At 42.6% G+C, this 1,125,000-nt stretch overlaps 1 protein-coding gene and 3 long non-coding RNA genes across 21 annotated transcripts; 1 reads left to right on the forward strand and 3 right to left on the reverse strand.

Annotated features, from left to right (window-relative positions):
- The first annotated feature begins 135,362 nt into the window (after positions 1-135,362).
- LOC121269513 (neural cell adhesion molecule 1-like) lies at positions 135,363-625,857 on the forward strand. 18 transcript variants are annotated; one of them, XM_041174119.1, is made up of 22 exons: positions 135,363-135,556; positions 399,690-399,764; positions 420,217-420,429; positions 421,153-421,296; positions 435,134-435,271; positions 436,211-436,328; positions 440,255-440,418; positions 443,914-444,056; positions 452,920-452,949; positions 491,335-491,485; positions 500,172-500,356; positions 502,844-502,940; positions 510,530-510,700; positions 514,671-514,805; positions 516,686-516,703; positions 539,111-539,152; positions 546,342-546,344; positions 552,131-552,255; positions 561,704-561,884; positions 614,454-614,664; positions 616,331-616,447; positions 624,538-625,857. In XM_041174119.1, exons 1-22 carry the CDS (start codon positions 135,505-135,507, stop codon positions 624,635-624,637), a joined length of 2,613 nt encoding a protein of 870 aa, XP_041030053.1. In that variant the 5' UTR covers positions 135,363-135,504; the 3' UTR covers positions 624,638-625,857. The 18 variants fall into 18 exon arrangements, with proteins under 18 accessions (XP_041030053.1, XP_041030054.1, XP_041030055.1 ...); XM_041174120.1 differs by having other exon boundaries at positions 614,457-614,664; XM_041174121.1 differs by lacking the exon at positions 546,342-546,344.
- On the reverse strand, positions 211,758-225,182 carry LOC121269514. Its single transcript, XR_005941364.1, has 2 exons — positions 225,052-225,182; positions 211,758-211,890 (listed from the first exon to the last, which is right to left on the reverse strand). It is a non-coding gene; the product is annotated as an uncharacterized LOC121269514 (long non-coding RNA).
- Positions 625,858-668,257: 42,400 nt separating the features above from the next.
- Positions 668,258-669,782, reverse strand: LOC121269685. Its single transcript, XR_005941389.1, has 2 exons — positions 669,614-669,782; positions 668,258-668,911 (listed from the first exon to the last, which is right to left on the reverse strand). It is a non-coding gene; the product is annotated as an uncharacterized LOC121269685 (long non-coding RNA).
- A 128,584-nt stretch (positions 669,783-798,366) lies between these two features.
- Positions 798,367-805,279, reverse strand: LOC121269677. The gene is made up of 2 exons (XR_005941387.1): positions 805,087-805,279; positions 798,367-800,027 (listed from the first exon to the last, which is right to left on the reverse strand). It is a non-coding gene; the product is annotated as an uncharacterized LOC121269677 (long non-coding RNA).
- Positions 805,280-1,125,000: the final 319,721 nt, after the last annotated feature.

A 1,125,000-nucleotide genomic window follows, 5' to 3' on the forward strand; every position in this document is an offset into this window, starting at 1 on the left:
CAGCTGCCTGGGGGCCTCACATTGCTGCAGCCACCGCTCCACCTCCCCACTCCCCACTCCGCCATCTTGACCACCGTCGTCCTTTAGTGGGTTGCATGGGGGCGGGGTGGGGGGTGCGGGGCCAAAGGCAGACTGCATCACCCAGAATGCACCGTGTCAAAAACAAATGGCTGCACTGGCTCGGGCTCTTGCTCCCGGACAGTCAGTGCTCGAGCGCCCACACCGCACACTTGCATGCGGCCACAATGAGATGTGAGGTAGCCGCGGGAGCGAGGGGACGGTGCTGCCAAGCCCAGACCCCCCCTGAAGGCACAGATTCTAGGGATGACCACCATGGACAAACGCTTCTCCTGGGCCCCGATCAATTGCAGCTTGGAAGACCACTACACAACATAAACTGCAATTCCCCCAACCACTCTACTACCTCATCAAAATACTCAATCAGGAGGAAATGTTCCATTCTCCAGCGCTAATGACCTGCATGAAAATTCACAGGAGAAACAGCAAGCAGAATAATATGAATTCTACCTTAATACTGCTGGAAGACAATTGGTGCAATCACCACTTCACTTAGACTGGATAAATGAACCCACAACTTCCAGTGAATATAATTAGAAGCAATTCAATTTTTCCGTGAAACAATTAATTATGTATAGATTGGATAGATCAACAATGTGTTAGTACTTTGCTGCACTGGTGTGAACTAATTTGTACATATTTTCAGAATGATTCCACTGCTGCAAGAGATCAGCATGAAATATCCAACATGATTACAAGTGGTGAAGGGATACCAGGAACTTTGCATTAAAATTCTTACAGGCTGTATCATTTATGCTCAATGAGAAAAGTTGAGGGCTTTTGTTATGGAATATTGTATTTGTATGTGTGCAAGTCTCATCAGTGATTATAATAGGATAATGGGATCAGGATAATGCAGCAGTTAAAAGAAAGTTAAACCAAGAAGGTAAAGGATTCTTGTGACAGCATCAATCAAATCAATTTGTCACACAATCCACATTCACAGACCATTCGTTTTGATTTAGTCTGAACATATTTTTTTCTTAAATGGAAAGGGAGGGTGCCAACTAAATTCTCAGTCAGTAATGAGCACATTTATTGTCACAGGGTTAACGTTTCAAGTCAAATCTGACTCTTCAGAGTACAACAAAGTAGGCAGAATGAGGAGTTCATGATGTCAGTTGGTGTGTAAAGCCGATTTGACTCCAAAGGTGCTATTTTCAATCTGAATGCTTCTGCTAACTTTCCCTTTTAACCTCACACATGCGTTCAGCAGCAGGGATAACTCTCCCACCAATGCTATTTAACAGGGTCAATGACTACATTCATGTTAGTTGTTAATTGATTTCTACTCGCTTGCTGCCTGCATCGAAAGCAACAAGAATGGATTAATCTTGCCTCACTCTTCCCATTACCTGTTTTTGAGTTTTGTCGGATTTTGCAGCCAGAGTGAAAGTGGGCAATGGGGCTCTGAACAACAGGATAGGGATGGTCAGTATTGGGAGTCCTTTCAAGAAGGGAGATTGGAACCTAGCATACATGTTTGGTGGGAGGGAGTAACATATTTTGAATCCCACAAAAACAGGGCACCGAGGACAGAGCTGGGAAGAACTTCAAATTGCAAAGTTCCTTTTTGAAAAACTTACTTCTTGCAGCATCTGCCAAATTTTCTGAAAATAAATACTAAGTTGCTAGTTAAGCTTCTTCTGGGGGTATAATCCAATCCTGATGAAATCCTAATAATTATTGAGCAACATCAAAGGTCATCGGACATTGCCAACTGAGTGGGGGACAGATGACTTTTTAGCACTTTAACCTGTCGGGAAGGGTGCAGATGGGATGTCTGGAAAATTTGGGTTTGCAGCTCAGTTCAGTCTTGAACAAGACACTGAGGCTACATACTAGCAGGTTGTTGTATCAGTAGCAACCCAGCTAAAATAAATGGGTCTATGTCACTGTTAAAGAGAAATGTCACACAAACATGTTAAACAGTCGTCACTACCGCCGCCATTAGCAGTTTCTAACCTAAAAGCGTAAATTTATCTTTTGTTATATGGAGAAGTGAACGAAGCTGATATCATTGAAGAGATGCTGGTTTAGCTATTCTTGCTGTACATTTAGAACTTCTCACAGTCCACTATATCAGCACGGAGTGAAGCGTTCAGCTAACTGACCTAATGAGTGCTTTTCATTCACTTCTGGCAGGCTGGAATTTTTCGCACTGTTTTAACGTCTAAGCAGTGCAGAGTTAACTGTGCGATGTCTTCCTGATCCACGGGTGATTCGATGGCATCCATCAGTTCCACCCGACACACAAAATCCTGGTTCACATTGCACCAGCGAGCCCCAGCAGAGAGTTTGACGTGCGTTTCTTGGCCTTTGTGCTGCTGCCAGGGGAACAGACAGAAACATGGGCCAGAATTCGACGCGGTAGAGTCGGGCGGGCAGCCCACCCGGAAGAATGTCGAGTCGCCGGTGATGATGTCGGGCGCGCATCCCGAAGGTATCACGCGACCTCGCGGTAGGCGGGGAGGTGCGCCGGAGTCAGCGGCGGGGCCCTCCGACAAATAATCAGCCACTTAAGGCAATTAAAAGGGCAACTGACTGGAATCTTACGTCGCCCGTGGATTTTTCGGTCTGTGAACGGGCAACACGGGTGGGCGGCCATCCCACTTTTCCCATCCAAGGAGGGGGGGATAAAAGGGGGCAGGAGCATTGGCTGTTTGAGTTGTTAGGAGTTCAGGTGAGATTTTGCTGCTGCTTTATTGTTGAGATTTCAGACATTTTCCTCCGATTTTTTTTCTGAAGTATTTGTTTGCTGGCCTTGTTCTGAGGACTCTGTGTTTTGTCAACTCTGTTTTGGAGCATTTCTGCCCAGACCAGCCTTCAGTGTACAGGGGCAGTGCCATCTGCTTCTCAGCAGAGCGGTGGGGTGGGGGGGGGGTGGTTGTGTACTCCACTGGGGTCACCTCCTCCCCTGAGGAGGAAGAGAGGGGCAGAGGGGAGAGGAGGTCAGGTGTCCGCAGGCAGCGTTGTAGGGAAAGACCTGTGTGAGGCGCAGGCGCAGAGGGTGCAGGTCCAGCAGGGACAGCAAGGCAGAAGGGACAACAGAGGGCACCACTATCCTGCTGCTAAAATGTACAGCTACCTCAACATGTCTGAGGTCCAGTGCCGCTGGAGACTCCACCTCTCTACGGGCACCGTGACAGCATTATGCTTGATGATTGGGCTGGCGATTGCCTCCAACAGTGTGGGTGGGCACCCAATGCCAGTGGCTCTGAAGGTCACAGTAGCCATCAATTTTTCTGCATCCGGATCTTTCCAGGGGTCAGTGAGGGAATCTGTGTGGAGTGTCCCAATAAGCTGTCCATAGCTGCGTCAAGCCTGTAACTGATGATCTGATAAGTCGGGTCCACACATTCATTACCGGACTGACCAAGTCAGTCAGGCTGATCGAGCCAGAGGGTTTGCAGCAATTGCTGGTTCTCCCGCATCCAGGGTGCCATGGGCTGCATTTATGTGGCCATCAAGGTGCCAGCGGGTCAGCCGGGTGCCTTTGTGAACAGAAAGGGCCCCCACTCCATGAACGTGCAGATAGTTTGCAACCACAAGACCCAGACTCTGCACCCCTGGCAGATCCCATGATGCATACGTCCTGCTACACTCCCAGGTGCCAAGGCTGTTTGTGGCTCCAGCTCAGCTGGATGGTTGGTTGCTGGGTGACAGAGGGTATCCATTGAAAAGGTGGCTCATGGCACCACTCTGACACTCTAGGACAGAGGCAGAAGGGAGGTACAATCGGAGTCATGCCTGCACAAGGGCAGTGGTTGAGAGGACAATGGGGCTACTGAAGATGAGGTTCCACTGCTTGGACTGTTGCGGGGATGCCATTCAGTACCCTCCAGCGCACGTGTCGCTTACCGTCATGTCTGCTGCACTCTGCACAATCTGGCACGGGCAAGGGGGAACCGACTCGAGGGTGAGGATATTGAGGCAGCTTCACACGCCTCAGAGGAAGACTCCACACAAGGATCCTGGGCAGGCACAGGGTGAGGACAAGGAGTCAGACTTAATGAACTTCAGGGAGGCAGGCTCGCTAGGGAGGCTTTGCTTCAACGCTCCTTCAGCTGGGCTGCCAAGGCTTGGCTTCTCTCTCAGTGTAAGGGCACCGCCTTCGTCACTCACATTTCTGAGAAGACAGTGGCACAACCCCAATGTTACCTCACAACCTCTGTAATAAAGTTTGCTGCCTCTGCCATCTGGGGCAAGGTACTAATGAGACCTGCACCCATGGAAAACATGAGGGACACTCGGGGCATTGAAACAAAATTTTGATTTATCTTTTTACAATAATAATTACCATAATATGGTTGCCAAAGCCACACAAAAACAATACGTAGCACTGATGAGATGAACGCATGTCACCCCTGAAAACCCCATTCTGTACTCACAGTGCCTTAAATGTACACTTACGAGTGCTACGACTTGCTGCCCCCCACCCCTTACTAGCAGTGGCATTGGAGGCAGATTGCTGATTTTGCTGTTGTGCCAGCCCTGAAGACCTTGACAGTCGCCCTCTGACTGGCAGGGCCTGAGCAGGACGTACTTGGGAGGGTGCGGCCAGCGACATAGCTGGGCACTTCTCCATCATCTTGGCCTCACAAGATGCCACAGTCACTGGCAGAGGGGCGGAGACTTTATCTGGGGCACCAGGAGATGATCCCACAAAGACGACAGGCAGCTCGTCCGCCAGTGTGAGGTATGTCTGAACCTTCCTGCTGACCATTGATGGACGGGCACCTAGCAGGGAGACCAGGTGCCTCATCCATCTCTCACACTGGCAGTGACCTCCTGAGGTCACAATGGTGGGTGGGCTTGCAGGTCCAAGCACAACCCCAGGAACCCCTCATTCTGTTCCTGGAGCAGCCTCTGCATGAGAGTCAGCACTCTCTCAAAGGAGGACACTGGGCACTCAGTGCTCAGGGTCAACACAGTGCTCCAGTTCCACGTGGACACCTCCATGACAAAGACCAAGGCATGCAGACCCTCATGGACCTCTGCCAGATCTTTCTGCATATCCCACTGGACATCCAGCACCTGCTGCCTGATGGACAACTCCAGAGCTCGTCACCCACCTCGGACTCAGCATGGTACTGGTCTCCATCAGCCTTCTGACTGCTGGAACCCTGGGTACTCTCTGCCCTTGCCAGCTCCTCAAGCGAGTGTGACGTGCCTTCACTACAGTGTATTCCAAACAGAGCCGACACGCTATAACCCACCGACATGCTTGTAACTGCACCTGTGCTTGGTACAGAGAGCAGATGTGATGCGGGTGCATCGCTTGGTGGTTCTTCCTCAGGTGTCTGGGGGGTCCTCAGGATGGCGTTTCTGAGGGAGAAATAGAATATGTCAGTTAAGAACATCATCAATAATTGTCTGTGCGAGCGTGATGGTTGCTTGCCAAAACAGACACGTGCCTCACTGAGGCACTGAGCGACCAAGGGATGGGTACTCTGGATTTGGACTTCTCTTGGAGATGCCATGACCCTACACTTCTTGCACACTCCTCCAGTCTCTCAGCTACCCACTGCACTCTTAGCATCCTCCGAGACCCCTGCCTCTCCAAGACCTGTGGGCCTTGCTCCTCGCTTGAATTCCATGTCCAGAGCATCCACTTTAAATCTGGACAGGATCAGGATGTTGGCCATCACACCACCCGTTCGTGTATACTCCAGCACATTATGGCTTCTCTTCTCCTGAACGTAAGCAAATGTAATTGTTAGTCCATCCTCCGCCTGTAACACCATTCCAGCCTTGTGATCCCCCCCCACCCAACGCCCAACTCACCCAGCCAACTTTGAAGTGCCTGTCAGATTGGCACTCCTCACCCTGCTATACACACAAGGTGAGCAGCAACATCTCACACCCTTGGCAGGCACAGGGACCTGTGCCACTCGGCACTATGCATCTCACACCACTGATCGTCATGACTTATGGCCACCCTCCAAGACATCTATACTCAGTTCCATGCTAAGTTCAGTTCCATGCTTGCAGAACGCAAAGATTATTGAACCAAGTGTGGCACTGGATCCATGTGTGGTACACCACGTCATGCCCACTCACCTGGGCGCCACCTCTGTCCAGGCCTTCTTTGCCTGGTGGGGTGGCCTCCACTTGCCATCCCACAGCATGAGTATTTATTTCACGCTAGGCAGTCACTCTCTCCGCTAGAGCGCGTAGGCAGTTGTCTGAGAATCATGGGGCACAGTGCCTGTTAGCATCGGCACCCCACCTGCTCTGCCCACCAGGTGATGAGGTCATCAGTTATGCCAAATTTTCTCCTTCCTTACAACTGGCGGGGTTTGTTGGGATGGGGACCTGGTAGGTTCTGTGGTGAACAGTGATTACAATCAGACCCATGTTGTGATATAGTCACACTGGCAATGACAATGCTCCAACATCACATCATCGTGGAGAGCCTTATCAATGTGTTAACAGGGGGGTCATCACAACCAAGTTGTATCCTATCTACCTTACTGACACCTGCACTTGCACTTTCGAACAGTAGTCACAGGGCAGTAATCAGGAGTGGAAACCATGCCTGATTCTTTCCACCCCACAGCTAAACTGAGGGTGTTGAGGACGTCTGTAGTACCCGATTGCAGCATCCCCCCAAAATCTAAGATCAGCTAACTCCCTGAAGACTAGAGAGAGAATTTTTGTGGAGGTAGAATCAGGGGCTAGCAGAGCTACCAGCCCACATGAGGCAGGTAGCCGATTAGGCTTTGAAAGAGGCTAATTGAGTCCAATTAAAGTTCCTTGCAGGTGGCAGGGGCCAATTTAAGTGCTAGGAGATAATGTCCTAGCTGCAGGCCAAGTGTGTTGGGGCAACACTCCAGGCAGGATTAGAGGTGCTTCCTCACTGCCTGTGTGCAGAAACTGCCGCAATGGCCTGTTTCTGTATCATATATCCTAGGTAATCCTATATAATCCTATATAAATTGCCGTGGAGAGGGGATTACCCCTTAGCCCCACAGAAGTGGCCTGGAGTGGCAAAAGCCATTTTTAATTAAAGAATCTTGGGGCACCCTCTCTCTTACTTACCCTCTGTTACTGCTTTCAAGCTGGAAGACCTCTGATTAGACCACTGGCTGCCTCTTGTTCTTGATTGGATGGTGAACCTCTCTCCATGACAATTAAGGGGCCTCCCCTGTGAAATATCCTATGATTGGCCGTTTCCACCTTCCACCCGACTCGGGTGGGTTCAGCACCCAGAAACAGCCCCAACCTCTGTTTCCCAACCTGGAGGGAAAACCCAGCCCTGGGTACTGAACCCAGCACCTTTCTCATCTGTAAAGGACACTTTTATGCTAGGCACTGACCGAAAGAGCCAATGGTGCAGCTCTCAGTTATTCTCTTATTCATTGGAAAGGCTGTCATACTACTCTGCAGAGTTTGTGAATGATTCATTTTTCTTTTCTTTTACTGTGGGTAGCGCATCCCCATCAGCCACTTCTGTCGGGATTTTCACTGTGGTATGCAAGCAAAGTGAGCACATAAATCCTGATGAATGGGGATCAGTGGATGATTCAAGTGGTTTCTCTCCCCCACCCTTTCTCCACCCTACAAACATTGAAACATAATTACACCAGTTTAAGCCAAATGTGTGCCAAACATAATATGATGTCTTCATACATAAGGAGTGAATTATGTAATGAACCCATGAGGAGGCAAACAGGTCTAGTGGCATTTACTGGTCAACCCCTCCAACGTAATGAGTAACACATAGGAATGCTCACAGGGAGAAGCAATACTATATCTGACCTGGACAAAGGCATCGTGTTCTATATGATCTGGAGATCTAATAATCTCCAGAGGCTGAGAAAACCTAGAGCTGGCTGAAATATATCGGCCTTCAGTGTCCTGTAAAACTGTCATTATTAAATACTTTCTAAAAGCAATTAAGATTTTTAACATAATAGTTCTGAGACCAGGTCACTTCACTGCAAAAACATGGACATATTTTAAATAGTTTGAGAAAAGTTATGACAAATATTAAACTAATCCTCTCTGTTAATGTGCATAACTTGTAATCAATTGTGAATTTGACATGGCAGGAGTGACATCAGTGTTTAATTGCTTGCGTAAATTTTCCCTTTTCTCCTTTTGTAAAAGGGTTCATCGATCTTACACTGACGTTTACCTTCTTTAACTATTTGCATAATATGCAGACAGAAATTTTATTTCTTGTTAGAGTTTGCCCACAAAGTGTATGTCTTTTCTTAACTGCACAGCCCTGAACTTTCCCACTGGTGTTTGTAGTTCTGCATTATTTGAATTCCCCTTTTCTATTTAAGCATAAGAGATTCTGCTCCCGGTCAAACCTTCCGATGCTGAAGAGTTCAGGATAAGCTGTTCAAAGGAAGCACCTGATATCGCCATTGGGAATGTGTTTATTTTAACACTGCCAGTTGCATTCAGGAATTGTCCTTTCCTTCACATTCAGATGAACTGATAATGAGGCATTTAATGCAATCAGAGCCCATCGAGAACAATAGACTTATTTCAGATGTTATTTAACTTGTCGGAGTGAAAAGTTAAATGAAAGTCAATGACACTAATGAATTGAGAAAAAATAAAATGGGACAGTAGTGTCACAATGAACCCCTTGCTTGATGCTTGAGCATTTTAAATAAAATTATTAAAAATTAAAAATTTCCAATAAAACTTGATTTCAAAGTATAAAAAGATAATAAATGTTTGCACCATTGCTGAGTTTTGAAGTGCTTTAAATTTGATGTTTTATTGTTAAAAACATCTTGGTGCCATCATGTAATTATGATCCCAGCTGATGTTAATACAGGACAAGTCGAATCCCAGAGTGAAACCTGGCTTGGTAAAACCTAACCTTGTTTTTTTAAACTATGGAGGTCAGTTACTGAACACATTCACAAGAGTCTGCCAGTGTACTGTTAACACAAGGGATAAAATGTTTATTAAACAAGAAAAATTGAAGCATATTACACTAGACAAAAATGTTTGAAAAATTTCAGTACAGATACCAGAAAATGATTCAAATTCACACTATTCCTTTTACCCCAGCAACCCTTATAGACACAAAACCCCAGTGTAGATTTACCACTGTCTCAACACCAAAGTTTCTTGCTTGATTTAGTTTCGTTTCAGACAGTCTTCTTCTGGTGCACTTCTGAGCATTCACTAGATGCTTTTCATCAGCTGGTATCTCTCCCTGAGTCACCCAAAACCTGCAATCTAAACTCACTATTACTTCAACTTCAGAGCAAATACATGATTTCCCTAAACTTGGCTCCCCAGCAGGTTTGCAGGATTCCAATTTAGAGATTGGACCTTTTGCCTGCAGTCTCTGGTATATACACACTAATTGACTTCCCTTCTGTATTTCCCTGTCTCTCTGTGTTTCTCTGGACAGCAGTTTTTTCTACTCTATCTTTTTTTAAACTTCACTAAACTACTAACCCCTTGGCAACCTATTTCTTCACTTTGAGTGTTGTAAACTCTCATTAAAAATGCATGTATACAAACAGGGCCCCAGACTTTCTGGCACCCATAGAAACATAGAAACTAGGAGCAGGAGTAGGCCATTCAGCCCTTCGAGCCTGCTCTCCCATTCATAATGATCATGGCTGATCATCCAACTCAATAGCCTGCTCCCATTTTCTCCCCATACCCTTTGATCCCTTTCACCCCAAGAGCTATATCTAACTCTTTCTTGAAAGCATACAATGTTTTGGTCTCAACTACTTTCTGTGGTAATGAATTCCACAGGCTCACCACTCTCTGGGTGAAGAAATTTCTCCTCATCTCAGTCCTAAATGGTCTACCCCGTATCCTCGGACTGTGACCCCTGATGCTGAATTCCCCCACCATTGGGAACACCCTTCCTGCATCTACCCTGTCAAGTCCTGTTAGAATTTTATAGGTTTCTATGAGATCCCCCCTCATTCTTCTGAGCTCCAGCGAATATAATCCTAACCAGCTCAATCTCTCCTCATATGTCAGTCCCGCCATCCCAGGAATCAGTCGGGTAAACCTTCGCTGCACTCCTTCTATAGCAAGTACATCCTTGCTCAGGTAACGAGACCAAAATTGCACACAATATTCCAGGTGTGGTCTCACCAAAGCCCTGTACAATTGCAGCAAGACATCCCTGTTCCTGTACACAAATCCTCTGGCTATGAAGGCCAACATACCATTTGCCTTCTTTACCGCCTGCTGCACCTGCATGCTTATCTTCAGCGACTGGTGTACAAGGACACCCAGGTCTCGTTGCATATTACCGTCTCTCAATTTATGGCCATTCAGATAATAATCTGCCTTCCTGTTTTTGCTACCAAAGTGGATAACCTCACATTTATTCACATTATACTGCATCTGCCATGCATTTGCCCACTCACTCATCTTGTCCAAATCACACTGAAGCATCTCTGCATCCTCCTCACAGCTCACCCTCCCACCCAGCTTTGTGTCATCTGCAAATGTGGAGATATTACATTTAATTCCCTCGTCTAAATCATTAATATATATTGTGAATAACTGGGGTCCCAGCACCAATCCCTGCAGTACCCCACTAGTCACTGCCTGCCATTCGGGAAAAGACCCATTTATTCCTTCTCTTTGTTTCCTGTCTGCCAACCAGTTTTCTATCCATCTCACCCAGTTCACAAAAATCTCTAAATGAAACTAAAACCAAGCTTTGCCTTTCTTAACCCCCAAATATAAAATATAAATTAAACCTGAAGCTATACATTATTCCTAAAACATCCTGCAGGGGAAAAAAAATGAAAAGGCATCTTTCGTGGCATTTTAATTTTCTGTTATAATCTCCCCTTATCATTATCTCTATTTTACTTACACAAATTTTACTCTGCCAGAAACAATGTATTTACATCAAATATAAAGGACTTTTCCAAATACATCATTGTCTACGCTAGTCCATTTTAATCATGGCATTCTGGTTCCTCCATATTTGCCCTTGATAAAGCATCTGCTATGATATTGTCTCTTTCCACTACACGAATGTTTTTCAAATTGTATGAATGTAGCATTAAACTCCAATGAAATGGTCTCAGATTCTTGGTATGAAACTTTGCTAAAAAAGGCTAAAGGATTGTGGTCTGTATAAGTAACAGTCTCTGTGGAGTTGTTGGATATGTAAATTTCAAAATGTTGTAGAGCCAACACCAAACTCAAGTTCTCTTTTGAGTATTGAGTATATTGGGCTCCTCTCCAGTATTGAGTATTCATTTGAGTATTTCTGCTGGTGAGAATTTAACTTTCCAGAAAAGTAACTGATTGGCATTCAATCCTGTAATAAAAATGCATCAACCCCTATATCACAGGCATCAACAGCCAGTTTAAATGGTTTAGCATAATTCAGTGCAGCTAAAACCAATGTGGTAGTCAGTACAGTTTCAAGCTATCAAAGGCACTTTGACACCCCTCGGTCCCTTCAAATTTCTTGCCTTTCTTTAACAAGCTTGTCCGTGGAGTCACTACACAGTGCTGAAATTCAGAACAACCATTCATGCCTATATCTCTCATTTTGTCTTAGGCAGTGGAAAATCCAAGATAGCCCTTATTTTTGCTTCTCTAGGTGCTACTTTGGCCTTGTCCCATTGTGTGACACAAATAAGTGATTTTTGATTTGCTAATTCGCTTTTTACCAAATTTAAGACCAGATTGGCTCTTTGAGCAGAATTTTCCCTTTATGAGGCTAAATGCAGTGGCAGGTGGTTTTAGTAGCACCCACCCCGCTGGCCAGAATGGCAGGAACTCACACCCATTTCCACACTTGGAAGCTCATTAAATATGCACAGGCAAGTTTCAGACTGAATCACCTGGTGGTTCAGGAACTGATCATCAGTCGAAGATCCAGTTTAAACACCAGTTGACACATAATCTCATTGTCTCCAGCCCGTCTCTCTCCAGGAGATCATTACAGATGCCTTCCACACACACAAGAAGAAGGCCGTAAGCGTCAAGAAGAAGGCAGCACTCCACTTCATCCACCAGGCTCTTGAGGCCCTGATCAGAGAAGTGTGGATGCACAGGCATGTCCTGTATCCCAGGAATGGATCCAGGAAGCAGAACAGCCTCACCTCTACAGCCTGGGAGGCCACCACACAGGAGGTCAGCATGGCTGCCAACTGCACCCATAACGTCATCCAGTCAGGAAGAGGATGAATGATCTCATCCGCTATGCCAAGGTAAGTCATCCTTCAACTCCCTCCAATATCAAACTCACATCATGGCATCATGCACTCAAATGGCTACTTTCTTCAGGGATCTCACATAACCATTAGCAGAGAACACATATCACCACTCATTCTCTCAAGGAAGCTTTCAAATCACCACCATCCCGCATATCATGTTGCTCACTCTCCATCCTCTGCTCCTTCTGGGAAGGACTCACCACTCACAGGGGACGTGAATCTCACCCAGCCTCTGCTCCATCCCTTCTCATCACCTGCCTTTCTTTCATCTTCATACAGGACCAGCTGCCACACAACAAAGGGAAAAGGGCACAGATCGGATGAAGAACGGCCAACATCTTTGCCCTCATTGAGTTCGAGGGAGCTGCAGCCGAGTTGGCTGGGGAGGTTATTTTGTCCCACCGATTTAGTACAGATCACAGCTCTATCGCTTCATCACATCCTGACAATCACAGTGAGTCACGTGCAGATTCACATTCTCATGCTCATCAATCGAAACTGTTATCTCCATTTTTTAGGCAGTTGCAGATTGGGGTCACAAAGCAGCCCAGCATGAGTCCAAGCCCCTAAAACCACGTCCGAAGAGGAAACTCTGGAAGAACCATCATCGTGCTCAACCATACCCTCCACCTTCACAGAAACATACACCCTGGTGGGGCACAGCTCCAAATTAGGCAGGGGGTCACTTTCTAGTAGACACCTCACTATCACATCCCCACAGCAGTCAGAGGCAGGGACAGCCCAAGTCTCCAGCACTCGGAGGGCTGCTGGAGACCAGCCACCTACTCAGTCTGAGTCAGAGGATGACCCTCTGGAAGTGGCCACCAACTCAATGCTGGAGATGTGACGACAGGTGGCAAAACATCTGGCAGCGACTCGACAGTCACTCAGCAGACTAGAGTGAATGACGGGGGAGACCCTCCGCGTTCTGCCTGATGTTGTACCCCCAACATGCGAGCGCCTTGAGTCTCCATAGGAAGATTGACGACCACCAGGGAGACCTTGGTCCAGCAGGTCTTCCCTGATTTGCACTTGGCGATGCATTCCATAACCACACACCCTGATGGGCACCATCAAGATGTAGGCGACATGGTGGCAAGGCATCTTGACCCCCTCCAGGTGCACTATATCCTGTAGAAGCCAGGACAGGGCCCTCAGGAACCCACAGGGAGGATGAGCATCAGCCAGACACCCCGGGGCCTCCCCTCAGGATGCTCCAAGGGGATGTCAACATCACGTGAACTAGTCTCCACATCCTTTTATGATGTCAGAGAGACGTGATGTAAGCATTTCTAACCCTTCTTCCTCAAGGAATGCCCCTGAGTGAGAGCAGCTCATCAGCACTGATATTCTAGCGGCATTTGTGTCTCCTCAGTGGTAGTGCAGGAGACAAGACATGCACGGGAGACAGAGATCCATAGACATGTCCACATCTAAAGTCGCAGCAGTGTTTGCATCATTAAATGGTTGAGAAATCTTCAAGTCTTCTCTCGAATTGCTCTTGTTATTCAGTGGACTATCAGTCCCCAGAGTGAGCGCATTCACATGGTACCACGGACCAATGCAGAGATCATGGCCTGGGGATTCATGAGGCCAGAACATGCAAGTGTGAATGCTGGACTCATTCTCGCTGCGAGTGGTTGGTCATCCCCTGAGATGAAAGGGAGTGACATTGAGGGCTAGAAGACATGTGACCATATTCCCTCACTTAACTTTAATCTTCCTGGAACATGTCAGCAAATTAAAGGTCACCAGCATGTCTCCAATGTCTTGCTTCCTCCATGGCGTGATCATGCTCATACTGACCCTCAGCAGCCTCCTGAGGTTCCTGGGCCTCATCCGCCGATGAATTCTCATCCTCCTTCATTTCAGCCTCTGGCAAGGGATCACCTATTTGCATTGCCAGATTTTTGATTGGTACAACACACAGCGATGATGTGTGAAACCCAATCAGAAGGATATTGTAATGAGCCACCTGAGTGGCCCAAGCACATCTTCAGAAGCCCTGTGGTCTGCTCTATAAGGCAGTGTGTGGAGCTGGGAGCAGCATTGTACCTCTCCTCGGAATGAATCTGAGGACAGCGCACCGGTGTCATCAGCCAGTGTTTCAGTGGGTATCCCTTATCCCCAAGCAGCCACCCCTGCAAATATATAGGCCCCTCAAGAACGTCAAGCACTTGGCCATCATTCAGGATGTAGGAGTCGTAGCAACCCCCAGGGTACCACGCACAAATGTGCAGTGCATGCTTCTGGTAATCACACGCCAGTTGCACATTGATGGAATGATAGCCCTTGTGGTTTATAAACATTAGAGGCTACTGCCATCGAGCCTGTAAAGCCACATGGTTGCAGTCTTTTGCACCCTGCAGTCTTGGGAAGACTGAGATGGAGGCAAAGCCGGCGAATCTCGGAGCCTGGCTATCTTCATCCAGAGCAAAACTGACGTAATGATGTGCTTTCCCATAAAACGCACCTGTGACCTCCTTTACGCATCTATGTGTTGCGGACTGAGAGATGTCACACAGGTCCCCTGTTGAGCCCTGGAAAGACCCAGAGGCAAAGAAATTGAGCACTGCAGTCATCTTCAAAGCCACTGGCAGGGGATACCCTCCAACCCCACATGGTGTCAGGTCTTCACAAAGAATGCAACATATTTGATGTACCAGAGCTCAGGACAAGTGCAGATGTCTCAAGGCATTGTCTCTCACTCATTTTTAAATAGGAGACTCTTCTATGGTATACCCTAGGTCTGGCGATTTGCCTTCATTGTCTGGGTCTCTCCTCCTGAACCTCCTGCTCTGGCTCGCCTTGACCATGTCTCTCATGCGGGACCTCCTGCTGGAGCTGTGCTCGGTGTTGCCTCGCCCTCCTTCGCCTCCTTCATTGCATTAGGACCCTGACAAAGAGCCCTGGATCCATTTGTGCTTTTGCCTTCTCTCTGAAATGAAACATTGAAGATATTAATGATTAAAGGGTCAAGAAAGTTAAGGTCAGACATGAAACATATGGCAACTGTAAGGGTCTATAGATTTTCGTGCTCTACTTCCATGGTAGCAGATGCAGCCTTGTCCTTGAGACTCTAGCACACACAACGAGGTGAACAAGATGAAATTCCAGATATGTAACATTTTGAGCCCTGCGTGGGGTGATAAGGTGTAAGAGAGATAAGTGACCCGAGGGGGTAGGCAGAAATGTGGAGTTGAGGCCACAATCAGATCAGCCATGATCTTATTAAATGGCAGAGCAAGCTGAAGGTGCCAAGTGGCCTAATCCTGCTCCTAATTCATGTGTCCATATATAACAGTGAACCCTAAGGGAAAAAAAATCAATTTTTCATGTCATCTGGAGGCTGGGCACATTTCATTTCACTGGACACACTGGCTTTCAATAGTACGCGCCCCCCAATTTTCTGGTCGAGGGAGAACTCCATTAACAGGGCCAGTTTTGTCTGCATGACCATGTTTACCCTTTAAATGACAGGCAAACATGCCTGATGGAATGTAAAGTCCAGGATCAGACACAATTAACTGGCCATTTTGTGGCGATTCCCACCATTTTGGAGTTACAGCAGGTGTCTGATGACACGATTAAGGAATTATGAGTCCCCAATGTACTCCCTTGGTGTCCTATAGCCCCAAAGACAATATTATGAAACCACCATTGACTGCAGTGTAATGCAGCAAAATCAACTTCTCAGTGGTCAGAATTAGATTTTTTTTAGTCAGCAACAGGTCAACAAACACCCATTAGTTAAGCAGCAAGCAACCTCGATGTAATGGATGAGCCCTTAAATAGTACTACTGAAGAGTCCACCCTGCCTGTTAGTATCATGAGTTGCTGGACAAGTTTATCATGCCACAAGTCCAATATCACAAAAAAGTAGGACCCTTATTTGAATGTTTTAATCACCCATTTTAATTCTTCTGGTGTGTGCAGTGGAGAGAGTGACACAATCCAATATGGCAGGTAGCGCACTTCTGGATTGTACACGCCTGACCTGCCGTTTTGGATGTTTGGCATCTGAAAAATAGGCACAGAGCCAACCAGCTTCCAGGTACAAATTTTGGCAAAGGGCAAAAGGGGAAAATTAAGTTGTGAATTGACTGTCACACAAATATATCTTAATGGCTATTTATTGAGCGGCATAGGTCCTCAGGCAACCTTTTTATTTTGAGAATGTTGCCCGGCATAAAAAACAAAGGCAAAGGTGGAGTTAAAGATGAATCATCATCACTGGAAATTGTTTTAAAAGCAGTCAATGTTGAAAGATCCTTTGTATCACTAATAATGTTTATGTCAGTAACGCCTTTAGACTGGTACCCCCTGAAAGTGTCATCAGCACTATCGTTTAAACATAAAAATTCCAAATATTACCATAGCAAAACAGAGGGAAATTACAGTTAATCATAACCCTACCACTGTTTGATTTTAAAAAGTGTTTTCATGTTGAGATTTCTCTTTAGTTTTATTTATTTAAATAACACAATCTCTAAGCTGCTGTTGATAATATAGCAATGATTGGTAATTAGGTTAAACTCAACCAAGATTTCAATCACAAGAACGCCATAATCATTTTTGTATTTCCTTTTATAAGATTAGTCCCGCTTCCTCAGTTTTCACATAATTTCCTTCTCCATCCATCATGCCAAACACAAATCTGCAGCTGTGAATGCAGGTTGGGAATCAGCCTTTCCAAATTGTTATTCTTGCTCTGGCGCTGGGAGATGAGCAAGAGCTGGCCGGATGACTCAGCCTACAATTTTTCTTCCCTTCTAATTTCTTTCACAGTCAGGATCATGGCTATTACTGTGGACCTGCTGGCTCATTCTGCCTCCTTCACAACAACACGCACATACATTACCTCATCTTCGGGCTTTTTTCAGTAAAACAATTTTTGAGTTATATGAAGATTTAATTCTGAAAACTTGTTCATGTCACTATGAGCATACACCACACAACCTTGAAAGCTGGTACTGCATTTGCTCCAACAGAAGGGCGATTATTCGACCATGTGATATAAGATCTCATGAGAAGAGTAACTGCACAGTGATTGGTACATAGAAGCAGCTCCTTCTGCATTTAAACGGATAGCAAACAGAATGCCCTGTTGCACAGAGAAGTGATCAGTCTCCCATTGCCTGTAGATGTCATTGCTGAACTATGAACTTTTGTTGGAGAATGAAAGGAGCTGCTAGTACCAACAGCAGCCTTATTACTGGTGGTGTCTGAGTAAATGATCTGAACCTATTTACTGAGGATTGAATGTACTCCCTTGGATCCCAGAACCACACTGTTGTAGTCGCTACCTGTTAGAAATTTGAAAACAAGGGAACACTGCTGCTGGAAACTGAGTGCACTGGCCAGTTAGGGAGCAGGGCTTTTACTACTACTATTACACTACTTCCAAACTTCCAGGAGTCATAACTGAGGAGAACCCCAAAGATGCATGGTGCAACTGCACACCTCACCCTCCACCCCATAAGTCCCCAGGTAAGAATTGCCTGGCAATTGCCTGGGAAGTTCAAACTTCCCTTAGTCAATGGCCCTGTAATCGGAACCATCCGAAACTGCGATTTAAATCACAAATTTTGAATGGTTCCAACTACGTTAGAAAGGTTAGAAGAATTAAAACCACTTCTAACTCCTGAGTAACTATAGCAATGACCCCCCACCCTGCGCCGCCTCCACGAAACCCCCTGAACACCTGAACACCCCTACTGACCACTCCCCCACTGACCACCCATCTGACCACTCGAGCCCCCCCCAAACACCCAACCCTCCCCACTGATCACCCAGCCCCCGCCACCCACTGACTAGCTGACCTCTCCAAACAACCAGTGGCCCCCACTGACCACCCAACCCCCACCCCCCACTGACTACCTGACCCCGTCAGAGACCACCCGAATCCCGGACACTTGATCCTCCCCTGACCGACCTCACAAAACAATAGATACCCTCCAATTGACCCCACCCCCATTAACTGCCCAATACCCACTCCCCCATTGACCACCCAACTCCCACTAACCCCAAACCCCCTGACCACCCGATCCTGTGGAAGTTCAGGCCCAGTGTGTAATGTATTTCTACAGCAATGTTATCATCTTTTTGATACACTTCCATGTGTCTTTCTTTCTCTTACATTCTCTCTTTCAATCTTAATAAGACCCTAGAATCATCTGTGTGTAATTAAAAGATTTGACCCTGTGATGCACATGGGACCCCAATGCCTTGGGTGTGGACTGTCTGGCATGGGCACTCTACCAAATAAACCCTAGTGGAACAGCGGCAGAGACCCCTTAGGATAAGTACTAAAATTTCCTTTTTGGGAACAAAAATAATAGGGGGTCTCCTCAGGATCCACGAGAAATATGTGGCCAGTGCTGCCCCTCACCACAATCGCAATTCCCTCACTCTTATCATTAGCATTAACCATGATCTCTGGAGGCTAATTGTTTGGAGAGGCTTTAGAAGACACAAGTAGAAATGAAGAGCATAGCTGGGTGAGAAAAAGGTGCATAGTAAACAGAGGTCAACAAATTGTGCACCTTCCCAGCCCATTGTCTTCCCCTGCAGCAAATGTAGCCGAGACTGCTATGTCAGGGTGGGATTCCTGAGACACACCAGGAGATTCTTAACACAGAGTTGGTCACCATGGCGCAAACCATCATCTGAGACGACAGAAGACAGCCAAAAATCATTTTTGCCGGTAAATGGGGAATAACCTACACCAACTGCAAGAACATTGTCCAAGTATACTCCAAGTATGTGTTTAATTCATGATACCTATTTGAGAACTTTCACAGCAAGAGACAGACAAATACAGTTAAGCAGAAAAATTCTGTGTTATCAATGATATCTAGCAATTGATATTATCAGTGAGACAGATGCAGAGTTTGGCTCACCTCACACAGGTTGCTCAGTGAGATACATCACCAGGTATTTCATTTTGTAGAACGAAGGCTAAGACAGCTTTCTTGTTGAAGATATATGGCATCAGCGCTAATGAAAATGTGCAGAACTCTGTGACCTGGCTGGCTGATCTTCTCTGGGCATTTGTATAGGGTTGGACCAGAAAAGAAATAGCAATAAAACAAAAAGTACAGACACTAATGAAATAAAGCACAATGTATTCAATGTACAGTGTAATTACCTAAACTTTTGTGTGAGGAAGATAATACTTGAAAAGGCACTCCATCTGGAGCTTAAGGGTAAGCCAGAAGAAGCTATGGTAAGGAGATATGGTTCTTTGAATTCATCGAGAATGCTGATGTCAAATGTGGAGGGGAAGGAAAAGAGATCAACAAAACTTAGGATGCCAGATTCTTTGCTCCTGGAAAGTTTCCATGGGACCCTACAAAACTATAAATATTTTCAGATCTTATTTTCAGAGGCTGCATTTGAAGTGAAGAAATGAATCACTGGTTATCCTGTAGATGAAGGGCTTATCAAGCTGATATCCAGAAACTTTCCAATCAATCAAGGAAACTGATCTTATATTCAGAGTGATTGCATTAAGGATGTGAAAGATAATAACCTGGATTTTGCTGTCATAACAGCAGTGAGGCTATCAGTGCTCGCCATTATTACAGGATAAATGTGACAGCAACTTCTGGCACCCACACATGTGCAGTTAAACATGCAAATTCAGAAATTGCTGTCAGAGGTACCCAGCTCTTCCACAGGGTTCACTGTTGGGGTCCTCACTGACAGACACAGAATTATAATCACTGAAATGCCATGAATTTGGGATGCTTCCACACTAAAGTTGAATGAAAAGTTAGGGCTCGTGCATTCAGGAATTTTTGATGACATATTTAGTGATAATTACTGCTGAGCAACTCTCTTTGGCCCTGAAAAGTAGTTTTCAAATATGGAGTTTCATTCCCTCAGAAGAAAATTAATGCTGCATTTTTTTTAATGATTAGTTTTTAAGTTTGTCTGTTCCTTTTTATCTCTTTTTCTTAATCCCATATTGATGTCCCATTATTTTGCTTTGCATACAATGATTTAAATGTAATATACAGTTTCTGGGTTTTTTTACTTCCTGTTTGCTGCCTTTGCATCTGAGAGGATCACAGGAGTATAGTGCATTCTGATTGGTTGAAGAGCTTCTCTGTCGCTTGATCTCAAATCCCCTATAGGGGGCAATACATTGAAGCGGACTCCAGATTAGTAGAAGTCTCCACTCTGAAGCCATCAGAAGATTTGGGGACAACCGCAGGTGAGGTGAGTGGCAAAAGCCTTTCCTTCGCCAAGGAGAGCAAAATATGGCCACTGCAAACAATGCAAAAATATCGAGAAATATGTCATAGAGTGACCTATTTCAGACAGAGAGAGACAGTTAGAGAAAATAACTTAGAAGGAAATTCTAAATAACAATTCCAAGAAAAGAAAATCAGTCTGCTGTATTCACTGGGAAGGAACCTCAAGCTATATTTGCAACAGAGAACAGATTACATTTTAAGATAGGGCTTTCATTTGCCTGGGAAAACCTATAATTAAACCATAGTAATTATTTTTGAACCCACGAAGCACAAAGAGGAGAGGTGCAAAAATTTCAGTTTCAAATTTAAAGCTTAATATTAGGAGCTATTTAGTTAACAAAATTCACAGTTAAAAGAAAAAAATATGTAACAAAGTATTACTCTATAAGGTATGCGACCAATAAGACCTTTTGTCTCTAAGACAGCTCGTGGTAATGGTGTGGTTATCACTGGCAAAGTAAGGCATTGCTAAGTCTATTTTCAGAAGGTTTGTAGAGATTAATGTTTATAGCACAAGGGCCACTGGTCTGTAAATTATGCCATTAAACATGTCATTTGCGTGTGAAATTAGTCCAATTACATTTAAATATTTTCTTTAGTAGCAAAGAGCTATTAAACCCACTACTCTCAAACACAATAATTGGGAACACTGATTAGATTCAAGAGGACAAGAGAATGCTGCTAAGAAAATATTATATATATAATATGTATATCAAAATTCCTAATATTGGTAAAAGAAAAATGTGAATCATTTTACCATAACTATCTCAGTTTAAGTGGATTCCCTGCTTATTCCCCCAAGTATTCTCCCTCTTCTCTCTTATGAAGACGTTTATGCAAAATTACAGTTAAAACTTCACTCGTCTGCTCTTGATTTACCATATCTGAATTTGGGAGGCTACCCAACTGTAGAATGCATACAAATTGCATTTGATTCTGCCCTCTGCCAACATTTCTTCACAGGCGCACTCCGACAAGGCTCAGAAAACAGTGTTCAGGGTTACGAACTCTGGTGACTATTTCACCTGTCCTTAATCCAGAGTAAATCCTTAATCCAGAGCAGTGACAAGATCAGATAATTTGCTGCAGAGCAGAGACTACGCATTGTTTTACCCCTCTGACCAGCAGACAGGAAATGTGTGAGTGGTCAGGGCAAGGTATAATGTGTACTGGAATGGTTGGGAATGACATTCCAATTTTAACATCGTTGACTCTAGCAGCAACAGTTTTCAATTCCTTAATATGATTACAACATGTTTTCACTACCCATGAATTTTAGGACTGAATTATGAATGGATTTGTTCTTCTGCTGTGCAATTTGTTTTTTTAGCTACTCCCACATGCTTCTAGACCAATTTCCAATTATTAGTGTAGGTAGGCTTGCCACTCTATCCTCTTATCAGCTTTTTGCCTCCTCATCAGATTTGTTGCTGGACCCTCCCAGCTTGTAATGAAACCTATCTGCCTTGTCGTTGCCAAACCCTCCTTGCAACCGCTTCCATTAACATTAGTGCTTCAACCTGCCAACATTGTTGGCACTTGCACCAGTCTTAATACAGGCACTGTAGACTGTTCCCACCTTTCTTGGCCCTGTTGCTACTCTTGGCAGCTTCGCTCTTGGCCTTGTTGCCATCCATGGTAACTTTACTCCCAGTTTTGCTGCCAAGAGTGTCACTAAGTTATTTTCCCTTCAGAATAAAACCTTACAGGGTTCAATGAGGGTAGGGCTGAAATTTAAGAGTCGACTAAATGGTTATGGTTTGGGATTGGTGTTAGGAATAAGACTGGTTTTAATTTAGGGCTATAGTGAATTTATTTCGGAAAAACCAACTATATTTCATCACCTTGAGGCAAATACTTGTTTTGGTTGAATTTGCTGGAACATATTTCCACTATCCCTTCTAGCATCACTGCTTCCCATTGACCATGCTACTGTTGGGCCTTGGAGTTAAAGAATGTAGCATAAGACTCAAAAAGTGCCAGTATGGACAACTTGCCAGGAGCTGGGACAAAGGTACACAAATGGTACCAGTGGGTGAATAGCTCTTCTTGCCAAATTATGCTTTACTGTCATCAAAATATAATTATTTTTATAAGATTATTGGGATTTCTTGTAAAGTAGGAATAGTGGATTCTGAATAGTGTGGGTGTGTGTGTGTGTGTATGTGACTTAATTGAATTAAAAACAGCTGGTCTAAAGTCTTTGATGTTAGAAGAAAAGCTAGGTTTGAAATGCTAAATAAGTAAACATGGCTGAAGTTTTCGAATTGAGGTATGAAAGGAAAAGTTGCATTTTGAGATAAACCAGAGTAGTCATGAATTTCAAAGAGAGGGTGAAATGTTACACTTAGTCAAAAGAAACCAAACAGTGTGTTTTTTTCCGCAAAGCTTACTGATAAAATTGTTACTATGAAATATTTTTATTATTAGAAAGGTAAATTGACACAATGGTACTTACATTAAAAATGTAGAAACATGTATAAAGGAGATGGGGTTATGTGTAAGGAATGGTGGAATTCTAAGATCTAACGATTGTGAAGAGCCTCCAGCATCTATGTACCAAGCTGCTACCTATAGGAACAAAAGCTAAGATAATTCACTGTGATTATCCCTGTCCAGGGTATTGTGTGCTTTGCATGTGTCTGTCAAAATCTATTTGTTTTTACTGTTGCCTTAACGGAAATGCAACTGAAAGTTAGATTAATTAGGGGAGCTAGAATTTATCATAATAGTAATTTGTAAACCTATGTATGTGCTTAAAATTGTTTCTTTCATTAATAAATGTTTAATTTAGTTTTATAAAAATTGTTAAGTCTCAGTAGACTCATTGCTACTGAATTCAAGGCACGCATCTCAAAATCAAAATACAAATTGCAAAACAGTTGGGGCAGTTGTTTCAAGTTTCCCTCTGGGATTTGAGCAGCTCAGCGTTTACCATCCACTGGGCCAGAACAACTACCAAATGTACTTATGATTATCTCTGCTTCAAATATGCCCTTGGAAGAAATGCTTGAGAAAGATCTTAACTTATCCATGACTTAATATCCATCAAACAGCCTGACAACAATCTGATGGTCAGAAGGAAGTGGTACCCAGACTGAAAAACTAGTAAAAACTGGGAAGTAAGGATACTGGTCTGAACTGGTCTTGTATACCTTAAAATGGAACACCAGTAAAACTGGGAAATAAGAATACTGGTCCAAACTTATTTTTCTTTTTGGGCAGAGAGATAGATCTGGGGTCATTAAAGTGCATATGGAAGCTGACCCCTGTGAATGATATCAGAGAGGAAAATTATGTAGATAAGCCTTTGGGAAGCTCTGAAAATGACTGTAAAGGGGTGGAAAAGAAAGTTAAGCTGGAGATCCAGTGACCCCCCCCACCCCCGCTCCTTGAGAAATCACCAGTAGAAATTCAATCGTAATTACTATTAATTTGCGAAATCCTGCACCTTTGTACCAGTTTATATTGATAAATTGCTTTCTTTGATGCTATGCGTGTCATAGATGCCAGCACAGTGGCTAGCAAAGTACGCATTTTACTCAAACTCCCATAATATACTTGTCGCATAGCTTTAAGGTGTACTATAAAGCTGTCGTTACACAAAAGTGTATTCTTTTTCAGAAATGTCGCTCAATGTTTGACAACAGCAAAGTCATGTGTCGAATTAGCTCAGTGGAAGGATGTCAAATAACAGTAGGCCTCTGCGGTAACTAGTACCAGTAAAAAACGGTCAGCATTTTATAGAAGAGCTAATGACAAAATTGTTGAGCACATTCAGCAAATTGACAGTTTAAATAGCTCACTCAATCACCATGTTGTGCAGCTGGGGTTGCCAGTTGAAACCAAACATGTGGTGCAGTTCCTGATCAAGTATACTATATTTAGCCAACAATGGTTGGAACATGTGATAACATTGCTACTTGGGCTTTCAGATTAGTGGCTTGTGGCCTATCACTAATGTTAGGAATCTCTGGTATTGCTCTTGACAATGCAGTTTCCATTCCAGTCACTGAATATTCTTTTTACAAAGCCATATTCCATTCTCCACATTTCTGAAATGCCAATATCATCTTAAAAACATTGGCAAGATGTGCTGAAATTAAGACAAATTAAGCAAGGTGAACCTAGAAAGGAAATGCAACTTTTTATACAACCTTCATAATCTGCACATTAGCAACAGAGTTGCACAGAGATAAACACCAGCTGATATTTATTCAGCAGCCCTGAGTAAATCTTAGTTTGTGAAGCTGTTCAACAGATGGTGAACTGTGGGCCATTTCAATGTCCGCAGAAAGTACAAATGCCATGGGTATGTGGGATGCACAAATGGTGGAAAAGGATTGTATTAGCAGGAAGCTGAGTCCCTCATCACTGTTGTCTATATGGGAATGTTCTGAGAGACTCCTAATTTCACAGCTGAATGGACAGGTGTCCGACTATAAGTGAATATTTCTGGATCTACCGTACTTGTAGAATTTCATACAGCTTTACAGTAGTGTATTCTTCCTCCTACGTTCAACTTGTTCACAGGCATTGAATAGTAACAAGTGGTCTGATTTATTTTAATTACCTCCTTGTCATATTTTATTATTTTAAGAGTACTTCAGATCTTATTTTCAAGCATCACTTTTCTGCTCCCTGCTGTTTTTGATGCTGACAGACTCATCTTCTATTAAATTCCATGCGGCTAAGAGGAAGTAACTTTACTTTTTGTAATGAGTATTGCTTAATGACAGATTTTTCTTGCCTCAGTTAGAATATGTTTAGCATGCCAGAGAAGCACCAGTAACTTTTTTACTTAGAATACTTTTATTTCCCTCAGGTTTTTCTGTCTTTACATCGTGATGGATGGTATCACACTTGGTAAGTATTTTTAGTAAAAAATAGCCATCTGCATATAATGGCATTTGGCTGATATTGCAGCTGCTGCAGCTTTCAGAATCAGCTTTATACAGAACAAATAGTTAACAAAGAGTAAAACAGAAACTGAAGTATTAAGAGGCTGTAAATTCTGAACAACTATGATGGCATACTCAACTGAATTCATAAGCTCCAGTCTAAACTAATGGAGCAGAGTCCACACACGACAAGGCCCTGATCTTTACAGGGAGGTAGGATGGGAGCTAGGGTATGTGTTTGCAGGGAGCAAACTCAGACATATCAAGAACACAGAGGTCCTGTTGAATATAAAAGTAGGCCCTCATTAGTAGCTCTTAACTCCACTTCCCCCTCACCAGTAGGCCAGGTTGGTAGGTTGGTGGTTGCTATCAGGGCTATTTTGTCTTCAATTTCACTTTAATTGTTTACTTGATGCTTCAGCAATTGAAGCCCAAATCCAGCCTGACTGGTGGGATGAAAATCTTTTCATTATCCTTGCGGAAAAGATCTTATAAGTTTGAGTAATCCGAGTCAAATCTCCTCTTGGCATGAATCAGCAACAACGAACTGGCCATGATCTGGTACAAAACTGGCATTAGACAGATTGACTGCATTGCTCAGAACAGCTTTAAGAATTGTGTATGTAGGTATTACAAAAAAATCATGCGGGTACAGTAGGAACCATTCGACTGATTTTGGAGTTAAGGCACATGGTTGGAGCAGAACAGAGGGAGCTTTACTAATTATACGATGCATAGTGCAACACCAAGTGTGAAAAGTGAGAAAGCATTGCCATTCCATAGCACCTATGTTCCTCATTTTGATTAAAACAGATGTTTATTCAACATGACAAATTATACATATGATGTTCATATAAGAAATATGTTTTAATGGCGTTGGTTACAGAACATGCCTGTTAAGGAAGTCTTCATAGTCTTCTGCATGTTAACAGCAAGTTTTTATTAACTACTTGTAGCTATATACATATATATATAGTAAAGGGTACAGGCAAGGAGCTATCTCCATGTCTAGATCTTTATACATCTCTAGCCAACAGCTCACTGACCCTAGGTCTGGGTCATGTGCCTTCTTATATCACTGTATGGGTGGTACTGTTCTCAGTCCCACATTAACTCTCTATATATCGGACCCTTATACCATAAATACACCTGGCTATGTGTGCTTCAGGCAGGTGTAACACATCTGGATATGGAACTAAATGGAAATTAATATCTCATTTATTAATGGTAAAATCAAACATACAAAAGTATCAAAAAATTAGAAGGCCATTATAATAATATGGAGATCAAAACAACATTAGGATCCCTCACCAATATTAAAGACTAAACCAACATTATCCTGTTTGCTCCCCAGACAGTAGCCATGATCAAGTTATGGAATAGCTGTTGTAACTTCTTTGACAGCTAGGGATTCTTCTGATAGTTGGAGTTCTTTAAACAGCTGTATAGTCTTCTGTCAGTTATTTGTGTTCTACTGAAGCTGTATGGTCTTCACTCATATCTCTGCCCTGAGCTCAAAAGATATTGGGTTTTTAGCACCCTTCCCTCCGCTGGGTAGGAAGTTCACACTGTGTTTGGGGCTGTTATTCATAACCTGTTTTTCAGAGAATTCAAGACGGCCATTTATTTAATATTACTCATGGCTATCCACAAGACTTTGTGCGAGGTAGGTCAAGGTGTGCTCTCCTGGTCCCTCAAGTAAATTTTCTGTCACCATTGGTCGCCAGCCCCTAACCCACAATCCTGAGCTTGTGACCCTTCCGTTCAGGTGGCCGGTCCAAACACCACCACTCTTCCAACCAGCTCTACAATGTTTAAGTCCGTGTCCTCTCACTTTAGATCGCTAGTCTGATGCCACCCACCCACCCCATGCTTTCTTCTGGCAGGGGTCTTCTAGCATTGCTTTTAAGATGTAGCTATGAGGGGTCCCAAGTCCATTTTTGTGATTATAGAAGAGACTTCACTCAAAATGTTCTACTCAACCACATAAACTAGGCATAGAGGGAGTCTCAATTTTGATTCTTACATGTGATGTGGGCATCACTGGCAAGGCCAACATTTGTTGCATCCATTTATAATTGCCCACAAGGTTTACCAGACTCAGGGGGCATTCCAGATGTTATTAATTAGATTTACTCAGCTGGAGTGGTAGAATATGAACCCCTGTCACCAGGAGAATAGACTGGGCCCCTGGTTTAAGTAGGCCAGTGACATAACCACTACACCACTGCCTACCTCTGCTCAATAGAGCTCTTAAAGATAAACTTGAGCTCTGTTGGAATTTAATGTTATCTTGCATTTTGCTCCATGTTTTATTTGATTTTGCTGAATTCTACATTTGTGCACATTTGATTCTTTCCCATCCTTAGCAACATTATTCTTGTTCAGTACTAGATTTGAAATCACTCACAAGGAGTTTCTCTATTGTAACATATGTATTTCTACATATCACACAATACAAAGAGGCGAGGAGGCATTCCTCTGAGAATTGCAAGTACACGGCACAGTTAAGATGAGAAGAAAAGTTTATATGAGGCTCTGTCATGAAGAGATTAATGTCTATAATGTTTATTTTTTTTAAAGTAGAGCTTAGTGGTGGCTGTGTATTAATTGGATTAAAGCCAGCTGAGCTAGAGGCTTTGATGTATTGAAAGAAGTAAGTTTTAAATGGTAATTAGATAGACATGGAGAAATTTAGAAAAGTAGGTGTCAAGGGGGTACAATTGCATTTACTGTGGGTGAAACCTTGTACCTAGCCAGAAGACAACAAGCAATGTGTTCATTTTTTTCAGCTTACCATATAATTGGTGAAATCAAAGGATGTTATTGTTAGAAGAGGTAAAAATAAAAACTTAATAATACAATGGAAAATTTACATCCAAAGAGAAATCAATGTATAAAGGAGAAAAGAGATTGTATGCAAGGAAGAGGCTTTTTAAGATCCATCAAGTGTGAGAAGCCTCCAGCCTGTAAGCCCCAAGTTTATCTACAAAGAACCAGGGCTGAAAGAAACTAATTTTGAATGCAACTACCCAGGGTTTGCTCTGCCAGGCGTCTCTTTAAACCTATGTGTTTTACTGTTGCCTTAATGGGGGTGTAACTGAGAGTCAGATTAATTAGGGGATTTTTGTAATTATTACAGTAGTAATTTTGTAGACATATGTATGTGCTTATAATTTTTCTTGTATTCATAAATGTTTAATTTAGTTTTATAAAAAACCTCTTGAGACTAAGTGGTCTTATTAATATGTAATTCAAAGCCTGCATCTTGAAACATGCAAATTGCAAAAAAATGGGTTATTACAGTTGTTTTAAGTTTCCCTCTGGGATTTGAGCAATTCAGCCCTTGCCATCAATTGTGTCATAATAAGTTCTTACGTACAGGTGTAATTGTTTCTGAGGCACTTTAGTTATATGTGTCACCATCTAGGACTTGTATTAATTGACCTCTCTATGTATTCTTGGGATGGAGAGAAGTTTCCACCTTCCTTGCATCACATAGACATTCATAACAATAATTTGCAATTAAATGACTTATTTAGTACATAAATCATTGTAAGGTCTACCCTCCTTTTTTTTGGCATCAGCTGGACTAGATCATAGCTATCACTGGGTAGCTTAGTTCCCTTCAGTTGAAGGTGCAATGCTTCGTACCCATGTGGCAGCAAGGCTCCTCATGTCAACATCAACCTTCATAAACAGAAAGGATTTGCATTTGATGATTTCCCTGTAGTATCTGACCACAGAAATATGTTCATGAATATCGAGATCATTCTGCAGGAAATAGCAATTATACCTTCATTGTGTCTCATTCACTACAATACATGATTTGAAGATAATGAATTACTAAGGGCATGGCACGTAGGAAAATGAATGATCCTCCATCAATGGCTGCTGAACTCAAACACAAGCATCTAGGGCAGAATTTTGCCCTTGGTGGGCAGGCTCGGTGGGGGCAGGCAAGGGCGGTCAGAAAGCTGACTGCCACCCATGCTCGGAACCAGACCACAATTTCACGTTGGCGGGCCATTTAAGGCCTACCCAGCATGAAACGTGAGTGGCAGCGCTGAGCATTGCCTGTGCGGGGAGGGAGGGGGGTGGTGGGGGAGGAGGGGGAGAGGAGGAGAGCGAGTGAGCTGAGCGCTAACTTCGCACATGCACACGAGAGAGCACTTCATAATCTCCCAGAGGCAGAGAGCTGCCTCAGGGAGATGAAGTGTTGTTAAAAAAAGAAAATAAAGAAAATAGAAATGTAATAAAACATGTCCCCTCATGTGGCTCTGTCACATGAGCAGGGACATATTATTAATTCAAATTTAAAACTTTTATTTTATTTTTATTTGCCTTTGGAAACCTCATCCTGCCCGTGGATGAGGTTTCCAAAAAAATGCAAAGGCCACTTGGCCTTTTCACCGACCTGCTAACCGTTGGGTTGGACAGGCAATTAAAATTTTAAGTTAACTGATTGTTTAATGGCCTTAACAGGTCTTTTAATTGTCGGTGGGCACATACCTGCCGACCGAACTATCGTGCAGCTGCGCACTGATGTCGACACACTTGGCCATCATCAACGCGTGCATTTCACCCTCTAGCAGGGCAGGCACATGCCCGCCCACCAAGCGGAAATTTCTACCCCTAGTCTCGACACTCAGGCATCCAGTTTTTACTTGATTTTTAGAATTAGAACTTTAATTTTGACATTAAGTGCTAAAACTAGCTTCCAAGTCACTATTATATCCAGTCATAGCAAAATGGCCTTGAACTCATTCACTTCCCATCCTCCCCAGTAACATTACTGAGGTCAAAAGCTTGTTGTAACATGCACACGATCACTTTCCATGCTCTGTCACTCTTACACTTTAATTGCACCAAATGATTTTTAAATATCTTGACCAAGCATTTTGCTCAGTCTACCTGCTAAGATTACTCGGTTGATGTAAAAAGTTTGAAAAGCCATAGGCCTAGCTATTTCATTGGTCCAGCATCAGCACAATATTCATATACAGTTGTCAATTCTAAGCTGTATAATTTGAGAGAATGCTGCATTCCTCAGATAATCCCTTTTTCACACTATCACCAAGACAGCTAGTCTAAGATCTAAGGGTATGATACAGTACAGCAGGAACCTGTCTGCCACCCTGAATGCACTTTGAAACTCTTGCCCTTGAAGGGCAGCCTGAGGTGCATGCAAACTTGTTGATGAGCAAAAGATGAAAAGAATGATTATGACCTTAGCCTTTTAACTCTAGATTTTACCAAGCTAACACCAGGCAGACTTGCAATCTGACAACCTGCCAATAAATGTGACAAGGTCTTAAGGATTTTAGATAACCTCAGTCACATTATCGTATTACTCAAGGATGTCATGTTTGTCCTAAAAATAAGGAAAGGCCTCATCTAACATTGAGCAAGAACTAGTTCTAAATACAGTTTGTTGCTACCTAAGTTATTTACCTTATCAAAACTTGTACTGTGAGTTCAATGTGTATCATGTAGATGTACCAAAAACTCTTCAATAATTTAGCATGATACAGTATGCATGTCCTGAAGAAAGTGCAGTTTCAATGAATACTATTAATTTTAAATAAAAACTAACTATAAATGTTTCACATGAATATATCTATATTATGAGAGCCTCTATTTTGTCTTGTTATTTTTTGGTACTCCTAAAAGCAATGACTGTTGAAGTCAGGCAGCAAGTAAGTATGAGGGAGGTATAATGCATGCAATGGCTGTAGAAGTGGGAAGGGAATAATAGCAGAGAAGCTGCAACAAACTCAGCGCCATGTCTCATTTCAATGTGCAGGTTATTCATTTAGAAACATACATTAAATGTAACTATTCAATAATGTTAGCTGCTTAATCATGCCCAGGATGCAAGGAACTGTCACGCTTATTCTATGAACCAGCAAATTAATTAGGCCATATGTTGACTTCCCCCTGGTGTAAATTCCAGATGAATACATAGGGGGTGGAATCATCCCAGAAATCGGAAAAGTGCAATATCGGGTGGGGAAATCGGCGTGTGACCCGCCAACTGCAGTGGCAGCTTTTATCATCGTATCGTGTGCCACTTTTTATAAAAAATTGAGAGGCACGGGTTTTACATTGGATCACTGGTAGGGCAGCCTCTGATTCCCACGCCCCGCCATGAATTCAGGCCCTCAGTAAACCGGGTGGCATATTTAAAGGCCTCCCCTCCATGGAGCTAGCACTCTTCAAAGCATAGGAAGCTGCTGGGAACAGATGGCTGCCAAAGGGAGGAAACACGATGCGCACAAATTTAGCAACGCCTCCCTCAAGTGGCTATGGGACGCAGAGGAGGCCCCATCACAATGTCCTCTACCCCCGCTCTGGGTGAAGAACCTCATCCAAGGTGACAAATCCAGCAAGGGAGGCAGTGGTGGTGCTGGTCAACGCCAACGCCCTGCAAAAAAGGACAGCCACCCGGTGCCAAAAGAAGATGACTGATCTCCTCCATTCCCAAAGAGTAAGTCACTCTTCTCATCACTCTCAACTCACACGCTCATGAACCCATCACACATCCGCAGGGATCTCACTCATTGCCAGCTCAAGGGTCATCACCATTCACTCTCTCACATACACCTTCGCCTGCCCTGCGGACCGTGTCCTCATCCTGTCCACGCCACCATTCAGCACCCACACTTCCTCCTCATCTGGCCTGGCAGGCATCCTGCTGGCACTCTCTCCATCTGTATTCATGCAGGACAAGCTGGCACACAACAAAAGGGAGAGGTCCCAGACTGGCGGAGGAATGCCTGAAATCAAGGTCCTCACAGACTTTGAAAATAGAGCCATCCCTTTGGCCGGCAATAATGTGGGCTGTTGCTGTGCTGACGGTGAGGTTGGCAGCATTCAACCAAGTGACAATCCAGCTGTGCAACTTCCATCAGACAACTATGAGATGAGCTGAGTTCCCCTGTTCCGCAGCCCCCTGCAATGTTCTAATTATCTCTCTTTGCTTTTGTAAGTACATTTCAGAAGCAGCTGAGGAGGTCCATGAGCCAGGTCCTCAACCTCAGTCCCAAGGACACCAGGGAAGAGGAATCCACAGACACCAAAATTGAACCTCCGGCACAGCACTCACCCATTCCCTCCACCAGCGCAGGGGCACACACCTCGGTGGGACCTAGTTCTAGAGTAGCCTCGGGGTCACAATCTGGTGAACACACAGCACTGACTGATCCACAGCAGGTGGAGCCAGAAGCCTGTTGAGTCCAAGTCAGATGTGGACTCCGTCATTCGTCAGTTGCTGCAAAGGCACACTCGGGAACATCAGGAAGGGATGTCCGCTACACTCCTCAGATTGAAAGGCACGATGCAGGAGTCCGTCCGCCTTCAGTCTGAGGTGATAGCGCCGACATGCCAGTGCACTGAGGTCAACACTGGTAGGATGGCAGCCACCATGGAGACCTTGGTCCAAGAAATCAGTCCTGCACTGCTGCAGGAGCTGTACACTGTCGCTGAGGCACTTGCAAGCATCCATGAAAGTCATTGTGAAAGGGGGGTGGGGCATCTTGAGCTCACTCCAGCTGCCCCTTCGACTCAGGGAGTCAGCCAGGGGCCCTCGGGCAATCGTAGGGAAGAGAAGCAGCAGGTGCATAGTCCAGGGCCATCCACCCAGGTGACCACAGAGTGTCCAGCACATCCGAATCCCCTTTTCCTCAAACCCAGAAGCTCCAGCTCTACAGGCCACTGCCACATAACAGAATCCCGAAAGCTGGCCGGGGCCCTCCAGGTCTTGGTCCTCCAGAGGATGCCTGCCAAGTTCATCACAGGCAACAGGGTGTAGCAGTCAGCAGGCTCCCTCCACCTTCACTGTGGATGTCGGGGGAGAACCAAAATGTAGCAGCAGGGTTAGGAAGGTCAAGAAGATGTATTTGCATAACATGGGCATGGGTGTTAATCACTTATACTTAATGTTGACCATTGTAAATACTCTCCCAAGAATGTCTCTTTATCTATGGCTCCTTGTTATGATGAGCAGTATTTGTGTAAATCAGATGTGAAACATTGCTTCCTGCACAAAATGAAGGCTAATGCCACAGTTCAGGGCCTCTCCCTTGTGCAGTGTGTAACCTTTTGAGCACAGTGATTGTTCTGCTTCAAAGTTACTCTCCAGATCAGTGATGCCTGCACCTCCATGTGGCTTTTGTTTGGAGGAAGAATCTTGTACCCAAGCGTCACTGGGTTCCGTGATGTTCTCTGTGTGCTCTCAGCACCTTCCAGGTGGGGCTGCACCCCAACCCACACCCCACCCCACCACCGCACCACCCCCCCCCCACTCCCCCCTTCCCCTCCCCCCCAACAATCTCATCACCATTCCTGAGAGGTGAAGATGTGGTGCTAAAAGGAACAGGTGATGTCAAAGGATCAAGTTGTCTCAAAATCCATGTGCACTCTTTATCTCAGAAGCGTCTTGATGATATGACCCTCTTCACAAAGCATACGTGCACTGCCCCGAGCCAGACAGATGTCAGACGTTTGACAATGCAATGTGAAGATCTCAGGAGTGTCCTCACTGAATGGCTGAATGTCCTTGTCATCACTGGATCATAGAATCACAGTGCAGAGGAGGCCCTTTGGCCCATCGAGTCTGCACCAACACATGAGAAACACCTGACCTACCTACCTAATCCCATTTACCAGCACTTGGCCCATAGCCTTGAATGTTATGATGTGCCAAGTGCTCATCCAGGTACTTTTTAAAGGATGTGAAGAAACCCGCCTCCACCACCCTCCCAGGCAGCGCATTCCAGACCGTCACCACCCTCTGGGTAAAAAAGTTTTTCCTCACATCCCCCTAAACCTCCTGCCCTTCACCTTGAACTTATGTCCCCTTGTGATTGACCCTTCAACTAAGGGGAACAGCTGCTCCCTATCCACCCTGTCCATGCCCCTCATAATCTTCTACACCTCGATCAGGTCGCCCCTCAGCCTTCTCTGCTCCAACGAAAACAACCCAGGTCTATCCAACCTCTCTTCATAACTTAAATATTTCATCCCAGGCAACATCCTGGTGAATCTCCTCTGCACCCCCTCCAGTGCAATCACATCCTCCCTATAATGTGGTGACCAGAACTGCACACAGTACTCCAACTGTGGCCTCACCAATGTTCTATACAACTCCAACATGACCTCCCTGCTTTTGTAATCTATGCCTCGATTGATGAAGGCCAGTGTCCCATCTGCTTTTTTCACCACCCCACTAACATGCCGCTCTGTCTTCAGAGATCTATGGACACACATGCCAAGGTCCCTTTGTTCCTCAGAACTTCCTAGTGTCATGCTGTTCATTGAATACTTCCTTGTCAAATTATTCCTGAAGTATGGTGCAATGAGGGCCTCACAAGTAATCTGCCTCATCTGGCCAGTACAATGGACCTCATTGCCTACGCTCTCATCTTCCAGGACCTCATCACCTATCCCTTTAACTTCCTCTTCATCGGAGGAGACTGCAGCTCTTACATGTCCTCATCATCCAGGTCCTCCCCCCTTTGCATTGCCAGGCTGTATAGCATGCAGCAAACCACTATAATGCACAACATCCTCCAGGGAATGTACTGGAGTGCTCCACCAGAACTGACCAGGCACTGGAACCTCATTTTCAGGACACCCGTGATGTAATCAACTAAACTCTAGGTTGCGGCATGAGGCTCGTTATACCTTCTATCACCAGGATCCTGAGGGTGCCGTACGGGTATCATCAGCCACGTCCTTTGTGGGTAGTCCTTGTTCCTGAGGAGCCGACCCTGCATCCTGTGTGGTCCCTGGAAGATGTCAGGGATCTGAGACCTGCTGAGGATGTACAAGTCACGGACGCTTCCAGGGTATCTTGAACCGTTTCTTATGGTCGCAGACCAACCGGACATTGAGAAATGGAAGCCTTTGCAGGTTACCGGGCTGCTTTTTGCCAGGGAGGTGTAAGAGCCACGTGAGTGCAGTTGATGGCACATGCCCCCTGTGGGAATACAGAAACCTCAGCAAATCCCAGCGTTCTTGCTTTCTGGCTTGCCTGATCTCTGTCGAAGTTGACAAAGTCATGTGCCTTGGCAAAAAGGTATCTGTGACCTCCTGGATACATTTGTGGGCGGAAGTAGCGAGATCTCGCACAGATCCCCATTGGAGCCCTGGAAGGAGCCACTGTCATAGAAATTGAGTGCAGCATTAACTTTAACTGCCACTGGCGGTGGATGCCCTTTGATTTCCTGAGGTGCTAAATCCTGCGGAATGTCAATTGAGCTCAAGCTGCTCGAGTGCTCATCTTTGACATGTTTTGGCACTGCCCAGACATTTTCTCCCCCCAAACCCGGCATGACGTTGTGTTCAAACTCCATCTGTGATACCATGACCCCCACCTTGCACTCTAGTCCTTACTCCAATGTTCCCTTCTTCCCTGCACTGTCACCCCTGCCCGAGGCTACCTTCTCCCAGGCAGTGTCACGCTTACCCAAAGGTTCCCTTCTCCCCGCTACCGTTGCCCTTGCCCCGAGGTTCCCTTACCCCCAGCACTGTCACCCTTGCTCCGGCACCAGAAGTCAGACATGAAGAAGCTGCTGTGGAGACTTGCCTGTGACCCCCGCCCCCTACCCACCCCCCCTTAATCCGTGGAGCCACTTTCTTGCATTGGGATCATGGTGACCACTGCGCAAAGTTATGTGCATTCACCCTCGCACCCCCCCCAAAGTTCCCCTTGAAGTTCAGCTCGCCAGGTTCATGCCTTTTAAAGACAGATGTTAATCATACTGTCGTAAAATCCTGCCAACGTGAGCTTGAAATTTGATGTGGGCTTCATTATGTCATGCGGCCACAATAATGAGATGCAAGTGCATTCAAATTAAATTCCCAATGTTTGAGGATGAGAAACACGGCCTCGCATTGGTGGGAGAGGGTTCAATCGCATCCTGCATTCACGTTGCTGAGAAACGTTCCCAGGGCCATCTCATAAGATTCTCTGATCTCACCAACGAACACTCCCGCGGTATTCAAAACAAAATTAATGAATTAACGGCACAATAGAGGTTAATAGGTATGACCTTATAGCCATTATGGAGACATGGTTACAAGGAGATCAAAGCTGGGAACTAAATATTCAGGGGTATGTGACTTTTTCAAAAGACAGGCAGGAAGGAAAGGGTGGTGGGGTAGCCTTGTTAGTACGAGATGGAATAAATATGATAGCAAGAAATGATCTTGGATCGAAAGATGTAGAATCCATATGGGTGGAGGTAGGAAGTAACAAGGGGAAGAAGACATTGGTGGGAGTAGTCTATAGGCCCCCTAACAGTGGCTATACTGTAGGACAGAGAATAAATCAGGAAATAATGAGGGCATGTAAAAAGGCAGTACATGAATCATGGGTGACTTTAATCTTCATGTAAAGGTAACCAGGAGCAAGAATTCATAGAGTGTATTTGAGACAATTTCCTAGAACAAGATGTTGTGGATCCAACCAGGGATCAGGCTATTTTGGATCTGGTAATGTGTAATGAGGCAGGTTTAATAAATGATCTCAGAGTAAAAGATCCCCTAGGTAACAGTGGACATAACATGGTAGAACTGAGCATTCAGTTTGAGAGTGAGAAACTTGGGTCAGAAACAACTGTGCTAAACTTAAATAAGGGTAATTACACAGGAATGAGGGCAGAGTTGACTGGAGTGGGAAAGGAGTTTAGCAAAAAAGATGGTTGATGAACAGTGGCAGGCATTTAAGAAAATAGTTCATGACTCACAAGATATATCCCAGTGAGGAAGAAGGATTCTAGGAAGGGGATAAGCCAACCATTGTTAACCAAGGAAGTTAAGAATAGTATCAAATTGAAAGAAATAGACACACAATGTGGCAAAGATTAGTGGTCAGCCAGAGGATTGGGAAAGTTTTGAAAACCAACAAAAGATTATCAAAAAAATAATGAGGGAGAAAATAAACTTTAAGGGTAAACCAGAAAGTAATATAAAAATGGGCAATAAGAGCTTCCTTAAATATATACAAATAAAGAGAGAGGCAAAAGTGAACATAGGCCCCTTAGAGAATGAGGCTGGGGAAATAATAATGAGGAACCAGGAAGTGGCAGAGGAGTTGAATAAATTCTTTGTGTCAGTCTTGACGATAGAAGACAATATAGCATTCCAAAAATATTAAATAATCAAGGGGAAAATGTCGGGGAGGAAATAATTACAATAACTATCACTAGAGAAAAAAGTACTAGGGAAACTAATGGGGCTAAAGGCTGATAAGTCCCCTGGACCTGATGGGTTGCATCCTAGAATATTAAAGGAAGTAGCTACAGAGATAGTGGATGCACTGGTGGTAAGAATCCTTAGATTCTGGGAAAGCCCCAGAGGATTGGAAAACTGCCAATATTACTCCCTTATTTAAAAATGGTGGGGGACAACAAAACAGTAACTATAGGCCAGTTAGCTTAACATCTGTCTTTTGGAAAACGTCGGAATCTATTATAAAGGTTGTAATAGCAGAGCATTTAGAAATATAATCAAGCACCATCAGCATGGCTTCATGAAGGGGAAATCATGCCTCACAAATTTATTGGAATTCTTTGAGGAGGTAACAAGCAAATGTAACATTGCAATTCTTAGAACTTGGTTGGTCTGTCCACATTTGAGAATTAGGGATTTCACTGTGTGAATCATTTGTTCAGTTGGACTATTAAACCTAGAAAAATGAGGGCAAGAAGTATGACTGATATTCCACTGCTGACACATATCCTGAAATAGCCTAACAATAAATTGCAGACCATTATCCATAATTATCTCTGTAGGCACACCAAATAAACTGAAAATAGCACTTAGAGTGTGTGCAATATTTGCACTTGACAAATTGTGCAATTGTCAAATAATGGGTACTTGGTAAAGGAGTAAATGACAATGAGTTCAGTGCAATGGGCATTAAAGAGATTGGAAGCGATTTTGGACCAAGGATGGGTAGGAACTTCATGTGGAATCAATGGTGCTTTGTGCAGACTTGGCATATGCTCTCGACATGCCTCATACTTCTTGATGACGACTTCAATGTGACTATTCATATCCATGCATAGACTGTCTCTCTTTCAAGTCTTCTCATCTGATCAATGCCCATGTGTGAGTGATGAAGCTGTTGAAGAATATCAGCTTGCAAAATTTCCGGTATGATGACCTGCCTGCTTTAAAAATGACTCAGTGGGAAATGCCTTGCTCATCCCAATAAGGCCAAAATGGACTCACATGTTCGTGGACATGCTGGATTGAATCAGGCCTTTCTTCAATGATAGTTTTCCACAGTTTATACAGCATAGAATCCTTCACCATTCTTTCTTGTAGCTGCTGTCATTTGCATTGTGTAAGATGTACCAGATCAGTTTGGAGAGCATCTTCAAGTTCAATGTCAATGAAGTTAACTTGTAGATCTAAGGATATATCTTCTGTTTTCTCTGGGTTAGGCAACCTGGTAATTGTATCTAACATCACCATCAAGTTACCTGGCTTATATCTTATCTCACCGTCATAACCTTGAATCTTTATCAAGAGATGTCGCAATCTTGGCAGTGCACTGGTCAATGCTTTTCACCAATCATCTCCAGTGACTTGTGGTCAGTCTCTGCCACAAATATTTTACCAAAGAGATAGGTATGAAAATGTATGATTCCAAACACTAAAGCTAATGTTTCCCGCTCGATGTTGGAGTAGCTGGGATTGCGATAAGGGCAGAGATTTTGAAGCGAATGCAATCAGTTTGCCTTTTTGTGGTATGCATGCTCCCAGACCTTTCTGTAAGGCATCTACCTCCAGGGTAGTTGTTCCCCGTAAGATTGAAATGTCGATGCTTCTGATTACACCTGTTTCAGTGCATCGAAGGTATATTGGTGGCCGTCGTGCCATAGGAAAGGCACACTCTTTCGCAACAACTCCCTTTGCGATGGAAGATTTTTAAAATGAAATTGGGAATGCATGGAGACAAATTACAGAGGCCTAGGCATCTTTGAAGATCGTCCTTATCTTGAAGAGTTGGCATGGCTTTAATATCCCCTATTTTGCTGCTAATCTTGACGTGTTCAGCATGTGTAGACCTTCATTCCCAATTACTAGGTGAATTTTTATGGCTTGTTTGATGGTTCTGAATGAAGAAACCACAGCTCTGTATGTTGTTTAAACATTGTGAATTTGATAGTAAGTCTGCTGCATCTCAATTCAAACTGGGGAATTTTGTGGACTTACTGACAATACCCTCTTCTTCGGTAGTACCTGGGATGAGTGTTCATGTAACCATTTTCACACGCTTTTCTTAAGCTCCACCCATGAAAATCAGTGATGCTGGGAACGCACCACAGAGTAAAGGCGTCTTTGCTTTTTAATCAATTTTTGTTCAGCAGCTCTCAAAGCCGTCCATTATAATCACAACCTTCTCTGGCCTGATTTTTATTTTTTTTTTTGGTTTGACTCTCCCTTGCCCACTTTGGACCCAGCCCACACCCTGGTCACTCTTCTTTCCCAACTGAGCTAACCAAGTGCTGGTTCTCTCGATGTGCTGTCCCATTCATAGAACTAATAGGTTATGTGCTGCAATCTCACAGAAGAGTTCATCTGCTTACCCGCTTCTTATCTGAGTACTAGCTCGGCGCCATGTCTCCAAAGTTTGTCTTCACAGTCAAGATGCTACATTTTCAACAATCTCCAATGCTGCAATTTTGTTGCAGTCTGATCAGAACATCAAGGGTCATCTCATGCATGTAGCATGATATAAGGCTGTTCACCATGTCATACCTGTATGTAATCTTGCTGTCAGTTGTCTTACCACTGCTGATCACCAAATTGTGTTACTATAATGAGATAAGTCCTTGAGATTAATTGCTGTATAAGGCAAAAGGCACCAATCACTCATAAGGGATTTGGTAAACACATTGTGGATTCATTTATAAAGACTAGGCACATGGGAACAGTTATAAATAGATATAAAGCTTGAAGGCATCAGAGCTGTGTGTGTTCGCTCTGCTCAAAGTAAAAGTAAAACTAAGACTTCATCACATGACACATCGCATTACAGCAGGTTCCCTCTTCCCAATGTTGGATCCCTCGATCAGGCACTGAGTGCCTTTCCACAAGGGACCCCCCCCACCACCCCCAGTGACCCCCCTACCCCAACCCCCCCAACCCCCTCACTCCACCCAGGAGCCTGCAAGCAACACCACAGAGGGTTGTGTGTTGTCTGCTCCGCATATCCAGCTCTCCACCTGCCGCTAGGTTAATACCAGCGATGGTATTAAATGGTAATTAAATGAACATTAATTGGCCACTTAAGGGACCTCACTTGGTGATGGGGTGGGGAGGCCGCCCACAAACTTCCCCACCATGGACTTAAGCGGAGTGGAGGCAGGAAGGTGGTGACTTCCCCAACCATCCTACCACCTAGCTAATTGCTTCCCTGCCACCAAACTTGCCGTGGGGGAGGGCACAAGATTCCAGCCTACTGTACATAAGCCAGTTCATGCGTGTGTCATAAATAAAAGCAAAAGAATTCTGGAAACATTCAGTTCTGATGGAAGATCACAGAGCTGAAACGTTAACTCTGTTTCTCTCTCCATAGATGCTGCCAGGCTCACTTGGTATTTTCCAGTATTTTCCAGTTTTGATTTCAGATTTCCAGCACCCATAATATTTTGGGTTTGCCATGTGTGCCATCCTGTTCATCAACCTTAAGCGTCAAAGATTGTTTTAATTTTACTACAGGGATTTTGTTTTCTATCAGCTAATATAGTCTAAAACTGTTTGCTGTAAATTTACGCTCTGGGACATAACAGTGCTGTTTGTAGCTGTCATGCAGGAGATTGGAAGGGAGGGAACGAGTGAGGTTTTTTATTCCCCAAATAGAAGGCAATTCAAACTTCCAAAATAACTTCTTAAAACTTGAAAACCCCTTTTCAGGCCAAGCATTATTGTGTGTAACTGAAACCTGAACCATTTATTGGGAGGATAATCACTGTAAGTTTTGTTTGCTCGCTGCATGGGAGTTGGTGACACTTCACACACTCATCCAGTCTTCATCATAAAATAAACCCGTGCAGACTTCAATTTATTTTGATGTCATAACACTTTTTTGTAGCTTTACTTTGACTTCAGACTATTTTATGGCAAAATATTGTTTCTCCAAATATGAAGCATATTTACATAAACTTATGTAAACAAAGCCCTGCACTAAAGCTGACTGCTTTGTCTCAATCTGACTCCTACAGTTTAGGCAATAAAACATATATATAACTTGGAGTAAATACATTTGTCAGCTAGAAGCTGCCTATTCATTTGAATAATTACTATTTACTAGAAAAGCATGGGATTGCTGTGAAGTTACTCAGTTATTTTACTACCTTGATTTTCTACTTAACGTTTTCTACTGAAAAGTAATGTTATGCTAAGTATGTTTAGAATTAGATTTAGTCTGCATGTGTGGTCTGTACCCCCTAAAGAATAAAAGTTAAACAAAGAAACAAGTACAGGAGATCTTGCTGGCGAAAGAAGACCGGGGTGTTTTGGGAAGGGTGTCAGTTTGCTTAGAGGCCTTGGAGAACATTTCTTAACATTAGCTCCCAAAAAAAAGCTGCTTAAAGGAAAATATACCAGTTAGAAAATGCCTATCTTTCACGGCAGTAAACATGAGTGACAGCATCTAATTTTGTTGAAAACATTTTGGAAGTTTGGAACAATACTCTATTTTATATTTAGATTTTTTTTAAAGTCCTCTCTCTTGTGCCAGCTCACTTATTGTGGCATGTCCATCCTTAGCAATCAACATGAAAAATCTTTGATTTTTATTAACCTTCACTGTTAAAACTTCCAATAAAACCATTCACAAGGGAGAAGTGAATCAAGTTATTAATTTTATTGTGAGATAAATTAAATTTCCTCAGATTTACATACTGGATTCTGTTCAGAGAAACTTTAATGTCGAAACTGATCTGGTCATTGCTCTGTTGTGTAATTCCATATATCAATTATATTGATGTGCCAAATGAGAGCTTCAAGAATGCCTTACAATAATTTCATACACCTCATGAGCTTTTCATCCTGTTTCGGTTTCCGTGGGCAGAATTGTCCCAGGTTTGCATTAAGTGCAGTAGCAGGTGGGGAGGAGAACATTTTACCGGCCTGCAGCAATGGTGGCTTCTCAAGCCATATTTTTCTAAACTCACCGCATTAGTTATGCGTTCCTGGGAAACACGCTGTTTCCATAGCGGGCGGGCTCTGACTCCGCGCCACACCGTCACCTCGCTGCTTCATCACACTGGGCACCACATTTAAATTACAGCCGCACGCACACCTCTCAGTGCTTCCAGCTCAGGATTGCTGCAAATAAGACATCACCCCAAAAGGCAAGAAGACTGCAGCCCCCCCAGGTTTAGTGACGTGTCCCTCGAGTGCCTTTTAGATGCTGCGGAGGCCCACCATGATGTCCTGTACCCCGGCTCTGGCCGCTGGAAGGCAACAACATTACCACTCCGGCTTGGTAGGCGATGGCAGTGGTGATCACTGCCAATGCTGCACAGAAGGGGTTGACCATACAATGCAGATAGAGGATGAATGATCTCATCTGCGTCACCAGGATAAGGTAACCTCACACACTCATGCCCATCATACATTCACTGGCATCTCACTCACTGCCAGCTCAAGGGACATCACCACTCACTCTTTCACACACACACCCTCACATCTCCATCTGACTTCATCTGCCCTGGAGACTGCCTCGTCAGCCTTTGTCATCTTGAGGCCACTTGCACAGATCAACTTGTGCCCCCATACAAATCCCAGGATAGCCCCTTTCCTCAGTGCAACCCTCACCCCTGCAGCCTCTTCCCTTGCCTGAGGCCACTTCTCCCCCTTCCCCAAGCAAGCCCTAGCCCTGCAGCCATACAAAGCCACCCCCACCTTACGGCTGCTCTGGTAGGTAGACACCCGCCCATGAGCCCCCCCACTAAATATGCTGTGGTGCTGACTCCAAAGCCTGACACTGATGACTGTGAGTACTGTGCGAATCAAGGTAGTCAGACAAAACTCAAAGTCCCCAGTGAAGTGTAGCTCACCAGGAGCACGTCACTTCTGTGCAGTTGTGAAACACGTCAGTGTGATTGAGGCAGGTGATCCAGCATTGGGGCGATGAGTCTGGCGGGCTAACCTTGTAATGATACGCTGATATATTACAATGAGGTTCCCGATGTCCGATGGCGAGTGGCACAGCCCGCCATCGATGGGCTGAGTGGACAATCGCAAACCGGTTTCACAACATCGTGAAACCAATTTGTGGCCTTCTCGCCATATTGTCCGCTAATGCCGCCAAACACGCTGCGGTTCATGGATAATTCCACCCCCCCCCCCCACCTTGTCTTAAACCTAGCCACTCACATTTTTGCCAGCATTAGGTAATATTTGAGTAATTTTAGAGGTTACTACCTAGAGAATCTTGCTCATTATAGCTGGCAAGATCTGTTATTCTAATTGATCAAGCAATTAATTGAATGACAGTAATAGATTCTTACTATTTAACACAAGCTTGTGATGTCAGTATGTTAAAGCACATGATCAAACCTACGAGAATCATGCTGAAACAGCTCAGCGACTTCAAGATAACTACCACAGTAGACCCTCCATTTTATATTGACAAACAAATCACAGGTCAAACATTACAGCAATAAAATGTTTACCTATTCAACTTGACCTACCAAATCAGAAGCACATTGTGGCATTTAAAATGATGAAAAAGCAGGTTGAAGTTACTGATAATTTCCAGAATCCAAAGAAGCGAAACATATAGGAAGAAATGAAGTGCTTTGTTTATTGTCAACCTTTACTTTCATTAGGTGTATAGTTAAAAGATTGAAATTCACAAAGAAATGAAAATGTTCTGCAGTTGAATCACTCCACTTTAAGCCAACTTCTGTTTGTTGAAAAGTGAATCATTGTACAAATGAGAACACACCTTTCCTCGGTGTGTTGAAATCCTGACACATTGCACCATTTCCTACTCTTAACTTTCCTGAGACTTCAAAATTGTGAAACTCCTTACCTCTTTCTGTCTTCCCTTCCTGCTATAATTTCATGTAATTAAAATCCAATTTAGCAGCATCTAATCACTATCTGCCCATCTGCTTCAGCTCTTTGGCTACATCCAAGCTTTGAAATATCTTGTATTACGGGCCAACAGCTTTCACATACACTTCACATTCAAAAACAGACTTCAGCAGAAATCTCCAAAGCCAGTGGGTCAGATTTACATTTTTTGTTTAACAAAAAAAACACATTTTAATTTTAACAACCCTCCTAATCAAAAAGATGGTTGCTTGTGTGTGCTGCGGGCAAATTTGCCTATGCCAAGACATTAGGAGGAATAACAGTAAACTGGACCATCACAATCTGTTTTTCATAATAATAATTTAACACTTCTTTCACAGCTGACAGAGTTTTTGAACAGGTTAAGAGATGGATGAATCATTGATCTAGCTGTTGCCTGTGAATATCTGCAGTGAAATGGTAGCGAACAACGTAAGAGTAGTGTCGTTTATTGACCAGACTTTGAGGATGAGACTTTAGAAAGGCATCACCAGCTTCTTGGGCAAGGAGTGGCCCATAAGCTGACAGTACAGTTTTAGAGTACAGCTAAATTTAGACTTGGCTGCTGTGAAGAACTGAAAAGAAGTTAGGTTGGCAGACGTACAGCACAGTTACACCCATGGTTAGACAAGTTAATTTAGAACAAGGGCCACTTACAGAATATTTACAGAGGAGCATATGAATCCCAAGTGGGATTCAAAACAAAAAAATGCAGAGCAAATATAAATTAAATCTATCCTGCGGTTTGCCTGTGAAGCAAAGGAAACATCAGTCCACAAAAACTAAAATAAACTGAGAACATTCATCTCTTTGTAAAAATGAAGTAAATAATATTTCTGTGAATTCTAAGTCTAATCGTTATATAAACATGCTTGGTTCACTTAAGGAAGCATCGCTCACTCTTTCTGATGCCTCTCTTCATGGACTGGCTTTTCATCTCCTCGTGGAGTCAGGAATTAGCTTGCAAAATGCAGGGCCTGATTTTCCTGTGCCATCCCCTTGCCATTTTGCTGCAGCCTTTTCACAGGTTGGGAAGACCTTGGACTCAAAACGCACAGGGACCTCTTTCAAGTTTGGGTTCCCCCATTGTGAAGATCACAGGAAAATTGTATTTCCGCCCCGCACACTATTTTCGTGTGGTGGTGAGGAATTTGGAAGCCCAAAAAGAAAACGCACCTCCTCAGAGAGTTCAAGACCACTGGTGAATGCCCGCTGAGGAGTTGGGAACACTCCAACAGTTCAGTGTAAAATATTTTGACACCTTCATATTAGATGCTGTACTGTAATATAGAATGCATTTTTAATGTGTTGAATCATCATAGGGCTGAGGTTTATAACATTATTCTCATATAATTTGATTTATAAGAGTGTTATATTTTGGGACTGTATCTTTAAATTTAGGGTAAATGAAAGGGGTCATGTGACATGTGCTAGAGTCTGTCTGAGAGTAAGCCTGGATGGTTTAATAGAGATCAGAAGAAGAAAACTCAGATTGTTTTAATGAGATGGAAGTACAAGGCATTAAAATGTAGAAAAATGTATTGGTAATCCCTCCTATTATGTTTAGGATCATGATTTAAACATACAGATGGCTCCAGCTTTGAGGAAAAAAAAACCCTGCTGTTATAAGTTTAAAAGAATACAAGCATTTGCTCTCCTCCATTGACAGATAATCTGCTTTGAAATAGAATTGTAACACCCTTTGTTCTTTCAGTTTCAGGGTCTTATATCTGAAATCTAATTTCTTGGTTGCTGTGGCCATTATGTATGCTTGGCTGAGTTACAAAAGCTGTGAGGGGTTCTTAGCTTGGCAGATGTTCTATTGGCACAGATGCTCAGAAGAATGATTGACATTTTGAAGAGGTTGTAATAACGTAATCTGTCTTTGATGTGGTTTCTCACTACATGGCTGTTTGTTTACACAATGTAATAGCCACCTAAGTTTTTTTTTTGCAGTATCAATGATAGAGGTTTGAAAGAAGTTTTTTTACAGTGTTACAGGTTTACATTTTTTACACCTGCATTTAAAAGAATTTCCATTGCTATTGCATAGCTCCTGAAGCCTGTACATAGTGCATACAGTGTGCGTAGCTATGGACGATACATGGAGGGGACAAGGCAGGTATGAGAGGGCACAGAGCTGACATGGGACTCCTTAGGGGATCTGAGAGGGCATGGAGGATATGACAGGGAATGGAGGGGGCATGGGGATATGAGGGGGAATGGAGGGGGAAGGGGAGTGGGTGGGGGTGAGAGGTGAGGGTTACGGGGCATATAGACAATATTGGGAGCTGTGCTGCAGTTTCTGAGAACCCGCACTCTTCCCATACTCTATCGTGGCTTGAAAATTGCACCGCAAACCTGAACCTTGTATAAGAAAAACCAAAAATCCCCGGTAATGTGAGCCGGCTGGAGGGGCGTGGGCATGGGGTCAGTGAGGGCCCTTGATCTGCACCAACCTGTTCATGATTGAGGGCATGGACATGAGGCAGTAAAGTTACCACTGACAGCCTCCCTCCTGCCCTTGCTGCCAACCCCAATGACCTCCCTCTCCCCACAAGCGCCGCCCCGCAAGACCCACCCCAACAGCACTGACCTTTATCCTGGGTCACTCCGCGATCCTGAGGCTCTGGGCGGGGGGGAATGTTATGGCAGCAGCCACGGCCTCCTCTATGGTGCTGTTGAGCACAAGAGCTGCCAGCCTCTGATTGGCTTGCAGCTCTTGGTGGGCATATGCCATCTTCTGTGGCCCTTAGTCTGGAAGAATGTCTATCCCAGTCCACTTTATTGCCTGATGGGCAGAGGAAATGACAGGCCTTCCTCCTCAGAGTCAGCACGTGTGCCTCGCCCTTTTTTCAGGCAGCACATGAGAAACCCACTGAGAACGGATTGTTTAAGAAACCCAATGTCGCTTCAAATAGGATGCAGTAAGCTTCTTCGTGAACGTTTGACTCCAGTCTGGCTTATGACAGTGCACATACACTCTGTGATAAGGCTCCTGTCATCGAGACCCTATAGTTGCTCAGTTCCAGGAGGATGATGACGACATGCAATGAGGACACTCCATAGATCTTCACATAGCCTCTGAAAATGTCTGACTCCTGTCTGTCCAAGAGCAGCTCACTTGCGCTCTGTGATCAGGGTCACATCATGGAGACACAGCTGTGAAGCTTTAAATGCACCTGACTCTTTGTCAGTCTTCAGCACCTGACCCCTTTAGGAACACAGTGGCGCTGGTCACAGATCCTGATGAGATGTGGGGCCAGCCCCACCTCAAAGGTGCTGAGAGCACACAGCGAGAATGACTGAACTCTGTGATGCCCGCCCATGACATTCTGGCATTAATGACAAACACCATCGAGGTGCAGGCATCACTGATGCCTCTAGTGAGTGTGACCATCACTTTTGTCTGAAGGTTACACACTGCGCAGGGAAGAAGCCCTTGTCTGGGACACCTGCTTTTACCTTGTGCAGGAACCAAGGTTTCACATCTGGGTGACATGAACACTGCTCATCATAACAAGGATCCATAGGCAGGGAGACATTCTTGGGAATTTACTTATAGTACCGAACATTACGTACAGGTGATTAACACCCTTGCCCATGCTTTGCAAATACATCTTCTTAACCTTTCTAACACTGCCGCTCTGTCTTGGTTCTCCACCGACAGCGGAGATGGAGGCAGCCCACTAACTGTTACACTCTGTCTGTTAATACCTTGACGGGCGTCCTCTGGAGCGCCAAGACCTGGAGGTCCCCGGCCTGCATTCAGAGTTATGTTGTGAGGAAGTGACTCTCTCCTCGGCCTGTAGAACTGGAGCTGCTTAGGTCACAGGAAGGGGGGATTTAGATGGGCCAGACACTCCGGGAATCACCTGGATGGATGGCCCCGGGTATGCACCTGCTGGTTCTCCTCCCTATCAATGCCTGAGGGCTCCTGGCTAACTCCTTGAGGAGAAGGGGAAGCTGGAGTGAGATAGAGCTGCCCCTCACCCCTCTCATGTTGACACTGCTGAAGGGCAAATATGTTGTCAGTGATGGAGTTAAGCCCATGCAGTAGTGCAGGAGCGATGTCCAGGACCAAGGACTCCATGGTAGCCACCATCCTACCAGTGTTGGCTTCAGTGCGTTGGCATGCCGGTGCTATCACCTCAACCTGAAGACGGATGGATTCCTCCATCATGCCTTGCAATCTGAAGAGTGCAGCAGACATCCCTTCCTGATGTTCCTGAGCTTGCCTTTGCAGCTCCAGCAACTGAGATCTGACTGAGTCCAGAACCTCGTCATCTGACACGGACTCAGCAGATTTCTGACCTCCAGCAGTCCGTCAAGTGCCGGAAACCTGTGAAGCCCCTGCCACCACCTGTTAAGGATCAGACAGTGCGATGCGCTCGCCAGAATGTGATCCCGAGGCTCCTCTAGAACAAGGCCCCACCGTGTCGTGTGTCTCTGCGCTGGTGGAGGGTGTGGGTGGACATTATAATGAGTCTTTAATGAGGGTGTCTTCTTCTAATGTGTCTTCAGGGCTTGATTGGAAGCCCTGGGTTATGGACTCCCTCACGGGTCGCCGGATCTACCTGAGAAGTTATGGAGAGATAATTATGTCATGTGGCCTGTGAAACAGGAAACATCACTCATAGCATCGTTGTCTGATGGATGTTGCATTGCTGGATCCTAACTTGGCAGAATACCACCATCATCACCGTCGGCACAGGAACAGTCCAGATCTTCGTCGCCCAGCTGTATGACTCATTTTCAAAGTCCCCGAGGACCTTGACTTCAGGCATTCCTCCACCACTCTGCAACCTCTCCCTCTTGTTGTATGCCAGCTTGTCCTGCATGAAAACAGATGGAGAGAGCGTAAGCAGATTGTCTGCCAGGCCAGATGATAAGCATGCCTGGCATGTGTGGGTGGTGAGTGGTGCCATGGATTGGATGGGGACAATGAAGTGTGTTCGAGAGAGTGAATGGTGGCACTGAGTGAGATCCCTGTGGATATATGATGGGTTTGAGAGAGTATGAGTTGAGACTGCTGAGAAGAATGACTTCCCTGACAGAAACGGCAAGATAATTATCGCTTTTCGGCACTGAGTGACTGTCCTCTTTTGCAGGGCATTGGCACCGGCCACTGCTTCCATCACCACCTAAGCCCAAGTGATGTTGCTGACCCTCCTGCAGCCAGAGTGGGGGTAGAGGACATCGCGATGGGCCTCTATGGCACCCAAAAGGCATTCCAGGGACTCGTCACTAAATCAGGGGGCTGCAGTCTTCTTGAATTTCAGGGCCATGTCTTCTGTGCAGCAGACCGGAACTGGAAGCACTGACAGGTATGCCCACAACTACACTTTAAATATGGCACGCGGCATGAGGAAGCGGTCAGCTGATGGCATGGCAGGCCAATCAGTGACTGCTGCCATCAAAACGGCAAATTTCCCAGGAATGCATGATTAATGAGATAAAATACTGCAGATGCTGGAAATCCGAAACAAAAACAGAAAATGCTGGAAAAACTCAGCGGGTCTAACCTGCTGAGTTTTTTCAGCACTTTCTGTTTTTGTTGCATGATTAATGAGGCTGGACTGGGATGACTCAGGGTGAAAAGGAGCCACCGCAGCCGGTGGGTAAAACGTTCTTCTTCCCATCCGCTACCGTGCTTAGTGCAAATCCCTGATGATTCTACCCATTGACACATATGGCAACCATCACACAACACTTCCAGATTGTTCAAATAATATCCCTTCTTCTTTAAGATGCCGAAGGATTGTGGCAGGCACGTTGATAATTTCATGTGTCCAGGCAAAAATGCTCCTTACCTTAGTGAAGTAAATATATTGGTAAAATTATAGCTGTCTCCACATTTTCCTGCTCACTGTATATAAGGTGCATGGCATCAGAGGCATTTGATTACCGCATCAATGCACCAGTGAATGACACAGTGGCTGACTACTGTGATACCCCCTGTGGATATCTGAGAGACATTTATTGAGGGCACTGTTGCCTTTCACTTGTGCTAATAGTGCATTGCAGGTTGTTGAATGTCCCTATGGGTTATGCACCATGTTAACAGGAACCATGTTGAGCCTGAGCAACATTATGTACTGCTCCATTGTGGGGTTGTTGTAGTTACACCTATTTCATTATTCAATCCCTGAGACACTTTGTTCCATGTGCTCCATGCATCCCATTCACTCTGTACTCATCAGCTGCTTCTCCTCCAGTTCAGCAAAAACAAGACTGTTATAATTTTCCATTAGTCCAACTTCTCTTTTCATCACAGTTACGTTCCATTAAAATTATTATTGAGAAGTAAAAATGGCCTGATGAGAATTAAACTGATTGCTTGAGGAATCATGTAAAATTAATTAAAATTGCTCTATGATACTGATTGTAGGGATTGTTGTTATATCAATTTGGATTGTGATCTATAAGCTGGATATAAATCTTTTCTTGTTTCTTGGAACAAAGTGAAAACTATCATGAAGCATTTGCAAACATCTTAAGCCAGAAGTGCCAAGTGAATAATCCATCCTGGTTTCCTCCTGAGGACCCCACCAACACAGACGCCAGCCTTCAGCCAATTCAATTCACAAAGCCTCTGAAGGCACTGGATACAGGAAGGACTATGGGCCCCGACAACATCCCCAACCAGCTGTATCTTTGGACAAGCTGAAACACTGGCATCTACCGTACAAAGTGGAAAATTGCCCTGGTATGCCCTGTCCACAAAAAGCAAGACAAATCTAATCTGGCAAATTAGCGCCCCATCAGCCTACTTACAATCATCTGCAAAGTAACAGAAGGCGTCGTCAACAATGTTATCAAGTGGCATCTACTGACCGATGTTCAGTTTTGCCAGGACCACTCAGCTCCAGATCTCACTACAGTCTTTGTCCAATGATGGACAAAAAAGCTAAATTCCAGATGTGGGCTGAGAATGACCTCATTTGACCGAGTTTAACATCAAGAAATCCTAGTACAATTAAAATTATTGTTAAACACGAGGAAAACACGGCAATAGCTAGAGTCATACCAGCACGAAAATAGATGGTTGTTGTTGTTGAAGGCCGATTATCTCAGCCCCCCCAAACACCACTGCACTCATTCCTCAGGTGGTGTCCTAGGCCCATCTTCAGCTGCTTCATCAGCTACCTTCCCTTCATAAGGTACATTATATGGAGGTTTGCTGATGATTGCAGCTTTCAGTCCCATTCACATCTCCTCAGATAGTGAAGCAGTCATGCTCGAACTGAGCAAAATCTCAACAAATTTGGTAAATAAATTTGCAGCACGTAAATACCAGGCAATGAACATTTACAATAAGAGTATAACTACCTTCCCTTGACATTCAATGGCATTATGATCATTGAATCCTCTCTATCAACATCCGGGTGATGACGATTCACCAGAAACCTAAGTGGACCAGTCACATAAACACTGTGACTACAAAAGCAGATGAGAAGCTGGGTATTCTGCAGCAAGGGATTCACCTCTTGACTCCCCAAGGCCTTTCCATCATCTACTTGGCACAAATCAGATGGGATACTCTTCACCTACCTCAAAGAAAGAAGCTCGAAATACACTCACAAAGCTCAGCACCCTCCAAGATAAAGAAGCCATTTGACTGAGACCCAATCCACCACCTTTAGCACTCACTCCCTCCAACAGAGGCACACCATGGATGCACTTTGTACCATTTACAAGATACTCTCCAGAAACTTGCCAAAGCATATTCAACAACAGTTTCCAAACCTGCTATTGCCTAGAAGGACAAGGATTACAGGTGCATGGGAACACCGCCATTTGCAAGCTCCCATCCAAGTCTCGCACCACCCTGACTTGGAAATATATCGCTGTTCCTTCATTGTTGCTGATCAAAGTCCTAGAAATCTCTATCTGACATCACATGTACTACAATGGTTCAGGAAAGAGGCTTGCCAGCACCTGCTCAAGGGCAGTTAGGGACGGGCAATTAATGTTGACCTTCCCAGTCACATTTACATTCCATGAATGAATTTTGAAAAAAAATCAGGTCATAAGTTCAACAGAAGGCAGTCAGCTCATGGGGCTGCCATCTTACTATAGGGGAGCTGCACAATAATCAGTTGACTCACCTAGAATTGTAAAGAGGTTTTTTTATAAATCACTGAAGTAATTTAAATTACAGATCAGAGGCCATATCTGACAAGGTATTCATGAGATGCTGTCTGAACTGTGAGGGAGCTAAAAAATATATTATTTTTAGCTCAATATTTTATCTGCATAAATATGAGAGATGCTCTCTGATCTCCAATTTCACTGAATGTTCTTAAATTTTACAACTTTGGGACTACAGCTGCCCGCTTAGATTCATTCCCCGATGGTAAGTTGATGGTTCTGAGAGATTTTTTTCACAGGCCATTAATGCATGCATTCAGCTCCTATCTCCCTTCTATAATCTCTGCGGTGTGAATTACCAACACTGAGGAGTTTTACATTCAAACAGGAATTGTGGCAGACTGTGAGAATTCTGAATGACATAACGATTCAACAGTGATTTTGATCCAAAATGATTTTCCCGTGCCAAAATTATACTGTGATAGGCATTTCAGACAAAAACATATTACTGCTCATGCAATGAAAACAAAAGTTACCTCTGTGTTGACTACATCGTTGAGTTTAAGATTCTTAACCTCATACATACAAACTAGGTCATTGGCCCTAACATTCCTTTAGCTGGAGAGGGCATAAATTGCATTCAAGGAATCAGTTGAATCAGGCTTTAAGCTCCAGATGGAAAGTTGTGGGCGGATGTTCCATCTACCTCTACATCAAGGAGTGTGACAGGGCAGCTCCCATGCGTTGCCAGGAAATTCCTTCCATTATGGAGAGACTTGACTGCAACAGTTCTGGTTGAGACCTGGGGCTGCGTTTTGCATGCCCCCACCATATCTTGTAAAAAAAACCTTAGTTGACTCTTTCACAATTTTCTTCATGGTAATATTTCTCAAAGATATTGCTTCAGGAAACCTAGTAGACACATCCATTATTGCCAGTAAGTACTGATTTCCACTTTTGTCTTAGGGAAGGGTCCTATACAAACAATCATGACCCCATTAAAAGGTTCTTCAAATGCTCGAATGGGAATTAAAGGTGCTGGTTTAATCACTGCTTGTGGTTTCCCTATCACCTAACATGTGTGACATGTTTTACAGAATTTGACAACATCCCAATGCAATCCAGACCAATAAAAATGTTCTTGTATTTTCACCTGTGTCTTCCTAAATCCTAAATGTCCCCCACATTGGAATTTTGTGAGCAATCCTCAGAATCTTATTTCTATTTCCAAATGGCATTACAATCTGATGCACCTCCCTCCAGCTTGCATTTGCTGAAGCATGGTAAGGTCTCCATTTTCTCATTAAAATATTACCCTTAAGATAATAACATTCTGGAATACATTTTGCCTCAGTTTCTGAGTAAACTGCCTGAAATAGCTGTTTTATTTGAGAATCCTTTTTCTGTAACTCCACTAACTGTCTTGAGTTGAACACCTCAGCTGCATTGTCTTCCAGTCTTTCTTCCTGAACAACCTTATCAAACACATTGTCAGCTAATTGGAATTCAACACCTTCCTTCTGCCTTTGAGTTTCGTGTTTTTCTTGTTTCAACCTATGAGCCTCTGATCTTGTTATCACACAATCTGGAAACAATCCAGGATGCTCTTTCTGCAACACTTCTGTGGAAAACACTTCTACAGGCAGCTCAGCTACCATAGACATGATCCACATCAGTGATCCAGTTATATCATTGCCCAAAATAAATTGAATCCCTGCAATGGGCATTTTTTTTCACTACTGCAACAATCACCTCACCTGTTTTCCACTTACTCTTTAAATTTACTTTCCACAATGGATTAGGTTTAGCATCTCCATGAACCCCACTTATTATCACCTGCACCTGCAATACTCCTTTCTGATCAATAAATGTCACCATCCCACAATATTAAGGATTGAATAGCCCCTATGTCTCTTAAAATGTTAACATCTTTAACTATTCCATCCTGTACATATGGAAAGACCTTCCCTTTACACAAAATCTTTAAACGTTTCTGTAACCTGCTCCTCAGAATTCTCTTGGGTAAATTGCGAACACATTCCCACTTCTTTATCGATTGCTGATTCTTCCTATTTTACCTGTATACAAACCACTGGTCTTTCCTGTGCCTGAACCTCAGAACCCACGGTACTTTTACTTCCGGAACTTTTCTGCACTCCTTTGATTCCAACAGATTTACCCTGCAATTTCCAACATACTGACTTTGTGTGTCCAACTTTATTACAATGAAAACACCTCAATTTTTGAGTGTCACTTTTACTCTTAGCACCTTCCTTTTTATTTTGACAAAAAGCTTCCTGGGAATTTCCACCTATTCCTTCTCTTCCCTGACTTCCCACCTTCCTTTCACCTTCCCACATTCTATCCTTTTCTATTATAACCTAGGTTCTAACAACAAGGTCCAGTTTTCCTGTGGCCATTTCATTTGTTAAGCGATCTTCTCAAATGAAATAAAGAATGCTTCAACATCTCTTTCCTCAATCTTTGGAATAACTTGTATAAATTTAAACATCTCCCCATGGGTTTCTGATCTGGAAATAAGTGCTTCCTCACCTCCTGCTGTCTCTTTTTTAACTGACAGCATTTGAAGTTGGAATTCTCTCTTTCTCTTTTTCTCTTTTCACCTTTTCTAACCTTGCCATTTCTAATTCCCTTAACTGTTTTCTTTCTCCGTCCTGCCTTTCTGCCTGTTCCTATGAAATACTCTTTTTTTTCTTTTCCTTTTTCTGCTTCCTCTAGCTCAAGTTTTTTTTTTTTCATTTCCTTTGCTTTTTTAAATTCAAGCTTCTTCATTTGTAACTGAAGTCTCACTAGCTCCAGCTGTGACTCACTAGTGTCAGGTATCACATCCAACTTTAAATGCTGTCTATATCTTCAGTTATGTCTGAGTCCTTTGCCTCTGCAGGTAATCCCAATTGTAACTTATCCACCAATTCCATTAACTTAACTTTATTTACCTTTTGTAAACCAGCCATAGTTATAACTTCAACTTCCAGACAGGTCTTAACAACTGCCCAAGCCATATTCAGGTCTCCCCACTTCAAAAAAAATCTCGCACCAACCCCTGAATTCAAAGTGTTTCTCGTACTCATAACCTTAACATTCACCAACTCCAAGCCAATCAAGGAATCTCAAATATATCCTGCAAAGAGCCATCAATTTCTGTTATGGCAGGTGGATGGTAAATGCCAAGCTTCCCAAATCCCAGAGGGAATTATGACGCAGCTGCCACAACTATTTTCAATTTGTACTTATTTCGAGATGCAAGCTTTGCATTCAGTAAAAAAAAGGCCACCAAGCCTCATAGATTTCTTACAAAACCAAATTAAACTTTTATTAATGTAAGAAATTATTTTAAGCACATACATAGATCTACAAATTACTACTATGATAACTTATAATTAATCTAAACCCCAGTTACACGTTCATTAAAGCAACAGTGAAACAAATAGGTTTTTAAAAGACCCAGGCAATGTAGCACACAATACCCTGAACAGTTGAATTCAAAGTGATTTTTTTCTTAGCTTCAGTTCCTTGTAGACAGCAGCTTGAGCTTAGGTGCTGGAGGCCTTTCACACTTGTGTTAGATCTTCCCTTCCACCCAACCTTCTCTCCTTTATACATACGTTCCCCTTTGAATGTAAATTCCCATTGTTTCACAATATATTTGTACTTAACCTCTCTAATAGTAGAAATCCATCAAAGTACCAATTTTACCAGTAATTTTTGGGAAAAATAAACATACTGTTTCTTAACTTCTCCTGGCTAGGTGCAATATTTCACCACTTTCTTTGAATTAAATCTAGTCTGGTTTATTTATAATTGTAAATGTCTTCTTTGCACCTTACATTCTAAAACTTCCCCATGTTTACCTACTTAACATTTCAAAGCTAGCTGATACATCAAAGCCTTCAGACCATTTGCCTTGAATTCAATAAAGTCACACACACACGCATGCACACATGTATGCACACACATCCCCATAGACATAGACCCCACTATTATTCTACTTTACAATAAATTCCAATAACATCATGAAAATGATTATATCTTCGTGGCAGTGGCTGGTTGGGCAGAAGTGAGCAGGCCATTTTTGTAAAAATGTTTTTAAAAGGGGGAGATAGAATGAGGATACTATCATTAGGGGGGGTGCCCCTTGCATATCGAGGGAAGCAGCGCCCCCACTAAGATAGTACCTCCCCTTCTTCTTACCTGTCTGCTCTCTAAAACCCACACCCCCTGCCCCTGCCCCCACCCTAAGCTGGCCAAACACTCCCTGCCCATTACCCTGGACTTAACTCACTCCAGAGTTCATTGGGTTGTCTTGTTGGGGTTAGTTGCAGTTCGGGCAGTGCCCACTAATGAGCTCTTGGCACTGCCGGGACTGTTAGAGGCGCAGGCAAATCATATTGGCCGGCAGTTCTTGAGGGCAGTGAGGAGTGGAAGTCCCACTCTCCACCCACAGCCCATTATGGCTTGCGGTGCAGACTGGCATGGAGCGATTTGACTTCCAGCCAACTTTCCTCCCGGGGGCAAACCTTCTGCTTTCCCATAAGGCAGCCCTTGGTATGAATCCCTCTCAGACATTCTAAATGTTCCAAACCTTCACTAGAGTATAGTAATCAGCTCAGAAAGGATTGATTTCATCTTCTGGTTGGAGTGGCTCCAGTGGAAGGCAAAGAGATTTTTTAAAAACATTCTTCAGTCCTTCAGTGCTATAACCATTCTATGATTCTTTTCCAACAGTATATTAGCTTGGAAGGACCTTAATTACAGAACAGACTTATTGTTTAAACAATCCTAAATTTATATAAGCAAAGTGAGGGCAGAGGCAGATCCTACCAGGCACATGAAACACTACCATTGATACCTAACTTGTGCAATTTTCTTATTGAATCATAGCTTGCATTAGCCACCGTCAAAACCACTGGGCAATATTTAATGAAGACGACAGGGGTCTTGCTCCCATTTGAAGAGCCGTCAAGAGCCCCACTTTTAAGGAAGATCTGCCAAATTAAGTGCCACTCAGACACTTAACTGGACAGTGGCAGGCCTTCTCTGTGATCAAGGACCCCAGGGAGGAGGTTCCACTTGCCAAGAGCTGCCAGCCAATCAGAGGCCGGTACTTCTTTGAACGGCAATGCCACCGGAGAGGCAGTGCCTGCTGTTGGTACACCCAACCCGGGCTTAAAATTGTCACTGGATCCCAGGCCAGAGGTGAGTGATGGCTGGAAGGAGAGGAGAGTGGGGGGAATCACAGGGTGGTAAGGGGAAAGGGGGATTGGCTGCAAGCCTACAGGGGTGGCTGTCAGTGGGCATGAGTACCTTGATCTAAGAAATGAGTGCCTTTGAATGAGGGACCCCACTAATCATACCCCCACCCGCCCACCAGGAGCCTGCAACAACCCTGCACATGTTTGCTATTTATGCTCACCACATGGCAAGTTGCCCATCCTCTGCTGAGTTAATATCAGCAGTGTCGGGATAAGGCCCTTAATTGGGCATTAATTCCTCACTTAAGGGCCTCAATTGGCAATGGAAGGCCACCAAGGAGCCTTCCCAGCAGGATGAATGCAGAAGAGCGCCGGGGCCCCTATCCACCCCCTCCCGCCCAATAAAATGACCCCCACTACGAAACTCCTCATGGGAGTGAGCATTAAATTCCACCCACCATTTTTTTCACTGTATAATGTAGCAGGCTGCATGGTGAATTAGATCCTTTCATCAACAGCACATTGTATTAAGAAAGGAAAACTTACATTCATTTGGCAGTTTATCACATCTCTCATGATCTCCCAAAGCTCTTTGCACACAAATGAGTTGCTTTGAAGTGCAGCCACTGTTGTTATGGGAGCAAATGCAGAAGCTATTTTGCTCACAGCAACACCCCACAAACTGCAGTGAGATAAATAGCCAGTTAATCCAGGCTTTGGCGGTGTTAGTTTTTGGAAAAAATGCTGACCAGGATCCCAGGTAAACAATTCTTTAAGTAATGCTATGGGGTCTTGTGAACCTGCCTCAAACTCGAAATAAACAGACACGGTATTGGTTTAATGAAATCTCATCCAAAAGGCAGCACTTCTGAATATAGATCTCCCTCAATAGCTCACCAAAGTATCAGCACAGATTAATGGGCTTAAGTCCTAGGTGGGATTTGGAGTCATCACCTTCTGACTCTTTCTGAAGTAATTGTGCCAAGCAATTTCGACAGGATTGACTTCCATTTTTGAATCTGTTGCACTTCAGCTCTGAAAATTGTGGAGGAAAACATGACTGCCACCTTCTCAATCCTACTTTCTTATGTTGAGTCCAATTGCTATGTTACCATTTATTTTTTACTGTGGCCCAGTGTGAAGATCAGCCAAAGGCAGCTAACCTCAAAATAAATCGAGAAACATGGACACGTACGAGCTATTTACATGATTATGCTTTAATGAATTCTTTCCTTCATCCTCGTTTGGCAACCACAGGTATGTAAAACCAGTGAAATGAGAATTGCAAGGGTGGGAGGTGTGGGGCATCAGGAGAAAACAGTGTAGTCTTGGTGGAAGGGAAGAGACAGATGCATGATTCACGAGTAATGCTCACACGCTGATTTACTGGCTCTGAACAGGGTGTTTTGGAATTGAGACCAATTATTAAAGTGGATCCTGATGAACAACTTGACCACTGGTTGAATTAGATTCACTTAATATTCTAGAAGGATGTCAAGTCCAGAAAATGTGTATATGAATATGATATCCTTTTGGAATATGGAATAGAGCAAGAGTGTTTATGAAGGTAATATTTTACACTGACTTGTAAAAATGTGAAACTTAATTGCAGTATTTCCTGGAAACCTGGAGCCCAGTGTTTGAACTTAATGAAACTGATTAAGCCAAATTCATATTTATGGAAGACATTCTCAAATTCATTTCAGCATTGCTAATGTTCAAAAGCTGGTCTCCTTTTTACTCTCATAACCAGATGTAGTGAAATCCTACTCTTGAGATTGCATTTCAAAGCAGTTGTTTTCATATAATCAAGACATGAACATGTGCCTTCGCTCTTGCTCTGAATCAGCTCACATTCTACATGAATGTGCTAATGTTCAAACTTACTCAATTCACTTTTTGGCTGCAATTCCAGCCATTGTCTAGATACACTCACAAGATGGAGTAGGTCTGGAAAAGGGAAAGAACATTCCTTGGTTTTCTAAGTGCACAACAAAATTGATTTTCAGCTTAATATCTCAACAAAGTTAGTGAGTGAGCTTTTTTTTCCTGACGTTGATGAGAGACTAATCACTACAATTCATTTCTATCAAGAACAAAAATTGCTTTTATTGAATATTGTTTAGATCTGACTTCCCCAAGTCTTGAATTTCACACATATAAGGTAGAATTTTGCCCTTGGCGGGCGGGCATGGGCAGGCAGAGGCAGTTGGGATGCCAACCACTGCCCATGATCGGGACCAGACCATGATTTCCTGCTGATGGGGCAATTAAGGCCGGCCCAGCGTGAAACTTGAGTGGCAGCGCTAAGGGGGGAGGAGGGTGAGTAGGCCGAGAGCGAACATCGTGCATGCGCACGAGCCAGCACTTCATAATCTCCCTGAGTCATGGAGCTACCTCAGGGAGATGAAGGGATATAAAAAATAATCTTAAAAATAAAAATGTAATAAAACATGTCCCCTCATGTGACTGTCACATAAGCAGGTACATGTTATTAAATCAATTTTAAAACGTTTGTTTTGTCTTTATTTGCGTTTGGAAACTTCATCCCGCCGATGGATGAGGTTTCTAAAAAAAATGCAAAGGCCGCTTAGCCATTTTGCCTGCCCGCCTACTGTTAGGTTGGACGGGCAGCAAAAAATTTGAGTTAATTGATCACGTAATGGCCTTAAAACAGGCCCTTTAACTGTTGGCAGGTGCGCTGCTGGCTCTAGCGTGCACCTGCTGACCGAACTATCACGGCATGCTCGGCCAACATCAACGTGCGTCTTTTAATGCTCGAGCGGGTCAGGCGCGGCCCACCCGCTAAGTGAAAATTTCCGCCCATAATGTTCATATATCAGGAAAACAATTGGACTTCAGGGATGTAAACTACCCTGTTAAATATTCTAAATGCAAAAAATTTCTTTGGTACAGATGTTTGCCTGAACAATGCCTCAAACACAGATTGCAACTCAGGATCGAGCAACTCAGGAGCAATGGAGGTGTATATGGAAACTCTGAGTTTTTCCACACTTACCTATGTAAAATCTGGCCCAATTTTCCATGCACTTCAATATAATGTATCCCATAAATCATAATGTACCTTATTTAGGTTATATTATATGTTCATTTCAAATGTTGGCATGTTCATTCACCAATATAGTTGCTTGGTAGTACAGAACTTGAGCATTGCTGATAAAAGGGACATGATGTCAAAGCTTTTTAACTGCACTCATCAGGACAGATGCAAGAATGCCAAATTTCAATGGGAGCAACAACTGAATGAGAATAAGATGCTGATTAGTTGACAAGCTTAGTCTGATTGGTCAAGGTATTGCTATGGAAAATATGTTACGCTTTTGTTCTAATTCAAAAAAATGTGCAATGTCTGGACATGTTCCCCTTACCTGCAGAGGACAGGGCCCTGCTTATGAATACATGTAACTTCTAGCAAGCGTAAGTGAGCCACATTGCAAGCCCAAATGATAATCTTAAATTGGTTGTGAGTGCAATTCTCAGCACACTCAGGTTTATTCAGCAAGTGCTGTCCAATCAGAATCACATCTAGAATCACATTAGACATCATGCTGTGAGCTTTGCGAGCATGGGCTAGTTGAGTACAATCAATACTCTGCCTATTCCAAACAGCTGAAGAGATGTGCTGTTTGATACAATCAGCCATACAGTACACTGGCATCGCAGTGGCATCGAAATTCATATACCACATTACTCATTTGTGTGGTACGCTGAACATTTTTTTGGCTTGACGGCAGCATCCTGTTAGTGGAAAGTACCATTTGTGCTGCTACTACACAGTAGCAGTGTGAAACACTAGCTGTACCTGTTGCTCAAACTTTTGAAATACGTTACCCTTCCAGGAGAATTTGAAGTAGTCTAGGCATTTTTCAGAATCAACATGGCGGCTTTAGAGCTATTTGTGAGTCTGATCAATATGCCTTGACCAATCAGAGTCAACTTGCCAACCAATCAGCACTTTTTCCTTATGCAGTATAAATGGCCGCTCCCTTTGAAATTTAGCATTCTTGCGTCTGTCCTGATGAGTGCAAGAAGAAAAGCTTCAACAACATGTCTCTTTTTTCAACAGTTCTCACCAATATATTTATCGATTGACTTGGGTTTTTAAAATCCATTTCTTTCCTATATGATGGCACGTTGAAGTAGGATGTTGTCTTTGTCAAAAGTCTGTATGCTTGATATATCCCAAACATATAGGGGAGAATTTTCCCCATATCACTGCTGGCCATTGGGGCCATGCCGCCATTTTAAGAGGGCGGACCAATTAAGGCCTGCCCAGCGTGTTTGGCGACTCCCGGGGCTGGCGGGAGTGGGCAGGCACTGGCGGAACTGTAATCGCCGCCAGGGCCAATGGCGCCCCGGTGGTCTGTTTAAAGGCCAAGCTGCAGCTGCGCCAAGGCTGCTGTCCATGGCCAGAGGTTGGGGGCAAGGCAAATCAGAAAGAGACATGCAGGAGGGTGGGGCAGGGGACCAGTGTGCACCCAGGTCCTCCAATGAGCGCCTTGCTGCCCTCCTCGAGGAGGTGGCAGCACGGCGAGATGTGCTTGTCCGCAATGACAGGAGGAGGAGGCCACCCCACTTGACCAAGCGTGCATGGGAGGAGGCTGCAGAGGTCATGAACTCTCACGACGTGGTGCGGTGCTCAGTGACCCAGTGCTGCAAGCACTTCAACGACCTGCTGGGCGCAGGAAGGGTGAGTAGCACGTTGGCATCATTCACTTCACCCATCACGTAACCTTCTCCCCTGCTGGTGGACGACCCATGTCTGAGCGGCCTGAGTGCAATGAGTAATTGACGGCATGTGTCCTTAGCTGGGCATCCCACCAGAGATTGCCTATGTGTTCATCAGCAAGAGAGGGTTGTGATGAGATGGATTCTGCACCCCCAGCATGTGGTGCAGTGACACCCACATGACTGGTGAGTTCAACCTGGAGGAGCTACACCCAGGCGCAGTGCTCGAGCTCCATGTCATATGGAAGTCAGGGTGATGACATGGTGTGAGGGGATCTTCAATGTCCTGTGGCACATATGGATGTCTGTCCTCAGGCCACCACGTCATTGTGTCTTCTTGCAACGTGGTACAACTGTGTGCTCCCAACTGTGATGAAGGGAGCATTAGGGTGGGGAGTGGGGGTGGGGGGTTGGGGGGGGTGTGCAGGGAAAGGACACACCTGGCATATTGGTGTGAGTACCAGCCACCAGCGGGGGGGAAGGATGCACTGCAGACCTGCAATGACCACCTGGGCTTAGGGTGGGCTGGCCATGAGGAGATTGATGGTACAAGTATCGCTTATCAATGCAATTTTTTCATTTGCAGGAGAAGAATTCTCATAACAACGCCGAGCGGCTGAGGACTGGCTGTGAGCAGCCCAGATATTGATGCTCAGCTGCTTTGCACAGAAGGCACTGGACCTGGAGAGGCGGCACACACCCAGGCCCACTGGAACCAGAGAGAGCCTGGGGTTCCATGGACTGGTATGTATGGCCAGCACTCACATCACCAGTAGTCTCCCAACATCCATGCCCTTGCTGATTGTTGAGTGAGTGACGTTACCAACATGACTTGCCCATTGCGTGTGGAATGATGAGCCCTTGATGAGCCGAGGGACAGGCAAGTACATTGACATTGCCCTCAGGCTAACTGATTGAATGTCTTTACCCTTCCTTTCAGCATCAGCGGCGCACCGCCGGGACCCAGAGCAGCAGGTGCCCCCTCTGATACCTAAGGGGCATGAAGTTACATCATCAGAAGCATCACACCATCTCTGACATGCAGGCACCAGCGTAGATGCTGGCACCTCGGTGGGCATCATATCTTTGGTTAGTGTCCCGGGTCACAGCAGTGAGGGCACTTTACAGTCGCTGGAGCAGCTGGCAGAGGCAGAGAGTGCCCATGGTGCCAGCAGTCGGACAGCTGAAGGGGCCCAGGCACATGCTCAGTCCATGGCAGATGATGAGCCTTTCGAGCCGTGGGTGATGCAGCCAAGTGCTGACATGCAGCCGGGTGTTTGGGAACATCAGTTGGAGATACATGAGGCTCTGCTTGGTTTGGTGTCAGTGGTGGTGGTGTCCACGTGGACTGTAGCCAACGCATTGAGCATCATGGCTGAACGCCAAGCTTCCTCCATCGAGAGAGTGGCGACTCTCGATGAGAGGCAGCTCCAGGGACAGGATCAGGGATTCCTGGGGTTGCGCTCAGACCTGCACAACCTCACAGGGGCATTGACCTCACCTGGTCAGGGCCCATGTGGGCAGTGCTTTGGCCACTAGTTATCCCACCTCAGTGCCCATCCATCTACGGTGAGCAGGGAGGGCCAAATGGACCTCACGCCGGCGGAGCAGCTGCCTATCACCCCTGCTGGCGCCTCTCAGGGCACTGTGGATGGGGGCAGCAGCTCCTCCGGTCCTCTGCCAGTGACCGAGGCACCCAAAGAGGCTGAGATGACAGGTCAGAGGTCGTCCGCCAAGGTCATCGAGGCCAACAGGGCATCAGAGAGAGCAGGCTGTCTCAGATGCCAGTGCCAGCAACAGGGCACCACAAAGATTTAGCACCCGCAAATGAAAGATGAAGGCACCTTAGGTACACCCCGGGTTCATGGCTGGTGGCTTTCTGTTGCCCCACACCACCCCCCCCCCGCAAGAGTTTATTAGAACTTTATGTGAAGTCCAACAGATTTTGATTTCTGTAATTTGACGAGACTTTGGTAACAATATTAAATTAACGTTGACTAAAATGGCTGTGAGTTCCTCTTTATTTGGAATGGTGCATAGATTCCTGAGATTTGATAAGTGATTTGTGTGTCTTTTAGATTTATTGACGGCGCCCATCGCTAATCCTCCTATCCAGATAGATGAGGTCTCCAGGATAGGGGATACAGACCAGTCTTGTGTTGTGCTAGCTAAATGTTTCTTGGATTAGAGCGTCCCAGGTATCCCTGCCTCCCTGGAGTATGCCCGGGTCAGTGTTTGCCCCTTCAGCATTTCCCTGTGTGTGGTCATCCTCGGAGTCACTGCTCGACTCATCGTGCTCAGGCCCAGCCACTCCGTCCACATCTTCTTCGTCTTCAGTATCCCCCCTTTGCAGAGCTAGATTGTGGAGAGCGCAGCACGCAACCATTGTAAGCGACACTCGATCTGGGGGGGTACCGGAGTGCACCCCTGGAACGGTCCAGGCATCTGAAGCGCATTTTGAGAAGACCAGTGTCTCTCTCCACCACAGCCCTTGTGGAGGCATGACTTCTACTGTACCGCTCCACAGCTTCTGTTCCTGGATGACGGAGAGGGGTCATGAGCCACCTTCTGAGGGGCTAGCCCTCGTCTCCCGGCAGCCATCTGTCTAGCCGGGCATTTTGGGAGAGCCTGAGGATGTAAGTGTCATGGGAGCTGCACAGACTTGTGGAATCTGCATCCTGTGATCACACACTATCTGCACGTTCATGGAGTGGAAGCCCTTCCAGTTGGCGAAGGCACCGGGCTCACCTGCTGGCGCCTTGATGGCCACACGTGTACAGTCTATAGCACCCTGGACGCGGGGGAAGCCAGCAATGGCCGCGAAGCCTCTGGTTCGCTCTGTCTGGCTGGCCTCATCCCAGCAGTAGTGGATGAAGGTCAGTGCACGCCTAAACAGAACGTTTGTCACCTGCTTGACACAAGTGTGGACAGCCAATTAGGAGACACCACGGAGATCACCAACCGAGCCCTGGAAAGAGCCGGTGGCATAGAAGTTGAGGATAGTTTTGACCTTTAAAGAGACGGGCATGGGGTGTCCACCCACACAGTTAGCTGATATCTCTGGGCCAATCATCTGACAGATCATGCCGACTGTCTCCCTTAACAGACGGAGCCTCTTTCGGCACTGCACCTCAGGTAGACTGAGTTAGGTAGTTTGCGCTTTGTATACACTGGCAGCAGGGTAATGGCATCTTCTGTGGCCCCCTTTGCACCTTGGACCACCCCTTGGCCCTGCACCTTTTGACCCTGCACCTGTCCTCCCAAAGGTGGCTCCCTGGAGGCTGAATGTGCATTGCAGCCCTCCTCCCCCTTCTAGCCCTCCCTTCCTCCTCAGATGAGGTGCCTCCAGCGGATAGATCACCTCCCATCCCCAGGCTCAGGGAGGCTTGCTGAAACTTACAGGCCCAAAACAAATCCTCACTAAAAAGTGCAGTCAAAGCAGCTGCTAAGCGTTTGAGACTTCTCCACCTCACAAACGCAACTTTCAATAACTTCTGAGCAGTAACTGTTAAGTGCCTGGATTGGCAAAAACAATTATCCCTCTCTCCTGCCTGTGGATGAGCATCATTAACGTTTCAGATAGCCACAAGCCCGTTGCACCCCCGCGATGAGCCGAATATCGCGCGGACGCCTTAAAATCCACGACAATTGGAGCCATGACTGCTTTAACTGGCCCAGTAATGACTGGTGTCCCCGCAACAGACATCGTCACGCACCCGCCCAGCGAAATCTCGCGATGGCGTGCGGTGACATTGGGATGCGATGTCACGGCAGGTCATTTTATGCGTCGGCGTGCAGGTCCCGCCCCCTGCACGCCAATGGAAAAATTCTGCCCATGGTTATGTTTTCAGGAGCACTCTGATAGGCTTTAGGCTAGGGCTGAAGACCCTTTGTGATACTTACTCTTCCTTTCACCAATACTGGCTGATGAATCAACAGTACCCTTCAGGCAGATTAACACTGTTGATGCTAACAACAAAATTGAGACATTCTCTGCTGAGGCGCCCTTCTACAATGGCTGCTTATGACTTCTCTCCATGAGAGAACAGTGATCTACTGGACCCAGGTAACAAAATGTTCTCCCTTCATTGGTAGACCCATAAAGTTAAATGTTTCTCAGAGGCAGCCGATATTCAGATTCATTCATATGTGCTCTGCTCGAAGGCAGGCCCTTGGCTCATTGTCTGCTGATGCTTCATCCTGAGCTGTTTTTTTTTTGTCAATTTTTGTCAGTGGTGGTTGTCGGTCCCAAGTCTACCTTATCCAGAATAGGAATCAAGCCACACTGCTGGACATTATTCTGAAGCACACGCTAGCCATTTGAGCTAATCGCCCCCCCAGCCCCTAATATTTAGATTATCATTGGCCATTGTATTGTCGTCACTGGTTGCTTTTTACTGTTACGGTCAGACCCCAGATGGTTCACCATTCTTAGGGGCTGACAGTAAAGTGGTCACCTTGTCTCAAAATGCCATCTCTTCCTTCCTAATATTTGTTGTTATGAAGGAAGTTGAATCACCAATTCCAAAGATGTAACTATGATCTCTCTCCATTTAGTAGAAAGGGGCTCTCAAAGCGTTTTCCATGGAGATATATTAGCTTGATCATATGTGAACATACAAAATAGGACCAAAAGTAGGCCATTTGGCCCCTCGACCCAGTTCCACCATTCAATAAGGTCACGGTTGATCAGTTTGTGTTTCGAATCCCACATTCCCATCAATTTTTGGTTTCTCAGCCTTTGCTTTTTAGTAGAGTTGACAGAAATGGTTGTGTATAGTTTGCTGTCACTTGTTGACTAAGATCAAAGTTACTGCAATAATTTGCAGTGCTTGAGGAATTTTAAAGCTATTAGCTGTTTCAAAAATGTAAACTAAATTACTGCAGATCTGCCACTTATATAAGAAAACAGGTGTTTTGCAATTTTAATACATAAGCCCGAGAAAGATAATAAATTAACAGCCTGTACTCTGGTGCAGAGTTGACAATAGGAAGGAAACTAAAGACTAATTAGATAAATTCTCTCCAAACAAAGTTTTAATTTACTGAGAAATTCAATTTGAAGGAGGAGCAGCGATGAATTGTCATTAATTCAGACCTCTGCCTTCCATATCCTAGTAGAATACAAATGAAGTCTATTAGTGTTATTCAGACCAATTTACTGCTGCTGTTTGAGCCATTATGTTGTTTTTCCATTTGTTATGATCCCCAAGGGGCAAGCATAAACCAAAATAACCAAATTTACCGAATGACCCCCAAATGAAGAAACTACCAACAAGCTTTCACTTTTTGTAACTTCTACTTTAACACAAATCAGAATCATTATATATTAAACATGAATTAACAGGCAAATGATACTTCAAATAAAAAAGTAAATTTCAATTTAAATAGTTTTCAATAGTTAGTTGAGCAAAGATAAGTCTTACACAATCACAAACACCCGCACCACTCCCCACACACCTGGCACCATCACACAGTCTGCCCAACTCAATTGATTCTGCTTTGAGTTGCATTAACCAGCAGCTGTATTCCATCCAATGTCCCCAGGCACCAACAGGGCAAACATCTATGAACACTCTCTTACTCGGGTCATGTCAATCCCAATGGTGTAACTTTCCAGAGTTCCTTTTCAACTGACCAACCATCAATATCTTGTTCATGATATGGGCCTCTGTTGCACACTTTCATCTCTTTTGCATGCCTGAGCTATTCACAACACTTTTAATATTCAGTCCCTTTTAGCTCGGTCATACATCAACTCCCCAAGAGCTTTTGGAGTTACATTTTTCTCCTTATTACCAAACAGAAAACTGACTTTTTTGTAGAGAGCTTGGCTTGTTCCTAAACACAACAAGAGCTTGCTAACTGTATCCTGCTGCAGCACTTCTTTGTGTCTATACCTGTGCCCTGATCAACTTCTGCCTCCAGCTCTCTTTTATGTCTGCAGCTCTCTTTATGTCTGCCAGCCAAATGGTTTCTGGTCTTAATTTCCTTCCTGTTGGTACTGATTCCAGGTCAAGAGCTGTCAGCTCACATAGGCCAGTATTTCTTATTATCGAAGAAAATTACAATTGATGCCTTTAGAATTGACACATATGTTTAAAAGTTCTTTTCAAACATTCTTAAAAGAAATTAAAGATTCCACTGACATTTTAAAGAAATTACAAATTTGCCATATTGTACTAGGTCAAAAGTCATCACACATTTCAAAAATCATTGCCTAGCTGAAATTGTAGTGGAAACCTATCACCTGTCATTTTTTAAGGCATCTCACGAAAGTATCTTCAGTCAACCCTGACTGTTCTCAATTGAGTTTAAACAAGGAGTGATCAGCCAATCACCACACTGTGCTTTTAGACATTGTAATTGAATCTAGGTAGTTTGGTAGCTTCAGAATCTCATGAAAACAAGTATTTCATTATTTGTTACATGAAGCATTTACAAAAGCAATTGAAAGAAATTGGAATAAAATTCACATTGCCAAGTAATATATCCAGGTTTTCTGACAATACAAAGCTAGGTAGGAAGGTAAACTGTGAGGAAATGCAAAGGTTGCAAAGTTTGTTTGTGTAGTGCCTATATTTTCAATGTTATGACAGCCATTTAAGGCCCAAAATGGCATCTGCACTGCACACACACACTCAGGGATTGGATGCGCAGACACCATTTTGTTAATGGCAGTGTGGATGCAGGGAACATTGCTGGAAGTATGTAGAGTGGACTTATCATAATGTCAGACAGCGTGTAATGCTGATTTGATGCCAGCAGTGTCATTTTCAATATGAAAACTTCAACTTAACACCCACTATCAAATCTCGCACAGCTGAACATGCACTCAACCATAGGAAGGATGCCCCTCAAGCTCCATTTAAAAGGATCAGCAACTACTTAGGCTCTCCGCTTCTTCCTCGAACAGAGGCCCGAACAATCCCCATCCACCACTACTCTCCTCCGTCTGGCTGAACTTGTTCTCTCACTGAGCAATTTCTCCTTCAACTCGTCTCACTTCTTCCAAATAAAAGGTGTGTCTATAGGTACCCGCATGGGCCCCAGTTATGCCTGTCTCTTTATGGGGTACGTGGAACATTCCTTGTTCCTTCCTACTCAGGCCCCCTCCCACAACTCTTTCTCTGCTTTGCAAAGATGACTGCTTTGGTGCCGTTTCATGCTCTTGTCTGAACCTGGAAAAATTTATTAATTTTGCTTCCAATCCCACCCCTCCATCATTTTCACATGGTCCATCTCTGACAGTTCCCTTCCCTTCCTTGACCTCTCTGTCTCAATTTCTGATGATAGACTGTCCACCAATATCCATTACAAGCCTACCGACTCCCACAGCTACCTCAACTACAGCTCCTCACACCCCAATTCCTGTAAGGACTCCATCCCATTCTCTCAGTTCCTTCGCCTCCATCGCATCTGTTCTGATGACGCCACTTTCAAAAACAGTTCCTCTGACAGGTCTTCCTTCTTCCTTAACTGAGGTTTTCCATCCACGGTGGTTGACAGGGCCCTCAATTGTGTCTGGCCCATCTCACACGCATCTGCCCTCACACCTTCCTCTCCCTCCCAGAACCATGATAGGGTCCCCCTTGTCCTCACTTATCACCCTACCAGCCTCCACATTCAAAGGATCATCCTCCGCCATTTCCGCCAACTCCAGCATGATGCCACCACCAAATACATCTTCCCTTCACCACCCCCCAACCCCCAAACCCCCAGCCCGCCAGCAATCCGCAGGGATCGTGGCCTCCGGGACACCCTGGTCCACTCCTCCATCACCCCCTACACCTCAACCCCCTCCCACAGCACCTTGCCATGCAACCGCAGAAGGTGCCCCTTTACTTTCCCCCTCCTCACTGTCCAAGGGCCCAAACACTCCTTTCAAGTGAAGCAGCATTTCACTTGCACTTACCTCAATTTAGTCTACTGCATTTGCTGCTCCCAATGCGGTCTCCTCTCCATTGGAGAGACCAAACGCAGACTGGGTGACCGCTTTGCAGAACATTTTCAGTCTGTCCACAAGCATGACCCAGACCTCCCAGTCGCTTGCCATTTCAACACTCCACCCTGCTCTCATGCCCACATGTCCATCCTTGGCCTGATGCATTGTTCCAGTGAAGCTCAACGCAAACTGGAGGAACAGCATCTCATCTTCTGACTAGGTACTTTACAGCCTTCCGGACTGAATATTGAGTTCAACAACTTCAGATCATGAACTCTCTCCTCCATCCCCACCCCCTTTTCAATAATTTAGAATTTTTTAAATTATATTTTTCTTTTCCCACTATTTCCATTATTTTTAAATGTATTTCCATCCATTGTTTTATCTCTACCTTTTAGCCTATTTCGATCTGTTCCCCCATCCCACCCCCACTAGGACTATCTGTCACTTGCTCGTCCTGCTTTCTACCCTTAATGTCACCATTAGCACATTCCTTAGCTAATATCACCACCATCAACACCTCTTTGTCCTTTTGTCTATGACATATTTGGCAATCTCTTCTTTGCCTCCACCTATCACTGGCCTTCTATCCAGTTCTACCTGTCCTACCCCCCTCAACCAGCTTATATTTCACATCATTTCTATATTTCTTAGTTCTGATGAAGAGTCATCCGGACTCGAAATGTTAACTGTGTCCCTCTCCGCAGATGTTGTCAGACCTGCTGAGTTTTTCCAGCTATTTTTGTTTTTGTTTCAGATTTCCAGCAGCCACAGTATTTAGCTTTTATCTTTTTACTTTCAGATTAGTTGCTGAATGATTTCTACTGGATGCTGCTGAGCTAGTAGAAGTGTTTGGTGATGTGTATTGTTATTTAAAAGTTGCTGAAGTCACACCAGGGAATGTTGTGGCACCTGACAAAGGACTTGGCCCTGATTTCACTAGACTAGTTCAAACCATTTGTTATCAGACAGGGGTGCAGTCTGCAATGGGAGAATGAGCAGAGGCAACACAGAGCACAACAAGCTGTTGAAAGTGAGAGAAGGAGGGGGAGGAGGAGAAGTTCTCTCAGCAGAAGGTCTGATCCATCCGGAGAGCGATTCTCCCATCTCAACCTCGGCATGGAACAGTGTGTTTGATGCCCCCACTTTAAGGAGTTGCTCACTTAAATCTGCTATCTGTTGCAACCTGAACTACAGCCTCAGAGAAGGGTGAGGATTGCACGACCAGTGGCTGTGAAGGTGAGTGTATTCATCAAATTTTAATGCTTTGATCTCCTCCAGGCTAGAGCAGCATTATTTACAACATTTCTTAATTTGCCGTCCACAGTTGCGTAGAGCAGGTCACCAAGTCTCTGCATTCCAAGAGGCTGACCATGGTCCATTCTCTCTTGTCTGGGAGCAGCAGGTGGAATAAACATGTGACTTCATGAGGTTTGCAGTGGATCAGTTTTGAGGTACCATATAACCTAGACCTGCTTCTATTTCATATGTCACTGCCACTCATGCTACAATATAATACAGATCCCTTTTATCATCAAATATGATGAAGCTTTTTCCCAGCTGAAATTTTGCTCCATTTTGGTTAACTTCTGTTTCAGTTAAATTCAATTTTCATATGTCTCCCCACCACGTTTGTTTCCATTTCCTTCTGCATCCATTCCCCACTCATTCTTCCAGCTCAACTTTACCCCACACTACACTCCTCCTACTCTCACTATGCCATTCTCCACACTCTTAATTTCCTCCCCACTCCCAATCTCTTCCCCTCTCTTCCCCCTCCAGCTTTCTTCCCCCAATCTCTTCCCCCTCCCACTTTGTCCCTCCCACTCTGCCCCTCCACACTCTCCCCTCCAACTCTATCCCCCTCCACTCTCTGCCCCCTCATTTTCTGTCCACTCCCACTCTCTGCCCCCTCACTTTCTGTCCCCTTCCACTCTCTGCCCACATCCACTCTCTGGCACTTCAACTCTCTTAGCCATCCCATTCTCTGCCCCATCCCACTCTCTGCACCCTCCCACTCTCTGCCCACCCCCCCATATTCCACCTCCTACTTTCTGCCCCTCTTAATCTCTACCCCCTCCCATTCTCTGCCCCCTCCTATTATCTCCTCACTTAATAGAGGTTTCTGTCCAACTTGCCTTTATCTTCAGAATTACCCGGAAAAACTCAGCAGGTCTGGCAGCATCGGCGGAGAAGAAAAGAGTTGATGTTTCGAGTCCTCATGACCCTTCGACAGAACTTGAGTTCGAGTCCAGGAAAGAGCTGAAATATAAGCTGGTTTAAGGTGTGTGTGTGGGGGGCGGAGAGATAGAGAGACAGAGAGGTGGAGGGGGTTAGTGTGGTTGTAGGGACAAACAAGCAGTGATAGAAGCAGATCATCAAAAGATGTCAACGACAATAGTACAATAGAACACATAGGTGTTAAAGTTAAAGTTGGTGATATTATCTAAACGAATGTGCTAATTAAGAATGGATGGTAGGGCACTCAAGGTATAGCTCTAGTGGGTTTTTTTTATATAATGGAAATAAGTGGGAAAAGGAAAATCTTTATAATTTATTGGAAAAAAAAGAAGGGGGAAACAGAAAGGGGGTGGGGATGGGGGAGGGAACTCACGACCTAAAGTTGTTGAATTCAATATTCAGTCCGGAAGGCTGTAAAGTCCCTAGTCGGAAGATGAGGTGTTGTTCCTCCAGTTTGCGTTGGGCTTCACTGGAACAATGCAGCAAGCCAAGGACAGACATGTGGGCAAGAGAGCAGGGTGGAGTGTTAAAATGGCAAGCGACAGGGAGGTTTGGGTCATTCTTGCGGACAGACCGCAGGTGTTCTGCAAAGCGGTCGCCCAGTTTACGTTTGGTCTCTCCAATGTAGAGGAGACCACATTGGGAGCAACGAATGCAGTAGACTAAGTTGGGGGAAATGCAAGTGAAATGCTGCTTCACTTGAAAGTGCCAAGCATAATCACAAACCAATCCAGGGGAACTCAATGAGATAAAAACAAACAACTGCAGATGCTGGAAATCCAAAACAAAAACAGAATTACCTGGAAAAACTCAGCAGGTCTGGCAGCCATTCCTTAGGGATCGCTCCCTCCGGGACACCCTGGTCCACTCCTCCATCACCCCCTACTCCTCAACCCCCACCTATGGCACCTCCCCATGCCCACGCAAAAGATGCAACACCTGCCCCTTCACTTCCTCTCTCCTCACCGTCCAAGGACCCAAACACTCCTTTCAAGTGAAGCAGCATTTCACTTACATTTCCCCCAACTTAGTCTACTGCATTCGTTGCTCCCAATGTGGTCTCCTCTACATTGGAGAGACCAAACGTAAACTGGGCGACCGCTTTGCAGAACACCTGCGGTCTGTCCGCAAGAATGACCCAAACCTCCCTGTCGCTTGCCATTTTAACACTCCACCCTGCTCTCTTGCCCACATGTCTGTCCTTGACTTGCTGCATTGTTCCAGTGAAGCGCAACGCAAACTGGAGGAACAACACCTCATCTTCCGACTAGGGACTTTACAGCCTTCTGGACTGAATATTGAATTCAACAACTTTAGGTCGTGAGCTCCCTCCCCCATCCCCACCCCCTTTCTGTTTCCCCCTTCTTTTTTTTCCAATAAATTATAAAGATTTTCCTTTTCCCACTTATTTCCATTATATAAAAAAAAACCCACTAGAGCTATACCTTGAGTGCCCTACCATCCATTCTTAATTAGCACATTCGTTTAGATAATATCACCAACTTTAACTTTAACACCTATGTGTTCTATTGTACTATTGTCGTTGACATCTTTTGATGATCTGCTTCTATCACTGCTTGTTTGTCCCTACAACCACACCAACCCCCTCCACCTCTCTGTCTCTCTATCTCTCCGCCCCCCACACACACACCTTAAACCAGCTTATATTTCAGCTCTTTCCTGGACTCGAACTCAAGTTCTGTCGAAGGGTCATGAGGACTCGAAATGTCAACTCTTTTCTTCTCCGCCGATGCTGCCAGACCTGCTGAGTTTTTCCGGGTAATTCTGTTTTTGTTTTGGATTTCCAGCATCCGCAGTTTTTTTGTTTTTATCTCTGTGTTTAATTGACTGCCACTGCTCTTCAAGAAATGCCTACCTCCTTGAAGAAGTTCTGTTCCTCTATGCGACAAGATTTCCGGATCTCTCTGTTGCCTTGTTCACCTTCATTGCTTTCCATTTCTCTCCTAGTGTTTGACAAGGTGTTTACTAAAACCCGCTTTCACAGCCATATCTCCTTTCTCAGTGACTGTCTCCGTCTCCGACTTACCCCACGTGGATTTCAACTGAAATTCCACCCCTCATGTTTCGAACCCACCCAGGATTACAGGTATCTCCGGGACATAAAACGTTTCTCGGACTGCTGTTCCCGTCACATTCTGAAATCCACTCTCAGTGCCATGCGCCGCCATATGAACACACTCGACCTCTCCCTCCAGTAGCACCGCCGTACCCTTTTTCAAAGCTGCGCGTGCCCCCAGTTTCATTTTATCCTTCGGCTCATCCGACGCCTCAACAAGAAACTTTTTCTCTTTCTCTCAAGTGCTAAGGAACGCAAGCTCCAACAACTCATCGACACCAACACCCATCTAGGACCCTCCACCCCTGCCTGTCCCTCCGTCCCCACCCTTTCTTCCAGTCCCAACCCCAGCCGTGTATTCACTATACCCCCTGACCTTCCCCTCTCCGATGCTGAACGTTCAGTGCTTAGCAAAGGACTTAGTTTCATACCCTTACGCCCTCACCTCAATGAATTTCGGGCTCGGCATGATGCTGAACTCTTCTTCCGCCGTCTTCGTCTCCGGGCTCACTTCTTTGGGCAGGAGTCCTCTCCCAGTTCAACGGATCCTTTTACCCATCTCCAATATTCTCCCTCCACCTGGACCCCTCCCCCTGGATTCTTACCTTCTCTCGATCTTTTCATTGAGAACTGTCGGCGCGACATTAGTCGTCTCAATTTCTCTGCTCCTCTCACCCATTCTAACCTGTCTCTCTCTGAACTTACTGCACTCCATTCTCTCAGGTCCAACCCTGACATTGTCATCAAACCCGCTGACAAGGGTGGTGCTGTTGTTGTCTGGCGCACTGACCTCTACCTCGCGGAGGCTGAGCGTCAACTCGCAGACACTTCCTCCTACCTCTCCCTGGACCATGACCCCACCACTGAACATCAAGCCACTGTTTCCAGGACTGTCACTGACCTCATCTCCTCTGGGGATCTCCCTCCCACAGCTTCCAACCTGATAGTCGCCCAACCTCGGACGGCCCGCTTCTATCTCCTACCCAAAATCCACAAACAGAACTGCCCTGGTAGACCGATCGTCTCAGCTTGCTCCTGCCCCACAGAACTCATTGCTCGTTATCTTGACTCCCTTCTCTCTCCCCTTGTCCAGTCCCTTCCCACCTACATCCGTGATTCCTCTGACACCTTACGTCACATCAACAATTTCCAGTTCCCTGGCCCCTATCGCTTCCTCTTCACCATGGACGTCCAATCCCTCTACACCTCCATCCCCCACCAGGATGGTCTGAGGGCCCTCAGCTTCTTCCTCGAACAGAGGCCCGAACAATCCCCATCCACCACTACTCTCCTCTCTCTGGCTGAACTTGTTCTCACGCTGAACAATTTCTCCTTCAACTCCTCTCACTTCCTCCAAATAAAAGGTGTGGCTATGGGTACCCGCATGGGCCCCAGCTATGCCTGTCTCTTTATGGGGTATGTGGAACATTCCTTGTTGCAGTCCTACTCCGGCCCCCTTCCACAACTCTTTCTCCGGTACATCGATAATTATTTCGGTGCCGCTTCATGCTCTCGTCAGGACTTGGAAAAATGTATTAATTTTGCTTCCAATCTCCACCCCTCCATCATTTTCACGTGGTCCATCTCTGACACTTCCCTTCCCTTCCTTGACCTCACTGTCTCAATCTCTGGTGATAGACTGTCCACCAATATCCATTACAAACCCACCGACTCCCACAGCTATCTCGACTACAGCTCCTCACACCCCACTTCCTGTAAGGACTCCATCCCATTCTCTCAGTTCCTTCGCCTCCGTCGCATCTGTTCCGATGATGCCACATTCAAAAACAGTTCCTCTGACATGTCCTCCTTCTTCCTTAACCGAGGTTTTCCACCCACGGTCGTTGACAGGGCCCTCAACCGTGTCCGGCCCATCTCCCGCGCATCCGCCCTCACTCCTTCTCCTCCCTGCCAGAAACATGATAGGGTCCCCCTTGTCCTCACTTATCACCCCACCAGCCTCCACATTCAAAGGATCATCCTCCGCCATTTCCGCCAACTCCAGCATGATGCCACTACCAAACACATCTTCCCTTCACCCCCCTTATCGGCATTCCGTAGGGATCGCTCCCTCCGGGACACCCTGGTCCACTCCTCCATCACCCCCTACTCCTCAACCCCCTCCTATGGCACAACCCCATGCCCACGCAAAAGATGCAACACCTGCCCCTTCACTTCCTCTCTCCTCACCGTCCAAGGACCCAAACACTCCTTTCAAGTGAAGCAGCATTTCACTTGCATTTCCCCCAACTTAGTCTACTGCATTCGTTGCTCCCAATGTGGTCTCCTCTACATTGGAGAGACCAAACGTAAACTGGGCGACCGCTTTGCAGAACACCTGCGGTCTGTCCGCAAGAATGACCCAAACCTCCCTGTCGCTTGCCATTTTAACACTCCACCCTGCTCTCTTGCCCACATGTCTGTCCTTGGCTTGCTGCATTGTTCCAGTGAAGCCCAACGCAAACTGGAGGAACAACACCTCATCTTCCGACTAGGGACTTTACAGCCTTCCGGACTGAATATTGAATTCAACAACTTTAGGTCGTGAGCTCCCTCCCCCATCCCCACCCCCTTTCTGTTTCCCCCTTCTTTTTTTTCCAATAAATTATAAAGATTTTCCTTTTCCCACTTATTTCCATTATATAAAAAAAAACCCACTAGAGCTATACCTTGAGTGCCCTACCATCCATTCTTAATTAGCACATTCGTTTAGATAATATCACCAACTTTAACTTTAACACCTATGTGTTCTATTGTACTATTGTCGTTGACATCTTTTGATGATCTGCTTCTATCACTGCTTGTTTGTCCCTACAACCACACCAACCCCCTCCACCTCTCTGTCTCTCTATCTCTCCGCCCCCCACACACACACCTTAAACCAGCTTATATTTCAGCTCTTTCCTGGACTCGAACTCAAGTTCTGTCGAAGGGTCATGAGGACTCGAAACGTCAACTCTTTTCTTCTCCGCCGATGCTGCCAGACCTGCTGAGTTTTTCCGGGTAATTCTGTTTTTGTTTTGGATTTCCAGCATCCGCAGTTTTTTTGTTTTTATTTTTGCCTTTATCTTCCCCCACCTTGCATTTTACTTCCCATTAATCACCAACTTCACCAAAGTTTTCAGTCTTAAACATTTGATAGCAATAAAATCTTGAGATTAACACTAAATATTTAAAGAGTTCAAGATATACCATACTGTAGGCAAATTCTTCAAGAATTGTTTCCTTAAATGAAAATTGTTTGTTCATCATCCTTTATTATGTTATATTTATAAATTTGCAACCTAACATTATGTCTTCATCATTGAATGCAGATGCACATTTTCCTGTACTTGGATTGTTTCAGAACTATCTAACAATTCTAAGAGTGGGAGTGTTTCCCAGTCAGCTGTACTGTAGAAGGCAACCCCTCCAGTACTTTGCCAAGCATAATCACAAACCAATCCAGGGGAACTCAGTGAGATAAAAACAAAAAACTGCAGATGCTGGAAATCTAAAACAAAAACAGAATTACCTGGAAAATCTCAGCAGGTCTGGCAGCCATTCCGTAGGGATCGTTCCCTCCGGGACACCCTGGTCCACTCCTCCATCACCCCCTACTCCTCAACCCCCACCTATGGCACCTCCCCATGCCCACGCAAAAGATGCAACACCTGCCCCTTCACTTCCTCTCTCCTCACCGTCCAAGGGCCCAAACACTCTTTTCAAGTGAAGCAGCATTTCACTTGCATTTCCCCCAACTTAGTCTATTGCATTCGTTGCTCCCAATGCGGTCTTCTCTACATTGGAGAGACCAAACGTAAACTGGGCGACCATTTTGCAGAATACCTGCGGTCTGTCTGCAGGATTGACCCAAACCTCCCTGTCGCTTGCCATTTTAACACTCCACCCTGCTCTCTTGCCCACATGTCTGTCCTTGGCTTGCTGCATTGTTCCAGTGAAGCCCAACACAAACTGGAGGAATAGCACCTCATCTTCCAACTAGGCACTTTACAGCCTTCCGGATTGAATATTGAGTTCAACAATTTTAGATCTTGAACTCTCTCCTCCATCCCCACCCCCTTTCTGTTTCTTCCTCCTTCCTTTTGTTTTTTTCCAATAATTTATATAGATTTTTCTTTTCCCACCTATTCTCATTATTTTTAAATCTTTTATGCCCTGCTAGCCTTTCCACCCCATCCCCACTAGAGCTGTACCTTGAGTGCCCTGCCATCCATTCTTAATTAGCACATTTGTTTAGATAATATCACCACCTTCAACGCCTCTGTGTTCTTTTGTTCTTTTGTTCTTTTGTCTGTGACATCTTTTAATTATCTGCTCCTATCACTGCTTGTTTGTCCCTACAACCACAAACCCCCCTCCACTTCCCTTCCCCGACCCAACCCCCCCCCCCACCCCACCCCACCTTAAACCAGCTTATATTTCACCCCTCTCCTTAGATTCACTCAGTTCTGTTGAAGGGTCATGAGGACTCGAAACGTCAACTCTTTTCTTCTCCGCCGATGCTGCCAGACCTGCTGAGTTTTTCCAGGTAATTCTGTTTTTGTTCAGGGGAACTCAATGGTCACCAAACCCTCTCAGGGGATGGTACCTGAAGGAGAAGGAATTAACAATGCATTCTTCCAAAAGTGGTAAAAGTGAAAAACAACAAAATTTATGTCATTGATTCCCTGTCATTCTGCAGAATTAAGTATTTTTTTTTCCATTTGACCTGCACTTCTTTAACTTTCACTTTTTCCTGCTCTCTTGCTTTGCTTTAATTCCCCCCTCACTTTTCTCACCCTTTCTGCCAGACTTAGGCACTGAAAGCTTGTATCTTTCAATTATTAATTGCAACCCAGCTACAGTTTCATGCTGCTTTTCACTCTGCTACATCTGATTTAGAGGCTCATGTCTCCTGCTACCTAAGTATTCAGTTGTACAGTTAGATTTAAAAAGTTACAAACCCAGTAGGCTGCCTGTCTTGAACTATGACAACTGATGTAAAGAAAAAGTGGAAACATGTTAGGATTTGTGTGAGCTGGAACAGAGATCACTTTTTAAGTAGTTACCCCTAGACATATTTCCACAGAGTAAAGCAGGTGCTGAAATGTATTATTCATTTATAGAGGCTGGATCAATATTGGCTTTGGAAATATACCTTGTAAGAGCAGCACTGAATGGGTGATCATCACAAAGACTACAGGCATGCTGGGAGGACCTCCTGTTTTGCTAACTGTGTGATTCAATGTGTGCAAAGGGCAGTTTCAGGGAGAATGAGTGATGTAGAGGATCTGTACTTATGTCAGGAAAATATAATATTTTTCATAATGTTATTGGAATTTATTGTAAAGTAGAGTAATAGTGGGGTTTGTGTCTATCTATGTACGTGTGCTGTGGATGTGGGACTTAACTGAATTAAAGACAGCTGGTCTGCAGGTTTTGATGTAGTAGAAGATAAGCTAGGTTTGAAATGTTAACTCAGTAAACATGGGAGAAGTTTGAGAATTTGAGGGGTGAAGGGAACATTTGCATTTTTAAAAATAAACCAGACTAGCTTGAATTCAAAAGAGGGGGTGAAATGTTTCACTCAGCCAGGAGAAGTTAAGAAAGAGTGGACAGCAATTTTCGCTCAGAGGGTGAGCGTGCACCCAACCTGATCGAGCGTTAAATGATGCGCATTGACGTCGGCCGAGTATGCCAATAATTTGGTCGCCGGGGGGTGCCAGAGCCAGTAGCGTGCCCAGCAACAATTAAAAGGCCTGTAAAGGCCATTAAGTAATTAATTAACTTAAGTATTTCACTCCCCCTGCAACGGGCAGGTGAAAAGGCCAAGTTGGCCTTTGCATTTTTCTGGAAACCTCATCCACAGGCGGGATGAGATTTCCAAAAGCAAATAAAAATGAAATAAAAACTTAAATTTTTCATTAATAACATGTCCCTGCTCATGTGACAGATGGAGTCACATGAGTGGACATGTTACATTTCATTTTTTATTTTTTCAGATCTCTTCATCTCCCCGAGGCAGCACTGTCCCTCAGGGAGATTGTGAAGCACTAACTCGGCACAGGCATGAAGTTCACGCTTGGCCCACTCACTCTCCTTCCCCCACCCCACACAGGCAGCACTCAGTGCTGCTGCTCAAGTTTCATACTGGATGGGTCTTGATTGGCCCGCCAGTGTGAAATTTCAGTCTGGTGCCAATCGCAGACAGGGGTCAGCTTCCTGACATCCCCACTTGATCCCACCCGCCCTTGCCAAGCCCCCACCCACCAAGGGCAAAATTCTGTCCAGTGTGTTTTTTTTCCCAAATATTACTGGCAAAATTGGTAGTGCAATAACTTTTTTAATTTGAGGGGTAAAGTCCAAAGCCATCGTGAAACAATGGGAATTTGAATTCAATGGGGAAAATATGTATAAAGGAGAGAAGGCTGTGTGCAACTGAAGGAATTCTAAGATCTAACAAGTGTGAAAAGCCTCCAGCTTCTGTGACCAAAGTGTTGTCTGCAAGAATTGAAGTTAAGAAAACTCACTTTGAATTTGACTGCTCAGGGCTTCGTGTTACTTTACCTTGTTTTTTTTTAAAACCTATGTGTTTTTACTATTGCCTTATGGAAGTGTAACTGGGAGTTAGATTAACTAGCGGAGCTAGGAGTTATCATTGTGGTAATTTGTAAACCCATGTGTGTATGCCTAAAATCATTTTTGTATTAATAAAGGTTTCACTTCATTTTGCAAAAAGCTAATGAGTCTCAGTGGTCGTATTACTATTAAATTCAAAGCCTGCTTCTCAAAATAAATACAAATTGCAAATAGTTGTGGCAGCTGCTTCAAGTTTCCTTCTGGGATTTGAGTAGCTTGGCATTTACCATCCACCTGCCATAACAAAATTCAGGGCTCTTTGCAGGATACATTTGAAATTCCTTGATCGATTCGGAGTTGGTGAATTGTAAGGTTATGAGTGCAAGAAGCTCTTTGAATTCAGGAATTGGTGTGAGGGATTTTTAAACTGGTGAGACTGCAAAACTGGCTTTATCCATGGTTAAAACTTAATTGGAAGTATAAGATGTAACTCTGATTGGGTTACAAAAAATATCTAACAGTAAGTTAACAGAGTTGGCAGATAAATTGCAGCAGAGGTTACCTGTAGGGGCAAAGAAAGCAGGCATAGTTGAAGTGGTAGCACACTTTAAAGTTGGAAGTGATACCTGACACTAGTGAGTCACAGCTGGAGGTAATGAGACTTCAGTTAGAAATGAAGAGTCTTGAATTTGAATAAGCAAAGGAACTGAGAAAATTTGAATTGGAGACAAATGAAAAATTGGAAATGAAAAAACTGAACTAGAGACAGCAGAAAAAGAAAGGGTATTTCAAAGGGAGCAAGCCAAAAGGCAAGAGAAGGAAAGGAAGCTGGAACTGGAAATCCAGGCAAGAAAGAAGGATAAAGAAAGCAAGACAAAAGAAAGAGAGAATGAACGAGAAAGAGAATAACAGCTTAAAAGGCTGCAAGTTAAAAAACAAGATCTTAGATTCTAAGGAAAGTTCTGCTGATGTAAAAACCTTTAACCTAAAGTCCAGTGGGAAGATATTTAAATTTGTACAAGCTCTTCCAAAGTTTGAGGAAAGGGATATTGACACATTCTTTATTTTATTTGAGGAGATAACTAAACAGATGAAATGGCCACAGGAAAACTGTAGATTGTTGTTACAATCCAGGTTGGTGGGTAGAGCACATAAGGTTTATGTTTCACTGTCAGAAGAAATGTCGGTGAACTATGATGTGGTTAAAAAAAAAGGCTATTTAGAGTGCATATGAGTTGATTCCTGAGGCACAATATGAGAAAACAGCCTGGGCAAACGTATATTCAGTTTGAAAGAGCACAACAGAGTAATTTTGATCGGTGGATACGGGCATTAAATGGAGAGACAGCGTATGCAGTTCTTAGAGAGGTAATTCTGTTGGAAGAATTTAAACATTCAATTCCTTTGGTAGTGAGAACTTGTGGAGGAACAGAGGGTTCAAACAGTAAGACAAGCAGCAGAGGAAGCTGGTGATTATGAGTTAGTTCATATAGCTAAACCTTTTTTTTTTGCAGAAATGTTTAAAGATTTTGTGAAGTGAAAGTCTTCTCGTTTGTACAGGGTAAAGTAGATAAAGATTAAAAGTTTAAAAGACACAGGGGCCTGTCAATACTTAATGTTGTGGGGTAGTAATACTTGTTGTTCAGGGGGAGTATTGCAGAAACAGGTGATAATAAGTGGGGTTCAAGGAGATGCTAAACCTATTCTATTGTGGAAAGTAAATTTAAAGAGTAAGTGGAAAATTGGTGAGGTGATTGGTTAAGTAGTGGAAAAGTTGCCCATTGCAGGAGCTCAATTTATTTTGCATAATGATATCACTGAGTCATAGATGTGAGTGATGCCTATGGTAGTTGAGCAGCCTGTAGAGGTGTTTTCAACAGAATTATTGCAGAGAGAGCTTTCTAGATTGTATGATAACAAGATCACATGCTCATGGTTGAAACAAGAAGAACAGGAAGTTCAAAGGCAGAGCGAATGTGTGGAAGTCCAATTATTTGGCACTGTACTAATACCTTTGTTCAGGAGGAAATAATAGAGGGCAATTCAGTTGAAGTGTTTAACTCAAGGCAGTTAGCAGATTTGCAGAGAAAGGATTTGCAAATAACACAGTTAAATCAAACAGTTTACTCAGAAACAGAGGCAAAACATATCTGAGAATGTTATTACCTTAAGCGTAATGTTTTAATGAGAAAATGTTTCAGCAAATAAAAGCTGGAGGGAGGTCCATCAGATTGTAATGCCATTTCAATATAGAAATGAGATTCAAAGAATTGCTCAAGAAGTTCCAATGCAGGGGCAACATTTAGGATTTAGAAAGACACAGGCAAAAATACAAAAACATTTTTATTGGCCTGGATTGCATAGGGGTGTACTCAAATTCTATAGAGCATGTCATACATGTCAGGTGATAGGGAAACCACAATCAGTGATTTAGTTGACCCCTTTAATTCCAATTCCAGCATTTCAAGAACCTTGTACTAGGGTCACAATTGAATGTGTAGGACCCTTTCCCATGACTAAAAGTGAAAATCAGTATTCATTGACAATGATGAATGTATCTACCAGGTTTCCTGAAGTGATAACTTTGAGAAATATTACAACAAAGAAAATTGTGGAAGGGTTAAGTAAATTTTTTTTTACAAAATATGGTTTACATAAAGAAATACAATCAGGGTCCAAATTTCATGTCACAGCTGTTCAAGGAAGTATTGGACAGTTTGGGGATAAAACAATTTAAGTCAACAGCTCACCATCCTGAGTCACAATGGGCTTTAGAAAGATGTCAGGATTATCCACAGGATAGGGATAAGGGAATTCCATTCTTGTTATTTGCTATTAGGGATGCTTCTTTGGAAAGATGTCAGGATCATCCACAGGATTGGGATAGGGGAATTCTATCCTTGTTATTTGCAATTAGGGATACTCCTATTGCATTGATTGGTTTTAGTCCTTTTGAACTTGTTTATGGTCATGACGTAAGAGGCTCATTGAAAATGATTTGTGAGAAATTGATGGATAAAAATTCAGAAACTACTCTTCAGAGAGAGATTGGACAGAGTATGTGAGGTAGCTTGGGAACTTTTAAAGATTTCACAGCAAGTTATGAAAGTGAAGGCAGACTGGAAAGCTACAGCTTGTAGCTGGGGATAAAGTGTTAGCTCTGTAACCAGTACTGGGTGGCTCATTAAAGGAAAGGTTTCATTGGCCTTACCGGATTGAAAAGAAACTAAGTGAAGAAAATGATTTAATAAATACTCCAGATAGAAGAAAGAAGCAGAGGGTGTGTCATGTAAATATGTTTTAAATGTACTTTGACAGGGAAGGAGACAAAAAGGAGGCATTCATAGTGGTAAATGGAGAGAAAGAAGTAGAAATGCAGGATTCTGAAATTGATTTTCCTCTAATCAAATTGGATAGTGAAGGGATACTTGAAAATTTAAATGCAATTTTGAGCTACCTTCTGGACAAGTTTCAAAGTGATTTGGGGAAGCTATTACAGCCACACAAATCTATTTATGGAAATAAGTTGGGAGGACAAATTTAGCTATACATGATGTATGTGTAGAAGTTTCATCTTCAATAAGTCAACATCCTTATAGATTAAATCTGGCAAAGTTATCACAAGTACAGAAAAAAATTGAATTCATACTTCAAAATGATATCATTGAGTCTAGTTGCAGTAACTGGAGTTTGCCTATTGTGCTGGTTCCGAAACCAGTTGGAACACAAAGACTATCTCTGGACCATCAATAGGTGAATGCGGTGACAAAAGCAGGTTCATATCCTATACTATGGGTTGGAAGATTGCATTGAGAAAAATGGAAGAATCAAAATTTATCACAAATGTTGACTTGCTAAGAGGATATTGGCATGAACTATTATCGGAGAAAGCAAAGGAGATATTGGATGCTGTAATGGCAAATGTACTACATCAGGTTAAAGTCATGTCATTTGATATGAAAAATGCACCTGCAACATTTCAAAGGCTCACAAAGTAAAGGCAGGCCTAAGCAATTCTGCAGTTTATATTGATGACTTAATAGTTTTCAGTCGGACATGGGGGGAGCATTTACAGCATCTGGAAGAATTGTTTTTTTTTTAAATTACAGGAAGCTAATTTGGTGATGGACTTGGTTATAAGTGAACTTGCAAAAGCGTATCCAGACCATACCATTGGACATGATAAGGTGGCCCTGAGAGAAGTGAAATTCAAGGCTATCATGGATTTACCCAGGCCTATAACAAAATGAGAAGTTTTGAGGTTTCTGGGCCTGAGTGAGTTTTATCGGAAATTTGTACCAAATTTTAATAAGGTGGTTGCTCCACTGACTGAACTATTAAAAAGGAGCAAGAAGCTTCAATGGACACAATAGTGTCAGAAGTCCTTTGACAATTTGGAAACTGTATTAACTATAACACCAGTTTTGGCAGTACCCAATTGTGCCAAGCAATTTAAGTTGGCCATTGATAAGTGATACAGGTATTGGGGCCTTACTATTACAAGAAGATGAAAATGGAATTGAGAAACCGATAGAGTATTTTTCACTGAAATTGAATCTACAACAGAGAAGACATTCAATGATTGAAAAGGAAACTTTGGGGTTACTGTTAGCAGTACAATGTTTTGACATTTACATTGCAAACAATTCATCAGAAACAATTGTTTATATAGACCACAATCCTTTAAAGTTTCTGGACAATTTTCAAGATAAAAGCGCAAGGCTATTCAAATGGAGTTTATTATTGCAATCATTTAATCTACAAATTACACATGTGGCTGGACAAGAAAATCTGATTGCAGGTGCATTGACAAGAGTTTGAAACTGAAAAAACATAATTGGACATTTAAAATCTGGGCACTGGACTGGATAGATTTCTGTTGATACAAAGGATTTTTATAAATATATATATATATATATAGTTATGTTAATGCATGCATCTGGTAATGTAATACTGTAATAAATAGAGGAGGTAATGTTAGATAGGTTCAGAAAATGAAACTATCTTTTTAAATTATGATGGCTAATTTTTTAATAGGAGAGGGTTGTCAGGAAGATATAGTAATTTTCATAATGTTATTGGAATTTATTGTGGAGTAGAGTAATGTCTATGTCTACGTGTGTGTGTGTGTGTGTGTGTGTGTCTCAAGACAGCTTGGATTAAAGACAGCTGGTCTGAATGCTTTGATGTATCAGAAGATAAGCTAGGTTTGAAATGTTAAATTGGTAAACATGATTGAGGTTTTAGAATGTGAGTTGTAAAGGGAAAATTTGCATTTTTAAATGTATAAGAGTAGCTTGAATTCAAAAGAGGGGTGAAATGTTACACCTAGCCAGAAAAGTTAAGAAACAGTGTGTTTATTTTTCCCAAATATTACTGGAAAATAAGTACCATGATAAAATTTTATGAATAAGTAAAATCTAAAGACATATTGAAACAATGGGAATTGCATTCATAGGGGAAAATATGTATAAATGAGAGAAGGCAATATGTAAAGGCAGGTATTTTAAGATCTAACACATGTGAAAAGCCTCCAGCGTCTAAGCCTCAAGCTGCTGTCTGCAAAATTTGAAGTTAAGAAAACTCACTTTGAATTCAGCTATTCAGGGTATTGTGTTACTTTGCCTGGGTCTTTTAAAATCTTGTGTTTTTACTGTTGCCTTGATGGAGGTGTAACTGGGAGTTAGATCAACTAGGGAAGCTAGGAGTTACCATAGTAGTAATTTGTAGACCCATGCATGTGCTTTAAATCATTTTTTCTATTAATTAATGTTTTGTTTAGTTTTGTAAGAAACCTATAAGACCCAGTGGTCTTATTATTACTGAATTCAAGGCATGGATCTCAAAATATACAAATTGCAAAACAGTTGTGGCAATAGCTTCAAGTTTCCCTTTGGGATTTGAGCAGCTTAGCATTTACCATCTGCTTTGCCAAAACAAGACTGATTGGTTCAAGTTGTCTATTTTGGAGCTGAGTATGGAGATTGTAGAAAGGTATGAATGAGAAAAAGTGATTCAGCCCATCAAACAAATAGCTCTACAGATGATCTACAATTTAGCCTGTGATGGACTCTACTACAATTAGTTAATTTTCAATTTGAAGGTCCAGCATAATTTGCCTCTGACCTACAAAGGTCATCAAATGGAACATTAGAACATCTACCAGTTCGCAGCTATGAAATGCATCTGGATATTCTCAGCTCAGTTCCACGCTGATATGGGCCAGGCCACAACTGTCAATTTCACACGGAAAGGCTGTAAAAGTGACTATTTTGGAAATTTCAGGGGATGGACGGAGTGGTTGGAAAAATCACATTGCTGGTTGTTCTTCTGAGGTTGGGTTTAAGACACATTGGTCTGGATTTTCCAGTCAGCGATGAATGAACAGCTGTCGCCATTCACCTCACTGACAGCTGCCCACAAGGCTTTTGCAGGCTCTGAAGCGGCGACTTGCTTCTATCCAGCATCTGATCCAATCTGATCCACCCCACCCTTACAGGTGACCTGTGACATCTCTGAGAAAGGGAAAAAACAGTGAGGCTGTTCAACCCATTAGATACTGCTCTTGTAGCCACAATATTTATATGGCTAATCCAGTTCAGTTTCTGGGCAATGGTAACTGTCAACATCCTAGAGGGTACCATTGACCAGCAACTGAACTGGACTAGCCATATAAATACTGTGGCTACAAGAGCAGGTTAGAGGCTGGGAATTCTACGACTCTCATCTCCTGACTCTCCAAAGCCTGTCCATCATCTACAAGGCACAAGTCAGGAGTGTGACGGAATCCTCTCCACTTGCTTGGATGAGTGCAGCTCCAACAACACTCAGGAAGCTTGACACCATCCAGGACAAAGCAGCCTACTTGATTGGCACCCCATCCACAAACATTCATACCTCCACTACCGACGAACAGTGGCAGCAGTGTGTGCCATCTACAAGATGCTTTGCAGGAACTCACCAAGACTCTTTAGACAGCGCCTTCCAAACCTATGACCGCTACCATCTAAAAAGACAATGGCAGTAGACACATAGAAACACCACCACCTGGAAGTTCCCCTCCAAGCCACACACCATCCTGACTTGGAAATGTATTCCTTCACTGTTAACAGGTCAAAATCCTGGAACTCCCTCCCCAACAGTACTGTGGATGTACCCACACCACACGGACTGCACCAATTCAAGAAAGTCACCATTACCTTCTCCAGGGCAATTAGGGATGAGCAATAAATGCTGGCCTAGCCAGTGTTGCCCACATCCCATTAATGAATAAAAAAAAGTATTGAAGAATCATTACTGAGACACATGGACTCAAAACCAGGAAGTTATTTTTCCTTTATTCTTTCATGGGATTTGGCATCACTAATATTTGTTGCCCATCCCTAATTGCCTTTGAACTGAATAACTTCACTGTGCCATTTCAGGGGAACGTTAAGAGTCAACCACATTGCTGCAGGTCTGGAGTCACATGTAGGCCAGACCAGGTACGTGTGGCAGATTTCCTTTGCCAAAGGACATTAGTGAACAGAGATGGGTTTTATGACAATTGATAATAGCTTTATAACTAGATTAGCATTTGATTCCAATTTTTTTTAACTGAATTTAAGTCCCACCAGCTGTCATGGTGGGATTTGAACCCACATCTCCAGGACATGCACCTTAGTCTCTGGATTATTAGGCATGTGATGTTACTATTACCTCACCATTTCCCAGAGGAAAGCAGAAATACAAATTAGACTTAGATCATGTACAGAGAGGAAAATAAAAATTGGGAAAGGCAGTTGGGATAAAGAGGGAGAGAACTAACAGAGATAGACATTCAAAGTAACAAGTATTTTTTATTTGATTTGATTTTAAATCTCTAAAGCAAAACTAATTTCTGAGAAAATGAGACTACACAAGTGTAAAATTTAATTTTCAAAGCCAGACAGGTTGCAGGGTAATACTTATCATTCCATTAAATATTCACTCACATCAAGATCACTAGCATTAACATTTTCTGGTGTACTTAATGGGTAACAAGTGGGTCAATATCCAAACCTCACTTCATTGCATAGATTTTAATGTTGAGTCTATCAGTAAGGTGTTGTTTTGGCACACTTGTGGAAGAGCAGGGGAACTCAAACTGTATTAACTATGCATGGGCATACTCCAGCAGTTGCTATCTGATTTAGTCCATGATAACAGCGAGTACTGATGGCCTCACCATGATTATTAATTCAAGTCTGGGCCAGTGCTGAGAGGGAGTAGAATGATGGTGTATGACCATGTTATAGCTAATCTGCGACTGCTTCCTGAACCTTACTATTACATTGTGTGAATATATGTCTCAATTGGATTCTTCTTTCTTCCATTTTAACAAAAGAATTAACTCTGGTATAACCCCATCTTGCCTGGTTATGCCTCTGTCAAAACCAGAATGACGAAATTGCATGTGAACTTTTAAAGTCTTTGGACACTAATATTCATGAACTGTAGTTTCAAGGCTTAAGTGTCCAAAATGCAAAAGTATTTCATTTCCAGGGTTTGTATCCCTAACCATAAAGGTCACTAGCTCCATGGAACAAAGTATTCTTGTTGTAAGGAACAGGTATAGCAGTCAAACGTAATACACTAAACCGCATTACATGTGCTGCTGTGCTACTGCCAAATTGATTTGTTTATAAATATATTGCCTACATAAATTGATTCCAACAGCAGTTTGGGATGTAAGAAATGTTATTTTATTCTATTTGTTACTGAATAGTTTTCTTTCTGCCCCGAGACATTTTTTAACCTTTTACGTTTGATTTTCCTGTGTTGTCTGTTTCTCTCTACCCCACAACTTTCTTTCATTCCCTTTCTCCACTTCTGTCTCAATTGTATTGATTGTTCTTTCTACTAATGTTCCTTATTGGATTGCTATTTTATTTTATTTATATAACCCCTCAACAATGCCAACAACTATAGAAAAATCCAAGTTGTCCCCCCATTCAAGATTGATTATTCCAGAACTGTACATATTTTGCAGTATTACAAAATATGCAATTATCCCAAAAAATGGCTGAATTCAGCCAAGTTTTTTTACTTTCACTTGTTTGCTTGCCTCAGCTTCCACCTCATCCATTTTCATTGATTCCTAGTGGTTTCAAATGTGTCATGAAACAGCATAAAGTGCAAATGCAACCTAACTCTCTTACATATAAAAACTAGTACACATCAAAGAACCCAGACTAGCTGGCTTTAATCCAATTACGACATACTCACAGACTTAACCTCTATTTGAAAAGAAAAATATTTTCCAATGATATTATATACATTAATAGCTTCATGACACCCCATCCCCATCAAAGAATGAACTGTCATAATTCTAAAAGATGTCTTCATTTTAATAGCCCATCTCACACTATCTCCTGCACCATTACATTACCAGATGCATGCATTAACACACCAAGGACTTGGTAACAACAGGAATCACTCTTGTCCAAAGTCTAGAGTTTTAAAAATGTCCAATTGTCCTTTAAGCTTCAAACTCTTGATAACGCATTAGCAAATAGACTTTCTCTTCCAGCAATATGTATAATCCGTAGATTAAACGGTTGTAATAATAGACCCCATCTGAAAAGCCTTGCACTTTTGTCTCGAAATTTGTCCAAGAACTTCAAAGGATTATGGTCTGTATAAACAATTGTTTCTGATTAATTGTTTGCATCATAAATTTCAAAATACTGCAATGCTAACACCAAACTCAAAGTCTCTTTTTCGATCGTTGAATATCTTCTCTGTTGTACATCCAGCTTCCGTGAAAAATACCCGATTGGTTTTTTCAATTCCAGTGTCATCTTCTTGTAACAGTACAGCCCCAGTGCCTATATAGCTTGCGTCAATGGCCAATTTGAATTGCTTGGCATAATTGGTGTACTGCCAAAACTGGTGTCATAGTTAAGATAGTTATCAAATTATTGAATGACTTCATCGTCCATTGAAACTTCTTGATCCTTTTTAATAGTTCAATCAGTGGTGCAACCACTTGGATAAAATTTGATACAAATTTCCAGTAAAACCCTCAATGCCCAGAAATCTCAAAACTGCTTATTTTGCTATAGGCACTGGGAAATTCACGATAGCCTTGACTTTCACATCTCTCAGAACCACTTTACCATGTCCAATGGTTTGGCCTAGATATATAATTTGTGCTTTTGTAACTTCACTTTTAGCCATGTTCATCCCCAAATTAGCTTCTTGTAGTCAAGTAAATAATTCTTCCAGATGCTGTAAATTCTCCTCCCACGCCTGGCTGATAACAATCAGATCATCAATATAAATAGCACAATTGCTTAGACCTGCAATTACTTTGTTTGTCAGTCTTTGAAATGTTGCAGGTGCATTCTTCATATCGAATGGCATGACTTTAAATTGATATAGTCCACTTGGCATTACAAAAGCTGATTTCCCCTTTGCTCTCTCTTACAAAGGTAACTGCCAATATCCTTTTAGCAAGTCAATCTTTGTGACAAATTTCAATTGTTACACTTTCTCAATGCAATCTTCCAACCGTGGTATGGGGTATGAATCCCTTTTTGTCACCGCATTCACCTTTTGCTAGTCTACACACAGTCCTTGTGTTCCATCCGGTTTCAGGTACAATAGGCAAACTCCAGTTACTGCAACTAGATCAATGATATCATTTTGAAGCCTGAAGTCAATTTCTTTTTGTTTGCCAGATTTAATCTATAAGGTTGTTGCCTTATTGAAGATGACATTTCTAAGCATGCATCATGTGAAGCTAAATGCGTCTTTCCCAACTTATTTCAACAAATAGGTTTGTGTGACTGCAATAGGTTTTCCAAATCACTTTGACACTTGCTTGGAAGGTAACTCAATATTCAATTTAAATTTTCAAGCACCCCCTCATTATCCAAATTGATTAAAGGAAAATCAATTGCAGAGTCCCGCACTTGTACCTCTTTCTCATCATCCACTATCATGAATACCTTTTTTTGTTCTTCTTCCCTGTCAAAGTACTTTTAAGCATATTTACATGACACAGTCTCTGCTTCTTGTTTCTACCTGGAGTATTTTTTAAATAATTTACTTCATTCAATTTCTTTTCAATCTTGTAAAGCCCACTAAATCTTGCATTTAATGAATCACCTAGTACTGGTAACAAAACTAATACTTTCTCCCTAGAAACAAAACTGTGAGTTTTAGCATTCTTATCTGCTTTCACTTTCATCACTTGCTGTGGTGTCTTTAAATGTTCCTTCGCCAACTCACTTACTCTCTTCAATCTTTCCCTGAAATTTGATACATAATCCCGGAGAGTAGTTTCTGAATTTTGACCCACCAATTTTTCATGAATCAATCTCAGTGGTCCCCTTACCTCATCACCATAAATTAGTTCAAAAGGGCTACAACTAGTCGATGCATTATGAGCGTCTCTAATAGCAAATGACAAAAATGGATTTCCTGTATCCCAATCCTGTGCATAACCCTGACAGTATGCTGTTATCATAGTTTTTAAAGTTTGATGCCATCTTTCCACGACTCCTTGTGACTCCTGATGATAAACTGCTGATTTAAACTGTTTTATCTCCAAACTGTCCATCAGTTCCTTAAACAGCTTGTGACATGAAATTTGACCCCTGATCTGATTGTATTTCCTTAGCTAAACCATATCTTGTAAAAAAATTAATTAACTGCTCCACAATCTTCTTAGTTGTAATATTTCTTAAAGGTATCATTTCAGGAAACCTGGTAGGCACTACCATTATTGTCAGTAAATACTGATTTTCGCTTTTAATCTTAGGGAGGGGTCCTACATAATCAATCATAACCCTGGTAAAAGGTTCATCAAATGCTGGTTTTAGGATTAAAGACGCCGGCTTAATCACTGATTCTGGTTTTCCTCTTATTTGCCATGTATAACAGGTTCTACAGAATTTGACTACATCTCTATGCAATCCTGGCCAAAAAAAATCTCTGTATCTTTTCTGTGTTTTCCTAATTCCTAAACGTACCCCCTTTGGAATTTCATGAGCAATCCTCAGAAGCTCATTTTTATACCCTAAAGGGATAACAATCTGGTGCACCTCCCTCCAGCTTTCATTTCCTGAGACATGATCCGACTGCCGCGTTCTCATTAAAATACCTTCCCGAAGATAATAACATACTGGAATACATTTTACTTCTATTTCTGAATAAGCTTTATGATATAAATGTTTTAATTGCAAATCATTTTTCTGTAACTCCGCTAACCTCTTTGAGTTAAACATTTCAGCTGAACTGTCGTGTATTTCTTCCTCTTGAAAAATGCTATCAAATACAGTGCCTGCTAATTGGATTTCAACACCTTCTTCTTGCCTTTGAACTGCCTGCTTACCTTGTTTATCTTGTTCTTCCCAATGAGCCTTTGATCTCATTACAACATGATCAGGACAAAATCCAGGATGTTCCTTCTGTAACATCTCTGTTGAAAACACTTCTACAGGCTGCTCAACTACCATAGGTATCACCCACATTTGTGATCCAGCTATATCATTACACAGAATAAACTGAACCCCTGCAATGGGCAATTTTTCCACCATTCCAAATATAAATTCACCAGTCTTCCATTTGCTCTTTAAATTTATCTTGCACAACAAAATTTTGCATCTCCATGAACCCCACCTATAACTACCTGCTCTTTCAATACTCCCTTTGAACAACAAATATCACTATCCCACATTAAGGATTGACTAGCCCCTGTGTCTCTTAAAAATTTAACATCTTTACCTACCTCCACCCTGTACACATGGAAAGACTTTCCCTTCACACACAAAATCCTCAAACATTTCTGCAACCTGCTCCTCAGAATTCTCTTGAGTAAATTGTGAACACATTCTCACTTCTTTATCTTTCACTGATTCTCCCTGTTTCTCCTCTACACAAACTACTGGTTTCTCCTGTGCCTGAACCTCAGAACCTACAGTACTTATACTTCCAGAGCTTTTCTGTACCCCAACAATTCCAACAGATTTTTCATTCACCCTCCAACACACTGAATTTGTGTGTCCCACTTTATTACAATGAGAACACTTCCATTTTCAAATGTCACTTCTACCTTCAGCACCTTCCTTTTTATTCTGAGAAGAGACATCCCGGGACTTCCAGCTACTCCTTCACTTCCCTGAGTACCGACCTTCCTTTCACCTTCCCACTTTTTATCCTTATCCAATTTGAAAGTGTGATGAAACAAAAGGTTTAGCTCTATGAACTAACTCATAATCATCTGCTGCTTGTCTTACAGAATCAACCCTCTGTTCCTCCACATGAGTTCTCACTACTGACGGGATTGGATCTTTAAATTCTTCCAAAATAATTACTTCCCTAAGAGCTGCGTTGGTTGTTTCTATCTTTAACGCCCATATACACCAGTCAAAATTATTTTCTTTTACTCTTTCAAACTCAATATAAGTTTGCCCAGGCTGTTTTCTCATATTCCTAAACTTCTGTCTGTGTGCTTCAGGAACCAACTCATATGCACTCAAAGTAGCTTTTTTCATCACATCATAACTCACCAACATTTCTTCTGATGGCAAAACATATACCTCATGGGCCCTACCTATCAACTTGGACTGTAATAATAAGGTCCAGTTTTTCAGTGGTCAATTCATCTTTTTAGCTAGCTTCTCAAAAGAAATAAAGAATGGTTCAATATCTTTTTCCTCAAACTTTGGCAGAGCTTGTACAAATTTAAACATATCCCCATTGAGTTCTATTCTAGGGATAAATCCTTCCTCACCTACTGGCACCTCTTTTTTAACTGCCAACATTTTCACTTGGAATCCTCTCTCTCTCTGTTTTCTCTTTCCTCCTTCTCTATCTTCACAATTTCTAAACCCCTTTTAAAAGCCATTTCCTTGTCCTTTGCTTCTAATTCAAGTTTTTTTGTTTGCAACTAAAGTCTCACTACCTCCAGCTGTGAGTCATTAGTGTCAGGTTTCACTGCCAACTGTAGATACTGTGCTAATCGTTTAATTATACTTGATTTCCTAGCATTCTCAGGTAACCCCAATTTTAACTTACCTACTGTTAACTTACTTTTGGTTATTTTCCCCAACCCAATCAGAGTTATCCCTGCTACTCCCAGGCAAGTCTTAGCAATTGCCAAAACCACCTTGAGTCAGTCTCACCACTTCTAAAATGCCTTTCCAAATCCTGAATTCAAAGTGCTTTGCGTACTTGTAACCTTAAGATTCACCAATTCCAAACCAACCAAGGAATTATAAATATTATCCCAGCAAGAGGCCCCAGTTGTTATGAGACAGCATCTTGGTAAAGCTGAGTTATTTAAAAATCCCAGAGGGAAACTTTCAACAACTGCCATAACCTATATTTTAAGTGGTATGTTTGAGATACAACTCTAAATTCAAGAATCAGACCATCAGTTCTCAAGAAGTTTTATATTAAACTAAATGAAACATTTTATTAAGTTACAACACATTAAACATACACATATCTACAAATTAATACTATCATAACTTTTAACAAATTCCCAGACTAACCTCCATTAAGGCAACAGCGACCCATAGACTTTTAGCAAACACCAGGCAAAGCATTTTTACCTTGCAAATTCAAAATGAGTTTCCTTTCACTTTGGTTCCTGTGGAGACAGTTGTAAGCTCACAGCTACTTTGATCTTACATTGCCTCTCCTCTGCACACACAAAAACTTCCCTCTGATATACCTGGCATATCTCATTGAATGTAAATTCTCATTGTATCACCAGCCTTTTCTAATAATAAAACCCCTTTCATAGTACCAATTGTATTAGTAATGTAAACGCAGTGCTTGGTCTCTGCTAACTACCTGCAAGATTTCACCCCACTTCTTGAATGCTCTATTCAAAAAATGCAAATACACTCTATCTCTCTTACATCTCAAAACTAGTACACATCAAAGCACCCAGACTAGCTGGCTTTAATCCAGTTAAGAAACACCCACAGGCTAAACCTCTATTTTAAAAGAAAAATATTTTCCAATAATATTATATACATTAATAGCTTCATGACAAAAGCAATATCCTGATATCAGCACAGCAAAACAAAGCATAATTCCTATTGATCTCAGGACAATCTATCGGTTTGCAAATATTTAATAAATTTCAGTAATTAGATATGCCTAAAGTGAAAATCAATATCAAGCTGTATCATTTCTTTGTTCCAGCTAGGCTCAGTGATAGCACAAACATATCTGATGGATTTAAGCCCTCCTCTAAGAGAGTGAATTCAAAGTGAAGAAGGGAGCAGAGCGCCCTGGCCAATTTCCATCTTTTAGCCAACACCAGCAAAGTAAATTAATTTGGCCTGTAGTTTATTGGTACTTTGGAGAATTTGCTGTGTGTAAATTAGCTATTGTGTTTGATTACAAAAACCACACTTCAGGTATAGATGCACTTTGATGTGAGAAGTGTTTTATAAATCCAATTTCCTTCTTTCCTCTAATTTTTTACTTCAAGGGTATAATAAAGATTTTAAGAGTCAGCGGCCAGTTTCTACAAACATGCACTTTTACATCCTTCCTTCTCACCTTCCAAGGCTCCAAACTTTCCTTCCAGGGAAACGACAATTTGCGTGTACTCCTTTCAATTTAGTACACTGTATTCACTGCTCATAAGATTTCCTTTACTTTGGGGAGACAAAACGCTAATTAGGTGACCTTCTGTACAGATGTCACTATACTTGAGTCCACCAAAATTCTATGAAATACCTAAATATGAAGCTCTTTATTTCTTGAACAAGTTAACAACTATGCAACAGTGGGTATAAGTTGAACAAACTTGGATTGTATTCCTTTGTGTTTAGAAAGTTAAGGTGTGTTCTAATCGAGGAGTTTAAAAATTATTAATGGAATATATAAAGGAGTGATATTTCCTGTGTTGTGGAAACCCAGGCCAAGGGGGAACAATTGCTCAGCCTTACAATATTCTTCTTACTGAGTGCATTTGCAGCAGATCTCTCCTGGTCAGGCTTGGCATTGGAGGAGAATCAGCCTTGCCACACTGAACCTGCCAATACGCCAATCTATTTCCCCGGGTTCAGGATCATTAATTATATAGGGAAAGTGGTCCTTGTTATCAGGACCACCTTGGGGAGTCTGCCAAGAAAAATGTAATGGTGCTGAGTTAGCTCATTGAAATTTCCTCCTGCGATTCATTCTCCTTGTGTGTGTTGCAATTTCCATAACTGCCATTTTCTCCTCTAGTACCATACTAGCTACATATTTGTCAATATTTCTGTGTGAATACAGCAATTTCTCTGCACAAGTTTAGAAATTGCAACTTTTCTTCATGCCCACATAAGCTTGGTGCTACTTCTGTGTATTTCCTTTAAGTCATATAACTTTCTCCAAACTTTATTCAAGCTGTGGATGCAGTTCATGTTGTCTATGACATATTGCTATGCTTATTGCCTCCAAATTATAGTGGTGGGGTTGTCCTCATGCCCTAAAACAATCACCACTTTCTTGATTATGCAGTTGACAAGCAAGGGTTCAACATTACTATTGGTTTTGCCTCCGTTCAATGAGCAATTTGTGCATTTCACAGCTGGAAAATAAGTTTTTACGGTGTTGATACTAGTTAATTGGTTTGGAAGTGTTATGGGATAGTTATTACAACTGTGTCATGGCTAGCTGCGATTCTTCACAAATCATAGTTATAATGCCACCATTTTGTGAGCATAGTCAAAGTCAGCTTAAAAGGTCATTTAACCTATTTTTTGGCAAGGAAAAAAAATAAGGCCTATGATGTTCATCTCAGAGAATGTCCAAAACAGATTCGCACAGCTCCTTCCCAAAAAACTCTATATAAATTCTCTGTTGTATACATACTATCTTCACAATGGAAACGAGGAAGTAACAGTGTCAGTTGCCAAAAGCCTTGACGATAAAATTGCTAAGGAAATAACTTTACACAACCCAGGTAGGTTTCATTTTTAAATCTGTTTATAATCTGTTTAGAATTTTGCTACAAGCAGTGAAGAGAAGATTCCCTCTTGCATTTTCCTTTGGAAATCTCCTGGATACAATCCACACCGTTGAAATATTTTCAGTTTATCTGTGAGGTCTTTCTCACCAGCTCACCCCCACAATTTAATTTAAATATTGTGTCCTGCCTGCAGCCTCAGTTTATAATCAGCACCCGAGTCATTTATTGTGTCCTGCATTCCATGGGAATGATTGTTTAATTAGACCTTTTTGGCCATTTCCTTCAAGTTATAGATTTAACCTGTCTGAGAGCTAAACTGACTGTTAAGTACATTGGTACAGATTACAGCCAGATTCTTCATACAAGGAGGTGGAATTTCACCAACAACATAATTTGCTCTTGACCTCAATTGGACTTATCAGGAGTTCACCAGTCTGCTGTTGTCAATTAACCCAATAGTCATGAATTATTTCTAATTTACTTATTGTCCAGCCGTTTTTACATTGATGCTTGTTCAGTTTGGATGCAGGGAGACCTCAGTGCCCAGCATTTGCACAAGTAATTCTGGTTCCTTTATCTGGGGGTCATTGTCTGCTGCCAGGAGCAGAATATTAATAGTCTAAATGCCTGAAGTAGGCTCATAGGCAGCCTGCTGGCAGTATGAAAAGGGATTTTAATAAAGTAAGCGGTAAAAGGAAAAATAGATTTGGATGCCGTATTTCATATTATGCTGTATTAAGTGAAGTGTTATTATTGTACAAGGGGTCATTTTACCTCCTTTTAAAAATTGTATCTCTAGTTTTAAACTAGTGGTGACTCACAACCCTCTATTTTTGGGAAATTGTCAGAGAATGTTAGGTTTAACAGCTGAAGTGTAAAATATTTGTAAATCTTTCTCTAAACAGCCAACCTTATCTCAAAATCAGTAACAATAGTTGCTAAATTTCTAAAATGTCAACTCTTCCTCTGAGTTTCCTTATTTCTCCCCTTCTCTTAATATCCCTCTTTTTTTTAATTAATTCTTTCACAAGATGTGGGCGTCATTGGCTAGACCAGTATTTGTTGCCCATCCCTCGTTGCCCTTGGGAAGGTGGTGGTGATCTACCTTCTTGAACTGTTACAGTCTGTGTGGTGTAGATAACCCACAGTGCTGTTAGGAAGGGAGTTCCGGGATTTTGGCCCAGTGACGATGATATAGTTCCAGGCCAGGAAGGTGTGTGGTTTGGAGGGGAACTTGCAAGTTGCTCCCATGTCTCTGATGCCCATATTCTTCTAGCTGGTAGAGGTTGTGTGTCAAGCAAGGCTTGATTAGTTGCTGCAGTGCATCTTTTATATGGTACACATTGCTGGCCCTGTGCATTGACTGTTTAAGATATTGGATGGGGGTGCCAATCAAACAGGCTGCTATTATGCATTTCCTTGGCTGACAGGCCAACTGGATAAGCTCCCTGGTCACAAATGCTGCTCTACTGTTACCTATTCTACTGTCAAGATGGTTGCCCAGATTGTGCAGCATATGGATAACCCAACCCTTCCTTTGCTCTGCTTCCATGGTGAAGAGGTGCATGGCGTGTGTGGGATACCTTACCACAGCATTAATACAGTTGAGATTAAAAACTCACTTGAATGAGGGATTGAATTTCTATCTTGTTACAATAAGGTGCCACATTCTGGAGCTCCAATGACAGTGTTGCAACACCACACTTGACCTACCATCCTTTTTTTAGAAAACGGTCACAGTTTCGGCTGTGATTTACCCTAAAATATTGTTCATTTTTTTTTCCACTCAAAGCAGAGAATCCTAAGCCACCTGTTAAATGTGTTCTCTGGCTGGATAAGTGGTCTAACCATCAATATCCAGTTTGGTGTTCTTCCTGCTGCTTGCTGAAGTATGATATGCTGATAGTGTATCACTCCCTTTGCATTAATCTGAAGCAAAGACTCACTTTTGATCGTCTTTGCAGAGATTTGAATAAACCACAAATTAGTTCTGTAGGCTCTTTAACTCTGTCTATTCCTGTGACTTTTCTCTCTGACTGGATGGATGATGTTTCAACTAATGAGAAATATTCTGAGAGCATTCCTTTTGAAATGAACATTTTATTCTAGTTTTACTTAAGGAATTTTATTCGAAAGAGAGTTTTCAAAAAGAAAAAAACTTGAAGAACTCTTTCTACATAAATGTTAATTTATTCAAATTTTAAATACCACATCTATTATCCCTAATTGGGTACATCCAGAGAATCCCATTCAATAACTTCTTTATCCCTTGACCATCATGCCCATTTTTGAAAGTATATAAGGACTAATGAAGGCAAAGGGGTACATGGATAAAGCAGATGAAGTACACAGCCTGGTGCATATGACAAATATGTTCGAGAAAAGGCTGGGAAAATTTCTTCCAATCAATCTTTCTACTTTTCAGTTTTATTTTGAATCATAGATGTTCAAAATTCTATTCATTATTTTAGCCTTAAAATGATGCTTTCTCAGGGTAACCTATTGATGTTTACTGAGTTACGAGATGGAAGCAGTCCTGTCACACATCTGCATACCTCATGTAATACTGAAATATTTACCTGACAAACATGATGCAGTTGTAGTGCATGTTGTGCAAATGTTTGTAAATGCAGGTCTGTAGGTGAAATGATACAATCGTGAACTGACACAGACATGTTTGTTTTATCACTCAACCTTTAGCATCTCTGTTAAACTATTTCCATCAGCTTATATTTACCAACATTTACAGCTACCAATAGGCCAGCTAAAACTGTTTCAGCTTTGCATTGACATAAACTCTACAGTATAACTCAAGAGTGAGCATCCAATGGCTTTGAGGTAATGTCACAACACTTGCAAGTAAAGCTTTAAATAGTTCTCAAATTTGCTTTTGCTGCAATTTATTAATGTTGGCAAAGATTCCACTCCCCCATTCAAGCAACATAAAATTTCACTGGCATGTAGATGTCAGTAAGTAGAAGCTTTGTCTAGTTAAACAGCAATGTGGAACTAGCCAAGTACCATAAACCGCGGTGTTCCTAGTGTACAACTAGCTTAGGCAGCCATTTCCACAGCTGGCTGAAGCACATCATACACTATCCAATCACAGACTTTGCCCAACTTTCCCACTATTCTAGGATTCACCATTATCTACTTCAGTGTAAACCATTCTCTTCAGCCTCTCCACCCTTACATCTAACAAAGGATGTGAGCAATTGATCAATTTTTTTTATTACGAAGCTAGAAACCACCAATCAGCTGCCTGTTGCTTCCTTCCTTTCCCTTGTCTATCAGTTTAAGCATTCCCTCAGACCCTTCACTTTCACACATTCTCTAGATTCCCTCATGTCCTCTCCAGTTCACCTCCTCCATGAGATCTACCTCCTGCACTCTTGACCACATTGCCACTAAATGGCACGGTTGGAATTTTACACCCACCCTGGGAGAGGGCTGGGAGGCTGGAAGGCATAACATCTGGTAGCATGGCAAGGCCACTGTACCTGTTGCCTGCCCTCTCTGCTGGGATTTTATCAGTGGCAGGGGAGGTATTGGGCAGCCTGCTCAGCCTTGGCCTGATTGAGGCTCTTAAGTAGACAATTAATTGCCAATTAAGGGGCCCTTCCCACCTCCACTGGTATTTTACCAAAAGTGGGGTTGGAGCTGGGTGTTGCAAAGGCTGCTAGGTGAACGCCTGCCCACCTCACAACCACCCCCTCCCAACTTGTTATCCAGCTCCATTGACAGTGTTATGGATTGACTGCTGTCCCATCAGTGACCACCACTTTTGGTGGCACTGCTGGGACTAGATTGCTGCTGGCCATTTGGAGGCAAGACTTCCTCACAGATGGGGGAAGAAGTCTTGCCCTGAGTCAATTAATGGCCTGATGACCGTAATATCAGCTCACTGAGAACACTGAGGATGATGGTATACTCTTGTCTTACCCACGCCCCACCCCCCTTCTCAAATCCCAGTTCACACTCATCCTGCTATCTGACAAGTTGCTGATGATGTGACCTTGGATCTCTTGCTTCCTACTACACCCAATTTCCCTCACACCAAGAACTACCATCTGCCCAATCACAACAGCTCCAGGAACAGGAGAGAGAGAGAGCAACAGCACAGAACTGACGAAGAGACCTCCTCACTTGATGTGACGCTTGCACTCACTAACTCAACATGTACCTTAGAGGTAATATAGAGCTAGGATTAGAATGTCACTGGGCATGAGTGGGCTGGAGCAAGGCCAGGGATTTGCTGGCTCACCAGAGGAAAAAGTCGCAGACCAATCCTGCTACAAAGCACTCAGATGAGGACTTTGATAGGACCTTGTGATTAAAGCAATGAGCTTGCAATAATAGGATTCAGGGATGGCCTTAAAAGATCAGAGGAGAGGCATACTAGTGAACAACAGCTGAAGCTATGTTATTAAATGGTTGTTACCTACTCGTGTTCTAATTTGGACACTCCCAGCTACAATAAAATAAATAAATTTTCACTGCCTTGGGACATTGACTACAACTTACTGAAGCAAAGGGAAATCAAAGAGAAGTAAATAACTATAAGATTCTAAAACTCTAAAGGGAATGTTTTTTGGTAAAAAATGACTGCTCTTAGTCACACTCTAGCTCAGTAACATTAGTCAATTGACCATAAAGAGTAGAGTTATTTATTTTTGTGCAGCTAACAATATATTGGAAACAGCCTTTAAATTAAATAAAGAGCACTTTATTCCTAGCCCAGCACTTCAATTAAAAGTACATGAACTTATCATCTTTTCATTTTATATTATCCAGTAATTTATAGGCACCGATCCAATGGATACATGACCCATTTTGATGTGCAATAACATTAAAGTCGACATTTTTAACAATTCTTCAGACTTCTCATCAATCCCACTTGAAAATGAAGAAATAGAACATGTGAAAATTGTGGCTGAAAAATACATTGGTGCCACATCTAATTTGCAAGCGATAAACAGACACCTAAGCATCCATAAGGTGAGTGGCGTGCGTTCATCCCAAGGTAAAAGTGTAGCATCTTTTATATTGTATGAGACTTTTCCATAAGTGTCCAAGGCACATGCAGACGTATCCTAGACAATAATTAAGAGATTTAATTAAGAATCCTTCATTTGTCAATGGACCCTTTTTATGAAATTTTGTTGCCCCAACACCTGACATGATAAACTCACTCTGCAACTTGTGGCACTAATAGGCAAGAAACCTTCAACAGCAGCCTTTAAGGAGCTCATTCACGACATACTGATCAGTTGTCAGTTTGTCCTTTTAGGTTTCTGGTTAACTCCTGGGCATTATTTGGCCTATCTTCTCACTCCTCTCTTTTTAGCTGGCTATTGACCTCTGAGAATTTTTTTGGCTGGTGCTGCACTGTTTTAGGTCACATTCCAAATGGTTCCACTGAGTCATGCAGTCTGGTATTGCTGCTTTTGGGGTTGGAGGATGAAGGGAAGCAGTGAAGAAGACAGGAGAGAACAGGAGCAGTAAGGAGAAGCGAGACGGGTGGGGCACAGCTCAGGAGGCCACACCCACATTGGGTATTCAGGGCAAATTCTCTTGCCTCAGAATCATTCAGAAACAATGACAGAGGCACCTCCACAAAGGATCTATCTTCAAGCTAAGCCCTAGTACTATATTGTGGAAGTGCTGTACTGTTGGAGGGGACATTAAACTGAGGGCCTCAGTGAATATGTAAGATCCCATGGCACCATTTCAAAAAGGGGCTTATGGTTTATTCGTGTTCCTATGTCTTATTTACTTCCTTTCTTTCTTATGTTCACAAGGAGAGTCACAGAGCAGATCCTTACAGTGGTACCTGTCGGGCGGGTGGTGTGGGAGCGAGCATGGGCGGGCACAAGCAGGCGCAGACCTGATTTGGTGCCCCCAGTCGGATTCACACTGCCATTTTACGTGGGCGGGCCAATTAAGGCCCGCCTAGCGTGACGCGCGCCCGGAATCGCTGTGTGCTCCCCGTGCAGGTGGGGGGGATTGCCTGAGTCGGGGGTGCACTGTTGCGCGCATGCATCCAAAAGAGCTCAGAGATCTCCCTGAGGCGCAGAGGTGCCTCAGGGAGATAGGTTTTAAGGTTAAACAGCTTAATAAAGTGGTGAAAGTTTTTTTATGACATGTCCTCTCATGTGAAACTGTCACATCAGCTTGGATATGTGCATTAATTTTAATAAAAAATTTTGTGAAAATTTAAAATCATGCATGAAACCTCATCCCACCCGTGGATGAGGTTCCATGAAGAATGTGAAGGCACCAACCTTAAGGTTGGATGGGCAGCTCAGGTAATGGCTTAAGTGGCTTTTTAAATGGCCTTAATAGGCCTTTGACAGTTTGGCGGGCACACAGCCAGAAAGACGCGCAGGATGACATCACGCCCGACGCCACCCCACATCATTTTACGCCTCGGCCAGCGGGCCCCACCCCCACTCGCTGAGCCAAAGATTCTGACGTGGTTTTATCTAATGTGTTGTATACCATTTAGATGAATGTTATACAGGGAGATCACATGATCTTGTGTAACCAATAGTGGAGTAGCGCAGGCTAACTCTGTAGTTAGTTGGAAGTCAGTAGCCCGCAAGTGACCAGCAGAGGTACTTAGATAAGAGTTTGGTGTAGAAGCTGCTGAGTATCATGTAAATAAACAGAATGTGTTCCACCTAAGGAGTGCCTGCAGAACTGCTCTATATAAAGTACCAACTTGGTCACCCTGCAACAAGTGTGCAATTGGGACTCACAGGTCACAACAAACTGGCAACGAGGATAAAACGAAGATAAAGCGGAGACCCAACAAACCTGCGACAAGGATGCAACAAACCGGCAACAAGGATAAAGTAAGGAAAAAGTAAGGAGATAGAAGGAAGATGCAACAAACTAGCATCAAGAGTAAAATCAGGGAGGCACACATAAGGATTGAAATCGGGCTGTACCTCACACAGTCGGCGTAAGTAGAAGTTTCTGTTCAAATTGCCGAAGCAATTCCCTCAAAGTATGCCACAGTTTGGGAGAATTGATCCATTCAACCCAGCCATGGACAACTGGCCTCATTATATTTCCAGGCGAACAACATTACAGGGGAAGAGAAGAGGCGGGCGATCCTCTTATTAACAGGTGAGAATAAAGCCTATGGCTTAATTGGAAGTTTGATGGCACCTAGTGCCCCAGATTCAGAAAATTTTGATGAATTGGGGGACTTCATGAATTGTCACTACCGTCCATATCCTGGGTAATGATGCAACGTTTCAAGTTTAATTCAAGGAATAGAGTTCCCGGGGAGACAGCTGCTTGTTATGTGGCAAGTTTGAAACAATTAAAAGAATATTACAAGTTTGGTACATCTTTAAACGATACGCTCAGAAATCGTTTAGTGTGCTGCAGTGTGTATGAGGACAGGATTCAGAAGAGATTACTGTTAGAAACATATTTGGATTTTAAGAAGGCGCTAGAGACAGCGCGGGCCATGGTAAGCACAGTAAGGGATTTTAAAGCCATACCAGGAGTGCAAAATGGCGCGTCCTCCAAATGGGGAGGGAAGCCCCAGCCAAAATGGGCACAAAAATGCAAGTCTCTGCCGAGCAGCGGGAAACAGTCACCGTTAGCGGGAAAGATAAAAATAATTGACCCAGCATCAAAAATAAGGAATAATGGCAACAGAGGTGGCAATAAGCAGACTAGCAATGATTGGCAGTTTATAAAAATCAAATGCTTTTATTGTCATCGAAATGGGCACATTGGGCAGGGTTTCCCCCCCACCCCCCGTTGGGGGGTGAAGTTGAATTGCAGGCGCGCCCCTGATCGGTGCCCCCACTCGGGGGCTCGGCGCCATTTTACGTGGGCAAGCCAATTAAGGCCAGCCCAGCGTGATGTCTGCACTGAAGCACTATGCGCTCCCTGAGCGCACTCAACTCCCTGAGGCTAAGTGCTGCCTCAGGGAGATCGGCTGTTCTGTCAACAATATTAAAAATAGAAAAAAAATTTCTGACATGTCCCTCATGTGACACTGCCACCTGAGTTGGGTCATGTCCATAATTTTTTTAAATAATTTAATAAAAGCTTTTAAAACCTACAGGAAACTTCATCCCACCCATGGATGAGGTTTCATGCTTTTTCTAATTCCCGCCGGGGCTCCTGGCCTGCCCAATAACCTTAAGGTTGGACGGGCAGGTCCATTAATTAGCTAAATGACTCTCTCAATGGCTTCAATTGGCCATTGACAGGTCGGTGAGCGTACAGTTGATTTTCCTGCGTCTCCGCCTTCCTGAAAATTTAAATGGAGTGCGGTGATGTCGGGAGCTCCATCCAACAGCACCACACCTCATTTTACGTGTCAGCGAGCAGGCCCCACCCCCCGCTTGCCGATGGGAAAATCCTGCCCATAATGAAACAGTGTAAGGAAAGAATCAGGCAGCCTTTCAAACAAAAGGGAAAACCCCATAAGATTTACAGTGTAGAAGAATCTGAAGTAACCAATTCAGATGTTTATTCGTTATTTCATTTGAAGCTTAGGAAATCAGAACCAATTTATCTGATAGTAAAAGCGAATGGGAGACCTATTCGGATGGAAGTGAACACACACCTTTAAATACCTGAATTTGGAAGAAACTGTTGCAAAATTTAAAAAAAACTTACACGGGTGAAGACATCCAAGTCAAAGGCATAAGTGGAGTTACTGTCCATTACGGAAGCCAATCAGCCAAGCTACCCTTGATGGTGGTAGCAGGTGAAGGGTCAAATCGCTTTGGATGAAACTGGCTAAAGGAGGTTAAGTTAGAATGGGCTGAAACGTTCCATCTGAGAGCAAGTGGTTTACCAGAGCTACTACAAAAATACGCCTCAGCCTTCAAGGATGAACTTGGGAAGATCCAGGGGCTGCAAGCAAAATTTCATGTGGATCCACGGGCAACCATACAATTCATGAAGGCAAGACGAGTACCTTATGCACTGTGGGAAAATGTTGACACCAAACTGGACAGATTAGAGAAACTGGGCTTTATACAACCTGTACAGTTCTCAGAGCGGGCAGCACCAATAGTCCCCGTACTCAAACCCAACCAAAGTGTCCGAACTTGTGGAGACTACAATTTGGCAGTTAACAAAGTAGCTAAGTTGGACAGACACCACATACCAAAAATCGAAGACCTGTATGCCAAGCTGACAAGTGGAACCGCCTACACTAAGCTTGATATGAGTCATGCTTGTCAACAATTAGAGTTAGAGAAGGCCTCCCAGGAATTTGTCACAATTAATATCCACAAGAGATTGCACCAATACACTCAATTACCTTTTGGTGTCTCCTCAGTCACACCATCTTCCAGAGAACAATGGAAAGCTTACTGCAGGGACTGCCCCACATTGTAGTTTATTTAGATGGTGTCCTGGTGACAGGATTCACTGAAAAGGAGCATTTGGCGAACTTAGAAGAAGCCTTAAAATGTTTCTTGCAGGCTGGAGTGCGTTTAAAAAAAGAAATGTGCACATTCCAAACAAGACAGGTAATCTAAAAACAAAATACTGCAGATTCTGGAAATCTGAAACAAAAACAGAAAATGCTGGAAAATCTCATCAAGTCTAACAGCATCTGTGGAGATAAAAAACAGAGCTAATGTTTTGAGTCCTTGTGACTTTTCTTCAGAGCTAAAGAGAAGTAAAATGAAAACATCTTACTTCTCTTTAGCTCTGAAGAGGAGTCTTAAGGACTCGAAACGTTAGCTCTTTTTTTTTCTCCGCAGATGCTGTTAGACCTGATGAGATTTTCCAGCATTTTCTGTTTTTGTGTGAGGGAGGTAATTTATCTGGGTCACTGGGTAGATTCACAGGGCCTCCACCCAGCTGAGGAGAAAGTGAGAGCCATAAGAGAGGCACCTGCACCAAAGAACACCTCAGAGCTCAAATCATTCTTGGGAATTATCAATTATTATGGGTGTTTCTTACCCAATTTGTTTACAGAACTGGCACCCCTGCATTCTCTAATCATGAAGAATCAATGCTGGTCTTGGGAGGCACCCCAGAAAGAAGCTTTAAACTAAGGTGAAACAATTGTTGCACTCGTCCAACCTATCAGTACATTTTGACCGGGAGAAAGAATTGGTGTTGAAATATCCCGCATCCCCCTACAGAGTGGGAGTAGTGCTCTCCCATCGGATGGTCGATGGCACGGATCGGCCTATAAGATATGTGTCAAAAACACTCACCACACCAGAAAAGGGATATTCACAGACAGAAAAAGATGGCCTGTCAATCATCTTTGGTGTCAAGAAATTTCACCAGTAAGTACACGAAACGTTACTCATTTTACTATCGTTTCTGATCACAAACCACTGCTAGGATTGGTCAGTGAGAACAAGGCTATACCACCCATAGCCTCAGCAAGAATAAACGTTGGGCCCTGATCCTTGCAGCATATGAGTGTATAGCATATGAGCATAGGCCTGGAAATCAAATTGCAAACGCCAATGCTCTTGGGCCATTTACCTTTACAAGAAAATAATGCAGATGTCACAGATCCACAAGAACTCGGGTTATTGTTAAATTTCTTAGATTCATCACCGGTATGTGCTAGTCAGATCTGAGACTGGACAAGTAGGGACCCAGTCCTATCACAAGTACGAGAACAAGTGCTTCATGGTTGGTCACAAGAACCTGTATCTGATGAAGTGAAACCGTACTTTAACAGAAGACATGAAATAACCAGCCAGGATGGTATCTTATTGTGGGGAGCACGAGTGATTGTTCCTCCAACGGGAAGGGAACCATTGTTAATTGAATTACATAGTGCACATACAGGAATATCCGGAATGAAGACCATAGCATGCAGCTATCTATAGTGGCCTGGAATGGATGGAGAAATAAAGAGCTTAGGGAAGTATCATGTGCAGTATTAGCAATTGCAAAAGCTATCTTCAGCAGCTCTGTTAAACCCTTGAGACTGGCCAAGAAGGCCATGGGTACGATTGCACATTGACTATATGGGGCCTTTCATCGGAACAATGTTTCTGCTCAGTGTTGATGCCCACTCAAAATGGATGAACATTTATGAGGTGAAGTCACTGTCTTCTGCTACAATTGAGAAGCTACGTCAAAGTTTTGCAATTAGTGGACTACCAGAAGTGTATCTGATAACAGTACAGCACTTGCGAGTGCTGAGTTGCAACGATTTACCAGCCTCAACGATATCACTCATGTGAAAACTTTGCCATACCATCCTTCTTCGAACGGACTGGCTGAAAGAGCAGATCAAAAGTTCAAGTCAGGCATGAAAAAGTTAATTGGAGATTCCCTAGCAACCAAGCTAGCACACTTTCTTTTTCATTATAGGACCACCCCTCAGACAACAACAGGCGTCACACCTGCAGAATTATTAAAGAAACACCATCTCAGGACGAAATTGTGCTTAATAATGCCAAACTTAGTGAGGAAGGTGAAAAAGGGTCAGGGAAGTCAAAAAACTGGACACGACTGGTGTATTCGTGAGAGGAAATTTACTGTGGGATAGACAGTATATGTGAAGAACTTTGGAGAAGGACCAAAGTGGTTACCAGGCGAAATAAGTGCAGTGACTGGACCTCTGTCTTACCATGTGAAGGTGGAAGGCCATACGAAAACATATGGATAATTTGATGAAGAGAGAGACAAATCACAAGAAATGATTCTACCAATGTTCACGACCAAGTCAATGTTTCCTATTGAGAGAACTCAACCCAGTACAGATGTGTCAGATGCGTCTGTTGTACCTGCAAGAATCACGGAAACAGATTTGCAGGTACCTGCCGAAGAACCTGATGTTCAGACAACTCCAGAAAATGAGGTTCCTAACAAAGCATCTGAAGTTGTAGAGCTGAGACTTTCTACACGCCAAAGGAAACCCTGAGAAAGACAGAATTTATAAATTACTCATCAGCGTAAATAATTTGCTGTTTTGAAAAGATTGTAATTGTCAATGTAAAAATATGTTTCCGAGTAAAGGGGGAGGGATGTGGTAACTGTGGCTTTACCTAATGTGTAGTATACATTTAAGAAAAATGTTATAAAGGAAGGTCACATGATCTTATGTAACCAATTGTGGAGTGGCGTAAGCTAACTCTGTAGTTAGTTGGAAGTCAGTAGTCTGTGAGTGACCAGCAGTAGTATGTAGATAGAGTTTGGTGTAAAAGCACACATGTGTAACTGCTGAGTACCTTGTAAATAAACAGAATGTGTTCCACCTAAAAAGTGTCTGCAGAACTACTCTATCTAAAGTACCAACTCAGTCACCCCACAACAAGCGTGCAATTGGGACTCACAAGTCACAATACTTACTTAGCTCCAGAGCAGAGTCACAGGGTGGATCTAAACTTACAAAGAGTTCTCACGGGAGTCAAAGAGTGACTCTGTACTTGTAAGCACCACTGGGAGTCATAGAGTGGATTTGCACTTAGAGTGAACCCCACACACCAACCCCCAACTCCAAACGGCCGGAGTGAAGCAGGATGAGAAAGCATTGTGATTTGTGCATATTGCCGTGCAAGGTGTCACAGACAGCACTCACATTGTCTTGGGTGCTGTCCTTTGCCAGTTTGTCATCTGTATTAATCAAAAGAGATTCTCTTCCCTCTGGGTCCAGCTTATTCACAACCTTAGAAAGTGCATCAACTAAGTCTGCCTGGCTTCCTGACAGCAGTCATGATGCATAGGAACACAGGACTTAGGAGCAGGAGGAGGCTATTTGGCCCTTTGAGCCAGCTCCACCGTTCAATAAGATCATGGCTGATCTGGCTGTATCTTCAGCTCCACTTTCCTGTCTGCACCCCATAACCCTTGACTCTCTTGTCTAACAAAAATCTATCTAATTCAGCCTCGAATAAATTTAAAGACCCAACATCAACTATCTTGTGGAGATGAGAATTCCAGACTTTATTGGCCGTCTGAGAGAAAATAAATCTCCTTGTCTCTGTCTTAAAGTGGGAACCTGTCATTATTAAACTATGTCCCCCGAGTTCTAGTTTTGCCCCACAAGAGAAAACGTCCTTCCAATATCCATCTAATCCAGTCCCTTCCAGGTCTTATATGTTTTAATAAGATCACCACTCATTCTTCTAAACTCCAATGGGTATTGGCCTAACACGTTCAACTTTTCTTCATAAGATATGCCCCTCATCCCAGGAATGAATCAAGTGAACCTTCTCTGAAATGCTCCTAAAGCAATTATGTCTTATTTTCTGTACAAGGCACTCCAAATGTGGTCTCACCAGCACCCTGTACAGCTGCAGTAAACCTTCCCTATTCTTATATCCCATTCCTCTTACAATAAATGCTAACATTCCATTTGCTTCCTATTCACTTGTTGTACCTGCTTGCTAACTTTGTATGATTCACGTACCAGAACACTCCGATCCATCTGTACCACCAAGTTCTGCAATTCCCCTGACTCACTCTGTAGAGGACCAACACCAGCTTTAGCTATTCTTTTCCTATTCAAATACTTGTAGAAACTCTCACTGTTCTTATATTACCAGCTAGCTTTCTCTCATACGCTGGTTTCTGCCTCTATTATCCTTTTAGTCAAGCTTTGCTGGTTCTTAAAGCTACATTCATTCCATCCCAGTCCTGTGTCTCCTTGAGTTCAAAAAGGTTGTTAGGTTACAGGTTGACTATGTGGCAATAAGAACTATTCTCTTCAGATTTGGAGGCCTCCCAACTGGAACCTGGATACAGCTGCAGAGGTGGCCTGCAACAAGAGTCTGGATGTCACTAGAGCACCATTGAGTAGACAGTCAGCATGTTTAAGGAATTCTTCCACTACCTGGACCATGTGGTAGAAGCTCTGCAGTACATCACTGAGCAGATGTGTGATAATCTGCTGCATGCTGCAGTTTTTTTATTATTCTTTTATGAGATGTGGGCACTACTGGCAAGGCCAGCATTTGTTGCCCATCCCTAATTGCCCTTGAACTGAGTGGCTTGCTAGACCGTTTCAGAGGGAAGGTAAGAGTCAACCACATTTCTGCGGGTTTGGAGTCACGTGTAGGCCAGATCAGGTCAGGATGGCAGATTTCCTTCCCCTAAAGGAGCCTAAGTCAATCAGATGGGTTTTTACAACAATTGATGATAGTTTCATGGTCACCATTACTAAGACTAACTCTCAATTTCAGACTGAATTCAAATTCTACCAGCAGACAAGGTGGGATTTGAACCCATGACCCAGAGCATTAGCCTGGATCCCTGGATTACTGGTTCAGCAACAGTACCAAATTGCCACCATATGTTTTCCATCAAGAGGGGTGAGCCCCTACATAGGAAACAAGAAGTTCAGCAAGGACAGGAGTAGAAGCAACAGCGCAAAGAGTACAAGTAGTATCAACCACCAACGTCCTAGCTGCTGGAGCTATGAAGGAGGAGTTTCTCCAAGATTGCTCCACATGAGCCATCATAACCATACCCACTACATCAACAGTCCTGAAATCTTTATCAACACTGTCCTTACTGCCATTTATCTTTGTCACTCCAGCCTTAAGTCTTTCCGACACTTCATCACAAGTATAAATACCAATACTAAATCCTGAATAGAAAACAAATTTATTCAACAACTTAATTCCATTTGTACAATATATTTAACAGAAATAACTAAGCATTAACTTTGTGCAAGTATTTAGTACCTGCTTGTTTATCTACCCTAGCACTCCTATGAAGCATTTCCCCAGTGACCACAGCTGGGAAGGTGAAAGGCTGTTGAGCTTCCATTGAGCACACTTCAGATGGTTGCGATGTGAAGGGAGAGCAAAGAAAAAGGGCCTGATGAATGTAGTTTGCTATACAGAATGTGTAGAGTGAGATAGAAGTAAGATGGAACAAAAAGAGGATAAGGGGGTGAAGAAACCTTGTGGGGCATCTCGTCCAGCATTTACCACTGACCATGGCCCTGACTCTCCCCTGCCTATGATGACAACCTGCTGACACAGTTCATGCAAAATCCTCTCCTGCAAGAATGATGAGGATGTGTTAGTAATATTCTTGTGAGATGTTTAGATAGTTTAGCTGTCTTGGTGGAGTAGTTGTTATGCAGTTCATAAGTGTGGGGAAACGAGGTGTCCAGTAATGATGATTGTATGTGTAAAAGGAGAAGAAGATAGATTGAAGTGCGGTGCAGTTATTGTTAGAGTGTGAAGGGAATTGGCACTGAGGAGTATTGTGATTGGCAAAGCAAAAAGTGTGAGTAAAGAGCAAGAGAGCAGTACTCTTACTTTGACAATGCTGCTGAGGTAATTGAACCTCTTTTGGTTGTAGCCATGTCTTGAGATCTATGTACCCAGTATTGACTTTCTCTGGCAGTGGAGGAGTTGCCTAGGTTGTTTTCTTCCCCTAAGGAGAACAACATTTCTGTCCCCCTGTTCATTGCCTGGACCAAGGTCATGTGGCATCAAAGAACTTGGATGCCTCCTCTGAACCTTGTCCAGTCATTTTCTTTAATCCAGCAAGTTTCTCTGTTTTCTGAAGCCAAAGTGCACCTCTCCTTTTTGAGGTGATGGCTGCCTTTAAGTGACATCTGAGACATTTGGGTGCCCCCCCAACACTGCTCACCCTCCCTCCCTCCCCACAAACAACATGCCCACCTCCAAATAGATGTATAGGTAATGAATATCACGACAGCACCAGCAGCGTGCCTGAATCATTTTAATGAGGTCCCATCACCAGTTTAATGTGATCTCTAGAACCATGTGAAGAGGCACTTGCAGCTTGTCCCCTGCCCCCTAAGTGCCTGTGTTCAGGAGCAATTGAATTTCTAGGCCTGTTTGTTTTCCCTATTCTAGAGGACTTGTGCCAATTTGTTAGGGTGGTGTTGGCTCTTATTAATTTGTGCTTCTCCTATGAGTTATAGTCAGTGAGTGGGTGGCTACTGTTTGGATTAAAGTACACAACATGAGGAGTGAGAAGTAATTAGGAAAAAATTTAGAAAATGTTATTGGTCAAATGGAATCCTTGTCAGGTGCCAATTGACTTTAGTCCAATGCAACCCATTAGTAAATTTAGTTTACAGCCAACCAAACATTTAGCATATCGTCAATTACATTTTGACATAATTTGCTTTCAAGGAAGGTGAGCTATCAGGAAAAAGATAAACCAAAACCTAAGTGATGAACATATAAAGGTAAATATTACGTTGATGGAATGTTAGGATCCTGCATTCTTTGATATTTGCATCGCTCTTTAATCACTATTCCATTTGCTGGCCAAAGGAAGAGCAAGCGTCCCATGCTAGGGCATGTAAAAGAGTGACAGGAAATTATTAGCCTCCACTAAGTTCCTCTCCTTGACAACCAAGGTCAGAGACTCCAATGTTGTCTTCCATGTCTACCTGACTATTACCCTTTGTCATCCTTTGCTACTATGGGCCCAGGATGGCATTTCAGGCTTCATTCTCCATCCCATCCTGCTGCTTGATGGAGCTTTCCTTCCATGTGTATAACTGTAATTTTGAATTTAATGAAAGCTATTGGAAGAGGTGGCCATGTTGTTTGATTTGGATCAACCCTTTTTCTTTTCACCAATTTTTAAAAAACGTTAATGGTCCTGAGCTGATGTCTTTGGTATTTTACAGTAAATGTGTGCTAATTTTTGCTAATTGGGTAGCAGTTATGTTGCTTAAGTGTTTAAAATGTTATCTGATGAAAATATTTCATTAATTAGTTTGGTTATTCCGCTCCTATTTTTTACTTCTTTCTCCAATTTATTTCGGGCCTGCCACACCACAAATTATTTTTTAACCTAAAGCACAAGCAGGTGAGCTGCTGCTCACCTCACCCACTGGTTCATTAGGGTCAGTTTATGAGAGCAGTGTGGGACGATTCACCAACCAATTGCCCCTACGAAGAAGGACTTCTAAGATCAGCATCAACTCACAATTACCTGACTAAGATCTAAACATCTTTATGCGGCGTATCATAGCAGAAACACGAGGCTGAATTTTGTGGAGGCCACAGCTGGAGCCAAAAATGGGAGACCACACACAAACTATCATTACATTTCCAAGCCTTTTGGGGATGGCCTGGAAGATGAGTAGGCTGATAAATGTCACAGGAAGACATCGGGGTGTAACCAACACCTTTCTACTGCAATGCCATTGAAGGTTGACAGATTGGCCATCTGCCAGAGGGTCAATTAAGCCACTTAAATGTCCAGTTAAGAACCACTTCCCACCTCAGCAGATCTGGGGCCCCTCCTTTTAGACACTCCATGGCCTATGCAGGAGCTCCCCGGCAGCAAGGCCGCACTAGCAGCAAAGACATGGCAGCGCTAAGCGGCCCCCAACCACCCTCCCCCCCCCCCCCCCACCCCAGCCCCCATCACTGGCAAAATGCACAAATATACCAACACTTGCCAAATATCTCCTTTGGGCCTAACAGCATGACCCCTGCTGTCTCCAGAAAATTCAGCCCACTGGGCAGGATTTTTCAGTCGGCGTGTGGTTGTGGGCCTGACACGCCGATGTGTAAAATGACGTGCGATGACATTAAGGGGTGCATCCCGACGTCATTGCGCTGACTCATTCAGCGGGCGTGCACCGGAGTCGGCTGCACGCCTGCCAGCATGTAAACGGCCTATTGAGGAAGTGATTAAGGTAATTTTTAATGCTGCCCCGTCCATCTTTAAGGTTGGTGGGCAGTTGAAATGGCCAAGCGGCCTTTGCGTTTTTTAGGAAACCTCATCCAGACCGGCATGAAGTTTCCGAAAGCTTTTATTAATTAAATTTTTTTAAATTCCTAAATATAAAACCATGTCCCATCTCAAGTGACACAGTCAAGTGAGGCGACATGTTTAAATAAGTTTTAAATCCATTTATTCATTAATTACAATCCCGACTCTCTACCACCACCCCCTCCCCCCCTCCCCCCCACCTCCCGCACAGGCAGTGCCAAGCACTACAGCTTGCGTCTTAAACTAGGCAGGCCTTAATTGGCCCGCCCACGTCAAATGGTGGCGTGGAGCTGATTGCAGGCAGCGATCGGCTCCCCACCGCTCCTGCCGAGCACCCCCCCCACCGCCTAAAAAATTCAGGCCATGATGTTTCACTCAGGCCAGAGTGAGGGCCCATGTGTTTTCACAAGTCCCTAAGCATATCCAATGAAAGGATGCCTAAGCTCTATGGACCAGGATGGCATGCAACATAATGTCGAGGATAACCAGGAGGATTAATTAATTTTTCCTGTGGCAATACATTTGGGTGTTTGCCTTTATGTTATTAAAAGAACAGTTTTTCCTACCGGAAGGGGAAAGAGAAATTAAAGGAAACTCGGAGCCACTGCCAGGAATTAGCAAACAGGAGCTCTGATCTTCTGGACTGAGGATGGACCTTTGGGCTGCTGATACTGTACTGCCTGTGCACATAGAGCATCTGGTTTTTGGGATACCATGGAATGAATGGGCAAGAAGAGTGTGGAATTAAGTCAGAAAGGGGGATTATGTATCAGCTGTGGTTCAGTTGGTAGCCCTTTCATCTCTGAGTCAGAAGGTTGTGGGTTCAAGTCTCACTCAAGAACTTGAGTGCAAACTCAAGGTCAATACTCCAGTACAGCACCGAGGGGCTGTCTTTTGGATGAAGAGGTCCTACCTGCCCTCTTGTGCAGATTTAAAAGACCCCATGGCACTTTTTTGAAGAAAGGGAGGTGAGTTATCCCTGGTGTTCTGGCTAATATTTATTCCCCAATTGTGTGATTGAGAGAGTGAGAGAGTTAACAAGTGTATTTGAGAACAAAAGGGTGAATATGAGAAAGTAAGTAATGTGGGACTGAATGAAAATGGGAGTGAGTGAACGAGTTTGAGTGAATATAAGAAAGTGTACATCTTGACTGTGAATGGAAGAATGAGCGGAATTCAGTGAATGACTGATACTAAGAATGATAAACCAGGAGATACAACAAGCAGCCTGCAGTGAGCTCTGACATCAGCACTTGCCATCTCAACTACCCTCTTGCAGTCATAATCGAGATGGGCAAAGGAGAGAAATTTAAGTTCTTACACATTGTAATCACGACGCAATTATCCAGATATTATACGAGATTTCATTATAGATAAAGCAAAAATAGATTGATTCTGAGTTGTCATGTAGCTGATTGAATTGAATAACATTGATGTAATCCCTGCTGAAACTCAGGTTCCTGAGTAGTAGGCAACAAGTAACCACTCAAAATTAAAAGGGCACGAAAATTGTCCCAATGGGAGATCAAACCAGTAAAAAAAATCTATATTAAAAAGTACATTTCCTTCTTGATATAATCAAAGAGCATACTGAGGAACTAATGATAAATAAGAACCTTTCATAATGTCTACTTATATGCTTGGTTCTATTGTACAGAGCAGAAAAATGTATGTAGTTTAACTTTGCACCTAACATTGTGTTGAGGCTATTTACATAATTTATACAACTATGAGTACCAGTACCTATGAGTTATGGTCATATTATGTAAAACCATAATTATTTTGCAGCCAAACTACTTTCCTAAATATCCCTAATCCACACAATAAAAATTGTCACCAATAACCACAACTCCAACACCTGCCCCCTCCCGTTGCCCAGTTGTAATAGATGAATATCATTCTGCTTGTCCCTTCAGATTTTCTTGCCTCTTCACCCCAGTGTTCTTTCTCCCCAAGTCTGGCACTTACCTAGATGGCCCACAGATAGTTCGGATGGAATACACCAGGCCTGTACCTGGGTTGAACATTCTTTGGCACAATGCATTTCGCACTTCAATTTGAAATGCTAATGTTCATCTCAGTTTGAGGCTACCTTGACATCACATTCTCACCCATTCATCATTAAGAATAAAATTGAATCCTCAAATGAATTTTCACAACTAATGTTGTAATAATCATCTCGCAGTTTATTTCTTTTTGTCACACCTGCTTTGTACCTACAAGCAAGTCTAACTCCCTGTACCTGAGTCAATCATGAAATGGTGCTAAATATAAAAATCACTTATGCTGCCAAAATGATTTTCATGCTGCCAAAATTATTTCTATGATTAAGTATTATGACATTTCTGAGAAAAGTAGAAAAGTTTGCATGTATCCCAATATCGGGTGAAGCAGTTTCTGGGTATTTAGCATCAAGGAGTGAACATGAAGCCCTAGAAGAGGCCAAGCCATTTCTCATACAAAACGTTCCACAGACAAGCCTTATTCTCGAATGGAAAGGAGGCTGCCTAATTTACTCATTCTAGTTTTGGATGAAGTTTGAGAAAATTAAATGCTGAATGCAAAAATAAGTTGGTGGTATGAGGTTAAATGACATTTCTTCAAGTGCAAAGTTTTGCTATGTCTTAAAACAAAAAAAAGGTGAATTTCCATTTTATTTTCATTGGCAGAAATTTTGGCTTGGCGGGCAGGCATGTGCCCGACCAGCTCGAGTGTGAAATGATGCGCATTGACATCGGCTAAGCTTGCTGACGTCAACACACAGTCATGCGATAGTTTGGTCGGTGGGCGTGTGCTGGAGCCGACAGCGTGCCCGCCGACAATTAAAAGGCCTGGCAAGGCCATTAAGTACATAATTAAATTAAAATTTTAGCTGCCCGTCCAACCTAATGGTTGATGGGTGGGCGAAAAGGCCACCTTTGCGTTATTTTTTTGGAAACCTCATCCACAGGCGGGATGAGGTTTCCAAAGGCAAATAAAAATAAACTAAAAACTTTACTTTTTCATTAATAACATGTCCCTGCTCATGCGACAGAGCCTCAGGGAGATTATGCAGCGCACACTCGCGCGCATGTGCGAAGTTCGCACTCGGCCAACTCATCCTCCTCCCCCCACCAGCACAGGTAGTGCTCAGCGCTGCCGCTCGTGTTTCATACTGGGCGGGCCTTAATTGGCCTGCCAGCATGAAATCGCAGTCCAGTGCCAATCGCGGGTAGCAGTCAGCTTCCCGACCACACCCACCTGCCTCCACCAAGCACCCATGCCAAGGGCAAAATTCTGCCCCATGGGTATAAATACATCTTTAGAAGTGCCCACAGAAAAAATTGTCTTCTCTCAGTTCTATTATATTAGGAACCTTGTCAATACTCTTGGGTAGGTATAGATAACCAGCCCCAAGGCTCAATTCAAATCAAGGCATGAAAGTTGAATTCTTTTAAACATATATCAGGGAACAATTCTGGAGCATCACTGCAATATTTATCCCTTGAAATATACAATTAATGAAATTAGTCATTTGGTGTAGCCTCAGTGATAATTGGCTGTATTGAAGAAAAGCTTATGGGCAGAATTTTTCGCTCGCCCAACACATTCGAGCATAAAACAGCGAGCAATGACATCGCGTAAGCGTCCCGACATCGCTGTGCATATTTCAGTCGGTGGAGGGGTGCAAGAGTGGCAGTGCTCCCACCAACAACTAAGAGGGCTATTAAGCTCTTTAACGGTGCAATTAACTGGGATTTTCCGCTGCCTGACCAACGTTATGGTGGGCGGGCGAGCAAATCGGCCAGGTAGCCTTTCCATTTCTCAGGAAACCTCATCCAAGGGCGGGATGAGATTTCGGGATTAATTTTAAAAAAAAGATAAAAATGGCTGGACAAAAATTTCAGCACCCATATGTTCAGGTGACGCATTCTGATGCATGGGCATTTCCCCGGATTTTAAAACCTGTTCTTAGTGAATTTAAATTCTTCAGCTCCCTGATGCAGCTCTCTGCCTTCAGCGAGCTTTGTGTGAGTGCTCTCCTGCGCCTGCGCTGACTACTGCACTCACCCTCCTCCCACACCCCCACCCCACCCCGGCAGCGCTGAGCCTTTCAGCGCGCCTTTCACTCTGACTGCCCGTTAATTGGCTAGCCGGCGTGAAATAGCAGTCGCGGGCAGTTCGCGGGTGACCGTCTGTTCCCCAGCTGTTCCCAGGCCCACCGATCGCGGCCACCCGACTACCTGAAAATCCTGCCCTATGTCATGATTAGAGTCAAGACATAAGCCAGCTTTTGTAGCTCCAAAGAGATTGCTATCTATCATTCTGCATAGAGTATTCTATTTTTGTATTTTCTTTCCATGGGCATGTAACCTTGGTCTGAAATGCAGTAAAACATATCAAGCACAGATTATTTTTTCTCACAAATCATGAAGTGGTATTTGGGGATAAAAATAGAAAGATCATACATGTATTTATACAATCCTGTGACTTTGGCGTGATCTTATTAGGTTTTCAGGCCTTTAGCATGTTTTGTGTCAGCCATACCTCAGTTGGTAGCACTCTTGACTCTGAGTAATAAGGTTGTGAGTTCAATTCCCATACTAGGGCTTGAGCACAAAAATCAAGGGAGTGCTTCATTGTTGGGAAGTGCCATCTTTCAGATGAGACATTGGCCAGAATCTTCCGTTTGGCATGCGGGGGTGGGCGTGCATCCCAACATCACCGCGCATCAATCTGATCTTCAGTTCAGCGGGCGCACACCGGAGTCGGCTGCACGTCTGCCGAACTGTCAAAGGTCTGTTAAGGCCATTAATTAACTAATTAAACTGATTGTCAGGGCTGCCTGTCCGACCTTAAGGTTGGCGGGCAGGCTCAAGAGCCCAGGCGGCCTTTGCATTTTTCATGAAACGTCATCCACCGGCGGGATGAGATTTCATGAAGTGTTTATTAATGAAATAAAGTGTCTTCTGAAAATTCATAAATATGTCCCAGCTCATGTGATAATGTCACATGAGGGGACATGCCTGAGAAATTTTACTTTTTCTTTTTTGCAATGTTTTGTTATTAAATTAATAATTTAAATGTCCCGTGTCTCAGGGACGTTTCTGTGCTCTTTCGCACAGGCCCCAACGCGCTCTCCTCCCCTCGCCCGCATGGGTAGCGCTGAGCACTTACGGGTGCGCGTCACGCTGGGCGGGCTTTAATAGGTCTGGCCACACAAAATGGTGGCACTCAGCCAATCGCGGGCAGCAATCAGCTCCACGCCCGCTCCTGAACCGCTCGCCCGACGGGGAGAAAATTCTCCCCATCAAATCTAGGCCTGTCTGCTCTCTCAGGTAGATGTAAAAGACCCCAAGGCACAAACTTGGAGAAGGGCAGATGAGTTTCTTCCTGGCCAATATTTATCCCTCGATCAGCATCAGAAAAATAAATCATTTGGTCATTATCATATTGCTGTTTGTGGGAGTTGCTGTGCACCAATGGACTGCCACGTTTCCTGCACTGAAACAGCAAATTCATTTCATTGGCTGTAAACGCTTTGAGACATCTGATGGTCATGAAAGACAGAAAATAAATTCAAGTTTTTTTTAAACCTTCTTATGGTAATTAATTAAAAATGAAGTAACGCAAAATTAGTGCCAATACCATCAAGAATAAGGAGAAGGCTGTACCATTTTGAAAGCTAATCCTTTTAAGAATCAAACCTTTGCAAAGAATTGTGATTGGAATTGACAACTTTGTTTTGTCCCATCCCTTTTTGTCGAATGTCAGGTAGATTTTTGTTAACGGGTAAGTGCTAATGGCATCCATCTGTGCCCCGGCTGGACAAGTAACTGAGACTGATGGTATGGAGCAACTGAATAAACATCAGTGGAAATGTATTTGTTGACCTCAGAATACTTCAGCGTTATTGCATGTTAGCTAAGCTTCCTCATACTGTCATTTTAATACTTTTTCCAAATGCTACCATTAGTATATGCTGATTGCATAAAAATATTTTAAAAGTTGACAAACGTGGATGGAGCAAGACAAAAGGATATCAAAGTTCCGCATTGTTCTTCAAAACCATTTAAGTTTTAGAGAAATCCTGCAAGACTCTTTCTCCAAAGAACATCTTTACTCTAAATATCTTCTCATACTCCTCCAATTTGACACAATAGTGAATTCTCCTCTAGATCAAAGACTTTGATCTTTGCTGCTGTTTTATAATGTATTTCATATTTAGTTACCTCCCACTATTTTTTTCTAGCTATTACAATAAATTCAATAATACAAATTTATAACAGTCCCTTGTCGAAAGAAAAATCAAATGCACATTCTAACTTCATCCACATTAGTGGAAATTATCAAACATGTAGGAAAATGTAATCACGATATTTTTCATTACTTATTGCTCGCTCCCATCTTGCAACTGAGTACTGTGCATGTATTATATGTAATTATTCAAATATTTGCTAGGCGTTACAATTTTTTTAATTTTGGTTTTATTATAAAATAGGAAAGTTGCATAAGAAAAAAAGGAATATTAAGATGCAGTTATCAAATACAGATAATAAGCCTCAAAAGCATAAAACAGTTACAGCATAGAAGGAGGACATACAGCCCATCGTGTTCCTGCTGGCTCTCTGCAAGTGCGCCTCACCTAGTCTCATTCCCCCGCCTTTTCTCCATATCCCTGAAAATTTTCTCTTCAAGTATTTATTCAATTCCCTTTTGAAAACTTTGGCTGAATCTGTGTCAGCCAAACACTCAGGAAGTGCATTCCAGATCCTAACCACTCACTGCATAAAAAAACTATTCCTCATGACACTGTAGGTTCTTTCACCAATCATCTTAAATCAGTGTCCTCTGGTTCTGGACAATACACACAAATGTAAATAAACCTCAATATGTTTGAAAGAAAAGACACCTAAATAACAAATAACAAATATTAGGAGAATGTCAAGGTTGACCAGCATTTATCATTTTTAAAACATTACTTCACATTTTTGACCTAAATGCTATTTTTTGAAAGATGATTTTGATTGCTTCCCTCACTGGTCCAGAATATTATAAAGCTACTCACTGATATTAACTTAGTATCTGAGAGATAATATGGCAACCGATGGAAATTTCTAGGCTTCAGAAGATTCTTTCATTGGTAATAACCCATGTTTTGCTGTACCGTTGTTATAACATTGAGCTATTTGCATGACTGATGAATAATGAGGATTGGAGAAAGTTAGGCCTTTAATCCTTGAAATGAAGCAATGAAGAAAGGATCTCATTGAGGTAAAGAAGAAATAAATGGTAAAGAGAATCTAAATCTGGGAAACTATTTCAAGTTTATTTCTGGTGAGAGGCCAATTGTCAGGAAATCTCGTTTTCTAGAAAAAAGTATCAGCATGTGCGGATAGGGATTGCTCTCGTTGCTATGGATAACAACATTGTAATTATATTTATGCAGATTTTCATTGGTTGCTATTTCTGGAAAAGGTTTTAAATGCTATGGAGTAGAATCCACCAATGATTTTGTTGGAAACACCAGTCAGAGAAAGTCTAGACGAATGCAACTTGTTTAAACAAGGAGGCAGGAATTTAAAAATTTAATCAGGGGTAACTATTATAGTGAGTGAATTAATAGGAGTATTAGCGCTTAGCAAGCCTATAGACATTAATTAAAATTGATAGTTTAAGCAAGGTACTAACTAGATACTAAAAGTGGGAATAGAGTTTTTTTTAGATCATGAATGGGCAATTTGCAATTCCTGTGCCATGTGGGAACTTCAGGACACGTCATGTGTCTTAGAAGACCACGTGTTTAGGAAATGTCTCCAGCGGCTTAAGCTCAAACAGTCACTCAGTCATTGAGGAGCATCAGCACGGATGAGAGTTTCCTTGACTGTACTTTCTGGAAACTGGCCACCCCACATGGGGTGTTCAGGATAGTAGATAGATCGTCGTCTGGAAGAGTAGGGAGAGGCAGGGATTGCAGGAATCTTTGGGGTGTGTGCCACTCTCAGAATGGTGCTTAGCATTGTAGGGATGCTAGGAATTATGATACCCCGAAGGATTGCAATCTAGTCTATATGACACCAATGAGCAAGGGACTGCACAGGAGGGAAGAGCAAAGAGTAGAAGTGCAGCTGTCATAGGAGATTCTGTACAGACCATCATTGTGAGTCCCTGATGCTGTGTTGCCTCCATCCTGGAGAGGGTGCAAAGTATTCTGCAGGGGGAAGGGAATGAGCCAGAAGTTGTGTTACATATAGGTACTAGTGGCACAGCGAGAGCAGGTATTGAGGTCCTACAGTCAGGCTTTCAGAAGCTAGAAAGGAAGTTAAAAGTTAGGCCCTAAAAGGTAGAAATCTTAGGTTTGCTCCCAGTGTCACGTGCTAGTGAGAGTAAAAATAGGAAGATAGGTAAGATCAATGAGGGGCCTGAGGCATGGTGCAGACAGGAAGGCTTCAGATTCTTGGGGCAATGGGACCAGTCCTGGGGCAGGAGGCACCTATTCAAAATGGATGGGGGTTGCACCTCAACAGAAAGGAGACTATTGTCCTCGCGGGGTGGTTCATTTGTTTGGTTGCAGAGGGTTCAACTCAATTGGAAGGGGAATGGGAACAAGCATACAGAAGTAGGAAAGAGGAATAAGGTGCAAAAAGGCTTGAGAATGTTGGAAAGTAGTAGCAAAGGAAATAGTGCCATATTAGGAGCAGACTAAGAAGGACTATGAGGAACACAAATACAGGCTTAAGATGAATATATGCAAGTGCAAAAATTTTGGTGAATAAGTACAAATAGCTGTGTCATGAAACTAACATTTTTTCATTATATTATTGTGGTTTATGGTCAAGTAGATTTACGGGTGTGAGTGTAGATGGCTCTGTATGATTTAATTGAATTAGGGTCAGAAAGAAGCTTGAAAGTATCAAAAGGAGTTAGGGGTAAAAGGCATTTGAAATGCTAATTAGTAAACATGGATGAGGTCGTAGCATGTAGGGTGTGAAGGAAACTTGCAATTTTAGATACGTGAAGGGGTTGTTTAGGTTTCAAAGAGATGATAGGATGTTTATAACTAGCAAGATAAGCAAGGCCAAACAGTGTGTATTTTTTTGTTTTTATCAAACAATGTGTTTATGTTTCCCAAATGTACTGACCATATTGGCAACATAAAACATTTTTATATTATGGGAAAAGTAAATTTCCAGAGGCATGTAGAGCAATGGAATTTACGTATTAAAGAGAGAGAAATATGTATAAAGAGAATGGAAGGCTATGTTGTGGGGCCATGTGAGATCTAAAAGGACTGTGTAAAATAGCCTTGGGGAAGTGTCCAGCCACTTTAGCAGAAGTGTGCTGTGCCCAGTATCCAAAGCTCTTGGAATTCCACTGTTGAGTGAGTGCTGTGGTAAACTTGATGGCTTGCTATTTAAATTTAAAATCTATTTTAGATTGTTGCCTTAAAGGGGGTGTGTAGTTGGGAGTCAGTTTAATTAGGAATTTTGGTATGTGTTGTAGTATTAGGTAACTGTAATCTTATGTATGTGCTTGAAATATTTTCTTTCATTACTAAATGTTTTAATTTATTTTTAAAAATCTCTGAAGTGCTAGTGAAGTCATTACCCCTGAATTCATTGCACAAACCTTCTTGTGATAAATATAAATTGCAAAACTGTTGTGTTGCGTGGCCAAGTTTCCATCATGGATTTGGTCTGCCTGGCACACATCATCTGCCATGTCATAACATCTGTCTGGGAATATGATGCAGTGGCAATAATGGAAACATGGTTTAAAAATGGTGAGGTCTGGGCACTTAATTTTGAAGAATGCAACATCTTCAGAAAAGATAGGGAAAGGAACAAAGGAGGTGGGTGGTAGTACTGACTAGGGAAGACATTATAGTGTTAGAAAGAGATGTCCTTGAGGGGGAAAAAAACAGAATCTATTTGGATATAATGAGAAGGAAAGAAGATAAGATCACATTATTCGGGGTATTCTCTTGGACTCCAATTGTGAAAGAGAGGGAGAGGGGTAGAGGGAAAGGGACAGAGAGAGAGAGAGAGAAGAGCCAATCTGCAGGGAACTCCGATGTGCAAGAGCTATTGAGTGATGATATTAGAAGACTTTATCCCAATTGATACTTGAGTAATTAATGTTACAGTAAACGGTAAAGGGGGGAGGGGAAAAATTTCAAGGCTGGGTTAGATTGATTGAGAAGGGAATCAAAGGGTATAGAGAGTTGGAAGGAAAGTGGGGTTGAGGCAACAATCAGATTAGCCATGATCTTATTGAATGACGGAGCAGGTTTGAGGGGCCAAATGGCCTACTTCTGCTCCTAATTAATATGTTTGTATAGATTAAGCATTTTTTTTAGTGTCCAATAGAAGTTAAAGGTATACGAGCCATGTAGACTGATGACTTAGAGGATTTCAGGCTGAGCTCAATGCTTCCTCTGGATCTGATGTCAAGATGATTTAAATATGTTTACGGAAGGTTTATCTCTGTTCTTATGGAGTTGGCAGCTGCTGGATTGACTTTTAAAATTCTGCCTGTGGCACATGGTTGGTCCCATAGCAGACAGCATCTGAACTTGTAAGTTGGATGGGGAGGGACAGAGAGAGAGGTGGGGGGGGGAGAGTGAGAGGGTGAGATCGAGAGAGGGAGACTGTCCAACTCGAAGTCCTTGTCTCTTGGGCATCTCTTCGACATCTGCTCTGGGTTCTGGAGCCCAAACAGTTTCTTACACCCAAAAGGAAGTTAGCTGGCTTCTCACATGATTCTCTCTCTCCAACTGACCACTTGCCCCAAATATGGTCATGGTTTGCTCCCCATGATTGTCTGTATGCTTTGTGAAAGGGGTAGGAGATGGTCCCAGTCATGCTCCTTCAACGCAATTGTTTCTGATTTAGCTTCCTAGACAGGCTAGTTCTATGAAAATGGTTTTGGAATACATAAGGTAGAGTCATGCAAAAATGTTCAGCCATCTTATAAACTGCAATTTCAAATCACTGGAATGTTGCTTCAGTTTTTCAATTCTTTATCAGTGGTTTTCACATGAAGTCATTTTTGATATAAGGCATGGCTCTATAACATTTATTTGTAAATTTTATAGTTTTTAAAAAGCAGAAACACAATTTTATTGAAAATCTAAGGAGGAATTCATCCACCAGCAAAAATTATCATTTTAAAGATTTTTTATTCAGTTAAGAAGGTGTTTATCGCCAGGTTTATTTTCACTCCTTATGGGAAACCATCATGCCTTTTTAAAATTCCTTTACCAATAGGCCAATGGCAACCCCCATGAAAGCATTCAATATGTAGGGGATTGCACTTCAGTGTACAGAACATCAGTTTACCGCCTGATTGCTGCTTCAATCTGCCTACTGTCTTCCCAGTAATGATAATTAGAGTCACATATAGATGTGCATTCTAAACCAGATAGTGTTGCGGCCCTGCAGCACAATATTGATTATTGAGTTAGCTTTGACCTGGGAAATGGACACATTCTCCTTCAGAGTGCACCTGCAAAATAACTCTTAGAGTCTGATAGCCACAGTCAAAATTCTTGATTGGGCATGATTTATCAGATTATTTAAAGGACTTGCATTGTCTGGTGCATTGGCAAAGCAATTTACCAAGTAAATAAATAGAGCAGAGATCATCGATGCAATTAATAACACAATGTCAGCTTTAGCTGAGCAGAGTACTCATGCCTCAGAATTAGATGATTTTGAGATTAACTCAAATCTCAGTCCAGAAGTTTAAGCACAAAATTTAGGCTGACATTTCAGTTCAGTGCTGAAGAAGTGCTGCACTGTCATAGGTGCTGTCTTTCAGATAATATGAGAAACTGATGTCTCGCTTACCCCCTCAAGTGGATGTAAAAGATCCCATGGCACTATCTGAAGAATAACTTGGAAGTTCTCCTGATGTCTGAGCTAATATTTATTCCTCAACTAACACACAAAAGTGATTATCTGGCCTTTTTAGCAACATTGGTGTGTGCAAATTGGCTGCCACATTGCAATATATCATGACAGTGTCTACATTTCAGAAAATAATTAATTGGCTGCAAGGATGCCATGAAGGGTGCAATAGGTTCTTTCTTTTTATGATGTTACAAATAATATTTAATCCCAAAATATTTAAACTTAAAATTACAATGTAACAAGAGCAATATTATGAAAACTACAATGCAAAATATTGCTTCCCATGTAGCATCTGCTATAAGAAGACTGTTCTCCAAAGGACCATCTTCAGTGACAAGTGGGTGCAACAGGTATAGAGTGATTTGCAGGTATTGATAATATTTTGATTTAGTTAAGGAAGTATCCCTTAGTTTTTGGTGGGACGCAATGCTTATTTTGGCATATTTTGGTTTGATCGTACCGTGCTACATTTGAGGGGATACTTGTGATGATGCATGTTAGGTGACCCAGGAGCACCCCACTGGGTTGCCACATAAGTCTCAATGACCAAGATACCAGGTAGATCAGAGGGATTACAGCAGAGTACACACCCATCTGCCCAAAAAAACCATTAATTCTTTAAATTGGGCAACCATATTTGTCGCTGGGCCGGAAACATTCCATTCCTCATTATGTGTGTCATTTGAGGTTCAGTCTTGCCTCTGAATCAGAAGATCCTGGGTTCAAGACTCACTCCAAAGTTTGAGCACAAAAATCAAAGCTCACGCTCCAGTGCAGTACTGAGGGAATACTGCACTGCCTGACATACTGTCTTTCAGATGAAATGTTAAATCGAGATGTTAAATCTGCCCTCTTGGGTGGATGTGAAAGGTCCCATGGCACTATATTGAAGAAGAGCAGAGAAGTTATCCTTGGCGTCTTGGCCAATATTTATCCTTCAATCAACAAGAGATTATCTGGTCGCTATCACTTTGCTGTCTGTGTGAGCTTGCTGTGTGTAACTTGGCTGCTGCGTTCCCTACTTTACAACAGGGGCTACACTTCAAAAAGAACTTCGTTGGCTGTAAAGCGCTTTGAGACATCTGGTGGTGGTGCAAGATGCTATATAAATTCAAGCTTTTCTCTCTTTTAAACTTTGTGCTTTGAGATGTCTGCCGAAAAGCGCTATATAAATGCAAGTCTTTTTTTTTCTATATATATATATATATAAAAGAAGCAGAACCCCTGGCAGTGCCTTAAATCCCAACTCTTGGAGAAATCTTCTTGCACCTTCTGCAATTGGAAAGAGGGACACACACACACACACACACACACACACACACACACACACACAGAGATGAGGGGGGTGGTGGGGGCAGAAAGTGATGGGGAGGGGGGGGTGGGGGCAGAAAGTGATGGGGGTGGGGGCAGAAAGTGATGGGGAGGGGGGTGGGGGCAGAAAGTGATGGGGTGGGGCAGAAAGTGATGGGGAGGGGGGGTGGGGGCAGAAAGTGATGGGTGGGGGGGGGTGGGGGCAGAAAGTGATGGGGTGGGGGGAGGTGGGGGCAGAAAGTGATGGGGTGGGGGGGGTGGGGGCAGAAAGTGATGGGGTGGGGGGGGGTGGGGGCAGAAAGTGATGGGGAGGGGGGGGGTGGGGGCAGAAAGTGATGGGGTGGGGGGGGTGGGGCAGAAAGTGATGGGGAGGGGGGGGGTGGGGGCAGAAAGTGATGGGGTGGGGGGAGGTGGGGGCAGAAAGTGATGGGGGAGGGGGGGGGGTGGGGGCAGAAAGTGATGGGGGAGGGGGGGGGGTGGGGGCAGAAAGTGATGGGGAGGGGGGGGTGGGGGCAGAAAGTGATGGGGTGGGGGGAGGTGGGGGCAGAAAGTGATGGGGAGGGGGGGGTGGGGGCAGAAAGTGATGGGGAGGGGGGGGTGGGGGCAGAAAGTGATGGGGAGGGGGGTGTGGGGGCAGAAAGTGATGGGGGGGGTGGGGGCAGAAAGTGATGGGGAGGGGGGGTGGGGGCAGAAAGTGATGGGGTGGGGGGGTGGGGGCAGAAAGTGATGGGGTGGGGGGGGTGGGGGCAGAAAGTGATGGGGGTGGGGGGGGGGGTGGGGGCAGAAAGTGATGGGGAGGGGGGTGGGGGCAGAAAGTGATGGGGTGGGGGGGGGTGGGGGCAGAAAGTGATGGGGTGGGGGGGTGGGGGCAGAAAGTGATGGGGTGGGGGGGGGGCAGAAAGTGATGGGGTGGGGGGGTGGGGGCAGAAAGTGATGGGGGGGGTGGGGGCAGAAAGTGATGGGGTGGGGGGGTGGGGGCAGAAAGTGATGGGGGGTGGGGGCAGAAAGTGATGGGGAGGGGGGGTGGGGGCAGAAAGTGATGGGGGGTGGGGGCAGAAAGTGATGGGGGAGGGGGGGTGGGGGCAGAAAGTGATGGGAGGTGGGGGCAGAAAGTGATGGGGAGGGGGGGGGTGGGGGCAGAAAGTGATGGGGGGTGGGGGCAGAAAGTGATGGGGAGGGGGAGGGGGTGGGGGCAGAAGTGATGGGGTGGGGGGGTGGGGGCAGAAAGTGATGGGGAGGGGGGGTGGGGCAGAAAGTGATGGGGTGGGGGGGGTGGGGGCAGAAAGTGATGGGGTGGGGGGGGGTGGGGGCAGAAAGTGATGGAAAGGGGGAGGGGGTGGGGGCAGAAAGTGATGGGGGGGGGGTGGGGGCAGAAAGTGATGGGGAGGGGGGGGTGGGGGCAGAAAGTGATGGGGGGGGTGGGGGCAGAAAGTGATGGGGGAGGGGGGGGGTGGGGGCAGACAGTGATGGGGGGGGGTGGGGGCAGAAAGTGATGGGGAGGGGGGGTGTGGGCAGAAAGTGATGGGGAGGGGGGGGTGGGGGCAGAAAGTGATGGGGTGGGGGGGGTGGGGGCAGAAAGTGATGGGGAGGGGGGGGTGGGGGCAGAAAGTGATGGGGGGTGGGGGCAGAAAGTGATGGGGAGGGGGGGTGGGGGCAGAAGTGATGGGGGGTGGGGGCAGAAGCAGAAGTGATGGGGAGGGGGGGTGGGGGCAGAAAGTGATGGGGGGTGGGGCAGAAAGTGATGGGGAGGGGGGGTGGGGGCAGAAAGTGATGGGGTGGGGGCAGAAAGTGATGGGGAGGGGGAGGGGGTGGGGGCAGAAAGTGATGGGGGGGTGGGGGCAGAAAGTGATGGGGTGGGGGGGTGGGGGCAGAAAGTGATGGGTGGGGGGGGTGGGGCAGAAAGTGATGGGGTGGGGGGGGTGGGGGCAGAAAGTGATGGGGTGGGGGGGTGGGGGCAGAAAGTGATGGGGTGGGGGGGGTGGGGGCAGAAAGTGATGGGGTGGGGGGGGTGGGGGCAGAAAGTGATGGGGAGGGGGAGGGGGTGGGGGCAGAAAGTGATGGGGGGGGTGGGGGCAGAAAGTGATGGGGAGGGGGGGTGGGGGCAGAAAGTGATGGGAGGTGGGGGCAGAAAGTGATGGGGAGGGGGGGTGGGGGCAGAAAGTGATGGGGGGTGGGGGCAGAAAGTGATGGGGAGGGGGAGGGGGTGGGGGCATACAGTGATGGGGGGGGTGGGGGCAGAAAGTGATGGGGAGGGGGGGTGGGGGCAGAAAGTGATGGGGAGGGGAGGTGGGGGCAGAAAGTGATGGGGAGGGGGGGGTGGGGGCAGAAAGTGATGGGGAGGGTGGGGTGAGGGCAGAAAGTGATGGGGAGGGGGAGGGGGTGGGGGCAGAAAGTGATGGGGGGGGTGGGGGCAGAAAGTGATGGGGAGGGGGGGTGGGGGCAGAAAGTGATGGGGGGTGGGGGCAGAAAGTGATGGGGAGGGGGGGGTGGGGGCAGAAAGTGATGGGGGGTGGGGGCAGAAAGTGATGGGGAGGGGGGGTGGGGGCAGAAAGTGATGGGGGGTGGGGGCAGAAAGTGATGGGGAGGGGGGGTGGGGGCAGAAAGTGATGGGGGGTGGGGGCAGAAGAAAGTGATGGGGTGGGGGCAGAAAGTGATGGGGAGGGGGGGTGGGGGCAGAAAGTGATGGGGAGGGGGGGTGGGGGCAGAAGTGATGGGGGGAGGTGGGGGCAGAAGAAGTGATGGGGAGGGGGGGTGGGGGCAGAAAGTGATGGGGAGGGGGGGTGGGGGCAGAAAGTGATGGGGTGGGGGGGGGTGGGGGCAGAAAGTGATGGGGTGGGGGGGTGGGGGCAGAAAGTGATGGGGAGGGGGGGTGGGGGCAGAAAGTGATGGGGAGGGGGGGTGGGGGCAGAAAGTGATGGGGTGGGGGCAGAAAGTGATGGGGAGGGGGGGTGGGGGCAGAAAGTGATGGGGGGGGTGTGGGCAGAAAGTGATGGGGAGGGGGGGTGGGGGCAGAAAGTGATGGGGAGGGGGGGTGGGGGCAGACAGTGATGGGGTGGGGGCAGAAGTGATGGGGGGGGTGGGGTGAGGGCAGAAAGTGATGGGGAGGGGGGGTGGGGGCAGAAAGTGATGGGGAGGGGGGTGGGGGCAGAAAGTGATGGGGAGGGGGGGTGGGGGCAGAAAGTGATGGGGAGGGGGGGTGGGGGCAGAAAGTGATGGGGTGGGGGGGGGTGGGGCAGAAAGTGATGGGGAGGGGGGGGTGGGGGCAGAAAGTGATGGGGAGGGGGGGTGGGGGCAGAAAGTGATGGGGAGGGGGGGTGGGGGCAGAAAGTGATGGGGAGGGGGGGTGGGGGCAGAAAGTGATGGGGTGGGGGCAGAAAGTGATGGGGAGGGGGGGTGGGGGCAGAAAGTGATGGGGAGGGGGCAGAAAGTGATGGGGAGGGGGGGTGGGGGCAGAAAGTGATGGGGAGGGGGGGTGTGGGCAGAAAGTGATGGGGAGGGGGGGTGGGGGCAGAAAGTGATGGGGTGGGGGCAGAAAGTGATGGGGAGGGGGGGTGGGGGCAGAAAGTGATGGGGGGGTGTGGGCAGAAAGTGATGGGGAGGGGGGGTGGGGGCAGAAAGTGATGGGGAGGGGGGGTGGGGGCAGAAGTGATGGGGAGGGGGGCTGGGGGCAGAAAGTGATGGGGAGGGGGGTGGGGGCAGAAAGTGATGGGGAGGGGGGGTGGGGGCAGAAAGTGATGGGGAGGGGGAGGGGGTGGGGGCAGAAAGTGATGGGGAGGGGGAGGGGGTGGGGGCAGAAAGTGATGGGGAGGGGGAGGGGGTGGGGGCAGAAAGTGATGGGGGGGGGTGGGGGCAGAAAGTGATGGGGAGGGGGGGTGGGGGCAGAAAGTGATGGGGGGTGGGGGCAGAAAGTGATGGGGAGGGGGGGGTGGGGGCAGAAAGTGATGGGGGGTGGGGGCAGAAAGTGATGGGGAGGGGGGGTGTGGGCAGAAAGTGATGGGGAGGGGGGGTGGGGGCAGAAAGTGATGGGGTGGGGGCAGAAAGTGATGGGGAGGGGGGGTGGGGGCAGAAAGTGATGGGGGGGGGTGTGGGCAGAAAGTGATGGGGAGGGGGGGTGGGGAGCAGAAAGTGATGGGGAGGGGGGGTGGGGGCAGAAAGTGATGGGGAGGGGGCCTGGGGGCAAGAAAGTGATGGGGAGGGGGGTGGGGGCAGAAAGTGATGGGGAGGGGGGGTGGGGGCAGAAAGTGATGGGGAGGGGGAGGGGGTGGGGGCAGAAAGTGATGGGGAGGGGGAGGGGGTGGGGCAGAAAGTGATGGGGAGGGGGAGGGGGTGGGGGCAGAAAGTGATGGGGGGGGTGGGGCCAGAAAGTGATGGGGAGGGGGGGTGGGGGCAGAAAGTGATGGGGGGTGGGGGGCAGAAAGTGATGGGGAGGGGGGGGAGTGGGGGCAGAAAGTGATGGGGGGTGGGGGCAGAAAGTGATGGGGGAGGGGGGTGGGTGGCAGAAAGTGATGGGGGGTGGGGCAGAAAGTGATGGGGTGGGGGCCAGAAAGTGATGGGAGGGGGGGTGGGGGCAGAAAGTGATGGGGAGGGGGGGGTGGGGGCAGAAAGTGATGGGGAGGGGGGGTGGGGGGCAGAAAGTGATGGGGTGGGGGGGGTGGGGGCAGAAAGTGATGGGGAGGGGGGGGTGGGGGCAGAAAGTGATGGGGAGGGGGGGTGGGGGCAGAAAGTGATGGGGAGGGGGGGTGGGGGCAGAAAGTGATGGGGAGGGGGGGTGGGGGCAGAAAAGTGATGGGGTGGGGGCAGAAAGTGATGGGGAGGGGGGCTGGGGGCAGAAAGTGATGGGAGGGGGCAGAAAGTGATGGGGAGGGGGGGTGTGGGCAGAAAGTGATGGGGAGGGGGGGTGGGGGCAGAAAGTGATGGGGAGGGGGGGTGGGGGCAGAAAGTGATGGGGGGGGTGTGGGCAGAAAGTGATGGGGAGGGGGGGTGGGGGCCAGAAAGTGATGGGGAGGGGGGGTGGGGGCAGAAGTGATGGGGAGGGGGGCTGGGGGCAGAAAGTGATGGGGAGGGGGGTGGGGGCAGAAAGTGATGGGGAGGGGGGGTGGGGGCAGAAAGTGATGGGGAGGGGGAGGGGGTGGGGGCAGAAAGTGATGGGGAGGGGGAGGGGGTGGGGGCAGAAAGTGATGGGGAGGGGGAGGGGGTGGGGGCAGAAAGTGATGGGGGGGGTGGGGGCAGAAAGTGATGGGGAGGGGGGGTGGGGGCAGAAAGTGATGGGGGGTGGGGGCAGAAAGTGATGGGGAGGGGGGGGTGGGGGCAGAAAGTGATGGGGGGTGGGGGCAGAAAGTGATGGGGAGGGGGGGTGGGGGCAGAAAGTGATGGGGGGTGGGGGCAGAAAGTGATGGGGTGGGGGCAGAAAGTGATGGGGAGGGGGGGTGGGGGCAGAAAGTGATGGGGAGGGGGGGTGGGGGCAGAAAGTGATGGGGAGGGGGAGGGGGTGGGGGCAGAAAGTGATGGGGAGGGGGAGGGGGTGGGGGCAGAAAGTGATGGGGAGGGGAGGGGGTGGGGGCAGAAAGTGATGGGGAGGGGGGGGTGGGGGCAGAAAGTGATGGGGGGTGGGGGCAGAAAGTGATGGGGGGTGGGGGCAGAAAGTGATGGGGAGGGGGGGTGGGGGCAGAAAGTGATGGGGGGTGGGGGCAGAAAGTGATGGGGAGGGGGGGGTGGGGGCAGAAAGTGATGGGGAGGGGGGGTGGGGGGCAGAAAGTGATGGGGAGGGGGAGGGGGTGGGGGCAGAAAGTGATGGGGAGGGGGAGGGGGTGGGGGCAGAAAGTGATGGGGAGACCCCCCCCCCTCCCCCCAAACATTAACCTGAATGGATGAGAGGGGGAGAGTGAATCCAGTGCGGGCTTTAAGAATGTCCGGGGGAGTGGAAGGGAGATGGGTGGGTGGGTGGGTGGGTGGGTGGGGGGAGTGGGGTGCGGAGGGAGACAGATAGACAAAGAGGGTAAAAAGGTGGGGGTGGGGGGGGGGGGGGCGGACTACTTGCGGAGTGTGGCAGCTCCAGCGGGCGGATATGGCGTGGATTAAAGGAGGGCGGAGTGATTAGGTGGAGGCAGAAGGCAGAAGCGAGCAGCGAACGCGGGGATTGTCGTCTGGGTCGCAGCGAGAGTGAGCGAGCGGGCAAAGCGGAGCGAAAAATCCACCAGTCATTTACCTCCAAGAGCCAATTCCAAGCACCAACAATGTTACAAACCAGGATTTTCCTAACCGGGCTCCTCTTTATTAGCACCGCAGGTATGATTTAGAATTTTCCCCTCCCCTAGAAAACATTTAAAAAAAAAAAATTGTTGCTTAGACGTACTGATTCCCGGCAAAAGCAACAGTGAGCAGTGTTGCATTTTGATTTTCTGCCATGCAAATCTTTCTTTCTTTCTTTCTTATCCCCCCCCCCCCCAAAAAAAAACCCACACAAAATCCAAATTCTGTGCATCTTATTTTCATGTTGTACGGGCAGCCAGGGCAGTGTTGCTGCTGGTTTAATATAAGGCAGTGATTTCTTTGTCTTCTGGTGGTCTTCAGTAAGGTAAAATATTTGAGTGATGATCTCCTGGTTGGTGTAAAATCTGTCCCCCGTTCTCATGAATAAATGACAGGTTTCTTGAATAGCAGTGGTCTGTTCCTCGCTAAATCTGCGAAATTGTATTACATCCTTTTAGCTTTTTTTTTGGGTTGGGGGGGGGGGCTCTTATTTTTTTTATTATTAATAATTACAGACTTTTTTTGGGGGGAAAAAAAATTAAAAACCAAAATCGAACTAGTGTCTTGAATGAGGGAATAAACAGTGAAATAAGGAGCTGGTCTGAATTTGTTTTCCAGTAGGAGGTGCTAAATGAACTCTTGTTAATTGGAACCTTTTGTATCTTTCATCTGATTGTATCCATTTTTTTGATACCCCCTTAAAATAAAACATGGGTTTAAAGAAATGGATGATTCTTCTCTTCTCCTCCCCCCCCCCCCCCTCCAACCCTCAATTTCTCTGCTGAGGTTCCAATCTTGGCAATAAATGGGACATCCAGTCCTCTTGCTGATGTCAACCACTGTTTATTTGTGGGATCTCTGGGACAATAGGGTCGGTTGCGTTGCTTTCTTCTCAATGTGACATGTTTGGAGAAAATGAAAGCTAAATTTGTGGTGGGGGGGGGGGGGGGGGGGTGGGGTGGTAATAAGCAAGGGGAGAAATTGATGTGAGATTCTCACTCCCTGCACGTCTGACCAAACTGTTCCTATTTCACCCTTGGGCGGGAAACCGTTATCTTTTACTCGCTGCTTCGTAATTTTTTTGTGTGTGTGATCCTTTTTTTTTTAAAAAGCGGGAGAGGATGAATCAAAATCGTGCATTTTTTTTTTAGAGATTGCGGATTGTTTGGTCTTGGCAAGAGAGCGAATTGTCTGTGTCTGTGTGGTGGTGGGTTTTTTTTTGGAAAGGTAACTGAATTTGATCTGGGACACGGTGCAGGTCCCACTAGGTGACGTAAGTGCGAATTAAATAGGGTAAAACAAATAATTTTCTGATCTCGGGGTGGGGGGGGGCGGGATTGGGGGAATCAATACTAGGTGTTGATTGTACATTCATGCTGGGTCTGTGGTCCTTTTTTTCCCCCTCCTCTGCCGACTGTGTGACTGCCTTTATTCAACACTTCGCCGTTTCTTGTGCCTGACACAACGTTACAGAGGATTTAAAGATTAATATAGCGGCGTCTAGTCTCCCGGTGACCGGAGGAGCGCTGCTATCCGCCTCTTTCAGAGAGAGAGAGAGAGAGAGAGACAGCCTCTGAGGTGGATCGAATCTCGGCCAAATCTCTTATTTTCTCTCTCTTCCTCCCCCCCCCCCCCCTCTCAAAGAGGCTTATAAACACCAGAGCCAAACACAATAAATAATTAGATTCGAAGGAAGCTCGTTTCCAAATCTCCCTTTTTGGATTATGTCCAAAAATTTCCCTAAATAGGTGGTGGGGGGGGGGGGGGGGGGAGAGCCGGGCGGCTGTAATCAGCAGTGAAATAGCATCTTTTGTTGAAGGAAAATATTTTTCCATTGACGAGGGGATGCCAATTTATTGCGAGTTCCCCTCTGGGTTGATAATGCAATTACCCAAAATGTTTGAAAAGCGCCAACTAACAGTTTCTGCTTTGCAAGTCGGGGTCCTTTGTTATTTTACAGACTGGGGGGTTCTGTGTTTGTAGACACGAGTCCCAGTAGAGTTTGAAAGGGGCGTTCATAAATATATATATCTACGTGACATCTTTAATCCATTTTAAAAATTAAAAACATTCTTGAAAAATTGGGAAGGGGGAGGCACAGAAATAACAAAACCCAGGCAGAATGCACTTAATGATCCCCTCCCCTAAAAAGTGCTGGGAACATTTCCTTTGATAAATTTATCTCGATTACACAGGGCGAAATCTCGCCATCACCCACCCACCCACCGACTCAACCCAAGACTTGATCTTTCCCTCACCCCGGGCTCGCTTATTCATTCTCTCAGCATCTTTCTGGGTCTAAATATTCGTCGTTCGTGCAAAGGACGGGTCGACGCAACATCGAGGGAATGGAAAAGTTATTTGGCCAACAAGTCAGTGAAGTCTTTTCATTTTGTATTGGGACATCCTTTCAACGATGTGAATTCAGGGCGGAGTTCGGCACCTGCCGTTACCCATCTGAGAGGGAAATGAAAATCTTTATAGGAATAAATTTGGAGGGTGGGTGGGGTGGGTGGGGGAAGAAGCCGGATGATTTCTCTGAGAGTAACGCTGGAGCAACGGGAGCCACTTTTCCGCCTTGTTCCAAGTCGGGAAACCGCCGTGTAGAAAATGGCAATGGGCGTGTTAGCTCACGTGGTTTAAATGGCATTTTGAAGGCACTGTCACTGTGGTCAGGATAGTGTGTTGTCTGTATCAACAATCCGAGAGCAGACTTGCAAACCCATGGACTGTGATTACAGCGCCCGTTGGTCACCGCCCAGAGTACGCAGCCAGGATGAAATTGAAGGGAATTCACGTATCATCACATTCTCTCTCTCTCTCTCTCTCTCTCGCATCAGTTTCTGTATGTGACACTTCGACGGCAAAGAGGGAATGTGAAGGTGTCCAAAGGCGTGAAATGGAAAATTCTGAAGTGGGAATTAGGTGTTTTTTTTTTTCAAACAACGTGTGGTTCATTCGAGGACAAAAATAAACTTTCGCAACCCAAGATGAAATCTGAAATCGGAGTAGCGATTGAAAATTAAACTTTCATGAAGATAAATATAGCAGCAATATTCTAATCCTGAGTGCAGGAATATGATTGAGGTGGAACCTCATCTCGCAGCCCAACAGGGAAGGCGTGGTATTCAGCCTCTGCTGTGTACCCTGAGCCTTTCAAAGTCAGGACAGCTAAGTTCGACTACATCTGCTTGTACCAGTGTTCAGCTTTTTGAAGCCCCCAATGACAGGTCAATGTCGGGTTTCTAAGCATTACTATATGTTATTTATTTGCTGCTCATTTGATGCAGACAGCCATGCAAATACTGTAAGGAAAGTGACTGCTTCCACGAGATTTTTATTTGCTTCTGTTTGATATCACACTGCAGAAAGCAGAGGTTTAACTTTCATACCGGGTATTATCTTCTGGTCCATGTTTTAACTGCAAATTTCCCCTTGCAAATCTGGCTAATAAACATTCTTGTTCATTTTGTATCATATAATTAACGAATAATACTTAAGAACCCAAGAAATAGGAGCAGGGGTAGGCCACGTAGCCCCTCGAGGTTGCTCTGCCATTCAGTAATATCGTGGGACATGACACCAGGTCACTGTTTAAAAATAAGGGGTTGCCCATTTAAAACGAAAAAGATGTGAAATTTTTCCGTTGAGAGGGTCATGAGTCTTTGCAACTCTCTTCCTGAAAAGGTGGTGGAGCAGAGTCTGAATATTTCTAAGGCTGGGGTGGGTAGGTTCTTGGTAAGCAAGGGGGGTGATAGGTTATTGGCAATAGGTGGGATGCAGATTTCGGATTACCATCAGATCAGCCATGATCTTATTAAATGGCGGAGCAGGCTCAAGGGGCTGAATGGCCTCCTCCTGCTCCTTGTCGTACGGCAGATCTGATCTTGGCCTAAACTCCACTTGCCTGCCTGCTGCTAATAACCATTGACTCCCCCATAGTTCAAGAATCTGCCCATTTTAGCCTCGAATATACTTAGTGATCCAGCCTCCAGAGCTCTCTGGGACAGAGAATTCCAAAGATACGTGATGCTCTGACAGAAGAAGTTCTTTATCATCTCTGTCTTAAGAGGGCGAGCCCTTATTCTGAAACTGCTGCTCTCGCTCCAAATTCCCTCATGAAGAGAAACATCCTCTCAGCATTGACCCTGTCAAGCTTCCTCAGGATCTTGTATGCTTTAATAAGATCACCTCTCATTTTTCTAAAGCCCCATGAGTATAGGCCCAACCTGTTCAACCTTTCCTCATGGGGCAAATCCTTCGTCCCAGGAATCAACTTAGTGAACCTTCTCTGAACTGTCCCCAATGCAAGTTTAAAGAAGGAGATTTGCAGCAGCAAAAAAAAAAAAGTTTTTCCATTACCAGTTGATAAATATTGAGTTGAAAAATCTGATAAAACTATTGTGTGTCAAACCCAGTCTTATTTTTTAAAAAAAAAAGTCACAGATGTGTGTATATTCATGATGGATTTAGCATGTTCGTTATCCCTGGCATTGACACAAGAACCCTGGATGGATTTAACTTCAAAGTAGAAATGACAGGCAGCTAAACCCTAATTGATCAGAAATGTATGATAGGTAACCTTTTCAAGGAAGATGTGTGCCGTGTTCATGAAATTAACCAACTCTGTTTGAAAGGGGAGGGTTTAGGCTGGGAACAAACTGATGGGAGGTAAAACCTGAGCCTTGCTATTTTATATTGTTTTACATTCAGTTGCTGTATGTCAGCTATTAGTGTTTTTTTTTTGTGGAAAAAAATCTACCCAATTTATATGGAACGGTGGATATCCAAGAGCAAATAACAGGACTATTACTAAATTGATGGTATCCTGTGTTTACGAGGGTAAATCTGGAACTCCAATTTGGATTATAGCTTTCAACCATATTTTATTGATTTTTCAAGAAAAAGCAAGTACAAAAGTGGGTCATGAAAGTACATTGTAATGTGTTGCATTACATACAACCTTATTTAAAGTTACCACATAGAGGATTATAAATCTGTCACCACATTGAAGTGGGCAATGGAGGACCTAAATTACGGGATAACACCTGTTGGAAAACTGGTCAGGCATACTAATTTTAGTGTCTGATATTACTGCCTAATTTTACACTCTCAAGTCAGCCAAGCTTAATATTGGGTGGGGTGTTTAACTGCTGTTCCCGAACCCATGGGATTTCTTATCTGACGAGTTAAGTATTGTAACTGTCCATTGTAATTGTCTCCCTCAATATTTGAATATTGTTTACACAAGCATGTCATAGCAAGTAATGCCAAGGCTATTTCTGCCTAAGTTTCTAGCAGAATGATGTCCTCTAAGTAAATGCATTACAACAATAGTATACATTACATATGCCAGTTTTGTTGGCTTCCCCATCCTGCCCAAACTAGCCTCTGCTTATTTCTTTTCCTCCTGGACCTGTCTGAAATATGGGAGCTCCCAGTGTATAGAAACGTGGACACACAACTATATCTGACTGACTATTTTACTGGAGTGAGTTAGTACAGATGGTCAATGTTGGGATATAATATATGAGATTGTTTGGAAAAATATTACATCAGAGAGCCCCAACCTCCAAGGTTAACTTGGCAATTCTAGTTTTGATCTGAAATTCTTTCTAGGCTTCTAGCAATGGATTAGAAAATAAAATTATATTTTGCACTTCTTTTACAAAGTATATAATCCCAAGGATGTGAATACTTGCATTGCATTCCTGTCCCAGAGCTAATCCAAATTCTGTGTCAATGACAGAGTTATCTTTTGGGTTCAAATAAGACCGCACGTGCACAAGGTTTCAGGGTTTTATCATAAAAAAAAATCAAAACACTGCAAATGCTGGAAGTCTAGAACAAAAACTGAACATGCTGGAAACACTCAGCAGGTCAGGCAGCATCTGTTGTGAGAACTGAAGAGTTGTTTTGTGCCTTAGCTCTTTATTAAAACTGAATTGCTACGAAGGGTCCACACCAGAATCATCAACTCCTCTCTACAGATTATGCCTGGTTTGCTGAATGCTCCAGTATTTTCAATTATCGTTGCACAGACTTGTCTGTTTAATTACATTGACAGCAATCCGTTACTATTATGGTACCAACTGAAAATTTCTTCCAAGCATTTTCTCAGGGCCTGATGTGCCATTTTCCATTATTTTCAGTACATTGATGGACAGTGGAGTGGGGATGGTTGGAGCAAACACTTTTAATTAAGGAGTTTTCATAAAATGTTAATTGTGTAATTTTGTTTGTTGCTATTTCGGCATGTATTCTAGTGTGTGCTACTATTTCTGTATGAAATAGAAATGGGAAATACTGGAAATAGGTCCATCAGTACAATAAAAGAATTTCCACTTCATTTGTAGATGTATCTTCTCAGCTGGTGAACCTATCTTTCCTCTTTTCAAATTGTGGCAGATTCTTATCCAGTCTTCTTTATTTTTCAACATTTATTTTTCCACATTTTCTGTTTGGTAACATTACCTCAGATTTAAGAAGGAAATAATATGCAATCAAAGCATAGATTTATCCTTTATGAAATTTACATAAGGGTAGAAATTTGTGTGGACAAAGGGCAAAACAAGTTCTATTTCATGCCAATTATACCCCCCCATCCCTCCCTAAGCTTGCATTCAATTCCATTGATGCCAACAGAACTGATTATCAGATGGGACATCTAACGGCTGACCAAAGCATACCTCTAGTTTTAAAATGACCACCCAAGACAAATTTCTACCCCTTGTATTTTCGTCTTTTAACCTATTCTTTGGGCAATTCACGAAAATGTTACTAAGTTACTTAGAAGATGAGTCAGTTAGTTTTAGAAATACCTTGAGGAAATTACTCTCCATAGGACAGCCTATCCTTCTGTGATCTGGACTTTGACTCCGAGTTGGAAATTTCACACGTGCAGCAAAATTCTTTGTGTGAGATGGAGTTCCAGTGTGGATGTCGTTTTTATTGGGCTTTTTGCAGATACAATGTCCAGAGTGTACTGCAACGATCTGTCATCAGTGAGGATGCAAATTTTCAAATGTCAGCTGTGGCACAAGAATAGTAATAAGATAACGAAAGAAAAAAAATCACATTTTAATTTTAAGTCATTCAGTTTTTAAAAAAAAATGATGCTTTGGGCTGGAAGTTTTGAATGGTTATTGAGGGTGGCTGATATTTGTGCCAGCATTGGCAGTACTCTTTTAGACACTTTCATACTGAGTTCAGGTTTTAGAGCCAGAGACTAGTCAGGAATAGTGAATCACCATCCACTCAAGGCTAGTCATTGGAGATTTGACAATTGGAAAACTCTCCTCTCGTTGGGAAAATGTCCCTTATGTAGCACTACTCCACTGATAGCTTCAAAACCACTGCCAGAAGAAAGGAGGAGAAAAGTAGGAAGGGAAATTTTGGGGCAGGCGCTAGTAAGAATAGACAAATAAAGGCTTAAACATAGATGGAAAGCAAAAAAAAATAGAAATAACAATGAGGAGGAAGGAAGAAGCAGGTTACTTGCACCTTATACAAATTTTGTAGAATGATAGGCAAATATTGCAAGCATATTTGAGGCCTTTTTCAATGAGTGTAACGTTTTTACTTTGTCAGCCCAAGTGAGATATCACTCCAGTGGAATTGTATCACAGTTTTTACCACTGCTGTTGTAGTCAGACTGAATGGTACTCTGATAGACATGAAACACCCCTGCTGCAGCTCCCACACTATACTTGAGAGCAATGCCATGGGAAATTTATTAGTACATTGTTAAAACTCTCTTGAATCTTAAATCATGAAGTGTATATTTTAACATTAGATGCTCAGAGCTGTCCTTAATCTGTGCGAATTGGTCATCTTTGTTTCATTTACAAAGAAAAAAAATGAATTAAGTCACCTTGTGAGGATATTAGAAAAATGCCTATTAGCAAAAGTGCCTTATGTTCTAGTAAATATTTTTAATGGAGGTATATCATTGTCTAAATGGACCAGATGACGCTATGACCATTCTATTATATGTTGACCATTACTCAATGTTGTCAATCCTTTAATTAGCACTTGGCTCTTCAGTTTTGTTAGCACTTGATATTTAAGGGTATGAACAATATTAATAGAAATAATAGTTTTCATTTTGCAATGTTCTGTGTATAGAGACTGTTCATGTATAACATTGGTTAATGATGAACGGTCAGCATTGGTAGATATAATTTAAATGGTTTGAGTGAATACCTTCTCTAGGATTTATTGTACAGATAATCATGTTCACCACTTGTCATTTGGCCAGTGTGTGTAAGTAAACCGTGGTTTTATACACAGCATTGTTACAACAAACTTATTTTTTCCTTTGTGTGTCAGCTATTTGTTTCACTGTGTATGCTTAGTCTGCTGTAACTAATAAATGTAAATTGATTGACTATCCACATCAAATGGTAAAGGAGAATAATAGGATTCTTTCATTTTACTCCTGTTGTCTGAAAGGCACCAGTGCATCTTGGGACTCTGTTTTCTTGAACACCATTACTAAAGCATGAATAATATCTATTACACTGAGTATAGTTTGTTTATGAGAAATAGCCCCCCCATCTTTTATCCAGATAGTTTGCACGTACATCTTTGTAGTACAAGAGTTTTCTTCAACACTTTTACCTAAAGAGGTTAAACTTTCTGTTTTCAAGCACCTATCTTTTTCACAGAAACTAATCTTAGAGAGTAGACTGACATTGTCCTCACAAGGTAGTTAGCAGAATGTATAGAGATTTGTAGCTTCAGTGAGCTTATGGATGGTGCAGCACCTGGTATGGTAACTGAAAGTGTTGTCACAGCCATTTTCTAACTGAAAATACAAGACAGCTGCAAAAATTCCTGAAGCTGAAATTTGACTCATATAAGGGTCCCTGAACTAATGAGTGCATGGGGTGTGGGGCGGGGGGTGGGTGGGTGGGTGGGGGGAGGGGGTGGGGGGGTTGCTACCATGCGGGAAACTGAGGATATAAAACAACTGTGTGGAGAAAAAATGTTAGAAAGTAAAATAATCATGTTGTGGATTTTATTGCCTGTCAGACGTGCATGTGGTGAGGTACATTTTTGGAATATCTTATTTTGTGTGGAGATAGGGAGATATTTTGTTACACAGCAAGTCTAAACTAAGTGCAGAGGACAGGCTGTAGTGAAGCTGATTAGACAAACTATATGCAGGCTTCTGTCTAAAGTCACTGTAGGAAATAAAATGGTTTTGATAATCCTTGAGGTGGAAAGTTCATGGCAGAGGGGGATCTATGTCTGCCGTGTACAGCTGAAGTGACAGTAACAAGAGGCGGAGAGGCAACGTGTAGAAAGGAGGTACTGTCGTTCATGGAGGGGGGTTCCATGGGAACATGAGAGCCGTTCGTGTGAAAATAAAACTGGGATGACATTAAATAAACACAGGACGGATGACTGGGTGGTTTGCATTGGAGCAGAAACACAATGTGAATAAAGCACTCAGTAGAGAACACAATGGGAATAGGCTGGACGATGAGGGAAGGTGGTTGATGGGTCAAGTACTGGGATTTGGTGTTTAACAATGAAGCAGGATCAACAGACATGCTTACTGGCTGTCAGCCCTTCACATTTTAACTATACATTTCACCTCAGAATGGACGAAAACCATATTGAGGAAAGTATGAAATAGTAGTCACACTAATAGGAGTTTGAGGTCAGTAGTAATTTAACGTTTAGTTTAATGTTTGTCTTTTAAGACCACGCAATTTTCCTTTTTGATTATGATAGATGAAAGGGAAGAAAAATATAGGTATTTAAGCTGATTTAAGTTCTCACTTGTACATTTTAGTTACAATATTGAATAGAAAGTTACAGATGGCTATGAATGTATTACAAGACTGTAAAATGAGAGGGATTTGGATGACATCCTAAGCTACGAGTCAATCTGAGTACCCTGTGTATTTTGCACTTTGTAATCTTAGTCATCTTTTGCTTATTATGCAATCATTTGATTCCCATATTGAACTTGTGTTTGAATATTAGTGTTACAGTTGCCTATTGCAAATATTAATTTTTTGTTACTGTGGGATTGTTATCTGGAACATACATGTAAACAATCAACATTGTTCAATTTTCCCCTTCTACACCTCCTTCCTGTTGAAAACATCATGACTTGTTTAATATTGGAAATTTGCTCTGAAATTTATTGAACCACTTCATGTTGTAACAACATCAATTCATGACCATGGTTTCAGTAGACAGTTGACAGGAAAAACACTACTTTAACTACTACAGTAATTATTTAAAATGTACAGCAAAGAGGCAATAAAAATTTTGAAAGTATATGCTTTAAAAATGCCAAAATTACGTAACATCAGTTTAATCCGCAAGGAATTTTGGAACTGCAAATGTGTGATGTTAATTGTTCTCTGGTGTAATTAAGACTTCAGTTTGTTAGCTGTTATAAATACCCAAGTGCAAACTGTACACTGACTTAAGTACATTAGGCTTAACTGGAAGTTAGTCAGATTGTCCATTTCATAATATGCATATAGATGAAGTTAACAATACTGCATTCCATATTTTATTGCGCATGACAATTTTAACTTAAAAGGTGGTGCCCTTGTGCATCAGCATTTTATATATTCAGTGGCACAGCAAGAGAAATGCCAGGAAGGGGTGGGTCTAAATAGAAAAAATGTAGATGGAATTCTAGGCAGGGATTGCAGCTATGTATCACTGCTGGTTTATGTGGTATATTATTGAACAATTCTGATCTAGACAAAGTGATTTTGAAGGCAATTTCAAAGAAATGTTCCTCTGGAGATAATGAAACATTGATCTAGATGTGTTTTCATGTTGAGAGTTTGGGTTTGTCATTTATTTTCATACTTCAAATCCCTTGTGGAAGAAGTTGAAACCATGATTGCATTTTAATGAAATTTAATGCTATGAAACAAGTGTGGTAGCAGACATAGTCCGTATATGCCAAAGTGAAAATACATTGTCATCACAGGAGATATAGGAGTGAATGCTACCAGAAAAATATTTGAAGATAATTGTTAAAATTAAATACTAATCTGTAGTGGAATTGTGCTTTCTGGTGGGGAAACCCAACTAACCAGCAACAACACCGCTCCCAGTGGAATGTTTTTGAAGCAGATTAAAGCAAACCAACCATTTTAATCATAGGTGTAGAAAACATTATCATGGGGTTGGGTATTAGGTGTGGGTTGTGTGAAGAGTGTTTGACATTTTTCTTGAAAAGAAGCATAGCTATGAAGTGATTTCACATTTCCATGCATCTTTGAAGATGTGTTAAAATGGCATTTAGTTGTCAAAAAAACTGTGGTTGCAGGTACTCCAGAATTGGCCGATTAACACACTATTTGAAACAGTTGCATATAACAGATTCAGCACTGTACTGTTCTATTCTGATGGCTGCAGTTATTAAAATTGAAGGCAACCTAATGCTATACTTTTTTTTAAAAAAATTGTGGTTTGAATCTCTCTGGTCATAGAATCATAGGATGACAGCACAGAAAGAAGCCACTTGGGCCACCCAGCCTAATTCCAGCATTCATCAAGGAATATGGCATGAGTACGACAACAGATTGCATGTAAATTTTTATACATCTGTTTATAGGACATCTTTTACATTTATTTTGCTTAGAGAAAAAGCACAGTAAATTGTTGATGTCACAGCTGAAAATGTAATGAAGGGGATCCTCAGTAAAACAACCAAGGACAATGTTAGCCAATCCATGGGTGATCTCTTCCCCTTAATGCTGGCAAGCGTCAGCATGCTTGAGGAGGTATATTGGTGGTTGCTTCCTAGTAAACCTGCAGGCTGTCTCTGCATATTAATCACTTAATGAAAGAAAGCTGGCCTTATTTGCATTGTGCAGGCTCTGAGAAGTCTCATGGTGTGCCTGAGAAAAATACAAGTGTGGGGGGGAGTGGGGGAAGGAATTGCGATTGTCATTTTGAAAGGGTTTTCATCCATTCAAGTGGAAGAGCTGAATACGAGGGAATTAGCACACTGTTTTGTGCAAAAGCAATCCTATTCGGCAACCACATTTCACGTTGTTTAGCGTTCCTGTCCCGCAGGGAGTCAGTACATTGTGTTGGGTTTTTAACTGGGAGTGACTCATCTTTCGATGATGTAATCAACAGCTCTGATAAGCTCAAGGTACATGCTGAATAAACTTCTTGTGAAATGGCTATGTCATTTAAGTAGAAGTGCATATGCTACAGTGACCTCTATCCCAGTGAATAATGGAAGGTCTGTTTGTTAGCTCAGTGATTGTTAAATCTCTAGGAGTTAAAACTGCCTTCCTCTCTTGCATTATTCAGGGGGAATGAAATTCTTCTAGTGGATACCTTTAGTGAATAATTGGGACTTTCTACTTTATAAATTAAAATTAAAAGAGGAGCTTTATCCCCATAACGCTTTTAGTTTGGTTTATTGCTGTTAAATGTAGCTAAAACTGCCAGCATTTTGGACACTTCATTTTTTATCTCACAACAGTTTTTAAAGCTTGTTACTTTTTACAGATGTTACTGGTAGAGAGAGATATAGTGATTAGTGTATTGTACATTTCAGTAAGGGGTCATGCTATATATCAAAATGATCTGATGCATTAACACTGGAATTAATACAGGCACAGCCAAAGCAGTCCTTCACTGCTTCTTATACTAGCAAAGAAATTGAAACGGTATGGCATAAACTGTAGCTTTATTTTGAATGAGATTGTAAATGGATGCTTAGAATCAGTCCAGCATCATGGCAACTGTTCACTAATGGATGTTTAATTCTGTTGCAATCCACACGTAATCATTAAAGCTTGACGCTGCTTGATTAAGTTCTCATGCGCAACTCTGCTGCTGGTCCAAACAAATTAGTCATCACAATACATTGCTGGTGAGAAAGTTGTTTAGCATTCATTCTGTTTCATTGTACCAGGGACTTGTATATCCACAACAAGATGAAGCCCCAGCAGATGAACAGATAATTGCTTCATGTAGGTCTTAAAACAGGTCAGAGTCTTTCTGTGACATAGCTGAGATTTTAGATGATTAGTTGTGGTATGCTATCATTCTGTGAAGACTTTGCCACCATTTGTAGATCTTTGTTACATATGAACATACGAATTAGGGGCAGGGGTAGGCCATTTGGTCTTTTGAGCCTGCTGCGCTATTCAATAAGATCATAGCTGCTCTGATTGTGGCCTCAACTCCACGTTCCACCAACCCCCGATAACCTTTGACTCCTTTGTTAGTCAAGAATCTATCTACCTCTGCCTTAAAAATATTAATTGACCCTGCCTCCATCACTCTCTGAGGAAGAAAGTTCTAGAGATTCATGACCTCTGGGTGGAATTTTCTGTGCTCACTGGCGTCGGGTGTCTTGAGTGTACAATATGGCATGAAGGCCAAAAATCGGTTTCATGGTGTTGTGAAACCAGGTTGCCATTGTCCGCTCCACCCGTCAATGGCAGGCCACGTTTCCTGTCATTGGACGCCGGGAACCTCATTGTAATACATCTGCATATCATTATAAGCCAGCTTGCCAGAATCATCCACCCACATCGGTGGGAAAACACGCGCTGCAGAACATGTTTTGACGTGCAGAAGTCGGGACTTACTGCCAAGGTCTTGCTCCGCATCACGGACATCCGAGGAGCGGAAGATGCTGGAACCAACAGCAACGGGGCCCCAAAGACCTCAGTTCTCCAGAAGACCCACACAGAATGCATCAGAGGCAACAGAGCCAACCATTGTACAGGCTGTCTCCACCCCGTCAGAGCAGCAACTAGAAGTCTAAGGCATTCAAAAGTTAAGAAATTCTGATCGCAGTTGGTTGTATGGGTGAACACGTCACTTTACAATCTGGAAGTATATTCACTTTCACTGAATAATGTGTAATGGTGTCTTTCAGCTTCATTGGCAGGCTTTGCGAGTACTTACACTGCACCTCCTCCCCCTTCCCCACCCCACTAGCAATTCAGCTGCACACAGCTAGCCCACTAGTGGCTTCTGGAGGGAGCCTTATGCGAGCACTCTCCCACGCACGTGGATCCTTCCTGTATCACACATCTCAATCTCTTGAGCATTTTCAATGCTGCCCGCAGATTTGCTTTCAGTTGACCATCTGAGCTGACCTGCAGCTCCACCCAACCATAAAATCCCATGCAGCACCTGATCTCAACCACCTCAACTCTCGTTTCACTTTCGATTTAGCCAACGTTATATACCATTTTTCTTTCACCCCCACTTCTTTTTCCCCTCCCACCTTCCTCCTCCTCTCCGTGACCTACTAGCCACAGCCCTTTTCCTTCAGAGATGTCCAGGTGAACATTCACAAAATGTTCCCAGGAATCCCACCCTCGTCTGCATTAACCTTCTGACCTCCACCACCACCCGCACCCCCCGAGTCCAAGTCTGCCTCAGGGTTCTCACCAACAATCTTAGCCATCCCTTCCACCAGTACCATTGAACCCGCACCCTCCCACCTTACCCCCTCACTCTGTCCTCAGTCATTCTCACCATTCCCTTGTACCATTCCCACTCAGTTCGCTCCCCAGGAGACAGTCATGGACTCAGAGCCATCCCTTGTACATTCACCTGGAGACTGCCCCCTCCAAACCCCCAACCCCTAAGTATATCCGACCCTCCTTCCAGCCCCTTGGACTCCCCCATTAGTCCTTCCCCCCTTCCTTCTGATACCCTTACTCCTTCCTGCTCCTTCCCCTACACCTTCCAGGTCTCTTACATCTACCTCCCCAGTTACAGTCTTCACCCCCCGCCCCCCCCCCCGGAGATCTTCGTTCACCCCTTCCCAACACCTTCATTCACCCCCTTCCAATGTCATCCACCCCGACAAACCATCCTTTCCCGGTCGATCCCAGACCTTCCTCTCCCACCCCCAGTATATCTTCCTCTCCCAAACACAACGGAGCCTTCCTCTCCATCCCCTCAGGAATCATCCGTTGTGAGCAGACCCTCAACGGTGACTTTCCACCTTACGCAAGCTGCTTCGCAGTGGATCCATGTCCCTGAGAACCCACCCACCATGCCATGGACGTACCTCCAAAGCCTCGTTGCTGTTGGTTCCAGCATTAGCTAACAGGAAACAGAGTAGACATAAATGGGTCATTTTTGGGTTGACAAGGCGTGACGAGTGGAGTGCCACAGGGATCAGTGCGGGGGCCTTGATTATTTACAATTTATATCCGTGACTTGGATAAAGGGAGCGAATGCATGATTACTAAATACTGCAAAGAGGTAGAAAAGTAAGTAGTGAAGAGGGCATCAGGAGTCTGCAAAGGGGCATAGATAGATTAGATGAGTGGGCAAAAATTTGGCAGATGGGGTACAAAGTGGGAAAATGTGAATGTGTCCACTTTGACAGGAAGAACAGAAAGGCAGCATATTATTTAAATGGAGAGAGATGGCAGAACTCTGAGGTATAGGGGGGCAGTCATTGATCGTTGGGCTAATGCTTGGACTGTTGGATTTTAGGTTGTGCTAGATACCTATTCCCATCACTTTATAACTAATTGTTGACCTAACAGGTGTTTGTCCAAGTTGTTCTGTAACTGATTGCTAGTTTTACAACCCAGCCTGTATGGGAAATCCATTTTTTTTTTCAATTTTATAAACAAATCGTGGAAACTTGGAGTAATAATCATTCTTGTAAATTTCCTGACTTTTGGTTTTTATTGTCTTTATTTTGACTGAAATTTGGAAAGTTCTACAGAAAAGCATCAAAAGATTTTCTTCTCTCCAAAAATGCCTTAAAAGTATCTCTTCAAAATACTCTCCCTGTTTACATATCCATACAATGCAACATGTTTAACGCAACAAGTATCCAAAGACTTAAGTAGAAAGTCCTTAAAGGCCAAACCAAGAATCAGCTCTTCAGTGCACAAATGGGCAGGATTGTCTGTGCTTGCAAAGAACCAGCTTCTATATATCCTATTTCTTGAACTATGTGTGTTACCTATTCAAACAGCCTCCCAAACACACATGAACTGACCCAAACATCTGCCAGAACTTAGCCTCAGGAGAGCACCTCAACTGAACCAATATATTTCCATTTTGCGCATTAGCCAATCTTATGGCCTGCGGGACTACTGGTTGGTGCCAAATGATAAATAGTTTATGCTATGGATTTTGTTTCCCTGAAACTGACTCCAATCAGAATTGCTTTGCTTAAGACCTTTGCAGCTATCCCAAAGACCTGGATAGCAAAGGATACAGGAGATGAGGGGATACTGTTCTAAATTTGTTTTACCAGGCTCCTTCTGGTAAAATGTCCCTATTAATTGCATTTTCTCCATTGTTGCAGAGGAAGAATACTCACTTTCTACTGCTATATGCTTTTTATAAGACAAAAAAAAATGCTTTGGGAAAGAATACAAAAATCACTGCAGTTTAATCACAATGTCAATGCTAAAGCCACAGAAGCTTTGAAGCCTTAAGTTGATTTAAATTGACACCCCAACTATATAAAAGAATTCAAATGCCTTACTGTGATGTACTTTTTTTAACTTTTTCACAGGATGTGGGCGCCTCTGGCTAGACCAGTATTTGTTGCTCATCCCTAATTGCCCTTGAGAAGTTGATGGTGCGCCGCCTTGAACCGCTGCAGTCCATGTAGTGTAGGGAAACACAGTGCTGTTAGGGAAGGAGTTCCAGGATTTTAACCCTGCGACAGTGAAGGAACAGTCATATAGTTCCAACTCAGGATGGTGAGTGGCTTGGATGGGAACTTGCAGGTGGTGGCATTCCAATGCATCTGCTACCCTTGTCCTTCTAGGTAGTAGAGGTCATGAGTTTGGAAGGTGCTGTCAAAGGAGCCTTAGTGAGGTGCTGTAGTGCATCTTTCAAGTGGCTGCCAATGTGTGTTGGTGGTGGAGGCAGCGAATGTTCAAGGTGGTAGATGGGGTGCCAATCAAACAGGCTGCTTTGTCCTGAATAGTGTCAAGCTTCTTGAGCGTTGATGGAGTTGCACTATCCAGGCAAGTGGAGGGTATTCCATCGCACTCCTGACTTGTGCCTTGTAAATGGTGGTGAAGCTTTCAAGAGTCAGGAGGTGAATTCCTTGCTACAGAATTCCCAACCTATGACCTCTTGTAGCCATAGTATTTATATGGCTGGTTCAGTTAAGTTTCTGGTCAGTGGTAACCTCCAGGATGTTGGTAGTGGGGCAATGGTAATGCCATTGAATATCAAGGTGAAATGGTTAGGTTCTCCCTTGTTGTAGATGGTCATTGCCTAGCACTTGTGGTGTGAATGTTTCTTGCCACTTAACAGCCCAAGCCTCATTGTCCAGGTCTTGCTGCATATGGACACGGACGTGCATTAAAATATATAATTTTTAACTTGGTTAGAATATATAAAAAGACCAACCTGGTATAAGCCGATTCATTAATAAAAAATCATCTTTGCTGTTTCCTGAAGTAGTACAATAACCCCTCGAACGCAGAATGCTTGGGACCAAGTCAGGGTTTTGGAATTTTCTGGATTATAGGATGATATTAGTATGTCTTAACCACAAGTTTGTGAATTTGACAACACTTTGGATATAAATATTTACCTGAAGCGTAAAACAGTCATAAAATGTTGCAGAGCAGGAATAAAAATTGTTTTACTTATCAAAATATTGTATCTTTCCATGTTTCAGCTCCCAAAGTACTGTTCTAATTGGAGGCCAAAGACAATTCGGACAACTGTGTAAATGCTTCCCTACCTGCTGTTGTAGGAAACCGAAGTTTCTGTTTACAAACTCAAACAGGAGGTCTTACCAATAAGCCACATGATTGTAGAAAATATACATTTACAACATTGTAACAAACTCCCAATTAGCTTTCTTTCCGTGCATACTAATTGTGCTTTATATTATATGCCTGAATGTTGACGTGTCTGGTGGGTATTCCCCTTGTGGTACGCTAGATGATTAGTGGGAAATGGTGCAAACGTTTGGATCCCCAGAGCTCTCATTACAACATCTATCCTCGTTCTACAACACCTGGGCGGTTTCGCTCAGTTTCCCTGCCACTCGGCATTTTACACGTGGCCTTGAGGCACTCCTTATTTTAAGCAAGACAGCTATATTAACTGTTTAAAATATTAAAAATCAGTTGGAGAACTATTTGTGTAAAATTCCAAGTTGGGGATTTTCTCCATAATTATTAGTGATCGAAATATACAATGGCTGGAATTTCCCAGCACAGTGCAGCAGGTCCCGACATTGCGGATGTGGTGAGCCAACCAAAAGTCCATTGGCTGGACCAGAAGATGCTGCTGGCAGGTGGGGCCAGAAAGCCAGTGTTTATAGCCGGACGTATCAAAAGGACTTTGTATTCTCTCCACTGGAGTTTTTTTTTCCACACAATGCCTTAAAGTGCAACTTTGAAACCAACTCTTGTCTGAAGGATTTCTTTATGGTTGAAAGCACCACACCGTAATGTTTCTAGTCCGGAATGTTTGGGACCCAGTGATATCTGGATTTCAAAATCCCCTGGATTGTAGAATTATGTTAGAATGCCTAACCACAAGTGTGTGTTCTTGGATATAAATATTTAACTGAAGCATAAAATAGTCATAAAACATTGCAAAGCAGCAATAAAAATATTTTACTTTTCAAAACACTATCTTCCATGTCTGAGCTCCCAAAGCACTGCACTAAAATGATGCAAATGATATCCAGTGTCCCCCTTAAAAAAAAACATATTCTGGACAACTGGTGCTTCTGGACTGTAGAGTTTACAGTGTATTAGATCTAGATTTTGTAGGAAGCAGAGTTACCATCTCTATTGTAGACCTGTTGCTAATCCTTTGAGTTAGATTCAAGTCACTCTCATGCAGTTGATTTGCTCAGTTTACCGGATGTCAAAATGTTTTCCATATAGTGAATTACTTTGAAGTTTAATTGTTAATTAGGTGAATGTAGCAGAAATTATGTATTCAAGATCACTCAAATAGCAATTAAGTGAATGGCCAGTTAATTTTCATTTGCTGGACCTTGATTGAGGGTTGAGTATTTGCTAGAGCAGTAGGAGAACATGGGGGTCGTTACTGTCTACCTGAATCATCAGAAACCCATTTAATGCTTCATCTGTAGGGTAGCACTTCTGCTAAGGATGATACCAGAACCAAGAACTGTCAGGAAAGACAGCAGAAGAGAAGGCTTGAGGGCTGACCTAATAGCGGTCTTTCAAATTGTGAAGGGGTTTAAGGTAGATGTAGACAAATGTTTCCACTTTTGGGAGAGTCCAAAACTATATATCATAGTATAAGATGGTCATTGATAAATTCAATATGGTATCCAGGAGAAACTTAATTTCCCAGATACTGGTTGGAAGGTGGAACTTGTTACCACACGGAATAGTTGACATGAATAGCATAGATGCATTTAAGGGGAAGTGTGATAGGTGCATGAAGGAGAAAGTAATAGAGGTGTATGCTGATAGGATTATATGAAGCAATGGTAGTAGGCTCACATGGTGCATAAATACAACCTAGATCAGTTGGGCTGAATAACTTGTTTGTGCCATAATTTCCTACATAATTCTATGTAATGCAATCATCCCTCAATATTGCACTAGCTTGTCAGCCAAGGTGTTATAAATGTAGTGGGGCTTGAGCCAACAGCCTTCTGAAACAGACACAAGTTCTGGTAAAGCATTTGCAAAGTGAAAATTATCCAATATTATTGTAACAATTATTTGATATACATATTTATAAATGATACAGAACCGTCATAGAATGATATTTTTCTTAGGGAGGTTAAAACACTGAAAACAAAGATGAGCATGTTGTCTCTTCCTGTGATGTCACCCAGAGATGTTTTTCTAAACATTACATTTTGTATATCTTGTTTGCCTCATGAAGTCTCTTGAAGCCTTAGAGGTTAGAAATAAAACAATGTTAACATTAGAAAGCTTAAAGCATGTGGCACAATATTGCTTTTTACTGCTTTTCTGGTTTGGCTTTCAGAGACTTGCATTGTATCAAATATGAATGTTAATGACAGTGGTTTGTATTGTATGGCTGGCCAGACAGACTGACCTTTGTTTTCAGCACTCTACTAACAATAATAGTTGTTAATCATTTAAAATGTGAAGCATAATCAGGCAGAAACTGCTTTAAAATTTATATTTATGTTTATAAATTATATAGGTGATATCACCACTTCATTATCAGATAGTGAAGTTATTTTATTTTGTCCATCATTTGAAGTAATTTTTTTGTAATATTTCTTTGTTTAAATAGAATTGCAAATTATTTTCAGAAAAGGTTATTGTGGAGCCTGGTGGTGCAGTGCACATTACAATAACAAACTGGACCAGAAAGGGTAGAACTTGGATTCATATTTGCATTTTCCAACTCTGATTCCTAAATTTATCTGAGCTAGGGAGTGGTGAGTAGACAGTAATAAGAAGGTAAGAAATAAGAGCTTGAGTAGGCCATCTGGCTGCTCAAACCTGACCCACCATTCATTCAGATCATGGCTGATCTTCTACCTGAATTCCACTTTTCTGTAGTATCACTATATCCTTTGATTCCCTTAATGTGCCCCAAAAAATTATTGAAGGAAGTCTTTCCAGCATGGAGAGAAGAGACTGAGGAGTCTGTTGGCGATCTAATAGTGAAAGAGCCTGTTCCACCATTCAGTTAGATGATAGCTCACCTGTATCTCAAATTTATTTACCTACCTGTGTTCCATTTTTCTTCATGGCCCTACCTAACTAAAATCTACTTAACCTCACTGCTGAAAATTTCAATTGACCCAGCAGCCGTAACTTCTTGGGGACCAATGTTTCCTCTACCTTTGTGTTTAAAAAAACTCCCTTATTTCACTCCGAAATGACCTCACTCTAATTTGAAGATTATGACCTCTTGTTCAGGATTCCACCAGAGGAAATAGTTGGTCTGTAGATAACCTATTGAACCTCTTATTCATTTTATACCTTCATTAGAAGGCTGACCTAAACTCAAAAGGATAGAAGCCACATTTCTGCAACCATACCTCATAATTTGGCCCTTTGAACCTTGGCGTCAATCTTTGCTGCACCCCTTTCAAGGCCAGCGTATAGTCTTGAGGATCGATGCCCAAAAGTAAACACAGTACTCCAGATGGGGTCTGACCAAGGCTCTGTATGGCTGAAGCCTCACTTTCCCCACTGTTGAATTCCAGTCCTCTTGAGGTAGGAGTCAAATTTCCATTAGCCTTTTTGATCACTTACTAACTGTGCACTTACTATTAGTGAATCATATACCTGGACACATAAACACCTTTGCCTCTCTACAGCCCCTGATTCCTCACCATAATTTTCCAAATAGCCTTTCTCAGATCCAAAATAGATGGACCTTTAATTTCCCTACATTGAACTCAAACTGCCAGTCACTTTGTATACCTTTATCCCTTTTATAATCTGCTCACCTCATTCACACAGCTTAATATGCCACTTGTGAAGAGAAAATTTGTCAGATGGGAGGAACCTAAAATTGGAGAAAAATACATTATTTTCCTTTTTAAGGATGGAATGTTATAAGTATTGTACTGTTCGAAGGGTTAAGCTGTGACATCACAAGACCACTACATTCTGCAGAAAGCAATGCTCTACGGTTTTTGCCTGATGCTTTTTAGGGATTGGCTTTGTATTCACTGTCAAAGCAATGGACACCATTTAATTAGCCTGTTCTTAGTTTGGACAGAAGGTGTGCAATCTCTAATGCTAATATAGGGATAAGTCAGCCAGATGACATGCAAAGTTGTGTCATATATAACAGTTCAGTTGTGCAGATCTCAGGGGAAAAGTTGGGAACACCAACTGGAGCAGGCAATTCAATGACATTTAGACATTGAAAATTATTCTGATTTATTTTTAGAGCAGTTTGAATGATATGAAAATAAACTCACGACATAAGTTTTGAATTTATAGTTTTTGTTCCACACATGACTAAAATACTAGCAAAATTGCATCTTTCAGCTTGCCTATTAGGAGGGAAACGTTACCTTCTTAACCATGACTTTTGCATAATCTCATTTCACGTCTTACCTTTCGAGAGAATGTTGAAGTTTTTAATTATGGCATTACTTGTAAGTGTAATCAGTAATCTAAATGCTATTTGTTTGCCATGCCATAGCTCAATAAAAGGCCTCTCCTGATCAATACTATTTCATAAAATAATCCAGATGAAAGGGGGACTTTTTATTTGAATACCTGCTACTGGACATTCAACCTTTTGCTGTATTTCCAGACTAACTGCATAGTCACTATGTACTCTTCTCCTTACTACCCGTGCTACCCTAACATACTACACGCAAACAGTGATCTCTGTAGTGAAGTGGATGATAAATTGGAAATGTTTAATAAAAATCTACAAGCCTCTGAAACTTCCAGAGAGTGCGTGCAACAGGAATAAAATGGTTACAGGCAGTGCTCAGAAGGCTATAATCATCTTACTCAGCTGGGCAAGCAAGTGAAAAAAGGTAATTGATCAAAAATAAATGGATGCCATCTCTGGCAATAGGGCAACTATTAATCTTAAACATGGATGTGCTCTCAAGACATTTCATTTCCTTGTATTTTCTGAAAGTGATGTTTCTGTATATTGCGCATTGTTGTCAGAAAATTAGATTATTTTTAATTTCTGTAATTCTGTATCCGCGTTGATTCACGTATTATGCTATTACACTTGTGGTATTAGATACTTATTGCTGCTGCAGTATGTGCATTTCAATTACACTGAAGTGATGTAAGCCTGTTTAGCGTGCAAACAAGGGGGAATAAAAGCCTTGGAAATATAGTGCGAAAAATGATGAATTACTGTTACAGATGTGTATGTGCTGGGTTTTGGCTTCAACATTCAAGCACATACTCACCTATAACTGAATCAAGGATTGGTTTGAGTTGGTCCATGTTGAATGGAATGCCTGAGGTGGCGGTTGCGGCGAAGGGCGTTGCGTCTCTCAAGGCATCAAAACAAAGTCACCAAGTCACCAAGAAGCTGCCTGAGAAGCGGAGAAAACCTCGCAAGCAGAGCTATTCCACTGGTGTACAGGATGCTGACCCAAGTCCACCCTTCCACCAGGATCTTGTCCAAGGCTATGAGTGTTATGAATTCCTTCATTGTCAACATTTTCGAGCGCATCGCCTCCGAGGCTTCGCACCTCCTTCACTACAACAAGTGCCACACCATCTCCGCCAGGGAGATCCAGAGCACCGTCCACCTCATGCTACCAGCGGAACTGGCCAAACATGCTGTTTCCGAAGGTGTCAAAGTGGTCATCAAATACACCAACTCAGTTTAGGCCGATCATTCTAAAGATTATATAACTGACCCGAGGGAAATTTCATATGTGCATACATGACTTTCAATGTGTAAATTGAGTTTTTTTAATATATTTATTAACATTTTCTGTACAATTTTTACACAAGTACTGCAGAATGTGTGCAACATATTAATAGCTCTTTTTCTGTTTGTTGATCAGAATGTGGGATAAATGGAATTAAAATGGTAAGATATATGTGTTGTAATTATTATGGAAACTTCTTGAATATTCAAGACTTTGACTTGTGGCTCATGGACATCTGTAGCTTATACCATGGTTGCAATCCTTCAGTGATTTTGCCAGGGCAAGTGGTCCAAGCTGATCTTGCAGTATTCAGAATATGATTTTAAAGAGAGTGGATGAATTCTGGGCACTGAAATGAAACTCTAGGTTTGTAGCTACAAGATTATATTTATTCAGCTTTTCTTTAAAAGAGTGAGGCTCCTTTTTTACACAACAGTTTCACTCCTTCCTGTTTCTTGGCTTCGCCAATGGCACACAACATTTTGACTGCATTCAGACTTGGGCTGATAAGTGGCAAGTAACATCCATGCCACACAAGTGCCAGGCAATGACTATCTCCAACAAAAGAGAACCCAACCATCTCTCCTTGACATTCAGTGGCATTACCATTGCTGAATACCCTACTATCAACATCCTGGGGGTTAGCATTGACCAGAAACTAAACTGGACCAGCCATATAAATACTGTGGCTCCAAGAGCAGGTCAGAGGCTGGGAATTCTGTGGTGAGTAACTCACTTCTGACTTCTGAAAGCCTGTCTGAAGACAAGTCAGGAGTGTGATGGAATACTCTCCACTTGCCTGGATGAGTGCAGCTCCAACAACACTTGAGAAGCTTGCCAACATCCAGGACAAAGCAGCCTGCTTGATTGGCATCCCATCCACCATCTTCAACATCCACTCCCTCAGTGGCAGCAGTATGAATCATCTCTAAGAGACACTGCAGCAACTCGCCAAAGCTCTTTCAACAGCACCTTCCAAACCTGCAGCCTGTACCACCTAGAAGGACAAGGGCAGGAGATAACATGGGAATATCACCACCTGTAAGTTGCCCTCCATGCTACACACCATCCTGACTTGGAACGATATCGCTGTTCCTTCAATGTTGCTGGGTTAAAATCCTGGAACTCCCTCCCAAACAGCAGTGTTGGTGTACCCATGCCATATGGACTGCAGTAGTTCAAGAAGGCAGCTCACCACCACCTTCTCAAAAGCAATTAGGGATGGGCAATAAATGCTGGCCTAGCCAGTGACACACTCATCCCCATGAAACAAAAAAAAACAGGAGGTGAATTATTCCCAGACACCCAGTAATGCAGTTCTGAAGCTGGCTGGTGGAAGGTCAGTGAGCATGGCCGTGTGAACTTCTGTTCAGATTTTTATTTTCTAAGTTCCCCAGAAAGCACCTAACACACTTAGCTATTCACTGCATTAATACAGCTGAAATTGTAAACTCAGCATGATGAAAGCTGATCTTAATTGCCCTGTGGGACAGTGCCTATGGAGGGGCTCCGACATGCTAAACCATCATGGTATCTCATTGCAGCATTATATAACGCCTAAAAAATTTAGACTGGTTAATAACTAAAAAAAATATATTTACCTGATGCTACATAACATTAGAATGCTGCAGACCATGATGAAAATATACTGTATTTGCATTATTTGGGGTGCTAAGGAACTTGGGTGCTGGGTGAACCACTGTAATAATTGATCACTCCTTTCAAATGGAAGTTCGCTTTCTGTGCAATTCCAACTAGTTGGTCAGTGCAGCTAGTTCTTGAATTGCTCGCACAGATATCTCTGCCAGAGGAAATAAAAACTGATATTGTTTAACCTTTGTAGATACTTTTCATATATATCAAATGGAAAAGACGGGCAAATTAACATGTTTATAAATTTCTGGAAGAAATAGTAGGTTGTGCATTGAAGATTTATTTTAGGAATTGAAATTACCACCACGCTGAGTCATTGTGACATGTAATGAGAGGATGCTAACTGGATTCGTTTTTTGGTGGATGAGAGTCTGTGATGGCTGGTATGCAGTGATTGATGGTGTTAGAACATTCACCTTTAGTAGCCGAGGTGAAGGTAAGCAACTGTTGCTGGAATGGGAATAATTTAAAAAAAAGATAAAATGGGATTTAAAAATTTAGACCTCTATTATTAGGTTTATTTCAGCATGGGTGTATGCCTAATATATATATTATTGATCGTGAAATCTTTTTATTTTGTTTAATTCTGGCACAAATGTGGAATAAGAGGTGCTGGCATGTGGCTATGCACAAGGAGTGGCAAAGCTGCCTAAGCATAAATTAATTTCTATGCTTTGCCACATTTGTGCCTGTTAGTACAGAAAAATTAATGGATGTGTTGTTCTCAAGTTCTGTTAGCTAGGACAGAATCGTCTGGCCCTGTTGGTGGCAGGTGTGAGCAGACAATTTGGCGAGAAGGCCAAAAGTTGGTCTCACGTCATCATGAAACTCAGATTGTCTGCTCCAGCCACGTTTCCCACCACCGCACATTGGGAACCTAATTTCATTACTTAAGCATCTCGTTATAAGCTCCGCTTGCTGGAAACATCCCCCCCCACCCCCCCCACATCATCACATTTACCACCCACATTGGCATGAAAGGAAGTACATGAGCACATGCTGGGTGTGTGAAGGGAGCCGGCGGGGGGAGGGGGATGCGGTTGGTGAGGGAAGCGACCATGCACTTGGGAAAGCTTGTCAAAAGTGAGCATTCTTTTCCGCAGTTGAGAACATTCAGCAGCAGCTACGTTGACATGCTTGGAGTTGGGTCTCTGAAGCTTTACTGTCCGCTTAAGCAATGCAAAAGCATGGAAGTGCCACCAAATGTTCTAGAACTTTCACCCCTTGGGGGCAGGCTGCAAATTAATGTGTGTTTTAGGGGGCAACAGAACAATTGACTGGGCAAGTTGTCCAATCCCCTTGCAAAAGGTCTCCATGGCGCAGTCATTGGTGGAGACACTCGGCCCCTTGCAACAACTTTTTATTAAGATTTGGACCAGTATCCCTCGTGGATCAAGCTAACAGCGAAGCCTTGCAGTGAGGGTTAGGAGAATGCATGCACCTAAGCTGCAGTCCAATGGCCAAAGCTGCTGCCAATCAGACAAGTGGAGTGGGGCGGAAGTGGGTGGAGTTTCGGACACCCATGAAGTGCACTACACATTGGCTATTCAAGTGGTGGCCAGCACTGTCCTGCAATGCTGAGTGGCACCATGGATGGGATGCGGACGCAGTCTCCAGAGGAGATGATGCCAGATGGAGATGAGGGTGTGTGTGAGAGCGTGTGTGGTGATTCCCCTTGAGTGGCAGTGAGTGAGATGCCAGTAAATGTTTGATGGGCTTAGTGGGTGAGTTGAGGTTGATGAGTTGGTGACTTACCTTGGGTGCCGCAGATGAGATCTTTCATCTGTTTTCTGCACTAGATGGCCAACCTCTTGGGTGCAGCGTTGGCACTGACCACCTCTGTCACCACCTCCCAAGCTGGAGTGGCGAGACTGATGGGTCTCCTGTGGCCAGAGCAGGAGTAGAGGATTTTTTGGTGGGCATCCATGACCTTTAGAAGGTGTCCTAAGGAGGCATCACTGAATCAGGAATCTGCAATCTTTCAGGCTTTTGTGGCCATGTTTTTAATGGAGCAGTCCTGGACTGCAAGCTTTGAGAAGTGTGCATGTGGCTGCATTTTAAATATGGTGCCTGGCATGAGGAAGTGGCGAGGTAATGTGTGGTGGGCTATTCGGAGGCCTGCTGCCAGCGATCTGGCATGTTGCCCATGACTGCATAATTTATGAGCCAGGAAGGGTATGATACATTGGAGCTGGCAGGTAAAACCACTTTTTTTCATCCCTGCTATTGCCCTTAGTGCAAATCTGGGATGATTCCGCCCCTATTTTTAAAAAAAATAAACATACTGATCAGATTATGTTGAAAATCAAATCCACTTTTAAAATTCTGAGCATTTTCCATATTTTTTTTAATGGACTATGACCATTCTCTTTTTAATTCAGGCAAATTCATTGGCTTCTTGCTCTTGTGGCAAACAGGTGGCAGCTCTCAGATAACATAGGATGGATAATTAAGGCCACAACACCCCAACCCATGGTACCTTTGACCATTGAAAGTTCTTTCGTTGAAGGTGCACCAGGGAAGTGATGCACAGGAGGCTGGAGTCAGAAGAGTGGAGGGTACTTTCTTGCAAGTAGGGCTGGAGACGTTTTAAGAGATAGGGCAAGGATTTGGAATGCAGCACTTTGTGGGGAATGGATTGGCAATAGATGTTAGTATGGATAGGAGTAATAGTCAAGTGAGGCTAGTGAGGGATAGGATGTGGACAGCAGTTTTGGACGTACTGACGATTTAGTGTGTAATTTGGAAGGCTAGTGAGGAGAATTGGAGAAGTCAAATGTCGCGGGTGGGGCAGGACAATGACAGCAAGGCAGTGTTGCAGAGATGAGGTGAAAATAGATGATTGTGCTGATGATATTGATGGGGTTTGCAGCTTCAGCTTTGTTATAGGATATAGTCAGCATAGTAACATGTTATCCCATTCTAATTTGCCATCATAGTTCAAAGTCACTCAGTTAGTGGGAGGACTGACAATATCTACATTTGGTTGAAAGGGTTATTTTGAAGGTTCCAGTTTTTAGTATTCACACATGTCCTTTTAACTAGTTCCCTTTGTAGTCAGCAGTATTGCAAATCATTAGTTTAGTAGGCAAAAAAATTTGAAAGAGTACTGTCTTATCTTAAAAAAAACTTAATCTAATCCCTTTAGGGACTTGCAGTGCAGTCAGTAGTTTTATAGCACATAGGATACAGGGAAATATAGTACTGAGTGATGTGGGACTGCTGATTCCCTAGGAATCTGTACTTTAAATGGATTACCATAATCATAAAGAACAGATCCCTTTGTTCCACTTGCTTTAAAACTGAAGTGTGATATTTGATAATGCAGCGCTAAACTTTAGTATTTCAAAACCATTGAAGCTTTTGAATACTCAAAAACAAACTTATATTTTAAATACTATCTGCCTCAGTTTCATTGAGGTTAAGAATTAATTGACCATGAAATGTAAGCAGGTTTAGTGTAGATAGGCTGAATGACTTTGAAGCCATAAGGTGTATTTTTGATGGTTTTTACTTCACACAAGTTATGAAGATGCAGCTTTCAATCCTATCAGATCTGGGGGACTTAATCACATGATTTCATAACATGGTATCAAGATTTTTTTTAAATTGGTAAATTGAATTTAAATGATTTGAAACCATATGTAAACAGTATTTAAATGGAAAAACGTGAAAATGGTGTGAGATTTAGAACTAAATCCTTCCCTATGGCAAGTTTTATATTGGAAATTTACAGTCTGAATTCTCAATGGGAAAGGTATACAAGAAAAGTATCTTCCATTAGAACACAGAAAAGGTCAGGGCAAACTTTGAACTGTTAGAACTCAGTCAGCAAGACTATGAAGAACTGGAGCCTAGCCTTAAAACTCTTGTAAGCTTCTACTTACAGAAAAAGATACAGTATTACATGTCATGAAATTCCAATCCAACAGCTTGAACTTGTATATATGAACACAGGTGAGTCCCCAATTAATGTGCACTACTTAAATACAATTAAACACCCATTCTTCTTCTTCTTCTTCAGTTCTGTACCCTCAGAACATCTGTTCTGACCCACAGCGCTATGCCCTTCACCACAAGCAGGTCGAGGAAGCAGGTCCCAAATCCACCCCAGCGAATGCCGTGCTGTTGGCATCCATCTGATCCACACTGGCTGTCCAGCCACCTGAGCCAAAAAACAGGTCAAGGAGGCAGGTCCCAAATCCACCACCCCCTCCCTCCCCTCCCCCAAGGTGTCAGAGTTGCTGTGGCAACATACATTTTACATGCGTGTTGTAGCCTGGAGCTATGGATCGCGATGGAAGAGACTTCAATTTCTTTCCATCGCATGGCTGTCCAGGAATCTGTCCAGTTCTTACTGGCTGTAATTGGCATATGTTGGAAGGATTTACAAGTCGATTCTAGCTTGGTGATGAGGTCCTTGAGTGGGACTTGAACCCAAAACTTCTGGGTCAGAGGAAGGGACACTATCCACTGCACTACCAGACCTCATTATATGTAATTAACAACTGTCTTTTTTAAAATAAATGTTGGATGGAGTGAATATACCATTCAGGCATCTTAATATTGCTTCCTTTGGTGGTTCTTGAGTGGTTCAAACTCTGTTCGATCACTATTTCTCAAATTTGGGCCATGTTAAATTTTGTACTATTTCAAGGCTTTAGAGATTGGACAATAATGTGCATTTTTTTTTTAAATGAATTGTGAAAAATATTGGGCTGCTTACTTTCAGCTGGATTTGGTTCTATTGCTGCCAGATCTGTTCCAACACTCACAAGGTGGCTGTTCTTTGTATGAGACTAGATTCTAAGAGTTGATGGGCTAGGGGCATTACTGTTATCCAGTCTTTACAAATGCACATTTCCAGCAAAAAAGGTAATTCGGCCATATTTTCCGCTCCCTTAACTCAAGAGAACTGGGGCTAATTGAAGTGCCTCAATGTGAGTCCTGGATAAAATCAGCTAACTTCACGGCATGTCTGTAAGACTCAGTCCTTTTCTGATTGAGACAAATCTAATTGAAAAACTGGAACAAATGTTTTTACAATATTTTCATAGTTGTGAAACTGAGCCTCAGAACAAGTTCAGTGGTTTCTGCTATGAAATCTGTTCTAGCAGAGATAATGCTATCGAAGAGTCAAGAATGCTTGCCTTCATTCAATGGAGAATGATTTGAGGTTTGCTTGGGAACTGTTCTTTATTCCTTCTGTTTTAACAGAATTGTCAGGAATGTTGTTTTTCAAGGAGTCTTTGTAACTAAATTTTTAATAATAAATGAACACGTGGAAATTTCATTGTAAAGTTAAATTTTCAGACATGTCTCAATGTATCCAAATTTCAGTTTCGTGTTTCTTCTTTATCCGTAATCCAACCATATTTTTATAAATGCAACACTCTTCGGATTGTAAAAAAATATTTTCTAGGATGCTTTTCTAATATTCTCATTTGCTAACTCAGTGTAACCAATTGTATTGTCATGATGCTTATTAAATCCTATACATGAACTCAATATTTATAGTGCCTAAAACAGTGTTCACTGTGTAAAAAAAAAAAAATGCAGTCTGCCACATTTATAGTTGCTAAACCTTGAGCTCCATGTGGAATGGACAGTATATCATCAATATTTTACTGCCAAGGAAATTAATAACTTAACTACAATAAATTAGTGTGTTGTGTCGAATGCATATGTAAATTACATAATTTGAATATTAGCTTGAATTCATAATCCACTTTCTGTATGAAACATTCTGGTAAAAACATTTGAAAATTATTTATTAATACTCAGATCTATTTTCACAATCTCAGTTACAGTTATTTTATTCAAAGGAACATAAGCACCTGAGAAAATGCTCAAAACTCCCTGTCAATACTAAACCCTCCAAGGCATTTAACTATGATCTTCAAAGCCCCTGCTGGACTAACTCATCCCATGAAGCTGCTGAGTATCCATTGTTCCAAAGGAGAACAAAGGACTTTAGTGTTCAGCGGTTCAATTGTTCTCTTTTTGATTGAGTGTTTACTGTTTATGCTCTGTGTTTGATTTGTTTAGCCTGGGTGTGGACTCAGAGTAAAGTAAACAAAGCTGTAGAAAGAGATGGAAGCCTGAGCTTAAGTATGGGGTAGGCATTTTAAAGTACTGTGAATAAAAGCTATGGTACACATGCAAACTTGTCATATCTGCTGAGATATAAAATATAGTACCAGACTAGATTCTAATGTTTCACTACTCTGTGATCTATCTTGTCTAATGGCACATACAGTGCTTAAAGTTTTATATAATTTAAAATCTCATTCCTCATACACTAACAGTGTATGATGGAATATTGTACCAGGTCATTTTTGTATGTGACAGGTCGATTAGCACGAGTGCTGTTTGCAGCAGGGTAGTTGTGTTTAATTCACAAGTAAGAAAGATCTCTATAATGTCCTGAAACAGCAGCTGCTCCTAAATTCTGGGCCTGCCACTAGGATAAAATGAGTTTGGTAATTCACTGTTACTGGGACACTAGGTTTGTGTTTCTGGAAAAGCTACAAAGCTCCTGTACTTTAGTCTTTTCATGCTAGAATGCCGATTTTTTTTTTTACAATTGATCATATGCCGAAAACCACTGTTAGAATTGAAAACAAAGACATTTTTGTTATAGTGCAAAACAGCTCTTCTAATACAATATCGGTAATGGCAAAAAGACACAAGCAATAAATCATGGCACCTTGCCCCCTGGCGTTTATTTATCTGTGTGCGTCAGTCTTCCCCCTCCCCCAATTCCTACAGGGACTGTTGTATCCATGGAAACCCTTTTGTACCCACCATTGCTTTGATTGTACCATTTGTCTTTGGTAGAATTAGAAGAGGCAAAAGGCACAGTTGACTAGTAACACAAAATATAGAAATCTCCCATTTAGTGGCCTTTCAGTTCTGAATCCAGGACTTATAATAGAATTTTTTTGTCAGCAGCTATACTAGTCAGCAAAATCTGTGCTTTTTCTAATTTGCAAAGTACTAATAAAGAAACAGATCTTTGGTAATAGCAACTCTACTTTCAAACATGCAGACAGCATATCTGAATAAGTTGCTATTGTATGCTTGTGTGAACTGGACCACAGTTTCTAAACCATTCCATAACTTCTTATAAAATGTAACAAATACGTAAGTTCATTTTAAGGAACGTTCAAATAAAATGTGTATTTTTCCCCCGTAATGTTCACCTTGTATAATCCACTGAATTGCAGCTTAAAGAAAGGCTTGAGAAAGAAATATTAAAACTAACAGCTTGTGTGAGAGCCAATTTGGAACATATTCATTGAATCTTGTAGGTTAGAAAGATATATCAGCTTTTTGCTGTCTTGGTGGGTAAAGCAAATTCTTTGTGTTTATGAACTAATGAATTAGGTGCATCTCCAGATGCATAGATAGGGCACTTCATATTGTGAGAGAACTAAGTATGCCACTCTGATATGCGAAACATGATCTTGATTTGTCTGCCTTCTGTTCCTTTTCATTTGAATCAATTTCATACTTTCTAGTATCTTGCTGATTTTCTCAATGAGTAAACACAGACATTTATTAGCTTCATCAGATCATCCAGAATCAACTGATGAGGTACGAACTGCTAAATTAGGATAGAAGTTATTTTCCTTCTGTAATTTCAATCTTTGTACAGCTTGGTTGCTTTATTTAGATGCATCCATTAGCACCTCTAGGCCATCAGCTGGACATTAAGGTCAAATAAACAAGCAGTGAAGTTTATTATAGGGCTTTTTACATATAATGCAATTTAAATTTATTGCCAAATGTATTTCCTAAATTCTAAAAAAAAATGTTTCATGTGCTTTAAAAGCACATTGATGAAGAGATCATATTTGAAAATTAATTGCAGACTGAGTGCTATGTTCTTAAGCAAAGTCAGTGTTCTTTCGCTTGGTGAGGATTTAGTTCTTCATGCTCACTCAGTAATGGGTCTGGATTATTGCACAAATCTGAGAGGAAGCTCACATTAATTCCAATAGATATTTGCTTATTGGGTGGGAAGGGATGATTTAAAAGTTATCCCAAAATATACAATATTGAGAAACCTTTTTTTTTCTCTCATGAAGCTGCAAAATAGCCAAGTTACCAAGTGATTTTATAACCAATGCAATTAAGTTTGAGGTAAAGATAACACTTGACAAATGTTGATTTGATACCGGTATGATTCAATATTTTGTAACTGAAATGAAGCTATAAATGACAAAAGTGCCTATATATCTTTATAACGTTAAATTACAGCAAGTCATAACACTGTGCAGTTTTGTTCATATAAAACCATTTTCTATATCCTGTAATTGAGGCATCACTATTGTGGTGTCTTAAGGCAAGCGCTTTTAAAGGTATTGTTACCAATTAAATCTAATCTGAGGGAGGTGATAAATTACTAATTCTGTATTTAGTGTCCTTATTAATAAAAATTGATACATGACATCATGCTTTAATTACTTTGAGAAAAAGCCACAGGAGACATTAAGAGGCAAGGGCATGTTTGCTGGTAAGAATAATGTTTCAGCCAAACAGATGGTACCAGCTTCATATATTTTCCATCAGCCAAACCCAGGATGTGTAGGAGACAGCAGCTAGAACATCATTCCCCAAGGCCTTCTCCTTCCACATGGCCTCACTAGTGATTTTAGCAGACATGACAGATTTGGGACTGAGGAGGCTGCAGGTATCTTGAAACAGAAAAACACTGCATCATTTCAAGATTTTTTTTTTTTCTGGAGCAAATGCTTACTTTCAGAAACTTCTGACGTTCATCAGCACAGCCTCTGAATGTTACACTACTGCAGCAGAATTTGTCATACAGAAGCAAAGGTCCCTTACTCAGTTAATTTACCCAGACCATGCTAACCATGATTTTTCTCATCTGTAAAGTAATACTATAGCAGAGAATTGTTTGTTGAAAATTAAAGTCCTTGGTGGATTGTGATAAAACTTGCTGCACAGTTACTGCTGACATTCATTTTATTAAGGTTTGATTGTAAGCTAGGAAAATGCCAAGAGAGTGCCTTTTTTCTGATAGTACAACTTCACAGCAACAGAAAATCGAAAATGCATATTTCAGTAACTCGGGCTTTATTCTGTTAACAATAGCATAGCAAATCTCAGTTACCACTTCATTTTTTTGTAAGACAATACTCTCATGTTTCTTTGGACTAATTTTTTTTATTTGATCGCAGTTACCATTAAATTAGGATTGGTGTCAAAATACAACAAGCTTCTAATTATGTTGCACAAATATGCTTTCAGTTAGACAAAGTAATGGCCCATTTTTACTTATTTCGGGTCTGGGTATAGTTTGAATGAAGACATTCAATCCCACGCTTTTGCATCTTAAAATATTTTTATAAGTTCACTGGATGCAAGAATCAGTCTCTGGCTTTGTGTTTTTATTTTAATGTATTGGAATAGTTTTTAATACATATATTTTAATTAAAGTTAGATCTCTGTGATTAGGGTAATTTTCTTTTATTGTTATCAATCATTTATATGCAATGTTTTTAATGAACAAGCAGTGTACCTGCAATGAATTTCCGTATGCACAATAAAGTGAATTGAAATTGAAAAAGGCGTTGTGTAAATTACGACATACTCTTTGATTAGATCCTTTGATGTTAGTAGGAAGTTGATGAGATTTGTATTTGCTGATAAAAAATAATTTTATATGCACTTGTTTAGCATCATACTTTATTTGGCTGAGTCTCATATGTGTTTCAGTTCTTCACCTCTGACGATCTGGGATAAAAACAATCTCCGCTTTATTGATGGTCAGAAGTTGTTTGTCAATAGTAGTGTGGTTTGCAGTGGTACAGTGCACAGATAATTGAAAGCAAACAATTAAAGTGGGTAGTTACAGCAAGGATAGACATGACATTGTCTGAAAGCAGACTTCCTGATATACCAGGTGATGTGTGATGGTAGCCCAGGCATTTGAGTTATACATACTCTTAAATTGGGTGAATTCTACTCCCCAAAATCATTTTTGTGTAAGCAGCAAGCTATCTTTTCAGAATTCTGAGTGACATTGTAAACCTGCAGGATATAAAACTCTATGTAGAAAGAATTGGGCAGCAAATTGTGATAATTTTTGCTTCTCTTAACCATGCGTTAACTACTTCAGATATAGTCTAGACCTTGTTATAGTGACATATGGTGCATTAACACTTAATGGCAAAAACCTTTCAAACTTTGCATCTGCACATGGTATCTGTTTCTACTTTAGATTCAATTCCACAACAGATTGCTCCATCAAGCTGGGTGCTTCCAACACTCCGCCCCCTAAATGCCACATGAACGACAATAAGTGAACTGGATAGTACACCTTATTTATATTCTAGGTTTCATATATTTAGATCATCACAATTACAATAAAGTCAGGCAGCAGACTTTAGGGGTTACATTGCAGGTAAATTCCTAATTCAGGATTTCTCTAATTTTTCAATGATGAAATATTCAGACGAATTGTGCACATAAATTACACGCTTCCATTTGTTGACTGATGAACTCGTCCTGAATCTCCACATGGTTTTAATATTTCACTGTTCCTTTTGGCGTGTGGCTGCTCTTTCAGTTTTAATTGTCTTCAAGGAAATCAGAGGCACTGCCTTGCAGGTCTGCCATCTTAGTGTGCAGTAGGTGCGGGAGAACTTGGCAATGAATTGTTAATCAATTTAAGGAAAGCCAGGCAGAATACTGCTCTAATTCACCTATTTAAAAGAAAAATACAAACATTATTTCTTCTCAGTTGCTAATTTCCATATGATGATACTGTAGCCATCTGGTTAATCTACCAGAAAGTGCATGCAAGTGACATTAGAGAACACATCTTTCCTGACTGCTTTCACTTAATGGGAAACTGAATTGTAACCAGTTGTTGAGAATTGTGACTCAGGCCAGTTAGTAACTGAAGCAGGAACCCAGGCTGCTTTTCCCCTTCTTAAACTAGGGGCATTGAAACAAATTTGATTCACTCCACATGATATCAAGGAATGGCTGAAGGCACTGGATACTGCAAAGGCTGTGAGCCCTGACAATATTCCGGCAAAGGTACTGAGGACTTATGCTCCAGAACTTAATAATAACCTGCTCACTGATGCCCAGTTTGGGTTCTGCCAAGGCCACTCAGCTCCTGGCCTCACTACAACCTTGGTTCAAACATGGGCAAAAGAGCTGAACTCTCAAGGTGAGATGAGAGTGACTGCCCTTGACATCAAGGCAGCATTTGACCAAGTGTGGCATCAAGGAGCCCTAGCAAAACTGGAGTCAATGGGAATTAGGGGGGAAACACTACGCTGATTGGAGTCATACCTAGCACAAAAGAAGATGGTTGTGGTTGTTGGAGGCCAGTAATCTCAGTTCCAGGACATGACTGCAGGAGTTCCTCAGGGTAATGCCTAGGCCCAACCATCTTCAGCTGCTTCATCAATGACCTTTCTTCCATCATAAGGTCAGAAGTGGTGATATTCGCTGATGATTACACAATGCCCAGCACGTTTCGCAAATCCTCATACTGAAGCAGTCCATAGCCAAATGTCGCTAGACCTGGACAAAATCCAGACTTGGGCTGACAAGTGGCAAGTAACACTCATGCCACACAAGTGTGGGGCAATGACCAGCTTCAACATGAGTGTATCCAACCATCGCCCCTTGATTACAATGGCATTACCATTAATGACACCCCCCCCCCCCCCGCAAACTATCAACATTGGCCAGAAACTGAACAGGACTAACCATATAAATACTGTGGCTACAGGAGCAGGTTGGAGGCTAGGAATCGTGCGGCGAGTAACTCCTCTGACTCCTAAAGCTTGCCTACCCTCTACAAGACATAGCCAAGAGTGTGATGGAATACTCTCCACTTGCTTGGATGAGTGCAGCTCCCACAACACTCAGGAAGCTTGACACCATTCAGCAAAAAGCAGCCCACTTGATTGGCACCACATCCACAAGCATTCACTCCCTCCACCGCTGACGCATAGTAGCAACTATCGTCTACAAGATGTACTACAGGAATTGACCAAGGCTCCTTTGCATCTTCCAAACCCACGACCCTCTAGAAGGACAAGGGCAGCAAATAGATGGGAACACCACCACCTGGAGGTTCCCCTCCAAGTAACTCACCATCCTGACTTGGAAATATATCGCCATTCCTTCACTGTTGCTAGGTCAAAATCCTGGAACTCCCTCCCTAACAGCACTGTGGGTGTACCTATACCACATGGACTGCAGTGGCTCAAGAAGGCAACTCACCACCTCTTTCTTGAAGGCAACTAGGGATGGGCAATAAATGTTGGCCCAGCCAGTAAAGCTCACATCATGTGAATGAATTTAAAAAAAAAAATTTTTACCACCATCTCTTTATCACCATCATCATCAATCATCATCAATCATCATCAATCATCATCAATCATCATCAATCATCATCAATCATCATCAATCATCATCAATCATCATCAATCATCATCAATCATCACCATCACCATGTCCTAAGGCGCTTTACCCTTATCCTTACCTTTGCCTATCCGTTGCTCAAGCCCTCATCTATGGCTTTGCCACCTTTATGCCAGGCTATTCCAAAGTTCTCCTGCCTGGCCCCTCATCCTCCATCCTTCCTGAGCATTTAGTCTTCATAGCTCTTGACTATGTACCTTGAGAGGTTGTCTGCGGTCATTGTTGCAGGAGATATCACTTGTAACTTCAGCCAAGGCAGCTTTGGCACAGAGGCTGAAATGTAGCGACTGGAACATGATGGGAGGGGGCTCATTTTCATCTTCAGCGTAAACTTGTAAATAATGTGTAAGGCTTCCCCTCGTTCTGCCCGATGGTGCCAATGGGAGGCTTGATAGCTCTCATAATCTGGCCTTATTAGAATTGCCAGCTGCAGTAATCCCATTATCTATAGGCAAGTAACGATTTTGGAGAGTGGGAAATCTTGTGGGACTGATGCTGATCATGGGCTTGCAGATGAACATTTGGTTTGATGGGGAGGGAGTGTGTGACAGTTAATAGAGCAGTTAATTTTAGCGTGCAAGTTGTTTAAAGAACACACCCTTCTGAGGAAGGAATTGAAGTGAGGGCAGCCTTTAAGTCCAAAAATAATCAAGAAAAACTAAGTGCCAGGACTACTGTAGCTGTCCTTTACTGCAGTGCTAGGAAATGCAGTCTCTGCACTTGTGTTGCTCATAATTTGTGGGCAGGTCAAAGAAAAAATGGAGTCTTAACTGTTATTTAACACTGTTTGCGTATGTTTTTTAATGTTTCACTGATTTTCTAGTGGTAGCATTGGAGACTTAAATTAAGGTTCATTTGAATTAAAATGATTGCACCTCCAGCAGCAAGTTGAAGGGACCTTTTTTGTGCTGTCACCTTGTTGTATATGGTGAGATTAAAATTATGTTTGGAATTTTGCAAAACATCATCTTGGACTGGACAAATGATAATACATTTGAAGACATTAAAGGTAATAGTTGGGGTGGTTGATGATGAGGGCGATTTTGAAAAGCAAACATAGACACCTGAGCAATGGAGGCTATTAATTGGCTTGGCAGCATGAGTGCCAGGAGAGGTAAGTGAGTGATTCGGACTTGAGTGGGGAGGGGTTTTATGGAGGAGGAGGCAAATGTATTGTCAGCAGTGAGAGGGAAAATTCATTTGCAGCTATTTTCACACACTACTTTACCAGGATATTTCACACTAGTTTTCACACAAGTGCAAAATGTTCTTGATGGAGTGAGGTTTACACTTTTCCCCTAAACATTATGACAAACAGAAGGGGTCGTTTTAATAGAGAAGTTTGTTGGGCCCTGCTAATTTCCATGGCTAGATTCCTGATGTGTGCGTTTACACGGAGATGATTCACGCTGGGGATGTGAATTTAATGTGGCCCTGCTGGCCTAGTTTGTGTTGCATTTTGCAGGATGTTTTCAGGAAGGAAGGAGGAGTATTCGGCTGCCTTGAAAGTTATAGTCATGAATTTTCATGAGAGCTTCAGCAGCAACAGAGAGTGTAAGGTGATAACAGGAAGGTTTTATTTTCTGGACATAACTAAATCTGCAAACCGAAATGAAGATAATAGTTATTCTGAAAGCTTATGACCTTCAATCCACTGGTGTTATTTTTCTGTGAACAGTTAACTATGAAGGTACAGCACTGAATATTGGCAAAGACGTTGAGAACACTATGGTTTTTTGGCAATACTTGTGTTGGTGAAAGTTCAGAATTGTTAAATAAAATGGCAGTGCTCTACAGTTACCCTGCAATTATATTTTTCAAAGACGTTTTGGGTGGGAGCCAAAAAAGCTTATTTCTTTCTGAAAAAGATCTTCCTAATTCAATCTATTATGAAGATATTCAAAGTTATACATTGGAGTTCAATTTCTGTCATGAGTGACTTGTATACTTAAGGTACTAGACTCAATTTTTCATCACAAATTTCTATTTCCACGATTAAGTCATCTTGAAGGTTTCTTTGATGAAAACAGCTTCCTTATAGTGTGAAATCCTGTTATTGCCACTTCATGGTAATTGTATCTTTGCTGACTGACGAATTTTAAGTGGTAATAATGTGAATTGACTGCGTAACAAAGTCTTATGTCATATAGGGGTGTTATTATTTGTCCAACATTTATGAAATGTTGAAATGATTATAAACTTAAAGTAAAGCAAAAAAAAAATGCTGAAAACAGGCCTGGCCAGCATCTGTAGAGTGAGAAGCTGAGTTGACATTTCAAGTCGGTGAACTTTCATCGGAGACTTAAAAATTTCGCTTTTACATCTCTCCTATTGCATAATCTTCTCCTTCCTCCCCTGAACAAATTGACTCCTTGCTGGGTATTATTTCATGAACACCAAGGCTGGGATTTTCCAGTCCCGTCAATTGCGGGAACGGAAAATTTGGAGAGCCGGTCAAAAATCCATTTACTTGCGGTGGCGCACAGAAAATCCCAGCTGTGGGTGGGGCCAGAAAATCCCAGTCGAAGTGTTGTCTAGATCTTTGCCTAGGTGATAATTCTTAAGAAGTGAACTAAGGCAGTGAGCATGGGCAGGTTATTTGACTGCAGCTGACTTCACACTGGAACTTGATCTTGTTTGCACTTGACATTGGCACAAGTGGATTTTCAGTAGGCATCACTGGGATAGCAGTACCGGCTAATTGTCTCTTTCCGCCTTTGCCTTGTTCAATGGTGCTGCAACCAATTGTAGTACCTCCTACAGCTTCTTCTGATTCTGAGTTTGGAGTGAACTTCAAACAGTGGCAGGTGTGAATTCCACAAAGGGGTTCTGTCTAGGCAGGTCCATTCAAGGGGAAGAACCCCAGCCAGGATGACTCAATTTGGAACATTCCATAAGCCTGGCATAGTCTGGGCTGAAGTTGTGACATAGCAACCGTATAGGCCATCTTGTGAGTGTCCATTAAAAAAAAAACAACAGTGTTATAGACATTTTAACAGCAGATAATGGTTTATCTTCAAGGGCTAAGAACATTCTGGAAGAATTTGTTCCTTGAAACACACTGTCCCTTAAAGGGTTAATGCAAGGTCTCTGGTTGCTGCTGTTCCTGGAAAAGACAGTATTTTACAAGAAAAGGTAATTGAGCAGTTGTAAAGAAGTTAGAAACCTCTTGACCCCCGATGGGCTGTTTACAAGAGGGGTTACATTGTGGTTTATGGCCTTGAAACAAACAATGCCTTGAAAACTGGGTTAAAAAGCTGGTAGGCTGTTTTGCTTTGGAGGAAAAAAGAAGGATCAACTGCTTGGGTAAAGAAGTTAGCAGCTCCTGAAGCTCCTGACCCAGTCCAAAACAAAAAATGAATGGAAGTTGCTCTGAAGTCACTATGTTCTGAAATCGACTGACTGCAAGTTTTCCTCTAAGCCCACCTGAGAAGTCTTGCAAGAGTCATCGATTGTTTCCCAGACCAGTGCCAAGATACCAACCCTATAACCCAGATGTATGTGTGTATTTAGAGTCATAATTATGCTTTCATATTGTTTGTTAATAAGCTTTGCCTTTCTACTTGATAAGTCTGGTTTCATAATAAATTAATCATTTTGTTGTTAATTGAAGAAATCTGGGCATTGAGTGGTCATCCTGAGATTACCAGGTAAAGCACATAGGTGGCCGTATAGCTAGCTGGAAACATCATTTGAATAGATGTTGTGATCGGTGGAGTAACGGGACTGCAGACAGAGAGTGCACTCCTCCCATTTCGGTCATAGCAATAGACAGCTCCAGAGGTTTCCACATGTTTGAAGTTATGAAAAGGATATGCCTTCACTGGGCATAACACTGAACTGAAGCCAGGACTTGGCTCTGTAAGGATTAACCACACATAATGGTGACCAGCTGCAGCATTGAGAAAGCTCTTCCCCACTTTACTTAAGGAGTCTATAATGTGTCTATTTAATTTTGCCTCAATTCTGACAGGTTTCTGGAACTCTGATCATTCTCTGTAGTGGAATGTAAATTTGAGTAGCCATGTTCCATTGTAAAGAACATATCTTCTATCTTCTGTTGGACTGTGGATTAAAATTACAATGGCTGCAATTGAAAGACATGTCCACTGGAACAGTGTGAGGGATATATACAATATTGTTGTTCTAGAACAGAGTGTACCATGAAAGACTGGATGGTGCTGAGGAGGAGTCTGGCCTGATGCCTGTCAACAATGCTTTAATTGGCTCCTGACCAGGCGACCAGTGTTTGTGTGAGGGCAGTGCAGCAGAATAGCTCCTAACTTGAAAGGAGCAACACCTAAAACCTCCCTCTCCTGTGTGTAAGACTCCAGTAATCCTACAATTTGGAAGACATCGATCAAGATCCGCCCATCAAATCCTGTACTCAAGAATTGGTGCTATTGCTGCTTTATCCCACCCTTAAAATCCATTTTTTTTGTGTATCTTGTACATGTGTGTATAGGGATTTAAAAAGGGGTAGAGTTTAGGTTAGTTAGAAATTAGCAGTTCATATGCTCCTTAGACAGCACCTTCCAAACCCACGACCAATACTACCTAGAAGGACAAGGGCAGCAGATAGATGGGAACACCACCACCTGGAATTTCCCCTCCAAGTCACTCACCATCCTGACTTGGAAATGTATCGCCGTTCCTTCAATGTCACTGGGTCAAAATTCTGGAACTCCCTTCCTAACAGCACTGTGGGTGTACCTACACCACATAGACTGTAGTGGTTCAAGAAGGCAGCTCACCACCACCTTCTCAAGGGCAACTAGGGATGGGCAATAAATGCTGGCCCAGCCAACAAAGCCCACATCCTTTGAATGAATATAAAAAAAATTATTTCTTTTGCCATTGGTTAAAGACAATTTGTTCAATAACAGCTATTTGCTTATTAAGTTTACAAACCTGGTGCTTGTATTTTGTTAACCCAAATTAAACAATTAGGTGGGTTGATCAAACTTTTTTTCACATTTGTAGCAGCTCGGGGAGCAGGGGGGCTTGATATTGCAGTGCACAATTCCCAGTGAGTCGTGACACCATGTATTTAAAGAAAACTATTAAGAGATGTTAACAATTCAATGGAAAAACTGGAGAAAGATAAAATGAATTGCAGTTAGAAAACAATTATCAAACCAAGAATAAAGCATTCATGTTAAGGCTGTCAGTTTAACAATAAAATACTGTCTGATAGAGTAAAAATGGAAGACAATTATTTTTAAAAATCTGAATAAGTTAATCAAATAGAAGGAAATGGAGTTCAGCTTAGAATTTGGGTCTGATACTGTAATTTGGCATTCAGGGACTAAGGAGCACAAATGGCAAATACAAATACCTACGAAGGATTGGTTAGAACTGGCTGATCCAGGGATTAAAATTGTAAAGAACTGAGCTGTCGGTGCCACATGCTGCTACCCCAGTTTGAACATATGCTCGTGAAAATGTACAGTGCACTTTGTCAGGAGAAGACCAAATGCTGGTATTGAAGTGGACAGTAAAGCAATCAGTCTTGAAGCTCCTATAGTTCCAGCCTTATTGACTTTATAAGCTTCAGAGGTAGGGATATGGCTTAAATGATCTTTTCACATTTCTGTTGTATTTTTCTATTTACATGCCCTAAAATAATAATGCAATTCACATAAGCGAGGGACTTGATTGAAAAGAGACTGGGAAGGGTGAAGGAATTTTCAAATCCTGAGATCTCTTGAAAGTGTAACCATGGTGAGCCTTGATGGTGTCATTATGTTTAATTTACTGCAATTCCTAGTGCTGGAATTCAAAATCTATCCATTTATATTTGCCATATTAGTATCTTGAAATCCTACGAATCATACAGATCCATGGCTATTTCACAGTGGCCTGTTAAAAAGGACTGAGTGTCACTGACAAACCCCTGAAACTAGGTTCTTTTTGCATAACTTGAACAAGAGCATTTTCATGTAGTAATCTTTAGTAGAATCCACTGCAATGTCCTATTTGCACAGCACTATGCATGTTTCAATATTATTACATTATATTTTACTCTATTTACAAAAGGATTTGAGGATGGAAATCAACTTGGTCGGTGGTGGGAAACAGGTGGTATTGCATCTGCCAGTTTATACCCTCTTCCCACAAGTCAGTTCCATTGCAGTAAGTGGAGCTGAATAAGGTAATGGGTGTATAAAGGGGTGATACTGACTGTTTTATCTTCCAAGTCGTTAAGCTTTAGCCCTTTTTTTTGTATCTTTGACATTTCCATAAAATACAAATGTATTGTCCTGGTAAACCTTTCAAATGATAGGTATGAATAGGAGGTCAGTAAGAGGTTTCATTTCCAGGAACAATGCCTTTTGTCCAGGCCTGGGATGGTCGACATTGGGCATTATGATTCTAGACATACTGTTTATTGCCATGCATATGCAGATTTCACGTTCATACCATGGGCTGCATGTGAGAAATAAATTTTGTATTTCAGCACATACTACATGTAGGGCCTCACGTGCTAGGATGGATATAAAGAATTTAACCAGCTGAATAAATTTCTGATACATGTCACTGGCACACAAAGCCCTGGGCAAGTTGCACTAAAGGTGAATTCATTCCATGATATTTATGGGATATCTTTTCCCATAACATCTACACTAAGAACATTGTCTTCACTTATACAGTAAAGCAAATTGTATGTTGTCTGATAAATATTCCTTGCAAATAGACTTGCCAGTGAGCAGGACATAATAAGGATATATCTTATACTTCTGCCTGCAGCAGCTCGTATCTGGAAAACTTCTATTCCTAACCTGAGAGTTTCTGTCCGTTAATTGTAATTGACAGAAAAAAATCATGTGCTTTGGCTAAGTAATTTCACAAACCTGCTCATGAACCTTATAGTGCAGGGAAGATGGAATGCTTGAATGTCTACAAACTAAACGTTGCGCTCTCATTTTTTTGTCTACGACTGGTCAGAATCTGTCTACAAAAAGTGATATAAAGCCAATTCCTGCTCCTGCAGCCTACTCTCAATTATCAGCAAAATTACAGAAGATGTCATTAACACTAAGGAGCGCTTAGAATCATAGGTTGGTTACAGCACAGAAAGTGGCCATTCAGCCTGCCTTGTCTCTGCTGGCCCTCCTGATGGAGCTATTCACCTAGTGTCACTCCTTTGTCTTTCCCTGTAGCCCACAAATTCAGGTAATGACCCACTTTCTTTTTGAAAGCCCCAATTGACCCTACCTCCATCACGCTCTCAGGCAGTACATTCCACTCGCTGTACGAAAACCTTTTAACTCATGTTGCCATTGTTTCTTTTCCCAGTTATCTTAAATCTGTTGCCTCTGGTTTTCGACCCTTACTCATCAATAACCTGTTCGCTGATGCCCAGGCCAGGTTCTGCCAGGATGACTTGGCTGCAGACCTCATTGCAGTGTTGATCGAAACATAGACAAAAGAGCTGAATTCCAAAGGTGAGATTGACTTACTGCCCTGGATATCAAGGCAGCAAGAAACCCTAATGACATTGAAGTCAAAAAGATTAGGGGGTAAACGCTCCACTGGCTGGAGTCATACCCAGCCCAGAATAAGATGGTTTTGGATGTTGGAGGCCAATCACCTTAGCTGCAGGACATCACTGCAAGATTTCCTCAGGAAAGTGTCGTAGCCCAACCATCTTCAGCCACTTCATCAATCATCTTGCCTCCATCTAAAGTCAGATGTGGGGACATTTGCTGAAAATTGCCCTGTTCAGTTCTATTCCTACCTCAGGTAATGAAGCAATATGTATCCATGTGCAGCATGACCTGGGCTAATAAGTGGCAAGTAACGTTCACACCACACAAGTGTCGAGGAATGATCTATTCCTATAACAGTGTGTCTAACCACTGCCTCTTGACATTCAATGGCGTTACTACACCATCAACTTCGTGGGGTGGGGCCGGGATGGTGGGGGGTGCGTGGTCATCACTGACCTAGGGAGGCAGTGGCGTCATAGTATTGTCACTGGACTAGTAATCCAGAGACTCAGGGTAATGCTCTGGGGACCCGAATTTAAATCTCACCACGGCAGATGGTGGAATTTGAATTCAGTAAAAATCTGGAATTAAAAATTTTAATGATGACCATGAAACCATTGTCGATTGTTGTAAAAAAAAAAAAACCCATCTGGTTCACTAATGCCCTTTTAGGGAAGGGAATCTGCTGTCCTTACCTGGTCTGGCCCACATGACTCCAGACCCACAGCAATGTGGTTGACTCTTAAATGCTCTCTGAACAGGGGCAATTAGGAATGGGCAATAAATGCGGGCCTGGCCAGTGATGCCCACATCCCATGAATGAATTAAAAAAAAAAAGCTTAACTGGACCAGCCACAAACGCTGTGGCTGCAGGAGCAGGTCAGAGGCAGCTTATTCTGCAGCAAGTGACTTACTTCCTGACTCTGTTTCCTTGTCTTTCCACCATCTACAAGGCATAAGTCAGGATTATAATGGAATACTGTCCAACTTACATGAATGAGTGCCGCATCAACACTCGAGAAGCCCGACACTGTCCAGGGCAAAGCAACTCACTTGATCGGCACAACAGCCACAACCTGAAACTTTTAACCCATCCTACACTGATGCACTGTGGCTGCAGTGTGTCTACAAGATGAACTGTAATAACTCATCACACAGCGCATCAAGGTGCCGTCAGCAGCATCTTCCAAACCTGTGAACTCTGCCATCTAGAAGAACAAGGGTAGCAGGTGGATGAGAACACTACCACCCCCAAGTTGCACACCATTCTGATGTGGAAATAATTCTATGTTCCTTCACTGTCATTGGGTCAATATCCTTGAACTTCCTATCTAATGACACTGTGTGAGTAACTTCACCACATGGAGAGTGCAGCGGTTCAGGAAGTCAGCTCACCACCATCTTGAGGGCAATTACAGATGGGCAGTAAATTCTGGGCAGCAATGCCTGTATCTCATGAATGAATTTAAAAAATGCATGAGTCTGGTCATTTGAGTAAATATCATAAGCTTCAAGCATAGCTTGGGCCTGCCAGGCATTTACTTTGGAGAAAATCTCAGAAGCAGCTCAAATTTAAAGAGTTGCGCCCATAAAGATGGAACTACCTCTAGCCTTTCTCTAGTTTCAAAATGGATTTTAACTATCATTTCCTGTCAAGGATAGGAAGAGTGATGGAGGGAGGGGTAAGAAATGCCAGAAGAAAATGAAGTAATAGAAAATTTGATGTGAAGTCCTGAAATGGATCTGACTTTGACTGGAAAAATGGGCATGTTGCTTCATGAATTGAGTGCAAGAAGTGTAGCTCTCTTGGCAATCTTGGATACTGTTGTCAGAGGACAGTAGTGCCCCTTTCCCTTCGGGTTGGGGGTTGCTGGTAGTGGTAAGTCTTCATTGTTTGCACAGTATGTGGATGCCATTTTGTCATGTTGGAATTCTAACAATGAGTCCAGCACTCTAGAGGCGATGCCTCCCTAAGCAATGGACAAGTCTCCCCTTGTAAACAAGTCTTCTATTTGTGAAGGCCAAGGTGTTGCATAACGTATCTGCAGAAGATTTGGTATATTTCACTGGTGGTCCTTTACACCGCCAAACCCTTCTAAACCTTTTAAGACAGCAGCCTTCTGCTCACAGGAAGAGTCATCCTCCTGGTACATGTTAACATAGCTATGTGGTAGCCTTCTTTATGAAATGGAGGCACCAAAGATAGATTCCCTCGGAATTACCTAAGAGGACCCTGTCTGGGCTGGAAGTTGCAAATCCTATTTCATTGTGACATTACTGCTGAGGTGATATGTTTATGCTGCCTGCAGACCTGAGGGGCAGAATTGAACCTCATGTCAGCATCATTGAACCCATAAATGAGGCCCAGGAACCCATATCAAAATGGAGGAACAGGCAAACCAGAGTAGCATGTGATGCAGCAGCTTGGATGAGTTCCGACTAAATAACTGGTTTGCCAGCATTTGAAAGATCAGACTAATTTTCTGTAAATTATTCAATTAAACGGAAGAGGAAAAATGTGCTGCTTGTATTAAGTGAACTTGTATTATGCATTTTGGCAGCACACAAACCCACAAACTAAACCTGGCCTGTTCCCACAATGTTTGCAGAAATTGTGCTGTTGCATTTTGCATTAGGACCAAGACTGCATAACTGAATCTTGGCACCAGAGCTATGGCTGCCTTCTAATAAAGCTTTGTAGACTTAATCTCTGAGGAACAACTAAACGCTTGGAAAGTTCATCAATTTCCTTTAAGATTTAGAAATTGGCATCAGGTAGTTGTTGCCTTTAAAACCTAATGAAGCTAAGTATTTTTGATGTAAACATTCTGGTGTTAGCCACACAGCTGGGACTCTTTTTTTTTCTACCCAAGGTCAGTCAGAAGGATCTTTTAAAATGAGCTATCTGTGAAATAGTCATTTAATCCAATACTGACCCATAGAAAGTGGAAATGTGTAAATAAGTTCTGTTTATTGCAATGTATTTGAGCAGTACTCCAGGAAAATGCTCTCCTAATTAAGGATGCCTTTTTTTTCATAGAGGAATGTTAAAAATGATGGCGAGCAAGCTGGAGAGTGGGAATTAAAGAAAAAATACTTAGTTGAAGGTCTAGTTTCTGCATTGTAATTTTCTAAGGTCTCAACTGCAGCTTAAAACAGTAATAATTAGACAATTTCAGGGTAGGTGGAGTTCAAGGTCAGCACAACTAAAGGGACACTAATAATTGAGACAACTGGATGTCAAAGATGCTCATTTGTGTTCTCCTCTGTGTGGTGAAGCCCACATTGCAGCAGGTTTGATCCTGACTCATGAGTCTCATAACACTGAGATCCCAGCAAGGTGTGGAGCTGCCGTTCATTCTGTGCCATTTGCCATCGGCTGCAATCAGAGGCATGGAGGGAGATGGAACGCCTCCACGGGGCACGGCTGGTGGAGGGCAGCCAACTCGAGACTCCAAACCTCCATACTCCCAGGTGAATGGTCATGGTGACAATTGATCATGTAGCTATGCTGTTTCTATAGAGTTTTGAGGACAATGGAGCAGAATAATGTCTGAATGAGGCTTCTTGTAAATGTCTTTCATCACCCTGGTCAAAGAGCAATGTCTGCATAGGCATTAATGTATGAGCGAGAGAAAACCCATCTGTGGTCCTACAGGATTCCTTTACCCTGGGCGATACCATGGCTAGATGGAGGCCAGCTAAAGGGCTTAGCACTTGCCCACTGGCTTTGAGTGAAGGGAAACCCTTAAAGGGCATGCTCACTATACCTATCACTTCAATTCATTCACATGCCCGTTGAGGCATTGATGCAGGCAGCCCTGCCTTGGTAATATGTCTCATCCAGATGAGGAGAAGGAGGGCCTGTTGCTGTTTGGCACAGGGCCAGGGGGAGCAAGGGCCTGAGCAACAAGAGGCAGCAGGGCCTCGAGAAGATAGAGGCTGGTGAGCATGGACCACTGAAATGGTAAGCATTGGCCTGACCGTGGGTGTATTGCTGGCGGTGCTCTTATCTATAGATAAGCAAAAGGCAATGTCGGAGGCACCCTTGTATGTCCCAGGATGTGGTTGCTCACATCTGTGAGCTTCTCTAGTATGAGCTGCAGCTGCAAGGACATTTTTCTTACCACAAAGAAGCTCTGTTTTGTTTTAGACACTGTGCAGGCATCTTAAGAATTCAGTGTGGCAGACAATGTAAATTGGGTGCTATGAGTGTGTACCCTATCTGCTATCAGAGGGGGCATGCACTCATGGGATAAAATTATGCCACATTGGTAAAGGCAGAAAAATAGGTATACAGTGCCATTAGGAGTGTCACTAACCAGGCCTTCAGATAAAGTTTGTTTTAGCAGCTGCATTCTTTTCAAAAGCAAAATACTGCAGATGCTGGAAACCTGAAATAAATACAGAAAATGCTGTAAATACTTAACAGGCCAGGTAATATCTGTGGAGAGAGAAGCAAAGTTAATAGGTCCGATTTTTAACATTGTGGCAGTGGGTGGGTTTTGAATGGGTTAAAATTAGCCTTAGTGTTTCAGGTTGGTGATCTTTCATCAGAACTAGAAAATGTTAAAGACATAGCAGGGGTGATGCCATTGCTTTTTGTTGTTCTTCTCCTGGCACCCCACATCCCACCCTTTCTCTTTTTTCTTGGCTTTTACTCTGTTAAACCCCTTTGATCTCTAGTTTTTTTTTCTAGTTCTGATGAAAGATCACCAACCTCAAATGTTAACCTCATTTCTCTCTTCACTGATGCTACCAGATCTGAGTATTTCCAGCATTTTCTGTTTGTAGTCCAACTGCTGAATTATTATTATTTTTGAGAAAGAACCCTGTTGGGTTGGGGGTTTGGTTTGGGAGTGCTTTCCAAAGTTGTATTTTTTTTTTCTAATATAAGCATTGCTGCTGAAATAAATTCAGAATAAATGTTGCCATGTAATGCACACCAAGAGCAGAATCATTTGCACAAAGTATAGTAGCGGGCGGGAGAAAAAAGTCATTTTACCCACCAGAAACGGTGGGTTTTCACGCCATATTGTCCCATTCCCACCTCATTAATTATGTAGCCACATGAAACGCACTGACTTGCTGGTGGACAGCCTCCGAATTGCTGCCATTATCTTTCCACTCCCTCACCAAGGGCACCATATTTAAACTGCAGCCGTGTGCACACCCCTGATGCTTGCAGCCCAGGACTGCTCCGGTAAAGACATGGCCTCAAAAACCAAGAAGAGTGGAGCTGCCCCAATTCAGTAATGCGTTCCTGGGATGCCTTTTGGATGCCGTGGAGCCTCACTGCATTGTTCTCTACTCCTGCTCTGGCTGCAGGAGGCCCACTAGTCTCACCACTCCAGCATGGGAGACAGAGCAGAGAGATGGTCAGTGCCAATTCTGCATACAAAACGTCTGCCATCCAGTGCAGAAAATAGTTGAACGATCTCCTCTCTTCTTCCAGGGTAAGGCAAGCATCTTATCACTCTAAACTCTCTCAAGGCCATCACATTCACTGGCATCTCACTGCCAGCTCAAGAGACATCACCACTCATTCTCTCACACACCTTCACATCTGCATCTGGTCTCATCTCTTCTGGAGACTGCCCCCTCAGGCCTCACTATCTTGAGGCTACTTGCACAGATCAACATGTGCCCCCACACACCATGGATACCCTGCTTCCCCAGTACAGCCCTTGCCTGAGGCCACTTCTCCCCTTTCCCCAAGTGAGCCCTAACCCTGCAGCCGTTGAAAAGCCTTCCCGTCTTATTGCTGGTCTGGTAGGGAGAGACCTGCCTGTGATCCCTCCTAAAAATGATGCAGCGCAGCCTGCGAAGCCTGGGACTAATGACCACGCGTGCTGTCAAAGTGAGGTAGGCAAACAAACCTCAGAGTCCCAAGCGAAGTGCAGCTCACCAGGTGCATGTCACTTTTATGTACAATTGCGAAGCACATCAGCATGCAATCGCGCTGATGTGCCTGGAAGATCCAGCGTGGGGGGGATGATTCAGCGAGCAAGGCTTATAATAAGACGCTAAAGTATTGAAATTAGGTTCCCGATGTGCAGCAGTGGGAAACGCGGCCTGCCTTGATGGGTGGAGCAAATGATTGCAAACTGGCTTCACGATGGCGTGAAACAGATTTTTTGCCTCCTTGCCATTATTTCTCCTCCCCCCCCCCCCCCAAATCTGACACCAACGGGGTTGGAAAATTCGGGCCTGAGTGAGGGACATTTACTTTCTTCAGTTCCAGCGTATAGACTGGAGTATCTCCATCAGATAACAACCAGATTTCATTCTGCGTTTTAGATGGTTACTATGAGTTTTAGTGTTATTTTCTTAAAATCATTTGATTTGGAATTGTGGAAGACCAGTCTGGAGGAAACAAAAACATGGATGATGGTTTTTGAAGCAGGGCTCAGATGGGCCATTAGATGGTCTTTGGAATAGAGATGCTATGGAGTTGGAAACTTGGCTTTGGGGAAAATCAGACAGTGTTGCAAATCATTTGGTTCAGCTTAAGACAGTGAGTAAGGTAATAGTTGTTGGTGTAGAAATGATTACCGTTTTCTGCAAACAATGAATTTGATCCTGCCACAGTTTAATTGGAGGAAACTGCGACTAACCAAGGAAGGACTGGATGTAGGAGATGCACACTACCAACATAGTGAAAATGGTTCGGACTGAGAGTTGGTGGTGGCATAGAGTTGATAGTGTACGCGTGTAATATAACGTGTATTCAGATGATGCCGCCAAGGGCAGAATTTATATGAGGAATAAGAAGTGGCTGAGGATAGATCCTTGGGGACTCCAAAAGTTACAGTGAAGGGTGTATATATAGTAAGAGAAGCCAGATCTCTGGCTGTGATGGAAGAGGTATGTATGAAACCAAGCAAGGGCAGTCCCACTCAGAAGGTGAGGTGTTGGAAGATTTGCAGTCATAATTGTACGAACAGTATGAACCTATTTAATGGTAATTTTGCAGGTGTTAAATCCTGGTAAATGAACGTTTCTTGAAAAGCAGTTAGATTCAAATCATTTTTTTTATAAACAGCAAATTAAAAACAATTTAGTTGTGAATGTTTATTGCACAACCCACATGGTTTTCATTGTGCATGTTGAATCTAAATCAAACAAAAAGTTAAATAAAATGGTTAGATTATTGATGCAGTTGGAAATGGAAATTGGCAATGGATTTATTCTGTTTTCTAAGATTAGCATTTAGGTAACATTTGACACTTGTCCAACTGCAGCTCAATGTAAATGCTGATCCAAGATTTTTTTGTAATGAAAGTGAATGGGATGTGATTTGTTTTTTTTTAAAAATGGAACATTACATTGTGAAAACAGAATAAATCCATAGCCAATTTTCCATTTCCAACTACATTAATAATCTAACCATTTTATTTAACTTCTTTGTTTGATTTAGATTCAACATGCACAATGAAAACCATGTGGGTTGTGCAATAAACATTCACAACTAAATTGTTTTTAATTTGCTGTTTATAAAAAAAATGATTTGAATCTAACTGCTTTTCAAGAAACGTTCATTTACCAGGATTTAACATCTGCAAAATTACCATTAAATAGGTTCATACCGTTCGCACAATTTTTTTATCGGCTATGCGTACCATATTTGACTATAGTTTCCATATTTTTTTTCTGAATAGATAGCATTTTGAAGTAACCTTTATAAACTGAACTGGGAAGTTTCAGTTCTTGTACGCATCAGGTACAAGACAGATAAGTGGCTTTTCTTGTAGCAGCCCAGGCAGATAATTACCTGCCATTGCCTGTATGCTTATCTCTGTTTGTTTAATTAGTGCCCTTCATTGTAGGTATGGAGGAGCCTTTTTCAAAGTGCTCTTAATATTTTTTCTATGGCAGAGCTTGAACTGATTTGATAAACTGTAGGTGGGAGTGTTTAATATTGAGATAGATGAACTTAATTTAGTTGCCAAATCCATTTGATAGCTTCATGTTCTTCGAGGTTTGCTAGCACAGAAGTTTGTGAAAAGGGAATCTCAGCTCTAATCTGCGTCTCTTTTCCATTTATCTTTGCCACTGTAGACTCCACTGATTTGCAACAGCTGAAACAACACTTAACTCTGGGAAGATAAACCAGTCCATATGGTGGGCAGCAGCATGACCAGCATTCTGAGGATCAGGGTAGTAAATATTTAGAATGATGCAGCCTGCACATTTGATAATACATCAGGGTTGATTTTCTGAGGCCACGCTGGTGTTGTAGAGCTTCACCAAGGGTGAGCATGGGCCCTATGTGCAGCATATTGCTTTTCACAGGAAATAACAATGTCAGACAGACAGAGAGAGACTGTGCTGGCAGTTAAAGTATTGGCCTGACCCAAACGTGCTGAAATGTAGTTCTGAAATTAGTGCTGATATTGAAAAGGTGATATTAAAGTTGTGGTGGGGATATTTTTTCAAAGACACAATGTTGAGTGCTTGGGGCAAAAATGCAAATAGTTTCTTGTGTTGTAGAGCACAATGCTTGAATATGTGCGTTGTTTTTTTTTTCTGATAATGGTCTTGCATTATTATTGCTGCTGACATTTAAGTTGCCAGATCAGTGGCATTGTGGCTTTTGAATCCATCCATTTTTCTAGTGCTCTGACCCAAGTGCATACTTGGGGGTCAGGCTCCCGGTACGGTATCTGGTAGCACCTAGTTACCCACTGCTGCCCCGTTTCTCTCTTTCCCCCCCCCCCCCCCCCCCCCCCCGCCTTCAGCTAGCATGGAATTACACTCTAATATGGCAAGGACTCCTTGGGCTGACATAAATTGGTTTTACTCAAAATATTTCAAAAAGCACACTTTACCAAGTGCAATCACTGTCTCTATGATTGATTCCACTAGGCTTGGCAGCCTCTTAAATTTTAAAGGCCCCTTTGCTGACTTTGCAACATTGAACACTTAAAATGTAATATGGCTTTGCTAATTATGGATGGGTATAGTCAATATCTGACATCACTCAAGAATCAGGACTTGATTAAAGCTGAACTGCATTCTCCTAAATTACCTCAAACTCAGTGCTACAAATGGAGATGCATGTTGACTTAAAGGTTACATCAGTGTATTTTATGCCCACATGTTCGTCCTTGGCCTGATGCATTGTTCCAGTGAAGCTCAACGCAAACTGGAGGAACAGCTCCTCATCTTCCGAATAGGCGCCTTCCAGACTGAATACGGAGTTCAACAAATTTTAGCTGTTTCTCGCTCAACACCAACCCTCGCCTCCGCCCCCACCACCCTCCCCCCAGCCGTCCAGCATTTAATTTTCCTGCTAGATTTGTTTGTTATATGCATTTCCTGCCATTTGGCTTTGCTGAATAGGCTCTATTCTTCCATCGAGATCTGGCATTTGAGCTTATGTCACAAGTTAGGAGTGATTAATAAAGAGGATATGCAAAACTACCAAATGACGAGAAGGGACAATGTTACTTCTCACCTGGATTTCCTATCAAATTTAATCCATAAGTTATAATAACTAGAAATGTCCATGAAGTGTGGTTAAATATTACATTTCATGATAGCACATTTACTGTGTTAATGTGTTTGGATCATGTTGCACAGTTGGAAACTTTTTAAATTCTGAATTAATGATATGGGTAGTATTGTGCCTAACATCGAAAGTAAATGCATTAAAATTGAGCAATAGGCATTGCATAAGGATATTATAAAGACAATCATTCATGAAAATAGGCAACCACTGCCAAACAAATTTTTCTTTTAAAACCCCACCAGAACCGGGGGTGTTAAATTCAGATTGAAATGTATTTGTTTTCAACTATTTACTGTTTTGTTTGGACTTTGACCTTAGTTTCATGTGTTTTGATTGTGTTAGTGTTTTTAGGTTCTTTAGATTCATACCAGGGAATTATAATAACATATGTACTAGTTAATCTTATAAATGGCAGTGACTAACAGAATACAGGTTAGAAGTTTAAGTATTAACCTGAAAATGGTAAAGAATATCAGATTTAGTATGTGAATATTATTTCAAAGATATATTGGTTAGTATTTTGGTTGTGCACAACTACCTTAACTGGGGCAGTTTGTTGCTACTTTAAGCTTAAAACATTTCCATTGTGTTGAAAAGCTAGCAACAATCACATGTACCAATGTCTGAAGTCTGAGCCTGAGTTTTGCATTTGGACTGCCTCACTGATCCACTTCAAAATGAATAGTTTTTGAGTGTCAGTTGTCAAGATGGATGATTTTCCTCACGTCACTTTTTAAGCAGCTTTAATTAAATAAAAAGTGATAATATATGGTAATTTCTTATTTGATTAACTTTTGTTAAATATATTAGTGATGCAACAACTATACAAAACATCGTGATTATCACGGCACTTAATAATTGGAAAAAATGATAGCTCAAAAATGAAACAGAACATCCCTCTCCCCCAACTCCAGTATGGATTAGCAAAATACTGAAATGATATGTAGAGATTTCCAGGCAACAATCTCTGCTCTGGTTTCAGTAATGGTTATAAACCACTTGAGCTTCATTCTGAACGACGCATGATGCCATCTGAATCCTTCTGGTACAATTGCATGCTTTTGTAATTACGTGTCTCTACATCTCCTTTTTTGTCAGTTGAACTCCTGTTCATGTGGTACAGCCTCCAGGTAAAGTGGAGCTAGTGGGCAGGGGATGGTTGAGGGAGTGTAAGTATACTCAGTCCATTTTTTAAAAGTCATACATTTTCTCAGTATTTCTATAATGCAATAAATTAATTTATTCATGTTTATAATGGAAACTGACCATATGAATGTATCACATTGCAATTACACTCACCTAACATCGGCATTTTTGCATTAGCAAATAAATGTTTGTTTTTAAGTGGATTTTACAAATGACTGGTAGAAAACTCATGGAGTTGTGGACACCCTGGGGACCTTTTTAAAAATGGCAGGTGGAATCGGGAAGTACTACCCCCATTTCTGAAAAATTCTATTTTGCAGGGGCAGGGTTGGAAGGAGGGGGAGAAACATATGACTCATACAAATGAAACCCAAACCCGGCTGGGCTGTTTGAACTCCTGTGCTGAGTCCAAACAAACAAACCCCTTTTTCACTGCAGTGTAAAGTTCTTATCCCACAGTGTGTGAGTTATGAATGTTTTTGAGGACACAAATGCTTGTGAAGGGTGGATAAGGTCTGTAGAACTGTCAAGCTGTCATCATTTAAATAGCCTGTCATTAAAAATGGGAAGAAAAATCTGTCCTTCCTGTGACTGAGACTTGAAAATATATGTTCTAGCTATTTGACATAACCTGTTCTAGCTATTTGACATAACCTGAAGTGCTATCACTATAGCAATAGCTTGATTGCTTTCCATAACATATCATTTTCACAGTTGGGTCTGTAAGTACACAGTTTGAATGATAGCTCAAAGAGCTTATTAAAGGATTAGCTATCTTTGGTGTAAGGTTATGAATACACATGTTTGTTTTTATAAGGGATTAAGCACTTGAGAGGATTTAAATGATTTGAGTGGGCTTTCAACTGAAATATAAATGTAGTGAGATCTGTAATTTAGAACTTTAGATATTTTAAGCTTTTTCATCTCATCTCAGCATGGGTAAGTTGGCATGGAGGTTGTAAGTGCAAAGGGTGGTGATGTGGGCATGAGTTGGCATTAAATGGCATAGGGACTATAAGGGGCCACTGGGTGGTTGGGGGGCATGGTTTGGCATGTATGGACATGGGAAGTGGGCGGTGGGTTGGAAGGGGTGAGGCCTAGAGAGCCTAAATTTTAAGAAACAACTGGGGTGATGTCCCAGAGAACTGAGGTGGGCCTTTTTACCAGCCTGCTTTGGCATTCTGTAGCCTCTGTGGCTGCTTCCAATCTTTATCTGGGGTTGATGGACTCGACTGCATGTCACACCCCTGCACCCATTTCCGCCCGGAGCGAAGATCTTGCCATTTGGGGCACTTTCTCCCGAGATGGGTGCGGCTGTACACCCGCCTTGGGAGCACAAATTCAGGCCTTTGTCTTTTGTATTGTCTTTGAACAATAGTACATCTTGATTATTTCAGAAAACTACAAACTAGTGTCGAGTAGCATTTTTAATCCTATTCTGGAAGTAAATGTTCCAGTCTGTAGCATTTCAAATAAAAATTGTTCACATTCCTACTTAATATATTGAAAGCCTACAAGGTTTTCGCAAAGGTAAACCCCCAACAGTCTGCCCATCTTTAAATGAACAAAGGAGAGTCTCCTTAAAACTACATCTCTGTTCAAGTCTCCTAGAAAACTTGCCTGCACTGAATCGATGGATTATTAAGCACATTAAATTTTTAAGCGAATACCAATGTGTATTCATGACGGTCATTCACTGTGGACATCTTATCCAAAAATACTAGAATACAGAAGATGATAACTTGGTTATCATTCTACACAAGGGAATTGCTGCTTTTATTAGGAACATGGAGTGGGTCTATTGATGGTTGTGTAAGAAAGCCTGTTAATCCAAAAAAATAACAGTTTGGGATGAATATTTAAGGCAATATGTTGCTAGCAACTTAGATACTGTTATGTATAAATACTTAATGAAGTGGTAGGCAACATGTTCTTGTTCTAGTCTGCTTTTTTGTTAGAATTGTTAATACATTAGGTATTACTAAAAATGAAATATTACTCTTCCATTTTAATAATGTAATACTTGAAACCATGTTTGAAAAAATGGTGAATGTAATGGTTGCTTTCATCCCATGTCCTTGTATGTTCCATTTGGGTTCAGATAAAAGGAAGGACTTGAATTTGTATATTTTTCACAAATACAGGACGTCCCAAGATATCCAATTGGGTTTTTTTTTGGAAAGATAGCCACTATTGTGGTGTACTCAATAAACGTCAATGAGATAAATAAGCAGATCATCTAATTTTAGTAATGTTGCTCGAGCAATGTATGTTGACCAGGAATCTAGGAGAACTAAAAAATAAAAAAAAAACGCCCAAAATACTCAGCAGGGCAGGCAGCACCATGGAGAAGGAAATAGTTAATGCTTCAGGTCAATGACCTTTCATTTGACATATTCCAGCATTTTCTGCTTTTTGTTTTTAGATTTCCAATATCTGCAGTGTTTCGTTTTCTCTAGGAGAACTAATGTTCTCTTAGGGCAATGTCATGGGATCTGAGAGGGCATACAGTGCCTTGGTTTAATGTCTCATCCAAATGACAGTGCCTCTGACAGTATAGGATTCTCTTAGTAACTGTGCTGAAATGTCAACATAGATTTTGTGCTCAAATTTCTGAAGTGTGGCTTGAACACATGACCTTCTGACTAAGACCAGAGTGTCATGGTTGATGCTTTGTAAACATGTAGAAAAGTAAGAGCAGGCAGGGAATATTTACAAACTGTAGTACTTTACTGTGTAACAACATCCAGCTTTATCAGACATTATTACAATATTTACGTATTTCACAAGTGGCTTTTAGCGACGATAAAGGTGTCTCTATTTTCTCTCAAGACCAGAAAATTTTAATAACAGCAAGTTCTGAACAAATATTCCAGAAAAAAAGTGGAAATACTGCTACTAATAGCTAACTAAAAGAATGTGGAAACTGATTTGATCCATAAACTGCAATCTGGTCTGCTTAATCGCTGTAATCTGAAACGTCCAACAAATTGAGCAGGTCACATTGAGAAGCCTGGAGTTCAGATTCCAATCTTAACTGTCATTTGAACTCTCTTCCTCCAGTGTGTCAACTTTTCTCTTATCGGGGGTAGTAAAGGAAGTGGTTCCAATGAAACACTTGTTTTCTCAGCAGGAACAAAAAGCTAACAGGACCAATCCAACCCTAAAAGGTGGCCCTTCCAGTTAACTACTGTGCGAGCAACCCTTGCAGCTAACAGTGAAAGTGTGATGGCAGTAGTATGAGCCTAAAAAAAGAAAGGAGCTTAAAAAAGCGTGTGTATGTATATATAAAAAAATTGAAACACCTAGTTTGAAACTAGGTCAGCGCTGAATCCATTTTGGAGACCTTGTTAATCATGGACATTGCTCATAGTTCTGCAACTTCAGATATTGACAGGTGGAAGTTGCACACTTAATTCAAAGGCAGCATTTCAAGCTTTAGGTAATGGACTTACTTTAGAACATCAGTTAATTTAAAATAAAATGTAACCATTCATGCACAAAATATTGTTGTCCCTCTTCAGGTGAAATGATAAAACTTCCATAAGTTCAAAATAACATGGTCAAGGGCTTTTTTGTGTGTTTTGAAATGTTCTACATATTAATACATAATTCCTTTGATTGTGATGGGAGTGAAGTGAATCAGGAATGTCGATTGGAATGCACATTACCCGCACTGTTTTATTCCCTGGAAATGTCCAATACGTTTTGAAATAATGTTTCATCCTTGTGCTGCCCGTGCTTTCTATTTTGCATCGCATTGTTTGTGAAGTGTGTAATAGTGTGCTGTTCTCCTGACACAGCAAAATTAATGATGCAATCTCAATTCAGTGTTAGTGTGATAAATATATTGAATGGCCTATAAAGCAAGCCACATTTACCAGCACTTTTATATTTGAATATAGTAAGCTGCACGTAAACAGACATTGGCTTGATTTTCCTTGAATATTTCCTAAGGTTTCCCTAGATTTATGAATCAGACAAGCGCTTGCTAACGCATGCAGATTTTGGCGTGGGTATCTGAACACAAAGAGGCAGCTGTTGTGCTTCGTTTTTATCCTTTGTCCTATTTGACTCTGAAGCCCACAGTGACAGTTGGATAGGAGCTGTATATCAGTCTTTTCACAGCAAATAGACAAAAGGAGCAATCCTGTTCGTGAAATTTATTTATTTTTTCACCTTCAAAGAATTTTTGGAAAGGCAAACTTTTTAATATAGCACCATTGCTAGATATGTTGGATAGCTGCAATATAGTATCAGAAAATAACTTTTTAAAAATTCTAAAAAAAAGATTATTACCTATTTACTGTCCAATATGCACATTAGTTACAAATGATAGAACTGCTAGATTAGCTAAATGATGACTGCCATTATGATCTGCTTTAGTAAACTCAAACAAATGGGTTTATTCTTGGATAATTCCAAATTTAACAATTATTTTGGGATAGCGAATTGCTCATTGTAATTAGCATGTTAAGATGGTGATTGTGCAATTAGCTACAGCATGTTGCATGCCATGTGTGTTGGGTAAATATTGATGTAGGTCATATGTATGTTTTAGTAAAATCTCTAATCTACAGATAATTTAGCAGGTTATATGTATGCCTAAATTTTTGTTCTGTATATACAGTATCTTTGTGGATGGCTGACTGTGTCAGGACAATGTAATGTCCATTAAAATGTTTTCCATCTTAGTGGTATATTATCTAATTTGCCAAAGAGATGTCTTTCTCCAGATGCAGTTCATCCCTTGCTGATCTACCTTTTCTTGTTCCTTCTAAATATCTTGGCATGTTATATCCATTCTGGCTGCCCACTGGAATTAAGGGCAAAACCTAGATATGTTAGGTTATGATTTCATATCGATTATTGAGAATGGAACCTCTTCCTACTACCCCAAATAAAGAGTAGAATGGGAAAGCATGGGGAAATGGGTTTTCTTGTATGCAAAACCCCGTGCCCCATGGTCTGCTACTGACACGGTGTATTGTTGGTAGAGCTGTGTGATATCAATTCAGTCATGCTTCCCTGACCACTGTGGGGACCTGGAATTTGGACCAGCAGTGAAGCTGGGACTTGTAAAGAAAAAAATTATTTTTTTTAAACTTAAAAAAAATACATTTACAATCTTCCAAAGTGGACTATTGGTACAGATACATGTTCTTCCCTTACCTGGTTGAGCCACCTCCTGTCTTGCTTCTGTCATAGATGTGGGCGGCCACTGTATGTCTGCAAGTTGCTAGCAGCCAGACTACTGGTACCACCCTAGCTGTTTACACATAGTCACGTCTCATAATTCAGGTGGTTACTAAACCAAATTTAAACTCAAAGAATTTAAAAAGCCATTTAGAATATCAACATATTAAAATCACTGATACTACTATATATTGTGGAAATGATAGAGACACATATTGGTAGTGGCATGTGTCATGGTGGATAACAGTTGCCAGATACTGCATGCATGATGAATGATACTAATACTAATGGTGATGATGTAATTGATACATTTTTATTAATTGATAATAAACAGTCGATTAACACCTAATAACTGTGAATGGTTAAATTGACTATCTCCAGTACTGTTTCTTGTTCTAGTGGTGTCATCTGAGTGTCTGGATTGAATTACAGATGTAATTGATTTTATGGTTAGAGTGGCTGTTCCTGTGGGTTTGGTGTTGGAATACAAAACGAGGCTGTGAATCTCCAACTAAAATCAGCTGGGCGCCCCCAGATTCATTCCAGTAAAATATATTGGAATATAATCCTTAGCAACACAACTCAGTAGTTACAGTTTAAGAACTTATGGCTGAAGCTTTGATTTGCTGCACTCAAAAGTGCAAACAGTTTAAAATTATACCCATTCTCCTGACTAATTGGTTCACTTATTTAGAATAGTCCTTTCACTGATGTATATTTAATTTTGTATGACCACAAAGCGCTGAAAACTAGTGCCTCCATATTTACTACTATGTCCTATTGCAGTAATTATTTGCTAGTTCTACAGTATATCCATGTAAAAGGATATGAGTTGTAAGAATAGTTATAGATGAGCTGAACACAAGACCAACACAAGGTTTATTTGTTTTTATAAATACCTCATGAATTTTAAAAATCAATATCAATAGTCTTATTTATTATTCTCCATTTAATTCATATTTGTAAGCCTCTTTGCTATTATGAATTGCTTATTGAATGGATCCAGTGTCTCTGGTAATGTGAAATTACCCTTTGGATATTATCAAAGTGTCAATTGGAATGTGGCTTACAACAGCTGATACTGTGCAATGTGAGAAATGTTGCTATTATTAAACTGTTGCATTTCGTTGTTGTAATTCATGTTGACATAAGAGAGCACGAAGTATCAGTGCAAACAGAAATCTGTTGTATTCAGCAGCACAGACCAGAAATTCCATTTCCTCCCTGATTGGGCAGGTAGAAGGCCTAGCCTAGCTTGGCACCCCGTCTCTTGGAGATGGCATGAATGTTCTTCCTTTGGCCCTGATATTTTATACACATGAAACAATGGGTTAGGATTAACCTGTGATTCTTGTATTGCATATCCCAGGGCAGGGATCAGTGCTACATCTACTTTCTCAGTTTAGAAATTCGCTGATGATATAAATGTTGGTGTGTGGGCATAGCACCAAGGAGGACTGTTTAAAAACTTCAGATGTAATATAGCTGAGTAGAATAGACCGATAAGTGGTAGAGGCAATTTAATGCGCTGAATTATGATGTAATAGATCTTGGGTAGAAACGCAAGAGTGGACTTGCACACTCAATGGAGAGATGCTGGAGATTGGGGAGGAATGAAAAGATCTAGGAATGCAAAGACATCAACATCAGAAAGTCAGTCTATGGAATAGATTAAATTCTTATGTGCTTGTAGCTAGCAATGTTTCCAGAACTTGAACAATGTCATACTTAGAGTGGACATAAGTGAACTGGTTGCCTCGCCTTCATCTGGGAGAATCTCAATTGGTGGAGGTGTTGGGATAGTCAGCCAAACCCGCTGAAAAGATCCAAGAGCAAGTTATATGCAGCGTAAATTGAGTTACCTTAATCATTTGAGCACTTTTATAAAAACAAAATTGCATTGGAAGCTGGCCCAGCCCTCAAGATTGGCCACTTCCCCCGGATCAGATTAATTACCATGGCAATGTTTTTGTTAATTGCACCTGTTTTTCAGCTTTTAAAATAAGGCCTTTCTAGGTGCAAGGACACTACATTAGGCACCTTAAAAAAAATATTAAAATATTTAATTTTCTAAAAGTGCTTACCAGTAAATGGTTGTTTATAGATTTTTAAAGTTATTTAAAATCGGATTACTCATAGGTAGAGGATTCAACACTGATTTAACAACATTTTTTTTTTGCCCTGAACCTATTTCCTGTTGTCATAAACCTGAACCAGGTTACCACTTCTAAATATATCAAGGATTTCTTATCCAAAAAAGTACGTTACAAAATGCTGCTTGATTGTGCTGGTTCATGCATGGTTTTGTGAGAGAGATTATGCAAATGACCATGAGCAGGAACTTGAATGATCAAGTCAGCTGGGCAGTCTGGGTGCAATTTTGAATGTAATTTGCACCCAGATTGCCAATTGGCATTCAAAGCAGAAACCGTACCTGTTATCTGATACTCTTGGACCAATTCAACTGTAGCTGTATCTGGACTAGCTGGGTTTAAATGTCACCTCTCGATCTCAGGTAAACTTCTGCATGGGAGTTCAATACCTATCTATCTGGTATAGCCATATAATCATTACTGTAACCACTCCCCTCTGAAGATGCATTTTCCAATTTTATTTCTACGCACTAGACAAAGTATGACTGAACGACAAAGTACAACTATATTTAAAGTGATTCTTGTGGCATTTCTCAACACCCTGTTCCCTACTCAGTATAATTTTCTATGGGGTGTTTTAGAAATACCAATTCGATGTATCGTATTACCCATGCTTAAGACTGCTATAATAGAATTAAAATGACAAAAGTGTTTTGAATTCTCTTTACACAACAGGGTAATTTAAACAAGAGGAAAATAGTGCAGATGCTGAAAATCTGAAATAAAAACAGAAACTGGTGGAAACAGTACAATGGGCAGGTTGATAGCCTTTCAAGAGGAAAGAAAATTAAAAAAAAAAAATTATTCAGTCTTAATATAGGTAAATACAATGGCTATATTACAATGCATATTAGAAAATGCATTAAACCATGTGACAACAACATCAATTTTATAGATTTCTTTGAAACATTCTGAAATGTACTCCTATGGTGGCATTAACACAGCAACCAAGCCTCCTCTTGTATTTGGTTCTCCATTTTTGTTGTCGCTTTATGCTTTACTCTCTCTTGTGTATATTTGATTTGTTTCTGTCTGCTATCTCTAATTTGTGACCCTGTTGCAGTTTTGTCTCATTAATTACCAGTTCTCATAGGCATAGTGAACTGTCTGTCTTCAAACCACAAGATTTGCCCATGAAATTCTCCAGTGGCTGAAGGCCAGTAACCAAAGGGCGCAAATTTTAAGTGATGCCAAAAGAGCTTTGAAAGTCTGGATTTTGTTGAGAACATTACCCGTGCTTCCTATTGTCTCAACAAAGCTGTTTGAATTTTGGTTCTGGGCTAAATTTAAATTTTTGCCACTTTGTCGCAGAGTATCTATCTACCGGATAGATTTTTGGCTAAGCCAATCTTACAGGCAGAATTTTACAGCCTGCGGGCAGGCACCTGCCTGACAAAGGGAAAATCCTGCCCTATGTATACTTTTAATGCAAAAATATCTATGACTCAGATTTGTTTCAGAATGATTTTCTGCCTTGTCGGTCATATCAATGTTTTGTGTTGATATTGCTTAACCGTTGCATCTGGTGGCTGCAGCTGGGAGTTATTATTGAGTTGGATTTTTTATTTCCTCCTGTTTTAATGTAATGTCTTTTCATATTTTCGGTAATGCCCTCCCACTCTGGATCCACTCTTGGAGCTCCATTTCCAATATGTAAGGCAACAAATGGATAAATCCAAAATTATATTTTAACTGCGCCAGGAGCATTGGCCCATGGAAGGCTCACCATGAGTCGCATTTTAATTCCGATGTCTTGGAATAATCTGGGACTATTTCCTGGTCAGAATTCTCAGAACTAGCAAAAGTTAAGTCAAGAACCCAAAGGGCATTTGGCTACTGTCATGGTTTGTCTCTAAGGGATGGCCCTCTGTGGGCTTCCAAAATCCAGGGGGAGAATTTTCTCTGTCGGGCGGGCCGGTTGGGAGCAGGCGCAGATCCGAACTCTGCCAGTGATAGGCTGTGCGCCACCATTTTGCATGGGCGGGCCAATTAAGGCCCACCCAGCGTGATGTGCGCCCGGAAGCGCTACCTGTGCAGGTGGGGGAGGAGGGAGAGTCAGGGCCTGTACTACATGGTGCATGTGTGCGAAAGAGCGCAGAAATCTCCCTGAGGCATGGAGTTGCCTCAGGAGATTTAAATTAGTTATAAAGATTGCAAAAAAAAAAATAAAAATTGATGATGTCATCAGGCCATGTAGTAGGCATCCACCTGTTGAGAGTTGAGAATTCTTGATTCCAAATTAACGAATGATGGTGGGGCAAGAACACAACATGATCCACCTCTCTAACTGGAACCCTCCCCCTTCTTTCCCCAACCCAAGTCTGTGCAGTTCCTTTGGCGAGAAGTCTAATCGTTTTGGGGATTGTCTAGCATCATGGGAGCTGTTTTAAAATCCTGTTCCCAATTTTCAGCTCAAGCTAATCAACAAAACTCAAAAGAGGGCAAAAATAATATAGAATAAAAAAAAAAGCAGAATCAATAAAGAACAAAAACAAAAAGAATTGGGAAAGAAAACAAAGAACCAAGTATGTGAAAAGATGAAACTGAAAAAGAGAATGATAGAGGAAAATGAAAACCTGCACAGCACTTATAGCATTGCACAGTATCTGATTAACAAAAACAGTAATGTCTTGTACTTGCCCTCTCACCCCTCACCCACATCAAAATTGGCAGAGGTTAATAATTGCAAATGAAGCTAAACATGAAAGGATCACTTGTGGGCGAGCCAACATTTTACATGATGCAAGCTTTCAGGGCAGCTGTGCTTCATGTTAGAATAGTTCAGTTGGTAAGAGATTTCAGGCTACTGGGTGAATGAATTTGGTGTCTTTTTTTGTCATAGCATCTTTTATCGTTACCTGAAATGGTAATGCATGAACCTGCTCCAAAACCTCTCTGCAAATTGTTTTTATATAGACTTTTATTAAAATTTTGAACAAATTGAGTTGACCCTCACATTAAGGTAGGCATTTGGAAAGTTGCAAGTGAAAACTTGTATACTGCACAGGACTGTTTACTGGAGGACCTAAGATCTTTAGGTAAATTTCCAGACGAACTATTCCCTCAGTGTTGTTTGGGCCTACAGATCAACAATAACAACTTACATTTATGTTGTGTCTTTAATGTAGAAACGTCCCAAGATCACTCAGCCAAACATGAACGCTGGGCTAACAGATCAGGAGTGGCAATGAAAGCTACATTAAAGTGGTGAGCGTTAAGAAGGGATTGTAGAATGAGAGGGACTAAGGGATGTGGAGGGGTTTAGAGATGTGGGGAGTAAATTCCAGAGCATGGGGCTTACTTGGCTGAAATTATTGCTGATGATAATATGGGGAAGGGAGGGAGAAATGTACATAAGGCCATGGTCATAGTAACAGAGTTCTGTAAGGTTGGAGGATGGTAGGGAGGGTCAAATTATGAAGGTATTTAAACATGAGGATGCAGATTTTAAATTTTGACAGATTGGAGAACCAAGAACCAATGTAGGTAAGCAAGAGCATAGGTGAGCAAGACTTTGTGCAGGATAGGAATTGGACATCAAATTTTGGATGAGCTTAAGTTCAAAGATGGTGCAGGAGATGAGTGCTTTGGAATGGTCAAGTCTTGGGGTAATGAAGACATGAAAGAGTTTCAGGGATAGATGGACTGAGACAGGACATAGGCTGGTGATCCTTGTGATGGAGAGAAAATGAGGTCAAGAGTTCACTTTGGCTTGTTTAGGATGCCATGATTATGAGTAGTCTTATTGGGCCTGAGACAATGCCTAAGTGGAAAATGGAATCAAGCCAGGAGTGATGGCTTCAGTCTACCCAGTGTTTAATAGTGGAGAGACAGTGGTGTAGTGGCATTGTCATTAGACTAGTAATCCAGATGCCCAGACTAATGCCCTAGGGCAAGGGTTCAAATCCCACCATGGCAGCTGGTGGAATTTAAATTCAATTAATGCATCTGGAATTGCTAACCATTGGTAATGGCGAGCATGAAACAATTATTGTAAAAATGTAACTGGTTCAGTGGTGCCCTTTAGGAAAGGAAATCTGCTGTCCTTGCCTGGTTTGGCCTATAATGTGACTCCAGATGTACAGCAGTATGTTCGACTCTCTTGCTTGGCCATTTTAGAGGGCAGTTAAGCCATTCAATTCAAGGGCAATTAGGCATGAGCAACAAATGCTGTTATCAGTGACACCCACATCCCATGAAAGGATTAAAAAAAAACTGGAGGAAATTGACTCATTCAAGACTCATCATCTGACAAGGGGGAAGATTGGAGGCAAATTGGGAACAGTGGTCTCTGTTCCATGCTGTTATAAAGCAGACCTTCCCAAAAAAAAACCTAATGATCTCATGTGTGATTTATTTTTAATCTGTTTGATTTTAATGAATATTAGTTAGATTAATTCCCTATAGTTCATGGGGATTTAGTTCCATTCTTATTGGGACTTTGTAAAAAAAAAAAAAGTATTAAAGAAAATTATGGTCTTGTTGAATGTTGCTCATTCTTTTTAGTTTGGAGAGGCACCTCCTGATTACAAAGCTGGTGATGAATGTTGAATGGTGTCACTAGACATGTATATAAAAATGTGATAAGTTGGAGGTCCAGCTGGTCCATTAGATGCTGTAGATGTTATTCTTTCATCAATTGGAACTGGATCTTTTTAAAAAAAAAAGTTCAGATTGTCACGTTTTATATGAAATGAATTTGGGCAATCCAAATGCACCTTTTAGTGAGCATGGGGTGCGGGAGTGGGAGGGAAGACCTTCTTGAATTTAGATTAATAAATTTTCAATCTCACTTGGGCCACACAATAGTTGGTATGGGAAATTGAAGAAAACATTGTAATGGTGTAGAAGCTTTGCTGCTCATAGGCAGTTTGAGATAAACTAAAGGGAGCTTAACTCTGCAACTGGGTACCTGTTTTGCGAATTCTTGGGCAGAATTTTGCCCTTGGTGGGCTGGAGTGATCGGGAAGCTGATCGTCACCCACGATTGGCACCAGCCTGCGATTTCACACTGGGCGGGCCAACTAAGTGGGTGGGGGGAGGAGAGGAGGGTGAGTGCGAGTTTCGCACAATGTGCGCCAGTGACTGCTTCATAATCTGAGGTATGGAGCTGCCTCAGGGAGATGAATTGTTTTTTTAAAAAAAATGAAGATAATAAAAATATAATAAAGCATGTCCCCTCATGTGACTCTGTCACGTTAGCAGGGACATGCTATTGATTTTTTTTGAAAACTTCTATTTTATTATTATTTGCTTTTGGAAACCTCATCCCACCCATGAATGAAGTTTCCAAAAAATTGCAAAAAGACAGCTTGCCCTCTTCGCCTGCCTGCCAACCAGCGAAAATTTTAATTTAATTGATTAGTTAATGGCTTTAACAGGCCTTTTAATTGTCGGCAGGAGCGATGCCGACTCCGGCGCGCATCCACCAACCAAACTATCGCATGACTGCGCGTTGACGTAGGCACCCTCAGCTGACGTCAGTGAGTGTAATTTTATGCTCGAGTGGGTCGGGGGTGCACCCGCCCACTGAGCCAAAATTTCTGCCCCTTGGTGCTAAGTAGCAGACAAAAAAAAGCAGTAAGTAAAACTAAAAGAATAGTAAATTAGGAGTAATATTTTATTGAACCCTTGACAAGAAACCAGTAAAATCGGAGAGGAATCTTTTGTTAGTTGATCGAAACTCTTTTATTGTTACCACTTAGTGATTAATATTTTATGAGCACCACAGTAATGAAATGAAGTATACCATATATTTGTTTGTACAAAGGTTAATGTGAATCCGTTTCCTAATGGATGAGCTTACCGCAGAGTTGAATCTTTTAATTGGAAAGTAATTATAAGTCGCCTTGTTAGATGCAAGGCTTTACTAATTTAAAATAAAGCTATCAGCTACTTGGAATATTGAATGCACTGTCACAGTTACCACAAAATTCCAACACATTGTTGTGCCACCTTTTAAGTGGTAGATCATTCAGGACCTACATTGTTATCTGTTTGAAAAGTTGTGAATATTTGAGTCGCTTGATTATACAACAATGCCTCGGTCAGGTAGAAAAATGCTTCTTATTGTTAGACAAATTGCATTAGAATGCAAAATCCTAAATGAACGTTTCTGCATGAGGGCATTTAATGCATTTAGACTTTCAAGATTACAAGAGCAGCTTATTATTTTGATTTTCTGAAATATCAATAAATTATTAACCTCAGAATTATAATTAATTAGATTAATTCTGAAGTGTTGCATTAACTATTGTAAAATGTAAATGAATAAAATGGTTCAGTTGCTTACATGTTCATCATCTGGGTACACCAAAGTGCTACTTAATCAGTTGTATGCTTGTGCAGAATAAGAAAGTATTTGTCTGATGGGTTTCAGTTTTCAGTTCTGTAAACAACAATGCCGTTTCTCATGGTATATTTGGATTCTGTATTTTCAACAGCAATAAGACTGTTGGAAAGGTAAGCCTGCAGCTTTTTTTTCTCCATTTTTGTAGCATCTTTCCTTTCTTGAGGTTTTCTTGTTCCAAACAATGAACTAATTAGTATTAATTTCCCATGGAGCGGGCAAGAGATCTATTCTGAGGTTTTTGGTTGTAGCAGCATGTTTGGTACATAATTGTGGTGAGAGTTGACTCACCCAGCTTGTGCTGAATGGACCATCTAACAACTTATAAACAACTTTGCCAAGATCAGAGACTCAATTATGGGTAATTGTGGGGCCAACATTTATCCTACAATATCTTAGTGCAGGCACATTCTTGCACACCCAAGTCCACTATTTGATAATTGAGGAACTGATGCCATGTTACCAGTAGTGTTTCTGATAACTGACACATTCAGTAGAAAACGGATGCATTCTTAGTCATAATAAGGTAACAAGATTGTTAGCACCATGCTCAGATGTGTATTGTTTGGCTTTCAGAAATTGTCAGCAGAGATGCTTGGTGCTGCTCAACTGAAAGCATTTCAGTTGTCTTGGGAGTTTGTAAAATTTTAATGGGAGAAATAATTGTTTTCCAGTGGTTGTCCCAGGAGCAGTTACTTTCCAAAATAAGGTGTTCTGGTAATGGAAACTGATTATAGTGACTTAACTTTCATATATAATTGCAGATGAGGTGTAATACTTACAATCCCCATGGAAACACCATGTTGTGAAAATTTTCACCTGCACTTTTTTGCATGTATTAAAACTCTATTGATATGTGAAATGAAGTAAGACAAGTTAGAGTCAAACTATATTTAATGGCTCCCTAAAACTAGAAGACAACTATTAACCACTCAAACCAGTTGATTTTGTTTTCTTTTGGCTTTCTTCCCTGGGATACCTTAGGTAGTCATGACATTTCGCCCCCTCTCCCAAATCTCTCATCAGCTCTGGTGCTGTGCACTGTTGTGTATTGACTCCTTTGTTTTGTTCAGCTACATTTATTCTATCATTTCTGCCTGAAGAAAGTGATTGTTATATAAAAACATCAGTTATTCCTATGAAGTATATGATGCATCCACACAGCATACTGAATCTACATAATTTTTTGTCTTGAACAGTTCAGTTCCCCTTCTAAATGCCCATATAATTTTGCTGTATGTCCACATGCAAGAACTTCAAAAGACACAACAAATCCAACACCTAATTTGGTTGTGGGGTCAAAAAGAGTAAGTTTGTAGTTGGTACCAAGCCAAGAGAATCTCCCAGGTGTCCAACAACAGTGATGTCACCAAACAGGACAAGCATTCAGTTACTTTGAAATATTCTCACAGGCAGCAAACCAGGAGATCAGAACCACTGAATCCCTTCACTTTTAATTTTATTTGTGTACAAAATAGTAGTCATCTTAAAAAAAAAACCTCTACTTTGTACCATCCAACCCATAAAACACCAAAGCGTGACAATGATGCATGTTTTTCCATGAAGCACTCTTTCAAAATGAAGCACTGATGAAATGAGCAACATTAATAATTGATTGTCGGCATACACCGGGGGTAGTGAAAGAAACCACATACTCATTGATCTACTGTGTGGTTGGGTATTCATTACCACAATTATACTCAGTTACTTCACAAAATAGATTTACATTAACTCTCTATGCATTTGTGAATATCAATAGCTGTGGTTAGAACTTTAAAACATAAATGAGACCATTGGACAAAGGTGACCTGATAACTTGTGTTTTTTAAGGTTGGTAACAGGTTAATAAGGCTTTTTCCTATATTTGGACTATAGGAAGGCAGGTTTATGCTCAGTGTGTGATTCAGTGTCGATGGGACTGGATTTTGTGGCAAAGCAAGAGTGATTAACCTTGAGATCTTTCCACTAAGATCTAGCGATCACTGGTGTGGACATCCCCTTTCCAGACATCAGTTTGTTTTTGGTACCACATCTTCAGGTGTCCAACAACAGTGATATCACCAAACTGGACAAGCATTCAGTTACATTGAAGTATTCTCATGGACAGCAAATCGGGAAATTAGAACCAATGAATCCCTTCACTTCTAATTTTAACTTTTTTTAAAATCTCTGATCGTTTCCTTGTATCACTCTCCAGCCACATCCTACTTTCCCTGTCAACCCTACTTCCTTTGGGAGGAAAAATAAAATCTATTCCTCAATTCACTTATGGTGCGCATTCAAAATCAAAACTGTCTAGCCTTGGCCCTCCGTTTCTCATGACACTTGAGCAGCTGCTGATTTTCTCACCTGCATCTTTGATGCCATGGCCCCCTCTAAACTCTTTACTCTCTTGGACCGTGACCATTTGCCTCATCTCTGCACCTTTAAGTCTAAGGGGGACACTTGAGCAGATATGGTAGATAACTGATTTAGCACTCTCTGCTAGAATTGTGCTGGGGCACATAAAGCACTATCATGTACATCTCTCATCCCCCAGAATGGCTCACTATTCCAGGGTCATCTGGAATGCAAAGATAAATCCTGGCTGCCTTCTTTTTATGCCAACCATCTCCTTAAACCCTTCTCCAGGGTCATTTACAACCAGCATGAAGAGCTCATAGACTACTTTTGTGTTTAAGTTTGAGATCTTATGATCAGCTGCTTCTGCCACTTCTTCCCTCCCTGTGCCTGAAGATTCCTCCTGCCCTATACCAGTACACACATCATTCCCTAGTTTCTCTCTTATCTCTCCTTATGCTCTTTCTAAATTCATCTTGTCAATGAGACCAAACTTGTGGTCCTTTGACCCTGCTTCCAATAAACTGCTGACCTCCCAACATGCCCTCCTGGTTCCCATGTTAGCTGAGATTCAGCCTTCCTTTCCCCCTTCAAATCTGCCATAATTAACCTCCTCCTCAAACAAAGCCAGCCCTTGACCCCACCACCCTTGGCAAATTACCATGCCATCTGCAACTTGCCTTTCCTTTCCAAAGTTCTTGACTATTTTGTGGCTACTAAATCAGTGCTCATCTTTCCTGGAACTCCATGCTTGAATCTGTTCAATCAGGTTTATGCCCTGCCACATGACCTGCCTGTAGCCTTCAACAAGGTAGACCATAAAATTTGGTTCCAGTGCCTCTCAACCAACATCTAGCTTTGTGGGACTGCACTCGCCTGGTTCCACTCGTGTATCTGATTAAAGCTAATGATTTCTCTCCCTGTTCCACACCGTTATCTGCCAAGGATCTGTCCTTGGTGGTCCCTATTTCTCACCTATGTGCTGCAATTCAGCAATATCATCCGAAAATGCAGCATCAATCTTCACATTTATGCAGGCAACACCCAGCTCTGCCTTACCACTTGACTCCTCCATCGTCTCTAAAGTAGACTGCCTGTCTGTCTTCCAGTACTGGATGAGAATTTTTTTTTCCCGGTTTAATTATTGGGAAGAACAAATCCCAGAAGGCTAATTCCTTGCTACAAATTCCCTTTCTTAGCCACCAGTACCACTTCCTCTCCCTGCAACTGTCTGAGGCGGGACCAGACTGTTCGCAACCCTATTGTCATATTTGATCCCAGGGTGATCTTCCAACCATGTTCCCACCCCATCACTAAGACTGCCTATCCCCCTCTCCCTAATGTCACTCAACTCTGCCCCTGCCTTAACTCAACTGCTGTTGAAACCCTCATCCATGCCTTTGTTACCTCCCGACTTTGGGCTGATAGGTGGCAAGTAACATTTGCACCACACAAGTGCCAGACAATGACTATCTCCAACACAAGAGAATCCAACCATCTCCCCTTGACATGCAATGGCATTACCATTACTGAATCCCCCACTCTCAACACCTGGGGGCATTGACCAAGAACTGAACTGAACCAGCCATATAAATACTGTGACTACAAAAGCGGGTCAAAAGCTGGGAAATTTGCAGAAAGTAACTCACCTCCTGACTCCTAAATCCTGTCCACCATCTACAAGGTACCAGTCAGGAATGTAATGGAATACCCTCCGCTTGTCTGGATGAATGCAACTTCAACAACACTCAAGGAGCTCAATACCATGCAGGACAAAACAACCCACTTGATTGGCACCCCATCCACCACAATAAACATTCACTCCCTCCACCACTGACGCACTGAGGCAGGATGGTGTGCACTGTATAAGATGCACTGCAGCAACTCATCAAAGCTCCTTTGACAATACTTTCCAAACCTGTGACCTCTACCATCTAGAAGGACAAGGGCAGCAGATGCATGGGAACGTCACCAACTGTAAGTTCTCTCCGAGCCCCACACCATCCTGACTTGAACTATATTGCTGTTCCTTTACTGTCACAGGGTCAAAATCCTGGAACTCCCTTCCTAACAATATGGATGTGCCAACACCCCAACACCATGTGGACTGCAGTGATTCAAGAAGGCAGCTCATCACCACCTTGAGGGCTATTAGGGATCGGCAGTAAATGCTGGTCTAGCCAGTGATCCCCACATCCTATGAAAGAAAAAAAAGACTTGACTATCCCAATGCACTCCTGGCTGGCCTCCCACGTTTTTCCCTCTGTAAACTTGAGGTCACCCAAAACACTGCATGTGTCCTCACATGCACTAAGTCCTTTTCACCTATCACCCATGTGGTTACTGACTTACATTGGCTCTTGGTTAAACAACACCTTAGTTTTTAAAATTTTCAAACTTGTTTTCAAATTCCTCTGTGGTCTTGCTGCACACAATCTCTGTAATATCCTCCAGCCCTCAAACTCTACAAGATATCTGCAATCACCCAGTTCTGGTCTCTTGAGCACCTCTGATTTATTTGTGCCACCATTAGTGGCTATGTATTCAGCTGCTTAGGTCCAAAACTCTGGAATTCCCCTCAAGCATCTCCATCTCTCTATCTCTCTCTTCTCCTTTAAGGTGCTCCTTAAAATCTACCTCTTTGATCAAGCTTTAGACCATCTGTCCTAATATTGCCTCATGTGGCTTGGTGTCAGATTTTGTTTTGTAATGCTCCTGTGAAATGCCATGAGATGTTTTGAGATTGAGGTGGAAGATAAAATATTAAACTTATTAAAAAGTTATTTTAATGATGTGAGGAATTTCTTACGGTAATGCAGAAATTTGATATGCAACAGGCACTATTTCAGGGACACAGAGGGTGTTCAGCAGTAATTAGGGTGTAGAAACCCAGTTACATTTCAATTAACAAGGTGCAACTTTCTCAAGGCTTTATATAGTGAGACTAAGAGCCTAAGAGTGAAAGTTCTTGTCAGTTCATACATTTCCATTGATTACAGTCTGGGAGGAACCTCAACAGTGTACTCTCTAGAGGAATATAAAATCACTACCAGCAGCCTCTGGGTGGTGCATATGCACCTACAGAAATTGCTGTCAGTTTCAGAGGAGTAATGATGTTGAATGCTAATGATTTTGGCACAATTATTAATGCACAATCCAGGCTGATGAATTTTATTCAAGGGAGAGACGAAATGTTCATTATTGTTGCCAAGATCAATGCTATTATAATATTAAGGCAACATATCTCCAAGCTTTGGCAGAGATTATGGAAAACTTTCAAGAAGATTGGTACTAACTACTATGAGCATGAAGTATGGAAATGGAAAGAAACAGTACAGATTTATGCTGATTGTATTCCTTTCAATGATACAGATGGAAATAAATAGGTTGATGCAAATTACAAACAAGATCTACTGTAACATACAAACAACAATGGTTGATCTAACAATGCATTTAATATGCACGTAGCCTCTGGTCAAAATACTTTTATTGCTCTGGGTTTTCTCAATGCAGTAATAAAAACAATAGGTAAATAGGAAGGTAGAATACTCAAATGCCTCCATGTATAAGAACATTAACCAGTGCAGTATTGTATTAACACCTGTATGCATCTCTTTAGTATGCATTGGCATTCGCCAGGGACAGGGAAGATGAAAAAGAGGCTGAGATCCCGCTTGCCAATACCTGTGATTTGCTGGAGCCTTGAATTGTTATGCCACTACGCCTGCACCTGTGCTCCTGTTCCCTGTCTGGTTTTTAAGCATGAAGCCCAGTAATCCTGTGGGTGTGTAGCTGCGCAGCGAATGATTTGGGATGCACGTATGCCCGTTTCCTCCCAGTGAAGTGCAGTGAGTGCCCATGATCTTCAAGTGACAATGTCATGTCAGATAAAGATAATATTTTGGAACTATTTTGTTACTTTTCATTCTTTTGCTATATAATAAGATCAATCAAGCTCATGAGCAAACAAATCTCAAAATATCCTTTTAAGATGTCTTTTTGTTGAGACTTCATTGTCATAGGGCATTGGACGCGATTTTCACCTTCATTTTATACAGCTGTATTTTCCAAATAGTTTAAATGCTATATTTGTTAATAGACAGCTTTTCCACAAATAATTATCAGCTTTGCACGATTTAAAATGTACTGAAATGTCAGTATAAAATAAATTGGCATAAAATATAATGTCACTATTAATAAAAGAAGTCAATGCCGAATTTGGCCTCACTGATATTATGGAGAATTAAAATAAAAATAAAAAGGACAAATTAAATCTAAACTGGTTTATGTTTTATATCCTACAACTCTTTAAATGCCATGTGATGGCATTGCAGTTATTAGCATTTGGTACTGTAGCCAACTCTAATTTGATAATCCATAACAACTTTACAGCCATTTTCTTTTATCAGATTCACAGAAGAGCCAGATAATTGCTTTAGAAGCAGAAAATCTTAGATGGTTCCCAGGTACTGCGTGTTATTTTAATTTATTTAAATATGAAAGAAGGACATAGTTTTCTTGGATTATTATGAAGTGTTACAATGATATTGAAAATAAGGTGAAACAAACTAACAGAAGTGTCAGTTTTCTGTTTTCATAAGCAATTATTTACTCAGTCCATCTCAACTTAAAGGACACAACTCAGTATGATGCCGAAATAGTTGGCATTGTGATGTATAATTGGCGAATGAGCCCTCTGTGCCACTTCGATGCCAACCTATTAACAAAAGAAATTAAGGACATACAGGTTAAATTTGCACTGTGCAATACAAAGTATGTCAATATTGCTTATAAAATTCTTCCATTTGCTATTTTAATGAAGGCATTTACCAATTTAAAAGGTAGCATTTTCTAGAAAATGGCAGACAGGAATATTTTATGAATACAAGAGACATTTGTTGCTGCTGTTCACCCATTTCAGTCTCAAGTGTGTCTGTTTTGAAAATCTGTGCACCTTTTCAAGGACCTCTGGAGGATGGTGTTAGCTATCTCGGAAGAATAGTGAATGTGCTAAACTTGACCATGGCAGCCCATCCCTATGCAATTTGTTATCACCTTGGCTGACTGACTAAGGAGCTCCCAGGGTGTTTGTGATTGATGAGGTGTGTCTATCGTCCTTCAGAATCTCTCTGGCAATCGGCATTGTTTCAGTATTTTTAAAATAAATATTCCAGTTAGCTTGAAACTTCAAATCTTTGCAGTTCTTTTGTAATCTTGTTCGATTTTTTTTTTAATATTCCAATTTCCTCATCACAGATAAAGCCACAAGAGGTATTTAAACTTATATCATAATGAAAGCCTGTTGTGATTCCAAGGGAGCAACAAGCCTTTCATTCAATTTGGAGTAAAATAAACAGTCATTTACTGATACTGGCAACAATGATTTGAATGTTTTCTGTGATCTTGGGGGTATTTGCATTATGATAGGTTAAAACTAATCTTCCACTTCTGTAGAACATTTTAAGTAGGGTCTAGAATTTGTGTTTAAAATAAACACTGAACTAATAGATGCTTTTTGTATTTGACTGAGAAAGCTAATTCTTCCTTCATTGCCGGTAGAGTTTCTTGTCTTTCAGTTAGCTACTGAGACTGAAACTGGGAAGGCAGTAAAGTGGGAAATGAAAGCTGCACCTTACCATTCTCTGAAATATGATCAGGGCTGCTGATTTAGTCAGTTTCCCTTATTTCAAGTATTTAAAATTCCTGCAAGTACCTTATTTGAGCTTCACACCATGAAATGAGATGATCAGTCTACAAAATATTTATTTGGTAGCTTGATCAATTTACATTGTTTTTGAGTTTTCTATAATAGCTTCGACTTTAACTGACCCTCCAGTACTTGCAAGCTTGAACACAACAGGCGACACAAAATTTGTTGTAGCTGAATACTTTGTACTGAACATACAGATGCATGATGTGTCATTTCAATCTGGCTAATGCTTTGCTAATGCAAGACAGCTGCTGCTGCTGAACTTCACTTAGAGCTGCCAGTGATGCAGCTGTCATTGCCACAGCTGTGTGAAATCTGTAATACTAGTGTTTGTAAATGTGGATACCGAGAAGATGGTTTATTTTTACTTACATCTTCAAAAGAATAGTTAGGAACAGTTATCAAGTCGGTCATAATTGGATTTGTATCATACGATGGAAAGCTATGATGTTGAGTGCAAATGATGTGGGATTACCACTGTAGAGCCCACAGCATCTTTTAGAAATAAAATAAATACATGTTTGAGGTGGAGTAGGGAGAGAGCAAGGCATTGGAATTAGTATTGGACTTCTCCAGTAAAGAAGCACCAGAAGAACACTGCCCTGAAGAGCCCACTACCTCAATGTAAGCTTCTCCTTATGGTTCTATGGACCTTTTGTTAACTCCTTGCAATTAGATTTGAGAACAATATTGGCAGATGACTGAGGAATGGTAATGCATGGTAAAATCGGGCAAAGTCAGCATGGTTTCATCAAGGGGAGGTCATGCTTGACAAATCTGTTAGAATTCTTTGAGGAGGTAACGAGTAGGTTAGACAAAGGAGAGCCAATGGATGTTATCTACTTGGACTTCCAGAAGGCCTTTGACAAGGTGCCGCACAGGAGACTGCTCAGTAAGATAAGAGCCCATGGTGTTAGAGGCAAGGTACTAGCATGGATAGAAGATTGGCTGTCTGGCAGGAGGCAGAGAGTGGGGATAAGGGGGTCCTTCTCAGGATGGCGGCCGGTGACTAATGGAGTTCCGCAGGGGTCAGTGTTGAGAGCACAACTTTTCATTTTATACATTAATGATCTCGATGAAGGGACTGAGGGCATCCTGGCTAAGTTTGCAGATGATACAAAGATAGGTGGAGGGACAGGTAGTATTGAGGAGGCAGGGAGGCTGCAGAAGGATTTGGACAGGTTCAGAGAATGGGCAAAGAAGTGGCAGATGGAATACAATGTGGGGAAGTGTGAGGTCATGCACTTTGGTAAGAAGAATAGAGGCATAGACTATTTTCTAAATGGGGAGAGAATTCAGAAATCTGGAGTGCAAAGGGACTTGGGAGTCGTAGTCCAGGATTCTCTTAAGGTTAACTTGCAGGTTGAGTCGGTAGTTAGGAAGACAAATGCACTGTTGGCATTTATTTCAAGAGGACTAGAATATAAAAGCAGGGATGTGCTGCTGAGGCTTTATAAGGCTCTGGTCAGACCACATTTAGAATATTGTGAGCAATTTTGGGCCCCATATCTCAGGAAGGATGTGCTGGCCCTGGAGAAGGTCCAGAGGAGGTTCACGAGAATGATCCCAGGAATGAAAGGCTTAACATATGAGAAACGTTTGAGGACTCTGGGTCTATACTCGATGGAGTTAGAAGGATGAGGGGGGGATCTGATTGAAACTTACAGAATACTGAAAGGCCTGGTTAGAGTGGACGTGGGGAAGATGTTTCAATTAGTAGGAGAGACTAGGACCCGAGGGCACAGCCTCAGAGTAAAGGGAAGACCTTTTAGAACAGAGATGAGGAGAAACTTCTTTAGCCAGAGAGTGGTGAATCTATGGAATTCATTGCCACAGAAGGCCTATGGAGGCCAGGTCATTGAGAGTAATTAAGACCGAGATAGATAGGTTCGTGGTTGGTAAGGGGATCAAAGGTTACGAGGAGAAGACTGGAGAATGGGGTTGAGAAACTTATCAGCCATGATTGAATGGCGGAGCAGACTCGATGGGCCAAATGGCCTAATTTCTGCTCCTATGTCTTATGGTCTTATGGTCTAATGGAGGTGGAATGGTGTGTGGGGTTTAGGGAACCGGTTTTTCCTTATATTGATAAGTGCAACTTAAATAAGGCAGCAGCTTTCTGGATATGGATTTGTTATCACATTATTAACTAAGCAATAAGATTAAAGCAAAATACTGCAGATGCTGGAAATCTGAAATAAAAACAAAATGCTGGAAAAACTCAACGGGTCTGATGTCATCTGTGGTGAGCAAAACAGTTATCGTTTCTAGTCCGTATGACATCTTCAGAACTAAAGAGAAGTAGAAAGTGATGGAATTTATACTGTTTAAAGGGGGGGGGGGGGTGGGGGGGGGGGGGGTGCAGGAGGGTGGGGGTGGTGGTGTGGAGCAGTATAAATTCCATCACTTTCTACTTCTCTTTAGCTCTGAAGAAGAGTCATTTGGACTTGAAATGTTAACTTCTTTCTCTCTCCACAGATACTGTCAGACCTACTGAGTTTATCCAACATTTTCTGTTTTTATTAACTAAATAATGTGGCTTATGTTTGGTCACTACTCTAAAAGCCAATGGTGGTTAAACTAGGATTAAAATTATGTGATTGCAATCCGAAGTAAGCCCATTCCTTTCTCCCTCTCTAACCTTGATGGCCTGAGGCTAAATGCTGCTTTCCATTTGTTGTGATTGGCTTACTTCGCACAAGTTAGGTGTCAATCCTGGGATCTACCTGCTCAGTACAGTTTAGCTGCCCATTGGGTAAACTTGTCCAGTTATTGGGGAAAGCCCTGTAAAGAAAGACATTGAGCCGTATGAATTACTTTTGTAGAAGTGGACTAATAGAGATTATTTTGACTCTTGTCGGTTTAGCATTGTAATTAACAGATAGTATTGAGCGTATGGGCATCTTAAATTGGAGTGCATCATTAAATGAATTTGAAACATGCTACCAGTGACTAACATCTCCCAAAGGACATGGCTACTCCATCCATCTTGGAGGTTTTCTCATAATCCAATTTATTAGAAAGCCTTGAAGAAATTTGATCAAGGGGTAGTCATTGATTTTGAATGCTTTATAGTGACACAGCTATGGGTTTAATATATTTTTCTGCATGAGCTATGTATTTTCCTTATCTTGTTTGGGATACCAAACAACCACTTGTGCCACAGGTGGTGTACCTTCTGTAAAAAGGATGGAGTGATGTATCATCTTATTTTGCTGGCAATGTTACTAGATCAGTGTTGTCCACTACATTAGCCACTGACCTCTAGCGGCTAATTGGGAATCCAGATGTGGGTAATTGTATATTTGAGTAGAACATTTTAAAAAATGAGCAGTTAACATAGGCATGTTAACATAAGATGGGCATATGATCCCAATATTCTTAATACATGGTGTTCGCTTGTGTGCTTAATTCTTTTTGTGCATTTGATGGTAAAATGGTAAAACTCGAGTTGGGGCGTGTGTGTGATTTTTAATCATTGTGTGGTTTATTTCTTTGGTTGCTGATTATTGGTTATCCACTGAAGCGGGGTGTAACATGCATGAAAGTGCTGGCCATCAGCATCCTGAAAACAGTAGCGACATTTTATGGAGGCAGGAGTTTGTCATCAGTTTGGTTAATTGGAGTAAGTTTTTTTTTTTAATTCACTCATGGGATGGGGTGTCACTGGCTAGGCCAGTATTTATTGCCTATCCCTAATTGTCCTTGGCTTGCTATTCCAAGTCAACCACATTGCTGTGTGGTATGGAGGCACAAGTAGGCCAGACCAGGTAAGGCCAGCAGATTTTCCTTCCCTAAAGGGCATTAGTGAACCAAATAGGTTTTTACGACAATCTACATCAGGACTTTTTAATTCCAGATTTTCTGTTGAATTCAGATTTGATCATCTGCCTTGGTGGGATTTGAACCCGGATCCCAAAAGCTGTCTGGATTACTAGTCCAGTGAAAATACCACTACGCTACTGCCTCCAGTAATGCAGGCGGCTCCAATAGGCCATGTCATAATAAAGGACAAGTGGCCCAAATGGCTTCTCGCCTCACTGTGAAAGTCATAATTCTCAGCAATCACTTTGATAAAGCCTGCTTGCAAGAGCTGGATGAAACCTTAGAAGCTGTACTAAGATTTGTTGTTTCTGATGAATTCATGCCAGAATTATACACTTTTGAATGAGAAAAACAAACATTGCAGTCTATACACATAAAGCTGTATAGTGTGTAAGACACCTACTGAAATAAGTAAATATAGATACAATGATGTTGCCGAAGACACGCTTGTTGAGTAGCCAGTGACTTCTGCTGAACAACCATGTACTAAACCTTGTAGTACAAGTGACAGATAACTTGGCTCAGGCTTATTCCTGTATCAAAAACACAGGTCTGAATTTTACCTCGGGCTTCGTGAACCTGGCGTCAGGCTGAAAAATGGGCCCTGACCTCACGCTTGTCAGCAACAGGACAGGTTCTGCAATTTTACTACAGACAACCTCCTGATTGGCTGCCCAGTAGACTCACTGTCCTTGGGTGGGCTCCTGATGATGTCGGGGCCCAATCAGAGGGCAGGCACCTCTGAAGCCTCAGCAATCTCACCAGGAGAGTCGGGCGCTGATGAGGCAGGCAGTAAGCCTCAATATAGAAGCACTCCTGGGCAGGTAATGAAAATTTAGTGGGCCAAGGGCTATAGGCCGCCGCCCCCCCCCCCACGGGATGGAGGGGAGACACCTTTGTGGGGATTGTTGGGGCTGTGGGAGCTGCCTTTCCTGCTCACGGCCAACTCATTGGGCCATGGAGCCCTCGGCGGTTGCCGGAAGGCCACTTCCGAGAAAATTGTGGCCTGCTCAGGTGGCCGAGGGCTGCCCTGTCAATGTCAAAATGCTGGCAGTCTTATAGAATGGCTCCTAATTAAGGCCTTAATTATGTAAATTGGCTCTCTGCCCCTGAAGTGGTGCCACCTCACAGCCTGCTTCCTGCCCACCCATGGGAAACCTCCCCAACTATTATACCAGTCATTCTCCAGCTGGCTGGTAAACTCCGCCCATAGTGCCTGTATGTATGGAGCTATATAAATGATTTTACCCTGCAAGCAATTGTTTTGCACGGAAGCCCAAGATTCTGCACTTGGACATTTACAACACAAATATCATATTGAATATACCAGAATCTGAACTTTAAAGAAATATTCAAGAGATTGAATGTTGTTGTTGTTGGTAGATCCTGATGGAAAATGAGGCTTTGGTTGTTGGCTATATGTTGTGTTTATTACTTCTTACAATTGAAAAGCAGAGGTTTGCTCTTGTCACCAGAGCACCCGCTTGGTCCTGGCAAGAATTTATACCTTATGAGTTTTCTGTGTTTTTGCCACTGTGCTTTATGGTAACATTAGTAGCATGATCTAAACGCCTTTGCTCAGATGAATGGCACTTGCTATCACTGGTAGTCAAATGTGGGCTAGTTCTGTCGATCCAGAATAGAAATTAGCGAAAGTTACCTTAAATCAAAAGAAGGGAGGGGTTGGAGTGAGGGTTGCGTGGGTGGCAATTCTCCTATTTGCATTTGTTTTAACCGTTACTTTCGGCAATGTGTAGTCTAAAGCTTTTGGCATAGATGGGAATTTGTTTTGATCCATGAGCTCAAGTTTATGTCTCCACCTCCTTTAGAGATGTATAGTTTTACTTGGTCCTGGCTTCCCTCAGCTTTTGCTAATGACTTTTCTAAATTCTACAAATTTATCCAGTCTTTGACGTTTATCTTCCACAAATTGATACAGATGATTATATTCTCAAACAACGAGATGATAAAGTCTAACAGTATAATTGAAAATCAATACATTTTTGGACTAACAGGAAAGCAAATGCCTGATCAACATAATTTGGGTGGCATGGGGAGACTGCAGGTAAAATACTATTTAAGATATCATTTGAATGCATAAACAATTTCTTGCAGCTATTTTAAGCTGTACATTCTGTTTCTACTGACTCTGCACCGATTACAATTTATTCTTAGCATCTCTTCCATTCAACTAATGCATTATGCCATTAAAAACAATAATATTCAGAAGCCTGTTACTTGCAAGAACTGTAGTTTGGTTTGTGGATATACAAAAAAAAATCCATCTCTCTATTATCAAATACAAAAGCAACCAATAGCTGTGGAACTCTGGATAACCACATTTTGATATTTTTTGATCGAGTGGCATGATGATCCTGCAATTCTGGTGTCATTCAAGGAAACCAGTTTGGAAACTCAAACTTATTGATAAGAAATTCCACCTTTACAGTTCCCATCCAAACATACTTAACTGTTTGCCTGAAAATGTATTAATATTTGTTACCTGGTGCCTGCTTGTAACACTGACTCGGTTTGGCAGTTAAAGTAACAGCAATGCTACAAATGATGCCCATTTAAAAATATATTTCTTTGTTTAACTCTGGTTAAATACAATATATTCTTGTACTGCAAACATGAAACAAAAGTTGCTTATTACAGATGCTTTTTTGAATCAGTTCAGCCATTGCTTCACTTTGGGTTTGAGAAGATGCCAGATGGCTGCAGCTTGCTGCATGTATTTAGGCTGTGTCAATTGACCTTGCAGTTGCTGTATGTAGTAAATGAGTTGTACATAATGTTCTTTGTTTACAAGTAGATACAATTTTCATATGCTGAGCAGTTTATCGTGTGATAAATATTGCAGTTCTGCTGTATCAAAAATATTGACAAGGTATTTCAGGAGCAACGGAAGTCTGTATGATGTCATTGTGGTAAATCTTGCACTAAAAGCACTGTACTGCACAATAGGCATTAGGTTGTCATGGCAGCAGCTGGCAATTTTGATTAATAGCATGACCTTGAGGTTATCTTTTCTTCCTGGATGGAATGGAGTGAAATGGGCAACGCTGATGTTCAATAGTAACTCTTCATCACCAATGTAATTGAACTCTACATGCACGGTTGTGATGTTCCTTGTGCAAAAAAAGCACTAATTGCATTAGCCAGCCAAGTAATACAAGGTTGTATCATACACAGTGTGCTGGGATTCAAAATAAACACTAGATCTCCTGTAGCATGGGTTATGAGCTGGAGTTTCTGCAGTTGCAAGTGGGTGGTAAGAATGATGCTGAGGGTGAGGATGATTTAGAACAATAGTTATAAGGCAGCTCCCCAGAAATGTTTCTTATAGATTCCTGGAAAATATTGTGTTTTTCTCAGCAGTCGTTTAAATCTCCGCATGTACTATGGTGGAGCAGTTGATTGCTGTTCGTTTATTCAGGGTGTAAAAAAGACCAGGAAATGTATAGACTTTTGAAATCTTTATAGTTTGCATCAAATAATTTTAGAGGTATTTGATATTAAAGCAGCCTTTTGGTCAAGTATTTTAAATCCAGGGTCTTTCTGGGGCCTTCGCAAAGGACTGTGTGAACCTCCTGCCAGTTCAGCTGATGAGAGATTTGTTGAGGTGCTTTAAGGCCACAAAAGGTGGGATTCCACGGATGACCTCAAACATGACAGACTGACATAGTCAGGGTTTACAAAAGATCTACTCACTCAACATCCAGTAGAAAACCGTTGGATTGAAAAGAACAGGGTCAAATCCTTGGAGAATCGGGTTCTATCTCATTTTGTGAGCTCCGTGCTGGAGTTCGGCCAGGTTTTTGCCATGACGTGGATCAAAATTCTTTCTCTTTCTTCACCATACCTAGTAGCACAGAAGATTGCCTATTTCTTCCATTTATTTTTAAGCCCGGCAGATTATGCAATACCTTGTTTTCTTTTTGATCTGGACTGGTCGCAAGCCTGATTGGAGTGAAATGCTAGATGAGCTGGAATGCTATCGCTCCGCTCCCATCAGATATGAATACCCTGCTGACTGTCAGCTCCGCAATCAGGGGCTGGAATGAGCACTGGTCCCTGCTGGGCAGAGCTACAACTTGATTGACACTTGGCTGCTGTCGGGTGCCAGTACTGCATTGGATGTCAACCAGGTATTTAGAGATTGCAAGTCTTGACCAGAGCAGTCTAGACGGGGTGTCAAACTCATAACCTTCTAACTGTGAAGTGGGAATGTTACCACTGAGCTAAGGCTACTCCTAGAGTTTTGGGGCTTGAGATCTTTGCACACTCTGTGAATCTTCACCAGAATCTAAAGGGAAGGATTCACCAAAGGCATTCTGAAGCCAAAGTGACAAGAGGAACAGGCTACTGTGTTTATTTGGACTTTGGCCAATCATGAGCACATTTGGAATAAACATTGCACAAAGTTCAGTGCAGTAATTTAAGTTCCAGCAAAGTAATTTGAATGGGCCCTCAGGCTTCTAACATAGGATTTTCTAGGGATTTACAGCATGATGCAGATAACAGTATGAATAATAAAACATTTATTTTGAATTTTTAAATGAAATTCTTGCCTAATAAGTGTGTAGTTTTCACCAGTGAAAAATTACCAATAAAACTGGCTCTTCTGCTTGGAATTTTATTGCTCTGTTATTATAGCTTTCTTTGGGTGGTTTCAACATCATTGATATGCCAGATATTAATTAATGTCACTCAGGTTTGCAGTGGTCATAAAACATAGAAGGAGCCTCATTGAATAACTACCAGTCACCAATGGTTCAGCATAGCTTGCCTATGGAGACCATTTGAAAGCTGTCTTCAAAGGAAAATTCTAAAGAAACAACTCATAAAAGTATTTGGGAAAGTTTGCCATTCCCTCACCATTATCGTAAGCTTAAAAGTTCACCATTGTTTCAGCTCTTAAAGTTGATGGATTCCTACCCCACCAAGTAATTCCCAGATGTTCTATTCTGTGTATAAATGACTTGGTTATCAAGCATGTTCTGCAAGGATTAGATTTGTTGTCAGCTAATTTACCTCCTTCAGCTTGATTAGCATCTGTGTCTTGGACTCTATGAAGTGAACCTACAACAAAGAATTCACTGGACAGAAATGGGGCTTTTAAAGCTTAACAAAATAGAACACATTGGAGAACAGAGTATTTTATACCAAGTATACTTATCCCTACATTAACAATATAAATTAGCATAATTGTTCATTGTTCTAAATTCATGTGGGATTGCTTATCGTACTAATTTTGTTTGTTCTAAGAATGTGTCACTCTCTTCAGAATCTGGTATCTGATTGTTAAAGTCAGTGCTAGGTTTTTATTGGTTGAGAAATTAGGGAGAACCATGTAACTAGACATTTCCGAACTGAAGTATGTGCTGAAGATGTGCTGGCAATATAGTTGTGTCACACAACTAGGGGGAAAGAAACTGAAATGGTGTCATATTCGTGAAGAAACATCTGTTGAAAATCGTTTATTTAAACAACATTTGAAATTGAGATTACTTTGAGGGAAAATAGATTATGCGGCCTAAAGTACACTTCCAAGCATTACTTCACTTTTAATTTAAGAGACTCCACTATGATTTTATAAAGTAATCCTTATTGAAGTTTTTAAAAATATAACTTTTGCATATATCTTCCTGTCTCCTCATGAGAGGACTTGCCTTGCACAGAAATAAACAAAAATGTTGCAGATCAGGAAAGGTGAAATAATAGCAGAGCTGGGGTTTGAAAACAGGCTTCCTGATTGAGACTGAAACTGTCAATATTGTTGCACAAAGAAATAAAACACTTTTTATTGGTCATGTTTGGGATTCTTGACTTGCTATGTGCAAGGGTAATAAACAAAGAATTGAAAATTCACAGCACGACATAACACATTCAGCTTAATGTTTCTATCACTTTAAGAAATGTACAAATTGCTTGCACAAATGAAAACTTGGCTGCCATGTGTCCTTTAATAATAGCACCAATTTAATATAATTTTGCTTTGCTTCAGGGTTTGCGTTGATTTAGTGATGTGTTTTCATACTTGACATTTAATCCATTGAAAATTCTGTAGGGATTTTGTATCCTTAAGAATCCCAATTTTCAGACTGTCTAATGTTACACCATTTTAATCTTGTTTTCTTATGTGGTCAGGTTACATAGTTAAACCATATAATTTTATTAACTTGGCAAAAATATCTTGCAGTTCTCAAGTTTTGTGTCAGAAATATATTGTGATGAGCTCTTTTACGTAAATATATTTAATTAATTAGACATTTAAAGTTTAGCTTTAGTTTAGGTCAGTCTTATTAGGCCTCCATTTGCTTTGGTGCCAGCAGGCGGCCTCATACCCCAGGAATTATATCTGCCTGAAGACGGCCAGCTGCTGCTTTCTGCCCCAAATTGAGAGCAGACTTAGCCTTTCTGAACGTGTACTCAACCATGGATGTACTTGCCTCAGGTGTTCAACTCTGTTGTGACGTTTTGGCATTTTCTGAGAAATGGAGGAGTGATTTGAATCTTCTCAGTTTTGGCAATGTTACAGAATATTTTCCACACTTACATGTTTTCCTTTACTTGACTAGTTTGTGTTCATAAATGTGAAGCAGACACGATGGATTAAAATAGAGAATTTTCTTTTGTGTTGTGAAGGATATTACTTGCGATAATTTGCTATGTCTTGAATATAAAAGGTAATTTATTACTGAACTGTTTCAAACAAACCCTAATTTTGGGGCTTCCAGAAGGTATGGTAGCAGCTAGTTGGGTGGCTGGATCCATTTTGAAGACTGAACCTCATTAACAGATGACTGAACTCTGCACAGAAAGGAGAGAACTGCGACCCCTGGGGTAGAATTTTATGGCACTGTTTTGGCAGGGACGGGGCTGTAAAATGCGGCGAACCTATTATGAACCCCGTTGACTTCAACGGGATCGTGAAATCCCGCTGCTGTAAAATTCTGCCCCTGGCTTTTAAAGCGGACTAGCCAGTCTCTGGGCCTGGGGGAAAAAATAGGTCGGCTGGAGTGTGTCCATCTTTGGTAAGAGGTGGACCTTGTCAAGCAATGGACCAAATTTGTTTTTTTGGAGATCCAAGAGGCACACCACTTCCCTTCTAGCCCCAGAAAAATAAGAAGTGACCAGCTGGGCTCCTCTTCATCTAAGTCCACCACTGCAATTGTGCGGAGCGTGCAGAGCCTCACACTCTGCTCAGTTGAACCTCCAGTGGTAGATCATTGGGAAAATCACACTGGCCACATCAAGAATTGGGATGTAGTAGAAGGCCTAGAATAATATATTAGCTAAGTGGTTATGAGGATGTGAGGTTGCAGACGGATATAGATAGGTTGAGTGAGTGGGCAAAGATCTGACACATGGAGTTTAATGTGGGGAAAATGTGAAGTTGTTCGCTTTGGCAGGGAGAACAAAAAAGCAGGGTATTACATAAATGGAGAACGGCTGCATAACTCTGAGGTGCAGAGTAATCTAGGTGTTCTGGCACGAGTCACAAAAAGCTAATATGCAGGTACAGCAAGTAAGTAAGAAGGCTAATGGAATGCTATCCTTTATTACGAGAGGGATTGAGCATATAAGTAAGGATGTTATGCTTCAGTTATGCAGGGCATTGGCGAGTTCGAACCTCGAATACTATGTGCAGTTTTGATATCCTTATTTAAGGAAGGATGTAGATACATTGGAGGCAGTTCAAAGCAGGTTTACTAGATTGATACCTGGAATGAGTGGGCTGTTTTATGAGTAAAGGACAGACTGGATTTGTTTGCACTGGAGGTTAGAAGAGTGAGGGGTGATTTGATTGAAGTATACAAATCCTGAATGGCCTTGACAATGGTGGACTGGGAAAGGCTGTTTCCTCTTGTGGGTGAGTCTAGATCTAGGGGGCACTGTTTTAAAATTAGGGGTCACCCTTGTAGGACAGAGATGAGAATTTTTTTGAGGGTTGTGCGACTTTGGAACTCTCTGCCTCAGAAGGTATTGGAGGTGGGGTCATTGAATATTTTTAAGGCAGAGGTAGATCGATTCTTGTTAGGCAAGGGGATCAAAGGTTATCGGGGTTGGATGGGAATGTGGAAATCAAAAGATGATGATCAGCCATGATCTTATTGAATTGCGGAGCAGGCTCGAGGGGCTGAATAGTCTACTCCTATTTCTTATGTTCTTATGTCACTCAACTAGTAATTCAAAGAATGAGCTCCAGTTCCACCATGGCAGGTTGAAAATTTAAATGCAATTTTTAAAAAAAAATCTGGAAATAAAAAAAAAAACTGGCATCAGCTAAACCAACCATAAAGCTGTCGGATTGTCATAAAATCCCAGTTTCCTTACCTGGTCTGTCCTTTATATTGACTCCAGCTCAACACCAACATGGTTGCTCTGTGAAGTGGCTTTGCAAGCAAGGTTGTGTCAATCTACTCCATACAGAAACCCATAAACATGGCCTGCCACCATCTTCTGACAGCAACTAGGAATGGGCAACAAATGCTGGCCTTGCCAGTGCTGATAAACAAACACACACTATTTTCGGGATGCTACTTCCACATATCTCCTGAGCACAGACACTTTGCCTCAGGACTTACTCTTTTTATGGATGAGAGGCTAAACAGGTTACCTAATCTGGAGTCAGCAAGCTTCTCTGGAGTAAGTTTTCTGCTAGTTGCTGGCCTGCTGTTTGTTGATATGAGCTGACCTTCAAAATGAACTTGGCCTCCTTCCAGGACTATCAGATGGTTGTCTGTCTGATTTTGCCAGACATTCGCTCCAGTGTCACTTTGGTGGGGAGGGGGGGTGGGGTTGCGATGGTGCAGGAAGTTTTCTCCCATATCTCGCGTTAACAATACGTGTGTATTTCTGTGGGCTGTCATTGAAATCTAGGAATTTGGCTACCCCTGGCTAACATGTGAGAAGTGAATAGCAAATAATAGAAGAAAGGAGGTTTTGGCTATTATTCCTAGGTGAAAATGTTAACATTTTTTTAATAACAAGCAAACTGGAGGACCTTGACAATGCAATAATTGGCATCCCAGAGCACTACAACCTGTAATAATAGAAAGTGACTTCATGCCTATTATCATCTGAATTTTGAATTTCTAATGCCATTATGGAGGAGTTATAGTGTGGAGAGTGTGCACAGTATTACGGCTAGTAAAGTTCAACCAGCAGATTGGTGCCAGGTGTCACAGCAGTAATTTATGCTGATGAGCAGAATCTGAGGTTTAAGTGGCCTTGTGAAAAAATAGTCCCAAATAAATTAATTTGAATGATTCTAAATTGGTTGAAACATAGTTTTTATCGTTTTCACTTGTGATTAAACTGTACAGTATAAGGTTAAATCTTGAATATTGTAAGTGAAGTATTAATGCTTAAGGCAAGTATCTTTTTTTGTAGGATAGTCCGTTGTGGTTTTAGGAGGGAGGGAGATTAGAGAAGAATAAATTGTTACACAGTTATCTTGCATGAGACCTACCACCAGTAGTGTCTTGTAATTTAAAAAAAAACTATTTTTGGTATCAATATTAGCTGTTAACCAACACAACATTGTGAACTGTGGCTTAACAAGAAGCAGGTAGTTAATATTCATTGTCTCTTTAAATATACCACACGGTTCAATCCAAGTGAATAAAAGCAGGTTAGTATTGCAATTCATTCCCTAGTGAGAAGGGCTGAAACAGTCCCTGTGCACTACAATGTACATTCATATCTATTTTATGTTGTATTGGTCATGCTTAGCGTTGTCCAATACATTACCCACAAGCTATATGTTTCAGGTCAATGACCTGTCTCATGTGACTAGATGGGAATCCTGAAGTGGTTAATTCTTTTCTGATTAGTCAGATGCTGGCATAATTTTAACCTTTTTGAACATTAGTTGCTGAAATATTAAGAGGAAAAACCATGTGTTTTTTAAATCTTGCGTGCTCTACTTTCTTGAAAACTGAACGGTGGTAGATGTTGATAACAAATACTGATGTAAAGTGCAGCTCCCTGTTTGTGTGAATGCATGTAAGGCATTGCATGTGGGCTTTAACAGATGTTGGTGTAACCAGATCTGTGGCTAGTCAGTACTTGCTATTGGACAACACTGGGTTATACGGCATTGCTGAGGACATCATTGTGGTTCAGTATACTAATGGTTGAGATCCTTTCAAAATTGATACAAATCCTTACACTTATAGTATAAGATAACCTCCCATCACAGCAGGAATTGATGACCGAAACAAATGGAATTTATGATAGCGCTTAGAAATTGAGGTAGAATTTTCTGCATATTCTTCAGAAATGTTTTTTTTTAATGTTTTCATTGGAACCTATCAAAAACTGAAAAAAGAAAAGACAAATATAATTTTCCATTTGAATTCTAATGCTGTTCTCAATTGTGCTTTTGGAATAACTGCTGTCACATGATCAATCCCATCTGCACCAGAATAATTAGTTTGATCAGCTTGTTTGAAGAAACAGTATTTTGATTGGTTGAGAGCTGTACATCCAAACTTAGTTGAGGCCAGTGAGGCATAATTGAAAATACATTGACATGTGGCTGCAACATGTGATATATAGCATGATCATTTGGTTCTGCAAGTTGGCATAAATATGCCATGGGAGGTAATTGAAGATAGGCAAACTGATCTGAGGAATGAATAAGTAAGTCCATAAGCAGGTCTGCTGTTAAGATCTGCCTGATACTGTACTGCTTGATCAGTTCTTAACCCATGTTTTAGGTGACCATGTTGAGAATATTCTATTTTTGTTTTGCCTTGGCGCTTTTTAAAAATGACAAGGGATCATAACATTGAAGATGGTCACCTGAAACATGGGGCAAGGACTGATTAAGCAGTACAGTATCAGGCAGATCTTCACAGCAGACCTACTTAACTTAAGGACTGACTTATTCATTCCTCAGATCAGCTTGCCTATCCTCAATTACCTACTGTAGCATATCTGTCAGCATTTGACAATCCAAAATGTGAGTGGATTGGGGGGTGTTAAATCTCGGCAGGATTAAGTCGGCAAGAATATGTTTAGCAACAGCAACTTGCGTTTGTACACAGTGCGTTATTTTGTTTTAAAGATCAGGCTGCTTTACAGATGTTCAATCAAAAATATATGGACACTGTGCTAAAGAACGAATGAGACATTATGACCAAAAGTTTGGTTGGAGAGATGTGGTTTAGAAGGTTTTTAAAGGAGGAAAGCCAAGGGCATTTGGGGCAGGGGGTGGGGGTGGAATTTCAGTGTATGGCCTAAGTGACTGAAGCGTGAGGTTCTACTGAGATTCATTGACTCAGCAATGCAGAACTACAAGATGAAGGTGTTTTATACAGGACAATGAGTCATTCTTTAAAAAAAATTGGGGAAAAATTTGAAAATTGTGGAGTGTAAAATTGGCACTTTGCTCAAAGGCGTGAAACCAATCACTATTTTTCTTTTGAGTCTTGCTGCTGTGGTGTGAGTGACGATTGCAAAGTAAGTGGCACCGTACAGATGATTGTCTTTTTTTAGCCTGAGGCTGTTGCATTACTCAAAATAGCCATATGGTCTGCTTAGACAATCAAAAATGAAAGCATTGGGGCTGATTTTCCTTCCCTCTGCTGGCTGGAAGCAGGAAAGCAATGAGATTGAAATAGCAACACAGCATTTATCACACATCTCCACTGATGTTTGGGTTCCCAACACTTCGGTTTGTCTCAATGGTCTCTTGGAAATAGATGGCTCAATGGTCTCTTGGAAATAGATGGCTCAATGGTCTCCTGGAAATAGATGGGAGTATAAGTTGCCCACGCAGACTGATTAGGACACCTGAAATTTTGAAGTATCAATGGATGGACCGTGCATTTCTCACATTCTACTCATTGGTGTTTGGCATAGAGTGACCTAACCAGCAGTAATTAAAGGGACTGTTACAGGTTGCTCCAAAAAAGGTTAAACAGGTTTTGTAATTGGTATTTGTTAGGTCAGGAATGTTGCTGCTTGTCAATCAATAGTCAACTTCAGCAATGCCTAACCATCCCTGAGTTATCAAATTGAGGAAATGTATCTCCTTGCTCCTGATTTTGATGTATTTTATTTGCAGCTGTCTATGAGGATGCAATAATATTTGTAACTACTACTGAGATGAAAATGAAAAGCCGAGAGGTGGAAAGGTTTTACAAGGGAATTTCAGAATCTAGGGCCTAGGCAGTCGAAGACAAGGCCGCCAGCGTTGAAGCAATTAAAGCAAAGATGTGCAAGAGGCCAGAATTAGAAGAGCACATATCTCAGAGATGTTGTAGAGCAGGAGGAGGACACAAAGATAGGGAAGGGTGAATCTCTGGACTTGAAAACAAGGATGAGAATTTTAAAATCGAGGCATTGCTGGATCAAATGACAAAATTAAGTCTGGGGATAGGACCATAAATGAAAGAAGTATTTTTTGCTAACAGCTCTCATATTAAAATTATTAATTTATTGCATCACCTTGACAAAAGCTATAAACACCATCCTGACTTAGAACTATATTGCCCCTCCTTTACTGTTGCTGAGTCAAACCCTGGAACTCCTTTGCTAACTGCACTGAGAGTGTTTGGACTGCAGCGGTTCAAGAAGGCAGTTCATCACCCTCATAAGGGAAATGTAGGGATGGGCAATAAATGGCAGCAACGCCCACATCCCATGAATGAATATATTTTAAAAAAAAACGTTGCTTTGTACAGACTTGCTGCTTTGTTTCCTTAATGGTGTTGGGACAGTCCTCCATTTTCTCAAATTATGCTGATATTTGTATATTGATCAATTCTAAAGTAGTGTAACTGTGATTCATCGATGCAAAATGCCATCACAGGCATGGCTTCCTCTTACGCTGCATGATCCTATCTTGTTATCTACTCTGCCATTGTGATTCTGGCCATTAAAAGTGATCTTTCAGTCTCTCTACTATGGGCCAATAGGTGGCCTTCTGCTATTGTTAATCTGCACTGTCCTTCCCCAAACACCAGAGAACGTCCTCAACCAGAATCAGGAAGCCACCAACACAACTTTCAACTAGATTTAATAATTGTCAAAAAAAGCCAGGGTGGAAAATGGAGAGAAAGTTAAAGCTTCCAAATGTTCTTTTTTTAATGGTCAATTCACTCCAAATTGCACCAGTTAATGAGAGGATTTTATTCTGTGGAGCAGTAGAATATTAAACTCAGCTTTCGGACTAGCTGAAACAAACCAAAATTGTTCATGTGAAACCATTAAATGTCATTTGTGGAATTTAAAACTTTTTTTGGCCTCAAGTTTTCTTCTCTGCAAAAATCAGTGACTCATGCCAGGCTGGTACCGTGGATATTGATCCAGTACCTGATATTACTAAATAACTTTACAGTGTGTATCAGGAAGTTGTTTGGACATGTGGGCATTATAACTGAATTATTTCTGACCTCCACACTTATGCATGTGCTGGCAGAGACCACAGGACTGTCTTTAGGAGTGAGAATGCTTGTTGATTTGTGTTGAAAACAACTGTAGCAACCCAGTCAAGTCTCCTGCCTGGATCAGCTAGCTAAGCAAAGATCAGAGATCAAGCTTTAGGATGTTAGAGGTTGGCTCTCTCTTGAAATTTAAGATAGGTGTAAACACAAGGCAGGGAACATTTTGCTTCTTAAAGCATCATCCTGTGGAGTGAGTCTGAACATTAAACCTATAATTTAACAGTGAAATGAAGAAAGCTAAAAGAAGCTTTGAGCCCTTGAGCATTTTTCCTGTCTGGTGGTTTGTTTTCCTCCTTTTACTTTTTTTTTAATATTAAAGAGACATCAGTTATGTACGAACCACTAGAAAAAGCCATGTCACGAAAACAACAAAAGGACCATTAAAATAGTCCGCGAGCGTCCAGACATCATTGTGCACTGTCATGGTATTCTGCTCGGCGGGTGTGTGTGACAGGTGTCAGCGCGCCCGTCGACGGTTATGAGGCCTCTTAAGGCCCTTATCCAATTAATTAAACTGGATTTTTCGCTAATCGGTCGGCGGGCAGGCAAAAAGGCCAAGCGGCCTTTGGATTTTTTATGAAACGTCATCCACAGGCAGGATGAGGTTTCCAACAGGAAATAGAAAAAAAAAATGTTTAAATCTCATTTATAACATGTCCCTGCTCATGTGACAGTCACATGAGGGGACACGTTCACCTTTTTTAAAAAATCTTTATTTGTATTGTTCTAAATCTTCTCCAGCTCCCTGAGGCAGCTCTGCGCCTCTAGGGCGCTTTCAGTGCGCGCACCCATGCGCATGCGCAAACCTCAGCGTTCGTCCTCCTCCCACCCCCACCCCGGCAGTGCTCAGCATCACGGCGCATGATTAATTGGCCAGCCAGCATGAAATCACGGTCAGGGCCCGATTGCGGGCGGCGGTCGGTTTCGCTACTGCTCCCGGGTCTGCCCGCCACACTTGCCTGAAGAGGGCAAAATTCAGCCCCATGTAATTCCACAAAGGTTTTCTACCTAAATATTGAGGCCTAGTAGCGTGGCCTGATCCCACACCTTTAATGTCCCTGATGAGAAATAGCCTGGCTGGTAAATGTCAGTTGCACGTGTGTTCCTCGTAGTTTTATAGAGAGTTGACTACAAACTGCGTGTACCATATACAAGCCCTGAATTCAGCATGTTGAGTCTGAATCTTTTGAATCTGAATCTTTTAAGTAATCCAATTAATTAAAAATCTTGAGCTAAACAATACATTTCAAAACAAATTTCTCATCTGAGGTAATACAGTTCCCTTATTGCTTTCTCCCGAACAAAACTGCAGTCAGCTCATTTTGCCTCTAGCATATGTTAGAGGTATAATCAGTTTTGTGCAAAAACATGCTTTTAGACATTTCCTGGTTCTGTTTTGATTGAATTGCTGAATGAATTTATGACTGAGTTCCAAAAAAAAATGCAATTTGTCTTTTTTATGTGGAAATTAAAACACTTTCACTGAAGCAGAACTTTTTAAAATTCATTCATGGGATGTGGGTGTCACTGGCTAGGCCAGCATTTATTGCCCATCCCTAACTGTTCTTGAGAAGGTGGTGGTGAGCTACCTTCTCGAACCGCTGCAGTCCATGTGATGTCGGTACATCCACAGTGCTGTTAGGGGAGGGAGTTCCAGGATTTTAACCCAGCGACAGTGAAGGAAAGGCGATATATTTCCAGGTGAGAATGGTGAGAGACTTGGAGGGGAAATTCCAGGTGGAGGCGTTCCCATGTATCTGCTACCCTTGTCCTTGTAAATGGTACTGGTTGTGGGTTTGGAAGGTACTGTCGAAGGAACCTTAGTGAATTCCTGCAGCCAGTTACCACCCCACCCCTTGTAGATGATGTACACTGCTGCCCTTTTGTGTCAGTGGTGGAGGGTGTGAATGTTTGTGGATGTGGCACCAATCAAGCAGGCTGCTTTGTCTTCTTGAGTGGTGTTGGAGCTGCATGCATCCAGGCAAGTGGAGAGTATTCCATCACACTCCTGATGGTGGACAGGCTTTGGGCAGTCAGGTGGTGAGTTACTCGCTGCAAGATTCCTAGCCTCTGACCTGCTTTTGTAACCACAGTATTTATATGGCTAGTCCAGTTCAGTTCCTGGTCAATGGTAACTCCAAGGATGTTGATAGGAGATTCAGTGATGGTAATGCCATTGAACATCATGGGGCGATGATGAGATTTTCTCTTTTGGAGATGGTCATTGCCTGGCACATGTGTGGCATGAATGTTACTTGCCATTTCTCAGCTCAGCTGGATATTGTCCAGGTCTACTGCATTTGGATGTTGACTGCATCAGTATCGGAGGAGTCGTGAATGGTGCTGAACATTGTGCAATCATCAGTGACCACCCCCACTTCTGACCTTATGATGGAAGGAAGGTCATTGATGAAACAGCTGAAGATGTTTGGGCCGAGGACACTACCCTGAGGAACTCCTGCAGTGATGTCCTGAAACTCAGCTGATTGACCTCCAGCAAGTGCAACCATCTTCCTTTGTGCTAGGTATGACTCCATCCAGCAGAGCTTTCCTCCTGATTCCCATGGACTCCGGTTTTGCTAGGACTCCTTGATGCCACACTCAGTCAAATGCTGCTTTGATGTCAAGGGCTGCCATTCTTGTCTCACCTCTGGAATTCAGCTTTGTTGTCCAAGTTTGAAACAAGGCTGTAATGAGGTCAGGAGCTGAGTGGTCCTGGTAGAATCCAAACTGAGCATCAGTGAGCAGCTTATTGCTGAGCAAATGCTGCTTGATAGCATTGTTGACCACCCCTTCCGTCACTTTAATGATTGAGAGTAGACTGATGGGGTGGTAACTGGTTGGGTTGGATTTGTCCTGCTTTTTGTGTACAGGATATACCTGGGCAATTTTCCACATAGCCGGGTAGATGCCAGCTGTACTGGAACAGCTTGTTCGAGCATGGCAAATTCTGGAGCACAAGCCTTTAGAACTATTGCCAGAATGTTGTCAGGGCCCATAGCCTTTGCTGTATCCAGTTCCTTCAGCTGTTTCTTGATATCACGTGGAGCGAATCAGTTTGGCTGAAGACTGGCACCTGTGATGCTAGGACCTCCGGAGGAGGCTGAGATGGACCATACTCTTGGCACTTCTGGCTGAAGGTTGTTGCAAACTCTTCAGCCTTATCTTTTGCGCTGATGTGCTAGGCTCCTCCATCATTGAGGGTGGGATATTTGTGGAGCCACCTTCTCCAGTCAGTTGTTTAATTTTCCACCACTTACGAATGGATGTGGGGAGCGTGTCCAGGGAAGGATGGGGTGAGGGGAGTGTCCGGAGAATGGGGTGGGGAGTGTCCAAGAGTGCAGGTTAGTGGTGTTGATGGTGGGGTCCTTGGGGGGAGAACTCAGGGTACAGGTACTAAGGGAAGGAAAAGCATGTGGAGGTGAATCGTGATCGGGTCCAGGGTAATGAGGGGAGGTTCAAGGGTGACAGAAGGGAGAGGGCTGGAACTGTGGTGATGGGAGGAAGTTTGCGGATGACAGGAGGAAGGTAGGAGATGATAGAGCAAGTCAGAAAGCTGACATGCACCATTTTTCCAAACTGACTTTGACCACGCAGTTAGTCAGTCAGTAAGATCCCTTGAGGTGGGTAGAGTTCAATGGCAGCACAAGTAGCCGACTCAAGGGACACCCTGCTAATTATGAGGCAACTGGATGTCAGAGGTGCTCACTTGTGTTCTCCTCTCTCTGGTGAAGCCTGCATTGCAGCAGGTTTGTTCCTGACTCATGGGTCTCATAACATGAGATTCCAGCAAGGTGGTGTTGCTGTTCATTCTGTGCCATTTGCCATTGGCTGCAGCCAATGCAGGAAGGGAGGGAGATGGAATGCGTTTAAGGGGCACAGCTGGTGGAGGGCAGCCAACTCATGACTCCAAACTCCCGTACTCCCAGGTAAATGGTCATGGCTGACCAGGGCTTATGTGGTTAGTCTTTCTATGCTACCAAAGCAATGGTCTTTCTATGCAGTCTCCATGGTAGCGGGGACAAGTGGAAAAGTGTCCTTGTGAGGCTTCTTGCACATTGCTCTTTGACCAGGATGATGAGAGCCATGTCCCAATACAAATTCATGTATGAACAGGAGGAATATGATTTCCTTTACCTGGAAGGGTTAAAGTGGGGATGCCATGTCTAGATGGAGGCCAGGTAAAGGGCTTAGCACTTACCTGCTGGCTTTGAGATGGAGGGAAACCTGTTAAAGACATGTTCACTTAATGTATCATTTTAATTAATTCACACATCCACTCATCGATGCAAGCTGCAGGCAACCCTGCCTTGATAATGGCTCCTCATCCAGGTGATGAAAAGGAGATAAAAACAAAAAACTGTGGATGCTGGAAATCCAAAACAAAAACAGAATTAACTGGAAAAACTCAGCAGGTCTGGCAGCATCGGCAGAGAAGAAAAGAGTTGACGTTTCGAGTCCTCATGACCCTTCGACAGAACTAGTTCTGTCCAAGGGTCATGAGGACTCGAAACGTCAACTCTTTTCTTCGCCGATGCTGCCAGACCTGCTGATGAAAAGGAGAGCCCATCTCCTTTTGGCACAGAGCCTTGAGGCAAGAGGCAGCAGGGCCTCTAAGATCAAGAGGCTGGGGAATATGAACCACTAACAGTGAGCATTGGCCTAACCAGGGGTGTATTGCGGGCGGTGTTCTTAGCTTGAGATGAATGAAAGGCAATGCTGGATGCACCTTTTGTGTGTCTCAGGATGTGGTTGCTTAAATCTGTGGGCTTCTCCAGTAGGAGTTGCGGCTGCAGGGGCTCTGGAGGAGTCATCCTGGCCTGGAACGAGTGAATGTGCATCTGGGTGTCCTTTAAAGATGGCCCAGGCCCTTCTTCCCCTTGTGCTAATGTTGGGTGACTTGCTGCCCGCCCCACTACGAGATTCCCCAAGATCCTCACAGATGCATAATTAACGAGCTAAATAGTGGAAGATCGGCGCGTGTTCACCTGCCCTGCTGCCCAGCGGAAGCTATGCCGATTTTCCTGCCTGCCACAGGACTTAGTCTCCAAAATGGAAAATTCCACCCATTGCTTCCTTATTGTAATTCTCAAATTAATGAAGTATAATGGAAATATTAATTTTGCTCGGTGCCTTTTAGAGCCTTGAACTAAACCCTGAAATGTATTTCATTATTTCTTAACTAGGCTGGCTTATTGAACAGCGAACAGAGACCACTGAAGGATAGCATAGGCTGGGGTTAGATGTCACTTGTCCCCTCTAAATTGCAAAATAGGAGAAAGGAAATTAAAAGTTGAGTCACACAAGTAAATGCAGCTATTTTAAAGGCATGAAGCTGATTTCCTGGGTCAAAATCCTGGAACTCCCTACCTCACAGCACTGTAGGTGTACGTCCACCATGTGGACTGCAGCAGTTCAAGAAGGTGGCTCACCACCTTCTCAAGCGAACTTAGGAATGAAGTAAATATTGGCCTTGCATCCCTTGAATAAGTACATAAAAAAAAAAAATGCCCCTAGTCTCCCTTTTGGGCCAAGACACTGAGATGATGAGATTATAAGGTGAATACAAGGCAACTAAACAAAGCTCAAGCCAACATCTGTATGGTTCAATGGATAGATGACTCTGAACAGTTAGCATAAAATTCTTTGTGAAGCACCAATACCAATAATTGAAATACTAGCATATTAAGGATACCTTAACCTAAATTAAGCCTGTCACTTTCCCAGGACAACTGCCTTGACTCCAGCCTGCACCTGACCCCAGCAACTAAGATCCACCTTTGTTGGCACTTTCTCTTGATGTGGGTGGGCTGAGCCAGAAATTTTCCCAACCCCCGCTACCTGCCTCGAGGATGAAAATTCAGGCCGCTGTATTAAAACATCATGCTCTTTTCTCACTGGGACCTAGTAGATGGTAACCAGAAAAACAGTCAAAAGCATAGGTAATGTTAATGGGGTTGAACATGTGGTCCTCAGGCTGGTGTATATCATGCTTTGAATTGGCATCAGCTTCCAATGTTTTTGAGGCACATATACAGGGGATAAATGATTTTGTATTTGCAAAGTATAAACAGAAGATATATATGTAAATGCAAGTATATTAATAAAGCTGATGAGCTGAGGGCACAGATAGACACATGGCAGCGTGATATCATCGCTATAACGGAAACTTGGCTTAAGCAGGGGAAAAATAGCAGCTCAACACCGCTGGATATAGTGTGTTCAGGCAGGATAGGAGAGGGGATAAAAAAAAAAGCTGGAGGTGTAGCATTATTGGTTAAAGAATCAATTACAGCTTATAAGGAGAGATGACATACTAAATGAAGCATCAAATGAGGCCACGTTGGTTGAGCTCAGAAATGAAAAAAAAAAGGGAAGCCACTCTGCCGGGAGTGCATTATGGACCCCTAAATAGTGGCAGGGGGTTAGAAGAGCAAATATTGTAGACAGATTTCTGAGTGCAAAAACAATAGGGCAGTAATTGTTGGGGACTTCAATTATTCTAATATCAATTGGGATACTAACAGTGTGAAGGGCACAGAGGGTGCAAAATTTTTGAATTGCATTCAAGAGAACCTTTTTAGCCAGCACGTAACAAGCCCAATGAGAGGGGGCACAATTCTAGATTTAGTCTTCGGAAATGAAGCTGGGCTAGTGGACGAAGTAACAGTAGGTGACCATAATATAGTTAGATTTAGCATCATTATGGAAAAGAACAAATATAGAACAGGAGTATAAGTTCTAAATTAGGGGGAGACAAATTTTACAAAGCTGAGAGGTGAGCTGGCGAGAGTGGACTGGATACAGCTATTAGAAGGAAAAACTGTTAGATTAGTGGGAGGCATTCAAAGGTGAGATTCTATGGGCACAGTGTAGACAAGGTCCCACAAAGAAAAAAGGTGATACTACCAAATCTAGAGTCCCCTGGTTATCCAGAAGGAAGATAAAGCAGAAAAAGAAAGCTTATGACAGTCAAAAAAGACAATGTAGAAAGCCGAGAGGAATATAGAAAGTATAGGGATGAAGTAAAAATAGAAATTAGGAAAGCAGAGAGAGGATATGAAAAAAAATTGGCAGGTAAAATCACAGGAAATCCTAAGATGTTTTACCAGTCCATTAACAGCAAGAGAATAACTAAAAAAAATGATAGGACCTATCAGAGATATACATGGTAACTTGTGGGTTAATGCAGATGATATGGGCAGGGTTCTCAATGAGTATTTTGCCCCTGTCTTCACTAAGAAGAAGGAAGATGCAGACATCCTAGTTAAAGAGGAGTGTGACATATTAGATACAATAAACATAGTGAGAGGGGAAGCATTGGAGGGACTGGCATCCTTGAAGGTGGATAAATCACCAGGGCTAGATGGATTGTATCCCAGGCTGTTAAAGCAAGTCAGGGAAGCTCTGAGAATCATTTTCCAATCTTCATTGGATACAGGCGAGGTTAGAGGATTGGAGGTCTGCGAACATTGTATGATTTTTAAAAAGGGTGCAAGGGATAGGCCAGAAAATGATAGGCTGGTCAGTCTGACTTTGGTGATGGGCGAAGTATTGGAAACAATTCTGAGACAGGATAAACTGTCACTTAGGCACAGATTGATCAGGGATAGCCAGCATGGTTTTATTAGGAGTAGATCGTGTCTTACTAACTTAATAGAATTTTTGGAGGAAGTAATAAGGAGGATTGATGAGGGTAGTGTAGTGGATGTTGTCTACATGGATCTTAAGGTATTTGACAAGGTCCCATATGGCAGACTGGTCAGGAAATTGAGATCCCATGGGATGTAGGGAAGGTGGCAGGTTGGCTCCAAAGTTGGCTTAGTGACAGGAAACAAAGGGTCATGGGTAATGGATGTTTTTGTGAATTGAAAACGATTTCCAGTGGTGTTCCAGAGGGCTCAGTGTTGGATCCCTTGCTGTTTGTTGTATATATTAATGACTTAGACTTAAATGCGGGAAGCACGATTGGGAAATTTGCCAACGTCACAAAAATTTGCCATGTAGTTGATAGTGAAGAGGATAGCTGTCGACTCCAGAATGATATCAATGGTTTGGTTGAGTGGGCGGAGAAGTTGGCAATTGGATCTGAATCCGGAGAAGTGTGAGATAATGCATTTGGAGAGGGCAAACAAAGCTAGGGAACGCTCAATAAATGAGAAATTGATAAGTATTGAGGAAGTGAAAGACCTTGGAGTGCACGTCCACAGATCCTTGAAGGTGGCAGGATGTTTGGACAAGGTGGCCAAGAAAACATGCGGAATACTTTCCTTTATTGGGTGAGGCATTGAATACAAAAGCAGGGGTGCAATGATGGCACTGTACAAAATGCTGGTTAGGCCACAGCTGGAATTTTGTGTACAGTTCTGGAAGGATATAATTGCTCTGGAGAGACTGTAGAGGAGATTTACAAGAATATTGCCAGTGCTTGAAAATTGCCGCAATTAGGAGAGACTGGATAGGTTGGGGTTGTTTTCCTTAGAACAGAGGAGGCTAAGGGCTAACCTAATTGAGGTGTACAAAATTATGAGGGGACAGGAAAGACTTGTTTCCCCTAGCTGAGGGGTCACTTAACAGGAGGCATAGATGTAAGGTAGAAGGATTAGAGCGGACATGAGGAAAAACATTTTCACCCAGAGGGTTGTGGGTGTCTTGAGTTCACTGCCTAAGTTGGTGATTGAGGCTGAAACGCTCAACTCGTTTAAAAGGTTCCTGGATCTGCACCTGAAGTGCTGTAAACTGCAAAGCTACAGACCAGGTGCTGGGAAGTGGGATTAAGATGAGTGGTTAGTTTATTTTTTTCTCTTTTATGGACAGTGCAGACACGATGGGTTGAATTGCTTCTTTCTGCAACATAACTTTTCTATGGTTCTAAATGTCAGTCATTCTGATATATTTGGCTGAATAAAATGTTGGAAATGTTGCATCATTAATTTTCAGATACGAAATAGCTGTTGAAGATGTAAAAATGTTTGACTTGAGGTTTGTGCAAAGTGAGAACATTTTAGAATGAATATGCTATTGGCTGGATATTTTCAGATGCTACTGTTGATAAGAAACCTGTTTTATGTTCACTCTTTTCATGAGTAATCTTGCCTTTTATATGCCGATGCAATTTGGGTTGATTTTTGGTGCGAGATAAAATTGATTTATTTTGAGCATGTAGTTTCATTGGCAGAGGCAATGCTCAACACTAGCTAATGTTACTGAATATTTTGGATTTTTTGTTCCCACTGGCCGATTTTGTCCTATAATCCTGCAAAATTATCTGGTGTCGTGAAAGAAGTAGAGGTGAGTTGCTAGAAGCATCAATATTTGCTCTCTAGGTTTAATTTTCCTGGTTGTGAGTAAAATTGTTTTTTTCCTTATTTTGGTTGAAACATTGATTTTTCAATGGATTGAGTAGGCTTTAATCTTACCGCAATAGATTCCTTTAATGTTGAGTTACCAGCTTTTTAGATATTGAAGCTTTTAAAAGTAGTGATTAATGGACTTGGTGATGTAAAATGGCAATGGGTTTCATAGAATATAAGGTTTCATACTTAAAATGATGCGGACCTCCCAGAATGTGGGGCAGAATTTTCCATTTGACGTACGGTGGGCAGGTCCCACACGTCCATGCATAAAATGACACGCGGTGACATTGGGCGAATGTCCCGATGTCACTGTGTGCCATCGCGATATTTCACTGGGCAAGCGCACGATGAAGTCTGACACGCGCCCACAATTAACTAACGGGCCACTTAAGGCCCTTCAGTCTTAAATCAATGCCGATATTCGGGTCAGCACATGGGCGCAACAGGCAGGTGGGTAGGAGACATTTGTATTAACCTCATCCACAGGCAGGATAAGAGGGCTCAGAAGGGTTGTGAATCTGCTCTGTGAAGTATTTATTGTTGAAAGTTTTTCAAACTTGCCTGTGTGATCTGCATTACTTCAGAACGCATACCAACTGCTTTTTCTGGACTCTTAACCCTCAGGTCAGCACTGCAGTGAGGAATCTTTTCCGGGCCTGCAAGTTTCAGGAAGCCTTCCCTTAGCCTTGGGAGCTGATCTGTCCACTGGAGGCTGTTCCTCTGAGGAGGAAGGGAGGGCTAGAAGGGGGAGGAGGAGTGCACATTCAGCCTCCAGGGGAGCCACCTTTGGGAATACGGCACAAGGGGTGCAGGCCAAGAGGTGGTCCAAGGCAGAAGGCACCACTATCCTGCCAATTTATACAGGCAGTGAAGCAGTTACCTCAATGTGTCTGAGGTGCAGTGCCGAAGGAGGCTCCGACTCTCAAGGGAGATAGTCAATTACATCTGTCAGATGATTGGGCCTAAGGTCTCCCCTAACTGTGTGGGTGGATACCCCATGCCAGTGGCTCTGAAGGTCAGAGCTGCCCTCAACTTCAATGCCTCTGGCTCCTTCCAGGGGTCAGTGGGTGATCTTTGCAGTGTCTCCCAATGAGCTGTCCTTACTTGTCAAGCAGGCCACAGACGCTCTATTCAGACATTCCATTGGGACCAGGCAAGCCAGACACAGCAAGCCAGAGGCTTCGCGGCGATTGCTGGCTTCCCCCGCATCCAGGGTGCAATAGACTGCACACATGTGGCCAGCAGGTGAGCCTGGTGCCTTCGTCAACAGGAAGGGCTTCCACTCCATGAACGTTCAGATAGTGTGTGATCACAGGATGCTGATTCTACAAGTCTGTGCAAGGCACCCAGGCAGCTCCCATGGTGCCTACATCCTCAGACACTCCTGGGGCTCTTCAGTGCTCCAGCCCGGCTTGATGGATGGCTGCTGGGCAACGAGGGCTATCCCCTCAGAAGGTGGCTCATGACGTCTCTTGTCATCCAAGAACAGAAGCTGAGCAGCGGTACAATAGGAGCCATGCCTCCACTAGGGCTGTGGTGGCGAGAACCATCAGTCTTCTCAAGATGCGCTTCCGATGTCTGGACCGTTCAGGGGATGCACTCCACTACCCTCCAGATCGTGTGTCGGTGATGGTGGTTGCATGCTGCACTCTGCACAATCTTGCGCTGGAAAGAGGGGGACGCAGTGGACAATGATGCACACCATGAGTCCAGCAGTGATTCCAAGAATGAGCTTGCACAGGGAAATGCTGAGGGGGTAGACGCTGACCCGGGACTACTCCGGGGAGGCAGGGACACCCAGGATTTTTTAATCCAACAAAACTTCAGCTAGCACAACACAGATGGATCACCAGGACAAGCCTGGCGTGCTGCCTCGATACTCGACATCTAAGTGCAACATCTGCCAGGTCATCAGCACTAACTAAGGACTTGTACATAAAGCTGAATGTCCAACAAATCACTCATTACTCTTTTCTTAAATAAACACATGCAGAAGAAACGAGGCACCCTCAGCCACGGTCACACATCTGGCATTTAATGTGTGAAGCAGAGGTTATCACAAATGGAAAACAAATAGTGTAAACAATCAAAAGGAAATCATAAGGACCTAATTTTGGGCCAGCAGCAGTGAAAAACCCGGGATGTGCCTAAGGTGCCTTATGCTTTTGTTTACAGGAGCTACGTCTTGGTGCTGCCCCCTCGCTGGGAGGGGTATCTGAGACAGCTGCTGACTCTGCTGTCCTGTTGGCCTCGATGACCTTGGCGGTCGTCCTCTGGCCTGTGGAGCCTGTGCTGGTCTCACCTGGGAGGGAGCTACCAGTTGCACAGCTGGCATCTCCCCAGTCATTGCATCCTCACTGGATGATACGGTCACTGGGAGAAGGACGGAGGAGCTGCCACCCTCATCCTGAGTGCCCTGAGAGGAGCCCTCAGAGACGACAGGCAGCTGCTGCGCTGATGTGAAGTTGCTTTGGACCTCCTTGCTCACCGTGGATGGATGGGCAACAAGCTGGGAAACTTGATGCCCACACCATCTCCCACACTGGCAGTGACCAGCTGAGGTCATTGCTGATGTGAGGGCTTGCTGGTCAGGGTGCATCCCCAGGAAACCCTGGCAGGTCTCCTGGAGTAGGCTCTCCATGAGGCGCTCTCCATGGAGGACGCTTGGCACTCAGACATGTGGCTCATTGCTTCGGCGAGCGTCCCCATGGACAACTTCACCACGGACACCATGCCAAGCATAGCCTCATGTAACTCCCCCAGTTGCTCCTACACACCGGGCTGCATTTCCTGCACCTGCTGCATTGCAGACGACTCCAAAGGCACATCAGGTATCGAATGAGCATGTGCCTAGTCCCCTGCAGTCCTCTGACTGCTGATACCATGGGCACTCTCTGTCTCTGCCAGCTCTTCCAGCAAGTGTGAAGTGCCCTCACCGCTGTGCCCCGGAACATTAGCTGTTGTTCTAATTCCCACCGAGGTGCTTGTACCTGAGCAGGTGCCTACCTTGCAGCAATAGTGTGTCACTGGTGAGACTTCAGGTCCCTCAGGTGTGAGAGGGGGCATCTGCTGTCCCTCCTCCCAGCCGTGCTCTGATGCTGAAAGGAAGAACAAGGACAGTTGATCACTTAGTGTGGAGACAATGACAAAGTTCATCCCTCTCCCCCCGGCTCATTATGCGCTCAACTTTCCATACATATCAATGGCCCAGCAATGTTGCAACAATAACTAATTTAACAATCATCAGTGCTATGGCTGTTGGGAGGACAATGCGGACCTCACTGTTGGGTGTAAACATCTGGCTGTGGCACCCCAGCCTCACTGACACCTGGGTGCATGGCGCCTCTCCAGTTCAAGGGCCTCCTGCTCGAAGCAGCTTAATATGGAGAGCTGTGCCTGGCCACCTCCAGTCCTCGCACGCTTGGTTGCATTATGAGCATTCTTCTCCTGAAAAAGAAAGAAGAGCATTGATTAGGGCAAATTGCACATGGACTCTGTGCGCGCATGGCACACCCCAACCAGAATGGGACATATCAGGCCTCCAGTGCCTCCTCACCCTGCTGCTGCTGATTATTCAGACAAAGATGCTAGGCCTGCCCCAGTGCCCCCTTGGATACATGCTGACTAAATCACATTAGGAACCACATGGTATTTCCTCCCATAGCAAGGAGGTGCAGTGTAGAGGGCAGCAGATGGTTCATTGCCATGCCACCTTGAGGCCCCTCTTCCACCATCTCATCACCCTGTCACTAGGACATGTCCTGGAGTTCTGAGCCTGCGCCTAGGTGCAGCTCCTCCAGGTTGCCCAGACATGTGGGACTCAGATCAACACATGCTGCGGGAGAATACTCATCTCCTCATGACCCACTCAGGCTGACCTCAGCATGGGCACTATCTGGTTGCCCACCCAGCAAAGGAAAAATGCCCTCAATGGTTCAATGCAGTCACGACACTGAGACTTGGGGGTTGGGGGCGCAGAAGGTAAGGCTACCTGCTGGGTTAAATGCCCAATGCCAGTATGGTACTCACCCTGCCAGAGCACAACAAATCGCTGAAGCGCTTGCGACACTGGATCCAGGTGCACCGCATCACGTCACGGGAGCTCACCACCTCCTCCCAGGCACGTTTTGTCATGTTGGTTGGGGTGGGTGGGGTGCTGCCTCCTCCCACCCTGGGGGACCAACACCTCCTGCCGTGCTGCCACCTCCTCGAGGAGGGCAACAAAGCAGTCATCAGAAAAACGAGGGGCGCATTGGCCTACCCTGCAGCCTGGCCTCTTCCACTGGCCTACCCTCCAGGCTGGCCTGCTGACAGGAGCCCCTCTGCTGCTGCCTGGAACTGGCCATTGTGAACAGCCTACAAAAGGCTGCCAGGCCTTCTTTTAAACAGACTGTCAGGTCACCATTGGACCCAGTGGTCTGTGCACGCCCGTCGTCACTCCCGTTATCCTCGGGAGTCGGGGGATAATTGGCCCGCCCAGGCAAAATTGCGGTGCGGAGCTGATTGCTGGAGGTGATCAGGCCCGAGTCTGCTCCTGCTCTCTTACCCCCCCCCCCCCCCGCCCCTCCACCCCAGCCAAATGGAAAATCCTGGCCATAGTGTTTTACCAGCTGATGAATTGCAATGAAATTTACCTTTTCTATGAGATGATAAGGAAAGTTTAAGATGCATGTATGTTTTTAGATAGCAAAATATCTTAATTTAATAATAAAACACAGTCCACAGCCTTTAAAATAGGGCATTGAATTCCTGTGGGTTATTACTTTTGTAGTCATGCATTGCTGAAAATTGAAACCGTTCTAGGATCAGGATTCTGAAAATACAAAACCATTAAGGTGTCAATGTCCAATTTTAAAGAGCCAGAATGGGATTTAAGACCGTTGTTGTTGTTGGCAGTACATGACACTTAATGCATTTGTATGAAATTCCTTTATCCATTTATTTAATAAAGGTATTAGTCAATATAAAATAAATGAGTTACCACCAGTGTTAAATAGTAGACAATAGTAAAGTGGTGTGTTTGGATTTTCCTAATATTATTCGTCAGTTATGGTAAAAGGAGTTGATGTTTACTTCTGGGTGACATGGTGAAGCACTCTGCTCAATAACCTGTACCTGTGGTGCTGAAGCACTGACCTGGCCAGGGCAATCGGATATTGTAATTTAGCTCACTAGATCGAGGCCTTCCAATTGTGGGCCGTGTCAGCCACTCAAGATCAGTTTGGGTTTTGTGGGATGGGGGAGCGATGTCCTGAGGTAGAAGTGGGCCAGAAATATTTTTTTTTTTTTTTGGGGACTGGAGGAGCACTCCTGTTCACCCACCCCCCCCAGAAATAATTCTAAACTTACCCTGAATAGGCATACTTACTCTTTGGCTACATTGACCCTGGAACAGTTCAGAATCTGCACAGTGCACCCTCCAAGTGGCCGTGACCTAAAATGGCAATAGGGACTGTAGGATCTCTTCCAAAATGCTGGCAGCCTCTTCACCAGTGGTCATGGAGCAGTCAGAGCAAAGGCAGTGAAAATGGATCCCCTTTATTCTCAGTGCTAACAAAATTGATGTAATGACTTTGTTCTGTCCCTCAATGTCTTTAGCTTCATAAATCCTGTAGAGCATAGTGGCAATCAGATTTGCTGTTGCCATTCAGTGGCAGAATGTTAGTATTCTATCAACAATAATTTATATGTGTGGATGTCTGTTATTGGGAGCAGTTGAAAGCTGGCATTAAAATGGTTTGAGCTGTTGGTGAATACTATTTACTAAAAGTTACTAAAGTTATATTGTCTATATCAGTATCGTGTTTCTGTATATCATAACAGCTATTCCCAAAATATCTGTGTATTTAGTAATTAAAATGGTGTATATCTGTCCAAAACATGTTGTCAAGGTAGTTATCTTAATTACGGCTGTTGATTCAAACACAATGTTTTGACAGAGTACCAAATGCAGCAATGAACTGCATCTTGTGTTCAGCCAGCTATAAGGATAAAAATAGACAGGCATGTACATATAAATCTCAATAACACCACGGTAAATGAAATGCACAGAATAAAAATGGCATTAAGCTGCATTTCACGCTGAAAAGGGGCTAATGCAGCAGGATTCAGATGAGTTTTGAAAATAAGGACACCATCTCAAATTGGCCTGCAAAGGATAATTAGCACAGCTCCTCCAGTACTGAAAGTAGTGCTACATATTTGAAATAAATTAGTGTATGCTCCAGGCACGTTTTGAAACTGTAATTTGGATAACAATGTGGATTTTTCATATTGAAATTGTAATAGCTATATTAATTTATCATTTTTGCTAAGAGGGAAGCAGTGTTGTCTTGAGTAATTTTTGTTTGTCTATTTTAACTTGAATGTCTGAGTTATAATGACACAATTTCTGATCAGCATTTCTTTCATAGGAAAGGCCTCTGTTTAATTATAAATGATATTTGATGGAGGTAAGATTGGTGGAATATTTGGAAATTGCTTTGGTGTAGGGTTAATTATATGCAGTGAACATAGCACCACATGACGTTAGATAATTGTTTTTCATTCTGAAAATTTTAACTTCCTGATGCAAAGGATGATAAATGGACAAACAATAAACTCATCCAGTTTATTTTCAGTGCTTGTATTAAATTGTATGTATGACCTGCAATATTTAATGTGTTATAGGCAAAAAGCCAACAGGATTAAATAGAATACATTGTACAGCATTTTTATAGCATGGAACTTACATCTTCAGTGGGAAAACAATATGGGCAGCGTTAGACCAGCCACCAATTATACACTCCTCCAAACCCTCCATTGAAGCCCACGGAAAGTCAAATTGGATGGAGTGCTGATCCGCTGACTCAGTTTGCAAAAACAGGTACACAAGTAAACAAGAATTAGAAGCAAGAAGTAGGCCACTTGGCCTCTGAAGCCTACTCTGCCATTTAGTAAAATCACAGCTGATCAGATTATGGCCTCAACTCCACTTTTCTGTCTGTCCCCATGACCCGAGACGCCCTTGAGGATCAAAAATGTATCAAACTTAACCTTGAATATATTCAATGATCCAGCTTCCACTTCTGACTGGGGAAGAAAATTCCATAGATTAATAATACACTGAGAAAAAAAAAATCGTCTTTTTTGGGAGACCCCCTAGGCCTGAATTTTTTCAGGCAGCGGGCAGGCTTGGCAGGAGTGGTCGTGGAGCCGATTGCTGCCATTTTACGCAGGCGTAATACGTGAGCTGTAGTGCTCAGTGCTACCTGTGCGGGCAGGGGGAGGAAGGAGAGTCAGGGCCAGAGTTCTTTCGCGCTTGTGTGTAAAAAAAAAAAAGTGCTTCAATCTCCCTGAGGCATGGAGCTGCCTCGAAGATTAAATCGACATTGAAATAATTAAATAAAAGGATTAAAAATGAATTTAAACATGCCCCCTCATAACCGTCTCACATGAGATGGGACATGTTTTTATATTTTGGAAATTTTTAAAATTTATTTTAATAAAAACTTTAGGAAAACTCATCCCGCCCATGGATGAGGTTTCCTAAAAAACGTGAAGGCCAAACTTAACGTAGGACGGGCAGCATTAACAGTTACAATAATTACTTTGTTAATGGCCTTAATAGGCCATTTAAATTTCGGCGGGTGTCCAGCCGACTCCGGTGTGCGGCTGACGAATTAAATATCGTGGGACTGCGGGATGACTCTGGGATGCGTGCCCGATGTCGCATGCATCATTTTACGCATCGGCATGTCGGGCTCATCCTGTAAGCCGACTGAAAAATCCTGCCCCTGTTCTTTAAACTGTCCCCCCTAATTCCAGACTACCCCACAATGGGAAACACCCTCTCAGCATTCACCTTGCTAAGACCCTTCTAGATCTTGTATGTTTCAATCAGATAACCTCTTATTCTCCTAAACTCTAATGGGTGTAAGTCCAACCTGTTCAACCTTTCCTCATAAGATGACTCCTGCATCCCAGGAATCAGTCAAGTGAATCTTCTCTGAACAGCTAATAAAATTATATCCTTTCTCAAGGAGACTAAAACTGTACCCGCTACCGCAGATATGGTCTCACTAAGCACTCTGGGTGCACCTACACCATATGTCCTGCAATGGTTCAAGAAGGCAGCTCACCATGACCTTTCAAGGACAGTTGGTGATGGGCAATGAATGCTGGTCTAGCCAACGATGCCCACATCCCATGAATGAATTAAAAAAAACTAAGGCCCTGTACAGTTACTGCAATACTTCTCTACTGCACTCGATTTCCCTTGCAATAAATGTCAACATTCTAGATGCTTTCCTAATCACTTGCTGTACATGCATTCTAACCTTCTGTGGTCTCTCTGTGCCATAGAGTTCTGCAGTCTCTCTCTCCCTCTTCAAATAATAGACTGCTTTTACTTCCTGCCAAAGTGTACAAGTTCATTTTATCCCACATTACATTCCATCTTCCAAATTCTTAACTGATCTAAGGCCCTTTGCAGACTCCTTATATACTCTTGATAACTTACTTTCCCACGTCACTTTGTGTCATCAGCAGATTTAGCTACCATACATTTGGTCCCTTCATCCAAGCCATTAATTAGATTATAAGTAGTTGAGGCCCCAGCACTAATCCCTGAGGCACTCCACTAGCTAAAGTTTGCCAACCCAAAATGTCCCATTTATCCTTACTCTCTGCTTGTCAGCCAATCCTCTATTTTAATAGGTTACCACCCCTGCCATGCGGTCTTATTTTGTGAAGTAACCTTTGATGGTGCAGCTTATCGAATGCCTTTTGAAAATCCAAGTACACCACATCTTCAGGTTCCCCTTTATCCACCTTGTTTGTTACTTTCCCAAAGAACTGTAATAGATTTCCCTGTCACAAAACCATGTTAACTCTGCTTGATTATGTTATGATCTAGTATGTTTTCTATGATTAATGTTAGGTTAACTGGCCTATAGTTTCCTGCTTTCTGTCTCCCTCTTTTCTTGGATAGAGGTTTCACATTTGTGAGTTTCCAATTCGCTTGAACCTGTCCAGAATCTAAGGAGTTTTTGGAAGATTACCAGTGTATCTATTATCTCTACAGCCATTTCTTTTAAGACCCTAGGATGCGGGACATCAGGTGCTGGGGACTTGTCATCCTTTAGTTCTAATAGCTTCCCTAGTATCTTTTCCCTAGTTTTTGTTTTAAGTTCCTCCCTCCCTTTTACCTCTTCGTTTTCAAGTATTCTTGGGATGTTTGTGTCCTCTACAGTGAAGGGAAGGATCAGGAGGTGGTTGGAGAATGGGAGGGAGGCAGAGAATGGGGAGTGGGATGACAAGAGGGCTTCAGTGGGAGGGAGGGAAGAGGAGAATTGGGAGGGGGTGGCGGAAGGAACGGAGTGAAGGGGCTGTGAGTGAGAAGGAGGGAGGAAGTGGGGCAGGTGGCAGGAGGGTCGGGGGGGGGTAGTGAGTGAGAGGAGGGAAATGATGAGCTTGAGGTAAGTACTGTAGAAAGAGTCAAGTTGGTAAGAGGAAGTTTAGGCCTGTTAGGTTCAAGACTTAAAAAAGTTACATGTAAGGAATATAACAACATTATTAAGGGTAAATGGGAAAATCATTTTAATTGAGCATGTTTTATAGGATCACATTCGGACTGCTTAATGAGAGAAAGCTTTTTAAGTTCCATTTTTCTAAATGGTAACGGTTATATAAAATGCAGACTTGAAAGTATATGCTTACTCATACAGATGAACTCTAATTCTGGTCCTCAGCAATATTCATATGGCACTTGTAAACGCCAGCATTTCTAATTACATTGCATCATTTTTACAGCCTACAGCACAGTGATTATTCTAATTTCCTAGTGAACAAACATTTCAATGCTTAAGAATTTCTAATGGCAATATGTTCCAAGTGAGGACAATGTTAAAAGAACCTTCATATTGTCAGACCAATCAGAAATCTTTAGCCTGCCATTGCAAACCCAATAAGTGGGATCTTTGTTGTTTACGGACAGTGCTGTGAATTTACATTATTTCAGCTTGCACCCAGTCAGTTGTCAATTTTATCTCGCTGCTAATCGTCATTTTAATTAAACAGCGACATTCTTTCTCCGTACCTGGGATTTGTGCCACAATCCTGTGTTTGGCTCCTTATCTTTGGTACATTCTGTAGCAGGATGGTTCATGCTGCTGTCTTAAGCCAATAAGTCAATATAAAACAAAAACAGAATTACCTGGAAAAACTCAGCAGGTCTGGCAGCATCGGCGGAGAAGAAAAGAGTTGACATTTCGAGTCCTCATGACCCTTCGACAGAACTTGAGTTCGAGTCCAAGAAAGAGTTGAAATATAAGCTGGTTTAAGGTGTGTTGGGGGGGGGGGGGGGGGGTGGGGAGAGAGAGAGAGAGAAGTGGAGGGGGTGTGTGGTTGTAGGGACAAACAAGCAGTGATAGAAGCAGATCATCAAAAGATGTCAACAACAACAGAACAAAAGAACACATAGGTGTTAAAGTTGGTGATATTATCTAAACGAATGTGCTAATTAAGAATGGATGGTAGGGCACTCAAGGTATAGCTCTAGTGGGGGTGGAGGGAGCATAAAAGATTTTAAAATATTTAAAAATAATGGAAATAGGTGGGAAAAGGAAAATCTATATAATTTATTGAGGGAAAAAAAAGGAAGGGGGAAACAGAAAGGCGGTGGGGATGGAGGAGGGAGCTCAAGACCTAAAGTTGTTGAATTCAATATTCAGTCCGGAAGGCTGTAAAGTGCCTAGTCGGAAGATGATATAAGGCTTCACCCTGTATATACATGCAACCTCTTTAGACTGCAATATCCAGTGGAATTCTATCAAATAAATTATTTTTAATAGGTTATCCTGGTGGGAAATGGTGCCTTAACATTTAGAATTTAATGGTCACTGTCTACATTTGGCTGCTTATATTGTGTTTTGATTAAACAGCCATTTAAACCAGTTTCAGAGGAATTTGCAGCATCTAGTTGGAGATCTTCTCAATTTGCTTTGCAGAATTATTTTTTTCCTCAAACTACCTTTCAACAATTTTTGCTAAAAATTCCGTATGAAGTTGTCCAAGATGAAAACATTCTTGTTCCATTAAATTTACTCTTCAGGTATCTTCTATTTGAACGGAATAATTATTGGCTTATAATTATAGCTCATGAAATTGGTAGGAATCCACTTTATTTGAGTGAGAGTAATAGATTATCGGTGGGATGCCTGATGTTTGCTTCCCCATGTGCTTGGTTACACAGGACAGTGTTCCTCTGTTTGGCAGAAATTCTTTATAGAGATTTAATAAGTGTGGGAAGTAAATATTTCAGAGGATTGGAGCTTATGGGCATAATGTGAAAAGGCTCCAATGTCAATTCATTTCTAAAATGGATAAAATGCCAGTTAGGGTTGAGGTGTATCGAGTCAGTGGCCAGTTAGCAGAATGGATTGTAAGATGGCTACCATACAGAAAGCAGAGAATGGGTGATGAGAGAAAATGCTTAGACTGTCAAAAAAAAATGGGGAGATCTTCGGTTGAGGTCACTGTTTATCATACTTTTTTAATCATTCATGAGATGTGGACATTGCTGGCTGGGCCAGCATTTATTACCCATCCCTAATTGCCTTTGAGAACTGAATGGCTCGCTAAGCCATTTCAGAGGGCATTTAAGAGTCAACCAGATTGCAGTGGGTCTGGAGTAAGCCAGGTAAAGATGGCAGATTTCCTTCCCTAAAGGACATTAGTGAACCCGCTGGGGTTTTCATGGTCGTCATTAGACTTCTAATTCCAGATTTTTCATTTAATTCAAATTTCACCTGCTGTGGTGGGATTTGAAATCGAGGTCCCAGAGAATTACCCTGGGTATCTGGAATACTAGTCCAGTGACAATACCACTATGCCACCAACTCCCTTTAAAAAATACATGGTTTGGACTCAAAGATTGGAGCAACGGTGTCAATGTTTTTAGATGATACCAAACTGGGCATATAGTTAATTATGTTAAAATAAAGAAAGACATAATCAGTTTACTGGGTTGGGTGATAAAGGACAAGCAAAATTTAGAAGTGTTGTAATTAATTTTGGTTGGCTGGAGGCTACTTATTTCCCTGGAAGGGACTAATCTAAATGGAATACAGGAGTAGAGATCTGGGAATATGGATACAAGTCACTAAAAAATAGCACTGCAAATTGGTAAGACTAGAGAACTCAAAGTACTGGGCTAATTTCTTGAAGAATAGAATACAAAAATGGGGAGATAATATTAAATTTATATAGAGCTTAGGATAGATCACATTTGGATTATTATTTGTGGTTCTGGGCATCATATCACAAATAGTGTATTGAATTAGTGGAGAAAGAGCAGCGAAGAAGATGTTTCTGGAATTGAGAGGATGCAACAATCAGGAGATGAGCATTGAGGTTGGGGCTTTTTTCTTTAGGAAAGGAGATGACTAAGAGGAGATCTAATAGATGTTCAATCAAGTGGACGTGGAGAAACTGTTTTCTTGTCAGTGTGTCCAGAAATAGAGGACATAAGTATAAGATAGATACCAACTGATCAATAACTTAGGAATTCCATCCATTGTTTTATCTCTACCTTTTAGCCTTTTTTGATTCCTTCACCCCACCCCACTCCCACTAGGGCTATCTGTACCTTGCTTGTTCTGCTTTCTACCCTTAATTAGCACATTCCTTAGATAACATCACCACCTTCAACTCCTCTTTGTCCTTTTGTCTGTGACATCTTTTGGTTATCTCCACCTATCACTGGCCCTCTATCCAGCTCTACTTGTCCCACCCCCACTTAAACCAGCTTATATTTCACCTCCCTTCTATTTTTACTTAGTTCTGTTGAAGGGTCATTCAGACTCGAAACGTTAACTGTGCTCCTATCTGCAGATGTTGCCAGACCTGCTGAGTCTTTCTAGGTATTTTTGTTTTTGTTTAGGAATTTAGTTACTGAGTCTTGAGAATACTTGGAGTGGTTCAAGCAGGTGGTATTGATAAACTTAAAGGATGCTTGATGCATACACAAGGGAGAAAGTAATAGAAGGAAAAGAGAACAGAAGAGGTAATTCAGGAGATGAGGCTCTTGGGGAATATAAGTACTAGCATAGATCAGTTGGGCTGAATAACCTGTGTCTATGCTGTAGGTTGTATGTAATTCTATGTAAGTAGTGAGACTAATCATATGCTAAATTTATGATTTTGTGACTAAATGTGAACTTTTTCAAGCAAAACTGATCAGTTTGAACACACTGATTTTGTTTTTTCCTATTGTTGAAGATTATTAGCTGCTTGTCCATGTTTTAATTAAACATCATGCCTGTTCAACCATTGCTAAAACTGAGCTTAGATATTGTTTTTCTTTTGAAAATATTCAATATCTAAATGAGACAAAACACATTCAATGAACAGTATTTCTGCTTTAATCTTCCAATTAATTTTATGTATGTTTTGTTATCAAGTAAAATTTAGCATCTTTAGAATTGTGAAGCTTTAGTTGATTAATTAACTCGTGTGAAATGAGATAGGTTACATGTCAGACCTTGAAAACATGTTGAGAATATTATAACCAATTTAGCTGGTGAACTTTGTTGAGTAACATTGACTCATGTAAACAAGAAAGATTTGCCAACACTGATTTTTGACCACGAAATAATAAGTAAATTTGACTTCCAAACTATAGAGAAGATATTTCAGGGCTAATGGTACAATAGTTGAACTGTGCATGAGCACAAGGATGATTAATACTCAAAATTACTTTTGTCCATTCCACCAGTTAAAAGTAATCTATAAGTGGAGTTTTTACTATTCTGCAGTGACCAACCTAATGGCAAAGTAATATAGATTGTTAATTAATTGGGATGCTATCAGGACTATATGTTCAATCCTGCATCAGCATCTGCTCTCAAAGCTTTGACAAGGAATGGTGAGCTGGGTGGCATACCATGGGATCTCTACCCCATAAGTCACCAAATTTCTAACATGGTTGACTTTCCTGCTGCAATGGAATAATTCCATAGCAGCAGCACTAAGGAAACCACCTGATTTCTCAACCTTCCTGCTTTTGCACTGCTGGAAAGAGCAAATTAAGCAAGCTCGTGGTACATGTTGAAGCAGCAGCCAATGATTTGTTGAAGAGACAGGATGGGGACCTGTTCCTGGCCACTTTTCTGTCTTCCAGATGCTCCTCAAGTGGGCTCTTCCTGAGTAATCTGAGGCACAGATGTTTGCTTTCTTTATGGGCTTAGCCTTTGGCCTGCAACAAGTGACGTGCTGCAGCAACCTTGTATTCTTCTATGGTAGGATGGACTTATTTTGAATTTTGGAGGTAACACTGGGATCTTGAATGAGTCCCGACCCAAGAAAATGGGTTTGTGATGATGTAAGCTGGGACTGCAGCAGAAGATCCCATCCTGACCCGCCTTCAGTGTTGAAACTGCCTTAGGAGAAATGTCCAGCCCTAATATTCTTTAAGAGCTGCTGTGTTGTCCTTATACATTTATAAAAACTACTAATCCAAACTTTATAACATTCTCTTGTAAGCCATCTTGAGCATTGATCGTTTGATTACCACTGGAAAGATCATTTTCAGTGTGCTTGCTTTACTTTGTCAATTCTTAGTCTAGCTGCTTGGTATTGTTTATCTTGGCCTACTTACAATTTACTTCCATTTGGTTGATCGTGAGTGGCTTTAGTGAGGATGACATAGATGATTTCAAACATAATGAGTGAAAGCCTAGTCACAATCAAAGTTGTATTTTGAGAGATGGAGGCAGCTGTAATCCTGGAGTACATAATCAAGTCTTCTGAAACAGTGGTATGGATTGGAGCACAAACCACTTCATACCTTGCAATCATCAGTGGCATTTATGGTAATTTCTAGGAGACTTGTGCTCTTGTTTTCTTACTTTTTCTGTTAGAAGAGGATGCATGATTGACAGCTTAAGTAAGGGATGAAGATGTTCCCTTAATATGTTGAGAACAATGTTTTCCTAATGTTTCTTGGCTTTAGGCATCATTAAAATTTCAGTATTAAGCTGAGGAATTTGTTTCCATTTTGAACAGCAATTCATGATATGGAGAGATAATTGAATAGATAATGCTGAAGGGTCCAACCAAGGGTCATGCCCCAGCTGCTGCTCATTCTGAAAGATAGGAGGGTCATACCCTGGGGGAAACCAGTAAAGGAAGAAAATTTAAGGATGTCCTCTATTAAATTCCAATGGAGGCTCTCTGGAACCTAATATGGTCCGAAATAAATGATTGAAGAATAAAACTTATTTTGATAGCTAATTGTTCTAAAAAATAAATGTTTGATATTTACTTCAGTTGTAATCATGGATAAGATGGTCAGCAACTTTGAATAATCTATACCATAGAAATTAAGGCCAGAAACTTACCTGTATTGTGCGAGAGCGGACGAGGGTGGGCACAGAGCTGCCTCAGGGAATTTAAGTTGATGTTTAAATAATTTTTCAGATCATTTATTAAAAATTTGTACCATGTCCCCTCACGTGACAGTGCCACATGCGCTGGGACATGTTTGCACCTTGCAAATTTTATTTAATTAAATTCTCAGGAAACCTCGTCCTGCCCATGGATGAGGTTTCCTGAAAAATGCAAAGGCCGCTTGGGCTCTTCGCCTGCCTGCAAACCTTAAGGTTGGATGGGCAGTGCTGTTAATTAGCTTAATTAAGTTTCTTAATGGCCTTAATAGGCTTACGACAGTTCGGGCGCACAGCCGCTTCCAGCACGCGCCCGCCAATCGAAATATCTAAATGACGCGCAATGACGTTGGGATGCATGCCCGACGTCATCACATGTCATTTTGTGGGTCAGCATGTTGGACCCGCTCCCCCACACCACCGGCAATATTCTGGCTTAAGTGTGTAAATGTTTTAGTTCCTATCTGACCTTTAGATTCAGCTTCTGCTGCTGTATTGTGAACTGCAACAACTTACTGGCTGCATTAGAGAACTCTGCTGAGAGTTTAAAATTGTTTGAAAACCTTTCAAAGATTTAAGCAAAATAAATTCTTGATGGAAACAATTATGAAGAGTTACCGTGTTTCATAGAATATTTCTGCACTTTTTGCATAAATATAGAAGTTGCCCATTGACCAGTTGTTTGTTCCTGACCTTTTACTTCAAGACACATACATACTTTCAGAAATTGTTATTGGTTCAATTTCTTTCCTTTGAGGGCAATAGGAAGCCACAATTTCCTGCCGTTACTTTAAAACTAATGTGAACTGTCCATGGTGCTGATGCTAACAAAGTTCTTGATCAGGAGAAAATCAGAGTTCAAAGTTAAATTATGAAACTTGCATTATTGGTTTGGCTTGAATTCATTATAATTTGGTTAGTTTGATTTTAATATAACCAGAATCAATCTGGATTGAGCTACCTTTGCTTTTGCACTACTTAAAAACAACATAAATTTTATAAAATACTGCAAATGCTGGAAATCTGAAAAAAAAAACCCAGAAAATGCCGGAAATACTCAGCAGATCAGGCTGGATCTGTGGAGACAGCAATAGATTAAACATTTCAGGTTGAGGTTCTGAAACATGAACTCTTTCTGTCTCCTCAAATGCTGCCTGATCTGCTGAGCAATGTCCCCTGGAATTTTTGTTGTTGGGTGGGGATGTTCATTTTAACATATATCTTCAATTTTGTTTTGGCTTCTCACATGTGGTATTTTAAATGAAACAGCTTGAGGGGCCTGCACAGTACTTTCTGGCTTGTGTGTTTGTACATGTGTTGCGGAATATTACCACTGAATATCTCTGTTTTCTGCTTTTTTTTTTGCAGTAATAGAGCAGTAGTGTTAATAAAACAAAACAGAAGTTAATATGAAATGCTGGAAACAATGATTTTAGTAGACCCGCTAAAATTTCTCCCCCTTTTCTTCAAGAGAATGATTCACACCACAGTGTGATTCCACAGGAATCAGTAACCCTCCAGTATCTCACTTGTGGCTATTTGTCTTCTATGAGTCAATAAAACTGAGTGTCAGCCGGCTGTTGAATGATGAAATAACGTAACTGTGCTGGAGATATACAAGTACACACGTTAAAACATGGGTTACTGGATAATAATACTGAGGGTGGCAGTAGAAGGGATGGCAGTCCAGGTTGTGACATTTAACATTAAAGCTGCAAGACCACTCATGTAACTTATTTTCCAGTTACTAATTTAAAAAGTTGAGTACTACTGAAAAAAGAAACTTGTTGTCGAAGCTTTTCCTCTTGCACTCATCACGAGACACGCCAAAATGCCAAATTTGAAAGGGAACAATAATTTATGCAGCATGAGAACGAATGCTGATTGGAATGCAAGTCAACTTTGGTCGAGGTGTTACCATGCAGAATTATCGGCTGTCCCTCAATTTGAGGATGACATCTACTCGGTGCGAGCTTCTGCCATGGGTCTTGATGTAAACTGAGCAGGTCAATTCTTGGCCCGAAGGTCTTTGGGGCACATGGTGAAGGACATCCCATGAGGTAGCGGGATCCAGAATGCAGGATTTGCTTCCTTTTCTTTCCTTTTGTGTCACCGCCCAGCCTTGTCATTAAGGTGCTTGGACTCGAAGCGCAAAACAGGTTGATGGACGAGTTGTCGCCATGTTGAATGATCGGTAACAAGCTCCTATCAGTCATTAATATCAATGCTGTTGTGCTTCAAGGAGAACTTCACAGTGACTTTGAAACATCTTTGAATGAATGGAGAATACACCAGGGAAATGTTGTTTTCCCCCATGTGACCAATTGGAGTAAACATGCCAATTATTCAGCACCCTCTTCTCGTGCAGTATAAATAATTGTTCCCTTTGAAATTTTGTATTCTTGCATTTGTCCTGATGAGTGCAAGATGAAAAGTTTCAATAGCGTGTCTCTCTTTTCACAAATTTAAAGACTTATAATTTAGTGGCTCTTTTAGTTAATCCATGTGAAAAGCAATTGTAATGGAATGACTGAAGTTACAGAATTGTAATAGAGCAGGTGGTGCCCATTCGGCCCATTATGTCTGCACCAGCTCTCCAAATGGATAAGTCACTTACTGTCATTCTCCTGTCTTCTCCCCATAACCAGTCACGTTCTGCCTTTTTAGATAACAGTCTAATTATGGGCACAAACACAGTGGAACAGTGGCTTTGCCCTCCTGCACTCCAGTTTTGCTGGCGTGGAGCACTAGCCATTTCAAGGCCTAGGCCATATGAGCATGCTGCTGGTGAGCCACAGAGGTGCCCTGCTGCACCTTGCCGAATCTGGGAGTGTAGGACATAAGCCGGCTCCCATTCTGACCTGATGTACAGATTTGCAGTGTGTGTGGATGCTGTGGAGGTTAGTAGGAGGGGAAGAGACAATCTTGGATAAGGGGGGTGCCCACACTCACTTCTTAAAAAGAATTTTTCCTCACCTGTTTCCCCTGCTTATTTTTTTCTCCTCCATTCTCCATGACTGAAGGTGTTTACTACTCGCCTGGCTTAAGTTTCATGTTTACTGCCTGCCTTCTGGGTAGCCATTATTATTCCTGTGGAAAACTTGGGATATGTATCAATGGGCTGACTAACTTCAGAGGACATCACAGCTGAGACTGAGCCTATGAGTGCCCTCACCCATCCAACATCCACGCATGTTCAATTTCAATAAGGTCTGTTGAAAAATGATCATAAATTTGATCCCTGTTTGATTTCCGCTCGCCTCCCCCCCCTTCTCCCAAAACCAAGCTGGAAATCAAGACCACTGGTAGCTTCACTTAGGCTTCCTTGGTTGAGATCAATAAATCAAAACTAAAATTAATGCTGATTTTTTTTTCTCTCTCTAAAGGGGAATTGTTACTCATTTGGCGTGATAGGACCCAGTACCACATTTATTGTTGGTGTCTTATGTTCCCACATGCGTGCAAGACGTGAGGTTTTTGCAGTGGATTCAGGTTTTCTCTGCAAAATCCAAAAGGTTTTATGTACCCAGAATAAGCCGTCTGAACAATTTAGTGACAATGGTGCCCCATCAAAAAAATAGATTTGTAATTATTTTTGAACTCATAAAGGTGAGGGAAGTCGGTGCTTGGAGTGAAACTGTTAGCCCGTTTCAATGTGTTTATAATCACGGACAGAATTTTGCCCTCGGCGGGCAGGCTCAGCAGGGGCAGGCGGGGTGGTCAGGAAGCTGTGATCGGGAATGGACCAAATTGGCCCATCCAGCGTGAAAATGTAAACGGCAGTGCTGCCTAGGTGAAGTGGGGTTGCGAGCCAGGCAAGTGCGAACTTGGCGCACGCACGCGAGTGAGGACTTCGTGGTCTCTCTGAGGCACGGAGCTGCCTCGGGTAGATGAAGTGCTGATTTTTTTTTAAAAAGCTGTCACGTGAACATTCCTGCTCCATGTCTCTTTGGCATTGAAATTGATCATTCTGAGAACGTGCACATGAAGGTAATTTCTCGGCTGTTTTAATGGAGTTGTTAATCCATTGCAAATAAATGATGGCGTTACATATTAATTCAATTGTAAAATTTTTATTTTATTTTTGTTTGCTTTTGGAAACCTCATCTCGCCCGTGGATGAGATTTCCGCTTGGCCTTTTCGCCTGCCCGCCAAACTTTAGGTGAAAAATTTAGGTTAACTGTTTATTTAATGGCCTTAACCGGCCTTTTAATTGTTGGCCGGGTGCACTGCTGACTCCAGTGCACACCTGACAACTGAACTACTGCATGACTACGTGTTGATGTCGGCTTGCTCAGCCAACGTCAAGCGCATAATTTCATGCTCAAGCAAGTCGAGAGGCGCCCGCCCACCAAGTGAAAGTTCCTGCCCCATGTCTCTTTGGCATTGAAATTGATCATTCTGAGAACGTGCACATGAAGGTAATTTCTCGGCTGTTTTAATGGAGTTGTTAATCCGTTGCAAATAAATGATGGTGTTACATGATATTAAATTGGGTTATGTTTCTCAAAATGGAACATTTCACCTGTACATGTTAATATTTGTATTCTACTGTCTTACCAAATCATTAAGACTTTAAAATGTATGATATTTCTATTTCTCCAGTCCTGCTGTCTCTATGGATATTTGATTGTGAAACTGTGGGGTATATTTTATTTGAGATTCCTCTATTCATCAGGTAATGGATTAAAGCTCTCCACACTCTTAGTACTTAGAATGCCAATGGCCATCATATTGATGAGCCTTTCCTCCCATCGTTTTGGGCTAAATTTAAGCGTCAAAGGGTACTTTTCAAACCTACTCTGCCACCCAGTGTGAAGTGAACTTGTACATCCAGCTATCTAGTAGGCAGTTGACGTTGTGTATCATAGGAAGTAGCAAGCCAATACAAATTAAAACCAAAGACAATAGATGTCACAAATACATTTAGAATTTTTTTTTAGATATCATAAGATGATGTCAATGATATCTAATGGAAGATTGTTACTGCCAGAATTTCTGTGTACAAAGGATTAGTGGACTGGAAACTTCACCCAAAGCTCTTAATATTATAAATGAGCACATGTTACATACAGAAAACATTTTCATGCAAAATTATGCTACATGAATATTTTTTCTCTAGTCTTCTTAAAATCTAATGGTGAATTGAGAATTGAATTTCTGCTCAGAATTCTTAACAGCAAGTCTGTAAAGAATTATTTAATATTACATTAGTAGAGACTTTCATCTAGTTTATTAATTATGTAAGTAACTACAGTATAAGTTCTGAGAATAACTAGAAATTGCATGACTGTTAATTTAACCCCTTGTTTAGATTCCTGAGCATACGTTCAAAAAATAAACAGAATAAATGCTCAGCAAAGGAGATTTTTCCATAGACTATGTTTTCATGAATAGTGGGCTGACATTTCAGGTCTCATTTTCTACAGTTTTCACTGTGACAACCACTAGTGGTTTATTATTAATTAATTACTCATTGCAATGAATTCTGTATCACATGTATTTTTGGATATGAAAATTAAGCATACCTATCCAAAATTACATCCTTGCAACACCCACAAGATCTGGTTATTTGAAGTGATCTTAGATGGCAGATGGTAGACTTCATCTGTAGCATGTGCTGTTTTTAATCAGATTGGATGTGTCAAGAAATGTAGCTTGGTGATGGTGCTTTTATTAAAGCAGACTAAATTGAGTTCTTTTCTTTTTTTTCCCTCTTCCCATTTCCCTACCCACTCAACTATAATCTGACTACATCTGTCGAACAATCTACTGCTAAATGAATTGTGGCATGTTTTCATGTTCTCTATTGATGTTGAAAAGGTAAGTGTAACCTTTTTGGCCAATTTCCCAAGCTAATATGTGCAACTGACACACAGTAGCATTGTGTTTTCTGCACCCTCCGGAGAGGCTTGTGACAGGTTATATCTATTCTGGTGTAATTTAGACACTGCTTAACTTGGCTTTCTTTTCCTGATGCAACTTTTCAAGAATTCAAGAAGTTGATTAACTACTGTACAACCAGTTTTATTTGAGTCTGTTCTTGATAATTGCACAGTTTGGCAATGTTACCAGGAGACGAAGGACATCTATTCAAATGTATGAGATTCCTTTCTCTCCTATTTTAAAAGGATTAACTTGTTTCACTTGAATGGACTAATTACTTCATTGTAATAGCCAATAAGAAGAATTTCACATAAATATGCTCCAAGATTGTTTCCTAATAATGACGTTGCAATTAATGAGCAGAGTGAGTTTAAACTTAGCAACAGTTGTAAAATCAAACAGTTGAATTTGCATGTGAATTCAAATGTGCAGTGTTATTGATGAAAGACAACTTCTATTGCTTATCTGCCATAACTTTGATGGAAAAGCCCGGGAAAATAGTAACATTAATGCTGTTTTCCTGTAACTCTAGTGTCAAAGTTATGGTGGATAATTGGAAGAGCTGTAGTGGAAATTGACCCTGCTGCCCTGCAGTCCATTTCATATAACCTATAAGTCAGTTACCACATGCTGCTAAACTAGAAACAAGATTGTTGAGCCTGATTTTCTAATTACTACCTCCTTTTTAAAAAAAAATAGAAGACTGAATTTAATAATTCCTTGTGACTGATGAACTAATTTGTCAAGTGTGTTCTGAGCACTAGTAAGCCAGAACTGGTCAGTTTGTGTGATATTACTAACTGCCAGGATTAATTACACTGCACATTTTGGAAAATATATTAGCTCAGATTTTGCAGTCAGTGGAGAAGTAGCAGCATTTAACATGGACTGCACAGAGAGAAGCAATCTTGCCTGATTCATTGGGTGGAATTTTATGGCAGCGGAATTTTATGTTGCTGCTGAAGTTAATGATTTCAAATGACTCGCCGCATTTTATGACCCTGTCCCTACCGCGGCAAGACTGTAAGTTTCCTGTCATTGGGTGCAACAAGGGAGAGGTTGAAGAGCAGCTGGGTGGGGTTAAGAACCAAGTGGCGTTGAAATCCAAGGGACAGGTTTCTGGAGGCAGGAGGCTTGGGGCCATGATGGCCTTTATCAAAAGGGGTCAGGTTATTTTATTTTCACTATCTGTAGTTAGTTGGAGTATGCGCAGGTTAGCAGATCTCCAAATAAGAGCTTCAACATTCCTTCCCCACCCCCTCTCCCAATTAAACCACCACTCTGAGGCACTGCTGTGCCTATGATTATCAGCCCAACCTCCTTGCATGTTTTTAAAAAAAATCTCTGCAGGTTTTGGGAAAATAGCCATAATTCTCCCACTTCTGGTCCCTACTGCTTTAAGGATCAGAATGGTGTTTCGTTAGTGCGTCTTCCACCGGAGCCTGTTGAGGTGCACAGCAACTTCCAAGTTTTGGTGGGATTGATATTGCCAGATGACGTGATGCTGTTGCTGCCCCCCCCCCCCCCCCGTGAAATGTTTGCTGCTATTGGGAAAGCAAGATCTAATGTAAAATCTAGTGATTTTTCAAAACATTGCTTTGTGTAAGTCATACGCCTAGAATAATTCATTGACAGTCATCATTTACACATTTAAACTCAACTTGAATGATTGATTTTTTGGTTGCGCAATGTATATGTTTTTCCTAGTAAAGCTAGACTATACTTTAGGGAAATGCTATTTTTTACCTTGTATTAGCATTTTATAATTTGATTTAATAATCTAAACAATGCAACTATACCTAGTGGCAGGTTTATCCTGTGAATTGTTGACACATGTAGATCAGGAATATCCCAGATCTGAACAGTGCTAAGTTAGCTGATCTCAACAGTGGTGATAGACTGCTTCAGTTGGCATTAGCACCCCCAAGGGGTGAGGGAAATCAGCTACATATGTGAACTGAATCAAGTTCAGCCTCCTTGTCACTTATGGTGATTAGTCTGACCATACTCACTTGCCAAGACTGGTTTTAATAGTGATCATTTTGATGCTGAAAGGTGCTTTGGCATCTGTGGACCTAAAACACCAACAAGGAGAAAAAAATCCCCAGGAATCAAGGAGAGGGGGCAAAATTGATGAGCACAGTATTAAAATAGAGTGGGATGCACCGAAGGAGCGGAATTTTGCAGCAGCAGGGTTTAGAATGGCTTGCCACGTTTTACCGCCCAGTCCCCCACCGCGATGGGGCGGTAAAATGCCGGCCAAGGTGTGCAACACAACGTGGCAGCTCGCAACTACCAGAGGACAGGTAAATTAGGAACTTGGTTAAAAAAAAAATTGAATGGGGAAACAAATCTGCAATCCAAATGAACATAAGCTGTCACATTATTTCACTTTCATTTGCATTTACGTCACCTGAAGTTCTTATGTAACCAGTCAGGATGGGATAAATCCCTAATATCTGACACTTGAGTTATGAAGTCAATTTCTAGAACTGATCTTTCAGATAATGTAGGAAAATGGGCAGTTGGTCAAGGCACAAAAAGGACTTAACTGCATCCATTGGGCAGGAGGGGCTCATTTGCATTTACAATTACTACAGCATTCAACAAAAAGTATCTTGTGATGAGAATGCTCAGCACAAACATCTCAGACTCTCATTAAAAAAAAAACTGTGGGCAGAAATTAGCCCTTGGGGTGCGGGCTCGGCCGAATGCTGCCCGCGGTTGACAGCACAGCGTGACATCACGCTGGCGGGCCAGTTAAAGCCCGTCCAGGGTGAGGCGCAAGCGGCAGCTACCTGTATGGGCAGGGGGAGGAGGGCAAGTGGGCCGAGCGCAAACTTCACACGTGCGCGTGAGTGAGCGCTTCATAACCTCCCTGAGACTCTGTCACATGAGCAGGGACATGTTCTTAATTCAAAACTTTATTTGATTTTTATTTGCTTTAGGAAACCTAAATGTGCAATGTTTGTGGTTTCCTAAAAAGGGCAAAGGCTGCTTGGCCTTTTCGCCTGCCCGCCAACCAGTAATTATCCTTTTAGTGGCTTAACGGGCCTTTTAATCGCCAACTCTGGTGCGTGCCCACCAAACGAAATATCACGGTGCACGATGATGTCGGAATGCTTGCCCAAAGTCATCGCACGTCATTTTATGTTCGGCCGGGTCCTGCGTGCGTCCACCCAACGAGCTTAATATTCTGCCCTCTGGTAAGTTTCTCGTTACTCACCATCAGCAGATGCGGCAATTGTTAAATTTACGTATTATTTAAAGCAGACCAGTCAACATCTGTTACAAAAAGATAATACTTCTATCCTAGGTAACATAGAATCCTATTTAAGATTTTCATTTTTACTTTTGTAGAGTATGCTTTTTGTACACCAGGAGGTATTTTATTCCCCTACATACAATGGGCACTTCAAATATTCCAGTGGATGAATCATTAAAGACTCAACATTGAAATTGTGACATACATATTCTCTCACATAAGCACATACAATAATTCCATTGCTTTCATCAGAGCCTGAGTGATTTTAATAATGTAAATTTCTGTAAGTTTCTGGCTTCAAAATCAGTTTAGGTTTTTGGTCTGTTGTTTATCTGCACTGGTTTAGGCATCTCAGTAGTAACTATTTTATCACAGGTTAGAATTCTGCATGTTATGAATGCAGCTCACCTACCAAAATAAGTCTGGAAAGAAGACTTGTGGTTTGGAAAGCTTAACTAGCCCATATGCCCTCTGCTCAAACACTAAAACATGCAGATTTATCCACGGGTCATTCCCCTCTCATGACTGTTTCCACCAAGTTAAGTAATTTTCTAAAAAATTGGGAAAATATTGATTTGGATTTGATGGAGTAGAGTTGCGATTTGGGTGTAATCAAGCGCAAATAGCAGCCATTTTGAAAAGTGTTTCTCCCTCCACCACCACTGCTCCTACCCCGTCCTAACAATCTCCACTCAAACACATTTGCTGAATCGTTGACTTTTTTTTTGATATTACTCGTTCATCCTCGTGGACTTTAAGTTTAGTGGCAGGTGTGGTTTTGCACTCAAAAGGAATTGGTGTAAATTTCCCAACTCCCATTTTTGTTGCTACGCTTGCAGCTGCCAGGAAGAGAAAACATTGATTCCATCAGCCTGAGCTGTTTTCGAATGCAGGGTCAATTAATGAAAAGACAAATTGCTGACACACCCTGTTACCAAGGGCCCGTTGCAGGACATAGTGGTGTAGAATAACAGAAAACTGTTATCTTATCTGAGGGTATTTATAGAATTACACTGTGTACTATATAATATATAACAAAATAATGTCTCTGGTATTTTATTCACTGCTACCTTTAAGTCAGGAGTTTTATGGCACAGCTGGTGCCCCTGTCTCGGAGCCAGAAGCTCTGGGTTCGAGTCCCAATCCAGTACCTAATGGCCAAGAAGGTACATTCATAACGCAGCCAAACAAGTTGAGTATCAACCTGCAGATCCTTCCAACACATGCCAATGGTATGCAGTAAGAGTGGGAGAGATTGCTGGTAAGCCATGTAATGGAAATAAAGTTGGGGCTTCTACCATCACTATTCATAACTCTCAACTGTAGCATGCATGTTAAAAGAGCATGTTGTCACAGCAACATGGACCCCCTGAGTGAACTGTAACACATCACAGCCCCTAAATCAGGATGGATGAATTAGGTGACAGCTGCTATAAAGCCTTGTTCTCTTTAAGGCAGTGGCAATTTGTGTATCATGTGGCGTTTTATAAATATCACAAAATATGGTGGAAAGCTTCAGACTGGCTTGTGAATCTGAATTTAGCCAAATTGGTGTATCTAAATTCTGATGTATTCGCACTGTCTTCACCCAGCTGCAGTCCTCTTAACTGTCCTGGTATTTGGGCGGTGTTCATGGATCTTATTAAAACGTATACAGCCCTGAGGGGACTTAATAGGGAGGATGTTTCCTATTATGAGGGGAAACTAGAACTAGGGGACACAGTGTAAAAATAAGAGGTCTCCCTTTTAAGACAGAGATGAGGAGAATTTTTTTTCCTCTGAGGGTCATTAGTATGCAAAATTCTCTTCAGAAAGCAGTGGAGGCTGGGTCACTGAAAATTTTCACAGCAGAGTTAGATTTTTGATAAATAGTGGAGTGAAGGGTTATTTGGGAGGGGGGGTGGGGGTGGGGGTGGGTGGTGCGTGGGGAGAGAGATGGGAAGGTGGAGTTGAGACCACGACCATATCAGCCCTGATCTTATTGAATGGTGGAGCTGGCTCAAAAGGCCGAATAGTAGCCTACCCCTGCTTCTAAGCCCTATGTTTCTATGTTCTCAGCTGAGATTACTACAGTTTTTGGGCTAGCGAGCATACGATTGGAAACTTCTACAATATAGGAAAGTACTGAAATGATCTGAATCTCTATTTCTTTAGTTAGATTTGAATAGTTTGCTTTTTTCAAAAAAGCAAATTTTTCCAAGATGTCATCTTGATGTAAAGATGAAAAAGAAAGGAAAGGCTGCAATTGTGATTGAATGGTCTTATTAGAGTACAGGGGTAAAATTAGTTGGTAATGAAGTCTAAATTGATGTGAGAGGGTACAAATGAAAAACTATTAATTACTTTTTGTAGCTTGCCATGGTTTATAGTTATAATTCTTCATTAAAATGTGTGCAGTTGGTATCACCTTTGTAACTGTTTTGAAATGTAAATGACTTCACCATCAAGTGCTTGAATTTTATGGGTTGAACGTATGTTAATTTATCTTGTGTTAATGCATTTTCTGAGAGCAAGCATAAGACTGTTGCTGTCGCCTCAGTTATCAGTAGAAAAGGTGTCATTAGTTTAATAGTGGAATTTGATGCCTGGAATTCAACAGAGGGTTAGATTACTATCGCAGTAAAACAGCAGCTTGGCTATTATTCTACCTAGAATATAATTTGAAATTGGGTGAGAAAGGGTCAGTGCTGAAGGACATTCTAAATAGCAGAGATCAGGTGACGAATTGCCTGGTCTTTGAACACTGAATAAGGCAAGTGTTACTGTGCACACATTCTTATGCACAGTTATTATTTGGCAAATGCTGAGTCATTAATAGCTGAACACTTAACCATTGATAATTTTAATCTTTAGTGATTTTTTTCATTTAATCCATACTTGCCTAAAATTAAATCAATCTGCCTTTTATAAATGATCAAACTTAGGGTTGAATTGTAAAGGGAAATTAATTTGAATAAGTGAATAAGTATTTTTATTTGGAGGCTAAGAATTCTAATTGTGAAAGTATTATTTTGACTTTGCAAGGGGTTTAGCAAAAATAAACTAAAATTAAGCTATCCATTTCCAGTTAAAACATTGAGAGCACATTTTTATTGCTACTACTATGAATCTCTCTCTAACTTACTGCATCATTGATCTGTAGCAGTTAAATGGAGGTAATTTATGTAAGCAAATAAAAATTGCTTCAACATTTAAAGATAAACCCTTTTAATTGCATAGTTCCTGTGACTACTTTAAACTTATTGCAGAATAAATATTGAAAGGGACAAATGGTCCAAGTTGGATTGGACTTTAGAAGAATAGATTGAGGTAAAGGACCCTTTGGATTTTTTAGGCCACACATTACTAAGATGATCTCTCCGTTCGACAAACCAGTAATGAAGAAATAGTGGATATGTTAATTAGGACTGACAGCTTGGCTAAAATAAGACGATACTTTATCCAAAGAAAATTGCATCATGGTCATAATATGCAGCTAATATGCAAACTATATTAATTCAGAAATTCAATATAGTAAACATTATGCTGTAGTAATCTCTTATTTCCATTTTATTTCAAATACACCAACTCATAAAGCATTCGTAAATTCATTGCTAAACCTTGAAGCTATTGGTCAATAATTTAGCCATTTCAGCCCTGATTAACAAGAGGAAAGTTTGCCCTACATGATGCATCAAAGTACCATGAATTTGGGCAATCTTAACCCATTTCTTAGTTCAGAGTCCACTACATACACACAAATATATAACCTTTGGAATAATTTGCACAGGAGAACATATAAACATATTGAGAAGTTGTTCTGATCTAGTGAGCCCTCCCCACCCAAACTTACGGCCATGTACATCAATGTTCCACAACCCATCTACTCAGTCGAAGAGTAGAATCCTGAAGCCAAATTAGGAAAAATTCTGGGAATGCCTTTCTGACCCTCTAAAATATCCAAGCATCTTTTAGGAGACCATTGCAAATTGTGTATCCATCTACCTCCAGCAACTTATCCTCGAAACAAGAAATGTCCTTTTGTTTTTAGCTCTTTTAAAGGGATGTGGGGAATGTATTATACACATGAAAATAACGTGAAGGAAATAGAAAATATTGATAGTGGGTAGCTAGCTCAGCTTTTCTGCAATTACTTAAAATATAATTGGGGAGGTTTTATGGATCAATATCTATGGGGGAAAATAGTAATTTTTTTTTTGCTATGCTCATATTTGCAGATCTGGAGTACTCTCATTGTTGAAATAGTGTACAAAAAGCAATGCCCTTTGCTTATGTAACATTATGATTCTGATAGCAAAAATAGGAACATTTTACCTTCCTAACTGCGATATTGACACCTAGCTGGATAGAAAATTCATCACAAATGAAATAAAGAAATAAATGTCTTCAATGTTTTCTAATTTCATGGTTGGGAGATGTAATTATTGGAAAGTATAACCAAACAATATGAAACTTGGTAATTTCCTATAATACTAATGGTGAATATTTGAATCACAGTAGGGAGCAAAAGTGGTGTGTGGTCAGTGATCAACCAATTTCAAACTGGTCTCAATGTTAGCTCTTCACTGAGAGCAATCTCAGCATGTTTTTAATGTGTGCATTTGCTTTTTAGGTATGGCATTAGAACAGTTTTACTCTAATAGTTGAAAGTGGTTATATCTTTTTATAAGTGTGATTATTACATGATTCCAACTGCTGTCAATCTTCAAATATGTGACATCTTTTGATTATCTGCTCCTATCACTGCTTGCTTGTCCCTACAACCACACCGCCCCCCTCCACTTCTCTCACCGCCCCCCCCCCCACCTTAAACCAGCTTATATTTCACCCCTCTCCTTGGATTCACCCAGTTCTGCTGAAGAGTCATGAGGACTCGAAACGTCAACTCTTTTCTTCTCCGCCGATGCTGCCAGACCTGCTGAGTTTTTCCAGGTAATTCTGTTTTTGTTTCAAATATGAGATTGCTGGTAAGAAAATAGTTTAGATGACCTTCAGATTTCAAAATTAGGAATAACTTCAGAATGGATTTGTAGGCACCTTGACCTAATGCTGAGCTCAGAAAGAAGAAATAACTATCGGATTCTGAGTACTTGTTGCAGAGGAATATGGTAGACCAGTCAGCCCCATGACCCTATTGTCGCATTCAAATAGACCGTGGTTGATCAGTACCTTTAGCTTTATCCCTTAAAAGTACTTAAACAGTTTTAGCAAATGCCATTCCAAGCAAAATGCAAAAGTTGAATTAAGCCTATAGAATCCTATTAAGGCCCGGAAAGTTAGTTGTAAAGGCTGAGCGTCGGGCCCATGATTAGTGTTTCTGTATTTTGTGGATTGAATTTTATTTGTAACGTATACTTCTGTCATGAAAGGTGTTTACAGAATCAACGTTTTAGTTATCCCAAATATCGTGCCTCTAAGATTGCATTTACCGGTTTCTCTGTCACAGATTAGTGTTTGTTACTTAAAGTATCCCAGAATCATAGGATTGTTACAGCATAGAAGGAGGCCCTTTCTTTGGCCCATTGTGTCTATACCAGCTCTCCAAATGTGCAACTCACTTATTGCCATTCTCCTGTCTTTTCCCCGTAACCTTGCACATTCTCCCTTTTTCAAGTAATGGCCTAATTCCCTTTTGAGTGCTTCAATTGAACCTGCTTCCATCACCCTCTTGGGTTGTGCGTTTCAGACCCTAACCACTCAGTGGATGAAACATCCTTTCCTTGTATCACTTGTCCTTTTATTAATTACTTTAAATTTGTGCCCCCTCATTCTCAATCCTTTCACGAGTGGGAACAGTTTATCCCCATCTTATCTGTCAAGATCCTTCCTGATTTTGAATACCTTTAATAAATCTCCTCTCTGCTGCCTTTTCTCTAAGGAAAACAGTCCTAACTTCACCTAATCTATCTTCAGAACTGATGTTCCGCATCCCTGGAATCTTTCTCATGAGTCTTTTCTGCACCCTCTCTAATGCCTTTATGTCTTTCCTAAAGTGTGGCGCCCAGAACTGCATGCAGTGCTCGAGCTGAGGCGAACGAGTGACTTATATAAGTTCAATGCAGCCCCCTTGCCCTTGTACTCTATACCCGCTATTTATAAAGTCCGGGGTACTGTATGCTTTATTAACTGCATTCTCGACTTGACCTTTCACCTTCTGTGACTTTTGTACATATGTACCCAGGTACCCTGTTCACCTGCAGCCTCTTTAGAATTGTACATATGTACCCAGGTACCCTGTTCACCTGCAGCCTCTTTAGAATTGTACCCTTTATTTTATCTTGTCTTTTCATGTTCTTTCCACAAAAATGAATCACTTCACATTTCTCTGCATTGAACTTCATCTGCCATCTGTCTGCTCACTCCACCAACTTGTCTATGTCATTTTGAAATTCTACACTATCCTCATAGTTTACAAGGCTTCCAAGTTTTGTGTCATCTGCAAAATTATGCCCTGTACACGTGGATCTAGGTCATTAATATATATCAGGAAAGAGAATCTTTAACAAAGTATAAAAAAGTAAAACTCATTTTTCACTCATTAGTTTCAGATGACCAATTTTAGAAGTAGCTATTAACATGTCAAATGATTTTTTTTTTGAATAAATTGGAGATACGGTACAATTGATACTAATTCTGGAACAAAAAGTTGAATATGAGAGACTGATGCTTCAGGAAGAAATAATTCATGTTTTGAAAGCAACAAGATCTTTTGTCAATACCAAAGCCTGCAATAGCTGCCTTTTATACATGAATAAGCATGTTTACTTTATGGCAAAGTTAGGGATTTGATGTAGCATATGCTTCAATCTCCAAACTGAAGTGACTCAGCATGGCTGATTATGTAACCATTGAAGAACTGGGATAAGGCAGTCTAGCACAGCATAACTAACTTTCAATCATGTCACTGGCTTATTAGATGCTGGAATCCAACAGCAGAAAGTAAGAGCAGTTATGTGTTTCGCTGGTAAGCTCTAATAAATCTGTTGATGAACAAAGACTGCGACTGGTATTCAGCTGGAGATTATTTCAGTTTGGAAGTGAACAATGTTATAGAGGACTAGGTCATTTCACTCCTCAGTGGATAAAGATATAAATCTCAGTGAAAGTTGACACACTAGTCTTCTGCTCAGATAATTGAGATAAGCTTCAGCGTATTTCTGTTGGCTGTGGATTCTGACATCCCACCATGTCTAACACATAGATCAAGATTAGTTAGTGGGGTCTGGATTGTTTGCCTACAGTCTGTTATAGCTGGAATAAGATCAGAAATTTTGAAGGCAAGATTAGGTACTATTGCCAATTAAGGTCATGCATGTTTAAAGGGTTTAAAGAGCTGTTATTTTTGTTGCGTTCATTTTGTCTTTTCTCAATTTAATTATTCTGAAGACATCTCAGCTGTTTGTTACTCCCCTGGGTAGAATATTCTGTTAATTATTTGTTTATGGTGTCTCGGTTGCTATGACATCATACTTTCCAGCTGAGGAAAATGGTTAGATGATGTCACACACACACACACTGGTTAGGTACTACCGAAAGGCATCTGTTGGGAGTTATTCATGGAACAATATTTATGTTTTCCATTGAGGTGCCTTCTCAAGCTTGAAGTAGCAGTAACGCTATCTGTGGAGATATTTATGAGCTAATGTCAAGTTCTCCCAAAAGAAGTGAACTGACTGCATTGGTTGGGTAAGGACAATAGAACAAAAAATAAGTTGTTGGCATTGAGGTTGGGTGGAACAGAATGCTATTTTCAAAAATGACCTTAGAGTGCTTTTTCTTCAGCCACTGACATTTTTATTAGTCCATCCCTTTGCTGAGATTGAATGTCGTGTTTTACTATACTCTTGCGTAAATAAAATAGTCATGGCGAACAATAAGAAATAGACAATTTAAGAAGTACCTTCAAGTTTTTCATGTAAATGTTTTACTTCGTTTCTCTTAAGTGGTCCCTGGTGCCCCTACCACTTACTACAGAAGCATTAAAACAGAAATTAAATGACTCAAATTATTAGAGGTTCCTTTAAGTGGAAAGCAACTTTTGTTTTTACAACCAGATACATTTCCATTTTTTTCATTGCATCCAACTTGAAATTTAAAAACTATCAAGTCACATTGCTACATGGATATTACCATATCCCCCACCCACACTCTGATATCAGCATGACCTAAATATGAGCAGCACAGGTGGACCCAGGAGCTCCTCTGTGACTGACTGGAACTAATCTCTTGTCCCTTGGATTTAAAGTGCATGGAACATAGTCGGCAACATTAATAAACTTAGTGAGCTGTGTTTTTTTTTTTGTTACCTGATGTTGAATCTACTCTGAAGAATATGGATTTCTGTCCTAATAAGAAAGCACAAGAAGTGATGTGAAGTAAAATTGCACTGCAATTAATATTGCCAGGTAGACTTTTTTTTTCTTACAAACTTACCGCCCCCTAATTTTGAATTTATTAAGAAGATAAATCACTGAGCATGAACATGCAGTTTCCTTGCTTTTTGGTTGAAGAGCAGCTGTTTGCTATTGGCAGTGCCACCCAAGCATGGTGGAATGGCTCAAAAGACAAATGGTTGACAAATAGTGTGGATGTGTTAATTTTACTCATTTTTTACCATTTGTTAGTCTTATTATGACTGTCTGGAGACAATGTAAGCAGTGTGTCTGTCTTTTACCATAACTAATTTGGACCTAGGCAATGTTGTAAATATTATGCAACTTTAAAACAGATCTTAACTGGGTGAAGTACTATCCTCCCCATGAGTTATAGTCATTTAACATTACAAAGCATATTTGTCACAAACAGATTTAAAGAGCATTTTTTTTTTTGAACACTGAGCCTTGTCTCGATCCCTCAGGTTTCATGTGTTTCTAACAAGTCACAGATGTAAGAGCTTTAAAGCTCAGTGACTTCATTATTGATGTAGCCTGTGGCTGGTCTTTCCAGAGCCTACAACTGCTAGTTGTAGAATTACCTAGCATTAGCTGTGATTATTTATTACTGGTGGGTAAATTCACCGATGTTCAACTATGTTTTCTTCATTAGTGTCCACAAATTATTTACTGAGTATTGGAAAGAGGGTGGACGGGTGGATGGTTTCCCACAAGGTTATACATTTGGGTCTGCCTGGAATGGTGTCAGTTGCTCCTGTAAGTGGTTTGATTAATGGGAATTGACTCATGCTGCTCTTTGCCAATTTGCATAGTTGCATTAGTTTGGGGGTGTAACGATTCCAGCTATCCAAACAGGCACTCTAACCCATGCTCACTGGTATAATTAGCCCTCTAACTTGGGAGTGTCCAAAGTTTTTTGTCCTGTTCTGATTGAGAATTTATGCACCAGTGGGGAACTGTCCTTTCCAAAGGAAATTAGCAGACCGCTAATTGAGAATTCTGGTTCGCTGATGTCCTTTGTGAAAGGAAATCCACTGTCCTTACCTGGTCTGGCCTACATGTGACACCAGCCCCACAGCAATGTGGTCGACTCATAAATGCCATCTGAAATGGCCTAGCAAGTCACTCAGTTGTATCAAACTGCTACAAAGTCTCAAAAAAGGAATGAAACCAGACGGACCACTCAGCATCGACCTCAGCACTGGAAATGACAACGGCAAACTCAGCCCTGTTGACCCTGCAAAGAACTCCTCACTAATATCTCGGGGCTAGTGCCAAAGTTGAGAGAGCTATCGCACAGATTAGTCAGGCAACAGCCTGACATAATCATCCTCACGGCATCATCTCTGACAGATAATGTCCCAGACACCGCCATCACAACCCCTGGGTATGACCTGTCCCACTGGCAGGACAGACCCAGCAGACGTGGTGACACAGTGGTTTACAGTCGGGAGGGAGTTGCCCTGGGAGTTCTGAACATCACCTTCGGACCCCATGAAGTCTCAAGGCATCAGGTCAAACATGGGCAAGGAAACCTCCTGTTGATTACCACCTTCGCTGAGCTGATGATTCAGTACTCCTCCATGTTGAACACTAATTGGAGGAAGCACTGAGTGGCAAGGGTGCAGAATGTACTCTGGGTGGGGAATCTGCAGTATCCATCACTGAGAGTGGCTTAGTGGCACCACTACTGATCGAGCTGGCCGAATCCTAAAGGACACAGCTGCTAGACTGGGTCTGCGGCAGGTGGTGAGGAAGCCAACAAGAGGGACAAACATACTTGACCTCATCCTCGCCAACCTGCCTGCCGCAGATGCATCCATCTGTGACAATATCGGTAGGAGTGACCACCGCGCAGTTGTTGTGGAGACAAAGTCCCACCTTCACATTGAGGATACCCTCCATCAGGTTGTGTGGCACTATCACAATGCTAAATGAGATAGATTTTGAACAGAACTAGCAACTCAAGACTGGGCATCCATGAGGTGCTGTGGGCCATCAATAGCAGCAGAATTGTACTTGAACACAGTCTGTAACCTCATGGCCTGGCATATCCCCCACTCTACTGTTACCATCACAGATGCCATCCTTAGCTAATTCAATTCACTCCACATGATCTCGAGAAACGGCTGAAGACACTGGATACTGCAAAGGCCACGGGCCCTGACAGTATTCCGGCAATTGTACCGAGGACTTGTGCTCCAGAACTTGCTGCGCTCCTAGCCAAGCTGTTCCAGTACAGCTACAACATTGGCATCTACCCAGCAATGTGGAGAATTGCCCAGTTATGTCCTGTGTACAAAAAGCAAGACAAATCCAACCTGGCCACTTAGCACCCCACTAGTCCACTCTCAATCATCAGTAAAATAATAGAAGGGGTCATCTACAGTACTATCAAGCCACACTTACTTAGCAATAACCTGCTCACTGACGCCCAGTTTGGGTTCCACCAGGGCCACTCGGCTCCTGACCTCATTACAGCCTTCGCTGAAAGATGGACTAAAGAGCTGAATTCCTGAGGTGAGGTGGGAGTGACTGCCCTGGACATCAAGGCCGCATTTGACCGAGTGTGGCATCAAAGAGCCCTTACAAAATCTGAGTCAATGGGAATCGGGGGAAACTCTCCACTGGTTGGAGTCATACCTAGCACAAAGGAAGATGGTTATGGTTGTTGGAGGTCTGTCATCTCAGCTCCAGGACATCACTGCAGGAATTTCTCGGGCTAGTGTCTTCGGTTCAACCAACTTCAGCTGCTTGATCAATGACCTTCCTTCCATCATAAGGTCAGAAGTGGGAATGTTCGCTAATGATTGCATAAAGTTAAGCACCATTCAGGACTCAGATACTGAAGCAGTCCATGTCCAAATGCAGCAAATCCTGGACAGTATCCAGGCTTGGGCTGGCAAGTGACTTTCCTGCCACACAAGTGCCAGGCATTGACCATCTCCAACAGGAGAGAATCTAACCATTGCTCCTTGATGTTCAATGACTTTACCATCAATGAACCCCCCACTCTCAGCACCCTGTGGGTTATCATTGACCAGAAACTGAACTGGACTAGCCATACAAATAATATGGCGACAAGAGCAGGTCAGAGGGTAGGAGTCTTGAAACGAGTAACTCACCACTTGACTCCCCTAAACCTACAAGGCACAAGTCAGGAGTGTGATGGAATACTCCCCACTAGCCTGGATGAGTGCAGCTCCACAACATTCCAAGAAGCTTGACACCTTCCAGGACAAAGCATCCCGGTTGATTGACACCACATCCAGAAACATTCACCCCCTCCACCACTGACGCATAGTTGCAGCAGTGTGTACTATCTATAAGATGCACTGCAGGAATTCACCAAGGCTCCTTCAACAGCACCTTTCAAACCCGCAACCACTTCAGTCTAGATGCACAAGAGGAGCAGATAGACGGGAACTCCACCACCTGCAAGTTTCCCTCCAAGTCAGTCACTATCCTGACTTGGGAATATATCGCTGTTCCTCCACTGTCGCTGGGTCAAAATCCTGAATTCCCTCCCTAACAGCACTGAGTGTACCTACACTACATGGACTGCAAAGGTTCAAGAAGGCAGCTCACTACCAGCTTCTCAAGGGCAACTAGGGATGGGCAATAAATGCTGGCCCAGCCAGCAAAGCCCAAATCCTTTGAATGAATTAAAAAAAAGTATAAACATGAACAGGATTGTGTTGCCAAGGCTGAGACTGGATTTCTTGTTCTCTCTGACTGTTTTACAGTCTTAGAGTGATGGGTTGGAAATCTCTGGGGAAGCCCATGGCTATTGAGCTGGTAATGGTGTTTTGACTGGTCAGTTATACTGGTTATACAAATACATTATTCCACTGGGAGTCATAAGATAATGTGTTTGAACAGGAGCAGGACTGCCTTGGGGCATTCTAGAACTGTTTTGAGTCCATTAAGAAGTGGGTTTGTATTCAGTAGAATGTTCAAAAAGGGAAAGAATTTAAAGAAAGGGATAAATGAACACATTCTCTATTTTTCATAAAATTGTTAATCAGTACAATGTCTCTTCTCTTACTGCCCCCGTAATGTAGACTGCTTGTCTCCCAACTCCCATGAATTGAGTGTAAAAGGAATTACAGATATTGGGAGGATAGATAATGTTTTTTTGTGGACTACTGGCTGAAAACACCATTCAGGTAATGAACTATCCAGTAAGGCTCATGGCTTGTGATGTTGAAACCTTTTCAATTAGATTGCTAACTTCTAATATGTTACTATCCATCCTATGCTCTTTTAAAATAATTAACTGTAAATTGTCCCCTTGGTAAATCTATTACAATGGCACCACCATGAAGTCTCATTACTATTTTCAGTATTGCATTGTCTTGAAATAGATTTTTCAAAAGACATTTGTTGGTCAAGAGTGCAAATTTAATTATCAGAGTGTCTGATTTTAACTGGATAGCAGTGAAAGAATGACAGTTGCACTGTGTATTTGGGTGGGGTGGGGTGGAGGGGAGGGGTGGGAAGGCAATTCCAAATTTGCCAGCTAGTGACCCCTGCTGGAAACTGATTTAAATTGGGCATAAGTGAGGATACGGTGCGTCTCAACTGATGTGCTGACTAACGCTTTAACATTATTTGCGAAACCTCGTGTAAAGAACTGGCACTTTACTGCCGATTTTCAGGTGAGGGTAGAGGTTGCAACTATCTCCCAGGATGATTTACAGGGTGTCGGGAGAAAAATGGAAGAAAGAAACCAAGCATTTTGAGAGCAGCTCAAGCTTGCTTCACTGCCATGATTATGGCAGCTCACATCAGTTGTTGTTAGATTGGGTGCAGTCAGCACCATGACTTTAGTGGGTTTGCCTTTTGCGCTGCAAGGAGACAAAAGTTATTTAAATTATGCTGTGAAGCTTTTTTAATTATAGCAGTGTCTCAATTTGACTTGTAAGGTGTCATCAGTTTCTTATGGTGAAGAGTTATCAGTGTGACTTCCCTTTTGTTTCTTGTGTGCAGCTAAATGGAAAATAGAAATTACTTGCTGTTTCTGGAATCACACTTGAAAGAGATAATGAACTCATTGGAAGCCCTTTTAAATCCATTCTTTGTGAAAATTCAAGATAAAATAATGCTATGACTTGGCAACACTGGTAATTCGCTGGGCAATTATGTTTCGCTGATCAGTTTCTATCATAGGAAAACTTCCTGCCAACCTGTAATTTTCAATTTTAAATTTACATCTTCAAACACCCTTTGGTCATTGAGGAAAACTGAAAAATGCATTTTAAGCTATGTCCTGATTAAGTATTTGCAAGGCTGACTTTGGTACCAAAATGTTTTTAATTAATACTTTAATTGCAGGACATATTGATGCTGTATCTTGAATTTTAAGTTAATCTTTCTGCCATAGGGTTGGGCCCAGCATAAAAAGGATTTGTGTGTTTCAGCTGTGGATGAGTGAAATTTCCCTTAAAGACTATTTCTTTCCTCTCTGGCTAAAAACTGGTTACCTGTTGTTATTTCAACAATAAACTAAGAATTTCAGCAGAGGGGATAATCAGGTAAGGAGGATTGTAGATCCAAAGTAGCAACTTCTCCATTTTTCCTCTATCATGTGCAAGGAGGACAGGGCAGGCTCTGTTATGGACAGTATCGATCCAATATTACCCCCTCTGTGCTCCATTCAGCAGATGCTTTATCTCTATGAAGTAGAAGATAATCTTACTGTAAGTGCTATTCCTCTTTGAGAAGTAAATTAAAAAAAAAATTGTTGTGAAACTTGATTCCTGTTTTGTGGCCAGTAAGCTGGAGGAACCACATTGCAAATGAAAAGTACCAAAGCAAAGCTGAGCAAAAAAAAATGGACTTCAATTGACTGTTCTTCCAGGTTCCAGCCTGGCTTTGAAAGGAATCTATGGATGATTTCCAGAATTTGACTACAAGTAGAAAGATAATAAGTCAATGTTAGAATTACAAATATCGCAATGATAAATGTTGCTAACTGAAATAGGTGTATTATTTATTACATTTGTTTACTGATGAGTCAAAGTGAAACAAAGATATTGATGAACAATCCCAAATGTTGGAATTCTGTGGGAAAACTGGCAACTTGTGTGTCAGAAATAGCATGAAAGGAGATTAGGATTCTTGAGGACAGAATCTTTCGTCCCGTGGGCAGGCATGCACCCAACCTGAACGAGGGTGAAATAGTGCACGATGATGTCAGGCGAGCGTCCCGACATCATCACACACACTCGCGATCTTGCGGTCGGTAGTTGCGCGAGAGGTGGCAGTGCGCCCACCGACAGTTGAGAGGCCCGTTAAGGCCCTTTAAGTAATTAACAAAGTTGGATTTTTCGCTGCCCACTCAACTGTTTGGTTGGCGGGATGAGGTTTCCAATGTTTAACTTTAAAAAGGATGTTAATTTTTTTATGTTCCTCCTCCGTGTGACTGAGTGACATGTGGGGACATGTTTATCTCATATGTAAAATCTTTATTTTTCAGGTTAAAAATCTTCAGCTCCGTGAGGCAGTTCTGTCCCTTCAGGGAGCTTTCACTGAGTGCACCCCCATGCATGCCCACATTTCAGTGCTTGCGCTCCTCCCTCCCCCCCACCCTGGCAGCGCTGAGGCTCTGACTGCACCTTTCACACTAGCTGGCTGTTAATTGCCCAGCCAGCGTGAAATCACAGCCAGCAGACTGTTGCGTGGCCACTCGCGGGCCTGCCCACCACACCCGCCCAACGAGGGGAAAATCCTTCCCTCGGAGCCAAGAAAACATGATTATTAAATCCTAAAATAGGTGAGGTGAGTGTGACTACTCTTGACATCAAGGCAGCATTTGACTTGAGTATGGCATCAAGGAGACAAAATAAAATTAAAGTCACTGGAAATCAGGGCAAAATTTTCCACTGATTGGAGTCAGATCTAGCACAAAGGAAGCTGGTTGTGGTTGTATGAGGCCAAACATCTCAATCCCAGAATATCACTGAAGGAGTTCCTCATGATAGTCTTAAGCCCAACCATCTGCTGCTTCCTTAGTGGCCTTCCCTTTGTCATAAGGTCAAGAGGGGAGATGTTCACTGATTTATGGCACAGTGTTCAGTGTCATTCACAACTCATCAGTTACTGAAGCAGTTCATATCCACGTGCAGCAAGACCTGGACAACATTTAGGCTTGGGCTGGTAAATGATGACTAACATTTGCACCAGTGAAATGATAGGCAAAAACCACGTCCAACAAGAGAGAATCTAACCATCTACCTATGACATTCGATGATGTTACCATCACTGAATCCCCCACTATCAACTTGCTGAACAGAAGCCTAACTGGACAAGCCATATAAATGAGGCTGCAAGGTCAGGTCAGAGGCTGGGAATTCTGCAGCCAGTACCTCATCTCATGACTCTCCAAAACTTGCCCTCCATTTACAAGGCGCAATTCAGGAGTGTGATGGGATACTCTCCACTTGCTTGGATGAGTGCAGCTCCAACAACACGCTAATCTCGACACCATCCAGGACAAAGCATCATGCTTGATCAGCAACCTATCCACCACCTTAAACATTCACTCCCTCCACCACTGATGCACAGTGGTAGCAGTGTGTACTATGTACGAGATGCACTGTAACAACTCCTGAAGCCTCCTTCATCGTCACCTTCCAAACCCAACCTTTACCACCTGGAAGCATGGCAGTAGGCACATGAGAATACCACTATTCGAAAGATCCTCTTCCTCCACCGCACACCCCTCCCGATGTCACGCACCACCCTGACTTGGACATATATCACCATTCCTTCACTTTCACTGGATCAAAATCCAGGGACTCCCTTCCTAATAATGTGGCTGTTCCTATTTCACGTTATCTACAGCAGTTCAAGGAGGCAGCTTACCGCCTCTTCTCAAGGCCAATTCGTGTCCCATGAGCCAGTAAAAACAAGTTACAATAATTTCAGGGAACAATTCGGGCTGTATTTCATTCTCCCAGCATTCCCCCTGCATTGCATTTCATTATACATGATATGTTGACTGTTTCAAAAATATGACTGTAGGGTACTTGGACTTGTTTAGATTTAATCTGCAATTAATTTACTGCAAAGACAAACCAGCTGAAGGATATGTTTATGTGGATTTCTTATAGACAGAACACCTCTCTGTTAAAACTATTGGAAAATTCAAGGATAATTATGTGCTTGAAACTAGTGAACACCATGTCCAGGTACTGTGGCAAATTACGTTTCATTTGAGACCTTTCTGTTCACTGGAAACTGTTGAAAAGCTACAGATTGTCAGAATGGATATTCAGGTTTTAGTCATGAGGACAATTTTGGACCCCTGTGTTCTAAGTCATTTGTAATCTTTGGAGAGTGGATACATGTACATTGGCTTAGATAGTACTTGAGAAGTTGGCCTTAGACATGATAATGTGGATTGAGCTTTTATCAGTACGTTAATCACATGAATCAAGATAAGAGACGCGGTGGGTGATGCTGTAATGATAGAGGAATGTGTTCCAGGGCTCCTGGACTTGACAGCGAATGTTTTATACGTGTAGGTGAAGATGGAGTTGGTTGTGTCTGTAATGGTTTCTATGGTAGAATAGCATGCTGACATTCTGTAATCCGCTTTGCACATAGGGAATAGATGATTTTTTGTTGCACGTTGAGCTGGTGATATGGATCCATTTTGGAGCATGAGTTCCCAGAGAACTGGAGGAGAAGAAAATTGAAACCTGATTTCAAGTTTGAGGAATTGGATATTAAGAGTACTTTGCTGTTTACAAAATGTTTGGATTAGCTTCAAAGATGGAGATTATAGTGTAGTGATTTCACGAATGTTTAAAATAATGCACAAATAAAATCAATTCAAAATAATTGATCATCTGATAGTTACCTTAAATCAGAGTGCAGTCAAGGAATAAATTAAGTTAAAATCATATCAAAAAGCTTAAACTAGCCAGACAGTGGAATGTAAGTATTGTTCATAGTACAAACTAAGAAGCTTAATGAAAAACAAATGACTAATAACTCAAGTCAGACACAGAAGCGTATTGATTAGGTCACAATAACTAAACCTTTTGTCAGATTACTCTTAAATCCTTTCTTAACTTTCTTGTTATCTGTAACTGGGACACAGGATGTTGAATAAGAGGAGCACTTTATTCAAAGCAAAGAACAAACATTTAGGACATTTTGATGAATTATGTTCGCTGTAGAATTACTTGCCACAAACTGAGTCGTAATGAATAAGTGTCACTGTGTGTGCTGTGTCCGGAAGCTATGTTTCTCAAATGAATGGACAGTACCTTCAAAGCTTCAAAGGAATTTGGAGACGAAATGTGAAAGATGTTATGGAAATCAGTGGAGTGTTTGCACTCATAATTAGCAAATCACGAAGTTGTCAAAGGAAGATAATCCAAAGGCTATAAGTGTAAGTAACTCTTGGATCCTGCCTGTGCAAAAAGCAGAGTTTACAAAAAATATATGCACGTCCTGAATTTTTGTTTCAAACATGAACATTTATGAAATGACACTGGAAGATTGGGTGCCTGAAAAACGAACACGTTCATTTTTAGACAACACTCTTTGTCGCAGAATTGACAAACTAGTGAGAAATCTCAAAAACAGCAAAGTTAACAGACTTCTGAACACCTGACTTTTTGATAAAAATTGAGAAGAGCACAGATGCTTCTTGTGCAGCTCAGGTGCCTCTATCTTTGTTGGTATTTGCAATGAACAACAACAGTTTGGATTCATATAGCCTCTTTAGTGTAAGAAAAGATCCAAGGTGCTTTACAAACATAATGACACAAAAATTGACCCTAGGCCAAAGAAGAATATATTAGAAAAGGTGATTAAAAGATTGGTCAAAGGGAAATATTTTCATGGTGGCTCTTAAAGCACAAGAGAGAGTTGGCGTGAATTCCTTGGCTTGGAACCTTGATGGCAAATGGCATGGCTGTGGTGGTGTGAAAGAAGTGGGAAACGCACAAGAGGCTAGAGTGAAGTTGAAGTGTGCAAAGTTTTTGGAGGTAGGTTGGGAGGGAGTTAAGAGATAGGAGTGATACCATGCAGAGATTTGAACATGAGGATGAGAATTTTAAAATTGAAGTGCTTGTGGACTGGGAGATAATTTAAATCAATGGCAATAATGGGAAGCTGGTAGAGGTTAGAATATGGGCATTACAGTTTTGGATGAAGCTGAACTTTTTGGAGGCTTATCAGGAGTGCATTGGCTTTGTTGCATTTGGAGTTAATGAAAGCATATTTGAAGTTTTCAGCAGCAGATGTTGAGGTAGAGGTGGCTGATGGTAGAGGTGGATGTCGACAGTCTTCATGATGGATAGGATGTGAAACTCAGCTCATTGTCTAATTGGATGTTGAAGTTGCAAATCATCCTGTTCAGTGAAACATTGGTAGAGAGGGGGATTGATTCATTGGTGAGGGCCAAAGTCAATAGCATCAATTTTCCTGATGTTTAATTGGAGGAATAACCAATCAAAATCATAAGAATTTGAGGAGCTTTGTGAAGTAATAGCTATTAATTGTCCAACTGTTTAAAATTTCCTCTAAGAACTTAATAAATTAAGTGATGTCTTAATGACTGTAATCTTCACATTGTTAACGACTTGAAATATAATGAACTAACACATACAGCAAGGAATGTTAACATTTGACTTTTAAAATGTGTTCTTAAAATACATATCTCTTTTTTCTGAATGCTTTTAACTTGGTAACTGGCCAACAATATTTGTTTATCTTGTTGATTTGTTAAAGACTGCCAAAGCTGAGTATTAGTGTAAGAGAGAATAGAATCCAATATTTTGTAGTTAATGGACAAAGTTGAAGTCTTTAAGAAAATGCTGTTGAAGTGAAAAGAATGGAGGAGTGGACAATCAATTCGTCCAGCTTTTGCCTGTCAAAACTGTTAAGAGATTGTCAACTTGGTTTTCTTGAGACCCCAGGCAGCCATCTATTCAAAACAAAAATAAAAATACCTGGAAAAACTCAGCAGGTCTGACAGCATCTGCGGACAGGAACACAGTTAACGTTTCGAGTCTGTATGACTCTTCAACAGAACTAAGAAAAAATAGAAAAGAGGTGAAATATAAGCTGGTTTAAAGGAGGGTCGGACAAGTAGAGCTGGGATCTATTCATCTGCACCCCCTTGATCAACAATTAGAAATATGCTTACTTAAATCAAGAGCAACTGAAAAATAAATCAAAATAGATAAGAAATTCTGTTTTGGTTGACAAAATCGATATTTTGATTTCATTACAAGATTGTAGTAATATACTTTTAAGGAATATACAGTCCATAATGCCTTTGATAACTTGCCTTGCTAATGCATTGCAGAAGCATAGTGATAAAAACAACTTGTATACAATGTACAAAACCTCTCTGGGCACTTCATGGCAGTGTAATGAAACAAAATTAGATGCTGAACCGCATAATGTGATATTAAGGCAGATAGCCATAAGCTTGGTCAAAGAGATGGATGGAGTAAATAAAATTAGGGTTGCTCAAGAAGCCAGAATTAGATGAGCACAGATATCTTAGAAGATTGTGGGGCAGGAGGAGATTATGGAGATAGGGAGAAGCAAGGCTGTGGAAATATTTGAAAACGAGGATAATGGTTTTATTGTCAAGACTTTGCTTGACTTGGAACTGATGATAGATGACTGGGACTTGGTCAGTGTAAGGACACGGGCAGCAGAGTTTTGGGTGACCTCAAGTTTACAAAGGATAGAATGTGGGAGGGCAGTCAGAAGTGCATTGGAATAGGCAAGTCTAGAAGTAGAAAGAGCATGAATGAGTGTTTCAGCAGCTGCTGAACTGAGGCAGGGGTGAAGTCAGGCGCTGTTGTGGAGATGGGAATAGGCAGTCCTTGTGATGGCATGGATATTGGTCACAATTAGGTAAGTATTGACTGAGTCAGAAAGGGAGATCCTGAGGCAGTGTACTAAAAAATTTCATTAAAGCTGTGTTTTTTTAAGAAAGCTCTTGAAGGAAGAGAGAGCGATCAAGTGGCAGAGAGTTTTGAGTGGAATTCGAGTCTGGAGCCTAGGCAGCTGGAGGCACAATAGCTAACATTGAAGGGAAGAGAGGGGAGAAGCACAGGAAACAGTAACTGGAGAGTTGTAGAAGATTACAGAGATAGGAAGAGTTAAGGCCATGAAGGGATTTGCACATGAGGATGAGAATTTTAAAATTGACACTTTGGCACTCTGGGATCCAATGTAAGACTGTGGGAATAGGGATGATTGACATGATGCAAGTTAAAATGTGGGAAGCAGAGTTTTGGATGAGTTAAAGTTTGTGGAGGATAACAAGCTGGCCAGGAGAACATAGGAATAGCTGTCTAGAGGTGAAAAATGTACGTAGATGGTTTTGACAGCAGATGGGCTGAGGGTGGAGCTGAGGTGTGTGATTTCGGTGGAAATCAGTGTCCTTTGCCCTATGCCAAGCTTACGACCCAAATACTCCCATTATACATAGGACTCTAAGGTTGTGAATAACATGTTCAACCTTCACTCTGGCTAATGAAGGGAAAGCAATCAGTGGCAAGGGTATGGAATTTGAGCACTGGAGATGTTGACTTTGATCTTTCCAGTGTTTAACAGGGAAGAAATTGTGACACCCAGGAATGGATGCCTGACATGCCAACTGAAGATATAGCACAAGGCAGTAGAGCCATCAAGAGAGGTGGCTGGGTATGTGCTACTGACTTCTTTGTTAGTATACAGTTGGAACTTGACATCATTGAGGGAACCTGATTGAGTGGGATTGGGTGCAGTTGGGATATTCATTGGCCCATGTTGGGAGCTGACTTGAAGCTACCGACTGCTAGTTTTTACTCAAGTGGGACTAGGGATGGGCAGCCCTGCTACCAAGAGCTGGGCTGGGATTTTAAATACCTTAATCCCGCTGGAAGCCTCAGATTTAATCATCTCTGTTGCCTGTTGGGTTTCCTGGGCCTTGGGAAAGCCAGCAACAGCAGCAAGGAAAGGACAGCCTCAGAGAGCACTCCTCATGGGCCAGGAGAGGCAGAAGAGTTTCCCTTGGCATCCTCTCCCCCACTAGCCAATCCCTTCATACACAACTACTTCAGGATTAGAACAGGCAGACTTTTGGGTGGGAAACCCAACAGTGATATAAGTCACATGCTGTGGAGTTGAAATTGGGCAGAAGTTAAAATTCTCTCTTCCTACTCTTTTCACCACCCCTCCATCCACCCACCATCCATGTCTTCAAATGAGTTGGTTAAAGGGCACTGTGTACATGAAGAGCATTGGAACAAGGATAGATTCTTGGGGATTCCGGAGACACTGGTGTGGGAAGAGAAGCCGTTGCTCAAGGTGCAAATACCTAAGAATGGAACCAAACTAGATAAAAGAGGGAGGGCATTGGAGGAGGATGGAGTCATCGACTGTATCAAAAGCTGCAGGGAGATCAAAAAGGAAGATGACTTATCCGTAACTAATTAGTGTGACCTTGATGAAGGAGGGGCTGTAAAGAGAAGGAACCATTTAGAACGTCAGCTAGAATGGGGTGGGAGGGGACGAGGGTGGGGGTTGGAGGCAACTAAGTTTGGTATATTAAAAGCAAGTGTGCAAGACACACACTTTTAATTTTGTAACCATGACTCTCAAAATATAAATTGGTATGTGAAGAAAATCTAGTTTCTGACATCTGGTTATTTATTTTAAGGCATCTGGTTGGGGTAAGGTTGGGTTGGGTGAGGGGAAAGGACCACAAGCAGGCGCATATTTAGAACCTTCTTTCTTAATCTATGGTTTCTTATCTTAAAACCCTTAGATTCACATGGTAGGAATTGTGTTAATGCATGGAAAAGTTGAGTCAGGCAAAGGTGATACAGTACTATTTAAAAACAGCAGAATACAGCAGATTTGTTTTACAAAATTGACAGCATTTTCACCAGTGCTAATGGTATTATTTCCTGATGCACTACATTTTAATAATGTTTCCTCAACACTCCCATATATGGGTTACATAGTAAATATGCTATGACGAGGAATTTTGATATACTGATTCTTTGTCATTCCCTGTGTGCTTAGTCATTGATCTTTGTGCTGTTGTGGGGAATTGCGGAATAGGAAACGGAGGCTTCTCCTTGAGATGGTAGGGTCACCCAGGGGTCATATTTGCATATCTAGTGTGGAGTTTATGAAGCTCTGTAAAATAGATTGGCCAAGGCTGTTGTATGCTTTCAGAAAATCCCCAATAAGGGTAAATATATCGAAGAAATGAAAATGCTTCCTTTCCTTATATTTTCTTATTTTGTAAACATAAAGGTACTTTCACTAAGTGTTAGATTTTCTTTGTTATTTACTGTGAGAAGCTTCAGTTTGGGTTTATATAAGAAAAATATAATTCACCAGAATGAAATGGTGCTTAGTTATTTGAGGATATAAGGAGGAAGCTGTAGCTTTGATCGCTTTTTGTTTTGCATTCTAAAGTAACTAACATTTTTTAGCGAGATATGAATTTGAAAGAAAGATGCTTGCTTTGGGAGCTGGGCGGTGTTAAGTTCATGACACTACTCTGCTTCATTCTGACCTATTACACATTACAATCCATTAGCACCAGCAGCTCAGCTATATGTGCTTCATATACAGAAGAGTCCAAATTAACCAGTGCTCTGATATTTGATGCAATTAGGTACATTTAGATAATAGCTGGCAGAAGATTTAAAAGTATGCAACTTTCTCACCCAATGTTCCTGTAACGGAGTACCTGTGTTGGCAACTCTCACCTGTTTTTTTTGCCACACTGCATTGAAACAAATCCAAAAATGTAGAGCTTAGTCGTGAATTTAGGAATCAGAGTTTATCACAGATGTGCAGTTTTCCAAACTTTCAAAATCAAAAGTGAAATATATTTTTATAAGCTATCCTTATAAGTCTGGTTTATTGAACATAATTTGTTCATTTTATGTTTATAAAACACCAGAATGCTAAGTTCATCTTTAAATGTTATAATCTCTGCGGTTACTTGAATTTAAGAGGGCCAGCGCTAGTTCATATTCTTGGGATTTCACACTGCTGTCAAAGTTATTTACTGCCCATCCAATGTTACCCTGGGATGATGGTGGGAGTAGTTTGTTACAACTGAGTGGCTTGCTAGGTCATTTAAGAGGGTAGTTAAGATCAAACACGGTGTGAGAATGGAATTACATATATGCTAGACTGTGAATATATGCCAGATTCCTTTACAGACATCAGTGAACCTGTTGGGCTTTGACTACATTCTAGTCTTCCGAAGCTAGCAAGGCTGGATTTGAAATTGCAGTCAAGATTGTTAGTTTAATGAAATAAACACTACATCACTGTACCCCGAAACTGCTGCTGCCCTTGGTGTTTGGAGTGATTTATTGCTCTACTCTATGCCTCCCCATTGATGATCACAGCATTCCACATGGCAGTCTAATTAATAGTTATTTTAAACCCGTGAGATTAACTGAGTTTAAATGACAATTGTGGCCGATTTTGAAACAAGGGCTGTTGCATGGGAACCTCTCAGTCCAATTCCAGATGTCCTGTGCTATGCTTACCACTTATTTTTACTTATTGGTGTATTAATATATATGTTTTCCTGGAAGTTTCATTCTGCTACTGATGTCTTTTATCATTTTTTTCTTGCAGTGAATTTTGCAATAATTTATCATTGTAAATAAGTTGATTTGAAAAATACACTTTAGACAGTTCTGATTTCTTCAGGTTGTCGTCGTCTTATTCTTTGTGGGAAAACATAAAACTTTTTTACTCATGTTGGACCCCCTTGATACGTTTTTGGGCTGTCAGATGTGGCTTGCAAAGTGCACTGTCACATTGCAACAAAACCTTCCAGAGCCTGTTATGGATAACTTGAACAGTAAATCTTTCCCTTTTTGATGAAGAAGGTCTTTGTTATGCTTTCTGTTTTGGTGCTTTTGCTCAGCTATTCATTTCCTAGGAAATGACAGGACCTCCTTATGCTGATGTTGACTTGGAATTGCTCTTTTTAGTTCAGCTTCATGTCTCACAGGCCATGAAGTCAGCAGGATTGATGTGGGAGGAACATGATTTCTATCACATTGTGGCAAAAGAATGCGATGCGTCTCACAAGCTTGAATGATCTTGAAAGCTGTTATAATTTTTTTCAATGTAGTTCAGATTTTCTCATTTTATTCTCGAATGATGGATTTTGAAATTGTTTTGCACCAAAATTGGCCTTGTAGGATTTCTACATTAAAACCAATATTTTGTATGCTGAGACTCAAACCTCTGACAAATATAATGTCCTATTGCTAATTAAAAATAATCTATTTATTGACGATGACTGTGGATCAGTATCACATGATTGTTATTTGTACAGGAGAAGGGGAAGATAATTGGAAACTAGATTATTTACTATGTGCCGATGTGTTCAGTTTTACCCTTATTCATAAAGACTGAAAATATATCATGCGATATGACCACGCAAACTCTTAACTCATTTAATTCTCTCTGATAATTTATCAGTAGTATTAAGCAACTTAAAGCAAATGTGTTGACAATTCTGCTAAAATAATAGATATTTCAGATGAAAGTATTAAGCATTTGTAGGCTAGTATCCCGTAGTATAATGTCAAGGTCAAAAACTAGATATCATTTCAAAATGGTAATCAGAGAATTGTTATTGCACACATTCTCAAATAAATGTTCTGGGAGAATTGTTATTGCATAGTAGTCTGGGTCAGTTGTGGAATGTTGTTCGATAATACAGGTTATTGCAGTACTGATCAAACATCCATCTTCTGTATTAGGGGTCAATACCTTTCATTTTGCTTGTATGCTGGAAGTACAGAAATGTTTTGTCACATGTTAATTGAACCTTTTTTGCTTAAGTCGACAATAACAGTTGTGTGGCAAATGGGTGTTCAAGAACTATTCAACATGTAAAAAGCACAAACAATCAGATCACGTTGGAATTATCTATTATCCTACTAAATAATGAGAAGCTTCATTCAGCTAGCACAACAAATTATGTGACTAAAATTTCAGTTGGTTAGCATTTCAGCCCAATATCTAAGTACCGCTATAGTATACAGGGATTGGATCTTTTGTTGTTGCCAGTCTATGACTCTAATATCAAATGCTAATTACCAGCACACATTTTCTGTATGAAAGATGCAGTTTCGTAAGCAGTAATGTTGCCTATCTGGGAATTTTTCATATTAAAATATGACAGTTGCAATAAATTATCTTAACTAGCAATAGAAGTTTTTCAGGTTTCTACCAGCCCATCATTAGTAGTTCTGCTGGGAAGAAAACTTCATCCAATTGCTTTGCATGCAGGGCAGCAAATAGTGAGATGAATGAACGAACATAGTGTGAACCAACATTAAAAAAATGGTAGAAATTAACTTAATTCAGTTCAGTTCTCTTGAGTAATCAACAAAACCGTGCTATTGGCAACTGTGGGATACAGAAAAATTAATGAGGGCAAAATTAACTGGTGCCGGGTCTCATGGTGATTGTTCTTATCTCAAGATTTTGCAATGAAAGCTTATTTCAGCCTTGAACACTTGAGTATGTCAAAGCAGAAATATTTCCCAAGTAGATACATTTTTTAAAAAATCAGCTGATAAAAAATATTTAAACCTAGCCAAATTTGACAAAATAAAACATCAATTTAATGTGAATGTGTAAGGTGCCTTCATTCCTTCATTGCCGCTGGGTCAATATCTTGGATATTCCTGCCTACCGGCACTATGTAGGTTCAGGGAGGTGGCTCACCACTACCTTCTTGAGGTCAATTAGGGAAGGACAATACATACTGGCCTTATATGCAATGGCGACATCCAATGAATGCGAAAAAGCGCACTCCCGAATTGGGGAATCCCCCCCCTGCTCTCACAGGGAGCACATAGCAATTCCTGGCGGATGTCACGCTGGTCAGGCCTTAATTGGCCCACCCATGTAAAATGGCAGTGCGCCCCCAATTAGGGGCGCCGATCGGAGGTGCGCCTGCATGCGCCTGCTCCTGCACCCCCTGACCTGGGGAGTGTTCTTGCCTAGATATTTGGTTTGTTGAGTTTGTGCTATTCAAGTCAGTGTGTTGTAGCTCCTCTTGTGGAGCATTGATAAACACTCAGCTGGGATTTGCAAATGTATTTTGGACCATACGTAGACTCCTCTCGCTGACCAGCAGTGGCACTTCGAAGTTCAACCAAGAATTGGCAATAGGTAATTATTCTGGAGATGAAGCTGTGATTTGAACAGCCCGCTCTCTGATTTAGACTGTAATGCTGTACAAGAAAAGTTGCTGGTTAGGCTGTGCAATGTTTTAAATTCTAAAGTTTACACTAACGAGGAAGAGTCTATTTGCAGGGTTCAGATGAAGTTATAAACCACGAGTGTAGCTGGACTGTTTATAAATGGACATCTAAATCCTTTAGATCAGGTTACCGCCCTGAAGTCACTCCATTACTTTTGTAATGTCTACAGCTCATTTATAGTTTAGTCTGAGTTTGCCTCGGTGCCATTAGTGTTTTCAGTGCAAATACAGAAAGCTTGAACGTTTTCTGGTGGAGAGGAATGGGCAACACTATAGCTGTTCTAGTGTGTTTTCTTTTTCAAACCACCCTTGAGGGTAGTGGCTTGTCTAGAGAAAAGTTTCGGAGGTGACAGTAGTACTGCAGGAGCATATCTAAATGGCCATGTTTTCATATAGGGAAGATATTGATGGGTAGTGGTTATCAGTAAACTATTTTAATTGGAGAAGGGGAAATGGTACATGATAGCCAATTATTTATTTATTTTCATATAAGGCTCATATATGCATACTTCCAGCAGGGGTCTCTGCACAGCAATCAGGATTAGGAACAATGGTTAATAATTTTTCTGTAGCCTAGGGTCACTGAGATCAACTGTAGCATCCTCCCTGTTTCTGAAGATTAGAAAAAAGCAATATTGAGTGACAGTTTCTATATCGATACACACATATGCTGGCTTGCTGACAGATTTGACTATTTATTTATACTTATTAGATCAGTGCAAATATATTTTGACATCTGAAATGGACAAAACTTAAATCATAATCTCTGAAACCTCAGATTGACCTTAAAGGTGTAATAGTTACAAGCTAGCAATGGTGGCCAATACTACTTTCAACCTACTTTAGAAAAGTTATCAGTATCTAAACCAAATATTTAAACATTCCTTTCCCTTGCGAGGGGTAAATTGGGATAAAGAGAGGTGAGTGCAGATATATCCCTCCACACCAGAGTCGGAAAGGCAGAGGGATGGATGCCGTTTCGGAGGTGGGGTGGGGTAAGGTCATGAAGGGTTTTAAATGAGGATAATGCCAGTTCCGATTTCACTGAGGTATCATTGCAATTGCACTGTACATAATACTTCCTTTGGTACGTGTTCCCTGTTTGAGTTTAGAATAGTTTCAAAATGCCTTGAATAAGATGCTGCATAGTAGATTCATGATGAAGGTCAGAATGTGTGGAGTCGGGACAAGTAGCAGAATAGTTAGCCAGCTGGCTACAAAACAGAAATGGGAGCAGAGTTTTAAAGTAATTACTCAGACTGGCAAAATGTGGGACGTGCTGTTCCACAAGGGTCAGTATTGGAATCACCATTGCTCTCAATTTAGAAAAAATGATTTGGACTCAGGAACTGGCAGTACAATTTCAAAATTACCAGACTGCACCAAATTGGGGTGTATTGCTAATACAAAGGAGGACTGCAGTAAAATACATTAACAAACTTGCAAAACGGGCATGTAATTGACAGATTAAGCTCAATATAGCGAAGTGTGAAGTAGTACAATTTGGTAGAAAGAATAAGGAGACTAATACATTCCTTGTAAAATAAATGTCTAAATGGAGTAGAAGAGCAGTGGTATCTGAGGATAGATCACTAGATGTGGCAAGAATATATGAAAAGCAAACAAAAAACCAGGGTTCATTTCTAGAGGGACAAAATTAAAAAGCAGAGTAATGCTGAACTTGTGTAGAACTTTGATTAGATCACACTTGAAATACTGTGAGCAGTTCTGGTCTCCATATTGTAAAAAGGATATAGAGGCACTGGAGAAAGTGCAAAAAGATTTACTTGGATGATCCCACAACCGAGAGGTTATACTTAGCAGGAGAGACTGGGCTATTTTTCCAGAAAAGTGAATACTGGGGGTGACTTTTAAGAGTGCTTTAAGATTATAAAACTGTTTTGATAGGGTAGATGTAGAGAAGTTATTCCCACTCATGGGGGAGACTATTTGACATAGCAAAATTGAATGAGAATGTTGACATTAAATTTACAGTGGTAAATGATGACAAAAGCATGACAAGAATTGTGACAATAGGGAGTAAGTTTATGGGGACGAAACAGCAAGCCTTACACAACAGTTAGTTGTAGCATGGATCTTTTCACCATCCACTAGGGAAAACAAATGTAGAAATCAATGTTACTCAGATAGTTAGAATATATAGAATATTTGTTGGGTTATTGTTTTATTTCCAGTAGAAGCTGAAAAGGGGAATCTATAAAGTCCATTAGTATTGAAGGTTTCCTATCTGAAATAGAAAAGAGACAGTTTTAAAACATGCGCTACCTCACCTCAGGAAGGCCCTGAAATGGATTTTCCACAAAAGTGAACCGCACAAGTTAAATGCCAAATGGGATAGTGAAAATCCATTTCAGGGTCAGGGTTTTCCTGAGGTGAGGTGAGGCATTATTCTTATGCTGATTGAGACAAACATTTCATTTAATCAATATATACTTTGGATCAGTTATTCAAACTCAGTCAAAATCATTTGATAACTTTGATTCTTAAGCAGCCAGGATTTTTTTTTTCTTCACACTTTCCTGGGATGTGGGTGTCACTGACCATTTGTTGCCCATCCCTAACTGCCATTGAACTGAGTGGCTTGCTGGTCCATTGCAGAGGGCAGTTATGAAGCCACCTGTAGACCAGACCAGGAGAGGATGGCAGATTTCCTTCCCTAAATGATGTCAGTAAACCAAATGTTTTTTTTTACGGCAATTGGTAGTTTCATGGTCACCGTTACTGTAATTAGCTTTCAATTCCAGATTTTATTAATTGAATTCAAATTCTACCAGTTGCCGTGGTGGGATTTGACAGAGCTTAGCCTGGACTTCTGGGTTACTAGTACAGTGATATCACTACGCCACCACCTCCTCATTGCCCATTGTCGTTTCTTTTATGTATAAGATTTTTAGAGCTCTTCAGATTCTTCATAATAAGTTTATGTCCGAGCAACCTAATCTGTGATTGCTTCAAAAAGGCTAGGCAGTTTAGGCCTGGTTTAATTTATTTTGTTCAACTCTCTGATGTAACCTACTACATATGGACACTGCAAGGGCAAAAGGGTGGTCCAGTTTTAAGAAAAATGGACTCAGATTTTCTCAGATCTTTTAAGTATTCTCTTGTAGAAAATATTTGCACCCAAGTTTTTTTTTAAGATAGGTGTGACACAAATTTATTAAAGGGAGCCAAGCTAATGAATTACTGCTGTGACTGCAATTAATTTTCACCCCTGGGTTGGGAGTGCAGCCAGGATAATTCCGGAGCCCAGAAACCCAACTGGGGAATAAGTGCCCCGGAGCTTAACATTTTCAGCCCAAGTGGGGTGTGTGGTTGGGATGGAGTGAAATGGGACTCGTGGTGGGAGACCTCAGGAACAATGTAGAGGCAGCACACAGGCTGCCGTATATAGAGGCAGGCTGGGCGAAAAGGCCGGCCTCGGCACTGTGGGACTTTGTCGCACCTTTCAAAATAAAATAAAAAACAGCCCCTGCCCCTCAACCCCCCCCCCCCACCCCCCCCACCTTGCACACTCCCCACTGACTCAGCCATGCCACCTCACGCCCCTCCACCTACCCCCATGCCCTCATTCCCTCCATGCCAACCTATGTCCCTCCACCTCCCCTTTATAGAACCTCTGTCAACTCAGTGCCAACTCCTACCAACCCATGCCCCAAACCTTGCCACCCTTCTGCCTTGCAGTGTCCATGCCAGCTCACCCATTATCCACTACGGACAGACTTCAGGGCCCATGCTGATTTTAAATAAAGGTCTTAAAAATGTCTACCGATGAATTCACTATTTTAAAAGCACGCATTCATTGGTTAAAAAACATTCACTACATTAAACTTCCTTCAAATACTTAATCTCTTATAACAACAAGCGTTTGTATTCATGTTCCCACTTCAAAAACTTTAAGTACTTGGAGCTGTCAATCAAACTGTGAACTGAGACGGCACCCCACTATGGTAATGGAAGTTGGGAAGTCGGCCGTGCAGCACTAATCCTATAATGATAATTCTCCGGTTACGTCAACAGACACAGTGAAACAGCAAGCATTGATTTTTTTTCTAACACTACAGACAGTTTTTTCAAATATTTGAAGAACAGGAGATTTAAATGACTTGCCAGTCCCATTTGACAGTTCCAATGAGTTTATTCCCTCATTATGCATATTTATGTATACTTTTATACATAAAGGGCACCCTCTCTGTCCCAAAGGTGTCCTGGGACCATATCCAAAAGGTACTCTACCTTTCCAAATAACTCTGCTAATTTTAGACTTTCTCCCACCAGGTCTTGTTTTGGGCATCCCACTAGCCAAAATCAGATCGGCCTGAAAGGCAACTGCATTTTAATGTGTGCAGTTGTCTCCATGAACCATGTAAGTGTAAAGTGTGACCTGCCCCTGTTCCCCTGCCTGCAGAAATAGTGGGGGCTATGTTCGGGTTGGGACTTCCGGATCTGGGTCTCCTCCGCACCCATTTTCGCAAAGATACACAGCCTCTCAGTCTGCTTAAAAAATCAGGCCTGAGTGCAAGGTTTATCGACAGTCATAGGTTCTCAGTCAACATGAAAGTTTACACAAACTAGAGTTGCATGCCCTGGAATTTATAATATTGAGGGTAATTTGATTTGAGTTTTCAAGGTATGAAGGGTGAGTGATGGGGTAAATGGAGATAAACTATTTCTGTTCTAATAAAATAAACGTAAAATACTGCAAATGCTGGAAATCTGAAACAAAAAATGCTGGAAAAACTCAGCAGGTCTGACAGCATCTGTGGAGAGAGAAACAGAGTTAACGTTTCAAAGCCGTATGACTCTCCTTCAGTGCTAAAGAGAAGTAGAAATGTGATGAAAATGTGATGACTGTTTCTGCTGGCTGGGAAATTTAGGGCTAGGAGACATAGCCTAAAAATACAGGCAGGCCTTTTGGGAGTGAAGGGTAGAAGTTTGGAACTCTCCTACAAATGGGATTTAATGTTGTGCTAATAACTTTAAATCTGAGTTTGAGAGATTTCTGTCAATCAAAGGCATTAAAGGAAAGGGGCAGAGATGGGTATAGGGAGTCAGGTGACAGATCAGCCATGATCTTACTGAATGGTGGAACAGACTGTGTTAAATGGCCTACTCCTGTTTTTATGTCGTTAACGCTAATGGGACAGTCACACTGCAAATCTTGCCTCAGTAAAACGTGATGTTTGAATTGCATTTATGCAAGATGAATCATATAATCTAAAGTGCACATCTCACATCTACGTGGCATTGCTTAGGTATTCTAATGCATGCAGAGGTGGTGTCATAGTCAGTTCCAATTTCATAGTGGTTGCGACATATCTGACTATAATTTTGAAACTTCAATGCTAGCAAAGTTTGGTACTCGTTTCTAAGTTTTATAATGTTGCAAAAGGAACCAAGCATTGCCAACATTTTCCTATATTTAAGAATGTTACAAGTAACTGGAGGCTGCTGAGTAGAGCTTTGAACATATGTTTAGAGATCAATGCAAATAGTATAATTGCACCATACATTTTCAGTAGTACGCAACCTCATTTTAATTCCTGAACATTTGGCTGGAGGTTAAGTAGAACTACTCTCCATTCCATTGCCTTGGTGGATAAAATTACTCCTTGCATCTACTATAAGGATTATAGTTTGATGAAGCGAAACCAAGATGACTGTCAGAATGTTGTATGTTACACTCTGCAGGTTATGTATTTATAAAAAATAAAATTGACTCAATGTTCATGGAATAATGTGTTAAACATGGTGGGATGTAAATTTTAGTCCCAAAGCTTGATTCAGCTGGAATGAGCACCAGGTGCTGGAGAACAGAGGGTAGCCTGAAATTGGGCTTCATTAATTAGGTGAGTTGCTGGCTCCTGTTGCACCTCTACAGACAGACCGTCCGTTTGAAAACATGAATCTCATGCTTCTTTGTTCACTGGCTGTGGTCTGAAGTTAAATCCCAGGGCGGGTGGGAGGCGGGGGGGGTAATTATGGAGTTGGAGAGTACTGTGTAACTCATGTTACAACAACAAATCTTTAGGTGGCAGTTTTCTAGAGGCCGCTTAAAAATATCAAATGGGGCAGTCCTGGATCCTGCTCCACTCTGATAGCAAATTTAGCAGGAAGAGCCTCAAGTAGACACTAGACCCCACATAGATGAGCAATCTAACTAGCTGGCCACCAAGGGAAATGAATAAAAATGCACACCTCAATATTGGGTTGGATGTCTTTCCAGCATCCTTTGGACATGGGACATTGGCTCCTGTGGGCCTTTTTATGTGCATAGAATAACTATAGTGTGCCCCCGTTTTTACACCGATGTTTTTAATTGTTATTGATTTATTCTTCACACATTCTTATCAAACAATGCTACTTTATAGAAACTTGAGCTTGTCACGTTTTACTGTTTTTAGGGCCTTGCGGTAGTTGGTTTGGTATTGGTCTGGTATTACTGACTATCTTTTTTCAGTAGCATCACCTTCATGTAATTAGCAAAGTGTTGTGATTCATTATGATGTACTGAAATGTTTATAGAACCAGGGAGATTGGTACACAGGTCAATAGTATACGTACACACTGTTCCAGATCTCTCATCTGCTACAGAAGCTCTGTTGAATAAAAAATCTGTCAATTAATGATCTCGTATTGGAAGGAGGGCAGTTGCTATTTCTCCTCCTTCAGGTGTATGTCTAAAAGATTAACCATTTGCAAGTAGAGTTAGCACAATGCCCTTTTTATCTCCTGTTCTGACTGCTTTCAGATTCCCTCGTTCTGAAAAATTGAAATTGCAATCATTTGCAGCATGAGTAAAGAATTCATTTAGAGATGTTATTAAGCCTGAAAACATGAGAGCTGAAATATCCTCCACAAATGAAATGACTCGATTTCCATGACACTCCTGCTTCAGCTCCCAAATGCAGTCAATATCAACAACCCCCCTGAAATAGTTTCCTAATGGCACCATCGGTATTTGCTATTCAAGAAAAATAGCAAAAACAGAAGAATTAAGGAAGTGTATTAAAGTTAATTCTATTTGCGCCATTAATTTGTAAAATTGGCTTCAGATTTATTCTACACAAAGTTTTCTAATCTTGTTACAAATATATATACAATTTTGTGACAAATTGAGAATAGAGCAACAGGAAAAGAGCAAAAAAATGGTTTGAAATTAGATTTATTCCTGTAAATGTGTTACGATCAGATAAGGACAGTCAGGGGAGTGGGGAAGGTTCCCCTCCTTTCCCACCTCTCGGGCAGAATCTTCTTTTCTCAGCAGGTGTCTCGCCTGCTGCTGAAAAAGTGGCAAGATACCCACGCTGGCTGAGGAAGAAGGCCTGCCCATCAGGCAGTTAAGTGGACAGCAATGGGCCTTCCTCCAGGCTAAGGAACCCAAAAGATGACTTCCCACCCACCAAGAGCTGCCGGCCAATCAGAGGCTGGCAGCTGTTGCACTCGGTAACACCATGGGAGCAGGCTGTGGACACTGCTGGGATAACATTCCCCTCACCACCACCACCCCCCCCCGACCCAACCACCCGGATCCCAGGATTGAGGAGTGATTCAGGAAAAAGGTAACTGATGTTGAGGTGGGGGGTGGTGGCGTCTCAGGGTTGGGGGTCATGGGGAAGGTGCTGCCATGGGGTCAGCAGCAAAGGCGGTGGGGAGGTGACTGTCATTGCCACCCTCTGTCCCATGTCCATGCCCTTGATCACGTACAGATTAGTGCAGATTGAGGGACCACACCACCCCCCTCTCCCTCCTCCTCATCTCCTCCACCATGCCTGCTTCCAGCTAACATGCAGCCTGCACAGTTTTACCAGGCATGCAGACCTCATGTCGGTAGGTTTGCATGGAGCTGGGAAGATTTCAGTGGAGGTGGGAAGAGGCCCTCAAGTAGTCACTAATGGGACTTGAGGGGAGGCGGACAGGGGCAAAAGATTCTGGCCCTCATTTGACTGCAACAGGCTTTGTTAAGGGGTATGCATGCAGATTCATTGTGTTTTAACTATTTACATGATGTGACTATAAAAGACACAGACAGCTTCCCTTGAGCTCTTAAAAAGAGAAGAGGATTGTATATATTGTAACTAACTCAGCCTATGTAAGATAATAAAAAAGCTCCAACTTTCACGGTTCCTGGCATGGCTTGTTGGCTCCTCAGCATTCAGCATCAAGGTGGCTTAGAGACATTGGCCATTGATACATCTTATTTTCTGAAGGCACCAGCGGCTGGTTTTTTTTAATAAGCTCTGCCTGCAGCGTGTGGAAGATCAAACAGCAGACAGGGTTCAAGTTTGCAAGATGCAGGGTGTAGAGAGAGAGGTCTGCCTGAGATCTTCTATCCCCTGGCTCTTCTGTGCTGTTGGTTTCCAGACTGGCTTGTTCTTGGAGTAAATAAGATTTGTTGTCTGAAGTCAGTTTCAATCACGTGACCACATGATCAATACTTTTTGCCCATATAAATGATGTGAAGTTAGAAGCCATTGCTACACTATGGGGGATACATGGTGGCTGTTCACATCTACTTATAATGAACTGGTTTCTCTGCAGCCCTTTTTGTTAAGTATCGAGCTTGGAGACTGAGAATCTGGGAGGTAATAGATTTTGAGTTTAGGTAAGGCCACAGACAAGAGATGTGAATTTTACAATGGCTTCATAGGGCACCCCACCCGCGGTCATTTAATCAAGAATTTTCTGGAGATTTGATGTAATTCTGAGTCTGCAGAAATTACAAAAGTCATCTGACTCTTGGCAGCCATCTTAACAGCTTGCTGTTTTAATCCTTTTAAAAATTAGTCAGCAATTTTCAGCCAGTAAGGCATGGCTTCACAACAAATGAAACTGAATAGAAGATGGAAGTGAATTCAGTGCTGCACGATTGAGACATTATTTCAAAAATGAGCAAAGTTCTTCATAGAATTTTCTTGTTTTCACTCCCAAAAAAAGCCCCATCATCAATAATGGAAAGGATGTGATTATGCATTTAGCATTTTTCGGAAAATATCGAAACGTATTTGCAATCTGTACAACAGTTTTAAAACACTGTATGATAATCATTATAGAGTGCTTCGTATGCACTTATCAGCAGGTATTTCACCAACTGAAGGAATGTGCTACTGCTTCACTGCAGATAGTGCTGATTCCTGTTTACTTGCCCAGGCGCCTGTCATAGCAAAACATAGATACCAAAGGCTTCATTGTATTTATTGCCTTTTAAATATTATTTACATGCTACTGTTTGTAACATTTTCTGCCTTTTACATTTCCTTATCTTCAACCTTGATGGTAGCGGTAAATAGAGAGAATGCCTTAACTGCTTTTTGATAATATAAATATTCAGTTGTGATATATTTAGAAACCACTTTGATGCATTAGCTTAGCATTGTCCTTTTGTTTAAAGAACATGGTATTTAAATGAAGTTCAAAGTCTCAATTCAGATATGGAATTTTTACTGTTCTTTTATCCACTAGCTGGTGTTTTAAATATGTTGAATCCAGACAGATTCTTTATGAATTTTTCATCAATTTTACAATAGAAGCATTAACAATATTTGGTTTTCTTCTAGTTTTCCCACATTTTATGTTGATTTAAAAAAAAAATCCACAATCAAAGCAGCTTTATAAGAACGGTATAGTTACACAATTGAATTTTGTGCAGTGCCTTTTAGAGATTTATTAAACGCCATAAACAATATCTGAGTGTGTGGTTTTCTGGTCACAGTTGCCATGAGAACTTGCAGTTTGTGAAGGATCAAGAGATTTTTTGGAAGTATTCAGCGTTCTTATGGAATGTTTGAGGGTCACAATGGTTATATTGCTACTCTTTCTTCCACTTTTCCCATGTTACATGGGATCACCACAATGCTGGTTGATCACTTTAATCTCAACTGTCATTTTTTTGGATTTGGTGGGTGGTTTTACAATGGGATGCCCTTCCTGCCCATTTATCCAGGATTGGGAACAAGACCATGGCTGACCAGGAGTGTCTCCCACTCGTTCCACTTTCCAGAGGCATGTTGAGTGAATTTACAGGTTAACAGTCATCCTGTTTGGCCAAGTTAATCAAATGTAACTGAAAGTATACAATTCTGGCATCGGTTCTATTGACCTTACAGTCTTCTTATAAGCAGCTTTATTATCCCAGCTTGCCCATTGCACACAACAGTGTTCTACTGTGCTAAGGATTTTACAGAATTCCCCAAGAGGCATGTATAGTTCTTTTTATTGGAGGTTTTAAACACTGAATACAGTTCTATTGTCTTTGAAGTGAATTTGTCAAAGTTACGACATATCTACTCTCTCTACTCATGTGGTCATTACCACTGATCAAAATCATGGCTATATGTGGTCAACCAATCTAGTCTCCAGTGAGCTACAGCATTAACTAGTTAGGTATTTCCCCATTTGGAGTTATGAAGCACCTTTCTTGGCCAGCAAGTACTGGAGTGGGACTCAACTCAGAGCTTCAGGATCATAAGTAGGTTGCTACCCATTGCGCCCCAAGGCTTCCACAATGATGGAATTGCAACTATTTGATTAACTTCAAAGTAAATTTGAACAAAAATCTAAAATTTACCAAATTGAAGGGATTTGTATTCATTCATTTTCAGATTTTGTCAATATTTCAGACAATGTAATCTCTTTCACTAGTTGTTTCTAAAAAGAGAAATAAACAATGAATCATCGCCAAAATTCATGAATTCATTCTAATGTTCAAATTTTGGTATCCATATTTTTTTTCTATATTTACTACCAGGCATTTTATGTCACTGCCAGCAATTTTTGAACATATGGGTAGAATTATCCAGTAGACTAACAGTTAAGATCTAGAAACCATCAAAACTTAAGCTATAACACCAAGCTGCAACGGAGCATCTCCAAATGGGAAAATACCTGACTAGTTAATGCTGTAGCTCAATGGAGACTAGATTGGTTGACCACATTTAGCCATGATTTTGATCAGTGGTAATGACCACATAATGAGTAGAGAGAGTAGATATGTCATAACTTTGATGAATTCACTTCAAAGACAATAGAACTGTATTCAGTGTTTAAAACCTCCAATAAAAAGAACTATACATGCCTCTTGGGGAATTCTGTAAAATCCTTAGCACAGTAGAACACTGTTGTGTGCAGTGGGCAAGCTGGGATAATAAAGCTGCTTATAATAAGACTGTAAGGTCAATAAAACCGATGCCAGAATTGTATACTTTCAGTTACATTTGATTGCATAATTACAGCTTTAGATTTATTATTGTACCTTTTTTATTTCCCAAACGTTAAACTGTATAATTTATTAAGAACAATTATATCACTGTCCTTTTTGACAATAAAGGACACCATATTTTTCGCCAATAAAAAATGGGGGGTGTTTTACTGATGGCATCAATCCAATTTGAGATGCACAGTTGGTATGGTATTTTTTTTTTTACCACGGTGCATTCAATCTGGTGCTTATGAAGGTGTTAAAATCCTTTTGCCCCTCATTGATTACCATAGAGGAATGGTCTCACATGTTCATATGTTAATAGTGTAAGAGAACTTGAATCTGGTTGCAACTTCAAACTCTTATTGAGTTTAACCAGGTCTTGATGCATACACTGTATCTTAAGCAGTAAATGGAAATAAAAGTAATTACCCAATTTGTCTACTGGGAAGAGATGCAACCTTCATTGAACCATTTGTTTTCATTTCTCTGCAAATTGTGAAGGAAAGCTCAAGATCTTTATAGGCCTTTAGTCACGCATACTGAATTTGATGATTCATTATAGCATGTCAAGTGTTACTGTCAACAAGGCTGCCAGAAATGAGGTGGTTTCTACAAAGCATCTGATGGTAATTTGTTTACGATTAAGCATGTAGCTGATCATCGGCCCATTGTGCTTTTTTTTATAGCGACTATCTCTTTTTCCAAAAAAAATCAACAAACACCAATAAGATTTGGCACCTCACATCCTGCATGTCAGCAGAAGCCAAACAATAAAGTGAGCAGAATTGCTACATTAAGTCCTAACACATCCTGGGAATGAATAATTTAACAATTTCATTAGTTTTAAATAGCTGACAAATCACAAGTTAAGAGAAGGCCAATGACCCCAACCCTAATCCGACATATATTTTTCATATGCAAATAGGGCGTCTTGAGGTAGAAGTATTGTGTCACCACTGTTCTAGCCCTGAGACAGAGATATTGTGTCATCAGACTGTGTTGTCAGTTGCATTTTCAAAAGAGGAATAATTTGTCATTTTTCATCTTTCATCACTATTTAAATTCTGCACAAAGCAATGTGAAATTGGGGGCTGTTTATAAACCTGGGAGACATGAGTAACTATGTTGCTGCTTTTGCATGGCTGAATTGTGATCAAATTAAATCATAATGCATTTGATATATTAGTAATGAAATTAGATTATAAATAATAGAATACAACACTAGAGAAGTTGGCATTGGGATGCAAGTTATCATTGTCAGAAGTAACACTGTGTACATAATGTTTTTTATTTGCCACGGTTTTGTTACTGCTCTGTCACAAGTATGGTTTCACAGCAAACCTGATTTGTGCAGCGAGCAAAGTTCCAGATAGAATTGTTTAAAACATATCAGGGATTTATAAGGGCAATAATAATTGCATGACCTTAGCTGAAGTTAATTTCCTGGATAGGAAACTAAATTGAAATGCAATGGTGTTACTAGTTAAAGTCGTTCTTGGTGCATCATGATATATACTTTGTTTGATTTTGTATTATGTTGGTCTTCTCAGAGTTGAAATACAAATCTACTAAGTTGTCAACATTTATCATCAAAATCCATAATTTTCCAAAGCATCATTATAGATCTAAGCGGTAATGGGTTGATAAAATTATTTCATAGGGGGCTTTAAAATATTAATAGATCTATCGACAATATTTCTTAACACTAAACAGAAAAAAATATATGCATATATTATTCAATATACATATTGAAATCCTATTAGATGCTGCTTGTATTCAATTGCATTCTGCCACTATTTAAAAAAAAAACCCTCTAGTAATACTTTAAAACATTCAGCATTACATTCCCTGGGCCAAAATTACAGGACTCCTGCTCCGCAGAGAGGTGTGCAGCAGAGCAAATGATTGAGAAAGAGACACAGTTCACACCCAAATCTGGCAACACTGTCATGAGCAGATTGGGGATTGATAGCCAGAGACCACACCGTTGGCAGATAGGTAGATCATTGGGAGAAGCGGGTTGGTACCGGTGTAACTCTTGTGCAGTCCTAAGGAGCAGTCATGCATTCCCTGGCCTTTGGAAAATAATTGCAAACTTACCTTTTAGGTGCCTCTTTTGCTGTTTTGCCTGGTTAAAAAAAAAATGGCCAGTAATGATGTCAAAAGTAACGATGTGTAGGCAGTTTTTTTAAAAACTCACTGCGGTTTTATTACTGTTCAGTCAGAGATATGATTTAACAGAAGATCTGATTAGTGAAATGATCAAGGCTTTAGATAGAACTGTACCATTTGGTGAAAGTGGACAGGACACATGTTGCACATCCACCCAGTTATGTCATAATTTCAGTTGGTGTCCTACATATGTCGTAGGAAAACAATGCTCATGTTAAAGAGACTCGTTGCTGAACAGACCAGTAAAAATCAAGTGGCAAACCATTTTTTGCTGCTAGCAACCCTGTTTGTGCTGCATGGGCAGTTCAAGATTCCAGATTCAATTTCCACTCTACACTGAGTTAGTTCAATTTAGCTGGGGCATTGATTGGTGTAAAACCATTGACCTTACAGCCTCAGGAGTAGAAAAATCAGCCAGGAGCAGCACTTTGTCAGTGACCAATGACAGATGCTACACATGTTGAATATTGGGTGAGGGCAAGACTGTGTTGTTGCCCCTGTTTGAACAGCCTGTTGGTCCTCAATGCCTTTGCTCATCTGCAAAGAGTGTCTATCTGGGCAAATGTGCTGAGGAGCTCCTGGCACCAGGGAACCAATACTCATACCTTCATGAAAGCATGGGAGGAAAAATGAGAAACAAATAAAAATGCACATTTTCTGACATATTATGGGCACCCTGTGCTACCTTGAAGAAGACAGCTGAGTAGAACTTGGAGAGTTGTGGACTATGCACTGATTTGTCGTGGGTGGAAAACAAGTGCAGTAGCAGAGCAAACCAAAGTTAGCATTGAATAGATCGAGAGCAGAATGGGGATGCTAAGCTTTTCCCAATACTTTAGGGGTACTCCCCTCTGTTGCCACCTGGTGAAAATCAACCCATTGATTTAAATTTTTTTTATATTATTTGTCAGTCCTTGAACTTTTCAGCTATTCAGCATAGCTCATATAATTCACATTTTTATCCCTCATTGAAGGCATGCTCCACTTAAAATATTTTATACTCAATTGTTAGTTATTGTTCATTATGCTGAATAGTGGGGAAAAAATGAAAATGATTAAAATTGTTTTTATCAATATTTTAAAATTATTTTTGAGTGAAATTAAGCAGTAGCAAGCAAGAAATTATTTGTTGGATTTTAATGTAGTACAAAGTCAGATGTTAAAATGTTGTTATTAGATTGCAATATTTTAATTGTTTTTCCTTTTTTGTTTGCCAATTTGTCCTGGCACCATAAATGAGTGCACACTTCACAACTGAATAGCCCTTGATCCAAGGTTATCACTCATGTCTGATATTAACGTGAGAGGATCATCAGTTCTTTGCTGTGGGAGTCAAGACGGAGTTGCCCTGTGGATGTACACTTACGGTGCTGCAGTGACACTTTCCATTTTACAGCAGGGAAAAGCCTAGTAAGGTTTTATGTCACAAGGAATCAGAAACTTACAGCATAGAAGTAGCCCATGTGACCTGTGATTCCTGTGCTGGCACTTTGAAACAGCGAGGTGTACTTAGTTCGAAGTCCCTGCTGTTTGTCCATAACCTTATAAGTTCCTCATCCTAAGATATCTGTCTAACTCTCTTTTTATTGAATTGCCTTCCACTACTCTCTGGTGGGTTGTTCCAGATCCCAAAACTGAGTAAAAACGTTCCTCCACATTCCAATCTAGATCTTTTGCCAATAATTTTGAACCTATCAATCCATGTGCCAGAGGGAGTAGTTCACCTTGATTTACTTTTTACCATCTTGAAAACCTCTGAGGTGACTACAACATTCTTTGTTCCAAGGAGAACAGTACTAACTTTTTCTGATCTCTCCTACCTGAATTACTTCATCGCTAGTAACATCTTGATAATCCTTCTCTGCACCCTTCCTAAGCCCTTTGTTCACAATACTCCAGCTGAGGCCTAACCAGCGATTTAAAAAATTCTAGCATGATCTCTTTGCTTTTATAGCATTTTTCTCTATTTATATACCTAAGCATCTACTTTTTTAACCAATTGCAAACCACTTCCCACTCGGAGGTGAGTATGGTGGGGTGGATTCATCCAACATCACCCTTTTCACCACTGAGAATTTTGTATCCATACTGCCACTGCTCTCTTAATTCCATGTGCTTCCATCTTATTAACAAACCTCCTCTATGCACTTGATAACTTGATATAGAAGCAGGCATGACAGTGATTAAGATTGTGGCATCTTAACTGAAGAAGTCTCAATAAGCAGTTGCTACGGATAATTCAATTATAAATCTGGACTGATTATTTGTGGTATTTTGTTAAATGACGCTTTCAAAATAAATTGGAAGTTAAAATTCAAAATGTGTTTTGTGTTATGGAAGAATGCAATTTTGTAGTTTGCATTCATTTATCACTATTATGAGTATTTCATTTTAGATGTTTATAAAGGTTGATTATTATTATTGTAAGTGGAGATGAAGGTTAAATTACACAGAAAATATTGTGTCCACGAATGGGTATCCTACTCTTTCCATATTTGCTAATCTTGATAGAATATGTTGTTCACTGGTGATTGGGGTCTTGGTAGTATAATCAATATTCAATCAAGACTTCAGAAGGGAACAAATGGATTGATGTTTTATCGTAGCAGTAATGACTTTGGAAAAATTTAGGTCAGATATCAGTAAAGCTGTAATTGAAGTCCATGTTGATGGATGAATTAATAAAAGAATTTAATGTTGGCATAGTGTTACAGTTTTATAACTAGGCCATTAAAAATTCAGTAAAAAATGGGCATATTGTAGACATTTTCCTGTGGTGCAGTATGATTTATTGTAATTAATTCTAGAAAGAGTCTGGGCAGTGACAGTTGATGTAATTCACACAGCTAAGCAGTATTTTATTCTTTATTTGAAGTTATAAAAATATCCAAGGTCATAGTCCTTCGGAGATTAAATATAATTCTGTTTTCAGCTGCAAGTAATCCTTTGTCTCAATGCTGTTGTGCAGAATATGAAGAGAGTTGAAGTGGTCAGACATATTTTATTTACCAAAAGGGATTGTCTATGTAATCTAATTAGTGGGGATGAATATAAATACCTCTTTTATAATGTCTTCATATATTTACCAAGAAAACAATAGGGCATAAATCAGATTTGTTTTGATATATGTATGATCAATAATGTCATGGGAAACTTTGAATTACAAATCAATCTTTGATGAATTTAGTCTTCTTTGAAATCATTGCAGTTTTGCAGCTGTATTAGATTTCCCCCATAATCTGCTTTTATTAGGATTTGCAAATTTACAGCTTTTGCTAAAATGTACGTTAAACAGATTTAACATTTTGTTTGATAGAGGGGCTGATTTTAACCGTCATCTTCCTTGTCCACATGCTGTCCTTTGGCTTGGGGATCAGCTTTCATTTGTATATAGCTGGCATATGTAACCCCTCTGGCCCCTCCAATACTTGTATATGGTGGTGCCACATGTAGGCATTGAAACTAGCATGTAGTTCTTCATGTAGTATCAACCATGGCTCAGTTGGGAGCCCTCTTGCCCCTGAGCTACAAGTTTCTGGGTGCAAGTCCCGCTTCAGGGATTGAGCACAAAAGTCGAGGCTGACATTCCAGTACAGTACCAATGGAATACTGTAATGTTGGGGGTTTCACCTTTTGGAACAAATGTTAAACTGAGGTTCTCTGCCTCTTTGGGTGGATGTGAAAGTGCCCATGACACTATTTTGAAAAAGAGCAAGGGCATTATCCTCTGTATCTAGGCCAATATTTATCCCTTAATCAATGTCGCAAAAAAAGAGATTATCTGGTCAATAGCTCTTAATAGAAACTTGCTGTGCACAAATTGGCTGCTGCCTTTCATTACATTACAGCAGTGACTACACTTCGCAAAGGTACTTCATTGGCTGTAAAGTGCTTTGAAATGGTGATCATGAAAAGGGCTTTTTAAATGTAAGTCGCCTTTTCATTTTTTTGTACATCACTATTGTACTTAGATTTTAATATCACTTTATGTTCGTTCCTTTAATTGTGTTTGTGATAGAATATGATAACTGGGTTTGGAAAGAGTAACAAATGAGAGAAGAGACAACTTAATTTTGTAATTGAAAACAAAGAACGTTCTGCAGAATAATGCTATAGTGTTCATAGCTGTTAAAATGCTTAACTTAATAATACCTCATTGTTGATTCAAAATTCAAAATTTAGTTTTCAAATAATTGGATGTATTACAGTGATTGTAAGTGATGCTCTTCAGACAATAAATGGACTGGATATATCGAAGTAAGAAGTAATACATATTTTTGCCCATAAGCATGAGATTCTAAACTGATTTAATAGATCCCAATGTAACATCTTCCCTTCTTCCCCTAACCCCAAAATGATGTGCCACACCTCTTTGTTAAACAAGGGTATAAAACTTAATCAAAAGCTCCTCCTAAGAACAAAGAGAGACACTCATGGAAGTTACATGGCAAATAATATGAGAAACATTTGTGAATATTAAGATGACTATGAATTCAGTGGGAGCGTACTTGTGTGTTTCAATAGCGTGTTGATTCTAAAGGGAAAAGACTTAAATTGATATAGCATCTTTAACAGCAGGACCTCTCAAAGTGCCAGTGAAATAATTCTGAATTGTAGTCACTACTGTTATGCAGGAAACACAGCAGCCAATCTGTAGACAGTCAGCTCTTACAAACAGCAATGTGATGATGAGCCAGTAATCTGTTTTAGTGATGTTGATTGAGGGATAAGTATGGCCAGGATGCTGGGGATAGCTCTCCTACTCTTCAAAATAGATCCTTTAGATTCACTTGATAAGAAGGCCAAGCTCTCATTTAATGTTTTATCTGAAAGATAACACCTCTGCCAATGCATCAGCTCCCTCAATACCGTACTGGGGTGTCAGTGTAGGTTTTTTACACTCAAGTATCTGGACCAGGACCAAGCCACACTTTTACTTGGTTTAGTTGATGGCACTTTTACCCATGTTTGATACTGTAGCATGCGTTAAATTGACCCACATTAAAACGGGTGAGGTTCTATTCCCTATTCATTGTGAAATTCTTAAGATTTTTTCTATATAAATGTGCTTCAATAGTTAGCTGAGGAAGTCTTCCTCTATGTCTATGAATCTCTGATCATATTTTCATTGAGTGTATTAGAATACACTGATTATCCCAGTTTTTCCTGCAAGTCATGAAAATGGATTCAGTACAGTATACCCTGTCAAACTTGTAGAGTTGGCGATGAAGATTTTACAAAACAACATAGTATCAGAATAGTATTTTGTCATTTGCACATGAACCTGGGGTTATTACAATGCACAAGTGAAATTCTGGCAACACAAAAGTACTTCCCATTTAACCTCTCCGCCACATAGGAAGTTGATGAAAAATGTATTAATATCTGGGTTTTATGATCAATGAGGAGCAGCCCCAATAGTCTGTGATACAGGAACAAACTTACTGATCGTGAATCAGTTCCATATTGCTTCCAGACAGGTTTAAAATCATTCATGTGAAATGGTCGATTTTTTTTGAGCATGGTGAAGGACACTGGCATGGCCCATGTTACATACTGTAGCTCTCTTTGAGTTGGTGTCGTGTGTGGTTATCCATGTTGCTGCTACAACTGATCCTTGCTCTATTGGTCCTAATGGCTGATCACTGATCAAAGAACGTTCAGTGCTCATCACTGGTCACAGAATGTTACTGAGTGGGCTGGTTTACAGTTTCAACTTATGTAACTGGCCTTGAAGCATGTGGGCCAACTAAATGATCATAGTCTTCCACATCAGTAACCATGAGTGAAGCAGACAGAATAGGAAGGCATAAATAAATTAGTAATTAATCGTGTTTCAGTGGCTTACTACTGAATGCTCCCTACATTAAAAATAAATGAAAGAGCAAAATGAAATACTGAATTATGGAAACCTACTGTATAACATTGTTGTGGTACAAACCCATGAAGATGTATGGAGATATGATATCTTTTACAAATCATCTACATAAAAGCAAATGAAATGATTAAATAAGTCATAATGTATAAGTATCCAAATAAGCCTCCAGACAATAATAATTGCACTAACATGCAATGGTTCAGACTGACATTTCAAGAACCATATATATGCTGTGCTAAAACCAGGGGGAAAGTTGTTTAGATTAGTTCGTTTGTTTAAACAAAACAGAAGTTGCTTCAAGAAAATGATCTTGTTTTGATGTAACAGCATTGAACTGTGGTGCAAAGAAATTGCAGGTTTATTGCTCTGTGCCAGGGAAACAAAGGCATGGGTTACTGACGAAACGATAGAAATGCAAATGTGCTATTCAAATTGGCTCCTGCAGCAGTGTCCTTCCCATGAGTCTGCGGAGAAAATTTCATTCCTCGAGCAGCTAGTATAGAGACAAAGAAACAGCAGCCTGCTTCATTGTTTCTGCAGTTCACCCCAGTCTGTGGCTGCGTCAGCTTTTTCATACCCTTTGAACTTTGAAATGCCCAATTTCTGGTCCAAGTAATGTGTAATAAAAAGAGTGGACAGCTACTATAATATGTGAATCCATTTGCAGCTTTTGATAGCATTGCATATGATGGAGATCTCAGTGGGGGTTAATCACATGACCCTCTTTGCGCTATGGAAATAGAGCTCCATTTTACTGACAACTCAAAGAAGGAAGCAGAAAATGATTGTGGAAATGGACCACAGTTCATTTTTTTTTTACACTAGCCAGATGGAAAAGTGCCACAAAGCCACATGATTTTATATGTTTAACTTACTGACCTAAGTGCAGCATTGTGGCAGTTATTCCTACTGCACCGCTTTGTTAGCAGTCAATTTAATTTTTCTTTAGTTGTCTTTCCTTGCAGGATTCTGGTCACTACACAGATGGGCTGGATCAGGGCTTGATTAATGTAGAGTAGATTGAATTTTTATCTTTTTCTTCCACAAGCTGGAGTGTGAATCATGTCTTTGTGCTGTCATGTCCGGAAGAGAACTGGCGAGACTCAACCAACTGGTGGAAATAATAGGTAACTCGGAACTCAGACCCTTGCCCTTCTAGTTGATAGTCAAGTACGTGACAACTTGTCATACCAGGCTTATTCTTACTGCATTTAAAAAAAAAAAATCAGAAAATTGTTAACTATTCTAACAACAGCATCATACAGCACCTTAAGGCACCTGATGAGAATGTTGTCATTACACAGACATAATTTGGCACCGAGACACAAATGATGATGGACAGGTGCCAGAACCTTTCTTAAAGGTAGTTTCTTTTTATTTATCCTTAATCCCTAATTGCCCTTGAGAAGGTGGTGGTGAGCTGCCGCCTTGAACAGCTGCAGTCCATGTGGTGTAGGTGCACCCACAGTTAAGAAGGGAGTTCAAAGAGTTTGACCCGGTAACAGTGAAGGAACAGCGATGTAGTTCCAAGTCAGGATGGTATGTGGCTTTGAGGGAAACTTGCAGGTGGTGGTGTTCCTATGTATCTTTTGCCCTTGTCCATCTAGGTTGCAGGTTTGGAAGGTGCTAAGGAAGGAGCCTTACAGAGCTGCTGCAGTGCATCTTGCAGATGGTACGCACTATTGCCACTGTAAGTCAGGAATGAATGTTTAAAGTGATGGATGGGGTGCTAATCAAACAGGCTGCTTTATCTAGGATGGTGTCGAGCTTCTTGAATAGTTTTAGAGCTGCACTCATCCAAGGAAGTGTAGAGTTGTTCATCACACTCCTGATTTGTCCTTGTAGATGGTAGACAGGATTTGGAGAATCGGGAAGTGAGTCACTCACTGCAGAATTCCCATCTTCTGACCTGTTCTTGTAGCTGTAGTATTTATATGGCTGGTTAATGGTAATCCCCAGGATGTTGATAGTGGGGGTTCAGCAATGGAAATACCATTGAATGGCAAGGGAAGATGGTTAGAATCTCTCTTCTTGTAGGTAGTCATTGCCTGGCACTTGTGTAATGCACTATAAATTGCCATTTATCAGCCCAAGTCTGAATGTTATCCAGGTCTTGCTATATGTGGACACGCACTGCTTCAGTATCTAAAAGATTGGGAATAGTGTTGAACATTGTTCAATGATCAAACATCCCCGCTTTTGACTTTATCATGGAAGGAAAATTATTGATGAAGTAGTTGAACATCATTGGGCCTATAACACTACTCTGAGGAACTCCTGCAGCTAAGATGATTGACCTCCAGTAACCACAACCATCTTCCTTTGTGTAAGTTTTAACTCCAACCAGTGGAGAGTTTTCTCCTAGATTCCCATTGATTTTAGTTTTGCCTATAGCTCCTTGATGCCACACTTGGTCAAATGCTGCCTTTTTGTCAAGGGCAGTCACTCTCACTTCTCCTGTTGAGTTCAGCTCCTTTGTCTATGTTTGGATTAATACTGTAATGAGGTTTGGAGCTGAACCCAAACTGAGCAGCAATCGGCAGGTTAATGCAAAATAAGTGCCACTGATAGCGCTATCAGTGATACCTTCTATCACTTTACTGATGATCAAAAGTAGACTGATGGGGTAGTAATTGACTGGGTCAGATTTTTCCTGCTCTTTGTGGACATACTTGGGTAATTTTCTACATCCTCAGGTAGATGCCAGTGTTGTAGCTTTACTGGAACAGCTAGGGGCATGGCTAATTCTGGAGCACAAGCTTCGGTACTACTGCCAGGATGTTGTCAGTATCCAGAGCCTTCAACCATTCCTTGATATCACATGGGGTGAATCAAATTGGCTGAAGACTGACATTGGTGACACCATGGACCTCAGGAGGAGGCCGCATTATCCACTAAGTACTTCTGGCTGAAGATGTTTGAGTGCTTCAGCCTTGTCTTTTGCACTGATATGTTAGGCTCTCCCATCATTGATGATGGGGATATTTGTGGAGCCGCCTCCTCTAGCTAATTGTTTAATTGTCCTCCACCATTCACAACTGGATGCAGAGCTTAGATCTGATCTGTTGGCTGTGAGATCGCTTAGCTCTGTCTATCGCATGCTGCTTATGCTGTCTGACATGCAAGTAGTCCTGTGTTGTAGCATCAACAGGGTGACACCTCATTTTTTAGGTGCGCCTGTTGCTGCTCCTAACATGCCCCACTGCACTCTTCATTGAACTAGGGTTGATCCCCGGCTTGATAGTGGTGGTAGAGTGAGGGAATTCTGTGCCATGAGGTGACAGATGGTGGTTGAGTATAATTTTGTTGCTACTGACGGCCCACAGCGACTCATGGATGAATAGCCTTGTGTGGCTAGATCTGTTTAAAATCTATCCCATTTAGCATGGTGGTGGTGCCACACTACACAGTGGAGGACATCCTCAACGTGAAGGCGGGACTCTGTCTCCATAAAGTGCGATGGTCACTTCTGCCAATACAAAGGTGGACAGTTGCATCTGCGACAGGTAAATTGGTGCGGATGAGGTCAGGTAGGTTTTTCCCTCTTATTGGATCAATCAACTGTTCAGGACTTAGCCAACTCAGTCAGTAATTGTGCTACTGAGCCACTCTTAGTGATAAATAGTGAAGTGCCCTACCTAGAGTACATTCTGTGCTGTTTCCACCCTCATTGTTTCTTCCTGGTGATTTTCAACATGGAGGAATACTGATCCATTAGCTGAGAGGCTAGGGAGGGTGGGAGGGGGTGCTGGTAGCATGGTGCAGTGATTGAATCTTGAGGTGTGAAAGATTTAAGAGAACCCTGGAGTTAGCCATTTAGCTCGGCAGCTAAATGCAGGGTCACCAGTGTTGGAGCACTGAAAATTGTAGATGCAAATATTACCAAAGCTTTGGTATGGATAAACTCATAGGTAGAGTTCTTAACATTTAGTTTTATATATTGTGCTTGTTTACGAAATGTTTAAAATTGAGAGTAATTTGTTAAAAGTAAACTAAAATCAAAACACGGCTGTAACACCAAGCATTTGTGTAGCGATACCTTGTGCCTATCTGATGATGGCAATAGCGAGAATTTAGTAAACTGCAACTAAATCTAATCAGTTTATGTAAAACTAATCAGAATCACAGCCAATCTATGGCACTATAACCAAGTAGCAGAATCTGCTGAACTAGCCAAATTGGATCCAATAAATTAACTTACAAAACCCATTCCTACACTTTTTATACTGCCACTACTTATTCTGTTTCTTTTTTCCTAGTTGCTGCCTTAAATGGGGAAAAAATGTGTATGTTTATGCCTGTACTAGTGTACATGGATTATGCTGAGCTACAAAAAACACCTGTTGTGGAGCTCTTCTTCTTAGTGTTCAATATAAATAGTAGAATTTTACACATTTGACTATGCATATTGGGTATAATGAGGGTAGATCATTATATTATCTTCAGCTTTGTACCTAACAACGAGCAATTCCACGCTAAACGGTGACTATATATAAGAAATAAAAAATGGATCAGTGCCCTGAACAAATTATCCCTTCACACATTCTTCAGATGGGTATGTTCCTGATAATTGACACCTCAAAATTATTTGAGTCATGCAATACTTGTAAAGATATCTTATGGATTTATGGGAATAAGATTTTATAGATCTTTGTCAATTTGCAACATAATCTAATGATGTCTCAAATTAAAGAAGCTTGGGATATCACTCAAAAATTGCTTGGGATTGAGATTGTTTGCTTCATAGTGACTAAAACTGAACAAGATACAGGTAACACTGTCCAATTAACATGATATACTGTTTGTAGTCATTTCCCAAATGAAGCCATTCTTCTGAATTGTCTTGGCAGCCATAAAATAAAATTGACAGCCCTGCAATGATTCAGTTGAAACATATGTGCAATTATCATTTTTAGTTTTGTTTTGATAATTATCTTCATTGCTATAACATTATTTCTACAATTGAAATCTTTCCAAGCCTTTTGGTCCACTTCACAATTGCTTGTTAAATGTGGGACTTCAGGTAATGCAGACACAGTGGCAGAATTTTCTGAACTTATGAAATGTTGGGGACCATTAGCAGGTCAGAAGCTGTTGGAATCTGTAGCAGGCTCTTCTGTGGCTCTTTAACTGAGCCTCGGAATGAGTATCCTCGCTGCAGGCTTCCTGTGCAATCAGACATTGGGCAAGATGGTGCACTGGATTCGTCATAGCAACGATTTCTAATTAGTGGAATTAGTGGAACCCTGGCATGAGTTAAAATGAGCTCAGTTGTCACTTGGATTTTTGAGGCTGCAGCAACCACAGGAATGGAGAGGAGAGTTGAGAAGGCTTTTCCCTGGGGGTCTCACTCTTACCTGGAAGCCCTGCGCAAGGGATCTGAGGGTCTATAGTGAGGTAATTCTTTTCCAGTGATGGGAAGAATAGGAGAACCTCAACAACTGAGCAGGTGTGGATAGAAGTGTGGTTCCTGCAACCTGGAGACTGTGCACCAAGAGAATCCAGGGCCCTCAGGAGGGTGGGAAAGCTGTGTGGCAGAGCAATTTCAGGTGCCTAGCCCCACTCTGAGCTTTCCCAACCTCCTCCTGCACAGTGTTCCTCAGAACAATATAATTTGTAACTACACTTACTCCTCTCTCTCTCTCCAGGGACCTGCTCACAACCCCATCTGAGCTCTCTTGCACCCACACATCAAAGACACCCTCCACAAATATTAGTCTTCCTTGCTACCCACACAAGCCACTGCTAACACTCATAACTCTCTACTTTCTCTCCTTGGAATAGAATAGAGCTCTCAACCTTGGGGAAAGGCAGAGACCCCAGGTCAAAGGAGGGGGGGGTCCACTATTTACAGACACCTCGATGGCCAATGACAATGGGTGCTCACCTGGCCCATTGGGAGTGAGATCTTGTCTCAAAGGACTGCACATCAGTAATGATGTGTCATAAAACTGAGCCTCCTGAGGCAAAAGTGCTTACATATGTCGAGTGAGCTGATCCTTTGCCTTTAGGCCCTTTGTTTGGGGGGGGGGGGGGGTGGATATCCTTCTTTGAGCTGGTTCTCTGTGCCCATCCCCATTGCTCTGTGGAGCAGCATGTGGTTGAGAATAAGCCAGATGGTGTTGGTGCTGTTGTTGCCCCAGTTGCTGCTTCTCTTACTCTTGGTCAGAGGTGTGAGGTAGAACTGCATATAGCACCCCATGCTAGAGGGAAGGCTGGCAGCAGAGGAGTGGAGCTGGTGAAGTGACCTCCAATAAGTTAGCAATTGCCTGTCAAGCACAGAAAGCACTGTCTCAGCGGGAGTGCTGTGAGTAGCATCCCCTCACCTAGCCATGGCCAAATCTCTTCAGTTTTATTGATCAACAGCTTCCTAGCTTGTCATTTTAATTGAAGTCACGCTCCCTGATGTGCAATCACCTCCATGACCCTGGTGACTTGCTGATAGCTTACGAAATAGGTCTGCTGGCAGTTAAAGCGAGGATCCTTGGCAAAAATAAAACTTAATGAGCTATTTGAATTTTTGATCACTTACTTGGCAGCTACATTGCCTTCAAAGCTGGAAGGTGGTGGCATGGTACTGGAATCCTGATCTGGCGCCACTTCTAGGGGATTTAACTTTGCTCATATACCCAAACTTGCTTGCCCCTTGCCTGGGGAAATTCCCCTCGGTGTGTAGAGAAAAAATCAAAGAATTTCAATTAATTTATGTAGGGAAAAAAGGAAGAGAAGACTTGCTACCTTTTCATATCTACGTCCTTCATAACCAATGAAGTACTGTTGTAACTCTTTCGAGTACAAACACGTTTCCATCTGTTCCTATTCAGATGAGGTTACATTGTTTCATAGTTTCCCATTGTGAGATTTGAACTCTTGATTTTGGGATTACAAACCCAGTACCATAACCACTTGGCTATTTAGGCCAAGCTGAAGTACTGTTGTAGGCAAACATGGCAGCCAATTTGCAAACTACAAATTTCCACAAACACTTAATGAAATAAATGACTATTAAAATGGGGTAGAAATTTGTTTTAGGTGATAGTGCAATACATTCTCACATCAGCCATTTATTCAATTATATGCCCCACCCAAAAGACAGTTCAGTTGAAGTCAATGGCCTTTATTTCTCTCATCACTGTTCCACTTCAGTTTTACAATCTGATATTTTTTTCAATTCTTTCTCCAGTTCTCTACCCCTGTCTAGTTTTCTAGTAATTTTATCATTGAGCCTCAGGCTAGCTCACCAACGTAGACACATGGGATATCATAATAATTGCTGTTCCTCCCAGCAATACTGAAGTATTATCTTACATCAATTGTAAAAATTATTTATTTTTAATAATTGATAGCTGGTAAGTTAATCCTAGAATTGAATTTTGCAATAACCATAATGAGGTAACAATCAAAGCTGTTAGAGGCTGAGTCAAGGCCATGGATTCAAGCTCAGTTCCAGGACTGATTAGAACAACTAATCTATGCTAATGTTTCAGTCCAGTACTGAGTGAGCAGTATTCTATCGAACACACTGTCTCTCATATGAGACTTCAAGCTAAAGCCACGGTTAATAGTTATCTGCATTACAAGAACTACACTTGTGCCAACAGCCTATGTGCTGTTGCCATTGCTTGATAAATCTCAAAGTTGTAATATTAAAAAATGCCTGGAGCTTTTCACTTGCATCTTCTGAATGAATCCATTGGGAAACCCATAGGATTATGTTATGCAATTCCTACTTTTCTAACATCTGTGAAATAACGTTGGAATAAAGGTTTGAAAGGTCAAATGACAAACAATTGTTGCCGATCACATTTTTTTCCAGACAACTGCTGCTGTTTGATTTATGAAAGCATGTCTTAACAACAGGGCATGATGATTGAGGAATGGACTTGGAGGAAGTTTCTCGCTGGTTAACACACAGCGTTGTAAGGAGCTGTATCCTGATTGATCATGGAAAATCCATATTGCAGGACATTGCCGAAGAAATAAAAAGATCATTGAATATTGAACATAGTTTATATTAATAGGTGTGCGAAGTAGCGCTCTGCTGTTTCAGTTCCAGATGACTGGGTTCTGAGCAGATGGTGTGTTATGACTACAATAGCACACATTCATTTGGATGATGCATTAAGATCATTGAATATTGAGCATAGTTAATATTAATAGGTGTGCGGTTTCAGTTCCAGGTGACTGGGTTTTTTTTCACTCCAACAGGAGCAGAAGGTATGTTGTGGCTGCAGTAGCACATTTATCCATTTGGGTGATGTATTGTTGTTCTGCACTACGTGAGATCAGGCTGATATGACATATTGTATAAATCATAGAATATCTGAATAACATAATGCCTACCAAGATTCTATACTCTGTCCCAATCTCCACAGCTTCCTAGCTATCCTCCTTGAACCATTGAACAGTGACTTTCCTATAAGTACATGTCGGAGGCTGAGACCTCTGGCTACATGACAGCTTTTTGATTTATTTCCTTTATCATCATGACGTATATAGCATAAATTTTTTACAACCCTGTTTTCTTGTTACATTCCTGCTAACCATTCTATGCGAATAAGCTTTTTTTGCACACTGCAGCAGTTCTTGCTTCCTTCACACGTACAAGTGTTCTATACTGCTACTTCATAGTAATATGGTTTACTTTGTCCTTTTGGTTTTAGGTTATGCAGATTCTTTTGGATCTGTTGTAAGGTCCTCAATCATGGAATCATCGGTTCTATTTATCATTCCTGCCACATCAACTTCCTTTTACTTTGTTGAAACCTTCTTTTCATCATGTTCTGTAAAATGGGTTCTTAGCTTTGGTATCAATCCATTTTTCATATAATGTTCACATTCCACAGCTGTATAAATATGATTTTGCATATTTAAGTCAGGTAAATGGCTGTTCAGCTGCATGAAAAGTGTTAAAAAGGATCATTGTTACAGATGCTTTCTGATTAGATGGAATGAAGAAAAAAACAGCCAATTATATTGCATGCACAGAAATCCAGTCCCTCTGGCCTGCTGTTTGATTAACAGGCTGTAAATAATGATGAAAAATGATCATCTCTCTATTTGGCTTCCTAAGAAAAAAATAGATAGTCAAAAGTTTGTTCATTTATGGTGATACAGGCGATGCTATGATTCATAAGTGAAATAGGGAGACGACTAATAGCTGGAGTAAATGAACAAACCCCATGTTTTTAAAAGCTAAATATTTACAGTTCAAACAAATATACATTAGTTTTTCGGTTTGAAAACTACATGCCAACTAGAGAAGTGTCAAAAGTCTTTTTTGCACCTTTGTTCAGTGTTAATTTTCACTCCCCTGCTTGTTTTTGAATTCTATCAGCGATTTGTGTTACCTTACAGCGGTAACATTGATGGAAATTGATTTTGCTTTATACTGATATTAAGAAGTAATGTATAAATTATAAATCCAGAGTCAGTTGATTTTGAAGCAACACAATGAGTTGTCTGCTTTTAGGCACTCCACAGAGTTGGGTCAGAAGCTGACTCTTGCCTGCAATGTTTCAACGTAAAGTGCCAAACAAAATGTTAAAAACAACTTGGATTCATCTAGAACCTGAAATGCATTAAATTGTTTCAAGGCGCTTCACAAGAATATTATCAAACAAAATTTGACATAATCCACATGAGATGTTAGTGCAGATGTTAAAAAGCTTGGGCAAGGAGTCAGATTTTAAGGTGCATCTTAGGGGAGGAGAAAGAAAGGAATAGAGATGAGAATTGTTTAGAGAGGGAATTCCAGAGCTTAGGTTCTCAGAAATTGAAGGCACGGCAGCTAGTGGTAGAGCAATTGAAATCTGGGATGGGTGCAAGGAGTGTCAATGAAATCTGAATCAGTTGTTTTAAGATCTTTGAGCACGCATGTCTCTTGGTCATTATCATAGGATCATAAGGTATACAATACAGAAGTTAAGTCATCTGACCCATATTTTTCCATTATCTGGTTTAAACTTAAAGGCTTATTTCTTTTGCAACATGTGAAATGATGTTAACGCCACCTAAAGAAGTACTGCCAACATCTATGGTGTATAAAAGCTTTCTGCTTCCTATCTCCAATGGAGAAATGCTGACCAGAGCACATCTTTCTCCATTTGTCCACATGTTACTAGACTGAGTGGTTAGAGCAAGTCAACTCTGCTTGTTATTAGGACCTGTGCAAAAGTAGTAATGGCTGACTTATTGTTTTCCCTTTTCTTTATTAGTATAAGGAGAGCCTATTGGGAATGGAAAATTGTGAGCAATTGGGAATAGAATGTTCATCATAATATTCCGAGAGACAGCCTCAGAGCTATTTGACTTGTCCACAAAATGTACGTGAGGTTGCTGGAGCAGCCGATCTATCTTCTGGTTGTGCTGATGAGGGGTCCACACCAAACTTTGGTTCAAGTTTTATTCTATATTTTTTATTAATTCCCAAGATGTGGCTGTCACTGGCAAGACAAGTACTTATTGCCCATTCTTAATTGACTTTGAGAAGGTGGTGATGAATCGTCACCTTGAATACAACTGAGTGGGTTGATAGCTTATTTCAGAGGGCAGTAAAGAGTCAGCCGCACTGCTGCGGGTCTGGTCTGGGGTTACATTTTGGGCAGATCTAGTAAAATGGCAGATTTCCTTCCCTAAAGGATGTTCATGATCCAAATGAGCCTTTATAATCTGGTACTTTCATGGTCACCATTGCTGATACCAGTTTTTTATTCCAGATTTATTTAACTGAATTTATATTCCTGAACCACTGAGGTGGAATTTGAGCTCATCTCTCTTGATTATTAGTTAAGGCCTCTGGATTTGCTACTCCAACCGTATTACTACTATACAGATACTATACTACTGTATCTTTATATTCTATACAATTCTTGCAATATTTAGGTTTCCTTATTTAAGTAGTCTTAGACATATTTTAGACAGACAGGCTGCTCATCCATTTGCAGTTTCACCTGAATATTGTATTTGGTGGGATTTGATGCCAAAGTGAAGTCCCTTCTTTTTGAGCGTGAGCTTTGGTAGTACCCTTGCCTCTTTGTCACAGGTACCAAGTTCAAGTCCTACTTCAGGATTAGAACACACAAATTCAGGCTCATATTCCTGTTCAGTGCTGCACTATTGGAGCTGCATTCTTTCAAATGAGACCTTAAACCCTAGACCTTAACGGCTCTCTCAGGTGCGTGTAAAAGATCTCATGGCATTATTTAATGAAAGGGAAGTTATCCCCAGAATCCAGGGCAATATTTATCCCATCATCAACAACAACACAAAAAAAGATGATCTGGTCATTATCACATTGCTATTCCTGAGAGTTTGCTTACAGAAAATTGAGTGCCATGTTTCCTCCATTTCAATAGTGACAATGCTTCAAAGGTATTTCATTGGTTGTAAAGCCCCTTCAGATGTCCAGTGGTCTTGAAAAACACTATATAAATGCAAGTCTGTCTTTCTTTCTCAAACTAGATGGCAGCGAGCTGAATTAGTACTCCAGCAGGACCTTTTCAATTATGGCTGCATTAAAATGCATTTTTAGGATGTTCCAGTCCTACAAAATGTTGACAAGGTTAAACAACATTCCTGGAATTCATTATCCAGTGGCAAGTTTAATTAAAAATGAAATGAAAGAATTTTTCTATTTTTGAGTCTCTGCTAGTTAAATCATTAGAGCTTCTTATTATAGCACTTCTGTGCTTATCTCTTATCAGTTGATAGACATGCATTTGCCTACTGATCACTGCTCAATTTTAAATCTTTAGAACTGTAATGAAATATCTTGATGCTGAAAATTGCAAGATTGTGGAGAAGGCACATTTGAAAGATAAAAAGCAGTCTGCAAATATATATAATATATTGTACACATCCACGCTCTGTAGTTTCATGGCTGAAATTGTCTAAAAATGGATTAATGGATGTTTTATAGAGCCAATAACGTCAAATCTAAAATGCTCACTTCTCCATCAGGCTGTTCAAAAAAAAATCTATCAATTGAATGTCCGTACTGAATTGTCCACCTGTTATTTTAAAATGAGCTCATAAAGTTAGCTGTTAAATTTTAGGAATATGAGACTGAAAGCAGTTTTATACCACCTGCCCACTTTATGCTCATGGATCCTGCAGATTCCAGGGTGATTTAAACATTTATCTTCAGCTGTCCCAGTTGTCTGGTTCTCTATAATTTAAAGTGACCGTGGAAGCAATGATACTAGCCAAAGTGATAGTTAAGGTTTTTAGTGCCATGGTTAGCTTTTAATACCTAATTTGTAGCAAATGAAAACTCAATGGGGGAGAAAGTTCAAATGATTCCATACCTGCTTTCTGCTGTGAACTTGTAATAATTAAGAAAATCATACTAGGAGTTGAATTTTATAATTCTATTGACCTAAAATTTTCTGATAGTCTATTATTCTTCAGTCATTTACCTTCATTAGAGACTTGTAGAATGATATACAACCTTATTGACTTGAAAATAAAACTGAACTCTACTCACAGCATACCTTATTAACAGGAAGTAAGGATTATAGGTGAGCCTAGATTATTAAGATGCTTACTGAATATGGAGATATTGTAACAGGAATTTAGTGACATAGGCCTGAATATTAACGGAGTGAGTTGCATAGGTGGCGAGGCAGATCTTTGGATGGGAAACCTGAATGTCTAGGTATGCCCCTCATGCTGTGTAACTCCCTGATATGCATCTGTTGCCCTTTCCCTGCAAACCTATAGACTTTGGGATACAGATACTTAGGTGGAAATTTAATGGAGTCCGTCAGAGCAGGCATGATATCGGGGAGGCCAGGAGAATTGGGCAGGAATATCCGCATCCGACTCCTGGTAGTGGAGAACAGCCGCAAACTTGGTGGGGTCGGTGGGGGGTGGGTGCAGCATGGGCAGGTGAGGCATCTGTGGCAGGAAGGGCCCAACATGGGAATCCCGCATGCTGATGATGATATGTCAATTTGGCTTTCTGGCTCCTCAATGAGTCTATTACCCCAAAGCCTACTGGGATTGAGTGGTGACTCATGAATAAAATGGGATGCTCACAGGTCTCCCATTACTCCCAAAAGACGGTCAGCAAGCTCAACAGGTTTGCCAGTGGCCTACCAAGGGGGCCCCTTGTTGACGGGCACTCAGTGCCCCATCGAGGGACCCGGCAGCAGGGAAAAGGGGCCCCTGAAAGCTGCCCAGCTGCCCTTGCTTCTGACTCCTTGCTCCTCCTTGCTGTGACCCCTGTCCTGCCTACTTGGCTGTCTCTAGGGATCCAGTGATGGCCCCTAGTGAAGGCCTCAGAGCATTGCCAGCAGCAGTCACTGCTCTTAGTAGTGCTGCTGGCAAAAGCGAGCTTGCTAGCCTTTGATTAACCGGCAGTTCTCGGGAGGGGGGGGGGTTGGATATTGCATCGTAATGGGGCTTTAATCACATGGGAGGTCCAACAGTCACCAGGTGAGTGCCACAATGCACTTAAATTGCATTGGGACTCCTGGAGAGAAGCAATGGAGGGCTCCCGATGGTTTTCTAACTGATCGGAGGGACCACTATTGTACCAACTAAATTTTGCCCAGTATGTGTTTGTTTTAAACTCCTTTAATTTAAACATAGGTGATATCACTAAAATGCGTTGTTGCTTCTGGTTTAAAAATAAGTTCATATGATTATGTTGTGCTAATGTCCCATGGCATTATTTCACAGCTCTAGAAATTGAAGAATGTAGAGGTGGTATTCCACAAATGGAACAAGTGTAAGTTGAATCCCGTTTTTAGTAAGTCTAGTTATCACAATGGCCACTAATTGTCGGTCTTATTTAGACTGTGATTAGGCATTCTGAGTTTTTGATTTTGTTTCCATGAATTGGGGTCAAAACATATGAGTTCTTCTGGTAGCAATGCATGCCTTTCCAGGTCAAAACTAAAACAAAATATTTATAATCGGCATACTTCTTTCTTAAATCAGCAAAAGACACTGGGTAGACAAACACATTAATCATAAGACACCCATCTTCACAAAGAATATGTTGAAATGTTTGGCATGCATTATTAGGTACATCTTCAAATATCCTCCCCCATTGAAACGATCCCTGGCATCTAGTCATGATGCAGGAGACTGAAAACACGCTCTATGCAAATTGTGCTTGTTGATATGGAAAGGACATGAAATGCTGCTTCTGCCAAACACAGAACTTTTGCATGCATCACATTAGAATTGTTGTAGTCAATTTTGACACAATGTTCCTAAATCAAATTTAACCTTAGCTTTGGAATTTACTTTTTTGAAGGTTAATTATCAACTTTAATACTTAAGTCAGACCGAAGGAGATTCCTCCTTCTTTCAAATAGCAAAAGAGAATTAAGAGTGGTTAAATTAGTTAATGAATGTGCATATAAGATTATGCTACAATATTTCAGATTTTAAGGATTTTTTAACTAGGCATAGCTAACCTCTAATAAATTAAGGTCTGTCGGCAAGAGTGAGTGTTGATTCTGGTTGTTTTGCTTTCCATATTTACTGCAGTGCATATGGGATGAGCGAATGACAGGTCTATGGAGACAGTGACCTCATTGTGACACAGCTCTAGAGCTCCCAGCTTGTTAGCACAGAGAAAGATCTGGTGAAAAGATGCAGGGAGACATCTCTTTCAGAACAAGAGCATTATTGCTGTCAACACTGTTTAATAAAATGTGCAGCCAGTTCTTTGCTCAAGAGCTGGATGGTTGGCCAGTGTCTGAACCATTACCATTTGGATGAGATGTGCTCAGACATGCATAAATAAAAACCCCAAGATGCCTAGGGCCGGATAGTTAACTGTGAAAAAAAGAGTTGTTTTTCTGTTTTTCATGTCACTCTAGTTAAGCAATGAAAGGGACCTGAAAACTTTACAAGGAAGGACCAATCTGCTAGGTGATATTATTGGTTTTAAACACAGGACCAAGCGAAATAAGGATTTAAAAAAGTGAAAAGTATGAACTGACAATTGTATCATGAGCTGAAATAGAAATCATGTTGAATAGAAACAGATAATTGTACACTCTATTTTTTTATAGCTGTGGCTTAGTATTTATTGACCAATTCAGATCATGCAACACGCTTATGTTACCCTCAGTTACCTCCAGTTTCCTGCTGTTTCCTTAGCTGCACATGATCTACATCCATAGCCCTGATTCTTAACCCCATCTGAGGCCAAAGCCCCGATTCTTAGCCAACTTGTACAAGGGTAACTTGCAGAGACCTTCTGCCTGATCTTCCTTTCTTGCTGTCAGAAGGTACCTGACCTTAAATGATCACTTCTTTGCTCCTAAAGCTGGGAATTTGGTAGAGTTTATTAATTAGTGGTTCTGCCAAAAAGGGGTAGTTGGACAAAATACACTTGTCTTCATCCCAAGGTGAAAACTTGCCATAGAAACGGTTCTCATCTAGTTGAGACTTAGCTTGAACAAAATAAGTAAGCAGATTTGTGTGAAACTTGAAAGTCTTTCTATTTGGCACATTACTTGAAATGGTTATTGGATTTTATTAGTCCTGCATGGTTTCTGAATTGGTGCAGCATACATGCTTTGCTCAAAATTTACAGATTCTATTTTTTTGATGGTGGAAAATGAGGTTATAGCTTTTATGATAATTATGTCAATTGTGGCTGATGGCAGTCATGTTTAAATGAGATATGTAACTTGTTTTCGTTTTTAATTAAAGTAATTTACAGTATATGTTACTGGCACAACAAGGCACCAAAATATTTAATTTACGGAGCCTAAGCTGGTTATGTTTTGTTGTGCATAATGAAAATGCTATTATGAGCTTTTTCTATTACTGTAAATAACATCAGGCAATTATGGAGCGAAAAGGTAACCGTTGCACATCTAGATCTTTTAATTTCTTTGGTTGAGAAAAGTGTAGTTTACTTGGTTCTAGAAAACAAAGCTATACTATTGCTGGAGATCTTGTCAATGCCTCTATCCAAATGAATTTCAAGGGTCAGCAAGTTTTTCTTTTATTCACTCGATGTGGGTATTGTCGGCAAGGCCAGCATTTATTGCTCAGCTGTAATTGCCCTTGAGAAGGTGGCGATGAGCTGCCTTCTTGATCTGCTGCAGTCTGTGTGGTGAAGGTACTCCCACAGTTACAGGGGAAGTTCCAGGATTTTTAGCCAGAAACTATATTGTCAGCATTTTATTGCATAGTCAGTTGCATGACTGTACTAACATCATTCCCTTGTGTAGAAGTGCTTTGTCTCCTCTTTCTAATTCATTCTCGAGGGTGAAGCAGTTACTGGTCTGTTGCTTCAACCTTCAACCATATTGAGCTTATTCCCTAGAGCTGTACAGTTACATCGCAATCATTATTATAGAATGACTTGAATCTCTATGGTAACTGAGAGTGAGAGCTGGCCTATGTAACTAAGAATCAACACCCTGCTATCACCGAGTAGCATCACAGTTTATATCTATGTGACTAGGGGCAGGATCTCCCCACCCAGTTGGGGGGGAGGGTGGTTTGTGTGGGAGTGGGCAGGTTCTCGATCGGCGCCCCCAGTTGAAGGTGAGCCTCCATTTTACGTGGACGGGCCAATTAAGGCCTGCCTAGCGTGACGTGCGCCCGGAAGTGTTGTGCGTTCGCTGTGTGGGCCAAGTGGGTTTCCCTGAGCTGGGAGTATGCTCGTTCATACATGTGTGCGAAAGAGCGCACAGATCTCGCTGAGGCAAAGTGCTGCCTCATGGAGATCGGCTCAAAGGCGAAAAACAGATTAAAGAATAGAAAAAAATTTACTGACATGCCCCCTCATGCGATACTGTCACATGAATGGGGACATGTACATAGCTTTTATTTGAAGTGTATGTTAAGATTTTAAAATCCTCATGAAACCTCATCCTGCCCATGGATGAGGTTTCATGTTTTTTTTCTGAAGGCTCTTTGCCTGCCCCGCCAATCTTAAAGTTGGACGGGCAGGTCCATTAAGTGTTTTAAGTACCTCACTAATGGCCTTAAGTAGCCACTGACAGCTCGGCGAGCGCCCAGCCGAGTCCACCGACCTGAAAATCTAAATGACGCTGGGTGACGTCGGAACACACGCCTGACGTCACCCTGTGTCATTTTACGCGTCGGTGAGTGGGCCCCGACTCCGCTTGCCAACCTAAAATTCTCCCCCAGGTTCATTTAATCGGATGTTTTTCTGTTGTTTCTCACATTGTTTAATGGTTAAACTTTACCTGTGATATGTGTTCAAGTCATTCAGGATGTAGCATATGTTTAAGTGTTGTCTATGCAGACTTCCATGATAATATTGAGAATGTGAAATAAGCACAGTATATAAATGGCAGAAATATATTGAGCAATGCACTAAGGAATGTTGTTAATGATCAACTATTCTGGCAGACCTTGGAAAAAGGCTGATAATACAACCTTGAATATATGTGGCCTTGCTCATTCCATTTCTTCCATAACTTTGCAGTCTATGGACTGCAAGGCAGTGTCATCATATCTCACAGAAAAGGGGATGATTTAATGGATAAGGGATTTTGGTGGTGTCTAATGAACCATGGGACAGTAATTTAAGCTTGCATACTAGATGCACTACACCAGTAAATTTATCCCAAAATGTGGTCAGCAGGTGTGAGAGAATTTGGGCTATTTGTTCAGTGGCCACATTAGTGGAAGCGATGCAACATTCTTATTTGTTGACACAGGTGATGGGCGCAGAAGTTGATTTTTTTTTGCTTCAGGTGCACAATGGGTGGAACACACCCACTATCTACGTAAGCCTGGGACTTATTGCATTCCAAACTGGCCTAGAAATCCAATGATACTCTACCTATATTTGGGATGCCCACATGCATTTATTCCAAGTGCACCGGCCACCATATTGGCCATGGTGCTCAAACATCCAAGAACACCATCTGGTGGGTTGGGCCCATTGCATATGCAAATTGGGTTTAACACTTGCTTCAGGCCACATTACCAAACTGGCCTGTGAATGATCGCAGCATGTACCTTGCATATTGTTACCTGGATGTTTTAGGTTACTGTGGTGCAGGGATGTTTGTTTTTTTTCTTATTGATCATTTGAGCATAGTAAATTCGGAGAGGGAAGGCGTCAGGCAGGCTGGCATTTTCCCCACAGGGAGGCAAAATTATCCCGAGCCTGTATCACGCACCTTCCATAGACAGAGGCCTGGAGCAGATCACCTGCCTTCTCTCCTGTCTGGGGAATGGCGTGTGACGCTGGGGAACCATTAAAAATCGGAGAGATGATAAATAATTAAAATCCAATGTGCACGATTTGTCCTTATTGCAGTCACAGGTAGTGATATCACCTCTATTGTTTGGTACTACAAAGGTGTGGAATTTATTTAAAGGTTTTAAGAAATAGATATGCATGTTGAATCTTGCCTCTAAGTAATTTGTATTTTGACATGCTATAATTACTATTTCTCTGCTTTGCATTGGGGTAGATTATTCCTTAAAACAAAGTTGTTCAATCATATTTTGCTAACCCTTTGGTGAAGTAAATTTTCTTTACTGGAAATACTTGTCGAAATTAAGTACTCCTGGAAGAGGAGATTTTATTCAACATCAAATTACTGAAATGGACAAAGAGAGATTTTTCCCTTTTTTGCAATTGTTGACTTCCCCTACAACTTGAAGTTATGGATCAGAGGATATTCACTACCATTCATTAGTTTTGATTAAAACAAAAAGGGTTATTGATTTGCAGAGCTACAGTATGTATGAACTAGGTTGTGCTAAACAGAAAGATAAATGCAACCAGTGTCCTGTCATGAATATACTGCCGTTGAATTCCTAGGTCTCTGTGTTTCATCTTGGCATGATGCAAGTTAGCAAATTTCAGCCAGAGCAAAGGTGGAGGATCTACAGTTGACTTCCGCAATCCAAGCTAAGGCATTGAAGTAAAAAAAAATCAGTTGGGATTTCTGCTATTCATGACTATTATCAAGTAACCCCCGCTAAGAGTATATGTGTATCTAGATGTATTGTCTGTACTTTTGAGAGAAGAAAATAAAATCTTAAGTTATAAATCAAAGCAAAGGAAATGACAACAAAAATACACAATAATAGAAACATGACATACATTTTGAAACAATGTTCTTAAAAATGGGAAGACTGATTCCCAGATGTATAGGAAACAGTTATTGGTCAATCAATGTCTTGTGCTTAAAAACAAAATATCGCAGGTTGACCTGAGTTTTGGCTGCATGAACTCACTCGTTGAATCCTGTGCGTATGTTTTAATGAACAGTTTTGTTTTAAATCTTATTTCCATTGTTGAAAGTCAAATTGCTTCTGTTCTGCTATATATTTAGGCATATTACATACCAGGCATTAGGATTTCACTGGAGTCAACTGCAGACTATTTTCCGATAGCCTGTAGCTAATAATGCCACATTGTTATTACCACGTGTTAATGATATCACACAATAAGGATATAGACTGACAGCTGCTGTCTGCAAAATAAGTGATAGTAGAATCATATCTCTCTGCTTACATAAGATCAAAGCAATATGTCTGTGATATTTTTTATATATATATATACACACACACTCTTTCTCTCTCTCATACACACACACACACACACACACACACACACACATCATCAGGAAGTGATTTTGTGACTGTAATCAAATCATACTTACAATCCATTCTCCATGCTCTTGGTTTATTGTTTAATAAAGTATCTTGATTGGGTAATAGTTTTGTGGTCACACCCAGGTAGCCATTGTTCTATATGCAGATTAGTGAACATCAATCTGTACATTAGCTACCATTTGTTTTTATAATTCACTCAGGCTTCCCATATTTAAGAACATTGTACCAAAATGTGCATCATATTTGTATTTTATGTATTTTTGTCATTTCTTTTGCTTTGATTTATAACTTAGATTTTATTTCCTTCTCTCAAAAATACAGGCAATACATCTAGATATACACATACTTTTAGCAGGGGTAAACTTGATAATGGTCATGAATAGCAGAAACCCCAGCTGATTTTTTTACTTCAATGTCCTACCTTGGACTGCGGCGGTCAACTGTAGATCTTTGCCCTGACTGAGATTTGCTAACTCACATCATGCCAAGGTGAACCATAGAGACCTAGGAATTCAATGGCGGTATTTTCATTTCTCAATATGGCAGGCAGGGCGCAACAGTCAATATGTGCCAGAAGAGGCTCACTCCACCATATTGGTAAAGACAAGGGCACTTACCTGAAATAGGTATTAGGCCCTTTGCATATACAAATAGTGAGCCTACTGCCTTTTTGTGAACTCCTTTGTAAAGTTTAGCTGCACTGAACCATGTTGGCTACATTCGCGAAAATGTGGCCCAAGTGACACTTAAAGATACCTACTTACCTGAGTGTAGAGCCAGGCACAATACTGTAAGTAAAAACTGTTTTAATTTGGAGCTGGGAGAAACTCTAGTGGCGGTGTAGTGTTCCCTTCAGGACCACTAGTTAGATTTCATCCCAAAGGATTTGACTTGTCAGGAGTCAAGTCTTTTGGAAGAGGAGGAATAGAAGGGGAAACTTGGTATAAAAAGGAAAAAGAAATCTTATTCATTTTTTTTTTTGTAAAACAATTGAATGCTATATTGGAAATCAAACGAACTTCTGTATTGATGACATGAGAGCAATGGGAATGGAGGTCATTAGAAGTGCCTAATTTGGAATGCACAAAAGTTTGGCAGGAAATATTTTTCCTTCATTTAGAGCTTTACATCTCAATAAGATTCACATTTAACATGACTGAGCAGTGCAAGCTTTCAGGCAAGTTAATTTGTGTATTATCAGGAATGATGATAGATGCTTTTGATTCTTTAATTTGATAACTTAATTTGGCAGAATCCTTTAGATACCCTGGAGTATGCCAGACCAGCTGGATTTTGGTGATTTAATAAATTCTGACAGTATTAATACAAACTTTCTTACTTTATTTGCCGTGGGTAAATTAGATGGTACTGTGGAAACTTTGATGGCATTTGTAATTAGAATTGTGGATTCTTTGTTGATAATGTATCATAATGTGGAATTATTTCATGTCTAAGGAATTTAACTGAAATACTCACGAATGGAATTTTAATTTTATTTTTTTTTTGTATTACAGTTGGCACTGCCTAAGCAGCTTGCTGCTAAGTGTCACTGGTGCACTGAATGACAAAGCCTGCTAGAGAGAGATAATGAGGCAGTGTTGTATTCCTCAGCACAGTATAAACATTTAGCAGCGAACTAATCTGTATCTTCTTACCCTGCATACCTATTCAGTGCTTGAGAATAGGATCTTCTGATTAGCAGGCCAAAATAGTTTTCAGCTCAATTTAAGCGCATGCAGGCCTTATAGCTTATTAATTGCTTTTAATATCTGATGTATGTAAACCAATCATTCTCTTCAGCATTTTACTGACAGTCCATGGTTCTCTATTGATATTTGAGCACAAGTAGTGGTTTTTGAAAGCTCTACAGAAATACTGCACCATTTTTCTCAAGTCATTGAAAAGTCTTTTGAATTTTAATAACCCACTTGAACTGTGGTCTTGCCTTTGAGATTCACATTCAATATTCAACATAGCATGGATACCTACACTTACTTTAAAGGCCACAGGAGAAGCAAATGACATTAATTTAGAATGATGCTTTCAGTAATTATTTGAATGGTGCCTTCAGTAATTTATATCCACCCAGTTGTTCACAGTTTCATGTACAGGCCTTCACCTCCTTAGTACCTTTGAACAGGGGTTTCACCGCAACTGGCATAATTTTCACCATAGAGGCAGGAAGGCTGAGATGGGACATCTTCCGACGTTGCAGTCCAATCTCCACGGGAACGAACCCCGCACGTACGATTTTTGCTCTGGGGGGTTGGGGCGGGAGCGTGATTGAATCGGGCCAGCAGATTCCGGAGGCAGTTTGGATGCAGCCACAGAGTCAGACGAGTGCCAAGGTTAGAAGGCCTACCTCGGTTCTCTGAGGCTTTGGCCAGTTCTATAAAAGGCTGTTATGCCCTTTATCCCTCACTCCTCATTCCCCCACCCATTTCTTCACCACTTCATGCCCCATGCAACCTCAACCATGCCCCCCTACCATTCCACCTCTATAGCCACTCACCCAATATCCAATATTGGCAGACCTCAGGAGCCATATGAAGATGAAAATAATTAAACTTCTAACAACCGAAGAGAGTCCCACTCAAACAAACATGATACAGAAATAAACTCTTATCTATGAAACCAATTCAAAGATTTAAAATCCTCTCAACTGGTTAATCTGTTAACAAAGTGAACAAACTTCTGTTCAGTAATCACTTCATAGACAGTTAACCCTTTAACAGCCTCTTAAAACTGCCATTCAAAGTGTGAACTCAACCACCTGCTAAGGTAAGTGGTTTTAGAGCTTTTGAAACTTAGCCACATATTCGTAATGGGCTTGCAGGAACAGATGGTAATTGTTCTTTTTCTAAGATACACCAAATGGCCTGTCAATCAATGCACTCCAGCATCAGGTGTTTGCTTTTTACTCTAACTGACAGTTGTAGCCATTTTTTTCCAATTCAGATCATGACACTTAACAGGCCTTATCTGCCTTCAAGAGCATTTAAATCTCCTCCATCAATTTGTGACTCTCACACTGTAGGTTAAGGCCCTTGAAGCAGCCAGAATGGGGCCTGTTTGAATGCAGCGATAAGTTCAACTGGCCTGTTGAGTTTGGATTTCATGCCTGAGAGATTCACACCCAACCCCCTTTTACTTTGCCGCCAAACATGGATCTGCCCGGAATGGGGGTGGAACTTACACATCTGGGTGGTGCCCACCATTTAAAAGGCCTTCAGAGTCAGCCCGACCTTGTGAAAATCAGACCCTGTGTGTACGGAATTACAATGGCACAAGGAAGAAATAAATCAGGGCCTAAATCTTAAAAATGTGTTACCTGGGTTCATTGTTTAAGTTTTACTAACTTAGGCTCTCAACTGAATGTATTGCACACTTTGTACTGCCTCCTATTGAGATGGGCTGAGGATGATTTTGATTTTGCACTATATCCATGCCAGTTCTGCAAAGCGTCACTAATTGCACATTTGGGAGAATCTGCTCCACTATCAATTTGTCAATTGAAAATGGTTCATATACGGTAATGTGAAAGATATAGAAGTATATCAGAACATCCAAGATAGTATCCATGTAATTGAAGAAAATTTTCAGGTAAGTTTTTTCTTTTAAATCTCCCTTATATGCTCCCCAAAGCATTAGATCCAATGTATGTTGTCTTTCCAGAAACTGCTGCCTATGTAGGGAATAAATTGTGTTCAAACATGACATTTTTGTCTTTATTGCCTCTGTGAAAGCTTCACTTAATAGCAGCGCATATGGAAGTTTCAAGCACGAGCTCAATTTGCAATTTTTCCATCCATTATGGAGGCACAATCAAGGAGATCATAAATCAAGCATGCCCCAATTCCCAATATGTGCTAGTGCCACTCAAAATAACAGTGGTGAGTGATAACCTTTTTACGAATGGCTGTGTAAGTACGTGTAATACCTTGTACGTATGAATGTTGAATTTGTAACTCAGTAAGCACTTCATACTGTACTGTGATTTGCTTTCCTTTGTACAGTAATTTGATTATCTCACAAGTTTAAAAGTGTGATACTGAAAGAAGCTTGAACATAGTGATAGCACTTCAGCCAATAGAATTTGTGTTGTGTGCTGCACATATAAATCAATTTAAATTACTCTTAAATTATCAGTTTACTTGGAGTGACTGATATATCACTCATAGGATTAAACCTACTTTGAAAGCAAATTCCTCAGTCAACCATAAAAGAAAGTTGTGATTAGGTCTGAGTCCCTATGTTGTGGTGGAGGGAAAAAATATTTGCAAACATGTACAAGCATATGCGTGTGTACATGCACATGCACTCTCACGAATGTTGCTCTTGGTTCACCAACATATCGTGTAATCTTAAATATGAAAACAGAAATGATTACTAGGTCAATCGACATCTGTGGAGATATAAAACAGAGTTAACATTGACCTTTCATTCGTGCTGGTATCAAGCTCCATGTTCATTGAGGTGGCTGTGTAATCTGTTAAAGATGAACCCTTTGCTGAAGACTGATCTTGCAATTGCAGGCCTAATGTGACAGTCCCAGTCTCATGAATGTTACTATAAGATATCTGCTAAGCAGAGGCAAATGAGTTGCATACAGGAAGGAGCTGAAAATACAGAGACCCACCTTGCTTATTTATGCCAACCTGCCAGCAACCAATTTCAGAATGGTAACCTCCCATCCTCTTCTGCTGTAGATGGCATGCAAAGATTGAGGAAACAAAGGAGGAGAAATTTTGCAAAACTTCAATTTAGAATTGAATTAATATAAATTAGGTTGGTGTATGTTTCAGATATCTATTAAGTAGAATATTTAAGTGAAAAAGGAAATTTAATGTTAAAAAAATTGAGGTACGTTAAAAATATTGTATTGTACCACAGCAGTAGTTCTGAGTAAAAATAATTGCTTTGTCTTGGCTCTTAGGTAATTAGAATATGTACAACTGCACGTTTGTAGATTTCTTTTTGAAGTAGCTTATGAACTGAAATCAAATCAGCTTGGCAAGTCTGTTGGTTTTGATGACTCTTTTTGCTAGGTTGCTTTGGGAAAAAGCCAAGATCAATCGTGAAATACTGTATCTGTGGCAAATGAGTAGGAAAATGGCCTGGTGTCTCTCCTAAAGAAGTATTCAATGTCAAACATGGCGTGAGGATCTGAAGGGTTTGGAAAGTCTTGTGCTAATGTAGCATAAATCCCATCTGTTCATCTGAAGTGTGGTATTCCACATGGAACAGAAACCAGCGTGGATCATAATTTTCTAGCTCTCGTTCAAGGTCCTCACTGCATCGCCTAGTGTGTTAGTACCTTTGTGCTTCTTCTACTTTGGTTGCTCTCATAAAATGTTGAGGACAATCTGCCACAATGCATCAGTAGTATTTCTCATAAACCGTTCTTAAAATTTCTTTAATTAATGGGCAGCATTTATTTAGCTTTAGTGTCATGCTCACCTTCCTGTTGCACTGCATTTATAAATGGATAGGTCAAATAGAATGTTTAATTAACATTCAATGTTGCAGATGTGAGAGAGGCAGAAGGATGATGGTAACATGATTAGAAGGTGTTCCTGTGCTAATCATGCAATACGGATTTGACATAAGTGTTAGAAAAGTAACAAGCGCTATTTTTAAAAAAAATCACTTTGAGAAGTGCTCATGTTGAAATTCAAATGAAATGTGTTATTAAATCAGGGTGAACAGCTCTTATGAAATAAAATAAGGGTGGCGGGGGTGGGTGCGCCTAAATAAGTATCCAAGTAGTGCGTTATCTAAATAAGAATATGTCTGCTTTAAGGTAATTTGTAAAAATGTTATTATTTCATACACTTATGTTGATTCCACTCAAGTTCTCTGTACTCTAGTGAAACCCTTCTCATCCACCTTCCTGGCCCAGTAGAGCTGTACATGCTCCCTTTGTCACATTGCCCCCTATGAAGATGGTGGTCATGCATGTTTTCTGGGGCTTCCAATTCAACGCCATCTTGTAGCTGATGGCAGGCAAATAACTATAGAATTACAAGACATATATAGTCTACATCGTACAATGAGTGAAATTGTAAGATGACATTGTGAAAAGCAGGATGGTTGGTCACCCTGCACAAAATGTTATATTGAGAGGACTGGGTGCTGCTGCACATTGTTTCATTTCTGCGAATTGCTACTTTTCAGGACAGATGAAAAGGATGAAAGACTTTTTTCAATGAGGTAGGAAGGGAGTTCAAAGCCCTTTCATTTTATTTTCTGAAAAGTTTGCTGGGGGAGTGGCAAAACAAACTGTCACCAACCCTTATCTGGATTGTGTCCTCAGATTGGAGTGTCTGAGACAGGAGGGTAGCAAGACATAAAAAGGCCCAAAACAAAATTGCCTTTTGCCTCAACCATCATACACTGAGAGCTGGAGACCTTCTCACTCTCTGTCTTTGGCTAGCAGCTAGGTTGCCCCACCATTGACAGAGAGCCAGCCTCTCAGACCTCCAGCTGCAACTGGCTTTCTCTTCCTCGCACCGGCCAACAGCACACCCAAGCCATTGCATGTATCCTAAGCCTGAAAATCTAGGTGAGTGTAGGTCAGGGTGGATGCAACACACTGAGTGGCAGTTGGAGGGATGTGAGGGCTGGAGACAACTAAAATCAATGCTTGCAGTTATTATCTGAAACAAAATCAATCAGTTTTCTAAGTTCATAGATCATAATGCTCCCAAACAGTACGAGCCACACTGATATCCTGAAATGAAATTACTCCTTACAATTGCTGTTGAGGGTTTAAATTTAAATAATGCATTCTACTACAAATGCAATCGTGCAGTTAGACAATGCAAACAGACTGTGACAGGTTTTTGTCATCAGGTGTTTGCTTACTATTACAAGATAAAATTGATTTAATTTTCTTGGATGACTAATCACCATGATTAAATATCTATGGAGATTTATTATTTAATCAATGATGTGCAATAATTTAACATTTTAGTTTAACATGCCACGCGCAGTGAAACAGAATAGCACCTAATATTAGAACTTAGAATTAAACACTGCCTTTTTATTATGGGGAAGGGCATTTTCAAGAACATCTGAGGGTTTGTTTCCTACAATTAAAAATTATTGGGATCCTTTTATTTACAGTTGAAAATTTCATTGTAAGTTAGTTATGTAAAAATGTCTTGAGTACTTGATAAACACTTAGCATTTTGTGACTGTTGTGTTGCAAAGCTATGAGTAAGGAAGCTTGTACTTAAGCTAATGAAGGACCCTTGAGCCCCACAAGGATGGTCTGCCATTCAATGAGATACCCATATTGTTTCTGTAACCCTTATTACCTTTGCCTAACAAAAACATGTTGATCTCAGTTTTGAAATTTTCAATTGAGCTTGCCTTAATAATCATTTCGGGAGAGGGTTCCAGAGTTTGACCACCTTTTGTATGATGTTCCTCCTGACAGCACCCTGAATGGCCAAGCTCTGATTTTAAGGTTATTTCTCACCTGCATCACTGGAAGTAGTTTCTCTCTACATATTTAAGTCTTTTCATCATCTTCAGCTACTTAGTTCTATCATTCCTTAATCCTCGTACACAGGGGAATGCAAGCCTAGTATATATTACCTGGCCTCATATAATTAACCCTTTTAGCCCAGGTACCACTCTGGTGGACCAATGCTTCACCCGCTCCAAGCCCAAAATACACTTCCTGATGCATGGCACCCGAAACTTAACGGAATACTCTTATAAAGAAGTAGAATTATCTATTTATTTAATTGTCAATTATATTCTCAGAAAGCCCCAGGAACAATCGAACAGACTGCTCCATTCAGACACTGCATACAAGGATAGATATGTGTACAATAAAGCATCTCTTGCAATCTGAATTTTTTCAGCAGTCTCGTGTAATGAGACTTTACTTCAATAAAGGCTGCTAAGTACAGGCTACGACTTTGTTGTAAGGTGTTGGGCATAATTTAGTAGGCCTTATTAAGGTAAAGGCAAAATACTGTGGCTGCTAGAAATCTGAAACAAACACAAGTGCTGGAAAAACTCAGCAGGTCTGACAGCATCTGTGGAGAGAGACAGATTTAACGTTTTGAGTCTATATGACTCTTCAGAACTTCTTATTCTTCAAATCTTATTAAGGTATTCGTAGTCTTAGGTAGCTCAACAGTAAGCATTTATTAAGTACTAGAAACTATATATGTAGGTAAAGGTCCAAGCTAGGAGCAGACTTTAAGCTTGCTTCTTCACACGACTCTGTCCAACACTACTGCTGACCCCTAGGTGTGACTTATGTGTTCTCTTAAAACACTGTGGGCGGCACTGTACTGTAAAATATATTAACCCTTTATGTGCCAGATTGTTATACTAACCACCCCTCTGCCCCCAAGCCTTTATCCAATGTATTGACAAATTATCCCAGTTTACCCCATGCATTTCCATCATTACTGCTACCCCCCCGCCAAGTCTCTGAGTTTATAGGTTCAGGTGGGCTGGAGGCCTTATGATCCTTCCATATTTTTGTCTCACTACTACCAGTGGATAATAGGCTCTGTCGCTGCAGTTGAACTTTGTTGAATCAGAGGTTGTTCTGACATCTGGTTGTCTTTTCATCCTCTTTTTCCATTCTTTAGCATTGAGTTTCTCTTTGTCGATCCCCCAATTGTGATGATCTATGATGGCCAGTTTACCCCATTCTTTATGTGGCAGATAAAATCTGGGCTCTTCTCTATAGCATTTTCTTCTTCTCTTCCCTTGTGTGGCTTGCTGGGATGGAAGATGGTTCTTCCTGTTGTGAGGGCGTGACCTTGTAGTAAGCTCACCTCTGCGTTTGGCTGTCGGGTGTGCTGCTGCTGCAGTGCCATTTGTGACACTTTCATGCTGATTGGGGATTGCTCTATAGTCTCAAAATTCATCTCTCCAGTTGGCTTCAGAGCTGAAGATTGAGGCGCTTCTCATTGCTGATTCCTGTCTTGACTGTCATCTACTCGAGGTGTCATAGTAATCATCTGAGTGGTTGGCTGACCTGACCAATGAAGGGCTTCTGGCACCTGTAATGAAAGTGGGCAAACCTGCTCTGCAAAGAGAAGACAATTAAGAGTTGAAGTCCTAGTAGAGAGAAACCTTCATGTTGGAGCTCTCAGGAACTTGCAGTTCTGTACAATTTACAACAGTGGTTGTCTTGCCGTCGCCATTTTGAGGAGATTCAAGGCTACATGGGCAGCTCTGCTCAAGAGAGGAACAAACTGGTTACGGATGACTTACATCAGCTTGAAGATTTGTTTGCCGCCATACCTTAATAGTTCCACATTCATGCCTAAGACCAGAAGTCAGATTCCTCTGAGCCCATAAAGTGACGTGCCTGTTGTTCGGAGACAGAAGTGTCTCAGCCATGGTTCTCTGTCCGTTAGAACCATAACACTGGCACCCGTGTTCAGTTCAAAGTTTGTGAGATGGCCATTAGCTGAGATGTCTGCATTCCAGAAGGAAAATCTAGGATCTTTTACCTCATCCAAGAAGCATGGTTGTGTGTCCCCTTTGTGTGCCGGCTCAACCTCCTGAATCCTCTTGGGATCTTCTAGGCATTTTGGTGTTTTGATTTTCCACAACTTCCCGAAGTGTCCTATTTGGTTGTGTTGAAAGCATTGGGCTGAAATTGCCGGACATTGATCATGCCTGTGGGGGTGCTTTGCTACACAGCACTGGCATGTTTGTTCTACTGTTTGGTTAGGGTATTGCTTTCCTGGGCCTCGTGTCCCTGTTTCTGTGCTGTTTCACTAACTGGACAATGGCATTTGCTTTGTACCACAGTTTGTTTTCTCCTCTTATTATGGATCTATGCAGAAAACTGATTTCAGATTGCCTGACAATCAGGATGGCCTTTTCAAAGGTTAGTTCTTCCCTCGCTTGAAGCAGGTCTAAGAGTGTGTTGTCCACCACTCCAACAACTATTCTATCTCTGATTAGCTCAGATTTCAGGCCACTATAATCAGAGCCTTCAGCCATTCTGTAAATCTCATTAATGAAGGAGTTGGCAGGTTCTCCTGGCTGCTGAACATGTTTATTAGATTTAGTCCACTTAAGGATTTTGCTGCTTCTGAGGTTAAAATAAGTGTCGAATGAACTTTTTCAAAATTTGGTGATTTCTTGATTCCTTGTCTAGCTATTATATCGTCGGCTATCGAGCCTCCCGAATAAAGCAGTGTGCTAACTTGTTCAGCTTCTGTCTTTTTATCCAGACCTGAAGCAATCACTTATCTAAGGAATCTCTTTCCTTGAAGTTCCCAATTGTGTGACTGATTTGGGCCTTGGATACGTCTAAATTGATCTGTAAGAGTGGATTTCTGATCCGTGGTTAAAATTTTTAAGTTGCAGGTTCAGCTTTAAGAGGTTTCCGAAAATCCAAATGGTGCCACCATATGCTTGCTGCACAAATGGTTTTCCCAGGCATGCCAGTTTTGGCAGGCTGATATTTGCACCTGAGCATCTAATTTTTTTCAACAATGGCTGCCTGGATTGACAACGTAGAGTTTTCTCTGCTTTCGTTCTCTGATCTTGGAAGCATTGAATCCTGGCCTTTTCTGGGTTTTAAAGTTGCCTTCTCAGTCACAATTACTTTTTAATTAATTATTTTTTCTCCATTGTTTGGAGTAGGTTGGGCTGCCGCGTGCGTGTTCGGGTGCCAACTTGGGAATTGTGTTTCTCGGACTGTGATTTTAAATGGGAATTTCTGACCACTGCAGTATTTAACTTGTTTCAGGACACGTGCTGTCCATGAATTTTTATTTTTTTTTTTTTTAGCTCACCCTGCCACACCTGTTGACTGCATACTCTGTGCATTGAAGCTGTAATTCCACGAGGTTCAGTGGCGTCTTCTGCTGCTGCGAGGAATTTAATTTCTGCCTTCTGCTTCCAAGCCTGCGTTTGGAGTTTTTCTCTGGCGATTTCCTTCTGCACCTTCACCTTCAGCTTTTCTTTAGGTCAGAATGCTTCTTTGATTTTTTTTTTTTGCCCCTTCAGTTTTCCAGGATTTTAATTTTCTCCTGCAGTCACGGCAAGGTTTTGAGTTGTTCCGTTCACTGGCACCATGTTGTAAGGTGTTGGCTGTAGTTCAGTAGGTCTTGTTAAAGTATTTGTAGTCTTGGGTAGTTCAACAGTATTTATTAATGACTAGAAATTATATACAAAGGTACAGTAAAAAGCTCCAAGCTAGGAGCAGTCTCCATGCTTTCTTCTACACATGGCTCTGTCCAACACAATGCCTGACCCACACCTAGGGGTCAGTGTTCTTGTACGTCACCCTGTGGGTGATGCTGTGCTGCGTCCCGTGTTAACCCTTTATGTGCCAGATCCTTATGCTACAAGCTTCCTTTGAAATCATTCGGAAAACAAATGAAAATCTTATTGTAGCCTTGAGTGAATCACAGTGCTACAAGCAGTAAGATTCTTCCCACTGCACAAGTTCAGATTCCAGCATCCTGGGAGTTGTATGCACAGGTGTAGTTGGTAACTGCTGACAGCTGTAAGACTGATAGCTCTGGGAAGAAAATCATATCCAACTCAGACTCGTGAGAAGTGAGGCTCCAAAGAATTCACGTCCAAGATTAATGGTCAAGGCAGAAACATGTCAATATTCAAAATTAGATTTGATTGGTTGTAGAAGACAATGAGGATAAAAGGATTTTGGAACAATGTAGATAAATGTGGTTAGGACTATTTGCTTTCGTGGAGGGTAAGCACCGACATAGACTGGATGGCTTGAATTGTTTTTTTCTTTATTTTACGTTTTGTGTAACCAGGATATAAAATCTCCACTAGCTACCTCAACAGACATTATTTGCCTATCATACTCTCCCCCACTCCAGCTCCTTCATAGTTCAAAGCTGCTCTCTGTAACCCCCTCCCCTAGTTCAGAGAGACTCGTTCCCACCAACACTCACCTCTCTTTGCCCCCTCCCCCATCCTGCACACACACACGTTGTCTGACTTCAACAGCCTTTAAGGTACAGATACTGTTCCATTACAGTAGCCCACAGTTCAGGCACTGTCTCCTCCAACAGCCCCTAGTTCTCAGAAATACACTATCCCTCCAATTACACCAGTTTTTGAGCAATCCTCCATCGCTAAGTTCATGCTACTGTTCTCCTACACCTTATCTCAATTTTCTTGGGCTACTGTTTTTTTGGCTCTCCCTGCTTCTCGCCCTTCCTCTTTCCACTCCCATCCTGCTCATGAACTTCTCTCTCCGTCTCCTAACTGCTTCTGTCGTGCCATTATTTGACTTAACTTAATCCTTACACTCCTGCACCTTCCCTCGGTCCTCCTCTCCCAGCCTCAAGGACCGTTCTTGTTTTTTCATTCCCTCACAGCAACAATTAAACTTTGCATACATCAACTTGCTCTCCAAGCAATTTTGTTCCGGGGTAATAAAAACAAAATACTCCAGATGCTGGAAATCTGAAATAAAAGCAGAAAATGCTGGGAAACTCTTCAGAACCAAAGAAGAGTCATTTTGGACTCAAAACGTTAATTCTTTTTCTCTCTCCTCAGATGCTGCCAAAACTGCTGAGCTTTTCCAGCATTTTCTGTTTTTATTTTAGCACTGCTCTAGGGCCCTACTGTTCTTATTGCAGCTGATTCTGAACATGTGCACACGGTGGTGTGACACCCTGATCTCCTCCGACTATCTGACGCATGTGTGCACTGGCTGTCTGAAGGTGGAGGAGCAGACCCAACAGCAGGAGACTGCAGCCCAAGTGCAGTGCTGATTTTTCATCTGCATGCGTGGCTAAAATGCAGTCTTCCTGTGCTAGATAGATATTTGAAATAGATTTGATTTTAAAATCGATGAAGGTAAGTGGGCAAAAACTTTTGTTACCTGCAACACAGGGAGTTTTTGATCTTGGTGAGCAAAATAAGTTATTACCTGTGAAGCGCTTCCCACAATGTTGCTAAAATACTATCCAAGCTTTGTACCCTAAGAATTAAAAATACATAATGCCTTCAAATTGCAACAACATGCTATTGTGTATTCACGGGTACAAAAAAGAAGTGACAAAAATGACATTTCTAGATATACAATACAAATGGCTCATAATTGTATCCTGCTGCGCAATGCTTTTGTCCTATTTTCAGTATTTTACAGTGAAGAAAGCTCATTATTTATCCTGGATCATTCACAAATTTGACATTTTTAGATTTGTAAATTTGTTCGTTTTTCACTTTGGCTGCACAACCTTACATTCTTAAATTCAATGTTCCCTCATTTGTAGCTGAGCTACTGCTGATCTTTTTGAATGTAATTTTAAGGTTGCATTTGCACTACAATTGTACAATTGGTACAAAGCAGTTATAATGTAAATACAGTCTGAATCCAGAGCTGGCGTCCAATCTGGCATTAGCATTAAAAAATGTGAAGTCATTTCACTCCACTGTACTTCAGAAATTGCACTCGACAGCCCCAAAATTATTGGAGCCAGAGAGGGTAGAAAGTATATATTCTCCCCCAGGAATTGATGGGAGTCAGGAATTTAGGACAGGACCTCTTTCTGAGATTTCATTCTTCACATTCGCTATTTAAATTCTGGAGAGCTGCTGTGAGCTGACCCTGTGCTCGCCCCCTCTGTCAGGCAAGTGTGCCTGGGGTGGTTCCTGCACTTCCCAGCCAAATTCCATCCTGAGAATTGTGAGTACAACTAAAACCTCAGAGCTATCAAACCTACCAGCAGTCTGCTATTCCAGTGTCAGTCTCAGGGTGGGTGGCCACTTTTATTTTCGCTGATAATGAACTAATAGGGCACACATTTGTCCTTACAGTCTGGGTGTTCAGCACGCCCTTTGTGGAGAAGCACAGAGGAAAATTGACCTGGAAGGATTGCACATCATTAACAGAATCACTTTATTTTCCATTCATTTGATGTAAAGGAAGGTATGGCATGCAGGCTTGAGCAGGCATACAATCTTCCCGAGCAGTCTTCCTCTGTGTTCGATCAGGGTGCCTTCATACATGAATCAGAAAAAGTTAGCGTGCTGGTACAGCAAGTAATTAGGAATAATGTCAACCTTTATTGAAAGAGGGATGGAGTATAAAAGTGGCACGGTTTTGCTATAACTGTGCAGGCATCACTGAATGCTGCGTATAGTTTTGGTCGTCTCGCTTAAGGAGGGATAGACGTGCATTGGAAGCAGTTCAGTAAAGGATCACTAGGTTGATTCCTGGGATGAAGGAAGGGTTGAGCAGGTTGGGCCTATACTCGTTGCAGTTTAGAAAAGTGAGAGGTGACCTTATTGAAACATGCAAGATTCTGAGGGGGGTGACAGGGTAGGTGCTTAGAGGATGCCTCCCCTTGTATGAACATCTAGAACTAGGGGGCACAATTTCAAAATAAGGGGTCTCCCATTTAAGATGGAGATGGGGAGAAATTTTTTTTCTCGGGGTTTTAATCATTGGAATTCACTAACTCCAGAGAGCAGTAGAGGATGAGTCATTGAATATATTCGAGGCTGAGTTTGACATTTTTAATTGACAAGGAGTCGAGAGTTATGGAGGGCAGGCAGCAAAGTGAATTAAGGCCACAATCAGATCAACCACAATCTCATTGAATGGTGGAGCAGGTTCAAGGGGCCAAATGACATGCTCCTGTTCCTATTTCTATTTCTTTTATTCTTATGGAAATCTGACCTAGTAGTGTGAATGTGAGGCTAGTGAATCTGTTCATTTAATTTGGTTTTCTAAAAACAGTGCAAGATCCTTTATAGTTTTTAATTAAAATCCTTGAAGATCTCACCTCGTGAAATAGCACCAAAGTTACAAACCATTCCTTCCAAGTTACTCGGTAGACAGTTTTTGCATTGCTGAATTAAACTCTTGTGAATAATGAGCAGAATAACCAATGTGAATTATTGTTCCAGAGATGGGTGACCTACGTTTTAGTGGATTTATGCTGAAGAAGTCTTTGTTAGTCTCATTGGATTTGGCTGAAATATATCATCAGCAGAGAGGGATCTTGTGCAGTGTTTGAAGGTGATAGCTATCAAATTCTGCTGCCCCTTTGTGTATGTGGACAAGCTGCGAAAAAGTATTATAAATTTATCAGTCGTTTTGTCCAATTCCTCTTAAGTGAATGGATGTTGCTGTTCAGTATATTAAATGCAATAGGAAGAATTACAGTGCTCAAGGAAATCATTAGAGAGCAGTGACATTTACAGAATGGCTAGGAACCTTGAACCAACATGTTAGTCAATTGCCTCGGAAAGGCTTCCTACAAACCAGTCTTTTGAGTATTAAATTAGGGAAATTATCTCAGCCAAAACATGTTGTAAAATACAGTGTTAAGTAGGCTTCTGGTTAAAGGGCTTGGGAATAAAATGAACATCACTATTTATCTTATATTTAAAAACTGTGGAGGTGCTAGAAACTAGACCACTAAAGTATATGATGTGTGAACACATCCTTGGAATTTAAGGAACTACTTTTATGGTCAGATGCCTGCTGCTCTTTCCTCCACTGTTACTTTCTTTATTATCAAGGTACATGTTATCTGTGGAATATTTGGGTAGTGGTGGGGGCGGGGTGGGGGGGGGTGGGGGGGCGTTGTGGTGGTGTTCTTATCTGTGTTATGTTGTTAGGGAGAGTGTTTATGTGAATCTTGAATTGTTGTTTATGTGATCGTTGGGTGAACAATCATTCCTTTTTATTTTGTATCAGGATGACGTTATTGTAATGTTCTACACTAGGTCATGATCTTTGTGTTTTGAATCTGTGTAGTTCAAATTGTGTTGTTTAACATTACAAGTGGCTTCTTATTTACTGTAAATTCTGATGAGAACCCCCAATGTCAAACAACAACAGATACTGCAATGGTTTTTAGTTTTTATCCATCAAACACAAAAAAAAGTTTGAAATGTCTCTCTATCAGCAGTGAAAACAACAATTTGCATTTCTGTAGTGCATTTAATGTAGCAAAACACCCCACGGTGCTTCAGAGGTGTAAGAAAAACGTTGATACTGAGCCAACAAAATGTATTAAAAGTTGTGATCAAAAGTTTGGATGGAGACCATCTTAAGGAAAATTGAGAAGTGGATGTTGAAATAGTTTGGGAAGTAAATCCTAGAGCATTAGGACATAGCTGAACGCCTGGTCTCCACTGGTGATGTGAAGGGGCAGGAGTGCACATGAAGCCGAGGTAACGAATGTAGAGCTTGGGTGGAAGCTGTGGGTCTGCGGAGACTGTTATTTCTAGTTTGATTGATGGAAGGTTTGTGTTAAAATGATATTGTTTGATTACTATTGGTAATTCATGTGAGATATATATATTTATTTATGGGGTGTGCCTTCACTTAGAACTTCATGATTGGATTGGAGCATCATAATTGTGTTATTTGTTTTTGGAGTTGCAATGAAATGGAGACACATCAGAGGTTGAAATGTCACTAATAGCCAGTGAGCAGTTATACTAATACTAGTATATTGTTGTGAACATTGAGCTCACCATTAACTTTTTAGAAATCAACTCCTTTTCATACCCAGTTGAATTACTGAATTAGTATAATTGTTGATCTCTCCCAACATGTTGGGAGCTATGGTTCAGCTGCCACCCATCTGAGTCAAGTTCATTTTTTTTATTCATTCATGGCTGGGCCAGCATTTATTGCTCATCCCTAATTGCCCTTGAGAAGGTGGTGGTGAGCCTGCCTCCTTGAACCACTGCAGCCTATGTGCTGTAGGTACACCCACAGTGCTGTTAGGGAGGGAGTTCCAGAATTTTGACCCAGCGACAGTGAAGGAATGGCGATATATTTCCAAGTCAGGATGGTGAGTAACTTGGAGGGGAACTTCCAGTTGGTGGTATTCCCATCTATCTGCTACCCTTCTCCTTCTAGATGGTAGTGGGTTTAGAAGGTGCTGTCGAAGGAGCCTTAATAATATAATATTTTAATACATTTAGATCTATTTAGTCAGATATGCATAAAAATCTTTCAAATTGTGTAGGGCAATCCACTTGTCATGGTAATCAAAGAGCAAATATAAGCCCAAACTGTAGTAATCCAGGAATCCTCTCATTGGCAGTGTAGAGTTCAGTTTGATGTTTAAGAACAGTCCATTTTATTCACAGTGTGCAGGAACTAAGCTTTTTCACCAGGTATCTCATGTTGTGGACATGAAAGTCTTTTTAAAGCAGGTTGTGCAGAGCCTTTAAGGAGGCTAGAATTTTCTAGTGTCATCACCTTTGGTTTTGCATGCCAAAACATGACATTACTTGCAGAGAAATACTGCAGGTTTAATTTTCCTACTGTATAGGTTCAAAAATGCAGACCAAGTTCAAAAATAGACACTTGTGTAATATTTTCATAATTCCAGAAGTTAGCTAATTTCAAGTTTGGTCAAGGGTTTAATTTACTTTTGGATGTGTTTTCTTCACCAATTATCTTAAGCCCCAAGGTTGATTAGTTAGCGATAATTATGTGAGATATAGCAATAGTAATGCAAAATGTAAGAACAGATTTAATATGCACTCCCAGAAATTAGCTTGGTTACAATGAGGTAAGTAGTTATTTTGCACATGTACTAGAATCATATGGTGGACATTGTGTCCAGAAATAACATTTTCAAAATTATCAGATGTGGAAGTTAATTGCATATAAACCCTAGCATTACATAAATGAACAGTCCCACTGATGATGCAAAGCTACTCTATTTATTTAGCATGAAGTCTGCCATCAGCTAACATAACTCTTTAGTTGTAACCACTGTTCCTGGCAAGATGTCACCACGGTTTTGATTTTCTGGTTGTAAATGCAGTGACAACCTCAGCATTTTCCCTCGTTAAAACTGGGAGAAGCCTCTGGTGTGTGCACATGTGCAGTTAACCCTGGAAATATAGACATTTCTGTCAGTAATTCTGTATGCCTGCACAGGCTGCACTGTTGAAGTCCCCCCAGACAGCAAGCTGCTAGCAATCACTGATATGATGAGAACTTTGGCTTTAATACTTTAATTTTTCTATTTTTTTTAAATACTCAGTGTTACCTGGGGTTTTAATCATTTACCAGCTACTGCTGAAGAACCCCTCTGGCTCTGAAACAAGCTAATTTTATATTTGTGTAATATAAAATTTTTCCTTTGATTCAATCATTTATTAATATCATATTTTTAAAGTTAATGATGTTTTAGTTTGTAATGGGCATGTTCCAATCTTTATTTTGCCCTCTGTAAAATTTCTAAAAGGTAAAGGCCAATCTGCATTTTTATTTCCTAACTTTCTATCTGAGAATATTTCATTGTGGTTGGCTGTTTACCTTGGTCGATGACCCAATGGTTGCTGGACATCCTGGAGATTCTTTTGTCTTAGTGCCAGAGTTAAAAATTAATGTGGGAAAATTGAAATTCATGTCACAGAGATTGCTAGATCATTGAGGGCAGCTTTCTTCAAGGTCAGTGGCAAACACTATTGCTTCACCTGTGACCACAAAATCCCGGCCAATATTTTTAAGATACAATGAAAACACATCTTTTAGATATTTAAATTTTTTTTTAAGGATCAGGGGAAGATTTCTGATGTTTACCACCCATTCTATATATTTATTTCTATATATTCCCCTTCTCATTCTATTAGTTAAATTTCTCTTTAATAATATTTTAGTATATTATATTTTAATGATATAAACAATGTGAAAATAAAAATAGTTTAAGCTTTTCTGGATCTTGTAATTCCCCAAATACTAACCAGCTAATTATTCCAGGCTCTTTACCAGTGCCTTTAAGGTGAAACAGCAGTCATGGAGGTTTACTTTGGTTTATAGTTTATTCTCTCTTTTTGTGGAAGAACTTGGTGCCATGGCTTCTTCTACAGATATTTCAGCTCAAACAGAGGACTCACAAGGAACTGTGACGCAGTGACATGACATCACTGACCTGTTGTCCCAGGTTAAACAAAATAACAACTTATTGGCAAAATTATCAGGAATAATTATTAAAACCCCAGCTAATTTCAGTATAGTATCCTATAATTGCAATAAACTTGTATGTTACATGAACACAAACAAAAATTGCTGGAAAAACTCAGGTCTGACAGCATCTGCGGAGAGGAAGACAGAGTTAGCGTTTCGAGTCCGTATGACTCTTCATCAGAACTAAAAAGAAATAGAAATGTGGGGAAATATAAGCTGTTTAAGGTGGGGTGGGACAGATGGAGCTGGATAGAGGGCCAGTGATAGGTGGAGGCAAAGGAGAGATTGCCAAAGATGTCAAACAAAACGTCAAAGGGGTGTTGACAGTAGTGATTTTAGTTAAAGGATGTGCTAATGGTGACATTAAGGGTAGAAAGCAGGATGAGCAAGTGACAGATGGCCCTAGTGAGGGTGGGGTGGGGTGGGGGGAAGGGATCGAAATAGGCTAAAAGGTGGAGTTAAAACAAAGGATGGAAATAAATTTTAATAATAGAAATAGGTGGTAAAAGAAATATATATAACATTTATTTTTAATATATATAATATATATGATAATATATAATATAATATATAATTAAATATATAATTATTAGAAAAAAAGGGATCAAAAAGTGGGTGAGGACGGTAGACAGAGTTCATGATCTGAAGTTGTTGAAATCAATGTTAAGTCTGGAAGGCTGTAAAGTGCCTAATCAGAAGATGAGGTGCTGTTCCTCCAGTTTGCGTTGAACTTCACTGGAACATTGCAGCAGGCCAAAGGAAGGACATGTGGGCATGAGAGCAGGGTGGTGTGTTGAAATGGCAAGCGACAGGGAGGTCTGGGTCATGCTTGCGGACAGCCTGAAGGTGTTCTGCAAAGCAGTCACCCGGTCTGCGTTTGGTGTCTCCAATGTAGTGGAGACCGCATTTGGAGCAGTGAATGCAGTTGTCTAAATTGAGGGAAGTGCAAGTGAAATGCTGCTTCACTTGAAAGGAGTGTTTGGGCCCTTGGACAGTGAAGAGGGGGGAAGTAAAGGGACAGATGTTGCACCTTCTGCGGTTGCATGGGAAGGTGCCGTGGGAGGAGGTTGAGGTGTAGAGGGTGATGGAGGAATGGACCAAGGTGTCCTGGAGGGAACGGTCCCTACGGAATGCTGACGGCGGGGTTGAAGGGAAGATGTGTTAGGTGGTGGCATCATGCTAGAGTTGGTGGAAATGGCGGAGGATGATCCTTTGAATGCGGAGACTGGTGGGGTGATAAGTGAGGATGAAGGGGACCCTATCATGGTTCTGGGAGGGAGAGGAAGGTGTGAGGGCGGATGCGCGGGAGATGGGCCGGACACGGTTGAGGGCCCTGTCAACCACCGTGAATGGAAAACCTCGGTTAAGGAAGAAGGAAGACATGTCAGAAGATCTGTTTTGGAGAGTGGAATCATCGGGACAGATGCAACGGAGGCGAAGGAATTGAGAGAATGGGATATAGCCCTTACAGGAAGCAAGGTGTGAGGAGCTGTAGTTGAGGTAGCTATCGGAGTTGGTGAGCTTGTAATGAATATTGATGGATAGTTTGTCACCAGAAATTGAGACAGAGAGGTCAAGGAAGGGAAGGAAAGTGCCTTGTGAAAATGCTTCCAATTTCCATCCCTCCATCAAAGTTAATAAACTTTACCAAGTCCTGACGAGAGCATGAAGCAGCACCGAAGAAGTCATTGATGTACCGGAGAAAGAGTTGTGGAAGGGGGCCTGAGTTAGGACTGGAACAAGGAATGTTCCACATACCCCATAAAGAGACAGGCATAACTGGGGCCCATGCAGGTACCCATGGCCACACCTTTTATTTGGAGGCAGTGAGACGAGTTTAAGGAGAAATTGGTCAGTGAGAGAATAAGTTCAGCCAGACGGAGGAGAGTGGTGGTGGATGGGGATTGTTTGGGCCTCTGTTCAAGGAAGAAGCAGAAAGCCCTCAGACCACCCTGGTGGGGGATGGAGGTGTAGAGGGATTGGACGTCCATGGTGAAGAGGAGGCGGTTGGAGTCAGGGAATGGAAATTGTTGATTTGATGTAGGGCATCAGAGGAATCGTGAATGTAGGTGGGAAGAGACTGGACAAGGGGAGAGAGAATGGAGTCAACATAGGAAGAAATGAGTTCCGTGGGGCAGGAACAGGCTGACACGATCGGTCTGCCGGGACAGTCCTGTTTGTGGATTTTGGGTAGGAGGTAGAAGCAGGCCGTCCGAGGTTGGGAGACGGAGGTTGGAAGCCTTCCGGACTTAACACTGAGTTCAACAAGTTCAGATCATGAACTTTCTCCTCCATCCTCACCCCCTTTTTGATCCTCTTTTTAAAAATATAATTATTATATATTTTTTATATATATATTTTTCTTTTCCCACCTATTTATTATTATTTTAAAAATTTATTCCCATTCATTTTTTTATCTCCACCTTTTAGCCATCTGTCACTTGCTCATCCTGCTTTCTACCCTTTAATGTCACCCTTAGCGCATCCTTTAGCTAATATCACCACAGTCAACACCCCTTTGATCTTTTGTTTATGACATCTTTGGCAATCTCTCCTTTGCCTCCCACCTATCACTGGCCATCTATCCAGCTCCACCGGTCCCACCACCCTTAAACACCTTATATTTCACCACATTTCTATTTCTCTTAAGTTCTGATGAAGAGTCATACAGTTTCAAAACGTTAACTCTGTCTTCCTCTCCACAGATGCTGTCAGCTCTGCTGAGATTTTCCAGCAATTTTTGTTTTTGTTTCAGATTTCAAGCATCCGCAGTATTTTGCTTTTATCTTGTATGTTACGTACGTGTTATATACATTAATATTAAATATTATTCACCATAAAAATGAAGGTATGAGTTTTAGTTTTAGCTTAATATTGCTATGGCACTTCCATTTATTACTTGATTATCTTTCAAGCCTTTTCTTGTTGGCTCAACAATGTAATAGAGTATACTGTTGCTGACCCACTATACCCACTCTGACCAATGTGTAAATTGAACATGAAGATGAAAATTTAAGAACTGCAAAATAATTTAAAATTTGATGCCTTTGTTGTGTGGAATACTTGGTTTGAATTACTTGGCTTAAAACATTCACATGGTTGATGTGCTGCAGGAAAAGGTTAAGCTATGAAGGTAATGGTTGTCAGCACATTTTTGGTCTGTAATGCACTACAATTTTTCAAATGCCCCATCAGATAATACAAAGGCTGTAGATTATCCTAAAAGCCTTTTCAGAAATAATGCTTAATTTATGTAGTCATGAGAAAAGGAGGGATGATGGCAGAAAAGATTTGACAATTGCAAACAGTTGCTCAGGAACATTGTGGCTCATGTCAGGATGAATTTCTCTTACATTGAGGTATATTTTAGTAAATTGGAAACAGCACATTTTCTGAGACTTCAGAACTATTATCAGCAGTTGAGTGACTGTACTATATTTTGGGTATCATCCTTTCTTGACAATTAAATACCAACCACTGTGCAGCTTCATAGTCTCTATTGTTAAGTGCATATTTTCTGTGATATACTCATTTAACGTGAAAGCTTTTTGTTCATGTGTATTCCTTGTGAAGATATAAGATAACTTCAAAATTAGTAAGAAAGAGTGGGAGAGACCATTTAACATGGTGTTACTTCTGTTGTCACATGAGCATGGGAAAGGTTGGAAAGGTTTCTTGGAAAAATCCCCTGATTTGTGGATTTGCCAGACCATCAATGCATAGTGATCCGAGCAGGGTAATACCATCAGGAACAATACTGGATCAAACATTTCCCTATGAAAACTTAATACTGATTTCATAGCCATAGTGTAACAAAAATATAATAAGAGTATGAGAGACCAGACTTGTGGGGAGCTGTATTGCTATGAATGTGAATTATTGTGCTAAGGCAAGCAGAAAAAAAATCTCTTGTGATTCTGCCCAGAATTGTATTAGCAGTCTCACAGACTGCAACAGATTATATTGTTATCCTGCAGGGAGCACCTTTTCCTCATACATTAACATTTTAAAAATGACTAATTACTCTATATGAATTTATACGTGGAATTTGTTTGCATTCACTGCATGTGCTGGGCACAATCGTTTAATAATAGAGTGGAAGTGAAGCAAGTACAGGTCACGTATCCTGTATCTAAAACCCTTGGGGCCAATTGCATTTTGGATTTCAGATAATTTTGGTTTTCGGAAAAGGCATATAAACGTACACCACAATAGCCTAAGTAAGATGTATCACTGAATAATAAATACTGACATGTTTACCACAAAAATTGCAAGGTAAAAAGTGCAGGCAAACAACTATATTTCCCACGCGAAAGGTTAATGAGGTTTAAAAAAATGTGTCATTTTTAGATGTTATTGTCGTTCGGGTTTACAGATAAAGGACACTCGACCTGTAGCTTAGAGTCAGAATGTTTTGAATGTTGGATTTGTATGGCAATAAGATGTGTGCTTGCGCCAGTAACAGAGTAATGTGATGAGCTGTTGCTGATATAATGATGTATACTAAAATGATGCAAACACTAGCAAATAGCATAGTCTAACCTAAGTGATCAGAAAAGCTCTACTTACACTGCTGACTAAAAATAATAACTGTATAGGTACTGGTATTGATTATAAATGCTTAATGAAAGTTTGCAATCGGAGTAAAATGAGGTGGTTCTCCGCCCCCTACCCACACCACCATGAACCCACCCCCACCACCCCCCCCCAACACACATGCACACACCATACTTCATACTTCTTAAGAAGGTCATTTTTCTAGCCTACACAAATGTGCTTGGGCTTGCACAGTTAGAGTCTGATAGCCTGCTGGGAGAAGAAATTAGGCCCAACCAGTTAGAACAGATGGCAGTAGCTGTTTATTCAGATAAAATCTTTTGGGATCTTTGCTTATAATGACTTAACCATTTTAATATTGAATAGCAAGTCTATCGCTGTGAAATATACCAAAAATGTGTTTTCCTTTTAAGACAGAACACTAACGAAAGCATGTTCAATCTGTGTGGGCTGCAAACAGTGTTATCTGATCTATACTTTCAAGGATTTGATATACAAAACCCTTTCAGACCTTAGGAGAAAAATATTCTTGCCTTCTCCTGTGCAGTCCTCATTCCCATTTGAAATTGAATCTCTAAAAAGGTCTAGAGTATGTCTTTTTTGGAGTCCCCAGTTACACTTTTTGGACTTCTCTTGCAAGAAGTAATTTTATTGATCTATTACATGAAACTAAAAGAAGCTGGAAGAATCAGCAGGGCATGTCTGCTCATTAGCAACAAGATATTAATAACAGAATCCCTTTGGAATTCTGGAAATCTATTTGAGCAAGTCAATAATGCAATTACATTAAAGAATTGAGGTGTCACCAAATACACACTCAATACATAACAGAGGAGCAAAGGCCATAGTAGCTTGCTGTTCAGTCATTTTTGTGATTCTTGCAAAGTGCACACAAGAGGGTGCAAATATGCTTTTTTGCATGTCCAATTTTAATGGATGCAAGTCTGAAGAATACTTGATACAGCAAAATCTGGATGAGTCGAATCCCTGGGGATCCCCCTCCAAATTTGTGTTAAGCGGAGCTTTGTGATAGTTGAAGAGGCCTCATTCCTACATGAATGGCTCTCTATGTAACCCGATAAGCTTACAAACGCAGCCTATGTCAAATTCAACAGATTGAAATACCCAATGAAAACACAGTAAAACAGTAAATGTGTGAAAACGTCTTCATTCAATTTGTTCACACCTTACAATGATGTGACCTTGCAAAAGGCCGGGGCTTTGCATTGAAAAAGGCTGGGAATTAGCTCTGGTAAAACTCCATAATCTATTTCTGCTTAGCATGCTGTTTTCGGATGTGAATGTTGCAGTCTGCCATGCCTTCAGTGCAGTTAAACATGTTTTCATGCTGCAGTGCGAAATCCCAGAGCATTTCTAGGGCCTTTTGCGGCATCAGGTAGGCAAGTGGGCTGCCTGGGCAGGCATTCATCAGACTCTTCAGGGTCATCAGCCTTCTTGGTTGAGGAACGTACTGCATCTACGATGGCACCATTAAGCCAAACTCTCAGGCTGTGGCTTACCTAGCGCTCTGATTTTGCACCCTTGTATGATCCAACTCCGTTCTGGTCGGCGCAGCCATATGACAAGCTTAGATAAGTTTGGCTAATCCAGTGTTAACAGTGCAGAATTTCCGCTTATCATGGCATCAATCTTATAGGATTTGCTGTTCAGCCGGTAGGCATGGTTGACGATTTCCACATAACCGGAATTTTGTGTCATCCGAGTTTGACTCATCGTGGTTTAATTGTAGTTTAAGAATGGAGCTAGCTTAAAGTGGCCCTTTTTGGTATGGAATATCTTTTATTGTAATTTTGAAACATGAAGAATATCACTATTATAATTGCAACAATTTTGTTCAATATTCATCTTGAGCACCATAGACACTTTGGTTATAGTATTGTCTCCAATGGCATCTGATATTCATTTTAATGTTTTGGAAGGTCCCCAAGTGCATGACTCATTATTAGGTGCTGGACAACATTTAAAATGATAACATTATAATGTCAGTTTGTGTTGTGTTGATAATACAGAGGAGGACCTGACATTATACTATGTGGTTCTAAAACTCTCAGTTCAGCAGTACTAAATTGTTTAACAATGAATATTATTGTCAGTAATATACAACATTATACTTTGAAAGTATTTCTTTAGAATGATCAGACAGCAATGCCAAAATTTTCATTTCACTAGACTCTAATAGTCCTGAGAATTATTTGGGAGCCTTAATTCAGTTGCTCTTGGGTCCCCAGGATAAAACTAGATCTGTTTTGAAATTTTTGATGCAAAGTAGCAACCCCCCTCAAAGGCACCATAAATTGGTTCAGAAATTAAAAATATTCCACTTTGTGTCTTCTCCGGTTTGGCTAAGGTACATTGGGACAGAAGGAGCTTTACTTTGTATCTGTGCTATCCTGAACTCTTGAGTGTTCAGTGTGATACTTGCTTCTTAGATTGACCAGCACCAGAATACGTGATGGGCACAGAATTAACACACAGTTCAACCCAGTAACTAAACTAAATGAAAATATGTTTTGGAATGTTGAGTGAGAATAGAACTTAATGGGGGTATTAATTGACTAATTAACTAGACAGCAAGATTTTTTAAAATATAAGATGTTTGAATTAGGGAAGAGGATAGTTGTAGAAAGTAGAGTATAATTTCTCTGCTGTGTTAAATTTAGTACATTAAAGATTAAAAATGATCAAAGTTTGTGTGGAGTAGTTATATCCCCACCTTATGAGGTCTTTTCATCATCCAAATAGACGTAAATCACAGAGATGGTCTTGTCATGCCATCTGTTGAAATATGCAGATATAAATATAATGACACCCTTGGATTAATAACCAGGCTGCTGAATGCATCTAGCTATTTTAATTCAGCTCCGGTGTCATGCTCCCGTGCAGTGAAGCACTTCGTGGGCTCCATTTTATAAAATGGACATCATCTTTATATTGTCTTTTATTTTTGTAAACCATATAATTACCCCAGTTCTGACAGGATGGTAGGGAGAATATGAGACAAATCCCAAGATATACATCGTATCAAAGCAGCAAATGATGAAACTCAAGCATGGCCCTCTTGCAAGACTTTCAGTAGGAATTTTAGTTTACAGGAAACAACAGGTCTTCCATCAATCCAGCATGTGCCACAAACATCCAGTCTACATTTAATTTAGATTTAAATTTAACGTACATTTCTTCTGAATATCAGCTTCTGTTTACAAGTTTAACTGTCTCTTTTTGTAGTTCGGTCACTTAATTTAAAACAATTCAAAAGCAGAGAGTTTGCTTTAGTGCCAACGATGCAATTTTCAGTCCAGGTGTACTAGGTAGCTATACAGCTGGGTATGTACTCAGAAATCATTTTGAACCAATTCTAATATGACTGGTAACCTAATGAAAGCTAACAGTAACATTGCGTTTTCAGTCCAGCTTGCTTACCAATCTACAGTGTTCCCGTGATACATTTTTTGTTGAGCAGAACCCGTTTAGTTCCTTCTTGAGATGTCTTGTTCCAGTGCCAAAGGAAGTATTACATGTGGCAGAAACATACAGTCCATATATTGACACTATCATCTTTTTAATTTATACATATGACTTCTTACATCCAAGTAAACTTCTACTTGTATTTGATTTGTCAAAATCTTTTGTAATTTTAAACACTTAGCATATCCCCCTTCAGTGTTCTCTTTTCAAGCCACTTCAGTTAAACTGAATACTGCGTGGAAATAAGAACTGAAAATGTTGGAAATCCTAAGTAGATCAGGCAGCATCTGTTGAAGAGAGGAACAGAGTTTTCAATCAATGACCTTTCATCAGAATTGGAAAAAATTAGAGATATAGCAGCTTTTCTCCCTCAAAAGTGTATGGCCCTAAGCAACCTGTATGGTACCATACAGACTGCCCACAAGTCATCCTCTTTTGAGATACTACAGCATTCCCGCATGAAAGAATTTAAAGGTACCGCACACCTGAAGGAATGAGCCATTCGCAACAACAAAGAATAGAGGGGATGTTGGTGGGAGGGTACGGGTGGTGGCAAACTGCATTGGAGATGCATTACTCACTTTTACTTTTTTTTATCAAATACACTTCCAAACTGGAAGGTGGACATTAAGCATAAATTAGTGAAAAGTTATGTTTTCCAAAAAGTAATTCGGCATCCTTAGATGTTAGGAATTTTCATGCGAGGTACTGCATCCTAGAGAAGAACCCTCCCCACTGCCGCCCACCATCCAACCCCCCCCCCCCCCCCACCCGTAACTGCAAAAGCACAAGGTTTATAGTATTGTTTCATATATTTCTTACATTATGGGAGGGGTGTGGGGTGGGTGGGGGGGGGGGGGTGTTGCCAGTGCAACAGGGGCACCCACCCAGTGTTGCAGTCAGAATCTTGGAGTACCACGTTGCATCTAGGATTCAAAATCTGCAAGATAATCCACTCAAAGACTAGATCGCTCCTCAATGGTACCTCCCATTGCTACCATGCCAGTAGGTCCTCGATCATAGTAATTGCATATCCGACCCCTGAGTTTGATGGCTGCCAAAGGAGGCAATCTATCAGATGCTTGCAAAAGAGGGCTGCCATTTCAAAGGTACCGTGCCCCTAGGTATGTGTACCTCTGACTAAAGAAATGGCTAGAGGGATCTTGATGAGTGGTCAGTTAGGCAGTCCTGGTTCGAAGGGTCATGAGGACTCGAAACGTCAACTCTTTTCTTCTCCGCCGATGCTGCCAGACCTGCTGAGTTTTTCCAGGTAGTTCTGTTTTTGTTCTGGTTTTTGAAGATCCTGGCATGTCTTCTTTCATGTGGATACAAAACAAGTGTTTTGGTCATAGGGCACTGGACACATTAAAATTGGCGCCAAAGACTGAGAAATGCAACAGTTGAAAATCCTGATAAAGAATGAGCTCAAGTAGCACACTGCATAACCAATCTTAATTTCAACACAAGTGGTTCTCAGTCAAGCTGCTTGGATAGAATGCTGTTTACAATTTCTGTATGGTTATGTAGTGTACACACAAAACAGGCAAAGAAATATCATCAGTAGATAGATTTAATGTGTTTTGGTTGGCTGGCCAGCCATCAATTATCAATGAGGCCCAAATCCTAAAAGGCTGTTTGAATTATAAACCAGTGCTATAAACAGTTTCTTAATCATAACACTGCTGAATGGCCCATGATGAAAAGTCCCACTTAAAGCTGTTGATCGAACAACTAAATCCTCCATAAATCTGCTTTGAAATCCCTCCATAAAAACTGCTTTAAAACTCAGTCAAATTCTTTTAATGCAATAGAAATTATGCGCCAGAAATTTTTTGGACGGTACTGCAAATTTTGTGTTCACAAGCAGCAAACCAATTTTGAACCAACCCAAAACCCTGTTAAACTTTTAACACCTTATGATACTGAAAGCAAGAAAAACAGCTGAAAAGGCAATTAGAGTGCATACCTCCACCACAATGTTAAATCAACGTTATTACAATTATGCAGGTCTTCCTTGAGGCTTTTTCTTGCCTGATTACTGCTTTGTAATTACAAAACTAAAAAAAAAACTAAAAACTTCCATCTCACTGAAAAGGCTTCAGACCAATCCGCATCCAACAGCCTGCACTGAAAACTGTGCTCACATTTTGACAGTTGTGACAAATTCCACAATTCCACCATAGCAGTTAGAGCAATCCACAACATTCTAAAATAATCAACAAAATTTTAAATAAAAAAACTTTTAGTAAAATAGTTGAGACGCAAATTTGATCTTGACCGGGCAAAATCTTAAAAAGTAAGCATTAAAGTTTTTTTTCTTATTTCCTTTCCTAATAAAACTTTGAGGGTACGTTTTAACGTTCAGGTGGGAAGCTGATAATTTTCCCGTCTGGAAGCCCCAGTAGGAGCTTCCATTACTAGCACTTCTCATATGTGTTCCTTTTTCCTCAACTGCTAATTCCCAGAACACCTCTGTTCAGTCCGAAAGCATGGCCATGAATCTCCTGCTACTTGTCATTTCAATTCTCCATCTTGCTCTCACTTTGTCCTTTCTGTTCTTGGCCAGCTGCAGTGTTCCAACGCAAGCGTGAGGAACGGCACCTTATCTTTTGACTGCACACTTTGCACACGGGACTCAACATCTGAGCTGAACAATTTTAAATTGTAACCTCTGCTCCCTCCCATTTTGTTTTGTTTCATTTTCTTTACTGGTTTTTTTTTTTCCCTCATGTTTCTCTTTTTTGCTTTCTGATGGAAGCTACTCGAGATCCTGACAGTCATATCTCCTTTAGCTTTATCTTTTATTTCTTGTTCCATTACAACTCACTTTGCCCTTAGACCAGAGGCAGGATTTTGACCTTGGCGGAGGTGCTTGGCGAGGATGGGTAGGGGTGGTCGGAAGCTGACCGCCGCCTGCGATCGGCTCCGCACTGTGATTTCACACTGGAGGGCCCAAATAACAGCCAGCGAGCGTGGAGCGCGATCAGCAGCCCTCAGCGCTGTCTGTGTAGCTGGGGGGAGGAGAGCGAGCGGGTTTCGTGTGATATTCACGCATGTCCGTGAGGGAGCGCTTCAATATCCCTGAGGCACGGAGCTGTGTCATGGAGATGAAGCGCTGTTTAAAGAAAAAATAAAGGAAATAAAATTGTCATAAAACATGTCCCTTCATGTGACTCTGTCACATGAGCTGGGACATGTTTTTAACTCAAAAATAAAATTATTTGATGTTTGTTTGCTTTAGGAAACCTCCTCCTGCCTATGGTTGAAGTTTCCTAAAAAATGTAAAGGCCGCTTTTCGCCTGCTCGCCAACCGTTAAGTTGGACAGCAACATAAATTTGATTTTAATTAGCTTCTTTAGTAGGCCTTTCAATTGTTGGCAAGCAGGCAGCCAACCCCGGTGTGTGCCTGCTGAATGAATTATCGCCGGACTGCGCAATGATGCTGGGACGCTCGCCCAACGTCATCATGCATCATTTTACGCTCGGGTGTGTCGGGTGCGCCCCAGCATGCCAACCGTAATATTCTGCCCTATGAAATCTTTTACCATTTAATCTCTCCTGCCCTCCACTCTATTACAGAGCTTCCCTTTTGTTGTTATTCCCACCCTTACTGTCATTCTACACCCCCCACCCCCAACCCCTGCACTTTTTCACTAGCTCAAATCCAATTACATTTCTAACATATTCCAGTTCTGATGAAGGGTCACAGACTGAAACATTGCCACCTTCTATCTCCTCAAATGCTGCCTGAGCTGCTGAGTATTTCCTGGTTTTATATTAGATTCCTTACATGAGTCCCGAAGGTGTAAATCTGATTCTCTTGGTCCCACCAAGGAAAATTTTTGGCTGCTTTAAGAGGACTACGTCTGGAACCTCCAGCACCACCCGCGCCTTCTTCCCCCCACCAACTTTCACTAAGGGTGCCTGCCAGGTCCCCTCACTCACTAGACTGTTGAAATGCCATTGGGTCCATAATGACATAACAGCATCCTGATTTTGTATGTATTCATGAGCCTCTTGCCTACTTCTGGTTGATTCAACTACATTTGAAAAATAAAAAGTGCACAGCTAAAATGACACCGGCATGAATTTCAGACAGTAAATATTTCCCTTTGTTTTTACTTTCAAAATATACAATTTAAACCGCATTTTAAAACAATAATCACTTGTCTGTTTGCAATTGAATAACTGTTGTACTTTCAGAATTAGAAATACATATACAGTAAATGCCTAGAGTTAACTGAATTAACAATTCCTAAATTGTTGGGGGACCTATATAGAAAAGGATATAAAATGATTTATTCTGTTTTCAAGGCAAAAAGGTAGATGCAAGCCTATAAGGTGTTGAAGTATTTAACTGCTCTTCACTGGCACTTACCAGACAGATGAATTTGCAGCTGACTGGAAGTTCATCCAATGCATGAAGGGTGAATTCTTCAGTTTGTAACATGCTTAAATGTGCTTTGACAGCTTCTGCAATTGGATAATTTATAAATGTCTGCATGAAAACTGACCTGTACAGCAGGAAACGAACATATTGATTTTCAAATTAAAAGGCAAAAAACCTATGCTGTTCCTCATTGGTCAACGTTAGGATCACTGCTCTTCTTAATGTACTTTAATGCTATAATTAATATTAATGGGGTCAGAATTTCAAAGTTTGTAGATGACATATATCTAGGAAATATGCTGAACCGTGAGGGGGATAGACACCAGGAGGATACAGCAGACTGGTAAAGTTGGCAGACACACACTAGATGAAACAAAATGTCTAGAAGCGTAAAGTGATACATTTCGGGAGGGAGAATGAGGAGTATGTAAACAAAATTGTACAATCCCAAAGGGGTGCGGGACAGAAAACATATGCAAAAGTGGCATAACAGGTTTATAAGGTTGTTGAAATAGCGCATGGGATCGTGGCTTTATAATAGGAATTAATTCACTTATGAGGTGGGAAGGCCCGAAAATTGCTGCGAACCTAGCAATCTGCTCCCGGATGCCATGTTCTTGCCTCTGGGCCGTTTTTGCTCTGGAATGATTGGGGTTGTGAGGACAATTACATGGCCTACTTAAGGCCACTCAGTCATCTTATGGGGCCTCCACTGAGGCCAAAGCACAGCCAAGGGCTCCAGGTGGCCTCCCAGCCGAAGATTAGAGGAGTGTGACAAGTGCTCCATCCCACTAAGGAACTACCTCTGCATTTGCCATTGTTGTCAGCCACATCTGAAGCCACTGGCTGTCCAGTGGAGGGGCTGCCCTTTCATGATAGCCTGGCAGCTGTGGCCTTAAGTGGAAAGTTTTTTTTAAACTTCTCTTCAAGAGGGTGCCTCTGTTTTGAGGTGTTGCAGCCTCAGGAGCCCGCCTGTTGCCTTTGATTGGACGGTAAGTGCACTCCCTGGCCACTAATAGATCATCCCTAGAGATGTGATGTGGTGGGGGGGGTGTCTGCCACCTGCGCAACATGGGGTTCAGACCTAGGTCATTTTTGGATCTTGACCTCAAAACAATAATCCAGCCCATAGAGTATTGAAGCAAGGGAGTTTGTTAGACATGTATAAAACACTGCTTGGGCTTCACCTGAAGCATTGTGTCCTGTTCTGGGCACCACATTTCAGGAAGAATGTCAAGAAATTAGATTAAGTTTGGTGGAAATATTAGAGAACCTGGGATTATGCAGAGTATGCTTAGGAAAGAGTAATAGAGGTAGTCAAAATTGTGAGGAGCTTTGATAAGGAGTTATGGAGAAACTGTTTCCACTGGCAGGTTAATAATTGACAACAGAACCAGAGAGGAGATGACATTTGTTTAACAAACCAGTTTGTCATGATCTGGAATACACTGCCTGAAAGGATGACACAAGGACCAATTTTCCAAAGATTTACTCCTGGCATAAAGCTTAGCGTGTTGGAAATGTATTTTGGGAAATCATGGGCCCACTTCCATGACTTTCTGTCCATTAGGGATGGAAAATTGTAGGGAGCGCACCTGCAATTTCCCAAAACATGGTTCCAGTGGGAAAAGTAGGAGTGTGCATTTGTAAAGTCTTCCTTCAAGATTCCTGCAAATTGCATCATTTTCACAAAACAGAGGCACCACCTGGGATGAGATCACCTACCCAGACGGCAGCTCTAGTGTTTATTTTTCTTTCCAAAGTTTGTTTGTAGCTTTGGAAATATTATGCTTGTGTACAAGTTATTTTAAAATGTGAGGCTTAAGTAGACCTAATAACAAATTCCTCTAGGTTAAGTTATGATGCATTGCATAATTGTGCTATATATGCAAACTTACATACAAGTTAGTGTATATAGATCTACAAAAATAAATGTTGAAATTATGCTCTACAATATTACTGTTGAGCATATTAACATGTTTGTTTGAACTACCATTGTTCACTGTTTAAGCAGAGTTGTTAGCCCATTTAATACAAATGGCACAGGGTAATTTCACTCAGCTGTCTGCACAACCAGGATGGTAAAGTAGAGGAAGACCATTATAGAAAGTTTTTCTGTTAAAGGTGAAAGCAGCCTGGTTCTATTACTAGTGTCTGTCATCAGAGGCTTGAATTTTGTTCTTTATTGAAAACTAAATTTCCAATAAAGTCTAATGTTGCAGTTGTTCCGCCTTGCCTCAACAACATTACCATGTTGCACTGCCCTGACCACTTTCATAAGCAAATGGCTTATTAAAATGTTTGTTGAATATGAAAGAGTATTACCTTAAAGAGTATTTTTTTTGATGCTATAACCAATGGAAAACTTAGTTTGAACAAACAGAATGTACAGCTAACTTACAATGACATTGTTTAATTTAAAATACAATTTCTATTTTGTGAATAGAGTTTTAAAAAAATTAAAGTCAATTATAGGCAGAAGCAACTATTTTAGAACTAACTTAATCAAAAATAGAATTTGAAGGCTCTTTTAAAGCAGCTTGATTTGTCCATTGGAAGAGATGTTGTAATCCAGTATCTGGAAATTAGACAAAACTAGTTTAAAAAAAAAAATTCTGTTGAAGTCAGTGGTCAACATTAATTCATTTCCTCTTTACCATGTTATCAACCTATAGCCTAAGAAACAATTCAATTTTTACACAAATGACAGTGAGGGAAATTGTTAGAGAAGTGCAAGGGCTTATTGAACAAACACTTACTGTTTTGTTCTGTAAGTGAAAGGATTACGAATAGAATGATTTAAGCTCCATTTGTTTTGTATTTCACCTTTGAAAATTCATATTGTTTCAACTAGACTTTTCCTAGCAGTATCTAACCTATTTTGTCAGTTCTCATTTGGTATATCTAATCGCTGCCAGTTTTTCACCCTAGAAGTTTGTTTTTAGCATTGAGGCTTCCAGGCAATAACAATGTTCTAAAATAGCTTTTTGAATTTTACTTAAGCAAACCGAAGAACTAAGGAGACTTTTGTAACATTTAAATGTAATAATTCTGTTGAAGAACATGCAGAGGAAATCTAATGTCTCAGTCCAAAATTATGAAGAAGATAAACCTGTGTAAATTAGTCTTAAGCAGCTTTACATCATTTCAGTATAGGTGGCTGACCTACCGAGCTTTTGTTGCAGTAGTGATCATGGAATAGGAGAGTGGGTTATACTTAAGTGCAACTTATACACATGTTCATTTAAATAGCTCATAAACACATGTAAACCACAACAAAAGAGTTTAGCTGAGAAATCCTTTGCAAACCCTATTTTGACTAAAAATAGAGGCTGAAGCTTTTCCAATGATCTGGGATTTATCCTGTGGGTGGCTGAACCATACTGACTCGAAAGGTGTCAAGTTCAAACCCCAGCTTGCTGAGTTAGCTGACCTTGGCAGGAACCACTGTAATGGCTGCAGGAGCAACTCAGGGCTGTCGTGTGGATTAATCAGTCAACTTTCTCACTCCTGGCTGCCATGCCAAAAGTGTGCAGATGCAGGTGTCAGGTGAATACAGTGTCAAACTCAATTGTGAAGCCCATTTTCCATAATTAATAGCCTGCTGGCACTCACTATGAAGTCTTAACTGCAAGGAAAGATCACCAGAGGATGCCTGGTTTCAATAAAATTCTGTTAGAGTAAATAGACTGCAGCTTGAGGGGAGAAGGGGAAGGAAGAGAATTGTCAATAAAAATTACAGAATGGGAAATGACCAAATTTCTAACACTACAGGTTTTCAAATGAATGAGTATTTCCAAGACTAAAACATTAAAGTCACCTTAGAAAGTATTTCCCCAACTAACCCTTTAATGTTGATTAAAAGACCTTTAATTTCATTGTATTAGTGATGTAGTAAAATGCGATTTATGATTAGCAGTTTCCCTTTTGGAACTGTCAGTGAAACACACCAATCTCGAGTCACACCCATGTGTTTTGAGTTGATAGTTGCAAACTTCAACAAACTTTATATTACTACATCTAAAAACTTGGTTATTTTGGAAACTGTGCCTGCTGTCTTTCGTCTGTGCCTATTTTAAGAAGGACCGAACAAAAGAATAGATATGGCCAGGATTTTACTGCTGTGGTGTATGTCCCTCAGTGGATGCAGCGAGCCATTTAAATCTCCATTCAGTTCAGCGGGACCGTAATATCCTGCCGGGCGGGAAGGGTCATAAAATCCTGCCCGATGGCTTTCACAGTGATTCTCACCTTTACGATAATACATAAATTCTGATGACATTTTTCATTCAGCAATGTAGAATATTGTAAGATCTGATCTTATTGTGATGCTGTGTTCTCTGTTGAGAGTGTGAATAAAATGCATGATAACATGGCCTATTAAGTGTGGCCTCTGTGCTATTTCCACTCTAAGACATCACAAGCAGCTCATTAAATAATGTCAAATGCTACTCAGAAGTTTATAAAATATAATCAAGATTTATTCAGAAAACATTACGCTGTATGTTAACACTTAAAAGTAAAACTTAAAATCATTGATTTATAGTTTTATGCTTGTCGGAGAGGATTATAAAATAAGTAGATTGCAAGTTCTTTGACAGAAGACTTAAACTAAGATCAAAGTAAAATTAATATTTTAACAAGAAACGCTGATCTGAAACTGGCACCCTGGAGAGATGTGCATGAGTGACTCGGAGAGACTCCGCCTCTTATTTTTCTTTCTCCTCCCTCCCTGTGAGGACGCTGTATGTCTGAACTGATTGATTCAGTTGTTACCCTTTCTGTCATTTACTGCAACCACAACTTATTTTTCCTTAAAACCACCATTTGGGCTAACCTTTGAAGTTGGATTGTCTTCAGTGATCAGCCGCACAGAAGCCACATGCGATAATTGAATGGGAGGGAATTTTGATTGTATGCAGTTGTTTAAAATGAGTGACAGAGAATTGGGGGGGGGGGGGGGGGGGGCAGGTTTCGCTTGACTTGTTATGAAAGTCCAACTTAGCTCAAGGGTGGGAGCAGGACTTCAGGAGCTCAAACCCCACCAGACCTCGGAGTTTTGATAAATACGCAGACTGGGAGAGGGCTGCGCCTGCACAATTCAGCAGTGTTAGTTGTTTGGGCCGAGGAGGGACCTAGCGTGCCTGCGCGGAATTGGAAACCATGCAGAAGCCTGGGTCATGTGATTGGGAGCGGAGCGCCATGCCACTGAAGATATGTGCCCCAGGCAGGGACAGGGAGAGGTGCCAAAAGAAGAGCCCCAGGCAGGAAGAGGGTTCCCAGTTAAGTGAAAGAGGCCCCAAGCAGGCTAAGTGCTGCAGTTAGCAGACTTTAAATGAAGTGGGCTCAGGATAAGCCCTGTCCAAGAGGGCTCGGGAGAAGCCCCGAAGATTCAAGGAGACGGCAGAAGGTTGGCGGTTCCGTGCTGCAGGCCGCTCTGGGGTGGAGGTACCCCTTTGCAGCAGTAGTGTTTTGCCTGGCATGGCCAAAGAGCTGAAGCTGTGATCATATATTGGTGCTTGGGTGCAGATTCAGGAATGCAAGGGAACAGAATTTCAGGAGACAAGGCTGAAACCCTGCGAGGTTGGCCACTGTTGGAGCATATTCTGGAGAGCATTCCAAGACAAGACCTTTGGAGGTAAAGACTGGAACCCCTCGTGACAGAGACAGTTTCAGTGAGATTAGCTGAGTCAGTGTTACTGATGTCTGGGTGGGTTGTTGAGAAATCCATGGACTCTGCCTTGGTCAAATATGCCATTTAGTGTGTAGAGCGATGTGTTTGAGCACAGTTTGCCTGTTAATTCACTTGCACCTTATATCCACTCTGAATGTAGAGTATAAGATAGATATTGTATATTGTTTTATCTCTGACCTTGTATGGTAAAGCTATCTTTGTCTGTTCAAAATGTGTGGAATCTTGTGGCTTTATTCACTGAGCACGTTTTTTGAACCTCAGGCCAGGTTTTATGGCCCCACCGCGATGTCTCTCCCCCCCGGCAGATGCGATGAGCCATCTGAATCTCCATCAGTTTGGTGGGGCTGTAAAATCCTGGGCTCAATCTTAGTCTACCTTAAGCAAAGTGTTATTGGTCCCTAACAGAACCTGACCAAAAAAACTTCGGGGTCTGGTCAAGGATCGTAACAGACTCCAATAGAGATAAAAGTCAGGAGAGATGTAAAATAGTGGTCAATTCACTATAATTCATTTTGCACTGTCACACCAATGCAAAATAACCCCAATTCTCCTTTTCTCCAGATGTATTTCTCCTTTTATATTTCCAAACTTATAAAACTGATTGTTTTTCCTTTGCTCACAAAGCCAATTCCAGTACCATACTGCTTGCATTTAAAATCACCAATAATTGAGTATGATTTACTGTGTTCTTTCTGAGCCATTAGTGTTGCTTCCTCCTGACTGTCCAGAACTCTTAAGTACAGTTTGGATAAAACATGAATGTAATTTAGTACTTCATCAACAATGAGATCAATTCCTGTGAGACTCATGCCCTTTTCTTAGCATTCTTAATGAAAACATCACACAAGAGATAAATTCTACAGCCTTTGATGAGCCTTTGTACCCTTCACCTTGTATCTTTCCTGTTTGCTTTCTGGTGGTGGATTGGTATCTGTGAAATGAGGGTATCTGTGATGGGTTGGTAAATAGAGATGCCTTTCAGAAATACTGAATTTCATTTTTTTAAGCAAATTATTGGGACCAACATCTGAAGAATATTAATTCTTATTAGAATTCCTATAAGAATACTTATTAGATTTTGAAATATTTTCATAAAATTGTCAAATATTCATAATTAAAAACATAGTTAATTTTGGAATACATTTTGAATGTTTTTCTTGAGGCAAATTAGCAAATGAAGTAATTAATGAGTAAAGAAAGCAGGAGCAAATACTAGTTTACCCATAACCAAAGTTGATTTTATCTCTGACAAAACTCAGAGTACAGCAATAAACAATTAGTGTGTGTAGTGATGTTGAACTTAATTCTGCCAATGATTGCTTGGACAATTTTGACTTAAAAAATATAATTTTCCAGCTTGACTTTTAATAGAAAGAGGAGAGAATGATAAACATGGGGGTGAGCTTTTTTTTCAATGGAAGTAAAAGTGAACGGTGCCTTTTCCTTTCACATCAACATATGTAAATGCCGGGCAGGAAAATAGCCAACTGGCCATCAAGCCTACCCTACTTTGATGTCTGGCACATCACAATTTGATACATCATAACTCTCATAGACACAGAATGACCTGGGAGAAGCAAAACAGAACAGAACACACAATCAGGTTGGAGTTGTGGGGGGGGCGGTGGGGGGTGGAATTGGAAAATTCCTCTGACTTTCTCAAGTGCTCAAATCCAGTGCAGGAGATTACATTAATCATGCGCACGCAAACTATTAAACCCATTTACCTCTTAGATGATGTGATCCCTGCCTCAAACAGCCCAGTTCCTTTTTGAAGGAATGCAGAGAGTGGGGGATACACTGTCAAAGCTGGCAACACATTCACTGACCTCTGGGATTAGGGGAAAAAACATTTAATATCTAGCCTCTTATTGCTCTTGCTTAGTTTAAATGCCTGTCCTATGGTTCTCCCCGATCTATCAAACTGAAATAATCTAGCAACAGGTATGCAACTAACCCTTTTTTAAATCATTTTGTATACCTTTATCGGCCCTCCTCTGCATTAAAGTAAATAGATCCAACTGATTACACCTGTCTTTGTAATTAAGCCTCTTTATACTAGGAGTCATTCTTGTAGCTCTCCTGAAACTTTTCCATGGCTGCTAAATCATCTGTGCCTGTCTTTTCCTGAAGACACTGGTTCTTGCTGCACTATGGTTCCCTGTGTATTAATAGCTTGGTCGAAGGACACTATTCAGTAGAGCAGAGCCTTATCCTGTTCTCACATATGATATATGCATACACACACATACATGTTTGTATATGTGTACAATTCCAGTAGACATCAGTGAATAGCAATTTAGAGCAAGCACCCAGACTGAATTATTCTGTGTCCTTGGCTCCAGGGGGGTGTTGAGGCCAACTGCAGAAATCCAGCTATTGGCCCAGACTTAGGCAGCACAGAAAGAATATGGATTAATGTAAATGTCAGTGACAGAAAAATTACATGATTGCTGTGAAGTTGATGGTCTTGCACTTGCAGAATCAATGCATTGATCTGCAAGAAGAGCTATGTATGTAGTTGGCTATCACAATATTCCACAAAATGTGACAGTTTGACTTTCCTAATGTTCTCTGAACACTTATTATTTTCTCAATTAGCAACTGAATAATTCACTGCTGCCAAGATCTTATGTAGCTTTTTATTTGCATTAAAGAATTCAAACGCAGAAACATTTGCTTACCAGGCGAGTTGCCTGTGTTCTGAGCGATGCGAACATCGCCATTAAGGACATTCTGCTCCTGACAGAAATACACTGCATAGCAATCAATTATATTAAGCTGCAAAAAGCCACAAAGCAGAATCGATAGATTCTTAAAGCAGGTTTTGTAATGAGCCATCAATTTTTAGATAGTTATATTAAAGCAAAAATAATTTCTGTTTGGTAGGTTTTTTCCTTTAGTAATATAATTGCAGCAGTGGTGGATGCGATCTCCATATTTATTTATTTAGGAGTGATGATAATGGTTCTGCGTTAATTAACTCTTAAAGGGCTTCAGTATTATTTCAACACTAGTCTTTTTCTGAGACTGTTTTTGATTCAGTATTAGCATTTTTGTGATTTATGCAGGCAATATGATTCAGCTCCACAAAAATGTAAAGGAAATGTTTTTGAAAATGTCACATGATAACATGAGGGGAGGTTATTTTCCAACATGTACTTGATGTCCGTAAAGCAAAAGATTGAAAAATTACAGTCTTGACAACATCTCACTACATCGTGCCAACCCAGTACGGTAGCATTTCACCTTCATTGCTTGGGCAGTAATCTGATGGGTCAGATCACTCATCCTTTATAGAACCCTCCATTGAAATCCATGGAATGAAAAACAGATGGGTTCTATAAAAAACATTTGATTTGCCCTTGCAGATTACCATTGGCAGTGAAGACAAACATCTACCTCAATACATAAATGATGAGGTGTGAATTTGTCTTGAGGAAGGTAGGTGGCAATATGCTGTGCTTCTTCAAGGGAGGTGGGAAAGCCAATCTCTGCTGTTCTTCACATCCTGCAGGGTAGTTATAAAATCGACACACCTTAGGAATTCATCATATGCCCTTCCTCTCCCAACAGTTAACTTGGGGTGCTGAAGAGAATACGTTATCCGCATAGGCATATTTGCTTTTATTGTTATTTAAATTTGACAAAGCGCTTAAAATAAATAATTCATATGTAGCTTTTATCAACTATCAGCTTTCTTGATTTGATTTGGTTGAGATGAGTTTTCTGCTGGCATGCTACAATATGATGCAATTCCATGTTAATTCCATTAATTGTTAATTCCATTAATTGTATGTTGAGGAAGAATGAGTTTGAAGCTCACCTGCACCTTAAAACAGGTTTATTTCCAAGACAGCAAAGAAAAATCTCAGACTCTCCCAGTCCCTCAGAGACCTGGAGTGAATTGGTTTATATACCCTTGCAATGATTCCCTAATCTTTCTCCAATTGGGGATAGCTGTGCTTAGTAACCAATTTAAAGCATGCATTCTATTGCGCACAATTCCAACATTAACATATGGTGAGGTTCATAAGGAACCAAAACTGTGGCAGTAAGCAGTAGTCATAGTCTACTGTCAGTTTTATAGACCTTTTTACTAAATACATTTGGTGAAATAAGATGAAGTACAAAATGATCTGTCTTTAATAACAGATTGTTATTCTTCACTTAATGTTTAATCTTTGCACAATTCAATAAATTCAGTAATTTTAATTGATAGATTCTTGTCTAACGGTGAAACCCAGTTAGCCATGTTGACCAGACAAAATGCATACAACAGTTAAAACTAACCTCTGAGGGACAGTGTTCATTTAATACTGAAAATGGGAATTATGCAAGCTATAAATCATAGCCATTTAACACTTCTAATAACATCTACCTATGGTGGAAGCATTTTATTTACATTAACATCTGTCACTTCACAATAATTGGCATATTTAACTGTTCACCTTTCTAGTTCAAAAAGATGATCATGTTATGGAAGAAAAAATGATCAAGGTTTTGTCTAAGGTACAGAATTTCATTCTGCTGATAATCTACACTTAATGCTGAAACGTTTCTATAACTGAAAAGCAAGCAGCTTCTGAAATGATTACTGATGATTGTATTATACAGGTATTAGGCACAGATAATATTTGCCAAGTAAATGCAGTATTTGAGAGTAAGGACAAAATTAGCAAAGGACCATTGTTAGGAATCCATATCTCCAAGAACTACATTTTTTTTTAGATTGGAAGGATGTTGAATTATTTGGACTTGCTTGGGAACTGACCTGATTTTTTTTTAAAGAAGGTTATAAGTTCACTGTGGACTGTGAACAGGCTGTTTTCTTCTAAGAAATCACATGACTTCATCTAAATGACCAGCACAGCCTGGGTAGATAAGAACTAATTGTTTATTTAAGGGAATTGCTGATGAAGAAAAGCTGCTGTTTCCAGGCTGTGGGCCCTGCTGACTTTTTGGAAAACACCCGACCAGAGATGAGTTCTGTTTGAACGTATTTTTTGAACTCTGTGTGTTTTCGGAGCAAACTGAAAAGGAAAGTTCCCTCTCTCTCTGCCTTGCCTGGAGTCCAATGTGGTTACCCACTTTCAGCCAGAAAACACTCATCACAACATCATTCGTCTATATTTGGAAGTTCACCGAAGCTCATCTGGAAAGAACTCCTAGACACCTACAGTGATGAGTAATCTTGACCACTACTGGGATTACAAGTAGCCTCCAGAATCCCAAGGGGCTGTCTTTGCACGCAGGACCACCAGATCAGCAGTGTCAAAACCCTTCGAACTTTATCCTTTTTTATAAAGTGCTCCCAATGGGAAAATGTATTTTTTGTCCCCCACACCAAGCTCTGCAGAGACCTTGTTTGTTTTGTCCTTTGTCGTTTGTGTGTGTGTGCATGCATGTGTGTTGGGAATGAAAAGGGGTAGATAGTTACACTTCCAGATTACAAAGTGTATGTTAACTAGTTTTTGCAACTCTTTAAAAAAAAAAGTTTTGCTACGTAAGCAATAATTCTGAGTTTATTGAGAGAGGCCTGGTTAAAGCCTCTTTTATTTGGGGTCCAACAGTAGCAAAAGTAAACAATTGGCCATTTTGGTGAGTGAATTAAACATTTACACTCATGATGCGACTTGTGGACTAGTGGGGTTAGAGAAACTGTGCACTCCTCCCATCCCGGTGGTAACACCATAAACATTTACAGCAAAATACTTATTTTTAACATTTTCTGAATATTTCAGTGCAATTCACGAGAGAGTTGTAAACAACATATTGCACAATGGGCAGACTTACCAGATGGCAGGTTTCCTACACCAAAGAATTGGCGGGGCTGTACTGAACCCATTTAAGGCTTCGAGGAGCGTTAATTGGATGAAAGCAAGACTACCACCTCTCACTCGGGAAGACATCTGTCTCAGAGAATGACCTGCTATCTGATTGGCTAGCAGCTCTGTATTTCAAGCAGTGCTCTAGGGAGAATTGACCACTACTGGGATTACAAGTAGCCTCCAGAATCCCAAGTGCTGGAGCCCACAGGACCAAGTAGATGTGGGGTCTCCCAGTGGGAATGGGGTAGGGGTGGTGGAGGGTAGGCCCAGGGAGTGGGGTAGGTGGAGGTCATGATTGCAAGGCCAAGTGGGGAGGAACACCCAGGGTTGGTAGACCGATTGAGGGTTGTTGTGGTACTCAATCTGGAAAGGGGACCAGTGATGGAGGTTCCTCCTCCACCCACCTTTCCCAACCAGGACCCAATCAGGGTATGCTGGGCTTCCCCACCCCATCCCTCAACTCTTGCTAGCTGAAAAACTGTAGTTTGGTGGGAAGCAGCCCTTAAGTGGCTCATAATTGGCCTCAGTTGGGGTGAGGATGGGCGGCCCATCCCCATAAAATTGCAGACAATTCGGGGATGGGTGAGAAGGTGGTGGGTAGGCCAGACAGGGAATTCTACAGGTCAGCCAGCCTGAAAACAATCTGCTGGTGGAGAGTAAAATTTTGTCCAATGAGAGTTTACTTTTATATCCTTTTCACAGAATCAGCGATTGTCCAAGTGGCTTTTTCAGTTTACTTGGTGTCAATGTAAAACAGTTTAACAATTGTGTAAAGTTTATTAATAACTGTAATAGGTGTCGCTACAAAAAAAGTCTTGCGGTTCTAGACTACAGATATGATGCAGCACTGGAAGGGAAGTAAGTGTGCAATAAAGCTGATATTTTCAGCTTTTTACTTTCATTACCCTGAGCCTTTGAAGCCTCAAAGCACTGTTGACAATGATGACCAACGGGGAACCCTGAATTGCAGTCTAGGGAACTGAAAGAGAATACTACAAAGGACTTGAAAAGGTTGTAATTGAGCTTTTGAAGCTTGAGTGTTCATTGAGTGAGGCATTGGCTGCCTCATATGCCTGGAGTTCTGTTATTACCTTCATGGATAGCCTAATTTATAAGTTAGCCCACTCTAAAAATATTTCTCTTAGGTACTGTAATACCCAGAGGCCCTATGCTCATAGAAACATAAGAGATTTTAAAAGTACATGAGAATAGTTGCCAGTGTTTTACATTGTGTTAAGTTTTACTTAAGTATGGGCAGGATTTTCAGGTTGTCGGCTGCTGCCCATGATCGGCCCCCGACCACGATTTCACGCTGGCTGGTCAATTAACAGCGCGGAGAGCGCGCAATGAATGCTCCTTGAGGGCAGAGAGCCGCCTCAGGGAGCTGAAGAATTTTAAAAACAAAAATAAAGATTATGAAATTCTGAAAATAAAAAATGTCCCCACACTGGACTCACTCACCTGAACGCATAGACAATAAAAATTCTGTCAAACCATTTTTATTTTTTAAAATTAATCTCGGAAGCCTCATCCCACCAGTGGATGAGGTTTCCTCAAAAATCCAATGGCCGCCTGGCCGATTCACCCGCCCACCAACCGTAAGGTCGGTCAGACGCTTGCCCAACATCACGCGTTACTTTGCACTCAGGCGTGACGGGCACGAGCCTGCACACTGAGCGAAAAACCCTGCCCTGTGAGTTGCAAGCACAATTAAATCCTTGCATTTTTTTCATTGTAATATGTAAATAAAGAGGGATGACATCAAATTGCCCGACACACTGTTTGTTGATGCTCCAGCAAGCAGAGCACACCGGTATCTTGGTTACGTATAATGGCCATCTGGTGTTGGTAGGGCAATCAGCTGTATGTGGGAGTTCAGTTGAAGAGCTTACCACCAAGAGCTTAGTGAAGAATTCTCAGGATGTTATGGCACTATTTTTCTGGACTTTTTTTTTCTGCTGAACCTTCGGTTTCCAATTTAATCAGTTAAAGAATTTGTGACTGATGTTCCGTGACTGTCTTGTATCCTACAACTCCATTACTGCCTCAGTAAGTTTCCTAGTGGAAATCCTCTAATATCAGAGTCTTGTCAAGAGAAGGAGCAATTTAAGAAAAACAGAAGAGTCAGACCACATCACAAGTATTTTGTGCCCATTCGCACGCAACCCTTTATCTGCGTCTACAGAGGATCAGTACATGCAAAGTCTTCACTTTCCTAGAAAGACTGACAGCAGCCCTGATGGCACAAATATGAAATGTGAAGGGTCTGGGGGGGGAGAAATTCCAGCAGGATGTAACTTCCGCCATCCTTCACATCTGCCCAAACCCAACCCATTTTCCTGGGTCAGGACTTGACGGGTGTGTAGTGCGAGTTCCCACCTAGATTTCTTCCATCCATAGAGAGCCCTGCCAGTGCCATCAAAAAGTCTGGCTGACCCACTGGGCTGAGTGGCCTTAAAGGAGCAGAAGCATGACAAAGCAGAACAAGCACTCCCACTGATTGCAACTGGGGCCAGAACCTACAATGGGCAAGTGTTTGGGATCAACGCATGAGTGAGGAAATTGCTAACGACTTTTCCCGACATCATAGAAATTAGGGTTTTTAACCACTTAATCCAGGAAAATGCCATCACCTTCCTGATGACACCCCTGACACTGATGGGAGCTGGGACAGAAAGGAGAGAAATTCCACCTGGGACACATCACTTTTACTGTCGAAAGGAGACGTCAGCTGGCCAGGTAACGTGTCCACTCGAGTGCAAAGTGTTCTTCATGGCATTCATATGGGCTTCATAGCTCCTGATATCAACCCCACAACTTTCATGAAGGGAAAGTATTTGCATTCCATTCTTGTTCATGCTTTTGACAAGTGAAACATGATTTCCAGTGGCTATTACTTAGGAAGCAGCCATGATGCTCTTATTGTGCTCTTATGCACCTTATCTAAAAGGGAAGAACTATTTTGTGAATTGTCCTTAGAAAGGAAATCAAGGCTATCTTCATCAGTGGATGCTGGTAGCACCGCCTAATGATAAAAGACCACCTTGGCTTGGATGACTTAGCCTCTATCTGCTTTTTCTTTAACACAGCACCACTATAAAGGAACCAGAACAAAAATTGCTGGACAAACTCAGCAGGTCTGACAGCATCTGTGGAGAGAAAGACAGAGTTAACAGAGCCCATATGACTGTTCTTCAGAACTAAAGAGAGGTAAAAATGTGGTTAAATATACACCGTTTAAGGGGGTGGGGGGGGGGGGGTGGGCGCGGTGGGACAGGTGAAGCTGGGTAGAAGGTCAATGATAGTTGGAGGGATAGGAGAGATTGCAGAAGATGTCATAAACAAAAGGTCGAAAGGGTGTTGATGGTGGTGATACTGCCTAAAGAAGGTGCAAATGGTGACGTTAAGAGTAGAAAGCAGGATGAGCAAGTGGCAGATGGCCCTAGTGGGGGTGGGGTGGTGGGAGGGGATGGTGTGGGGAAAAAAGATCAAAATAGGCTAAAAGGTGGGGATAAAACACCTACATCTGTGATTCCTCTGATGCCCTACATCTTATCAACAATTTCCAGTTCCCTGGCCCCAACCGCCGCCTCTTCACCATGGACGTCCAACCCCTCTACACCTCCATCCTCCACCAGAGTGTTCTGAGGGCTCTCCGCTTCTTCCTTGAACAGAGGCCCAAACAATCCCCATTCACCACCACTCTCCTCCGTCTGACTGAACTTGTTCTCTCACTGAACAATTTCTCCTTAAACTCGTCTCGCTTCCTCCAAATAAAAGGTGTGGCTATGGGTACCTGCATGGGCCCCAGCTATGCCTGTCTCTTTATGGGGTATGTGGAACATTCCTTGTTCCAGTCCTACTCAGGCCCCCTCCCACAACTCATTCTCTGGTACATCGATGATTACTTCGGTGCTGCTTCAGACTCTCAGTCTGGACCTGGAAAAATCTATTAATTTTGCTTCCAATTTCCACCCCTCCATCATTTTCACATGATCCATCTCTGACACTTCCCTTTCTTGACCTCTCTGTCTCAATTTCTGGTGATAAACTGTCCACGAATATTCATTACAAGCCTACCGACTCCCACAGCTATCTCGACTACAAATCCTCACACCTTGCTTCCGGTAAAGACTCCATCCCATTCTCTCAGTTCCTTCGCCTCTGCCGCATCTGTTCCGATGATGCCATTTTCCAAAACAGCGCTTCTGACATGTCTTCCTTCTTCCTTAACCGAGGTTTCCTAGCCACAGTGGTTGACAGGGCCCTCAACCATGTCCGGCCCATCTTCTGCACCTCTGCCCTCACACCTTCCTCTCCCTCCCAGAACCATGATAATGCCTCCCTTGTCCTCACTTTTTACCCCACCAGCCCCTGCATTCAAAGGGTCATCCTCCGCCATTTCCGCCATCTCCAGCATGATGCCACCATCAAACACATTTTCACTTCACTAACCCCCCCCCACCCCTGTCGGCATTCCGTAGGGACCGTTCCCTCTGGGACATCCTGGTCCACTCCTCCATCGCCCCGAACACCTCAACCCCCTCCCTTGGCATCTTCAATGTACCGGAGAAAGAGTTATGGGAGGGGGCCTGAGTAGGACTGGAACAAGGAATGTTCCACACCCCATAAAGAGACAGGCATAGCTGGGGCCCAGGCGGGTACCCATAGCCACACCTTTTATTTGGAGGTAGCAAGACGAGGTTAAGGAAAAAATTTTCAGTGAGGGAACGGGTTCAGCCAGACGGAGGAGAATGGGAATTGTTCAGGCCTCTGTTCAAGGAAGAACTGGAGAGCCCTCAGAACATTCTGGTGGGGGATGGGGGTGTGGAGGGATTGGACATCCATAGTGAAGAGGAGGCAGTTGGGGCCAGGGAACTGGAAATTGTTGATATGATGTAGGGCATCAGAGGAATCACAGATGTAGGTGGGAATAGACTGGATAAGGGGAGAGAGTATGGAGTCAAGATAGAAAGAAATGAGTTCTGTGGGGCAGGAACAAGCAGTCATGATCGGTCCACCGGGCCTGTCCTGTTTGTGGATTTTGGAGAGGAGGTAGAAGCGGGCTGTCTGAGATTGGGAGACTGAGGTTGGAAGCTGTGGAGGGAAGATCTCCAGAGGAGATGAGGTCAGTGACAGCCCTGGAAATAGTGGCTTGATGTTTGGTGGTGGGGTCATGGTCCAGGTAGGAAGAAGTGTCTACGAGTTGGCACTCAGCCTCTGCGAGGTAGAGGTCAGTGCGCCAGACAACAGCGCACCACCCTTGTCGGAAGGAGGCAGGTTAGAGTGGTTGAGAGGAACAGAGAAATTGAGACAGCCAATGTTGTGTTGATAGTTCTCAGTGAACAGATCAAGAGCAACTAAGAGGCCAGAGGGAGGGGTCCAGGTGGAGGGATAATACCGGAGGCGGGTGAAAGGATCCGTTGAACGGGAGTGGGGGGGAGGACTCCTGTCCAAAGAAGCAAGCATGGAGGTGAAGGTGGCGGAAGAAGAGTTCAGCATCGTGCTGAGCCCGAAATTCATTGAAGTGAGGGCTCAAGGGTATGAAACGGAGTCCTTTGCTGAGTACTGAACGCTCATTATCAGAGAGCGGAAGATTAGGGGGTATGGTGAATACATGGCTGGGGCTGGGATTAGAAGACGGGTTGGCGTCAGAGGGACAAGAAGGGGTGGAGGGTCCTGGATGGGCGTTGGTATCAATGAGTTGGAGCTTGTGTTCCTTAGCACCTGAAAAAAAGAGACAAAGTTTCTTGTTAAGGCACTGGATGAGACAAAGAATGAAATGAAACGAGGCAAGGACAGCTTTGAGATAGGGTGAGTCGGTGCTGCCGGAGGGAGAGGTCGAGGTTGTTCATATGGCAGCACATGGCACTGAGTGTGGATCTCAGGATGCGGCGAGAACAGCAGCCCAAAGAGTGTTGTATGGCCCGGAGATACCTGGAATTCTGGGTGGATTCGAAACATGAGGGCTGGAACTTCAGTTGGAATCCACGTCGGAGACAGAGACAGTCACTGAGGAAGGAAATATGACTGTGAAAGTGAATTTTAGTAAACACCTTGTCAAACACCAGGAGGGAGATGGTAACCAATAAAAGTGAGCAGGGCAAAAGGGATCAGCGGAAATCTTTTTGGAGAGAAGAGCAGCCCTTCTGCGACTGAATGGGAAGGTGCCGTGGGAGGAGGCTGAGGTGATGGAACCATGTTCGACCCATCTCCTGCGCCTCTGCTCTCACACCTTTCTCTCCCTCCCAGAACCATGATAGAGACTCCTTGTCCTCACTTTTCACTCCACCAGCCTCCGCATTCAAAGGATCATCCTCTGCCATTTCCACCAATTCCAGCCTGATGCCACCACCAAACACATCTTCCCTTCACCCCTGCTGTCGGCATTCTATAGGGACCGTTGCCTCTGGGACACCCTGATCCACTCCTCCATCACCCCTAACACCTCAACCCTTCCCATGGCACCTTCCCATGCAATTGCAGAAGGTGCAACACCTGCCCCTTTACTTCCCTTCTCCTCCTCACCGTCCAAGGGCCCAAATACTGCTTTCAAGTTACACTTCGCTCAATTTGGTCTACTGCATTCGCTGCTCCCAATGCGGCCTCCTCTACATTGGAGAGACCAAACGCAGACTGGGTGACTGCTTTGCGGAACACCTATGGTCTGTCTGCAGTCATGACCCAGACCTTCCTGTCGCTTGTCATTTCAACACACCACCCTGTTCTCATGCCCACATGTCCGTCCTTGGCTTGCTGCAATGTTCCAGTGAAGCTCAATGCAAACTGAAGGAACAGCACCTCATCTTCTGACCAGGCACTTTACAGCCTTCCAGACTTAACACTGAGTTCAACAACTTCAGATCATGAACTCTCTCCTCCATTCTCACCCCTTTTTGATTGCCTTTTTTCAAATAATTATTTTAAAATTTGTGTATATATATTTTTTCCCCACTTATTTCTCTTATTTTTAAAATTTATTTCCATTCATTGTTTTATCCCTACCTTTTAGCCTATTTCAATCTTTTCTCCCGCATCGTCCCCTCCCACCACTCCATCCATCCCCACTAGAGCCATCTGTCATTTGCTCATCCTGCTTTCTACTCTTAATGTCACCATTAGCACCTCCTTTAGCCAGTATCACCACCATAACACCCCTTCAACCTTTTGCAATCTGTTCTTTGCCTCCACCTATCACTGGCCTTGTAGCCAGCTTCACCTGTCCCACCCCCCCTTAAACAGTATATATTTCACCACATTTTTTACTTCTCTTTAGTTCTGAAGAGGAGTCATATGGACTCGAAACGTTAACTCTGTCTTTCTCTCCACAGATGCTGTCAGACCTGCTGAGTTTTTCCAGCAATTTTTGTTTTTGTTTCAGATTTCCAGCATCCGTGGTGTTTTGCTTTTATCCACCTTAAAGGAAAATGTGGCGGGCAGCATTACTGCTTTGAAAAATTGGGGAGTCGTTTTATTTCTTTTTATCACTGGGTGACAAAAAGATGATAGTGAACTGACATTCTCCATGGAGACAGGTAATATGTAAAATGGGCTGCCAATCACTGTCACTCATTTTTACGCAGGGATATGTGTTTAAATCACTCCTACTGTGTGTAAAAATGCAATGGCTGTGAACAGTTGCTCAAGGTCCGGCAGCTTCCAACTTAATTTTGTGTCGTAGTTCATGAGCCCCTCAAAAATGCCAGCATTTTGATGAGTGTGGTTATTTTTGACTTCATCAAGTTACCATCAAAGTTCTTATTTCGGACCAGACCACGAGTGAATGCACTGTTGGTCAGTGGCTTTTTGCAATTCGTCTTGCCACCGTGCTTTTACTGGAGGGTGAGCCTCAGCTCCAAATAGGACACCCTGCGTAGTGCATCTCAACAGCAGGGTCTCATCAGCTCAGCATCAAAAGTAAGGGTGCTGCTCATGCATCTTTAGTGCACCATGATGATCAACTTATCTATTTTCCTGTTACCAACACAGCTTCCCTCTTAATGGTGAGCAGCAGTTCTTTAAGAGCTGCTGCCTTGCTAAGTTTTCTGGTTCCCAACCAAGTATATTACAGGCCAAACTTACTAGGCAAGCTTTTCATGTACCATCAGCCTGTTCAAGTTGGGGGTGAAAGACTCCTCCAGAAAAGAATGGAAAAAGTCAACCCACTAAGCTGCTGGCATTGGAGGAGCACTTGTACCATAACCTAGCTCCAGCCCAATTTGCCATTATTGGAAAATCGGGATTTGTGTTTGTTTATAAAACACTTGGCTTTCATTCCCGTGTATTATGTTGTTATTCAAGCCATTAAAATACACTAAGGTCTTGGGACACACTCTAACAACTTTATATTAAGTTTTTGTTGTTTGAACATTTTTATAACTAACCTTATGGATCACAGTTGCGTGTTCCTCTGTAAGGTGAAGGCTCTGGCCTTCAGCGACTACAGGGACTCATTAAACTAGATGTTCCGTTTCATATCCTGGCAAAAAACCTTTTTTTAATAAAGATCATCTTTAGTATTCAATTCAGCATTGCGGTAAAATTGTTAGATTGATGTACCATAGAGGATACTCTGAAACAGTTACATTTCACTAGTCTCCTGTTCCATACGAAGAGTATGTTGATATGAGTTAATGTTCAAAATTGGTTTTCATTTAGCCTTGTAAAAGGAATTCTCCTTGCAACCTTTTTTTGAGCTGTTTGGAGAAAGATTAAAGATACTGGAGATTATTATGTTCTTACAATATCTGAACATTAATATATAACTGTAGCAAAATTTTTATTGTAGCATTGTTTAGAGACATTTTCTGTGGCCAATTGACTTGTTAATTTCTAAGCCATGTGCATTTGACATAATTTACTTGTGTTCTGAACTATACGCTCAGCTATTCTCAATAGGATTGCTGTAAGTAGTAGTTGGCTACATGTTCTGGTTATCTAAAATCACATCCAATTAAAATACAACCAAATTAACAAATGACCCTTATTAGGTGATGTTCTGTGTGAATCCTACAGTTAATACAGATTGCCCAGTTCCACTATAGCCTTTTTACTGTTCTCGGAACATATTTGAAGTATTTTAAAATAATGGTTGTTCTCCCACGGCATTGCTCATGTTACTTTGAAGGATGTGATGCTTTATAAAGATGTAAATATTAATACAGCCTGCTGCTAAGGGCTTTTTGCCCTTAAGGTAACAAAAATACACCGATGGCGCCGGCCTATATCCAGCTGATGTAGTATACATCACTGTAACTATCATTAAGACCAAGTGTCTCTCAATTCTTTAAATGTATGTTTCTAAGCACTGGATTATGAGATTGAAGGTACAGATATTCTGGCTTCTAAGGCAAGGCATCCTTTGTGTTGAGGGAGAATTTTATATAGACTAAAAATAGCTGGTCTTTTTGCTCTGGTTTTATACTTTTAAGTATAGCATAGAAAAAAAAAGAGGGAACAAACTTGCATTTATATAGCTACCTTCATGACTGCAGGCTGTTCTAAAGTGCTTCACAACCAATGTTCCATAAATGACAGTGCGAATAAATTGCCAAGGAATCATCTTCTCAATTAGTGACATGAAGAGAAATATTGGCTAGGAGACCGGGAGAACTCTCACCCTCTTCAAATATGTATGTGTAACAGCGTGTGACACCAGAAAGGTAATGAACATGTGCTAGGTGCAGGTTTTTTTTAGTTAGCTTTGTGCCAACTAATCTCTTATGGCTTTCCTCTGAAAAAGAATAAAGAAATTTACCTTGCTCTTTTACCGCAAATTTATTTTTGTAGGTAAGTGAAGCAAGATCTAAGGCTGTGATTTGTAGTTTTAAAGGTCAGTTTTATCCTTAAACATTGGAATTCATGTTGGAATGCCATCTAGTGGTATTACAGATAAGTGACATTTAAAGATCTCGTAGAAATACTTTATCATAGTGTTTTGTAACGGGAGACTGTGGCCTAGATAATGTATGCAAGTCTTTTTAACATGTGGGTAGTTACTTTCTTTATTGATAAAAATATGACATTCAATAAATGCGTTATGTTTGTCACAACTTTTAATTGTGGGCATTAATATATCAGTGCAGGAAGAACAAAGCTAATGAGCATTCCCTTTGACATCTGATCTGGAAAATAGATTCACAACAAAAAGACAAACATCCTCAGAAGCTCAGTTTTTTTAAAAAACGGTTGACGTTTTGAAGCTGCAATTTTATCTCTGTCAGATAAGAGCTATCAATTAATTGAATTTTGCTCTTGTTGGTTGATGTGATCTTAAGCCTTTGATGAGATTACTTTCTAATATCCATTATCTATTTAATGAAGTACTTTTTCAGAAAATAGTGTCACAGAGAAACTAAGTATTGATCTTGCTGTGTTTTCCATTGAGATAATGCTTCAAATCTCAGAATTCTGTAGAACAGTGAAAAGTTCCCGAGTAATTAAAACCACAAAACAATATCTTTGTAACAAATACAGCAGTACAATATCTCAGTTCACTGGAGGTTAATTTCCTGTAATTTGCAATGTTATCTTATATAACCTATACATAGTCCCCAAGTCTTTCCTTTCCCTGCTCTTTCTTACCCTGATTCTGGCATGAATGTGGTGTTCACATGTTCTCTCACATTCCTGTTATACTTGTCATTGTCATGATGTTGGTATAGAAAAAAGCATGTTCAGATCTCCCATTTACCAAAAAAAAAACTTTTGAAACAATGTACTCTCCCTGTCCCTTTTCCCTTCACTAAAATATGGCCAACCATCAACTGGGGGCCAATGCAAAGGAGATCAATTAGATCTTTTAAACAACATTTAGCTGTCATATTAGTATCTCAGAAAACAACTGTTTGCCCCTAAAAATTGAATAAGTAGCATAAATTTTTAAAATCCTAAAATCTCTAAACCTATCTATGAAGATAGAAATATTCCAAAGATATAAAATAACTAAACAATGTGTTTTTAAATTTGCCTCACTTACTGGAAAGTATATCAGAAATTTGAATGTACGCCATGCACAATTTTTCATCAACATTAAGTTCTCTCACCTCTGTCCTGTGCCTTGTTCCCATCTCTTGCTGATTTCTAATTCCAGCTCAATATTTCAGCCTTTGCTTCTCCATCCTAGATCCCAGCCCCATCTCCTGTAATCACTTAGTCTGAATTCCTCACTCCTTTTTAGCCCTTACCTTTCCTATCACCAGTACATTTTTAAAAATGAGACAGGGATGCTAAAATTGGTCCACCGTGGGACTGGGAACTAAAGGAGTTCAGAAGGAAATAGGTGCATGGAATATTACACGGGATAGGTGCAGGCAACAAATTTATGAATGAGTGGGAGCTTCTGTAGGTTGGAGATGAGGCCAGCAAGAAAGCTGTTGAACATTTTGAAATTGGAAGTGACAAAGGCACTGTGTATGAGTGTTCAGGACAGAGATTATAGCTAGGAGGTAGAAGTAGGCAGCCTAGATGATGGACTGAATAAAGCATTTCAATTTCAGGGTTGAATCAGACCCTGCACCATTATTGGTGAGCTTCACTGGGGGTCCAGAAGAGGGTGGTGACTTCAAACGATGCAATCAGGGGGGACAAGGGAGGCGATGTGCCTTCCCACCTGATTATACGCCACCCCCTCCACCCTCCCAACCTGCTTCTGGGTTTGGGCGGGGTTACCAGGGGTATTAAATTCTGTCCAAGTCATACACATCGGTAAAAACTAACCACTTTTAGTTGAGGATAGTGGCTGAATCTCATAGAACCATGACCTAAAAGGAATGAACACCTTCGGTGGAAGAGAACAAAGGAAGAAATAGGTAAGGTGAATGAAATAGAAAGAAATGTATTTTAAAAATATTTTAAAATTTTTAAAAAGATTTAGATGATAGAAAAGTAAATTACGTTACAGAAAAACTTTGTTTAACCAACCTTAAGTATTTTAGCTGATATGAAGAAATTATTCTCTTATTATCACCTAATTTTTAGCACCAAAAGGATGAGATTTCACACACCGGACAGAGACATTTACTTTGACATGCATCGTTACAAAAGGTTGTGCCTTTACTGAAGTTTAAGACTGTGAGAATGTACCATTTTTTTTTAATATATCATCTGGTCACTAAGCTTTTTTTTTTACTCTTTCTTTGCTACCCTTTTGATTTGTTGAATGAAATCACTGTCCTCATATTCAGGCTCTGAGTTCTGTGGAAAACCTCACAGAGTGAAGCTGTATTAATCATAAAGAAGGCTCTGTACCCCTTGTTCAGAGTTAGCAACTGAAGGCAATGCCAAGAGCAAAACAATATGTGGGAATATAAAGTGGTCAAAAACACAATGGAACTTTTTCACATTTTGTACAAAACTGAATTTCCTTTTCCAGTGACTTTAGAAAAGTTGCGAGAGCTGTGTTGGAAGTGTGCTTGTAACTCACCCAAAACCAGTTCACTGCTGCTTTCTTGCTTGCTGTTTTGTAGCAGTTCATTTCCTCATGTGTTCCTGCAACCACGTGACCTCTTTCATGTCCTTGGGCCGGACGCTGTTTTGCAGCCCTTCCCTGCAATCGGCATTACTGCTGTTGTGCTTTGCCTGTTAAGGGACTTATAAATGAAAGCAGGGGAGAAAATTAGTTATTTTTCTTTTATAATCGCACTATTTTTATAAGCCACCTTTTCATACATAATTGAGATTTAACATCCACTCTGAATTTCATTGATAAGTTACACTCCAGTTGTACTGGAAAGCTATGCCATTCACCAGCAGAGGGGGTTGCACATTGCTACCTGGGATAAGCTACTTCAAGGGCAGGGTTTTCCGGTCAGGTCAACAGGAATGGAGGAAGATGGGGTCCAAAAATACTGGAACTGGCTGGTGTACCTTTCTCCTGATCCCATTCCTGGTTTCGACCATTTTCCTGATGTGGGTTTGTGGCCAGCAGTGCTGCCCACTACAACAAGGTGGGCAGCCAATTAGGCTTGTTACGTTATGAGGCTTGTTAAAGGTAAGTTAAGGAGGAAAAGTGGGATTTTCCAATCATTTTACAGTTTCCTCACACCACAGTGGTCAGATCAACTGCCTGGAAGTAGTCATCCAGAGGGAGGTCTACAGATGGGATGCAGCCAAAGACCACACTACAGAGGGCCCCACCACCACCACCACCCCATCCCATCCCCCTGCTCTCCTCCCCACCCCAATGGCTGCTTTCTCTATTTTTAAATTAATTTTTCAAAAATGTGGCTGAGATGGCACCTTTATATTGAAGCACACTCTCAGTTTCTTATAGTTTACTGCAGCCTGATGTTTCTCTGAAGCTGAAAGATCTTTTGATTGCCCCCCCCCCCCACCCCCCTGCTTTGAGAGCAGCTTGTTTTTTAATTGGAGAGTGAACCCATCTCCATGCCAATTAAGGCGTGCTTGGGTCAAAATTCCAACAAGTGTCTAGTTCCCCCGAGGGATGGGTTGAGGATCCTGAAACGGTCCTAGCTTCTGTTTTGTGCTCCAAAAGTGAAAATTCAGCCCCTTAAGTGTTCCACGTGTCTTTGGTGTAACTTTAGTTTAGAAACAGAGCAAATTGTTTGTTTTTTTCCCCATCCCCCAACTTCGCTTAAAAGCACCCTGTAAGCTTCGAGCAGCAGAACACTGGTCCAAAAGCAAGGTAAGCACCTGACAAGTGGTTTTAATAATTTGAGGAGACTTGCTTGACAGCATTTCTCACACATAGCATCAGCCTAGACATCATCAAGAGCACCTAGGTGCCAGCTGTTCCCATCACCTGGTAAAAGGAGTGCAAACTTAATTCCTGTTTAATAAGGCCTCCCAATCCTTTTGACTGGGACCTCGCTACATCCTCCATTTCCTCCCTGGCCACCACCAGTCTTTATGCTCCTAAAGCATGATTCACATTACTGAGCTTTCATGCTGTGTTATTGGTGAGGGCACTGCAGAAAACCAAAGTGCAGGTATTGGCGATTTATAAAATGTAAAAGGAGGGGGCTAAACAAATGTTCCTTGGATTATAATTGATAAGTGAATTTGTTGCCGCCTTCAGCTCTACGGTTTCTCATTCACGCTTGTCTGACATGGTAAGACGTTTTTTTTTTGAGCTTTCAATGTTGCACTAATTGTAGAAATGGTGTAAACATGAGAACATTCTGTATACATGTACAGTGTAGCTTCCCAAAAAAAAACTCCAAGGGTCTTCGACGGGTATAATTGTTACACTGTTAAAGAGATTGATAAAATTTGCTCTTAGCTCATTGCCACCTATTTCTCCGGCCCTCAACTTGCTGCAGCATCTCTGTGGTCCCAGACTAGCACAGCTCCTCACCTAAAGGCTTGAGTGCCTGTTTCCCATATTTAAAATACCCCACAGCCTGGAAAAGTCAAGTGATTGGGGAGAAACTCAGAAGTGGGCAGCAGTTCCACCTGGCCACAAATAGACCCCCAATAACGTGGAAGAGGATCCGAGGCTGCCATGCTTGGATATTCCATAAATTGCTGTTTACATACTAGTGGAATTTACTTCCCAACACAACACCTGTGAAAACATCACCTAACGAAGCTCAGAGACAGACCATATATTACATTGAAAGGATATTTAAAGTCATCCCCTGTTAAGCATAGTGTAACAAAAGAATGATTAACAAGATTTTCTTCCCCCCCAGTGCTTCCATACAAAGCTGCCTTCACATTCAACCTCTTTTGAGCAGAAGAAATTTACTGTCCTTTGGTTATAGCACTGCTAATGAGATACAGCCTGCACTTTGGTACTATACACACCCAACCATTGTACTTCAGGCTTTAACCAAATTCAATTAATTGGAAGAAATTTATTTTGCTTTTTTGAACTTTAACAAAAGACTCATCTGTGTATGTGCAACAAGAGTGGAAAAAGAAAGACAAATGGTAAAATGTGATAGAGCTTATATTTTGGGGAATAGTTTTGTTTAATTTCTTCTCCTTTTCTTTTAGTCCTACCGCTAAAGGACATTTCCAGTGAAGAGCTCCATCTGAAATGTGAAGCTCTCTTTTAGGAACCGAATCGCCCAACATGCATTTCCAGCATAGTCTGGATTTCCCCTATTTATTGCTAGCATTCACTACCGATAAATTCTGGTGTGTAACACAAATTATCTTATCGAATAAAGAAGTTATTTAAGTCTCAAGAACCTCCACTATAGTCATGTTTGCTGATGCTGTGCTCCCTGAGTATTGAGCAAAAAAAAGCAATTTTATACACCATTTTCCTGCTCAGTTTGCCTTTTTATGCTCTTAACTCTCAACGCTGAATGTGCACAATGTATTCAGTTCATCACAATACATTTGTAGTCCACAGAAATTGGCAATTTAATTTACCTGTGCCTCAGATTTCTATTAGTCTACAGTGCAATTATAAGTGAGGGTGAGGTGGGAATTGAACCTATCGACCCCTGCTAATAGTTCCATTAGTTGCTGAGTTATCCTGGCAGCTGGGACATGAGCACTCTTCTTTTGTTCCTCAAAGTCTCTTTAAACTGCTCAATCAGCTTTAATGAAATAAGATGCACTCTTGCGATTATTGAAAAATATAGTCCTATACTAGAGTAGCACTGACTATTTTTGCATGGCTATCATATTGCAAAACTGTTAGCTATTAACTTTTTTATCTGTTTGCTGTTAAAATGCATCCCATTTACAATGTGGATCAAAAATAAAATGAGTAGACAAAATAATAGCTGCTATCATAATGAGATAATATTATGGAACATGCTATAAAGGTCCAGGATATGCAAACCGTGAGTGTCTGTGTATGTATACAATCAGTCTGATTTGTACTGCCAACCAATGTTACTGTGGTTAGTTGCAAAATGAGAATTCCTTTCCTGAGCTAAGATTTTACTAACTTAAATATTAACTGATAAACACTGACTATCAGGTCACTTAACTCACAGTGCATTTTACAATATTACTTGTTCAAAATGTAATGCTAAAGTAAGGACAAAACAAGTGTTTGAACATTTTCCAAGGATTTGAACTGTTGAGATTCTTTCCAATGGAACACATTGAATTATGAAAATGTTTGATGGAGTAAATAGGGAAAGACTATTTCCTTTGGTTTATATGTCAGTGACAGATACATCAATTTAAAATCATCACTGTGATTGAGGAGAGGGCTAGGAAAGAATTAATGCAGAGAACTGCTACAGTGTGGAATGTTTTGCCATTTAGGGACATTTGAAGAGACCATTGCAACTTGCAAGGGAAAAGTAGATAAACATATGAAACAACAGAAGATACAGGACCATGGCAAACGCCTGAGTATTGGGACTTGTTCTAGGTTGCTCTAACAAGTAGCTGACACAGACATGAAGGGATGAATGGCCACCTTCTGTGTTGTAAACATCTGTGGCTCTGAGGCCTGTTTATTATTCAGACAAAATAGTATGAATCTGTTCCTCTTATTATTTGTGATCAGCGATGTTACCTTTTTATATTTGTAAATGATTTCCTGTACCACAAATGTCACAGCAAGCTTTCTATTATTTTCATGTTTTTTCCAAGTAATTATTATAAAAGAAATGATTAAAAAAAGTGTGGAGACAGTGAACATACACATACCTTCACATCCTGTGTAATTTTATTTTTCTTGGAATTTGAATGTTTCATGGAAGTTTGAAACTATAATACGACATAGTTGTTCTTGTTCATTTAGTAGCTGCAATTGGGGAATATTTCTTCTGTATACTGGAAATCATATACCAGCAACAACTATGTTTACTGTAGTATCTTTAAACATAATGAAATGTCCCTGCTTCACAGCAGCTTGATGAAACAAAATATAACATGACATCAGGATCTGTTAAACCAGGTGACCAAAAGCGTGGTCAAAGAGGTCATTTTTAAGGAGTGCCTTAAGGAAGGAAAGTGAGGTAGAGAGGCAGTGAGGTGTAGGGAGGGGATTCCAGAACTTGGCCCTACTGAACTGAAGGCATGGCCACCGACAGTAACACAAATATAATTGAGAATGTACAAGAGGCCAGAAGTAAAGAAACACATATCTTGGAGGTCATGCAACTGGAGGATATTACAGAGATAGGGAGGGGCAAGGCCATGGAGAGATTTGAAAACAAGGATGAGCATTTTAAAGTCAAGATGTTGCTTAACTTGGGAGCCAGTGTAAGTCAGCGAGCACAGGGATAGGGAAATGGGACTTGCTGCAAATTCAGACATGGGCAGCAGAGTTTTAGATGACCTCAAGTTTACAGAGGGTAAAATGTGGAGACCAGCCATGGAATAGTTAAGTGTAGTGGTAACAAAGGAATGAATGAGGGTTTCAGCAACAGATGAGCTGATACAGGGACGAAGTTGGGCGATGTTATGTACTTGGAGAGACACGGTCTTAGCAATGGCACAAATATGAGGTTGGAATGTCTGGATCATAGTCCCAGGTTTATGAAGTAATCTTATCCTTATGTTTTTAGCGGTCACAGACATGGATTGAAGCTAACCAAAAAATATATTTCATTATGTATAATTAAAGGTGAAGCAATTAACGCTAACTTTATTTTAACAGTATTTGGTTAGCATACTACTGTTGGAATGCTTGCAACACAAACTTGGGAGCTGATGTTTTGAATATATTTCTCCTCTCCAGTGCTCTAATAAAAGTGCTAACCTATTTAAAGTAAATAGGTTAATGCCTCTAAAATTAGTAGTGAGGAATTTCTCATGACTGCATTAAGCATTTATACACTAACACTCTTTAATTTTCAGGCTACAATTCCTGTGCATCAATTCCCCAATTCTCTCAGCAGTTTACACATTATTTAAAATATTTATTAAAAATAGTTGTGATAACAATTTGCATTTATATAGTGCCTTAACATAGTAAAATGTTCCAAGGCGCATCAGAGGAGCAGTATTAAATAAAATTTGATACCTAGTCACATAGCGAAACATCAAAACAGATGATCAAAAGCTTGGTCAAAGATCTAGGTTTTGAGAATGAGTAATAGGAGCAGGAGTAGGTCATAGGGCCCGCTTGACCCTGCTCTGCCATTCATTAAGATCATGACTGAATTTCTGCATGAACTCCATGTAAGGACTGTCTTCTTAAGGAGGAGAGAGGTGGAGGAAGGGAATTCCAGAGCTTAGTGCCTAGGCATCTGAAGGCACAGTTGCCAGTGGGGGAGTGCTTAGAATCATGAAGGAACAAAATACCAGAATTGAAGAAACAGTCAATCAGCTCAGTAGCTTGACATTGCTGAATTTCCCCACTATCAACTTCCTGGGGGTTACCATTGACCAGCAACTGAACCGCACTAGCCATATAAATACTGTGGCTACAAGAGCAGGTCAGAGTCTAGGAATCCTGCGGCAAGTAACTAACCATCTGACTCCTCATAGCCTGTCCACCATCTACAAGGCACAGGTCAGGTGTGTGATGAATTATTCTCCATTTGCCTGGATGAGTGCAGCTCCAATACTCAAGAAGCTTGACAAAGCAGCCCACTTGATTGGCACCCCTTCCACAAACATTCACTCCCTCCACTACCGACGAACAGTGGCAGCAGTGTGTGCCATTTAAGATGCACTGCAGAAATTCACCAAGGCTCCTTAGGCAGCACCTTCCAAACCCATGACCATCATCTAGAAGGACAAGGGCAGCAGATACATGGGAACATCACCACCTGGAAGTTCCCCTCCAAGTTACTCACCATTCTGACTTGGAAATATATCGCCGTTCCTTCACCGTCGCTGGGTCAAAATCCTGGAGCTCCCTCCCTAACAGCACTGTGGGTGTACCTATACCACATGGACTACAGCGGTTCGAAACCATCTCACCACAACCTTTTCAAGGGCAATTAGGGATAGACAATAAACCCTGGCTTAGCCAGCGCTGCCCACATCCTGTAAGTGAATAAAATAAAAGCTGAAGTTTCTTATAAGTAGCATGTTAATTAGAATTAGAACAAGGGACATTGACAACAAATAGTTTTCTCTTTGGCTTTTTAACCTTTTGTTTTGTCTGTTTTTCTAAGGGCATTGCTTCACCATTCCGTTGAACATTGATATAAATTTTGGGGGAAGGAACAAGTGACCACCTAGAGCTATCAAGTAAAACACAATTTTGGGGATTAGATTCAAGAGCTTGGAAACATATAAATGAACCCAAGCAATTGCCAAGAGGTTAAGGAGAAACTGAGTCTAAACTCTTTAAAGAGATGTTTGAAATTGAGTATGTACCCCCAAAACTGGGGCATGTAAAGCTGAGATGTATATTGGCATGACGAGTTTACCAGGACAGTTTAGGAACTCTGGTGCAGGCCAGTGTAATAACACAAAATCTTTCATTGTCATAGAGTTATTACAGCACAGAAACATGCCCTTTGGCCCACTGTGTCAGTGCCAGCCATCAAGCACCTATCTATTCTAATCCCATTTTCTAGCACTTGGCCTGTAGCCCTGTATGCTATGGCATTTCAAGTGTTCATCTAAATACTTAAATGTTGTGAGGGTTCCTGCCTCTACCACCTACTCAGGCAGTGTGTTCCTGATTCCAACCACCCTCTGGGTGAAAACAGTTTTCCTCAAATCCCCTTTAAACCTCCTGCCCCTTACCTTAAATCTATGCCCCCTGGATATTGACACCTCTGCTAAGGGAAAGAGTTTCTTCCTATCTATGCTCCTCATAATTTTTTATACTTCTATCAGGTTCCTCCTCAGCCTCCTCTGCTCTAAGGAAAGCAACCCTAGCCTAACTAATCTCCCTTCATATCTTCTTTCAGAAGATTTTATTTCTTGCTTTATGTATCCAGCTTCTTTCTCCCTTTCCTCAGAAGTAGGAAGAACCACAGCTCCTCAGGATTGTTAAACAGGTGGATGTGTAGGGGAATGGAGATGGGGAAATCATTTGAGACAGTCCAAATGATGGACACCACATGATATGTCTGATGACCAATTTGACGGAGTGGTCAGTGTGTAGGCTGAGATTATGCGAGGCAACCAGGGCCAAGGAATTGATGGAGACGAACAAGCATAAGTTCAGGTGAAGATTAGATCAAATACTCCCATATTCTATTTATCACAAAGACTGCTTCCTCCAACCTTTGCAATACTGTCTGTCTTCATTCTTAACTCAACCTGTTCACAAAACAATTAGGCATATATTTGTAACCCCAAATTGATTTCTCCTGGCCACTCATGAAATTTAACTTGCCCAGACCTTCATTGCATCTATCTCATTATCCCTGCCCTCATTGTACTACATCAGCTTCCTATCCCCTTGATGCCTTAAATTTAAAGGGATTGAAATTCTTTTCAACCAGTTTTCAGGCCTGAAATGCCTCCGCACGTGGAACATGTTTCACAACCAGGAGGCCTAAGGTTGGCCTGAAATTGGGCCTCAAGCTTAATGTTATTTGGGTGAGGTATTGGCACCTGTTGTGCCTCCAGAAACAGCTCAACCCTTCTTTTAATTAAAGGAATTTCTCTCCAATCTCTCTTTGGCCAGACTTTTGGTTACCTCTTCAAATCTTATTCTCTGCTTTGTCATCCACATTCTATCTGCCTGTCACTAAAAGACCTTGCCTAATATTGACAGAAGTCATTGTATCAAAATGATTTTGCCTGTCCTTTGACTACAGTTTAGAGGCGAGAATTAGTGCGCATGTATTATTTGTGCTTTTGAGATATATTATAATTATAAACAATGTCTCTAATGTATCTTTAATAACAGCATACCATCATTTCAGAACTGGGATGGGCTTGCAAGTATGCAGTGTGTCCTTGGGGAATGCTGAACGCTTTGTATAAAATTATATGGAATAGTAGACCAAAGGTTCGAGACACTAAAAAGAACAAAAACTTGAAACATTTGTTTTCTTTCAGTTTGAAGTCTACAGAATGCATAAGATGACAGTAATGGAGATATAAGTAGAAAATGCACCCAGTTTCTTTGTGCAGCAACATCTACAGTCACTGTACAAAGTCATTTTTCTCTGCAGCACATTGAATGGCCTTTTGACACTTCAGTGTTTTCAACTACATGAAAATGTTCACTGTTTGCACTTTCTAGCCCATTTACGGTCCAAGGTTGAACGGACAATTTAACAAAGGGTACACATGTTCTTGAAAGGAGTTGAAACAATGCTATGCATCCACTTCAGTGGGGGAAAGCCAAACATTAGTTGAGCTTTTCCTCTCAAAGGGGAAATAATGTGTATTGTGTAATAGGAGGCAACTTAGAGGAGGAAAATAACTTGTAAAATAAGATGACCTATGTAGGAGAAAATTTGTAAACTTTGTGGATAAAATTAAGTGGAACAGGATTTAAAACTGTGGTTGTATATGGGCCGTTAAATCGGAAAATGCTGGAAATACTCAGCAGGTCTGACAATCTGTGGAGAGAGAAAACAGAGTTAACATTTCAGGTTGTGACCGTCCATCATTATCTAAAACATCAACTCCATTTTTCTGTCTTCACGGATGCTGCCAGATCTGCTGAGTATTTCCTGTTTTTATTTCAGATTTCCTGCCTGTGGAATATTGCTCGTGTTGTTTATAGGCCCCTTGGTAACCATCATGAAATGGCAGAATGCTTTAATGTTAGACAAGAATGTTGTAAAGGCATAAATGGTTTTCAGGGGGGATTTTAACTTCCTTATAGTTTGGGATACTCTGCACCCATGTCAGAAAGGTAGAATTTTTTGATCTGTGTTCAGGACAGTTTTCAGCAACAATATGCTGTGGAATCAATAAAGGGGCATGCCATATTAGATTTAATAGTAACAAGCAGATTTAGTTAATGCCCTAATGGTGCATGAGCATTTATCTGATAGTGATCATAATATGATTGAGTTCAGTGTTGCGTTTGAAAGGGAGAATTGCGAAACAGCTACCCAAATTCTAGATTTAGGCAAGGTTGGCTTCAACAAGACACTGTCCACAGTAAACGGGGCAAATTTGTTAAAGGGTAAAATGAGAGAAGACCAGTGAGAGATGTTCAAAAAGAATTTAATATGATGCAGAATCAGTTTGTATCCCTGAGGGCAAGAACTCTACTAGCCAAAGATGACTAAAGAAGTAAGAGACGACATAAAATTAAAACAGAAAACATAAGAATGCACCAATCCTGGCAAATGGAGGAGATACAAAGAACATCTTAGGATGACAAACAGATCGGAAGAGCTAGAAAATGGGAGTTGAAAAGGAACTGAGAAGGATATCAAGATCAACACAAAAAACTTTTAAAATTATATTAACGGTCAGTTGGTAATAATAGCTTGAATGTTACTGAAAAGAGAGATATGTTGTTGAAGCTTTTCATCTTGCACTTGTCAGGACAAATGCAAGAATATAAAATTTCAAATAATCACTGCAATTTCATCTACAGGCAAAAAGGGTGTGATTGCTTGGCAAGTTAACTTTAATTGGCTGAAGTGTTGCCAAGGAGAAAGCAATTGGGAGTGATAGGTTTCCCAACTCCTGGGTAATTCAAAGAGATGTAAGGCTTGAACAAAAACAAAAATATCTGGAAAAACTCAGTAGGTCCGGCAGCATCTGCGGAGAGGGACACAGTTAACATTTTGAGTCTGAATGACCCTTCAACAGAACTAAGTAAAAATAGAAGAGAGGTGAAATATAAGCTGGTTTAAGGGGAGGGTGGGACAAGTAGAGCTGGATCGAGGGCCAGTAATGCAAGGCTTGAACATATTCCTTACGTTCATATGCAAGGTCTCTCAAATGAATGTTCCTTCTAGCAAGTATAAACAAGTCATGTTACGAGCTTGACTGATTTAATTGGTTGTTAGTGTAGCTATTAGCGCACAGTGAGTATTGCCCAATCTCAAAATCACATCTAACAGACTTTTTTTGGGTTTTGCAAGTGTGGGCTGGTTGAGTATGGTCTGTATCTATTATGAACAACTGAAGGAACATGCTGTTTGATTCAATCAGCCAGTCACTGGTACGTTTGGCCTACAGAATATTTGCTGTTAGATGTGACTCATTGGCTGTAAAGTGCTTTGAGAAATTGTTTTTGATAAATTTATTAGAGGATGTAACTGTAGGGTAAATAAAGGGGAACCAGTAGATAGAGTATTCCTGGATTTCCAAAAGGCATTAAATAAGTTGCCACACCTAAGGTTAATAGGCAACATAAGGGCTCTGGAGTTAGAGGCAATATATTAGCATGTATAGAGGTTTGCTTTGCAGACAGGAAGCATAAATGGGATATTTTCAAGTTGGTGGGCTGTGACTAGTGAGCTGTTGTCACAAGGATCTCTGCTAGGTCCTCAGCTATTTACAATCTATTAATGGCTTAGATTTATTGTTCTCTGTCTTTGTGTCTAAGTTTTGCTGATGCTAGAAAGTTAGGTGGAAATGTAGCATCTGAGGAGAACATGAAGCTGCAAAGATATGGACAAAAGCGAGTGGGCAACATGATGGCAGATGGAGTTTAATGTGCGGAAGAGTGAGGTTATCCACTTCGGGCATAAGAATAGAAAAGAGGAATATTTTTCTCAAAGGCATGAAACTAGTAAATGTTGATGTTCATAGATAAAATCAAAATATTGTGGATGCTAGAAATCTGAAATAAAAACAGAATATGCTGGAAAAACTCAGCAGGTCTGACAGCATCTGTGGCGAGAGAAACAGAGTTAATGTTTCGAGTCCATATGACTTCTCCAGAGCTTTGAAGAAGAGCCATAAGGACTCAAAGTATTGATGTTCATCAAGTCTTGCGTATGCTTGTTAACGGAACTCAAAGATAAAATGCAGGTGCAGCAAGCGATTAAGAGGTAAATGGCATGTTGGCTTTTAGTACAAGGGTATTGGAGTACAGGGATGAAGAAGTCTTGCTACAATGGTACAGGGCAAGTCCACACCTGGAATATTGTGTGTTTTGGTCTCTGTATTTAAGGAAGGATATACCTGCAGTGAAGGCAGTACAGCAAAGGTTCTTTAAATGGATCCCAGTGACTAGGGTTATATAATGAGAGGCTGAGTAAGTTTTTCATTTTGGAACGAATTATATATAGCAATTTTATGGTCAATTTTAACAATCCTGTCATGGCTGGTGGGCAGAGTGAGTGTTTCCTTTCTTTCCTTCCTTGTGGAAATTGTCATGTCTGCTTAGAGTCTCAACCTCCACATGTGACAGAGATCAGGAACTCAGCATGTGAAAGAATCACGGATGCAAAGCAATTACACATCAACTCTTGGCAGTGCAAAGTGTTGTCATTTGAATAGGCCTTCCTGTTCATGCAAATTTTCACAAGGATTAATTATTTTTACAATTAACTTTCTGCTAGTTTTTTGGGTACCCCTTGAAACAGCATGTAAGTGCACAGTAGTAATTGTATCTTATAGGCAATGTGCTTATAATTGTCTGTTTGTAATCCCACACAAGCTATTTTACTTGAAGCTACCATAAGATTTATTAATTCAAGCATTCATGACTCAGCACAGCTAACATAATTTCAGTTGTCATTAGTTTTCACTGTTAATGGAACACTTTGAAATATCCTGATGGTTGAAACATGACAATAACCTGGAATTACAATGAATTGCAAAAAGTTCTTTATTATTTGTCCGTTAGATTTGCGATTAGAAGCGACTGTTGATTCCTAATTACTATCTTATCCTCCCTATGTAGAATGTAATTACAGTACTCAGCTGAGGAAAGTAGCCTGGAAATAAATGAGATCAGAGATCAAGTCCTTTCATTTCACAGGTCAAAATAACAGTCGCTACAGCAACCAACAGCACTGAAGAATCACTTTACCCAAGGGAGAATATAGCCCCCTTCAATATATATTCATGTTCTGTATCTCAGAAATAAAGGCATCATACCTATCCCTGATGCCTTGGTTAAGTAGCCAGTATAATGAAATGAAAGCAGAAGACATTTCGTATGTCATTGAAAAGAGCAATTGACTTATACAGGCTGAATGGTATTTCAGCCTATACATCTGAACTGTAAGATTCACCTGGGCAATTTATGTTGTAGCTGAGCTCTGTCTCCTATATTCGGAATACTAAGGAAAATATAATGATTTTAAAAAATAATATTTAATTGAAAAATATTTTCAGAATGTTTGTTTAAAACAAAAGGAAAAACAGTTGCTGAGCTGCACAACACTGGCTGTGTAATGGATGTTTTCTGCATCATTTGGCCTGAGCTGTCTTAAAATTTACAGTTGGTTCAACAATAAGTAGGTCATTAGATTTGATCTGTTTCTCCTTTGATATCAACACAGCCTCCTCCCTGTAAAGAAATAACTTTAAATGAACGGAAGCAAACTAAAACACGATTGGCATTTGAAATAAAGTTCCTTAAATCATATTTATTTGAAGTTTATATTGAGTAACATAAAAGTTAAGCACCAGGGCGTTAAAACATAATTTGATAGGTCGTTTGCTGAATGTAATAATATGGCAAAATTATGCTTTAGAAATAATATTTCTGCCATTTTTATATTTCCTACTCTATTGGTTTGCAGCACCACACAATGATTCTTCAATCAGAAGGAGTGCAGTAATGATGTGATCATTAGAGGTCACTATTTGCCACTCTCATGCTTTTGTTATAGAGCACGATCACAGAGATTTTCTAATAAATTCTTGATGCATCTTTTAGACTTGGCAATGGTATGTGGGAGAGAAGTATATATCATCTGGAATTTCCAAGGGAGATCATTAATGGGCGATCAATTGAACTCTCAGAAACAATTAAAAATGGCCACTTCTCCAGACTTTTTTTTCCCAAGCTTAGAGATTGGTTGGGAGATCAGAAGATCCTACAGAATTTTCAGGATCTATATATAGTAAGTTAGAAAAAAAAACTCTCCTGAAGAGCATCTTTACTTGATGTCTAATATGATGCACGTCTTCTGTTGATGGTAGAACAAGAAGTTTTAATGTCACATGTACAATATATCAAATGCATGACCAATGAAGTCACACCAATGGAACTAAATATTGAGTGCTAATGAATATCTTAAACTTAAGTGTAAGCCTGTTGATTTGGTGCCCTCTATGAAATCAAGCTTGAGGGGAGCAAAGTTCAGGGATGAATGGTGTAATTTTCTGCTCTTGCTGGTGACAAGCTTGGAGGCAGGGAGGGCATGTAATTAGGCAGGGTGGTGGCATACCTGAACCCCACCGCCTTTCCACCTCCACCAGTATTGAAATCTGGATGGGAAAGCCCATGGTTGACCTTCCCATCCGACTGCCAATTGAGGCCCTTAAGTCACCAGTTAATGACCACTTGTGGCCTCATCCTGCTGTCTCTGATGTTAACCCAGCTGCAAGCAGGCCTGTTGTCATGCAGCATAAATGATGCTTCAAATTGTGCAGGCCACTTGTCACCTCCGGAGGATGGGGTCCCTTGATCAAAGGCGCTCGGTGCCTGACACAGGGACTGGACCTTGGTGTGTCCGGTTGGGGGGGGGGGGCGGGGTGCGGCCAGCTGATAGCAACCCCCTGACCTTGCTTCTGACTCTGCTGCCTGCCTCTCCTCATGACCCCCACCTCACGACTACTCCCCTCCCTGCCTCCAACATTATTTAACTATAGCCTGGGTCCTCCACAATCCTGGGACTTCAGGGGGTGTCGTTCTGGCAACGGCCAAGGCAGCCTCTGTGGTGCTGCTGAGTGTAAAAGCTGCTGGCCCACTCTCACTAGGTGGGACTTTTGCTCCAAGATCCTGATTTCAGGGGTAGGCCAGCTGGTGGCCTTGCCACTGTCTGATTGGCTTGTGGTTCATGGGCCTTCCTAAAAAGAGGCACAGCGGGTCTCTTGCCGGATCTGCGGCCAGCAGACGAGACATCCAACGCCTCAACAAGATTCCGCACAAGCTGTGTAAGTGTTATAGCCCTATAAAAACTATTTTTTTATCCTTAGTTTGTGGATCTGCTTACTCAAGGTAGTAGTCTCTGTATGTACACTCCACACTGGGACATTAATGTATGTGTCTATCCTTTTGCCTTCCATTCACCATGGCACCTTTCTATATTAAAGTTGCCTTGTAATTGCTAATTGTGTGTGGGCGGGTGTCTGTGTGTGTACTGTTCGTGCATCACACTAGAAGCTTGTGCATGTCTGGGTGTCATACTGGTAGTCTCAATGTTTACTCATTTGTCTCTCTTTTGTCTTTCCTTTCAGCCGCACTGCAAGTTGATATCATGCCATCCCAGGGAGAGGTCAGTGTGGGAGAGTCCAAATTTTTTCTATGTACAGGTAAGTTATGACATGTCAATTACTTACAGTAAAGTGAATGAAACGAATGCTGTATAAAGATATATATATATTCTATATGTAGCACAATAAGAAAAAAAATTATTATAACTTCATCGATATTTCTACTGTAGCAAATTAAGTAGAGCAGCTGATCAAAATACTCAACAGCCTTCATCTAAATAATGAGACGCCCAATTGGTAAGTAGCACAAAATTTATAACAATGCAAGTGAGATCTGTCTGCTCTGCTTCAATAGGTGAACCACCTACTCTTTCACTTGATGCTCCTTGTTGATTATGTATGTATTGTTGATTTTTTTTAACCCTAGGGCTTCTTGGCTCACTACAGGAAAGTCATTCTCTGTGCACTGTATGTAACTAAATGTTCAAATTCTTAAAATAATTTTTAAGAATTTTTTTGTACATTAGGAATGCTACCTCTGTGAATCTTCACTGCCAAGTGCTGTCTACAATAACAAGGCACGGCTTATCAGCACTTGTTCATCACAGTGTACTTGTTATAGATTGATGGACAGCACTAGTATCGTAAATAATCAGCTCAGTGTACTTCCAGTGTAGAAATATTGATTATAGTGTTGTGCTTCCCCCCTGGCTCAACACACTGACAAATACTTATTTTATAACCACAAGATTGCAAGATAGATTAAGGTGAAGAAGGTCATTCAACCCATTTGATCTTATCCTTCCAGAATACTAACCTTACCCTCTTCTGCAGCTATGTCTAAATGTTTCTTAAATGAATCTATTGCCCTGGTCCCAAGCACTCTTCCTGACAACCCAGGGATGCAATTGATCCTTCTTTCCAAAGGAATGCCACCTGAGATTTCTTAAATTTGCCCTTTGTGACCTGGAACCTGTTCCCACCCTACACTCTTGTCATTTTTGGAAGTACTGTTCTTTGTTCATTTTTCTCTATATCATTCGGCAGCTTGTGTGTTTTGACAAGGTTTTTGAGGTATCTGGTTGCGACTGAAAAGCTGTAATATAACAAATTATTTCTAATGGTACTTCCCTGTAATGTTACAAGTCCGTATTAATGTTCTTCTGTGTGCTGCCCAGGGTGGAGGTTCCTTGGGTGTGGGGGGTGGGGGGAATGAGGAGGGTGCCTGGCATGATCAAACATCAGTTGGATTTAATAACTAGCTAGGCCTACACTCAGAAATGATTGGAAACCAGTGAAGTGTAAACTTTGTTGTTGTTCTCATGCAACTGGGAGCATAAAGTCCATGGAAGTAGTGTGTGCGGTCATTGGAGCTCATGTTCCAACGATTGCAGTTACCAAGAACAAGCCGCGTGCAGATCCATGTGGCAGAAACCTGGATGGCCAAATCTCCCCCTCCTGCATTGGGTGACAGCAGTGATGGCTGGGAACCAGTCACAAACCAAGGCGTGCACTGCCCTCCTGGAATGGAACAACCACATACAAGCCGTGAAGGGCTCTTCAGCACCTCTTATTTAAAAACTGGCTTAGACATTGGATTCTGCAGTGCCTAAGACTTTGGTCATAACTACTATTATGCTGCTTCATGTTGTCACATGTCTTGATTCTCAGAAGATGAGGATTGAGGACATTTGCATCTCCAAAATATATTTTATAAATTTCAAATATAACATATGTATCTACAGGCCAAACTTCTGGTTAAGTGTCTCATACAGACTTCAAACTTGCACATTTCACTGCATTTTCTGGTCCACGGTGAGTATCACTATGGGAAATTTGTTAATAAATTGCAGGCTTTGCTTATAGAAAGTATTTCCCCTCATCATAATACTCATTAGTTACAACTGCAAAGGTACTTTCTGCAGCTCTTCTTTGTCACACATCTCAATCATACTTAGTCATCACCCAGTATGCTCTAAAGCTACCCAGTGTATTTTACATATATCTGTTTGACTGAACTTAAGGCTGACAAGCCCCTGGGATATGATGGCTTTCATCCCAGGCACTTAAAAGAAGTGGCTGCAGAGATAGTAGATGCATTGGTGATGATCTTCCAAAATTCCATAGATTCTGGAAAAGCCCCAGTAGATTGGAAAATCGTTAATGTAATACCTCTATTCAAGAAAGGAGGGAGACGGAGCAGGAAACTATAGACCAGTTAGCCTAACATCTGTCATAGGGAAATGCTAGAATCCATTATTTAGGAGGTTATAGCAGGACATTTATAAAATCATAATTCGATCAGGCAGAGTCAATATGGTTTTAGGAAAAGAAAATCCCATGTTTGACTAATTTATTAGAGTTCTCTGAGGATGTAACAAGCAAGGTGGATAAAGGTGAATCTGTAGATGTGATGTACGTGGATTTCCAAAGACATTCGATAAGGTGCCACACAGAACCAAAGAAAAGTTACAGTGCATAAAGAGGCCATTCAGCCCATTGTGTCTGTGCCGGCCAAAGAGAGAGAAAAAAAAAAAAACAGCACCTGGTCCATAGCCTTGAAGGTTACAGCACTTCAGATGAAGACCCAGGGACCTTTTTTAAATGAGTTGAATGTTTCAGCATCACCCACCAATTCACACTGAATTCTAGATGCCGACCACCTTCTGAGTGAAAAGGTTTTCCTCGTGTCCCCTCTAATCCTTCTACTGATCACCTTAAATCCATGCCCCCTCATAATTAACCTCTGAACTAGGAGAAACAGGTCTGTCTTGTCTATCCCATCTAGGCCCCTCGATTTTCCACACCTCAACTGGGTCACCCCTTAGCCACCTCTGTTCTAAGGAACACGGTCCTAGCCTATCCAATTTTTCCTCACAGCTGCAACTTTCAAGCCCTGCCAACATTCTTGTAAATCTCCTCTGTACTCTTTCCAGAGGTATTAGATCCTTCCTGTAATGTGGTGACCAATACAGTGTACACAATTCCAGCTGTGGCCAAACCAGTGTTTTATACCTTTCCATCATTCCATCCATGCTTTTGTATTCAATACCTTGTCCAATAAATCGAAAGCATTCCATCATGCTTTCTTTACCACCTTATCTACCTATCCTGCCACATCAGGGACCTATGGACATGCACTCCAAGGTCTCCCTTCCTCAACCCCTCTCAATATCCTCCCATTTACTGACTTCCCTTGTTTTGTTTTCCCTCCTCAAGTGCATTACTTCACTTTTCTGGACTGAATTCCGTTTTCCACTTTTCTGCCCGCTCAACCAAATCATTGATATAATTTTCAAGACAACAGCTGTCCTCTCTGCTATCAACTAGACGGCTAATTTTTGTGTCATCTGCAAATTTCCCTGCACTGTCTCCCGTGTTTAAGTCCAGATCATTAAAATATACAACAAACTGCAAGGGCCCCAACACCAAGCCCTGCGGAATGCTGCTGGAAACCGCTTTCCATTCACAAAAACATCCATCAACCAATAATTAACTCTTGTTTCCTGTTGCTGAACCAATTTTGGATTCAACTTGCCACCTTCCACTTTTCTGACCAGTCTGCCATGTCAAATGCCTTACTAAAATCCATGTAGGCAACACCCATTGCATTACCTTCATCAATCCTCCTTGTTACTTCCTCAAAAAATTTTATTAAATTCGTAAGACACTATCTTCCCCTAACAAAACCATGCTGACTATCCCTGATAAATCCATGTCTTTCTAATTGACAGTTTATCCTGCCTTGGAATTGATTCCAAAATTTGCCTACCAAAGTCCAACTGAGAGGCCTCTAATCTTCTGGCCTATTCCTCGCACCTTTTTTAAAAAAATGGTACAATGTTCGCAGACCTCCAGTCCTCTAGGACCTCGCCTGTATCTAGTGAGGATTGTAAAATGATCCTCAGATCATTCGCTATTTCCTCCCTGGCTTCCTTTTTAACAACTGGAGATACAATCCTTCCAGCCCTGGTGATATATCCACCTTCAAGGACATCAGTTGCTCCAGTACTTCCTCTCTGTGTATGCTTATTGTATCTAATATTTCACACCCCTTTTAAACTACAATGTCTGCTTTCACCTTCCTTCATGAAGACAAAGTACTTATTGAGAACCCTACCCACATCTTCAGCATCAATGCATTAGTTACCACCTACATCTCTGATGGGCCCTACCCTTTCCTTGACTTGCTCTTCATGTGCTGGTGAAGTATCTTTGGGTTTTCTTTGATTTTACTTGCCAATATTTTTTTGTATCTACTTGCTTTTATAATTTCCTTTTTTACTTCAGCCTTGTACTTTCTATACTCCTCTCAGCTTTCTACAGTATTATGCTTTTTGTGACTGCCATAAGCACTCCTTTTCTGTTTTATCTTAACTTTTATGCTTCTGGATAACCAGGGAGCTCTAGATTTGACAGAACTGCACTTTTCTTTGTGGGGAAAAGTCTGTACTGTGCCCATAGAATCTCGCTTTTGAATGCCTCCCACTGATTTGACAGTAGCTGTATCCACTTTCACCAGTTCACCTCTCAGCTTTGTAATATTTGTCTTCCCCCAATTTAGAACCTTTACTCCTATTCTATATTTGTCCTTTCTGTAATGATGCTAAATCTAACTGTATCATGATCACTATCTCCAAAATGGTCCCCTGCTGCTACTTCATCTACTTGTCCAACTTCACTTCCGAAGACTAAACCTAGAATTGTGCTCCCTCTCATTGGGCTTGTTACATGCTGGCTGAAAAAATTCCCTTGGATGCAGTTCAAGAATTTTGTGTCCTCTATGCCCTTCATGCTGTTTGTATCCCAATTAATATTAGGGTAGTTGAAGTCTCCAGCTATTACTGTCCTATTGCTTTTGCACTCAGAAATTTGTCAACATGTTTGCTTTTACTCCTCCCACTATTTGGGGGAGTCTTAGTAAATCCTAGCAGTGTGGCTGCCCCTTTTTCATTTCTGAGCTCGACCCAAATGTCCTCATTTGATGCTTCATTTAGTATATCATCCCTCCTCACAGCTGTAATTGATTCTTTAACCAATAATGCCACACCCTGCCTTTATTATTCTCTCCCCCCGCCCCCCCATCTGTCCTGCATGAAAACTATATCCAGGGGATGTTGAGCTGCAATTTTTGCCCCTCTAAGCCAAGTTACTGTTACACTGATGATATCATGCTGCCATGTGTCCATCTGTGCCCTCAGCCCATGGACTTTATTGGCTATACTCCTTGAATTTACATATCCACTTTAAAATTGCCAAATTCCTATGCTGTACACTTTTTAATATGTGCTTCTGTCCAGAATCACAGAATTGTTACAGTGCAGAAAGAGGCCATTCAGCCCATCCTGTCTGCACTGCTCTCCGAATGAGCATTATGACTCAGTGCCATTCACCTGCCTTTTCCTCATAACCCTGCACATTGCTTCTATTTAAATAATCATCTAATGCCCTCTTGAATGCCTCGATTGAATCACACTTCAAGGCAGTTTTTTCCAGACCTGAACCACTTGCTGTGTGAAAAAGTTCTCTCACATCGCATTTGTTTCTTTTGCAAATCACTTTAAACCTGTGCCCTCTTATTCACAATCCTTTTACAAGTGGAAACAGTTTTTCCCTATCTACTTTATCCCAGCCCCCTCATGATTTTCAACAGCTCTAACAAATCTGCTGTTATCGTTCTCTCCTTGGAGAAGTCTCAACTTCTCCAGTCTATCTTCATGACTGAAGTTTCTTATCCCTGGAACCATTTATGTAAATCTCCTCTGCACTGTCTCCAATACGTTCAAATCCTCCCTAAAGTATGGCACACAGAAGTGTGTACAATACTCCAGCTAAGTTCTAACTAGTGTCCTACATAAGTTCAGTATATTGTTCTTGCTGTTGCACTCTATACTCTTATTAATAAAGCCTAGGATACTGTATGCTTTATCAACTGCTCACTCCACCTGTCCTGCCACCTTTAATGACTTATGCACATACACATCCAGGTCCCTCTGCTCCTGCACATCCTTTAGAGTTGTACCCCTTACTTCATATTGTCTCTCTGTTCTTCCTACCAAAATGAATCACCTCACACTTCTCTGCATTGAACTTCATCTGCCATCTATCTGCCCACTCCACCATCTTGTCTATGTCCTTTTGAAGTTCTACACTGTCCTCCTCACAGTTTACAATGCTTCCAAGTTTTGTATCATCTGCAAACTTTGAAATTGTCCCCTGCACACCAAAATCTATATCATTAATATATATATCAGGAAAAACAAGGGTCCCAATACCAACTCTTGGGGGCCTCCACTACAAGCCTTCCTCTAGCCCATAAAATATCCATTAACCATTACTCGCTGTTTCCTATTATTCAGCCAATTTTGTATCCATACTGCTACTGTCCCTTTTATTCCACGAGCTGTAACTTTTCTCACGTCTGTTGTGTGATGCTGTATTGAATGCCTTTTGGAAGTCCGTGCACACCAACTCAACAGCATTACCCTCATGAATCCCCTCTCTGTTATCTCTTCTTCCTCCCCTCCTGATGGTGAGCACACATACTGCCAAGAACTTGACTCTGGCTGCACTCCTCCAAGGAACCAACACCCTCACAAGTATCCCAAACAGAAAACCAATTAACGAGCAACACCTTGGGATTCCTGCACCAACTGCATGGTTCTCTTGGACTGCCTGGCAGTCACCCATTTCCTTTCTGCCTTCATGCTCTCAACCTGCATTGTGACCAGCTCTCTGAACATGCTATGCATGTGGCTCTCAGCCTTGCAGATGCACCACTGTGACTTCAGCCACCACTTGCGTTGGAGCTGGAGCTCAAGTTTCTGCAGCTGGGTGTACTTCCTGCACATGTGGTCATCTAGGTTACCATTGTGTCCACAACTTCCCACATACTACAGGACATGCATTCCACATAGCCATGCTGCCCTGTCATGTCTTAACTTCACTTGCATTAGCTTTATTTTACTTTGGTTTGCTTATATTAATTTTACTTGGCTTTAACTTAATAAACATTACAACTATTGATACACCTTACTAGTACTGATAAATATGACTAATACTTAACACACTTTATGAATTGCACTAAAGATTAAAGCACCTCTTTACCCCATGTACCGAATTCCCACATGAAGCTAATTCGCTACTCACTGGGTCTCTGTCCCACTTGGGCATAACCCCTGATTGTGCTCACCTTACTGACTGCAGTTTGAAAAATCTGCCTCTTATATAAACCCCCTGATGAGTCACTAGCTAGTTTAGCTTCCTACTACAGTAAATAACACCAATTGAACCAACTACTTTCAGCTTATTGACAGATAACTGCCACTACCAGGCTATTCCCTCTTTAGCAAACTAGTCCAACTTACTTGAAGTTTGTTAGTTCTATGTCAGAGCTTGACTCTTAATCTATATTTAAACCTGAAAAAGACTTACCAGACTTACCATGTGAACCTAACTCGCTGCTCACTCGGTCGCCGTCTCATTCAGGCAGATTCTCCTGACTTTGCTCACTTTGCAGACCCACATCAAAGGTGTTGGGGGTAATTTGTTAGCCTGATTAGAGGATTGGTTAGCTAACAGGAAGAAGAAAGTAGGGATAAATTGGTCATTTCGGGTTGTCAGGTTGTTACTAGTGCAGTATCACAGGGATCAGTGCTGAAGCCTCAGCCAAATCCAAACAATCTATGGCAATGGCTTGGATGAAGGGACTGAATGTATAGTAACTAAATATGCTAATGACACAAAGATAGGTAGGAAAGAACGTTGTCAAGAGGACGTGAGTCCACAAAGGGGAAAGCAGGCAAAAATTGGAAGATGGATTATAATGTGGGCAAATGTGAACTTGTCCACTTTGGCAGGAAGAAGAAAAAAGAAGTATATTACTTGAATGGAGAGAGATTGCAGAACTCTTACGATACAAAGGGATCTGGGTGCTCAAGGACATAAATTGCAAAAAGTTAGTATGCAGGCGCAGCAAGTGATTAGGAAGCCAAATAGAATGTTGGCATTGCAAGTGGAATCAAGTATAAAAGTAGGGAAGTATTGCTGCAGCTGTACAGGGCTTTAGTTAGGCCACATGTGGAGTACAGTTATTGTCCCTTCATTTGAGAAAGGATATAGACTGGGATTTCCTGGCCCCATCATGGCAGGACTTGTCACAGGAGATTCGGCAGCCCCGCCGAAAGTCAGTGGGCCAAATGATCCCAGTGGCAGGCGTGACCAGAAAATCCCACCCATAATTGCATTAGAAGCAGTTCAGAGGAGGCTCACTCATCTGATTCCTGGGGTGAACGGGTTACCTTATGAGTAAAGGTGGAACAGGTTAGGCCTATACCCCATCAGAGTTTAGAAGAATGAAAGGTGATGTTATTGAAACATATAAAATCCTGAGGGAACTTGATCAAGAGGATGCTGAGAGGGAATCTAGAACTAGTGGACACTTTTGAAATTAGGGGTCTCCTACTTATGATTGAGATAGGGAGAAATACTTTTCTCTGTAGGTCATTAGTCTCTGGAATTGTCTTTCCTAGAGAGCAGTGGAGACTGGCCACGTTAGATTTTTGATCGAAAGCCAAGGGTATGGGGGACTGACAGGTGTTGAGAGCAGATCAGATCAGCCATGATCTTATCGAATGGTGCAGCAGACTCGAGACGCTAAACGGCCTACTCCTGCTCCTACTGCTTGTGATTCTGGCACATGATTAATCTTTAGCCCTCATGCTCCCCCCAGTCCATGTCCAAGCTCAATTAACCATTAGGTGTTCTGAATCAATGGCAATTAAACCATTCAGTTGAAAATGGTCATCTTACATTCAACAATTTCATCAAGCTTTAAATAGCATTAAATTATTTGAAGACAGAGTCTTTATGGCCCTTGTTGTCTTTCGTACTCAGCAATCCTGACCCCTCTTAACTCACTTGGTTCAGGTGGGTTCTTTTAAGTCACTTATTGTGGCCCTTGGTGTTCTCAGTTCCCTTAGTGTGGTCCCAGGTCACTTCCTCTCTGGTTCTCAGCTTTTTCAACTCGATTATTGCAATCCACACCAACTCAATTATATTCCCCTAGCCATTTGATGCCCAGATTGATTTTCTCTGTGCTCTGATTTTTTTTTTTATTGAATTCATATATTTTTTCACACTGCTTCTAACAACAGTATAACAAATTGCATTTAGTCATTTGGTAGTGCAAAGCGTCAGTATTGCTGAAAAAGGAGACTCCGAAGCTTTTTGTCTTGCACTCATCAGGATACTTCAAGAATATCAATATAAGGAGGAAACAACAAGAGGATAGTGTTGATTGGTTGGCAAGTGGGCTCTGATGGGTAGAGGTGTTGCCATGGAGCATGCACCTGTGATGGTGACAGACCGTTAACTGCCAAGCATTTTTTGAAATTTAAACTAGACAGCTTGGCCCTGATTGGTCAAGATGAGTGCAGGACGAAAAGATTTGTCATGTCTCTTCTTTCAATAATACAAACTGCATTCTTATTTGCAGGAAAGCAATACCACCAAAAATATAAAGGCAAAGGACGCTGAGGGAGAAATTTCACAAGGTCACCCACAACAACGTGCACTCATGGAGATTTCCACAACATTTGCAACAACCTAAATGACACCGAAGGAGCGGAGACAATAACAGATAAAACACAGATTGTAGACTTAGACCAAGCATAATAATATAAGTAGGATCGATGATTGCACAATGCTCAGCACCATTCACGATTCCTCAGACACTGAAACAGTCCATGTCCAAATGCAGCAAGACCTGGGCAGTATCCAGGCTCGGGCTGGCAAGTGGCAAGTAATATTCATGACAAACAAGCGCCAGGCAATGACCATCTCCAAAAAGAGGGAATCTAACCATTGTCCCTTGACGTTCAATGGCATTACCATCACTGAATCCCTCACTATCAATATCCAGGGGGTTACCATTGACCAGAAACTTGACTTGCCATATAAATACTGTGGCTACAAGAGCAGGTCAGAGGCTAGGAGTCCTATGATGACTAACTCACCCCCCGACTCCCCAAAGCCTGATCACCATCTACAATGCACAAATCAGGAGTGTGATGAAATACTCCCCACTTGCTTGGTTGAGTGCAGCTCCCACAATACTCAAGAAGCATGGACAAAGCAGCCCACTTGATTGGCACCACATCCACAAACATTCACTCCCTCCACCACTGATGCACAGTAGTTGTAATATGTACCATCTACAAGATTCATTGCAGGAATTCATTAAAGGCTCCTTAGACAGCACCTTCCAAACCCACAATCGCTACCATCTAGAAGAACAAGGGCAGCAGATATGTGGGAACACCACCGCCTGGAAGTTCCTGTCCAAGTCGCTCCCCATACTGACTTGGAAATATATCACCGTTCCGTCACTGTCGCTGGGTCAAAATCCTGGATCTCCCTTCCCAACAGCACTGTGGGTGTACCTACACCACATGGACTGCAGCGGTTCAAGAAGGCAGCTCACCACCACCTTCTCAAGGACAACTAGGGATGGGCAATAAATGCTGGCCCAGCCAGTGAAGCCCACATCCCGTGAATGAATAAAATAGGGTCCAAAAGCTAGTAAAGCAAGTAGCACATAGGCCATCAGTAAAAGAGGAAAATAACTTGCTTAAGGCAGAATACAGACATCTCACTAAGTGACAAAGTAATAAGCGCATTGAAAGCACAAGCATCTGACATTCAAACAACAAAAACAGTGAACTTCTCTGTGTCCTCTGAGAATCCAATTAGATGAATTTGTTTTTCTCCTTGAGCAGCACTGTAAATGATATAAAACCCTTTGAGTGAGTTGTGGATGATGACACCATTCTTGGATTCATATGGGGCAGGATCTTGCCCTTGTCGGGAGTGATGAGTGGGGGTGGGCGGGCGGGGTCAGGAAGCTGACTGCTGCCTGCAATCAGCTCCACACAGTGATTTTATGCTGGCGGGCAGATTAAGGCTCAGCGCTGCCCCAGCGGGGGGGTGGGGTGGGAGGAGGGCAAGTGGGCATTGCGCGATCATCGCGCATGCACGTGAAAGAGTGCTTCAATCTCCCTGAGGCACAGAGCTGCCTCAGGGAGAAGAAGCACTTTTTTACAAAAAAAAATAAAGGAAATAAAGTTTACATAAAACATGTCCCCTCATGTGGCTGTCACATGAGCTGGGACATGTTTTTAAATCAAAAATACAATTTTTATTTGATGTTTATATGCTTTAGAATGAGGTTCCTTAAAAATGTAAGGCCGTTTGGCATTTTCGCCTGCCCGCCAACAGTTAGGTTGGAAGGGCAGAGTAAGTTTGAATTCAAATAACATTTTAATGGCCTTAATAGGCGTTTTAATTGTCAGCAAGTGTGCAGCCAACTGCAGCGCGCACCCGCCAAACGAAATATCACGAGACTGCGCAATGATGTCTGGACGCTCGCCCAAGGTCATCGTGCATCATTTTATGTTCGCACGCCCGCCCGGCCACATGCCTAGCGTAATGTTCTGCCCATGAAGTTCACAGTTATCTCGAGTTTCACTATTGTAGTGAATGCCATTTTGATCACAATATTATGTTTGAAGTTGAAATCACAGCCCAATCCTATTCTTTTATGTGGATCACTCGAGGGACAGATCTTGGCTTGCAAACTGCGATCTGTTAAGCCTATACTGAAAACCCTTACCAGGGCCCTATGTATATAAAAAAAAATTGAGGATTTATTCTTGTGCCCTTAATATTATTTGTTGCAAACCTGATTTTGTTCAGTTGTGCTGAACCAAATGTTCAAACCCTAGGCTGATCAAGTCTTCATAACCTGGAGTGGACTAAGTCAGAGGAGAAGACCCTGGCAGGAGCAGACTGTTTTTGAACACTATTCCAATCCTGAAACGATTTATATTTCACACAGGAAAAAATAGGAATGATGTGCTGCACGTGGCATTTAAACACTTAGCCAGAAAGTGCATGTGACATTCTAGCTCGAGCTATTTCATGCAGACCTTTCGTACAAACCAAGTATCTCAATTGGGATTGCAGGCATTTTTATAGCCATGCAAAACCATAATTCATGAATTATGGATCATTTGTACTCCTCAAGGAATACCCAACATTTACTAGTGAGGTTTTGCCTTCAAAATTAATGAGAAACCAAAGAAGACATTAAAATAAAAGCAAAATACCGTGGATGTTGGAAATATGAAATCGAAACGAAATGCTGGAAAAACTCAGGTTTGGCAACATCTCTGGAGAGAGAAACAGAGTTAACGTTTTGAATCCAATATGTCTCCTCTTCGGGACAAAGAAGATATTATCACCTTTTCGCCTCTTTTCGCGCGCTATACTAGATGTTATGACACAGCCGATGGTAAATGCTGAGCTGCTCAAATCACAGAGGGAAACTTGAAACAACTGTCATTACTTATTTTGCAATTTGTATGTTTTAGGATGCAGGCTTTGAATTCAGTAGTAATAAGGCCACTGGGTCTCAAGAGGCCTTTATAAAACTAAATTAAACATGTATTAATACAAAGATTGTAAGCATATCATATGTCTACAAAATCACTACTGTAGTAACTACAAAAATCCGCAAATTAACCTGACTCCTATACGTATCAAGGGCAGGATTTTGGGAAGCCGAGCACTGCCTGCGATCGTCTCTGCACCGCGACTTCATGCTGGCGGGCCAATTAAAGCCTCCCCACCCAGCGTGGAATGTGAGCGGCAATGCTCCAGTGCTGGTGCAAGCATGGGGCGGAGGGCAAGAGGGCCTAGAGCGATCTTCACACATGGCGTGCGAAAGAGCACTCCAATCTCCGAGGCACGGAGCTGCCTCAGGGAGATAAAGCGCCGTTTAAAAGAAAATAAAGGAAATAAAACATGTCCCCTCATGTGACTCTGCCATGAGCAGAGACGTGCTTTTAATTCAAAAATAAAAATTTTATTCGATGTTTATTTGCTTTAGGAAACCTCATCGTGCCTGTGGATGAGGTTTCCTAAGAAATGTAAAGACCACTTAGCCTTTCTGCAGATTTGCATTTAATTAGCTTTTTAATGGCCTTAAAAGGCCTTTTAATTGTTGGTGGGTGCGCAGCCGACTCTGGCGCGCGCCCGCCGAATGAAATATCGTGAGACTGCGCCCAGTGTTATCACGCATCATTTTACGCTCAGGCATGTCAGGCGTAAAATTCTTCCCATAGATTTAAACAGACCCCTGGCAAAGCATATGCTGGAATTCAAAATGAGTTTCTTTCAGCTATGGGTCCTTGCAGACAGCGGCTTGAGGCTTACAGGCTGGAGGTTTTAGATCTTAGAATCCCTCTCCCTTTACCAACAGCCTTCTCTTCCTTTATACATATTTTCCTCTCTGAATGCAAATTCTTATTTTATCTCTAGGTCTTGAACTTCACCTCTTCTAACAATAAAACCCCTTTCATAGCAACAATTTTATTAAGTTTCAGAAAAAATAAATACACTGTTTTGCTTCAGGCTAGATGTGATATTTCACCCAACTTTTGAATGGTTTATTTCAAAATGCAGATTGCCCCCTTGACACCTATGTTACTAAACTTCCCCATTTTTATCCAATTAACATTTCAAACCTACTTCTCTTCTATACATCTAAGCCTGTAGACCAGTTGGCTTTAATCCAATTAAGACACAGACACAAACACACATGTATGACACCACTAAACTGTATTTTAAAAAACAATTTTGAATAACATTATGGACATTATTATATCTTCTTGACATAGACAAAGTCACAAAGTGCAATACTGTGAAATTTCACAATGGTCACCTGGTTCATTGTTAACAAAATATAAATCCTACATTGATCTAGATGAACCAATTCAGGTCAAAAACACAGTGATGTTTTCTGCTTGGTCTTCCTGAGACATGCTGGGAATGCACATCAAGTGTAACCTCCAGCCTGTGATTTTTCAGACACTAAAATTAATGGGTGGAATGTCATGGGCTTGGGATGCATAATTCCCAAATATGCCTCCCTGGCCTATGCTATTTTGTTTTATCCTTTCACAGGATGTGGGCATCACTGGTTAGGCCAGCGTTTATTGCCCATCCCTAATTGCCCTTGAGAAGGTGGTGGTGAGCCACCTCCTTGAACAGCTGCAGTCCATGTGGCGTAGGTACACCCACACTTCCGTTCGGAAGGGAGTTCCAAGATTTCAGCCCAGTGACAGTGAAGGATTGGCGATATAGTTCCAAATCAGGTCGGTGAGTGGCTTTGAGGGGAACTTGCAGATGGTGGTGTTCCTATCTGCTGCTCTTGTCCTTCTAGGTGGTAGAGGTCATAGTTTTGGAGGGCACTGTCGACATTTTTTTGCTCGACGGCCTGGCGCACACCCGAACCATTCAAGCATGAAATAACGCTCTTCTGTTTCCCAGCCACCCCTGACAAGCCCTCCTGACAGGCAAAATTCTTTGGTTGGGCTGCTTTAGGGTTGAGACGTTGATCATCTTCCGCTTGAACTTTTGAACCTTGCAATGTATAGGTGCTAGTTGGATGTTCATCACTGGTCAGACATGTCAATGATCTGTCCAGCGGGCATCAGACCCTCACACGGATCAAGTGATATAAACATCACTTGTATCTTTGAGTTGTTGTGGTGCATTTTGTATATGGTACATGCTGCTGCCACTGTGCTTTGATTAGAGAGGGAATTAATGTTTAAGGTGGTGGCTGGGATGTGAACCAAGCAGACTGCTTTGTCCTGGATGGTGTTGAGCTTCTTGAGTGCTTTTGGAGTTGCACTCATCCAGAAAAGTAGAGAGTATTCCATCTCATTCCTGATTTGTGCCTTGCAGATGGTGGACAGTGTTGGGGAGTCGGGACATGAGTTACCCATTTCAAAATGACCAGTCCCTGACCTGCTCTTGTAACCACAATATTTATATGGCTAGTCAGTGGTAACCTCCAGGATGTTGATAGATGTGCTAAAGTAGAAAACCTCCCTTTTATATGCTCTTTTAATTCCCAGTAAAACAAATTAATTAACAAATAAACTAATGAACAAATTAACAGCCCCTTAAAGGGACACTGTAACAAAAGTACTGAACTTTAAAGGAAACTTAAAATAATGTTTCCAGGTCTGATAATACACTCTCTTTTACATATGTATGGGCTGTGTGTAATTAGACCCACTATAATGATCAGATTGGCCATGTGAGATTTTTACTTAAATTTCAGTATTAGATCAATAATAAACTAAGAGAAGCAAAAACAAAAATAGCTGACAAAACTCAGCAGGTCTGACAGCATCTGCAGAGAGGAATACAGTTAACGTTTCGAGTCCGTATGACTCTTCAGAACATTTTCTTAGTTCTGATGAAGAGTCATATGGACTCGAAACGTTAACTGTATTCATCTCCACAGATGCTGTCAGACCTGCTGAGTTTTTCCAGGTATTTTTGTTTTTGTTTCAGATTTCCAGCATCCGCAGTATTTTGCTTTTATAATAAACTAAGAGATTTTTTTTAAAATATAGTTTAGGATTAGGTGCATAAACGTGCAGTGAATTATGTTTATTCAACATGGGATGAACTAAATTAGATGCAACAGAACTATGGTTTAAAAAAAATGACAGCCAAATTTCAACTGTAAGCTTGTTTATGATTGAACAAAGTCTGCTAAATGTTCAGAAAATTAATTAGAATGAAAGTGCAGCAATTTTGCACATTAACAGAAATGCTTAAATCACGAAAATTGCTCATTCATTTGGAAGATTTTAGATTAAGTGTTCGATGATTATTGATGAAACAAGTATAAAATTGGACATCAGCTTCTCCAAATATCCCTCCGTTTACTTAGGCTATATTGTGTAAATTTTAAATTACAGTATTCATCAGCACAATGGACTTTTCAAATGCTCTGTCACAAAATCTGTGACATATTTTGAAAACTTAAAAGGCACGTGGCATTTTGGATCTCCTAGGATACTTGTGGTGTCCAAGATGGTGCTCAATTTCATACCTAAAGTATACCTGAACAGTGATGCAGAATTTCATTGATTCAAAGAAATAACACTGTATGTAACACTGAGAAACGCAAACTAGGAATTTCCTGAGTTTTAACTCTGGCCTGTAACAGAGTGAAGTGGAGGAACGACAGTTGATTCTGTTGTCTAGGAACCAGATGTAATCATTGTCTGATGGGGGGGCGGCTTTCTGAGAACTGAGAGTGGGGTGGATGGGGGGGCTAGTTGCAGTATCATTTTGAAGGCTCGGAACTTTGCTCAGATAGGTCCCTGGCAATTGAGAGACAATTTGACTGCCCTTTCCATGCCCCCTAGGCCTCTCCATGCTGTTCACCGCCTACCTCCCCACTTCTCAACCCTGCCGCTTGCCACATTCCTCCCAAGGGCTGCATACTGCTGGATCAAACTCAAGGGAGTAAAAGGGAGGCTGACTCCAGCAGGTCATGTGATAAGCAACCAGAATCTTGCCACAGACCACACCAGGGAGTTGTACTTCTGTCAAAATTACCCGTGGCGAGAATTCTATTCTGCTGCCCCATGGCCGCCATTACAGTCTTGAACCTTGCAATCCCAAAACTTTGTCCCGCAACCATCTGGGGTCATAACCCATGGTTTGGGAACTCCTGCACGAAGGCATTCAACCACAAGATCAGAAATAGGCGTTTGAGCCCCTCGAGTCTGTTCTGCTGTTCAGTTTGGTCATGTCTGATCTGGACCTTAACTCCAGATTCATATCCCTCAATAATCATACTTAACAAAAATCTATCAATCTCAGTCTTAAAAGTCTCAGTTGGTCCATGGCCTTTATGGGAAAATAATTCCAGATTTCCACTAATATGCTTCATATTATTGCATTCAGGACATAAAGCATTTTATAGCAAGGCAGTTAAAATATTTCTGGAAAGTTGCGAAATGGGTTTCCCATTTTATATATCACCTTTTTTATTCTATGTTGTAGGTTATTTAACTAAAAATAACAAACTTGAGGGAATTCTAAACCAGGCTCCATGCAATGCTTCAATATCTGAGACTGAAAGAATGGCCTTACAGGAGCGGAACAACACAAATTTCTGTGGAAAATTGGTTAGTGGGGATGGTTCAATGATGAACACCAGGCAAGTCCTGAGGGAGCTTCGGGAATTGCAATTTCTTTTGCCACAGAAGTGTTCTGAGTTCCAGCTGTGCTCCACTCCTTCATAGCTCTGCTAGAAAATAAACTTCATTATCGAAAAGCTTGCCCACCAACTCCGTCTACTCTCCCACCAAAATCCACAGGCCACAATCCCAATTACTCTAGAATTGTGCTGGTGAACTCCCTATGCTGCATGTTACTCATCAGCCGAATCCTGCAGGAAGACATCCAATTTGCATGGGTCAATAGGCCATCAAGATTCTATCCTCACATCTGTGGTGCCTGCCTGCCCCGTCCAGGAAGAAAAATTCCCTGTCCGGCATGGGAGCTGGGAATGCTCATCACACTCCCTCATAAAGTAACTCAACTCAATCACAATGTGTCAGAAATGCCCAGAAACAATGAGAGTTAGTAGAGAGATAAATGGAGGAATAGGGATGGTGACAGACAGAAAGAGTAAACAGGGCACAGAAATAAACAGAAAGGAGAGTTATAGAATAAGAATGTAACACACACTCTTCATGGTAAAGCTCTTCCAAGAGTTTCTAATATACTTCACAGTACAGTGCACACTCAGCTCCCCCATGGGCATGTGAGTTGCAGCAGGAGTGAAACTTTTTTGACTGCCAATGTGTTTGATCAAGAAAACATGAAGTGCTCCACAAACAATGCAACTGAACTGTGTCTAGCCTTGCCCAGAAGAAACAAACAGTTCCGACTAGTACTCTTACTTCCCAGTTTTTATGGTGTTCCATTTTAAGGTATACAAGACCAGTTCATCAGCCTAACATGCCTTCAGAGCTTCCAGGCTCCATGTCCGCTTCAACAGATAAATGAAGCTTTCAAAAACAACCAGAAGACTTCGATGAGAAACCAAGCAGCGCAGTACAGGTCACCTATGTGAAACACCGTGTCCTCCTCCTTATCTGTGAGCAAAGTCAAAGCGAATCTGCTAGAAATCAAGCAAAACTGAACTTACATTAAGATTATGAAAAAAAATTCATGGTCCTGTACAAGATGAGTCCCACCAACTCCCCAAATACATGCAGTTTGCAGCTCATTCTCGCTATACTGAGTATCTCATTGTGTCATGTTATTTGTGCACCTCATTATAATGTAGTACCTTGAAAATGATGGTTTGTGCCTTTTTAGGTTGTTTACTCTTCACCTTGCTAGACTATGTTGATCTGTGCATGTTGTGTTTTTTTTCCCTTTTTCCTGCCCCCTCTCAACCTCTGAAACTATCCTTAAGTGCTGTTCTGAACAGAGGACAAGGTAACAAGGCATCAGTGTCTTTTACTTTGTCCTCGTGATCTCTGTTCATTAAATAGAATAAATCCAACATAGCTAGTACAACAAATAAATGACTTGCCGTTGGATTGCTACTTGATTTGCAACAAATTAAACATCAGTCTTGCTTAAATAGGGTTTAGCTTACTGAGATCCACAATCTGCCCAGGGCGTTTGCTCATTTGGCTATGCTGTACTTCGTTTATATCTCACATGCCTTTACATAAAATTAAACGGGCATCTTTTGAGCATCTTGTACCTCAGCTTTCTTGCATGTGAAAGCACGATCCACAGGAGATGAGAAAGCTGAGGTTGCCAGAAAGATTGTTGCTGCTATTTAATTGAGAGTTTCTTGGGGGGGAAAAAAAAAACTAATGAACCCTTCAACAAAGCCGCACAACTTTCTTTGGTAACAATGAGATGCAAACAGTAAGCTGAAGAGCTTTATGACCTTTTCTGTGTCGATATTTTAAGTGATTGGTGCGTTGGGAGTCCTGCTAGTGAGCAAAACTTTTATTCATAAATTACTTAGCTGATTTTCCTGTATACCCTTTTTCAATCATCTCCACTTCTCAATCAGGACAGATGGCCTACCCAGCAGATAGGCATCTCTATTGATCTCCTAGGGGGAAAGGCTGCACCTGAGCAATTTCCTCGACTGGAAGGAACCTAAAATTGAAAATCAGTTTGTTTTTTTTTTGTTAAAGCTCAGTACCTTTCTGGGACATTTCCAGAAGGACTTTACTTTTTTTTAAATGTGCTTATTTATTTGTAATATGCTGAGTTTGTGTTTTGTGTGCACATCTTGATATGGGACTAACAGCACTGCCATATGATTATTTCAGCTTTGATTAATGTGGTCTTTGCTAGGTTTCCATGGTGATTTTTGCCATTTATTTGTTTTTGCCATGGGGAGAGAGTTCATTGTAGTTCATTATACTGACACTGTTTTTCCCACCAGAATTTTACATTTATATTGCATTTTAATTTATTCCATTACACGTATCCATCAAAAATATACCTTTGCACTGTAAAACATTCATAGATGAGGTGAGTTGTGCCAGGCTCACCATTAAATCCCAGGTCTTTGCACTGCTGCTGTATAACCCTGTCAGAGAAGGGAGCCTAAAATATTGCATATCTTTGGCTATAATCTCTTGGTACTGGGTAGATGTAGAATTGTGACAGCAAAATTGCTTTACAGAAAAATTATTCCAACAGTTGCTATGTGGATGTGAATTTGCCTCAGCTCCTTTGTCTACTTATCTATCAAATCTACAATGCTTAAGTAAAGTGCAATTATAGATTTAGCCCATTTTAAGAAGAGAAAAGGTAACTGCCAGTTTTAGTCAGAAAACAGTTTCTATTTTCACTAATATTGAATGGACCAGGTTTGAACGCAGAGAACATTTATCAATGTAGATTGATAAGCAACAGTGTCTGATTAGGTTCACTATAATGTTGAATTTCTGGCTCATCTTGGCGTTCTATTGATAGTTATTTTCAGTGAATCTCTCAAAATATTTAGAGTTGGAAAAACTAAAAAGTTGTGTAGTGTTCAAATTGTAATGTCGCACCTTCACTAGTAAGGTAGTCATTTGTATTTTCAACAATATCAAAATATAAGGGAATGCAACAGAGATTATTGTTGGTGATATCAACAAATAAAGGTTTAGTGTCACTTTTATAGCATTTTTCGACCCACTATTTTAAATGGCTTGGCAACCACTTTACGATGTTGGATAGAGGAATGTCATACAAAGGTGTTAAACATGTCTTCTGATGTGATGAATAATAATTCCTAGTCTGCATTCTTTAGTTTGAACTTTCAAAAGTAAATTATTAAACCATTTTTATGGGCAAGTATTAAGTGATTGAAACTAAGCAGCAGTAGTACTGTGGTTAACTCCAACATGGAACCTGATTCCAGGCCACTAATTGTTTCTAATCTGTTTCACCTGTGATTTATAATTGTTTTAAGAAATACTTTGAACAAATCCCCATATCAGTTATTAGCCAGAAAAACAAACTAGAGCTTGGTGCTAACATTTAGCACTTAAAATTTAAAGAGCTTTATTTTTAAAACAACCAAGTGTTCATTTGTTGATGGATATGTATACCTCCTTAACTAATTTTTTTTTTATTTCAGTGACTGGAGATGTTAGCACCATTTCCTGGTATTTGCCTAATGGTGAAAAAATTGATCCAAATCAACAACGGATTGCTGTTGCAACAGTAACTGAAGTATCTTCTAGCCTGACCCTCTACAGTGCCAACATCGATGATGCTGGCATTTATAAATGTGTGGCAACGTCAAAGGATGGGAATGATTCAGAGGCTACTGTTAATGTTAAGATCTACCGTAAGATATTCAGCAATTATTTCTGTATTTATTTTGGATGAAAAAATCTTCTAACAGTTATAGTAGCCCAATCGTGATCTCCCTTACTCTCCGACAGGAATCTCAAGGATCCCAATCCAATTAACTTGGATGTTGTTCTGCCAAAACCTGCGCCCCCTTACCTGATGCTGCGCACCCCCCCCCCCCCCCAACCACCACCACCCCATTCATAGCACTATCGCCGTAATGATGAAACCCAAGGCCCAATATCCAGGCTTCCTTGAACTTCATTATTTGTGCATGGGGAATAAGATTTTCGACATGAGCACTCCAGAATTTATATTCCATTGATAGATACTGTTCAGAAATACAGGTTACTGGTGGCTTTGTTTATCCAAAAGTAACAGTTATGAAGTTCTTGTGAAAGAACAATTCAATTGCAGCTATAAAAACCATTTCATATTATCTTTGGAATTTTTTTTTGTATGTCTCAACTAACAATGCTGGCATTTCTGATTTGCTCTGACATTTATTTTTCTTTAACCTATTCAAGGTTGTAGTGATTTTTTTTTTATTCCCAAATACTAACTTTCAACATACTTAGACACTGAAAATCAAAAAGTGAATCTGACTGAAACTACTGAGCAAAAGGAAGAAAGGGAAATAAGCGAGGTCCAGAGATGATGAAAAAATGCACAAGAAAAATAATAACTTAATCAGTGTTTGCACCTTTCTCTTTAACAGAAAAACTTGAATTCAGGAATGCCCCTTCGCCACAAGAGTTCAAAGTGGGTGATGATGCAGTTGTCATTTGTGATTCTGTCAGTTCACCTCCCCCTACCATCACATGGAAGCACCGAGGCAGAGATGTTGTACTGAAGAAAGATGGTGAGTTAAAAATAATCAACAATCACTATTTGCAAACTTTAAAGATGGTTAAGCAGTTGCATGTCTAATCAGTTACTGATTAGTTCACTTTTAGAAATTTGGCTAACATTCTCAAATACTTGTACTTAAGGTTGTAGCATTTAATTTGTTTTTTTTTAATCCTGCTTCTTGAGCTGGGTTCTTTACGAACAATAGTTGATTCTGATTAAAGTAGAATTGACTAACCAGTAAATAATACCTCCCTCTTTCCCATATTGTCTACACACATGAGAACTTAACAGGCTCTGATTAGGCCATCACACAAAAATATTGTCATAAATTACCAGCGTACTCCTTTGGATTGTCTACTAGCATAGGGGTCAAGAAGAGAAACCGGCAGTCAGGAGTTGAATGGGGGTTGGCTTAGTGCACAAGGAGAGAGGTTCCAGAGGCAGCTGAATGGACAGTCATTGTATTGTTAATGAGGGAACCTGAGCTTCTCTCACTTGTTAGAGGTGAAGGGAGAGAGGTTTAAGCAGTGGGGGGTAACGAGGGGAGAGGGGTTTAAGGTAGTGGTGGGTAATGGAGGAAAGAAGACTGAAATCTTCAGCATGATGTTATTCTGTTGTGTGGTTTGGCAGAGGAGAATATGGTCTAAAAGAGCTTAATATGGTCTAAACGGATCCAATGAGAGGCTGACCGTTGTGTATGGGCATGATCAAGCTTGCGTACCTTGCACTAGGCGAAATGAAGGTGGTAACATTATTGGAGCTGGAGAACATTTAAGGGTAGGTGAGCAGTGAAGTTTTTGATGAGACTGAGGTCATCCTCCTGGCCTACTGAAATCCCACTTCAGTAGGGGCAGCTGGTAATTTGAATGGTCAGCTGCTTCTCTAAACCACGCATGCGTGAACCCTGACCTGACTACTCCCACCCCCACGAAAATGGAACTTGCTGTGTTTAGGTTCAGGACTTTGAATTTCTGACCATTTCCAGGTTTTTCACCGGGCTCTCTCTGGTGGCGAAAATCTGGGCTTTAGAACTGTTCTCCTCGGAACAGAGAAAGTTAAGAGATGGCAGCTATTTATAGAGTAGATAGAGAAAAAAATTATTGCCCCTGATAAGGGGGTGAAGCCTGGCAAGATGTCATAGATAATTAAATAATTAGCAAAAGAAGAGAGATTAAACTTTTTTTTCCACTGAGTTTTCAGGATCTTGAACACTCTATGGGAAAAGGGGGTAAAAGCTCAATCCATAATCAATTTTGAAAGGAAGTTGGACAGATTGTTGAGAATGAAGAACTTGTAGGGTTATGGATGAAAGGCAGGTATATGTAGGACTAAGCATGACTATTCTTTTGAAGAGCCAGCAGAGACAGGATGGGCCAAATAGACTCGTTCTGTGCAAGTTTCAATGATTGTGGATGCAAAAGGGAGTTCCAAGTTATACAGGCAGAGCAGAAATTAAGCGAGGCATGTCGCGGTCATAAACAGAGGACCGGGAGGAAAGGCTGTGAAGAATAGGGTAAGTATGGTTCTTGTTAGCACCACTTCAGTGGTGTCAAGAAGTGGGCCATCTCTCTGTGTGGCAAACTATAATGTGGAGGAATGTATGATCTGCCCAGTTTCAATTAAGAAGGAATTCTATATTTGTAGCTTGGTCAAAGCCTTGGAATGTTTAATGTGGAAATTGTGGCAGCTGTGACCATTCAGAATTCAATTCTAAGCTTGAGGGCTGGCAGCCAAAGAGAAATATAAACCTCTGTCGAGAGTATTGTGTATTAATGACAAATTAATTGGCCCTGTTAACTACAATGTTAAATAGATTTGATTCAGTTCTGAATCATACGAGGTAAGGATACTAAGAAATAGTAACCCAAAGCTAATTAAGGCAAATTTGCTTTGCAAGCTTAATTTCTGGTTGAAATTATTTGCATCTGTGGATTCCTTTTGTCTTTGGTCTTTCACTGCAGGAAACAATCTAAAATGGGTTAGTTTTGATTATTATGGAAGGCTACATTTCTAAATCTTTCTTCATGTCAACTTAGCATATCAAAGCAAACAGACATCTGACAAGACAAGTGCCTCATGTTCTCTAGTTATTCTATTTTCACATGTCGCCGTGCAAGTTAGGGGCTCTGTGACATTTAATGTTAATTTATTTTCATTAAGTGTTTCATCATGGACTTATTCTTAATAGCTACTAAGAATTCAAAAACTTTTATTGTTTTCAAGCATGTTCATACCAGTTTGCAGGAGCCAACTAAACAATAAGAAAAATGAAAGGAAAGGAAATCCAATGCACAAGCAAGATGCACAGTATCCCAGCACCTGGACCTGTTTGAAGTAAAGGTGGTGTTGCAGAAGAGTGGCCTGGTGACCCACACCATAGTAACATCCCCATAAAGGTTGGCTTTACAGCTTGTCTGCAAAGATCCAGAGGCAGGCTGGAAGTTGCAGCTGGTGGGTTACTGTCACTGGCTTCATTTTAGCTGCAGGACTCCTTGCAGCAGATGGCGTGGCTCTGCATCTGCTTATTTGCTGACCCAAATCCTGTCAAGGCAGTTCCCCATGGTTACAGCCAAATTGGCTGGGCTTTACTGGCTCTTGAATCGCCCTGGCATTCATTTTATATGCAGTAACATTGAAGAAATAACAAGTAGTGATTGGGCTGTTCTGAAGTATCATCCTGCAAATAGTTAGTCAGACCTTCAAATATCAATATTGCAAATACTGTCACCACATACTTATGGTACTTAGCATCTTCCAATCCTCTGTGAAAGTGGACACGTGTACCTCTATCTACAGGTGTCAGTGCCAGGGAACTGTAGGTCGGCATTAAACACCTGCTGGCATGCTTCCTTCGATTCTCCTCTTTCTCTTTCAAAAAGATCCTGTTGTGACTGCTGCTGATACTATTGCTGAGCAAACCAGATCCCATAGGGAAACTTGGCTTACTGATCATAACCTCTTTTTATCGTATTTTGAAATTGAGGTGAGAAAAAGCTACTGGTCCCAGAAGCTTATAATCCTAGTCACACTTTTAGGATTTTAAAATGAAAAGATTTATTAACAGGAAGGAAACAAAAGCTTAAGCACACAAAATTAAAGTTACACAGTTAAAACAGCTTTACAAAACACCCCCTCCAAAAAACCCACTTGGTCAGAACATACAAGTAAACTACTTGGCAACAGCTCCCTTATAGATATTTAACCATAAAAAAATCCAGTAATACCACCCAAGGCAAAAACTGCTGTCACTTTAGTAAAGATATATCACATGACTTCTCACACTCTTCCACTCTGCTGTGGAAATCCAAGAAAGTTCAGAACACAAAATACTTTCTGAAACAAAAAGATTTTTCTGGTTTGACTGGATGGCTATTTCAGATTTCATACTACTTCTCAGCACAGAGCTGGTCTCAGGACAGCCACCCCCACTCAGCTGAACATCTTTCCTTAAATATCATTTTCTCTTTCATCTCAGATTCCAATTGTTCTCAGCACCTCTTTGAACTCGGCCCTTCCAAAATATAAAAATCTTCCATGTTCTTCTGTTGCCTCCACTTCCTCGCTTTTATTAAGTAGTAAATTAAACTGCACCTGTTTCTAGCAAAATCTTCCTAACACCCATTTTTACAAAATAGAAATGTATCTGGAGAGCAAACCTAGTGTAGGTCCAATGGAATAACTAGCAAATTCCTATGAACATACAAATTAGGAGTAGGCCATTTGGCCCCTCTAGTGTGTTCCACCATTCAATAAAATCATGGCTGATCTGATTGTGGCCTCAAGTCTGGATTCTGCTTACCCTGATAACTTAAGATTCTTGACTAGCAAGGGAATCAATCTACCTCTGCCTTAAAAATATTAATGGACCCTGCCTCCACCACTCTCTGGGAAGAGAGCTTCAAAATTCAGGACCTTCTGAGAGAACAAAATTGCTCTCCTCTCCATCTTAAAACAGGAGACCCCTTATTTTTAAATTATGTCAGCTAGATCTAGTCTCTCCTACAAGGGGAAACACCATTTCAGCATCCACACTGTCAAGTGCCCTCAGGCTCTTGTGTATTTCAATAAGATCACTTACAGGTCCAGCCTGTGCAACCTTTCCTTGTAAGATAATCGTCTCTCCCCCACCCCCACCACCACCCCCCCCCGCCCCCACCCCCCACCAGACCCACCCCCCACCAGACCCACCCCCCACCAGACCCACCCCCCACCAGACCCACCCCCCACCAGACCCACCCCCCACCAGACCCACCCCCCACCAGACCCACCCCCCACCAGACCCACCCCCCACCAGACCCACCCCCCACCAGACCCACCCCCCACCAGACCCACCCCCACCAGACCCACCCCCCACCAGACCCACCCCCCACCAGACCCACCCCCCCCCCACCACCCCCCACCAGACCCACCCCCCACCAGACCCACCCCCCACCAGACCCACCCCCCACCAGACCCACCCCCCACCAGACCCACCCCCCACCAGACCCACCCCCCACCAGACCCACCCCCCACCAGACCCACCCCCCACCAGACCCACCCCCCACCAGACCCACCCCCCACCAGACCCACCCCCCACCAGACCCACCCCCCACCAGACCCACCCCCCACCAGACCCACCCCCCACCAGACCCACGACCCACCCCCCACCAGACCCACGACCCACCCCCCACCAGACCCACGACCCACCCCCCACCAGACCCACGACCCACCCCCCACCAGACCCACGACCCACCCCCCACCAGACCCACGACCCACCCCCCACCAGACCCACGACCCACCCCCCACCAGACCCATGACCCACCCCCCCCCCCACCACCCCCCCACCACCACCACCACCCCCCACCAGACCCACCCCCCCACCAGACCCACCCCCCCACCAGACCCACCCCCCCACCAGACCCACCCCCCCACCAGACCCACCCCCCCACCAGACCCACCCCCCACCAGACCCACCCCCCACCACCACCCCCCACCAGACCCACCCCACCAGACCCACCCCCCCCCCCCCACCAGACCCACCCCCCTCCCACCACCCCCCACCAGACCCACACCCCACCAGACCCACCCCCCACCAGACCCACCCCCCTAAGTTGATCTATTACTTTCTATAAATAGGCCCAAATGAGGAATAATGGAAACAAGTATCAGGGGTCACAAAGTGTGAATTATTGATGATGTACCAGTGTAATTATACATCACATAATAAACATGATTAACAGTTTCTAGCTTGACGCATACAGTCTGTCACCATGGTGTCAACACAAGTACACAAGAATTAGGGGCAGGAGTAGGCTATTCGCCCCTCAAGCCTGCTCTGCCATTCGATAAGATCTTGGCTGATCTGATTGTGGCCTCAACTGCACTTTCCTGTCTGCACCTGCACCCCCCCCCCCCCCCCCCCCCCCCCAACCACCACCACCACCACCAGAACCCTTGACTCTCTCTTGTTGATCCAGTTAATACCAAGTCAGAGAATTGGAGAACTGAAGTTGGTTGGCCTTCCTTTTCTGAGGCACGCCGGATGGTATAGAATTCATTATTTGCCCTATGGCATGCTCTCAAAGGCTTGAAGTGTAACATCAAGTTTCAGTGAAATGTCAAGTTTCAGTTTGTGGGAAGAGCAAGCATTCTGTTGGAAATTGATTCTTTTTGCGTTGTGAACAATAAGTAAAAAGCATTGATTAAAAAGCCCAAATTATAGCACTACTACCTTGATTATAGAAAGCACCTTTGATGTTAGCAGAAGATAGCTGCCATTCTGATATTGCTCAAAGTCTGCCTTTACATGAAGCTTTTAGCTGAACCTTTTGGTGGTCTCCCCGCAGAACTTTTCTTTCTCGGTCATTAAGAACTGCCTAGACTCCAACCCGTGGTAGTCACAAAAAGACAAGCTGATGCACAAAATCTGTTAGAAAACCTTTCATGTATTTAGCAGCGGCAAAAGATGCATCTTTGGGAGATTGCAAGGAAATTGGTTATTAAGGAAATTGGATTGGTCGGATTAGCCCAGGAACACTCACACATGAGAGTGTAGGAACAGGGGTGGGCTGAGTATGGCTGAAGCCTAATAAGGAAGGACTCACTCCTGTTCTCACTTTTCTGGGTGTGTTTCTACTAGTGCAATATTATCATTGCAAAATTATGTTTTTGACTCTGCCTTTAATAGTTAGATGAAATAGTAACATACACTCAGTCATATTTCCTCAAATGCAAGGTCCATCTAGACATAGATCAGCACAAATTTAGGATGTGTGGTCATCAGGAAATGGATTTCTGCCTCAGGGACTGATCGATTCCAGTATTTATACTTTTGGCCTGAAATCATATCACTGTTAGAGGTTGAACAATCAGCCCTTTTTTTTTTCAAGCATGCATTTCTTTCATTTCCCCTGCTCACAAGAATAGTTCTGAAGATATACAAATTGACAGAATTATATTTACACTGTTAATTGCCTTTTGGCTATAAAACCAAGAGTACAGACAAAATCTTAGAGGGAATCTTCACTCGCAGTTGCAGAATGAAATATTCATTCGAATCCAGAAACATTTCAGATTACAGTATGATTATTGTAAGATGCCAGTTGGTATGGCAACACCGTAGCGATAGATACATTGATTAATCACCACTAAGTGTTGAATAACAGAATTTAAAACATGAAATGCAACAAGTTAGTGCATTGGTATTCTATTAAGACTATTAATTCTATTCTGTGTATCATCATGCAGATTGCACAGTGTCTTCAGCATGTATTCAAATATTGTGAAATCTAATTGTTTTTATTTCTGCTTATATCTCTCATGACCCTTTTATGCTAAGATTGTTGGAGATTTCCTGTTGGTTTTCTGTCTTACACAAGATGCATGGAAATCATACCCAGTTAAGCCATTTCTTGATTCCTAACTGAGAGCATAACTTGGTTCTGCACAGGTTAATGCTCCCATCAATTGAGCCCCTGTTTTTGAGAGCTTAATTTCCGACAATGTCACCATTAGTTTTATTTGCAGACCTCCTTGTACAGGAACCGTATTTGCTATTCTGTTTTAAGAAGCATCCTTATGGCTCACGCAAAGGTCTTAGTTAAAGTTAATTAAGTGAATAATTTGAGCAAGAAATTGTTTTGTTGTTCTGTCCTCTGAGAAGTCAGTGCTGGTGCATTGTTTCCCTGACGTGAATGTTCACAGAGCCCTACTTTATTATGTCTCTGGCACAGAACAACTTGGCAAGTCTTGACAGCTATTTATTTCCTATGATGCAAAGACCCAAGACAAACTGGTGTTTAAGTAGCAGATTGCAAAAGGGATGGCTCAATGCGATTTACCCTGCTATCATCTTACAAGGAAGAAGCCCAGTGAGAAGATTGCAGACCATTCTATCCTTCCACACCAGCTTCCTGGGCATCATTCAGTTTCCAATTGATACCCCACACAAAGCAGTAACTGTCACATGCACCAACCGATACCGTCCCAAATTTTACACTCAGTATATATTTCTTCAGAACTTTTTCTGCTCCATTGTCATAATTTCCCCAAAGGTATAGCAGAAATTCAGTTTATATGCACATGATGATGTCACTTTTATGTGCCTAGTTAGCCTGAATTTTCCCTAGAACCTGTCAAACTAAGCTATACTCCTGTCATGTGTGAAGTATGCATATCATTTGAAGAATGAATAAGAACAGTTCGAGATCAGTTCCAGGCCTTGGTTTGTGAAGCTGTTAACAGTGTCAATCAAGCATTGCACATGCACTTAGTGAATCCAGATTGTAACGCTGGTTTGACACTAGTGTTGCCATTTTGAAGTTCACACTCCAGTTAATACCCTGCCCTGTCCTTGCACAGCTGAACGTGTGTTCAGCAGCAGTGAAGACTCACCGCCAGCACCATTTAAAAGCATAATCAACTACTTTCAGGTGAGTTGCTAGTTGATTTCTACTGGCTCTTGCTGTGATTATAGAAATGTGTGAAGGTTTTGAGTTTTTTAAAGTTGTTTGTGCTGAAGGACCTTGTCCTGACTTCAAGTTCTTGCACAGACCACTTGCTGTCAGACATGGGTGCAGTTGTTTGCATCCTCCTTGGTCCACAGCATGGCAGAGAATGAGCAGAGGTGATGCAGACCAGGGCAAGTTGCTAGAAGAGGAGAGAGGAGAAGGGCTCCCAGCAAGAGTCCACATCCACCTGAAATGTTCAGAGATCAAATCTCTAACCTGAACCTCAGTAAGGAAGAGTATCTCAGGCATCTCCACTTCACTAAGGAGGTCCTCACTGATATCTGCCAACTGCTGCAGCCACAGCTGCAAGAACAGCTTTATCACTGATTGAAAGGTGATGTTGACAATGAAATTTTACGTATCTCGCTCCTTTCACACAATATTTGCAACATCTCCCAGTTGGCATCCACTGTTGCATAAGGAACATTAATGAGGATCTCTGTTCTAAGAGAGTCATGCCGGTTAGGTGTTGATTCCTCCGATTAGGCATGGCCTTATCCTGCAAGAGAGAGGGAAGTATGTTGGTGATTTGTGATAGTGTGTTTGGGTGATGTGGCTGTCATGATTGAATTGCTGGGAGTGTGTGCAAGCTGAGATGTGAGTGTGAAGCTTGAAACAATGTAAAGTGTATGAGGGTGAGGTATGAATGTTAGGTATGAGCCATTATTGATAGATGTTGATAGGTGAGTGGTGGAGTGTGATGCATTGAGCAATATCTGAGGCTAGTAGGACAGTTGGTGAGTTATGTCATTTGAAGATACGATCACTGACCTTGACCATTTGTATGGGATCATTGAACTTCTTGCAGCACTTTTGCAGGGCTAGACTCCTGGAATTGATCACCACAGCTATCTATGTCCCAATTCCTATTGAGTATTTGTCCAGAGGAGGCTTGTCTAACCTTTTCACTTGTGGGGGGAATCACGTTTAGATTTCAGAAAGTTAATGTTTGGCACAACATTAAACATCAATTTTTTTAAAAAGGTGAGGTATGAAAAGAAACAATTTGAGGAGGAGAAATAAAGTCAAAGCAATTTTTTTTTCTTAATTCGTACATGGGATGTGGGTGTTGCTGGCTAGGCCAGCATTTATTGCCCATCCCTAATGCCCTTGTTCCGAGGGCATTTGAGAGTCGGCCACATTGCTGTGGGTCTGGAGTCACATATAGGCCAGACCAGGTGAGGACAGCAGATTTCCTTCCCTAAAGGACGTTAGTGAACCAGATGGGTTTTTTTTTACAACACTCAACAATGGTTTCATGGTCATTGTTAGACTCTTAATTCCAGACTTTTATTGAATTCAAATTCCACCATCTGCCATGGCGGGATTCGAACTCAGGTCCCCAGAGCATTACCCTGGGTCTCTGGATTACTACTCCAGTGACAATACCACTACGCCATCGCCTCCCCCTGATAAAAATAAAGATGACCATTAGAGTGTAAGGGTGGGGGTCAGTCTCAGGCTCAGTTTCAGAGTGCTCACTCACTCACCCTCACCCACTGTGAGAGTAAATGTTTGTGTGTGGGGGTGAGAGTGAATGAGAACCCTGGGATTGGGAGTGACTCAGACTTGTGCACATACTTCCTCTCCCTCCCTCTCCCTCTGCCCTCACTCTCCCTCTCCCCTCCCTCTCCCTCTCCCCTCCCTCTCCCTCTCCCCTCACTCTCCCTCTCCCCTCCCTCTCCCTCTCCCCTCCCTCTCCCTCTGCCCTCACTCTCCCTCTCCCCTCACTCTCCCTCTCCCCTCACTCTCTCTCCCCACTCCCTTCGCCCCCCCCTCCCTTCGCCCCCCCTCTCCCTTCGCCCCCCCTCCCTTCGCCCCCCCCTCCCTTCGCCCCCCTCTCCCTTCACCCCCCCCTCCCTTCGCCCCCCTCTCCCTTCGCCCCCCCTCTCCCTTCGCCCCCCTCTCCCTTCGCCCCCCTCTCCCTTCGCCCCCCTCTCCCTTCGCCCCCCTCTCCCTTCGCCCCCCCTCCCTTCGCCCCCCCTCCCTTCGCCCCCCCCTCCCTTCGCCCCCCCTCCCTTCGCCCCCCCTCCCTTCGCCCCCCCTCCCTTCACCCCCCCCTCCCTTCGCCCCCCTCTCCCTTCGCCCCCCTCTCCCTTCGGCCCCCCTCTCCCTTCGGCCCCCCCTCTCCCTTCGGCCCCCCCTCTCCCTTCGGCCCCCCCTCTCCCTTCGCCCCCCCTCTCCCTTCGCCCCCCCTCTCCCTTCGCCCCCCCTCTCCCTTCGCCCCCCTCTCCCTTCGCCCCCCTCTCCCTTCGCCCCCCTCTCCCTTCGCCCCCCTCTCCCTTCGCCCCCCTCTCCCTTCGGCCCCCCTCTCCCTTCGGCCCCCCTCTCCCTTCGGCCCCCCTCTCCCTTCGGCCCCCCCTCTCCCTTCGGCCCCCCCTCTCCCTTCGGCCCCCCCTCTCCCTTCGGCCCCCCCTCTCCCTTCGGCCCCCCCTCTCCCTTCGGCCCCCCCTCTCCCTTCGGCCCCCCCTCTCCCTTCACGCCCCCCCCCTCCCACATGCATTCTCCCCTCTCTCACACATGCACACAAACTCCTCTCACTCTCCCACACACACTCCACTCCCCCTCTCTCTCTCTCTTTCATGCACTTTGTCTCTCCCTCATGCACTCTCCCCTCTCCTGCCTTCCTGGATCTTCAGGATGACGTCTTCACCCTCTTTGACTACCACAGCTTCTCCCGGGCCTACATCACTTGAAGTCTGCTCTCTGCATCCTTTTTTCTAATTGGAGCCTGTTTCTCTGCTCCTCCCTTTTTAAAAAAAACTTAACTGGGAACTGTTTCTGTCCCCTGTCTTTGTCCCTTCCTTGTGGCTTCCTTTTGGGTCCTCTCCCTGCCCCCTTTCTTGCCCCTCTCTCTGGGACACTTATTTTCTGAATAAAACTAACTGCCTTGAAATGACTGTTCCTTGACCTTTGAATTGATCTGGTGACCTATCAAAACATTCCAAAAGGTTCCCACTTTTGTCACTATGCAGGAACAAATGTACAGGCATTGGTACATGCTGTACTATAAATGTTACACTCTCCGAAGACTGAAAGCTTACATTGCGCACAGAGACACAGAAAGAACGGATTTCATAACAACCTCCAGCCGCAGCATCAGAAAATCGTGGAGCCTGGTTTTGGCCTTATTGTACCAGAATTCAGTGATTTTCACCTCCAACCAATTCCAGCTCTTGCTCCAGAATTAATCTTTGCTTTAAGAAATTCAGACTGGCTTTAAGTGGTGCTAACCTCTCAAAATTTTGTGCTCCCTCTTCAGGCGTGCAGCCGCTTATTTGCACGCTTGGTGTTGGCTGTTGTTTCGATGATCAGGCAGCATGAAGTTTGCATTCTGCTTGGAGTCAGAATCAACATCTAAGGTATAAAACCACAAAAAGGTCCACAAAAAGCAGGACACAAGCAACCCAGCCAATCACCACCCCAGCCTTCTAATCTCGATCATCAGCAAAATGTTGGAAGGTGTTATCAGGGGTGCTGTCAAGCAGCACTTGCTCAGCAATAATCTGCTCACTGATGCCCAGTTTGGGTACTTCCAGGGCCACTCAGCTCCTGACCTCATTACAGCCTTGGAACAAGCATGGACAAATGAGCTGAACTCCTGAGGTGAGTGACTGCCCTTGACATCAAGGCAGCATTTGATTGAGTGTGGCATCAAGGAGCACCAACAAAACTGGGGTTGATGGGAATTATGGAGAAAACTCTCTCCACTGGTTAGAATCACACCTTGCACAAAGGAAGATGGTTGTGATGTTGGAGGTCAATCATCTCAGCCCCAGGACATCACTGCAGGAGATCCCCAGGGTCGCGTCCTAGACCCAACCATTCAGCTTCATAATGACATTCCCTCCATCATAAGGTCAGAAGTAGAGATGTTTGTTGGTAATTGCACAATGTTCAGTACCACTCACAACTCCTCAGATACTGAAGCAGTCCATATCGAGATGCAGCAAGACCTGGATAATATTCAGGCTTGGCCTGATAAGTGGAAAGCAACATTCAGGCCACACAAGTGCCAGGCAATGACCTCCAACAAGAGAGAATCTGACCATCTCCCCTTGACATTCAATGACATTCCCATCAACGAAGCCCCCACCATCAATATCCTGGGGGTTACCATTGACCAGAAACTGAACTTCACCAGCCATATAAGTACTGTGGCTACAAGAGCAGTTCAGAGGCTGGGAATTCGCTCCCCAACTGATTCCTCAAAACCTGCCCACCATCTACAAGGCACAAGCCAGGAGTGTGATGGAATGTTTTCCACATGCCTGGATGAGTGCAGCTCCAACAACACTCAAGAATCTTGACACTATCCAAGACAAAGGAGCCCGCTTGATTGGCACCCATCCACCGACTTTGACATTCATTCCCTCCACCACTGACCATTTTACAAGATGCACTGCAGAAACTCACCAAGGCTCTTTCGATAACACCATCCAAACCTGCAACTTCCACCACCCAGAGGGATATAAGCAGCAGATGTATGGGAATACTGCTACCTTCAAATTCCCTATCAAGCCACACACCGTTCTGACTTGGAACTATGTCGCTGTTCCTTCACTGTCACTGGGTCAAAATCCTGGAACTCCAATCCTAAGAGCACTTGGGGTGTACCTATACCACGTGGACTGTAGCAATTCAAGAAGGCGGCTCACTACCACCACCTTAAGGGCAATTACGGATGGGCAACACATGCTGCCTTGCCAGCGACATCCACATCCTGTGAAAGAATGAACTTAAAAATAGTGCATCGCAATCTTTGTGTCTGTTTTCATGTCTTATCACATTTTTTGGCCTGGGAGCCCAAATACCAAAGTGAAAATGTGTTATTTATTCTTTTGAAACCCTTTTAGTTAATTGAGATAGTCATTTGTACACCTTGCCAAAAAATAAGCTGGCTTTGTTCAGGTTTTAACAAAAAGAACTGGTATTTGCATAGTGCCTCTTAATGTAGAAAATCACTAAGACGCATTACAGCAGATTCAGAGAAGCATTTATTGAGCTTGTAGCTAAAGTGAATTCCAACATTAATTCTCAAACCTGAAATGTGATAAAAGGAATTCCGTTAATAGAAACTACAATTCAGCACAATGTGGAAAACATTTGTCACTCTATGCAGGACAATGACAGGTTTGGGACAAAGCATATAGTTGTCAAAAAAAATGGTATGAATAGAAGTGATTGGGACTTTGTGTTACGAAATAGCAAGGTGAGTGCAAAGAATACTAAATGCACACTGAATAAGAAAGAGTCAGGCTAATTTCAAGGTAATTGTGTGAATTGTCACATAGCGAACTAGATATTGTTTTCTAGGGCAGAAGAGATCTTCATTGCTTGAATGCTTTCTATGTAGACTTTGTATTCAAGTTTTTTTTAACTGTGACTTTCATGAGTATGTCACAGAAGATACAATTGAGAATGAAATTTCTCCTGTTGATAATTGTAGCAAAAAATGGTCACCGAATACAAAGCAGGATTTCCTGTTAGCGCTCATTTCAAAATTCATGGTAAAGTTATCAACCACTCAAAATTCATCCTTTTGAGTTATCAAATTAAAATCCAGTTGTATAGGATTTCTCCTCCCTCTATCATCCACATATCCAGGCATCTGGAGAGTCTGTGGCAATTCTTGGGAATGCTATAAGATCAACAATCTGTATTTTAATCGGAATTGCAAACATTACAATCATATCTATTAACAAGAAAGAGCAATAGCAGCAAAGACAGAGATCAAGATTCTGCTGGCAAAATCCCTAAATTTAACCAGGTGAACATCTATAGGCTATAGATTTCCCGAGATGATTTAACTTTTTTTTAAAGTACAAGTACAGATGGTTTCCATTTTTGTTGTTTCAGTTCGTTTCAGTATGTTGTCCAACAACTACTTGCAAATTCGCAACATTAGGAAGACAGATGAAGGTACTTACAGATGCGAAGGAAGAATCGCTGCCCGTGGTGAAATCAAATTCAAGGATATAAAAGTTATCGTTAATGGTAAGTTGGTTAATTCTCAGTACTATGGTCATTGATTTGGTTTGGTAAATTATACATCTCTTCTTCTTGGGCAGTGGCTGGACCCCTGAGCCAGAAGCCCTGGATTCAAGTCTTGCTCTGGAACTTTGATGGCCATGGAAGGTACATTTATAACATGTCCAAGCAGGTTGATTACCTTTAAATCCTTCCAATGCACCTGATGGCAGGCAGTAAGATCGGGAGAGTTTGCTGGTCAGCCATACTGCAGAAGGCAATGGCAAACCACTGCAGTACTTCATCAAGCATAATCATGGACCAATCTAATGAAAGTCCATGGTCGCCAGGCATGGTACCTGAAGGAGAAGAGGGTACATCTCTTTAGCTTAAACAGAACATTGACCAAAGCTTTAGTTTAAACAGAACATTGACCAAAGCTATTGTATGCAGTTGTTACTTACCACATCATCTTATTTCCATACTGTCTCAATAATAAAACAGCTTAGTTAACAACAGTTTACTTTGATATAGCACTACATAAATAAGTTGAGGACTGGAGCCAGAGAAACAGAACATTTTGGAGGGTATACAAGGATAAATCCTTGGGCCAATGGAGGTACTGATGTGGGAAGATAGAAGTGTGTGTGTGTGTGTGTGTGTGTGTGTGTGTGTGTGTGTGTGTGTGTGTGTGTGTGTGTGTGTGTGTGTGTGTGTGTGTGTGTGTGTGTGTGTGTGTGTGTGTGTGTGTGTGTGTGTGTGTATGCGTGTGTGAGCAGATACATGAGTGGGCAGTCACCTGGAGCTCAATGACTGAGAGGCAATGGAGGAGGATGTCATGGTGAAACATACTGAATGTTGCAGATGAGGGTGAGGGATAATACACCAAAGAAAATGACATTTATGACTTTGGCTCATCTTTTATTATCACCTCAATAAGTATTCATGTTTCCTCTTGTGTTCCAGTCCCTCCCAGCATACGTGCCCGGGACATAGTGGTAAATGCCACAGCGCACAGTGGTCAGTCTGTCACATTAGCCTGTGATGCAGATGGCTTCCCAGAGCCACAGGTGACCTGGAAGAGGTAAGCGATATAAAGAATTTGAACAATAAAATTATTCTTATTGCTTTGGAAGTTTTGTCTGCTCAGCCAGTGATTACTGACTCACTGTGGGACCAAGAGACCCTTTTCCATTGAGAAGGAGCCAATTTGTAGCTCCAATGATTTCACTCAACATATTTTAAAAGTTTAAAAAAAAAAGTTCTGGAATGTAGAAACCAATTATTTTTTTTCTCTTCAGGTTAATGAATATCTATCTTGTATCAGGAAATAAATTATTGGTACCTTACATCAATTATTGACCAATTCAGGAATTTTTCTTTATCTGGTGTTGGTATGAAGCAAGAAAAAAAAAATAGCAATGCAAACAATACCTATTTATTCACTTGGTGACAAGTTTCCAAGATTTGTCGACCACGTTTTCTGCTGTGATTTTGGATTAGTGAACACTGCTGTTGATACTAACCTCAATGGACTACAGTGAAATGGACAACTAAATCTTTTTGTTCCTCCATAAGTCCTAATATTTCTCCTTCAAGAAAATGCTCCCAGTTTGCCTTTGACATATCCCCCATCTCCACAGTGACCACATTTGCATAGTTTTGTGTAATCGCTATGTATATTCCCAAGTAACTTTCTGCCCCCACACACTTGCTTTATTTCCTAACTTTTCAACTTTTGTAAGTAAATCTTTTCCTTCATCTAAGTCATTAATGTGTACGGTGAAAAGCCGAGGCCTAACTACAGATCCATGGTGAAGAGCACTTGTCACATCCTGGCAATTGGTGGATGAACCCTTTGAGCTTATTCTGTTCCCAAGCACAGCACCCCCTGCACCACCACCACCAAAACCACTGTTGACTTAGGTCCCAAGTTTACCACCTTGTGGGCTATTATTTTGCTAATAATTTCTTGTGCGGAGCATTGTCAAATGTATTCTGTAAGTCCATCTAGATAACATCTGTCGACACTCCTTTATCTGCTGTGCTGGTGGCCTCAAAAATTGAACAAAATTACTCAAACATGACCTACCTTTCAGAAATGGAGTCAAGAAATCTTTTCAATCATTGTTCAAATTACCTGAAAAATGTGGATAAATCTCCTGGCTTTGATCGTGAAATGGCAAATAAACCAGCGGAACGAAAATTTGTCACTGCTGAATTTCATGCAAATAAGGCTGTGTGTAAATCAATGAATTCTAACATTCCCCCACAGTTCTAAAAGAATGGAATCATGCAAGTACAGCTCAACAGATGCAGACAACTCTCTAGTTCCTCAGCTAAGCAACTCCTCCTTCACCTCTTGGCCTTTAATAGCGAGAATTAATAAGGTTGTTCAACACTGCAAGATGAGACACATCCATCTTTCTCCATTGGGTAGTGATCAGTTACAGACCCCCTGGCTGATTTTTTTATCCTTCACGCTCCTGCCCACTAAAGCCTAGAGGAATCTGACCAATTGCACTGTTTCACTGATAATGGGCCGAGATCACCTGAAGAACTTCTATCTCATGATCTGTAAGGCTTGATGCCAGTCTGGTGGTACATTCATCCACTAAACCATTAAGAAAGCTGGTTTGCCTTTTTGAAAAAGGACGGCAATTTGAGTACAAGCATAGGCGCATGTTAAAGAAAATGCTAGTGGTTGTGGTTTAAAATGAATACTGATTTGCCAGGCTTAGATCAGTGCACTATGGGAATGAGTTGCTTGCAATGCTGAAAGATCGCAGAGAACTATTTTGCAGGCAAAAGCCAGAATGAAATAGGTGCTCTCCATTTCTTATTTGTACAAATGTGGGTAGTGGGGCTAATTCATCTGAAGAGTGGCCATATTTTTCAGCTAGTAATTCTAACCTTTTGCTGTTCATTTCAATCTCTAGAATAGTAATGCAGTGTGTAAAGAATGGAACTTGGCCTAGCAGCTGCCTTTGTCAAGTATAGAATAATTTCAGTCAAGTGCTAGAAACAGTTTGTGTGCCTTGAAATCATTTTTTCTCACTTTCCACTTCATTGAATACCACTGACCTTGTAATGAAAGTTTAGTGTAAGCACAAACCAACTGTCTTTTAATGGATGAAAGGCATACTTTTAGTGTAGGCAGTAGTTATTTTTAACCTTTTGAGGGCTGCAATAACTTTTGTATGCCTAAACTAAAAATCGCATCACAACTCTGAAATTAGACTTGAGGGATATTTATATAGAGATGTGTAACACACTTATCTGAAATCCAGTATTTTGGCAGAAGAATTAGCTATTTTAACATAATAAACAAAATAAGGGAGAGCAAAATTTCAGATACATTTATTAAATGTTGATCTGTTAATAGCTTGTAACATAATTTCCAGGCCAATCTTTTTCCATCTTGTTACAAGAAAGTGTGCATTGAAATGATTTAGTGTTCTATAACGCTGCCTCATGCTAGTGTACAGCCAACAATTTATTTAATCTCTAATAACGGAAGGCATGTATAGTTCAAAACCTCTAAGTCATTTGCTACTGAGTTAATAATACTTGTTGATACGTTTTTATAGAGTATTTTTATAGAATATATAGTAACCTGAAGACAGAAGGAAGGCCTTGTAACATTGAATGGTTTCTATGCATTCTGTGTCTGAAGCACAAGCTTTTTGCAGGAAACAGTTTTATTTGGTGTGTCTAGTTCATTAAATTACACACACTACTTCAGGGTGTCGAAAACATAAATCACTCCATTTAGCTAAGTACTAAGAATTGTTCCTGTTTAAATTTGCCTTAGTAAATCTGAATTAATTTCAAGTTAGTTTTATTCCTTGCCAAACTACTTGGGAAGCAATCTGAGAATGGGAACCAAGATGGCGTAGTTTGCAGTTGATTAGCTTTTATGATGCACAGGGGTTAAAAAAAAAACCTTCATTTGCTGCGAAGTTCATCTATTTTGTAGAAATGCTTTCACCTCTGGTACATGAGTTGAGTTAAATTGACTTTTATTTTTACTGCGGCAGTAAAACATTGGAAAATGGAGCTTAGCATTGTTTCAGATATTTCAGTTCAATCTGCTTTGGTTCTTCATCATGGGCAGGATTTCCCCCCACCCCATTGGGGGAGGAAGTTGAAGTGCAAGAGGCACGCCTGCCATTTTACATGGGCAGCCCAATTAAGGCCAGCCCAGCGTGATGTCCACATGGAAACGCTGTGCGCTCCCTGTGCGGGCAGGGGTTGGGGGTGGGGGCGTGGGGGTGGGATGGTGGAGTCCTTAAACCTGAGAGTGCGCACTTTCACGCATGCTAAGTGCTGCTTCAGGGAGATCGGCTCTACAATAAAAAAAATATTAAAAATAAGAAAAAAAAATTCCCTAACATGTCCCCTCATGTAACACTGTCACATGAGTTGGGGCATGTCCATAACTTTTTAAAAAACTTTAATTAAATTTTTTAAAACCTACATGAAACCTCACCCCACCCGTGGATGAGGTTTCACGCTTTTTCTGAAGCCCGCCAGGGCTCCCGGCCAGCCCGCCCACCTTAAGGTCGGACGGGCAGGTCCATTCATTGCTTCAATGACTGTGTCAACGGCCTCAGTTGGCCACTGACAGGTCGGCAGGCGCACAGCTGATTTTGCCTAGCCCCCGCCTACCTGAAGATTTAAAAAGGGCGGGGATGACAATGGGAGTTCCACCCGACGTCACTGCGCATCATTTTACACGTCAGCGAGCAGGCCCCGCCCCCTGCTCACCGATGGGAAAATCCTATCCCACGTGTAGAATGAAACAGCCATACTGTGTCTATTTAATAACGGCCTGTGTTGAACCATGCTAATCCCCATAAATAGTAATGTGGTGATATCCACTGAGTGCAATATTAGTGTTTTTCTTTAGAAAGCTGTGTCTCTGATCTTGTCACTATTTATTCTCTGTAGAACTTCTGATTTGTAGTTATTAGTCTGACACGTTTAATTTTCCTTCCTCTTTTTCAGGGATGATGTGGTAATTGAAGCAGATGGGGATAAATACATTATGAATGAGGATGGCTCTGAGCTCACGATAAACAAAATCGGAAAAAGGGATGATGGAGATTACATCTGCATTGCACAGAATAAGGCTGGAGACGTTGAACTGGAGATCACCCTCAGAGTTTTCGGTAAAACTCATCACGTTTTAACGAAGCGGTCATCAGGGTAGACCATCTGACCCCACCCTGTCTTTTTTCCCAGCAGGTTTAGGACAAACAAGGCTGGGGAAATGTGTTTGGTGATGCATCCTCCACTTTCCATTATGTAGATGGAAGTATTGAATGCAACTGCCTGAGTGACATGCAAATCACAGCATTAATTTATGTACCTGGTTTGAACATTGTACCATAGGGGCCACCTTTTATGCTAGTAAGTAGTTGAGGCGGCAATTTAAAGATGGGGCCTCCACCACTGTTCTATGTGTGACTGTACATAACATCCAGCAGGAGGAATGTAAAATTTGATGCACAGAAGTAATTAGATTTTTATCAAGCAACATGATAGTTGCCCCTTTTTCCTGCTCTGCAGGTAGGCAACTAAGGCCTGACACAGCCTCCACCTCCAGTCGAGAGCAACTGTTCAGCAGTGCTGGGAATTTGCCTCCTATCAGATAACTAACCAAGATCTTGTGATACGTTGGAATCTGTGGAGCATCTCCAGGACATGTAGCAGTCCAACCTGCCAGAGGTGCCCCCAAATCTGAAAGCCTAGAATGTATTTGATTAGATACTGGTCCATACACTATCAAAGCATTTAAGGTTTTCAGGAATGTTAACTGAAACAAAAACAGAATTACCTGGAAAAACTCAGCAGGTCTGGCAGCATCGGCGGAGAAGAAAAGAGTTGACGTTTCGAGTCCTCATGACCCTTTAGCAGAACTGATTTTTCTTTACAAGGAGAGGGAAATATAAGCTGGTTTAAGGTGGCAGGAGGGTGGGTGGGGGGGGTGGTGTGGGGGGGGGGGGGGGGGGGGGGGGTGGGAAGAAGTGGAGGGGGTGGTGTTGTAGGGACAAGCAAGCAGTGATAGCTGTCTGCATTGAAACAACCATCTTCGATACTGCCCTCTACCACTAGAGGCCCAAGGTGAGCTTTGAAAAATAGCAAGGCTCCCTCTAGTGGCAGAATATTCTGCTAAGTGAAGCATTCACTTGAGTCCAGGAATTGAGATTTTCTCCTCCTGTTCGTTCAAGCATCACAGTGCTGTATTAAAGAAGCATTTTTGTTTATCGGTTTGGCAACTTTTCTTTTCCATTTGTTTGCAAACACATCCGATAAAAATCACAAACATGAGGACAAAGTGTTGCAGATGCTAGACGTCTGAAACTAAAACAGAAAACGCTGGAAGCACTCAGCAAGTCAGGCAACTTCTGTGGAGAGAAACCAAGTTGATGTTTCCGGCCGATGACTGGGTTCACCAACCTAAAACGTGAACTGTGATGATACAAGCTGCAGTCAGACTGATGGTTGTGTCACCAGTGTTTAGTCAACATGTCAACAATAACTGTCGCTGTCCATGAAAGTGATTGACAAGCATTTTATCTTCAGAAACCCTCCTTTTAATGGAAATAATTTTACTTATAAAGCAGTTTGTTATGGGGATTTTTTTGATTTAAATTGGAGTGCACTTCAGTGAGATAATGGAACCTGACATTTCTTGGTAGTCTTTAACATTCATCACCCACTAAAAAAGGGAGTATCATAGATAAGAACTTACAATGCAGCCTTGGGATGAATACAATTTAATATTCCAATCACAGCTTGGCACAAATGGGGCACAAATTGAGAATTCAGGTGCAAAGGCCAATACTTGTGCCCTGCCTGATTTAGTCCGCTAATTTTAATTAATAACACTGTAAATCGGATGCAATGATCTAACCCCAAAATCCCAATATATATTACCGCTTTGAGATTGGGTGTGCTACACCTGGGAATTTATCTCTATGTTTAAATTAATAATATTCAATCCTCTATTCTTGTTCAGATAATGTCATATGTTGTTTTGCATCCCCCTGAGGGGGCAGGCAGGGCTGCAGTATCACGTTATCTGAAAGGCAGCACCTCCAAAAGTGAACGATGTTGCATGGTCAAATTCTAGAGTGAGGCTTGAGTGCACAATCACCTGGCTCAAAGCCATGAGTATAACCACTGAGCCAAAGCTGATCCAAGAGCCGCGGGTAAGCTCCCGCACTCCTTTGCTCAGACTAAAGCTCATTATAAAGTCTTGGCTGGAATTTTCCAGCCTTCCCGCGGCGTAGCCATCGAGCCATTGAAATCTCCGTTCACATCAGCGGCACCGGAAGATCCCACCGGCATGAGAGGCTGGATAATTCCAGCCCTTGTCTGAGATAAGTTAAATTAGGCCACAGAAGGGGTGATTTTCAACGTCAGCGATGGCACCAAGTAAGTAGTCACAGCCTGTTATTCACACTTTCTGATTTTTTTCCTTTCCATTAACTTTGGGCAGGCTCTATCATGGGCAGCCATTAGGTTGCTGTCCATTTTGCATCACCACCAAAGCTGAGTTTTTACTGGCTGGCCAATTCAAATCGGCTTTCAAGAAAGAAAGAAAAAAGGGAGAGTCGTATTTACTAATGCTTCTCACCACTTCTGGATGTCCCAAAGCATCTTACAGCCAATTAAGTACTTCTGAAATGTAGTCACTGTATGAATATAGGAAACACAGCAACCCATTTATACGCAGCAAGCTCCCACGAACAGCAATGTGTTAATGAGCAGGTAATCTGTGTTTTGGTGATGTTGATTGAGGGATAAATATTAGCGAGGATACTTGTGAAGAACTTCCTTGACCTTCTTAGAAATAGTGCCAAGGGATATTTTACCTCCACCTGTGAGGGTAGGTAGGGTCTCAGTTTCATGTGCCTTCCAAAAGATGGCATCACCAAAGGTGCAACATTCAAAAAGTACTGTCAGTCTAGGTTTCATGTTCAAGCCCCTGGACTAAGGTTTGGACCTACGGCATTCTGTCTCCATGGTAAACCATAGCTGATTAAACAAGAAAGGGAAGAACTCCATATCTGATGTCAGTGAGGGCCTCTAACTGATTTAAAATGACAGTGCAGTGGGCTGCTAGAAATTACTAATTTTCTGAACATCAAGGAAATTTTAATAAATATTAAAGTGCACATCAGGGAACCTTTTAAAATTGTAAGTACTTCCCCTCCCCCATAATAATTTTAATGATGCACATTTACTTAAAAGCTTCTGAACATGATGATTACCTAATTGTTTCACTTCATGCTTGCATATTCCTAGAATTTACTCACTTGAATATCAGTCAACTATAAAATACAGTTACCATTTTCATATTTTTAATAGCTGTGTTTTATAGGTCATTCTACTTGGGACGAGTTGGTCCACAAATAATGGCATTAGAGGTACCAATTTCTGCATCAGATAATGACAATAGAAAGGGAGATCCCAATTAGGGCAATTTCATTTATAGTCATGCTGTTTTTGTTGGAAATTTTGACTTTGTGGCCCTTGTTTTAGTTACTGAAGCATCGTAATAGCTAACTAAAATTTCAGTCAGTTTATGATGATTCCTTGTTAATTGGTGCCAGCAATCTCATTAACCAGAATTTCAAATGATTTTTGTCTTTTAGTGAAACCTGAAATTACATATGTAGAAAACAAGACTGCAATAGAACTTGAAGAACAGATTATATTGACCTGTGAGGCTAAGGGTGACCCAACCCCAACCATTGTTTGGATGAAAGGCACCCACACTTTCAAGGATGGAGAACAGGTAGAAAAAAATAAATGCAATCTAGTTTGATCCAAATGTGGATGAAATTGTACCTTCTTCACTCAAATGGAGAATAGCACAAATTTCATCATCTGTATGTCATTAATCATGTCCTCTTACCCACAAAAATTAAGCGCAGTTAATAGTTTTAAGTCCACTGTCCCTTGCCTGCTTCGTTATGGTTAAGTTCATTTTGTTGCCTGCCTGCCCCAAGGAGGATTTTAAGGAACTGAACTGTAGCTCGCAGCTGCTTGGAATCACTAGTTTCCACAGATTTGCACATATTTCTGATTCTGCCCTCATCCTGTAAAGACACACATCCATTGATGCTGAGGTCAATTGTAACACTCAAATTGCTGCACCGACAGAAATCACCTAACCTAGTACAGACTAGTGCTTGAACATGGCACCTTCTGGACTGTGTGGCTTATAATACCTAAACATGTGGGGCATTTATTAATTAAATCTTAGGGGAGCTATGTACACTGTTGCATTGATGGCTGGTAGGAAGGCAAAAATGTTGGTTCCGTTAACTGGCTTTCCAATTATAGGAGGGAAAAAAATCAGTAATTTGCAGAAAAAAACGTCACAGTAAACTATCTTTGAAAAGTAGCAAGATTATTTTGCTCCTACAAGTAAAATATTGGCGCTAAGATTGAATAATGACATACAATCATTATTGGCAGTCACCAGCAGAATTGTGCTCACTGTTCAATATATGCTCTGATGATGTTATAAAAAGTATTTGGAAATCAAATCCCTTTCATTAGGTCCATGATATATCATCTCTGAAGATCATAGAGTTCTTGTGATTCCATTGTCTGAGAGTAGGTATTATGCATGATGTAAGATCACATTCTGACAACATGCTCTGCTGTTGCAACTTGTATCACTTTCTACCATAAATGCTTATAATGAACACTCCCTTATGCTTTATGCTGGAAAAGGGGCACCTTCAATTGATTACAAACTTTGGTGAAAGTGGGAGCGATGTAATCAGTTTATGTACTTCCATTAAAACTTGGAAAGGATGTTCATTATAAGAAGGATGGTGCATGCATAAGTCTTCCATCTTCTCCAGGTTTGCTTATTTGTGTGTGAGACCTTCTACCCATTTAATTACTTCTTATTTTTTTGAATTGTGGCCTCATTTCAGACTAAAAGAACTGGAAAGAAGTTTGTAACCTGACATGTTATCTTGTTGAACATGTCAGAACGCCATGTATTTAGGCCTTGCAGATGAACATATGTTGGGTAAAGATTTCCTCTCTGTTCTAATTACAGTGAAATCATATAATTACCACCATCTTCTCAAGGCCAATTAGGATGGGCAACAGCTCCTTGTCAACAATGTTCACATCCCATGAATGAATATATATAAAAAAAAGTTTGATTTTGCCACACCTAGCATGCCTAGAACAAATATTTTCCTCCAATTGTAATTTTGTATTTCAATAGCTAAATATATTTATTATCTTTGCTTCTTAATACAATCTAGTAGACAAAAGTAGGATGATAAATCAAACCTGGGTCACAAAAATCCATAGCTCTCTAAGACTTTGTAACCATTCACAATGCATCATTGAGTAAATTAAAACTTTGTTTCTCATTCACTCTTTCTAAATGAATGCAATGCTTGAAATTACTCCAAGGATACTAATGTGTGAGCCCTTGCTGAACTCATACAAAACTGGACGTGAGGAATTTCAGGCACTTGCTAACTGTTCGTATGTTGTTATTTCACCATGGACGTTCAAAGCCACTTTGGAGGGGGTAGGGGGTTCCATTTCATTAAAACAGATTTGCTCCTTCAATCTAATAATTTTTGTGAACTAAGGCAAACAGCATAATGATCGAATAAAGAATCATCACCATAATTACATGTTTGCTATTATTGTGTTTGGATTTCATTAATTTTAAGTTTTAATTAACAGGGACAATGCAGATGGTAAAAATTGACCACGGGATGCCTGAAAAACATAATTATACAAAAATTCACAAGTGCTTGATGTCAAATTAATAAAACTAGTATAATACACTATCACTCAGAAAGCCATATCTTTCTCATATGCAAAGGCCTACTTTCACCAGTAAAATTAGCATGTACTTTACACAATTAATGTAAAGTGGAATTTAAAAACTAGCATGTTGAAAATTGTTCTACTTTGGTATATAATGGGCACAGACTCAAATGTTAACAGCTTCTATATCGGACCGATGCCAGCTGCAAATAATTCTCCTGGAACAATAATTGCTGTAGTGGAAGAAACTTAGTAGCCAATAGACAGTATTGGAAATTAGCATAAAAGAACAGAAACTTGGATATTTATCTGTGAACACAGGCGCATGGTTTGACTAATGAATCTAATGTTAGGGCTCAATGTGAAGCCACCTCAGTGCAGTTGGGCCAGTATATATAGTTACCTAAAATCCCTTATTTTTATTAAATGTGCCTTACTATTTCCACATTGGATTCTTCAGTTTCATGATATTTAACTGCCATTGTTGTCATTCTTAGGCACTTAATTAGCCTTTCCCAGTCCATGGTTCTTGCTTTACTTCCACGTTAAAGGTTTGGGCCCATTGCCATTCAATCTATGACATCTGAGCGTACTCAGGAACATTTTGTTTGGGGAAGTTGCTTGCCAGTTTTAGGCGCAATTCTTGCTACAATATGCTGACAATTTTATACCAAGTTTCCTTTTAAATGCTGATACTAATGAATTTTCTGAAGAGAAGTCAGAAATAGAACAATAGACAGTAATGCATTTATCTGTTAGAAATATTGAAGTAACAGAATATTTTAGTCCACTGTCCCACCTCTTTCAAAATGAAATGGTGAGACTTCAAAAAATCTACAATAATGTTCTTTTATCCTATATGTTAGACTCACTGATGATAAAGTTCCATACAAACATAGACCAGGTTCAGCTTTTGTCAGCATCTTACTTTAGACCTTTTGTAATCTTTTAGCCAGCTTGGCTGATGATTGCATTTCAATTGTTAGCTGAAGCTGGTGATGGACAAGTCCAATTTCATAAAATAGCCACAGCTTTTCAGGTTTGCTTTTTAACAAGTAAGAAAAGGGAAGCTGTCAAAATGATGTGTTGCTTTGGACCAATTGGGCTGCAAACTGTGTATCATTCTTACTGCATACAGTCAGTAAAATCACATCTTGCCCTTATCAGCATCTGAGCTTAATCTCCAAGGACTGAGAAAGGCTATTTAAGAATAAGCTATATTGTACGAGCCATGCACGCTCACTCCATTTCCATTGGACACCACTACACTGTCTGTTCTGTATGTTGTTTGCCTTTGAATATGCTAAAATTAAAACACATTTGATATTAGTCAGAGACTGATACTGCTGAGATAAATGAGGAAAAGCAGAGCTTGTTGTTTATCATATGGCTTACTTTTCTCTTGTTGCTTGGTCTTGCTGTTCATCCTGAGTGTTTTGTAATTAACTGACCATGTGTATTTTTTGTTACCATTATATAATGCTTGTATCTGTTTGAATCCAATGGTAGAAAATGGTTCTACAATATTGTGATAATGAAATAGGGTGTGAAATGAATGCTGTCATGTTTGTCAAACTTCTAAATCATTGGTTATTGTTGTACGTTTTCCTTTTTTATTTGTGGTATATGCACCAGTCCTAATGTGGCTGGAAAGAATATAAAGGAATCTTTATTTGTACTTTACTTTTCATTTCCACTCATCTTACACAGGAATTCCTTATATCTTGATGTTATGAAAAATATTTATAACTTTCCGTTTTTCCTCATATTATTTATTCTCATAGAATGCTGTAGAAATTAGTTTATTCTCATTTTCGAAAATAGAGATTTCTTCTTAGGGTTTGAATTTACCATCTAGTGTATTATTTCAGAGTCAAAATCTCAAAGATAGAAACTCTATTGAAAAGGAATACTATTAAATGTAGAATTTGATAAAAACTAGATTGCTGCTTGTAGAAAAATCATAAATTCCCTTGTAAAGAATGTGTTGATGGTATTGCTACAAATAGTGAACAGAGGAAAGTTTAGGTGTAGAATGGAGGATTTGTTGGAATCCAAAAAGAATTTCTTTAGCCATTTATTAACCAACTGATGAGTTCCTTTAGGGAGCAATGCCAAAGAACTGAAATACGGAAATTATGTTCGCACGTATTGCGAATTAATATGTTAGTATCAAATTCCTTGGCCTATTTTAACAGAGGAACATCTACTAAAATCTTTATTGAAATAGCAAGAAGGGGTGATCTTGCTTGGTGTCATTTCTTGGTTAAAGCCTAAAAGATCAAGGTAGGTTTGATAATTTAAAAATTTGCAACCTAAATCCGTACTTTCCAACACAATAGAAAATGTTGTAGGAATGTTTAATTATGTTTATTTTTCTGGGTTTTCTGGGTTCAGAACTGGATAGATCATGTCTGCCAGTCTCCATCTAGTTAGCCCTGGAGGTAGAGAGGAATCCAGTTTAGGGTAATTGCAGCAGAGCCATTCTCTGCTATAAGGTGAAGTTACCATTAATTGCTTCTCTCCTTTCATAAGATGCTAATTTGGTGGAATTTTGTTCCACTCATTAACCCCATTTTCTGATGGTTTATTGTTCTGGGTATTTTACAGAAATTAAGAGTGGAACACTAATTTAACCAAACCTTTGCTGCATGAGTAATGAAAGAATAGAAATGAAATAAAGCAATAATAAAGAAAGCGTAAAAGAAAGTAATTTGAGGGAGAATATTTTAATGTTCTCTACCAGGCAGAAAGTAATGGTAGTGAATCGGCTTACCACTGTACACCCAGCTCAATTTCCCTTTCCATTGTCTTGCCTCCTGGTGAAATTGTAAAGTACTCCAAGATTAAATTTCTTTGTCAGACAACGTTCAAGTGGTCCATTTTGACATGGGAAGCTTAGGTGAATTTTGCTATTGTATATTATAACAGTATGCTTTATAATCCTGATTCCTTCTGGGTTAAAAACTTGAATGCCACCTGTGGTAAATTTCACTTTTTAAATTGGGGCCTTAGCTGCCCAGACCAGAAAATGGCTGTGGTTTAGATTCTGGCTGAGCTTTATGCCTGCCACTTTCTTCAGCATTACTTGCTCTATTGATAAAATTTGCTCTGAGGAATCCTCAGTACAGCCAGGTTTCAAGCCCCAAGCTTAAGGAGTTAAATTTAATTCAATTTGTCAGCCTGGGACCTTATTACTTGCATTGAAAGGTTAAATTAATTTTATAATCTAGACAAAAACACGACACCAGTTACTGATGCAAAGACATCCTCTCCAAGACAGATGGAGAATTAGGGGAAATACTCATTTGGTTAAGGGAATCATAGTTGAGGAAATATTCTTTCAAGGTTTGTTAAGAATGCCTTCTTACTGGAAATGAGACTGGCGAACCAAGTCTTCCTCCCTGCTTGGCTGTGGCAGCACTTCCAAACTTTGAAGTTTGATGTTCATCTGTATACAAGTTTACGTTAGAGGAGATAAAGACTATAAGTTAAAGATTTTAGAGCTCTTGGGATACTTGTACTGCAAGAATCAAACCTTGGGCCTCAGCTATTTACAATGTATGTCGATGCCTGACTTAGAGGGGACTGAGTGTAATATATCCAAGTTTGTTGAAAATACAGAGCTGGATGGCAAAGTAAGCTGTGAGAAGGACTTAAGCAAGCTGCAGTTCAGTGATTGGACAATGAGTTGGCAAATGGAGTAAGATGAGGGCAATTGTGAAATTATCCACTTCAGTAGGAAGAATAGAAGAGCAAAATGTTTGAGAGACTAAAATGTTGGAATTTAAGTGGATTTAGATATCCTAGTACACATGTCAACCTGTGATTTAACAGGTAGAGCAACAATTAAGAAGTCAAATGGTATGTTAGCCTTTGTTGCAAGCAGAAAAGTAAGTAAGTCTTGCCGCTATTATATTGAACATTGGTGAGATCACACCTGGAGTACTGTGTATATTTGGTCTCCTCACCTAAGGGAGAATATACTTCTCTTAAAGAGGGTGCAGTGAGGGGCATTAGATTGGACAACCCCTCAAATCCAAGAGTCACTGAGGAAATATTGAGTAAAGTCGCCCTGTAGTCTTCTTGGAATTTAGAAGAATGAAAGGTGGTTTCATTAAAATGGCTTGACAGAGTGGATGTTGAGAGACTGTTTCCTTCAGTGCAAATTCTAGGACCAGGGGTCATAGTCTCAGGATGAGAGTCAACTGTTAATGCTCAGTTCTAGATTTTATTCAAGACCAAGATTGATAGATTTTTTTGGCTCGACAGATCAAGAGATATAGAGATCAGGCAGGGAAGTCGATTTGATGTAAAAGTTCAGCCATGGTCTTATTAAGTGGCACAGCGGGTTTGAGGGACCATATGGCCTGCTCCTGCTCTTATTTTTAACGTTATTATGACCTTATGTCATTAACCAGGATAACAAAATAAACAATTCCAAACCATACGAAGTTTTATTTTAATTTGCAGTAGTACCATACTTCTTAAAGGTATCATCACTAATTAATTTCAGCTCAAATGGAAGTAACAGTTTTGTTAACTGATTAATTTTGCAGTTTAAAAATTAAAACACAGATAGATAAGTTGATAAGGCTCCTGCCAGTGTCAAAAATCATCATTCTTATATCATTCCTGAATAGAAATGCCAGGATCAACATAAGCAATGCCTTGTGGGAAAATTGGGATTTGCTATGCAGGAATTCAACAGCTTGATTAACAAAGTTTTTTGACATTTATAGTGTTTGCATGGCTGATTAGCTGCTTGAGAAGCATTAACAGTTCATTATTCCGGGTGCATTGTGATGGTCTGGTATACAGTTCCATTGCCGCCAGCAGAATTGCCCATTCAGGAATTGCTTATTTCAGTGGCCTGCATTCCTGTGATGTTTTTTGCAACCTGTTAAATACCACCAGTTTTTGTGAAGACAGGAACATTTTATATCCGTTTTGAATCTTCAGCCTGATGTTCCACAGTGACAGAAACAATTAATGGGAATTGCACATTTCAGCAGTGAGAGACTCCGCACGACTCAAGTGCAGTGATCTCACAATGCAACATTTTTTTATTCATGTATTTTCACAGTATGTTTGGCATGAAGGGACCAAGCCACTGCCTTCCAAATTCCATGGGATGGTGGGGGGTGGAATAACTTTCATCTGGTTGGTGTGGGAACTGGCTGTAGTGGATTGGCTGCCTATCATATACCCTGCCCAAATTTCCTCCCCCCACCTAAGTGAAAATTACCTCCACCCACTTGAAATGCAAGTGGCACTTCACGGTATTGCCAAAAAAGGTCATAGTCTTCAACTACTATTTTGATAGGCATTAAGTGTGTTGCGAGGCATTAGTCTTATTATGGATTACTTTTCCCATTTCTTAATATGCTGAGATTTTAATGACTTCAATAGTTTGTTTATTATAGCCACTAAATTAGCCCAGTTTAAATATCTGTTCTGGTTTTTCCTAGAGTGGGTGAAAGCAGATTTTCTGTTGGTAGTACTGAAATGAAATCAGCTGGCGAAGCACACAGCTATTTTTATTCTGTTGTTCCAAATAGAAACTATTCACGCATTGACCTAGGTGGCAATGCACGTTGCAATTTGCTTGTCCACCAGCAGTATTCATTGGACTGATAAGTCATCAAGTGGTGTGTTTTAAGCACTCCAACAAATTAGAAACTTTAACTTTTTACAAGGTTCCACCTGGACTGTTCTTAACCCCTCAGGTGATTACAGTAGCACAGAAATGGTTAATGTTGTTATTGTGGTAGCCTTCACCATGCAGATTCCCAGAGCATTAAAAAAAAGCTTAACATTGGTAGAAGTCTTTATTCTTGCTTATTTTGATGATCAAGAATAGCAGAAGCTGCTAAATAATTTGTGTTTCCTGTAGTTCCTAACTGACTCTTGATTGGTAATAGCAAAATTCATTTTGCATATTGTTTGTAAACTCTGTACAAATTGCAAGGACAAAAATGCAATGATAATTGCCCAATATGCTGCTGCTCAGAAAATAGGACACAAAAACAGGAAGCTTACAAATGCCCAAGCTGCACCGCATGCTGCAGTGTGGTGCATGGGGCTGGGTATCTGTTGTATGTTTAGCTCATTAGACCTCCATTCTTCCATATTAGATTTGGACGCTAAAGGAGATGGGACCTCTGGCACCCATGGTCCCAATGCCGCCTTCACCTAATATCTCTCCCTTGGAAAGTGGCTGCTATTCAACTGGCAACTGACAGCCTTTCACTGGTAGCTGACACATATTAATGCATTCCTGGCACTTCCAGTATATCCTGAAAGGAACATCAGTAGATTGTGCAAATTGTTTGACCTTCCGTTTCCCTTTAATGTCAGCCTATTTCGTAGCTTCCACTTAACAATGAAGTGCTGCCCTTAAGTAACATTACCAGTCACTATATAGTTTTACAAAGTGATTAGATTTAAGTTCACTTGAAAGGATGTGCAGAATATGGGACAAATTCTGACAATTGTGGAAGCAGCTTAGTTTCTTACTATTTAAAAAAAACTGAATATCAAATGTTAAGTATACTTTTATTACTGCAGTTGAGCTTGGTTATTGCACACGCTATTTATCTTCCAAGGTTTGGGCATCTTTACTGATCTTAATGGAATTACTGCCAAGACCAAGGGAAAAAAACTTTGTGGTGAGGACTTATCACCTTTTTTTTCAGTAATGAGGTTCCACTGTATTTGCGAAGCCTTTATAGACATTGTTGCCTGCATAAAGCATCTTTAAATGTAACACATGTAGCTGGCTGTGCATGTTCATTGTTAACATATCTAAAGTACTTTTGTTTCATGTTTGTTTTCTCCAGGCTTCATGGACACGGCCCGTGATGCTAAAGGTATGGCTACTTATATGTAGCCAAACTCTCTAACTCTCTTAACAAGCACTGAGAGCGAGTTTACAAAATAGTCACTAAAATTAACCAAACTAACCTTTTCGATACAGATTATAATGGAGGAGAGGTTCCAAACAGATAGCACTAACAAGTGAAAGTTTAACATTTCAGGCAGACATTCACATGTGAAGGGGTTGCTGCAAGACTTTATAAATTAAAAAAAAAAATTAAGTAATGCACATATATGCAACACCGGGTGCTATTATTTTCTATAGCATTTTAAAGATATTGAGCATTGAAATCATATAATTTATTACTGACTGGGCTCTACATTCATTAATCGAAGGCTTTTTCAGATTAATTTTGAAACTCTTCGCTCTAATCCCCTGCATTTGGTTATTTCTTAAAACACACGTACAAACTATTGAGATAAATAAATTAATTTAGATCATTTTACTTAATCTACCTTTGAGCTTTATGGCAAAATATGCATATATGAAATCTGTGTGTATATATCTATATACAATAGCAATCTATTTTACAAATGATCAAATAGCTAGTCACCATATAAGGTTGGGTTGGCTCATACTTATATTCCCTCAGTTACCAATTTGTTTACTATTAATTATTGAAATGATACATCGAAAGTTATACCATATGTGTAAAAAAAAAATGGTAACTTTTAAGTGTTCAATGAACAATATGTTATTTATAGGTCAGAATCATCTTACTCGGTGTACGGGGCCGGCCTGCATGCCCAATCGTAAAATGATGCGTGGTGTCCCACCATCACCACACGTCATTCTGATCTTCTGTTCAGCGGGCGCGCACCAGAGTCAGCTGCGCGCCTGCCAAACTGTCAAAGGCCAGTTAAGGCCATTAATTATACAATTAGCCCTATTGAGAAAGCTGCCCGTTCGAACTTAAGGTTGGTGGTGGGGGGCAGACGAAGAGCCCAGGCAGCCTTTGCATTTCCCATGAAACCCCATCCATGGACGGGATGAGGTTTCATGAAGGGTTTATTGGTTAATTAAGAATTTTTATTAAAATTCATAAACATGTCCCAGCTCATATGACACTGTCACATGAGGGGACATGTCTGAATAATTTTATTTTTTTTATTTTTAACCATTTTCTGCACTGAACTTAATCTCCCTGAGGCCTGCCTCGGGGAGATCTCTGCCCTCTTTCACACGCATGCGCGAAAGAGCGCAGGCCCTGACTCTCTCTCTCCCTCCCTCCCTCTACCCACAAAGGTAGCGCTGAGCGCTTCCGTTTGTGCGTCACACTGGGCAGGCCTTATTTGGCCCGCCCACCTAAAATGGTGACGCGTAGCCGATTGCGGGCGGTGACCAGCCCGCCCAGCGGGGAGAAAACACTCCCCATAGGATTATATACTTTTTTAAGCAAATTAACTTGGCATTCAGAGAGTCATTTTAGAGAAGTAATTAAAAGTCGTCCGAGTGGTGTGCAAAACTTGCTAGCTGTAAAGACAGATGGCATCGTCCAGGGGGTAGTATTCTAACTTTTAGAATGTTGTGATGTGGGTGCCCGAGAGAGAATGAGGGTAACTGGGCCACTAATTTCTTTCTGTGCTTACTAGAGAAAACAGTTTGATGTAGTTTCCACTGCACAGTCTTCTGGCCAAGGTTAGGAATGATCTATGCTAACCTTATCTATCATTCCATAACATCGCGTCTCAGTATGGCAGTACACTATGGTGCCTTATTTGAGCCGATATTCAGAGTGTTAAGTGTAAAGGTAATTCGAGCAATTTTCTTCTGATGACATCGTAAGTCATTTAACATTTTAATATTTTGATCCACTGCTTCTTAACTTATTTCTGACAATAAATTAAGACATTTAATCAGGTATTAATTTGAATTTATTCAAATTGACCACTTCAAGCATATACTTATCAATGACTTGATCTTTGTGAATTGTTATGATAGTTACCATATTGGCAAAAAAAACGCATCACAGAATCTTAATGGCACAGAAGGAGGCCATTCAGCCCATCGTGTCTGCATCGGCTCTCCAAATGAGCATTATGACCTAGTACCATGGCCCTGCCTTTTACCTGTACCCCTGCACCTTGTTTCTATTCAAATAATCATCTAATGCCCTCTTGAATGCACCCATTGAACCTGACTCCACCACACTTCCAGGCAGTGCATTCCAGAACCGAACTACTTGTGCGAAAAGAAATTTTCTCACATCACATTTGCTTCTTTTGCAAATCACTTTAAATCTGTGCCCTCTCATTCTTGATCCTTTTATGAGCGAGAACAGCTTCTCCCTATCTACTCTGTCCAACCCCCTCTCTATCAAATCTCCTCTGAGCCGCCTTCTCTCGAAGGAGAATAGCCCCAAGCCCTCTAATCTATGTTTGTAACTGAAGTTTCTCATCCCTGGAACCATTCACATAAACCTCTTCTGCACTCTCTCCAATTTTTTCACATCTTTTCTATAATGTGGTGCCCAGAACTGTACACAAAATTCCAGCTGAGGTCTAATGAGTGTCTTATATAAATTCAGCATAACCTCCTTGTTCTTATACTCTATGCCCATGTAAATAAATCCCAGGATACTATTTGCATTACAACTGCTCTCTCCACTTTCTTACTACTTTCAATGATCTATGCACATATACAACCAGGTATTTCTGCTCCTGCAACCCCTTCAAAATTTCACCCCTTATTTTGTATTGTCTGCCCATGTTCTTCCTACCAAAATGCATCACATCACACTTTTCCACATTGAACTTCATCTGCCACCTATCTGCCCATTCCACCAACTTGCCTATGTCCTTTTGAAGTTCTACACTGTCGTCCCAGCAGTTTACAACACTCCTAAGCTTTGTATCATCTGTAAACTTTGAAACTGTCCCCTTCACACCAAGATCTAGATCGTTAATATGTGTCAGGAAAAGCATTGGTCCAAATACCGACACTTGGGGACTACAAACCTTCCTTCAGCTTGAAAAATATCCATTGACCATTACTCTCTGCTTCCTATTTTTCAGCCACTTTTGTATTCACGTTGCTACTCTCCTTTATTTCATGAGCAGTAACGTTCTCGCAAGTCTGTTGTGTGGCACTGTATCATATGCCTTTTGAAAGTCCATGTACACCACATCAACAGCATTACCCTTCTCCTGCCCTGCCCATCTCCCGTGCATCTGCCCTCACACCTTCCTCTCCCTCCCAGAACCATAATAGGGTCCCCCTTGTCTTCACTTATCACCCCATCAGCCTCCGCATTCAAAGGATTATCCTCCACCATTTCCACCAACTGCAGCATGATGCCACCACCAAACACATCTTCACTTCACCCCTGGTGGCATTCCACAGGGATCGTTCCCTCCGGGACACCCTGATCACACCTCCGTCACCCCCTACACCTCAACACCCTCCTTTGGCACCTTCCCATGCAACCGCATAAGGTGCAACACCTGCCCATTACTTCCCCCCTCCTCACCGTCCAAGGGCCCAAATACTCCTTTCAAGTGAAGCAGCATTTCACTTGCACTTCCCTCAATTTAGTCTATTGAATGCACTGCTCCCAATGCGGTCTTCTCTAGATTGGAGAGACCAAACGCAGACTGGGTGACCGCTGTGTGGAACACCTTTGGTCTGTCCGCAAGCATGACCCAGACCTCCCCATCCCCTGCCATTTCAATACACCACCCTGCTCTCATGCCCATATGTCCATCCTTGGCCTGCTGCAATGTTCCAGTGAAGCTCAGCGCAAACTGGAGAAACAGCACCTCATCTTCCGACTAGGCATTTTACAGCCTTCCGGACTGAATATTGAGTTCAACAACTTTAGATCATGAACTCGCTCCTCTATCCCCACCCCTTTCCCATCTCCCTTTTTCCAATAATTTATATATATTTTTCTTTTCCCACCTTTTTCCATTATTTTTAAATGTATTTACATCCATTGTTTTATCTCTAGGGTTATATGTCCCTTGCTCGTCCTGCTTTCCACCCTTAATGTCACCATTAGCACATTTCTTAGCTAATATCACCACCTTCAACACCTCTTTGTCCTTTTGTCTATGACATCTTTTGGCAATCTCCACCTATCACTGGCCCTCTATCCAGCTCTACCTGTCTCACCACCCCCCCGCCCCACCCCCCCCCCCCCCCCCCCCCCCACCCTTAAACCAGCTTATATTTCACCTCTTTTCTATTTTTCCTTCGTTTTGGTGAAGAGTCATACGGACTTGAAACATTAACTGTGTTCCTCTCCGCAGATGCTGTCAGACCTGCTGAGTTTTCCAGGTATTTTTGTTTTTGAACAGTATTACCCTCATTGACCTTTTCTGTTACCTCTTCAGAAAACTCCAAGTTAGTTAAACACGATTTCCCCTTTAGAAATCCATGCTGGCTCTTCCTTATCAACCCACATGTTTCCATGTGACTACTAATTCTATCCCGAATCATTTTTTCCTAGAATCCTGGCCACCACTGAAGTTAAACTGACAGGCCTGTAATTGCTGGGCTTGTCCTTACAACCTTTTTTGAACAAGAGCGTAATGTTTGCAATTCTCCAGTCCTCTGGCACCTCCCCTGAGTCTGAGGAAGACTGAACAATTATGGCCAGTGCCCTTGCAATTTCTGCTGTCACTTCCTTCAATATCCTTCCTTCCCGCGTCTCGTCCTGCCCAGGTGCCTTGTTAACTTTAAGTAGCGGCAGCCTGTCAAAGCTTCCTCCTTATCAATTTTGAACCCTTCTAGTGACAGAGTTTCCTTGTCTGTCACCATGGCCTTGGTAGCATCTACCTCCTTGATAAAGAATGATGCAAAGTATTCATTTAATACCTTAGCCATGGCTCCTTCGCCCATGAGTAAATTCCCTTTTAGGCCCCTAATCGGCCCTAATCCTTTTACCACCCTTTTACAATTATATGCTTATAGAAGACTTTAGGATTCTCCTTTATATTGGCTGCCAGTCTTTTCTCATAGTCCCTCTTTGTTCTCTAATATACTCGTTCACCTCCCCTCTGAACCTTCTGTATTCCTTTTGGTTCTCAATTGTATTTTCTACCTGACACCTGTCATAAGCACACCTTTCTTTTTTATCTTGATTTCTATCTCCTTTTTCATCCAAGGAGCTCTTGATTTGTTTGCCCTGCCTTTCCTTTTTGACGAAATATGCCATAACTGTACCCGAACCAATTCTTTTTTGAAGGTAGCCCACTGTTCAGCTACGGTTTTTCCCGCCAATCTTTCATTCCAGTCTAACTGGCCCAGCTCTGTTCTTGCCCCATTGAAGTAGGCTCTTGTCCAGTTAATTATTCTTGCTCTGAATTGCCTATCGTCCTTTTCTATCATCATCCTAAAACATACAATAAAATGATCACTGAGATGCCATACAGGCAGTCATGTTTTAGTGAAGCAAAAAATCATGTTCAAACATGTAGTTTTGGCACCGAGTAAGTTTTGCCCAAAGCAGAAGGCCATTGAAAAGCTTGGACCCGCTTGTCAAAAAAAAGTATTTTTAACTTGCTGAGCAATAGAAGGACTTTAAGAAATTTGTCAATATATTCAAATGTGTATTTAAATTACACGAGTTCAATTAAAATATTCAGCAAAAAGGTTCAACAGACAATCCATAATGTCCCCAAAAGAGGTCTCAGTCAGCCAAAACAGAATTGTGCAATACAATAATTTTATGCATCAGAGTTACTTCTCTAGAATCATCATTTCCTGGTAAGTGTTGAGTCCTTTCCTTTTTAAAGTTTATTTTTTTTTAACCACTTGGAATGCATTCCCTTCCTCCACATTCCTCACAATGAGAAAAGGGAACAGAGAAGTGAACAGTGCTTATAAAGCACTTAATTAAAAGTTTGCCAGGCCCCCCACAGTAGACAGGTGTTGGCACTTCACTATCAGCAACACACAGCCCATGTATGCTCAGTGATGACATTTGGCTGCCTTTTGAAGTTACTCAAACTGTCAGTGACATTGTATAGTTTAATTACATCGAACTGCCGCAGTGACATATGCACAGGTGGCAGGATAGGTTGGGTGCCCAGTTAACCACCTTGCCGCAATGAGTAGAAACCTAAACGAGCTCTAAATTACAGCCATGCCGTGCTCCTTATTGTCTTCTGAAGGCCACCTTGCAGCACTGTATAGTCACCATTTGGCTATGGTTGATGTGATGTGTTATTCAGAGTTTAATCCTGTAGAGGATCCTTCCAGTAAGTGTTCCTTGTAGCAGTCAACAACCATTCCTTAACAGATTATGTGAACTGAAGAATAGGTGTACCAAATTTTGGGACAAAAGGAATGTAGAATTCTACTGCGCTCCTTAAGTGCCATCCTTTTACTTCATTTACGCACCTGGTGAAAAAATATACACATAATTGTCATTTAGTGAAGGAATATATACTTCACCAGTGTATTTATTTTACTAAATAATGTGGTGAGGGATATAATAGTTTTCCTCATTCGTTCAACCTCAGCGTGGAAACATAAATTTCATAGCACATGGAAAAAAGTCAGCAGTGTTTTTTTTTCATGTGATGACAAGAATTACTATCACTTTTGAAGCGAAGTTTCTTTCCAAAAATGATAGGAAGATCTATAATAAGCTTGAATTGTATATATGTAAATTGAGCTCAGAGGATCATTTTTATATACCTGTCTGATTTCGTATTTTCAATTGACTCAGTGATTTATGTAGTTAATTTTATATGCAAATTTGTCTTCTGCTCAATGTCAATCCATTATTGGCAATTCATATACAGATTATACATTGACAACTCATTTCCTACTTACCCTTCTTGGTGTAGCTCTTGCATTTTCTACAGTTTCCTGTTAATGTGTGGTGCAATGGGTTTTTCTGCGAGTCATGTGTTCATTTATTAATTCATGTGGAGGTTGACCTGAATTTTGCACAGCAAAGTATTTCCTTTTATTTATTAATTTGTGAGATGTGGGCATCGCTAGCTTGGCCAGCATTTATTGCCCATTCCCAGTTGCCCTTGAGAAGGTGGCGGTGAGCTGCCTTCTTGAACCGCTACCGTCCATGTGGTGTAGGTACGGCTACAGTGTGTAAGGGAGGGAGTTCCAGGATTTTGACCCAGTGACAATGAAGGAACAGTGATATATTTCCAAGTTAGGATGGTGAATGGCTTTGAAGGGAGCTTCCAGGTGGTGGTGTTCCCATGTGTCTACTGCCCTTGACCTTCTGGATGGTAGCAGTCATGTTGGAAGATGCTGTCTAATGAGCCTTGGTAAGTTCCTGCAGTGCATCTTACAAATGGCACACACTGCTGTCACTGTGTGTGGGAAGTGAATGCTTGTGGATGGGGTGCCAATCAAGCAGGCTGCTTTGTCCTGTATCAGTCTTCTTGAAGGTTTTTGGAGCTGCACTTATCCAGGCATGTGGAGAGTATTCCATCACACCCCTGACTTGTGCTTTGTACATGGTGGACAGGCTTTGGGGTGAGCTACTTGCTGCAGAATTCCTAGCCTCTGACCTGCTCCTGTAGCCACAGTATTTATATGGCTAGTCCAGTTCAGTTTCTGAGCAATGGTAACCCCCAGGATGTTGATAGTAGGGGATTCAGTGATGGTCATGCCATTGAATTTCAAGGGACGATGGTTAGATTCTCTCTTGTTGGAGATAGTCATTGCCTGGCACTTGTGTGGCATGAATGTTACTTCCCATTTGTCAGCCCAAGACTGGATATTGTCTACACCTTGCTGCATTTGGACATGAAATGCTTCAGTACCTATGGAGGAGTGAATGGTGCTGAACATTGTACAATCATCAGTGAACATCTCCACTTCTGATCTTATGATGGAAGGAAGGTCATTGATGAAGCAGCTGAAATGGTTGGGCATAGGTCAAAAATGAAGCAGCCACACAATTTTCCTAACTCCCTCTTCAGAACATTGGAGAACAATGAACAGCAAAAATGTAAAATAGGTTTATTGCACATATTGGAAGATGTGGAACTATTAAGAAATGTATTTAGTGTTTAATATTGTATTGCATCTTTATGATTTAAACTAGGGAATATGTCCATATGTTAAAAAGGAAAAGGCAAGAAATAGGTTGAAATAAATGTCAATTCATAGAGCTGCTGAGATAAGAATTTGCACTCAAGAAAAGGTGAGCATTCTAATTTAATTGAATTTACTGCCTTAATATTTGACTGAACTGGCAATTGGCAATTGTTAAATTCAGCTGCTTACAGTAACTAAAACTGCTACAATAACCATGTAAATGGTAACCTTGTAAACTGAGGTTTCAAATAACCCCAAATATTTGTTTTGAACAAACCGGTTTTATAGGATGTCGTGGTGATAAAAAAAATAATTAGTTTTTTATTGATCATTAATCAGTTAGTTTGGAGGAAATGTAAGATAACCAGTTTCTTTCATTAGTGGCGTTGGCATTATTATTGGTGACATTATTTATGCTGCCCAATGAGCCACTTTATATCTGTTTGAAAATATTTGTTCAATAGCAGAGGTGGTCTTTTAGTGCAGTGTGTTACATATTTTCCTCCTCCCTCCTCCAAATATTGCCTCACCTATTTCAACTGTGATCACTATTGGCTTATACATGGACATGAAGATAGTAAGTTCAGTCCAGAAAGGAAGTCGGTTAAATGATTGACAGGGTTTGATAATATCATCTGAAAGTGGACATTACTTTGTAGAGACACAAGATAGATTTCACTGTCCCTGTTGACGTGGGTTAGAAATCTATGCTGGAAACACTGATTGAAAAGGCAAATTGACTTTGAAAGAGTATCATTTGAAACATTGATTGGCATTGAATGGGAGGGGTGTCTCTTCAATAATTCATTAAAGGGAATGAAAAATGTCTCAGTTTTTTCAAAAAAATAACCCTCTTAAGAAGAGCAAAGGTGATGGAGAAAATTGATTAAAATCATTCATTTGAAAGTCTAAGATTTTGAGTTCAGTTTGTTGTACTGGCAACTCTGATTCCAAAAATGTTTCATCAATTATATTCAAGTTTACAGCAACACAACATTGGTAGCAATTTCATTCCTAATTTTGTTGTTGGTATTCATTTAATTACAGACAGTTAACTAACTGTAGGGTGTCTGAAAATCAGAGGAGTCACACCAGAAAGAAGCTAAGAAAAAAAATCCCTTGAAAAGTCTATTTCTTGGCAACCATCTGATGCATTTTCTCCCTTAGGGTGGGGGGTGATGGTGGCTAAGGTAGAGGTATGGTGGGGTGTGGGGAGGTGAGAGAGATCTGACACCTCAGAGCCAGTTACATTGACCGCTGCAGCAGTGTGTACCATTTACAAGATGCACTGCAGGTGCTCACCAAGGCTTCTTAGGCAGCACCTTCTAAACCCACAACCACCCCATCTAGAAGGACAAGGGCAGCAGATGCATCGGAACACCGCTGCCTGGAAGCTCCTCTCAAAGCCATTCGCCATCCCGAATTGGAAATATATCCCTGTTCCTTCACTGTCGCTGGGTCAAATTTTTGGACCTCCCTTCCTTAAGCCCTGTGGGCGTACGTACACCACAGGATCTGCAACGGTTCAAGAAGGCAGTTCGCCACCACCTTTTGAAGGGCAATTAGGGTTAGGCAATGGATGCATGCCTAGCCAGCGATGCCCCATCCCATGAATGAATAAAAAAAAATGCTGTGTTGAGGAAGGCATGTGCTCTAGATGTACCACTGGTGACTTGGACAACTATCGTTGGCATGTGAATTAGCAGATCGTTTGAACTTTGGTGTGATTAGCAGCTGAATTTCCAGGAAGCTGCATGTCTCATGGGTCTTTTTTTTTGCCCCTCGTTAAATTTAAAGTGACGGCTCGAGCAGATAGATTTTTGTTGCTCAGAGTATTATTGAAAGAAATTGAGAAATTGTACCTGTCCAGACTTCGCTGATTCTTTGAAAGGCACTACCGAGCTCACAAAACATTAAAATCCACAATCAATAGTATTTTTCTTATATTATAAACACAGTTCTCATCAGACTAGAACAAAATGATAAAGTCAATGGATGTTGGAGGGCTGTTTTCTGAAGGTTGGCAATTTTTGATACTGACATGGGAAAATAAGGGACTTGACATATCTATATGCTGGAAATACTCGGCAAGTCAGGCAGTAATGGCGGAGGGAAACAGTTAACGTTTCAGGTTGATGACCCTTCTTCAGAACTGAGGAAGGATAGACATGGAATAAGTTTTGAGCGAGTGAAAGCGAGGAGGAGGAAGGAAAGACAAATCAGAAGGTCAGTGATAAGGTGGAAGGCAGGAGAAATTAAATGACAAAAGGTTGCATTGTACAAAAACCAAAGAGAGTGGTAATGGGTGAAGTAAAGGAACAAAAAATGTACCAGGTGAGTTGTGAGAAGCCGGATAGCAACTATCCTAATTCAAAGTGAAGAAATAATAAAGGAGGAAAAAAGTGAACCAACAACAAAACAAAATGAAACAGAAAATGGTAACGAACTAAAATTGTTGAATTCATGTGAGTCAGGAAGGTTGTGGAGTGCCAAATGAGATGCTGTTCCTCGAGCTTTCCATCCATAAACAATTCAATAGAATGGCCTCACTATGAATGCTTGACTGAACTCCGGGACACACTAATGAATTAACTCAGCAGGGGTGTGTTTTCGCAGACTGAAGTGGAGTATTTGATTGATTTCCACACATTTATGAGGTTGTAATAAGTTATTCTTTACTTGAACTGTTATTTTTAATGACTGTATGTTTATATGGATAAGATGAGGCGTGAAGGGGGGTAAAGTTTCTATTATTGATATTATAATGGCTCTGTCGGATTGATGCTTTTATAAGGTTGTAAGAGCAGCATTTCTTTTTGAAGGATCTTTTTGATTGGGTGTTTAGGTGCATTTCAAAACTTGTCATTGTTATTTGGCTCATGGATTCTATGGTGCAAGCTGGTTAGGGAGGCCATGGAGAGGGCCTGAGTAAGACTTTTTAAACATACTTTTCAAAGGATTCACATATCTAGACTTTGGTTCATGTCTCCTTTGAGGGGCTGTGAACCATGGGCAGGATTTTTAGGTCAGCATGTGGGCACCAATGGCTGAGGAATGGATCGATCAGCCCCCAACTGCGATTTCATGCTGGCTGGCCAGTTAACAGCTGGAATGCTCAGCACTTCTGGGCTGGGGGCAGAAGGAGGACGAGCACTGAAGTCGGCTTGGGTGAGCGCTCACAGCTCGCCGAAGGCAGAGAGCTGCCTCAGGGAGTTGAAGACTTGAAAAGTTTTAAAGACTCTAAAGTCAGAACAAAACCGTCCAAGCATCACTGTCACCTGAACATTGACCATGGATTTTTTTTTTTAAGCTTTAATAATGGAAACCTCATCCTGCCCTTGGATGAGGTTCCCTGAAAAAATTAAAAGGTAGTCTGGCCGATTCACCCACCCACCCACCAACCGTAAAGTTGGACAGGCAACGAAAAATCTCAGTAAATTGCGCCGTTAGTGAGTTTAGTTGCCCCCTTAATTGTCGCTTCCGAGTTTAGTGCATGCCCGCTGACCGAAATATCATGCAAGTGTGCGGTGAGGTTGGGGGCCACTCGCCCAACGTCATCAAACGCTATTTTGTGCCTGTGCAGGTCGGTCGCGCGTCCACACACACCGAACTAAAAAATTCTGCCCCATGTGTCCTCGAGAAGCTGGCCCACTGCTGCAAAAATCGCAACGGAACCAACTGGGTTGGGTTGACAAGATGCGGGATCGCTACCCGCACCCTTAGCTCACATTGGTGAAAGTTACCGGTGCTGGGAATGAGGGTGGGAATCCCAGAATCGGATTCGGCCCATTATTTTTTAAAGACATCCCGGGTTGACCTGACTCCTGAGAATCGGCCTGTTATCACCAAGGAAAGCAGATTCTGGCTACAGTTGAATATTTAGGATGCTTTGGAGTAACAGTGGGAAATGTGCTTCTGGCTGGCCTAGGGTATGATAGTTTTGAAGCAATTTGCTTGTGACTGATGGGGTCACCCAAGCCTCCACACATTCTGTCTGTGGGTATGAAATGGACTGCAACATTCAGTTTGCTGACTATGGGTTATTCCAGCAGAGGAGGTGATTATGCCGGTATTAATCAGAGCACTGTAGGCCCCTGTTCGACATGTTACTGATGAACTATTCTGAAAAGCTAAAACAAAAACAGAATTACCTGGAAAAACTCAGCAGGTCTGGCAGCATCGGCGGAGAAGAAAAGAGTTGACCTTTCGAGTCCTCATGACCCTTCAACGGAACTGAAAAGCTGACTTGTTCGTTTGTTTCCCCAGAAATCATGGGGGAGAATTTCTCCTCCCCCCCCCCACCCACCCCCCCACCCCTCCCCTCAGCGGCCAGGCCTGGGTGTGGTTGCACAAAAATCCTCCACTTGATTTCCGGCCCTGGCCGCAATTTCACGTTGGCCGGCCAATTGATGTCCGGCCGGGGCGAATCGCACACTGAAACACTCAGCACTGCCTGGGTGCAAGAGATGAGGACGAGCGCCGAAGCCAGCGTACGCGTGAGAGGTGCGCTCAGCGAAAGCTCCCCTGAAGGCACAGAGATGTCTCGGGCAGCTGAAGATTTCTAATGTCAAAAAAGGAAGATTTTAAAATTAAGGTAAACCTCTCCCTGCCCTCGCTCGAGAGCCACATGAGGGTGCGTGTTAAAAATGAGATTTGAAATTTTTTATTTTACTGTTAATTAACATCAGAAACCTCATCCCGCCTGTGGCTGAGACTCCCTCAAAAATCCAAAGGCTGCTTGGCCTTTGCGCCCACCCACCAACTGTGAGGTTGGACGGGCAGGGAAAAATTTACTTTAACGACTTTATTAATGGGCTTAACAGCCCCTCTTAACTGTCAACGGGCATGCTGACGGCTTCCACGTACGTCTGCCAACAGGAATATTGTGCGCGATGGCGTTGGGACGTTTGCCCGATGTCGCACGCTATTTCACGCTCTTGCATGTTGGGCGTGGGGCCGCATGCCGAACTGAAAAGCCAACCCTTGAATTTTATGCATTTGCTGGTTTTCCCGGTGGTTTGTTCAGGTGCAGTTGGATAAATAGAGAAATTGCGTGTCATCAGTGCATCCACTTGCGTGCATCAACCATAAGAGATCAAAATTTTCTCAGCTTTCAGGTAATTTCCAATTCCAAGCAAAACTCCATCCAGGTGAAAAACCACTGTTTTAATGGTATCATAGTGTACGACTCAATGTTATTCATTGCGTGATCAAAGCAGTCCCTACTTATTCTCATCCATGTTGAATTGGATTTGAGGATCTTATCTGAGTTGCTAGAAGCTGGCCTCACTGTCCAGATTAACTGTTGTCCAAAGACTGTGTGGCTGGAATTTGCTGCCCCCATTGGCGTCGGACATCATGGTGGGCTTGAGGGGACAATATGGCGAGAAGGCCAAAAATTGGTTTTACGCTGTTGTGAAAGCAGTTTGTGATCATCTGCTCTGCCCATCAGTGGCGAGCTGTGATTCTGCCACCGGACATCAGAAACGTAATTTTAATACATTTGCATCTAATTATCAGCTCTGCTCGCCAGAATCACCCCACCCCCCATGCTGGACCATCCTGGGTCATGCCAACGTGTTTCACAACTGTACATAAGCAACGTGCACCTGGCGAGCTGCACTTCGCTCGGAACTTCAAGGCTTGTTTGCCTACCTTTGTTCGGGCAGCGCTCATGGTCATTAGCGCCAAGCTTCGCATGTAGCACCACATCACTTTTAGGGGGGTGGGGGGGCTCATGGGCAGGTCTCTACCTACCAGACTAACCATAAGGTGCGGTTGGCTTTTTGATGGCTGTGGAGTTGGGGCTTGCTTGGGGAAGGGAGAGAAATGGCCTCAACCAAGGGAAGAGGCTGCAGGGCTGGGCTGGAGAGCATCCCAAGGTGTATGGGGGCACATGTTGATCTATGCAAGTAGCCTCAAGATGGTGAGGACTGAGGCAGTCTCCAGAGCAGATGAGGCCAGATAATGATATGAGGGCTTGTGTGAGAGCGAGTGAGTGGTGATGTCCCTTGAGCTGGCAGTGAGTGAGATGGCCTTGAGAGTTTAGAGTGATGAGATGGTTGGCCTTCCCCTGGCTGCATGGATAAGATCATTCACCTGTTTTCTGCACTGCATGGCTGAACTCCTCTGTGCAGCATTGGCACTGCCACTCTGCCAGATCCTCCAAAGCCAGAGTGGTGAGACTGATGATCCTCCTGCAGCCTGAGCGAGGGTAGAGGTCATTGTGCCGGGCCTCCATGGTGTCCCGAAGGTGTCCCAGGGATGCGTCACTAAATCGGGGGGGGTGGGGGGCTGCACTCTTCTTGGCTTTTGGGACTAGACCGGTGCCCTCCTGGTCTGCAAGCATTGAGAAGTGCCTTTGCGGCTGCAGTTTAAATATGGCACCCGGCATGAGGAAACGGCGAGGTAATGGCGTGGCCGGCAAATCTGAGACCGCCTGCCATCGAGACGGAGTGTTTCCTGTGGTTACATAATTAATTAATGAGGCGGAAATGGGACGATATGGTGCGAAAACTCGCCATTATGGCTGCCAGGTAAAACGGCTTTTTTCCAGCCTCTTACCACACTTAATGCGAATCTGGGACGATTCCGCCCTGTAGTTCTGCAGATCACTGGATGTAAAATCAGATCACAGCTGTTATATTCAAATGAAAAAACAATGTTGCTGTCCTGAAACCAGACATCGTCTCAAGTGCAACCTTGAAAGGCTGGGGGGTCAGCTGTTGAGTTCAAATCCCACCATTTGGCAGCTGTGTAATTTAAATTCCATTAATGAATTAAATTTGGAATGAAAGCTAGTGTCATTAATAGTGACCATGTAACTGCAGATCGTTATATAAACCCATCTGGTTCTTTAATGAACTGTAACAGACATAAATCTACTCTCCTTTCCTGGCCTGAACAATATGTGACTCCAGATCTGAAACAGTATGGTTGACTCTTAACTTCCTTCTGAAATTGCCCACTCAGTTGTGAAACAGGCAGCTCATTGTGCAATAAATTCTAGCATTGCCTAAATCCCATAATGAGGATTTAAAAAAAATAAATAAATTTCTGCACAAGACTCCATCACAGTTTGTTGATCCCTGGCATTTCCAGAATGAACCCGAAACCAGACCCAGTTTCTGGACAGCAGCATTATGGGTCAGTGATAGCCGACACCTTTTCATGTGAATACAATGGCTGTGTTCTGAATCCATAATCTGTGATCTATAGTCCTTGGGCCCCCATTAAACTGTTCCTAACAGTGAAAGCCAACTTCCAGTAGCATCAGATAAGATTCTCCAAATTCAGTTCATCATGAACGATTATAGGAAGGGGATTACTTTGAGTAATGTTACTTAGCGCGCTGAGTAATCATTGTCTACAACCACTACAGAATTTCGTCTTGTTATAAACAGTGAGTAAGCAACACAACTTGGGGATGCATTAGCATCCTCTGGGTTTTTAAAATGGGAGAATTCAGCTACACATCCTGAAATCTGTCTTGGCTGCATTGTGCACTGTATTCTTCAGAGCTGATTTCTTATCATTAAAGCATTTGGACATCACTCTCAAACTGCTGCTATATTTTACAGTACGTTCATCCATCACATGATCTTATCCAAAAGCTATTAATTGAAAACTTGCATTGATGGTATTAAATGCACTGCCAAAGATTTGGGTATGTTTAGGCATCAATTCGTCTACCAAAACATAAAAGGATGACTTTATCTTGGCAAAGTATTAACCACTTTGTTGCGTGGGCTGTTTCATTATGTTTTAAAGGCTTTATACAAATAAAAATTGTTCCTGGCTTTTGTACAATCTAAATCCACACTTAGTGATTTGTAGAGCTGTAGTCCTTAATCTGGTTTCATTAGTGGAGGCAGCATCAGGTAAGATCCCAAAATTCAATTCATCACAGATAAGCATAGACAGGTATGTAATTGTGATAAAAACAAAAAACTGCGGATGCTGGAAATCCAAAACAAAAACAGAATGACCTGGAAAAACTCAGCAGGTCCGGCAGCATTGGCGGAGAAGAAAAGAGTTGACGTTTCGAGTCCTCATGACCCTTCAACAGAACTAGGTGAATCCAAGGAGAGGGGTGAAATATAAGCTGGTTTATCTTCTCTCCCCCCACCTTAAACCAGCTTATATTTCACCCCTCTCCTTGGATTCACCTAGTTCTGTTGAAGGGTCATGAGGACTCGAAACATCAACTCTTGTCTTCTCCGCCGATGCTGCCAGACCTGCTGAGTTTTTCCAGGCATGTAATTGTGATTAAGCCCAGCAAATGATAGTTGAGTACTGTGGTAAAAATAAAGCATTTTTTATCATTGATGGATAGTCATTGAGTTTTCTTTCTTGTTGACCACAGTATTCTTAGGGTTAAAATTGTCTACTGCATATCTCAGATTGGCTAATATACATACCTACAAGACACAGATAATGCATCGTGTAGGAAGGCCTTGACATGTGTACACTGATTGCTACCCATGTCCATGTACTCATTTCACGGGTTAGTTGAAATGTTTGGAACTGACCAATGCTTCAACTCAATCCATTCAATTAAAAGCATCCTACAGACTATTTGGTAGCCTTATTTGTGTGAACAAATGCTGTTTTGAATCATGTGAATGTCTCACTATCTGAATGTCATTATAAGAAGTAGAGTGTCATGTTCTTTGTTCGAGTATCTTCAGAGACATTTGGAATTATAAGTAAACACAAACACAACAGCCAGACTGAAGCCAGCAGTGATAATGGGCATGTCAGCAGGTCAATGTAACATACAGGTACATAAATAAAGGAATAGCATTTCAAACGTTGGTTTTATGTTGGGAGTTAGTATTAGGAAAACAGCTTTATACTTGTGACTCTGAGAAGAATCATGAAATCTCTATTTATTGTAGATCTCCTTGTAAACTATTCATTTACCTGTTCAATTGTCAAAACATTTAGTGGTTTAGATGTTGAGTTGCATCCTGCTAATGTCTATTCTTGCTCGGGTATGCAATATTATATACCATTAAATTTCAGGTCACTGATCCAGGACTAACTGTTCAAGGGTTGGGGCTCACTATATTTACTGAGATATCGAAAACTCTTCGGCTAAGTGTCACTGATCTATCTCATAAGCAGGCTTGATGTGTAACATAAGGTTCTGGCACATATAGGGTTAATGTGGGACTGAGTACAGTACCTCCCACACATTAAGAGCACATGACTCACACCCAGGGTCAGCCAAGTGTTCGACGAGAGCCATGTGTACCAGTAAGCATGGAAACGGCTCCTAGTGACAACTACCCTTCACTGCATATTTGTAAACATTTGTAAGAGTCAATTAAAACTTACAGCAAACCTACATACGACTACAAAGAATTCTTCAGACCTACCAAACAGTAACCAACACCCTACAATACTAAGGCAGCTTGTGGAAAACCCCAAAACCTTGCAGAAAATGAAGGGAAATGCTGGAAAACTGAGAAGAAATTTAGTGAAGCATTCTGACCTGAAAAGCAGCTGCAGGCATAGAGGAAAATTCACCAGCAGCAAAAAAGCTTTGAAAAAAGGCATGGAAGCTGAAGGCAGAAATATAAAGTTCCTTACTGCAGCAGAAGATTCCACTGAATCTTCTTTGGAAGTCCAGCTTCAAATCCCGGAGCACAGAGTCAGCAGACTTAGCAGGGGTGAGCTGAATCTTTTAAAATTCCAGGCTACAGCATGTTCTGAGAAATGTTAAACAATTTCAGAGCCTGAAGTGTAGTTTGAAAAGAGCCGTTGCAAGAACATTGGTGCTTTAACAAATCAGAGATAATGCTTTCTCTGCAATGATTTATAAATAATTAATTGAATACTCTGGGAGAATTGTGACTTTTTAAACCCAGTTAAAGACGAGCAAAAGCCAGGATTTTACTAATTCGCAACTTTAAATATAAATGCTGTGCAAGAGAACTCTGTAAGCAGCTGTTCCAGGCAGTCATTGTTGAAATTTTTTTTCAAGCTGAGCATGATCCTCATTGTAGTGGAGCCTGCAAAAACCACCAAGCGTTGGAAGCCCCTTTGTCTCCAAGTGAACGACAACATCATCTTGAAATTCAGAACCGCTTAAGGCAGAACCTACACAGTTAAATTTTTAACCGCGGATCAGAATTTCAGTCACCCAGAACAATTTGGACTTATCCAAGGGCCAAACTTAACAGAAAATTTGGCATCCTTGAGAAGAGAATTTCTGAATTGCCAGAGTACATGAGGTTTAAATAGAAAGTCATAAAAATGTTCACGTTAGTTTGTTTTTATATTCATTTGGTGAATTTACGGATGAAGCAATCCTCATGCAAGGCATTATGAATTCACAACCAGCTTTATGAAATATTAAAAAGACTTGATGCATATTTTAATCTGAGTTGTGTTTAACGTAGAGTTTAAAAACAGGGAAAAAAAGATATTATCTGAACAAACCACATGAGAATGCCAGAGAGGCAAAGGTCTTCCCAAAAATACCAAAATTACATATTTTTGGGAAGCCAAACACATTATCTAAACTGCAACTGGAATGTCACTTAGGAAGTAGAACACTTGAATGAGGACTAATGCTTAAATGACAAATTTGTAGAAGCAAATTCAACAAAGATAAATCTTTAATTAAAATTTGATGAACTCCAAGCATCAGAAGTCTCTAAGATGCATCTTGCAAAATGCCTGGAACAAGAGAGAGAATTGCTGATGCATCAGCACAGTTGCTTGAAAGCAGAGAGTTCTGCACATAACTCTGAAACAAAGACAACTAAACTTAGCAGATTAGTTTCTGAACTGAATGAAAAGACTCAAGCTTGAAAAACAACTTGGAAAAAGAAAGTTTTCAGAAATTTTGGAAACAAGTGGGAATGAAGATTCCATTGTTGAAACGCGAACATCCATTTACGTGTGATGACACACACGATGATGGAAGAAGCAAAAAAAGCGACAAGGAGATGAGCACAATGGCCATTCACCTCACAAGAAACATGTTAAGAGTAGCAGCCACTGATCAGTGCAACAACTGAACCGACCAAGTGCAGTTCATCATGAAGGAATGGAAGAAAAGGATGAAAACTTGCCCAGATGCCTGAACAACCTGCATACAGCAATGACGGAGTCTAACGGTCCTCTGACAGTAGTGTAAATAAGATATGGAAGGATTATAAGGCCTCTTCGTGTCTGAACCTTTGAATTCAAGGGGCAGGATTTTCCCAGCCCGGGGGGTGGGGGGGGTGGTGGAGCCCATTCGCCAACATGTAAAATTACATGCGGTGACTTCGGGCGGAACTCCCAACGTCACCGTGCCCCATTTAAATTTTCAGGTAGGTGGGGGCGCAGCAAAATCAGTTGTGTGCCCGCCGACTTGTCAATGGCCAGTTGAGGTCATTGATAGTCATTGAAGTAATTAATGGACCTGCCTGTCCAACCTTAAGGTTAGCGGGCAGGCCAGGAGCCCTGGCGGGCATTAGGAAAAGCATGAAACCTCATCCACGGGCGGGATGAGGTTTCATTGTAGGTTTTTAAAATTTTAATTAAAGTTTTTTAAAAAGGTTATGGACATATCCTAACTCATGTGACATGAGGGGACATGTCAGGGACTTTTTTTCCTATTAATTTTTTTTATTGTACGGCTGATCTCCCCGAGGCAGCACTTAGCCTCAGGGAGATGAGTGCGCTTTTTCTTGCGAAAGAGCGCGCACTCAGGTTTCGGGATTCTGCCCCCCCCCCCCCCCCCCCCCCCCCCCCACCTGCACAGGGCATCATGCTGGGCGGACCTTAATTAGCCCGCCCACAAATCAGGGGCATTAATCGGAGGCGCAATTTCCTTCTCTCCCCCCCCCCTTGCCCCCACTGATGGGGGGAAAATCCTGAGGGGGGGGGGCGGTGGAGGAGATGAGGTAGCGATGATGTAGTAGTGACAATTTATATGTATGACAGTAATAACAATGTTAGACATAAGGTAAACTATAATTACTTGAAACACATTAGATAAAGACCTGGGGGGAGGTCTAATATAAGGGTCTGGCACATATAGGGTTAATATCGGGCTAAGTACGGCACTGCCCATACAATGATGTAGTTAGACAGCACGTGACCCACACCCGGGGTCAGTCAAGTGTTGGACAGAGCCATCTATACCAGCAAGCATGGAGATAGCTCCTAGCTTGTACCCTTTACTTTATATTTATAAATAGTTCTAAGAGGCAATAAACATTTATAATTAAGCTACGTATCACTACAAATGCTTCTTCAGACCTACCAAACTGTAACCAACACTCTGGAACATTATATACCAAAGAAAGGTATCTGGGGTAAAAGCCCCAAAATGACTTTGTTATTTTGCTGCTGAAAAATTAATCTGTGGAAGCAAACAACGGAGTACTTTCAGCTTAGCAGTAAGTGAATACAATTATTTTATCTCATTCCCAAATCTTTCCCTCAAAGTCTTCAGGCACAGCATCTCATTGTTCGAATATTTGCTAAAATGAATTTCGGGTAAATATGCTGTGAGCTATCCTGTTTAAATTGGTTATGCACCACTGCTAAAATATTTTTGGCAAATACATTAGTTCATCCTTTTGTATCGCACAGTGCATTTTCAAGTCCACTGTGTCATTGAAACGTGTGAAATCTAGTGTAACTGTTTTTCCAAAGCATTTAGAATGTCTATGCTTTAAAATTTTGAAATTTGATCCTTGAAAATATTATTGAAGAACATTAAAATCGAGTACGTGATTATTGCAGTTTAAATTTTTCAGGAATTCAATGTAGGACAGGACAATGCCATTGCATGTCATGAGTTATTCATGATCTAGATGATGCTTAAATATGCAGAATTGGAAAGAATGGATGTTGGCCGTTTTTTTTAGTTTAATATGATAACCTTCATTTAGAAATAATTCAACCATATGCAAATTTTTATGAATTGTGATATAGCAAAGAAGATTGATTTAGCATCTTGGGGGCTAAGTTTGATAGCACTCAAAAACGAACCTGGGGATCAATTAAGCTGTACCTGTTGATTATGATGCGTCAACACGCCAACTTTGTGCTGCCTGCTTATTTAAAGGATTTCAGAATCCAGCCAATGCCTCAATATGTTGTTGATTGCTGATGCATCAACAGGGGGGCAACATCATGACTGGCTAGCACCAGGCAAAGCTAGCCTTTTATTTAGTTAAAAACAGTGGCTCCTCATTTCAGTGCTCTGTGCTGACTGCACTGCTTAAAACTGGAACCTGGACTACTTAATGCCAGCTTGCAGCTCTTAAAGGAAAGCTGCATTATGATTGCTGCAGGTTACGACAGTCATGCAGAAGTGACTGAGACCTGAAAAGCATTGAAGATGGCATGACATGAGAGAGACTGGGTTCCATGGTTTTTGCACACTGCACTGGAGAAGATGGAAAGGAGGAGAGATCTGCAGGGGCCTTGGAGTACCCTGCTCCAAAGGGGGAAGCCTGCAATCCGACTGAAGTTACATGCTCATTTCCACCTGCTTCTCTCTGGCAAGAAAAAATGAAATGTAGTTAGCTCTCATTTAATAGGCAGTCTCAGTGGTCCTAATACACAACAGTGACTGGCAAACTGAGAGATGTTGCAAGTATCTGCAGCTCCGCATGGAAGGAGTCAGATGGATAGATGTTCATCCTCACAGCTGCCCACATAGCCTCTGACAGTTCTGTCCCTACCCTTCTCTGAGGCAGTTGTGGCTGCAGCAGGTGCAGATTTCTTCTGTAACCCTATGTAAAATCTCAACTTCCACATGCATTTGAAGGCAATCATTTTTTTACACTATGAAAATTCTTTATGCTACTGATGGTTAGAAAAATGCCATTGTTAGATAACATTCCAAATAGCCTATGCAAAGGAGCCTAATACAGACTGAGTGCCTGGAGCTAGCTGATAGTTATTAGCCCAGTCAATATAAGACCATACATCAGTTCAGTTGAGATGTGTTTTGGCTAATTTTTGAACTATTGACAATGAAGAACAATAATCCTTTCTACCAATTATTTTCACATCTGTCAGTCTGGCATAGTACATATTTGTTTATAAACTTGATTACCTATGCATTGGATCTCCAGTTATTTGATGTTTTTGACAGCCCTATATCTACCCTGCTAGCACTCATTGGTACTGAAACAACTACAATCAGTTCAATCTGTAAATGGTAAAACCTTGTCATGACCTTCATTTCTTATGTCTCTGTCTGGCAGAACAAAGTACCACTTGGGAAGTGTGATGTTCAATATGACCTTTCATCTCGGCCCTTTGCAGTAAAATGCTAATACCCTGAAGGCTGTGTGATATCATACAGCCCACTGGATTACAATCATCAAAAGAGAAAGAACCATTGAATAAAGTTCTCGCTCAGATTGATTAATGTGAAAGCTGACATTTTTTTGTAATTTGGGATCATTAGTTATTTTTCTAGTGGCTACAGATTTTGTGCCACATTATCAATGTTGATGTAGGGTATGGAATATGTTCGGGAGTCAGCAAAATTAATCAGCAAAAGCCTACAAGCCACACAAAACAAACTTGTTTGCTTTATAAATTACCAGCATTCAGATAGTCTGAGATACATGAAATTTTTGAAGGTAGATGAAGAAAGCAAGGTCATAATATGCTATGCCCTCTTCTCTTCCTTTAACTCTTCCTTTTCCACCACCCATAGGGGGATTGAGATATAAGTTTCAGGTTTTTTGACCTTGTGCCCCCCTTTATCTGGATCACAGCATTTAAAGCCCTCTCAGAAACCATCTTGAAGTTCTTTGTCTTTTCGCCACGACTGTAGATTTTCCGCAAAAGCAAGAAACCTAATGAGAAATGTGGAAACCTGGGAAGTTTTTCCATTTGCTACTTAATGCTGTTTGTTAATGTTTATTTGTTGTGTATTCTGATGGGTTTGGAGTATTGTGTAGCTGGTCTTTTAGTTTGTCAAAGCTGTAAAACTCTTTATCCTTTGCTTTATGAAATAAGATTTCTGCTGATGTATTGGAAGTGTATGGAATAGTGATACTTGTAAGAACCTACTGTAATTGGAGTGTGGTTTAGGCTCTTGCATATCAAATACTTAAGTGTGTATCTGTAGTTCCTTCACTTTCAGGAATGTCTATTGAATGAATAACACAAAATTGCCAAATTGGATGATTTAGTTTGTGGGGGCATGCAATAGGCAGTTAGATAAAATGTTGCTGCTTCAGGCCACTATTCCTATAGCTATGATCTTAGGAAAATGACTGTTAAGAGCTCCAGAACATTTATCATATTGTCACATTTCTTTGTTCCCCTTTATCTCAGTGGGGATCTGATGAGTACCATATATTTAAACGGATGGGTTTTTTTTCAGGTTGTAATGTGAAAGACATTGTACTTTTTAATTACATAATACGTGCGAGACCAAATACAGTGGTAGAATTCCATAGAAACAGAAAATTTGGGAAGAATATTCATCCAAATTGTGTTCCAGCTACCCAGGAGAGATAAGAGCAGGTTATTCTGTCTGGTTAGATTGTGTCTTGACAGCAGATCACAGCGCCAAATCACTTATGGACATATTGAACTTTTTAAGTAAAACACATGGGGCAGAATCTCCTGTTCGTGAAGCGTAAAGTGACGCACGGTGACATCAGGCATGCGTTCCACACCCACCTTACCCGCTCCTGACCGGCCCGCCTGACGAGGAGAAAATTCTCCCCATGGTTTTTAAAATGACCTACAAGCAAAAGCTGGCTGAGAACGTAAAGTAACCACTTTCTAGAAAATTGCTAAGTGGATTATACTTGACCGACTAACCCAGACAAGATGGAATGTCACATCTAAAAAAGTGTCAAGGCCCACTTCAGACACTGAGACCTGAAAGGAAGAAATGCAATGCCAAAGACTGAACTTTAATTTCCTGTGGTTGCAGAGACAATGGAGCCTGATGACCACATCTCAGCAGAAACCTGTTGAGTTATATCCCAGAATGTGGAAATGGTCTAAGTCGAAAGAAAGCAGATTCTGGGCGAAAGACGTGTATGTTTTTTCCCTTCCAGGAATACGCGGGAATGGTCAGCTGCACACCTGATCTGTGTGTTCTAATTCTGGTGTGCTTGTGAGTGCTATGAAGGTCACAACTGAAGAACAAAAACTAAGCATCCTGCTGTGTGCAGGTAAAAGTCTGTCTTTCTTTGGCTGAAGGCAAGTCAGCAAAGGCACCATCAAAAAGGAAACAGGACAATTCCTTCAGCTAACCTGCAGAACCAAGTGTCTCCAAACCAACTGCTCAACTGCCAAAGTCAGCTATATTGGAATTGCACAACTTAATGGCTGCAATGTTTCGTCATCTACTCCCCACGGTCAAGCCAAAGACTGATTCGTATATCTTTTTTAACTTTTATTTTTGGACTCAACTTCACATTTCTTATCGGTGAGTATGTGTGTTGCATTTTTAATGATTTTTCTCAGGGTTTTTAGTGACTGATAAGCTTTCTCTTAGAGACTCAAGAAAGCCTGGTAAATTGGCTCCTTCTAAAACAGTTGGACTGGGAAAAGGTATCCACAAGAGAAGGGATCCCTTTTCAGTTAACCATGTTGCGATGAACTCAGGGGGAGGTGAATAAAGAAGGGGAGCCAGCACATTCCTCCTCACCCAAGATTATAACAAAACTGGGATCCTGTTTGGGAAGTAAATTGTTATCTTGTCCGGGATCATAACACACTGGGGGAGGTTGGGGAACGGAGGGAGGGGAATGACCTTGCCTGTGACTGATCATAACAAATGGCATATTTTTTGGTGAGTGCCTGCTGGGCTGGGATGAATGAGCTCTTCACTAAATGATGTTGAGTTATACTGTTAATGCATAAGATGGTAACTAAAGCAAGACTTTGCCCATGCAAAAGGTTATGACTTGCATGAGGGTCACACCCTTTGATTTAGAGGTGTTTAGTGCTTAGACAGTAAGGAAATGAAAATCAGTTGAGTTTATAAGGGGAAGGAAATCCACTGCACCACATTTACCCCTCAGGCCTTGAAGTTGAAAATGACTCTCACTGAGCTCTTAACCAGATAATTATCCAAATTTTTGAATGTCCTGTAAGAGGCTGCAGAGCACGTGATCAAGTTGGTAACATACAGCAGCGTATTGTCTTGTTGGCAGTATGTGGTCTGCGTACAGGAATATTTTGTGTTCCGTCACCTTTGTCTATACTATGGTTCCTTCTCTCATATGTTACCAGGAGTTCATAGCCGGGGTTGGGGAAAGGGAGAGGAGGAGAAAATATCCCTGCCAGGTCAAAGGGTGAAATGGGAATGGCAGTGAGCTGACAACGTGACCAATTTTCTGTATTGAAGGAAATGTTTTAACGTACTGGCATTGTGAATTTACACTGGAGATGTTACATGTCTTGTGCACTTGTGACGAGCCATACAATGATCTCTTCATTTTTTTTCTCTTTTAACACACGGAGTATGTTAGGCAAGTTTTGAGAATGTGCTGATTATCTGCTCTGAGTATTTCATGACACAGGATAAACTTGAAGGTCACTGGTACCCACAGGTGATGACGATATTTGTTTAGAACCTAGCTGAGACTAAAGTGATTAAATTCTTCAATTGAAGGTTTTGAAGTTAGTTTGGATAGTCTTGCATCAGTTCAGTGCAGACGAGTCCACAGCACAGAACTAGACATGAGAAAAATTCTTAAAAATTTCACCTTTTATGCTGTAGTTTAAAATCCCAAATACAGATGATGAGATTTATTTGCAATTAACTATTTTCTCAGTTCAACAGAAAACTATTCGAGTATTGCTGAAAAAGAGACACGTTGAAGCTTTGAGCCTTGCACTCATCAGGACACTTCACAAGAATACCTATATAAGGGGAAACCAACAATTTATACTGAGAAGAGAATGCTGATTTGTTAGTACGTGGACTCTGATTGGTAGAGGCATTGCTATGGAGAATGGTGACTGACAGTTAACTGTCAAGCATTGTTTAAAATTTAAACCAGGCAGCTTGACCCTAATTGGTCAAGGCATTGTCCTGAGGAATGGCCATCACTTATTTTGTTTAGCTGAAACAGGCAAAATGTACACATATGTTCTTTCTGTCTGCAAAGAATAGGGCTCTGTTTATTAATATATGTAGCTTCCAGTACATGTAAATGTGCCACATTGCGCGCTCAACAGATGATCTTAAATTATTTGTCAGTGTAATTCTTAGTACATTGAGGATTATTTAGCCACTGTTGTCCAATCATGGAATCACACCTAATGTTGTGCACTGTTTTGAGTTTTGCAAGCACAGCCCTGATGGGTATTGTCTGTACCTTGCCCATTGCAAACAGCGGCTGGGACACGCTGTTTGATACGATCCACCAGTCTTTGGGATGTACGGCCTATATGTGATGCTAGGTATGTGTGGCACATTTACGTGTATTGGAAGCTACATATATGAGTACACAGGGCCCTGTTCTTTGCAGACGGAAAGTACATGTACACCCATGGCCTGTTTCAGCTAAACAAATAACAAATTTGCTGACTTATTCCTCAGGGCAATGCCTTAACCAATTAGGGTCAAGCTACCTGGTTTAAACTGCAAAAGATGCTTGGCAGTTAGCTGTCAGTCACAATCAGTGATGCATTCTCCATAGCAACACCTTTACCAGAGTCCACTTGTCAACCAATCAGCACCATCTCCACATTGTGTTAATTATTGTTTCCCCCTTATATTGGTATTCTTGCAGAGTGTCCTGATGAGTGCAAGACCTAAAGCTTCAACATGTCCCTTTTTACAGCAATACTCAAGTTCTGTACTACCAGAAAACTATTCAGAATGTGACAATGAAACAAGCAAGAGGCTCCAAAGATAGTTGGTGGGTTATGTGGGTTAAGGAAATATTACAATCGAACACTATAGGGGGTATATTTGACTGAGAGCAAGCACATTGCTGAATAAGCTGTACATTACTTGCTCTTGCAACTGAAGTGGGTATCTCTTGATATTAAGTGCATAAATGAAAAAAATTTTATTTTTTATTATGGCCTCATAAAACAGTCCCTGATGTTTGCTTATCTCATACAGACTTAAAATTTTTATTTGATGGAGCAGTGAGGAGGGAAAAACAGTTCCCTGAAGTGTTTTATGGTAGGGATTATTATTTAATAAATTGCTTTTGTTTATAGTGTGCATTAGGGCCACTTTGTTTCCAAGTTCAAAAGCATAAATGTCTGTCTTAGCATTAAAAGCATCCAAATTACTCGCAGCACTTTATTTCCGCGGAGACTTCCGGCAGGATTTTGATCTCGTCGGACGGGTGCAGCAGGTGGGTCCGGGAGCGATCGCGAAGCTGGCCACCTGAGATCGTGCTCCGACTGCGACTTCACGCTGGCTGACCGATTAATGGCCAGCCATCGTGAAACTGGCACTGCAGCGCTGGCGGGCTGGGGGGGAGGGGGGGGGGGGACCAGGAGGAGTGCGAGCGTGGGGTTCCGCACGTGTGGGGGTGCACGCGGTAAAAGCTCCCTGAGGCACAGCGAGCTGAAGAATTTTGAAAATAAAAAATAAAGAAATTAAAAAATGTTAATGACGTGTCCCCTAATGTGACACTGTCACATGAGCAGGGACATGTTAGAAATTAGTTTGTAACTATTTTTCTAAATTACCGAATGAAACTTCGTCCCGCCCGTGGATGAGGTTTCACCCTAAAAAAAAATCCAAAGGCCGCTTGGCCTTTTTGCCTGCCTGCCAACCATAAGGTTGGACGGGCAACAAAATATTCCAATTAACTAGAACTTTAATGGCCTTAATAGGCCTGTTAATTGTCGGCAGGTGCGCTACCGACTCCCACGCCTGCCCGCCAACCTAAATATCGCACAAGTGCGCCATGATGTTGGGACGCATGCCCAATGTCATCGTGCGTCATTTTACACTCACTTGGGTCGGGCTCGCACCCGCCCGATGAGTGCAATGTTCTGCCCTTTAAGTTTGGTTTCTCCATGAGTGAAAATGCAAAATTAAAATTTCATTGATTTTTTTTTGCGGCTGTTTGCTACTAATGTTTGCTCAGTGAAATTAAAATCAAATAAAAACAATTAAAATGCAATGAAAATTAAATCCCACTAAAATTGTCCTGCAGTAATAGCTTACGCTTAAAAGAATGAAATTGAATGAAAACTATTGTGACAATTTTCTGGAATACTGGTGGCTGAAGTCATTAATTTTTGCATTAATTGAAGAAGCGTGTGTAAGGCTCGTTCAAAATTAATGCTATTTTTGAAGTTGAGCAAAATAATTCTTTGGTTCTGTTAATGAAACTATTTTCCATGCATTGTGGTTCATAGATGTCTGATAACAATGAGCCTTTTCGAAGTGGGGCAAGCCAGCTGTTATGATCGATCATAAACATTTAGCTGTTATTTATATCATTTTACAGAAATTACAGAAAAATAGGCAACCTCAAAAGTGGGGAATGAATTCAAGATGCAGATTGGAGAATTTTCAGGAAGGATAAAGAAGACAGGAGAGCAAGTAGGATAGCCTAACATATTCATAAGTTGGAATTTTTTGATATTCCAAGGGAAGAAATGAAGATTTGTTTTTGTAGAGACATGCAGGCTAGAATTCTCCAGCCCATCTCACTGGCAGGGTTTTTCAGTCCTACTGATGGGAACGAAGATTTCAATCACTGCATGGGAACTGGAAAGTTCCGGCCGTAATGTTATAAAACTATTGTACAATGCTCCAATTAAATAGTATACGTTATTTACATCTTTCAAGTTAATACATATTTACCATCAGTGCACAAAAAGCAACCATCACAGCCTATTAGGAATATAAGAATTACATGGATGTGGTGGCAGTGGTATGATTTGCTTCTCCCTGCTTAGATAATAAAGTGGATATGAGCAAAGAAGAAGAGAATAAATGCTCACCTCAATGTTAGTCTCCTTTCATTAGCATTAACATTACGTTCACTTGTAGCAGGAGGGGACTGATGCAAATGGGAAGATGCTGACACCTGACTATCCTTTTGGAGGTCACAGACAGGAGTGCATTTGTTGGAAACTCACTTGCTGTAACGTTTTAAGTGACAAAGAATATCATTTATTGCCCATATTTAGCTTCGATACCTGAGTGAGTGTGCCAGGTGGAACTCTGCAAGAAAGACCTTCTATTTGTTAAAATTTCAAGAGACCGTCTAGATGTGACCTTACCTGATGTAATAGTAATGTAATTAGATATAGTATTAGATGCAAAGAAGAGGCATACAAATTGGCCAGAAAAAAACCACCACCTGAGGATTGGGAGCAGTTTAGAATTCAGCAAAGGAGGACCAAGGGATTGATTAAGAAGGGCAAAATAGAGTACGAGAGTAAGCTTGCAAGGAACATAAAAACTGACTGTAAAAGTTTCTATAGATATGTGGAGAGAAAAAGATTGGTGAAGACAAATGTAGGTCCCTTACAGTCAGAAACGGGAATTTATAATGGGGAACAAAGAAATGGCTGACCAACTAAATACATAATTTGGTTCTGTCTTCACAAAGGAGAACACAAATAACATACCAGAAATGTTGGGGAACACAGGGTTTAGTGAGAGGGAGGAACTGAAAGAAATCAGTATTAGTAGGGAAATAGTGTTGGGGAAATTGATGGGATTGAAGGCCGATAAATCCCCAGGGCCTGATAATCTACATCCCAGAGTACTTAAGGAAGTGGCCCTAGAAATAGTGGATGCATTGGTGGTCATCTTCTGAGATTCTATAGACTCTGGAACAGTTCCTACAGATTGGAGGGTAGCTAATGTAACCCCACTGTTTAAAAATAGAGGTAGAGGGAAAACAGGGAATTATAGACCAGTCAGCCTGACGTCGGTAGTGGGGAAAATTCGAGAGTCCATTATAAAAGATTTAATAGCTGAGCACTAGGAAAACAGTGACAGAATCGGACAGAGTCATCATGGAGTTATGAAAGAGAAATCATGCTTGACAAATCTGCTGGAATTTTTTGAGGATGTAACTAGTAGAGTTGATGAGGGGGAGCCAGTGGATGTGGTTTATTTGGACTTTCAGAAGGCTTTCAAAAAGTCCAACTTAAGCAATTGACGTGTAAATTTAAAGCTCATGGAATTGGGGGTAGTGTATTGAGATGGATAGAAAACTGGTTGGCAGACAGGAAACAAAGAGTAGGAATAAACGGGTCTTTTTCCGAATGGCAGGCAGTGACTAATGGGGTACCGCAGGGATCGGTGCTGGGACCCCAATTATTCTCAATATATATTAATGATTTAGATTAGGGAATTAAATGTAAAGTCTCCAAATTTGCAGATGACACAAAGCTGGGTGAGAGGGTGAGCAGTAAGGAAGGTGCAGAGATGCTTCAATGTGATTTGGACAAGCTGAGTGGGCAAATGCATGGCAGATGCAGTATAATGTGGATAAATGTGAGGTTATCCACTATTGGTAGCAAAAATGGGAAGGCAGATTATTATCTGAATGGCTATAAATTGAGAGAAGAGAATGTGCAACGAGACCTGGGTGTCCTCGTACACCAGTCGCTGAAGGTAAACATGCAGGTACAGCAGGCAGTAAAGAAGGCAAATGGTATGTTGGCCTTCATAGCCAGAGAATTCGAGTACAGGAATAGGGATGTCTTGCTGCAATTGTACAGAGCCTTGGTGAGACCACACCTGGAATATTGTGTGCAGTTTTGATCTCCTTATCTGAAGAAGGATGTACTTGTTATAGAGGGAATGCAGCGAAGGTTTATCCGACTGATTCCTGGGATGGCTGGACCGACAAATGAGGAGAGATTGAGTCGATTAGGATTATATTCGCTGGAGTTTAGAAGAATGAGGGGGATCTCATAGAAACCTTTAAAATTCTAACAGGACTAGACAGGGTAGATGCAGGAAGGATGTTCCCGATGGTGGGGGAGTCCAGAACCAGGGGTCACAGTCTGAGGATATGGGGTAGACTATTTAGGCCTGAGATGAGGAGAAATTTCTTCACCCAGGGAGTGGTGAGCCTGTGGAATTTGTTACCACAGAAAGTAGTTGAGACCAAAACATTGTATGTTTTCAAGAAGGAGTTAGATATAGCTCTTGGGGTGACAGGGTTCAAAGGGTATGGGGAGAAAGCGGGAGCAGGCTATCGAGTTGGATGATCAGCCATGATCATAATGAATGGTGGAGCAGGCTCGAAGGGCCAAATGGCCTACTTCTCCTAGTTTCTTTGTTTCTATGTTTCTAATGGCTTCAAACAATGTCTGGAGCTGTGACAGTTTGTTCATGGCTTATTTATTTGTCAGTGGTGCATTCATGCGCATCGAGCATTCATTTGACAAGGCTCCCCCACCTTTAAATATGGATGTGATGATCACATATCCCCAGAGCAACCCAAGACCAAAACTTATTAAATTAGTGCACGCACGCACCTTCCAGGATTGCTTCATTTTTGCTTTTATTTGTAAACCTATAGTCACTCCTTGCTTTAAGTAAATTGTTTATTTCATTGATTAGCACTAAAGTAGCACTTAATACAAAAATATTTTGGTCGGTATCTTAGCTCGCTCATTGAACACTTTTCAAAATATGGCTTTGTGCTTATTTTCTATCATTGTTTTTTGATGTGTAACAACACTTAAAATGAAAGTTGTGTGTCTACTCACTTAATAATCAATGGCTTACAAGTATGTTGTAATTGTCACTGTAAGGATAAAGAAATGGGATTAAAAACACAAAATGCTGGAAGTATTCTATAGGTCAGGCAATATCAATGACGAGAGAAGCGGAGTTAATGGGCCACTTAGTCACTCAAATCCTGTTCACATACACACAGTTCTGGCCCATAATGTTTGTGTTCAATGAACTTTCATTCTACATATTTTGTTCTATATCCCTTTAAGTAACTAAGTAGCTCTTACAAAATAAAAATCGGTGTACTCCGCAACAAGAGCAATGGTATATATTACCTACCTATCAGTCAGGATCAAATTCCATTGCAATGGTCTCCTTTGTGGAAATAAGGCAGGAGGATATAGATAGGGTAGACAGGAAGGAACTTTTTCCCTTGGTGGAGGGATCAATAACCAGGGGGTATAGATTTAAGGTAAGGGGCAGGAGGTTTAGAGAGAATGTGAGGAAGAATTTTTTCACCCAGAGGGTGGTGGGAATCTGGAACTCACTGCCTGAAAGGGTAGTAGAGGCAGAAACCCTCTTAACATTTAAGAAGTATTTGGATGTGCATATGCGATGCCATGGCATAGAAGGCTTTGGGCCTAGTGCTGGAAAATAGGATTAGAATAGTTAGGTACTTATTTGACCGACACAGACGCGATAGGCCAATGGGTCTTTTTCTGTGCTGTAGACCTCAACGACTGTGACTATGTTGTGAGTTGATGCAGAGTTGAAAAACCCAGCAGTAACACAACTAACACTTAGCAATTTAACCGACTTAAGTGAAATCATTATTCTATTCAGGATCCTTAGCACAGTCAAATTGCCAGTAATGCTGAAATCTAAGGTTTCTGATGTTTAAAGCTTAGACAGAATCATAAAAACAGAGTAAACTAGTGAAAAATAAATGATTGGTTAAATGTATGTGCTGAAAGTTGCGCCTTACCTATGCGCATAAGGATAAAATGATGAAATTAATTTACAATTTTTGTTCACTTGTGTGAATGTGTTTACAAAAATGATGTAAACATTTAAAGGGTTTCTGCAGATTAAAAAGTCAAAATTCTATGTTATATAGTTACTGATTCATGGTACCAGCATTGTGACGAATCCAGGAAAAATGGGAGAAGCCAAAAGATGATGATGAGGAAGATACATGTGTCATATGTAGGGTAACAGGAAGTTGAGAGCAGTGTGACTTCAGAGTGTAAAAGCTATCTATATGAGACGTTCCATTCAACTCAGCAAGGCAGGGCTGCAACCTGGGTGCAGAAGAACAAAATCATCAGTCTACGTGGGTGAGCCCAGACAGATTTTTAATTAACCTTCTCACTCTTCATGCCACTGCACAATGACCTATAGCAGGGAAGCAGCAAAACACAGTTGTACAGTTCAGTCACAGTCACTTCAATTTACTACCTTTTATATTGGGATACTGTTTGAAATAAAAGCTTTACAAACTCCCTGATTCAATTCATATCCTTGCACTGTTCTCAGGTTCAGATGCCTTTACATTTAGTTCCTACGTAGTAATGAGTTTGAAGACTGCTGCATGGTCAAAAAGCTAAATGTTGTAAACTGGTCAGAAGCAAATGCAAGTTTTGCTGTTAAGATTACTTCATGATAATGCAAACTACAATGGTCAACATTCCAAAATATTGCTGCCAGAGGAGATTTCAGGCACTTTTTCCTGTAGCTTCAAGCAGCTGCTCTTCCAGAATTCATCTATCTGGGGATAACTTTGTCAGTTTGGTCCTGGTCTCCCTGAGTGTTAGTTGGTGCTGCTGGGTGGTGTTTGTACCTTTTTAAGAGTATAATAATTAGCTTCATTTTCTCTTTATTTCTCTTTTTTCTGGTCAATAACTATGACTGACCTAGAAGCATTAGTCACTCGTATAATCTTCTCTCAACGATCCATTACTTACCATATGAAGTACTTGTTCAGCTCTTTATCATTGTGAATGAAAACAATAGTTTTTGAGTAAGTGATTTTTCAAGACAGAGACAATGATGAAGAAATGCGAATGAATGATGTTCCATGCTACATCACATAATGGTCATCTAAAGTTGAAGGTTTAATATTAAGATAAAATATAACTTGTACTTTATGACATATACCACAAATAAACACTGTTTTCAGAAAATGCAGATATAAAGTATCATGTAAGCATTTCATAATCTTACATAATTTGTATAATATATGTAAATAAAAATGATGAGTTGTCACATTCCTTGCACCTGTAATTGATGCTGAGGGGTTGACATTGTGTAACCCATTAAGTGCACAACAGCTCAACTAATGTTACATGGCAGGTCAGTGTACAAGGTCTTAAATTTCTCTAGTCTGTTTAATCTTTTGTTGTTACTTCACAGTTTCTTTCACCTTTTCCTTCTGTAAACCACTACCCTCCTGTGAAAGAAACAGCACTTAGCACTGTCAGTCACCTTTTGTCTCCTTGTTCAGTCGTCTTGTCCAATGTCAATTTTATCTTTTAAGATTATCTCTTAAATTGATCACTTAAACTTGCTTTGCAGCCCTGTGTGATCATGGGATCAGCAAAAATTTATCGGTTTCATTGAAAATTCACTATTTAAGACCTTTAGTAGTCTGCTATGAAATCTGATGGCCAAGGTGCAGTACTATGCAGTCAGTGACTCACTCATGTTTCCCCCAAAATATGTCACAATACCATTGAGCGTCCTGCGTTCTCTGTCACCAGGATTAGCATGGCATGGATAACCTGATCATTGGTATCTCTGAACTAAGTACCAACACGTTTTGTGAAACCACTCACAAAACTTTATAGTGGTATGTGCAGCACCAATTTATCCCATTTCTTAATTGATCATCAGAACACTACCTCTTCTTCCCTACCGCTAAGCATCCATGATGCAGCCCCACTAAGAATTTAAAATGAGTCAAGCAAAATTCTTCTTCCTATCTTTCTGCTAGCCCTCATGAGCTTCTCTCTTCTCGCCCTCTTAATCCACCTCTCCTCCAACTGGACAATCTTTCTTCCTCCCTTACCTCCCTTCCTTGCCCCCAGTTTTTCCTTGCCACCCCTTCCTCCCTCCCTTAACTGTATCCAAGGGTCGGATTTTTGTTGCCAGGATCTGGAACAGAGGCGGGCAACTAAAAAAAAAAATGGCAACGCCATTCCAAACAATGTCCCGCCTCAGTTACTGACCTTATCAGTTTTTGTAAGAGCAGGAGAGCGGGCGAAGGATGGGACTGTGAAGTCACCTGGATCATTAATTGGGCACTTTTAGGTAATTAAGCAGCTCCTTGGAGCTCACCTTCTAGCTTCAGCCTGTTGGGAACAGGGGTGACAGCGTGAAAAATGTTTATTTTATTGAGAAAAGTGGAAATTTTGAAGAAAATCTATTACCCAGCAATGAACATTTCATAGCTAACATTTCCCTACCCTATCCCAGTTTCCAGCTCTGCCTCTGCCCTGGCCAATTTGAAGATTCAGATGCTTTCCTTTTTTAATTTTTTTTTTTAAAAAGATGGCAGCCACTGCAATGGCTGCTGAGTTGGACCAGCCATGGCCTGCTTCTCTGGTGAACAGGACTTGGCTCAGGTTAGAATATGGCTGCAGAGTATTGGATGAGCTCAAAGTTATGGAAGCTGGAAGGCCACCCAGAAGAGCATTGGAGTAGGTGAACCTGGAGGCAACAAAAGTATGGATGAGGGTTTCAGCAGCAGATAAGCTAAGGCATAGGTAGAGATGGGTGGTGATGGTGGTAGGCGGTCATTGTTATGAAAAGGATGTGCAGTTGTAAGTTTGGCTTAGCATCAAACAGAATGTTCAGGTTGCACACACAGCCTATTTCAAAGACTGATCCAGTGGCCAGGAAGCAGATGGAATCTGTAGTGAGGGAGCAAAACGCCCGATGTTCACTTGCAAGTATATGTACTACACATCTGTATTTTAACGTAACAAGCATCTACCACCATTCAGTAACCAAGGAAGTAAAGCAGTCACCACACTCATGAAACACTTGCATGCTCTAGTTTTGCTGTACCATTTTACTAACTAATGCAGAATAAAAGTTAAAGCCCAGATGCATACATCTTGTGAATAGGGATAAAATAACTGTCTATACTCACTTTTCATTTACTAATCAGAAGTAGAATTAGCCACATCTGGATTGCTATTCCATAGCATATGACCCAGCATTGTTTGATTCTGATTACAATTCTTTTTTAAAATAATTTTGGTTAGCCCTTAAGACCTTGTTGACCGTCTCATTGTGACAATTTTGCCCTGGGTCTTTTGACTTTGTACAAAGGAATGCAATTCCTCTCAATATCCCGCAAAATAGTTACAAACAAATCTGCAATTTTCTTCTGCTATGTTTTCTAGAAGTGATTCCCTTACAATCTGAAAATGTTACAAAACAATAATGGCTAACAATTTGAGTTAGATTTATTTAGCCTGACTTTGGCAAGATACAGCTTTTTAACCTGGAAGCTGGGCCTGAGAACATGTTCATTAATCAAGGTTTTGTGCACATCAAAATTATGAAGTTGGAGAGGACAACAGAATGGCAAATTATCATTAACAGCAGAAGAAAGTCCAAACAAGTTCATTCAGTTTGCAGAATTCTAACATCACTCAACCGCTTCAAACCAATAGCTTTAATGCTTCAGCCATAAACTTAATTTAAAACGTATAGTCTCATAAGTAATCTCGCCACTCCATTTTATATGTTTTCCTTTTCCTACTGACATTAGTATCGCTTTCATCTTATTTAACGTAACTATATCAAGCCAATGATAAGTAAATTATTAAATCAAATGTGCAGTGCTAAAATTCCTGCATTTTGAAAAACTACATGTAATATTGTCTGGTCTATTCACAAGAAAATATTTTGAATTTGCGTGGCTAATATGCTTCCCGTAAAACTTTTTGAATGGTGGCACTGAATGGATTTGAAGATTTCTGAAATAACTTTAACAATTCCTGGGAAAGCTAATTGTATTTCAGAACTTTTATATTATCATTTTCCTCCTCTTTGCACACTGGTTTTCCGATTGTACAGACTATCTGCTTTTGAACGAGAGTGACTTATTCCTGGGTTTTTGTCGTTGTTACTGTATCACATTGTGACAACGAACTGAGTTGATAATTACACTTTTTTTCCAATTCTGCCCAAGGACTGTTGCTTAACAAAAAAAAAAACATTAATAATTTAAACCCAGTGTGGTAAAGGACGTGTGCACTCTCCTACAGCGATTCAACTGAAATTGTAAACTTTTGTAGGATTTAAGATTGTGAATCTAATTTCTACCAAGATGTACTTTTTTTCTCCCAAATCACTTCAAAACAAGCTCAAACGTTAACTTTTGAATCTTCATTGAAGTAATTTTTGATAGGAATATTATTTTTACTTCAGAGCCTGAGATGTGCTGGTTGAGGGAGTTAACAGTGCCTTAGGGATAGATCTACAGATATGATTCACAGCCATGGAGTGAGGGAGAGAGAGATTTATGGAGGTTAATGTTATGAAATTAGCATGGAGACTCTCACACTGGGATTATGAATCAGGAAATTGTTCACCTGGGAATCTGAGCCAGATGTGCGGCTTCATAAAATTATTACAACAGGAAGAAAAATCTGTACAAGTGAGGTATTGGCCTGGATTTTTAAATTAGTGGGATCGAAGACTGGCGGGAGCACAATTTGGCGCAACAGCCTCTGTGCTAGTTCACTGCCACAATCCCGATCTTGAACCATTTTCAATGAGGGCGTCTTGGAGTCAGCTCAGCTGCCTGTATTTTTCCGGTGGGCAGCCAATTGAGGCCAATTATTGATAATTGGCAGCAGCAGACCAATGTGGTAGGCTCAGAACAGGACGTGAAGTGTTTGGGCAGGCTGTAGGGGTGGGGGGGGAAGGGCGGGGTGGGTTTTAGTCAAGTGAGGGTTCCCTCTAAATATGCTGTGTAGAGTTGGCACCCAGAACTAATTCCCACATCTGGTTCCTGACCCTGATTGAAAATCCAGCCCATAGAGTTCAAGACATAATCCAGGCAAAACATGCAAAAAAAAATATTAAGTTATAATATTGTAAAGACATAGAAAAAGCGGAAGACAAATTGAAAGACGTATACAAAAGGAGAATACGAGAGAAAGTCAGCAAGGATACCAGTTTCTAATTAAATGCCTACATTGTGCAAGCTAAGACTAGACAAGCAACTGTTACAGTAGCCAGCTGGAAAATTCCTTCATTCTTAGACACTCTTGAGAGAAACAGAATACTGACACTTCAAAAGATGTTATTGATTAAAATTTCAGAGTATTGTGTCCCTGCTATCATAAAATGACACAACCTCTGACTTACCATTAGCAGCAGCACAAGAAGTCCTTTAGTATTTTCAAACATATACAGATAGACCAAAATAAAATGTGATTTAATATTATGCTAAATATTTCTGGGAAAAGTGCTTACTTTTATGAACATCATGGAACTTAAATACTTTATGAAGGCCATCAATCAATATAACTTTATCATATGGAAAATCAGAACTCCACGTAACAGATGTACCGTAGAGGAATCTAAAAAGGCAAAATGAGGGCTGCTTATAAGTATCAGTTTCTGTACCTAACCTGTACAATGTAATCAGTGCTTCAACACAAGGATTTCTCTAACTTAACACCATATTTTCTTATCTGACAGACTATGGATGGACGAATTGAGGTTCAAAGCTATGCAAGAGTTTCTTCCCTGACTCTCAAGGACATTCAGCACACAGATTCTGGTGAATATATCTGCAAAGCTCAAAATTCAATTGGCCAGGACTCGGAGTCTATGTACCTGGAAGTTCAGTGTAAGTTGGAATTTAATGCAACTTGAATTTCGCTTGCTAGTCTTTGTTCTCATTAGTTATTGAGATGCTGATTTAGCACTGAACAAGGGAGTGAAGCTAAACCAATTCCTATATAACACAGGCCAATTCATTGTGGTCCTTACTAGTATTGTCTTACCTTTCAAAAATACACAATGGCTTATAACAGCTGTTATTGATTTGCTGGTCAAAAATCCATTCCCAATTTCTCTTCCTAATCATACATGTTCACTGAAATAGTTTTTTGTGCTAGAGATCAAATAGATTCTACAAAACGGAAATACTGTGGCTGCTGGAAATTTGACATAAAAACAGTTAAGTGCTGGAATTACACAACAGGTCTGGCAACATCTGTGGAGAGAGAAACTGAGTTAATGGATGGAATCATCCCAGATTCATGCACAGTGAGGCAGTGTGAGGAAAGGTTGTTTTACCTGCTGGCCGTATTTCCGCCTCATTAATTATGCAGCCACAGGAAATAAGCTGTCTCGCTGGTAGGCGGTCTCTGATTTGCCTGCCATGCCTTTATCTTGCCGCTTCCTCATGGAGGGTGCTACATTTAAACTGCATCCCCACACACATTCCTCAATGCTTGCAGCCCAGGACTGTTCTGGTGAAGATATGGCCCCAAAAGCGAAGAAGAGTGCAGCCCCTGATTCAGAGACACAGCCCCTGGATGCCTTGGAGGCCTGCCGTGATGTCCTCTACCTGCTCTAGCCACAGGAGGCTCATGAGTCTCACCACTCTAGCTAGGGAGTGCTCAGTGCCAATGCTGCACATGAGATCGGCCATCCAGTGCAGAAAACAGATGAATGATCTCACCTATACCACCAGGGTAAGGCCCAACCATCTTATTATTCTAAATTCACACAATCTCAAGGCTGTCACACATTCGCTGGCACCACACTCACTGCCAGCTCAAGGGACACCACCACTCACTCTCTCTCACACACACCCTTGCATCTCCATCTGGCCTCGTCTCTTTTGGAGACTGCCCCTTCAGCCCTCACCAGCTTGAGGCCACTTGCACAGGTCGACATGTGCCCCCACACACCCCCCTTACCCAGTAAACCCCTTGCCCTGCAGCTGTTGGAAATCCACCCCTGCCTTATGGCTGGTCTGGCCTGATAGAGACCTGCCCATGAGCTTCCTAAAAGCGATGTGGAGCTGCCTGCAAGGTCTGGCACTGATGACCACGAGTGCTGCCTGAAAAAAGGTTGGCAGACAGACCTCAGAGTCCCAAATGAAGTGTAACTCGCCTGGTGCACATTGCTTGTGTACGGTTGTGCAATCACGCTGATGTGCCCAGCGTGAGGCTATGATTCTGGCTAGCAGGGCTTATAATGAGATGCCAAAGTATTGAAATTAGGTTCCCGATGTGCGGCAGTGGGAAACGTGGCCTGCCATTAAGGAGTGAAATTGACGATCGCAAACTGGTTTCACAATGGTGAGAAACTGATTTTTGGCCTTTTTTCCCCATATTGTCTCCCCCCCCCCCCCCCCCCCGCCGACCATGATGCCCATGCCAACGGGGGCTGGACAATTCCAACCAATGTTTCAGGTCTGTGACCTTTCATCAGCATTGGCCCAGATAGATTCCACTTGGATTCTGTCAATGCCTCTCTTAAATGTGCAAATTAGGCGGTGCTTGTGAGCAATCTGAGCTATCTCCCTTCAGCCAAAGGGCTTAGATTTGGCTCTGATTACCTCCTGAGACAGGAATTCCCCATTGTGACTCTCAGCAGCCATGAGCGCAGATGTTTGTGCAAACTTGCCGCTATGCAGCTGGAGTGAACTCGAATCAAGAAGCCTGAGAATCAATGGACATTTAGGCCAGAATCTCCTGCCCCTGCAGGAGGCGGACAGGCCTGAAAGTTTGGTGGGTTGACATTAGGGCCGATACCCGATGCCTTTTCACCCTGCCTCCGATTAAGTTCCTTAAGTGACAAACCACTTAAGGGCCTCTTCCCGCCTCCTATGAAATCTTTCCATCTCCAGGCAGGCCTGTCAACATGCAGCCTTCACAACTGGTTAAAATGTGCCTGTCAGCCGGGGGTGTCTCTTGTTCATGCACAGATTAGTGCAGATCATGGGACAGGGTAGTGGCCACTGACAGCCCCCTTGGCCCCATCTCCCTGCAAGACGCCCCCCGACGGCGCTTGCCTTTTCCCTGGGTCACTCCACAATATTGGGACTCTGGGGGGTGATATTCCAGCAGCAGCCATGGCCACCTCCACCTACAAGAGCTGCCTGCCTCTGATTGGCCGACAGCTCATAGCGGATCATCTTGAGGAGTCCCCGGTTGGGAGGGGGGCCTGTTGCTGTTCACTTAACTGCCTGATGGACAGAAGATGCAGTGGGCATTCCTCTTCAGAGTCTGCGAAGTGGCTCGTCGCTTTTTCAGGCATGCATGAGATACCTATAGATTTCCCCTTAGTTTTCACGCCTCATCAGCAGGTCAACCGTGCGACAATTTCAATTTAGCCCCTCTCTCGAGGGGGTGACTTCTCTGGCCCCCAAAGGAATGTTTCTTTACTTTAAAAGAAAATTCCACTGACCTATTGGCAACTGCAGAAGCTGCTGAAGGATCCTGAGCAGGAAAGGTCCAAGGTCCTTCAGCCGCAACAACTTTTGTGAAGGGGTCAATTTACATATTCAAAGAGCCGAATACTGATTATAGGCACCTACAAGGAGCCCAACAGTTTAACAATGGGATCAGCACCTGTAAGGGAGGGCACAGGCCATCCCACAGCTTCATACACTTTGCACTCAAAGAATAAACATGTACCATTTTTCCACCCTGTGAGCCAACTAAAGCTATTAAAATCTAGATTCTTAATTTTCAGCCACGTGAATTCCTGATTATCAGAACAACCTTTATATTGACCACAAGCTTATAAAAAGCAAGTTTGACTGCTAATATCATGCTGCAGCAGAAAGGGAGTCTTGGACTGCACCATATTCCCAGTGTAACTCCACCCATTTGAATGAAGGGTCTGCTGCAGTGTCACTGATTGCTCTACTTCCCATGTTCAGTTGCTTAAAATGATCAAATATGTCTGGATTCCTCTCTTTAGTTCAATTGGGTCTTATACCATGGCACCCAGCGTGACACTTTAAAAAGAAACAACAAATTTTTACTGCCTTATTCTGTTTCTTTAAAGACACAAATCAATTCAGTCATACTTCAACAAAGTAGCTAAAATAATGGATGAATGAGAACATCTGGATTTTATGACTGGCAAACTACAATATGAATCTAATTACCTATGTTCTAGTTTATCTGCACAAAGAAAATTTTGTGGCTTAATTATAATGCTTTGCTTAATTACAATTATTACTAATGAAGTTTCAACTCATTTTAATTTACCATCTAAATTTGGATATAATTAAATTGATGTAGCTGTAGCTTCTGATCTTTATAGTTGGACACTAACAATGAATATTGCTCAGGTACTACAGGGAAGGATGTGTAAGAGTTGGCATGAATTAAACATTTTTGGGAGATAATTCTTTGAAGTTATTTCATGTTTTTTATTTCAATGAATGTTGTAACATTAGACCACAAGCAGTTGAATGGAACTGTACGTATTACATTCCTGTTCCAATTTGATCAACCAGAATACAGGTCTAAATATACATTCACAGAAAGTTCAGTTGGCAACCAGAAGACATGGTCTCCATCACGGTAAACCAAAGAATGATAAAATCTGCCTTCATGGTGTGTCTCCATTATGTGTATAGATGCTTTTTTCACATAATATCCATGTATTCTGCTACACTTCTGTAGCATTCATAGCACACTTACAGATTACAATTGCTCTCTCCAGACCTGATGGCCTGTTGTTGGAAGTTGTCTGCCTTGGAGCATCAGTTCCTAATTTTGGACAGTCACCACTTAATATTTTTTGAGGCATGAACCATCTTGTGTGTGTACAATGTAAGGGAGTTTTTGGAAACAGCTACAGCCTTCTAGTACGTAGGCATCATCGCTGCAAGCTTTGGTATCAGCAAACTGGAATAGACTTAAATACAACAAGATTATCATCAAGCATGCTTGCAATCTGTTTTAAAATTTGTTTTAATTAATTGGACATATTTCCACCTACCACTTATTATTTCTTGAAGTTGCTTATTTTTAGAAATATAGCTGATTTAGACTCAACTCAAAACACTATTCATCACATCTAACAGCACTGATGATTGTGTGGGTAATTTATTGTACTAATTTTTGTACGATTCCGTTAAATTTCGTTCAGCAATCATAACACAAACTTGTTCCATGATGAAATGTGAGAGGTACCATTTAAGATTTGCCTCTTTAAAGTACTTCAATTATATGTTTGCAAGTGTCAGCAGTCTTAAATATCATTAGCGTGAGCAGCATTTCATCTTGAATTGAAGGAGGCATTTTTTTTTAACTAACACTAAGCCAGTCACGAAAAGAAGTTAAACGTTGTTATTGTTGCTCCTTCTCACTACTGATATTACATAAATAAACTGGCAATTTTCAAGTTCTACTAATTAAAAATAACTCTATCATGTGTACTGCATTGTAAGAGATAATTGGTCACAAGCTATATGACACTATTCTGCACAGCGGGTTTGTTGGCTTTTTGAGCTGCAATGTTTGATTAGAATTTACCTGTTGCCCTTTTCCATTAAATGATCAGTAATTTATTTTAAAATTTTTGACATTATCATTGTGCAGCAGGAATGATAAAGTGTAACAGAGATGGTGTGATGATGGATTAGAGGTTAATAATTATGATAAACATGTAGGGGCTGAAAATATATGGAATCAATAAAATTAGTTTTCTGCAATAGTGGAGCTCTGAAAAGTAAGCTATAGGTTATTAAAATATTAATGACCAATAACTTTGTGCGGAATGGTATTCACAGGCAGCTGTACAACTTGTGACAAACTTACACAAATTACTTTGTAGCAATATCCTGTAGGTGAGGATTATACTCAATTCACAAAGTTTATCAAGAAATGTATTTTTGTCCCACTTAACAGCCTTTATACCTTCTGCTTTCTAACACTGATTCTGTTAGGGTGCTGCATACCCCAAGAACACTATGTGCATTAAAACAATCTTCTAATCTCTCCCTTCATTTTTTTGCTGACAATCTTAAAATTATACCACTCCCGCCAAACCATTGTAACATTTTAGCATTTCCGTACTATCTTGGTTTGGATTCTGTCGGGCCGATGGGGGTCACCCAGCCGGAGAATCAGCAGGGAACCCCCATGAGTTCCATTGGAGTGGCATGACGGAATGCCTTCAAGCACTTCAATGGCCACCATTCAGGTCTTCCCTGCCTTTAAGTCCCTGGCAGCGGAAGTCCTGCCTACTGAGAGCTGCGGGCCAATCAAAGGCCGGCAAATGCCCATGTAGCCGATGCCAGCGGGAACGGGGGCGGCCTGTGGCAATGCACCCACCAGAGGTCAACGAGCATTGTGGGATACCAGACCAAAAGTGAGTGAAGGCAGGATTGGGATCGCAGGGTTGTCAGGGGCAAGGGTAGGGGGTTAGATTTCAATACTGACCCCTCCCCACTTGCAAATAATGGGTCCCTCAATCAGGCAGAATGCCTGGCTAGGAGGACTTCCCTGGGAGGCCACTGGTAAATCCAACTCTGTTTCTAAGGACTTTCTACATACGTGAAGCCTTACCTTACTGGTATCACTTAGGAATTCTGTTATATACGCTTTGTTAACAGGAATATAATCTTTTTGCCCAAATATATTTTATTCACAGTATCGAAAAGAACATTACAAAACATTTCAAAATGACCATCACAGAGAGTGCAATAATATTCAAGATTTCTACATAGATCATGTTGCACTCTGAGCTGCTTCAGTACAATAAAAGGAACGTTACTAACATTTCAAAATGGTCATTATAGAAATTGCAATGATATTTAAGTTTTCTACCTATGAAAATGAGCCAGCAAGCCTGCCCCACATTCATGCTTGCTGGAGCATCATGATCAGATACTCCCAACATCCCCACAACCCCGCCACCAATCCCTCCTCACCCCTCTTAGCCATGCTGGGAAATACCTAGTCGTTTCCTGAGAAGAACAAAAATTTAGATAAACCTAAGACCAATAACGGAAACGATAGACTGGAAAATTCCTCTTCAACCCCATCAGGTGATTGAAAGCATTCCAGGAGATTCTATTGACTATGCATATGTCATCTGTAAATCTACATACTTTCTATATGATTCGATCCTTGTTCCGGTCAGAGACCATTGTAGCTCCCTCTTAAATGCGCACAATGTCAGTACCTACCACACCAGCCACTGATGCATTCCAGAGGTTCGCTACTCTCTGGGAAAAGAAGAATTGCCCAATAGCCATTCTGTTCCTACTCGCTCAATCACATGTCCTCCTCAATTTGTCAAACTGGGATGATATAGCAATAGATCCACTCTACAGCCCTCTGCTACATTACATCAGAAACTACACTTCAAAGATACTTCATCGGCTGTAAAGCATTTTGTGAGCTCTTGAAGTTGTGAAAAGTGCTGTATAAATGCAAGTCTTTCTTTGAGTCTTACAAATGAACACATGAATTAGGAGCAGGAGTAGGCCACTTGGCCCCTTGAGCCTTCTCTGCCATTCAATAAGGTTCAATAAGATTGTAACCTGCCTAACCCCAATAACCTTTTCACCCCCTTGTTAATCAAGAATCTATCTACCTTTGCCTTTAAAAAAAAATTTCAAAGACTCTGTTCCCACTGCTTTTTCAGGAAGGGAGTTCCAAAGACACTGTACTCTCTGAGAGAGAGAAATTTTCCTGATCTCTGCCTTAAATGGGCGACCCTTTATTTTTAAACAATTTTCCCTAGTTCTAGATTCTCCCACATCCACCCTATCAATACCCCTCAGGATTTTAAAGGTTTCAATCCACCTCTTACCCTTCTAAACACCAGTGGATACAAGCCCAGCCTGTTCAACATTTTCTTATAAGGCAACTGACCCATTCCTGGTATTAGATTAGTAAACCTTCTCTGAACTACTAATGCATTTGCATCCTTCCTTAACTAAGGAGATAAATACTGTACACAGTGCTGCAGATGTGGTCTTATTAGGGTCTTGCACAACTGAAGCATAACCTCCATACTCTTATATTCAATTCGTTTCACAATAAATAATACTCTATTGGTTTTCCTAAATACTTACTATACCTGCACACTAGTCTTTTGTGATTCATGCACCAGGACATCCAGATCCCTCTGAATCTCAGAGCTCTGCAATCTCTCACCATTTATATAATATGCTTCTTTATTATTCTTCCTACCAAAATGGATAATTTCACATTTTCCCACATTACACTCCATTCGCCAGATCTTTGCAATTTACTTGACCTAGTTTTGTCCCTTCGGAGCCTCATTATGTCCTTTTTACAACTTACTTTCCTACCTATCTTTGTATTATCAGCAAATCTAGCCACCATAGCTTCGGTACCTTCATCCAAGTCATTTACATAAATTGTAAAAAAAATTGAGGCATCAGCACTGATCCCTGTGGCACACCCTGCCACCCAGAAAAAAAACCCATTTATGCCTACTTTGTGTTTCCTGATAGCTAGCCAATCTTTGATCCATGCCAATATATAACCCTCTACAACATGAGCTTTAATTTTCCACAATAACTTCTGATGTGGCACCTTATCAAATGCCTTCTGGAAATCTAAGTGCAGTGCATCCACCATTTCCCCTTTACACGTGTGACTCCTTTAAAGAACCCCAATAAATTGGTTGAACATGATTTCTTTCTCACAAAACCATGTTAACTCTGTCTGATTGCTTGAATTTTTCTAATTGCCCTGCCATAATGTCTTTAACAATAGCTTCTAACATTTTCCCAAGACGGATGTTAAGTTGACTGGCCTTTCTTTGGTCGTCTTCCTCTCAGCTGTCTTCTTTGTTCTCTGTCTTCCTTGCTGTCTGTCGTTCTGTCTTTCTTTCATTGTTTTTATAAAGCTCCTGCTCTATGCCACTCCGAAGTGACCAGATCCGGCTACTTAAACCCATCTGAATAACTAAGGTTCTTTAAACTAGAAATCATTTTGTAGGATTTTTTTTTTCAAGACTACGTCATATTGTTGATGCTATGAGTTCCTATCCTAACCTAGAAGGAAATGCAAATGAGAAAAGTGAGGGTAATGATGCCCTTGACTATGTCACTATGTTGCAGGTTGGCTACAAGTCTCCTGACAGAAGATGGTACAACTCCCCAACTGGTTCCAACCAGGGCCCAAGGGCAGGGTCACATTTGACCTTGTTATTTGAATTCTTTAAACTAAGTTTCCAAATGTCATGCGTAAGATTTCTTCAGGGCTACCAAAAGGTCCATTCAGAAGATGGACTGGCATTTTACAGCCCCATCACATGCGACGAGCCATTCTAAACCCCATTAACTTTGGCAGGACTGTAAAATTCCACCCATGGTCTACTCATGTGAATCAGGCAGACGCCCACTATGTGCAGCACTTCCAGAGTTCCTAGCTCTCACTCGCCCATTCCATGCCAGTACCATCAATCAGAGTAGAAAATCAGTTTTGTAATGTTTTTAGTATTTTGAATGATAGGAAATGAAGAGCTTCAGTGCTTTAAAAAATCTTACCAGCCTGCGTTTCGCTTATTCTCAGATGCACCAAAGCTGCAAGGCACAGTGACTGTTTACACTTGGGAGGGAAACCCTGTAAATATCACCTGTGAGGTTCTTGCTCATCCTCATGCTCTTGTAACCTGGTTTAGAGATGGACAGCAGTTACCAAGCTCCAACTACAGCAGTATAAAGATCTATAACACACGATCCACCAATTACCTTCAGGTAAGAGAATTAAAATGAAAGGTTTTAAGTGCAGAATAAAGTGTTTGTGATATTTTTGGCTAGGCAGGGTAGATTGAGAATACAAACTATTCTCAAGGCTTTACTGTAGGCTTCTGAAGATTATTTTGGAGAATTCAAATCAATAAGAATAAAATGTAGTTGTTGGATATGGACTTGGAAAATCTATTGCATTAATTTTGAATACTGTGAAATCAGATGTACCAGATTATTTTTTTCAAATGCTTCATCAAAAAGTGTGTGTGCATATTTTTAAAAATATAGTTACTTGTGGCTTTGTGGTATGAGTGGAACTTAGCTGATTTCTAAGAGTCAGGTACAATAGTTTTTGAGGATAATCATTTCCTTGTTTGCTAATTTTGTGAATAGTTGAATGAGTTTACTTCTTTGTTAAAATTACCAATGGAGGAAAAAAACCACACTATATACTCTCTTCAGATCAATTTTAGCAGCCACACAACATTGTGTGACTAGTGGATCGTGACACATTGTTTTGAAGACCCTGATTGTTTTCTGTCCAATGTGTAATCAGCTACAAACAGGCAGAATTTGGCAGGGTAAAAGCAAAATACTGCAGGTGCTGGAAATCTGAAACAAGGACAGAAACTGCTGGAAAAACTCGGCAGGTCTAACGGCATCTGTGGAGAGAAAAAAACGGAGTTAGCATTTTGAGCCTATGTGACTCTTCTTCAGAGCTAAAGAGAAGTAAAAATGTGATGAAATTTATACTGCTTAAGGTGGGGATGGAGCATGTGAAACTGGAAAGAAGGCCAGCGATAGGTGGAGGAGGCAAAGGAGAGATTGGCAAAGATGTCATGAACAAAAGGACAGAAGGGTGCTAATGGTAGTGGCACTGGCTAAAGGCGGTGCTGATGGTTTCATTAAGGTTAGAAAGCAGAATGTGGTAATAGCAGGACAAGGGTAAGCACCCTGGAAAGAACAACGTTAACAAGTGACAGATGGCCCCAGTGGGGGTGGGGTGGGGGAGGGGATGGTGGTGGGGAAGAAGGTCAAAAAGAGGATAAAAGGTGGGGATAAAACTGTGAATAAAAAAAATGAATAAACATGTTCCCCCAGTTTGTGTTGGGCTTCACTGGAATATTGCAGCAGGCCAAGGATGGACATGTGGGCATGAGAGCAGGATGGTGTGCTGAAATGGCAAGCGAAAGGAAGACCTGGGTCATGCTTGCGGACAGACCGAAGGTGTTCTGCAAAGCAGTCACCCACCCTGCGTTTTGTCTCCCCAATGTAGAGGAGACCATATTGGGAGTTGCGAATGCAGTAGACTAAATTGAAGGAGTGCAATTGAAGTGCTGCTTCACCTGAAGGATTGTTTGGGCCCTTGGACGGTGAGGAGAGAGGAGCTAAAGGGGCAGGTGTTACACCTTCTGTGATTACAAGGGAAGGTGCCGTGGGAGGGGGATTAGGTGTTGGGGATGATGGAGGAACTGTCTCCTCCATCCTCACCTTTTTAATATTTTTTCTTTTTTATCCACTTATTTTTATTTTTATTTATTTTCATTTTTATTCAATTTTTTATTCATTGTCTTAGCCCCACCTTTTATCCTATTTTCAATTTTCTTTCCCCCACCACCATTCCCCAGCCTCCACTAGGGCCATCGGGCACTTGTTCATGTTGTTCTTTCCAGATTACTTACCCTGATCCTGCTTTTACCACATTCTACTTTCTGACCTTAATGCCACCATCTGCACCTCCTTTAGCCAATACCACTACCATTAACACCCTCTTGTCCATGACATCTTTGCCAGGCTCTCCTTTGCCTTCACCTATCACTGGCCTTCTATCCAGCTTTACCTGCTCCACCCCCAACCCCCACCATTTTAAACAATATAAATTTCATCACATTTTTACTTCTCTCTAGCTCTGAAGAAGAGTCATATGGACTTGAAACATTAACTCTGTCTTTCCCTCCACAGAAGCCGCTGGACCTGCTGAGTTTTTCCAGCATCTTCTGTTTTTGTTTCAGAATTTGGCAAGGTATTGCTAGCATTCACATTCTGGCTACAGTGTTCACAAGTCACTCAATCCAGAAACCCTGTTAAGTTCTGTAAATTATGGAGCATCAGCAAGATCTGGAACATAGCCAAGGCATGATTTTATGCTTGTTACTGGGCCTCAGATACCTGATTCTGAGTGTGATTCGACAACAATTGATGGAACTGCAAGGACATGGCCAGGCTGAATTGCAATAGGCTCATCAATGACCAGATGGCCCATTGACATTCTCTGGTCATGCAGGAAAAATGTCATCTCGGCAGGTGATTGGGAGCTGCCGTTGCCTGAAAAGTTGAACAATCATCCCCTGACCCATATATACTTTCAGGAATAGAGGAGTAAGCAGAGGAAATTGAAGATTTAAAAAGTAAGCTTTGATCCACGTGGTCCATGATAATTATAATAAAGTTTGTATTTAATTACTAATGTGTAGCTGCATACCCTTCCTCTAGGTAACTCCTGATTCAGAAAATGACTTTGGTCCCTACAACTGTACAGCAAGCAACCGTGTAGGCATGGAATCCAAAGAGTTTATCCTAGTGCAAGCTGGTAGGTATTAGTTTTGCAGCTTTACTTTATTCAGAGGACGTTCAATCATCCAAATGTATTTTTCTTGCAGTTGTCCACAACAGCTTATTGGAGTAAAATGCAAATAATGTACAGCATGAATTTGTGGACTTTTTGTATACAATGCACTTTGCTGAGTAGGTACAGTTATCATTGGCACCTGGGATCATCTTTCAGAACACTTTACATGAATAGTATGTTTTTAACAATGGCTTCGGAAACTGGACTGTACACTATGTTGGCTCAAAGTCATATCACTTCTGGGACTGTCCAGTTTAGACAGAAAATGGAGTAGGAATAAATGGGTCACACTCAGGATGGCTGTCCATGACTATTGGGATACCAGAAGGATCAGTGCTTGGGGCCCCAGCTATTCACAATCCTTATCAATGATTTGGCTGTGGAGACCAAATGTAATACTTTCAAGTTTGTTGATGACACGAAACTAGATGGGAATGTGAGTTGTGCGGAGGATGCGAAGAGGCTTCAAGGGGATTTAGACAGTCTAAGTGAGTGGGCAGATGGAATAAAATGTGGTAAAATGCCATGTTATCCATTTTGGTAGGAATAACAGAAATGCGGAGTATTTCTTAAATGGTGAGAGATTGGGAGGTGTTGATCTCCAAAGGGACCTGTGTGGCCTTGTTCATAGGTTACTAAAAGCTAACTTGCAGGTGCAGCAAGCAATTAGGCATGTTAGCCTTTCTAACAAGAGGATTTGAGTATAGGAGTAAAGAAGTCTTGCTGCAATTCTACAGAGTCTTGGTGAGACTGCACCTGGAGTATTGTGTACAGTTTTGGTCTCCTTACAAGAGAAAGGATATACTTGCCATAGAAGGATTGCAACAGAGGTTCACCAGACTGATTTCTGGGATGGTGTTATTGTCCTGTGAGGAGACATTGAGTAGATTGAGCCTGTGTTCTGTAGAATTTAGAAGAATGAGAGGTGATCACATTGAACCATACAAACTTCTTATAGGGTTCAACAGGGTAGATGCAAGAAGGATGTTTCCCCTGGCTGGGGAGTCTAGAACCAGGAAACACGGTCTCAGAATAAGAGGTAGGCCATTTAGAACTGAGATGAGGTGGAATTTCTTTACTCAGAGCGTAGTGAATCTTTGTGTACCCCAGATTGTTATAAGTTCGATGTTCACTCACTAATAAGGAAGAAAGCCGGAGTCAGTCGTTTCTTTTACATCGGTTTATTCACAAAGCCCAGGAAACACAGGTGCAGACTCCCTTTTCACTCCCCCACACCCCCAATGGTGGAAACGGGTTCTTAGATATGCTTAGGAATAATAGCCTAACCTTTCCCCAATTAGTAACAGCTGCTGTCACTTAAGACTAAAGCGTGCACTTCATTGTGAAAGGATTGCACCATTAACACAGAGGGCTGTGGAAGCTCAGTCATCGAGTATGTTCAAGACAGAGATCAATAGCTTTCTAGGTATTAAAGGTATCGAGGGATATGAGGTTAGTGTGGGAAAATGGTGCTAAGGTAGAAGATCAGCCATGATCTAGTTGAATGGCAGAGCAGACTTGAGGGGCCAAATGGCCTATGCCACTACTCCTGTTCCTATTTCCTGTGTTTAATGAGATGAATGTTTGTGTTGGCTGTGCGGTTCCTCTTGAATGAACTCTAAAATCAGAGTTCGGTTGCTAACCACAGAACATAATTTGGCACCAAATTGTGAATGGCATTTAAAGAGATTAATTAAAGTGGAAAAAATTACACCAGTGAAAACACTTTATTTCTGAGATTTTCACTGAGGCAGAGGATAAGGCGCTTTGTATTGCATCTGTCTCAAATGTTCTTAATAGAACATCTTGCTGCTGACACCAAATGACAAAGTGACTCCTTAGCTTACCACACAAATTCAATTTAAAAACTCACTTTCTGTGAATGCAAACTGATAGCTTCAGAAATCTGAGATTAGGAGACATACATCCACGTACATCATGTTGGCAAGTTGTGAGAAGTTATTACACCAGGAAGTGTGGAAGAAAAGTAAAAGCATTCATCCCATCAAGTGTTCTTTTTTAATAAACCATGTCTAATTCCTACTTTTATGCCTCCCTTGCAACTTATTTAATTTCCTGGAAGCATTAAACAGTCACAGGTAAAACTCCTGAGAAAATTGCAATTTGTTTTCTCTGACACCTGAAGGTAGTTAAGTGAAAGTACTGTGAGCCTATCTTAAAATGACATTCTATGATGTTTAATCTTGGCTGGCTGCACCCCACAGAGGTAATTGCTGTTTTCTCAGCAGAACTAGCAACACAATTCTCCATCATCTTTCTCTATTGTTACTGCATTTTTTTTAACCAGATTTTACCCAACACGGTCTGAAAGGACTTCATCCATAGAAATCCATTCTGCAGGTTTACTGATTTGGATAAAGAAAAATGTTTAAAAACCTGTAGTTTTGCTTTTGTTTTTTATTCATTTATGGGATGTGGGTGTCGCTGGCAAGGCCAACATTTTTTGCCCATCCCTAATTGCCCTTGAGAAGGTGGTGGGGAGCTGCCACCTTTAACCATTGCAGTCCTGGTGGTTTGGGTACACCCACAGTTCTGTTAGAGAGTGAGTTCCAGGATTTTGACTCGGTGACAGTGAAAGAATGGCGATATATTTCCAAGTCAGGATGCTGAGTGGCTTGAGAGAGGATCTTCCAGGTGGTGGTGTTGCCGTCTATCTTCTGGCCTTGTCCTTCTAGACAGTAGTGGTTGTGGGTTTGGAAGGTGCTGCCTTAGGAGCCTTGGTGAGTTTCTGCAGTGCATCTTGTAGATGATGCACACTGCTGCCACTGTTCATCAGTGGTGGAGGGAGTGAATGTTGTGGAAGGGTGCCAATCGAGCAGGATGCTTTGTCCTGGATGGTGTCAAGCTTCCTGAGTGTTGTTGGAGCTGCACTGATCCAGGCAAGCGGAGTGTATTCCTTCACTCTCCTGACTTGTGGATGGTGGAAAGTCTTTCGGAAATCAGAAGGTGAGTTATGAGCAGAGTTCTCTGCCTCTGACCTGTGCTTGTAGCCACAGTATTTATGTGGCCAGTCCAGTTCAGTTTCTGGTCAATGATAACCCCCCGGGATATTGATAGTGGGAGATTCAGTGATGGTAAAGCCATTGAATGTCAAGGGGCGATGGTTAGATTCTCTCCTTTTGGAAATGGTGATAACCTAGTACTTGTGTGGTGCAAACGTTACTTGTCATTTGTCAGATCAACTCGGATATTGTCCAGGTCTTGCTGCATTTGGACATGCACAGCTTCAGTATCTGAGGAGTTGCGAATGTTGCTGAACATTATGCAATCATCTGCGAACATCCCTACTTCTGACCTTTATGATGGAGGCAAGGTCATTAATGAAGCAGCTGAGGACACTACCCTGAGGAACTCCTGCAATGATGTCCTGGAACTGAGATATTTGACCTCCAACAACCACATCTTCCTTTGTTCTAGGTATGACTCCCATCAGTGGAAAGTTTTCTCCCTGATTCCCAATGACTCCAGTTTTGCTAGGGCTCTTTGATGCCACAATCGGTCAAATGCTGCTTTGACTCCAAGGGCAGCCACTCTCACTTCACCTCTGGAGTTCAGCTCTTTTGTCTATGTTTGAACCAAGGCTGTAATAAGGTCAAGAGATGAGTGGCCCTGGCAGAACCCAAACTGAGTGTCGGTAAACAGGTTATTGCTAAGCAAGTGCTGCTTGATAACACTGTTGGTGGCCCCTTCCATTACTTTACTGATGATCGAGAGTAGACTGATGGGGCGGTAATTGGCTGGGTTAGATTTGTCCTGCTATTTGTGTACAGGACATATATGGACAATTTCCCACATAGCCAGATAGATGCCAGTGTTGTAGCTGTACTAGAATACGCTTGGCGACGGGCACAGCCAATTCTGGATCACAAGTTTTCAGTACTATTGTTTGAATATTGTCAGGACCCATAGCGTTTGCAGTGTCCAGTGCCTCCAGCCATTTCTTGATATCACGTGGAGTGAACCAAATTGGCTGACGGTTGACATCTGTGATACTGGGGACCTCTGGAGGAAGCCGAGATGGATCATCCACTCTACGTTTCTGGCTGAAGATTGTTGTGAATGCTTCAGCCTTATTTTTTGCACTGCTGTGCTGGGCTCCTTTGTCATTTGAGGATGGGGATATTTGTGGAGCCTCCTCCTCCAGTAAGTAGTTTAATTGTCCACCACCACTGAAGACTGGATGTAGCAGGACTGCAGAGGTTAGATCTGATCCATTGGTTGTGGAACAGCTTAGCTCTATCTATCACTATGTTGTTTGGCACACAAGTAGCCCTGCGTTGTAGCTTCACCATGTTGACACCTCATTTTTAGGATATGCTTGGTGCTGCTCCTGGCATGCCCTCCTGCACTCTTCTTTGAACCAGGGTTGATCCCTTGGCTTGGTGGTAATGATAGAGCGGGCCATGGAGTTACAGATTGTGGTTGAGTACAATTCTGCTGCCCACAACGCCTCGTGGATGCCCAATCTTGAGTTGCTAGGCCTGTTTGAAATCTATCCCATTTAGCACGGTGGTAGTGGCACTCAACACAATGGAGGGTAGCCTCAAAGTGAAAATGGGACTTTGTCTCCACAAGGACTGTGTGGTGATCACGCCTACCTGAACAGACGCACCTGCTCGATAACCTATTTTGTGCTCCTGTCCCTTTATGAAGCAGACAAAATTTGAGAGCATTAAAATAGTTCAGTTTGAAACAACAAAAGTCTGGATGAGAGTGTCAACGAGAGATTTCCTGAGGTAGAGGATGTTATGAAGGTGGGAGTAAGTGGGACATGAGGTTGAAAATTTAGTTGAGGGTCAAGTATGATGCCAAGGTTGCGATCAGTCTGGTTCAGAATGAGACAGTGACCATGAACAGGATGAAACCAGTGATGAGGAACAGAATCTGATATCGGGCCACAGTCTTTTATTCTTTCTGATGTTTCATTGGAGAAAATTGCAGTTTAGCCAGGCTACAACACACAAAATGAAGGTGGCACAAGAGTTGGGGTAGGTAAAGTCGGATGTTGTCAGCATGCGTGTGGAATCTGATGTTATACCTTTGGATGATGTCATCAAGGCACAACATGTAAATGAGAAATAGAAGATGGGGAGGGTGTGGTGCAATGTTAGATCCTGTAGAGATACTGTTTGGGGGCAGGAAGACAAGCCATTGCAGAAGATTCGCTTGCTGTGACTGGCTAGGTTAGAGTGAAGCCAGGCAAGGATAGTCCCTTTCAGTTAGACAGCTGAGGAGAGACTGATTTAAAAGGGAGGGATCAGGATTCTCCCATTTCAGGTTCAGTATTTTGTGGTTTCAAATAATATGGATGCCAGGAAGGGATGTTGATAGTCATCAGTATAGTGGGAATAGAGTCCTTAGAGCAACTGATGTCTCTTGGGCGTGCTGAGCTCAGAGAGGACATGACAGGTGAGAGAGAAACTGGAGAAACATACAGGTTCAAAACTGATGCAAGGTAGAACCTTGAGAGAGCCTTTGCTTGGTGTTGAGGGAGAGAAGCAGCAGACGTAGCTGCATGGATAAACAACCTTAATGAAAAACTGGTTATGAGCTCCTCTCATTTAAAGCAAAGTGCGGTGGGGGGATATAGAGGAGTGAAAGGGAGAGAGGGGTTTAAGAAGTCAGTAGGTCGTGGTAAAAAGAAGTCGGGGGCTCTACTTGCATTTCAGGATGATCTTGGAGCAGTGAGCAGTTTTGAACAAAGTGAGTGCAATTTGATTAATGTTTGTTGTGGTCTGGCCAAGCCTAGCAATAAATGTTTGAACTCACTTCATGCAATCAACTTCTGAACAGCTCTGCTACAGTGGAGAACTTATTCCCTTGTGCATCCTTTGTTTATTTAAAGGGTGCAAATTTTCTAAGCACATAGCAGTGGTTTAAATATTGAACAACATGAAAGCAGATGAGGTGCATCTGCATTAGATAAAAACTCATTTACAATGGACTCTGCAGGGATTGAAAGAAAATGTTTATTTTCAGTGAAAATGTCTGTATGCAATGCTTATTTCAAATGTTGATGTTATTACAGTGCTATAGAGCCCATATTTCTGCTTGTGGAAGATTTCACACAGTACATAAGAACTTCTAAGTAAACCAGACATGCTAAATCACATCAGGAAGAAAAATTGCTTGTCAGCAGTAAGATCACGAAAGCTGAACTATTGCAAGCACTGTCAATAGAGCACTATTACTTGATGCTCAGCAGCTTGTGCTGTCGTTGATAAAGCAATAATATTTGTGTATATGATCTTCAGTTTTATATATCGAGATTTACCTATTTCTTGCTCTTACCTATAGAGAATAAAAATAGATGAGGCATATTTTCGAATGAATAATTGTTTTCAGTAACAAATGGTTAGGGATAGATTTTTCTCATTTTGTTTGAGTAGAAGGTGGTCTCACCACTTAATGCTCATGCTCTCTTTCACAGAAATTAGTTGATGGAAGGAAATGTATGCATTGTTCTTAGAAATTAGGCAGGTCCTTAAGAGTATTTAACAAAATGGCAACAAAAACATTATTCTTGTGGAGTAAGTGGTTTCCTAATGGTTATCATTCACTTTGAATTGGAGTCAAGGTTGTACTGTATCTTCAACTTGGAAGAAAGTGTAAAGCAGTAGAAACATTCACAGGCTGATTAACAGCCTGATAGGCCAAGATGTGAATGCTTCTTCCATGGTCGTAACTATCCTTATCCTGCACGTAGGGTGATTAACCCTTCATGGGAGGTGAGTTCATAAAACCTGTGTAATCGAGAGGGCAGCATCCACACCCACTGGACTCATGTGTCCCTCTGGTTGTCAACCCAGAATTGCTCACTAGGACTATTTGGAGTGGAGACTGCACCCTGTACCTTCTAATGCAGAAGTAGGAATGCTACCAGTAAGCTAAATTCTCTCTCCATTGCCAAGGCAAGTATTTCAGATACCAAGTGAAATTCTAGTAATATAAATCTTTCCTTTACAGGTTTATCACCAAGCTTTGCTTCTTGATCTTAAGACTCCATGTATATCCTTTAGCAACAAAGACAAAGTTGGTAAATGCTGGGTGAGATTGATGATGGCCAATTGCAAAATTAACTTGATATTTCTTTAATAGAAACATGTATTCTGTTTTCACCAGAAGGTGATAGAAAGGAGGGGACTCTTCTTGGGTTATGTGCTTTTTACAAATGTTAGAGGTAAGAAAATGTAGGTGTGTCTAGTTTTCAGGAACTCAAATGATTAAAACAAGTATTTTACAATCTCTCTCTCCTTTATCAATCTCTCCTTTGCCCCCACCTATTGCTGGCCTTCTACCTAGCTTCATCTGCTCCACCCCACCTTAAACAGTATAAATTTCATCACATTTCCATTTCCCTTTATTTCTGAAGAAGGGTCACATGGACTCAAATCATTGACTATCTTTCTCTCTCCACAGTTGCTGCTAGACCTGAGTTTTTCCAGTATTTTCTGTTTTTGTTTTTGTTTCAGATTTCCAGCATCCACTGTATTTTGCATTTATTTAAAATCTTTTTCTAATTGTTCCAGAGACCCCATCTGCTCCAACAGTTCTGGATACTGTCCCATATTCCAGCACTGTGCAGGTCAAGGTAGAAGAACCAGAATCAACTGGTGGTGTGCCAATTCTGAAATACCTAGTGGAATGGAAAGTCAAGGATAGTGAAGAATGGTTCACAAAGAATGCTGATGCAAGGGAAGGTAAGTTGAGAAAGACAACAGGAACATGGGAGTCATGAGCTGTGAACTTGATCACACAACTTCATGTCCTTTGAAGGAACTCCAGAATGAAGGGCACTGTTTCACACGATGGGAGTGAATATCAGTTGGAGAATCATCCCTGATTTCTCTCATACTTCCTGTGCAAAGCCCATTCCTATCAACACTGGAAAAAAGCCTTAAAGCAAGTTTCTTGTCAACCAATCCACATGCCAAATTGTACATAGCAAGAGGTGTTCTAAAAATGATTCCGTAGGCACAAAATAGTCTATGATTCACTGGGACCAAGAAATTTAATGTCTGTTTATTTGGGTGCTTAAGCCTCCAATGCAGCAAGCATGTGTTCAATCCTTTCACGTATTTAAATTGATATTGGATTGCCCAGAATAAACCAACATAGCAATAAATCAACATTACCCACTCTTCCTGATCCTAGTCTCCATTAACCAGCGTTCCAGATCCTGACCACTGCTGCCCTTCTTTCCCAGTCACCTGCCCTCCCTCCACTACCTGTTCCCCTTTATGGAAAGTCACAACAATTGCTGCTTGTGTTGTGGTGACCAGAGCTTTGAATCCCCTTCTCCCATGAGATGCCTTGGGATGCCCATTAGGCACCTTGTTGGCTCGATGATGATGATGAGGCCTGAGGCACAGTATTGTATGCACCTTGGGTCTATCCATTCATATCCATGGCTTGTTCTCTTGCTCCCTATATGCCCATTTTTTGGGACATGATTGAATTTCTGGGCCCTGAGATGCCATTATTGTTATGTGAGCCTTCACACCGTGTTGGAAGTCGATTCTATCATATGGAACATCACAGCCAAGCTGATTTAGTCCACAGTGCGTGCACTTCTAGCAGAAATTTACTGGGAAGTGTTCAAGAACATTGGTGAATTTTTCCCTCGCTGCTTGGAGAATAATAACACTAAATGTAGTGTCTCTTTTGTTACTTCAGTTTAGGTTGGCAAGCTCAGTGCAGACTGGGCATCATGCCTGGATGCTTCTTGACTGTAATGCTCATCTGCTGCCTAGAGAAATTGTCTGAATTTTTTTGAGAAGCTGCAAAATATCTTTGAATAACAAAATATAACGAAATGTTCTTATAAAATAAAAGATTTAGATTTGGTACTGCATGTTGAGACATTTGCGCTAGTTAGTTTTATTATCATCACAGATTGTGAGCAGGAGTGATGAGCTCAGGGGATGCCATGCACTAGCTCTTGACCTCCATAAATGAAAGGTGTCCAATGACTTAGAATGTATCATCTGTACCCTACCTGTTGACATTTTTAAGTATCCAATTTATATTTAACTCTTGAGCATATACATAGGTGTGATATATATATGAAAATATAGGCATGGTATGCTCTCAATAAATACACATAATTATTGGCATATTGAGATAATTGGATATAAGTGATTAAATAGAAAAATGATATAAATATTCAATGGGGTTGATTTTAACTCGAAATATCAAGTGTTCTCATTTTAATTTGTTTAAAAGTATTTGCACGAAAATGACGCAACCTGTAATTAATGGGAGACGTGAGGAATAATGAGGATAGTTATATAATTGCACAAAAACATATCTGGCATCATAATTCTAGAGAGTTATGAAGAAGATATCCTGTTTGGCATTAGATTGTAATATCCTAGATACTCAAAGGAAGCAAAATATTTCACGGATATTGGAGAGATAGGAGTCCAATCCAGATAATCCTCATTTATAAAGCTTTCCATTATAAAGTATCCCTGTCAGACAGCCTTTCTAATTAGTCTGCTACTTTTTTTTTGTTTTGGCATTGACTTAGAACAATAAGTAATGCGTCATTATAGTGCTTAAAATGCATAGCTCCTAAAGTGGCTACTAAACCACACAGCTAGAGATTATGTTGATCCGAAATAATCTGAATAACATTTGAACAGGCCCAAAGATTTTCAGTGTATTTCAGCTATTCTGGCAATTAATTATCTAATACAGTTAAGTTTACTGCTTTGTGTATTTTGTCCTTTACAACCCATCAGAATCGGTTTCTTGGCAACTTGGCTAACCAATAGAAATCATACCTTATATCTCAGCCCACATGCTTTAAATAAATGGCCTAATATCACTGCTGCTGAATATTTGAAGGTCATAGATCTTCAATAAAGTTAACAAGGTTTCAAAACATTTAACCTCGAAGGATCCAATCTTAGCAAGCATCATCAACTCCCTTAGAGAAGCCTAGATTAGCTTCTGTCCCTGACAATAAATATTACATGCTATTCCCATTGACATGGACATAATTTGTGTTTTATTAATGTCCATGATGTAAGTATTATAATGTGAGGTTAGCGTGTATTTTCTTCCCCTCAGAGTGTTCTCGCAATTTAAATAATTTCCATCATCAAGCTTTTATAAATTTTAAAATAAAGAAGGCTATTTATTGTCATGCTCTTGCCCCAGAGGTTTTAATGTGACACATCTCACACACTACCAGATAGTGATGAAATAGTGATAAAGGAGGAAACAATACAAGTACAAGTTCCTAGCAGGCTTATAGTTTTTCAATTGAATCGATACTTTCATTGGAGTGGAGGTCTTGAAAAGCAGACAAATCTCAGTAAGCTGTGATGCTTCATGTAGTCGAATTTCCAGGTGGTCGGTTCTTAGTTGAAATTGAAGTCAGACCAACTTTTGGGGGGGGGGGGGCGCGATTCCTTCTCCCCCTTTCAAGGTATAGTTGTTTTACCTTGGCTACCATTGTCTTGCAGCTGCTTTGATTGCTTTTCGGATGATGTTTCTGATCTAAACAGCTTCTGCTGTTGTTTTAAAAATCACAGATAACAAACGTGGCTGTTTTAAATCATTAGACCAATTACAAGTTCAAAGTTCTTTCAAAAAAGGGTAGTGGGTTGTTTTTCTTAGCAACCTATGTTTTAGTCTTTCACACATTGAGAGCTCTTGAAACAGCCAAGGTCGTCTTAATTGAGTGACCCATTCAAATCAAATTACCCTTTGTGCTATTGATGAAAGGCATTCAATGAGTTTCGATGGCTGTGTGGTCCAGGGTGACAAGTTGGCTGATATGTGATAGTCTTAGTCTTGTCCTTGATAATCTTGTTTACAGTTCATCTTTAACAGAGTTTCACAAGTGGCTGGGATTGTTCATGTTTTAATGAGGTATTTGCTTGAGTTTTTGTCCTTTTTGGAGTTGATAATGCCAAAGTTATGTGATGTGTTGTCAGCCATCTGAAATACTTGTGTGCCCATTTAAAAATATATAGTTTTAAAATCTGTAATACCTTCATGCCTGTACTGGGCATGACACCAAAAGGATAAATTAAACAAGAATAAGTTGTACTCTGTTCCACAATTCACCTTAATGCTTTGTAGACACATTTTTACAGAATTAACTATATCAGAAGCCAAACACATCAATTCCCAGGTCTGTTATCTGTTCTCTGTTCTCTGTTCTCTCTGTACAGAGGCCTGGCTAGTGAAAGAAAATTTTGATCCTAAAAAGCCCTCAAATGGTGAAACGATACTTAGATGAATGGATGGCAAATCATGGACACTATGCTTCTGTGGTGCCATCAGGCAAAGCTTTCTGCTAATGCCAGCATAAAGTTCTGTCTGCCTCTTGTGATCTATAAACGTTTCAAACACAATGTCTGAAACTAAAACATTTCCCCTGAAACTCTCAACTTTGAGCTTTTGTTTTCCGCCTACATGATATATCGTGTTTCACAATCTCATTTATTTTCTTTATCATCTTTCTATATAATACTTTCTTTATCCAGCACCCGAAGAACATATAGGGATCGTATAACTTTCCAGTGTCTATTTGTTAATATTCAATTCTAAAAGAAATTACGATCAAACTTTTTTAATAACTGTAATAGATGTGGAAAATGTGATTCTGCACTATAAATTCAGGCTTATGATGCTGTATTTAATATTTGACAGTCCTAGGTTCAGACAATATCATTACGGTCAGTGGACTGATCCCAGAAACCATGTACAGCCTGCGGTTATCTGCCATCAATGGAAAGGGAACCGGTGATGCAAGCCAAATCACTAAGTTCAAGACAGAGCCAGTTCGTAAGTACATGATGGTTCTTTCATCACATGGGTTAAACTGCTTGTTGCAGTGTTGCTTTGAATCAATAAGGAAATGAGAATTGAACCTTTAGACTCATTAGCTTTATCAATGTTCTTGAAAAATATATTTTGAGGGATCATTACTCTGCGAGAGAATTGACCCCTCCTGAGTGAAATGCTATTGCATTGTTTTTTTCAAATATGGCTTAGAATGCTCCACTATTTCAGTCATAACGTATTAAAGTAAAACATGGTGCTAGTATTAGAGTTACAATCCTTCCTCTATTATTTGCAGATGAATTAGCTCAATATTTCTCATGCTTAAACTGTTAGCCCTTTGAAGATAGATTATTTTCTATTAAGAGATCAGGACAGAGTGAAGACTGAAGCCAACATCATTGGAATGAATGGAAAATGTTTCTTGTTATAAGTTCATATCACTTGTATGAATAAGTTTGCCGTGTTTCGTAAATGCCCTGAAAGAATTTTATTATCGGAAAACTCCAAATGATTCAGGTTTAGGTGCTTGAGATAAGCAGTTATCTGAAGTCACTGTCAATCCACCTCTGGGGTTCTGGTTTATTAAATATTGAGAAAGGAGACAAAGTACTGTCCTTCCTGATGAAAAATATTTTATGAACATGACTTGCAAATTGATAGTACTGTTCACTGGCTCTAACTTCACACCAGCTCTGAGAAAAGCCAAATTTTAAATGTGTAAATGGCAGTGCTGTATTTGTTCAAGAAGATGCATCCTTCTGGAATTAGGTCAAACATAGGAGCCTAGCATTGAAATTCACCTGTTACAACTGGCCGATAAATTTAATGCATTCTGTAACCATGCCATATCTTAAAAAGTGCTGAAACTTCTGGTTTTCTTCTTTGTTGAAAACTCTAGTCAGTTTGTTTGACAAATGCATTCAATTACACAAAGGAAGTATTCATTCCTCAGCAACGATTGCATGAATAAGAACAGTCAACAAAAGAACCACTTTCAGTATTTTTTATTTCTAATATTTGAGACAGGAAATCTGGTTGAAGAAAATCTATGCATACGGTTAGCGAATTCCTAGAAATACCTTTTAAACGCTTCAAAAAAAGGGCACAACATTAGTTTTGCATTATTGTGATAGCACTGCAACATTTGTTGTTTTGCTGGGTACGTTTTATGGACACGGAAATCTCAATTTACTGGCATGGAAGCAGACAGTAAAATAAACCCAGTTGTGTCAATAACTCCCAATGATTATATACATATCATATATGTTAATTGTATAAAAAGGGGATGGTAAATTGTTTTAAAGAATTATACAATATTAATTTGATCACAGACTTCACATCAGTGTGGATTAGAGTGAGGAGTAATGTTGAAAGGTTTCAGTTTTGTTGCTAATCGTTTGTTCTTGTGATATCTGTATGCTACAGACACCCGAGAATTGTGAAGTGAAGTATTTTTTCCTGCACTTTATTAATCATAGTGAAACACACAGAGAAAGTAGCTAATGGGAAGAAATCATGTACGTTATAATTTTATTTTCCACTGGTGCGGCGAAGCATCATGTACAACTAACCCGAGTCCTCTTTAAACGTTATATTTTAGCTTTTAATTAAATGCATGATAATGTTTTCCTCTAATTTATTGCTACCATTAGTGTGTTTTCAAAGTTGCAAGTGTCAGCACAGTTTTCCTAGATAATGAACAGTAAATCTGTCTGTTGTAATCATTGTTGACCTCATATATTGTGGTGAGATCTGTTTAATTTTTCTTCAAACCTTCACTCTTGGTCTTAATCATTTGTACTTCATACCTCTTTACACCTTTTCTTTTTCTTTCCATTCCTCTATTCTCTTCTCATCTGTGTCCATTACAATGGAAGCAGTATTCACTGGTGAGCCAAGTAAGTTCATCCCTAAATCCTGTCTCTGTCTCTATTCATTGTTAAGATTTTAATTGTTAGACTTATGGTGTTTTTAGGCAATGCGATATGGTGGCATGAGACCTGGTGGCACAGTAAGTTGGCATGCCGATGTGCTATGTCATAGAGTAAGTTCACACTTCATTTTTCAGATGGTGAAACTCCCCTCTTGATCCAATAGGCACAATGGACTGTGTGGTCCCCCAGGGCAAGAAAATTAAAAGGACTTATCTCTCTCTAGGCTGCCTCTAAGTATGTCTTCAAGACTAGTTACAAAGCAGCATGAACTGATGCCAGGCAGTATGTTAGCTGCCTTCTCTTTTGCCCATGTGTCGCTTGGTGATAAACAATGACCAAAAAAAAAACAAGTTCCATCAGTGTATCAATCATTTGACATCTGATCACTAAGTAGGCACAGATGTAACAATAATTGCCTTGAAAACTCTTGTATTTTACTAGTGACTTACTGATTATTTTTTTTTGCTATTGTTTTCTTATTCTTTATCTTAAGCCAAGAATTCCTCCTATAATTCTTGTCTAAAGAAAATAACCATTTTTTTTCATTTGAGATCAGTTGCCAAAACAGCAAAGTAAATGAGAGTACTTCTGCTGGCAGCAGATTTACATTTTAATAATTGTAGCATGGGAGACACCACATCTGGCAGTGTCAACCTTAATAAGCATCAGCTCCAATGCAATAATATTGTTCCATGTATCTACATAGGTTGACCTTAAATTTTCCCCATTACTTCTGTCGCCAACAATGTCACAACTGAATGTTTTGTACTTTGTTAAAATTTGCATGTTTTTTTTTTTCATTTTAAACAGTAGTAAACAGCAAAAAGTGACAAGCAAGGCTCTGCTCCCACTTGTCTGCCTTAACTTCAAATTTACAGCAGATAAGAGGGAGAACCCCCCCCCCGTGGAGCCTTAGGTTCTGTGATCAGGGACGTAGTGTCGCTGGAGCACAGTTCCGGCAGCTCCAACCAGGGCCAGGGAGAGGGGATGCAGACGGTTCCATTCTGCGAGGCCTGGGCTCAATGTTTTAAACTGAGTTCTCCTCGTCCACACTGAGCAGCTAGAACTTAAAACAAAAACAGAATTACCTGGAAAAACTCAGCAGGTCTGGCAGCATCGGCGGAGAAGAAAAGAGTTGACGTTTCGAGTCCTCATGACCCTTTGACAGAACTTGAGTTCGAGTCCAAGAAAGGGGTGAAATATAAGCTGGTTTAAGGTTTGTGGTGGGGGCGGAGAGAGAGAGAAGTGGAGGGGGTTGGTGTGATTGTAGGGACAAACAAGCAGTGATAGAAGCAGATCATCAAAAGATGTCAACAACAATATTGTTGTTGACATCTTTTGATGATCTGCTTCTATCACTGCTTGTTTGTCCCTACAATCACACCAACCCCCTCCACTTCTCTCTCTCTCTCTCTCTCTCTCTCTCTCTCCGCCCCCCACACACCTTAAACCAACTTATATTTCAACTCTTTCTTGGACTCGAGCTCAAGTTCTGTCGAAGGGTCATGAGGACTCGAAACGTCAACTCTTTTCTTCTCCGCCGATGCTGCCAGACCTGCTGAGTTTTTCCAGGTAATTCTGTTTTTGTTTTGGATTTCCAGCATCCGCAGTTTTTTTTGTTTATATAGCCAGAACTTAAGACCTGACAAAGCGGCTGAAAAAAAAATCAAAACTTTCTCCGCGTTCTGAGTTTTTGAAGCCCGTCTGTCAGGTCAGTTTCACTTGTTGCTCTGCTGCTGTGTGTGTGTGTGTGGGGGTGGGGGGGGGGGGAGGAATTGAGGAGTGTGGGGAGGGGGACATGTCTAAACAGAGTTCTGCAGCTCTTGCCGAGGAAAAGGCAATCGCAATGACTTTCACAGGGGTGTCGGCGGAGTTTTAAAAAAACTCAAAACAACAGATTGCAAAGTTTAAACAGGACTCGCGTCAGGTATGGGGATGAGATGGCGGGGGCATTAAAGCAGGACTTGGGCCAGGGGTTCTGGATTGAAGGGGAATCAGGCCAGGGTGGGCAAACAAAATTATTTCACCACAAACCCTTTAAAGCTGGCTGAACATAGTATATTCGGATGAGCAGCAGCAGGTACTGGCTATCTGGAGCTCAGGGTTTAACCAGATCACTCTTTGGGAAACCTGTCGGTCCAGTTTTTGCTGATCTACCGGGAGAGGCTGCTTCTCACTTACTCCCTCTGTCACCGTTTGGTAAACTCGTCCCTTTCTCCTTTCAGTTTCTTCTCCATTGCCCTCGGCAGAGTCATGGTAAGAAATCTTAAAACCTGCCCCTTGTATTTGATTGAACTAATTTCAGTGCTTTCAAACATTTCACGAGTGAGAGCACTGAGATCGAGTCCGACTGGGGCTAGACTGCAGCATGCTTCCCCCTCCCTCGGTTTTATGGCCGTACCAGAGGTTGCCTCTGTACTTAAAAAAAGAAATAGTGCATTTCTATCAGCACCGTTCACAATCTCAGAATGTCCCTAAGTACTCGACAATCAATTGAGTTCTTTTAGAGTATAGTTACTGCTGTTGTAAATGTAGGAAATAGATTAGAGATTTCACATTGACAAATTTTGGACCAAAGATTGGGTGGGATATGGGTGGAGAAGGAAATGGCTGGGAAGTGGTTGGGGGGAAGAGGAGCTCCCAGTTGGGGTGTTGGAGAGGCAGGTGGAGGGGGAGGTTGGGGGGATTCTCAGTGGAATCCACTCCATTAGTTGTCTGACTGGATTCTCAATCTATAGGATTGGTGTTGATTTTAACCCTCACTGCCTCCAATATTGAAGCTACTTGCTTCCAGGAATATCTTGAGCAGGGTGATTTGGCTCATTTGATGGCAACAATCAGAACTGAAGGGAAATCCTCTCTCAATCACATAGGGCTGCATGATTTCTGATGCAGAGGCAGCCAGCATGGGGACTATGTCGCTTGAATTCTACTTGCGTTATTAGTGGAGCACAAAGGCAAGTCTGGCCCTGAGTTCCCGGAGTTTGAGTTCAGGGCGGATGGTAAGAGTTGACCGGAATGTCCAGAGCTCGCGGTGTGACTGCGAATGCAGAGCCTGGGGAGGTTAAGAGGTGGTGGAGGGAAGGCTGGGCTCAGGAATCCCTGGCCTTATACTGCTGCTGCTGCTGCTGAATGTCTGAGTCAGTGCAACAGCAGTAACCCTCCTGTAAGGTTCCCTAACTGTGGAAAAAAAAAAAATATCCTCAAACACCCTGCTACATTTGCCTACTGAACATTAATTCCTTGGCTGTGGTAGCCTGAGGATATGAAACGCAGTAGTGTTTGTATTTCCTGCTGACATGGAATCTATGGCATAGAAACAGGCCATTTTGTCCACCTCATTGCTGTTGTTTATGTTTCACACAAGTCTCCTCCCACCCTTCGTGATTACACTATCAGGGTAGCAACCTTCAGCTTCTTTCTTCCTCGTGTTTATCAAGTTCCTTGAATGTATCTATACTACAATCATAGAATGGTTACAGCACAAAAGGAGGCCATTCAGCACATTGTTTCTGTGTCAGTTCACTGCAACAGCAGCTCAGTTAATCCCACTCCTCCATCTTTCCCCTGTAGCCCTGTAAAATCCTTTCTTCTTAGATAATTATCAAGTTCCTTTTGAAAGCCACAATTGAATCCTGTCTCCACCACATGCTCAGGCAGTGCATTCCAAATCCAAGCCACTTGTTGCATAAAGAAGTTTTTCCTCATGTTGCCTCTGGTCCTTTTGTTAATCACTTTAGGGTTCTTGACTTTCAGCAGATGGGAACAGTTTCTCCCCATTTACTCAATCCAGACCCCTTATGATTTTGAACATGTCTAACAAATCTCGTCTCAACCGTCTCTTCTCCAAAGAGAACGGCCCCAGCTTCGCCAATCAATACACATAACTGAAGCCCCTCATCTTCAGAACCATTCTCGTAAATCTTTTCTGAACCCTTTCTAAAACCTTCGCATCATTCCCGTTGAAGCTGGACCAGTGTTTTATGAAGGTTCATAACCTACTTGCTTTTGCACTCGATACCCCTATTTATAAACTCCAGTATTCAGTATAATTTATTACTGCTTCCTCAACCTGCTCTGCCATCTTCAATAACTTATGCACATATACACCCAGGACCCTCTACTCCAGCTTTTCCTTAAGAATTGTACCCTTTATTTTATGTCATCTCTCCCCATTCTTCTGACCAAAATGTATCACTTCACACTTCTCTACATTAAAGTTAATCTGCCACATTTCTGCCCATTCCACCAGCCTGTCTATATCCTCTTGAAGTCTATCACTATCCTCTTCACAGTTGATAATACTTCCTGGTCTTGCATTATCTTCAAATTTTGAAATTGTGCCCTGTATACCCAGGTCTAGGTTATTAACATAAATCAATAAAAGCAGTATCCGCTCTATATACAATTCCCCAGTCAGAAGTAGGTAAAGCTTTCTGTAATTCATGTTTTTTTAAATAATTAACCTGTTGTATAATGAAATTCTAGCTATACTAAACACTAATGATTCAAAATACCACATGGTTCAAAATAAAACATCTACCCACACTAATATTTTTCACTTAAAAAGCACAGTTTAACTGACATTTTGGGACTTAAATAATTAATATATAGGAAAACAATGCAATGGTCGATTTAGAATTGATATGGCCAACACGTTTCCTTAGAGTTCCTGCACCTCAAAATTTGGCACCACACCCCTGCCTGTGATATTAGATCTAATAGTGACTGAATGATTTCTTGTATCAGTTATATTTTTGGGAAGTAAAGACCTGGGCCAGGATTTTATGCTCCCCCACCAGCAGGTTTTTAGTTGGGAGAGAGTGTGAAATTGAATTCCCATCATGTTCCCACCTTACCCAATCAGGCAAGGCCTCTAAGGGGCAGCCTTCCCTTGCCCCAATTGAGGCCGTTAAGTGGTCACTTATGGGCCGTTTCTGCCTAGCCTCAAATTTTAGGCTGGTGGGAAGACTGACCTTCCGTGGGGGAATCCCAACAAAGAATAGAGTTATATCTCAGCTGGGAAAGGGGGGTTGCACGTCCATCAGAAGCCGCCTTCTGAAGCCAGGCGCCCCTCCCCTTACGGTCCAATGGGCTCTGGACCTCCCTCCCACCAGCGTTTCCCCAAGACCCCAATCACCCACTTTGCGACACCCCCCCCCCCCCCCCACTTGCCAACTTTCCCCCATCCCAGGCCTTCCCTACCCTCCCCACCCTGAGGCCCCTTGAGCTTACCTGGGCCTCCATTGCCCGGACTTAGGCTCAGACATCCTCCTGCATTTCTTCTTCTGTCCACTGCAGCGCTGTCACTGACAGCTGCCGGCCAATCTGACTGGCTGGCAGCTATCTAAGGCGGGGCTTCCACCTCCCTCCTGAGTGAGGGACTGAAGTCCCGCCTGCAGCCACTTCATATTTATCCAAGTATGAAATGGCTGCGGGGCAATCTGAGTCAGCGGGGATGTGTTCCTCGCCGACTCTTTGGATGTCAGGAAGTAAGACCCTCGGCATCCAAAAAATTCAGGCCTTGGCTCTTTTTAAATGATGTATCAATGTCGTAATCCATGTATTTGGCAACTGTTACACCTTCACATTTTTAAAAAGCAAAATTTAAGTTGTAAAATACATTTTCTGCTAATGGAATTGACTCCATTCCATTAATGGAGGTTTGCATCGGAAGGTACATTCTTTCGTTCTGAAGTATTGATGTTGATCACGTAAGGCTGCGTCTTCCAGTCGGTGAGCAGTGCATCCTGATGTCACCCTGCTTCATTTAGATTTTCAGTTCAGCGGGCGTGCAGCCAAATTGGCCATTAAAAAAGCAGTTAAAATGATTAATGGACCTGCCCAGGCGGCCTTCAGAAAAAAACATGAAACCTCATCCCACGGGCAGGATAAGATTTCATGAGGGTATTGAAATTTGTATAAATAAAGGAAATTGACATGTCCCAGCTCAGGTGACAATGTCACATGAGGGGACACATCAGGAACATTTTTCTTTGCCTTTGATGAAATTTTGAATCTTGAGCCGATCTCCCTGAGGCAGCACTTTGCCTCAAGGAGATCTGTGCGCTCCTTCACGCAGATGCGCGAAACAGCGCTCTCCCGGTTCAGGGAATCCCCCCCCCCCTCCTGGCCCACACGGGGAGCGCACAGCGCTTCCGAGCGAACGTCACGCTGAGCGGGCCTTAACTGGCCCGCCCACGAATGGGGGTGCCGATCGGGAACCCGCCTGCTCCTGTAGGGTAGCAGTGGAACATGAGGGGGCAACTTTAACTTATCCCTAACCTAACTTTAACCTCAGAGTCCATGGATAGTAGAACGGGTGAGTACTTGATCGTTTTAGTTTACCCACAAACAGATTCCTAAAAAAAATACTACCCCGCCCCACCCCCCCATGTCTTTACAGGGAACTCATTTTGCATAAGTACATGGACTAGCTAAACATAAAAATGTAAAGAGCTTGGATGTAGTAAAGCATATGACAAACTAAGCAATGCCTTGAAGACAGCAACCATAAGAATATTTTCTTTGTCAAACGAATGCAACACTTAGCCTTGCCCATGCGTTAACATATAGCGATATGAATTGATACCAAGTGCAAGAATTGCATTTTAGATTAATATTTATGTACACAGAACAGTGGTTTCAATATACTTGATTTATTTAATATTCTGAGAGCAGCGGGAGTTACTGTAATTCTACTGAACATTACGCAGGAGTAACTGAATCATCAGTATGTGTGGAGAATAATTTGGATCAACTTTCATGTAACATGCAAGTTTGTAACTAGAGCAGCGCAAGAGCAGATATTGATAGGGATTCTGGAGGTAGATAAAACCTCGCAATGAATTAGCATGACCTTACTTATGTAAGCTACCTCAGGGAACTGATGATTGCCTTCAATTAGGGTTTAAACTCATTCCTATCATGAATATCTATTCTGCACTTGTACAGTTGTCAAAAACTTCACAGAGAAAAAGCAGAACTAATGCATCGTAAAAGTAATTAGAGGGAAAATGTCTTGTTACCAATAAGCAGTTAATGGATGGTTCTGTATAAAGGAGCAAGCAGTACAACATTCAAACAGGCATGTGTATGTCATTACATTCCTTTGAAGATTAGCAGACTTATAGTATAAAAATGGTGGAAAATTACAATCACTCCTTATCAAAACTGATACAACCTTCCACTCTACTCCTTAATTTCCTTTATGCCCTAACCCAATCATGTCACACGAGCAGCTTTTTTATTATCTGACCAGAGGCATAACATGTGTATAGAAATCAATAAGTACAGAATAGCTGATTACTTTTTAGAACCATAAATGCAAAGCATATACCTTTCCTTCTACCTCATGCTATAAATATTTGACATTTCGAGTTGAGTTGTTTTTCCTCTGGGTACATAATGATCATTCTACATCCTTGAATGACGCTAGGTAATTGCCACAGAATGTCTGTAATAACTTTGCACTCTTCCAGTAGGTGAATTTTAAGTCACACTGTGAATTTATTATCTAAAGTGAGAGATGACTCTGCCAGTTTCCAGCAAGACCAATAAGCATTGCTATTGTAGAAAAAAATATAGTCTCCATGTGACTTGTATCCAGAAGGCTTATCTCCTACTTACTTTTATTCCTTCATGGGATGTGGGCATCGCTGGCTAGGCCAGCATTTTTATAGCCCATATTATTGTATGACTGATCATGGAGAGTAGATATTGAAGACTTAAATAGATTGGTAAAGGCTTTGTGCATACCCTAGGTAAAAGTTAATGGGGTAGAGTTTCCACTTTTGGGTATAATTCGCAATCAGAATGGAAAATGTGCCATTTTGAGAAGCATTTTTAGTCTAGTTTCCACTCTCACATTTGTTTATTGCTGAACATAAAATTTATTATGGCCTAGTGCAATTGGGCAGCATTTTGAAACCTAATTTTTAAAAAAGGCTTTAAAATATGCTCCTTGTATTTAAGGGTGGTAAGGCTAGTCCAGTTTGATTAATGCAGCTTAAAATGGGTTTATCACAAAAAAGCATATTTAATCAGTGTCAGTCTAGCACTTGTGAGCAACCCTATTTTAAATTTATAAAAATGACTTTTCTTTAAAAATACAGACCACTTGCTAGTTATATTGGACCCCGTAGTGTGTCTCTCAAATGTTGCACTCAAAAGCCTTCAAAAAAATTCTTATTAGTGCCCTTGCTCAAAAGAATCAGCATAATCTTTTGAGCCCACAATTGAACGCAATTAGCTGAAACTCATCTTGGGGTTGAGACCAATTTTGTGGATAGCTTCTAGCACGGTGCTTTTTAAACCAGCACAAAAGATTGTGGAAACTGTACTTGCATTGATACTTTACATAGATAATTCCATGACATTTTGTGTGGCTTACGCTAATTTCAGGAATGCTGCGGTGAAAACAACACACCCTAACGAAAACTCTACCCCAGTAGATGCAATAAATTTGCCATTAAAAAAGGACATGAAGTGTTTTGTAGAGATGTATGTTCTTAGTGGCAGAATTTAAACTTACTTCGATGCTTCTGGCCTTGATTTTCATTGTGCCAAGTGGAATGGGCTGACTGCTGTTGGTAAACCATTAAAGTAACTACTGCAGGTACAGGGGGAGAAATTTGTTCATGTTAAGCAGACTTAAATTGATTCCCTGGGGGTGAAGCAGTGTTGCGAGCTGCTACTTGTATGGCCTGAACGGCGTTCTTCGACAATGTAAATGAAGAACATTAAGGGTCATGGCCTTCATTGCCAGTCCTAGAGAATCGATGTAGATCTGCGTTGCACTGTTGGAAGCTACGCAACCAAATTTATCCCCGACATTATGTTGCACCGCTGAAGGGCAAGCCCATACTTTTAGAGATTTTAACTTCTGTCTAATAGTTATCAGTCGTTTCCTCCACTGAAGCAAAGGTGAAGAGGGATATATATATCTAACTCAGACATGAACTGTGGACGTGATGGGAATAATAATTTAAAAATAGAATATTTTTCTTTGCAACCCGCTGATAGTCTTATTTTGGCACATAAAACATTTACTAGTCGCTATATAGTTTATCTGCTAAATTTAAAAATGAAACCTTTCCAGAACCGTGCAAATAACATGGCAATCACACACAAACCAAGGTCTGTTTGTTATTCTTTGAAGGCCTTATGTTTGTATCATAAACTGTAAAACAGCAATTTGTAACTTTTTATTTATTTATAGAACTGTAATTGAAAGTTGGAACACACTGTTCAAATGCTAAATATTTTGATGCAGTTTCATGCTGCAGTATAATCCATTAAAATAAGGATTTGAAGCAACTGGAAACTATATCAATTCATACATCCTATCAGTGTCAGGATAGTTAAATGCCATTATTGGCACTAATGTCCATTTATCTGTCAGCGTAAATGAGTTATGTTTCCAAGATAGTCATGTTGTGAATATTTCTTGGTTTCTATTGAATTGTAATTTACTATCTCATTACATTATGAACATCTTCGACAACAGAGACTGATTTATGGTTAATAAGAATTATGTGGTGCCTGGTTCATTTCATTCTCAAATCATTTTCCTTATTTACATTGGTAAACACCGGGATGGTAATTAAATACATCATTTTCAGTGGTTTGTAGTGAGCCTGATGCTGATTGTGGGGAGGAAAGCTTAGCTGAAAATTAGCACAAGATGTCTTTTGGTTCAATGGGTTTCATGAGCTTCACACCCAGTGATAGAATAAGTTACATTCTTTTTAATTGAAATGCTGATCCTTGTCCTGTTAGGTTTAATCTGCCCTTGTCATCACAAAATGCCAGTCAACTTTTAAATAATAGCGAGTTTAGAAAGAATTGGAAACAATCAAAGGCTTTAATTAAATGTTTTCTTCCATTTTGTCTGCAGTACATTTGACTAAGGTGCAAAGAGCAGAATGCCATTTCAGCCATCAAACAGCAAAAGTACCAGCAAGGTTAGGACATTTAGGGAAAGCTGAAACAATAAAGTCAGATATCAGCACTGTACTGTTGTAACTCTAATGTGAATCGAGCTATTTTGATTACCCATGTTTGCTGACTGATTCTTATTGTTCTCAGGGAGTCTGGGGTCTGCAGAATTATAATATTTAGTTGCTAACTTGGGCTTTGCCTTTATAGCTACTGCCTAGGAACTCCCTTTGGGGAAGTAAGCTAAAAAGATTGCAAAGTCCTATAGCTACTAATTGTTGATGCTGAAAGCTTGTCTAGATTGGCAGCTGCTTGACTGCTTTCTAGCTTATCTCAAGGTCAGAACAAAACAGAATTTTTTTTGTGCTGTGTATTTTTTTTTTGAAGAAAAAATTCAGTTATGATTTGTTGGTGCTCTCTATAAGGTGTGGGATGCAAATCCTGATGGATGCTCTCAAAGCTTTGTATAAACCAGTTGATCCTCCCTGCCATTGGGAGACCAGGATGCAGTCCAGTATGTAGGTCAAGCAGGATTAGAGGACCAGGGGAAAAGGAGTGATTGGAGAGATGATTGAGCGGGGGAGGAGACGGTAGGGGAGAGAGAGACAGAGAGAGGTTGGGGAAGATGGAGGGAGGTCATAGGGTGAACAAATTGGAGGAGGTGGCAAAATTTTCCATCAGAATATTTGTCCTTCGCTCTCCCAGGACCAGAATTTCACTGTGGGAGGGGGACAGGCCCTTGGTTTGTTCTAGACATGCATTTCTTTATAGGGAAGAGAAGAAGGGTTTATGGTGAATGGTTATATAGTTTGACCCTTTCAGTAAGGTTGGGGAGGCTTGACGAGGTAGTGATCAGGTCTTCAGCATGACACAACCAAATTTAATTCTCAGATTTACACCTACATTAAAATAACTGTCAAATGTTATATGCTTAAAGCATTTTTCCACTAACATCACCAATAGTCATTCTAGACTGAGATTTGTGAAGGCATTAGGGCGCAGAAAAGATCCAGTGGTTCCAGGGATGAAAAGCTTCAGTTACATGGGCAATTTGGACTGTTCTCCTTGGAGAAGAGAAGGTTGAGAAGGTATTCAAATTCATAATGGGTCTGGACAGAGTAGAAAATGAGAAATTGTTCCTATTAGTGGAAGGATCAAGTGCTGGAGGGCAAAGGTTTAAGGTAAGTGGCAAAAGAAACAATGGCAACACGAGGAAAAGCTTTTTCAGAGAGCAAGTCATTAGGATCTGGAATGTGCTGTCCAAGTGTGATAGAGGTAGGATCAATTGAGGCATTCAAAAGGAAATTGAATCATTATCTGAACAATAAAAATTTGCAGGGCTATGGAAAAAGGCAGGCGAGTGCCACTAAGTGAATTGCTCCTTCAGGGGGTCAGCACAGATACGATAGGCCAAGTGGCCTCCTGTAACCATTCTATAACTATTACATTATATGCTAGAATGTGGCATCTTTCAAGCCATTGTATTTTAGCATAATTCAACTAACTGCTGGAGGTGCAGAATTTGATTGACTAGTTCTTGGGAACCTTTTGGCAGATCAGTTTAATCATGACGCCTTCTTTACAGACCAGAACTGTCTATAATCCTCCCCACTGTTATATCCAGTAATGCACAACTGATCATGCATTAAGTAATATAATAGTATTTCTTCTGATGTGATAATCTGACCACTTGAATGTCAAATTAAAATCCATTTCCATGTTCCATAAATTCTCAGAACACTTACACAACTTTATATACATCTTACAAGAAACTTTGCAGGTATTTTGTTTAATGTTTGCATTTGCAGGATGCCACAGTAGCTTGATGTGTTCAGGCTATACAGTCTGATCCATCTGCCAATTAGTTGCTAATTTATTTGTTCTAGAAACCAGATTTTAGTAAATGCTGCTCTAATGACTGCATAATTCAAAGTAGCTGTGGTAACCTGAATGAGTAATTGTCTCAAGAGGGCAGAACCTGTTCTTTGTGCCCCTTCTGTGATGTTATTGATGGAGGGAAATTAAATTGATATCTGTAGAGGCTGTTCAAGTATAAGTCACAAATCATTTGCAATAGATAGCAGAATAATAGGTCTGATAGATGCAACTATATTTGGATGCTGGAAATAGGGACAAATGTCCTTGTAAAGCTCTAAGTACTATGTAAAGTGCCTGATTTCCCATTCGTGCAAGGATATGAGTGTATTTGTTCCCAAGGTATTTCGACCCTCTTCCAAAAAAGGCGTAGTGGTATTGTCACTGGACCAGTAATTCAGAGACCCAGGGTAACGCTCTGGGTTTGAATTCCACCATGGCAGATGGTGGAATCTGAATTTGATAAAAAGTCTGGAATTTAAGGCCTAATGATGACCTTGAAACCATTTTCAATTGTTATAAAAACCCATCTGGTTCACTAATGCCCTTTACGGAAGGAAACCTGCTGTCCTTACCTGGCCTGGACTACACATGACTCCAGACCCACAGCAATGTGGTTGCCTCTTAAAGGCAATTAAGGATGGGCAATAAATTCTGGCCTAGCCAGCGATGCCCATATCCCATGAATGAATAAGAAAAAATACCAAGTAAGGCTGAAAGCCGTCTGTAAACAATCCAGAATAGCTGGGAAAGCTCTGTACATTTGTAATGAAACAGGTTTGTCCCCTGTATGAAGAGAGCCTTAACCACTCAGCCTAGTAGCAGGCATGTTATTTTGCTGCCTCTACTTCAGCAGGTAACCACAGTTTTAATCCTCAATGCCTGGAGACCAGCATCTCAAGTGGTTGACACATACATTTGGGCAGCATCATAGCAGCATCTATAGTGGAAACCTGCTGCCACTTTCAGAAAATAAATAAAAAGCAAATATGTTTTGAAAGTGCCTATAAGTGAAGCAGTGTTATGATTCAGTATTGGATATAACCATCTGTGAAGCATTTCTACATAGCAAGAAAGACACAAAACCTATAAAAATATATATAGCAATGGATAACACACAGCAAATACCATTGAACCCCAACATTTAACTAAACAGCTTGGAACTCACACCTAGGGAACTATTGTTTTGCTTTTTATTTACATAAGTATGAATGGGGAAAATATACAATTACAGTCATTGTATCAATAGCTTGCTGTGTGGCTGTCAATGCAATTAAATGGCAAATAGTTCTGTCAGTCTTTGATCCAACAGGATGGTACTGATCAAATGCCACTCTTTCTAGGTTTTGAGTTCAAGTTCTCCATTAGCAGCAGAATGCATATATATATTCACTTGCAACTGTTAGCTTTGGAAAAGCAGATGGAACCAAGCAGATGTCTGGTGTTGTTTCACTTAATTGCTTCAGTTTATATAATGTTTCATATATAATGACTGTCTTAATTTCTTCTTCATGTAATACCCCTTCCACTTACAATTGAGTGGTTGAATAATGGATTCTCATTTTCCAGGACTGTTCTTGTGATATTTGCTGTCAGTAAAGACAAACTAATTGCGATAAAGAAACTCTACATACATTGTTAATTTTATAATACTTGGTAATAATGAGGAAAGCTGTATTGGATTCTGCTGGTATTTGAAGTCCCTCTCCAGCAGAAAAAGACCCATTAACATGCAACCAGTACGCTGCAGCATACCGGTACTGGAAAGAGGGGAACTGGCCATGCAGGGCTAGCTGGCAGATCAAGGTTGTAATAGAGAGGTAATCTTAAGGGAGCCTTGATTGGGCGTATTTTGGGAGACCTCAGAGAGCAATCCTGCTCACCCTGGGCCCATGATTTAGAAGGAGATAATTGGAAGCTTCCTAGGCCCTTTTTTTTTTGAGTGACCTCCAACAGTCTTTTGAGTGACAACTGGTTAGACTTGCTGATCAGCTAGAACGAATAGGCTGAGCGTGCACTCATTCTACCCAATACCTCAAAATTGTAACCATGATTCTACACTCTGTCAGATCGTGGGGCAGAATTTCACACTCGGCGTGCGGATGCGCCCGACAACCGAGCATAATATGGCACGCGATGATGTCGGGCGTGCTTCCCGATGTCATTGCACACTCGTGTGATATTTTGGCGCCTGCTGATAATTGAAAGGCCTATTGAGGCCATTAACAAGCTAATTAAAAACAAATTAATGCTGCCCGTCCAACCTTACGTTGGCAGGCGGCCTTTACATTTTTTCAGAAACCTCACCCACAAGTGGAATGAGGTTTCCTAAAGAAAATAAAAGTTAACTAAAAACTTTATTTTTGAACCCATTCTCTCACACACACCCTCACATGTCCATCTGGACTCCTCTCTAGAGACTGCCTCCTCAGCCTTCACTATCTTGAGGCCACTTGTACAGATCAACATGTGCCCCCACACCAAACCCTGGGATACCCTCCTTCCCTCGTTCAGCTCTTGTCCTGCAGCCTCTGCCCTTCCCCGAGGCCACTTCTCCCCCGTCTCCAAGCAAGACCTTGCCCTGCTACAATTGAAAAGCTGCCCGCGTGTGGCTGATCGGGCTGGTAGCGACCTCCTCGTGAGCCCCCCCCTAAAAGTGATGTGGTGTGTCTGTGAATCCTGGCGTTGATGACAGAGTGCGGACTAAAGCAAGGTAGGCAAACAAACCTGGAAATCCCGGGCGAAGTGCAGCCCGCCAGGTGCACGTCACTCAGGTGCTGTTGTGAAATACGTCGGCGTGCTTTCCCGCTGATGTGGGTGGACAACCAGGGGTGGGGTAGGGGAAGGAGTCCGATGGGCTAGCTTTATATTGATGTGTTGCAGTGAGGTTCCCGATGTCCGATGGTGGGCGGAGTGGACGATCGCAAACTGGTTTCATGATGTTGTGAAACCAGTTTTTGGCCTTCGCGCCATATTGTCCGCTCATGCCACTGAACACACCTGGCATCGGTAGCCACAGAAAACCCCAGCCCTTGATGTCATTAGCATCCAGAAACCTATCAATTTCTATCTTTAACCTGCCGAATGATTAAGCTTCCACAGCCTCTGGGGTAGAGAATTCCAAAGATTCACCACCCTCTGAGTGAAGAAATTCCTCTTCATCTTGGTCTTAAATTGCCTGCCCCTTATCCTGAGTCTGTGCCCTCTGGTTCTAGACTCACCAGCCGGGCCGGGGGGAAAACGACATCCTATCTACATCTACCCTGTCACGTCCTGTAAGAATTTTGTAAGTTTTAACGAGATCGCCTCTCATTCTTAAACTCTAGCAAATACAGGCCCATCTTCCTCAATCTCTCCTCATAATACAATCCCACCATCCCAGGGATTGGTCTGGTGAACCCCTGTAGCACTTCTTCTACGGCAAGTATGTCCTTCCTTAGATAAGAAGACCAAAACTGTACACAACATTCCCGGTGCAGTCTCATTAAGACTCTATACCATTGCAGCAAGACATCTTTACTCTTGTGCTTTAATCACCTTGCAATGAAGGGAGCATACCATTTGCCTTCCTAACTGCTTGCTGCACCTGCATGTTAGCTTTTAGTGACTCATAAACATGGACACCTGGGTCCCTTTGGACATCAGCACTTCTCGACCTCTCATCATTTAAGAAGTACTCTGCCTTTCTGTTTTTTCTTAATATACCAAAATGGATAATTTCACACTTATTCACATTATATTCTATCTGCCATGTCCTTGCCCATTCATGTAGCCTGTCCTAGTACCTTTGAAGCCTCCCTGCATCCTCCTCGCAGCTTATGTTCCCACCTAGTTTTGTCATCAGCAAATTTGGAAATATTACATCTGGGCCCCACATTCAAATCATTTATATAGACTGTGAACAGCTGTAGCCCCGGCACTGATCCTCGTGATACCCTACTAGTAACAGCCTGCCATCCTGAGAATGATCTGTTTATTCCTAGTTATAAAAACAAAAAACTGCGGATGCTGGAAATCCAAAACAAAAACAGAATTACCTGGAAAAACTCAGCTGGTCTGGCAGCATCGGTGGAGAAGAAAAGAGTTGATGTTTCGAGTCCTCGTGACCCTTCGACAGGATCGTGAGGATTCGAAACGTCAACTCTTTTCTTCTCCGCCGATGCTGCCAGACCTGCTGAGCTTTTCCAGGTAATTCTGTTTTTGTTTATTCCTAGTCTCTGTTTTCTGTTTATTAACCGATTCCCAATCCATACCAGTATATTAACCCTCAGTCCCATGTGCTCGAATTTTTTTAAGTAACCTCCTACGTGGGACCTTATCAAAAGCCTTCTGAAAATTCAAATGCGCCACATCCACTGGCTCTCCTTTATCTATGCTCCAAGTAACTTCTTCAAAAAAAAACTCCCACAGGCTTGTCAAGCATGATTTCCCTTTCATAAATCCATGTTGACTCTGCCCAATCATTTCATTATTTTCCAAGTGTCTAGTTATCACATCCTTTATAACGGATTTGAACATTGCCGGCGATCAGGGAGGAAACGGGCTTGGCTCAATTCCATTCCAGAGCCACCGATGGCAGTGCATGATATGGAAAGGGAGCACAACACAGTTGGGGTTTCGGTGGACAGTGCAAGGCTTTAGTCGGGAGTGAGAGAAAAGAGGTGCGAGATCGGTGGAATGGCCAGACTTGCGAGCGGACGTGACACACTCCCCCCTACGGGGGTTGGAGTTGCAGAACGGCGGGTGCAAGCTAATAGTTCTGTAGTCCTCTGTTTTCTTTCTCCGTCCCTCCTTAATAGTGAGGTCACATTTGCTACTTTCCAGTCTACAGGAACCTTCCCAGAATCTATAGAAATTTTCAAGTTAATCACCAATGAACCCGTTATTTCTATAGCTGCCCCTTTCAACACTCTGGGGATGTAGTTCATCAGGTCTAATTAATTTTTCAAGTACCACCTCTTTACTAATACTAATTTTATTCAGTTCCTCCTTTTCACTAGCACTTTGATTCCCTAGTATTTCTGGGAGACTTCCTGTATCTTACCCCATGGGCAGAATTTTCCCGTCATGGGTGTTGTGCGTGGGCAGGCTAGAGAGGGCGCGAACCCGATCAGCCCTCCCGATTGGGTCCATGCCGCCATTTTATATGGGCAGGCCAATTAAGCCCTGCCCAGAAGCGCTGAGCGCTCCCTGTGCGGGGGTGGGTTGGCGGGGGGGGGGGTTGCTGTTGGGTTCCCTGAGTCGGGGCATGTGTGCAAAAGAGCACAGAAATCTCCGAGGCACAAATGTGCCTCTGGGAGATTCGTTAAATGTTTTAAAAGCTAAATAAAGGAAAGAAAATATTTTAAGACGTCCCCTCATGTGACAGTGTCACATGAGCTGGGACATGTCAAGGAACATTATAAATTAAATAAAGTTTATCGTTTAAAAACTTCATGAAACCTCATCCCGCCCGTGGATGAGGTTCCATGAAAAATGCAAAAGCAGCCTGGGCTCTTTGCCTGCCCCCCCGCCAACCTTAAGATTGGACGGGCAGCCCATTTAACCATTTAAATTAGTTTTTAACAGGCTTTAATAGGCCTTTGATAGTTTGGCAGGCACACCCCCCACTCGCCAACCCGAAAATTCAGCACTATAAAGTCAGGCACTGCTATTGTTTAGTTTCTCCTCCACTTCTCTATTCTTCATCATAAATTCTCCTGTCTCCACATTTGCCCTTGCTGATCTTTTTCTTTTCTCATACCTAAGGAAGGTTTTACAGTCCACCTGTATGTTTCTCACCACCTTGCACTCATATTCTCTTCTCCGGTTCTTTGACAGTTTCTCAGTCCTCCTTTTCTGGATTCTAAATTTCTCCTAATCCTTGGGCTGACAACCTGATAAATCACTTCCTATGATCTGCAATCTTTAACTTCTTTCGTTTTCCAGATTCACATTTCCTATGGGTTTTTGTGTCTTAGAGGATTGTATATTTGTTATTGACCATGTAATACTTCTTTAAATTGCCTGTCTACCATCAGATTTTTTTTTTACTGTATTTTCCCAATCCAACATAGCTAGCTTGCCCCTCATATCTTCTTAGAGTATGAAATAGCCCGATCTCTAGTTGGTTCTTCAGTGTGCTGCTCCAGAAACCCATTTTGCATACACTCCAGTAATTCATCCTCCACCGCATTAGTGCTAATTAGGTGTACTCAGTCTATAGTAAATTGAAATTGCCCATTATTACTGTCTCACCCATGTTGCATGCAGTTCTAATTTCCCTGATTTATACTGTGGTCAAAGTTAACTACAGTTTGGTGGCCTATAAGCAACTCCCACCAGTGTTTGCTGTCCCTTGCTGTTTCTTAGTTCCACCCAAACTGATTCTACATGTTGACCCTTCAATCTAAGATCCTCTCGCACTAATGTACTGATCCCATCCCTTATTAAAAGCATTTTCCCACCTCCTTTTTCTTTTTTTGCCTATTCTTCCTAGTTGATGAATACCCTTGAATATTCAGTCACCCTGTAACCACATCTTCGTAATGGCAGTTAAGTCATTAAGCAGCCTTTTGCCTGTTTTCAGTCACTAGCTTTTGCTGTTTCTCAGGTGAGAAAATCACCTCCCCTTTATATCTTAGACAGTTTATGATAGAATTGCTTTTGGCACGTAATGAAGGAGATAATCGCCTTCGAAGCTTTGCAAAGTAGTTCCTTATTGTACCATACAGCTTTATAGATTGCAGCATTCGAAAGGACTTTAGACCAACTACTGAGCAGTATTATTCACCTGACACCAATTCTTCTCTGCTACCTGAAGCTCTTATTAACTGCAATGGCTTATTTCTTAGGAAAGATTGTTTCCATTCATAAAGGAGACCTGCATTCCCTTGTGTGTTTTTGTGATACCTGTGACAAAATGCAAGACCTCAAGGCATGTACAGGAAAGCCAGAAGGAAAGCTAACATAGTAAGTCTTTTGAAGACTGAGAAAACACAAAGCGTAGAACAGGAAAATACATCTTGCTCTTCAAATGACACAGTCACACAGCAGATACAATTTATATTCAACATGGGACAGTGTAATCGGTGATTCTACTGACCATAAAAACTCTATCAAGCATCTGTTGATGTAATTCACAATCTATCAATTTATGGTCACAAAGAATATCTAACAACTAAGGGGAGAAATTACAGTTGTTTGCACTGCAAATGATTATATTGCTTCAGATCTGATATATTCTGCTGTCTCAATTGTTGCTATACCTTTTGAACAAGCATAATCATGAGTCAAACTAAGCATGACTTGATGGATTTATGGCCATATTTTCTATCACCATGGATTCGAGTGACTATTAAATTTATTTTTCTTGAAAGATTGAGTTTTGTAGTGAGGAGGTAATTGCTGGGTTTATCTATTCAACATTGCAAGCTTATTGGGCCAAATGGCATTTTATTGTGACCAAAAGTCCTTTACTGTGCTCATGCCCTCTGGTAATCGTAAAAGATAAATTTTGTTTGACTTGAAGTTAAAGAATTATTTTATTGTAACTGCCAGCTTAATAGTTGACTTTTTAAAATTAGTTGAAGCTTTAATTTTAAAGTGAACTCCGACATTCATCTGAAGCTAGCTCAGACCTCGTTTCAATATTGGTCACGATATGGAAGATATCTGCCGTTTCTGGCTTCCACTTGATATTTCACTCCAGCCAGTCTTCACTTTACTCTGGATTAGCCTCAGGTCCCAAAGAAATCAGGGACCATTGTGTCAAATCGGAATATCAAAATAAAATTTACTGATGGTAGGATAATTAGTTCTATAAGCATTTGCATTGCATCAGTTAGTCAGAGGAATCTAATTACTGGAACTTGAACTTTCTATATCCAGATTATAAAAAAACCCTGCAAATTGATTATCCAGATTTTAATTTTTGTCTGGCATTGTTATCAGAGTTATTCCAGTGTTCAATTGTCATGAAGAAAATAATATATGATTATCATGTTTCTTTTGTTCTTTGAATTGTTACAGACAGGGATGAGAGAGAACTGAAACCCCAAACCCCTTCTCTTACTGTCCGTAACTCTCCCTGTCGGTGTGCCTTTGGAGAGGAAGATTAACCTTTGAATGTGTGGGCAATTTAAATAACCATCAGCAAGATTCTGTGGGTTTAAATAAAGAGGATTATTTATTCACACGTTCATCCAGAAAGTCCAGTGCTAACTCACTGTCTTGGCACATGCGCGCACGTGCTCGCACAGGTCGTGAAGTTAGTTATTTGTAGCCTTCTTAGCAGGAGGTCAAGCCTGTACTGGCGGACTTGGAAAGGAACAGGCTGGGAAGTCTTATGGTGTTGCAGTCTCCAGCTTTAAGGCATGGATGTTGCTGCCTTTGTTACTGCTGTTTCTTCTTGTTTGGTTTGCAGACTGACTAGTTTCTCGCTGGTTCTTGTAATTTTCTGAGGACGGTTAAGTTCCATTATTACAGCCATTTAATACTTTGTTAGATCCCTTAATTTAAGCACATTGTTTCACATGTTGTAAATAATATTAATGCAATTGCAAACCTAGCTAACTCAAGGAAATGCAAGAGACTGAGTGGAACATTATTGTGGCCTAATCGAAACGTGAATGTAAATTGAGTATCTAGTATTTTAATTGAAGAGGAAATTGCAGTAACAACAAATTAAATTTGAAGCAAATGAACAGATTTTTCTTCTTTGCTGCAGGGTTTTATCAGGAAAACAAAAGCAAAATTAATATCACTGGTAATTTGCATGCTTTACAAATGTACAGGCTGAGCTTCAGGCAGTAAAATGTAGATGTGTTTATATATCCTTGCATCATATCCACTCGTAAAAATGCTTCATTTGAATTATTTGAAATGGAGCAGAAAATGTGTTCAAGTTCAGAACCTAGAAGTAAATTTCAAAGTGCTGATTATAATTAAAGATAAAATATTTAATCAGTTTGTATAGTGTGCAAGCTCAGGGTTGAGCAAGGCACTGTTATAGATAAGGGGACTTGAAGCTGATTCTAAGGTTTTATAAATGGTGACAATAACACTTTATTGAATGTGGAGTTTGCTGCTTGATCTAAATCTCGCCAAGTTAAAGATAATATTTTTTGCTTTTTTTCCTAATAAGCAAAGAGGTTTTTCCCCAGTTGCTGTTTCCAGCACAGTTATTTTGTTCATGGGATGTGGGCATCACTGGCTGGGCCAGCATTTATTGCCCATCCCTAATTGCCCTTGAGGACTGAGTGGCTTGCTAGACATTTTTAAGAGTCAGTCACGTTACTGTGGGCCTGGCGACACATGTAGGTCAGACCAGGGAAGGACTGCAGATTTCCTTCCCTAAAGGACATTAGTGAACCAGATGGGTTTTTATGACAATTGACAATGATTTCATGGTCATCATTAGACTTCTAATTCCAGATTTATTTTATTGAACTCAAATTTCACCATCTGCCGTGGTGGGATTTGATCCCGGATACCTGGTGTACTAGTCCAGTGACATTACCATTACACCACTGCCTCCCGCCAACTTGAAACAAATGAATCCAGAAGAAAATGACTTGCTGATTGCAGAGTTGTTGATCCCTACTTAATATCAACTATATATAACCAAGTGATCTTAACTCTGTTATAATGACAGCTTGACCGAAATGGATACAACTCATCACTTGGCTCATGTGACTCTTTCGAGTACAAACACGTTTCCATCTGTTCCTATTCAGATGAGGTTACATTATTTCATAGTTTGCCATTGTGAGATTTGAACTCTTGATACTCTTTTGAGTAAACCTGTTTCCATCTGTTTCAGATGAAGTTACATTGTTTCATAGTTTGCCATTGTGAGATTTGAACTCTTGATACTCTTTTGAGTAAACCTGTTTCCATCTGTTTCAGATGAAGTTACATTGTTTCATAGTTTGCCATTGTGAGATTTGAATTCTTGATCTTGGGGTTACAAACCCAGTACCATAACCACTTGGCTATTTAGGCCAAGCCATTGGCTCATGTAGACCTAGCCCTCAACCCCCTGCGTTAATTGGTCACTTAAGGACCTCAATTGGTCATGCCTCTCGATGCCTCTCTCCCCCCACCACCACCACCACCCCCCCCCCCCCCACCAGTCTGGTAAAATTACAGCAGGGCAGGAAGGTAAATGCCAGAATCAGCGCCCATGATACAACGTTCAATTATAAGGTCAACCCCCCCACCCCCAAACCCAACCGCACCTGCAAGTCTATCCCAAGAAGCAGGGTTGTGCTGGACTGAAAAATCCAACCTTTATATGTCCAGCTAACTTTTGACCTAGATTTGGTGCTCACGCCAATACATCAATATCATTTTTTTAATGTCACACCTTATATGCTTCTTTATTTGCCAATTACTTTTGAAATCTTCAGCCAATTACCTGGCATTTTCTTGAAGTGTATGCTTTAAATTTCGGATGATAACTGCTGCTTTTGATTCCTGTCATGTACATCACTGCCCATGTGAGGGTTTCATGCATCATTTGAGAATTGAAATCATTATCATTAATTCACTTCTCATTGCCTTTCCTTTTTCTAGCTACTCTGTCTCCATCTTCTTTTCCATCAATTGATTCAGCTAGTGAGTATTTCTGCATGCAGCTCTGTTTTTCCCAGCTGTGATATTCTCCCCTCAGTAGCTATTACCAATTGTGTGTTTAATTGCAGATTTGTCCAAACACTGCTAAAGGTTAGGTTGTAAATCTATAAATATCAGTCACTGCAATATTTATTTCACTGCTAAGAAAGTGTTTTTTTGTAATAGAAAGTAAGAGCTTTAAAATTTGATGCCATGAGTTTCATGCTTAGACTATTAAACTTTGTCCTTTGAAACGTATAATTTTGAACTGGAAGGCTAATCGTGAAAAATTTCCATTGGCATGATTTTAGTTTCAGCTGACTGCTGTGTTAATGAAGAGGGTGGCATTTAATTTGCACATGCTTTAATTATAGTCCGCTATATCCATGCTATTTCTAGTTTAGGTATGCACAGTTTACTAACCAGCATATCTTAATTGAATTGGAAATAATACTTACTGAATATTGTTTCATTTGAGAATAGTTTAATACTTTAGAGGTGTGTTCACATTTTGTTAACCCTGCTTTGTGTTGCCATGGAGACCCGTTCTTATTCCTTTCTGGAGAAATAACAAGTCAATAATTAGCATTCACAGCCTGGCTGCAGAATGACGGTTGCCCGGTTTTACTGTAATCTTGGTTTGGTGCATGTAAACTTATACTGAACATGAATGTGTAGTTGCAGCAGCTAACATTTCTGAACTTTGAATAGATTATTTAGAATTGTTTATTTCAACAAATTCAGTGCATTATATGCATCACATCACCTTGCAGTAGTAATATTTTGGACAGTAATTGTGCTGAAATTATAAACTTTTTTAAGAGGTTGATTTTATCTGATTTGGAGTTGAAAATTTATAGTCAGCTGCCAATCTATAACCATTTTTGTTTAAAGACTCCCAACTACTCCCAGCTTCTGTTTAGAAAAAGAGTGCAATTTCTGAAAAAGATCCTAAGGAAAATAAAGACCCATTTTGTTAACACTTTCTTGTTGATTTAGATTTCCACATCAGAATTATGAACTTCGTAAGCAGTGAGAGATGTTAACAGATAACGTAGTTACTTGCTTGCTTGCAAGCCCTTTATTTTAATATTTTCCATTATGGTGCCTGAAAATATTACCTTTCAGAAAGTAAGAAATAACTTTCGTCACTTTATTTGCGAAAGGAAATTTGAATTTTCGGAAATAAAGAAAATGCGTGTTAAAATCAGCATTACTTAACCTCTACTGTGCTAGTTTCAAATGTGTAGCTATCTACTATAAACTATGTAATTTCAGGTGGTATAATTTGAACATGAATTATTTCAGATCAGCCTCCTAGACCTGAACACAATTCATAATCAGAGTAATGGAAGAAATCTTTCTCTTTAATTTGGTGGTAATAAAATAGACATGTGATTAGCAGGTTTCAGATAGTTTTTCCAGAGTAAATTAAAAACAAGCATGAGCAACATTTTACAGCTCTGCCTTGTCTAAAGAGAGAACTACAGCGATACAATATGTGTCCCACTAACATGTGTGTATCTATAGTATTGCCGCCTTTTGGTGTCTTAAATCATCTGTGTGAAAGGTGCTGTAAAATCTGATTTATACGTTGTATATTCATGTTTATTATTGTGTCCTGTATAGATTGGGACAACTTTCCTCTCTTTGTAAATAGGCAGGCAGTTTATATACTGGTTCAATTTATAATCCAATTTATAATTCTTTTGGAGAAGTCGACAATAATCCTGTTGGAGTGAAGTACTAGCACTAGAAGCCTAGCATGCTGCCGCTCTGCTACATGCCCTGTGGTGACCTGATATTTTATATTAGTTTCTAATTCATAGTGAGTGATAAATACTTGGGTATCTGCCACAATTGTGTTCAACATCTGCCTGCATTAGAATATTAGTCCTTGACTGAATTTTAACAAAAGTGTTGACTGCATAAGCTTTGGTTTATTAAGAGACAGTTTTGTTTTTTCATTTTGTGCATAGTGTGTCTGTGTAATGTCGTTGAAGCAAAGCGAGCAAAAAACGCGTGAGATTACTAATATAAAGCTAAATTGGATGCAGCAGTTAGGATTTGTGGATCTTGTTCAATGTGTGTTTGATATCCCAAGTAAAACTTGTTTTTGATCCCATAACGCTTGACATGTCACACAAATATTGGCGGCCATGCTATAAAAAACTGTTATTAGCGTAAAATAAAAGGTTTCTGTCAAAGTTGAATGGGATGATGCAACCATGTGTGTTGTAAGTAGTTTTGCCCCCCTTCTAAAATATCCTATATAGAAAAAAAAATCCTATATATAAATATAGGATATAAAATATCCTATATATAAATATCTTATACATAAATATCTATGAACTGATATTTTAAAGGGTCTGGATGATTGGCACTTTTATTGGGCTGTAGTAAAAAGCAGTTTTTTTTTAAGAAAGCGGAAAGTTATCAATGAATTTTTAAAAAGCTGTTTTTACACAACCTACTGCCACTATAGAGTGTACAGTGAGTTAATGGGTATGGAAGTGCCATAGCTTGTCATAGGGGCCATAGGGGATGGGTAGGGGGGCATGATGGGACATGGAGGGGGTGAGGGCAGGAGCGCCTTTCTGTTTTTATTTTAACTGGGATGAAGTCCCACAGCACCGAGGCAGGCCTTTTAAACAGCCTGCCTCTGCAGCCGGCAGCCCCTGTGGCTTCGCCCGATCATTTTCCTGGGTCCGCTGGCCGGACTGCAGCCAGTGCCTGTCCCCCGGCAGTGAAAATTCTGCCTTTGCAGGAACTTTCTCCCGAGTTGGGTGGGCCAAGCCAGGAATTTTCCCCAACTCTTACTGCCCACCTCGGGCTTTAAAGTCCAGCCCCGTGTCTCCGCATTAGATTTAGGTTTTGCTGATGCCTTTGGACGATGTTACAGAGGTGGAAGTAGACAATCTTATTCACAACACAGATATGTCGTTGAAAGCTCATCATGGTCAAATATGACACAGAAATTACAAGCAGTCTGATTCAGCTACAGGCAGTTTACCAGGGAAACGGATGGAGTTGGCAGCGGGACCCAAAAACAATGGCTTCAGTTTTCCCAACATTTAATTGGAGGAAATTTCTGCTCACCCAATACCGGATGTTGGACTAGCAATCTCATGCTGGGGGAGCCAGGCCTAATAGTGCTTTTAGCCAGCCAGATCTGTCAGTGAATGGCAGAACCAATTGTCTGGCACATCTGTTATAAGTCTACTTTCCTTGGACTTAAGGGAGCAGAGATAAGGGCTGTACTAAGAAAATAATTCTAAATTTACATTAATTTCACCTGAGAAAACGTCTCAGATTTGACAAGATCTGCCCCTTCAAAGGCTGAGCAAGTTTATTCAATGAGTAGCTGAACAATATAGACTGGGAAGGTCACTAGTTTGATCAATAGCCTATGCTGAGTTAACTGACCTTAGCATAAGTTGTCGTAGGAGTATTACAAGAAGCCTTGGGTGCCTCTAGATTAGAGAGATATGTTTTTCTAGATATCCCACTCCTGGTCAGCAATTCTTGCTGATGATGTAGGTGTATGTATGTATTTGACAAGTTAGTGGGACTAAAGGCAGACTAATCACCAGGAACTGATGGCCTGCATCCAAGGGTCTTAAAGGGAGTGACTGCAAAGATAGTGGAGGCATTGGTCAAAATATTCCAGAACTCACTGGATTTCGGGAGGGTCCCAGCGGATTAGAAAACTGCTAATGTGATGTGCCCATTCAAGAAAGGAGGGAGACAAAAAACAGGAAGCTATGGACCAGCCAGCCTAACATCTGTCATTGGGAAAATGCTGGAGTCCAATCTTAAGAAAGAAATAGGACATTTAGAAAAGCTTAACACAAACAATCAACATGGTTTTGTGAAAGGGAAATGACAAATTTGCTAGAGTTCTTTGAGGATATAACAAGCAGAGTTAATAAAGGGAAATGGTAGATATTGTGTATTTGGATTTCCAGAAGGCATTCGATAAGGTGCCACATTAAAATGTATTGCACAAGATAGGTGCTCACGGCATTGGGGGTAATGGATTGAGGATTGGTTAACTGACTTAAATATGGAAGATGGAATTAACTCCAAAGGTAATTGAATGGAAAAAAACACTTATGAGAGGCTTAACTTTTGTAAAGCATTTTCAAAGACTTCGGAAAACAAAGGGAATTTAATTTACTACAAAACATGACTTTATTTCACGGAAGACAGTGTCAGGATTAATGGGTCTTTTTTCAGGTTGGAAAGACATACCTAGTGGAGTGCCATAATGATCAGTCCTAGGGTCACAATTACTTGCCATCTACATTAATGACTTGAAGGAGAGGGCAGAGTGTAATGTATCCAAATTTGGTGGTGATACAAAAATAACTGGGCGGGCATGTTGTGATGAAGACACAAGGAATCTGCAAGGAGATGTAGATAATTTGATTGAGTGGGCAAAAAACTTGGCAGATAAGAGTTTAATGTAGGAGAGTGTGATGTCATGCATATTGGTAGGAAGAATCAAAAGGCAGACTATTATTTAGATGGAGAGAAACTCTGCAAGAGTGCAGCGCAGAGGGATCTGGGTGTTGTTGTGCTTGAAACACAAAAAGTTAACATGCAGGTGCAGCTAGTAATTAAGAAGGCAAATGGATTTTGGCCTGTATTGATAGAGGTTGGAGTTTAAAAATAGGGAAGTCTTGTTACAACTGTATGGGGTGTTGGTGAGGCTGCACCTGGAGTACTGTGTACAGTTTTGGTCCCCGTATTTAAGAAAGGATATACTGGCATTGGAGGCAGTTCCAAAAGAGATTCGCTAGGCTGATTCCTGAGATGAAGGGGTTGACTTATGAAGAACGGCTAAATAGGTTAGGCCTTTATTCATTAGAGTTTAGAAGAATGAGGGTTGCTGTTATTGAAACGTACAAGAGTCTGAGGGGGCTTGACAGGGTTGATATTAAGAAGATGTTTCCACTAGGAGGGGAATCTTGAACTAGGGGACATAGTTACAGAATAAGGGGACACTCATTCAAAACTGAGATGTGAAAGAATTTCTTCTCTGAGGGTAGTGAATGTCTGGAATTCTCTACCCCAGAGAGTTTTGGAGGCTAGATCACTGCAAGTATTTAGAGGAGATAGATAAATTTTTGAAATATCAGGGAGTTGAGGGCTATGAGGAGCTGGCATGAAAGAGGAGTTGAGGCCTGGGGCAGATCAGCCATGATCTTATTGAATGGCAGAGCAGGCCAGCCATGATATTTATAGAATAGCAGGGTCGGCTTGAGGGGCCGAATAGTGTACTCCTCCTATTTCTTATGTGTATGATTTAAGATGTAAAGAACTACCTTGGATTAATTGTGGTATCATTCTCTCCTTTGAATTGGGTGTGTAGGCCCCAGGTACCTGTTAAAATGCACTTTTAATAAGCAGTCGTGCCTTAAGGAGGGGAGCGAGAAAAGCCATGCAGATTTGCTACCTGTGACACCAGAATGAACAGTCATTCATCACTTACAGGAAGCCTATAAACACTATTATAGCATAAGAAACTGTATTACAGCCGTTAACCTTACTGCACATAAGATTCAATACTCAAAAAATTGTTTTTTTTTTAAAAGTCCTTTTTGCAATCAAGGAAAAAGTCATCATTCTAAATAACTATTAAGGATTCATTTTGCTTATTAACTGGAACGGACTTAAGTATGGAAGATGGAATTAACTCCAAAGATAATTGAATGGAAAAACACTTATAAGATGCTTAGCTTTTGTAAAGCATTTTCAAAGGCTTTGGAAAATAAAGGAAACTTAATTTACTACAAAACATGACTTTTTTTCACAGTGCGGATATGACTTGAAATTTAATGCAACAAACATTAATCTACTTTCTATTTCAGAGCAGCAATATTAACACCACCTTTCTTTCAGTGAAGAAAATATTAATCCAACTTTTATAATGCAGCATTAATACCATTTTTATTTCAAGATAGAAGATATCAACACAACTTTTATTTTAATACAGCACTAATATCATTTTATTTCAAGATAGAAGAATATCAATGCAATCTTTATTTTAATGTAGCACTAATAGCATTTTTATTTCAGCATAGCAGAATATTTATGCACCTTTATTTTACTGCAGCAAAATCTGCTTGGATGCCACTTATTACAAACTAAAAGAACATTCAGAAAACCATTGATCAGTTGTTTAGGTTCTTAAAAAGCGAAGCTCTTGAAAGCAGCGCTGGAGTCAATATAATTTTTTTTGTCTCCTCTTAACCTGTCTTAACCAAATATATATGTTCAATGATTCCACTCAATTTCAGAAAATCATCCATTATTCCCTCAAAATACTTCTGCAGGTATATATCTGCAGGACTCGAAAATAGCAAGGGCTTCTACCTGTCGATTATTATGTGCCCTATAATGAACATTGTCGGTAGATCAGATGTTCCAGACAGCAGCAAAACTCTCATTACAAGTTTTTTAAAACCTTTTTCACATCATTTCGCATTCATACCACAAAATTGCTGAATCATTGCCCTAGCATCACATTATATAATGGAATAAAATCGATGTCTTAACATACATTTTCCATTTGTAATTTTCCTGAATCAAATGGAAATTGCTGGTGCTGAAAAATATTAAATTCAGACATTGTTGTGAGCTTTGCGGATGATGAAATTCACAACATGTGATCAAAGTCTACTTTTGCTTGTGAAAAGAAGTGTTACTGTTTGTAAACCTGCAGAGTTTCCTCTGAATTACGATTGTGTGGGGAGAGCACAGACAGGTCCTTCCTGGAAAAAACTGGTATTCCATTTTGATCAGTTTTACTAAGGAGAATGATCAAGCTTTGCCTGACACTAATTGCATTTCTATAACAAAATGCTTTGCAATTTTTAAAAAATTGTTAACAACTAAACATTCTCATTTACAATTACAGCCAGAGGAAATACTGCTGATCTGTGTTGCTTCCAGAGAGTTTTATTTAAAAATCCCAACGTCCCATTTGTATTTTAATGTTTTTTGGTTTGATTTTGGTTTATTCAGTCTGTAACTCTATTCCTACCCATGTTTACATCAGCTTTAATTTTGTATTTTTCATGTGCTCTCCTCCACTTTCCTTTCAACCAATCATGTACGTGCGTATCATGTGACTTTGTCATGTGGCTTGCATGGTGCTGATGATGTCGTCCACGCTGGTGAACAGAAGGTAAAATCTTTGTTCTGATTGGTTGAATAAATTGAACACACTGAACAAGTTTCTTAAAAGGGTTCAATATAGTTGAGCTTTACAGAAATTTTATAATTGTCTGATAAAATACGTAATTATGCATTAAGTAAGATGTTGCAGAACCAATCTGTTTTTTAAAAAAAGTGCCAAGGTGTCAAACAGAATGGAAGAAGGATTAAAGCCAAAATGTAAAAATATTCAATCAAGCCCCAACCTCTCTTAATCTGTAAGGATATTAAACAATAGCTTTTATCTTAGTAAGAAATTAAACCATTAGTTTATTTAGTTTGCCATTCAATTCATAGAGTTTAACTGTTAACACGCCATGGGCCAGTTTTTTTGTCTGAGCTGCTGCCACACATGTATGTGCTTCAGCAGCTTCTTCCTGTTTGATGCATCAAGAATTAATCTGGTTGCATCTGTAATGTGACTGTGTTAGTCTTTCATTATCTGCCACTGGCTTGGTTCAAAACAAGCTGGCTTTTATCTAATAAAATTGCACCTATTTCCCAAGTTGTGCCTACCTCCAAAATAGATTGTTAGAGCAGAGGAAGAGAAGAAGCAATGAAAACTTTTTAAATCGAAAAACAAAGTGAACAGAACATTTTAAATAAATAAAATTGATTATAAGTAAATAACAAAAAATATAAAGACCTTGAATGAAGAGATAGTAGGAGTGATTGGGGGTGTGTGAACAAAGTGTAACGAGGCAAGTAGAAGTGTTTAAATGTTTTTGTATCTATTCAAAATTGAATTTGTGTCCACCAAAGGCTTAGTGGATTTGACCAGTGGCCGAACCACATACACTTGCAGAGACTTGGATTTGGTCTGGCCTCTGATGTCTTGCCTAATCTCAGCCTTGGTGGTGTAAAAGCTTTTCATGTGATTTCTATTCCTGGATTAGAGAGAACATTTCGACCATTATGCAGCGAGCTTTTTTAGAAGTATGTAGAAGTTAGATGTGTGTGAACATCAGATAAGGACAGAATCAGGCTTGATTTTGATGCCTTCCCCATCCCTCAGCCCTATCAAATACTTCATTGACACTCGATATAAAAACTCTCAAATGAAAAACTGTATCCCAGAGAGGACTCAGTGCCTTCAACAGAGAGAAAAATGTAACACTATTACATTGTGCTTGTGTTTACTTTCATTCACAGTTAATCTTCTAGTTCGCGATCTAATATTTGCGTGGCTTATAGTGTTGTAATATTAGTATTTCTTTCAGTGTCATATCACAAACTGATAATTTACAAACTGATTTACTCACAGACAAGAATTTTCTGGGACTGATTTGCAGTGTCCAATCAAAGACAAACATGTTTTTGCCAGTCTTATTAAAAATAATCCCCCCCTTAAACAGTTGAATTATATTTAATGTATAAAAATTCTCTAAAAATCACGTACAATAACACAGCCACGATGCCGTTATTGACTTTATTTTATTATCCACTTTACCTTGAAATGCTAAAGTAGATTTAGATATCTGATGTTGTTTTCCAACAATTAACTTCAATGGTGATTTTCATTTTTTGTTATTTTTTCACCCACGTGCAGATTTCAGTATTGAAAATAGATTTTGTAATATGATGAAGAGTAAAAATGAAGAAGTGATTCAATAGTAAAGATCATATTAGGAGACGTAAAATGAATTTCAATCTTCCTGCTATTTTAAGCAAAGATGTTTTTTGAAAAAATTCAAAAATCAAGGTCATCATTAACATGAACTTCATGTCATATTAAATTTAGTGTTATGTTGGCTCTAAAACGTTGACATCTTCTGAAGCTAAATGTTAGGAGAAACTATGGGGGTTTTTTTAATGTAGTTAGCTTTAATAAATACAAATAATTAATTGATCCTAGTGAGATTTCTGCCCTGCTGACTGCTTTGTGTTTGCACAAAAAATAAATTTCAGTCTTATTGTCATTTCAAGCAAACTGTGATCCTAAATTATTGATCCTGTGTTTGAATTTTAACAAAAAAAGAACAAAATGAAGCTCTGTGCTGGTGCCAAGTATACAGGGTTAAAATATGTGTGCTATTAATATTACTAACACAAACACCTGCCTTAAGCTCTACAAATATCGGACAAGCAAAGATTATTTTTTTTTCTGCCCTGCTTCCCTGCAAAATATATTAAAAAAAAATAATCATTCTGATTGTTTCCTCAATGTAATTCTTTTACTGTCATTAACCTTGTTAGAGTATTCCATTAGTTTTTGCTTCTTAATCTTTTTCGGTTTTTAAGAGGGAAGCATCTAGGCAGGTTAGAGCACAGATCAAGACTAACACTTGTAATTCACAAGCATTACTGCATGTACGCAAGTAGTTTTATTCCCCTCTTGAAGCCTATTGGGCGACATCCAGAAGGATAATAAGAGGCTGAGATTTGTATTTCTTCTCCCCCCACCCCCCCCATGCATGCCATTTTTGTAGTGGATGCAGGCTGGTTTTGCCAAGGGTTTTTCACCTGTGTGTCTTTCACTTCCTTTTGCATTAAATCAGTTGCAACTGAATAGTTTCCTTACACTCAGCAAGCATTACGCAATATTTTTTCATGTAGGCATTGTCTTTGAATATTTTTGTACCATTTACACTCAGTGTGTTTGACACAAGGTGGGATTGGAAAGGATACAAATGCTGGAACTCTGAATTAAAACAGAAAGGGCTGGAAATACTCAACAGGTCTGGCAGCATCTGCGGAGGGAGAGCAGATTTAATATTTCAGGCCTGTGGAAAGAATGACTTTTAAACTTCATTACAGGTGTCATGATGCTTTAATGTGACTTGGTGCCAAATTAAATGCTGCTACCTGAGAGAAATTGGATGTTCCAACGGGTAAAATATCCCTTTCTCATTCTATAGAATAACGAATTAGACCTGCCCCACTACTATCAGATGTATTTCTTTGGCCAGAGAGTGGGATTTGGTAAAACCAGCAGAATGCTTATAAGCCAAGATTATTTGTTCAAAATCTCTGCAGTAAGCAAAGAGCTATTGGTGAATATGAGAAGGCACTTGGTGTAAATGGGACTGTCACATGCATGCTAACTGAGTCTTTTTCTTCATTTAGAGCCAGAAAATCATGTAGTTACATAATCTTTGGCAATATGATGTCTGGAAAGTTGTTGCATGACCGAGCATGATTTGTGTTGGTGCTTCTTTCTTCTTTAACTTCTTTATTTTGCCCAGAAAAGGAGTAAACCTACACTTAAGTGATTGGATTGTGTAGAATTGTCGTACCATTTGGAATCAGCCTTCACAAGGAGCAACTGTTTTTCTGTTTCTTCCTTTTGGAATGTCACTAACCTGTTAAGTTACAGCATAACGCTATTTATTTCAATTACAAAATTATTCTTTGATAAGGTAACCAATATGTGTTCATAGCTTCAAATGAGTTTGTTCATGAAAGTATAATATTTTATAAGCATGATTTCCCTGATAGTCTAACTTAAGGTAGACACTAACAATAGAGTGAATGTTTAGTGGTGACTCTTATACTGGAGACTCAGTGAAGTCTTATAGTCATTTTTTTTATTTAATGCACTCTTAAATGGTCGCAATTGTTGCTGTGTCCTGCACATTCTTTATATAACAGCCGCAAATAGCATTTATTGAAAACAGTGATTGTACAAATAACATTTATGTAATACATTATTAATATCATGAGGCAGTGAATAAAACCATGGCTGGCACTTGTATAGAAAGAGGTTATAATTCTCAGCAATTGTTGCAGCACTAGAATTGAATCCATATCCCTCCTGCCTCTAGAACCCTGTTCCACTGACTCTAGCAACTTATGGATTCTCCCCTCCCTTCACCTTGCTATGCCCTCAAGGCCCATACCCTGAACCCCTCCACCTCATTGTCCTCCTTTAAGATCCTCCTTAAAAAAAAAAACACACCCACCCTGATAATATCCCCTCCTTTGGCTCAGTGTCATATTTTTGATTATACTTCTTGCGAAGAGCTCTTGTTTTGTTATCTGCAGATATATAAATGCAAGTTGTTGAACCAACCTTTGGCTTCCTGGCCATGTCAATCTCTCTCGTGTCTATATTTCAGCTGATAAACTAACTGTGATGAGGTATTAACAGAAGCAGGAGCTTTACTTTGAGTACAAAGAACAGGAGGGTCATCTGTCAACCAGTTCCATGCCCCTTGCCCTTATTGATCAATGCAGGCGGGGTTCAAAAGATGCCAAGGAAGTGGCCACATCTGCGTACTAGAGAGCAGTTGATTTGTGTTCTTGGAAAACCAAATATGAGGCAGAAATTTAGAGCTGCTTTATACATAAAAGCAACACATGAAACTATAATCTATTTCGTGCATGAAACTTTGAAGGTCTCGTTTATAGATTGATTTTAATTTTGTTGCAAGGATCTTGATAACTGGTCTCCTTACAAGAGCCACCACTCCACATAACTGATCTGGTTGAGCAGAATTGCATTATTACTTTATGTTATTTGATAATTTATCATTTTGATATAATGCATCATGCAATCTGGAACACTGAAAGGTAATTTATAAATAAAAATGTAGCTTTCAGTTTCCTCACACTTTCACCAGCAGTATCTGATAAGTTATTGATGTTTTGCCATTCTATTGGGTTTCCTAGGGATTAGCTGCTGCTTTTGATCAATGTCTTGCAATAGTGATATATTTGGCACAAAACTTTAGAAATTTTGGGGTATTTTGAAATGAAATAAAAGAAAGAAAATATGATTTTTTAAACTCCCATTGCAGTCAAGTGGAAATTTCAGTATCTCAAGCACTAATGCCCAGAGTTTAAATTTTGTTTTCCTATATTTCAATCGGATTTCAAACAATTGAAGAAAGTTGCTTTAAAATTTAATTGTTCCCCCTCTAAAATATAACACTTAAAATCAATTTTACTCAGACATATCAAATTGTACATTTCTCATTAAATTATATGAAAAGTTATATTTCTGGACAGGCGGTGTTCTCTTGGCTCATTCATTTTATTCTTCAAATCCTCAATAATGCATCTGAAAGCTGTAATATTTTATGAAACGAAAATATAATCAGCATTATTTTCTTGAATTTATCAAAAATAGTAGCATAAAATTCAGTGACCAATGGTCAGAATAATCTCTACAGATAGTCTAGCAGTGCTAGTTTGCTGCAGCAAGTCTATGAACTACTGTTACCTAATTGCTAGATTTTTTAAAAAAAATTTCAATCATACCAGAGTGTGCCCTTTTCAGTGTTTCAACAGCTGTTAGTTACCACTTGAACAGTTCGCCTTCAATCCTTCGTGCATAACACTGGACCAGATGGGTATTAGAGCCGGGCCGTGTGGGCGGCAGTGGGTCAGTTTCGTGTACGGAATCTGCTTGGATATTTTACTGCCAGCTGAGAATTTGCGTAATTCAGTGTCAAGTACTTTTCAAAGTTAATGAGTGGGAACTCGAAAATTTAAAATTATCTTGGCAATTTTGAATTTTTTAAATTAAATTAAAACTCCAAACATGGCATTGCCCGAAGTGCCCTTACTTTCCTTACACCTAATAACTAACTAAGCCAATTACTGCAGTGTAGCAAACACTATCATTACAAATCATTTTAAATGCAGTTCTGTTCTCAGTGAGTTATTGAAATCAATTTTTTTGCAAGATATTATCTAAAAAAATTAATCAACATAAAGCTAATGATGTCTTCTGAGTAAATGCAGTGATGTTATTAGATAAGAATATTTGGATTATTGGATAAGAAATGTGGTGTTACCAACATTAACCTACAGGAGAACCAAGTCCACCAAAACTTGAAGGAAAGGTGCTCGGAAATGGAAACGTCTTCAAAGTAAACTGGATCAAGCAGGATGACGGTGGTTCCCCTATCCGACATTACCTGGTCAGATACAAAGCTGTAAGTACAGAGATATACATATATAATGTCATACCAACATATTACAGGAAAATGTGTTAACTTATTATGGTTTTCTTGCAGTAGCAGTAGGAACTTTCCGCCTAAAGCACAATATACATCAGATTTATCTGTCAAACACCTCAGCAAAAGTTACTGGAAGCCAGTGGAAACATGTAGTAAGAGAAGAATAAAAATACCTGGAAAAACTCAGCAAGTCTGACAGCATCTGCGGAGAGGAACACAGCTAACGTTTCGAGTCCGTATGACTCTTCAACACAACTGTTCTGTTGAAGAGTCATATGGACTCGAAATGTTAACTGTGTTCCTCTCCGCAGATGCTGTCAGACCTGCTGAGTTTTTCCAGGTGTATTTATTTTTGTTTTGGATTTCCAGCATCTGCAGTTTTTTGCTTTTATGTAGTAAGAAAAGCTTTGTTACAATTTGAATTGAAGGGTGCTTTCATTAATTTTTGTTGGATTGGGTCCAACATGTTTCATAATGTCAAAGCATTCTTTCACCCTGCGTGTACAATTACAACCATCTCACAGATGAGAAAATAAACAGGTAGCGATATTGGCATAAATTTTCAACGTGTTACCTGGTGGCTGTGGTATTGCATATCACTCATCTATTATAGAAGCCATCCAATTTATATTACCATAGAAATCAGTGATAGTGAATACCAGGTGAACTCTGTAAAGGGATGATTCACTGTGTCCATTTTACAAGTGCAGGCAAGGTGAGCTTACCACTCAGTTCCATTAAAATCGGCATTTTCCACTGAAATTCGCACCATTATTCTGTGAAGGTATATGTTCAAGTTTCTGCATGTTTACTGATTGCATTGCCTCCAGACTGAAGACATTTTTTTTATATTCATTCACAGGATGTGGGCATTGCTGGCAAGGCCAGCATTTGTTGCCCATCCCTAATTGCCCTTGAGAATGTGGTGGTGAGCCGCCACCTCGAACCACTGCAGTCCAAGTGGTGTAATTACACCCAGAGTGCCATTAGGAAGGGAGTCCCAGGATTTTGACAGTGAAGAAATAGCAACATAGTTCCAATTCAGGATGGTGTGTGGTTTGGAGGGCAACTTGCAGTTAGTGGTGTTCTTATGCCTCTGCTGCCCCCTGGCCTTCTACATGGTAGAGGTCGTGAGCTTGCAAGGTGCTGTGGAAGGAGTGTTGAGTTGCTGCTGTGCGTCTTGTGTACACTGCTGCCACTGTGTTGATGGAGGGAGTTGAAGGTGGTGGATGTCTGCTTTGTCCTGGATGATGTAAAACTGCTTGAGTGTTGGAGGAGCTGCATTCACCCAGGTAGATGGAGAGTATTCCATCACACTCCTGACTTGTGCCTCTGGTCAATGGTAATCTCCAGGATGTTAATAGTGCAGGGGTTGGGGTTTTGTGCACCAATGGGAATGTCAAGGGGAGATGGTTAGGTTCTCTCTTGTTGGAGACAGTCATTGATTGGCATTTAATTGGCACAAATATTCCTGCCACTTCTCAGCCCAAGCCTGGATGTTGCCCAGATCTTGCTGCACATAGACGTGGACTGCTTCAGTACATGCTCGGTTAAATGATGCCTTGATGTCAAGGGCAGTAACTCTCACTTCAGCTCTCCAGTTTAGCTCTTTTGTCCATGTCAGCAGGGAAGGAGGTCAGGAACGGTTGCTGGGGAGATGGTAGGTGGTAATCAGAAGGTTTCCTTGCTCATGTTTGACCTGGTGCCAAGAGACTTCATGGGCCCTGGACTCGATGTTGAGGACTCCCAGGGCAACTCCCTGCTGACTATATACCACTATGCTGCGCCTCTAGTGGGTCTGTCCTGCCAGTGGGACAGGAAATAACCAGTGATGGTGATATCTGGGACGTCGTCTGTAAGGCATGATTATGTCAGGCTGTTTCTTGACTAGCCTATGGGGCAGCCCTCCCAATTTTGACACAAGCTGCTGGATGTTAGTAAGGAGGTCTTTGCAAGGTTGACAGGATTGGGTGTTCCTTTGTTGTTTCTGGTGCCTAGGATAATACCACGTGGTTCCTCTGGTTTAATTCCTTTTTGACTTTTCTGTAGAGGTTTGGTACAAGTGAGTGGCTTGTTAGGCCATTTGAGAGTTACCGCATTGCTGTCGATCTGGAGTCACATCTAGGCCAGACCAGGTAAGGTGTCTCAGATTTCCTTCCTTAAAGGTCATTAGTGAACCAGACGGGCTTTTATGAAATCCACAACGGTTTCATGGTGATCATTACTGTGTCTAGCTTTTAATTCCAGATTTATTAATTAATAGAATTTTCACCAGTTGCTGTAATGGGATCTGAGCCAATGCCTGGATGTCTGGATTACCAGTCCAGTGATATTACCATTATGCCACCATCTCCCTGGAGTGCCGCCCCGAAGTCAAGACTGACACTAACAACGCTGTGAAAGTATTTTTTGAAAGCTTACAACTTACAGACTTGTAAACAACATTTTTAATTTTACTTGATCTTAAGTACAAATTCCTGCAGGTATTAAATTATTTAACATTACTCCCAGCCCAATGGGATATATGACATTTGACCACCATTCCTCAGCCTTCAGTAGATGTGTGTTCTCTGTTTCAAATTTTGCTTGATTATCATGGGATCACCTCAATAACCAAGATCCAAGATACCTGTTCAAATTGTTTTCTAATGCTATACAACATGTGTTCAAGCATTCATTACATGAAGAACTTTTTAACATTTATCCTAAATTTGCAATTTGCCCATTTGAACCTGTGTCCTCCTGGCCTATTCTCGCAATTTAGTTTGAGGTCCTTTTCCAGTTGTACATTGTCCATAGCATTTATTCTCTGATATACCCCAATAAAACCTGAATAAACTCTGATGCATGCATGCCTTTTATCCCATTGTCTCAGTGAGGTTAACCTACAGCAGGAATAAATATGGTAGAGGAAGAAAATTAAATAGATGAGTTATTAGCAGGAAAAAAAACACAAAGGAACAAGGTACTATATTTGACAAGTTAAGGAAAAGGTACAAACCAAAAAAATATAAAATACGCCTACTGCCGTGCTCGGAGTATACATAATACTTTAGTAGAATTTGAAGCCTTTGTGCCTGGGAAAAATATAGATTGAACAGTATTAACAGAAATGGGTTGGGAGTGGAAAATAAACAATTCAGGTTATAATAACATTCGAAGGGGTGGGATAGATAAGGGAGAGGAGAGTAGCAATATTGGTGAAGAGGGGAATGAATATATGCTTTAGAAGAAACTGGCTTAAATTAATCAGATTGAAGCAGGGTAATGGAAAGTGCACAGGAACTACTATTGTGGAGGATAAACACCAGCAAAGGTTTGAGCCAAATGACCTGTTTTTCACATTTTAATTCCAAATAATCTTCAATATGCTCTGAACAAATGTCCCTTTACCTACATTGGTTTCAGCTCCAGTACAACTGCCAAATATAACCATTCCTGTCACCCCCATTAATACAGTATCTAATACTGTATCAAGAACACTTTCTGGGAACAGTACCATTAGAATGCTACTGCATGATGTTCTGGTGTTTCCCCTTCGTGACAGTATGTGACTGATGTTGTCAGGAATTTATCTAATGCTTCCCCTATTTGCTGTGCTGTGGCTGGATAATTTGCTAATATCGCATATTAGGTCACAGGAAAATAGAGCGTAGATTTTAATCTATTCGAAACCCACCCAGTCGCACAGAGCCATTGGGTCCATGGATTTAAAGCACTAATGTCTTTGTTTGTTGAGTGGTCAAATTCTGCATTCCCCACAAGTTCACAGTATAATGAGGAATCAACATGAATCTTCCAGGGGTGGTACAGGAGGCTGAAACTCCCTTAGATGCCTGTCCTTCATCAGCTGTGGCCGAATGTACATTGATTCATCTTTGCCTGCCATTGCCCCTGGCTCCTGATCAGTCATGCTTTGTGAATCATCGCATACATTCCTGCCTTCAGCACCCCTAATTCAAAATTCATCATGCTATATGTACCTGGGCTGTTACTTTGCGGTGTTATATTGAAGGACAAAGGTTGTTGTGAAATGCTGTTCCCTGACCTCTAACAGAAGTTCACACCGAGTAAAAGAGAATAGGGACGTGTGTTGTAGTGTTGACCTGATGACACCACCTTCATGACAAGGAAGATGTATTTCAGTTTATGCTTTGGTTTTATTGGATGATTAGGATGAGAAGAAGCAGCTTGAAGAATTTGAAACAAACTATGAGCTGAGGCTAAACTTCCTCCTTCTGCATCCCCTGCCTCCGCTTCTTCTCAGCTTTTGATCTCTTGGATTGCCAAGAGGAATGTCTGCAAAATGCTAATTCAATGGAAGAACCAAAACACCTAAGTTACAGATACATTGACTATTAAAAGCAGGGATGTAGATAGAAAAAAAAAAAGCAAAAAAAAAATAATAAACGGGGCTGAGTTTTATATACAGGTACATTAAATACAAAAACAAGGACGGGATGATAATCTTCCAAAGACATTGGTTAAACCACAGTCATACGTCCTGCAGTTTGGAGCATGGGATTATTGAAATGAATGTGAAGCCAGGTAAAAGGTGCAATGCCAATTCACTAAATTAACACCAAAGATAAGCGGGTTCCATTATTCTGAAGTGTGTAGAAAAACTAGGACTCTGTAACCTGCATTAGGTACGGCAAATAGTGAAACATCAGTTTCAGTTTTGATTGAATTAATAATAAAAGCCCATATATTTATGATTAGCACCTGAAGCATAAGTAGGTAGGTTAGAATTTTTTTCGTGCAAATATTTCTAAAATATGAAATGCACCACCACAGTCATTTAATAGGAAATGAGATGAACACTTCAAAAAATATTAGAGAACTGGGAGATAACAAGGAATTGGAATGAGACTAGATATCTTCGATGTGCAATTGGTGGGCACAGTGGGCTGAATGTTCTCCTTCTCTGCTTGAGTTTCTAAGATTCTGTATGGAAAATGTGTATACTTCCCCCCGAAGACTATAAATCATTAAAGCATAATGTCCCAATTATTTTGTAATAATGCTAGGCCAAGATCTCTTCCAGCAGTCTGAGAGCTCATGTTAGTGCTGTACCTTGTTTAACTTTATTGTTATTTATCATAGAGACTTAGAATTTTACAATATAGGAGGAAGCCACTTGGCTCATTGAGCCTGTACTTTTCAAGAGCGATCCCTGTTAGTTCCACTCCCACTTTTTCTCCAAACGCCTGCAATTCTTTCTCCTTGAAGTATTTGAATGTTATTCTAAACAAGATGTTATCAACACATTTGAGCTTCTGAATTTGTATGACCTTAAGTGGCTTTGTTAGTGGACCTACTTTGGCGATGGTGTAGTGGTATTGTCGCTGGCTCAGTAATCCAGGGACCCAGTGTAATACGCTGGGAACCCGGGTGGCCTTCTCCTATATGGAATTTGAATTCAATAAAAATCTGGAATTAAAAGTCTAAGGATGACCATGGAATCATTGTTGATTGTTGTGAAAACCTATCTGGTTCATTAATGTCATTTAGGGAAGGAAATCTTACCTGTTTTGGCCTACACCTGACTCCAGACCCACAGTAGTGTGGTTGACTCTTAAATGCCCTCTGAAGTGGCCTAGCAAGCCACTCAGTTGTAACAAACTGCTACAAAGTCACTAAAAAGGAATGAAACCGGACAGACCACCTGGCATCGACCTAGGCACCGGAAGCGACAATGGCAGCCTCAGTCCTGTCGACCTTGCAAAATCCCCCTTTCTATTGTCTGGGGGCTAGTACCAAAATTGGGAGAGCTGTCTCACAGACGAGCAACAGCCTGACATGGTCATCCCCTTGGAATCATACTTTACAGATAATGTCGCAGACACCACCAACACCATCCTCGGGTATGTCCTGTCCCACCAAAAGGCCCAGCAGAGGTGGCGGCACAGTGTTATACAGTCGGGAGGGAATTGCCCTGGGAGTCCTCAACATCGACTCTGGACCCCATGAAGTCTCATGGCATCAGGTCAAACATGGGCAAAGAAACCTTCTGATTACCATGTACCACCTTCCTTCAGCTGATGAATCAGTGCTGCTCCATGTTGAACACCACTTGAAGGAAGCACTGAGGGTGGCAAGGGTGCAGAATGTACTCTGGGTGGGGGCTTCAATGTCCATCACCAAGAGTGGCTCGGTAGCACCATTACTGACTGAGCTGGCTGTGTCCTAAAGGACATAGCAGCTGGACTGGGTCTGCAGCAGATGGTGAGGGAACCAACAAGAGAGAAAAACATACTTGACCTCATCCTCAGTAACCTGCCTATCACAGATGCATCTGTCCATGACGGTATCGGTAGGAGTGACCACCTCACAGTCATTGTGGAGACGAAGTCCCACCTTCACGTTGAGGATATCCTTCATCGTGTTGTGTGGCACTACCACCATGCTAAATGGGATAGATTTCAAACAGGTCTAGAAACTCAGGACTGGGCATCCATGAGGCACTGTGGGCCATCATTAGCAGCAGAATTGTACTCAAACCCAGTCTGTAATCTCATGGCCTGGCATATCCCCCACTCTACCATTACCATCAAGCCAGGGGATCAACCCTGGTTCAATGAAGAATGCAGGAGGGCATGCCAGGAGCAGCACCAGGCATAGCCAAAAATGACGTGTCAACCTGGTGAAGCTATAACATAGGACTATTTGCATGCCAAACCACATAAGCAGCAAATGATAGGGCTAAGTGATCCCACAACCAACGGATCAGATCTAAGCTCTGCAGTCCTGCCACATCCAATCATGAATAGTGATGGACAATTACACAACACACTGGAGGCAGAGGCTCCATAAATATCCCCATCTTCAGAGACAGAGGAGCACAGCACACCAGTGCAAATATAAGGCTGAAGCATTTGCTACAGTCTTCAGCCAGAGGATTGAAGATTCATCTTGGACTCCTCCAGAGGTCCCCAGCATCACAGATGCCAGTCTTCAGCTGATTTGATTCACTGCATGTGATATCAAGAAATGGCTGAAGGCACTGTAGTTGCAAAGGCTATGGGCCCTGACAATATTCCGGCAACAGCACTGAAGGCTCGTGCTCTAGAACTTGCCGCGCCCCTAGCTAAGCTGTTCCAGTACAGATACAGTAAAGTAATGGAAGGGGTCATCAACAGTGCTATCAAGTGGCACTTGCTTCACAATAACCTGATCACTGGCTTCCAGTTTGGTTTCGATCAGGGCCACTCAGCTCCTGACTTCATTATAGCCTTGGTTCAAACATGGACAAAATGAACTGAACTCGTGAGGTGAGAGTGACTGCCTTTGACACCAACGCAGCATTTGACCGAGTGTGGCATCAAGGAGCCCTAGCAAAATTGGAGTTAATCAGGGAATCGGGAAAACTCTTTGTTGATTGGAGTCATACCTAGCACAAAGGAAGATGGTTGTGGTTGTTGGAGGTCAGTCATCTCAGCTCCAGGACATCACTGCAAGAGTCCCTCCGGGTAGTGTCCTCAGCCCAATCACATTCAGCTGCTTCATCAATCACCTTCCTTCCATCATAAGGTCAGAAGTGGGGCTGTTCACTTATGATTGCACAATGTTCAGCACCATTCATGACTCCTCAGATACTGAAGCAGTTCATGTCCAATTGCAGCACGACCTGGACGAGTGGCAAATAACATTCACACCACACAAGTATCAGGCAATGATCATCTCCAACAAGAGAGAATCCAACCATCACCCCTTGATGTTCAATGGCATTACCATCACTGAATCCCCACTATCAACATCCTGGGGGTTACCATTGACCAGAAACTGAACTGGACTAGCCATATCAATATTATGGCTACAAGAACAGATTAGAGGCTAGGAATTGTGCACGAGTAACTCACCTCCTGACTCCCCAAAGCCTGTCTACCATCTACAAGGTGCAAGTCAGGAGTGTGAAGGAATACTCCCCACTTACCTAAATGAGTGCAGCTCCCACAACACTCAAGAAGCTTGATGCTGTCCAGAACAAAGCATCCCAGTTGATTGGCACCATAAACATTCACTCCCTCGATCCCAACGCACAGTAGCAGCAGTGTGTACCACCTACAAGATGCACTGCAGGAATTCATCAAGGCTCCTTCGACAGCACCTTCCAAATCCGTGACCACTACAATCTAGATGGACAAGAGGAGCAGACCACTTGCAAGTTCTCCTCCAAGTCACTCAGCATCCTGACTTGGAAATATATCGCCATTCCTTCACTGTCACTGGGTCAAAATCCTGGCACTCCCTCCCTAACAGCACTGTGGGTATACCTACACCATCAGGACTGCAGCAGTTCAAGGAGGCAGTTCACTACCACCTCCTCAAGGGTAACTAGGAATGGGCAATAAATGCTGGCCCAGCCAGCGAAGCCGACATCCCATGAATGAATAAAAAAAAAATTACAGGTAATTCTTAGATCCCACTCATTGTATTCACCAAAAATTGTATCTCAATTTTACATTTGGAATTCAAGATATTTATGTTTTATCTACTGTCTGCTGTTTAGTCCATTGGTTTTACAGAGAAAAAAAGTTCACAATAGTTTAGAAATGAGCATTTGTGTCATGGGGTTAAAGCCCTGGATAAACCATCACTAGAATTTTAGAAAAAGTGGTAATTGAATGTATCCCTTTATTTTGTTCTAGAGCAGAACATGACTCACCAGATAAAATCAGAAGCAAATAGTGGCATCCTAAGTTATTTGTGTATCAACCAAGCAATTTATATTCTTTCACCAAACATTGTCATTCCTCAATTCACAAATCTGATTGACTGAACTTAGGGCAGATTTGATCAATAGAGTTCCTAAGCATGTTGATCTGGAATCTTATTGCCAGTTACTGTATTCCATTCTGATAGATGCTTTTTACATTGAAGTTGAAGAAATAAAGAAAGGTATCTTATTTTGACTAATGTTATCTTATATTCTTCTGAAAAATTTCAACTTTCACACACCAAGCTCAACCCCTTTCTTTCCAAGCTTACCCCTTAATTTTATTTCTGCCCTTATGTACTTTCAAGAACTGCTTTTGCTTGTATGAGAGTTATATTGCTTTCATTGTTGCATCCATGATCACAATACTACCACTTCCATCCAGAAAGTAAAGTAATGGGAAACCCAGAATATAATGGAAAATCACCTGATTGAGCAACAGATGAATGATTGTGAAAAGCATCCCTGGGCGTTCAAATCTGGAGTACTCCTTTCCTGAATGTTTTGTTGATGAATCTGTACACCATTTATCTCTGCCTCCAAATCAAAAGCGTGAAAGTCAATCAATGGCAAGCTTTACATTTTCTGGAACTGATTAAAAATTAGCAGTGAGATAGCACAGCAAAACCGTGGCTTTAACGTGTGTATTCATCTAGTTAGGCTGAAGCTTCAGCCGCTCTTTTTCACCAATGGTTTACTTCACAGAAACATCACTCGGACTGGAAACCTGAGATGAGATTACCGTCTGACAGCGAATATGCTATTCTCGCAAACCTGGAGTGGAACTCTGAGTATGAGGTTTACGTCGTGGCTGAGAACCAGGAAGGCAAGTCGGAGGCCGGATCTGTCTCCTTCCGGACATCGGTAGAACCCACTGTCATTCCAGGTACGATTTCCGGCTGCTTTAAATATTATTTGCATTAAATCTTGCAAAGACGCTGCATCCCCAAGTCTAGTCACGGTCGTAAAATTGAATGCTATATTATATGATATTCATCAGTTTTGTGTATCAGATATATACAATTCAATTTATTTCTTTAATGAAAAAATACTGTACCAGATTGTAATTTTCAACATGCCTTTTTTTTAAAAGCTAAAAGCACTTCATTGTCAGATCATATTTTTATACTTCCCCGACTGGTTTGCAGCAAGAAACGTTGGCTTGCAATGCAATATCATGGGTACAGCCATTAACACAATATGAAATTGGAATCTTACATTAGGACAGAGTGTAACAGCAGAGGGAAAATTGCAGCAAACAGTAATACTCTTCAGTACATTGACAATTAGGCTTTCTCTAGTAATTTATAATTAACCCACTTAACAGGCGGAATCCTGTACCCTCTCCCATGGCATGTTTGGTGGTGGGGGAGCATTTAATCAGGCAGGAGGATGGCAGTTGGGGACCCAACCACCTTCTTGCCTCAACCCCAATTAAGCCCATGGAGGGAAGGCCCGTAGATAGCCTTCCCACTCTGCTGCCAATTGAGACTCTTCAGTGGTCAATTAGTGATATTAACCAAGTAAGTGGTGGGTAGGGTGGTGGGGGGTTGGGGGGGGGTTACAAAAAAGGAGCACAATGAGCAAACTCTGATGCGTTTGCTTGAAGGCACCCGGGATGGGGTTTGGGCGTTGCTCGTTCAAAGACACTTAGTGCCTGATCGAGGGACCTGGCATCGGGAAGGAGGCAGGCCTGCTGAGAGCTGGCACCCAAGGCCCCCCCCCTCCCAACCACTACCGAACCATCACTCGCCTGTGGCCTGGGATCCAGTGTCAATCCTGGGGCTTGGATGGGTGTCATACTAGCAGCAACATCTGCATCCCTGATGGTGCTAATGCTCAATAGAGCTGCTGGCTTCCAATTGGCCAGCAAAAAGCTCAGAGATCCTCTGTTTAAAATGAGACTGGTCCAAGACCTATGTCTGAAGTCCGTATAGCAGCAAGGCAAGTTCCTCAAATTCTGAATGCAACTATCATCTAAAAGAAACTGAATCCCCTGAAGTGGCGCAATGTTTTGAATCACTACAGTAGCAACGGGGTACAGTAGTTGTAGGAAGGTGACATTGTTATTGAAGCAGTAATGTCAAAAGATTGAACTGAGGACAAAAAAAATGCACACTTATGTTGTAAAACAATTTTGATTTAAAATCTTGCAAGATCAAGATTTTTTGACAACTTTGAGTTGTGAAATCTGTAATTACTATATGCCATGCGGAGCATATTGTTTTTGTTCTCCAAATTGCCATCAATATTAATAATCATTATAAGTACTTACTTTTGCTGAAATTTAATTGCAGTGACGTTCCAGAATTTAATGATACAGTTTCCCTCATCTCACTGAACTCGAGACTGCTGATGTAATAGGTTCAATTGAAAGATTTGTATCCTCTGTGCTATCCATGACAAGTTTTATATTGTCAACTCTTTCTCGTGCTTACTGATTTCTTATAACTCCCATGATTATTAAGGATACTTCAGTGGCAATTTTACTGTTTGAACTTTACAAAGTTGCCAGTGCTATATCCAGTGAAATAGCATATCTTAATGATAAATATGCTGCTGTGTTCTGCTTTGGAACAGGAAATGACAACAGGCACCTCGATGTTCAGTTAGTTTTCCAAGGCTCCTGGTTTCAATGTGAAACCTGCTGGAATGTTTATTTTTGCAAGGAGTAAATTTTAAGATTACAGTTTCATCACAGGTTATTGGCTGCTCTCCCAGGCCCTTGGATTGCTTGCTATTGCTCTTGTTTATCTATCCAGCAATACTAGTTTTCTGTGAATCGGATCACAGGATTTTCATTGACAAGAATTAGACCAACAGTAATTTTATAATTATTTTGGAAGTTTACAGTGTGCCTAGAAAATCTGAGTGAATGCAAGATTTCCTCAAGATATAAAGGACAATATTTTCCTCTATCTAAAATTTAACAAGCAAGGTGATGTATTGCTGCTATAATTTAGCTCCTATGGAAAAATGTTTATGAAAATTAGCAACAAAAATAATTGTTACATATTAAACTTACAAAATTATTTTAGAATTTTTACATCAGGCTGTGAGTTAGTTCTATAAAAAGAGGGCAATATTTATTTATATTGTACCAGAATGTTGGGATAAATAACATTGAAAAAAAAAAATATTTGAATAGAAGTTAGTTTTCCCAAAGGGAAATTTTAAGAAGGTCTGTTGTAACATGTCCTTGAGAGTGTTAATATATTTTACTAGCTGTGCAGTTCTCTCATTTCAAGTTCAATAGAATTTGATAAATGCAATATATAACTAGTGAAAACATACAATGATCTATATATAATATGCATATATTATATATGCAAATAGCTGGTTTCAGTGACAATTTGGCAGCCCTCTAACATAGTTTGAGTATCCCATGAAATATCTATCAAGGCTAGAAACTCCTTCATAAAGGAATTCCAAAAAGTTTGAGCATCTCTTGTTCACCAATAAATATCATGGAAACTTCCCTGCAGTATCTGTGCAATAGATTAATTGTGGTGCATTCTTTGCTAAATGATGACCACTATGCAAAAAGCCTGGCCATTTGTGTATTTCAGGTTTAATGTCCTTGGAATATTGCACAGTTGCATTCTGGCTGGCTGATTTACTTCATTCATGGAAGCAGATTCAATAATAAATTTCAGTAGAGAATTGGATACATAGTGAAGTGGAAATATTTTCAGGATTATGGGGAAAGAGGAGGGGAGTAGGATTAATTGGATAGCTCTTTGAAATAGCTGGCACAGGCACCATGGACTAAATGGGCTCCTTTGTTCTGTGCCATGCTATGATGATGCGCAACTATTTTCAGCAAAATGTTTTTTCCACTTTGATTTATGATTTATTCATTAAATTGATGAAATAATAGCCATTAACACTTTATTTTCAAAAAGAGGAAAATATGGTCCTAAATGTGTAGATATAATCTTACTCAGGCAAAAATAATGCTTTTAACTGATAAATAATAATTTCACATATGTGCTATTGCATAATTTTTGTAAAGTAAAGCTTCCTTATTTCTTTGATAATATCAATGAAAGAACTGTACTGACTCACTTCATTAATGGCACAAGAAATGATTAATTGGATTTCTGAATATTTTAACTGTTCTGTAGATGTATTCTAGCGTTCAGTGGTTAATGAATTAACACATGAATGTTTTATGGGGATGCAGCAGAGAGTGCCGCAGTTTGCATGACAAGGCTGAACATGTTAACTGGCCTGTTACATCTCTAAGGCAGTTACTTACACAACAGCTTGGAGCATGGGCAAGGGATCTGCTTTTCCATGCAGTAGTTGAAAGTCATTTAACTGAATGCAGCTAACATAATGCCAGCAAAATAAAACATAGCATTAATTTCAAATCCTTTCTTACCAGCCTTATTCCAGCTTCATGTTTGTCTTTCATTGAGACTACTTACTGTTTCTTTTTGCTCTATTCTGTACTTGCAACCCATTGTGTGATCATTGCCATTCTCCCAGCTTAGTTTTGTGCCCTTTTACCCTGTAACCATGAAATATGATCTTTGACCTAGTGTGCTCTGCTTACAATTAAGCATACTTACTCTTTTATGTTACACAGATATTTCTCTAATCTGTTTTATTTCAATTTAACTTTTACACTTTATTTGTTTACCTTAAATTCTTAATTTGGTTTTGTATTTATGATCTTTTTTTTCTCTCTTTTCTCTCTCTTATCCCACCCCCTTTTCCTCCCTCCCTTTTTTCTACCTGTCTGTCTTCATATGCATATGTTTCCATTACCCTATGCTTTCTGTGAACACTGAATGATTGGACTGGCCATTTTGTTTCACAACTCTTTGCTGTCCTTGGATGGAAATACTTTGGCTACAACAGCAACTTTGGGTGGTTCATCAATATCATGCACACTCTTCTCATTACTCTTCTCTGCAATTCTAGTTGTTTTGCTGTCTTAGACCCTCAATAAAGGCATGCTGGTTTCTCCCCAGACAGTTCAACACACAATTTTATGCCTTTGCAGTTGCTTCAGATGTATTTGAATGTTACTTATAAACAGAATTGTACCATTTGTATTCAAAACAAATGAGCTGTTTAAGCGAAATGTCAATTTAAAATCCGTTCTCCTTCATGTAGTTCTTTTATGTGCATGTACATTTAGTTTTCATTTTACCTAAGCTAAGATTTTCTGCCAATTTCTTCATTTTCCTTTAGAAGACTATTTCTGTTGCCCTGTAATTGCCTTGTTTTGTGAGGATCTGTCACTCCCTGTTGCTACATTCTAGAGTTAGTTATTTCTTCAAATTTCTGTCATCTTCCTTTTCCTCTTTCACCCAACATGTCATTACTGTAGCCTGGCAGCCTGATGAATGGAACAATGGCTCGAAGGAATTAGCAACTGTATGTGTGTAAACAGAAGTAAAACCATGGTATAAATATTGTATATTGTATATCTGGAACAGCTACAAAAAATTTCATACAAGTTATTGTCAATTTAAAGTTTAATTGAAAAATAATTAAAATGTAATTTTTGATTTAAGAATCTAGTTCCAAAAATGATACCGAGGTTTTTTGCTGTATTTTGCCAATTGGTATTTTAGTGGTAATGCAAGCACATGCAAGGAAAGCTTATCTCAAGCACACAGCTTGGTTAAATATGCTTAATTTTGTACAGCAATGCTAGCATGCACCATCCCGTATGCAGGAGACTCCTGAAAATGTGTGTAGGTCTTGGCTCTAGATATTTTTTCCAGTGCTTTCTCTAACTAAGCTATTTGTAAGCAAATTAATGTAGACTCCTAAGGTCTGACTGCAGTATGGTAGAATTGCCTTAAATATAAAGATTCTAATTCAATTGTTTTTACAGATAAAAAAAAAATGTGCCATAGGTAACTAAGAAAATGTGGAGGCATATTGCTATAATTTCCTCAAGACACACGCAATTGACTAAATTCTATTTCCTTAAATAAATAGTTTTCATTAAGAAACGGTTAATTTATTTATATACACTTATTTGTTCTGGTTCATAATTTACATCTGTGTTGACATGACTTTATATGATCAAGAATTAGATTTAAAGTTTCCTCTAAAATACAAATCAAGAATAGAGATAAAAGCAACCTGATTTTTTTTTTAAAATGCACACATCAAGACTGCCAGCATCTAAAACCTTGTATTAACATTTGGATATAAACTTCATCAGAACTGGAAAATAAGCAAGGTCATTTATAGAACTGAACAAAGAGAAGGGAGAATTTGGGTTAGTTCTCTTTTTTTAAATCTGCAAACTAGTCCACTGTGTAATTCTGTGTTTATAATGTGGGATATGGTCAAAGCCGTGTTTAATTGGTAATGAATTAGAAAATGTACCTGTTTATTCATTGTAATCATCATGCACTGTATCTGCGTTGTTCACATTGAGTATGTGACCAGTAACTTGTTATAAGTTATTTTTCATTGAAAAAACTTTTCATATTTGCATGTTTTCACAGAAACGCAACCGATAAATACTACAAAACTAATCATGGCAATCAGATAAACAGGAAAAGGCTTTGTTATAGCATTGAATACCAAACTAATAAATGTAACAATATTTCTATGTGGCATTTATTCTCAATACGTTTATTTCTTTAACTAATTCCATCTTTATTTAACTAATCCCTACGAAGCACCCAATAAATTTAATGCAACAAGGAAATGAAAAGCAAGTGGAATCCCTATTGATTGCCATTGTTTGAATTGCCTGATAGGTTAGGGTGTGGCAGGACAGTTCATCCAAATGCTTTCTGTTCTGCCATTTTCCTCTGTTATTGTCAAAGAGGTGCACTTACTGAATTTAGCAATGATATTAGTTCTAAATAACTCAGTACCTTTCCACGGAAGTGGTCAATGTTTTTATGGTGAAATCTCATTTATTTGCTAATGTGAGCTGTATCTAGTCCATATTTTGTTATTACTAGGCAAGAATTGTTGCTATTAAACAGGATGGAAGTTATTAATTACTAAAACGTACCTCAATTGAGGCATGTCCATGCTTGAATGGAAAATAAATTTGCATTTGGCATAAAAAACCTTGCTAAATTTTTGTGCTCTGTTTTATACAAAATAACTAAACACAAAATGTTTCTTATGTATGAGATAAATTTACATAAATTCTGGCCTGTAGATGCTGTAATTACAAACATATGAGAACTTAGCACCAAAATCACTTTTGCTGCTTGGGTTTGAAGATACTCGTTTCTTTTGAATGTTACCATTCACCAAGATCTATCCTTCTCTGTTCTTTGTTTCCTCACGTGTGCCATTATTGCAAAGTCTTTGTGGAACCTGTGGGATGGAAATGTCATTGGTGTTGCCACCTTCAAATGAAATTTCACTGTATGATATCTTGACATAGTCAGTAACCATTTAAAAAAAATAAATGGGCAAATATGTTAAATAGTACAGAGAAACTTCATACAAACTGTATTTGTTATATTTAGAGCAACGTTATCCCTCATTTCCTGAAATGTTTGAAAAGATTTTCTTAGTTGATACTAATAAGCATGAGCAAGCGTTCTTCACAGCTATCTATAGGAGTTGTCATGGCACATAAATTCTACAGAAAGAATAGTGTAGCCTTTCTTCCAAGGTAACTATATCTCACAACTGCACTGACATTATCAATATGCTACTGCAGGCTTTTCTTTTGGCAGTCGTGCAATAGTGTGATTTAACAAATGAGCTCTATAATCTTTATTCAGTCTATGTCCAAATTAATGAACTCTATTACATGTAGTACGTACACTTCTTAATTAATTTTGTTTCATAAAAGCTGAGCTTTGCATTCGCATGATCATCAACCCTAAAATAATATATTTTAACATTTAAATCTTGAGATATATATTTGGACAAAATCTTATTCCACTGAGTCGAAGCACTTTTTTTGGATTTGGCACTAAATATTACTATGTATGTTGAGACAACAGTGCACAATTAGGTGGGTGATCAAATCTAGTCTTATAATAAATATCCCATTTTGTGCATTAAGTTAATTTGTTGCACTAGCATGAACAACTCTGAAAAGATCATTGGAGATATTTTAAAATATTGTATTTCCTTGAAAATTTGATGAATTTAAGAGTGAGCCTAGCTTGAAAAATTAATGTACTATTATCAGATTCACCTTTAAGATTTCTTCAGCCTAAAGTTGAATGTTTTTATTTGTGTTGAATATGCCGGCAGCCTAAAGAATTTGAGACCTATAGGATTGCACTTAACAAAGCCGACAATAGTTTAGAGAGAAAATCCTGCCAATGGCTTAAAAAAAAACTGTTACGAGATTGCAGAGCAGGATTCTGCTTTCAGAGAGAATTCATGTTTTTAAAAAGTCTCTGTCACACTGTAGAGATTTGATAGTTCATAGTTTAATGTATCCAAACATTCAGTGCTGAATTTTAGAATTCTTATGTTCTTTCAATTTCAGCATTCTTAATATTGGCAGGAGCATAAAGTACCCAACCTTAAATTTTCAATGAAATATATTTACAAAGAAGAGGACTTTTCATACTAAGGCTTGAATATTGTTAAAAATGTACTAATCTTTCTAACTGTAAAGTTAAGTTGGCATTAACTGTCTGAAAGACTGCACTAACTTTGGGGAAAGCTTGAAATGTGTAACATAAAGTTCCCGCCAACAAATGAACAGTTCTGCAGAATTTTATTACAAAATAAAGTACACATCTGACAGACTTTTGATGTGTATATTTACCAAATGTTTGAATTCAGATTTATTTCAAGAACTACAGATCTACACAGAAAGTCATGTTTAGTTGGCCTCTTGACATTTTCATAACAATGCGATGGTTTTGATCATTTAGTCAGTCCATCCCACCATACAATCCAGATGTCAAAGTCAATTTAAATGCTCTCTATTTAAATGCTGAACCTCCTGTCAAGAATCCGGCTGCTGTGTTATTTGTCTTCATTGTTCAGGTCAGCCAATGCAGAGCAATCTGTTGACCCAGTAATAATAATGTTGATGTGCCACTGCTTATATTTCATATATATAGGAAAATGGATGTCTGAAAGTGACTTACAAGGCTGCAATTCATTTAGGTGGTTCTGATGATGCCAGAAACAAGAATGAAACTCAGCCAGTTAATAAGAGCTCACACAGTCAGCTTTATTGAATTCCAGCCTCTACCAAGAAATCATACTGATTATTCTGTACATTAATACATGTATTTTGAAAGAATGCATTTTTGTGGCTTTCTGACCTTTATGCTCCAAGCATTCCCTGTGCAACATAACTTGAACAATGTAAAATGACACGGAGGCAAAGTGAATCATGATTTAGCACCCGAATGAATATGGAACCTCATAACATGCACCATACAGGTGTTGCATAGCACATTTCAACATTGGACTTCCAAAAAATAACTATTTAGTATGTTTCATTTGGGTATATCTGATGCATGCATTTTTAGTTTATTGCTTCATTAAGTTACACTACTAAGTATGCAGGGAGTAAAAAGTCCAATCTGTCAATATAATTCACCAAGTTCCAAACAGATATAAGGATAATTAAAATTTTGAGAATGATTAACTTTTTTTTTCCATGGCATGTTGGAATATATTGCCTGTTTCATAATTGTCCTTGAGAAGGTGGTGGTGAGCTGCCTCCTTCAACCACTGTAGCCCATGTGGTGTAGGTACTGTTAGGAACTAGAGATAGTTTAAGTCAGCGATATTTGCATTTGTGGATGTTAGGAGAGGGTTTTAGCTTTAAGTTTAAGTTTGATTTGTGTTTCTGTAGTGGCGTGTTAAGAAAGGGGGGAACTTGAATTTTTGTTTCACTTTAGAAGATACCTGCATTTCTAATGAGGTTTTATGACTCTTGAAGGGAAATTAAAACAAACACAAGGTTGAAAAAATATGTTGTTGCCCAGCAACAGGGGTCCAAAAAGAGGGGCCCACACACGAAGAAACCAGCAACAGTTTGAGTTGATTATGCCCTAAGGTGGAGGAAGCAGTTTGAAGTCTCACTCTAGCTGGACATACTAACAGATTGCTGAAGAAAATGAGTCTTAAGAATCTTAGGTGAGTTGCTCTAAAGTTAAAGTGACAGTGAATGTCAAGTGAGTTCTGGACCTCAAGGGAGATACCGGCCTGAATTTTTCCCTTGTCGGAGGGGCTCGGCGGGAGCGGGCAGGGGTGGTCAGGGAGCCGACTGCCGCCAATTAAGGCCCGCCCTGTGTGGATCACAAGCGGTAGTGCTACCTGTGCGGGCGGGGGGGTGATAGGAGGGAGAGCGGGCCTGGCATGTGGTTTGAGCATGCGCACGAAAGAGCGCTTCAATCTCCCTGAGACAGGTCAGTGTCTCAGGGAGATTGAAGCACTTGTTTAAAAAATAAATAAAGACATGAAAATTTAATGAAACATGACAGTGTCACATGAGAGGGGACATGTTTTTATTTAATCTGTATTAGCTTTAGGAAACTTCATCCTGCTTGTGGGTGAGGTTTCCTAAATAAAAATGTAAAGGCCGCTTGGCCCTATTGCCCGCCCACCAACCATTAGGTTGGATAGGCAGTGTAAGTTTCAAGCTAGTTAGCTCATTAATGGCCTTAATAGGCCTTTCAATTATTGGCAGGTGTGCAGCCGACTCCGGCGTGCACCCACCGAATGAAATGTCGCGCGAGTGCGTGATGACCTCGGGGCGCACGCCCAACGTCATCGGGTGTCATATTATGTTTGGGCGTGTCGGGTTCGCGCCCACACGCCAAAGGTAAAATTCTGGCCACCAAGTTGCCAGCAGCGTGCTGGGAGAGGGAAACCAGGGAGCAGGCCCTAAAGGAAAAAGGAAAGTCCCAAGAAGACCTTCTAATCAGAGGAAGAACAGAAATCTGGAACCAAGGTCCTGTTCAGTGGAAGTGAAAGTAAGGAGCGGAGAAGAAGGCTCCAGGCTTAAAGGGAGAAAGCTGCAGGACACAGACTTTTAAGCAAAAAAGGCTTGGGAGAAGCCAGAAGACCCAAGGAGACAGGCAAAGGTCTGTATCTCCTTACTATGGGCATGTGAAGCAGTGGTGTTGTTGGCACGGATGACTTTGAGAGAGAGTGCGTGGGTGGCAAAGATTGAATGGACATGTTGATCCAGGGCAGGAGGTACAGTGGAAGGAGAGTTCGGAACCCTCGAAGTGGACCCTTGTGGAAGGCATCCAAGCGAAAGCATCATTTGGCAGAAGATTCCAAAGCGGGTTCTTAAAGAGTGGAGATCAGAAACCCTCATGTGAAAGACCAAGTTCAGTGAGACCAGTTGGCTCATAGTATGACAAGCATTTGTGGGGAGTTGAGGAGAAATCCATAGTCTCTGTTTGGGGTGGTACCTGTCACTTGATTTCAGAGTGTGGTGTGCCTGATCAGAGGTCACCCATTGGTTTATGTGGACTATGTACTTAATGTGAACATTGGAGTATAAAAGAGTGAACTCTGAAGAAGTCAAACAGGGTTGAAATGTTAACTTTGTTTGTCTCTCCACAGATGCTGCCAGACCTGCTGAGCTTTTCCAGCATTTTCTGTTTTTATTTTGCTCTTATCGGAGTTTAAGAGAGCTTTTATAAACTATGCTATCTTTGCGAATCTGTATATATCTGTAAAGGCATTGTTTTGGGTAAAGGAGTATTGTCATAGAGTTCATCTTATCTTGTTGAATAAATGTTTTATTCTTTCGTTAAAAGTTCATCAGCTGATTCCTGTGACTCTATTCAGTAGCCACTCTGCATGTTTCTAAACAAAATACAAGTTAGGGTCTATCAAGCTGGGTTCCGCCTTGGGATCTGGCTTGACTAGTAGTAACATCAGATAGGATCATTACAAAGTGAGGGCTCATCCAGGATTATTGCTATATGGTGGCACCTCTTGTGGGATTGGAGATTCTTGACCTTTGGTGGGATCTGTGAATCCTTAAAAAAACGAGTACATGGAGGTCAGAGGGACTGGACATAGAAATTAGAGTTGCTGCGAGGTATGTGATACAGTTTGGAATTTGAAGTGGCTACCTTTGATGCAAGTGAGTTTTTGAAGCAGCCCGGTTTAAATTATGATTCGTTAATGCTATTAACTGTTCCTTAGTTGGTGAGTGTGGCAGACGAGTTACTGATGGAAGTAAGAAAGCAAAGCTTCAAAAACCAGTGGCCAAAAAGCTGAAAGTTGAAGTGGAAGAGCTTTAGAATCAGAAGGAGACAAGTTTACATGAGCATAGTTTCAGTTAGTAGAGGAAAAGTTGGAAATAGAATTTTGGGCGAAGGAAAAGGCAAGGGAATGAGAGGGAAAGGGAGTACCTGCTGGAACTAAAACACTAGGCCGGCCTTGACTTTAAGGAAAATATTAATGGGGAAGAAACTACCCTTAAACCAGAGCCCAGTGGGGAGATGTTTAAATTTGTACAAGCCTTCCCAAAGTTTGAGGACAGGAATGTGGAGGCTTTCTTTATCTCATTTGAAAAGGTGGCTAAGCAAATGAAGTGGCCAAAAGAAATCTAGAAATTACTCTTATGGATTTGGTTGGTGGGTAGAGCTCATGAAGTTTATGCATCGTTGTCAGAGGAGGTTTCTGCAGCTTATGATGCAGTAAAAAAAGGTGGCATTAGTGCATATGAATTGGTCCCTGAGGCATACATGCAGAAGTTTTGTAATGTAAGGAAACAGCCTGGGCAGACCTATATTGGTTTTGATAGGCTAAAGCAAAGTCATTTTGACCATTGGATACAGGCATTAAAGATAGAGGCAATGTATGAAGCTCTTGGGGAAATAATTCTCCTGGAAGAATAAAAATTCACTTCCTGCTGTAGTTAGAACCCATGTTGAAGACCAGAGGGTTAAAATGGCTAGACAGGCAGCAGAGATGGCTGACGGTTATGAGCTGGTACATAGATCTAAACCATTTTTTCATCATTTCCTCAAACCCGAGAAGGATAGGAGATGGGAAGGTGAAAGGCAGGCAAGCAGCCTGGAATCAGAAGACACAGTTGGGAATTCTCAGGAAATTCCTCCACAGATCAGAAAAGAAGGTACTGAGGGTGGAAGTGACATTAAAAGGCTGAAGTGTTTCCATTGTAACAAGGTGGGACATGTTAGGGCAGGTTGCTGGATACTAAATGGTAGACCTATTGTAGTAGTAAGAACGTCTGGGGAATCCTCAGGAAAGGTTGCATCAGAAGAGGAAATGGTTGTTAAAACTGTCAGTGGTACAGGTGAAACGTGTTCCTTCAGAACCGACAGGAAAGGGAGATATGATTCAGGATAATCCAGAGAGGAGTTCTTTGATTACTGGCGAAGGGAGTCAGGCTGTTAGGGGGTCTGAATGTTTTGTCTCAAAGGGAGAAGGTTTCCCTTATTTCTCCAATAACATAAGTAAACAAATTAAAATTTTGAGAGATATCGGGACAGATCAATCATTGATGGTGGCTGATGATACAATTTGTGTTCCAGGCAGTTTTATGAAAGAAAAAATATTAATACGAGGTATTAATGGAATTTATGAACTTGTTTCTTTGTGTAAAGTCAACTTATAGTGTCACTTGGTAAATGGAATTGTTCTAGTGAGATCTATTCCTAGATCACCTATTGAAGGGGTAGATTTTATTTTGGGCCATATTTGACTAATGTGGCAACGACTGTATTGTAGCAGGCAGTTGATCATGCTCATCTTAACAAACTTCAGAAAACTACTGTGCCCAAAAATGAGATGCTGATTGCAGATAACAAGCAATTGAAGGAAAACCTAATTAATGTAGAAAACCAACTTTCATGCGTAATAGAGGAGCTTACTACTGAAAAAAGAGAATTGGTAAGAGCAATTGAGAAACCGTCACAGAAAGTAGAACAATTGAGGATGTGAAACCTCTAAATGATAAATGTGTGGAAGCAAATTTTACAAAGGTCAATCTTCAGTTAAAACTTGATGAACTTCAAGTATCAGAAGTTGCTGTGAAATATCAGGGGATATGCCTTGAACAAGAAAAGAAATTGTTGATGAATCAGAATAGTTGGTTGAATGCAGTTAAAAACCAAGACTAACGAACTGTTAGAACTTCGTTGGGAAAAGAATAATGAGATTCTCCAACTTCAATGCAATCTGGAGAAAATGAAAGAGGACATGTGTGGTATGGAGTGTCACTGTTCTGAAGTTGTTCCTGAGAGTAAAAACTTGTTGCTGAATTCTGATCTAATTGAGCAAGGAACTAATCCAAGTAATATTGCTGATGTATCAACTTCAATAGTAGACAATATGGAAACAATTGAAGTGCTTGCAGAACTGGAACTTAAGAATAGTCAACAAAAATGACAAAGTACAAAATGACGCTTCAAGGTCAATGACCAGAGATACTGATTTACAAATGCTTGCTGGTGTTAATACACAAGATACCGCAATTGGAATCCAGGCGAGTGGATAGTTTGCAAAAGACCATTCAAAACTTGCAGAGGAGTGGGAATGATATAGTTTGTAAATTATGAAGAAGGATTGGAATGAAATGTGAAACTCCTTGGAGAAAATAATTGACGCTGCTCAACAAGAAGTGGAAAGAGCCTGTTCAAAATGGGATTGGGAGAAACAGCAGGATCATATTTAAAGAATAAAGCAAGCAGGAGTACTAAACCTTTTGTGTGAACAGGAAAAGTACCTCAACAACATCCTTGAAAAGGCAAAAAGAGATTTTGATCAGAGGAGAAATGAGATGTTAACTCAAAAATGCCATTTTGTCTTTGCTAAATTGAAATGAGAATTTACCATATATGAGATCAGAAACTGAGTTTGAGGATGGAATTACACCTTCAGCTAATGACAAGGACAATTGGGCTGTGGACTTAAGTGAAGCGTTCTTTGCTGAGTCAAGACTGGGATTAAGAGGAAAACAAAACATGAGAGTTGAGTTATGATAATGTTATGATGTACAAATTCTAATGTTACATTTATTGACTTTGTTTAAGTACATTTTTGGAATGGTACAATATGATGTGTAGTTGTGAAACGAGATGGAAAATTTATTTGTGTTGTATATAATTAACCATTGTTATAGGTTTAGGTGAGGTTTGATGTAAGGCCATTGTAAAGAAATATTCACTGTTGTGAAGCTTTTTTTCTTTCAAGGGATTGGTATTAGGAACTAGAGATAGGTTAAATAAGTTGTATTTATATTTATGGCTGTTCGGAATGAGATTCAGCTTTAAGTTTAAGTTTGATTTGGTTTTCTGTTTGGTGTGTTAAGAAAAGGGGGAACTTGAGTTTTGGTTTCACTTTGAAAGATGCCTGCATTTCTAATTATTTTTTATGAATCTTGAAGGGAAATTAAAACAAACCCAAGATACAAAATACAGTGCTGTTGCCTAGCAACAGGGGTCCAGAGAGAAGGACCCACAGACACAGAGAAACCAACAACCGTTTGAGTTCAGTTGATGCTTATGCTCTAAAGTGAAGGAAGCAGTTTGAAGTCTCTCTCTAGCTGGACATACTAACAGATTGCTAAGGAAAATAAATCTAAGAATCTTAGATGAGTTGCTCTAAAGTTAAAGTGACAGTGAATGGCGATTGAGTTCTGGACCTCAATGGAGATGCCAAGTTGCGAGTAGTCTACTGGGAGAGGTAAACCAGGGAGCAGGTCCTAAAGGAAAAAAGAAATTCCCAAGAAGACATTATAATCAGAGGAAGAACAGGAACCTGGAACAACATCCTGTTCAGTGGAAGTGAAAGTAAGGAATGGAGAGGAAGGCTCCAAGCTTAAAGGAGGAAAGCTGCATAAAGTAAAACAAGCTTGAGAGAAGCCAGAAGACCCAAGGAGACAGGCAAAGGTCTGTAACTCTTTATTGTGGGCATGTGAAGCAGTGGCACGGATGAGCCTGAGAGGGAGTGCGTGGATGGCAAACATTGAATGTACATGGTGATCCAGGGGAGAGGAACAACAGAAGCAGAGTTTGAAATCCTGGAGGTAGACCCTTGTGGAAGGCATCCCAGAAAAAGCATTATTTGGGAGAAGATTCCAAAGCGGGTTCTTAGAGTGAAGATCGGAAACCTTCATGTGAAAACCAGAGTTTAGTGAGACCATTTGACTCACGGTGTGAGAAGCGTCTAGGGGGAGTTGAGTGATCTATAGCATCTGTTTGGGATGGCATCTGTCACTTGGTTTCAGAGTGTGGTGTGCCTGACCACAGGTCACCTATTGGTTTACATAGATTGTGCACTTAATGTGAACATTAGAACATAAGAGTTTTTGTAACTTGAGCTATCCTTATGAATCTGGATATATCTGTAAAGGTATAGTTGTGGGTGAAGGAGCATTTTCATATAGTTCATTTTTTTGTTTAATAATTGTTTTATTCTTTTGTTAAAAGTTCATCTTCTGATTCCTGTGACTTTGTTCAGTATCCACTATCCACACTTCTAAACAAAATTAAAAGGTAGGATCTATTAAGCCGTGTTTCACCCTGGGATCTGGCTTGTCCACTACTGACATCGACTGGAACCATAACAGTGCGCCCACACTGCTGTTAGGAAGGCAGTTCCTAGATTTTGATCCAATGACAGTGAAGGAACAGCGATATAGTCCCAAGTCAAGATAGTGTGCAGCTTGGATGGGAATTTGTATTTGGTAGCATTCCAGTGCATCTAGTGCCCTTGTTCTTCAAGATGGTGGTGGTCATCAGTTTGGAAGGTGCTGTTGAAGGATCATTGGTGAGTTGCAGCAGTGCGTCTTGATATAAACTGCTGCCACTGTGCATCAGTGTGGAAGGAGTGAATGTTGAAGGTGGTGGAAGGAGTGCCAATCAAGTGAGCTGCTTTGTCCTGGATGGTGTCAAGCTTCTTGACAGCTGCACTCATCCAGACAAGTAGAGACTATTCCATCACACTCCTGACTAGTGCCTTGTAGATGGTGGATTTAGGGAAGCCAGGGAATGAGTTATTCACCACAGAATTCCCAGCCTCTGATCTACTCTTGTGGCCACAGTATTTATATGGCTGGTCCAGTTCAGTCAATGGCAACCCCCAGGATGTTGATAGTGGTGCATTCAGCAATGACAATGTCATTGAATGTCAAGAGGAGATGGTTGGATTCTCTTTCGTTGGTGATGGTCATTACCTGGCACTTGTGACAAATAACACTTGCACCACACTTACCAGCCCAAGCCTGAATATTTTCCAGGACTTCCTGCATATGGGCGCAGACTGCTTCAGTATCTCAGGAGTCACAAATGATGCTGAACATTTGAGCAATCATCAGCGAACATCCCTGCTTCTGACCTTATGATGGAGGGGAAACTAGTGAAGCTTCTGAAGATGGTTGGGCCTAGAGCATTAATTACCCTGAGGAACTCCTGCAGTGATGGGAGGCGGTGGAATAGTGGTATTGTCACTGGACTGGTAATCCAGAAAACCCAGGGTAATGCTCTGGGAATGTGGGTTCAAATCCCACCATGGCAGATGGTGGAATTTGAATTCAATAAAAAAGGAATTAAGAGTCTAATGATAACCGTGAAACCATTGTCGATTGTCATAAAAACCCATCTGGTTCATTAATTTTAGGAAAGAAATCTGCTGCCCTTATCTGGGCTGGCCTGCATATGACCCCAGAGCCGCAACAATGTGGTTGACTCTTAAAGGCCCTCTGAACAAGGGCATTATGGATGGGCAGTAAATGCTGATCTAGCCAGCAACGCCCACATCCCATGAGCAAATTTTAAAAATGTCCTGGGACTGAGATAATTGACCTGCACTAACCATAACCATATTTCTTTGAGCTAGATATGACTCCAGACAGTGCAGATTTTTCCCCCTGATTCCCACTGACTTCAATTTTGCTGAGGCTCTTTGATGTTGCGCTCGGTCAAAAGTCTTGATGTCAAAGGTTGTCTCACCTCACCTCAGTACAGGAGTTCAGCTCTTTTGCCCATGTTTGAACGAAGGCTAGAATGAGGTTAGGAGCTGAGTGATCCTAGCAGAACTTAAACTGAGCATCAGTGAGCAGGTTATTGCTAAGCAAATGCCACTTGATAGCACTGTTGATGACCCCTTCCATCATTTTACTGATGATCAAGAGTAGACTGATGAGGCAGTAATTGGCCAGATTAGATTTGTCCTGCTTTTTGTGTACAGGATGTACCTGGGCAATTTTCCACATAGCCGGATAGATGCCAGTGTTTTAGCTATAGTGAACAGGCTGGTTAGAGGCAAGACAAGTTCTGGAGCACAAGTCTTCAGCACTATTGCCGGAATATTGTCGGGGTTTTTGCAGTATCCAGTGCCAGCATGATTTTGTGAAAGGGAAGTTATGTTTGACAAATTTGCTAGAGTTCTTTGAGGATATAATAAACAGAGTTGATAAACGGGAACCAGTAGATGTAACGTATTTGGATTTCCAGAAGGCTTTGATAAGGCGTCACATAAAAGGTTATTGTACAAGATAGGAGCTCACGGCATTGGGGTTAAAAAATTAGCATGGATTGAGGATTGATTAACATACAAAACAGAGAGCCAGGATTAATGGGTCTTTTTCAGGTTGGAAAGATGTAACTAGTGGAGTGCCACAAGGATCAGTCCTCAGGCCTCAGTTATTTACCATCTATATTAATGACTTGGAGGAGGGGGCAGAGTGTAATGTAATCAAATTTGCTGATACAAAATTAGGTGGGAGAGCATGTTATGATGAGGACATGAGGAATCTGCAAGGCGATATAGATAGGTTGAGTGAATGGGCAAAAATTTGGCAGATGGGGTTTAATGTAGGGAAGTGTGAGGTATGCCCTTTGTAGAAAAAATCAAAAGGCAGACTATTATTTAAATGGAGAGAGACTCCAAAAAAGTGCAACACAGAGGGATCTGGTTTTTGTGCATGAAAAGTTAACTTGCAGGTGCAGCAAGTAATTAAGCAGGCAAATGGAATTTTGGCCTGTTTGCTAGGGAGTTGGAGTTTAAAAATAGGGAAGTTTTGTCACAACTGTACAGTGTGTTGGTGGGGCTTGATAGGCTAGATGTTGAGAAGATGTTTTCACCCAGTGGGGGAATCTCGAACTATGGGACATAGTTATAGAATAAGGGGACATCATTTAAAACTGAGATGCGAAGGAATCTCTTCTGAGAGTAAGGAAGGTCTGGAATTCTCAATCCTAGAGAATTGCGGAGGCTAGATCAGTGAAAGTATTTCAAGAAGAGATGGATAGATTTTTGACATATCTGGCAGTTGAAGGTTATGAGAAGCTGGCACAGAAGAGTTGAGGCGGGGCAGGCGTGAGGGGCCGAATGGCCTACTCCTCCCATTTCTTATGTTCACCAGTCTCTTGATCTCACGTGTGAGTAATTTGAATTGGCTGAAGACTGGCATCTGTGATGCTGGGGATCTCTGTAGGAGGCCGAGATGGATCATCACTCAACACTTCTGGCTGAAAATTGTTGCAAATGCTTTAGCCTTATCTTTTGCACTGATGTGCTGGGCTCCCCCGTCATTAAGAATGGGGATATTCGTGGACTCTCGTCCCTCTATTTAAACTGCTATAAATCTATTGCAAATTATTTCTCTGTCCACATGCAGTGATGATATTGCTATGATTAAGTCTAATTCCCTGATAAGTTTCACGCTACATAGCCCACCATTCAATTTACATTTCCAATATTGCTATAGATATAGACAAAGGCAAAATAATTAACATGGGAGCAAGAAATAAAAGAGGAAGTGGCATTGAATGAAGGAGTCATGTAACAGAATAATGAAGAAATGTATGGAGGTTATTGTGGAAGATTCTTAGGAGTTGTGCATTTCATGAGTGAAAATCGAGGTACTGAGTCAAAGTAAAGGGATGGAGCACAATTACAATGACTGGTTAGGTATTGCATCTAGTTCTGGTCACCATACTTAGGAAAGAAGTCCTTGAGAGGGTCCACGTAAGATTTACATCCTGTGTAGCAATGCCTATTTTGATTTGTCATGAAGTCAATAGGACAAATTTTCCAAGGAGAGAGGAGGGGAATGTGGGTGCTAACTGGAATTGGACCAGCCAACCCAGAAAGAGCTTGAAGTCAGCTGTAGGGCCTTCCGTGTAAAGAGGAGGGCTAGTAAAAAGGCCCACCTCGGTGTTCCGGGACTTGGCCCCTGCTGTTTTTTTTTTAAAAAAAGCAATAAAATGAGAAACAGCCTTAAAGCTCTCACATCCTACCCCACACCCCCTTCCCATCCGTACCAGCTCATGCCACATCATGCCCCCCATTTAACCTCCATGGCCCCTCATACCCTCCATGCCAACCTATGCTCTTGTACCCACCCCCCATAGCCCCCATACCCTGCATGCTACCTCATGCCCCACACCCACCCCATGGCTCTTTATAGCTCCTGTGTCCACTTAGTGCCAACATATGCCAACCCATGACCTCAATTTATCCCAAGGCCCCTAATAGCCCCTATGCCAAACCAGTACCAACTCATGCTCCCCACCCGCCACCCTTTGCCCTTACATCCTCCATGCCAATGCACCCAGTATCTACCACGGGCAAACCTCAAGCTATGGAAAGAGTAAATAACAAAGTTCTAAGTGTAGATTGCAGATTCATTTATTTTTAAACACACATTCATAACTCATTCAAAACATTTAAATTCCTTAAAGCACTTAATCACGTAAAAAAAACAAACACTTCCTTCAGTACTTAATCCCTTATAAAAACAAATATTTCCTTCATTTCCTTACAAACATTCTATTCATAGCCCCACATCAAAGACAGCTTATAAGCACTTGGGTTTGTCAATCAAACTGTGAATTTACAGGAACCCCACTGTGATAATGATAGAAGCTGTCAAGCAGCACTAATCCTACAGTGATAACGCTTATTTCAACAGATAGTTAATGAAATTGCAAGCAGAGTCACAGCAAGTTTTTTTTCCCCAATAATTTAAAGGGCTTGGGGATGTAAATGACTTCACAGTTCCCCCAAACTCAACCACTTTTTAATGCAGGTTCATGGGAAGAATTGCCCCCCCCCCCCCCTCCACCGTCAGGGTGGAAGTGCAGATACACCTCCGATTGGCGCCCCTGATCGGGGGTGCACCACCATTTTACGTGGGCAGGCCAATTAAGGCCTGTCCAGCGTGACATCCGCCAGGAAGCTATGCACTGCCTGTGCAAGTGGGGGCGGGGGGGTGGAATTCCTGAAACCAGGAGTGCACTCTTTCACGCATGCGCATGCTGCCTCAGGGAGATCAGCACCAAATTCAAAAATAATCAATGGACAAAAATAAATTTTCCCTGGCATGTCCCCTCAAGTGACACTGTCACATCAACTGGGACATGTCCATCACTTTTATTCGAACTTTTATTAAATTTTTTAAAACCCTCATGAAACCTCATCCCGCCCATGGATGAGGTTCCATGCTTTCTCTGAAGCCCACCAAGACTCCCAGCATGCCTGCTAATCTTAAGGCCGGACGGGCAGGTCCATTAATTATTTCAATTCGTTTTTAAATGGCTTCAATTGTCCGTTGACGGGTTGGCGGGGGCACAGCTGATACAGCTGTGCCCCCGACCTAAAAATTGAAATGGCACAGGGTGACATCAGGAGTTCCATTCAACGTCATCCCGCGTCGTTTTACATGCCGGCGAGCAGGACCCCCCTGCCGCTCCGACGACCTCAATATCCTGGCCCGTGTCTATTCTCAACAAAAGGGCATCTGGGCCTCTCCAATAGGCTACCTTACGTCTCCAAATAACACCAGCAGCTTTAGACCTTTTCCTCAAAAGTCTAAAGCCCACCAGTCATATTTTGGATATCCTAGTAACCAAAGTTGCATCTGTTTGAAGGCAGCTGCCTCCCTGAATCTGGATGTGCAAACTACAACCTGCCTCCATTTCCCCCGGCAAAAACGGTGGGTGCAGGGTTCAGGGGTAGGACTTTAGGAATTGGGGTCCCAGCATCGTTTTGCTAAGGAGTGGAGTACTTTTGGCTTTGCAAAATTTCAGGCCGATGTCGTTATGTAATGTGAGCCTGGTTAGACCTCTCTAGGAGCATTGGGTGCAATACTAATCATGATAGCATCAAATCATATTATTAGCTTTGAGAGTATGATATGAGGCTACCCAAATGGTGATGAGTTCTCAGGAATCTAATGAAAGAAATTACAGAAATTGCACGCATTCCCATAGGGAAAGAGAATTCAGGGCAAGCTAATCAAAAATTATGACAGGAATTAATTAAATCTATCTGAAAATATATTTGTGCTGCTGAAGGTTTTAAAAAAAAATAGAAGATATCATTTAATCCCATGGAACTATAATACTAGCCCAACATCTCAGATCCTTCTGATCGTTTGATCAGCCCCACCAATCAGACCCATGAACGGTGTACTGTTGGGTGAATCCTCAACAACGATTTCGAACTCCATGAAGTCCCTTGGCTTCAAGTCAAAGATAAATAAGAAAATCTGCTGCTGGTTACCACCTACTGCTCTCCCTTGGCTGATAAGTCAGTAATACTCCAAGTTGGACACCACTTGGAAAAAGCAAGGGAGGTACACTTTCAGTGGGGGACTTCAGTGTTTATCAGCGATTCGGTAGCACAACCATGCTGCAAAATAATGCAACTGCTAGTCTGGAGTTTGACAAATGTTGAATGAACCAACGCGAGGGAATAATCTACCTGATCATACACACTCTCTTCTAGCTGTACTGGTAGGAATGACTGATGCGTAATCTCATCTTTATAGAGGACAGCTTCCATTGTGTTGTGCAGCATTTATCACCTGAGATAAATTGAAAACATATCTAGTGATTTGTTGTGGGCCATTAGAAGCTAGTAGAATGGTGTTGCGCAATAGCCTGTAAGATCAGGAACCAGTGTATCCCTCATTCCTCCACCATCCATTGCAATGACCAACCTTGGCCCAATGAGGAGTATGGAAGAGCATGCTAGAAACAGCACAAGGCGTACCAGAAAATGGTGAAGTTACAACGAAGTGTGCATGCTAAACAGTAGACAGATAAACAACTTACATGAGGATGATTCTCCATGAAGATCCCATCCTCAATGATAATGGAGCCTGGCACATGCGTACAGAAGAAAAGAATGAAGTTTCAACAACATACTTCAACCATAAGTGCCAAATGGATGATCCCCTCCAGAGTCTCCGCCATCACAGATGCTAGTCTTCAGCTAGTTTGATTCATTCCACACGCTATCAAGCAATAGCTTGAATGCAATAGACTGAGCAAAAACTTTAGTTCCCTATAACATCCCAGTTGTTGTTCAGAACTAGTTGTACCCTTAGTTGTTCTATTACAGCTACAGCACTGGCCACAATGTAGACCATTGCCCGGGTATGTCCTGTCCACAAAAGCAGGACAAATTCAATCCAGCCAGTTGCCATTCTGTCAGCCTGTTCTCAATCATCAGCAAAGTGATGGAAGATGGTAGTGATGGTCGTCAACAGTGTTATCAAGTGGCACTTACACACCAATAACCTGTTCATCAATGCTAAGTTTGGATTCCTACTAGACTACTGAGCTCCAGATATCATTATAGCCTTAGTCCAAACAAAAGAACTGAATTGAAGAGGTGAGGAGAGAGTGACTGCCCTTGACATCAGTACAGCATTCAACCATGTGTGGCATCACGGAGCTCTGTTGAAACTGAAGTCAAAGAGGTAATTGGAGAAACCCTCCAGTGACTGGAGCCATACCTAACATAAAGAAAAATGTTTGTAGGAAGCCAATCACTTCAGCCCCAGGACATCGCTGCAGGAGTTCCTCTGAGCAGTACCTTGGATCCAAGTATTTCTTGAGTCATCAGTGACATTCCCTCTATCATAAGGTTTGGTTTACTGATGCTTGCACAGTGTTCAGATCTATTCACAATTTCACAGATAATGAAGAAGTCCATGTTTGCACACAATGCCAGGCAATGACCCATCTCCAACAAGAGAGTCTGAACACTTCCATTCGACATTTGATGGTGCCACCATCATTGAATCTCTTAGCATCAACTTCCTGGGGACGGTGGTCACCATTGATCAGGAACACTCTCCACCAGACAAATAAATGTGACGGGAATGGCTCACCTGCTGACACCCCACAATTTTCTCCATCTGCAAAGCGCAAATCTGGAGTGTGTTCGAACACTCGCTGCTTGCAGAAATATGTTGAGCTGCAACAACTCTCAAAAGAACTCAACACAATCTGGCACGTTATGGCAGCAGCCTGTATGATTTACAAAGTGCACTGCAGCAACTTGCCAAGGCTTCATTGAAAGCACCTCCCAACTCACAGTATGTGAATGGGAACACCATCACATCCTGGGATGGTAATAATTGTTGGTGGTGTTGGCAATGCCCATATCCTGAGAAAGCACCAGGAAACAAAGACTTTTGGCTGAACTTAGTTCGGAATAACTCAAAATACATCTGAGAATCGAGTTTGCTGTAAGGGGATGGCCTTGCTTGCTATATCAAGAAATTGTGGATGTGTTACCCAAAAGTGTCTATTGAGTAAAATTAATGGGCATGAAACCATGAGCAGCCTGCTTGTGATTTTCCATATGTAGAAGCTGTGGCCCATGTCTCACTGATTGTAGCAATAACTGAGAAATCAAACCCATGGAGTATGTTACTAGAGAGGCCCAATGAGGTAATTATCGGCAACTTACTAGTGGAGAAGGAGCGATTGGGCCAGAAGTCAGGAACATGAGGGTGAATTTTAACTTCTACCACCACGTAGAACAAGAGTAAACGTATACGTTACCATCCTTTTCTCACCCACCTCCAGCCATTTTGATGTTGCTATTTTGTTTGTAGGCCGTGACGCCTGCCCTACTCGAGCAGGAGCCTCATAAATGACACAGCCCCAATTTGAATATATTTAAGTATGATATACAAGATGTGATAACTTTGGTTTCTTTTAGATGAACAAAGAAAGAATTTGCAAATATATTGTGCCTTTCGTGATCTTAGGATGTCCTAAAGAGCTTTCAGCCAACGAGGTATCTCTGAGGTTTATTCACTGTAGAAACCTCAGAAGCAAATGTGTACATTTAAGTTCGCAAAAAGAGCAATGTGATAAGTGATTAGCTGATTTGTTTTGGTGCAGTTGGTTGGGGGTGCATGTTGACCAGTGTAATGTACGAACTCTGCTGCTCTTCAAATAGTGACATGGGCCCAAAACTTCCAATCAGAATCGGAACCCCTGTGTCCAACTCTGATCAGACAAAACAACCCACTTATCTGCATTCGTTGAAAAGGTTCTGACTTCTGATGGAGGATCCTGCAGAACTCCCTCAGCACAGGAATCCTCGCAGAGAACAGCAAAGAGAATCTACGCAGAATCTATGCCCCCCCCCCTTTTTTTTTTACAGCACTAGTTGTCATATTCTGGTAAGTGTTTAAAGGTCCCCAAGCTTCTCAGTGTGTTAGTGAATTGATGAGTGCGTAGGTGGATGAGGGTAATAGATGGGTTGGTGAGATACATGATGTTTGGGTCAGCAGGGGTTGTCAGGTTGGGTCGGTGGGGGAAGGTGGAGGGGTTGGGGGGGGGGGGGTGCGGGGTGGGGTGGGCGGGAGCCTGGATGGGGGGAGGAGTTAGATGGTGGGGGCTAGTCAGGTCGGGTTGGTGGGAAGTTGGGGGCCAGGGAGTCAGAGGATTGGGGTGAGTCGGGGTCAGCGAGGTAGTAGGGGGTGTCAAGAGAGGAGTCAGAGTGGTTTCAGTTGTATAGTTACCCAGGAGCTAGACTAGGATTTTTCTGCCTAACATTTTCCTAGGTAACTTTTCAAGTGAGTCTGAACTGTTCGAAGTCTCTGCTAGCTCAGTCGGAGTCTTTCTCGGAGGGTCCCAAGAGAAAGGGAATTGTCCATTGGAAGTTTAAACTTCCCAGGCAATGTCCTTGGAGTCATTATGTTGGGACTTCCATAGGGTCCCAAAGCGTCTCTTGGGGTACCTGTAGTCTCTGACAATCCAGAGGCCTGAAGATCTGGGCCAGGGTGCTTTATATCCACCCGAGAACAGGCTTGGGCCTTGGTTTAACATCTCATCGCAAAGACATCTCCAACAGTGTAGCAATCACTCATTACTGCACTGAAGTGTCGGCTTAGATTGTGTTAAGCCATTGAGTTTGGTTTGATTCCTTAACCTTCTAAAGCAAAGGTTAGAATGCCACCACTGAGCCAAAGATGCCATCCTAAACCTGAGTATAGGTGGAGTTGTGTTCTATTGCTTCAAAAGTTGTGCTCCAGTGATCATCTTCAATTTATTTACAAAAGCCCTTATTATTAAGTGATAAGGTTAATATGCAAAGATGATGGCTTCAGCAGATTAAAAAACATTTGTAACTCAGAAATTGCATCATTGGAGATCAAAGTCACCTTCTTGGAAATGATGTTTTTTTCCATAAAAGTTGACAGTAGGACTAATTCACTTGGCAGACTCAAAGCCGATTGCAAAGAAAATATTAGGGTTACCACAATTGAGGAGAACATTACCAATCGACCAGTCAATGGTTTAAAATTTGTATCTATTTTACCATTTAGCAAAATCTGTATTGATTGAGAGTGAAACCATCCAGGGTGGGAGAGCTATAACATGTGATCCAAGAAGAGTTCCACAGCACAATTGCTCAGCAGGTGATACCAGAGATGATGTTTAGTCGGCTGGATAATATCCTGCTTTATCCGAAATTTCTTACCTCACTACATAAACCTAATAATACATTAGTCATGTTCATTAAAGTAGGTTATTGGATCAGTGCTAGCAACATTTTAAAAGTAGCAACTTATATTGTAATTACTTACTTTAATATGCATTTCCCATTGCCCTGTGATTGAGATTCAAGTTGTATACATATAATCTCTGAAATCCTTTTTACATATAATATGGTTACAACACAGGTACACACGTGTATCACATTAAAAATGGGGCATTGTATGTCTTTTTAATAGTGCTGTCAAACTTTCCTGGTGATCCTAACCCAATGGTTCAGAGCAGCCGATAGCATTTCCAAGGATTCAGTCGTGCATTTAAATAGGAAGGTGCTCTGTAATAAATATTTTATTGCTCCATCAAGATGATAACTTGGCTTTGTAGCAGTTTGTTCTGTTAAGCAGTAACGCCTAGGCTTGGTAAGTAGTGAATATAAGATTACCCATTGCTCAGAGCCACCCACAGCAATAGACTAATTATCCAGATAAGACCTGGCAATTTTCTCAGTTGTTACAATAAATAATAAATTCTGTTTTGTGCCTCCATGTTAACAAATACCAGGTGCCATATTTTTGCGTATTTGCACGATGGGGGGGTCATTCTGAATTGGTGAGATCAGAAAATTGTCTATATGAAGGGATAAAATGTTTTTTTTGGATTTGGCAGACTGAGAATTAATTATTCAGACCGTACCTTTGATAAACTAAAATCTAATTAATCGCAATAATGTAATTCATGATGATTTAATCATGACAGTAGAATGTTTTGTCTGCCAAATTTGAACAAAGCTGGTGTGTGAAGGATCAGAGATAACATGTTGCGCTCCAGGAGTTGTCACCCTGCTTCAGCAATGGGCCTTAGAAAATTAAATCAGATAAGATTTGAAAAGCTTCCTGAATATTACTGCTTGACATTTTGCTACCCTGTACTCAGTGCAGGTTATAATTGACCAAGCATCATTGAATTATTAATATTTGCTGTGAGAGACTTTGAATGCCTTGCTTGAGTCTTTGGTTCATGCATCTGATTTTTAATTTGGACACTGCCATTGTGAAAAACATTCACAATTAAGTCTGATTTAAATTGCCAGAATCAAACAATATTCCATTCACAAACCCACTTACTTAATAGGGATGTGGTTCATTTCTAAATTTTTATTAGATCACTGTTCATTTTCATGGCTACAGAAAATATCTTTTTGTTCATTCATGAGATGTGGGTGTTGCTGGCTCAGCCAGCATTTATTGCTCATCCCTAATTGCCCTTGAGAAGGTGGTGATCTGCCTTCCTGAATCGCTGCAGCCCACAGTGTAGGTATACCCACAGTGCTGCTAGGAAGGGCATTCCAGGGTTTTGACCCAGCGACAGAGAAGGAAGGACAGTATAGTTCAAGTCAGGATGGTGTGTAGCTTGGAGGGTAACTTCCAGGCAGTGATGTTGCCATGTGTCTGCTGCCCTTGTCCTTCTAGATGGTAGCGGTCATGAGATTGGAAGGTGCTGTGTAAGGAGGCTTGGTGAGTTTCTGCAGTGCATCTTATAGATGGTACACACTGCTGCTACTGTGCGTCGGCGGTGGAGAGAATGAATGTTTGTGGATGTGGTGCCAATCAATTGGGCTGCTTTGTCCTGGATGATGTCCAGTTTCTTGAGTTTTGCTGGAGCTGCACTCATCCAGGCAAGTGGAGAGCATTCCATCACACTCTTGACTTGTGCCTTGTAGATGGTGGACAGGCTTTGGGTCATCAGGAGGTTAGTTGCAGGATTCCTAGCCTCTGACTTGCTCATGTAGCCACAGTATTTATATGGCTAGTCCAGTTCAGTTTCTGGTCAATAATAACCCCTTAGGATGTTAATAGTGAGGGATTCCACAATAGTAATGCCATTGAATGGCAAGGGGTGATGGTTAGATTCTCCGTTGTTGAAGATGGTCATTGCCCAGCACTTGCGTGATGTGAATATTACTTGCCACTTGTCAGCCCAAGCCTGAATATTGTTCAGGTCTTGCTGCAATTGGATATGAGCTGCTTCAGTATCTGAGTAGTCGTGAATGGTGCTGAACATTGCGTAATCATCAACAAACATTCCTACTTCTGACCTTAAGATGGAAGGAAGGTCATTGATGAAGAAGCTGAAGATTGTTGGGCCTGGGACACTACCCTGATCAACTATTGCAGTGATATCCTGGAACTGAGATGACAGACCTCCAACAGCCACAGCCATCTTCCTTTGTGTATAGCTCCAACCAGTGGAGAGTTTTCCCCCGCATTCCATTGACTCCAGTTTTCTAGAGCTCCTTGGTGCCACAAATGCTGCTTTGATGTCAAGGGCAATCACTCTCACCTTTCCTCCGGAATTCATTTCTTTTGTCCACGTTTGAATCAAGGCTGTAATGAGGTCAAGAGCCGAGTGACCCTTCTGGAAGTCAAGCTGAGTGTCAATGAGCAGGACATTGCTAAGCAAGTGCCGTTTGATAACAGTGTTGATGAACCTATTCATCACTTTACTGATGATCAAGAGTAGATTGGGGTAGTAAATGGCCGAGTCGGATTTTTCCTGCTTTTTGCGTACAGGACATAACTGGGCAGTTTTCCACATAGCCGGGTAGATGCCAGTGTTGGAACAGCTTAGCTACGGGCACAACAAGTTCTGGAGCACAAGTCTTCAGTACTGTTGCTGGAATATTGTCAGGGCCCGTAGCCTTTGAAGTATCCAGTGTCTTCAGCTGTTTCTTTATATTACGTGGTGTGTTTTGAATTGGCTAAAGGCGCCAATTCAAATCTGTGATTCTGGGGGAGGCCGAGATGGATCGTGCACTCGGCACTTCTGGCTGAAAAGATTGCAAATGCTTCAGCCTTATCTTTTGCACTGATGTGTTGGGCTCCCCCATTATTATGGATAGGGATATTTGTGGAGCCTCCTGCTCTAGTGAGTTGTTTAATTACCCACCACCATTCACGGCTATAACATTATAAAATAAAACTAAAGTTTCAACATAACTTAGAATGTGAGAGGAATCCTGCATTGGACCAGTGCACCTGATGGAGAAGCATAAAATCATTGACTTCTGAACTATCATGTTTTATTTTGCGTGTGTGATCTCCGGAAGTTGCTTTCAGTTTCGAGGTGAATGCTGACAGTTTCACTGTCATTTTGACTGCAAAATCTGGGTCTATGTTAATTAAAGGAAACCCCCCTTTTTTTTTCCAGACACAGCTACCCTAACTGCCTACAGCCAAGGCAGCCTGATCTCTGAATGCCAGAATTCAGTCTCATTCAATTACAGGTTACAGTGGGTCAGGCTTAAGTGAGTTAGCAAAACTTAAACCCCTTTACTAAGTGTGTAAAGACAACTTCTTTGTATTACAGCAAAGGACTGATATTGGCAGCATCCATGAAGATGAATTTAGTTGGGATTGGCTTCACGAAGGAGCTTGGCATGTTTTTTTAAATTTATTCTTGGAAATGCTGCATTTACAGCCCATATCTGCTTGCCATGAGAAGGTAGTGGGCATGCCTGTTGTACTGCTGCTAAGCTTAGAGACCCACAACAATGAAGTAACAAAATTACATGTTGAAAAGTTGGAGAAAAAAATGAGAAAATAAAATTATTCAGACATGGCCCCTCATGTGACAGTGTCACATGAGCTGGGACATGTTTATGAATTTTAATTAAAAAATTTATTTAATTAATAAACCCTTCATGAAACCTCACCCCACCAACGGATGAGATTTCATGAAAAATGCAAAGGCCGACTGGGCTCTTTGCCTGCCACCAACCTTAAGGTTGGACGGGCAGCCCTGTCAAATAGCCTTATTAGTTTATTAATGGTCTTAACAGGACTTTGACAGTCCGGCAGGCATGTAGCCAAAAGATCGGTATGATGCGCGGCGATATTGAGATGCATGTCCCACGTCATCATGTGTCATTTTATGCATCGGCATGCGGGGCTCAGTTGAGGGGATGTGTTTCATGAAGTCACCTAATCCCTTGTTACATACTCCAAGCCTTCCAATATGGCATAAGATTAGAAGCATTTTATAAAAACGTTTTAACATAATAATGTTAATATTGTTCTCAAGGAGACTGAAGAATTATTTCAAAGTTGGTAACTTTATAGCATCAGTGTGGTAATTTCTCTTTTTCAAAAATAATCTTCTCGAGTCTCAACATCATTAAATTATGTCAGCTCATCAATCGTAAAGTAACATACCATGTTAGTGCTACTAGGTTTGTCATAGAAATCCATCACATTATCATATTTTACATCTGTATAAATTAAATAATTGTGGGTTTCTTTACCGTCTAAAACACATTGCTGTCTTTACGAAGTTTCTCTCTGCAAAATCCAAGAAAACAATATAATAACGAACAGGAACGAGAGAGAATGACCGAATAAGAGGAAAGAAACCATGTTTTTGGTGTCATCAAAGTTTTCCTTTAATTTTCCTCTTGTAGTGCAAGATGAAAGTATTTGTAAAGTATATAGTCTTTTGGGTTCACGTGAAGTTCTTGTGTCTATAGAGTTATGTTCCCTGGTCATTTTCAGTTTATTGACGGAAATGTCCTCTGACACTACAACATTGAAATCCTGATTCAAGACACCATGTTATATCAAATAGTTTTATTTTGCATCATCTGTGAAGTTATAATACATTAAGTTATCAAAATACCACAATCATCAATATTTTTTTTGCTGGACGTCATTTCTCTAGGCCCCACTAGGAACTGTGCGTAAGAATGTTCATGATTTACAATTTGCTGACTCCACGCCCCCCCCCAGTGTGTTAATACTTTATTAGTTGATTATAGAATCTAATAAAAGCAACAACACTTCCTGCATCAATAAATTATCAGAGCTCCCAATTGATGTACACATTAATATTTTGGGGATGAGAGCTCTGTTACATTTCTATGGTGGGTAAGTTGCAAACTCTAAGAGCGACTGCTGGGAAAACTGAGATAAGCACAGAAATTTAATAGTTAATTAACACAAAAGTGGCCTGGATTATCGGTCAAGGCCTATTTTTTCATTCATTTACCTTTTTTATTGACGATTTTACCTACTACCAACAGTACTCGCGTTGTGGACAAAGGAATTTTCCAACCTTATAATTAATTTCCTTTAAGACAGTACCTTAAGGCCACATCCATACAATGATTGCGTTACGGCACTAGTAATCCAGAGGCCTGGACTAATAATTCAGTGAATGTAGGTTCAAAAACTATCAGCCTTGGCTCTTTCATGGAATGTGAGCAACCTACGTGTTGCCAAATCCTGAACACGTTCTTTATAAACATGTTTGCGATTTTGCTACACAGTGGCATTGAGGAAATATTCCCCTAAGGTTTTTTAACCTAGTGGATAATTAATGTAGAATGGCTAGATCATTTCTTCACTAATAAAATGATATAGTATGAAGCAAACAGATCAACTTCAAAGCCCTCAGACGAATATTTTAACATTCTTTGCTAAGATGATTGACAGTGAACTTTGAAAAATGCTGACTTAAATTTTAAAAGGCAATATTAAGCATGTACACAAACATGCCATGGAAAGGCCAGCATTTGTTGCCCATCCATAATTGCCTTTGAGAACATGGTAATGAGCTGCTGCCTTGAACTACTGCCATCCATCTGGTGTAGGTACACCCACAGTGCTGTTCGGAAGGGAGTTCCAGAAATTTGACCCTGCGACACTGAAGGATCAGTGATATAGTTCCAAGTCAGGACTGGATGTGACCTAGAAGGGAAATTTCAGGTGGTGGCGTTCCCAAGCATCTGCTGCTCTTGTCCTTCCAGGCTGTAGAGGTCACGGGTTTAAAAAGTGCTGCCAAAGGAGGCTTGGCGAGTAGTTTGAGAGTTTGAATACAGTTCTTTAAAACATATTTGGAAGTATAAAGCTGCTATAAGTAAAAATTACTCCAAAACTGTTGGATTGTTGTTAAAACTGGTTCACTAAGGTTCTTTACAGAAAGAGTCCTGATGCCCTACCCTGTTTGACTTATGCATGGCTCTAGTCAATCAGTTATATCAAAACTAGTAACAGCATTGTGGGAGCACCATCACCACAGGGACTTAAGTGCTTCAATCTGGAAAAAGCCCACGACCTTCTCAGGGCAACTTGAGATAGGCAATGAATGCCAGTTTTGATAGCGAGGTTCATGAATGGATCAACATTAAGAAAAAAAAGATCATGAGCATGTGGACATGCATACTTAAAAATGTATTGCAATGATGTGAATAAATCAGGAGGTTAAAAAGGTTTTTGATTACAACTGAATATGGCTATTTAAAAAAGCTTCACTTGTGTCCTCCACTATTCAGACACAGTGTGAAATGAAAATCTTAAATGGAACCGCAAGAAAGTAAACTCCCCAGGTTTTACCTGGAGGCTTGAACAGAACAGCATGGGGCACAATTAACAGCCCAAAGGGGGTCTGCATCCACTGTCCAAAATACTTTAGTGACACATTGTAAAACTGCATCACTTATGTCCTTTTAAGTTGATTAAAAAGAGAACTAACATCCATTGCTGTTTTATCAAACTGTCAGAAGAAAGATTTCCCCTAACCTACGTGTTGCCAAATCCTGAACACGTTCTTTATAAACATGTTTGCGATTTTGCTACACAGTGGCATTGAGGAAATATTCCCCTAAGGTTTTTTTAACCTAGTGGATAATTAATGTAGAATGGCTAGATCATTTCTTCACTAATAAAATGATATAGTATGAAGCAAACAGATCAACTTCAAAGCCCTCAGACGAATATTTTAACATTCTTTGCTAAGATGATTGACAGTGAACTTTGAAAAATGCTGACTTAAATTTTAAAAGGCAATATTAAGCATGTACACAAACATCATTATTGCTCAATATGTTTCATATTTAAATTGCCAAATACTGAATAACAAAAAGTACGTTTAATGTTGAAAGGCCGGCTAATTAACTGGCTAAGCTTAATTATCTGGCAAAACACATTGACATTGCAATGCAGTGGCAGAGGGTAATGGGAAAGGAACTTTGACCATAGATTCCTCAAGAACCAAATTCCCAATCATGGACTATTCAGAGATGATGTCATTGGAGTTGTGAAAGCACCTTGAATCTGGTAATACCTCACATGATGGAGGCAGACTATTTCCTATTGTAGTGAACGTTTAAAAAAAAATGAAATGCTAAGTTAATTTTTGCACACTGCTTAGCACATATCGATAACACTGACATTAGCAAAACACAAAGTGATGGTCATCTGTCTCTGCATTTAGCTGGCGGAAAGATACCTAGTGCATTTTTTTTTAAAAAATGAATACCTGAGAAAAATGGCAAGAAAATACACAGTTAGTTTCCAGAAATGCTGAAACAACTTTGTATTGTTACTGAATTTATTTTGATTCTACAGTCTATTGAGCTGTGCAACACTACATTGCCAAAACTGCCAGTCTTTTTGAAACATTAATTGATGGAACAATAACAACACTTGCATTTAAATTAGGAAAACATTCCAAAGCACTTCAAAGAATTGTAATCAGAAATAAATTAACATTGAGCAATGAAACCTACAAGCTTTGTGAAAAGCTGTTTTTTAAGGACTGCCTTCAAGCACAAAAGGGGAAGAGATGCAAAGACTTAAGAAGGAATTCCAGTGAGTGGGCTAAGGTGACTGAAAGCACGGTTGCTAGTGATGGATTGAAAGTCAGGAGCAACACACAAAATACCGCTATTGGGGAACAGAAATTTTGGGGAGAATTTTGTAGGGCTAAAGGATTTTAGAGCCATGGAGCGCAAAGGTTCTGAAAGGGATTTTAGTTTGAGGCATTGGGGGATTTTCAAAATTAAAGTAAGCCTGGAAGGACAGAGATGATGAGTAAGTGGGACTGAGTACAGAGTAAGATACGTTCAGGAGAGGTTTGCATGAGCTGGTTTAGAGGGTGAAGAAGGGGCCCAAAACAAAAGACTACTGAAGTAGTTGAACCTGGAGGTTACATCGACATGAATGAGGGTGTCAGCAGAAGAGGGGATGAGTTAAAAATGGAAACCAATGGTGTTATGAAGATGGAAGTAGGTGGAATTGGTGATGGGGAGGAAGCTTAGCTCAGGTTCGAATAGGATGCTAAGATTATAAACAGTCTTTTTCAGCCTGAGACCATGACCAAGGAGGGGGTTGAAATAAACAGTAAGTGTGTGGGGACTGCTGTGGGGCCTGAAAAAAATGGCTTTGGTTTTTGCAATGTTTCACTGAAGCAAATTGCACTTAATCCAAGACTGTGAATGTTGAAAAAGCAAACTGACAGCATCAAGGCAGTGGAGCAGCCAAGGGAGGTGGTTGAGAGTCAGAGTTGAATGTCATTACCATATGAATGAATGCTGATGCCATGACTGTGGATATAATAGAATTGTGCAAAGCTTTTTTAAATGGGATACCACTGAACCATGGTACAGGGGACAGCAATGCATTCAGAGGTAGACATGAACCATACACCATGAGTGAAAAACTCAAAAACCCTATTAGTGTCATCTCAGATAACACAACAGAAAATGCTGTAAAAACTCAGCAGGCCTCAGCATCCATGGAGAGGGAAACAGAAGTTAACTTTTCAAGTCCAATATGATTCTAATAGAAGGCCAGGGATAGGTTGGAGGACAGGAAGGATTAAATGACCAAGATGTCATGGAACACAAGACAAAGGTGATGATATTATAAAGACAAAAGCTTTGGTCCAGAGTAGGTGTTAATAGCCGAATAAAGGTCAGCACTTATTAAAAGCAAAATAACAAAATGTGTTAATAGCAGAAAAGGGGATCAGCACTGTCTGAAAGCAAAAACATGAGAACAAGATGCAAACTGGCACTTGGGAGGGGGATAAAAATCAAAATGGAGGACAGAGTTCATGGTCTGAAGTTGTTGATCTGAATGTTGAGTCCAGAATGTTGTAAAGTGCCTAATTGGAAGATGAGGTGCAGTTCCACCAGCTTGTGTTGGGCTTCACTGGAACATTTTTACAGGCCAAGGATAGAAATGTGAGCATGACAGCAAGATGGTGAATTTAAATGCCAAGCAAAAGTAAAGTTGAGCTCATGCTTGTGGCCTGAGCGAACATGTTCTGCAAAGCAGTCACACAGTCTGCGTTTAGTCTCCGCATTGTGGAGGGCACCGCATTGTGAACAGCGAATACAGTAGACTAAATTGAAAGGAGTGCAAGTAAATTGCTGCTTTTCCTGGAAGGAGTGTTTGGTGCCTTGGACAGTGAGGAGCTAAAGGGACAGGTGTTATGCCTTCTTCGAATGCATGTGGGAGGCTTCTGTGGGAAGGGGGTGAGGTTTTGAGGTGAGAGGAGTGGATCACGGTTTCAAGGTGGGAACGGTCCCTTCAGAAGGGACAGTGCCAGTTCGGTCTGCATCACCTTTTCATGCTTTTGCTTTCAGACAGCACTGATCCCGTTTTCTGCTATTAGCACATTCCGGTATTTTGCTTTTGGACAGCACTGACCTTTATTCTGCAATTAACACCTACTCCGGACCAAGCCTTTCATTTTTGTACTGTTATTAACACTCCCTTTACCTTATGTTCGATGAAATCTTTGTCATTTAATCTCTCCTGCCCTCAAACCTATCCCTAACCTTCTGTTTTGCTCCACCTATCCTTCCCCACTTTTTCAACAGCATAAAACCCATCACACTTCAGCCTCTGTCCAGTTCCAAAGAAGAGTCATATTGGACTCAATGTTAGCTCTGTTTCACTCTCCATGGATGCTGCCAGACCTGAGTTTTTCCAGCATTTTCTATTTTTGTTTCAGATTTCCAGCATCCACATTTTGCTTTTATTTTAATGTCATCTCAGCCCTGAGTTGTGCTAAACTTTCTAAACCAATGTACACAGGCAAAAAGAGCAATTTTATTCCATTGCCCATAGTTCTTTATTGGCAATAATGGATGTAGAAGCAACCAGAAACAGCAAACAAGGTTTCCTCAATGTCATCATATGATTTAAGCTAAAGTGTTGTTGTATTGAACGGTTTAATTGATGTGGCACGATGTTTGGCTTTACTTGGATGCTTTTGGGAAGTAGCACACCATACATTGGTACAATATATGGAACAAATTCAGGGCATTTTTCATTGCCCCCTGGATAGTACAGTGCTTCCCAAAATCAGGATTCAAGTTGAAAACAGGCAGATTGTAGTGCTGACTTATAAGTAATGTAAACTCTCATAATGTAGTGCTTTTATTTTGCACAGAAGACACCCAGACTGAGCAGAACCTGGCATGAATGGCTTTATTAATTCACAGTATAAAGTGGTAACGTTTTCAGTGACATACATATCATATTTCAAAAATCAGTGACTTAAGAATTTTACCAGGCAGTACTTTACTAAATCTGAACATTTTGCATGAGTAGTAAGGTAAAGAGCACTAAAATAGTTTATTCTTCCTAAATTCTTCCTCCTCCATGTACAAATAAAATACTGTCAATATTTCATATGTGTAGACTTGGACATCTAGAGCACCAAGTTGGCTGGCACTTGCAAACTGTCCTGTGTTGGTCCTTCCACCAGTTGTCCACAATGTATCAGATGACAATGTTAGAAATGTAGGTCCCTTTAAGAGTAAACCAGGACAAGCTTCAGAGTGAATTGAGAGCAGGTGATGCTCATTGTAGCCTGTACTTAAGAGTTAGGTTTTTCCCGAGTAGGTGGGTTTTTGCTTTTGGACAGGGTAAGGATTCAGGAGGGAAAGAGGCAATTGGTATTTGTATTGAACTGTGGTTTAACAATAAAACAGTTGTGATTCACAGAATGTCTTCTGTCTGGTTCAGTAAATGGCTATTCACATATGAAACATCAGATGAGGAAGCTATGTCTTGAGACAAACGATGTTTTAAGATAAAAATGACAACCTGCACTTAGCAGTTTCTAATACCTAAATATTAACTATTTTCATTTGGGGTACATGGGCCCCTTTAGCTCCAAGGTGAAAAATTGATAGCAAGTTAACCCTCTGTGGCAGATGTAGTAACTGACACCAAAATTAAGAGTAAATCAGAAAAATGTTGATGATCCACTAGTCCGTCAGATACATGAATGGGATGTGGAGTGGGCAGTCCGTCATGAGAACTGAGATTCTTACCCTTAGCTATAAATAACTGAGCCAGCCAGTGCCCTAGCTGGGTGATCCTAGCTGCATAAACAGCAGAAAATGACGTGCTGGTAAACCGCAAAGTATTAGTTATGCAACTCCAGGGGCAGAATTTCATGGCCGTGAAATGCAGCGAGCCATTCAAAAGCCCATTGAATTTGGCAGGACTAAAGAATCCCACCAGTGGGAGGGGCTGTAAAATTCCACCCCGCAGTAGCACAGTGCATATTTGGAGGTAGGTTTTCAGTTCACGACCCTGAAATAAAATGAGCATCCTGAGTATCCACCCCTTCCACAAAGTGGCATTTTTAACTAAACTCAATGGAACTGAAAGCCAGGCAGCTTTTATTTATAATGAGCAGCTGATCCACAATACTAGTTTTATGCCCAGCTTCAAACTAAAAGTCTATTCCATGCCTGAGCTTTCGGCTCTTTTCAAACTCTGCTTGGGCTCTCTACGTTTAGTTACGTAGTAGGATGTGTGCAATTCAGAACAAGCAAACAGAAACTCATCCTGAGTGGATTTCTTGATAGCTCCATTGGGAGATTAAGTACAGTGGTGAGTTTCTCTGTGTTTCATGCAGTCAACTGACACAAAAAAAAAATTTCCCTGAGTGGACACCTAAGACTTACAGGAAAATGATGCAAGTGTGATGCTAGGTCTTCAATCCAGGGTTGGGCCCCTGAAGTTGGGACCAGCTCTGGATACCAATCCCTCAGGATGTGTTCCGGGTATGCAAGGCCAAGTTTTTAAAGGGCCAAACCAATTAATGGCTGGGATCGGGCTCCCCATCCAATTAAGGATAGCTGCTGGTTTCCCAGAGGCTGGAGGGCCAATGGGAGGACCTCAAGCACCGTTACATCAGCACCCCCGCTGGCCAAGATGGGAGCTGCCAATTCATGACTGAAAGAGAGAGCACCTTAACATGGAGGCACCCTCCAAAGAAGGGGTCAGTTTTTTAAAATTTAAAACAGTCATAGCTACCTGGCAGTGATTGTGGAGGGGGAACCACTCCAAGGGGCGTTTAGCGGCCACAACTGTAACCCAGTAGCCATGACTGGTGTGGGTGGCAGAGGGCTCCTCACAGCATTAATCACAGCCTCCCCCTTTCCTGACATGAGCCCACTTGGTTGCCTGGCTGTGGTCCAGGCTAACGTCTCTTGCCCACATTGCCGACTGGAAATCCCACTCAGCAGAGAATTAGCCTTAATTGGCTACCCACTGCTTGCCAAAGTGAATTTGTGGGCCTGCCCACTTCAATCCCAACACGACCTACTTCTAAAATCCAGGTGATGATCACCTACTCTATTGTGTGGAAAGTCACACTCTGACATTTGCCATCGACTCTTTGTCTGACCACCATGTGTGAAGTTGATTACTTTTTTAGAGATCCAATTTTCAATTGCTTTCTTTAGATTCCAACCAAATTTGCAACGGTACTTTTGTACTTGTATTGATTAATTTGTATTCCTGAATCTATGAGCTGTCGCCTAGTACTCCTATAATTAAAATTGAGTTCCACCATCTCGACAGTATAGACCCATGAAAACTAGGACATGAATTTTCGCAACACTGGCTTATGTCGAGTGACACTGGAGGCCCAATTCTGGAAGTCCTGCCCCCAAACCTGCACCCACCATTTTTGCCAGGGGGCAGTTGGGGTGGGTTGAACTTTGTACATCTGCAGTTCACATGCAGCTGCCTTCATTATTCAGATCCAGTTTTCACCAGTGGGGTGCCCAAAACACAACTTGTGCTCTTCAGACCTATCAGGAGAAAGTCTAAAGTTAGCAGAGTTCTTTGGAGACATCGCCAAATCCCTTTTGGATTCCACAGGGCACTTTTGGGAAAGGTAAGGTGCCCTTCGGGATTGTTAAAAGTGGACATGAAGGTATATAAAATGTGGATGAACTCACAGCAGCTGTCAAAGGATTTAAATCTCCTGGCCTTTAAATTTGAAACAAAGTGTGCTTGGGTTTATGTTTAAAGTGCTTGCCATTTATCTGTTGACATAAGCCTGAGGGCTATCCTTGTAGAATTTGTGCTGCATGACTGATTTCACAACCTATCATCACAGCTGGATGCCTGTTCAGTTCACAATTTGATTGACAGCTCCAAGTGCTTATAAAGTCATTGAAATGGGGTTGTGAATGCAAATACCTGTTGTTATAAGGAACTGAGGTGGCTAAAGGAATTTAAATGTAGTGAATGGGTTTTTAATCAGTGAGGATGATTTTTTTAAAAAATGAATTCACTTAGAACTTTATTTCCTCTCAGCATTTGTGCCCATTGGTGATACTGGATGATTTGTCATGGAGGGTGTAAAGGTGGGTGGGTGGCACTAAATTGGCATAGGGGCTCTAAAGGGCCATGGGGTTGCGTGAAAAGTCATGGGTTGGCATGGAGGGTATGAGTGGGCATAGGTTGTTAGTAGAGGGGTATAGGTTGGTATGCAGGGTATGAGGGCCATGGGGTACAGGTGTGGGGCACGAGTTGGCATGGATGGGATATGTGGGAACTGTGTGGGTGTTGGGGTGATGAGGACTAGAGGGCTGTTTTTTGTTTTATTGGGTTTCTTTTTGAATCTGAGACAAAGTGCCCAATCACCAAGGTCAGCCTTTCACACAGCCCGCCTCTATACCTGTGGTTGCCTCCAAATTATTTTTTGGTGGGGGAGGGGGGGTGCAGCAAGCATGATTCTTGTTAGCACGTATATACCCAGAATTCAAATCTGACCATTCGAGGCACCTTCTCCCGTTTGCAGACCCTGGAGTTTTCCTAAGCCGGGAGCGCAAATTCAGACCTATGTCTGCAACTCTGTACTGGAATAAGGGAGTTCTACTTAGTAATATGGGTGTCAGGGCTGTACTACAGGTTCTAGTCTCCCAAAATCTGAACTAAATGAGTATTAGTGTACAAGTGGTTTCAAATCTATTTGCAGCTATGGAATACACCTGCAAAGGGTGATTTTCAACTTCCAACCATGCCCTTCATGCCAGAAATTGGAGCAGGCTTGCCCAACATGTAGGGTAGGCCTCGATAAGGGGCTGGCATGTCCATACAAACTAAGTGAGCACCTTATCAAGCTTTTAAAATCAAGATCTTATGCTGTCATTTTCTGCTCGCAGCTTTCCCAGAACATTGAAATGAGGCCCAGCCATAAAATGGTTCAGACATCTTGCTGGAGACATTCAGTGGACAGTGAGAATGGTCTCTCCACCTTCTTCCCAATATAAACTTCAGTTGAAAATTGCCTCCATGTTATAACCTCTGGTCGCCTCGCCACTCCAACCATAGAGGGAAAGCCTTAGTAGAACATAATGTAGCATGAGTTTTGCTCTCTATCTTCACTTCTTCTTTGAACTGAAAGGTGATTTCTTAAAGGGAATTGCTTCCCTCTGGCAGTGATTATCTTTGGCAATCACATTTTGGAGACATAGGATTTCTATTTCTGACTGGAGGTATTCCTGGAGGTTTCTAGACATGATTTCCTCTAACCACCCTGCACAGACAAATACTCTTTTTTTTCAATATCCTTAACATTTTTAATTAACAAAAGAAAGTGTGCAAGAAAATGAATCTCCTATAATTTGATCTTAGCAATGTCTGTGAGATTGCACATTATTTCCTGGAGAATCCAGGACAATTCTGGAGGGTTGCAACCACACGATCGAGGACTCTTGAGTGCAGCACGGTTCACAACAAAGAGGATTGAAATATTAGGACAGTCTTCTTCCATTCCCACACTTACTTCCCTCAGCAACCAAGGATGCTTCCCAACCCAACCAGATGATTTGTACTTTGAGCACTGGAAAGATTTAGGAATTGCACAGGGCTGGGTGGTTTAAATGGCAGCGACCAAAAATGGAATACAACTTAGTATCACAAGGACTTTGGCTCAAATCCCATTTCAATGGCAGTATTTAATGGAGGCAAATGGGGGTCATGCCTGTTTGCTGGAGAGCTGGCAAGAGCCCGTGTCACCTCTTTTAGGAAAGGCCAACCAATGAAGTGCCACTCAGACCTGGGACCCCAGGGGCAGAAGTCCTGTCCAAGATTTGCTGACCAATCAGAGTCAGCAGCTCTCAGGGGCAAAATGGTGTAGTGCTGCTGAGGGCATTGCACTGAATCGGCCAAGGATCAGTGTTGGATCCCAGGCCAACAGGTGAGTGAGGACCAAATGGGGTTATGGGGAGGGAATCATTGGCTGTCTGTGACGGGGGTCGGCAGAAAGGGCAGCTGGAGTGGCTGTCCACGGCCCCGCCTTCCTGATGCTGGGTCCTGGGTCCCTCACTGAGTGCCTGACAATGAGGACACCCCCCCCCACCCCAACTCCCCAATACCCAGAAAGCCTGACAACAACTTGCCAAAGGATTCAAGAAGAAAGAAAGCATCTGTATTGCACTTTTCGTGACCACTGGCATCTCAAAGCGCTTTACAGGAGGTGAAGTACTTTTGAGGTGTAGCCACTGTTGTAATTTAGAAAACGTGCAGGCAAACGAGGTCTCAGTTTAATGCTTCATCCAGATGTGTTGTAAATGTTGCACCCCTGCTCCAGGAGGTTTGTTGGAAATACTAAGTAGTTCAGGTAGCATCTGTGGGGAGTGAAACAGAGTTAGGATTAGAAGTTGGTGTCAGATTAACAGGCTAAAAATGAGTGGTATTGAATATGCCACTCGTTATACTCTGTGCCTAATAATCATTTTCATTCACTCAGTAGAACTGTATATCAAATGTTAACATTCAGCTCCACAGCCCCAGGTGAATTTCTACCCCTTAGCATTTCAGATCAATAACCTTTCATCAGAACCGCTGATTGATTATTTATTGTGAACAGTGCTGTAACTGACTTTTTTATTGCTGTGGTTATTGAAAGCAATAAATTAATCAACCTTTATATTGTGCTAGTGCTTATGAATTCCTCAAGTCCTGTCTCATCTCAGTTGAATTGGTAAAACTAATTGTCTTCCAAATCTTTACATTAGGAAGGAACTCAAATTCTCATTTTCCAACACTAAAACTTGGTGCACATGTTGTACACACATTCCTGGACCTATTTTAAGAAAGACAAAGAACAGAAAAACTGAATTATTTAATTGACCAGCTGGGGCTACTTGACACAAAGAGCTGAAGCTTTGACTTTTTTGGCATCCTTCATTATTGCTAGACAATCAGTCCTGTAAATATAAATGAAGTAAAATTTTATAAGAGCTGGTTTTCCAACTGTACTCTCTGTACACTATTCAGATATATTATTACTATTGTATCTGTGAAAGCATTTAATCTAAGACTTTTGGAAAAGAATCTATAATGCTTATTAAAAAGGCATATAATGTCCTGGTACTCGATATGAATCTTGGCTCAGTGCCCAAAGGCTCATTTCACCTCTGAGTCAGAAGATTGTGATTTCAATTCCCACTTCAGAGCCTTGAGCACATAATCCAAGTCAACAGTTCAGTATCACGCCGAAGGAGTGCCAAAATATCAGAGATGACATTTTCCAGATGAAATGTTGAATCAAGGCCTTGTCTTCCCTTTCAGATGGACACAAAAGATTCCATGGCACTACTTAAAGAAGATCAGAAGGGTTCTTTTAATGTGGAGATGATGGTGTCATTGTAATGTCACTGGACTAGTAATCCAGAGGACCAGGCTAATTCTCTGGGAACATAGGCTCAAATCCTACCATGGAAACTGGTGAAATTTAAATTCAATTCATGAATCTGGGATATAAAGCTAGTCTTAGTAATGGTGATCATGACAACTATAATTTTTTGTTGTAAAAGCCCATCGGATTCACTATCCTTTAGGAAAAGACACCTACCATCCTTACTTGGCCTGGCCCACATGTGACTCTAGGCCCACAGGAACGTGGTGGACCCTTCACTGTTCTCTGCAATGCCAGTCAGTTTAAGGGCAGTTAAGGATGGGTATCAAATGCTGGCCTTGCCAGTGACACCCACATGTCATGAAAGGATTAAAAAAAAAAATGTCCTGGTGCCAATATTAATCCTTCAACCAAACAGGTAGTTGGCAAAAGAACCAGGGGTGAGGCAAGAATTTTTTTTAAAACAGTGACTCAATCCTCTGGAATGCACTGGGTGACGTAAACAGATTCAACAATAAATACTTGAAGGGGAAAACATTGCAGGGTGATGGGGGAAAAAGGGCAGGGAAGTGAGACTGATTGGATAACACTTTTAAAGAGCCGAGAAATACTTGATGGGCCAAGTGGCCTCGTTCTGTGCTGTACGATTCTGTGATAGCCATTCTATCACCAAAAATAAATTAGTTGTTCGTGATCTCATTGCTTTTGTAGGAACACGCTGTGAGCAAATTGGCTGCTGCATTTCCCTACATTAAAGCAGCAAATACACCTCAAAGGTACTTTGTGGGCTGTCAACCACCTTGGGACATTGAGGTTGTTGTACAAATCCAAATCCTTTCTATCCTGTCTGTTTGCCACCTGACTGAACCAAACAATGCAAAACCTTGACATCCCATTTGATCGTGAGCTGAACATCAAATTCCACCTCCTATTTGTTACCAATATTACTCATTCCCACTGTGCACTATTGCCCACATCCATTCCAAGTTCACCCCATTGACTCCCTTATCTATATTTTGTCACCTTTATGTTTGAATGTTAGTGGCTTCCTTTCTGCCCCCACGTTTCATAAAGTCTAACTTGTCTGCTATTCAGCTGTCAGTATGCTGTCCTGCACAATTAAGCACTTCTTAAACATCACCATTATCCTTATTGACAAATACTGGCTCCGTGTTCCACCAAAATATTAAATTTGAAATCCTCACCTTGGTCTTCAGAATTCCACATTGCTTCCCCCCACCCCCCGGCTTATCTTCGGAGCCTCTTCCAGCCTTATATCCTTTCCTGTTCAGATTATGTGCTTTGTGTGTCCTATTGTTCCTTTGTCTATTATCATTTGCAGTGTGTTCATCCATTTTGGCTTAATTCTTGAGAGGTCCCTCACTAAAATCTTTCTCTTTCCCCTTTAAAAGGTTTCTGAAATCCCAGTTTTTGAGCAGGCTCCTGGTTACCTCTCCCAAACTCTGCCGGCCTGACCCAGCCTTTTCCTTATCTACCTGGGACCATTTTTAAATTAAGGGAATGATAAACGGAGGTTTCATTTCATCGTCTCATCCGACGCCTCAACAAGAAACATTTTCTCTTTCTCTCAAGTGCTAAGGAACGCAAGCTGCAACAACTCATCGACACCAACACCCATCTAGGACCCTCCACCCCTGCCTGTCCCTCCGTCCCCACCCCATCTTCCAATCCCAGCCCCAGCCGTGTATTCACTATACCCCCTGACCTTCCCCTCTCCAACGCTGAACGTTCAGTGCTCAGCAAAGGACTGTTTCATACCCTTATGCCCTCATCTCAATGAATTTCAGGCTTGGCACGATGCTGAACTCTTCTTCCGCCGTCTTCGTCTCTGTGCTCACTTCTTTAGGCAGGAGTCCTCTCCCCGTTCAACGGATCCTTTTACCCACCTCCAACATTCTCCCTCCACCTGGACCCCTCCCTCTGGATTCTTACCTTCTCTTGATCTTTTCATTGAGAGCTGTCGGCGCGACATTAGTCGTCTCAATTTCTCTGCTCCTCTCACCCATTCCAATCTGTCTCTCTCTGAACTTACTGCACTCCGTTCTCTCAGGTCCAACCCTGACATTGTCATCAAACCCGCTGACATGGGTGGTGCTGTTGTTGTCTGGCGCACTGATCTCTACCTCGCGGAGGCTGAGTGTCAACTCGCAGACACTTCCTCCTACCTCTCTCTGGACCATGACCCCACCACGGAATATCAAGCCATTGTTTCCAGGACCGTCACTGACCTCATCTCCTCTGGAGATCTTCCTCCCACAGCTTCCAACCTGATAGTTGCCCAACCTCGGACGGCCCGCTTCTACCTCCTACCCAAAATCCACAAACAGGACTGTCCCGGCAGACCGATCGTGTCAGCCTGTTCCTGCCCCACGGAACTCATTTCTCGTTATCTTGACTCCCTTCTCTCTCCCCTTATCCAGTCCCTTCCCACCTACATCCAATGTTCCTCTGACACCTTATGTCACATCAACAATTTCCAGTTCCCTGGCCCCAACCGCTTCCTCTTCACCATGGACGTCCAATCCCTCTACACCTCCATCCCCCACCAGGTTGGTCTGAGGGCCCTTAGCTTCTTCCTCGAACAGAGGCCCGAACAATCCCCATCCACCACTACTTTCCTCCGTCTGGCTGAACTTGTTCTCACACTGAACAATTTCTCCTTTAACTCCTCTCACTTCCTCCAAATAAAAGGTGTGGCTATGGGTACCCGCATGAGCCCCAGCTATGCCTGTTTCTTTATGGGGTATGTGGAACATTCCTTGTTCCAGTCCTACTCCGGCCCCCCTCCCACAACTCTTTCTCCAGTGCATCGATGATTACTTTGGTGCTGCTTCATGCTCTCATCAGGACCTGGAAAAATGTATTAATTTTGCTTCCAATCTCCACCCCTCCATCATTTTCACATGGTCCATCTCTGACACTTCCCTTCCCTTCCTTGACCTGTCTGTCTCCATTTCTGGTGATAGACTGTCCACCAATATCCATTACAAGCCTACCTACTCCCACAGCTTCCTCAACTACAGCTCCTCACACCCCACTTCCTATAAGGACTCCATCCCATTCTCTCAGTTCCTTCACCTCCATCGCATCTGTTCCGATGCTGCTACCTTCAAAAACAGTTCCTCTGACATGTCCTCCTTCTTCCTTAACGGAGGTTTTCCACCCACAGTCGTTGACAGGGTCCTCAACTGTGTCCGGCCCATCTCCCGCGCATCCGCCCTCACGCCTTCTCCTCCCTCCCAGAAACCTGATAGGGTCCCCCTTGTCCTCACTTATCACCCCATCAGCCTTCGCATTCAAAGGATCATCCTTCGCCATTTCCGCCAACTCCAGCATGATGCCAACACCAAACACATCTTCCCTTCACCCCCACCCTCCCCGGCGGCAATCCGTAGGGATCATTCCCTCCAGGACACCCTGGTTCACTCCTCCATCACCCCCTACTCCTCAACCCCCACCTATGGCACCTTCCCATGCAAACGCAAAAGATGCAACACCTGCCCCTTCATTTCCTCTCTCTTCACTGTCCAAGGGCCCAAACACTCCTATCAAGTGAAGCAGCCTTTCATTTGCATTTCCCCCAACTTAGTCTACTGCATTCGTTGCTCCCAATGTGGTCTCCTCCGCATTGGAGAGACCAAACGCAAACTGGGCAACCGCTTTGCAGAACACCTGTGGTTTGTCCACAAGAATGACCCAAACCTCCCTGTCACTTGCCATTTTAACACTCCACCCTGCTCTCTTGCCCACATGTCTGTCCTTGGCTTGCTTTATTGTTCCAGTGAAGCTCAACGCAAACTGGAGGAACAACACCTCATCTTCCGACTCGGCACTTTTCAGCCTTCCCGACTGAATATTGAATTCAACAACTTTAGATCTTGAACTCCCTCCTCCATCCCCATCCCCTTTCCATTTCTTCCCCCTCCCTTTTGTTTTTGTTTTTTCCAATAATTTATATAGATTTTTCTTTGCCCACCTATTTCCATTATTTTTAAATCTATACCTTTTATGCTCTGTTAGTCTTATTTCACCCCACCCCCACTAGAGCTGTACGTTGTGTGTCCTGCCATCCATTCTTAATTAGCACATTCTTTTAGATAATATCACCACCTTCAACACCTCTTTGTTCTTTAGTCTGTGACATCTTTTGATTATGTGCTCCTATCACTGCTTGCTTGTCCCTACAACCATCCACCCCCCCCCCCACCTTAAACCAGCTTATATTTCACCCCTCTCCTAATTTTACTCAGTTCTGTTGAAGGGTCATGAGGACTTGAAATGTCAACTTTGTTCTTCTCTGCTGATGCTGCCAGACCTGCTGAGTTTTTCCAGGTATTTCTGTTTTTGTTTTGTGATAAATGGAGGTTGCTGCCTTTGGCATTTATTAGGTTGGTTGTATTAATCAGAACATTATAGCACAATGTTTGAAGTTGTAGTTGTACTGACAAATGTGCCATTACCAAGTATGAATATAATGTATGTACCCTGTCTACTTTGTAATGTATACTGTTCAATAATCATAATGTACGTTTAAGTTGACAATTTGTTCTGCTTCCCCACCATCATGTAATATTCTCACCGTTTCATCATAAATGCCATTATTTCACCAAGAGATGTTAATAGAGGCCCATAGCTGCCTTTGACAATCAACAAGATTTAGGAAGCCATTTTTTTTTATCTGTTTTGACTAAGATTTCTAATGACCTTGCTTTGCCAGAGATAATTATTGTAACTCCCATATAAGGGCCACCACACCTTGTAGCAGTGTACACAAATCGAGTAAAACCAATGGAACCAAAACCAAACACAGCTTAGTGCTATTCTGGCATTTTCTTACTCACATAAAATCCAGCCTAAATGAAAACAAGTAAACTTTGTTGTTGTACCATTTTCTTGTACCATTCTAAAGATTTTGCCTTTGCTAGCCTACCTGGAGAATTATTCAAGGTAATAATCACTTCTTATGTGAAGGAATTCTTCCTGACTTCTTCCTGAACTTGGCTTTGTCTAGTACTAAGCCTTTAATTCCTTTTAGTTCCAGGACATTTTGCATCAATACTACAATTCCAGGGGCTTTCATAAGATCATGTTTTATGTTGTGTTCATTTTGAAAGAACTGTAGACATGACTAACTTTACTGTTAGTCTGTTTATGCTCCAATCCTAAAATATGTGCATGAAATTAGCCATGTGGACTGTTCAGATCTAATTTGAGGCCAATTAGGTTAAAATTGGGACGAGTCACGGAATTGTGGGGTACTACTACAAGCACAGCCAACATCACAGACAAGATGAATAGAAATTGGAAGGCAAGAATCCTGTTTACGACCAAGGTGATGGGTTTTTGTTTTGGTTTTAAAACCATGTTTTGACTGGACACTCGTTCTAACATCGAAATCTGTCAGTGAGGCTTATTGTTGGTGAAAATGTTGTCATTCAACCAAAGTCTGTAAATCCAACATAGCCATTTTTCCATTGTTTGAAGCTCCCATCTAAATCACGTGCAAAAGCATACATATAGCAATCCTTGGTAAAATATAATCCTGTCAAGTGTTGTAGAATATCAGTTGATCTAATATAAACAGGTCTTGATTAAATTGGATTTCATTTAAAACAATAAGATTAAAATGAAGTTGCCTTCAGTGTTATCTGGTGCTTACAAGAAGGGAGTGGTAAATACGAATTGTGCACATTAGACCTGATAGGAGAAGATGTTAACTGATCCAAATCCTTTGGAGAGTTAGGGTGCCCTTTTGGTGAGATACAGTACTCTTTTGGATATGATATCAAGATACCTTTGTAACCGGTCATGTGCCCTTTGGGAGGGGTCAGGTGCCATTTAGGATTGTTAAAATTGGACATGTATGTGAGTAAAAAGTGCATAAACTCAGTGGAATTGTCAAAAAGAGCTGTCAAGCTGACAAGGCATTTAAATCTGCCTTTTAAATGTTTTTTGAAAAAGTTCAATGCCAGGTTTATGAGTTGAATTAAATCCCACCAACTGCCATGGTGGGATTTGAGCCCATGTCCATAGATCTTTCACTTGGGCCTCTGGATTACTACTTCAGTGACATTAACACTATGTCATCATCTCCCCCATAATGTTGCCTTGTAACAACAGCCTTGTTAGTTTGCAATAAAGTGTGAGCATGTTATTGGAGTCTATATCAGAGTCAGAGTGACTAAACAATTGGGTAAGATTTTATTTATTCATTCACAGGATATGGAGGCCTGGCAAAGCCAGCATTTGTTGCCCATCCCTAATTTTCCTTGAGAAGATGAGCTACCTTCTTGAACTGCTGCAGTCTATGTGGCATAGGTACACCCATAGTTCAGTTAAGAAGGGAGTTCCAGGAATTTGACCCAGTGACTATTTTAAAGCCAGGCTGATGTGCAACTTGGAAGTGATGGCGTTCTCATGTGCCTGATGCCCTTGACCTTCTAAATAGTAGATATGGTGGTTTTAGGAGGTGCTGCCAAAGAAGCTTTGGCAAGTTGCTGCAGGACATCTTGTAGTTGGTATTCACTGCAGCCTATTGCATTAGTGGTGGAGAGAGTGAATGTTTATACCGAGATAGATAGGTTCTTCATTGGTAAGGGGATCAAAGGTTATGGGGAGAAGGCAGGAGAATGGGGTTGAGAAACTTATCAGCCATGATTGAATGGCGGAGCAGACTTGATGGGCCGAATGGCCTAATTTCTGCTCCTATGTCTTATGGTCTTATGGTTTACAGTGGGCAAATGGGATGCTGATCAAGTGGGTGCATTGTCCTGGATGGTGTTGAATGTTTTGAGTGTTGTTGGAGCTGCACCCATCCCGGCAAGTAGAGGGTATTCCATCACACTCCTGACATGTCTTGTAAAGTGAAGGAAAGGCTTTGAGAAGTGAAGAAGTGAGTTACTTACTGCCAAGCACCCAGCCTTTGACTTTTTTTTATATCAATTCATGGGATATGGACATCAATGATAATGCCCACATTTATAGCCCATAGCAAATCGCCCTTGAGAAGGTAGTGGTGAATCATTTTCTTGAACCAGTACCTGCCCATGTGGCATAGGGCCACACAGAGCCCTGTTAGGAGGGAGTTCTAGAATTTGATCCAGCTATGTAAATCATAGCAGGAAGTTATTAATGTAAGTGCACTGACAAAGGAAGAGGAATATATTTCCAAATAAGGCTGTTTGACTTGGAGGGGAACTTGCAGGTGGTGGTGCTCCTGCAGTTACAGTATTTATGTGGCTGGTCCAGTTACATTTCTGGTCATTGGTGATCTTCCACATCACCTGTGCCCCCACCCCCATAATGACCGGAACATTGACGAGGGAGTTCAATGATAGTAATGCTATTGAATGTCATGGTGAGGAAGTCTGAGCTGATGAAAAAAATCAGCATGGATTTTTAGAGAGTAGGTCATGTATGACTAATTCAGTTTCAGTTATTGAGGAAGCTGCTAGCTTGGTGTATAGGAGAATGCATTTGGTTCGTATGTATCTGAGCTTCCAGAAAGCGCACAGATTATTATTTTTGAAAAGAACTGTGATATTGGAGGTAACTTTATCATTATGTAATTGATTTGGAGGTAAAGAGACAGAAGTAGGGATAAAGAATGAATTCTCCGATTGGTGGGATCCAACGTTATGTTCCCCAAGGACCAGTACTTGGACTTTGGCTGACTTGGATGGAAGGATAGAGTGCACCCAGGTAACATGAAGTTGGAAACCAGTTAGCTATGTAAATGGTAGCAGGAAATTATTAATGTAAGTGGACTGACAAAGCGACATGACAAAGCTGTGGAGTTCAATGTGAGGTCTTTTACTTTGGATCTGTAAAAGATGTATTGGAATCCTTAATGGCAAAATACTAGGAGCTGTGGAGAACAAAGGAATTCAGATGTCAATGTAGGCAAGTCACAAAAACGTAATCAAAACAGCTAATTAAATTTTGACCCTTGTGTTTTTATTTTTTCTCCCTGTTATTGTTGGTGTACAAGTGCAAATATACAAAATTATTACAATTGCTGCATAAGAGGCAGACCCAAATATCCAAATGGAAGATGTTGTATATAATAAACAATAGCTATTTTTGAATGAGCTAAGTTAGACATTCTCAGGCATCAGCTGACCTGAAGAAGTCATCTCAACCTCTTAGCACATGATAGTTATGTGACTCCTGTATCAGTCTGAATAGCAGACATGTATGCCCAAGCTTTTTGTTTTCTTGAACTGCTCAGATGCAGGCAAGAAATCCTTGTGGCCAACATAATATTGAAAGCAATGTTGCCACCATGCTGCATGTATCTCAAGCTACAGATACTAACAAGTCTAGGCACTTTTGTTCATGATTTATTTACCTGTAAAGCATTTGATAGAGGTCTTTCAAGACTGAGACACCCAAGACCTGCAAACTAGACCAATTTCTCAGTGGAAATAAAGCACAGGTAGAACCAAGCTGCCTTAACTTTATGGGCTGGATTTCCATGATTTTATTACAAATAATGCATTACATTAAATACCATGGCCATATTGTGTTTTTTCTTTAATCTTATAATACCACGCACCATCCATAGCTGAGATGACAAGTACTGGACCTGCTTCCAGGCCTTTGCTACTGACACTTTATACATGGCTGTAAGTTGATGGGGAGGGTGACCTGGATTTATTCTTTCCCTCATCCTTATAATCCTGATCTCTTCCTTGTGCAGCATCTGGAATACCAGCAGGTGTATAAAACATTATTAAGAATATAGTTAAGTACATCTTGACTCTGACATCAAGACAAACTATGGTAGTCTTTGTGTGGTATAATATCATTTGGTGCCAGCTTGGAAGATTATGTCTACTAAAATAGATGTCCCAATGGATTTTATAGCCAGTTAAATACTCTGAAAGTGTAATCACTGTTGTAATGTAGGAAAGACAGCAGTCAATTTGTGCATAGGAAGATCCTACAATAGCAACTTGATAATGACCAGACAATCTGTTTTAGAAATTGCTTGCAAGTATCTAAAAGACAGATTTTGTATGGATGAGTGTCCTATTAGGCTTTTGGAAAAGTTCAAAAGTAAAGGAATAATGTGAAACGGTTTTTTTTCAAATCCAGTAGAAGGACGTGCATTTGATAATGTCATTCATAATTCACTGTAAGCAGCTCACTAACAATATAAAGATATGTGAAAAATTTGTCTTATGGTTTATCAAACAGAAAACATTACCTGGTAAACTTGCAACATCCCTTTCTTGAACCTTGGCCTGTAACACACACACAATTTGTAAAATGTTCCACATGACAGGATGGTATTTGTTTAAGGGGACACTACAAGTTTAAATAAATCTACGTTTTCACATACAAAATTTGATTGTTTTATACTTCTGACCAGATTAGATCTAGGCTGATGTTTTGCACAATTTTAAGTGCAGTACCGGCCATGTATCCTTTATCTGAAACCCCTGAAGCTGATTGCATTTCCGTGTTTGGATATTTTTGGTTTTCGGATGTGATATACCCTACCGTATTGAATATGGTTAGGATGAATAAGTAGTGACTTGTAGAAACCTAGCTAGTAATTAAGAGTTGGAGAAAAGGTTTTGTGACCCTCGTCTTACATTAAACAGCTTGTGAAGCAAGGGAAAGCAGCCTCTGGCAGACCAGACTTGGCACTCACACCCCTGCACTTCCAAAGACTTCCTGATTCCATTTGGATCAGATATCGTTATTTGCCCGAGGGGCAGCATTTTCCTCGTTGAGCTTAGTTGCCGTGATAGGGTTCGGGTCAGAAGCAAAAACTCTCTCAGCAGCTGGACGCAAGGTAAGGCAAACAACTAGACTTTCTGTGCTAAATGTCGGGTCCAGTTGGCGAAGGTCATGTCGGCTTGGGTCACAGATTGCCTGCGTAAAAAATTTCAGTTTTTGGATGTGTTCGGTTTTCTCATGCACAGATAAAGGATATTCAACCTGTATATTAGATAATTGTTGAGTGTTGTTTAGTACTTAATTGATTCCCTTTCTTCCAGAAGCTGATCCATCAAATGGTTCAAGTCTGGGGACCGGTGCCATTGTTGGTATTCTTATTGTCGTCTTCCTCATCTTGCTCGTCGCTGTCGATGTCACCTGCTACTTCGTTAATAAGTGTGGCCTGCTGATGTGCATTGCAGTTAATTTCTGTGGACAGCCTGGTCCAGGATCTAAGGGCAAGGACATGGAAGAAGGAAAAGCTGCTTTCTCGTAAGAAGCTTAAATCATTAGTTTTTCTGAAATATGATGAGTGCACTATAGCAGCAAAGTTAAAGTGCTTAGCGATTGGTGCCCTACTGTACTTGTAAGATCATCTGAATTAGTTTCATTCCTTTCAATATTCATTTTGCCAGTACTGGAAATAACCTGTGAAAATGTGTTGACAAGCCTAAGTAAATGAATATATTAATTGGAAATCACAGAGCTCCAGCATTTAAAGTAGCTCAGATTTTTTTCTGAAGTAAGGTGCCCAACTTGAGTACTGGAAGGAAAGAAAAAATCACACCACTTTCTTCACAACTTTGAAATGCCCGTCTAAGCCTAAAATGACATCACAAGATCCCTGCTATATTAATTATATCACAGCCGAGTTAAGTATTTTGGACACAATTAACAAATTGTATTTCCTTGCAATTTATTAAATTATCACAGCCCTTTAACTATTTCCAGAACTTACTGAGCTCTGCATAAAGGATTAAAAATCATTAATGGAATGCATGTCAGAGACAAGAAGGGTGCTGCTATTTTCATTCCTCGCACTTACACCAATGTTCTTCTTTTGCAGCCTAGTAGGGATTTCAGGAGAAGGCCTTAGTTCTATCTAGCATATCTATCACAATGTCTTCTTGGAATGTTTCTTATAACCATGTATCCCATTTATTGACAAGAACCTGTTCTAATTCTTATTTGAACCCCTCCCCCCCCCCCAGGTTTCTTATTCCACCATTCATGCCCATAATTTGTTCCTCTCACTCAGTGACAATTTTAGTGCAACCAATCTGTAAGTAGTTCAGAGACCAGACAATAAATTTTAAACAAGGGGACACTTGATGCAGTAGCATCAGGACAATTTATTAAGCAACAAAAGGTATACTTAACAAATCACGGTAATTGGTATCAGGTGGTCAGTTGGTTCCCACCAATGCCTGTGGTGCAGGCAGCTCGTGATTCGTCTCTCTTGTTTCTCCATATGTCGTCTTCAAATCTGTGCCACAAAACTCTCCAGGTCTGTTCTCTTATCCTCTGTCACCAATGGGTTATTCCAATGTACTTGTTGTGCTCTGATTAGTTGATGCATACATATCACTGCTTTGATTGGTATTTCGTCTATCAATTACTTCATTAATTATGGTCAGTTGACCTTGAGTATATGCAGAACAGCCTGCCCTTTATCAGTCCATTGTTAGCTCCTTTCTGGATAGACATCTCCCAGGCTGGCTGATCACTTCACTCATTAAATTTAGCTCCAAAGTTCATTAGTTCATACATTTTATGTGAAACATATCCTGCCTTTCAGTTACATTTAGACCACAACTTATGATATAGTTCAGATACCTGTTCCTTTCCTTCTCTTTATGGCATTCATGTTACCGATCCTTGCGACAATGTGGTTTTGGCTGACTTAAGCCATGCAAGCATTATTTTTTCCAATGAAGCACATATCTATAATTAACTCTCCGTCTAGCAAGAGTGCATACAAAATGCACGCAGTATAAAAATTCATAGCACAAAACATAAAAAGTCCACATATCTTACAATATTCACTTTAATTCTATGTTTGCCACAACATTTATTGTTGGTAACTAATTGATCACTGGAGTATCAAAATTTGCCCTTATCCACCAATTTGAAAATTGATATCTCACTTTGCTTATAGGAAAGATGAATCAAAGGAACCAATTGTGGAGGTGCGAACTGAAGAAGAACGGACTCCCAACCATGATGGTGGAAGCCAAACAGAACCCAATGAAACCACTCCATTGACAGAGCCTGAGTAAGTTTCATTGTGTTTGAGAATGTGGCTGCTTTGTACTGGTCAGCTGGTCTTTTGCTTAACATTTTTTGTTTACATGGTTGGTGGATAATTTCTGCTTGCATTATGACTTATGTGAATTCTGTGAGCTACTGTGCAGTGTTCAATCTAATTTGGCTTGTGTTTTCTTGATAGTGCTTCCCAACCCAGAGTTACTTTACTATAATGTTGTTGAATGTATTTGAAGGACCAGGTCAAAATCAGGAAAATTAAGGTCCACGTATTAGTAGCTTAAGAGTTATAGCCAGTCATGAATTTCAAGGAATCAATAAGGGTTTGCAAATAGAGTTGAAAATGTACTTAAACAAAAATTTGGTTCATTTCTCTCAGTTTTGACTAACAGGTATGGATAAAATAACCTTTAAATAAGTTTCTCAGGAAAATTCTGACCTCTGTCTGTATTTATGATTGGCTACACATGATGAATATTGGTGGAAAAAAGTTTATTTTAACAAACAAGCACTGCAAAGCTCTTAACACGATCGTACACATATTGTAAATTAAGACTTGAATCTTAAAGTGCTTTACAATTTTTCAAGAAGACATACTGAAACAGTGAAGTATTTAATTATGAATTTTGCTTTAAATTAATTAATGGATGAAAAGGAATTAGGCAACCAGCTAATTTTGTCACTTACTACAGCTTAGAATGTGTTCGGATTATTGAAGCTTAAGTCCCTTCCCATCAGTTTTCTGTAACATCTTAGTAGTCATTTATTATACTGACTAAGACAATCCTGTTTTCAAACCCAATATATGGTTCTTATTTAATGTTATAGGTTGCATATATGGCAGCATGATATGGTCGTTTTATGTGCTTTTGCTTCTTTCTGTCACTATTGCTATATTGTCTATTCTATCCATTTTCTACTCCTGTTGTCCTCACAGGCACGCAGCAGATACCCAGGCTACTGTCGAGGACATGTTGCCTTCTGTCACCACAGTAACCACTAACTCTGACACTATCACTGAAACTTTTGCCACTGCTCAAAACAGTCCAACGAGTGAAACGACTACACTCACTTCCAGTGCTGCACTCCCAGCCTCAACCACACCTGAGCCATCACCTGCTTCAGCTGCTCCACCTCACTCACCCAAGGCAGCTGTGGCATTACCCACCTCACCTTCTGCCAAGTCTCAAGATGAGGCAGCTCCCAAGGTTGCACCCCTTGTTGATCTTAGTGATGCCCCTGTCTCTGTTTCTGTTTCTGCGACTCCTCCTTCTGTCCCAGTCTCTGCTTCTTCGCCGCCTCCTTCTGCCCCAACCTCCAGTAATCCGGTCAATTCCAACCAAGCCTTTGCCCCTCTTCCAACTGCCGGAGCAGTAGAGGAGGCCACAAAAGCTCCTGCCAATAACAGCAAACCTGGCCCAGTTCCTAGTCCCGGAAACCCAGCCAGTCCCCCAGCTACATCGGCACCACAGCAGCCCAAGCTAGAAGCTCCAACGACTACCAAGAGCCCAGAAATTGAAGCTGCGAAACCTAACGCAGTGAAGAGCCCCGTGGAGACGACAAATAACTCCACCAGTGTGAAGAACGAGGCTGCTACTGACAGCAGCAAAAAACCCTCCCAGGGTGAGGACTTTCCAGTTGACGGAGGGACCTTCAAGACCTCAGACATTGACCTTGCAAAGGATGTTTTTGCAGCTCTTGGCACTTCTTCTCTTCCCACTATGGCTGGTGGGAAAGCTGCTGACCTTGCTCCTTCCATTGCAGACGCCGCTTTACCATCTACTCCGGCAAAGGAAGAGTATGGGCATTTTTCACACTAAAGCTACTTTCTTGTCACTGTGTCTTTGTTGTGATGCAACTCTGCTTTCATGTCCTTTCAACTCCTGCATAAAACCTGGTCACTAACTTTGCTGTTACAAAAAATAAGAGAATTTGAAGCTGCTTTTCTAATAGATTTTTTTTAAGGCTGCGTCTTGCTTTAACAAACTTGGAGAAAAATTAAACACTATTGGATCATTAAGTATGGCAGATCGTGTGAAATTAGATTGGTGGCTTCCTTAAGTGACAGAATTTCTAAAAACTTTTAACGAAAATTTGCAAGCATCATTCCAATTAAACAGCATATTGTTGCATTTATTTACCTTTCTTTATTCAGCATGAACCACTCTCCAAGTGAATTGCAAAATTATGTGCAATTTAATCAGTTTTAAACTATACAGGACAAGGAATCTCTCTCTTTGTTTCAACAGTGTATTTAGTTAATGTTTTACACAATTTCGCAGTTCCAATGTGCTAGATTGAAGAGACCAATGTGAATAAAATGATTTGCAACAATGCTTACAACTTTGATTGACATGGAGGAGCAAATAAACTTCCTACGGTGGATCTACCTTCTAAAGCAATAGCTTTTTGCAAAAGCAGCGAATAAATTTAAATACACTAGTTACAGCCATCCAAAATTTACACATTGCCATCGTTCTTGTTTCATTTTTTCTGAAAAATGTTGTAATTGGCCCCTCATTCAAATTAGACTCTAAGCCCAATTTTCGTCTGGGCTCAGGGAAACACAACCTGTGCACTTTAGCTGCTCACAAAATGCGCACACAACCCACTTTACAAGGGATTTTCATCTTTTCATACGGGGGTCAAGCTTGCAGCACATTTTGCGAGCTGCGATAGAGTCGCAAGGAGTGTGGGTGCAGAGGTGGGCTGGTTAGAAGGCCCGTTCTCGGTTCTCCAACACAGCAGCTTAGCCCCCATTGTCATTTAAAGACCCCCTAAACCTCACCCCTCTCCACCAGCCCCCATGTCTTCTCACATTTCCCTATGCCATCCCTGACCACCTCACATTCCCCGTGTTACCCAGTGCCACCTTCAATCCCCCCATGTATCTTCCATAGCCACTCACCCAGTATCTGTTAAGTACAGTTCTCAGGAACCATGCAATCGCAGTGGAGATTATTTTATAATCATTGAAAAAAACCATTAAACTGCCAACAATCTAAGAACACCCTGAAGTCAAACTCATTATTGACACTGGACCAATAAAACCCCAGATGGGATAACAACATTGAATTCTTTATGCTGCAATAGAACCTAGTTGCTCACAGTATTTTGATCAGAGAATCTGGTGACACATATTATATTGTAAGGTGCTGTGTTTTTTTTAAACAAAAGTAGAATAGCATGAGGACTTCCCACTCCTAAGATAACAAAAGTTCAGCAATCAGCAAATACATTTAACATCTTTGTCTGATTAAAATATACAGAATGCTTTGTGAGCCTTGTTGATGCTAATGATGAGTTCCCCACCAACCCCCTCCCCGCCCCAGTGCAGTTATCAAATAGTGTTGCACCTTGACTCTAGCCACTTTAAGTAAATTTGAGTACACCTTGTGCTGACCTCAAAACTGCATCAAAGTGAGTAGTTGTCTTTGTTGTTAGGGCTAAATGTAAAAACTCTACGTTCTGCACGAGCAGGACAAATTGATTACAGGACTCAATACACTTACTCTTTGTTTTCAGATATTCAGTAATTTCCAGGTTCATAGAAACTATATAAATGTGTTGATATTTTATCTAAATTTTACAGAAAATTCCCCCACCTACCCCAACGTCTTTAGTATGACTCATATCACACGGTCAAATAGCCACACGCTCCAAGAATATTCTTTGCATGGATCAAGGGAAAAAAACTTGCATCATATCGTGTCTTTCACAACCTTAAGACACTCTAAAGCCCTTTACAACCAATTAAGTGTAATCTCTGTTATAATCTAGGTAAGACAGCAACCTATTTGCACACATCATGACCTCTCAAACCAAACTGAAATAAATGACTAGATAATCTGTTTTAATGATATTGGTTGAGTGATAAATATTGGTCAGTACTCCAGAGAGAACTACCCTGCATTGTTTCTCATAGTGCCAAGTGATGACTGGAATGCAAGCACAGATTTTGTGCTCAAATCTCTTGAGTTGAGCTTGAATCTTCTAACTCAGAAGTGTTGCTGACATAGGATCACTGGGAATTACATGGGAATGACCTAAGATACTTGGCCAAGGATGATTCTCCGCTGAACCCCTCCCCGCCGCTACGCACCCTATAATGAAGAAGGGCTTCACCTCCATTCTGCTACTCCATTTGGTTCCCTGACCTTGGCCGTGATGATAATGTAGCAAACTCACATTCTTCCAACATGCCACAGCATTTTACAGATTTATTAGAGATGTCATAATCCAGTGTCACAGTATACAATCCAATGTAATAACTAGCCATTAACTCCAGCTGCTGTAGCAAACTTGCCATTTCAATTGTGTTACTTCCACTCCTGAACTAGCGAAAAAAAAACTTAGCAGAAATCCTCCCTCAGGGTTTACTGACTTTTTCTTTATGATGACCAAGTTTCATGCATGAGTGTCTTTCTGGATGTGCATGTGTTTTGTTTACACAGAGCGAGTTTTCTGCTGTGGGTAGGAGTGGTCTTAGTTCCTTTAAATATCTAGTTAATACGTTGTTTTCCATTTGCTGACGGCCAGTTACTGCAATGATTTTTATGTTCCTTCAGAATCTCATTTTCTGCATGCAAGGACTGTGCAGTAAACTAATCTTTAAATCTGAACCCAAGTATTGACCCTTAAGACATTATGAACACTGACATGTATGATAAGATACTGTAATTCTAAGCCTTTTTATTAATGCTTTGTGGTGCATTCTAGTATTTGGACGGGGTGTAGTTAAGGCTGTGAAAGTTCAGTCATTGTTAAGATTTGTAATGAGGCACCATTATTAATCTTTGCATGATTCCCCCTTTAATATAATTGTCTTTTAATAAATAAATATACATTTAGTATCCTTACCTAGCAGTAAAAGCCATCTTAAGATTTCCATCAGCTTGAAATTAGCATGCCTACCCCATTTTCTTTTTTAGGTGTCCCTTGAAGATGCCTGCTGAAGGAACCCTGATTATCAGTGTAGATCTCAGAATGCCACTTGGGATTCTTCAACAGCCCCATTGAGTGCTCCCCTGACTTTTGCAGCCAGCCTATCTCCTCTCTCGAGATTTATGCAAGGGCCACTGCCAGTGAGGCTGGTGGCCCTAAGTTGGCAATTCCTGTCAGCCAAAATTGAGCCTAGATGAATTTTTACCACCAAACATCCAATGAAACTAATAGAATTTTGTTCTGATTGGAATCTTTAGGGTGGAACATGCAAAGAAATTGTATTATATCTACTAGAAGGTTCAAATGAAAAAGTTATAACATATAGGGCAGAAATATTTGCTGGGCAGGCAGGCAAACTAGAGCCACTGGAGCATGAAATGACGTGTGTTGACATCGGCCAAGCGCCAACGCACAGTCATGCAATAGTTGGGTCGGCAGGTGCACACCGGAGCTGGCAGTGTGCCTGCCAACAATTAAAAGGTCTGTTAAGTTAGCAATTAATGTAAATTATTCACTGTCCATTCAACCTAATGGCTGACGGGCAAGCAAAAAGGCCAAGGGGCCTTTGCATTTTTTGGAAACCTCATCCACAGCCAGGATGAGGTCTCCAAAAGCAAATAAATATAAAATAAAAACTTTATTTTTTTTCATTAAAACATGTCCCTCCCTGCTCATGTGACAGAGTCACATGGGGGGACATGTTTTATTACAATTTTATGATTTTTTTTAATATTCTTCATCTCCCTAAGGCAGCTCCATGCCTCAGGAAAATGATGCACCGCTCAGTTGTGCAAAATTTGCTCTCGGCCAGCTGGCATTCCACCCCCAGCCCCCCCACCCCCCCTCCCTGACGGCATGGGCAGCACTCAGCATTGCTGTTTGTATATCATGCTGGGTGGGCCTTAATTGGTGCTGTGATGACCGTGGGCGGCAGTCGGCTTCCTGACCGCTCCTACCAATCCCACACGCCAAGGGTGAAATTCTGCCCTGAGGTGATAAAGCCAAGCCTGACCATGTCTTCAACCAACTCTGCATGTACCTCCTCTCGCTTCTTGTCAAGGCTCACACATGAAACATGATCACTTAGATGAACCCAGCATGTGTAATTTTCTGAGGAGAAAAGAGAGGAGAGAAGAAAAATGGTATCTCCATTGCCCACTTATAAAAAGTGATTTGGCCCCCCCAATTTTAAAATTGTTTCATCAGTTTAACTTATGTGCCATCCCATTGACAAACCTCTTTATAAAATGGACACCCTTAAAACTCTTCACATGTCATACATTTGCACAAGAAATCTGCAGTCACCTCAGTAATAAAAACTAGTTGGCTCCTTCATGGTTTTACCTCCTCTAGAATGCATTCCTCTGGTAATGGCAATCAGCCATAATCCACAAAGGACTGTAGGCATCTCTCTCCATTAGAGAGACACAATTGGTTATATAGCTTGAAGGGTGCCACTCTGCATCAAACGTGGGGCAAGATAAAGAGGCAGGCCTCCAAGAACTGACACCGCAGCCACTTCTGAAAGAACTTCTTCATATGATCATTTTTTTATTTGTTCTTGGGATGTTGACATTGCTGGCATAGTCAGTATTCATTGCCCATCTCTAATTATCCTTGAAGAAGTGGTGCTGGTGAGCCTTAACCACAACTCGCTGGTACCTCATTCTAATGCTCATTTTTAGGTTCCAATCAAGACAGTGAATATTAGTTGATTGAGGAGCAACAGAAAACATAGCAGCGAAGAGCACCACTTGACAACCTAAAACACTGGATGGTTACTGGATTGTGATTAGGAGCAGAAATCTGTCCAAGTTTTCCCACAAACTGCAGCTTCTCAACATTGCCCTGACTGAGTTCAGCTAATTTAACTGATGCTAAGGATTAAATCTTTGACTTTTCTGTTCTGCATAGGGCCGAGTTCCAAACCATACAGTCTTTTGAAGAAGCTGATGTTAAAGCAGATTGTCAAATTAAATTATGCCCTGGGTTCTTGTCTAAGATGGCCATGATGGGTCTTAACAGGATGTTGTTCACATATCTAAATACATTCTCCATTAAAAAAAAACTTAGCCAAGGATCCTTGTTATATTGTTTGGTGCCATCACCTTTTGAGTAAATGCATTTTTCCTAGTTATAAGCCTGAGGGAAAAATCCAAATAAACTGAAAAGAAACAGTGATTTTAGTGGGGATATTGTCCTAGGGAGACTAAATTTGCTTACGTGTAGGTTTTGTAGTAATGCAGCACTGTGAGTGCACCCACACCACATGAACTGCAGCGGGTCAAGAAGGCAGTTCACCACCACCTTCTCAAGGGCAATTAGGGATGGGCAATAAATGCTGGCCTAGCCAGCGACACCCACATCCCGTGAGTGAATTAAAACAAAATCTAGGCAATGATACTCTACAGCAAGATTGCTTTGGTGCACACCCTTGAAGCTGTGTAATGAAGCAGCACAGCACTTCAATTGCACTAACTGGCATTTGTTACTGTACATGTTTTACTTTCTACCAAGTTGGTCGTTTCTCTGACTATGATTCTTTCTGTAAGTTGAGTTTCGTGCTGTTTTTCCTATTTTAAGCATGCTCAATGTTTAAGTAGTGTTTAGAAACACAAGCTACCTTTGATATGGTGCTGTAACATATTTTGTTCTTGTTTCTTTTCCTTTGTCTCTTTGTTTCGGAACAGTTTTATGTATTTGGTGTTAAAACAATTTACCAGAAAGTAATGCAAAAGGCTCATTTTAAAAATGTAATAAAATTCTCTCCTCCAATCCTGGGATCATCCTTGTTCAGGAGCATATGAAAATTGAAGATCCACCAAAGGTAGTGAGTTGTGGTGATACTTTGCTGGTTCCATTTATTGATACTTTGCAATGTGCAGGCAAGGAGCAAATTCACTGTTTGGTGACAGCATAAGTAGCTTTTGAACAGAGTATTTTAGTAATAGTATGAGAAGAAATTGTATTTAGTGTAAAATATAGATGACATAATCTGCACAATCTTGTATACTTCATAATATGTCTCCTTGTTAAGGACCAGTTACAGTGTCATGAACTGTTTTTGATGCTTCCACCTACTGTGCTTTGTTTTCCACCTCCTTTTGCTCATTGCACCATATTAATTCATGTTTTTACTCGTTTTCTACTTGACAGGAAGGTCCCATTAGAGGACAAACCCAAACAAGAAGGGACAGAAGTAAAGACGGTTCCTAATGAAGCCACACAAATAAATGAGAATGAAAGCAAAGCATGATCAAAAAAATACACAGAAACTGGTTTCCCTTCAGTGTCTCTTTTATTATTTTTGAACATGTTTTCCTGTTTGTAGATTTCAGCTGAGAAGGGGATCAATTGTGGCACACTTGCTTTTTGTAAAATTCCTTCATTAAAGGGTTGACCACATAATTGGAATTGGTACTTGTTGAAAAAAAAACCTGGGATACTTTAATTATAGTTATCATTTTTCACTGCGCTTAGCAAGAATTGTGATTTTTAGATAACGTGTGCATTCTTCAGTTAGAAAGCACTGAGATACTCCTTCAGTTTTTCCCTATGTTAGTAGAGTGAATAGTTGAAACAAAAGAAAAAGTTTTCGGTACAAACCTGTAGAAATGGCCACAACTGATTTTTATCTTCTTACTTTTTTCAAAGTTAAAAATTATACTGATTAAAACACAGCTTTATAAATTACAGTTGTAAGGCTAGAAATGTGATTGCTTCACCGTTCATACAAGTACATTATGTGCACAAGGCATTGCTATCTTAACCTGTTTATATTTTTTTTTATTTGCAAGTTTTGATTCTGAGTTAGCTGTTGACTAAACAGAAGGTTTGTAAATTTGCATATGTGAAGTATATTTCAATTTGCAGTATTCAATTTTAAGAAATGAATATTAATTTTTGCCAACTTTTATTTTCAGTGTTTATTGGTTTAAGACTGCAAACCATAATTGTTTAACCTTTACATGTTATAATTGTGTGTAAATGTAACAGGCTTTGTATTTTTTCTTTCAAAGCTTGTTTAAAATGACAATAGTTTAGCCTGCTTGCTTTTGTCACTTTTTTTTTAATGGACACGTTTACATTATCTTCCCTCATTACTTTTTGGTTAGAATATGCATTGCTTATTTGATCTATCAGAGTAAAAGATCTTAGTTATACCATACGATTGCCCTCCATATTAAGACCAGTTTTCTCCATTAAAGTCTGATATACATTTATGTTAATTGTCCCTCGCTTGTTTTCACTGCAAAATGCCTTCCATTCTTGCAGCTATGAAAGGAATTATGTAGCGTATTTCTGTTTCTGAAGCAATGTTTCAACTTTTTAGACTGCAAGCTTGTGCACTGTGAATGCGTGAATATTATAGTGTGTTTTTGTCATAGTATTTCAAAGAAATTCAGCATAGCTTGGTTGTGAAAGGTGTAGCAGGTAGTTCTGAAGATTGTGTGGGAAAATGCCATCACTGTGGTGGGGGGGTGCGGGTGGGGTGGGGGAACTTTAAAAAAAATAAGGGGAGGCAAACATGTTTGGGCATGAATTCCATGTGTATTAAGTTTTATTGCCTGTAATGTTTAACAATGATGGTAAGACTGGGAGCATTCCCCATCAGCACAATCTAATGGGGCTTTACTCTTTCATGTACTTTAATTTTGTGTGCAGTCTCAGTCCAGTAATGATTGCATTGCTAATTTGTAAGTTCAAACTGTGAAATACTGGTCTTGTCATTTGCTTCAAGTGTTTGCATATATTCAACTTTAGGGATGACACTGGAGGCACCTTTTAAGTCACACACACAATAACTAAGGTTTGCCCTATGTACTGATGTGACTTACAGCTGTATCAGAATACCCTTTGGACTCGTTTACTACTATAGCATTACAGCAAAAAGAAATGGCATTTTTATTCCAATGCTGCCTTAAATCAAGCCCTACTCCTAGTGTAATTACCCAGCGACATTTAATCCCATTACTTGCTGGAATATTTGTGCTGGCATTATTAAAATGGGACCAAGTTTACGCAGATCATTGCAACCATGCAGTGATCTTTTAGTGAAGGGAATGAATGTTTGTTGTCTTAACTGTGCCATTTAACAGATCTTCAGTAAACAGGTGACTGAATATCATCATTAGGGCAAAGGATTTCCTCCTGTGTTGCTTGTAGTAAAATCATGAATGCATTTATCAAAAACACATTTACCATTTTACTTCAACTAGCCAGTAGAGGAAATCCATTAGATTCCAAACCCGCGACCTCTACCACCTCAAAGGACAAGGGCAGCAAACGTGTGGGAACACCATCAAGTTCCCTTCCAAGCCCCACACCATCCTGACTTGGAACTATATCGCTGTTCCTTCACTGTCGCTGGATCAAAATCCTGGAACTCCCTTTCTGACAGCACTGTAGGTGTACCTGCACCAGATGGACTGCAGCAGTTCAAAAAGGTGCCTCACTACCACTTTCTTAAGGGCAATTAGGGATGGGTAACCAAATGTTGGTCTTGCCAGCGATGCCCTGATCCCATGAAATAATTTTTTTAAAAATTCCCTTTTACAATTTTGAACGCGGTTCACATTATAGGTACATTGGCCGAGGTTTTTAACTTCTGCACTCAGCCGTGACTTTCTTCCCTAGTCAATGGGCAGAAGATTAATGGCTATTGAGCAGGGAGGAGCAAAAGCCTAGTCCTTGTGCCTTGAATAAATAAGGAGTCAGCCTTATGACTTGCTAGTGCAAATCCCAAAGGCCAGACTTCATCTGTTATATCCTACAAAGATTAAAACCTCCAACCTCCACTGTCAGCCCTAATTAGAATACCCTGCATTAGGGCCTTCTCTCCTGTTACAGAACTTTTTATTGAGTGAAAATTAAACCACCTTTCCACTATCACTGGTGTAAATACTGACTACTAACCAAGATTTTTGAATTTGCATTATGTCAGATACTTGTGTTCAATAAAAATTACAAAACAAGATGACTACTGCTGTGTCCATGTTTTTAGCAAATCTTTTCCTGTCTAATCAGGAAGCCAATAGTAGCATCACCACTGGCACTTTGCTCAAATCAGCCAATTCAAGGATGGATCTTGAGAAATTCCTGGCCTTCCTGGTTTAGCTACTCACTGCATAAACTAACCAACTCGGAAGAGTTGAAAATAAGACAACAAATATTGAAACCTATAATAGGATGGAGCGTTCCCAATTTTAATTTCTCCACCATTGGTGGCTGTGCTTTCAGCTATACAGATCCTAATTCCCTCCCTAAACTTCTTTCCTATACCTATTTTTCCTCCCTTAAGACTCTCCTTAAATCTACCTCTTGGAAAGAGTTTTTTGGTCATCTGCTTCATTATCACCTCATGTGGTTCAGTTCCAAATTTTGCTCCTCTGAATCACCCTGGGACATGTTATTAAATTAAAAACACTATAGCAACATAATTGATCAGCCTAAATTTTATGCTCCAATTCTGGAATGGACTGGAATCTACAACCTTCTGACTCGAGCAGCTATCAATATTAAGTAATTCTGTTCAGCCTAGCCTGATTCCTGTGGTCTTTAACCACTTGCTAAAAGTAGCAGCTTCTGTGAGACATCAAGGACTAAATATCTATCTGTCGGTTCTCAACAAGTACTGTCTGCAAAAGTTGATGCATTTTAGCACCTCCTAGTGTTGGTGAGACAACTAGATTTCCACTGCTTCCCTGCAAGATCTGACTTCATATGCCCTTCTTCCATACAATGGTGAGTAGTTTGCCCATCTACAGACACATTTAACATGATTGAAACAGAATCGCCTGTTGAAAGGAAGAATTTAATTAATTAGTATTTTGCCAGTATTTTTCTTTTAAACAAAAAGAAGTTAGCAAATTGGGTAGTGATATGTATTATTTGTGAAACCCCTAGAAAAGATAGGACTGAATTCTCCCCCCCACCAAATTGGGAGGGTTGTGCAGGGACAGGCAGGAGTGAGCATGAACCCGATCGGCGCCGCTGATCAGTTGTGCGTCGCCATTTTACGTGGGCAGGCCAATTAAGGCCCACCCAGTGTGATGCACACACGGAAGCACTGAGTGGTCCCTGTGCGGATGGGGGTGGATTCCCTGAGAGGCCCTCTGCGCTCTTTCACGCACATCCCGCCTGTGGATGAGGTTTCATGAAAAACGCGAAGGCCGCCTGGGCTCTTTGCCTGCCCGCTAACCTTAAGGCTGGGCGGGCAGCTCATTGAATTGAATTAACTAGGTTTTAAAAGGCCTTTGACAGTTCAGTGGGCACACAGCCGAGTCAGCTGCACACCTGCCAAACTGAGGATCTGAATGACGCGTGGTGACATCGGGACATCACTGCGCATTATTTTACACATCAGTGAGCAGGCCCCACCCCCGCTAGCCAATGGGAAAACTCTTGCCATAGAACCAACTAGATCAGTTACTACTTTTGCATTGGCCATGTGCAAGTGGTCAGTCTTAAAGCAATCTGCGATAATCTGACCTAATAATGAAAGTTCACAAAATTTTGGTGCTGCTTTTCTCCAAGCTGATTTGAAGAAGTTGACCTCGCGATTTGTTCACGCCAACCCAATGATTCTTGTGCTGAAGCGCACCTATTATAGATATTTAGATGGAACCCATAAGCTGTGGACACTGGCTGGACATCTGCCAAGCGGCTCAGCCGGGAAACTGCTTTGAATTTCATGCCACTATGTCATCAGTAGAGACCTCTGGTAAATTGTTCAAGGGAAAGCAATGCCAACCAGGAATGGGAGGACAATTGAGACATGGGCAGTGTAGGTGGCAGTAAGAAGGGGGTTGTGGTATGAACTAATAGAGGAAAAATCAGAAGGTGGGGGGAGTATTGGAAGCAGTCAAAGAAGGGTGAATAATACAGTATCACACAATGTAATAATATCATTTGATCCTATTTAAGCATCACATTAGTGACCATTTTCCTACGTTACCTCCTTCCCTATGCTCGACCACTTACAGAATGAGGAGAAAATAATGAATGCCACGTTGAGTTTAAGGCAGTACATGGGGCTTCTGGTTATGCAAATCCTGTCAGGAGGTGTAACTCCTGTGCCTCAAATATTTTAAAAATGAATGAGATAAGTATATTTTTACATATTACCAGTTTTATTACTTAAAAATCAAGCAATTTAGTCTATCATAATTCTGGGATCCTTGCATGCTATATATTGGCTGCGCAGTTGTAGAAGAAGGTTTTTTGGAAAGTGGCATCATGGCACTCATCCAATGTAGTAAATCTCGTTGACAGAAGCACTGTTACTTCATGCTGTGTGGTGTCATTTTGAAATCTGTAGCTTAAATAGAAACTGACAGCAAGTACAGATAAAAATAAATGCTCATTAATTATAAGTGAACATCGATAACTTGGTGAAAAGTTTTATGTTTTGTGTTTCTCATTAAAAAATAAAATACCCAGTGTTATTCAACTCAGTTGCTTTGTCATCTTACACACCTGCCTTAAATAAATTCTCACTATTAGCAACTACTTGGTTTACAGTCATGATGCAGGTTTTCAACATTGCTTTGTTTCTCCTGCTGCAATTTTCATTCATACTGTGGTTCAACTATACAGTTCAATGATATTCAAATTAGTTAATTTCTTTATTGCCAGTTTGAGCACTAATCTTTAGTTGGTCAGTACGATACCACATAAAGTACCTTGCCTAACTGACTATCTACAATGTAAACAAAATGCTGTTGATGCTGAAATCCAAACTAAAAGCAGAGAATGCAGGGAATGTAACCCCAAGATCAAGAGTTCAAATCTCATTAATGGCAAACTATGAAACAATGTAACTTCATCTGTATAAACAGATGGAAACGTGTTTGTACTCGAAAGAGTTACAGAGAGAGGAAGAGAGTTAACAGTTCAGGTCAATGAATTTCACCAGAACTTCCTATTCATAGTTTGTGAGCTTGAATAGGCTCAGTAGATTTTTTGATCGCAAGAGCCATCACCGTTAGAATTGTTTTCTTCTGGCTTTGAAATTAGACTGTTCTAATATTAACATAGGAACTCTTAACATGGTTGTATGAAAACCCTTTATATTTTATGAATGGGTCAAGAATGGTGGCAGGTGGGCATGTTGCTGGCACACTTGCCAATTTTCTGGCACCAGCCCACCCTCAAGCTATTTTACTAGAGACTGGGCTGGGGGTGGACTGGCTACCTGTTCAGCTAAAGGCCAATTAAGGTCATGGATCAGAAGTAGACTGGAAATTTTGTTGCGTCCTGGCAGCTGCCTGGAGGAGACCTCCCAGTTGCAGACTGGGCTGCCAGCGGGTGAGCAGACCAGTGTTCCAGATGCTCCAGACGGATTTTGAGGTGTCCCCCCCCCACCCCCCGCATCCCCGTTGTAGTATGGCCTTTAAGGGATAGCAGCATGTTAGCACTAGAAGGTAAGTTTGTCATGCGACCTATTATTAGTTTCACTTTTGTTTTTGAGCACAGCACACACAGACAGCTCCCTGCTAACGTCGTCAAGCTTTCAATCCATACATATCTGTTCTCATGTGTCTAGTCTAAATAAGTGAATGCACAGCATGTTTACCCAGTCCCGTATGAGTGATTGGTGCCTTTATATCAATATAATAACACACCTCACACCCCGCCCCAATCCACTACCCAGCCACAGTTGAAGCCATAAGGCTGCCCTGTCAAAGGGCTTCCCTTCCACAATGGTGGCCTGGCTGTTTTTGCAAAAGTTGCAGAGGGAGCACTCTGAGATGGCAAGCAACTTTTCTCTTACCTTAAATGACTGCAGCACTTTCTATGCAGGGTATGTGCAGGATTTCATATTGGATATCTAGCTTCCAAGAGTCTGCCACCATTCTTAATTGGATGGTGAACATGCCCTCTGGCTACTAATTGGCCAATGAAGACAAAATCTAGGTCAGGTTGCTGTTCCTAACACCATGTTGGGGTCAGGATCTGCATTTGACAACAACATCAGGATGCTGATCCAAAAATCAAAATCCCACCCATATATTTACATTTTTTGGTCTTAATCACAAAGTTTTGAGTTTTTATTCTCTCATAAAAATTTTAAAATGCACTGAACTGATCGGAAGTCGCAAATACACGTTTGGGTCCAAATTTTAAATTTAGGTGGGGTTTGGGTAGCAGTGCAAGAACGAAACTCACTGGAAATGCTGCCTGGGCACTTATGATTCCTAAGCCTCGCCGAAACCCCACTTATTGGCTTCCTACTGAAAATGAGCAGGAAGCAGGTGTCAACTTGGGGAAGGCTAACAAGGCAAGGGATTACACTATGAATGGTGGGACCCTGGAAAGCTCTGATGATCAGAGGGACCTTTTATTAGCCAAGGCTTGGAATACAAGAGCAGGGAGGCTATGCTGGAATTGTATAAAACGCTGGTTAGGTCACAACTGGAGTACTGCGTACAGTTCTGGTCACCCCATTATAGGAAGGATGTGATTGCACTGGAGAGGGTGCAGAAGAGATTTATCAGGATGCTGCCTGGGCTGGAGGGTCTGAGCTATGAGGAAATTGGATAGGTTGTGGTTATTTTCCTTGGAGCAGCAAAGGTTGAGAGGGGACCTGATAGAGGTGTTTAACATTATAAGGAGCATAGATAGGATGGATAGGAAAGCACTTTTTCCATTAGTAGAGGGATCAATAATCAGGGGGCATAGATTTAAGGTAAGAGGGGAGCCGAGGTGAATTTTTTTCATCTGGAGTTGAAAAATTTTAACTGATAGCTTGGTCATAGAAATCATTGTCTCTTCTCCACCAGGTAAAGACAGTCGGAGAAAGAGCCAGATATGGAAGGGGGTCAAACAGCTAGGTTTTTTGGTTTTGCTTCACTGGGGCCAGGAGAAGTAGGAATCTTTCTCCAGTTCCCTCAAGAAATGCTTAGTCCTCTTCTGCTGTGGGATGTTCTGCCAAAATCAACTTCAATCTCACCCCCTCCCTCATCCCACTCCCCCACCCCCCCAATTGAGAGATGAACATCAAAGTCTGGAACTCACTGCCTGAAAGGGTGATTGAGTCAGAAACGCTCGTAACATTTAATAAGTATTTAGATATTCACTTGCATTGTCACAGCCTTCAGGGCTATGGGCCAAGCACTGAAAAATGGGACTAACGTAGTCAGATCTTTGTTGACTGGCACGGACATGATGGGCTGAATGGCCTCCTGTGCTGTAAACGTCTCAGCTGATGAGCTTTGGTGTTCATCTCTCAATTAGGGGATGAGGGAGGGTTTCAGATTGGAGTTGATGTTGACAGAGCTCTCACAGCAGAGGAGGACTAAGTTTTTCTTGAGGGGAATGGAGAAAGATTCCTACTCCTGGCCCCACCGAAGCAAAATGAAAAAACCTAGCTGTTTGGCCCCCTTCCATCTCTGGCCCCTTTTCCCAGTCTTCATCTGGTGGGGAAGAGACAATGATCATCGTGACCAAGCTTAAATATCAAATCATGGCTATGATTTTAATTGAATATATAAAGAAGGACCCCTTCAGCTTTGGGATGCCTTTGCTACTTGCTCAGTATTGCAGGTTAAAACTAAGAAAGTGAGTTCTTGGCAACTTTCTGACGGGTAAGTAACCTGGGCAATTTTACCTGCCCAGCTGTGTGGCTTGCACTGGCCAGCTAGTGTATAAAATCACGCTATTTTAACATTTCCTGCCATGGTATCTTTCACTCCTCCTACCCCACTCCCTAAAGAGAGATGACTCCTCTGGGCAAACCCGCTGACAAGGGTGGTGCTGTTGCTGTCTGGCGCACTAACCTCTACCTCGCAGAGGCTGAGCGTTGACTTGCAGACACTTCCTCCTACCTCTCTCTGGACCATCTCCCGTGCGTCCACCCTCATGCCTTCTCCTTCCTCCCAGAAACATGTTAGGGTCCCCCTAGTCCTCACTTATCACCCACCAGCCTCCACATTCAAAGGATCATCCTCCGCCATTTCCGCCAACTACAGCATGATGCCACCACCAAACACATCTTCCCTCCCCCCCACCCCCCCGGTAGCATTCCATAGGGATCGTTCCCTCCGGGACACCCTGGTCCACTCCTCCATCACCCCCTACCCCTCAACCCCCACCTACGGCACCTCCCCATGCATACGCAAAAGATGCAACACCTGCCCTCCTTCCTCTCTCCTCACCGTCCAAGGGCCCAAGCACGCCTTTCAAGTGAAGTAGCATTTCACTTGCATTTCCCCCAACTTAGTTTACTGCATTCATTGCTCCCAATGCGGTCTCCTCTACATTAGAGAGACCAAACGCAAAATGACCCAAACCTCCCTGTCGCTTGTCATTTTAACGCTCCACCCTGCTCTCTTGCCCACATGTCTGTCCTTGGCTTGCTGCATTGTTCCAGTGAAGCTCAGCGCAAACTGGGGGAACAGCACCTCATCTTCCGACTAGGCACTTTACAGCCTTCTGGACTGAATATTGAATTCAACAACTTTAGATCTTGAACTCCCTCCTCCATCCCCACCCCCTTTCTGTTTCTTCCCCCTCCCTTTTGTTTTTTCCAATAATTTATATAGATTTTTCTTTTCCCACCTATTTCCATTATTTTTAAATCTATACCTTTTATGCCCTTAGTCTTATTTCACCCCACCCCCTCTAGAGCTGTACCTTGTGTGTCCTGCTATCTATTCTTAATTAGCACATTCTTTTAGATAATATCACCACCTTCAACACCTCTTTGTTCTTTTGTCTGTGACATCTTTTGATTATCTGCTCCTATCACTGCTCGCTTGTCCCTACAACCACCACCCCCCCCCCCGGTGCTCCCACTTCTCTCCCCCCACCCCACCTTAAACCAGCTTATATTTCACCCCTCTCCTATTTTTATTCAGTTCCGTTGAAGGGTCATGAGGACTCGAAACGTCAACTTTGTTCTTCTCCGCCGATGCTGCCAGACCCGCTGAGTTTTTCCAGGTATTTCTGTTTTTGTAATGTCTTTTTCTTCCTGCTTTTTTGCAGTTGGAACTAGACAGGCAGGATTTCAATGAACCTGGGAGTTAAAACAGCCCAAGCAGCACATTGTGTTTTATTTTGCTTTCATGTTGAGTTCAAACTTGTAGGGGTACGTGTGAATACAATTCAATGTCAACTCTTGGAACTTGTGAAAGGTCAGATCATGCACACAATACATGTGGTGAAGATTTGCTGCAGTGTTTAGATGTAAGGGGCAATCATTACAAGATGTAGGAACTAAGTATTAAATCCCTGCCAAAAATAAAGGTGGATATTTAATCTTCACCCTAGGAGGGAATGAAATTATTAGTAGTCAAAGCATAATGGTACAGATTGATGAAGTTTCTTCGTCAGCAATTGTAACAAAGGCATAGGGCAGAATCTTCTGGCTGACATGTGGGTGGTGGAGTCAGCGTGTCACCCGATGGGAAGCACCAAGCGCTTCCTGTGTGGGACACAAACACACACACACACACACACACACACTACCCAAATGCCAGAATGCACTCCTTCGCAAAGTGCTGCCTCAGGGAGATCGCTGAAAGGCAGTAAAACTTCAAAATAGGAAAATGAAAAAAATCATTAGCACGTCCCCCCTCATGTGAGCATGTGACACGAGATGGGACATGTTAATGAAATACACAAAAACTTCATAAAAACTTTTTAATTCCGATATCAAACCTCACCCCGCCACCGGATGAGATTTGTTAAAAAAAAAAAATCACTTACCCCCCCCCACCCCCGCCCGATGGGTCTGTGCGCCGACCCGAAGTTCGCACGGACCCCTCAAAATCCTGATCGATCGGAGAGTTAATGGCCTCAACAAAACCTTTAATTCATGGCGAGCGTGTGTTGCGCTGCATAGTGCGCCCGCCGACCGAAATATCGCGATGACGTGCGCTGGCGTCGGGACGCTCGCACAGCATTTTAAGCACTGGCTTGCGGACTCCGCCACCCACATGCCAGCCAGAAGATTCTGCCCTATGCCTTTGTTACAATTGCTGACGAAGAAACTTCATCAATCTGTACCATTATACTAATAATTTCACTCCCCCTAGGGTGAAGATTAAATATCCACCTTTATTTTTGGCAGGGATTTAATACTTAGTTCCTACATCTTGTAATGATTGCCCCTTACATCTAAACCCTGCAGCAAATTTTGCCCACATGTATTGTGTGCGTGATCTGACCTTTCACAAGTTCCACGAGTTGACATTGAATTGTATTCACACGTACCCCTACAAGTTTGAACTCAATGTAAAAGAAAAATAAAACACAATGTGCTGCTTGGGCTGTTTTAACTCCCAGGTTCATTGAAATCCTGCCTGTCTAGTTCCAACTGCAAAAAAGCAGGAAGAAAAAGAAGGGTCATGAGGACTCGAAACGTCAACTCTTTTCTTCTCCGCCGATGCTGCCAGACCCGCTGAGTTTTTCCAGGTAATTTTGTTTTTGTTTTTGTTTAAGGAAAAGACATTGTTGCCCAGTGGTTCAATCTGGGGAGTCATCTCTCTTTCGGGAGTGGGGTAGGAGGAGTGAAAGAAAGCATGGCAGGAAATGTTAAAATAGCGTGATTTTATACACTAGCTGGCCAGTGCAAGCCACACAGCTGGGCAGGTAAAATTGCCCAGGTTACTTCGCCGTCAGAAAGTTGCCAAGAACTCACTGTTCTTAGTTAAAATGGCGGCGACGTTGGCGATTGGCTGCCCGCCTACCCGCCCATCAAGGGCAAAATTCTGCCCACAATGTGCAAGAAATGAGTCCAATTATGTGCCTATGAAGTGAATTTTCACTCCCATTAGCTGAGGTGGGGTTGGTAGGTCAAAAATGCATCCGCATCCAGAACCTGGCCCCAACTTTCAGGGTTGACTCGGGGGGGTGTGTGTGTGTGTGTGTGTGTGTGGTTGGTTGTGCCTAACCTCCTCTGGAGAGGTGGGTTAGCAATTTAGATTAGCTAATGGATCAGTTCAAGGGTTATAAAGGGGATAGTAGGAAAGTGGAGCTAGGGCCTCAGTCCAATCAGTCATGATATTATCGAATGTCTCAAAGGACCAAATGGCCTACTCCTGCTCCTATTTCTTATCAATTCAGTGATATTTTAACCTGCATTCAAATTTAATGGCACCTGCATAGGTTACCCAGGCTTTCTGAAACTCACCTTTGAGACTAAGGTGAGAAGACAAATACAATTCATGGAGCTTATTAAAATTCAAGTAAGTGAAAAGACTCAGCAAACCACCACTGGGTGAGCAGTTGTTGAGAGCACTTGTGATCAAAGGTTATTTCTTTGGACGTATTGGGTGGAACCACGGCTGCCTTATATTGGACATCGAATGAGGTGCAAGATGACCATCAGCAGTAGCAGACCATCTGACCAACTGCTGTAGACCAGCATGCAGGTGGTCAGCACAGAGGCAAGAGACAGAGGACTTGACCTTGCAGGAAGTGCTATGTGTAAGAGTGTATAGACAGATGATTAGCTTCCTCAACCCCTCAATAAAGGCTGAGGTTGCCGAGTCAGGTGCTGCCTGATATCTGTAGCCCCCTAGAAGAAATCCCACTACCTGGCAGCTGTGAAAGTGAGCAATGTTGTCAACGATTTTTGTTGCCAGATCCTTCCAGGGCTCTTTTGGAGACATGGCCAGAATCTCCCAGGCAGCTAGCTGCACATAAACAGTGGGCTGTTTGCCTGACACAGATGACGTTATCTTCACCAGTGATGATACTAGTCAGAATGAGAAGGCGCTCTGGTATTATGTCTCTGATTGACATTCCACAGGTACAGGGCATCCTCAACTGCACACTCACAGCAATCTGTGCAACACTAGATCAACCTGGTAAAACTGCGCCCATTCCATTTAATGTGCAACTGGTGCATAACCACAGGAAAAGTTTTCTGCAGGTGTGCTCCAGATTCCCTTGGAGATGCTTTTTCATCCTGGTTCAAGCTCTCTGACTCATTTCGATCTGCAAAAAGGCTTCAGGGATGGCCATCTGGAGATAAAGGATGCACCCATCAAACTTAGCTGTGAGAAATCCAGCAAATGCAACCCAAGAGCAGTGCAATGAAAGCCACGTGACCACCAGATGTGCGCTTGAGCAAGTGATCAGCATGCTCAAGATGTAGTGCAGGTGCCTGGACAAGGCAGGAGGTGTCCTTCAGCACTCACCAGCCAGGGTCTCCAGAATATTTGTCATTTACTGTGCTTTGCTCAACATGACACAACAACGAGGAATGGTTCTTTAGGCGGAACAAGACTTTGAGCGCACATCGTTTGCGAAAGATAGTAACACCAGCCATGCTGATGATGCCAGGGATTTCCTTAAAGCTGAAACATTCAGTTAAATATTACTACTAGACCCATGGAATGATCCAATGGCCACTTTTGCTCCCGCCCCCTCCCCTAAATTCTATGGGAAAGAACTGTGAAGTAATAAATGTACAATTCCACAAAACTATAGAAATGTAACAAAATCATATTTCTCATACACTCTTCTGCTTACCCTTCAGCAACTGGGAAGATTTAATCTTCCTACATCTTCGACATGAAACAACTCCTGTGGCTCCAGGAGAGGTTGAAGGAGGCTGCTCAGGTCCCACTGTGACTGCCGAAATGCTCTTGGCACGCAAGTTGTCGAAGCCAATGATGGTCCCGATGAACACTGCTCCACCTGCACCTATGAGGGGCTGTAATGTTCACCTCGTGGTTGCAGTCAATTTGGTGAGAATAACGACTGTTATGGGCATCGAACTGTGTAAGGATCCGGGTGAGTGAAGGGCGGCTGGATGGATGGGTATGTGGATAGAAAGAGAGTATTGAAGCTGCTTTCAGTTTAAGTGGTTGGGAGAAATGCTGTGATAACATAGGCTCAGCAAGGCAGAGGGGATGCAATTGATGTGTACAGCAGGGTACAGGTGAATATGAAACTGTACTCATCTCTACTGACCTGATTAAGCCATTGAAGCACGTGCTGCACTAACTCTACGAGCATAACACTTGTTCTGCTCACCTTCTTGGCTGCAGCAGTAATTGTTTTCCTCAATGGCTGTGTAACCTCCTTTAGCCCAACAGCCCTTTGAGATAAAAGCAAAAAACTGCAGATGCTGGAAATCCAAAACAAAACTGGAAAACCTCAGCAGGTCTGACAGCATCTGTGGAGAGGAACACAGTTAACGTTTTGAGTCCGTATGACTCTTCAACAGAACTAAGGAGAAATAGAAAAGAGGTGAAATATAAGCTGGTTTAAGGGGGGTGGGACAAGTAGAGCTGGATAGAAGGCCAGTAATAGGTGGAGATTGCCAAAAGATGTCATAGAAAAAAGGACAAAGAGGTGTTGAAACTGGTGATATTATCTAAGGAATGTGCTAATAAAGGTACAGATAGCCCTAGTGGGGGTGGGGTGGGGGGAAGGGATCGAAATAGGCTAAAAGGCAGAGATAAAACAATGGATGGAAATACATTTAAAAATAATGGAAATAGGTGGGAAAAGAAAAATCCATATAAATTATTGGAAAAAAGGGGGATCGGGAAGCGGGTGGGGATGGAGGAGAGAGTTCATGATCTAAAATTGTTGAACTCAATATTCAGTCTGGAAGGCTGTAAAGTGCCTAGTCGGAAGATGAGATGCTGTTCCTCCAGTTTGCGTTGAGCTTCACTGGAACATTGCAGCAGGCCAACGGTGGACATGTGGACATGAGAGCAGGGTGGAGTGTTGAAATGGCAAGCGACAGGGAGGTCTGGGTAATGCTTGCGGACAGACCGAAGGTGTTCTGCAAAGCGGTCACCCAGTCTGCGTTTGGTGTGTCCAATGTAGAGGAAAGCGCATTGGGAGCAGCAAATGCAGTAGACTAAATTGAGGGAAGTGCAAGTGAAATGCCATTTTACTTGAAAGGAGTGTTTGGGCCCTTGGACGGTGAGGAGGGGCGAAGTAAAGGAGCAGTTGTTGCACCTTCTGTGGTTGCATGGGAAGGTGCCGTGGGAGGGGGTTGAGCTGCATGGGGTGATGGAGGAGTGGACCAGGGTGTCCCAGAGGGAATGATCCCTGTGGAATGCACCGGGGGGGAGTGAAGGGAAGATGTGTTTGGTGATGGCATCATGCTGGAGTTGGTGGAAATGGTGGAGGATGATCCTTTGAATGCGGAGGCTGGTGGGGTGATAAGTGAGGACAAGGGGGCCCCTACCATGGTTCTGGGAGGGAGAGGAAGGTGTGAAGGCGGATGCATGGGAGATGGGCCAGACACGGTTGAGGGCCCTGTCAACCACCGTGGGTGGAAAGCCTCGGTTAAGGAAGAAGGAAGACATGTCAGAGGAACTGTTTTTGAAGGTAGCATCATCGGAACAGATGCGACGGAGGCGAAGGAACTGAGAGAATGGGATGGAGTCCTTACAGGAAGTGGGTGTGAGGAGCTGTAGTTGAGGTAGCTGTGGGAGTCGGTAGGCTTGTAATGGATATTGGTGGACAGTCTATCACCAGAAATTGAGACAGAGAGGTCAAGGAATGGAAGGGAAGTGTCAGAGATGGACCAAATGATGGAGGGGTGGAAATTGGAAGCAAAATTAATACATTTTTCCAGGTCCAGACGAGAGCATGAAGCAGCACTGAAGCAATCATCGATGTACCGGAGAAAGAGTTGTGGGAGGGGACTGGAGAAGGACTGGAGCAAGGAATGTTCCACATACCCCATAAAGAGACAGGCATAACTGGGGCAATGCGGGTGCCCATAGCCACAACTTTTATTTGGAGAAAGTGAGACGAGTTTAAGGAGAAATTGTTCAGTATGAGAACAAGTTCAGCCAGATGGAGGAGAGTAGTGGTGGATGGGGATTGTTCGGGCCTCTGTTCGAGGAAGAAACGGAGAGCGATCAGACCATCCTGGTGGGGGATGGAGGTGTAGATGGATTGGACGTCCATGATGAAGAGGAGGCACTTGGTGCCAGGGAACTGGAAATTGTTGATATGATGTAGGGTGTCAGAGGAATCACAGATGTAGGTCGGAAGGGACTGGACAAGGGGAGAAAGAATGGAGTCAAGATAGCAAGAAATGAGTTGCGTGGGGCAGGAACAGGTTGACATGACCGGTCTGCCGGGACAGTCCTGTTTGTGGATTTTGGGTAGGAGGTAGAAGCGGGCCGTCCGAGGTTGGGAGACAGAGGTTGAAAGTTGTGGAAGGAAGATCTCCAGAGGAGATGAGGTCAGTAACAGTCCTGGAAACAATGGCTTGATATTCATTGGTGGGGTCATGGTCCAGGGGCAGCTAGGAGGAAGTGTCTGCGAGTTGATGCTCAGCCTCTGCAAGGTAGAGGAGTGCACCAGACAACAACAGCACCATCCTTTGAGATATCTGAACTCATCTGATTCTGGCCTTTTATGCTTCCCCAGTTGTAACCACTCTGCCACTGGCGGCCATGCCTTCAGCTGCCAAGTCCCTCTGTTCTGGAATTCCCTCCCAGGCCTTCTCAGCAACTCTGCCTCTCTTTCCTCTAAGTAGCTCCTTACAACCTATCTCTTTGATTAATTTTTTGATCTTTGCCCTAATAACTCCTACTGTGGCTGGTATCAAATGTTATTTGATACCATACCTGATAACCACCTTGGGACTGTTTACTGCTTTAAAGGAGCTATATAAATGCCAGTTGTTGTTGGAAGTTTATAACACAGGCACGATGGGCCGATTGGCCTCATTCTGTGCCCTAAATCATCTCTGTTCCTATGAGCATCTCGCTCTGACTCATCTCTTCCCCAGGGTGGCATTGTTATGGAGGTGCACAGCCTTGGAGCATTCAGAGTCCACCTTCTTCAATTGAGGTCTCTCTCAGTACTTCCTAAACATTTCTAATTCCATTTTTGGATTGTCCCTTTAAATATTCCAGTTTTGGTCTCATCATGTGGGTCCTTGGAGCACCCACTGCCGTGTTAATTACACTAACTTCGGAAGCAACATATTGAGGTGGCCACGTTAATGCTAAAGACAGGAATATTGCAATTACTTTGATTTCTCATGTGATATTGGATCAGGCCACTCCAAAAAAGAACCGAGGCTGATGTCTATTTTCTAACCTGGCACTGAAAGCTCAATTAGAATATTTCACTCTCTTCTTGAGAACTGTTATCTCTGAGACAGCTGAATTGAGGAGTGCAATACAAGTACACAGGGGATGAAGAACCATCAAACCTGACAGTGGTCTAAATTAGCTGAATGCAATATTAATGTGAAGTAGGACTCTCAGTAAAACTAAGTTAGACTACTATAGTTACATATCAAAGGTACATCCATTTACAGTGTCAAAACATCAGGCTATCAGAACAGTCTTAACGAAGCCATGGAATTAGTTAATGCTGATTTTGAGATAGACCGCCTGTTGCCTGTATGTTTGTGATAATCTCTAGGGGACACTTGGAAGTGGCCCATCTTCACTCAATACCACAACGCCTGCTCCAAATAGTACATTAAATCCGCATGAAAATCCAGCTGCTCGTCTTTACTATGTCAGCTATTTGGTCCAGAGCTCTTTTGAAAACTGTTTATTTCCCCTCTGAAGGTCAGCTGATCACACAGCCCATGTCATCAGCAAATTACTTGGAATTCTCTCCTCTAATTCAATTCTCCAAGGCGTGGCTTAAAAACAAATTAAAATACAATTAAATTGTATCTGAAATAAGACAACCCCAGATTGTATTCTTTGTCTAATTGTGAATTAACTTAATGTCCCTTTTTTTTCCCTGCTCAGATCCCCTCCTTTAGTTCATTGCTGCATATGTGGTGAAATAATATTAGCTAATCATTTGTTTGGTCGTGTTCTATAATGATTTTCTTTTAAGGCTAGTGACCGTGTGCCTTAGGTCAGAGATGTTGGGTTAGCCCATATTTCAGACAACACTGGTAGCCACTTAAAACAGGTATTAGGTCCTTTATGAATGGCATTTGCTGATACCACAACTGCAGAGGCACACTCCCCCCACATACCCAATTTCAGGCAATCTTTGGGCCTCCTTTCCGTGCCTGCGCTGATGCCACATAGCTAGCCTTATGCCTAAACTGAATGTCAATAAATTGCCACCCAACCTTCTCTGGAATTTTGAGTAAAAGTTTAAGTCCTGATAAAAGCTCCCTTAGTCTTGGGACTGGATTTTAGTAACCCCTTACCAGGTTTTTTTTTTCAGCAGAGGGTGTGGGGGGCAGTGGGGCAAGTAAAATATGATGGGCCGGTGGCCCTGGTCCCCATGATATGTGGGTTGGTTAATGTGCCCACTAGCCTTTAGGCCTATTGAGGCCGTTAATTGGTCAATGAATCGCAACTTAAACACCTCAATCCGCCTCCACTGCTGTGAGTGGACAATGGAAGGCTGACCAGAGTGGGAAGGCCGTTTTTTCACCTTCGTGGGGCCCTGTTGCAGTCCCAAAATGCGCCTGAAGAGATTAGTGGCCACTTCTGGGACTTCAAGCTTGGGTGACAGCCCTCAAAGGTGGGACTTCCTGTTCCTCAGGGGTAGAAATCCCACTCTTTGCTAAGGCTGCTTGCAGTGCATTATCACTTTTCTCAAGGTCAGTTGGCTAGTGACAGACTTTTCTTCTGGCAAACCATAAGCACCCCTCCCCCCTAAAATTCAGCCCCCCCTGAGCCTGTCTTATCTCTGTCTAGCTTACACCCTCTCTTCCTCTCACCTGTTATGAAGATGTGAAAAAATTAGCAAGAGTGAGGCTTGAGGTATGAGCTACCAAAGGCAGAGACTGGTATCACTAATAAAAACAGGAAACTACTTGATAATACTTGGGACAAAAATGTCATCTGGAATTACTTTATTTACATCTTATTATCCCTATATGAGCTCAAAAAGCAAAAAACCAAGAAAGGGAATAATGAGATCCATCTGAGCCATGTGTACTTCCATGATGCATTGTTGTATCGGGAATGTATGTGCCTGAGGTCAGGCCACAAAGCGGTCTGGCAGGATCCAAAGGATTGTGTGGGAAGAGTTGCAAGTGAATAGAAAAAAGGTTGGATAAATTTGTATTTAATCTTCTGAATTGTTCTGATTCTGTGATTGGGGTGAGGAGGCACACTTTGAAAATAGAGCCCCTGGGTAGCTTATCAGTGTCCTAGCGCCTTTGGGATGCTCTGGTATTTTCAAAGTGAGGGCTGCCGGCGTAAGGTTGGGGAGGAGTGGTGGTTGAGGGTGGCGTTGGCAGGGGAGGGAGGAAGGAAGGGTGGGGTGGGGTAGGGGTGGGGGTAGTGGTGGTGATGGGGGGTGGGGGTGACAGGTAGCCAGGAGCCTGCTCATTTTCCATTAACTGGCTGTTAAACTCCTTGTGGAGCTTGTTAACAGGTCAGGGCGAACCAGAAAGCAATTTTCGAATCACAGCTTGGCAAGCGCGCGCAGTTTGGTGCGAAGCAGTCAGGGACAATGTAGGGAGCCATGAAGTAATGTTTCTTCAGAGGAAACAGCATTGTTAATAAGGGTTATTGTCTCAGATTGGGTGTGGTAGCTGTTCATTGGTCATTTAGACACTTTTTTGTGCTGTGAGGCCGCTGGGACTCTGATGTCCAACCTCCTCTATCCTTCAAGGCAGCAGAAGGCCCTGTTATGGCTGCTGCCTCCTTTTTGAGGATTGTGCTCAACAGAGCTTGGCGCCACCAATTGGGCAAGTTGCGATGTTGGGACATAGAAATTACACAGACGTTGTGTTCCCAATCCAACTTGAAAATTAAGCCCTATGTGTCAGCAAATTTCTTAAAATATAGACATTTTTTGAAAATAGATTTTTTTTTTGAAGGGGAACTAACTGAGAAGGAACTTTAACCGTGGCAGAAATCTTCTATGCATTATGACAGTAATGTCCAATTAAACATGAAGGCAAACGTCAAGGGAGGAACATTTTATTTCGAGCCAAGTGCCTTTGTGCTGCTTTACACAGCAACTTCTCTAGAAGTTCCTCATCCTCCTTCTCGTGCACCATAGCTTGTTGCTACTCCTTATCCACAAATGGGTGGATGCCACTTTTCATGGCTACGTTGTGCAGAATCAGAGGTATATTGTCAACTTCCACAGTACAGGCCAAGCATGTGAACTATCGCTTCAACTTTCCTTATGATGGGGTTTCTACTTTTCACAGGCTTTCTTGTAAATGTTTTGCTCAGGGAAGCTGGGGTTGCATAGTGAAATTATCAGTCACATTTTGAACATCTCCCAAAGGACATTGTGTAGCTTGTTGCTACATCAGAAAAAGTAGAGAATCCAGAATTTTTCAGATGATATTGCTAATGTAGGCACTGCCTGGCTGCAGCACATCATAAAGTAAAATTCTTTGGCAGTGACCACACCCGATTTTTACTTTCTTAGATTGGTATAATTTTCTTTAATAAATGAACAGCATGGATATTGCATGGATGCTTGAACGCAACTTCTCAGATAATGAAGCAGTCCATCCCCACATGGAGGAAGACCCGGATAACATCCAGGCTTGGGCTGATAAGTGGCAATTAACATTTGCATTACATGAGTGCCAGGCATATAACCATTTCCAACAAGAGAGTATCTAACCACCTCCTTTTGATATTCAATAGCATTATCATCACTGAATCCTCAACTGTCGACATCTGGAAGGTCATCAGTGACTAGAAACTTAACTGGACCGGCCTCTGAAATGTAAAAGCAAAATACTGCAGATGCTGGGAATCTGAAATAAAAACAGAAAATTCTAAAAATACACAGCGGTCAGGGAGCATCAGTGGAGAGAAATAGTATTAACGTTTCAGGTCGATGATTGACTCCTAGAACCTTGTCACTATCCACAACGAAGTGTGGTGGCCTAGACAAATAGGGAACCCATTTAGTGCTAAAAGGATTAATGGAGAAATTGAATTAAATGCCTAGGCCTAAGAGAAAAATACTGCAACTTTGAAGAACAATACCATCTTGTCTGACTATTGTTGTAGGGTGAGCCCTGAGGCATTCCATGTTCTTTCTCAGGCCGAATGTAATTAAAGTTGTGATAAGCATTTGCGTAACTACAATCTCTGTTGTGATAGGAATGGAAATTAACTAAAACATGGATTGGTCAGTTAACGTATGCAAATAAGCGGACTGAGATGTGCAAAATTTACTGATTAGTTGTAAAATGTTTTTAAGCAAGTGTTTGTGTATTCTGCTTTGAGACGGTACAATAGCTCTTGTATTGTTCTCCCTTGTGCACAAGTAATAAATGGGGTTTCTGCGTACAAAATGATGCCTTGGTGTGATTAATCTCTGACAGAAGCAGCCCACTTGACTGGCACCCCATCAACTACCTTTAACATTCAATCCCCCCACCACTGGCTGTAGTGTGAAGCAAAAACAAGATGTGCTTCAGCAACTAACCTAGTTAGCTTTGACAGCACTTTCCAAACCGCAACCTCTGCTGCTGAAATGGTCAAAGGTAGCTAGCACATGAGAACAACACCACTTGCGAGTTCCCCTCCGAGTCACACACACATTCTTGAGAATGTGCCAATGTTCCTTTATTGTCGCTGGGTCAAAATGCTGGAACTCCCCACCTAACAGCACTCTGGGTGTACCTTCACCGCATGAACTGCAATCATTCAAGAGGGCAGCTTATCACCACCACCTTGAGGGAAATTAGGGATCCACAATAAATGCCAACCCTGCCAGCAATGCCCAAATTCCATGAATTAAGAAATAAAGTTAAAATAGCCAAACAGATCACTGAGGCCCCTTCTGACATCATGATGGCCATGCAGAACACCCACCCCCACCCTCCCTGATTACCTCCCCACTGATCATCCGATGCCCCACACCCTCTCCTGAACACCGCGCCTCCCCCAAAACCCCCCTCCCCAAACCCAGACTTCAGACGGTTCTGACTTTCTGGCAGATAAAAACGGAAAAAGCTGGAAAAACTGGCAGCACCTGTGGAGAGAGCTGAGCTTTTGAGCGTTTTCTGTTTTCATTCAGGATCTGCAGTATTTTGTTTTCATTTTCTTCACAGGAACCCTCGGCCCATCCTCTGAACTCAGCCACTAATCAACTTAACCTCTTTCAGGCCGGGGGCTGACCGAACCAGGAATTGAGGTCGGGGCCAACCAGAAATTATGCCCAAGGCCTACTGGGTACGATTCAAGCCAACATGGGACTATTTAAGAGTGGGATAAGCTTTGGACTGGGAGGAAGGGAGAGAGAGACAGACGGAGGAAGAGAGAGAGATGGAAAGAGAGACAGAGAGAGAGAAAGGGGCAGAGAGAGAAAAAAAGAAGAGAGAGGCAGAGAGGGGGGTGGGGAGAGGAAGGGGTCTTGGGGAGTGATAGAGAGGGCTGGTAAGTTGAGAGGGGAGCTTTGGGAGAGAGAGGAGAGACGGGCTTGGGGTGAGAGAGAGAGGTATGGGGAGGGAGAGAGAGGCTGGTCTGGAGGGGAAGACCAGGACAAGATGGGAGGGGGGAGAGGCTGGTGGGGGAATAGGCTAGAGGAGAGGGGAAGAGGCTTGAGGGTGGGGTGTGAAGGCCTGAGGCTTGAAGGAGTGCCAGGGATAGGCCTCAAGATTGGAGTGGGGGCTGGTACACAGCCCCATGTAGGTACATTGCCGAAAGGCCTGAGGAGGAAAGTGAGGGCCAGGGGCAATGAGAGCTGGTGCTGGTTGTTGCCGATAAATGGCAGGGGAAGTAGGATCAGGAAAGAACTGAAGAGGTGAGGGGATGGTATACCACAAGATTATGGGTTCTGTACCTTGCATTGGGCAGTATGTTTTTTCCTTCTAAACTTTTTTTATTCACAATATGTTTTTACTTTTTTCTGATCTTCCCTCTTCAGGCGTAAACTTTGCTGGGGTGTCCAGTTTTCTTGAGACATAGCATGGCCTAGGTGTTGGCTAGGACCCCATCCTGTGCAATGGTGACTCCCACTGGCAGCTTGTTGAGCTCCTCGTCATTGCCTTTGGTGAGATCCAGATGCTGGATGATGATACGGGTCTTCTAATCATCCTGGGCCACATTACCTGCTAGCTCCTGGGTCTCAGTAATCAGGTACCCAAGAAAATTGGCCAAGCAGACCAGGCCTGCTAGGAAAGTAGTTGCAGGATTTTGATTCAGTGACAGTGAAAGAACAGCAATATAGTTGCAAGTCAGGATGGTATGTGGCTTGGAGGGGAACTTGCAGGTGGTGGTGTTTTCATGCATCTGCTGCCCTTGTCCTTCTAAGTGGTGGAGGATACTCGTTTGGAAGATGTTGTTGAGGAGCCTTGGTGAGTTGCTAGCTCTCTTATTTCATTATATACTTTTGAATTTAATTCCAGTGCACTGTTATTTCTCAATGGTGCCACATTTACTTTGTTACTTAAATTGTTGACTATATCTTCCCCAGCACCCCTGTCTCTCCCCAGAGTTGGTGAACTTGGGGTAATCGGCACAGCAGAGACACCAGGGAATGATCAGAAGGAAGGGGTGACATGCCAGCTGGAATGGAACAGGCGAGGGAAGTTCTTGGGAAAAAATTTTGAAAATAAGCGGTGAAATTTGTTTTTTTTTCATCATAGCTTGTAGGAAGCTGCACTGATATCATCCTGATCACTTTGATGCCTAATGCTTGCACTTAATGCCTATAATGCCTAATGATCACTTTTGAACACGAACGATCACTTCCACAAATTTAACAAGCCTTTTTTTGTGAGTACTTCAATGATATGCAATCAATACTCAATCCAAATTACGCCATTTGATATCAGATCAAGACTAATCGCTTACAAGCTTTTATAACCACTGAGTTGATGTCAGATCTTTCAGACAGGGATATTTCATACACTAACCTACTGTAATGTTTGATTAGACATATAACAAATACATTTCTATTGCCCTTTTATTCCTCCTACTTTCTCTCATCAAGTATAGATCCTGATCTAAGAAAGGCACGATTTATGTACATTTGGAAATAATTTTCCTGTTTTGTTAAAGAAAAAATGAAATTTTATGGCTTTCTCGTGTGGAGGCTAACTTACTACACAGGCCATACTTATGGCCTGACTACCCTTTTCAATACTACCAGTAAGTCATAACAGCTATGGAGCTAGTGGCAAATAATAAAAATCGAAGGCGCAGGAAGAGCTCAGTAGGTCTGGCGGCATCAGTGGAGAGAGAAACAGAATTAAGCAATTTTGAGCCTAATATGACTCTTCTTTGGAACTCAGAGGGAAGTTAAAGGAAAGATTGTTCAATGAGAGAACAAGTTCAGGTAGGCTGAGGAGGGTGATGGTGGACTGGGACTGTTCGGCTCTCCGTTCAAGGAAGAAACAGAGAGCTCTCAGACCGTCCTGGTGGGGATGGAGGTGGAGAGGGATTGGAGGTCCATAGTGAAGGGGAGGCAGTTAGAGCCAGGAAAACAGAAATTGTTCAAATGACGTAAAGAAGAATCACGAATGTCGGTGGGAAAAGACTGGACAAGGGGAGAAAAAATACAGGAAGAAATAAGTCCAGTGAGGCAGGAACAGGCTGGAATAATGGGTCTACCAGGGTATTCCTGTTTGTGGATTCTGGGGAGTAGGTAGGAGCTACAGGGTTGAGGATCTATGAGGTTGGAGGCTTTTGAGGGACTATCTCCAGAAGAGATGAGGTCAGTGACCATCCTGGAAACGATGGCTAGATGTTCATTGGTGGGGTCATGATCCAGATGGAGGTAGGAAGAAGTGCCTGAGATCTGGCTCAGTCAACTTAACTTAGCCTCTGCAAGGTAGAGGTCAGCACACCGGACAAAAACAACACTGCCCTTGTCAGTAGTTTTTATAATAAAATCAGGGTTGGACCTGAGAGAATGGAGTGCAGCAAGTTCAGAGGGAGGCAGTTTAGAATGGATGAGAGGAGCAGAGAAAATAAGATGGTTGATGTCACGCCGACAGTTCTCAATGAGAAGATCAAGGGCAGTTAAGAGGCTAGAGGGAGGAGAACTTGTTCCCAGTTCTGAAGAAGATGACCAAAGTGTTAACTCTGTTTCAGCCTGCACAAATGCTGCCAGAGCTGCTGAGTTTTTTTTTCAACACTTTCTGTTTTTATTTCTGATCTCCAGCACTGCACTATTTTGCTTTTACTTTGGGGTAGAGGCAAGAACTGTTTGTTACTGGATAGATACTAGTTCCGGCAATTAAAATCTAATTAAAGCTGTACTGTACCGTTACTGGCAAGCTAAGTACATCTTCAACATCAAACTTGACATAATGTTCCCCTCCTTCACGTGAGCTGTCCCTTATCTTTATATCTTCTATTCTTTAGCCAGTGCTAGGAGTTATGTAAACAGTCCAGTGTGACATTTTTAAATATTTGTTCATGGGATGCTGTTTTCACTTGATGGCACACAGTGACCATTATTCTAGCAGGAAATCAATTGAAATGTGTACTCAGCTTATTTTTCCTTTAGGTTGGCCATGAATACTAGGCCTGCAATTTCCTTTTAATTAACATTTTCTTAATAAACTTAACAAGCATCACAAGTACTTAGGACTAGCTATAGTGATTTGGAACAGGGATTCTTCTCCATATCCTGAGGCATTTTGGGGAGTTTTAGTGTCCTGATGACTGAACCTCCCTTTCAAGTGATCAGCTAACATTGCACATTTTAAGAATTTAAAAGCCATTTGTGCAGCTCAGCTACTCAAACATATTAAGACAAGTTGAACCTATCATTCTTGAATCATTCTACAGTGAAATAATATTGCCTAACATATCATGTTCTGCAGGCAAGAAAAGCAACAGAGCCTGATTATAAAGAAATCCAATGAATTTGACCACAGTTCAAGACTGCCTTTGATTATTTCACAAAGCTATTGCCAAAAGGAAGGGAAATTCAATATCAATGAACACAAAATTGTATTTCTGTTAAAGTTCTTAGTGCTTTCTTATTTTTAAAACGTTTCGGATGAGGTGTTAGGGATACATTTGATTAATCAAGCAGTAGATTGCCAGCAAATTCTGAAGCTCATTTTAAATATTGCTCCCCAATATTGTGCTTTACAGCAGTAAATTTGGAATTTTGTGCACGCCATAAACTTCCACATTTTCTTTTGATTAATGGACTGCCTGGGAAAAGTACACTTTTGCTGGCTATCTGCTGGCTATCCCTCGATTTGAGGATTTGCTCAGGGTTGTGAGTTTCTGCCATGGGTCTTCAGGTGACTGAACAGGCCAAGTCTTGACCCGCATATCATTGGTCACGTATGGGCAGGACATCTCACACTGCAGTGGGATCGGAGTACAGGATTTGCTTTCCTTTCTTTCCTTCTTTGCCTCCTCATTAAGATGTTGTGAATCAAAGCATGATGCAGCTTGATGCTTGATAATGGATATCTTCAATTTGAATGATTGGTAGCAAGCTGCTCCTAGTTATTCATGTCAATGCTGCCACACTCCAAGGAGAGCTTCAGAGTGTCTTGAAACATTTTTTTTGTTCTCCCCTGGTGTGGGCCATTTGAGAGTTGAGAAAACAGGACCTGACAGGGGAGATTATTTTCAGCCATCCAGACACAACGTCCAGTCCATCGAACAGTGTCCTGTCCTTCTTGAAGCCAGCTGCACTCCTGCATATTGGCAATGTGATTCAGCAGGACTAGATGAATGCAAATAGTTATTTGTTTCTATTACATGAATTCTGTGAATGGTTAGAGTCTGTGTGTCCAATAGTGTCTCAACTCATCTGCTGCTGAAACTCTCATCCCTACTAATTACTATCTCTAGACTCAACTATTCCAATACACTCCTGGCCGACCTCCTACTTTGCTCTCTGTAAAATTGAGCTCACCCAAAACTCTGCTGTCCAAATCCTAGTTCACACAAAGTCCCCTTCACTCACCAACCCTGTGCTCACTGATGTGCATTGGTTACCGGTCAGGCCCCAACTCAATTTTAAAATTCCCATCCTTGCCTTCAAATTCCTGCATATGACCTCAATCTCTCCCTACTTCTGTCAACTCCTCCAGTCCCATAACCTTCAGAGCTACCTGCACTCCTCTAATTCTGGTCTCTTGAGCATCACTGACTTTACATGATTGATGACTTTATGTTCAGTTTCTTAGACCCTAAGCTCTGGAGTTCCTTCGATAAACCTCCCCATCTTGCACCCTCTACCTCCTTGAAACTGTCCTTATTTAACCTAATGGAGCTTGATGTCAAATCTTGTTTGTTAACACTCCTGTGAAATGCCTTGGGTATTTTACATTGTTAAAAAGGCTATATAAGTGAAAATTGTTGTTACCATAACAGCTACCTATCTAAGAGGAGTGATGTAGTTTGAAACATGTTGTAGTATTGCTTGACATCTTTAATGAAATGTGTACTGTCATGATGACTGTGACTGAGTAAAAATTGCCTACAACTTCACCAGCTAACCATAGACATGTTGAAATGTTTAAAGAAAACCTGTGTATAAAAAAAAAGACACCGGTCAAAAAATGGCTGCCACGAGTCACCTGATGTCTGATATTGTAAGTTGACCACTTCTCTGGAAAGTTTCCATATGAATTGCATTGCAGAACTATTGCGTGGATTTTCACCCCTGGGGGATGGGGGCATTAAAAATGCAAAGTTCTGGACTTTAGTCAACTGTCATCCTATTAAGACAATGGGAGCTGCTAGATAGCCAGATACTAATCAAACAAAATATCTCCATCTCCATCTCCTGTTGATTCCTATCTTAAACTGTGTCAAACATTTCAGAGATGGAAAGATCAAAAATGGGATTACTTGGTCTGCAACAATGACTGCAAGACATGCTAATCCAATTCTTTTCTGGGATTATACAGACAGGAGTTTTAAAAACTGATCCTGCCAAACAGAATCAGGGAGATGAAAAAAGAAACATCACAGTCATCTAAAAACACTGCTGAAAGAAAGCAGTAAAGATCTCTCTCTCTCTCTCTCTCTCTCTCTCTCAACAGGCCAAAAGAGTGTCTTCAAAGTGCAGATTGAACCAAGTCAACTCCAGAATTCTACAGGAAACCAATTAACTTCAAATGGCTGCAACATTCAACAATCTATGCCTCATACAAAAGCAATGGACTTAATAATATATTCTTTTAACATTTTATTGGAATCAATCTTTCCTACTTCTGATATCTGTATGTGTTTGTTGGTGTGTCTTCATTATTTTTTCTTGGGTTTAATAATGAATAAACGTATCCTTTCTTTGACTCAAGAAAACCTGGTTTGATTGGCTCCTTATTAACAAATAAACACATTTAGATTTGAGAAGATATTTATGGGGAAAATAAATTTTAAAACCTTTGTTGTGACCAACTGAGGGTGTTGAATTGAAGGTAAAGCAGCTCACTCCTCCTCACCTGGTCGTAACAGCTATTCTCAACAGGACTATTGCTTTCAAACAACATAAACTAGGCCACTGACTGAGGAGATGCCTAATTAGATCAGGACCTGGGGGGCAAGGGTAATGGAGGGGGAAATAAGCAAATGATCTACCAGTATCTGGATACCTGCTATTGCAATTATTAAAAATGAACATTGTTAATTATTTTACCCCCAACACAATGCCTTCCTTGATAGAGGACTGGAGTCCTGGCCTATTGAGAATACAAATCTTACTGTGCATTTTAAGAAATAGTTTTTTGTTACTCTTTCATGGGATGTGGACATCGCTAGCTAGGACAGCATTTATTGCCCATCCCTAATTGCCCTTGTTCTGAGATATTTAAGAGTCAACCACATTGCTGTGGGTCTGGAGTCATGTGTGGGCCGTAACTCAAACAGCCCTGCGGGTTTCGGATCAAGGGTGTGTGACCTGATTTTGGAATGAACTGAAATGGAAACAATGTTACTGCCATGTCTGCATGAATTAAGGTGCTTTGTACTGATGCTATAGTTATATTGTGAACATTCACTTAGATTATCTCCCCCCGACTCTGCCGGCATAATTCTACACAAACTCTTTTTGATTGGCTTCAACAAACGTAATGTTTTTCCTTCCATGTTTTGTTTTTCTTTTGTCCCCGAATCTATTATTGTCGCAATCCTCCGAACACTTAAATTCACTGAATTGTAAATTGAGCATTCAGAAAAATCTGCCTGTAGAATCCAACAGAACACAAGGAGGTTATCTTGGCCAATTGCGTCTGTGCTGTCTCTTTGAATGACCTATCATGTATTTCTAAAAAAATTAAGTTAATTAAGTTATCAATATCCAGTATCTATATTTCTTACGTAGAGGTTGTGTTGGCACCTTTCATTTATTTCCGGTCTTTTTCTTTCCAGGCCTGAAAACTTTAACTCCAGAACTGTCTTTCATGGTGCAAATTTTCTTGGAGACTTTCCTGAATCTAAATCGAGGCAAGTCTTCCAACCTCGTAATTTCCCACAAATGTGTTTTTTCCAACCTGAGTGCGAGCTCCCACCTGCATTCCTGCATGGTGAACGCCCGCGACATGTTGCCTTTTGCTTCTCTCCCTCTCCTGGATCGTGGTGGACTAGCCTATCTATGATGCTCAGGCCAGAATTTTCCCATCGGTTATTTGGGGACGGGGCCCGCTCGCCAACTGTAAAAATGACGCGGAATGATGTCGGGAGGAACACCCAACGTCATCCCGGTCCTTTTAATTTTTAGGAATGTGGGCAGACAGAAAAATCAGCTGTCTGCCCGCCAACCTATCAATGGCCAATTAAGGCCATTGACAGGGTCATTAAGATAATTAAAGATCCTGCCCATCCAACCTTAAGGCTGGCGGGCAGACCAGGAGACCCGGTGAGCTTCTGATAAAACATGAAACCTCATCCACTAGCGGGATGAGGTTTCATGTCCATTTTAAAAATGCCTAATAAAGTTTATGTCATTTTTCTTAACATGTCCCATCTCGTGTGACATTGTCACATGAGGGGGATATGTTAATAATATTGTTATTTTTCTATTTTTTAACTTTTGAGCACTGTCACTAATCTCCCTGAGACAGCACTTAGCCTCAGGGAATAGTGTGCTCTTTTGTGCGCATGTGTGAAAGAGCGCACTTTGACAGCTGGGGATTCCCTCCCTTAATTGGCCCACCCACTAAAAATAGTAGCGGGCCTCACTTCGGTGGTGGGGGTCGGCTGTCCATCTGCTGCTGAGCTGGTGGGTCCTGCCGACCCACCAAGGGCAAAATTCCACCCTCAGGGATATTTTAGGAAAACCTGTAACGCAGTAATACAATGGCTTCATCTGTACCCTTCCCATATCAAAGCCAATCACCATGGCAATGTGAATCACATGGGCCTTGAATTCAGAGATACTTGTTAGATTAGTTATCCTTGAGACCCCAAATCTCTTTTACTTGTGTTGGGTTCCTCTGACATGGAACAGAAACCCAACCCTTTACATATTAAAAAAACTTCACCCTTATTAATATTTCTTATTTTCAAACTGGAATTTTCTGCTGAACAAAAACAATTAAAGATGGTTGACCCACTGCCGGGAAATTATCCCCAGTTGTCTCCGGAACAAAAGAATTCTCTTCTCAGTTTCGGGAATGTCACACCTCGTTATACCTAAGGAGATTCTAACAGACCACTTGGGACTGTACAGACCAATTTCAAAGGAGCTACAGGAATGCCATTTGCATCTGATAAGGCAAACTTGCTCATGGAGTATTGCTGAGACAGTGGATTCCCAAACACCAGACCCTTTTTAACCCATAGTGGCTGCAACATTATCAGTCCTGAAAACAAAGCCAAAGATGCTGCATAAACATCCTTTGTTGAAGTCACTGTGGAGAAGGAAGGCGACATGACCTAAGACTCTGGCCTTTTGAACAGTTTAAATATTATTTTTCTGAGCTGTGCAGCCAATCTGCTGCCTAACATCCAACTATCAGGCCACACAAAAGCAAGCGCTGTTCAGGTTGGACAATTGGCCCAGCTAACCTGACTCTGCTGGATATTTTTGAATCATTGCCTACACAACTGACACAATCTATGTGTGCTGACTTCAACTTGTGACATCAACGCCCCCTGAAAAGCAAATCTGACAACACTGGTCACCAGCCAGCCAACCGTCGAAGGCCTACATGAAAGATTTCCTCATTGGACTCCGACTTTGGGACTAGGGAACTCACGTGAACCAAGATTCATTTTCTCCGTGGTCCTTGCACTGTAAAACCTCCTTTTCTCTATCCCTCCCTTTGCTGTATGAGTGCCAAGTGGGACTTTGCTACCGCTCCTTTTCATGGGTTTTGAATGTGTGTAAGAAACTGACCTGCTGGGTTAATCCTAACTCAAGTTTGCTGTGGAATTATTAGTATAATTGGATCACACAAAAACCGAGGTGTTTGGAAAATACACTTTCACTTACTCTTTTAAAAAAAATTAATTCAAAGCACCTTCTGTTTAGGGATGGGTGATCGGGTGATAAGAGGGAACAGTGCTGTTTGAACTGATCCCCTCCCGTCTGTAACACGTGGAACAGTTTGACGCACAACTGCATACATCCTGATATTCTCAACACTTTCCCAGCACTTTGGAGATTCATGGTTTATCTACTATTAGCACATAGGTGCTGCTATTGGGCAAATCTTGCGCCCTCCCCCATGGCAAGTTTTTGTGGCAGGGTAATTTAATCAGGTGAAAGGGTGTCTGCTTTCCCACCACCCTCTGCCCACCCACTCAACCCCGATTAAGTCAGGGGTGGAAAGGCCCATGGATGACCTCTGGCCCTGCCATCAATTGAGGCCCTTAAATGGGCAGCTAATGTCCACTTAAATGCCTCATCCCGCTGCTGGATATTAAAGCAGCTGTGGGGTTGGGGCACGTGATGGGGCTGACCATTTGGCAATGGTACGAGAAGTGGGCCATTCGGCCCATCGAGTCTGCTCCGCCATTCAATGAGATCTTGGCTAATCTGATAATCCTCAATCCCATTTTCCTGCCTTTTCCCCATCACCCTGATTCCCTTACTGATTAAAAATCTGTCTATCTCAGCCTTGAATATACTTAACGACCCAGCCTCTAAAGCCCTCTGCAGTAAAGAATTCCACAGATTCACTAGAGAAGAAATTCCTCCTCATCTCTGTTTTAAATGGGCGATTCCTTACTCTGAGATTATGGCCTCTGGTCCTAGACTCTCCCACAAGGGGAAACAACCTCTCAGCATCTACCCTGTCAACCCCTAAGAATCTTATATGTTTCAATAAGGTCGTCTCTCATTCTTCTAAACTCCAATGAGTATAGGCCCAACCTACTCAACCTCTCATAAGAAAATTCCTCCATCCCTGGGATCAACCTAGTGAACCTTCTCTGGATTGCCTCCAATGCCAGTATATCTTTCCTTAGATAAGGGGACCAAAACTGTTCACAGTATTCTAGGTGTGGTCTAACTAGTGCCTTGTATAGTTTTAGCAAGACTTCCCTATTTTTATACTCCATTCCCTTTGAAATAAAGGCCAACATTCCATTTGCCTTACCTATTACCTGCTGAACTTGTATGCTAGCTTTTTGGGATTCATGCACTAGGACCCCCAAATCCCTCTGTACTGCAGCTTTCTTCAGTCTTTCTCCATTTAAATAATATTCAGCTCCTCTATTTTTACTTCCAAAGTGCATAATCTCACACTTTCCCACATTATATTCCATCTGCCACATTTTTTCCCACTCACTTAACCTGGCTATATCCCTCTGTAGGCTCTTTGTGTCATCCTCACCACCTATTTTTGTGTCATACGCATACTTGGCGATAGTACATTCACTTCCCTCATCCAAGTCATTAATATATATTGTGAATAATTGTGGCCCCAGCACTGATTCCCATGGCACTGCACTAGTTACAGGGTGCCATATTGAAAATGCCCCCCATATCCCAAACTCTGTCATCCATTAGTTAGCCAGTCGTCTATCCATGCTAATATACTACCCCCAACACCATGGGCTCTTATCTTATTAAGTAGTCTTATGTGTGGTACCTTATCAAACATCTTTTGGAAATCCAAATATATTACATCTATTATGGGGAGCGGTTTGGGGGTGGGTGGGCAGGAAAGCATTGGGCCAGCCACCCGTTACCTTCGTCATATTTGACATGCTCTTCTCCCCTTGCCAAAAACACGTCCAGTGGTGGTGGGGGTAGGGATGGGGGACGCGGAGGGCTGTAAAATCTAGCCCATAGTCTCAAGATATAGCAATCTTATAAACCACATAATTCTAACAATGGCCCCCTGTATTGGATGATTCTAAGCTGATGTGGGGCCTGACTTCAGATTGTGCTGTAGTTATATTACATACCATATATTCTAGAAAATTCTTTTTGCTTCAATGCAGTTAACAATGAGATAGACAATTTAACGTCAGGTTTAAAAGCTCCAGTTGTGCATGGCTGTGTATCTGGCGATGCGGAAGTGATGGTAAAACAGGCCCACTAATGTTCTATTTTTGCCTTGAAGGGTTAACATGGGAAAATTTTCATTTGGTCCTTGGGGGCATCGAATATTTTGACTGATGTGAGATCATTTTCACATTAGTGACATTGCATCAGATGGGAACAATAAGTGAATTGTACTATTTTTATTTTTCTGCTCTAAAATGTCAGGGAAAGCTTTTACAAAATGCCAATGGTATGGTTACAATGGAACGCATTCATTTTACTAATTAACTGGTTTTCCCCTAATGTGGTCCTTTGCATTTGCATCATTCTCTTGCCAGCCTCACGCACTTACTCCATCAAATACTAAACTAGTACTGCGAGAGGCCTGATCTTGGGCTCCTGCCTGCTATTTACAGGGTTTATTTCACTGAGCAGCTCCAAGTCAGCTGCTGAATGTTCATATCGCCTGGTGTACAAAATAAGTATAGCCATCAACCAGAATTAAACACATCAGAATTTCTTTTCTTTTGAAAATTTTATTGCGTTTAGGCTGCACAAAATTTTACTTATTTTTCCAAAACATTATTTGCACAAAAGAAACAATTGCAATAATGAAATGACAACTGGATTCAAATGTAAGTAAAATCTGAAAGTACTACAAAATAAAACCACATACCTATGGTGTTAAATGACCGGATGGCTTAAAATTCACAACGTCCTTAGACAGAATTTTTTTATTCAGTCTTGAGATATAGTCTGCACTAGCAAAAAATAAAGGAAAGACTTGCATTGATATAGTGCCCGTCACAACCACAGGATGCCCTAAAGTGCTTTACCATCAATGAAGTACTGTTTTAATTTACAAAGGCATTTATTGTCTAGTAGCTATAGGACCTAGGCTTTTGGAAAATAGTCTTAAGGGCACAAATTAAGTTGACAGTAACCAATGCCATACTTCTACAGAATACAGGGAGCACAAGAAGTTCCTAAATAATAAATGATATTTTCATCTTAATAGCATGGACCAAGTAATAAGCAAGGTGAATGAAGGGGAACATGTAGATGTGGTGCAAAAGGCATTTAATATGGTGCCGCATCAAAGGTAGCTACACAAAATAAGAGCTAACATATTAGCATGGATAGAGGATTAGTTAACGAACAGGAAACAGAGAGTAAAGAAAAATAGGTCATTTTCAGGTTGGAAAGCTGTAACTAGTGGAGTGCCACAGGGATCAGTGCTAGGGCTTCAACTATTTACAATCTACATCAATGGTTTGGATGAGGGGGAGCTGAATGTATGGAAGCTAAATTTGCCGATGACACCAAGATAGGTAGGAAAGTAAGTTGTCAAGAGGAAGGTGAAAGGTCTACAAAGGAATATAGACAGATTAAGTGAGTGGACAATAAATTGATGGATGAAGTATAATGTAGGAAAGTGTGAACTTATCCACTTTGGCAGGAACAATAAAAAAGCAGTATGCTATTTAAATGGTGAGCGATTGCAGAACTCAGTGGTACACAGGGATCTGGGTGCCCTGCTACATGAATCACAAAAAGTTAGTATGCAGGTACAGCAAGTGATTAGGAAGGCAAATGAAATGTTGGCATGTATTGCAAGGGGAATGGAATATAAAAGTAGGGAAATTTTACTGCAGCTGTACAGGGCTTTGGTGTGATCACATCTGGAGTGTACAGTTTGGTCTCCTTATTTGGAAAAGGATATAATTGCATTAGAAGCAGCACAGAGAAGGTTCACTCGACTCATTCCTCCAGATAAAAGGCTTATCCTATGAAGTAAGGTTGAACGGGTTGGGCCTATACCCATTGGAATTTAGAAGAATGAGGTGTGATCTTGTTGAAACATAAGATCCTGAGGGGACTTGATAGCGTGGATACCGTTTCCTCTGTTTGGGAGACTATAACTAGGGGATACAGTTTAAAAATAAGTATCTTATTTAAGAAGGAGATTAGTTTTTCTTTTCTCTCAGAGGGTCTTCAGTCTGTGGAATTCTCTTCCCCAGAAAGTAGTGGAGGTGGGTTAATTTAATTTATTCATGGCTGAGTTGTCTAGATAATTGATAGATAAGGGAGTCAAGGGTCATCAGAGGGGGTTGGGTGGGCAGACAGGAAAGTGGAGTTCAGATCACAATCCAATCAGCCATGATGTTATCAAATGGCAGAGCAGGCTTGAAGGGCCGAATGGCCTACTCCTGCTGCTAAGTCTTATGTTCCTTAACAAATATCCTTGAGGCATTCAGCTCAAAGATTGCACAAATTCAAAATATTATTTAATTCATTGCATTTTTTCAGACAAGCTGATTAGCTAAGTAATGAGTAATATATTCAGACTTAATTAAAAGTTGCATAAATGAAGGATGCATTCCATTTAAAAAATACTCTTTTTCATAGCATCCTGAAGTTTAGAAAGTTCCTACAGATAGAGGAATACCCTCACAGGTGTAAATCATGGTAGTTTTTCCCAGTGGAAAATAACAGTGAATTGAAGGTGGACCAGTCTAGCTGGGTTTCCACTGGTACAGTCAGGCTTTCCATGAGTTTTGCATCTTCAGATATTCTCCCCAGTGACATTGAATGTGGGGTTGTAGTCGGACTGTGCAGTGCCACCTGTCACATGTGGAAAAATTTATGCAGAGTAACACCTTTGACCACAAGTCCATCAGCCAGTGGTCGGCACATAACATCTTAGAGGCCCTGCGGGAAAAGGAGAGGGTGGATCCTGTGGGATGGTTCCCCGAGCAGACTGTCAAAGTCATTTGGCAGAATGCCTCATCACCAGAACTTTCCAACAGCACCAAGATATAGCTTGGCTGGTGGTGAGAAAGGCCCTCCCTGTCTGATCCTTCCAACATGCCAGGAGTCTCACCCACGCTGCACGTTGCCCTCAAGGTGGCTGTGGTGGGGACGAGACCATTGTTCACCTCCTTGTGGATTGTGCCTTTGCAAAGAAGGTCTGGAGAGAGATGCAGTGGTTTCTGTCGAGGTTCATCCCGAGCAGTTCTGTGACAGAGGACTCTGTGCTCTACGGGCTGTTCCAAGGGACACACACTGAGACAAACATCAACTGCAGCTGGAGGATCATCAACTCGATGAAAGGCGCTCTTTTGTCTGCCCAAAACTTGTTGGCCTTCCAGCGCAAAGATTTGTCCCCAACTGAGTGTTGCAGACTGGCACATTCCAAGGTCCAGGACTACGTGCTGAGGGACACACTAAAGCTTGGGGCAGCCGCTGCCAAGGTGCAATGAGGAAAGGTCGCTATCTAAGACCTTTCTGCCTCATTGCACCAAGGGGCTGGGAACTGTTGAAAACCCCTTGGGCTGTACAGCTCAAAATGAATGTATGCACTGAATACTAATTGTATTATAATTGTATTGAAGCACCTCTGAGTGCAACATGATGTATGTCGATAACTCCAATACCATTATATAAATATAAAAACAAAAAACTGCGGATCCTGGAAATCCAAAACAAAAACAGAATTACTTGGAAAAACTCCGCTGGTCTGGCAGCATCGGCAGAGAAGAAAAGAGTTAACGTTTCGAGTCCTCATGACCCTTCAACAGAATTACTGTTCTGTTGAAGGATCATGAGGACTCGAAACGTCAACTCTTTTCTTCTCCGCCGATGCTGCCAGACCTGTTGAGTCACTCCAATACCATTGTCTGATATTAAAAACAAAAAACTGCCAATGCTGGAAATCCAAAACAAAAACAAAAATACCTGGAAAAACTCAGCAGGTCTGACAGCATCTGTGGAGAGGAATACGGTTAATGTTTCGAGTCCAAGTCAGACCTGCTGAGATTTTCCAGCTATTTTTGTTACCATTGTTTGATTGTCTGTAATGACCATTTTGAAACAATTGTAATATTCATTGATTGTATTGAAGCACCTCGTGATCAATGTGTAAAAGTTGAATCTGATTGTACTTTTTGTGATGGTGATTTTGAAATGTTTTGTAAGGGTCTTCCAGATATTTTATGAATAAAGTATATTTTTCAAAAAAAAATTAATGTGGGGTTCACAGTTTTCACAATCCGCTGAGCAGTTTACTTTTCACTGCTAATTTTGGGCACATAATTCCCCAATCTACCTTTAAACTGTTCTATTTCCTTTTACAGTGGCTAGGTCCGAGTGAAAAATTGTGAGTAAAAAATAGGGCTAAAATAATCAAGAAGAATGGGTGTTACACGTGAAGAAGATAAATAATCGGGGAAGGGGTTAACAAATGGAAGGCAGGGGGATGATTGGTGGGCGGCAGTGATCCTCGACACTGCAGTGGAACTGGGAAGAGCACATAAAGTTTTTCCAGCTTTATAATCAGGTTAGTACCTTTTAGGTAGAAGACTCCAGTGGTCCCTTTAAGACCATTGATATTCCAATGTCCCAGTTATCAGCAGGCTGGATCATCTACTGAAAGCTATCAAATGAGTTAAATGTTTGGGTGTGTGACAACAGATTGATTTTCTGCTGTTCGTCTGGCACTTTTCTTTAGCTTGTTAATTGTCAGTGGTAATATGCTTCTAATTCAGAAGTTGTTGGCTAAAGCATATGAGCTGGACTAATACTTCAATGCAGTGTTGAGGAATTACTGCTTGACAGAGATGCTATCTTATTGATGAACAGACACTGCATCTATCTGCCTAAGGTGATGTAATAGAGCGCATGGAATTATTTGATAAAAGTATTATAAGCGATACCTCTGGTGGTAAGGTTCAAATGGACAGCCAGGTCAATAGAGATGATCCAACAGTTAGTGATGCCCAAGGAATAATTAATTCTGTGGCAATAATTGTGTCATACAGAAAAAAAAACGTATCTCCTTGAAGGATACTTGCCATTCTTGTTATCAAGTCAAATAAAATGAATGGTTAGATTTGGTGGTAATGATAATGCAACGCACAATTATAAAGCACCACTTAATTTTTAGTTCAATTACCTCAAGATCTTATTTTGTGTTTTATTAAATAATCTATTTGTTGTGATAGATATAGTAACGAGTTAGTAAACGTGATTACCAGAATTGAAAAGCTGCAGGTTGCTGTGACATCAATTAGCATCTGATATGTTTAAGTTGTTGATAAATGGATGATTTGTGGGCACAGTGTAGTTAGTCCTCCAGTCCCTTGACAACTAATTGATGATCAAGGTACACATGGTTGATGTGGCAGTCTGTTCTTCAGTAATGATGAGAATAAACTACTCCAAGAAGATTGAAGTTTAGTCTCTAATGAGCTTGTGACTGTTTTAAAGTTATATGCATTTTTTTTGCATTTGAAAAATGTCTTTAATACTTTGTTGAAAATCAACATTTGTGCTATTAAATCCACTCAAGCCTCAGGTCCTCTTTCCTTAATGAAGATCCAACACATTTATGACAAATACAGGAATGTTGTTTTCCATTTGTGCTTGCAGTAATCCAGAACTAAGGTGCAATCCACTTCCATTCTTAAATCTAAACTGACAACATAGAGACTGAAGCTGGGATTTTGTCAACATCGTGTCATTCCTGGTGTCATAACTGGAACTGTGCACCACTTCTGCTTTCTCCCTTTTCGCCTTTTCCCACACAATTACAATTGACATTCTGGGTGCCAGCAGCGTGCATACAAATCATGTTTGATTTAGTAGGGGGGAAGCTTTTCATTGGTGAAACCTACCATTGGCTGACAATGTTGTATCTATGGGTGGCCTATTAAAGAACCTATTGTTCAAATAATGAGGCTCTGTATCAGGGCCCCAACTTTCCTGACCAACTACATTGCCACTGACATAAGACTTGAGAGTGCAGAGGTTTCTCAAAATTAATTTCCACTTGTAGATATTTCTCATTACGTTGGTTTCACTTTATTCATATATGCATCATAATTATTTGTTGAGACTGGTTTAGCCAGTGGCGTTTTTGTGTGTCCACAATCTCCATCCCAATTAGAGAATTTCATCTGAAATATATGAGAAAGCTCATATAACTGTATATCTCATGGATGGTATGCATTGATGATTACAGGAGAGTTAGGAACATTTCCTTCATTGAGGAAGAAACAATGTTGTATTTTTTGTTCACTCCTTATTGAGTGTTCACGTTAGTGTTCACTGTTTTACTCACCACATGGCTGGACTTGCGGCTCAGCTGGCCCTTTCTTTTATATATTGTAAAGGACATTGTCCAAGAACAATATCAGTGCGGGTGATAGGTTGTGAGTGAACTCAAACCCGTGTAAGGACCATGCTAGCCAACACTCTGAGATGGACACACATTTGGACAGTACGAACAACACCTTTTTGGCTCCTAATTTTCTTACCTTGACCAACTGACCCCACCCATCACACCACTACACCCACTACATGAGACCCTTCCTGCCTCAGTCCTCCATGCACCTATCCCCATCCTCTGTCCTCCTATGGATCCTCTTCCACTTCTCCAGGACCCCAACCCCATCTAAACTTCCCCGCCACTCCAACATCCACCCCCCCCACCCCTCCTCGCCACTCCAACATCCACCCCCCCCACCCCTCCCTGCCACTCCAACCTCCACCCCCCACCCCTCCCCCCACAACTACCACCGCCCCCCACCCCTCCCCCCCACCACCACCACCGCCCCACTCACCACTGGCTTATCCTTGCCGGTCCCTAGCCTCCATGCCAGAGTTCATTCTCCTGCCCCATTTCTTTTTGCCGTGGAGTTAATCAAACAACACTGCTGACCTTAGCCAGATCTACACAAAACCCAACAGGTGCTCAGCACCTTTCATCCATCGTGAACTGGCTGCCATGAGATTCTCATGCGCCGGCGACTTTACCTTGAAGGTAGGATGTAATTCAAAAATGTTTTATGCTAATGAGCATTCATGGTATGTAAATATACTACACGTAGCAACCTGTCACAGGCCAATGTAATGCTTGATATGCCGCAAAAAAACCGCTGACTTTAACTCTGCATCTCAACCTGCCATTGGGAAGTCAAAATTTCCCTTCCCACCTAATTAAGTCACCCCACACCATGCCCTTGTGGGCTCCATTAAACTCCGCCCCCAGCCTGCTCTCAGTTCTTGAACCATTTGATGTCTGAATTGGATTAAGCATTTTCGGTTATTGTGTCCGAGGATAAGGTGGGTGGAAGGAGTTGTACTTCTTTGGCTGCAATGTAGAGCCAATGAGGAAGGCAGATGTTCACCATATCATAATCTAGTTATACAACAACAGTAAGAGAATCTGGGTGTGTCAAAATAATAATGTTGCTTTCGTTACAGTGGACAGTTCTAAAGCAATGGGCATTTTAGCATTCTCCAGTTTTTGTTGGGTTCATGAAGTTATTCAAATTAAAGAGGTCCATGAGGGTTTTCTCATATATTTCAGATGAAATTGTCTAACTAGGATGGAGACAGTGGACACAGAATGGCGTTGGGTCCCTAGCCCCTCTAGATGCTGTCACTTTGGACAGGGTTCTGATATTGGTAGATGGAACACCCACCTGTTTCATACAGGAGACGACTTGTAATACACATATTAAGGCCCAATGATATACACTGGATCCTGATTGCATTTTTGAGGTACAAACATGTCAAGCATGTATGACGCACTCTGGGCACATTTGTACCGAGCTTTGAATGACTTGACCAGCAGCCCTTAGGGAGACCATAGGAGGCATCTCAGAAAACAGTGAAAATGCCTTTTTAACTCTTCAGTTTGAGGGTCATCCCAACCCCCAGCTCCAACCATCAGCTGAGTCGACATGAGATTTGACCAAAACAGTGAGCTGCTTCAGAATGACCATAGCTCGCTGAATCCAGTCCTAAACTGGCTCGGTCCTCTTTACTGTCACAACGAGCAGGCAATGGGTTAATTGTCTATTTAAATTGAATTTACCCCTATGTGTTGCCTACCAGCCACCTGAGATTCTGCCATTGTCCTAGTACATACTCCTGCTGTGAGCATTCCACTCACTCTCCAGGGTAGTGGTGCCATGTTGAATGAGGCCACACAGGCTGGATGCAGACTTTTCCACACCCACCAAGCCACCAGCTCTTTCCTGTTGAGGGGACAGTGGAAAAGGTGAGGTACTGCTCAATCCTGACAAAGAAGGCATCAGTTATTGGCTTTCCACCTCCTTGACTGCAGATTGGGAGATTTGGCTGATGCTGAGGGCCATTGAAATGGCATGTGCTCCCCCCTCCACCCTCAACCCCAATCCAGCAGAGGACCATCTTACATGGGAAGTTGCAGATGTCTGTGCCTGCCTGCCTGGAGAGGCACAGCTCTATCTTGCATGGCTACTCAGTTAGGGGCAGCCCCTCTTCAGGTAGTCTTGACCTGAGGCAGTGTGCTGGATATGGTCTCCTGGATGCAGCATCCACCCCCTTGTTCTATCCCCCATGAAGTTGCAACTGCTTCTCCAAGTCTTCCATCTTTGAGAAGAAAAATGCAGCTCCCATAGAAGAGATACCTGACTAATGGAATCTATCAACAACGTCTAAAGGTTGCATTCTGGGAGCTGGAAACATTCCTGCCAATCCAGGCAGTAAAGGGCCATGTGATTCAGTGAGCTGGAGCTGGGAGCCTCTTTTGATGGTACCTCCCAGATGTCAATCCCACTCAGTTTTGCACACAACAGAACTAAGCAACCACAAATTTGAATTACTTTGCAGTGGGGATGGGTCTGATATTTTTAGACCCCTTGCTTTGACCTGTTAAGTAAGACCCCACTTGCCTGAGGCAGATATCTGACACACTGCCTCAAACTGGGCATCTGGTACATACATGATGGGCTAAATGGCCTCTTTACATGCTGTAATTTGTTTCTATTAGGCCAGTTAAGATGATGGGAAGTCAGAGTTGGGAAGTTGGGGGCAGCGGAGGGGGGAGCAAGGGGATGGGAGGTCTGGAAAGGGTGCAGGATGGATCCATAGATGTGACTTTCAATCCCTGCTGGGCTGTTCTCATTGAGTGGGAATGGGAGGGGCAGAGGTAGGGATAGAGGTTGAGTGTTAAACTTGTCCCTTAATATTAGAATTAAAATTAGCATTCAGATAATCTGGGCAGTCATAATTAACAATTCCTCTCAACCGATTTGACTAGATTAAAGACAATGAAAATTCCAATAGAATTATCGCATTATTATGATTTTACAATTAGTTGTGAATCAAGTTACCTGCCCTTCTGTAAGATGCTCATATGTTTGGAGATGTTGAGTTTGGACTGGTCAGATCTGCGTAACACAGTTAACAGCATTCACAAGGATTCACCTTTTTTAATATTAATTCAAGTGGTAGAATTTTCCATGCCCACTGGCATCGGGTGTCATGGCGGACATGAGTGGACAATATGATGGGAAGGCCAAAAATCAGTCTCACACTGTGGTGAAACCAGGTTGTGATCGCCCTTTCCCCTCTCCACACATCAGGAACTTCACTGTAATACATCTGTAGATCATTATAAGCCCAGCTCGCCAGAATCATACCCCCCAACGCTGGACCATCCAAGCACGTCAGGGTCCATTCACACCAGCGTGTTTCAGAACTGAAGATAAGCAACATGCACCTGTCGAGCTGCACTTCCCTCGGGACTTTGAGGTTTGTTTGCCTACCTTGCTTTGGGCAGAGCTCACAGCCATCAGCGCCAGGCTTCGCAGACAGCACCACATCAGTTTTAGGGGACTCATGGGCTGGTCTCTAATTATGAGACCATCGTAAGGCTTGGGTGGCTTTTTAATGGTTGCAGGGCTATGGCTGGCTTGGGGAAGGGGGAGAATTGGCCTCAGGCAAGGGAAGAGACTGGAGGGTGAGGGCTGTACTAGGGAAAGGGAGCGCAGGATGTGTGTGAGGACACATGTTGATCTTTGCAAATGGCCTCAAGAAGGCGAGGGCTGAGGAGGCCGTCTCCAGAGGAGATGAGGCCAGTTGGAGACATGAGGCTTTGTGTGAGAGAGTGAGTGTTAAGGTCCCTTGCGCTGTCAGTGAGTGAGATGCCAGTGGCTTTGTGATGGGCTTGTGCGTGTGTGCGTTTAGAGTGATGAGATGGTTGCCTTACCCTGGTGGCACGGATGAGATCATTCATCCATTTTCTGCACTGGATGGCCGACCTCTTCTGTGCAGTGATGTACTGACAGCCTCTGCCACCGTCTCCCAAGCCAGAGTGGTGATGGACCCCCGGGGCCAGAAGGGGGGTAGAGGACATCACAGCAGGCTCCAAATGTGTCTAGAAGGTGTCTCAGGGATGTGTCACTGAATTGAGGGGAACTGCAGTCTTCTTGCCTTTCAGGGCCATGTCTTCTGTGCGGCAGTCCTGGGCTAGAAGCACTGAGAGTTGTGTGAGGGGCTGCACTTTAAGAATGGCGCCTGGTGTGAGGAAGCGGCAAGGCGACAATGTGGTAGGCGGATCAGAGGCCGCCCACCAGCGAAATGGGGTGTTTCCTGGGGATGCATGATTAATGAGGCAGGATAGGGATGATACGGCGTGAGAAGCCACTATTCCGGCCGACGGGTAAAATGACCTTTCTCCTGCCCGCAATCACAATTAGTGCAAATCTGGGACGATTCCACCCATAGTCTAAAAAAAGGGAAAGGAATAAACTTCATTCCAGCCATATCATGTTGTTAATGCAAATCAAGTATTTAATATCATTATGTAAATGTTTACATCAAGCTATTTGCACTATACACTGAATCTTTTTTGTGTGCAAGCGTATATTAATTAAATCCATTACAAAAGAGAACTCTTTAAGTATGAAATTACAGTTGATGATATAAGTGATTAAACAAAAATGCTGAAACAATATTTTTAATTTAAAGTACATTTTAACTCATTCATTACCAATAGTAGTTATATATAGAACAGAGTAAATGTTTTGCAGTCATATCAACATAATGTGCCAGAAGGATTTACATTTTAACAGATGTAGATGCATTTTATGCAAGCATAGAATGAATAGAACATACCACAAGAAACACAGGCAAATTTAAAACATCAGAAGTTTGTGGTATAATACATTCCAAAGCATAATATTATTTGGTGCGAGTAAGAAATGAAATGGTTGTTGCTCTTCCAGATATTCCTTTGTAAATAATATTGTTCCCTCCCTGGCTAATCTGCAAATCATTGAACTATCTGTGTCATAAAATAAATAACAACAATTAATATTATTAGAATGATTCCAATTACAGTCGCTGCTATGTTCAATTTTTTGGCAATTGAAGATGCACTCTTGGCCCTTTCAATATTTCCCAGATCAGTGGCATTCTTAACCTGCAAGAAGAAGTTAATATTATCAATAACTGTAAATCATTAAGCCGTTTATACCCCAGAAATGTAACTGTCTGAGAACTTTGAATTTGTCTCCTAAATAGATTTCCTATTAGTACTGAGGAAATAGTTTGCTTCAACTAAAGCTCACAGTAACAAGATTTGTTCCAGCCACTCTCTTGTATTCAGAACAATGCTGAATATTCTAGTTAGATTCCATTATGTAATTTCAGTGGTTTGAATACTTTTATAACATTATAGCAACACATTTTAAAACTTTATGACAAGCTGATTTGAAAAATTGTGCAGACAGTGATTTAAGCCACACATGCTTTTATTCCAGATGCATTTGTAGACAAGGTTAAAATAGGTTGTCATTGAAAATGTGTTTTACAGAATAGGGCATAAAACTGTTGAGTAAACGGAACCTGATAATATAAGAGATTAGATTCAAAGATGCCCAAATACATCCATAGGAAACCGATGCAAATATTGTACAATTTTAAAAGCTGTTCTTCCTTTTTGAATTTAATTTGATTAATTTAGGAACTAACATACTATTGTAAATATTGGTCAACTTTGTAAGTAGACTGAATTTTTGTTTTGTTTAAATGTGACATTCGCAGAATAGTGCATTCTGTTTACATTTCAGTCTTTTCATCAGAATTCTTCCAAATCTGAAAAGTCAGACCCATGTATACTAACCTGGCAGGAGTAAATGATCGCCGCTATTCCAAGAGGAAAACAACAAAACAGCAAATTAAAGATGGACCATGGTAGATATGAACTGGTTTCTGAGCTTGGCATCTTGCTCTCCTCCTCAACAATGCTGACCATGTATTTCTACCTTCTCACCAATGTCCTGTAATACTTTTTTCAGTCCCTCAGCCGCTCTTTATAAATGTCCAGTTCTTATTGTGGGTGGGACCTCATCAAATGCATGTATGTGTTGGCAGAGGAACAGTCAGGCCTTTTCAAGCCATAAAAGTACCAACTTGTGTCAGGGATTCAAACACAAGATTTTATTTAGCAAATTTGAAATGATTTCTAAATTTAAAAACATTTGTTAAAAACATTTGTTAAAAACATTTGTTAAAAACAGAGTTAAAACAGTTCAGGGAATGTGTGGAGAAGCAAATAGATTACAAGAGTTGTTAACAAACCCTTGGGTAGGTAAACAGATTTTATTGTAAATGTAAGGACCCTCACCCACACATGTTCACAAGCTGGAATGAAAGTTAATGAGTCAGCATAGTATCTGGAGAGCTGGCCATTTCCAAGAACTAAACTGTAAGTACATATTATATTTCAGGCAGATTTGTGAAATAAAACCAACTAAGCAGACCAATACCAAAGATAAGAGACTAGCTGTCCCATTCCAGAAATTGTGACTATCGTCACAGAAGGGTTAGGTTCCTGGAACAAAATTGTTGGAAGATAAGCATTAAAATCAGGTGAACCAATCTGAAGCATGATACTTCATCTGTAACTTCATTCAGTTCAGTTTTCAACAAAGGACACGATTTAAATCTTTTAGTCAGCTAACCAAGCTCAGTGATATTTTTAACTCTTGTGCATCTGGAAGAAGGGAGCAATAGTGGAGATGAAGTCAGATTGGGAGGCTTACTACTCCATTCCTCATTGATTTCCATTCATTGTCTTCTTAACCGTTTACTTCTTTTAGGCACCTCCACCATCTGCCCAAAGCAGATTGAAGTCCTATGATATTATTTGGATTGTAATGAAGTTTTAACATGGAGACACAACAGTCCTTTCCAGTCTAACAACTCCTGTGTAACAAGTGCTGGAATTGGGTTTCCAAAGGCCTAGTCCAAATGTGATTTAGAGGAAAGCTTAACCGGCACACACACAGATCTTTGATGTGTGCTCGGAGTGAATGTCCCCTCTCTGCTGTGTGCATGCACTGATGTGTAGCAACCCAGAAGGCACTGTGCAGGCCGCTCACAAGTTGTCCGACTTAAGATAACATGCACCGCTTATACACAGAATAAATTAAAGGTGCTGAGAATTGAAATGAACAGGCTGAGCACAGCAAAAAAGTATTAAAAGGGAACAGTGCTTGTGTAGTAGAAGGATCTGGTATCTAAAGGGTTAACATGGGACTGAGTACTGTGTCATCCACATAGTGATGCAAGAAGGAATTTGACCTAGAGCTAAGGGCAGTCTAGAATTAGGAAGCAGCACATAAGGACCTACTCTGGTGTCCTCCCCATACTTTTACCCTCTACTGTAAATATGTACATAGTTCAATAATGTTAAGAAAGACTTCAATGAGACTGCTTCATGGTGTCCAAGCAGCACACATCATGGGCAGTGACAACAGAACACATCATGGTGGCAGCAGAATAAAAATCCACATCCTCTCTAAAAGACTGAAGAACTCTCAAGAAAAGGACACCAGCAATGAATCTGCCCTGAAACAACCTCACTCAAGAAGCAAGACACTGAGAAAACTCACCTAAAAGGCTGCAGAGATATGAGAACCTGACAGCAGAAAAAAAAGGCAGAAATTAAGCTCAAGCAAAAGCCTCCACTGAATCGCTGTGAAAAATCAACTTTAATAAAGCAGAGCCAGCGGCCAACAGCCTGCAAGGTGGGATAAACTTCCAGGCAAGCCAGTCCTGTTAACCATATTTAAAACATTTAGTCAGACAGAAACTCTGTTATGCATTTCATCGCTAGCCTGAACTTGGACTCGGTGCCCTCCCCACTGAGTCCGGAAGATCACAAAAGGAAAAAAACAAAAAAAGAGCTTGAACATGGATGAATTTTTGTTTTTAAAAGACAAATCAGGTGCCTTGTGATTCTTTGGCCTCCCAGCCAGCGAGAATTCTGCCCTCCTGACCTGTCCCCAACTCACAGCATGCTGTCACGAGTAAAACGACCCTCAGCAGTAAATCAATCTGCAGCCATCTTGAGCCTTCCTCTTCTCCAGTGAACCACTGCCACCATGTTGAATTTTGTGCCGAAACTGGAAAGGTGCGAAAACCCCACCTTTATCAATACTGGCGACACCATCTTGAAACCCTCTTCACTCTTAAAGGGGCAGCCACACATTAAAATATTTTGAAGATGGAACACAATTCTTCACTCTACCACCAGTGGCCTCACCTATGGCCCTGACCAATCTCACAGTTGGAGTGTTTGGAGGTAAAGGTGCTGCAGGATTAAATAGAAAGTCAGAGGTAGAACAAGTTAGTCCATTACTTTATTCCATTGGGCCAATTACAGACAACATCTTTGCCAAGCAAGCCATAGATGAATCATCTGCTGAATTTGATGTTTTAAAATCTTTTGACTTTTCCTTAACCTGAAATCTAACAAGATCTTGGAACTGATGCAAAGATTGTACAATTTTAAAAGTTATTCTTTTTATTTACTTTGATTAATTTATGAACGAACATCCTATTGCAAATAACAGTCAACTTTGTATGTAGACTGAATTTTTGTTTTGCTTAAATGTGATGTTCGCAGAATAGTGCATTCTGTTTACATTTCATCATAATTCTTTCAAATTCTGAAAAGTCAGACCCATGTATACCAACCTGGCAGGATTAACAGGAGAGTCCAGCAGGGAGTCTGTCAATTCCTTTATCAGTGACCTTTACCGCATGGCAAAATGAGAATACAGTGATCTGAAATCTAAACGCATCCAAGACAGAATTGTGGTGGGTATCATGGACGATTTGCTCTCCAACCTTTTCCAAGCCAAAGTGACTTTATTCTCAACAAGGCTGTCCAGATAGTTAGGCTGTCCAAGCTGCGAGACCAACATAGGAGCATTTGCAGAGCGGAAGGTGCTTCATGGGGCAGAAGTCACACTTCGGTCCACCACATCAAGCCAAAAAAGAGTAGGGAACGTCCCAGCCAGGGTAAACCATCCCCCAAGCACCCAGCCGAACGACTGTGCCAGCAAAGCACACAGGAAGGACAAATATCCTGCCAAATGCTTCCACTGCCGCAGACTGAGACACTTCACTAAGCTGTGCCAGTCACAACCTCAGCACCAAACAGACAACCCAAGAGCCATCCTCAAAGCTGAGGCCACCGAGCCAGAAGACACATGGCTTTTCATCCATGGTGACATTAGACATGTAGCTTTTCATTCTGGAATACAGTGAACGGCCATCTAACCAACTTTAAGTTAGATCAAGGCCCCTGGGTCTGAATGACAGACATCCTACTCTACGGCGCATGGGGAGTCCAACTCCCTGTCATTTGCATGTTTCAGGAGCCATTGAGGTACGGCAATAGATTATGGAGCTGATGTACGTTATGTGGAATCAGCCCTTTTCACTCCTCAGCAGAGATCCTCGCAGAGCTCTTGACCTCCTGCAACTGGCAGAAGATGTGAAGACAAGTTCCAACCCAGCCTGAAAGGCATCCTCCCGAAGACCCAACCACGACACAATGTTCAAATACTGACTTTATTTGTAACCTCTCTTCTCTGTTCACAGAGCAGGTCTGATCATCTTCATTCCAAGTCACCGAACCTACCCAAACACCAGACAACCCACTGTGGAGGAGGGTGCCACAGAACCTCCAGTAGAAGTGATGCCAGAGCCAGAAAGACCTCTAGGGAAACCTCTGCCTCCACCAGTGGCCGTGGTGCAGATAGATTAGACGCCAACCAATGCACAGCCCCAACAACTAACAACCAGCATGCTGAAACCACAGCATCAGCTGGAGCAAGGTAGCAGCCTCACGCAAACATAACTACACAAAGCTGAGCTACCTCCCTACATTCCTTCCATCCACAGGGCTGCTTTCCCCCAAGCGCAGAGAGCTTCCAGGTGCTGGAAATGGCAGCAGAAGAAGAAGAAGAAGAAGCCTCATGGGCAACCTGATGAAAACTGCTTTCGTCCACACAGAAAGAAACGATCACCACTTACTACAACAAATTGCCAAATCAACCAGACCGACCAGGCATGGTGCAGCATTCATCAATGGAAGAAGCACATGCTACACCCCAGATACAAGCTCAAAGCCACCATCAAGGTCAAGAATCTCTAGAACATACCATTCTCCCGACCAGACAACGAATGAGAGGTGGCAGGGGAACAAGACCTCCAGACTGCCCAAATCCCCAATTTCAAGGATTCAAAGGGGGGAGATGGGTTAGTAAGGACATTGTTAATGCATGCTGTTAATGTTGTATTGTTAATTATGAAGTAGCTTAGAGTTAGGATAGTTTATAGTTGCAACACTAAAGTTAAGTACACAAGACTTATAGTGATCTAAGACTTGAAGTAAATTATAAACTAAACTAATGTCAGTCTATCTCCATTGGACAAAGACTTGGGGAGGAGGTGTAGTAGAAGGATTTGGTACCTAAAAGGTTAACTTCGGACTGAGTACAGTACTGCCCATGTAGCGATGTAAGAAGGCACATGACCTAGCTAAGGGCAGTAATGTTAATAAAGACTTCTTTGTAGCTTCAACAAGACTGCTTCATGGGGGAGAATTTTCCCCATGTCGGGTGGGTTGGTCAGGAGCAGGCGCCGACCCGCCTGCCATCTGTGATCGGGTCCTTGCCGCCATTTTACATAGGTGGGCCAATTAAGTCCCGCCCGGCGTCGTTCATGAGGCGGTTGGCGTGCTCAGACCGCCGGGTCCAATGGTGACCCGGTGGCCTGTGTGAACGAAGCCTGGCAGCCTTGGAAAGGCTGCTCACAATGGCTGGGAGAAGGGCTCTGCAGAGTGGCAATGTTGGTGAAGCAGGTCCGGAGGGTACGCCGGCGGGGCAGGCCAGGCCGGAGGGTAGGCCAACAGGGCAGTGTGCTCCTCGTCTTTCCGATGAGTGCCTAACTGCCCTCCTGGAGGAGGTGGCAGCGCGATGGGAGGTCCTTCTTCCGAGGGACGGGAGACGAAGGCCTCCCCACCTGACCAAACGTGCATGGGAGGAGGTGGCTGAGAGTGTCAGATCCCATGATGTGGTGCAGCACACATGGCTCCTGTGCCACAAAACATTCAATGATGATCTGCGCTCGGGATGGGTGAGTACCGTGTTGCCTCAAGTCACTTAATGCAGCCGTCACCCTTTGCCCCACCATACCCCCGCCAACTCTGAGTACAGTAACATCGTTGAATCCCTCACGGCATGGATCCCTCGCTGGGTGTAACAGCAGATTTCCCATGACCAGTTTATCTTGAGAGGGTTGAGCCAGGATGTGTTGTTCATCGTCAGCATGTGTGACACCCAGAGTGTAGAATGGTGGTGAAAGTCAAGGGTCTGCACCTAGTGCCGAGCATGTCGAAGTCAGGGTGCTAAAATGCTGGGAGGGGAGCTTCCAGTTGGTGGGGCACCAATCCATCTGTTGGTGTTTGTGCTTCACGTGCTTGTGCCTCCTTGCAGGCTGGACTCATCAATGCTCCTCTCTCCTTTTCAGGAAAAGACTGCACACAATGCATCGGAACGAATGTGGACTGCTGGAGGGCAGGCCCAGCTGGTCACCCTAATGGCTTTTAAGCAGCAGGCCATGGACCTCGAGAGGTGCCATACCCCCAGGTCCACCGGTGGCAGTGAGGCTGGAGTTCCACGGGGAGCTATGTTTGGCAAGCACTCAGGTCACCACATGTGTCACAGAAGCCATGGCACTGCTGAATGCTCCGTGATTGAAATAAGCAACATGGGTTGACTATTGATTATGGAAGGATGAGCGCATAATGATCCGGGGGAGCAGCATGCAAACTGACATTGTCGGCATTGTAACTAGTCAAATATCCTTTTTCTACCTTTGAGCATCACCTGAGCAGGGCCGGGAGGAGGAGGAGGCAGAGGGCCCACTTCTCACCCCTGAAGCCCCCGAGCAAGTGCACTCACCAGCGTCACACCATCTCAGCCAGGCAGGACCAGCTCAGATACTAGCACCTCAGTGGGAATTAGATCTTCGACTAGTTTCCCAGGGCATGGCGGTGAGGGTACTTTACAGTCTCTGGAGGAGCTGGCGGAGACAGAGAGTAGCCATGGCGTTGGCAGTCAGAGGACTGCAGGGGACCAGGTACTTTCTCGGTCGGTGGCTGATGATGTGCCTCTGGAGTCATCCGTGAGGCAACGAATACTGAAAGTGGGCAGCAGGGTATGCGGGAGGATCTGGCGGAGATATGCGTGGCTGTGAGACGACACGGAGCATCACCGATGCAATGAGCCTCATGGCTGAGCACCATGCTTCCTCCATGGAGAGGGTGGTGACTCTCATGGACAGGCACCTCCAGGAGAACAATCAGGTCCTCCTGGGGTTGCGCTTGTACCTGCAAGCCCTCACAGCGGCATTGCCCACAGCTGGTCAGTGCCAGTGTGGGAGTTGGTCTGGGCATCAAGTATCTCAGTTCGGTTCCCATCCACCTACAGTGAACAGGGAGGTCCAAAGCGACCGTGTCTGCCAGGTCCTCTCAGGGCTCCTCTACCCCTCTGCCAGTGACCGTTGCATTCGCTGAGGCTGTGGTGACTGGGAAGTTGGCAGCTGTGGAACTGGCCGCTCCCTCCCAGGCGGGACCATCAAATGCTCCACGGGCCAGAGGACGACCGCCAAGGTCATCGAGGCCAACAGGACAGCAGAGTCAGCAGGCTGGCTCAGATGCCAGGGGACACACCCAGACATAGCACATGTAAGCTTAAATATAACGCACCTTAGGCACACCACAGGTTTCTCACTGGTGCTTTTATGTTGGCTTATAGTACTTAGTCGAAGAGTTGGTGTGACATCCAACATTGTTTTTGTTTTGCTTTATGAATTTACTTTTGTTCACTCAATAAATTTTGACATGTTGCCTTACTTTTGCAAGTGTACAGGGAGCCATGATGTTATGAGTGAGTTGTTTGACATTGAGCTTTACTGACATGGGCCTTAGTTAATGTTATTATCCAGGCTGATTTAGCACTCAGGTATTGAGTGTGGACCCTGCAGCCCTGGCGTGTGTTGAAGGTCCATCTGTGGTGGGCTAGCTTAAGGTTTTTTGGACTAAAGCCTCCAGGGTGTCCCTGCCTCCTGGGTCAGCGTCTACCCCCTCAGCATTCTCCTGTGTGTGCTCATCCTTATACCCGCTGCTGGACTCATCGTGTGCATCCAGAGCTGTCGTGTGTCTTCCGCGTCCACAGCGTCCCCCCTTTCCAGCACCAGATTGTGGAGAGCGCAGCATGCAGCCACAATCAGCGGCACACGATCTGGGGGGTACTGGAGTGCACCCCCTGAGCTGTCCATGCATCGGAAGCGCATCTTGAGAAGGCCGATGGCTCTCTCCACCACAGCCCTTCTGGTGCCGTGGCTTCTATTATACCACTGCTCAGCTTCTGTTCTTGGATGGTGGAGAGGCGTCATGAGCCACCTTCTGAGGGGATAGCCCTTGTCACCCAGCAGCCATCCATCCAGCCGGGCTGGAGCACTGAAGAGCCCCGGCACCTGGGAGTGTCTGAGGATGTAGGCGTCGTGGGAGCTGCCTGGGTACCTTGCACAGACTTGTAGAATCAGCATCCTGTGATCACACACTATCTGCACGTTCATGGAGTGGAAGCCCTTACTGTTGGTGAAGGCACCGGGCTCACCTGCTGGCGCCTTGATGGCCACATGTGTACAGTCTATAGCACCCTGGACATGGGGGAAGCCAGCAATGGCCATGAAGCCTCTGGCTCGCTCTGTTGACTGGCATCATCCCAGCGTTAGTGGATGAAGGTCAATGCAAACCTAAGTAGAGCGTCTGTCACCTGCTTGTCACAAGTGTGGACAGCTGTTTGGGAGACTCCACAGAGATCACTCATCGAGCCCTGGAAAGAGCCGGAGACTTAGAAGTTGAGGGCAGCTGTGACCTTTAGAGCCAATGACATGGGGTGAGCACCCACACAGTTTGCGGAGATTTCAGGCCCAATCATCTGACAGATGGAGGTGACTGTCTCCCATGAGAGACGGAGCCTTCTTCAGCATTGCACCTCAGACACATTGAGGTAGCTGCTTCGCTACCTGTATACCCTGGCAGCAGGATAGTGGCATCTTCTGCAGCCCTTTCTGCCTTGGGCAATCTCTTGGCCCTGTGCCCCTTGTGCCTGGGCCTCTCCTCCCAAAAGTGGCTCGCCTGGAGGCTGACTGTGGACTCCTGGCCTCCTCCCCCTTCTCGCCCTCCCTCCCTCCCTCCTGACAGGAGGTGCCTCCAGTGGAGAGCACAACTCCCATTCCCAGGCTAAGGGAAGGCTTCCTGAAAGCTGCAAGCCCCAGAAATGATTTCTACTGTAGAGCCCTGACCAAGGCTTTTACTCCTTTCCTAGCAGCTGGTATGAGTTTAGAAGTCTTCCTGCTCACACAGGCAAGTATAAGTTACTTTCACATTTAAATACCTCAAACATCACATTAGCGACCCCACTCACCTCTCTTATCCCGCCCGTGGATGAGGTTTATACAAATGTCTCCTACCCGCCTGCCCCTGCGACATCCTGAAGATTGCACGGGCTGCGAAAAATCAAGATCAATTACTCCCTCAAGGGCCTTAACTGGCCATTAATTGATGGTGGATGCGCATCCGAACTTATAGGGCGCCCGCCTTCCCAAATATCGCGACGGCGCGCGGTGACTTCGGGACGCTCGCCTGATGTTACTACTTGTCGTTTTATGAGTGGGCATAAGGGGCCTGCCCCCACACGCCAACAGGAATCTTCTGGCCATGGTGTCCGAGCAGTACACATCATGGTTAGTAACAACAGAATGGATCCGCTTGCAGTATCATTTTAAGGATTTCTATAGGAGCACATGCCGACTTGGACAGGACATCAGCAAATCAAGCCCTGATCTTCTGCCCATTCTCCCTATCTGGGATTTGACCAGTAGAGCTACTACTTCTTGACTAGAAGAAATCAATAAGCTGACTTCTGCCTCTTCCTTTGTGTGGGTGGGGGTTTCCTGCGAACTATCTTTACTCATCACCTACCCTCCCATTCAAATGCCCACCTCGGTTTTGCTACCAGTGTTGATTCTTTTGAAACAAAAACCATTTATTTAAAAATAAACATAGATAAATCAGCTGAGCAGTTTGACATGGTGTGTGTTGGAATTCGCCTGGTATAGGATTGCAGCATGCTGAGCTGGGATACAAATAAATGCTGCCCTACATTCTTGCATACTCCCATGTCTCTCTGTGATTCGCACTGTCAGGATAGTGCTATTGATTTGAGGACAGAAGGACACGGTTTTGGACATGGTGACATGATGTGACACCACCACCTCATTTACACTGAGCATTATTCACACCCGTATAAAATAAGCAACCAGTGTTGTTCACAGTAAGTTAAAAATAGGTGTTTAGAAAAGATAGGAAAGGAAGGAGAGGAGGAGGGGTGGTGGTATTGCTTAAGGAGAGATAAGCAAGGCTAAGGAATGTGTTTGTTTTTCTCAAAGGTTACTGACAATAAATAGTAGCAACATGAAAACTGATGTCACCGCTCATCATTCAGATCTTCAGTTCTGCGTGTGCACTGGAGTCAGCTGTGCACCTGCCGAACTGTCAAAAGCCTATTAAGGCCATTTAAATATCAATTAAAAGAATTAACAGAGCTGCCCATCCAACCTTAAGGTTGGTGGGCAGGCAAAGAGCCCAGGCAGCTTTTTCATTTATCATGAAACCTCATCCACGGGCAGGATGAGGTTTCACGTAGGTTTTTAAACTTTAATAAAAATTTTTAATAAAATTCATAGACATGTCCCAGATTATGTGACGCTATTACATGAGGGGACATGTCAGAATAATTTTTAAAAATCTTTTATTGACTTTTTGATAATTTAATTAAACTCCCTGAGGCACGGAGCTGCCTCAGGGAGATTTCTGCGCTCTTTAACACGCATGCATGAAAGAGCACAGGCCCCAACTCAGCCTTATCCCCCCAACCGTACAGGGAGTGCTCAGCACTTCTGGGTGCACATCACGCTGGCCGGGCCTTAATCGGCTTCCTCATGTAAAATGGTGGCGTGCAGCCGATCGCGAGTGGTGATCAGCTGTGCGCCCGCTCCCACTCTCACTCAGCACCCCCAACGGGGGGGGGGAGGGGCGTAAATTCCCCCCACAGTTTAAAGACATATGAAACAATAGAATTTACATGTTAAAAAGAGAGGAACATATATAAAAGGGAATGAGGCTATGTGTCAGCAGAAGACCCTGTGAGATCTAACAGAAGTGTGTGAAATAGCCTTAATGAAGCCTCTGTATATTTGTGTATAAGCCTGCTGTCTACCAAAACTGAAGCTGGAGAAAAGCCAGTTGGAATTCCACTATCCAGGGTATTGTGTTCATGTCAAAAACAGAATTACCTAGAAAAACTCAGCAGGTCTGGCAGCATCGGCGGAGAAGAAAAGAGTTGACGTTTCGAGTCCTCATGACCCTTCGACAGAACAAGGTGAATCCCCAAATATTATTATTGTGTTCATGTGCTGGGTTTGATTAAAATCTAAAATCTATTCTTGGACAGTTGTGTTAAAGGGTTTAACTGGGAGTCAGGTTGATTAGGAATTTTAGGAGTTATTGTAGTAGTAATTTGTAGTCTTATGTATGTGCTTGAAATATTTTCTTTTGTTCATAAATATACTTAATTATTTAAAAACAAAATCTCTAAAAGTCTCGGTAGACTTATTACTTCTGAATTCAATGCGCACATCTCGAAATAAATACAAATTGCAAAATGTTGTGATAGCGTGACCAAGTTTCCCTCGTGGATTTGGTTCTCCCAGCACACATTATCTGCTGCATCATAACAAGTTGTTATAGCTTTAGGATAATGGAATGAGGGACCTGGGGCAAGATTTTCATCATGGAATTGGAAAACAGGAACAAGGCCTGTTTTTCTGTCAGAAAGCCACCTCTGGCAGGAAACTAACTGAAGTTCAGATTTTTTTATAACACTGAACTCTTAGTTAATATGGAGGCATTGTTCTGATGAAGCATCATTATTAACTTGAAACATAAAGCTGTATCTCTCCACAGGTGCTGCCTGAGTTGCTGAGTTTTTCCAACATTTTCTGTTTTAATTTCAGATTTCCAGCATCTGCAGTATTTTACTTGATCTCATGCTTTATATTCTTTCCCAAGGGCAGACTGGATGTATTATTGACAAGCTTTTTTCCTCTTCTAAAGATTTGCTTTATTTCAAAATAACTTATAAAAAGGCAAGTTTCTTTGTCTGAACTGTGGAGTGAAAAGTCAGCCTTTAATGTAATTCACCTGAAATTAGCTTTTTTTAATTCATTCACGGGATGTGGGCTTTGCTGGCTGGGCCAGCTTTTATTGGCCATCCCTAATTGCCCTTGAGAAGGTGGTGGTGAGCTGCCTTCTTGAACAGCTGCAGTCCACGTGGTGTAGGTACACCCACAGTGCTGTTAGGAAAATAGTTGCAGGATTTTGACCCAGCGACGTTGAAGGAACGGTGAAATAGTTCCAAGTCAGGATGGTGAGTGACTTGGAGGAGAACTTCCAGGGTGTGGTGTTCCCATCTATCTGCGGGCCATGTCGTTCTAGATAGTAGTGGTCATAGGTTGGGAAGGTGCTGTTGAAGTAGCCTTAGTGAATCCCTGCACTGCATCTTGTAAATGGTACACACTGCTGCTACTGTGCTTCGGTGGTGGAAGGAGTGAATGTTTGTAGGTGTGATGCCAGTCAAGTCTGCTTTGTCCTGGATGGTGTCAAGCTTCTCGAGTGTTGCAGGAGCTGCACTTATCCAGGTAATTGGGGAGTATTCCATCACACTCCTGACTTGTGCCTTGTAGATAGTGGACAGGCTTTGAGGAGTCAGGAGGTGAGTTACTTGTCACATGATTCCTAGCCTCTGACCTGCTCTTGTAGCCACAGTATTCATATGGCTAGTCCAGTTTCTGGTCAATGGTAACCCCCAGGATGTTGATAGTGGGGGATTCAGTGATGGTAATGCCATTGAACGTCAAGGGGTGATGGTTGGGTTCTCTCTTCTTGGAGATGATCATAGCTTTACACCTGTGTGGCACAAATGTTACTTGCCACTTGTCAGTCCAAGCCTGGATATTGTCCAGGTCTTGCTGCATTTGGAAATGGACGGCTTTAGTATTTGAGGAGTCACAAATGGTGCTGAACATCAGCCAACTGAATCATCAGTGAACATCCCCACTTCTGACCTTATGATGGAAGGAAGGTCATTGATGAAGCAGCTGAAGATAGTTGTACTGATGACACTAACCTGTGGAACTGCTGCAGTGATGTCCTGGAGTTGAGATGACTGACATCCAACAACCACAACCAACTTCCTTTGTGCTCGGTATGAATCCAACCAGCGGAGAGTTTTCCCCCAATTCCCATTGACTCCAGTTTTACTAGAGCTCCTTGATGCCATACTCTGTCAGTTATGGTCTTGATGTCAAGGGCAGCCACTCTCACCTCACCTTGGGAGTTCAGCTCTTTTGTCCATGTTTGAAAATCTTGAGCCTTTGCACTTGTGTCTTTTACCTTCTGCCCTTGATCAATCACTCTTACCTCATCCTTTCCTTATCACAACTCAAGCTGTTCTCCCTGACTGGTTTTATTCTCCCAAGAAACATTTGTTCTGGTATCAAACTAGCTCCCAGAAGTTTCATTATTTCATCTGTCCTATCTCCATTTATGTACGGTCAAAGCTATTCATAAAGCCTCTTAATGAACTATATATAATGACTATCCACTCTACCTGTTCTAATCCCTTATCTATTGAACTATGTTGTTCACTAAAGCAACTTTGGTTCTACTTCCAAACTGATGAATGGATATGTTTCATCAAACATCCTAATTCAGTAAGGTTAAATGAAAAGCCTAACTAACATGGCTGTTTTAAGTATCTACCGGGTGCTCGTCTGTCCCTGGGTCCTTATCAAGCTGAGCACAGCTGTCATCATTTAAACATAGTCATTCAACTGACCTGTTTCAAGAGCAATGAAATCTTAAGGCTTTTCTAGGAAAATGAAACATACAGTATTAACCTTTCCTTTACATATTTCAAGACTTATATAAATATAAATAAGGCATGTTTTTATTTTCCAACCTGTCAGTTGAAAAGTTTACCATTGGTTCTATAAGTTATTACTTCATTCAGCTTTATTTTAATTTATTTATGTATTGGCTTGTCTCTTTCTTAAATGTATCCATTGCATGCGTTAGATTTCTTTTCTAGTCCAGCCTGATTTTAATTCTGTGAGAGTGGGTGAGTTTTGAATGAGTTAACATCACGTCCCACATGTTCCAACTAACACATTCTTTTTTACGTTTCCTTGTTCCCAAAACAATGGCCAGAATTTTGCATTCCGAGGTCGTGTGCATGCCTGATCCAAATGCACGTAAAATAGCGCAAGAAGACATTGGGCGTGTGCCCTGACATCCTCGTGCACGCTTGCCATGTTGAGTTCGGCACACACGGCAGTCGGAGCAGTGCCCGCCGACAATTATAGGGCCAATTAAGGCCATTAAGAAGCCAATTGGTGGCATTTCTGCCCATTGCCTGTGCGATTTTTAGCTCGTCGCATGGCTAAATAGGTGGGCGGATTTCATGTTTTTATCATTTCCTTATCCATGGGCAGGATAAAAGGTCCCCGGAGCAGCAGCACTTCCTCTGTCATTGCCAGTCCTTTGCTGTATAAGAACAGAGTTGTCCCAGAGTTTCTTTGCATCTCATTTGATTGTCAAGCCTGCCTTTCAGCATCTCAGACCCTCATCTTCCCTGGAAGATTCCTCTGAGTATTGCAGCACAGCGCTCCCTCATTTTCAAGGCACTGCTTCTCAGCATCCCATCTAATAGGGATAGTGTTTTCCACCGGTGGAACCTCCTCTGAAGGGGAAGAGAGGGGCAGGAGGGAGAGGAGGCCAGATGGGCATGGGCAGCATCCCAGGGACAGACCTTTAAGAGCAGAGGCATGGACTCAGTTGGCGCAGGGCCAGCAGGGAGGCCAAGGCGGGAGGGCACGCTGAAGACACCACTAACCAGCGCCTAGAGTGTTCAGGCAGCGCTCCAACTACCTCCAGATGTCTGAGGTCCAGTGCCGCAGGAGGCTCTGTCTCTCCAGGGACACAGTGACAGCAATATGTCACACGATAGGACCAGTAATCGCCTCCAACTGCGTGGGCAGACACCCCATGCCAGGGACTTTTGAAGGTCACAGTGGCCCTCAACTTGAATGCCTCGGGTTCCTTTCAGGGCTCGGTGGGAGATCTGTGCGATGTTTCTCAATCGGCTATACACAATTGTGTCAAGCTCGTGACTGATGCTATCTTTAGTCACGTCCTCATTTTCATCCACTTCTGGACAGATGAAGCAAGCCAGGTGGAGAGATCATGAGGCATCGCTGCGATGGCTGAGTTGCCTCGTGTCCAAGGTATAATAGATTGCACTCATGTGACCATCAAGGCACCAACAGGTGAGCTGGGAGCTTTCGTAAACACTCAATGAATGTTTAGATCATCTGTGACCACAGGACACAGATTCTCCAAGTTTGTGCCTGTTACCCTGGGAGCTCACATGATGCTTATGTCTCACAGCGCTCACTGGTACCAAAGCTGCTCGCGGCTCAAGAGGTGGCTGATGTCCCCAATCTGTCATCCAAGAACTGAGGCTGAGCAGAGATAAGTCAGGAGTTATGCTTCCATAAGGGGATGGTGGAGTGGACCATCGGGCTGCTGAAGATGTGCTTCAGATGCCTGCACCAGTCGGGGGAGCATTGCAGTATCCTCCAGGGCCTGTCTCCCTCATAGTCATCGCATGCTGCACCCTGCACAACCTGGCTCTGGCAAGGGGGAACCCACTGGAGGCTGAGTAAAGCGAGGCAGCTCCTTAGGCCATGGAGGGTGACTCAAGTGATGGCTCAGAGAAGAGCCTGGGGAGAAGCAGAGTGAGGACCTCGAGGCAGAGGACAGGAACCCTTATGGAGACAGGGACAACAGGAACACTTTAATCTAGCGAACCTTCTGCTAGGCATCCAAGGCATCGATGGCTTGTCAAGCCAATGGCACCGTCTCCTTTGCCAACAATCAATAAAGGAGAACCCAACACATTACGTCAGCACCATACCAACACCATACCTTTACAAGCCGGTGCTGCATTTTATTAAAACCATGTAGACGATTCAGCCCATTTAAGTGAAATAAATGTTTGTTACTTCATACAAATAAAGTGTCCATCCCTAACACAAGAGTCAAAAATGCAAAACAATGTCATCCGTGACAAGCCCCGGCTGTGCTCAAACTGCCTTCAACTTACCTCTGTGGGCGCTGTGTCTTGGTGACCACCCCCTTTGCCCCCTCACTGACAGTGGTGTTGAAGGCAGCTGGCTGACTCTGCTGTCTCGGTGGCCCTGATGACCTTGGCAGTCGTCCTCTGATCGCCAGAGCCTGAGCAGGCTCCGCCTAGCTGGGTGCATCCAGCCCAATAGCTGGGCACCCCTCAGTTGTCACGGCATCATCAGGTGCAGCAGACACTGGCAGAGGGGCAGAGGTGTTGGTGCCCTTATCCAGAACGCTCTGAGAGAAGCCCATAGAGACAACAGGCAGCTTGTCTGCCATCATTAGGTGCATTTGCATCTCCCTGCTCACCATTGATGGACGGACCTAGCAGGTGCCTCATCCATCTCTCACACTGGTAGTGAACTCCTGAGGTCACTGCCTGTGTGAGGACTTGTAGGTCTGAGTGGAACCCCAGGAACTCCTGAGTCTGCTCCTGATGCTGCTTCTCCATGAGAGTAGCCACTCGCTTAATGAAGAATGCTGTGCGCTCGATATTAAGGGTGAATGCAGAACTCATGCTCCATATGGACTACCCCATGACAGAAACCATGGCAAGTAGACCCTCATGGATCTCTACCAGTTCTTCCTCCCTATCCTGATGGACATCCATCATCTGTCGCCTGATGGATGACTCCAGAGGCTCATCATCTGCCTCGGACACAGCATGCTCCTGGTCTCCAGCTTTGCTCCCACTGTCGGGTCCCTGGGACCTCTGCCAGCTCCTCAAGCAAGTTTGATGTGCCCTCACCATTGTGCATTACCCAAGGAGCCGAATACCTAACGCCCACCGATGCGTGAGTATCTGCGCTGGTGCCTGGTACAGAGAGACAGTGTGATGCTGATGCAGGTGTGCTCTTGTCCCCGGAGCGCAATGGAGGGGGGGATCTTCAGGGGCACCAATGTCTCCTGTGGATGGCGCGCCTGCAGGAAGAAGGCAAAAGATCAGTACATTCAGTCAGCATAGTCACTATGCATGCTAGGCTGGCTGAGGGGACAGTGGAGACCTGCTGCATGGTGCCATCTGCATTGGAGATTCAGTGGGCTCTCTGGCTACCACAGTTCAGTTTCTGTGCATGCAAGAGATTTAAAGGGCCAAATTACTGGTGTCTTGGCAGCATTTGACCTGGTTTACAGGCCAGTGGCCTCGAATACAGGACAGTTCGATAAAACAAGGGATTGTTGGTCATCCTGAGGGTAGAAGCTAACAACCTTGGAATAAAGAGACAATCTCATACCAAATTCAGGAATTCTAAGCATAGAAGAAGTAACAGCGTTTACTGTCTACCTGTCAGGTTTAGTTGCATCGCGGACAAGTTTCAGCAACTTTCCATTAAGCCCTTCAGAAGAAAAGTCCTAAAGTGGTCTCAAAGCCTGAACACCATCAACTAAATAGAGTAACTAATACACCTTTATACTCGTGTCGATCAGTGTACAAAGCTTCAAAAATTGCACAGTAATAAATGAGTAATAAATGAGTAATAAATGAGTAATAAATGAGTACCTATCTAGTGTGAAAGCTCAGCATTTTCTATTTTCTCCTTGCATAGTATATGAACAGCTGCAACTAAAAGGTGGTGTTGGGAGAAATCATTAATTAGAATGGCACACAGGGGCAGATTAGTATAAAAGCCATGCTCTGTATTCATTTGCTTTCCAGTATACCAAACGCTTTATGATGGACCTTAGAAGACGAGAGACGAGGTTTGGTGGCTTTATACTGATTAACCTCTGATCAGCTATGCCAACATATTTACCAAAGCTGAAGGCAGGGATGTCTTGCCCGAGGGAAACATGGACGACCAAGATATCTCCTCTGATGATGAGGGCAGTGAAGGGGCTGGAGCTGACGAGGGCCAGGCTATCGATGAGCCACATGCAGAGGCCATAGCCGGGCTACCATGCAGCAGACAGGCTCGTGCCAATCTCATAGTGCTCAGATTCCAGACCAGTGAGCTGTGGACACATTTCTTTAGCTTGTTGGTTTTCTATCCTCTGCTGTCAGGAAGCCCCAGCTGCTTTTTGGTTACAGGCATTATAATTTACTCTAAATTATGAGGGCTAAATTAAATAGCACTAGTTACTGTCTGCCCTGCTAATGGTTTGTTCCTTTGTATAAGTCAAGTTATGCTAATATGCAGGGCCCTGGTGCTAATTTCCGACATTGAAACCTGAACAGCACTCCGTTCTCCCATGACTTCGAGAACCTGTAAGTGGAACTGTGATTTTTCCCATGCCCTTACAAAGTCCCTGTGTATGGAAACTTGGAAGCAACCTCAAATCTAACCTTGGCATGTCCACTTCACACCTGCTCCCACAGGGGGAAAACCTGGAAGACAGTTCTCAGGCAGAGGCAGATAGATGGGTCCACTGGGAAGACCAGCATCTGGCACCTTGGAATCGTTCCTCTGTACAGATTGATCAGGTAAGTCCGCGTTCCCATCCTCCGATCGCCATCGCTCATAGTAAACCCATATCCCTTGACATCTTTATCATACTGAGAAGTTTCCATGTAACTTTGGAGTCCAGTCACTGAGAGTGCCTCACCTGGGCTATGGATTGCTGAGATGCAGCTACTCTGGACCCTTTCCTTGCAGAGACCACTACGTCTCAGTCCTAGATGGCCTTAGCGATAGTGTGAAACCATGATCTGTCACTATGGACCTCAACCAATGTTAACGTCTTTCCTGCATGGACCCTGCAGAGCTCTGTTAGAGGTGTCAATGTTTCACATGGATGGCCTCACAGTCCTCAGTACTGTCCAGCACACAGGCCCATTCTACTCTCTCTCTCCTCATGCACTAAAACCCCAGTCCTTCAATGATGTCTTTTGCACATTGGTTGCAAATCTTTTACATGAGGTCTACTGGCACCATTGATAAGGAGATGAGCAGGCGAAACAAATCTCCATGTGAGGTCTGACAGGCTTCAGTCAACTGCACGTGCACCTCTTAAATTCTATAGTCAACTCCCTCTTGCAGTAAAAGATAATGTGCCCATTGCCTCCTTACTTGCTGCCTTCAGTGCTCAAAATGACAAGTCACCAAGGAACAAAAACAGAATTACCTGGAAAAACTCAGCAGGTCTGGCAGCATCGGCGGAGAAGAAAAGAGTTGACGTTTCGAGTCCTCATGACCCTTCAACAGAACTCGAAGGGTCATGAGGACTCGAAACGTCAACTCTTTTCTTCTCCGCCGATGCTGCCAGACCTGCTGAGTTTTTCCAGGTAATTCTGTTTTTGTTTTAGATTTCCAGCATCTGCAGTTTTTTGTTTTTAAGTCACCAAGGAAGACCATTAATGATTTAATGTGCCCACCACAGCTCCCTCCAGACATACAGGGCAGCCTCTGGTTTTCCACTGTTAAGAAGACAATATAGAACTTCACCTTCTCAGCCCTGAAATTGCATCTGCAGTGTTTGTTGTCACTCATATTGCAGGTTTAACTCCCCTCAAGTACTCGTGGCACCACCGTCTCACATAAGGGCAACAGCAGCAGGAGATGCAATGACCTTGATAAATACATTTTCAGAGGTCAGAACATGGTGAGTTGCAGGCAGCGTACTCACAACTGATGCTCAGTGCTTAATGATGCACATGTGGGATTATTGAGTAATCACTATGTTGATAATGTGAGAGTAGTGAATCAATGGAAGCTCATGATCGGACTCTGATACTCTTTTGAGTAAACCTGTTTCCATCTGTTTCAGATGAAGTTACATTGTTTCATAGTTTGCCATTGTGAGATTTGAACTCTTGATCTTGGGGTTACAAGCCCAGTACCATAACCACTTGGCTATTTAGGCCAAGCTATGATCGGACTCTGATGGGGGCTCACATTCCAGACCCTTTAATTCCTGCAGCCATTGAAGCAACTAGCAGAAAGATGGAATTCAGGAAACTTCCAAACAGTGCAAGTGAACATATTTTTACAAGTGCCAATTAACTATATGCAATGGTTTTACCTCCGTGCAAGCCACGTTTCAGTACTTCTGAATCTTACATTGCCTACTGCTACGTCTAGATGTAGCCCCGACATCTGTAGCTGCAGTGCAGGCAGCCTGCTAACTGCCCTGCCCTGTTCACTCTGAGGATTTTGGCAGGCCCGAGACCTGGAAGGCCCCGGCCTGCTGATTGTCTCCTGCTCAGGTGCATGTGCACCCTCCTCAGCCCGACCTGCCTGAGGCAATGGGGTCACTGGCAGAGGGGAGGGGAGGTTGATCTCAAGGAGAAGGGCACCTGGAGGGAAGTTGGGGTGGCCTGCCCCCTTCTGCCTAGCCACTGTTGCTCCGCACCAATGCCTAGAGTGATGGCTTACAGGTCCAAGCACACATCTGGCAGCCACTGTCCATTCTGCTGGACCTGAGTTTCTAAAGCAGTCCCACCCTTACCACAGAGGCAGTTAAGCTCACACACCAGACCCACAACTTCACGCAGAATTTGGATGGATTCCTCCAGCCTTCGGTCCAGTCTGTGCATGGCCTTTGGCATATGTGCCTGATGTTCCCCTGCCTGTCCCTGCATCTCCAAAAGGTCTCGTAGGTCAAATCCAGATGTCTGTTCAGCAGGGGCCTGGTCTCTAGCTGTCCTCCAAGTGTCAGAGACCTCGGCTGCCACTTCCTTAGCCAGCTGTGAACCTGTGTCAGTGATGTACTCACCAGGTAGTGACCCCGAACCTACTGTAGAACTTGGACCCACCAAGGTGTATGTATCTGCATCGGTGGGGGGCACAGGTGAACACCCTGTTGGTGAATCCTTTGAGGATTCTGAGGCATCCTCCTCAGATAGGGGTCGGGGTTGGAGCTGTAGCTGGCCTGGGTTGCTGGCCTCCCCTGTTTATTGCCAGTAACTGGGAGGGAGAAAAGAAAGATTTAGTGATTGATTAAACAGGTTCCTTAATTAAATAAATCTCTCACACAATGGGTGCCACTGACAAATGCAGGCTGGAGGCATCCTTACTGGCTTCCTGGGAGGGTCACGCTTGGTCCTGCTGCTCCCTGGCGAGCTCCACAGCCTGTTCCTCATATGGGGTGAGGATTTAAATGTTAGGAATTCTATCTCCAGCCTGGGACTGCTTGCACTTGTTGGTGTCAGAGAGTTTGGATTGATTGCCATGCCAATGGTTGCATGAGCAGGTCTGGAGCAGCTGCTGATCCCTCTCCAGTCAGCGATAAGGCAGAGATGTCCTGATATGAGGTTGAGAGCATGAGGTGTCTGGCACACATTCGGTTCAGATGTCCCATCTGCTGGTGAGTGCCACAACCCAAACTCCTGTGTGACATCCCTGTGCACTCACACACTTACACTGCCTGATGCCTTTATGAGTGTAAGTCTGCAGTGAGTAGATGGAGCGGAGCAGATCATTCATCCTCTTCCTGCATTACTGGGCATCTCTGCCCTGGATCCCACGGGGTGCTAACTTCTGCTGGGACCTCTGCCCTGTCCGCCGTGGTCAGAAGAGATGGCCGCCTGCTGTCATCCTGCTGCTCCTCCCGCCTTTTGTGGACGGCCTGGGGGAGAGTCTTCAGGGAGCCTTCACTGAACCATCTGGTCGCACGCTGTTTGTGTTTCTGTGACATCCTGGACAAGTCATCTGGCCTGCTTCTGGCCTGCAGTGAGTGAATGGCCTGCAGTGAGTGAATAGCTGCCTGGCGCTCTGGAAGTATGGCGCCCAGACCTTTGACCCCATGAGGTAATGGCAGGGAGGGTGACTTGCTGTATCTTGTATGCTACAAGAGGACCTATTATTCTGCAAATAAAGGGCATGGGTCAGTCTAATGTATTCATAATATAAAAAGGAAAGGGGCACACAGAATAACATGATTGTACCTATAAGCAATATGGTCAAGAACCAGCTAACTTCCCTTGTAAATTCACTCCCATTACAGTCATCAGGCAGACTGGCAGAGCACCACAAATGCTGGCTAGGTTTGAACAGTCTCCCCTTCATTCACAGCTTCTGCTTCGCAGTATGAGGAATTGTTATTGTTATCAACCTCCATCACTGCATTCACTGGCTGGGAGCCAGGGAACCTGGCAAAGTTAAAACTGAATCTGTAGCCACGGCAGTGATCCGGTTCATCGTACCACAGCTCCATGATTTACAGGGCCAATGGGAGTCCAATGAGACAGGGAAGTACGGAGCTGTAACAATAAGTGCCATCTCTCAGTCCCGGAATCATGGTTTTGTTACTGTCAGTGTTATGAATGTCGGGGCTGCGCCTGCCAAAATAACAACCATCTTGTTCACATGAATTAAAAGGCACTTCCTCACATTTGTGACAGTCTAGGTGTAATTGCTTATATTGCCAACTGCAGGCCTAAGTGTTACTATTTTTCCTTATTCATTCACCGGGTGTGGGCTTTGCAGGCTGTACCAGCACTTATTGCCCATCCCTAGTTGTCCTTGAGAAGGTGGTGGTGAGCTGCCTTCTTGAACCGCTGCAGTCCATGTGGTATAGGTACATTCACAGTGCTGTTAGGGAGGGAATTCCAGGATTTTGACCCAGCGACTGAAGGAACAGTGAAATATTTCCAAGTCAGGATGGTGATTGTCTTGGAGGGGACCTTCCAGGTGGTGGTTTTCCCATCTATCTGCTGCCCTTGTCCTTCTAGATGTAGCACAGAACACAGGCAGCAGCCTTTTGCACTTCTTGGGGAGTCACCATCTTCTTGTTCTCAGTGCAGTTGGAAGCCGATCTTCATGATTTAAAGGCCCATTATAAAACCTCTTGGCTTCCTCCTCAACATGCTTCCTCGGCTATTGAACCAGGCAGATCAAATTAATTCATCATAAATATGGCCTACCACAGGGATGCAACATTTTCTCCAGAGTCTGACTTTTGATCATGAGGTGCGATGCCAACTGTGGGTGGCAGTCAGCTTACCAACCGTCCCCGTCAAGCCCGCGTGCCAAGGGCAAAATTCTGCCCATGATTCCTTGTCACAATGGATTTTCAGACCTTTTTGTCTCCGTCCAGTCTCTCCCCTCAGTAGGTTATTAACCACATTCTCTAATCGTCCACCATGTCATCGCATCTGGATGTAAGTGACAATATCGCTTCTGCCAAACATTCAACAGTCCCACCTGTGCTAATTAAAATGAGCCAAAGGTTCTGCTGGGAGTTCTGATTGGTGAGAACCTAATCCACACTGAGGCATCATCTGCTGTGTCTAGTGAAAATGATCGGGAGGGAAGGGGTAATGTGCTGGGTGAAGTGGAAGGAGTGAGCTCTTGGCCAAGACTTTGAAATAAGCAGGAGGGTTTTTTCCCATCATAACATGTAGGAAACTGAATTTAGACACTTATATTAACCGGGTAAAACTAGGCTATTGAATAGGCCTGGTTGCCTGCGAAAGAAAATACAGATCGTTTTGTCTAGTCGTATGTGTTGTAAGTCACAATAGACTAGGGCTACTTTAACATTGCTTCAAGTGCATGATTTACTTTCTCGATTACACTAGCAATGACTATTCCAACGCTTGGCAATAGAAAAAGCGAACTGAAGTTGTGATAAGCATGATCTGAAACTAGCCTTTTAGTCAAGAAAAGCTTACCTATTCAACATAAGCTGAATTATTTCTGAGACATTTCCATATATTTTTTCAGAGTCAAGGGAGGAGCAGATTGCAGATCAGCAAAGTGTCTCTTCTCCACTGAGCCTTGCTTTTTCTGAACATGATGAAGATGTGGTCACACAGACAGTGAAGAAAGCAAAGGTTAACAGCAGTGTGAAGCTGGATGGTCCAGCACAAAAAAAGGATCAGCCAAGCCTAGGTTGGAGGTAAGCTGGCTTATGTATGTGGCAATAATAGAAAAGCTTGGTAAAGCCAGGAGGAGAGGAAAAGCACCATGATTGCTTCAACCTTCAGGCCCAGTAGCCCTGTACAGCAAACAACATTGAGAAATAAAGCAAGCACGCTACAGCCAGCCAGTGGAAAGGAGTCAAGTGACCATGAGTCCAAGGTTCAACCATAGTCCCGGCCAATCTAAGAAATGATTGAGCCAATCATATCCAGAGGCCCTCTGGCACCATCTTCATGTGCAAGGTCACATAGACCTTCTGGTTCCAGCTAAACCCACATGGGTGGTTTATGGACAGGGATGGGCCAATAACATCCCAGTTCCTGCGTGACTCATCCCAACTCCCACGTGACTCTACCCAGCTCCATACACACGGAACTGAATTATCAAACTTAACCAACTGTTGACAAATGGTGAAATTCATTTGGTCCTGTCAGAAACACAGTGCGCAGTAGAAAGGTCTAAGAGAAGAGAATTAATTTGTGTGGGCAGAAGTGCTCTGAAGAAGAGTCATACGGATACCTTAAGACCATAGGACTTAGGAGCAGAAGTAGGCCATTCGCCCCATCGAGTCTGCTATTCAATGATATCATGGCTGATCTGATAATCCTCAACTCCACTTTCCTGCCTTTTCCCCATAACCCTTGATTCCCTTACTGATTAAAAATCTGTCTACCTCAGCCTTGAATGTACTTAACGACCCAGCCTCTACAGCCCTCTGCGGTAAAGAGTTCCACAGATTGGGTGCCCTCTAAGAGAAGAAATTCCTCCTCATCTCTGTTTTAAACAGGTGCCCCCTTACTCTGAGATTATGCTCTCTGGTCCTAGATTCTCCCACAGGGGGAAACAACCTCTCAGCATCTACCCTGACAAGCCCCCTAAGAATCTTATATGTTTCAATAAGGCCGCCTCTCATTCTTCTAAACTCCAATGAGTAAAGGCCCAGCCGACTCAACCTCTCCTCACAAGAAAATCCTTCCATGATCCTGGGATCAAACTAGTGAACCTTCTCTGGACCACTTCCAATGCCAGTATATCATTCCTTAGATAAGGGGACCAAAGTTGTTCTCACTAAATGTTAACTCTGTTTCCCTCTCCACAGATGCTACCAGGCATTTTACAGCATTTTCTGTTTTTAATTGCTGGTTACAATGCCTTAATTGATAGCAAGAAGGAAAGGACATTCAACACACTTCAGAGGAGATAATCTTTTATCTTAAATCATGACAAGGTATCCTTCTACTGAAATCTTGCGCTTTAAGGGCAAAAGCCTCAGCATTCTACATGTTCATCCATAAATGCCTTCACCATAAAATCTAGCCGACCACTGGAGTTTGCTTTAACATCCCTCAAACCCATTTGATCTGCTCATTCAGAGATGAGCTCTAATCTGCTGCGATGTTATCAAGTAAATACATGTTATCATTCCAGGACCCATGAGACAACACTGCAAAATGAATGGAGTGCCAGTTATGAGTGAGTCTGAGCTCAACTGCACCGTTAACAACCTTTGCTCAAATCTGAGATAGCCCAGAAAACAGGGCAATTAGTGACAATAAATGGGCAATTGATGCACGTAGTGAATTAAGAACTAATGGTTATCTGGGTCTTTATGGTTTTTTTATAGTTTTTTATTTTTATGGTTTTGTAGTTTTTATGTTTTTTTAATGGATTTTACCGGTTTTTTCAAGCATGTATAGTGGAATTTTTTTTTGGACTTGTTACGGACAGTAATCGCTTAATTTCAAACAGCCCTGATTTCTTCGCTCACCAAGCATCGTTAAACAGAAAGGTTTTTTAAAAAATTTTTGATTTCCCCCTTTATAAGTGGTGGAGGGCTTTACCCAGATTTTCAGTTTTGGAGTGATCCAATCCTCTGTTAATAATCCCACAGTAAACTTGAGATAAGTTAAAATCAGAGGGCTAGTTTATCTTACACACACTCAAATTGCAAGAAGAGGGTGTTGCTATGTAACCCCAGTGCATTCACTCAATAAAAGAAGGATAAGGGAAAGATAAAGGTACAGGGCAAAGGCTACACAAAAAAGATATAAGAATTATTGTTTCACGTGAGTCTAGAGTCCAGTAAGTCACTGCCCAAGGAAGGTTTTGTCTTAGGAATTTGGTTGAAGGCTGAGTCAGGTGAAGATGCAGCAAAGTATTCTTGCATTCTGGGAATTAATTCACTTTGTAGGCAAAATGCAGGATTCTTTCTGGAGACCAGGCTTTGAAAGAGACAGAGGTCAGAGGCAGCCTGATATACCTGGAACCCTATGATGACCTTTGAGATTAAAAAGCGATGAAAGATGGAATCCAAAAGCGGTATAGTTAAAACAATTTAAACAGCCCAATTCTCGGTTATGTGACAGGGTGGCTTCAGGTCTAGCCATTCAGCTAATGAGGCCCCCTTGTTAGAAACCATTGTATTTTGAGCAGGTAATTGTGGAACCATGAGCACAACATTGGAGATGTAGAGTCATAAATTGCGTTGCCTTTGTCCAGAGCTGCTTGGTTCAGCTGCCTTGTCTTTATAGTTCTTCGTGTTAGCTTGGCTGGAAGGTTCATATAATACAAGTCCATATGATACATTCCAGGAAGTTGATGTGTTCTCCTTTGTCCATTGGAACTGCTCAGAGTTTTACAGAGCCACCAGCAAGTGACTAGCTGCAGCCATTTTATCAGGGCCAGCAATGGTCCATTAATGAAAGGATTTAAACAAGAGAAGATGGAAGAGAAACACATTTCTTTTCAATTCTTTTTCATGCCTTCTTGGCACCACAGACTAAATGAAAAATAATAAATGCAGGTATTAAGTAATTTTTCCTTGTGTTTTCCAATGCATCGGGTTGCTGGTCACCTTTGATGCCTTGATTGCTGTTGTTCACATTTGGGCCAGGATTTTCCGGTGGTCGGGCAGGCTCGGCGGGTGGGCCCTGGAGCGGGCGGGAAGTCAACTGTCACCAGTGATAGGGCTCCAGCCGCGCTTTCACGCTGGCTGGCCAATTGACGGCCAGCTGGCATGGACCGCATGCTGCAGTGCTCAGTCCTGCCTGAGGGGTGGGGTGGGGTTAGGGGAGGAGGGCGAGCATGGAAGATCACGCATGCCCACGGGCACCCGCAGCAATAGCTCTCTGTGGCACGGAGCTGCCTCAGGGAGCTGAAACTTTTTGAACATAAAAACAATAAAGAATTTACAAATGTTAATAACATGTCCCCCTCATGTCAGAAAATGTTGCAAATTAGTTTGAAAATTTTTCATTTTTTTCTTAAGTCACTGATCGAAACTTCATGCCGCCCATGGATGAGGCGCGGCAAAAAATTCAAAGGCCGCATGGCCTTTTCGCCTGCCTGCCAACCACAAGGTTGGACGCTCAGCGAAAGATTTCATTTAATTATAACTTTAATGGCCTTAATAAGCCTGTTAATTGTTGGTGGGCGTGCTGCCAACTCCCACGTGTGCCTGCCGACCAAAATATCGTGCGAGTGCACCATGACATCATGGCATGGTCATTTTATGCTCTTTCGAGATGAGCACAATATTCTGCCCTTGATGTTAAAGGTGGCAAGGAGCAGTGCTGACTGATGAAAAACATTCCTAATTATAGCTTTTGAAGTTAAATGATCGTTTCTGAGCACATATGAGCACATTTGAACACAAGTTGATGTCAAAATTTTCTGGTAGGGTGACCTTCACTTGGCTGCAAGCATCCCAGCGTTCGACATTTGCCACGTGCAAGCTGTTTGAGGAGTTGCAGAAGGCATGAAGTGGAAATGGCACCCAAATTTCAAGTCTTGACCAGCCTTAGGCCTCCCAGGATGGATGCAAGCTGTTGGAGCAGTGTCAGTTCTGGGTCCATAAACATGTCCTGATAAATATAAATGGTTGTGTTTGATAAAAGCAAAATACTGCGGATGCTGGAAATCTAAAACAAAAACAAAAATTGCTGGAATAACTCAGCAGGGCTGACAGCATCTGCGGAGAGGAAGACAGAGTTAACATTTCGAGTCCGTATGACTCTTCATCAGAACTAAAGAGAAATAGAAATGTGGTGAAATATAAGCTGTTTAAGGGGGGGTGGGACAGGTGGATCTGGATGGAGGGCCATGATAGGTGGAGCCAAAGGAGAGATTGCCAAAGGTGTCATAAACAAAATGTCAAAGGACTGTTGACGGTGGTGATATTAGCTAAAGGATGTGCTAATGGTGACATTAAAGGTAGAAAGCAGGATGAACAAGTGACAGATGGCCCTAGTGGGAGTGGGGAGAGGGGATCGAAATAGGCTAAAAGGTGGAGATAAAACAATGGATGGAAATAAATTTTAAAAATAATAATAGAAATAGGTGGGAAAATAAAAAAAAATATAAAAATATATATAATAATTATTAGAAAAAAGGGGATGGAGGAGAGAGTTCATGATCTGAAGTTGTTGAACTCTATGTTAAGTCCAGAAGCCTGTAAAGTGCCTAATCGGAAGGTGAGGTGCTGTTCCTCCAGTTTGCGTTGAGCTTCACTGGAACAATACAGCAGGCCAAGGACGGACACGTGGGCATGAGAACAGGGTGGTGTGTTGAAATGGCAAGCGACAGGAAGGTCTGGGTCATGCTTGCGGACAGTTTGGTCCCTCCAATGTAGAGGGGACCGCATTGGGAGCAGCGAATGCACTAGACTAAATTGAGGGGAGTGCAAGTGAAATGCTGCTTCACTTGAAAGGAGTGTTTGGGCCGTTGGATGGTCAGGAGGGGGGAAGTAAAGGGGCAGGTTTGCACCTTTTGCGATTACATGGGTAGGTGACATGGGAAGGGGATGAGGTGTTGGGGGTGATGGAAGAATGGACCACGGTGTCCCAGAGGGAACAGTCCCTACGAAATGCTGATGGGGGGTGGGTGAAGGGAAGATGTGTTTGGTGGTGACATCATGCTGGAGTTGGTGGAAATGGCGGAGGATGACGCTTTGAACGCTTTGATGTTTGGTTTGGAAGTAAATCAAAATCCTAAATTATTTCTTGGTTACAATGCAAAAGTTTGTGCATCTATCTGTGTGTACATCAGTCGGACTTTAGAAAGTATTGAATAATATGTAGTCTCCTTCTCATGTTTCCTATATACTTAAGTTTCTTATTTTCCAATGAGTATTTTTCTTCCCAAACGGTTCTTTAATTAAGTTTGTATTTCACATGAGGTATTGTGGACAACATGGTACAGAAGGTATGACAGCATTCACTTCAGTCTCAGTCAACTCCACCAGAATTTTCAGGACAAAGATTTCCACCACTTGGGGAATTTATCACATTATGTTCCACTGCTGCAGATGTCTAGGTGGTTGAGACACGTTCCTGTTTGGTGATTCTCTTAACATAAGAAAATCATTTCCTTGCCTCCTAACTGGGATTAATGACTGGTACAGATGGCATTCACCGACCTGTTATTTCCTTGTATGTGGATTGTGCAGGTTACTGCCTTGGCAAAATGTACTGCTTTCCTGGACAGTATCTTGTGAACAACGAAGGGTTTTGCTATGTCTACGTAATGCACCTTTCTTGTTTTATTTTTGCAAGTTTCTAATCCTAGCAAAAAAAATAAAGTAATAGGGCACAGGAGACTCATTTCTACTTAAAATGCTGCACTAATTCCTGAAACACTGCCAACCTGGAATAATTGTTTTCTATGTGTTCTGCCTTCTGTAGCAGCACATAAAATACTCTCCCCAACATGGCATCCACTTAAAGTTACCTTTTTGCAGCTCCTATTGCAATGTAGATGGTGGTAATAATTATTTGCAGTGGAAATTGAAGGAAGTGGGTTAGGGGTTAACCATATTTCCTTAATTTATTTACATTTTGCAGATGGGTATAATTATAACAATGGGCAGAGTGTGGGGGTGGGCCCGACACACCGACATGTAAAATGACGTGCTATGATGTCGGGTGTGCAGTCCCTTGATATTTTGTTTGGTGGATGTGCGCGGGAGCTGGCTGCATGCCTGCTGATGTGTAAACAGACTATTAAGGCCATTAAGAAAGTGATTTCATGCCATTAATAATGCTGTCTGTCCAACCTTAAGGTTGGCGAAAAGACCAAGCGACCTTTGTGTTTTTTAGGAAACCTCATCCACGGGCGGGATGAGGTTTCCTAAAGTTTTTATCAAGTAAGTAAAAACTTTTCCCAAAATATAAAAACATGTCTCATCTCATGTGACACAGTCATATGATGGGACATGTTTAAAAAGCTTTTTAAATCCTTTATTTAATTATTTTATTATCGATTCAATCTCCCTGAGGCAGCTCTGTGCCTCAGGGAGATTGAAGCACTCTTTCGCATGTATGTGCTGAAGTAGCGCAAGCATATTACGCAGGGTGGGCCTTAATTGGCCTGCCCGCGTATAATGGTGGCACAAAGCCAATTACGGGTGGCGATCGGCTCCATCACTGCCCCCGTCTGCTCCCACCAAGCCCGCCAACCTTACGAAAAATCCTGCCCAGTGGCTCTTAAAGCAGATGGGCAATTTTTTTAGGGCAAGAGAAAAGAGCCACTAAAAATGGCAGCAGAATTAAAGCAGCAGCCTCAAGCATCCATTAACTCCACACTGCATTCTAAATGGATCCCAAAATAGTGGGTGGATCAGGGGAGAATCCAGCCCAGTTAGTTTCAAGGATTTTGTTCATTTACTCTTTTTATGAATTCAATTATTTAGGAGCTGTGTTATTTTTAAAATACGTTTGAAGCACATTTCAAATGCCCTAGTAAAGATTTGAATTTGAAGCCATTCGGCATCGATGCCAGCCTGGACTTAATGGTAATACTTACACCTCGGGACTAGAGATCCTGCTCCAGAGCTAGGTGACACTTCAGTACAGTCCAATAATTAATCTTACAATTCTTGAACCACAAGAATTGTAATGAGCACTTGGACAATCTGGCCAATCATAATCACCTATTCCTCTGTATTTTCTGTATTAGTGCATAATGTATATTCCTATAGCATATATACCCCTGTAGTAGTGTATAGCACCCAATTAAGCACTTGGCGAAAGTAGAAATGAAATAAAATATTTCCAATTATGTATATGTTTAAAATGATCTCTTAATGCATCTCCCTGAATTGCTTGCGTGTTTGAGAAAGTTAGGAGTTTCAAGTGCTTGCATGTACATCATTAACTGATTGCCTTAAGCAAAGGAGATGAATCAATCTTAACTTTAACAATAGTAAGATTAGAACAAGTCAAAAATGATTCTCATTTATTGCACAGGCCTGAATATTCCTGGCCCCAGGCTATGGGCTTGGAGGCCACTGTGGGGGTGGTGACTGGTAAAAGGTAGGGAGCTGCCAGGGAAGTTTGCCAGATTCCAATCAACTCCCTGTTGAACGGAGGCAGGTAACCAACTTAAATACCTAGGGCTCCAAATTTTGGCGATTTTTATGGCCGGACAGTATTTTGCCAGTGTGGAACAGCCTCATGCTGCAAGAGGCCGTGAACTCCATGGAGCAGCCGGTGTAAGGGTGTGAAGCCAGGGTTCCCATTCCCCAAAGAGGGTCCCACCGCAGCTAAGGCAGCATGTGTGGCCCAAGCAATGTTGTCGATGGGGTTTCCACTCTAAGCGGCCTACCTGCTTGGGCCCTCAAAATTTATACTTTAACTTATGCCTACATTGGGGCCTCCATATTGTGTCACCTTCAAGGTCTCCTATCTGCCTTAGCAGTGCCCACCTCTCCCAGTGGGGTTCCTAAGGCTCTAGGGCTGTTGGTCCTGTGAATGAGCTGACAGCATAAGGAGCCCGCTTAATTGTATCGTAATTGCATATTTAATTGGATAGCACTGTAGAAGAGCAGAATTACTGAAGTATATAGTATGTAGAACACAGAACAAAGAATTAAAGCTCCTGAGCAAAATATACTTCATAATATGAATTATTTGATATAATAAGTAAGATGTGAGATTAACACAGAAAATATTTTATGAATGAGCAAATATCCTCATGCCACCAAGACCGGCAAAAATTAATAGCAGTACTAAAAGAAATATTCCAGTCACAGTCGCTGCCATGTTCAATTTCTTGGCAGCCAGAGATGCACTTTCGGCTGTCTCCTTCTTTCCTTTCTCTAGCGACTTGGTAGCCTGAAAGCACAATTAAATAAATTTTAATGACAGGTGATAAATAATTGACCTACACAACACACATAATATATTACAACGCCCATGTATTCATGCCAGTTTAAAATTAATTTCATATTTTATGTACATCCTTAATTTGCAATGGAATTTGCATGGTTAGTGTGTTTTTTTGTAGTAGATGTTAGTCTTAGCTCAATAGTGACATTCTTGCTTCAGAGTCAGATCATAGCACCAAGCTCTAGGCCAGGACATCTAGACTTATACTTCAGCACAATACTGAGAGAGTGCTGAAATATTGGAGGTATCACCTTGGATTCAACCTTAAACTAAAGTCTCATCTGCCCTCCCAGGTGGGTGCAAAATATCTCAAGATGAGCAGGTGAGTTTGACTGGTGCAAACACTTATCCTATAACCAATTACACTAAAACTTAGAAATTATAGTGGCAGTATTAGAAAATGAACATTTAATGGACACATATATCTTTCCTTTCTCTGTTATTTTAACCAATGGTTATTGTACCTGCTAAAATAAAGAAAAAGAAAGAAATCGAATTCATATCATGCTTATTACAAGTTAGCAACATCCCGAAACATTCTTTTTAAAATTCTTTCATGGAATGTGGGCATTGTACGAAAGTACAATAATTTTCATAATAGTTTTCTGGTTTATTGTGAAGTAAGTTTATGGGTGTGATTATAGTTGGGCCTGTCTGTGTGATTTAATTATATCTGGACTCAAGTAGACTGCAAGCTTGAAATCATCAACAGAAGCTAGGCGTAGAAACTTGCTTGAAATGTTAATGAGCAAACATGGATGCTGGCTTAGCATGTAAGGTGTGAAGGGAATTTGCATTTTTAGATAAATGAAGGGATATTTTGGATTTCAAAGGGTTCTTAGTCTGTTTACAAGTAGCCAGATAAACAAAGCTAAGGAGTGTGTTTATTTTCCCCAAAGGTTCCCTACAATATTGGCAACATGAAAGTTTTTATATTATGAAGAAGATACACTTTCAAAGACATGTGGAACAATAGCATTTATGAGTTACAGAGAGAAACATAAATACAGGAGAATGAAGGGCTATGTGAAGAGAATGCCATATAAGATCTAACAGGAGTGTGTGAAACAGTCGTTAAGAAGCCTCCAGCCATTTGTGCATAAGTCTGCTATGTAAAATAACTGAAAGTGGGGAAGCCATTTGGAATTTGATGGTCAAGTGGGTTAATTTGCTGGTTCTGTTTTAAATCTAAAATCTATTTTGGACTGTTGCCTTAAAGGGAATGTATAACTGAGAGTCAAGTTACTTAGGATTTTAGGATTTGTTATACTAGTAAGTAATTGTAGTCTTATGTATGTGCCTGAAATCTTTTAGTTTGTAAATAAACATTTTAATTTAATATATTAAAATCTCTAAAGGTCTTGGTGGACTCATTACTTCTAAATTCAGTACACACATCTTCTCATAATAAATACAAATTGCAAAACTGTTGTGATATCATGACCAAGTTTCCCTTGTGGATTTGGTCTGTTTGGCACACATCATCTGCCATGTCATAACAGTTGCCCATCCCTAATTGCCCTTGAACTGACTGGCCTGCTGGGGCATTTCAGAGGGCAGTTAAGAGTCAACCACGTTGTTGTGTATCCAGAGTCACACATAGTTCAGACAAGGTAAGGACATTAGTGAACCAGATGGGTTTTTACAACAATTGATGACAGTTTCATTGTCATTATTACTGAAACTAGCTTTCAATCCCAGATTTTGTTAATCAATTTTTTTAAAATTTCACTGGCTGTCAGGGTGGGATTTAAACCTATGTCCCCAGAGCACTAGCCTGGGCCTGTGGCTTACTAGTCCAGTGACACTAGCAATATGCCATCCTCTTACCCCAATGTAAAGCACCATTAACATGATGAGACCCCACCACCTCCCTCCCCGCCGCTCCCAAGGCATTATCAGGTGAAAATTTGACAGCAAGCCATTGTAATGCAGGAAAATAGTGAACAGCAGAATTCCATGTGCACATGCCTGCTAATATCAGCAACAGTAACTTCTAGACTTGTATTTCAGAACCCCTTGTGAGCCAGGATTTTTCTATGCAAATATGTATTTCAGCTATTATACATCTTTCTTTAGTTGAGTTTTCAGCATGACTGATAGATTTGTAAAAACAGGAATCTGAAATTTACATCTATTTCTTCTAATCATCTACCATAACCTCAACAGAAAGTCGACAAAGCCCCTGGGAAAGCTGCGTAGAGAGTCAATTGGCAAGTATGGCATTCTTGGGAGGACCCCTTGGTTTTGACCTTTGGTTCAAAAGTTTTCAACATTTGGGGGATTTTCTCATCTCATGTTTGGGTCTGTTGTTGACTAATTGATAAAGAATTAATGCTATGGTTAATCAACTGCTCCATTGTCATCATATCATGTGATTACCAAGATGATACAAAGGCAAAGTAGATGGGTTTTGGTTTTTCTAAGCCTTCCAATTCCTATATTCTATTTGCACAATTTTGCAAGCATTTCCAATGGTTTCTGCCAAGCTGATTGAAGCAGAGACCGTATAAGCATTTAGAAATCAGTTTGGTGATGGTAAATGAAAGAGAATAAGGGGATAGTGATGAGGGTGGGCGTATGAGAGCATTTTAAATTAATTATTAAGACTGAACCATATGATTACTTTCTTTAACTGAACACTTTTCAAACACTCTAACTGTGTGAACTACAATTTGTAAGATATAGAATTTACGGCACAGAAAGAAGCCATTTAGCTCAAGTAGTCCAATTCTTAATTTCCCAGCTTGATCAAAAATGGCTAACTGCTTTGAATTGCAATTCATGCTTACCTTATTTCATATTTCCACCCTAAAGTTTGAGAAAGTTACGCATGTTGGAGCACTAACCTTAAAGGAGAAACATACTGCAACTAGTCCAATTGGAAAACAGCAACACAGCAAATTAAAAATGGACCACAGTAAATAGGTTTGCACCGGTGGATCTGGAGGTTTTTTTGAGTTTTTCATCTTCCAATTATCTTCTCAATCTGCTGAGCACAATGTTTTAGTTCTCCTGTTTTAAGTAGGTTCTTTACAATTCTAGTTTATGGGAATTGATTCTCCAGTCACTCTTCCTCGTATTCCATTTGCTATTACCACAGGTGGATGCTGAAAAGAAAGGTGTGCTTAACATGGTGCAGACAATGGTCATGCAATGTTTTAAAGCAATATAAAGACAAACCTATATAAAGGAAAACAAAAATTGAGATTAGATGTGCTTAACTCAGAAGTAAGTACATGTTTAAGCTTAAACCTACATTTTAAATTTAATGGTTAAAATTATGGTAAGGGAAAGTTAATCTAGTGATGTTATCAAGAATATAAATCATAACATTGGTGACTCTAGCTTCTAGTCAGTAAATGCACATGACAACTCCTTCATTTTGGTTGCTGTCAAATTATGGCATTGAATGAAACATGATCACTTCTGTGTACTGATTCTAATAATATTTTCCTTAAATTAAACTAGGAAAAAACAGTTTTGTGGATCAACCACATTTTGTGTTATTTCTATTGTCCAATATAATCTTTGGTATATTACATGTACTTCTTTATTCTGTACCACAATATAATCCTTCAGTCTAATCTGTTCCTCATAATAGTTCTTATTTCTTTTCAGTTTAATGTTTTGCCTCTGAAATGGCAGCTTTATGTTTATTTTTGTTTCTCCACTCTGATTAACAAAGTTAATCTGCCTATTAGTTCCATACTTGCTTTCTATTTTCGACTTTCCTTTTCTTAATAAACAAAACTTCTCAATCTTTTAGCTTTTCCTTCTGGGTTTCCATTTCTCTTCAGTCTGCCTACCTTCATTCTTACACATGTATCCATTTAACGCCCCAACCGTCACTCATTCCCCTTATTATTACTTGCCCCTCCACATTCTAGAACTTGCCAGTTTTAAATGTGAAAGCTCCAACATGTTACACACAATTTACAGCACAGGAACTTGCCATTCAGATCAACTGATGCTGATGCTTCATGCGAGCCTCCTTTCAGCTCTGTTCACATAAGCTTATCAGCATAACCATCTAGTTCTATCTTTACGTGCTTAGCTAGCTTCCCCTTAAATGATCTATAGTATTCACTTCAGCTACTCCTTATTGATGACAAGACTAGTGCAGCAAGTTTGGAAGATTGAGACTGTTATTAGCATTAATTACTTAGAAATGCAACTGACAATAATGTTGGACTCATTGTTTGCAAACATTCTGTACACCATGCACAAATTTCTGCAAAGCGCTGCAGCCTAAGTTGCACATAAAAATAGACATGCATTTCATGATTATGTGAGATGCCAAAGCACTTCGCAGCTAATTAAATATTGTTTGTTATAGTTACTACTGTATTGCAGGAGATAAAACTGCCCATTCAATAGCGGCTTTTTTTTTTTACAGAAAGCACTGGGTATAGGCAGGTGGAGGGGTATAGCTCTTTAAAACCCTCACCTGAGTATTGCTGAAAAAAAAGAGACATGTCAAAGTTTTTTGTCTTGCACTCCTCAGGACATTTTGCAAGAATACCAATTTACGGGGAAGAGAACAATTTATACTGTATGTGAAGAGAGTGCTGATTGGTTGGCAAGCGGACTCTGATTGCTACAGGTGTTGCCATGGAGAATGCACCAGTGATGGTGACTGATAGTTAACTGCCAAACATTGTTTGAAATTTAAACCAGGTAGCTTGACCCTGATTGGTTAAGGCATTGTCCTGAGCAATAATTCAGCAAATGGCTGTCACTTATTTTGTTTAGCTGAAACAGAAGCAATGTGTGTACATGTTATTTCTCCCTGCAAAAAACAGGGCCCTGTGTATTAACATATGTAGCTTCCAGTACACGCAAATGTGCCACACCACGAGCCCAGCTGACAATCTTAATTTGGTTGTCAGCGTAATTCTTATCACACTGGGGATTATTCAGCAAATGTTGGCTGTCAGTCACCATCATTAGCTCATTCTCCATGGCAACGCCTGTACCAATCAGAGTTCACTTGTCAACCAATAATTCCCAAATTCCCAAAAGTGTTGTCTGCAATGATCTGCAGACAGGGGAGGGCAAATGAAATACTATAAAAACCCTGAGGGCCATCTTGAAGTTTTACAATATTTATCCATGCACCTGGGAAATTATAACTATCGAAGTATTACAATAGTAGCGTGCCTGCTTGGCTGATTCAAATATGGGAAGGCAGTGGCAGAGTGGCATTGCCTATGGATAGGTAATCAGAAACTCAGGATAATGCTCTGGCAGGCGGTGGAATTTGAATTCAATGCAAAAAAAAAAATGAAACCATTCCTAATTGTCATAAAAACCCATCTGGTTTACCTTTACCTGGTCTGGCCTACATGTGGCTCCAGCCCGACAGCAATGTGGTTGATTCTTAAATGCCCTCTAAACAAGGGCAATTAGGGATGACCAATAAATGCTGGCTTGGCCAGCGACGCCCACATCCCAAGAATGAATTTTTAAAAATAATAAATTTGATGTTGTGAGGTGGTGAGGTTTGTCTGCCATGCAAGGCAACTCATCTCTCCCTGGCACACCTGTCTTTCCATGTGATGCAGCCTTGTGTGTGCATCCAAGAGTGGGCTCTTCACCCATCAGCTCATCACATCAACTGAGACTCCTCCATCAATTTGGTGGAAGACCCCATCATCATCTAAGTATAAAACACCATCACTTGAGTAGGTATCAGCCAGGAGACTTTTTAAAAATTCTTTCATGGGATGTGGGTGTTGCTGGCAAAGCCCTTGAACTGAGTGGTTTGCCTAAGCCATTTCAGAGGCAGTTAAGAGTCAACCACATTGGTTACATGTAGGCCAAACCGGGTAAGGACAGCAGATTTCCTTCTCTGGAGGATATTAGTGAAGCAGATGGGTTTTCACAACACAAATAATGAAAGAATGTTTAGAAAAGAAAAAAATCCATGCAAACCCCTTTTCTCCCCCAATCACAGCAATATATTTCTGGATGACCTACAATATCTTTTTTCAGATCTTTAGTTCCCTTTTATTGTGGTATTTTCTCAGCATCTGGTCCTCTTTTCTCAATATCCTGTTGCTTCTATGCCAAGTCAGCAATGTACAAATGATGGGCAATAAGGACTAAGATAGTGGCTCAGAATAATTTACTGTGTTCTTTTAGGAGCAACAAATGCGTGTATTGTATTTGTTTTACACTGAAAGACAGGCATGCCACAGAGAGATGGCAGGCATGTAATCTTTATTGGAGGTGAAAGGTTAGTATGATGTCCTGGTGATTCCAGTTTGGCATTAGCAGGGCTTTGCCAACAGGCATACCCTTTCACCGTGCAGTCAAGTAGGCAGAGTGGCCACAGCTGATGGGAATGTAGAAATTGACAGGAGGGTCATTTTAACTGAAGGATATGAAACAGTTAACTCCCAAACTGAAGGACATGAACATACAGAGATATGAACTAACTGACTCATGATTAATTTAGAAACTGGACAAACACACATGTTAACTGTAATTACAAATTGCGAGCAGTTCCTGCTGAGAATGAAAGCAGCATTTATACCTGAATAAGCTTTGAGCTAAGTGTCCCTCATCGTGGGAGGGAAATCATATTATCCTTCTGTTGTGTAAACAGCAGGAGAATTGTCCATGCCCTTGCTGTTCTGCCTAGCTCAGGACACTGAAGTGACCAGGATAAAGGGGAGCGAAGAGTGGGATAATCAAGCGGACTGTTAACGCAATCTACATCTGAGGCCCAGATGGTGTGATAGTGTGATTTGAACACTAAAAAAAGAGACAGCATTGAAGTGTGGCTACTGCAATCAGGAGAAGAAGGAGAGGGACTGGTCATCTCCAGATCCAGCGCTACAATCAACACTGGGAACGACCAGTCACATGGGTGATTGTAAGTTTTAGTCAAATGGTAAAGGGATTTGTACTGTGCTTTTGTAGGCTTAATAAATGAACAAATCTAAGGTTGAGTCAAATTGCTGCATGCAATTTTTTCTCATAATTCAAGGGTCCAAGAACCACTGTAAGGTGGAAGGGAAATTAATCTCTAAAAGATCTTGGTGATCAGAACAGGGGCCTAAGGAGAATGAAATGAAGAACAGCGTCAAGAGCAAGAAACCCTCGATGGAGAGTAGGATATTTTGCATCCATCTGCAGTTTTATTTCAGGATATCCTCATCTGTGTGCAGTAAGGTAAACATTTCTGAGCCATGGGTGCAAGAAATGAGGCATTTTGAAAATCCACAGGTGAAAGCTGCAGAGTGGACAGGCTGTAGCGACCATAAAAGATCAAAGGAAAACGTGATTTGGCTACTGTGTTTACAAAAACAGAGCCAGGTTCTCATGGAGAGAGGAAAGCAATTAGAAGCGGAGACAAGGGAATTGGAGAGTAAGGTGCAAGCAGCAGAGGGGCCGTGGTGAATTGGGTGACAAAAGATTTAAGTAGTAAAAGACAGGGAAGGAAAGTGCAGGAAGAAATGGCAAGAAATATGATAGGGTACTTACAATATCAGGTTACAGAACGTGAGAGGCAATGTCAGGCTCATTGCGAGGGACATGCCGGAATCTAGAGAGACTCAACAAGGCAGAGGGACAATTAAAGGACATCAAGGTGGCATACAGGGTTGCTCAAAGTCAGGGGGATGAGGAAGCTGACCATGGACCTTGTAACGAGAACATTCGTAAACTGACCCTAGCATTATCTGGATCCAGAGGTATGGCTTGTCTCATGGTGCTGGGAAAATTTGGGGAAGACTGGATGAGAAGGGAAAGGAACCGGCAATGGATCCCAGTGTCGTGAGCGTTGGCCAGCTCCTGACGTATCGGGTTCACCGAGTACGAGGTGTCCCCCGCGACAGCAAAAGTTCAGTCCACCCCTGGTGGATGGTGGTCCAGCGCTGTTGCAGAGTGTTTATGTGCTTCCATACACATCCCTTCAGCTATAAAAAATGCTGACCCCCACGCCAAAATTGAAACATGGATGAGATGTCTCTGTCCATTTTGCCAATGTAGAACAGATAGGAGGTATCAATAACTGTAATGATGATGAAATGAAGAAACTGGCACTGTTCTCCCTAGACAGGAAGTTGTATCAGAGTCTGTTGGCAACCACTAAATTAGGGAGGGGGCACCATGGACCGTCTGAAAGATGAGATTTTAGTGGCACTAGGACGTAGACAAGGTAGCCCATTCTTGCAGGTTGAGCAGATCAGGCAGTTAGCAGACGAGGTGCCGAGTACTTTTACAGATAGATTGTGGCCTGTATTCTTGAAAGTGACTGCAGGAAATGGAGTTTACACTAACTTAATAGGGGCTCCCAAGAATCCTCGGCTGAGGAGCATAATGGCCAACAGTTTGCCACAGATCAGAGCAAGGGCTGAATCATGGTTTGGCCCTGAGGACAACACAAATACAGAGGTGAGTGTGTTAAGGAAATTTATTTTAGCTTTTAAACGGGACAGAGGGGAAGAAGTAGAAAGTGTATGAAATAAGAGGGGACGTGGGTAGTAAAAGGGAATGGAAGCAGGAGTGGGGGTAATGAGGACAGATCCCAGGCATCTTTCAACTGTGGGAAAATGGGACACCAGAGCAAAGAGTGCAGGTTCCTGAAAGGGTGGAAACCAGGAAACGAGGGTCTCTCAAGGTTGAAACCATGAGCGGTAGAGGCAGGGAAAGAGGAGGTAGAAGACTCCGTGAAACTGCTAGTGGTTGCATTACAGCAGGCTACAGCTACAGGATCAAGGGAAGCTGGAAGCTGCAGTGTGCATCAGACATCTGTAACCCTGCAGTGACAGGGCTGCAGGCAATTCGAATACCTGTGATGAATGGGGCAGACCGCATGTGAATATCAAGGTAGAGACCATTCAGGGGGAGTATCTAGTGGACATTGGCGCTTCCAGTACAATGGTCCACTCACCAAATCCAAGCTCTTCTCCCTGGATGAGCCAAGTCCCTTTTAAATCGATAGGTTTTACAGGTAATGAGCAGGCTGGGGCAGTATTGATACTCTTGACTATAAAGTTAGGACCCCTGGTCACTAAACGGGAATGTGTTCTTACAAAGTGGGAACAACCCAGCGCGGGGGATTCTCAGGATCAATTTCTCAGGACCAGTTACAGGAGAGGCGATGGCGTAGTGTTGTTGCACTAGTAATCCAGAGACCCAGGGTAATGCTCTGGGGACATGGGTTCAAATCCTGCCATGGCAGATGGTGGAATTTGAATTCAATAAAAATGTGGAATTAAAAGTCTAATGATGAACATGAAACCATTGTTATAGAAACCCATCTGGTTCACTAATGTCCTTTAAATCTGCTGTCCTAACCTGGTCTGGCCTACATGTGACTCCAGACCCACAGCAATGTGGTTGGCTCTTAAATGCCCTCTGAACAAGGGCAATTAGGGTTGGGTAATAAATGCTGGCCAGCAACACACACATCCCATAAATGAAAAAAAAATGTTGGCTCACTATGTAATCATGGATATTTAAAATCACAATCTATGGGAGCAGTTGATTTGGATAAACTAGAGGGAAAGGTGAAAGCCAGTGCCTGTACAATGAAACCGAAAGGAAGTTATGGCTTGGCACAATTGGTCCATAGCATCCCAGCAAGTTATCGAACGCATGTGTGAGATAACATCACCGTGTTTGCTACTCACAGACATGGCTGTGGAAGGGTAGTGGGGGTGGAGGTGAAGGCAAATGAGGGTCTAATGTCCTGACCTCAGAAACAGTGCAGTTTTCATCGGGAGGCAGAGAAGGAATCGGAAACCTGGGTTTTTGTCTATCCTTCTGAGACGGAGGAATCAGTATACGTTCGCCTTTACATTCAAGGGGCAATAATATTCATGTTTCGCCCACAAGGATTTCACAACAGTCCCTCAATTTTCCACCAGTACATGGCCGATGCTTGAAAGGGTTTTAGTCAGCACAACCAGCTGATCCAATATGTAGACACCACGTTATTATTTTCCGAAGGTTCAGTAGATCACGGGCCACTGAGCTATTGAATTTGTTGAAAGAGGCAGGCTTTAAGGTGAACCCCAAGAAAGTCCATGTTGGACAGGAGAGGTGCATTTTCTAGGACTGATGATTAGGATAGGAAAGAGAGCTATAGATGGGGCGAAAACCAGGGCAATTCAGGAACCACCTGCCCCGAAGGATGTATCTGGGGTGAGGTCCTTTCTGGGAGTAACAGGGTACTGCAAGGAGTTCACCAAAGGTTATGCAACAACAGCAGCCCCTTGGCTTAGACTCCTTAGGAAAGTAGTAGGATGGGAAAGGGATGAGAGTTGCCAGGAGGCATTTATCTGCCTAAAGGGAGACCTACAAACTGCACCCGTGTTAGGAGTGATAAATAGGAATTAGGACTTTTACCTGGAAGTAGCAGCTACTGGGGATAGTTTGAGGGCAGTGTTGCTCCAAGTGCAACATGGCAAGTTGAGACCGGTGGCCTATGCCTCCCAAGTCCTGATGGATGTAGAAAGAGGCTATTCGAATGGTGAACACCATCTCTTGGTGATCTTTTGGGCCATCAAACACTTTCAGTTAGTGGTGGATTTACAGTTAGTGGGGCCCTGTGCTCAGCTTCATTTTGGGGCTTTCATTTTTGTGCCCCTCCCCCCACCCCCATATCGCTCTCTCCCCCCTCGCCCCCACTCCCCAACCCCGGGCACAATCCAAAACTAAGGGGCATTGGTTAATTCACTGGCTTTTTCACAGTCACGTAACTACTTCTGCACACTATCTGCAGACAACCTCAGTTGTTGCCACTCAATTGTAAAGACTTAGTGCCTCTAACGAGATGATACAACTTGAAATGTGTGTGCAAATGAGCGCTGCTTTGCTCTCGTGGGGCGCGATCGGTTAGCACGTGGTACGCTAATGGCAGGATTGAGGCGTGCAATGCCAAGGTTTTGAGTTCAGGTCAAACCTAGAGGAATTTATGTTGATCAACTCATGTTGCGAAAAACGTTTGCTTTCGACTGGCTGCGGAATGGGACACAGTGCAATCTCGACCAATAAATTAATTTAACTGAAAGGGACCAATTTCTGTAGATTGAGAATAGATCTGTCGTGGTTAAATGTCTCAATTATCAGCGTAAATGCTGCAAATAATTAGCAGATGAAGCAGCTTCCGTGGAGAGAGAAACGAAGGCGATGATCCTTCTGGTATTAAAAACAAAAGCAAAAAACTGCGGATGCTGGAAATCCAAAACAAAAACTGAAACAGAAATACCTGGAAATATTCAGCAGGTCTGGCAGCATCGGCGGAGGAGAGCACAGTTCTGTTGAAGGGTCATGAGGACTCGAAAAGTCAACTGTGCTCTCCTCCACCGATGCTGCCAGACCTGCTGAGTTTTTCCAGGTATTTCTGATCCTTCTGGTATTGCTGTTCCTGCACTGTGTATTGACTCTTTAGTTCGTTTCATGTTGTTAAATTTGTTGTCAATTTCTTGGATCGAAAAACGTAGCAGTGATGATTACTATAATCTAAACCATCCAATGCTTATCAATATTATAAGATTTTATGAATAGGTTAAACATTCAGGTCAGAGATTAGACTCTGTGGTTAAGCTCAATCTTATAAAATGGTTAATTTATACCCGAGTTCACCTCACATCTTATTGCCCTTTAAAGTACATCAATATATGAAGCAGACAATAGATTTCTCGAAGGACATTAGGCAGTGTGGGTTAGGAGGGGGGTTATCATGTAGTTTCCCGACAAGCGATCTCCAGGTTAATTTAACCTGCGGCTCTCTTCAATCTTGCTACAGAAAACACCTGTTTTGTGGAGAAATTGAAAATGCACATATTCTTTTTCATGTGGTGGCCCTTCTTGCCATGAACATTTGTATATTCTACAATTAAAAATAATATAACACTGGCAATTTACACTGTGAATATTTTCTAATCGAAAATCCAGGGCAGTTTCCGTTTGAGTTCTGCTGGTTAACCTTGATAGAAAGGTGACACACTTATGTCATGATGTTTCGCAAACTTTACGACTCTGTTCATAACCAATAATTGCAATTGACGGTACTCACCACGTAGACATGCATTACAGTGTGTAACAGTGATCCATTTATTTCCAACTATTACTATGGACATTGTTCCAATGTTGCACAATCTGGTTTCAAAACACAATAGAAATGCCAGCCTACGACTCAGGCAATGTGCCGCCAAACTGATTGAATCAGGAGGGTTTATATCTATTAACACAGGGACATGTATTTCAACCTTGTTCAAATGCATGCAGCTGTCATTTTGTATGCATATTCTGATAAAATTTAAGATTTAGAATCATTTTTCCCCAGTGGCAAAAAACTCTCAAGAAAAGAAAACTCCAATGGATCAGAGAAGTCTGATTCTGTGGTTTTGCTCTTATTGTGCTTACAAGTGGTTTGTTTGTGGCAACGTCAGCCGGTTTGTGCCTCTTATGGTTAATAAAAGCAACCTGCAGGGAGGAGCTCTGACTTCAGTTTGTTTAATCACTCTTGAGCCAAACTTGCCTCTCTAAAGTCTCATGCTAATGCGCTTTGCATGCCTCTGACAACTGGCTTAAACTTTCTGCCTGAGGTAAAAGAGTTTGGTCTGTTAATCATCGACTGCATGCAAGTCCTGAGAAAAGTTGTCTCGGTTAACAAAAATCCATGACACTTCCAACAGTTCAGCACTCACTCATCATTTTGGGACCCCATGCCACAGCACAGTGTGTTTCATTGTAAATCTGCTCCTGCTTTCAGTTATTCATGGGGTCACCCTTGGTGACCCTATTGTCCTGTCACATCCAGGCACAAATGTTATTGGGTGGTAGGATGAAAGATGGGACAGTAGTAGTAGTCATATTGCCTGCTGGATATTGTTGCTCTCCCGAATGAACCTGCAAGTGGAGAAACTGGTGGACCCAAAGCTAACCCTGAAAATGATCTGCCTGGGAATGGACAATGTGTGTTCAGTAGAAGGAGTGTGGGATGTAGATGTGGGATTCCGGGCCAGGGAACACCCGACAGATAGAGATATCTATGTGGATGGGTCCAGCTCAGTGATAAATGGAGAACGTAGGACAGGGTGCGGGGCTTATGACCCAGGGGCTGGAATAGAAAAAGCCATAAACTCTCCAACACTCTAAGCGCACAACAGGCTGAACCGGCAGCTGTAGCCTATGTAGTGACGCACCCCAATGAATCCCAAACCCTCCGCACCATATGCTCAGATTCGATGTTCACCAGAAATTCCTGTACCGCCTATTTGGTGGCATAGGCTAGGAGAGGATTCAAGTCCTCAGATGCGAAACCGTTAGTGATGGTGTCAGGAAGATATAATAATTCTCATAATTATTGGAATTTATTGTAAAATAGAGTAATAGTGGTGTGTGTGACTTAATTGGATTAAAGGTCTGAAGGTTTTGATGTAAACATGGTAAACATGGGGGAAGTAAAGAACATTTGCATTTTTAAATAAACCAGACGAGATTGTTTTCAAAGGGGGGGTGAAATATGTCACCTAGCCAGGTGAAGTTTAGAAACAGTGTGTTTATTTTTCCCAAAGATTACTGGTAAAACTTAGTGCTATGAGAGGTTTTTAAGATCAGGAAGATAAAGTCCAAAGACATAGTGAACAATGGGAATTTGCATTCAAAGGGGAAAATATGTATAAAGGAGAAAAGGCTGACTGTTAGTGTAGAAATTTTAAGATCTTACAAGTGTGAAAACCCTTTAGCATCCACGCCTCACGCTACTGTTTTCAAAGAATTGAAGTTAAGAAAACTCACTTTGAATTTGACTTATTCAGAGCATAATGTTTCTTTGCCTGGGTCTTTTAAAATCTATGGCCAGAATTTCTCCGTCGGTGAGTTGGGGGCAGAGCCCGCTCGCCGACAAAAAAATTAGGTGGGATGGTGTTGGGGGGAGCCCCCAACGTCATCCCGGCCCATTTAAATATTCAGGAAGGTGGGCGGACAGTGAAATGGCCAATTGAGGCCATTGACAGGATAATTAAGCCAATTAAAGGACCTGCCCATCCAACCTTAAGGCTGGCGGACAGGCCAGGAGTCCCAGCAGGCTTCTGACAATACATGAAACCTCATCCACCGGCGAGGTGAGGTTTCATGTCTGTTTAAAAAATCTTTAATAAAGTTTTTGTCATATTTATTAACACGTCCCATCTCGTGTGGCGTTGTCACATGAGGGGGATGTGTTAATCATTTTTTTATTATTCAATTTTTGAGGTTTATGAAACTTTCAGCGCTCTCCCTGAGACAGCACTTAGTCTCAGGGAGATGTGTGCTCTTTCAAGCGCACTTTGACAGTTGGGGAACCCCACCTCCCTGTGCAGGAAGTGCATAGCGCTTCCCATCAGGCAGCCTGTTAATTGGCCAGCCCACTCAAAATGGCGACAGGACCTGTTACGGCGGCGGCGATCAGCTGTCTGCCCGCCGCTGAGCTGGTGGGACTCACCCGCCCATCAAGGGCAAACTTCTGCCCTATATGTCTTACTGTTGCCTTAATGAAAATGTAACTGGGAGTCATGTCAAGAAAATATAATAATGTTTATACCGTCATTGGAAATTATTTTAAAACGGGGTTCTAGTGGTGTCTGTGTCAATGGGCAGAATTTTAGCCTTGGCGCGCGGGATCGGTGGGGGTGGTCAGAAACTCACCCACCGCCCACGATTGAGAGGGCACCGTGATTTCATGCTGGCGTGCCAATTAGGGCAAAGGAGGGCGAGCAGGCCTAGCGCCAACTTCGCACATGCAAGTGAAAGAACAGAACAATCTCCCTGAGCCAGCTCTTTGCCTCAGGGAGATAAATAAGACAGTGAAAAAATTAATAAACAACAGGAAAATGTAATAAAACACGTCCCCTCATGCAGCTCTGTCACATGAGCAGGGTCATGTTTTTAATTAAAAAAATAAAGTCTTTATTTTATTAGTATTTGCTCTTGCAAAGGCTGCTTGGCCTTTTCGTCTGCTCACCAAACATTAGGTTGAACGGGCAGTGAAAAATTAATGTCAATTGATAACTTAGTGGGCTTAATAGGCCTGGTAATTGTTGGCGGGCGCGCTGCTGGCTCTGGCGTCGACCGCTGACTGAACTATCATGTGACTGCGCGTTGATGTCGGCACGCCCAATGTAATCGCGCGTCATTTCATGCTTGGTCAGGTCAGGCCATGCGCCCACCCGCTGAGCTAAAAATTCTGGCCTATGTGTGTGTGTTTCTTAATTGGATGAAAGCTGGTCTAGAGGCTTTGCTCTATAGAAGAGAAGTCATTTTGAAATGTTAATTAGGTAAGCATAGGGAAGTTAGAAGGTGAGGTGTAAAGGGGGCAATTTGCATTTTTAAATAAACCATTGAAAAGAATGGGTGAAATATTACACCTGGCCATAAGAAGACAAGCAATGTGTTTATTTTTTCCAAAGCTTGCTAATGAAATTGGTGCTATGAAAGGGTTTTATTGGTAGAAGAGGTAAAGTTCAAATAAACCCAGCGATACAATGAGAATTTGCATTCAAAGAGGAAAATATGTATAAAGGAAGAGAAAGTTGTTGGTAAAAGAAGAGGGATTCTAAGATCTAAAGCTTCCAATCTGTAAACCTGAAGCCACTGTCTGCAAAGACCCAGAGCTGAAAGAAACTAATTTTGAATGTAACAGTCCAGAGTGTGCTTTGCCAGTGGTCTGTTTCAATCTATGTGTTTTAATGTTTCCTTAATGGAGCTGTAACTGGGAGTCAGATTAATTAGGGGACTTTTCTAGAAGTTATTATAGTAGTATTTTGAAGACATATGTGTGTGCTTACAGTCTTTTATTTAATAAATATTTAATTTAGTTTTATAAAAATCTCTTGGGACTTGGGGGTTTTATCATTACTGAATTCAAGGCACACATCTTGAAATTTATACAAATTGCAAATCACACAGAATCACAGAATCACACAGTGTAGAAGGGCTCCTTTGGCCCACTGAGTCTGCACCGACACATGAGAAACACCTGACCTACCTACCTAATCACATTTACCAGCACTTGGCCCATAGCCTTGAATGTTATGATGTGCCAAGTGCTCATCCAGGTACTTTTTAAAGGATGTGAGGCAACCCGCCTCCACCACCCTCCCAGGCAGTGCATTCCAGACTGTCACCACCCTCTGGGTAAAAATGTTTTTCCTCACATCCCCCTAAACCTCCTACACATCACCTTGAACTTATGCCCCCTTGTGACTGACCCTTCAACTAAGGGGAACATCTGCTCCCTATCCACCCTGTCCATGCCCCTCATTATCTGTACACCTCGATCAGGTCGCCCCTCAGTCTTCTCTGCTCCAACAAAAACAACCCAAGTCTATCCAACCTCTCTTCATAACTTAAATGTTTCATCCCAGGCAATATCCTGGTGAATCTCCTCTGCACCCCCTCCAATGCAATCACATCCTTCCTATAATGTGGTGACCAGAACTGCACACAGTACTCCAGCTGTGGCCTTATTATGGTTCGATACAACTCCAACATGACCTCCCTACTTTTGTAATCTATGCCTCAATTGATAAAGGCAAGTGTCCCATATGCCTTTTTCACCACCCCACTAAGATGCCCCTCTGCCTTCAGAGATCTATGGACACACACGACAGGGTCCCAAATAAGTTGTGGCCGTTGTTTCAAGTTTCCCTCCGATTTGAACAGCTCAGCATTTACCATCAGCTGTGTCGTAATAGCCAGATTAAGTAGGGGATTTAGAAGTTAACATGGTAGTAATTTGTAGATATATATATGTATTTAAAATAATTTCTCTTATTAATAAGTGTTTAATCTAGTTATGTAAAAACATATAAGATTTGGGGCTTTTATTATTACTGAATTCAAGGCACACATCTTGAAATTTACACAAATTGCAAATAAGTTGTAGCAGTTGTTTCAAGTTTCTCTCTGGGATTTGAACAACTCAGCATTTACATTCACTGTGCCACAACAACAGCCTCACTGCTGGAAACCGTCTTGGGCATTACGGGCAATAAGCAAGGAGATTATGACATTCAGAAGGTGAAGGCACATTCAAAAATGAACCCTAAATAGGAGGGCAGCTGAAAGGCCGATGAATTGGAAGAAAGGGGAGCCAGGGAAGGAGTACTTTGGGACCTGCACCAACCTGGACAAATTACAGCCATATAGGGAGGTAAATTTGTCCCCAGATCTGATACAGGTTCAAACGCACGAGATGCTTCTAAACGTAGTAATTAGGAAAAATGAGAAAGGGGAGCCAATTGAGGTACTCTTTGGAGCAGCAGATGTAGTGGTTAAAGTGGGGATGCTGTTTAAGGGAGAAAGCTAAGTCACGCCTGTACAATACTTGGAAGAATTCATGCAACTAGTTCATGGGGAAGAAAGCGGAGGATGTGGGTGGTGATCTTATTTCAGAGAATATGTAAAGGAGTATTGTGATAACTGCTTAGTATGCGCAGTGAATAACCCAGACCTCCACCAAAGAAAGGTTCCATTTGGCCATGCTAGGAGGGTGGAGGGACCATGGTAGTCTATATAAGTAGATTTCATTGTGTCACTGCCCATCACAAAACCAGACAATAAACACTGCCTGTTGTTGCGGTGGGGGGGAGGGGGGGGGGGGGGGGGGGGGGGGGGGGGGTGGGCGTGGAAGGAGGTGTCCTCTCCAAGTGGCTGGAGGACTTCCTTTGTAGAGCAGCTACAGCATTAACCATTGCTAGGATCCTGGTGAGGGACATGTTGCCCCAAATAGTGATCAGATCAGCGAAGCCATTTCATTGGACGGGTTATGCAGGCCATCTTGAAACTTCTAGGGATACAGGGAAAATGGCATGTGGCCTATAACCCCAATCATTGGGCATGGTAGAGAGAACCATAAAAGAGAAGCTTAGGAAGAAGATAGGAGAGGATCCAAGGAGATGGGATGAGGTCCTGCTCCTAGTTCTAATGAGCATCAGGGCCAGCCTCTCCAAAAGTATAGGGCACTCCCTGCATGAGCTGATGACTGGAAGGTCGATGAGGACTCCCACTCATATGTTGCTACCAATCCTGACCGAAACCCAGATTAGGGAGGGCACCCGGGACTGTCTTGTAAGAGATCTACATGATACTCTAAAGAAAGTGCATTGAGAGGCAGCTAATAACATGGGAAGTCAGCACCAAAAGAATAAAGTGTTGTTAGAACCACAGAAAGCGCAGGGGTGGCGAATAGGGGACCAAGTCGTGGTCACAAATTAAACAAGAATAGGGGCATTCGATCCGTTATATAACGGGCCATATAGTATAGTGGATAAGGCAAGGCCAATGATATATGCAGTCCAACTAGCAAAATGGATAAAATGGTTTCACATTAACAGGTGTAAACTCTATGACCCCGAAGAAAGGAGGTCAAAACAGACCAGGACACAGGGGAACAGTCATGAGTTTAATCGGCCTAAGCCTTCCTCCCATGCTGTGGGATGGTGATGACCCAGGAGGCTGGGTGGTAAGAAGGAATCGTCGGACACCTTGACGCAGGATTGCCCTGGACACCACCTTCTACACCAACCTCGAGCAGCAAGAGGTCCAAACCTGGGGGAAAATGAAAAGGGGAACGCGGTAATTGTAGCGTGCAGTGTAAATACGTATACAACCTAAGTCCGACCTATGGAGGGAAGGCCTCTCATAGAGCAGTGTTGTCTTTTCATCTTTTTTTTTTGAAGCGAGTCAAATCAAGGGTGTGAAGGATGAAATACACATGCTGGCTGAGCGTGCTGATAATCCTGAATTGAGAAGGACGGGGAGATCGAGTGGGCAATGATATGCCTTTTATTTATGGGAGGAGCTGGGCCCCATCGTATCAAAGCAGGGAGAAACACAGGGCGAAGACAGGGTGGTTACATATTTCCATAGGGGAAAGTGGCCAGATTAGTTGGGGTCATATTCCATTAAATATTCCAATCATACTGGTTACAAACTTGGGGAAGTATCGGTACCTTGCCAAAATTAAATATCATGGCCAGTAAAGTACAAGTGAAACAGAGCAGATGAGTTTGCCTAGAATGTCGGGGAAGCATCTCCATAAGCTGTTGGTGGTGGTTAAGAAAGACTGATGAGATTAAAGGTGAAGCATCCATGGATTGAGAAAAATTGGGGAGCATCTCACATTATCGGGACTAAGGAGGGAGTGAAATTGTTTTGGGACAAGTGATGGAAGGAGGAGTGAGGAGTTTATGTGTGTGTATGTCGGTCAAGACATAAATGCCAAAAAATGGGTGACTTTTTAAAAACGACCAAGGCAAAACTTCGGGTCTGGAATGAATTGGACTCAGAGTTTAGACTCTTGTGTGGTCCCAGATCCTCCAAATAGAGTCAATGTTACTGAACTGGTTAGGCACAAAAGGAAGCCCTTACCAATTACCCCAAAGACCCAGGATAAAGCGGTTAAGTGCTCCATAACAACATCTGAACCTAGGAATGGATTGGTGTTAATTCCAACAGGGAAGGTGTTGTACCATGATGTAAATGATGAGGTAGCAGCTGGTCATCCTCAACTTAACGGAGGTACAGCTGTTCAGGGGGTGCCCACCAGAAACTGTTAAAGGAGATGGTTCTGGCAATTTTATGAGTGGAATTATGGAGTCAAAAGTTGGGATGATTTATATAATCTCAACAAATGCAGTGCGATAATAAATTGCACAATCATAAACGTATGTAACGCAACTCGAATCCAAGGATACTTTATGACTCAAACCTTTGTTCAGACCCTAGACAGAACAGGAAAGGACAACCCCTATCCCAGATCACACCCCAGTAAATCTCATGGTGAGCAGTACTTTACCAACCTCCAGGAATACATATCCCATGTTGGATATGATATCCCACCATTACCCATACATTTGTTAAAGGACATTGACCTTTCCCAAAAACATTATTATGCTTCACACAGGAAAATAGGAAAACAAGGGATGAGATTGAAGAAATAGTCACCCCACTTTGATAGGATATTGAGCTCAACCTTGAGGTTTCTCCTTGGAGTCGAGTTGCGTCACTTGTGTGAATGGTTGTGCAATTTATTATTGCACTGCATTTGTTGATGTTATCATGAAAGCTAAAAAGAAAGGAAGAATCTTGAAGGGTTATTAAAAAGGGGATTTGGGGTGATGGAATCAAATATATAAACTGATTAAAGAAATGTAAAGTTTGGGTAAGACTGGCAAATGCACATGGGATACAGGGTAAGTTGTTAAGGTGAATTCAAAATTGGCTTAGTTGTAGGAAACAGAGGGTGATGACAGAAGGATGCATTAGACTGGAAGCCAGTGTCCAGTGGCGTACCACAGGAATCTGTGCTCAGTCACCTATTATTGGTCATTTATATAAACGACGTAGGGGTAGGATTAGTAAGTTTGCGAATGACACAATGATTAGCCGGGTGGTTAACAGTGAGGCTGAGTGTCTTGGGCTGCAGGAAGATATAGACGGGATGGTCAAATGGGCAGATAAATGGCAGATGGAATTTAAAAGTGTGAGGTGGTACACTTTGGAAGGAGTAATTTGACAAGGAAGTATTCAATGAATGGCATAACACTAGGAAGTTCTGAGGAACAAAGGGACCTTGGCATATGTGTCCATAGATCTCTGAAGGCAGAGGGGCATGTTAGTGGGGTGGTGAAAAAGTCATATGGGACACTTGCCTTTATCAATCGAGGCACAGATTACAAAAGTAGGGAGGTCATGTTGGAGTTGTATAGAACCTTGGTGAGGCCACAGATGGAGTACTGTGTGCAGTTCTGGTCGCCATATTATAGGAAGCATGTGATTGCTTTGGAGGTGGTGCAGAGGAGATTCACTAGGATGTTGCATGGGATGAAACATTTAAGTTATGAAGAGAGGTTGGATAGACTTGGGTTGTTTTCGTTGGAGCAGAGAAGACTGAGGGGTGACCTGATCGAGGTGTACAAGATAATGAGGGGCATGGACAGGGTGGATAGGGAGCAGATGTTCCCCTTAGTTGAAGGGTCAGTCACAAGGGGGCATAAGTTCAAGGTGATGGGCAAGAAGTTTAGGGGGGATGTGAGGAAAAACATTTTTACCCAGAGGGTGGTGACGGTCTGGAATGCGCTGCCTGGGAGGGTGGTGGAGGCGGGTTGCCTCACATCCTTTAAAAAGTACCTGGATGAGCACTTGGCACATCATAACATTCAAGGCTATGGGCCAAGTGCTGGTAAATGGGATTAGGTAGGTAGGTCAGGTGTTTCTCATGTGTCGGTGCAGACTCGATGGACCGAAGGGCCTCTTCTGCACTATGATTCTGAGATTCTGTGAATACACTCAGCGGCAGGAGGATCATCGGAAGTATTATCGCTGGTATAAAAGAGATATTACAAGGAGGGAGAACGGAAGATTTGAAACGGTCAACCTCGACTCAGAGAGAACAATTTGACTGATTTAGAAACTGGACAATCACACAGGTTATCTATAATTACGAATTGCGAGCAGTTCCTGCTGAGAATGAAAGCAGCATTTACACCTGAATAAGCTTTGAGCTAAGTGTCCCTCACCATGGGAGGGAAATCATATTATCCTTCTGTTGTGTAAACAGCAGGAGAATTGTCTATGCCCTTGCTGTTCTGCCTAACTCAGACACTGAAAGGACCAGGGTAAAGGGAGGGAGAAGAACGGGACAATCCAGTGGAATGTTAACGGAATCTATACCTGAGACCCAGGTGTGTGATAATATGACTTGAACACTATATAAAAAATTAGACAGAATCAAAGCGTGGTTGCTATGGTCAGGAGAAGAAGGACGGGGACTGGTCATCTCCAGATCCAGCCCTACAATCAACACCGGTAACGACCAGCGATGTGGGTGATTATAAGTTTTAGTCAAATGGTAAAGACGTTTGTACTGTGTTTTTGTAGGTTCAATAAACAAACAAAACTAAGGTTTTGTCTAACCCTGTTTGCTGTGTGCATTTTTTTCTTGTAATTCTGGGTCCAAGAACCACTGTAAGGAGGAAGGGAAATGAATTTCCAACAACTCCATATGGGGAATGATATAATGTGGGAGATTTGAACCCCTGAAACTTTGTGCTACCTCTTACCCTTTGGCTTAGTTAGAAAGTGACCTTTCTGCTCCCCTCTTAGTAGTGCTCTGGGTGAAAGATGGCTCGTTCAAATGTGGACTATTTCTTTGTTGTGAGAGAATGGGGAAGGTAGCAAGTTGCTTGACTGGTTATTCTCTTCCAAGATCAACATCAACATAATGCAATGGTACATGACTAAAGAAATTAATGCTTTACTCTCTCTAGAAGAGTTCATTATTTTGTAAATGCAAAGAGAAAATTCATATTATATTCTGAGTATCACATTGGGAACAAATGAATTTCTAAACCAGTAAAGTTACTGTTCTGTATTTCTCAAAATTGTACATCAACAATTATGTATGTACACATATATGGACAGAATATAATAAAGGTGAATAAGGAAATCAAAAATGTCCTGAACATAATGTATTCCATAATGCAGATTTATTTGATATAAACTTGATACGATCATTAATCTTTTATGTAACTTTTTTGAGATAAAACACTTTTAGACTACCTAGAATAAAACAAATTATAAAAGTAAATATAATTATTATTCCGAGTGCAGTCGCAGCAATGTTCAATTTTTTGGCAGTCTTAGAGGCAGATAAGCCTCTTTCAAAGTTTCCCATTTGGATAGCACTGCGAACCTGAAAACACAAATAATTTTTAATGATGAGAAATTAGTAATTGTCCATGTTATACAGAAACACATTTAATGTCCAATGTATTTATGCACGTTTTCAATGAACTATACAGTAACAATCAAATCAGTAATTTAGCATAGATCTTTGAACTTGGAACCTTTGTGTTATGTATAGCTTAGAATCACACTGTGCAGTGGATTCATCCTGGAAGGATATGATAACATTGCGGGTATATTACTGCACTACTGATCCAGAGGGTAGAAGTTTGCACTCCCTGGGGGGTGGGTTGGCAGGTGAGGGGGGGCCTAAAATTGGCCATGGGCACTGTGCCACCCAATTACCTGCCAGCACCCAACTCCACTACAATTTTAGGTGCAGCAGTGGAAGTGTCAGGCAGCCCATCCTTGGACCAATTGAGGCCCTTAAGTGGCTAATTATTTGGTGCTTAAGAGCCTCTTCCTGCCCTCATCACAATTTGAAGCCAGGTCCCACTCCTCATATTTTTGGCCCTTCTAGACCCAACAGAGAACCCATACCCTCCGCCACCAAGGTCTTCCCCCTCAACCCCGATTTGCCCTCTCCGCCCTCTCTCCCCTGACCTGTGTACTGTGGCTCATGCTGCTCTCACAAGGGCCTCCTAGCTGACTCTGCTGAAAACCTCCCCAACTTACTTTCCCATCCGGCTCCATTGAACATCATTGTTGGGTACTGGATGCAGCCCAGGAAGTGGCCATGCTCCTGGTGGGACTGAAGAGCTGCTGGCCAGATAGCTCTCGGAAGTGGGACTTGGTCCTGAAATGAGGGTGGAAGTCTCACCCTGGGCCAATTAATGGTCCTTTGCATGTTAAATGGCTGCGGAAGAACTCGCCGAGTGGTGGCAGGTTTGCTGTTGACTTTTTCACTGGGTTGGGATGGGAACCCTGGCACAACATAAAAGTCTGCCCAGAGAATGTGGGTGTGAATCCAACCATGGTATTTTGAGAATTTAAATTCAATTTTGTTTTTAAATCTGGAAATGACAAAAAAAAATCTAGCATCAATAGAAATATTGTTTTGATATAAATACCCAACTAGTTCACCAATATCCTTTAAGGGAAGGTAACCTGCAGACTGTCCGATATGTGACTTCAGTCTCCCACCATTTATGGCTGATTCTTGGCATTTGAAGGATGGGGAGAAGAGATGTTGTGTTAATGTCACTGGGCTTATAATCCAAAGGCCCAGGTGAATTCTTTGGGTGAATGGGTTCAAATCCAACCACAACAGTTGGTAGAATTTGATTTCACAAATAAATCTGGAATTGAAAATCTAGTCTCAGTAATGGTGGCCATGAAACCATCATCAATTGCTGTAAAAACCCATCAGGTTCACTAATGTCCTTTAGAAAATGAAATTTGCTGTTCTTATGTGGTCTGGCTATATTACTCCAGACCCAACGTGGTTGACTCTTAGCTGCCCTCTGAAACAGCCTCGCAAGTTTAAGGGCAAGTAGGGATAGGCAACAAATGCTTCCCTTGCCAGTGATGGCCACATTCTATAAAAGAATAAATAAATAAAAGTGGCCTGGTAAAGTTGCTCAATCAGGAGATGGCAAGAAATGGAAATTACTCAGGATGCCAAGAATGATTATTCCTTTTTTAATGTATGATAAGCCACTTACTCTATGACTGTATAGTATAATCATCTTTTACAGTTTTTTAAAGGTGAAGGGGGTATAAGGTGTCACCAACTACTTGAGCTAACAGTATTTAAATCAAGTACCAGCGTTGTGCACCTTTGAATTCCAATATGTGCAGATGTGATATCTAGCATTTATTTTATTTTCAAATACTTTTATTTTTTTTGAGAGAATTTCCTAAATGAAACTTCAGGAGAAAAAGCAAATAACATAAACATTGCAATCACATATCGCACAGTAAGATTTTACTCAAAGGCCTCACTGTATAGATATTAGTCAGAGATTTTTAGCCTTGGTCTTAGAACAAGCATGTAGCCTCATCTGGAGTCTGTAAATAAAGTTTACTGATTCTTACAAGAAACTAGCCCTGCATTCCAAACTTATTACAATTGGTGACAAGGGTAAATAGCACCAACACAGCACCTCACCTCACAACTGTGAGTTTTCCAATATTTTAAGGTAAGAAAGAAAGAAAAGAAATATAATCACCAGCAATGCCTCTTTGGTAGATTCCGTACGACTCATCCATTGAGGACTGGGGTCAATATATTGAGCGATTAGGTTTTTACTTTGTAGCTAATGAAATAATGGCAGAAGACTAACAGAAGACATTTCTCCTAAGTGTCTGTGGGAGCAAAATGTATAAGCTAATCTGTAGCTTGAAGGCTCCGAACGTGCCAAATTCCAGATCTTTCACCGAGCTAGTCGAGCTTGTGAAAGGACATTTTCAGCCTAAATCCTCCATGATCAATGGAGGTCCAAGTTTAACTCTCGAGTAAAGGCCCCCGGCGAATCGATCGCAACATACATCATGATGTTGAAAAAGTTAATGGGGCACTGTGTGACTTCGGTGATACTATAAATGACATGTTTGGTTTGCGGCATAAACGACGACGCCATTCAGTGCTGTTTGCTTGCAGAAGCTGAGATAGACCTGAAGCGCACCATGGAGATAACTAGCTGGCAAAATGGTGAGTGCTGAGAGCGACTTGCAGGCTCTGCAGAGCGTGCAACATGGCACCATTTTGCAGCGAAGACGGGAACCTGCTGCTGGGCACGGCACAAAGATCAGGGAGGCAATCGTGAAGTGGGATACGGTCCCCACCGCTAGAAAAATAAAAAGAAATACTGGAAGCAGCTCACCAGTGATCCAGAAGCTTAAGTGTTAACGATGTGGGGGAAATCATGCACCCGAAGTCTGTAGATTTGAAGAGGCAGAACACCACTATTGCCACAAAAAATGGCATATTGTTAAACAGTGCAGGACTAGAACAAGGCAGCCATTCAGACGTCAGGTCAATTTAAATGAAATGCACAATATAGATGAGTCAGGAGTTACTGAGGCTGACGGTAATTTACTACACAATCTGAAGCCCAGGAAAACTGTACTGTTACACTTCAAACAAATGGAAAGCCTCTGCTCATGGAGGTTGACACAGGAGTGTCGTCCACAGTGGTGGGGGAACACATCTTTAAAAACCTCAGAGAAGGTACCCAGCCATTGAGTTTGGAGAAAACCGCTGCTCAATTAAAAACATATTCAGGAGAAGCAATACAGGTGAAAGGCATCACCTCTGTACCTGTACCATACAGGCAACAGACAGCTCAGCTGTCAGTAATTGTGGTGGCTGGAGAAGGACCTAGACTCCTGGGCCATGAATGGTTGAAAGAAATCAAACTAAACTAGTTGGTAATTTTTTAGGTCAAGACAGGAGGAATTCCAGATTTGCTGAAAAGGTATGACAGAGAATTCCAAGATGAGTTGGGGAAAATCAAAAGTCTACAAGCTAAAATATATGTGGACTCTGAATCAACACCCTGTTTTTTTTTAAGGCAAGACCTGTGACTTACACTCTAAAAGAAAACATAGATGCAGAATTATGTTGTTTGGAGAAATTAGGAATAATCCAGCCAGTTCAATTTTCAGAATGGACTGCACCCATAGTCCCTGTGATGAAACCAGACCAAACCATTCACATCTGCGGGGATTATAAGTTAATGGTGAACAAGGCTGTGAAATTACACAAATACCCAATGCCAAAGATTGAAGATTGGTATGTTAAACTTGCAGGAAGAAGTTCCTAAGCTAAACTGGACATGAGTCATGCGCATCAACAGCTGGAGCTGGACAACACATCAAGAAGTTGTCACCATAAACACGCACAACGGCCTGTACGTGCCTACCCTTCGGTGTGTCATCAGCCTGTGCAATGTTCCAAAGAACAATGGAAAACTTACTACAAGGACTTCCTGTATTTATAGTGTACCTGGACGATGTCCTAATCACAGGATCCACAGAAGCAGAATATGTGGCAAACCTGGAAGAGGTTTTGATGAGATTTTTGGAGGCTGGGATTCGTTTAAAAAAAGGTAAGTTCCAAGCAAAGGAAGTTATGTATCTGAGTCATCGACTGGATGCCCAAAGGTTGCATCCATTAGAGGAGAAAGTCAGGACAATCATGGAAGTGCCCCCTCCTACCAACGTCATATAGCTCAAATCTTTTTTGGGCATGGTAAACCATTACGGTTGATTCTCACCTAATCTATCAACAGTGTTAACCCCTTTACACTTATTATTGAAGAAGAGCCACAGCTGGTCTTGGAAGGCTCAGGAAGAGGAAGCCTTCACAAGAGTTAAGGAGTTTTTATACTCATCATGTCTGCTAGTGTACTATGACCCATCTAAGGAATTGATACTCATTTGTGATGCAGCTCACTACGGAGTGGGAGCAGTATTTTCACACAAGATGGAGGATGGATTTGAAAGACTGATAGGATATGTATCCAGAACCCTTTCTGCAGCCAAGAAAGGATACTCACAAATTGAAAAGGAGGGCTTATCTATTGTATTTGGAGTAAAAAAGTTCCATCAATATTTGCATGGCTGACCCTTCACCATAGTGTCAGATCACTGTTAGGGTTGTTTAGTGAAGATAAGGCAATCCCACCGATAGCCTCTGCTAGAATTCAAAGATGAGCTTTAATTTTGTCGGCATATGAGTACATTTTTATGCACTGTCTTGGTGTCCATGTAGCAAATGCAGATGCCCTCAGTTGTCCCCCTTTGCCAGATAGTATTACATATATTCCAGTACCTGAAGAGGTAGTACTTGTGTTGAGTTTTCTGGACTCCTCGCCAGTCTGCGTGAGACAGGTAAAGAATTGAACAAATCGAGAACAAATTTTAGCAAGAGTCTGTGAACAAGCATTGCAAGGATGGTCAAATGCACTAGTACCTGAAGAATTAAAACTATTTTTTGAACTTAGATCCAAGCTGAATTGTGAACATGGTATCGTGTTATGGGGAGCAAGATTTGTTATCCTTGTGCAAGGAAGAGAAGCTTTACTTGAAGAGCTTCATAGTGTGCATCCTGATATTTCAACAATGAAGATGTTTATACAAAGTTATATCTGGTGGCCATTTATGGACAGTGATATAGAAAAAATGTTGAAGCACTGCCTCCAGTGCCAGCAATAATAGAAGTTGCCCATTTCAGCTCCACTGCATCTGAGGGAGTAGCCAAGTTGACCCTGGGATAGACTTCTTATAGGCTGTGTATGTCCATTTCTAGGTATTATGTTCCTTGTGATTATTGACACATGTTCCAAATAGATGGATGTGTTTGCAGTGAGATCACTCACTTCCCCTGCAACCATTGAAAAACTGTGCCAGAGTTTGTGTTCATGGTTTACCTGAGTTGTTGTGTCAGACAATGATAATGCTTTCATTAGCACCGAATTCCAAAGATTTGCGAACCTAAGTGGGATTAAACATGTCAGAATAGCACTGTATCATCCCTCGTCCAATGGATTAGCAGAAAGAGCAGTACAAACCTTTAGAACAAGCATGAAGAAATTAACAAAGGGAACGTTAGAAACATGAATTTCAAGATTCCTGCTCAGCTATTGCACAACTCCTCAGGCAACCAATGGTTTAACACCTTCAGAATTGTTAATGAAGCACCAACTTCATACAAGATTGAGTCTTGTATTCTCTAATTTAGAGGGGAAGGTGGAGAGAAACCAGGGCAGTCAGAAAATTAATCATGATGCTCAATGTAAAAGTCGAAAGTTTACTGTGTGAGAGACAGATTTTGTTTGAAATTTTGCAACTGGATTGAGATGGGTCCCTGGTACAATCGTCTCTGAAACAGGACCTTTATCTTATCAGGTAGAAGTGGAAAACAGGATTGTTAGGAAACATGTGGATCATCTCAGAAGTCGAGAAACCCTCTGACTACCAATTAATTCACCTGAAATTGAAGTCAAAACTTCGTCTCCTGAGGTGCCAGATTGACAAAGAATAGACATATCAGATGTCTCTATTGACGTAAATAATTCTGAACTGCCATTGTCTAAGGATGTCCCTGATGCTGCAGTTCCTGTGCAAGTCGATCCAATGGAAGAACCTCCAGCTGTAGAGTTGTGTCACTCTACCTGAATCTGAAAACCTCCTCAAAGATTAAATTTATAATGGCATGAACTGTATATAATTGTATATAACATGGGTTAAGATGCTTTTGTTAGTAAGAGGGTAAAACATCCTGTGAGCATCCCTGGCTAGGCCAGCATTTATTGCCTATCCCTAATTATCATTGAGAAAATGGTGGTGAGCTGCCTCCTTAAACTGCTGCAGTCTATTTCTGTAGCAGTTTGATACAACCTAGTGGCTTGCTGGGCCATTTCAGAGGACAATTAAAATTCAATTATATTGCTATGGCTCGAGCATTACATGTAAGTCAGACCAGGTAAGGACAGCAGATTTCAACCCCAATAGGACATTGATGAACTGATGGGTTTGAACAATAATCTGGTCATTTCATGATTATTATTACTGAAACTAATTTTTATTTTAGTTTCAGATTTATTAATTAAATGAACTTCAATTCCCTCAGCTGCTATGGTGGGATGTGAACTCAAGTCTCCAGAATATTAGGCCAGGCGTCTGGATTTATAGTTCAGTAATATTACCACCAAATTTACATAAAACAATTGAACAAATAATAGTTCATGTAGCCAAATTTAGTTTGTGCTCATATTTTTTCCCCATAACACTAAAGTTTAGTAAAGTATGGAACACTAACCCGACAGGAGTAACACATTGCGATTATTCCAATTGGAAAACAACAAAACAGCGAATTGAAAATAGACCAGCCTAAATATGTTCTCAGCTGTGGAGTTTCATAACTCTGGGAGTTTGACGTCAGTGACATCTTTAGATGCTTCGTTCAGTGTTACTGAATGTCATGTTTTCAATTCTGTTGCAGTTTGGTTGGCAATTTTAGTTTTTGACATATGATTTCACAGTTGCTCAATTTTCTTTTTGGGAATGGATTCTGAAAAGGAAAGGATGTTTAATAAAATAGTGGCAGCAACAGTCATATATCACCAGAAACCTAATGCAAAAACAAACGTGCAAAGCTAGATAATGGCTAAGATCAATTTGCTAAATCACACTGCAGTCCAACTTGATTTTAATAATGCTGGGGGAGCTGACATTGTGTGCTGTGGTGTCAGCATCTAAATATACCCATGTAATACATTTTCCCTGCTAAGGAACCAATAAAAATACAGATAAGTGGATTTCTGCTCCCTGCTGTTCCTCATTGAATGCACACATCTAAATTGTGTATAGACTTTGGCACAAGTGCTTAGAACTTACAGGATTCACTGCTGGCTGCAACAGACTCATTTAAATGTTCTGACTCTTTCCCTCATTATCTGTTTGCATATTACCTGCACTGGGCATGAATCTCAATGTGATAGAGCACTGCTCATAGCTGTGATTAGCCTCAACTCAGAAACAGTTTGATAATTCTTTTTTGTTTAACCCTAAAACATTTTTCCTCTCTTGGTCACAATTCAAGCTCTCTCCTGAGTTCCTTCCTCAGGCTTTGTATTGGGACCCTCCAACGTCTTTGTGGATTTATGTTTGGTTCAAGTGCTTGTCATGAGGAATCATTGTTCTAAAGTTTCGCCGGCAGGGACTAGCTTCAATCTTTTGACATTTCTGTGGAAACGAAGAAGGTGACGTTTGAGTATACAGCCTCAGAAATCTCTGGCAGCAAGCATGGGTGGGACATGCTGTTCAGCGATGTTGCGCAATGAACATATGTATGTAGCTGTTTTGTTTAATAACCAAGTTTCACAAGTTGAACATTATAGTATAAAACTTGACCATAGTCATCACTTCTTGCTTCATTGCCTTAATCTTCTCTAGGTTGCTTCTAAGATGAAAACTGCTGCTTCCTTGAAAGGGTATGGTCCTAGACTGCTTAAGCTGTCTTGCAGTCTAGACCTGAGAGGAAAAAAGATACCTGCCATGAATGAAACCATTAAGGTAAGAAATGAGCATTAATGTGAACAGCATAAACATGCCATATTAGGATTTGTGCAAGCAGAATGAGAGATTTTCCCTCTAATAGAAGCCCTTCAGCAGAAGTTAATTAATTGTAATGAGCGAAGCAAAGTTAATGAGCTAAAATTGGTTTGCCCTTGTTTATTGTTGTGGGATTTGTGATTTGCGACCTTTCCTCCGTCTTTCTGCTGGAGGTAGGCAGCACAGAAATTAAGTGCTACCATCTCATTTAACTGATAGCAGTGTTGTTGGCTGCCTCTGCACATAGCAGGGATTGAAGCAGCATTGTGCTGATTGCACATGGTGCTGTCAACCTTCTGTTCTTAAAGGCAATCTGTCCCTTTTCAAGGGAAGCTCTATTGATTTACAGGAAGCTGTTGCTGAATGGTAATGCTGCAATTCTACATGAGGAAAATTGAACACCAGGGCAGAGAGAGGGCTCCCAAATCACAGATGCAGCATTGGAGGCCTTTATGGGGAGATGGATATGAGGAGAGGTGTGATGATTCTGCAGGTGTCCAGCAGACCCTCAGAAGGCATGAGGAGCAGGTAGTCAAGGAGGCCAATTCCTGATGTTTAGGCCTGAGGATCTGGTGGCAGTGCCACAAGACATCTTACAAGGGTGATCGAGGTCAGTGAATACATTTTCACATGACATCTCCTACTCACAGTTCCACAAGCCTCTCAAGCTGCTATATGCACCCACTTGTGAGACCCAAAAGCACGGCAATTGCAGCCCCCATACCTGTGTGGAAAGGTCACCTAATTCTCCACATTCCCTGTGAGAATGCAGCAACACTCCTTTCAAATTCAGAAACTCACCACAACTCTTCCAAAAACACTGCAGAGAACTTTCAGAGACTTTGCATTGGCAGGAATTCTTCAATGTTATCTTGCATGCAAGTTGGGTGCCTTGCTCTTTAAATGGAAAGTACTGCGTCCCTCTTGCAACTGAATGTTGGATCTTTGGTGAACCATGTACTAACCATGAATGAACCTGCATGGCCCAAGTAAGGAGAATGGATGCCACTGCTCGGGTTATGTGACCTCCAGATAGCACTGGCTCAGCTGCTTCCGAAGCACATAGGGACATCCGCATGAGCGCCCTTCACAAGAGAGCATGCCAGAAATAGTTGACAGCACACCACGCACTCCCATGAGAGAGATTGGTTTCTGTAGAGCTGCTGATGTGAACTTTGGGTTCAATATTTCAAGTCATTTGTTTCTAATGAAACGCCAGCGAGACTGAAACTTGAACTCAGTTTCTCTCTCCACAGATTGTATCAGATCTACTGAGCATTTCCAGCATTTTCAGTTTTACTTTTCAGATTTTCAGCATCTACAATATTTTGCTTTTGCCCATAAATTGCTAAGCAGAATTCAGCAATACTGATTAACATTACATGTTTATGCCATTTAAATTAGTTTTAATTTCTTATCATTCGGTTTTTATTCACATCAGATACTTTTATCTGTACCTCCCTGAATGTGACACCATGTTGACATTATTGCTTACTTCTTGCCATGTCAGCCTTGCTCTGTACACAAGATGGTGGAATTTACCATTCATCTTGTAAATTATACCTTTACCGCAAAACATTCTTGGCAGGATCACCAAGTGTATTTCCTGCTGCCTCCTTTGCTCCATCAATGCATCAGCCTACTCCTGCTGACCTTATGGAAGTGCGTTCTTTAGTTGTTTCTTTGGTTACAACAATTTCAAGCTCTCAAGTGCCGGGAGCTACAATAGAACTCACAGAAAATAACTAGGGATTGTTATCCATTTATTTCCATCCTATTAGTACCGTACTTTATTTCTATCTTGTGTTTCTCCTTTTCTGATTAAATATTCACCTGTCCTTTTTGTTTTTCCTCTCAGCTGTTCTTGTTTTCATCTCTCTTCACTTTGACTAACTTCATCTTCTCCTTACAGGTATATCCCTCAACTAACTGTCACTTAACCTCCCTCCCACCCACTCCTGCTAACATTCTAGAACTTGTCTGCTTCAAATCAGAGGTCCATCCTTTATGATGATTGGCTTCACAGCAGTAATTGCTTCTATTGCTGATTTAGCACAATTGGCTAATTCTTCATTCATTGGTGCATTCGTGGAAGCCTGGGATTTCTGCTTGTCCACCTTACAGCTAACCTGGCCAAATGTCCCCTGAAGGACCTCATTAAGAGGGTTGCAATGTGCAACATCTTCATTCCCAGCCAATGGAGATGGTTGGGTAATTCCACTGTCATCTCTTGGTGACCTCATTATTGTAAAGTGACTGGGATTGATTTGACACATATAATTTGTATGATGCAACTATTTTCCACTGACTGCATTTTGCTGGAGAAATTACCTCGCTTTTATCGGGAGAAGTTGATGTAGATTTTGTCATGAGTTCTGCTTGCAGGAATTCATAGATATTCATTTTTAAATAGTCTCTGTAAACTAACTTTGGTCACATTACTGTTTGCTGAGTAATTAATGGAATCTTCATTGCTTTATCACTGTTTGCAAGGAGGGGAATTAAGTTCTGCTGCAGTATTGAGAATGCTGCAGCTGATTCAATGGGCACAGGTTTCTGTGCACAAATGAAGGTGGAGCATTATGGGGTAGTCAGCAGTGGAAAGGGTCCCCAGATTTACAAATGCTTTGGTAGATGCCCTTCTAGCAGAAACGAGGGGCTTGATTTTCTTCCCCCACTGGTAAAAATTGCATCATCGGCCTGCGTGCTGGTTCCCTAGCTCCATCCCATTGCTGGGCTACTTTCCCAGAGATGGAAAGAAAGCAAATAGGATCACATGACACTTAACTCACAAATTTTATTTTATTTGTTTTAGTTTCCTTCTGAGCCAAGAAGAGCAGGAGTGTTTTTATAGACACCGTAAAGAAGCTTTGGACTTTCCCTGCCCTGGATTTCCTACTTCTTCCCTGTCTGCAATTCCCTCTGGAACGCTCTCCAACCACCACTTGCCTGCGTACCAGAGATTGTCCCCTCAGGTATCCGTGGGTAGTCTGCCATTTCCTCCTCTCTAGTGAGGTGGAGATTCCTACCAGATTGGGGTGGGAGTTGGACATCCAATGTAGAAATGAGGGGTGAAAATTATCTGGGACTCCTGCTCAAGAAGTCATGTGGACTTAACATCTACTTTGTGTCCAGAGCTTACTGGAATTACCCAGGAGAGGCCTAACCCAATTTTTGACAAGCCTTGGAACTGGAGCACAAAATGTTACAGTCAGGTGAGGAGGGGTAGGATGGTTTCCCTCTGTTCCCACTCCCTGGTTGGCCGCAACAGATGTTTTCAAAGAGTTAGCTTGTCAATTCAGTGAGTGTTTATTGTTTAAGAGCTCTGATGCTAAAATACACACACACACACACATACACATATTCTTATAAGAACAGAGAGTAGTATTTATTGTACTTAACATCTGAACTAAATAAAATAATAAAAATATTCTGACTCTGATACATGCATGCACTGAAGGTTACACACACACGCACACACACACATAAGTTACAAAGTGGGAGGATAGATTAAGTAGTTTTAAAGTTCAATAAAAGTCAGCGGTATATGGATCTTGTAGCTTGATTACTTGGATGATTTCAGGCTGGTCTCAATGCCTTCTCTCGTTTCTGAGTCAAGATGATTTTAAAAAGTTGATGGATGGTTTATCTTTCCTTCTGGAGGCAGCAGCTGCTGGGTGACTGTCTGCACTGTGTAGATGGTCAAACAACAAGTAGGGCTCAAGCTTGCAGAATGGATAGAAATAAAGAGCTTTTTTATTATTTCACGGGATGTGGGTGTCGCTGGCTAGACCAACATTTTTATTGCCCATTCGTAATTGCACTTGAGAAGGTGGTGGTGAGCCACCTTTCTGAACTGTTGCAGTCCATGTGCTGTAGGCATCCCCACAGTGCTGCTAGGGAGGGAGTTCCAGGATTTTGACTCAGTGACAGTGAAGGATATAGTTCCAAGTCAGGGTGGTGTGTGGCTTGGGCAGGAACTTGCAGGTAGTGGTGTTCCCATGCATTTACTGTCGTAGTCCTTCTAGGTGGTAGAGGTCATGGATTTTGAAGTGTGTACCCTCAGGGTCCTGCTTCTTTGGCATCTCTCCTTCTTGTTCTGTTCAGTAACCTGGAAAAAAAGCAATTTCTTAAAACATAAAAGTCGGTTAGTGAGGTTGTCACATGATCACCTCTCACCAACTGACTAGTTACACAAATATGGTCATAGTAAGTTGATTCCAGGTCCATGGTTTCAACTTAATTAGATTATGTCTGGAAGAGTTCAATTCTCAGCCAGATTCAACTGTCCAAAGTGATTGCCTAATGGTTTATTCCACACCCATTTGAATATCTGGGTTGCTTGGATACTTTGTGAATAGGTCAGGAGATAAGCTTTTTACATTCCTCTAAGGTGATAGTCTGTGATGGGGTCTTCTAGACAGTCTGACTCCTTTGTTAATGGTCTTGAAATTTGTAAGGTACAGTAATGCAATGTTCGGCCATCTTAGAAGCTGCTGTTTTAAGTCCTGAAATGCTGCTGTTCAGTCTTAAAAAATTCAGCTAATGGTTTCAACCCAATAAATAAATAAAGTCATTTTTGATATAAAGCATTATATAACCTCCGACAAGCAATTCTCATGACAATGCTGTTCAGCAACAAAAAACGCATACATGCATACTCAAACACTCACTCACTTGTACACTGGACACCATGGCTACGTTTTGCACAACTTGGAACCGATCCCCCAATATCCACAGTTTTCAGGATGATTTTCTGCTGTGTTAAACTCTGGATAAAGACTCAGCTGTCACAATTTTTTTTCTGTGTTATGATCTCAGCTGATGTTATTACTGGACAAGTCAGATCCCAGAGTGGAACCTGGCTTGATAGACCCTAATTTTTTATGGAACTGTGGAAGGTACTTACTGAAACAGATTCACAGGAGTCTGCTGTTGACTTTTTAACAAAAGGCTAAAGGATTTATGAAACAAGAAACATTAACTTTATTAACTAGACAACAAAAAGGTTGGAAAGAGTTCAACACAGGCACCAGGGGAAAACTGATTCAAACTCACTCTATTCCTTTTATTCCTGAAATACCCATACAGACCCAGCATTCCAGTGAAGAGGTGCCACTATTTTCACACCAAGGCTATAGCTGGTTTCTTTTCCAGTTGACTTGTGAACATTGACATGAGAGTATAATAATTTTCATATTTTGTTTTTGTCTATTGTAAAGTAGATTTATGGGGTTTGTGTTTTTCTGTCCATGTGTGTGATTTAATTACATTTTGTAGCCAAGCAGGTTGTAAGTTGAAGTTATCAAGAGAAGTAAGGTGTAGAGGTGTCTTTAATATGCTAATGAGTAAACATGGTAGGGGTCTTAGCATGTAAGGTGTAAAGGGAATTTGAATTTTTAGATAGATGAAGGGGGATTTGGAAAGAATGCAACTTACATATTAAAAAGGGACAAACATATATAAAGGAGAATGAGGCTAGGTGTCAGGGGAAGGCATTATATGACCGAACAGAAATGTGTGAAGCCTCCAGTATTTGTGCATTAAGCCTGCTATCCATGGAAATTGAAGCTAGCGAAAGCAACTTTGGACCCCACTGTCCAGGGTATTGTGTTAATTTGCTGGATCTGTTTAAAATTTAAAATCTATTTTTGCCTTAAAGGGAGTATAACTGGAAACCAGGTTAATTAGGGATTTTAGGAGTACTTTAGTAGTAATTTGTGGACCTATGTATGTGTTTGACATCTTTTCTTAATAAATATTTTAATTTTAGTTTTTTTTAAATCTCAAGTCTTGGTGGACTTATTACTTCTGAATTCAGGGCACGCACCTTAAAATAAAAACAAATTGCAAAGCTGTCATGATAGTGGGATCAAGTTTCCCTCATGGACTTGATGCGCCTAGCAGACATCATCTGCCGAGTCATCACACCATTCACTAGAAACCCGTCCACAATTAGTATATACCTTGGGGATATCCAGAAAACTCATTCTAAATTTACTATTACTTTAACTTTAGAACAATACAGATGAGTTCCTTAAACTCATTTCCTCAACAGGCTGGCATCATTTCCAACTAGAGATTCTTAGACCTTTCCATTTTGTACTCTCTGGTATACACATACCAACTTAACTAAACCACCTTTCTGTCTCTCTCTGTGTCTTGTGGGTCTCTCTCAGGACCCCTGTTGCTAGGCAACGGCAGGTTTTTTCTACTTCATGCTTTTGTTTTAACTGCACTAAACTACTAACCCTTAGTAACCCATCTTTTCACTCCAAGTGTCATGGAACCTCATTAAAAATGCCTGTATACAAAAAGGGCCCCAAATTTGCTGACTCTATCTGGAAAAAAACGTCTAAAATGAAACCAAACGTAGGTTTCACCTTCCTTAACACACAAATTTAAAAAGTATAAATTAAGCTAAAAGCTAGAATTTGTTCTTAACACCCACAAATACAAATATAACTTATTTAAAACTCTATCTAGTTCCAACACCTGCAATGTATGTAATCTTCACAGAATCACAAAATTGTTACACTGCTGAAGGAGGCCATTCAGCCCATTGTGTCTGCACCCGCTCTCTGAGCATTTTAACTTCGTGCCAATCTCCTGCCTTTTCCCTGTAGCTCTGCGCATCTTTAAGTGATAGAGTTGCAAAAGCAGGCTCCATCAAAACAGCCTTGCATTTTGGGTTTTGAATTTCTCCACAAATATTAGGGGGTTGTGACCTGTGTAGACAAAGGTGTCTCTATATCCATATTGGACACATATTTCAATGTGCTTGAGAGCAAGTAACAGCCCTACAGTTTCCTTCTTGATAGTAGAATATCTCTTTTGGTGTCTCTTCATTTTTTTTGAGAAATACCCAGTTGTTCCTTTGATGCTTGATCCATAACCTTGGAGCAGGACTGCACCTACCCCTATGTCATTAGCATCAATCGCCACATTACAAGGCTGGCTGAAATATGGAGCTGCCATTATCGGTTTGTTAGTTGGTACGGCTTTCAGTCCCATGAAAGTTGTTTGACACCTCTCTGACCACACTACCTTTGTTTATATTTTCTGTTGACCAGTCTATCAGTGGGGCAGTTAAAGTACTGAAGTTTGGGACAAACTTGCAGTAGAACCCACATATCTTTAAAAATTGCATTTTTCCCAGTTAGTTCATGGGGACAGGGAAGTCCATCAATGCATGCATTTTTGTTGTCCTGGGCAACACTCGCTCTTGCTCTTACTCTTCAAAACTCCAGTGGATACAAGCCTAGTCTGTCCAAATTTTCCTCATAATACAACTCACCCATTCCAGGCATCAGTCTGGTAAACCTTCTCCGAACTGCTTCCAACACATTTACATCCTTCATTAAATAAGATGACCAATACTGTACACAGTACTCCAAATGTGGTCTCACTAGTGCCCTCTACAACTGAAGCATAATCTCCCTACTTTTGTATTCAATTCCCCTTACAATAAACAATAACATTCTATTAGCTTTCCCAATTACTTGCCATACCTGCATACTAGCCTTTTGTGATTCATGCACTAAGACACCCAGGCCCCTATGTACCTCAGATCTCTGAAATCTCTTACCATTTAGATAATATGCTTTTCTTTTATTCTTCCTACCAAAATGGACAACTTCACATTTTCCCACATTATACTCCATTTGCCAGACCTTTGCCCACTCAGTCAACCTATCTATATATTTTTGTAACCTTCCAATGTCCTCTTCACAGCTTACTGTCCTACCTATCTTTGTGTCATCAGCAAATTTGGCAAACATCCCATCCGTCCCTTCATCCAAGTAATTTATATAAATTGTAAATAGTTGAAGACCCAACACTGATCCCTGTAGCACTCCATTCATTACCTTGCCAACCTGAAAAAGACTCATTTATGCCTCCTCTCTCCTCTGTTAACCAGCCAATGTTCCATCCATGCCAATATGTTGCCCCCTATACCATAAGCTTTTATTTTCCACAATAACCTTTGATGTTATGTGTTATCAAATGCCTTCTGGAAATCTAAGTACAGTACATCCACCGGTTCCACTTTATCCACAGCACATGTTACTTCCTCAAAAAGCTCCGATAAGTTGGTTAAGCACAATTTCCCTTTCACAAAACCGTGTTGAATCTGCCTGATGACCTTGAGCCTATCCAAGTGCCCTGCTATGACTTCTTTAATAATAGCTTCTGACATTTTCCTTATGACAGTGTGGGTAAGAACATGGCAAATGATGTGGAAAATAGTGAATTCATCCACTTTAGTAGAAAAAACAGAAATGCAGAGTATTTCTAAATGGTGGCAGACTGGGAAGTGTTGATGCCCAGAGGGACCTGGGTGTCCTGGTTCGTAAGTCACTAAAAGCTAACATGCAGGTGGAGTAAGAAATTAGGAATGTAAATGGCATGTTGGCCTTTATTGCGAGGGGATTTGGGTACCGCAGTAAAGATGTCTTGCTGCAATTGTATAGAGCCTTGGTGAGACTGCACCTAGAATATTGTATACAGCCTTGGTCTCCTTACCTAAGGAAGGATATACATGCTATAGAGGAAATGCAGCAAAAGTTCACCACGCAGATTGATGGATGGTGGTATTGTCCTATGAGGAGTGATTGAGGAGACTGGGCCTATATTCTCTAGAGTTTGGCAGAATGAGAGGTGATCTCATTGAAGCATACAAAATTTTTACAAGGCTTGACAGGGTAGGTGTGGGAAGGATATTTCCCCCGACTGGTTTGTGAGATCTAGGGAACACAGTCTCAGAATAAGAGCTAGGCCACTTAGGACTGAGATGAGGAGGAATTGCTTCACTCAGAGGGTGGTGAATCTTTAGAATTTTCTATGTCAGAGGGCTATGGAGGCTCAATCACTGAGCATCCTCAAGCATAAATTAATAGATTTCTAGATATGAAAAATATCAAGGGATATGGAGATAGTGTGGGAAAATAGCGTAGAGGTCGAAGATCGGCCATGATGTAGTTGAATGGCAGAGTAGGCTCAATGGGCCAAATGACCTACTTCTGCTCCTATTTCCTATGTTCCTAACACAGAAAAGTGATTGTGGAATAAAAGGGAAACAGAAAAAGTGCTGATAAAGCCTTTAGTATATATTGATATTGCCGAAATGAAAATGTGCCTGACATTTGGGCATTTTTATAACTTGAATATTCATGTTTGTTTTAATGTCACATGGTATGAATGAGAAACTGAAGAAAATGTCTAGTCAATGGACAGTGGATTCCCCGAGACCATTGACAGTGCAAGGGTTAACAAGGCAATATGATGTCTGTGTTGTGTAATATATTAAAACCAATTTTTAGAAAAGAAGTAAATTGTCCTCTTTCATTGTGTTAAACTTCCTGCCTCCCTTCCCAGTATCACAGATAATGTATTACTCAATGAACTAGACTTCACTTAAAATAAATTCTGATTCCAATTTTGCTCTTTTTATTTCTATTTTTCTTCTTTTGGTACAACAGCACTTGTTCCCATTATCTGAATTTATAGTTGTGTGGCCAGTTCTTTAGCAGGAACATACTTAAGTTAAAGGGAACCAATAATTAAGATTCAAGTGACCGTATGGCAAAGGTAGTTTGTGTTGGACAATCGTCAGAACTGGGCCTAGATTTGTATTCCAGGGCCTAAATTTTTCCTGTGTCAGGCGAGCTTGGCGGGAGTGGACGGGGCCGGTCAGAAATCCAACCGCCGCCCGCGATCGGGTGCGCGCCGCCATTTTAGGGGATGGGTCAATTAAGGCCCGCCCAGCGTCGCCAGCCTCAGCGTGAAGGGGATGGGAGCTCAAAGTCCGCTAGGTCCAATGGCGACCCAGTGGCCTATTCTAAAACGGCACAGGCAGCCGTGTAAAGGCTGCCATTGACTTTGCAGTGCCGTGGGGATGCAGGATTTCATTGCAGAACATGGCGGGTCGGAAGGCAGGTTGGCGGGGCAGTTGGCCCCGAGGTCTTCTGATGAGTGTCCTGCTGCCCTCCTGGAGGAGGTGGCAGCATCGCCGGGATATCTGTGTCCCAAGGGATGGGAGGAAGAGGCCCCCCCGCCACCGAACCAAAAATGCCTGGGAGGAGGTGGCATCCAGGGTCAGCTCCCATAATGTGGTGAGTCGCACATGCGTCCAGTGCCGCAAGCGCTTTAATGACTTCCTGCGATTGGAAAAGGTGAGTACCGTGTTGGTTTAGGTCACTTAGCACAGCATTTAGGTGCACCCCCCTCTCTGCCCCCCACCCCAGACCTCAGAGTTCTTAGAGAGTGAGTGGCAAATGTCAGTGAGGCAGAATTAGGACAAGGGGTTGAGCCCTGTCTGCTTGGAATGAGTGTCTTGCGTCTCAAGGGTCACGAACTGGCTGAGCCCTGCTGAGGTTTTCCTCAGGTGGGTTTGGCCAGGCTGCAATGGCAATGCAGGTACAGGGTGGGCTAATCAATGCACCTCTGCCCTTTCAGGAGAAGAGAGGTCACAATAACATTGAGAGGCTGTGGACTGGCAGGGGACCGACCCATCCTTTAATCTTATCCAGATACGAACAGGATGCATTGGAGCTGGAGCCATGCACCTAGGTCATCTGGCCATGGTGAGGCTGGGGTGCTACAGGGAGGTAAGAGTGCAGTGCATTGATGTCAGAATGTCTGTAATAGCAACCATTCCACTGTAGTCTCTATATAGATTTGAGCTTCAAACATGGAATTCCCATTGATAATGGAAAGATGAGGGCGCCCTGATTCGGGTGCCAAGCATGCAAAGTAACAGTGTTATGACTTCAACGAATGACATGTCTTTGTTCTTCCTTTCAGGCTCACCAGAAGACCGTCGGGGTCAGGAGCCTGAAGGACCACCGCTCACCCCAGAGGACAAAGAGAATATAAACGCAATAGTGTCACACCCTCTCAGCCAGGCAGGCACCAACGCAGATACCAGCACCTGGGTGGGCATTAGATTATCAGATAGTATCTCAGTTCACAGCAGTGAGGCCACTTCACACTCACTTGGGTGCAGGTGAAGGCAGAGTTTGCCCAGGGCGCCGGCAGTCGGAGGAATGCTGGGGACCAGGAACATGCTCAGTCAGTGGCTGGTGATGAGCCTCTGGAGTCATCCCTGAGGCAGCAGATGCTGCAAGTCCAGCAGGGTGTGCGAGGATCTGGCAGAGATACATGAGGGAATGCGTGCCATGATCTCCATTGTAGAGGGGTCCATGCGGAGCATGAGCAATGCAATGACCCTCATGGCCAAGCGCACTGCCTCCTCCATGGAGAGAGTAGTGACTCTCATGGAGAGGCTGCTCTAGGAGCTCAATCAGGGGATGTGCTTAGACCTGCAAGCCCTCAGACCAGCAATGACCTCAGGTGGTCAGCGTCAGTGTTGGAGATGGATTGGGTACCCAATATCCCAGCCAAGTGCCCATCCATCAATGGTGAGCAGGGAGGTCCAAAGCAGCCTGATGTTGGTGCACGAGCTGCTTATCGTCTCTGCAGGCTCCTCTCAGGGCGCTCTGGATGAGGGCAGCAGCTCCTCCCCACCCCCCCCTGCCAGTAGCCATGGCATCCGACGAGGCTGCGATGACTGGGGAGGTGCCAGCCGTGGCACTGGCTGCTCCCTCCCAGGCGGGGCCAGCACAGGCTCCACAGGCCAGAGGACGCTTGCCAAGGTCATCAAGGCCAGCAGGACAGCAGAGCGAGCAGGCTGCCTCCAATGCTGGTGCCGGTGACTGGTGAGAACCTAGACATAGCACCCGTAAACACAAATGTAAATCACTTTAGGCACAACTCGGGCTTATCACTGATGTTATTTTTTTGTCCCACTTTTAAGCTCATTAGAAGTCAGTTTGATGTAGAACACCTTTACATTTAATTTGATTTATGTGTTTGTTTTCAATAAGCCTCTGGGTGCTTCATTATAGTTCTGCAGGTGCAGAGTAACCCACGATGTTATGAGTGACTTGTTTGTCATTGAACTTCATTGAAATGACACAGAGTGGATGTTGTTCACCAGGCAAATGTTCTTGTCAGGTATCGAGTATGGAGCCTGCAGCCCTGGCATCTGGCGATGGTGGTTCATTGGTAGGCTAACTGACGGAGCATTGGATCAAAGCCTCCTGGGTGTCATTGCCTCCCTGGAGGTTGCCCAGGTCAGTGTCTATCCCCTCAGTGTTTTCTTGAGCATGCTCATCCTCAGACTCACTACTGGAATCATCGTTTGCTGCCAGAGCAGTTGTGTCAACATCTTCTTCCTCTTTTGCGTCCTACCTTTCCAGTGACAGATTGTGGAAATCTCAGCATGCACCACTATCAGTGACACATGACCTGGGGGGTATTGGAGTGCGCCCGCTGAATGGTCCAGGCTTTGGAAGCGCATCTTGAGAAGACCAGTGGTTCTCTCTACCACAGCCCTTGTGGAGGCATGGCTCCTATTGTACCCCTGCTCGGCCTCTGTTCTTGGATGGCGGAGAGGCATCATGAGCCACCTTTTGAGGGGATAGCGCTTGTCATCCAGCAGCCATCCATCCAACTAGGATGCACTAAAGAACCTCGGCACCTGGGACTTTCTCAGGATGTAAGCGTTGTGGGAGCTGCCTGGGTACCTTGCACAGACTTGCAGAATCTGCATCCTATGGTCACACACTATCTGCACGTTCATGGAGTGGAATCCCTTCCTGTTGACGAAGGCTCCCGGCTCACTCACTGGTGCCTTGATGGCCAGATGTGTGCAGTTGATTGGACCCTGGACACGGGGGATCCCAGCAATCACTGCAAAGCCTTTGAGGTGGAGCCTTTTTTGGCATTACACCTCGAACATACTGAGGTAGCTGCATCGCTGCCTGTAAACCCTGGCAGCAGGCTAGTGGCGTCTTCTGTGGCCCCTTCAACCTTGCACTTCCTGTTGGCCCTGTGCCCCTTGTGCCTGCACCTCTTCTCCAGCAGGTCGCTCCCCTGGAGGCAGAATAGGGACACCTGGCCTCCTCCCACTTCTGGCTCTCTCTTCCTCCTCAGAGGAGGTGCCTCCAGCAGAGGCCACAATTCCCATTCCCAGGGTAACGATAGGCTGTCTGATACCTGGAAGGCCCCAAGTCTTAAGACTCCTCCAGAGTCCTGAACTGAAGCCTGTTGTTTCTGTCAAAGCAGCTCTGAAGTGAAATGAAGATGACCTGTTCACACAAGCAAGCAGCAGCAAATTATAATTTAAAGTTCTGACAACTCGCATTCGCGAGCCCACTCACCCCTCTTATCCCACCGGTGGATAGGTTTTTGAAAATGTGCCTACCCTCCCACCCGTTGTGCCCATGCGATGCCCTGCAAATCACACAGGCTGCACAAAATTGAATTGAATTGGTGCCTCAAGGGCCTTAACTGGCCCCTTAATTAAAGGCGGGTGTGTCTCCATCCTCATAGTGTGCCTGCCTCCTGAAATATTGCGCTGGTGCACGGTGACATCGGGACACACGCCCGGCGTCGTTTTATGTGCCGACGTATTGGGCCCAACCCCGCACATTCTGCCCCAGGAATCAATAAGGTTTTTATCTGAACTCTGAATAAAGAAAGCTGGGAACAGAACTGAAATGATACGAATAGAGACTTGATAAAGTGGCATCATGGGTATGTTTGCCACTCGATAGCTGATGCTATCAGACCACACAATAGCATGTGTTTATCCAGATTAAAGTGACTGTTTTGACTGTTGAAGTCCTGTAGCCAAGCTCTAAATAACACTTAGATAAAAGCAAAAAACTGCACAACCTGGAAGTCCAAAACAAAAACAAAAATACCTGGCTTGTGCTCATGGTTCCATTATTTTTGGGTTGGCACCCATGTCCTTTGGAAATATTAATTCCAAAATTGCTTCAGAGGGTAAAGCTCATTCACCAATCTTGATGATGCTGATGATCCCACAATATTCCCCATCCTTTATATGTTAATTGGCTATTCACAAATCCGGGATGTGGAATTGACACAAGAATGAAGATGTTAGAATCAGAAGTTGTGTGGTGGGGTGGGGGTGGGAGAAGTGCATGCACGGTTGTGACAAACATTGTCACAGGTGTGATTTTTGGACAATAAAAAGCATGAATTTTAAAAGAATACTGCATGGTATTGAGTTGAGAGCCTTGGCCATTTTACCCCACCCAGATGGGTTGAGGCCTGACTCAGGAATTAGAGTGTGGAAGGGGAGGGAAGGTTCACCTGCCTACAGTTGTTTCAACGCTGAACTCTTAGAACAGAGAGGGCAGATAGAAAGATGATGATTTAAAACAGTCTGTGTCCTATCTACTGAATGAGCAATTTGTTTTCTGAGTGAACGGTTGATGTTATGGGTTGATATTCATGGCCTGGCACTGTAATGCTTTCTCCCCATGGCTTATTCTGCAAAATGAAACTGGCAAGGAGTGGCAATGGAGCAAGCATGGATGAAAGTAATAGAGATTTAGGAGCATAGGAACACAGTAAATAAGAGTAGGGATAGACCATTTGGCTCCTTGAACTTGCTCTGCCATTCAAATAGATCATGGTTGATCTTCTACCTCAATGTCTTGTCCCCACTTTATCCCCAAATTCCTTGTTATCTTTAATATCTAGAAATCTATTGATCCCTGTCTTGAATATACAATAACTGAGCCTCTAAAGCCCAGGGGTAGAGAATACCAAATAATTCACCACCCTCTGAGTGAAGAAATTCCTCCCATCTCAGTCCTAATTGGCCTATCTCTTATTCTGAGACTGTGTTCCCTGGTTCCAGATGATCCCCCTGGTTCTCACTGTCCCAGCAAGTAGGAATAACCTTCCTTCCTCTACCCTGTTTAGCCCTGTAAGAATTTTGTATGCTTCAGTTAGATCACCCCTCATTCTCCTAAACGTATAGGCCCTGACTCGTCAATCTCTCCACAATGGACAATAGCACCATCCTAGGGATAAATCTGGTGAACTTTCATTGCACTCCTTCTGTGGCAAGTATATCCTCCTTAGGTAAGGAGACCAAGGTGGTACACAATACTGTAGTCTCACCAAGGCACTATATAATTGCAGCAAGACTCCTTTACTCCTGTACTCAAATCCTGTTGTGATAAAGACCAATATACCATTTGCCTTCCAAATTGCTTGCTGCACCTGCATATTACCATTCAGTGACATATTAACAAGGACACCCAGGCCCTTTTGGACATCAATATTTCCCAATTTTTTACCATTTAAAAAATACTCTGCATTTCTGTTTTTCCTACCAAAGTTGATAACTTCACATTTTCCCTTATTATATTCCATCTGCTATGTTCTTGCCCAATCACTTAGCCTATCTAAATCTTCTTGAAGTCTCTTTCCATCCTCTTCACAATTCACATTCACCTAGTTTTGTTTGGTCTCCCCACATCCAAATCATTGATATGGATTATGAATATCTGGGGCTTAAACACTGATTCTTGTAGTATCTCAATAGTCACAGCAGAGTGTTTGTAAAGCAGAGTGAAAGCACCTTCTTATAGCTGGTCCCTTTAATTGTGAAGATTACTTCTGTGCTTCCTGTCATGCAAGGCAATTCTTCAAACTGAAGAAATCGCAAAGTTGGCATTCTTTCAATTGGCTATTTCCAGGCAGGCTTCCTGGTGTTTGGATCACAGGATGTGTTCTGGAGCTGAAAACCTCCATCCTTCATCTCAGTGTCTCATGACAGCTGAATAAACTTCATTTTACATGAAAAGATCTTCTTTCCTGTGGTTTATGGAGCTTTCATTTTTTTTTGATTAGCAGATCTGCGGTATAAGAACTATAGGAGTTATTTTGGCCAAAGGATGAAAACAGATGGTAATTGGCTGCTGTGCTAATAAGTCCTGGTTCTTCGAAAGTCTAGATTCAGCAGAAAATTTTGGCTCTAATTGCTGATGACCATAAGTTGAACTTGTCTGGAGGTGCTAAACCAGAAACCAGCACTGAAGTGCTGATTATATGCTATTTTTGTGATGCAGTCTATGTGGGATCTTTTATTCCCACTTTTGCTGAAGGTGTGGAATTCTCTGGCTATCACACAGCAGCATGTTGAAGGATGGAAAGGGACCAAGGGAGAGGCTGCACAAGATCTCAGATGTGACACAGGAACTCCAAGTTGAGGAGGTGAAGGAGGATGTCCTCTACTCAAACGAGGGATTAATGCAACCTTGTTTTCCTTCACTGCCTGTCCCTCTCACCTATAGCTGCTGATGCTGCAATGTCTAGACTCATCTCCTCCTCCCACTCCAACTCCTGACCAAGAGGGACCTTAGCAATATGTCCATGACCAAGACTTTTCTCCTGCTAACTCCTTTAATGCGCTCAATAAGATGGAGTAATGTAGCATGTAGTCTTTTTCTGTGAAGTCCTCAAAGAATTTCCAGAGGAGATATTACTCGAGCGTTGACAAAGTCTTGACATAGGCCTGGGTTTTCTCAAAGTCTCAGGAGATTTTCCAACATGGCCGGTGGGACCCAGATCCAGATATCCCACCTACATTTCTGAGAGATTCTATTTTCACTAATAGGTGTGGGGGGGGGGGGGTGTGCAAAGGAGGGGGGTGGTGCGGCATGTGACTCCCACAAGTGGGAACCCTGAATTCAGCAGGGCCATTTGAACTCATTGCTTAGGTCAAATAGACCTCATTTTCTCATTTTCACAGGAGTAAGGGCTTTTTCCTGCAAACCTTTATAAGGGCAGATGAAGTCTGCAGAACTGTTAAACTGTTGAGGTATTCATTAGTTGATTTTGATGTGGGGATATAAACACAAATCTGTTTGATTTGATAAGGGGGATTAAGGTCTTGAGGGATTTAAATATTTTGAATGCCTTTCAGGATATTTTTTCTTTTATGGAACATGGACATTGGTGGCTAGGCCAGTATTTTTATTTCCCAACCCTAATTGCCCTTGAGAAGGTGGAAGTATTATACTGTGAACTCTGAAATGGATATTTAGAACTTTATGTTATTTCATTTCAGCGTGGCTCCTGAGGTCAGGCCAAGGTCAATACTGGATGAATTGGCATGGAGGGTGCAAAAGAAAAGGGCGATGGCCCTTCATACCCTACATGTCATCTAATTCCCCACCCACCTCTCTTGGCCTTCCTACAGATCCTATGCCAGCTTAGTGCCAGCCCATGCCAGCTCATGGGGTCATTGACAAGCTAGCTAACCTTCATTTGTGTTTTTAAGAAACTGTTCCCCTGCTGGCTACAGATCAGAAGCACAAGAGATGCTGAAGAAAGACCCTGAATGGGTTGTCATCCTGTGCCTCTCTGCATCCAACTTGCAAGTTTGGGGCCCAGTCTGCTGCTTGATTATCCCCATGCATCGGCAGAGAGTAAAGTATCACCAGCAGCTGCTTCACACCTCGATGCCAAACCCAGAAGGACCACTGAGTTCAACATGAATCTAGCCAAGTCACCAACATTTGAGATGGGTATGACCTTTAACTTTACTGGATTTTAAATTATTTAATCTATCCTTGCACTCTGTAATCTGAATGTGCGTGTGTGTGTGTTGTGTGTGTGTGTGTGTTGTGCGCGAACTCGAGTGTGTATGTGGGAACTTTGAGTGTGTATGTGGGACCTTTTCATTATTTTACTTAGACTGGATTAAGGACAATAAATAATATCCTTTTTTTAAAAAAAAGGAAACCTGTCTGTATGTGGCTTTTACAGTCATGGCACGTAAACAGTTAAACTCTAATTGAATTGGCAAGCATTTCCTTTTTAAAAAAGAAAAACATGTTGCTGTTAACTAAGAAGCAGGGAAAGAGGGGAGCATCCTATCCCCTCACCTAGTCACAACAGATATTTTGGAGCTGTATCCGAGATCAGACCCAAAGACAAACAAGAAATTAGAAGCAGGAAATCAAATTGATCCCTGGAAATATTTAAAAACTTCCAAACATGTTTTCTTGTGGTTTCTAGTGCTAGAGTATTAAGAAAGTCCACATTTGAGGCCAGTACCTTCCTACAAAAGAGTTAAGTAACTTGGGGCAATTTAAAAGCCCTATCCATTGAAGGGCTAAAGAGTGTAGGTAGGCATTTAGAGATAAGTGTCCAAAAATCCTAAAATTTGTGGCCAACCATTTTGCAATTGGACTCAAAGAACAAGAAACATGCATAGAATCCGAAATTGTCAGGCTAGCATTTGCAAAAATACAGCTGGAGCAACAGAGACTGGGACTAGAATTCCAAGAAAAAGAAAGAGAGAGGCAAGAAAAAGAATGAGAAAGAGAATTCCATGAAAAAGAAAATGAGATGACAGGAATGGAAGGAGGCTAGAGAGTTCCAGGAAAGGGAGAAAAAATGAGCTTTCCAGAGGAAAAATCAAGAAAGGAATCTAAGGCAACTCAATATGAATAGCGAAAGGCCCACTGTATCAGGTGAGGACGTCACTAGTGGGGAGACTGCCCCTAGCTCAGGACCGAATGTTGAGCTCTTAAGGTACTCACAGTTAATGAAGAGCATGTAAAAGCATTTTTTTGTCTCATTTGAAAAGCTTACATAGCAGTTGACATGGCCAATAAACTTCTGAACCCTTCTACTGCAAAGCAGGTTAACACGAAAAGCCCATAAGGTTTATTTCCTGTTGCCTGATGAGAGTTTGTCAAATTATAAGATGGCCAAAAATGCCATCCTGAGTGCATACGAGCTGGTATGGGAAGCGCACCACCAAAAATTCTGAACTTTCTGAAAATGGCTCAAGCAAACTTACATTGAGTTCAAAAGGGTTAAACAACTCACTTTCGAGCAATGGATGCAGCACTTAAGATAGGACCCACCTATGAGAGCCTCAAAGATATGATTCTCCTCAAGGAGTTCATAAACTCTCTTCTCCTTTCTATAAAAACCCATATGGGAGAACAAATGTTTCAAAAGCCAGATAGGCAGAAATTCCAGCTGATGATAATGAGCTTCTCAACAGACCCCTGTTCCAAGGGAAATCCTTCTCCAGTCACCTCCAAAAACACAAAAGAGATAGAAGAGTGATAGGAGAATGAGCAGCCACATGTGGGAAGGTAAAGGTAGAGACACAGGGGGCCCTCCTCAGATAAAAAGGAACGTGCTGAGTACAGGAGTGATGCCCGAAAGCCTGTATGTTTCCATTGTAATAAAGTAGGTCACCTCCGAGCTGAATGCTGGAGGTTAAAGGGAAACTCTGTTGGTTTTGTCAGGGTACACCAGACCAGTGCAGGCAAAGGGATGGAAAGCACAGCAGACAAGGGTGTGGTTCTAAGCTTGGCACCAAATCCCTGTGGACTTACTGCTGTGAATGCAGTAGAATTTAACGAAATTCTTGAGAGTTATTAGGATTTTGACCTAAAGGAGAAGTGGATCTATGAGGCAAGTAAGCCCATAGTCATACTTAGGGAAACAAGGGTCACCCAATTCTTTTTGCTGGTAATAGTCATGACATTTCTACATTGAGCACATAGAATGCCAAAGTATTAGTGAATGGTGTTGGAGGGAGGTATATGACCATACTTTTACATTGAGTACACCTGGAGTGCGACCTTATTTCAGGACCTGTTACCGTGGGGGTTGTCCCTAGTTTACTTGTGGATAGGATTGAACTTCTCCTCGGTAATGACCTAGCAGGGGCAAGGGTACGAGTTTCCCCAGTGGTCTTAGAGAGGCCAAATAAAGCTAGAGAGACAGACCAGTTACAGAAGAAGGTCAGCGGGATCTTCCATTACTGTGTGGTGATCCGGTCCATGGCCAAGCAAGTCAGAGAAGGCACTGCAGATGGATGACCCTGTGGCTATCTGAAACTTTCTTCGGAGATTTAGACAAACCAAAGGAAGTGTTAAGCATGTGTTACTTGGTTGAGGCTCAACAAGCTGACCCAATGTTTAAAAGGTTAGCATAGACTGCCCAGACCGAAGCTAAAGCTGATCGAGTTCCAGAATGCTAGTATTTAAAAAATGATGTGCTAATGAGGAAATGGAGGCCTCTTCATAGACCTGTGGGCAAAGAGTGAACAGTGGTCCTCCAGGTACTGTTGCCACAAAGGTGCTGTAGGGAAATATTGAGAATAGCCCTCGAAATTCCAAAGGCTGGACACGTCAGCATCCAAAAAACTAAACCCACATAAGCCAGCATTTTCACTGGCCACACCTCCACAAGGATGAGGTGGAGCTTTGTAAAACTTGCCACACATTCCAGATTGTGGGTGAGCCCCAACCTGCAGTAAAATCTGCTCCATTAATTTCCATACCAGCCTTTGGGGAACCATTCAGCAGTGTGTTGTTGGATTGTACCTGCCAAAAACAAAAGAGGTTACCAGTATCTTCCGACCATCATGGATGTGGCTACCTGATTTCCAGAGGCCGTTCCCCTAAGAAATATCTCAGCCAAAGTAGTAGTTTAGAGGCTCACTCCGCTCTTTACCCAGTATGGGCTGTGGCCATGTGATTGTGGTGTGATTAGCAGCTTAAATTCCTGAATGACAGGCACAGTTCCCCTGACAAGAACTTGATACAGCTTCACACTTTCTTAACTTGTGCAATTTGCCTGAAGCCAGTGCTCCGAGAGTGTGCTAGCTCATTGAGAACTCAAACAAAATGTCAATGACTTATTTCCCCCTTAATGCAGCCTGAGTGTCTGAACAAAATTGAAACAGGTATCGGATGGTTGGCTCACTTAAGCCATATTTCTTCCTATTCCTTAAGGGATGGAGTAGGGAGGTGCCCAACGTAGATGTGGAGGGGTGAGGTGGGCGGGGTGGGGGGAGGGGGCACTAATCCTGCATGGTACAGACTTAAACTACTGCTGATCACAGAGTTTTCCCTATCTTCCTACCAAAGAAATCCTCTTGATTATCTTTTTCTTTGGTTGCTGCCATTACTTCCCCTACAAACATACAAATTAGGGGCAGGAGCAGGCCACTCGGCCCCTCGAGCCTGCTCCGCCATTCAATAAGGTCAAGGCTGATAAGATCTTGCCACGAATCTCTTTTCCCTTTGCCTCAATCAGACCCTGAGTTAGCCTCAAGGGTAGGTGGGCTTAGGGGTAGATCCAAGCCAGGTGAGGGAGGAAGCAACAGTGTCAGGGAAAGCCCTTTTAATAAATTGCTTCAGTGCCAGTTGTATCCCTCACTTTCTGTGACAGGGCCCTTCCCACTGCCTTAAGGCACAGCCTTAAAGCCAAAGGCCAGGGTTTTCTAGCCCCGCCCACCACCGATCAATGGCTAGCCTGCCGTAACCCCCACGATGGGTCTTACTCCAGCCAAGTCTCCTCATGCAGACTTCTGAAAACTCCATTCCCGGCCCCAGAACATCTATCTTGGGAGATTTAGTGATATGTAAGCAGCTGTATTATCCACCTTGGAGTTCGGCCTGGAAGAGTCAACATCTATTTCAGACATGGGTAAAGACAAACCTGCAACCTTTACATAACCTTTCATACAATTTTGAAAGTTTCTATCATTTTTGCTTTCATGATAATAGTCATGTAGAAGTTAACAGCTTGTGCCAGCTGAAACCATACATTATTTTCTCCATAAGTATAATGCAACTTTTCTCTATGCATCAATTTAAAATAACAAATCTAATTTTCATCTGAATGCTTGTTTAAATGTTCATCTAAACTGAATGTCACAAAATGTGCCCTTGAATAAGGTGATAAAAAACTATCTTCCTTTGAATACTGACAACTAAGTTATTGAAACTAAAATTAGAATTCAGATAATCTCGTCAAATGTGATTATTAATTTACACAACAATTTAAAATATCTAATTTAGCACCAATAACAGCATAATTTCACTTATCTTTATAATATACAATAATCAAGTTATTGCTCTCCTAGGGAGAGACAGTAGCACAGTGGTAGTATCACAGAATCCAAAATTCCAAGCTAATGGTCTGAAGACATGGGTTCAAATCCCAATATTGGCAATGGAATTTCAATTCAATTAATAAACCTGGACTAATAAAGCTATTCACAGAAACTATCATCATCCTATTTTGTTCACTAGTGCCCTTTGGGGAAGGTTATCTGCATCCTTACCTCATCTGGTGTACATATGACTCCAGACACTAAGTAATATCATTGACTCTTAACTGCCCTCTAGCAAGACACCCTATTCATGGGTAACAAATGGTGACCTTGCCAACCATGCCCACATCCTATGAAGGGTAAATATAACATCCTGATTAGTGGACTTGGGAACATTACCATACATGTAGAATTCTGACAAGTTTTAAGAATTCACATGGACAGTGTATCTGATAGTCTTAAAAAAAGGAACAGAATCAAAACTTGTCCCAGTTGCATCATTTTAACTATTATACTGTTAGTACAAGCCATCTATTATTTTTGACTGCCAGGCAAATGTAACATGAGGATAACCTGACTCTGTGCACAAATATCAATAACTTTGTTATTTTTATAATTGTTTTAAGCTGGGCCAACATTTATTGTTCGTCTCTAATTGCCTTGAGAAGGTGGTGGTAAGCCAGCTTTTTGAACCATTCCAGTCCATGTGGTGTAGGTACACCCACAGTGCTTTTAAGGAGGGTGTTCCATGACTTTGACCCAGCAACATTGAAGGAACGGCAATATATTTCCAAGTCAGGATGGTGTGTGACTCAGAGGGGAAGTTGAAAATGGTGGTGTTCCCATGAGCCTACTGCCCTCTCCTTGGAGGTAAAGGCCGGGGGGGGGGGTTGCAAGATGCTGTCGCAGAGGTCCTGGTGAGTTGTTGCAGTGTATCTTGTAGGTGGTACATACTCCAAACAAGCGAACTGATTGTGAACAGAGAGAATACATTTTTTAAAACTAAACTGCAAAATAAAAGACAAAAAGTTCTACACCATATTGTGTTGCCATTATATATTTTATGAAGTCGCATATAACAGATGCTCAAACATATTCCAGTCGAGCCAAAATTAAATACGTATTATATGCAATGTAGTGAATCAAAAATATGAAGTTTCTGGACATATTTTTCACAATGAAGAATAATTTGGTGTACAAAGCAACATCTCTTTTCCCCGATCATCCTTTTTAAACAGACAATAGCAAAATAAAGTATCTGTAAAATGCTTTATATATGAGCTTTTTCTGGGAGATTATGAACAGCAACATAAATGATTACTGCTCCAATGATAACGATTCCGAATGCAGATGCTGTTATATTTAATCTTTTGGCAGTCCTCGAGGCACCCCTGGCTTCCTCGATGTTTCCATAATCAAGAGCTCCATTAGCCTGAAAGCACAGTTAAATAAATTTTAATGACAGATGATAAGTAATTTAAATATGTATTTCCTATGCACTTATGCCAAGATTTTAATTACCTTCCATGATAATAAGCTAATCAGTAAATATGATGGCAATTCATTATTCAGATTATACTACACATTGTGGTCCAAATGAATGCTGATTCCTGTTTTGTTTTGTTTAATTTTCACCCCACCCTACCTACAGGTCGTGACTGATGCCACAGCATTGTTTCATGAGTGCCGATGAGCTCCTGCAGTTTGTCTTAATGACAATTCTTCCAAAATAATTGGATTCTGTGAATGCCGACAGGCTATTTGAGGCACAACATAACTGAGGCTGTTTGTGCACAAACACACACACAGTTTCCCAGCAGGGCTCACTGACTTGTGATCAGGAGAATTGGAGGTAAAATTGCTGATTAATTTGGATCCACATGACAACTCCCCACCCCAGTCCAGGATTCTGCAATCTATTGCCAAGCCTCCACCACTTTTGGGCTGAGATCAGCTAATTCAGTACAAACCAGGAGTCAAACCTGGTACCAGTCTTGCACTTTTCAGTATCAGACCAGACAGTATTCCTACGGACCGAAACTATGGAGATCATGACTATACTTAAGAAAAAAGAAATACAGGTTAAAAAAATCCAAATTTTTGATCTTTATCAATTCAGAATAAACTTTATGATCAATCCTCGGATCATTAAATGAGGTACTCATTGCTACTATTACATTGCTACTATTGCTTGATGATCATGTGAACTTCCTTCTATTTTCAGGTGAGTTAGTCACCATGTTATCTATAAAATATAGGATATTGCACTTGTAGCAGTTCATTAGTGGATTAATTTCAGAAGTATCAAAGATGTGTAACTGATGAGGTGAGCACCACAGTGCTAAATTCAGTAATTCCAACTGTAATATGTGGAAGAAACTCAGTAGCCTTGGGGTTTCTGCTTTGGAAAACGTTTAGAGAATTGTATTTTTCCCAAGTTTCTGCTCAAACTCATTTGCATTTTGCCAAAATCTGCCATGAACCATCGCAATCTGGCAAAATTGTGGAACCTTTTTCTTTCAAAATTTGCTTTGAAAAATATTCCTTGGTACATTTAAGTGTGGTAACTTGTTTTTGTTCATAAAACTGTCACAAAACTGTGTCTTAATCAATGTCTATTCCATCACTTGTGTGTAACCCGATTTTGAATAATTGAAAATTGTTTTAAAAAAAGGGCCTGGAGTCATTTGCTACTTTTACTATTTTACAGTAGCCAGTTTCTTATTCAATTAAAAACAAATTCAAAAGATATTAAAAATTCCCATTCGTGCCCTTACGATTGAAAAACAAACTTCATTTTAAGGAGCTTCATTAAAGACCCAAAAATGGTGAAGTTAGAAGAAGCTTGCTATGATGACAGTTTGGCCTGGGGATATGACCATTTCTATGGGTGGGACCAGATCCTGGCGTTGCGCTTCCCAGACCTATTTTCCAATACAACCCCATTTTAACACTTGAAAATTAATGCCACTCCAGATGCCACAAGTGTCGCTTAAGCTTATTTGGTTTCACACTTTCGCTGGACAGCACATTGAGTCAAGTGGAACTTTTTGGCTTTTATTCAGAGTTGTCAAAAACGCTCATGAACTCATACTCAAGGAAAGCTTAATTAGCTCAAATCTTCTGATCACGTTTGGAACCCCTATTTCTGACCCTGATCAGACAAAAAGGTACATACTTACTTTCGTCCGATTTTTCTAGCCAATCTTCCAACAGAGGAAGCTGCAGAACTCATTCAGTACAGGAAATCTCGGAGACATCAGTGATGGGAAGCCGAGCAGAAGCCATGCCCCCTTTCAATGTCACTAGCTGCCGTATTCTGGTAATTGTTTACTCACACACTCAAAAGCTTTGGGACATTTGAACAGCTTTCCAGTGGATTCGTGAATGAATGTTGAAGGGCAGATGAGGTAAGTGGTTAAGGAGGTAGGGTGGGTGAGTTAAGGTAGATAGTTGAAGATTCAAAGGGGGAGTCGATGGGGGAGGAGGGGCAGGGTCAATTGTATAGTTACCCAGGAATTAGACTAGAATTGTTCTGTCCAACATTTCCTGGGTAACTATTCAAGTAAGTTGGAACCGTCTCAAATCTCTGGGCAAAATCGTCACAGATTTGCACAAAGTGTGGTAGCGGGCGGGAGAAATGACGTTTGGCTCATCGGCAACAGTGACGGCTTCTCACGCCGTATCGCCCTAATCCCACTGCATTAATTATGTATTCCCAGGAAACACGCCATTTCGATGGTGGGCAGGCTCTCATTCACCTGCCATGCCATCACCTCGCCGCTTCATCATGCCAGACGCCATATTTAAATTGCAGATGCGCACACACCTCCCAGTGCTCCCAGCCCAGGACTGCTGCACAGAAGACATGGCCTCGAAAGGCAAGAAGGTTTAATGATGCATCCCTCGAGCGCCTTTTGGACACTGTGGAGGCCCATCGGGATGTCCTCTACTCATGCTCTGGCTGCAGGATGGGCAGCAACATCATCCATGCAGCATGGGAGGTGGTGGCAGCGGTGGTCAGTGCCAACACCTACAAAGCAGGACAGCCACCCAGTGCTGAAAAAGGATGAATGATCTCCAAACCACCAGGGAAAGTCGCTCTTCCCATCACTCTCAACTCACACTCACAAACTCATCACACATCCACCGGGATCTCACTCACTCCCAGCTCAAGGGACATCACGGTTCACTCTCTCAGGCGCAGTTTCATTGTCCTCATTCTGCCCATGGAACCACTCACCACCCACACATGTCAGACATACTTATCATCTACCCTGGCAGGTGGCCTGCTTACACTCCCTCGATCTCTATTCATGCAGGACAAGCTGGCACACAACAAGAGGGAGAGGTCACAGACTAGTGAAGGAATGCCTGAAATCAAGGTCCTCATGGACTTTGAAAATAAAACCATCCAGCTGGTCGGCGAGGATCTTGACTGTTCCTATGCTGACAGTGAGGTCGGCACTGCTCTACCAAGTGAGGATCCAGCAGCGCAACATCCATCAGATAACCATGCTGTGAGTGATGTGCCCTGTTTCACAGGCCACTGCCATGCACTATTCATCTCTCCTTGCTTTTGCATACATAGCTGGGAAACAGCCGATGGAGTCCATGACCTAGGGCCTCCAGTCAAGCCCGAAGAAACCTCTGAAGAGGAATCTGAAGGCATCCTCCTTGAAGACCCATCACAATGCTCACTCACACCCTCCACCAGCACAGAGACGCACACCTCTGTGGGACCTATCTATAGAGTACCCTCGGGATCACAATCTGGTGAGCACATCACATTTTCTGATCCATAGCAGGTGGTGGCAGGGACTTCCCAGGTATCCGGCACTCAGAGGACTGCTGGAGGCCTGAAATCTGATGAGCCCGAGTCAGATGACAAGCCTCTGGACTCGGTCATACCTCAGTTGCTGGAGCTGCAAAGGCAAGCTCAGGAACATCAGGAAGGGATGTCTGCTGCACTCTTCAGATTGCAAGGCACGATGGAGGAGTCTGTCCACTTTCAGGCTGAGGTGACAGCGTTGGCATTGTAATGCACCGAGGTCAACACTGGCGGCACCATGGAGACCTTAGTCCAGGACATTGCTCCTGCACTGCTGCACAGGCTGAACTCCATCACTGACGCCATAGTTGGTCTCCAACAGTGTGTATGTGAGAGAGGTGCAGGTCAGCTTGATCTCACTCCAGCTACCCCTTCTCCTCAAGAAGTCATTCAGGGGCCCTCAGGCACTCATAGGGAGGAGGATCAGCAGGTGTCCCTCCTGGGCCCTTCCAGCTAGGTGACTCCAAGAGTGCCTGGCCCATCCGAATCCCCTCTTCCTGTGACCACAGCAACTCCAGTTCCACAGGCCAAGGAGGGTGTTACTGCCTCACAGCAAGACCCCGAAAGCAGGCTGGGGCCCTCCAGGTCTTGGCCTTCCAGTGGACACCCAACAAGCTCATCACAGACAGGGCGTAGCAGTCAGCAGGCTGCCTCCACCTCTGATGTGGATGTCCGGGGAGCACCAATACGTAGTGGCAGGGTTAGGAAAGTTAAGGAGATGTAACTCTTTTGGAGTTAAAACAATTAAACTAAATTAACAAAGTTAAGAAGATGTAGTTACAAAGCCTGGGCATGGGTGTTAATCACTTGAACATACTGTTCACTATCGTCAATGAACTCCCAAGAATGTTTGCCCTGTCTATGGCTCCTTGTTCTGATGAGCAGTGTTCATGTTACTCAGATGTGAAACCTTGGTTCCTGCACAAAATAAATGCTGTTGTCTCAGTACAGAGCATCTTCTCTGTGCTATGTGCAGCCTTCAGACCAAAGTGATGGTCCGGCTTCACACTCACTGGACATATTAGTGATGCCTGCACCTCGATGGTGCTGGTCATTGCTGCCAGAATGTAGTGGGCAGGCGTCACACAGTCCCATCATTCTCTGTGTGTGCTTTCAGCACCTTTAAGGTGGGGCTGGCCCCCATCTCGTCAGCATCTGTGACGAGTGACGCTGGGCTCCTGAAGGGGTCAGGTGCTGAATGCTGACAAAGGATCATGTGCATTTAAAGTTTCACAGCTGCATCTCCATGATATGACCCTGATCACTGAGCACAAGTGGGCTGTCCTTGGTCACACAAGAGTCAGACATTCTCAGTGGCTATGTGAAGATCAGTGGAGTGTCCTCACTGCATGTCACCAGCATCCTCCTGGAATTGAGCGACTATTAGGGCTTCCATGACAGGAGCTTATCACACAGGGGATGTGCGCTACCACAAGCCAGACTGGAGTCAAACATTCACAGATGCAATGTGAAGATCTATGGGGTTTCCTCATTGCATGCTATCATCATCGTCCACAAATCTAGCAGCTATGAAGGCCTCCCAAGTGAGCATGCCTTGTCTGGCTTCATTGCCATCATCATCACCTTTGATGACCTCCTCATCCTCATCCCCATTGACATCTTCCTCATCAGAGGAGACCTCCGGCTCCTCCATCTCCTCCTCAGCCAGCTCCTCTCTTCGTTGCAGTGCCAGGTTGTGAAGGATGCAGCAGACGATGACGATGTGTGACACCCTCTGTGGACTATATTGCAGGGCTCCACCAGACCGGTCCAGGCACCAGAACTTTCTCAGCATCCTGATGGTCTGCTCCATCAAGTTGCGAGTTGTAACATGAGCCTTATTTTAGCGTCACTCTGCTGCAGTCTGAGGCCACCGGATGGGTGTCATCAGCCACGTCCTCTGTGGGTAGCCCTTGTCCCTGAGGAACCATCCCTGCAGCCTCTGTGGACTCTGGAAGATGTCAGGGATCTGTGACTGACCGAGAATGTAGGAGTCGTGTACAGCGTCTGGAAACTGGGTGCAGATCTGCAGGATACACTTCTGGTTGTCGCACACCAGCTACCCATTCAGTGAATGAAAGCCCTTGCAGTTGACTACTTGTTGCGATGGAGGTCTGAGCATCACACGAGCGCAGTTTATGAAACCCTGCGCTTGTTTCCCATAGATTTCCCACCTGAGATCTAGGCAAATCTAATCGCTCTTTCACCCTGGCTTTTTTGGTCCTGGGCGAAATGCATAAAGTTGTGTGCCTTCGTGAAGATGGCACCTGTGACCTCATGGATGCATTTGTGGGTGGAGGCTTGTGATATCCCACAGAGGTCACCCGTGGAGCACTGAAAGGAGCCACTGGCATAGAAATTGAGCATTGCCGTCACTTTCACAGCCATTGGCAATGGGTACCCTCCATGTCTCCGTTGTGCCAAATCCTGTAGCAACTGGCAGATATGTCCGAGCAGTTCCCTGGACATGTGCAGTCCTCGGTGATCTGCAGGAATGAAAGTCGGCATCTATGGACCCTGGGCCTAGCTAAGCGCTGACTAGTGATGGCTCGCTGTGGCTTTTCAGCAGCACTTGTGGGAGCCCCAACTATCTCTCCTTCCTAAAGGGTGCTGCTCCTCCTTCTGCACAGCCAGGCACCTCCTTTGCTCTCTTTTCCATCGTCTATGCTCTCTGTATGCTCGTGGCTAGGTCACCAGGCTCCATGCCCCTGATGTATTCCTCCTGCAAGATGAAAGAGAGAGATGCATGGGTTAGCTTGGTTAACCTCCCTTGGCTAAGTCTGAAGGTCCCTTAATGGGTCCCAGAGAGTGCTGGCCACCACATGGACAGCTGCATGGCTGCCCAAAAACCCCACCCTCCTCTGCCCCACTCCACCTCACTGATTGGCAGCAGCTTCACCCTCTGGACTGCATGCTGTGCTCTCAGCTCAGGTGTAGGCATTCTCCTAACCCACGCTGCAAGGCTGCACTGTTAGCTTGAACCATGGGGGAGACTGGTCCAAACTGGGATGATGACTTTGCAAAGGGCTGTGAACACCTCCACCAGTGACTGCTCCATGGTCAGCTTTAGCAAGGACGTGCACGTACAATGTGCGCACTTGTCCAACTGTGCTGTAGTCCACTAAAACACTTATTAGGTTGCAGTCTGTGCCCAAGGGGTGAAAAGCCCTGGAGCACTTGGTGGCACTTTCATACCTCTGCATTGATTGAATGGGCAGATAAGCTAGAGGCCGGACTCCAAGCATGTCAATGCGGCTGCATCTGAACTGTCTCAGCTGTGAGGAATCGTCACTGTATACAAAGTTTCCCTGATACATGGCCACTTCCCTCCCTGCACCCCTGAACCTGCTTGTGTGCTACCTTCAACTGCAGGTCAGCCTTGGAACCCCCCACAACTTGCCTCAACCACAGGACAACCTTTACCCCCTCCCGCTAACTTGCTTCAACTGCAGGGCAGCCAACCCCCGCCCCCCCCCCCCCCCCCCGACAACTTGCCTCAACCGCAGGGCAGCCCTTGCTCCCCCATAACTCGCCTGCACCTTGAAGTCCAACAGGCGACCCTTGCGAGGGCTGCACAATGTTACTATGCACTGACCGCCGAGTTCCCCTCAAAGTGCAGCCCGCCAAGTGCACGCCTTATATATGCTGTTGTGAAACACATCAGTGTGCATTCACGCCAGCGTGTTCAGAGGAGCTAGCATGGGGTGATGATTCCGGCAGGCTGGCCTTATAATGATATGCAGATGTATTGCAATGAGGTCCCCGGCGCCGATGGTGGGAAATGCGGCCCGTCATTGGCAGGCTGAGTGGACGATTGCAAACTGAAACCGATTTTTGGCCATCTCACCTTATTGTCCGCTCACACCACCAAACATGCCTGATGCCAGTGGGCACTGAAAATTCCACCCTCGGGCTCTAACTCAGAGTTGGAGACCTTTTCAGTGGGTCTCACGGAGCAGGGTTATTGCCCAGGGGAAGTTCAAACCTCCTGGGCAATTCCCATGGAGTCAGTGCATTGGGACTTCCGAAGGTCCCATGATGTATCCTGGAGGGTAGGTCAGGTCTCTGACAATCCAGGGATGGGAAGATCTAGGCCATTATCGTTACGGACCCCTTTCTTATTTCTTTGTTTCTCATTTGCAACAGAATCAGATGGCTCACTGCTGGAGGTAGAAGCACTACATAAAAATTTGTCAATGGTGTTAGAAGCAATTATCAAAACGACTCTCACTTACACTAATTGTGTAGATATGGCTTTTGGACGACATGCATGTGACTGCAGGCACAACCAGAGAAAAACTGCAATCCTCAGAAGTCAACGCACTGACTACATGGATCTGGTGTATCGGCAACGAACACCACACAGAAATATGATTGCTCGGCCTTGAAGCCAACTCTTAATATAGTATGTATGATGCCAAGTCTGGCATTTTGTAACCAGAAGGAGATTAAAGTGATTTTATTTTGTGCGACCCTATTCACAGTTTCTATGGCCCCAGTTGAGACTGTGACCCACAGTTTGGGAAACATTGGCCTGAATAATACTCTCCCAGATCGGAAGCGTTCCCTGCAGCGCTGAATGTAATAATGGGCATGATGATGTCGAGTGGCATTTCTGACATCATCTGCGATAATACACCATGTGGGTTCGGCAAAATAGTTGAAAACCCACCTGCATTATTTAACTGTCAATTGAGGAAGTAATTAAGGTAATTAACAACCCAACTGACAGCAATAATACACTTTGAAAGCAATAATACACCTTTAGAGTGAGAATTATGCCAAGATTATCTGTGTGATTTTTACAAGTGCAGCTGAGACTAGAGTCTCAGCTTTGCAGTTAACATTTCAGTGACTGCAGGGAGGGCTCATGTGAATGAGCAGACTGACCATTTGGTGATTGTTTGAGTTGGAGGACTCTCCCCTGCTGGACAGTCATGCACATTAATCACCAGGAAGGGCTTCCACCGCTCAATGTGCAACCATAATCAGCAAATTCTGGTGTGTGCCAGGTACCCGGGCAGCAGTCATGATGCCTACACCTTAGGGACTCACAGATTCCACACCTTTGCACAGGCCCTGATTCCTTGGAGGGATGGCTATGAGGTGACAAGGGCTATCCACTGAAAAAATGGCTAATGACACCTATGAGTGAGCCCAGGTCTGACGCAGAGAGGGGGTATAAGGAGAGTCATGCCAGCACCAGGGCCATAGTGCAACAGACAATTGGTCTACTAAAGATGAGATTCAGATGCCTGGACAGATCTCAAGGAGTACTATATTACTCCCCCTCAGTCTGTCCCTGATGGTCGTGGTTTGCTGTGCACTCCATAACATCGCCATCCAAAGAGGAGATGCCCTGGAAGATGAGGGCATGTCAGATGGGGTCCAATCCTCTGAGGATGTTGGAGATGAAGAGTTGAGAGACCACAATGGTGCTCCTACTGATAGTCCTGGCCATGACTGAATGGATGGCCAGTCTTAGAGGTGGAGGGATGCCTTAATACAGCAAAGATTTCAATAGTGTGCCTTACCACCACAAGAGAAGGGGTTTGGGGAAATCTTGGCCCTTTTCCCATGTGCTATGAGGCAGTTCTGTTACCCTTATCCATCATCCCACATGAGAACATGATTCCTCCTGCCGTCCCTCAACCTTTTAATTGTTTCCCTCAACCTCCAGGCACCAGTCACACAGCCACAGCGATTAATGACAACATCAGCATGAGGGAATGTGAGATGTGTGTTTATCCACAAGCTTCAAAGGAGTAATAACATCAGCAAATAATAAGCTCACTCATGTGCCCCTCTTTGTGACTAATATGAATATTTGGTAACATGTTTACAAGTATTCCGGTGCAGTGCTCCCTCCTTGCTTGTGGCTGTACTGGATAGAGGCAGCTGAACTGCCACCTCCCTTAGCATGGATGATCTCGGCGGGCGTCCTCTGTGTGGCTGTGGCCTTGAGTAGCTAGCACTCCAGAAGACTCTTGCTGACACGCACACGAGTCTTCAGTCACCATGGAAATGGTTGAGGCCTGTGTCAATGGCTGATGGACAGAAGGGATGCTGCCCCCATCAGAGGTACTGTGAGAGAAACTTCCAGATGGAGGCAGCTGCTGCTCACTCTTCGCTACTGGGACCTGCTGATCCTCCCTGCCAAACGGTGAGGCTTCAGGAGTTGGGTGTGTGTGACCAAGCTCCCAGTTCTCCTGTTGCCCTGGGTCTCTGCACCTGAGCTCACAGCCAGGATGATGCTGTGCAGGTTGGAGTGCATCCCGATGATTGTGTCTACAATCTGCTTGGTTTTCCCCTCCAGGACAGTCACCAGTCTGTCCATGCAGGAAGCTTGGCACTCTGAAGAGTGGGTGATAGCAGCGCACATGGCTTGAATGGACATCTCCACAGTATGTGCCAGAGCACGCAACCCCACTGGTATACTCGCCAAATCTTCACAGAGCTCGCACTGGATATCCAGCATCTGCAGCCTTATGGGCGACTCCAAGGGCTCAGATTCAGTCTCCGGATCACCCCAGACACTCCTCCATCTGCCCGAGGCCTGTTCCACCACACTCTCCAGCAGCTGCACATGCAAATGTGAAGTGCCTTCACTAGTGTGTGCATGACCCTTTTCCAACGCAACCTTCCCTGCCAACGTGCCAGTATCCGCTATGGTGCTGTGTGCTGTGAGAGGATGTGGTGCTGCCTTCTCCAAGGATTCCTCCTCAGAGGAGGAAGGTGGCTGGACGACTTCTGGTAGGGGTTGTGTAGAAGAGGCTTCTCCTGTAACAGGGAGACATCAATGAAGGGGTAATCGGGAATCAAATACCTTGCCACATCAGCCCTATAACACAACGCACATCAACTGTTTCACTGTCCGACATGAGTGATTAAACTCTGCAGACACAATGAATCCTTGAACGCTGTTGTGAAGCTTCAGATGATGAAGCGTGTCAAGGTTCCAATGTGCGAACTATATTCACCAGTCACATTGTATAATGCCTGCTCTCCATGAAACCTCCACTAGCCATCTCCCCTTCTCAGTCAGTCTGAGCTTTTTGCCATTTCACTAGATCCAGGCCTTCCCCCAATCTTGCCTCTGCCTATACTCCTGGAGGAGCCAGGCTCCAGCCGGGCCAGGACTTGCTCTTCAAAAGGATTCACAGCTTCGTTATTCGGTAGACCCATGCCTGTATGGGTCCTCTTGCGGCCGTTGTGGGCTTGATTCTCCTGAAAAGATTTGACACAGAGCATTAATCAAAAATTTCAAACAATCATATGGCATGCCTCCAACCCATTATCAGATTAGTGTGTGTCAGCCTGGAGCCTATGCTCTGTACCCTGCCTGCTGTGAACAACAGCTGGGACATGCTGTTTAATATAATCTGCCAGTCTTTGAGATGTGTGACCTACATACCTAGCATCACACTGGTACTGAAATTCAAATACTACATTACTCATTTGTGTGATAGGCAGAACATCATTTTGGCTTGATTGTGAGCAACAGGTGAAGCTAGCTGTTTCATGCAGCAGGTGAAGCTAACTGTTTCATGCTGCTTCTATGCAGCAGCAACATAAGTGGTATTCACTACTAACAGGGCGCTGCCATCAAGTCAAAAATCCATTGTTTAGCTAAAGTTTTTCCTGCCAACCTTTAGTTACAGACTATCCGGCCCAGCTCTGTTCTTGCCCCATTGAGGTCAGCTCTCCCCCAGTTAATTATTTTTACTTTGGATTGCACATTGTCCTTTTCTACCGTCATCCTAAACCTTAAGATACAATGGTCACTGTCTCCTAAATATTTCCCCACTGACACTACTTGGCCCACCTCATTTCCAAGAACCAAATCCAACAGTGCATCCTTTCTCGTTGGATTGGACACATACTGATGTAGAAAATTCTCCTGAGCACAATCTAGGAACTCTTGCCCCTCTCTGCCCTTTACACTGCCACTGTCCCAGTCTAAATTCAGATAATTAAAGCCCCCCATTATAACTACTCTATAATTTTTGCATCTGTCTGTAATGTTCCTGCAGATTTATTCCTCTACTTCCTTCCCACTAGTTGGCAGTCTATAGACTACACCAAGCAATGTAATTGCATCCTTTTTGTTTCTTAGCTCTAGCCAAATTGATCCTGTCCTTGAACCCTTTGGGACATCCTCTTTCTCCAGCACTGCAACGCTCTCCTTAACCAATACTGCCAGCCCTCCTCCTTTTCTATCTTTTCTGAACACCTTGTACCTGAGAATATTTAACACCCAGTCCTGCCCTTCCTTGAGCCAGGTCTCTGTTATCACCAAACATCATATTTCCACATGGCAATCTGTGCCTGTAACTCCCCAATCTTATTTACTATACACAGTAACCCTGATTTAGACTTCATGACTTTCTCCCTTACTCTGACTCCACCTCTTAACTTACTATTATCTATACTAGTGCTATCTGTCTCTCCCAGTATTTTGTGCACCCCCTTGTATTCCTCTCTAAAGCTCTCTCCTGGTTCCCACATCCCTGCTGAATTAGTTTAAAGCCCTCCCAACAGCACTAGCAAAACACCCCGCAAGGAACTCAGTCTGGCTCTGTTCAGGTGCAACCCGTCCGGCTTGTACAGGATCTCCCCCAGAGCCAGTGTCCGAGGAATCTAAAGCCCTCCCTCCTGCACCATCTTTCCAGTCACGCATTCATCTGCCTTATCCTCCTATTTCTGTACTTAATTGCACTGGCACTGGGAGTAATCCGCAGATTATTGCATTTGAGATCCTGCTTGTTAATTTCCAACCTAGCTCCCTAAATTCTGATCGCAGGACCACATCCGCTTTCCTACCTAAGTCATTGGCACCAACGTAGACCACGACCTCTGGCTGATAACCCTCACCCAGAAGAAAAGTCCAGCAACTGCTCATTGACATCCTTGACCCTGGGACCAGGGAGTAACATACCATTCTGGAGCCACATTTACAGCAGCAGAAATGCCTGTTTGTTCCCCTAACTAACGAATCACCTATCACTACTGCTTTTCCACTCTTCTTCATCCCCTCCTGTATAACTGAGCCTCTCATGGTGTCACAAATTTGGCTCTGACTGCACTCCTCTGAGGAACCAACAGCCTAAAGTATACTAACAGTATCCAAAACGAAAAACTGATTAGTGAGTTTCTCACCAAGCAATCAATAACATCACCTCTCAATCTTCTCAATTCCAATGGGCATAGGCCCAACCTCTTCAACCTTTTCTCAAAAGATAAACCCCTCATCCCAGGAATGAGTGGAATGCATCTTCTCTGAACTCTGCTTCATGTACCTTTAGCTATTCAGCTGCAGCAGCCACATCAACCAAGCAAAGTGCACACAGTCACGAATTGTCCTCTCTCTCCTACAGGACACGATTGCTCATAACTGCTGGGAGCAGAGCAGAGCAGGTGAGTTACAAGGAAACCTACATCTTTTGAGCCCAGTGGAGGAGCGGTGTCTCCATTTCTCCATAATGGCTGCAATAGCGGGGACCTCTGGCATCACTGAGAAGGCTGAAGATGATAGCATGTCCCCGTCTCAACACTTAGCTCACCCTCATCTTATAATGTGGCATAATGAGCAAGCTGCAGATGGTTTGATTTTGGCCACTTGCTTTCCAATCCATTCACCTTCCCTCACACCAACCTTCCCTTTCTGATTTCCTACTTTTAGACTACTGTGAATTGCCACCTGCCCAACCATCGTATAGTAGTCCTTGCTTTCAGTTGCCCCATTTTAAGCCAATTTAAAATTGTGCTCTTTGGGGCTGGTATTCCTGGTTTAAGTCTTCAGTTTCGATTGTATATCATTTTGTGGCGTCTCATGTTGTTTGGTATCATCATTTTGTGTGAAGTCGATTTGCATCACTGTTTTGCTTTGGTCTGACACCTGATCCCGAGACCTGATCGGTGCTAATTGTGAATCAAATTGTTTTCCTTGTTTGGGTATAAAACTGTATAACCTGCTGTAAACTGCATGTCTATATTTAACCAGACGTATAAGCTATATGTAGATGATCTAACGACGTGAATAAAGCAAATTTAGAGTTAAGAGAGAATTGACTCTTCTCCTCTTTGTACTAAGCCAATAACCGTTACCGGTGACCTCCGGCAAATTATTTGGCTTCCCTGGGCGGGCTCGAGGATAAATCTCTCCGTTGAGTCAGTGGGAGACTTGAGCCGAACCGAGTTGGCAAAGTACACAGAGAACGGGAGTTTGGGTTAATTCATAGCTGTTAACATAAGATGACGAATCAAAGGGAATCTCCCAGTCCTGGGGACTTGGATTGTTTTGACTGGAAGGCACTCCTCCAAAAATACGTCATAGGGAAGTGGCCGCAGTATGGGGAGTATGTGGGTCACATTGGTGACAAGGGAAAACCCGCTGGGGAGGCCCTTTGCAGAATTGCGCAAAGATGTCAGATAAGAAATTTAAAAAGGTACAGAAGTCCGTAGCGATCGGATGTTTATTTGAGGAATGGATAGAATGTCGACTGCAGGTTAGGAGGGAGAAGACAGACTAGAGGGAGAGAATAAAAAACTCTGTGAGGAGATAGCCCATCTTAGTGAGAAGGTAACTGATTTAAAGGGACAGAGACATGCGCATTTGATGCATATGAACCAATATCAGTTACAGTGAGAAAAATTGGCTAATGAAAAGAGTAAGAGAAAGGGAGAAGCCCAAGCAGCTAAAGCTGAGGTGGAGGGATGGAAATAACATTGTAGTGACTTAAAAACTGCTACAAATGTGATTCACAGAGCAAGCTCAGGAGAAGAGAAGCAGTACCGGTGATCACACAAAGTGTCAGAAACTGATAGCGAGGCTGCAAGATCAGCTAGCTGTTCAGAGGGGCATACTGTGTGCTTTTGCGCCCTAAGGAGGTGAAGAAAACGGTCAAAGGGATATAGATTTAGCAGATGGGGCGGATAGGTACAGCAGCGGTGATGGGGAACCTCCACCAGAGGAGCCACTGCCAGCATATGCACCAGAGCCGGAAAAATTGTCTACCCCAATGGCCCCCCTTGTAACCACTAGAGCACAAGCAGGGGCAGATGGCGAGGGGCCAGCCAGCCTGAATATGACATATTCCACCCCACTTGGGGTACAAGAACTGAGGGATATTGCGAAAGATATTGGGACGTGTGCGCCCAGGATGATCCTAGGGAGTTGTTCCTAGCAGTCAGGCCACAGAGAGGGGTACACGGTTTAGCTGATGCTGAGGAAAGAAAATTAATTCTAATGTGCCTACACCCACATATACACTCCGCCCTACCCGGAGGAACAAAAACTTGGTAGAGGCACAAATGAGGCCTTAAACAACCAGGAATTATCTGTCATGGGTGATAACAGAGGGGACACAGTGGAGGCGCTGACGAAAAGGTGAACACCCCACAGCATTTTCGGCTCGCATTTGGGCGGTGTTTCAAGGGGTCCATAGCACAGGCCTAGATAGGGATTATTTACAGCCGGAGGTTAGGAACCGATGGCTGAGAATGCTAGTGTCGCATGGCACTGAGGAGTCGAGGAAAGCATTAGATCAGTTTGATCCCACTGATGACACACATATAGAGCCCTGTATGACTAGGAAGATGGTTAGAGTATAGGAAAGGGTAGCACCAAAACTACTCAAGATATCCAGTGACAAAGCAACGCCTGTTAAGAATCAGGCGACAAGACGATCAGGGAAATGTGGATAGAACCAGGGGAAATGAGTGACAATCGTGAAGTATAACAAATTATCGCACAAAACTCAATAGTATTCGCCCGACATGAACACGATCGTGGGAAAATGACCGGGAATGTGTGTATACAAGGTCCACAAAAGCAGTACGGTTTCCCAAAACACGCAGAAGAGATAGGGAAGGTGATACAGAGTCTGCTGCAGCAAGAGATATTAAGACCAATAGTTTCTACTAACAAAGTGCCTAGCTGGCCAGTGAGGAAACCCGACGGTAGCTGGCAACTAACGATAGACGACAGAGAATTAAATAAGTCACCCCCGTTAACAGCCCCTACTGCAACAACAATCCCAGAGACAGTGGTTCGACAAAATGAGGATGCGCAGTGGTTAATAGTATTGGACATAAGTAACGGTTTTTGGTCTATTCCACTGGAGAAAGAATGCCAATATAAATTTGTGTTTACTTTCCAAGGACAGCAATAAACATGGACCGCCCTGCCGCAGGGATTTCACAATTCCCTGTCCATATTTCACCAATGGCTAAGGGAAGGGTTAAAAGGATTCTCGAGGCCCGAATGTCTAATGCAATATGTAGACAACTTACTCCTACAAACTAAAACCAAAAAGGAACATTATCAACTGCTAAGTGAATTACTACAGTTGTTATATGACTTGGGATTAAAGATTAACCCTAAAAAAGCGCAGATCATGAAACAAAAAGTTACTTACTTGGGAATGATTCTGACACTGGGGAACAGCAACATTGACAAGCGAAGGATAGAGACGGTTGGCAGACTCCCTGTTCCACGGGATGTAAAAGGGTTAAGGTCCTTCTTGGGCTTGGTGGGATATTGCAGGGGCCACATTGATGGATTCGCCACAAAAGCAGCCCCGCTAATGGAATTACTAAAAAAGAATGTAGCCTGGGAGTGAAAAACAGAACATACCCAGGCCTCTAAAGCAAACACTAGCTGCCGCACCTGCTCTGAAGATCCCAAATCCAACTGAGCCATTTTCATTGGACATGGCTACCACAGTCACCACCCTTTCGGCAGTTCTATTACAGGAGACGCACGGGAAATTACGACCAGTAGCGTACGCCTCACGCATGCTCTCACCAGTAGAGCAGGGGTATACGATATGTGAAAAACACTTGCTAGCTGTCTTTTGGGCAGTGCAGCATTTTACCTATATAGTGGGACTAAACCCACTTACAATATTAACAGAACACACCCCTGTACAGCTACTGTTAGATGGAAGAATTAAGGATGGTGCAGTTAGCCCAAATAGAATCGCTAGATGGACATTGTTGCTGCAAGGGAGAAATATAACTGTAAAGGGGGTAAAAACCATCACTATGTTAGCAGACAACTTAGTTTATCGGGAAGAAAAACATGAATGTCAACTGATTACGGCAAATGACCCCAAGGGCCCATTTGTATCAAAGAAAAAGGGAGGGAGTAAGACGGGGCCTGAAAGCAGAAAAACAGAGGAAACAGGAAAGGAAGAACCCTATTTTAAAATTTTTGTGGATGTCTCTTCATCAGTACAGGATGGGGAGAGGAGAACTGGCTGTGGGATATACATGGAGGATGAACACGGACAGGAAAGATATAGTGCGGCTCTGAAATTACCTAAAACCATGAGTGAGCAGGCAGCCGAACCAGCAGCCGTCGCATATATGGTTGGTTACCCGGAATACTTTCCGCCTAGATCAGTCATATACTCTGATAGCCTGTATGTCTGTAATACCCTCACAGAACATTTGCCCCTATGGGAAGCGAGAGGATTTGTCTCAGCGGATGGAAGTCCCCTTCCTTCGGCCCCGCTATTACGGTACATCTTTTGAAGAAGCATAGGGGAAAGGATTTGGGGTCACAAAAGTGAAAGCTCATTCAAAACTATCTCCTGAAGGGAACAGGAGAGCTGATGAACCAGCCAAACAAGGTGCCGTAACTGGACAAGAATGGCAGCCACCGATTGGGGAAATCAGGGGCCAGAAAGAGAATCAGATCAGAGTAACGGATTTAACGGAGGAGCAAAAGAAAGATGGAGAATTGAGAAAACTAATAGAAGGAGCAGAGTCAGACACTTACAAAAGGCACGAGGGGGTCTATATTCAAGATGGAGTGGTTTTATATGAAGGAAAATTTGTGGTGCCAGAGGGGGGACGAAACCAAATTATCCACTGGTACCATGACTTATGGGGACATAAAGGGACGGAGAGCACCCTGGATCAGATAAAGGTGTGCTGGTGGCCCGAAATGAAAGATGACTTGGAACACTATGTCAAGAATTGTTTGATCTGTGCACAACACAACCCCGATAGAAATGTTAGGAAAGGGGCCCTCCGACATACTAGACCAGCAGAAGGGCCTTGGACTAATTTACAGATAGACTATGTAGGACCCCTTCCCCCCACTCCAGGAGGATACAAGTACATTCTAGTAATAGTGGATACCTTCACTAAATGGGTGGAAGTTTTTCCGACCAGAACAAACACAGCCAAAATTACTGCGAAAATTCTATTAGAGAAGGTGTTTATCCGTTGGGGTTTACCCCGAAGCATAGAATTGGATCAGGGAACACATTTTACAGCCCAAGTAATACAAGATGTTATGACTCTTTTGGGGGTCAGACAGAGATTCTACATGCCCTATAGACCACAGTCTAGTGGAATTATGGAAATAATGAATCGGACATTGAAAAACATGATAGCCAAAATGGTGCAGCAGCACAAGACAACCTGGCAGGTTGTTCTGCTCTATGTGCTGATGATAATCAGGAATACCATGGCTTTATCAACAGGTTACACTCCTTATAGACTCATGACAGGAAGGGACATGAGGGGAATGGAGGGGTTGGTAGGCTTGGATTTGTCCAAACCCAAAGTAGACCACATTATAGCAGAAAAATGGGTACAACAGCTAGTAGAAACAGTAAAAGAAGCAAATTATTTAGCTGCTTACCGACAGGGAAAGAAGAAACAGCAAAGCAAGGCTTATTTCGATGCAAAAGCCAGCCTGATAGAGTTGAGCCCCGGAAAAAGAATAATGACTAGAATACACCAGCCCACCTCATCCTTGAGTCCAATGTTTGCTGGCCCCTATGAGATAGTAGATAAAGCTAGCCCATCTGTATACAAGATATTAACGACACCAGATAAGAGTGGCTGGTATCACATCAATCAGCTAAAGTTAATGGGAGAAAAACAAGATAATCACCATTGGCATGTGTTGCTTGATGCTCACGATGTTCCAAATCCCGAAGGTCAGGGAGATCAAGAACAGGACCAGCTACAGATCAAAGAGGAGGTGATCGAAAACAAATTTGATACTGTCCTTTCACATGCAGAGGCGAATCCAGAGAAAAAAACAAAAGAAAAATAAAACAAAGAGGGGGAAATAAGTGGGTTAGAAGAAACGGATGGTTAGAATCTGAAACAAATTGGTAACAGGATAGGGACGGTCTGGCTCAGTATATGGAGAGACTGGACTTAAAATAGTACTCAAAAGAAACTGTAAATAACAACAGAAATTACACTTGTTTATTACAGGTCCAGCCTAAAATGAAGGGGATAATGCATTTTGTTGCTATCGGATTGACCATCGTCAGAACTGCGGTTGAACCTGCCTCGGAGCCGTCACAATGAATGAACGTGCCTGAAGCAGCGTCTATGGAGGAGGGATATCCTGAGACCAGGAACAACTTTGCTCTGCAGAATAAGACAGTCCGAACTAACAAAGGGAAAAGAGAGGACTTAAATTTGTATTATACGGGAATGGATGGGTTAACGTGCGCGGGAAAAACTTTGGGTATACCGGAGGGAGCGGGAGTACAGTTCTCATGCAGCAAAGTTCTAGAGGTGACATTGTCGGTAATCCCAGAGGAAAAAAATCATTAGTCAATTTGTGGGTCCATTTATTGAGTGACCATCGGGGAGCGATGGTCAAGGTAAAATTATAGTCCACTGGGACCATACCTATGTAAATATTGACTGGGGTAGCAACTCATACCAGAGATGTCCATTCTGCCTGTTAACAGCCAGTCATTCTTACAAAACACCCTTGTGGGACAGACGTATTACATAGCCACAGCGGCTATGAACTATAACAAAGGATGGAGACAGTGCCCTCTGGAAGGACATAATGTGCCCTTTAACAATTTGACTTTAGACCTGGTTATTGGTGAACAAGTTCTGCCTATGCCAAAAATGTGGATGGTAATAAACGAAAACCTCACAGTCCAACGTACCGATATAGACCAAGATCTGCGGAAATAAGTTCCTACCGAACTACCACCTATTCTGCACCTGACTGCAGATTGGACGCAAATAGCGGATGAAGCCAATGAGATAATTCATCAATGGATTAAACATACTAAAATAATTAGAACTCATGCTGATAAAGCAGAGGAATTGCTATGGGACCCTGAGTTCTGGGATAAGTTTTGGAATTGGGGATCCAATATTCAAATACATCTATGGGTCAGGATTTTATCACATGCTGCTGTGGTTGTGATCATATGTGCTTTAATACTTGTCATATTCAACATATATCAGCTTAGAAGGTGGAAAATTGAAATTTTACACCGATTGAATGTTAGTGCTATAATGAAACAGAAGAAACGATTATCAATGTAAGGACACTGTATGAAGTATATTTTATATACACTTCTCTTTTATATTTTTATATAACCATATGATATCACGGATGTAACATGCCCATCGGGGGACAATGACAACCTCAGGAGTGGTACACAGGAAGGAAGAATAATGATCCTAAGATTAGTATCTTTGGATCAAAAGGGGAGAGATGTTGGCCAGGGGCTGCAGAGAAACTCCTGAGCAGCTTTTGAAACCTGAGCTCAGTCACTGGCCTGAGCTGGCTGGAACCAGTTTGAATTACCAAAGACAAAGGAAATGGGATCAGACACAAGTCCTTATTTAGAAAAGGAGTAACGAGGGTAATGCTACCTAAGTCTTGGAACAGAGCCAATGAGAATATGCCACAGACTAGGTAAGCAGGCCTAAACCAACAGGAGAGAGACAGCACAGCTTGGAGAGATAAGATCCAGTATAAGACTGGAGGATTTCGGGCGTGGAAGCAGCCAGAACTCCGAAGACCAACCATTGCAGAAGCGGAAGAACCTACGTCAGCAACGTAGAGATGACATCGAAAGAGAGAGAGAACAGAACGCCTGGCCTGTGGCAGCTCTCCTTTTCGGGTATTAGCTTTTATATTCTGTAACCACTCAGGGAGTGTCAGAGAAACCTAGTGGGTGTGCGTTTAGATCCTAGTTTTGGATATAAAATTGTATAACTTGCTGTACACTGCGTGTCTATATTTGACCAGACATATAAGCTATATGTAGATGATCTAACGACGTGAATAAAGCGAGTTTAGAGTTAAGAGAGAATTGACTCTTCTCCTCTTTGTACTAAGCCCACAACCATTACCGGTGACCTCCGGCAACAAGCAGAAACAGAAGATGCCATCCTAGGCAAGTTCTTTACTTTGCTTGATAGACACAGCAGGAACAGGAGTGCTCTTCTAGGCCCCAAAAGAAAAGTTTTGGCCTCTCCTGTCCCGGAAACACTTTCCATTTCCTCCCACCACCCACCTCGTTTCTTACCACGAGCTAACTCCAGAACTCTTGTTCTCACACAAAGTTCCAGCAGGTTACTGTTATAAGGGTGGACGAGTTGTACTATTAGTCATAGAGTTGAACTGCAGACACTCCTTGAGTGGAAACATTGGGCAGAATTTTGCCCTCGTCAGCGTGAAACATGCACTGCAGCGCTACCTGTGGGATGGGTGGTGGGGGGGGGGGGGGGGGGAAGGGGGGGAAGGGGGGGGGAAGGGGGAGGGTTGGTGGGGGGGGGTGGGGGGGGGGAGGGGGAGTGGTGGGAGGAGGGTGAGGGAGGAGGGTGAGCGCCCAAGACAGGAAAAGCTCCCTGAGGTATCTCTGTGCCTCAGGGGGATGAAGATTTTCAACAATGAAATTTAAGAGTCTAAAAATGTTTATAACATGCCCCCTCATGTGACAGTCACATGAGCAGGGACATGTTAAAAATTAGCTGGAAAAATTTTTATTTTTTAAATCACTGAAGGAAACCTCATCCAGCCTGTGGATGGGGTTTCGCAAAAAATCCAAAGGCTGCTTGGCCTTTTTGCCTGCCCGCCAACCGTAAGGTTGGATGAGCAGCGCAAAATTTAATTCAGTTGGAACTTTAATGGCATTAATAGGCCTGTTAATTGTCGGCGGGTACACTGCCAACTCTCATGCGTGCCTGCTGTCCACAATATTGTGCAATAACTTTGGGACACTCGCCCAATGTTATCGCGCGCCGTTTTACACTCATTCAGGTCAGGCGTGTGTCCGCCCGATGAGTGGAATATTCTGCCCATTAAGTTTATTTATAATATACTTAGCAGCAACTACACGTGTGCTTTCAACTCCAACTCCATCTCTGCCTGCCTGCTGAGGTAGACCGTGCTACTCTCCTATTGGTTACTACAGATCACATGATCTTTCCTAACAAGTATTATTCTTAAAGGTACATTACACAGTAAATAAAACCATAATTACTACAGTTACCAAGGACCACTCACTTATCTGCAAACAACTGCTTATTGCCTGTCCTCGGAGGCTCAAATCACCATAGCCCCATTCTTCCACAGGCGGCCAGGAAATTAGTTGTCTCCCTCACCAGAAACTTGCTGAGAGTTAAAATCCACCCAAAGATTTCTATTTAATATGTGCTGCTTCCATTGTGCCACTGTTCCTAATCTTTCTACCAGTGTTTTCTCTCGCGAGTTTGTCCGATTCCACGGTCTTACTCTGCAGTATAGTACACAGAGTAAGAATAATTAACTTTAGTAGCAGGTGGTTAACTGGGAGCTCTGTGGCAGCTCCTCATTCTTTTGATGAGCTGGGCTATAGTGAGAACCTCCTTGGATCTTTTTCTTGCCATGATCTGAGCAAAGGTCTTCCTGCTGGAAGCCTATGACTATAGGAGAGCAGTCCAAATGGTGTCTCACGTAAGAGTGAAATCTGCTGAAAGTGTTCTTTCTAAACGTTCAACCAGTGCATCAAGTCCATTAGTAACAATGTCGTCTATCTGAGTATTCGAGGTTCAGAGGCACTGTCACATTGTTGATGAGAGAGCTCTGCCCTATGCTTGCTCCATCATTGTTTTGGATCTCCCTTGTAAAGTGTTGTCAAGGTGCCACTTCATCCATGGTCTTCCACAAGTCAATCAATCTTTTCTATGTCATGGCAGTGATGGAATAAGAGCTCAGCTGCATAGAGTTTGACAGTTATTTTATGCTTTCATGATGGATATCAAGCCCTTTGCAAATGCCTTTTGCTTTTACATTAATTCCCACCTGAAGGCAGGTCCAGTCAGAAATCAATCTTTTTGACTCAGGTCAAGAACTTGCAACAAGAATGGGTTTGGAGGGGGAGCTCCAACTAGAGTTGAATATTGATACCGTTCAGGCCGAGGACACTTCTAGCGCACTGCTGAAGTACATCCTTGTAGTAATTGCGGTTTTATTTAGTGCGTAATGTACCTTTGAGACTAATACTTATTAGGAAAGATCACATGATCTGTAGTAACCATCAGGAGAGTAGCGGGGACTACCTCAGCAGTCAATGTAGAGGTAGAGTTGGAGTTGAAAGCGCACATGGTAATTGCTGCTGAGTATATTGTAAATAAACTTATTGTTTCCCCTCAAAAATTTGTTTGCAAGTGGGCTACCAGAGCTACTTAAAAAGTTTGCCACCATCTTCAAGGACGAACTGGGGAAAATCCAGAGCCTGCTGGCCAAGATTTATGTGGATCTGGAAACAACCCCTCGCTTCATGAAGGCGAGACCGGTGCCATATTCCCCACGAGAGAAAGTCAACACTGAGCTAAACAGGCTGGAGAAGCTGGGTGTTATACAACCTGTTCAGTTCTCAGGGTGGGCAAAGTCCCTGTCCTTAAACCTGACCAAAGCATCCGAATTTGCCGGGACTACAGACTGATGTTTAATAAAGTTGCCAAGCTGGATAGGTGCCCCATTCCAAAAATCAAAGACCTGTACGCCAAGTTGGCAGGAGGGACAATGTACACAAAGCTTGACATGAGTCATGCTTATCAACAACTAGAACTGGATAATGCATCCCAGGAATTTGTCACAATTAATATTCACAAAGGATTGTACCAAGATACACCATTGCCTTTCGATGTCTCCTGAGTACACTGTAAATAAACATAATGTTTCCATTTAGGAAGCTGTCTGCGGATTAACTCTATTACTAATAGCACGAATTGGCCACACTACAACAATCCTTCTCCACATTTTTAGGCTTCTTTCCAAAGTTACTGATCACCAACCTAGATTGTTATTTCTTTTTAGAATGCACACATTTACACATTGTTAAAGTGGATTAATTACTTGAATTTTGGAAAATTTTACAGGCAGCTGAATTATCTATCAAACAACGTATAGGTATGCCTTCTTACATATTTGTATAGCTCCAATAATCTAAAGGATAATATCCAGGAAATTAAATCACTTAATTTACCACAAAACTTTCTTTAAATGTCAATTGATGTGTTATAAAGTACAACTTTCATTGAAAACCTCATCCAAGTAAAATGCTGAGGTATAAGCAGCAGTGAGTTCATGAAGTTTAAAATGTTTAGGTTTCAGTCTTTCTTTTTCCTCATGACAATAGCCTGAAATTTATCAAAGTCATGAGATTGGACAACTAACCTTACAAGAATAAACCACTGCTGCTAGTCCAAATGGAAGACAACAAAATACTGCACTGAAAATGGACCAGCCTAAGTAGGTTGCCACTGGTTCATCTGCGTGTTTTTCTGAGCTCTTCATCACCCAGCTCCGCTGAGGTAGTGTGATGTTCTCAGTCTATCTTGTGCACAAAGTAAGTTCTACTGTAGTATGATAGTGCTTTTTTGGCAACTAATTCTTCAGTGAGTTTTCAAATTATTCCACTTCCTATTATTATGCGTGGTGCCTGGAAATAAAAACAAATGTAAAAATATAATTTAGGATTGTGTGGTTCTCCAAAGGAGATGTGTAACTTTCAAAGCATAGGGAATTCGTTCTTATTTGCACTTACATTTTCCTGTCATTTTTTTACCATTTGATTTTTATGTATATTGACGTTTGAAAAGGTCTGTTTAGCACAGTTGTTTCCTTGGTAGATAAATCCTAAATCATATCGCCAAGAACTAGTGGTATCATCAACTTAAGATTTATGCAAATTAGTGGGAAATATATTTAAATTTATGTTATTTTATTCAAATCTATGTACCTTTTTGATCCTAGAGATAAAACATGGACATTCCTGCTGTGAAGCAAAGACAAGTGCTGACTTTATGGTTAGACCTATTTGAACAGTTTGACTATTAAAGGTATGCCAGTATGCTGTTATCAATACACTCCAACTAAAATGACGGTTAATTTGCTTATGCTCACGAAAGCTATATTCCTGGTACAGCCCCCCTGCCAAAAAGGATGAAAGCATCTCAATGGTAAGGAATTTAGTGAAGGATAACTGGAAACCTGGTCTGGCAGGAGCACTTTGTGATAATGGCTATCACAGGACTGGAAAGTGTACAATTTGCGCAACAGGTCAGTTACCCACCTTTAGCACCACTGTAATGATGCATGCATTGGAAGACCTGCCAGGAAGGGAAAGAAAAGTTTTAAAAGAAGTACCGCTAAATATTAATTTCCTGCTGATCTGGTATTATTTTGAATTATCCTATCGTGGGTTTTCTTATTCTTTAACTCTGCAGGAACTTGTATTTACAATGTATGTATTTCCTTCCCTTTTATAGGCTCTGCCTCCATAATAGAGTTGCCTAAACCACTACCTATCAGAGAGTGGTTGTTCATATTCCTAGATTATTTTTTTTTGCCCAATGCCAAATATATTTTTTCTGCATTTCTTTGTTGAGTTGTGGGCATCTTTTGGTATACAATGATGTACACAAGAAATTAGAGAATTATGGTGTTGTACTTCAGCAAAATAAGATACGAGTAAACAGTGTAAAGTGGGTAGGGAACACTTTCCTAGTCCATTTTTATTGTGGCGGTAATGATTTTTACTTTCAAAAATGAATTAAAAATGAATAAATGAACATTGACAGGAACTGTGAAAAAGGAACCCTTTGTTTGTTAAGGTTATTATTGAGAAATGTATGCAGCATTCCTGACATTTTAGACTACACCTTTCATGAGTACACTTTGTTTTCTATTTCTTGACCAATTTATTTCCAGCATTGTAGTTTTCAAGTATTTTTCAAAAACCTTCATGTGTCAAATGTTTTCCGGAAGTTCAGAGAAACCATATCATTGTGAGTTAAGCTATCTACTTGGAATAGCATCTAAGGAGAAGCAGAATTCTCATATTCTGAATCCTGTCAAGCATTTTAAGCTCTTGCTGTGAAGGTAATCCTCCAAACCTTCGGCCAGAATCTTCGGGTCAGCAAGCGGGGGCCAGCCCCACTCGCCGACACATAAAATGATGCATGGTGATGTTGGGCGTGCGTCCCAACATCACTGCACATCATTCAGATCCTCAGTTTGGTGGGCATGCAGCGGAGTCAGCTGCACACCCGCCGAACTGTCAAAGGCCTATGAAGACCATTTAGATTCCAATTTAAGATCATTAATTGAGCTGCCCGCCCAACCTTAAGGTGGGTGGGCAGGTGAAGAGCCCAGGCAGCCTTCGCATTTATCATGAAACCTCATCCACAGGCAGGATGAGATTTCATGAAGGGTTTATAAATTAAATAACTTTTTAAATTAAAATTCATTGACGTGTCCCAGCTCACTGTCACATGAGGAGACATGTCTTAAAAATGTTTTTTTTTCTTCATCAAAATTTAAAAAAAATCAAACTCATTTCCCTGAGGCAGCTCTGTGCCTTAATTGGCCTGCCCACGCAAAATGGTGGCCCCCAGCTGATCGTGGGCAGCGATTGGCTGCACGCCCGCTTCCGCTCCCACTCCTGCCCAACCCCCCCCCCAACAGGGAGAAAATTCTCTCCTTAGAATAGTTCCCATTATTTTACTTGCTATTGATTTTAGGCTTGTAGTTGGTTGGATTAGATTTACCTTCCATTTTATATAAATAGCTATTACATATACTGGCTTCTAAATCCTTAATACCATTATATATAAACAGGTTTCCATTACAAATGCCTGTAATCATAATAGCACTGATTGTATTACTTTGGGTAGAATGGACTAATTTGAATATTCAATTCACACCTAATTCCATTAACAACTAAAATTGATTTGATTAACTGTATTAATATTGCCTTAATTCAGTTTTAAGCTACCCAAATTAAGTAACTTAGGTGGAATTTTCCACTGTTAAGAAATAGCAAATTTTATTTTAGAAATTCCAACTCTCTAAAAGAATTGTAAGCTGATTTAATGAAGTGCTGTAGAAAGTAATTTTTAGTGTTTACATTTTTTGATGGAAGTTTGTAATGTGAACTGATTGAATTTTAAATTATAATTAGGTTCTCATGTTGTACACAAATGTAGTAACTATGCAGAGTTTTCCAAATTTTGCTTTTTTTTTGACTGACCACCCCCTCCCCACCCCCACCTACACCGCCATTCTGAATAGGAGCTCGCAAATTTTCTTTTGCAGTATTTCTAGTGAGTGTCTGTTCAAATTTATCATAGTTTGCCTTTAACAATGCTTTCACAATCTACAGACAAGTCCCGAATAAGCAGTTTCTTTTTTTTGGTTGCTTTTCTTCACTAATTTCTTTGGAACTATTTTAAGTTCTGAGCAACCAGATAGGAGTAAAGGCATTGATTATTGCTTCAACTGGCCCTACCATCTCATTCTCATTGAACATAAACATAGAGGACCCTGACTCTCCTTTATGTAAGCTTCAAACAATTTACTGTCCCTCTTTATTACAGAATACTTCTTAGACAGTTGGCTTTCTCTCTCACTGTTGAGCCGATTTCCATTTACACTCGTTAATTTGCCCACCTTCATCCTGCCTTTACAGACACATTCCTTCAACTGCTTAAACTGTCACTTGTTTGCCTCCTTTATTCCTCACATTCTAGAATATGGGAATTTCAAACATCAGTGCTCTGTTCCATCAACTATTCATGTCAGTGGCTGAGTTTTTGCACTATGTTATGTCATCTGGATGCACATTAACTGTCAGCGTGAATGGTCCTCTGACACAGTTAGCTTCTCTGTTCTCAGTAAAAACTGACATAAGAGATTTTAAACTCACCAACCTATCTTTCAGAAGTTGGTGGCATATATTTCAGTGGCGGATTTGTTTCCCATTTATATTAAACACTAATTGCTAGAAACCACAAAATAGTACAACCAAAATAACGAAAATGTCAGCAGTGGCTCAGTGGGTAGCACACTTATGCTCTGATTCAGAGGTTGTGGGTTCAAGCCTCATTCTGGAGACTTCAGACCAAAATCTAGGCTGACACTCGCTCATGTTATGCATCAATGCTCGATCCCCACTAGAGGGAGGAATGGCACTCTACTTGGATCGATAAAGTTGCCTAATGATTCAATACAGATACTGTTAGGCACAACCACACCAGTCATGACTTGAAGATTAAAACAGGCTCGTGCTAATTGTGAGCAAATCATGCTTGTCAGTGTTTCATTTTCCCTATGCAGAGGGAGTGACATACTGTCAGAGTTGTCACCTCTTAGAAGAGATGTTAAATTGAAGCCATGACTGGCTTACCAGGTGGATGTAAAAGATCCCTTGCTGCCATATCAAAGAAGAGTTCTCTGCAGTGTCCTGGCCAATATTTAGCCTGCAAAAAACATCACTAAACCAGATTGTCTGGTCATTATTACATAACTATTTGTACTATCTTGCTACGCATTGACTGCTGTGTTTCATGGACCACAACAGTGGACGGAATGGTCCAAGATTTGCACTAAGTGCAGTAGCGGGTGGGGGAAAAGGATTTTTTACCCCTCGGCTGCAATGGCAGCTTTTCACGCCATATCGTCCCAATCCCATTCGTTAATACTACATTCCCAGGAAATATGCCATTTTGATGGCAGTTGGGCTCTAAGTCACCCACCATGCTACCTCCTCACCGCTTCAACACGCTGAGCACCATATTTAAAGTGCAGCTGTACGAATGCCTCTCAGTGCTTCCAGCCCAGGAGTGCTATAAAGAAGATATAGCCCCAAAAAGCAAGAAGGCTGCAGCCCCCAAGTTTAATGACATGCTCCTTGAGGGCCTTTTGGATGCAGTGGAGGCCCACCATGATGTCCTCTACCCCAGCTTTGGCTGGAGGAGGGGCAGCAACATTACCAATCCTGCTTGGGAGGCAGTGGCAGAGGTGGTCAATTCCAGTGCCCTGCAAAAGAGGACAGCCACCCAGTGCCGCAAGAGAATGAATGATTTCCTCCATCCTGCCAGGGTAAGTCACTCTTCTTAACTCACACACATCACAAACCCATCACACATCCACAGGGATCTCACATTTCAAGAGACAACACCACTAACTCTCACACACACCTTCACATCTCTATCAGGCTCAAAACCTCTCGAGCTTGTACCTTCATCCCGTCCATGTCTCCGCTCACACATAAACATTCCACTCAGCGCCATGTGTCCTGCTCAAACTCTCTCCATCTGTTTTCATGCAGGTGAAGCTGGCTCACAGCAGCAGGGAGAGATCCCAGACCGAGGGTGGAGTGGCCCACATTAGGCCCCTCACTCACTTTGAGGAGTGTGCCATCACGCTGACTGCGGAGGATGTGGACCGTGCCTGCAGTGATGGCGAGATAGGTGGCAAACACCCAAGTGAGGATCGTGCGCCACATCATCCCTCTCTCAACGCAAATGTGAGTGCTCTCTCTCCTGCTTATGACTCCGCTATCATGCACTAATTATCTCTACTTTGATTCACAGGGAGCACTGCCAAGTGACCGACACCCTCAGCCAAACAGTCCCTCAGCTCCATCCAGGTCCTCACCTCAAGCCAATAGGACCTCAGCTCCATCCACGTCCTGATCTCCAGCCAAGGGGACTCCTCCTCCATTGCAGAGCTGGAAATAAGCAGCCTGGAAGATGTGTCACAGTGCTTACCCACACCCTCCACCGGTGCAGAGACACACACCTCAGTGGGACCTAGACCTAGGGAAGCTCGGGTTCACAATCTGGTGGTCACCGCACAGACTCGTGTCCGCAGCAGGAGGAGGCAGGTTCAGCCGAGCTTCCTGGCACTCGAAGGAATGCTGGGGAAGAAGCATCTGTGAGGTCCGAGTCAGGTGGCGAGCCTCTGGATTCGGCCTTCCAACTCATCGTGGAGAGTTAGCAGAAGGTGGGGGTACATCATGCAGAGCTGTTGGAAGCCTTCAACAGAGTGGCATATGAATTGGAGCAGTGCGTCCACCTTCTGTCTGTTGAAGTGGTGCTCCCATGTGCGTGCATTGAGGTCTCCATGGGGAGGATCATGGATGCCATGGTGACCCTGGTCCAGCAGAACACAGAGATGTGCGCAGACCTGCACTCCATCACAGTAGGCATGGGTGAGTTCCTGAAGTGACGATGCGAGAGGGAAATGGGGCACCTTGACATCCCTCCAGGTTCTCCTTCTCCTCGAAGAGTCAGGCCAGGGCCCTTAGGCAGCCAAAGGGAGGAGGAACAGCAGCTGGACACCCCGGTGTTACCCACGCAAGAACCTCAGAGGCTGTCCGCTCCCTCCTAGTCCCCTTTGCCTGTGACTGCCTCAACCTCATCCTCTGTCACCTGCAGGGGGAGCAGCTGGCCCACAGGAGGACAGGGGCTCTCCAGAGGACCCACGCTGAAGTCATCAGAGGCAATAGGGCCAGCCGTTGCACAAGCTGTCTCCATCCCTGCTGTGGATATCAGGGCTTAGAAGCCTAAGGCATTCAAAAGTTAAGGAATTATGATCACAGTTGGTTGCACGGGTGAACACGTTTTGTCGCTTTACAATCTGAAAATATATTCGCTTTCACTGAATAATGTGTAATGGCATCATTCAGCTTCATTGACAGGCTCTGCGAGTCTTCCCACTGCAGCTTCCCCCACCCTCCCCACCAGCAGTTCAGCTGCACGCAGCGGGACCATTAGTGATTCCGGAGGGAGAAGTGTGTGTGTGTGTGTGGCAGGGCCTCTCAGAGACTCGTGCAAGCACTCTCCCATGCCCATGGATCCTTCCTGAATCACACTCATCTCAATGCCCTGAACATTTTCAATGTTGCCTGTTGGGGCTCACCTTTCGTTGTCCATCTGAGCTGACCGGCATCTCTGTCCACTCACTGATCACACTCCCATGTAGCACCACCACGACTCTCAGTTCAGTTTCGATTTAGCAGACCTGCTACAGAGTGCAGCTGAGGTCACTGAGTGAAGACTTGGAGTTTAGTGAGAAGAGTAGTTTTAAGTGTTAATTCTGTTCTTAAATTTTGCTTTTAAAATCCAATCTCATCTATAATTAGCAGTAACTGGAAAGTACTGTGTAAGCAGAATAAGTTCTTTCTTTCCTGCAGTTTAGACAGGGTAAACTCACTCTCAGCTGTAGGAGCTGAGTGATTAATTCGCTAAGTGGTTGTATCTGGTTACTGTAGCTCCAGTTCAGTTTACTATAAATTTAGGGCTCTTTGCTGAAGCCTTGGCAAATGGAGTGAAGCTGAGGTAATTGAGTGAAGACTTGGGCCTGAATCTTCTGGTCATTGCTCGCCGATGTGTAAAATGAGGTACAGTGACCTCAGGCATGCGTCCCGACATCACCCCGCATCATTCTGATCTTCAGTTCAGTGGGCACGCACCGGAGTTGATTGGGTGCCGGCTGAACTGTCAAAAGGCCGATTAAGGTCGTTAATCAACTAATTGACCTGATTGTCTGGGCCGCCTGTCCAACCTTAAGTTTGTGGGCAGACGAAGAGCCCGGGGGGATGAGGTTTTATTTAAGGCTTTATAAATGAAATAAAACATTTCATTGTAATATGTAAACATGTCCCAGCTCATGTGACACTGTCACATGAGGGGGCATGTCTGAGTAATTTTTAATTCTTTTTTTTCCATTTTTCTTAATGAAATTCATCTCCCTGAGGCAGCTCTTTGCTTCTAGGAGGTTCCTGCGCTCTTTCGCGTGCATGCGCCAAAGAGCGCTGGCCCCGACTCTCCTTCCTCCCCCTACCTGCACAGGAGCGCTGAGCATCACGGGCCTTAATTGGCCCACCCACATAAAATGGTGACGTGTAACCAATTCCAGGCGGCGATTGGTTGCGCACCCGCTCCTGACCGGTCTGCCCAACAGGGAGTAAATTCTCCCCTTGGAGTTTGGTGAGGGGTTGATGGGGGGAAGGAGGTGTTTGTTTCCTTTTTCTATCCTTTTCACCCTGTAGGAACAAGGACAAAATGAAAACTTCTGTATCTAAATGCACGGAGCATTAGAAACAAAACAGATGAACTGATAGCACAAATAGAAATAAATAAGTATGATCTAATAGCCATTACAGAGACATGGCTACAGGATGATATTGATTGGGACCTGAATATTGAAAGGTATGTGACATTTAGGGAGGGCAGGAAGTTAGGAAAAGGTGGAGGGGTGGCTCTGTTAATTAATGATGGGATTAACACGTTAGAGAGGGATGACCTAAGATCAGGATACCAGAATATAGAAGCGGCTTGGGTTGAGGTGAGAAATGATAAAGAGAAGTCACTTGTGGGGGTGGTGTACAGGTCCCCTAATTGTAACTACGTGGTAGGACAGATTATAAAAGAAGAGATAATGGGAGCTTGCTAGAAAGGTACAGCAATAATCAAGGGGGATTTTAATCTACATATAGATTGGAAAAATCAGATGGGCAAAGGCAGCATAGATGAGGAGCTCATAGAATGTTTTTGGGATAGTTTCTTAGAACAACATATTCTCATGCTAACCAGAAAGCAGGCTATACTAGACCTGGTATTGAGCAACGAGATAGAAATAATTAATAACCTCATAGTGAAAACACTCCTGGGTAGCAGCGATCATAATATGATTGCATTTTACATTCATTTTGAGGGGGAAACGAGTGCATCCAAGGCCAGTATTTTAAACTTAAGTAAGGTCAATTATGAGGGCATGAAAGCAGAGCTAGCTAAAGTGAGCTGGCAAATGAGGTCAAGGGATAGGTCAATAGAGGTTCGGTGGCAAGTACTTAAATAGATATTTCAGAATACACAGAATATATTCATTCCAATGAGAAAGAAAAATTCCAAGGGGAGGGCCAATCATCTGTGGCTAACTAAAAATGTTAAAGACAGTATCAGACTTAAAGAAAAAGCACATGATTATGCAAAGACAGGTGGCAGGTCAGAAGATTGGAAACAATATAAGGAACAGCAAAGAAGGACAAAAAAATTAATTAGGAAGGAAAATTTAGAGCATATGAGAAAAGCTATCTAGTAATATGAAGACGATTAGTAAGAGTTTCTACAGATACTTAAAAAGAAAAGTGTTAACCAGGTGAGCATTGGTCCTGTAGAAAGTGCATTTGGGGAATTGATAAAGGAAAGTAGGGAGATGGCAGATGAATTAAACAGGTATTTTGCTTCAGTCTACACTATAGAGGACACAAGTAACATCCTGGAGATAGCTGTAAATCAGGAAATTGAAGGGAGGGAAGAACTTGGGAAAATTATAATCACCAGGGAAGTGGAATTGTGCAAATTGTTGGGCTACGGGCTGACAAATCCCCAGGTCTGGATGAACTTCATCTTAAGGTCTTGAAAGAAGTGGCTAGTGAGATAGTTGATGCATTGGTTTTAATTTTCCAAAGTTCCCTAGATTCGGGGAAGGTTCCATTAGATTGGAAAATAGCAAATATAACTCCTTTATTCAAAAGGGAGGGAGACAGAAAGTAGGAACCAGTTAGCCTAATATCTGTCATAGGAACTATTATTAAAGATGCTTTAGCAGGGAACTTAGAAAACTTCAAGACAGTCAGGCAGAGTCAACATGGTTTAGTGAAAGGGAACTTATGTTTAACCAATTTATTGGAGTTCTTTGAAGCAGTAACATGTACTGTGGATTAAGGGGAACCGGTGTATGTACTGTACTTAGATTTTGCAAAAGACATTTCATAAAGTGCCGCATCAAAGGTTATTGTGGAAACTAAAAGTTCATGGTATAGGGGGTAACATATTGGCATGGATAGAAGATTGGCTGGCTAACAGGAAGCAGAAAGTTGGCTTAAATGGGCCTTTTTCTGGTTGGCAAGATGTGACAAGTCGTGTGCTTCAGGGATCAGTGTGGGGCTTAAACTTTTTGTAGTTTATATAAATGACTTGGCTGAAGGGACTGAAGGAAAGGTGGCTAAATTTGCAGATAACACAAAGATAGGTAGAAGAGTAAATTGTGAAGAGGACGTAAGGAGGTTACAAAGCGACATAGGAAGGTTAAGTGAGTGGGCAAAGATCTGACAAATGGGATATAATGTGGGTAATTGTGAAATGGTTCATTTTGGCAGGAAGAATAAAAAAGAAGCTTATTATCTAAATGGTGAGAGATTGAGGAGCTCTGAGACTCAGAGGGATCTGGGTGTCCTAGTGCATGAATCACAAATGGTTAGTATGCAGGTACAGCAAGTAATTAGGAAAACTAATAGAATGTTATCATTTATTGCGAGGGGAACTGAATACAAAAGTAGGGAGGTTATGCTTCAGTTGTACAGGGCACTAGTGAGACCACATCTGGAGTACTGTGTACAGTATTGGTCTCCTTATTTAAGGAAAGGTGTAAATGCATTAGAAGTTCAGAGAAGGTTTACTAGAACAATACCAGGAATGGTTGGGACATCTTATGAGGAAAGATTGGACAAGTTAGGCTTGTATCCACCAGAGTTTAGAAGAGTAAGAGGCAACTTGATTGAAACATTTAAGATCCTGAGGGGTCTTGACAGGGTGGATGTGGAGAGGATGTTTCCTATTGTAAGAGAATCTAGAACTAGGGGTCACTGTTTAAAAATAAGAGATGAGGAGAATTTTTTTCTGAGGGTGGTGAGTCTTTGGAACTGTCTTCTTTAAAAGGCAGTGGAAGCAGAGACTTTGAATATTTTTAAGGCAGAGCTAGATAGACTCTTGATTAACAAGGGGGTGAAAGGTTATTAGGGGTAAGCAGGAATGTGGGGCTGAAATTACAATCCGATTAGCCATGATCTTATTGAATGGCAGAGCAGACTCGAGGGGCCAAGTGGCCTACCCCTTCTCCTAATTCGTAAGTTCATATGTACAGTTTTTCTCCTGTCCTTTCCCCTTCCCCAGTCGCACATGTCCTTTCCCCCTAGCACCACCTTCCACCTCCCCACCGTCACCTGCCAACCACTTTTCTTTCGGGGATGTCCAGGTGAACATGCACGTTCCCTTCCTTCCTGAAAATCCCACCCCAATCCACATTAACCTCCTCAATTACCCCTTTCCCACCACCAGGGTCGGAGCCTGCCTCCGAGTCCCCACCAACCATCCTCGCTGTTCCTTCTACCGATACCATGCACCCTCCTATCCTACCACCTCACTCTGCCCCCAATCATTCTCACTATTCCCTCCTAACACGCCCACCCTCGGTTCACTCCCCAGGAGCCAGTCATTGACTCATCAGAGCCTTCCGTTGCATGTTCATCTGAATATCCACCCCCCCCCCAGACTCCTTCCCCTCTTGGAACTTCTTCCACCCCTCCATCCCCAGATACCACTATCCCCTTCCCTCCCACTCCCTGGACTCCCCACCCCCATCCCCAGCACTCCCCCTTTCTTGACTCCTTCCTCCACCCTTACTTCTTCGCCACCCTTAATCCTTCCCCCACGCCAGGCTCCTTCCTGCACCCTTAGTTCTTCCTCCAGTTTTACTCCTTCCTGACCCCCTCCCTCCAACCTTACTTCTTCCTCCCCCCCGCGGATTCCTTCCTCCCTTTGAACTCTTTCCCTTACACCTTGCTCCCCCCTTACTCCTACCTCCCCTGTTACTCCTTGCTCCCCCTGTACTCCCTTCTCCTTCCCAACCTTAACCCCTGACACCCTTGCGCTGCTCCCAACCTCCCCCGCCGGACACCTTTATTCTCCCCCCACCAGCATCATCCCTCTGACACCTTTGTTTTCTCCCCCACCAAACAGCCTGACCCCATCCCCCTGCCCCCTCCCCAACACACTTTCCTCTCCCAGTCGATCCCAGAACGTCCTCTTCCACCCCCGGTACATCTTCCTCTCCAAAACACAGCTGGACTTTCCTCTCCACCCACCCCCCCTCAGTGATCATCCATTGTGAGCAGATCCTCAACGCTAACTTTCCACCTTCCGTGAACTGCTTTGCGGCAGAGCTATGTCCGTGAGAATCCACCCAGCATGCGGTGGACATTCCTCCAGGGTCCTGTTACTGTTGGGCTCCAAATTCTTCTACTCCTCGGATGTCCGCGATGTGAATGAGACACCGACTGTAAGTCCTGACTTCTGCGCATTGCACTTGTCAAGATGTGTTCTGCACTGGCGTGTTTTCCTGCTGGTGTGCTTGGATGATCCAGCGTGGGTGGATGACTCTGGCAGGCTGGGCTTATAATGATATGCAGACGAGGTTCCCGATGTCCAACGGTGGGAAGTGCAGCCCGCCACTGACAGGCAGAGCGGATGATTGCAAATTGCCTTCACAACATCGCAGAACCGATTTTTGGCCTACCTGCCATATTGCCCGCTTGCAACACCAGTGGGCATGGAAAATTCCGCCCAGTGACTAAACTCCAAAAGTACTTGTTTGGCTCTAAGAAATTTGGGGTGTCCTGAGGCCATGAAAGGCACTATGCAAATGAAAGTTCTTTATAATACGTGTGCTGTGATGTAAAAATGATAAAAAGAAATTTCCAAATAAAGTGTATTAAAGTTCTTCTTTTCTCTCTCCTAGTGTCACAGCTCATTTCCTGCCAGATGGACTTTAAAAAAAAAAAGGTTTCTGATTTATTCTTTTGTTTTCTTTTATAATTCTGGTATTATTTCCTAAATGTGCCGTTAAATTTCTAATCAGCAAAGCTTATACTGAGGCTGGGAATTTCTGTGCCCGCCAGCATTGGGCATGTTCGGTGGCGTGAGCGGACACCATGGCGTGATCGGTTTGAGGACGGTCACCTGCTCAGCCTGGCAGGCCACGTCGCCTGACATTGGACATCGGGAACCTTGTTGTAATATATCTCTATAAATTATTAGACCACCCCACCGGAATCGTCCCTCCTTGCTGGATTGTCCGCCCACGTCAGCGGGTGAGCACACCGATGTGTTTTACCACAGCGTATAAAAAGCGTGCCCTTGGTGGGCTGCACTTTGAGAGGAACTTGGAGACGAGTCCACAGTAATGTTGCGCAGCGCACACCAGGGTCGCTTGGTGAGGCGGGTAGGGGTGGGGAGTGCAGTTGAGATGACTTATGGGAGGGGTGGGGAGTGCAGTTGAGGTGACTTGGTGGGGCGGGGGGGTGGGGGTGCTAGGGCTGCACTGTGGTTGAATGTAGCGCACAAGCATTCAGGGTGGGGGTTGGGGGGGGTCGATGGGGTGGGGGGGTTGGGGTGGGTGAGGGAAGCAACCACGCATGAGGGGCACCTGATATAAATTGACCATTCCTCTGCAACTAAGTCGGTTCAGGCGCAGCCATTGATATGATTGGAGTTGGGCTTCCAGCTTATCTGCCCACTCAAGCAATGCAGAGGGATGAAGATGCCACCTGGTGCTTCAGATCTTTTCACCCCTCGGGCACAGATTGCAAAGTAATGAGTATTTTAGTGGACTGCAGAACAGTTGGACGACTGAACACATTGTACAATCTCCTTCGCCAAAGCTGGCCATGGAGCAGTCACTGTTGGAGACGCTCACAGCCCCTTGCAATGTCAGCATCCCGGTTTGGACCAGTGTCCCTGTTCAAGCTAACAGTGCAGCCTTGCAGCATGGGTTAGGAGAATGCCTGGAGCTAAGCTGAGAGTGCAGTATACAGTCCGATGCCAAAGCTGCCGTGAGTCAGTTGGGTAGAGTGGGGCGGAGGTGGTGGGGTTTCAGACAGCTATACAGCGCACCATGCTCTGTCCATCCAGGGTGGTGGTCAGCATTCCCTGCGATGCATTAAGGGGCCTTCATATTTAACCAGAACTGGTTCTTAGTACATCCATGCTAACCCACTCTCTTTCATCCAGCAGGGGGAGTAGATCAGGATCATGGAGCCTGGTGAACTGGATGTATGCCTCGTGGTGTACAGAGTGCAAAGAGGAGAGACACTGGATGTCTTGCTGTGCAGAGGGAGGAGCAGCACCCTCAGGAGGAAGGGGTGGCTGGGGCTCCTGCATATGCCGCCAAAGAGCCACAGCGAGCAGTTGCTGGTTAGCAACATCCAGGGTCTATACACACTGCCTATCATTCCTGCAGATGACTGATAACCAGTGTTGCTGAAGACTGTGCATGTCTAGGGAACTAGTCAGTCACATCTGCCACCTGCTGATGGAGTTGGCACCATGAGGACATGGAGAGCATCCACTGCCAGTGGCCTTGAAAGTGACAGTGCCACTCTATTTCTACGCCAGCGGCTCCTTTCAGGGTTCTACACGTGACTTCACAAGCCTCCATTCACAAATGCCGGAGTGAGTTTGAGCTGCCTTGCAACCCTATCCCGTGTACACTATCGGAGGCCCAACTATGGCATCAGCAATGGAGTTGAGCCTGTGCAGCAGTGCAGGAGCGACATCCGGGACCAAGGTCTCCATGGCAGCCGTCACCCTACCTGTGTTGACAACGGTGAATTGGCATGCCGGCGCTATCACTTCAGCCTGAAGGCAGATGAACTCTTCCATCGTGCCTCGTAGTCTGAGGAGTGCAGTGGACATCCCTTCCTGATGTTCTCGAGCTTATTTTTGCAGTTCAAGGAACTGTGGCATGACCGAGTCCAGAGGCTCGTCATTTGACTTAGACTCAGCAGATTTTTAGCTTCCAACCGTCTTCTGAGTGCCAGAGACCTGGGAAGTCCCAATCGCCACCTGCTGTGGATCAGACAGTGCGATGTGCTCACCAGATTGTAAACCCAAGGCTATTCTAAAGCTAGGTCCTACTGAGGTGTGTGTCTCTGCCCTTGTGGTGGGTATGGGTGAGCGATCTGACAGAACTTCAAGGAGTGTGCCTTCAGGTTCAGAGTTTGCTTCAGGGCTTGATTGGAGGTCCTGAGTCATGGGCTGTTGGCTATTTCCCAGATGTGGCTGTGGAATCAAAGGGAGATAATTAGTGCATGGCAATGGCCTGTGAAACAGTACACATCACTCACAGCATGGTTGTCTGATGGATGTTGCACTGCTGGATCCTCACTTGGTAGAGCAGCATCGACCTCACCATCAGCAAGGGACTGGTCCAGATCGTGGCCAGTCAGCTGGATGGATCTGTTTTCAAAGTCCGTGAAGACCTTGATTTCAGGCATTCCTCCACCGGTCTGTGACCTCTCCCTTTTGTTGTGTGCCAGCTTGTCCTACGTGAACAGAGATGGAGCGAGTGTAAGCAGGACACCTGCCAGGCCTGATGATAGGTATGCCTATAGGTATGGTGAGTGGTCCCATGGACGGGATGAGGACAATGAAGGAGTGTATGAGTGAATGGTGATGTCCCTTGAACTGGCAGTGAGTGAGATCCTGGTAAATGTGTGATGGGTTTGTGAGTGTGTGATTTGAGTGTGGAAAGAGTGAATTAGCGTGGCGGAGCAGAGTAGATCATTCATCCTCTTGCGGTACTGGGTTGCTGTTACCTTTTGCTGACCATCACTGCCACCGCCTCCTAAGTCTGGTTGGTCACGCTGCCCACCCTGCGGCCAGAGGGGGTACAGGATATCGTGACGGGCCTCCAAGGCATCCAAAAGGCGTTCCAGGGACACACTGCTAAACCTGGGGGCTGCAGTATTTTTGCCTTTCGTGGAAATCTTCCCTGCAGCGACCGGGGGCTGCAGGCACTGAGATGTGTGTGTGCGGCTGGACTTCAAATATGGCGCGATGAAGCGGCATGGTGACGGCATGGTGGACGCATGAGAGCCCACCCGCCATGGAAATGGCATGTTTCCTGGGAATGCATAAATAATGTGGCAGGTTTGGGGTGACATGGCATGAAAACCCACCATTGTTTTACCCACCCGCTACCACACTTAGTGCAAATCTGGGATGATTCCCCTGTGTGGCACAACAGCATAAGGGGATACTTAAAATATGAGTCCCATGTTTGATGTCACCATTCCTAAGTTGCAAATCATCATCCTCAAGACATTACTTCACGTACAGGATAAAGGCATTTTTTGTGTTTTTGCAGGGCACAGCAAAAGCAAAATATGTGGATGCTGGAATTCAAATAAAAACATGAAATGATGGAGGAAACACTCAGTGGTTCTGGCAGCATCTGTGGAAAGGGAAACAGAGTTGGCCAGAATTTTCCAGCCCCTCACGCCGGCGGGATCTTCCGGTCCTGCCGATGGGAATGGAGATTTCAATGGTTTACCGGCCCCGCTGCAGGGAAACCCACCGAGTCATGGCTGGAAAATTCCGGCCAATGTTTGGGGTCAGTCACCTATCGTCAGTTCCAAAGCATAGTCATCCATCTGAAACCTTAACTACTCTTCACTTCAACTGTGGCCTAACTAATATCTTGTATAACTTCATCATCAGTCCATAATTTGCTGTAGCAGCACAATGAATCACATCCACCATTATTTAGACTTCTCATCATTTAATCATGATGATTTTTTGATTAGAAAGTTGAACTGATAGCATCGCAGTGAGAGAAACTGAGCATCTGGAACCTGAGTGAACAGGGCCAACAACTGCATATCTCCTTATCCAAGCAGATTGAAAGATTGTTAAATTAATAACAAAGGACTGAGAAGGAAGTGAAAATTAATGTGGGTGAATTCGATACCAAATCAGGTACAGAAAGAAAAATAAAGAGAAGAGAAAGATTGTTTTAAGAGTAAAAAAGTCAGAAAGGAAGAATTTTAAAAATTCAATTCTTTTAAAACTCTAACAACAATTAAAATGTGAAGCAATGAGACTCCAAGGGCAGAATTTTCTGCCAACCGGGCGGGCCTGACCCGAGCCAATCTCTGGCGGGCGGGGAGCCAATCCCCGCCGGAGAAGCCCTGCCATCATTTTAAGTGGGCCAGCCAATTAAGGCTATGCACTTCCTGTACAGACGGGGGTGGGGGGGGATTCCCCAAATGTGAGAGTGCGCTCTTTTGCGCATGCGCATGAAAGAGCACACATCTCCCTGAGGCTAAGTGCTGCCTCAGGGAGATCACTGAAAGTTGTTCAAACATTAAAAATGGAAAAATAATAAAATCCTTAACATGTTCCCCTCATGGATGAAAGTTTCATGTTTTTTTAGAAGCCTGCCGGGGCTCCTGGCCTGCCCGCTAACCTTAAGGTTGGATGGGCAGGTCCTTTAATTGTTTTAATTATCCTGTCAATGGCCTCAATTGCCCGTTGACAGGCCGGTGGGCACACAGCTGATTTGGCTGTGTCCCCACCTTCCTGAAAATTTAAATGGGGCGGGATGGACAGAATCCCGCATCATTTTGCGTGTTGGCGAGCAGGCCCCGCCTCCTGCTTGCTGATGCCAAAATTCAGCCCCATGGGATCCACACCCCTTCCCACCCGCCAGTGTATTTGAAGTCAAGTGACTTGTGAGTTTGTTGTTTATAATATTGTCTCCAACTTTAAATGCCTGATACAGATAGAATTAAGTGGATGGGTGCTGTTTGTGTGCTTTCCAGGTTATCCCCGTGGGAGTACAATAGTTGAATAGATGCGCATTTACTTTGGGTTCATAACATGCATGAAGAGAAAACATATGCAAGGTGATAGGGAAAAAGTGGGGGAGTAGGACTAGCTGAGTACCACTTATAGAGAGCCAACACAGGCACTTCGGAGAAAATGCCCTCCTTCTCTGCTGCATCAATCTATGATCCAAATTTTTTCATTGAGGGGGAGGGGCTGGCCTTGAAAACTGTGGTGATGCCAACCCTCCTTGTTACTGGAACGGGCTTGTATAATAAATAAACAAAAGTAGAAAAGCACCGGTGAATGGGTCCAGATCAATAGCTATTTGATTTAAATATAGTTAGTGTCTGAAATCCAGCTATCTAAAAACTGGTGATGTCCGAAAACAGATTTTTTTTAAGCTGACGTGCATAAATTTTTTATCATTATTATCTGAATAAAATCACTTACTGCTTGAAGTGAAAGCAAAATACCGCAGATGCTGGAATTCTGAAATTAAAACAAAAAACGCTGGAAAAACTCAGCAGGTCTGGCAGCATCTGCGGGAGAGAGAAGCAGAGTTAACATATTGAGTCCGTATAACTTACTGCTTGTTAGGCTAGGTGCTGCATTGGCAGGGTGGTGCACCAACTAGTTATCAGCTTTGAGTGCCTGCCTTTTCCTGTGGTCCAAATGGTCTGAGTGACCCTTGACCCAACCCGGCCCAAATCGCCCAATCCGAACCACCTGTCCCAAAAACTGGCAAGAATCAAAATCTGGCACAGACCCAGTCCTGAGGTTGCTGGCTTTGAAACACCACATCTGTATAATACATGTGGAATGAATTGCTTTATCAAAAATCTGAGATTTAAACAATCACACTCAAGTTTAGAAAAGTAGATTTTTGTCTTCATCACCTGGCTGGAGATCTAGTGGAATGGATTACATGCCTTTTATAGAATCTGCCTAATTTTCATTATGTTGATTGTTAAATCAAAGGAAATTTCATGGGAGGGTGTCCCTGAGTGCTAAGTAGTGCACTGCACCTTATAGAGCAGCACATTACCTTCAACCACCAACGATTATATTTGGCTGACTTAATTTCCTGCCCTTACATTTATTTTGCCAGCTGCTGAGATGAGTCAGTTACTTTTTTTTTGCATGAAAGAGCCTTTTTTCTGCTTAAAGTATACACATTTAAAATAATTAAACCTTTACAAAAGCTACAAATGAGGTTACTTTTAGGGGGCTGCATCCCTATAAATTGTGCCAGCCGCCCCCTGGAGACTGCTCACTCAGCAAACCTCCAACCCTGAATCTTGGTGCAGTTCCAATGTTTGACACAATATCGGCTATGCGCCTGACATGAAAAATTAATTATTGCTCGCCTCAGGATAACAACCTAGCTTGAAATTAGATTTGTTGCTTTTTTTTTCAAATTGCAGAAAGCCAAGTATTTCATTTCTACTGCATGAGTAACATTTCACGAACACTTGGTAATTAAAATCTTCCAGTCCTGTGTACAAGCAGACTGCAACCCAGAAAGCCACCATTTGGAAAACTAAACAATGATTTGTCACGGGTATGTATGAAACAGATATTTATGATACATTAAAAATTGTAATGCATTTCCTACAGTTATCACACATGAACATTATATACAGCCCTGGTCACACTAAAGATAAAATACATTTTCCAAAAAATACATTGCCATTATGTTTTCTGGAATTTGCATTTAATAAATACACATTACAAAAAGATAAAAAAAATACATTAGCTATAGAATACAATATTTACTAACTCTATGCCCACAAAAACAGTTTCCCAACAGATGAGTTACCAATGCTATTAGAGGAAAGTATCAAATGTAGCTTCAAAAAAAAGTATTCGCAGGGAAGGAAGACCAGAGAATGAGCTGATTTATACCACCTGGTGACCAGTGAACAAATAGCATTTGTCTGTTTCTGAGCAGAGAGATGCAAAATAAGGACAAGGAAGAGAAGATTTTCTTGGAACTGGATGATACAGTAAATTAGATATGACTTTTGACAAGCAGAAAGGTTTTCTCTATCCATTGACTACACAGAAAGTGAATGGCTTGAGTCTGTGTAGTTTCTACATTAAACAAGTAATACCAATAGCCAGTGAATTAGGTATCTCATGCAAAGGTCATTGAACAGTTGGTGTAGAAAATATCTCAATGGTGCAGAGGGGACTGCTGTTATGAGGTTGTACAGAGTGGTGGAAGGAGTGCCTAACCATATACTTGGCTGGGCAGTACTTGATGATGAAAATGAAAGCTTAAAGAGGAAAGGATTCCATTCTTCAGCACTAACTTCCTTCACCTTGACGAGTACAAAAGAAAGTCCGAAGAAAGACAGATTTAATAGCCTCTTTATTAATATCTTTTAAACAAATATAATCCACAAACTTTACAAATTGCTATTTGTCATATTTAATGTTTGCATTTATTCCTTTATCAAGACTGTTAAATGATTAACAGTGAATAAAGGTTGTAATTTAGTGATTCAAGCAACAACACAGAAACCACTATACACATCGGAAAAGATACAAAGTAGATTGATTTGAAGGATACCCCAGAAATGAAAGGATATATTAAGGGTGATCGAATTGGAAAATTTGTGCTGTGTTCACAATAGCACAGAGGATAAAGGGGACCAAACAGAAGGCTAAATTCTGAACAAGTTTAAGAGGAAAATTGATTGGTGAGTTGATAACAAGGGACCATAAAATTATGATCAGCTTTAGAAGCAGAGAGAGAAAAAATTGAAAGGTTATTTTCCTATGAAAGGTAGTGAAATACAGATTACATTAGCACAAGTGGCTATCAAAGTTAATCAAAATGTAGCAGAATAAAACAACTGAAGGGGAAGCATATAATGTGATATGGGCAAACAGTAAAAATTTGGGGTTGTGGTAGGTAGCTCTGGTTAAGGAGCTAGCAATGCACAGGTATGATGGATTGAAACGATCACCTGTACCAAAATTTCTCTGAAATCATGACACAAGACCTCATTGTTTATAATCATCTTCTGATCCCTCAGAATCAAACACTGCCTACATATCATCACATTATTCAGTAATTCAAATTTATGTGGATTTGATTTGTTATTAGTCAACTTTTGAATGAGTAGTGGTTATGGGCACGGATGCCACCTGTCAGCATACTCCGCATCCTGTGTGTATGATAATGTTAATTCAAGAGACTTAATAATTATAAATCCATTACTGCATTTCATGAGAGATAGTGTAGAAATTTTGGCCGAGAAATTTGATGATATCATGCCTCTTTATCAGATGCAAGGTGGGCAACCAAGTGCCTAATATGGCTGCAACTGCAAGCAGGGGTAAACACAAAAATTAGGCATCCGGAACCGACATTTTGCACATATAAAAAGGGCAGTCTAATGCCTAGTTGAGACACTCTTTGTAAAATTGGGCTGACTGCCGCCTAGATTTAGGAAAACATGCTCTATGTATGACCTAACCAATTAACTTAAAGGGACTGCTGAAGCTGCGACCCAAAATATATGTTATATAAAAAGAAAATGTAACCGAAATGTGAAATAGGGAGCTTCAGGAGTCCTTTCTGCTCCACATTAAGATGACGAGCTGCTGCCAGCCACCACTTACTGCCCTGCTGAATGTCTCTCTACTGCTCCCGATTGCTTCCCTCTCTCCTATGACTTATCTGAGGCCACTACTAGCAGTGGCCCAAAATTCAAATACTACTTTCTGGCACGTTAACTGGTTGCCCAGCATATTGTGTAGCCCCCTGGCATCGTGTAAACAAGGTCTGAGATCCAACATCAGATGGGTCTTCGTAGGAAAAGTTCCTTGTGTCAGTTCGTGCTAGCATGAACCAATTTCTAGGCCTTTACGACCAGTATACTCGAGAAGCTATAACTGTAATGAAGATTATAATCCCAATTATTGTTGATAGAAGGTTTAATAATCTGGTAATGCGAGATGAACGCTTTGCACTTTCTAGATCATCATTTCTAGAAGCAATGTCAACCTGAAAATATAAAGAAGCCATTTAAAAAACTAGTATAAAATCTGAAAATTAATCCCCAATTTCTTATCCCATGGATTGAATATTCCCCCCATCGGGGGGGTTGTGCGGGGATGGGCTGGAGCGAGCACGAACCTGATCGGCGCCCCCGAATGGGAGCGTGCCACCATTTGATATGGGCAAACCAATTATTTGACAGCATGACACACATCTGGAAGCACTGTGCGCTCCCTGTGCAGGCGGGGGGGGTGGAATTCCCTGAGTCAGGACCTGTGCTCATTTGCACATGCGTGTTAAAGAGCGCAGAAATCTCCCTGAGGCACGGAGGTGAGTTGAAAACAAGGGACCATAAAATTATGATCAGCTTCTGCCTACCGGGCGGGCGGGCCAGACCCAAACTCCGGCGGGCGGGGAGCCAGTCATCGCCGGAGAAGTGGGCCCCGCCGCCATTTTAAGTGGGCGGGCCAATTAAGGCCCAGCCAGCGTGACGCCCGGCAGGAAGCGTTACGTGTTTCTTGTGCAGGGGGGAGGGGGGGATTCCCCAAATGCAAGATTGAAGCTAAGTGCTGCCTCAGGGAGACCGGTTACACTTGTTCAAACATGAAAAATTTTAAAATCCTTAACATGTCCCCCTCATGTGACAATATCACACAAGATGGGACATGTTAATAAATTTCACTAAAACTTTATTGAAGTTTTTTAAACCCTACATGAAACCTCACGCCGCCGGTGGATGAGGTTTCATGTTTTATCTATTTGCCACCGGAGCTCTTGGCCTGTCCACCAGCCTTAAAGTTGGATGGGCAGGGCCTTTAATTGTTTAAACGATCCTGTCAATGGCCTCAATTGCCCATTGAGAGGTCGGCGGGTGCACAGCTGATTTGGCTGTGACCCCCACCTTCCTGAAAATTTAAATAGGGTGGGGTGACGTCGGGGGGAACCCCCTTCATCCCGCGTCATTTTGCGTGTCGGCGAGCGGGCCCAAAGAGAGAGGTTGTTTTTCTTATGAAAGGTGCCTCAGGGAGATTAGCTTAAGCTCTGAAAAATTTAAGAAAGGAAAAAAAAAATTAAGGACGTGTCCCCCTCTTGTGAAACTGTCACATGAGCTGGGACATGTCCATTAATTTTTTCAAACGTTTTTATTTAATTAATAAACTCTTCATGAAAGCTCATCATGATGGCCACCTTAAAGCTGGACAGGCAGCATTCTTAACAACTTTAATTACTTTCTAAATGGCTTAATAGGCCTTTGACAGTTCGCCGCCAAACTGACAATCTAAATGACATGTGATGACATCAGGCCGGACTTCATTTTGCACATTGGCGAGCAGGCCCTGCCTCCGCTCACCGACCTGAAAATTCTGCCCCATGTTTTTCATTTAAAAGTCACTGCTTTAAAAACTACTTCCACAATATCATTTGTTGTACCTTTCGAGGGATATTTAGTTTCTGATGAACGGAGTAAACGTTCTATCTGAAATAAGTTTAGGAAGTCTCAATCCAGTTCAGAATGAAAATATTCTTTGGAAAAAAAAATCATTCATTAATTCAATGTCAGTTGGCATTGAGGTAAGGCCACAGGATGACTGGTGGGGAAAAGTGGAGAAGTCATACTGATTTACAAGGAGATGTTCTTATAAGATTGTGTCATGTTCTTCAGTAAGAGTAGAGGAGCTTTACTTTGCACTTAACTGTGCTGTAATTGACTAACAATTACTTGATGCTGAAACTGGGTGTTCAAAGTGAGAAGTATACCATTAACATCCCTCACTTTGATAGGCTCATATTTCAATTAAAAAAATGTTTTATTACAATCCCCATAGAGACCGATAACTTTAAAAAAGATTTGACATCCCACCTGACAGGCTTAAAGGAATCATAGAATTGTTACAGCACAGAAGAAGGCTGATCGTGTCAATACTGGCTCTCATAAGGAACAATTCATGTACTGGCACTCTCCCCACATCTCTGCACATTCCTCATTTTAAGATATTTAGAAAATTTAGAAAACGTAGCAAGATTTATAGCACAGGAGGCCACTTTGCCCATCATGTCTGCAGCAGCCAAAAACAAGCACCTCAGCCTAATCCCATTTTCCATTCTTGTGATGTAGCAGATGATGCGGATTTACTCTGCCTGGCACCACAAGGGAAACTTGGTCATGCTATCACAACAGTTTTGCAATTTGTGTATATTACGAGATGTGTGAACTGAATTCAGAAATAATGGGCAGAATTCCCCCTCCACCCCCCCACCCCATTACGGTGGGGAAGTTCAGGAGTGGGCGTGTGCAGGCACGCCTCCGAGCAGTGCCCCCGATTGGGGGCGTGCTGCCATTTTACGTTGGCGGACCAATTAAAGCCCACCCTGCCTGACGTCTGCCAGTAAGCACTATGTGCTCCCTGTGTGGGCTTGGGGGGGTGGGGGGGTGTGTGTGTGTGGAGGGGGGTGGAGGGATTCCCTAAGCTGAGAGTGCATGTGCACAAAAGAGCGCACTCATCTCCCTGAGGCTAAGTGCTGCCCCCTTTAAGGCAACAGTCCAAAATAGATTTTAGATTTAAAACAAAACCAGCAAGTTAACACAATACCCACTTGATAGTGGAATTCCAAATGGCTTCCCCATCTTCAGTTACTTTACAAAGCAGACTTATGCACAAATGGCTGGAGACTTCTTGAAGGCTGTTTCACACACTCCTGTTAGATCTTAAATGGCTCATATAGCCTTTCATTCTCCTTTATACATGTTTCTCTCTCCTCAATATGTAAATTTTATTGTTCCATATGTCTTTGAAACTGTAATCTTCCTCATGATATAAAAACTTTCATGTTGCCAATATTGTCAGTAACCTTTGGGAAAAATAAACACACTCCTTAACCTTGCTTATCTGGCTAGTTGTGAAAGATCCCTTTGAAATCCAAAAATCCTTCCCTCATCAAAAAATGCAAATTCTCTTCACACCTTACATGCTAAGCCAGCATCCATATTTACTCATTAGCATATCAAGCACATTTCTACACCTAGCTTCTTTTGATGATTCCAAGCTTGCAATTTATTTGACTCCAACTGTAATTAGATCACACAGACAGAATCACCTATACTTATACCCATAAACCTTACTTTACAATAACCAGAAAAATATTATAAAAATTATTATATTTTTGTCAAACCATCTCTTGGTTCATAGCCCTGCAGGTTCTGGGACTCAGGTGCATAGCCAGGCAGCTTTTAACTGAGTTGAGGGTTTCTGCTTCCACATCCCTTTTAAACAGTGTGTCCCAGTTAACACTCTCTGGGTGAAAAAAAAATTCATTTCCCCTTTAATCCTTATACCAATCACTTTAAATCTATGCCTCCTAGTCATTGACCTCTCTGCTAAGGGAAATAGGTCCTTCCCATCCACTCTATCCAGACCCCTCACAACCTTGTACACTTCAATCAAATCTTCCCTTAGCTTCTTCTGTTACAAGGAAAACAACCCCAACCTATCCAATCTTTCCTCATAGTTGCAATTTTCCAGTCCAACAACATCCTCATAAATCTCTTCTGTATCCTCTCTAGTGCAATTACATCATTTCTATAATGAAGTGACTAGAACTACATGCACTATTCAAGTTGTGGCTTAATTAATGTTTTATATATGTGCAGCATAACCTCCCTGCTCTTATATTCTATGCTTCAGATAATAAAGGAAAGGATTCCATGTGTCTTCTTAACCATCTTATCGACCTGTCCTGCTATCTTCAAGAGTCTGTGGACATACACTCCAAGGTCCCTCACTTCCTCTACAACTCTCACCATCCTCCCATTTATGGACACACAGCTTTGTCTGTTCCCCGCCATTTAGGTGCTGCTGCCTTCAGTTGTGCACCCCCTTCTCCAATAAGAGAGAGGGAAGCACGTCAGTAAGTGGTGCAACATGTTTAAGTTATGTGGTTGTCATATTGTATAGCTGGCTGTGAGATATGGGTGTGAGGCTTACAGCAATACTAAGTCTGTGAAGTGAAGATATGAATGTTGGGTACAATCTGTGATTGAAAAAGATTGTTGATAGTGAGTAAGTGGGGTGTAGTGCGTTGAGCAGTGTCAGAGTCTTGTGAAGTATTTGGTGGGATACTAAGATACATTCACTGACCTTGACCACTTGTAGGAGGTCAATGGGCTTCTTATGGCACTGCGTGCAGATCCTCAGGACCAGACCTCTGGCACTGACTGCCAGAGCTATTTGGTTCCACTGCCTTTTGAGAGTTTGTCTGGAGGACCTCCTAACTCCCAGCAGATAAATGAGATCTCTCCTCCTCCGCGCCCTTCTCAACTAAAGCCTCCAGTACAGCAACGACAAATCTTGGAGCTCACTCTCTGCCATGTTGTGCCAATCTATGTCTTTCCTAGGTCAACCTCATTTTTACGATGATTTCCAGCACCCATTTCAGGCAAAATGCAACCCCCTCTTTTAAGTGCAGGCTGACTTTAAGTAGTACAGACTGGTTTGAACCTTTTCTAGCCTCCATGATTATGCACCCCTTGCTCCAGTGTACAGTCGCTCAACAAGATCTTTAGCACTGGCTGCATGCCACTATCAATTAAATGAATAGGCAGCATAAAGTTTTCTCTGTTGCCTGCATCAGTAGCAATGAGTGCAGGTTAATCATGCATCATGATCTCCCCACCCATTTTTGAAGTTTTCAATGGATAAGGCTGGGGTCAAATTGAAAGCAGTATATCTTTTCTGGATTCATCAAGTTGAGGAAGTAGGTTGTCATAGACAGTAACCCATGTGTTATTAACTATAATACTGTTGAATAATTTTCTCCCATACAGATTTATGAGAAGCAGTACGAATTAATAATTGTGATCTCCCACAGGATAAATCCAACTTATTATAAATTATACTTGTACTGTAATTGCATTGAACAAGAAGCTATAGGTGGTCTCTATGTAAGTTTCATAACCTTGATCAATACTTGTTTAAATTTTAGTCATGTATTTAAACTGACCTTGCAGGAGAAAATCAGCGCCACTAACCCAAGTGGACAAAAGCAGAATAGCAGATTAAAAACTGACCAGCTCATATAAGATTCCACCCGTTCCATGTCAGATAGTTGTATATTTGCCATCTTCAAGTAATTTTTGCAGTGTTGTTTGGCTTCTTTTCAATGCAGTTTCATGCAGCTTGCCACACAACGTCAAGCACAAACTAATAAGTTCTCCAGTCAGTCGTTGTAATGTTCTAACATCCACTGTTTCCCCAAAATGAACAAAACCAAACAAAACCTACAGAACAAAATTACAATTTACAGAGTAAGTCATACCTTTTCAGCTTTTTTGTAAGTTATGTACCATTATTTTTAAAATGCTACTTTGAATTGTGTGTTCTGTATGAGATGTGCATTGCTGCCAACCATAATTTCATAGCGGTATTCTAAATTACAGAAAATGTGTTAATCAGGTTACTTTAATTAAACCAGTTTTGATATAGGTCACTTTGGGATCACAAAGCTAAGTCCTTCCATTTCTAGACTGTTAGCATGGAAGAAATAAATAATGCAAAAAGCCAGGGGCCTTAAAAACTTTTGTGTAATGTCATATTTTTCTTTACTTGACCTCTGCCTGATTATATGTCATTTTATCATTTCATTTGAGTAATGTGTCTTTTTTAAATTAATTCCACGGATGTGGTCATCACTGTCAAGGCCAGCATTTATTGGCCGACGCAATTTAACTGTGTCAGTCATCAACTTTGATGTAGCATGAAGGTCTTTGTCAACCACTCATTTCTCCAAGTCAAAGTTACAGTGCTCATAAGAGCACACACAGCCAGATCATAAGAGATTTCAGACAGATTATTTTTGTTTCCTTTGTTTTTTCGAATATGCTGGTGTCAAAATGGCCATTCCCAAAGTAGATTACATTTTGAACATCATAACTGATTTGCTTGTGAGGGGAGAGTCTGGCAGGACAGAGATACAGGGACGCACAGAACACCTGGAATTTATCAGGTTAATCATCATATAAGGGGTAAGGTTTCTCTCCAATGTGCCTAAGGAATGTTCAGTTCCCGTGCACTTGGTGCTGGTCCTCTGATTTCTCTAATGGGAGATGATGCTTAATTGTTCAAGCAGGAGATGCAAGTAAAGGACTTGCATGATTCATGGTTTTCTTAACTCATTGTTTAGTTATGGGCATCACTGACATTTATTGCCTATACCTGGACACTCTTTGAAAAGGCAATTGTGAGCCTTCTTCTTGAACTGCAGCAGTCTATGCGTAGCGAAGGTGCTCCTAAATGTTGTTAGGAAGGGTGTTCCAAGATTTTGACCCAGGGAGGAGCCCTGCTGCCTCATTTTTCTCCAAAGTGTTAGAGGAAGACCACTTTGGAGAGAAAACAGGAGAACAGGACAACTCCACCACCTTTTTCCAACCCCTCTGAAGATCATTAGACCTCTAGGCCTACAAGCTGCTGAAATTTGTAATCAGTTATTCCAGCAGCAACGTACTGGGCTGGACAGTCTAATGGGGCAGAATTTAATGCCCTCCCCCAAGGCAGGTTTGGAGGTAAGGAGGTATTTAATTAGGTGGTATGGTGCTAGATGACGATCCCACCATCTAACCATCTCTGCCCCAATTAAGTCTAGGCCAGGAAGGGGCCTTACCGCCCCAACTCCAATAACTAATGACCACTTAAGGGCCTCATCCCACCACCGCTGGTGTTCACCCATTTGCAGGCGGGGCAGTTGCCACATGGGAAGCTTGAAAATCAAAACCTGTCGAGTTTGCTTGCGAGGTCCCTTCTTCAAAGGCACTCAGTGCCTGATCAAGGGACTCGGCATCAGGAAGGAGGGAGAGCCCACTGAGAGTTACCACCTGCTCTTTCTTCAGATACCTCTGCCCCCAAGCCAGAGACCCCTCCCTGTGACCCCCCAGCCTGCCCTCGCTCACCTATGGCCTGGTCTCTTGCTGATCCCAGATATCTGGTGGCACCCCTCCCCTGGTGGCACTTACAGCAATGGAGAGTTGCCAGCTTCCGAATGGCAGGAGAAGCCGCTGCAGACATTTAAGAAAGTATTTCAAAACTCTCAACAAAGACATATCCAATTGGGGAACTGAACCTCTACTAGAAGGATGCATCATCCAGAGCTAAGTAAGGAAGTTATGGGTGGTATCAAACTGAAGGAAAGGTGTACAACACTGCAAAGATTAATGGTGGACCAGAGGATTGGGAAAGTTTTAAAAGCCAGCAAAGGATGACTAAAAAAAGAGGGGGAAATTGGAGTAAGAGAGTAAACTAGCAAGAAATACAAAAACAGATAATAAAAGCTTCTATTAGTATATAAAGGGAAAGGGGTAATTGATGTGAGCATTGGTCCCTTATAGGGGCAATTAATAATGGGAAACAAGAAGATGGCAGAGGTTTTGAACAAGTATTTGTATCCACCTTCACAGCAGAAGGCACAAAAAGCATCCAAAGAATAGAATTTGGGTAACTGGGAAGTCTAGAGCTGGAGGTGATTGAATGAGCACATATTGTGTGACTGCTCTGTTCTTAGTTCCAATAAACTACCAGCCTTTGTTCAGATAATTGGTCTCTCAAGCACCAGCTAATGTGTTAATATCAAGAGTGCAGCTAGCGTTCACCAGACAAAGTGAACCTGATAACCAAAAACATAAAATCCCTGTACCTAGGCCTGCATCCTAGAGTCTAAAAAGAAGTAGCTGCGAGATAGTGAATGCCTTGGTTGTAATCTTCCAAAATTCCCTAGATTCTAGAAAGGTCCCAGCAGATTGGAAAACTGCAAATGTAACACCTCTATTCAGGGAAGGAGGGAGATAAAAAGTAGCAAACTCTAGACCAGTTAGCCTAATATGGGAAAATGAAAGAATCCATTGTTAAAGGGGTATGAGCAGGACATTTAAAAAGTCATGATACTATCAGGCAGAGACAACATGGTTTTTTGAAAAGAAATCCTGTTTGCCTTATTTACTAGAGTTCTTTGAGGATGTAACAAGCTGTGTGGATAAAGGGAACCAATAGATGTACTGCATTTGGGTTTCCAAAAGGCATTCGGTAAATGGTACAAGGCTACATAAAAGATTATTACATAAGATAAGAGCTTATGATAATACATTAGCATACCTAACCAACAGAGATTCGGAATAAATGGGTCCTTTTTAGGACGGCAAATTGTAACTGTATTACATTAGATTGTTACAGGGATCAGTGCTGGGGCCTCAACTATTTAGGGTCTACATTAAAGACTTGGATGAATGGGACCAACTTTACTGTAGCCAAATTTATTGAAGAAATGAAGATAGGTAGGAAAGCAAGTTGTGAGGAGGCTACAAGGAGTCTGCAAAGGGCTCTCGACAAGTTACGCGAGCAGGAAAAATTTGGCAGATGCAATATAAGGTGGGGAAATGTGAGGTTGTATGATTTGGTAGGAAGAATAGAAAAGCAGAATATTATTTGAATGGAGGGAGACTGAAGTACAGAGGGACTTGGGTGTCCTTGTGCATAAATTACAAAAAGGCAGCATGCAGGTACAATTAGGAAGACAAATAAAATGTTAGCATTTATTGCAGGGTGGAGGAGGTCGGGGTGGGGGGGAGCTGTCAGGTGTAGAGCATAAAAGTAGGAAAATCATGCTAAAACTGTACCAGACATTAGTGAGATGGCACCTAGAATCATGTGTACAATTTTGGTCACCTTATTGTAAGGAAGGACATAGTTGTATTGGAAGTAGTTCAGAGAAGGTTCACTAGGCTGTTTCCTGGAATGAGTGCTTTGTCTTGTGAAATAAAGTTGAGCAGGTTGGTCCTATACTGAATGGAGTTCAGGGGAATGAGAGGTGATCTTATTGAAAAATATAAGATTCCGAAGGGGGTTTGACAGAGTAGAAGCTGAGAGAATGGCCTGCATTTTACAGGGGGTAGATGGCAAGAGCATGTGAGCTCTTCTCCCCAGAAGGAAAGTCAGCTGGAAGCTACTCACTCTGTGCAAGCCTGCCCTGTTACCATAGAACACTGTGGCTGGGTTAAATTGACTCAAAGTAGGCTTTCAGCCCCTCACTGGGAGGAAGTTCTGCCCTCGGGACCTGCTGGCCATGCCAATTGGCTGGCAGCTCCAACAGTTGAGAGTTCAGTAGTGGGCACTGTCAGAACTGCAAGCAGTTCCAAGAAGGAAGCCCAATGGATCCCAGAGTGAGATAAGTCCAGGGTACTGGGCAGGGAGGGTTTGGCCAGCTTAGGGAGGGGGGCAGTGGGGTGTACATTTTGGAGAACAGGCGGGTAGGAAGGACGAGAAGGTATCATCTTAGGGAGGCTGCCCCTGATGCGCAAAGGGCACCCCTAAAGATAGTACTGCCCTTCCTTCCCGCATTTCTAAAAACTTTCATTTTAAAAAGGGCCCACCCGCTCCTGCCTGCCCATGCCGACTGTATCATGGCAAGAGCAGCACATTAATCGGGGTCAACTGACTTGTTAATAAGCTCAATTGACCTTTAATTACTATTTACCTATGGTGGACTGACTGATGATTTTGGCGCCCACCCGCCTACGGCGCTTCTTGGGGTGAGCAGGGAGGTGAGTCGGCTGGGCACCCACTCTACTCCATGTGCCACCCTCAAAACATGCCAGTGGGAGCATGTAAAATCCAGCCCGATGTTGCCCCTCATGGCGGAATCTAAATCTTGGGTGGGTGGGTGGGTGGGGGGGGGGGGGGCATAGTATCAAAACAAGGAGCCTCCCATTTAAGATTGAACTTCAAGGCTCCCTTAGGCTGATTTTTGATTGACAAGGGTTATGGGAAGGGGGGGGGGGGGAGGGGGGTTACAGTTCAAGCCACCATCACCTCGCTCTTGATCTTATGGACTGGCGGAGCAGGCTCGAGGGAGCCAATGGCCTACTCCTGGCTCCCGTCCGTTTCTTACATTCTTACGTGGCCGCGGCCCCCCTGCATTCCCAATTTGGGACGTGCCACTGGGCGCGAGTTTAGCAGGGAGAATAACTGAGGCAGTCAAGGATTTCCTGACACGCTTAAAGAGCAACAGTTTCATTTGACCCGGAGCTGCGGCCCTGATCTTATTGAACGGCGGGGCAGGCTCGAGGGGCCGAATGGCCTACTCCTGCTCCTATTTCTTTATGCTCACCCTAGGAAAATACGTTTGCTCTTTGAATGAGGATTGAGGTGATCCTCGGTTGAATCACCCTGAAGTGTCAATTTCACCCCCACCCCCATGCTTATTAGCTAAGGGTAGGGCCCCAATGAGCCATTTCTGAGGTGTTACATCTGCAGAGGGCCGAGTGGTTTACAGCCGCCATTTTGAAGGGCGCGTCGCCCTCCGCAACCTCGGCGCCCCAACTCACCGCTGCTGCCCGCCGCTCCGCCCGGCCCGTTGCTCGGCCTAGAGCGCGTGCGCGGCAGGCCGGGTCCGGCTCTTGACCCATAGCGCGTGCGCGGCGCGGCGCGGCAGGCCGGGTCCGGCTCTTGACCCATAGCGCGTGCGCGGCGCGGCAAGCCGGGTCCGGCTCTTGACCCATAGCGCGTGCGCGGCGAGGCAGACACCGCCCCCCCCCCCCCCCACCCCCCCCCCCCCACCACCCCCCACTCTCCCCGAGCACGTGGTAGCGCTGAATCCCAGTGTCAATCATTCCAAGTGGTCCAAAAGGTACACGTTTCTTAATGCATCCCAAACTGGCTCCTTTCCTGCTTTGCCGTTTCATGTTGGAAATCTGAAATGAATGCAGAAATTGCTGCAAATGCACAGGTCAATCAGATTCTTTTTGTAAAAAAAAAAAACAAGTTACAGTATTTCTATTAAAATGCAAAACCCTGCAGATGCTAGAAATCTGAACTAAAAATCGGAACCGCCCAGCAGGTCAGGAAACATCTGTGGAGAAGCATAAAAACCAAAAAACTGCGGATGCTGGAAATCCAAAACAAAAACAGAATTACCTGGAAAAACTCAGCATCGGCGGAGAAGAAAAGAGTTGACGTTTCGAGTCCTCATGACCCTTCTATGGAGAAGCATAGTTCAGGCCACTGGTGCCCTTCAGAACTGGGGATGACCCATTCTATGTTACTAACGTTTTCTATTTTATTTCAGTAACTTGGAATTTTGAGCGAGGGTATTGTTGTTGGTCACTGAATGTCTGTCTAGGTTGTTCCTGCAAATTTACATCAGTGCTCAGTTGGCTAGATGGCGAACAAATTGATTGTATTAGCAGGAACAGCATGGTGTTCCATCCCCGTTCTGGCTGAGGTAGACTTGGGTCCTGCCTGCTCGCCTACCCGTTGTTAAAAAGTCACAGAACTTTGCTGTGGCTTGGCGAATAATCGTCAAGGACCTGCCTTTGGGCAGAGAACTGAAGAAGATGATTTCCATTTGCTCCAGAGGTTTTGTTTTCACATGTACAGAAAACTACATTTTGAGGAATTTTTAACCACACTTAATACTTACAATATGTGACAACCACAAGATTGTACTCTGTTCCTTCCAGCCGTTTGTGGTAAAACTGATCATTAAATCTTGGCCTTCCATTACAAAAACATGGCAAGGCAGTTTTGCTGTCCCTTTTTCTTCCAATTGCGATAGTTGAAAGAGTAACTACCAGAGATTTATTTAAACAACAATAATGGCTACAACAACTTTCAGTCATATGCTGTAGTGTTTTTAATGTTACAAAACGTCCCAAATTGGTTAAAGTTTCCAGTTTTTAGGGACTTCCAAAGGAAATCATGTTGTATTTAAAAAAAAACTATAGAGGAGTTGTGCAGAGCTGAGTTAAGCTACCAAACAAATAGTAGAAAGATATTGCAGGGACAGTATTTGCAGTTACCTGAAGAAGTTCTGTTGCTCCCTGAAGTAAACTTAATATAGGTGCTCTGACAAATGTGCTGTGGTAGGTTTGTGCAAAACGCTTCCTCTTCTGTTCCATAAATATGCACATAACTAAATTAGAAATCAGTCAGTATGGAGTAAAGAAAGCTGAGAAACATTTTAATAATGTTATTCAAATATTTTGTAAATTCCATTCCAGCAAAGTGACCATTGTAAATATTGTATAAGCTAAATAAAGCACTGTGATCAGCTTATGTGTTCAATAACAATCTGCAACATATAGACACGTTCTCAAACGTTTTTTAAAATGTCGCTGGTATGTTAAAGTGTTTCCATGTAATCCAGTTTATCTCACAAGGCAAGACTGAAGGTTGGAATCTCATTAGCTGGTGCAGAGCTACTGACTTCCAGAGGAGCACTGGATATTGTTCCAGAGAGTGGAGAAAGAGAGACAGAGAGGGGGAAAGTGATGCTAAGGAAGAAGGATCCACTTACACAATGAGAACCCACCCTAATATAATGCATAATACTCATGTGTCATTAATGAGCCTTTGCAGAGGCTCCAGTTGCTTCCTGATCTCATTAAGGTACACTGTGTGCATAAGACACAGCCTTGAAGCTTCTATGCCCAATAATATAGGTGCCTGCCATAGTCTGTTGGACCGCTCTGTTCCTTGATAAATTACCTATAGAGTGATTGGGCTGATAATTTGCCAAATATTTAATTTAAATGAAGATATTTGCTGAAGTCACATAAGGCCTTTAGAATTCTCGGTATTATTATTTTTCATTTTATGGAGATTTTAATCCATATTGTTTTTTTTTAATACATCCAAAGCTTTTGGTGTGAATGCAGACTGTCAATATGCTCCAAGTCCTGATTACAGCGTATTACCAAGGCAATGATTTTGAGAATCACTGTCGAATATGTTGTGTTGCAATTTTTGGCTGGATTTTCCGGTGGGTGTCAGGTTTCTGACTTTGGGCCATAGTCTGTTTATTGACACAATTAATTATCTTTTTTCCTCTTTAATAAAAATTGTCACTAATTTCCATTGTGCATTTTGCTCCTCTTCCTCTCCTGCAGACATTGGCTCCATCCAGATTATGGTTCGCTAGATTCTGCCAGCCCCTTGTTAATGTGAGAGCTGGAACAAGACGTGCTGACAGATTATTCAAACATGGAGGGCCCGATGGGCTTGTGAGATCATTTAATTTGATATAGTCTAGGAATCAAACTTGGGACCTTTTGTGTGGCTCAAGTACTCATTGAATGAATTTACTGAGAAATCAGAGGTACTAGTTCAGGCTTGTCCAACCTTTTGCATGGTGGAAAGGCAGATTTCAATTTATCTCACACTTGGAGAGGCAATGAGCAAATTTCAGAAAGATAAAGGTTTGGCACAACATTAAACATGATTTTTTTTTAAAAGCTGATGTGCAAAAAAAATGTCACAATAATACATTGATAATTTAAAAATGAATATTAAATAAAGGCACTTATTAGAGAGCGAAAGAGTGAGTGTGTGTGTGTCCAGCTCATTCCCAATCATAGGTGCTCATCACTCACCCTCACTCACTGTGAGTGTGTGAGTGTGGGTGATTGTGCCTGTTGGTGTGTGGATGTGAGGGTGAATGAGAACCCTGAAACTGGGAGTGAGCCAGACACACAATCTCCCCTCCCTCTCATCCCCTTTCTCTCTCTCACACACACACACACACACACACACACACATGCTCACCCCTCACACACAATCATCCCTCACACACACAGCCCCGCCCCCCCGCCAAACACGCACACCTATAATTAACATTATAAGAATGATCAGCCTGTATTTGGATGGGTTATAACAGTAAACGTTAGGTCAGTCAACTATCTGGATTGGATATTTGCAGTAAAAATGATCTCAATAATCCTTATGGATAGGTGTTCAACACTTGAGTTTTACCGAAACAAATTGGGTTGTGCTGTAACAGACAACCTTAGTTGAAAATTCACCTATTGCGTAGTTCAAGGACATTGTGTGTAAACCGACCACCTTTACTCATTCATTCACCCACCCTCTCCCAACCTCACTCTCATCCTCTCATCTGCCCTCTCACCCACTCTCTCACCTACTCACTCTCACCTACCATCTCACCAACCCACTCTCACCCTCTCACCTACCCTCCCTCACCCTCTCACCCACCCTCCCTCACCCATCCTCCATCACTCTCACTCACCCACCCACCCCCTCACTCACTCACCCTCCTTCGCCCACTCACCTGCCCTCACCCTCTCATCCACCCTGATCCTCACTCACTCACCCACCCTCATACTCGTTCAGGCCAACCTCACACTCACTCACTCACCCACCTTCACTCACTAAATCTTCTGGGGGTGGGGTATGTTTGATGAGAGCAGAAGAGAGACATGGAGCGAGGCTTGAGTCCTAATAGCACCTTAATGTGGGTATCCACTAAGGGGAGGACCTAAAGCTGGAGAACGCGGAGAGAGCTGGGGGAAAGCGGGTAGAGCCAGAGGAAAGTGTCCAGAACTGGGTCAACGTAGTAGGAGATGGGAGAAAGTTGCTGGAACTGGTGGAAGACAGCGGGTGCTGGGCCAAAGCGCTGGGCCAGTGCAACAGAAGATAGGGAAAAAGTGTCCAGTGCCACGAGAAAGCATGGTGAGTGGAGGCCTGCATGCTTCAGAGTATCTCTCTCTCTCTCTCTCTCTGTATCTCCACATACATAAACTGCCCTTCCCTAAAAAGAGAAGTTGAGCTGCTGCTTATCTGGAGGGACACCATTAACAGTCGTAACAAGCTTTAGGCCTAGTCAAACTCTTCTCCCAAGGGTTTCTTGCACTGTTGCTTTAAAGGCACAGGCCAGGTTGAACACAACTCTACCTCAATACCACCATCCAGTCTACCCACAGACAATGCTGCTGAAAACATATAGCAAAATATAAAGATGTAAGAAAGACAGAGAACAAAATATGATTCAGTACACTAAATGCCGATAAAGAAATTGTCTGTCTTCAATCCTGTCCGGGGTTTGCTGAATTCTTCTTTATTAGAATTGAGCTTGACAACTCTTAAGAAGTAAGAAGACATAAAGTACAGCACAGCTAAATGAATTTGTCAGGTATCTTCTCTTGCTGCCTGTTCTGCAGAGCCCCATTAATATTCTTACACGCTGAGGAACAGCTTTTATGTGACGATTGCTAAAATTCTTCAATTCAAGGCTGCCTGTTGCAGGGTGACACCTAGTGATTATGACCTGTATGGACTGAATATGAAGAACAACTGTTTGTCACATATTACTGTTCTCTCATACGGCCAGTTATGATAGATTTTACCAACTCAGGATTGTGTAATGGAAGTGTGACTTATCCACTTTGCATACCAGTCAGCCTTTTGATTGTTTTGAGTGGAAATTGTCCAATTAGAACCGAATAATTATGTTGTTTTGCTCTGTGGCACAAATCAAGATAAGAAAGAAAGCCATCACTTGAATGAAAAATCTGAGAAATAAATGAACTCAGATCAATTAACATAAGGCCAGTTTTTGCCACAGTTTAGACCATTCACTTGGACAAATATGAAATGATCAGACAGCACCAGTATAGATTTGTAAAGTGTAAGTCATGTCTAACTAACCTAGTTGAATTGATGAGGTTACAATTGTAAATATAAAAACAAAAAAACTGCGGATGCTGGAAATCCAAAACAAAAACAGAATTACCTGGAAAAACTCAGCAGGTCTGGCAGCATCGGCGGAGAAGAAAAGAGTTGACGTTTCGAGTCCTCATGACCCTTCGACAGAACTTGAGTTCGAGTCCAGGAAAGAGCTGAAATATAAGCTGGTTTAAGGTGTGTGTGTGGGGGGCGGAGAGATAGAGAGACAGAGAGGTGGAGGGGGTTGGTGTGGTTGTAGCGACAAACAAGCAGTGATAGAAGCAGATCATCAAAAGATGTCAACAACAATAGTACAATAGAACACATAGGTGTTAAAGATAAAGTTGGTGATATTATCTAAACGAATGTGCTAATTAAGAATGGATGGTAGGGCACTCAAGGTATAGCTCTAGTGGGTTTTTTTTTTTTTTTTTATTTTATATAATGGAAATAGGTGGGAAAAGGAAAATCTTTATAATTTATTGGGAAAAAAAAAAAAAAAGAGAAGGGGGAAACAGAAAGGGGGTGGGGATGGGGGAGGGGACTCACGACCTAAAGTTGTTGAATTCAATATTCAGTCCGGAAGGCTGTAAAGTCCCTAGTCGGAAGATGAGGTGTTGTTCCTCCAGTTTGCGTTGGGCTTCACTGGAACAATGCAGCAAGCCAAGGACAGACATGTGGGCAAGAGAGCAGGGTGGAGTGTTAAAATGGCAAGCGACAGGGAGGTTTGGGTCATTCTTGCGGACAGACCGCAGGTGTTCTGCAAAGCGGTCGCCCAGTTTACGTTTGGTCTCTCCAATGTAGAGGAGACCACATTGGGAGCAACGAATGCAGTAGACTAAGTTGGGGGAAATGCAAGTGAAATGCTGCTTCACTTGAAAGGAGTGTTTGGGTCCTTGGACGGTGAGGAGAGAGGAAGTGAAGGGGCAGGTGTTGCATCTTTTGCGTGGGCAAGGGGTTGTGCCATAGGAGGGGGTTGAGGAGTAGGGGGTGATGGAGGAGTGGACCAGGGTGTCCCGGAGGGAGCGATCCCTACGGAATGCCGATAAGGGGGGTGAAGGGAAGATGTGTTTGGTAGTGGCATCATGCTGGAGTTGGCGGAAATGGCGGAGGATGATCCTTTGAATGCGGAGGCTGGTGGGGTGATAAGTGAGGACAAGGGGGACCCTATCATGTTTCTGGGAGGGAGGAGAAGGAGTGAGGGCGGATGCGCGGGAGATGGGCCGGACACGGTTGAGGGCCCTGTCAACGACCGTGGGTGGAAAACCTCGGTTAAGGAAGAAGGAGGACATGTCAGAGGAACTGTTTTTGAATGTAGCATCATCGGAACAGATGCGACGGAGGCGAAGGAACTGAGAGAATGGGATGGAGTCCTTACAGGAAGTGGGGTGTGAGGAGCTGTAGTCGAGATAGCTGTGGGTGTCGGTGGGTTTGTAATGGATATTGGTGGACAGTCTATCACCAGAGATTGAGACAGAGAGGTCAAGGAAGGGAAGGGAAGTGTCAGAGATGGACCACGTGAAAATGATGGAGGGGTGGAGATTGGAAGCAAAATTAATAAATTTTTCCAAGTCCTGACGAGAGCATGAAGCAGCACCGAAATAATCATCGATGTACCGGAGAAAGAGTTGTGGAAGGGGGCCGGAGTAGGACTGCAACAAGGAATGTTCCACATACCCCATAAAGAGACAGGCATAGCTGGGGCCCATGCGGGTACCCATAGCCACACCTTTTATTTGGAGGAAGTGAGAGGAGTTGAAGGAGAAATTGTTCAGCGTGAGAACAAGTTCAGCCAGACGGAGGAGAGTAGTGGTGGATGGGGATTGTTCGGGCCTCTGTTCGAGGAAGAAGCTAAGGGCCCTCAGACCATCCTGGTGGGGGATGGAGGTGTAGAGGGATTGGACGTCCATGGTGAAGAGGAAGCGGTAGGGGCCAGGGAACTGGAAATTGTTGATGTGACGTAAGGTGTCAGAGGAATCACGGATGTAGGTGGGAAGGGACTGGACAAGGGGAGAGAGAAGGGAGTCAAGATAACGAGAAATGAGTTCTGTGGGGCAGGAGCAAGCTGAGACGATCGGTCTACCGGGGCAGTTCTGTTTGTGGATTTTGGGTAGGAGATAGAAGCGGGCCGTCCGAGGTTGGGCAACTATCAGGTTGGAAGCTGTGGGAGGGAGATCCCCAGAGGAGATGAGGTCAGTGACAGTCCTGGAAACAATGGCTTGATGTTCAGTGGTGGGGTCATGGTCCAGGGAGAGGTAGGAGGAAGTGTCTGCGAGTTGACGCTCAGCCTCCGCGTGGTAGAGGTCAGTGCGCCAGACAACAACAGCACCACCCTTGTCAGCGGGTTTGATGACAATGTCAGGGTTGGACCTGAGAGAATGGAGTGCAGTAAGTTCAGAGAGAGACAGGTTAGAATGGGTGAGAGGAGCAGAGAAATTGAGACGACTAATGTCGCGCCGACAGTTCTCAATGAAAAGATCGAGAGAAGGTAAGAATCCAGAGGGAGGGGTCCAGGTGGAGGGAGAATATTGAAGATGGGTAAAAGGATCCGTTGAACTGGGAGAGGACTCCTGCCCAAAGAAGTGAGCCCGGAGACGAAGACGGCGGAAGAAGAGTTCAGTATCATGCCGAGCCCGAAATTCATTGAGGTGAGGGCGTAAGGGTATGAAACTAAGTCCTTTGCTGAGCACTGAACGTTCAGCATCGGAGAGGGGAAGGTCAGGGGGTATAGTGAATACACGGCTGGGGTTGGGATTGGAAGATGGGGTGGGGACGGAGGGACAGGCAGGGGTGGAGGGTCCTAGATGGGTGTTGGTGTCGATGAGTTGTTGGAGCTTGCGTTCCTTAGCACTTGAGAGAAAGAGAAAAAGTTTCTTGTTGAGGCGTCGGATGAGCCGAAGGATAAAATGAAACTGGGGGCACGCGCAGCTTTGAAAAAGGGTACGGCGGTGCTGCTGGAGGGAGAGGTCGAGTGTGTTCATATGGCGGCGCATGGCACTGAGAGTGGATTTCAGAATGTGACGGGAACAGCAGTCCGAGAAACGTTTTATGTCCCGGAGATACCTATAATCCTGGGTGGGTTCGAAACATGAGGGGTGGAATTTCAGTTGAAATCCATGTGGGGTAAGTCGGAGACGGAGACAGTCACTGAGAAAGGAGATATGGCTGTGAAAGCGGGTTTTAGTAAACACCTTGTCAAACACTAGGAGAGAAATGGAAAGCAATGAAGGTGAACAAGGCAACAGAGAAATCCGGAAATCTTGTCGCAGAGAGGAACAGAACTTCTTCAAGGAGGTAGGCATTTCTTGAAGAGCAGTGGCAGTCAATTAAACACAGAGATAAAAACAAAAAAACTGCGGATGCTGGAAATCCAAAACAAAAACAGAATTACCTGGAAAAACTCAGCAGGTCTGGCAGCATCGGCGGAGAAGAAAAGAGTTGACGTTTCGAGTCCTCATGACCCTTCGACAGAACTTGAGTTCGAGTCCAGGAAAGAGCTGAAATATAAGCTGGTTTAAGGTGTGTGTGTGGGGGGCGGAGAGATAGAGAGACAGAGAGGTGGAGGGGGTTGGTGTGGTTGTAGCGACAAACAAGCAGTGATAGAAGCAGATCATCAAAAGATGTCAACAACAATAGTACAATAGAACACATAGGTGTTAAAGATAAAGTTGGTGATATTATCTAAACGAATGTGCTAATTAAGAATGGATGGTAGGGCACTCAAGGTATAGCTCTAGTGGGTTTTTTTTTTTTATTTTATATAATGGAAATAGGTGGGAAAAGGAAAATCTTTATAATTTATTGGGAAAAAAAAAAAAGAGAAGGGGGAAACAGAAAGGGGGTGGGGATGGGGGAGGGGACTCACGACCTAAAGTTGTTGAATTCAATATTCAGTCCGGAAGGCTGTAAAGTCCCTAGTCGGAAGATGAGGTGTTGTTCCTCCAGTTTGCGTTGGGCTTCACTGGAACAATGCAGCAAGCCAAGGACAGACATGTGGGCAAGAGAGCAGGGTGGAGTGTTAAAATGGCAAGCGACAGGGAGGTTTGGGTCATTCTTGCGGACAGACCGCAGGTGTTCTGCAAAGCGGTCGCCCAGTTTACGTTTGGTCTCTCCAATGTAGAGGAGACCACATTGGGAGCAACGAATGCAGTAGACTAAGTTGGGGGAAATGCAAGTGAAATGCTGCTTCACTTGAAAGGAGTGTTTGGGTCCTTGGACGGTGAGGAGAGAGGAAGTGAAGGGGCAGGTGTTGCATCTTTTGCGTGGGCAAGGGGTTGTGCCATAGGAGGGGGTTGAGGAGTAGGGGGTGATGGAGGAGTGGACCAGGGTGTCCCGGAGGGAGCGATCCCTACGGAATGCCGATAAGGGGGGTGAAGGGAAGATGTGTTTGGTAGTGGCATCATGCTGGAGTTGGCGGAAATGGCGGAGGATGATCCTTTGAATGCGGAGGCTGGTGGGGTGATAAGTGAGGACAAGGGGGACCCTATCATGTTTCTGGGAGGGAGGAGAAGGAGTGAGGGCGGATGCGCGGGAGATGGGCCGGACACGGTTGAGGGCCCTGTCAACGACCGTGGGTGGAAAACCTCGGTTAAGGAAGAAGGAGGACATGTCAGAGGAACTGTTTTTGAATGTAGCATCATCGGAACAGATGCGACGGAGGCGAAGGAACTGAGAGAATGGGATGGAGTCCTTACAGGAAGTGGGGTGTGAGGAGCTGTAGTCGAGATAGCTGTGGGTGTCGGTGGGTTTGTAATGGATATTGGTGGACAGTCTATCACCAGAGATTGAGACAGAGAGGTCAAGGAAGGGAAGGGAAGTGTCAGAGATGGACCACGTGAAAATGATGGAGGGGTGGAGATTGGAAGCAAAATTAATAAATTTTTCCAAGTCCTGACGAGAGCATGAAGCAGCACCGAAATAATCATCGATGTACCGGAGAAAGAGTTGTGGAAGGGGGCCGGAGTAGGACTGCAACAAGGAATGTTCCACATACCCCATAAAGAGACAGGCATAGCTGGGGCCCATGCGGGTACCCATAGCCACACCTTTTATTTGGAGGAAGTGAGAGGAGTTGAAGGAGAAATTGTTCAGCGTGAGAACAAGTTCAGCCAGACGGAGGAGAGTAGTGGTGGATGGGGATTGTTCGGGCCTCTGTTCGAGGAAGAAGCTAAGGGCCCTCAGACCATCCTGGTGGGGGATGGAGGTGTAGAGGGATTGGACGTCCATGGTGAAGAGGAAGCGGTAGGGGCCAGGGAACTGGAAATTGTTGATGTGACGTAAGGTGTCAGAGGAATCACGGATGTAGGTGGGAAGGGACTGGACAAGGGGAGAGAGAAGGGAGTCAAGATAACGAGAAATGAGTTCTGTGGGGCAGGAGCAAGCTGAGACGATCGGTCTACCGGGGCAGTTCTGTTTGTGGATTTTGGGTAGGAGATAGAAGCGGGCCGTCCGAGGTTGGGCAACTATCAGGTTGGAAGCTGTGGGAGGGAGATCCCCAGAGGAGATGAGGTCAGTGACAGTCCTGGAAACAATGGCTTGATGTTCAGTGGTGGGGTCATGGTCCAGGGAGAGGTAGGAGGAAGTGTCTGCGAGTTGACGCTCAGCCTCCGCGTGGTAGAGGTCAGTGCGCCAGACAACAACAGCACCACCCTTGTCAGCGGGTTTGATGACAATGTCAGGGTTGGACCTGAGAGAATGGAGTGCAGTAAGTTCAGAGAGAGACAGGTTAGAATGGGTGAGAGGAGCAGAGAAATTGAGACGACTAATGTCGCGCCGACAGTTCTCAATGAAAAGATCGAGAGAAGGTAAGAATCCAGAGGGAGGGGTCCAGGTGGAGGGAGAATATTGAAGATGGGTAAAAGGATCCGTTGAACTGGGAGAGGACTCCTGCCCAAAGAAGTGAGCCCGGAGACGAAGACGGCGGAAGAAGAGTTCAGTATCATGCCGAGCCCGAAATTCATTGAGGTGAGGGCGTAAGGGTATGAAACTAAGTCCTTTGCTGAGCACTGAACGTTCAGCATCGGAGAGGGGAAGGTCAGGGGGTATAGTGAATACACGGCTGGGGTTGGGATTGGAAGATGGGGTGGGGACGGAGGGACAGGCAGGGGTGGAGGGTCCTAGATGGGTGTTGGTGTCGATGAGTTGTTGGAGCTTGCGTTCCTTAGCACTTGAGAGAAAGAGAAAAAGTTTCTTGTTGAGGCGTCGGATGAGCCGAAGGATAAAATGAAACTGGGGGCACGCGCAGCTTTGAAAAAGGGTACGGCGGTGCTGCTGGAGGGAGAGGTCGAGTGTGTTCATATGGCGGCGCATGGCACTGAGAGTGGATTTCAGAATGTGACGGGAACAGCAGTCCGAGAAACGTTTTATGTCCCGGAGATACCTATAATCCTGGGTGGGTTCGAAACATGAGGGGTGGAATTTCAGTTGAAATCCATGTGGGGTAAGTCGGAGACGGAGACAGTCACTGAGAAAGGAGATATGGCTGTGAAAGCGGGTTTTAGTAAACACCTTGTCAAACACTAGGAGAGAAATGGAAAGCAATGAAGGTGAACAAGGCAACAGAGAAATCCGGAAATCTTGTCGCAGAGAGGAACAGAACTTCTTCAAGGAGGTAGGCATTTCTTGAAGAGCAGTGGCAGTCAATTAAACACAGAGATAAAAACAAAAAAACTGCGGATGCTGGAAATCCAAAACAAAAACAGAATTACCTGGAAAAACTCAGCAGGTCTGGCAGCATCGGCGGAGAAGAAAAGAGTTGACGTTTCGAGTCCTCATGACCCTTCGACAGAACTTGAGTTCGAGTCCAGGAAAGAGCTGAAATATAAGCTGGTTTAAGGTGTGTGTGTGGGGGGCGGAGAGATAGAGAGACAGAGAGGTGGAGGGGGTTGGTGTGGTTGTAGCGACAAACAAGCAGTGATAGAAGCAGATCATCAAAAGATGTCAACAACAATAGTACAATAGAACACATAGGTGTTAAAGATAAAGTTGGTGATATTATCTAAACGAATGTGCTAATTAAGAATGGATGGTAGGGCACTCAAGGTATAGCTCTAGTGGGTTTTTTTTTTTTTTTTTTATTTTATATAATGGAAATAGGTGGGAAAAGGAAAATCTTTATAATTTATTGGGAAAAAAAAAAAAAAAAAGAGAAGGGGGAAACAGAAAGGGGGTGGGGATGGGGGAGGGGACTCACGACCTAAAGTTGTTGAATTCAATATTCAGTCCGGAAGGCTGTAAAGTCCCTAGTCGGAAGATGAGGTGTTGTTCCTCCAGTTTGCGTTGGGCTTCACTGGAACAATGCAGCAAGCATTACAATTGTGATGGATAAGAGAGTGTCTGTGATGTTATTTCTTCAGTTCTCTGCCCAAAGGCAGGTCTGACCCATAGCGCCATGACGTCCACCACAGGCAGGACAAGGAGGTAGGTTGCGACTCTACCCCGATCAGAACAGGGATCGAACCTTGTGCTATTGGCACCAATCTGGTCCGCTGTGGCCATCCAGCCAACTGAACCCCTCCTTGGCCCAAGGAGTCTGAGTTGCTCCGGCAAGATACACTTTTACATGCATGTTTTTGTGTGGAGCTATGGATAGTGCTGGTAAAAGCTCAAATTTCTTTCTATCAGATGCCTGACCAGAAATCTCTCCTGCTTTTACTGCCTGTCATTAATGTACGTTGGAAGGATTTACAAGTTGACACTCAACCTGTTTGACCACGTTATGCATTCACCTCCTTGGGCATCAAGTCCTGGAGTGGAGCTTGGGCCCGAGCTTCTGGCTCAGAGGCACAGATGCTTGCTACCCACTATGCCACAACATCTCCCAAATGATATTTATAAGGAATTAAATCAAATGAGTTGACGAAGTTCCACCCAAGTGACTGTTAGCAAACATGAAAACACAATGAATTGGAGCGAACCAATTAACATGGGTAAGGAATTGGTTGGGAGACTGAGAGTTGGGCTAGTGAGTGTGCATTCCAATTTTCAGAATGAGACTAGTGATATCACCTAAGGACCTGTACTAGGGCTTCAGCTTTGTAGTAAACATATCAATGCCTTAGATGAAGAAATAGAGAACCATATATCCAAGTTTGCTGATGACAATAATTTAGGTAGCACAGTAAGTATTGTAGGTAGAGCAGAAAGTTGCAAAGACCATTGATAGATTATGTGAGTGGGCAAAATTTTAAAATTAGAGCTAAGCTATTCAGTGGTGATGTCAGGAAGTGCTTCTTCACACAAAGGTAGTTGAAATCAGGAACTTTCTCCCTACAGTGCTGTTGAGGTTAGGTCAATGAAAATTTCAAAACTGAGGATTGTTAGATATGGGGAAGTGTTGGCATAGTGATATTGTCACTGGACTAGTCATCCAGGGGCCCAGGGTAATGCTCTGGGGGCCCGGGTTTGAATCCCACCATGGCAGATGGTGGAATTTGAATTCAATCAATATAAAAATTAAAAGTCTAATGATGACCAAACCATTGTCGATTGTTATAAAAAAAACCCATCTGGTTCACTAATGCCCTTTAGAGAAGGAAATCTGTTGTCCTTACCTGGTCTGGTCTAGCCTACGTGTGACTTTAGACCCACAGCAATGTGGTTGACTCTGAAATGGCTGCCTAGCAAGCCACTCATTTGTGTCAAAACTGCTAGAAAGTCAATAAGGCTACCTGATCAGTGCTATCAAGTGGCACTTGCTTAGCAATAACCTGCTCACCAATGCCCAGTTTGGGTTACACCAGGGTCACTCAGCTCCTGACCTCATTACAGCCTTGGTTCAAACATGGACAAGAGAGCTGAGCTCCTGAAGTGAGGTGAGAGTGACTGCCCTTGAAACCAAGGCAGCATTTGATCGAGCATGGCATCAAGGAGCCCTAGCAAAACTGGAGTCAATGGGAACCAGGGGAAAAACTCTTCACTGGTTGGGGTCATACCTAGCACAAAAGAAGATGGCTGTGGTTGTTGGGGGTCAGTCATCTTGGCTCCAGGACATCACTTCAGGAGTTCCTCAGGGTAGTGTCCTAGGCCCAACCATCTTCAGTTGCTTCATCAATGACCTTCCTTCCACCAGAAGGTCAAAGGTGGGGATGTTCGCTGATGATTGCACAATGCTCAGCATCATTCGCGACTCCTCAGATAGTGAAGCAGTCCATGTCCAAATGCAGCAAGACCTGGACAATATCGAGGCTTGGGCTGACAAGTGGCAAGTAACATTCACACCACACAAGTGCCAAGCAATGACCATCTCCAACAAGAGAGAATCCATCCATCACCCCTTGAGGTTCAATGGCATTACCAATCTCCCACTGTCAACATTCTGGGGATTACCATTGACCAGAAAATGAACTGTACTAGCCATATAAATACTGTGGCTACAAGAACAGGTCAGAGGCTAGGAATCCTGCGATGAGTAACTCACCTCCTGACTCCCCAAAGCCTGTCCACCATTTACAAGGCATAAGTCAGGAGTGTGATGGAATACTCTTCAATTGCCTGGATGAGTGCAGCTCCTACAACACTGAAGAAGCTGGACACCATCCAGGACAAAGCAGCTCACTTGATTGGCACCACATCCACAAACATTCACTCCCTCCACCACCAATGCACAGTAGCAACAGTGTGTACCATCTACAAGATACACTGCAGGAATTCACCAAGGCTCCTTAGATAGCACCTTCCAAACCCATGATCACTACTGCCTAGAAGGACAAGGGCAGCAGATAGATGGGAACCCATCACCTGGAAGTTCATCTCCAAGTCATTCACCATCCTGACTTGGAAATATATTGCAGTTCCTTCACTGTCGCCGGGTCAAAATCCTGGAACTCCCTTCCTAACAGCACTGTTGGTGTACCTACACCACATAGACTGCAGCAGTTCAAGAAGACAGCTCACCACCACCTTCTCAATGTCAACTAGGGATGGGCAATAAATGCTGGCCCAGCCAGCAAAGCCCAGATCCTGTGAATGAATAAAAAAAAGACCACATGGACTGCAGCAGTCAAGAAGGCAGCTCACCACCACCTTCTCAAGGGCAATTATGGTTGGGTAATAAATGCTGGGCTAACCAGCAATGCCCACTTCTCATGAATGAATTTAAAAAAAGAATATTAATCAATCTGGAACCAAGATGGGTAAATGGAGTTAAGACGCAGATCAGCCATGGTTTAATTAATTGTTAGAACAAACTCAATGAGCTGAATGATCTACTCCTGTTTCTATTTTCTTAAATTGCCATTGGATTCCCTGTTTCTGAAATGTAGCTATGCTTGTTGTGATATATTCTAAATAGAAAGCCATCAAGTTTTGGACTAAATTTACAATGGCAATCTCAGTGCACTACAGGGCAAGGTTTATTATGTATTATTGATACATGAAAACCTGGCCCAATGTTTTGTGGGCTATATTTATTTATTGCTCATTCTTAATAGCCCTTGGGAAGGTGGCAGTAAGACACCTTTGAATACAACTGAGTCGCTTGCTTGGCTACTTCAGAGGGGAGTTAAGGACCAACGATACTGCTGTAGGCCTACAGCCACATATAGGCCAAACAAGATAAGGATGTCATTCTCTTATGTAAAGGATGTTAGTGGACCAGATGGGTTTTTACAACAAATCAGGATATTTTCATGGTCATAGTTCTGATGTAGGAAATGCGGCAACCAATTTGCACACAGCAAGATCCCACAAAGCAGCAATGTGAGAATACCACAATTCATCTGAGTTTTTTTTTAAATTTTTATCAGAACTGGAATAAGTTAGGAAAGTAATAGGTTTGAAGCTAGTGAAAGTGGGAGGGTGATAAAAAGAGCAAAAGGGAAGGTCTGTGATCAGGTGCAAGACAGGAGAGGTCAAATAATAAAAGAGTTGGTGGTGTAGGGCCAAAGGGAGTGAAAATGGGAAAAGTAAAGCAATAAAAGATGTGTTTGCAGGAGGTGTGAATGTTAGAATGATAAACAACAGACAACTGAAACCAAAAACGAGTAAAAAGAGAGTAAAACTGAAATCTGTAAAGTAAATGGAAACAAAATACAGTAAGAAATTGTTGTCCTGAATGTTGGGTCTGGAAGGCTGTGATGTGCTTCATACTTTTTTTTATTATGAATTCAATTATTTTGGTTATTAATGAAACTGTGATGCCAGATTAAGTCAACAATATTCTCTAAAGATCCAATAAAAGTTATTTCTTTAAAATAGCTACAATTCGGCAAGATGAAGCTTTGTTATAAATTTCTGCAGCTGGCTCGAGCGCTGCATGTGAACAAATCTTGTCACAGATGGAACTGTCTTTCGGTAGAGATTTTGTACTTCAGGACAATAAACCACATGAAGAGCTTGTTGGTAAGGTTTCTCCTCAATATTCAATCTGATTACCACAGGACCCTCTCTGCTGGGGATTCTGGATAAGATCATAATTACGCAGTCTATGATGCTTGGGCTCAAAGCACACAGCAGTCACAGTAAACTGGGGCTTCATAGGCGGTCCATTAACCTACTCAATGGTGGTGCGGGTGACTTTATTCAATAAAGTCAACAAGGTGCTAATTACTATAACTATTTTCAGCTGAAACATGTAGAGCAAGTTAACTCCTTAAATGCATGAGTGGGCACAGTTACAAACTGTGCAATGCTTTCCCTGATATCGCAGCTTGAGGAGTCAGTGACCTCACAGCCTAGGTCTGAAGTTTCAAACATGATTTATAAATGAGATGGCTCATCTGTGTCACGATATTGATGGAAGTACGGTAATTAGGCTTGGTGTGCTTTATGTAGAAAGGGGAAACTCACCAGAATGCTGTTCTTGACCCTGTTTGAACTACAAGTAATTGGTGGTAATGCAGAGCTAAAGAGAGAGAACATTCGGTTGGCTAACCAAAGTCTTAGGGAAAAATTATGATTTTTTTAAAAAAAGAGAACCTTAAAAAGGAGAGGGAGGTGTACTATTGGGATGTTCAGGGCTATAAAGGGTTAGTGTGTGGAACTGGAGAAACAGTACCACCCACATGATGATATAAGAGATACTCACATAATTAAGAGTCTAGAAGGAGAAAACTCATGGCTTAGACTGAGTAATACCTTAAGTGTTGTACATCTGTAAATAGTTCTGTTGTACAATAAACCAGTTAGTGTTCGGACATAGCTGTGCTTCTGCAACCATTCTTTAGTCAGTCACAACCAACATACAACAGGAGGTAGAAAGGAGAAGGGATCAGAGAGAAAATTTCAGTGAGTGGGACTTATTATGCTGATGGCATATTAAAATGTTAAAAGTAAGTCAAAATCACAGGAATTGAATGTTTGGGAGTGTAGTAAGTTTAGCAGAGACTGAAGTAGCAATGTAGGGCTATTAAAACCAGCCTGAAGATTTTAAATTTTAAAATGTTAGTGGATTGGATGACAGTGTAAGTTAGCATGGCTACAAATGATTGTCATAAAGATGTGGTGTGGGATGAGTTCCACTTTATATAGTAAAATGATGCGAAACTGACAAGGAGATTGTTGTACTAGTCAAGTATTGAGTTAATAAATGCATGGATGAGAATTTCAGCAGTGGGAAAAATATGTCCTGGAGCTGGAAGTAGGAGGTTTCTATGATCAAGGGGATATGGGGATGGAACTAAGGTTGGTAGCACCAGTTAGAACTCAAACTCTTGAGTCAGTATGTCATATGAGCAAGCCCTTTAGAATTTGAGCGTGTATTCTAGATTGACACAGTAATGCCTTCTTTTGGGTGAGATGTTAAACAGAGTCTCTTGTCTCCTGTTGAGGGGAAGCTAAAAGATCCTGTCACACTAATTACACAACATTAGGGAAACTGCAGGTCCCTTGGCCTACAACATTAACCAAAAAAATTAATGGTCATTTATCTTGCTTTAATTGGCTATTTGTGGGGAGCTGGCTGTGCATAAATTAGTTGCTGTGTTTACTAAGAGAACAGCAATGACCACACTTCAAAACTAACTCATTGGCTTTGAAGTCCAGTGAAGAGGACAGGCGTTACATAAATGCATCTTTTTTTTGACACAAAGGTAGCCAAAATTAAACTCCAAAGTAAAATAATTTCTGGAATCAGTGATAATACAAATTTGACTCCTGGCTAGGCTGCTATTAAAGTAGAATATAATGGATAAGATTATGGAAGTTTTTAGGTTTAGCTCTGCTTTGTGCAGTCTGTAAAGGGAATTGTTTTGAGGTTCGCCTAACTGGCAGCAAAATACTCAGTGGAGTTAGGCTGAAACTCCATTTATACCAAATAAATGGGGTTTCTGCCAATCTTCTGCTGAAGTTATGCTGAATAACTGGGAGAATCCCAAGGAAATTCCCAGCTTTGGAATTGATGAAGTTTTAAGCCAAATAACTCTACATATTGCTGGATACCTGGTATGCAGTCTTTGCTGGATTTCCCTTGTTTCCTTAGTTCTATCCAAAGCCTGCCATCCATGTCCCTCACCATAGAAATATTTGCCAAAGTATGAGAAAAGCAATTCATAGGTTTAGATGAATGTATACCTGTGTACTTGTGTTCTTTTCTTTCAACATACTGAAGTAGTCCGAACCTGAGCAATTATAGAACTCTAGAACGTATTAAAAATGGTCAACAGAGGGACAGCACCTTGACCTTCAATTAAGCACTTTACAATTTTCAAAACTGAACTTTGATCTTCAATGATTTTAGATCATAACCGCAACTTCCATATTTCTTTTTCGGAAGCATTTGCTGCTAATGGTTCCATGGTTGCCATTTACAACTCCTCTAGATTGCTCATTTCCTTCCCTGTCCAATCACCACCCCATTTTGCCTTGCACCATCAACCCTTTTGCCCTCCACCCTATCACAGAACGTCATCTTTGTTCTTTCCCCCTTTCCCCTCCACCTTTCCCTGGCTCTGTACTTGTTTAAAAACTACTAAATATCTAACTGCTCTCAGATATGATGAAAGGCCATTGACCTGAAATGTTAACTCTGTTTCTCTGCTGCCAGCAACTTACTGAGTATTTGCAGCATTTTCTGTTTTTAGTTCAGATTTTTTGTTTTTGTGTAGAGGCCACTTCATCTCCTAAACTAAGTATGGAATATAACTTATTTTAAGGGTAAACTCTAAGCTGAATTAAACGTTCAAATGTGAACTGGGTCAGTTATGATTTCCAATTATAGATTATTTATACAGTTTTGTCATTTAGTATAAATAATACTATACATTGCAATGGATCATTTTGCTACTTCCTATATAATCTCATATTTGCAATTCATTATCAGCAGCTCCACAACAATAAGTCGAGGAACGATAGACATTGGGCAAAATTTTTCCCCCCTGTCGGGGGGGGAGAGCGGGAGTGGGCATGAGCGGGCGGGTTCCCGATCGGCGCCCTTGGTCTGTGGTGTGACGCCATTTTATGTGGGTGGGCCAATTAAGGTCCGCCCAGCATGACGTCCGCCAGGGAGCGCTATGCGCCCCTTGTGGGGTCAGGGGGAGTGGGGATTCCCTCAGCCGGGAATGTGCACTTTCACGCATGCATGCGAAGTCGCGCACAGATCTCCCTGAGGCTAAGTGCAGCCTCAGGGAGATCGGCTCAGATTTTCAACTTTTAATGAAGGAGTTTAAACATTTTCCCTGCCATCTTCCCTCATGCGGCACTCTCACCTGAGTTGGGAAATGTCCAAAACTTTTATTTAAGACTTTAATTAAAATTTAATTAAAATTATGAAACCTCATCCCACCAGTGGAGCCCGCATGGGCTCCTGGCCTGCCCACCAACCTTAAGGTTGGACGGCCAGGTCCATTAATGCACTGAATTGGTTTTCTAATAATAGGCAGTTGACAGGTCGGTGGGCGTGCATCCGACTTGGCCGCGCTCCTGCCGACTTGAAAATGGAAATGATGCGGGATGACATCAGGAGTTCCACCTGACGTCACCCCGCATCATCTTACCCATCGGTGAGCCCCGGCCCCCGCTCACCAACTGGAAGATCCTGCCCATTATGTCCTGTATCTTTCAAGCACGGGTTGGTTGAGTATGACCAGTGCTCTGTCTAATGTGAACAGTCAAAGGGACATGCTGTTTGATATGATCTGTTAGTCAGTGGGACATGTGGCCTACATACCTGGCATTGCACCGGCACTGAAATTCATAAACCACGTTACTAATTTGCGTGATTTTTGATTTGATGGCAGCATCCGGTTGGTGGAAAACACCATTCTTGTTCAAATGTTTGAGGTACTTTGCCCTTCCATGTTAATTAGCGGTAGACTGGGCACTCTTCTGGCCTGAAAAAGGCGGCCTTTGGCCCATTCGTGAGTATGCGCCATACAGCAATAATCTGATCTGGGTAACCAGGTGCACCCTATTTCAGCATCAAGTTTGCATGGTGAGCAAATGGCTCAGGCCCTGTTGATGAGATTGTCAATAAGGTCAATCTTGTCGCGCGTGGAGCTGTACAAATCCAAATGCATAAATTGACCAGCGAAGGTAGACTTGCTGTAGACAGTAGTAGAAAACTCATTAGTCTAGCATTAGGTGTGATTCTCTGTTTGGGTAGCATTTGCTGAACAATCCCGAGTGTGCTAAGAACTACACTAACAATCAATTTAAGACCATCATTTGGGCTCAATGCAGCTCACTTACACTTGCTAGAAGCTCCATGTATTCATATGCAGAGACCTGTCCTCTGCATGAAAAAAGAATACATCCAAACATTGCACCTTTTTTGAATAAACCAAAGCATGGGTGATAATAGCTCCCTGGTGCATTTGCCTCACTATGTATTGACCAATCAGAGCCGACTTGCCAACCAGTAAACACCCCTTTTTGCACACAGTATAAATTGTTGTTCCCTTTGAAAGTTGGAATTCTTCCATCTGTCCTGATAAGTGCAAGAAGAAAAGCTTTCACAGCCTGTCTCTTACTACCACCTCTCTCAACCCCTCCACTGTCTTTAAATTGTCACAATGCTTAAATTGTCCGACATCCAGTACTGGATGAGCAGAAATTTTGTTCAGACAAGTAGTGGTAAGACAAAAGTCTTTGGTCTCTGCCACAAACTCTGTTCCTTCATCCAACTCCATCCCTCACCCAGGCAACTGAATAAGGCTGAACCAGATTGTTCGCGCCCTTGGTATCATGTTTAACCCTGAGATGAAGAGCAGACTACATATTCTCATCATCACTAATTTCCACCTCTTTACACATCACCTGACTCTGGACCTTCCACAGCTCCTCTGTTGTTTTTTGTTTTTGTCTTTGTTCCCTCTAAACTTGATTATACCAACACACTCCTGACCGGCCTCCTACTTTTTTTCCATTCATAAACTTGAGTTCATCCAAATTTCAGCTGCTCATGTCCTAACTCACATCAAGTCTCATTGCCTCATCATCCATCTGCTTCCTGAGCTACATTAGCTCCCAGTTAGGCAATGCATTGACTTAAAAATTCTCAGCTGTTTTTTTTTCAAATCCTTCCATGGCCTTGTCTCTCCCTATCCCTTAAATCTTCTCTAGCTCTAAAACCCTCTTATATACCTGTGCCCACTAATTCTTACCTTTTGAGCATCCCTGATTTTAATTCAACCCTAAACTCTGGAATTGCTTCCCTAAACCTCTGCACTCCTCTAACACTCTCCTCCTTTAAGATGCTCACTAAAGCCTACCTCTTTGGCCAAGTTTTTGGTCATCTGCCCTAATATCTCCTTACTGTGTCTCAGTATCAGTTTTTGAATGATAATGCTGCTGGACAGCACCTTGGGAGATTTTAATATCTTGAAGGCACGACGTAAATGCAAGTCATTGTTGCTGAGGTTGCTGTTGTTGCATAGTGATAGAAATGTCCACATTGATTGCTTTTATCTTTCAAGTTATTTGGGATGTGCCACCTCAGATGGTACTACCATACCAGAAGCCAGGGTGTAAAAAGACACACTTTGCCAGTCTGTTTTCCATCATATTTTTTATTTAGGGAATCAAAGTCACACAGAATTCAGTTTCAGTTCTGCTATTCTGCTTTTCTTGTCACAGAACCGGGAACATTTGAAATTAGTTGGAGTTTTGCCAGTTATTCAGAGTATAAATTTGAATAGAGACAAAAGTAACTGATGAAATTCATGAGAATCTACAGTAAATGTTTGAAAACTAGGTTGGGTTGTGATGTGTTTTAGAGCCAATATTACAGCTATTTTTTTTCGATCAGTTTCCGGGTTATTTTGTATTTTTTTCATGGTCAACTGGTGAGAAAACTATGTCAGTTTTTATTACCCTTACTTTTAAATATAATTCCCAAATACCAGTATTACCTGATGCCTCAGCAGACAGAATCATAGCAATTAAATAGACTTGTATTTAATGTACAGGTTACACATCCAGGGAGGGGTTCAATAGCTTGAATTTTCTCCTTTGCAAATGCAAATCTGAGGAGGGTTTCTTCATGTATTTCAATTTAACTTAATCACATATCAGGCTAGCCAGTGTAGAATAATAATAACCAATTTTGATTTTCAAATTGGTGCTGGAACAATTTCAAAACGGCTTTGGCAGATTTTGTGCTGATAATTCGGCCTCTGCCACTTTCAAAAGGAAATCCAGGATGTGTGGCAGCTTTAGGTGGCCGGTTTCCTGATTATGTACGAGGTATCCTATGCAATAGTTAGAACCTCGACGGCGTTTTCAAGGGGCTGTCGTGCCCAGTAAAGGCATATCATGTTCATAACTTTAAAATTGGACAGTATTCAGTATAAAATTTTCTAGAACCACATTTTCTTTTCAAAAATTGAGATTAAAGGCAGAATTTTATGTCCCACGGGCGGGCGCCGCCTGACCAGACCCGACCTGATCGGGTGTAAAATAGCACGTGATGATGTCGAGCGAGCGTCCCGAAGTCATCGCGGTACTTTGCTCGGTTGGCATGAGTGGGAGTCAGAGCCACGCCCACCATTAATTAACGGGCCAATTAAGGCCATTAACAGTCCAATTGGTGGTGATTTTTCGTTACCCACTCAATTTTGCGCTCATCGCACGGGCAAAACGGCCAGGCGGCCGGCTGATCTTTTCAAAAACCTCATCCATGGGCGGGATAAAAAAGGGCAGCAGCATTGCCAGTGTGAGTGGTGAGGAGTTTGGTAGATGGTTTGCTGCTGGTGACTTATTGATATTTGGCAGCTTCATCTCTGTTCGGGGCTTCATTCTTAGCATTTCCAGGCTTCATTTCAGGTCTCCTTGGTATCTGCAAGGCCCCTGGAGGATTTAGACTCTGTGGACCCTTCAAGGTATCAGATAGCCTTCCCTTACCCTGGTATTGGGGATTGTGGTCTCTGCTGATGGCACCTCCTCTGAGGAGGAAGAGAGGGGCAGAAGGGAGAGGTGGCCTGGTGTCCCTGTGCAGGTTCCAGGGGAGTGACCTGTGGGAGGAGAGGCTCAGGCACAAGGGGCGCAGGGCCAGCAGGAAGTCCAAGACTGAAGGGGCTGCAGAAGACGCTACTATCCTGCTGCCAGGGTTTACAGGCGGTGATGCAGCTAACTCAATATATCTGAGTTGCAATGCTGAAGGAGGCTCCGCCTCTCAAGGGAGACAGTGACCTCCATTTGTCAGATGATTGGGCCTGAGATCAGCTCTGACTGTGTGAGTGGACACGCCATGCCAGTGACTCTGAAGGTACAGTAGACCTAAACTTCTATGCCTCCAGCTCTTTCCAGGTGTCAGTGGGGGATCGGTGGAATCTCACAATCAGCTGTCCACAGTTGCTTCAAGCTGGTGAGTGAGGGTCTGTTCAGGCGAGTACTGACCTTTATTCTTTACTGTACAGACAATGTCAGCCAGGCAGAGCGAGCCAAAGGCTTTGCAGCAATTGCTGTGTTCCCCCACATCCAGGGTGCAGGTGACTGCACACGTGGCCATCAAGGCGCCAGTGGGTCAGCTGGGTGCCTTCATCAACAGGAAGGGATTCCATTACATGAACATGTCATGTGACCACAGGATGCACATTCTGCAAGTCTGTGCAAGGTACCATGGCAGCTCCCACGACGCTTACACCCTCAGACATTCCCAAGTCTTTAATGCTCCAGTCCGACTGGATGGATGGCTGCTGGGTGACAAAGGCTATCAGTTGAAGAGGTGGCTCATGATGTCTCTCTGCCACCCAAGAACAGAGGCAGAGAAGCGTTACAATAGGAGTCATGCCTCAACAAGCGTGGTGGTAGTGAGGGCCATACATCTTCTCAAGACGAGTTGGACCATTCAGGGGAAGCACTACAATATACCCCAGAGCAAGTTTCACTGATAGTGGTTGCATGCTGCACTCTCCACAATCTGGTACTGACAAGAGGGCACCCACTGAAGAAAATGATCTTGACACAGCTACACAGGCCACAGATGATGAATCCAGTAGTGAGTCAGAAGGGGAGCACAGTGAGGAGAACAGGGTGTGGAGGCAGACCTTGGTAACCTCCAGGGAGGCAGGGACACCAGGGGCACCTAGATCCAACGCTTCTTCACCTAGGCTACCAAAGATCAGCTTCAACAGCATGCCAGGGCTGCCTCTTCCATCCAAAATGTCTGAAAGGACCCTTTCATTTGAACCCAACAAACACATTCAGTGCCTATGCAATAAAGTTCAGTCACTTTCATCCAGCAATTACATACTGGTGTATCCAGCACCAATAAAATGAAAAGGTGAAGCATACTCAGGCCACGACGACAAAACAGAATTTATCTCATTTTGACAATTCCAAACTATTTACATAAGCTATCTGGTCTTCATTCCCAAACCAATATTGATAAAGTAAACATAAATGAACACTAAATCACCTGTCCCTCTTGTGCTCATGGTGCCTTTAATTTACACCTGCTAGTGCTAGGTCAAGCGGCCTTTACATTTTTTAGGAAACCTCATCCCACAAGCGGAATGAGGTTTCCTAAAGCTTTTACAAATTAAATAAGAACTTTTTTTTGAAAAATAAAAACATGTCCCATCTCATGTGACACAGTCACTTGAGGGGACATGTTTCATTAAATTTTTAATGCATTTATTTATTTTTTGCAAAAGCACTTCAATCTCCCTGAGTCACGGAGCTGCCTCAGGGAGATTGAAGCACACTTTAACGCGCACGTGTGACAATGCGCTGGACCCAACTCTCCCTCCTTCCCCTGCCCGCACAGGTAGTGCTCAATGCTACCGTTTGCGATCCACGCTGGGCGGGCCTTTATTGGCCAGCCCACGTGAAATCGCGGCGCGGAGCCGATCGCAGGCAGTGGGCAGCTCCCCGACAGCGACCACCCCTGTTCCCTCCCGCCGAGCCCGCCCGACAAATGGAAAATCCTGGCCTTAAAGTCTTCCAGCCTGTTCCTATTCAAGTTCACCAGTATGGATACTTAACCCCCCCCAACCTTCCACCCCCGTAAGAAGATGACAAGTAACTAACTTTGTGACCAATTGAACTCTTTGAGGGAAGCCTGCAAAAATCCTGATATACGATTCTGGCTATTTGAATCCACCTAAACAATCATTCAGGAGTAAAATGCCTTCTTCACCAGGCTTGCAATGTTCACTTCTCTCCTAAGATGAGCCAAACACGTGAACTATGAACTGTTCCTTTCTTTATAATTGGTAAAAGTGCACTATCCTCTGTACCTCTCTTTTTTCTTCAGGTTGAATGTGTGAATAAATAATCCTTTTTATTTAAACCACCAAAAGCTGATTGCTGGTTAGTCCAATTGGTCCCACACTCTGGAGCTGAGAAACACACATATCTTCCTTTTCAAAAACCACACTGACAGTGGAAAATTAGGGAAAAGATTTGGGGTTTCAGTTCTTACTCATCCCTATCAGGAACAGGGACCCATTGCCATATATCCTCTTGGTATTGAGAATCTTAAACAATAATCCTTAAATGGATTTTGGCTCATGATTTCAATATATTTTTGTGCAGCCAGAAGAAGCAGATGTGCTTCTCTTGACTTCACAAATATATTGCAGGCTCACCCTTCTCTGCTTTGCTTCTCTCTTTCCCCTTTACCTTGCTCCCCCCACCTCCGCCCCCCCCAACCAGAAGGGCTGCCTGACTTAAGAGCTGACTAAAACTTCTCAGCCCCTCCCCCTCACCCCAATTGCATGATTTGCCCATTAGCCACCTACAAGTTAAAACTTACCCAATGTGTTTCTGTATCACCTTTAGTTGTGTATTGTTGGATAAATGTATAAAAATTATGGGAAATCTACCATACTTGCCGTATAGTGTGTTAAATGGGAATATCATTTTGTGCTTAACCACAGGCTCTGAAAAGATTTTGATTGCTAGGCTAGTGATTAAAAGATTGATGTAGATGTGTTGGAACATTTAATTCACAGCTTGGTAAAAGTTTTGATGTGTCTGTGGCTCACGCTATACTGTCATAGTTGGCTGAGTATTTCTTTAATGTCCATCTACTTTTGCCTCTCTTGAAGGCATTGACTTCTTGCTCAACTTTAGATTCAGTGGCCTGACCAGAATGGGTCATGTGGGGATTTGAAATTGGTGCAACATCCTACTCACTGGACCAATGGCCATTTTGTGCTGTGCATCACTTATACTAATATGTTTAGGCCAGCATATGTTTTGGTATCACATAGGAGTAGGCCAAGAATTTGGACAAAAAGACAAGAAAATTAAGTTTTTAAGGTTCCCTTGTTGGCCATGAGAAGCTGGACTGCTCCACTAGGACCCATAAAGCTTCCCTTGCCCTGTGCTTCCTTTCTCTCTTCTCTCCCTGACCATGATTGCCTGACTCACCTCTCCATCACCCCCCACACCACCATCACCACCCCAATGCACTTAACCTGACTGTCTAGCTGGCTAGGACTGTTTCCTTGGCTCACTGGCAGGAGCCTGAAACACCAATTTCCCAGTTCCTCCTGCTGCCTTCATGGCATTCTGCCATATTTAAGTGGGAGTACATCCTGAGAGATTATAATGTTGTTTTGCCTCATGCAGGAATAGCAATATTGTTACAGCCACATGAGGTGGGGTAAAAATGACTTCACTATTCTGCCTCTCCAGGTCTGACCATAACAGGGCTTTTTGTGAGTTTAGGAAGATATGCTTTGCCAATATTGCAGGAGTTCCATAACGTACACTTTCATATTATAAAGAATTACTCAGGCAGCTTTTCTGAGTTTAAACAAAAAACAAGATAAGTTTATTGAAACAACTTCCCAGATAAAAATAAAACTAGGTAAACTGCAACTACCATTCTTACGTCACAGACATTTCCTGGACCCACAAACATAATAGTACAGATGATAGAATAAGAGAATAGACTTAAAGATTTTTTTGCGAAGAAGATAAACGAAAAGGTATACAGTTAGTGACATTTTTGCGGGTCTTGATGCGGTGATTCCACCTTACAGCCATATTGTTCAGTTATCTTCCTGGATTATGGGGCAGATTTCCTAGTTTCATCCCCAAAAGATCACAGATTTCTCTTCTTGGGATGGTTACTTTGCAAAACTGGGCACAATACTTTTGAAAGGAAGAGAGAGAAAGAGAGAGAGAGACAGCTTCTTTGCAGCCTTTCAGTACAGCATTCAGATCTCTGATCTCTGTGGCATGGTAAACAGTTCTTAAAGTCCTGATGGCTGTATATTCTTGAGGAATTGAATCTGTTGTGGTCATTGTTTTATAGAACAGGTAATTGTATTTTGATGTTTCACTTCAGGAACTTTTGAAAAGTTTCAGGATGCTGTAAAAATGGGGTCTTTCACACTCCCCACTGGAGTTTGGGTCTCTATTCCATTTCATCCCACTTGGTGGAACGCAGCTTATACAATGGAGCTGGCTGGCAGTACCCCATTGTCTTAATAGGATTTCAGCTTTTTTTTAATCCAGCCAGAAAAGAAGAATTAGAAATTATATTTTTTTTAAAAAACACATTCTCATAACAGTATGTGCTAATAGCTCATTTTGTGTTGTCCAGCTCATCCCCTCACCCCCCATGACAATTCCACATGAGTTGAATTAAAATCAGGACTTAAGCTTTCGATTTACTTGATGCCGTGATATCACATAGTCCCATTATGATCTTTACGTAAATTTGTTAAAATGTTATGCTTATTTGTGCATTGTGAAGCAACATATTATATCATTGCTTATCATGAAAGAATTTATTTTAAATGTTAAAGCAGAATATCAAAGGCAACAAAATCCAGGCATTTTCATTGTCAGGAATATGGGTTTGTTAATTGGATTAGAAGTAATTTGTAGATCTAAATCAAAGTGAGGCACTGACAAAAATACTACAGTTGATGGTTGATAGTAATTTTCCCTTAAATTCCACATACACTTATAATTCTACTTGTAGGAATACAGGCACGAAGAGCATTCTGGTTTTGATTAAAGCATTTGAATTTAATGTGTTAAACCTTCAGTTCATTCCGTCCTGAAAACAAGTGAATTGAATTTCATATTGCTATTTAAATGTTGCAATAACAATTGAGCCCAAAAATCTTTCTCAGCATGGCACTCTAGTTATTGGTTCCTATAGCAACTGCTAGCTATTTAAAGTGGACCAGTTGAGTTTCAGCATTTCATGTGGCTTGATATGGCCATAGCCATGTCTTGCAGGTACAACTGCATCATTTTCTGTGTAGAAATCATTGAAGCAAATATTACCCATGGTTGAAGTCCATTAGAGCAGTGTAATCTTGGAGTATCCTCCTGTTTTAATGTCATTTACATTTTTGTTGAGTTCAGTCTGCAATGATTCCTTCAGTAGTGGCAATGAAATCCACTTTTCATCTCTGGCTTCTGGCTATTGGAGTGGCAGGGTCTTGGGGAAAGAGAAGCTAAATCTCAATTACTGTATAAATATGAAATCTGTGCTGTTCTGAAATTGATTTTTGCAGCACAAACTTAAATAACAAAAACAGTTGTTGCAACAGTGAATGGTCTTTCAGAGGTAGCTATCCTTATCCATTAACTCATACATAAGGTTAGTTTAATTAGGCATTGTGAAGCTTCAGGGTTAAAGTTGAGTTCCTTTCAGGGAAAATGAAGCGCCCTTTTTTTTACACCCTCTATGATTTTCTGTCACCGTAAATTTAAATATTTAAGTCAGCAATTGTTTCAACCCTCTCATAGCTGTTGAGCTGCTAAACGGGAATGCAACAGTAGTAGTCCACAGTTGTTAAGTTGCTTATACATATAGCAATAGTTTGCTTTTAAAAGAGTGGGCTGGATCTTATAGGTTGATGTTGGGCGGATGGGTGTGGGGGTAAGAGTGGGGGGGGTGGGGGGGTGTGTGTGTACTGCTCTTCCCTCTGGGAGAAAAGTTGGTTCCAAACTGATTGGCTTTAAAAAAGGCTGCCCTGCAGCGATTACATGCTCCAAGTGGCCTAAACAAGCTGAGCGTCGGACTTCTCAGTGTTCCTCAATGGCAGCAAGTTTGTTGGGTGCTTGAAGAACAAAATAGAACTGGCAACTGGCGAGGTAGAGTTATTTAGAATGAAATGCTGTAAAGTGCTGCAGGTGGTTGAAGGTGTATGCACTAATGGTGTAGCGAAAGGAGAAGAAATGCTTAACATAAACATTTCTAATCTTCAGCAATTGGTCTGCTAACCTTACTATTTAAGTAAGAAATCAAAACCTAATTTATTTTGTAGTAGCTAGGACTGTAGCAGTACTGTCCATCAGTTAGAATCTCCAAGGATTTTAAAATAAATGGTTTTATGACTGTGTTACAGAGAAGAATTTAACACAGATTCATCAACCACTAGCCTATAAATAGTGAACAAAGGAAATTAAACCCTCAGATGTCAAACTCTCCAGACCTGGCTATGCACAATAGCATTGACCTGGAATTTGCAGGGTTTTCTGATGGTGAACTGTCAGTGTTCATCATCATTAGTCCTCTGAACTTGAAAAACCTTCGCGATTTAGCACAAGCGCAGATTAACACAGCAGCCAAAGTTGTGGTCTGTCATTCACTGCTTTTTTCAACTTTATACAATATAGCTTTGTAAGTGAAACAACTAAAAGTTTTACTTAGGTAAAAGCAAAATACTGCAGATGCTGGAAACCTGGAACAAAAACAGAAAATGCTGGAAAAACTCAGCAGGTCTAGCAGCATTTGCGGAGAAAGAAACTGAGTTCTGAAGAAGGGTCATACATACTTGGAACGTTAACTCTGTTTCTCTCTCTGCAGATGCTGCTAGACCTGCTGAGTTTTTCCAGCATTTTCTGTTTTTGTTTTAAAAGTTACACTTCATTGATGTTGACAGTTATATAAATCTGTACTGAGCTCAGGTTATATTGTGTAAACCAAGGAAATCAATGTGGGTTAGGAAGAAGTTTGTTATCGCTTGACTTGACCTTTCAATTTGAGTCAATCAGGACATGACCTTTCAATTTGTTTCTGCTGAAGACATTCCAGCAACTTTTATAAGTGAACTGTTAAAATTTGATTTTCTCATCTAAGATGAAATTTCTCTGGTGATTTCTGTACTACTCTAAAGAGAGTCTCAAATCAAATGTGCAATTTAGAATCTCGGATTTGAGTACGTAATCTATGAAGATACTTCAATTCAATACTAAGGGAGTGCTGAAACAAAAACAAAAAATGCTGGAAAAACTCAGCAGGTCTGACAGCATCTGTGGAGAGAAAGACAGAGCTAACGTTTCACGTCCGCACGACTCTATGATATCATCCAGCTTCATCTGTCCCACCCCAACCCTCCTTAAACAGTTTATATTTCACCACATTTCTCTTTCTCTTTAGCTCTAAAGAAGAGCCATACAGACTCGAAACGTTAACTCTGTTTCTCTCTCCACAGATGCTGTCAGACCTGCTGAGTTTTCCCAGCATTTTTTGTTTTTGTTTCAGATTTCCAGCATCCGCAGTATTTTGATTTTATCTAAAGGAGTGCTGTACTGTCACAGGAGCTGGCCTTCAGAGGAGATATTAATGTGTCACATTCAAGATTATATAAATAGGGGCAGGGTGTACAAAAAAGGATGTGATGCCAAACATATAAATTATTAGTTAGACTTAAATTTGGATATTTTATCCAGTTTTAACACCTCCCACTCAGGGATGATGTCCTGAACTTTAGTAACAGAGAAAGCCTAGAGTTGTCGAGGTTTTTATTTCTGGAACAGAGAAGACTGAGAGATTTGCTAGAGGTGCTAAAAATGGGAGGAATTTTGAAAAAATGAACAGGAAAAAACTGTTTCTACTTATCGTGATGTCCAAATGTGCTCTAAAGCCAATTAATTGCTTTCTAAAATGCAGTCATTGTGATGGTATTGATTAAAGGAGGTATGTTGTCCAGGAACAAGTTGGGAGAACTTTGAGATCTTCTTCAACAATTCCACTTGGGTAGGCAGATGAAACTTTGGCTTTATCCCTCATCTTAGAACTCCCTCAGTCTTGCACTTGAGTGCCAGCTTAGATTATGTGATTAAGGCTGTATTGAGCATTAAATCCACAGTCTTCTAATTCAGCAATGAGAATGATACCAACTGACAAAAGCTGAAACATAAAATTAAGATCTTCATTCTATGCTCTGCATGGAATTTGGCAGATAGAGTTTAACGTGAATAAGTGTAAGGTTATCCATTTTGGTCAGAAGAATAAAAAGTTGACTTATTATTTAAATGGAGAGAAGTTTCAGAATGCTTCAGTGCAGAGGGATCTGGGTGTCCTCGTGAATGAATCGCTGAAAGCTAGTATGCAGGAACAGCAGGTAATAAGGAAGGCAAATGGAATTTTGACATTTATTGCTAAAGGAATAGAGTATAAAAATAGGGAAGTGTTGTTGCAACTGCACAAGGCATTGATGAGGCCGCACCTGAAGTAGTGTGTACAGTTTTAGTCCCCTTACTGGAGGAAGGATGTAGTTGCCTTGGAGGCAGTTCAGAGGAGGTTTTACTAGATTGGATCCAGAGATGCGGGGCTTGTCTTATGAGGAGAGATTGAGCAGTTTAGGCCTATACTCTTGAGAGTTTAGAAGGATGAGAGGAGATCTAATTGAGGTATATAAGATGCTAAAGGGGATAGACAAAGTAGACTTGGAGCAGATGTTTCCCCTTGTGGGGCATTCTAGAACAAGAGGCCATAGTTTAAGGCTAAGGGGTTGTAAATTTAAATCAGAGATAAGGAGGAATTACTTTTCTCAAAGGGTCGTGAATCTGTGGAATTCACTACCTCAGAGGGCAGTGGATGCCAGGACGCTGAATAAATTTAAGCAGGAGATGGACAGATTTTTATTAGTAACAGGCTGAAAGGTTATGAGGAGAGAGTGGGAAATTGGAGTTGAGGCTGAAATGAGATCAGTCATGATCGTAATGAATGGCGGGGCAGGCTCGAGGGGCTGAATTTGCCTACTCTTGCTCCTAGATCTTATGTTCTTATGTTTTAACGTTATTCTCTAATGGTTGGTTGGTGGAGGGAGGTGGGTTGTTGAACAAAACTGCACATAACACTGTAATTGTGGGCTTAAACAAATTAATCATTAACTCTTCATTCTTATAATCTATTCCCCTATATCTGGAACCTGAAATGCTGTTGGTCTTTCTCTTAAGGAGTTAACTACTTGCACTCCTACTTTGAGGAATTAATAGCAGAATCTTCTGCCCTTAGATTATGAGGGTAAGTCAGACCCATTTCCCAGTTCTGATCCCACTCTAGCTGCTGGGCCTGCATGGGAGATCTTTCCAGACATGGCCAATTAAGAGGCTGCCTCCAGTTCACCATCTAATTAAGGATGGTAGGCAGGCCCCTGAGGCTGTAGGCCCAATCAGAGGCCTGAAATCTTGGAAGGACGGAAGTCCTAGCAGAAGTGGGTGCTTCAGGAGGGAAAACGCATGGGTGCTTCCATCTTTAAGTTGTCTTCTGAGCAGCTGACAATATAATAGAATAGACAGTGGGCATAGCTGCAGGGCCATCCCAGTGGACAGGAAACCCTTCCACTGGACGGCTGGTGGCAGCAACTGACAACCATGTCTCTGGTGGAGGCATTAAAATGAGGCCTAGTGGGCCCTCTAGGTCAGCTGACAGCAGGCCCCTGTCGAGTTTGGCCATCAGTGAAGGGATGTCTTCCACCTGGAAGATCTTGGCAGTGGCCCCAATCGACAAATGGGTACTTAATTATGTAGATTGACTATCCCTCGTTGTTGGTGGTGTATCCTCTTCAGGTGATGGCATCTGGCCCACTGACCCGACACCAACTTCCATGAGATTCCTCCCAATCCCATCTTCAAGCCTTTCTCTGCAGGACTGAGAAGATCCACCCGATATATTTGAGCCTTTAGATCTCTCATTTTATCTGCATCTTTCGGAATCTTTTCATTGAGTGTATATTCCCATTCCTTGTTTTTATACACCTGCCAGCTGTCTGCCATTCTGCTGACTTGTCTTTATCTACCTGAAGTCTTTTGCAGTACTTCTCGTGTCTTCTGAATCTCCTACTATTGTGTGATCAGCATTTTGAGCATAGTGGTTGGTGTGTTGATGTTGAAGCCACTTAAAAGTACTTAGAATAAAAGTGAACCCAGCAATGATCCCTAGGAATACAATTCCCATGTAGTGTGAGGGCATTTGGCATAGCAAGGGTTAATGTGGGACTGGGGAACAGTACCACCCATATTGTGATGTAGAGAGACACATGATAGTAGACTATGTGTAGAGGAGTCCAAGGGAAGTCAGCATGAAAAGAGCACCTAGAAAGGGCTATGCTTTGGAGATATGCATATATTTGTGTGTTAGCAATAAACTGTTTATGTTCAACACACAAGCCTCCAGAGTTCTTAGTGAGACATCAAACAACATTATAATCTGGTGGCAGGTTATGAATGAACCCAGAAACCCAGAGAAGCTGGAGAAGGATATTGGAATCTGAAAAACTAAAAGAACAGCATCCTGACCTGACTGGAGTCCATGTTAACTGAAGCTACTGATGGACATTGCTTTAAAGGAAGCTCCATTGCAGATGTGGAGGCTGAAAGGACTGAAGAAAAATCCACTGTGCAGCTAAAGACCTCGCTAGAGCACATGAATGTTCATTGTGAGTCCCCATCAATTGCAGAGTCAAAACGCCTAGCCAGAGCACAAGGGTGAGCAGGTAAAAACAAACAAAATTCAATACAAAGGCTGAACTAGCCTTTAACAATATTCAGGGAATTGATCAGGCAGAGAAATCTGTTTCTTTAATCACTGCGGCCATCCCAGGTCCAGGGTCAGTGCCATACCATCTGGTGGTTGTGCTCCGGGGAATCAAGACAAAAATAAATTTAAAACCTTAGACAGAGTCAGGAATTGCCTTTTGATCAGCTTAAATACTCTGGAAATGTTCTAAAGGGCCCAAATCTTTGATTTAAAGATCTTCCGCAAAAAAATGGATCACTTTGAAATTGGGCCCATTGCAGTGGGAGCCTGCCAAAACCCGACAAGCGCTGGAAAAATGATGGTTACTGCAGCGTCATCTTCAAAGCAAACATGACATTTAAAGCTGTTTTCCCCTGCACTGAAGAACTATCATGGATAATAAATCTACCCCACTAGATCAAGGGCCATACCAGACGCAGAATTGGGGGCTTTGGCGAAAAATATTTTCAAGATACATGATAGCTTCATGATTACATAAGAAGACAGAGGCTGGACAAATGAATACACCGCTGGACTCAGGTCCGATAGCCAAAGACATCATTGCAAGACAAGGAATAAATGAATCTTCACATACATTTAAAGATGTTCTGAAGTCCTTCAATGCCTATTTTAATTTAAGTAATAACGTTTTAGAGCGAGCAAAATTCAACAAGCAAGTCCAGCAGTCTGATGAACCTGTTAACTTTTTCATAAATGAATTATACAGCTTTGCTGAAGGCTGTGACTATCATGACTTTAAGTTCATTTTATTCTTTCACAGGATGTGGGCACCGCTTACTTGGCCAGCATTTATTGCCCATCACTATTTGCCCTTGAGAATGTGGTGGTGAGCTGCCTCTTGAACTGCTGCAGCTCATATGGTGTAGGTATACCCACAGTGCTGTTAGGGAGGGAGTTCCAGGGTTTGACCGAGCAGCTGAGAAGGAAAAGCAATATATTTCCAAGTCAGGATGGTACCTGGCTTGGAAGGGAAACTGCAGTTGGTAGTGTTCCCATGCATCTGCTGCCCTTGTCCTAGGCGGTTGAGGTCACAGGTTTGGAAGGTGCTGTTGAAGGAGCCTTGGTGAGTTGCTGCAGTGCATCTTGTAAATGGAGCACAATGCTGCCACTGTGCATCATTGATAGAGGGAATGGATGTTGAAGGTGATGGATGGGGTGCCAATCAAATGGGCTGCTTTGTCCTGGATGGTGTTGAGCTTCTTGAGTATTGTTGGAGTTGCACTCATACAGGCGAGTGGAGAGTGTTCCATCACACTCATGACTTGTGCCTTGTGGATGGTGGACAGGCTTTGGAAAGTCAGGAGGTGAGCTACTCTCTGATGAATTCCCAGCCTCTGACCTACTCTTGCAACCACAGTATTTATATAGCTGGTCCAGTTTAGTTCCTGGTCAATGGTAGTGCCCAGGATTATGATAGTGGGGGATTCAGCGATGATAATGGCATTGAATGTCAAGGGCAGATGGTTGGATTCTCTCTTGTTGGGGATGGTCACTGCCTAGCACTTGTGTGGCATGAATGTTACTTGCCACTTATCAGCCCAAGCCTGAATGTTGTCCAGGTGTCGCTGCATATAGACACAGACTGCTTCAGTATCTGAGGAGTCATGAATGGTGATGAACATTGTGCAATCATCAATGAATATCCCACTTCTGACTTTATGATGGAGACAAGGCTATTGATGAAGCAGCTGCAGATTGTTGGATCAAAGATACTATCCTAAGGAACTCCTGCAGTGATGTACTTGGACTGAACTAATTGACCACCAACAACCACAAACAGCTTCTTTAGTGCTAAGTATAACTCCAAACACTGGAGAGCTTACCCCGAATTCCCACTGACTCCAGTTTTGCTTGGGCACCTTGATGCCACACTCAGTCAACTGCTACCTTGAGTTCATCTCCTTTGTCCATGCTTGGACCAAGCCTAATGAGGGCAGGAATTGAGTGGCCCTGGCAGAACCCAAACTGGGCATCAGTGAGCAGGTTATTGCTGGGTCATGCTACTTGATAGCACTGTTGACAACACTTTCATAACTTTGCTGATGATCGAGTGTAGAAAAATGGGGCAAAAATAGGCTGGGCTTGATTTGTCTGGCTTTTTGTGGACAGCCACATCTGGGAAGTTTCCCTATTGCTGGGTGGATGGCAGTGTTGTAGCTGTATGGCAATAGCTTGGCTAAGGGTGCAACTAGACCGGGAGCATAAATCCTCAATATTATTGTTGGTATGTTGTCAGTGCCCATAGCTTTTGCAGTACCCAGTGCCTTCAGCTGTTTCTTGATATCACGTGGAGTGAATCTAATTGCTGAAGACCAGCATCTGTGATGCTGGGGACCTCAGGAGGAGGCCGAGATGGATCATCCACTTGGCACTTCTGGCTGAAGATTGTTGCAAATACTTCAGCCTTATGTTTTGCACTAATGTGTTGGGCTCTCCTGTCATTAAGGTTGGGGATATTTGTGCACCCTCCTCTGCCTACTGGTTGTTTAATTGTCCACCACCATTCACGACTGGATGTGGCAGGACTGCAGAGATTAGATCTGCTCCATTGGATGTGGAATCACATGCTGCTTTCGCTGTTTGGCCATACAACAAGTCCTGTGTTGTAGTTTCACCAGGTTGCCACCTCATTTTTAGGTATGCCTGGTACTGCTGCTGGCATGGCCTCCTGCACTCTTCATTGAACCAGAATTGATCTCCAAGCTTGATGGTAATGATCGAGTGGGAGTTATGCCAGACCATGCTGTGTATAATTCTGCCACTGCTGATGGCTCACAGTGCCTCATGTATGCCCAGTTTTGAGTAGCTCGATCTGTTTGAAATCCCCCCTATTTAGCACAGTGGGAGTGCCACACAACACGATGGAGGATATCCTTAATGTGAAAACGGGACTTTGTCTCTACTAGGACTATGCGGTGGTCATTCCTACCAATGCTGTCAAGGACAGATGTATCTGCAACAGGTAGATTGGTGAGGACAAATTCAAGCAGATTTTTCCCTCTTGTTGGTTCCCTCATCACCTGCCGTAGACCCAGTCTAGCAGCTATGTCCTTTATGTCCTCGGCCAGCTTTGTCAGTAGTGGTGCTACCGAGCCACTCTTGGTGATGGACATTGAATTCCCCACCAGAGTACATTATGTGCCCCTGACACCCTCAGTGCTTTCTCCAAGTGATATTCAACATGGAGGAACACTGATTCATCAGCTCTTGGGGGCAGTAGGTGGTGATCATCAGGAGGTTTACTCGTCCATGTCTGACCTGATCCCATAAGACTTCATGGGGTCCAGAGTTGATGTTGAGAACTCTCAGTGTAACTCCTTCCTGACTATACCACTGTGCTGCCATCTTTAGTGGTTTTGTCCTGTCAGCAGGACAGGACATGCCCAGGAATAGTGATGATGGCGTCTGTGACATTATCTGTAAAGTATGATCCTGTGAGTATAACTATGTCAGGTTGTTGCTTGACTAGTCTGTGGGATAGCTCTCCCAATTTTGGCACAAGTCCTGAGACATTAGTAAGGAGAATTTTGCAGGGTTGACAGGGCTGTGTTTGCCATTGTCATTTCAGGTGCCTAGGTCAGTACCAGGTGGTCCATTTGGTTTCATTCCTTTTTGTAGACTCTAGTGGTTTTGACACAACTGAGCAGTTTGCTTGGCCATTTCAGAGGGCAATTAAGATTCAACTGCATTTGTGTCAAAGCTCATAAGAGACTGAATTGTAGACGGTGTGGCTGATGGCATCCATTCAGACATACTACAGGCAAAAGAAGTTCTGACCTTAGAAAAAGCCATTCAAGTAGTCAGGCAACCTGAAATCTGCCAACAACCTTGGTCCATTTTACATGGTATAGTTAAGCAATGGTATAGATACGCTTGTCCAATCTGCTTCATGGATGGGGGAGATTGGAGTTGATACATTTCAATTTTTTTCTCATTCAAGGGGCCAATGAGCAAGTTTCAGAAAGATAAGGTTTGGCACAACATTAAACATGAATTTCAAAAAAAAGGTGAGGTATGAAAAGAAGCAAATTACTGAGTGGGAGTGGCCATAAAATCCTGGCCATAGAGTTTACACCCCAGGCACATGGAGAAACTCCTCCATGCCAGTATTTATGCACCACACAAATCTCATTCAATCCCTCTTCATCTCAGCCTATCATCATACTTTTCTATTCCTTTCTTTTTCACGTACTTAGCTAGCTTCCTTTCAACACATGTATGCTCTTTGCTTCAAGTACTCCGTGCAGTGGTGAGCCCCACATTATGACAACTCTGCTGCTCGTTATGTGAAAATATTCAAGAAGATGGGACAATTATCAACTGGGAAAAATGAAAGCAAGTAGGTATTAGCTCAGCCACTGAATTGGATGGCGCAGTTAAGCCGTTTTTGAGAATATTTGTGGATTATACTGTGAATGCCACATTTCTCGTTCTGTGCTGTTGCCAGGAGAGAGCTGTCCAGGATCACAGGCTCAGTGGGCATCCCATTTACTGATATCAAAGCATTTAAACAATCTACAGTTCTGTGCTAAAGGGCCATTTAATAGATGGATAATGCAGTTTGAAAACCTCAATGTGCTAGTTAGCGAGATATTTCATTCTCTTTCAGGGTAGATAGAAAATATCAAGATTTAGTTGTTTAAAATGGATCAATATAAGTGCAAGGAAAGTCAGAACCAACCAGGATTAAATCCATGCTAACTAAACTAATAGACATTTAATACACCATTAAAACTTGAATTGCAATGATTAATTTTCCAATTTTATGAGCTCTTGGTTGGAGAAGGTCAAGAAATTGCCCCAAGACATAGATTTGCATCCCCGATTTGTGCTAAGTGTGGTAGTGGACCGGAAAAAGGATGTATTACCTGCTGGTCACAATGGCAACTTTTCATATTGTATTGTCCCAATCCCACCTCATTAATCTTGCATTCCTGGGAAACAGGCCAGGCCGCTGGCAGGGCAGCCTCTCATTCACCCACCCTGCCATCACATCAGGCCTTCTGTAAACCGGGCGCCATATTTAAAGGCTGCTCCTGCAAAGAGCGAGCACACTTCAAGGGATAGGAAACTGCTGCAAACTGATAGCTGCCAAAGGGAGGAAGCATGCTGCCCCCCAGATTTAGCGACGCCTCCCTCGAGCGCTTACTGGATGCAGTGGAAGCCTGCTGTGAAGCCTTCTACCCCGCTCTGGGTGAAGACCAGCAAGCAAGGTCACCAATGCAGCATGGGAGGCGGTGGCAGCGGTGGTCAGTGCCAATGCCCTGCAAAAGAGGACAGCCACCCAATGCCCAAAGAGGATTCTCATCTGTCCTGCCAGGATAAGTCACTCTTCCTTTCACTCTAAACTCACACACTCACAAACCCATCACACATCCACAGGGATCTCACACCTCAAGGAACAAACCAATAACTCTCACACACACCCTTACACCTCCATCAGGCTCCTTCCCTCTGGAGTTTGCATCCTCATCCTGTCCATGGCTCCGCTCATCACACAAACATAATTTTCCAGCAAATCAGGAAATGCACCACTGAGGAGGATTGAAGAATTGCTGTCAGACTATTAACATTTGGATGTTTTTATGAAAGAGAAGAGTTAGTCAATGAAGGAAATTTGCCCACACCTATTGCTTCGGTTACTAAGCCTGTGTAGTTACTTGTTTTCCCATAGGTAGAATCAAGACCATTCTTGACTTGGAAATATATCGACATTCTTTCACTGTCGCTGGGTCAAAATTCTGGAACTCCCTTCCTAACAGCACTGTGGGTGTACCTACACCACATGGACTGCAGCGGTTCAAGAAGACTGCTCACCACCACCTTCTCAAGGGCAATTGAGGATGGGCGATAAATGCTTGCTGGGCCAGAGAAGCCCACATCCTGTGAATGAATAAAAAGAAACAATCCACTCAGTGGACTTCTCACACCCGTTTTCATGCAGGAAAAGCCTAATCACAACAGCAGAGAGAGGTCCCAGACTGGAGTGGAGTGACCCACATTAGGCCCCTCACTCATTTTGAGGAGCTGCCATTGCACTGACTGGTGAAGATGTGGACCGTGCCTGCAGCGACGCTGAGGTCAGCGGTGAACACCCTCTTGAGGATCCTGCACCACATCATCCCTCTATCAATGCAACCTTGAGTGCTCTCTATCCTGCTTTTGACTCTGCTGCCATGCACTAATCATCTCTACTTTGGTTCACAGGGAGCTCTGCCAAGCAACTGACATTCTCAGCCAAACAGTCCCTCAGTTCAATTCATGTCCTCACCTCCAGCCAAGAGGACACATCCTCCATTGAAGATCTGGAAATAAGCAGCCTGGAAGGTCCATCACAGCGCTCACCCACATCCTCCACCAGCACAGGGACACACTTTGGTGGGACCTAGGTCTAGAGCAGACTCGGGTATACAATCTGGTGGTCACCACAGGGACAGGTGTCCGCTGCAGGAGGAGGCAGGTTCAGCCAAGCTCACGGCACTTGGAAAACTGCTGGGAAAGAAGCAACTATGAGGTCCGATGCGGTTGACGAGCCTCTGGTTCCTGCCGTCCAAGTTATTGTGGAGAGTCAGTAAATGATGGGGGATCATCATGCAGATCTGTTGGAAACCCTGAATGGAGTGGCATGTGAGTCGGAGGAGTGCATCTGCCTGCTCTATGACGAAGCAGTACCCACATGTGCATTTATGGAGGGCTCCATGAGAAGGGTGACGAATGCCGCAGAGACCCTGGTCCAACAGAATATGGAGATGCGCACGGACCTGCAATCCATCGCGGTAGCCATGGGTGAGTTCCTGCAGTGCAATGTATTATCCCTTGAAAGAATCCTACTTTAAAACACATCACAAAGATTTCTGTAGCAGAATACAGCTTATGCAACCATTATTCTAGCACAGAATCTCAGGTGAAGTGGTTTTGCCCACATTCATTAATTTTCGCAGGTACGTTGAGCACATAGCCTATTATTCTAGATAAATTTCTTGATGTCCCCCCCAAGTGCTCCTTCTCCTCAAGGAGTCAGATCGGGCCCTCCGGCACCTGAAGGGAGGAAGAGCAGCAGCTGGACACCTCTGGGTCATCCACTCAGGAATCTCATAGGCTGCCTTCTCCATCCAAGTCCCCTTTGCCTGGGACTCCCTCAACCTCATCCTCCATCACCGCAGAGGGAGCTGTTGTCATTTCCAGTCCCTTGGTCAATCCGATTTCATTCCTTTCTGTAGACTTTGTACAACTGAGTGGGTTGCTAGGCCAATTTGAAGTGCTTGTATTTTAAAAGAGTCAACCACATTGCTGTGGATCTGGAGTTTCATGTAGGTCAGACTTGGTAAGGACAGCTGATTTCCTTCCCTAAAAGGCATTAGATGGCTTTTTTACAGCAATTGATAACGGTTTTGTAGACATCACTTGACTAGCTTTTAATTCCAGATTTATTGAATAAATCTACTTTACACCAGCTGCCCTGATGGGATATGAACCCATGACCACAGGCCATTAGCCTGAGCGTCTGGATTGCCAGTCCAGTGAAATTATGCCACCGCCACTGATGAAACTGGTATCTGTTTTTTGTAAACAGCAGTTATCTCAAGCCCACTCCTACTATTGTGACCAGGCATCCTAGCATTCACTATCCATTGTAGCACAGCATCTAAAAAATGTCTTGATAGTGCAGCAAAACATAATTCCAGATGCAAAATATACTATTTAATCAAAATGCAATGCACACAGTACAGAGAATAAATCTTCACTAGCGCAATTGTATTATCCCTTGAAAGAATCCTACTTTAAAACACATCACAAAGATTTCTGTAGCAGAATACAGCTTATGCAACCATTATTCTTGCACAGAATCTCAGGTGAAGTGGTTTTGCCCACATTCATTAATTTTCGCAGGTACGTTGAGCACATAGCCTATTATTCTAGATAAATTTCTTCTTTGCATAGTTTCATACTTGCAAACTGTGACTGCCAACTTGCTGCAGCCATATATAAACATATTTCAAGCAAGCTGAACAGACATGCTTTGTTATTTGGCCTTAGCATAAAGAGATCATTAGAAACCCAAAAAATGACAAGATAAAAGAAGAACCAACCAAACCTTACAGAGAGAGCGTGTGAGAGAGGGAGAGAGAAAGAGAGAGGGACCCACTCAGCGTTTTTCTCCTTCAGTGCCTCACTTGCTTGCCCTGGTCTGCAGAAAAAACAGCTGCTTAAACACAGATGCAGGTGGAAGATTTCCTCCATATTGTTTCGCAAAGGAAATGTTTATAATTTCACTCCACCAAGCACAGTGGAGATCAAATCAGGGTGTTTGGCAAACATACAATGGCACTTGCAATTATTGGATCATAAATAGTCATCAGAAGAGGCCTAACATTGACACATCATAATGAGCACTGAGCAGAAGGTGACCACATATCAAAAAGGATAATGGTGAAGAGGAAAGGCATTTGACTACTAGCAGAAAGGTGTAGCAGTTCTTTTAAATGTCAATTTGCAGCTGATGAATATTTTTTCCTGTTTCTTAACCACAACCTGCATTTATATTGTGCCCAAGATGTTTCACGAGTACAGCTATCAAACAATTTGAGCATCAGAATGTTCATGGAGCCTCCTCCAGCTATTTGTTGTCTGGCCTCTTGTGCATCTCCAATTTTATTTAGTGCTTCTTCTAAGTGGGAGGGAATTCTAGAGCTGTATGGCCTAAGTAATAGAAGGGGCAGGGCTGGAGAGATTAAAATCAAGGATTGCTCAAGAGGCCAGAATTAAATGAGCGCTGATGTAGCAATATGTAAACTATATAAAGGGCATGCCCTTTAACTCACTGGAGTGGAATCTGAAGCTTCCCAGCAGAAATGGACTGTAGTGCCCTGAAAATATTAAGGAATGTGAATTGCATCATTCCCACCATGCTTCTGGCTAGGAATCTGGTTGACCCTTAATTGCCCTCTGAGTGGCCTAGAAAGCCACTCAGTCAAATCTAAACAATTCTAAAAATCTATAATAATAATAAAATTCGATGGGCCATCTGGCATCGACCTAGGACAAAGGATGTGGATAGCACAAAGACACACTGAGCCCGGTTGACCCAGCAAAGCTTCCATGTTTAACAACTTGTGGCCAAATTGGGAGAGCTGTTCCACAGATTATTCAAGCAAGAGCCTGACGTAGTCATATTGACAGAATTGGCTAACACTCCAAACTCCTCCATCACCATCCTTGGGTATGATCTGATCCAGTGGCGGTGGCAGAGCAGGACACAATTGGGAGGTATTGCACCTCAACATTGCTCTCAACGTTGACCCCATAAAGTTTCATAGCACCAGGTCAAACATGGACAAGAAAAGCTCCTGCTGTTTACCACCTACCAACCTTCCTCAGCTGTTGAATCAATATTCCTCTATGTTGAACACTTGTTGCTTTAATACAGGTGGCCTTTATGTCCTACAAGCAATATGAGGGTGAATGACTAAGTGAAACTCCATTTTTATTAATGGATCTTCTGGGATTTTTACCGGTGTTTTGTAGTTGAACTGGTCACCCAAGGAAAGCTGTGCATGCACATCTCATGTTGTTGGAGTCAGGGGAAACTTCATGGTCAGCTCACCTTAATGCTTATTCTGTGTTCCCAGTGAAGAATAGCTGCACATCAGGAATGTACTAACTCCTCAGCAGCAGCTAGGGGAAGTCCAAAATGACAGAAGCAAATTCAGCTAAAGCAAGGCTGGATCTGGACCTATTCAAATAATTTGTTCCTGTCACGGTTCATCAATCAAGCTCTTATTGCAATTTCTCGAAAATGGTTCATGATGTTTAAAGTAATTCCTACATTTGCTTTTACCTTCACCACAGCAAGCACAATCAGCATGTAATTATATCCAACAGCAAAGGGGTTATGTTCACACTAGAGCAAATGTTAGTTAAACACAGAATGGTAAATCTGGTTTATAAACCACAGCATACAAGCAATAGTGATGACTGTAGCATTACATTCCTCTGTCAGGCATACCAGCAGATTAGCATACCAACATTCAAGTATTTCAGACTGTTTAGGGCATACATTTGTTCCTGGTGATGATACAAGCTTTAGTATCACATACTTGAACTGGATGCTTCACCGTACATTAATCACATCATGCAGTGGAATAAACTGAAGGAAATATTTGACAACAGTGGAGCATTAACATTGACATAGACCAGTTGAGCTGAATGGCCTGTGTCCATGCTCTAAATTCTATGCAAAATTGACCAATACCTAAACAAGGACTTTCATCCACAGCTTCAAAAAGCTAGCAGCTCAAGAATGGTGCAGATTATAAGCCTATAGCATGTGAAAAGTAATTACACAAACTTTGCCATTTAAACAATGAATGTACTCAATATTTCTTCGTGTGTTTTTTTTTCAATACAAGAGTGTATGAACGTCTGACACAAGAAAATTTCATCCTGAGGTGTCTTCACTGCAGAGAATGTTGAATATAACTTCAAATGCACTTGAGAGCTGAGCTGGAGTCATCTGATCACTGGAGATTGCATTATAGTAGAGAATGCAATTTTCGCCAAAACCGTTGATGTCCGTCAAAGCCTGGAGGTGGAGGTAAAACAAAAGAACAGCTGCAATAAAATTTCCCATCACATCCCATCATTATCCTTATTCTAATTTAAGGAAAACTCCATCAATGACAATTTTTGTTTCTACAAAGGGATCTGTAGTCAAAGAGTTGACAGCATACATTCAGTTGATAATGTTGGCTAAGTGATTTGTGTAATGGAAAAGATGTTTCTCTCATCACTGGATTTCTAACTGTTTATCGATCTCAATTTTAAAATGTTTTATATTCACTTTGCAAAATATTGAATAATAATATTCCTGTAATCAGGAATATTTTCATCACAATCCATATGGCATCATTGTGTAACAGGTAGGAATGGGTTTCCCAACATTTTCACCAGTTCCGTTACAATTAATTCCATAAGATACACTTAGTTCCAACCATATCACCAAAATGGGAACTTACACATCTGCTTCAGGTGTTATGTAATTTCCTTTCAATAATGCAAGAAACAGTACTAAAACACTGGATTCTTGCAATAACTTCCTGGTTGCTTCCATAGAGAAGTTGTCTTATTTTAGAGTTATTGTTTTGTAGGGTCTGGAGTCTGTTCTGTATAGCTATTTGGCTCTTTTTGTTTTGTGGCATGAACCATTTCGGTAACTCAGATATTTGTAAGAACGTTTTGAAGCTTCAATCACGACAGCAGTATTTAACATCGATCAGCTCCATTGATGACTGGATCAAGATAAAAGATAAGCTACAAATAATAAAAAGTCCCAACAAAACAGTTTTACTATTTAACAACTCTGGGATGATGTTTTATATCCTTAGCAGGGATTCAAATATATGTCATTCTGTCAATAATGGACATTAGATGTGTGGGCCACGAATTGACCACTACATCTTCCTCCCCCCCGCCAACTCCCTACCCCACCCCATGCAACCTCACCCCTGCGACACCATTGTTAACCCCTCCCAGACTAATTCAATCAATTGAAACTGGGAGTGCATAAGAGGCCAGACAACTAATGGCTTAGGTTTTACCTTTGGTGGGGGCACCCAATCAGCAGGCCCAGGTAAATGGACCTCCGACTGTGATTTCACACTAGCTAGTGAATTAACAGCCGGTCAGTGTGAAACGTGTGCTGAAACGCTCAGCGCTGCCGGGTTGGGGGCGAGAAGAAGGTGGGCGATGAGGATTCTCGGGCGCGGGTGAAGGCAGGCAGCTGCCTCAGGGAGCGGAAGACTTGAAAGGACTAAAATAAAGATTTTAAAAGCTGAAAAAAGTGTCCATTAATCATAATCAATCATCTGAAAATATTGCTGATAAAAATACTGTTCACAGAAATTTATTTGTCCATCTGCCAACCATAAGGCTGGATGGGCAACGAAAATTCAGGGTAAACTGCACCAGTAAAGGACTTAATTGCCCTGTTAATTGTTGGTGGGGTTGCTTCTGACTTTAGCGCATGCCCGCCGAGTGAAATATTGCGCGAGTGCGTGATGACATCGGGACACTCGTCCGGCATCTTCTCCTGTGATTTTACACCTAATCGGCTCAGACGCACGCCCACTCACAGGGCGTAAAATATTGCCAATGGAGAAATTTCTTCGCTCAAATGGTTGTGAATCTTTGGAATTCTCTGCTCCAGAGGGTTATGCATGATCCATCATTGCGTGTATTTAAGACTGGGATAGACAGGTTTTTGGTTTGTCAGGGAATCAAGGCATATGGGAAGGGGGTAGGAAAGTACATTTGAAGCCCAAGGGTAGCCATGATCATACTGAATTGTGGAGCAGACTTCAATGGGCCTGCTCCTGCTCCTATCACTTGTGTTCAAGCATCCTTTCTTGCCTTCCACATTCTCTCTCTATGCTCCATTCTTGATCATCACTGCTCCAAATACTGCCAATGAATTGCTGTATAGCCCATCCATGGCCATCCTTCTTAACTGCATATTAATTGGATCTTTATTATTGCTGAAAAAAGAGATTTTTTGTCAAAACTTTTCCTCTTACGCTTATCAGGACAATTTGCAAGAATAACAAATGTAAAGGCAACAGCAATTTATATGAGAAGAGAGTGCTGATTGATTGGCCAGTGGACTCTGATTGGTAGAGGCGGATTTGGAAATTGGGAGTAGAGGAGTTCAAACTCGGTAAATAGATTTTCCCATTTGATTTGGGATGAAGGCACACCAAAATCAAAATCATGCCCAGGAACAAACTGCTCGCTTTCTGAGAGTACATGCTCAGAGAGATTTGTTACATACTTAGTGGTGTTGTTAATTGCGTTGCCAAACCATTTCCGCTTAAGTGAGTTTATGGTGTGGACGTGTTTCAAACAATACTGTTGATTGTGCCGTCATCTATTGAATCAATATAGTGGCATAAATCAACCAAATTGAAAAATAAAATAAATTTGCGCACCTCAGACCAAGTGCAGTATAGGGCACAGCATAAATTAGTAACCCTATTACCAATCTGTTCAAGCTCATCTTACACAAACACTCGCTCAATCATGGGACTTTGTCTCACTTTAGCACATTATCAGTACATTTGGAAATGAAAACTGGCACAATCTTGGGTTTAGTTCACTCTTAGAGAAATTCAAAAAATAGCTTACCTGTTCTTAACTTAACTGTAAGTTGAACGATGTTGTTGATATCCCGAATTTGGTCTTTGTTCTATATCTGTCCCAGCAACCAATTGGATCTTTATTTATATAAATATTAAGGTCATTAACTGGGGATTCATGAGGTGCATGGTATGTCATGTGCATCTGTAAGTAAAGGCTCGCAAATGTATGAAGACTAGTTTCCAGTTCTATCCTTCAACTGTCTGCTGTCTGAGTTGTAACAATCACTGCTCTCCTCCATGACCCATCAGCCAACCTATAACCTGCTCATGGCCATCACTTTTCCGTAGATCTGCTTCTAGCTGTGCTGCCGTCCGCTGTAAGGTTTGATTGGTTCTTCTTTTATCTTGTCATTTTTTGGGTTTCTAATGATCTCTTTATGCTAAGGCCAAATAACAAAGCATGACTGTTCAGCTTGCTTGAAATATGTTAATATATGGCTGCAGCAAGTTGGTAGTCACAGTTTGCAAGTATGAAACTATGCAAAGAGGAAATGTATCTAGACTAATAGGCTATGTGCTCAACGTACCTGCAAAAATTAATGAATGTGGGCAAAACCACCTCACCTGAGACTCTGTGCTAGAATAATGGTTGCATAAGCTGTGTTCTGCTACAGAAATCTTTGTGATATGATTTAAAGTAGGATTCTTTCAAGGGATAATACAATTGTGCTAGTGAAGATTTATTCTCTGTACTGTGTGCATTGCATTTTGATTAAATAGTATATTTTGTACCTGGAATTATGTATGTTGCACCATCAAGATATTTTTTAGATGCTGTGCTACAATGGATGATGAATGCTATGATGCCTAATGACAATAGTAGGAGTGGGCTTGAGATAACTGCTGTTTACAAAAAACAGATATCAGTTTCATCAGTGGCGCTGGCATAATTTCACTGGACTGGCAATCCAGACGCTCAGGCTAATGGCCTGGGGTCATGGGTTTAAATTCCACCAGGGCAGCTGGTGTAATGTAGATTCATTCAATAAATCTGGAATTAAAAGCTAGTCAAGTGATGATCACAAAACCATTATCAATCTTAGTCAAAAGCCATCTGGTTCACTAATGCCTCTTACAGAATGAAATCTGCTGTCCTTACTGAGCCTGGCCTACATGAAACTCCAGATCCACAGCAATGTGGGTGGCTCTTTTTAAAAACAAGCCCTTCAAATTGGCCTAGCAACCCACTCAGTTGTACAAAGTCTACAGAAAGGAATGAAACCAGATTGACCAAGGGACCGGAAACGAGAACAGCACAACCAGTCCTGTCATCCTGCAAAGTCCTCCATTTTAGCATCTGGGGGCTTGTGTCAAAATTGGGAGAGCTGTCTCACAGGCTAATCAAGTGTTATGACACGGCAGGTGATATATGCCTAGTGGACCAAACCCACAAGGGAATCTTGGCCACGCTATTACAACGATCTTGCAATCTGTATTTACTATGAGAAGATGTGTTTAGTGAATTCAAAAGTAATGAGTCCACTAAGACCTATAGAGATTTTAAAAATTTAATTAAAATATTTATTAACAAAAAATTTCAAGCATATACATAATACTACAATTACTTAATACTATAACAAGTCCTAAAATTCCTAAGTAACCTGACTCCCAGTTACACACCCCTTTTAAGATAACGGTTCAAAAATAGATTTTAAATTAAAAAAAAACAGCATTTTAACACAGTACCCACTTGGCACTGGAATCCCAAATGGCTTTCTTCAACTTCAACACTGGACACAATAGACCTATGTACAAATGGGTGGCGGCTTCTCAACGCTGTTTCTTACTCTCCTGTTAGATCTTACATGGGCTTCCACCCAACACAGCCTTTCATTCTCCTTTATATATTTTTCTCTCTCTTCAATGTGTAAATTTATTGTTCCATATATCTTTGGAAGTGTACCTTTCCCATAATATAAAAACTTCCATGTTGCCAATATTGTCAGTAACCTTTGAGAAAAAGAAACACCCTCCTTAGCCTTGCTTACCTGGCTAGTTGTAAGCAGACTAACATCCCTTTGAAATACAAGCAATCTCTTCATTTATCTAAAAATGCAAATTCCCTTCATACCTTAAATGCTCAGACAGCATCTATGTTTATTCATTAGCATTCCAACATTTCTATACCAAGCTTCTTTTGATAATTTCAAGCTTGCAGTCCCCTGACTCCAAAAGTAATTTAATCACACAGACAGAATCATCTCCACTCACACCCATAAACCTACTTTACAACAAACCAGAAAAATATTATGAAAATAATTATACTTTCGGAATACAGGTAACAGGTTGATATAATTATACTCACTGAATCATACCTTACTGACAATATCCTGGACACTAGCATCACCATACCTGGGTATGCCCTGTCCCATTGAGGGCAGACCCACCAGAGGTGGCAGCACAGCGGTATACAGTCAGGAAGGAGTTTCCCTGGGAGTCTTCAACATCAACTCTGGATCGTATGAAGTCTCATGGCATTAAGTCAAACATGGGCAAGGAAACCTCATGCTGATTACCACCCATCAACCCACCTCAACTGATGAATCAGTATTCCTCCATGTTGAACATTAATTGGAAGAAGAACTTAGGGTGACAAGGGCACAGATACTCTGGGTGGGGGACTTCAACATCCATCACCAGGATTGGCTCAGTAGCATCACTAGTGACTGAACAGGCTGAGCCCTAAAGATGTAACTGCTAGACTGGGTCTTCAGCAGGTGATGAGGGAACCAACCTGAAGGAAAAATTGACTTGATCTCATCCTTACCAATCTGACTGTAGCAGGTTCATCTTCCCATGACAGCAGTGGATGAAGTGACCACAGCATAGTCCTTGTGAAGACGAAGTCCAGCCTTCACATAGAGAATACCCTCAATCATGTTGTGTGGCACTACCACTGCGCTATGTGGTAGAATTCGAACAGATATAGTAACTTAAACTAGCTGCACACCTAGCCAAGCTGTTCCAGTACAACTACAACACTGCCATCTACCTGGCAATGCAGAAAATTGGCCAGGTATGTTCTGTCCACAAAAAGCAGGACGAATCCAATCCAGCCAACTACCGCCCCATCAGCCTACCCTTGATCATCAACAAAGTGATAGAAGAGGTCATTGACACTATCAAGCAGCATGTGCTCAGCAATAACCTGCTCATTTGACTCTCAGTCTGGTTCCACCAGGGCCACTCAGCTCCTGAGCTCATTAGAGCCTTGACCTAAACAAGGACAAAAGAGCTGGTGAGGTGAGGTGAGAATGACCTGCCCTTGACAACAAGGCAGTATTTGACCAGGCGTGGCATCAAAGAACCCTAGCAAAACTGAATTCAATGGGAATCAGGGGAAAAACTCTCCACAGGTTAGTCATGCCTAGCACAAAGGAAGATGGTTGTGGTTGTTGGAGGTCAAACGTCTCAGTCGCAGGATAGCAGGTGTTGGAGGGAGGCAGGATGGGGATGGTAGGTGCCAGCAGGGAAGTTGATTATGCTGGCTGTATATTTGGTGGAACACTCCTACTCTGCCTGGCTCCACATTTGAGTACACAGTGAAGAAGAAAAAGATGAGAATATTTTAACTAATGATTGTTGTTTTAAAGGCAATGAAAAAGTAAATTACAAATGCTCCTTTAAATTGCAAGGGCAAGAAATACAATCCCAGGAATCATTGCAGGAGTTCTAGTGTTCTAGATGCAACCATCTTCAGCTGCTTCATCAATGACATTCCTTCCGTCATAAGGTCAGAATTGGGGCTGTTCACTGATGATTGCACTATGTTCAGCACCGTTCATGAGTCCTCAGTTACTGAAGCAGTCCGTATCCATACGCAGCAAGACCTAGACATCATTCAGGCTTGGGCTAATAAGTGGTGAGAAACATGCACGGTGCCAGGCAATGACCATCTCCCACAAGAGAGAATCTAATCATCTCCCTTTGACATTCAATGGCATTACCATCACTAAATCCCCCATTATCAAGATCCTGGGGATTATCATTGACCAGAAATTGAACTGGATTTGCCAAATAAATAGTGTCCACAAGAGCAGGTCAAATGCTGGGAATTCTGTCATGACTAACTCATCTTGACTCTCCAAAGCCTGTCCAGCATCTACAAGGCTCAATGTAAATCAGGAGTTCCTCAAGGTAGTGCCCTAGGCCGAATCATCTTCAGCTGTTTCACCAATGACTTTCCTTCCATCATAAGGTCAGAAGTGGGGATGTTGGCTGATGATTTCAATAATGTTCAACACCATTCATGACTCCTCAGATACTGAAGCTGTCTGCGTCCATATGCAGCAAGACCTGGACAACATTCAGGCTTGGGCTGATATGTGGCAAGTAACATTTGTGGCACACAAGTGCCAGGCAATGATCATCGCCAACAAGAGAGAATCTAACCACCTTCCCTTATGTCCAATGGCATTGCCATTGCTGAATTCCCCAACATCAACATCCTGGGGGTTACCATTGACCACAAACTGAACTGAACCAGCCTTATAAACACTGTGGCTACAAGGGCAACTCAGAACCTAGGAATTCTAAGGCAAATAACTCACCTCCTGACTCCCCAAAACTTGTCGACTGTCTACAAGGCATAAGTCAGGAGTGTGATGGAATACTCTCCACTTGTCTGGATGAGTACAATTCCAAGAACACTCAAGAAGCTTGACACCATCCAGGACAAAGCAGCCCACTTGATTGGGACACGTTCAATGCTCATTCCCTCCAGCAGAGTAGCAGCAGTGTGCACAATCTACAAGATATACTGCAGCAACTCACCAAAGCTCTTCACCAGTACTTTCCAAACCCAAAACCCAGACTACCTAGAAGGACAAGGGCAGCAGATAAATGGAAACACCACCACTTGCAACTTCCCCTCCAAGCCACTCACCATCCTGACTTGGAACTATATCGCTGTTCCTTCACTATCGCTGAATCAAAATCGTGGAGATCCCTTCCTGACAGTACTGTGGCTGTACCTACACCACATGGACTGCAGTGGTTCACAAAGGTGACTCAGCACCACTTTCTTAAGGGAAGTTAAAGATGGGCAAAAAATGTTGCCTTGCCAGGAAATGCCCACACTCATGAATGAATAAAAACTATCAGTTTAAAACACAGGGTTACATAAGTTGTGCTGCAGCTAGCAAAAAATGTGACCTTTTGAATCTTTTGCAAGAACTTCAGATCAGCAAGAACCATCTGTGACTATTGTACAAAATTCGCTAGACCCAGGGAAGTTTTCATTAGATTGCAAAATAGCTGGATGTAACTCCTCTATTCACAAAGGGAAGGAGACAGAAAGCAGGAAACTATAGGCCTGTTAGCTTAACATCTGTCATAGAGAAAATGTTAGAAGCTATTATTAAAGATGTTACAACAGGCACTTAGATAGATTCAAGGTAATCAGGCAGAGTCAACATTGTTTTGTGAAATGGAAATCATGTTTAATCAATTTATTGGAGTTCTTTGAAAAAGTAACATGTGCTGTGGTAAAGGAGAACCAGTAGGTGTACTGGGCTTAGATTTTCAGAAGGCATTTGATAAGGTGCCACATAAAAGGTTATTATGGAAAATAAAAACTCATGATGCAGATGGAAACATATTGGCATTGCTAGAAGGTTGGCTAGCTAGCAGGAAACAGAATTGCTATAAATGAGTCATTTTCTGGTTGGCAAGCTGTAATGAATGAGTGGTGTGCCACAGCTATCAATGCAGGGGTCTCAAGTATTTACAATTTATATAAGTGATTTGGATGAAGAGACTGAAGGTATGATTGCTAAATTTGCTGATGATGCAAAGATAGGTAGGAAAGTAAGTTGTGAACAGGATATGAGGCTACAAAAGGATGTGGAGAGGTTAGGTGAATGCAAAGATCTGTCAAATGAACTAAAAAGTGTAAAAATGTGAAATTGTCCATTATGGCAGGAAGAATAAAAAGGAAGCATATCATCTAAATGGTGTAGAGCTTTGAGATTCAGAGGGGTCTGGGTGTCCTAGTGCATGAATCTCGAAAGGCTAGTTTGCAGGTACAGCAAATAATTAGGAAAGCAAATTGAATGTTATCGTTTGTTCCGAAAGGAATTGAATACATAAGTAGGGAGGTTATGCTTCAGTTATACAGCACATTGGTGAGACCACATCTGGAGTACTGTGTACAGTATTGGTCTCCTTATTTAAGGATGGATGTAAGTGTGTTGGAAAGAGTTCAGAGAAAGTTTACTAGATTAATACCTGGAATGGGCGGGTTGTCTTATGAGGAAAGGTTAAGGACAAGCTAGACTTGTAGAAGATCAAGAGATGACTTGATTGAAACATATAAGATCCTGAGGAAACTTGACAGGGTGGATGTGGAAATAATGTTTCCTCTTGTAGGAGAATCTATCACCGTTTAAAAATAAAGAGTCGCCCATTTAAGACAGAGATGAGGAGAAATTTTTTCTCTCAGATGGTTGTGAGTCTTTAGAACTCTTTTGCTCAAGATTTGAGGGAGGCAGAATCTTTGAATATTTTTAAGGCAGAAGTTGATAGATTCTTGATAAGCAAAGGGGTGAAAGGTTCTCAGGGGTAGGCAAGAATGTAGATTTGAGGTTCAAATCAGATTAGCCATGACCTTATTTATGTCAGCGCAGGCTCGAAGGGCTGAGTGACCTACTGCTCCTAATTCTTATGTTAGTTTTGTACATATGTATATCTGAGTATGTATATACAAGCAGAGTGTAGAGAATGGGGCAATGTGTGGATAATGATCTCAACTCTGATCAGTTGTATGTTGAAATATTGGAATATGGGCTAAAATGGTATGAAGGAAGTCCAAGGAGAAGTATAACACAAAGAGACTGAGAGATATCAACAGCACAGTTTGAAAAGACACAGACAAGCAAGAAGAAAGAAGAGGCTGCTGAAGGCAGGACCTGGTGGTTTAGCATCGTGGAAATCAAGAGCCACTGATCATTGATCAATTACTGTTCTTTGTTATGTATTGCATAGTTACTTAATAAATCTGCTTGATTCGCAAAGACTCGTCCTATCTGCATTGGGTTAAAATCAAGGCCAAAAGTCTCTCACTTCTCATTTTCTAAATGAATCACATCAATGTAAAGGGCAGGTTTCTGTCCCTAAAATTCCTGTTCCTTTTTCCTTCTTTTATGAGCCTTAAATCAATCAAGATATTTAGAATCACAGAGGTCAGAACTAAATTTCAGTGGGTAAAACAATGTTTATTTTGGAATGTTTATATACTTGGCTCTTTGTTTGCTTGTTGTTTGTCTTACTTTACATACAGATGTGTACTGTTCCCTATTCATTTGAATCCTTAAAATCTATTCCACTTCTAACCCCCATTTCCATTAATCATTCTGCCTTTATACTTAATGCTTCTTTAGTCTGTCCCTTTTTATACCATTCTTTTTCCATTGTTTTGCACAACATTTTGCTAGGCAATTTTTTATATATTATAACATCTGATGTTATATATAGAGTGTAACGTTCCTTCTACTATTGTATCATCCGACACACTCCAAACAATGTTCGAGCAGACCTGTTACTAATGGTAAAGCCTGAATGGAGATGCAAATTAAGAGAATTTTTATTAAATCCTAACCTCCCCTAATTGTAATAGTAATATTACATTCCATTTTCCCACTCAATTTTAAACTGACATTTTCTGTTTTATTTCAAAGTTTCAAAGCCTTTAATTCAAACCTAGTTACCGGCTATTAAAAAAAAAAATCAATTTCAGTTTGCAATCTGAAAATTTTCATTTTATTTAAGAATTACCATTTGCGGAGTAGAAGAAAAAACAAGACATTATATAGATTGTTTGAGCCAATGTTTGACCTTTATTGATTTGTGCTCAATAACTGGAAACATACACTGGAGTTTAGTAACGCATTGTTTTCAGATAAATGCAAGATACACTTTATAATTAATTTTTTTGACATTTCTTTCTTTATATCACTGGATAATTCCTCCTTACACACAATTTTGTTTCAATATAAATTAGCCAATACCTTATCTCATTCCATAGTAGGCAAAAATGCAATTGGATCTTCTTCCATTCAATGTATTTATTATTTATGTCTTGAAATAGCTGACGCCTGGATGGCAGTAAGTGTTATGATAAGAAGGAGCCCAATCACCAACGCAGCTATATTCAAATACTTTGCAATGTTAGTTGATTTCTGTGCTTCAGTAAGATCTCCATTCTTGGCTGCAGTTTCAGACTGAAAAATAAATTGCAATGTGATTAGATACGTTGTGCTGTTTCACCGACAACTGCAATCTATTGTACTGGTCAGAACCCAGTCAGGAGACAACAAAAAGATACTTAGCAAGAAATTTAGGTTATGGTTTTATATATTATACTGGCACACATGATTTGGGTGCTGAATATAATGTTAGATTGCCCCATACAAAATCAACAGTAAGGAGAATCCAGGAGTACTTTCTGTTCAAAGTATTCTTGCCATCTTTATCTAAAATAAGGTTAAGTAAAATTACCTGTTTGAATAACACTGATTTTACTGTCGCCATGGAGACCAGTCATTTCGGGTCATTTGCCCTTCAGAGCTGACCTCTATCTCTTCATGGTCTGCTCAGCTGTATAGTATGAATTATTTGAGTGAGTACCAGAACTTCAGTGCCGCTTAGTTGCTGATCTTTAACTGAAGTCCCTGGAGTGCCTCCAAAGAGAAAGGGATCCAAAATCCCAGGGCTTGGTCAGATTTTAGTACAATGTATAATTAATTAGTCATTATCCTTCAGATAGAGATAGCATAAAGTTCCCCCCACCGCCCCCCCACCATACTTTCTTTCTCTTTAAGGTCTTTCTTAAAGTTGGCACTTTGTTAAAGTAGAAATTTGGGTCAGGAAAGTAGAAGATTTATTGCTGCTTCTGGCATTCTGGCAGTGGCATATTCCATGATTTCTATAACAAACATTTAGAATAATTTAGAAAGAATGACATTAGTGGCAGTGCAGCATGGCACTGTTTAGAAATGCTTGGTATGAATCTGCAAGGGTGAACAAGGCAAAGTCTGCTGCATGCCATCTCCATCAATATTTGAACTCACAACTAATATTTCAGCACAGGTCATTTTGCTTATATTTAAATGAAAGGGCTAAAAGTGTAAACTTTATACAAGAGGTAAAGGAACAAACACCAACTTTAAATGAGAAAATTGTTGCTAATATTCCAAGTAGCAAACAACAGCATAGGAGACTGAAAATGGTCCAGGACTTATAGGATGGGATGTTGCTTTCCATCATGGTTTGACCACCTCCTCTAGGCCTCAATTTCCTCTGTGTTCAAGTGGTTGAACTGAAGAGGTTTTTGAATGCTTTTTGCTTCACCACCCGTGTTTTATATCATCCTGATGTGTGCTGCACCATCAGTCAAGCTATCTGAATATATCAGTGATGAAGTCACATGCAGCTTTTGAGAAACCATCAGATGATCTTTCATAACACTTGGACTTATTTCTTCTTTCACAAGGCATCAGAGCCAATTTTCATTTCAGGTGTAGAACAGCCCATCAGCTGGCAGAGCATGCCAGCTGCCTGCCCATTGTTACATCTGCGTGATCTCATCCATTTTTAGACCCCCTTGGCACTGCTTCTCTTTAGGGGGTCAGTCTAAGCGTCTATCATTTCACCCAATGAAAATCTGATGACATAAAATAGTTTCTATTTGCTGAAAATCAATTGTAGCTGTGGGAAAGAGGTGAGCTGTATAAACTTTAGGAATGGTTTTCATATTTCCCTCCCTACTAGACTGTATCATGGAATATTTTAACCACAATAAGCACTGGATATGACTTCCAATCATATGAGAGTTGAGGTAACATCATCTCAATGCAGGGAAGTGCATAATGCTTGCAATAGAGCTTTCCCCTAAATCTTTGGCCTCAGGTGGGTTTTGTTCTGGCAGCAGCCACCACCTCCCAGAAGAGTCATACGGACTTGAAACGTTTACTGTGTTCCTCTCCGCAGATGCTGTCAGACCTGCTGAGTTTTTCCAGGTATTTTTGTTTTTGTTTTGGACCTCCCAGATACTGTTGCCATTCAAAAGAGCTGTCGACATCTGATTAACCAGTAACACTCAGTAGGTAGGACCTCCACCTCCCGAGGCTGATCCCAAGGAAAGGCCGATTGGCCTGTAGAACTATCCGATTGGCAGAACTGCTGGTGGGCCTTCCTGAAAGAGGTGACATGGGGTCTTGACAGATCTCCAACCAATGGCCAAGACCACCATCACCAGCACAAGATTCCGTCCTTGTGTGTGTGTATCCAGTATTATTATCATTTTGATAGAGTGCCATAATCCTGGGGGCGGAATTTTCCCAGATTTTCACTAAGTGCAGTAGCGGTCGGTTAAAGCGACATTATACCCGCTGGCTGCGATGGCAGGTTCTCGCGCCATATCATCCCAAACCCGCCTCATTATTTATGTACTCCTGGGAAATACGCCATTTCCATGGCGTGCGGGATGTCATTCACCCGCTGGCCATCACTCTGTCGCTGCATCAGGCCAGGCGCCATGCTTAAAGTCCAGCCGCAGGCACAGTGCTCATTGCTTCCAGCTCACCACTGCTGCAAGGAAGACATGGCCAGCAAAGGAAAAAGGACCACAGCCCCCCCGTTTCGACGATGGGTCCCTCGAGTGACTGTTGAATGCTGTGGAGGCCCACCAGGATGCCCTGTGCCTCCACTCTGGCCACAGGATGGGCAGCAACATGCCCAACCAAGCTTGGGAGGTGGTGGTGGCAGCGGTGGTCAGTGCCAACGTCCTTCAGAAGTGGACAGCCACCCAGTGCCACAAGAGGATGAATGATCTCTTCCACTCCGCCGGGGTAAGTCACTCTACTCAACACTCTCACAAACCCATCACACATCCACAGGGCCCTCAGTGACTAGCAGTTCAAGGGACATCACCATTCATTCTTTCACACTCAATGTCACTGTCCTCATCCTGTCCATGGGACACTCATCACCCAAACTGGCCAGGCATAATTATCATCTGACCTGACAGGTGTCTTGCTTACTCTTTCTCCATCTCTATCCATGCAGGACAAATTGGCAAACAACAAGAGAGAGAGGTCACAGTCTGGTGGCAGAAAGCCCCAAATCAAGGTCCTCACTGACTTTGAAAACAGAGCCATCCAGCAGGCCGGCAACGATCTGGACCAGTCCTGTGCCGACAGTGAGGTCGGCGCTGCTTTACCAAGTGAGGATCCAGCAGTGCAACATCCATCAGACAACCATGTGGTGGGTGATGTGTCCTATTTCACAGGCCACTGCCATGCACTAGTTATCTCTCCTTGCTTCCGCATGCACACCTGCCAAACAGCTGACAGAGTCCATGACCCAGGCCCTCCAATCAAGCCCTGAAGAAAGCTCTGGAGGGGAATCTGGAGGCACCCTCCTTGACGTCTCATCACAGCTCACCCACACTCCCACACTCCCTGCCACTGCAGCTACACACTCCTCAGTGGGACCTTGCTTTAGATTAGCCCTGGGATCACAATCTGGTGAGCACATTGCGCTGTTTGATCCACAGCAGGTGGAGGCAGGGACTTCCCAAGTGCCCAGCACTCGGAAGACTGCTGGAGGCCAGAACATTGCTGAGTCTGAGTCAGATGAGGAGCGTCTGGACTCGGTCACGTCACAGTCGCTGGAGCTGCAAAGGCAAACTTGAGAAGGGATGTCCACTGCACCCCTCAGATTGCAAGGCACAATGGAGGAGTCTGTCCACCTTCAGGCTGAGCTGATAGCACCAGCATGCCAATGCACTGAGGTCAACACTGGTAGGTTGGTGGCCACCATGGAGACCTTGGTCCAGGGATTCGCTCCTGCACTGCTGTGTGAGCTCAACTTCATCGGCGATGTCAACAGTGTGTATGTGATGTGGTGCTGGGCAGCTACCCCTGCTCCTCAAGGAGTTAGCCTGGGACTCCCGGGCACCCATAGGGAGGGGGATCAGCAGGTACGCACTCCAGGCCCATCCATCCAGGTGACTCAGAGAGTGTTTGGAACATCTGACTCCCCTCTTCCTGTGACCTCAGCAGCTCCAGCTTCATAGGCCGAGGAGGGTGTCACTGACACACAGCAGAACCCCGAAAGCAGGCTGGATCCTCTAAGTCTCAGCTCTCCAGAGGACGCCCACCAAGGTCATCACAGACAGGACGTCACAGTCAGCAGGTTGCTTACACCTCTGTTGTGGCTGACCAGAGAGCACCAAGACATAGCAAAAGGGTTAAGAAAGTTAAGGAGAATTAGTTGCACAGCCTGGGCATGGGTGTTAATCACTTGCACATACAGTTCACTATTGTCAATAAACTCCCAAGAATGTCTCCCTGCCTATGGCTCCTTGTTCTGATGAGCAGTGTTCTTGTCACTCAGATGTGAAACCTTTCTGCACAAGATAAAGGTAGGTGTCTCAGTCCAGGGTCTCTTCCCTGTGTCTGTGCAGCCATCAAAACAAAGTGATGGTCCAGCCCCACACTCCCTGGAAACATTACAGATGTCTGCACCTCAGAGGTGCTTGTCATTGCTGCCAGAATGTAGTGGGCAGGTATCACAGGGTTCCCTCATTCTCTTGGTGTGCTCTCAGCACCTTTAAGGAGGGGCTGGTCCCCATCACAACAGCATCTGTGACCACTGATGCTGTGCTCCAGCTCCTGAAGATGTCAGGTGCTAAAGGCGGACAAAGCATCAGATTTTTCTAAAGTTTCATGGCTGCATCTCTATGATATAACCCTGATCTTGGAGCACAAGCAAGCTCCCCTTGGCCAGACAGGAGTCAGACATTCTCAGAGACTGTGTGAAGATCTATGGAGTGTCCACACTGCATGTTGTCATCATCCTCCTGTAATTGAGTGACTATCAGGGCCTCCACTGCATCTCCATGACAGGAGCATTCTCACAGAGGGTGTTCATGCTGCCAGAAGCCAGACTGGAGTCAAATGTACACAAATGCGATGTGAGGACCTATGGTGTCTCCTGACTGATTGTCGTCATCATCCTCCACAAATCTAGCAGCTATGGGGCCCTCCCGAGCACTCCTGCCTCCTGTGGCCAGTGCGAGAGCCTCATTCCCATCATTGTCGCCTCCGAAGACTTCCTCAGCCTCATCCCCATTGGCATCCTCCTCATCGGTGGAGATGTGCAGCTCCTCCATCTCCTCCTCAGCCAGTTGGTATACCCGTTGCAGCGCCAGGTTGTAAAGGACGTAGCAGACAACAATGATGCGTGACACCCTCTGTGGACTATATTGCAGGGCTCCACCAGACCAGTCCAAGCACTGGAACCTCATTTTCAGCATCCCAATGGTTTGCTCCACCATTGCGGTCTGCAGCATGAGCCTCATTATATCGTCGCTCTGCTGCAGTCTGAGGCCCCCACACGGGTGTCATCAGCCATGGCCTCTGTGGGTAGCCTTTGTCCCTGAGGAGCTATCCCTGCAGCTTCTGTGGACGGGAAGACTCCAGGGACTGACTGAGGATGTAGGTGTTGTGCACACTCCCTGGAAACCGCGTGCACACCTTCAGGATGTGTTTCTGGTGGTTGCACACCAGCTGCACATCCCTTGTGGTTGACATTGTCCACTGTGTATGGCGACGGAGACCTGAGCGCCACATGGGTGCAGTCAATCGTATCCTGCAACTGTGGGAATCCAGAGATCCGGGACAGTGCAATGGAGCTTGCATCTTGGCCGTCACAGTCCCGGTAAATGCACAAAGTTATGTGCCCTCAAGAAGATGGCATCCGTGACCTCATGGATGCATTTGTAGACGGCAACTTGTGAGGTCACAGAGGTCACCAGTGGTGCCTTGAAAGCAGCATAAAAATTGAGCACCGTGGTCACTTTCACAGCCACTGGCAGTGGATGCCCTCCATGTCCCCTTGATGCCAAATCGCAGGATAGTGGCAGATGTGAGCGACCAGGTCCCTACACATGCGTAGTCATCGGCGACACTGCTTCTCAGTCATCTTCACGAATGGCAGGCGGCGTCCGGAGACCTTGGGTGTCGCTTGATGCCAACTAGCCGTGGCTCGCTGTCACTCCTGGGCAGTGTGTGCTGGAGCCCCAGCAGCTCCTTCTTCCTGAAGTTGCTCTCCTGCCTTTGCACTGCCAAGAGCCTCAGCCGCTCTCTGTAGGCCACCAGGCATATAACTAGGTCACCAGGCTCCATGCTCCTGATGTGGTCCTCCTGTGACATGAGAGAGAGAGAGAGACAGAAGTGGTTAGCATGGGTGTAATTAGTACCTTTCCTGGCCCTATGAGACAGCCCCATAACGCTTCCCAAAGAGTGCTGGCCCCCCTCGGAGGGCCACAGGTGAGTGTGCTGCATGGTTGCCCTCTCAACCTGCCAGATGGGGGGGCGGAGGGGGGGGGGGGGGGGGGGCGCGGGGGGGGACTGCTCCTAACCAGGATGCTGAGATTGCAAGGGGCTGTGAGCACCTCCAGCAGTGACTGCTCCATGGCCAGCATTGGCGAGGAGATTGTACAATGTGCTCTGCAGTCCAATAAAGTGCTCACAGACTCACAGTTTCTGCTGGTGGGGGTGTTGGCGGGGGCAGGGGGTGGGGGGAAAGGGGGGAAGGGTGGGGGGAGCGAGGAGGGGGAGCTTGGTGGGAGGTAAGGTCTGGAGCCCTTGGTGGCCCTTTGGTGCCTCCACGTAGCTTGTGTGGACGGACGGTCTAGGAGCTCAACCCCAGTCATATCACTGTGGCTGCAGCTGAACTGTCTCAGTTGCAGAGGAATTGTCAGGTTATACAGGTTTCTCTGCTGTATGGCCACTTCCCTGGCCTACCCTACCCCCCCCCCACCTCAATTTCTTGTGTGCGGGATCCAATGGCAGGGCAGCAGTTGCCCCTGGACAGCCCCCCACCCCACCCACAGCAACCCACCCCCCAATCCCCAACCCCCCTGACAACCATCGCCTCCATGGCAGGCAGCACTTCATGCCAGCGCCCTAGTGCCCTTGAAGCCTGCAAAGCAACAGGTGACCCTAGTGATCTGTGGAAAACGCTGCTGTTCACAAGTCTCCAATTCCTCCAAAGTGAAGGCTGCCAAGTGCATGTCGCCCGTGCTGTTGTGAAACACGTCGACGTGCTTTCCCGCCGACGAGGACGAATGATTCGCCAGGGGCCCAAGAGCCTGGCAGGGTGGCCTTTTAATGAGATGCTGATGTATTACAATGAGCTCCCCGATGACCGTTAGTGGGAAACGCGCTCCGCTGTTGATGGGCTGAGCAGACAATTGCGACCTGCCTTCACGCCATCATGAAACCGATTGCGCCATATTGTCTGCGCACACCACCTATCACGCCCGCTGCCAGTGGGCACGGAAAATTCCACCCCAGGCTCTTGCAAAAGCCAAATTCTGGCTGGTTTGAAGAGAAGCTCTCTTCTAGAACAATTACAGTTGTTTTTGTAGCATTGTCTCTGTTCCGAGCAGTTATAATTTATGTCAAGAAACAAAAACAAGTATAAGCCTAGTTCATCTTCAAAGCTCCTAAACATCAATGATAAAATCAATAATTAATGTCAATCAGTCCTAGTCATGGTTGGAATCAGTATTAAAATGAGAAGCTTAACACATACACATATAAATTAGCTCTTCTGGGACAGCACTGTGTGTGAGTTCATATCAGGCATTCAGACACTGAGATCATTCCATCAATAATGGACAGAAGATCATATGAGTCATTCATTCACCTCTGCGTCCAAATTCTCAGCATGCACTCCTGCCACTTGAAGCTCTGTGTCAGGAATACTAGATACTAACATCAATATACCGCTTTATATCCCTCTGGGACAAAGTGGTGAAAACGTGGAACTCAAAACCACAGTGTTTGAGGCAACTATCAGATGAATTTAAGGGAAGCTAAATACATGGGAAGGGAAGGTCTACAGAGAATGCCAGCAGTGTTAGATGTATTCATGGGAGGAAACCCATATGAGGCATAAAGCCAGCTTATAGTAGTTGAGAAGAATGGTCTGTTTCTGTGCTGGAACTTAGAATTACACTTACGTAGCATATGTTTCAAAAAAATCTTCTTTTAAAATTTTATGCCCATTTTCCAGTGAAACGGGAAAAAAGACATCACTTTCAATTTTCTTCTCGATCTTGACTCAGGCACATGCTAAAAACAGCACTGCCATCCTGTGGGCTGGTCCCCAGGCTCCATTGCCACCCTCGGTCCATTTTGGCAGCAGTTGAATGGGGGAGAGTGATAGGGCTTCTTGCTGGCTAGTGGCAGGTAAGCCGATTAAAATAATCAAAGGCCCATTAACAGCTGGAATTTCCCAGAGCTGGTGGGGGCCAGTTCAGCTGCTTGGAGTCAACTTCCTTCGGGTGGGGGTGGAGGGAGAAGTGGTGGGGTCAGCACTCCAGGCAGACCTAGATACCAACACCCCCCCGACCCCCCCCCCTCCACTCCTATTGTCTGCTTGTGTGCTGAAGCAGCTGCAGGGCTGTCCTGTAAGGTGCACTCTTCCCCCAACTCCCACCCCCTCCACCAGTGATGGCCTAGTTACAAAAGCCATTTTTTTCTTAAACCCTTAATTTAGATTTAGAGTGCGAGCACCTCCATTTTGAAGTAGCCTCTCTGTTACTTACCTGCTGTCTGCTGCTGCTTTCAAGCTAGAAGGCCTCGAATGGAGAGCGTGTCCACTGTCCTTAACTAAACAGTGAGCCAGCATCCAGCTATTAATTGGCTGCCCACATCCCACCACCCCCCCACCCACCCCCCCATGAAAACCAAGGCCTGTGACTGTTTCCACCCGAGGGTGGGATGGAGGTCCAAAAACAGTCCCAACCTCCATTTCCTACTCCTGGAAGGGAAAACCTGCTCCTAGTTTCAGCTTTGACTACTGCGATGATTGCCCTTAAACAGCAGCTATGGGGGTGGGGGGCGGTTAGCAAAGAATACAAAGGCTTACATTTTTACAGTTCCACATGTCAGAATAATACTGAGACACTTCACAGACAAGGAATTGCTCTCAACTGCAATCACAGTTCTCAAAAACAGCCACCACTTTTCTTAAATGGTCGATGGGTATTTTCATTTTTATTAACTACTGGATTTCTTCAGCAAACCTTTTTTTAAAAGGATTTTACTTACAAGTTACTGTGTGTCAGTTAGGAGCTCTAACAAGGATACGCTATAAGAAGTTGCACAATACATTTATCTTCTTACAGCACATCCTACTGAGAAATGATGGACTTTGGAAAAACAACTATGAAAGATGCAGAAACTGAAGGTGATCTAGATATTGACCTAAATTAGGTTAATAACCAAATACACAAATTGACCTATTTTGGATAAAAGCTACTGTCGGTTGCACGTGCATTTTTTGAAACAAAAAGCCCTGATTTTAACTCTTCTACTGGAGTTATGCATCTGCTATCCAATGCGGAGGGAAAGCCTAACGCAGCTCAGGAGATTTTAAACCTCAGGCCTCATTCGAAGAGGTCCCCGAACCTGGTGAGAAGTGTTGACTTGGTGTTGAGCAAGATCAGGATTTTAGGTGGCAGGAGGCTGCCGAGGACTCTGTGAAATGCTCCCCAGCATTTAGGTGAATGGTTGGAAGAAGGATTAGGAGGACATTGCGATTGAAGGAGGAAGACTAAAGCCCAGGGCAGAAGAGATCCAAGGTTTCCATGGGGGAACTCCTGCTCCTCCTGTCCCATAAGGAAATCAAAATAGAATACCCTAAACTAAGCTTTTTCTTAAGCCTTTTCTAGTTCACATTTCGCTGGCCTCTCTGTGATGCCTCAGGATTTCACTAGAGCCCAACTTGCTTGATTAAAGAAATGTGCCTGTTCATCCTGACTGGTCTCTCTTTTAACTGCTCAAAGGAGCAGGTTAAAATTGCAACATGGATTGGAGAGGGTAAGTTTATACAGCAATTTGAATGCCCACAGAAGCTAGAAAGACAGGTTTAAAATTAGCCCTAAACTGTCTAACAAGTTGTCACCTACACACCAATATAAATAGCAGGGAAGAAACTAAACACACAGGCCCAGATTTCTACAGAGTAGCGGAGACATTGCGGACATTCCAAAATTCTGGGTCTGGAAGCTTAAGCAAGAGATGAAGTACTGTAGGGTATTTAAATGCTTAAAGTGACTTTCATGAACGGGAGTGTTTTTTTTTAATATAGTGAAGATTGTAATAAATATTTTGAACTTCATTTAATCACAACATGGCTCCTGAGGTCTGCCTATTGTGGATTCTGGGTGAGTCGGTACAGAGGTCGTTAGGGCAAAGGGTGGTGGATGGGTTGGCATTAAGTTTGCATTGGGGCTATAAGGGGCCAAGGAGGTGAAGGGGGCATGAGTTAACATCAGCTGGCATTAACTTGGCATGAGGGCTATAATGGACCATTGGCATGGGTTGGGGAATGAGTTAGAATGCAGGTGGATGGGAAATGGGTGGGAGGAGTGAATGTTTGTGAAGGTTGAGGGCTAGGGGACCTAATGTTTAAAAAACAAACTGGGATGAGTTCCCGGCTGTCAAAGCGGGACCCTTAAACTGCCCACCTAGGCACTCACCAGCCTCCTTTCTACATCTGGGGGCGATCGGCCTGGCTCCATCCTGTATCTCCTACCCCTGGAATGAAGATCCCGCCATTTGCGGGAATTTCTCGTGAGGCAGATATGGTGAGCTGGGAAATTTCCTGACTTACACTACCCAACTCAGGAGCGAAGATCCAGGTCATAAGATCAGTAAAATGCTATCAATAAAAGCTGTTCATTGCATAGTCAGTGATTTAATGAATGTTCTTCAGCTGTGGTTGCAATTCTAAATGTTTGATTTTTGTATGTACATACAAAATCAAAATCTTGCAGCTAGTACATTTGTAAATTGTTTCATTGTTGCATAATTGAACTTCACACAAGTTACTTCAACTACCGTCATTTTATTTGCCACGTCTTTGTGTTACAGATAATTCATTACTTTGGACAGGAAACAATCCCAACTTCTGCTTCCTGCTCCCAAAGGGAAATCCAGCCCCTCAGGTTTCTTCACTGCCAACAGTGGCTTTGTATGACGTCAGATTCAGCTGAGAGCTTAGCGGACTCAGCTTATTATAGCGGTAAAGTGAAAGAGTGGCTCAAAGAAAATTCCCAGAACAAAATATTGCGTACGCTGAAAAACTTGAAAAAAAAAATCAGAAAATGCTGGAAACTCTGGCAGCATCAGAGTTAATGGGCTGAATTTTACTGTCGGTGAGCAGGGGGCGGAGCCCGCTCGCTGTCACGCAAGATCATCCCGGCCCGTTTAAATCTTCAGAAAGGCGGGCGGTCAGTGAAATCAGCTAAGTGCCCGCCGACCTGTCAGTGGCCAAATGAGGCCATTGACAGGATCATTTAAACAATTAAAGGCCCTGCCCGTCCAACCTTAAGGCTGGTGGACAGGCCGGGAGCTCCAACGGGCAACAGAAAAAACACGAAACCTCATCCACCGGTGGGATGAAGTTTCATGTAGGGTTTAAAAAAGTGTAATAAAGTTTTAGTGAAATTTATTAACATGTCCCATCTCGTGTGACATTGTCATATGAGGGGGACATGTTAAGGAATTTTTTTTTCTATTTTTAACGTGTCAGCAACCTCCCTGAGGCAGCACTTAGCCTCAGGGAGTTGTGTGCTCCTTCGTGCGCATGCATGAAAGAGTCCACTCCCGCATTTGGGGAATCCTCCCCCCAACCGCACAGGAAGCGTCACGCTGGGCGGACCTTAATTAGCCCCCCCACTTAAAATGGTGGCGGGGCCCGCTTCTCTGGCGGGGATCGGCTTCCCGCCCGCTGGAGATTGGGTCTGGTCCGCCCGCCCAATAGACAGAAAATTCTGACCAATGTCTCAGTCTGTGACCTTTCAATAGAACCCTTATCAAAGAAAACTTCCTCTGGCTGCACATCCTTCCCCATAAAAGAAAAGCTCTGGCAAGAAAGTTCTCTTAGAAAGATCTTGCAGGTAGAAATTTGTCTCGGTCCATGAGCGGCCTGATAGAGGCCCAAGGTCAGCCTGCAACAAGGCCTAGAGCTGCATTACCATTTTGTGTGTGAGCTGCTGAAACTATTGTGCAGTGACAGGCAGTTTAAGCATCTGAACAGCACAAATGTCAGGTCACTTTCTTCACTGGCAGTGGCCTGGAAGTTGACCTTGGGAGAGGTGTTAGAGCATCTGGCAGGGAAGTTGGGGATAAGGGGTGACTGTGACAACCATAGAGTTGGCAGAATATTCCTGTTGCTACCTACTCCACAAGAAGTTGCCTGTAAACATTGATTTTACTTTGGTTTGGTGGCCACAGGTGCCCCTAGAGAGTCTTGAGGGTCAGGCACCACACCTGCCCAGCTCAACACTGTTCAATCTCACAGACCTAAAGCATCAACACAAGTAGGAGGCCCAAGTGCATATTTGAGGTTCCTGCCAGAGATGCCTGAAAGATGGCCCAACTTAAAGGTGTGTCAGCTATTTTGTTTTGCTGTCCTTGGGATACAGAATATTCATAGTCAATATTGGGCCTCATTGCACCAGCTTGATACCAATAAAATATACACAATGAGCTCTAAGTTATATTGTTCTAATTTTGGCAACCTTTTCAGTTCAGTTTACAAAATATTGTGCAAGTAATTGTCAGGTAAAGTGTTAACTCTAAGAAGAGTATACTGAGAATGTGCAAAAGAAGCTACGTCACAGTGATGTCACTCACTGGGTGAGGATGTCTGAGTAGCATCTCGGAGGGCAGCTCTAGCTATTATGTTAGTCCATTTTGTAAATAGTTAGCATGTAAATAAATGTTTTTTGAACAAAGACCATCTCTTTTAGAATAAGAAGCTAACGTATCCCAAGACAAAACCATCATAACAACTATGCCCACAGCAGAATGGTAGAAAATGGTGGGAAAAGCCTCTAGTGAAGCCCAGCAACAGTGCAGCTCAGCAGATGAAGGACTTCAAGGCCAACCCAGCAGCTACAACGGAGACCATTGAGTAACGAGGGCAGCCCAACAACTGGCAGGACAAGCAGCATGGGAAAAGACAACCTCAGACCTGGTTGAGCAATGGCTACTACTTTGTACCTACCAGACACACAGGCACACACACGCGCACACACATGTGCACGCACATGCTTGCATGTACACACAAGCAGCATCCTACACCACACACACCCATGTTACAATTTCCCCAATATTTACACCAAACAGTGATGTCTTCTAATTTAAAGCATATCACTACAATCATGACAATATGAAAGATCTTTCCAACAATATTGCCAAGGTAATGGTGAAATGATCTGTTGCACCAAAATATATCTACGCTACCGAAATAGGTGCTGATAATAACATCTGTGCATCAGCAGTTATTCCATTTCCTTCAAAATTGCAAGGTCAAGTGCTGAAACACTTGGTTCCTGCAAAACCAAATTCTCGTTGGTTTTTAGAGAAATTCTTGTGTTGAACAATCACTGTGGCACTGAAGTGTCAGCCTGGATTGTGTGCTCAAGCTGAGGAGAATAGAAGGGGTGGTTAAAGGTGGGATTTTTCGAAGGCCTAAAGGAAGAGAGGTATTTCCAAAGCAATAGTTGCTCCAGAGCTTTAACAGTGATGATTCTGCAATATGCTCCACAGCAGAGATCTGCCTTCTCAAGCCTCCATTCTTAATGTTCACATTTGAGCAAACTGCCAGACTAAATGCTGATCACAACCCTGACCAAGAGCAGTGGAACTTTTTTCCACATCATTCCCTTAATTAGTTTTCTCAAGGGCTCGAAAATGGCATATTTGTTATTTTTGTCCATGAGGCATCAACTGACTGTGCAGCAGGCTCAGGAAATATTTTAGCTGACATTTAGCCAGGGGCCTTGGACTTAATTTAAAATATGTCAGTGGTAGTTCAAGCTATTCTCATATGTACGTGGGATTGTTGTTTGTGGTGCTTGTGAGGTTCAAATCTTTTGGATGTTGCTGACAAGATATTGCACAGGGCGAGGTTCAGAGAAGCAGAGGTGGTTGCATAATATGAATGACCAAATTGTGTGTAATTGTCTGACAAAGCTGTGATTGTAAAGTGCAAGATGCTGAAGCCTACACTTTCGGTGAGCAGAATAAATAGAGACATAGGGCAGAATCTTCTGGTTGGCATGTGGGGGCAGGCCCCGTATGTCGATATGTAAAATGAAGTGCAGTGACACTGGGTGTGCGTCCCGATGCACCGTGTGTCATTCTGATCTTCAGTTCGGTGGGCGCACACCGGAGTTGGCTGTGTGCCCGCCGAACTGTCAAAGGCCTATTAAGGTCATTTATCAACTAACTGAAGTACTTGTCAGGGCTGCCCGTCCAACCTTAAGGCTGGCGGGCAGGCAAAGAGCCCAGGCAGCCTTTGCATTTTTTATGGAACCTCATCCACGGGCGGGATGAGGTTTCATGAAGGGTTTATAACTTCAATAAAAAATGTTATTAAAATTTATAGACATGTCCCAGCTCATGTGACACTGTCACACGAGGAGACATGTCTGAATAATTTTTTTTAAGTTTTTTTTTCAGTTTTTCACAATCAAACTAGTCTCCCTGAGGCACAGAGCTGCCTCAGGGAAACTAATTTGATTGTGAAAAACTGAAAAAAAGAATTTTAAAAAAATTATTCAGACATGTCCCCTCGTGTGACTTCTGTGCTCTTTTGCGCGCAGGCCCCAACTCTCCCTCCTCTCCCGGCCCGCACGGGTAGCGTTGAGTGCTTCTGGTTACGTGTCACGCTGGGAGGGCCTTAATTGGCCTGCCCAGTAAAATGGCGGCACGCAGCCGATCACGGGCGGCAATAGGCTGTGCGCCCGCCCATGCCCAATTCTGCCCAGCCCACCCCACAGGAAAAAATTCTCCCCATAGAGTACAGAAGCCAAGGAGTTTTTCTGAACCTATGTAAAATAACCCCATTGTGACTATGGCTCCTATTTCTGGGCACCCAAACGTTGTGAAGGCTTTCTAGGAGGTTCAGAAGAGATTTACTAGAATGGCTCCAGGGATGAGGGATTGCAGAGAAGCTAAGTTGACTCACTATGGAGCCAAGAAGCCTGAGGGGATTTTGATGGAGGTGTATAAAATTATGAAGGGTTTAGAGAGGATAAATAAAACCCATCTCCAATAATCAGATGGCCCAGATTTAATTTCATTTAAGTTGATTGTCAAAAGAACCAGAGGCGACACAAGGAAAGGCTTTTACATGAAGAAGTGTTTAGATTTGAATGCATTCCCTCCCTGATACTATGATGGATACAGATTCAAATTCATGTTCACAAGGAAATTGGATAAACTTGGAGAAAAAAAATACAGGGGAAGAGCAGGTGTCAGGGGCCGGGGGAGTGGTAGGCCTGACTGGATTTCTCTTCAAAATAACTGGTGCAGACCTGAAAGGCTGAACAGCCTCCTTCTGTGCTGCACTATCCTATTATGTAGGACCCAAAGCGCAATGGAAGCTGTCGAGGGTTAAAGGGCGAGGGGGGGGTTGGGGTGAATAAGATGCTCAGAAACAGGGGAAGCACCCAGGCCCATGATTTCTCTCCATAACCCTATGGAGGCCTGCACTGAAGGGTAGAAAATTTCACTTGAAATGAAAAAATTGTAATATTTAGTAAAAGCTTGAGTGAAATCATATTGTATAAGGGTTTTGAGAAGGCTGACACTTTGAAGGAAATCATCTGTCCATACTCAGTCACTGTCACCTATTTGGATGAATTCTCAAGAAATTTGTAATAGCTTAAATGGACACAGGAGTTAATTTCCTCTGTGTGCTATTTACAATCCTCTGGAAAGGCATTTACATCCTAGTCTTGACCGTTTTGCATCATATCATGCTACCTTTCAAATATTGAACTAAAGATAGCCATTAAATTTAATAACTGCACAATCTAAAAATGTAACGACTCTGAGCATGCTTTCCAAAGTCAGATATGCTAGTGGGCTACAAAAAAGAGCAGATTTTTCTGCTGCAGAATTCATTGCTTTTCAAGCTGCCTTAAAGTCCCCTGTGCAAATATCCCAAACTCCAAAACAAAGATCTCTAGAAAGCTTTATTAATTTAATTTGACAAGACCAAACAACATTTGACTATCTTTGAAAGCAGCTGTTAGGTTACAAGTCCTGTTGTAATGTCTTTCATTGGCTGTTGCAGTCATATCGGGCTATAAATTGGCCACAATGGCCAAACTACTTTAATGTCCTTGAGGTCTTCCTAAAAGCTTCCATTTCAATAACAGCAGGTCTTGTAGTTATTCCTCTAGCAAATACTCCAATATAAGTATTGTAAATGCCATTATAATGGATGGTGTCGTACAGTTCCATTCAAAAGAAGTTTGTTCCTCCCTGTTGGTTTCAAGTAGCAGGACTGAAGAGTTATTTTCTTCTTGAAAGTCCTTTATTGCAGATTATTTTGTGTGTGTGTGTGTGCACAGATGACAAAGAATCTTCCACGAATCATTGTAAAACCTAGAATTTCTGCAACCCGAACTTTATGGAGGTACTCAGTACATTACTGGGTTTGGTCCATCCCTTTGCCTTAGGTTTTTCACTTCTGATAAACAGGAGCTATGCTAACTGACTCCTTAATTATCCCAAAAATTATGGAAATATTATCTTGTCCATAACCTCCAATGTTATTGTTAATTCAATTATGTTGCTTTGAAATAAAGCTGCTTGAAGAACTATTTATCCATTGGTCTGTTTGACATGAAACTCTTGGATAGATAGTGCTACTTGAGATCAGGAAGAACCTTCACATGGGTAATTGTACCTTCACATGGGTTCTAACTCAGTAACGTATATGTCTGCAGAAAATGAACTTGTGTCACCTATTTCCAAAAGGTTTGCGTGGACCCTTATTTAAAGTTAGTTAACTCAAGCTTTTACTAAATAGTGTAAGATGCGTCTCAGTTAGTAGCGCTCATCTTCAAGTCTCACTCGTGAACTCCGCACCAAGGTCAAGGTTCACCTTGCCGTGCAGTACTGAAAGGAGGTGTCATCTTTCAGATGAGACCTTAAAACCTAGAAATAAAAACAAAAAACTGCGGATGCTGGAAATCCAAAACAAAAACAGAATTACCTGGAAAAACTCAGCAGGTCTGGCAGCATCGGCGGAGAAGAAAAGAGTTGACGTTTCGAGTCCTCATGACCCTTCAACAGAACGGGTTCAGCTGAAGGGTCATGAGGACTCGAAACGTCAACTCTTTTCTTCTCCGCTGATGCTGCCAGACCTGCTGAGTTTTTCCTTAAAACCTAGACCCTGACTTCTGTCTCAGGTGGGTGTAAAGGATCTCATGGCATGATTTTGATGAAAAGTAAGAGATTTATTCCTGGTAACCTGGCCAATATTTATCACTCAATCAACATCAAAAAAAGCAAAAACAGAATTACCTGGAAAAACTCAGCAGGTCTGGCAGCATCGGCGGAGAAGAAAAGAGTTGACGTTTCGAGTCCTCATGACCCTTCGACAGAACTTGAGTTCGAGTCCAAGAAAGAGTTGAAATATAAGTTGGTTTAAGGTGTGTGTGTGGGGGGCGGAGAGATAGAGAGACAGAGATGTGGAGGGGGTTGGTGTGGTTGTAGGGACAAACATGCAGTGATAGAAGCAGATCATCAAAAGATGTCAACGACAATAGTACAATAGAACACATAGGTGTTAAAGTTAAAGTTGGTGATATTATCTAAACGAATGTGCTAATTAAGAATGGATGGTAGGGCACTCAAGGTATAGCTCTAGTGGGTTTTTTTTTTATTTTTTTTTATAATGGAAATAAGTGGGAAAAGGAAAATCTTTATAATTTATTGGAAAAAAAAAGAAGGGGGAAACAGAAAGGGGGTGGGGATGGGGGAGGGAGCTCACGACCTAAAGTTGTTGAATTCAATATTCAGTCCGGAAGGCTGTAAAGTGCCTAGTCGGAAGATGAGGTGTTGTTCCTCCAGTTTGCATTGGGCTTCACTGGAACAATGCAGCAAGCCAAGGACAGACATGTGGGCAAGAGAGCAGGGTGGAGTGTTAAAATGGCAAGCTACAGGGAGCTTTGGGTCATTCTTGCGGACAGACCGCAGGTGTTCTGCAAAGCGATCGCCCAGCTTACGTTTGGTCTCTCCAATGTAGAGGAGACCACATTGGGAGCAACGAATGCAGTAGACTAAGTTGGGGGAAATGCAAGTGAAATGCTGCTTCACTTGAAAGGAGTGTTTGGGTCCTTGGACGGTGAGGAGAGAGGAAGTGAAGGGGCAGGTGTTGCATCTTTTGCGTGGGCATGGGGTTGTGCCATAGGAGGGGGTTGAGGAGTAGGGGGTGATGGAGGAGTGGACCAGGGTGTCCCGGAGGGAGCGATCCCTACGGAATGCCGATAAGGGGGGTGAAGGGAAGATGTGTTTGGTGGTGGCATCATGCTGGAGTTGGCGGAAATGGCAGAGGATGATCCTTTGAATGCGGAGGCTGGTGGGGTGATAAGTGAGGACAAGGGGGACCCTATCATGTTTCTGGGAGGGAGGAGAAGGAGTGAGGGCGGATGCGCGGGAGATGGGCCGGACACGGTTGAGGGCCCTGTCAACGACCGTGGGTGGAAAACCTCGGTTAAGGAAGAAGGAGGACATGCCAGAGGAACTGTTTTTGAATGTAGCATCATCGGAACAGATGCGACGGAGGCGAAGGAACCAAGAGAATGGGATGGAGTCCTTACAGGAAGTGGGGTGTGAGGAGCTGTAGTCGAGATAGCTGTGGGAGTCGGTGGGTTTGTAATGGATATTGGTGGACAGTCTATCACCAGAGATTGAGACAGAGAGGTCAAGGAAGGGAAGGGAAGTGTCAGAGATGGACCACGTGAAAATGATGGAGGGGTGGAGATTGGAAGCAAAATTAATAAATTTTTCCAAGTCCTGACGAGAGCATGAAGCGGCACCGAAATAATCATCGATGTACCGGAGAAAGAGTTGTGGAAGGGGGCCGGAGTAGGACTGCAACAAGGAATGTTCCACATACCCCATAAAGAGACAGGCATAGCTGGGGCCCATGCGGGTACCCATAGCCACACCATCAGCCATCAGCCATCAGCCTTCCGGACTGAATATTGAATTCAACAACTTTAGGTCGTGAGCTCCCTCCCCCATCCCCACCCCCTTTCTGTTTCCCCCTTCTTTTTTTTTCCAATAAATTATAAAGATTTTCCTTTTCCCACCTATTTCCATTATAAAAAAAAATAAAAAAAAATAAAAAAAACCCACTAGAGCTATACCTTGAGTGCCCTACCATCCATTCTTAATTAGCACATTTGTTTAGATAATATCACCAACTTTAACTTTAACACCTATGTGTTCTATTGTACTATTGTCGTTGACATCTTTTGATGATCTGCTTCTATCACTGCTTGTTTGTCCCTACAACCACACCCCCACTCCACCTCTCTCTCTCTCTCTCTCTCCGCCCCCCCACACACACACCTTAAACCAGCTTATATTTCAGCTCTTTCCTGGACTCGAACTCAAGTTCTGTCGAAGGGTCATGAGGACTCGAAACGTCAACTCTTTTCTTCTCCGCCGATGCTGCCAGACCTGCTGAGTTTTTCCAGGTAATTCTGTTTTTGTTTTGGATTTCCAGCATCCGCAGTTTTTTTGTTTTTATCAAAAAAAGCAGATTGTCTGGTCATTATCCCATTGGTGTTTTGGGAGCTTGCTGTGCGCAAAATGGCAGCCTTCTTCCTTACTTCAACTCCATTTTCCCACTTGCTCCCCATATCCTTTAATTCCCTGAAAGGCCAAAAACCTGTCCATCCCAGCCTTAATATATTCAACAATGGAGCATCCATAACCCTCTAAGGCAGAGAAGTTCAAAGATTCCTGTAGTAATTGTAGCTTTAAGGAATGCAGTGACTGTAGGTTTAAGACTTATTGTGTTGTATAATATCACACAACAGCATGAACAAATCAGCTCTAAATGAGGGGAAGCTTAGGCTCGGGCTTCTTCTTCTTGTTATGGAACTTGATGGAAGCATGTAACTGCTACTGTAGCCTGTAAATAAAGTTTGATGTTTCTAATGAGAAACCTATCTGGAAAATTAAGTCCATAGCAATTCCCAACCCTTTTCTCCTCATCTCAGTCTTAAATGGTTGGCCCCTTATCCTGAGAGTGTGTCCCCATGTTTTAGATTCCCAACCAGCAGAAACAATCTCACAGTATCCACCCTATCAAGCCTTTTCACAGTTCTGTAGGTTTCAATAAGATCGCCTCTCATTCTTCTAAACTCCAGAGAATATAAGCCCAAATTACTCAGCCTCTCACCATAGGTCAGCCCCAAATGGAGTTTCCAAACCTTCAGCTTAGATCCTCCACCATTACATCTGTGAAGGATATGGTACCCATAGATTATGAGCCGTAACTTCCTCGGAGTGGCAATCAGCATCGGGCATCAGGATGGGGTTGGGGGTGGGGGGGTGTGTCCGGACATTCGGCAGGGGGGCGAGTCAGACATCAGTGGGGTGGCAGGGGGTGCGGTTTGGACATTCGGTGGGGGGACAGTGGTGGAGGGCATTGGACAATGGATGGGGTGGGTGTCTGGCCAAACCCTCAGAGTCGGGGGGCGGTGTCAGGTCCGGGGGTGAGAGTCAGGCCCGCGGGTAGGGCTGGGGGTGTCAGGTGAGGAGTCCTATGTGGGTGAGAGGAATCCCATTGGGGGTCAGGGGGTGGGGAATACCATGGGGGGTGGTTAGTTAGGGATGGAGAATCTCCTGGGGGGGCCTCAGTCTGGGTCTTTACCATAGTTACCCAGAAGTTAGAAGAGGTTTTAATTCTTCTAACTTTTTCTGAGTAACTATTGGTGTAACCCTGGCGGAACCATCCAAAGTTTGCCTTTTAAATTGCACTTTTGGATGGTTCACAGCACGGGGCAATTGCCCAGAGGAAGCTAGCACTTCTAGGCAATTGCCATGCAAATGCTTACGTGTGAAGTTCCGAGTGTTCAATGTACCTTTAAGAATAATGCTTGTTAAGGAAGATCACATGATCTGTAGTAATCAATAGGAGAGTAGCACAGGCTACCTCAGCAGTCAGTGTAGAGATGGAGTTAGCGTTGAAAGCAAAAATCTAGTTGCTGCTGAGTATATTGTACATAAAGTTAATGTTTCCAACCAAAAAGCGCCTGTAGGTCAACTCTATCACTAATAGTACAACTTGGCCACCCTACAACAGCTACTTCCCCCAGTCCAACACTGGGGAGATTTGAGGATATGGCCCAATGCATTTCTATGATGTTTTCAAAGTACTGACTCTAATAGGGTTGTAAAGGAGGAACATCAAGTGTCACCTGCGAAACAATCAATTGCGCTTTGGGCAGTGATGAGACTTCTTGTCAGTGTTAATACAACACTGCAGGTTAAAAGTAGCAAGTGCCTAACATTAGCAAACAGAAAAACACCAATTCAATTAGTCACTGGAGGAAGGGGCATTCAATTAGTTCAAGTAAATTATTATTTTTGTAGATCTGAAATCCCTTACATTTTCAATACTGGGTGGCAGCCTTCTGTCTCATAAGATGCTGGTTTGCACTGTGACGGTCAACTCCGTGTTAAGCATCGCCTGGTGTGGCTCCGGAGCCCCACTCTGGCATGACTGTCTCTGCTACACTTGCTGCAGAAGAAGACATCTCTGGGCCCTCTTCTTGGCCAGACGAGCTTTTCGTTTCTACTCGCCTCTTCCAATTCACTTCTAAGCAGTCAGCCTTCAGAAGTCATGATCATCAGCCGCTGTCTGCGAATTGTCAGTGTCAGTGTCAATGTCCGCCATGTCCATCTCTTGCTTGCAGGTGTCCTCGTAGTGGTGGTTTGAATGCCCAGGAGGTCCTGACCCAGTGGACAGTTTACCAAATAGAAAGTCTGCATGTAGGCGGCCGTCATCCATCCGAGGAACACGGAAAACCAGTGTGCACATTGTTGGCTCTGTAATGAATGCATGCTGATGGAATTAACATGCTTCAGGACTTTTTTATTTCGTCACCCTGTCCCACCAAGAGATGCCAAGGATATGCCTGAGACAACGAAGGTGGGAAACTGTTCAGCCGATTCTCTTGCCGAACATACATTGTCCAGGTCTCACCCCTGTAGAGGAATGCACTGAGGATGCAGGCTTGGTAGACCTGCAGGTTAGTATTTTCAATCATGGTGCTGTTCCGCCTTCTCTAACCCAGCTTGGACATAACAGCTTTAGCTTTTGTGATGCATGTGTTGATTTCCGGATCAAGTGGCAGGTTTCTGATGATTGTAGAGCTGAGTTATGTGAAGCAATCAAAAATCTTTAGTGTCACGTTGTCAATGCAGATAGATGGCAGAATGGCCACATCCTGGACCATGACATTCATCTTCCTGGTGTTGATGGTGAAACTAAACTCTTTACAGGCGTGAAAGAGTCTGTCCATTTGCAGCCTCAGTATGGAATGCTAGTGCAGCATCATCGGAGTAGAACAACTCTCTGATGAGGACTTGCCACACCTTTGTCTTGGATCTCAGGCAAACAAGGTTGAATAGCTTTCCATCAGTTCCGGTCTTTAAGTAGACACCCTCTGTAGGGGACCAGCAGGCATATGAAAGCAGCAAAGGGAACAATATGCCAAAGAGTGTTGGAGCCAGAACATAACCCTGTTTGCTCCCACTGTAGATCTCAAAGGGTCCCAATGCTGCCCCCATTATAACTGACCTTACCCATCATGTTGTCAGGAAAGAAAAACAGAAAGTGCTAGAAATACTCAGCAGGTCTGGCAGCATCTGTGGTGAGGGAAACAGAGTTGCAATTGCTACTATTGCCCATGTTTCTGTACAGGGTCACGGTCTTTGTATCATCCATATCCTGGGGCACTGCCCCCTCCCTTCCCTGTGTCAAAGGACATCTGGATATTCTGGCAAAACTGTAACCAGCAGTCATTGGCGTACCACCAAGCAGTCAGTAGGACTTTACTTTGAGCGGCTCTTAGCGTATTCAGAGTCTCCTCGCTTGGATCTCTCTTGTAAATCTCATTAATATGTAAAATTTGAACTAATTTCAAAAATAATGACTTTTTGTAATGCCTTTCAAGATCTCAACACAACTCAAAAAAAACTTTAGAGCTAATGAGTATCTTTTTTCTAAAGTCTCTTATGTAATATAGGAAGTGAACAGCTAAATTTAGATAAAAACAAAAAACTGCGGATGCTGGAAATCCAAAACAAAAACAGAATTACCTGGAAAAACTCAGCAGGTCTGGCAGCATCAGTGGAGAAGAAAAGAGTTGACGTTTCGAGTCCTCATGACCCTTCAACAGAACTGATCTTTCTTTACAAGGAGAGGGAAATATAAGCTGGTTTAAGGTGGGGGTGGGAGGGGAGAAGTGGAAGGGGGGGGCTGTTAGGATAGGAGCAGATCATCAAAAGATGTCACAGACAAAAGAACAAAAGAACACAGAGTTGTTGAAGTTGGTGATATTATCTAAACAAATGTGCTAATTAAGAATGGATGGTAGGGCACTCAAGGTATAGCTCTAGTGGGGGTGGGGGAGCATAAAAGATTTAGAAATAATGGAAATAGGTGGGAAAAGAAAAATCTATATAAATTATTTGAAAAAAAAGGAAGGGGGAAGAAACAGAAAGTGGGTGGGGATGGAGGAGGGAGCTCAAGACCTAAAGTTGTTGAATTCAATATTCAGTCCGGAAGGGTGTAAAGTGCCGAGTCGGAAGATGAGGTGCTGTTCCTCCAGTTTGCGTTGGGCTTCACTAGAACAATGCAGCAGGCCAAGGACAGACATGTGGGCAAGAGAGCAGGGTGGAGTGTTAAAATGGCAAGCGACAGGGAGGTTTGGGTCATTCTTGCGGACAGACCGCAGGAGTTCTGCAAAGCGGTCGCCCAGTTTACGTTTGGTCTCTTCAATGTAGAGGAGACCACATTGGGAGCAATGAATACAGTAGACTAAGTTGGGGGAAATGCAAGTGAAATGCTGCTTCACTTGAAAGGAGTTTTTGGGCCCTTGGACGGTAAGGAGAGAGGAAGTGAAGGGGCAGGTGTTACATCTTTTGCATGGGCATGGGGAGGTGCCATAGGTGGGGGTTGAGGAGTAGGGGGTGATGGAGGAGTGGAGCAGGGTGTCCCGGAGGGAATGATCCCTACGGAATGCTGATAGTGGGGGGGTGAAGGGAAGATGTGTTTGGTGGTGGCATCATGCTGGAGTTGGCGGAAATAGCGGAGGATGATCCTTTGAATGCGGAGGCTGGTGGGGTGATAAGTGAGGACAAAGGGGGACCCTATCATGTTTCTGGGAGGGAGGAGAAGGCGTGAGGGCGGATGCGCAGGAGATGGGCCGGACACGGTTGAGGGCCCTGTCAACGACCATGGGTGGAAAACCTCGGTTAAGGAAGAAGGAGGACATGCCAGAGGAACTGTTTTTGAAGGTAGCATCATTGGAACAGATGCGACGGAGGCAAAGGAACTGAGAGAATGGGATGGAGTCCTTATAGGAAGCAAGGTGTGAGGAGCTGTAGTCGAGGTAGCTGTGGGAGTCGGTAGGCTTGTAATGGATATTGGTGGACAGTCTATCACCAGAGATTGAGACAGAGAGGTCAAGGAAGGGAAGGGAAGTGTCAGAGATAGACCACGTGAAAATGATGGAGGGGTGGAGATTGGAAGCAAAATTAATAAATTTTTCCAAGTCCCGATGAGAGCATGAAGCAGCAACGAAGTAATCATCGATGTACTGGAGAAAGAGTTGTGGAAGGGGGCCGGAGTAGGACTGGAACAAGGAATGTTCCACATACCCCATAAAGAGACAGGCATAGCTGGGGCCCATGCGGGTACCCATAGCCACACCTTTTATTTGGAGGAAGTGAGAGGAGTTGAAGGAGATTTTGTTCAGTGTGAGAACAAGTTCAGCCAGACGGAGGAGAGTAGTGGTGGATGGAGATTGTTCGGGCCTCTGATCGAGGAAGAAGCTAAGGGCCCTTAGACCATCCTGGTGGGGGATGGAGGTGTAGAGGGATTGGATGTCCATGGTGAAGAGGAAGCAGTTGGGGCCAGGGAACTGGAAATTGTTGATGTGACGTAAGATGTCAGAGGAATCACGGATGTAGGTGGGAAGGGACTGGACAAGGGGAGAGAGAAGGGAGTCAAGATAACGAGAAATGAGTTCCATGGGGCAGGAGCAAGCTGACATGATCGGTCTACCAGGACAGTTCTGTTTGTGGATTTTGGGTAGGAGATAGAAGCGGGCCATCCGAGGTTGGGCGATTATCAGGTTGGAAGCTGTGGGAGGAAGATCCCAGACGAGATGAGGTCAGTGACAGTCCTGGAAACAATGGCTTGATGTTCAGTGGTGCGGTCATGGTCCAGGGAGAGGTAGGAGGAAGTGTCTGCGAGTTGACGCTCAGCCTCCGCGAGGTAAAGGTCAGTGTGCCAGACAACAACAGCACCACCCTTGTCAGCGGGTTTGATGACAATGTCAGGGTTGGACCTGAGAGAATGGAGTGCAGTAAGTTCAGGGAGAGAGAGATTAGAATGGGTGAGAGGAGCAGAGAAATTGAGACGACTAATGTCACGCCGACAGTTCTCAATGAAAAAATCAAGAGAAGGTAAGAATCCAGAGGGAGGGGTTCAGGTGGAGGGAGAATATTGGAGGTGGGTAAAAGGATCCATTGAACGGGGAGAGGACTCCTGCCCAAGGAAGTGAGTCTGGAGATGAAGACGGCGGAAGAAGAATTCAGCATCATGCCGAGCCCAAAATTCTTTGAGATGAGGGCATAAGGGTATGAAACTAAATCCTTTGCTAAGCACTGAACGTTCAGCGTTGGAGAGGGGAAGGTCAGGGGGTGTAGTAAATACACGGCTGGGGCTGGGATTGGAAGATGGGGTGGGGACGGAGGGACAGGCAGGGGTGGAGGGTCCTAGATGGGTGTTGGTGTCGATGAGTTGCTGGAGCTTGCACTCCTTAGCACTTGAGAGAAAGAGAAAAAGTTTCTTGTTGAGGCGTCGGATGAGACGAAGAATAAAATGAAACTGAGGGCACGTGCAGCTTTGAAAAAGGGTGCGGTGGTGCTGCTGGAGGGAGGGGTCGAGTGTGTTCATATGGCAGCGAATGGCACTGAGTGTGGATCTCAGAATGTGACGGGAACAGCAGTCCGAAAAACGTTTTATGTCCTGGAGATACCTGTAACCCTGGGTGGGTTCGAAACATGAGGGGTGGAATTTCATTTGAATTCCACGTGGGGTAAGTCGGAGATGGAGACAGTCACTGAGAAAGGAGATATGGCTGTGAAAGCAGGTTTTAGTAAACAGCCTTCCGGACTGAATATTGAATTCAACAACTTTAGGTCTGGAGCTCCCTCCTCCATCCCCACCCCCTTTTTGTTTCTTCCCCCTTCCTTTTTTTCCCCAATAATTTATATAGATTTTTCTTTTCCCACCAATTTCCATTCTTTCTAAATATTTTATGCTCCCCCCCACTCCACTAGAGCTATACCTTGAGTGCCTTACCATCCATTCTTAATTAGCACATTCATTTAGATAATATCATCAACTTCAACACCTCTGTGTTCTTTTGTTCTTTTGTCTGTGACATCTTTTGATGATCTTTTGATGATCTTTTGACAATCTTTTGATGATCTTTTGATGATCTGCTCCTATCCTAACATCCCCCCCTCCACTTCTCCCCCCCACCCCCACATTAAACCAGCTTATATTTCCCTCTCCTTGTAAAGAAAGATCAGTTCTGTTGAAGGGTCATGAGGACTTGAAACGTCAACTCTTTTCTTCTCCGCCGATGCTGCCAGACCTGCTGAGTTTTTCCAGGTAATTCTGTTTTTGTCCTAAATTTAGATAACAACCCTCAGGTTAAATGTTGGACCATATTTTGCTGGAGTGATATGACCCGTTAAACAATCTAAGAACACAAGAACGTAAGAAATAGGAACAGGAGTAGACCATTTGGCCCCTTGAGCCTTCTCCGCCTTTCAATAAGATCTTGGCTGATCTTGTGTTTCGATTTCCACATTCCCATCTCACCCCACTAACCTTTGATCCCCTTGCCTAACAAGAATCTCTGCATCCTTTGGCTCTAGTTTTATTTGTGCCCTCCTTTACTGGAGGTTTGAGCTGATGATGACATTGTGAGGTGGATGTTGTGACTGGCAGGACCAACAGTGTATCTTCTTAACTAGTGAGATTTGACAATTGAGAAAGAAACAGAGGAATGACTGAGGAGGATGAATTAGAGTGGGTGAGTTAATGTCAAATCAAGAACAGAAATCAAAATAAATATAGGGAAAATAAGGTTGGATTAAAAAAGATAGGGACAGAAGGGAAAAGTAAGAAACAATGGATGGAATTTTCCCAGAATTTCACTAAGTGCGGAAGTGGGCAGGTAAAATGGAGTCCTACTCGCTGATGAAAATGGTGGATTTCCACGCTGTATCTTCCCTAGTCCTCCTCATTATATATTCACTCCCACAAAACATGCTGTTTCCATGGAAGGCGGGCTCTCATTCGCCCTGCTCGCCATCACTCCGCTGTTGCACCATGCCGGCCGTCAGCTTTAAAATGCAGCCACCAACAAAAAGCTCATCGCCACCAGCTCACCTCACCACTGCTGCCTGGGAAACATGGCCAGCAAAGGCAAAAAGACTGCAGCCACCCGCTTCAATGATGGGTCCCTAGAGTGACTGCTGGATACCTTGGAGGCCCACCAGGATGTGCTCAACCCCTTCTCTGGCCGCAGGATGGGTAGCAATCTCACCATGTCAGGCAGTGGCTGCGGTGGTCAAAGTGAATGCCCTGCAGAGGAAGACATCCACCCAGTGCCACAAAAGGATGAATGATTGCCTCCATTCCGCCAGGGAAAGCCACTCCTTTCATCACTCCCAACTCACACACTCACATACCCATCACACACCCACAGGATGCTCACTCACCGCCACTGCAAGGGACATCACCATTCACTCTCTCACACACACAGTCAGTGTCCTCGTCCCATCCGTGGGACCACTCACCACCCACACAGGCCAGGCATAGTTATCATCTAGCCCGGCGGATGTCCTGATGCACTCCACTGGCACTCTATCCAAACTGCCTCACATCAAGAGGGAAAGGTCACAGACAGGTGGAGGGTTGCCAGAGATCGAAGTTTTCACAGAACTTGAAAACAGAGCCATCCAGCTGGCCAGCAATGTCCCAGGTCCTGTGCTGATGGTGATGTCAGCGCTGCTCTACCAAGTGAGGATCCAGCAGTGCAACATCCATCAGACGACCATGCTGTGATGTGTCCTCTTTCACATGCCACTGCCATGCACTAATTATTTCCTCTTGTTTTCATCTGGGAAGCAGCCGATGGAATCCATGACCCAGGCTCTCCAAGCAAGCTCCGAAGAACCTCTGAAGAGGAATCTGAAGGCATTCCCCCTGAAGTCCCATCACGGCGCTCACCCACACCCTTCACCAACGCAGAGACAAACACCTCGGTGGGTCCTAGCTTTAGATTAGCCTCGGGATCACAATCTGGTGAACACATCGCACTTTCTGATCCACAGCAGGTGGAGGCAGGGACTTCCCAGGTCCCTGGCACTCCTAGGACTGCTGCAGGCCAGAATGTCACTGAGTCCGAGTCAGATGACGAGCGTCTGGACTCAGGCATGTCACAGTTGTTGGAGCTGCAAAAGCAAGCTCCGGAGCTTCAGGAAGGGATGTCCACTGCACTCCTCAGGTTTGCAAGGCACAATGGAGGAATCCGCCCGCCTTCAGGCTGAGGTGATAGCGCCAACATTGCAACGCACCAAGGTCAACACTGGCAGGATGGCGGCCGCCATGGAGACCTTGGTCCAGGACGTCACTCCTACACTGCTGTGCGGGCTTACCTCCATCACTGATGCCATAGTTGGCCTCCAATGTGAGACAGGTGCTGGGTAGCCATATCTCACTCCAGCTACCGTTTCCGCTCATGGAGTCAGCCAGGGGCCCTAGGGCACCCATATGGAGGAGGATCAGCAGGTGCACACTATGGGGCCATCCACTCAGATGACTCTGGGAGTGACTGGCCCATCTGACTCCCCTCTTCCTGTGGCCTCTGCAGCTCCAGTTTCACAGGCCATGGAGGGTGGTACTGCCACACAGCAGGACCCCGAAAGTATGCCGGGGCTTCCAAGTCTCAGCCCTCCAGAGGACGTCCGCCAAAGTCATAACAGACAGGGCATCACAGTCAGCAGGCTGCCTCCATCTCTGCTGTGGATGTCCAGGGAGAAGCAAGACTTAGCGGCAGGGTTAGGAAAGTTAAGGAGAATTAGTTGCACAGTCTGGCATGGATGTTAATCACTTGTAAATAATGTTCACTATTGTCAATAAACACCCAAGAATGTCTCCTTGCCTTTGGCTCCTTGTTCTGATGAGCAGTGTTCTTGTCACTCAGATGTGAAACTTTTCTGCACAAGACAAAGGCAGGTATCTCAGTCTAGGGCCTCTTCCTTGTGCTTTGCGCAGCCTTCAGACCACACAGATGGTCCAGCCTCACACTCCCTGGAAACATTACTGATTCCTGCACCTCAGCAGTGCTGGTCATTGCTGCCAGAATGTATTGGGCCAGGTATCACAGGGTTCTATCATTCTCTGTGTGCTCTCAGCACCTTTAAGGTGGGGCTGGCCCCCATCACACCAGCATTTGTGACAGTGATGCTGTGCTCCAGCTCCTGAAGGGCTGAGATGCTGAAGGCGGGCACAGTATCAGGTGCGTCTAAAGTTTCATGGCTGGGTCTCTGAGAAGGCCCTGATCATGGAGTGCAAGTGAGCTGCCCTCAGCCAGATAGGTGTCAGACATTCTCAGAGGCTGTGTGAAGATTTATGGAGTGTCCGCACTGCATGTTTTCATCATTCTCCTGTGATCGAGCGACTATTAGGGCCTCCACCATCTCCATGACAGGAGCATTCTCATAGAAGGTATTGGTGCTGCGATAAGCCACACTGGAGTCAAATGTTCACAACTGTGATGCGAGGATCTATGAGCACACCTCACTGCATGTTGTCATTATCCTCCAAAAACCTGGCAGTTATGAGGGCCTCCTGAGTGTGCCTGCCTCATCTAGCCAGTGCGAGAGTCTCATCCCCATCAGCATCCTCTTCATTGGAGGAGACATGGAGCTCCTCCACCTCCTCCTCAGCCAGCTCCTCACCCCATTTCAGTGCCAGGTTGTAAAGGGTGAGGCAGACGATGATGATGTGTGATACCCTCTGAGGACTGTATTGCAGAGCTCCACCAGACCAGTCCAGACATCGGAACCAGAACTGTATCTTCAGTACCCCAGTGGTCTGCTACACCAAGGTGCAAGCCGCTGCATGAGCCTCATTATACCGTCACTGTGCTGCAGTCTGAGGCCACTGCATGGGTATCATCAGCTACAGCCTCTGTGAGTAACCCTTGTCCCCAAGGAACCAACCCTGCAGCCTCTGTGGACCATGGAAAACTGCAGGGATTAGCAAGCAACTCAGAACGTAGACGTCGTGCACACTCCCTGGAAACTGTACTCACACCTGCAGCATGTGTTTCTCATGGTCTCATATCAGCTGCAAGTTCAGTGAGTGGAAGCCCTTCCGGTTGATGAAGTCCACAGAATGTAGCAATGGAGACGTGAGCACCACATGAGTGCAGTCAATCATACCCTGCTCCTGTGGGAATCCCGAGATCAGGGCAAAGGCGAATCCAATGGCCCTTGGATCCTGGCTGTCCCAGTCCCGGGCAGAATGCACAATGCGGTGTGCCATGGAGAAGATGGCATCCGTGACCTCATGGATGCATTTGTTAGTGGTGGATTGTGAAATCGCACAGATGTCACCTGTGGAGCCCTGAAAGGAGCCACTGGCATGGAATTTGAGCACCACAGTCACTTTCACAGCCACTGGCAGTGGATGCCCTCCATGTCCCCTTGGCGCCAAGTCCTGCAGTGAGTGGCAGATGTGAGCCACCAGGGTCCTAGACTTGCACAGTCGTTGGCGACACTGGTTCTCAGTCATCTGCAGGAATGACAGGCGGCGTCCATAGAGCCTGGGTGTTGCTAGGCGCCGACCAGCCACGGCTCACTGTCAATCCTGGGCGGTGTGTGTGGGAGCCCCTGCTGCTCATCTTTTTCATGAGGTTGCTGCTCCTGCCTTTGCATGGCCAGGTGCCTCAGTCACTCTGTCCTCTGTCTTCTACTGTCTCTGTAGGTCATCAGGCACACAGCTAGATCACCAGGATCCATGATCCTGACGCGGTCATCCTGCAGCATGTAAGAGAGAGAGATGTGGCTATTATGGCTGTATTTAGCACCTTTCCTGGCCCTGTGTGACCGCCCCTAATGCTTCCCAGAGAATGCTGGTCACCCCTCGGATGGTCAGAGATGAGTGTGCAGCATGGCTGCCCTGTCAATCTGTGACATAGGGGACACTGTTCCAAACCAGGATGCTGAGATTGCAAGAGGCTGGGAGTGCCTCTGGCATTGACTGCTACATGGCCAGCGTTAGTTAGGAGATTGGCGAAGAGATTGTACAATGTGTACAGTCCAACTGCTCCGCGGTCCAATAAAGTGGTGGAGGACTCGAAGTCTGTGCCGGGGGGTAGGGGGCAGGGCGTGGGTAAGGTAGGGAGTGCTTGGTGGCTCTTTGATGCCTCTGTGTTGCTTGCTTGGGCAGGCAGGCTAGGAGCCTGAACCCAATCATATCACTGTGGCTGCACCTGATGTGCCTCAGTTGCAGGGGTATGGTCAGTTTATACAGGTGTCCCAAATACGTGGCCACTTCCTTCACTTACCCTACCCCCCACCTATGCGTGGACAGCACTTAACACCCCCCCCAGCCGTCACCTCTGAGGCTGGCCAGCATTTGCCCCCAGACACCCCTACTGTGATGCCCAGTAGGGGTTGAACAGACTGTGGAAAACAAACCACAGAATTGTTGCAGGAAGAATGCCCTAGTTTGTTTCCAGACTCTGTGGTAACATGATTACAGACTGATAAATTGAGATAGGAGGAGGAGTCTCAAAGACAGGGAGAAGAGACTGAAGTGCAATTAGCTGATACTATCTTTGATAATATTGTTCAGGAATAGAGAATAGAGGAGAATGAATATGAAGTGTTTAGCTCAAGCAAATTAATAGAGTTACAGAAAAAAGATCCACATATAAAGCAGATGTACCAAACAGTTTACTCAGAAACAGAGGTGAAGTGTATTCCAGAATGTTATTATCTTAAGGATAATATATTAATGAGGAAATTGAGAAACTCTCATACTCTGGTGGATGAGAAGTGGGCAGAAATACATCAGGTAGTAATACCATCTGGATACAAGAAGGAAATTCCGAGCAGTTCATGAAGTTCCATTTAAGAATAAAGAAAACCCAGGCTAAAATACAGAAACAGGTTTACTGGCTTGGACAGCGCAAAGATGTGGTCAGGTTCTGTCGAACATGTCACACATGTCAGATGATGGGGAAACCTTAAGCAGTAATAAAGCCTGCACCTTTAATTCCTATTCCAGCATTTGAGGAACCTTTTACTAGGGTCCTAATTGATTGTGTAGTACCCCTCCCAAAAAAAAGTGGAAATCAGTACTTGCTGACAATCATGGATGTATCTAGGTTCCCAAAAGCGATACAATTGAGAAATATCACAGCAAAAAGGATTGTAGAAGAATTGACCAAATTCTTTACCAGGTATGGTTTACCAAAAGAAATACAATCATATCAGGGTCAAATCTCATGTCACAGGCATTTTGGGAAGTCATGATCAGCCTAGGGATAAAGCAATTTAAATCATCAGCTTATCATCCTGCATCACAAGGGGCATTAGAGAGATGGCATCAAACTCTAAAGACTATGGTGAGGGCATATAGTCAGAATTACCCACAAGACTTGGATAGAGGAATTCCATTTTTATTATTCGCTATTAGATATGCACCTAATGACCCAACAAAGTTTAGTATGAACTGAGAGGACCACTCAACCTAATTCAGGAGAAGTTAGTGAGTGAGAATTCAGAAACCACACTCTTTGACTATGTATCAAAGTTCAGGGGAAGTTTGAACAGAGCATGTGAGTTAACTGAAGAGGATTTAAAAATATCACAGCCGGTGATGAAGACAGAAGCAGATAGGAAGGCAAAGTCTTATAGCTTCGTAGCTGGGGGAAAATTGTTAGTTTTCTTGCCAGAATCAGGCAAACCATTAAAAGCCAGGTTTAGTGGGTCTTACCAAATTGAAAATAAATTAATTGAAGTGAATTATTTAGTAAGAACTCCAGATAGAAGAAAAACCCAGAGGACACGTCATACAAATATGCTCAAAAAGTACTTTGATAGGGAGGATAACCAAAAAAGAAGTATTAGTAGTGATGACTTAGGAAAAGGAAGTAGGGACGGACGATTCTGAAATTGACTTTCAAATTCAATTGGACAATTAGAAGTGCTTAAAGAATTGAATGAAATATTGAGTTACCTTCCAGAAAAGAATCAAAATGACTTGAGAGAGCTATTTCAGTCATATAAAACTATCTGTGGGGATAAATTGGGCAAAGCAAAGGTCACTATACATGATGTGGGTGTGGGGAATTCTATTCTAATTGAGCAACATCCTTATTGGTTGAATCCAGTAAAGTTAGTACTAGCTGGTTTAAGTCACCGTTCTGTGTACATTGATGATTTGGTGGTATTCAGTCGAACATGGGAGGAACACGTACAGCATCTGGGAGAACTATTCAATCTTCCACAAGAAGCTAATTTAGTGATAAACTTGGCTAAGAGTGAATTTGTGAAAACACAGGTCACATATTTAGGTCATACTGTTGGACATGGTAAGATGGTCCCACGAGATATAAAAATAAAGGTGATTGACAAGTTCTCAGTGCCTTCAACAAAATAGAAGTTTTACGATTTGGGCATGAATTGTTTTTACAGGAGGTTTGTGCCAAATTTTAGCAGAGTGGTTGTTCTATTAACTGAACTCATAACAAAGAACAAAGAGTTCAGCTGAACATCACAGTGCCAAAATGCATTCCAAAATCTGAAAACTGGGATGACAACCACACCAGTTTTAGTGATACCAAATTATGCCAAGCAATTTAAATTGGCTATTGATGCAAGTGATGTGAGTATTGGTGCTGTATTGCTGCAGCAAGACAACACAAGTATTGAAAAGCCTGTGGGATATTTTTCAAATAAGTTAAGTATTCATCAACGGAAATACTCCACCATTGAGAAGCAAACACTAAGTTTGGTACTGGCTTTGCAACATTTTGAAGTTTATGTTGCCAACAATTCATCAGAAAAAATTGTTTACATTGGCCATAACATATTAAGATTTTTGGAAAAGTTTTGAAACCGGAATGTGCGACTGCTTAGATGGAATTTATTATTACAACCACTTAACTTGCAGATAATACATGTGGTTGGATGAGGAAACCTAATTGCAGATGCATTATCAAGGGTTTATGGTGCAAGGAAGATTGGACATGTGAAACCTGGGGAAATAAGGACTGAAATGGACTATATTTTTACTGAAACCTTGGGTGTATTATCATGTTAATGCATGCATCTTATAATGTAATAGTATAGTGTATAGAGATAAGTAGTAATTAATAGGAAAGAGGTTGAGAAAATGAAACCGTCTTTTTGAATTATGATGGTTCATTTTCTAAAAAAAAAGAGGGGTGTTAGAAAAACAAGAACTTGTCATATTTTTCATCTGGTAATATCACTGTCATGTTTCTTATGTACTGGAAGACAGGCTGTTGGGGGTTTGTAGATATGGTAATTGGAGTAAAATCCAGAGTGACTGCAAGAGTCTAAAATTGCAAGAGTAAAAGTGGTTTTGATATGTTAATGAACCAAGAGGAACTTTAATCAAAATTTTACATAAAGCGACAATAGGAATGATTTTGAACTGAGTTGTTTTAGTTCGGTGGAGGGGGGGTGGGGTGTTTATGCAAGTTGTAAAAAGGCGCTGGTAAGGTAAAGTAGGGTAAATTTACATTTTTTTCATCTAAGAACTAAAGTAAAGAAACAAGTTTAATCAATTGTGGGAAGAAAGCATTTCTGAAAAGACTGGTTGGGACAATAGAGAGGTGAAAGGGAATGAATGCATTTAAGGAAATAATGATGGGCGTAGCTGCTTAGATCTACCAGAATACAGCCGGATAAATGGTCAGAACTCCCAGAAGACAATGTGAAAAAGGCCAGACTGGGAAAACCAGGTGCTCTCAGCCTCAGAGGAGACCCCAAGAGAAGAAGGCACTGTGCGGTAAAGTTACTGGAATTCTATAGATTTTGAAATCTGTAAGGATAGTTGCTAAACAGAAAAGGGGATAGTTAACTTTGAGTATAATTAAGATCATGTGGAACTGTTTTAAAGTGCTGTTTACTGTGTGAAGCCATTCTTGTGTTGAGGTGTAATTGTGTTTTTTTTTGTTTTATTCTTTTAATAAACCTTTACTCTTCTATAAACTCATCACAAGTAGTTGGAGACAGCATTTCCTGATTTCAGAACCTCTCCTCATACTGTACAAATTGCAAAAATCCTTCTGGAAGTGCTTTCAAGTTTTTCTCTGGGATTTGGGCAGCTCGATATTTACCACCAGTTGTGCCTTAACAGTACTTACACTGTTATTTACCAGATTTGACTTTCTGTGGGAAATGTACTGGGTAATTAATGGCAAATTAAGCAGCTTCTTAAAAATAACATGGAGGCTAAGAGCAGGATGCCATATACATGCCGCAAATTGTGGAATAGCATAAATCAACCAGCATGCTTTGGAGATTGTAAGTCAGGGCATATCCCTCAATTCTGTGAATTAACTGAATGATTTGCATATTCAGAACAGCATGCTTTCTTAATATACTTATTTTTCCAGTAACGTCTGGCCCAAAAAGATTAACTTTTCACAAAAAAAAACAAAATTTCCAAGGTAAAATGAATGTTCCCAATATTGTCTTTAAATTATGCTTCATATGAAGCAACTCTAACTGTTTTTGTCTCTTACTGCTCAGTCTGGTAGACTTAGCAAACCCATTTGCACTATGCACCATTACTGCGTTGCTGTGAAGGGATGTTTTTTGAAGCAAAATAACCTGCCTATTTGACCTGGCCTCTGCTAAACCATTTTCTGTATTAATTACAGCATTAATTAACATGAGGCGCAGAGAACCAGAGACCTATGCATTAATATTCCAGTCAAGTGGCTATTGTTGCTAAAATTAATCCCCAGTTAATTTTAGGCAATGGTACAGCATTGCTGCTTCATATTCAGAGTAAACCAACACTCAGCTGTGTATCATTCTGTGTATTATGTTCCCTGCTCAACATTATAACATTGTCATTGCAAGATTAATTTTGTGTGACATAAAATTATACACATTAGGAGAGACTTTATTTAGGAAACAATTCAGAAAAGACAACCTGTCTTACACACTGTCCAAAGATACAATACCCTTTTCCTGAGCACGTTATTTCACTGTCTTAATGGAAAATTTATTTGCTATGATGAATTATGCTCCATGAACCATTAAGTTCCTGACATGATTTTTAAAGTGTAAAATTATTATTTACTGTGAGATCTGTCTTACAAGACATGTCCCTGTGTTACTGTTCCATAAAAAAATGGCAGTGAATCTTTCTATAAGAAGCTCCCTATTCCCTATTCTATTAAGTAGTTTCTACATAATTTTCACTTAATGGTGCTGACCTGGGATGCTCTTTCCTCAGATGGGTGCGCTGAACTGAGAAATTTCCAGATTTGAGCTACCCACCTTGGGATCGAAAATCCAGCCCACATTTAGGGCAGAATTTTGCCCTTGATGGGCAGGGTGGGCCCCACTGGCTCAGCAATGGGTGGGCAGCCGATCACCACCGCCGAAACGGGCCCTGCCACCATTTTGAGTGGGCGGGCCAATAATGCGCTTCCTGTGCGGGGGGGGAAGGGGGAGGGATTCCCCAACGGCCAGCGTGCGCTCTTTCACACATGCACGCGAATGAGCGCACATCTCTCTGAGAGTAAGTGCTGTCTCAAGGAGAGCGCTGAAAGTTTTATAAACTTAAACAACAGAAAAATTTAAAAAAATTATTAACATGTCCCCCTCTTGTGACAATGTCACACGAGATGGGACGTGTTAATAAATATCACATAAAGTTTATTAAAGTGTTTTAAACCCTACATGAAACCTCATCCCGCCAGTGAATGAGGTTTCATGTATTATCAGAAGCCCGCTGGGGCTCTTGGCCTGTCCGCCAGCCTTAAGGTTGGACGGGCAGGGCCTTTAATTGGCTTAATTATCCTGTCAATGGTCTCAATTGGCCATTGACAGGTCAGCAGGTGGACAGCTGATTTCGCTGTCCGCCCACCTTCCTGAATAGTTAAATGGGGTGGGCTGACATCGGGGGTTCCTCCCGATGTCATCCCGCATCATTTTCATGTCGGCGAGCAGGATCCGCCTCCAACTCGCTAACAGAAAAATTCTGGCCTTGATTTTCGCTTCGGGGTGGGTGCGGGTTGGAGGTGGCCTGCACCGCCAGACGCAGATTGGGGGCAGCCACAGGAACTGCCAAATGTCAGGGTGGACTGTTTAAAAGGTCTACCTCAATTCTCTGGAACTTTGTCCCAGTTGTTCTGTGAAATATTTGGCCCTCTAGTCCTCACCCCTTATACTCCATCACCTCCTCCATGCCCCACTCTCACTCACTCACCACTCTCTATATCCCATCCATGCCAAATCATGCCCCATGCCCACTCCTCATGGCCCCTCATACTTTTCATACCAACTTAATGCACCCATACAACCTCCATGGTCTGTTATGGCCTTGATACCAACTTAATGCCAATTCATGCCTCCACCCTTTTCCCTTCCATGCAAATACACCCAGTATCCACCACAGGCAGACCTCAGGAGTCATGTTGAGATTAAATAAAGACCTAAATTTCTATTACAACTTACACTCAAGTACTTAATCCTTTATCAAAACAACCTGATTTGTATTCATAACCATACATCAAAGACAACTAACCCTTTAATAACCTTTTCAAGCTGTCAAAAAAGCTCTGAAATTATAGCCCCCTTGCTTGGATAATTGTAACCATTAATAATGATATAATGATTACCATTGGAGTAATGTCAACAAGTAGCTATTGTAACTGCCAGAACAGAATTTTTTCAACTCTGATATGAGCAGGTTGACTTTTTTTTTCAAATTTTTGAAGGGTCAGGGATTTAAATAATTTATCAGCTTGACAGCTCTACCTAGTTGATCCACTCTTCATGAGTATGTATATCTCCTCACTAAAGTTGTGACTCACATACTGAGGGATGAGGCCCTTTTTACAGGATTCCCTCTTGTGAGTCATGCCCTGTCCCCTTTCCCTTACTGGTGCATCTGTCAGAAATGGGGGCAGGACTACTGAATCGAGGTGCCATCCACCATTTTTAAAGTTCTGTGGAGCCTCAGTGGCTGTGAAAATCTGGCCCTAAGTTTTAAAAGATTTTTTCTTTACTACATTGATTTTTTTTCTTATGTTTAGTATGCATCCCTAAATAATATCGGAAGGTTGTCCATTTCTAAGGCTGCTTTCTCCCCTTCTCCTCTTGTCCCCATTCATATTCCTCACACACTTGTCATACAATGCACAGAGGTGAGATGTTGATTGGTTGAGTAGCTCTCAGGTCTCAGGTAATGCTGCGCTACACATAGCCACTAAGTGCTCTTGGAAAATACCAGAGCAAATACCCTACTGCAACATAGCCAAGCAAAAAAAGAAAAGAAATACTTGCAATTGTATAGCACTTTTCTTGACCATCAAACATCTTAAAGCGCTTTACAGCCAATGAAGTAATTTTTGGAGTGTAGCCCCAGTTGTAATGTAGGAAATGGAGCAGCCAATTTGAACTCAGCAAACTCCTACAAACAGCAATGCGATAATGGCCAGATAATCTGTTTTTTGGGATGTTGATTGAGGGATAAATATAGGCCAGGACACCAGATACAACTCTTCCGATATAAGATCTTCTTCAAAACAGTGCTATCAAATCTTTTACATCCACCTGCACAGACAAAATGGGGCCTTAGTTTAACATCTCACCTGAAAGATGGCAGGTCAAACTGCACTGGAGTGTCAGCCTTGATTTTTGTGCTCCAGTGCCTGGAGGTTGAACCTAGAGCCTTGTGATTCAGAAGCGAGTGTGCTACCAACTGAATCACAGCTGACACACTGTCTTTAATTGGCATCTCCCCAGACAACTACTTATCACATTGCACCTTGAGATGAGGGCACAAACTTTTTCTAGATTTTATTTTTTTAATACTATCAACCCATGGGGAAAAGGATGGAATCTGATACATCCCTGTCTTTACACTGATATTTATTTATACAGGGCGCGATGTAACATTGGTGTTCCACCAGATTCCCTTGGAATTCTACCTTGGGAAAAAGATTAAAATGACCCCCAACATTTATTTCCTTTATTTCCCTGGATATTCATATCTAAATTATATTGTTAATTCTTTTTGAAAAGCTGTTTTTATTTTCTGTTCTTGAATTTCATGGGCCTTGATTTGTCCCTAACATTGACATTTGGACAAATCTGATGGGGCAATTTGTATCTGTCTTTGCTCCTGTTGGGTGCATCTAACCATTCCAGCCACTTCCAGTCACTGGTGTGATTTTCTGCCTGCCTGTGCTGTAAATCTGTGGGAAGAGTAGGGTTGAATTTGAGCACAGAATTGAGTGAGTTGAGTTCAGGTCAGATGTTAAATTTTAAAAATCTGAACCCTGACACAAATTTGCCCAGTTCTGAGTTTCATGGAAGCAGAACTAGGTGGAAGGCGGTAAACTGATCTCAGGGAGAGCTTGGCATTCTAAATATGTTAATGAGCCTGATTTATATGAGTGACTAGGATTCCCAAGCCTCAGGAAACCTGGCAGCTGAAGTGAGGTGAGGACAGCTTTGGAGAAAAGGTAAGTGCCTTTATAGCACTGCTTGTGGATCAAGAGCTGCAGGAGTGCTTATCCCATGACCCCTTAGGCTATCCCATCAGTCCCTCCTGTTGCCAGGATTGGAGATTGAACCTACCCCCACTCCCTGTCACCCCACAATGATGTCCCTTGAGCTGGCAGTGAGTGAATGTATGATGGGCTTGAATGTGTGAGTTTAGAGTGATGAGAAGGTTACCATACCCTGGCTGCATGGATGAGATCTTTCATCCTCTATCTGCATTGGATGGCCAAACTCTCCTGTGCAATATTGTCACCTCCCAGGCCAGTCCTAAGTGGACCTGCAGTTGGTTCTGGAGGGCCCTAACGAGCTTGTCAATCTGACTGACTACCAAATGGATAATCCAACAAGACCAAATGACAACATCATATGGGGAAACCCAGACTTCCAGGTTTATCATCTGAAGAAATGTGTTCCCCACCCTAAACTACATAATCTGCCAAGTAAATATTCAGGCCAAAGTCCTTTTAGTAGCATTTTAAGAAAAAAAAATTGAAAGAAAATATTGTGGCCTCTTACGATTTCTGCTACCATATATATTGAGGTTCTTGATGTAGACCTCAAGGGATCTGTCTACATGTGATCTATAATGAGCAAGATATTGAGACTGATGAGGGTTCTGGTCAACACAATTACATGAAGTTTATTACTAGCAACAACTATGTACAGCTCTGCACAGGCCTCGATCTAGCCTGGGTCCACACAGTTACACAGGCTGATTACTTTACCATATGCCTGACTCAGAAGGCATAAATAAAGTCTTACCGATACAGAATCACAGACAGTAGTGAACATCAGCAGTAGAGATCACAGGCAATGGTGAGCATCTTAAGCTGCATCTTTGATCCTCCAGCTTTACACACGGTGATGTCATAGTGATGTCACTATGTAGCTTCTTAAAGGTACATGTCATTGTCTGCATTGGCATGCATAAAATATCACAACAGGACAAAAGATGAAACAGCCTATAAATACACATAGTGATCGTTAACAAAAACTTAATAGGAATGAGCAAGCCCTGCTTAAAGCACAATTATTCATTGTGTGGATAATTATCTTTTTCTTTTCCTCCTACACATTACAAAAGGTTGGTTTAGTCATTTGCACATTGACCCACTAAGTAAGCTGAGATATCTAAAATTAAGAAAAATGTCTAGTCCCATTTGGATTTTTCACATTCGTTATCACTGGAGGCACCAGTCAGACCTATCAGAATGTTAAGAATACGATGTTAGGGATATAGTTAGTGATCAAAAAACTAATTGCAAACTCAAATGCAGGTTTAATATTTTGGAGTGAATAACAAAAACAACAACTCACGTTTATATATTGACTTTAGTTAGCCCAATGTTCTGAGGTGCTTCACTGGAACTTCATCAAACACAATTTGCCACTGAGCCACATAAGAGGATATAAGGGCAGTTGACTAAAAGCTTGGTTGAAGTGGTAGGTTTTAAAGAGGCATTTTGTAGGAGGAAAGAGAGGCATGGAGGTGGACATATTTAGGGGGGAAATTCCAGAGCTCAAGGCCAATTTTGCTGAAAGCATTATTACTACAGTATTAAAGGATGAGGGTTTCAGCAGCAGGTGAGCTGAGTTAGGAGCAGTGTCTGACGATGTGAGAGGTGGAAGTAGGCAGTCTTACTGATGGCATAGGTATGTGGCCAGCACCTCAACTTGGGGCCAACTATGCACCAAGGTTGTGAACAGTCGGATTCAGCCTTGGACAATTGCCAGGATGAGATGTGAAATTGGTAGCTATGGAACAGAGTTTCTGGTCAGGACTGAAGCTAATAGGCAGAATTGTTCCAGATTTGCACTAAGTGCAGTAGCGGATGGGAAAAACAATGTTTTCTGCTGGAGGGCTAGGGCTTGCTTGAGGAAGGGGGAGAAGTGGCCTTAGGCAAGGGAAGAGGCTGCAGAACGAGGACTGTACTGGGGAAGGAGGGTAACCCAGGGTGTATCTGGGGGCACATATTGATCTGTACAAATGGCCTCAAGATGCTTAAGGCTGAAGAGGCTGTCTCCAGAGGAGATGAGGCCAGATGGACATGAGAGGGTATGTGTGTGAGAATGGGTGGTGATGTCCCTTGAGTTGGCAGTGAGTGTATGTACGATGGTCTTGAATGTGTGAGTTTAGAGTGATGAGAAGGTTACCATACCCTGGCTGCACGGATGAGATCTTTCATCCTTTATCTGCATTGGATGGCTAAACTCTCCTGTGCAACGTTGTCACTGATCACCACTGTCATCGCCTACCAAGCCAGAGTGATAATGTTGCTGCTCCTCCTGCGACCAGAGCAGGGGTAGAGGATATCACAGTGGCCTCCATGGTGTCCAAAAGGCGCTTGAGGGCTGCAGTCTTCTTGCCTTTCAGGGCCATGTCTTCTTTGCTGCAGTCCTGGTCTGGAAGCACGGACCGTGGCTGTACTTTAAATGTGGTGTCTGGCGCGATGAAGCAGTGAGGTGATGGTATGGCATGCGAATCGGAACCTGCCCACTATTGAAATGGCCTTATAATGATGTACGGATGTATTACAATGAGGTTCCCGATATTCAATGGTGGGAAACAGGGCCTGTCATTGATGGGCTAAGTCGGCGATAGCAAACTGGTTTCACGATGTTGTGAAACTGATTTCTGGCCTTCTTGCTATATCGTCTACTCACGCCACTGAACACACCCGATGCCAGCAGACATGGAACATCTTGGCCAATGGCTTTGTCCTTCCCAATAAGAGGAATTTTCTGCTCATCAGTACAGGATATGAAAAAAAGTGACAATTTAGACAGTGGATGGGTTGTGAAAGGTAGTGCTTAGATAAAGTTGGTGTCATCAATGTAGAACCTGACATGTTTCCAGATGATTTCAAGCAATATTTTTGAACCCAAAAGTGTGCATTTCAGCCCCAGAGCAGCTCGATGTGACAAACCTGTTGTTTATTGCCTGGGAAATGGCAGTTTTGCTAAAATGGAAGTTGTATCGTTCGGAGAGTGACAGTGACATTCTGATAGGATACCTGGGCTTCCCTTTAAGTTTGGCGAAACACTCTTTTTACCACAACAGATAAGGCTTCCAGGAGATTTTAAGCTTGGATATGGATTAGATGTTAGAGCAGTGTGCATTCAAATAGTCAACTTAGAACAGATTGTACATCACATGAAGTAAGCAGAACAAAAATCTGTGGAACCGGAAAGAGAAAAGTCAGTAAGGTGTAATATCATCAGAGACTGGTAAAAATCACAGGGCTGGGTTTTGGAGATATATGAATTACATCTATTATAGACATTCCCAGAAATGATACAACTGTTTGTAGAGGGAACTATCTGTGAATACTGGCCCACCAAATGGTTTAAATATACCATCATAAGCCTTCCTGTCTGTAATAAGTGTTTCTTTTGAGCCGATTGATAATGTCTTTTAGTGATGTTTATAATTGCACTTGTAATTTTTAAAAAATATCACCTCACTGAAAATAAATGGAAAACATCCCTAGGCAAAGTTTGTTTTGCTTCTCTGCTCGCATTTGTAAGTGTCCCACTTCATTCAAGATTTTTCCACTAACTTATCCACACCCCCCCAACCCACCAAAGATGGATAGCACTGTAGGTGAATCACAACACTGATCTTGGTCAGGATATAAAGACAGGGCAGCATTTAATGGAAAAAACTAGGGTCTTGTCCGCCAGCTGGAGAGCAGGTGAGATGCCCACATTTTGGGAAGGTCCACTGAATTGTTGCAATTAAGCACTTAACTGGGCAGCAATGGGCCTTCCCAGGATCAAGGACCCCTGGGCCATAAGTCCTGTCCATTGAAAGCTGCCAGCCAATCAGAGGCCAGCAGCTCGCTATTACTTGGCAGCCACCATGGGCCGGGGGGGGGGGGGGGGGGGGGGGGGGGGGGGGGGGGTGGGGGTGTGGGTGGAGATGGGGAGGGGGGGGGGGTGGGGGGGTCAGCGTGGCTGCTGTTGGCGCTACACCCACCTGAGGCCTAGGGTTATTGATGGACCCGAGCACAAGTGGGTGATGATAAAAAGGGGAGTTACTACGGAGGGGGATCTGCAGCAAGGGCAGGGGGACAGCTTTCAGCAGGCCTTCTCTCTCCGATGCCAGGTCCCTTGGTTGGGCACTGAGTGCCTTTGAATGAAGGACCCTCCAGGAGCCTGAAAGCAACTGTGATAGGGCTTGCTTTTCAGGTATCCCACATCGCCTGTCCCCTGCCCACCAGGATACCAGCAGTTAATTGCTCAGTTAAGGGCCTCGATTGGGATGGGAATGCCATCCACAAACCTCCCTACCTCCCTGCACAAGCTTAGTTGAGGCAGTGACGGGAATGCCTCCCTGCCAACAAACTCACCGTGGGGGAGGGCATTAATGTTTGCCCAGAATTACAGCTGCATATATGTAAATGATTGGTGTGGTCAGAATTGTTAATTATTGTTATCATAGTTTACAAATTTACATTATACTATCTTGAAATGTAAATGAATAGAGGAAATTTGTGTTATTCTAGTTTTTTTTATTCTTTCATGGGACGTGGGCATAGCTGGCAAGGGCAGCATTTTTTGTCCATCACTAATTGCCCTTGAACTCAGCTAATTCAGAGGGCAGTTAAGAGTCAACCACATTGCTATGGGTCTGGAGTCACACGTAGGCCAAACCAGGTAAGGATGGAAGATTTCCTTCCCCAAAGGGCATTAGAAACTTTCTCTGCATGTAGAAAACCCCCAGGCAACAAGGGTGGACAAAAGGTTAACAGTTAACAGCTTGACTATGTCTGCTCCTCCAGACACCCTGTAAGCCTTTGTGTTAGCTCTAACACATCTGTGCTATTTACTGGATCAATTGAAAGCTCCCATTGTCAAGACCTGAGCTTTGAGAGCAGGATAGACTGTGTTGGTGATGAATTGTGCCCTTATTTCACTACAATCTCCAATGGGCATTGCAGAGGTATATGCAGAGTTTTGCCCCCGTTGGCCAGGCTGATTGGGCGGGCCCGGGAGCGGTCGAGAAGTCGGCCGTCGCCAGAGGTCAGGCCCCAACCACGATTTCACGCCAGCTGTACAATTAACGGCCAGCCAGTGTGAATCGCGTGCCCAGGGTGGGGTGGGAGGAGCGCGAGAGCGTAAGTTCACGCGTGCAGTAAAAGCTACCTGAGGCACAGAGCTGAAGATTTGGAACAATAAAATTAAAGAATTTTAAAATAATGAAAACATGTCCCCTCGTGTGACTCCATCACACGAGCAGGGACATGTTAAATATAAGTGCAAAAAGTTTTTGTTTCTCTAATCACTGGACAAAACTTCATCCCACTAGTGGGTGAGGTTTCGCCAAAAATGCAAAGGCCGCTTGGCCTTTTCGCTCCACCCGCCAACCAAACGGTTGGGCAGAGAGTTAGTAGATTATGGGCCTTAATAGGCTGTTTAATTGTCGGCGGGCGCGCTGCTGACGCGCGTGTGCCCCCCCCTCCCCGCCCCGGCTGAAATGTCACGCGAGTGTGTGATGACTTTCGACGTCATCTTGCGTCATTTTACACTCGTTTGGGTCAGTCGCATGCCCGCCCGATGAGTGCAATATTCTGCTCCATTTGTAAGGTGTACATTTTCTGTAAAACTGACATGTACCTCAGATACGATATATGTGTCTAACGTATGGTCCAATCTCAGCTTTTATGTGGGTTGTGCTGCTAGAGTTTATTTAATGTGACATATAAGTCTGAAATATTTATATTTTGCAATCCTCCCCACCAGCTCCAAAAAAGAATATTTAGCAATATTAGCAGTAATGTCCTTTGCACCATAAATCACATTTATTTTTTATACAGCAAAGCTGCCCAGCACTTCCTTACCCAACTGGCATACATGGGGCATACCTAGCTACTTTATTTTGAACATACATATGCAGATGAGAAGGATTAGCTGTATCGGAGATGGAGTGTAAGTCACAACATTACTTACAAGATTAATTTTAAAAATCAATCATTAATATTCAGGGGTCAGCAACATTCTGCCTATCCATGCATATGAAAAAAAGCAATTTAAAATTAAAGATTTGCTGAGTTTGAGCAAGGGTCAGAATTTTGTGGGTTTATTCTTTTGAGGATTTGAATGAACTCCACTTTGTTAGAAAGAAGTTATTTTATGTAAATCAAAGATTTTCAATCTCTTCTGTGTGGGAGAATTCCCTGAAACTATTAGCTCCCTGTAAGTATTCACACACTCCTGCCGGCCCTTCTGCAAGCATCAACATGCAATCCGGGGAATCTTCTGTGAATACTAGAACAGTCCCATGCTATGTAATAATTTCCCAGTGGTTTCAACAGAACTTGTGGAAAGCTACCGTTGCTGATGTATGGACTCTCCAGATGCTTGCGGTTAGTGACTCCTGATTGCTCGAGCTTGAGTTGGCCTGCCTCTACACTTTGGCTTCTGCCAGGAGAGGCTAGCTCAGCTGGCACCCTGGTTTGTATTGATTGAGACTGGCTCCACCAATCTGTTTAATGTGAATCTGTCATCACAAGCTCCTGCCAAAGCTGCAAAGCTTGTGAATTTTAATTCTTTTATTGACAGTCCAACAGCAGCATCCCTGGAGAAGGTCACATTCTGAAAGCTAGATTGAAGACTGATGATGCCATATGAGATGAACATAGGAATTGGATTAGGCTATTCAGCCCCTCAAAACCTGATTTGCCATTCGATTAGATCATAGCAGATCTGTACTTCAACTTCATTTACCCACCTTTGCTCCATTGTCCTCAATTATTAAACAGACTTAAAACAGATTTTTGCTGTAGTAATCATGGTGTGTAGGGGGTGGTGATGTCTGTCAGCTTCACCTCTGACTTCTGAGCAGTTTGAATCGCTCCCACTCCCTGGGTTCTAGGCCTTGGACTTATTTGGGGATTGTGACAAAGTGCAGCAGACAACTTGTTTTGGTGCAAGAAAAAAAATCTGGGTTTATTGAAGTCACAAACAAACTTATAACATTAGGATTACACTGAGATTATACAGACCTACAGAGTACACTTAGTTAAGAATGGGGAACACACGGCATAACGAGGGAAAATCACTCTACTAATCCCCTTACCCTTGTCCCACACCCAAAACCTAACTAAACTGAACTAGGAGAGGTCAGGGATCATGCTCACCAACCAGGGTTCCTTGACAGTTCAAAATCCAGCCAGATAAGCCGGTTGCAGTTTTGGGATACGCTCTTTGTGTCCTCTGGGGCCTGCCATCCCCACGTGGTCCTGGTCTGTGGAATCTGTGAAGGTTCTTCAGTTGGGTGGAGGGCGCAGTTGTGGGTGGTCGATCTTCATGGAGGGCTACGGTTGCGGCCGTGTTGTCTTCGGTTGAGCCTGCCACCTGTGCCCCTCGCCATGATGTTGCCTGCGGGCCTGCAAACCTCCAGATCTCCTCCCTTCACTTGGCTCAGCTACCTCTCCCTTCATAACTCTGCTTCAACCACTCCAAAACTCCTCACCCCCCTGCTTAAACTCTGCTTCAACCGTTCCAAGACTGCTCACCCTCCTAACACTGCTCACCCCCTTTGTAACTGGTGGCCCAGTTATACTGTTTTTTATCAATTTCTTATCTGAAATCAAATCAAGGTTAGTTCTTGGTCTGATTTGGGCTTCTTCAGGTGATTGTAGTCTCGGTGTTTTTAATGGGCTCACATGATGTTTATCGCTGTCTTCCTGCCCCTGTAACTAGTTTTGAACTGAAAGCCATTGTATATGTGGAGTATTGATAGATTTGCATAATTGCACTGATTGCTGCCTTCCTGTCTTAGTAGTTAGTAGCGATTATTTATGCAAGATTTTCTCTGGGTTGATTGGTTTAAAAGGAAGAATGCGTATTCTGTCTCCTCTCATTGTCTGGTTACAGGCAACAATCCACACTGCACTCAACAAGCCCGGGCATGTTCAGTCTCAGGCCTTCATGGGCCTAGCCTCCTGTCTGCAGGGTTCTACACTTAACTCAGCAGTTGGGTCCTCTGCCATTAAAACCCAAAAGTCGTATCCTTGTTGATGATATGAAAAATGTGGGAATTTTGAGAACCCTTCATGTGAAACTGTCAGCATTCGCTGTCGATACTCCTCTGAAATTGATGGTAACTTCTTGAGTCTGCTTATGCGTATTTTAACATGGAGATCCAGAAATTGCGGTACATGATTCCAAGCTTCTCCATTGGGTGTTGAAGTTGTGCAGACTGCAGTCAATTAAAGATCATAGAACTGATGAAAATGTGACCTTTTATGCTGTAATCTTGTCATTTAAAAAAACTCCCAAGAAGTTACGCCTTGTTAATGAAAACAATTTTCTTCACCTGAATTTGAAAGGAGGCCTAAGTCTCTCTGGTATGATAGATAAAGTATATCACTGAATAGACTCATTGCAGAATGAAAGCTATTGTCACAGTAACATTAAGAACTATTATTACAGTAACAAAAGTGAAAGCTGCTTCTTCTGAAATTCTTACATTGAGCTAGGCTAACAGTAACCTTGGAGATAGAGATTCCAGGTTTTGTATACATCCCAAGATGCTTCACAGGAGTGTTATCAAAAAAAATTTGACACAGTGCCACACAAAGAGATATTAGGACAGATGACCAAAATCTTGGTCAAAGTGAAAGGTTTTTAGGAGCATCTGAAAGGACGAGCGCGAAATAGAGAGGCATAGAAGTTTATGGAGGGAATGCTAGAGTTTGGGGTTAGGCAGCTAATATTATGGTGGTCACTGATGGAACAGTTAAAATGGGTGATGCACCAGAGGTTAGAATTGGAGGAATGGAGATATCTTGAAGGATTATATGGCTGGAGAAGGTTACAGAATTAGGGAAGGACAAGGCCATGGAAGGCTTTAAAAACAAGAATGGGGATTTTAAAATGGCGAGGCATTGCCAGGCAAGGAGCCAATGTAGCTCTGAGTACAGGAATGTTGAATGAATAGGTCTTGGTGTGATTTAGGATGTGAGATACAGGTAACAGAGTTCTGGATGAACTCAAGTTTATGGAAGATGGAAGGACAGCCAGAAGAGCGTTGTATTAGTCATATCCAGAAGTAACAAAGGTTTGGATGAGGCCTTCAGCAGCAGATAAGGCTGAGTTGGGAATTATACAGAGGTTTACGTTGGTGGTCTTAGTCATGGCAAAAATATGTGTTGGAAGCTTATCTTGGGGTCAAATAATCAAAGGTTATGAATGGTCTGATTCAATCTCAGGCAGTTGCTGGGGAAGGGCTGGAATTGACAACTAACAGATTTTGGAGTGGGTACCAAACCTTTAGTCTTCAGACTAAATAATTAATTGGAGGAAATTCCTGCTCAACCAGTATTGAATCTCTCTTTCACCTCTCCCTCTTCCTCTCCCTCTCTTTCTTTGTCTTTTCCTCCCTCGCTATCTCTTTCTGTAACTCATTTTCTTATTTTATTTCTATGAATCTACCAGGTCACTGGTTGTGTGATACATTTACTTGCTCCAGAGCCATATGTGTAGCAATTTATCTTGACATAAACTGTGCTTCTTCCTATTTCTCAATAGTTAGAGGACATAAGTAAACTGTCATCTCACTTTAACTGAGATTAGAAGTAAGGGATTTGAAACTGTGCTGCAAACTCTTTAACATGTTCTCTCAAAATTCCTTTGTCTGCCATTAGTATTTCAAATGGGTTATGACTTTACTTCAAATATTGGAGAAAAATTCCATAAAAACAGGTTAATCTGATCAGTACTAAATATTGTACAGTCTGATGCCATTTTTCTATAGATTAGTTAAATAGATTTCCATTTTAAGTAATTGATAAAATGTTGATTAATTTCTTGCAGAAAGTAATCAGTAAAGTATCTGTTTGAGAATGTGACTAGTGGAGATAGGTATAGGCGTGGTTGAATAATTGGCCTGTAGAACAGTACAATTCAGGGCTATTGGGACCATAGAAATGTGATCCATTACAGTTAATTGCTAGAGTTGAATAACACTGATTATAATGGGGACTGATATCCTGCAACTTTCACTGTTAACTTCAGGGTTGGAAGCAAAATTTATCACAGCAACTTTACTGCCTAGTTCATCTCTGTCAGCAGATTCCAAAAGAGCTATACTTGTGTAAACTGTAAGGGGTTTGTATGCAAGACCAGGAATGAGAGGCAAAAAATCATTCCCTTTTTCATATTTTGTTTTTTTTAAAGTTATCCCACTGTAACGTGGATGTTCTGACATTTTAGGATCATGTGATTTATGCCTGATTTTGGTGAGCTGCTCTTGGCATTCAGAAGGGATGTTGGTCAGGAAGTCGGAATCCTGGTCCATGCATTTACATGAACTGGACAGAAATTCAGGTACATTGGACCTGTGAGTACCAATCCATGGATGAGGTTTCAGCAGAAGATGAGGCTGAGTTGGTCAATATTACAGCAGTACATGTAGATGGTCTTAGCGAAGGCACAAATCTGTGTTTGGAAGCTCATTTTGGGGTCAAATACATCAAAGTTGCAAATGATCCAGCGTCAGGTGAGGGAGCATCTGAATGACAATCAGCCCTTTTATATCCTTCCAACGTATTGCTATTCATCTATTTATTTTTCTTTCTCTCTCTCCATATCTCCTCCTCTCTCAGACTATCTTTCCTTAACTTAGTATCTCTTTCTCTGTGTCAGGAAGATATAACAATTGTTATAATGTTATTGGAACTTATTGTTAAGTAGAGTAATAGTGGGGTCTGTGTCTATGTCTTTGTGGGTGGTTTAATTGAATTAAAGGCAGCTGGTCTGAAGGCTTTGATGTATTAGAAGATAAGTTAGGTTTGAAATGTCAATTAGATAAACATAGGGGTAAAGGGAAAATTTGCAATTTTTAAATAAACCAGCTTAGATTGTTTTCAAAGGAGGGGTTAAATGTGTCACCGGGAAAGGAGCAGTAAGAAACAGTGTATTTATTTTTCCCAAAGATTACTGGTAAAATTAGTACAATGAGAGATTTTTATTATCAGAGAGGTAAAGTCCAAAGACATTGTGAAACAATGGGGATTTGCATTCAAAGGGGAAAATATGTATAAAGGAGCGAAGGTTGTGTGTAAGGGTAGGCCTTTTAAGATCTAACAAGTTTGAAAAGCCTTCAGCATCTATGCCTCAAGTTGCTGTCTACAAAGAACTGAAGTTAAGCAAACTCACTTGGTTCAGAGTATTGTGTGCCACCTTGCCTAGGTCTTTTAAAATCTATGTGTCTTACTGTTGCCTTAATTGAAGTATAACTGGAGGTTTAGATTAATTCAGGGTTTTAGAAGTTATCATAGTAGTAATTTGTAGATCCATGTTTGTGTTTAAAATAATTTCTTCTATTAGTAAAGGTTTAATTTCCTTTTGTAAGAAACCTATAAGACTTGGTGGTCTTATTACTACTAAATTCAAGGCATACATCTTGAAATTTATACAAATTGCAAAACAAGTGGCAGTTGTTTCAAGTTTCCCTCTGAGATTTGAGCAGCTCAGCATTTACCATCAGCTGTGCCATAACGCTCTGTATTCATCTATTTACCTATCTACTTTATGTACCAGGTTTCTTATAGATTAATGTGATACATGCCGCTATCAACATGCAAAACAGCCAGCATCTTGTGCCGAGGGACAGATACCCTATGATAATGAATGGTCACAAGTTGTTGACTGATTTCTGTCACTGTGCTATTAGCTTTGCAAAAAACATTTCAGCCTTAACCTGGTGATTTTCATCAAGTTGTGACCTTTGCGCATTAATTATTCATTAAACATGTCATTGTAAGTTAATTCTAGCAACTAACTTTTTTTTTCCGACTGCCCTTTTCCCTTTAATTTAATCCAATATTTCTTTTGCTCTTTTTATTTCCAACGTATTGTATTATATTAATAGGACCATTAAGTATAAATCAAAGGATACAGGTTGCTGGTCAAACAAGGCACACTGCAAGACCAAGCCCCCTGCCGCTAGATATCATCATATTAGTCTTATCTTGTGGTTTGACCCAGAAAAGGCTGTCACCCATACACTATCTTCAACTAATTAATAATAGCTTGCAGTATGACCCATTTAAAATTTAAAAAAAGACCCTGCACGATCTCATTATTATTCTCTAGGCTTTTGTTTACCCACACCTCTCTCTCTCTCACATACATACTAAGCTCTGTCCTGCTCAATGGTTTCTGCCCATGCTGCTCAATAACTGTTCATGGAAAATGAGAGCTGATATATAGTCAACCTAGGGCTGGTTTCTGAATATCAGCAGCTCCTTGTGTTGTCTGACCTCAGTATGTTTTCATACTAGATTTAATCTCACATTCACTGTTCTTTCATGGACCTGGCTGTGAATTTCAACCAATCTACTTAACCTCCCATTGAACTTAAATACTTTCATTATTTGTAACACACTTCGTCCCTTACAAACTGAGCTGATTTGTAAAAGAAGCCTCGATGACTTCCTTCAAAAAGGAGAAGCCATAAATACTCAGAATCTGGAAAAATGAAACCCAGGAGATCTCAGGGGCGGAATTTTCCATTCTGGGCCTAAATCCCATGGGTGATTGTGGAAACCGAATGTTTTCCGCTGGGGAGGCCGGTGGAAATTTGCACCAAATTGTGCAATGCTGGCCTATTTAACTATGAAATTGGCAGTTTCCCGGTGTATTGTGCGGTGGGGCAAACGGGATAGCGCGCGCGCCCCGCTGTCATATCCAGGCGCCATATTTAGAAGGCGCCCGGACATCATCTTCTTCTGTACTCAACGTTGAAGGAGGGATAGCCCGCCAATCCCAGGGAGCTCTGGCCCCCAGATTCAGTGACATGTCCCTGGAACTGCTGCTCAGTGCAGTGGAGGCTTAGAGGGGCTCTATCCCAAGGATGGGAGGAGGAAGCTGAACCATCTGGCCAACCCTGCATGCGAGGGAGTCTCCAGGGTGATCGGTCCCCAGGGCCTCCACCAAAGGACTGTCCTGCAATGCCAAAAACAGGTGAATGACCTCATGCGTGGCGCCAGGGTAAGTGAACCCTGAACTGCTCACACTCACCTCACTGAATGGGAAAGGGGACATGGGCCTCAGTGGCAAAGGCACCATCTATGCAGCCTATGCATAAAATAACTACTCAACGTGATAAGGTGGTGCCTCATAGCCTCACTGCAGCCCATCTAGTCTGCAGGTGGAGAGGCCACCGTGGGTCCCTGACTCTTCCACACATAACTCGGATGCTGTCTGAGGGTGGGGGGCTGTGGGGAGTTGTTGGGCATTGAGGGCACCAGCAACCACTGCTAATGCCGTGCCTCTGTCAGCCTTATCCTTCCACCTGCATGGGCTCATCGCTCTGGAGGGTGCTGCTCCAGAACCCTTGTGGACAACCTGCAACCCAGTGGGCTATTCATAAGACTGGAAGCATGAGAAAAATACATGAAACCCAACTGCTCTCAACCCCATCTCCTCTCTTTGCACAGGAAAAGTTCAGACACATCAAGAGAGATCCTCAGTCTTGTGTTGGCTGGTGTGACTGCTGGACATGACTTCCTCTTGTTCCCTTGCCTTCTTCCTGCTGGCACCTGTAAGTGAGAGAGGAGAGAGTGAGTGACTGCATGAGCTGCTTCCAAAATGGAGGAACACATGACCCTTGGGTTTCTTTGTGACTACATTATGCACGGATCCTTACTGAATGGAGGCCGCCCACTGACCTGTCCATCTGCAAAGGCTCAGTCCAGTTCCTCCACTGCCAGGTGAGATGCCCATTCCTCTCACTCAGTGAGGTTCTTGAGGTCATGCCTTCAGGTTATGGCACTTCAGGTGTATCCAGACATGTTGAGGGTTTCTGCCTCCACTACCCTTTCAGGCATTGAGTTCCAGACCCCCACAACCTTTTATGTGAAAAAAACTTTCCTCATCTCCCCTCTAATCTTTCTACCAATCGCTCTAATGGCCCCTGGTCATGGACCTCTCTGTTAAGGTAAGTAGGCCCTTCCCACCCAGTCTATCCAAGCCCCTCACAAATTTGTACATCTCAATCAAATCTCCCCTCAGCCTCCTCTGTTCTAAGTTCCAAGGTTGGAAAATGCAATACCCCTATGATTCATCACCACTGAATCTTCTGTGCTGTTGCACACAGTTAGTTGGAGAAAAATGGGGCTAGAATTTAGAGCACACCCATTTTTCGAGGCATGGCAGGGTTAAGGGGTGGGGGAGGAGGGTGGTGGTGCATGGATTGATCCCTGAACATGAATGATGAGACCCAAAATGCACTCATTCCCCCCACCCCTACATTGAGTCTTTGGCCACATTTTCACTGAACTGGTGAGCTGAGGAAGATAACAGTTTTCAGTGCTGCATTATAAAAACATAACTTGATTCGTCACAGGGAGATCTTCTGATATCAGTCACTCCTGAGGAAAATGTGGTGAATGGGGCTGACAGTGCTTTAGTGGAGCAAAATTGGCAGATTGTCCAGAGAAGGCTTCAGCACCCACCAGAACCTGATTAAGGGGCATTATTGGTCTGCTTTTATAATTGTTTACTTGTTTAAATACTGTTGTGAAGGCTGGACTCCCACTTTAGTTGATAACTCTAATTAGAAAATTGTTTTAAATTTTAATTTACAGCACAGTTAATGCAGTGTGGCTAACTGTAATGATTCTTGAAGGGAAACATCATTGTACTGGAGGCATTGAATTCCCAGTTATTGACACTTCATAATTAACCTCATTTTTAAAAAATGCCAACTTGGAATTGTCAAGTATCATGGGGGTGGGGGATGGGGTAAATATTCCCCAGACCCACTGAGAGGCCCTAGTCTGTCTTCAAACTAGGACTCATTAGCTTCTTATGACTGAATTAGTCCAATCAAGTTTCCACCCTGCCACAGTACCAAAATGTTTCTTAACAAACTCATAAATTACATCCTATGTAATTGACAAAGGCCCTCCTTATCCTCCTCGACCGGTCTGTAGCCTTTGACTGGTTGACCATCCTCCTCCAGTGCCTAGGCACTGTTGCCAGCTGAATGGGACTGCTCTTGCATGGTTCCATTCTTATCTACCTAACTCTGGCATCAGAGGTGGGTCTTTGGGATCCTGCGATTGGGTGCGTGGTGGCAAACCTAAGGGAGAACAATGATATGTCATTGGTTTAAGTCATCACACTGTCACTGTGCATGCCAGGCACCCTGGTGAGATCATGGAGATCGGCATCATGGTGCCATTATCTTTCAATAATCAATGGAGGTTTTGAGGCTCCCATCAATGATGAGACTACACAAGAATGTTTGCACCACTTGAAACTCTCACCTCTGTGCTCTGCATTCTTAACTTTGTCTGCCACTTTGGGCAGAATTTTGCCCTTGATGGGCGGGCGGGCAGCTGATCACCGCTGCCGAAATGGGCCATGCCATTTTGAGTGGGCGGGCCAATTAAGGCCTGCCCAGCGGGGCACCCGACGGTAAGTGCTATGCGCTTCCTGTGTGGGGGGGAAGGGGGAGGGAGTCCCTAACTGCCAGAGTGCGCTCTTTCACAAATGGGCGCCAATGAGCGCACATCTCTCTGAGACTAAGTGCTGTCTCAAGGAGAGCGCTGAAAGTTTTATAAACTTCAAAAATAGAAAAATAGAAAAATTATTAACATGTCTCCCTCTTGTGACAATGTCACATGAGATGGGACTTGTTAATAAATATCACATAAACTTTATTAAAGTGTTTTAAACCCTACATGAAACCTCATCCCGCCGGTGGATGAGGTTTCATGTATTATCAGAAGCCTGCTGGGACTCCTGGCCTGTCCGCCAGCCTTAAGGTTGGACGGGCAGGTCCTTTAATTGGCTTAATTATCCTGTCAATGGCCTCAATTGGGCATTGACAGGTCGGCGGGCGGACAGCTGATCTCACTGTCCCCCCCCACCCCCCCAACCTTCCTGAATATTTAAATGGGGCGGGACGATGCTGTGTTCCCCCCTGATGTCATCCCATGTCATTTTTGTGTTGGTGAGCGGGCCCCGCCCCCAGCTTGCCGACGGAGAAATTCTGCCCCCCAGCCTCTCCGCGGCCAGTTTACCGAGGTACGTGGTGCCTCTCCAGCTCCAATGTGTCCTGCTCGTATCTGGTTAGGATTTGGAGGTTTGCACGGCCTCCACTGGTCAGTGTCTTTTCAATGTTTGTTATGGGATGTCTTCTCCTGAAAGGACAGAGGAGCATGGATTAGTTCACTCTCTACCTACAGCGTCATTACAGCCTGGCCAACCCCACCTGAGGAACACCTTGCAGGGCACATCTGAACTTTGCCCTTCGAGCCACAAGGCACTCATTCTAAGCAGCCAGGGCTCACCCCCTTGGCCAGCTCCGGTGTCATTGACAATTGGCACTCAGACTCTAGCACCACCGCTTCACGGTGGAGGGGGGGAGGGATGACCAGCCCTTAACACTTCAACACACTGATCCGTGCTAACATGGTACTCACTCTTCCTGAGCACAGCAGGTTGCTAAACCTCTTGTGCACTGGACTCAAGTGCGCTGTACAACATCATAGCTGCTGACCAGCGCTTCACCTCCTCCCAAGCTCTTTTTGTTAGGTGCAGTAGCCTCCTCCTTTCATCCCTGGGGACAAGGGTGTCCCTCCTGGCAGCCACCTCCTTCAGGAGGACCGCGGGGCACCCATCAGAAAACCCGGGGGCCGAGTGCCCACCCGACCTGACCTCCCGCCTGGCGTCTGCAGCCACATTTGAATCCATAATTTATAACCTCCTGTTGACAACACCGAAGATGTCTTCATCGCTGGCAGCCTTCCAGGGTCTGACTGTGCCGGCTTTAAACCAGCTACCAGGTCGCCATTGGACCCGGTGGCCGACAGGCCCCCTCCCCCACCCGCCCCTTCCCCAACTATTGGGCAGCTGCTGTTCACCCTCAGAATTCTGCACTTTAAATATAAGTTGTTGTTGTTGTTACATGTGAACTGCCAGCACCAGAAATGACTTACCTCATGCTCAGTGGCCTCACGCACATCTCGCTGGACATCCAGCATCTGCTGCCTAATGGACGACTCCAGAGGCTCATCATCTGCCTTTGACCGAGCATCGTCCTGGTCTCCAGCGACCCTCCGACTGCTGGCACCCCGGGCACTCTCAGGCCATGTTCAGTGGTCTGCACGTAAGTCCTGGGAGGGGAGTTGGAGGGATAAGCCTAACCCTGGTCCAATTTCGTTATACAGATGTTTTTGGAGCACAGGTCAATGGTTCCCAATGTTGGGCCTCAACGCACCCATTTACCCCTGTAAAATGCGCACAGCTAGATCCAATAATATTCTTCAATAGTTATACAAAATAATCAAAAATGGAGGGAAAATTATTTACCTCACTTTTGAAAAGGGGCAAAACTCTGAAAGAAAAGGGAATGCACTACAGATTTTTTTTCTCTATTGAAAGTAGTTTTTTTGTCATCCAGAAGGGACAACTTATTAAAATTCATGAAGAACTTCCTTCAGCACTGAATTGCAAAAGATGTTAAATCACATCATTCAGGAGGATCAGCTGCCCAGGCTTCATTTAAAGGTTTTGGTGCAGTCAGTTCCAAAGTCAACCACCGGTTTTATATCCAAAGCAAGATACTGCAGCTCCTGGAAATCTGAAATAGAAACTGAAAATGCTGGAAATATTTAACGTGTCAGGCAGCATCCGTGGAGAGAGCGAAACAGAGGCTGGAATTTTCCGTGCCCGCTGGCATTGGGTGTGCTTGGCGGCATGAGTAGACAATATGGCAAGAAGACCAAAAATTGGTTTCACAACGTCGTGAAACCAGTTTGCGATCATCCGCTCAGCCTGTCGATGGCAGACCAAGTTTCCCACCATTGGACGTTGGGAACCTCATTGTAACACATCTGCAAATCATTATAAGGTTAGTTCACCACACTCATCCCCCCCACTCTCGATCGTCCACCCATGTTGGCGTGATTGCATGACAACGTGTTTCCCAACTGCACATAAGTGACTTGCACCTGGCGAGCTGCAATTTGCTCGGGGCTTCAAGGTTTGTTTGCCTACCTTGCTTCAGGCAGCACTCACAGTCATCAGCGCCAGGCTTTGCAGACAGCACCACATCGCTTTAGGGGGGGCTCTGGGGCCGTTCTCTACCTACCAGACCAGCCATAAGGAGGGGGTGGCTTTGTATGGCTACAGGGCTAGGGGAAGGGAGAGAAGTGGCCTCAAGCAAGGGAACAGGCTGCAGAGTGAGGGCTGTAGTGGGGAAGGTGGGGGGTATCTCAGGGTTTGTACAAGTTGATCTGTGCAAGTGGCCTCAAGATGATAAGGGCTGAGGAGGCAGTCTCCAGGCAGATGAGGCCTGATGGAGATGTGAGGGTATGTGTGTGTGTGAGAGAGTGAGTGGTGATGTCCCTTGAGCTGGCAGTAAGTGGGATGCCAGTGAATTTGTGGTGGGCTTAACTGTGTGAGTTTAAAGTGACGAGATGTTTGCCTTACCCTGGTGGCAGGGATGAAATCATTCCTCCTCTATCTTCATTGGATGGCCAATGTCTTCTGTGCAGCATTGGCACTGACCACCGCTGCCACCACCCACCATGCTGGATTGGTAATGTTGCTGCCCCTCCTGCAGCCAGAGCAGGGGTAGAAGACATCACGGTGAGCATCCACAGCATCCAAAAGGGACATGTCACTAAACCTGAGGGCAGCAGTCTTCTTGCTTTTCAGGGCCATGTCTTAGTTGCAGTGGTCCTGGGTTGGAAGCACTGAGAAGTGTGCGGGTGGCTGTACTTCAAATGTGGTGCCCGGGTGTGTTGAAGCAGTGAGGAGATGGCGTGGTGGATGAATTGGAGGTCCTCCCGCCATCGAAGCAGCGTGTTTCCTGGGAATGCATAATTAATGTGGCGATTTTGGGTGATAAAGCGCGAGAAGCCGCCATTGTGGCTGGCGGGTAAAACGTCATTTTACCTGCCTGATACCGCACTAAGTGCACGTCTGAGACGATTCCACCCAGAGTTAATGGCCGGAATCTTACCAAAACCTAGGAAGTCCCATTGCCAGGATGGAAAAAGGGTCCTGAGGCCACGTGGACAAACGGCAGGACCCCAGTGCGGTTTTGCCGGAGGCGGCCAATTGAGAGGCCGCCACCAGGTCCACCAATCCAATGAGGAAGGTGGCCAACCTCTCAGAGCTGCTGGCCCAATCAAAGGGCCAGCGGGCAGCCTCAGCAGTGCCACCAATAGCGAATTCTACCCAACGCTTTCTGAGAAAAGGTCATCGGCCTAAAACGTTAACTCTTTCTCGTTTCACGGATGCTGCCTTATATTGTTGTTTTATGTTGCAAGTACAATTATTGCCACTTTACTCATATTTAAGCAGACAGACAAAGGAACACCTCAGGCCCACAACTCTCCAAGATATCTACGTTCCTCTAATTCTGACGTCTTGTGCATTCCCAATTATAATTGTTCCCCTATTGGTTGCCCTGCCTTTCGTTGTTTCAACCTGAAGCTCTAGAATTTCCTCCCTACATCTCTCTACCTCTATACCTCGCTTCCCTCCATTAAAACACTCATTAAGATCTTCCTCTTAGCAAAAAGCTTTTGTTCATCTGATCTAATATCTCCTTATGTGACTTGGTGTTACACTTTGCTTTACACCAGCATTAAAAACAGCTTGGAATGTTTCATTATGTGAATTAAGTTGTTACTGTTGTTGGAGGAGACAGGGAAGGAGGATTTGAAAACAAGGGTAAGAATTTTAAGTCAAGATGTTGCTTGACTGAGAGCCAATGTATGTCAGCGAGCACAGGAATGGTAGGGGAACAGGACTTCCTGTGGTTAAGACACAGAGAGCAAACTTTCAGATGACCTTAGATGCAGAGGGTAGAATGTGGGAGATCAGCTCATAGTGCATTGGGATATAGTTGAGTCTACAGGTAACGAAGGCAAGAACGAGGGTTTTGGCAGCAAATGAGCTGAGACAGGGTGAAGTCATGCAATTCTGTGGAGATGGAAATAGGCAGTCTTAGCGATGTCATGAATACGAGGTTGGAAGCTCATCTTGGGGTCAAAGGTGACACTAAGGTTGTGAACAGACTGGCTTAAAAGCTGTTTGACGTAATGGCCGATAAGCTCCGGTGGAATGGCAATTGAGTCGGATTGCCACTTCACTCGTAATTACTTACCTTGAAATCCAGTCAGCCCTGTCTTGCCCGAATTTCAACTTAGACCAGGTGGGATCTGTGTAGCACAGCAGGTTCTCAAGGCCTATAGCACAAGCTGCTGTAAGGCAGATAAGTTTAAAGGTCCAGCCACTTTAACAAGCCAGGGAGAAGATAAATAATATAAGGTAAGTTGGTAGGATTTGGTGTGGGGGTGGCCAGGGGGTTTGGGTTAGGCCTTGGGGGCACTGCTGATCGGATCAGGTCAGGGCTGGGGTGGGCAGCTGGGTCGGTTTGGACCTGGAGGTAGGGGGGAGTGTTGGGTTGGGGTGGGCCGGGCCTGTGCGGGTGATGGGAGGTGGGGTCGGGCCAGGCTGGGGGTCGGGTTGGGTGGTCTTGGTCATGTCAGTGGTTGCGGGGGAGCCTGTGGGGGTTAGTGAAGGGTGGGGGGTGTCCCTTTGGGGGGGTTGGGGTGGGTCCGTGCAAATAGTTACCAAGAGGCTAGAAGTAGTTTTAATTCTTCTAACTTTTTCTGCATAATTGGTGCTGTATGACAAGAGGAGCAATCCGAAGTTTGCGATTTAAAACACATTTTCGGATGGTTCCCAGTGCAGGGTAATTGCCCAACAGAAGTTTGAACATTCTGAGCAATTGCTGTGCAAACCTTAGCTGGGAGGGTGTGGTGGTTGGTGGTGGGGGGGGGTGGGGGGGGGGTTTGGGGGGAGGGGGCTGTTGGGGGAGGTTTCCCAGTGCATCTTTGGGATGCCTCCCCTGCACCCCCCCACCCCCCCAGATACACTGCGCTGGAGCTCGCAAGTTACAGCCCGCATAATATTTCTTCAAATGAAAATGTCTTGTGATCATTACGCATTTTAAAAAAGCAAATAAACGACCATGGTATCAGCAGGATGTGGAGTTTGGTTAAATAAAATGCTTTGAAGCATGAGAGCTGGAAATTTGTTGCTGCTCAGTACATCAGTGGCTGGAATTCATCGCATAGGAAAGATTAAAAGTGCCACCTCTTGTACATAAATACTCACTGCAGCAGAACACAGAGCACGAAGCCGCTGTTTCCTATTTTTTTATTGTTTTGTGGACTCTGAGCCTTACTGGCTCATCCCTAATTGCCCTTGAGAAGGTGGTGGTGAGCCACTTTCTTGAACCATTGCAGTCCCTCAGGTATAGGTACACCTGCTAGGAAGAGAGTTCCAGACATCGCCTCAGCAACAGCAAAAGGACGGCGATATAGTTCCAATTTATTTTATTCCCATTTATTTTTGTCGGTTTTATGCTTTATGTAAAGGTACGTTTGTGCATTGGTGATGTATATAGACTCCAGGAGGATGGTAATTTAAAATCTAAGTTGAGTTAATTGAAAAACGAAGATAATAAAATTGCAAAGGGGCAGATTTTAACTATTGGATGGAGCCTGCTGACAACTGGGGCAGAATTTTGCCCTTGTCGGGTGGGCTCAGCAGGGGTGAGTGGGAGCAGTCGGGAAGCTGACCACCACCCGTGATCGGGACTGGACCGCAATTTCACGCTGGCAGGCCAATTAAGGCCCACCCAGCGTGAAACGTGCGCTGCAGCGCTCAGCGCTGCCTGTGGGTGTGGGGTGGTGGGGGGGTGAAAGGAGAGCAACCATGCAACTTCATGCATGTGTGTGGGTATGTGCTGGAAAAGCTCCCTGAGGCACAGGGCTGCCTCAGGGAGATGAGCAGTTTTGAAAATGAAAAATAAAGCATTGTGGAATGTTGAAAAACATGTCCCCTCATGTGACTCTATCACACGAGCAGGAACACGTTAGAAATTAGTAAGAAAAGTTTTTTTTAATGACGGATAGAGACCTCAACCTCATGGATGAGATTTCACAAAAAATGTAAAGGCCGCTTGGCCTTTTTGCCTCCCCGCCAACTGTAACATTGGATGGGCAGCAAATAGTTTAAATCATTTAGAGTGTTAATGGCCTTAATAGGCTTTTCAATTGTAGGTGGGCTTGTTGCCAACTCCCGTGTGTGATGAATTCGGGACTCTTACCCAATGTCATTGGGGTGGGCACACGCCCACCCGACGATCAAAAAATTCTGCCCCTGGTCTATGGTACCAAAGACATTTTGAGGTGTGTTTTGGGCATCAAACAGACATCCCAACAGAGTTAACAAAAACATACAATTACGGAAGCTGTAAATCTGAAGTGATAACAAAAGTGCTGATGAAAGGTCACCGACCTGAAATGTTAACTCTCTTTCTCCCTCCACCGATGCTGCCGGGCCTGCTGTGTATTTCCAACATTTTCTGTTTTTATCGCAGTGCAGCCTGCTGGCCAAAGGTCGGGAGGGCCGGAGGTTAACCTGATCTAGAGTTGTAGATCTGGAGTGGTGGAGGGGGAGGGATTGTGATTGTGGAGCTTGGGTTAGTAGTGACACACAGTGTCCTTGTGGAACTTGGAGGAGCACTCTTCTGGCAAAACAAGAATCTTTATGAACTTAGAGATAAAAGCAAAAAACTGCGGATGCTGGAAATCCAAAACAAAAACAGAAACAGAAATACCTGGAAAAACTCAGCAGGTCTGGCAGCATCGGCGGAGGAGAGCACAGTTGACGTTTCGAGTCCTCATGACCCTTCAACAGAACTAAACAAAAATAGGAAAGGGGTGAATATAAGCTGGGTTAAGGGGGTGGTTGGGGGGTGGGGGGGGGGGGGGGGTGGTGGGAGGGGGGTTGTTGGGACAAGCAGCCAGTAATAGGTGGAGATAACCAAAAGATGTCACAGACAAAAGGACAAAGAGGTGTTGAAGGTGGTGATATTATCTAAAGGAATGTGCTAATTAAGGGTAGAAAGCAGGACAGACAAGGTACAGATAGCCCTAGTCGAGGTGGGAGAATACTAAAAGTGCTAAAAGGTACAGATAAACAATTGGTGGAAATACATTTAAAAATAATGGAAATAGGTGGGAAAAGGAAAATCTATATAAATTATTGGAAAAAAACAAAAAGGAGGGGGAAGAAATGGAAAGGGGTTGGGGATGGAGGAGGGAGTTCATGATCTAAAATTGTTGAACTCAATATTCAGTCCGGAAGGCTGTAAAGTGCCTAGTCGGAAGATGAGGCGCTGTTCCTCCAGTTTGCGTTGAGCTTCACTGGAACATTGCAGCAAGCCAAGGACAGACATGTGGGCACGAGAGCAGGGTGGAGCATTGAAATAGCAAGTGACAAGGAGGTCTGGGTAATGATTGCGGACAGACCAAAGGTGTTCTGCAAAGCAGTCACCCAGTCTGCGTTTGGTCTCTCCAGTGTAGAGGAAACCAAATTGGGAGCAAAGAATGCAGTAGACTAAGTTGAGGGAAGTGCAAGTGAAATGCTGCTTCACTTGAAAGGAATGTTTGGGTCCTTGGATGGTGAGGAGAGAGGAAGTGAAGGGGCAAGTGTTGCATCTTCTGCGGTTGCATGGGAAGGTGCTGTGGGAGGGGGTTGAGGAGTAGGGGGTGATGGAGGAGTGGACCAGGGTGTCACGGAGGGAACGATCCCTATGGAACGCTGCTGGGGGGGTGAAGGGAAGATGTGTCTGATGGTGGCATCAAACTGGCTGGAGTTGGCGGAAATGGCGGAGGATGATCCTTTGAATGCGGAGGCTGGTGGGGTGATAAATGAGGACAGGGGGAACCCTATCATGTTTCTGGGAGGGAGGAGAAGGCATAAGGGAATGGGCAGGACACGGTTGAGGGCCCTGTCAACCACCGTGGGTGGAAAACCTCAGTTAAGGAAGAAGGAAGACATGTCAGAGGAACTGTTTTTGAAAGTGGCATCATCAGAATAGATGCGATGGAGGCGAAGGAACTGAGAGAATGGGATGGAGTCCTTACAAGAAGCAGGGTGTGAGGAGCTGTAGACGAGGTAGCTGTGGGAGTCGGTAGGCTTGTAATGGATATCGGTGGACTGTCTATTACCAGAAATTGAGACAGAGGGTTCAAGGAAGGGAAGAGAAGTGTCAGAGATGGACCATGTGAAAATGATGGAGGGGTGGAGATTGGAAGCAAAGTTAATAAATTTTTCCAAGTCCCGTCGAGAGCATGAAGCAGCACCAAAGTAATCATCGATGTACCAGAGAAAGAGTTGTGGGAGGGGGCCGGAGTACAACTGGAACAAGGAATGTTCCACATACCCCATAAAGGGACAGGCATAGCTGGGGCCCATGCGGGTACCCATAGCCACACCTTTTATTTGGAGGAAGTGAGAGGAGCTAAAGGAGAAATTGTTCAGTGTGAGAACAAGTTCAGCCAGACGGAGGAGAGTAGTGGTGGATGGGGATTATTCGGGCCTCCGTTCGAGGAAGAAGCTAAGGGCCCTGAGACCATCCTGGTGGGGGATGGAGGTGTAGAGGGATTGGACGTCCATGGTGAAGAGGAGGCAGTTGGGGCCAGGGAACTGGAAATTGTTGATGTGACATAAGGTGTCAGAGGAATCACGGATGTAGGTGGGAAGGGACTGGACAAGGGGAGAGAGAAGGGAGTCAAGATAACGAGAAATGAGTTCCATGGGGCAGGAACAGGCTGACACGATCGGTCTGCCGGGACAGTCCTGTTTGTGGATTTTGGGTAGGAGGTAGAAGCGGGCCGTCCGAGGTTGGGCGATTTTCAGGTTGGAAGCTGTGGAAGGAAGATCTCCAGAGGAGATGAGGTCAGTGACAGTCCTGGAAACAATGGCTTGATGTTCAGTGGTGGGATCATAGTCCAGGGAGAGGTAGGAGGAAGTGTCTGCGAGTTGACGCTCAGCCTCTACGAGGTAGAGGTCAGTGCGCCAGACAACAACAGCACCACCCTTGTCAGTGGGTTTGATGACAATGTTAGGGTTGGACCTGAGAGAACGGAGTGCAGTAAGTTCAGAGAGAGACAGGTTAGAATGGGTGAGAGGAGCAGAGAAATTGAGACGACTAATGTCACGCCGACAGTTCTCAATGAAAAGATCAAGAGAAGGTAAGAATCCAGAGGGAGGGGTCCAGGTGGAGGGAGAATATTGGAGCTGGGTAAAAGGATCCGTTGAACGGGGAGAGGATTCCTGCCCAAAGAAGTGAGCACGGAGACAAAGGTGGCGGAAGAAGAGTTCAGCACCGTGCCGAGCCCTAAATTCATTAAGGTGAGGGCATAAGGGTATGAAACTAAGTCCTTTGCTGAGCACTGAATGTTCAGTGTTGGAGAGGGGAAGGTCAGGGGGTATAGTGAATACACGGCTGGGGTTGGGATTGGAAGATGAGGTGGGGACGGAGGGACAGGCAGGGGTGGAGGGTCCTAGATGGGTGTTGGTGTCGATAAGTTGTTGGATCTTGCGTTCCTTAGCACTTGAGAAAAAGAGAAAAAGTTTCTTGTTGAGGCGTCGGATGAGACGAAGAATAAAATGAAACTGGAGGCACGTGCAACTTTGAAAAAGGATGCGGCGGTGCTGCTGGGGGGAGAGGTCGAGTGTGTTTATATGGCGGCGCATAGCACTGAGTGTTGATCTCAGAATGCAACAGGAACAGTGGTCCGAGGAACTTCGTATGTCCCGGAGATACCTGTAATCCTGGGTGGGTTCGAAACATGAGGGATGGAATTTCAGTTGAAATCCACATCAGGTAAGTCAGAGACGGAGACGGTCACTGAGAAAGGAGATATGGCTGTGAAAGCGGGTTTTAGTAAACACCTTGTCAAACACCAGGAGGGAAATGGAAAGCAATGAAGATGAACAAGGCGAAAGAGAGATACGAAAATCCTGACGGAGAGTAGAACAAAATTTCTTCAAGGTAGGCATTTCTTGAAGAGAAGTGGCAGTGAATTAATCACAGAGATAAAAGCAAAAAACATCGGATGCTGGAAATCCAAAATAAAAACGGAACCAGAAATACCTGGAAAATCTCAGCAGGTCTGGCAGCATCGGCGGAGGAGAGCACAGTTGACATTTCGAGTCCTCATTACCCTTCAACAGAACTAAGTAAAAATAGGAAAGGGGTGAAATATAAGCTGGTTTAAGTGGGGAGGGGGGAGTTGTTGGGACAAGCAGCCAGTAATAGGTGGAGATAACCAAAAGGTGTCACAGGCAAAAGGACAAAAAGGTGTTGAAGGTGGAGATATTATCTAAAGGAATGTGCTAATTAAGAGTAGAAAGCAGGACAGACAAGGTACAGATAGCTCTAGTGGGGGTGGGGTGAAGGAATACTAAAAGGGCTAAAAGGTACAGATAAACAATGGGTGGAAATACATTAAAAAATAATGGAAATAGGTGGGAAAAGAAAAATCTATATAAATTATCTTTATAAACTTACGGATTTTGATCCTTTTCAGCTAAATCGCTGGACAAAACTGGTAGAATGCCCACAGTGCACATTCCAGCTAGTTGACTCCCAAAATGCCAAGCAAGGTCCTGTATATATCATTAAATCCCAACATCCATATTAAAAGGGCTTAATGCCTGAAACAGATGGCTGCCCTGGTCACCCGGTGATAGCCTTCTTTCAGGCAGGCCTCATGTGAACCAGGGGTTGGAATGGGTCAATAAGTTTTCACCCGCGATTTTCAGGGATGCTGCTGCTCCATCTCCACCCGGTGGATTTAGTTCTATCACTGGTGGTACTACCGAGCTTTTCTTGGTAACGTATGTCCGAAGTCCTTCACCCATAATATATTTGTGCTTTGTTAACCTCTGCATTCCCTCAAAGTGATGTTTATTATGGAAGGATTTGGAATAAACATGATCTTAAGACTCTTTGCACTCACAAACGCATATGGAGTTGTTGCCTCAATTTGAGGCAAGTCCTGATTCAACATAATTGAACCCAACTGAGTGTCGGAGGGCCAGTTAAAGTTGTCAATGACAGTTTGAAAAACCGAGGATAATTTAAGGAAGAACTTTTTCAGAAGAAAAACTTACTTTTTTTATATGTATATAAAAGATGTTGGGTGGAAACTTCCTTTAGGCATGTTTTGGGGCCTGAAATGGGTGTGTACCTCAGCCTGGAGTGTTCCTCAGACATCCATGACTTTATTTGACTGTTATGTTTTACTGTGGGGTCGCTTTGCTCGTGAACCAGTTGTACACTTATCTGTCGGCAGGCGAGTCGATTACAATATGTTGCAGACACAGAGCTCAATATGAAATGAAGACCATACTGTTTATTTACACAAACAGCAGAGCAATAACATGATGTGTGCTTCTCCAGCCAGACCCTACTCTAGACTAACATTAACATGGTAGCCTGCGCTACAGAGCTATTGGGTCTTACAGTCACGTGATCAATCTGCTCACATTCTCTTAAAGGTGTATTACACCTCAGCTTACCACACTGACCATTTCAAAAAGATGTATTTCAGGTTGCTTGCCTCATCAGCAATGCCTGAAGAAAAGCTTCAGAAGAAGAATTGGGGCAACAATGCATGAGGGGCCTTAGTCCCAATACTGTAAGATTTGGGGAGAATGTCTAGCTTCACAGGATCCTTTTTAAATGTTTATTTTAAAAATAAGCTTACCATTTGCTGGTGCCCACTGAGGCTGGAGAATCCTGAATACAGAAGGCCTGCCTCCAGCTCCCTAGCACCTAGTTTAGGGTATTAGATGGCTGCCAGGGGCACCTGAAAAATGGACTGACCCAATATAAGTTCAGAGGTCTTTCAGGTGTGATTTGGATGTGGGATATTGGTGTTTGTGAGCTGAATGCAACAAGGTTCAATTTTCACAGCTATAGATGGATCTTCAAAACAAAGGTGGCTCGGTAGTTTCAGAGTTAGGCTAATGGATTCCCAATTTGAGTAATTTGATTACTCAATTTGAGGGTTTGAGTTTTTCTTAATGGATGACGTTTAAAAACTTTCAAGGGGCAAAGACTGTCAACATTAGTTCCAGCTTGAAATGATGCACCTCTGGCTAGTCAGTCATGGGAAGGATTTTTTTAATAGCTCTGAAGATGTTCTAGGTCCCAGAGTAAGTTGTGCACTGCAGTAGCAGGGAAAATATGCAATAAATTACAGAATGATTATGTGTTAATGTTTGTGCTAATGTTGCTGTAATTCAGTGGATATATTCCTACCTGTGGAGATCAAACTGCACTAAAAAACAAGCCCTTGTTAACCATGTATTCATATGATTAGTAATAGATTAACATGTACTGGAACCAAGTCATAAAGTTATTATGTAAAAATACTTTGCATCAACAGCACAGAAACATACCATTCAGCCCAACATAATAATGTTGCATTTATTCTTTCCACATCAGTTCCACTCTTCACTTCACCCATTAACAGATTCTGTTCCTTTCTCCCTCACACACTTATTGCTTCCCCTTAAAAATACATCTGGAGTTTTCAATTACTCCTTAGTAGTGAGTTCCATATTTTCACCATTCTGTGGGTAAAGACATTTCTCTTAAGTTCCCTGTCAGATTTATCTTGTATTTTGTCTCATTTGTTGCTCCTCATTATAGTGATAACATTATATTTATGGCCCCTAAGTTTGGTCTCCCCAATAAATGTAAATATCCTTTCTACGTTTACCCTCTCAAACTTTCTTCTTAATCTTCAAAGTTCCTATCAGGTCACCACTGAGCATTTCTTTTCTGGAAAAAGGAGCCCTAATCTGTTTAACTACTCCTGGTAAGTATATCCTCTCAGTCCTGTAATCAACTGTAGCATAAAGGATTAATAGGTATTATGCTAATAGCTAATACATCATTGGTGATGCTAGATCATGTGTCACTGGAACGCAGAGATAGATTCTTCTGGCTAGGAGCCCGATGCTTATCTATCCCTGTAAGTATCTTTACATAGCTATTGGAAGCTCCTTGCTCCTGGTAGTCTCTGTTAAACACACCCCTGGGATCATTAATGATGATACCTCATGGTGGCAAGGATCCCCGACAAAACTGCCGGTGGTGGGAAAGTGAAACCCAGCAAAAATAATGTAATGAGGGAATGACTGCAGCAACAAATCAGAAGGAAAAATGCCAACAGAGTCCCAAGACAGTTGATTAACGTAATAAACAATCACAGAAAACAATTGCCTCCACCTGACTTCTTTGACCATGCGGAAGGCTCCATACAGGCAAAATTGGCATCGGAGATTCAGCAGGTATAGGACTGCTTCAAGGTTAGCACAGAAGCCTGATAAAGAGCAGGTTAGTATGCTCCTCTATTCCATTATCAGCAGCACACATGACATTTTAACAAGACTAGGTGTTAATGAGGGCACAATGACCCATAAGGAGGTCATTAAGGCTTTAGATTTATATTTCAGTCTTAAGAGGAACATTATTATAGACCAGGGGATATTTAACAGGTGCATTCAGGAAAAGTATTGATTTTTTGATTAATGACCTAGTATCGTTTGGCCGCTGGTTGTGAATATGGGCCATGAAAGGATGAACTCATCCAAGACTGCATTGCAGTGGGTGTGCTTGATGAAGCCCTATCTGATTTTTTTACAGTCCAGAGAAGATCTAATATTATCCAAGACAGTTCAACTGGCGAGACAGGTTGAACTACAGAAGAACCGAGTTTTAACAGGGGTAATAGAGAACCTTTGTGGAGTCAGACCACTGACACAATGAAGGTACCAGCAAGCAGTGCTCCTGTTGCGGCATGAAAACATCCTTCAGGATGTTGATAGCGAGGGTCTCAGCAATGGCGATGCCATTGAATATCAAAGGGAGGTAGTTAGGTTCTCTCTTGTTGGAGATGGTCATTGCCTGGCACCTTGTGCATGTTTCTTGGCAATTATCAGCCCAAGTCTGAATATTGTCCAAGTCTTGCTGCATATGGACATGGGCTGCTTCAGCATCTGAGGATTCGAGAATGTTGCTGAACATTGTGCAATCATCAGCGAACATCCCCACTTCTGACCTTATGATGGAGGGAAGATCATTGATGAAGCAGCTGAAGATGGTTGCACCTTGGACACTACCCTGAGGAACTCCTGCAGCGATGTCCTGGGACTGAGATGATTGACCTCAACAACCACAGCCATATTCCTTTGTGCTAGGAGAGTTTTCCCCCGATTCCCATTGACACAAGTTTTACACAGGCTCCTTCATGCCACACTTGGTTAAATGCTGCCCTGATGTCAAGAGCAGTCACTCTCACCTCACTTCTCGAGTTCAGCTCATTTGTCCATGTTTGGGCCAAGGCTGTAATGAGGTCAGGAGTCAAGAGGCTCCAGCAGAACCAAAGCTAAACGTCAGTGAGCAGGTTTTGCTGAGTAAGTGAGCTTGATAGCACTGTCGATGACCCCTTCCATCACTTTGCCAATGATCACGAGTAAACTGATAATTGGCTGGGTTATATTTGTCCTGTTTTTTGTGGACAGGACATACGAGGGCAATTTTCCATATTGCCGGATAGCAGCCAGTGTTGCAGCTGTACTTGAACAGCTTGGCTGGGGATGGAGCAAGTTGTGGAGCTCAAGTCTTTAGCACTATTGCCGGAACGTTGTCATATCCAGTGCCTTCAACTGTCTCATGATATCACATAGAGTGAACTGAATTGACTGAAGATTGGCTTCTGTGATGCTGGGACTTCAGAAGGAGGCTGAGATGGATCTTCCACACTTTTAGCTGAAGATGGCTACAAATGCATCAATCTTGTCTTTTGCCCTAATATCACAGAATCACAGAATCACAGAGTGCAGAAGAGTCCCTTCGGCCCATCGAGTCTGCACCAACACGTGAGAAACACCTGACCTACCTACCTAATCCCATTTACCAGCACTTGGCCCATAGCCTTGAATGTTATGAGGTGCCAAGTGCTCATCCAGGTACTTTTTAAAGGATGTGAGGCAACCCGCCTCCACCACCCTCCCAGGCAGCGCATTCCAGAACATCACTACCCTCTGGGTAAAAAAGTTTTTCCTCACATCCCCCCTAAACCTCCTGCCCCTCACCTTGAACTTATGTCCCCTTGTGACTGACCCTTCAACTAAGGGGAACAGCTGCTCCCTATCCACCCTGTCCATGCCCCTCATAATCTTATACACCTCGATCAGGTCACCCCTCAGTGTTCTCTGCTCCAATGAAAACAACTCAAGTCTATCCAATCTCTCTTCATAACTTAAATGTTTCATTCCAGGCAATGTCCTGGCGAATCTCCTCTGCACCCGCTCCAGTGCAATCACATCCTTCCTATAATGTGGCGACCAGAACTGCACACAGTACTCCAGCTGTGGCCTCACCAAGGTTCTATACAATTCCAACATGATCTCCCTATTTTTATAAGCTATGCTTCGATTGATAAAGGCAAGTGTCCCATATGCCTTTTTCACCACCCCACTAACATGCCCCTCTGGTTTCAAAGACCTATGGACACACACGCCAAGGTCCCTCTGTCCCTCAGAACTTCCCAGTGTCATGCTGTTCATTGAATACTACCTTGTAAAATTATACCTTCCAAAGTGTATCACCTCACACTTTTCAGGGTTAAATTCCATCTGCCACTTATCTGTCCATTTGACCATCCCGTCTATGTCTTCCTGTAGCCCAAGACACTCAGCCTCACTGTTAACCACCTGGTCAATCTTTGTGTCATCCGCAAACTTACTAATCCTAACCCCCACATAGTCATCTATGTCATTTATATAAATGACAAATAATAGAGGACCCAGCACAGATCCCTGTGGTATGTTACAGGACACTGGCTTCCAGTCACTAATATGCTGGGCTCTCCCATCATTGAGGGTGGGGATATTTGTGGAGCCTCCTCCTCAAGTTATTATTTAATTGTCCACCACTATTCACGACTGGATGTGACAGGATTGCAGGGACTAGATCTGATCCATTGGTTGTGGGATCATTTAGCCCATCTATTGCATGCTGCTCATTTGGTACGCAAGTAGTCTGTGTTGTAGCTTCACAAGGTTGACACTTCATTTTTTAGGTATACCTGGTGCTTCTCCTGTCCTGCACTCTTCATTGAACCAGAGTTGATCCTCTGGCTTGCTGGTAATGGTAGAGTGGGGGATGTGCTGGGGCATGAGGCTACAGATTGTGTTTGAATTACCTGTTGCTGCTGATTGCCCACAGTGACTCATGGACGCCCAGTTTTGAGGTGCGAGATCTGTTCAAAAGCTATCGCATTTAGCATGGTGGTAGACCCATGCAACATGATGGAGGGTATCCTCAATGTGAAAATAGTACCTTGACCCCATAAAGACTGTGCAGTGGTCATCCCTACCAATACTGTCATGGACAGATGCATCTCCAGCAGACAGGCAGGTTGGTGAGGATGAGGTCAGGTAGGTTTTTCCCTCTTGTTGGTTCCCTCACCACCTGCTGAAGACCCAGTCTAGCAGCTATGTCATTTAGGACCTGGCCAGCTCAGTGAGTAGTTGTGCTACCAAGCCACTCTTGGTGATGGACATTGAAGTCACCCACCCAGAGTACATTCTGTGTCCTTGCAATGCTCAGTGCTTCTTCCAAGTGGTGTTCAACACAGAGGAGTACTGATTAATCAGCTGAAGGGGGATGTGGTAGATGATAATCAATCTTCCTTGCAAAGTTTCACCTAATGCCATGAGAATTCATGGGGTTCAGAGTCAATGTTGAGGGCTCCCAGACAACTCCCTTCTAGTTGTATATCATTGAACCACCACTTCTGGTGGGTCTGTTCTGCCAGTGGGACAGACCATATCCAGGGATGGTGCTAGTGGTATCTGGGGCATTGTAGGGCATGATTCTGGAATTTGTCAGGCTGTTGCTTAGCAAATCTGTGGAACAGCTCTCCTGCTTATGGCAGGAGCTCCCAGTTGTTAGTAAGGAGATGTTTGCAGGGTCACATTCACAGCTATCTTTTCTGGTGTCTAGGTCAATGGTCAATGCCTGGTGGTCCATCTGATTTCATTCCTTTTTGCAACTTTGTAGATGTTTTGATACAACTGAGTATTTTGCTAGGCCATTTCAGAGGGCTGTAGGTCCACAGTCATGTGTAGGCCAGAGCAGGTAAGGACAGCAGATTTTCTTTCCTTAAGGGGCATTAGTGAACCAGGTGGATTTTTTATGACAATTGACAATGGCTTCATGGTCACTATCACTGAGATTAGCTTTGAATTCCAGGTTTTTATTTATTAATTTAATTTCTACTAGCTGTCATGGTGGGATTTGAACACATGACCCCAGAGTATTATCTTGGGCCTTCTGGATTGCTAGTGCAGTGACATTACCACAATGCCACCGCCTCCCCTGTACGTAGTTGTACATAGTTAACACATGTTTGGAAGTTCCTGTATGCATTGTTTTCAGTAGTGTTTGTTAAACACACTCTAGGACTGTTTATGATGATACTTCATCAACCTTGTCAATCCTATTTGTAAATTCTCCAGTGCCCGTATATCCTTTTGTTCATATTTTGGAGAGCAGAACCATGCACATTGCTCCAAGTGTGATTTGAGTGAGGTTCTGTGCCAGTTTAGAGTAACTTCACTGCTTTTCAACTCTATTTCTCTAGAAATGAACTCCACTGATTTGTTTTTTTATTCAACGGTTTGTTAGCCTGTGTCACTATTTTTTAATGACATCTGCAAGAATGCACTTATTTATTAGAAGGATGAAAATGAGAGCAGGGGAGTTGGGGTGGGTGCTGCCAGGGTTGTCAGAGCATGCAAACTGGAGGAGAGCGGGTGTGAAATTTAAAGGATTGAATTATGGGATAAAGAGCATCCTGGCAGCATTCTGCCCAAGACATGGGACAGTGGCCTCAAATGCTCCTGTAAAATAAGGGATGGTTGGCCACCCTGGTGTTGATCATGCAGTAGAGAGAAACCGCATCAAAATTTAAGATCACGGTTGTCCAAGCCACTTGGCTGTGAAAAAAAAACTTGCATTCGTGTAGCGCCTATGACAACCTCCTGGGCATGACCCCCAAAGCATTTTACAACCAGTGAAGTACTTTTGAAGTGGAGTCACAGTTGTAATGTAGGAACTGCAACAGCCAATTTGCACAAAACAAGCTCCCAGTTGCAGCACTATGATAATGACCAGATAATCTATTGTTTATGAAGTTGATTGAGGGATAAAAGTTGGTTTGGACACCAGGTATAATTCCCCTGTTGATCTTCAAAACAGTGGCACAGGAGCTTTTATGTCCATGAAAGCAGAGGCAGGGCCTCGGTTTAACATCACATCCAAATGACAGCTGCTTGGCCATACCTCACTGGAGTGTTAGCCTATAGTTTTATGCTTATTGATTCAAGGTTGGTCTCCTAGCTTAATGGCAATGGTAGAGTGAGGAACATGCCATTATGAGGTTACAGAGCAGGGTGGAATACAATGCTTCTGCTGGTGACCCATGGTATCTCTTGGATGCCCAGTTTTGAGCTGCTGGATCTGTCCTCATTCGCCTTTTTCATTGTGGCTTAATACAACTGTGCTGAGCCGTTCAGAAAGCAGTTAGCAGTCGACCACATTGCTGTGGCTCTGGTTTCGTCTCTTGGCCAGACTGGGTAAGGATGGTAGATTCCTTTCCTTAAAGGACATTAGTGAACTGGATCTTTCTTTTACAACAACAATCCAGTAGCTTCATGGTGACCATCACTGACACTCGTTTTTTTATTCCAGATTTATTTAACTTGCTGAATTTAAATACTCCAGCTGCTGTTTGGGATTTGAACTCCTCTCTCAGCTGCTTCCACACAAATAAGCCAGAGCATCATTCTAATATTATAATGATTAAATTCACTTGCATATAAAATGTTCATTCCCTCCATAAACCTCTCCCTCTCTCTAACCCTGTCTCCTCCTTTGAGATTTTCCTTAAAACCAAGCTGCTGGTAACCTATCCCATTATCTCCTTATGTGGCTTGGTGTCAAATTTTGTTGGGTAACACTCCTGGCATCACCTTGTGGACATCTTAAAACATTAAGAGTACCATTTAAATGCAAGTTGTCCTGCAAGTTCTGATCACCTTAAGCTCATTCTGGATCTTTTCCCTGCCCAGATGAAATTACATTGTTTCATAATTTGCCATGGTGAGATTTGAACTCTTGATCTTGGGTGATCTTGGGGTTACAAGCCCAGTACCATAACCACTTGGCTATCATACCAGAACTTTAAGCTCATTCTGTTCATATAGAATGAGAGATAAGGGACAGGCGATTGTCATGATAATAGTTGATTGTGCTAGTGGACTCCAGTATTAGATACTATACGGTACTTTGTATTAGACATGAGGTCACCTGACCTGGAGGTTGAAGGTCAGATAGCTGATGCTGGAGCCTTTCTTGATATAGTTCAGTTATTGCAGATACGTGTTCGTGTTAGGAAAATGTGCCATCAACGAAGTTATCTCAGCTACAATGTTGATGGCCTGTGTGCATCACTGAAACCAAAAAACAAGACATGCGTCAGAAATTTCCCCATCGGAGGGGGCGGGGGGGGTGTTGAGCAGGGGTGGGCACGAGCCCAATCGGTGCCGCCAACCGGTTGCGCGCCGCCATTTTAAGTGGGCGAGCCAATTAAGGCCTGCCCAGTGTGACGCCCGCCCGGAAGCGCTGAGCGCTCCCTGTGCGGGTGGAGGTGGGGGGGGGGGGTGGGATTTCCCTGAGTTGGAGCCTGCAGTGTTCCGTGCATGCGCGTGAAAGAGCGCAGAAATCTCCCTGAGGAGATTTCCCTCTGTGCCTCAGGGAGATTGGTTTAAATTTAAAACTTTGAAATAAAGGAATTTAAAACATATCCCCCCATGTGACGGTGTCACATGAGCTGTCACATGTCACTGAATTTTCATTAAAACTTTTATTGAATTTTTAAACACTTCCTGAAACCTCATCCCGCCCGTGGATGAGGTTCCATGAAATATGCGAAGGCCGCCTGGGCTCTTTGCCTGCCCATCAACGTTAAGGTTGGACAGACAGCAACTTTAACTGTTTTAATTACTTTTCAATAGGCCTTAATAGGCCTTTGACAGTTTGGTGGGCGAGCAACCGACTTGGCGACGTGCCCGCAGAACTGAAAATCTAAATGACGTGCGGTGACTTCGGGATGCCCGCCCAATGTCACCATGCGTCATTTTACACGTCGGTGAGCGGACCCTGCCCCCGCTCGCCAAAGGGAGAATTCTGCCCATGGTGTCAAAAGTAAACTAAGCGCAACAGTGGAGGTTCTGAAACCACTGACGGAGCTCAGTTTTGAGGAAAATCTCATCCCAAAACTGGAGGAGGTTCTGACAGAAATTTGAGCTGTATCTCATAGCGACAGGCAGTGATAAAAAAGACCCTCAGGTACAGTCTTCCATCTTCCTTCACAAAGCAGGGAAAGGATATCTCAAAGTCTATAATATAGTCAAGTTTGAAAGTGTTGAGAAACAAAATGACTTGAAAGAAATAATGGAAAAATTCGAAGCCTACTGCAGCCCTAAGAAAAACATCATGTATGAAAGATACTGATTATTTTTATGTACATGCAAGGCAGTGACAATAGTCAGTATGTAACTGAGCTGAGAAAATGAGCTAAGTCATGTGAATTTCGAGAGCTTGACGAATCACTCATCTGAAATAGAATAACTTGCAGAATCGTAAATGACTCTCTGAGAGAAAGGCTTTTGAGAGAAGTTGATCTCAAGCTGGAGAAAGCAATAAACATCTGCAGACCAGCAGAGACAACAAAATTCCAGATTAAACAGATGACAAATGATGATGAGCCACGCACGGTCAAGCAGTTAGATGTAGTTAAGCAGAAACAGCCCCGGGAAAGAACAAATGGACAGGCTGAGCTTAAAATGAACAAAACTGCTATTAAAACATTAAATGCAGCTGATGCGGAACAGACCATTTATCATGTAGTTGTCCAGCCCACGGAAAGCAGGGTAAGAACTGTGGTAAACTAAATCACTTCGCTAAGATGTGCAAGTCGAAGAAAGTGCACTCTATTGCAGATGATGACACAGACACTGAAAACGAACTTTTTGTTGGTGCAGTAACAACTGCAAAGAACTTCCAAAGAAGATGAATGGAAGGTTGATTTAAAAATTGCCAACCTGATGGTGAATTTCAAGCTTGATACAGGTGTACAAGCAAATGTCATTCCCATAAGCCTGTATCGTAAGATAACCAAAGAAGAACAGCTAACTAAGACAAAAGTGAAGCTGTCTACTTAAGCAGGTGAAAGAAACTGCAGTAGAAGGCAAATGCACACTTAAAGTGAACTACAAAAAACAGTCTCAAGCACTTCCATTAATAGTGGTGAAAACTGATGCAAAACCCATTCTTGGAATCAAAGCTTGTGAAAATCTGAAGCCAATCAAGAAAATAATGACTGTCACCACTGATGACAGCCTGAGTGAGAATAAAGATGTGTTCCAGGGGATTGGCTGCCTAAAAGGAGAACATGCCATGGAGATTGACGAAACTGTGAAACCCAAAATACACCCACCCAGGAAAATACCAGTAATGCTGAGAGACTGACTGAAAGCAGAGTTAGTCAGAATGGAGAAACTTCACATCATCAAGAAAATTGAAGAACCGACAAAGTGGGTTAATCCAATAGTAATTGTAGAAAAATCAGGTGGGAATCTGCGGGTCTGCCTGGATTCCAGGAGACTTAAACCAGGCAGTGCAAAGAGAGCATTACCAGCTGCCCACAGTAAAAGAGATCACATGTAAGCTAACTAATGTTAAATACTATTCAGTCTTGGATGTGAGTTCAGGTTTCTGGCAGGTCAAGCTGGATGAACGCAGCTCCTATATCTGTACCTTCAACACGCTATATGGGCAATACAGGTTGTTATGCTTACCTTTTGGTATTAATTCAGCGTTGGAGGTGTTCCACAGAACAGTGAAGCAGCTGTTTGAAGGGTTAGAGGGCGTGGAAACCCATATCGATGATGTGCTGGTCTGGGGAGAACACAAACATAGACTGAGGAAGGTGTTGGCCAGATGTAGAGAAAGGAACCTCAGGTTGAAGAAGGAAAAGAGCAAAATAGGTTGTCATGAAATAAAGTACTTGGGACATGTGGTCACAAGTGAGGGACTGAAGCCTGTATTACAATGTCAGTCAGCCAGTCAAGATCTCACTTGACGCTTCAAAGACTAGCCTGGGAGCTGTCCTCTTGCAAAATGAGGCACCAGTGGGGTACCCTTCGAAGGCAGTGACTGAAATATAGTGGTGGTCTGCCCAAATAGAGAAAGAAATGCTAGCAATTGTGTTTGGCCCAGAAGGCTTCCACCAGTTTGTCTACGGCAAAGACATGGAGGGAGAGTCTGATCGTAAGCCTTTGGAAGCTATATTTAAAAAACCCCTGAACTGCGCACCACCAAGAATCCAAAGGTTACTGATGTGTCTGCAGAAGTACCAGGTCAGAGTTAAATACAAACTGGGCAAGGAAATGTACATCACAGACATTCTGTCACATGCTTACCTACCCATCACAGAGGAAGAGGATAAAAAAATGGAAGCACAGGTTCACACACTGACAAAGAACTTACCTGTGGCCATAACCAAACTGGATGAGATCAGGGAAGTGACCGAGAATGACGCCATCCTGAGAAAACTGAAAAGTGCAAACTAGCTGATCCACACATCGGAGTTCATGATGAGGTTTCCAATATTAATTTAAAAATAAATAAGAATGTTTGGACAGAATTTTTATAATCTATATGTTTAGATGAGTGAGTCTGATGTGTGGACATTTTTTTCTATGGGCATTTTTAAATCCTCATTTGATGGTTTTAAATTCTTCAGCTCCCTCAGGCAACTCTCTGCCTTCAGGGAACTTTCATTGCATGCTCCCTGCGCCCACGCTGACTTCAGCGCTCGTCCTTTTCCTGCCCCTGTCCCAGCAGCGCTGAGCCTTTCAGCGCGCCTTTCATGCCGTTAACTGGCCAGCTAGCGTGAAATCGCGGTCGAGGGCCGATCACAGGCAGTGGGCTGCCTCCCAGCCGCTCCTGGGCTCACCCACCGCGCCCGCCTGATGACCTCAAAATTCTGGCCAGTGTTCCAGAAGGCCCTGTCAGAAAATTGGAGTGGACTTGTTCACATTTGACAACAGTGAGCACCGACTAGCTGAGAGATGGTAGTAAGAGGATCACTGTAACAAATCATTTAAAATCAGTTCTTTGCTCGCCACTGCATTCCTGAAGTGCTCATCTCAGGTTACGTTCCACAATTCTCAGGCACTGAGTTTCGCAAACTTGCACAGTACCGGGAGTTTTGCCACATTACATCCCAAATATCCACAATCCAACAGAATGGTGGGACGTACCATGCAGACTTTAAAACCCCTGTTGAAGAAGGCAAAGGCGGATGGAAGAGACCCCTTCCTGGCTCTGCTGGATTCCAGGGATACTCCATCAGAGGACATTGAATCATCGCAGCACAGCTCCTGATGGGGAGAAGACTAAGAACCAAGCTTCGGATTGCACCCTCGCTGTTATTTCCACAGCCAGTGAGCTGCAACATGCAGGACCTGTTCAAACTGAGACAGCAGAAACAGAAACAGTACTTTGATCGAGGCGCCCGACCTCTGTCTGATCTGAACATGGGAGAGACAGTGAGGATTCAGCATGAAGGGATCTGGAATCCCGCTGCCGTCACAAGAATCACAGGAGAACCAAGGTCTTACGTAGTGCAGACTCCAAACGGACAACAGTACTGGAGAAACCGGAAATTCTTACAGAAAACAAATGAAATGCGACCCTGCTCTGAACCAGAAAGTGTAGCTGAAGATCAAAAACCAGAATGCACCAGTGAAGCAACAGATAATCAGACAAAGCCTGAGAGTCCGGGGAACTATCCAAGGGTCGATAGTGACACAGAGCTGAAGAAGGACCCTTGTCCTACAAAATCACCTCTGTCACCGTTCAGAACATCCAGTGGAAAAATTGTGAAAAAGACCACAGAGATACAGAGATGAGTAAAAGACAAAACAGACTGATTAAAACAGAGTGAGAAAGAATAGATAAGAGACTTTGTGTACTTGAGTTGTATAAAAGTTTTTTTTTTAAAAAAGGGGAAATTTCAAGATAATAGTTGATTGTGGTTGTAGACTCCAGTATTAGACACTATATGGTACTCTGCACTAGAGATAGGGCTACCTGACCTGGGAGTTGAAGGTCTAATTGCACATGTAGGAGCCTGTATTGATAGAATTCAGTTACTGCAGATATGTGTTCATGTTAGGAAAATGTGTTCTCAATAAAGTTATCTCAGCCACAATGCTGATGGCCCGTGCGCATCATTGAAACAAAAAATAAGACTGGTGAAGACAGATGCCAGGAAATCATCATTAAACTGGGTACCCAACTGCTGTTTTTGAACTCCAGCCTTGATGAAGGTGAACTTTATCTGTGAATGCATGCTACTATTCTCTTGAATGCTTCAGTCCAATTATCAGTAAGACCTCCTTTGCTGCAACTAAAATTCTGGAAACAGACTACTATAGGGATCACCCTTTTTTTGTGTGTGCTATTTGGAAGAGACACAAGAATGCAGCCCATGTTAGTTCATAGCAAAGGCTTTTCACATCTGTGCTAGTCCACACACCGCTATGCACAGATCCAGGCTCAAGGATTCTAGTAATTTTGGAGAAAACCTGCCATAGCTAGCATGGTTTTCTCAGTGAGACATTTCCTCTAGCTTCCAAGAAAACTGCAAACAATTAAAATAAAGTGCAACCAAATTTCACAAGTGATCTTGCCACAAATATGAAGTTTTTCAGGTTGTTACGTTTTGGCACTGCCTCTTTAATTTAAGGTAAAATGGACCTGTTCTGAATTCTGCCCGACAACAAGCCTGGGTAACATGATTGTCCTAAAGATTAAAGGGGGACCCAGGTTCATTTACTGGGAGAAAAGTGTAAGATGTTTACACTGTAGACAGTGGCAAGAGTGGCTGTACTTATAGTGTCCAAGTCTCACAGGGAGGTATTAAGAATGTCAGGCTTTATAAACAGTTATACTTCAAACTGCCTGTTTAATTCTAAGGTAGAATGGAGCCTAGGAGTCTCGAGGATAGCTAATTTCTCAACTGAATAGAAGGCCTAGGTGATTCACGTTGCCATGGAGTTGGGCCTTAGGAAAGGAAGTGCCTATTTAAAACCATTGTAATATGGGGTTGGGGCTTTTCTAAGATATCCCTGAAACTCAGAGACAAGTCAATCTGCAGCCATCTAAGAGACAGGGAGCAGGAAATAGAGGCAGTCAGTTCTGCACCAGAACCAGGGAAAATGCTGACTCTTTTGGTCACCGTGCAGAATGCAAATGGGAGCTCGCGATCAGATTGAAGAGACCAAGTTCATAAGGATTTACAGAAGGCTGGAAAATTCGCCTAGCTTGGGAAAGAAGGAAGGAATCTCCAAAGTAGCACTCACAATGAAAGCCTGGGGTTAGAAATTACCCATCTGGGAAAGAGAAAAAGGGAGTCCGCTATCAGAAATTAATAACTTTGGACTGATTCCTGGAGAATAAAATGTCCACTTAAGGGACGTAAAGTGTAATTGTAGTGGGAGATTTTTGGTTGTGCTAAAAGCTAAGTGGGGACTTTCTTGACTGTACTTTAGAGTATCAGTTTCCTACTGAATAGTGTTTAGACATTGTTGCTTTTAGTTTGTTTGTTAGGTTAAAAGTCTTACCATTTGAAATCTTGGCATATGATCCTTTCAGACAGTCACTGGATCTTCAAATATCTTTTTAAAATTTATTGATCTCTATGAGGACCATAACAATCTATATGTAGCTAGTGATGTTTTTCTTTTGCTCTGATGCTTCCCCTTGTGACAGTGTATTTTTGTTGTCCTAAAAACATTGAAATTAAGAAATAGGAGCAAGAATAGGCCATACACCCCATCAGACCCGCTTCACATTCAATAAGATTGTGAATGAACTTCAACAACAACTCCAATTTCCTCATCTATCTCCATATCCTTTGATTCCCTTAATGTCCAAAAAGCTATTCCAACCTTGAATATATTCATCAACTGAGAAACCACAGCCATTTCTGGTGGAGAATTGCAAAGATTCACAACACTCTAAGTGAAAAGACTTCTCCTCATTTCAGTCCTAAATAGCCAACCTCTTATACTGAAACCATGACTGGTATTTCTAAACACTCCCACTTGGACAAGTAACCTCACAGCATCTACTTTGTTAACCCTTCTAAGAATTTTATACATTTCAGTGAGATCTTTGCTCATTGATCTCAACTCCAGAGGATATTGCCTCATTCTACTGTGTCTATCCTCACAAAACAACAATCTCACCCTAGAAATCAATCTAGTGAACCTTAGTTATATCCGCTCTAAGGCACAGTACTCAAGGTATGATCTCACCAAAGTCCTAGTAAATTGCTGGAATACTTCCTTACTCTTTTCACTCCCAGGTTGGGAGCGTGGTGATGGGACAATTCCTGATTCTGCAAACACAGCCCAGGAAAAAAACGCCCTAGAAGTTGGGGTTTTCAGTTCAGGGGTATGGATGAAAGTGGGAGTCATGGCGAATAACCCTGGAAAGAGTTCGGAGTCTGGGGAAGCAGGCTGGGAAAGAGGCTGGCTTCAGTGCTCTGGCATTTTGTTGAAGGTATGAAAAAATGAATCTAACAAAATACAGCATTTACCCCTCTCACCCTCTCACCCCCCCCACCCCACACCGCCCCCCCCGCCCCCCCCAACCCACCCACACACTCCCTAAGACACATCCAAGGCAATTCATATCAACCTATGCCCCCCACCTCATCTGATGGCGCCTTTTACCCCCATTTCAACCTATGCCTCCAACCCAACCCCCAAGGCCCCTCTTTGTCCCTTTAACCATCCTTCATGGTCCTTTAGAGTCCCTATGCCCTTGTACCTAACCCAGGACCTTTAAAGCCCCTATACCAGCATAGTACCAATCCATGCCTCCCACCCATCACCCTTTTCCCTTACACCTACCATGCCAAGCCATCCAGAATCCATCACGGGCAGACCTCAGGAGACATGTTGAGATTGAATAAAGTTCACAAGTGTTTATTGATGAATTCATATCTTCAAAATAAAACATTCTCAGCGATAAAAATCCATTTACGGCATTTAACTTCCTTTAATCCCTTATAAAATCAAGCCTTTGTATTCATAGTCCCACTTCAACGAGTTTAAAAGTACTTGGAGTTGTCAAAAAGCGAACAGACAGGCACCCTACTGTGATAATGAAAGGTTGTGAAATCAGCCATGTAGCACTAATCCCATAATGAGAGACCTCAAGCTTAAGGCAACAGAGTTAAATAGCAAGCACTAATTTGATTCTTTAAAACTGTACAGACAGTTTTGTTTCAAATATTTAAAGGATAGGAGATGTAAATCATTGACAGCTTGAAAGCTCTATTGGCAAATCTCTTGACAGTTCTCTTGACAGTTCAAATGAGCTGACAGTCCCCCTGACCTTATGCACTTTTTAAAGCACATTCATGTCTAATTTTAACAATCCAAAAGGGAACCTTATCTCTCCCAAAGGACACCTGGGATCTCCTGAAGGTTTCCTAGGACCATATCCAAAAGGGTACCCTACCTCTCCAAAGAACTCCAGCAGCTTTAGATATTTTCCTAGCAGATCTAAAGTGCGCATATGGTGTTTTAAACATTAGGCAAAATCAGATCTGACTGAAAAAGCTGCACTTTAACTTGTGTAGTTGTCTCCATGAACCACGGATATGCAACTTAGAACCCCCATTCCGCCTCCTCTCATGAAAATAGTGGGGCCGGATACAGGTCGGTGGGACTGCTTGATTCATTTCTTTGAACTTCTTTCTTTCAGTTGGAGGGCCTCTCCATCTGCGTGAAAATTCAGATTTATAATCCACGCCCATTTCAATTAAGGCTAACGTACCATTTGTCTTCCATTTGCTGTTCTCTGGAGATAAACCTTGTGCCCCTGCCTGATATTTTCCATTGGCAGAACACACTTGGCTAAGTATCAATGGGAGCCTGGTAGCATTGAAGTTGTCCTCTTCCTCTTTATTTTGGATCATGAGTGAGTCCTGTAAATTGTTTGTGCCATGTACCAGGTGCTTACCTGCATTTCTGCACATCTCACTATGTACATAAGAACATAAGTACTAGGAGCAGGAGTAGACAATTCAGCCCCTCGAGCCTGCCCCGCCATTCAATACAATCATGGCTGATCTCATTTTGGCCTCAACTCCAATTTACCGCCCTCTCCCCATAACCTTTCAGCCTGTTACTAATTAAAAATCTGTCCATCTCCTCCTTAAATTTATTCAGCGTCCCGGCATCCACTGCACTCTGAGGTAGTGAATTCCACAGATTCACGACCCTTTAAGAAAAGTAATTCCTCCTTATCTCTGACTTAAACCTACCACCTCTTATCTCAAAACAATGGCCTCTCATTCTAGAATGCCCCACAAGGGGAAGCATCCGCTCCACATCTACTTTGTCTATCCCCTTTAGCATCTTATATACCTCAATTAGATCTCCACTCATCCTTCTAAACTCTAGTGAGTATAGGCCTAACCTGCTCAATCTCTCCTCATAAGACAAGCCCCACATCTCTGGATCCAACCTAGTGAACCTCCTCTGAACTACCTCCAATGCAACTACACCCTTCTTCAAGTAAGGGGACCAAACTGTGCACAGTACTCCAGGCATGGTCTCACCAATGCCTTGTACAGTTGCAACAACACTTCCCTATTTTTATACTCTATTCCTTAGCAATAAATGCCAAAACTCCATTTGCCTTCCTTATTACCTGCTGTACCTGCATACTAGCTTTTAGCGATTCATGCACGAGGACACCCAGATCCCTCTGCACTGAAGCATTCTGAAGTTTCTCTCCATTTAAATAATAAGTCGCCTTTTTATTCTTCTGACCAAAATGGATAACCTCACACTTATGCACTTTAAACTCCATCTGCCAAATTTTGGCCCATTCACCTAACCTTTCCATATCCATTTGTAAATTTCTTATTTCTTCATTGCAACTTACTTTCCCACCTATTTTGGTGTCATCTGCAAATTTAGCTATAGTACCTTCTATCCCTGAATCCAAGTCATTAACGTAGATTGTAAATAGTTGGGGCCCAAGGACCGAACCCTGTGGCACTCTACTAGTTACAGCTTGCCATCCAGAAAAAGACCCATTTATCCTGACTCTCTGCTTTCTGTTGGTTAGCCAAACCACTATCCAAGCTAATATATTAACCCTAACTCCATGTGATCTTATCTTATGCATTAATCTTTTGTGCAGCCCTTATCAAAGGCCTTCTGGAAGTCCAGATATATTACATCAACAGGATCCCCATTATCCACTTTGCTTGTCACATCTTCAAAGAACTCTAGCAAATTAGTCAAACATGATTTACTCTTCATAAAACCATGCTGACTCTGATGGATTACATTTTGAATTTCTAAATGCCCCATTACTACTTCCTTAATAATGGATTCCCACAATTTCCCAATCATAGACATTAAACTAACTGGTCTATAGTTTCCTGCTTTCTATCCCCCCCCCCCCCACCCTTTTTGAATAAGGGCGTTTTATTAGCATTTTTCCAATCCACTGGAACCTTTCCAGAATCCAGGGAATTTTGGAATATTATAGCCAATGGATCCACTGTCTCCACTGCCACTTCCTTTAAGACCCTGGGATGTAGGCCATCAGATCCTGGGGACTTGTCACCCTTTAATTCCAATAGTTTGCTCAGTACTTTTTTTCTAGTGATGGAGATCGTTCTAAGTTCCTCCTTTTCTATATCCTCTGCACTACCTGTTACTATTGGAATGTCACTAGTGTCCTCCACCATGAAAACTGAGACAAAATATTGATTAAGCGTCTTTGCCATTTCTGAATTCCCCACTATTAACTCCCCAGTCTCATCCTGCAAGGGACAACATTTACTTTAGCTACTCTCTTTCCTTCTATATACTTGTACAAGCTTTTGCTATCAGTTTTTACATTTTTGGCTAGTTTTCTTTCATAATTTACCTTTGCTTTTTTATTATGTTTTTTAATAACCCTTTGTTGATCTTTAAAAGTTTCCCAATCTTCCAGCCTGCCACTGACCCTTGCAATTCGGTATGCCTTAGTTTTTGCCTTTATGTTATCTTTAACTTCCTTGCTTAGCCATGGATGCTTTTTCCCCCTCTTACCATTTTTCTTCCTCTCTGGAATATATTCTACTTGGGAGGAATTGAATATCTCCTTAAATGTCTGCCACTGTTCATCAACTGTCCTACCTTGTAGTCTTCCTGCCCAGTCCACAAGGGCCAAATATGTAGTTATCTTTGTTTAACTCCAGAACAGTAGTGTGGGACTCAGGTTTCTCGCTCTCAAACTGAACTTGAAATTCTAGCATGCTGTGATCACTCTTCCCTAGAGGATCCTTTACTATGAGATCATTAATTAATCCCATCTCATTACACAAAAACAAATCCAGAATAGCCTGCTCCCTGGTTAGTTCCACAACATATTGCTCCAAGAAACAATCTCTAATACATTCTATGAACTCTCCCTCGAGGCTACCCTTGCCAATTTGATTAGTCCAATCTATATGCATATTAAAATCACCTATGATTATTGCTGTGCCTTTCTTACATGCTCCCAGTATTTCCTGATTTATACTGTGCCCTACTGCTGAACTACTGTTTGGGGACCTACAGATTACTCCCTCCAGGGACTTCTTTCCCTTGTTATTTCTTATTTCTAGCCAGACTGACTCTATGTCCTGCTCTCCAGTGCCTATATCATTCCTCACTATAGCACTGATCTTTTCCTTTACTAACAAAGCTACACCATCTCCTTTTCCTTCCTGCCTATCCTTCCGAAACACTGAGTACCCTTGGATATTCAATTCCCAAACCTGTTCTCCCTATAACCATGTCTCAGTAATCACCACCAAATCATACCTATTTATCTCTATTTGCACTGATAACTCATTAGTTTTATTCCAAATGCTACACGCATTCAGATACAAAGCCTTTAAGTTTGCCCTATTGTCAATTTTCCCTACTCTTATATGATTCTTTGGTGCAATATGGCATTCACACACTCTGTCCCTTTCTTTCACTTTTAGGTAACAATCAGCCTCGTCACTAACCTGCACTCTTACCCTCTCCTTAAACTTTGATTTTTTACATTTCCATGCAATTGAACCCGCTCCCCCCCCCCCACCCCCTAACCACTATTTAGTTAAAGTCCTATCTACAACCCTAGTTATGCGATTCACCAGGACACTGGCCCCAGCATGATTCAAGTGGAGCCCGTCCGAACGGAATAGCTCCCTCTTTCCCCAGTACTGGTGCCAATGACCCATGAATTTGAACCCATTTCTCCCACACCAATCTTTGAGCCACGCATTTACCTCTTTAATCTTATTGACCCTGTGCCCATTAGCTCGTGGCTCAGGAAGTGATCCAGAGCTTAATACCTTTATTGGTTCTGATTTTTAATTTAGCCCCTAGCTGCTCGTATTCCCTCAACAGAATCTCTTTCCTCGTTCTACTTATATCGTTGGTACCTATTTAAACCATGACAACTGGATCATTCCCCTTCCACTCTAAGTTCCTCTGCAGCACAGATGAGATACCCTTAACTCTGGCACCAGGTAGGCAACACAGCCTTCGGGACTCTCGATCCTGGCTACAGAGGACAGTATCTATTCCCCTAACTATACTATCCCCGATTGCAACTACATTTCTCTTTTTTCCCTCAACTTGAATGGCTCCCTGTACCACAGTGCTATGGTCAGTTTGCTCATCTTCCCAACAGTCCCCGCTCTCATCCACCTAGGGAGCAAGAATCTCAAACTTGTTAAATAAGGGAGAGGGCTGAGGCTCCTGCAGTGCTACTTCCTGGATCCCTCTACCTGCCTCACTCAGAGTCACACCCTCCTGTCCCTGATCACTGGCCGAATTTAAAGTAGTTAATCTAAGGGGTGTGACCCTCTCCTGAAGCACAGCATCCAGGTGACTCTTCCCCTCCCTGATGTGTCGCAGTGTCTGAAGTTCAGACTCCAGCTCATCAACTCTAAGCCGGAGTTCCTCAAGCAACCAACCTTTGCTACAGATGTGGTCACTAGGAACCACAATGGGGTCCACCTACACCTACATCATGCAGCTACAACACATCGCCAGGCCCTGGATCTCTATTTTATTTAATTAGTTTTTCAATTTGATTTTTAAATTTCCTACTGGTGTCTAGTTTATCAATCTGTAAAATATTTCTCCGATTTACCTTTAATCTGAAAGCAAGTTAGAATAGAGATTCAGAATACACTTTTAAAAATCAACTGGAACTCGCTCTCTCTGCTGAGTTGAAGCTGAAGTGTTAGGCCTCTGATCCTGTGCCCCTGTAGTCACCTTTAATCTGAAACCAACTTAGAATAGGTAGTTCAAACAAGCAGTTACTTACCAACCAATGAACTGATGGTTTTCCTGTGATGTCACTCTTGTTTTTTTCACTTGGCGGCAGTGACTACTGAGGACACTCTTCCCAAACTACTTCACGGTGACAGTGACTGCAGAGGACACTCTTCCCAGACTGCTTTAAGTGTCTGTTCTCTTCTATTCATTGCCACCTTTTGTTGCAAGGGCAAAAGCAGTGTTGAGATGTTGGATGTTTGAAGAGCATATAGACCGACAGGCAATTATCTCCCCTTCAAACCAGACTGTATGTTCGTCGCTGAGCATACATCAAGGTTCATTGACTTGCCTTTCAAAATGTAACAGTACCTTAAAATGTCAGTAGTGAAGCGTGTCTCACTTAAAGCAACCTCTCAAAGACCAATCTAGAAGTTAGCTATGAATGGTTATTGAGGCCAATCTTGGAACCTCCCACGATGTAGAGTCATGTGTTATATCACTGATCACCAAGCTTGTTCTGTGGTCATGTCAGTTTAGCATCTATAAATGGGATACTACAGCATGAGTGGAATTTAATAGAATTTAATGCCCTCCCCATTGGTGAGGGTGTGGGGGGTATTTAATCAGGCGGGGAGGGTGGTGCATGGGAATCCTGCTGCCTTCCTGCCTTCATGTGGGGACCTCCCCATCCCGCTGTAAGTTGAGGCTCTTAAGTAGCTGATTGATACCCGCTTAAGGGCCTCATCCTGTTGCCACTGATATTAACCCAGCGGCGGACAGAGGACTCACCATGCAGAAAGCCCGACAAGCAAACCAGTGCGGGGTTGCTTGTGTGCACCTGGGGTTGGTGTGTGAGGCCCTCATTCAAAGGCGCTCAGAGCCTGATCAAGGGACCCAGCATCGTAAAGGGAGCCACCCCCGGCCTTGCTGCTGATGCAGCCTCCCCCCATGGTTCCCCCCATCCCACCATCACTCATTTGTGGCCTGGAATCCAGCGAAGACCCTCAGTGGGTGTCATTCCAGCAGCAGCCACAGCCTCCCCATTGGCACTGCCGTGCAACAGAGCTCAGGATTTCTGCCCCTAGGATACTTTTTCCCAGGAAAGGCCCAACATTGTCCAGTTAAGTGTCACTTAATATGGCGGCCCTTCCCTACAAGAGACAACTTGGGGCTTCCGGCAGCTGTTACCTCCATTAAATAAAGCCCCATGATTTCAAATCGAAGTAATGATGATGCATCTATCATGACCAGTAGAGGGCAACAAAGGGTAGCAACAGAGCTGCAACTTTCTCCATTACAGGGTCTACATGATGTAACATTTACCTGAGTCTTTTAAGAGCTTCCAATTTTAAACAGTTTTATTTGAGATTTTCCATGACAAAATACAAACCACTAGACAAGTCAAATCTATAATATAATGCATAAGCTTATAATAAGTAGCTGAATTGAAGTGATGGGTTCTTAAAGGTACGGGCACTGAAATAGAGAACTTATACTGATTTCTAACACAAAGTGTGCAATAAATTTAAATGAGTCCACATTCATCATTTACATAATTTATTCTACACCAGCAGTCTAGACCATTTTGCTACCAGCCCTGAGGTGCAACAATTAGTGCACTCCACACTGCACAAAAATTACACTGAAGTAATTTACCATGGTGGATAGTAGTGTTTCGATCTCTGTGACACATTTATGAATATTAAAAAATAGGCTTTTAATATTATGACCCTACATGGACTCCCAAACATCAATTCTATGTTCAGCTGGTTGGATGAGGCTGCTAGATGGGAATGAGAAACATAGGGCATCACTCTGATATTGCAGTTTAATGCTAAACCTATGATTTAAAAAATGTGCTTCTATTTTTGAAAGAAGTCCCAGCAGATCAGTAGCTGCAACTAGATCTAGACAGATTATTAAACCAAAGGCAGTTAACTTGTAAGCAGATAAATCTTACACACTTCTCTTTTTTGTACAGTATTAATCTTTATCCTGTTTGTAAATCAGATGCAGGTACACACACCCCTGCTTCCGAATGTTACACATTACTCCATTTTCATTGCTTTATATTTTGATGCTGCATGCTCCCCCTGCTTAGAAACCACTGGGGTCATTTTACAAGCCTGCATCGCAAGGAGGAATCTCCCCCACTGCCAGGGTGTGCAAAAAAATTCAGGTCTTGTGCTGGTTCGAAAATTGTAGACAGTGAGTGCCTGGATTTCCCATATGTGCTGCTGTTGGAGAAGCTCGCAACATTACAACACAAAAGCAAAATAATGCGGACGCTAGAGCTGTGAAATTAAAACAGAAAGTGCCAGAAATATTCACCAGGATCTGTGGAAGGAGGAACGGGGCTAACGTTTCAGACCTGTGACCTTTCATCAGGCTGGGAAAAGTTAGCACTACCCCCTTCCAGAATGTAAAAAAACAGTAAAAACTGGGAAGTAAGAATGCTGATCCAAACTGGTCTTGTATACGTTAAAATGAAACACCCCAGTAAAAGCTGGGAAATAAGAGTGCTGATCCAAACTTTTTTTTTTCCCCTTCTGGGCTGTTATCCCTGTTAGGAATAGATCCAGATCGTTTAAGAAATAGTTCAAATAGATTTCCCTCCAATATTGCCATGTCCGTTCCATGAACTCTTCTGCCTAGCAACCATGATCATCCATTTTTCATCTTTCACTCCTGCTTCTGTTTTCATCACTTTCATCATTAATACTGCAATCCTGCACTTTGGGTCCAATGCACCTCCAAACACAGGCGTAAATTAAGCATCATCCACGTACTAACTCTACTATTAATCACGCCTGCCAGAAAACACGGCTGAGCACAAAGTGGACAGGGATTCCCCTCTCCCATCTTCTGCACCCAGCACCAAGTTACAGGTGGGAAAATCTGATAGTAAATGGTGCAAAATATGGGTTTGAATATCGACTGGCTCTTTGGCCCTGGAGTCCATCACAGCCAGCCCCAATGCTGCCCCCACCTCTTGCCCACACTCCCAGCAGGAACGTGGCTAGATAACGATCAAGGTGCTGGGTGAAACTTCACCATTCCACGCAGTGATGCTGCAACAACCAGTTGTTTATAGACACATCACGGCGCTGGCTGCAATCGCCCAGCTGAACAGCTACACGGGTTCGAAACTGAAACCTTCCAGTTCAGGTTAGATAGTTTCCTCTCGGCAGATTATTCACCCATTTGGGCCATCAGGATAGTAGAGATATGTTCGGAAATAACAAGGATTTAAAAGACGCTTAATTGAACTTTGAAAACAGGATTTGTCCCCCCCTTTTTTTGGGGGATTGCAACTCATAATTTATCAGCGAGTTGACTGGGAGAAGCTATGATAAAGAAGATGGAAATGTCATGCTGATGCTGTTTGGCCTTCGGGGGCAAATTTTAGGGGTGGTATTCCAGATCTTACTTAGGTGATGATCCAGTGCCCCCAATAGGGAGTTTCACCAAGGAGATGAACGTTTAGAAATTTGGAGAGAAAGGTAAGGGCAGGATTTTCCCCTCATTGGGTGGGTGGGTGGGTGGGCAAGCGGATTGTTTCGTGGCGGCTCCCGGGCCCGCCCACAATTTCACGCTGGCCAATTAACGGCCAGTCAGTGTGAAAGGCGCGCCGAGAGCCTCAGCGCTACAGGGGTTGAGGGGGGGGGGTGCGGGGGGCGGGAGGGAACGCAAGCGCTGAGGTTTGCGCAGGCGCCCACCTACCGAAATATCGTGTGAGTGCGCGATGGCGTAGGGACGATTACCCGTGTCATCGCGTGCTCTCTCACGCCCGGGCATGTCGGGGGTGCACTCGCACGTCGAGCTGAAAACCCTGGCCCAGTTGTCAAGAACATGCAGCCATACCCACAGCGCAGCTTTGAGTATCAGACTTGGCTATTGCCTGAGTCATCCTGAAGCTTCCCAAGGTTCATATCCATGAAGCCAGGCATTTGATGGATGCAGTTGCACTGTATGTGTTTCTATGCTGTGGTGCCATATGTATAATTCACCCTGATCAGAATCTCAGAGGAAAGTCATTGTATTACTGGTTTTAATCAGGTGAGCACAGGGTCAATTGAAAATCCAGCTGGCTGTAATCCAACACGTAGCAATAAAGGAAGTTACATAGAGGATTCTGTGAAAACTGTTTGTGCCCCAGGTCTGTAATAAATCAGCTAGATTTGAGACAGGAAAAGGCATTGTTTAAGGCAAAGCCAACATGTACCGAGCTTCAGGACAACATTTTCAAACTTTTCCACTCCTTCTGTATTTGTTTTCTACCCATACACAACAAGTTATGCCGACTGTGTGAAGTTCTTATTGTTCAAAGGCAAACCAATGGCCAAGTTAAATGGTCCAAGAGAAGAGCTAGGGCAGACAGGGCCAGGAGACGAACGCTCTGCCGGACTGATCAATGAAGGTAATAAAAACACAAAATGCTGGAAAAATTCAGCAAGCCTGACAGCATCTGTGGAGAGGGAAACAGAGTTAACGTTCTGAGTCCGCAAGACTCTTCAACTCTCCTTGAGACGTGCTGACTCGAAACGTCAACTCTGTTCCTCTCTCCACCGTTCTGCCAAACCTGCTGAATTTTTCCAGCATATTCTGTTTTTATTTCATAATTTCAGTATCTGCAGTATTTTGCCGTTACCTTTGACCAATGAAGATGATGACTCAAGTAATAAATGTCAATGAGATTTCAATCCAGGCAAAATTTATACACCTGACATTTTAACTCAGTTATGTGAAAAGAGTTTGATAAAAGAACCAGATTAGTTTGAGTGTTGTTATGGATTTTTACCTTGAGAAGTATGTGCAGTCTGGAATTATTTACAAAGATCACACTGCTTTGTTATCACACCCCAGCATCAAAATCCTCTTAAAAACCTATCCCTACAAATCATACCTTTAGTCTCTCCTCCTAATTCCTCCTTCATGCTAGCTGTTTACTCTATGCCATGTAAAGTGCTCTGATGGATTCTTTCTACATGAGGAACGTATGGATTTGAAGGGACATTGATAAGTGATGAGATGCACAATAAACATGTGATGAAAGGTCCCTTTGAAAAGGAGGGCAAATGAAAGCTGACTGAGACAATGAGACATAATGGGAAGGATTATGGGGAGGTCGGGACCTTGATGGCGAGGCCAAATAAGGGTCACAGCCCTGCACTGCATGGAGAACAGTGATTCTCCTTGAATTAGCCTGCGGCTGATGCTGTGACCAGACAGATGGGGAGGGCCCCATAACCTGTCTGGAACCCTGGACCCCTTCCCCCTCTCTCTTCATATCAGCCTCCGGAAGGCTGCCTCCAGGCACCTAGCCTAGCCCCTGATGCTTCAGGGCAATTGGTCTTAAGTGGCCATTTAACACCCTTAATTGGCTCCGGCTGCTTGGTGGTTTGTAGCCCTGATGTCTCCCCTTCCTGCCTCCTGGAAAATGGCCTGGGGTGGGATATTGCTGGCAAACAGGTAGGCTGGCCAGTGACAGGAATTTTTGCACCTGCCCCCTCCACACTCACCCCCATTGCCACCTAAAAAACCTGCCCAATGAAACTGAGGTACTCCAAGTGTGAGATACCATCAAATTAGCTGTAGGAATGAAAACACTGAAGTTAGTCGAGGCAGTTGCTCCTCCATCTGTTAACCTGCTCTCTGATCATAATTCCCCGCAAGTTTCTGACATCTTATAGTGACAATGGGCTCCTGTTCTTGCTGCTACTGTCATCTCTGAGTAACAAAGACAATAAGGGCAACCTCAACCTCCCCTGTTACAATAAGGTAGAAGCGGTTCACCAGCTTTGAGGCCTGGTCATCAAACTGGCTCAGGTCTTTCCAACAGATCTGAAATCTACTTGAATCCAAAATGGCTTCCATTGAATGTATATTTGCATTTTTGTCATGAATTACTGAAAAATTTCAGATGTTAATTGCTACAAAAAAATGTGAAAAGCCACCAGGGAATAAGCACAGATGCCTTTTGGGGCCAATCACAAAAATGCCCAAAGAAATGAACTCGGCAGAAATTAATCAGGCCCACTGCCAGTTTGCACAAGGTGCCTGCTGGAATTGCCTCCTCCCCTCCAGGCTCCAACTATTAGCTGATGTAAACAAGGGCTGGATTCCCCACACCCCCTCCCCTCACACTCCCCACCCCCCAATCTTCCCAAACAGTAAATTGAGACAGAGCGCCAGTTTGGCCTCATGCAAACGAAACCCATCAACTGTTCACGGTACACGTAAACTGAAGACCAGCCTCATTCTTTTCATGGCAAACTATCAGCAAGCTTTTTTTCTTAACTTGTTTGAGGACACAGAAGGATGAGTTCACCAATGCTGTTTTCCTGGGAGGGATTTGCACTCCCACGTGATCATAGGTCAGAGATAATGCGACAGTACTGTGGAGCTGAAGTGGCGAGATGGGACACGAAACAACTGATGATAATTGCTGATTTTACGATTGATGTTTTTAACCCATGATCTCAGATAATGTAAATAGCTACTATATATAACATTGCATTGCTTGCAGGCCTTCCTGACTCCTTAAAATTATTTAAGAATAACAGTTTTTCAGGAAGGGCAATGTTCCATTAAGCCTTTTATCTTTACGATGCTCTCATCACTGAATAATGTCTGAGTCAAATCTCAGCCTTGATCAGTTTTCATTCAAACTCAGCTAACCTCTGTAGGAAAAGATAGCACCTCACAGCTGAACAACTGCAAGATGGAGAACGAGTAAATAAATTTATTAGAAATTCAGAAATGGAAGGGGCAGGATATTGAAATCAGCGAGCAGAGGGCGGGGCCTGATTGCCAATGCATAAAATGACACGGGATGATGTCACCCCACGTCATTTCAATTTTCAGGTCAGTGGAGGGAGGCGGGGTAGCCGAATCAGCAGCGCGCCCACCAACATTGTCAACGGCCAATTGAGGCCATTAAAAAACTAACTGACGTAGTCAGAGGACCTGCCCGTCCAACCTTAAGGTTGGCGGGCACACTGGGAGCCCTGGCGGGCTTCTGAGAAAACATGAAACCTCATCCACGGGCGAGATGGGGTTTCATGTAGGTTTTTAAAAAATTTAATAGAAGTTTAATTAAAAGTGATGGACATGTCCCAACTGATGTGACAGTGTCACATGAAGGGGCAGGTCAGGGAAATTTTATTTGTCTATATTTCCCATTTTAGAATTTGGCTCTGATCTCCCTGATGCAGCACTTAGTCTCAGGGAGATCTATGCGACATATCGTGTGCATGTGTGAAAGAGCGCACTGTCAGCTTAGGGAATCACCCCACCCGCACAGGGACAGCATAGCGCTTCCTTTCGGATGTCACACTGGGCGGGCCTTAATTCCTGAACTTACCCCTGCCTCACCACCCCCCACCCCCCACCGCCACACCACCCAGCTGGACGGTGGGGGGGGGGGGCGGGGGGAATTCTTCCCCAAAGGTTTGTCAATGTTAAAAAGACACATTTGTGATTTTTTTTCTCTAGGACGTGATAAGAAAACAAATTGTTCCATGGCTTTATTTACAGGCAACTGGATTGTAATTTACAGCCAAACTGTGATTTATATGATGCAGGTTTTCAATTCACTTTTGAGGGTGGCTGTTCAGCTTTACTGGTTTAAAATGAAAAAGCAATGACCTTGTTTGTAAGGGAAGTAGATGATGAAGTCTAAATTGTGGAACGCTGTAACTGAGTGACTTGAGAAGTATGGAATTGAGAAGGAAATGTCCTGCCAGCTAATTTATTGACGCAACTTTCTGTCAAGATAAGCCAAAGCCAATAGCATTTGTTGAGTGTGAATGCCACAGCAAGTTCAAGCAAGGCTAGATGCACAATTAAACAATGTCAGTGATGTACCGGCCTGCTGTTAACTTTACAAATAACATCGGGCAGGATTTTCCCCCAATCGGGGGCCCGGCGCCATTTTACATGGGGTGGGCCAACTAAGGCCCGCCCAGCACAAAGTGCGCTCAGAAACGCTATGCGCTCCCTATGTGGGTGGGAGGGGAGGGAGAGGATTCCCTAAACCCGAGAGTGTGCTCTATCGTGCCTGCACACGAAAGAATGCGCTCATCTTCCTGAGGCTAAGTGCTGCCTCAGGGAGATCGGCAGTTCCGTCACAAATATTAAAAATAGAGAAAAAAAAAAATTCCTGACATGTCCCCTCATATGACACTGTCACATGAGTTGGGGCATGTCCATAATTTTAAAGAAAACTTTAATTTTTTTTTTAAACCCTACATGAAACCTCATCCCGCCCATGGATGAGGTTTCACGCTTTTTCTAATTCTCACTGGGGCTCCTGGCCTACCCGCCAACCTTAAGGTTGGACGGGCAGGTCTATTAATTGCTTCGATGACTCTGTTAACGGCCTCAATTGGCCATTGACAGGTTGGCGGGCACACAGCTGATTTTGCTGCGCCCCCCCCCCCACCTAAAAATTTAAATGGGTCATGGTGATGTCGGGAGTTCCGCCCAACATCACCGCGTGTCATTTCACACGTCGGCGAGCGGGCCCCGCCCCCCACTCACTGACAGGAAAAATCCTGCCCATCTTCTCACTGTCTGGCTCCCCATTCTAATACTTTGGATGTTGTCAAGTTGCTGTATTTGTGTGGTAGATTTGAACTAAACTTACCACAGAAAATTAAATCATCACTTTATGTCAAAGTAGCTTTTTAAAGATGTGTTAATTGCTAACAGTCAATCTCTCTCACAGAGCATTAACTTTTACAAATGCAAAATCTAACTTAGTCAGATATTAATTGTTGTTGGAGATTTTTTTTAGCTTTTTCTTCCAGTCACTTCTTTCTCTCGGTTATTTCAATATTTCATTTTTTCCCTTTATTTTTCTTTCTGTACCTGATTTACCATTGAATTCATCCACTTTAATTTACGCTTCCTTCTTCAGAGCTTGCAATTTTCATTTCACAATCCTTCAATTTGATTAGTTAAGGAGATGCACAGTTGTTCACCCTTTTCACTTAAATTCAATATGCCGTTTTCATCTCCCAATCTCAACAACTTTAGGGGAAAATCTCATGGAGATTAAACGGGCAAGGGCGAGAGTAGCTAATGGCAGGCAGCATTTGTTGACAAGTTACAGGAACCTTTTAGCCAAAACTACTTTGTGCTGTAGTAAAACTTATGATATACTCACATGTTGAGTTCATTATTACCCAATTAATCTCCTGTCATTGGTTAATACATTAAAGCTGTGAAATGGTGCATTTTTGTCATTTAAGTCTAATTACTTCCATATAAAGAATTTGACCATGTTGTGGAATTATTGGAAAACTGTAATGTTAATTTATTGCATTTGTTAATTATTAAAGCAGATGTAAATGGAAAGAGATTGAACGTGGCTATCAGACTGGTGAACCTGATACTGTTTATGTTTATAATGTTGAACAGGAGTTAAGTCATATGAAAAAATCTATATCCAACTCTACACAGCCAACACTCTTTTCCAATGTGACATTTGGGTCAATGTGACCCACCTCAATAGGAGGTTGAGGTTCTGGCCCATTTCAATGGTGCATGGAGTTCTGCCAGTATAAATAGGCAGGCAAATCATTACAGAGAATGGGTGCTTGGGCTCCCATCACACACTCCCTCCCATCGCCAACTCTTTGTCCCTTGGCTTCGCTTGAAGTCAAAAATCAAGGGAGATGTAAAACAAGCTGCCCAGACATCATCATTATGTCAGCTGTGGCTAAGTTGGCAAATCTCTTGTCTCCGAGCCAGAATGTTGTGGCTTCAAGTCCCACTGCAGAGACTTGAGCGTAAAAACATATAGGGCAGGGTTTAGTCCTTGGGTGGGGATGCTCAGCGGAGGGGGGAGGGAAGCTGATTTTACGTAGGCCATTAAGGCCCGCCCAGCATGGAATGTGAGTGGCAGCGCTGAGTGCTGCCACTGCGGGCAGGAGGAGGAGGGCAAGCGGGCCTCATGCAAACTTTGTGCACGCGCGCGAAAGAGCACTTTAGTCTCCCTGAGGCAGCTCTGTGCCTCCAGGAGATGAAGCGCTGTTTAAAAAAAACTAATGAGCAAAATGAAAATGTCATAAAACATGTCCCCTCATGTGACGCTGTCACAAGAGCAGGGGCGTGTTTTTAATTCAGGTGTAAAATGTTTTTTTTATTTTTATTTGCTTTAGGAAACCTCATCCCGCCCATGGCTGAGGTTTCCTAAAGAGCGTAAAGGCCACTTGGCATTTTCACCTGCCCGCCAACCTGTTGGATGGGCAGCATAAATTTGAATTTAATTACCTTTTCAATGGCCTTAATAGGCCTTTTAATTGTCAGCGGGCGTGCTGCCAACTCCGGTGCGCGCTCGCCAAACGAAATATCGCGGGGCTACGCGATGACATCATCACACATCATTTTACGCTCAGCTGGGTTGGGTATGCGCCCACCTGCCGAGCTCAATATTCTGCCCATAGATTGACGTACCAGGACAGCACTGAGGGAGTGCTGCACTATCAGAGCTGCTATCTTTCAGATGAGATGCTGAACTGAGTCCCTGTCTGTTCTTGATTGGACATAAAAGATCCCACGGCACTATTTCAAAGAAAAGCAAGGAGCTCTCCCCAGTGTCCTAACGGACATTTATCCCTGTTAATGCCCCAAAAAACACATTGGGTCAACCAGCGTCGGAAAGTGATGACCCACAGGAAGAAATAAATACATACTTACCTGCCGCTGAAAATTACACTGACACTTCTGTTTGCAGGAGCTTCTTGGGGCCTGCATCGAAAGACTCCTCGCAGGCCTCAGCAAAGTGCAGCTCCAGTGGATTCAAGGTGGTCACGCCCCTTTCTTATAGCACTAGCTGCCGTAGAGCAGGTCATTTTAAAAGGCCCAGTGAAATTGGCAGGTCAGAAAGAAGGCAAGTGTCTAAGGAAAATGGATAGGGTTTGGGAGATGGGTGAGGGGCGTGCAGGTCGGAGGTCTGGAGACGGCCGGAGGTCTGGGGGATTTGGAGGGGTGCTCGGCAGTCGGGGGTCGGAGGTAGGAGGTGGGGAGGTGAGGGGGGTCAGAAGTCGGGGAGAGGGGGTGGGGGCACAGGGGAGGGGGTGGGGGTCCGGGAGAAGGGATGGAGGTGTTAGGGGGAGGGGTGGGGGAGGTTTGGTGGGTGTGGGGTGTGTGGGGGGGTGGAATCAGAGGCCGGGGACTGTGGGGGGGGGGGGGGGGGTCAGAGGTCGAGGGGGGTCGAGGTCAGGTGTTGTGGAGGTTGGGGGCGTGGGGGTTGTCCGAAGGGATTCTGTCTGTGTCTTTACAATAGTTACCCAGAAGTTAGAAGAGGTTTTAATTCTTTTAACTTTCTCTGAGTAACTATTGGTGTAACTCTGTCAGAACCATCCAAAGTATGTGATTTAAATAGCATTTCTGGATGGTCCCCAGCACAGGGTAATTGTTCAGTGCAAACCCTTACCTGGGAACTTCTGTGAGGAATTCCCCAGCGCATCTTTGGGGTACCCCCAATACAATGCTGGGGAGCTCGGAGGTTACGACCTATTATCTGGTCATCTTCACATTGCCAGTTGTAGGAACTTGCATGTGTAGAAATTGACTGCCATGTTTGCTACATTACAACAGTAACTACACTTCAAAGGTACTTCACTGGAGGGGACTAGTTCCTAATGTTAGGTGAGTGTCAAGATCCAGGTTTATATATAAGGACATAGATCACAGGGAATAATAAAAGGTTTTGTGACCCACAAGGTCTGTCTCTTTCCCATTTGGTCCATAACCTGCTCCTGGATTCTGCCCAACCTATTTAGTCCCATGAGGAAAGACTCAGAAAAGTTTCTCCCAAAAGTAATCAAAGGATATCAAAGGTAATTTTATCCAAATCCTTGAGTATCAATCCGATTTTACAATTTACATTATTCTCATTTAACTGATTAATTTACAGAATAATTTCAATCATGACTTGAACAGGTAAGGAATGATCATATTATAAAGAGCATTTGACCTTTCTTATCTTTATATTTCCATAAGCTTCATTCCCATTGCCAACCAGATTATTAATCCATCTATATTTAAGCAAACATTAATTGCTTTCGCTGGCAATTTAGGTTACATATGTGAAGTTGGAAAATACATCCTTATTTCCGATCTTGCTTGATATTGTTTAACTTGATGTTCACTTTCTCTAGATCTGCATGCTCAGGCCAAGTTAAATAATCTGCTTTACATTATTAATTCTCTGAGCTCCTCAAAAGCTTGGATCATAGCTCTTCCAATGTCCTGCCTTTCAGTAAAACCAAGAGCAGGATCTTCCGGTCGGCAAGTGGGGGCAGGGCCTGCTTCCCGATGTGTAAAATGACGCAGGATGACGTCCGGTGGAACTCCCGATGTCACCGCGCGTCATTTCTATTTTCAGGTATGCGGGGGCACAGCTGAGTCAGCCACGTGCCCGCCGATCTTTCAACGGCCTATTGAGGCCATTGAGAAACTAATTAAAATCATTAATGGACCTGCCAATCTAACCTTAAGGGAGCGGACGTCGCGCTGGGTGGGCCTTAATTGCCCATGTAAAAATGGTGGCGCACCCCCAATTGGGGGTACCAATCGGAGGCGTGCCCACTCCCACACTTCCCCCCCCAATAGGGGGAAAATTCTTCCCCAAGTCTGTTTTGCCAAGTGTCTCCTCATAACTTTGATTCTAAAGGATTCCATTTTGTGTATGAACCCTCTATGCATCGAGACTTGCTCTCCAACAGTGCAGAATGGGAAATTGTAGGTGTGTATGATTTCCATTTGCTTTTTTTTTAACAGATGGAAGATCACAGGCAGAGGATGGCACCTCAGAAGATCTCACATTTGTAAATTCAGAACATTCAAAGTTTTGCTCTTCTGCCAGGCTATTGGATTAATCAATAGCAGACCAAAGGACACCTGGATTATTGGAGCACACGCAAGGATTTCATTGAATGGTCTTGTGATGGAAATGATGTGGCATTCCTTAGGCCATCTGACCAGCCTGTCTGTATGCGCGTGTAATGTTTGGGCCTCCTCTTGACTATTTACCACCCCCACCAATGTTCGTCTCCTTAGGTTCTTGAAGGTTGAGCACATTATGAGCCTGGGGGGGGGAAAGGGATAAATTGTGTTACTGACTGAACACTAACTAATGCACTGACCTTGTTGTTAATTTCAGCATCACCACTGCATGGCTGCCAGGGGGACGCCCAGGGTCCAGAGCGTCACATCATTTCAGCCAGCCAGGCACCAGTGCAGCGACTACCACATCAGTGGGGAATATAACGTCGGCTAATGTCCCGGGGCACAGTGGAGAGGCCACTTCACCATCGCTGGAGGAGATGGCACGGACAGAGAGTGCCGATGGTGCCAACAGCTGGAGGACTGCAGGGGACCAGGCACATGCTGAGTCTGGCAGTGATGATGTGCCTCTGGAGATGTCAGCAATGCAGAAGCAGCAGGACAAGTGGCAGGGTGCGTGGGAGCATCTGGCAGTGTTGCATGAGGGTGTGCTTCACTTGGTCTCTGTGGGGGAGGAATCCAGGCAGAGTGTCGGTGATGGCATGAAACTCAGGACAGAGCTTCAGGCTTCATCCATTGGAAGATTGGCAACTCTCATGGAGAGGGGCTTCCAACGGATTGATCAGCATCTGATTGGGTTACGCTCGGGCCTGCAAGCCCTCACAGTGCTAATGGCCACAGGTGGTCATTCCCAATGTGGGAGATGTTCTGGGCACCAAGTGTCACTGCTCAGTGCCCATCCATCTGCGGTGAGCAGGGAGGTCCAATGTGACCTCACATCAGCACAGCAACTGCCTGTTGTCACTGTGAGCTCCTCTCAGGGCGCTCCAGATGAGGGCAGCAGCTTCTCCATCCCTCTGTCAGTGACCATTGCATCCATTGAGGCTGTGACAACTGGGGAGATGCCAGTTCTGGAACTGGCCACTCCTTCCCAGGCAGGGCCATCACAGGCTCCACGGGCCAGAGGACGTCTGCAAGGTCATCAACGCCAACAGGACAGCAGAGTCAGCAGGCTGTCTCACCAGCCACTCCCAGCGATGGGGCAGCACCTAGACGAGGCACTCGCAAACAAAAGCATAAGGCACGTTAGGCACTCCGCGGGTATGTCACTGGTGCTTTTCTGTTGCCCCTTGATTAGGGAATTTATTTTTGTCAACATCAGAGCAACGTTTTGTTATGTTTTTTGTGGCACCATCTGATGGATGGGAATAAAGTCCACATTTGTTACCATGGCTGAGGGTGATTCCTTTGTGCTGCATTTGTTTATTTCACGGACCTATCATGAGTGTTTGAGTGGACATTGATGTTTCTGTACTAAGCCCTTAGTTGCAGCTGATGAGGTGGGAGATGTAGCACCAAGTGCCACATGTGGAAGCGCCAGGCAATGCTGCTCCTGCTGATCCATGTGTGTGGAGCTAGCTGAAGGTTCGTTGGATTAAATTGTCCCGGGTGTCCCTGCCTCCTTGGTGTAGTAGCGGGTCGGCGTGCTGCCCCTCATCATCGCCCTGTGCTTCCTCATCCTCTGAGCCACTGCTGGATTCATCATATGCAGCCTCATCCAGTGCGTCAAGTCTTCATCGTCAACTGTGCCCCCCTTTCCAGCGCAAGATTGTGGAGAGTGCAGCATGTTACCACTATCACAGAGACGCAATCTGAGGGGTACTAGAGTGCGCCCCCTGAGTGGTCCAGGCATCGGAAGTGCATCTTGAGAAGACCAATGGCTGCCTCCACCACAGCCCTTGTGGAGACGTGGCTCCTATTGTACCACTGCTCAGCTTCTGTTCTTGGATGCGGAGAGGTGTCATGAGCCACCTTCTGTGGGGATAACCCTTGTCACCCACCAGCCATCCATCCAGCCGGGCTGGAGCACTGAAGAGCCCCGGCACCTGGGAGTGTCTGAGGATGTAGGCGTCGTGGGAGCTGCCTGGGTACCTTGCACAGACTTGTAGAATCAGCATCCTGTGATCACACACTATCTGCACATACATGGAGTGGAAGCCCTTCCTGTTGACGAAGACACCGGGCTCACGTGCTGGCGCCTTGATGGCCACATGTGTACAGTCTATAGCACCCTGGACACGGGGGAAGCCAACAATGGCTGCAAAGCCTCTGGCTCACTGTGTCTGATTTGCCTGGTTGCAGTGGAAGTGGATGAAGGTCAATGCCCATCTGAACAGAGCGTCTGTGACCTGCTTGGCACAAATGTGGACAACTGATTGGGAGACACCGCAAAGATCACCCACCGAGCCCTGGAAGGAGCCCGAGGCATAGAAGTGGAGGGAAAACTGTGAGCTTCAGAGCCACTGGCATGGGGTGTCCACCCACACAGTTAGGGGAGATCTCAGGGCCAATCATCTGATAGATGTAGTTGACATGATGAGATGATGTTTCCCTTGACAGTTGGAGCCTCCTTCGGCACTGCACCTCAGTCATATTGAGGTAGCTGCTTCGCCACTTGTATACCCTGGCGACATTGAAGTAAAATTGCTATGCCAATGCATAATTATTACAACTGACAACTCTTCACCTGCCACTTTGGACAACCTCTTGGCCCTGCACCCCTTGTGCCTGCGCCTGGCCTCCCAAAGGTGGCTCCCCTGGAGGCTGATTGTCCACTCCTGGCCTCCTCCTTATTCTATCCCTCCCTTCCTCCTCAGAGGAGCTGCCTCCAGTGGAGATGTCAGAACCCATACGCAGGCTAAATGGAGGCCTCCGGAAAGCTGCAGGCCCGAGAAAGATTCCTGACAGCAGAGATCTGAGCTGAAGCTTCAAAGTACAGAGAAAGCTGCTGGAATTCGATCTGAAGTGGTACAGATCACACAAGGCAAGGTTAAAACACGCTGCAATAAATACTTCACATAAAACATTGACAACCCCACTGAGCCCAGCTATCCCGCCCGTGGATGAGTTTTGTTAAAAAGTCACTTACCTGCCTGCCCATTGGGCCCGTGGGCCGAGCCGAAGATCACACGGGCCCCTCAAAATCAGCGTCGATTACCGAGGTAAGGGCCTTAACCAGCCCCTTAATTAATGGCGGGCGCGTGTTGCTCTTCATCGCGCGTCTTGCCAGCTAAATATCGCAATGGCGCGCGGTGAGGTCGAGACACTCGCCCGACATCAGCGCGGCCATTTTAAGCGTTGAGGTATGGGGCCCACCACCCGCATGACACCCAGAAAATTCTGCCCGGGAAGGTTGAACAACTGATGCCCGAAGCTTCCATTTTATGACCTGCAAAATCTGAAATTCTCCACCTCAATGGGCTGTCGTTGCTGGTTCAGCAACAATTCACAAGGCTGAGAATGAAAGATTTTAAATAAGGCATACGGATAAAAGTCAGTTACATTGCATTGAGGTATAGATCAGTCATGAGGTAAATGATGGCTGGAATACACTGGAGGGGCTGAATGGCCTTCCCCGATCCTTATGCTCCCCTATATTCGCATCCTGGATTCAACGCAAAAGAAAATCTGTCCAGATATTTTAAAATAACTTTAGTCTGTGAAGCACTTTGTTCATTTTTTTTTAAATTGTGGAGTATTTCACACCATTATGTAACCATTAAGGACACGTCAGTTAAAAGGGAAACAATGAAACCTGTAATGAAACCAGGAAATGCTGCAAATGGAGCGGACAATTTTGACTCCTGAAAGAGAAAGAATAGATTAATATTATTGCTGTGGGCCTAACACTCACCTAAAACACTAACTTATCTTTCTTCTTTCAGATGCTGGTGACTTGTTGTGACTTTTGTTGTCTTTATTAGGAAAATTTCGCAACATTCACCGCTGCAGGTGAAGAGTTGTCTGTTGTAATAATTATGCAGTGGTATAGCAATTTTACTTCACCCTTTCTTATTTAGACAAGTCAGTGTATGTACAGAGACTTTGTTCATTTCTACCATCAATCATTCTTTCTTCACTGGAGGTTATTTAAACAATTTAATAGAAAACAATGCCGCCTGGTTTGGGAAATTATGCTGTTTAACAGGCTGTGACTCCCTATTGCTCTAGTGTTATGAACAAAGTGCCTTTTGATGGCATAGTGTTTTGCAATCAACCCAAGTCCCATCACCACATTCTGTCAGCACAATGTTAATTACCTAAAAGAGTTGTATGGAGTTTACTGTTGCCAACACCAGTCACGTTTGACAGATCAGAAGCATCAGAGCTTGCTGCTACAAGTCAATCCAGATGTTTTTGAAAAGATAAAATTGCCTTCCACAAAACTTGCTTACATTCTGTAATGCTTATTTTCAATGCTGTGATATTGATGACCTAGCAAATAATTTATTACAAGGTTTCTTTTAATAACCCTTGGGAATTTTTAACCAAGTCTTTTAAAAAAAACATAGCTTCACTTAAACTTCCACACTCTTTGATAAAAGTTTGTAAGCTGATTAATGGCTCTTCCTTCATCTTTAACTTCCAAACTCAGTGGCAAACACCTCTGGATCAGTAGTGATGGGAATGAAAAGATGCTTTGGGGATGCACTCTGCATATACCCCCTACCTCCCTCCATACTTTCCTGGAGAGTTAACCCAGCATCATAAAATGCACCTCTCTAAACTTAGGCTGGCACACGCATCTGTGCCATCTTTACAGCCATTTGTTCAATGTGGTTGCTGGGAGCCAGGGGCTGCCTGTAAGACCCTTATGTCCAATACTCAATGGTTGATGGAGGTACCTCAGAGATGTACTTGCATACATACTTTGAGATGAATGACTATCACCAGCTCCAAAAAGAACAATAAGAAAAGGAGAGCAAAAAAATGTATTTAATTTCTTCAGTGGAGGTTTTCTTTCTTTGCTTGAGGCAGGACCCCAACATCTGCTGCGACAATCTGCAATGATTTCCCAGCAATGGCTTGGGCAACCCGCTTCTAAGAAGCAAATTATTTTGTTGGCAAGAAGCCCCACTCAGCCAGACATGTCAATGCGCCACCCAACTTAGCTTATTCCTTTGTGTTACCATTATAACTTTTCTCACTTGTCTCTCCTAAGTGCCAAATCTGCCGATGCTCTTCCTCCTGTTCCTCAATGAAATCCATTTTTCTTTCCTATTCCACTGAGCATCAGACAATGGGGGTGCTCGGAGCAGCTATGATTAGTCTTTGTCCAGTCATGGAGAAGGAAGTGTGAATTTTGCTCACTCAATGAGAAACTAATTTTCATTCGGCCAGAATTTTCCAGCCCCTCAAGCTGGCTGGATCTTCCGGTCCCGCCGGTGTGAATGGAGATTTCAATGGATTTCCAGCCCTGCCATGTGTGGGAACTGCATGGTGGGGGGGGGGAAGGGGGGGTGGGGGAAGGGGGAAGCGGGGGAGTGTGGGGTAGGGGGGAAAGTGGGGGGGGGAGGGGCGAGTGTGGAGAGTGGGGAGGAGGGGGAGCGGGGAGGAGGGGGGGAGTGTGGAGGAGGGAGGAGCGGGGGGGCTGGAGGGGGGAGTGTGGAGGAGGGGGAGGGGGGAGTGGGGCAGTGGGGAGGAAGGGGGAGCAGGGGGGAGGGGGAGAGTGGGGGGGATAGAGGGGGGGTGGTGGTGGCACTGGAAAATCCCGGCTGTCATCTCTGACCCCTGACTTAGTCTTGTTTTATGTTACTCATTTCTGCCTTGATGCTTTTTTGCACCTTGGGGCTTAAACCTTCACCTAGGTTTTTATATAGCACAGAATTAGATCATTTGATACAGCAGGGGACATGCTCATGTTTTGCTTCACACAATCTCACCTTACTTCAACTCAGTTCACCAAACATCCTTCTCCTTAATTAGCTTCCCCTTGAATGCATCAGTGCGAAACATCTCAACCACTCCGTGTGATATCAATTCCATCTTTTCACTATCTCTGAGTAAAGAACTACCACCCAGGAACTAATCAAATGTTTTGGTTGAGTCTGTTATTGCCGACCTTTGTTTGATTAGCAGCCATAGCTCAGAGGTAGCACTTCTGTGTCTGAAGCAGAAGGTCACAGATTCAAGTCCCATTTCAGAGACTTGAGCACGTAATCTAGCTAACACTCTGGTGTAGTATTGAGGGAATGCTATTATGTCAGAGGTTCTGTCATTCTGATGACATGTGAAACTGAGACTTGGTCGTTCTTCACTGATAAACATAAAAGATCCCACAGCACCATCCTCAGAGAGCTTCCTTTGTGTCCTGGCCAATATTTATTCTCAATCAGCATAACTAAAATAGATGGAACTTGATATCACGTGAAGTAGTTGATATATTCAGCATAGGTGCATTTAAGGGGAAGCTAGACAAGTCGAAGGATACGTTGATAACTGAGATGAAATAAGGTGGGAGGAGGGGCATAAACACCAGCACAGATCAGCTGTGGTGAATGGCCTATTTTTGTGCTGTAAAGTCCTATGTAAACATCCAGGTGAAGGAAAGGCTTAAGGCCCAACGTGCATCAAGGCTCAAATGAGCAGAACAAGTGTAAATCAGAAATTAGGGATGAAGTGATGCCCAGCTTGTTTTATAAAAGCCTGTGGAATAGAATAGAAAAGTAAAGTTGGATTTCATTGAGGAACTAAGGAAGAGAAAGATTATGAGCATACTTGGAGCTCAGGAGGAACAAGTGAGAAAAGGTCATATTAGTAAAAAAGGTAATTATCAAATTGATGTTTGTGGGGTTTTAATGTATGAAAATTGGTGACTGTGTTTCTTATAATGCTCTCAGACAATGGGGTATTCGGACAAGCTATGATTAGTCTTTGGTCAGTCATGGAGAAGGAAGTGTGAATTTTGCTCACTCAATGTGAAACTAGTCAGATTCTTCTAAGAAATATACTGAACTTTATTTTCATTGTAACCCAAGAGTATTGTATCATCAAAAATACCAAATCACATCGAGTTTCAGGTGAATCGCTGAACCAGAAAGATCCCAGGTTCAGTGCCCAGTATGTGCAGAGTTAAAGAGCATGCGTCAGGTGAACAAACCACAACAGCATTCACTTTTAAAGATTTTCTACAAACTGGGGCTTAATGTTTATCAAACTTTAACACAGTTGTGAAATATTCATAATTATTTATTAATACAGTGGTAACATTAATTGCAATGACTGAGATGTGCATTGACTGTTTTTATCACTACCCCTTTACTTAGACAATTTCATCCCCCATTCTTTCACCATTGATAACATTACACACATTTATTATTTCGAAGTTACAGATTGTTTCTGCAATTTTCCTTTAAGGGAATTTTTTAAGAGCAACAGGAGGAAACATAAGTCAGCATTTGAAAACAAACGTGACAAAGGTTCCATCACAATTGTGGAATGCAAACATTTAAGTATATAGATCACGCTATCCTGTCTCACAAACTGAACGTAAGCCTACCTCCACGAAATCAGATGCTGCTGAAAGATAGCCAGATTGTTCGCAACGTAGGCTATCAATTAAACATTGTGCTTTTCTTTTGGCGATGGTTGAATTTTAATTAATGTTCAGCGTCTTAATTTCCTCAAAGGATTCTATGGGCAGAATTTTCTTCCTTTTGGGCTGGCTGGTCAGGAGCAGGCACGGCTGGGCGTGTGGCCGATCACCGCCCCCGATCGGCTGCGCACTGCCATTTTACGTGGGCGGGCCAATTAAGGCCTGACTAGCGTGACATGTGCCCGGTAGCACTCAGTGCCGCCTGAGCGGGAGAGCGGAGGAGGGAGAGTCAGGGCCTGCGCACTTTTGAGCATGCGCACAAAAGAGCGCAGAAATCTTCCTGAGCCACAGATCTGCCTCAGGGAGATTAAGTTCATGTTGAAAGTTTGAAATAAAGAAAGCATGAAATTATTTAGACATGTCCCCTCAGGTGACATACGTCACGTGAGCTGGAACATGTTTATGCACTGTGAAAAAAAATATGTATTTATTTATTTAATAAAACCTTCAGGAAACATCATCCTGTCCGTGGATGAGTTTTCCTGAAAAATGCGGAGGCCGCTTGGGCTCTTCACCTGCCCGCCAACTTTAAAGTGGGATGGGCAGCTTCAAGAATTACTTAGATTGGTTTATTAATGGCCTTAACAGGCCTTTGACAGTTCGGAGGGTGCGCAGCCACCTCTAGTGAGCACCCACCCACTGAACAAAAGATCTGAATGACACACAGTGGTGTCAGGATGCATGCCCGATGTCACTGCACATCATTTTACCCTTCAGCGTGTTGGACCGCCAGCCGTAAAAATGCTGGTCCATGAATCTAGAATGAAACGGGACACACTGTTGTCAACTTCACTAAGCAGCTAAGTCAAGTCATTCTCTCCCTCCCCCTCCTGTTTATTCTGCAGTTGCTAACTCTGATCGCACTGTTACATGAACATATGAAATGGGAGCAGGAGTTGGCCATTCAGCCCCTCGAGCCTGCTTTGCCATTCACTAAGATCATGGCTGATCTGACTGTAGCCTCAACTCCACTTTCCTGGCTGCCCCCAACATCCTTTGACTCCCTTGTCAATCAAGAATCTACCTAACTCAGCCTTAAAAATATTCAATGACCCAGCCTCCACTACTCTTTGGGGAAGAGAATTCCACAGACTAATGACTCCCTCAGAGAAAAAAATTCTCCTTATCTCTGTCTTAAGTGGAGATCCTTTATTTTTAAACCATGTCTCCTAATTCTAGTCTCTTTTATAAGGGGAAACATTTTCTCAGCATCCACCCTGTCAAGTCCCCTCAGGATCTTATATGTTTCAATGAGATCACCTCTCATTCTTCTAAACTCCAATGGATACAGGTCCTACCTGTCCAAACCTTCCTCATAAGATAAACCCCCTCAACCCTGGAATCAGTCGAGTGAACATTCTAATGCAATTATATCCTTTCTTAAGTAAGAAGATCAAAACTATACACACTATTCCAGATGTGGTCTCATTAATGCCCTATACAATTGCAGCAAATCTTCCCTACTTTATATTCCATTCCCTTTGCAATAAATGACAACATTCCAATTGCATTTCTTATCACTTGCTTTACCCACATACTAATGTTTTGTGATTCATGTACCATTGACACTGACTGTTCAACCAAGCCTCATCATATATTTTAAGCTTGAGTGATGATGGCCCAGATGTGTTGCAGGTTAGCATACACCCATTTATCACTGCGGGGAGGTAAGCAAGTAAGTTCCCAGATAATATTCACTTATATAGAAAGTTTAAGTGTACAGGAGGTATCCAGTGCAGATTTTAGATTTACTTGTTTTGCCATTTGGTTAAGGTATTTCCTATTATCTTGCAGGGCGGTGGGGTGGGGAGAGGGGGGTTGTGGGGGTGGGGGGGGGAATTGGGAGAGGGAGGGGTGGGTGGGGGGAAGAACTAGGGTCATTCTGGGATAACATTATAAATGTATTCAGAACAGTTTTTCTACCATGCTGGCTACCTAGTTTGAGCTTTTAAAAAAATCTTTAAACATCTTTTAATATTTTCTCCCTTTCTGGTTGTTTAGTCTCCCATTGCTTACCCTATTCCAGTCCCTGCTGGTGATACCCACCGTCCACCACTAGGAGATGAATGAGACCAACCTGCGGTGACTCTCTGAATTTTTTTAACCCTCCTTCTGGGGGAAATGTTGACCTCTGATACCAGTTTCCAACAGAAGTCAACTTGAAGATGTCAGTGCATTTCTACTAATATTGCACAGCAGAATATCAACCCTCTGCTGCATCTACATCAGCCACACAGGCATTAAAAATAAACAGGAGATGAGGAAAGCAATCAGGCACAAAATTAGAGAAATATAGAGCAAATGTACCATCACAGCCATGAGCAAGTAATACAGGATTACACTGATATATACAGAAGTTACAAGATACAAGTAATTTACAGTACGTGAGTACAAGGACAAACCAGACTTACGTGTGGCTCCAGGACCAGTGATGTATTCATTTTTTATTTGACATTGTGAATTTATATTCTTTGTTGTTAAATATTCCAAGCTCCCCAATGCTTAAATGGGTTCATAGAATGAGTCTCTGAATGATACAGAGTAAGTTGATCTTGAGTGGATGGTTGGTTGGGCTGTTACACTTGGCTTTAGTATCCATGTGTTGTGGAGGGTATAATTATCCATGTGGCTTGCTACCCAACATTTAATAATCCTTGATGGAATTGTGAGTATGTGAATATTAGGTGAGAACAGATTTGGGTCAATTGTCGTGCACCAAGTGTTGAATTACCTCTTGATACTGAAGCAAGTCTTATAGCCACTAGGGTGAGGCAAAAATGGGTAATTGGCATCTGTGGTAGCGATACTAATGAAGGGATACTGTGGCTTTAAGAGAAGATGAAGAAAAGATTAAATGGCAATCCAATGGGATCTTGCGTGATTTGCTGAAAGAAACTATTTAAGCACAGCATCCTGTTCATGTAACATACTAGATACCTTCAGGCACAGATCAGAATTCACATAGCATCAGAAGCCACAAGTGAGAAGCACAGACAGGTTATGAATGTTGTCTGAATGCCCCTAGGTGTAAGTTACCTTACAACATACTCTTGATTGCTTCTCTTTACATTACAATATTAAACAGAATTACTGCACAGGTCTGTTTTGAAGACATTTGGAAACTATTGAACAGATTGCTGAAATCTACATAATTTAACTTTAAATTTTTAGGAAGATATGTTTCACATTTCAGCACTACACAAATCAGCACATTGTGATTTTTTAAAACTGGTTTTCAAACTTCTAATAGCAGCCCTGATTTATCTTTGACCTTCTTACAGCTTCAATGAAAAGGTAACTATTAGATTTCTACACTATTATGACCTCAGATAGAAACCAGTAACTTTATTTTTCAAAAAAAGAAGAAATCTGAAATCCCAGTTATTTACTGAAAGAATGTAGACACCAGATTCCATCAAAATAAAAAATGTTTACTATACAAGAGTCAAACAAATCAAAATAAATACTATTTTTGATAAACCCAGAATCAACTTACGTTAAATATGAATTAACAGCAAATTGTAGTTGATTATAAACTATAAATTACACAGTAAATGGCAGATACAACTAAGACAGATCTTGCGAATTGGCTCAGCAGTCTACTCAACATAAAGGTCATCAAATCAGTCACAAGTCCTTAAAACTCTGTCTCTCTTATGAAGAATTTCAGGTCCTTTTCTTCTAGGAACTTGGCTGATCTCCAGTCGATGGCAGTGCACAACCAACCTGAATTCCGCAGGCATGGTCTTCACCACATGGCACACATGTGCAGAACCTCCTTAAGTCAGCCTGGATGGCATAAACCCATTATTTTCAAGTAACAGAAACGGCTGCAACAACTACGTATTTGCTTATTCTCAGCTTCTAGATCTAACCTCTGTCTTCTTCAGCTGGCTTGTACTGCACCACTGGACTCATCAACTTCTATAGAGCTCTGAGGTCTCCCTGTGTCCTGTTATATGATTTCAGAAGTTTAGGTTTCAAATCTCAGTTTCAGTCTCCCCAGAAGTTTTGGTTTCCTTTGCAACTGAGAGGGTCAGTTACCTTTCTCAGTTTCCTTTTTTTCAGTTAGGGTCTGTTTCAAAATTCACAAGCTCTGACCAAAGATTCCATCATAACACATGAGCTTCAGATTTTACATGTGCTGCCATCGTCTTTTTTATATTATATTTCCACAAGCAGGAATGTCATTGGTCAACCACAGGAGGCACACTTGTTGAGGTACATGGAATGTGCACATTCAGTTACTTCTAATGTGACTTGTGTTATATTTTAATGCAAGAAAATGACTTTCAAAAATGCTTCCTTGACTTTCTAGAGGTATCGAAGATTCTAAATGAGTAAACAGGTTTTAAAAAATTCTAGCACATGACTTCAAAACATCCCATGACAATTAGTTCTCAATCTCAGAAGTTTGATTACAGAAAGAAAGGACCCAGACCAAGATAAATGTTTAATTTTTGACACAATATTCGCTGGCCAATGTTAAAGCTACTCTCGTTATTAGTAACATGCTCATAAGAAATTTCTCAATCAGCTATTTAAACAAAAGAGTTAATCAATTAATTCAAATGCATTAATACCTTTGTTTAAATAGGGAACAGAAATGTTTCATAGACATGTTAGCATTTTTCTTATTAATATTGCACAAACCAAATTCAATCCTTCAATTAGTAGCAGCAGGTGAATTTTTACTGTTTGTAAAGACAGATGTGAATTAGTTGCTGCTTTTGATTTTAAAACAGCATTTTCATTCAGTTTCACAAACACTTCAATCACAGAAAATGATTCATCTTCTAGGACCGAGGGCATTCTGGAAGAATTTGCATTTGAAAAGACACGATCCCCTAAAAGTTTAATGCAGGACTCTGATTGCTATTCCTGGAAAAAAAAAAGCATCCTTTTACAAGAAAGGATAATTAAGCAATTGAAAAAAAAACTTTCAACCTCTTAACTCAGGTGAACTGTATACAAAGGGGGTCACGTGGGTTGTATAGCTCTGGAAAAAAAAAACCATGCCTGGAAGACTGTGTTTTCAAAGTGGTTTTTTTTTTTGGTTTTGCTTTGAGAAGAAAAGGACCAACTGCTTGAGAAGGAAGACAGCAGCCTTTTGTAGTCCAGAGCCAATCCACAGCTGGAAGTGAATGAGATACTTGACATGCTGGAATAGAGTACCCTTGAGTATTCCATGGCCAGCATCTTCCGGTTGGCGAGCGGGGGCTGGGCCCACTCACCGATGTGTAAAATGACACAAGGTGTTGTCGGGCGTGCGCCCGATATCACCCCGCGTCATTTAGATTGTCAGTTCAGTGGGCACACATCCGAGTCAGCTGCGTGCCCCCCGATCTGTCAACGGCCTTAAGGTTGGCGGACAGGCTGGGCTTGTGAAAAAACGAGCGGGATGAGGTTTCATGAGTGATTTAAAATATGCAGAATATTTTACACTAAAAGTTATGGACATGTCCCAACCCATATGACATGGCAGGGAAATTTTTTTCAAACCTTTATTCAAAATTTTAAATCGGAGCCAATCTCCCTGAGGCATCACTTTGCCTCAGGGAGATGTGCGCGAAAGAGCACACTCCCGGCTGAGGGAACCCCCGGGAACCACCCCACCCCCCCCACCTGCACAGGGAGCGCATAGCACTTCCTGGCGCACGTCACGCTGGGCGGGCCTTAATTAGCCCGCCCACGTAAAATAGCAGCACGCCCCCAAACGGGGGCACCGATCAGAAGCCCACCCACTCCCACACTTCCCCCCAATGGGGGGAAAATGTTGCCCCATGAGTCTGCCTGAAAAACGGTTCCAGAGCCAATGGCCGTTTTGTGGATCAGTGCTGAGAGACCAGCCGTATAACCTGGACGCTATTTCAAGAACTCCACCGCCTATCCTTTGCCTTTGAAGCATTGGCTTTTAACTTTTGGCCGAACTCCTCCATTTCTATTTTACTTTCATCATTTGTGTGTGTGTGTCAATGTGTATGTGTGTGTGTGTGTGTGTGAGAGAGAGTGAGACTCAGGGTATCTTGTAAGAGTAATGAGCATAATTTCATATTCCATACTGTTTGTTGATAAGCTTTGCCTTTCTATTGGACAAGACTGGTTTTAATAATAAACTAATAAGTTTATTGTTTATTGAAAGAAGCCTAGTTAAAATATCTCTCATTCTGGCTACCAGTAACGAGGGTAAACAATTGGCCATGTTGGTGAGTAAATTAAACTTTTAACATAATGGTGTAGTGGGTTAGATCAATTACACAATTCTCCCATCCCAGTTGTAACATCAGAAACTCTGGTTTACCAGTTCTCAGGTATAGTGACACATTGCTACTATTAAATGTCAGCAGTGTACTCCGTGTCTACAGTATGGCAATGCTGAGACATTCAAAGTAATGTTGTGTCTGCAGCTAATCCTATGGAGCTAGGTAACTGTGCTTGTCATGACTGAGGCTTTTTTTAGATGAGAAAGAAAATTCTGCTAAGTTTTTAGACTTCAGCAATAGTAAATTAAACTATTTCAGCTACCTTTGTGGTTCTGCTTTTTAACTTGGTCCTTAGCTCTATCAGTAGAACCTCTTTCTTAGTACTACCTATGTCATTGGTGCCCACATGCAACATGCCAATTGGATCCTTCCCTCCCACCCCAAGTTCCTCTCCAGTCCTGAGGAGATGTACTCAGAGGCATTGAGAACATGGCACCAGGCAGGCAACACAGCCTTCAGGACTTACACTTTCAGCTGCAGCACACAGAATGTATCTCTCTAACTCTACTGTCCCCCCTGACAAGCCCCACCCACTTGAGTGACTCACTGCACCATGGTACCATGGTCAGTTTTCTCACCCTTCCTGAAGTTCACGCTCTCGCCACACAATCTGCAGGATCATCGAACCTATTGGACAAGTGTAGGAGCTGAGGCTCCTTCATTGCTATCTTCTGTATCCTCATGCTTGCCTCACCTGCAGTCACACCCTCTGTCCCTAACCACAGACCAAATCTGAACTACCTAACCTAAAGAGTTTGACTATCTCCTGGAACAAAGTATCCAGGTAACATTTTCCCTCCTGATGCATTACATTGGCCCATAACTTCTAATCTTTCGGGCATCGGACCCAGCAGGTACCACAAAAATGCGCTGGGGGACCTCCAAGAAGTCCCCATGTAAGGATTGCATGGTAATTGCCTGGGAAGTTCAAACTACCGTTGGGCAATTATCCTGCACTGGGAACATCTTATACTTTGATTTAAATCATTAATTCGGGTGGTTCTAACTGTCTAACCCAGGAAAATTTAGATAAATTGAAACAACTTCTAACTCCTGGGTAATTATAGTACTGACTGACCCTAATGCCCCACGGGACTCCCAACTGAACACCCCCACCTCACTGCCTCAACAACCCTCCCGATCCCCCTCATGGGACCCCCCATGGGGCCTCTAGACTACACACATCTGCCCCACTGGACCCCCCACTGACTACATTCCCAATCCTCCGACTACATTCCCAACTCCCTGACAATGCTCCCGCCCCTCAACTACACCCCCACTCCCTCCCATTGACCACCCAACCTCCAGCCCCACTAACCACACGACACCTACCCCCACTGACCACCTGACCCCCCCAACCCTCTGACATCAACTAAGATCTTTTTCAAACATACGCCTGCTAGCTCTTTTACTGTCCTGATGATCTCATTCTATTTTCCTATGCAATGCAGCTGAGACCAGGGGCTCAACATCTGGGAACTGAACAAAGAGTATCATTAAGTTCTTGTGATTGTTGAGATAAAGTGAGGCAAAAAAATTGCCTGAAATTTTCCTCTGTGAGTTAATCTTAACAAATCCATAATTATATTTCACAAATATGTTTATTAGAAGCAGAATTCAGAGAAACTTCACTTGGCTCATTCCTGGGATGAGGGACTTATCTTATGAAGAATAGTTGAGCAGGTTGGGATTATGCCCATTGGAGTTTAGAAGAATGAGATGTTCTTATTGAAACATATAAGATCCTGAGGGGAATTAATAAGGTAGATGTTTCCACTTGTGGGAGTGACTAGAACCGGGGGCAGAGTATCAGAATAAGGTCTACTGTTTAAGATGGTGGTGAGGAGAAATTTTTTATTTCAAAGGGTTGTTAGTATATGGAATTATCTTCTCCAGAAAGCAGTGGAAGATGGGTCACTGAATTTATTCAGGACAGAGTTAGACAAATCTTTGACAGACATGGGAGTCAAGGGTTATGTGGGGTTGGTGGGTGGGGGGGAGCGCGGGGGAGGGGGGGGGCAGAGGGGGGTGAGTGGGCGGAGGAAAGGTCAGATGAGAAAGCGGAGTTGGGAGCGTAACCAGAGCAGCCATGACCTTATTGAGTGGCAGAAGAGGCTTGAAGGGTTGAATGGCCTACTCCTGCTAAGTCCTATGATCCTATGCTCCTAAAATGAATGCACAGAGGAAAGTATCAGAAACCACCCTGTGGCATTGAGCCTGAGTTTGAGTTCGGAATACAGCATGGGGATGAATGGATATCTCTGTGATTTTCCGTAATCATCTCAATAATGTTAGGATTGGAGAAGTTGCAAGCAAAAACTCTGCAAGACAAGATTGACCACAGTTGCTCACCAATTTGCATTAAAAGAGCAGCTTCACTCACAGGATGTGAAATTCACATTACTGTTATTATGAAGCTATGCTTACGGTCTATTGTTGAAGAAGAGTTTTGGGAACTTTAGGAGAAAATTGTTCAAGACATTATATGCTGTGAACATGTATTGGGAAATCATCGACAATGAGTCTGTAGTTTTCTGATGCAAGCACTCACCATGCAAGATACTAAAAATAGGAAAATGTACCCATTATTCTCATCTGAGCTAAGATATATATGAAATGGGAATGCTTACAATTGACCATGACCATAGAACTATACAGAAAAGTAGGTGACCATTCTGCCTAGTGATGACTCTTTGAATGAGTTATGCAATTAGACCTACTCCAGGACCAGAGTCAAAAATATTCAATTTCTTGGCACTGGAATCCCTATATGAAAAAAAGGCTTCAGAAACCCTTTGAAAACATGCTGAGTTTTTTTATAATAATATATTTAGCATGCAGTCATATATTTGTTTTAGCATGCTCTACAGGAAAACTAAGTGACATTCCTTTATTCCTGTATTTATAGAAGCTTTCAGTGCTGAAAGAGTTAAAGCCCTTAACATTAGTCACCAATAAATCTTCCATGCAGAAAGCAGTGAACTGCTAAATAATCTGAGCATTGAAGTCAATAATATGCAATGCTTTTCATATAAAAGTTGGCACCAGGAATAACCATGCTTCATATAACCATAAAAAAGGTAGAAAGGTAGAATTATGTGGGAGAATTATTGGCACCAGTTGCAGCCAGCTCCTTCATGGGCTAAGTCCTTAAAAGTCTCACCAATAACTGTACCACCCACTGCAGTCACTGTTACCCTTTGTAATTCACTAAGCCTATTCAGTGTGGTTGTAAATCTTGAAGAGGATTAAACGAGTTACTTAGTGCAGCCACAGTAATCTCTAAGAAACTAATGATCATATTGTCATAAGTCTGCCAGTAGTTAACAAAGAAAAATATCAAGGTGTGCATCGCATATTTAAAATGTATCCAATTTGAATATATTTCTATGCAACTTTCACTCTTCCTAACGCATCTGAACTTATTTAAGAGTAAAAGGGGTAGAATCTCGAATGACCACTTGAATTAAGTAGGCGGTGAGTATGTATCTCACCAGTCTGAAAATCAGGGACCTCCAGTGAGGAGCCCACTCGAATCAAATAGGCTAAGGAAGGGAGAAGGTGAACTTGAGAAAGAACTGCAGAGAGGCATCATGGAATTGATTCTGTGGGGTCAGAAGGAGCCCTATTGAAAATCTGTTTGTTTTCAAACTGTTTTGGAGATGTCTGCAGTGAGCCCTTTAGGAATGCTCATTGCTACTTCAAACTTGCATCAAGTGCCTATTGTCATTAACAGAGCTCGAATTCAATGGCCCTAATCATAGTGGCTGCCCAATTAAAGGATCTAATCAAAACACATGCCATTAGTGGGAATAGAGTGGTAATGCTGGGCTGTCATTTCAGTCTTGCTACCATCACATTCCTACCTTGTGGAGCTAACAAAAATCGACCACAAAGATTCCAATTGATAAGGCACCTCAAAAATGTCTCCTCAAAAATTTCAGTGAATTAGCCTGAAGCTTACTGGCTGTTACATCAGCAAAAAACTGATAGCTGCACACCTGATCTCGCAATTCTCAAACACTTGTCATTCTTTATTAAAATTATGACATATAAACTAAAGTATTTTAAAGTGTCATTTTTAAAAGCTGTCAGGCTAGATTTCCCTGGTGTGGCTGCACCAATGTTACACAGGAACTCATGATGCGGAGAATCCTGCACCATACCCCCCTGCAAAACGCCCCACAAGCTATCTCAAATGCTGCAGCTGTGTTTGTGGCTGTTCTGATGGACTCCTTTCTAACGTACAGTGAGAATTTGTTGGAAAGGCTATGAATTTGTGATTTAGTGAAACTAAACTGACAGAATATTCACTTTGTTTTGTCTGCAATAGGCTCAAACTTCCCCAATAGAATGTGTTCAGGGTCAATTTGCACCACATCTTGTGAAATAAGGGCCTAACTTCACATCTTTAAATGGTGACTTTTAAAAAAAATAACTTCAGATCTCTTTTAACATTGAGATACAGCCATTGCTTATATGGTGGACACATTGGTCTCAACACACTTTACCACTACAAGTGGTTGGTGCTAAAGCCAATGGGCACTGAATTATGGGCTGGCATGGAATGCAGATTATCGATAAATCCTGTGCAAACCTAGAGAAGTGTAAACAGAAAATGCCAGTCTTCTTGCAAAGGAGGGGGGTGCGGGGATAATAAGCCAGGCACACAGCAGCACTGCTACTTCCTGGAATCCTGGTTAGGAATAAAAATTGAACGTTGGTAAGTGCTGTAGTGAAGCTAATGAGATGAGAAGAACTGCCCATAACACCTTGTGTGCTTGCTTTCTTATCCAATGGGCCTTTTTTATTGACTCTATCAATAAAATGGCTAGCGCCATTTGCTTGATATAGGCGATTGCTCATGATAAGTATGAATGGCTTAAGCTGTTATTTCAAACTCTCTATTTTTAAAACAAAAACAGAATTACCTGGAAAAACTCAGCAGGTCTGGCAGCATTGGCGGAGAAGAAAAGATTTGACGTTTCGAGTCCTCATGACCCTTCGACAGAACAGTTCTGTCGAAGGGTCATGAGGACTCGAAACGTCAACTCTTTTCTTCTCCGCCGATGCTGCCAGACCTGCTGAGTTTTTCCAGGTAATTCTGTTTTTGTTTTGGATTTCCAGCATCCGCAGTTTTTTGTTTTTATATCTATTTTTAAATTGATTTTGCTAAATTGTTGGGGTTAGCTCACTGTGGCACATGATTGTTTAAGATCTTTACCTGGAGACTGTGGACTAGTTTGGCCAGAGATCTCATGTGTAGGCTAGACAAACTGACAGGACAAAATTTTTAGCGTAAAATGGTGTTTGTTGATGTTGTGCGAGTTTCCCAACATCAACGCGCAGTCACGTGAAGTTTCGGTTGGCTGGCGCGTGCTGGAGTTGGCAGCACACCCGCCGTCAATGAAAAGGCTTGTTAAGGTCATTAAAGTATCAATTGACTGACATTTTTCACAGCCCGCTCCACCTTATGGTTGGTGGGCTGGCGAAAAGGCCAAGCGGCCTTTGCACTTTTTAGGAAATCCCATCCACTGGCGGAATGAGGTTTCCTAAAGCAAATAAGAAATTTAAAATTTAACTAATGACATGACCCTGCTCATGTGACAGAGTCACATGAGGGGACATGTTTTATAACATTTTTAATTTCTTTAGTTGTTAAAAGTTCTTCATCCCCCAGCTCTGTGCCTCAGGGAGATTATCAAGCGCGAAGTTCGTACTCACTCTTACCCATGCTCCCACATCACGCTGGGCGGGCCTTCATTGGCCTGCCAGTGTGAAATCACCTTCTGGCCTCGATTGTGGGCAGCGGTCGGCTTCCCGATTGCCCCCGCCCGCCCTGCCAAGCCTGCCTAACAGTGTTGTTTGCTTTGGATCTCCGGTTGTTCTGGCAAAGCAGATGGCATTTTCCCATTCTCTGGAAGACATCCCAGGTGGGTTAATGATGCGGTTAAACTTTTATGCCAAACTGAGACTGAAATGAGTGGTAAAATTTATTTGAACTATTTTTGCAACCATCCAGGAACATTGGGTTTGAGTTGTATCATCATCCATCCAATAAAACACGAGGGGAATAACTGAAGGGGGAATTGCCACACTCTTAACTGTAGTGAATGGTGCCAATATTACAAATTAGGGCATGTTGCATTCCTTACCAGCCAGTCAGTGAATTCTTTATTCGAGTCATATCAGTATATTAGATGTAAAGATAAAGAAGGGATACATTATAATAAGGTTCTTATTAACATTTCATTGAGGGCAATAATCCTGACCACAAACCTGCTTAAGGTCCATTCTTACAGACAGACCTTTAAATAACTCCATGTGCTTAATTTTTAAAATGTTTTTATTTGCCTGTCTTGTCCTCACCTCTCTCTCTCTCTCTCTTTCTCTCTCTCTTCCCTGAATCCTAACTCTTGAAGTATTCTGAGACTAATGGGCTATGCTTGGAGTCTCAGAGACACATGGAGAACAATAAGTTTCTTTTTTAACAGATAGGAAGTGAGTTCTAAGTGGCCATGTGGCACAAATGAGTACCACTGCCATAGTCCCCGAACTTAAGAAAGAGGGAACAAAAACAAAAATACCTGGAAAAACTCAGCAGGTCTGATGCATCTGCAGAGAGGAGCACAGTTAACGTTTTGAGTCCGTATGACTCTTCATCAGAACTAAGAAATATAGAAATGAGGTGGAATATAAGCTATAAAAACAAAAAAACTGCGGATGCTGGAAATCCAAAACAAAAACAAAAACAGAATTACCTGGAAAAACTCAGCAGGTCTGGCAGCATCGGCGGAGAAGAAAAGAGTTGACGTTTCGAGTCCTCATGACCCTTCGACAGAACTTGAGTTCGAGTCCAAGAAAGCGTTGAAATATAAGCTGGTTTAAGGTGTGTGTGTGGGGGGCGGAGAGAGAGAGAGAGAGGTGGAGTGGGGGTGTGGTTGTAGGGACAAACAAGCAGTGATAGAAGCAGATCATCAAAAGATGTCAGCAACAATAGTACAAAAGAACACATAGGTTTTGAAGTTGGTGATATTATCTAAACGAATGTGCTAATTAAGAATGGATGGTAGGGCACTCAAGGTATAGCTCTAGTGGGAGTGGGGAGAGCATAAAAGATGTTTTTTTTATATAATGGAAATAGGTGGGAAAAGGAAAATCTATATAATTTATTGGGAAAAAAAAAGGAAGGGGGAAACAGAAAGGGGGTGGGGATGGGGGAGGGAGCTCATGACCTAAAGTTCTTGAATTCAATATTCAGTCCGGATGGCTGTAAAGTGCCTAGTCGGAAGATGAGGTGTTGTTCCTCCAGTTTGCGTTGGGCTTCACTGGAACAATGCAACAAGCCAAGGACAGACATGTGGGCAAGAGAGCAGGGTGGAGTGTTAAAATGGCAAGCGACAGGGAGGTTTGGGTCATTCTTGCGGACAGACCGCAGGTGTTCTGCAAAGCAGTCACCCAGTTTAAGTTTGGTCTCTCCAATGTAGAGGAGACCACATTGGGAGCAATGAATGCAGTAGACTAAGTTGGGAGAAATGCAAGTGAAACGCTGCTTCACTTGAAAGGAGTATTTGGGTCCTTGGACAATGAGGAGAGAGGAAGTGAAGGGGCAGGTATTGCATCTTTTGCGTGGGCATAGGGTGGTGCCATAGGAGGGGGTTGAGGAGTAGGGGGTGATGGAGGAGTGGACCAGGGTGTCCCGGAGGGAGTGATCCCTACGGAATGCCGATAGGGGGGGTGAAGGGAAGATGTGTTTGGTGGTGGCATCATGCTGGAGTTGGCGGAAATGGCGGAGGATGATCCTTTGAATGCGGAGGCTGGTGGGGTGATAAGTGAGGACAAGGGGGACCCTATCATGTTTCTGGGAGGGAGGAGAAGGAGTGAGGGCGGATGCGCGGGAGATGGGCCGGACACGGTTGAGGGCCCTGTCAACGACCGTGGGTGGAAAACCTCGGTTAAGGAAGAAGGAGGACATGTCAGAGGAACTGTTTTTGAAGGTAGCATCATCGGAACAGATGCGACGGAGGCGAAGGAACTGAGAGAATGGGATGGAGTGCTTACAGGAAGCGGGGTGTGAGGAGCTGTAGTCGAGATAGCTGTGGGAGTCGGTGGGTTTGTAATGGATATTGGTGGACAGTCTATCACCAGAGATTGAGACAGAGAGGTCAAGGAAGGGAAGGGAAGTGTCAGAGATGGACCACGTGAAAATGATGGAGGGGTGGAGATTGGAAGCAAAATTAATAAATTTTTCCAAGTCCTGACGAGAGCATGAAGCAGCACCGAAGTAATCATCGATGTACTGGAGAAAGAGTTGTGGAAGGGGGCCGGAGTAGGACTAGAACAAGGAATGTTCCACATACCCCATAAAGAGACAGGCATAGCTGGGGCCCATGCGGGTACCCATAGCCACACCTTTTATTTGGAGGAAGTGAGAGGAGTTAAAGGAGAAATTGTTCAGCGTGAGAACAAGTTCAGCCAGACGGAGGAGAGTAGTGGTGGATGGAGATTGTTCGGGCCTCTGTTCGAGGAAGAAGCTAAGGGCCCTGAGACCATCCTGGTGGGGGATGGAGGTGTAGAGGGATTGGACGTCCATGGTGAAGAGGAAGCGGTTGGGGCCAGGGAACTGGAAATTGTTGATGTGACATAAGGTGTCAGAGGAATCACGGATGTAGGTGGGAAGGGACTGGACAAGGGGAGAGAGAAGGGAGTTAAGATAACGAGAAATGAGTTCCGTGGGGCAGGAGCAAGCTGAGACGATCGGTCTACCGGGGCAGTTCTGTTTGTGGATTTTGGGTAGGAGATAGAAGCGGGCCATCCGACGTTGGGCGACTATCAGGTTGGAAGCTGTGGGAGGGAGATCCCCAGAGGAGATGAGGTCAGTGACAGTCCTGGAAACAATGGCTTGATGTTCAGTGGTGGGGTCATGGTCCAGGGAGAGGTAGGAGGAAGTGTCTGCGAGTTGACGTTCAGCCTCCGCGAGGTAGAGGTCAGTGCGCCAGACAACAACAGCACCACCCTTGTCAGCGGGTTTGATGACAATGTCAGGGTTGGACCTGAAAGAATGGAGTGCAGTAAGTTCAGAGAGAGACAGGTTAGAATGGGTAGGAGGAGCAGAGAAATTGAGACGACTAATGTTGCGCCGACAGTTCTCAATGAAAAGATCAAGAGAAGGTAAGAATCCAGAGGGAGGGGTCCAGGTGGAGGGAGAATATTGGAGATGGGTAAAAGGATCCGTTGAACTGGGAGAGGACTCCTGCCCAAAGAAGTGAGCCCGGAGACGAAGACGGCGGAAGAAGAGTTCAGTATCATGCTGAGCCTGAAATTCATTGAGGTGAGGGCGTAAGGGTATGAAACTAAGTCCTTTGCTGAGCACTGAACGTTCAGCATCGGAGAGGGGATGGTCAGGGGGTATAGTGAATACACGGCTGGGGTTGGGGTTGAAAGATGGGGTGGGGACGGAGGGACAGGCCGGGGTGGAGGGTCCTAGATGGGTGTTGGTGTCGATGAGTTGTTGGAGCTTGCGTTCCTTAGCACTTGAGAGAAAGAGAAAAAGTTTCTTGTTGAGGCGTCGGATGAGCCGAAGGATAAAATGAAACTGGGGGCACGCGCAGCTTTGAAAAAGGGTACGGCGGTGCTGCTGGAGGGAGAGGTCGAGTGTGTTCATATGGCGGCGCATGGCACTGAGTGTGGATTTCAGAATGTGACAGGAACAGCAGTCCGAGAAACGTTTTATGTCCCGGAGATACCTGTAATCCTGGGTGGGTTCGAAACATGAGGGGTGGAATTTCAGTTGAAATCCACGTGGGGTAAGTCGGAGATGGAGACAGTCACTGAGAAAGGAGATGTGGCTGTGAAAGCGGGTTTTAGTAAACACCTTGTCAAACACCAGGAGGGAAATGGAAAGCAAGGAAGGTGAGCAGGGCAAAAGAGAGGTACGGAAATCTTGTTGCAGAAAAGAACAGAACTTCTTCAAGGAGGTAGGCATTTCTTGAAGAGCAGTGGCAGTCAATTAAACACAGAGATAAAAACAAAAATACTGCGGATGCTGGAAATCCAAAACAAAAACAAATGGAATATAAGCTGGTTGAAGGGGGGGTGGGACAGGTAGAGCTGGATAGAGGGCCAGTGATAGGTGGAGGCAAAGAAGAGATTGCCAAAGATGTCATAGACAAAAGGACAAAGGGGTGTTGATGGTGGTGATATCAGCTGAGGAATGTGCTAATGATGACATTAAGGGTAGAAAGCAGGATGAGCAAGTGACAGATAGCCCTAGTCGGGGTGGGGTAAGGGGAAGGGATCGAAATAGGCTAAAAGGCAGAGGTAAAACAGTGGATGGAAATGCATTTAAAAATAATGGAAATAGGTGGGAAAAGAAAAAAAAAATCTATATATATATTAAAAATTATAAATTATTGAAAAAAGGGGGATCGGAAAGGGGGTGGGGATCGAGGAGAGACTTCATGATCTAAAGTTGCTGAACTCAATGTTAAGTCCGGAAGGCTGTAAAGTGCCTAATCGGAAGATGAGGTGCTGTTCCTCCAGTTTGCGTTGAGCTTCATTGAAAGCTCAGTCATGAACTCCATCCCATCCCATACTACATCACACCATAACATACAACTTAGGTAAATTCACAACTTAAAGAGTGTGGGGAGATGAGAGGTGAGTATTGTACATTTAATTTATATTTAATCCTCTGAAAAGGATTGTAGTCATTATCCACAATCTACTATTTGCGGTTTGCTTTTCTTATGGAAATACATTCGAGGCAGTATGGACAACATGGTTGAATCTCAAGAGAAATGCTAGTCATAAAGTACAGCAAATGATTTTAGTAATCCCTTCTGAAGCTTCATTACAATCACTAGAAGAGCTCAAACCTCAACATCTGAAGAACAGTCACAGGGACTCAAAACGTTAACTCTGCTTCTCTCTCCACAGATGCTGCCAGACTTGCTGATTTTTTCCAGCATTCTCTGTTTTTATTTTTCTTTTATATATGAGTTTAATTACAATCACTCACTGCTAAAATATACAATTTCAGGATGTTAAAAATCAGGCTCAAAGCTGTTCACCAAAGAAGTACAAATCTTCACTAAAATGTACAGCTATTTCAAAATTTAAACTGAAAATACTGGAAATATTCAGTAGGTCAGGCAAATTCCAAAATGTGGTTGTTGCACACTCAGTATGCTGTGATTTTCAAGAAACATAGAAATAGGAGTAGACCAGCTAATCCTTAACCTTATTCCACCATTCAATGGGATCAATGTTGATTTTTGTATCTCAACTTTATTTACCCAACTTTGCTCTATATTTCTTGATACTATTACTTAATATAAAGCTGTCAAACTCAGCAATAAAACTTTCAATTGTCCTGACATCCACAGCTTCTTGGGGGTGAAAACTCCACATTTGGGGCAGAATTTTTCGTTGAGTGGGCGGGTGCGGACCCGACCCGCTTGGGCCAAAAAATAGCGTGTGATGATGTCGGGTGAGCGTCCTGACATCATCGCGCACTTGCACGATATTTCGGTTGGGTAGCACGCGTGGGAGTCGGAGCTGCACCCACCATCAATTACGAGGCCGGTTAAGGGCATTAAAAAGGCAATTAAGCTAGATTTTACGCTAATCACATGGCAAAACGGGCAGGTAGGCAGCCGACAATTTGCTAAACCTTATCCAAAGGTGGGAATAAAAAGGGTCAGCAACATTGCCATTGTGAGTAGTGAGGAGTTTTGGAGATAGTTTGCTGTTGGTTGCTTATTGGTACTTGGCAGCTTCACCTCTGTTCGGGGCTTCATTATTAGCATTTCCTGGCTTCATTTCAGGACTTATTGGTGTCTCCAAGGCCCCCAGAGGATTCAGACCTTGTGGACCCTTCCAGGTATCAGACAACCTTCTGTTACCTTGGTAATGGGGATTGTGGTCTCCGCTGGTGGCACCTCCTCCTCTGAAGAGGAGAGGGGCAGAAGGGAGAGAAGGCCAGATATCCCAATACAGTCTCCAGGAGAGGGACCTATGGGAGAAGAGGCGCAGGCACAAGGAGTGCAGGGTCAACAGGACGTCCAAGGTGGAAGGGGCTGCAGAAGATGCCACTATCCTGCTGCCAGGGTTTACAGGTTGCGATGCAGCTATCTCAATATGTCTGAGGTGCAATGCCGAAACAGGCTCCACCTCTCAAGGGAAACAGTCAACTCCATTTGTCAGATATTGGGCCTGAGATCAGCTCCCCCTGTGTGGGAGGACACCCCATGCCAGTGGCATTGAAGGTCACAGTGGCCCTCAACTTGTATGCCTCCGGCTCTTTCCAGGGCTCAGTGGGGAATCTGTGTGGAGTCTCCCAATCAGCTGCCCACAGTTGCGTTGAGTTGGTGACAGAAGCTCTGTTCAGGCGGGTACTGACCTTATTTTTTTACAGTATAGATGACGCCAGCCAAGCTGAGTGAGCCAGAGACTTCACGGCCATTGCTGGCTTCCCCCGCATCCAGGATGCTATGGACTACACATGTGGGCATCAAGGCACCAGCAGGTGAGCCCGGTGCCTTCATCAACAGGAAGGGCTTCCACTCCATGAATGTACAGATAGTGTGTGATCACAGGATGCAGATTCTGCAAGTCTGTGCAAGGTACCCAGGCAGCTCCCATCCTGAGACACCCCTAGGTCCTGAGGCTTTTCAGTGCTCCAACCAGACTGGATGGATGGCTGGTGGATGACAAAGGCCATCAGATGAAAAGGTGGCTCATGACGCCTCTCTGCCACCCAAGAACAGAGGCAGAGCAGCGTTACAATATGAAACATGTCTCCACAAGGGCAGTAGTAGAGAGGACCATAGGTCTTTTCAAGATGCACTTCTGATGCCTGAACCATTCAGGGTGCACTTAAATACCCCCCAGATTGGGTGTCACTGCTAGTGGTTGCATGCTGCTCTCCCCAAAATCTGGTACTGGTAAAGGGGGGACCCACTGGAGGAAGAGGATCTTGACACAGCTACACAGGCCACAGATGATGAATCCAGTAGTAAGTCAGAAGGGGAGCACAGTGAGGAGAACACTAAGGGCATGGAGACAGACCTTGGCAACCTCCAGGGTGGCAGAGACACCAGGGACACTTTGATCCAACACTCCTTCAATTAGGCTGCCAAAGATCTGTTTCCACCTCATGCCAAGTGTGCCGTCTCCATCCCGGATGTCTGAAATGACCCTTTCATTTGCACCCAAAGTCCGCTCAATGCCTGCGCAATAAAGTATCGAGACGCTCATGTCCAGCAATACATACTGGCGGGCCCTGCACCAGAAAGAAAAATGGTGATGCGTATTCAGGCCATCAAAGCCAAAGCAAATTTAATGTTATTGTCACATTGAAAACATAATAGCATTACTATTACTGGTGTTGGTGTCCACACCAGCAGACATATAAACCAAACATAAATGACCAGAAAATCATCTGCGAACTGTCCCTCTTGTGTTCATGATGTCTTTAACTTACGTTGCCGAGTTCTACATCTTGGTGCTCCCCCACTTGCTGACATTGACATTGGAGACAGCCTGCTGACCCTGCTGTCTTGCTGGCCTTGATGACCTTGGTGGTCATTCTTTGGTCACTGGAGCCTGTGCTGGCCCCGCCTGAGAGGGTGTGGCTAGTGCCTCAGCTGGCATCTTCACAGTCGTTGCAGCCTCATCAGATGCCACAGACACTGGCAGAGGGGCGTGGGAGCTGCTGCCATCACCTAAGGTGCCCTGAGAGGAACCCACAGAGACGACAAGCAGCTTGTGCGCCAACGCGAGGTCACTCTGGACCTCCCTGTTGACGATTGATGGGCGGGCGCCCATCTACCACACTGACAGTGACCACCTGAGATCATTGCCTGTGTGAAGGCTCGCAAGTCTGAGTGCAACCTCAGGAACCCTTCACTCTGTCCCTGGGACTGTCTCTCCATAAGAGTCACCACTCTCTCAATGGAGGAGGCAGTGCGCTCAGCCATGAGGGTCAGTGCAGTGCTCATGCTCCACATTGACTCCTCCACAATGGAGACCATGGCTCGCAGACACTCATGGATCTCTGCCAGATACTCCTGCACATCCCGCTGGACATCCAGCGTCTGCCACCTAATGGATGATTCCAGAAGCTAATCAACTGCCTTCGACTGAGCATTGTCCTGGTCCCCAGCAGCCCTCCAATTGTTGGCACCCTGGGCGCTCTCTGCCTCCATCTGCACCTCAATTGTGAATTGCCCTCACCAATGTGCATTGATATTCTGGCCACCAATCTAATACCCATTGAGGTGCTGGTATCTGCGCTGGTGTCTGGTTTAGAGGGCGGGTGTTACACAGGTGCAAATGAAGCCTGATGGTCCTCTGGTGTCAGGGTTGGCCCTTCAGGCTCCAGAGAGTGAATGGCACTAGCTGGCGAACCTAAAAGGGAGAACAAGGACATGTCATTAGTTAAAGTCATCGCATTGTCATTGTGCATTCCAGGCACAATGGTGAGATCATGGTGCCATCATCTTTCAATGGTTAATGGGAACTCCAGGTTTGAGGTCCTGATCAATGAAGAAGCTATACTAGAATGGCTGCACAATCCGAAACTCTAATCTCTGTGCACTGTGCTCCTACCTTCATCCGGCACCCTGCCTCTCCATGCCCAGTTGCACGTGGAGCGTGCCGCTTCTCCAGCTCAAGGGCATCCTGCTCAAACCTGGTCAGCAGTAGCAGGTTGGGCGGATCTCTGCCTGTCCGTGATCTCTCCAATTGGTTATAGCTTGTCTTCTGCTGAAAGGACAGAGGAGCATTGATTGGTCCACTCTCTACCTGCAGCGCCATTGCAGCCTGGACAACCCCAGCTGAGGAACACCTCACAGGGCACATCCGAGTCGTGGCACTCGAGCCGCAAGGTACTCAGTCCAAGCAGCCAGAGCTCACCCCCTTGGCCAGCTCAAGTTGGCACTCAAACTCTAGCATCCCTGAGGTCCACAGGGGGGTACGGCCACACCTTATCACTTCTGCACACTGACCCACGCCAACGGTACTCACCCTTTCTTCATTGAACCTCTTCTGGCACTGCACCCATGTGTGCCACACCACATCATAGCTGCTAACCAGCACTGCCACCTCCTCCCATGCCCCCTTGGTGAGGTGTGGTGGCCTCGTCCTCCCATCTGTGGGGACAGGAATGTCCCTCCTGGCAGCCGCCTCCTCCAGGAGGTCCGCGAGGCACTCATCCGAAAAGCAGGGGGGGCAGAGTGCCTTCCAGGGGCTGCCTGGGCCATTTTAAACCAGCCGCTGAGTTGTCACTGGACCCTGCGGCCAATGGGCACCTGCCCCCACCCACTCCATCCCGACCATTGGGGAGCCACGCTTCATGCTGGGCAGGCCTTATTTGGCGTGAGATCGCGGTCATGGCTCGATCTTAGCTGGCGGCCCATTTTCCCGCCGACCCCGGGCACGCTGATTGCGCCCGCTCGCCGACCTGAAAATTCTGCCCTTGGACCAATGTTTGGGTGGAAAAGTACTTCCTGATTTCACTCCTAAATGGCCAAGTTCTAGCTTTTAAGAATGTGTCTCCCTTATCTGGATTCCCCCAGCAGAGGAAATAGTTTACCTGTATCTACTCTATTTCGTCATTTTATCATTTCAAAAACCCCTCAAACTTCTGAACTCAAAGGGATACAGTCCAAGTATATGTAACCTGTCCCAATAATTTACCATTTTAAGTCTCGTTATAATTCTGGTGAATATATATTGCAATTCCTCCAAAGCCAATTTACCCTTCCTGAAGTGTGGTACCTGGAACTGAATGCAATACTCCAAATGGGGTCTGACCAAGGCCATGTATAACATGCTTCCCTTTCTATTCCATCCTCTTTTGTGATAAGGGATAAGATGTGCATTAGACCATGCACATGCACAGTGTTGTTGCTACAACTTTTAAAGTGCCCAATAACAGAGAGAATACATAACCATGCCAGCACACCCTGCTCCAGAAATAGTAGAGATAATGGGTATGTCTTGATACCAAAAAATGTTATAGTCAGGTTTTATTCACCAGGGAGTGGGGCAATAATTTACTTTCAATTGCTCCATGATCATATAATGGTTGTTTTCTCATATTTCGAACAAGAGCTGGGATTTCTAAACATTAACGTAAGCAATAAAATACCTCCTGCTCCACGCTCAACCTTTTCTCTGTGTTTTATGTTAGGGATGCATAATAAATCAATGTGGAGTGAAAGCTCATCGTAAAGAAGTTCTGAGTTCTTGTGATATCAGATATCTTTAATAAGTAAATGGCTCATAGGCAGCACTCTGACTTCCAATTCAAAAGGTTGTGGGTTCAAGACCCACTCATGACTTGAGCACATAATCCAGGCTGACACTTCAGGGCAGTGCTGAGCAAGTGCTGCACTGTCATAGGTACCTTGTTTTGCATGGGTTGTTAAGCCAAGGTGATCACAAAAGATTCTATGACACAACTTTGACAAACAGTAGTTTAATCCTTCCCTGTGTCCTGGCCAGTATCACTAAAATGGATTATTTGGTCATTAACCCATTGCTGTTCGTGGGAACTTGCAGTGTGCAAATTTGCTGCTGTGTTTCCTATATTGCAGCAGTGACTCTTCAGCATATACCTGATTGGCTGTAAAGTGCTTTGGGACGCCCTGAGGTCACAAAAGGCACTTAGCATAAACACAAGACTTTTTTACACTGACCAATAGGAGCAGATTATTCTCCTGAAATCTACGGCATTCAAGATTTCACTGTTTGTAACCATGTTGTACAGAAGATGACATGTGATTTGTGAAATCTGAGGCTTTAACTAATATAGATTAAATCAGACAAATTGATTAATCCCTTAATCTTTAATACTCATAATTAGGCTGGAGCTAACGAGGCCTTGTCACAGTGAAAGGGGATTAGAGATGTAGCCACTCATATCTGGAGTTTGTGCCCTTTTTATCAGATTAGCTGGTTGGTCTCGGAGGTAATCCTGGGAAAGACATTGGGCACTGTCCCCAGGCCCTGAGGAGTATTCCAAGAAAAACCCTTGCAGTGTCTGTTAGAAATTAAATGCTTAAGACTCCTTATGGGAGTAAATAACGATTTTCTGAACTTCTCTCTCACTTTGCAATTACTTTTTATCATCGGGGCTTCATAAAATGTTACTCCATGCATGTCTATCAATCAACTAAATGATAATGAAAAGGAATAAAAGTAATGTGCAAGGTTTAGTTCCATAAACGACGAAGTGGGTGTAAAGAAGGTACGTGAAGGACATATAATGTGTGCAGTACTTTGTCTTCTATCTGTAAAGAATGATTCCATTGTAAAATATAAACAAACCAGCTGGCCATTATGTCATAAATGCATAGCAACTAGTTTGCAATCAGGAACATCATAGAACCATAGAAGAACCATAGAACACTACAGCACAGAAAACAGGCCATTTGGCCCTTCTAGTCTGTGCTGAAATATTATTCCACTAGTCAAATTGACCTGCACCTAGTCCATAACCCACCAGACCTCTCCCATCCATGTATCTATCCAATTCATTCTTAAAACTTAAGAGCGAGCACACATTTACCACGTCAGATGGCAGCTCGTTCCACACTCTCACCACTCTCTGAGTGAAGAAGTTCCCCCTAATGTTCCCCCTAAACCTTTCCCCTTTCACCCTAAAGCCATGTGCTCTCGTGTTTATCTTTCCTAATCTAAGCGGAAAGAGCCTACTCGCATTTACTCTGTCTATATCCCTCATAATTTTGTAAACTTCTATCATATCTCCCCTCATTCTTCTACGCTCCAAGGAATAAAGTCATAACCTGTTTAATCTCTTCCTGTAACTCAACTCCTTAAGACCCAGCAACATCCTAGTAAATCTTCTCTGCACTCTCTCAATCTTACTCATATCCTTCCTGTAGTTAGGCGACCAGAACTGCACACAATACTCCAAAGTTGGCCTCACCAATGTCTTATACAACCTCACCATAACATCCCAACTCCTATACTTAATACTTTGATTTATGAAGGCCAGTATGCCAAAAACTTTCTTTACAACCCTGTCTACCTGTGACGCCACTTTCAGGGAACTATGTATCTGAACTTCCAGATTCCTTTGTTCCTCCGCACTCCTCAGTGCCCTACCATTTACTGTGTATGTCCTACCTTGATTTGTCCTTCCAAAATGCAACACCTCTCAATTTTCTGCATTAAATTCCATCTGCCATTTTCTGGCCCATTTTTCCAATTGGTCCAGATCCCTCTGCAAGATTTGAAAGCCTTCCTCGCTGTCCACAACGCCTCCAATCTTAATGTCCTCAGCAAACTTGCTGATCCAATTTACCACATTATCATCCAAATCATTGATATAGACAACAAACAACAATGGTCCCAGCACAGATCCCTGAGGCACACCACTAGTCACAGGCCTCCAGTCTGAGAAGCAATCATCCACTACCACTCTTTCTTCTCCCACACAGCCAATTTCGAATCCAGTTTACAACCTCTCCATGGATACCAAGTGTCTGAACCTTCTGAACTAACCTCCCATGTGGGACCTTGTCAAAGGCCTTACTAAAGTCCATGTGGACAACATCCACAGCCTTTCCTTCATCTACTTTCTTGGTAACCTCCTCGAAAAACTCTACAAGGTTCGTTAAACACGACCTACCACACACAAAGCCATGCTGACTATCCTTAATCAGCCCTTGGCTGATCAATCAAACACCAATAGCTAATGGCTGGGATTTTCTGGCTCCACCGTGACAGGACCTGCCAAGGGTGATGTGGATCCTGCCTGAAGAGACCGGACAATCCTGGCAGCCGGGCAGGGCTGGAAAATCCCGCCCATTCTACAATGGTTAGCCAAAACATGGAGAAAATAAAACCCGGAAACAAGTTATTCAAATAGTTTAGCAGAATTATATAATGAAACTAACAGCTGAATGATTCCAAGCCTGCAACCTGATCTCAATTTTCACATCACAATTCTAGCCGCAAATTAAACCATGAGAGGTAAACAGAAACTAATTCGCTATCTTAATGAGCTCATTTCAGCCGTTTAATTTATTACAACAATGTCTGCAGGTCATACCTATATGGTCCAAAATTCAGTATAAAATAACAGATGCATAACCAGGGCACTGCTTTGGAAGGATGAATTAGCTCGGCTAAATTGAAATAGTTAACGTCGTTAACTGGAAAAGTTTCAGCAACTGTCTCATTCCAACTGCGTGGGGAGAATTTTCCCCATGTCGGGCGGGGCGTGCAGGAGTGGGCATGGGCGTGGGCGTTCGCTCACCCAATCGCCGCCGGCAGTCGGGACTGTGCCCCCATTTTATGCGGAAGGGCCTATTAAGGTCCGCCCAGCGTGTTTGCCGACTCCCGGGCATGGCTGGAGTGGGCGGGTGGTCGAATGGCGACCCGGCAGCCTGTGTAAAGGCCAAGCTGCAGCCGCTCCGAGGCCAGACATCGGGGCCAAGGCACATCGAGGCTGGCCATGCAGGAGGGTAGGACGGGCGGTCGCTGTGCGCCCAGGTTTTCAGACGAGGTGCCGTGCTGCCCTCCTCGAGGGGGTGGCAGCACTGTGGGAGGTGCTCATCTTCGAGGCCGGGAGGAGGAGGCTACCCCACTTGACCAAGCGTGCGTGGGAGGCGGCCGCGGAGGTCGTGAGCTCCCATGACGTGGTGCGGCGCTCATGGACCCAGTGCCACAAGCGCTTCAACGACTTGCTGCGCACGGGAAGGGTGAGTAGCATGTTGGCATCGCTCACTTCACCCATCACGTAAGCTTCTCCCCAGCTGGCATCCCACCCATTCTGAGTGGCCTGAGTGCAATGAGTCATTGATGGCATGTGTCCTTCGCTGGGCATCCCAGCAGATATTCCCTATGCGTTGGTCAACCTGAGAGGGTGGTGATGAGACGGGTGCGGCACCCTCAGCATGTGGTGGACTGACACCCACATGACTGTGTTGGGGGCAGCCTGGAGGACCTGCACCCAGGCGCACTGCTCGAACTCCAGGGCATGTCGAATTCAGGGTGATGACGTGGTGGGTGGGGATGTTCAAGGTGCCGTGGCACAGGTGGGTCTGCTGCCCTCTGTGCTCCACGTCATTGTGCCCCCTTGCAACGGCAGGTATTACTGTCCGCTCCCAACTGTGATGATGGCAGCACGTAGCCTAGGGGGTGGGGGGAGGGGGGGTGGGAAGGACACACTTGGCATATTTGTGTGAGTGCTGGCATAAGCGGGGGAAAGATGCACTGCAGACCCGCAATGGGCAACTGGGCTTAGGGTGGGCCAGCTGCCTGGAGATTGATGGTACAAGTATCACTTATCAGTGCAATTTTTTTATTTCCAGGAGAAGAATTCTCAAAACAATGTCGAGTGGCTGAGGACTGGCGGTGGGCGAAGCCAGATTTTGTTGCTTAGCTGTTTTGAGCAGGAGGCCCTCGATCTGGAGAGCCGGCACGCGCCCAGACCACTGGAACCAGAGAGGCTGGGGTTCCATGGGTAGGTATGTATGGCCAGCACTCACATCACCAGTAGTCTCCCAACATCCAAGCCCTTGCTGATTGTTGAGTGAGTGACGTTACCAACATGACTTGCCCATTGCGTGTGGAATGATAAGCACTTGATGAGCCGGGGGACAGGCAAGTACATTGACATTGCCCTCAGGCTAACTGATCGAATGTCCTTACCCTTCCTTTCAGCATCAGTGGCACACGACTGGGACCCAGAGCAGCATGTGCCCCCTCTGACACTTGAGGGGCATGAAGTTGCGCCATCAGAAGCATCATACCATCTCTGACAGGCAGGCACCAGCGCAGATACTGGCACCTCGGTGGGCATTATATCTTCGGCTAGTGTCCCGGGTCACAGTGGTGAGGTCACTTCACAGTCGCTGGAGGAGCTGGCAGAGGCAGGAGTGCTGATGGCCCCCGCAGTCGGAGGATTGCAGGGGCCCTGGCACGTGTTCATTCCATCGCTGATGATGAGCCTGTGGAGTTGTCGGCGATACATCCAGCTGATGAGATGTGGCTCGGTGTTCAGGAACATCTGGTGGAGATACATGAGGCTCTGCTTGGCTTGGTGTTAATGGTGGAGGAGTCTACGTGGACCGTAGCCGATGCATTGAGCATCATGGCTGAACGCCAAGCTTCTTCCATGGAGAGAGTGGCGACTCTCGATGAGAGGCAGCTCCAGGGACAGGATCAGGGGTTCCTGGGGTTGTGCTCGGACCTGCACACCTCACAGGGGCATTGACCTCATGTGGTCAGTGCCCGTGTGAGCGGTGGTTTGGGCACCAGTTTTCGCACCTCGGTGCCCATCCATCTACGGTGAGCAGGGAGGGCCAAATGGACCTCACGCCAGCGGAGCAGCTGCCTGTCACCCCTGCTGGCACCTCTCAGGGCACTGTGGTTGAGGGCAGCAGCTCCTCCGGGCCTCTGCCAGTGACCGAGGCACCCAATGGGGCTGCGATGACTGGGGAGATGCCAGCTGAGGAGCTGGCAGCTTCCTCCCAGGCAGGTCATCACAGACTCAATGGGCCAGAGGACGTCCGCCAAGGTCATCGAGGCCAACAGGACATCAGAGAGAGCAGGCTGTCTCAGATGCCAGTGCCAGCGAGGGGGCACCACAAAGACCTAGCACCCGCAAACGTAAAATGAAGGCACCTTAGGCACATCCCAGGTTCATCACTGGTGGTTTTTTGTTGGCCCCCCTATGAGTTCCTTCTGATTGTGTGTGAAGGGCAACACCGTTTTATTTCTCTTATGTCAAGAGACTTTTGTTACAGCATGAAATTTATGTCGTCTGAAATGGCTGGGGTTGCCTCTTTTCTTGGACGGGTGCATGGATTCCTGAGATATGATGAGTGATTTGTGTGTCATTTATATTTATTGACTGGGCCCATCATCAATGCTCCTATCCAGACAGATTTTGCACTAAGGTCTCCAGGATGGAGGCTACAGGCCAGGCTTGTGTTGGAGATCCATATGTGTTGTGCTAGCTAAAGGTTGCTCGGATTGGAGTGTTCCCGGGTATCCCTGCCTCCCTGGAGTGTGCCCGGGTCAGTGTGTGCCCCTTCAGCATTTCCCTGTGTGTGGTCATCCTCGGAGTCACTGCTGGACTCATCGTGCTCAGGCCCAGCCACTCCGTCCACATCTTCTTCGTCCTTAGTATCCCCCCTTTGCAGCGCTAGATTGTGGAGAGCGCAGCACGCAACCACTATCAGCGACACTCGATCTGGGGGGGGGTACCGGAGTGCGCCCCTGGAACGGTCCAGGCAACTGAAGCGCATTTTGAGAAGACTGCTGGCTCTCTCCACTACAGCCCTTCTGGAGGCGTGACTTCTATTATACTGCAGCTCAGCACCTGTTCCTGGATGGCGGAGAGGGGTCATGAGCCACCTTCTGAGGGGATAGCCCTTGTCACCCAGTAGCCATACATCCAGCCGAGCTGCAGCACTGAAGAACCCTGAAAGCTGGGAGTGTCTGAGGATGTAGGTGTCGTGGGAGCTGCCTGGGTACCTTGCACAGACTTGTGGAATCAGCATCCTGTGATCACACACTATCTGCACGTTCATGGAGTGGAAGCCCTTCCTGTTGGCGAAGGCACCGGGCTCACCTGCTGGCGCCTTGATGGCCACACGTGTACAGTCTATAGCACCCTGGACATGGGGGAAGCCAGCAATGGCCGCGAAGCCTCTGGCTCACTGTGTCTGGCTTGCCTTGTCCCAACGGTAGAGGATAAAGGTCAATGCCTGTCTGAACAGAGCGTCTGTAACCTGCTTGACACAAGTGTGGACAGCTGATTGAGAGACACCGCAAAGATCACCCACTGAGCCCTGGAAAGAGCCGGAGGCATAGAAGTTGAGGGCAACTGTGACCTTTAGAGTCACGGGCATGGGGTGTCCACCCACACAGTTAGGGGAGATCTCAGGGCCAATCATCTGACAGGTGTTGTTGACTGCCTCCCTTGACAGGCAGAGCCTCCTTTGGCACTGCACCTCAGTCATAGTGAGGTAGGTGTTTTGCCTTCATTATACGCTGACAGCAGGATACTGCCATCTTCTGCAGCCCCTTCCGCCTTGGACTACCTGTTGGCCCTGCACCCCTTGTGCCTTTGTGCCTGTCCTCCCAAAGGTGGCTCCCCTGGAGGCTGAATGTGCACTCCTGCCCTCCTCCCCCTTCTAGCCCTCCCCTCCTCCTCAGATGAGGTGCCTCCAGTGGAGAGATCACCTCTCACTCCCAGTCTCAGGGCGGCTTCCTGAAACCTACAGGCCCCAAAACAAATCCTCACTGAGAAATGCTGACCTGAAGGTTATGAGTCCTGTCCAAGCAGCAACTTTTCCACCTCACACAGACAAGTTTCACTAACTTCTGAGCATTAACTTTTAAATATCTGGGTTCGCGAACCCACTGAGCCCTCTCCTCCCGCCCGTGGATGAGCTTCACGCAAATTTATGAGACCCGCCTGCCCGTTGAGCCCACATGCGACAAGATGGAGATCGCACGGGTGCCTTAAAATCCAGGTCAGTTGGAGCTTCAAGAGCCTTAAGAGGCCTTTTAATTGATGGTGGTCGTGCAATGGACATTGGCGCGCGCCCGCCTACCGAAATATCGCGATGGCGCGCAGTGATGTCAGGACACACGCCCATCGTCACCGTGCGTCATTTTATGTGTCGGCAGCCGGGTCCCACCACCACCCCCCCCCCACCCACCGCATGCCGACAGAAAATTCCTGCCCCGTGGGTTGTTTCAGCTTTGTTACTCCTGCTGAGAGCAAACAACTTCACATTGTGTGACATTGAATGACACGACACGGACAAGTGTAACAAAGCACGGTGTGACATGACATGGTGTGATTCTCATAACAAAACCTACGCATTTATCAACCCTATCACTTGCTGCACAATTAACTGTTCGCATTTAGTCTGGCGTAACAAGCCGAAGAGGCTATTTTTGACCAGTAACTGAGAAACTTTTCTGAATCAATTCCCCCAATAATATTTTCCGCACTCACTGTTTGATGATAGTTATTTTTCAAAAGAAATTCGACACAATTAGAAATCGTCTGTGGTTAATTTTAATTTTAATTTCAATTCAATTTTAATTCTCTATTTTGGTTCGATTTTAAAATGCATTGTTCGTGATTTCTGCTTTTTTAAAGAAATATTTAAAGAAAAATGTACTTAGATACGTAAGAAACAGAAAATATAGCTAAAACTTACAAATCTTGTGAATAAAAGGATGAAAGAAAGCTGGACAGATAGTTAGACTGATTGACCTCGGGAACTTCCAAAGACCTTTGCAGCCAATGAAGCTCATTTGAGTGCAGCAAGCTCCCATGAACAGCAATGAGATAACAGCCAAGTATTCTGTTTTTGTGATGTTGGTTGAGAATTAAATATTGGACAAGACACCCAGGAGAACACCCTGAAGGAAACAAATTGGAAAACAGCTCAAGATAGGAGCATAGAAACATAGGAAATAGGGGCAGGAGTAGGCCGTTTGGTCCCTTGAGCTAGAAAATCAGATTGTAATCGGGTTCCTTCAGTGATAGTAATGCAAACATTTATTTCCTGTGAATTTTAGGAGCATGCAATCCAAAAGAGGAATAAATTAGCTTGATTGTCATTCTGAATCACTGGTCCTTTTATTACAGTCTACCATAGGTTCTATTAATTGTTTCCCTTCATTAGATGCAACTGTCGGCACCACATTATAACGTGAAACATAAAAGGAAATAAAGAAAAGCAATCTGGCCTCAGTGTTTTGACAGTCTGTGTCTGGCACCTGAACAATTCTACCTTGGCCTTCTCCTCCAAGCTGCACCCTCTAGACTATCAATCCTGCCTTTCATACAGAACTGATAATCTGTAAAAAAAAACTGTAAGCAAAGAGACAGGCAAAATCAAGAGACAAAGGGACTGTTTGTAGGCATTCTGACTCAAGGCAAAGTCATTTTACATTCAATGGGAAGTCACGTCTAAGAGAATAATTGACTAATTGACACAGGCCTATCCAGTGTAAAGGTTCAATAAATAGAGACAGGAATGGCTGCACTTCTTTGATTGTTTTGTCTTTTGTTTAAATGTGACAGAAATCAGACTGTATTGAATTCAGATTCCAGACAGAATCTTGGGTAACTTCAATATCTCAAGATATGCAATTATAGGCAGGAGTTAAAAACAAAAAACTGCGGATGCTGGAAATCCAAAACAAAAACAGAATTACCTGGAAAAACTCAGCAGGTCTGGCAGCATCGGTGGAGAAGAAAAGAGTTGATGTTTCAAGTCCTCATGACCCTTCAACAGAACTAGGTGAATCCAAGGAGAGGGGTGAAATATAAGCTGGTTTAAGGTGGGGGGGGGCGGTGGAGGGCGAGAACTGGAGGGGGGGTGTGGTTGTAGGGACAAGCAAGCAGTGATAGGAGCAGATAATCAAAAGATGTCACAGACAAAAGAACAAAAGAACACAGAGGTGTTGAAGTTGGTGATATTATCTAAACGAATGTGCTAACTAAGAATGGATGGTAGGGCACTCAAGTTTTAGCTCTATTGGGGGTGGGGGGCATAAAAGATTTAAAAATAATGGAAATAGGTGGGAAAAGAAAAATCTATATAAATTATTGGAAAAATCAAAAGGAAGGGGGAAGAAACAGAAAGGGGGTGGGAATGGAGGAGGGAGTTCAAGACCTAAAGTTGTTGAATTCAATATTCAGTCTGGACGGCTTTAAAATGCCTAGGCAGGAGTTGTTACACTCCAAAATGCTTTAACCAAATACTTCGAAGTACATAGAATTTATTTTTGTAAAGATAGGCCCATTGAGGTTGTCACAAAAGCATCCATTAAGATCTCTTACACTTTGACTTTTGGGCAGGGGAGTGCATTGGTCAGACACCCATTCCAGGGGTGAAATGGTCTCAAACGTGTCCGGTGCAGCTTGCTGTATTAGAGTCTAGAAATCAGACATGTCACAAGCAACTAAGTTGTGGACTGGGGGCAGTTGGGTGAGCAGTGGTGGTGGATGCGTGCGGGTAGGTATGCTCAGGATAATAAGGCATTAGGAGCCCAGATTATTTTTGTGTCTCATGGGGATTGAATGTTGCCCACAAAATAATTCAAAACTTTCACATGGAACTGATTGAAGTCTTCACTGCACATGCTCTGACCAATACCTACATTAAAACGGCACTTGGAATCGTACTGGCTCCTGATTTCCATATTATAAAGAGTCTATATCGCTTGAGACCATTTGGCCAAATGGTAAATAGGATAAAGTTTTAATTTGATCAATAAAAAACTTTAAGCCAAATTTGCTGAAAGCTTCTCCGGCTCCGCAGCCATAACTTCATCAGAAATCCCAGTACATAAATGGGTGTCTCTGCTGAGCCTCCATCAACATTAGGGCAGTCAGGTGGGAGAAGCCTGAAAGAAATTCACTGTCCATGTCATGGTAAAATCGTCACAAAGCTGAAAAAAAACTCTGCCTTCAAAGAATTTCCGCCAAATAGCCTGAAACCATATCAAAGCAAAGTTAGTACATACAAGCAAATTGAATGTTTGTCACTCGAAAAGATACAGACTTACTATTCATAGCTAATCCCATAAAGCCAACAGTGTCAACAAGGAGTTTATCGCCACACAAATGCATTATATTTGCCAAGGTTTACTAAGAGAACGCTCCATTCTCCTAGTAAACAGTAAATACATTATATTGGGGGGAATCTTCCGGTCCCACCAGCAGCGAGAATTGTGACGGACAGGGGCACTTAATTTGGCAGGAGATAAAAAAAACCTGTCTCCGGACTGGTGCGATAAACTGCTTGAACTTTGTTCTCGCAACTTTCAACGTGGGTTAAAGGCAGGTTAAGCTTCCTGACAAACAACGTTGGGAACTCCATTTTCATTTTTTAGCATCTCACACATGTTTAGTAAAAGATTACGTTGCCAGAATTAAGTACTCCACCAGTGAGAATTTAGAACATTCAGTTTTACGACTATATAAAACTGCTGTGCACCTGGCAAGATTTACCTCTTCCAAGACTTTGAGGTCATTAGATGTTGCTTTCTCCTTCTTGGTGATCTCACATAATTTCACTCATATCTAGAGCCGGTAGCAAAAGCTGCACCAGTGAGGCAGGCTAAGCAGTGAAGGGTGGGGGAGAGTATGTCCAGGAGAGTGGGGGGAGAGAGTGTTTGGGAAAGGGTGTTAGAGTGTCTAGGGAAGTGGGGGGATAGAGAGATTCTTAGAGGGCAGGGTCTATTGTATTGACAGTGGGATCCTGGGGGGGGGTGAAATATTGTATTGGTGGGGAACAGTCACAGTCAGAGAGGGGAGTGGGATGCGGTAGGGCGGTAGGTCCAGGGGGGAGAGTTTGTTAGGTAAAGATCTTATTGGGGACAATCATGGGTGTCAGATGTGAGGGGAGAGAAGCATGTTGGGGGTGGATTGTAATAGGGGGTCCAGGGTAATGGGGTTAGGTTCAAGTGTGACAGAGGGGAGAGGATGGGTGAAGGGTGATGGGGGGAAGTTGGAGGGTGATGGGGGAGGGTAGAAGGTGGTAGACCAGGCCTGGGAGGTGACATGCACCATTTTTCAAATCTGACCTTGACCACGCATTTAGTCAGTCAGTGAGGTTACTTGAAGTGGGAGGAGAATCTTTTCAGGTGAGTGGGGTTCAAGGTCAGCACAAGTGGCTGACTAAATGGACACCCTAATAATTATGAGGCAACTGAATGTCAACTATGATCAGTTGTGTTCTCCTTTCTGTGGCGAAGCCCATACGGCAGTAGGTTTGTTCACGACTCGTGGGTCTCATAACATCGTGATCCGAGCAAGGTGCAGAGCTGTCATTCATTCTATGCCATTTGCCATTGTCTGCAGTCAGAGGCAAGGATGAATGGTGGGAGGGAGGTGGTTGCCTTCAAGTGGCATGGCTGGTGGGCAGCAGCCAACTCGCAACCCCAAACCTCCATCCTCCTGACTGATTGGTCATGGCTGATATGGGATCATGAGGTTAGTCTTTTTATGCTGCCAAGGCAATGGTCTCTCTATAGAGACTCCAGGGTAATGGAGGCAAGCGGAATAGCGTCAGAGGGAGATTTTTCGTACGTGGTTCTCATCACCCTGGCCAAGGAGCAATGTCTCCAAATGAAGTCATGTATGAACGGGAGGAATAGCCATCGCTGGTCTTCCTGATGTCCTTTACCTGGAAGGGTTGGAGTGGTGTGGAGGCCAGCTGAAGGGCTTAGCACTGGCTTGCTGGATGGAGCGAAACATGTAAAGGACATGTTCACTAAATTTATCACTTCATTCACAGATCCACTCAGGGGGCGATGATGCAGGCTCCTGGCAACCATGCCGTGGTAATGACTCTCACCCAGATGAGGAAAAGAAGGCTTATCTCAGGTTGGCACAGGGCCAGGAGGAGCAAGGAACTGAGCATCAAGAGGCAGAGATGCCTCAAGAAGGTCAAAATGCTGGTGAACAGGGTCCATTTGATGAGAAACAAAGTCCAGGTCTTGCTTCATGAAGTAAAGCCTTTGACCACTTTAGCATGTCAGGGAGCCTTTCCCAGGAAACAGAAAGGCAGCATGCTTGGCATGATGGATGGCCAGGCTAACACCATATTCACTACCACACTCATTGCTAGAAGTACCATACACCCAGCTATATAGAGCTAAGCCAAATTTTCCAGTTCCTCTTCTGCTCCTGAGCCACAATTAACCAGAACGTATCCCCACACATTTGTAATGGCCAGAATCGTGCCTCTCCCATTGGCGGCAGTCTTCATGGCGGGTGGGGGGAGGGAGTGGGGGGTGGGTGGGGGGTGGGGGCAGAATTCGGTGGGAGGGGCAGAAATCGGTTTATGCCAGCGTGAAATCACAGTGGAGTTATCTGATGGTGTCCACTATGGTGGATCGCGAATCCTGCTGGATCCCATTAATGAAATGCAAAATAAAGCCTGAAGAGAACTGGCCCCCCCAAGCCTGGTTTACCGTTACGCTGGTGGGCAAACACGCCGGCCCAGAAAATGCCTGGATGAGCATGTGTTGCAGAAGTCATGACTTACCTTTAGAGCCTTTCTCAGATCGCCAAAGTCTGAGGAGAAGGAGATGCTGGAGACCTACAGCTGCTGGACCCTGGAGGAACACAGGCCTCGTGTGTTGAGTGGACCCTCATGCACATGGCTCTGCCATGAAGCAGCTCTCGGAAGATGGGAAATCTCCAGACAGCAGCTTCGACTTCACTGAGGCTTCGGGCCTTCATGGACTTTTCGCCATGAGCTCGCACCATCTTCCATGGTCTCCACTGATGCTTTGGGCCTGCTTCGGAACTTCACTATGGGCCACTGCAGATGATCGGCGAAGTGAGGGGGAAAGAGGAAGGTCTAGGTGTGGCAGGGAGATGAAGGTATAACAGGGGGTGGGGTTGAGGTTGGGAGGCGGTGAAATTCTGTTGCAGGGGGCGAGGTAGGGAGGGGGGGGGCAAAGATGTTGCGGGGCTTGAGGCTGAGGTGGGGGGCAAAGGTGTCAGGGGGTGAGGTTGGTAAGGGGAAGTAAGTTGTCCGGGGGGAGGGGGGAGACAGGAGGAGGGGAAAGTACAGGGGGAGGAGTGTGTAATGAGGGAGAATGCAGCAAATGAGGAAATAGGTACAAAGGGGGAAGGAAAGTGTCAGGGAGGGAGTCCAGAGGGGGCAAGGTGTCCAGGGGAAGCAGGGAGTTCAGAGGGGGGAATATGTCCAGGGGAAGGAGAGAGTTCAGAGGGGGGAGGGTGTAGGTGGGAGGAAGGAGTTTTGGGGTGGTGGGGGGGGGGAGGTGTCCGGAGGGAGCAAGGAGTTCAGAGGGGGGAGGGAGTATGCAGGGAGGAAAGAGTAAGGGTGGAGTAAGGAGTAAAAGGGGGTGGAATGTCCAGGTAAACGTGCAAGGGAGGGGTCTATGGAGTCAATGACTGCCTCCTGGGGAGTGAACTCAGCGTGGGTGTGGTAGGAGGGAATGGTGAGCTTGAGAGAGTGGAGATTGAGTTGATGGGGTGGGAGGATGTGAGTGCATTATTACTGGTAGAAGGGATGGCAAGGGTGTTTGGTGGGGACATGGAGGAGGTCAGGGAGGTCAATGTGGATGGAGTTGGGATTTTCAGGAAGGTAGGAAATGTGCACATTAACCTGGATGCCCTGGAGTGACAGGGGTTCGGGCTGAGGGGTAACAGTGGGGAGGTGGAAAGTGATGTCAGGGGGTTGACTGTGATGAGGGAAAGGACGTGAGTGATAGGGGAAGGGGAAAGGATGAGAATTGTGACTGCAACCATGTGTTTCAAATCAAAAGTGAGCGGAGCCTTGTGTTGGACGGGGACAGGTACTGCATGGGAGTGCATTCAGTGATTGGGCGGAAATGCAGGTGGGGCTCAGACGGACAACTGAAAGAGAACCTCAGCAGGTAGGAGTGAAAATACTCGGGACAGTGAGATGATGGATGTGTGATGGATGAAAGCTCCGTGTGTGTGGGAGAGTGCTTGTATGAGACTCCAAAAGGCCCTGCCACACACACACACACACACACACACACACACACACACACACTTCTCCCTCCAGAATCACTCATAGTCTGGCTGCGTGTAACTGAACTGCTGCTGGGGGTGGGCTGCAGGGGGAGGACTCGTGAAGCCTGTAAATAAAACTGAAAGACAACATGACACATTATTCAGTGAAAGTGAATATATTTTCAGATTATAAGGTGACAAAATATGTTCACCCGTGCGATCAGAATTGCTTAACTTTTCTAGGCACTGCCCTGACATCCACAGCAGGTCTGGAGACAGCCTGTGCAATGGTTGGCCATATTGTCTCTGATGATGTGGGCATACATCCTCTGGACAGCCAAGGCCTTGAGGGCACTGGCTTGCTTTGGCTGTCCTCCCGTGGGCCAGCTACTCGCTCTGTGGTGACAGTGGATGAGGTTGAGGGGGTCACAGGCAAAGGAGACTCGAAGGGAGAGGACAGCCTCTGTAATTCCTGAATGGATGACCCAGGGGTGTCCAGCTGCCGCTCCTCCTCCCTTTGGGTGCCCTAGTGGTCCGGTCTGACTCCTTGAGGGGAAGGAGCACCTGGAGGGATTTCGAGGTACCCTGTTTCCCTCTCGTGTTTCCACTGCAGGAACTCTCTCACCCTGGCTCCCGCGATGGAGTGCAGGTCTGCGCACATCTCTGCGTTCTGCTGGACCAGGGTCTCCATGGCGTTCGCCATCCTTCCCCTGGAGACCTCCATACGCACACATATGGGCACTTCATCAGAGAGCAGGCAGACACACTCCTCCGACTCACATGCTACTCTTTTGAGGGCTTCCAACAGCTCTGCGTGATGTTCCCCCGCCTGCTGACTCTCCAGGATGAGTTGGAAGGCTGAATGGGTTTGTCATCTGACTCGGACTTCACAGATGACTATTTTCCAACAGTCCTCCGAGTGCCAGGGAACTCGACTGAACCTGCCTCCTCCTGCTGAGGACACATGTCCATGTGGTGACCACTAGATTGTGAACCCAAGGCTGCTCTAGATCTAGGTCCTACTGAGGTGTGTGTCTCTGCGCTGCTCTGCAGGGTGTGGGTCAGCGCTGTGACGGGTCTTCCAGGCTGCTTATTTCCAGCTCTTCAGTGGAGGATGTGTCCTCTTCGCTGGAAGTGAGGACCTAGATGGAGCTGAGGGACTGGCTGGATGAGGACGTTGGTCGCTTGGCAAATCTCCCTATAAACCAAAGCAGAGATAATTAGTGCTTGGCAGCCAAGTCAAAAGCAGGAGAGAGAGAGTACTCAGTTACGTTGAGAGAGGGATGATCTGGTGCAGAATCGTCACGTGGACGTTTGCCACCGATCTCACCGTCACTGCAGGCTCATTTTTCGAGCTCACCGGTCAACACGATGGCATGCACCTCAAAGTGAGTGAGGAGCCAAAGTGAGGAATGTCGGTCACTCAACTCCTGCTCTGGGACCTCTCCCTGCTGATGTCAACAGGCTTCTCCTGCACGAAGACAGATGAAGAGAGTGTGAACAGGACACACGCCTCTGTGTGGGATGTTTATGTGGTGAGTGGAGCCATGGGTGGGCTGAGGAAACGAGCTCAAGAGGATATGAGATTGATGGAAATGTGTAGGTTTTCCTTTATTCATTCATGGGGTGTGGGCTTCACTGGCGGGACCAGCATTTATTTCCCACCCCTTGTTGCCCTTGAGAAGGTGGTGGTGAGCTGCTTTCTTGAACCTCTGCAGTCCATGTGGTGTAGGTACACCCAGAGTGCTGCTAGGGAGGGAGTTCCAGGATTTTGACCCAGCAACAGTGAAGGAACGGTAATGTATTTCCAAGTCAGGATGGTGGGTTATTTGGAGGGGAACCTCCAGGTGGTGGGGTTCCCATGTGTCTGCTACCCTTGTCCTTCAAGGGTGGACGTGGGTTTGGAAGGTGCTGTCGAAGGAGCTTTGGTGAATTTCTGTAGTGCATCTTGTAGATGGTGTGTATGTGACATTTAGTGGTGTTGTCCCTTGAGGTGTGAGATCCCTGTGGATGTGTGATGGGTTTGTGAGTGTGTGTGTTAAGGGTAGTGAAGTTGTTGACTTACCCTGGCAGAATGGATGAGAGCATTCATCCTCTTCCTGCACTCAATGATTGACCTCCTCTGTGCTCCAGTGTTGCTGACCACTGCTGCCACTGCCTCCCAGGCCAGATTGGTGACTCTGGTGGACCTCCTGCAGCCAGAGCAGGCCAGAGGAGTTCACGGTAGCTCGCCATTGCGTTCAGGAGGTGCACCAGAGAGAGAGCTGCCATCACTTTTGCTTTTGGGGCCATCTATGGCCTGGAGCAGCCCTGGTCAGTAGACATGAAGTAGGCTGCGCTCTGGTGCACTTTAAATATGGTGCCCAGAGCGAGGAAGTGCTGAGGTCACAGCGTGGCAAACAAATCTGAGCCTGCCGCCAGCTATCCAGCGTGTTTCCTGCAAATGCATTATTAATGAGGTGGGATGCAGCTCAAAGGAGGCAATATGGTGTGAAAATCCGTCATTGCAGCCAGTGGGTAAAGCATCGTTTTTCACTTCCGCTACCACGCACTGTGCAAATCTGGGTCGATTCCGTCTGATGTGTTTGCAATTTGAATTTGAGTAATGAATAGAAGAAACCTTGGCCCCAAGGGTTGCAATTAAAAAATTTGGAGTTTAGGACTAATATCGGAAGACAAGTAAAAATTTTCACCCAATGGACTTGCGTTATGAGTTATCAAGGAATCACATTGAAGTGAGTTTAACGAGCCAATTGGAGCTGTTCATGGAGACAGAAGCACATGAGGGATATTGTCAGATGGTGAGCACGTAGGGTTGATGTATTAACATGGGGCAAAGCTATTGAGTCAAGTGGCTTTTGTACTGATCCTTAAAATTATTTTAAGTTAATAGTTTATTTAAATAAATGCATCAAAACTGAAAATATAAACAAATGTTGAAATGCACGAAACACATTCGTCTGAAATTCTCCAATCAGCTATTTTGGTACAGATGCTAATTTATTTATTTTATCCTCTCTATTAAATAATACAGAGCTGAATCTCAGATCCCACAGTGAGATTTCAAAATCTTTTAACATTAATTCCCATGCCTTTTTTGTGTTTAGCTGTGTTGGAAGCATTCTAATTCACAGCTTACAAAGTCTTCCAAAAGCTATTCCCAGACCTAATTATGGGTTATAAGGTGATGTACAATACAGTACAGGTGGAGCTTTCTGGATTTAATGAACAACTTATAGTTTTCAAGGAACAGGACTATCCTCTTAGGGGATATTTATATGTGGTAACAACGGAACTTGTTTTGTACCAAGTTGAAAATTAGACAGACAATGGTGTCAGTTTGCAAAGAACTTACATTTTCAAAATAAGATAAGGAGCTTGAATTAAAGGTGCTTTCCTATGTTTTATTCCTTCTGTGCCAAATTTATGTCCTTCAAACCTTGGACATTCATGCAACCTATTCATTACTATGTCAGGGAGACACAGAGGTATTACAGATCAAAAACAAAAAAAAATTATGGCCAGGAAGAATGGTTCCATCACACTTCAGAAAGGCTCTTTGTCAATGACAGCTACGTCAGACTTCCATGCTTATTCTATGATTCAGACATCACTTGTCTTAGAATAGCACCTTTGTCCTAAGACATGGAAAAGTCTAAATAAGAAATAACTACTTTGTCTATTGTTTGTCTTTTTGCCAGCGGTCCACGGAAGTGCCAGTTCCTTCAAGATATCTGTAGTCTCCAAGGGTAAATCAAGGATATAGAGTATTACAGGAAACTAAATCCTCAATATCTATGCACCAGAAATTTAACAATACAAAAACATATTAACTATGTTTTGGTTGTAACAATAGATGGAGGTAGCAGTTTGTATTAATGCAGATCTACACATGAGGGTCTGTAGGATTTTTATATTTGACCTTCTCAAAGGGTTTTTCAGATGCATATTGTAGTAAAAGAGTATCTGGCACAGCCAGTGTTAACGTGGGACTGGGAAACAGTACTGTCCGCAGTCTGATGTAAAGAGACACATGACCCAAGACTAGAGTCTGTTGTGGACTGGACAGAGACCTGTGTAGAAGCAAGCATGGAATTAGCTCATAGCTTCGGCTACACCCTGTATGTATTTACTTGGTTATATGTTATCAATAAACAGTTAATGTTCAGCCAAATAAGACTCAGGACCTCTTTGTGAGACTTACTGAGCATACAATATACACTACCTATCAGGTGAATTTTATTTTGTTGCTAACTACAGAATTTTTGTTCAAATTAATTATTATCTATTTGCATTAGTTTCCCAGGGTTCAACATCACATTTAGCAGGAAATCAATTCCAAGCGCTTCTTGCTCTTATTTATCTGCAAAAAAAAATAAAACTGCTACAGTGACATTTATCAACTCCTATTCTTTGACAGAGAATGCTTCTAACCCAGGTTAGCTTCCTGGAGAAAATGGGCAATTGTAGTGTTTGACAACCATAAACACCTCTTGGGTTGGCGGCGTCTCTGTGATGGCCCATCTGACGTTGTCAACAATGCTGTTCTCTTCATCCTGCTTTGGTTCAGGTCATCACATTTTTATTTTGTTTCATATTTTTGATGACCAAGTTGAAATATTGGAAGATCTTTTCGTTGGGGGGAAAGCAAAATGCTAACAGCAGCCATTTCATTCAATCCTTCATTATTTTTAGATAACATTCCTTTTCTTTCAGGATCATATTGTAATGTTGTTAAGAATTTCACCATTCAGCCCAGTACATGGATTAATTCCACACCTTTGGGCTTCCTTTGGAATGATATAACTCTGGCAAGGGGAGTGGATACGAAAACAAATCTAATGATTTCCCCTACTTCACCTTTCATCTTATCACAAAAATATCTCTGACCGGAGAGCAGTATACTTGTCACAATAGTTGGAAGAGAGATTCATGGCCTTACTTATCTGCTTCTAGTTGAAAGAAGATTAATTGACTGTGTTTTGGCTTTCTTTCAGATGAGACTTAAAACTGAAGCCTTGTAAGCTGCCAGTTACGTGCCAAAGATTCCATGGCACTATTCAAAGAAGAGCAAATGACCTTTCCTGATATCCTGGTCAATATTTGCCTCTTACTACAAAAAGCAAGCAGAAGAAATTTTTCCGTAATCTTTATGTATTGATACCTTTGGTTAAGAAGTTATGCGCAAGTCTTTTTTACTGTAATTAGTAATATCACCAGATTCTGCAGCAGTTCCATTCAGCTGGATTATACCTGCCCATTCCCGCCCCCATCATAAATTTACCAGTGGCAGAGTTAGTATCAGGCTGCCCATCTGCCAATGGGTCAATTGAAGCCCTCAAGTAGACAATTAGTGTCTATTTAAGGGCCCCATCCTACCCCCACCAGTGGCATGAGAGGCCCATGCCAATCATCCAGCCCGGCAGGCTTTCTGGGCAGTTCCTTCCGTAATGGGTCCTCTGTGTCCATTGGACGACACTCACTATTTGTTACTCCCCTTTCCCCGAAGCCTCGCAAACACCGGCCCCGATCCCCCATGTCAGGGCCTGCCAGCTTGGAACCTGGAGAGACCCCTGACTGGGCTGGATCCAGCATAGCTCATCTCCTCAAACCCCGAGTCCAGTACCAACAGTGGTCACTGCTCCCTCTGATTGGCCAGCAGCTGTCTGAGGCAGGACTTCCTGATCCAGAAGGACGGCAGTCCTGGCTCCAACCTTTTAAATGGCTGGGGGTCAGCTAGTGTTCCCCTAGGCCAGCTCCCCCTTGATCTTATAGCTGGGGGAGTGGGCGGGGGGGGATTGGAGGATGGTGGCATGTTATGAGGTGGGAGGGGGGTGGGGGTGAGGGCGGGGAGGGTGCAGGTGGACGTTGGGGAATCCAGTGCCTCATAATTCAGTTTCAAGGAAACAGGAATTTATCAAATAGATCTGTAAATACTTAACAGCTCGGCAAACAAATGACAGAATCACATGTAACATTGAAAATTGTATGATGACTCATATTAATACTGAAAATTGAAATTGTTATAAAATGGAAAGCATATTATTCAGTAAAGTGCTAAGTTAGTAGTAATTGTATGAACTGGTTGACTGGATGTTTGTCATCACATTAGACAGCAGCAATTGCCAAAACAAATGGATATCAGGTTGTATATGAATGGCTATAAAGTATAAGTTACTCGAATTATCTTGACACTCTCTTGCCGTGGTATATTCAGATTTGCTGCTACACTTCTGAGAGGGCATAAGGGCATTGAAAGTTCAAAGAAAGAAAATAGAGATGGCACAGGTTGTTAATCAAAGGCAAATGGAGCCAAATCTGTTTCATTTGATTAACGAAAGAATGGTGGAATTGATGCCAACATTCACTTCCATAAAGTGCTTAACAAAGCACCATGTACACAACCGTTAGGGAAAAACTAAATGTCACAAAATTATATGATAGCTATTACATTGTATAGGTGGTGGAAGACAGCGGGCTGTCAGTATTGAAAGTGGATCTGTCTGGGGGCCACAAAGCTCTATATAGCTCTTCACCATTTTCAATAATAGTGTAGACAAGTGCTTAAATTGAACTTTTCTTAAGCGTATGGGTAAAATAAAAATGTGTGCTGGGATTTATGGGACTAATTAAGGAACAAAGCTAATGTTGCAGGCTAATTTTTTTATTGTTCTCGAGATGTGCTAGCATTGAGAGCTCATCCCTAAATGCCCTTGAGCAATTTATAGGCTGCTTTCTTGAACTGCTGCAATCCTTGTGGTGAATGTACACACACACACTGCTGTTGGGGAGGGAGTTCTGGGTTTTTGACCCAGCTACGGTGAAGGAAAAGCAAAAAACTCCCAAGTCAAAATGTTGTGTGACCTGGAGGAAAACTTGCAGGTAGTATTCCCATGTGTCTGTTCCCCCTTCTAGGTTGTAGGCTCGCAGGTTTGGAAGTTGCTGTTGAAGGAACCTCGGTGCATCTCTGCAGTGCATTTTGTAGATTGGTTACAAGAGATTTCTCTATGCTGTGGCATTTAATGTGGCCAAATTTCATATTCTTGGACTGGAATTTTCCATCCCCGCCCACAGGTGGGACCTTCCAGTCCTGCCAAACTCAATGGACTTTTAGCTGCCTTGCCACATGTACCATGGGGGGGAACCTGAGCCAAGGCGGGGGGGAAACCTGCTCCACGGTGGGGGGGAGCTGCACCATGAGGGAAACCTGCACCACTGTGGGGGTCGGGGGGGGGGGGATCCTGCACCACGGGGGTATCCTGTGCCACGGGGGAGGGGGGGGATCCTACTCCATGGGGGGGAGCTGCACCACGAGGGGAACATGTACCACTGGGGGGGGGGGGGATCCTGCGCCAGCAGGGCCAGAAAATCCTGCCTTTTATTTCAGAGCCCCTATGCATTTATAACCTGCAACGGTGCCCACGACAGGTACAGATCAACAAAAGGACCTGAGTGTAGTCATGATCACACTTTAAAAGTACAATAGAAGGTGGCTATAGAGCAAAGAAATGGGACTTTAGCTTGTGTCGGTAGGCCTGTTATTTCAAAATGAAGAGAACTCTAGGTGTTTTTTAATTGTTTTTTTCATTCATGGAATACGTGCCTCGCTGGCAAATCCAACATATATTGTGGATCTTTAATTGCCATTGAAATGGTGGTCATTTGTCACCATTCTTGAATTGCTGCAGTCCATATGGTGAAGGTAATCCAACAGTGCTCCTAGGTAGGGAGTTCCAAGGTTTTGACAGTAATGGTGCTATATTTCCAAGTCTGAATGGTGGGTAACTTGGAAGGGAACTTGGAGGCGTTGGGTTTCCCATATGTCTACTGCTCTTATCATTCTAGGTGGAGAAATCGTAGGTTTGGGAGGTGCTGTCAAAGATGTCTTGGCAAGTTGCTGAAGTGCATCTTATAGATAGTGCACACAGCCACAGTCCCCTGGCAGTGAACAAAGTGACTGATTTAGGTGGTGGATGGGGTCCCAATCAGGCAGGTTACTTTGTTCTTGATGGTGTTGCACTTCTTGAGTGTTGTTAGAGCTGTACTCATCCAGGCAAGTGAAGAGTATTCATTCACACTCCTGACATGTGGCTAAGGTGGTGAAATACTTTGAGTCAGGAAGTGAGTCACTGATCGCATACACAACCTTTGACCCGCATTTGTAGCCATAGTATTTATGCGGCTGTTCCAGTGCAGCTCGTGGACATTGGTAACCTCCAGGATCTTAATGTGGGGGATTCAACTTTAGTAATGTCATTGAATGTCATTGGAAGGTGGTTAGACTCTCTCTTGTTGAAGATTGTTATTTAATGTACTTGTGTGGTGCAATTGTTACTTGCCACTTATTAGTCCAGCCTTAACGTTGTCCAGGTTTTGTTGAATGGGAGCATTCTGATGACTACTTCATTATCTGAAGAGTTACAAATTTAAGTATCTGGTGTGTTTTCAATTGGAGTATTGGGTTGTCTGGGCACAACAAAAGGAGGAAATTTGAGTGGGAAATATTACATTCCATAATGGGTCCTAACAGATTTTCCATTGATTAATATAAATACAAGTCAAACATTTTATACATTAATAGATTACACTGCATTGAATAATAACTCATATTTCAACTCACAGTATTTCATATTCTATTGACAATGTTTAACAATTGGATATGAGAGTTTTTTTTAAAATGGGACAAATATTTCAGAAAGAATGTGAAAAATCTGCCCAGATGTTTGAGTGCACAGTCAAAAGTAACAAGTCCCTTGTGTAAGGAATTACTATTAAACTGTGCAAACTTTGCTCCACATTCTTCCTCAGTGTTTGGAATTCAAGGCCTGAGCCAGAATTGTGTTTTGCAATTGTAGATGTCCCAGAGGCTTGGCACAATGTGTTGATGCTGTTGGGGTGCTATCTGGGTCTGATTATCTGATAACTATTAGCATGCAGCAAACTTAAAATGTACTTAATTATGTGTAATTATTTCATTTGATAAAATGAAAACACACAAAACATATCTCGGGGTTGTAGTCCCCCAACTAAAACCTGAACAACTACAAAATGTGCCTTTTTTGAGTGTGGATATTTCAATGTACACAGGTACCCCCTCATAAAAGGCATGGCCTCTTAATAAGGGCAGTTTTATAGTTGTCGTTAAACATAAACCAGAGAATAACTCTATAAAGCCTTTCCCAGAATATTGGAAAATTAAGAGTGCATTGGGTGTAATTTTCTCATGTGTACTGATTGTCTTTGAGGTCTCATCAATGATACCAGGCACAGCAAAAATTTTTCATATGGAATGAGCAGTCCCATTATTAGAACCAAATGCAAAGGCTACATTGCTCTGCAGACAGCCAAAGAATAGCAGCTATTTCACTAAATGCTTTCCCTGCTTCAGGTTATTATTTTTTGCAAATTGGAACCCATGTTTTCAACATTATATTTAAGGTAATTTGTAACATGCTGCGATGTTGCAGGTTCAATTCAGGACATTCTCAAAGCAAGGATCAGTCCTGTAATGGGAAGTTTTAAGAGCAACATCAGTGACAACACTTCAAAAGTGCTTCACTGACTGTCAACTGCTCTGGAATATCTTGAGACCATGCAAAGTGCTCTATAATTGCAACTTCTGTTCTTTATTATTTCATTTCAAACTCAGTTCAGAATCATGAAAACAATAGGTTCAAGATTTTTAGTAATAGCCTGTAATTGTACTTCATATAATGTGCCTTTTGTGCAGTTGTGGAATTACAAAATGTATTTAATTACAATTTCTTGTGTCAGAAGAGCTTCAAAAGCCTAAAATTATTATTTTTCCAATTTTCTTCCCCATTTCTTCAAAACATTTCCCATGCATCCCACTGGCTGACAAGGAACTAGAGGCTTGTTCCCAGGTCTCTGTCTTAATGGTTGATCCATAGCCCATTGCTGTGTTTGATCACCTGAAGAGTGGAGATTTGACCAGATAACCCACCTTCTGATTTTATCTCCATCTCATTGGGGTCGCACAGACTTCCACTCAGTGATTTCACACAGTGATAAAATCCATATCAGAAACCTGCTGTGTCAAGTGTCATAGCCTGAAGTCAGCATCCTGTCAACTTATGGTGCTTTGAGTTGTAGTACGATATAATGTTAGGTGATTTTCCATTTTTTGACCTTGATGTCTTCTGAGTGAGATTTGGGGCAGAAATTTTTGCCCAGGTTGTGGGCGCGTGCCCGACAAGTCCGAGCCTAAAATAGCACGAAATGACGCCAGGTGAGCGTCCCAATGTTATCGAGCACTCGCGCGATAGTTCGCTCGGCAGCTGCCGACAATTGAGAGGGCTATCAAGCTCATTAACGGTGCAATTAACTGGGATTTTTTTTGCTGCCCCTCCAACGTTAAGGTTGACAGGTGGGCAAATTGACCAGGCAGCCTTTGCATTTTTCAGGAAACCTCATCCAAGGGCGGAGCGAGGTTTCCGAGATTAATTTTTAAAAAGATAAAAACGCTTGGACACAGATTTCATCATCTGTATGTTTAGTTGACTCATTCTGATGCATGGGAATTTTTTTTTCCTGGATTTTATAACCTGTTTTTATTGAATTTAAATTTTTCAGCTCCCTGAGGGAGCTTTCGTTCCGCACTCGCCCACATCCGCGTTGACTTCAGCGCTCGCCCTCCTCCCGCCCCTCTGTCAGCGCTGAGCCTTCCAGCGTGCCTTTCATGCTAGCTGGCCACGAATTGGCCAGACAACCTGAAATCGCGGTAGGGGGCCTATTGCAGCTGGCGGTCCATTCCTCTGCCACTCCCAAGCCCACTGATTGTGGCTGCCCGTCCACCCGAAAGTCCTGTCCTTGATGTCTTTAAACTTCCTCAATGGCCACTTGCGTTCTCAGTGTGCTATGTGACAACTTTGCATGACTTCATGTTCCATCACTTTAATAATGGTGGCAATGCAAACGTACACTCCAAGCATTTGAAAGTTAAAATTTTAATATTTATCCAAGGATTTAAAAGTATGTGATGCACAAATAAACGACATGAGGGATTTCATGTCGAAGTTCCCATTATTTTTACATGATTTTTGATGATGAATGATAAGAAATTCACTGCCATTCATAAATTGTAGCTGTTGCATATAAGGTCTTATGTTCAACAAGTACATTACAATTTTGAACATTGGCTTCAACAATCATGACTTGAAAGAATTTACTTTGCAAAATATAATATTTTTAGGAGAGAAAATTTGTTTAAAATATATACTGCAATTTTTTTTTTAACAAACGAGAAACAAGATATAGTGGAAACCTATTCGGGCAACCCTCAGATAATTGCTACAACCAACTGACCATTAAATCTGAGGGCAGGAATTGCACAGTGCCACACTGGGAGATGGCACTCTGAGTGCAGACCTACTACATGTGAGTAACAGTCAAGCAGTGCTGGGGACAGCAACTGATGCTAAACTGCATATTAACTTTTAGAGTTTTGGGAGCTAGTTTAATTCACTCTGTGTGGTGGTAGCAGGGCAATTTTTGCCCCAAAATGGTATCAGGACACTCATTGTCCCTGTTCTGTTGAAGGGTCATGAGGACTCGAAACGTCAACTCTTTTCTTCTCCACCGATGCCGCCAGACCTGCTGAGTTTTTCCAGGTAATTCTGTTTTTGTTTTTTCACTCATTGTCCCTGTTACCCTGGCAATCCAGTCACTGCTACCTTGGGTATAGCCACCTGTTTCAGTGCAAGATCACTTTAAATATGCAAATTGAGGTCCTATTATCTCTGTCTACTTGAACAGCCTATCTAACAGTTCTTAAAGGAATTGCTGCAAGCTGCTCAGGACGCACTTAGACTTAGAAGGCTTCCTGCAGCTAGAGACACATGAGCAAGCAAAACACACACACTTACACCTGTTTCCATAGCTTGCATTTCCTGGAACAGGCCACTAGCCCGAAGACAGAAGCTATATAGCTTGAGGGGTGCTACTTTGCATCAAGCACGGCTAAGCAGGGGGCTCAATCGCCCTTACCACCCACCGTAGGCATACTGGAAGGATTTTCAGGTTGTCAATCAACCTGGCTGGCTGCATTGAATGCACCTTCCTTGACCAGCAAGCCCTGGAATGGGATCTTCCGGTTCAGTGCTAGGAGCGTTTCCTGCTGTGCTGCAAGACTTCCCCTCAGGGCACAACCCAAAGGAAGTTTTTAACTTTAATTTCTGTGGGACCAGGAGGAGCTGGGACGTTGTGCCTGGCTGCACAAAAAATACCCCAAACCACCATTGGCTTGAATTGGAGGTCTGATTGGATCTCCAATTCCTGCTCACCCCAAACAGTGAAATGGCTTAGAGTGCTGGGCTGGCAGTTTGCCAACTGCGTGCAAATGAGGCTCAGACCTCAAAATAGCTCAGGCCTCGTCATGTTTACAATAGGTGGGCCTTGGACATCTTCCGCCTCCTGAGCAACCACCATGTACCAAAATTTATGATCAGCCACCCGTACCTGAGGAAATAAGCAAAGGGCAGAATTTTGCCATCGGCGAACAGAGGGCAGGGCCGACATGTAAAATGACGCAGGATGGCGTCGGGCGGAACCCCCAATGTCACCCCGCCCCATTTAAATTTTCAGGAAGGTGGGGGCGCAGCAAAATCAGCTGTCCGCCCGCTGACCTGTCAACGGCCAATTGAGGCCATTGACAGGATAATTAAAACAATTAAAGGACCTGCCCGTCCAACCTTAAGGTTAGCGGACAGGCCAGGAGCCCCGGTGGCAAATAGATAAAACATGAAACCGACGGGATGAGGTTTCATGCAGGGTTTCAAATATTTTAATAAAGTTATTATGTAAATTATGAACATGTCCCATCTCATGTGACATAACCTCTGTGACATGCTAGGGAATTTTTTTTAAAACTATTTTTAATGTCTTTCAACATGGAAGTGATCTCCCTGAGGCTGCACTTAGCCTCAGGGAGATGTATGCTCTTTCGTGCACATGCGTGAAACAGCGCACTCTCGCTTTTGGGGAATCCCACCCTCCCACCCCCGGCCCGCACAGGGAGCGCATAGCGCTTCCCGCCTGATGTCACGCTGGGCGGGCCTTAATTGGCCCGCCCACTTAAAATGGCTGCTGGACCCACTTCTCCAGCGGTGATCGGTTCCCCGCTGGCTGGAGATTGGGTCGGGCCCGCCCACTAGGCAGAAACTTCTGCCCAAAGAGAGTATATTTAATGGAAGCATCAACTGAAGACAGGTATCAATGCAGCAAGTCAAAATTCTGTTCCCTTCTCAGTGGCTGGTAGCAAATCAATGTTCTGAAGTTAATTTACAGTCTGAGTGTGGGCCAGCTGCTGAGCTGTACTCTACTCAAAGTGCCACTTATCCTGCAGGGCATTCTAAGATTACCACTTTCTTTCCCAGATCTGATAGCTTTTAATCTGGATTTCCCACACAAATTTATCTGCACAACTAATGGAAAAAATGTAAATTATATTCACGTGACAGCTCCAAGTGGGGATCAGTGCAAGTGGATTCCATTGTAATACAGTCATTGCTGATAATTAAAAAAGGATAAATTTTCTCTGATTTTTATGCTTTTGAGCTCAAGTCCAGAGTATTGAATTGAATTGTCTTGCATTGTTCATCGAGCTTATTGTTGCAACAGAAGGCTTGGCTTGGACTGTGCTCCTTGCTTAACACAACTATTTATCAAAGATGATTAAAATCATTGAGCTGTAAACCCTGAAGAAACAGATTATGTGGGAAGGTCTGTGCCTGTTTGCCTGTCAAGCAAGTATGTCACTGATCGTATTATCATAATCACCTTATTATATTACAACTCTATTTATTAGATCCTACTGGACAGATTGCATATTCTTTTTGTCAGTTACATAAACCTCATTTAAATACCCTTGTTTTAAGATTGCTGGCCCCAGTAGTTTTCATTAATGTGAAGTTTGGCACAAAGAACAGTATGCTGCAATCACCTGCCTAAAAGTTGATTTATTTTACAGAAGTCTGACACAATGGATATGACACAAAGTTAGCCTGGGCCTTATTGTCAAGCCCATGCTATATTTAAGCAAAACTTGATTGATGTTTTTCAATCTTGTGTTGTTGGATAAGTTGAAATGTACAATGAGCATCTTCATAAAATAATGCCTGCTTTGATACAAAGTTGCTCACTCTCCCAAGCCAGGCACATCATTATGGTTTGTGGTTATTTAGGATCAACTTGGAGAGAGTCTACAACCCTCTCAACTCCTCATTAAGGTGGATTCCACACTCGGCTTTACGTGAGGCTTAATGACAATAATCACTGTACACATAATTAAAAATCTAAGAATGAGCTGAGTATGAAGAGACAAAGGTAATTCGAGACAGTAAGATAAAAGAAAAATACTGTGGATGCTGGAAATATGAAACAAGAACGGGAAATGCTGGAAAAACTCAGCAGCTCTGGCAGCATCTGCGGAGAGAGAAACAAAATTAACATTTTGAGTCCGCACGAGGAAAGTTCTGAAGAAGAATTGTGCGGACTCGAAACTTTAACTCGTTTCTCTCCCCACAGATACTGTCAGAGCAGCTGAGTTTTTCCAGCATTTTCTGTTTTTAATTCAAGACCATTCTGGTTCTTGGATCTTGAGGCTCAATGATGAACTTTCACAGCTGTGACATTAATTCCGGGCTTAGAGTCAATAGGCTGAGTAATCAGTTAGCCTGTGAGCTGTGCTACACTATCTCACGCCTCTGAAACTGTGGTTCATACTCGGGCCAGACTGAACACATAATGGTCTCACTTATCTGTAAGTTATTACAAGTCATAAGTCAAATGCGTTTGGACAGTCTCAATCCAATCCCCAATCCAAACACAAAACTGCCTTTTGGCATTCTGCAGTGATCTGCGTGGGTGGGAGGCTGATGATGTAATGATAAATCATCCCTTATTACATAGCTAGCAACGTTATTTTAAAAAGTCCTTCTTGGACTTTGCCATGGCCGTTTCAATATAATGTTGCAATAGACAGAATACAAATGAATTATAGAACAAATTACAGTGAATCTAAATTGGACACCCACCAAATTTAATCCACGTCATGAGATTTGTCACTGTTGGCACCATAAGGCAACATATTTTTGTAGGACATCCATTCCAAGGGAATTATGCCCTCTCATCCCGCCCGTTCACTCTGGTCCCATATATCCAAGGAAAGCAGGCTTGGACACATACAGGGTACAACTAGTTTAAGCATTCCCAGTCAGATCTGTTGGGACCACATAATGCACTATTGCTCTCATCTTCCAGAACTGCTCACCATTCCAGATTATCCTATCTCTAGTGCAAGCTGACTTCTTAAACCCTTCTCCTCTCCCTCCTCCATCCTCACCTCCATCAACAAGTGTGAAGAGCTCAGGGATACTTTCAGTGCTAAGATTGAGACCATTTGGCTGTATCTGCCACTTCCCTCTCTCTCCCTAGCCTAGCAGGCCAAACTTTCTCTTAGGGTCCCCTTTGCCATACCCCAAACTTGCATCTTACCCTAATTTTTCTCTCCTTCCCCCAAGCACTATCTCCAAGCTCACCTTGACAATGATACCCACTTCCTTCCCCCTTAACCGTATTCCCACTGAACTGCTGACTGCGCAGCTTCCTTTCCTGACTTACAGGTTACCTGATATTCTTAACTGTTTTCTCTCTTCAGATACTGTCCCCCTTTACTTCAAAGCTGCTTTCAAAAACAAAACAACCATTGCCCTCTCAATTTTTGCAAGCTACCACACCATCTCCCATCTTCCTTTACTCTCCAATGTCCTTGAGCATGTTGGCACCTTATAATCTGTGCCTGTCTTTCTTAGAGCTCCATGTTTGAATCTCGCCATTCAGGTTTCTGGCTTTTGTCAAAGTCATAAATGGCATCCTATGTGATTGTGACAGAGATAAAGTATCCCCCTTCATTGTTCGGGATCTGTCTGCAGCCTTCAATAGTCGACCACTCCACTCTGCTCCAATATCTAACCACTGTTGTCCAGATGGGTGGGACTGCACTTGTCTGCTTCCATTCTTATCTATCTAATCATGGCCAGAGAGTCATTTGAAACAGCTTATTTTTCCATACCTGCGTGCTGGTGTACACCAAGCATCTATCCTTGGCCTCCTCCTATTTCTCATCTAGATGCTGCCCATCAGTGACATCATCCAAAAACAGAACATCAGTGTACTGATGATATATCACCATTACCTCTCTTGGCTCCTCTACTGTCTCTAAATTGTCATAGTGATTGTCCCACATCCAATATTGGATAAGCAGAAATTTCATCTAATCAAATATTAGGAAGATTCAAGTCCCTATTTTCGGTACCCGCTACAAATTCCATTCCCTAGGAATCAACTCCATCCCTCTACCTGCCAACTGTCTGAAGCTGAACCAGGCCATTGACATTCATAACATTTTATTTGACCCCTGGGTGAGCTACAAAGCATGTATCCGAACGATCACTAAGACCAACCATTTCCGCCTTTGTAACATTGCCAAACTCTGCCCCTGTCTCAGTTCATCTGCTGCTGAAACCCCCAGGCGTGCACTTGTTACCTCCAGACTTGACTATTTCAATGCTCACTTGATCAGCCTCCCAGATTCTACATTCTATAAACTTGAGGTCATCCAAAACTTTGCTGCCCATGGCTCAACTTGCACCAAGCCCATTCACATATCACCCCTGTGCTTAAATTAGCACCTAATCAAGCAACATCTTGATTTTAAAGTCCTCATCCTTACTTTCAAATCACCACATGGCTTTGCCACTGCTTATCTCTGCAATCTCCTTCAACTCCACAACCCATCAAGATATCAGCACTCCTCTGATTCTGGCCTCTTCGCACTCCTAATATTAATTGCTCCCCAATAGGCCCCAATCTCCGAAATCCCCTCCATCAATCTCTCCACCTATGCCTCTCTTTGGTCATTTAAGATTCTCCTTAAAACCTATCTCTTTGATCAAGCTTTTGGCCATCTTCTCTAGTGTCTTCTTATGTTGCTGGCTGTTAAATCTTGTTTATAATGCTCCTATAAAGGGTTTTATTACCATAAAGACACTATATAAATACAAATTATTGTTCTAATGCAATAGTTTTTTACATAAAAAGAAAATATCAACAATAGATTAACTGATGGAAATTTCCTTGTCCTTAAGAATTATTTTTAAAATGCACTTACACTGATGTCTTTAGACACTTCTATTATTAAATTTTATTGTTCTGCATTTTTCCTTTTACTACAAGATATTTTCAATCATTATTAAAACTATTGTGTTTTTGTGATGCTGTTTTGTAATCCTGTAGAATTCCTTTGACTAATCAGATCTCAGGATGTGGCCAGTGGTCCTTCGAAAAAATCACACCTTACATCTTCAACCATTCAAATCAGAGAGAACATCTCTGTAGTGCCATATCTGATCAGCAAAGTCCCAGTAAGACCCAACACATTAAAAACAATATTAAAATACCAAAAGTACACTGGCATCTCCCAGTCCAGCTTATTTAGCATTGCCATGTGGGTCCTGTCTTTATTTATACACTAAATTTTATTTTTTACATTTTTATATATGAGCAATTAACCAAACAACTAAAACAAATATTTTTCATCTCAATACTTCTCTGAATCTAACACATTATTGACTGAGATGCTGTTTGATCGGGGAAGTTTGCTGATTGATAAGTACATGGAAAGTTCCAGCAATAGGTTAGAAAACATCATAAGAAATGACTGCTATTCTTTTCAAAACGTTTATATATAAAAACAAATGACTGTTGTCCTTTCTCTTTTTATTATTTTTGAAACATTACATGCATTTTCAAAGGTTTTACACATAAAAAGATAGAATAGATAGATGAATGGATGGATAGATTTAAAAGTGTTCATTTCACTCCACTGGAGTTATTTTAAGTAAATTACTTGTTGCTTGATTCACAGTTACCCTATTACAGTGTCTTAGTTTGTGATATGTAGTAACATGCATTTCAGTTTTCAAATATATTTCCTCTAATGCCTTCGTTAATAGTTAGGGATCACTATGTTGGAATTTACACTAAAGAATGTCAATGCAGTTGTAGCAATATCGAGCAATGAATATCAGAGAGAGATTATAAGGGGGTAATCCAATTGAGGGATTTCAGATCAACTGTGAGAGCGAAGACTGAGCTGTTTATAACCATAAACAATTCCTCAAGATTAGATTACTTACTCCAGCCTACTATAGGTTCAATTAATTTGGACCTTTTTCTATGTCAGGTGTGGCTATCAGCTGGGATTCAACTATTTGTGCACTCAAAGCACAGGTACATGGGGGAGGGGGGTATTCCCAACTATATGTTATCTTTCATGATTTGGTTTATATAAGTTTTCTTTTTTAAATTACTATTTTAAATGGATCAGAATGAGAATCAAATTAGAACCTCAAACAAAGGCAGTCCAAATTAAATAATCTATTCATTAAAAGTAGTACAATGTGGAGTTTATATCACTGATAACATGTTCATTGAAAGATTTAACAGCCGAGTGTCTTGGATCAGTTTACTTATTATACAGCATTGCATAGAATGTGCAATACAGAAATAGCCCATTCTGCCCAACTGGTCTCTAACACTCTTAATGCTTCACATGAGCCTCCTCACAGCCCTCTTCATCCAACCCTTTTTTTTATTCTTTAACAAGATGTGGGTGTCACTGGCTAGGCCAGCATGTATTACCCACCCCTAATTGCCTTTGAGAAGGTGGTGGTGAGCTGCCTTCTTGAACCACTGCATCCTATATGGTGTAGGTGTACCCACAATGCTTTTAGGAAGCAAGTGTCATGATTTTGACCCAGCGACGGTGAAGGCATGGCGATATAGTTCCAAATCAGGATTGTCATGGCACAGCCGATGGTAAATGCTGAGCTACTCAAATTCCAAAAGGAAACTTGAAACAACTGCCACAACTGTTTTGCAATTTGTATAAATTTGGAGATGTGTACCTTGAATTCAGTAGTAATAAGTCCACCAAGCCTTATAGGTTTCTTACAAAACTAAATTAAACCTTTAGTAATAGAAGAAATTATTTAAAATACATACATAGATCTACAAATTACTACTATGATAACTTCTAAATCCCCTAATTAATCTAAACCCCCAGTTACACTTTTGTTAAGACAACAGTAAGACACATAGATTTTAAAAGACCCAGGCAAGGAAACATGTTACCCTGAACATTCCAATTCAAAGTGAGTTTTCTTAATTTCAGTTCTTTGTAGACAGCAGCTAGAGGCTTAGATGCTGGAGGATTTCACACTTGTTAGATCTCAGAACACCTGTCCTTATACACAACCATCGCTCCTTTATACATCTTTTCCCCTTTGAATGTAAATTTCCATTGTTTCACTATGTCTTTGGACATTATCTCTCTGATAATAAAAATCTCTCATAGTACCAAATTTACCAATGATCTTTGGGAAAAATAAACACAGTTTCTGAACTTCTTCTGGCTAAGTGAAACATTTCACACCATCTTTTGAGCTCAAGCTAGCCTGGTTATTTAAAAATGCAAGCGTTCTCTTTACACCTACATCTACTTACTTAATATTTCAAACCTAGCTTATCTTCTAATACATCAAAGCCTTCAGACCAGCTGCCTTTAATTCAATTAAGTCACACACACACACACAAACACACACACACAGACCCATAGACACAGACCCCACTATTACTCTATAATAAATTCCAATAGCATTATGAGAATTATTATATATCCCTGACAGGATGGTGTGTGGCTTGGAGGGGAACTTGCATTGGATTCCCATGAATCTGCTGCCCTTGTCCTTCTAGGTGGTAGAGGTCATGGGTTTTGAAGGTGCTGTGGAAGAAGCCTTAGTGAGTTGCTACAGTGCATCTTGGAAATGGTACACACTGTTGCCACCGTATATTGGTGATGGAGGGAGTGGATGTTTAAAGTAGTGAATGGGGTGCCAATCAAGTGGGCTACTCTCTCCTGGATGGTGTCAAGCTTTTTATGTGTTTTTGGAGTGCACTCCTTCAGCAAGTGGAGACTATTCCATCACAATTCTGATTTGTGCCTTTTAGATGGTGGACAGGCTTTGGGGAGTCAGGATGTGAGTTATTCCCCATAGAAGTCCTAGCCTCTGACCTGCTAGCATTATATGGCTGGTCCAATTCAGTTTCTGGTCAATGGTGATCACCAGGATGTTGATAATGGGGGTTCAGTGATGGTAATGCCATTGAATATCAAGAGGGGAAGCTTAAATTCTCTCTTGTTGGAGATGGTCATTTCCTGACACTTGTGTGATGTGAATGTTAGTTGCCACTTATCAGTCTGAGCCTAAACGCTGTCCAGGTCTTGTTGCCTATGGACACAAATTACTTCAGTATCTATGGAGTTACAAATGGTGGTAAACATCATGAAACCATCAATGATCATCCTACTTCTAACCTTATGATGAAGGGAACATTGATGAAGCAACTGAAGATGGTTGGGCCTAGGACACTATCCTGAGGAACTCCTGCAGCAATGCCCTGGGACTGAGATGATTGACCTCCAACAACTACAATCATCTCCCCTGATTCCCATTGACTCCAGTTTTGCTAGGGTTCCTTGTTGCCACATTCGGTCAAATGCTGCCTTGATGTCAAGGGCAGTTGCTCTCACTCACGTCTTGAGTTCAGCTCTTTTGTCCAAGTTCGGACCAAGGCTGTAATGAGGTCAGGACCTAAATGGCCCTGGTGAAACCCAAAAAGAGAGTCACTAAACAGTTTATTGCTGAGTAAGTGTGGCTTGATATTACTATGGACAACACCTTCAATCACCTTTCAGATTATCGAGAGCAAACCGATGGGGCAGTATTTTGCTGGGTTGGATTTGTCCTGCCTTTTGCGGACAGGACATACCTGGGCAATTTTCCACATTGCTGGATAGATGCCAGTTCATTGGAACAGCTTGACTAGGGACGTGGCAAGTTCTGGAACTCAAGTCTTCAGTACTATTGCTGGAGTATTGTCAGGAACTTAGAATCAAACAAATTGGCTGCATCTGTGATGCTGGGGACCTCAGGAGGAGGTTGAGATGGACCATCCATTTGGCACTTTTGGCTGAGGACGGTTGCAAATACTTCAGCCTTGTCTGTTGCACTGATGTGCTGGGTTCTTCCATCATTGAGGATGGGGATATTTGTGGAGCCTCCTCCTCCAGTGAGCTGTTTAATTGTCCACCACCACACGCAGCTGGGGGTGACAGGATTGCAGAGCTTAAATCTGACCTGTTGGTTGTGGGATCGCTTAGCTCCTTCCATTGCATGCTGCTTATGCTATTTGGTGTGCAAGTAGTCCTGTGCTGTAGCTTCACTGGATTGACACTTCATTTTTTAGGTATACCTGGTGCTGTTCCTGGCATGCCCGCCTGCACTCTTCATTGAGCCATGATTGATCTCCCAGTTTGATGGTAATTGTATAGTGGTGGATATGCTGCAATATGAGGTCACAGAATGTGATTGCAAACAGTTCTACTGCTGCTGATGGCCCACAGCGACTCATAGAAAACTCAGTTTTAGTTGCAGGATCTGTTCAAAATCTATCCTGTTTAGAATGGTGATAGTGCCACACAAAACGATGGAGGATACCCTCAGTGTGAAAATGGGGACTTCATCTCCACAAGCACTGTGCTGTGGTCACTTCTACTGATATTGTCATGGGTCAAAATACTGGAGTTCCCTTCCTATCAGCAATGTTGGTGTATCTACAGCGGTCCAAGAGGCAGCTCACCACCACCTTCTCAAGGAACCTAGGGATGGGCAATAAATGCTGGCCCAGCCAGCGATGCCCATATCCTATGAACAAATAAAAAAAAGGGCAGATGTATCTGCAACAGACAGGTTGGTGAGGTCAGTTTTTCCCTTTAGTTGCTTCCATCACTCTGTCTAGCAGCCTTGTCTTTTGGTACCCAACCCGCTTGGTCAATAGTGTTGCTACTGAACCATCCTTGGTGATGGACATTGAAGCCCCACCCCCCCCACGGTATATTCTATGCCCTTTTCACCCTTGCTACTTCTTCCAAGTGTTTGTTTGAGTACTGATTCATCAGCTGAGGGGGAGGGTGGTTGGGGCTGGGTGAGCAGAGGTGGGAGGGTTTGGTAATCAGCAGGCAGTTTCCTTGCCCTGAAGCTATGAGATTTCATGGGATGCAGAGCAAATGTTGAGGATGCCCTTCCGACTGTATATGAATGTGTCACTCCTTCTGGTAGGTCTGTCCTGCCGGTGGGACTGGACCATAAGACCATAAGACATAGGAGCAGAAGTGGGCCATCCAGCTCATCGACTCTGCTCTGCCATTCAATGAGATCATGACTGATCTGATAATCCTCAACTCCACTTTCCTGCCCTTTCACCATAACCCTTGATTCCCTTACTGATTAAAAATCTGTCTATCTCGGCCTTGAATATATTTAATGACCCAGCCTCTACAGCCCTCTACAGTAAAGAACTCCACAGATTCACTATCCTTTGAGAGAAGAAATTCCTCCTTATCTCTATCTTAAATGGCTAACCCCTTACTCTGAGATTATGCCCTCGGGTCCTAGATTTTCCCACAAAGGGAAACAACCTCTCAGCATCTACCCTGTGAAGCCCCTAAAGAATCTTATACACTTCAATAAAATCGCCTCTCATTCTTCTAAACTCCAATGAGTACAGGCCCAACCTACTCAACTTCTCCTCATAAGGAAATCCCTCCATACCCAGGATCAACCTAGTGAACCTTCTCTGGTCTGCCTCCAATGCCAGTATATCTTTCCTTAGATAAGGGGACCAATATTGTTCACAGTATTCTAGGTATGGTCTAACTAGCGCCTTGAATAGTTTTAGCAAGACTTCCCTACTTTTATACTCCATTCCCTTTGAAATAAAGGCCAACATTCCATTTGCCTTCCCTATCACCTGCTGAACTTGTATGCTAGCTTTTTGTGATTCATGCACGAGGACCCCCAAATCCCTCTGTGCTGCAGCTTTCTGCAGTCTTTCTCCATTTAAGTAATATTCAGCTCCTCTATTCTTCTTGCCAAAGAGCATAACCTCACATTTTCCCACATTATATTCCACCTGCCAAGTTTTTGCCCACTCACTTAACCTGTCTATATCCCTCTTTAGATTCTTTTTGTCATCTTCGCCACTTGCCTTCCCATCTATTTTTGTGTCATCCGCAAACTTGGCTCACTTCCCTCATTCAAGTCAGTAATATACATTGTAAATAATTATGGCCCCAGCACTGATCCCCATGGCACTCCACTAGTTACAGGTTGTCATCCTGAAAATGCTCCCTTTATCCCAGCTCTCTGTCTTCTATTAGTTAGCCAATCCCCTATCCATGCTAACATACTACTCACCACGGGCTCTTATCTTATTAAGTAACCTTATGTGTGGTACCTTAGCGACCACCTTTTGGAAATTCAAATATATTACATCTACTGGTTCCCCTTTATCTATCCTGCTTGTTACCACCTTAAAGAATTCTAATAAATTTGTCAGGCATGATTTCCCCTTCATGATGCCAAGTTGACTCTGCTTGATTATATTATGTATTTCTAAATGCTCTGCTCTTACATCCTTCATAATAAACTCTAACATTTTCCCAATGACAGATGTTAAGCTAACTGGCCTACAGTTTCCTGTTTTTTGTCTCCCTCCCTTTCTGAATAAGGATGTTATATTGGCAGTTTTCCAATCCTCTGGGACTTTTCTAGGATCTAAGGATTATTGGAAGATTATTACCAATGCATCCACTATTTCTGTAGTTACTTCCTTTAATATCCTAGGACACAATCCATCAGGTCCAGGGGACTTAATGGCCTTTAGCCCCATTAGTTTCCCTAGTGCTTTTTCTCTAGTGATAGTTATTGCATTTATTTCCTCTCCCTCTTTTGCCCCCAAATTATTTAGTATTTTTTGAAATGCTATTAGTATTTTCTACTGTGAAGACTGAAGAAAAATATTTATTCAACTCCTCGGCCATTTCCTGGTTCCCCATTATTATTTCCCCAGCCTCATTCTCTAAGGGGCCTTTGTTCACTTTTGCCTCTCTCTTCCTTTATATATATTTAAAGATGATTTTACTGTTCACTTTTATATTACTTGCTAGTTTATCCTCAAAGTTTATTTTCTCCTTCTTTATTAATTTTTGGATTATCTTTTGTTGGTTTTTAAAACTTTTCCAGTCCTCTGGCTTACCACTAATCTTTGCCACATTGTATGCTTTTACCTTCAATTTGATACCAACCTTAACTTCTTTGGTTAACAATGGTTGGTTTATCCCCTTCCTAGAATTCTTCTTCCTCACTGTGATACAGCTTTTTGTGAGTCAAGAACAATTTTCTTAAATGTCTGCCATTGTTCATCAACAGTCTTTTCTGCTAAATTCTGTTCCCAGTCCACTCTGCCCTCATTCCTTTGTAATTACTCTTATTTTAGTTTAACACAGTTGTTTCCCACCCACGCTTCTCACTCTCAAACTGAATGCTAAATTCTAACATGTTATGGTCACTGTTTCCGAGGGGATCTTTTACTCTGAGATCATTCATTAAACCTGCCTCATTACATGTTACCAGATCCAAAATGGCCTGATCCCTGGTTGGATCCAGAACATATGGTTCTAGGAAACTGTCCCGAATACACTTTATGAATTCTTGCTCGTGGCTACCTCTGCCAATTTGATTTTCCCAATCTACATGAAGATTTAAGTCACCCATGATTAGTGCACTACCTTTTTTACATGCCCTCATTATCTCCTGATTTATTCTCTGTCCTAGAGTATAGCTACTATTAGCGGGCCTATAGATTATCCCCACCAGTGCCTTCTTCTCCTTGTTATTTTTTACCTCCACCCATATGTATCCCATATCTTCTGATCCAAGATCATTTCTTGCTTTTGTACTTATTCCATCTCGTACTAACAAAGCTACCCCACCACCCTTTCCTTCCTGCCTGCCCTTTCAAAAAGACACATACACCTGAATACTTAGCTCCCAGCTTTGATCTCCTTATGATCATGTCATACCCAGATATGATATACCTGGTGATAGTGGTGATAGTGGTGCCTGGGACATTGTCAGTGAGGTACGATTCCATGAGAATGATTTATGTTAGACTGTTGCTTGACCAGACTTTGGGACAGTTCTCCCTATTTTGGCACAAGCCTCCAGATATTAGTAAGGATGCCTTTGCAGAGTTGGCAGGGCTAGGTGTGCCTTTGTCGTTTTGCTGCCTAGATCAATATCTGGTTCCATTCCTTTTTGACTTTCAATCCTATCAACATATCTTTCTATTCTTTACTCCCTCATGTGTTTATCTAACTTTTTTCCTTAAATGCATTCAAGATTTTCATCTCAACTCCTTGTTGGAGTGAGTTCCACATTCTGACCACTCTCTGGTTAAAGAGATTCCTCCTGGATGGTGTCAGGTTAGGTTTCCAGGGTTACCAACTAAGCAAAATAGGAATTTTCCTTCAGTATTGCAGCTAGCTTAATGAAAAGTAACTTACAGGAAGTCCATTTCAGGTATATATTATTATAGATTAGCAGCTTTTGTACTATCCTCTCACCTGATGTGATCACAAAATTCAAATTATGAGCAATAACCGAGGAAGATTCACAATATTGAAGAGGCACTTGCAGCTTCACAGCTTTGCACACAATGTCTCACTGACCTTATTGACCTGGCTAAACAGATTCAAGCCTTTCTATAAGCTCAGCAAGCACTGAAGCACTGCCTCCAGCCACAGCCAAGGCACCTTTGTGGTGCATCTTTATAGTTTCAGAAAAATACTGCACTTTAGATGCTTATAAATACACAACAGATAGGAGTAAAACTAACAAGTGATTTACACCAGGGTTTCTCGTACTTACACTACATGTGAGGCTTAAGCATTTTTCCCTGTTTCTGAATATCATGAGAAATTTGCAAGCTTTGTTGACTTTCTGCAGGTATTCAAGAGCTTAAATATATATTTTCTCTACTCGAGGGGACAAAATAATGCAAAAATACGGTCAGCAAGACTGGTAGGCAAAAAGAAATGCAATTTTTATATGTTATTGCTGTGAGTCTAAGGGCTGGACTTAGTGGTGGCAAAAGATATCCGGTTGCTGGCACCAAAAGCATGGGGGGCAAACCCACTTGGGCAGTCAGCAGGATCCAGGGCAGCATTTTGTCAATAGCAGCCAATTAAGAGGCAGCCGCTGGGGCTACTGCCCCTATTAAGGATGACTGCTTGGCACCAAAAACTGCTGGCCAATTAGATGCCCGGCAGCTTAGCAGCCTCGATAGTGCCACTGAGAATGGTGATCACTTCTGGAACTGCACTTGGGGGAGGAGGGCACATCAATGGTCATGGACGCTCACAGCCAACTAAGCTGAAGGTCTGAAGGACCAGCAGGAAAAGTCAGGCAGGCCTACGCAGGGAGTGGGGGAGGGGGGAAATATGGACACTGAGAGACATGCAAGAAGGTTGTCGCAGGGACAGCCATTGCTGCTATGGGACTCTCCACAGGCCACAGATGGCTTGAGAAAGAGGATCCCTCCCTTCCAGATCCCACTGGGAGGCTGGAAGGGTTTATGCCAGTGTGGTCACATGGTGGAGGGACACTGCCATTGGTTATATGCTAGCAGAGGGGGAAAGGGGCCTTTAATTAGCCACTTAAATGGTTCAATTGGGGTCTGGGCTTCTGGCCAAGAGACTTACTACTATACCACAAGGCCTCATAGTGTTAACTGATTTCTTGCTGTTTATTCATTAATTTACCTGTAAAGTAATGCCCAGTTGATTGGCACTCCATCCACAAATATTCATTCCCTTCACCACCGACGCACAGTGGCAGCAGTGTGTACCACCTATAAGATACACTGTAGGAATTCACCAAGGCTCTTTAGTCAGTACCTTCCAAACCCACAACCACTACCATCTAGAAGGGCAGCAGATAGATGGGAACACCATCGCCTGGATGTTCCCCTCCAAGTCACTCACCATTCTGACTTGGAAATTTATCACTGTTCCTTCACTGTCACTGGGTCAAAATTCTGGAATTCACTTCCGAACAGCACCGTGGGTGCACTTACAGCACATGGACTGCAGCAGTTCAAGAAGGCAGCTCACCACCACCTTCTCAAGGGCAACTAATGATGGGCAATAAATGCTAGTCCAGCCAGCAAAGCCCACATCCTGTGAATGAATAAAAAAAAGGAATACAAGTGGTGCACAAAGAGGAACTGGTGGATGTACTGTACTTAGATTTCCAGAAGGCATTTGATAAAGTTATTGCAGAAAATAAAAGCTCATAGTTTGGGGTAACATATTGGCATGGATAGAAGATTGGCTGGCTAACAGGAAGCAGAGAGTAGGCATAAATGGGTCTTTTTCAGTTTGGCAAGATGTAATGAATGCTGTGCCACAGGGATCAGTACTGGGACATCACCTGTTTACAATTTATATAAATGACTTGGATGAAGGGATGGATGTGATGGTTGCCAAATTTGCTGATGATATAAAAATAGGTAGGAAAGTAAGTTGTGAAGAGGACATAAGAAGGTGACAAAAAGATATGGATAGGTTAAGTGAGTGGGCAAAGATCTGGCAGATGGAGTATAATGTGGGAAAATGTGAAATTTTCCATTTTGGCAGGAAGAATAAAAGAAAGGCATATTATCTAAATGTTGAGAGATTGGAGAGCTCTGAAATGCAGAGCAATCTGGGTGTCTTGGTGCATGAGTCACAAGAGTAATATGCAGGTACAGCCAGTAGTAGGAAAGCTAGTAGAATGTTATCATTTATTGCAAGAGGAATTGAATACAAAAGTAGGGAGGTTATCCTTCAGTTACACAGAGCACTAGTGAGACCACACCTGGAGTGCTGTGTACAGTATTGTTCACCTTATTTAAGGAAGGATGTAAATGTGTTAGAAGCAGTTTAGAGAAGGTTTACCAGACTAATACCTGGAATGGGTGGGTTGTCTTATGAGGAAAGGTTGGACAGGTTGGGCTTGTATCTGCTGGAGTTTAGAAGGTTAAGAGGCAATTTGATTGAAACGTATAAGATCCTGAGGGGTCTTGACAGGGTCAATGTGGAGAAGATACTTCCTCTTGTGGGAGAATCTAGAACTGGGGGGGTCACTGTTTAAAAATAAGGAGTCGCTCATTTAAAATGAAGATGAGGAGAATTTTTTTGCTTCAGAGGTTTGTCTTTGGAACTCTCTTCCTGAAAAGGCAGTGGAAGCAGAGCCTTTGAACGTTTTTAAGGCAGAGTTGGATAGATCCTTGGTAAGCAAGGGGGTGATAGGTTATCGGGGGTAGGTGGGATGCAGATTTGAGGTTACTATCAGATCAGCTATGATCTTATTAAATGGCGGGGCAGGCTCAAGGGGCTGAGTGGCCTACTCCTGCTCCTTGTTCCTCAGCAATTATTTTTTAAAATAACAAATTTAGGTGGATCTGGTTTCATCTGGTTTACACGAGTTTAAATTCAAAGTGCCTAGAGCTTTATTAAGTAGTGATTCCAATTAATCATCAGGAGCAGTGATGACTAATTTCAAGGATTGAGTCACTGTCTGCTATCTGTTCCACGAACATAATAGTGGGAGTTTAGCCAGTCTTTTTGTTGTGGTATCCAGCATAAGAGAAAATGTTCTCATTGAAAAAATATTCTCTTCGTAGTACAAAATGATAAAATATCTCTATTTTTTATGGTCTCTCATTCATAGGATAACCTTTTTCTATCTTCAGTGACTTAAGCGGAATGCTATCAATGTGTTCCAATTTGGCTGACATTATTAGTTCGCTTTTCAAATTTTGTATGGAAGTCAAGAAATGTGTGTTGCCCCTTGTTACTACTTCCACACAAAAACCATAGAAAATGGTCAAAAATCAGGCTCATTGGCTCATTGTGCCATACCAATCTACAAAGAGCTACCCAGCCTAATCGCTCTTTCATTTATGTGGTCTGCAGGTCATTATTCTTCAAGTAGACAAATCCCAGCACCATATTCCCATTCAAAGCGCTGCACTCTTTCAAGGTCACAGGACCACAAGTCCTGCAGCATAAAATGGCCTGCTTCGAAGATAACCCTTATGGGAGTTTGCAAAAAATGATAGGAAGGGCAAATAATTGCATTGCAGGCATCAGCTTTTTTGGAGAAAACGTGTATAAGTGTGCTCACAGAAAACTTTCACCTGTGGCTCAATATCCCCCGGAAGGAGCATGAGTAGGATTTCACACTGCTCAGGGATACCCATTATATCGGCGCCATTTTACTCAGGACCTGAGAACTAAAAACACAAGCATCTCAGAGGCTTTGGAGTGAGCATGTCAACTTTCCATGGGCCATGCTGCAGTCATTGGGGGTGGGGGGGGGATTAACCTCCAAAGAGCACAACAATATGGACAGAAGCACTTAAGACAGGTACCAAGGGGCTCGCAATAGGGTAATAGGTATTAGTAATTGTTTTAAGTCAAGACAATTCTAATCCTTTTTGAGATCCATGTATGCAGAAATTAGCCTGAAGTTGGTGACCCTGCAATGTTTGGTAAATGGAGTTTGTTTGAAAGTGGAAGGACTGGGAGAGATATTGGGAATGGGAGCAGGGATTGTTTAGCTGAGGTGATTTTTGATCAGTTGCTGCAGAAGAACACAGTTAGAGCTCTTGTATTTCCCCATCATATTCTACATCATCAGCCTTGTCTTCCTCATCATGTTGAAGGTCCTTGTCCAATGGCAGCTCTGCATGATTTCCCATTGCAGACCAAAGCTGTGCCACGATCAGACAGACACTCACTGGATTGCACAAAACCATCAAGCAGTCAAGTCATTATTTGAGGACACCATTGATCTGTTCAGAGAGGTCTCTGACTATAGTGTGAATCAGCTGCCAAGCATGGGTTCCTGTGAGCATGCCACCATGTCTTTGCTCCCTCTATAGCTGTAGTTCTTTCCTTCTGATCCTCCTCTGCTCCTACCAGACTGAAATTGTCAAAAAGACCACCATGGTGAAAAAAATGTGCTATATGAAGCCTTTTAAGAGATCAAACTGAAATTTGGGCACAACAAGCACTTTGAAATCAGATGCATAGTCAAAAGCCACCATGTGATCAAAGCAAAACTCCGCCCACTCCTAACTACCCTTGAACCGAGTGTCTTTTCAGGACATTTCAGAGGACACAGCTAACAGTCAAGTCACATTGCTGGAGCCATATGTAGGCCAGGCCAGATAAGGGTTGCAGACCTCCTTTCCTAAAGGACATTAGTGAGCCAGTTGGGTTTCCACAATAGAAAATGATTGTTTAGGGTTGTATCATGCCACCATTACTAAGACTAACTTTCAATTCAACTTAAATTCCACTAAATGCTGTGATGGGATTTGAACCCAGGTTCCCAAAGCATTAGCTATCTAAATTACTAGCCCAGTGACATTACCACTATGCCACCACCATCGCCCCCGCCCCCCTAATAATGTGTATGATTTAATTATATCTATTATATTAGGATTTGGGTTAATATTAGGGCTAGGATTAGGGGCGGTACTTTGGCTGCTTAAACTGACGACTATCCAAAGACTGGAAATTTGGACTTCCGGCCATGTCATTCACTAAAAAAAAAAGTAATTCCACTGCTACCTCACTTATGCTTAAAAACAGGACAGTAGTGAGGTAAGAATCAGCCCATTGAGTATAAATTGGGCGCAGAATCCTGAAATCAAATTCAAAGCAACTGGGAGCAAGAATACTCCTCCAGGGAAGTGCCTGTTCAGGCTGTAACTTCAGGTTGTATTGACATTTTAACTTCAGTGCCAACGCAAAGTGAAATTGCTTCATTCTGACTCCGTCACGGCAGCATGAAAGTGTCCTCGGCTCTCTGCCAATGTGCTTACAGATCCAATCCCTGACAGAAACCGAGGCGAAAGTCTATGTATTAGTTTGGCAGGAAGAATAGAAAAGCAGCATATTATTTAAATAGAGAAAGATTGCAGGACTCTGATGTACAGGGGTATCCAGGTGTCCTGCTACAGGAATCACAATAAGTTAGTATGCAGGTGCAGCAGGTGATTAGGAAGGCACATGCAATGTTGTCATTGATTGCAAGAGGAATGGAATCTAAAAGTAAGGATGTTTCGCCACAGTTGTTCAGGGCGTTGGTGGGGCCACATCTGGAGCACTGTGTACAGCTTTAGGAAATGGTATAAATGCATTAGAAGCAGTTCAGAGAAGGTTCACTTGACTGATTCCTTAGATGAAAGTGTTATCTTATTAGGAAAGCTTGAACAGTCTGGGCCTGTATTCATTGGAGTTTAGAAGAATAAGAGGTGATTGTACTGGGATGTATAAGATCCTGAGGGGACTTGACAGGGTGGATGCTGAAAGGATGTTTCCCCTTGTGGGAGGGCCTAGAACTAAGGGACGCAGTTTAAAAATAAGGGGTCTCCAATTTAAGATGAAGAGGAGAATGTTTTTTCTCTCAGAGGGTCATGGGGCCTTTGGGTTTCTCTTCCTCAGTGGAGGCAGGGTCATTGAATATTTTTAAGGCCACGGTAGATAGATTCTTAATTGGTAAAGCATTTAAAGGGTATGGGGGTAGACAGGGAAACGGAGGTGAGGCCACAATCAGATCAGCCGTGATCTTATTGAATTGCGGAGCAGGCTCAAGGATCAAACAGCCTGCTCCTGTTCCTAATTTATATGTTTGTATGCATGTAAACAAGCCTGCGAATAATCTGTGCAAAAGCCTAAAGTATAATTCCTGTGTTCAGGCAACCAAGGGAATGTTGGTGAAGTAGTGAAATAGGCATAAAGGTGACAGATGAAATGCAATGTCAGTGAACATTCAGTGGTGCATTTTGATTAAGAAATAAGTTATTATTATACTTTGAATTGGAGAAGCTAAGTAACTGGGAAGTGCTGAGGGAGTTTGGGATTCAAGTTTGCAAATTATTAAAAGGAACACCTAATAATGGGAGGCAGGTTTGGAATTTGAGGAATTAAACAATATCTTCTTGATATTATAGATTGACTGTCACACCAAAGTTTTTATCTTATGACCAGCTCCTTAAATAAAACTGTATTTGAGAACATTCACGATCCATACAGATGCAATAAATGAAATGGAAACTTACTTAATAATTATTTAATTATGTGTATTTATATTAATTGTAATTTAATATAAAGTTAAATTAAACTTGTTTTTGGAATGTATAAATAATAAGCAATTTCTAAAAAGTAACCACTAGAGGCCACTGTTATCTACATTTTGAAGGATTTTGCACAAGCCCATTCGAAACAAATTGTAATGTATCATATAAAATAATATGGCAGTTTTTGACTGCAAATTTTTTCTATTTTCTTCTTGGGTATATTTACAAGATACATTCAAGTGCTACATATTAATTCGTCCAGGATCAAGCCTGGTTAGAATGGCTAAAGATCTTCAGATTTATTTATTCTTTCGCCTTTGACATGACCTCTCACAATTCTTTGTATAAATTCATTCAGTTTTCAATGTTCATGTCTATCTATATTGCTGTGGGAAGCGACTTGGAGAATTTGGAAAAGACTGGCGATAGGTAAAGGTGCACGTCTTTTAGTGGGACTTTACTTGTACAGGTCATGGTATTCTCTTGAGGAAAATCTAGACATTGCTGCTGTATAAACTCACCCAGCTTACTCTCCATCACTACTTAAAGCTCATTGCCCAATTAGTGAACAATACTGCACATTCTATCCCGACATTACAACAAAGATTACTTCGTTGTCCCGAGGTCGTGAAAAATGCTATAGAAATGTAAAACTTTACTTTTTTTTAGTTATTGGTTGAAATTTAGTAGGAAATTATGTTACAGTATGATGGTAGAAGTCAGGTCAAAAGTCATTAATCACTGAAGTAGATTATAGCTGTATCATTTTCATAGAACACAAATCTTTCCAGTATTACTAGCAAACTTATCAATGAAGACATCCAGAAGTACTGAAAACATGTTTACAGCAGAGGATAAATAACCCTAAGGGCAAAATTTTACGGCAGCGGGATTTTACATTCCCGCCAAAGCCAATGAAGCTTAGAATGTCTCGGAGCCTTTTACGGTCCCGTCCCCACCGAAACGGGACCGTAAAATTCTGCCCTAAGTAACTATGTTGGGAGTGAATTAAAGGCAATCATTTTATCCCTGGACGAGGAAATGTTGGTTTATGAAAACATAAATACATCAGGTGAGTTTTAGGCTTGGGTGAGAAGCTGAAGACATTCATCGGCACAGTGAGATATGTTATATACCTGTAGCACACACACATCAGTGATGTACCCATGAAGATTCTGAGCTGGATATAATTTAAACGTTAAATGCTATTGGAATGTGTCATGTTGTACACCTGTGGATAGGGCCCTACAATTGAAGTTTGTGATTTAGATTGCGGTGAAATGTGCAGCTGACTACATGTAACATGACACTAGAATGTAAATTATTATATGTAATATTCCCTTTCATTGTACATTGTTGCTTTTGCTACATTTTTCCCATGTGCAACATTATCTCATTTAGTTTAGGCCACCATACCTTTTTAAAACACCATCAGCAAAGTCATAGATGTGGGCACTAATCTGAAATGCTTACCATCCTTTTCTTATGTAATCATCTGTACATTAAAATATCTTCCATATCCATACTATTATACATCACAGCATGATATCTTAAGAGCATCACACCTCATAAGTGTCATGCATGCATAAGGCTAAAATCATGATTGTTTCAAATAACCATGATTATTAGCATAAACCTCCCAATTTATCTATCCCTTTCTTTTTTCACTCAATTCATTGTATAAGCAAAATAATAATAGGCAGAGCACAACATGCAGCAAAAACAATTTTATCAAAAATTATCGACCAATAAAACTGGTCATTTAAATGATACAAGTGTTCTGCAGGAAGTTTACCTAATGTAAAAAAAAAGGAGAAATGCATAATGAGAGATCAGTTGCCACTGTGATCTCGTGAAACTAGAATATCCATAGTGCTCCATCGCAACTCACTTCACATGGGAGCCAGATAGTGCAGGATTGTAGTTGTAAGAACCGTTGGAAAACTTTGCCTGAGGAAAGAGATAATGAGGAATGTTGTTTATATTCTGCTTCTGTAAAAATATAGTATTCAGCAGGGACTGTGACAACCACTGTCCCCATATAAACCAGCAGAAATTTTGCAAGTGGCTGTGATGTGAACTGGCAAAAAAGCATTAAAAAGATATTTAATTTCTTGAAGTATTTAAGGTATAAGATATAAAATAAATCTAAGCTCACAATAGTGTATGCAATGTATGGGATTAATGTTAGAGTCCACACCAGAAAGTGGGGCGGTGGCATAGTCACTGGATTAATATTCCAGAGACCCACGGTAATGATCTGGGTTTGAATCCCACCATGGCAGATGGTGAAATTTGAATTCAATTAAAAATCTGGAATTAAAAGTCTAATGAAATCATTGCTGATTGTTTTTAAAAACCCATCTGCTTCACTAATGCCTTTTAGGGAAGGACTAACCTATATGTGACTCCAGACCCACAGTAATGTGGTTGACTCTTAAATGCCTTCTGAACAAGGGCAATTAGGATGGGCAATTAATGCTGGCCTAGCCAGTGATACCCACATCAAATGAATGAAAAAAAGGTTTTGATGTTGAGCTTGGATATTGCAGCTAGCATCAGTGAGTCAATCTCACTGCTGAATGGTCATGTTACAAGGTGCTGGTCACCGGAGGCTCGATAATAGGCAAACTCCTGATGCTGCTCAAAACCAAGATAGTTTCAGCAAGAGGTAGAAACCCACTAGGATAAGGAAGGTATATTTTGTAATCATGGATATAGCTGATAAAAGGGAAGGATTGCAGAAGAAGGGAAGGAGCATTAGGAAGTAAATCACTTTAATCTTGAGAAAATGCTAGAAATTCACAGTGTTAATTGCAGCAAAAAAAGTATAATATAAAAAACAAAAACATAAGAGATTTTGGGAAGTAAAAGAGAAAAAAAAAGTTCACTGTCTTAAGCAAGTTTTGTCAAACAATTAGTAACTGGGAACAGGGAATTAAGAGCTCAAAGAGATGGAAGTCTTATCACAAAATTGGCAGCAAGCTGTTCACTCTTTTCTGTCCTTCAAGATGAATAGCTGAACAGTGTATGCCCAATTTTTTAATAAGAACTTGCAACCCATCAAGCTCTCAGATCTGGCACTGAAAAGGTGAATCCACTCTTGTATAGCTGAGTCCTGTGTCACTTAGTAACAGTGAGGTGTGTAATATTTTATATTGTGTCAGTCACATGATAAATTATTTCAATAAGTTTGATGCTTAATAGCAACCATGAGCGATTGTTGCAGGATTTCAGTAAACACCAGAAACCGCATTCTATATCATGGTCCTTCCACCAGCAAGTTGTCTTAGGGTGACCGAGTTGTACTATTAGTGACAGAGTTGATCTGCAGATACTTCTTATGTTCTTACTTCTTGGGTGGAAACATTAAGTTTATTTACAATCTACTCAACAGCAACTACACATGTGCTTTTAACTCCAACTCTAACTCTGCACTGACTGCTTACATAGCCAGTGTTACTACAGATCATGTGATCTTCCCAACAAGTATTGTTCTCAAAGGTACATTTAAAGGTACATGGGGACTACAGTGGCCATCACCAAGAGCGGCTCAGCAGCACAATTACTGACCGAGCTGGCCGAGTCCTAAATGACATAGCTGCTAGACTAGGTCTGTGGCAGGTGGTAAGGGAGCCAACAAGAGGGTAAAACATTCTTGACCTCATCCTCACCAATTTGCCTTCCACATATGCATCTGTCCATGACAGTATCGGTAGGAGTGACAACCATACAGTCATTGTGGAGCTGAAGTGCCGCCTACACTTTGAGGATAGCCTCCATCATGTTATATGGCACTTCCACTGTGCTAAATGGGAAAGATTTCGAACAGATCTAGCAACCCAAAACTGGGCATCCATGAGGAGCTGTGGACCGTCAGCAGCAGCAGTATTGCTCTTGAACACAATCTGTAACCTCATGGCCCAGCATATCCCAAACTCTACCATTACCATCAAGCTAGGTTCGATGAAGAGTGCAGGAGGGAATGCCAGGAACAGCACCAGGCATACCTAAAAATGAGGGGTCAACCATGAGTGATTGTTGCAGGATTTCAGTAAACACCAGAAATTTCATGCTATATCATGGTCCTTCCATCAGGAAGTTGTCTTAGGGTGACCGAGTTGTACTATTAGTGACAGAGTTGATCTGCAGATATAGTCCTATAACACAGGACTACTTGCATGCCAAACAGCATAAGCAGCAAGTGATAGACAGAGCTAAGTGTTTCCACAACCAACGGATCAGATCTAAACTCTGCAGTCCTACCACATCCAGTCATGAATGGTGGTGGGCAATTAAACAACTCACTGGAGGTGGGGGCTCCACAAATATCCCCATTATCAATAACGGAGGAGCCCAGTACAGCAGTGCAAAAGATAAAACTGAAGCAGTTGCAACAGTCTTCAGCCAGAAGTGCCGAATGGATGATCCATCTTAGCCTCCTTGGAGGTCCCCAGCATCACAGATGCCAGTCTTCAGCCAATTTAATTCACTCCACGTGATATCAAGAAATGGCTGAAAGCACTGGATACTGCAAAGGCTATGGGCCCTGACAACATTCCGGTAATAGTACTGAAGACTTGTGCTCCAGAACTTGCCGCGCCTCTAGCCAAGCTGTTTCAGTACAGCTACAACACTGGCATCTACTCAGCTATATGGAAAATTGCCCAGGTATGTCCTGTACACAAAAAGCAGGACAAATCCAACCCGGCCAATTAACTCCCCATCAGTCTTCTCTGATCATCAGTAAAGTAATGGTAGGGGTCATCAACAGTGCTATCAAGCGGCACTTGCTCAGCAATAACCCGCTCACTGATGCCCAGTTTGGTTTCTGTTTTGGCCACTCAGCTTCTGACCTCATTACAGCCTTGGTTCAAACATGAACAAAAGAGCTGAACTCCCAAGGTGAGGTGAGAGTGACTGCCCTTGACATCAAGGCCACATTTGACCGGGTGTGGCATCAAGGAGAACTAGCAAAACTGGAGTCAATGGGATTCAGGGGGGAAACTTTCCACTGGTTGGAGTCATACCTAGCACAAAGGAAGATGGTTGTGGTTGTTGGATGTCGGTCATCTCAGCTCCAGGACATCGCTGCAGGAGTTCCTCAGGGTAGTGTCCTCGGCCCAACCATCTTCAGCTGCTTCATCAATGACCTTCCTTCCATCATAAGGTCAGAAATGGGGATGTTCGCTGATAATTGCACAATGTTCAACATCATTCGCGACTCCTCAGATGCTGAAGCAGTCAATGTCCAAATGCAGCAAGACGTGGACAGTATCCAGGCTTGGGCTGACAGGTGGCAAGTAACATTCGCACCACACAAGTGTCAAGGAATGACCGTTTCCAACATTGAGAATTCAACTATTGCCCTTTGACGTTCAATGGCATGACCATCACTGAATCCCCCACTATCATCATCCTGGGGGTTACCATTGACCAGAAACTGAACTGGACTAGCCATATAAATACTATGGCTACAAGAACAGGTCAGAGGCTTGAATCGTGTGACAAGTAACTCACCTCCTGACTCCCCAAAGCCTGTCCACCATCTACAAGGCATAAGTCAGAAGTGTGATGGAATACTCCCCACTTGCCCGGATAAGTGAAGTTCTCACAACACTCAAGAAGCTGGACACCATCCAGGGCAAAGCAGCTCGCTTGATTTGCACTTCATCCACAAACATTCACTCCCTCCACCACCGACACACAGTAGCAGCAGTGTGTACCATCTACAAGACGTACTGCAGGAATTCACCAAGGCTCCTCAGACAGCACCTTCCAAACCCTCGATCACCACTATCAAGAAGGACAAGGGAAGCAGATACATGGGAACACCACTAACTAGAAGTTCCCCTCCAAATCACTCACCATCCTGACTTGGAAATATGTTGCCATTCCTACCCTGTCGCTGGGTCAAAATTCTGGAATTCCCTTCTTAACAGCACTGAGGGTGTACCTACACCACATGGGCTGCAGCGGTTCAAGAAAGCAGCTCACCACCACTTTCTCAAGGGCAACGAGGGATGGTTAGTAAATGCTGGCCTAGCCAGCGAAGCCCACATCCCATGAATGAATAAAAAATAAATTTCCGATCCCTCCCCTTTTTTCGCAATAATTTATACAGATTTTTCTTTCCCCACCTATTTCCATTACTTTTAAATGTATTTCCATCCATTGTTTTATCTCTACCTTTTAGCCTATTTCAATCCCTTCCCTTCACCCCACCCCACCCCACTAGGACTATCTGTACCTTGCCTGTCCTGCTTTCTACCCTTAATTAGCACATTCCTTAGATAATATCACCACCTTCAACACCTCTTTGTCCTTTTGTCTGTGACATCTTTTGGTTATCTCTACCTATCACTGGCCCTCTATCCAGCTCTACCCCCCCCCCCCCCATCCTTAAACCAGCTTATATTTCACCTCTTTTCTATTTTTATTTAGTTCTGTTGAAGAGTCATATGGACTCGAAACGTTAACTGTGTTCCTCTCCGCAGATGCTGCCAGACCTGCTGAGTTTTTCCAGGTATTTTTATTTTTGTTTTGGATTTCCAGCATCGGCAGTTTTTTGCTTTTATTAAAAAATAAATAAAACAAATTCCTGCGGAACTGGGGCAGGCTCATCGTTTTCTTGTAAAGGGAAATGACTAAGGGCATTGGCGTTTGTGATTTGATTGCCAGGCCTATGAACAGAAGTGTATCCGCATGCTTCTAATATTAAAGCCCATCATTGTATTCTTGCTGAGGCTATGGGTGGTATAGCCTTTCCCTCACTAAACAATCCTAGTAATGGTTTGTGGTCTGAAATGATTGTAAAATGGCAGCCAAGCACATACTGGTGAAATTTCTTGACACCAATGATGATGGACAGGCCTTTTTCTTTCTGTGAGTATCCCTTTTCTGCTGTGGTGAGTGTTCTTGATACATAACCTATTGGCCACTCCATGCCATTGTCCATCCAATGAGATAACACCGCTCCCACTCTGTAAGGAGATGCATCACATGTCAGCATTAATTCTTTCGTCTGGTCATAATGCATGAATAGATTGGGCAAGTGCAACAATTGTTTCACCTTTATGAAAGCTTCTTTTTGGGGCGGGTCCCAAACCGAACATTGGTCCTTTTTGAGTAGAGAATGCAGGGAGGTCAGCAATGTAGACAAATTGGGTAAGAACTGCCCATAATAGTTGATCATTCCTCGGAATGATTTGAGCTCTGAGGCATTTTTTGGTGCAAGTGCCTCTCACTTTCTCCTCAACTGTGAGGCCCTGTGAATCTACCCAGTGACCCAACTTGATTACCTCTGTTGCTTGGTACGTGCACTTTTCCTTTTTTTAAATGCACTCCAGCTCGCAAGAAACGTTTTAAAACTTCTAACTTTGCCAAATGTTCTTTTTCAGTGATTCCTGACACTGTCAATAGACTACAACCTGGAGTAGTCCCTGCAGTAAGTTTTCCATTGTTCTCTGAAATTCCCTGGAGGCATTATCCAACACTAATTGTCGATAAGCATGACTCATGTCAAAATTTATGTACGTTCTCCCTCCTGCCAGTTTGGCATACTGGTCTTCGATTTTTGGAATGGGGTGCCTGTCTAGCTTAACTACTTTATTAACCGTTAGTTTGTAGTCTCCACAAATTCGGAGGCTTTGGTCGGGTTTAAGGATGGGGACAATGGGTGCTGCCCGTTCTGAGAACTGAACAGTTTGTATAACACTCAGTTTCTCAAGTCTGTTCAGTTCAATGTCAACTTTTTCTCACAGGGCGTATGGCACCGATCTCACTTTCATGAAGCGAGGGGTTGCTTCCAGATCCACATGAATCTTGGTCTACAGGCCCTGGGTTTTCCCCAGTTCATCCTTCAAGACGGTGTACTTTCTCAGTAGCTCTGGTGGTCCACTTGCTCTCAACTGGAAAATTTCAGACCATCTTAACTTAATCTCCTTTCACCAGCTTTGCCCTAGGAGGCTTGGCCTTTCACCTGCTACCACCATCATGGGTAGCTTTGCTGATTAGCTCCCATAATGGACAGTTACTCTGCTTATGTATTTTACTTGAATGTCTTCATCAGTATATGTTTTTAGCTTGTTGGCTGTTTCTTCTAAACTTAATTGACGTTCACCATAATTTAAATATCAGAAGGTATGTCCCCAATCACTGTAGTAGAAGCTTCTATGCCCACTTCCATTCCAACAGGTTTGTTAGTTACTTTCACTGTGACAGCAATCGGTTTTGTCTTTCTAACTTTCAGATTAAACAATGAGTAAATATCTGAATTTGTTGTTTTAGGCTTTTCTACATTGTCGATTTCATTGGGCTTCTTCTTTTGTTTACAAGCCTTTCCTTGCACTGCCTCATTATATGTCTATTTCTATGACAATAGTAGCATTTGATTTTTTTAAACCGTCAATCACTAAAAGACTGCTTGTTTCCACCTCTATTAAAATTATTCTTTGATTTCCCTGCTAAGTTATTTTTCTTTATTCTTCGGTTAGCGGGGGCTGTTTCCCGCTTCTCAGCAGAGTCTCTATTTCTTGCGCCTCTTTCAGCTGAGGTTTCCCACCCGATGTGGAGGATGGCTCCATTTTGCAAACCCTGTATTGCTTTTGAGTCTCTTACTGTGCTTTCCATGGCCAGCGCTATCTCTAGCGCCTTCTTGAAATCCAGATTCATTTCGGACAATAATCTTTTCTGAATAGCACTCTCTTTCACACCACACACTAAACGATCTCTGAACATGTCATTCAGAGTTGTACCAAACTCACAATGTTCTGTTAGTTGCTTCAAATTTGCCACGTAGCATGCAATTGTCTCACCCGGGCTCTATTTCCCGAATTAAACCTAAACTTCTGCATCGTGACTGAGGGCTTGGTTTGAAAGTAACCCTTCACAAGGTCCACCAATTCATCAAAATATTTCTACTCTGGGACACTAGGTGCCACCAAACCTCAAACCAAACTGTAGGTTTTGCTCCCACAAGTACTCAAGAGGATCAGCTTCTCTTCCCCCATAATCTCATTCGCTTGAAAAAAGAACGCGAGGCGTTCTATGTATTGAGACCAATCATCTGTGGTTGTTTCAAAAGGATCAATTCTCCCAAATTGTGGCATTTTGAGAGGGGATAACTTCTTCAATTCTAACGGAGCTTGCTACGTACAATCATTGGGTGAGGTGCAGTGCCAATTTCTTTCTAACTTGATTTCTTTTATTCAATCCTGTTTTATCCTTGTCACCAGTTTGTTGTAGGGCAGCCAAGTGGTACTATTGGTGATAGAGTTGATCTGCAGGCATTTCTTGGGTGGTTTATTCACAATCTGCTCAGCGGGAACTACACATGTGCTTTCAACTCCAAGTCCAACTCTATACTGACCGCTTACACGTTACTCCCCTATTGGTTACTACAGATCACGTGATCTTCCCAACAAGTATTATTCTTAAAGGTACATTACACACTAAATAAAACCATAATTACTGCAAAACACCACAAGGAATTCATGAGTATTCTATCAAACAATCATGATTCTTTGGCACAGGGCTATCTGGAGGCAAATGTCTCTTCTCCACAGAGAATTGTCTACATTTCTCTCCCATCTGTGGAGACTTCTCCTGCAGATCTAATTCCAGCAATTGTCTACAAATTTGCAATGATCTTCCTACAGATTTTCCTTCCTGGCTATGAATAATAATTTCTCCATTAGGTGGGAGTTTGCCATATAATGAACGTAACCCAAATAGCATCTGCTCTGCATGAGAATGACCAGAGACCTAGCTGTTGAAGTGACGATGAATTTATAACTTAATCCTGATGACTAACTCTGCATATCTTCCTCATGAAACTATTTTGGAACATTTTCATCTGCTGGACTGAATTCCCATTTGGAGGTTCACATCTCACAGCTGTACAGAGGCGTACAAGATGTGCAGATTGACATCCTTTCAAATGATATTGGGACAAGTCTGTGCTTTTAGAGTTTGCTAAAGAGGTGTTTAGCATCATTGACAAGTTATAGTCCATGGTAAACCTCACTGTCCATGTTGCTATCACAGTTGGTGAAGCTGGAAGGCATAAGAGCAATTTGATGGACGTTCACCATTTTTAATGTGATCCATTAAATCAGAGAAAGATTTAGGTGGGAAATCAATAGCGCCATCTTGTTTCATTCATATTGATCATAAGCCCCAAAGCTTGGAATATACTTTCATATCAAGATGGTTTGTTTGATGCCTGCAGATTACTTCCACCAAGATCATTAAAGCAGCACAACCATGTCCCATGGGGTGAAAGAAGATTACTAAACTATAGGTCCAGGTTCTACAGATACACAAAATGACAATGTTAGGAAAAGAATCTGACAACAGCAGCAATGTGATATACCTGAATGAACACTGCCACTCATCATCAGGAAATACATGTGCTCATATTGCTGAAGCCTTCAACTTTCTCTACTTTCCACCCATAGGAAAATCTTGCCTATAACCAACAACAGAGGAATCAGGAATTGATGATCACATCTTTCACAAGAACTTCAGCAGTTCTCCATAGCTCTGACTAGTTAATTGAGTCATTCGCTTTTTGAAGGTCGATGGAACTAAACTCCCATCAAGCTTTATTCAGTTAAAATTTGGAAAGTAAAATAGCTATTCCTTCCACTTTCAGGAACAGGAGCCTTAAAGTCAAAATGTAATGGGTCTTTTTGTGACAATGAATTGAAGTTGTAGCTCAGTGTTGTTTTGTTCCCCTGGTAAATTCTACAGTGCATTATTTCTCTATAGACAATTTCAGAATTCCCACTCCTAAAGTAATTACATCTTTGATGTCTCAAGTGGCACAATGGACAGAAAATCTTTTTAGTAATGGCCCAGATTTTAACAATTAATTCTGGAGTTCTGGCTTAACAGCATTATTGCAACATATTTCTCAGCTGTGAATTAGCCCGTTGATGATATAGTTACAAGGAGAACTGATTATTGTAGCTCATCATCACTCTGACCCATCAAAAGAAAGTTCAGGAAGTCCCCACATTCACTACCTGGAAGAAGGTGGAAACAAAGTCTTAAGTTTCAAAAGGAACACATTAAAGAAGGCTTTAAAATGTGGAAATGTACAGCCAGATTTGCCGAACCAAATCTGCATCCTGTCAGGTGTGAGATTAAAAAGTTTTGCTGTTGAAGTGTTAAAACTAACAATTTAGGAATACTGATGGTGACCATCTGTAGTTGTTGACTGATAGCGGAGCTTACTAGACAGTGACGAGTTCTGAAGATTCCTCCATCATGTAATTTTTCCCAACAGATTTAAATACATTCCTCACAACTTCTAAGCATTTGGTCTGCAGTACACCCACAGCAGCAGGCTAGTCACTAGGGATACTCTTACTATGTAATTGTTTTGCATATTAGAAGTAGAAGCTGCCAAATCAATAGATGGTGGCTCGTGTTCTGAGACAAATTACACCCTGAATGTAAAAATCTCTTGTCTCCAGGGTGTGCATTGGAGAGGTTGATCTTTTCCTGCAAGGCATCCTCTATGTTGTAAAACACAAAAGAGATTCTTTAGCTCTGCCCATTCTAACTTGGGTCCTTGAAGAACTAGCGCCTAAAGGCATTGCAAAACTTTGAGAAAGTGCATAAAGTTGCCAGTACTTACTTTGAGCATTTCCCACAGTTTATCAGCCTTCTGGTGGTACTTTAGATCCAACTTCACTATCTTTGACAGCCTCTCCTATCTGTGTACCTGTGATTTGCAGCTCCTGTGTTCTGAGGGGTTTTAGTGATGCTGCTTTTCTTTGGCTGCAATTCTCAGGTGTTGGTTATGGGCAAAATGTTGCAATGGAAGGAGAGAAGAGAAAGTTGTAGGTATGGATATTCCCTTCATATGAGACATATATTCCTATGAGTGCCGGAGGTGCAGTGTTCCTTTGAGTGAGGGGTCCTTAAAAGATTAGCAGAAGCTCTTCCAATAGAAAATCAAAGTTGTCAAAGTGATGTTGGGAAAAATTGTTGCTTAAGGGTGGGGAGTTCTGGTGTCCTGAGCAACATTCGTGTCTCAAACAACACTGAAAAAAACAGATTGAGAGTTCATTTATTCAATTACTCTTTTTGTGGGATCTTGCTGTGTAACAATGACATCCATGCTTTGCTACAAAATAACAGCCACTCCACTTCAAAGTAATTAATTGTGTATGAAGTAGTTGGGATCTTTCTGAGATTTGTAGTAAAGTGTTGTATAGATGCAAATCTCTTTCGGCACCATAAATTGGTTGGATGTCTGAATCCATTAGCGAGGCCTGAAAAAATGCCAACAAGTGATTTTTATTGCTTGTGTCATCTCATGTCCTTGTGATTTGCTCCTTCTGTCATCTTCAGTTGACATGCTGTTCTAGATGAAGCGCTATGAAAGAGCTGAGTGTAAAGTGCTCTGGATGATCTATGAGACAGAATTGCAATGAAAAGGAGAGCTGGAAGCCAGAGGACATAATTGGCTCTTGGCTCCTCTGGAAAATAGATTATTTTGAGGTTGGAGACCAAGGCAGGCTCACTGATAAATATGAAATAAGACTATCTGTATGGTAACAGAAAGAAAGGCTTGCATTTATGTAATGCTTTTCATGACCACCAGATGTCTCAGCATGCCTTACTGTTGTCAGGTTGTCACAGCAGCCAATGTGCACACAGGAAACTCTCACAAACAGCAACATGAGAATGACCGGATTTTGACTGAGGGATAATTATTGGTGAGGACACTAGGGATAACTCAAGATAAACCCAAATCACTGCAGGTGCTAGGAATTTGAAATAAAAATGCTGGAAATACTCAGCAGGTCCGGCAGCATATGTGGAGAGAGAAACAGAGTTAACGTTTCAGGTCAAGGGCCTTTCTTCAGAAAGAGGATAATTTCCCTGCGCATCTTCAAAATAGTGCCATGGGGTCTTTTACACATACCCAATCAGGCAGAGAGAGCCTCAAATTAATATCTCACCTAACAGAGGACAGCACAAACAAGCCAACACTCCCTCAGTACTGCACTGGAGTGTCAGCCTTGATTTTTGTGTTCAAATCCTGGACTGAGGCTCGCACGCAGTTGTAAGAATGATATCAACTGATATCAAATGATATCAACAGTGGTAAGAATGATATCAACTGAGCTATAGCTGATACTGAACTGAAGGCTGTTAGATGATTTGGGACAAGTTTAGTTGATATCTTGGGTATAAATAATCTCAATGGTATACATGAGAGAGAAGAAATGACAAAGACCGGTTTGATAACTCAAATGTATTTAGACTGAATATTAGAAGTTCTGGGAAAATATTCTATATGCATAGAACGCATTCTACCATTCATACTATTATTCAGGCATTGATCCTCCATATTAAGGTAGCTCCTACTGTTGTGATAGATCCGAGCATGAGGAATGTTTGTTCAGTGTGCAATTAGTCATCTACCAAGTCTATACTTTTGGTTACTAGTCACTGCAATTTGTGGCACATTGTGAGTCGCTTGGGTCTGAATCTTCTGGTCCGTGCCAATGCTACGCGGATTGTTGCTCCACCTGAAGATTTTCCCAACACAACACTACTGTGCATTTCTTCTGAGAACTTCTGATTCCAGCTGTCAGAGAAATGAGCAGCGCAACGAGACCCGGGAAACTCAGTCAGAGTGGAACGAGGGGACATGTGCCCTCTTCACGGCATTGGCTCCTGTATTCTGGTAAGTTTAAAGGTTCAGACTTTGACTGTGGCTTAGGGAATGGATGAGTGAATGGATGAGTGGATGAGTGAGTGAATGGTAAGTAAGTGAGTGGAGTAGGTGGGTGAGCTGGGTAAGTTGGTGAATGGTAGGTAGGTCAGCTGGCTAGGTGGGTGAGGTGGGCAGGTGAGTGAATGGGTAGGTGGGTGAGTGGGTAGTTGGGTCAGGGGTAGTTGGGTGGTGGGGACTAGTTGGGTCAGGTTAGGTGGGTGTTCGGATCTGGTTGGGGGGCAGTTGGGTTGGGGGTAGTCTGGTATGATCAGGAGGGTAGTTGGATCGGGTGGTGGTTGGGTGGTAGTTTGGGGTTAGGTGGATCTGGCCGGGGCAGTAGTCGAATTGGCGGAGGGAGGTTGGGTTGGTGGAGGATAGACGGGTCTGGTCATGAGGGTTAGTCGGGTCTGGTTGAGAGGTAGTCGAGTTGGGAGAGTAGTCGGATCTGGTCAGAGGGATAGTCAGGTCAGAGTGCAGTTGGCTCTGGTCAGGGCTGGGCGGATAGTCAGGTTGGGTTGCAGGGAGCTGGCCAGTGGAGAGGGGATTCAGGTGATCAGCATGGGGTGGGGGCGTGGGGGAGAATGGGTGGTCAGGGTGGATGACTGGGTCAGTTGTGCAGTTACCCAGGTATTAATCTGTCCAACATTTCCTGGTTCACTGTACAGGTAACTGCAGCGAAACTAGTCCAAATATTCAACTCCAGTGCAGCAGGGGAATTGCCCATTGGAAGTTTAAACTTCCAGTGCAATTCCCACATGGCTGCACTCATCAGGAAGTCCACAGTGTGCTGGTGTGCTTCTTCTATTGTACATCTGGTCTCTGAAAATCCAGAGACCAGAGATTTAGGTCTTGGTCTATTTTAAAATGCTCACACTTCAATTTCTGAAAAGTTTGCTAATGTTTGTTACTATTGTTATCCCTCCTTTAACTCCAACTCAGTCTGTAATTAAATTTCCATCTGATCATTTTATTTCCACCAGCAGGAAAATATTAATCAGGGGTTTTAAAAGACCTCAATAAATAAGCATTTACTTTTTCCTGTTATTTTTGTGAATGTCTGCACTCAGTGTTTAATTCAATGGACAGCTGAGAAGCTCATGGCTATCGGCTACATGTATGCTGCTGCATTTTACCATTTCAGTTCCACTAGTTTTACCACCTAGTAGAAATGGTGGCCTCTAGTGGTTTAGTAATAGGCTTGCGTCCAGGTTCTTGGAGGTCGGTTATTGGAGGAAATCCAAATCTTGGGTAGTGAAAGTATGAGTTTAACTTCCTGGTGGTTTAGTGGTGAGTAAGGGTCAAATTCCTTGTTCGTTTCATGGTGGAATAGATCCAAATTCCTGGTGTTTTAATGGATGTGGGTCCAATTCCTTATTGGCCTGGTAATAGAATGTAAAATGTATCTCTGCCTCCAATTCTCCATATGGCAGCAAGTTCCAAATTCATACCACTCTACAGGGAAACAGGTTTCTCCTAAATCTCTTTTGGATTTATCATTGACTGTCTTATATTTATGACCTCTAGGTTTAGATTCCCATAAGTTGGAATATTTTCTCTGTGTCAACCTTATAAAACATCTTCATAATTTTAAAGACCTCTATTAGGTCACCGTTCAGCCTCCTCTTTGTTGGAGAAACACTGGACTGAATTTTACCAAGAAGGCTGATTTCCTGTCACTGGGGCCGAAAGTGGGAAATGAACATGCTTAAACCATCAGGTTTACCTACAGAGCCATCCTCCCAGTGGTGGCCAATTAATTGGATGCTGCTGTATCTGCCATCCCTATTAAGCCTGCGCCCAAGAGCTACCAGCTCAATCAGAGGGCCAGTGACCCGGCAGCACCTCTGCCAGTGGTTGCCATTGCCAGGGCTGCACCTGAAGGATGAGAGTGGGTTGATGTCCAGCCACCCTCAAAGACAGGTAAGTAGGGTATCCAGAAGCCAGGAACAAGTAGACAAGCTCTGGAGAGTGGGTGAGGTGGGGGGAGAGGGGTGGGGGGTGCAAAACTGGTCGCTGAGGGAAAGCAGTTCTATTGCCTATTGCACCTATTGCTGCTTGGGGAGCTCCTCGGTGGGTCTTGGAGCTGTAAAGTGCTTTGGGATGTCCTTCAGTCATGAAAGGTGCTTTATAATTGCAAGTCTTTTGGTTTTGCCTCAACTTAAATTCTATACAATTGGGTGCTTCCCCCATTGAAAGGAAAGAGCAGGATTCACTATTTTGCATGCTGTAAGAGCAGAATTGTTCATAAGTGGAGTTACCGGATTATATTACTGACTGCCCAAATCTGAAATTAAAAGCTGTTCTTTTCAAAAAAAAGTAAAGTGCATTAGGGCTGCTGACCTTCTTTGAAAAAATTAACTCATAATCATGTGTGTACAGATTCCAATTCTAAGTCAAGAACAAATGGATATATGTCCTGGGAATGCAAATTCCAACATTCCTGTCACTTCTCTCTCCATTCTGACAAAATAGGTACCTTAAAGGAGAGTGTGGTCATTAAAAAGTGTTCAATAATTTGTAATTTTATTTGCAAAATTATGTATTGACAGAAGCCATCTCAAAGTACATTTCATCACATGTAAAGATTGAAAGTGACAGACAGATCTGCCAACTGTTCTCCATTGAGGTAATGTTCTCACAAGCTTTTCTTGATGAAGGTGAAGCTTATTTACTATTACATTTATCTAGTTATCCAGTCAATGAGCGTTCTCTTACAGCAAAAGATTCATCGTAATTATTAGCATATTACATTCAGGTCTTGAATTTATATTGCATGTATTCTTCATTACACCCCATTACTCATTAACACTTTAAATCATGTGACACTGGCTAACATATCACTAAACATTAATGTCAACTCCACGATGAATGGTCTCCATACAATCTCTAATGCTAACAATGATACATAGGTAGAAAGACGCAGAAAGAGCAATAATTAATATATCACAATATTCACATAATTATTTTATTTGTTCACAGAATTTAATTAAGCAATGGCAGAAAATATATTTCTATTGGTTGTTATTGGCAATAAAGTGTTATAAGTGTCCAGGGATGAGAATTATTATCAAATTGTCTGTAATAAAATTGTTATTTGATCAGAGACTGCAGTTCTGGTAAAGTGAGATTAACATTCACAGGAGAGTCTGTAAAATCTATTTAAGCACAGAGCAATATTTCAATTTGAATATCCTGATAGCACTTGTCACATAGGGTCATATAATTTTCCCCATCCATAAATGAAATGATTGCTTTCAAATAATACTTACAATTGATTATCTAACCAGAAAGAAGCAGTTAATCATTTGCAAAATGTATATGCCTCTCTGCATTATCAACTTTTTAAAAATATATATTTTTCTCAAACTTCTGGACCTCCTTTTCCCCCCATTACCCAAAACTTAGACATTCAAAAATCTGCATCATTTACTGCAATCCACTGACATATTGAAAAACAAGATGGTATTTCGGAAAATTACTTTTCTCAGTATACCTTTAACATAGGCACACTGCAGAGAAGCTGGGAGTGATGGGTTTACAGTCTAGAAAGATAGGCAATGATATTGAACAATACAGCAACGATAACTGCGATCACAGGAAAAGTAACAGTAACTGAGTCAGACAACTCAGTATCACTTTGGATTTTCAACACTAGAGGTTCTTAGTTCAAATCCCAGCCTTGACTGTTAACCATACGCGCTGACTGGCCTACCGCCCCCCACATCCCCACACCCTCCCCCACCCCACCCTCCTCCACCCCTGCCAGTGGAAATATTTTGTCAGTTTCCAAATGTTTTATATTTTAATAGAACGTTGTCCAGCAATTGTGTTCTTTCTTTCTCAAAAGAGCGGAAGCGCTTCAAGAATCTGGTCCCTATCACAGACTGGTTAGTTTATTTTTGGTTTCCAGAAGCTTATTGAGCTACATTCCTCAGCCTCCATAAAATCTCCTCAAATTACTGTTTTCCAAGTTTTGCAGAGATTTAAGCCAAAAGGCACACTTAGTTTCCAAAATTTTCAATCATTATCCTGATCAAAAAGTTGTTCTTTCTATTAATTCGTAGAATGTGGGCATTGCTGGCATGGCCAGCATTTAATTATTACCCCTCCCTAACCTCCCTTGAAAAGGTGATGGTAAGCGTCCATCTTCAACTGCTGCTGTCTACATGCTTAAGGTAATCCCACAGTGCTGTTAAGTAGAGTTTCAGGATTTTGACCCAGCAATGTAGTTCCAAGTCAGGATGGTATGTGATGTAGAGGGGAACTTGCAGGTGGTAGCATTCCCCATGCACCTGCTACCCATTTTTTCTAGGTGGTAGTGGTTGCAGGTTTAATAGGTGCTGTTGAAGAAGGCTTGCTGAGTTGCTGCTGTGCATCTTGTAGATGGTACACACTGCTGCTACTGTGCACCAATGGAAAGACAGAACCTTTAAGGTAATGGATGGGGTGCCTATCAAACAGGCAGCTTCTTGAGTGTCTTTGGAGTTGCACTCATCCAGGTGACTGAGAAGAAAACCAGTACTGTCCTGACTTGAGCTTTGGAGATGGAAGACAGGCTTTAATTCAACACAGACCAGCTTGGAGTTGTCTTCTCTCTGCTAGCTGGAATCAAAGTTTTAGAAATAGTCTTTTGCTTATAGATGTATTAAGCATAATTGTATTCACAAAGAATACATGCAATGATGCAAAGATTGCAGAAAACTTTACATTACAGGTGACAATATTCAATTTCCCTAATTTTTCATTTTAACAGCCAGACTATTATAATCTAAGCTGCAGACTAAGCTCCAGAAACTTTAACTTTAGCTTGTATTAACTTCCATTAACTCAGCATTTAAAAGATGTGTCTCTATGGTATGGATCTGCAGCCTTCACTCATTCTTGGAGGTCTAAAGACATAGGATAAGTTGCCTGTCTAACTATATCAGGGGGAAAGGTAAATGTAATTCATTATATGGTTGTAAACCTAACAGATACCTAGAAGAAGGTCAGAACCACACAAGGAAAAGACAAATATCTTAATGACATAAACTAACAACCACAAAATGTCCTTGAGGGTCTGGGTATGGTTCATGTAGACATGTGTCAGATACTTGCTTCAGTAGATTTTTGCAGACACTGGAGAAAAAATTGGATAAGGCGCGGTAATTGCAACATGCGACTAAACCTGGTCCATTGTTTCCGATGCAGGCAGCATTGTAGCGTGCATCCCAGTGCTAAACACATTGCTGAGTGGAGTCCAAGTTTGTGTAAAGCCAGCACCACTTAAAGCTCGTCTGCACTACTTAAAGCCAGGCTGCATCTCTTAAAGGGGAAGTAATTTCTGGCTGCAACAGGTGCTGGAAGTGGTTGTGGAAGCGTGTCTGACCTGTAAGAGGAGTGAAAATAGTGCAACAAGTTTCTCTGATGCAGCACAGGAGGCCTTGTTGCAGGAGGTGAACAAGAGGAGAGAGCTCCTCAGTCCACAGTGGGTCAGGATAGGCATGCAGGCAGACATTAGGAAAGCAGTGGTATCAAAAGAAGAAGCATTCTTAGTCCCCAAATTACAGGCCAAATTCCACGGCCAATGTCTCTTAATCACAAAATAGAGTCTTCAGCCAAAATAGAGCCCAAACACAATTTCACTTAGTTTCCCTGACAAGGAAACTAACAAACAACACTGTCAATCATAGTTCTTCTGAGACTTGGACGGTAAATTAGCAATATAGTTTATGCTGTTCCTACAAACCAGCAACTAATTTATTATGAGCAGATGGAAAATGAATAAAATTCTCATTACATTCAGTAATTGGCATGTACTTTATTTAGACTTTCCATTTTCTTATAAGGTTTAACACTTCCATCATACTTCCTCCTCCACTCATAAAAACAGGATAGTATGTGTCATACAGTTATGGCTACCGCCAGCGATGCAGAATGACTAACTGGCAGGATGTGCAACTCTGTAGGATGTCCCAGCTCCTTCCAGTTCTTCCTCCCTCTGGAGATGCAGAGAGCTCAGCTGCTACACAGCATCCTATCTATAAAAACTAACCAGCAAACTGATGATACTTTTCCAATGGGGCCCGGGCAAGTATCTTGACTCAGCCCTCTGGGTTGGGAATCCAGGCTATATTGGGCCACCTAGCTTAGGTCTCATTTTATTTAAAGGTCAGTCCCTCATTAAGTCCCTGCACAATACAGTAATTAATGTGATTTTATAAAATGGAAGAATATGTGAAGCTTCTGCCCAAGAATAAGAGCTATATCATACAAAAATATACTGAAACCTAACAAAAATACTTATATGTGTAGGATCAATGACAGCGCTATCAAGGACTTCTCTCCTCTTGTTCACCTCCTGCAACAAGGCCTCCTGTGCTGCATCAGAGAAACTTGTTGCACTATTTTCACTCCTCTTACAGGTCAGACACGCTTCCACAACCACTTCCAGCACCTGTTGCAGCCAGAAATTACTTCCCCTTTAAGAGATGCAGCCTGGCTTTAAGTAGTGCAGACGAGCTTTAAGTGGTGCTGGCTTTACACAAACTTGGACTCCACTCAGCAATGTGTTTAGCACTGGGATGCACGCTATTATTCTGCCTGCATCGGAAACAATGGACCAGGTTTAGTCGCATGTTGCAATTACCGCGCCTTATCCAATTTTTCCTCCAGTGTCTGCAGAAATCTACTGAAGCAAGTATCTGACACATGTCCACATGAACCATACCCAGACCCTCAAGGACATTTTGTGGTTGTTAGTTTATGTCATTAAGATATTTGTCTTTTCCTTGTGTGGTTCTGACCTTCTTCTAGGTATCTGTTAGGTTTACAACCATAAAATGAATTACATTTACCTTTCCCCTCATCAATAACCTGCTCACCAATGCTCAGTTTGGGTTCCACCAGGTGCATTTGGTTCCTGACCTCACTACAGCTGTGTTACAAATACTGACAAAATTACTAAATTCCAGAAGTGAGGTGAGAGTCACTGCCCTTGATGTGAAGACAGCATTTGATCGAGCGTAGCATCAAGGTGTCCTAATAAAATTGAAGTCAATGGGAATCAGAGGGAAAACTCTGCACTGTTTGGATCATACCGAGCACAAAGGTAGGTGTTTGTGGTTGTTGGAAGCCAATCATCTCAGCCTCAGGGTATCACTGCAGGAGTTCCACAGGGTAGTGTCCTAGATCCAACCATCTTCAGCTGCTTCATTGATGACCTTCCCTCCATCTTAAGATTAGAGATGAGGATGCTCACTGATAACTGCACAATGTTCAGTGCCATTTGTGATTTCTCAGAATCTGGAGTGGTTTGTGCCTGCATGCAGCATGATCTGGATAATATTCAGACTTGGACTAATAAGAAGTAAGTAACATTCATACCACACTAGTACCAGGCAATGACCATCTCCAACAAGAGAGAACCTAACAAACTCATTTGACATTCAATGGCACTACCAGCACTGAAAACTCCATCATCAACATCCCGAGGGTTACCACTGACTGGAAACTGAGCTGGACCAGCCATATAAATACTGTGGCTGCAAGAGCAGGTCAGGGGTTGGGAATTCTGTGGTAAGTGATTCACCTCCTGACTCCCCAAAGCCTGTCCACCATCTACTAGGCTCAAGTCAGGAGTGTGATGGAATGCCTTCCTCTTGCCTGGATGAGTGCAGCTCCAACAACACTCAAGAGACTTGACACCATCCAGGACAAAGCAGCCCACTCAATCATCACCCCATCCACCACCCATCCACTCCCTCCAGCACCATTGCACAGTGGCAGCAGTGTGTACCATCTACAAGATGCACTGTAACAACATGCCAAGCCTCCTTCTACTGCACCCTCCAAAACTGTGAGCTCTACCACCTGAAAGGACAAGTGCAGCATATGCATGGGAACACCAAAACCTGCAAGTTCCCCTCCAAGCCACACATGGGCCTGACTTTGAACACCCTCCCTAACAGTACCGTGGGCACCTACACCACAGAGACTGCAACAGTTCACTGCCACCTTCTCAAGAGCAGTTTGGGATTGCCAAAAAAATGCTGACATTTTTTGCTGACAAAAATGCTGTGAGCAAAGTTCACATCCTGTGAACAAATAAAAAGAGGGAAACAATTCATACATTTTCTATGTGTAAAATATATATTATGATGCAGAGATTCAAGGTGGTATTTTCTGTGCCCACTGGCAGTGGGCGTGATAGGTGGAAGACAGTATGGTGCGATCTGGTTCACGACGGGTCGCGATTGTCTGCTCAGCCCGCCAATGGTGGCCGCATTTCCCGTCAATTGTCGGCGAGGAACTCATTGTACTACATCAGCATCTCATTAAAAGGCCATCCTGCCACTCTCTGGACCCCTGCTGGATCATCCATCCACGTCGGTGGGAAAGCACGTCAACGTGTTTCGCAACAACAGGCAGGCGAGGTGCACTTGGCGGCCTTCACTTTGGGGGAACTGAGGTGAGTGAACAGCAATGTTCTCCACAGCTCACTAGGGTCGCCGGTCATTCTGCAGGCTTGAGGGGCACTAGGAGGGCCAGGATGAAGGGCCACCTGGGCCCTGGAGGTGACTGTATTCAGGGCGGGGTGGAGGAGGAGTCGTGTCCGAGGGCACCTGTTGCCTGACCCTGGAGGCGACTGTACTCAGGGTGGGGGTGTCTGGGGGCAATTACTGACTGGCTCCAGGGGTGACTGTACTCAGGGTGAGGGTGTCCAGGGGCAATTGCTGCCCTGGCTTTGGATCCCATGCACAAGCAATTGAGGCGGAGGGCAGAGTAGGCGAGGGAAGAGGCCACAGAGCAGGGACACCTGTATAAACTGACCATCCCGCTGTAACTGAGACAGTTCAGGCGCAGCCACAGTGATATGATTGAGGTCGGGCTCCTAGCCTGTCCACCCACACAAGCAATGCGGAGGCACCAATGTGCCACCAAACCCTCCAGACCTTACCCCCCCCCCCCCCCCGCCCCGCCCCCACCCCGGCACAGACTGTGAGTCTGCAACTACTTTACTGGACCGCGCAGCAGTTGGGCTGCACACGTTGTACAATCTCCTCGCCAATGCTGACCATGTAGCAGTCACTGCTGAAGGTGCTCACAGCCCCTTGCAATCTCAGCATCCTGGTTAGGACCAGTGTCCTCCATATCACAGGTTGACAGGGTAACCATGCAGCACACTCACCTGTGGCCATCCGAGGGGTAGCCAGCATTTCCCGGGAAGCGTTAGGGGGCGATCACACAGGGCCAGGAAAGGCTGTTAAGTACACCCATGCTAATCTCTTCCTCTCTCTTTCATGGATCCTGGTGAACTCGCTGTATGCCTGATGGCCTATAGAGAGCGGATAAGATGGAGGCGAGAGAGGCTCCTGGCTGTGCAACGGCAGGAGCAGCAACCTCAGGAAGAAGGGGCAGCTGGGACTCCCACACACACTGCCCAGGAGCGACAGTGAGTCATGGCTGGTCGGTGCTGAGCATCACCCGGGGTCTATAGACGCTGCCTGCCACTCCTGCCCATTACCGAGAACCAGTGTCGCCGACGACTGCGCACGTATAGGGACCTGGTTGCTCATATCTGTCACTTCATGAAGAGATTGGTGCCAAAGGGACATGGAGGGCATCCAGTACCAGTGGCTGAAAAAGTGACTGCAGTTTCTCAATTTCTATGCTAGTGGCTCCTTTCATGGCTCCACAGGTGACCTCTGTGGGATCTCACAAGTCACCACCACAAATGAATCCATGAGGAGCACAACTTTATGCATTTCGCCCGGGACCGGGACAACCAGGATGTAAGGGCCATTGGATTCGCCCTGATCCCGGGATTCCCACAGGTGCAGGGTGCGATCGACTGCTCAGGTCTCCGTCACTACACTCCATGGACTACATCAAACGCAAGGGCTTCCACTCACTGAAGGTGCAGCTGGTACGCAACCACCAGAAACACATCCTGCAGGTGTGTGCCCGGTTTCCAGGGAGTGTGCACAACGCCTACATCCTCAGTCACTCGCAGATCCCTGCAGTCTTCCAGGGTCCACAGAGGCTGCAGGAATGGCTCCTCCAGGACAAGGGTTAGCTGCAGAAGCTGTGGCTGATGACACCTATGCGGCAGCCTCAGACTGCAGCAGAGCGAAGCGATAATGAAGCTCATGCTGCAGCTCGCAACTTGGTGGAGCAGACCATCGGGATGCTGAAGATGATGCCTGGACCGGTCTGGTGGAGCCCTGCAATACAGTCCACAGAGGGTGTCACGCATCGTTGTCATCTGCTGAGCACTTTACAACCTGGACCTCCAACGGGGAGACGAGCTGGCTGAGGTGGAGATAGAAGAGCTGGAGGTCTCCTCGGATGAGGAGGATGGCAGTGGGGATGAGGGTGAGGAGGTCCTCAGTGGTGATGATGACAGGAATGAGGCTCTTGCATTGGCTAGACAGGGCAGGTACACTCAGGAGGCCCTCATAGCTGCCAGATTTGAGGAGGATGATGACAACATGCAGTGAGGTGACCCCATAGATCCTCACATCACAGTTGTGAACGTTTGACTCCAGTTTGGCTGATGTTAGCGCCAACACCTTCTGTGAAAATTCTCCTATCATGGAGATGCTGTGGAGGACCTAATAGTCACTCAATCATGGGAGGATGATGTTAACATGCAGTGAGGTCAGCCATGAATCTTCACATAGTCCCTGTGAATGTCTGACTCCAGTTTAGCCGAGGGCAGCTCGCTTGTGGTCCATGCTCAGTGCCATCTCATAGTGACAGAGCCATGACACTTTAGACATATCCAATGCTGTGTCCGCCTTTACCACCTGAACTGGAAGGCTGTAAAGTGCCTAGTCGGAAGATGAGGTGCTGTTCCTCAGTTTGCGTTGAGCTTCACTGGAAAAACGCAGCAGGCCAAGGCCAGACATGTGGGCATGAGAATAGGGTGGAGTGTTGAAATGGCAAGCGACAGGGAGGTCTGGGTCATGCTTGCAGACAGACCGAAGGTGTTCTGCAAAGCGGTCACCCAATCTACGTTTGGTCTCTCCAATGTAGAGGAAACCGCATTGGGAGCAACGAATGCAGTAGACTAAATTGAGGGAAGTGCAAGTGAAATGCTGCTTCACTTGAAAGGAGTGTTTGGGCCCTTGGGTGAGGAAAGGGGAAGTAAAGGGGCAGATGTTGCACCTTCTGCGGTTGCATGGAAAGGTGCACTGGGAGGGGGTTGAGGTGTAGGGGGTGATGGAGGAGTGGACCAGGGTGTCCCAGAGGGAACTATCCCTGCGGAATGCCACCAGGGGGTTGAAGGGAAGATGTGTTTGGTGGTGGCATCATGCTGGAGTTGGCGGAAATGGCGGAGGATGATCCTTTGAATGCGGAGGCTGGTGAGATGTTAGGTGAGGACAAGGGGGACCCTATAATGTTTCTGGGAGGGAGGAGAAGGCATGAGGGCGGATGCACGGGAGATGGGCCGGACACGGTTGAGGGCCCTGTCAACCACCGTGGGTGGAAAACCACAATTAAGGAAGAAGGAAGACATGTCAGAGGAACTGTTTTTGAAAGTGGCATCATCAGAACAGATGCGACAGAGGCGAAGGGACTGAGAGAATGAGATGGAGTCCTTACAGGAAGTGGGGTGTGAGGAGCTGTAGTCGAGGTAGCTGTGGGAGTTGGAAGGCTTGTAATGGATATCAGTGGACAGTCTGTCACCAGAGATTGAGACAGAGAGGTCAAGGAAGGGAAGGGAAGTGTCAGACATGGACCATGTGAAAATGATGGAGGGGTGGAAATTTGAAGCAAAATTAATAAATTTTTCCAGGTCCAGACGAGAGCATGAAGCAGCACCGAAGCAATCATTGATATATCGGAGAAAGAGTTGTGGGAGGGAGCCGGAGTAGGATTGGAACAAGGAATGTTCCACATACCCCAAAAAGAGACAGGCATAACTGGGGCCCATGCAGCTACCCATAGCCACACCTTTTATTTGGAGGAAGTGAGAGGAGTTAAAGGAGAAATTGTTCAGTGTGAGAACAAGTTCAGCCAGACGGAGGAGAGTAGTGGTGGATGGGGATTGTTCGGGCCTCTGTTCGAGGAAGAAGCGGAGAGCCCTCAGACCATCCTGGTGGGATGTTCCTTAACTGTCCTAACCCTGTTGCTACATCTTGGTGCTTCCCAGACGTCCACAATGAAAGTGGAAGCAGCCTACTGACTGCGACGCCCTGTCTGTGATGACTTTGACAGGCGTCCTCTGGAGGGCCGAGACTTGGAGGGCCCCGGCCTGTTTTCAGGGTTCTGCTGTGTGGCAGTGACACCCTCCTTGGCCTATGAAGCTGGAGCTGCGGAGATCACAGGAAGGGGGGATTCGGATGGGCCAGACACTCCTGTAGTCACATCAGTGGATGACCCTGGGGTGTGCACATGCTGATCCTTCTCCCTATGGGTCCCCTGGTTGACTCCATGGGGGGGGAAGGGGTAGCTGAAGTGAGATTGAGTTGCCCGGCACCCCTCTCACGTACACACTGTTGGAGGACAACTATGGCATCAGCGATGGAGTTAAGCCCGCGCAGCAGTGATGTCCTGGGCCAAGGTCTCCATGGCAGCCGCCATCCTACTAGTGTTAACTTTGGTGCATTGCAATGCTGGCGCTATCACCTTAGCCTGAAGACGGGTGGACTCCTCTATTGTGCCTTGCAATCTGTGCAGTGGACATCCCTTCCTGTTCCTGAACTTACCTTTGCAGCCCCAGCAGCTGTGACATGACTGAGTCCAGAGGCTCCTCATCTGACTCGGACTCAACAGGTTCCTGGCCTTCAGCAGCCCTCCGAATTCTGGGAACCTGGGAAGTCCCTGCCACCACTTGCTGTAGATCAGACTGTGTATTGTGCTCATCAGTATGTGATCCCTTGCTTATTCTAGAGCTAGGTCCCACTGAGGTGTGTGTGTCACTGCACTGGCAGAGGGTATGGATGAGCTCTGTGACAGAACTTTGTAGTGGGATTCATTGTGGTTCCCCTTCGGATGTCTCTTCCGAGCTGGCTTTGAGGCCCTGGGTCACGGACCCCATCAGCTCTTGGAGCGATGGACCTGCAGAAGCAAGGGGAGATAATTAGTGCGTGGCAGTGATCTGTGAAACAGGACACATCACTCACAGCATAGTTGTCTGATGGATTTTGCGCTGCTGGATCCTCACTTGGTAGAGCAGCACCAATCTCACTGTCAGCACAGGACCGGTCCCGATCATTGCCAGCCAGCTGGATGGCTCTATTCTCAAATTCCGTAAGGACCTTGAACTCTGGCATTCCTCCATTGGCCTGTGACCTTTCCCTCCTGTTGTGAGCCAGTTTGTCCTGCATGGATAGAGATGGAGGGTTAGTGTATCAGGACGCCTGCCGGACCAGATGATACATGTACAAAAACAGAATTACCTGGAAAAACTCAGCAGGTCTGGCAGCATCAATGATGCTGCCAGACCTGGTGAGTTTTTCCAGGTAATTCTGTTTTTGTTTTGGATTTCCAGCATCCGCAGTTTTTTGTTTTTATCTCAGATGATACATGTGCCTGGCCTGTGTGGGTGGTGTGTGGTCCCGTGGACGGGCTGAGGACAATGCAGGCGTGTGTGAGAGAGTGAATGGTGATATCCCTTGAACTGACAGTGAGTGTGGGCCCTTTGGATGTGTTATGGGTTTGTGCGTTAGTGAGTTGAGAGTGATGAAAAGAGTGACTTACCCTGGCGGAACGGAAGAAATCATTCATCCTCTTGCGGCACTGGGTGGCTGTCCTCTTCTGAAGGGCGTTTGCGCTGACCACCACTGCCACTGCCTCCCAAGCTGGGTGGGTGACATCGATGCCCATCCTGTGACCAGAGCCGGGGTGCAGGACTTCCCAGTGGGTACCCATGGCATCCAGCAGTCACTCGAGGGACTTGTTGTTGAAGCGAGATATTGAAGTATTTTTTCCTTTGCTGGCCATGTCTCCCGGACAGCAGTGGTGAGCTAGTAGTGACGAGCGCTGTGCTGGCAGCTGCCTTTTAAACATGGTGGCTGGCGTGATGCAATGGCGGGGTGATGGTGGGAGGGCAAATGAGAGCCCACCCACCATGGAAATGGTGTGTTTCCCGGGAATGCATAAATAATGAGGCGGGTTTGGGACAATACGGTGCAAAAACCTGCCATCGTAGTTGGCGGGTAGGACACCATTTTGTCCGCCCACTATTGCATTTAGTGCAAATCTGGGAAAACCTGCCCTCAACTGGTTGATCCGGATGGTGTCCTGAATCTTTCCCATGTTATAGCAATTCCACAGGCCCAATAACCCAAGTATTATTCTCTAAAAGAAAGCTATACAATGACACATATATATTTGTTACTATTTTTGTTTTACTTAATGGCGTGGTGTTGGGCATTAGATCATGGTTTGGTGAGGAGTGTACTAATGTATGGGCAGCAAAGCTTGGCTTTTGATCATTAGCAGAATCAAATTGTCATGGTGGTCAAGCACGGGTTTAAAAAATCAATTGTGAGATTGCACAAGGTTTGCATTCTATACATTCTCTGGTTACTTTTGGTGGACCCCTTGAAACCTTTTCATTTAGGGGATTGCAGACCCTGGTTGAGAACCCCTGCCCTAAACCATTGGGATGTGAAGCACAAAACATTTAGCAATACAAATACAATAATGGATTATTACCTTACTGCCTGCTGTTTTGAGTATTTATGATATGTAAGTTTATGTTAAAAATTATCTTTGATTCCCTTAATTTTACATTACAAGTCATTGCACTCAAGAGAAATGGCTTACCAAATGAAAATATATTAATTCTCATAATATTATTGTGCTTTATTGTAAAGGTAACTCTTTCAAGTACAAACATCTGTTCCTATTCAGATGAAGTTACATTGTTTCATAGTTTTGCCATTGTGAGTTTTGAACCCTTGATCTTGGGGTTACAAACCCAGCACCATAACCACTTGGCTATTTAGGCCAAGTTTTATTGTAAAGGTAGGTTAATTGTGTGTGGCGTGTATGTGTGTGTGTGATTTAATTGAATTAGACACAGCTGGTCTGGAGGCTTTCAGTCATCAACAAGATGCTAGGTTTTAAATGTCTGTAGATCAGACTGTGCACTGTGCTCAAAATAAACATGGCTGAAATTTTAGAATGTGAGGTGTGAGGAAAACTTGCATTTTTAGATAAATTGGGGTCGTTTGAATTTCAAAAAGATGGTAGAATGTTACACTTAGCCAGACGAAACTAAGCCGATGTGTTTATTTTTCCCAAAGGTGACTGATAATATGAAAACTATGAAAGATTCATATTATGAGAAAGGTAAAGTTCCAAAGACATATCAGAAAAATGGAATTGGCATTAAAAAGGGAGAAACGTGTATAAAGTGGACGAGGCTATGTGTCAGAGCGGAAGGCATTCTAAGACCTAACACAAGTGTGAAAAGCCTCCAGCATCTGAGCATCAAGTTACTGTCTACAAGACTGGAAGCGGGGAAAACTCACTTTGAATTCCACTGTCCAGAATATTGTGTTGCTTTGCCTGAGTATGTTTAAATCTATTTTTTTTTTTATTGTTGCCTTATCATGGGTGCAACTGGAAGCCAGATTAATTAGGGATTTTAAGAATTATTATAGTAGTAATTTGTAAAACTATGTATTTGTTTGAACTATTTTCTTCTGTTAATAAATGTTTAATTTAGTTTTCTAAAAACCTCTGAAGTCATGGCAGTTTCATTACTTCTGAATTCAGGACATGCCTCTCAAAATAAAATACAAATTGCAAAACAGTTGTGACTGCGTGATCAAGTTTCCCTTGTGGTTTTGAACCACCTGGCACACACCATCTGCCACTTCATAACAAATTGGGGGCTCGTCCTGGAATATTTGAAATTCCTTGAATGGTTTGCAGTTGGTGAATCGTAATGTTATGAGTACAAGAAGTAATTTGAATTCAGGAGTTGGTGTGAAAGATTTTTAAAGTGGTAAGACTGCAAAAACGGCTGTATCCATGGCTAAAACGTTTTTGGAAGTAGACGATATAACTCTAATTGGGTTACAAAAAGTATCCAAATGTAAGTTAACAGAGTTGGCGGATAAGTTGTAGTTCAGGTTATCTGTAGGGGCAAAGAACGCAGACGTAGTTGAAGTAACAGCACAGCATTTGAAGTTGGAAGTGATAGCTGCCACTAATTTGTCATAACTGGAGGTAGTGAGACTTCAGTTAGAAATGAAGAGGCTTGAATTTGAACAAGCAATGGAAATGAAAAAATAACTTGAACTAGAGGCAGCAGGGAAAGAAAGGGCAGGGAAAGAAAAAGAAAAGGAAAGAAAAAGTGCATTCCAAAGGGAACTGGTGGAAAGGCAGGAGAAAGAAAAAAGACAGGAAAGGGATTTTGAAATGGTGAAGCTAGAAAAGGCAGAAAGAGAGAAGCAAAGACACAGAGAGTACCAGGGTAAAAAAGTTGGATTTTAAAAAGGAAAGATCTGATGATGAAAAACCTTTAACCTAAAACCTAATGGGCAGATGTTTAAATTTGTGCAAGCTCTTCCAAAGTTTGGGGAAAGAGATATGGAGGCGTTCTTTATTTCATTTAAAAAGATAGCTAAACAGATTAAATGGTCACAGGAAAGCTGGACATTGTTGTTACAATCTAGCTGGGTGGGTAGAGCACATGAGGTTTATGCGTCATTGTCAGAAGAAATGTCAGTGGACTATGATGTGGTTAAAAAAGACTATTTTGCTTGCACATGAGTTGGTTCCTGAGGCATACAGGCAGAAAATTAGGAATATGAGAAAACAGCCTGGGCAAACATATATTGAGTTTGAGAGAGTAAAACAAAGTAATTTTGATCAGTGGATATGGGCATTAAATATGCAGCTCTTAGAGAAGTAATTCTTTTGGAAATATTTAAAGATTCAATTCCTTCAGTAGGGAGAACTCATGGGGGAACAGAGGGTGAAAATGGTAAGACAAGCAACAGAGATAGCGGATGATTATGAATTAGTTCATAGATCTAAACCTTTTTTCCATTAGCCTTCTAAAATAAAGAAAGATGGAAAGCAGGAAGGTGAAAGGAAGCTGGTTAGTCAGGGAGAGGGAGGAGGAGTAGGTGGAAATTCTTAGGAAGTTTTTTTTTTTCCAGAATAAAAAGGAAGGTACTGAGGGTAGAAGTGACACTCGAAAATTGGGTGTTTTCATTGTAATAAAGTTGGGCACATGAAGCCAGTGTGTTGGAAATTACAGGGAAAATCTGGTGGAAATTTGGGGTGCAGAAGAGTTTAGAAAGTAAAAGTACTGTGGGCTCTCAGGTTCAGGCACTGGAGAAACCAATGGTTTGTGTACAAGTAAACCAGAAAGAGTCAGTGATAGGTAAAGAAGTGGGAACATGTTCAAAATTTACCCAAAGTAGTTCTGACGAGCAGGTTGCAGGAATGTTTAAAGATTTTGTATGTGAAGAGAAAGTTTTTCCACATGCACAGGGTAGAGTAGGTAAAGTTATTAACATTTTAAGAGACACAGGGGCTAGCCAATCCTTAATATTGTGGGATAGTGATATTTGTCGTTCAGAGAGAGTATTGCAGGAACAGGTAATAATAAGTGGGGTTCATGGAGATGCTAAACCTATTCCATTGTGGGAGTTAAATTTAAAGAGTAAGTGGAAAACAGGTGAGATGATTGTTGGAGTAGTGAAAAAATTGCCCATTGCAAGGGTTGAATTTATTTTAAGTAATGTTATATCTGGGTTACAGGTGTGGTTGATGTTTATGGTAGCTGAGCAGCCTGTAGAGGTGTTTTCAACAGAGATGTTGCAGAAAGAGCATCCTGAATTGTTTCCAGATTGTGTGATAACATGATTACAGGCTCACAGGTTGAAACAGGAAGAACAGGAAGTTAAAAGGCAGGAAGAAGGTGTTGAAGTCCAATTAGCTGACACTATTTTTGATAAGATTGTTCAGGCAGAAAAAAATGGAGGATAATATAGCTGAGGTATTTAGCTCAAGGCTGTTGATAGAGTTACAGAAAAGGGATATGCAAATAAGACAGTTATATCAGACAGCTTATTCAGAAACAGAGGCAAAATGTATTCCAAAATGTGATTACCTTAAGGGTAATGTGTTAATAAGCAAGTAGCAGCTGTATCATGTTTCAGCAGATGAAAACTGAAAGGAAGTTCATCAGATTGTTATGCCATTTCAATATAGAAATGAGGTCCTGAGAATAGCTCATAAAATTCCAATAGGGGTACATTTAGGAATTAGAAAGGCACAGGCGAAAATAGAAAAACATTTTTATTGGCGTGGATTGCATAGAGATGTAGTCAAATTCTGTAGAACATGTCACATGTGTCAGGTGATTGGGAAACCACAAACAGTGATTAATCTGGCACCTTTAATTCCAATTACAGCATTTGAAGAACCTTTTACTAGTGTCATGATTGATTGTGTAGGAGCCCTCCCCAAGACTAAAAGTGGAAATCAGTACTTACTGACAATAATGAATATGTCTACAAGGTTACCTTTGAGAAATATTACAACAAAGAAAATAGTGGAATAAGTGGAATAGTTGAATAATTGTTTTACAAGATATGGTTTACCAAAAGATATACAATCAGATCAGGGTTCAAATTTCATGTCACAGCCGCTTAACGAAGTAAAAAACACTTTAGGATGAAATAGTTTAAGTTAACAGCTTATCATCCTGAATTACAAGGGGCTTTGGAAAGATGGCATCAAACTTAAAAACAATGACAAGGGCATATAGTCAGGACTATCCACAGGATTGGGATGGAGGCATTCAATTCTTGTTATTTGCTATTTGGTATGCTCCTAGTGTTTTGACTGGATTTAGTTCTTTCGATTTAGTCTATAGTTATGAGGTAAGGGGACCACTGAAATTGATTCATAAGAAATTGGTGGGTCAAAATTTGGAAACTACACCCCTGGATTATGTATTAAACTTCAGAGAAAGATTGGCAGAGCATATGAGTCGGCTAGGGAACAGACATCACAGCAAGTGATGAAAGTGAAGACAGACAGGAAAGCTACAGCTCATAGTTTTGTTGCTGGGGGAAAGGGGTTGGTTTTGTCACCAGTGCTGAATGACTCATTAAAGACAAGGTTTAGTGAGCTTTACAGGATTGAAAAGAAACTGAGTGAAGTAAGTTATTTAGTGCATACTCCAGATAGAAGGAAAAAGCAGAGGCTTAAAAAGTACTTTGACAAGGAAGAGGAATGAAAGGAGGTAACAGTGGTGGTAGATAAGGAGAAAGAGGAAGAAATGAAGGATTATGAAATTGATTTTCTTCCAATCAAATTGGATAATGAGGGAGTACTTGAAAATTTAAATGTAATATTGAGTTACCTTCCAGGCAAGTGTCAAAGTGATTTGGAGGAGCTATTGCAGTCACACAAAGCTATTTGTGGGAATAAGCTTGGGAGGACAAATTTAGTTATACATGGTGTGTGCATAGCAGTTTCATCTTTGATAAGGCAACCTTCCTTATAGATTAAATGTGGCGAAGTTTTCACAAGTACGGAAAGAAGTTGAATTCATGCTTTAAAATGACATCGAGTCTAATTGCAGTAACTGGAGTTCACCTACTGTGATGGCACCAAAACCGAATGGAACAGAAAGATCGTGAGTGGACTATCAAAAGGTGAATGCAGTGACAAAAGCAGATTCATATCCTATACAATGGGTGTAAGATTACATTGAGAAAGTTGGGCAATCAAGATTTATCACAAAGATTGATTTGATGAGAGGATATTGGCAGGTATCATTGTCAGAGAGAGCAAAGGATATATCAGCTTTTGTGATGCCAGATGGACTATATCAATTTACAATCATTCCATTTGGTATGAAAAATGCACCTGCGACATTTCAAAGACTGGCATAAAAGAATCAATTGCAGGACTGATCAATTGTGCTGTTTATATTGATGACTTGATAGTTTTCAATGATAGTTTTCAGTGAGAGGTGCATTTTCAACATCAGGAAGAATTATTTAGTCGACTACAAGGAGCTAATTTGGTGATGAACTTGGCTAAAAGTGAATTTGCAAAAGCACCAGTTATATATCTAGGCCATACCATTAAACATGTAAGTGGCTCTGAGAGATATGAAACACAAGGCTATTGTGGATTTCCCAGTGCCAACAACAAAACAAGAAGCTTTGAGATTTCTGGGCATAAATGGATTTTACCAAAAATTTGTACCAAACTTTAGTAGTGAGGTTGTTTCATTGACTGAACTATCAAAAAAGAACACAAAGTTTCAATGGGTCCAGGAGTGTCAGAAGGCATTTGGCAGTTTGAAAACTGCATTGACTATGGCACTAGTTTTGGCAATGCCCAATTATGCCAAGCAATTTAAGTTGGTCACTGATGCAAATGATATAGGCATTGGGGTGGTACTTTTACAGGAAGGCGAAACTGGAGTTGAAAAACTTATAGGGCATTTTTCACAGAATTTGAGTGTGCAACAGAGAAGATGTTCAACGATCGATAAAAGAAACTCTGGGTCTGGTGTTAGCATTGCAGCATTTTGAGATTTACATTGCAAACAATTAGTCAGAAATGATTGTTTATACAGACCGCAATCCTTTAAAAGCTCCAGACAAATTTCAAGACTGAAGTGCAAGGCTATTCGGATGGAGTTTATTACTGCAACCATTTAATCTACAGATTACACATGTGTTGGACAAGAAAATCAAATTGCAGATGCATTGTCAAGAGCTTGAAGCTCAAAGGGAAAATTGGACATTTAAAAACTTGAATGCTGGACTGGACTGATTTCCATTGATACCAAGGATTTGTATATGTTGTTATGTTAATGCATGCATCTGGTAATGTAACAGTGTGAGTTTATAGATAAGTACAGGAGGTAGCGTAAGATGGGTTAAGAAAATGAAGCCGTCTTTTTAAATTATGACATTTCATATTCCTGTAAGGAGGAGAGTGTCATGAAAATATAATAATTCTCATATTATTGTGATTTATTATAAAGGTATAAGGTGGTATTTAGATAGCTCCTCTGTGTGTATGTGTGTGTCCGTGGGATTTCATTGAATTATATACAGTTGGTCTGGAGGCTTTCAGTCACCAACAAAAAGCTAGGTTTCAATGCTAAATACATAAACATGGCTGAAGTTTTAGAATGTGAGGTGTGAGGTAAATTTGCATTTTTAGATAAATTAGGGTAGTTTGAATTTCAAAGAGATGGTGAGATGTTACACTTAGCCAGAACAAGCTAAACCAAACAATGTGTTTATTTTTCCCAAAGGTTATTGATAAAATGCGCACTATGAAAGATTTATATTAAGAGAAAGGTAAAGTCCCAAAGGCAGATCGGAACAATGGAATTTGCATTAAAAAAGGGAGAAACATGTATAAAGGAGATGAGGCTAAGTGTCAGAGGAGAAGGCATTTCTAAGGTCTAACACAAGTTTGAAAAGCCTCCAGCAACTGTGTATCAAGTTGCTGTCCACAGGAACTGAAGCTAAGAAAACTCACTTTGAATTCCACTGCCCAGGATATTGTATTGCTTTGCCTGGGTCTGTTTAAATCTATTTGTTTTTTTTACTGTTGCTTAAAGTGAGTGTAACTGGAAGCCAAATTATTTAGGAATTTTAGGATTTATTATAGTAGTAATTTGTAAACCTATGTATGAGGTTGAACTCTCCTTCTGTTAATAAATGTTTAATTTAGTTTTCTAAAAACCTCTGAAGTCATGGCAGTTTTAATACTTTTGAATTCAGGGCACACATCTCAAAATAAAATACAAATTGCAAAACAGTTGTGACTGCATGATCAAGTTTCCCTCGTGGATTTGCTCCGCCTGGCACACATCATCTGCCACTTCATAACACTTATAGAAAGCAGAAAGGGTCAAGGCATGAGGGTAATTAGCATTAAGACATCCACTTTGTGGCAGATTACCAGAAAATAACTAAATGTTGCATATTATATATTTTCTGAGTTTTCACCTTGCCTTCACTCTTCTGTTTCCTGTTTCTTTGTTCTTTGTAGTTTATAATAATATAACTCAACCTCTCCCAAGGCATTTTATAAAGACAGGTATTAATATGCAAAGAAATTACACTTTTACACTGTCACCTTACCCATCAGGAATGCTTGGGACCAAGTTATTTCTGGATTTTGGAATGTTCTGGATTATAACATGACATTAGAATGCCTAACCACAAGTGTGTGAATTGGAAAACATCATAGATAAAATATTTGTCTGAAACGTAAAACATTACAAAGCAATAGTAAAAACTGTTTCATTTATCCAAATACTGCATCTTCCATGTTTCTGCCCCCAAAGTACTATACCAAAATGAAGCTGGATCAGCTCAAGAAATTTTCAGACAGCTGGTGCTTCCGAACAATGGATTTCCAGACTGGAGAGGTTACAGTGTATTTACGATTGTCAGTTGAATTCTACTCAGTTTCCAAGTTCATACTTTCATTTCCATTTGCAGGTAATTAGTTAACATGGAAAATACTTTGATTTTTAATTACACATCATCTCAAACATTTTAAAGTATTATAAGATATAAATTAAGTTATTTTACAGTAGTTCAAAATCCTGAGTATGAAATCTCACTTGTAACATCTAATTTACTGTCACATAACTATTCATTATAAAATAATATTACCATGGACCATAATTTTCATTCTAAGTGACACTAACCTTGCACCTTTAGGTTTTTATAGTTTTTGACATGACAAGTTGATGAAAGCATGAGCTGATAATACCACAGTGAGGAAAATTGGGCATGTAGGACCTGTGCACAGAGTAAAAGCAAGAATGTATCTCCATAACCAATCAGATTGAAGAATTGTGAAATTAACAGTGCAAGGATTGGGAAGAAAGTCAAAATTAAATTGGCTGAATTCAATGTCAGGTGTAGAAATAAAAAGAGGGAAATAAGTTTTGGAAGGGATAGAAAAGAAAAGCATTATTTTTTAAATGTTATATCTTTTAAAATCTGCAAAACATTTAAACCAGAATGAACGACACAACACTTTGCAAAAGTTAATTTTCAATGCAAGAGAGAATGAATAGCAGTAATTAGCAGTTTTCACATTGTTAAAAGGATTCTTATACTGAAATAGTCAAAGCGTTGCTTTCTGCTGTGAGATAAGTATGTATCTTCCATGTACATATAGTAACTTCACACACTGACGCATTTGAATAATGAGGCAAGACAGCAAGCTTCCAGCTAATGGTAGAGTGGCACAACTAGGACAGCAACCCTTGGATTATTGTATTTAACCAGCCATCTGGCCCTTGTACCATTTTGCACACAAACAATAGCAAGTGCCATGAGCCTTACTGTTATTTTGAAAGCAACATACCGCTGCAATCAATGACTAACACTTTTCCATTTGTATTATAGAAAATAGATACATATTTTACTTCACATAAATCACATTGTCAGGACTCAGTTATATAACATCCAGCATATGTCTTCATTTCTAGTATTTCACGAAACTTTGTCCCTTTAATCAGAAATATTGGAAGGAAAAGAAAAAAGGGTCAAGCTGTCTCAGCCAAATTTTGTACACAGATTCCAATTCTCAGTACTGAACTATTAATGGACATCAGCATTGTTAGGTCTCCATATGGAATCTATAACTTTTCTTCTGCCAACATTGTTCTCTCTCAAACAGTGGCATATTCTGTGCAGGTGGACCACCTGCACAGAAGATGCACTTGACTCTTCCCAAATTCCCAGTACATTGCAATGTGGGAGGTCCTTGTTAAGGCAGTTGTTCTTTGGTCTTTTATGAGCAGGCAGCATAGTTGGTTACCTAGAGTTCTGACATTCAGTATCTCTCCAAAAGGAAGAAGGGAAAAGCTAAGTGCATTTTGATCCCCACTGGGTCCTTTTCCCTCAAGAAATTTCCTTTTGGCTTTTATTGTTCTTCCAGATGAACTGTTTCTCGTGGACTATTCTACCAGTTAACCCTGCACAGATTCAAAGACAGAACTAACTCATGTGTTAGAGTGTGAACAACCTATTACAAAATATTAAATGAAAAGCAGAAACTCAAGGCTTTTAGCTTGTTGACAGATTGAAATCACAGTGGTAAGTATGACGCAGTTGATGTCAGTCTAGTGTATATTTTATAATGAGAAATTTAGGATAGCAGGCTGTAAATTTTGGGTGTCAGGGCAGTGGCACCATGCCTGCCACCTAATAGCTCCTGCCCCACCCACCACCACTGCAATTTTACCAGCCATGAGGAAGGCTTCCGACAGCATGCTCGCCTATTGAGACCCTTTAATGCCCAATTAATAGATCCCTTGACAGGGTCTGTTAGCCTGGCCCCAGCGAAACCCTGGACTTACTTTTCTTCGGGCTCCATTGTTGAATACCTTGCTTGGGGACTGACTGCAGTCCCAACCGTGGCCACCGCTCCCAGTGGCGCTGCTGGAACAAGAGAGCTCCTAGCCATTTGATTGGATGGCAGCTCTCGGAGAGAGGATTTCCTCCCAGATTGGGGCAGAAGGCCTACATCAAGCCAATAAACATCCAAATGGCTGTTACATAACCACAGGTTAAGTTAGCCAAGTAGAGGCTGGCTTACGCCAACTTTTGAGCTGGTGAGAACTCTGCTGGGGTTTCAGTCCCAGCTTGCAAAAGCCAGAATTTCCCATTCATTTTTATGTTTTTTCATAAGGTTATACTTGCTAATATGCTTAATATTGAGAAAAATGTCACATCAGGCCAGTTTTATGTTATGGGGAAGGACATTAATTTTTCATCTTCCTTTAAATCATCAGACTTCATTTTAAACAATGACCTTATCAGCAGTCCTCACTAAGAGTGTGGGCAGGCCTTGTCTCGATGGGAGTACAGCTGTTAAACAGGTGGTCACAAGTACCATTACCTGTAATTATTGTAGCACAGCTTCAAGGCAGCAATGGCAAGGCAAAGCACACAGCTCTGCAATAATTAAACAATTAAACAGGACTACAAAAATACAAGACAACAATGAGAAAACCTTTTGAAGATGATAAACATGGAATTATTGAGGTTATTCAGCAGACTAATTACCTGAACTACAGTACTGCAGCAAAGTGCATGCATTTTTGCAGCCTGAACCTCAATTAAGATTTGCTAATTGACATAGTTTAACTCTTTGACACAAAGCTGAAAATTGTCCAAAAGTTTGTTCAGGTCATTTTTCTAAATCATACAACTTTATTAAAAGTTACAAGCATTGTCTAATTCTTCCATTTTATCCACAATCTCGCACATTAATATACAAATGACAAATTTTCAGTTATGAAAGCAGAATGTCATAGAGGTGTATTTGGAAAACAATGCAAAATCTTCATGTGTGATAGGATCATTTAAAAGGTCAAAGGAAAACAGTCAAATGATTTGAATAGAGGAGAAGGAAACTGCAAGTCAGTACTTTGTGAGTAAACTAATGAATGCAGTACCTTGAAAATGTCCTCTCTGAATACTAGGATATAAATCATTAATGCATTTGGGTGAAGTTTAGTTGTTTGTAACATTAGTAGTATCCTGTATTAACAGTATTCTATTTAAAATAAGCAGACACGTTTCAATTAATATTGCAGACAAGGGATGGAATATGAATATATTAAGCAACTGTTTAATATTCAAAGAGGGTTAGTGTCAGTTTTTATCTTCATTTTGAAGTTGCTCATAATCCACGGTCCAACAGCTTCTCTGCACAGTTCACAGAGAGGAACATCTGATGCTGTCAAACAAGCAAGATCCTCGCTGAGTGCCTTAAAGTCCATGTTGCTAATCAAACCGGGAGATCGATAAACTCAAAAGACTTTTAGAACTATAGAAACACACAGCACAGAAGGGTGGCATTCAGCCCACTGTGTCTGTGCTGGCTCTTTGAAAGAGCAATTGAGCTTAGTCCCAGCCCCTGCTTTTTGTCCATACCCTTGTAAGTCACTCATCAAGTACCTGTCCAATTCCCTTTTAAAAGTATTTATGAATCAGCTTACGATACCTTTTTCAGGTCGAGCGTTTCCAGACCCTGACAATTCTGAGTGAAAAAATATTTTCCCCTCTAGAACTTCTGCCAATGATTTTGAATCTCTCACCTCTAGTTAGTGACTGACTCACCAGAGGAAATTATTGTTCTCCCTACCCTGTCATAAACTCTTATCATCTTCAAAACTTCTATTAAGAAACAACTTTATCTTCTCTGTCACAAGGAGAACAGCCTAATTTTTCCTCATAACTTAAGTCTGGTAACATCCCACTAACCCTCCTTTGCAGCATTTCTAAGGCCTTCGCATCTTTCCTGATTAGGTGCCCAGAACTGTCTACCATACTGCAGATGAGCCCTAACTGTTGATTTACAAAGTTGTAGCATAATCTGTTTGCTTTTATGTTCTATTCCTCAATTTATAAAACCAAATAATTGATAGGCACCTTATCAACTTATCTTGTCACTGTAAGGATTTATGAATATGGACACCAAAGATCTCTGTGCTCAGCTATACCTTTCAAAATCATGTCAAACCAGTTAGGATTTTGCAACAATCCAACAAATTCACTTTTGTTAATTTTAAGATTTGAAAATAAAAATGAATTCAAATAGTAAAATTGTCATGGCGAGATTTGAACTCATGTTCTCTAATTTACTAACCCAGTAACATAACATTACTGTATGTACCATATTGTCTTTCCATACTAGTCCTCCCTTCTCTGCATTGAACTCTATCTGCCATGCGTCTCCCCTTGTCACCAACCTGTCTATGTCATCCTGAAACCGATAGCTATCTTCATGACTATCCACGACTTTGTCAGGTATTGTTTCATCTGCAGACTTTATAAAGCAGCTTTGAATGCCCAAGCCTAGGTTGTTTATAAAAATTGAAAAGACTATTGGACCCAAAACTGACCCATGTGAAACACCAGCACAAACCAGTCTGAAAATCATTCACCCCCAACGCACCCCCACCCCCCACCACCATCCTTTGCTTCCTGTCACTGAACCAATTTTATATTCATACCACCACTTTCCTCTTAATTTCATGGGCACTAGTTTCGTAATAAGTCTCCTGTGTGATGTTTTGTTGAATGCCTTCCAAAAGTCCATATACAATTAAAGCATCCATATATAATTAAACCATAATAGGAATACAGTTGGATAGACCACCCAATATCGATCTAAGCATCAGATTCAGGCACAACAAACGCATATCCAGCCCAGTTGAACCCTGTGATAGCTCAGCAGGTTTATTCACACATGCCCTGGGTTCCAACCTCAGTTTGTACCAAGTAACCATATCTTAGGTGCTAGCAGTAACTTCATGAAGAATTGGCAGGTGGATGATGAGGATTATTGATACTGTGCAGTTCTTGAGACTAGAAACAGTCAGAATTAAAAGTGCACATGCACTTTTATTAAAACAGCTTCTTTGTGCCTCTGCTTGCAGGTTCCCTCTACTGATATAGAACTGTATAGCAACTTCAATTGAACAATATGCACATTGCACTTTTCAAAACTCTAATACCCTACAGGTACTGCTGGAATTATACCTGAGCCAAAAGTTATTGCCTTCAGGAGAGTGGAAGAGAAAAAGAGAAGAATTGGTGGTACCTCCCATGTGAGTAAATTGCAGTGAGGACTGAATTAAAATCTGAAGTGTAAATCCCCCAGATGCTTTAGGCTGCCAGACAGACAGGTATAAACACTGATTTGAAGACTCACTTTCAGACTAAATTTCATTCCTTTGATGTCTTTCTGCAATGCAACATTTTGCTGCATTTTCTTCGTTTAACTGTAAAATAAGTTTTAGCAAGCAAATTTGAAGATGGAAATTGTGTGGTCAATTTTAATTACCAACTTACCAAAAAAAAAGCTCTCTAAGTCTGTAGAACGGCAGGCTGCTTATTTTGAGGTGCACCCAGAAATCTACAGACCAGCAGCGGATTTAGAGTTAGTGGGGCCCTGTGCGCAGCTTCATTTTCACCCCACCACCCCCTCCCCCCCCCCAACTCCACTGCCCACCCCTGAATTCAGCCAAGAAAAAGAACATTGCCTCTTATCTCCCCCCACTAGCCCCCTGTACGTCTCCTTTTGGAGAGCAGCACCAGCTGGAATGACCTCCTCTACTGCTCTGTGACCACCCCATAACTGGACAATGTCCTGGGTTCTCGCTCCAGCCCATTCATAAAAATCAAACGTGGGCATGGGAATTTAAATGTTGGGGAAGTAATAACCACCAAAAAAAAATGTTTTATAAGGAGTTGTTAGCAGATTATTGAAGGTTTATTTCTAACTAACCTGTCAAGAAGCACCTGTTTCTATTTCTACTTCAGCTGATTGGCTGCTCAGTGTGTTGGTGGCCTTGGAGTTTGGCATCCAGATCCCATCTTGTCAGTGGGGAGGAGGGAGGGAGAGGGGTGGTCCCAGGCCTTGGTGGGTTAGGCAGTCCGAGGGCTTTGAGAGAGGGGGGCCCTGAAGGAGTGGAGGGGGGTCCCAGGGTCTTGAGGTGGTGGGGAGGGGGTGTCTCGAGGCCTTGAGGGACAGGGGAAGGCAATGCTAGAGCCTTGGGAGGAGGGGAGGTGTTCCCGGGCCCTTGATGGGGAAGGGGAAACCGGGCCCCAGGGTCTTGGGGGGGACAAGGAGTGAGTTACAAGACTAAATGTGGCATAGTGTTGCCGTTAAGCTGGGAGGAGTGGATGGTGACCATTTTCCATCACACTTGGCAAACACCCAATGTCTGTGGCGCTCTTGTCCTTTTGTACCCCATGATTTCTCTTTCCCCTACAATCCCCAAAATCCGTGTACCCACCGGGATCTGACCCACACGTGCACACAAACACACGCGTAGAAACTCTCTGCAACACAAAAAGCGGCAATCTTAGACCATGGCCAACTCACATTCTACTGTCTATCAGTGCAAAGGAAACCAGTAAATGTCATCTTGATTTAGACCATCACTCCCTTGGTATACGTTATTTGGCAGACAAAGATAACCAGTTTGGCATCCAGATCCCATCTTGTCAGTGGAGAGGAGGGAGGGGGGGAAGGGGCTCCCAGGCCTTGGTCGGTTAGGCAGTCCGAGCGCTTTGAGAGAGGAGAGAGGGGGGCCCTGAGGCCTTGAGGGAGTGGAGGTGGGGGGGGGAGGGGTCCCAGGGCCTTGAGGGGGGCTTTTTTGTTGGCAGGTTGCAATTCATTTGTCAGATTTGTCCTGCATTTTGGGGCCCCTTGTTGTTTGGGGGCCCCTTGTCACTGCATGGTTTAATTCATGGCAAATCTGCCACTGCAACTGACCACCTGTGGTGGTGGGATGAGGAGTTTGGCTTACGGTGCATACAGTAGTGTTATGTTACTGGGTTACTAAATTAGAGAACTTGAGTTCAAATCTCGCCATGACAATTTTACTATTTGAATTCATTTTTATTTTCAAATCTTAAAATTAGCAAAAGCGAATTTGTTGGATTGTTGCAAAATCCTAACTGGTTCACTAATGTCCTTTATGGAAGGAAACTTGCCTCATTACTCGGTCTGGCCTTTAAGTGATTCCTCTCCTGCACCAACATCATTGACTCTTAACTGCACCATGAAATGATCTAGTAAACCTTTCAAACCACTGAAGGCATTTACTGGCACCTTATCAAGGAAGCTGGGAATGGGCAATAAATGCAAAGTTCCCAGCAACAAGCACATCCCAAGAGCACATTAAAAAATTGGCATTTTTAAAAATGGCATTGAATAAAAATGTTGAAATAGTCCAATCTGTTCTGGTTCATTTCTATGCAGCTCTAATGGATTTTTGTTTTGCAGATGTGAGTAATTAATTTTGTCAGTCAGTTATAAATGTATATGGCTTTCATATAGTAAAGTAGAATAATTATCCCAGTGGGAATAATGGATGTTTCATTTTCAGCAGCTCTTGTATAGTACATTTATCAGTCTGCCTGCCTTAAATGTATATTGAATTTGGCATAATACAGTAGTATTTAGCACTGAGGGCATGCACATTGTTGAAGTTTAAGTTTAAATGTCTCAACAAGGAATGTTCAGAGTTAAGCTATTTATATAAACCTTCCCCAGATGTTAATTCTGTGCATCAAATACCAAAATCTCCATTAACTGGTGGTTCTGGGCTCAAGCTACAGATTATTCGTCAGCATTACAAAATTTCTTTTTAAATGAACATCTTGTTTGCTTTCATGAAGTTTGAATACATAGTTCTTACTTAAATTTACTTTTACAACAGGTCAAAACATCGCATTCAGACATGCTTACATGACCCCTGAAAGGGAAGAATTATTTTTCAAACGTCATTGCTGACCATTACATTGAGAGAGCTCAAATGTCCCTCCCTCCCAAAAGACCATCAGGGATTGATCAAATGTTTTTCAGCTTATAAACAATTGTTACGATCAGGTGATGAGGGGTCGAGTGGCTCACCTCTTTGCCTTCTCCGTGAGTTTCATGCCATTAATTGGCCAGCCAGCGTGAAATCGCAGTCGGAGGCCGATTGCAGTCAGGGGCCCATTTCCCGACCACTCCCGGGCCCACTGATTGTGCATGCCCGACGAGGGAATAATCCAAGCCTCTGTTTCTTTCTCCAAAGATGCTGCTGGGCCTGTTGAGTTTTTTTCCAGCCTTTTCTGTTTCCATTTCAGATTTCCAGCATCTGCAGTATGTTACTTCTGTTCTAGAAAGCTACTGGCTTTGAATGTGAACATTTTTAGCACTCTAGCACTGCAAGTCACAAGAAAACCTGGAGTGAAGTTTTTAAGTTACTTCTAGTAATCAATTTGGTTTCCCACTTCTACGTTTGTGCATTCGATTCAGATGCAGCCCCCAAATTTCTGTGACTATCAGGTGAGGAGGAGTTGAATGGTTCCCCTCTTTCCCTCTCCTCATTTGACCGCAACAGATATTTTTGTTTTGAAAAGGATATATTTGTTAATTTAGTAAACACTTAACTGTTTACACACTGTGATCATAGAAGAACTAATCAGACTTTTTTCTAGGTTAACAAAGAAAGAGATTAGCTTTAATATTTTTAAACCAACCTAAGTAAAATAATAAAATATGTTCTGACTTTTGCACAAACACACACACTTGAAGTTCACACACACATTCACAAATAGATTAGAGTGAGAAAGGAAAGGTTGATAAATTAGACCCCATAAAACATTAAAAGGAATAAACAGTCTGTAGTTTGGTGACTCAACGGGCTTCAGGCTGAATTTGGTTGTCTTGTGAATTTCCTTCAATGGGCCTGATGCTTCCAATTTAAAGATGTAGACAGCTGGTTTGATTATTCTTTCGGAGACAGTGACGCTGGGTTAAATTATTTTAAGAAGTCTCTGTTTTCAGCAAGCACGTTCCTCGATGGTCATGGTCAGCAAATGGAGCTCAAAGCTTGCAAGGTGGGTTGGAGAGAGGAGGCAGGAAGGATCCCACTCAAGTTCTCTCGCTCTCAGCACCTTAGCTGCTTGTCCTCAGTTCTGCAAAGGAAACAGAGCTTAAACATAGAAAGAGTTGGGTTGTCACATGACCTTTTCTCTCCAGCTGCCCAAGGGATCAAAATAAGATCATTGCCAGTGTATTCCAAGGATAACTTGATTGCATCATGTCTGGGATGCTCTCTTAACCAGGGCCCCATTGCCCAAGACATTAGGCTTAATGGTTCATTTCCAACAGTTGAATACTCTGGTGATTGCTTCAATGTTTTGCTAATGGGGCTGTAGATGTTGGTCCTTCACATTCCCCCGAAGCCAATGTCTTTGGTGGATTTTTCAGACATGGTGTCTCTGATTTGAATGTGGTATATACAGTGATGCAAACTGGGGTAGCCATCATTGGATGCAAGTTCAAGTCACCTTTAAAAGCTGAAAATTAAAAAGTATTTATTTTTAAAAGTTCAAATCAGGTTTCCAGCCAGCGGATCAAAGATCATTATTTGACCTAAAGCACGCTTTCATGACACAATTTTGTTTCCAGCTCAAGAAGGAGGGAAAGGAGAAAAAACTGGACCAGGAAAAGGAAAATGAAAAAGAAAGAACTTAACATTTACACAGTGGCCTCTCATCACCTTGAAGACCCCAAAGTATTTCACGTGCAAGTTGTTTTTCAAGTACAGTGTTACGGTGTTGTTAAGGAAACAAACCCAGCACTTAATTTATGTATTGCATAGTCTTACAAACAGCTAATAAGACATAAGAGCAGAAAATAGGCCATTCGGCCCATTGAGTCTGTTCACCATTAAATCATGGCTGATAAATGTCTCAACCCCATTCTCCCGCCTTCTCCCCATAACCTTTGATCCCCTTACCAATCAAGAACCTATCTATCTCAGTCTTAAGTACACTCAATGACATTACCTCCACAGCCTTGTGTGGCAATGAATTCCATAGATTCACCACTCTCTGGCTAAAGAAGTTTCTCCTCATCTCTGTTCTAAAAGGTCTTCCCTTTACTCTGAGGCTGTGTCCTCGGGTCCTAGTCTCTCATACTAATGGAATCATCTTCCCCACATCCACTCTATCCAGGTCTTTCAGTATTCTGTAAGTTTCAATCAGATCCCCCCTCATCCTTCTAAACTCCATTGAGTATAGACCCAGAGTCCTCAAACGTTCCTCATATGTTAAGCCTTTCATTCCTGGGATCATTCTCATGAATCCTCCTCTGGACCCTCTCCATGGTCAGCACATCCTTCCTTAGATATGGGGCCCAAAATTGCTCATAAAATTCTAAAATTGGTGTGACCAGAGCCTTATAAAGCCTCAGCAGCACATCCCTGCTTTAATATTTTAGTCCTCTCGAAATAAATGCCAACATTGAATTTGCCTTCCTAACTACCAACTCAGCCTGCAAGTTAACCTCAAGAGAATCCTGGACTAAGACTCCCTTTGCACTCCAGACTTCTGAATTCTCTCCCCATTTAGAAAATAGTCTATGCCTCTATTCTTCCTACCAAAGTGCATGACCTCACACTTACCCATGTTGGATTCCATCTGCCACTTCTTTGCCCATTCTCCTAACCTGTCCAAATCATTCTGCAGCCTCCCCGCCTCCTCAATACTACCTGTCCCTCCACCTATCTTTGTATCATCTGCAAACTTAGCCAGGATGTCCTCAGTTCCTTCATCTAGATCATTAATGTATAAAGTGAAAAGTTGTGGTCCCAACACCGACCCCTGCGGAACTCTACTAGTCACTGTCCGCCATCCTGAGAAGGACGCCCTTATCCCCACTCTCTGCCTCCTGCCAGATAGCCAATCTTCTATCCATGATCGTACCTTGCCTCTAACACCATGGGCTCTTATCTAACTGAGCAGCCTCCTATGCGGCACCTTGTCAAAGGCCTTCTGGAAATCCAAGTAGATAACATCTATTGGCTCTCCTTTGTCTAACCTACTCGTTACCTCCTCAAAGAATTCTAACAGATTTGTCAGGCATGACCTCCCCTTGATGAAACCACCTTCAGATCTTTCAGTTTTCCTAGCAATGAATGAATGACCAGTTAATCTGATTTGGAGATTGTTGGATGAGGGAAGAATATTTAGCCAGAACAACAGCAGCACTCCAAATATTGTCAGTGGATCTTTATCTAAACAAGCAGATGAATCTTAGTTCAACTTCACATCAGGAAGATGTTAGGATAGATTAAAATTATTGGGTAATGACTGGTGGGCTGCCCAATCTTACCAATAGGAGGCTTGGTCCATTTTGAGGCCTGAGCCTAATTACCATGTCACTGGCAAATAGCTGCACCAAACGGCTGCTGAACACCAGCTCTGGCCAGTACAGTATTGGGTGGCCAGTAAGTTAATAGATTTTGTGGATGGTGGGGTTGGAGTGCAAACATAGTGGGAGGAGGAAACTCAGAGCAGTAGCAGCCAATATTATTCTTGTGGAAGGCAGAGTTTCACTCCTACTCCTCTTGATCCAACAAATATAATTTTCAACTTACTTTTCTGGTGTCTTGCATCGTTACACCACCCAGAGAAAGTGTGTGCATGCAAGCAACATCCAGCTGTCCGTCAGAATGGTAATCAAGGCACGGTGTAGGTTGTAGGATAAGGGTGACCGACTCTTGTGAAAAACAGTAAGAGACGAGAGACGCTTTGACCATGGGACCCAGTGGCGGAGGGTGGTGGAGTGGGGGGTGGGGGGGTGTGCAGGTAACCACAACTATCAACTATCCCTGCAGGCCAACGGCCACAGTGTTTATGCTCACAAAAAAAACAAAGAGGCAAAAGCAAGAGATGACTCCTAGACTCAGCTTCCAACCGGCCCTTGAAACAAGGGAGAACAGGCGTCTCTTAAGGGGCACAGGGCAAACAGCCAAACTAAGGCCCAATCCCTTTAAAATACAGGACAGTTGGTGACCCTGCATAGGACCTTCATTTGCGTATTAAAAGGCTCTATCATCTGAACAGGCACTTTGTCTTCTCAGCAGAAGGCCTCTTTGAGAATATGGCAACATACCGCTGGTGTAAGCGGGGTGTTAAGCTGTTTTTGGGGTGCAACCACTCCATTTATATCAGGCATATCCCATGTTAGCATCCACCTTAGCACCTCCAACCAATGCAGCACTCTCTCAGTACTGCACCGATGCAGCACTCTCTCAGTACTGCACCGATGCAGCACTCTCTCAGTACTGCACTGAACTTTCAGCCAAGACAATGCGCTCAAGTCTACGGTGGGCTTGATTTCACAACGTTCTGACTCAGAGGTTAGGGTGTTTGTTAAGCACATGCTGGAAAGGCCTCATGTTCAATTTAAAATAAGGAAAATGAAGAAACAAATATTTTTGTCCACTTTACATCATGGAGTTTGAGTTTGGATTAACCTGCCCCTTTAACCACAAATGCCTGTGCGCAAAGTGCTCTTCTGCTGTATGTTGCCCTTATATGTATGCCAACTGGTTTAAAGCCATTTGGCATGTGATTAATAAAAGGCCATTGTTGATATCAGATCAGTAAAAGGAGTGCAGTTGTTTAAAGGATTACTTTGGAGGAGTTTGTTCAGATAAGGGACATTATCAGCAGTAAATGATTACTTTTTCATTATGACCACTGTGGCCTTAGAATTTGATATTTTTCCAAAATAGGTGCACAGGAGAAAAACTTGTTAGCATTGAGAAAGGAAGGAAAGGATGGAGGGAGGGCTTTATATTCACAACCACCAGACATCTCAAAATGCTTTACAGCCAATGTATTGCTTTTGAAATGTAGTCACTGTTGTAATATCAGAAACACAGCAGCCAGTTTGCACATAGCAAGCTCCCACAAACAGCAGTGTGGTAATGAACAGATAATCTGTTTTTTGTGATGTTGATTGAGGGACAAATATTGACCAGGAAATCATAACTCTCCTGCTCTTCTTCGAAATTGTGCCATGGGATCTTTTACATCCAGGCAGATGGGGCTTTAGTTTAGCGTCTCATCCGGAATAAGGCACCTCTGACAGTGCAGCATCCCTCAGCACTACACAGGAACGTTAGCCTTGATTTTTGTGTTCAAGTCCAGGAGAGTGGTGGGGGGAGGGAGTTGCAGGCAATATTCATTGTCACCTGCATACCCTCTCCCACCTCAAGGAGACCACGCCACTGATCAGAGATGGGGGAGAGACACAGCTGTGGTGATTATGAAGCAAGTTTTCCTCACATCATTTCCTCACATTCCCTTCTACATATGCTACATAACAAACTGCAAACATTTCATCAGTCACCTCTCTCTGCTCTCCCTTCACACTAAAAGCTAACCCGTGCCCCTCATTTTCATTTCAGGTGCAGGAAATGGGGAGATGTCTTTGCCAGTGGAGACCAGCTTTCCTGATAATGCAGCATCACTCAACCTCACCCTCCGGCAAACCAGCTCAGATGCTGGCACCAATCATACTTTAGAATCTGGGGTTGAGGGCTACACATGGTGGATCACCGGACACATGTGTGAAAGAATGAAGGTGAGGAGATATGATACCACATGCCAGAGGGTAAAATCACGTAATAGTTCTACAGCAGGGGACTCAAATGCTGACTTTAAGGCCCTAAGTTACTGAGGGAGACTACTGGGCAGGGTGTATATTCCACGAGTTGCTTGGTGTACAGGGCAGCCTGCCAGTTTGAGTAAAATATTGCAGAAATGTGTGAGTGTAGTTCCAGCTTTTGTGAAGGTCTCCCACAGGCTATAAAGAGCCTTCGGAGAGGTGACCCAGACAATGGTGCTCTCCTGACCGCTCTCGCAGCTACCATGCGAGAAGTGACTGGTGAAAGCATTTGCAATTTGTTATGCAGAGCGTGTGGGGCGAGACTGATGTGAGAAGGGGCATCTTGTCCTTTGGGGACCACTTTTGACATGAGATTCAAGAGTGTCACCTCTCCTGCACTTAAACCATAGGAGTACTGAGGAACAGGCTCAAGGGAGTTCCCTTGCCTGCTCGCAGGAAGTCAGCGTGTCCGCTGCCTTGTCTTTGAGTGTCCCTGACATTAAGCCAGCCACACAGCCAGAGAGGCCAGACTGCCCCTGCCATACCAAAATGTTGCCATTCACAAATGTGTACTCTAGGCCCCGACCTGTTTGAGGTCACCCATCATGGGCATCTGAAGTGTCCTCAATGGAAGCTCAGTAACCTTTCACACCCCCACCCCCCACCCCCCCAACTCTCCCAACCCCCCCAAGCTGGGAAAATCAGGAAATGTCAGATGTGTCACCATATGTCCTCATCATGGACAAATTCCACATCCAAACTGGCTGGGAAGTCTTTAATACGTCCATAATTTAGTAAAGTATTTAGTTGCTAAGAAAATCAGAGTAATTAGGGCTAAATACTTGTAATGTCATACATAAAGACACTTCAGCAGTAACCACATGCATACTTCATAGAATGACTTCACAGAAACACTAGAGTGGATAAATGAGTATAGAAAACAGGTATGAAGGCCTGAATTTTTCAGTCGGCAGGTGGGCTCGGTGGGAGCGGGGCCGACCGTCGCCTGCGATCGGCTCCATGCCGCCATTTTACATGGGTGGGCCAATTAAGGCCCGCCCAGCGTAAAACGTGAGCCGTAGTGCTCAGCACTACCTGTGCGGGCGGTTGGAGGAGGGAGAGTTGGGGCCAGCGCTTTTCCATCCATGCACATGAAAGACCCCCTCAATCTCCCTGAGGTACGGAGCTGAAATAAATAAATGAATGGTTTGAAAATGTAATTAAACATGTCCCCTCATGTGACTGTGTCATATGAGATGGGACATGTTTTTCTATTTCAGAAAAAAATCTTACTTAAGGGGTAAAAGCTTTAGGAAACCTCATCCCGCTCGTGGATGAGGTTTCCTAAAAAACGTCAAGGCCACTTGGCCTTTTCACCTGCCTGCCCACCAACTGGACGGGCAGTGTAAACAATTACATTAAGGAATTTGTTCATGGCCTTAATAGGCCTATCAGTTATTGGCAGGTCTGCACCGACTCCGACGCACGCCCACCAAACGAAGCAACACGATGACATCAGGACGCACGCCCGACGACATCACGCGTCATTTTACACACCAGTGTGTCATTATTTATGTTTGAATATAAATACAAAAGTATTGAAATGGTGTTAAGTTACCTCAGAGAAGAATACGTTGTATGAAGAAAACTTGAATTCTACTGCACTACTTGCAGTTTTCAATTTGAAATATTTTGCTCCCGGCTTTATGCCTGACATGGAAAGTATAATGTAAATAGCAAAAGAATTAGAATTGCATAGAGGTATCTAAGAGTGGAACATTATTGTGTGGAGACGAGTCAAGTGTTACTGCATTTTCTATCATTTTCAAGTTGAAATGTTTTGTAATGTATTTTTACGAATGTTAAAAATAAAGTATATTTTGGGGAAAACAATTCTCCCAGGCATGTCAGGTTGTATAAGTAAAAACATTTCTGTTAACTGTTATAAATAGAGATGGAATTGAGTTGCTCAATAAATTTATTTTTTGATCTGCATTTGGCATTGTTTATTGCTGGAGTGAAATGAGGGCAAGACATGCAAGGTTGGACTGAGGGAAAATAATCAGTAGTGAGGAGGTAGTAATAAGTATTGTGGGGCTGTTAGTGTTTTGGGATAGGAAAGTTGGTTCAGGTGAAATGCTCTTTGATCAGTTGTTCCCTGAGAACTCTGGTAGCTCGGGGCACTGGTGATTGATAACCCTCCTCCCCCTTTTCATGTTCCTCCTCCTTGATGAATGGCACTGCATTTAAATCCCTGGAAGCTACTCATTACTGCAATTATTGCATATTTAAATTTAGACATAACTGGCACTCTGGGAGATCTGTGCCATGAAGAATGCAAGGAGATAAGGCTGTAAAATTATTCTTACATTTATATAGAAGAATGCTCACCACATGTTTAAGTTGATAAGACTGGCTGTTAATCTCAGATGACAACACGTGTGCAGAGGGTGATAACCTCAACAAGGTTCAGGCAAACTTCCCATATTAGTTCCTTATGGTAACAGCATACTAATGAACTTGCCAAAGACCTAAGATCTTTTAGTCAGCAAACAGAGGGCACTTTTATCCTTTCAGCCTCGGCTGTACTCAGACACGGGTTCAGGAGGCGAAAAGCCAAAATTTAACAACCAATTTGAGTAGATCAAAGTATTCAACATTAATATCTTGGCAGAATATATATGGGGTTACTGTTGGAAAGCTATCTAAAGTGCCTTTATCAATGACATCATTTGGCCCTAAATCCTCTGACTTTCAAACTTACAAAATAATTTACTGAACTGTAGATGTATTACAGATTTCCCAACCAGTTTGGATCTGGAATTTGTCCATAGTCGTCAATGATGAGGAATTAATTTAACACATCTGCCAGTTCCTGATTTTCCCCCCAAAAATATTATTACCCAGCTTATGCCTTAAACGACCTTCCTGGCCTTTAACATTCCATTTACTTCATACGTCATTAATGAAAATATATTGTGCTTCCTTCTGATGCTGTCCACATGCTGCATTTTTGTTCTGCTATTCTTTCGAGCTTACTAGGTGGTGTTTAACCACAGGCAGTTATTTCAGCCTTGAGGCTCCTGTTGGGTAGTAAACTGCAGGAGTGAATTGCCCAGAAATCATAGGACTGACTTGACTTTCATTTCCATCGATTCGTTCGGCAGGTTCTATGATAGTTAGATGAAGGTGAAAATTACCCCAACCTGTTTCTTAAATGGACTATCCCTTTATAGTCATTGCATAGAATTTACAGCACAGAAACAGGCCCTTCGGCCAACTGGTCTATGCTAGTGTTTAATTAAGCTTCACACAAGTTTCCTCCCATTTTACTTCATCTAACCATTTCTACATAATGTTTTATTTCTTACTTCCTCGTGCACTTATCCAACTTTCCCTTAAGTGCAACTATGCTGTTTCACAGTCTAACCACTCTCTGACTAAAAAGGTTTCTCCTGAATTTCCTGATGGGCTTATTAGTGACTATCTTATTTTTGACCTTTAGTTTTGAAATCCCAAATGTAATAACTCACAGTAGACAAGTTCAGTGTAGATTATGGTATATAATTTTCAAATATATTTATCTTTAAAGGTCATTAATTTAAAATATAACTAAGTTACTGCTTAAAAAAACCACTGTCCAGCAGATGACCAACATGAAGGTTAAGCACCAATCAGTTTAACATGAGATTTAGCTTTGTTCTTAACAGGGTGTCTTCAACTGTTCATTGACTCCATTTTGATTCAGAAGCTTTGAAGCTCAAGATATATATTTAAGAGCTAAGCATATAATCTAGGCTGGCATTGCAGTGCAGTACTGTACTGATGAAGGGTTACATTGTCAGAGGTAGATAAGTAAGAGGTAGAGGGAGAAAACTGAGGCCCCAGTTGCTTGTTCAGATGGATGCATAAGATCCCTCAGACCTAATTAAAGAAAAGCAGAGTTTCCAATCAATAACACCAAAACAAACCAGCAGATTATTAATATAATTTGTTGTTTGTTGATTAAGGGATCTTTTGTGCACAAATTCATTGATGTGTTTGCCTAGGAAACCATACTTTGAACATAATTGTCTGTGAAGCACTTTAGGATGTGTTGAGGACATGAAGGTCACCACATTAATACAGTTCTCTCATTGTCATGTAATTGACAGCATAATCAACCATGTACTGGAGAAACGTTGAGTGAAACTGAGAACTTTGACCCTGTCAGCTGGTGGGTCAGGATATACATTAGATACTTGCTGCTGTTCGACAAAGCTCCATAACCCATCTTGTCTGCAGCCATGACCAGTGCAATAAACTTTTGCTGTAGTCATACTCAATTACTCACCATGCAATGAAGTTGTTGGCAGAAAATCATGCCAAGTAAACCACCAAAATGTGTCAGAACAATGTGTCTTGTCAATGAAGAAATAACTAACTTGACATCTTGCTGAAAATGTTCAACTGCTCTATTTAACTGCTATAATCCTTAAAACTCTTTAGCAGGCAAGCAGATACCTTCTTTGGCTCCAGGAATTATTGCATGCTTACTTAGAATCCCATTATGTCTTTCTTAATACTCTGTTCAGTGGATGAACTTCCACTGTACATGGCTGGAGCTAATAATTTATCACATTAGTTTGCACAATTGAGCATAACAATATGTCAAGATTGCTTGAATTTGAAAGGAAAGTAAGCTTGATGATAAGCTTGAGTGACTTTGATGAAACAGAAGAGGAGTTTAGTTTCAGAAATTATATTTTAGTATGTTGGACTGAATTCAACAGCTCTCTATTTGGCTCCATGGTCCTAAGTTAAGGACAAACTACAAGCTTGTTTTCAATTTTTCTTTCAAAATGTGTCCAGCTTCCATAACTTTCAGACTATATCCAACTCCACCCATACTGAGGAATTACAGTCAAGAAGCATTTGCAGCAGAAAATGCTCAAAGTTATTAACAAAACTGATGTTACAATTAGAAAATCCTGTTTGCTCGGGGTCGAACGCTATTCAAGTGTGATACCAAGCATCACAAATCAGGATGACCCCAATTCGATCATTGTTCTGGGCTGGGTGAGTTTATCACAGATGTTGTGGTGGTGAAGCCATTGCAATTAACATTCGGTGGCCAGATGCTAGGATGTCCCCCATCCATGACTGAATGGCTTGCCGCCAATAACTGCATAGACCCAAAACTAAAGACTGGCCACTGTGTTGGAGTCCTGATTACCTATGCAACTATATCCAAGATGGAGTCATTGGCTTCAAGTGGGGGAGAAAATTTGGATTGAAAATGCCATTTTAGTTAGAGATTTAAATGCTGAAGTTGCAATTTCCAAGGTTTGAGTTCAGATTCTTCCACTCTGTGCAAATTCACTCCAGAATGTCCAGCATGAAGCACATGGCAGCTCTTTGGTATTTCTAAGGAAACCTCTATAACATATTGACATGTTCCATAACTTATTATAATTTATCACAGTACGCCATGAGGCATAACAACACTAATAACTAATCCATTGCTTTCCTCTAAAGGCTGTAAAGGTGAATAGAAATGGATGAAGATCGAAAAGGTTGTTATTTAGTTTTGCAAAGGATGGAAGGTATAGTGAAGGTGTGACATTGCAAATGATTTCGTTTTTATTATTATCAGAGTTTGAGATAAAACACAAACCAGCCAATGTGGCTTCATCCCACCAAGAATCTATTAGATGAATGAGACTAAGTGGTGTCACTGCTGCCTGGCCCCATGTGCAAAAGAATGAAACGAGAAGAACAGCTCTGGTATATTGGAAAGCTAATGTTTCAGCGATGGTGCTACATGCAATAAAGAACAACCTCTCCCCCGGCACAACCCCCACCCTCCCTCCCTGCCCCGCTGACCCATAATCCATGTGGTGTTTTTTACTTCAGAGCAACATATACTTAAATGTTTTCCAATCAAGGGGATTGTTTCTACCAGCGAAAGCTAGACATCCAGTGATGGTACCAAAAACCAATAGGGTTCCCTTTGCCCTTGTAATGTTTTCATCATGCTTTCTGTTCATGTAATTCTGTACAGAAGTTCCAAGGGGGAAAACAAGGAACAAAATTAGAGTTGAAAACTGAAACCCGTAATAAGATCTATGGGCAACAGAAATAGGCTGTAAAGGTTTGTTGCTTGTATTCCATGAAGATTTTTGCATTGGCACAGAATCCTGAACTGTAATATCTCTTCATGGCTTTGTGTAAACAACAATTTAACCTTAACCAGCTGGTGTGATGTTGCTCCTGTCATATCCCTCTTGAGAACTCACAGCCCAAGCATACCTCTCCAACAGTGCACAGGAAAAACTTGAATATAAAATAGACCACGACCGTCCATTGCACTGAATTACATCTCACTAGTATTAGAAATACTGTTGACAATGTTATCAGATAGAAAGACTTGCATTTATTAGTACTTTTCATGACCACCAGACATCTCAAAGCACTTTACAGCCAATTAAGGACTTTTGCAGTGTAGTCATGATTGTAAAAATCATCAGTGAAGTAATGGAAGGAGTCATCAACAGTGCTATCAAGCGGCTCTTGAAATAACCTGCTCACTGATACCCAGTTTGGGTTCCACCACGGCCACTCAGCCCCTGACCTCATTACAGCCTTGGTTCAAACATGGACAAAAGAGCTGAACACCTGAGGTGAGGTGAGAGTGACTGCTTTTGATATCAAGGCCACACTTGACCGAGTGTGGCATCAAGGAGCCCAAACAAAACTGGAGTCAATGGGAATCAGGGGGAAAACTCGCCACTGGTTGGAGTCATACCTAGTACAAAAGAAGATGGTTTGGTTGTTAGAGGTCAGTCATCTCCGCTCCAGGACATCACTGCAGGAGTTCCTTAGGGTAGTGTCCTCGGCCCAACCATCTTCAGTTGCTTCATCAATGACCTTCCTTCTGTCATAAGGTCAGAAGTGGGGATGTTCGCTGATGATTGCACAATGTTCAGCAGCATTCACAACTCCTCAGATACTGACGCAGTCCATGTCCAAATGCAGCGAGACCTGGATAATATCCAGACCTGGGCTGATAAGTGGCAAGTAACATTGGCGCCACACAAGTGCCAGGTGATGACCATCTCCAACAAGAGAGAATCTAACCATTGCCCCTTCATGTTCAATGGCATTACCATCACTGAATCCCCCTGGGGGTTACCATTGACCAGGAATTGAACTAGGCTAGCCATATAATACTGTGGCTACAAGAGCAGGTCAGAGGCTACAAGAGCAGGTCAGAGGCTAGGAATCGTGCGGCAAGTAACTCACCTCCTGACTCCCCAAAGCCTGTCCACCATCTACAAGGCACAAGTCAGGAGTGTGATGGAATACTCCTCACTTGCCCAGATGAGTGCAACTCCCACAACACTCAAGGAGCTTGACACCATCCGCTTGATTGGCACCACATCCGCAAACATTCACTCGCTCCACCACCGACACATAGTAGCAGCAGTGTGTATTATCTACAAGATGCACTGCAGGAATTCACCAAGTCTCCTGAGGCAGCCCCTCCCAAACCCATGAACACTGCCATCTAGAAGGATAAGGGCAGCAGATAGATGGAAACACTGCTACCTGGAAGTTCCCCTCCAAGTCACTCACCATCCTGACTTGGAAATATATCACCTTTCCTGCAATATTACTTGGTCACAATCCCTGAACTCCACCACTATCAGCACTGTGGGTGTACCTACACCATCTGGACTGCAGCGGTTCAAGAAGGCAGTTCATCACCACCCTCTCGAGGGATGGGCAATAAATGCTGGCCCAGCCAGTGAAGCCCACATCCCATGAATGAATAAAAAAAATGAAGAAAATGCAGCAGCCAATTTTGCACATACCCAACTCCCATAAACAGCAACATGATTATGACCAAATATTGCGATTTCAATTGAGGGATAAGTATTGGTTAGAACACCAGAGATAATTCCCCTGCTTGGCTTTGAAATAGTGTCATGGGGTCTTTTACTTCCATAGAACAGGGAGATGGGCCTTAGTTTAACATCTCATCCAAAAGGTTGCACCTCTGAACGTGCTGCATACTCTCAGCACTGTACTGGACTGTCAGCCTTGATTTTTGTGCTCAAGTCTTCAAATGGGACTTTAATCCAGAGTTAGTGTTACCAAATGAGCTACAGCTGACACACAGTGAATGCTTAATGTGGTCATACCTGTTGTATGTTGTTGTGGAGCTTTTCTGGCAAATTCCAACTCTTTTGCCAAAGTCTTCCATTTTGATGCTTTTTTTTCAGGTCTGACTGCAGACCTTTCCAATTTATATTTTTGGAGATTTCAGGGTCCTTCACCTGTTGCTGCCATGTTGTATGTTGTTGTGGTTGTTGAAGGAAGCGGTTCAGAAGCATAGGCTGGAATTTTCCAGCCCCACCCCCACCCCCACCCCCACCCCCCCAAATAATGAGTTTCCCTGTGACAGGGCTGGCGAACCATTGAAATTGCCATTCACATTAGCAGGACCAGAAGATCCACTAGTGTGAGGGACTGGAAAATTCCAGCCTTAGAGTCTGAGCAGGAACTATTTATTGTAGAACATCACTATATACAGATATACAAGATAGTAGGCTTTTTCAATCAAGCCATTAGCTATCTTCATTCAGACTATGACCAGACTGCTACTAGTCATGTGACTTCCTTTAGATCATCATGTGGGTGGTACTGTTTCCCCAGTCCCACATTAACCCTTTCAGTTTTGAACACATCAATAATACAATCAACTTCATTCTACACTATTTCGGTGAAGGCATTAACTATTTATTTTAAATGAGTCAACGGTTTCATTAAAATAGTGAAGAGATGAATTTGATACAAGCTTGTAAAACTTTCGATAATAATATTGTCAACAGTAATTACTACTCCAATCAAGTCTCTGGTTTCATTGTTATTGTTTCAACATTCATTTGATGCAATATAACTTGTGATCAGATAGATTTTACAAATTGGCCTAGAAATCGTCTTGTGCCACGCTTCAAGCTGGGGTCCCCAGTAGTTTTCCAAGAGGCAGTATGCTTGTCGTGAAGGAGATGAAGGTTGTCTGAAGGAGATACCAGCACTGCCTTATTGTGAGTTCAAGGGCAGAATCTTCGGCTCGGCAAGCAGGGATGAGGCCTGCTGACCGAGGCGAATAATGACGTGGGGTGACGTTGGGCGTGTGTTCTGACATCACCACGCGTCATTTCAGTTCACCCCACCTGGAGAGTGAATTAACAAAAAAACTGAGCGAGAAATTAAAATTATCCAAATTATTTAAATTATTTAAACAAAATAGCATTCCAAAGAATAACACATTCTAAGATTTGCGTGCACTTATTTTTGACAGAAATCCCATTTCACTCAATTTCTGTAAAAAAACAAGTCTAAACCGTGGCGCCTTCCAAAGACAATACCATTGTGGCCTCTTTATGAGAACACATTTGGTGGTAAGTAAATTGTTCATTTTACTTAACTGTTTTTATTAATATGTCAGTTCAGCCGACTCGGCTGTGTGCCCGCCGAACTGACAAAGGCCCATTAAGGCCTGTTAAAAAGCAATTAAGGCAATCAGCTGAGCTGCTCCTCTAAACTTAAGGTTGGCGGGGGGCAGGCGAAGGGCCCAGGTGGCCTTCGCATTTTTCATGGAATCTCATCCACGGGCGGGATGAGATTTCATGGATGATTTAAAATTTTCAAAATATTTTTTATTAAAAATGAATGCACATGTTCCAGCTCATGTGACAGTTTCACATGAGGAGACACATCATAAAAAATTTTACAACACTTTATTGGACTGCTTAAACTTAAAAATAATCTCCCTGCGGCACCTCTGTGCCTCAGGGAGATGTCCGCACTCCTTCACATGAATGCATGACAGAACACTCTCCCGACTCAGGCAACTCCACCCCCCCCACCGCCTCCACCACCACCCACACAGGGAGCGCTCAGCACTTCCGGGCACGTATCATGCTGGATGGGCCTTAATTGGCCTGGTCATGTAAAATGGCGGCACCCAGCCAATCGGGAGCACCGATCGGCTCTGCGCCCGCCCCCCACGATAGGGAGAAAATTCTCCCCCATGAGTGGGTGGAGATCGGAGTGGGGATTGGGGTCAGGGTTGGGGGAGGGGTGCTAGACAATGGCTAGCAGTTTTCACACAAAGCAAGGAGTAACACTCCTGATTCTTTGGCTCCTCAGTAAGTAAAACGTATTTTGGTGGCGTTAAACCCCATTGGTTTAGATCTGTTTGTGTGAGAAAGCGACTGCAATAGGCATGATGCATGCTATGATCAATTGCAATCAAATATTGCAAAGGAGCCTTAAATGGTACTGGGCCCCTGGTTTGCATAGGCAATGGGCCGAATGCCTGGTTCAGGCAGCACCCTGGATGACAATATGCGTCCTACCCAATATAATGTCCATACCTGGAACCAACAGAGTGAGCACCTGCCAATTTGGACCATTCAGACCCATCTTTTGCCTGTAAAAATATGGCCTCTCAATCTAATTTGCAGCCGCCAGTCCTTTTACCATAATGCAAAACCCATTTCATTCTCATAGACATAATACATTTGCTTCTCCTTACTACCCAATGCAAACATATTGTTGGAAATTATTGGCATAAGTTCTGAGGCATGTTACTGCCAATTCAGATTTCACACATGCTTTTAGCAGTATTATATTAATAAAAACAGTTAAGTAAAATGAACAATTTACTTACCACCAAATGTGTTCTCATAAAGAGGCCACAATGGTATTGTCTTTGGAAGGTGCCACAGCTTAGACTTGTTTTTTTACAGAAATTGAGTGAAATGGGAGTTCTGTCAAAAATAAGTGCACGCAAATCTTAGAATGTGTTGTTCTTCAGAATGTTATTTTGTTTAAATATTTTAAATAATTTGGTTAATTTTAATTTCTCGCTCAGTTTTTTTGTAATTCACTCTCCAGGTGGGGTGCCACTGGCCAGGCCAGCCTTTACTGCCCATCTATAGTTGTCCTAAGGAGGTGGTGATGGGTCTTCTCCTTAAATCACTGGTAGTGGCATGGTACAACTAAATGGTCACTAAAGGGGGCATTAAAGAGTCAACCAACCATGTGTTGGATTAGAATCACATTGACTTGGAACACAAAATTTAGGCTAACAATCCATGCAGTCCTTGGGGAGATGTCATCTTTGGATGAGACGTTAAAATGAGACCCTGAGAGCCACTCAGGTGGACTTAAAGAATTCCATATTCAATTCAACGAATAGCAGTGGAATTCATCCCAGTATCCTGACCAATATTTATCACACAAACAAAAGCACATAAAAAAGGATTATCTGGTCACTGTTACATTGTTGTTTGATGGACCTACACAGCAGTGAACTCAAAAATCCTTCATTAGCTATAAACGCTTTGAGATGCCTGATGTCATGAAAGATGCTTTTTTTTTGCTTTTTACACATGGTCTGGATGGATACAGTTTCCTTGACTAAAGGGCACTTTTTTTTAAATAAAACTCAACATTTAAGGTCACTTTTACTGACAATTATGAACTCCCATTCCCAAACCAACAGGGTGGGAATTGAAATCACATCCCCTGAATTGCTGCTCCAGAAATATAACCACTCAAGCACTGTTAGCACTGAATATTTGTTTATGTTACCAAATTATCACCTTCCTTATTTCTGATGGTGTTATTAATCTCATAAAAAGTAAAATATAACAGCCTGGATTTGCAATCAGTGGCCAAGTGCTAGCTTTGCCATCAAAGATCTAATGATCTCTATGGATTTCCCCTTTCCCGTTAATAAATTTAATTGTGACTGAAATACTTTCATTCTGCTAACTTCTAAGAAACAACATGCACACAGTTCACAATTTTCCATCACATTGTATAATAGACAGTATAATCACAGGCTGCATGTCACCTGATATATGTCCTCCACAGCTAAGGATCCACACTGCAAGCAGAATATGAACCCTTCAATTCAAGAGGTTCCCCCCTTAAATCATGTTCATAGTAGAATCTTCATGATAAGGATTTATGTGAATAGTTCTCCATTCAAATACTGTAACATTACATTTAATGCTCCAAGAGATCATTGTAAACTCAATCTGTTTCTTCTTTATTATTATACAATTTGCTCCTATCTCTATAGCAAAGTCACTGTGCACTCATATTTTATAAACAGAAATTTCTGGCGCAAACAACATTTATAGTTATTCAAGATCCACACTGACTAAATAAACTTAAAACTTTCACTCCAGGCAGCAGACATAACAGTTGTTGATTGATTTCAAATATCCAGGTAACACGATGTATCAAGATACTCTCAGGGGGGATAAAATGCCTTTATGAGAATGCTGTTCAAAATATGAATAGAGACTCATGTAATAACATTGAAGACATTCTAAAGCGTGTTGGCATGAGGTTTTCATAATCTTGACATAAATCACCTGTACATAATCAAAACCGAACAGTGAATATTTGGATAGAGCATTTAGCTGCCAACCATGCCTGGAAAATGTCAGAGACATGCCAGCCAATGATCAATGGGACAATTAACCCATTTCCTTTCAATTTTTTCCTTAACTCCAAACAGCTCAATACAAACATGTTAGAACCTGTTTTAGTTTATCATAAACTGAACGAATTGTTTACCCTCTTGGCATCTAATGGCTCCTTTGAAAAATAAAAGGTACATGTTGTTCTGGTAAAGATTCTCTTTAAGAGTCATTTTTAAAAAAAACACTCAATTTGGTCATTAAAGATTTGTCTAGCTGTTTATTCAGTAGTTTTGTTTGGGAAGAATTAACGTTGGCCGATAGAATGGTTGTGATTATGTCAGAATGATCAGAGCTGTCATCTTATCGAAAGGTTCTAAGATATAAGAGCATGGATTATTTGAACTTTGAATTATGAACTCTGCTGCAAAGTTGCATTAGGCTCTTTATATTTTTATGTAAGGCACACATAAAGGATAGGTTGAAGGTACTTTGGCTCTGCAGATTTCATTTTGGCAAGTAATCTTGCGGGAAAAAAAAAAGATAAAAGCAAAATACAGCGGATGCCGGAAATCTGAAATAAAAACAGAAAATGCCAGAAAAACTCAGCACACATCTGGTAGCATCGGTGGAGAGAGAAACAGAGTTAACGTTTCAAGTCTGTATGACTTTTTTTCAGAGCTAAAGTGGAAATGTGATGTGATGGATTTTATACTGTTTAAGAGAGGGTGAAACAGGAGGAGCAAGATAGAAAGTCAAGGATGGGTGACAGCTAAAGAGAGATTGACAAAGATATCATGGACCCAGGACAAAAAAGATATCTGTTCAGTGCTGATGCTAAACTTATGGGGCAAATCCAAAATTCAGCCTAACCTGACCTTAGAGCAAAGAAGAATAAGACTCCCTGGAGGGAATAATTTAACAGTGTTTGGGTTACACACCACATCCAGTGTAAATGCAGTGTAGTGTCAAATATGGTTCACAAAGGCCTCAGGGGGTACTCTTTTGGACGCATCGAGGTTTATAAATCTACTTACTTCAATTTAAATCTTTAAAGCCAGCATTTCTTCCTTCCCTGTTCTGTAAAAGCTGTAATTTCTAATTGTTGAGAGAGAGCTGAGTGGATGAGTGTATTAGGTATGGGCAGTTAGCTATCACTAAAACAGGACAATTTAAGCAGATACCATGAAATGCAGCTGGATGTGCTCCTCTGCAGCCCATAAAGAATGTTTGGAATGCTGTGAGCCCAGGCCCTCCCCATTCCCATTGATAAATGATAGCAAAACTCCTCCCATCCCCTCTTCACCTCTCCTCCCACAACTTACTTTACTCTTGGCCTATTCCCTCCAGGCTGCCCGATCTTCATAGGCCAAAGACGTTATAGTGCTGTCCAAATCCCTCCGTCGTCTCGCTACTCTCTATCTATGTAACCTGCTCCAGCCCTACAACTCTCTGAGAACTTTGCATTCCTCCAACTTCAGCCCCTTGTAAAACCCACTTCCTCCTCCCCACACCCCCATTGGCAGTGATACCTTTAGCTGCCCAGGACTTGAGCTCTGAAATTCTCTCCCAAATTATTTCATCTCATCTCTCTCATTAAAGGCACTATATTGCTGTTGGTAAGTTGCTGTTGTTGGATCTGCATTTTGTGCGGACAACTGATCTGCGCAGAAGGGATCGAGCTGTTAAAATGAACCTCCCGCCCTGCTCCTGCAGATCCTGGAAGGAATGCCTTTCTGACCTGCAAACTTTATGATCAGGCGCTAAATTCACCCTCACCAGCTTCACAAAAGCGCAAGTTGTTGATGCTGTTTTTCAGTGTTAGTCTTATAATAATATCACAAATTAAACAACAATTTTGGTTTCAATTACTGTTAGCAATTCTTTGTCCTTTTCCTTTCCACTGAATTTTCTGGCAAGAGAAAATTTCTATCATATTCTCCCAACCTCTCCCATTGTAACTTTCGGCAGAGCCCCTGGAGAAACATTGTAAGCATGTTACAGATTTCAGACAGAGCTCTTTAAAATGTGCAGTGAGAAAAGTTTGCCTAACAGGGATTAACATTTCAAGACAGCCCCACAGTAGGCCACAGATACGTAGGCAAACAAGAGATGTTTAACATCCATGTGGGGAGTTGCTTCGCTCAGGTACATAATGGTCAATTCTACAACATGTGTCATTATTCAGGAAGGAGCATAACTTCTTGCAAAAACACTTTGGACTGTCAAGAGAGGTTTGTAACAACGAGGAAAGGCTGCAAGGCAGCAAATCTCAGTCCAGGTTGAAGAACAGGGTTTAGAGAGATTGTGCTCTTACATTGACTAAGATGGTCAAAGTGCTCAAGTGGTCTTTGGTTTTTTTGTAACATGATTGATTATTGTACAAGTTATAACAAAGCAATGCCCATCAAACTCATTGTTCCATAAGTTCCACCAATTCACAAATAGCAGCTTATAATTTGAATCAAATTTCTCCCAGTGTTACCTCTGTCTATCTTTGGAGAGGATAAAGGAATATACGAATGTCAGACATGGAGTTCAGATCTGGATCATGAGGGAGATTTGTTGTCACTCTCAAAGTTCCATGCACATGCAGAGATAGGGAATCAACTTCCATAAAAAGCCAGTTTTCACACTGCTTAAGGGATTAACACCTTTGTACCCAAAAAGTTAACTACGACAGTTGTTAAATATGTAACAGCTACTTGGTTAGAACTGCAGACTTAATCAGCACCACAAGTGAAGCACTAATTGAATCAAACTGTTGGTAAACGAAATGCCTCAAACAGACACAGCTGCATAATATTTTGTTAAATTTCTATCTAGTTTTCTATTGTTATTAATTTTATATATAAAATGATACAGCACTACCTGTTAAGGTGTCCTACAGAAGAATAATGAGTGTGAAACCTAGTTCAATGGTGCCACTGGACATCCTTGCAAGCTGCGCAGCCAGACACTTCCAGTATGCTCCTTGAGGCGCATCATCTTGGGAAAGGCACTCACATGGGCAAGCTCAGCGGGTGCCACAAGAAATTTGGGCCATGCAGGTCCATTCAACAAATTCACACATCACTCAACAAAGATCGAGTGTTCAGCTGCAAGGGGTCCCTGAACTAACGTTATTTAAAGAATCAGGCGCCCAACTTGCAGGTAAGGTCATTTTGAACAAGCTCTGTTATTGCAAAGTATCTGAAAATGCTCTGGAGTCTTCTGGATGATTGTGACAAATTTCTGGATTTGCCAGAGGTTGTTACCACAGCCACACAAGGGATGGCAGACGACTTGGTCACCGTTATGCTCAGAGGCTGCAGCATGTTTGGGGGACAGCAGTGGCACTGTCCCTGGGTTCGCAGTATGACAGGGCCGAGAAGCAAATCACTGTGTGATGCCCTCTGCCAACTTGGAGCCAGATTCCTCCAAGAGGCAGGGTCTGGTTAGAGGGCCAACCAAAGTTCCCAGCAACTCAGTGTGCATGAGCAAAGGAACTGTTCTGCGCGCTGGACCATATCAAACTCATCTGAGCCCTCTGTAGCAGTAGCACTCATCTGTGATCTCAGTCTCCAGATAAGCCATCCCATATCCCAGGCCTGGTTGCCCACTCATGCCTGGTGACTCACCACATGTAGATCCCAACTCTATGCTTGTCTCCAAGCTGTGTGGTGTACCAGTATCTGAGCTGGTGTCATATTAAGTAGGGGAATGTTGGTCTGAGAAAGGTGTTGGGGGAGAGGAGTGGTGGGTGGTGAGGGGAGTGGGATGAAAAGCAAGAGGTTCATGAGTATGCCATCCACATCTTGCTCATCATGCTAGATAGCAGGATGATGATGAGGGTAGGTGTTGAGAAGGGCAAAAGTTATACAGTCAGGTACAGTAAGCCTAAATGTTCCCTGAGGCACCAGGTGTCAATTTGTACTTGTTGCAGTTAGCCCTATAAAGTGAAGAAACTTCTCCTCCATAGATCTCAGGAGATTCAGACACCTTGTCCCCTGCCAGCTCTGCCCTATGGTTTTCCGTTGTGTGCCACCTTGTCCTGCAAGAGAGAGGGAAGAATTTGAGTGGTTTTGTTGCACTGTCTTTGGCTAATGTACATGCGATAGCTGAATAGCTGGAGGCGGTGAGAGATGGGTGAAGGTCTGGCAGCATTGGTATATGTGTGAGAGTGAGGTGGAATATCTAGATGCTAAAATGAGTCTAAGGATCGAGGAGCAACACCAGGTAAGTGATAAGGGCGTGGTGCCTTGATCAGTGTTAGAAGCTGATGGAGCAATGGGTAGGGGGTGAAATGTTGCCTCAGACTGTGAAACAGCTGGGAATTTATTTTACAGGTGGACAAACAGGTCATGCACAAGGAGCAGCCTCTTTAAGACGTGCATCTCCATGGCTATGAGGCAATCTTAAAGGAACTGCACAGTGCAAGAAATGGGCTGCATGCAGCGAAGGAAATTAAAATTAAAGGGAACCTTGAGGGGATATCATGTGAAGATGCATTTACTGATTTTGGCCACCTGCCTGATGCCATTAGATTTTTTCTGGCTCTGCTGCCAGATCCTTGATGCCTAAAATCAACAGTGCTATCAAGCAGCACTTGCTTAGCAACAACCTACTCATTGACACCCAGTTTAGGTTCCGGAAGAGTCACTCAGCTCTTGACCTCACTACAGCCTTGGTTCAAACATGGAATACAGAGCTGAACTCCAGAGGTGAGGTGAGAGTGATTGCCCTTGATGTCAAGGCAGTATTTTACCAAGTCTGGCGTCAGGGACCCCGAACAATATTGGAGTCAGTGGGATCCAGGGGGAAAACTCTCCACTGGTTGGAGTCATGCCTAGCACAAAGGAAGATGGCTGTTGTTGTTGGAGGTCAGTCATTTCAGTTCCAGGATATCATTGCAAGAGTTCCTCAGGGTAATGTCCTAGGCCCAACAATCTTCTTCTGCTTCATCAGTGACCTTCCTTCCATCACAAGGTCAGAAGTGTAGGGGGTGGTGGTGTGTGTCAGCTTCACCTCTGACTTCTGAGCAGTCTGAATCGCTCCCACTCCCTGGGTTCTTGACCTTGGACTTATTTGGGGGTTGTGACAAAGTGCAGCAGACAACTGGTTTTGGTGCAAGAAAAAAAATCTGGGTTTATTGAAGTCACAAATGAACTTATAACATTAGGATTACACTGAGATTATACAGACCTACAAAGTACACTTAGTTAAGAATGGGGAACACACGACATAATGAGGGAAAATCACGCTACTAATCCCCTTACCCTTGTCCCGCCCCCAAAACCTAACTAAATTGAATTAGGAGAGGTCAGGGATCATGATCACCAACCAGGGTTCCTTGACAGTTTGAAATCCAGCCAGGTAAGCTGGATGCAGTTTTGGGATACGCTCTTTGTGTCCTCTGGGGCCTGCAGTCTCCACGTTGTCCTGGTCTGTGGAATCTGTGAAGGTTCTTCACTTGGGTGGAGGGCGTGGTTGTGGGCAGCTGATTTTCGTGGAGGGCTGCGGTTGAGGCCTTGTTGCCTTCGTTTGAGCCTGCCACCCCGTGCCCCTCACTGTGATGTTGCCTGCGGGCCTGCAAACCTCCAGATCTCCTCCCTTCTTAAACTCTCCTTCAACCGCTTCAAAACTGCTCACCCCTCCTTCGTAACTGGTGGCCCAGTTATACTGTTTTTCAAATTTCTTATCTCAATCCAAATCAAGGTTAGTTCTTTGTCTGATTTTGGTGGGCTTCTTCAGGTGATTGTTGTCTCTTTTATAATGGGCTCACATGATATTTATCATTATCTTCCTGTCCCCGTAACTAGTCTTGAACTAAAACCTATTGTATATGTGGAGTATTGATAGGTTCGCATAAGTGCATTGATTGCTGCCTTCCTGCCTTAGTAGTTAGTAACGATTATTTATGTAAGATTTTGATGGGCTTTAGTTTCGTGTAAGCTGCAGTCTTTCTCTGGGTTGATTGTTTTAAAAGGAAGATTGCGTATTCTGTCTCCTCTCGTTGTCTGGTTTCAGGCAACAATCCACACTGCACTCAACAAACCCAGGCATGTCCAGTCCCAGGCCTTCATGGGCCTATCCTCCTGTCTGCAGGGTTCTACACTTAACTCAGCAGTTGGGTCCTCTGCCATAAAAATCCAAAAGTCATATCCTTGTTGATGATATGAAAAATGTGGGAATTTTGAAAACCCTTCAGAAGTGGGGATGTTCACTGATGGTGCACAATGTTCAACACCATTCACAATGCCTCAGATACTGAAGCAGTCCATGTCCAAATGCAGCGAGACCTGGACAATATCCAGGTTTGGGCTGACAAGTAGAAAGTAACATTTGTGCCACCTAAGTGCCAGGCAATGACCACCTCCAACAAGAGAGAATCTAAACATCGCCCCTTGACATTCAATAGCATTACCATCACTGAATCCTCACTATCAACATCCTGGAGATTACCATTGGCCAGAAACTGAACTGGACTAGCCATATAAATACTGTGGCTACAAGAGCAGGTCAAAGGCTAGGAATCCTGTGGCAAGTAACTCATCTCCTGACTCCCCAAAGCCTATCCACCATCTACAAGGTACCAGTCAGGAATGTGGTGGAAAGCTTTCCACTCACCTGGTTGAAAGCAGCTCCAACAACACTGAAGAAGCTCAACACCATCCAGGACAAAGATTGGCACCCTATCCACAAACATTCACTCCCTCCACCACCAAAGCACAGATACACTGCAGGAACTTACCAAGGCTGCTAAGGCAACACCTTCCAAACCCATGACCGCTACCATCTAAACGGATAAGGGCAGCAGACACATGGGAACACCACCACTTGGAAGTTCCCCTCCAAGCCACTCAACATCCTGACTTGGAATTATATCACCGTTCCTTCACCGCCACTGGGTCAAAATCCTGGAATTCCTTCCCCAACATCACTGTAGGTGTACCGACACCACGTGGACTGCAGCAGTTCAAGAAGGCAGCTCACCACCAACTATTCCAGGGGCAATTAGAGATGGGCAAACAATGCTGGCCTAGCCAGTGATGCCCACATCCCGTGAATGAACAAAAAAAATTGAAGAGGCCATTAGCAGCAAGTTGCATTTGTAAAGCACTCTTACTGTAGGAAAATAAAATAGAGTCAAGGAAACAGATATGAAATTGACAAGTGAAGCTTCATTTTATGGGAGGGCGGACTGCTTCCCCCCCCCCACCTCCCCCCCAACCCCCACCGTTCCCCCCAGAAGGAAAGTTAGCTGGCAGCCAACACACTGGAAAGAAGCTCGCCCCACAGCCATAACGCATGGGGCGCGGGCTAAACTAGCTGAGAGTGGGACTTCTGCCTCTCAGCAGGAGGAAGTCCTGCCCTCAAGAGCTGCTGGCCAATCAGATTGGTCAGCAGCTCAATAGCAGTCGCAGCAGCACCAGAGCTCAGTAGGGGATTGCAGGAAGAAGCATGAAGGTAAGTCTGGGCTTTTAGGGCAGGCAGAGATCCAAGAGCCCAGGGAGGGGGAGAAGGGATTGGTGGGTGGGGGGGGGGGGGGGGGCGGGATTTTGCAGTGGAAGCAGCAAGGAAGGAAGGGGTGTGTGACATCTTAGGGGAGTGCCCCAATGTACACTGGGAATCCACCCCCCCACTCCCCAAGCGAGTGAGATGTCTGCCTTCCCTCCCACCATTTCTTCATCAAGTCTACTCCCAACTGCCTTCCTATGATAGCTGTACTGAGGCATGGACAATGTATTATCCCAGTTCATAGGCTTGCTAACCTTAATTAACCCTTAATTATTGATTTAGTTATGGCAGGTGGGCTGTGCTATTATGGAGGGGGTCAACTCAGGAGTGGGTAGGAAGGTGATGGACTCGCCACCTGACATATTTTACGTACCCCTACCAAAAACACACCTAGCAGGGGGCTGTAAAATTCATTCTGTGATTTTTTAAAGATGAATGCCCAGATCTGAGATGAGGGTTACTATGTTGATAGTAGATGCAAAAAGAAGCAAACCCAGTCATACAGCAGTGAGAACGCACAGTCACAATAGACCAAAACTTAACTCTGAATGAGGATCCTCAGTAGCGTCAAAAATATCAGACAATACTTTTGTAGTTTCCATAGAAACTTTCTTCTGTCATATGATCCATTCTGGACAAAGGCTGAATTAGCCAAAGGTCTGATTTTAGCACTGTGCTTTATCAAACATTCCTGGACATGTGCCAGGGGATTGCAGATGGAACCATCCTATACTTATGTGGAACATGCTTGGTCTTAGCAACAAATGAATGCTCCAAAGGCCAAAAGCTATATTTGGCTCAAAGTATTTTTTTATTGCATGGGTATTAAAACTCTTTGCATAATTAATTATTAATACCCTTCCTACAATACAACAGTGATTATACTTCAAAATGTACATCCTTGTCTGTAAAGCACTTTGGGACTTCCAGTAGTCATAAAAGGTGCTATATAAATGCAAGTCTTTCTTTTAATTACTCAGTATTGTGCTAATTCACCAAGGCAAATTATTTCCTGGGAGGAGCAGTCCAGAAAGTATTCACTTACATACTGTTAAAATAGTAAAGTTTGATTTGGATTGAACTCCAATATGCTCTGATATGTAAAGGAAGGACAGTGAAATGTAACATTACAGGGGGAGTTCATCTTTAGATATTGGTTCCACAATTCAGTAAGTGACGCTGACATCTTACAAAGCACCACACTTGAAATATCTTGAAATGGTTTATCAAGTAACAGCAAAATTAACTCATCTCTTCTATAAACTCAAAATGTTCTTCATTTGTACAGGTACAAGGAGGGCCTGAATTGTGCATCAGAAAAGAAATAGGATATTACAGTTCAATATCCTTGAAAATCCTCTTTGAAAATCCTGAATGAATTCCTAGCCCAATATTTGATGACTTATGTTACATAATTGATCACAAAATATTGAAAAATTGTAACAGCTATTCTGTCAACATAGCAGGTATTCTTTTAGTTTATTTAGGAAAAACTAGAAGTAAATAGTTACCCAGTTTGTACACAGTACAAACATTTCCAGGGTTAAATATTAATCGTTAACAGTGAAACAATTTACTTTCCTCAACCGCATACCTGTTAAATATTTGCCTCTGCTAAGTATATTGTATACTAAAAGCCAAATGTTCCCTGACTTTAGAAGTTGGTTTGACCTAAGTACATAATAATATAATTTTCTATTAATTGTGTAGCCCCATACTTCCCAAACTATTAAAAAATACCAACTTGTTAATAATTCAGCTTGATCATTAACATCCAGTTCAAATGGTTCTTCGACAAGTTTATTTTTTTTTCAAATTAAAAAATATCTTTCTCCAAATGAACATTTTTTGCATTATGCATTTGCCAACATGTCACTCTACAGTGTGCAAAGTCACTTCTACACTTAAATGAGCTGCATTATACAAGGTAACATCTGAAAATGATTAGAGCTGCACTGATTAACAGCACAGTCACCGTACAATACAATCCTTCTAGCGGATCAATGCATTGTACCACTATTAGACAGCCATCAAAATTTCCAACAATGGAAACTTTAGTATTAGTAAACAATGGAGTCACTTGCATATACACTGCTTTCACTTATTTGATTCATGGCTAAATTCAGCAAAATTCAAAAGAAAGTTGAGGTTATTCAACATATCAGTGGGCATCAGCACTCCTGGAGAGGTGGAGAAGGTGAGTTTCGGAAATGTTCAGAAAATCCTCCAGCTGTTTTCAAACTTAGAAAGTGAAGAGCATTTGTTATTGAAGTTACAGAGTTACTGAATTTGGAAGGTGCATGGACTGAGCAGCCAGCCATAGCTTACACTGGAATGCCCTTGTACGATGGGGCTATAAATTAAACTGAAAGTTAACCAAGTCGGTATGGCAACCAGACTCCTTGACAGGTTCAAATCTTGATCTGCAGACAGGAAGGAAATGGCTTTGTGTCATTTGTAAGCAATGCTCTGAATGTGTCACAACGAGGGAAAAAACACAGAAATGTGTTAGGGTGCGTACCCTTTCTTGCTGATTTTTGATAATGTTAAAATAATCCGTAGGTGGATTGACCAATTAATGTTTCTAACACACAAATACTTGAGTGATTAATATTTCATGTGCTGCAAGATCTCTACAGAATACTTGGAGTTGAAAGCAGTGTTATGTGCATTGTGTTAAAACTGTATTTTTCATGCACATCTCATTGTCAGGTCTATCTGTAAAAAAGGACAAGATACATAATAACCATTGCAAACAAATGGAACAGGATTGTAAATGCTTGGCATCTTGAATAGATATGTGCACCAGTGTCAGTTTGACATAGTGTGTGCTGTATCCATTTCCATTTAAGGAAATAATAACACCAGTAATAGTGAACATTTAAAATCCTGAACATTTTTTTCTTTTTGACGTATTTTGTTACTTAAAAATTTTCTCCAGTCCTTAAGTGGCCTCATGTAAGCCGTGTGTACAAACAACTACCCCACCATTGCATTTATAGGAGAAAAGAGACACAATGAAATGGAACTGCATTTTTTGACATAGAAAGAAATTAATTTACTTTTCAAATAAACACATAAATGAGACGCTGAGCTAGAATGAGCCAACCGGCTTTCTTCATCTTTGACTTGTGATCTTGATATATACTATAATGTGGTTTTATATCTAATTTCAGACAACCTGTTAAGAGCAGCAAGTTGTACAAAATCAACACACATGCACAAAAAGAAATATTTAATAATGCCAGTTCACATCAATACACCTGGATTAAATTTAGTCCCATGATTGTAAGTCCATTGACATTACCTTCCAGCTGAATGCCTTGGAGGGTAAAAAGGTATCTAACGGATATCGTGCTAATATTATAAACATGAGACTTGGCACAATGCCTATGCATTGCTACTCAATGTCGCTGACACACTTAGTTAAGACTGCAGAATGGATTTAATGTTTAGCGCTCATATTAATTTTGTGTGACAGGAATTCCATTTTGAGATTTCAGGCACAAAGGAGAAACTGCACAAGGCATGATAGGCTTCATATTTAAATTTCTGATTTGCACTCTACTTGAACAAAAATTTGAAACAGTAAAGCTTATTTGGAAAGTTTCCCCATTCACGGGACTCATATCACGCAGCAAACTTTTCTTCCAGTTTGACTCTTAAACTCAATATTTCATTCCTGAACCTTGCCAGGTTCCTTCCCTTCTTTCCTCATCTAGCGGTATTGACCCCTGGCTGTGGTACAACTTCACTGGCACCATGCTCTCCTGCAATACCTCACCTAAGGGCCATGATGCAGATAGGAGCTTTGAAGTTGTGTGTCCATAAATCATTTGGCCATGGAGCGGTGAAGGCTAAGCTGCTCTGTCCACACATGCACACTTCCAGCAGGGGTTGCTAAATTGTAAGCAGATTCTTACTGATCTTTTTCCTCCCTAATCACAAGGCATCAAGACCCATTGTTACATCTCAGCTACCATCCCCCTGACCTCAGTTAATTCAGAACTGACTGATGATTCTATTACATATGGCTTAGCTATCTACCAGATAAGACATTAGAAAGGAGGGAAGGAAAGGAAGGAATGAAGGAGGAGGGAAGTGATTTGCATTAATATAGTACTTTTCATGACCACAAGATGTCTCAAATGCTTTGTAGTTACCACATGGGCTGCAGCAGTTCAAGGAGGCAACTCAGCACCACCTTCTCAAGGGCAATTTGGGATGGGCAATAAAGGCTGGCCTAACCAGCGATGCCCACATCCCATGAATGAATTTTAAAAAGTCAATTGAAGTGCTTTTTGAAGTATTGTCACTTTTGCAATGTAAGAGACACAGCAGCATTGAGAGCTAAGTGTTGGCCAGGACAACTAAGGAAACTCCCCAGCCCTTATTCAAAATTGTGCCATGGTATCTTTTACATCCACCCGAGCAGGCAGATGGGGCATCGGTTTAATGTCTCATCTGAAAGATGATGCCTCCAATACTGCAGGACTCCCTCAGAGTGTCAGGCTTGATTGTTTTTGTGCTCAAGCCCTGGAGTGACTATATTACTTCAAAGAATCCAATAACCATCATGATTCTAAAACAAAATTGTGGAGAAGTGTGGGATTTCCAATTCTCCATATCTAAATGATTACAGTCTTGTTTAGGCATTTCCATAGCTTCTACATTTAGACTAGAATTTTAGAAAATACTCCTGTGCTTTTCAAAGCATGTCCTGAATGATGATCCACATTACAGCGGTACCTGATACCCTGCACTATGCCCTTCTTCCCCTTCCCAGCTCAAGTTAAGTTGCATAGTGGAGCAGATTATTTTGGAAATTTCTCTGCATATCAGTCAAGAGACTGATTTGATTTGTGCTTATTGGAGTGTGTGTATATGAAGAACCTTTGCCTCACAGGTTCTCTAGCTTTCAATTATATAGTGTAGCTACATTTTCATAAGACCAGGGACACTATATATTTTTCTGATTAAAGCACTTAGCAGGGCTCTGTCACTGGAAAATAAGTGAAGTGGCAATGGCCAGAGAGAACCTCATAGTACAAGGTTGCAGAGAAGAGAATTGTAAAAGAATTGAATGAGGAGAGAAAGTGATTGGTTGAGAATTGAGTTGAAGAGGAAAATTATTAGAGACAAGTAGTTGTCCATAGTAAATTATGTCTGACTGCGATCCTGGTTAGGAGAAATGAAGAGATCAAAAGGAAAGGAATATTTTGTAATGTGGATTTCACATGACGATGATTTTGTTAAGCAAATTACCACAATCATTTTTGCAAAGACAGGATCAAAAATAATATCTGAAAATAAGTGCTAAAGTGTAATTGCTTTATTGCCAAGTGTGGTGCTTATCACAATAAGATACCATTGGGGTTCCTTCATTTGATACAAGAATCTCCATCAAGGAAATCTGAGTTACGTTAAAGTGGTCAAAGTTATTGAACAAATTAGCATGCAGTTGTAATAATACACCTCAAACAATGAGGCAGTATAGTCCTTTTAAAATAATACTTATATCATCTTAGTTGTACAGTAGCAGTATCTCAGAATATAAAGACACATTTTCAGATGAAGGATGGAATTTTCCCAGAATTGCACTAAAGTGCTGTAACGGGCGGGTAAAATGGAGTCCTACCCGCCAATGAAAATGACGGGTTTTCATGCCATATCTTCCTGAGCCCACCCCATTAGTTATCCATCCCGGAAAAACATACCGTTTCCATGGCGGGCGGGCTCTCATTCGCCAGCTCATCATCATGCCAGCCACCATCTTTAAAAGGCAGCCGCCCGCAAAGTGCTCATTGCCACCAGCTCACCACCGCTGCCCGGGAGACATGCCCAGCAAAGGCAAAAAGACTGCAGCCCCCCCACCAACCCCCCCCCACCCCACCCCCGCCATTTCAACGATGGGTCCCTCAAGCGACTGCTGGATGCCGCGGAGGCCCGCTGGTATGTGCTGTACCTCCACTCTGGCCGCTGGATGGGTAGCAATGTCGCCAACCCAGCTTGGGAGACGGGGGCAGAGGTGGGCAGCGCGAGAACCCTGCAGAGGAGAACATCCACCCAGTACCGCAAAAGGATGAATGATCTCCGTTCCGCCAGGGTAAGTCACTCTTTTCATCACTCCCAACTCACACACTCACAAATCCATCACATATGCACAGGGCTCTCACTCTCTGCCGGTTCAAGGACATCACCATTTACTCTTTCACACTCACCGTCATTATCCTCATCCTGTCCATGAGACCAGTCACCACCCACATAGACCAGGCATACTTATCATCTGGCCCAGCAGACGTCCAGATACACTCCCCCATCGCTATCCATGCAGGACAAACGGGCTCACAACAGGAGGGAAAGGTCGCAGACAGGTGGAGGGAGGCCGGAAATCAAAATACTGACAGAATTTGAAAACGGAGCCACCCAGCTAGCCGGCGATGGCCCAGACCAGTCCTGTGCTGATGGTGAGGTCAGCCCTGCTCTACCAAGTGAGGTACTGGCAGTGCAACATCCATCAGGCAACCATGCTGTGAATGATGTGTCCTCTTTCACAGGCCACTGCCGTGCACTAATTATCTCCCCTTGCTTTCACAGGTACATCTGCCAAACAGCCGACAGAGTCCATGACCCAGGGCCTCCAATCAAGCTGCGAAGAAATGTGTGGAGAGGAATCTGAAGGTACCATCCCTGAAGTCCCATCACAGCGCTCACCTACCCCCTCCACCAGTGCAGAGACACATACCGTGGTGGGACCTAGCTTTAGAGAAGCCTTGGGATCACAACCTGGTGAGCACATCACACTGTCTGATCCACTGAAGGTGGTGGCAGGGCCTTCCCAGGTGTCCGGCACTGGGAGGACTGCTGGAGCACAGAACATTGCTGAGTCTGAGTCACATGATGAGCCTCTGGACTCAGTCATGTCACAGTTGCTGGAGCGGCTGAACAATAGGGAGGGATGTCCGCTGCACTCCTCAGATTGCAAGGCACGATGGAGGAGTCCATCTGTCTTCAGGCTGAGGTGATAGCGCCAGCATTGCAATGCACTGAGGTCAACACTTACAAGATGGCAGCCACCATGGAGACCATGGTCCAGGGTGTCACTTCTGTGCATGGGCTTAACTCCATCACTGATGCCACTGTTGGCCTCCAACAGTGTGTACGCAAGAGGGGTTGTGGGCAGCTCAATCTCACTCCAGCTACCCCTTCCGCTCACAGAGTCAGCCAGAGCCCCTCGGACACCCATGGGGAGGAGGCTCAGCAGGTGCACACTTGGGGGCCACCCACCCAGGTAACTCTGGGAGTGACCACCCCATCCGATTCCTATCTTTCTGTGGCCTCCGCAAATCCAGCTTCACAGACTGAGGGGGGTGCCACTGCCACACAGCAGGACCCCGAAAGCAGGCCGGGGCCTTCCAAGTCTCAGCCTTGCAGAGGACGCCCACCAAAGTCATCACAAACAGGATATCACAGTCAGCAGGCTGCTGCCTCAACCTCCGCTGTGGATGTCCGGGGAGTACCAAGATGTAGCAGTAGGGTTAGGAAAGTTCGGTAAAAGTAGTTGCACAGCCTGGCCACGGGTGTTGATGACTTGTACATACTGTTCACTATTGTCAATAAACTCCTAAGAATATCTCCCTGCCTGTGGCTCCTTGTTCTGATCAGCAGTGTTCTTGTCACTGAGATGTGCAACCTTTCTACACAAGATAAAAGGCAGGTTCTTAGTCCAGGGCCTCTTCCCTGTTCTCTGAGCAGCCTTCAGACCACAGAGATGGTCCAGTCTCACACTCCCTGAAAACATTGCCTCCCTGATGCTTGCACCTCAGTGTTGCTGGTCATTGCTGCCAGAATGTAGTGGGCAGGTGTCACAGAGTTCTCTCATACACTCTGTGTGCTCTCAGCACCTTTAAGGTGGGGCTGGCCCCCATCACACCAGCATCTGCGACTAGTGATGCTGTGCAGCAGCTCCTGAAGGGCTGAGGTGCTAAAGGCGGACACAACATCAGATGCGGCTAAAGTTTCATGGTTGCGTCTCTGAGATAGCCCTGATCATGGATCTCAAGCAAGCTGCCTCAGCCAGATTGGAGTCAGACAATCTCAGAGGTTATGTGAAGACCTATGGAGTGCCCTCACTGTATGTTGTCATCATCCTCCTGCGATCAAGCGACTATTAGGGCCTCCACTGCATCTCCATGACAGGAGCATTCTCACAGAGGGTATTGGCGCTGAGATAAGCCAGACTGGAGTCAAATATTCACGACTGCGATGTGAGGATCTACAGGGACACCTCACTGCATGTCATCATCATCCTCCACAAATCTGGCAGCTACGAGGGTCTCCTGAGTGCACCTGCCTTGACTAGCCAGTGCGAGAGCCTCATCCTGTCTTTGTCATCACCCAGGACCCCCTCACCCTCATCCCCATCGGTGTCCTCCTCATCAGAGGAGACGTGCAGCTCCTCCATCTCTTCCTCAGCCAACTCCTCTCCCCTTTGCAGCACCGAATTGTAAAGGGCGCAGCAGACGATGATGATATGTGAAACAAAAACAGAATTACCTGGAAAAACTCAGCGGAGAAGAAAAGACTTGACGTTTCAGGTCCTCATGACCCTTCGACAGAACTTGCAAAGTTCTTGGTCCAGGTACCAGAACCGCATCTTCAGCATCCGGATAGTCTGCTCCACCAAGTTGTGAGCTGTAGCATGAGCCTCATTATAGGGCTGCTCTACTGCAGTCTGAGGCTGCCTCCCCGGTGTCATCAGCCACGGCCTCTGCAGGTAGCCCTTGTCCCCAAGAAGCCAACCCTGCAGCCTCTGTGGACCCTAGAAAATTGCAGGGATCCGCGAGTGACTGAGGATGTAGGTGTTGTGCATACTCCTTGGAAACCTTGTGCCCACCTGCAGGATGTGTTTCTGGTGGCCGTACACCAGCTGCACATTTAGTGAATGGAAGCCCTTGCAATTGATGAAGTCCATCGAGTGCAGTGATGCAGACCTGAGCACCACATGAGTGCAGTCAATCGCACCCTGCACCTCTGGGAATCCCAAGATCAGGGAGGATCCAATGGCTCTTGCATCCTGGCTGTCCTGGTCCCAGGCGAAATACACCAAGTTGTGTACCATAGAGAAGATGGCATCTGTGACCTCATGGATGCATTTCTGGGTGGCATATTGTGAAATCCCACTTGTGCTGCCCTGAAAGGAGCCACTGGCATAGAAATTGAGCGCCGCAGTCACTTTCATTGCCACTGGCAGTGGGTGCCCTCCATGTCACCTTGGCGCCAAGTCCTGCAGTAAGTGGCAGATATGAGCCACCAGGTCCCAAGGCATGTGCAGTCGTCGGCGACACTGGTTCTCAGTCATCTGCAGGAATGGCAGACGCCATCTATAGACCCTGGGTGTCACTAGATGCAGACCAGCTACAGCTCTCTGTCGCTCCTGGGCAGCGTATGCAGGAGCCCCTGCTGCCCCTTTTTCATGAGGTTGCTACTCCTGCCTTTGCGCGGCCAGATGCCTCAGTCGCTTTCTCCTCCGTCTTCTACAGTCTCTGTAGGCCATCAGGCATACAGCTAGGTCACCAGGATCCATGATCCTGATGTGGTCCTCCTGCAGCATGAGAGAGGCCTGGTTATCATGACTGTACTTAGCCCTGTGAGACCACCCCTTAACAGCCCTTTGGATGGCCAGAGATGAGTGCGCTGAATGGCTGCCCTGTCAACCTGTGACAATGGGGACACTGTTCCAAACCAGAATGCTGAGAATGCAAGGAGCACCTCCAGCAGTGACTGCTACATGGCCAGTGTCGGTGAGAAGATTGTACAACGTGTGCAGTCCAACTGTTCAGTAGTCCAATAAAGCGGTGGTGGACTCGAAGTCTGTGCGGGGGGCAGAGGCTCGGTAATGTATGGATCCCTTGGGTGGCCCTTTGGTGTCTCCATGTTGCTTGCATGGGTGGGCAAGCTAAGGGCCTGACCCCAGTCATATCACCGTGGCTGCACCTGATCTGCCTTAGTTGCAGAGGCATGGTCAGTTCATACAGGTGTCCCTAATGCATGGCCACACCTCTTGCTTACCCTGCCCCCCAACTCGATAGCCTGTGCATGGGATGCAGCATCAGGGCAGCAGTTGACAATACCCCCCTCAGCAGTCACCTCCAGGACCAGGCATCAGTTTCCCTTGCCCCCCCCCCCCACCCCCAGCACTCCTGAGGCTTGTAAATAACGGGCGAGCTGTGGAGAACGCTGCTGCTCACTCACTTCATTTCCCCCAAAATGAAGGTCGCCAAGTGCACATCACCTGTGTGCTGTTGTGAAACACGTTGGCGTGCTTTCCCGCCGACGTGGACCGACGATACAGTGGGCTTCCAAGAGCCTGGCGGATGGTTATTTTAATTATATACTAAAAAATTACAATTAGCTCCCCACCAACCAATGGCAGGAAACACAGCCTGCCGTCGGAGGGCTGAACAGGCAATCGCGACCTGCCTTCATGCCCTCGTGAAGCGGGTCCCGCCATATTTTCTGCACGTGCCACCTACCACGCCCGCCACCAGCGGGTTTGGAAAAATCTGCCCTGCGAGTGGCTCTTCTAGTTAAAGAAAGAGTTAACTGGCCTTTCTGGTTTGAGCTCTGTTAAAGCTTTGGCTAAGATAAAGTGTTCCATGTTCAATTAAAACAAATGGCGTGTGAATTCAGAGGATAAGCCCTTAGTATATTCTCCTTGCAGAAGATGCATAAGATGCTGTTTAATCAAATAGGTTTATTGTCCTAGGAATGCTATTGGCAAATTATAATATTGGATGAATGTCATTTTCATGGAATGGATATTTCTATTTATTATATCACATCAAATCAGGTTAGATCTGCCTGAATCATATTTTTGAACAAACAGATTAAGAAACACATTAAGACCCTGGAAGAGAAAATAATTTTAAACTGATTTGTTGCTTGAGAAGCAGTGAATAAATGGCTTCTCTTGGCTCAATGCTGTTGTTTCCAATGAAAAAGGCAAACAGGCAAAAAATATTTCCAAAAGATTTACCAAATGACAATATAATTGAGATTGAATGCTGTTTTTCCTTTAAGCTCTTGCTTCTTACTTGAAAGTTGGATGGAATTTCATTTCATGGATCAATCGTAATGATTATCACTTTGATTTTCCATTTAGTCAGCTAGCATCACATGATAATAACTGTGATGTCCTCCTAGGGTTGCTTAATAGTAAAAACTCTGGATCAAACAGTGTATTCGCTCAAAATGTTTGCATTTATCAGGTTCCCAGGATGGTCCAGTGTGACCTAAAACCTATAGGTCACAATAACAACTTGCAATGTATAGCACCTTTAATATACAGAAAATGTCCCAAGGTCCTTTGAAATGTAGTCACATATTTAGATAAACATTCAGATCAGACTTATCCAGGATGGCTGGATGCTCCTATACAATCCTTATATGAATATCCTATAAGGAGAGATTGAGAAGAGATTGAAGAGACTGGGTCTGTATTCTCTAGATTTCAGAAGAATGAAAGGTGACCTCATTGAGACATACAAAATTCTTACAGGATTCAATAGGGTAGATGTAGGAAGGATGTTTCCCCTGGCTGAGGGGTCTAGAACCAATGGACACAATCTCAGAATCAGGCC

Source organism: Carcharodon carcharias, chromosome 25 (genome assembly GCF_017639515.1).
Source record: "Carcharodon carcharias isolate sCarCar2 chromosome 25, sCarCar2.pri, whole genome shotgun sequence".
In the NCBI taxonomy this organism is placed as follows: domain Eukaryota; kingdom Metazoa; phylum Chordata; class Chondrichthyes; order Lamniformes; family Lamnidae; genus Carcharodon; species Carcharodon carcharias.

Excerpts from the sequence above, each read along its gene's own strand:
- LOC121269513 (XM_041174119.1), top strand. The coding sequence starts at position 135,505 with ATGTTACAAACCAGGATTTTCCTAACCGGGCTCCTCTTTATTAGCACC. Across the intron at positions 435,272-436,210 it reads TATAAAAGTTATCGTTAATG|TCCCTCCCAGCATACGTGCC; the intron begins GTAAGTTGGTTA and ends CTTGTGTTCCAG. Across the intron at positions 561,885-614,453 it reads AGAACCCACTGTCATTCCAG|AAGCTGATCCATCAAATGGT; the intron begins GTACGATTTCCG and ends CCTTTCTTCCAG.